Below are 1,059,714 nucleotides of genomic sequence, written 5' to 3'. Positions count from 1 at the left end.
TAAGGACTCTGAGGCATAGAACACTGGGCCCAAAGTCACATGGCACAACCTATATTCTGGCAACTCCCCCATAATGTCGCTTTTCTAGAATCGACAAATAGAGAACTAATACAGTATGTTCTCAAACTAGGTCAAATTCTGTCATCCTGCGCTTTTCATTCTCCGGGGTCATGATGGCCGCCACATTCCCTCTTTGAAGCAAAAGTCCATCTTTCCACCTGTGGCTCGTGAATCAAGCCCAACCAGGAGGAAGGACTGGCAATGTGACATTTCTTATGTTCATGCCCAGGGCTGGTGAGGGTGACAGGACAGGCAGCCTCTCGTATTGATGTAAGTTACCATTAGTTCAGCTTGGAAGGGAATCTGGCGGCAACTCAAAAAGTCTTAACAACCCGGACCCAGTAACTGCTATTTATAAGGATTCATCTTGAATGAATTGTAGGAAATAATGAAAATAAAGATACATGTGCAATTAAATTCATCTCGGGATAGTTTCTAACAGTGAAAAGCTGGAAACAGCATACATGTTCATCAGTAGGGTTTGGGTTAAGTAAGCCAAAACCACACAGTGGGATACACACCTGTGGGAAAAGAAAAATAGAAAACCTTAGGTGAAAAAAGCGTGTTATGGAGCAACATGTCAGAAACGCCCGGTGTATGCTTTCAAAGGATTAAAAGGATATGCACAAGTAAACCTTGTCTTCTGTTTATCAGGTCCTCTCCCTTAGTGCTTCCCAGCTCCTGGGTTGAAAACTGCTCAGCCCCTGGGAAGTAGAGGTAGAGCCAAAGGTGGGCACTGCCGCCCATCTCGGGTTTCGTTCCACCAGGGCCATCCCCTTGGCCTTGTTTCCTCGGCTGTGGTGATGGTAACAGCAGCTAGCAGTTACTCACACTGCGGTGGGTGCCAGGTACTGTTCTAAACTGTTGGTGCAAGATTTTTTTGTTTTGAGAAGACTTTTCAGAGAATGTTTACTGATGTTACATATATATGTGTGTAATACTCCATGAAATGAGAGCTCTCAAGGAAATCTTTGTTAGCTGATTTAGTTTCTGACATACCTGGCAAGACAACTAGTGAAGACTAAAATTGGAAGAATGGGAACTTTGAAGGTCTTTGAGGCACTCCATGCCCACGATGTAAATGGAGAGACGTGTGGAGGGCGCCTGGTGAGAGCTGCTCACATGGGTCCTCGGCCTGTTACTTGGTCAGGAGTGAACAAGTGTTCGCGTGGGGTTTACCCCAAGTCTCCTGGTAAAACAGGAGCCCAGAGGGTCAGGGGCCAGCCTCCTGGATGGACTCTCCTGTGGCCACATCACAGGCTGCAACCCACCCATACGTGACCTCTTCACTTAGCGAGTATGAGCAAATGTCAGACCTTCTCCAAAGGAAGGAAATTGTGTATGTTGCAGGAGAATTAGCACCTATTCAATAATGACACATGAGAGAGACAGCCGAAGGATACTTGGCCAGGCCAGTTTGCACTCAGGAAGCTCACTCAGGCTCATCTTTCTTCAAATCCCAGGCCAATTAGCCCATCTGGCGGCCTCTGTTACTGACCTTTCCTCCTGTAACCAGCTTTCCCAAGCCCGTACCCTTCATATCCTAAAGTGCCTTCAGGACACGCCAGGGGGACCCCGAGCCTGCCCAGGAAGGGAGACTTGGCAGGTGACAACAGTCTCCCAAGGGGCCTTGGGCCTTTGGCCATGTAATAAAAACCCAGAACTGAAGAATGGGAGAGGATCTGTCACATTTCGTGCACCTGTTCATACACTCAGAGGCGTCAGGTAGCCTTTCCATGTCGGCCTGGCACCAGGAAAGCTGCAGCTCCCCACACTGCTCCGGTGCCTGCCTTCCTCCATACCTGTACTTGCCGTAGTATGAGCAATGGTGGTCAAATTTTGTTGCACATTAGATTGCTGTGAAAACTCTCCACACTGTACATGAAGCCAATCAAATCATAGCCTCTGGGCTGAGATCCAAGCATCTGGAGTGTTTGACCAGGGCAAGTGGCTTGACATATCTGTGCCTGGAGTTGGGATGGGCAGGAGGTGGCCTGAAAAATCCAGTCCATTCTGGCATCCCCTGGGCCTGTGATTTTGTGTGTTGATGTAGGCAGTGGGCAAAATGGGTGGTTTGAGGCTGCTTGGCGGCTCAGGATTTGGGGCTTTGTCCAGTGGAGGCTGGACCTACCAGAGAATTTTGACCATCTACAAACTCTCTGCATCTGGAGGAGCTGGACCAGTCCACTAAGTTCCCAGTCCTAACATTTAGAAATAAACACCCTTGCTGCTTAGCAACAGGGGAAGGGCTAACTATATTCCGGGATACTCCTCCCTGTCCTATGGGGAACATTCGGACATGGTCTTTCCTCTGTGTGTCTGTGTCCTGATCTCTTCTCATAAGGACACCAGTCATAGGATTAGGACCCACCCCAATGACCTTAGTTTATCTTAATCACCTCTTTAAACGCTGTATCTCACATGCCGTCTTGTTGAGGTACTGGGAGTAAGGACTTCAACATACGAACTAGGGAGACACAGTTTAGCTCATAACAGGCCAGTTGGATTGGCAGGTAGGAGACAGCTGATGAGCTCAACAAGATCACTGGAAGACAGGAGACCCAGACTGCAAACACTGGAAGGAGAGAGCAGCCTGGAGCTGACTGGGCAGGAGCTGGGTGGAGAACCCAGGTCAAGGCTAGGGCCGACTTAACCACAGTAAAGGATGAATGGAAACCAACAGAGGGAGGGAGCAAATGAAAGGTCGGGATCACAGGGTCACTGTGTGTGGAGTGGATGGGATCGGTCCGGCTGCCAGACACATCCCTCTTGGGCCAAGTTGGCCCACCACGAGCATGCTGAGTTAAATCTTGAGACAAGAGCACGGAGCCTGCTCAGAAACTTTCAAACCCCAATTCATTTTGACTCCCACCCCGCAGGAATAGTGACTTACCCAGACGACCAAAAGAAAAGCTGGTCACCTGGGGGAAGCGCCAGAGTCTGTTACTGACTTAATAGAACAGAAATTTTGACTTTGTGGGTGAAAAGATTATTTTCTCCTTAGCCTCAGTTTCTTTTCATTTACGTGAGATTCCTAGAGGAGTCAAATTCATAGAGACTAAAAGGAGAATGGTGGTTGTCAGGGGCTGCGGGCAAGGAGGAGATGGGGTGTTCGAGTTTAATGGGGACCAAGTTTCACTTTGGGAAAACAAAGAGTCCTGGAGCTGAGTAGTGGTGATGGTGGCACAACACTGAATGTATTGAATCCCGCTGAACTGTGCACTTAAAAATGGTTAGGATGGTAAATTTTATGTTATATGTATTTTACCACAATTTAAATAAATTTCTAAAAATAATAAATAGAATTTTTAAAAAATTTCTATAGAACTTATTTTATTTGAATATTGGAGACAAAATATTTCTAATGCACTTGATTAGCAAAATGTTTTTTAAGAAGACTCAGGCAGAAGACTAGTCCGGAGCTAAGTCTACAAGTACAAGCAGCTTAGCTTTTCCAGAGCATGAAAAAAAAGTTAAGGAGTTTGTATGTCAGTGAAGCATTTTTTTGTTTTTGTTTTTTTTTGACAAATAATTCAACTGCCATTTATTGGTCACCTATTATGTGTCAGGCATGAAAGGGGAGAGGAGACTTGTTTGTATTATTTGCATTTTTTGTGCTGTGGTTTTGCACAGATGTATTCTGTAAGGCAGATAGCTACAGTTAGGGGCACTTCGCTGCTCTCAGGTAGTAGTCAGCCTTCTCCTGAAGAAGCTGAGAATGGCTTTCCCTGCTGTCCCTTAGTGTCGGGTTTCGTTTCACTCTGGGGAAGCAGACCCAGTTCCCTCCCATGTCCTCACCACAGAGGTCCAAATGCCTTGCAAGTCCGAAGACAAAAAACAAACCTACTGTGGGCTGGCCACTGGAATTCCAGAAAATTCTGAATGAAAACAGTTGCAAATTGAATGGCTTTGCAAATTGCAGCTGATTATTTACTGGCTGTCTTGGGTTTTGGCAAGGATACTCAAAAATCGGCTGCTCAAGAGTCCAAAGGGAGCAGTAGAAAGCGATGGGGAAGCTTGGGCCAAGTGGCTGGACCCCAGCTCGCCTGCAGCCCCTGTTCCGAGCCCACCCCTCATTGCCTCAAGCCCCATTTGGCGGAGACTGACGACGTTTAGGCCCCAAAGCCAGCATGAAGCAGTGGATGGAGGCAGCTCCAGTTTCACCGAACTTGACTGTGTTATCCTGGGACCCCAATAATCTGATATCTACTACTCAGAGCCAGTTCTGCCATTTGGTTCGAGGGTCCTGGGGAGCTGAGGCTACTTTTCAGGCACACCAGAGTGTCTGCATAATTTCCCAGATAGGTCAGCAGACTGCTGTGGGTGCCAGAGTTTTGATGGAATGGGTTTTGGAAGCAAATCAAATATTTAAATGGATATATTCCCTCTCTGGCAGCACCATTCCAGCGGTCCTGCAGGGTTGTTTTTATTACATAAAACTCTGGCTCCTTTAAACATGCATTTTTTTTTTTCTTCTTGAATATGCCAGAGGCAGGAAAATGGCTGCACTGGAAAGCCTGGAGGCTACTGGTCAGGTGCTCCAGAAGGGAGCAGGTCCCTCAGCTACACCTCCTGGTTGAAAGTGCACACTGTATTCACTTGCGTGCTGCTCCGTGCCGTGGTTCTGTGCTGTTTAATCACACAGGCCTGGGTTTATGCCAAGAGGCGGCAGGCTGTCTATCTTCTAGGAAAGAAGAAGCAGGACAAAGTCATTCACTTTTGTCTCTTTTTCAGCTTCCTGAGCTAAGTGAAAAAGCAAGAGGGTGCTTATGAATATCCAGAGTGCTGTAAAATATCCCTCTTGGTGAAAATAGACATTCTACCTCGATAAGCCTAGGTATTTCAAATGGCACTCCTTCCTCCCCCCACTTCATATACCCCGGATTTTGCTTTTGCCGTTTATAATGCACTCCCCTGTATAATGTGTAACCCACGTTTGTTTTTTTATAATGATAAGCACAACAACATCTATTGAGCACTTACTATTTGTGAAATCCTGTGTTAAGAGCTTTAATACATATTATCTCATTTAATCTTTTTTTCTATAAATTAATGTTTATTGGGGTGACAATTCTTAGTAAAGTTATATAGATTTCAGGTGTACAGTTCTCTAATACATTATCTGTATCTCACATTGTGTGTTCACCACCCAGAGTCAGTTCTCTTTCCATCACCATGTATTAGACCCAGTTTACCCCCTTATAGAGCTCCACTTCCTCCTCCCCCCTCACGCTCTGGTAACCCCTAAACTATTGTCTATGTCTGAGTTTTTGTTCTTTCAGTTGACTGTCTTGTTCTTCTGTTGTTTTCAGTTTATATACTACATATCAGTGAAATCATATGGTTCTCTGCTTTATCTGTCTGACTTATTTCACTTAGCAATATAGTAATCTCAAAATCCATCCATGTTGTCACAAATGGTCCTATTTCATCTTTTCTTACCGCCGAATAGTATTCCATTGGGTATATATACCACAACATCTTTATCCATTCATCTATCGAAGAACATTTTGGTTGTTTCCATGTCTTGGCCACCGTAAACAAAGCTGCAATGAACATTGGAGCACACTTGACTTTATGGATAAATGTTTTCAGATTTTTTGGGTAGATACCCAGGAGAGGGATTGCTGGGTCATATGGTAATTCTATTCATAATTTTTTGAGGAACCTCCACACTGCCTTCCATAGCGGCTGCACCATCTGCATTCCCACCAACAGTGTACGAGGGTTCCTTTTTCTCCACAGCCTCTCCAACGCTTGTTACTATTTGTCTTGTTGATGATAGCCATTCTGACTGGGGTGAGATGATATCTCATTGTGGTTTTTATTTGCATTTCTATGATCATTAGTGATGTTGAGCATTTTTTCATATGTTTATTTGGCATTTGTATGTCCACTTGGGAGAAATGTCTCTTCAGGTCCTCTCCCCTTTTTCTTTTTTCTTTTTTTTTTTCTCAATTTATTGGGGTGATAATTATTAGTAAAATTACATAGATGTCAGGTGTACAATTCTGTATTACATCATCTATAAATCCCATTGTGTGTTCACCACCTGGAGTCAGTTCTCTTTCCATCACCATATATTTGATCCCCCTTACCCTCATCTCCCATCCCCCACCCCCCTTAGCCTCTGGTAAACACTAAACTATTCTCTGTGTCTATGAGTTTTTGGTGTGTTTTTTTTGGTTTTTTTTGTTTTGTTTTTTTTTGTTTTGTTTTGTTTTGTTTTTAATTTATTGGGGTGACAATTGTTAGTAAAATTACATAGATTTCAGGTGTGCAATTCTGTATCACATCATCTATAAATTACATTGTGTGTTCACCACCCAGAGTCAGTTCTCCTTCCATCACCATATATTTCATCCCCCTTACCCTCATCTCCCACCCCCCAACCCCCTTACCCTCTGGTAACCACTAATTAATTCCCCAGATTAATTTTCAAACCCCGTGGCCATCCTGTGGTCACCGACTGCCCTCCAATACCCTCACCCTCCCCACCACCCCCACCCCCCCTGCCCAACTAGCAACCCTCAGTTTTTCCTCTTTGTCTACAAAACTGTTTCTGATTAGTTCATTCACTTATTCTTTTCTTTAGATTCCGCATATAAGTGAGATCATATGGTACTTATCTTTCTCTGTCTGACTTATTTCACTTAACATAATGTTCTCTAGGTCCATCCATGTTGTTGCGAATGGTAAGATTTCTTTCTTCTTTATGGCTGCGTAATACTCCATTATATAAATGGACCACAGTTTCTTAATCCAGTCGTCTACCGATGGGCATTTCGTTTGTTTCCATGTCTTGGCTATTGTGTATAGTGCTGCAATAAACATAGGAGTGCATAAAGATTTTTGAATTGGAGTTTTGGATTTCTCCGGATAGATACCTAGGAGTGGAATTACTGGATAATAGGGTAGTTCCATTTTCAGATTTTTGAGATACCTCCATACTGTTTTCCATAGTGGCTGCACCAATCTGCAATCCCACCAACAGTGCACAAGCGTTCCCTTTTCTCCACATCCGCGCCAGCACTTGTTGTTTGTTGATTTATTGATGATAGCCATTTTGACTGGGGTGAGGTGGTATCTCATTGTGGTTTTTATTTCCATTTCTCTGATGGTTAGTGAGGTTGAGCATTCCTTCATATGTTTGTTTACCATCTGTATGTCCTTTTCAGAAAAATATCTCTTCAAGTCCTCTGCCCATTTTTTAATTGGGTCGTTTGTTTTTTTGGAGTTGAGTGAGTTTTTCATAGATTTGTGATATTAATCCCTTATCAGATATATCATTGGCAAATATCTTTTCCCATTCAGTAGGATCCCTTTTTGATTTATTGATGGTTTCCTTTGCTGTGAAAAAACTTTTTAGTTTGATATAATCCCATATGTTTATTTTTTATCTTATTTCCCTCGAGCGAGGGTATATATCAGTAAAAATTTTACTCCGGGTAATGTCTGAGAAGTTTCTTCCTATATTTTCTTCTAGGTATTTTATGGTTTCAGATCTTACATTTAAGTCTTTAAGCCATTTTGAATTTATTTTTGTATATGGTGTAAGGAGGTGGTCCAGCTTCATTTTTTTGCATGTGTCTGTCCAGGTTTCCCAGCACCATTTATTGAATAGACTGTCATTACTCCATCGTACATTCTTGCTTCCATTGTCGTAGATTAAATGGCCATATAGGCATGGATTTATTTCTGGACTCTCTATTCTGTTCCATTGATCTATGTGTCTGTTTTTATGCCAGTACCATGCTGTTTTGATTACTGTAGCCTTGTAGTATAATTTGAAGTCAGGTATTGTTATACCTCCCACTTTGTTCTTACTTCTCAAGATTGCCTTTGCTATTCGGGGTCTCTTATGGTCCCATATAAATTTTAGGATTATATGTTCTATTTCTGTGAAAAACGACGTTGGCAGTTTGATAGGAATTGCATTGAATATGTATATTGCCTTAGGCAGTATGGACATTTTAACTATATTAATTTTTCCTATCTATGAACATGATATGTGTTTCCATCTATTTATATCTTCCTTCATTTCTTTCTTCAGTGTCTTATAATTTTCTGAGTACAGATTTTTACTTCTTTGGTTAAATTTATTCCCAGGTATTTTATACTCTTTGGAGCGATTGTAAATGGGATTGTTTTTTTAATTTCTCCTTCTGATGTTTTATTATTGGTATATACAAATGCAACTGATTTCTGAATATTAATTTTGTATCCTGCTACTTTACTAAATTCATCTATCAGCTCTAATAGCTTCTTGGTGGAGTCTTTAGGGTTCTCTCTATATAGTATCATATCATCTGCATACAATGATAATTTTACTTCCTCCTTACCAATTTGGATGCCTTTTATTTCTTTTTCTTGTCTGATTGCTGTGGCTAGAACTTCCAGCACTATGTTGAATAGAAGCGGAGATAGTGGGCAACCTTGCCTTGTTCCTGATCTTAGGGGGAATGGTTTTAGCTTTTCCCCATTGAGTATGATGTTAGCTGTGGGTTTGTCATATATGGCCTTTATTATGTTCAGATATGATCCCTCTATTCCCACTTTCTTAAGGGTTTTTATCATAAATGGCTGTTGAATTTTATCAAATGCTTTTTCTGCATCTATTGATATGATCATGAATTTTATTTTTCATTTTGTTAATGTGGTGTATCACATTAATTGATTTGCGGATGTTGAACCACCCTTGCATATCAGGGATGAATCCCACTTGATCATGGTGTATGATCTTTTTAATGTATTGCTGAATTCTGTTTGCTAATATTTTGTTGAGGATTTTTCCATCTATGTTCATTAGAGATATCGGCCTGTAGTTTTCTTTTTTTGTGGTGTCTTTGTCTGATTTTGGGATCAGGGTGATAGTGGCTTCGTAAAAAGTGTTTGGGAGTCTTCCTTCCTTCTGGATTTTTTGGAAGAGCTTGAGGAGAATAGGTGATAATTCTTTTTTGAACGTTTTGTAAAATTCACCTGTAAAGCCATCTGGTCCAGGGCTTTTGTTTGTTGGGAGATTGTTGATTACTGATTCAATTTCCGTGGTGGAAATCAGTCTATTCAGGTTTTCTGTTTCTTCTTGAGTTAGCCTTGGAAGGTTGTACGCCTCTAGAAAATTGTCCATTTCTTCCAAATTGTCAAATTTGTTGGCATATAGTTGCTCATAGTAACTTCTTAAAACTTTTTGTATTTCTGCAGTGTCCGTTGTCACTTCTCCTCTTTCCTTTCTGATTTTATTAATTTGGGTCCTCTCTCTCTTTTTTTTAATGAGTCTGGCTAAAGGTTTGTCGATTTTCGTTATCTTCTCTAAGAACCAACTCTTGGATTCATTGATCTTTTGTATTGTTTTTCTGGTTTCTATTTCAATTATTTCTGCTCTGATCTTTATTATCTCCTTCCTTGTGCGCCCTTTGGGCTTATTTTGCTGTTCTTTTTCCAAATCCCTTAAGTGTGAAGATAAACTGTTGATTAGTGATGTTTCTTGTTTCTTTAGGTAGGCCTGCAAAGCTATGAATTTCCCTCTTAGGACTGCTTTCGCGGCATCCCATAGATTTTGGGTCGTCGTGTTTTCATTTTCGTTTGTCTCGAGATATCTTTTGATTTCTTCCTTGATCTCCTGCTTGACCCATTCATTATTTAGTAATAAGTTATTCAGCCTCCATGAATTGGTGTGTCTTCCAGTTTTTTTCCTGTAGTTCATTTCTAATTTCATAGCATTGTGATCAGAGAAGACAATTGGTATGATTTCAATTTTCTTAAATTTATCAAGACTTGTTTTGTGGCCTAACATATGGTTTATCTTGGAAAATGTTCCATGTGCGCTTGAGAAAAACGTGTATTTTGCAGCATTGGGGTGAAATGTTCTGAAAATATCGATTAAATCCAAGTGGTCCAATGTATCATTTAAGGCTGTTTTTTTCATATTGATTTTCTGTCTGGAAGACCTGTCCTTTGTTGTCAGAGGTGTGTTGAAGTCCCCTACTATGATAGTGTTACTGTTGATCTCTGTCTTTAATCTGTCAGTACCTGTTTTATATATTTAGGTGCTCCAATGTTGGGTGCATAGATGTTTACTAGGGTTATGTCCTCTTGTCAGATCGATCCCTTTATTATTATATAGTGCCCATCTTTATCTTTTAATATGTTCTTCATTTTAAAGTCTATTTTGTCAGATATAAGTATTGCAACTCCAGCTTTTTTCTCGTTTCCATTTGCATGAAATATCTTACTCCAACCCTTCACTTTCAGCCTGTGTGTGTCTTTTGTTCTGAGGTGACTCTCTTGTATACAGCATATACAATGGTCTTGCTTTCTTATCCAGTCAGCCACCCTATGTCTCTTGACTGGAGCATTTAATCCATTTACATTTAAAGTGATTATTGATAGGTACATAGTCATTGCCATTTTTAAATTTGTAGTTAGGTTGTTTTGATCTTTCTTCTGTTTACAGTAGTCCTTTTAGTATTTCTTGCAATGCTGGCTTGGTGGTAATAAATTCCTTTAGCTTATTTTTTTCTGGATAGCTTTTTATCTTTCCATCAACTTTAAATGACAGCCTTGCTGGATAAAGCAATCTAGGTTGTAGGCCTTTGTTTTCCATCACTTTGAGTATCTCCTGCCACTCCCTCCTGGCCTTCAGTGTTTCTGTAGAAAAGACATTTGATAGTCTTATGGGAGTTCCCTTGTATGTAACCCTCTGTCTTTCTCTTGCTGCTTTTACGATTCTCTCTTTGTCTTTAAGCTTTGCCATTTTAACTATAATGTGTCTTGGTGTGGACCTGTTTGGGTTTATCCTGGTTGGAACTCTCTGCACTTCCTGGGCTTGTATGTTGGTTTCCTTCATCAGGTTGGGGAAGTTTTCGGACATTATTACTTCAAATATGTTCTCAATCCCTTGCTTCCTGTCTTCACCTTCTGGTATTCCTATGATGCACATGTTGTTGCACTTGATGTTATCCCAGAGGTCTCTTAAACCATCCTCATTGTTTTTTATTCTTTTTCTTTCTGTTGTCCCATTTGGGTGATCTCTGCTACCTTGTCTTCTAAGTCGCTGATTCGATCCTCTGCTTCATCTAACCTGCTGGTAATGCCTTCAAGTGAGTTCTTAATTTCGGTAATTGTGTTCTTTAGTTCTAACTGATTATTCGTTATGATTTCTACATCCTTCTTTATGTCTTCTCTAAGCTCCTTAAACATTCTTACCACCAGTGTCCTGAACTCTGTCTCTGAAAGGTTGGTTACCTCTGCTTCATTTGGTTCCAGTTGTGGAGGTTTCTTCTGTTCTTTTATTTGGGACGTGTATCTTTGTTTCCCCATTCTGGCTGACTCTCTGTGTTTGCTTTGATGTATTAGGTAGATCCCCTAGAGTTCTTAGTTCTTGCTAGGTTATCTTCTGTAGTATGTGTCCTTTATATTTGACTTGCACTACTTCGTTCTTCTCCTCTGCGTGTGCTCCAAAGGTGACTCTTGTGTTATGTATATTGTCCTGTTCAAGAAGATCTTTAATTGCTGTTTGCTTGTTAGTAGGTGGGGTTAACTCCTAGGCTGACTCGTTGTGAGACTTGGCTCTGCCCACCTCAGTGTGTTCTGCTGCATGAGGGTTGACCACTTAAGTGTGGTTTGGCCTCTATGGGTCTAGTGCCTGCAGAGAATTCCCTCTGGGTGTGTGACTTGTAGGTCAAACCCCGTAGTACTCTGGTTTGGTCTGGAGTTGGCCTCTGGATATGTTGAATCTTGTGCCTCTTAAACTGGGCCCTGGTAGGGCAGTTTCAGAACAAAGCAAATCACCAAGCACAACAACAGCAAAAACAACAAAGAAAAATATCAAATATATTCACATGTAAAAACACCCGATAACCCTCACTCGACACAGGTAAAGATATCACAGATATAAAGACAAAGCAAAAGAAAACAAAACAAAGCAAAACAAAAAGCAGCGCCAGTCTTGGCTTAAGCCCACCAAGTAATGTCCAGGTTGTCCTCTGCTGTACCAAAGAGACCCCTGCTAATTGCGCAGGCAGAGTCGGTCACCTGGTGCCAAGAGTGACTTTGGGACTGTAGATTTAAATGCGTGGGCCTGAGGGGTCTGGATGACAGTTTTTACAAAGTCAGTGCAGTTTCTGCCCTTGCCTGCACATATGCACGCTGAGAGTAGCACCACCAGCCCCGTGTCCAGTACTCCTGAGCCTTAGGGACTTCTTCAGTGTGTGTGTGTATGGGGTAGGGGTGCGGGCGGGAGATTTCTGAGCTGCTGAAATCCCAAAGCTGCGTCTGTCGCTTACTGCTGATCCCTGGGAGTGTCTCGGCAGTTGCACTTGCCCCGCCCTTGGCAGGCCAGAAAGGGTGGGGGCTGGGGATGGAGGGGTCTTCTCTCTCCCAGCCCAGCTGTGTGTCACCCTCCTCCCGCAGGCCAGAAAAGGTGGTGGCTGGGGTGGAGGAGTCTCTTCTCTCCTAGCCCAGCCAAAATCACACACTTCCCAGTCTCCCTGGGTCAGGGCTGCCTGTCAGGCTTCCCAGAGCTTGAGCACTAAGGCTCCTCTGTAATCTGACACTACTCCTCAGTTCAGGGGCCAGTTTAAGTCTCTGGAAGGGCGGGGGTAGGATTGGAAGAGGGGCGGGGGAGGGGCCCAGGTATGGAGTCTGTGTTCTTTGTCCACCCCAGGGCCCACTACCCGCCCTCCCGGCAGGAGAAATCAGCCATGGGACACAGGGAAAGAGCCCACCTCCTGGTCTCTGTGCTCTCTGTTCCGCCCTGGGATCCCGTGCGTGCCCGGAACTGCGGGTGCCACCGCGGTTTCGGTTTTCGCCGCCGCCGGCTGAGACTCCGCTGTGGGCTGGGATCTCCCGCCGCTGCTGGCCGGGCGTTTTCACTCCTCTCCTCTTTTTCCTTTCCCTGCTCGCCCAATTAGCGCACCTTCAAGTACTCCTTAGCTTCAAGTAATCCACGATCTCCCCGCTGTTCTGTGTGATGAGCAAAAAGTTCTTTGATGGGTTATAGGTCCTGTTTGTAATAAGATCCAGAGGAAAACTCAGAAAGTGCGCCCTGCTGCCGCCATTCCTATGACGTCACTCCCCTGTATGAATTTTTGTTTCTCATTTGTTTGTCTTGTTCTTTTGTTGTTTTTGGTTTATATACCACATATCAGTGAAGTCATATGGTTCTCTGCTTTTTCTGTCTGACTTATTTCGCTTAGCATCATACTCTCAAGATCCATCCATGTTGTCACAAATATTCCTATATCATCTTTTCTTACAGCCGAATAGTATTCCATTGTGTATATATACCACAACTTCTTTATCCATTCATCTATCGAAGGACATTTTGGTTGTTTCCATGTCTTGGCCACCGTAAACAAAGCTGCAATGAACATTGGAGCACACGTGTCTTTATGGATAAATGTTTTCAGATTATTTAGGTAGATACCCAGGAGAGGGATTGCCGGGTCATATGGTAATTCTATTCATAATTTTTTGAGGAACCTCCACACTGCCTTCCATAACGGCTGCACCAGTCTGCATTCCCACCAACAGTGTATGAGGGTTCCTTTTTCTCCACAGCCTCTCCAACACTTGTTATTATTTGTCTTGTTGATGATAGCCATTCTGACTGGGGTGAGGTGATATCTCATTGTGGTTTTTATTTGCATTTCTCTGATGATTAGTGATGTTGAGCATTTTTTCATATGTCTATTTGCCATTTGTATGTCCTCTTTGGAGAAATGTCTCTTCAGATCCTCTGCCCATTTTTCAATTGGGTTGTTTATTTTTTTGTTGTTGAATTTCATGAGTTCCTTGTATATTTTGGATATTAGCCCCTTATCGGAGGAACTGTTTGCAAAATCTTCTCCCTTTCAGTTGGTTGCCTCTTTATTTTGTCGATGGTTTCTTTTGCTGTGCAGAAGCTTTTAAGTTTGATATAGTCCCATTCATTTATTTTAGCTTTTACTTCCCTTGCCTTTGGAGTCAAATTCATAAAATGCTCTTTGAACCCAAGGTCCATAAGTTTAGTACCTATGTTTTCTTCTATGCAGTTTATTGTGTCAGATCTTATGCTTAAGTCTTTGATCCATTTTGAATTAATTTTGGTATATGGTGACAGATAGCAGTCCAGTTTCATTCTTTTGCATGTGGCTTTCCACTTCTGCTAGCACCATTTATTGAAGAGGCTGTCTTTTCTTCATTGTATGTTTTTTGCTTCTTTGTCAAAAATTATCTGTCCATATTTATGTGGTTTTATTTCTGGGTTCTCAATTCTATTCCATTGGTCTATGTGTCTGTTTTTCTGTCAGTACCATGCCATTTTGATTATTGTTGTCCTGTAGTACAAGCTAAAGTCAGGGAGTGTGATACCTCCAGCATTGTTCTTTTTTCTTAGGATAGCTTTGGCTATTCAGGGTCTTTTTTGGTTCTGTATGAATCTGATGATTTCTTGTTCTATTTTTTAAAAAAATGCCATTGGGATTTTGATGGGGATTTCATTAAATCTGTATATTGCATTGGGTAGTAATATGGCCGTTTTACCTATGTTTATTCTTCCAATCCATGAGCACAGAATATCTTTCCATTTCTTTGTGTCTTCTTCAATTTCTTTAAAAAATGTTTCATAGTTTTCAACTTTTAGGTATTTCACATCCTTGGTTAAGTTTATTCCTAGGTATTTTATTCTTTTTGTTGCAATTGCAAAAGGATTTTTTTTTAAATTTCTTTTTCTGAGATTTCATTATTAGTATATAGGAATGCAATGGACTTTTGTACGTTGATGTTGTAGCTGGCAACTTTACTGTATTCATTGATTATTTCTAATAGTTTTTTGGTGGAGTCTTTAGGGTTTCCTATATATAGTATCATGTCATCTGCAAAGAGTGACAATTTAACTTCTTCATTCCCAATTTGGATGCCTTTTATTTCTTTCTCTTGCCTGATTGCTCTGGCGAGGACTTCCAACGCTATGTTAAAAAGCAGAGGTGATAGGGGACAACCCTGTCATTTTCCTGAACATAGAGCAAAGGGCTTCAGTTTTTCACCGTTAATTATGAGATTAGCTGAGGGTTTGTCATATATGGCCTTTATTATGTTAAGGAATTTTCCTTCTATACCTATTTTATTAAGCGTTTTAATCATAAATAGATGTTGTATCTTGTCAAATGCTTTTTCTGCATCAATTGATACAATCATATGATTTTTGTCCTTTATTTTGTTTATGTGTTTATGCATCACATTGATGGATTTGTGCATTTTGAACCATCCTTGTGCCCCGGGGATGAACCCCACTTGGTTGTGATGAATAATCTTTTTAATGCATTGTTGCATTCAATTTCCTAGAATTTTGTTTGGGATTTTTGCATCTGTATTCATCAGAGATATTGGTCTGTAGTTTTCATTTTTATGTATTGTCTGTACTAGGTTTTGGTATCAGGGTAATGTTGACCTCAAAATGAGTTGGGGAGTATTGTGTCTTCTTCAATTTTTTGGAAGAGTTTGAGCAGGACAGGTATTAGATCTTTTTTGAAGGTTTGGTAGAATTCACTAGTGAAGCCATCTTGTCCCGGACTTTTGCTTTTGGGAAGGTTTTGGATGACTGATTCAATTTCATTACTGGTGATCGGTCTGTTTAGATTTTCCAGTTCTTCATGGTTCAGCCTTGGAATGTTATATGTTTCTAAGAACTTGTCCATTTTCTAGGTTATTGAATTTGGTAGCATATAGTCCTTCATAGTATTCTTGGATGATCCTTTGTATTTCTGTGGTGTCCGTGATAACTTCCCCTTTTTCATTTCTGATTTTGTTTATTAGTGTCTTCTCTCTTTTTATCTTAGTGAGCTTAGCCAAGGGTTGATAAATTTAATTAATCTTTTCAACCAACAGCTCTTTGTCACATTAATTTTTTCCTACTGTCTTTTTGTTCTCTATTTCATTTAGTTCTGCTCTGATTTTTATTATTTCTTTTCTTCTGCTGACCTTGGGTTTCATTTGTTCTTCTTTTTCTAGTTCTTTCAGGTGTAACGTGAGGTTATTCATTTGGTATTTTTCTTGTTTCCTGAGATAGCCCTGTAGTGATATAAATTTCCCTTTTAAAACTGGTTTCGCTGCATCCCCAAAGTTTTTGTAGGATGTATTTTCATTCTCATTTGTTTCTATGTATCTTTTGGTCTTTCCTTTTATTTCTTCTTTGATCCGGTCTTTCTTTAAGTATGTTGTTTAATCTCCACGTATTTGTGGTTTTTCCTGCTTTCTTTTTGCATTTGATATCCAAATTCAAAGCCTTGTGATCAGAGAATATGCTTCGTATGATTTCAATCTTCTTAAATTTGCTGACGCTAGTTTTATGTCCCAATATATGGTCTACTCTTGAGAATGTTCTATGTACACTAGAAAAAAATATATAGCCTGATGTTTTAGGATGAAGTGCTCTATAAATGTCAATTATGTCTATTTCATCTAATGTGTCATTTAAGGCTGTTACTTCTTTATTTATTTTTTGTTTGGATTATCTCTCCATAGCTGTCAATGATGTATTTATGTCCCCTACTAAAATTGTGTTTCGTTCAATTTCTCTCTTTAGTTCTGTTAGTAGTTTCTTGGTATATTTCGGTGCTCCCTGATTGGGGGCATAAATATTGATGACTGTTATGTCTTCTTGTTGTATAGTCCCCTTTATCATTACGAAATGTCCATCTTTGTCTCTTGTTACCTTTTTCACCCTGAAGTCTGTTTCATCTGATATCAGTATAGCTACACCTGATTTTATCTGGATACCCTTTGCTTGGAGTGTCAATTTCCACCCTTTCACTTTGAGTCTATGCTTGTCCTTGTAGCTGAGATGTGTCTCTTGGAGACAGCATATGGTTGGGTTTAGTTTTTTGATCCAATCTGCTACTCTGTGCCTTTTTATTGGTGAGTTCAGTCCATTTACATTTCTGGTGATTATTGATTGTGAGGATTTCCTATCATTCTATCTTTAGTTTTCTGGGAAGACTGTGTCTCCATTGTTTCTTTGCCTTTTTGTTGTTGCCTTATTTCTGTGTGATGGTATTCTATGATTTTTCCCTCTGTTTCTTCTTTTATTACAGTATATATTTCAGTTCTGGATTTTTTTTTGAGCTGTTACCATTATGTTTATGTAAAAGAAAGTTTGATATGTAGACTATTCCATTTTCTTCAGCTTGCCTACTTTCTCCATTTCCATATTCCGGTTCAGGCCTTACTCTCCCCCTTTTTATGTTTTGGTTGCCACAGATTGTCTCTGTTGATGCTGATTGAGTACCCTCCTTCAGTATTTCTTGTAGTGCAGGTCATGTGTTAGAAAATTCCCTCAGCTTCTGTATGTCTGGAAAGGTCTTTATTTCTCCTCCATATCTAAGGAATATCTTTGCTGGATATATTATTTTTGGCTAATAATTTTTCTCTTTCAATAGTTTGAATATTTGGTTCTACTCCCTCCTGGCTTGTAGAGTTTCTGCTGAAAAATCTGATGATAATCCAATGGGCTTTCTTTTGTCGGTTACCGTCTTTTCCTTGGCTGCCATGATTATTCTTTCTTTGTCATTAATTTTTGACAGCTTCAATACAATGTACCTTGGAGAAGGCCTGTTGGGGTTGAGGTAATTAGGTGTTCTATTTGCTTCTTGGATTTGGGGATCCAGTTCTTTCCACAACTTTGGGAAGTTCTCACCGACTATTTTTTTGCATATAGTCTCTATTGCTTTCTCTCTTTCTTCTCCTTCTGGTATGCCATTATTCTTATATTGCTCTTTCTGATGGAGTCAGAAAGTTCTTGTAGAGTTCTTTCATTTCTTTTATGTCTCAAGTCTCTTTCTTCTTTCATCCATGTCATTTCCAGATTTCTATCTTCGATGTCACTGATTCTTTCCTCCATCTGGTCAACTCTACTACCTAAGCGGGCTATTTTATTCTTCATTTCTTTTGAGTTCTTAATCTCCAGAAATTCTATTTGTTTCACTTTTAAAATTTCAACTTTCAATGTGGTAAAATGCTCATGTTGTTCTTTGATTGTGTTTCTGAGTTCATTAAATTGCCTGTCTGTATTTTCTTGCATCTCATTGAGTTTTTTAAGAACTGTTATCTTGAATTCTCTGTCATTTAAGTCACATATCTCCATATCTTTAAGTTCCTTTTCTGGAGACTTTTCACTTTCTTTCTGAGATGTCTTGTTGCCTTGGTTATTCATGGCAATTACTGATTTATTATTTTTCTTCCTAGACATCTACAGGAGTTGGTTCTGCATCAGGTTGATAGAAAGAGGTCTTTCTTTTGTTTTCCAGTAGATGTTGGTAGAATGTTTTATTTTCTGTCTGACTGCAGCCTTTTATTCTCTCTTACATTGTAGTGTTATGTTTTTTCTGCACTCTGCTGGCTTCTCACACAATGGGGTGGATTCCCTGGAAGGCGGGCTTCTCCTCTGTGAACAGTTCACCTGGGACATATGGCGCCATCTCCGTGGGGGAATGTGGAGAGCTTCTGAAGTCCGAAGCTCTTCCTGTACCACATTCAGAGCCTGTGTGTTTCAGTGGCTCTGTTTACTCCTTTAGGTGATTTCAGTAGTGTGCCTCTTAGTCTACTGTGCAGGGAGTCCTTTGTGTATTTATAGTTGTTCAATTTGTTGTAAATTCCAGGGGAGATTTCAAGAGGCTCACCTCAGGCCACCATTTTTATGATATTACCACACCCACGTTTTTGTTCCAAACTTTCAGGGGGAAAAAATCTTTTGTTTTAATTTTTTAATTCAAATTTTTATTTGTTTACATTTAGGTACTTGGTTTTTGTATTATAAAGGAATTTTAGCATTTGTAAAAACATATTATGGTAGAAGAAATTTTATGTAACAAATAATTACAAAATACAAGAACAGATACAAGATATAAGAAATTTTATGTACCAGTAACAAACTTCTGATATTTACGCATCATAGAAAGCCAAGAACTCTTTGTCGTTGCAAGTTCATCATAAGTTCAACAAAACCGATGATCATATTCCAGGGTATTATTTTGCATATTTGGATATTGTTATTGATTTCTAGAGTTACACTTTTAACTCATAAGGCTGCTCCTCTATTGCCCTCTGAGGGCTGAAGCTTCCCTCCCAAGCTGAGCCCAGGCTCACACGCCTTGGGGGGCCCTAATCCAGAAGTTCTGACCCTAACATGCTCCTTTCTCCATCATCTTCCCTCTTGTGCAGCCCAGCAGGAGTTGCGTTTTCCAATGGCCACTCATTCTTGGCTTCATTTATTGCCAGGAATACACAGAGTCAGTGTCCCCTTTACTTATACACTGCATCAGATGTGTAGCATGCATGTTAACTGTCAGCTCATGTCCACAGTCAACGTTCTATCTCGTCACAGCCCACACACATGTCTGACACCAAGTCAGGCTTCTCAGAGCAAAGTCCCAGAATCAAGGAGTGCAGCACCGGATGTGCACTTGCGACCGTCTCGGTGATGAAGAATCACTGCAACCTATGGGAATGGCAATAACAGCTGAAAAGAAGCTTGATACACATATTTCCTGAAAAGGTATATCATTCGCGTCCCTACCTCATGCCGTCATTGGGAGAACCCAAAGAGTAATGCCTGCAGGAGCCTGGCATGGGTGACCTCTTGTTATTTTAATCTCCTTGTATTGCAGGCATTGGTCAGAATTTAGTCCTTAGATATTACATGTCCATCTGCACAAGGTACAGAAGAAAAGTCCAGGAAGACGCTCAGCATCCTAAAGCCAAACTTCTCCAGACAAGGTGATTCATGGCATCAGCAGGTTCTCTTTTTAACATTTATGGTCATGGGGATGTAAAGTATAGCATGGGGAATATAGTCAATAATAATGTAATAACTATAATATGTATGGTGTCAGATGGGCACTAGATTTATCAAGGGAGGATCACTTCATAAGTTATATAAATGTCCAATCACTATGCTATACACCTGAAATTAATATTGTATGCCAACTGTAATTGAAATGTAAAACAAATAAATAAATAAAATAAAAATAAATAAAATCTGAGGGACTGGGAGAGGGGAAACTAGAGCTCTTATTTAATGGGTATAGAGTTTCAGGTTTGCAAGATGAGAAAGCTCTGGAAACCTGTTGCACAATGTGAATATAGTTAACACTACTGAACTGTACATTTAAAATTGGTTAAGATGGCAAATTTTATGTTATGTTTCTTTCCACAATTTAAAAATTGTTTTCAAAAAAACCCTGAGGGCTGCTGCTCAGCATGTAGAATCAGGGATGACAGTCACTGCTCCATCTTCCACTGCTCCAACTTCCTAGGAAGTTCTCTTGTCCCCAGAACTGCATTTCCCAGAGTTGGCCCCTCTCAGAAATCCATGGCCTACCAGGTCTGTGTTGAGGTTTTGAAATCACATCCTGGCCTTTTATCTGAGAGCAAATTTACTATTTTTACAAATTCCTAAATTTACATTTAGAAAATGACTTCCCTAAAACGGCTGCTTACAAGGACCACCAGGCACCTTCTCCACTTAGCCAATTTCCCCACAGCTTTCCTGGCCCCTCGCTTTAGGGCCTTCACCACTGTGTTAATCTGCTGGAGCAGCCATAACAAATACCACAGATTGGGTGGCTTAAACAACAGTGTGCTCCCTTAAAATTCTGGATGCTAAAAGTCTAAGATCAAGGTGTCAGCAGGGTTGGCTTCCCCTGAGGCCTCTCTCCTTGGTTTGTAGATGGCTGCCTTCTCCCTGTGTTTCCATCTGGTCTTCCCTCTGTGTGTGACTGTGTCCTGATTTCCTTTTTTCACCCATCCGCTACACCCTCCCAGCTGGCAACCATCAGCTTGTTCTCTATTATCTATGGATCTGTTTCTGTTTTGTTTTTTCTTTTTTTTTTCAGATTCCACATATGAATGAAATCATACAGTATTCATCTTTCTCTGTCAGACTTATTTCACTTAGCCTAATACCCTCTAGGTCCATCTATGTTGTTCTCCCTTTAATATTTATTGTCACGGCGATGTAAAGTATAGCATGGGGAATATAGTCAATAATAATGTAATAACTATAACTTGTCACAAATGGCAAGATTTCATTCTTTTTTATGACTAATATTCCATTATATGAGGTCTGACAATTACATTTGCAAACTTGTTGCAACAATGTTGCTAACCTTTTTTTGATATCAGAGGGATTACTCATGAATTTGTACCAACTGTTAACCAAGTTTACTATCTGTAAGTGCTGAAAAGGCTGCATGAAAAAGTTAGACGACCTGAACTTTTCACCAACAATTCATGGCTCTTGCATCATGACAATGCACTAGCTCACACGGCACTGTCTGTGAGGGAGTGTTTAGCCAGTAAACAAATAACTGTATTGGAACACCCTCCCTACTCACCTGATCTGGCCCCCAATGACTTCTTTCTTTACCTAAAGGTGAAGGAAATATTGAAAGGAAGACATTTTGATGACATTCAGGACATCAAAGGGAATATGATAACAGCTCTGATGGCCATTCCAAAAAAAGCATTCCAAAATTGCTTTGAAGGGTGGACTAGGCGCTGGCATCGGTGCATAGCTTCCCAAGGGGAGTACTTCAAAGGTGAACGTGGTGATATTTAGCAATGAGGTACATAGCACTTTTCCTAGGATGAGTTCACGAACTTAACTGTCTAACCTCATATATATGTGCCACATCTTTTTTATCCATTCATCTATCAATAGACACTTAGGTTGCTTCTATATCTTGGCTACTATAAATAATGCTGCAATGAACATGGGGTACATATTTCTTTTCAAATTAGTTTTTGTTTTCTTCAGATAAATACCAAGAAGTGGTATTGCTGTTTTGTAGGCTAGCTCTAGTTTTAATTTTTTGAGGAATATCCACACAGTTTTCCATAGCGGCTGCTATGGAAATTTATAATTCCACCCACAGTGTACAAGAGTTCCCTTTTCTCTACATCCTCACCAACTCTTGTTATTTGTTGATTTTTGATGATAGCCCTTCTGACAGGAATGAGGTAGTATCTCATGTAGTTTTGATTTGCATTTCTCTGATGATTAGTAATGTTGAGCATTTTTTCATATGTCTATTGGCCATCTGTATGTCCTCTTTGGAGAAATATCTATTCAGGTCCTCTGCCCATTTTTATTTGAATTGGTTTTTTTTATGTTAAGTTGTATGAGTTCCTTATATATTTTGAACATTAACCCCTTAACAGACATATCATTTGTGACTATCTTCTCCCATTCAGTAGGTTATCTTTTCATTTTGTTGATGGTTTCCTTTGCTGTGCTATAAAACTAAAAAAATCTTTAATTTGCTGTAGTCCATTTGTTTATTTTTGCTTTTGTTGTCATTGTCTGAGGAGACATATCCAAAAATATATTGTGAAGAGCAATGTCAAAGAGTTTATTGCCTACATTTTCTTTTAGGAGTTTTATGGTTTCAGGTTTTACATTTAAGTCTTTAATCCATTTTGAGTTTATTCTTGTATATGGTGTAAGAAAGTGGTCCAGTTTTATTTTTTTGCATGTATCTGTCCAGTTTTTCCAACACCACTTATTGAAAAGACTGTCTTTACCCCATTGTACATTCTTGCCTCCTTTGTCAAAGATTAATTGACCATATAAGCGAGGATTTATTTCTGGTCTATCTATTCATTCCATTGATCTATATATGTGGTTTTATGCCTCTACCCTTCTGTTTTGATTATTGTAGCTTTATAGTATAGTATGAAACCAGGAAGTATGATATATCCCACTTTGTTCTGTATCAAAAATTCTTTGGAATAAACTCAAAATTTGGGGGTCTTTTGTGGTTCTGTATAAATTTTAGGTTTAGTTATTGCATTTCTGAGAAGCTGCCTTTGGTATTTTAATAGGGATTGCATTGAATCTGTGTATTGCTTTGATAGTAAGGACATTTTAACAATAATAATCCATCCAATCCATGAGCATGCTATTTCCCTACATTTATTTGTATCCTTTTCAATTTCTTACTTCAGTGTCTTATAGTTTCCAGAGTATTGATATTTCACTTCTTTGGCTAAATTTATTCCTAGGTATTTTATGTTTTTGGTGTAATTGTAAATGGGATTGTTTTGTTAATTTCTCCTCCTGATCATTTGTAATTGGGGTATAGAAATACAACAGATTTCTGTATATTGATTTTCTATCCTGCAACTTTACTGATTTATTAGTTCTAATAGTTTTTTTTTGGTGGAGTCTTTAGGGGTTTTTATATATAGTATCAGGTCATCTGCAAATAGTGACAATTTTACTTCTTCCTTTTAGATTTGAATACATTTTATTTCTTTTTCTTGCCTGATTGCTCTGGCTAGGACTTCCAATACTATGTGGAATAGAAGTGGTGAAGGTGGGCATCCTTGTCTTCTTCCTGACCATAGAGGAAAGGCTTTCAGCTTTTCACCATTGAGTATGATATTAGCTGTAGGTCTGTCATGTGTAGCCTTTATTATGTTCAGATATGTTCCCTCTACACCCACTTTGTTGAGATTAACTTCCTTTTTAAATAAGAACATAATTATATTGGCTGAGGGCCCACCCACATGACTTCATTTTACTGTTACATCTGTAAAGTCCTTATCTGCAAACACATTCATCTTCTGAGATATGGGGGTTGAAGGGTGAAGAGTTAGGACTTTAACATAAGAATTTTTGGAGATGCTGTTCAGCCCATAACAACCCATCTCCTTCCAGCAACCTCCTGATGACCTAGACTCTGGCTTCCTTTCATTGACTTTGTACACCAGTGGCACCTCTGAACTTTAGGAAAACTTCCAGAGGTAACCTGATGGAACTTTCAGATGCTCAGTCTTGACAAGCCCAGGGTTGCCAGATGAAGGACACTTAATTCAGCACTTCCCCTCCAAATAAAGTTTCAAAAGGCACCAATAATTCTTCTGTTCAGAAGCGTTAGAGGTGGTTGAAGAGTCTGGAATACTGAAAGAGTTCTAGAGATGGATGGTAGTGATGGTCACACAACAATGTGAACCTGGGTAATATCACCAAGCCGTACACTTAAAATGGTTATTCTGACAGTAAATTTTATGCTATGTACGTATGACCACAATTTTTAAAAAAGTGTTAAAGATGAAGAAAGGTTAAGACCAAGCCCACTAGTGTAATGCATCAGCAGGAGATGAACTAAAGACCACGGATTTTTGCTGCTGTGAGCTTCCTGCTCAACTTGATTGCAATTTACTTTTTTTAGAAAAGAGAATCTTTACTCTCTTCCAAATATTTAAGTGTCCTATGTTGTTTATTCCTCAGCTCCCCACATTTGCAATCAGCACCAGAGGTGGACTGAGGAGGAGGAAGGAGCATGGCTTTGGAGTCCTGTAGTGGCTCAAAGCCAGATCTGCCGAGAAGCAGATGTGGGACGAGGGCCAACTTACTTCCCCTTCTCATCTGTAAAGCAGAGATGATAATGCCTATCACTAGGGTTTTGTGAATATTAAACAAGCCAATAAGTGTGTTAACAAGCTATCTCTCACTAGACTGTAGTACTTGGAAAGCAGAGAATATCAAATTAATAAATGAATTCACCAATTATTGATTAGTTTAACAGCCTGCACATCACCATTCAAAATTTCAAAACTTATCTGTGAAGGGTGCTAAATGCAATTTGAAATTCTAATTGTTGAGCTTTGTTATAAGCCTGAGAGGACCAACAATCATCCCATAATGCCTGTTACTGTTAATTTGGTGGCCCCCCACTAAAGCACGCCTCCCAAGGTTCAGGCCCACATATAGTCTCCCATGTTGACTTAGGGCTTGGCCATGAGACTTAGTTTGGCCAGTGGGCCATTAGCAAGTATACTAAAATTGGGGGTTTGATAAGCACTTTCACACTGGGGCTTGTCTTCTTGGAATGTTCCTTCTTCGAGTCCAGTCACCATGCTTTGAGGAGCTCCACGCTGCCACACAGAGAGGCCCCCATGAGCGAGGCCCAGTTCATCTCCAAGTGAGTCCCCAGTGTGGATACTGGATATATTCTCCAAGTCAGTGCCAGCTGTGGGAGTGAGGCTGTCTTGAATCTTCCAGCCAACCCACCATCATGCAAAACAAAGTGTTTCACTTGGCAGTGGCAATTGGCAGTGTCATGAGAAATAATAGATTGTTATTTAAATAATAAATTGTTAAGCCAATAGATTTTGGGTGTGATTGGTTAATAAACAATGATACCTGAAAGAATTCCTTTCCATCTCCCCAATCTCATTTTGGTAGTCAAGCATGAATAAGGGAATTTGAGAGTGAATAACATAACTTAATGTTTAAAATCTCAAGCTATGGAATCAAACAATGTGTAATTTTTGTGCCACTGTTTGCTTAGTCATATAGTCTTGAGAAGATTACTTAATATCTCTAACCTTATCTTCAAAATGACACATGCTTCAAGTGTCTCTAGTGGGCATTCATTGATGGAATGTATATAAAATGGTAGCCTGCATGACCACACAGTAAGTGCTCAGTGAATGCCAGCTATTATCATGAAATCAAATATACTGGCTGGTACTATTATTCTGAGAACTTTAGAATGGATTAAAATGAAACAGGGGCCAAGTTTACCAGTTGAGGAAGGGAGGCAAGCTTTGGCATTTCAGTAGGCATTTCACACTCATAACTTTCTGCCACGCGGGGTCTCTGGTCCTGCTCCCCACATAAGAACACAGGACATGGTGAGGCCAAAAAGGAACACCCACAGAGCCATAGGTAGGGAAGTCATACCACTATAGTCTCACTGGTGGCTGGATTGGAGACACAGGAAGCAGGAGCCACACTGTTCGCAACCCTCACTGTGCCGCTTGCAGACTCAGCCACCATCTTCTTGCTAGCCCCCATTTGCTGCTAGTGTAGCCACGGCAGTTATATTAGTGGCCAATGGCTCATTGGTCACAGCTGACAGCCAAGTAGCCACACAGCTGATGGCCATCCAATCACAGTTGATGGCCATTTACTACCCGAGTGAGCACCTTTCCACGTGAGGCCGAGAGCCTGGAAACTACACTCCTGGCTCTGTCCCCACACTCCACCCCTACAGGGTCTTGCCTCACAATCTACGTGACAAGCGTCTTCCACAAGGGGCCCTGTGCAAGGAGCCTGGAGGTGAATGCAATATCCCGGACACAGCCAGGGTTTCTCAGGGCACCACCAGTGCTTCTGGGCACAGCCAGACTTCCTGAGCTTCTTAGGGTACCACCAGTCTCCTGGGGCACAGCCAGGGCCTCTCAGGGAACTGCCACTCTCTCTGGCTCAGCCAGACTTCCTGGGCACAGCCAGGGCCTCTCACATATTCTCCATGGCAGCTGGTCGAGACACAAAAGCAAATATCTGCCAGTTCCACTACATGGTGGTACGTTCCCAAGCAAACAGTCAAGCTGTCCATTAAATTAAGGATGGAGCCATTCCCCATAGTCCATAGTCATTCTCCAGGGCTGTCCTGGGGGTGAGGGACAACTTTGACCTCACCCTCAGCTCCCACGGAGGACTCAGCAAGTGTTTCCTTCTGGGACTACAAGTCCTGCATCTGGGCTACCTCAGCAAGAACTTCCCAGCCCACAGGGCCACAATGACCTTCACTTTCTCCAGCCTCTGCTGGTTGGGGAACCGTCCACGTCCTCCCACCCCTCCACAGGGTTCCAGCTCTCCAGCAGCTGCTCCTCCTGGTCTTCCTGAGACTGAGTGTTCATATGCACAAACTGCTCCACTGCCCTTTGGAGAGCTTTGGCCAGCACCGTACCCTGCTCGCTGCGCCATTTGTCGTGCAGGGCGGCCTGCGGGTCTCAGCTCCCACTCCCCTCATAAGAACACAGGACATGGTGAGGCCAAACAGGAACACCCACGGAGCCATAGATAGGGGAGTCACACCACTATACTCTCGCTGGCAGCTGGGTTGGAGACACAGGAAGCAGGAGCCACACTGTTCGCAACCCAGCTGACGGCCAACTAGCCACAGCTGATGGCCATCCAATCACAGCTGATGGCCATCTACTACCCGAGTGAGCACCTTTCCACATGAGGCCAAGAGCCTGGAAACTGCACTCCTGGCTCTGTCCCCACACTTTCCTTCAGGAACAAGGAGTTTGAGGCCTGTTAGAGGCCTAAGAGAAGCATGGCAAATTCTGGCTGCTGCTGGACCCGAGAGCCTGCCCTGCATTCTCAAGCCTCCAAATCTTACCTGGGTCTCTCACCCGGAAGACTGTGTCAGGCAGTGTGGCCTTAAAGCCAGGAAAGTCGCTGGGATTTTACGGAATGCATTGCCTTGAGGCTGCCAATTGTTATTAGAAATAAGAGCCAGATGTGAGCTCTTCACAAATGAAAGGAAAGGGATTCAACTTACCTCATTTATTGAGGGAAACAAAGAAAATCTGCAAGAGTGTAGCTGTGTGTGTGTGTGTGTGTGTGTGTGTGTGTGTTTTCTGTGCCTATTTTTTCCTCAGAAAGAGCTCACAGATGCCAATAGAGTGAAAGCCCCGATTTTGAGTCCCTGAAGTCCCTTACATTTCCACCTTTCTCACTGAGGCTTTCCCGGCTAATGGTGCTCAAGTGATTGTGATCAATTTCAGCAGCTCCTTCACCCTCATCTGGCTGCTGCTAATTCTTACTCTCACCTCCCCTAGTAATATGGATATGAAAAGAGAAAGAAAAAAAAATCAGTCCTATGCCAAGTCTAAACAACTTTTTCCGTGAGTCCTAAAATAGAGACATTCACTCCATAAGAGCAACACACAAACAGCTGGTCCATAAATGGGGCACAGGGCTATAATTAAGAAACATGTTATTTCTGGAAAGCACACTTGACCCCTGAACACTGAAGAGGAGTTAGGGGCAGCAACCCCTGCACAGGCAGAAATCACATATAACTTTTAACTCAATCCAAACTTAACTACTAACAGCCTACTGTTAGCCGGAAGCCTTACTGATAACATAAAAAGTCAATTAATATATATTTTGTATATTATATGTATTATATATATTACTCTTACACTAAAGTGAGCCAGAAAAAAAGAAAATGTTAAGAAAATCATAAGAAAGAGAAAATACATTTATAGTACTGTACTGTATAGATACTGTAAGTTTAGGTCATCTGTTTACAAGATGAATCATCTCTCTGTCAATACTGATATCAATATTGTCTTATATGATACAAAACACTGTAGACATTATACGTATTACTAACATTAGACATCAAAAATGAAAAGATAATGTGAAAAAAATACGTATTTATGATAGGTATAACAAATCGCGCACTGATAACTGAGAAACAGCAATCTGCTACAGGTAGTCTAGCCTATACACTAGTGAATGAATTACTACAAAATTTTTATGGCATATAGTATTACAGTCATATTCATAATAGAGTATTAGAAACATTGTTACATTAAAAAACAAAACAAAACAAAAAAACTCTTACCTATAATAATAGGCTGATACAAGTATCTCTAATTACCAGAGAGTGAGACATTCCTTTTGATAACGTAATCGTTTGAAAGCAGATTTATAAAACAGTAAGAAAACTAACACCTTATTAATTTTATATTAAACATCACTCACCTTATACCTATGTAAAGATAGACTATCCACTCCTATACAAGTCTTATAGACAATGTTGTATGCAATGAATACTCTATGATGAATACACAATGAATCTTTAAGCAATGATGCTGATGACACAGAAATGTGTCACACAGTCCTGGCTGTACACGTATTAGATTTTCACATGACAACACTCACACACCTATACAACAGGTAAATGTATTAACTCTATGGCATGATGATTATTTACTATTCATTAAGTGGAAATGGATCATCATAAGAGTTTTCATCCTTGTTGTCTTTACATTGATTAGGCTGAGAAAGAGGAGGGTTTGGCCTTGCTGTCTCAAGGGTGGCAGAGGCAGAAGGGGTGGAGGAGGTTGGACTTGACAGAAATCCATCATCATTTCTGTCTGACTTTTTTGCTTTTTCAGTTCTCTAAAAATGTTTCTATAAGGTACCAATCTTTCTTCCAGCATTTGCTTTAGTTTCAGTATCTGTATCATAAAAGGGTCCATGTTGTAAAAGAAGTCAAAACCAGTCTTGAATAATTGGAATCCTTCTGCCAGATTGTCTAACATCAATTTAGATGCATTTAGAAGCATTGTCTGGCAATGCTTCCTATACGTCTCCTTCCTCGTTGTCTGGCACTGGTTTGGAAGCACGAATCTCCATCAAGTCATCTTCCGTTAATTCCTCTGATGTGGTGTCTATTAGCTCTTGAATTTCTCCAAGATCTGTATCTTGAAACCCTTCACCCCCTACCCCAACCCCTTTTTTGCCATATGCATAATCTCTTTCATAATTTCCTGCTTGGTTTTGTCATAAATCCTGTGACATCATGCACCACATCTGAACACAGCGATTTATTGTTTGGGGCTTGATGGCATATACGGATTTGTCTATAAAAATGACGGCATGTCCAATGATGTAACCCTTCCATGATGTCCTCACTATCGGGGTTCTCTTCCATAGCACTGACAACACTTTCCATGGGGTACCATGTGTCGGAAAGGTCCTTATGACCCCATGATCTAGAGGCTGAATCAGAGATGTCGTGTTTGGGGGCAAGTAGACCACTTTGATGTCTTTGGTATCGAACTCATGGGGTTCTGGGCATTGTCCAAAACCCAAAGAACTTTCGAAGGCAGTCCCTTACTGGCAACATACTTCCTGACGTCAGGGACAGAGCATCTATGGAACCAATCCAGAAAAAGGGTTCTCATTATCCAGGCCTCCTTGTTATACAACCAAAAGACTGGCAGCTAGTGTTTATCTTTTCCTTCCCAGGCTCAGGGGTTAGAGGCTTTGTAGATAAGGGCAGTCCTGATTATAAGCCCGACTGCATTTGCACAAAGCAGTAGACTTACCCTGTCCCTTCCTGCCCTAAATCCAAGCACTCACTTCTCCTCCTTACTAGTAAACATCTTCTGTGGCATTTTTTTTTTTTCCAGAACAGGGCATTTTATCTGCATTAAAAACCTATTCAAGCAGCTATCCTTTCTGCTCAATGATTTTTTTTGTGGCATCTAGGAATTTATCTGCTGTCTCTTGGTTGGCAAATGCTGCTTCTTCGTTATCGTCACATCTTTTAAGCCAAATCTAGTACTAAATTTATCAAACCGTTTTTTGCTGGAATCACATTCTCCAGCTTTAGATCCTTCCCCTTTCTTTCACTTTAAGTTATCATATAACAACTTTGTTTTTTCTCAAATCATATTAGAGCCTATAGGTATGCCTTTCTTATAGCAATCCTGCACCTACACAAAAGCTGCATTTTCAATATGAAATTAAGAAGGTATTTCACAAAAAGTACAAGGTTTTCACACCTGCCGGTGTAACAGCTTCACAGATTTTCTTTCTTTTTTTCCCCACAGTGGTCTCTATGCTAGATTTATTTTATTTTGAAATGACGGGCAACCATAGCTGCAGACCTCAATCTATCGTACATATCAAGCAATTCAACTTTTTCTTATAATGTCATGACTTTTCTCTGCTTCTTGGGGGCACTTTCAGCATCACTAGTGGCACTTCATATGCGTCCCATGTGTTATACAAGGTTTATGGCACTGCACTGAGCATGACAAAAAATATGGGAGAACCATGAGAGATCACTGTTTACTGTGATACGCAATTTACTGGAGAGACCAGCTGCTTACACAGAGGTGATTAGTTAATTTCATGCAGTAATGATTTAATAGTGCATCTTTACTTTTGTTCACCTTTTTGTCAATTGTGAATGGTACCATGTGTGATTCGTGTTTGTGAGCATAAGTTTTGATACATTTTAACTTTTTATAATAGATTTGTGCATATTTTATGGTAGTAAATTATAAAATAAGCTAATACCTATACATATTTTATGCATTCGTGACATACCTAACTTTTTCAATATTTCTAGGCTATGCAATTTGCAAGTTTTTTCAAATTGTCACAAATCTCCAAAAACTTTTCCAATATATTTATTTTTTTATATATTTATTTTTTAAAAATCTACGTATAAGTGGATCCGTGCAGTTCGGACCCATGTTAAGGGTCAACTGCAATGCATTCTCCTAAGAAAAATTTTCACTCATCACTAGAGGAAAATGGCTTTTATCAAGCACTAACCAGAGAGATGGCTTCTGCTGAACAATGGCTTCCCAAATTGATAAGTGCAGCCCAGGGCATGAGAGTGTGGGGCTGAGAGATAGTAGCTCCAAGACCACACAGTTCCCAAGTGGCTTTCCTCCTCAGGGACAGAGTCCTAGCTGACCCGAGACTCCATTCTGTCCAGTATATTTATTCAGAATGGTCTACCATGTCAGCTTGAGCCAAAAGCTAACAAGGTCAAGGTAGAGACAGCAGTCCTTCTCAAATGTTTTCCTGAAAAGGAGAAGTTGTGTCATCAATTTGTTCTGTTCTTAGAGACCCCACGAATAACTACTGAGTGTAAACCAGATGTTCAGTAAACATTGCAACAGACTAAAGTAACTTATGAGAGAGTGTGATGGTTCATTTTATGTTAACATGACTTGATCACGGGGTATCCAGATATTTGGCTAAATATTTATTTCTGGGTGTGTCTGGAAGGAGGTTTCTGGGTAGGATTAGCATTTGAATTGGGGGACTCAGGAAAGTGGATGGCCTTCCTCTCTGTGGGGGCCTCCTCCAATCCACTGAGGGCATGAACAGAACAAAAAGGCAGAGAAAGGGAGGATTTGCACTCTCTCTGCCTAACTGTCAAGCTAGGACATTAGTCTAGGACGTTAGTCTTCTGCTCTAGGACTGGGACTTACTGCATTGACTCTCCTCGTCCTCAGCTCTTCGGACTTGGACTAAACGATACCACCAGTTCTCCTGGGTCTCCAGCTTGCAGATGGCAGGTGTTGTGGACTTCTCAGCCTCCATAATTGTGTGAGCCAATCCACTCTAATAAATATTTATAATATATATCATAAATGTATGTATTACATATAAAATAAAAAAATATATTTACACATTATATATTAACATGTGTATTCATTTTATACAAATATGTAAATATATTCATTATGTATAATATATGTGTGTGTATGTATATCGGTAGATAGATCTAGATATAGATAGATATAGATATACGAGATTTGACAATTAAGTTCACAAACTCATCCTAGAAAAAGTGCTACGTACCTCATTGCTGAATATCACTACAGTTACCTTAGAAGTACTCCCCATGGGAAACTATGCACCAATGCCAGCACTTACTCCACGCTTCAAAGCAATTTTGGAACTCTTTCTGGAATGGCCATCAGAGCTGTCGTATTACCCTTGATGTACTGAATGTCATCAAAATGTCTTCCTTTCAATATTTCCTTTATCTTCGGGTAAAGAAAGAAGTCATTGGGGGCCAGATCAGGTGAGTAGGGAGTGTGTTCCGATACAGTTGTTCCCTGGCTAAAAGCTCCCTCACGGACAGTGCTGTGTGAGCTGATGCATTGTCGTGATCCAAGAGCCATGAATTGTTGGCGAAAAGCTCAGGTCGTCCAACTTTTTCATGCAGCCTTTTCAGCACTTCCAAATAGTAAACCTGGTTAACTGTTTGTCCAGTTGGTACAAATTCATAATGAATAATCCCTCTGGAATAAAAAAAGGTTAGCAACATTGTTGCAACAAGTTTGTGAACTTAATTGTCTGACCTCATGGATGATATAGATAGATATAGATATAAAGATATATAGAGATTATATATATACATATATATAGATACAATCGACCGTTGAATAACATGGGATTGAACTGCACAGTTCAATTGATCTGTACAGTCAAACCCAAGTTGTTCAAGGGTCAACTCCATGGCCTGAAATCTTGGGAATCCTTGTATTCGCAGGGCCGACTATAGTTATATGCAGATTTTCAACTGCTCGGGAAGTCAGCGCCCCTAACCGCCAAACTGTTCAAGGGTCAAATACTCGTACACATTCATATCTCCTATTGGTTCTGTCTCTTCGGAAAATCCAGGTAGCTTTGTGGTGGAAATTGCACACAGGGTTAGAAGCAACACACCAAACGGAGGCAGAAAACCCCAACTTCAGGCAATAGGAAAACAAAACAAATTTTTTTTTCAATTATATAAGACATGAAAATAATCACATTTGACCTCTGGTCATTTCCTCAGAAATGGGTGGGTCACACTTTGCTTCTTGCTAAATAATTTAATTTGATCTATTTGTAAGATACATACAGCAGTAACTTTGCACTCGAAAGATAAAATTTTGGGTGCAAATTTCTCCTAATCTGGATTCTGAAGAATATGTTTTGCCGTGGTCCTTCTGGTCTCCAAGTCCCAGCAAATTACATTGAAAGAACTTGAGCACAATCTTAGCTCCTTAAAAGGGGTGCTTCTGGCATAGCTTTCTTGGTCCATTGCTGTGCTACCTACCATTTCCCCTGCTCCAAACTTAAGAAAACCGCATTGGTAATTTGCAGGGTTTTTTTGCCCTCTGTTTTCTGGAAATGTCTTGACATCCATTCTTTGAAGATCTATAAGTCTATTTTCCTATTTATATAAATTCCTCAACTCAGCATTTTAAAATCTCTCTATATCAGGTTCTTATTTTAATTTTATGTGGAAAATAGTTGAACATGATATTAACTGGCAGATATGGATAGTCTAAAAAAACTAGTCAGCCCCAGATTATTCTAAAGAATTAACGACAATAAATCTTACTTCCAACTTCAACTGACACCTCCTAAGTTAAGTTCCTATTACAACACTTCCTTTTAGTTGGCATGTACTCTTACAGATTATAAGAACATACTGAAACAAAAACACCTCCTGATTTCCTGCTTGGGCTGGTGTTTTACATCATGTTGATGGAGAAAGAATGAAACAGCTGGAAGCTTTTGGTGATATAGTGTCAAGTTCTAAAACAGCCCTGGAGGCCATTCTAGGTCCTTTGCAGTTCTACAAAAAATTTTTTGAGAGAGAGAGAGAGAGGGAGAGAGAGAGAGAGAGAAAGAGAGAGAGAGAGAGAGAGAGAGAGAGAGAGAGAGAGAGAGAGAGAGAGAGAGAGAGAGCCTGCTGGGATTTTGATTGGAATTATAGTGAATTTATAGAATCTGTATTTTGGGAGCATGATATGTTAACAATATTGAGTCTTCTGACAAGGTATATATACCCCCTTTTATTTAGGTCTTTATCACAGCAATATTTTATAGTTTTCAGTGTGGAGGTCTTTCACATTCTTTGTCAGATATATTCCTAAGCACTTTATATTTTTTATGTTACTGTAAATGTTGATTTTTAATTTCAGTTTCTAATTGTTCATTGCTAGCATACAGAAATACAATTAATTTTGGTACATTGCTTTGTATCCTGCAAACTTGATAAATTCAATTAGTTCTAATACCTTGTTTGCAGATTCCATTGAATTTTCTACATAGACAATCACATCATCTGTGAAAAAAAGATAATTTTATTTACTTTTGATTTCCAACCTGGAGATCCTTTATTTCTGTTTCTTGCCTAATTGCACAGTCTAGAATCTTCAGTACAATATTAAATAGACACATCCTTGATTTGTTTCTGATGTTAGGGGGAAATATTACATATGATGTTCGCTATAGGGGTTTTGTAGATGCCTTTTATCACATTGGGGAAGTTTCCTTTATTCCGAGTTTGTCTTAGTTTTTATCAGAAATAGGTGGTGGATTTTCTCAAATGCTTGCTCTGTATTGATTGAAATGATTATGTAAATGTTAAATCAGCCCTGCATTCCTAGGATAAAACCTATGACTATATAGACTGCTTTTTATTATATCAGGATTCCATTTACTACATTTTGCTTAGAATTTTTGCATCTATGTTCACAAGGAATATTGTTTAGTAATTTTCTTTTGGAATATGTTTGTCTGGCCAAGGTACCAGGATAATTTTGGCACCAGGATAATGTTGACCTCATAGAATCAGTTGGAAAATATTCCCTCCTCTTTGAATTTTTGGAAGAGTTTGTGTAGAATTGGTATTATTTCTCAAATGTTTGGTAAAACTCACCACTGAAGCCATCTGGACCTAGATTTTCATTATAGGAAGGTTTTATCTGTTTCTTTTTGAGTAAGCTCTGGCAATTTGTTCTTTCAAGGGATTTTTCAATTTCATTTTTATCGTTGAATTTCTTAGTATAAAGGTGTTCCTAATATTCCCTTATTATTCTTTTTAGTATATGTAGGATCTTTAGTGATCTCTCATTCCTTATATTCTTTTCCCCCCTCATCAATCTGGCTGGAGATTTATCAATCTTATTGATTTTCCCAAAGAACCAGCTTTGGGATTCATTGATTTTTTTTCCTATGGTTTTTGTTTTTTATTTCATTGATTGCCACATTGGTTTTATTATTCCTTTTCTTCTTCATAGTTTGGATGTAATTTGCTCTTATTTTTTTTTAGTTTCTTTTTTTTTGCAAGAGGTATGCACTGAAGCACTTTATTTTTCAATTGTATTTTTTAAAAAATAAATGTTCATTTATTTTTAAATAGCTAAAATATACACATGGTTGAAAATACAAATGGGGTATTTGTGAAAATTTTCCTTCCCATCTCAGTCCCAATACACAGTCCCTTCCACAGAGGCAAGAGATGTTATCAGTTTTGTGTGTTCTTTGTAGAGATATTTTACACATATACAACCAAAAATCAAATGCACATATTCTCCTCTCTCTCTTTTTCTTTCTCTCTCTCTCTCTCTCTCCCCTTTAAAGAAGGTGCTCACATTTACTTGGAAATGGCTACTTCAAGAAGTCAACTTTACCCCAGGATTTGGTATTTTACACTTTTCATCAACATGGGACACATTTGCAAAGCAATCTCTCTATTCTTTATTTCAATCCCTTCAGGTTTTCCACAGTCATTTCAGTTTGGTCTGTGTGCTACTGGTGGCAATTTCTCCCATTTAAAAATATTTTTTCAAAATATAAAAATTGTCATCAAAGTCAGAGTTCTTTTTTTAATGCTACTGTGTGGGTTTTTAATAAAAAGTAAACTTTATATAAAGACTAAATCTAGTTCATTTTTAACTGTGCCTTCATTTCTATAAGAACTTCCTCTAGCATTAGGTAGAAAAGATTTGGTACTTTGAAACAAAGTTCTAATATCTTCCTGCCAGCTACAGAGCTGGTTATTCATATTTTACCATTTTACAATATCTGTTCATATGGGAGGGAAAGGTATTTTTGCTTAAAAGTAAAAATTTGCAGGGAAACAAATTTTCTCTGATATCTTACATTAATCTCTATATTGATCAATTTTCTCATACATTCAGCACTAAAGACCACATCTGTATAAACGTAGTAAAGATGCCAATGATTTCTGGAGATGAGATAGCCCACTTATCATTTTATGTATGAGAAAACATTAGAAGTAGAGGTAGACTAAGGTCAGGTAAACAAGAAGTACATGCTGAATTGGTTAGATATTCTCAGTCCTGTATTATGACTTCTGTAGCTAACCAAAACCAGTAACCTTTTTTATCTCTGTCCATTGCATCCTAAAGTGGTTGCAACTATCTTTAAAAAGAAATTTTTATTTTTCAGTTACACTTGACATTTACTATATTAGTTTCAGGTGTACAGTATAGTGGTTAGACATTTATATACGGTGATCCCCTGATAAGTCTGGCACCATACATAGTTATTACAATATTTTTTACTATATTCCCTATTCTGTACTTGACATCCACATGACTGTTTTGTAACTGACAATTTGTACTTCTCAGTCCCTTCACTTTAGTCACCCCTCACATCTGGCAACCATCAGTTTGTTCTCTGCATCTATGAGTTTGTTTATTCTGTTCTTTAGATTCCACATGTAAGTGAAATCATATGGTATTTGTCTTTCTTTGTTGGACTTATTTCACTTAGCATAATACCCTCTAGCCTATCCGTGTTGTTGCAAATGGTAATATGCCACTCTATGTTATGGCTGAGTAGTTCATTGTATAAATGTACCACTTATTCTTTATTCAATTATCTATTGATGGACGCTTAGGTTGCTTCCATATCTTGGCCATTGTACAAGTATATGAAATGTCCTTCTTTATCTCTTTTTATAGCCTTTGTTTTAAAATCTATTTTGTCTGATATAAGTTTTGGTACCTCAGCTTTTTTCATTTTCATTTCCATGAAACACCTATTTTCCATCCCTTTACTTTGTCTGTTATTTTTGAAATGAAATGAGTCTCTTGTAGGTAGCATATGTATAGGTCTTATTTTCTTCTCCATTTAGCTACCGTATGTCTTTTGATTGGAGCATTTAATCCATTTACATTAAAAGTAATTGTTGATAGGTATGTAGTTATTGCCATTTTATTATTCATATTTTTTATCTTTTTTTCTTCTTAAATATGTCCCTTTAATATTTTTTTGTAACACTGGTTTGGTGGTAATGAACTCATTTAGTTCTTGTCTGGGAAGTTCTTTTTCTGTTCTTTGATTCTAAATGATAGCTTTGCTGGATAGTCTTGTTTACAGATCCTTGTTTTTCATCACTTTGAATATTTTGTGCCAATCCATTCTGGACTGCAAAGTGTCTGTTGAGAAATCAGCTGACATTCTTAGAGGTGCTCCCTTGTATAAGGTGGTGCAAAAGTAATTGCAGTTTAAAAGGTTAAAAATAGCGGCAAAAAACGCAATTACTTTTGCACCAACCTAATAGGTAACTAACTGCTTTTCTATCTTTTGTCTTCAACCTTTGGCATTTTCAGTATAATGTGTCTTGGTGTGGGCCTTTTTGGGTTCATCTTGTTTGGGACTCTGTGTTTCCTGGACTTGTATGTCTGTTTCCTTCACCAGGTTAGGGAAGTTTTCCAACATTCTTTCTTCAAATAGGTTTTCAAATACTTGCATGCTCTTCTCCTTCTAGTACCTCTGTGATGTGAATGTTTTTATGCTTGATGTTGTCCCAGAGGAGCCCTTAAGCTGTCCTTTTTTTCTTTCTTTTGCTGTTCTTATTGGGTGTTTTCCATCACCTTGTCTGCCAAATTGTTTATTCAATTCTCTGCTTCATCTAATCCGCTTTTGATTCCTTCTAATGGATTCTTCATTTCAGTTACTGTATTTTTCATTTCTGACTGGTTCATTTTTATGGTTTCTATCTCTTTGTGTAAATTGTCACTGAGTTCATCTATTGTTCCAGTATTTTGAATTCATAACCAGTGTTTTGAACTCTTTATCTAGTAAATTACTTGTCTCCATTGTTTAGTTCTTTTTCTGGAGCTTTGTTCTGTTCTTTTGAGACATGTTTCTTTGTCTCCCTATTTTGGCTACCTCTCTGTGTTTGTTTCTATGTACTAGGTAGGGATGCTATGCCTCCTGGTTGTAGTAGAGTGGTCTTATGTATTAGGTGTCCTGTGGGGCTCAGTGGCACAGTCTGTCATCACCTGAACTGGGTGTTCCAGGAGTGTCTCTTCTGTGGGTTATGTGTATAGTTGAACCTTGACTCCTCTTGGTGCATCAGTGGGTGTGATTGACCCTTCAGTTGACTGGCTGAGAGGACTGACCATGACTACAGTGGATGAGCTGTAATGTGGGGGCTGACCCCAAACAGTGGGACTTGCTGTACCAGGGCTCTGGTGCCTGCCATACGCACACTTTGGGTATGTCATTTGTGGAACTAATGGGTAGTGCTCTGGTGTGGTCTAAAGCTGGTCACTGGGCGTGTTGGTTCTGGGGCCTCTTTAGAGGGGCTCTGGTGCAGGCGCAAGTCAGCCACTGCCTGTGCCCAGCCAGGGGCCACTTGGTAGTAGCTACAAATTGATCTGTGGTAGCAAGCTGCTTGTGCCGGACTTAAAAGGCATCTGGGAGTGGCTATGCTATGAACTGAGGCCTACTGCCATTAGTGCAGGGGACTGATTAGCAAGAGGTACAGGGCACCCTGAGGCCAGACCGTGCTTGTTTGGGATCTGTGGGCCTTTGAGACATTTTAGGAAAGTCCACAGCATGGGCTGAGGCTGGCAGCTTGTGAGGAACAGCCGCTGAAAGAGGTTTGGGCTGGTTGTGGGTTGGGTAGGGCAGGTTCTCATGGAATCACCAAGGTGGGGCGAGTTGATGGAGACTCAGATTTGGTGTCCACCTGCACCTGCAGGCAGAGTGGGTGGAGGGCTCGGTAAAGAAATAGTGGCTCCCACCAGCAGTTTATTCTGGAGAGGGCTGCCCCTCCAGCCCTTGTGCTGAAGCCAGACAATTCAGTTCCTCCCCATATGTCCCTGGTGCTTTTCAAGCTGCTGCCACATCGCTGGACCTCAGAGTGAGTCAATCAGCAAGTAAGTCCATACATGGGTCTTTTAAGAGAATGCCTGGGACTTTAGTAGCCCTCTGTCTCACCCAGACAGAATCCTTGATTTTCACAGCCAGATGTGGTGGAGAACCCTCTTCCCAGCATTGGTGGTCTGGGCTGGAGAGCCCAGTATGGGTCTGGGACACCTCACTCCTCAGGGGGACTTCTGCAGCTGAGACAGTCCTCCTCATTCTTAACCACCACATGTGGCTGCGGAACCAGCCTGTTTTGCATTTCTGCCTCTGCTACCAGTCTCATGTGGCTTCTTCTTTATATCCTTAGGTATAGGAGTTCTGTTCAGCTCATCTTCAGTTGGTTCTCAAGGGTAGTTGTTCTGTAATTTCCTTGTAATTTTGATAGGAGGAGGCAAGCCCAGCATTTACCTACTCCGCCATCTTGATCAGAAGTGGAATCTGAAGTCACTGATTTGAGACCTTTCTTCCTAATAGATATTTACTGCTAGAAATTTACCCGAGTACTGCTTTAAAAGCAACCCCCAACTTCTGGTTTTTAAAAATTTATCTCAAATTACTTAAATATAGTTGGTATACAATAATATTAGTTATATTAGCTTCGGGTGTACAATATAGTAATTTAACATTTTTATACCTTACAGTGTGATCACCTCACTAATTCTAGTAATCATCTGTCACCATGTAAACTTACCACAATATTACTAACTATATTCCCCTTCACTTTTTCACCTATCCCTCACTCCCTCCCCTCTGGTAACCAGCCCTTTGGCTTTGTCTCTGAGCCTTTTTTCTGCTTTAGATTCCACATATATGACACCATACGGTATTTGTCTTTGTGTGACTTATTCCACTTAGCACAACCACCTCTACATCCATCCATGTTGCTGCACATGTCGATTTCATTCTTTTTATGGCTGTGTAATATTCCATCGTGTGTCTGTTGCATCATCTTTATCCATTCATCTATGAGAAGATACCCAGGTTGCTTCCTTATCTTGGCTATTGCAAATAATGCTGTAATGAACATAGGGGGCAATATATCTTTTTGAATTAGATTTTCTGTTTTCTTTGAATACCGAGAAGCAGAATTGCTGGGACATAATAGTTCTTTTAATTTTTGCAGGAACCTCCATACTGTTTTCCACAGAGGCTGCAGCAATTTGTATTCCCACCAACAGTGCACAGTGGTTCCCTTTTCTCCACATCCTGGCCAAGACATTATTTGTTGGCTAATAATAGCCATCTTGACTCGTGTGAGGTGATATCTCATTGAGGTTTTGATTTGCATTTCCCTAATTAGTGATGATCAAATGATTTCCTAATGTCCCTTTATTCTGACTTGTGAGTTAGTTTCCAAATATTCAGAGATTTTCAAGGATTTTTTCTGTTATTGATTTCTAATTCAATTCCATTGTGGCTAAAAACATATTTTGTATGATGAATACTTTCAAATTTATTGAGATATTTTAATGGGCCATAGTGTTTGTCTTCATAAATGTCCCAAGTGCACTTGAGAAAAATTTGTATTCTGCTGTGGGAGGGTGGAATGTTCTGTAAGTTTCAATCAGGTCAAATTGATTGATACTGTTGTACAAGTTGACTATCCAGTTTTGCACATTTTCTACAAGTTGTTCTATCAATTATAGACAGGTATTGAAATCTCTGATAATTGTTTGTCTATGTCTCCTTGCAGTTCTATTAGCTTTTTGAAGCTTTGTTATTAGGTGCAAAAACATTTAGGATTATGTCACTTAGATTTATTAATTGACCCCATTATCAGTAAGAAGTAACCTTCTTTAATCCCTGTTAATATTCTTTGCTCTGGAATCTATTTTGATATTAATAAAGCCACTCTAGCTTTCTTTTGTTAGCATGGTATATATCCTTTTCCATCCTTTTAACTTATTTGTATCTTTAAAGTACATTTTTTTGAAGGCATAATATAATTGGGACTTTTTTTTTTTAATTCAATCTGACAATCTGCCTTTTAATTGGAGCGTTTACACTATTTATATTTAATGTGATTAGTGACATGGTTAGGTTTGAGTCTATCATATTACTTTTTGTTTTCTATTTATCCTGTCTGTTTTCTATTCTCTTTTACTTCTTTTTCAGTCTTTTTTTGATTAATCAAATTTTTATGATTCCATTTTATCTTAGTTTAATAACTACAATTACTTGGTTATTTTAGTGGCTGCGTTAGGGTTTATAATATACATCTTTACCATCTACGTTCAAATGATAGTACATCATTTCACGTATAGTACAAGAAACTTAAAATAGTATGCTTATATTTTTTCCCTTCTGGTCTTTAAGCTATTATTGTCATTCATTTTACTTTTACAGATATTATAAAGTCCACAACATATTATTATGCTTGCTTAAACAAAAACCTTTTAAAGAGGTTTGAATAATAAATCATACAATCATCCATATTGTTACTATTTCCAGTGCTCCAGATCGCTTTGTGTAGATCCAGATTTCCATCTAGTATCCTTTTCCTCGTAATGCATGGTCTGCTGATGATAAAGTCTTTCAGCTTTTCCAAGTCTGAAAACATCTTTATTTCCTCATATCTATTATTTTGTTTTCAGCGGTATTTAGTCTACCATTAAGCCAATCCATTAAACTTTCAATTGCAATATTTTTCATTCCTAGACTCCCACACTTTTCCAAATTTGCTTGGTTATTTTTACATGCATACTCTTTGATCCCCCTTATTTCTTTAAATATAAAATATACTTCATATTGTGTTTGGTAACTCTAATAAAAGTCTTTGTAAGCCTGTTCCTTCTGTCCATTATTTCTGCTTGACTATTTTACCTGTTTGTGATTTTTTTTACTGTGAACTTATATTTCTTGAAACTATCTCTGAGTTCCTCTGAGGACAATCTGTTTTGCTTCTGCCAGTCACCTGGAAGGCACTAAAAACTTGGCATCACTTAAATTTCCAGTTTGAGGTACAAACCAAACACAAGGCCCTAAAAAAGACTGACTTTAAGATCATTGATGTCATCTCCAAGTTTGGCCAAAGCCACTTCCAGACTGTGGAGAAGAAAGCACTGATGGGACAAAATTAAGAAAGACAAAATTGGAAAGGAAAAAGAAGCTTAATATCAGGAACAGATTGTGCAGCAGGTGGTGCCTCAATAAAAATTATTTTCTAGTGGGGAGGAGAGAGGTAGGAGAGGGTAGAAGGTAGAAGGAAGAGATAAAAAGAAAGAAAAAAGAAACAAAGAAAGAGCGAAAGAGAAAGAAAGGGAGAAAAGACATGAAAAAAAAGAAAAATTACCAGCTTGAGACTTTAGACTACCCAGGTTGTGTGAACAAACCAGGTTATGGGCTGTTTGTGGAGATATACCAGGTGTCCCAAAAAAATGTATATACATGACTTGTATTCATTTTTTGTTACCAATACATATTTAGTATTACAATTTTAATACAATTTTTTCCTTTCTTAAAATATGTATACCTTTTTTTGGCACCCTCTGTGTATATGTATGTGTGTGTGTATGTGTGTGTGTATTCTCTCAGGGGAGGTATTTTTCCTCAGGACAAGCAATCTTCCTTGCTGTCCTGGGGGACAAGGGAGGTGACGGGGAGGCAGACAGGTTTATTCATGGTTGATCCTTACTCTATCTTTTTGGGGTCACAACTTTATGAAGTCTCTTATTAGCCATTTACCTTGGGTAGGCCCTCAGCTTTGTTTGCTATTCTACTGCCCCTAGCCCCACCTCAGGCTGTAAAAAGCAAAGTTCGATTTGACGTGTGGCAAAGATCCTAAGTGTAAAAAGTGGCCTCAGTGCCCTAGTTATATCTTTGGGTTTCTATTTCCATTAAATTTTTTTTATTTATTGAGTCTTTGAGAATTTTTTATTTGCAGCTCATTGATACATTTAAATAATGATTTTTGATATGTATTCCAGAAATTTTAGTTGTTTTAAGCTAGTCCTTATCAGCCACACAGCTGGAAAAACAATTCTTTCAACTTGTTCTTTAACAATATATATATATTAGGTTGGTGCAAAAGTAATTGTGGTTTAAAAATAATTGCAAAAATTGCAATTACTTTTGCACCAACCTAATAGTATTCAGCTATCCCTTCTGATCCAGAAGCAGGAGAGTGAGAACACACACTTAGGAACCAGCTGACCTGAGATCAAATCTCAGATACACAAGCAGTGTGACCTCGATAGCTTATTTATACTCTGTGCCTGCCTTCTCATAGGATTCATGTGAGAAATAAACGAGGTAATACATGAACAACACTAATGCAGAGACGAGCGCTGGTAAATATGATATGAGGATATCTTTTTATTATGTGAAAAAGTTGTAATCAAGTCCCTGAGTAACAGCACACATCTTACTCAATGATCCCATAATCCCTGTTCCCTGGCCCACTCTACCATGTAGTCACCCATACCCCTGTGTTTATATTGACAGGGAGAAATCAACTGTGAGCTATTCGCTGGGTGACAGGCCCAGCAGCAGTCACAGGATGGGCCCCAAGTCCAGAGCGTAATGCTAATAGATGCTTACCTAAGATATGACACCATAACACAAGCGTGAGTGAACACACAGTCCTTTTACCATTCAGAAATCTTAAAAGCATATACATAAATAAACATGACTATAAATTTTGCATTTTTATGGTGGACAGTCATCATTTGCTCCAACAGCCATCTGAAGCCAATAGTCCTGATTATTAAAAATCACAAAGTTGTATAAATGTTCTCCTCCTTTTCGAAAACCATGTTCATTTTCTCTCCATGAAACAGGGCTGTCTGCAAAGCCTTGAACTGACAACGTAACCCAAGGAGCTAACTTTGGTTCATCAAAGTAGTGACTGAAAAAGAAAGATAATTCTTAACAAACAGGGAGAGTTAAGAATGTTCAGATTTTTTTTTTACTTACTTAGGATAAGTGATATTTCTGATGGTCCAATGAAGCTTGGACCTTAGCTTTTATTTATAAAATAGGAGATGCAAATTAAATTCCTTATGTTATATTGTGAATTCAACAAAGGTTAACCAATATACAATACACAAAACAAACTTTAGCTTTTCCTGCCTTCATTGTGGAAGATCATGTAGGATTCAAAAAACAAAAATGTATATAATAGTTTCCCTCCCTTTCACAGTGCTGTTTTCAGAGTCTCTGTTAACTGCAACACTGCAGAATAATTTATCAGGTTTTTAAAAATTCAACCTTCTTATTGAGGAAAATCAAAGCATAAACTAATAAATGTGAAAAAGAATGCTGGGTTTGAAGAGGAAAACCCTCAAGACATCAATCTCAGACATTTTCAAAGTAAAGTCTGAGAAAATACTATTCTTACTTTGCAGTTTTTTCAATATGGGATTTGAGTTTCCTGACATTAGATACAACTTAGCATTTTATTTCTGTAATACTTCCCAAATAAAAAATTAATACTATGTTATACAATCCTGAGCATATTACTGATGCCAGTGATTCACAGGATGTTAGAGCTAGAACAGATCCTAGATATGATGTGGATTCAGAGATGGTTAACTCCTTTTTCGCACCGTTTCAAAATGAAACATTTTGCAGAACTCCAATATTTAAGAGAGGTCATAATGTCTTCTATAGAGTATTGCTAGTTTCTTAAGTGGCATTGTAACTTCAATTGCACCAAAATGGTCCGGGAGAGCAAGAAAAATGAGCAGTTTACTTTCAAGAAGCAGTTAAGCCCTGCTCTTTGTCTTTTCATAAGGCCAAGTACACGGCGATAACATTTTCCTATCACCACGGATAATTATGTCATTTAAGATGATAATGTTACTACACTGTGAGCCCCAGCAAGAAAAAAAAGGGAAACGTAAGAGGACCCTGAAATTCAGAGCAGTAGCACTGTCCCTAAAATGTCACATTGGCACAGACAAGCAAGATAGAAAAGGCAAAATGTGTTCTTACCACAGCTGTTCCAACAGGAGACATATCTTCTCTGGAAGTATGAAACCAGTGATTGTACACAAATAAGCTTTTGCCACCACTGTGCTTGGCTGAGGACAACAATAAGTTGATATGAAACTATTAGGCTCATTATTTCTGTCACAAAAAAAGAAGAGAAAATATTTATATCAGGCACATAATCACTTTCAAAGTACTAAGCCCCTATGAAAAACAAGAAGCCAGCCAGAGCCCTGCGAGGCGCAGGAGCTCTCATACGCACAATTTAGCGTTACAGAAGACGGCGCCCAGCCAATCGAGGAGCTCCCCAGCACTGCACGACACCTCCGGCTCTCCCCTAAGCTCACTGCTCTGCAGTACTGGGCACTGCAGATCTGTCACCGTGCTCACTGCTATTTTTGGCTGATGTTCATGAATTTGGTAATTGCAAAAGTATGACATCATCGATTCTTCTACACCTTAAAAGAAACCATATAGGACCATTTGAATATTGTAAACAAGTTCAATGAATCCCTAAAACTACCCCATACCATCAGATTCAACCCATACTAGTTTCATCATTTGTTGTAATAAGATAATTTCGACTTAATAAATAAAACCAAAACAGTACTTATGGACAAATAAAATTAGTGAATTTTACAGACAGAGGAGCATATTTGCACAATCTCTATAAAGGAAATGGAAAAGAAACTGAAAGATGACAGAATCTCATTCAGGCTGGTCTTTGTAATCGCAGTAATCCAGTGTATCTTCAAGGACTTTCCAATAGCCCTGGAAGAGAGAAACAGTGGTCCCCTCTGGAGCAAAGGGCAGGCTTGCCTACTGTCTAGTCTAATGGAAGTAATGTCTCCCTCCCTCCCTCCAGGGCAAAGGTATAAAAGATTTGAGTTCCTTAAGCTCCAAGTTCCTCTCCTGTAACATAACCTATTGTCTGTGCCAGCATCACCTGGCCCACCCTGTAGGAATTGGGACTTAGTGAACTGGTGCAAATGCTGAGACTCTGGCCACTGATACCAATGTGAAAAATTATGAAGTGTGATCAAAAGATATAGTGAATGTTTAAATTAAAAAAAAATTATTATAGTAAAAAACGCATTGCCATTAATCCCCCTCAAAATACTCCCCCTTGCTTCGAACACACTTATCCCATCATTCTTGCCACTTTCTGAAGCAGTTCTGGAAGTCCTCTTTCATGAGTGTCTTTACTTCATCCTCCATTGTGACAACGCGATTTGTCACACATCACTTCCGGTATGGCAATTTCTGTCAAATATAAACATTACAGTGTGTCCTAATCCACCTTATTCACCAGATCTGGCACCGTGTGACTTCTGGCTCTTCCCCAAAGTCAGAATGACCATAAAAGGAAAACGTTTTGAATCGATTCAGGACATCAAGGCAGCCACAACGGTGCAACTAAAGACACTCGTGAACGAGGACTTCCAGAACTGCTTCAGAAAGTGGCAAGAACGACAGGATATTTTGAGGAGGATTAATGACAATGTGTCCTTTGCTGTAATAGATGTGTTTTTTTTTTTTAATTTAAACATTCACCGTATTTTTTGATCACAACTCATAAGTCTTTTGCCTCCAACTCAGGAGTTTCATGTCTTCTGTCAGCATACATGAGACTGTGCGGGCTAACTTCTTACCCTGCAATGAGGGTAAAATCTCAGACCTTTCATAGTTCCTGACAAGCTCTTAAAATAATTAGGAATCTTAGGAACACACAGCCTTCCAGAACCCAATGCACAGATGGTTCTCAATGACAACTCCACGTGACTGAAACGTCAGTCCACCTCTCTGCCTTCTTGGATTTCTACCGTAAGTAGAAGGAGAAGCACTGAAGTATTACATACTCAGGACTCATGCAAGCAACCTGGAGCACCCAGTGACCAGAAACTTCCCATGAGGGATAGACAGATGGGCATATCTCTAAAATGGACCTATGTGCTTCCCTGTCTCCAAAAGAGAGAACTACGCCATCAGAATTGTGATGATGAGATTCATTATAATCTTGCGATGGGCCAAAAGCACTTCTACAAGGAGCAAGGCACATGGCAATTGTAAGTAGATTAACATGTTTGGTGACCATGAAACTCTGAATTAAATTTAGTGTTCTACTCAATTAAAAACTGCAACAAATTTAATGTAACCTTTAAAATGGTATGCCTGCTTTTACCATGCAATAATGAATAAGAAGTTTGTATATATAACTATAGTTGGTATTATTTGAAAACATTACAGCCAAGGCTGTTTGAGATAAGCTTGAGGAAGGAAGGGGAGAAACAGATAAACATTAGCTGCTCTGTAGCCACTCTCAAGATCTTTGGATCTACACATAACCCAAGGAGATGGAGGCAGATGGCTGCACTCAGAGATTATCCTAAACTACCGTGTATCCCCGAAAATAAGACCTAGCCGGTCCATCAGCTCTAATGCGTCTTTTGGAGCAAAAATTAATATAAGACCCGGTATATATTGTTATGCTATGTTTGTTATGTCATGTTTTGTTATATTATATACCCACTCTTATAGTAAAATAACACTGGGTCTTATACTAATTTTTGCTCCAAAAGATGCATTAGGGCTGATGGTCCAGCTAGGTCTCATTTTCAGGGAAACACAGTGTGGTTCTTGGGCTGTCAGACAGGCCAAAGCAGCTTCCTAAATAATGTTTACATGTATATGAACATACTATCCTTGACCATAGGGATGAATCACTATTCAATTATCCATTAATTAACAATTCTCCTTTAATTAACAATTAGATTTCAAAATCACTATATTATTTCATAACTTATTCTTCATACCTGTATGATGCCAAGTCAGAAGAAAATCAAATTTCAGTGGCTTCTTTTCTTTGAAGGACCACAATATTCTTTCATACTTCTTAGAATCCGGCTTAAAAGATAAGTCCATCAAATCAATGGAAACAACTTAAAAAATGGAAAGAGGAATAAATATTTCATTCACATATAAACAGTTTGCACTGTGGAAAAAGTGTTACATTAAAAAAAAAATCAGAATTTTTGGAAACTTTATGGATAGCAAATTTTACTTTGTTCTGCACTCTCTTTGGATTACCAAATCAAAACTTTGCCTTCAATGGGCATTTCTAGCATTGGGAACTAATAAAAGATGTTTTTCATTTATATTTTCTTAGGTCAAAGACCTAGGGCAGAGGTCCTTGGGAAGTCACCTCTAAGTATGGAGGCAGCAGCCTTAACCACTGATGCTCAAGCCAGACACTGACAGCAGAACCACATCTCCTCACTCATAAGTACATTTCTACTTGTGATCAGGGACTTAGGAAAATCAAAGGAAATTCTTTATTGAGAACAAGTTATAGACTCTTACCTTGGGTTCATTACTTTGAATGTTTGACCCAAAACATAAATATCTAATGGACCATTCCAATTCTATAACCTTTATAAGATGCAGCCTACAGCTGAAGAGAAATAGGTACAACAGCTTTATCTTATCCTCTCTGAGGTCCAACCGAGAGTCCCTTGAGTCAGAAGCTTTAAAGACAAGAAGAACCCATACTTTTTCTGAACAATGAGAACAGAGGCAATTCAAACATTTAAATTTAAATTGCTACAAGATTACTACCTTGTTCGAAACTGATAGAGCAAGCGTAATACTTACTAAATTTCATTATTTTTCTGCCAAAATACTGAGATGGATGACCTTGAAGTCCAGTTTCTTCATAAGTGTCTTTATCCAGTGATAAAATTAATTTCCCTATGAATTAAATAATTCTCATAAAAGAGATGTCAAAAATATGACTTAATGTTTACTGACTAAAAGAAAGCAAGGCACCCCCGCAACTAAGATTGAACGCCGCACGTTGAGCTGAGCTGCCGCTGAGCTGCCGAGAGGCAGCCGGATGGCTCAGTTGGTTAGAGCGCGTGCTCTTAACAACAAGGTTGCCGGCTCGACTCCCGCATGAGATGGTGGGCTGCGGCCCCTGCAACTAGACTGAAAAACAGTGACTGGACTTGGAGCTGAGCTGCGCCCTCCACAACTAAGATTGAAGGATAACAACTTGACTTGGAGCGTCCTGGGAAAAACACACTATTCCCCATTAAAGTCCTGGAAATACGCACTGTTCTCCTTCCCCGATAAAAATCTTTAGAAAAAAAAAAAAAAGGAAAGGCAAATTGAGCAGTTAGGTGTCAGTGCAATAAATTGCATACAAAGATCTTATTTATAATATAAGGATATTACTTATATACACAAACATCTTATTTATAATTGAAGGGTATTGTTTATACATTATACATACAAAGATATTATTTACAATAGTGAAACTAGAAATTTATTTAAGTTTTACTGAAGAAGGAATAAATAAGCCACTGTATACCTCTTCTTTGGGATACCTTCAAGACATTAAAAATAGTAAATTAGAACTATATGCACTGATATGGAAAGATGTCTATGATATATAGCTTGGGAAAAAAGCAAATTGAGAAACAATATAATATGACGTAATTTGTTAAAAAAAAAAAGGCACCTTTATGTGTATGTATAAATTCATAGACAATGTCTATAAAAATGAACATTTACCTATTAACAACAGTTCCTTTTGAGAAAGGGAATGAGTTTGGAAGAAATAGGGATGAGAGGGGGGAACCTTCACTTTATATACATCTGTATGATTTGCCTTCTTTTTTTTACAGTATCTATTTCTTCTAAAATTAAACAAAAAAGAAAAAACTGAGTGTTGTTACCATTTGGCAGCAGGGCAACAGTATTATCTTCATCAATATTTGTATTGTATGTTAGTGCATAGCATGAACCTGTAAGAGAAAGCCCAGAGGAAAAATTAAGGCAAGGAAAAAAAAAACAGACCTGCAAAAAGTCAGTGGATTATTTCTACGTGATAATAAATCATCCAAATCACTGCTCCAGCTCACTCAGTAAACCTAAAACCTGCCAATGCTAACCTGGAGAACACGAAAGGCCAAGCAGTTAGTTCAACCCCCGCCCAAGACCTGTTCGTATAAGCTGACTACTATCAAGCAGGAAATGGACACAGGATGGCATGTGTGCCTTGGGGATGCTGGCAGAAAGGCACAAAGTGGAATACTAGGTAAGTGTGCACACCTGAGAGGCACAGTTCCAGGTTAAAAATCAAAATGAGCCAGGAACTTGTGAGAAGTTAAGAAAACTACTTAATCTCTCCCAGCCTCAATTTCCTCACCTGTAAAATGGGGATCACAGGCATATTTCATAGAGTTGTGGCAAGGGTTTAAATTGGGTAAGATATGTAAAAGTGCCTACTATAGCCAGTGTCCACACTATTAATATTAAAAAAGTAGCATCAAACTTCAAAACAGATGAAAGGAACAATGTCGATGAGACCAAAGACAAGACGCCCAGCTTCATAAGCAGCCCCAGCAACATCAGAGTGAGAGGAGCTACCAGGAACTAGGATTCTCCACTGGAGAGGAAAACACGGTCTGACCGCAAGCTAAGTAAGTGGCTTGCTTACTTATAAGTGCAGTAACGTGCGGTGTGAGGGTGCGATCCCGAAAGATTTTCTGAAATAGTTTCAAACAAGTGGCTCCTAGGAAACAACTGGAATAATCCAATCCACCCACCAGACACGACTGGGAATGGGGTGAGCAGAGGAGGGTGCGAATTTACCTCTTCAGAACCAAGTCTAAGCAGAAGACACCAAACCACTGTGAACAGCTGCTATCCGAAACCAACCTTTCAGATATCTGTTGTGGGAACTACTGTGCTTCCCCGAAAATAAGACCTAACCAAAAAATGAGCCCGAGCATGATTTTTTGGGATGACATTCCCCCGAACATAAGCCCTAATGCGTCTTCTGGAGCAAATATTACTGTAAGACCCGGTCTTATTTTCCGGGAAACATGGTACTGGGAGCATACTGTTCTTTGGAGGCACATACCCAACAGCACCGAATTTGAATACACAGATCAAAAGGGTTTCCTCTTCACTAATCTTTATTTTAAGATGAGGGATGCCTTCATGTTACAATAACCCCAAGCAACACCTGTGGACAAATGTCATCGGAAACCACCACCTAATGAAAGCATGTGGAAGAGCAGGGCAAGAATACTGAGGAATGGGGAGAGTAATGCATGCACTTGACCACACGGACTATTTCCATAGGCCCGATTTAACACAAGAGAAAAACCCTTGTGTTGTGATGTGATCTAACCATACTTCCTCATCTTGCCACGTTCACAGACACTGCATGGTTTTTCTTACCTTTCTTTACAAAGGTATTGATGAATTCCTGTGTAATTAACTCATGAACAGGTAAATTCTTCACAAAGTAATAGGATCCAGTTTCCATGACCAGGTTTTTGAGTTCTTTTGACAGTATACCACATTCAGGAATCAGAAATGAAACCTATTGGAATGTGTAATATAAACAAGTTTTATTTTCACGTAGCTGAACACCCAGGATTTTAGCGATGATATAGATCATGAAGGCTGCTAACTATACCGCCAGAGATTTCTACAAAACTCTCATTAATTAACTTACCAATCTCAAGAAAAGAAACACCTGACAATTCAAGTTTTCATTTCTGTATTCAAATATCGTATAGGAAGGAGAATGACCCCCAAAAAACAAATAAATAATGGAAATGTCGTGCTAGTATTTTATTTTTTTACAAAGAAGCATTATAAATATGTCCTGTTCCTTTTACTAATTTTTAGGGAAAATAGGACAATTGAATATCCCTAAATTTGTTTATCCTGGTCGCGGGTTTGAATCACAGGAAATGTCTCTTAGAGCATAAGGAATTTACCTCTTCAGAACCAATTATTAGTAGGGTACATGGAAGCAGAAGTGCTACTGGATGTTTCTATTTTATAGACAGAAAAATTCTACAGATCAGACCTGGCGAGTTAAGGCATACGTCCCTGACTACTATCTGTGAGTAGTTTTTCCATCCAAAGCGGAGATGTTAAAACCTAACGGGTTTCACACGCTGCCCAAGGCTCCACACATTGAAAATCACTCTCCCAAAGCTGCCGACACACCAGTCTGTCCCGGAAGGGCCAGAGTCAGCACTTGAGTCTCTGAGAAACAGGCCAGTCGGGCCTGAGTTTTGATCAGGCTGATCAATTTAACGTGCTAAAGGCTTAAACCATTATCATCTTGAGATTGATTTTTTTGGAGGTCTCACCACTTAAATGGGTTGGTGAAAACAGCCCTATAGACACTTGACTGGGAATCTGGGTTGTTCTCCTCCACTCACAACAGATCCTGGATAAACCAATAATTAACCTCACTGAGATGCCTCGACTTTCACATCTGAGGAAAAGGCACCCCTGAGGGTGACATTTTCACGAAGCAACAACAGCCATTGTTACCACCCTGTTAAAACTCTTGGTTGTGCTCGCTAGCGGGGCCATCACAGCGAATTTCTCCCCAAAGCTGCCGAAATAGCACAGTGTGTCTTGAGTACACATAGGGCAGCAGGCAGGCAAAGTGGAAAGTTTCTCAGCTATCAATCCAGTTTCCATAAGCAGTTTAGAAAAGCAAGTCGTTATCTGGGCGTAGACTCCGCACGATGCTCTGAAAAATCCACAGGCACACGGGTGGGAGAAGGAATTAGGCGGTGGGGAAGAGGCGAGTCTGGTTTCGATGTGGGGAAAAAGCGAGTTGTACGAGGCCGGCCGGCGGCTGCACTTCGCAACAGTCGCGGCCCTGCCCCTCACATCCCTCCCCGGGATGCTCTGCAAATGGGCCGGGGAAGGGACGGGAGGAACGTGCTACCGGCGCACACCGCCCAGGTCTCCCCCAGGGCCGATACCGCGCCGCTCGCGGCGCATCCTGGGAGTTGTAATCCGGCTGGTCCGCCAGCAACCAGCTCCGACCCGTTTAGAGACTACAGCTCCCAGCACTCCCGGCGAAGGGCCCCGCCCCCCAGCGCCGAGGGCGGGCCCGCCACGCAGAGCGGAGTACAGATCCTCTCAAGCCTCTCCAGCTCGCGAGCCGAGGGCGGCCCGACTCACCCTATAATTATGGTAGTGCGTCTCCACAAGATGCCGGTGGCGCGACTTGTCGTGGCCGAAGTTGGATTTCTCGCAGACCAGCAAGTGCCGGGGTACCTCTCTCAGCCCGCGCAGGGTGGCCATGCTTTCCCTGCCACAGAACCTCCGCGGGCCTGGCGCGCCGCCCCTTCCCTTCGCCCCGCCCCTGAGCCATGCGCAGTGCGGCCCGGCGGCGCTCTTTGAGGCCGACCCCAGGTCGGGGTGGAGCTGGCGGTGCCGGCTGCCCCAGGCTTCTTTGGGATCCAAGTAGAAACTCACTAACGGGTACCTGGCACCGTAAGTTCGCTGAGTCAAATGGAATTACCTGGTACCTGGGAACATGGAACTTGTCATTCCAAAGCCACCTTTCTCTCCAAACCCTCCATCCCTCCCAACTTCTGTCTCGCCATAAATCCTCCCTATGAGCGCCACCCCCACCTTGCTCTTTCCTAAACTGTTAGGAAGTTTGTTTAGGAAGGTAATACCCAATTTCTGTTTTCCGCACTACACTAAGACGCCTTTGGAACCACTTTTAAGACCCCTTTTTAATTATCCTTCCGGAACCTCTTAGTATTTATTGCTGTTGGGGTTACAGTAATAATTTATTTTTCCATTTAATTTTTCTGATAAACTTCAAGTACTACCTGACTAGTTGCTTCTCAAACTGAAGTATGCACAGCCCCAATTCTGTGCAGAGAGGATACCAAACAGTAGAATATGTGGTACAACTTTCTGGAGCATTAATTTGACTATAAAATTTGGAAGAACCCAAGTTAAGTAATTTACAAGGTAAGTATTAAAAGTTTAAGACAAAGCTAGAAGATCCCTTGCCAGTTGTGAGTAACCTGTGCCTGAAATGTCAGGCTGTCTCTGGAAAAAATAAGGAAAACCTATTTTCAATGGAAAAAATTATAAGGAATAGCAAGTCAATTGAAAAAATCTACCAATTTCCTAAATCACAATACAGCACCTAGACATAAGCTACAAATATATTTGGATGTAAAATGCCTAAAACATTGCTTCTTGGTCACAATTAAGTATCAGTGGCCTTTCCAAAAGCAGCCACGTCAGATATATTCATCTCTTGTTGATACTCCAAAGCTTTGCAAAGTATAGTGTGATTCTGTATTTGGGAGCAAGATGAAGCTTTTCTAGCAAGCCACTAAACTAAGTTTTATTAAATTTTGAAGACTCAATATAAATTTTATATATATATATAAATATATACAGCTGTATATATATATATATATATATATATATATATATACAGCTGAAAAATGTGTTGAGCGATAAATACCTGCTATGTAGTTTGGGTATTCAAAACACAGAGGTGTCTTTCCAGGGATACATTATTTGAGGATTTGTTCTGTGGCGGGGTGTGCCTGTATTATGAAACAGAAGGCAAAAGTCCATTTATTTTATAGATTAAAGCTGTAGCTTCAAGTAAATTTGGGCCTGAGGAGTCCTTTCAGCCTGCCTTCCCAGAGTTCTGTGTCTGTAATGATCCCTGGGTACATTTCAAAATATTCCTTCTTGAAACACTTTCCTCTGGATTTTTGAGACCCACCCCCTCCATCTCTTGGATCTCCCCCACACCTTACTCAGCTCCTCTTCCTGCTCCTGCTCCTCCACCAGAAGATCTCTAGTGATTCTCAGCCCCCTTCTCTTCCCTGCCTGACCATTCAGAATGATCCTGCAGTCTCAGCTTTCAATACATCTATATGCTGAAAACTGCCTGGATTCTCTTCCCTGTGGGGAACACTCAGGAGTTATGCCTGACTCTTCTTCCCTTCACACCCCATATGCAATCCTCTGTTGGCTCTGCCTCAACATGCATCCTGATTGCAGTCTCTTTTCATTCTCTCCATTCCTACTACCAGTTTCAGCCACCTTCCTCTTTTTCTGGTCTGCTGCCAGGCACATCCTCCTGACCCTGCTTCCTGTCTTGCCCTCCTACAGTCTACTCTCCACTCAGCACCCAGCATGATCTCTTGAACACATGAAAAACATGATATATGCCACCTCCCTCCACCCCCCATTTAAACCTGCTACTGGCTTCTCACTGCAGTAGCATAAAAGCTTAGATAACCTGGTCCCCGCCCACCTCTGTGGCCTCCTACCATAGCCTTGTTCATACTATTGTGTGTCAGATTTCCTGGTTTCTAGAACTGAAAGCAACCTTAACTGACAAACAGGTATTAGATCTAGAGCATAGGGCATAGAAAGAAAACTCTAAGAGAGAATGAAGGGCCAGAAAAAAAAATGGCTAAAAAAGGGAAAAAAGCACAGGAAACAAAACCATAATATATACACACACTATATAGTAACAAAATGATTTTGTTTTTAAAAACTAAGTCAACAGACTTGCAAAGAAATAAAAATACCTTTGTATTCTTAAAAAACATAAAAATATTCTTAGTAAATCTAAAAGGGCAAAAATTTTACATACCACATTTTGGGGTTACAGTGCAATAAAATTAGAAATAACCAGAATTTAAAGATGCTCAACTCCTTGAAAACGTTGAAATACTCTTTTAAATAAATTAATTCCTGGGTCAGGGTGCAAATCCAAAACACAATTGCAGTGCTATAAATATATGTGGAAATATAGCTAGCAATATGCAGTCGTGGAAGGAGAGAGCTCTTCAGCTCAGAAGCTCCTGGAGTGACTAAGTCCTGTTTTTTGGTGCCCAGCACCGCCCTGGATGCATTTAACATCGCCTCCTTACAAGTCAGAGTAGCAGTGACGTCAGTGCTGGGAACTGACTTGCAGATGCCTGTAATAAATCAGAGGCTTCCGTCCTGCCGAACCTGAACTTGACCTCAGCGCTCTTTCCAGTGCAGGACTCCAGGCAGCCACCACAAATGGACCCTTATTGGTATACAAAAACAAAACCGCCCTCTGATGGCACACAGAGTGGAAACTGGATCTAGCAGCTGCAAGGGAAAAAAACGAATGGCCCCCAACGATACTCCATGGTCCACCCCATGAGAGGACTTGAATCTCAGAAGTTCTGCTCAAGGTGCAAAGTCAGACGATATTTCCTCTCTCCTCAGCTGTCCTCCCTCTGACTGGTTGGAAATCAGTGAAGCACACAAACATTAAAAATGACAACTATGTAGGCTATGTCAGTACATGGAAGTGTACAAATGAAGGAGTATTTTAAAAGCAGAACACTAATAATGTTATATGTCAACTATATCTCAATATAGAGAAAAAGCAGAACACAAAGGGGTTGTATTGGGAAGGACACGCACGTGTCTTCAAAACCAGTGAAGTTGTATTTATGAGGCAGGTGACAGGTACAGGATATATGAACATATATATGTATGTATATATATAATTTTGAATGTATGAAATAGTTCATAATAATTTTTAAAATTTTAAAACAACTTTATTGAGACACAATTCTATACTGTACAGTTCACTCATTTATAGTGTACAATTTAACGGTTTTTAGTATATTCACAGATATATACAACCAACACCACAGTCAATTTTAGGACATTTTCATCACCTCAAAAAGGAACACCCTTAGCTATCACCCTCCTACCCTCCCCACTGTCCTCTCCAGGCCCTAAGCTACCACTAATCTGCTTTCTGTCTCTGTAGATTTGTCTTTGCTGGACAGTTCATATAAATGGAATCATAATAAATAGACATTTGTGACTGATTCCCTTCACTTAGCACAATGTTTTCAAGGTTCATTTATATGACAACATAATCAGTACTTCATTCCTTTTCTTGCTGGCACAATAATTTTTAAAACTTTATTTTCAATGCTGGTACTTGAGGAAAAAAAAGCTTGACTAGAAGGAAATGGGAAAGATTAAGATTTCTCTGGAGGTTCTAAAAGATCTTAAACTACTTTCAAGATCTCTGGAGGTGGATGGCACTGGTGCTTGTTCCAGAGTGTGACTGACTTATTCCAAAAATGGAATATTAAGCTGTGGGGTGAATTTCTGATTCCCAAATAAATGCCAATGAGGTAGAAAGTGGTAGAAGAGTTATTTTACAAGGAAAGGAGACAAAAACTGATGAAAGAAAGCAATACAGCAGCAGGGATGGGGGAGGGAAGAAAGGCAAGAGGAGAGCTGCTTCAGGTAGAATGACTGGAGCTTTGAGCAGTGGAACGACTCAAGTGGAAGGGTAGCTTGGATACAGACTTGAGGGGAAGAAAGAAGGTGAGATAAGAGCATGGGGTGAGATAAGTCCCCCAATTCTCCAACAGCTGGAGTCATTGCCCTGGGCTGCAGGGAGGAAGTGGTGTGCTGCAAGTGTAATTCTCGGAGTGGGGGTCCAGGCAGTGTCCGTGTGTACATGGCCAACCGCAGTGCCAGGTGTGGGCGGGACTTCCTGCCCATTGGAAGTACCGTATTCATTCATTCAGGCAGTCATCAACCTCTGCAGTGCCTGCGGTGTGCCAGACACTGCTAAGGACCAGAGAGACCATCTCCTGTCCTTGCCTTCAAGGGACTTACCATCTCATAGAAACAATATTTATTTCTTTTCCACATCCCCACAGTTCCTGGAAGTGTATTCTGCAGAGAACGGGCAAATTGTAATTATTGTTAATAATTGAAGGAATGAAGCTTATTACATTCAGTCTTTACAAAAATGCAATATCTAAGATATAGAATTGTATATCTTTGCCTCTTTAGCAATACAGACAAAATAGAAAATGAAAAAACTGATTGTCCAATATTAAATGTTTACATTGATATCAATGGGAGTTTCTTCTTTTTTTTTCTCATAAAGAGTATCTATGTACTTAGGAACTTTAGATGTTTAAATGAAGAGGGGACAAGAGAAAAAGAAACCTATAAGTGACACATGCTGTATCATTTCCTTGCATTTCAGATTACTGTGATGATTAATAGATACATGGACTTACGGATCTGAAATGTTTTCACTGACAACATTTGTTTACAATTAAAGTGTGGGTTTCATCTCCTTTATTCCTCTTGTATTCAGTGCTGAGCAGTCATCAAAACATTGCTACGTGGAGTCTGGGCTTCTGACCCTGAAAATGTTTATTGGGAAAGAAAAAGAATGAAGTTGCCTTGAGTCAACTAATCTTGGTCAAAGTGCTTGCTTTACCTGAAGTGTGACTTCGTGTTTCTGTGATGTGTGGCTCCCTTTACAGCACACAGTCCTGTCTGCCCTGGATTCAGCATCTGTAGTCACCTTTCAACACCATTGGCGGCACAGGGCGCTGTCAGTCTAATGCTTGGTGTGGACTAAGTCTTGAAAACTTAAGAGATTTTTGGAAGTTATGGCCCTTTTTAGCAGTGCACGTGCCTGTGCAGATTAGGTGCAATGTGCCTCTCAATTCCTCATGGTCTTTTTCCCGGCTGCGACCTGCAATTGGTATTTCTGATAATAGAAACTAAAAATGCTGGTAAGCCACAGCACAGAAAGACAAATCCTTTGGTTTCTGAGAGCTTCAAACTTAATTTTGGCCTTGTTCTTTAATCACACTGGAGGAAGAAAGTCTAAGAAACCTGAAAACAGGGTCCTGCAGCCAATCCTTGAGCTCTCCAAATAGTAAAGGCTTAAGGATGAGGACAGTGTCTCCACATGGCTGCAGCGCCCTGCGAAACAATGGCGGGTCCTAGCACGATGTTGAAACGCATGTAGGATAGGTATTTTAATATTAAACCTTCAACTTAAGGTTATATGAGGGTAAAAAGCTTTATTAAATCTTTTATTCACAAATGGAAACGATAAAACGACAAATGATTCAAAAATTTCAGATTTCATCATCTTCTTGCCCTCTGGTCTTCTGAGGAGGCAGCCTGAGATTTGAAAAGGTCTAGTAATCACATTAAAGAAAATAAAAAGAAACAAGTGAAATTGATTGTAATAATATAATTTAACCCAATATATCCCAAATATTATTTTAATGTGAAATCAATATAAAATTATTAACGAAATAGTTTACATTTTTTGTGTGTAAAATATCTTGAAATTCACTCTATTTTATACATCTAGTACATAATAATTCAGACCAGCCACATTTCAAGTGCTCAGTACATGTGGTGAGTGGCTGCCACATTGGAAGTGCAGGTCTAAGGGCTGTCATTCCCCCTGACTTCAGAGAGGTAGAATTCCTGAACCCCCATCTCAGCCAGACGTGAGGGAACTATTCCTCAGACCCAACATGGAGACAGATCGTGTCCTGAGAGGGAGCAGAGGGGTGCAAGCAGGAAGTTTCCAACGGGTGACCACTGCTTCTTGGCGTGGTTCCATTGCCCCTTTCTGAGATCAGACAGCAGTGAAAGGAAGATGAGGCCCCAAGAGAAGGGAACCCCATGTAGTCAGATCTGTCCGTGGCCTTGACATCCCCTGTTCAGATTTGGAGGGAATAATTAAAGGCAAATTTCTTATTTTGCAATCTGACCTTGGGCTCTAGAGATCAGACTCTTGTCTATTTCCTCCTGTGGCATGAGGTGTGAATTTAATTACATGCACACATGTTTACATGTATTTATGTATAACTCAAGAGATCCAACTTTAAATAAGGGGAAAAGGAAATCAGCATCAATGGGTGCCTACTGTTAGCCAAGTAACTTGTAATTAACACATCGTTGAATCCTGGCATCCTGTCTGCAGTGGGTGTATGTATTAGCTATTGCTGCATCACAAACCACCCAGTGCTTAGCTAGTTCATGACTGAGCGGGTCAGCAGTCAGGCTGGGTTCAGCTGGACCATTTTTCTGCTCCCAGCTGAGCTACTTCATGTGTGTGTGGCAGCTGCTGGTATACTGGGGGGCTCTGCTTCTGGGGGTGAGCTGGCTGTCGACCAGGCACCATGGTTCTATTCCCAGTGGTGGCTCATCCTCCAGGAGGCTAACATGGGCTTGTTCTCATGGAGATGGCTGTGTTCTGAAAGAGAAAGCAGAAGCATCTAAGACCTTTTCAGTCTAGTTAATCCAATGCTGGCACGCTGTCATAGCCTCTGCATCCTACTGGCAAGAGCTGATAAGGGCAGCCCTGATGCAAAGTGTGGAGGGACAGATTCTGTCTCTCATGGGGGTGGCTGTAAAATCACATTGCAACAGGCATGAGTACAGGGAGGGGCAAAGAACAACTGTTGTCTTTGTAATCACTATCATTATTCCTTTTCTTGCAGACAAGGTGTATATAACTGTTCCAAGTCAAGAAACTTGTCCAAAGCCCCAGAGGTAATAAGTGACTGGGCTGAGACTCAGGGTCAACTCCACCTGACTCCAGAGCCCATGCACCCCCACTAGACCACTCTCCTCCTGCAGCCTCCCTAATCATTTGGGGTTCTGAAGAAAGATGCTTCTGCAGTAGAAGCAGGATTCCTCTGAGATTTCAGTCCATTTAGTACCCTGCACCACTGGGAGTAATCCCCTCGAGATAATGCTAGAGTGATTGGAGAGACTTGGAATAGCTGATGACTGACTAGGAAACCAAGGCCTCAGCAATATAGTTTTCATTTCTAATCACAGGAGAAATGTGAAAATGTGTATAATGCACTCAACAAATTTGCAAATTATTTTCATCCCTTTTTGGTATTTGCAGGCTACTTATGATTTTCAACACAGACTAAATCAAACAACTAACTGTTCCTGAAACAACCTCTTACTCTGAAAGCAAATGACATAAAGATAGGTCAACTGGCAGACATTTCCTCCTGCTACAATTTAGCCAAATGGCTGAGTAATCTTGAAGCAGTCTGTTCATTTTAACAGGACATAGCTGTTTTCTAAGACCCCCCCCCCCCATAGCACACACGGACATCACTTGCAGCTAATGCATTCCTACCCTGAATCTGCGGTTCTCACTCCTGGCTGCACATTAGAGTCATCTGGGGTGGGGGCTTTTAAAATTCCCCAAACCCAAGTTGCAACAGACGAGTTAAGTCTGAATCCCTGAAGTGGGGCCTGGGCATCAGTATTTTCTATAGTTCTCCAGGTAATTACAATGTGTGGCTGAAGCTGAAAACCACTGCTTTAACCAACATCTTTTGGTGAACTACTTGCAAATTGTTTATCAAGTAAATGTAAAAACATTTGCTGCTGACTTGTAGCCTTTCAGCCTTACCTGCATTACCTATGTACTATCCTTGCCAGGGCAACCTCTGCTACTTCAACCCAATTCAACCTGATTCAACCCAGTTCCACAGGTACTGAGTGTACACGATGTGAAAGGCACTGAGTTAGGGGTTATGGCCTTGGTGGGCATCACTGGGGGGCAGGACTTATCTGGAAAAAAAAATTGCCTCATAAAAAATCAAAACCGGGCCGGCCCAGTGACTCAGGCAGTTAGAGCTCCATGCTCCTAACTCCGAAGGCTGCCAGTTCGATTCCCACATGGGCCAGTGGGCTCTCAGCCACAAGGTTGACAGTTCAATCCCTCGACTCCCGCAAGGGATGGTGGGCTCTGCCCCCTGCAACTAAGATTGAACACGGCACCTTGAGCTGAGCTGCCGCTGAGCTCCCAGATGGCTCAGTTGGTTGGAGCGTGTCCTTTCAACCACAAGGTTGCCGGTTCGACTCCCTCAAGGGATGGTGGGCTGCGCCTACTTCAACTGGATCTGGAGCTGAGCTGCGCCCTCCACAACTAAGACTGAAAGGACAATAACTTGAAGCTGAACGGCACCTTCCACAACTAAGATTGAAAAGACAACAACTTGACTTGGAAAAAAGTCCTGAAAGTACACATTGTTCTCCAATAAAGTCTTGTTCCCCTTCCCCAATAAAAAAAAAAAAAAAATCTTAAAAAAAAAAAAAAAAAAAAAAAAAAAAAACTCAGATCTAAAAAAAAAAAAAAAAAAAAAAAAGATTAAATGAGGTCACTGGAGTAGATCCTAATCCAATATGACTGGTGTCCTTAATTAAAAAAAAAAAAAATCAAACCCATTCCACTTACCAAACTGAGGCAAAAATTGAGAGACCCCAGGGGATCACCCAAGGGTTAGGACATTAATAAATACTTTGGAAATTTAAAATCCACCTGATGATGCTATGAGTGTACATGTTCCACTTTAAAATGAAACAGAACAACATGCTGCTGTTATTCTGAGATACTGAGTTAGGATTTTTGTGCAAATACTATGTAATATATGTAATATTTAAATTTTTATTGATGTATAACATGCATAATGAAATATATGCAGAAATTATTCATGTAAATCTTGATGAATTGTTACAGAGTGAATACACTAGTGTCACCAAGACCTATAACCACTTTGCTCAGGCCCCCTGACAATCACTTTCTCCCTCCCTTCTCCACAAAGGTCACCAATATCATAATGGCTAATGCTGTATATCAGTTTTATCTTTTTTTAAAATTTTTATTGGTGAATATTGGGGAACAGTGCATTTCTCCAGGGCCCATCAGCTCCAAGTCATTGTCCTTCAATCTAGTTGTGGAGGGTGCAGCTCAGCTCCAAGTCCGGTTGCAGTTTTCAATCTTTAGTTGCAGGGGGCGCATCCCACCATCCCATGCGGGAATTGAACTGGCAACCTTGTTGTTAAGAGCACACGCTCTAACCAACTGAGCCATCCAGCTGCCCCTCAATTTTGTCTTTTTATAAACAAATTACAGAAAAATTTATGCATATACAAAATGACAAAATGTTATATAATAGACCTGTCACCCCACTTCAACAACTACTAATTATCTGCCATTTTTGTCTCATCTATTATTCAACCTGTTACTCACCCCTCACTTTATTATTATTTTGTAGGTTTTGTTATTCATGTGGTAAGATGTACATACATTGAAAGGCACAGATATTAACTGTAGAGTTTGGATAAATACACTCACATAAACTTCACCCTTTTTAAGAATAAAATATCTCAGTACTTTGTTTCTTTGTGTTACATAGTTGTATACTGTTTATTTTGTTCTTTAGGTTCCACACATAAGCTAAATAACATTGCTTCTGTCTTTCTCTTTCTGATATATTTCACTCAGCACAAACCTCCAGGTCCATCCATGCCACTGCAGATGGCGAGAACTTAGATGGCTGAGAAATATTCCATTGTATATATGAGGTCTGACAATTCAGTTCGCGAACTTGCCACTGTGCACTTACATTGGCAGCTCTGTACACAGAGCTTGGTAAGGTTTCATAACCTTGGTATATCTGTGTCTCACAGCTGTGTTCTTGTCAATACATGGCGGTGTCTTGCTGAATGGTGTTCATTATTGTCATTGCATGTTTTTGTGTGCTGTAGTGAAAATATCTGAGCTTGAATTAGAGCAACGAACAAACATTAAACTTGGCAACAGTGGAAGTGAAATGAAGGACATGTTAGTCCAAGTTTATGGGGATAATGCCATGAAGAAAATGGCAGTGTACAAATGGGTTAAATGTTTTCCTGAAGATAGAGAACGCATCACTGATGAAGAGAGGTCAGGGCGGACAATAATGAGCAGAACTGATGAAAACATTGCAAAAATTCATCAAATTGTGCATCAAAATCATCAGCTGACTGTGAGAAACATAGAAGACCAAGTCAACGTCGATAGAGAAACAGTTAGGAGAATCTTAACTGAAAATCTTGACATGAGAAAGGTATATGCAAAAATGGTCCTGAAGGACCTCAACAATGAACAAAAGCAAAGGAGAGTCGAAGTATGCTAAGACCTTTTGGAGAGGCAAGACGATGTTTTGGGCCATATTATCACTGGTGATGAAACATGGGTATACCAATATGACACTGAAAAAAAGCATCTAAGTGCACAATGGAAGTCAGCCGATTCTCCACCACCAAAAAATTTCCATCAGTCCAAATCAAGAGTCAAAACAATGTTGCTAACCTTTTTTGATATCAGAGGGATTATTCATTATGAATTTGTACCAACTGGACAAACAGTTAACCAAGTTTGCTACTTGGAAGTCCTGAAAAGGCTACATGAAAAAGTTAGATAAAAACGATCTGAATTTTTCACCAACAATTAATGGCTCTTGCATCACGACAGTGCACCACCTCACACGGCACTGCGGCACTGTCTGTGAGGGAGTTTACAGCCAGTAAACAAATAACTGTATTGGAACACCCTCCCTACTCACCTGATATGGCCCCCAATGACTTCTTTCTTTACCCAAAGATAAAGAAAATATTGAAAGGAAGACATTTTGATGACATTCAGGACATCAAAGGGAATACAATGGCAGCTTTGATGGCCATTCCAGAAAAAGAGTTCCAAAATTGCTTTGAAGGGTGAAATAGGCACTGGCATTGGTGCATAGCTTCCCAAGGAGAGTACTTTAAAGGTGATCATAGTGATATTCAGCAATGAGGGATGTAGCACTTTTTCTAGGATGAGTTTGTGAACTAAATTGTCAGACTTCATATATACCACTTCCTCTTTAGACTTTATCCATCGATGGACACCCAGGTTACTTCCACATCTCAGTCATGGTAAACAATGCTGCAATGAACATATGGATGCACAAGTCCCCTTAAAATAATGTTTTGGTTTTCTTCAAAAAATAACCAGAAGTGGGTTTGCTGGGTCTTTCTTTCTCTTGTTATAGCCTTTGTTTTAGTCTATTTTCTCTGGTGTAAGTATTGCTACCCAGCTTTGTTTGTTGTTTGTTTGTTTTGTTTCCATTTTCATGAAATATCGTCTTCCATCCTTTTACTTTCAGTCTGTGTGTGTGTCTTTCAATCTGAAGTGAGTCTCTTGGCAGCATGTAAGGGAATGGTTTCTTATCCATCCAGCCCCCATATCTTTTGACTGAAGCACTTAATCCACTTACACTTGGTATTTGTTGATAGATATGTACCTATTGCCATTTTGATATTCATATTTTTTTATTATTTATTTTTATTTTTTGTCTTAAAGAAGTCCCTCTAAGATTACTTGTAATTCTGGTTTGGTGGTGATGAACTCCTTTGCCTTTTTTCTTGTCTGGGAATCTCTTTATCTGTTCTTCAGTTCTAAATCATAGCTTGATGATGTCATCAAAATGGTGGCATGAGGTGAGCCTCTGGAAATCTCCCCTGGAATTTACCAAAAATTGAACAACTATAACTCCACAAAAGACTCCCTGTACAGCAGCCAAGCAAGACGAAGAGGCTCACTACTGAATTCACCTAAAGGTGGGCAAATTGCACAAGCAGGGGAGGAGAGAATGGAGAAGTGCGGAGGTGGGGCCACGCGGGCGCAGGATGCAGACCTAGCTCAGTACTCCGAGCTCGCTGCATCCCGGAACGACTGTAACTTTGGGAGAGGGAAGAACTCAGACTGCTAGAGCTCCGCTTATGGCCCACAGGGCTGAGGGGACAGTATATAACAAGGCTGAACACAACACTCACGGCAGAGACCTCGGAGCAAAGACTGAGGGAAGAAAAAGGCTGAAAACGGTGGCTTAAATACTCACTGCCCCAAAGAGTGGAAGCCTTAGGCATTGAGACTAGCCATCGCCCCCTACCCTCCCAGAGCTGCCCCGCCCCCATCTGCCCAGTGCTAGAAGTGGAACAGTAGCAGCGTCAGATCAAAAGAACAGAATATTTGCTATTCTGAGAACTGTGGACTGCAGACATAGATTCACAACATAACTAGTTCCAGCAAAGGGAAGGGAACTGTGGAAGCAGGACTGGCTGTAGTGGTGGTCACCGCTATTGCTCTGGGCCACCTCTCACAACCCACCTCACCCCTGTCCCCACTTATTTGGGCGGATATCTGCAGGAGTAAACAGAACTGCTGAAACACACGGGTTCTAAATCTGGTGCAGGAAGAGATTTGGAACTTCAAAAGCTCTCTGCATCCCAACACAGACTTGGCACCCTATGACGCAGAAAACTGCTAACAGAGGAGAAGCCTGTGTTCCAGGGAATCCCCCCATTGTGTGAGAAGCTGGAATAGTGCAGAGAAAACATAACACTACAGTGTGAGAGAGAAAGAAAGGCTGCAGTTGGAGAGAAAATAAAACATTCTACCAACACGTACCGGGAAACAAAAGAAAGACCTCTTCTTATCAACCTGTTGCAGAACCCATTCCTGTAGATGTCTAGGAAGAGAAATAATAAATCATTAATTACCATGAATAACCAAGGCAACAAGACAGCTCAGAAAGAAAGGGAAAAGACTCCAGAAAACAAACTTAAAGATATGGAAATATGTGACTTAAATGACAGAGATTTCAAGATTACAGTTTTCAAAAAACTCAACGAGATGCAAAAAATCACAGAAAGGAAGGTTAATGAACTCAGAAACACAATTAAAGAACAACATGAACATTTTACCAAAGAGATTGGAATTTTAAAAAAGAACTAAATGGAATTTCTGAAGATTAAGAACTCAATAGAAGAAATGAAGAATGAAATAGCCAGCTTCGGTAGTAGTGTTAACCAGATGGAGAAAACAATCAGTGACATTGAAGATAGAAAACTGGAAATGACACAGATGGACAAACAAAAAGACTTAAGACTTAAAAGAAATGAAACTACTCTACAAGAACATTCTGACTCCATCAGAAAGAACAATATAAGAATAATGGTCATACCAGAAGGAGAAGAAAGAGAGAAGGCAACAGAGAGTATATTCAAACAAATAGTCGATGAGAACTTCCCAAACATGTGGAAAGAACTGGATCCTCAAATCCAAGAAGCAAATAGAACACCTAATTACCTCAACCCCAACAGATCTTCTCCAAGGCAGATTGTATTGAAGCTGTCAAAAATCAACAACAAAGAAAGAATCCTCAAGGCAGCCAGGGAAAAGAAGATGGTAACCTACAAAGGAAAGCCCATTAGATTATCATCAGATTTCTCAGCACAAAGTCTACAAGCCAGGAAGGAGTGGAACCAAATATTCAACCTATTGAAAGAGAGAAATTATGAGCCAAGAATAATATACCCAGCAAAGATATCCTTTAGATATGAAGGAGGAATAAAGACCTTTCCAGACATACAGAAGCTGAGGGAATTTTCTAATACATGACCTGCACTACAAGAAATACTAAAGGAGGCTATTCGACCACCACCAACAGGGACAATTTGTGACAATCAAAACATAAAAAGGGGGAGAGTAAATGCCTGAACCGGAATATGGGAATGGAGAAAGTAAGCGTGCTGAAGAAAATGGAATACTCTAAATATCAAACTTTCTTTTACATAAACTTAAGGGTAACCACTCAAAAAAAAAAAAAATCCAGAACTGAAATATACACTGTAATAAAAGAAGAAACAGAAGGAAAAATCATAGAATACCACCACATAGAAATAATACACAACAACAAAAAGGCAAAGAAACAATGAAGACACAGTCTTCCCAGAAAAATAAAGATAGAATGATAGGAAATCCTTACATATCAATAATCACTTTAAATGCAAATGAACTGAACTCACCAATAAAAGGCACAGACTAGTAGATTGGATCAAAAAACTAAACCCAACCATATGCTGTCTCCAAGAGACATGTATCAGCTACAAGGACAAACATAGACTCAAAGTGAAATGGTGGAAATTGACACTCCAAGCAAATGGTATCCAGAGAAAATCAGGTGTACTCATACTAATATCAGATGAAACAGACTTCAGTGTGAAAAAGGTAACAAGAGACAAAGATGGACATTTCTTAATGGTAAACGGGACTATACAACAAGAAGACATAAGAGTCATCAATATTTATGCCCCCAATCAGGGAGCACGGAAATATACCAAGCAACTACTAACAGAACTAAGAAAGAAATTGACCAAAACACAATTATAGTAGGGGCCTAACTACATCATTGATAGCTATGGATAGATCATCCAAACAGAAAATAAATAACGAAAAAGCAGCCCTAAACGACACATTAGATGAAATGGACATAACTGACATTTATAGAGCACTTCATCTTAAAACATCAGACTACACATTTTATTCTAGTGTACATGGAACATTCTCAAGAATAGACCATATATTGGTACATAAAACTAACCTCAGCAAATTTAAGAAGATTGAAATCATACCAGGCATATTCTCTGATCACAAGCCTTTGAAATTGGATATCAACTGCAAAAGGAAAGCAGGAAAAACCACAAAAACGTGGAGATTAAACAATATACATTTAAAGAACGACCAGGTTAAAGAAGAAACTAGAGGAGAGATCAGAAGATACATAGAAACAAATGAGAATGAAAATGCATCCTACCAAAATTTTTGGGATGCAGCGAAAGCAGTTTTAAGAGGGAAATTTATATCATTACAGGTCTATCTCAAGAAATAAGAAAAATACCAAATAAATAACCTCACATTACACCTCAAAGAACTAGAAAAAGAAGAACAAATGAAACCGAAGGTCAGCAGAAGAAAGGAAATAATAAAAATCAGAACAGAACTAAATGAAATAGAGAACAAAAAGACAATAGAAAAAAACTAATGTGAAAGAGCTGGTTCTTTGAAAAGATTAATTAAATTTATCAACCCTTGGCTAGGCTCACTAAGATAAAAAGAGAGAAGACACTAATAAGCAAAATCAGAAATGAAAAAGGGGAAATTATCATGGATCCCACAGAAATACAAAGGATCATCCAAGAATACTATGAAGGACTATGTGCCACCAAATTCAATAACCTAGAAGACATGGACAAGTTCTTAGAAACATATAGCCTTCCAAGGCTGAACCATGAAGAACTGGAAAATCTAAACAGACCGATCACCAGTAAAGAAATTGAATCAGTCATCCAAAACCTTCCCAAAAGCAAAAGCCCGGGACCAGATGGCTTCACTAGTGAATTCTACCAAACCTTCAAAGAAGATCTAATACCAATCCTGCTCAAACTCTTCCAAAAAATTGAAGAAGAGACAGTACTCCCTAACTCATTTTTTGAGGCCAACATTACCCTGATACCAAAACCTGGTAAGGACAACTCAAAGAAAGAAAACCGCAGACCAATATCTCTGATGAATACAGATGCAAAAATCCTAAACAAAATTCTAGCAAATCAAATACAACAAATGCATTAAAAAGATCATTCATCACGACCAAGTGGGGTTCATCCCCGGGGCACAAGGATGGTTCAACATCTGCAAATCCATCAATGTCATACATCACATAGACAAAATAAAGGACAATACTCATATGATTATATCAATTGATGCAGAAAAAGCATTTGACAAGACACAAAATCCATTTATGATTAAAACATTTAATAAAATAGGTATAGAAGGAAAATACCTTAACATAATAAAGGCCATATATGACAAGCCCTCAGCTAATCTCATAATTAACAGTGAAAAACTGAAGCCATTTGCTCTACGTTCAGGAACACGACAGGGCTGTCCCCTATCACACCTGCTTTTCAACATAGTGTTGGAAGTCCTTGCCAGAGCAATCAGGCAAGAGAATAAAATAAAAGACATCCACATTGGGAATGAAGAAGTTAAATTATCACTCTTTGAAGATGACATGATGCTATATATAGAAAAGCCTAAGACTCCACCAAAAAGCTATTCGAAATAATCAACGAATATAGTAATGTGACCGGCTACAAAATCAACATACAAAAATCCATTGCAGGAGATGACATCATAGGAATGGTGGCAGCGGGGCGCACTTTCTAAGTTCTCCTCCGGATCTTATTACAAACGGGACCTATAACCCATCAAAGAACTCTTTACTCATCACACAAAACAGCTAAGAGACTTGTGGAAGGATTACTTGAAGGTGCGCTAATTGGGCGAGCAGGGGAAGGAAGGAAGGGAGCGGAGTGAAAACGCCCAGTCCCGAGGCGGGGCCCGGCTGGCTGGCCGGTGATGGTGGTGGCGGCGGCCGCCAGGCAGCAGCGAAAACCGCGGTGGCACCCGCAGTTCCAGGCACGCACGGGATCCCAGGGCGGAACGGAGAACACAGAGACCAGGAGGTGGGCTCTTTCCCTGCGTCCCACAGCTGATTTCTCCCGCCGGGAGGGCGGCTAGTGGGCCCTAGGGCGAACAAAGAACACAGACTCCATACCTGGGCCCCTCCCCCACCCCTTCCAATCCTACCCCTGCCCTTCCAGACACTTGAACTGGCCCCTGATCTGAGGCGTAGTGTCAGATTACAGAGCAGCCATAGTAGTGCTCAGGCTCTGGGAAGATTGACAGGCAGCCCTGACCCAGGGAAGAGGCTGGGAAGAGTGTGATTTTGGCTGGGCTAGGAGAGAAGAGACTCCTCCACCCCCAGCCACCACCTTTTCTGGCCTGCGGGAAGAGTGTGACCCGTGGCTGGGCTGGGAGAGAGAAGACCCCTCCATCCCCAGCCCCCACCCTTTCTGGCCTGCCTAGGGCAGGGCAAGTACAACTGCCGAGACACTCCCAGGGATCAGCAGTAAGCGACAGACGCAACTCTGGGATTTCAGCAGCTCAGAAATCTCCCGCCTGCACCCCCCCGCCCCATACACACACACACTGAAGAAGTGCCCTCAGGAGTACTGGACGCGGGGCTGGTGGTGCTACTCTCAGTGTGCATATGTGCAGGCAAGGGCAGAAACTGCACTGACTTTGTAAAAACTGTCATCCAGACCCCTCAGGCCCACGCATTTAACTCTACAGTCCCAAAGTCACTCTGGGCACCAGGTGACCGGCTCTGCCTGCGCAATTAGCAGGGGGCTCTTTGGTACAGCAGAGGACAACCTAGACATTACTTGGTGGGCTTAAGCCAAGACTGGCGCTGCTTTTTGTTTTGCTTTGTTTTGTTTTGTTTTGCTTTGTCTTTATGTCTTTGATATCTTTGCCTGTGTTGAGTGGGGGTAATCGGGTGTTTTTACATGTGAATATATTTGATTTTTTTCTTTGTTGTTTTTGCTGTTGTTGTGCTTGGTGATTTGCTTTGTTCTGAAACTGCCCTACCAGGGCCCAGTTTAAGAGGCACAAGATTCAACATATCCAGAGGCCAACTCCAGACCAAACCAGAGTACTACTGGGTTTGACCTACAAGTCACACACCCAGAGGGAATTCTCTGCAGGCACTACAGCCCATAGAGGCCAAACCACACTTAAGTGGTCAACCCTCACGTAGCAGAACACCCTGCGGTGGGCAGAGCCAAGTCTCACAACAAGTCAGCCTAGGAGTTAACCCCACTTACTCACAAGCACACAGCAATTAAAGATCTTCTTGAACAGGACAATATACACAACACAAGAGTCACCTTTGGAGCACACGCAGAGGAGAAGAACGAAGTAGTGCAAGCCAAATATAAAGGACACATACTACATAAGATAACTTAGCAAGAACTAAGAACTCTAGGGGATCTACCTCATACATCAAAGCAAACACAGAGAGTCAGCCAGAATGGGGAAACAAAGATATACGTCCCAAATAAAGGAATAGAAGAAACCTCCACAACTGGAACCAAATGAAGCAGAGGTAACCAACCTTTCAGAGACAGAGTTCAGGACCTGGTGGTAAGAATGTTTAAGGAGCTTAGAGAAGACATAAAGAAGGATGTAGAAATCATAACGAATAATAGGTTAGAACTAAAGAACACAATTACCGAAATTAAGAACTCACTTGAAGGAATTACCAGCAGGTTAGATGAAGCAGAGGATCGAATCAGCAACTTAGAAGACAAGGTAGCAGAGATCACCCAAACGGAACAACAGAAAGAAAAAGAATAAAAAACAATGAGGATGGCTTAAGAGACCTCTGGATAACATCAAGCGCAACAACATGAGCATCATAGGAATACCAGAAGGTGAAGAGAGGAAGCAAGGAATTGAGAACATATTTGAAGTCATAATGTCCGAAAACTTCCCCAACCTGATGAAGGAAACCAACATACAAGCCCAGGAAGTGCAGAGAGTTCCAACCAGGATAAACCCAAGCAGGTCCACACCAAGACACATTATAGTTAAAATGGCAAAGCTTAAAGACAAGGAGAGTATCCTAAAAGCAGCAAGAGAAAGACAGAGGGTTACATACAAGGGAACTCCCGTAAGACTATCAAATGACTTTTCTACAGAAACATTGACGGCCAGGAGGGAGTGGCAGGAGATACTCAAAGTGATGGAAAACAAAGGCCTACAACCAAGATTGCTTTATCCAGCAAGGCTATCATTTAAAGTTGATGGAGAGATAAAGAGCTTTCCAGAAAAAAATACGCTAAAGGAATTTATTACCACCAAGCCAGCATTGCAAGAAATACTAAAAGGACTTCTGTAAATAGAAGAAAGATCAAAACAACCTAACTACAAATTTAAAAATGGCAATAACTATGTACCTATCAATAATCACTTTAAATGTAAATGGATTAAATGCTCCAATCAAGAGACATGGGGTGGCTGACTGGATAAGAAATCAAGACCCTTGTATATGCTGTATACAAGAGACTCACCTCAGAACACAAGACACTCACAGGCTGAAAGTGAAGGGTTGGAGTAAGATATTTCATGCAAATGGAAATGAGAAAAAAGCTGGAGTTGCAATACTTATATCTGACAAAATAGACTTTAAAATGAAGACCAAATTAAAAAATAAAGATGGGCACTATATAATAATAAAGGGATCGATCCGACAAGAGGACATAACCCTAGTAAACATCTATGCACCCAACATAGGAGCACCTAAATATATAAAACAGATACTGACTGACATAAAGACAGAGATCAACAGTAACACTATCATAGTAGGGGACTTCAACACACCTCTGACAACAAAGGACAGGTCTTCCAGACAGAAAATCAATATGGAAACAACAGCCTTAAATGATACATTGGACCACTTGGATTTAATCGATATTTTCAGAACATTTCACCCCAATGCTGCAAAATATACGTTTTTCTCAAGCGCACATGGAACAGTTTCCAAGATAGACCATATGTTAGGCCACAAAACAAGTCTTGATAAATTTAAGAAAATTGAAATCATACCAATTGTCTTCTCTGATCACAATGCTATGAAATTAGAAATCAACTACAGGAAAAAAACTGGAAGACACACCAATTCATGGAGGCTGAACAAGTTATTACTAAATAATGAATGGGTCAAGCAGGAGATCAAGGAAGAAATCAAAAGATATCTCGAGACAAACGAAAATGAAAACACAACAACCCAAAATCTATGGGATGCTACGAAAGCAGTCCTAAGAGGGAAATTCATAGCATTGCCGGCCTAACTAAGGAAACAAGAAAAATCACTAATCAACACTTTATCTTCACACTTAAGGGATCTGGAAAAAGAACAGCAAAATAAGTCCAAAGGGAGCACAAGGAAGGAGATAATAAAGATCAGAGCAGAAATAAATGAAATAGAAACCAGAAAAACAATAAAAAAGATCAATGAATCCAAGAGTTGGTTCTTAGAGAAGATAAAGAAAATTGACAAACCTTTAGCCAGACTCATTAAAAAAAAGAGAGAGAGAACCCAAACTAATAAAATCAGAAATGAAAGAGGAGAAGTGACAACGGACACCGCAGAAATACAAAAAGTTTTAAGAAATTACTATGAGCAACTATATGCCAACAAATTTGACAATCTGGAAGAAATGGACAATTTTCTAGAGGCGTATAACCTTCCAAGGCTAACTCAAGAAGAAACAGAAAACCTGAATAGACTGATTACCACCAGGGAAATTAAATCAGTAATCAACAATCTCCCAACAAACAAAAGCCCTGTACCAGATGGCTTTACAGGTGAATTTTATAAAACGTTCAAAAAAGAATTATCACCTATTCTCCTCAAGCTCTTCCAAAAAATCCAGAAGGAGGGAAGACTCCCAAACACTTTTTACGAAGCCACTATCACCCTGATCCCAAAATCAGACAAAGACACCACAAAAAAAGAAAACTACAGGCCGATATCTCTAATGAACATAGATGCAAAAATCCTCAACAAAATATTAGCGAGCAGAATTCAGCAATAGATTAAAAAGATCATACACCATGATCAAGTGGGATTCATCCCTGGTATGCAAGGGTGGTTCAACATCCACAAATCAATGAATGTGATACACCACATTAACAAAATGAAAAATAAAAATCACATGATCATATCAATAGATGCAGAAAAAGCATTTGATAAAATCCAGCAGCCATTTATGATAAAAACCCTTAAGAAAGTGGGAACAGAGGGATCATATCTCAACATAATAAAGGCCATATATGACAAACCCACAGCTAACATCATAGTCAATGGGAAAACCTAAAACCATTCCCCCTGAGATCAGGAACAAGGCAAGGTTGCCCACTATCTCCGCTTCTATTCAACATAGTGCTGGAAGTTCTAGCCACAGCAATCAGACAAGAAAAAGAAATAAAAAGCATCCAAATTGGTAAGGAGGAAGTAAAATTATCATTATATGCAAATGATATGATACAATATATAGAGAACCCTAAAGACTCCACCAAGAATGTATTAGAGCTGATGGATGAATTTAGTAAAGTAGCAGGATACAAAATTAATATTCAGAAATCAGTTGCATTTGTATATACCAATAATAAAACATCAGAAGGAGAAATTAAAAAAACAATCCCATTTACGATTGCTCCAAAGACTATAAAATACCTGGAAATAAATTTAACCAAAGAAGTAAAAGATCTGTACTCAGAAAATTATAAGACACTGAAGAAAGAAATGAAAGAAGATATAAATAGATGGAAACACATATCATGTTCATGGATAGGAAGAATTAATATAGTTAAAATGTTCATACTGCCTAAGGCAATATACATATTCAACGCAATTTCTATCAAACTACCAACGACGTTTTTCACAGAAATAGAACATATAATCCTAAAATTTATATGGGACCATAAAAGACCCCGTATAGCCTCAGCAATCTTGAGAAATAAGATCAAAGAGGGAGGTATAACAATACCTGACTTCAATCTATACTACAAGGCTACAGTAATCAAAACAGCATGGTACTGGCATAAAAACAGACACATAGATCAATGGAACAGAATAGAGAGTCCAGAAATAAATCCATGCCTATATGGCCATTTAATGTATGACAATGGAAGCAAGAATGTACGGTGGGGTAAAGACAGTCTATTCAATAAATGGTGCTGGGAAACCTGGACAGACACATGCAAAAAAATGAAGCTGGACCACCTCCTTACACCATATACAAAAATAAATTCAAAATGGCTTAAAGACTTAAATGTAAGATCTGAAACCATAAACTACCTAGAAGAAAATATAGGAAGAAACTTCACAGACATTACCCGGAGTAAGATTTTTATCCCCTCGCACAAGGGAAGTAAGAGAAAAAATAAACATGTGGGATTATATCAAACTAAAAAGTTTTTTCACAGCAAAGGAAACCATCAATAAAACAAAAAGGGATCCTACTGAATGGGAAAAGATATTTGCCAATGATATATCTGATAAGGGATTAATATCACAAATCTATAAAAAAACTCACTCAACTCAACTCCAAAAAAAAAAACGACCCAATTAAAAAATGGGCAGAGGACTTGAAGAGATATTTTTTTAAAAAGGGCATACAGATGGCAAACAGACATATGAAGAAATGCTCAACCTCACTAATCATCAGAGAAATGCAAATAAAAACCACAATGAGATACCACCTCACCCCAGTCAAAATGGCTATCATCAATAAATCAACAAACAACAAGTGCTGGCGCGGATGTGGAGAAAAGGGAATGCTTGTGCACTGTTGGGGGGATTGCAGATTGGTGCAGCCACTATGGAAAACAGTTTGGAGGTATCTCAAAAATCTGAAAATGGAACTACCCTATGATCCAGTAATTCCACTCCTAGGTATCTATCCGGAGAAATCCAAAACTCCAATTCAAAAATCTTTATGCACTCCTATGTTTATTGCAGCACTATACACAATAGCTAAGACATGGAAACAACCGAAATGCCCATCGGTAGATGACTGGATTAAGAAACTGTGGTGCATTTATACAATGGAGTATTACGCAGCCATAAAGAAGAAAAAAATCTTACCATTTGTAACAAAATGGATGGACCTAGAGAACATTATGTTAAGTGAAATAAGTCAGACAGAGAAAGATAAGTACCATATGATCTCACTTTGTAAGAGACTGTTAGCATGTGAACTGCTATCTTTAGGTCAGGGTTAACAGCCCCTAGCCTAAAACAACATAATTATAAAATTCCAGGATGTGGGCAGTTGCAGCATGGAGACTAGAAGTCCTGTAGCTTATCTTATACTCCTGGTCTCCTTGTCCTGTAGTAAATCTTATACTCTTTGAAGCTATGCAAGTCCTGTAGCTTATCTTATACTCCTGGTCTCCTTGTCCTGTAGTAAATCTTATACTCTTTGAAGCTATGCAAGTCCTGTAGCTTATCTTATACTCCTGGTCTCCTTGTCCTGTAGTAAATCTTATACTCTTTGAAGCTATGTAAGTCCTGTAAGTTTATCTAGTACTCTCAGAAGCTATGGAAAACCTTGAAAATGCTATATAACCCCTTGGCTTTAAGTGTTTGGGGTCCTTGTTAAAACCCACTGCGTCGGGCAGAGACTCGGACCCCATCCGGCTGGAAATAAACCTCGCTGTGTGACTTGCATTATTGTGCGGGTTCTCTGTCTGTCTGAGGGGGACAATTCCGGACCTTAACAACTTATATGCGGAATCTAAAGAAAAGAATAAGTGAATGAACTAATCAGAAACAGTTTTAGAGACAAAGAGGAAAAACTGAGGGTTGCTAGATGGGCGGAGGGGGGTGGGGGTAAGGCGGAAGGTGAGGGGATTAGAAAACAATCAGTAACCACAAGATGGCCATGGGGTTTTGAAAATTAATCTGGGGAATGTAATTTAGTGGTTACCAGAGGTTAAGGGGGTGGGGGGTGGGAGATGAGGGTAAGGGGGATCAAATATGTGGTGATGGAAGGAGAACTGACTCTGGGTGGTGAACACACAATGTAATTTATAGATGATGTGATACAGAATGGTACACCTGAAATCTATGTAATTTTACTAACAATTGTCACCCCAATAAATTAAAAAAAAAAAAAAGAAAATGAAGCAATTAACTGTAACAAATTCTTTTAAATTTCTAGTGGAAAAAAAAACACCTCTGTGTGCATAGATGATAAATTAGTAAAAACTAAAGAACTTGTTCTTAGCTTAAATCATGAATAAATGTAAGATTGCATTTTGCTAAAAATAAATAAATAAATAAAATCCATTGCATTCTTATATACTAACAATGAAATCTCAGAAAAAAAAATATAAAAAAAAATCCTTTTGCAATTGCAGCAAAGAAAAAGTAAAATACCTAGGAATAAACTTAACCAAGGATGTGAAAGACCTGTATGCTGAAAACTATAAGACATTCTTTAAAAAAAAATTGAAGAAGACACAAAGAAATGGAAAGACATTCAGTGCTCGTGGATTGGAAGAATTAACATGGTTAAGATGATCATATTACCCAAAGCAATATACAGATTTAATGCAATCCCCATCAAAATCCCAATGGCATTTTTTAAAGAAACAGAACAAAAAATCATCACATTTGTTTGGAAGCACAAAAGACCCTGAATAGCCAAAGCAATCTTAAGGAAAAAGAACAATGCTGGAGGTATCACACTCCCTGACTTTATCTTGTACTTCAGGGCGACAATAATCAAAACAGCATGATATTGGCAGAAAAACAGACACATAGACCAATGGAATAGAACTGAGAACCCAGAAATAAAACCACATAAATATGGACAGATAATTTTTGACAAAGAAGCAAAAAACATACAATGGAAAAAAGACAGCCTCTTCAATAAATGGTGCTGGCAGAATTGGAAAGCCACGTGCAAAAGAATGAAACTGGACTGCTATCTGTCACCATATACCAAAATTAATTCAAAATGGATCAAAGACTTAAGCATAAGACCTGAAACAATAAACTGCATGGAAGAAAACACAGTACTAAACTTATGGACCTTGGGTTCAAAGAGCATTTCATGAATTTGACTCCAAAGGCAAGGGAAGTAAAAGCTAAAATAAATGAATGGGACTATATCAAACTTAAAAGCTTCTGCACAGCAAAAGAAACGATCAAAAAAATAAAGAGGCAACCAACTGAATGGGAGAAGATTTTTGCAAACAGTGCTTCTGATTAGAGGCTATTATACAAAATATACAAGGAACTCATGAAACTCAACAACAAAAAACCAAACAACCCAATTGAAAAATGGACAGAGGACCTGAAGAGACATTTCTCCAAAGAGGACATACAAATGGCAAATAGACATATGAAAAAATGCTCAACATCACTAATCATCAGAGAAATGCAAATAAAAACCACAATGAGATATCACCTCACCCCAGTCAGAATGGCTATCATCAACAAGTCAAATAGTAACAAGTGTTGGAGAGGCTGTGGAGTAAAAGGAACCCTCATACACTGTTGGTGGGAATGCAGACTGGTGCAGCTGCTATGCAAGGCAGTGTGGAGGTTCCTCAAAAAATTAAAAATAGAATTACCGTATCAACCAGCAATCCCTCTCCTGGGTATCTACCAAAAAATATCTGAAAACATTTATCCATAAAGACAAGTGTGCTCCAATGTTCATTGCAGCTTTATTTATGGTGGCCAATACATGGAAACAACTAAAATGTCCTTCGATAGATGAATGGATAAAGAAGTTTGGTATATATACACAATGGAATACTATTCGGTGGTAAGAAAAGATGAAATAGCACCATTTGTGACAACATGGATGGATCTTGAGATTACAATGCTAAGTGAAATAATCAGACAGAAAAAGCAGATAACCATATGGTTTCACTGATATGTGGTATATGAACCAAAACGACAAACGAACAAGACAAACAAATGAGAAACAAAAACTCACAGACACAGATAATAGTTTAGTGGTTACCAGAGGGTAAGGGGGTGTAGGGGGTGGGAGATGAGGGTAAGGGGGTTAAAATATATGGTGGTGGAAGGAGAACTGACTCTGGGTGGTGAACACACAATGGGATTTATAGATGATGCAATACAGAATTGTACACCTGAAATCTATGTAACTTTACTAACTATTGTCACCCCAATAAACTTCAATTTAAAAAAAAAGAAAAAGAAAAATAAATAAATGATACCTTTGCTGGGTAATTTTAGTTGTAGATCCTTGGTTCACATCACTTTGAATATTTCCTGCCAATCCCTTCTTGTCTGCAAAGCTTCTGTTGAGAAGGCAGCTAATAGTTTTATGGGAGCTCCCTTGTAGGTAACTAACTGCTTTTCTCTTTCTGCCCTAAGATTCTCTCTTTGACTTTACGCTTTGGCTTTTTAATTATGTGAACTTGTGTGGGCCTCTTTGCATTCCTCTTGTTTGGAACTCTCTGTACTCCCTGGGCTTGTATATCTATTTGCTTTTCCAGGTTAGGGAAGCTTTCCATCATTATTTATGCAAATAGGTTTTCAATTCTTTGCTCTCTCTCTTCTCATTCTGGTACCCCTATTATGCAAATGTTGGTATGCCTGATGTTGTCCCAGAGACCACTTATAACTATCCTCATCTTTTAAAATTCTTTTTTCTTTTTGCTGTTCTGATTGGGTGTTTTGGGCTACCTCGTCTTCCGAATTGCTGATTCAAACCTCTGCTTTATCTAATCTACTCTTATCTTCTCTTTAACATATTCTTCATATTCTTTATTTCTGACTGGGTCTTTTTTATGTTTTCTATCTCCATTTTTATGTTTTCTAATTCTCTATTGAAGTGCTCTCTGAGATCATTGAGCATCCTTATAATCAGTGTTTTGAACTCTGTGTCTGGTAGATTGTTTGTCTCCATTCTGTTTTGTTCTTTTTTGGAGCTTTGTTCTGTTCTTTTATTTGCAACATGTTTTTTTGTCTCCCCATTTTGGCTGCTTCCTTGTGTTTATTCTATCTATTATGTAGGACTGCTATGCCTCCCAGTCTTAGTACAGTGGCCTTGTGTAGTAGATATCCTATAGGGCCCAGTGGTGATGTTTCCTTGGTCAGCTGAACTGGGTGCTCCAGGAGGGTCCCTTGTGTGGGTTATGCATGCCCTCCTATTGTAGTGGAGCCTTGGTAGTTGTTTGCACATCAATGGGAGAGATTGATCCTCAGGCTGATTGGTTGTGAGGACTGGCCATGACTCTAGTGGATGAACTGTTGTAAAGGGGTTGACCCTATGTAGCAGGATTCACATTAGCAGGGTTGTGTTGCCTGCCAAGTCTTCCTTTTGGGTGTGTTGTTCTTGGAGGTGGCTAGGTGGTGCTCCAGCTTGATCCAAGGTTGATCACTGGGCATGCCAGCCTCGGGGCCTCCTCCAAGAGGCCCTGCTATAGGCCAAGTCCAGCTGCAGCCTATGCCTTGCCGAGGGCCACGTGACATAAGCCACAAAGCAATCCACAGATGGCTGCCACCTGTGTTTGGCTTGGAGGTAACTGAAGAGGCCAAGCTGTGAACCACGTCTGTGGATAGTGCTAGGCATGGGGCTGCTCAGCAAGAAGTACAGTACATGCCAAAGCAAGATGCTGCTTGTTTGGGTTTGTGAACCTTTGAGAGATTTTTAGGAATGTCCACAGCATGAGCCAAGCCAGACCAATTGTATGGAAAAGCCACTGGAAGTGGCTTGGATGGTCCCGCAAGTTGAGTAGGTCTCAGAGAATCACCAGGGTGGGGCAAACGGTGTTAGCAACGTTGATGGAGACTCAAATATTGTGGCTGCCTACGTCTGTCCACCGGGAGGAGACAGGGCTTCTGCCAGCTTCTCCATCTGGGAGAAAGCTGCTCCTTCAGCCCTTGTCCTGAAACCAGACAATTCAGTTCCTCCCTGTATGTCCCTGGCACATTTTGAGCTGTTGCCCCAGTGCTGGAGCTCAGAGTGAGTAAGTCTGTCAGCAAGTAAGTCCATGTGCAGGCCCTTTAAGAGTAGTGCCTGGGACTACTGCTGTCCATGTCTCACTCAGCAATAATCTCTGCTGGTTTTCACAGCCAGAAGTTATGGGGATTTTTCTCCCTAGCTCTGGAACGCTGGGCTAGGAAGCCTGGTGTGGGGCTGGGACTCTTCATTCTTCCAGGAAGACCTCTGTAGCCAAGATAACCCTCCTGATTTCTAATGGTCACATGAAGGTGTGAGACCAGTCTGTTCACGTCTCTGCCACGTCTTCTACCAGTCTCAATATGGCTTCTTTTGCATATCCTTAGTTGCAATGCTTCAGTTCAGTGAGACTTCAGGCAATTCTCAATGATGGTTTTTCTGTGGTTTAGTTGTAATTTTGATGTGATTGTGAGAGGAACTAAGCATAGTATTTACCCACTCCACCATCTTGACTAGAAATCTGTATTAAATAATTTTTAAAATGTGTATTAGAATAATGCTTACTAAATGAAAGAGTATTTAAAAAGTTAGTTCCTTTTTGTTGTTGTTGTTTTTATTTCTCCAGGGTGGGGGTTAACTCAGCTGACTCAGAAAGACACAATTTCCCTAGAGAGTGTTATATAAGATATCACTTCAGCACAAGGAATCAAGGCTAAGAAGCAACTGCATTTGGGAGAAGCCTAATCTAATTGTCCATTATTATGATTATGTTTTTATAAATCACTCAGTAAAAGGGCATCTCCAAGCAAATGCCCCTAATACAGGATTTGACTACAATAGTGGTTAGCTGCACTAATTAGTTGAATTCATGGAAGAGTATTTGGAATTAGTTATGAGAGACTGATACACAAACTAATACAAAGGGTCTATCAGTAGGTCACTGATGCCAAATGCTGCTTCTTGAAGAAAACAATCCACAGCACAGCAATTGTATGCTCCCCACACTCTGTTCTCTGAACATGTGCTGACACTTGCACATGGAGACACATTAGTGATTACAGAGCATGGTGGTTGTGAGTGCACACTCAGGTCCCCTATGTGGCCCATATGCTCCAGGCCGGGTTTCTAATGGGAGAGGAGTGACAAGACTGTAATCCCCTGAATGCAAAGCTTTAACAAAGGGGTAGCAGAGTGAGCAAAAAGAGAAAACCCAGCTATTTCCTCAGCAACCCCAGGCCTAACCAATCTCTTGTCCTTGCTGGTACCAGTCAGGGTAAGACAAACCCAACATGTTCAGATAAGAACCTCCAGGAGGATCTCCAAGCAGCCATTTTGAGCCTGGGGACAGCAGCCATGTGGGCAAAGTGTCATCTGCAGAGCTGCCACAAAAACTTTGTGCATGATTTTAATGATTTGCTTGAGGGAAATGGAAAGTGTTCCTTCTGACAACATGTCAGGGCCATGCTCTAGAATTCAAAATCGTTGTGTGGAGAGAAAAAGAAATGTCCTTTCAGTCCCTTAACACAGTAATTTCACCTTGCATTGAAGCTAAGCATAATCCCTAAATCCAGTGAGTTACACATCAAAGGGAAAGGGGCAGAGTAAGTTCTCCATTGATGGTCACAGGAAATAAAAAATGCTGTACTGAACAATCCTGGATGAAGGTAACTGTCATGTCTAAAAAGTGTGTATGCCTCTTCTAAATAGGCATAATATATGGGCAACAACCTTACAAAAACATTGTGCTTGTGAATGCTCCCACCAACAGTGGGTGAGAAGCCACCTTTCCAGTTCCTCCCTGACATTGAGTATTGTGAGTTTTTTTATCTCTGCCAATCTGATGCTTAAAAATGTATGCTTTTATATTCATTTTTTATTAGTGGTGTTTAAAACCTTTTCATGTTTTTTATTAGATTTTTGTATTTTTTTAAACTACCTAATTCTCAACCTTTTACTACTAGGATATTGATTGTTTTCTTACTAATTTGTCTGTTACGTTTATTGCATATATCAGAAATACTCGGACAAATATGTCTTTCCTCTTTGATTATGGTGCTTAATAATTAAGCAAAGTAACCATTTAAAACATGTTCTTACAGGTGCTGCTCCACCTGCATCGCAGTTGCTTAGAGCTCCGAGCTCCTGCTAAGCCAGCTCTGTGGTCATGTCCTTCCAGCTGCCATCATGATCATCTATCTACCAGGACCCCATCAGCCATGAGGAGGTAGATGTTCTCTGACATCTACAAGATCCAGAGATCACGGGCAGGCTGTGCCCGGAGGTGGAAGGGAAGATGGTCAGTAGGACAGAGGGTGGCATTGATGACTCGCTCATTGTTTGAAAATGCCTCCACTGAAGGCCCCAAGGGCAGAGGTACCAGAAAGCACAGTAATCACTGGTGTTGATATTGTCATGAACCATCATTTGCAGAAACCAGCTTCACAAAAAAAAGCCTACAAGAAGTACACCAAAGATGACATGAAATCAATCAAAGGGAAATCTGAAGAACAGAGACCATCTGGTAAGCTCTCACTGGTTCCTGCTCAGGTATTCTTATGTGACTAAGAATCTTTGTGGGATTGCCCAAGGAAAAATTTCCTCTAGGGCGTGAAGCAGTCCTACAGGGATAGTCATTGTATTTGACTCATGTGGAGATGTGCATGTAAAGGCTGGCTTTCCCTAGAAGTTTGTTCATACTCTAGATCTCAAAGAAAAAAGTGAAATTAACATGGTAAATCATGCCTCCAAGGATGACAAGCCCCATGACAGACAGCATCCAATTAATACTCAAGCAGGAAGATGGCAAGATGAGGATCCTTTGATACTTCTTAATTAATCTTTGTACACACAATTACAAAAAGCCAGCTATAAATTAGGCAGAATGAATGGAAAACATATTTTAATTGGTTTCTCAAAGCTTCAAAAAGAGGATCAACCTCTGATGTCATTTAGGTGTCAACCCAGTTCTTTGAAGTATTAAAATGTCTGTCGTTATTTTATTTTATTTTTTTTTGTAATTTATTCAATAAATTAAATCATTTGTAGAAGCATCTCTTGGATATTCACAAGTATATAAAGTAGTCATTCACAGAAGAACTCCCTCATAGTCTATAACTCTCTAACACAATAAAATAAAATAAGGCCAGGTAAAAATTCACTCATGTGAAGAAGTGTTTCCTTAGGGAATTGCAACTGTGATTTTTTTTTGAATTGTTGAATATAGCATTCAATCTTAACTAGAAACAAATGTAGTATTTAGAGATAAATTTTCAATTTGACATGTTAAATGGATTCCGAAGTGTTGACGTTTATTTCCAGTCTGTCAGCAACCATTATTGAGTGCCTGCTGTGCATGGAACACCACCCTGGGATTGGTGAATGAAGAGTATCTATCACACAATTTCATGATAAAGAATGTTAGAGTATAAACGTTTCCTGTGTGCTTTTACAGTTCTTTCTTTTTTATTTATTTATTTTTTATTAGTTTCAGGTGTACAAAACAACATGATTAGACATTTATACCCCTCACAAAGTGATAACCCCACCAACTCCTCTGACACTGTACATAGTTATTACAATACCATTGACTATATTCTATACTTTATATGCCATGACCAAATATATATAATAGTAAGGCTGTCCTTATTTTAAAAAGGGGAAGGTCATTTGGAATCTGACTTGTCAAAGACAGATATAAATTGTAAATGCCTCCAGGGCAAAATTTGGATCAAATGGTTCTTTTATAAACTAGTGAGTTTTTCTCATGGCTAAAATGTGTTTGTGTCTGTCTGTCTGTGTATGTCTATATGTGTATGTTGTAAATATGAGATAATTTTCTACCTCCAGATGGTATTGGTAGAATTAATTTAAAGGCAAGCACTTGTAAGTATTGGATATTTTTAAATTCTCAGAAATATAAAAATTAACTCAAATGTTATTCAAGTTCACATGATCTAAGATTAATCTTTAATAAATAAAAGTTACTTAAGTTTGTTAGTTTAAGTAGAACAGACATATCTTTTGAGTTATGGATATTAAGTATAATATTTATATTTTTCCAGGTTTATAAAAAGAAGTTCATGTTAATAATTGACCTAGATATCTATGAAATATGTTTCTAGAGGTTATAAAATGTCTTCATAAATTTGCAAAGCTAAAGAATGCTGATTGCTTACTTCTCAGTTTTCATTACAAATTGTGGTTTTGAGGGTTAAAAAAGGGCCTCTGGAACACCTCAAGAGATTTGGTTTTATGTTAAATTGGAAGTATGGGAAGCATTATAAAGTAAATGATAAAAAAAATTTCCTGATGTATAATATATGGGTACACAATGGTTGTAAATTAAACAAACAGTTGAGGCTACAGGAAACCCAAGAGGTCCACTTGGCTTTTCATGGCTCCCTGGCAAACCCCATTTTTTGGTTTTTACATTCCTTCATTCATCATAGTTCATTTAAGCAGGAATTAAATTAGATGAAGGAACTTATGAGTTGACATTATTGGAAGAACACAAAAACTTTAAGGATCAAAGACTGCCACTCATTGACTCTCCAACCTTGTTGGACCTTATCAGGCACCTAACCAAAAAAGGACATCTACCCCTGTCTCTGACACTTGCCTCCACCCTACAATGGACATCAAAGACTCCTCTAGGATGAGAAGCGACTGATATCAGAGATAGACAGTTATCCCAAGACATTGACCAGACCTGTATACCTACAGATTAATGTTTAACTCCAAAACCGATTGTTTGATTGTCTCTACCTGTCTACTAATGACATTAGTTAAAAGAAGACTTGCACATGTTCTTTAGGCTTTCTTATGTAATCCACCTGTTTATGATTATTGAACATCTATAAGATAACTGTTAATTCTGTTTTTATGGCTTATGTAAATGTTACGCTAGATGCAAAATACAAAAATAGTGAGACAGCAAAACTTGAATCATGATAATTCACAGAATAGAAATGATCCAGTGTGATTTTTGCAATAAAGGACGTAAGACCTGACTGACTTTCATTTACCTGTCCTCCTTGTTGGGAAAATCTGGCTTCAATTCACTTCCCATGGTTACAGTATTGCTCCATCTCCAATGGTCCACCATTTAACCAAGACGATGTCGACACTGGGTCTTCTAAGGAATGAGCCTTCGTAGCACTGTGAGACCACACTATCTGACCAAAAGATTGGTCATCAATGCAGCCTTTAAACTGGCTTGTAACCAAAAGAGAGAATTGTGGAAGAAAAAAGTGCTGTAATAAATCATAAATTCTTAACTGGCAGGTCATGGGGGTAATCACACCCCAGGCCTATAACTTCTTTAATGAAAGGTTTTTAAGCCAGCTCATCCATTGTCCTTGTGCATCTGGGTTAACACAGCTTTGAAATGCCGGAAGTAATATCCCTCAAAAGTGTAACCACCCTCAAGAGAGCACATAATCTTAGCTATCCTATAATCCAATGCCTGTCTTGCTTTCTTCCACCTTTATGTAATCTTCCTTACTTTCCCTTCGTAATTTCAAATGCATAAAAGAAACTGTAAAATTGTTATTCTTCAGAGCATTTGAGATCTTACTTCCTGGCAATAGTTATCAGTTTTGGCTCAAATAAACTCATAATTTTTTTTTTTTAATTTATTGGGGTGACAATTGTTAGTAAAATTACATAGATTTCAGGTGTGCAATTCTGTATCACATCATCTATAAATTACATTGTGTGTTCACCACCCATAAACTCATAATTTTTAAAATTTTTTATCACAAAAAAATAAATGGTGGCAGCTTCCTAAACAAGTAGACATGTTTTTCTCCGTGGTTAGCCTGGAAATGTATACAAAATAGTTCTACCTCATATTTGTTTTCTAAGAAACTTGCTTGAGCTATTGGAAGATTGCTTGCCCTACAACAAACCACCAGAAATGGTTGTGGCTCTTGCTCCTCAGCAGCTGAGTGACCCTTGTACTCCTGGGGCCTGGAGGGGACAGCTGGAAACAGCCCCTTCACAGAGAGGCAGCCAAAGCAGCTGGGACCATCCAGGCCCTGCCCGCCGCTGGATGGCAGAAGGGACACCGTTTAGCAGACCCATTAGGTGCACTTAGCATCAGGGAGCAAAAAATTAATACTGCATCACTCTGGCAATTTCCTCAGCTGAGCTATTCAAGCTGGAGAGGGATCTGCTTGAAGTGCTCTGGCACACAGTGTGGCAGCAACTCCTCTTCCCTCTAACAGAGGGGGAAAAACAGATTTTAGAGCATCTACAAAAGCCGAATGAGATATCCAAGAGGATGAATATGCCAAGCAACATAGAAACATTCTTTTTTAACCTAAAAAGACTAACCAAAAGTAAAAGGAACATTTTAAAAAGTGAAAGCCATATTTGATCAAATCTCAGATTTCTCGAGATCTGTACCTGTGAGCTCCATCGGAAGTACAAGGAACCAGATGCTTGCCAGAGCTCGCTAACAAACTCCTTCCTGCTGCAAGATGACATGTCTCTCCACATGACAATCTAGGGAGGCAGGGAAGTGACAAAGGAAACATGTGATCTATTCTCCATGGAGAGCCTGTCTGTGTCCCTCAACTGAACACGGTACCCTTAGTGGACGTCTTTCTAAAAGGGACGACATCTCAGGGGCTGCACGTCAAGCCCGGAGAGGCGGAGGAAAGGCGAGATTTCATCACAGAATTGTCTGGGTAAAACAGCTAAATTTTCTCAAACACTGTACAAGTTTATCATATACTAGGTCTGACAATTAAGTTCGTGAACTTGTTGCAACAATGTTGCTAACCTTTTTTGATATCAGAGGGATGATTCATTATGAATTTGTACCAACTGGACAAACAGTTAGCCAAGTTTATTATTTGGAAGTGCTGAAAAGGCTGCATGAACGAGTTAGATGACCTGAATTTTTCACCAACAATTCATGGCTGTTGCATCACGACAATGCACCAGCTCACACGGCACTGTCTGTGAGGGAGTTTTGAGCCAGTAAACAAATAACTGTATTGGAACACGCTCCCTACTCACCTGATCTGGCCCCCAATGACTTCTTTCTTTACCCAGAGATAAAAGAAATGTTAAAAGGAAGACATTTTGATGACATTCAGGACATGAAGGGAATATGATGACAGCTCTGATGGCCATTCCAGAGAAAGAGTTCCAAAATTGCTTTAAGAGTGGACTAGGCGCTGGCGTCGGTGCACAGCTTCCCAAGGGTATTACTTTGAAGGTGACCGTAGTGATATTTAGCAATGAGGGATGTAGCACTTTTTCTAGGGTGAGTTCCCGAACATAATTGTCAGACCTCATTCCTTTGAGTCCCTGAATGTCTATTCTTCATACATTGGTAACTAGAAATTCATTTCAACAAAATGGCTCAACTGCACCTTCATCAACATGTTCAAAAAACTTACAAGAAGCAGAAGAACTAAGAAAGGGAAGGGAAGATGGTTGAGAGGTAGGAGGACCCACAGTTTCACATAACAGCACAAAAGAATTGTTAACAAACGCTTTGGGAGAAAATCATAGCCTCTTCCCTGCAATTATCCCTGAAAAGAGCAGTGATTTGGCACATAAGGGAAGAGAAAGTGGAATAAATTCTAAATTAATTGGTGAAGAAAATAAATCCCAGAAGTAAACTGCCAACCAGTTTTAAGCAGAAAACATGTATATGCATTATCTTTACCTTTTTGAATAATTTTACAGCCCTGCACAATAGGAGCTGCTGTCACTGCAGAAGCAGGGTCAGCCATGCAAAGTCCTTGGCAAAGCCAGTTTCCTGCCAGCTCTTCCCTAAGGCCCAGCAGTAATGAGTCCTTCCCTCATTGGGTTAATCTATTCTGTACTCTCAGGTGGCTGGCAAGAAACCCTGGTTAAGATTCTGGACGATGCTGCTTTCCAGCCTAGATATTTCTATTTTAACAGAAACTCATGATAAAAAGTCTTCAAGAATTAAAAGTGTAAGTCTCTAATGTGTGATTTGGGATATTAAAAAAGCAGCAAGAGGTCTTTCAAGCATCTCTTAAATCATGATGTAAAAATAACCCTGTCTTTATAAGGCCAAGCCTTTGTATGTTATTGTGCAGAGCAGGGTAAGTCCAAGATGGCGTGAAAGATGGGTTATATGCAACATAATCCTGTCCATCACAACTGTCAGTTTAAATAACTCAGTGGGTCTTTAAAATAAGTTGTGAAACAAAGAAAAGCTTTCTTGGGGGGGGTGGGGAATGTTACAGATCAGAAGGAAAACTTCTAGAATTTTCAAAGCTTATAACAAATTATATGCCCTATTCTATCCTTATGTTATAGCAGTTCCTCAATAAAAACTTTTAATTTTCAGCTTAAAAATACGTAACTGCTTAAAAAAAAAAACACCAGAATTCGGACACATAGAATTATTATTTTTTTAAAGCTGATAAAAATAATGACATACCAATGTCTTCCAAGGGAAAAGCTTTCAAAAAGACAATCATTTTTGGTCGTGATGGTGGTGATACGGGAGAACCCCCTCACTATAGAAATTTTAAGTCTCCTTTTTCCTAGTTTCTTAGCTTCTTAGCCCCTGGCCTTAATCACTGTTTAATTCAGTTTCTTAATCTTAAAGACTGCTCCTAGCCTAGATTATAGAATCTCTCTCACCCCTGCTTCAGTTAACTACCCAGAATCCTGTGATTTAAGCCTGTTAACTGTAATCATTGTAGCCCAGCATTCTCTCCAGGCCATTCCAGACCCAACTCCTGGGTAAACAACGCCACCTGAGTAACTAGTTAAAGCCTCATGAAGCTAAAATGGACTTTCACCCTGTGTCAGTAGCTCTGAGTCCTGCTCCTTGGGCTAGCGCTTTTAATCTATTAACCAAAATCTCTCTCTCTTCATCTAGGGGCCATTGGGATACAAATGATGCCCCAGCAAGGCTTCCAGTGCACCCAGACTAATGAGGCTAACACGGTCTTCCAGGAGGATCTTGAGATCCCTTCCCCTCATCTAAGATCAGATAGGGTGAGAGTCCCGGGGATCCCTGATAGGCAGGCACAACGACCACATTCAGCAGGAAGCAGATACAGAAAAAGAGATCTCCTGTCCCTCAAGTTGCCATAGAGGTTTATGGGGACCATGCCTCTCAAGGAACATAAGGCAGGCAGTCAGAGAGATAGGAATGGGGTCTCCAGACATTCCTGCATGCTTGACATGGCCTATGGAGAGCGACCGCCCAGAGACTTCCCAGAAACCTCCCCTCTATGCCCAAATTTTCCCCTTATCTGCCATAACCATTAACCACCGTGAGGACACTAGAAAGCACAAATTACCTAACTAGACTAGACTGGTCACTCACACCTGCACAGTAAAGGCTGTAACACCATCACCTCACCTTAGCCTCATTATACCATCATTACATTAGGCTGGCGCAAAAATAATTGGAGTTTTTGCAATTTTTAACCTTTTAAAACACAATTACTTTTGCATCAACCTACTAATGTCATGCATATGCCTGATATTAATATTAATATCATTATAACAGACAGAATTCTGGGAAGGAACATGTGCAGTCTAAAAAGATGAGGTAATAGCTTCTTGTCAATCACAGGTGCCAATCCAGTGGTCCCAGGAGAGGAGTAGCCCACTCTAGAGAACAGAAAATAAAACCACCAAGCTCTTGCTAGCAGAGGGACCTTGAGCCATTTCTTTGTGCTCGGGCCTGCTCCTATCTCTTTGGAGTGTACTTTCGCTTCTAATAAACTGCTCTTTCACCACTGTATTTCTGCGTCTCCTGCAATTCTTTGTTAGAGACGCCAAGAAGCTGGACACTGTGCCAAGAAGGGTGTGTTCTTCAGTAACAGTAGAAGATGGGAGCTATCTCAGTGAACTACTCCAGAACAATCCAAATACTGATGAGTAACAAAGGAATTGAATCAGATGCCCACTTGGAAATCAAACTCCCATATCATCCCTGGAAGCATTTCTGGAACTTTCCCTTTGGACACAAGTTTTTATCTTCAAAAATAGCAGACAGAACCCAAAACAAACCGCAGAGAGAGGAAGCTGAACCCTGCGTGGACATACGGAGGGCCTCAGTGCCGGAAGTCACATCTCCAGGGGCCCTCAGGAGGAGGGCTTTCGTCAGGACCTTACTTGTCCCCCTCAGCAAGAAGAGTCCTCGGTGACATTCGGCTTACTGCTCCCCCCATTAAAAACAAAATGGAACTGCTAAGAAAGAATACGTTAAAACTTAAGTTCCTCATTAAAGCATGCAAAGCATCTCACTGTAAATTCAACAATAGGCAAACAAATCTACTTGCTACCTGGCAAAACCAGGACTATTTAATAAGAACGAGTTCTGTGTGTGCCTCACCACCCCATCACCAAGGAGTTTGTGTTCAGTGTGCCACACAACCGACTTTCCTACGCATTGGGAAACATGCATTTGTTTTTATGGATTACACTCTATACTTTTATAGCCCCCTTTTAAATACCCAGTGTTACTGCAATTATTTTACAATTCTTTGAAACAATTTCGATGACTACTTTATATCAAATCAAAAGAACATGTTATAATTTATTTCACCACATTCCCATTAGACATTTAGGTCACTTTCTATGTAAATTCATGCTTATTTACATGAGTTTTGATGAACATCTGTCTGGCTCACCAGATTGCAAACACTTGTGTTTGTTTTTTGTCACTATTCTCATTCTGTAGCAGTACCTGAACCAAACCACATGGTCTGCAGCATCTGGTGAAAGAATGAATGAACCTATCCTTCAATTCTTGGCTCAACTCAACCTCATCCACAAAACATTTCTAATCCATCTCAGTTGTACATAGTGGTTTCTCTTCTGAAATTTTCCTGTAGTTCTTTTTTTGTAACTTCTTTGCAGGGAAAAGAGAAAACAAAACAAAACAAAACAAAACAAAACAAAATGCTATTTCTTGAGCACTGTTATGTGCCAGGATTCTGACTCTGGTAAAAGCTCAGGTCCTACTCTAAATGACATCTCTGTCCCCTATGCATGGGGACAGTCTAAGAGGACAGAAGCCTAAAGCACACTGAAGCTCACTGAATCTGCCTCTTCACTCTCTTAATGATATGATAAAATAGGTTTCAAGAAAATTGCTTTTTGAAACATGGCTATCCAAATGATTTAGAACCATTAATTTGTTTTAATGTATTTTTATCACTAATCTACAGTATTCCTCTGTCATAGATCACATGTCCACATATGTGTGGGTCAGTTTGGGAGCTCTGATTTTTTTCCATTTGGTCTATTTTTTATTCTTGTTTCAATATTACTGCCCTAATTTCCATAGCTTCATATTAAGTCTTTATATCTATGGAGTAGTTTCTCTTCTTAGTTCTTCTTTAACAGTGTCTTGGCTTTTCTTGGCCCTGGGCATCTCATATAAATTTTAGAATCAGATAATCAATTTCCAATTTTAAAATCCTGCTGGGATTTTAATTTATTTAGTATTAATCTTTAATTGGATTTTATTTATTTTCACAATGGTCTTTTTCTCTGTGTCTGAGTTTTTCTATTATAATTATGATGTTTTGTAGGCGACGAGAGGAGAATTTCTAATTATCAAAAGCAGGCACAGTAGTTTATATAATTTTTTAAGTGTTAAACGTGGTGCAAAAAGAAAGCCCTTTTAATTAAAGTTTATAGCTGGTCATTTGTTAACATAACAATCCAATCAAGATTGGTGAGTCTGTCTGGCATTTTATGGGAATATCCAAATCCTCGGAGGGAGGGACAGATGGAAGTCTTGATTGTTTCCACAGAAATAAACTATGGCAGGGTTCTCAAAACTCCTAGGAGTCCATGAGCATATTCTCAAAGAGCCCAGATTTCTCAAAAGTATTTTTAAATGTCTTATTTTAGATGATACTTTATTTAAAAATGAAGATAAGCGTATTCTAGATCTTCTAGATGACCTTTATTTTTATAAGCAACTTGCGTAATTTCTGTGCCCAAAATTACAATAAGGAAAGCCAGAGAACAATATGTAACGTTCCTGATGTTTCCTTATTAAGAGTTACATATTCACCAAAAACCTGTAAGCCTCACTTCACCTGTGTTAATGAATGAAAATTCAACCGAGTAAATTTCAAGACCTAACTGGTTTTATTGAACAATTCATGAATTGGGCAGCATTACATCTAGCGAACAGAGAAGTGCTCAGAGAAGTTGTACAAAATGGAAGATTTTTATAGGCAGAAACTGGGTGGGACAAGAAAGTTATTAGCAAAAGAAAAGAAAGGATAATTTCAGGCAAGGCCATCAACAGACATTGGTCTGCCAGTGACTATATCGAATGGAGTGAGTTTATGTGTCCCCAAGAGGGTACCACAAACTGTGAGCAAGACCAAAGGCAGTGCCTTAGCCCAGGGGAAGTTTAGAAATTTTAAGTTGGAGGATCCCATTAACTCTCTCAACCTTGCCTGATGATTGAGGGTGATAGAGACAGTGATAATTCTGATAACCCCTAGATTGCAAAGTTTTTGTTAAGCCTTGTATGATTTGCCCAGTGAAGTAACGCCTGGACCACTGGAGACTGTGGAAGATATACCCCAAGTGAGAAACATTTTCTAACCATTACTTTGCCACTGTGAGGCATAAACCTTGTGGCAGGAGAAGGCTTCAACCCATCTGGGAAACATAACACAACAAGAAGAACAGACTGATAACCCATGCTAAGTAGCAGTGGAATGAAGCCCAGCTGCAAGTGTTCAAAGGCTCTAGGGGGAGGAAGTTGGAGGCCTCTGGGGACACAAATAGTTTTTCCAGGATTATGGAGCTGGCAGGTTAGACGTTGCTGGTAGACTGATTGTTTGCACAATTTTATAGAAACCACCCCACCAATGTCTATTTATAATTTGAATCATCTTGAATGCACTATGGTGGGTAAAAGAATGCAAAAACAAAAAAGCGAGTTTTTCCCAGGAAGCCTGGAAGAACCAAGTGACAGCTTTGGGCTTCATTTAATTTGCAGCTATTGTTTACCCATTTTAATTTCTCTGATTCAGCGGCAGACTGTTGTTATGTTATATGTTATAAGGACATCAGGATGGCAAAGCCTGGCAATGAGGGGCTATTCTCTGCAGAAGCAGAATGGACTTCATCCACGTGTGCTACAATCTTTATGGATTCGATTGCTTCCGCCTTTGCATGAAAGTCAGCTAGGGCATCTCCCTGATACTCAGGTTCAGTCCTTTTGGTGTGAGTCTCAATTTTGATAACAGCAATTTCAGAAGGTGAACAGAATAGCAGTAAGAAGATCATTTATTGTTGCCCATTTTTGGTTGCGGTCCCAGGGGATGCAAGAAAACCCCTTTGTTTTCATAACATCCCCAAATCAGGGGTATATTGGCTATCAATATTAATATTAACAGTTTGCCCTTCTGATAACTGGCATGCTCAGGGAAGGGCATGGGGCAAACAGATCTTGGCTGTCGGGATCCATAGGGATGCTGCAAAAGGCTGAACAAAGTTCTACAACAGTGAACCATTCTGAGTCACAAGGGTATTCAGGTCTGAAACTACTGGTAAATAAGGAATAACTGTCTTTATCAGCAGCTCTCAAATCCTGGACAAATTGCCATCCTTGTCCATTAGATTTCCGAATTGGCAAGATTTGTGAGTTGCAGGGGCTAGTGCAAGGCAATCAGCACCTCAGGGAACAATTCTTCTGCTATGGGTGTGAGCCCTTGTGTCACCTCAGACTTGAATGGATATTGAGGTAATTTAGGGACAGGTTTAGTTATATCTGAATATTTCTAGATTCTGTACTTTTCATTCTTCCAGTGTCAGTATTAGCAGTAGCCCATGGATTTTCAGGCACTTGGATTAAAATAGGGGACTTTTGTTGGCATTCTTTGTTAATGACAAACTGTACGGAACATAAAAGATCAGGCGCAGGTTGGTCAGGAAATTCTAAGGGGAGAGCTCCATTAGAGGCAAAGTGTGTCAGCCCTTTACATTTAGAAAGATCTCTACCTAATTGGTTGATTGCAGCTGTACCACATGGCAAAAAAGAATATTTTTCAGTGAAAGGTCCCAGAGTCATTTGTACTGGTTGAGATAAAATTTCTCTCTGAACTTTATTAGATACCCCCACTATAGAAACCTCCTTTTTATTCTGAGGGATATGTTGTCCTATGAGGGTGAGGTTAAAAGTAGAAATTGTGGCTCCAGTATCAACTAGAATTTGGCAAGGTTTCCCATTAGCTTTCACTGTAGTTTCCCCATGGCTGTTTAAGGGAATTACTGGTAATAGTTTACTGAAGAAATTATCAGAGTCCCATCAACTGAAGAAGGGCCCATGCAGGGGTCCTCCTTCCAAGACAGATCTGAGGGCATTCAAGATGAATTTGCATAGGACCTTTGAGGACAATCTCTTTTCCAGTGTCCCAGTTTACTATGGTGATCTTTAGACCAGTGTTTTGATGGTGGATCCTTAGTGGGGTTCCATTGCGGAGTCACTTCCATCTTATCATCTTTAGGTACTTCTTGTGCCTTCTATTTTTCATTAGCCTTTTGTAAGGAGTCTTTTAATGAAGCTGTTTTGGAATTTTGAGGACTTTTGGATGCGTCTGCATACCAATTAAAGTCCCATTCTGCTTGTTCCACTTGGGAGCCCTTACTTTTAAATGTACTTCTTAAATGATCTTATTTATCTGGAACATTCCCCGTAATGACCAGTGTAATTCTAGGTTATTGTTAGTAAAATTTAGCTATCTTTCTATGATAGATATCTGCAGCTTCCAAGACTATGTAGTTCTTCAACATAAAATAAGCTGTTGTGCTGGAAGGTGGCGTGCACAAATCTTGGGATATAAAGAATCCCGTTTTATTTTTTTTTTAGCTAGGCCTTTGGATTTCTCAGTGCCAGACTAATACCTAAGCTTTTCTTCCCCCACAAGATTCTCATTAACAACAGGCCTTTAATAAAACAAAATTTTATTCATTTGACACCTCCCACTGGACCCTCTCCAGCTCAAATCCAACTGAGTCTGATCCCAGATACAATCCAATTTTTAAGTTAGACCCAGTCCAACTCCGACCAGTAACCACCAACCATTTCCTACATAGAATCTGGTGAAAGGGTAAAGGACTGAACCAGCAGACCCCAAAAAACGGGACTGAATGCCCACAATGGGCATTGTAGACTGATTCCAAAGAAATGGTAAGCTACAGACACCACCAGCAGTTCCCAGCATGGAATCCGGGAAGGATTCCAAACAATGGGGAACTGCAGACTAAACCATCAGCAGTTTCCAACATGAATCCAGGAACAAAACCAAAGGCTGGGTTTAGACGTTACTACAGACTGGCCAGTAGAAGGCCCTGAGCACACCACTGCAATTTGCAGTGGGGACTGAAACAGCAGACTCCAGTAAGTGGGGACTGCAGACTGGAACTTGGGACAGGGATTCCAAACAACTGGGGAACTGCAGACTGAACCAAGGGCTAGGGATTTGGAACTACCTGCCTACTAAGTCCTGGACTGGAAAGCCAACTAGATTGGGAGCCTGACACAAAGACCGCAGAATTCGGAACCAAGAGAAACTTACCAATGGTCCTCAGGAACAACAGGAAAGACAGAAAACACAAAGGGTTTGTGGGTACCACGTCTGTGTTTCTCATCCCCCAGGAGTCTACTTGGGTCCCACCACTACCATCAAATATGTGAATGACAAATATTCAACCAAATAAATTTCAAGATCTAATTGGCTTTATTGAACAATTCATGAATTGGATAGCATCTCATCTAGTAAATAGAGAAGTGCTCTGAGAAATTGAACAAAGTGGAAGTTTTTTATAGGCTGAAACTGGTATGACAAGAAAGTATTAGCACAAGAAAAGAAACGATTATTTTAGGCAAGGTCACATTTCTTGAAGGGAAGGGTGGCAGGGGGTCTTACCAGACAGATGACCTCACAAGTGTTGATCAGGGATTTCCAGACTGATTGGTTTAAGGTCACATAACTGGGAGGGGCTGACCCTACAGTTAAAACTTGGTTTGTTGTCTTTGGGGAAAGTGAGTCCACTTGGGCCTGTTGTTTGTTTTTTCAATACCTGACTAACTTGAAATAGCTACCAAATGAGGGCTTTAAGTTGTTCAATGTTTATTTTCATGTATCGGTAAGCTGTAGAATCACTTACTAAACTTTAATAATAATTAACATTATTATTTTTATTGTGGTATAATTGATATATAACATTATATTCATTTTAGGTGTACAACATAATATTTGAATATATTGTGAAGTGATCACCACAATAAGTCTAGTTAATATTTGTCACCGTGCATAGTTATAAAAAAATTTTTTTTCTTGTGATGAAACTTTTAAGATTTCCTCTTAGGAGCTTTCAAATATGGAATACAGTATTATTAACTATAGTCACCATGTTGTACATCATATTCCATTACACTATTTTTTAAAAAAATATGAGGATAGATTACCACAATTAAAGTAAAATATATGTTTTGGACAATCTATTTGAGTCTTACAGAATTCACTAGTATGGCAAATATTTTAATTTCTTTCATAATAAATGTTAAACTTGTTATCCTGTGACTGATTGCAACAACCCTTTCCCAGGGCAGGCATGAAGCTGCCCAGATACAGCACTCTACCGTGAGTCAGTCAGTGTCCTAGATTGAAATGGCCATCAGGCAACTGAACATAAGAGTGGCTTCCAGGTGAATCCGACCACTGGCTCATTGCCTGGGGTGACAGGGGTAGCTGTCTGTATTTATCCCCCAGTGAAAGTGCCCTATGGTTCAATTACCTGGATGCTTACCTGGGCTGTTGGGGATTACAGTACTAAATTGGGAGCAATTAGGATGGGAGTGAGGATGGGGGTGGGGGGGCATGTCTACTAATTACACAGAGAAATACCAGGGGGTCAAGGATGGGGAGATACTTTCGCTGTGGAAGCAGAGTACACAAACTGTCAAATACAGAAGCAGATTTGGGTGATAGCTCAAAGGGATAAATCCATGTCCTTTTTTTTTTTTTTTAAATTTATTGGGGTGACAATTGTTAGTAAAATTACATAGATTTCAGGTGTACAATTGTGTGTTACATCATCTATAAATCCCATTGTGTGTTCACCACCCAGAGTCAGTTCTCCTTCCATCACCATATATTTGATCCCCCTTACCCTCATCTCCCACCCCCCACCCCCCTTACCCTCTGGTAACCACTAAACTATTGTCTGTATCTATGAGTTTTTTTTGTTTGTTTTTTCCTTAGACATTTATCATTTATATCCCTCACACTGTGGGCCCCCCTCCCCCCATCCATTATCTCTCTAACATCGCACCGAGCCATCCCATTTCCACTATCTCCACTCCCAATGCTGTACTCTGCCTCTTGTAAATGTATACATACCTATATATACATATATATATATAATATTATAGTTGGCATTCATTATTGTTCAACTTCAGGTGTGCAGTGCAGGGATCAGGCATCTACATCTTCCCTGAGATGGTCTCCGAAATGGGACACATGTCTATCGAATACCCTACAAAATCTTTACAACGTTATTGATTAAGTTCCCCAGATTACTTTGGTAACCCGTGGCCATCTGTGGTTACTGATTGTTTTCTAATCCCTCACCTTCCCTCTTATCCCCACCCCCCCGCCCATCTAGCAACCCTCAGTTTTTCCTCTTTGTCTCCAAAACTGTTTCTGATTAGTTCATTCACTTATTCTTTTCTTTAGATTCCGCATATAAGTGAGATCATATGGTACTTATCTTTCTCTGTCTGACTTATTTCACTTAACATAATGTTCTCTAGGTCCATCCATGTTGTTGCAAATGGTAAGATTTCTTTCTTCTTTATGGCTGCATAATACTCCATTGTATAAATGTACCACAGTTTCTTAATCCAGTCATCTACCGATGGGCATTTTGGTTGTTTCCATGTCTTAGCTATTGTGTATAGTGCTGCAATAAACATAGGAGTGCATAAAGATTTTTGAATTGGAGTTTTGGATTTCTCCGGACAGATACCTAGGAGTGGAATTACTGGATCATAGGGTAGTTCCATTTTCAGATTTTTGAGATACCTCCATACTGTTTTCCATAGTGGCTGCACCAATCAGCAATCCCACAAACAGGGCACAAGCATTCCCTTTTCTCCACATCCGCGCCAGCACTTGTCGTTTGTTGATTGATTGATGATAGCCATTTTGACTGGGGTGAGGTGGTATCTCATTGTAGTTTTTATTTCCATTTCTCTGATGATTAGTGAGGTTGAGCATTTCTTCATATGTCTGTTTGCCATCTGTATGTCCTTTATAGAAAAATGTGTCTTCAAGTCCTCTGCCCATTTTTTAATTGGGTCGTTTGTTTTTTTGGAGTTGAGTTGAGTAAGTTTTTTATAGATTTGTGATATTAATCCCTTATCAGATATATCATTGGCAAATATCTTTTCCCATTCAGTAAGATCCCTTTTTGTTTTATAGATGGTTTCCTTTGCTGTGAAAAAACTTTTTAGTTTGATGTAATCCTACATGTTTATTTTTTCTCTTACTTCCCTCGAGCGAGGGGATATATCAGTAAAAATCTTACTCCGGGTAATGTCTGAGAAGTTTCTTCCTATATTTTCTTCTAGGTATTTTATGGTTTCAGATCTTACATTTAAGTCTTTAAGCCATTTTGAATTTATTTTTGTATATGGTGTAAGGAGGTGGTCCAGCTTCATTTTTTTGCATGTGTCTGTCCAGGTTTCCCAGCACCATTTATTGAATAGACTGTCTTTACCCCACCGTACATTCTTGCTTCCATTGTCGTACATTAAATGGCCAAATAGGCATGGATTTATTTCTGGACTCTCTATTCTGTTCCACTGATCTATGTGTCTGTTTTTATGCCAGTACCATGCTGTTTTGATTACTGAAGCCTTGTAGTATAGTTTGAAGTCAGGTATTGTTATACCTCCCACTTTGTTCTTATTTCTCAAGATTGCTGAGGCTATACGGGGTCTTTTATGGTCCCATATACATTTTAGAATTATATGTTCCATTTCTGTGAAAAACGTCATTGGTAGTTTGATAGGAATTGCGTTGAATATGTATATTGCCTTAGGCAGTATGGACATTTTAACGATATTAATTCTTCCTATCCATGAACATGATATGTGTTTCCATCTATTTATATCTTCTTTCATTTCTTTCTTCAGTGTCTTATAATTTTCTGAGTACAGATCTTTTACTTCTTTGGTTAAATTGATTCCCAGGTATTTTATAGTCTTTGGAGCAATTGTAAATGGGATTCTCCTTTTAATTTCTCCTTCTGATGTTTTATTATTGGTATATACAAATGCAACTGATTTCTGAATATTAATTTTGTATCCTGCTACTTTACTAAATTCATCTATCAGCTCTAATAGCTTCTTGGTGGAGTCTTTAGGGTTCTCTATCTATAGTATCATAGCATCTGCATATAATGATAATTTTACTTCTTCCTTACCAATTTGGATGCCTTTTATTTCTTTCTCTTGTCTGATTGCTGTGGCTAGAACTTCCAGCACTATGTTGAATAGAAGCGGAGATAGTGGGCAACCTTGCCTTGTTCCTGATCTTAGGGGGAATGGTTTTAGCTTTTCCCCATTGAGTATGATGTTAGCTGTGGGTTTGTCATATATGGCCTTTATTATGTTGAGATACGGTCTCTCTATTCCCACTTTCTTAAGGGTTTTTATCATAAATGGCTGCTGGGTTTTATCAAATGCTTTTTCTGCATTTATTGATATGATCATGTGATTTTTATTTTTCATTTTGTTAATGTGGTGTATCACATTAATTGATTTGTGGATGTTGAACCACCCTTGCATACCAGGGATGAATCCCACTTGATCATGGTGTATGATCTTTTTAATGTATTGCTGAATTCTGTTCGCTAATATTTTGTTGAGGATTTTTGCATCTATGTTCATTAGAGATATCGGCCTGTAGTTTTCTTTTTTTGTGGTGTCTTTGTCTGATTTTGGGATCAGGGTGATAGTGGCTTCGTAAAAAGTGTTTGGGAACCTTCCCTCCTTCTGGATTTTTTGGAAGAGCTTGAGGAGAATAGGTGATAATTCTTTTTTGAACGTTTTGTAAAATTCACCTGTAAAGCCATCTGGTCCAAGGCTTTTGTTTGTTGGGAGATTGTTGATTACTGATTCAATTTCCCTGGTGGTAATCAGTCTATTCAGGTTTTCTGTTTCTTCTTGAGTTAGCCTTGGAAGGTTGTACGCCTCTAGAAAATTGTCCATTTCTTCCAGATTGTCAAATTTGTTGGCATATAGTTGCTCATAGTAATTTCTTAAAACTTTTTGTATTTCTGCGGTGTCCATTGTCACTTCTCCTCTTTCATTTCTGATTTTATTAATTTGGGTCCATGAAATATCTTACTCCAACCCTTCACTTTCAGCCTGTGTGTGTCTTGTGTTCTGAGGTGAGTCTCTTGTATACAGCATATACAAGGGTCTTGATTTCTTATCCAGTCAGCCACCCCATGTCTCTTGATTGGAGCATTTAATCCATTTACATTTAAAGTGATTATTGATAGGTACATAGTTATTGCCATTTTAAAATTTGTAGTTATGTTGTTTTGATCTTTCTTCTATTTACAGAAGTCCTTTTAGTATTTCTTGCAATGCTGGCTTAGTGGTAATAAATTCCTTTAGCTTATTTTTTTCTGGAAAGCTCTTTATCTCTCCATCAACTTTAAATGATAGCCTTGTTGGATAAAGCAATCTAGGTTGTAGGCCTTTGTTTTCCATCACTTTGAGTATCTCCTGCCACTCCCTCCTGGCCTTCAATGTTTCTGTAGAAAAGTCATTTGATAGTCTTACGGGAGTTCCCTTGTATGTAACCCTCTGTCTTTCTCTTGCTGCTTTTAGGATTCTCTCCTTGTCTTGAAGCTTTGCCATTTTAGCTATAATGTGTCTTGGTGTGGACCTGTTTGGTTTTATCCTGGTTGTAACGCTCTGCACTTCCTGGGCTTGTATGTTGGTTTCCTTCATCAGGTTGGGGAAGTTTTCGAACATTATGACTTCAAATATGTTCTCAATCCCTTGCTTCCTCTCTTCACCTTCTGGTATTCCTATGATGAGCATGTTGTTGCGCTTGATGTTATCCCAGAGGTCTCTTAAGCCATCCTCATTGTTTTTTATTCTTTTTTCTTTCTGTTGTTCCATTTGGGTGATCTCTGCTACCTTGTCTTCTAAGTCGCTGATTCGATCCTCTGCTTCATCTAACCTGCTGGTAATTCCTTCAAGTGAATTCTTAATTTCGGTAATTGTGTTCTTTAGTTCTAACTGATTATTCGTTATGATTTCTACATCCTTCTTTATGTCTTCTCTAAGCTCCTTAAACATTCTTATCACCAGTGTTCTGAACTCTGTCTCTAAAAGGTTGGTTACCTCTGCTTCATTTGATTCCAGTTGTGGAGTTTTCTTCTGTTCTTTTATTTGGGACGTGCATCTTTGTTTCCCCATTCTGGCTGACTCCCTGTGTTTGCTTTGATGTATGAGGTAGATCCCCTAGAGTTCTTAGTTCTTGCTAGGTTATCTTATGTAGTATGTGTCCTTTATATTTGACTTGCACTACATCGTTCTTCTCCTCTGCGTGTGCTGCAAAGGTGACTCTTGTGTTGTGTATATTGTCCTGTTCAAGAAGATCTTTAATTGCTTTTTGCTTGTGAGTAGGTGGGGTTAACTCCTAGGCTGACTTGTTGTGAGACTTGGCTCTGCCCACCGCATGGTGTTCTGCTGCGTGAGGGTTGACCACTTAAGTGTGGTTTGGCCTCTATGGGCTCTAGTGCCTGCAGAGAATTCCCTCTGGGTGTGTGACTTGTAGGTCAAACCCCGTAGTACTCTGGTTTGGTCTGGAGTTGGCCTCTGGATATGTTGAATCTTGTGCCTCTTAAACTGGGCCCTGGTAGGGCAGTTTCAGAACAAAGCAAATCACCAAGCACAACAACAACAACAACAACAACAAAAATCAAATACATTCACATGTAAAAACACCCGATAACCCCCGCTCGACACAGGCAAAGATATCAAAGATATAAAGACAAAGCAAAACAAAACAAAACAAAGCAAAACAAAAAGCAGCGCCAGTCTTGGCTTAAGCCCACCAAGTAATGTCCAGGTTGTCCTCTGCTGTACCAAAGAGCCCCCTGCTTATTGCGCAGGCAGAGCCGGTCAGCCAGTGCCCAGAGTGACTTTGGGACTGTAGATTTAAATGCATGGGCCTGAGGGGTCTGGATGACAGTTTTTACAAAGTCAGTGCAGTTTCTGCCCTTGCCTGCACATATACACACTGAGAGTAGCACCACCAGCCCCGTGTCCAGTACTCCTGACTCTTAGGGCACTTCTTCAGTGTGTGTGTGTATGGGGGTGGGGGATGCAGGCGGGAGATTTCTGAGCTGCAGAAAGCCCAGAGCTGTGTCTGCCGCTTACTGCTGATCCCTGGGAGTGTCTCCGCAGTTGCACTTGCCCCGCCCTAGGCAGGCCAGAAATGGTGGGGGCTGGGGATGGAGGCGTCTTCTCTCTCCCAGTCCAGCCGCGTGTCACCCTCTTCTCGCAGGCCAGAAAAGGTGGTGGCTGGGGGGTGGAGGAGTCTCTTCTCTCCTAGCCCAGCCAAAATCACACTCTTCCCAGCCTCTTCCCTGGGTCAGAGCTGCCTGTCATTCTTCCCAGAGCCTGAGCACTACTATGGCTCCTCTGTTATCTGACACTACTCCTCAGTTCAGGGGACAGTTTCAGTCTCTGGAAGGGCAGGGGTAGGATTGGAAGGGGTGGGGGGGCCCAGGTATGGAGTCTGTGTTCTTTGTCTGCCCTAGGGCCCACTAGCTGCCCTCCTGGCGGGAGAAATCAGCCATGGGACGTAGGGAAAGAGTCCACCTCCTGGTCTCTGTGCTCTCCGTTCAGCCCTCGGATCCCGTGCGTGCCCCGAACTGCGGGTGCCACCGCGGTTTTCGCCGCCGCCACCGCCGCCGCTGCCACCCGGGACCCTGCCGGGGGCCCGCGCGTTTTCACTCCGCTCCCTTCCTTCCTTCCCCTGTTCGCCCAATTAGCGTACCTTCAAGTAATCCTTCCAGGAGTCTCTTAGCTGTTCTGTGTAATGAGCAAAGAGTTCTTTGATGGGTTATAGATCCCGTTTGTAATAAGATCCAGAAGAGAACTCAGAAAGTGCGCCCTGCTGCCGCCATTCCTATGACGTCATCCTCTTCATGTCCGTTTTAAATAAAGTGATATTGAATATGAGTGGAAACTCTTCAGGCACATGCCAAGGTTTGACTTTGGGCTCAGTGTCCCTTGGTGTGGAAATGATGAAGTCATCATCTGTTGGACCTGATCTGAAGTTCAGTGCTCTGGGTAACAGGATTCCCCCCACCCCAGGAGTCTAGACCACTGCCAGTTCTAGGGATGAGCAGTAAATGTCAAATTATATTTGACATGATTTACACAAGTGTACTGCTGAGACTGCTGCCAACAGGGTGCCCTCTCTGGTGCTGAGAGTAACAACAGGGAAGAGTGTCCTATTCATGGACTTTGGGGGTTTTAATGGAACTCTTTTAAAGGAACTGCTTTGTGAGCAGTGATGAATTTGCTGCAGAAAAAGTAAATTAGAACTGGAAGTAGGACAGGCTCTTTCACACTGGCCTGGGGCTGAGGAACTCAGGTGGATGCTGGCTGAGGCAATAATGAGTCTTGTGATGGAAACTGGTAACTACTCAGGGCTATAGGGCCTGAGGTTTCATCATACATCGCTAGGTTTATGAAAGTCTAAAATCAATCTGATAATTAAAATGTCTACTGCTAATTATTTATAGCTGAGGGTTTTTTTTTTTTTCTTTTAGTCAGAGGAAATGAGAGTAGGAGAGAAAGAAAAGGAAGGAAACTTAATGGACAACAAGACCATTCATTATTAAAATTATCATCATGGAGTTATTCTGAATCACAGCTTGCTTAAAGTTGGAGTTAAATTGCCATTTTTAATGTTCAAAGTGCTAATTTAGTCGTTTAAGGCCTTTCATTTATACTTAAATTAGAAAACATTGATGTAGGACTGTAGGACTTACTTTTGACCCTCACTCCACCCCTTTCCCCTACTCTTCATTGTTCTAAGAAAAAAACACAAAAACATGTTGATTGAATGTATACTATTTAAGTTCCAGGAAGCAGGGAACATGTCTGTTATGTTAACTGCCATATTCCCAGAGCTTAGTACAATGTCTGGCACATAGTTGGTCCTCAAAAATAGCGATTGAACAAATACTGTTACTTTCCATAGTGCCTTGCTTCAAACTTCTAAAACAAAACAATACTAACAGCTTCGAAGTAACAGCAACCTCAGGTGAGCTTCATACTGAGACAGCATAGGGACTTGGGCCTGGGGCCGAAGGAAGAATGCTGGATAAGCTGACCATCACCTCATCACCCCGCTACACAAAAATGCAGAAGTGGCTGATTATTATCGCCCTTCTAACCGCTTACTTCCACACAGATGTCGAAATCACTGTTCCAGTTGATCAAGGTATGTGACCTTCCAATGGTGGCGATAACGAGCAGTCTGCCATCTTGCCCCACAGCGCAGTTGCGGACGTGGCCCCAGGCAACGTAGGCAGCCGCCTTTTTCAAAAAGCCCCCCACTTCAAAAACCCCGCCTTTTTGCAAACCCAGCTTACAAAAGCAGCCAAGCAGAGCCAGCCCCTTGCCAGTTCGGAGGACCCTCCTTTCCTCTGTGCTGCCTCCCTTGTGCCCGAGAATAAGCTTAGTAAGATCTGTCTGGAAATTTTTTCTGGGGTTTCCTCTCAATTTCCATCCTGGGGAACCCAAGAACGGGTAACAATACTAGTTTCCCTAGTAGTGTTCCATATTTATTTTTAAAGTGGAAATTCATTTATTTAGATTAAGAAAAAGAAATTTAAAATAAACAATGCTGTGGGCCCACTGATTCAGTGTTCCAGGGATACCAGACATCCTTAATTTTCAACCACCAGTATTCTGATGAAAGACACAGTGGCAATCTGTTTAGACATTCCTTAAAGAGATGAGTCTGTTAATTCTGGCAGGCTTAACCCAAACATTTAGAGTAGGTCAAAAGAAACAGCCAAATAGGCAAATCTTCTCAAAACTGGGGAGATGATGTACTTTGGAAACCTAGATCATAGTGGGCTTTGAAAGGACCCTCCTTCGAATGATCCACCTAACTGTCCAGGCTTTAGCGTCTGTCTCTGTTGAGTCAGAGAGAAGCTCCCAGTGGTGTGACTTGAGTGTATACCACACCCATAGGCCGTCTGAGAAAGTGGCTGTGCTTTCTCACCTTCCTGGCCCAAGGAGGAGGTGCTGGCCCCAAGAGTAGCTAATTTATAGGGTGGCCTCTGTCTTACGAGGTGGCCTGGTATGAGATCTCTGCCCAGCAGGAAGGAAAGTAACTATCTGAAGCCGTCAGATCCTTTCTTTGTGGAGATTTGAATTTGAGACCTGTAGACACTGTCAGCAGTTGTTAGTCTGGGCAGGAGCATAGGAGTGATAGACGTGGTGAGTCAGGACAAAGCACGTCCAACTGTTGTCTGCAGTCTCCATAACAGCAGCTCCAGGTCCAGGAGTAGCAAACATCCAGTCTGGAGGCGACAGAGCTGGTTGCTGGATCACACAGCTGCGAGATGGCCGGACACAAAGCTGTCCTCAAATGAATGGCCTTCCTTTCAGGCCCCATGCAGCCTGGTGAGAGCTGTTTCTGCTTTTTCCCTTCCTAGTATCTCCTTAGCTAAACTGGAAGAGCCTAATTATAATAACACATGTGTAAATTAAGATCTCTTTGGTTCTAAAATTCTAGAATTATACTGAGCACAGTAAAAACTCCTTAATTCAGACCACTTGTTCCAAGTTTCTAATTATTTCATTTGGATTAAGCTAAAGTTCATTTTGCTTCAGCAAAATTTTATTATGTATAGCTCAAATTAAAAAGGAGCAGAGGAATTATTTAAAACAAGTTATTAATTTAATATGTTAATTTAAAATTATTTTATCTATTTATTAAAAATGTATGACCCAGGGAACTTCACTTAGATAGAATGAATAAGCTTTATACTCTTTTTCCAACAAATTATTTACTGATTTTATCCATGGGTCAGGCTCTGTGCTAAGTAACCAGAACATAGAAACTTAGAATCAATCAAATATGGCATGGTACTGTATGTTAATTTAAAATATAAAAGTGCAACATAAGAAATACCTTGGAGTGTTGGATTTTTGCCACCCCCATATGTATGTGTGTGTGTATATATAATATAAAGTAATAAATCTAATATATTCACATTCACATAATGGGCTTTTCCCTCAAGCAGCACAGAGACTGTGGGGGAGTGAGACAAGTATATGGACGATTACACTGCTGAGATAGAGGTGTAGTCATGGTGTATTACCAAGCACAGAAGAGGAGTATCTGTCACTCTAGGGATGGGGTCCAGTAAGACTTGCTGGGAATAACAGGGGTTGAGGTTTAAGGATGAATCTAGGTGACTAGTTGGAGAGGAGACAGCACCCCAGGCAACAATAAATAATTCAGTGGGATTGGAGCCCACATGGCAAAAATAGTGGGAAGTACAGTCAGTTCTCATTATCATAGTAATTACGTTCTATGAACTTATTGCCAACACTGAATTAGTGGACACCAAAATATTCCTCCTTAGGCTTAGGTTCCTGGGAGCCTCCGGTCACAACATGTTTGTCAAAACCCTGTTGGTGTGATATAGGTTCATTTGCCAACATCTTTGTAAAAGAAGCCAGTCCCAATCAGCATTGCACACCTGCTCTTCCACATAGCCTTTTCCTGTACAACACCCAGCAGGTGTTTTAAAAATTCTTCCACAGTTGCAAAATTTGCAGAGGCTGCCTCACCTGCAAGTTTAAAGCTTTTCACACCATATCACCTTTTGAAATGTGTGAGCCAGCCAGCACTAGCTGAGAAGGGTTTAATATTTTCCTGGCCATAAATTTTTTTGGCTTTCCTCACAACAACACTGCTCATTATGCTTTTTCAAATCAATCGTCATCTCATGAATTCACAAATTTAGCCATTTTTCCGTTTTTTCCATAGCTTCATCACACACTATGCAGTAGTTCCTGCTTATACACAGGGAATACGTTCCAAGACCCCAGTGGATGCCTGCAACAGCAGATAGTACTGAACCCCATATATATTGTTTTTTTCCTACACATACATAGCTATGATGAAGTTTAATTTATAAATTAGACACAGTAAGAGATTAAGAACAATAGCTAATAATAAAATAGAACAATTATAACAATACACTGTAATAAAACATATGTGAGTGTGTTCACATCTTCATACAGGCTCAGTGCTTTCTGGAACAACACATTGCTGTCAACCGGAACGCATTTTCCATTCAGGTCTTCCACCCACAAATTTAATGCTTTTTCCATCTTAACTAAGCACTTACCATACAATGTGGCCATAACTTTTGCAGTTTGAGGTGGAACAAAAAAACTAGCATGAATTTCTTTTCCCTACTTTACAATTTCACAGATAGAAGATTAGTTCTTACTGTAGATCTTAGCAACCTCAGCATATGATTTTTTTTTTTCTTTCCTTATTAAGCATCACTAGGCTTGTGCTTTGGGGCCATTAGCAAGTAAAATAAGTATCACATGAACATAAGCACTGTGTTACCATGACAGACGACCTGATAACTGAGCTGGCTCTTAAGTCACTAATAGGCAGGGAGTGTCTACAGTGTGGAGATGCTGGACAAAAGGATGAGTCATATCCTGGGAGGGATAAAGCAGAACGGCGAGAAATTTCATCACGTTACTCACAGCAGCCCATGATTTACCACTTGTGAATTGTTTATACCTGGAAATTTAATGTTTTTGGACTGTGGTTGCAGTAGAATTGGTGGAAACAGCAGAAAGTGAAACTTCGGGTAAGGGGTGACGACAGTAGATGTTACTCTAGTGCTTTCTGGAGTGGCTTCATCTATAGCTGAGTGAATTTCCTCTTCCTTTTCCCAGATGTACTATATTGTTCATTAACATTGAATCACAACCAACAGTATTGTAGCTCAGGGGTGTCCAAACCGTGGCCCACGGGCCAACTGCGGCCCGCAATCCATTTTTTATTGGCCCGCAGCAAATTCCAAAAATATATTTAGTTTACTTAAATAAACCAGTGAGGCAATACGTACTTCACCTCGAGTGAGCGGCCCGGCTGTTTGTGTATTTTACCGCATATGGCCCTTGGTGAAAACCGTTGAAAAAAGTTTGGACACCCCTGCTGTAGCTGATGCCTGAATGAAGCTCATCGAACATGCGTCTGTTCTCCATAAAGCACGTCACAGCCTTCTCACACTTAGGAACGCTACGCAGCACTTCAGCACTATGTGTGGGGGCCATTTTAAACAGTGAAACCACCAACACAAAGTACAAAAATATGAAAAATGTGGCACTAAGTAGACCACGAAAAGAACACATGTTTACAGTGTGAGCTGAAATGAAGGCAGAGCGTCACCTTGTTGGATTGCTCGCATTGGATGAGTCAATTTTACCCCCTCTCTGCACTTGTCTGCGAATAACTGCAAAAGCACCAAGAGTATTGATTTGGGGGTTACAAATTAATGTTAGCAAGTCTGTAAATTCACAGATAAGGAATCTGCAAGTAATGAAGACCAACTGCAACATTAGACAAGTAGATAGAGGCCTGTTACTAAGTGGGAAAGCTTGCTCTTGTCCCCAGAGTGATGCATTGCCACTGAAGGGTTTTTAACAAGAGCGTGACATGATCTGTGGACTTTTTCTAAATGTAAAGGTTGGTTTGAAGAGAGGAAGAGCGGAGCCGGGCTAGAAGATGGCTGTCTCCAGGTGAAGGGAAGGGGAATGAAGTAAGCCAGGGGCAGAGATTTGGGGGGGAGCTGATCTGCATGCCACTTGAGTCCACGTCCTGTTGTATTGGGTTGAACATGAGTGGTGAGGGAGGAAGTGAAGACAACTGCTGGGTTTCTGGCTTCGGCAAAAGAGTGATGCAGGGTGGTGGGTGAGAGCCATAGCCTTGGAGTCTGAGATGCTTGAGTTTAAATCCAAACCCCTGCTCATTGGCAATGTAGCCTTAGACATGTTCCTTACCCTCTCTAAGCTTCAGTGTTTTCACCTCCAGTATACAGATTCTATATAATGGAAAAATAACACCTCTCAGAGTTACTTTGAGATTTAAATAAGTGCTGCTGCTTTTCACTTAAATAAGGAAAATAGGGAAAGAAGCAGCATCGGGGGTTGGAGGGAGAAGGAGCAGAGTCTGTTGGACGTGATAAGTTGGACGTGCCTGTGGACATCTACGAACAGCATCCGGTCGCCATTTGATATGCTTCCAGAAGGCCGGGAGCAGAGCATGTGGGTGGAGACACACAGATGTCGACATTATCAGCAGACAGGTGGCTGCTACAGCCATGGAGAGTGGGTGGTTCCAGCAGCAAAGGTGAAAGGCTTTGTTGCCTGAGGAATTCCAACATTTAAGAGGCTGGGTACCTGAAACTAATTTAAAAAAAAAAGAGAGAAAGTCTGGGATGGAGACCAAGAAAGCAAGAGGAGGAGGAAAACCAGGAGAGTGTGGGAGGAGAATTCCCAGAGAGAGAGGGCTGAATTGGTGTTCTGAAAGCACCAGCTGAAAGTCAGAACTATTGAACTGAAATGGAACCAAGAGATCTTTTAATCTAATCCCCTTGTCTATCTCGATTGAGATTCAGACTGAGGTGAAGTGAGTTGCTGAGGCCACACGGTGATTTCATAGCCGGCTACCCTAATTCCTGAGGAGTAACAATGTACATTTCTCTAGCAAATATTCTAAACTCAAAATTTTTCCTTTTAAGTCACATAGGACTTTTTCCCAATTTGACAAAATTAGTGAGATTTTATTGAGATGTGAGAACACCTACTAACCTTTTCATGTACTAAGATGCTATATAATCAACAAAACTGGGCCTCTTAGATCTATCTATAGAGTACACTTAATAAATCATGCTCTAAAATCTTTTAAAACAACTGGAGTCATAGCTCATGTAAAAAACAAGACAACAGACCCAAATGGAGTCACTTATACTAAACTCCACATCACCCGACTGAGACTGAATTAGTTTCTGCTCTCCCAGACATGGAATCTTAAACCAGTCAATCAGGGATCTCCTGGTCAGCACTGGTTAGGTAAGTTGCCTGATAGACCCTGAAGGATAGTAACCTTGCAATAACCCACCAGAGTTTCTGCCTGGTATAACTCCCTTGTTCCCGCTCCCTTCTGCCTATAAAGTTTCTCATTTTGTACAGCTCCTCTGAGCTCCTTTTTATCTGCTAAACTGGATGCTGCTTGATTCATGAATTCCTAAATAAAGTCAATAAGATCTTTAAATTTACTCAGTTGAATTTCATTTTTTAACACTCATCAAACTATATATTTCAATTTTAATGTATGTAAATTATACCTCAATAAAAGTTCATTTTAAAACAGAGCAAATGAAAAGTTTAGCTGTTTCAACTAAAAAGTAATTACTTTCTAAGTTATTTTGTATACAAAGACCTAAGGGATAGAAATATTTGTATATTTGGAACTTGATCCTTCTTATAGCTTTGAGGAAACCACTTATGCCTGCCTCATTCTGTCTTGTTTTCCATCACTATGAGCCAGGAATACTGTTATCTTGTAAGACTGCTCATGGATTATTAATATATGCAAAATTCTTGGATGAAAATATTGAATACTTGATAAATATTGTCTGGTAAATATTATTTAACTACAGTTATAAATAACAACATTTTTATAGCCAAGATGGAATTATAAATTATAACCCATTTGAAAATATATACAAATATATGCATACAGATACCAGCAGGAAAAGAAAACCACAATTTTCAATGAACAAAGAGATAAAATATCACTTTTACATAAAATTATTTTGATTAATCAATATAATAAAAAATTGTATGACTGATCTTTTTTCACTTAATCGTGTAATGTCATTTGGTCTCTACCCAACACAGATAATATTGAATATGATGTAAATAGCCAGAAACCATAACAACTGCTGGCTTTTTTCTAGTTAATAAAGAAAATAAATGATGAAATTGTCCTGAAGTTCAGCCATTTTATTTATTCAAAATTAACTTCTGCTTCAGGAATCCAGGAGTATGCAGTGATAGAGTTTTGCATTTCTAGAGGAAACATTGCTATAAATCAAATTTGTCAGTCTCAGCACGATTGATATTTGGGGCAGCTGGATAATTCTTTGTCATGGGGGCTGACCTGTACATTGTAGGGTGTGTAGCAGCATCCCTGGACTCTGCCCACTAGGTGCTAATAGCAGCCCTTACCCCAGTTTGTGACAACCAAAAAGTATCTCCAGACATTGCCAAATGTCCCCTGGGGGGCAAAATTGCCCCCACTTGAGAACCACCCCTACAGTAGCATTTCCATGCACGAGTGGGTCTACCTTTACATGTCCTGGGGGAACAGGTCCATGGATGGCAGTGAGGCTGAGCTCCAAACGGGCATTTCCTCAATGTTGGGCTGATGCAGCAGCCTCCAGATGCTTGGACATCTCCCCCAGCCAGGAAGAAGTAGAGGTGCAGTAGGCGCTGTTTGCATGGCACCTTGGATAGTTGGGGTTACTGGCAAGTCTTGTTTGCTCATGGCCCTGCCAAGGCCCACAGGACCCACGACTCATCTCCCTACACTCTGTGGCTAGGACAGCCTTTTGTTTTTTTCCTCAGTTTTCCAAAATAATTATCTAAAAAGTTTTCTTTACCATTAATTATGTTATAAACATGTTGACATTTTGCCAAACAAAACCTAATAAAAGATCTTTGAGTTTTCTATTTTCATACATAAAAACTTGAAAACTACAGACTAGAGGAAAGAATGTATAGAGAAACATAAAGAAAGTGACATAATAAAGGAGGAAGGGATCTTAGAGCTGAGCTTCCAGCACTGTCACACAAGCCACATTTCAAGGTCTCAGTCACTGCATATGACCAGTGACCGCCATATTGGACCGCACAGCCATGGAACATTTCTGTCACCACAGGAAGTTCTACCAGACAGCACTGTCTCAGAGAATACCTAAGTCACAGGCCTTATTTTATAGATGAGTAACTAAGCCTTAGGAAATGTATAAAATAACCTAGCTAACGAGAAACTGTGAGCTCATGGCAGAACCAACTGGAAACCAGACCAGTTAAATTCACCTCCTGTGTTGTTTCTCCCATATGCTGCCTCACACTGTAGGCCCAAATTTGGCCACTGTAGCTTAAAAATGGGATCAGAGGTGGGGAAAACAATTCCAAATAATTAGGAGGATGAATCAACTCTAAATAAAATTTTAATCCAGTTCAATAACCATATGTTACACACTTGCCAAATACTAGGAACTTGACTCTAGATACAAAGTTTAAAAAAGAAAAGAAAAGAAAAAAGAATCCTGTCCTAGTGGGTGATACAGAATGAAAGCCACTCATTTTCAATACCAGGTAATCATAGCAAAGATAAGGGTGAGTACAGGGCCCAGCCTGGGGTGGAAGGGGTGGGGAAGGTGTGGTTTAGGGCACTCTTGCTAGAGGAGATAGCATCAGAATAAAGACTGGGGAAGGTGCTCAGGATGGAAGGAGCTGCTTGCCCAAGACACAGATGAGCAAACAAGGTGGTGGTCTGGGCGAGTTCCATGATTCTTTGACTTCAGTTCCACTCACCTGCTAACAGAACCCACATCTACATCTAAGGACAGACTGCTGCCTCTGCCCACTGACCACTCCCACGAGGAAGTCCTCCTGAAATGGCATGTCTGGTGGGCCTTCCCTGCACATGCACCCACTCCCACCCCACAGCTTCCTCTCAGTGGCTTTTCATCCTCTATGCCTACTTTGCTCAATGGTGCTCCTACCCACACAGGCATAGCTTTTCTGGGGGCCTGAGAACCAGCCTCCATCCCTCTCTCTCACACACACACACTCTACTATCATTAAGCTCTATTCCTTTTCTTCAAAAGTTCTAGAACCTGCTCCATCCCCCTTACCATCTTTGTTCCAGCTCCCACCATTTCTCTCTCTTTTTAAAAAATTGAGACGTAATTCTCATACCATAATATTCATCCTTTTAAAGTAGGCAATTCATTAGTTTTTAGCATATTCACAAGGTTGTACAATCATCACCACTGTCTAATTCCAGAACATTTCCATCACCCCCTAAAAAGTCCCATAGCCATTGTCAGCACAAGAATGTCCAAACATATAGAAAAATTTTATAAGAGCTTGTTAGAGTTTAAGTCAAACAAAGGATGCAAGATCTCAACAGACTGTGAAAAAATGCTTCCCAAAATAAGAGTTATCACTTTCTTTTATACATGTGGAATTAAGGAAGGAATGCAGGGAAGATTACATGAACAGGGGGAAAGCAACGCAAGGAAATCTCTAAGACTGGGTTATAAGATAGTTCACAAAGTCATGTGCTCTTTGAGGGCAGTTATAGTTCCCAGGGGTCTGAAAAGTAGACATTTCAAGTGTGTGTTAACCCAGAAGCACAAAAACAATGGACAGGGCTTGCTTAAGATAAACCTCTTATAGTCCTGGGGCACAACTGCCCACCGTGACCTGCCAGTTAGGAATTTATGGTAGGATCCCCCTGTGAGGTGACTTTCTGTTAGATTTATTACAGAGCCCTTTTTCGTCCACACCATTAGCAGTCACTCCCCATTCCCCTCCTTGCCTCTCACTAATCTACTTGATGTCTCTGTAGATTTCCCTGTTCTGGGCATTCCGTATAATGGAGTCATAGAATACATGATCTTTTGTGACTGGCTTCTGTCACTCAGCATAATTCTTCCAAAGTTCATCCATCGTGTAGCACGTATCAGTATCAGTACTTAACTCCTTTTCATGGCCGAATAATATTCCATTGTATGGATATCCCACATTTTGCGTATCCATTTACCAGTTGATGGGCATTAGAGTTCTTTCTACTTTCTGGCTGCTATGAATAGGGCTGCTGTGCACATGCCTGTACAAGTTTTTGTGTGGACATAAGATTTCTGTTCTCTTGGGTATCCCATCATCTCTCAATCAGACAGTGAATGAACTTGGCAGTTTTCTCTGCCTCCAGGCTTATCTTATCAATCCACTCTCCAACCTAAAACTAGAGTCTTTTAAACATGCAAATCTTCTAAGTGAGTCCATCAGATCATGCTGAGCATATATTTAAAATCTTTCAATAACTTTCCATGGCACTGGAAAAAAATGCAAAATCACAAGATGCCTAATCTCGCTAACCTCCTCTCGCAATCTGGGCTGGGGGCAATTGGAAACAGCCCACTGTCTCACCCCACTTGCTTTTAGGTAAAGTGAGGCTACAGGGCCACCATGCATGAGCAGTTGCCATTGGTAATAATAACGTTTGCTTATATCTTGTCCCCCAGCCATCTGCCTGAGGCACAACCTGGAGGGACAGGCTGCCCTGCTGCAGATTCTCTTTCCTCTCCTAGTCTCATCTTAAAGACTCCAATCACGAGATCCAGACTGTTAGAGCTTAACGGGACCTTGGGGAGCATCCAATCCGGTGATTTCCGAGCTGCGGTGTGGGGAGCCCTGGGCTGGGGAATGAAGGTCTTGAGCCGAGTGGGCAGCGCTCAGTAGGATGTGTTTCCTGCTGCTTTTCATCCAAACACAACTTTTATCTGCTAAAAGGAAAAAAACGGATTTCAAAACAAATTGATGTAATCCAACCCTCTTCATTTATAGATGCCGAAACTGAGGCTAAAGCAAGCAGAGCTCTTACCTCTCCAAGCTGGAAGTCAGGAAGCTGCTCCCACCCCCACAAGTGTCCCAGTGGCCCTGCTTCCCCATGATGTCTGGAGAGACAAGCAGTACAGTCAGCCTACTTAAGGAACTCTCAAGTGGGAAATGGAGCAGTTAAAGAGCAGGACAAATGCTAGAGAGACAACAAGACAGCAAGCATTAAATCAAAGGTAAAAATAGAAGAGGGCTGCCTCTTGGGGCCTGAGGGCAGAGGTACAGGAAGAGGGATCATCCCACTAATGACTTGCCAGGCCCAGCAGACTCAGGCAGGAAGGGCTGCCTCCAGAAATGTCATCACCGATGGAGAAGACGTTAAGTCATGTGACCAGGCTTTAAAGAAAGTTTGGGGTAGGGGTCCCAGTAACAGTGGGATGATTCCTCTTCCTTAAAGGGGAAGGAAAAGAAAGATGGTGCATGAACATAACTGGAGGAGATTGGAAGACGAGAGGCTGAGCTGTCGTCCTCCGTTCCCATCCCTCTCAGCTCCTGACCCAGCCTGAGAGCAGCAGCTGTTGGAATCCAGCCACAATTTTTCAAACCAATTAGGGAGACGTCTTGCTGTCCCAGGAGGGAGGGCTGTCTGACTCTCCTGAGTCAGCAGGCTCAGACCAGGACTTTGGGGGATGAGATCTGAAGGCTCTAATTGATCACTTCAGAGTTAAAAATAAAAAGTAGCAAACAGCTACTCTTTTGACTTTAAACTGCTGTGAGGGGTGGGGTGTCTCTTTTCAACAGAAGTTTTCCATCAGAGGTGCCAAAGAGTGGCTTCCCCGCTGGTTTATCTATTTATTCACGCAGCATATTTTCCTTTTCATTTACACTGTCTCCTGCACAGGCCTTCTGTCCTGAATGCATCAATTAGCTGTCCCATTTGACAGAAGTAAGTTACATCTGGCAGGACAATATTGCTATTCAAAACAAAGAGGCCCAAATCTTTCTGGCTGAGAAAAGTCACAAGGACTGTGTGCTCTCTTTTAAACTTGAAATAGTCTCTCAGTGAAGACAATTGAGTGAAAAGATAGCAGTGAAATAAAGCAGAGAAAATGAGCCAAACTATCCCTTTTGGTCATTCTACAATCTTTAGACCAAAGGCTGGCTGTTCACTGTTTAATTTTCCTCCAGTTTGTCGGGCGTTATGTAGATGTTTCCTCGCGGGGAGGAGGAGGGAAGAGCCCTGATTTACCTTTGAACTTAAGATTCGAATAGGAAGGTCTGGGCTTGCGTGGTTGGGAAGGAAGATGAAGTCAGAGCATCCACTGTCCTTAGGAGTGATCCCCAGAATTTCTCTCTCTTCTAAAATATAAAAGCCAAAACTAATTTTTCTGCTTTTTTATAAAAATTGGATAGTAACAAAATCATCACTGACTATAGTTTATGAAAACACACAGCTCAATACAATGTAACCCATATAAACACGGGGCTCCAATATAGCCCAGTCCTTGCACGGTGTCACCTGCCAAGAAATAGCCTGATATAAACGTAAGGTTGACAATAGTCCAAATCTGTATTTAGTCTCTTGAAGGAACTTTAAAGAAGAAACATTTTTTTCTTAAGAAACAGTAAGACATCTATAAAATGTTGTATTTCTTCATCTCTCTCTTTTCCCCCTCATCCCTCACAATTTCCATCACAGCTCCCCAGACCCTATTTCTGACACCCTCACATGTCTGATGCCAAGACCACATGGCTCCTCTTCCTCCTTCCTTCATCTCTTCTTAGCTATCTCTTTATTTGATCCGTAAATTTATCGTTTCTGGATTCTATAGTTTTCTTATTTTATTTTCTTATCACAGAAGTTCTGCACAAAGTAGATCCCAGGAGCCAGGAAATGATTTAACAAGAAGTGATAAAAGCAAATATATAATAATAATAATAATAATATATAAGTGGATTAACCACTTATAAAGCCAATTTGAAGGTTAAAAGACAAAAGCAGTAAAATTAACTATAACTATAATAATTATTTAAAAGATACACAAAAGAAAACACCCAAAATGTGACATCAAAAACAGAACATGTGGGGTACAGGAGTAAAAATGTAGTTTTTAGAACACGTTCAAACTTAAGATGCTATCAACTGAAAATAGACTGATATATATATATTTTTTTTTTCACCAAAAAAGTTTATACACCTTCTAAGAAAGGAAAAAACTTTATTAAAATTGTAATACAATGAATGATGTTAGCATTCATTTGATTAACACCATCTTTTGAGCAAACATCATACTACACATTGCTACTGTAATTCAATTCAACTTCAAAAAGTAATACATAGATAACATCTCTTAAAATGTGTATATATTTTTTGGCACCTTGGTGTGTGTGTGTGTGTGTCTGTGTGTGTGTGTGTGTGTCTGTGTGTGTACTACGCTGATGGTAACCATTTTGAGCAAGAGGTGCTCAAAGTGATTATGTTACCATCAGCATAATTTTAATACAGTTTTTTCCTTTCTTAAAATGTGTATACATTTTTTGGCACCCTCTGTATATATACTGGGGGTGCAAAAAATGTGTACACATTTTAAGAGATGTTATCTATGCTCAAGTAGTAGTTTGCCATAATCAGAATTGTCTGCACGCTAATGCACCTCTGGTAATTGTAGAAGTCAAACATGACTTGTATTCATCTTTTTTTATTGGTATACATTGAGTGTTACAATTTTAATAGAGTTTGTTTCCTTTCTTAAGATGTGTATACATTTTTTTGGCATCGTGTGTGTGTGTGTGTGTGTGTGTGTGTGTGTGTGTGTGTGTGTATTAGGTGAACCTCAGATAGCCTTAAAACAAAATCTAAAATAAATATACAAAATACAACAAGAAAAGGATTTAAACATAATACTAAAAAAAACAACTCTCCAAACCACAAGGAAACAGAAGAAAGAAACAGACAGGAACTATAAAAACAGCCAGAAATCAACCAACAAAATGGCAGTAATTTTATCAATAATTGCTTTAAATGTAAATGGTCTAAATTCTCCAATCAAAAGACAAAAAATGGCCAAATGGATTTAAAAAAATAAAGAAAGACCCAGCTATATGTTACCTACAAGAGACTCACTTTAAATCTAAGGACACACACAGACTGAAAGTAAAAGAATGGAAAAAGGTATTCCATACAAATGAAAATGAAAAGAAAACTTGTGTAGCTACACATATATCAGACAAAATAGACTTTAAAACAAAGACTAATAAAAGACAAAGAAGGGCATTACATAAAGGGGTCAATTCTACAAGAGGATATAACATTTGTAAATATTTATGCACCCAACATAGGAGCACCAAAGTATATAAAGCAAATATTAACAGAACTAAAAGAGAAATCGACAACAATACAATGGGAGTAAAGAACTTTAATACCCCATTTACATCAATAGATAGATCATCCAGGCAGAAAATCAATAAGGAAACATTGGATTTAAATGACATGTTAGACCAGATGGATTCAATTAATATATACAGACATTCCATCCAAAAGAAAAAGAATATACATTCTTCTCCAATACACTGAAGAGGTTTCCACACATTCCTTTGTCTTTCTGGTGGTTGTCCCAATCCATAATGGTTTGTATCTGATCTACTTGTCTCTGGAGTTCCATAAATCTAATAATATGGTAGTGAAGATGCATTCTTGGATTGGACCTAGAGTGATTATTTTAATCCAAGATATAGCTGAGCCCCATATTTTAGATCATAAATTTCATGTGGTAAGCCTTAAAATGTTACCCACATAAATCTGAAATTCACATGACCCTGTCTTGGTAAAGGTGTCATAGTCAAAGCATCAACAATTTGACTGGTAAATATAACAAAAAAGCAATTTAAATTTTATTTGGGTCGTGAGTACACATTTATCATTTTTTTCTTATTATATAGTATTAAATATCACAAAGTAGAAAGAGTTCTGGGTACACTGGAGTCTTGTTGAGTGGCTCTGTGTTCTGGTGAAAGTAGTGAAAGTACTCTGCTCCCTCCACCAAGAGATCCCCATTAGAGTCAGAAGGTTCCTTAAAAATCAGTCAGCATTAATTTCCTTTGATAGTTTTCTACAGTGTATGTGCTTAATAAATTCTGGGAGATAGAATGCCCTTGATAACCTCAATATCTCTTAGTCTCAATGTCTATTAACGTATTTCATATTCTGTTGAGGTTATGAATATCTATGTTTTAAGATTGGTGTGGAATATAGATTATAGACTAAAATTTTAGTGACAAATTTTGATGATTCTGCACGAGCTTTTCCATATGATCACTCTTTTTCATGGCAATGTTGGCTCAGCAGAAAGACAGGCTGTATTTTGACACTTTGTATTTCCAGTAATGTATTCCGTGTTGTCCATCATGGACCCCTACTTTACCTCATTATATTTTACTTTACATTCCCACATGAACAATGATTCAAGGAGGGCAGGTTTATGTGAGTAATGTGTATCTCAAGGGAGGAGAGCAATTGCTTAAAAGAAGGTAAATAATAGCCTGAATGGGACAATAAGAAGGGAAAGAAAGCCAATAGTCCTTTTGAGCTCATGGAAGTTAGAAATAAGTGTGAGAGAATTAGCAGGACTTGCTACAGAGGGCTGCAAGGGAGGCCATACCCTCAGGGGGAGCAAGGAGGTAGAGCATCCTACGGGCAGAAAGTTAGAAATGGAGTGAGGAAAAGGGGTTTCAATTATAGTGTAAGGAATATTTGAGAGGGCTTTCTGCAAAGAAAAGTTTAAAGAGAAGACAGCATTGGAAGGAAGAGCAGTGGAGCAGTGAAGATCTCATGGGTATCACCCTTGTTAGGCAGGCCTGATATTTGTCTGGACACCGGACCTCTTCCTCCATCTCTGGCTTCAAGGGCAGTGTTTTTCTGAAGTGAGAACCTATATCTTCCTCTCCAAAAACAACATGGCGCCCCTACCATTGCCCAAAATGAGAATTTGAGGATAGGATCTCCCTTCAGGCCTAAAGGAAAGTGAGGCACTTGCCCTCAGAGACCCAATCCTCAGGAGCACAAGCTTTGCACCTAGGTAGGCTAATGTACATGATGTGCTGTGACTGAGATTCCCTTGCATCCTGCTGACCCCACAAAACAATCCCCTGTCAACAGAGCACAAGAGCTGAGATTATAGTCTTTAGAATACATAGACCCTGACACTTAGTAGCCATAGACCCTTCAACAGATAAATTATTGGTGATTCTTACACTCAGTTTCTTCATCTGTAACATGGGAACAATACTAGCTTATTATAATAGTACAAAGTGTTTTTGAATAAGAAACTAATTTGGATCTCTTTTCCAAAAAGAAAAATTTGGGCAGTGGCAATCTTCTAGAATGTGGAGGTGTTGGCCTTCCAGCCATGGACATCCAAACTCTGCATTAATAAACACTCTGAGGTTGGATGTCAGGGAAGATGGCAAAGAGGAACACAAGGAATTCATATCCCCTCACAGAAAACAACTGCACTGGCAAAATCTCTGTAACTGTTTTGGAACTCTGACATCTGCTGAAGGCTTGCAACATCTTGAATGTAAATTGTGATTGAGTTTGATCAATTTTAATTCTCCATATAGTAGCATTCTACACCCACCAACCCTGAGGCAAGTGCACAAGTGCCAGAAGCAGGTTGCACAAAGATTGCAGGAGCCAGGATAGGCAAGAAGAACCCAATTCTCTAAATAAAAGATCTGTGCTATGATCACTGATGGTTGCTTCTGATTACAAAGCTGCAGGCAGACATGGTCAGCATTGTTGCAACCTTTACTGCCATTGTTACAAACCCTGCCTTCTCCAGCTGAAGCAACTTCCAAAGGATTTTAAAAATTGGCATTTGTTTTTGGATCCTGTTTTTCACCCTTCATATTTTCTTTTTTCTCCTTTTGGGAGCCAGACATTTAAGGACTAGGACATTCAAAAGCAACCACACATACAGAGGAACCTAGACAGGCATAGCACATGCCCAGAGAAAGATGCAGACTCAGAAAACACCTGAGTATTGGCAGAAAAACAGACACATAGACCAATGGAATAGAATTGAGAACCCAGAAATAAAACCATATAAATATGGACAGATAATTTTTGACAAAGAAGCTAAAAACATACAGTGGAGGAAAGACAGCCTCTTCAATAAATGCTGCTGGCAGAATTGGAAAGCCACGTGCAAAAGAATGAAACTGGACTGCTATCTGTCACCATGTACCAAAATTAATTCAAAATGGATCAAAGACTTAAGCATAAGACCTGACACAATAAACTGCATAGAAGAAAACATAGGTACTAAACTTATGGACCTTGGCTTCAAAGAGCATTTTATGAATTTGACTCCAAAGGCAATGGAAGTAAAAGCTAAAATAAACGAATGGGACTATATGAAACCTAAAAGCTTCTGCACAGCAAAAGAAACCATCAACAAAATAAAGAGGCAACCAACTGAATGGGAGAAGATTTTTGCAAACAGTGCCTCCGATAAGGGGCTAATATCCAAAATATACAAGGAACTCATGAAACTCAACAACAAAAAAACAAGTAACCCAATTGAAAAATGGGCAGAGGACCTGAAGAGACATTTCTCCAAAGATGACATGCAAATGGCAAATAGACATATGAAAAAATGCTCAACATCACTAATCATCAGAGAAATGCAAATAAAAACCACAATGAGATATCACCTCACCCCAGTCAGAATGGCTATCGTCAACAAGACAAATAGTAACAAGTCTTGGAGAGACTGTGGAGAAAAAGGAACCCTCATCCACTGTTGGTGGGAATGCAGACTCGTGCAGCCGTTATGGAGGGCAGTGTGGAGGTTCCTCAAAAAATTACGAATAGAATTACCATATGACCCAGCAATCCCTCTCCTGGGTATCTACCCAAAAAATCTGAAAACATCTACACCTAAAGACACGTGTGCTCCAATGTTCATTGCAGCTTTGTTTACGGTGGCCAAGACATGGAAACAACCAAAATGTCCTTTGATAGATGAATGGATAAAGAAGTTGTGGTATATATACACAATGGAATATTATTTGGCGGTAAGAAAAGATGATATAGGACCATTTGTGACAACATGTATGGATCTTGAGAGTATAATGCTAAGCGAAATAAGTCAGACAGAAAAAGCAGAGAACCATATGATTTCACTGATATGTGGTATATAAACCAAAAACAACAAAAGAACAAGACAAACAAATGAGAAACAAGAACTCACAGACACAGACAATAGTTTAGTGGTTACCAGAGGGTAAGGGGGGCGGGGGGTGGGAGATGAGGGTAAGGGGGATCAAATATATGGTGATGGAAGGAGAACTGACTCTGGGTGGTGAACACACAATGGGATTTATAGATGATGTAATACAGAATTGTACACCTGAAATCTATGTAATTTTACTAACAATTGTCACCCCAATAAATTAAAAAGAAAAAAAAGAAAGAAAGAAAACACCTGAGAAGACCTTAAGTTTACCCTTCAGGTTGATCTCCAGCACAGAGGTACTGTACAATAAAAATTTTAAAACAAAAATCAGCTAGGGGGGAAATCTGAGTTCTAGAGTTAACATATTATAAGATTCAAATGTCCAATTTTCAACAATAACAAAAAAATCACAAGGCATATAAAGAAACAGGGAAGAATGGCACACTCAAAGTGAAAAAAAAAAGTCAATAGAAACTATCCCTGAGAAAGACCAAATAGCACACTTATTAGACAGAGACTTTAAAATAATTGTCTTGAAGATACTCAAAAAGCTAAAAGAAGATGTAGACAGAATCAAGAAAATGATGTATGAACAAAATGGAAATAGCAATAAAGAGATAGAAAACATATAAAGGAGCAAAAAAGAAATTCTGGAGCTGAAATGTATAACTAAAATGAAAAATTCACTGAAGTGATTTAAAATCAAATTTGAACAAGCAGAAGAAAGAATCAGTGAACTTGAAAATAGGACAATAGAAATTCTTGAGTCTGAGGAAAAACAACAACAAAAAGATTGAAGAAAAGTGAACAGAGCCTAAAGGACCTGTGTGACAGCATCAAGTGGACCAATATATACATTGGTCCAGAAGAAGATAAAAACAGGGAGAGACAGAGAGAGAGAGAGAGAGAGAGAGAGAGAGAGAGAGAGAGAGAGAGAGAGAGAGGCAAAGAGATTATTCAAAGAAATAATGGTTGAAAATTCCCCAAATTTGGTAAAGACATGAAAGTAAACTTCTAAGAAACTTAATGAACTCCAAGCAAGAAAAACTCAAAGAGACCCACACCAAGACATATCAGAATCAAACTATCAAAAGCCAAACAACATAGACAGGATATTGAAAACTCTAAGAAGGAAGAGTCTCATTACATGCAAGGGATTACCAATAAATAAGATTGCCAACAGATGTTTTATTAGAAAACATGGAGGCCAGAAGGCAGTGGGTTGACATATTCAGGGTACTGAAGGAAAAAAGCTGTAAACCAAGCATCCTATATCCAACAAAATTGTCCTTTAAAAATGAGGGAGAAATTAAAGACATTCTCAGATAAACAAAGCTGAGGGATATTGCTACCAGTAGACCTGCCCTGCAAGAAATACTAAAGGGAGTCCTTCAGGTTGAAACGTAAGGTCACTAGACAGCCACTCAAAGCCATATGAAAAAATAAACATCTTTAGAAAAGGTAAATACATGGAACCCTAATTCATTCACAGTTCCACAGAGCACAGAACTAAGGAGAGGAATGGCTGACCACAGGGTAAAGCTTCTGGTTTCAGCCTCAGGGCCAATGATGCAAAGGAGAGGCATGAGGAGAGAGGGATAGGGGAACAGAGGAGGAAGAGAAGGGGGAAAAAAGCGAGAGAGGAGAGAAAGAGAGAAGGAAGGAGAGAGAAGACAGAGACAAAAAGGGTTGGGGAGAGGACACTCACTGGGGAATAAGTAGCAACAGACCTTTGGGAGAGATAGAAGTAGCAGATTTCTAGAACACTGTGGGGGAAGATGCTGCTCTTAAATTTGGGGCAGTCATCTAACCAGAGAAGGGAGCTTACTACAAATAGTATTAAATGCTCTAACATAATAAAGCAACATTCATTAAGAAATTAGACATTGAGCCAGAATCCCTGGGAAATTGTGTATAACACTTTTAGTATTGGTCCCAAGTTAACTGTACCGACATTTACTGCATATAGTTTCTCTTCTGTTTGAAGGAATTTCAGCCATTTTCAATGAATCCCTTTGTTGTCTTCATGAAGTTCCAAGGGTAGGACCCTATTTTCAGTGGATACCTCTGCCTTACTATTACAATAATAATAATAATAAATCTATAACCCAATATGGGCACAAATAGGTAAACAACCCTGTTGTCAGAATATGCCTTCACCAGAGCTTATATATTCTGGTAATCCTTCCTCAAATTCTAGTAACAATGCCTGTGAGCGCACTAACTTGCAACTAACAGAAAAGCATTGAAATGGCTTATTTCACATATTGTGGTTTTTTAAAAAAAATGTTATTATTATTTTGCTTTTATTGGGGAACAGTGTGTTTCTCCAGGGCTCATCATCTCCAAGTCACTATCCTTCAATCTAGTTTTGGAGGGCGCAGCTCAGCTACAAGTCCAGTTGCTGTTTTTAATGTTAGTTGCAGGGGGTGCAGCCCACCATCCCATGCAGGTACTGAACCAGCAACCTTATTGTTGAGAGCTCACGCTCTAACCAACTGAGCCATCAAGCTGCCCCTCCCCACGGCTCAGCTGCAGCTCTTTGTCTTCAGTCTAGCTGTGGAGGGCACAGCTCACTGGCCCATATGGGTATCAAACCGACAACCCTGTTGTTCAGAGGGTTCACACTCTAACTAGTTGAGCCATCTGGCTGCCCCATCACATATTGTGCTTTTGAATCTAGTTAATTTCTTACCTTCACTCAAGAACTAAAGCCAAGATCGCTCTGTCCTCTTGGAAGTCATCTGGTCATGACTGGAATCCTAGTCTCTGTCTCTGCAGGGGTGGAGGGTGGAAGGAAAGAAATCAATACCCATTGCAGCACGCCCTGTCCCGGGCACGATGCTTCCACATATGTTTATGATTGTTTCAACAACTCTGAGAGGTTTGCATTACAATGTCCACTTTCCAGATGGGAAAACTGAGGCTTAAAGTGTTTGAGTAATTTGCTCAAGATCCCGAAGTAAAGAGATGGTAAAACCAAAATTCCAATTCAGTTCTGTCCTACTCCAGTGACTATGATGTTTTCACAGGAGGTTTGTGCTAACATCACCAAATCTTAAGCCTTTACTCTCAGCCTCAAATCATGCAGAGTATTTCTAAAGAAAATTCTGATAACAGCCTTATTCTAAGGCATGCCAAGGAGTTTTAGGAATGATATTTGACTATGAGAAAAGAGGTAGTGATGAAAAGAAAAGTAGGCAAAATAAGACAAGAACTGATATGCTTTTACCCTGATAAAGTCAGTGTACCTAAGATTGTTTCAAATCTGTGTATGTTGCATTGTCAGGCCAAATACAAGATTTGGCTCAAATGCTAACTGACCTCTGTGCTGTCTCCACTTCCTACCCACCCCCAAACCCCCTTGGCTCAATTAAAAGGGTGCCATATGCCTAACTGCCATCTCAGGACCAAACATATTCCACCTTGCCTCCCTCCACCCCCATCTCACCCAGGCAGAGATCTTCTAAAGTTAGAAAGGATCCTGAGCCAAGTAAGTTTCTGGCCAGCATGACAGAATCTATTCAGAGTTTAGATGGCGGCTTCATTTCAGAGGGCTGGAGGGGCAGAGCTAAAGGGGACCTACTAAACGGTAACCTCGGAACAGTTGAAAGCCATGTGCATCCTAGTAGATGGAACTACTAGTATTACTCCCAGACCAGTGGTTCTTAAATTTTTTGGTCTTAGGACCTCTTTATTATAACAATTGTTTTTGTTTTTGAAGACCGCCCCCCCAAGGAGCTTTTGTTCATTTGGGTTATAGCTATTGATATTTGCCATAATAGAAAATAAAATACAAAAATCTAAAATATTTATGTATTCAATTATTAATTGATTAAAAAACAGTCCCATGTTAACATAAAAAAAAAAAACCCTCATTTATGGAAAAACCCTATATTTTCCAAAGCAATGCAAATTAATCAGAAAGGTAGCAGTGATTTATGTATTTTGCACATCTTTTTAATAATGGGCATAAAAGAAGATAGCCATTTCTCATATCTACTTGTATATCCAATCAGTTGTAATGTGTGCTGAAGGATATGAAGAAAATCCAGCCTCACATAGATATACAGTTGAAAAAGGGAGGAGTGTCTTTAATAGCCTCTTCAGATGACTGCAGACATTCTTCTTTGATACTACACCAAAACTCAATTAGATGTAGTTTCAGGTAGATATAATATGGAATCTGAAACCCTGTCAATAAACTTTTCATACTTTGTTATACTACAACTGGTATATCTTGTAGTTTGCATGGATCTTTTACCTACACATGATTTTGTAACACCTTACATTGGTTGTTTGGAAAATATGAGTTCACTGAGTTATGCAGATCTTTCAAATGTCATACCTTTCATTTTCCATTTTCAAGAATTACATTTGTATTTCTGATCAAGATGATGGAGTAGGTACATGCTGTGCTTACTGCCTCTCATGACCACATCAAAATTACAACTAAACTACAGAACATCTATCAATTGAGAATCATCTGAAGTCTAACTGAACTAAAGCCCTACAACTAAGAATATACAGACGACATTACCTTGAGACTCATAGGAGGGGCAGAGATGTGGAATTGGCCAGTCCAACACTTGCGTGTGATCATTAAAAATCAGGATGTATATCTCGGTTGCAGAGAGGTTCCTTCCAGAAGAGCAAGGGATCCCAGTTTCTTCAGCCCAGGGTTCCAGTGCTGGGGAGAGAGGTCCCCATAACTTCTGGCTGTGAAAACCAGCGAAGATTCTAGGAGAGTGAGACATGGGTGGCTGCAGTCACAGGCATTCCTTTTAAAAGGCCCATATGTGGACTTACTTTCTGACTGACTCACTTGCTCTGACCTCAAGTGCTGTAGCAGTAGCTTGAAAGGTGCCAGGGACATAAGGGGAATAATTGAATTGTCTGGATTCAGGTCAAGGGCTGGAGGTGCAGCTTTCTCCCAAACAGAGGAGCTGGTGAAAGCCATTGTTTCTTTGTTGAGCCCTCTGCCCACTCGGCAGCCAGATGTAGGTGGTTGCCATATCTGAGTTTCCATCAACCTGGCTAGCACCATTTGTCCACCCTGCCCTAGGATTCCTTGAAATCCTGCCCCACCCAACTTGCACTCCCACCCAAGCCACTTCCAGTGGCTTTTCCATACAAATGATCTGTCTTGGCTCATGCTGCAAACTTTCCTAAAACTGCTCAAAGGTCCACAACACCCAAACAAGTAGCATCTGGATTTGGTGTGCTTAATACCTCTTGCAGAGCTGACCCAAGCCCAAAACTAGTAGCAGCTGGCCTTGGTTCATGACTTGGCCTCCCAAGGCACCCTCCAAGCCCAGCATGAGTGGTGATCATCTCTGGATTGCTCGGTGGTTCATGCCAGTTAGCCCCAGGAAGGGAATAGGTTTCTGCTGAATTTTGCCTGTGGTGGGTCTCCTCCCAGGAGGCCCTGGGGTTGAAACACCTAATGGCCAGTTTTGGAATAAGCTGGAGCATCACCCAGCTACTTCCAAGAACAACACACCCAAAGGCAGACCAGACTGGGCAGACACCAGAGCCTGCTAAAGCAAATCATGTTCCCTAGAGTCAGCCCCTACAACACAGCTCCTCCACTGTAGTCACAGGCAGTCCTCACAATGAATCAGCCCAAGAGTCAATCCCTCCCACTGATATGTAAATAGCAACCAAGACTCAACTACAACAGGAAGGCACACACAACCCAGACAGGAGACATACGTGAAGCACCCAGCTCAGCTGACCAAAAAGACTGCACCACTAGTCCCCACAGGACACCTAATACATAAGGCCACTGTACTAAGACTAGGAGGCATAGCATCCCTACGAAATATATAGAACAAACACCAGGAGGCAGCCAAAATGATGAGTCAAAGAAACATGTTGCAAGTAAAAGAACAGAACAAAGCTCCAGAAAAAGAACAAAACAAAATGGAGACAAGCAATCTACTAGACACAGAGTTCAAAGCACTGGTTATAAAAATGCTCAGCAATCTTAGGGAGAACTTCAAGAACAAGATAGGAAACATTAAAATGGAAATAGAAAACATAAAATAGAAAGTCCAAAATAAAGACTATGAAGGCTACATTAGAGAGAATCAACAGTAGATTAGATGAAGCAGAGGTTTGAATCAGCAATTTGGAAGATAATGTAGAAGAAAGCACCCAATCAGAATAGCAAAAAAAGAAAAGAATCCAAGAAAATGAAGATAGTTTAAGTGACCTCTGGGACAACATCAAGCATACCAACATTTGCATCTTAAGGGCACCAGGAGAAGAGAGACAGCAAGAAATTGAAAATCTATTTGAAGAAATAATGATGGAAAACTTCTTAACCTGGCAAAGAAAATAGACATACAAGCCCAGGAAGTGCAGAGAGGCTCAAACAAGATGAACCCAAAGAGGCCCACATCAAGACACATCATAATTAAAATGTCAAAAGTTAAAGACAAACATAAAATCTTAAAGGCAGCAAGAGAAAAGAGTTAGTTACCTACAAGGGAGCTCCCATAAGACTGTCAGCTGATTTCTCAACAGAATCTTTGCAGACAAGAAGGGATTGGCAGGAAATATTCAAAGTGATGTAAAGCAAGGATCTACAACCAAGATTAGTCTATCCATCAAGGGTATCATTTAAAATTGAAGGATAGATAAAGAGCTTTCCAAACAGGATAAAGATAAAGGAGTTCATCACCACCAAACCAAACCATATTACAAGGAATCTTAGAGGGACTTATTTAGGATGAAGATAAAGATTAGGATGAGGATAAAGATAATAAATATGAATAAATAAAATGGCACTAGCTATGTATCTTTAAATAATTACTTTAAATGTAAATGGATTAAATGTTCCATTCAAAAGACAGGGGAGCTGAATGTATAAGAAAACAAGACCTTTACTTATGCTACGTACAAAAGACTCACTTCAGAAAGACCCACACAGACTGAAAGCAAAGGGATGGGAAAAGATATTTCATGAACATGGAAATAAAACAAACAAACAAACGAATCTGGGGTAGCAATATTTATACCAAACAAAGTAGACTTTAAAATAAAGGCTATAAAAAGAGACAAAGAAGGACCGAGTAATCCCACTTCTGGGTGTTTATCCGAAGAAACCCAAAATGCGATTTCAAGGTGACATGTGCATCCATATATTCAATGCAGCATTGTTTACAATGGCCAAGATGTGGAAGCAGCCTGGGTGTCTGTTGATGGAAGAATGGATACAGAGGAGGTGGTACATATATACACTGAAATATTGCTTTGCTGTGGAAGGGAATCAATTCTTGCCATCTGTGGTGACATGAATGGACCTGGAGGGTGTTGTGCTGAGTGGAGTATGTCAGACAGAGAAAGACAGGTGCAATGTGATTTTGCTTAAATGTGGAATCTAAAGAACAAAATAAAGAAACAAAGCAGAAACAAACTCATAGATACACAGAACATTTTGGTGGTTGCCAGATGGGAGAGGGTTTGGGAGTGGATGAAAAAGGGGAAGGGATTAAGAAGTACAAATTGGTTGTTACAAAGTAGTCATGGAGATGTAGGGTGTAGCATAAGGAATACAGTCAATAATATGGCAATAACTATGTATGGTGTCAGAGGGGTACTAGATTTATCTGGATGATAGATGGGAAGGGGTTTGAGGGGCAGGATGAAAAAGATGAAGGGATTAAACAGTACAAACTGGTAGTTACAAAACAGTCATGAGATGTAAAGCAAAAGGAATATAGTCAATAATATGATAATAATAGGGAATATAGTCAATAACATGATAGTCTGGTGCCAGGTGGGTACTAGACTAGTCTTGGGGATCACTTCTTAAGTTATATAAATGTCTAACCACTATGCTGTACACCTGAAATTAATATAAAATAATATTGATTATCAACTGTAGTTGAAAAATTAAAAAAGAGGGAGAAGTGAATGGGTATAAAAAGTTCAAATTTCCAGTACAAAACAAGTAAGTCATAGGGATGTAATATACAGCATAGGGAATATAGTCAATAATATTGAGATAGTGTGGTATAGTGTCAGATGGTTGCTAGACTGTTATAGGTATATAAATGTTGAAAAACTATGGTGTACCCCTGAACCAAATATAATATTGTTTATTAGCTATCTTTTAATAAATCTTTAAAAATTAAATTAAAAAAATGAATTACATGCTTTCACTGCTGATCTCATCAGAAAATTCTTTAGGCACCGAGAAGCTGTCAAATATTCCTAAATTACAATGTTTCCTGCAGAGTGCAGATTTAAAAACTGATAACACATTCTTTCCAATGTTTTCCTTGAAATCAGAGACTCACTTTAATGATTTTCAAGAAAACGCCTAAATGACGAAGTGTGAATGCTCATAGTTTATCAGCTATTCTTTTGAAATGGCGTTTCATGGAAAACGCAGCGAGTTTAACTCACAATTCGGCAACCACTGGAGTGCTTTTTCTTACGGCAGAAATCTTACTTTGGTAGTAAAAGCACTTTAGGCATACTTCTCAGTTTGTCACATAGAATATTAAAAGTCATGTACTCGAGACTTGTGCAAGTTCCCACAAAGTGAAAAAGGCAAATAATGTCTTAATATTGTTGTGAAAATCGTCTTGACGTCACGAATCCACGTCCCCTTCCCCAGACTCTTAGAATCCTTCGGGTTTACACTGAGCACTGCTGTCCTACCCGGTAACAATTGCCAAAGCAGGGTGCGTGCTGTAACCTAAAGGGGGAGCTCAAGGCCTTCCTGTCCTCTCTCCTCCCCTGTCCACCCTCCATCCAGACGGAGGAATCCAAGAGGCCAGTAGAGAAGACCCAAAGGGACCCTGGCTTTAGAGCTTAAACTTCTGTCACTCTGGACGATACCCTCACTTTTCTTCATTCAGTTATTGTATAACTCACTCATCTACATTAGGTTCCAAATACAGTAAATCTTTTACTCACTAAGGTTCCAAGATCCAGTATCTCCTTCTTAAGGGTTCTCCCTCCACGAAGGGTCCAAATGGGACTCTCTGTGCTTGGAAAGAGGAGAGCGCTGGAGCCCAATGAGAAAACTGGGGCCACTGCTGTGTTACATGGAGTCACTATGGCAAGAAGGCGCTGCGCAGTTGTGACAGAGGATGCTCCCTGGATGCTGCCAGCTCTCTGCCCAGACCCAGAGCCCAAACACCGTGTCCAAGCCCACTTTCTCCATGAGAACAAGGTGCTTTAGGGACATAGTTTACATAGTTACATAGTTAGGGACATTTAATTTACACCCGGATACTCAGCGGTCGATCTCCAAACCATAGCCTTGGTTCCAGAGGGAGCTGACCTGGAGGAGTTCCCACCTCTGCCACACACTGGTCCTGCCGCCAGCCTGGACTCCGTCTGTCCTCATTGCTCTTTTCAGTTTCTGGGCCTCATATGGATTGTGTGTCACTCAACGGAAGGCATTCTTGGCTGGGACTCAGTGGGCACCCCCTTTCCAACCTATGACTCCACAGGGGACTCAGCTATGTCTGCCTCCAGCTGTTATCTTTTCCTTTCCTATTTCTTAGTCCCCTGTTGTTTTTCCTGTTTTTTTTTTCAATGTCATATTTGGTTTTACAGCTCTGTATCTCCACACTCTTCAAGCATATCAAAAATTTTTAATGGCTGTTGTTTGTTTTCCATTTTATGTTTCTACTTTAATTGCCTTTATGTTTCTTTAAGGTAAAAATTTCCTGCTTGCTTTCCTTGATGTTTTATTAACTGTTCTTAATTGCAAAAGTAATAAAAGTATATGATGAAAATGGAAAATGATAAAAGCAATGAAAAGCAAGCCAGACATCTGGCCTCCTAATCCCTGTCTTCAGAGGCAACGGTATTAGCAGCATCTCATGTTTCCTTCTAGAAATTATCTATAACATAACATGCATCCTCCTCCTCTTTTAATGAACCCATAGAAGCATACTACGTGCACAGTTCTGTACCTGTGTGTTTTCTTGTGAGCCCTCTTTTATATCAGCATGCAAAGAACTACCCTAATATTTGTGAGGGCTACACAAATAACATGAATTATGGATGTACACAATGTATTGAATCTGTCCTTTTTTTTATGGAACAGGTCAGTTATTTCTGATCTCTTCCTATTACAAACAGTACTTCAATGAAATATGTACGTATACATGAGAGTGTGGGATCAAGTTCTAGAAGTATAATTGTTAGATCAAAACAATTTGCTTTGAAAATGTTGGTATATATTGTCACATTGCAGTGGACCAAGAAAGTACAACATGGTCCCTTTCTATGTTGGTCCCTTTCTACATTGTCCACTAACACCCAGAAACCACCTGTCATGTATGGCAACAAACAAACATCACGTCTCCCACATGGAGCCTGACTGTTAGTCAATAGCTCAGTTCCAGCTGAACTGCCACCTCTGCCTGTAGAGCAGTGATTTCGCAATTACTTGAATATTTTATTGTATTTTTGCCCTTTTATAACATAAAAGAATGAACAACTTTATAATAAAGAGGGTTTGTTTTATTTACAACACAAATGAGACAGATACAGAAATATTAGTTATGTCCCAAATTTTGACTTACTAGGCTTAAGCAGGTCAAATGTCTGTTCATTAACAATAGCTAAAGAGTAAGGGTTTGGGGGTTTTAAGTGAAGAAAATATTCTAAAACCAACTATGATGATGGTTGCATATATCTGTGAATATACTAAAAAATATTGAATTGTACATTTTAAATAGGTGAATAGTATGGTAAGTGAATTATACCCAATAAAGATGTCTATCTTACAATTAAGTTTTTTTGGGCTTGGCTTCTTTCATTTAACATATAATATTTTCAATGTTCATTCAAGTTGTAGCATGTAGCAGAACTTAATTTTTTTTTTTTTTTGGCCAAATAATAATCCATTGTATGGCTACAACACATTTTGTTTATCCATCATCTGTTGATGGACACTTGGGTTGCTTCCACCTTCGGCTATTGAGAATAACGCTGCTATGATATGGGTGTACAAGTTTCCATGTGGACATATGTTTTTATTTCTCTTGGATACCTATATAACTAGGGATGGAATTTCTGAGTCATTGGTAACTCTATGTTTAATTATTTGAGGAATCGCCAGACTGTTTTCAAAGCAGTTTCACCAGGTAAAAATCACCTGTTTAAAAACTTTTGTTCTCTTAAATGACTTTAGTGATAATCACTGCTATTGTTTATTTTGCCCTTACTGACATGTCTGCCACTCAGGGAGCGTAAACAGCTCCCTGAGTCGATTGCTTGAGTCGGAGAAGATTCTCAGGACTCAGGACTTCCAGTTCTAAAACGAGGAAAGTCTCAGTCAAACCTGCAGGGACGAGTTGGTCCCCTACTTTAGTGCTGCGCATATGTGACCCCATGAATCTTCATTTCAACCCTGCGAGGCTGGGTCTGCTCTCTTACTCATATTACAGAGGAGGAAAACCGGGGTCACAGTGTTTGCTTTGAAACTTCCAGCAGCATGGCAGATGAGAATGATGCAGACAGCCCATCCCCTGCTACAAACACATAAATTAATCCTCTATAAAATCCCCAGTAAATTATACTTCATAAAGTTGATTTTTTAAAGTTGGAGAAAAAAGTATATAATTCCTCTTCTTTTTAATATATAACCAAGTTTGAATAAATGAAGCATAAACCTTTTTGTATCAGAAATAGAGAAAACAGAACCCAGGTGGTGAGAAGCCCTGAGGCAGGAGTTTGCACTGCATACCAGCTTGAGGGGCTGAGGGCTGCAGCCAACGCCAGGGTTTAAAAGACATGGTCCCTGGTCCGTGGCCCATCAGTTGGAGGTGCTGGTGATGTAGGAATATTTCTGTGAGTGCCAGGATCATGTCTCGTGAAACCGAAGAATGGAAGCGAGGACCCAGGAGAGGCGAGGAGTTGTAAAAGAGGATAGTTTATTAAAAAGCAAAGAAATGCAGCTCTAAAAATGAGAGGGGGTGCCCGGCGTGGGGCAAAGGCTCTTAGTCTTACATCTTCCCTTGCCCGTTTGAAGAAGGGAACGGGCACCGTCTAATGGAATTCGTCTATCAGGTTTGTTCTGTTTGCCCATCCTGAAGGGAATAGCAAAATAACCCACTCCGATCTATCAGATCTGCTCCATTTGTCTGGCCAAAAGAGATTTATGAGATAATTTATTAACCTCAAGTCGCATTAACGAACCCATTCTTATCTATCAGATCTGCTCCGTTTGTCCTGGAGTGAATGAGTTACTTCAGAACCTGGAGTTTTAGGATATGGCTGTCTTTTGTTTATTCTACCAGGAGGCTTCCTGTCTACCTAACAACATGCTAACTAACCTGTCTCACTGGGGAAGCCTGCCCTTGCTTGGAGCTGGACAGGGAACAGTGAAGTGTCTGGGTCATATGTGGTGACTAGCGGGATGGGGTCTCAATCTAACCACCTACACACTCCAAGAATTGAAACATGAGATATTAACACAAAAGCAGGTACATTGCCATTGAAACCCCCAGAAGCACTGGCAGAAGGAAACCTTATACTCTTCTGTAATATAGCCACATTTTTACCAACCACAGCTCACAGAACTCCCACAGAAAATTAAAAAATGAGTTTATACACAAAGAGTTACAAACTTCTTGGAGAAATGAACACTGGGAGAGAGATGCAACACCCAGAAAGTAAATATTTACACCAATTGAGGATATTATAATATTTGTAATGCTCTAGAAATGGAAGTCTCTTATATGTGTGTATTGCTTAACTTTTGTATAATTAACTCTGGTACTTTTGTATAAAAGTAGGATGTTTAATACTAATATTTTACTTTTTTCTTCTTCATAATCCTGGTTTAAACTACTATTGTTTTAATTTCTTACTAGTAATTATTTTTCCTAAATCTCATGACCTCTCTGTATTTTTCTTCTCCCATCACTGTTTTATTTCATTTACCATTTCTTTTTAAGAAAGGCCTGAGATAAGTGTGGCCAGAGGTATAACGAAGTACCACAACCGGAAGGATGGAAGCTTGCTGACTGAGCCGCTGAGCTGAGCTGCCCATCTTTACCCCATCCTTTCCCCTACTGAAAGCTCATCCTTTGTAAGGATGGTTCTAGAAAGCCAACACACAGGAAAACAAAAACAAAAACACCCTCACTTGCTACTTCCCTAGTTTTAGGTGACTCTCAGGACAATTATTTCTCTGTGCAAATGGTACATGAGTTTCTGGCTCCATCAGTTGATTTCTGAAATTGTGTCATCGTGGGAGAAGCTGCATAGTTTTAGAATCTGTGATCTCCAGTGAGTATAACTGCTAGATTTCAGGCAAAATAAAGCCTGCCACAGCCAGAAGGGGAAAAAAAGGAGAAAGTCACACAGGCAGAGACCTTGGTAGGACCGTGGAGCTGATGTCCTCATGGTCAAGAGAGCACGAAGGAGGGTGGCGTGGCCAGCCCACCACCAGGCTTCTGACACTGCTTGTTTACAAACCAGCCTTCGATGAGTTCATTTCAATCTCTTGTCTTCCTTCTCAACAGTCACAGGAGGAACCTCTGTGGGCATTTCCCTTTCAATACAAAGTTGTCCTGAATAGGATTTTTGAAATGAGGTGAGGGGCAGCAAGCTGAGATTTTTTAGGGTGGCACCTAGAATGGCACCATCTAAAGAGACAGGAGGCCCCTGAGGCCCATGACCCCTGGCCCCATGGGGCATCTCAGTGCAGTGGGAGATGGCTGAAACTGAGCTTTATGGATCTACTGTACCCCCGAGGGAGAACAAGGTGCTATTCTGGGGAGACACTGAACAGACTGATCAGACCCTGAACAGTCTTCTTCATCTCCCTGTTCACTCCAGCACGTTGGTAGCCTGACCCAGGAAGTGTCATTCCCAGCGTCTCAGTAACGGGCTAGACATGCTTTGCCTCCCAGGAAAGGAACTTGACCTGCAGGGCAGTAGTCCAGTGGGAGCTGCCTCTTCGTGGTCTGAAGCTATGCAGGGAGGCCCATGGCCACTTTCTTTCAGACCTGGTGGACTTGCCCCAGCCTGGAACCTCCTGGAACACTATGGCAGTGCATTCTCAATCTTTGTTTGGCCTGAGGTGGCGGGGACTGAGGGGGCATGTGTTAACAGTACATGCCTACACGGGACCCAAGTGTTAGAATAGTCTTCATTCCAAAGTCGAGGTTTTGGAAATTTTGTCCTGTCTAGTGGCTGGAAAATAACATGGGTAGAAATAAGGATGACAACTCAATCTTCCCTTGTTGCTCAGAGAAGTTGCTATTTCAGCTGATTTGGTTCCCTGGCAAATCAAATATATATCTGTGTTTATATATTTGTCTTTATTCATCTTTTAAAAATTTATTTTATTTTTAAAATAATTAATAAACTTTATTTTTTTAGAGCTGTTTTAGATTTACAGAAAAACTGAGTGGAATATGGCGAGTTCCCTGGCCCCTGTCCTGCTTCCTCTGTTATTAACATCTTGATTAATGCAGCACATTTGTTACAATTGAAAAGCCAATATTGACACACTATTGTTAACTAAAGGCCATAGTTTAAATTAGGGTTCATTCTTTGTGTTGTACATTCAGTGAACTTTGACAAATATGTAATGACACGTACCCACCATTAGAGTATAAAACCCTCTGTGCACCGCCTATTCATCCCGTCCCTACTCCCATCTCCAATCCTTGGAAACCACCGGTCTTTTCACTGTCTCCATAGTTTTGCCTTTTCCAGACTGTCATATAGTAACCAGTATGAAATCCAATGCCAGTTTGTAGCAAACAGTCTGTGTTGAACAGTTTTAATCCTCATAATAATGAAATAATAAAATTATTAAATATGAATATAAATAGGGGTTCCAAAAAAATGTATACAAGTGGACACTTTGGTCAACGTTGCTCATACAGTATGTAGCCTTTCCAAATTGGCTTCTTTCATTGAGCAATATGCATTAAAGTCACCTTCATGGTTTTGGGGTTTTTTTTGTGTTTTTTTTTTTTGTAGCTTGGCTCATTTTTTAAATTGCTAAATAATATTTCACTGTGTGGACATACTACAGGTGTCTAACTAGCCATTCACCTACTGAAGGACATCTTGATTGATTTAAAGTCTTGGCTTTAAATTTATTTTTAATTGTATAATTGAAACATAGAATGTTAATTTCCTTGTTAGTATTCCACCTCCTCTAAGTTTACCACAATTGCTTGTGCATCTTTCTAGATATTTCTTATGCATTAATAGACATTTATATACATAGAATGTATAAACTGTCTATTGTTGTGTAACAAAATTACCTAAACAATAATTAAAATGTACTATTTTACAGTTCTGAGTGCTAGGAATTGGGAGTGGCTTAGTTGGGTGGTCCTGACCCAGTTTCTCAGGAGGCTGGAGTGAAGAATCCTACAGTCATTTGAAGACTTAGGTCCACTTCCAAGGGGGCTAGCCCCCATGACTGGTAAACAGGCCAGTAGCTCCACAGGCTGCCTGAGTGTTCTCACAACTCTGGCTGCCCCAAAGCAAGTGACTCATGTGAGAGAAGGGGCATCCTTACTGTCTTTTCTGACCTAGCCTCGGAAGTCACAGAGTCACTTCCACAACCTCCTGTTGGTTACACAGGTTATGGGGAGAGAACTGAATAGCAGGATACTAATCATGGGGACTATTTTGCAGGCTGACTACCCTATAGCGCAATTCATGGATTTGTTTTATGGTTCTGTTGGAAATTTTCACATTTGGAAAAAGGAAAAATGATACATTTTAATCAACTTAAGGTATACCGATACACATAGAGTAACCAGTATGAAATCCAATGCCAGTTTGTAGCAAACAGTCTGTGTTGAAGACTTTTAATCCTCATAATAATGAAATAGTAAAATTGTTAATATGAATATAAATGGGGGTTCCAAAAAAATGTATACAAGTGGACAGTTTGGTCAAAGTTGCTCAAGCAGTAGTTCGCCGTAATCAGACATGTCTGGACGTTGATGGTAACCACTTTGAGCACCTCTTGTCATTGCAGAGGTCAAATGTGACTTGTATTCATCTTTTGTTATCGGTATATATTGAGTATTACGATTTTAATTGTTTTTTCCTTTCTTAAAATGTGTATACATTTTTTTAGCACCCTCTGTAGTATGAGAGCTTAAAATTTGTGTGAACTAATAAGCTTGGACATGGGAATATTGCAACAATAAATTAACTTCCACATATTTAAATTTTTCTCACAAAACACCCTATATTTATCATAGTGTTGGATATACTCTAAGTTTAATTTTATCCCTTAAAAAAATCCCAGTTTCCCACATTCTGATTTACACTAGGCTTAGGCTCACGCATTTGACCCCGGGCCTTGGGTCTTCAGACTATTTACAAACAGACGTTTGCATTACAGTAATGTTGTCTGTTGGCCCACACAGTGTGTGAGGGCCAAGATGAAGCTGTATTGGGTTTTGAGATGCAACGTCAAACAGCGTCCAGAGGGAGCAGAGAAAAGGTAAACACGGGACAAGGTTCCTGCAGCAGCGCCAGAAACGGCTAGGACAGGAGCCACCTACACTGTCCCGCCAGTGCCTCGCCGACCCCTCCCTCCACACCGTGCCAGCCAGCCGCTGTTTACTGTCCTGACTTCACAGAGCAGCGGTATTGATCACGAGTGAGGGCAAACTTTAGAGTACAACAGTGTGATCATCCGGAAGAAAACTCACGTCAAAACACCTGTGGTGGTTCCCATGTCCAGGGACAAATGTCGCATGACCACTGGGCTTCGTTCTTCCACTGCCACGCTTTCCAGTCATACACCCGGATCCTGATGTCTACACTGCCCACCCTGGGAGTTCAGGCCCCGCATACATTGTGTAATCACATTGGGAAGGGGATCTTGGAACAGAGAGACAGTGGGGGACGACGGGAGGCTAGAGGAAGAAAACGACTCAATCAACACATCTAACGAGTACCTACTATGTGCAAAGCTTTGTATTTTTCATAGCACCGTTCATTATCAGGTATACTTTTATTTAATAGGTTTTTGTTGTTGTTGTTTGTTTTTTGTTTGTATAGTGTGTGTCTTCCACTCCCAGACACTAGCATGTGAGTTCCCTGAAGCCCGGAATTCCTGTCTATCTTGTCCACCTCTGTGTCTCCAGCATCTAGAAGAGTATCTGGCACATAGCAGTCGTGAAATAAATCTGTGTCAAATTAATAAACGAAAGCACTGTACTAATAGGTAGAAATAAGAAACAAGTATGTGCACCCACACATACTGGGCTCTGTGCCAAGCAATGTGCATGGGTTTTCCTCTTCAGGTGGGCACTAACATAATCCCATTTTATGGATGAGGGAACTGCAGCCGGAGGGGTCCTGTAACCTGCAGAAATGGTGGCACTGGGCTTTAAACTCAGGTATTCTGTCTCCCGGTTCTTTAGTTCAGACCAAGCCTCCTATCCAACACTCCGGGAAAGTTATAAAGACCCATTATTAGACTATTAGACTCTCAATCACTGGAAGGGACTCTAGACTCTTTCCAGCTCAGAGACAGCACTGGAGGAATCTCTATAACAAACCTCACTAAAATAACCCTTATCTTTCAATTAGTTTCCCTATATACAGAGGGTGCAAAAAAAGAAAAAAAAAAAGTATACACATTTTAAAAAGGAAAAAACTGTATTAAAATTGTAACACTTAATATACACCAATAATAAAAGATGAATACAAGTCACGTTTGACTTCTGCAATTACAAGAGGTGCTCAAAGTGGTTCCTTTCTTAAAATATGTATAAATTTTTTTTTGGCACCCTCTGTATTTACCTTCCCCACTATTTGTCATTCTTAAAAGAATAAGTCCCTTTTCCTGTGTCTTGTTGCTTCTCCACAAATGCATTATTCTTTGTTAAGATGGTATATAAACCCAAGGTGTTTTTTTGTTTGTTTGTTTTGTTATTTTGTTTTTTTTTTTTGTTTTAATTTATTGGGGTGACAATTGTTAGTAAAATTACATAGATTTCGGGTGTACAATTCTGTATCACATCATCTATAAATTACATTGTGTGTTCACCACCCAGAGTCAGTTCTCCTTCCATCACCATATATTTGATCCCCCATACCCACATCTCCCACCCCCCAATCCCGTTACCCTCTGGTAACCTATAAATTACGTTCCCCAGATTAATTTTCAAAACCCTGTGGCCATCTTGTGGTTACTGACTGTTTTCTAATCCCCTCACCTTCCCCCTTACCCCCACCCCCCCACCCATCTAGCAACCCTCAGTTTTTCCTCTTTGTCTCCAAAACTGTTTCTGATTAGTTCATTCACTTATTCTTTTCTTTAGATTCCGCATATAAGTGAGATCATATGGTACTTATCTTTCTCTGTCTGACTTATTTCACTTAACATAATGTTCTCTAGGTCCATCCATGTTGTTGCAAATGGTAAGATTTCTTTCTTCTTTATGGCTGCGTAATACTCCATTGTATAAATGTACCACAGTTTCTTAATCCAGTCATCTACCGATGGGCATTTCGGTTGTTTCCATGTCTTAGCCATTGTGTATAGTGCTGCAATAAACATAGGAGTGCATAAAGATTTTTGAATTGGAGTTTTGGATTTCTCCGGATAGATACCTAGGAGTGGAATTACTGGATCATAGGGTAGTTCCATTTTCAGATTTTTGAGATACCTCCATACTGTTTTCCATAGTGGCTGCACCAATCTGCAATCCCACCAACAGTGCACAAGCGTTCCCTTTTCTCCACATCCGCGCCAGCACTTGTTGTTTGTTGATTTATTGATGATAGCTATTTTGACTGGGGTGAGGTCAAAATGTGGTTTTTATTTGCATTTCCCTGATGGTTAGTGAGGTTGAGCATTTCTTCATATGTCTGTTTGCCATCTGTATGTCCTTTTTAGAAAAAAGTGTTTTCAAGGCCTCTGCCCATTTTTTAATTGGGTTGTTTGTTTTTTTGGAGTTGAGTTGAGTGAGTTTTTCATAGATTTGTGATATTAATCCCTTATCAGATATATCACTGGCAAATATCTTTTCCCATTCAGTAGGATCCCTTTTTGATTCATTGATGGTTTCCTTTGCTGTGAAAAAACTTTTTAGTTTGATATAATCCCACATGTTTATTTTTTCTCTTACTTCCCTCGAGCGAGGGGATATATCAGTAAAAATCTTACTCCGGGTAATGTCTGAGAAGTTTCTTCCTATATTTTCTTCTAGGTATTTTATGGTTTCAGACCTTACATTTAAGTCTTTAAGCCATTTTGAATTTATTTTTGTATATGGTGTAAGGAGGTGGTCCAACTTCATTTTTTTGCCTGTGTCTGTCCAGGTTTCCCAGCACCATTTATTGAATAAACTGTCTTTCATTCTTGCTTCCATTGTCGTAGATTAAATGGCCATATAGGCGTGGATTTATTTCTGGATTCTCTATTCTGTTCCATTGATCTATGTGTGTGTTTTTATACCAGTACCATGCTGTTTTGATTACTGTAGACTTGTAGTATAATTTGAAGTCAGGTATTGTTATACCTCCGACTTTGTTCTTATTTCTCAAGATTGCTGAGGCTATACGGGGTCTTTTATGGTCCCATATAAATTTTAGGATTATATGTTTTATTTCTGTGAAAAACGTCGTTGGTAGTTTGATAGGATTGCGTTGAATATGTATATTGCCTTAGGCAGTATGGACATTTTAACTATATTAATTCTTCCTATCCATGAACATGATATGTGTTTCCATCTATTTATATCTTCTTTCATTTCTTTCTTCAGTGTCTTATAATTTTCTGAGTACAGATCTTTTACTTCTTTGGTTAAATTTATTCCCAGGTATTTTACAGTCTTTGGAGCAATCATAAATGGGATTGTTTTTTTAATTTCTCCTTCTGATGTTTTATTATTGGTATATACAAATGCAACTGATTTCTGAATATTAATTTTGTATCCTGCTACTTTACTAAATTCATCCATCAGCTCTAATAGCTTCTTGATGGAGTCTTTAGGGTTCTCTATATATAGTATCATATCATCTGCATACAATGATAATTTTACTTCCTCCTTACCAATTTGGATGCCTTTTATTTCTTTTTCTTGTCTGATTGCTGTGGCTAGAACTTCCAGCACTATGTTGAATATCAGTGGAGATAGTGGTCAACCTTGCCTTTTTCCTGATTTTAGGGGGAATGGTTTTAGCTTTTCCCCATTGAGTATGATGTTAGCTGTGGGTTTGTCATATATGGCCTTTATTATGTTGAGATATGATCCCTCTGTTCCCACTTTCTTAAGGGTTTTTATCATAAATGGCTGCTGGATTTTATCAAATGCTTTTTCTGCATCTATAGATATGATCATGTGATTTTTATTTTTCATTTTGTTAATGTGGTGTATCACATTCATTGATTTGTGGATGTTGAACCACCCTTGCATACCAGGGATGAATCCCACTTGATCATGGTGTATGATCTTTTTAATGTATTGCTGAATTCTGTTCGCTAATATTTTGTTGAGGATTTTTGCATCCATGTTCATTAGAGATATCGGCCTGTAGTTTTCTTTTTTTGTGGTGTCTTTGTCTGATTTTGGGATCAGGGTGATAGTGGCTTCGTAAAAAGTGTTTGGGAGTCTTCCCTCCTTCTGGATTTTTTGGAAGAGCTTGAGGAGAATAGGTGATAATTCTTTTTTGAACGTTTTGTAAAATTCACCTGTAAAGCCATCTGGTCCAGGGCTTTTGTTTGTTGGGAGATTGTTGATTACTGATTCAATTTCCCTGGTGGTAATCAGTCTATTCAGGTTTTCTGTTTCTTCTTGAATTAGCCTTGGAAGGTTGTACGCCTCTAGAAAATTGTCCATTTTTTCCAGATTGTCAAATTTGTTGGCATGTAGTTGCTCATAGTAATTTCTTAAAACTTTTTGTATTTCTGCAGTGTCCATTGACAGTTCTCCTCTTTCATTTCTGATTTTATTCACTTGGGTCCTCTCTCTCTTTTTTTTAATGAGTCTGGCTAAAGGTTTGTCAATTTTGTTTATCTTCTCTAAGAACCAACTCTTGGATTCATTGATGTTTTGTATTGTTTTTCTGGTTTCTATTTCATTTATTTCTGCTCTGATCTTTATTATCTCCTTCCTTGTGCTCCCTTTGGACTTATTTTGCTGTCCTTTTTCCAGATCCCTTAAATGTGAAGATAAACTGTTGATTAGTGATGTTTCTTGTTTCTTTAGGTAGGCCTGCAAAGCTATGAATTTCCCTCTTAGGACTGCTTTTGCAGCATCCCATAGATTTTGGGTCGTTGTGTTTTCATTTTCGTTTGTCTCGAGATATCTTTTGATTTCTTCCTTGATCTCCTGCTTGACCCATTCATTATTTAGTAATAAGTTATTCAGCCTCCATGAATTGGTGTGTCTTTGTTTTTCTCCTGTAGTTCATTTCTAATTTCATAGCATTGTGATCAGAGAAGACAATTGGTATGATTTCAATTTTCTTAAATTTATCAAGACTTGTTTTGTGGCCTAACATATGGTCTATCTTGGAAAATGTTCCATGTGCGCTTGAGAAAAAGGTGTATTTTGCAGCATTGGGGTGAAATGTTCTGAAAATATCGATTAAATCCAAGTGGTCCAATGTATCATTTAAGGCTGTTGTTTCCATATTGATTTTCTGTCTGGAAGACCTGTCCCTTGTTGTCAGAGGTGTGTTGAAGTCCCCTACTATGATAGTGTTACTGTTGATCTCTGTCTTTATGTCAGTGAATATCTGTTTTATATATATAGGTGCTCCTATGTTGGGTGCATAGATGTTTACTAGGGTTATGTCCTGTTGTCGGATCGATCCCTTTATTATTATATAGTGCCCATCTTTATCTTTTAATATGCTCTTCTTTTTAAAGTCTATTTTGTCAGATATAAGTATTGCAACTCCAGCTTTTTTCTCATTTCCATTTGTATGAAATATCTTACTCCAACCCTTCACTTTCAGCCTGTGTGTGTCTTTTGTTCTGAGGTGAGTCTCTTGTATACAGCATATACAAGGGTCTTGCTTTCTTATCCAGTCAGCCACCCTATGTCTCTTGATTGGAGCATTTAATCCATTTACATTTAAAGTGATTATTGATAGGTACATAGTTATTGCCATTTTTAAATTTGTAGTTAGGTTGTTTTGATCTTTCTTCTATTTACAGAAGTCCTTTTAGTATTTCTTGCAATGCTGGCTTGGTGGTAATAAATTCCTTTAGCTTATTTTTTTCTGGAAAGCTCTTTATCTCTCTATCAACTTTAAATGATAGCCTTGCTGGATAAAGCAATCTAGGTTGTAGGCCTTTGTTTTCCATCACTTTGAGTATCTCCTGCCACTCCCTCCTGGCCTTCAATGTTTCTGTAGAAAAGTCATTTGATAGTCTTACGGGAGTTCCTTTGTATGTAACCCTCTGTCTTTCTCTTGCTGCTTTTAGGATTCTCTCCTTGTCTTTAAGCTTTGCCATTTTAACTATAATGTGTCTTGGTGTGGACCTGTTTGGGTTTATCCTGGTTGGAACTCTCTGCCCTTCCTGGACTTGTATGTGGGTTTCCTTCATCAGGTTGGGGAAGTTTTCGGACATTATTACTTCAAATATGTTCCCAATTCCTTGCTTCCTCTCTTCACCTTCTGGTATTCCTATGATGCGCATGTTGTTGCGCTTGATGTTATCCCAGAGGTCTCTTAAGCCATCCTCATTGTTTTTTATTCTTTTTTCTTTCTGTTGTTCCGTTTGGGTGATCTCTGCTACCTTGTCTTCTACGTCGCTGATTCGATCCTCTGCTTCATCTAACCTGCTGGTAATTCCTTCAAGTGAATTCTTAATTTCGGTAATTGTGTTCTTTAGTTCTAACTGATTATTCGTTATGATTTCTACATCCTTCTTTATGTCTTCTCTAAGCTCCTTAAACATTCTTATCCTCAGTGTTCTGAACTCTGTCTCTGAAAGGTTGGTTACCTCTGCTTCATTTGGTTCCAGTTGTGGAGTTTTCTTCTGTTCTTTTATTTGGGACGTGTATCTTTGCTTCCCCATTCTGGCTGACTCTCTGTGTTTGTTTTGATGTATGAGGTAGATCCCCTAGAGTTCTTAGTTCTTGCTAGGTTATCTTATGTACTATGTGTCCTTTATGTAGTATGACTTGCACTACTTCGTTCTTCTCCTCTGCGTGTGTTCCAAAGGTGACTCTTGTGTTGTGTATATTGTCCTGTTCAATAAGATCTTTAATTGCTTTATGCTTGTGAGTAGGTGGGGTTAACTCCTTGGCTGACTTGTTGTGAGACTTGGCTCTGCCCACCACAGGGTGTTCTGCTGCGTGAGGGTTGACCAGTTAAATGTGGTTTGGCCTCTATGGGCTCTAGTGCCTGCAGAGAATTCCCTCTGGGTGTGTGACTTGTAGGTCAAACCCTGTAGTACTCTGGTTTGGTCTGGAGTTGGCCTCTGGATATGTTGAATCTTGTACCTCTTAAACTGGGCCCTGGTAGGGCAGTTTCAGAACAAAGCAAATCACCAATCACAACAACAACAACAAAGAAAAAAATCAAATATATTCACAAGTAAAAACACCCGATAACCCCCGCTCGACACAGGCAAAGATATCAAAGATATAAAGACAAAGCAAAACAAAACAAAACAAAGCAAAACAAAAAGCAGCACCAGTCTTGGCTTAAGCCCACCAAGTAATGTCCAGGTTGTCCTCTGCTGTACCAAAGAGCCCCCTGCTTATTGCACAGGCAGAGCCGGTCACCTGGTGCCCAGAGTGACTTTGGGACTGTAGATTTAAATGCGTGGGCCTGAGGGGTCTGGATGACAGTTTTTACAAAGTCAGTGCAGTTTCTGCCCTTGCCTGCACATATGCACACTGAGAGTAGCACCACCAGCCCCGTGTCCAGTACTCCTGAGTCTTAGGGCACTTCTTCATTGTGTGTGGGGGGGGGCGGTGCGGGCGGGAGATTTCTGAGCTGCTGAAAGCCCAGAGCTGTGTCTGCTGCTTACTGCTGATCCCTGGGAGTGTCTCGGCAGTTGCACTTGCCCTGCCCTAGGCAGGCCAGAAAGGGTGGGGGCTGGGGATGGAGGCGTCTTCTCTCTCCCAGCCCAGCCGCGCGTCACCCTCTTCCCGCAGGCCAGAAAAGGTGGTGGCTGGGGGTGCAGGAGTCTCTTCTCTCCTAGCCCAGCCAAAATCACACACTTCCCAGTCTCCCTGGGTCAGGGCTGCTTGTCAGGCTTCCCAGAGCCTGAGCACTACTATGGCTCCTCTGTAATCTGACACTACTCCTCAGTTCAGGGGCCAGTTTAAGTCTCTGGAAGGTCGGGGGTAGGATTGGAAGAGCGGGGAGGAGGGGCCCAGGTATGGAGTCTGTGTTCTTTGTCCGTCCTAGGGCCCACTAGCCGCCCTCCCGGCGGGAGAAATCAGTGTGGGACTCGGGGAAAGAGCCCACCTCCTGGTCTTTGTGCTCTCAGTTCCGCCCTGGGATCCCGTGCGTGCCCGGAACTGCGGGTGCCACCGCGGTTTTCGCCGTCGCCACCGCCGCCGTCTCCACCGCCGCCGCGGCCACCGAGGACCCTGCCGCGGCCCGCGCGTTTTCACTCCGCTCCCTTCCTTCCTTCCCCTGCTCGCCCAATTAGCGCACCCTCAAGTAATCCTTCCACGAGTCTCTTAGCTGTTCTGTGTGATGAGCAAAGAGTTCTTTGATGGGTTATAGGCCCCGTTTGTAATAAGATCCAGAGGAGAACTCAGAAAGTGTGCCCCGCTGCCACCATTCCTATAAACCCAAGTTTTAACTACCCCTTTGAGTTACTCATCACCAAGTTTCTCCTGTGTGAATGCCATGTTTTATATGTAAATAAACTCTGTTTTCTTTTCTCCTGCTGTCTTTTGTCAACTTAATTTCTAAGGGTAGAAGAATAGGGTTTTTTTCTTTCCCTACAGCATAACTACCAGGATGAGGTGGGATCCCTGGGAACCACATAGAAACGGCCTATCACAGTGCCATAGGACACCATCCTTCCTGTCTTTCCTCTGCCTGATGGGTATAGTGGGCCATGGGAACACCCTGGAAACCATTCTGACACCAAAATAATACATAGATAGACATGCAATTAACTGCAAACCACCTAAACATACCCCTTAAACTAAAAGAATATGGATCTCCAACTCACCTGCCCCTCATCTGAATCCCAAAAGTGCCACTGGCCACTCCAACTCCACCTCACCTCAAGTGGCCTTAGCTTATTGCAGTTGAAATACCTCACTCTTGCAAATTTTACAAAAGTAGATTATGTGAATACATCAGAAGGGGTCAAAGAACACGTAAGCTCAGTAGTTTCACCATAAATCTGCCTCTGAGCAGAAGTCATCATTACTGACTAGGTTGATCTAGAAAACTGTCACAAAGGAGGTAAATTTGGAAATTGCCTTAAAGACCAGGTAATTTCAACAACTGGAGGTGGGAGCAGGATATCACAGACAATGAGAAGAGCACAAGTACTTTTAAGGGAAGACATTTTGGAAGAGTTTTTCTAGGGCACTGGTTTTAAGACATGATGGTGATGGCAATGATGGTGATGATGGTGATGGTGGTGATGATGGTGATGATGATGACGATGGTGATGATGGTGATGGTGGTGGTGGTGATGATGGCGATGATGGTCATCTTGGTGATGATGATGGTGTTGATGATGATGATGGTGGTGATAGTGGTGATGATGATGATGGTGGTGTAGGTGGTGATGATGGTGATGGTAGTGATGTTGTTTTACTGTGGACTTCTTTGCTCAAATAAAATGTTGGAGAATCCCAATGTGCCAAACAGAAAAAGTGCAGTTTCTCAGCTAGATTTGGAGCAGAGGGCCTGGGGCCCTGCTGTCTTAGCTCACATCAGCCTGGGGAGCTTTGCAGAATATAACTTCTTAAGGAGAATAGAAGAGAGGCAGATGGAAAAGTGGTTAGAGTCAGATGACGTCAGGGTGAGGTGTCTGGACCATACTTGGTAGATTCATATACTTATTGTCAAAGCAGGGGTCGGGTAAGATTTCTCCATCAGGGCTGTGCAAGGAGTGTCATGCTAGATGAGTAACAGTGATATGGAAAAGGAAAGGATGGACCCTAAAGGCACTACAACAAAAGGAAGAATGGACACAGAAACGAGACCAAGCAGCCAAACATAACCAATAAAAGGAAAGAGTCAAGTGTTGCAATGAATTCAGTTTTTCAGATGTTGAATCCTACAATTGCTTTTTTAGATTTTTAAGATTATGGTAAAATATATATAACATAAAATTTATCCACAATTGTTTTTAGATTTTACTATTTTATAAAATTGAAAGATACTTACATAAGATAAAGAATTTAAACAGTACAAAACAATCCGCAATTAAAAGTAAGTTTCCCTCCCACCGTATACCCACCCCCCGCCATCCCTTAGCTCCACTCCTCAGAGGCAATCCTTGTTAACAGGATCTTTCCAGAAACACAACAGACAAGCAGATGTGTTTTGTATACATTAATTTTTTCCACATGAATATCCTGTCCTTTGTTTTATTGTGTGTTCATTGTTTTTCCCCACCGAACAAACCAACCATGTTTGTCCTTTTGGGGGAAGTTGATGAGAAGGAGAAAATTCAAAATTGTAAAGTTCAGAGTAAGTTGCATGTGACTAGAGGAAAAGCAGGCAGGGAGGAAATAGTCAACATTTGGAGTTAGACCTTGAGCCAAATGCTGGCTCTGGGCATATTCTTTTACCTAAATCATAAGGTGGCATTTTTTTTTTTTTTTAATCTCACATGGTGTCATGGTTCTCAGTGCAGGAGAGGTCATATCAGCACCCAAACAGGGGTGTTTGGAAACAGGGGCATGGATTTTTTGATTGTCACAATTCCTGGGGCTGCTAGTGGCAGTATGAGGATAGCGGCCATAGATGTTAAAGGTTTTAGTGTGTTTGCAGCCGACGGTCACAACAAAGAATTATTCTGCTCAAATGCCAATAATCCTCACATTGGAAACATCAACTTAGCAGCTCCATCACACCATTGCTTCAGGGACCTTCCATTTCCATGCTCCCTAGTTGGCTCACCTCTGATGGTAGCAAGGTGGCTGTGAATGTTGTGGGTGCTACAGCAGTGTCCAGGTGAATAAGTAAGACCACATTTTCTCTTGCTCTCTTTTGGGAAAATGGAAACTTTCCTCAGAGGTTTCCTGCTCACATCTCACTGTTTGGGTTGCTTGCTCATTCCTGAACCAGTCATGGGCAGGGAGAGTGGTTCTCCTTAGATCACATGCTGTTCTGGAGAATAATGGGGTGGGCTTCCCCTGAGATAGGGGCTGTGTACCTGTTAGAAAGGAAAAAGGGGTGATGCAGGCCACTACTTCACCAGCCACCATAATAATCCTACAAGGAGAGGCAGTTTCTTCATCGTGAGAATACAAGACATGGGGGCTGTCTTCCTTCCACCCTTCAAAGAAAGATGTCAAACTGGTCATTTCCTGAACGTTTCAGTTCTGTCTCACACAGAAGAAAAAGGGAGCACTTCTGTGGGCAAAGAGGTTGGGAAGGCAAATGAAAGGCCTCCCTCCCAGAAGCTGACAGAGGCTCCCTGAGGTCATGCAGACATATAGGCTGCTGACAGTCCTGCAGGCATAAAGTTTCTTACTGTTACCCAGTTAGAATTATGTCACATACACCAAGAACTTAAATTTTTACACATTTGTTTATGTTTGTAATCATGACTGGTATTTACAGTCATCCAAAGTCAGGTCAAAAAATTACTAAATGTGAGTGAAATGACTTAAAGGGGAGTAAAATCTATAGGAGAATAAAAAGTTAACATTCTAAAGCTTGAAGTGTTAATAGATAGGAAGTCAACTAGATTCTAGCATTCACTTTAAAATGTAAGGTTTAAATGACTGTGTTAATTTCAGGAAAAGTTTTGATTGGGTCTTAGGCCGATCAGCTCTAGGATGCTTACAAGTTATACCGAGAAAATATTATGCAAATCATGTTAAAATCCTGATAATTAGAAACATAAGTAAAATTCATTGACATGCAAAAGCCAAAGAAATTAAGAATAAAAAAAGACAAATCTGTCTTGAAGGATTTCTTATTAACTCTTTTATTTCCTTGTTTGTAAGAAGGTGGGAAGACCCCTTCTGACTTGGTGGCTTTTTTAAAGCCACAAATAACATGACTTGTCTTAAATGGGATTCCAGAGAGGGTTGCAATGGAGCACAGACAGTGGAATGCGCTAGAAACATGGAAGTACAAATTCTGGCTCAGCAAGTTTACTACCTGGGTAAATGGAGCAATTCATTTACCCTCCCTAGGCCTCTAAGATCTAGTACTGAGGCAAACAATAACAACTGTCCCATGGGGCTGTGTGACAATATGAAGTGCTATAAGTGATTTTTAGCACACAGAGATCAGTAAGCATTAGCTGTACTAGATGTCATTTTAGTCCCACCATGTTTCCCCAAAAATAAGACCTAACCGGACAATCAGCTCTAATGTGTCTTTTGGAGCAAAAATTTATATAAGACCAGGTATATAATATAATATAATATAATATAATGTAATGTAATGTAATATAATATAATAAATATAATACCGGTTCTTATATTAATTTTTGTTCCAAAAGACTCATTAGAGCTGAGAGTCCGGTTTGGTCTTATTCTTGGGGAAACATGGTAGATCTTCGGGGTGGCTGAATGGCTTTGGTTAAGCAAATCATTTGAATCTCTCCTGACTTTATTTTCTCCACTTTTGAAGTAAGTCAGTTGTACTAAGACCTCTTAAAGTTCCCTGACTCTATTAGAAGGCACACAAATAAGGAAAAATGAAGTAGACCAGAAGGGTCATGTTTTCTCAAATTCATTGCAAGTTTATTTCATTGCCATATTTCAGTTGTGTTGATAAATGGAGCCTAAGGTGCTATCAAATTTGACACCCTCAAGTCATAAGGCATTTTTGTTGGAAGTTTCCATTGCTGCCTTTAAGCCCCTGAAAAATCACTGTGATTTTAACTTAAACAAGGCAATCACTTTCAAAAAGCTAAAGAGCAGTTAGAGAAAATGTTTCTAAATTGTTCCTGCTCTTTTGAAATACTTTAAGTTGTTAAGTATTTTTGAAATACTTTAACATGTTATAGATGGTGTTGGGAAGGAAGGGATTTTCCTCTACCCATTTCAGTTCTGTAATTGGGCCTGAGAATTAAAATGACAAAAGACAGAGTAACAAGAGAAAAACGTACACGTTTTATTTTAGGTTAGTATATTTACTTGTAATGAAGGTCTTTATATGTAAGGAAGGAAGACCCAAAGAAATATTAGGTTGGTGCAAAAGTAATTGCAGTTTAAAAGGTTAAAAATAATTGCAAAAACCGCAATTACTTTTGCACTAATCTAATAGCTAGGTCTGAGAGCTTATATATCATTTAAACAAAGAACAATAAGTTGACGGGATGTAACAAAACAAAGGAAAAGGGGGTCTGGGCTACGGATGGTAAATTGTGGGTAAAAAGTGACTAGGAAATACATGGGGGAAACTAACGAAAAATAAGGGTTATTTTAGTAGGTTTGTTTGTACAGATTCATCTCAGTGTTGACTCCTATCTCAGGTGGTAAGACTGTTCTTCTCTTTCTGGTACCAGGAAGACACTCTTCTCACAGAAACTATATGCCTTGCTCTCAGGTAGAAAGGAGAAGGGCAGAGAGCCCTTCCCACATCGGTTGTTTCTAAATTGCCCTCAGCTTAAAATAATCAATATGCCTGCTATGGTCTGAATGTTTGCGTCCCCTCAAAATGTACAAGGTATTAGGAGGTGGTGGTTTGGGAGGTGATTAGGTCATGGGGGTACAGCCCTCATGAACGGGATTAGTGCCCTTATAAAAGGGAAACCATAAAGTTCTTTGCCCCTTCCACCATGTGAGGACACATCGAGAAGGAAGCCATCTAAAAAGCAGTTCTCACCAGATACCAAATCTTCTGCAGCCTTGATCTTGGACTTCTCAGCCTCTGGAACTGTGAAAAATAAGTGTTTGTTGTTTATAAGCCACCCAGTCTATATTTTTCTGTTATAACAGCCTGAATGGACCAAAACAATGCCAAAGTAGCATATTTGGGGTGGCATGTTCAGATTCCCTTCCTAGTTTCATGTTATATAAATAATATATTATTTATTGACCAGTTTAATCATCACAAAAGAAAATCAATAGTAATCAAAGAATAATATTATGTACAGAAAGAGAGATCTTAATCCTGAGGCACAGTCTCAAAGATTAAGAATCAAACAAATGTTTTAATTCCAGCTCAAATCTTGCCTTGAGTGAAAAGTTTGAGTGACTCAGTTTTCCTCTTTGAACCTCAGCTTGCACATCTGAAAAATGTGAGCTTTCAACTAGCTGAGCTCTCTTGGGTCCTTTCTAATTTGTCCTGTTCTATCACAGTTTGGTGGTTTTAAAAGACACCTGTGATTCCTTGTACACTCTCCCAACAAAAGTGGAATCTAATTCTTCTCCCTTTGAATACACTGGCCTTAGTAACTCATTTGTAAGGAACAGAATGTAACAGGAGGGACACCGTGAGACTTCTGAGATTAGGCCATAAAAAGTGGTTGAGGTTCTCTGTGTCTCTCACCCTAAGGAAACAAGTTATAAGTCTGGCTGCCCAGAAGCCACACAGAAAGATGCCTGAGGAGCACCAGTAGTTCTAGTCCCAGCAGGGTGGGTCTTCTCAGCCCAGGCACCAGACCGGGGATCCAATGATCCCAACCCCAGCCTTCAAACTGCCACAAATGGAAAAGAGACAAGCTGAACCCAAAGGAGCCCTGCCCATCTTGAAGATTTGTGTGCAAAATAAATGCTGTTGTTATTTTGAAAGGTGACTATATTTGGGGGTGGTTTGTTATGTAGCAATAGGTAACCAGAACTGATGGTAAAGCTAGGAGCCTCTGAATGTGTGGAATAAATATTTTATCAGCTGGAGCACATGATATTTGAAATAAGACTAAACACATTTCCGTGGTGTGGACTACATGGGCTAAATTTCAAAGTTATTTTGCATGCTACATCATTTCGCAATAGACTTCAAGAATCTGAACTCCAGAGAAGAGAAGACCTGGGCCCTGTCTCAAGTGGAAGTTTGGGGGCCGTGAACCTGGAAGAGAAGTTGACTACACTACATGGCGTGCTAGAGCAGAGCTGTGGGGAGGGAGCCAGAGACCACCCATTGTGTCCACACCGTTTAGTAAGCAAGGGAGAGAATCCCAAATGCCAGAGTTTCTGAAAGCTCAGTCCTGAGACTTCCTTTTCTTCTGAGCTCTAGACCTGTATATCCTACTGTGGTATAATAAAAATATATATTTGGCTTTTGTTCCCAGTCCTGGCACAGAATTCCTAAGACCCTTGAAATTTCCTGAGTGATAGGGGTGTCTTTTGTTATTTATAACGAGCCAGTTTTGATCACACCTATTCATGTTAATGAGATAGAAGTAGAGCCTCTATACAGGGTTGGTCACCAGAAAGATCAAATGATTAGACAGTTGAAATTTTCAGCCCCATCTTCCAATCTCTAGGGAGGAGAAGGGAGCTGGAGACTGAGCTCTATGAAAACTCTTGAACAACAAGCTTCAGAGAGTTGTCATGTTGGTGAACACATTGATGTGCCGGGAAGGTGGCATACCTTTAGAGAGCATGGGGTCTCCTTCCCTCAGACCTCGCTCTATGCAGCTCTTCCATTTGACTGTTCCTAAGTCGTATCATTTATAACAAACTGGTAAACACAAGTAAAGTGCTTTCCTATGTTAGGGAAGAAAAACTTTTCTTCTGTCCTCTTAATTACAGTGGCTAGGGCCTGAGAGTTAAACTGACAAAAGACAGATTAACAGAAGAAAAGGTTTATTTCCAATGCACATGGGATCATAAAAAAAAAAAAAAAAAAAAAAAAAAAAAAAAAAAAAAAAAAAAAAAAAAAGCAGTGAAAGCCCAACAAAGCTGTTAGGCCTGGGAGCTTATATACAATTTTAACAAAGGGTGATAAATTGTGGGAAAGTGGCAAGACAAAAGAAAAGAGGTTTGGGCTTCTAAAGCATAGCGTGGGAAAGTATATGGGAGAAACTACTAGAAGATAAGGACTATTTAGTAATGTTTATGGAGGTTATCATGTTCAATACCGTTATGCAGACTCAAGTGGGTGTTACCTCCAGTGATAAGAATCATCTACGGTGATTAAGAGAGGAAGAAAAGAAAATTACAGGTCAATGTTCCTGATGGACATAGATGCAAAAGTCCTCAACAAAATTTATTCAAGGGATGCAAGGACGGCTCAACATTCACAAATCAATTAATGTGATATACTGCATTAATAGAATGAAGGGTAAAATTATGTAATCATCTCAATAGATGCAGAAAGAGAATTTGACAAAATTCAATATCGATTTATGATGAAACTTTCAACAAAATGGGTATAGAGGGAGCGTACCTCAACATAATAAAGGCCGTATATGACAAACTCATGGCTAACATCATACTCAACAGTGAAAAGCTGAAAGCTTTTCCTCTAAGAAAAGGAAAAGTGGCTCCCTCTTACCACTTTTCCAACATAGTATTGGAAGTCCTAACCACAACAATCAGGAAAGAAAAAGAAACAAAAGGCATCTAAATCAGAAAGGAAGAAGTAAAACTGTCACTATTTACAGATGACATGATATTATATATAGAAAACACTAAAGAATCTACAAAAAAAAACCTGTTAGAACTAATAAATAAATTCAGTAACGTTTTAGGATGCATAATCAATATACATAAATTTGTTGTGTTTCTATACACTAACAACAAACCAGCAGAAGGAAAAATTAAGAAAACAATCCCATTTACAATTACATCAGAAAGAATAAAATACATTGCAATAAATTTAACCAAGGAGGTGAAAAATCTATACACTAAAAATTATAAGACATTAATTAAAGAAATTGAAGAAAACAAATAAATGGAAAGATATTCTGTGTTCATGGACTGAAAGAATTAATGTTGTTAAAACGTCCACATTGCCCAAAGCAATCTACAGATTTAATGCAATACCTACCAAAGTTCCAATAGCATTTTTCACAGAAATAGAAAAACCCTAAACTATGTTTGGAACCACAAATGACCCTTACTAGCCAAAGCAATCTTGAGAAAGAAGAACAAAGGCTGAGGCATCACACTCCCTGATTTCAAACTATAATACAAAGATGTAATTATTAAAACCATATGGTATTGGCATAAAAACAGGCACATAAATCAATGAAACAGAATACAGAGCCTAGCAATAAACCCACTCATATATTACTTTACAACAAAGGAGCCAAGAACATATAATAGAGGAAGGACAGTCTCTTCAACAAATAATGTTGGGAAAAATGGACAATGACATGCAAAAGAATGAAACTGGACCACTACCTCACACCATACACAAAAAATAACTCAAAATAGATTAAAGACTTGAACTTAAGAACTGAAACTATAAAACTCCTAGAAGAAATTGTAGGTGGTGAGTTCCTTGACATCTGTCTTGGCAATGATTCTTTTGGATTTTACATCAAAAGCAAAGGCAATAAAAACAAAAATAAACAAATGGGACTACATCAAACTAAAAAGCTGCACAGCAAGGGAAACCATCAATGAAAAAAATGGTAACCTATTGAATAGGAAAAAATATTTGCAAACAATATATCTGATAAGGGGTTAATATAAAAAATATATACAGAACTCACATAACTCAATAGCACCCAGAGCACATGATCAGGGAGACTGTGCCAGGGCCCCACAGGGCACCTACTACCTAAGGCCACCTGGCCAAGACTGGGAGACATAGCAGATCTACCTAATACAGAGTAACAAACACAGAGAGGCAGCCAAAATGAAGAAACAAAACAGTGTATCCCAAATGAAAGAAAACTCCAGAAAAAGAACTAAACAAAATGGAGACAAGCAACTTATCAGATACAGAGTTCAAAACAATGGTTATAAGGATGCTCAAGGAACTTAGTGAGACCTTCAACAAAGAGATAACAAGCATTAAAAAGGACATAGAAACTATGAAAAACAAAAACCAAACAAAAACAAAAAAACAAAAACAAAAACAAAATGTCAGAAGGGAAGAACACAATAACTGAAATGATGAACTCCCTAGAAGGAATCACCAGCAGACTAGATGAAGCAGCGGACTGAATCAGTGATTTGGAAGACAAGATAGCAGAAATCACCCAATCAGAAAAAAGAAAAAAGAATTAAAAAAAGAAAATGGGGACAGTTTAAGAGACCTCTGGGACAACATCAAGCATAACAACATTTGCATCACAGGGGTACCAGAAGTTGAAGACGAAAAGCAAGAGATTGAGAATCTATTTGAAGAAATAATGACTGAAAACTTTCCTAACCTGGCAAAGGAAATAAACATACAAGTCCAGGAAATGCAGAGCCCCAAACAGGATGAAACCAAACAGGCCCACACCAAGACACATTATAGTTAGAATGGCAAAGGATAAAGAAAACTAGAGAATCCTAAAAGCAGCAAGAGAAAGGCAACTAGTAACTTATAAAGAAGCTCCCATAAGAATATCAGCTGAGTTCTCAACCAGAAACTTTGTAGGCCAGAAGGAATTGGCAGGAAATATTCAACGTGATGAAAAGTGAGGATCTACAACCAAGACTACTCTACCCAGCAAAACTATCATTTAAAATTGAAGGAGAGATAAAGAGCTTCCCAGACAAGAAAAAGCTAAAGGAGTTCATCACCACTAAACTAGTATTCCAAAAAATGTTAAAAGGACTTGTTTAGGAGGAAAAAAGAAAAGATCAAAATTATAAATAATAAAATGGCAATAGCTACATATCTATCAACAATTACTTCCAATGTAAATGGATTAAGTGATCCAATCAAAAGATATAGGGACAGCTGAATGGATAAGAAAACAAGACCCTTACATATGCTGCCTATAAGAGACTCAATTCAGATTGAAAGACGCACACAGCTGAAAAGTAAATGGATGGAAAAAGATATTTCATGAAAATGGTAAAAAGAAAAACAAAAAAAGCTGGGGTAGCAATACATATACCAGACAAAATAGGCTTAAAAACAAAGGCTATGACAAGAGACAATACCACTTCAGGGTATATTTATCTGAAAAAACCCAAAACACTACTTGAAGGGGACGTGTGCATCTGTATGTTCATTGCAGCATTGTGTACAATGGCCAAGATGTGGAAGCAGCCTGGGTGTCCACTGATAGAAGAATAGATAAAGAGGAGGTGGTAGATGTATACAACAGAATATTGCTCAGCCAGGGAAGGCAATGGGCTCTTGCCATCTGCAGCAGCATGGATGGACCTGGAGGGCATTGTGCTGAGTGGAGTATGTCAGACAGAGAAAGACAGATGCGATGTGATTCCGCTTATATGTGGAACCTAAAAAAAAAAACAAACAAATAAACAAAACAGAAATAAACTCGTAGATACAGAAAACATTTTCATGGTTGCCAGATGGGAGGGGGTTTGGGGGTGTGGGTAATAAAGGGGAAGTGATTAAGAAGTACAAATTGGTTCTTACTAAACAGTCATGGGGAAGTAAAGTAAATCATAGGGAATATATTCAATATTATGGTAATAACTATGTATGGTGCCAGGCGGGTACTAGACTAGTCAGGGGGATCACTTCTTAAATTATATAAATGTCTATCCACTATGCTGTACACCTGAAATTAATATAAAATTATATTGAATGTCAACTATAATTGAAAAATTAAAAAGGGAGGGAAAGGTGAAGGGGAACAAGAGGTTCAGATTTCCAGGTACAAAACCAGTAAGTCAAGGGGATGTAATGTACAGCGTGGGGAATACAGTCAATAATATTGTGATAGTGTGATACAGTGTCAGATGGCTGCTGGACTTATCATGGTGATCACTCTTATGGGGTATAAATGTTGAGTATCTATGGTGTACACCTGAAACTAATATGGTCTGCCAGAGCATAAGCTATTTTAGATATTATGCTTCCATTAAATGATCTGGGTAGATTGGCTTTGCTTTTTATTTTTTCTGAAATACTAAATCTGTTTGTAGAATGTCCAACTTCTTATACAAATAACTGTCCACTGTCCACACACGTTTATTAGTAGTTTCCAAAGGCGGCCCCTAGAGTCTAGCATCACCGCGCCCCTGATAGATATACTGTGAGGCGCCACCCCAGAACTACTGAACCAGAATTGTAGGGTGGGCCCAGCAATGTGTTTTCACAGCCCTTCCAGCGATGCCGATGCGCGCTAAATTTGAATAACCACCGACTTAGACCAAAGTAAATCTTAAAAAGAAAACAGAAACAACAACAAAACACTTTGGAAGTCCCTCCAATTCCCAGGTTCCGCATTCCCTAGTAAGGCCCGAGAGGGACTCCCGCAGCCTCTGAGCGGCAGGGCCGCAACCTCGCAGTCCTATTGCGCGTCAGGCCCCCACTCTCCCGAGCGTCGGTGGGGGCGGTGCGCTCGGAACTCGGAACTCCAAGCCGCGGCGGGCGGGACAAGGGGAGGAGCGGGGACGTGCTCCCGGGCCCCGCGTGAATGGCCTCGGCAGTTCTCGGCTGGCGGCAGTGTCCTCTTCTCCACCCCCCCCCCTCCAAGATCCCCTCCCCATACTCGGTCCAGGCCCACGCCACTCAGCTTTCGGAAGTTCCCGGCCGGGTCTGGCTTCTGAATAGGATTGGCGCCCAGGGCGCCCTGAGGTTCGTGGATGGACCGAAGAAGACGAGAGGGAGGCGCTCTATGCTCTCGGGCCGCGCAGCCCGCCCGCCTCCCAGCTTTCCCCGCAGGCAGGTTTCCCTCAATCGCGCCCCTGCCCCGGGGACTTCCTGGGCCGATGCGACTGCTGGGAGGAGCCCGCCCTGTGACCCTCCGGAGGGCACACCGGTCAAGACCTGTGGGCTAACTCTACGAGCAGGAGGAAGACTGCTCACGCCAGTGTCAGCCAAAGCTGATCGCAAGTTCATCCAGGAGCTCCAGAGGCAGGACCGCCGCTGGCCCCGCTGGGGTGGGAGGGAGGTGAAAGGGAGACCCCGACTTCCAGAAATCCGTCTCCCACTTTACGCCGGAGTATTCGGGAAACCCTCCCGCGCTGTCGCCCCGCGACACCTCGCTTTCAGGTGTTCTGCGGCCGCGCCTCCCCGCCCCCTGGCCCTCCCCTGTCCGGGGAACGCTCAATCCCCAGGCAGCCTGGCCGGGAGCTGCCCCTGGCCGTCATCCTCCTCCCACTCCGCCCTGGCAGCCGCCGCTAAAACCCCGAGGCACCCATGTGGAACTGTGTTCTCCTCTAGAGCCCTGGGCGGGCGCTGTGCGCTGTCGACGATCTAAGGTGTTAAGTGTCCAGAGGAGTCTTGAGCAGGGGTTCGCGACCCGGACAGGTCCTGAGGCCAGACTGCTTCATGGAGCCCCAAGGGGCGCAGCCGCTAACTTTGGAGGCGCAGGGACCCGCGCCCATTGGAGACCCCCCGCCAGCCGAGGAGCTGCCCGCCAGGAGTGTCCTCTGCATGGAGGGTGGCAAGGACGGCTGTAGCATAGCGGAGTCCGCGAGCCCAGACGCCGAGCCCTTGTCCCCAGAGGAAGAGGCTGCCCTCCGGGAACAGGAGGAGCTACTGGAACATCGCCGCCGCCGCCGCGCGCGTTCCTTCTCGCTGCCCGCCGACCCGATCTTGCAGGCGGCCAAGTTCCTGCAGCAGCGACAGCAGTTTGCCCTGGGGCTGGGCGCGGAGGGCGGCGAGAGCGCGGAGGACTCGCCGCACAGCCGGCGTGGCTGCTGCGCCAAGTGCAAGAAGCGGGTGCAGTTCGCCGACACCCTGGGGCTGAGCCTAGCCAGCGTGAAGCACTTCAGCGAGGCGGAGGAGCCGCAGGTGCCGCCAGCCGTGCTCTCCCGCCTCCGCAGCTTCCCCTTGAGCGCGGAGGAGCTGCAGCAGCTCCCAGGCCTGATGGCGGCGGCGGCCGCCGCGCCGCCTTCCGGGCTCCGGCCTGTCTTCGAGCTTCCCGGGCCCAGCGCCGCGGCCGAGCGCCTGCGGCGGCAGCGCGTGTGCCTGGAGCGCGTGCACTGCTCGGCGCCCTGGGGCGCGCAGGTGACGGGCTCTGGCCGGGTGCTGGGCTGCCCCGGGCCCAGGGCCGTGGCGGTGCGCTATACTTTCACCGAGTGGCGCTCCTTCCTGGACGTGCCCGCCGAGCTGCAGCCTGAGTCAGTGGAGCCCCAGCGGCCTGAGGCGCCGTCGGGGGAACCTGGGCCCACGGGTGCCGAGGAGGAGCCGGGCGCCGAACGTTTCCAGTTCTCGCTGTGCCTGCCCCCGGGTCTGCAGCCCAAGGAGGGAGAGAAAGTGGACGCTCCGGACGTCGCCGTCCACTTCGCGGTCTGCTACCGCTGCGCACAGGGCGAGTACTGGGACAACAACGCGGGGGCCAACTACACGCTGCGCTACGCGCGTCCAGCGGACGCGCTCTGAGCCCTGGGCCCGGCCCTCCGCCCCGCGACCCCCCAGAGAGCTTCGAGGGACCATGGGACCCGGTGATTTGCCCGGACGCTTTGCTGAGCGTCGTCCACCTGGAGAGCAGCGTGGAAGGAAAGGAGGGAGCCGCTCAATCGTAAACTCGCACCCAGATAGATCCTACGAGCAACATGTGAGCCGTGGCAAAGCACCCAACCTCCCCGCCCCTGTTCCGGTTGTTCCTGCCTTCGAAGCCGACCTCTTGAATTCTCCTGGTGTCAGAATGGAAAAGAAATCCTCAAGACTGTGAGCAGTAGTTTTCTCCAAATAAAAGGCACCTGACTCTTGAGCACGGCTGTAAGACCTTGGGATATGTTTTTAACTGTAGACATCGTGTTGTTAGCCTTTGCAGCTTGCTGGAGACCCCTCCTCGGGAAGGAGGAAGCATCCCGCCACATCACACCAAGGGAAGGCACTGGACTGCGGGTGTACGCCGGAGCCTTTTTCGCCCAGGGTCTGTTTCCCAGACACAACCTGGTGGGAGCCGTGGCCTGCTGTCCTTTTCTCTTAACTGGGATCTGGGAGATGTTTGCGCAGACTTGACGTTATATTCTTGTGCCTTTGTGTACAAATGTCCTTTAAAAAAGTAAAGGCCACTTGCACACCCTTTTGCGCTGCAATTTCTATTTCAGCTCCTGGGGGGTTTGGGAGGTCTTGGCATACAGGCTCTCTTCTCAGCTGATGGGGCAGTTTAACAATAGTTAAACGATGGTATTTCCAAATTTCCTTTCTTCGATGCCTTCTCTCTGATGTGGAAAGGCCCAGATTGCCCATACTGGCCAAAAATAAAAATGTTCTTTAAACTGTTTTGTTGAAGGGTTCCGTGCCCCGCCAAAATGAGAAACTGGTGAATTGAAAGGCCAGACTGGTAATCTGGTAGGATTTGGCTGTGAGCTCCAGACCCACCTCCTTGGTCCTCGTCAGCCCACTTTGTGTAGGCAGAACACGTTAACAGCTGCTAGATTCCTCGGGGCTATTAGCAGTCAGGGAAGCTGGACTCACTGGCTGGACTCCAAGGGCAGGAGATGGGAGATGAAAAGGTGGCTTTCTGTCCTCCTTGGAGCCACAGTGGGTAGTGGTGACTTGATGGATAATGAAACATGCCCCGCACGTCAATGCTGCTGAAAACTAGATGGGTACCCTGCAAGCGGCAGGACTGTGGGCACCGTGTCTGGTCACCCTTCACTCACAGCTGATGGCTGTGGATGCCAAGATGAAGTGGCCATGCAGGAGCGGGCAGGTGGGGATCCTGGAGGAGGACTGGATTCCTTCATACTGTGGTCATCCCTTGGTAATTTGCCTTTCGTTAGTCCTCATATTTCCTGCATATGACTAGTATAGTCCATTTGTTTTGTGATGGTAATCTTTAAGGAGGAACAGGCGGTTTTACCGTGGTTCTACTGAGCAAGGGTAGGCACAATATAGTTCATGGGCCCAAGTCAGCCTGAAACCTGTTCTTGTAGGGCCTGAGAGCTAAAAAAGGGTTTTACATTTTTTAAACAGTTGGGAAAAATCAAAGAAGAATACTATTTTGCAACATATGAGAATTGTATGAAATTCAAATTTTAGTATCCATAAATAAAGTTTTATTGGAACACAGCCATGGACATTCATTTACATGACTGCTTTTCTGCTACAAGAGCAGAGTTGAGTAGCTGCAACAGAGACCATATGGCAAAGTCTAAAATATTTACTCTCTGGACCTTTACAGAAAATTTCCCAATCCCTCCTCTAGAGAAGCAGCATTTTAAAAAACACTAGATGCTGAGAGTTACAACTAATAAAACTGTTACATTTTGGTAAAACTTGCCACTTGAGATATACATCCTTTGGGTAAAGGTAGAAGTGCTAACATTACTCTTGGTAATCTTGGTTAGGATGAACACTCAGACATGACACGTACAATTATCACTGTACTGGGGAGGGGAGTCTACCTGTTGGCTTCTTTCATCTGTTAACCTAAAAATAAAAAGGCCTTTCAAAGTGAGGGGCAACAAGCATTTATTTGAGATCAAAGACTAGCTATTCAGGAAGCTCTGATTCAGGCAGAAGCCCAAATAGTGTTCCAATTAGGAGACAAAGGCAATGGATATTTATGAGAAAGGGAAGGGGGAACAATTACATCATTAGAAGGAAGGCATTTCTATTGGTGCAGATGACATAATGATACTACTTCTAAACAATGTTTTTCATTTTCAGTCTAATAGTCATAATAGCTGTTTTCTTACTGTCCTTGCAAACAGGTCTTTGGGGCACAATGTTGCTTTAGGCCCAGTCCACAAGTCATTTTGCTGTTTTACCATTTCAAAGGTTTGAGGCAAAGTACCTGTGCAAGACAGTGTCTCTGGCATGGCATCTCCTGCTCCATTTTAAAGTGGCTCCATTTAGTATTTTTTGGACACATCTAAGAAATAATAAATCGATGCACCTGAAATATAGCACCTGTTTGAATTAACATCAAGCTACAACCTGAAATATAGCACCTGTTTGAATTAACATCAAGCTACAAAAACCGCCAAATGTTTCCATGCCTCGAATTCGGACATCTTAAGTTATAGGAATACTTAGTCGGAACTCTAGTTTAGAGCATCCTTGGACTAGCAGTGTTTGCCAAAGTAATTGATCATGGAAAAATTTTTAAATAACAACTTATTAGTGGAAAGCCATCAGAAGTTATGAATTATAATTTACACTTGGAGTAAAGCAGGTTAAAAAATGGTCCCATCGATGAAATAATGAATACTTAATTCACATATATGCTTATAAAAACTTTATAACGATAGAAATGAGCAATTATTAGAATTATTTCATTTTTGTTACTAGCTACAAAAGCAAGTGAGTCTCTCCATGCAGAGTTTGGTATTGGGTCTGGTCTACCATTTCCTTTTGAATAGTGCATTATTGCATTATAACAACACCTAGATACATTTTAGATGTTTCTTATGTATTTACAAGTACATTTCAGTTGGAAAGTATTGATGATGAATACAGCCTATAACTCAGATTGAAATGCTGGTTTATAGGTTAATAATTTTGGATTGTTTTGGATTATTTAAAATAAAATTAGGATAAAATTAGAATCCCAATATAATTTGTTCAAAATAAAGATCCTCTTGTCTGGTATTTTTTAAAATAATAATTCATTAAATCTAGAATAAAATAGATAAGAAATGGGTTTTTAAGACGTATGTACAACAACTTTTCTATTTTCATAAAAACTTGATTTTCAAACGTATATTTTGGAATTCAAACCTTTCATTTTGAAAGTACTTATTTCATAATATAACGAAAGTCAAACATGGCTGTTAGGAAAGGAAACCTAGCTTTGCTTTCCTCCAAATCTTGGAGAAAAACTTTTTTAAGGTTTGGAATTGTATAAAATATTTTGAACTGCCTAGCCTTTCTGCACATGGTTATATCCTTGTGCTAGAACTGGCAATCTTCTAAATGTCAATTTAGTTCATAAAGTGCCAACTTTCATTATAGACTGATAGCAAACATTTTGTAAAGAAATCTAAGGAAGTTAAAATAGGTTTTATTTGTTTTTGAAAAGTTAGCTTCAAAGGAAAGGTCAATATTGACCAGAGTAAGGAAATGTGTTAAGAGTGAATTTCCTGAATGGAATGAACACACATTCTCATCCCAAAAGCAAAATTCTCACAATGGAGGGAATTACTGTTGCTTTTTCTGCAGTAATGTTTACCTCAACTTGAATAAATGCGAGTCATTCTGCTTTAAAAATCTAATATCTTAAACATCTTGCCCAGCTCTAGTGATCAAAAACTAAGTTCTCAGCTCATTGAATGACCCTGATCTCCAGCAGACAGATTCCAGTTTCTTCCTTATGGGCAAGTGGGTGCATGGGTCACTGTGTCCACAGACATTAAATGTGTCCATATCTAAAGAGTTTATTAAGCAGCGGCTGGACATGTGGCCGTCTGTGTGTGAAACCAGCAGCTAACCGTAAACATGTTTGGATATCAGATCATAGAGTCTTGAGATGTAGATACAGGCTTTAACTGAATGTTTCACTTGCTTTGTCTGTCACCTAGCTTATTGTCAAAGATTAAGAAAATATGTTAGTCATGTTCTGAAGGCTGCCTGTAAAACAAGTTCCAGGAGAAATGTTTAAAAGTGTACTTTGTAGAGCGGCCGGTTAGCTCAGCTGGTTAGAGTGTGATGCTCTCAATAACAAGGTTGCCAGTTCGATCCCCACATGGACCACTGTGAGCGGCACCCTCCACAATTAGATTGAAACAACTACTTGACTTGGAGCTGATGGGTCCTGGAAAAACACACTTAAATAATAAAAGGTTTTTTTAAAGTGTACTTTGCTTGAGATAGTAGAAAAATGTAGCTAGTTAAGTACAAAACAGTGATAACTTAAACAGTAACAATGGTCATGAGAAACTAAGTTTCTGCCTTTTGCTTTAAAGACAATGTCACTGATGCAAAATCTGAGATATTTTGCAGAATCCTGGTTTTTCCACTCAGTTATATCACCTGGCCAAAGTGACAAAGGTACCAGACAAGATGACATCAGGAACTGAATTAGATAGACTAAGGAACACCACTAAGGCGTACACAGGAACTAACCAATCAGCTTCATCTTCTACCCCTAATCCCTAACCCTCAATCTCTGCCTTTCCAAACCCTTGGGGAGTTCTGGCTTGGCACTCCGCCAACAAACTGCTTTAATGTCTCCACTGCAAAGCTCGGTTTTCAGTATTTGGCTCTGCTGCGCATCGAGTGGGTGGATCCTCTTCTGTTTGGTGACAAATGGAACGAAGTGTCCCCTCAGAACCCTCAGGCTTTTAAATCAAGGTGACTAGCTGGTTCCAAGAGCTCACTAGGGAGGGAAGGATCCTACTCAGGGAGCCCAGAGAGCTCTAGGGATGCGGAGGTGTCGCTGTCCACAGGCAGTGGGGTCACACCCAGGCAGCCTTCCTGCCACACCTGAGAGTGGGGCAGTTGTCATCCATGAACCTTGGCCCTAGGGGTGGGGGACTTTCTCCTGTCAGATGGGCAGTGGGCTTCCCACCTGACCACGCCCTCACCTGCTCTGTCCTCCCATCTGCCCCCACCAGGGTGAGCGCTTCCTTTGGAGCTGTGGTTCCTGAGCCTTCCCACAAGAGGTCAGCTCAGACTGAAGCGGAAACTTCTGCTTATTTCATTTTTGGAGTTTTAGTGTTAGACCTTTTGTACATTATTTCACAAATTTCCTATATTTCTGCTTTCTAGCACAACAGTTTTTGCATATGGTAAATTTTTCATTACTTGACTCAGTCACGTGTTTCTCAGGAGTGTGTGGCTTGGAGCCACTTGGGGTGTTGTGATCTGTGTCACGTGTGTTTTGTCAGGAGTTCAAGGAACAGCTTTTGGGAGGAAATGAGATGTTTTGACTTTTTTGTGGCATCAGGGAAAACAATCAAATGTACATTTTGGTTCACGCAATTGGACACAGGTTTGTAGGTGAAAAGAGCACCATGACGTGCGGTGACTTATCAAGCAACCTTGACAGCGAGCTGTTTGCAGTCCAGCCTTTGCCCAGCCAATCACCATAATGACAGGGCCTGGACAACCTCCAGGGGTCAGGATGTGCTCTTTGTAGTCACAGCGGCAAGGGGCTGGGAGCAGGGAGGAACCTGACCCACCTTTCCTCCTGCAGAGTAGTCCTGGGTAAATAAGCGGGCTTCTGTCTGGAAGGCCACTGGTAGAGGTTGACCCAGGTTTCTCTCCCGGATGACGTACAGGAACGTTCCACTAGGTGACCTGCTGTCCCGAGGTCTCTGGACCTCTTTAGCTGGCGGGGAGAACACCAGAATACAGCCCTCAGTGGCCCTTTAATCCTCCAAGGGCTGGTTGGTGGAATGCTAAATACTAAACTTTAGGCTCACTAGATTTAACTCCTTTGAATCTTTTTGCATTTGTAGACTTTGCATTTGTAGTTTGTGGAGTTTAGTTCTTTGACGTTGGCCATCTGTGAGCAGACAAGCAGACACATTTTGGCAAGAAAAGAATAAAGTCCCATTTCAGTTGAATGGAGATTTTTCAGTTGGCAAAGATCAAGCGTTTACTTTTGAGAGGTGCTAGTGAGATTTGTCTAGAGAATCTGACAGAAAAGACATCTATTTAAGTTGTGAGTTCAGAGCCAGTTCAACCGGGAAATCTACATACACACAAACACCCCTGAAAAGCAAAGTTATTTTAGAATAACTTACAGACATTTAAAGAAATTGGCTGGTGTAATGTCTCCATGACTGTATTCACTCGTCCCAGTGATATTGTTGGCATTGCTCGGGTCCTCTGAAACTGGTACCTGGAAGTCATTTCCCAAGGAGAAGTCAAGAGCATCCTTACATTCTTGAAATGGGAAACTCAGCCTGAAAATCAATTGAATAAAGATTGAGAGCAGGTGGGTTTTGTGAACAAAGCTCGAAACATTTAATCTCCAAGTTGAAAAATTCATGAACACATCCTGCAGATGGCTTTTCTGCAAATAGCTACACATGTGTTGTGTTGAGGAAGAGTCCGCTCCAGCAGAAGAGAAGTTCATGGTCACGGGGAAACGAAGCCCTTAAACGGGTGGCCTTGTGGTGCTCTCTGGAAAACACGTGGTTTCCACGCCTCCCTTGACGTCTTTGAGTGAAGAAACCTTGTTACCAGGAGGCTGTCGAAGCGGCATCCTTGTACACCCCAAGTAGGTGAAAGAGGTCATTGCTCCTCAGAGGAAGGTAGGTGTTTTCTAATTTTTATACTATTTAAAAAGAAATGTGAGTTTATATTCAAAACCACTTTCAGTAGTCCAGAGCATTCTACTTGTATGTTCCTTTAGGTTTGATTAGGAGTAGTTGTGTTTTTATGCACCGACTTCAGGCATGTTGTTTTTGATATTACATTTTTCAGGCAGAAAACCCCGAAGCCTATGTATTACCCATGTCACAGTTAAGTGCAAACCCAAAGATTAATGGGGCATATTTGTTGCATTAGGATTTTGAATTTATAAATCGACCTGAGTCTAAAGATCCTGGGATACCTAAAAATTAATATTAAATGGGTAACTGCAGCTATAAATGGATATTAAATCGCAGTACTTAACATTGAAATACATAATGGGTAATTTTGCAAAAAAAAAAAAAAGTACACATTAGTACACATTTAGGTCTGTGAGTCCCCATCTCTGCCCCGACCCACCACAGTCTGAATTAGAGGTGCTTCTGTTACCAGATCCTGAGTTATTTCAGACTTTGCTGCTTACCAGAAAGTCATTAAAAATGAATTTATGTTTTGGTGGGACATGTCCTGAAAGACTAGCTTTTCTGGCAGAAGAAACAACATCTTCCAAATGGGTTGTACAGGCATTGAGCTCCAAGGGCAGGGGCTGCCCCTCCCCTGAATGACCCCCACTATCTGGAGCCCTGAGAAGGTGGAGGCGATGGAATGTCTGCTTCCTGTGACATGTCCTCTCCCAACCATCACAGACTCCAGCACCGTAGCAGTGTGCTAAAGGCCGCTGTGAGCTTGAAGGCACAGCTTGTAAGCCTTTGCTTTTGGCACTGCCACATCCAGTTGGTTCAGAAGATCTTACAGACAGTCTTTACTATCCAGACATTTGTTATACCCAAGGGTTTCGAAAATGATTCCGCAACATTCTCTGTAAGCACAGGTGTAAGAGGCAATGGTGGACGTGTGTGATAAATGATCCATATGTGACAGCAGAAGTTTGGGATTGCAGGGCAGGGAGGACCACCTTTATGGACAGTGGCTCCCTGGAGTGACAATGGAGTTTGTAGTAGCCGACAGCCCGATGTGGTTAAACTCCACTGCCACTGTAATGTCACTGTAATGCCCAAGTCATTTTCTCAGTGTCTGAACATGCAGTGGAGCCTAACCAGGTGTGTGTCCTGAATCCCTGAGCTTTCCAGGGACACTGCCTCAGGAGGGCTCCAATTTGCCAAAAGAAGTCGATGCAGCTCCCAGCCCTGTCTGGGGGTGGGGGTGGTTGTCACACTGGAGCCAAGAAGATGGTCAGCGTTTGTTGGCACTGTGTCCGCCCTCCTTAGCTGAAACCAGAGGGGGCTGAGGGCTCCATCAGCCATGCGGCAGCGGCAAGAGTAAGCTACTATTTCAGACAGCATATTTTTATGTGATTACATTTACACCCCTCCTTCTAATAATGTGAGAAAATAACCTCATTAACTTCCGTTTTAAGATTTGCTTGAGAAATGTGCCTGGCAGGAAGTTTGGGATGAGTAACACATTTCTGTGACTGTGATTTTTGAAAGTGTTCATTTAATCTGAGAACTTCTATAGTCAAAACCAGACTCCTGTTTCTCCTTAATTTGTAAAAGGATAGTTAGTTATATCTTTGTGGTTTGAAAATGTCTTTTCAATTCTGAGGATTTTTTTTAAAAAGATTTTGTTGGGGAAGGGGAACAGGACTTTATTGGAGAACAGTGTGTACTTCCAGAATTTTTTTCCAAGTCAAGTTGTTGTCCTTTCAGTCTTAGTTGTGGAGGGTGCAGCTCAGCTCCAGGTCCAGTTGCCATTGCTAGTTGCAGGGGGCGCAGCCTACCATCCCTTGTGGGAGTGGAACCAGCAACCTTGTGGTTGAGAGGACACACTCCAACCAACTGAGCCATCTGGGAGCTCAGCGGCAGCTCAGCTCAAGGTGCCGTGTTCAATCTTAATTGCAGGGGGCGGAGCCCACCATCCCTTGCAGGACTTGAGGAATCGAACCAGCAACCTTGTGGTTGAGAGACCACTGGCCCATGTGAGAATCGAACCCGCAGCCTTCGGAGTTAGGAGCACGGAGCTCCAACCGCCTGAGCCACCAGGCCGGCCCAATTCTGAGGATTTAAAAAAAAAAAAACCCAACTTTCTGTTTGCTGCTCTGCTGCATGGTTATTTTTCTGTATGTATTAAACAAACAAAAAGCTGAACCCAAAGTCCCAATTTGAATAAAGAGTGTAAAACAATTCGGTACTTTAAGAGCTATGATTGAATCTGGGAACATTTTTGGTGGGCCCCCAGGGGAGGGGGTGCCGCTGGCATCTAGTGGGGTAGAGGTGGGGGTGATGCTAATGTCCCACAATGCACAGGACAGGCCCCACACAAACACTGTCTGGTCTGACACCCTGACTTCATAGCAACAAGGATTTCCTAGTTTTGACAATTTAATGAGGTTATGAAGAGATGTTATCATTGGGGAAAGCTGTGTGAAGGATATACAGGAATTCTCTGCACTATTTCTGCAATTTCTTGTGAGTTTCAAAGCATTTCAAAGTAAAAAAAATTATAACAACAAAATTAAGTTAAACTTTTGTTTTTTTTTTTTAGGAATCCTACCATTGAGAAGTGTAGAAAGTGCTGTCAGGCACTGTACTAGTCCTCCCTCAAGCACACTTTGCTGCCAGGGCAGGTGATAGGTGTGGGGACAAAGCACAGGCTCCAGGTGAGCCAGGCCTGCACTTGACACCAGCTCCACCCCGGCTAGCTGTGTGCTTTGAGACTAGTGCCTTTTCCTAGAGAGCATGAGTTTTCACATTTACATAATGGGAGGCAGTAATTCTTGCCTAACTAGATTGTTGTGAGCACAAAGGGAAACGATTTGTGAAGTGCCCGGCATCTTTGGTTCTCCTTTTCTTTTCCCTCTGGCCTCTGCCAGCTAGTTTCTGCTGATTCCATGATGAGGATAAATGGCGTCTGACTTCAGCAGAATGTAGGAAGAACAAGTGAATCTTCCATTTTGGGGAACAAATTACAGTGGCCGCCAATGTGCTAACCAGATAAAGTGTTCTTGTTACCTGGACAGAAAACATGCGATTTGTTTCCTGTTCATTTGCTGTGATGTATGTTATGCATACATGTTGTTATGACATAATATATACAATATGCATATGTTCATCTGACTTATGTCTGTTGCATTTCCTCACAATAGCTTCTGCAGAGATTATCTATCTGCCCTATCTTAAGGAGCTACTTTTGGGGGACCTCTTGTTTGCTGACTACTGTTTAGTATTGTGGAACATCCATTCTCTGCGACCCTGTGGCTTCTCTGACTGTCGTCTCCTGACTTACCTCCTCCCCCCAAGCCGCTCCTTGTCTGCCTCTTTCAAGGCTGATTCTCCTCTGTCTGCTACCTTGTGCTCCGGAAATCCTTTAACGCTGTTCTCTTATAAAACTATGTCTGACTCTTTTTATAGGCCCTGCGGTGGCCAGTGTTCCCCCAGTCAGGTCATCAGAAATCTATCCATTCATTCAGCAAGTGCTGACGGAGCTCTTCCCATGAGGAAGGCTCTCACGGACCTGCATGCGGACACTCCAAATCTGCCTCTACAAGCATAGTCCCTGCATTCACACCTCCACCTGCCTTTCTTCTCCTCACCCCAGCTAGCTCCACACATGAGGAAATGCCGTTTTCTCAGTATATCGGACACTCAGAACCCCTGGGTCGGTACTGAGAACGTCTGGGAGGGGAGGGCTGGTAGGCCACGTAGCTCTGCCTGTTTCCCTTGGATGGGTCTCCCCACCCCTCACGGGGGAGGGTGGGGGCCGTCACAGCAGAGCCGCGTCTCAGCCAGGAGCCTGGGCTGTCTGTCTACCCCTTTACATCAACCCTGTTCTCACACAAATACGCCTAACAACACCCAAGGACTGGGACTGTTGGCCAGTTTCTACTGAAGCTGACTACACAAGAAACCCCATGACGAGCAACTCCACGTATGTACAGAAGTGTGCACATGTGGGCATCAAGAGACACAAGAATGTTTATTGTGGTATTGTTTATCACAGTAAGAAACTGGCAAGAAGGCATTCAACAGTGACAGCCAACTCATGGAAGCATTCACATTCCATCTGAGGCAGGGTGGACGGCCAGTAAGGGGGTTACAGACGCACACACTGCATCTCACATGCCCGAGATAGTCACCCCTTAGTGCAATGGTGGGCAGAGTCCCTTGTATCCTGACTTGTCAATTATGTCTCTCTGATTGAGGACAATGCTGGATTTTAATTTGGTTAGATACCATAGGATGCGATGCCACTTGCCTGGTTTATTTCACTTAACCTAACAACTATCGGCTGGGAGACAGTGTGGGAGACTGCTTGCCTCTCTTCCTGGTTGCTGAGGGGTTTCTCCCACACTGTGGCATCTTGCCCCACTCCTCACTGCTGCCCACAGTGCCCTGCTGGGGGTGGGAGCGAGTCACTGCTTGTGGAGTTCATCTCACAGGTTCTGACGGTGGGTCGCCTCTCACACCTGTGTGGAGCCGTAACCTGCCCTGCTCTCACACTGCCCTGCTGTGAAGCCTTGTTGGGAGTATGGGTTTCTTTAACCAATTTGGACTCCTACTTGGCAGCGTTGTTCACTGTGGCCTACACCAATGATAAAGGTGGCATTCTGTCTCCACTGACCCTCACTTTTCTTGTTTCTTAAATGGTGCAACACTTGGGCTGGGAAGAGGTTGGGTACCATTTATTGGTCCCCCTTACAGACTCCAATACAACCCTGAGATACATATTACTCTCATTTTATAGCTGAAGAAATTGAGTCTCAGAAAGGTTAGTAATGTGCCCAGTTAGAAAGAGACTGAGCTCGGATGTGAATCCAGAACAGTCTGATCCAGATCCATTGCTCTTTTTTTCTCTCTCTCTTTTTTTTATTTTTTATTAATTTCAGGTGCACAAGACAAAGTAATACTTAGACATTTATCATGTATATCCCTCACACTGTGTGAGCCCCCCGAACCCATCCACTATCCCTCTGACATCGCACACAGCCATTACATTTCCACTGTCTCTATTCCTAATGCTGTACTCCGCTTCTTGTAAGTATGTACACACATATATATATACATATACATACATATATATCTACAATTATAGTGGGCATTCATTATTGTTCAGCTTCAGCTTCAAGTGTACAGTGCAGTGATCAGGCATCTACATCATCCCTGAGGTGGTCTCCCTAATGAGACACGTGTCCATCGGATACCCTACAAAATCTTTACAACATTATTGATTACATTCCCCAAATTAATTTTCAAAACCCCATGGCCATCTTGTGGTTACTGACTGTTTTCTAATCCCCTCACCTTCCCCCTTACCCCCAGCCCCCCTCCCATCTAGCAACCCTCAGTTTTTCCTCTTTGTCTCCAAAACTGTTTCTGATTAGTTCATTCACTTATTCTTTTCTTTAGATTCCGCATATAAGTGAGATCATATGGTATTTGTCTTTCTCTGTCTGACTTATTTCACATAACATAATGTTCTCTAGGTCCATCCATGTTGTTGCAAATGGTAAGATTTCTTTCTTCTTTATGGCTGCATAATACTCCATTGTATAAATGTACCACAGTTTCTTAATCCAGTCATCTACCGATGGGCATTTCGTTTGTTTCCATGTCTTAGCTATTGTGTATAGGGCTGCAATAAACATAAGAGTGCATAAAGATTTTTGAATTGGAGTTTTGGATTTCTCCGGATAGATACCTAGGAGTGGAATTACTGGATCATAGGGTGGTTCCATTTTCAGATTTTTGAGATACCTCCATACTGTTTTCCATAGTGGCTGCACCAATCTGCAATCCCACCAACAGGGCACAAGGGTTCCCTTTTCTCCACATCCTCGCCAGCACTTGTTGTTTGTTGATTTATTGATGATAGCCATTTTGACTGGGGTGAGGTGGTATCTCATTGTGGTTTTTATTTGCATTTCTCTGATGGTTAGTGAGGTTGAGCATTTCTTCATATGTCTGTTTGCCATCTGTATGTCCTTTTTAGAAAAATGTCTCTTCAAGCCCTCTGCCCATTTTTCAATTGGGTTGTTTGTTTTTTTAGAGTTGAGTTGAGTGAGTTTTTCATAGATTTGTGATATTAATCCCTTATCAGATATATCATTGGCAAATATCTTTTCCCATTCAGTAGGATCCCTTTTTATTGATTGTTTCCTTTGCTGTGAAAAAACTTTTTAGTTTGATGTAATCCCACATGTTTATTTTTTTCTTACTTCCCTCACGCGAGGAGATATAGCAGTAAAAATCTTACTCCGGGTAATGTCTGTGAAGTTTCTTTCTATATTTTCTTCTAGGAATTTTATGGTTTCATATCTTACATTTAAGTCTTTAAGCCATTTTGAATTTATTTTTGTATATGGTATAAAAAGGTGGTCCAGCTTCATTTTTTTGCATGTGTCTGTCCAGGTTTCCCAGCACCATTTATTGAATAGACTGTCTTTACCCCACCGTACATTCTTGCTTCCATTGTCGTACATTAAATGGCCATATTGGCATGGATTTATTTCTGGACTCTCTATTCTGTTCCACTGATCTATGTGTCTGTTTTTATGTGAGTACCATGCTGTTTTGATTACTGTAGCCTTGTAGTATAATTTGATGTCAGGTATTGTTATACCTCCCACTTTCTTATTTCTTTTTTTTTTAATTTTTTTTATTTTTTAATTTATTGGGGTGACAATTGTTAGTAAAATTACATAGATTTCAGGTGTGCAATTCTGTATCACATCATCCATAAATCACACTGTGTGTTCACCACCCAGAGTCAGTTCTCCTTCCATCACCATACATTTGATCCCCCTCACCCTCATCCCCCACCCCCCAACCCCCTTACCCTCTGGTAACCACCAAATTACGTTCCCCAGGTTAATTTTCAAAACCCGTGGCCATCCTGTGGTCACCGACTGCCCTCCAATCCCCTCACCCTCCCCCCCGACCCCCACCCCTCCCGCCCATCTAGCAACCCTCAGTTTTTCCTCTTTGTCTCCAAAACTGTTTCTGATTAGTTCATTCACTTATTCTTTTCTTTAGAATCCGCAAATAAGTGAGATCATATGGTACTTATCTTTCTCTGTCTGACTTATTTCACTTAACATAATGTTCTCTAGGTCCATCCATGTTGTTGCAAATGGTAAGATTTCTTTCTTCTTTATGGCTGCATAATACTCCATTGTATAAATGTACCACAGTTTCTTAATCCAGTCATCTATCGATGGGCATTTCGGTTGTTTCCATGTCTTAGCTATTGTGTATAGTGCTGCAATAAACATAGGAGTGCATAAAGATTTTTGAATTGGAGTTTTGGATTTCTCCGGATAGATACCTAGGAGTGGAATTATTGGATCATAGGGTAGTTCCATTTTCAGATTTTTGAGACACCTCCATACTGTTTTCCATAGTGGCTGCACCAATCTGCAATCCCACCAACAGTGCACAAGCGTTCCCTTTTCTCCACATCCGCGCCAGCACTTGTTGTTTGTTGATTTATTGATGATAGCCATTTTGACTGGGGTGAGGTGGTATCTCATTGTGATTTTATTTGCATTTCTCTGATGGTTAGTGAGGTTGAGCATTTCTTCATATGTCTGTTTGCCATCTGTATGTCCTTTTTAGAAAAATGTCTCTTCAAGTCCTCTGCCCATTTTTTAATTGGATCGTTTGTTTTTTTGGAGTTGAGTTGAGAGAGTTTTTCATAGATTTGTGATATTAATCCTTTATCAGATATATCATGGGCAAATATTTTTTCCCATTCAGTAGGATCCCTTCTTGTTTTATGGATGGTTTCCTTTGCTGTGAAAAAACTTTTTAGCTTGATATAATCCCACATGTTTATTTTTTCTCTTACTTCCCTCGAGCAAGGGTATATATCACTAAAAATCTTACTCCGGGTAATGTCTGAGAAGTTTCTTCCTACATTTTCTTCTAGGTATTTTATGGTTTCAGATCTTACATTTAAGTCTTTAAGCCATTTTGAATTTATTTTTGTATATGGTGTAAGGAGGTGGTCCAGCTTCATTTTTTTGCATGTGTCTGTCCAGGTTTCCCAGCACCATTTATTGAATAGACTTTCATTACTCCATCGTACATCCTTGCTTCCATTGTCGTAGATTAAATGGCCATATAGGCGTGGATTTATTTCTGGACTCTCTATTCTGTTCCACTGATCTATGTGTCTATTTTTATGCCAGTACCATGCTGTTTTGATTACTGTAGCCTTGTAGTATAATTTGAAGTCAGGTATTGTTATACCTCCCACTTTGTTCTTATTTCTCAAGATTGCCTTTGCTATTCGGGGTCTTTTATGGTCCCATATAAATTTTAGGATTATATGTTCTATTTCTGTGAAAAACGACGTTGGCAGTTTGATAGGAATTGCATTGAATATGTATATTGCCTTAGGCAGTATGGACATTTTAACTATATTAATTCCTCCTATCCATGAACATGATATGTGTTTCCATCTATTTATATCTTCCTTCATTCCTTTCTTCAGTGTCTTATAATTTTCTGAGTACAGATCTTTTACTTCTTTGGTTAAATTTATTCCCAGGTATTTGATAGTCTTTGGAGCGATTGTAAATGGGATTGTTTTTTTTAATTTCTCCTTCTGATGTTTTATTATTGGTATATACAAATGCAACTGATTTCTGAATATTAATTTTGTATCCTGCTACTTTACTAAATTCATCTATCAGTTCCAACAGCTTCTTGGTGGAGTCTTTAGGGTTCTCTATATATAGTATCATATCATCTGCATACAATGATAACTTCACTTCCTCCTTACCAATTTGGATGCCTTTTATTTCTTTTTCTTGTCTGATTGCGGTGGCAAGAACTTCCAGCACTATGTTGAATAGAAGCGGAGATAGTGGGCAACCTTGCCTTGTTCCTGATCTTAGGGGGAATGGTTTTAGCTTTTCCCCATTGAATATGATGTTAGCTGTGGGTTTGTCATATATGGCCTTTATTATGTTGAGATATGATCCCTCTATTCCCACTTTCTTAAGGGTTTTTATCATAAATGGCTGTTGGATTTTATCAAATGCTTTTTCTGCATCTATTGATATGATCATGTGATTTTTATTTTTCATTTTGTTAATGTGGTGTATCACATTAATTGATTTGCGGATGTTGAACCACCCTTACATACCAGGGATGAATCCCACTTGATCATGGTGAATGATGTTTTTAATGTATTGCTGAATTCTATTCGCTAATATTTTGTTGAGGATTTTTGCATCTATGTTCATTAGAGATATCGGCCTGTAGTTTTCTTTTTTTGTGGTGTCTTTGTCTGATTTTGGGATCAGGGTGATAGTGGCTTCGTAAAAAGTGTTTGGGAAACTTCCCTCCTTCTGGATTTTTTGGAAGATCTTGAGGAGAATAGGTGATAATTCTTTTTTGAACGTTTTCAAAATTCACCTGTAAAGCCATCTGGTCCAGGGCTTTTGTTTGTTGGGAGATTGTTGATTACTGATTCAATTTCCCTGGTGGTAATCAGTCTATTCAGGTTTTCTGTTTCTTCTTGAGTTAGCCTTGGAAGGTTGTACGCCTCTAGAAAATTGTCCATTTCTTCCAAATTGTCAAATTTGTTGGCATATAGTTGCTCATAGTAACTTCTTAAAACTCTTTGTATTTCTGCAGTGTCCGTTGTCACTTCTCCTCTTTCATTTCTGATTTTATTAATTTGGGTCCTCTCTCTCTTTTTTTTTAATGAGTCTGGCTAAAGGTTTGTCGATTTTGTTTATCTTCTCTAAGAACCAACTCTTGGATTCATTGATCTTTTGTATTGTTTTTCTGGTTTCTATTTCATTTATTTCCTCTCTGATCTTTATTATCTCCTTCCTTGTGTTCCATTTCGGCTTATTTTGCTGTTCTTTTTCCAAATCCCTTAAATGTGAAGATAAACTGTTGATTAGTGATGTTTCTTGTTTCTTTAGGTAGGCCTGCAAAGCTATGAATTTCCCTCTTAGGACTGCTTTCGTGGCATCCCATAGATTTTGGGTCGTCATGTTTTCATTTTCGTTTGTCTCGAGATATCTTTTGATTTCTTCCTTGATCTCCTGCTTGACCCATTCATTATTTAGTAATAAGTTATTCAGCCTCCATGGATTGGTGTGTCTTTCAGTTTTTCTCCTGTAGTTCATTTCTAATTTCATAGCATTGTGATCAGAGAAGACAATTGGTATGATTTCAATTTTCTTAAATTTATCAAGACTTGTTTTGTGGCCTAACATATGATCTACTTGGAAAATGTTCCATGTGCGCTTGAGAAGAAGGTGTATTTTGCAGCATTGGGGTGAAATGTTCTGAAAATATCGATTAAATCCAAGTGGTCCAATGTATCATTTAAGGCTGTTGTTTCCATATTGATTTTCTGTCTGGAAGACCTGTCCCTTGTTGTCAGAGGTGTATTGAAGTCCCCTACTATGATAGTGTTACTGTTGATCTCTGCCTTTATGTCAGTCAGTACCTGTTTTATATATTTAGGTGCTCCTATGTTGGGTGAATAGATGTTTACTAGGGTTATTTCCTCTTGTCAGATCGATCCCTTTATTATTATATAGTTCCCATCTTTATCTTTTAATATGTTCTTCATTTTAAAGTCTATTTTGTCAGATATAAGTATTGCAACTCCAGCTTTTTTCTCGTTTCCATTTGCATGAAATATCTTATTCCAACTCTTCACTTTCAGCCTGTGTGTGTCTTTTGTTCTGAGGTGAGTCCCATGTATACAGCATATACAAGGGTCTTGCTTTCTTATCCAGTCAGCCACCCTATGTCTCTTGATTGGAGCATTTAATCCATTTACATTTAAAGTGATTATTGATAGGTACATAGTTATTGCCATTTTTAAATTTGTAGTTAGGTTGTTTTGATCTTTCTTCTATTTACAGAAGTCCTTTTAGTATTTCTTGCAATGCTGGCTTGGTGGTGATAAATTCCTTTAGCTTATTTTTTTCTGGAAAGCTCTTTATCTCTCCATCAACTTTAAATGACAGCATTGCTGGATAAAGCAATCTAGGTTGTAGGCCTTTGTTTTCCATCACTTTGAGTATCTCCTGCCACTCCCTCCTGGCCTTCAATGTTTCTGTAGAAAAATCATTTGATAGTCTTATGGGAGTTCCCTTGTGTGTAACCCTCCGTCTTTCTCTTGCTGCTTTTAGTGTTCTCTCTTTGTCTTTAAGCTTTGCCATTTTAACTATAATGTGTCTTGGTGTGGACCTGTTTGGGTTCATCCTGGTTGGAACTCTCTGCACTTCCTGGACTTGTATGTTGGTTTCCTTCATCAGGTTGGGGAAGTTTTCAGACATTATTACTTCAAATATGTTCTCAATCCCTTGCTTCCTCTCTTCACCTTCTGGTATTCCTATGATGCACATGTTGTTGCGCTTGATGTTATCCCAGAGGTCTCTTAAGCCATCCTTATTGTTTTTTATTCTTTTTCTTTCTGCTGTTCCGTTTGGGTGATCTCTGCTACCTTGTCTTCTAAGTCGCTGATTCGATCCTCTGCTTCATCTAGCCTGCTGGTAATTCCTTCAAGTGAGTTCTTTTTTTTTTTTTATGGTTATTGTTTACTTTTATTGTGGTTAATACTGACGTTTAGGGTTACTTCCCACGCAAAGCCCGTATCATTTTGTATCTTGTGCAAAATCAACTCTGCCCTGTTTCTAACGAGAGAATTAGCTGTGTCTTCAAGCCACAACAAATTTTACATTTAATTTGGTATGTGACAATTCTAAATTCTGCAGTTAATTTTCAAGTGAGTTCTTAATTTCGGTAATTGTGTTCTTTAGTTCTAACTGGTTGTTCGTTATGATTTCTACATCCTTCTTTATGTCTTCTCTAAGCTCCTTAAACATTCTTATCACCAGTGTTCTGAACTCTGTCTCTGAGAGGTTGGTTACGTCTGCTTCATTTGGTTCCAGTTGTGGAGGCCTCTTCTGTTCTACTTGGGACGTGTATCTTTGTTTCCCCATTCTGGCTGACTGTGTTTATTTTGATATATTAGGTAGATACCCTAGAGTTTTTAGTTCTTGCTAGGTTATCTTATGTAGTATGTGTCCTTTATATTTGACTCGCACCACGTCGTCCTCTTCTGTGTGTGCTCCAAAGGTGACTCTTGTTTTGTGTACACTGTCCCGTTCAAGAAGATCTTTAATTGCTTTTTGCTTGTGAGTAGGTGGGGTTAACTCCTGAGCTGACCCGTTGTGAGACTTGGCTCTGCCCCCCGCAGGGCGCCCTGCTGCATGAGGGTTGACCACCCTAATGTGGTTTGGCCTCTATGTGCTTCAGTGCCTGCAGAGAACCCCTTCTGGGTGTCTGACCTGCAGGTCAAACCCGGCTGCACTCCGGTTTGGTCTGGAGTTGGCCCCTGGATATGCTGAGTCCCGTGCCTCTCAAGCTGGGCCCCGGCAGGGCAGTTTCAGAACAAAGCAAATCACCAAGCACAACAGCAACGACAACAGCAAAGAAAAAAATCAAGTACATTCACATGCAAAAAAACAGCCGATAACCCCCGCTCGACACAGGCAAAGATATCAAAGATATAAAGACAAAGCAAAACAAAACAAAGCAAAGCAAAACAAAAAGCAGCGACCATCTCGGCCTGAGCCCACAAAGCAATGTCCAGGTTGTCCTCTGCTGTACCAAAGAGCCCCCTGCTTATTGCTCAGGCAGAGCCGGTCACCTGGTGCCCAGAGAGACTTTGGGACTGCAGACTTAAATGCGTAGGCCTGAGGGGTCTGGATGATAGTTTTTACAAAGTCAGTGCAGTTTCTGCCCTTGTCTGCACGTATGCGCACTGAGAGTAGCACCACCAGCCCCTTGTCCAGAACTCCTGAGTCCTAGGGCACTTCTTCAGAGTGTGTGTGTATGCGTGCGGGCGGGAGATTTCTGATCTGCTGACCGTGCCTCACAAGCTGGGCCCCGGCAGGGCAGTTTCAGAACAAAGCAAATCACCAAGCACAACAGCAACAACAACAACAAAGAAAAATATCAAATACATTCACATGCAAAACCACCTGATAACCCCCACTCGACACAGGCAAAGATATCAAAGATATAAGGACAAAGCAAAACAAAACAAAACAAAGCAAAACAAAAAGCAGCGACAGTCTCGGCCTAAGCCCACCAAGCAATGTCCAGGTTGTCCTCTGCTGTACCAAAGAGCCCCCTGCTTATTGCTCAGGCAGAGCCGGTCACCTGGTGCCCAGAGAGACTTTGGGACTGCAGACTTAAATGCGTGGGCCTGAGGGGTCTGGATGATAGTTTTTACAATGTCAGTGCAGTTTCTGCCCTTGCCTGCACATATGCACACTGAGATTGGCACCACCAGTTCCGTGTCCAGTACTCTTGAGTCTTAAGGCACTTCTTCAGTGTGTGTGTGTGTGAGTGCGGGCGGGAGATTTCTGATCTGCTGAAAGCCCAGAGCTGCGCCTGCCTCACTGCTGATCTCCGGGTGTGTCTCTGCAGCTGCATCCACCCCGTCCTAGGCAAGCCAGGAAGGGTGGGGGCTGGGGATGGAGGGGTCTTCACTCTCCCAGCCCAGCCGCTTGTCGCCCTCTTCCCGCAGGCCAGAAAAGGTGGGGGCTGGGGGTGGAGGAGTCTCTTCTCTCCTAGCACAGCCAAAATCACACACACTTCCCAGTCTCCCTGGGTCAGGGCTGCCCGTCAGGATTCCCAGAGCCTGAGCACTACGGCTCCTCTGTAATCTGACACCACTCCTCAGTTCAGGGGCTTGTTTAAGACTCTGGAAGGGCGGAGTAGGATTGGAAGAGCGGGGCGGGGGAGGGGCCCAGGTATGGAGACTATGTTCTTTGTCTGCGCTAGGGCCCTCTGGCCGCCCTCCCGGCGGGAGAAATCAGCCATGGGACGCAGGGAAAGAGCCCACCCCCCAGTCTCTGCGCTCTCCGCTCCGCCCTGGGATCCCGTGCGTGCCCGGCACAGCGGGGCTCCACCGCGGTTTCCCGTTTAAGTCTCTGGACGGGCGGGGTAGGATTGGGAGAGCGGGGTGGGGGAGGGGGGCCCAGGAATGGAGTCTGCGCCCCCTGTCCATCGCAGGGCGCACTGGCCACCTTCCCGGCGGGAGAAATCAGCCGTGGGCCGCAGGGAAAGAGCCCCTCCCCTCGTCCCCGCACCCCCCACTCCGCCCTGGGATCCCGCGCGTGACCGGCACCTCGGGTTCCACCGCGGGTTTCGGTTATCGGCCCCGCCAGCTGAGGCTCCGTTGGGGGCTGGGCTCTCCCACCGCTGCCAGCCGGGCGTTTTCACTCCGCTCCTCTTTTTCCTTCCCCTGCTCGCCCAATTAGCGCACCTTCAAGTACTTCTTAGCTTCGAGTAATCCACGAATCTCCCCGCTATTCTGTGTGATGAGCGAAAAGTTCTTTGATGGGTTATAGGTCTCGTTTGCAATAAGATCCGGAGGAGAACTCAGAAAGTGCCCCCTGCAGCCGCCATTCCTATGACGTCACCACCCTCTTATTTCTTATTATATTATACCTCCCACTGTTTTTATTTCTCAAGATTGCTGAGGCTATCTGGGGTCTTTGATTGTCCCATATAAATTTTAGGATTATATGTTCTATCTCTGTGAAAAACGTCTTTGGTAGCTTGATAGGGATTGCATTGAATATCTATATTGCCTTAGGCAGTATGGACATTTTAACGATATTAATTCTGCCTATCAATGAACATGGTATGCGTTTCCATCTATTTGTATCTTCTTGCATTTCTTTCTTCAGTGTCTTATAATTTTCTGAGAACAGATCTTTTACTTCTTTGGTTAAATTTATTCCCAGGTATTTGATAGTCTTTGAAGCAATTGTAAATGGGATTGTTTTTTTAATTTTTCTTTCTGATGTTTTATTATTGGTATATACAAATGCAACTGATTTCTGAATATTAATTTTGTATCCTGCTACTTTACTAAACACATCTATCAGCTCTAATAGTTTCTTGGTGGAGTCTTTAGGGTTCTCTACATATAGTATCATGTCATCTGCATATAATGACAATTTTACTTCCTCCTTACCGATTTGGATGCCTTTTATTTCTTTTTCTTGTCTGATTGCTGTGGCTAGAACTTCCAGCACTATGTTGAATAGAAGTGGAGAAAGTTGGCAACCTTGCCTTGTTCCTGATCTTAAGGGGAATGGTTTTAGCTTTTCCCCATTGAATATGATGTTAGCTGTGGGTTTGTCATATATGGCCTTTATTATGTTGAGATATGAACCTTCTATTCCAACTTTCTTAAGGGTTTTTATCATAAATGGCTGTTGGATTTTATCAAATGCTTTTTCTGCATCTATTGATATGATCATGTGATTTTTATTTTTCATTTTGTTAATGTGGTGTATCACATTAATTGATTTGCGAAATGTTGAACCACTCTTGCATACCAGGGATGAATCACACTTGATCATGGTGTATGATCTTTTTAATGTATTGCTGAATTCTATTCGCTAATATTTTATTGAGGATTTTTGCATCCATGTTCATTAGCGATATCGGCCTGTAGTTTTCTTTTTTTTTTCTTTTTTTTTTTTTTTTTTATTTTTTAATTTATTGGGGTGACAATTGTTAGTAGAATTACATAGATTTCAGTTATGCAATTCTGAATCACATCATCCATAAATCACACTGTGTGTTCACCACCCAGAGTCAGCTCCCCTTCCATCACCGTACATTTGATCCCCCTCACCCTCATCCCCCACCCCCCAACCCCCTTACGCTCTGGTAACCACCAAATTACGTTCCCCAGATTAATTTTCAAACCCCGTGGCCATCCTGTGGTCACCGACTGCCCTCCAATCCCCTCACCCTCCCCCCCACCCCCCACTCCCCCCGCCCATCTAGCAACCCTCAGTTTTTCCTCATTGTCTCCCAAACAGTTTCTGATTAGTTCATTCACTTATTCTTTTCTTTAGAATCCGCAAATAAGTGAGATCATATGGAACTTATCTTTCTCTGTCTGACTTATTTCACTTAACATAATGTTCTCTAGATCCATCCATGTTGTTGCAAATGGTAAGATTTCTTTCTTCCTTAGGGCTGCATAATACTCCATTGTATAAATGTACCACAGTTTCTTAATCCAGTCATCTACCGATGGGCATTTTGGTTGTTTCCATGTCTTAGCTATTGTGTATAGTGCTGCAATAAACATAGGAGTGCATAGAGATTTTTGAATTGAAGTTCTGGATTTCTCCGGATAGATACCTAGGAGTGGAATTACTGGATCATAAGGTAGTTCCATTTTCAGAATTTTGAGATACCTCCATACTGTTTTCCATAGCGGCTGCACCAGTCTGCAATCCCACCAACAGTGCACAAGCGTTCCCTTTTCTCCACATCCGCGCCAGCACTTGTTGTTTGTTGATTTATTGATGATAGCCATTCTGACTGGGGTGAGGTGGTATCTCATTGTGGTTTTTATTTGCATTTCTCTGATGGTTAGTGAGGTTGAGCATTTCTTCATATGTCTGTTTGCCATCTGTATGTCCTTTTCAGAAAAATGTCTCTTCAAGTCCTCTGCCCATTTTTTAATTGGATCGTTTGTTTTTTTGGAGTTGGGTTGAGTAAGTTTTCCATAGATTTGTGATATTAATCCCTTATCAGATATATCACTGGCAAATATCTTTTCCCATTCAGTAGGATCCCTTCTTGTTTTATTGATGGTTTCCTTTGCTGTGAAAAAACTTTTTAGTTTGATATAATCCCACATGTTTATTCTTTCTCTTAGTTCCCTCGCGCGAGGGTGTATATCAGTAAAAATCTTACTCCGGGTAATGTCTGAGAAGTTTCTTCCTATATTTTCTTCTAGGTATTTTATGGTTTCAGACCTTACTTTTAAGTCTTTAAGCCATTTTGAATTTATTTTTGTATATGGTGTAAGGAGGTGGTCCAACTTCATTTTTTTGCATGTGTCTGTCCAGGTTTCCCAGCACCATTTATTGAATAGACTGTCATTACTCCATCGTACATTCTTGCTTCCATTGTCGTAGATTAAATGGCCATATAGGCGTGGATTTATTTCTGGACTCTCTATTCTGTTCCATAGATCTATGTGTCTGTTTTTATGCCAGTACCATGCTGTTTTGATTACTGTAGCCTTGTAGTATAATTTGAAGTCAGGTATTGTTATACCTCCCACTTTGTTCTTATTTCTCAAGATTGCCTTTGCTATTCGGGGTCTTTTATGGTCCCATATAAATTTTAGGATTATATGTTCTATTTCTGTGAAAAACGACGTTGGCAGTTTGATAGGAATTGCATTGAATATGTATATTGCCTTAGGCAGTATGGACATTTTAACTATATTAATTCTTCCTATCCATGAACATGATATGTGTTTCCATCTATTTATATCTTCCTTCATTCCTTTCATCAGTGTCTTATAATTTTCTGAGTATAGATCTTTTACTTCTTTGGTTAAATTTATTCCCAGGTATTTTATAGTCTTTGGAGCGATTGTAAATGGGATTGTTTTTTTAATTTCTCCTTCTGATGTTTTATTATTGGTATATACAAATGCAACTGATTTCTGAATATTAATTTTGTATCCTGCCACTTTACTAAATTCATCTATCAGCTCTAATAGCTTCTTGGTGGAGTCTTTAGGGTTCTCTATATATAGTATCATATCATCTGCATACAATGATAACTTTACTTCCTCCTTACCAATCTGGATGCCTTTTATTTCTTTTTCTTGTCTGATTGCTGTGGCAAGAACTTCCAGAACTATGTTGAATAGAAGCGGAGATAATGGGCATCCTTGCCTTGTTCCTGATCTTAGGGGGAATGGTTTTAGCTTTTCCCCATTGAGTATGATGTTAGCTGTGGGTTTGTCATATATGGCCTTTATTATGTTGAGATAAGATCCCTCTATTCCCACTTTCTTAAGGGTTTTTATCATAAATGGCTGTTGGATTTTATCAAATGCTTTTTCTGCATCTATTGATATGATCATGTGATTTTTATTCTTCATTTTGTTAATGTGGTGTATCACATTAATAGATTTGCGGATGTTGAACCACCCCTGCATACCAGGAATGAATCCCACTTGATCGTGGTGAATGATCTTTTTAATGTATTGCTGAATTCTCTTTGCTAATATTTTGTTGAGGATTTTTGCATCTATGTTCATTAAAGATATCGGCCTGTAGTTTTCTTTTTTTGTGGTGTCTTTGTCTAATTTTGGGATCAGGGTGATAGTGGCTTCGTAAAAAGTGTTTGGGAGTCTTCCCTCCTTCTGGATTTTTTGGAAGAGCTTGAGGAGAATTGGTGATAATTCTTTTTTGAACGCTTTGTAAAATTCACCTGTAAAGCCATCTGGTCCAGGGCTTTTGTTTGTTGGGAGACTGTTGATTACTGATTCAATTTCCGTGGTGGTAATCAGTCTATTCAGGTTTTCTGTTTCTTCTTGAGTTAGCCTTGGAAGGTTGTACGCCTCTAGAAAATTGTCCATTTCTTCCAAATTGTCAAATTTGTTGGCATATAGTTGCTCATAGTAACTTCTTAAAACTCTTTGTATTTCTGCAGTGTCCGTTGTCACTTCTCCTCTTTCATTTCTGATTTTATTAATTTGGGTCCTCTCTCTCTTTTTTTTAATGAGTCTGGCTAATGGTTTGTCGATTTTGTTTATCTTCTCTAAGAACCAACTCTTGGATTCATTGATCTTTTGTATTGTTTTTCTGGTTTCTATTTCATTTAATTCTGCTCTGATCTTTATTATCTCCTTCCTTGTGTTCCCTTTAGGCTTATTTTGCTGTTCTTTTTCCAGATCCCTTAAATGTGAAGATAAACTGTTGATTAGTGATGTTTCTTGTTTCTTTAGGTAGGCCTGCAAAGCTATGAATTTCCCTCTTAGGACTGCTTTCGCGGCATCCCAAAGATTTTGGGTCGTCGTGTTTTCATTTTCATTTATCTCGAAATATCTTTTGATTTCTTCCTTGATCTCCTGCTTGACCCATTCATTATTTAGTAATAAGTTATTCAGCCTCCATGAATTGGTGTGTCTTCCCGTTTTTTTCCTGTAGTTCATTTCTAATTTCATAGCATTGTGATCAGAGAAGACAATTGGTATGATTTCAATTTTCTTAAATTTATCAAGACTTGTTTTGTGGCCTAACATATGATCTATCTTGGAAAATGTTCCATGTGCGCTTGAGAAGAAGGTGTATTTTGCAGCATTGGGGTGAAATGTTCTGAAAATATCGATTAAATCCAAGTGGTCCAATGTATCATTTAAGGCTGTTGTTTCCATATTGATTTTCTGTCTGGAAGACCTGTCCCTTGTGGTCAGAGGTGTGTTGAAGTCCCCGACTATAATAGTGTTACTGTTGATCTCTGCCTTTATGTCAGTCAGTACCTGTTTTATATATTTAGGTGCTCCTATGTTGGGTGCATAGATGTTTACTAGGGTTATGTCCTCTTGTCGGATCGATCCCTTTATTATTATATAGTGCCCATCTTTATCTTTTAGTATGTTCTTCATTTTAAAGTCTATTTTGTCAGAAATAAGTATTGCAACTCCAGCTTTTTTCTCGTTTCCATTTGCATGAAATATCTTACTCCAACCCTTCACTTTCAGCCTGTGTGTGTCTTTTGTTCTGAGGTGAGTCTCTTGTATACAGCATATACAAGGGTCTTGCTGTCTTATCCAGTCAGCCACCCTATGTCTTTTGATTGGAGCATTTAATCCATTTACATTTAAAGTGATTATTGATAGGTACATAGATATTGCCATTTTTAAATTTGTAGTTAGGTTGTTTTGATCTTTCTTCTGTTTACAGAAGACCTTTTAGTATTTCTTGCAATGCTGGCTTGGTGGTAATAAATTCCTTTAGCTTATTTTTTTCTGGAAAGCTCTTTATCTCTCCATCAACTTTAAATGATAGCCTTGCTGGATAAAGCAATCTAGGTTGTAGGCCTTTGTTTTCCATCACTTTGAGTATCTCCTGCCACTCCCTCCTGGCCTTCAATGTTTCTGTAGAAAAATCATTTGATAGTCTTATGGGAGTTCCCTTGTATGTAACCCTCCGTCTTTCTCTTGCTGCTTTTAGTGTTCTCTCTTTGTCTTTAAGCTTTGCCATTTTAACTATAATGTGTCTTGGTGTGGACCTGTTTGGGTTAATCCTGGTTGGAACTCTCTGCACTTCCTGGACTTGTATGTTGGTTTCCTTCATCAGGTTGGGGAAGTTTTCAGACATTATTACTTCAAATATGTTCTCAATCCCTTGCTTGCTCTCTTCACCTTCTGGTATTCCTATGATGCGCATGTTGTTGCGCTTGATGTTATCCCAGAGGTCTCTTAGGCCATCTTCATTGTTTTTTATTCTTTTTTCTTTTTGTTGTTCCGTTTGGGTGATCTCTGCTACCTTGTCTTCAAAGTCGCTGATTCGATCCTCTGCTTCATCTAGCCTGCTGGTAATTCCTTCAAGTGAGTTCTTAATTTCGGTAATTGTGTTCTTTAGTTCCAACTGGTTTTTCGTTATGATTTCTACATCCTTCTTTATGTTTTCTCTAAGCTCGTTTGTTATGATTTCTACATCCTTCTTTATGTCTTCTCTAAGCTCCTTAAACATTCTTATCACCAGTGTTCTGAACTCTGTCTCTGAGAGGTTGGATACGTCTGCTTCATTTGGTTCCAGTTGTGGAAGCTTCTTCTGTTCTTTTATTTGGGACGTGTATCTTTGTTTCCCCATTCTGGCTGACTGTGTTTATTTTGATATATTAGGTAGATCCCCTAGAGTTCTTCGTTCTTGCTAGGTTATCTTGTGTAGTATGTGTCCTTTATATTTGACTCGCACCACGTCGTCCTCCTCTGCGTGTGCTCCAAAGGTGAGTCTTGTGTTGTGTACACTGTCCCGTTCAAGAAGATCTTTAATTGCTTCCCGCTAATGAGCAGGTGGGGTCAACTCCTGGGCTGACCTGCCGTGAGACTTGGCTCTGCCCCCCGCAGGGCACTCTGCTGCGTGAGGGTTGACCACCCCAATGTGATTTGGCCTCTATGGGCTCCAGAGCCTGCCGAGAACCCCCTCTAGGTATGTGACCTGCAGGTCAACCCCGGCTGCACTCCGATTTGGTCTGGAGTTGGCCCCCAGATATGCCGAGTCCCGTGCCACCCAAGCTGGGCCCCGGCAGGGAAGTCCCAGAACAAGGCAAATCACCAAGCACAGCAGCAACGACAACAGCAAAGAGGAAAAAAGAAAAAAAATAAATAAATAAATAAAAAAAAAAAAAAAAAAAAAAAAAAAAAAACAGCCGATAACCCCCGCTCGACACAGGCAAAGATATCAAAGATACAAGATAAAGCAAAACAAAACCAAGCAAAGCAAAACAAAGCAAAACAAAAAGCAGCGACCGTCTCGGCCTGAGCCCATCAAGCAATGACCAGGTTGTCCTCTGCTGTACCAAAGAGCCCCCTGCTTATTGCGCAGGCAGAGCCGGTCACCTGGTGCTCAGAGAGACTTTGGGACTGCAGACTTAAAAGCGTGGGCCTGAGGGGTCTGGATGATAGTCTCCACAAAGTCAGTGCAGCTTCTGCCCTTGTCCGCACGTATGCACACCGAGAGGAGCACCACCAGTCCTTTGTCCAGAGCTCGTGAGTCCTAGGGCACTCCTTCAGTGTGTGTGTATGGGTGCGGGCGGGAGATTTCTGATCTGCTGACCGTGCCTCACAAGCTGGGCCCCGGCAGGGCAGTTTCAGAACAAAGCAAATCACCAAGCACAACAACAACAACAACAACAAAGAAAAATATCAAATACGTTCACATGCAAAAACCACCTGATAACCCCACTCGACAGAGGCAAAGATATCAAAGATATAAAGACAAAGCAAAACAAGACAAAACAAAGCAATACAAAAAGCAGCGACAGTCTCGGCCTAAGCCCACCAAGCAATGTCCAGGTTGTTCTCTGCTGTACCAAGGAGCCCCCTGCTTATTGCGCAGGCAGAGCCGGTCACCTGGTGCCCAGAGAGACTTTGGGACTGCAGACTTAAAAGCGTGGGCCTGAGGGGTCTGGATGATAGTTTTTACAATATCAGTGCAGTTTCTGCCCTTGCCTGCACAAATGCACACTGAGAGTGGCACCACCAGATATGTGACCAAAACTCTTGAGTCTTAAGGCACCTCTTCAGTGTGTGTGTGTGAGTGCGGGCAGGAGATTTCTGATCTGCTGAAAGCCCAGAGCTGCGCCTGCCTCACTGCTGATCTCCGGGTGTGTCTCGGCCGCTGCACCCACCCCACCCTAGGCAAGCCAGGAAGGGTGGGGGCTGGAGATGGAGGGGTCTTCACTCTCCCAGCCCAGCCGTGCGTCGCCCTCTTCCCGCAGGCCAGAAAAGGTGGTGGCTGGGGGTGGAGGCGTCTCTTCTCTCCTAGCGCAGCCAAAATCACGCACACTGCCCAGTCTGCCTGGGTCAGGGCTGCCCGTCAGGCTTCCCAAAACGTGAGCGTTAGATACCACTTCTCGGTTCAGGGGCCGGTTTAAGTCTCTGGAAGGGTGGGGTAAGATTGGAGGAGCGGGGCGGGGGAGGGGCCTAGGTATGGAGACTGCGCCCCCCGTCCGCTGCAGGGCGCGCCGCCTTCCCAGCTGGAGAAATCAGCCGCGGGACGCAGGGAAAGAGCCGCCTCCCGGTCTCTGGGCTCTCCGCTCCGCCTGGGCCCCTGTGCGTGCCCGGCACAGCGGGGCTGCACCGCGGTTTCCAGTCCCAGTCTCTGGAAGGGCGGGGTAGGATTGGGAGAGCAGGGGGGGGAGGGGCCCAGGTATGGAGACTGCGCCCCCCGTCCGCTGCAGGGCGCGCCGCCTTCCCGGCTGGAGAAATCAGCCGCGGGACGCAGGGAAAGAGCCGCCTCCCGGTCTCTGGGCTCTCCGCTCCGCCTGGGCCCCTGTGCGCGCCCGGCACAGCGGGGCTGCACCGCGGTTTCCAGTCCCAGTCTCTGGAAGGGCGGGGTAGGATTGGGAGAGCAGGGGGGGGGAGGGGCCCAGGTATGGAGACTGCGCCCCCGACCACCGCAGGGCGCGCTGCCTTCCCGGCGGGAGAAATCAGCCGTGGGAGCAGGGAAAGGGCCTACCCCCGGTCTCTGCGCTCTCTGCTCCGCCTGGGATCCCGCGCCTGCCCGGCTCTGTCTAGTTTTCTTTTTTTGTGGTGTCTTTGTCTGATTTTGGGATCAGGGTGATAGTGGCTTCGTAAAAAGTGTTTGGGAAACTTCCCTCCTTCTGGATTTTTTGGAAGAGCTTGAGGAGAATTGGTGATAATTCTTTTTTGAACGTTTTGTAAAATTCACCTGTAAAGCCATCTGGTCCAGGGCTTTTGTTTGTTGGGAGATTGTTGATTACTGATTCAATTTCCCTGGTGGTAATCAGTCTATTCAGGTTTTCTGTTTCTTCTTGAGTTAGCCTTGGAAGGTTGTACGCCTCTAGAAAATTGTCCATTTCTTCCAAATTGTCAAATTTGTTGGCATATAGTTGCTCATAGTAACTTCTTAAAACTCTTTGTATTTCTGCAGTGTCCGTTGTCACTTCTCCTCTTTCATTTCTGATTTTATTAATTTGGGTCCTCTCTCTCTTTTTTTTTAATGAGTCTGGCTAAAGGTTTGTCGATTTTGTTTATCTTCTCTAAGAACCAACTCTTGGATTCATTGATCTTTTGTATTGTTTTTCTGGTTTCTATTTCATTTATTTCCTCTCTGATCTTTATTATCTCCTTCCTTGTGTTCCATTTCGGCTTATTTTGCTGTTCTTTTTCCAAATCCCTTAAATGTGAAGATAAACTGTTGATTAGTGATGTTTCTTGTTTCTTTAGGTAGGCCTGCAAAGCTATGAATTTCCCTCTTAGGACTGCTTTCGTGGCATCCCATAGATTTTGGGTCGTCGTGTTTTCATTTTCGTTTGTCTCGAGATATCTTTTGATTTCTTCCTTGATCTCCTGCTTGACCCATTCATTATTTAGTAATAAGTTATTCAGCCTCCATGGATTGGTGTGTCTTTCAGTTTTTCTCCTGTAGTTCATTTCTAATTTCATAGCATTGTGATCAGAGAAGACAATTGGTATGATTTCAATTTTCTTAAATTTATCAAGACTTGTTTTGTGGCCTAACATATGATCTACTTGGAAAATGTTCCATGTGCGCTTGAGAAAAACGTGTATTTTGCAGCATTGGGGTGAAATGTTCTGAAAATATCGATTAAATCCAAGTGGTCCAATGTATCATTTAAGGCTGTTGTTTCCATATTGATTTTCTGTCTGGAAGACCTGTCCATTGTTGTCAGAGGTGTATTGAAGTCCCCTACTATGACAGTGTTACTGTTGATCTCTGTCTTTATGTCAGTGAATATGTTTTACATATTTAGGTGCTCCTATGTTGGGTGAATAGATGTTTACTAGGGTTATGTCCTCTTGTCGGATCGATCCCTTTATTATTATATAGTGTCCATCTTTGTCTTTTAATATGTTCTTCATTTTAAAGTCTATTTTGTCAGATATAAGTATTGCAACTCCAGCTTTTTTCTCGTTTCCATTTGCATGAAATATCTTACTCCAACCCTTCACTTTCAGCCTGTGTGTGTCTTTTGATCTGAGGTGAGTCTCTTGTATACAGCATATACAAGGGTCTTGCTTTCTTATCCAGTCAGCCACCCTATGTCTCTTGATTGGAGCATTTAATCCGTTTACATTTAAAGTGATTATTGATAGGTACATAGTTATTGCCATTTTTTAAATTGTACTTAGATTGTTTTCGTTTTTCTTCTATTTACAGAAGTCCTTTTAGTATTTCTTGCAATGCTGGCTTGGTGGTAATAAATTCCTTTAGCTTATTCTTTTCTGGGAAGCTCTTTATCTCTCCATCAACTTTTAATGATAGCCTTGTTGGATAAAGCAATCTAGGTTGTAGGCCTTTGTTTTCCATCACTTTGAGTATCTCCTGCCACTCCCTCCTGGCCTTCAATGTTTCTGTAGAAAAATCATTTGATAGTCTTATGGGAGTTCCCTTGTATGTAACCCTCCGTCTTTCTCTTGCTGCTTTTAGGATTCTCTCTTTATCTTTAACCTTTGTCATTTTAACTATAATGTGCCTTGGTGTGGACCTGTTTGGGTTTATCCTGGTTGGAACTCTCTGCACTTCCTGGGCTTGTATGTCGGTTTCCTTCATCAGGTTAGGGAAGTTTTTGGACATTATTACTTCAAATATGTACTCAATCCCTTGCTTCCTCTCTTCACCTTCTGGTATTCCTATGATGCGCATGTTGTTGTGCTTGATGTTATCCCAGAGGTCTCTTAAACCATCTTCATTGTTTTTTATTCTTTTTTCTTTCTGTTGTTCTGTTCGGGTGATCTCTGCTAACTTGCCTTCTAAGTCATTGATTTGATCCTCTGCTTCATCTAACCTGCTGTTAATTCCTTCAAGTGAGTTCTTAATTTCGGTAATTGTGTTCTTTAGTTCTAATTGGTTGTTCGTTGTGATTTCCACATCCTTCTTTATGTTGTCTCTAAGCTCCTTAAACATTCTTATCCTCAGTGTTCTGAACTCTGTCTCTGATAGGTTGGTTACCTCTGTTTCATTTGGTTCCATTTCTGGAGGTTTCTTCTGTTCTTTTATTTGGGACATGTTTCTTTGTTTCCCCATTCTGGCTGACTCTCTGTGTTTGCTTCGATGTATTAGGTAGATCCCCTATAGTTCTTAATTCTTGCTGGATTATCTTATGTAGTGTGTGTCCTTTACATTTGACTTGCACTACTTCGTTCTTCTCTGCATGTGCTCCAAAGGTGACTCTTGTGTTGTGTATGTTGTCCTGTTAAAGAAGATCTTTAACTGCTTTTTACTTGTGAGTAGGTGGGGTTAACTCCTAGGCTGACTAGTTGTGAGACTTGGCTCTGCCCACCGCCGGTAGTACTCTGGTTTGGTCTGGAGTTGGCCTCTTGGTGTGTTGAATCTTATGCCTAAGCTGGGCTCTGGTAGGGCAATTTCAGAACAAAGCACAACAAGCACAACAACAACAAAGAAAAAATCAAATACATTCACATGTAAAAATAACCGACAACCCCCACTCAACGCAGGCAAAGATATCAAAGATATAAAGACAAAACAAAACAAAAAGCAGCGCCAGTCTTGGCTTAAGCCCACTAAGTAATCTCCAGGTTGTCCTCTGCTGTATCAGAGTCCTCTGTGTATTGTGCATGCAGAGCCGGTCACCTGGTGTCCAGAGTGACGTTGGGATTGCAGATTTTGATGCGTGGGGTTGACGGGTCTGGGTGGTAGTTTCTACAAAGTCAGTGCAGTTTCTGCCCTTGCCTGCACATATGTGCACTGATTAGCACCACCAGCCTTGTACCCAGTTCTCCTGAGTCTTAGGGCACTTCTTCCGTGTGTGTGTGTGTGTGTGTGTGTGTGGCAGGTGGGAGATTTCTGAGCTGCTGAAAGCTGGGAGCTGTGTCTGCCACTTACTGCTGATCCCTGGGAGTGCCTCTGCAGTTGTATTTGCCCTGCCCTAGACTAGCCAGAAAGGGTGGGGGCTGGGGGTGGAGGAGTCTCTTCTCTCCTAGCCCAGCAAAAATCGCACTCTTCCCAGCCTCTTCCCTGGGTCAGAGCTGCACGCTGGTCTTCCCAGAGCCTGAGCACTAAGGCTCCTCTGTAATCTGGCACTACTCCTCAGTTTAGGGGCCAGTTTAAGTCTCTGGAAGGGTGGGGATAGGATTGGAAGAGCAGGGGGAGGGACCCAGGTATGGTGTTTGTGTCCTTTGTCCGACCTAGGGCCCAACTGGAGGTCTCAGCTGAGATTATCGCCTCAAATGCTGGATATGCTGCCCCCTTGGTGGGAGAGATCAGTTGTGGGATGCAGGGAAAGAGCCCACCTCCTGGCTTTTGTGTTCTCTGTTCCGTCCTGGGATCCTCTGCATCTCTGTAGCTGCGGATGCCGGCTGCGTTTCCACAGCCACAGATGCGGGCCACGTCCCCACAGCCAGCTACAGATGCGGGCCGCGTCTCCACTCCGCTCCCTTCCCTCTTCTGCTCGCCCAATTTTCCCACCTTCAAATAATCCTTGCACGAGTCTCTTAGCTGTTCTGCGTGATGAGCAGAGAGTCCTTTGATGGGTTACAGATGTCCCGTTTGTGATAAGATCCGGAGGAAAACTGAAAAAGTGCACCTGCTGCCACCATTCCTATGATGTCACTCCCAGATCCATTGATCTTAATGATACACCAATACGACAAATGCAAACGCACAGAAGACAGCATCTCTGCAATTCATCCACTGGAAAGAAAGGAGATTTACGTGGTTCCTCCACCTCCTTGATCTCTCATGAGGGTGCAAGACATCTAAACCTCTTAATATCTGCACAAGGGCTCAACCTCCCTCCTTCCTACCTAGGTCCACTCATCAAAGTTCCAGGTCCCTAACTTCTTCTGAAGCACTGACACTGGGACCGGGTCCCCTTTGGGGCAGGGAACTTACCTACTGAAAAATGGGAACTTCATGCAGGCCTCCACCTGGCCCCATATTTCATAAAATACAGCACTGGTCAATGCTCCAAGCTGCAAGTCACAGAAACTCAAGCCAGCTTGAGTAAACAGGAGAATTTGTTTGATGGGTACTGGGCTATCATGTGGAATCGAAAGGCAGCTGGGCCCTCCAGGGCCTGGAAGCCAAGAAGTACGAAGCTGTCGGAATCAGCAGGGCCTCTGGGCCTCACCTCTGCTCTACTCTGCTCCTTCTTCTCTCCCTGCAGCCTGGACCTCCCCTCTTCTCTGTCTACATGACAGGCGGGAGATCACTACTCTGTACTTCCCAAGTCCATGGCACTTGAGTTCCAGCAAACAGCTCAGAGAGAACTAGAACTCTCATTCCTAGTTCTAAGTTTCTAGGAGAAAAACACGTGGTCCTCTTTGGGTCAGGTGTCCATCCTATTCCATTAGCTGTGGCTGGAACTGGGGGTAGGATTATGATGTAAAATTGTTGTCCAGATCTCTTGATTGCTGTTGTGAGGGAGCAAAAGGGGCTCTCACGAGACGGGCAGATACCCCAGTGTCTCTACTGCAAATCACACACACACACACACACACACACACGAATTGCAGACATACGGCGATGCAGTGTATGTGGAGGTGCATTTGCATTAAGGATCGTGTGTTGTTGCCCTAGCCTTATTACTGCAGTGAGGGGCAACTCCATTCACCAGCCTTTCAGGATCAAGATATTCGAGTTATCTTTGCTTCACTGTCACTCTTTATTCTGTGTAACCAATCTCTCATCAAGCCTGTCATTTGGAAATACATTTTGGATTCAGTCTTTCCTCTACATCCAGTGCACTCCACCACTGTCCTCAGCCAGGCCTTAGTCTCTTTGCGTCTGAGTTACTGCTACAGTTTCCTGGCTGGCTCCTCACTCGTAGGCATTCTGCGTCTCACTACCCAGTTAACCTGCTTCATGCCACCCGTCCCTGGCTTCACAGCCCCCTTTCCCACCAAATACAACTCAGACTCCTTAGACTAGAATTTATGGCTCAGGCAGAAGTAATTTCTCCTTTTGTATGTTTGCCCTGTAAGTAAGGGAAGAATCCACATCTGGTCCATTTCTGCATCCCTAAGTGTCTGATCGGTTTTAACTGAAGGGTGCTGCAGCTCACCGTTACTGCTTGCTTACTGTATACCGAGCATGATCTTATGTGCCTTATGCATTTACAATCCATCGGGAAGGCAAAGCTGGAAGATGACGGGATGAACGGCTTCCTGGGCTGTCTGTAGCGTGGGCTACCTATGGGCCTGCCCATACTCCTCCACGGGAAGCTCTGAGGAACCAGGGCTCACCCCGTATTCCAGCGCATGCTCACCTGCGTGCCTGCCTCGCCCAGCCCTCCCATAGGTGTGCTCTCCATCTCCCCATCCTAACACTTCACTCTCCCTGTGAGCTTATTCAAATGCACGGAGCTCTGTGAATTCTCTCCGGGCCATGCTGCTCTGACCCTCTTGGCCAGTCCAGCACTTGGTCATTTTCTAGTTGTTTTACACGTTACCTTGTCTCCCAACAATGACGTCACATTCTCAGAGGGAGGGAGCGCCGGCTCACGCTGGACAACACGCCTCCACCCCAAACCGCTCGCTCTTCCCTGAGGACATTCAGAACATTTTTTTTTTTTTTAAACCACATGCCTGTTAGGAAGACATACAAGGGAAAGGTTACTGATGGATAAGCAAAATAGATGTCCCTTTCTTGTTCAGCTGGGTCCAACCCCTTCTTTAGGAATCCCAGAAACCAGCAGAAACAGGGAGAAAAAGTTTTCAGTTCAGAAAAAATTGGAAACACACTTGTTGGGTCAGACACCAGACCGGAGGCTGGTGAGGATTCCCAGGGGCCAAGGGCCCCTCCAGGGGTTCGCTGTACCTTTGCAGAGGGCCCAGATGGCTTCGCTGCCCAGGTTAACACCAGATGTGGTCTCTCATGGCTCGTGGGCTGGGCCGAAAGCTCTGCCCACCTAAAACAGCACCAAACCTCCACACAAGGCAAGACCGCCAACGCCAGGGACTCGTCCTGAAATTTTCTGCTAATTAGTCCAAAAACTAACATTCAGAGGGTCTCAAGAATGGTTTCCTTTTGATTTAACAGGACTTGCAGGCTTTAGAGCTAGAAAGGTTACCAGGGGTCCTGGGATCTGTCCACCCTACTTTGCCCCAGAAGGAGCAAAGGTCCAAGGTGAGGGGACTTAGACAGCATCACAAAGTCAATTTGTGGTCCAGCAGGAGTTCCCTTGTACGTGACGGCATCCCTGTGCATTTGTTTAGGCTATCCCCATTCCTCCCATCATACCGTATTCCTGTCTTCCAATTAAAAACAAAGTTTCCTCTTTTGTAGTCTCAGTTACTGATATATTGTTTTCCCCCTTTGAACAAGCTTCTAGTTAAAGAGTCCCTCAAGGAAATGTAAGGCTGTGTTTTTACAGTGAAACATGCTACAATTGGGCAACTTAATGATCCTAAATATGTTGCATGTTTGAAGCACGAATGGGAGAGTATATCTGGCAAATCTTGACAAGACACTTAGCATGATGTAATATTGTAGTCCTTCATCACATATCCTATATGTGTTGTGTATATTACATACTGCACCTAAATTTAACACTCCTTTAAAAACTTAAAACCAATTATATTGTTATTAAATTGTCTCTGTATTCAAGACAGATGAAGTCACATAACTTCACTTAGTAACTGATGAGAAGTTCTAGTGAAATATTTTAGCAATGTTAAACTGACAGACGTGTGATACAATCAAAGTAAATAAAGTAACTTTCTGGCTGAAGAGAAAAAAAGGTTTCTATTCGATACCATTGAACTTCCTAAGAAAGCTCATCACATTAGTAGGAAAAGGATGCAGGTCATTTATAGGAAGCAGATTTCCTTGTTTTCCTGCTGATCCTTGGCAACGGCTTCTCTGGGACGTCCAGCCAGAATGCTTTCTGGCTGCCACGGCCACACGGGTCAGCCAGGCAGTCTGCCGAGTCTGAGAACATGTGCAGTTCCAGCACCACTGGTGTCAACAGCTGCTTGTGTCTAATTTCGAGACAACAAGACACTGACATTGTTTGCTCCTGCCCTTGTGGTGTCAGTGGTTCCCCAGGTAAAGAACACAGTTGATTCATCCTTTTGAGAGTTCTCCTTTTGGGTTCTTTTTGGGGTCTTTGGACTCAAAACTTTGCCCTTGGGCAAAAGCAAGAGCATCTATCTTACTCCCCAAATGGAGCCCAACATGAGAAGCAATAATCATGAAAGGTTGACTGAAGTACTAGTAAGGGCCACAGAACGATGGAAAAGTGACGACCCTATTGTTCTCAGAGGCGAGGTGAGCCACTGTCCCAAGATTCTGGGCACATTGTCAGACAAAAACCCTGCTGTCATAAACCACTGCTTTCTCTATCAAGTTCCAGCTTTTTTCCAGGTCCTTCTGTGACAACTGGCAAATACTAGATTGGCGACGAGGCGTTTGCTGACCTGGGATGCAGGGAGCCCAAGTCCTGCTGGTGTTTCCATTCGTTTGTGCGACGAGCATCCTCAGGGGCTTCACTGCCTTCGTCTGCGTACCCTCACCACGTGTCCGTCCCCGTGATGCAGACAACACGACTGCTTCCCGCGGCTTCTGACTCGCAGCGAGTGGGCTACTGTCGTGAGGCCATTGGCACAGTTTGAAAGCTTGGACTTTTAAAACGTTCTTTCAACAGTCCCTGTGGTCGTCCTCAGCAAAGACTTCCTCATCTGGGTTCAGACCACATTCCTCAAGGAACTTATCACCCATGACTGCGGGTAGGTCCAAAAGCGCTCCCAATTCAAAGAGAATATTATCCTTGGTGTAGGAAATGCATTCACCTGCTTTTTGAGTGTTTATCGTTTCTTCAGCTGCTGTTGTACGTAGAGCCTGTACCTGAGATACCTGAGACAGCCTTTCATCTAGAAGCAAGTAACAGTTTGCATGAGGTACTTAACCAAAAGAACTCAATTTGCTATGAAACGTATTTGTGCACTTTCTGTATACTTAATTTATTATGCATTTTAGTTTCATTCTTAGAAACATTCTTAGTGTATGCAGACCAACCTTCCTCAGCTTTTAAAAACAATTTCATGTCACCTTTTGCTAAACACAGCAAAATTTCCCCCTGCTATGCCCGTCCCCAGTGATAATAATATGAACAGGCTTTACGTATAGAAGGGGGACGTTGGTTCCACAGGGAGGTACGGGTAAAATCTCTCCATAAGGGTTTTTCAAATAGCTTTGCTCCAGTGGATTTTTTTTTCGGTAAAATGAATCAACAGAAATATTTTCAACCTTTGGAAGTAAAAGATAACTTTGTAGATACTAGTCTTTCTGCTTGAACTTGAAGTTGTTGGGACCTGGCAGGAGGAGAAAACTCCAGTGCCACCTCCAGTGTTGCCTTGGCGAGTCGCCCCGTGTCCGCTGTTGCCCCAGCCCCAGCCCTGGACTCCCACTGTACCCCCTCACACCCCCTGCACAATTCACATGCGCTCAGTCACCAAGTCCTGTTTGGGCCTATTTTCTTTTGTCCTGTTTTCTTCTTACTGTGCACCCCCACAAAGTCTGGTAGTTAGCAAGCTCTTTTGTCTGTAAGATACATGACACCTGTACTCTGTACTTGGGCTCTGAAGATATTTGTGGAAATGGCCCTACACAGGACACCCACAGTTTGGACCCAGCTTGCCTGTTTGCTATGGTTTGCTATGTGGCCCTGGAAAAGTAATCAACTAAGATATCCTAGATCTGAGTATTTATCCTGCGTTGTAACGAGCTACCCCAACACTCGGTGTCTTAACTAATACTTTATCCCATGTCTGAGGGGTGGCTGAAGCTGACTGATGTGAGCTGGGCTTGGCTGGCGGCTGTGCTGGATGGACCCTGGGTGTCTGAGGTCAGCTGGGTACTGGCTCATCCGGCCAGGCTCAGCGTCTCTGGTCCCCCTTGGAAGAGTAGGCTGCCACAGCAAGTTCTCCTAGGGTGATGCTGACCCTATGTCACAACTGTCACCCTCCCAGGTGAAGCCACAACTAGCTCCTGCCTGGATTATAGTGTTCAATCCATCCATCTCCCCACCCTCCCCCCAAAGTTGGTCTTCCTGCATCTCTCTCAATCTATTTGAGATGCAGGATGTGCATCTCTACAGCAATGTGACCTTTAAAAAATACAATCATCCTGCTTAAAAACTTTAATAGCTTCTCACAGTCCTTACACCAAGGCTTCCAGAGCCCTCCAGTGTGGTCCCCACCTTTCTACCCATCCTTACCTGCCGGCCACCCTGGGTTTCCTTTAGTTCCTCGCATCGTATTCTTCCTGATTCAGGGTCTCGTTTACACTGCTGCTGCTTAGAAAGCTCCTCTCCCTACGCTTTCCCAGCCTACTCCTCCTCATTTAATCTTCAATTTGAATCTTTCTTCTTCAGGGAGGCCTTCCCTAGCCTCACCGTCAGGTCCTAGAGCACCTGTATTTCACCCTTTGTAACACTCCTCAGGTTTGTCATTTTCTCATTTAATCCCCTGCTGGAATGCAAGCTCTGCGATGGCAGGGGCTGTGTCTTACTGTCTCTGCCTGGTCCCAGCAGCAGCAGGCTGTCGGTCAATACTGAGTCACTTGAAAGATGAGAGCAAGGGGTACAGGGGCAAGAGCCTGGATCTGCAAAGGTCTCGAGATGCTCAGGTCCTTCGTTTTCCCACCTGCAGATGTCAGGATCAGATGAGGTGAACTCTTGATGTCTGTCAGCTCTGACATTTCTGTCATCTTTGCAGCCTTCACCCAGCCTGTCCTCTTTGCTCCTGGATGTCAGGTTGCCCTATCGGTTGTATTCAGAGACTTGAGATGCTGGGTGAGGTTCTGGACGCAGGGAGTCAACAGTGAGTGTTCTTGGTGGCGGGGCAGAGTTGATGGAAAGCAAGCTACATCGATTCCACGGTGACTTTCAGTTCCACCATCTAGGGAGCAGCCACCAGAACAGTTCGGCACCTGGCCATACAGTTTCCTGGGTGTTACATCATTATAGCCAGACAATCAAGTGTTATCTCTGAAGGTCTAGAAAACAGTCATGCTTGCCCAGTGGCTTTTTTCTCAGGAGAAGTTAATAGGAGAGCCAACGTGGGGTCCTATTGGGGAATACTCCGTGTAGGGCTCTGCCTGCTGCACCTACATCTGATATTTGAGGATCAAGACCCTCATTTGTGGCATTTGTCACTGAATTCTCATTCATGCCTTTGCACAGATTCTAAATAGTTTTATCTGAGTAACAAAACTTAGCTCCGTTTACTAAGGTTTCGGGCATGTTCAAACACATTCATGTGCTTTAATTAACATAAAGGCAACCTGCTGTTAGAGGCTGCAGAACAAGCTAAGTTTGCTGGCTGCACTGCCTGAGACTAAAATCTGGGGGGAAAGTCTCCTGTGGAGTTGTGAACCTGCTAGCAATTTGAGAATTGCAGGGGAGAGGTTTAAATCCAGACTTAGGGGTTTCCAAGTAGCAGCTGCTTTAAGTAATTTAGTATAACCAGAAGTGACATCCGTTAGCCAGCATCATTGGTGTTGGTGCTGAATGGCCAGATACCCTATTGATGCAGAGTGCAAAGTGACCCAGGGCTGGGAAACTCTGCCCATGAGGCAGAGGGACGGGGAGGGCACATTTCCCACACTGCAGCATTCGCCCTCCCTGAAAGGCCGTTCTCGCACCGCAGCCCTGAGACTGCAGACTGTTTGCAGACGATCCGGATCCACCAAGAATTGCTTAGCATCAAGGTGTGTGAGAATATATCCAAAGGCAAAAGCACCCTCGAGTCACAGGTTGTATGGCCAAATAGCGTGACTGCATGTTTTGTCTATTTTGAACGCACTATTACAAAAGCTCCAATCCACAGATGCGGTCGGTGGCAGACGTGACCTTTTAACATGAGCGTGAGGATGTGATCCCAGACTTCATACTCCACGCACATGACTGTGAGAATAAAAGGATGGGGGCCGGGAGGCAGTTTAGTGGCATGTAGGTGACACTCACAGCCTTTCTAGGACCTGTAAATATTTATGAGTCTGTTCCAAACCCATATATATAAGTAATGAATTAACTTAGTACTGTTTACAAAGGGAAACAAGAAATCACTCAGCCTCTGAGTCTCTCATAAAATCTCCAGAAGTCAAGTAAGTTATTTAATACCTTTGCCCCATGTATTTCCAAGGATAAATGCATGCCAATATCTTTCTTACCTGTAACAGACTCAGAGAGCAGAGTTTCTGGAGCTGGCTAAACACTAAAAACACTCGGAGGGCTTTAAAAATGTATAAATTACTGTGCTTCACCTCTCACTGAATCAGAATCCAAGGAGAGTGAAGCACCGAGAAATTGCTTGTAAAAACTCTCAAACCCTCCAGGTGCTTCTGCCTCAGTAGGTAGACTTTGGGAAGCAGCGGAGAACAGCACTTCTTAAACTTCAGCACGCAGGGGGTCACCTCCAGTGACTGACCATCCTGCGGGGCCGCCCCCAGGTGTGGAGTGCCGTCCCCAGGTGTGCCCACCTACCTGCTGCCACGCTGTGGCTGCACTGGGCCCAGGTATCAACCGCAGGGTGCACCCTCTACCCCCTCAGCCCTGCCCTACTCTCTCCTGTCTCTGAAATATTTCCTGGTGCCTGGACTTGCTTGCCCAAAGGGAGGACTCAGCTCAGGGCTGGAGCCTCCCTGCTGCTCCCTCCACTGTCCTCTACAGGAGCTGCATCAGCACGAAACGGAAGTGCATTAATCACGCTGAGTGAGTCCAGGGTAGGAGGCTTAGGAAGATGATTCTGTTTATTGTCAAGGACCAAGAAACAACGTCTGGAGATGCTCTATACAAGCGATGAAGCTACCACAGACGGGCGGGTGGAGAGGAGACCCAATAATATGCAGCATTATTTTGAGTGAGCTCCAGCTCTTCATTCTAACATTTGAACCAAGGACAGAGCGACCCTTTCCCACTAAGGCTGCAGGAGAATGGAAACCGCACTGAATGTATCAGTTCCTACAGGGCAAGCTGTTGCAGGAGGCCACTCATAGTCTGTTGGGAGCCCGTGTCGCAAGCACAGAATGGATGCTGAAGGTGGTCCACGGTTGCTGGTGGTGGCTGGTGGTGTGGTCCTTAGGTTTTGGGCTTCTCTTGACTCTCAATGATAAGCTTGTTAGTAGAATACAGTTGGCCAATGTGAACCTGAAGGCAAAGAAAAGACACACATCAAGAACCATGGGACTCCATAAGCTGCGAAAGGTCAGAAAGAGTGTTTCTAACATTTAAGTGCAAATGTCTGCCCAAACAGGGCTGTTCCCTGCTGGAAACTGCACTGTGGGGCAAAGTGCTGTCACCAGATTTGCCTCTGCTAACTCCCTGCACCAACCCGCTCCTTCTCCCCTCCCTGTGAGAGCGAGTTAGAGATCTGCACACTCATTCCTTCCCGTCTTTGAAGTGGCAGCAGCAGCTGCTGCCTTGGCTTCATGGGCTGTCCTGAGCTGGGGGAGACCATCCACCAGGTTCCCCGCCTGGCGGCTTGTGGGACAGCCACCAGGTGTGTGCACAGCGACTCCTCATCTAACAGGATTCCCTTCCTTTAGAACGGTTTATTCCATAAGGAAGGACTCAGCAAAAGCAGCGATGAGTTTGTCTGTGTTGGGCTAGAAAAGGGGCATCAAGGGCAAGGCCAAGGACACCGGGCGGCCTCCGGGTGATGCTGAGAGCAGCCTGTGCCCACCACCCGCCACCTGTCCTGCCCTGGACTTTTCAAGTGTCTGTTTGAATTAAGTGTCTCAGTTAATGCCCCAATGATACCATCGTCCCAGGTGGGTCCTGGAGCCACAACCTGGGGTCACAGCGGGCGACCTGTCCTTCCTTTGAAAGAAAAGGTATTCACCACTTTTCTCCAAAAGCACTTCCTGAGTGATACCTTCTTAGGAATTAGTAGAACTGGTGAAGAAAGGTCTGAATGTTAGAAAATCTATCTGGATTTCAGAGCAGTTGAGCGTGATCTGTGGGTGATTTGGGGTGAGTAACTGCTATTTAAGTAAAAGAGGGAAAACTCCCAAAGGCGAGTGCAGAGGGGCCAAGGGTCAGAAACAAGGCACTCACATGGTTTTCCCCTCTTGCCTTCACATTCTACTTAAAAATGATGGTCCAGGAAGAGGGGAGAGTATGTCATTACTAAGGTACAGTGTCGCTTTCACTGACCATGGCCCCAAAAGCCGTAGCTGGGTTTTTCCGTTTTCATGTCATTTGCTACTTTCCCGTCTCCCACATGCACAGGAGTTTCCTGATGGCCTGGGAGCACTACCAGCTCACAGCACTGCTTTGGTGCTGGGGAAGTGAAGGAAGAGGTGAGGAAACGCCACGTCATCTAAAAAGAGCAAAAGTCCAGAGTGGAGAGTTAGAGGATGAGGTTGATCATCATCAGGCAGGAATTCTCAGATGCAAGTGAATTCTGTAACTTAAAAACGGGGGATGGCGGAGAAGGAGAACTCGGGCACAGCTCCTACAAGGCACAGCCATGAGCTTCGCGCTCGCGCTCGCGTCACGTCCTCCCTTCCTCTCGTCACTATGAAGGACGCACCCGCCTGTCGCCAGCGGACAGAGCGGCCTGGGGTCTGGACCCCTCCGAACAATGCACTTACAAACTGCCCGGGGGTGGAGCTTCGATCGGCTGGGTTGCTCACGGCTCCAGCTACCATGGTGATGAGCGGAGCAGAAGGGCTTGTTTTGGCCTCCCCCTTGACAACCTGGAATCGCTGCTGGGAGAGCTGAAGCCGTGTTTACCATGCTGCAGAGAGGAGGAAGGTCAGCAGCCTTCTCCACACTGGACAGGATACGGTTTTATGTTTATATTCTAACCTCAACTGACAAAAGGGTCTACCGTCAATGAGTTTTAGAGGACAGGCTAAACTAACAATTATTTTAAAAGAAAAAAATTACTTTTTAGGGATCTCCCCCATAACTAATCTAGATAAATAAAAATAATTTTATGTAACAGCTCAAATGATTCAGTTACCTGGGAGCTGTCTCATATTTAATGGATTTCAGAGGGCCCGTTAGGACCCCCTTAGAAGAATCTGTAATTCCATGGTCTATGAGTGCTTGACTGAGCTCACCATCACTTTGTCAAGGCTCTAGTGGCAGAAGTTCTGAGACGGTACAAGGAAAACTCTTTATTAGAGCTGATCAAAAATGGAAGGGGCTGCCTTGGGAAGCTGTAATTCTGTCACTGTGAGGAGTAGAAAGTGAGCATGGAGAAGGAATATATATGCCAGACACAGGTAGAACCAGATGGGCTCCTTCCAACTCTCAGCTTCTGTGACTAAAATGCGTGTTGCTAGGACCCAGCTCAGACACTTGTGGTAACGCTGGATGGTCTCTGAATGGCCCAGTGTCAACCCATGTGCTCCGTATGCTCTGACACAGAAAAAGAAAAGGGTGGGGTCCTGGAAAGACCCTGGGCATGGGAGTTAGGACCCCTGGGCTGCAGCCATGCCTCTGCCACTCAGTGACACTTTCTACCTTGTCCCTCTGGTCTCAGCATTCTGATCTGTAAAATGAGAGGCTATTCCTGGGTGATCTTTACAGCCCCTTGCTGCTCCAATAGGCTTTGGGCCTTACACAAATCTGGCAGATGTCAAAAGAAGGACGTGTGAAGGCCCTGGGCCAGTGTGGCACCTCCATGGTACAAGAGCCCTGGACACAGCTGGTGGGAACCTGGCCAAGAGACAGTCACTGCAGACAGGGAGGTGAGAATCAATGTGTTGCAGCAACGGGACGTGTGACTGCTTTCCTGCTGCCTCCTGAAAGGATGGCTCTCGTCCCTCTACCTACAGGCCAGCAATCCAGGAGGTGAGTTGGTGAACTGCCCTCCCCACTCTGCAGCCTGTCTGGACCATCTGTGCGGTCTGCACATAGGGCCTGATGTGCTCAAGTTCATGTGTGTCCCTTCTCTGTCTGTCCCACTGCTCTGGGAGTCCCTCAGAAGCAGGGCTGGTGAACCACGCATGTCGGTGTCCTGACGACATCAGGCCCAGCAGGTCAGTGGTGAGTGAATGAGAGGAACTGGAGCCAGATGTATTGGTGAAATGATGGCCGTGCAGGAAGACAGAGGCAGGGCAGGGCTCTTTCTCACAGATAAAAGGCTGGTCACCTACAGCAGACAGCCAGTAAATGCTTGTTGGGTGAAAGACCCAGCTAACCCTGGAGGAGGCCTGGGAGGGCAGCCGCAGCCCTTGTCATTGGGCAGATGAGGGTGAGCACCTTTTGTGCTGGACCCTGTGCTGGGTGAGATGTGAAGATGGGATTCCTCCCTGAGAAGCTCTGCATTTAGGGGCAGACCTAGCAAGGAGGGGGATAACCGCCCTACGGCTGGTGGGTGCTGGCAGAGGAGCTCGGAAGGAGACGGACTCAGCCTGGGGAAGGTGGGAAGGCTTCTCAGAGATGAATTTTAAGTGACGGCTCAGGAGTACAGTGGGCAGAGAAGTGGGAGCCAGGGGAGGGCGAGAAGCCCATTCCAGATAGAGGGAATGGCCCCACACTGAGAGGTCCTGCGTGAAGGCACATTACATGGGCTTCTGGAGAATGTCAAAGACCTCACGGGCAGTGAGTGTGGATGGGGTGAGGGCAGAGAAGAGAGTAAAAAGTAGGCCAGGACAGGTCATGGATGCTAACTCATTCTGAGGACAATTTTAAAATGCTAAAAGTGGAAGACAGACTTACTCAGATTTGTGAATAAAGATCACTCTATTTCAGTATGAAGGCAGGAGCCCAGCAAGAGTGCAGGTGGGAGATGATTTTGGCTTGAACTAAGGAGGTGACAGAAAGTACCGAGCGGAGCAGGCCAGAGGACGCTTGGAGGACATATAAAGGAGGAATCAAACAACAGTAAGGTTGAGAACGACTTGTGTGGGTATGGTAAGAACACCACTGTCACGGCTGATGGGGGTGGGGGAAAATGAGCTAAGGTCTTACTGTTAACGATGCTAAGAGGGCATAAAGGTCAGTATCTTTCATCTGCAGGCCCCGCGGCCTGACATTTACAGTCCTCTGATGGCCGCCAGCAGCACTGCCTGCCAGTGCACTGCCCACTGACGGCCATGAGACTTTGGGTCTTGCAGCCGGTGTCGTTGCTCAGGCTACTCCACCAGGAAGGAAAGACTCACTTGATGCCCACCAAGCAAAAGCCCACCCACCTGGGGGGGTAGTGGGTGGAGCTTCCCTGGGTCCCCTCTGTCTCCTGGGAACACCCACCTCTGTGATACTCGGGTGGCCTTATGCTGTCACCGCTTGTGTGCTGCCTCAGCTCCTCTGCATGACTAGCGTGACTGACGGAGTAGGAGAAAGGAAGGGCCCCCATTCTACCTGACTTAGCTGCCTTACAGCAGAGGTTAGGACTGTGCCAGACACGTGGCGGTGCTCAGTGAGTACTTGGTAGCTAAGAAGACAGCGTCCCTTGTTATAAGGACCTACGTCCACTCGTTCTAAACCTCGGACCTACAAGCGATTATGAACTGCTTTGGTGGTGAGCTACTAGTGGGAATATGGAAGTGATAAGGGCAAGTGAATAAAAATAGTGACAGGGCCGTTTACTGTAACAGAAACGTTCGCTCACTGTTAAGCAAAATCGAATGATTTAAATTTGGCCCAGCAGAAAGTTGAAAGTTACAATCCAAGGCTATAAGGGATTAACCCAGAGGAATTACAGGGAGGCAAGGGAAATACGCGGTCCCAAAGGAGGAGACATTAAAATGTTACCTCGGTGAGGATTAGAGATGCGCAGTGAATGTCTGTGTAACTGTGCTGCTGCAGTGCCGGGGCCTTAGGGGCTGTAAGGCGTGTGAGCACGCAGCAGGGGGCCCGCAGGCCTGGGCTGCAGTAATCACAGCGAGGCCGCTTCCCAGCTGCAGGTGAGAGGAACCGGGCAATGGAAGCCAGGAAGTGCAATCACCAGCTTCAATTCCAGGCCCCTCCTGAGCCCCAGACTGACTTAGACAGCCACATCAGACCGTTGCCAGGCATAAAGGGATCATTAAAGCTGATCACACTCCTATAAGCTTCAGGAGTTGGCATTAGAGTCCATTAGGAAGATACACAGATTACTCAACTGCAAGTGGATGGGATGCCTCGTATGGCCGAGAAACACTGACAAGCTCTGAGACTCATTAGACAAATAACCTGCTGGGGAGGAAGGAGGAGGATCCGAGAAAACAAAATCTGCAGTGTTTCAGGTTTTCACTGCGTCCTCGTCTGAAGCCACGCGCTGCCTCCCGTGCGGCACATCTCAACCTGATTCAGACTCAGAGGAGCTGGGTTCAATCGCGTGGGGGGTGTGTGTGTGGGGGGGGGGACGCTGAAGTGGGCCCTCTGCTACTTCCTGCCATGTCACTGGGTTGTTATGAGAATCAAATGAGACACCCGACTGTAAGAAAATGTACCAGTTGCCCCACATACTTCCTGGGGCCCAGATACATTAATGTCTTCCTGCTGTTGACAGCATTAAATAGGACTAGTACCAGGCCTGCAGTAAGGGCTTGTTAAATGTCACTTATGTGCGTGGCCCATCTACCGTCAAGTTGAATACTACAGGATCTCAGGTCTTGACCTCAAGGATCTCGAAGACTCACCCTCGAGCTGTAAGAGTCTATGATTTCATAATTATTAAACCACCCACACCGTGGAGAGAAGGTATCAGTTGTGTCAGAGACCACCACCTGGTTTTGAACTTCAGCTTCCTGAGCGGGACTTGAAGATGGATGGCTGAGCCCATTCTTCCTCGACTCTGTCCAGGAAGGACCCTGGATGCTTTCATATGCTCAGGGCAGCCTGGTGTGAGGAGGAGGGGCCCTCGACACTGGAAATTATGGGAGACACGCTGACGCCTGGCTTTGCTTCTGAAGCCCTGTTCCTGCTCTTTTCCCTTTCTGAGGATGGAAAACCACCCAGGCAGGGCTGAGTCCTCGTCTGATGGGGGTAAAGTGCCAAATCTTGCCTCTGGTAGTGTACTGATTATACTATTACTACTAAAAAATGACGATGATGAAAGTAAGAGTAACATTTAATGAGCACTTACTGTATGCCGGGCACCATTCTAAGCATCTAATTAATTACATCAATTAACTAAAAGTATTTCATTCTTTTAATCTCACAAGTTTATGAGGAAGATACCATTATCATCATCAAGTTACAGGCTCTCACAAGCAAAATCCATCTTGGGGGTTTAATCTTTATATTTGGAAAGAGTGTAATTGCTCTCAGGTGGGCCTGCCCTTCCATTTCACATATAAGAAGCCAGCATCTAAGTGGATCACACTGAAAATACAATGAGAAAACACAATAGCAACGGTCACAACGACAAAAATAACACACCTAGACATAACCTTCGTAAGAAATGTGTGTGATGTTTAGAAAGAAAACTAACACTTAGAAATATAAAGTAAGTTTGAGTGAAATGAGATATGCAATGTTCATGGAGAAACTGAATCATACAAAAATGTCAATTTTTTGCCAAATTAATTTATGTTTAACACAATGATAATAAAAATCCTAATGGGATTTTTTTTGAGATATTTGAGAAAATGACTTGAATGTTTCTTTGAATGAACAGGAAGCCAAGAATAAGAACGAACACTTTAAAAAGGAAGATATTACAGCATTTTTGAGATACAATTAAAACAGTGTGGCACTAGCCTGAGAAGAAAGGAACAGAACAGGAGAGAGTTAGAAAGCAGACCTTATTACACGGAAGTAGTTAATACAGAGAATCATACTTGGCGGTTGGGGGGGCTCCGCTTGAAGAGGCTTTGGTACCTACAACAGCTTTGATGCCGCCTACTGATCTGTGTAACTGATGTACTCTGCTCCTAATGCATTTATGCACCTTTTAGTGTAAAAATGTTTCCCCAAGTTGTCCAGTAATTCTGGCCTTTCCAGGTGCCTTTATTTATCCTGTGCCTCTGAGCACCTCCTCACACCCAGCTTGAGAGGCTTATTTATAAGGTATTATTTTCCTGAGATAACTACACTTGATAGGGGCTTTGGAAGGTCCCCCCAAACCTTTGAGCCACCAGTATAATAAATCTTTGTTTTTATCCCCTTCTTCCACGCCCCCCCACTCCAGTTCAAGCCGCTGTTTCTCAGTCTAGTGGTGTAGGACACAGCTCCCTGGGCCCATGCTGGTGCTATGAGCCTTGCGCTCCCCCCTGGCTGAGGCAGTCTGTCGCCAGTCGTTGGTGGGCCACTCACAGCAGCTCACGGCAGCTCTCCCTGGGCTGCTCACCGCAGAACTCAGCAGCTCATGGCAGCTCACGGCAGCTCAGCTCCAGAGAGAGCTGTTGTTCACAATCTTAGCTGTAGAGGGCACAGCTCACTGGCCCATGAGGGAATTGAACTGGTGACCTCGGTGTTAGGAGCTCCGCGTTCCAACCACCTGAGCCACTGGGCCCACCAGAATCTTTGATAGGAGGATTTCAGATTTTTGGCCTCCTGCCAGAGCACAGGTTCTGTCACCTGTCCAATGGAAGGTGAGCAGGACGTGTGTGCCCCTCCCCTGTCCTCTAACCATGTGGACACTTTCCACGCTGCCTGAGATTCACGCAGCAGTTCTCTCTGGTGACAGACACCCTGAGAGGAGACCTGCCATCACAGCCTGAGATGGTCAGGTTGCCCACAATAACAAACATTTTTCAAATAGAGCATTTTATCATACTTTATGTTCCCTAACAATTTTTTTAACAAAGCAAACTGAAATAGGGATACATGAAATGATGCAGAATTTTTTCAGTCTTTTCCAAGGACAGGCATTATGAGACCTAAACTTATGACTAGAGGTCACATGGTCTTCCTCTAAAAATAGCTCAATGCACATGCCTTTTTTCTTTCAAATATCCAGTAGCCTAAGTTGTTTTTCACAATGTTTACATATAATATTACTACTGTTAAATTTGACATCATTTTATACCATAGAAGAATGTCTGAAGTGTTCAAACTAGATTTTTGAAAGTTCAGTCAACAATTAAATGTACTAGCAGAGAAAGAAGGGTAGTTCAAAGAAGGCAAGGATGAGTTTCCTGCCCCCATACACGCTCCATCTCTATCCAACTCTGTATAAGCCTTGGATTTTAGATACTGGGTATTTATCCTAATGTGGGGGAAGTGGTGAGGAGTTGACCTTTTCTTTTTACTTCCTTTGTGATGTTTCTGGCAGAGTGATGAACAACTTCAGATCTCTTCCCCAAGTCCCACATGACAGTTAACAAGTCATGTGTTTCATCCTTGCTTGTAGAGACACGTGAGAAACCAGACGCAAGAATGTGTACTCTCGTTAGCATGAGCACACATCTGGTTTACACATTGTCCCAGCGTGATTAACAGAGACTTCTTTCTGTCTCAAGGGTCCTGGCTTGGATCATAAATTACACGGCTGCCATAACTCTTATCCACTGTTGTCAGATTTCTGGGCCATTCCATTGTTTTTCTGCATGTCTGATGTTCAGTTAAAAAAAAAAAAAAGCCTGCCATGTGGTAGCCTCTTTCTTTTGTATTCCAGGCCATCAGAGTAAAGGAAATCAAACCATTCAGTGGGTCTCAGAGAACTGTGACACCAAAGGAGCCTGAAGTGGTGGGCAGGCAGCAAGGGTTCCCATTCCAACAAGCATATTGTTGCCTCTCCAGGAACAAATCCTTTTTGAAGAGATACACGTGTAAGACAGTGGTCCCTAACAAGGACTTAGCCCCAGAACCACAGGGTCAGCTTTCCAGAACACATGTGGCCCAGGCCCCACCCAATCAGGGAGTTTCTCACTGGGGAGAAGAGAGGGTGGGTCCATGCATGTCAATCATTCCCTTGCTTCTGATTGGCACTCTTCAGTGAGAAAGAGCATTTAATCTAAGGGGATTCAGGCTAAGCCTTTATTATTATTATTTTAAAATTATTATCAGGTGTTTTTTTTTTTTTTTTTCAGCAGGTGAATATTTTTCCAAAAAACCAGAGTAGATATTTACGCATCAGGTGCACTTTGGGTACAGCCCTTCCAGAAGGTAGAGTCATGGACTACAAGATCAGGTGGGGGAGGGAAGTGTCTCTGCACCTTATAATGCCACCTTAAGGTGTCACACTGTGACGATGAAGGCCAGGGATCGCATTTTCCTATCCTCTACAACCTGTTCTTTAGCGGTGCCGGGCATTGGGAATGATTTCTACAGCTGCTCAGGGAGGACAGTTAGTTATAAAACAGGAGACGGGGGCTGGCTGTCCTCCTGCCACACTCACACATCGAGGGATGGGCGCAGAACTGGCCATGGACCCCTGGGGTCAGCTGCGAAGCGCTCTAGTACTAAGGCCGGAGAGATGAAGGTATCCAGACACAAGCGTGCTGGTGTCAGCACCACAGTAACTGAGTCCCCAAGCCCTTCTGGGAACTGGGCAGAACTGAGGACCCAATCATAATGTCAGATTGAAACCTGGCACTGCTCCGGAACAGTCACAACAAGAGCTCAGGCACACCGCCAGCTGTCCCAGCAAAAGTCATGCTAGTGACTGAACTCGGTGCTTCGGGTCACCACAAGCACAGCTGCACGGCCTGAATCCTGGCGGCGCTGCAAGGTCACACGGGGATGAAAATGGCCAGGCTGCGATTCCCAGGATGGTCTTCCCTGTGTTTATCACCAGCTCAGGGGACATCGTTGACTCAGCTTCTGGGACAATCAGGCGGCTCTGTGCTACTTTTTCCCTTTCAGGACACTTTCCTTTCTGGAGACCTGCGGGATGGCTGTATTTCATTTGGTTCTGCTTTGTCTCCCTCATCAGAGGACGCCCGACAGCACCACGTACATTGGACGATGCAGAGTATAGTCACCCACATGCCGGTTTGGTTTGACACGTTCCTGACTTTGTGGGCTTGTAGGTTTGGGGAGAGCATTATCTGTCACCACCAGAGACTCATAACTTCCAGAGCAATGAACACAGCAGATCCAAAGTCAAGGTTACAGCACCAAAGAACTGACACCAAACACTGAAAAGACTTTCCAGAGTATGAACCAGAAGGTACATGTCTAATTTTTAAAAAATCTCCGACTTTTGAAATGTGCTAATTTAGTGGCCTCTTTTATAAACTGGGTGTGACGATTTTTGTTGTTACAAAGTCAGGAAGGAGCAAGTGGCCCCAGATGAGACAATGAGCATTGCCTCCCCTGCTGTGCTCACCCCTCTCCTAGGCCCAGCGCAGTTTCTCCAGAACAGTCTCTCTCCAGTCGTCCCACACTCAACAGTTTTTGACTGACGCCACGGCTGGTGGCAGGTGCCCTACCTCCAACTCGGGCTGACGTCTTCAAAAAACGGTGGGGAACAACTGAAACAAACAAGAAATCACAGTCCATACATTTTCCAACAACTTGCCCCTTTCCAGCTCAACATGTTTGCATGTCAGGACACACAGATCTTTCTTTCGAACAGCGGCCTTGGATCCCTTTGCTCCAGCCCCGCAGGGACCTGCTACGTGGCATTTGGGACATTAGGTCAGACGGGCAGCAACATCCTCATCTTCCCAGGGGCTGGGGGTCCCGGGAATGATATTAAACCTTACACAACATTGGGTCTGACACACACCAACACATCTGATTAACCAGGCTGTCTCTGTCTCTCCCACTCAGAAGTCAGGATGAAAAAAGCACCAAAATGGACATGAGACAAAAACAACATCATGAGCCAAAATGCCTGGCATGGCCTCAGAGGAAGCAGTGGGTCCGATACACTCAGCGGCCGTGCCTCACCAGCTCCAACCCAGCACACACTTCCCCATTCCCCCCAGCCATAAGAAGTCCAACAAGCTGCAGGAAGTCCTCTAAAAGAGCCGGCTGTGGTCATCGGCTGTGATGGGCAGCGTGTGGAGGGCAGTCACTGGACAGCACTTCTGCTTATTGTGACTCACCCCTACATATCTTAACCGGAACCATTAAGGGAGCCATCACTCTCCACAGGATCCCAAATTGTCAGGGTGTAGGAGACACTTCAGTATACGTGTAAGGACTCCAGGGGATTCTCAGAAAAGCCTGGGGAGGAGGACCATTGGAAAACAAGGTCCCTGCTGGCCAGGGGATAGGGCAAAGCTGATACGCAACCCAGTATATGCCAGCCTGGTTAAAATGCTGAATGATTTCTACACCATCGGTAACTGGCCGCTGCTCAGGGACCCTCCCTTTGCTGCTCCCCCTCCCTCCTCCATGGTGTCTGCGCCTCACACTTGGGGTTCCCCCTTCCCTCCCTCCTCCAGGATGCCTGGACCTCAGTCTAGCTTGGTGGGCTGCCATCCTGTTATAGTTTGGCCAGCTTTCATTCTGCCTGGTCAGTGTCTATGTCACTGGTGGTAGAGCGCACTGAACAGCACCCAAGGATAGGGACTTTGGAGAGTAAGCTTGGGCTGGTACTGAAAAGGTGTGCAGTTTGTAGTGACAGGCTGCTACAGATTATAAGCTCACATTTTATTCTCTGTTTCTAGTATTCTGCAGGGGGCACGTGAAGATTGCCGAACAGAATGGCCTATATTTTGCTCCAGGAAGTTATTCTGGATGAGGGAAGAGGGAAGGCTAGAAACGAGAGCATGAAATGACGCCACGGGTCTGACGAGGCAGTGGGTGGGCCTTCTTTTGGTGCTAGACCAGTGTGGTGGCTCCTTGGTATTCCTCAGCACTCAAAAGGGTCAAGGAGAGGGCAGGGGAGCTTTCTCTCATTCCAAGCCCACCGCCCTGGTCCCTGGGGCTCTTGTAGGACATGGGAAATTCGCTGACAGCCTACACGGCCTACTGATGTCCCCGAAGTCCACTTACTGAACATACCTTCCAATTAAACATCCAAGAAGCAAAGAAAGGATTCCAGAGGGCTCTAACGACCCCCAAAGAAGTATCAAAGTCAACATCAGCACATCTCTCCTTCTATGCAGCAGCTGTGCTCACTACTGTTCACCACGTAAGTGACAGTTCAGACTTTTGAACTTGCCACAAGGTGGATGAAGTAAGCAGGCCCTAAATAACCTGCCGAGGGAATCAGCATTCAAGGTCAACTGCCAGCTTGACTCCCTGATGGGAAAGAAGCCGGCCTCTGAATCACACAGGCCACATATGCCCGCCGGGAACGTGGCTCTCCTGCCCCATCCTGCTTTCACTGCCACAGAGCAGGACAGGGCACCACGGTGCTCAGCCCAGACTACGCAGTGCCTGGGAGCCACAGCCAGCCTGGTGCAGGACCACCGTCCACGGCCCCATTCCTGGGCCCTCTTGGCTTCCCAGGAAGGAGGCAGCTGAGAGAGAGGAGCTCCCTGCAGCTGTCTCAGCCTCCTCCCACCCTCCCACCCGAGAAAATGGCCACAAGCAGAAGATGCGACGCGATGTACAAATAATGGCTCTTCTCTGAAGGATAGGGGTTGTCTCTTTAAATGTGCTGTCTTCAACTGCTAAGGGGAATTACAAGGAAATTACTCTTCCTGCCCCAACTTTCTGCCATGGCTGATTTTAAAAAGAGCCTGCGACCATTCTATTGTGTTAAGGCAACTTCAGTCTAGTAGACGGGCCTTTACTTCACTTTCGTTTGCTTCAATGAAATCATACTAAAGCCATTTTATTAAGATTATGACAACTTCATACTTCTGTGTATAATAACTACAGTAATAATTAGTATCTGTAACTTTAAAGATTACAAAGTATTTATACTTTATTGTCTAATCTGATCCTTGTAAGCGAGCTAGAACAGGTATCGCCATCATCTCTATTTTACACTTAAAAGATCAAGGGTCTAAGAGGCAAAGTCAATTTATCCAACATCACAGGGTTAATACTCAGTAACCTGACTTGAAGCAAATCTCTAAATTCTAACCCTTTAAATGTCTGTTAATTCTGTGAATAAAATATGGATTTTTGAAAACAGTTAACAGAAATTAAAAAAACAACCATCATAATCCCACCTCCCCAAATCTTTGTTTTTATTTTTGCATACTAATTGTGTCATGTTTACATACAAACAGCTAAAAGTCATTGTTTATACACTACCATGGATATATACTATTTGGTGTTACTAATCTAGAATTCTAATACCAAATGCATTTTCCCATGTTTCTACATAGTCTTCACAATTATAATGTTAAACAGTGTATTTCAATAGATCGACTCTGTCTCATTTTCAGTAGCATAGCTGAAAATTTATCACTTGCAGACAAGGTTCGTTTATTTCCCTCTCCTCGCTTTTTAAACATTTTGGAGAAAATATTTTTTTTTCTAGAAAACACATTAATGAGTTTTTATGTTCCTTTTGTTTTCTCCTTTCTTTTCTACTCTTTTCTTTTTTTCCTTTTACTTATGCATCGATTGGGCTAAAAGTATGATTTCAGAAATGCACTTCCCTCATAGATGGATCTCTAAGAGAGACTTTCTTAGTTCAGGAAAATGGGGACACATTTTAAGAAATCAACACAAATGCGTGAAAGCAGCCAGTTAATGCAGAATAAACAGCCTGGCTGATGTGGGCATGAGATCCAGCGCCCCTCCAACTAGGATGTCTTCCCTGACTCACATCCCCGCCTGGCTCCCCCAAAGCAGGCACACAGCCCCCCACCCTGCCGGGGCTTCTCAAATGTTGGTGTGTATTGAGATTTCCTGGGGGCTCCTTGCCAAGCCCCAGAGGCTACTGAGTTAGCAGGGCTGGGACGAGACCTTAGACCTTGCTTAGGAAAGCGGCCCTGTGGACTTGTGGCCTCTGGGCCGACAGTCACGCAGCCGGCACACCATAGCGCCTTTGTATTCCATTAGTCTGTCTCTGATATGAGGCTGTGAGCCTGTGATGTCAGGGGCTGTGCTGTTTCATGTCCCTAGCACCCAAGAGTGTGGAGTTAGCTTTCATCCCATTCCTTAATGAAACTGTATCCTTGTAGGAATCTGGACGCCAGGTCTCGTCATAGGAGACCGGTGGGATAGCTTTCGTGACCTTGCTGACGTGGCTGGCACAGCTATGGTAAGGAAAGGGGCCTTGTCCCACCTCAGTCCACTCCACAGGCTGCTAGAATCCTCCCCCTGGGATCACACACAAGTTCTTGGCAAAGAAACATCTGTGGTTTCATTACTCACTCATGTTGAATTACATGGCTGAGCTCCAGCCCTCCCTTCAAAGCAACTTGGAGTGGCCAGTCACTTGCTGTTGCTTCAACATGGAAGCTTGGATCTAAGCAGCTTGGGTCTGAGCCTGTGACCCAGCCTGTGAGCAAACACCCCATTAGCCATACCCAGTGCCTAGCATGGAATCTCAGTCAATCTCTGCTGAATGAACGAGTGAATCCCAGGGGAAGGAGGCGCTTGTGCGAGGTCCCTGGGCCAGAGCTGGCAGAATGGGGACAGAACCAGCACGCTGGGCGGTCACCAGACAAACACTGAGCCTGGCGGAGGAAAGCTTCTCCGTAGGCGGCCCTCTCAGGAGCATACTGTTGTGTAGGAATAAGACGCTCTAATTACACTCACAAGGTCTATAAAGACTCCCACATCTCAGGACTCAGCTCTTTTCTACAAAGAATGTCACTTGGGGTGGCTGGATAGGTCAGTTGGTTAGAGTGCGAGCTCTGAGCAACAGCGTCGCCCGTTTGATTCCCACATGGGCCGGTGAGCTGCACCCTCTTCAGAGAGAAGACAATGAGTTACTGCTGAGCTCCCTGGTGGCCGGATGGCTCAGTAGGTTAAGAGTGTGAGCTCTCAACACCAAGACTGCTGGATCGACTCCCGCAAGAGATGCTGGGCTGCGTCCCCCGTAACTAGACTGAAAACGGCAACTGGATTTGGGTTGAGGGGTCCTGGGAAAAAACACACTGTTCCCCAATGAAAAAGTCCTGGAAATACACACTGTTCCCCAATAAAGTGCTGTTTCCCTTCCTCAATAAAATCTTAAAAAAGAAAAAAAAGAGTGACAGTTGAAGCCTTTAACGGTGGATCTCAGTGATAAAAGCTGTGCTCTGGGTTTTCGTTTTGACACTTGAGTGCCTAACTGAGCCTGTTGTAAGTAGCTTAATGTGGACTGAGTTCTGATTTGCTTTTCAGTTCAAACAAGGCAGATGATCCATTTCGCTCATGATCGAGAGGAAGGGACCCTGACTGGGTCTAGCCCTGAGGACATGGCCTGGCCCGTGGGACAACATGCTCTAGTACTCTTTGCAAAGACCTCACCCTTCTCCTTTCCTTTCCATACAGTTCCTTAATTCGACTGATGTGATCCTGTCACTTAGCTTTGTAAATCTATTACAGAAAACTGGAGAGTTTACCACAAACTTGAGCCCTTTAGGTATCAAGATCATTTCCTTTATTTGTGCCAGAAATATTCCAAACTCTTCTAATGCACAATGAAGGATCACCAGGAGCTGTGAGAGCACAAGTTTCCTCACCCAGGAAGAAAGTGTATGTTCCTATTGGTGGTGACCTGGACACAGCTGCCACCAGCACCAGCTCGTCAGAGTGCCCGGGGGAACGGAAATAAGTCCTCTAAGACCCCAGGGAGATTACAGTGCAGCCGCTCTAAGTGATCAGGCATTTGAAGAATGCAAACCACAGGCAGATGCGGCCAAGGGCACCGTGTAAAGATTTAATACAGTGCAAAGCTGCATCTGTGAAGCAGCTCCAACCCTAGGTGTATGCTCAAGAGAAACGAGAACACGTATGTACCCAAAAGGCGGAGAAGAATGTTCACAGCAGCACAGCTCACAACAACAAAAGGGTAGAAACTACCCATCAATAGATGAATGGGTAAATAAATGTGCCATATCCATACAATGGATCCATGTAATGGAATATCGTTCAGCTGTAAAAAGGAAAGGAGTGATACATGCTACATCAAGGGTGACCCTTGAAAACATTATGCTCAGTGAAAGAAGTCAGACACATAAGGCCACATATGGTAAGATTTCATACCTACGAAATATGCAGAATAGGGAAATCCATAGAGACAGAGTAGATTAGCAGTTGCCAGGGGCTGGGGGTGTGTGGGTGATAGGACAGAATGTGGAGTGACTCCCAGTGGCTACTGGGTTTCTTTAGGGGTGCTGAAAATGTCCTAAAATTGATTATGATGATGATGGTTGCTTAAGTCTGAATATACTAAAAACCACTGAATTACACACTTTAAATGGATGACTTGGATGGTATGTAAATCTCAGTAAATATGTCAAAAGATGTTTAGAAAAAGACATTAAAGATTCTGTGTTTAGAGCCACAGTGCTGACTGTACTTGCATTGTCCTACTGGCCATGTGGCTATTTAGCACATGAAACAGCCTAGTCCAAACTGAGATGCTCTGTAAGCATAAAGTACGTACTGGTTTTCCAAGAAGAGTACTGCGGTGGGTACGTTCACGCCCGGGGAACAGGGTGCCCACTGCCGCTCTAGCTCCTGCTCCCCGCTGAAAGTGGGGCTGGCCAACTGCGCAATCACTGAGTTGCAAAATAACGGTACCCATGGCCTCACACATCCAAGTCTCTTCTTTAGCTCACCTATTTAGTAAAGGCTAAATTAAGCTGCCAGGCTCGATAGGGCTGAACACATCCCTTGAGGAAAGTCAAAGTTATGAGGCTGCCTGGCTGATCCACAGCAGATCAAAAGAAGCCACCTGTATTTTTCCCTATCTTTTCAGGAAAAGAAATCCTACCTGAAGGTTTCCGAGGCCACTTCTAATGAACTGTCACAAATAAGTGGATTTGGAGATTATGCTCCCATCACTCCCACAATCCTTCTGTGACTTGTCTTCTGGGCCCTCACTACTGTCTTCTGGTCTCCTCTCCTTGCCACACTTCCTGAAGCTCTTATACAACTTTGTATGTGAACTGCTATGAGAGGGATGAGCAAGTTCATCAGTCCTGCTTTCATGACATCGCTGAGCGAGGCCCCATCTCACCTGCGTGTCAGGTGAAGCTGCCAGCACCACGGGGGGAGGAGATGCTCCCCCAGAGACGGGCTGGGGATCCTCTCAGACAGCTCGCGCTCCTTTGAAGGCTTGGCTTTGCCTCCAAGGCCTCTGACGTGCAGCTCACATACACACTTGCTCAAAGAGAACCTCATTCCCCACAAAGGACTTCTCTTATCATGAGTGGAGACATCTCCACATCAGGGCTTAGAGGCAGGGAGCAGTCTCAGCCCTGCCCATCCCCTACCACGCTCCCAGGGCAGGCAGGGTCACTGCGTAGGGACGCACGGTGTCTCAGCACTGTGTCCACTCCACTCCTTCCTGCAGACTAGGGACACAGGAGTTAGTGGCATCGGGCTCACGGGCTCTCCAAAGGATTGCTGCTGTCACAAATTACCACAAACTGGGTGGCTTAAAACAACACAAATTCTCTACAGTTCTGGAGGCCAAAAGTAAACAAATCAGTTTCTCTGGGCTGGAGTCAAGGTGTCAGCAGGACTGGGTCCTCCCAGAGGCTGAGGGACAATCCGCTTCCTTGCCTTCTCCAGCTTACGGGCCACCTATTCCTCAGCTTGTGGTCCCTTCCTCCACCCACCACCCCAACCTCTGCTGTCATTGCATCTCCTCCACTTCTGCAGTCAAATCTCTCTCTGCCTTCTTCTTACAGGGACACTTACGATTAGTTAGGGCCCACCTAAAAAATCCAAGATAATCTTTAACTCAATTATATCTGCCAAGTCCCTTTAGCCATAAAAGGGCAAATTCACGGGTTCCAGGGATTAGGACATGGACATCTTTGGGTGCCACAATTCAGCCTCCCACACCTCACTTTAGGGTTTTTGTTGAAAACAAGGTTCTCAAAACTTAAACATATTTTACTGTAGGAAATGTGGAAATATAGCTCTAGGCCCATCCTCACGTTACCAGCCACACTGAAGGAAGAGAGAAGGCAGAAAGCAACCCAAAAGGGCAAGTCAAAGAGATTAAGCACCAAGGAGACACCAAAGTGGGGGGCATGGAGAGAGAGGAGGTTGTGCTCTAGAAGGTCTTTATTTCTGTGTTGATTAAGCACTTGGAACATGATTTTCTTATAGATTATGTTCTAAATATTGATTAGCTCTCACTAGAAAAACTAAGGGAATCTGAAATCTCTCTATTCAGAATATTGGAGAGAGGGATTCTGGGAACTTGGAGAGCTGAATATACTACGCTTTCCCTCTAGTAGCAAATGCAGTTTCTGCCTCTGAAACAGGAATGCAGCTGCCAAGGCAGGTAGAGCATCTGCTATGGGGGAGACCTTGGGTTGGGGAGTGAGAGCTTTCTAGGGACCTTGCAGGCTCTGGAGACTGGTACTGGGGATTCAGTGTGATAGGAGGAGGTCTGCGGACCCTGGGGCCTGGTGACACTGGCCTCTCGTAAGTGGGCTTTGGTCAGAGGGGCTGGAGAGCGAGGCTGCTGCTCGCTGTTCCTGAGGCTGGGGATGCATAAGGGAAGCTGGGAGCAGGAAGACAGGCGGCGGCTGCCACTGCTATCCCACTGGTGGCTGGGAGTGGGGAGCCCCACTTTTATCCCTCATGGAACTGCAGCCACACAGGCACTGTCACAGCCAGACTCCACCTCCCTGAGATGACCAGAATAACAGCACATCGAAGGGAATGAGGAGCGGAGAGGAGAATACTGACTCAAATGGCTCCTATACAGTAAAGCTGCAGAGAGCGGTGACAACAAGTAGTATACGATAAAAGCACTTAGAGAGACTCGGGACGGAACAACTAGCGGGCAATGAACAAATTATGAAATTCATGTATGTAGGGAAACAGGTTATCTTGATGGGGTATCCTTTCTCAAGCAATAGCACAAAATGTACGCTTCTAATTGTAAGCACCTGGCTACAGAAGACCATCATCACGGGTGTAGAAAAGTAAAACGGAATCCCCAAACTAATAAAAAAGGGGGAAAAAATAAATGAATAGCCACTTGATAAAACTACCAAAAATCAAGACGGGAAGAAGAGAAAACAGCTAAAATAATAGAATGAGATGGAAAGAATAAAATCTATCAGCCATTATGTGAAATGTGAATGGACTAACTGGGACAGATAATAAAACACCTATAACAAAAGTGATAAAGACTAAAAATCAAGAGATAAATTAAGATACCCTAGGCACATTTTGGGGAAAAAAAAAATACCAGTTTATATTAACATTAGACAAGGGAGAGTTGAGTCCTAACAGCACTAAAGTGAATAATGAGCAACATTTATGAAAAAGATGCAGCAGACGTAAACGTGTAAGCACTAAATAAGATAGTAGCTAAGTATATAAAGCCTAAACTGTTTGAAATGAAAGGAGAAACTGATAAGAATAAAATTATAGTGGAGAAGTTTGATATTCCTCTTTCAAAACTGAACAAAAGCCAGCACATTTAAAAAGTAATGACACAGAGGATTTGCATAATTCAATGAACTAAATATATACATACGCACTTCCAGGAATATATTTTTTAGAAACTTGTCTATAAAATATTAACAAACAAGAAACATTTAGAAGAATTGATCAAGGATTTGGCCAAAGAAACCTTAAAAAGTTTTCCATTTCTCAAGTTAATTTACTTTTTATTAGATTTTCAAATTAGCTGCTATAGAGTTGCCCTCAGCTTTCTTTTATAGCATATTCTTAATATGTGATCATTAAAAATGACATTGTAGAAAAATATTTAATGACCTAGAAAATAAATGTTGAGCAGGAAAATGAAAGCAAAATATAAATCATAACTGAGAGGCAATTATTATATACCTTGGCCTCATAACTTTGTCCCTAACGTGTACCTTTATCTTCAATCAGCCAGAGATCCCCAATTGACAGATCAGGATTTATCAGCAGATCTTACGTTTTAACGTGGTTTAACCCGAAGCAAGTTTCCACGATTGCACCCCACTCTTGTGGCTTTTAGGACAGCCCCACAGTGAAGAGAGGAGGCATTTTGCACCCTCTTTCTTAACCCTCCTGCCTGTCTGGGATTAAATTTGAGGATCACGTGCTTTCTGTCCTTAGCAATACATATTTAGGAAAGTACCATTTACTGGGCAGGTGCCAGTCCAAGATGCTTTACTTAGTGTCTCACTTAATTTTCACAAATACCCTATGTAATACTTAATCCTCACAGACATCTTATGGACGAGTAAATAGAATCAGAGAAATTTAGTAACTTTTCTACATTTTCACAGCTGGTAAATGAATTATGGAGCTGATGCATTCCACTCCAAGTCTTCTGACTCCAAAATCTGCAACCCTTAAAAAATATACACGTGTGTATACACACACACACACACACACACACACACACACACATATTTATTCGCAGTCAGGCTTTATTACTTTATTAGAGTTAAACAAACCTATCAAGTGTCAGGGCGTGAAAGGAAGGGAATAGCACCAACTCCTGGGTTGGAGATGAACCTGGGAAGATCGTTGGTGAAGGGAATTTGGGTCCGTAAAATCTATGACATTTTACTACAACATACTTTCTCTGAAAACGTGTTATATTCTTTCTAATTAATATTTTAAATAAAACCCTATGTTATTCAAACAGAAGAGTCCTTTGGTCACGTAGGGTGGGTTACAAAAGGCTGAGAAGATGGAGATGGGATTTCCAAGTTTTGTTTGTAGTTGTGCTTCAGGAGCATATCTCAGCCCCAGACGTTTTCAAAACTGAAAGCTTAGGATATCAACTGAATTAACATGGAGCAAAGAAAATCATAAGCCATCCGTCTCCTGGATCACAGAAAGAACTTAGCTTTGTGAAGCTCCATGGGGAGCAGCAAGCCACTTGCCCAGTGTTTCTGAGTTTATTCACATTTTGCCAGAAAAGGAAGCTGGCTGAAGCGAAGGAGAAGGACTTCCCCCAGCAACCCCGCACATTGAACCTATCTGCACCTCTGCCAAGGCCAGAGCCAGCAGCAGCGGTGGTCTGACCCGAGCGCACGGAAAGCTGGTCTCGCTGAGGAATCGGCATTTTCCTTCCTGAGGTAGGGAAGCAAGGACTGTTGACATTCTGTAGAACCGACGGCAGCATGACCCATCCTGCCTTGGAGCATTCAGAGATTCTGAGGCTTGAACCACACCTAAGAGATTATGATTTACTTGGTCTAGGGTGTGGGTTGCATGTTAGAATTGGTAAAAATAGTGGTAAATATGTAACATAAATCTCACCATTCAAACCACTTTGAAGTGTCATTAATGACATTCACAATGTGGTGTATAACCATTAATACCATCGAGTTCCGAACCGTTTCACCACCATGAAAGGAAACCTGAGACCCATCAGGCAGTCACTCACCATTCTTTATCCCTCCAGCACAGGGCATGCACTCATCCACTTTCTGTCTCTGCGGATTTCCCTATTCTGGACAGTTTGTGTAAACTGAACCATACAATATGTGGCCTGTTTCAGACCTCCTTCACTGAGCATAATGCTTTCGAGGCTCATCCACGTTGCAGCGTGTGTCAGCACATGCTACATTAATTTTGAGGCTGATTCCATTGCGTGGATACACCAGATTTGTTTATCCACTCCTCAGCCGAAAGACATTTGGGCTGTTTCTACTTTTTATTTATTGTGAATATTGCTGCTACGTACTTTTGTGTACAAGTTTTTATTTGAACACCTGTTTCAATTCTTCTGGAGTGGAATTACAGGGTCATATGGTAATTTTATGTTTAACTTACTTAGGAACTGCCAAACTGTTTCCACACATGTCAGGATTTTTTACAGCTCCCAGGTGACTCTAACATCTATCCAAGGTTAAGAACCCTGTTGGTGAAGACCCAACTATCAATCTTTATAAGTGACAAAACAGAGATGAAATCAGCAAAATCCAGACACAAGAACTTATTTCTTCAGCAAATGAATTACATTGAAAAACACAAGTGAGGGGAAAAAAAATTTATGGGTGAACCTATAAAGAAATTTAAGAGACACATCATCCAGAACCTTATTTGAATCTTAATTCAAATACACATACACAAAAAGTTAAACAAATTGTGTTTGTGATATAATGTGAAATGTAAACACTGTATATTTGACATTAGGAATTATTATTAATTTCTTAAGCATGATGTTATTATAGCTATGTTTTAAAAAAGAATCTATGTTTTCAAATATATATTAAAATAGTTTCCTACCAAACGTAAATTTTCTCAAAATAATATGGGAGGGAATACAGATAAAATACCATTGGCCATGAGTACATAATTATGAAAGATGGGTGATGGGTACATGGAACTCATTATACTATTCTGCCTACTGTTGCATATGTTTATATTTTTCCATAATAAAAAGTTAAAAAACAATCTGGTGCGGCCACTATGGAAAACAGTATGGAGGTTCCTCAAAAAATTGAAAATAGAACTACCTTATGATCCAGCAATAATTCCACATCTGGCACACACACACACACACACGGATTTGGAGATTATGCTTCCCCCACTCCCACAATCCTTCTGTGACTTGTCTTCTGGGCCCTCACTACTGTCTTCTGGTCTCCTCTCCTTGCCACACTTCCTGAAGCTCTTATACAACTTTGTATGCGAACTGCTATGAGAGGGATGACCAAGTTCATCAGTCCTGCTTTCATGACATCGCTGAGCGAGGCCCCATCTCACCTGCGTGACAGGTGAAGCTGCCAGCACCACGGGGGGAGGAGATGCTCCCCCAGAGACGGGGCTGGGGATCCTCTCAGACAGCTTGCACTTCATTGAAGGCTTGGCTTTGCCTCCAAGGCCTCTGACGTGCAGCTCACATACACACTTGCTCAAAGAAATAGTTTTATTGACAACCAGACAAGGAATTCAAAGTTGGTTGTTACAGATAAAATCTGAGAGAGTTTAAACCCCAGATTAACATTAACGTTCACTGAGTGTCTGTGAAGTTCCAGACACCTGTGCTGAGCACTATATATGAGGCGTGATCGAAAAATACGGTGAATATTTAAATTAAAAAATTATTACAGGAAAAGACATTAATTCCCCTCGAAATACTCCCCCTCACTTCAAACACACTTATCCCATCATTCTTGCCACTTTCTGAAGCAGTTCTGGAAGTCCTCTTTCATGAGTGTCTTTACTTCATTCTCCATCATGACAACACTCCACGTCATAGATCGCTTCTGGTATAGAAATTTCTGTCAAATAAAAACATTATGGTGTGTCCTCATCCACCTTATTCACCGCATCTGGCACCATATGACTTCTGGCTCTTCCCCAAAGTCAAAATGATTCAGGACATGGAGGCAGCCACGAAAGCCCAACTAAAGACACTCACAAAAGAGGACTCCCAGGACTGCTACAGAGAGTGGCCAGAACGATGGGATAGTATGTTTGAAGCGAGGGGGAGGGTGTATTTTGAGGGGGTTTAATGGCAATGTGTCTTTTACTGTAATACATTTTTAAAAAATTTAAACATTCATCATATTTTTTGATAACACCACATACATGTAACTGGGTGTCACCCTTGTTAACATTCTTAGGAAATAGGTGTTAAAATCTCTGGTGTGTGGATGGGAAGACAGAGGAGATGGTTAGTAGCCTGTTCTAAATGACAAGAGCTGGAAAATCCCACCTCACCCATGCTGGTAGCTCGACAACTAGAGAGTCAAAGTTCAAACCATCTCATCACCACGACTCTATAAACACGGCTCACGCATCGTAACTAGAACTTTGATCAACAATACACTTCAAAGTTAGGCAACAGAATAGCAAGTCCAATTCATGACATAGGTCACACTGGATTTACAGAAATACAAACTGGAGTTAGGAGACTGAGGAATATTATGTAAAAGTAAATGCTTGTTTTAAAACCGTAGCACTTTACTGATTTTTGACACTTTTGATATAATTGTGTTTAATATCACACAAGATTTTTTAAAAAATAAAGTTTAACTAAAATTAGACTAAAATTAAAAAGCGTTTCAGAGAAGAGGAATTTATAAGTATATGACGAGTACATCCAAACTACACAGGGCTTTAGCATTGATGGGGACAAACGATGATGTGTTCTAAGTATTTTGCAAAGCAGAGTTACTTCATAATGTTTTAAAGGCATTTCCAGTTTGTAGCTGAGGACCTTCATGGAGCATGGAGCTGGGTTTAGAAAAATTACCTTGTGCTTCAACTTGAATTGCACTTGTAAACATAAGGCCTAGCATTTCCTTACTTGTCATATCTTAGGTTCTTATTGCCTCATTAAGAGTCTGTTAAAAATGTAACACGTGTACTTACAAATAGTTAACATGGTAAACTTTTCTATGTGTACCTTACCACAGTTAAAAAAAAGAATGCAAATTTAAACCAAAACATGGGACCTTTCCTTTCTCCTATACTGTAATGTAGCAGCACAGTTTTCCTTATGCCAACTTGCACCTGCTAAATAATTAATCTAGTAGATTAAAAAGCTGGTTGACTTGCATTTAAAACATCTAGTTCTACATGTATTCAAACACTGCTGCTTTTCACAGATATTATACCAAGAACCTTTATGTGTCATCATTGTTACCTTTGGTTATATAATTAGTTTGGTCTTCCAGTGTTTCCAAACTCGAGTTTTCATGCCTGAAAAACCTATACTTTCATAAAAACAACTGAACATTTGTCACATTTGTGAAATTAAAAAGAAGATGACACTGTCTAGGGTACAGGCCCTTCCTCGGAATGATGGAGATGGCAGAGATGGGTCCACTCATTTACAGATTTTCTAGTAAAAGGATGGTATCACACCAACAGAAAAGTACACTGCCTTAGGTAATAAGATTTTAGCCTGATTTGCCACTTACCTTGCCCTTTGTGACGGTTAATTTAATGTGTCAATTTGAGAGGGCCAAGGGATGCTTAGATTAGACAGTTTCCAGGTGTGTGTGATGGTGTTTCCAGGTAAAATTCACATTAGAACTGGAGGATTCAGGATTAAATGGACCTCCCAAGGGTCGAGAGCCAGGATAGAACAAAAGGCAGAGGAAGGAAGAATTCGCCCCCTTTTCCCTGATTGCATGACATCTCATTTCAGCTTCTCCTGCCGTTGGCCTGGGATTTACATCATTGGCTCCTCCGGTACTCAGGCCTTTGGACACAGAATGAATTACACCACAGGCTTTCCTGGGTCTCCAGCTTGCAGATCGTGGGACCTCTCAGCCCCCATGATCTTGTAAGCCAATTCCTGTAATAAATCTCCTTTTAGGTCCAATTGGTCTGTTCCTCTGGAGAACCCTGACTAATATACCCTCTGACCTTGGGTAAATCACTTGGCTTCTCTGTGCTTCAGTTTTCTCAGTTGTAAAATGGAGCCTGATGATTTCCAAGGTCCCACCACAAAAACCACTCTATGATTCTATCATCCCACAGAGAGGAAAATATCTCAAATCACCTGGGCAGGAACGTGTAAACACAGGACTTCTTCTGTAGGCTCACATATTCATATAGCAAAGCAGAATTAGCTTGCATAAAGGAACCTCATTACGTCCAAAAGAACACTAAAATCAAACATTTGAAAGCCGAAAAGAGTTTAACTGATAATCTAATAGGTCTTTCATTTTAGAGCAGGAAAACTAAAACCCAAAGGGTCCAAGGAACACGCCCAAGGTCTCAGTGCTCCCGGAGATCAGGGCTGGAAGGAATTTTGGAGGTTGTTTAACTTAGGATTCTTAAGGTGGGGAGGAGAATTAAAATTTTCAAAGGGGTCTTTTCAAAACTTCTACCATTATCTCCTCATTCAGAATTACTGCCATAGCAAATTCCACTACCACTGAAGCATGTGTATGAGGGTATTAAAAACAAAAGCCAATAATCACTGATTTAGAACTCAGTCGTTTTTTCCCGGAGAGGAAACTGAGAGTCAGAGAGATTAAGACCAGGTCAAACTGCAAGCTGGAGACAGAACAAGAACTGGAGCCGACTCCCTGCTCCCCCCACTCATTCATCGCAAACCCGCCCAGTGGTCACTGAGGGCCTATGGCACGCTACACGCTGTTTCTGCACACGAGTCGGGATGGGGTTCCAGACAATGAATTTGGCACGTATGGCAGACGGGTATTTTCCAAATCGCCCTGCCACCACACATGCTCATCTTACAGCATGACTTGACATTTCTCCATTGAGAGGAATTTAAGTTCTCTCTCTTTAAACCTGGCAGGTTCTGGAACTACCTTGACCAACACATCCTAACTGTGGAAGTGACACGGCATGCCTTCTAAGGCTAAGTCATAAAAGCAATAGGATTTCTGCCTGGCTCTGTCTCTTGGAATCCAGCCACCACGTGTGAGGAAGCCCAGGCGCCGCGGCGAGGCCATCTGTACCTGTTCTGGCTGACAGCCCCAGCCAGGCCCCAGCTGACAGTCAGCATCCACTACCAGGCAAGTGAGTGAGTGAGATGATTCCAGCCCCAGCTCTGGTTCTCTAGGCTCAGGCCCAGTCACTGCGGAGTACTCTCCACAAGACATGCCCAGTTTGAATTCCTGCCTCACAGAGGCTGGGAGTGGTCGTAATGAAGATGGTTGTTTTAAGTCACTGTTTTGGGGGTGACTTATTATGCGGCAATAAGTAAACAGTACACCAAGTCCTTGGGTTCCCAGTCTTTGTTGAACAGATTTCTCCATTTTCATTTCTACTACTCTACCATTCCATACTCACTTCTGCAGCTTATGGCTAAAGTGAAAGGACATCTGCTTTATAGTTTTTCCTTCTAAACCTGAAACATGATTGTTCCCTCCATGACTTAACCTTTGCATTAGGAGATAATGTTAACTGATAACATTTTGGGGGACTTCCAGCCATGCCCAGGTGTAAAGGGCCCAGGAAGCTTTAGAGACTCTGCTCCTAATTTCAGTGTTTGGAACGCATTTGCCCAAAAGGAGCACTGTCAGCTCGGGCTGCCAACTTACTGCAGATATTTCACAGATCACCTGTACTGCAGCTGCATCGCAGACCATGTCCCATGGCCTGCCAGCACTCCTGTGTCCCTGGGTCACCGAGTGGCTACACTCCGGATGTTCTCCATCCAGCCTTTCATGAAACTTCAAGGAGCTGAGATGCCACCTGTGTTGTTTCAGAGCTGCTGAGACGGCATGATGCCACTTTAATTTCAGAATGGCTCATGGGTGATGCTGGCAATGCAGTCTGAGAAGGTGACATCTGTTTGTGCTCCAAGATGCAAGGCCACACTGAAGATCTTCAGTTTGGGTAAGAGTCTGGTGCCTTGTTGGCACACCTGTCATTCAGGATATGACAGCCATTTTGAACTGATGTCAAAAAGTTACCAAATAATTATTCAACGATGTTTTATATAGGTGACCAAATTTCCCGTCTGGTTCTGGTGACTCATGGCAAGCTCCATAGTAAGGTTTGCCTACTGTAACTCAGGTGAGCTCAGGCTGATTTATGGGCAGGTTTTAATGGTGATACTAACAATTCTTGCTTCTTTGATGTAATATATATTGGTGACTGTGATATACAGACGTTGAAAGGTAGACAGCTGTGATAATAGGACTCATTCTGAAGACCAACTGAGTATTGAGTCCTTGGCTTTGAGATGCAGGCTGGCCTGGGGCCTGATTTCAGAGGGCCTACATGTGCATACACCTGGTTAAAAGTCAAGATGAAGAAACTATCAGTCTGTTTGCTCTGTCTTGACAGACTTGTAAAGAGTACTAGGGTTCTCCTTTGCAATCCTCAAAAACACAAGGCATTTCAGTTTTGGTGGGGGCAAATTTTACCTTAGAAAAACCTGAGCGCCAAAGGACTAGGAAGAGGCAAAAGGGACCTAAAAATACGAGTGACATGTAACAGCATAAAAACCATCCTACCAGCAGATGGCAATAGAGGACTTTGTGAGCAGTTCTGGCAGCCGGTTCTGAAATGTTGGAAGGCAGCTTTAACAGCTATTGTATAAGTGATTTATGTATTTGGATTCTGCTCAATGTTATATATGCATTACTGAATAAAACATTCACAGTGTATTTTCCACTAGCAGCTGAGCTCCAATTCCAAGTTTCTGAGCCCCAATTCCCAAGGCTCAAAGGAGCCCCCGACATCAAACTGCTTTCCTCCTAGAATAGCTGCTTCATACCCCAGAAAAAGAAATGCTTAGAGAGGGAGAGATCTGATTTGACCACATCACCGAAATGGCTTACCATGTATGTGTTACGGCAGGAAAAGTACATGTCTGTCAGCTGGATTCTCAAGGCAAAGCTGCCGGGGCTTCCCTGAGCTCCCACTGCCGCCACTGGCTTCCCTCCAGCTCACTGTTTTGCTCAGCACTACCGCACTGACAGTCTCCGGCGGGCGGGGGGCTAGCTCAGCTGGGACAAGGAGAAGGAATGGCTTATCTGTAAGAATATGCCAAGTATATTCAAGAAAGGAATTCTCATACAGGGTACTAAACCATGGGGCTTTTCTTTCTGTCCTTTACAGAGACCCGGAACACTGAGCTAGAACCACGCGGAAATGGCAGGTAGGTGGAGCTTGCTCCCAAGGCTGCCAGGCCATTTCCGGTCAAGCCTCTGCAGCCCCTGCCCACGTGGCTTCTCTGCCAAGGCTGCTCCAGATGACTTCTGAAGCCTCTGGCGTCTGATGGGCTTTGACGTGCCATCGTCAGAAGGGATGAGCCACACTGCTACCATAAGCCCAAGTGTGATTTGGCTTGATGGGTTGGGCCCCAGAGCAGGAAACTCTCACCGAGAATGTGTTTGCGAGGCAGAATGGCAGGCTCCTTCAGGAGGTTTCTACAGAAAACACAGTGAGACAGGCAATCCTTGTGGTAAATGCCAACCTACCACTTCAAGTACACACCACGTTGGTGTTCTGGCTTTATAGTCACTAATATGTCATATTAGTTAGAAGCCTGAGGCAAGCGTTTCCTCTTCCTTCTCATACTTGCCTCCCCTTTGGTCTCTATTTGAACAAGGGAAGGGAAATGAAGTTATGATAAGTGGAGATAATATTATTCTCATTTCGCAGGAGAAAAAAATGAGGTTTATAAAGATTAATAAATGTGCTCAATTGTACACGGGTAATATGTGCGATGGAGCCAGGACCAAAAAGGACCCAGAACTAAAACCCAGAGTTTGACACCAAAGCCAGCGCTCCTCCTCACTGGGATGGTGAGGGCTGTGGGTGTGGCCTTTCTCTGCAACAGCTAAGGCCGTCCTGCTCACAAGTGACAAAAACTTCACCTAAAGGGAAAGCAATATGACCCCAGTCATTATGAGACTAATAATAATAAAAAGATCACAGGAGAGATGGCTGCCAAGGAGGAAACAAGAATAAACACTCCATTCCTTCATTCCTCATGCATATTGGTATGAAATGGTCTAAGATGTCTGGAAGGTCACCAATACATACGTCTTTAATAAACACTCACTCCACGTGCTCTCATTTATACCCATGGCTTCATTGCCAATGCCATCACAGTAGTGACTGCTAAATCTATGTTTCTAGACCAGACGTATCTCTTGAGCCTCCAAACCAGCATATTCAATCTGTTGTCACCCCTGACCCTCAGCCCTCAAATAATCTCTTGCTTGGATTAGATCTTCTACCTGGACACATGCCTCCATGATCAACACTCGACTATCAATTCTTTTCATTACTTCACTCTACTCTAGCACGTACGTTTGATACATGCTTAAAATATCCGAATCTGCCCGCACTGCATATGTGCTCAGCACACTGTATTCCTACCTGCCTGCCTCACTGGACTGCGAGCTGCCTGAACACAGAATATATCTCCTTCACCCATATACTGCTAGCCCTGTAAGCTTACTGGCAGTTTAGGGGCATTTTCCCCCCAATCAGCCCTATAAACCAATCTCTGTGAGATGAATGAATTGTGCAAAGCGCTGAGGGACCCCTTATTAACACCCCGTCCGTATGGAGATCAGACCTTATTGGGATTGAAGAACAGGCCTGTGCATTATCTTACATCTCACGTTCTCTCTCATGTCAGTATCCTTATTCTCATTTTTTATCAGTAAGAAAATGCAGAAAAGTTAAATATGATGATTATCTAAGGTCACAAAGCTGGTAAAGGAAGAGCCAGGATTCAAACCCAAGTGCTCGCTTAACCAGTACTACTAGGCAATACCTGGAGTACTTGTTCAGTGCGGGTTCCTGGGCCCCACATGAACCTGTTGTGGCTTGAGACTGCTGTTGTCCATTCCCAGTGCCCCTTCTTTGTCTCCTTTCTCAACAAAGCCCCAGGTCGTTCAGCTCCCTGTAAGCCTCAGGGGAGACCGGTCTCTCTCCAGCCCCCTGGTGTCAATCTGTACAGGCTCAAGCCAACCTACCTGACTACTGAATGGCTTGTGCACAATCATATAACACAACTCTGCTCAATGTGACTACAAGGGAGAATGGCTAGAGCCTTCTGGAAAAGGTATCCTCATTATTCAAAAAAGACAGGAGTCAGGGACTTTCCTGCTTTTTACTGTTGGATGTTACCAAGCTGGAGCCAGGAGGTCTACTGGCCACTGAATTAACCAACCCTAGACTTGTTGTATCAAGTAGTTCCAAAACATGCTCATGTCAGGGATTTGTAGGGAGACAGAGAATAGCAAAGATGGTTGTTTTGGACCAATTTACTGAAAAATGGAGCGGCATGTGAAAAGACAGCATGAAGACTGATGGAATGATCTTGCTACCATTTCTCCTTCCAGAAGCAGTGGCTTCACCTGGATGGGAGATGAACCCCTACAGCTCCCATGCAGAAGAAGCCATAACCATCGGAATTACTAAGTAGGTCTGAGGTTTATGCTTCTGTGAGGTTTGTGTTTGAACCAATCTTTTTTTTTTTTTGCAATTTAAACATGTATTTATGTTCTATATGAACTCTTTACATTACCTGAACCAACTAAGGATGTGTGGGATTTTCTTTTCTTTAACCAGTTAAACTACTGCCAGGAAGTAAACATGTGTAGTCAGAGTCTAGCTGATGTCATGACATTCTAACCTGAACTTGGGCGCAGATACCTGGTTAGGCTCCTAATGAACAATCATTTCAGGATTTCAACCAAAATGCCAGTGACCACAAGTAGCAGAGTGTCCCCTTTCCCTGAGAAATGGGGTTCAATGTGAAGTTACAGTTTAAATCATGGGTTATCAGTATCCAGAAAATACCAGGGGTGCCAAAAAATGTAGACAAGCAGACACTTTTGGTCAACGTTGCTCAAGCAGTAGTTCGCTGTAATCAGAAGTGTCTGGACGCTGATGGTAACTACTTTGAACACCTCTTGTAATTATAGGAGTCAAACGTGACTTGTATTCATCTTTTGTTATCGGTATATATTGAGTATTACAATTTTAATATAGTTTTCCTTTCTTAAAATACGTATATATTTTTTGGCACGCTCTGTATATTTCCCCAGGTTAAGCAAAAAAAGTCCTTGGATTGCTTAACCAAATTTTATATTTGCTCACATGACTGTTTTACCAACGGATCGCTTTTAATCTTTGAAGGAAGACAGGAAACATGGATACAAAAATTCAGACATAGAATATTTCAATGCAGAGAAGTATGGCTTGCTTACCTTCTCTCGCCAGTGCCTAATTTCTTGTTAGCAAGTAAAGTTAGGCAATAGTGAGATGGGGGATGAGTTACGCCCTGTCTCCCTGCTCCTGGCTCTTTTATTTTCCCAAAGAAATAGTGTGGAACTTTGTTAAGTCAAATTCTCCTGAAGTCCTGAAGCTCCAGGTCTCATTAATGAGCTGCACTGATGAGAGCTGACTGTCTGACTTTTCTTTTGTCAATTAGTTGGCAGCTGAGGTTGTAGTGACTTCCTTCTCATGTGGACAGAGTGGCTGGAAGTGAGGAAGCCAGGACAAGGGGGCTTTTTAGTGACACTTGGATTAAATGCAGCAACACAATGGCTTTCTTCCAGTTCCTGGCACGTGCCCAGCTCTTCAGCACTCAGGGTCTTCCATCCAGTACACCTGCCCTTCCCCACTCTCTCCTTCACTCACCTCTACTCATGGCCAGGTCCCAGATTAAATGCCACGTGCTCAGAGAACACATCCTTGGCTGGCGTCTCCTCAGGCAACCCTCCTTAACAGCACTTACTTCTGCTTATTGCGATATATTCACCTGTGTGCTTATCTGTTTAACGTCTGTCCTCCCTGACTATGAGTTCCTGAGGGTAGGGACCGACCTGTATTCTTCACTCCTCCATGCCTTGCACTATACTGAGTAGGCAGTTACTGAAAACATAAAAACACAAAGACGCAAAGGCTGTTACAGCCCAAGGCTATCAGATGCTTGCAGTTTACCAGCGGGTGACTTCACAGTGCTGCCGTGGACCGCGAGTCAGAACTCTGACTGTAGTCCTGACCTGTGTGTGTGCACTTGCACTGTGGCCCTGAGACAGTCACTGTGTCTTCTAAATGTTCTCAAGTAGGAAACAGATGAAAGGAGAAAACTAATTAACTATGGAAAAGATCTCCTTTTAATGAAAGAAACATTATCACAATACTGGACAGGTAATAACCTTCACTGAGTGAGGTCGGTCTCTCTCTCTCTCTCTCTCTCTCTCTCTCTCTCTCTCTCAATCAAGAAAAATCAACTCTCCCAAACCATACCAATAATAATTACTGAAAATGACAGCCTCTTATTTGAAATCATTTTCCATTTATACAGAAGATAAATAATGAAATAACTGCTAATTAAACCTATAAATATACATGCACCATCTCATTTATAATATACTTCCAAGTATAAAATTAAATGTGAGTTTTGGATTTTTTTTCCAGAACTCAAGTTTCATTTCTTAATTACTTAGAATAACTCCTTTAACAAAATTTCGTTTTTTGACATGATGCTTATTTGATATAATGAAACTGCACTTTAAACTGAAATTTTGTATTAATTATTACGTTTTTCAGGATTGTAGGAGGACACCATATTCCAGGTTAATGATCGGTGAGTTATATGTAGCCAATTTAGCTTTCTGTTGGATGTACAGTCCTGAATGCTCATTAACAACTCAGTAAAACTTCTTTAATCTGTGATATTTTCAGGTTTTCAAAATTATAAGTGAAATAGGTCCTAATGTGGTGATACTAAATAATATTTAATAATATGTAAAGTGAGGATAATAAAAATGGGGACCTGAAAGAAACCACGCTGTGTGGAGAAAGCCTGTGACAAAGAAGCACCTCTACAGGAAGCCTTCCAGGAGAGGACCTGCATCCGCTCACTAACTCTCCCAGGTGCTGAGGACACAGATACCACGGACTGGTGTCTGGCTTGTTATCTCAGACACTGACGTGGAGGCTAGGGAGACATCAGGTGGTTTACCCAAGGTCACAGAGCTTTCTTAGATGTCGGGTTTCAAAGTCATAGCTCAAACCTCTGGTTGGGTCCTTATTGCTTATCCAGAAATTCTCTAAGTGTTCTTCGTGGGTGCAGGGATAAAAGAACCAGAAACTTCGAAATAATCCTCAGCAGCCAATTTACCGAATCTATCTGGCTACTAAATATCCCAGGATTATGACATACACAAAGATTGGTGGAAAAAGTAATCTAAAAATCTTGGTATACCTTATGAAAAAAAATGTAGCCCCGAAATCTTTCATTGCTCTGGGGATTGGGGTATCACACGGTTTCTCACGTCATAAGGTAACTTTGGTTGACTGGTTAGAATTTCAAATAAGCCTTCCCCTGAGTTATGATTGGAATAATAAAACTATGAGATAATGGAAATTTTGGCGCCAATGTTCTCTTAAAATTAAACATAAATATCTAGAAATGTAAAAATCAGATACACAATTCCATTTAAAATTGTATGTGTGCATCCCCAGTACTAAGTCTGACACTCCTATCAATGATTTTCTACAAGTAAACCATTCATCCCTTAAAAACGATGCTAAAAACTCTAGGATAAATGTGGAAAAGGGCAAATGTTAAATGTCACACACAGAAGCAGAGGTGCACAGCAGCCTGCCTCTGGCCTTAGTACTTATTACTGACTTTCAGACATTCACCCTCCTTTCAGGCTACAGTAATATGGGGTGCAGAGGCGTCATGTACCACAGCCCATCTGTTTCATTGTGATATGGGAAATCCTAACACGTGTAAAACCTCAGTATGCGAGCTCTGACCTTTGCTCTCCAAGTTTCTTGTGGCAAACTAACAAACACAGGAATCAACCATTTCTGCTCTCCTTGCAATTCTTTCTGTTGTGGAGTCTGATTTTGCCTGATTACAACACTTCTTTCCTTTCTCTATTAAACCAAGTCTGGGGACCAAAAGGCCATCAGACCTGAGCTCAAGCACCACCTTGGCCATTTACTAGTTGGTTAAGTTATTTCACTTTGCTTTAGCTCTTTACTAGGTAAAATGGATAGTGACTCCCACCTCATAGGAATGGGAGAACCCTGAGCACAGTGCCTGGTACGTACAAGCACTTCATTGCTAGCTATAAGCATAATTATTCCTTCCCTGCGGTCTCTCCTTTGGCCATTGCAAAAAGCGTGTAAGGTACCAAATGCATACGTGCTTTGTAACATTTACTAGTTCCCCTCAACTCCCAGCCTCCAGGTTTCCCTTACAAGACAGCAGGACTCCTACCTGTTCAGACTCTGACAGCTTTCTCGAGTTCTAGAACTACAGCTGAAGAAATCATGTGCATCTAAGGTTCAAAAAAATTGGAGTCTTCAAATTGTCTCTCCAGCCTGCCCCTGCCCTCGGGTTTGGTTTCCCAGCGAGACCACTCTTATGAGATGCCACAGCTTTCTCTTCAGTGTCTCCTCTCTCTTCCACAGTTTTGATCATACATTGAAGCCCCTACCAGCTCATTGCTGCATTCTTGCAGTGGCTCCCCAACCAGTCCAGCTGACTCCTGTCTTTATCCCCGTCCACATGAATATTCGTGAGACATGGCTAGACGCGACCTGTCTTTATTTAACTTCCTACTCAAATCTGAGTAGCTACAAAATGCCTGTTCAATAGCTCTCCAATCTCTGCCTGACGCAGCTACCTTTTACCTGGTATACCACCACTCTTTTACAGGTGTTGCTCACAGGGCAGAGAGCATATTTCGCAGCTCCTACCTGCCCACTGCTTTCTTTCTCCCACCAGCATCCTTGCTGGAAATATTCTCCCCAGCTCACACATGCCAATTGCACCCATTTTTAAGTCCTTGAGCAAATGGCTCTCCTAATAGAAAGTGCTTATCCTGCTCCAGATGATATATCACCTCCTGTTAAAAATTCTCCTGGCGTTTTTTTAGGAGGTGACATGATCTAACAGAAAAAGCATGAGCTTTGAAATGAGAAAGGCTTGTTTCAAAATGCTGGCTCAATATGCTTGCTGTACAACTAGGGGAAGATTATTTATTCTCTGAATGTTTGATCCCTTTTCTATAAAATGGGATAATACCTACCTCACAGGAATAGAGTGATAATTTAATTAAATGTAAATAAAGTTTCAAACTGGGTCCCTAGGCACACACAGAGCCCTAATACGATGGCTGGGGAGTAAGCAAATGCTGTGCTTGCCTTCTCCTGTGACCACATTAAAATTATAACTAAGTTACAGAACAATCAACATGGAGATTCATCTGAAATCTGGCTGAACAGTCTTATAACTAAGGATATAAAGAAGAGGCCACATTGAGACTGGTAGGAGGGGCAGAGATGTGAAACAGCCCAGCCCCATACCTGCTATGGAGGATGAAAATAGGGAAGGTATCTCAGTTGAGGGGTTTTTCCCCTGGAGAGGGGTCCTGGCCCCACACCAGCCTCCCCAGCCCAGAGTACTAGTGCTGGGAAGAGGAGCCCCCACAACATCTGGCTGTGAGAAACATCTGGGTGGGATGGAAGGCTGCAGGAAACCCAGACGTCCTCTTAAAGGGCCCACGCACAGACTCCTTCGCTCGCTCGTAGGCACTCACCCTAGGTTCCAGTGGAAGGACGGTGACTTGGCAGGTGTGAGAGACTGAGTTGTGCCATTTCAGGGTGAGGACTGGAGGGACAGTGACCATTTTCCCTATGTGGTGTCCTCCTCCAGTACAGCTGGCAGGCAGGCGCCATTTTTCCTGTGTTGAGCCATCACCCACACAGCCAAATCTGAATCTCATTGGTCTGGTAAGTTCTGCTCGCTCCACCCTGGTAACTCCCTGGGACCCCTTTTCTCCCAATTTGCACAATGCTGAAGTAATTTCTTGGCAAGCAGCCAGCCCTACCTGCATTGCACTCTTTCTTGGACAACTCTTCGGGGTCCAAGGGCCCCAGGTAGGGGGCGGCTGGCATCGGTGTGCTCTGAGACATTTGCTTAGTAGCTCCAGGCTCAGGACAGGCACCAAACCAGAGTCTAACCTAATGAAAACCATTTGTCCCACTCTGCCTCACCCAAATCGCGTACCACCTGAAGCTTTATCAGCAGCTAAGCCTTATGGGAGCCAGCAGGCAGCAGCAGGTCTTAGGGTGTCCTGGGCTTTTGGTAAAGCTGTCCTAGGACTGGTACTGTTGGCAGCTGTCCTTGGTTCACAGCATGGCTTCTACCACACGCCTCCAGGTTTAGCACAGGCAGCGAACAACTGCGGATCATTTTGTAGCTCCTTCCAGGTAGTCCCTGACCAGTTACAGGCAGTGGCTGACCTGGGCCTGCATGAGAGGCCCTCCCAAGAGTTCTTAGAACCTCAGAGCCAACATACCTTACCTGGAAGTCGGCTTCAGACCACAGCAGAGTGCCACACAATTAGTCACACAAATGGCTCACCCAAAAGGCAGTCACAACAGGCACTGGAACACGCTGTGGTGAATCCTGCTCTGTGGGGTAAGCACCCCTGCACAGCAGCCAATAAGCTGTGGATGTGGCCAAAGCCCAAAGCCAGTCAGTCTGAGTGTCAATCCCACCCACTGATGTGCCAAAAGCAATTAAAGTTCAACTATCATAGGAGGGCACACACAACCCACAGAAAGGACACTCTTGGAGCACCTAGTACAGGTGACCAGGGAGACTGTACCACTGGGATCCACTACACGAGGCCACTTGGCAAGACCGGCAGACATAGCAGATCTACCTAATACGTAGAAACAAACACAGAGAGGCAGCCAAAATGAGGAAAGAAAGAAATAAGTCCCAAATGAAAGAACAGGAGAAAACTCCAGAAAAATAACTAAATGAAATGGAAGCAAGCAACCTATCAGATACAGAGTTCAAAACAATGGTTATAAGGATGCTCAAGGATTTAGTGAGAACATCAAGAAAGAGAAAGCAAGCACAGGAAAAGGACACAGAAACCATAAAAAAAAAACAGTCAGAAATGAAGAATACAATAACTGAAATGAAGAATGCACTAGAAGGAATCACCAGCAGAATAGATGATGCAGAGGATCGAATCAGCAATTTGGAAGATGGGGTAGCAGAAAACAGTCAGAACAACAAAAATAGAAAAGAATGAAAAAAATGAGAATAGTTTAAGAGGCATCAGGGACAACTTCAACAACATTCGCATCATAGGGGAACCAAAAGGAGAAGAGAGAAAGCAAGGGATTGATAACCTGTTTGAAGAAATAATGACTGAAAACTTTCCTAACCTGGTGAAGGGAATAGACAGGCATACAAGTCCAGAAAGCACAGAGTTCCAAACAAGTTGAACCCAACAGGCCCACACCAAGACACATTATAATTAAAATGGAAAAGTTAAATACAAAGAGAGAATCCTAAAAGTAGCAAGAGAAAGGCAACTAGTTACTTACAAGAGAGCTCCCATAAGACTGTCTGCTGATTTCTCAACAGAAACTGTGCAGGCCAGAGGGAGTGGTACAAAATATTTAAAGTGATGAAAAGCAAGGACCTGCAACCAAGATAACTCTACTCAGCAAGGCTATCATTTAGAATCGAAGAAGAGCTAAAGAGCTTGCCAGACAAGAAAAAACTGAAGGAGTTCATCACCACCAAACCAGTATTATGAGAAATGTTAAAGAAACTTCTTTAAGAAGAAGAACGGGGGGTGGCGGTGGGGGGGGGGGAGAAGAAAGAACATAAAGATGAATAACAAAATGGCAATAACTATGTATCTACCAATAATCACTTTACATGAAATGGACTAAATGCTACAATCAAAAGATATAGGATAGCTGAATGGATAAGAAGACAAAGTCCATATATCTGCTGTCTACAAGAGACCCACTTCAGATCAAAAGACACACATATGCTGAAAGTAAAGGGATGGAATAAGATATTTCATGCAAATGGAAACAACAACAAAAATCTGGGGTAGCAATACTTACATCACAAAAAATAGACTTTAAAACAAAGGCAATAATAAGAGACAAAGAGGGACATTACATACTGATAAAGGGATCAATCCAACAAGAGGATATAATCCTTATAAACAATTATGCACCCAATATAGGAAAACCTAAATATATAAAGCAACTATTGACCAACACAGAGGGAGAGATCAACTTACATAATTATAGTAGGGGCCTTTAACACCCCTTGACATCCAGGGACAAATATTCCAGACAGAAAATCAACAACAAAATATCAGCTTTAAGTGACACACTAGGCCACTAGGCCAGATGGATTTAATTGGTATTTTAGAGCATTTCACCCTAAAGTAGCAGAATATACATTCTTTTCAAGCACACATGGAACATTTTCTAAGATAGACTGCATGTTAGGTCACAAAACACCTCTCAATAAATTTACGAAGACTGAAATCATATCAAGCGTCTTCTCTGATCACAATGGTACGAAATTAGAAATCAATTATGAGAAAAAAACTTAAAACACAAACACACAGAGGCTAAATAACATGCTAATAAATAATGAATGGGTAAATAACGAGATCAAGGAAGAAATCAAAAGATACCTTGAGAGAAATGAAAATGAAGAAACAATGACCCAAATTCTATGGGACACAGTGAAAGCAGTCCTAAGAGGGAAATTCATAGCAATGCAGGCCTACCTCAAGAAACAAGAAAAACATCAAATAAATAATCTAACTTTACATTTGAAGGAACTAGAAGAAGAGCAAACAAAGCCCAAAGTGAGCAGAAGGAAGGAAATAATAAAGATCAGAACAGAAATAAACAAAACAGAGTCTGAAAACACAATACAAAAGATCAATAAAGCCAAGAACTGTTGTTTTGAAAGGATAAACAAAATTGATAAACCTTTAGCCAAACTCATTGAGAAAAAAAAAGAGGACTCAAATATATAAAATCAAAAATGAAAGAGAAGTGACAACTGACACCAAAGAAATAAAAAGGATTATGAGAAAATATTACAAACAATTACATGCCAACATATTGGACAATCTGGAAGAAATGGATAAAGTCTTGGAAACATACAGTTTTCCAAGACTGAATCAAGAAGATAATGAAAATCTGAGCCAACTGATTACTACTATTGAAATTGAATCAATAATAAAAAACCTGCCAACAAACACAAGTCCTGGACCAGATGTCCTCACAGGTAAATTTTACCAAACATTTAAATAAGAATTAACACTGATCTTTCTCAAACTATTCCAAAAAAATTCAAGAGGAGGGAAAGCTCCCAAGCTCATTTTAAGAGGCCACCATTACCCTGATTCCCAAACCAGACAAAAATATTACAAAAAAGAAAATTATAAGCCAATATCCCTGATGAAAATAGATGCAAAAACCCTCAACAAAATATTGGTAAACCAAATTCCAAGATATGAAAAAGATCATACACCATGATCAAGTGGGATTTATTCCTGGAATGCAAGGTTGGTTCCATATCTGCAAATCAATTAACATGATACACCACATAAACAAAATGAGCCAAAAAATAATCATATGATCATATCAACATATGCAGAAGAAGCATTTGAGAAAATCCAGCATCCATTTATGATAAAAATTCTCAGCAAAGTGGGAATAGAAGAAACACATCTCAACATAATAAAGGCCATATATTACAAACCCACAGCTCACATCATACTCAAAGGGCAAAAGCTAAAAGGGTCCTCCTTAAGACCAAGAACAAGGCAAGGATTCCACTTTCACCACTTATGTTCAACATACAAAAAGAAATAAGAGGCATCGAAATTGGAAAAGAAGTAAAATTGTTATTATTTGCAGATGAGGCATCGATAATACTATAGACAGAAAACCCAAAGATTCCACCAAAAACCTTTTAGAACTGATAAACAAATTCTAAAAAGCAGCAGGATACAAAATTAGTATTAAGAAATTGGAGACATTTTTATACACCAATAATAAACTGTCAGAAAGAGAAATTAAGAAAACAATCTCATTTACAATTGCATCCAAAAATAAATAAATACACACAAAAAACCCCAGTAATAAATTTAATCAAGGAAGTAAAAGACCTGTACTCAAAAAACTACGACACTGAAGAAAAGAAACTGAAGATAAAATTAATGGAAGCATATACCGTGCTCGTGGATAGGAAGAATTAAAATCATTCAAACTGATTGATTTGAGTTGTATTCAAATGTCAATACAGGGGCCGGCCCTGTGGCTCAGGCGGTTAGAGCTCCATGCTCCTAACTCCGAAGGCGGCCAGTTCGATTCCCACATGGGCCAGTGGGCTCTCAACCACAAGGTTGACAGTTCAATTCCTCGACTCCCACAAGGGATGGTGGGCAGCGCCCCCTGCAACTAAGATTGAATACGGCACCTTGAGCTGAGCTGCCGCTGAGCTCCCGGATGGCTCAGTTGGTTGGAGCACGTCCTCCTCTCAACCACGAGGTTGCAGGTTCGACTCCCGCAAGGGATGGTGGGCTGCGCCCCCTGCAACTAGCAACGGCAACTGGACCTGGAGCTGAGCTGCGCCCTCCACAACTAAGACTGAAAGAACAACAACTTGACTTGGAAAAATAAAAGTCCTGGAAGTACACACTGTTCCCTAGTAAAGTCCTGTTCCCCTTCAAAAACAAAACAAAACAAAAACAAATGTCAATACAACTCAAAGCAATCTATAGATTTAATGCATTCCCTGTCGCAATACCAATGGAATTTTTCACCGAACTAGAACAAATAATCTTAAAATTTACATGGAACTACAAAAGACCCCGAATATACACAGCAATCTGGAGGAAAAAAAAAAAAAAACAAATTGGGAGGTATCACGCTACCTGATATCAAAGTATACTACAAGTCCATAGTAATCAAAATAGCATCATACTGGCATAAAAATAGACACATAGATCAATGGTACAGAATAGAGAGCCCAGAAACAAACCCACACTTATATGGTCATTTAGTCTATGACAAAGGAGGCAAGAATATACAATGGGGTAAAGACAGTCTGTTCAACAAATTGTGTTGGGAAAACTGGACAGATACATGCAGAAAAAATGCAAACTGGACCACTGTCCAGTATATGTCTTATAGCATATACAAGAATAAACTCAAAATGGATTAAAGACTTAAATGTAACACCTGAAACCATAAAACTCCTAGAAGAAAATATAGGCAATAAACTCTGACATTGTTCTTAATAATATTTTTTTCTGATCTATCTCCTCTGGCAAAGGAAACAAAAGAAAAAAATAAACGGACTAAAACAAACAAAAACGTTTTTGCATAGGAAATCATCAACAAACTGAAAAGACAGCCTACTGAATGGTAGAAGATATCCGCCAATGATACATCTGATAAGAGGTTAATATCCAAAATTTGTAAAGAACTCATCCAACTCAACATCAAAGAAACAACCAATCCAATTAAAAAATGGGCAGTGGACCTAAACAGACATTTCTCCAAAGAGGACATACAGATGGCCAAGAGACATATGGAAAGATGCTCAACATCACTAATCATCAGAGAAATGCAAACGAAAAGCACAATGAGGTATCACCTCCCACCTGTCAGAAGGCTATCATCAATAAATCAAACCACAAGTACTGGTGAGGATGTGGAGAAAAGAGAAACTTCGTGCACTGTTGGTGGGATTGCACATTGGTGCAGCCGCTATGGAAAACACTATGGAAGTTCCTCAAAAAATTAAAAATAGAACTACCTTATGACCCAGCAATTCCACTTTGGCGTATTTATCTGAAGAAATCCAAAACACTAATTTGAAATGATATATGCACCTTTATGTTTACTGCAGCACTATTTACAATAGCAAAGATATGGAAACAACTTTAAGTGCCTGTCAACAGACGACTGGATAAAGAAAATGTGGTGCATTTACACAATGGAGTATTACTTGGCCATAAAAAAGAATGAAATTTTACTATTTGTGACAACATGGATGAACCTAGAGGGTATTATACTAAGTGAAATAAGTCAGACAGAGAAAGACAAATACTATATGATCTCACTTATATGTGGAATCTAAAGAACAAAAGGAAAAAACCACACAGAAAAACCAGAAACACACTCACAGATTCAGAGAACAAACTGATGGTTGCCAGATGGGAGGGGGTTTGGGGGACAGGGTGAGAAAGGGGACGGGAATAAGAAATACAAATTGGTAGTTACAGAATAGTCATGCGGATGTAAAGTACAGGGATTATAGTCAATAATATTATAATAACTATGTGTGGTGACAGGTGGGTATCAGACTAATTGGGGGCATCACTGCATAAATTATATAAATGTCTAACTGCTATGCTGTACACCTGAAACTAATATAACTGTATGTCAACTGTAACCGAACAAGAAGAAATAATTAAAAAAATAAAAAATCATGTAAATTAAATAAAAATATATGAGCTTATTTTTCCATGGCCTTGTCAACTTTCACTTTCTGGGAGAATTATCTGTGTTGCTATTTTATCTCCCTGGCTGGACTTTAGGCTGCAAGAGGGAAGATCCCGTGGGACTTGCCGTGGCCCTCTCCAGCATCTGGCATAGCCTGCTAGACACAGAAGGTGATACACACATACTAAGGAATGCAAGTATAGCTGTAATAGTCTTCCCAACATGAATCACTGGAATCACTGAGTATGAGAATTGGAAGCGACCTTAGAAATAAATCACTAGCAATTTCATTTTATAGATGAGGAAACTAAATCAACAGAAGTTAAATGACTTGCCTATGGTTAGATGCAAGTAAGCAGTGGCACTCAGCTTTGTGCTTTTCCTTTTCCACCACGTTGCTTCAGTGATTAACCGGACAGTGCTGGCAGGTAGGTGATGCCAAAAGCATTCCTTAGGAAAATGTTACCGCCCATGTAACTTACGCCGCTGGGAGAAACATCCACAGGGCATAAGCAATTTGTAATGTGACAACACATGTAGCATCTCAGTGCCTTGGCATGACACACTGGATTAAACAAGGAACCAGAACTGGCTTTTAATAATCTTTCACCCTTCTAATCTAAGAAAAGTATATCCCACTGTATCTTCTTTGGTACAAATGCTCATTCCGAAGGCATGATGGTGGAGGTAAATGAAGGAGTAAATGAGGTGTCCCTTGTCTGGCTGGGACAGTTACGCTGCCTGTCCCTCCCTAGCTGCTCAACTCTTGTCTGTACCCTTCCTCCTACCTTCCAGTAAGTCCTGTTTCCTCAATGCCTGAGTTCACTACTAGCCAACCTCATAACGCAGTTAAAACTAACATGGTCAGGGGAACTGCTCCCAGGCCATGAGATATTAACTGTGTCCTTCTGGAGGAAGCCGTCCTCTTTCAGTCTACATCCTTAGTGGCTGGGTAGGGTTTTCAGGCCAGGTCACAAGGCTAATGTCCCGCGGCTGAGCCAGCATGCTACCCACCTCGTAGTGATGAACTTTCTGGCAGGTGCAGAAAGCTATAAAGAGCTGATTACAATCAAGGTATTTGATTTTTCTCCAGATCATAGATGTAACAACTATATGTGCTATATCCTTAGTAGGATACGTTAAGACCTGTGGGCTCTCAGGTTCGTTAAGTGAGGAGAGAGCCTAATTCCCCCTCTCGGAGGTCCCACGAATGTCACAACATACTATGTTTTTCAGTTTTGTATCTGTTGGCCCTTTGATAATCTGAAACATGACTAAGATCCCAGGCCACAACACAGTGTGTGGATAGAGATTGGTGGATGAGGTGTTACCATGAGTGTGACCACGGGCAACTCATTTAACCCGAGTGTCTCAGTTTCCTTTTCTGTAAAAGAGGGAATCATCAACAACACCTGTGTCACCTTCCTCACAGTGAGTAAACGTGAACAAAACCATGTGAAGTATAATCAGACACTCTTGGTAAACCCGGGGTTTTCAACAGGGCTGCTCACCAAAATCATCTCTGTGGTCTTAAAATAATATTCTGACGGGCCTAGAATCGGGAACCATTGTTATATGGTACTCCACGAATTTAAGGAAGTACTCATATTTCTAGAGCCATTCATGAACACTTGAATGAAATAAACATATATTCTATGAATACAGAAAGATACAAAAGGAAAATTCTAATAATTCCAAAAGAGCAAAGAGAGGGCTCGTCCCTTAGAAGTAGAACATCCCAGGTAAAAACACTAAAATTGCAGGAATGAAGCCCGAGAGGACCCCACACAGGGATACACAGGATGCCGATTCTCAATTACTGGTTCCACCCTAACTCCAGTAAAGAACACTACCTGTTAAATGTTATCATAAATGCTACAATTTTTACCTAAGTTGTAGAAAACCAAGAAAACCCCCCCTTATAAATTAGATATTCTACATCTTCAAGCTAATTTTAATCAATCTGAGTTTTAAATGACTTTCTACTGAACCTTCCCACCTCATCAAGTAATTATCAGAAATATTGATTTCATTCCATACATTCAATCTTAGAAGTTCATAAAATATTAGGTTATTAAGTTAACATAAAAAATGTAATGCAGTGGAATTAAATAGCAGAGGGAATGCCATATAACACCTGCAAATTGGGTCTAAATAAAGAAGACTTTTAATATATCAGTGACACCCCCTCCGCGGTGCCCAAGCCCTGGCGGGAGTGGGCAGGGAGCGTACGGAGGGTCATGTTGTACATAGACAGTAGCGCGTAGGACTTAAGATCATCTATGTGCAGATGAAACATCAGAAAACAAAACCCCAACACCTTACTTTACATATTAAAAATATCAGATTCACAAGTATACAGGGATGTAACCCAAATTATATACTTACTGTCGGGGGGGCATCACAATTTGGGTCTCTTCACCCCAGGTCTAGTACTTTTTATGAACAATGGTTGAATGGACGGAGGAGGAAGATATGGCAACACAGCTTCTTTCCTGTCGAGTCACGGAGCCCCATACACTGCCTACTGCTAGACTGATTGCCAATAACATCGTTTAACACAGGACAGATTTCCAGACTTCATGTTTATTAGGCTAATAATTTCTCAGCTACCAAGACTACATATACAGAATGGAAGCTACTGACGCCGGTGAAGTCTATCATTTTTTAATAATTGTGTATCAATGGCTGTGTGCATGTGTTTGGGGGGCAGCCATGCACACATGCATGGCGTCTAAATAAAGAAGATTTTTAATCATTGAGTGATCACACACTTTTATATCAAGATGTGGTGGAAGCTCCTAGAAAACTGGGATTCTAATACTGGTTCTGCCATCACCTTGCTGTGTAGTGTTAGGCCTGTTTTCTTCGCAGCAAAAGGTAAATAATAGCCCTTCCTGACTACTTTGAAGGTTAAAACGATAATGTACAGGAAGGAGAGCACTTAGCGAAGTATGTGTAACAAAAATCTTTGATATGTTTAGCTCTCAGATGGTGTGTGTTCCAACGTATAACACAGGCTCCCTGTGAGGTGTCAGATGATTACTAACGGCTAAAAAAATGGGGCACAGAGAAAATTCTTGAGACGTCTTTGGAGGCAGGCTGCACAAGCCAGAAGTTCTTGCCTCACAGTGAGTTCTCAGTGGCATGCAGATTTATAACCTTGTTCATTCCATAGTGGATTTTCAACCGGACTGTATGATCTAGTAGAGTGCTTGTCAAAACAGGAGGTAAAGGTAGAGACTAGAAAACTCTATCCAATCCAAGACAATGAAGCTACGCTGCTTGCTCTGACAAGGAAGACTATGCCCCAAAAATGCAGCCTGTACCCAGGACGAAAGGCAGCTGCCACAAGCCACAGCTTGTGGCCCTTTCCCGGACCTTCTCCGCAGTGGCCCACAGGCCCTTCTCTGCAGTGGCCCACAGGGCCTTCTCCGCAGTGGCCCACACGCCCTTCTCCGCAGTGGCCCACACGCCCTTCTCCGCAGTGGCCCACACACCCTTCTCCGCAGTGGCCCAAAGGCCCTTCTCCGCAGTGGCCCACACGCCCTTCTCCACAGTGGCCCACACGCCCTTCTCCACAGTGGCCCACAGGCCCTTCTCCTCAGTGGCCCACAGGCCCTTCTCCACAGTGGCCCAACCGGCTCTTCTCCACAGTGGCCCACACGCCCTTCTCTGCAGTGGCCCACAGGGCCTTCTCCGCAGTGGCCCACACGCCCTTCTACACAGTGGCCCACACGCCCTTCTCCGCAGTGGCCCAGCCTGCTCTTCTCCGCAGTGGCCCACACGCCCTTCTCCACAGTGGCCCAGCGGCCGTTCTCCGCAGAGTGGCCCACAGGCCTGGGGCAACTGAATATCATTACGGTGCTTTGACCTGGTGTTGTGGGGGTCGTGAGCAGGAGCTCTGCTCATGGGGACAGAGGTACTGCAAACTGAGGGAATGAGAGCAATTATTTGTAACAGTGGTTTAGCCAGCCCAGTGGTAGCAGGAAGAACGAGCAGGAGGGAAAAGCAAAGACGGGCAGCAAAGGTGACCGTCAGGAGCTGCCCTCACATCTTGGAGGACTTCAGTCTCGGGGAGGCAGGACGGGTGAGCTGCTGGGAATCTCTGTGGAGCTGCGGCATTTCTCTAGGGGTCGTTAAAATAAACCCCCAACCCGGATTCGTTCTGAGCAACCCGACCTTCCGTTCTTCTTGTCTGTTTCCTACAAACAGAAGACATCCTGGGTCCCCCGAGGGAGACAAATCCTGACTGCTACCAGGCACCCCTGACGTTCCAGAAGCGGCTGCACAGCTGCCTGCAAGCCATCATGGGCTTCAAATCACGACAAATGTCAGTAATATCACAAGACTTGCCCCAACCTCCCACTCCAGCCTAACGCCACCTTTGGGAAAGAAAAAGAAAAAACACCCACCCAGCATTTTGAATTTTGTCTTGTGAGTAAGAGTAAAGTGATGCTAGGTCTACCAGCCAGAACTTTCCCCTTTAAACTGAGATAAACAGCATAGAACTGCAAGTTCAGAGTCTGTGATCCTACAAAATAGAAAAAAGCATTCTTCGTTCTCTTAAAATCACAGGAGAATCTGCTCGTTTGCAGAGACCGAGTGGAAGCCCACAACATGGGAAATCATTTCCCCCTCAAGTCTCAAGAAAACCTAGTCTGGCAAAAGTTATCACTTAATACCTACATTTTAGTTTATGACTGATAATTTCATTTAAAAACATTTAAGTGAATAAGAACTTAGGAATCTGGTAAGGACTAAGATGCATTCCTCTGATAATTGTACTTTATTACCAGGCGCAGGCTGCAATTTAATATGTGAAGGTTAATACACAGCAACTATTTCTCACATGATTAGATATTCAGTCATTATAACATGTTCTTGATATGAGCTCGGCAAACAGGAAACAACTACATAGTGTATAAAGTTAAAAAAATACTGAAATTTTATATTTACGATAGTATCTCTTAACTAAGGAAGAAATCCTGCAGCTTACTTTAAACTAGAAACAACATAGTAAAATTCCCAGAGGTGGCATTTAGCAGTGAGGTTTGGTTTTCATTTCACCTGCTTAATAATGAAAACATGAAGGATGGCTCCCGATTTCTCCAAGATCAACATATTAATCTATTTGAAAAATGCCACAGGAGGCTGTTCCTGCTTTTCTTTTGAAGACAGATTCAGTTTGCTCTTGCTTACAATTGAATGTATCTCTCAATTTTAACAGTGCACGAACCAGAGCAGGGTAACATGAGTTGGATTTAAATGGAGCTTGTGGGCAAAGACGGCAGTGAGAGTGCCTGAGCCGGCAGGCCCTGCTGCCATTCGTGACATCTGATGAAGAGAGGATACAGGTCTCTGAAAAAAGGGTCAGCACTGAACTCCATGGAGGCAAAAACACAAAGCATCACTACTGAGAAAGAATCAGACAGAAGGAAAGAAATAAAGGAAGAAAGAATAGTCTCCATTCCCCAAAAGTTTTATGTCTACATATACACATTTATGTATGTGTTTATATACATATGTATGCATGTATAGGTATGTGTGTATGCAAACACGTGTGTATTTTGTATGTACAGATGTTCCTCGACTTACAATGGGGTTACATCTCAATAAACCTATCATAAGTTGAAAATATACAAGTTTTGACAATTAAGTTCACAAACTCATCCTAGAAAAAATGCAGCAGCATCACTCATTGCTGAATATCACTATGGTCACCTTTGAAGTACTCCCCTTGGGAAGCTATGCACTGATGCCAGCGCCTAGTCCACCCTTCAAAGAAATTTTGGAACCCTTTTTCTGGAATGGCCATCAGAGCTGTTGTCGTATTACCGTTGATGTCCTGAATGTCATCAAAATATCTTCCTTTCAATATTTCCTTTATCTTCGGGTAAAGAAAGAAGTCATTGGGGATCAGATCAGGTGAGTAGGGAGGGTGCTCCAATACAGTTATTTGTGTACTGGCTAAAAACTCCCTCACAGACAGTGCTGTGTGAGCTGATGCATTGTCGTGATGAGTTATTGGTGAAAAGTTCAGGTCGTCTAACATTTTCACACAGCCTTTTCAGCATTTCCAAATAGTAAACCTGGTTAACTGTTTGTCCAGTTGGTACAAGTTCATAATGAATAATCCCTCTGATATCAAAAAATCGTTAGCAACATTGTTGCAACAAGTTCGCGGACTTAATTGTCAGACCTGTTAAGTCAAAAATGCATTTAATATACTTTACCTACCAAACGTCAGTCTAGCCTACCTTAAACGTGATCAAAACACCTGCATTAGCCTACGGTTGGGCAAAAGCACATAGCACTATGAAAACACACAGAATACCAGCCAGTTACCCTTGTGGTTGCATAGCTGACCGGGAGCTGAGGCTCCATCATGACAGAGGGGCTACTGCATATTGCTAGTCGGGGAAAAGATCAGAATTCAAAGTACAGTAAATCCTCACTTAACGTCATCAATAGGTGCTTGGAAACAACATACAACGAAACCAGTTTTATCATAGATTAATTGACATAAACAAGAGTTGAAGTTCCTATGGCATATTTCTGGTCACAAAAATACCACCCAACTTCTAAGTAAAGAACCTAAACACTTCTAATATTAAACATTGAAATAAACATGAGCCACATATGCATTTCAGAAAGATGAATAAAAACAAAATAATCTTTTCCAACCCATTGGTTCCAGTTGAGCATCACGAGTATCTAGAGCCTATCCTGGTACCTCGGGGTGCAAGGTGGGGACCCACCCTGGACAGGACCATCGCAGGGCTTGTGCATGTGGGTGTACTCGCTCGCTCACTCAGACGGGGACAACTGAGACTCGTCCAGTCACCTCATGTGTACCTCTTTGGGACATGGGAGGAAACTAGAATTCCCAGAGAAAACCCACAGAGACAAGGGGAGAATGTGCAAACTCCATACAGACAGTGGCCCTGGCCGGAACTGACTTTTTTTTTTCTATAAACATTATAATGACATATATGACTTTGAATAAAATTACATTATTTGAGGACCTGCTGTATGGTTTTTACTGAATATGTTCTCCCTTTTGCATCATCTTAAAGTTGAAAAAAATCTAAGTCGAAGAATCAGAAGGTGGGCAGCATCTGTGTGTGTGTACAGACCGTGTACGTATGTGCATACTTACATAGGTATGTTTTTATACAGATGTAAAAGTAATTAATCAATATTTCAAAGTATTCCAAGAAGCACAAGCAAATGTGGACAGAAAAACCTTGGGCAGGTACTCTTGGAATGAAAATTCCCCCTGAACATAATGCCACAAGCCAGCAATGATAACAATCTTCTTTTCCAAAGCACCTGCCAGAGTGAGATAAACTGGCTGTCTGGAGGGTTTTCCCCCCTGGCCGACAGTTCTGGAGGTTACTCCCGTCAAGCAGAAGTCTAAATAATCACTGCCATGCCCTTTGCTAGGTTGTAACAGGGTCAAATTGGGAAGAAACAAAGATTTCTAGAGGCAACTTGCCCATCAGTTTGAGCAGAGCTTTTTTAAGGTCTGTATTTTCAGTGAAATGTAGGTGGGAAGACGACATTTGCTACCCTCACTGTGTAGGTAGGTTCAGAACGTGACACCCAGCTGGGCCACATCAGGAAGCGGGGAGCACAGAAGTTCTAATGCCACTGCATGGGACAGTCATGGGAGGGTTCCCAGCAGGGAGTGACAGGCCCAGCTCTGTGTCGGGACAAGAGCCAGGTTGGAGAGGGCAAGGCTGACAGCAAGCAGGTGCCATGCTCATCCAGGGAAATGTCATGTAGGAAGGCAGGCCAGTGTGCAGTCTGGAGAGAGGTGTGGATCAGAGACCTGTTCTGGGTGTTGCTACCACTCAAGTCAAACCTGAAGAGGAGGAAAGGGAATTTGGGGGTCAGGCTGTGGAATGCTGGGGTGAGGAGATGAGCAAGTGGGTAACGGGGATGGACCACAGTGACAGGGAAGCTAAGAAGGGGGTTATTCAAAAAAACAGGGAAAGAGTTTTTAAGAGAAATAGGTCAACATGTTGTCAAAAGCCGAGAGAGATCATACAAAGGATGGAAATTACTTATTTTTTTATTATAATTTATTCATTGCACTTACAACCAAGAGGTCAGTGGTGACCTTGAAGGGCAGCATTTGAACTAAAATACTTTTAATGGTTCTTCACTGCCTACTATCCAAACCCATGTCAAGGTCTCAAAGAAAATCTACCCTTCAGCTGACGGGCAAACATACGTTAGGACGTAAGTCTCCCATCTTGACATTTTGCTCAAGAGTTTTCCTTAAAATTCATACTCATCTTTACATCCCCTCAAATCACACCTGTGCTGTGAAGCCTTATGGGACTGCCTCAGTCCAAAGTTCCTGATGCTTCCTTTAACTCGAAAAGTATTTATCTTAATATCTGACACTGGGCATATATCAGCACAGCCAGCTTGTTCAGCACGGGTGCCAGGCCTTGGAACTTCCTTTTCCTGTGGCTCACCTATTTCCCCACATTCTCATTTCTCCTCTGCGGCTTTCTCATTCTAAGCCACCATCTTTTCCTGGAATGTTTTTCTTTCTATTTTTTTATCTCCTCCTGAAATCCCCTCACTGAGGGGATTTCATGAAAGCTTCAGCTTTCATGGCTGAACTTGTCAATGAAGAATCAGTTTGCGGATCACTCATCCAGAAGTAATCTTCTATTTCTCTCTACTACTTTAGCTTAGTGACGGCTATTTTGCAACTCTCAATAGTAAATGATACTTGAATTTCGGGTGGGTGTCCATGTACATGCAATCTTCCCTCCTTCTCAACTGGATTCTAAGCCCCTGGAGAAGCAGCGAACTGTAGGAATTTCAGTGTCTGACAGGCCTGGGTTTCACGCCCTTGGACTGGTTACCAGCCTCTTTGCATTTCCATTTCCTCAGCTGAAAAATGGAGGCCAGAATGCTGCCTTTGTAGGAGTGTGTTCTCAGCCAAGCTGAGGCATGAAATGACTTCCTGCCTGATGCCCAACTTATGGTGGTAACTGCTATTACACACGTTCCTTCCCTTTCCCGTTCCTTCTTCTGCCTCCACATCAACTCGGCCATTAATTTATAGAGATAAGAATGCTCCAAAAACAAATGAGCAAATGATCTAAATCAGAAGAACAGAATTACGGTAATGGTTGTATCCTGTATCTACAATATACAAAGTCACAGCCTGACCTCTGCGGACTTCAGCTTTCCTTTTCCCGTTAGACAAATAAAGAATATAATATTACTGGTCCTGTCCAACCTGAAAATGTTGAAAACGTGCATGGGATCACATGTACAATACATCTAAAACTAGAAGAAATGGCTAAATTATGGAGTAAGCAAAATATTCCAAGTTATAGTTAACGGTATATAAATTTAGGTATTTTATTAAATATCAATATTCTGGTCTAGTGAATGAAAAACTATGCTAAGAATAAGAATCACGGTAAGGGTTGTAGATTAAAATTTTATTTCCTGTTGGCTCTTTGGATGGCAGGAGAGACAGGTAAAGGAACAGAAGAAATAAAAGATGTAAAAAAAAAAAACTATTAGTTAAATAATAAATCAGGATTTACTTTTAAAAGTTTTCCTTTATTTGCTTTTATGTAGATGTTCCTATTGAATTATCTTTGAACTGTTGTATATAACCTTTTTTCTCCCAATATATCCTAACTTTAAATAGATTAGATGAGTATAAAATAACCTTAGTGTTCAGTATTTGGACTAACTTATGAAATCAATTAGAGCAGTATAATACAAAATATTAAAATTTAGTATATCAATTATTTTTGGTTACTGAAGAGGAAAGTAAATGCTAGCTAATCACTGAAGAAAGCAGGTACAAAAGGCTGTATAAATTATGTAAAAATTTTAGTGGTTATTTTCATCACAGTATATCTGTATTCACAATGGCATAAAAAAATAAAAATTAAAATTAAAATGGCCACTACCACCATGTTTCTCATTGGATGAAACTGCCAGAGCTTTGTGCTCTCACAGTGCTGACACACTTGAGTTACACTCATGCATTTTTAATCAGTGCAGTGGACTGAGGAGAAGGAAAGAGGGAGGACAGTGTGGATGCACTAACAATCGAGGTCTTCCTCGTCTGCACTAGCAGTGGGTGTACACTACTGTCAGTGAGGCACTCAGGATAAGTAGGAAGGAGGGAGATCTTTCTCTTTGGAAAATCTGAGCATTTTCTTGCAAAGACAGTTTCACCACTTCCTGTTAGTCATTCCCAGGACTCAACCCTGGAAAGCAATTGTAAAAAGAATAAATAAATCCCCTTCCTCCCTAGTCAAGCCTAAACACAAATTTTGCAACCCAAAAGAGTTGCTCTGTAGGGCCATCCGAGGGTTTGTTTTAAAGGTGCCCTAACTCAGCACTGCCCGGGGTCTCCTGCCTGCGTGTCAGAATCACCCAGGGAGCTTGCAAACCTTCCAGGGTCCAGGCTGCACACCAGACACACGCCACAGCACGTTTTTAGAGCTCTCCAGAAGGTCCTAATTAATGACTATGCATTAGAGCGAATGCTTTAACTTGATCTTGTACCAAGTTCACACCTGTTTTGTTTACCTAAAAAACAAACCATTATTCAGCTTAAAAAAAATTTCCAAGCAGAGCACACAACACGCCTCCTTACTACAACTACCCCTGCTACTATGTGTCCCTTCACTATTTCCCTAAAGATGACACTAGTGACCATCAATAACGAGCCTGATGTGGCTCTGTATCAGGATGAGATATCCAGAGCTCAAAGATCAAGGAGTGTGTGTGCGTGTGTATGTGTGAGTGTGTGCGCGCGTGTGTGCGGGTTTGTGTGTGTGTGTGTAGCAGGCAGTGCGAGTGAACAAGAGGGAGATCTGTTTGCTCACATTTCATGGTAATGGAGAAACTAATTTTTTTTAGGGTTATTAATATGTGTGAAACCATCTGGTGTTTCCTGCTGCTGCATCCTTTAGATTCTGCAGGTTTACATGTCCATGGCATCAAAACATCATGAGCCTGAAAAAAGTAATATTTAACGGACACTGAGCTTTAGTGTAATCACACAGTCCATTGATGTTTCATAAGCATACTATTTTAGGATGTCAGCAGCAAAGAAGGACTAGTTGAATATGTGAATGACATATATTCTCTGGCCCTCACCTTTTGTAGAGTGCTCAAATTTTTTATTCATTTTAAAAAACTGGTTTCAGTCTTTAAAAAAATTGATGTGTAGGAGTTCTTTATATATTCTGGATGTAAATATTTTTCAGACATTTTCTCCCATTCTGCTTTTTCATCCTCTTAGTAATGGTGTTCTTGACAAAATTTTAATATAGTATTAATACTATATTAAAAGTAGTTTTTTCTTTTATGGTTCATATCTTTTGTGTCCCATTTCAGAAATATTTGCCTACTCCAAGATAATGAAGATGTTTTCTTCTAAAAGATAATTTTTAAAAATCTTTCCCTCTTAAGTCTCCAATCCATTTTTATGTATGAAATGAGTAAGGGGTCTAGATACTTTTCGCTCCAAATAGCAATTGATTGAACAGCATTTACTGAAAAGGCTGTCCCTCTTCCAGTGCAGTGCAGTGTCGCCTCTGCCATAAATTGGGTGACTGCATGTAAGTGGGTCTCTTTATAAACTCTGTTCTGCTCCGTCATCAGTCAGCCTAGCCTTGCACAAATGCCACACGATCTTAGTTAGCAGAGCTTTAGAACATGTTTGTTTACGGTAGCGGAAGCATTCCAGCATTCTTTTAAAGAAATGTGTTGGCTATTTTTGGTCCTTTGCATTTCCATGTTTATTTTTTTAATGAGCTCAGATTCTGTAAAAAAAAAAAAAAAACCTGTTCTGAATTTGACTGGGATTGCATTACATCTGTACATTAACTTGGAGAACACTGACAACTTTATAATATTGGGTATTCCAATCTATAAACGGAAATATCCCTCTATATACAAACACATGAAAAGGTGCTCATCTTCATGAGTCATTAGAAAAATTAAAATTAAATTCACCACATGCACTAGAATAGTTAAAATGAAAAAAGAAATTACCATGTGTTGGGAAGGATGTGGAACAACTGCAATACAGATTGTTGATGAAAATGCATTTTGATGCACATCCACTTTGGAAAATTGCTTGGTGGTATCTTCTAAAAGCTCAACTCAAGAGAGACAAAACATATGATCTACCAATTCCATTCCTAGAATGACCATTTACTAAAACACAAGTACCAAACGTACATATTGGCACTGGTCAAAATAACTCCAAACTGGAAAGGATGCATACATTTTATGGTATAATTACCCAATGAAAAAAATACAGACGCTCACAGACGCCCCATCTACACCAGCATGCAATAATAAGGACAGATTTGTAACAGTATTGGGCAAGAGTAGCCAGATTCCATTTAAGGAAAGTATAAAAAAGGAACACCAACCTATGCCAAGAAGTCAGGATAGTGGTAATCCGTGGTGGAGTGTGGTGACTTCAAGGAAATACAAGGGGCCTTGGGAGTGATAATGTTTGCTTTCCAGATCTGGGTTCTGAGTACATGATGTCTTCAGTTTATAAAAATACACTGAGCTGTAAATATATGATTATTTCACTGTTTATATATATATGTTTTTTTAAAGTATTTTTTAAAGGAATACATAATTGGGTTTTTCATTTAAAAACTGATTTACTTTTGAACAAAAAGTAAATCCCCCTCTCCATTTGTCCCACCCACAGCATTTATATGACCAATAATCTAAAGGGAATTAAAAAAATACCAGAAAAAAACAGAGCAAATTATATGTTCCACAGAAGCTTTCAAAATTAGAAATTAGTCTAAAAGCAGTATTTTTGGATATTTCAGCTTTTCAAGCATGCTGAAGTCTTCGTAAGCATCTTATTAGAAACATTTTTCTGTACCTCTTTTTGATGAGAAAATGGAGAAATAAGATATGAGACACTTCCAGTTACAATGAGTTTGTCTTAATTTCCCATTCAAATCACCACTTACTATTGCTACCTGTTATAATGATTTAACAAGAGCTTTAGCACGGACACAAGCGTATGTTTGTGCTTATTTTTCCAAAGAAATGTACTATCATGAAAAATGAACAGCATCTTTAAGGGACCCCTTAGCATATTTTTGCAGATTAGCTATACTATTATTAACATTCAGTTGTTCTAATTTATTTTTCTAGTTTTTTTTTTAATTTTTAAAATTTTATTGGGGAATATTGGGGAAGAGTGTGTTTCTCCAGGTGTGTATTTTTATTAAAAAAATAAAAATAGAATTTTTAACGAATACATTACGATAACCATCACTACACAGAGATTTGTGAGAATGTGAAAGCCTTCTGTGGAAAAATTTTTTTTAACCACATTAAATATTTAAAGGTTTCATTTACAAAGTACAGAAGTTACCCAATATAATCATATCATGATCTAAACAGTGTGAAGCTGAGACAGTGACAGTTGTTTTAAAAAGCCATGTCATGTAATTTTCTGACCCAGTTTTTAAGATGCACAGAGGGTGCCAAAAAAAAATGTACACCCATTTTAAGAAAGGAAAAAACTGTATTAAAATTGTACTACTCAATATACCATGACAAAAGATGAATATAAGTCACGTTTGACTTCTGCAATTACAAGAGGTGCTCGAAGTGGGTACCATCAGTGTAATTTTAATATAGTTTTTTCCTTTCTTAAAATGTGTATACATTTTTTTGGCACCCTCTGTATATATCATGCAGTTAGTTATTCTTCTTTTTTTTTAAAAAGGTGTTTATTGCCTCTGTTGACCTGGGGGGTGCAGTAGGAAGTGCAGAAGAGAATGTTGTTGTACCTAAGCCATTTCCTATTTGTCCCTATTTGTTCCAGGATATCTGTTTGGGAGCAGAAGGGAGAAAAACAAGTTCTTTTACCCTGTAAGTAACCATACTGGGATGTACGTTACCACCACTAGATGAGACTAAAGCAAAATACTGGTCTGAATTTCATATGCTTATTTTTGGACAGAGAAGGAAAAGTGAAAAATAAGTCACTCCTAGAATGAAGGAAGAATGGAATAATCATTTTTAAAAGCTCACTTGGATGAACAAATTATTGAAAACTAGGACCACTTGTACTTGAGTGAATAGAAGCTGAATTTATTTTGAGAGTTTGGTAATTTTTCTTGGGTATAATTTGTTACATTCAAGGGAGGCAAAAACAAACAAACACTCAAAAAACAAAACCCCATCCAAACCAAACCAAGCCAAGCCAAAAAACTCTGTAGCTGAAAACACTTAGCCGTACCGGGAAGAAGGAGAAGGGCCACACATTTACGGGGTGCCTCATACATAAGGGTCCCTCTCCTCCTTGCTGTGCATAAATGATGCTAGTCTAAGGAGTAACTGGAATCCATGGTTGAAAGCAGCCTGGTACACACGTACGAAACTGACTAACCCACAAAAATCATCTTACTATGGCATTCTGTCCCCAAACGCTACACCACTAGAATCTGACAAGAAATATACTGCTTACCCTGGGGAAGTGATTACTTCAAGATGGTGCCGTAAGCAGATACATGATCACTGGCATTTAAATCTTTGTGGTAATTTTTAAAAAATGGTTGGGGAGAAGCCACAGAAGTCAATTTTTGAAGAGTGCAATTTCAGAAATAGTAGACCAAAACAAATTGTTCACAGAGTACATAAACATATGCAGGCATGCCTTCACTCATTCAAAAAACACATCCCAATGACTCCACTTTTACAAATACATATCAAAGTGCATTTTAAATAAACTAAAAGTAATTATGCTTCATTTAAAAAGCCATAAAGTGACTCTTTCCCGAATAAAGGAAGAAGCCTTTGGTATGCATGCAAATGATTTTTCCACTAAGTTACTATTCTTAAGCCTGTCTACTTTTGTCACTATCTTCCCGCAGCTCACTTCTATCTGAAAGATCACTTCTAATGCGACCCTTACTACTCAACCCAACCCATGCCAGGGCTTGTGGTATTTTATTCAGTTGGCACAGACTCCCTTTCCCCATCAATTCAAACATTTTTAATGAGAAAAATCTTAAGTTTGTCTTTTTATTATAAGAGTAATACATAAAAGAAAGGCGTAACACTGAAAGTTTAAGTTTCCTTCTCTTTTGCCTCTCTGGTACCCACTTCCCAAAGATATTTACTGTTCACAGCTTCTTCTGTCAGGAAGTGTGTTGTTCTGTGCCTGTGCAAACACACAGACACACAGCTGTCAATTCAAATCCACCTTTTTTGAGCTCCTTCACAGACAAATTCTCTTCCCCTATTAATTCTCCTATTAATAAGTGTACTGTCATGTACTGGCTTGTTTCTATTTGTCAACTAGTTTCCTCTCCTTTGTAACACTGTCTCCTTTTATATCTCTGATAGCACTGAGCATGGTGCTGGGCGCACCATATAAGCTACTAAACACCTGTCCAATAATGTTTTGACATTCTGAATTATAAGCACAATTCGCTTCCTTTTCCTGCATCTTCACACACAAACAATGCCGACTCAAGACATCTCCTAATGGCCTACTCTTCAATGACAGGATGGAACTGGTTACCGTTATTAGTAGCTGAGCTCTGATCCAGAAATCATTTCTGGAGAAATACCCTGAACTTTATTTTTAGCTCTGAATGACCAATATTACATTTTTGTTTGCTTATTTAAAATAGCTGGGTCTCCTGATAAAATATAGCTATAGATATATTTTTAGATTATATATTTATATAGATTATATATTTAAAACAATAGATAATTTTATCTTCTATCATATTATTGGAAAGGAACAAAGAAAATACCTTGTGCCAGAAAGCAAGGAAGTACAAAGGCTAAAGGGGCCACGGAAAGGGACAGAGGAACTGGGTAGAACGGGTTAGCAGGACAATGTGGGACGATGTGAGCACCAGAAAGAATAATGATGGTAACAGACAGAACTTTGAATAAAAAAGCATCCATGGGTCTATAATGATACTCCAAAAACACAGGCGGAGAAGACGAAGGGAAGGAGGGAGCAGGAGAGAAAGCTCTTCTTTATAGAATGCCAGCTAGTTAGCGAATCACGTTTTGTGACCACCTGTGTCATAATTCCTCCAGGTAAGGTCATCCCCATACATACCAAAACCTAGATGCAAAGGCGCTGCAGAACAGGATATTGACGCGGTCTCAAACATCACTTGCTGATCACAAGGACAGAGGGACATCTCACACTGAGCACCCCATCATTGGGCCCTCCTCCCATCACTCATGGAGCATTCTCGCCGGAAATGTTTCACCTCACCCTACGCATGAAGACAGCAAGACAAGTACAGACTGCGGGACATTCTCCAAGACAACTGGCTTAGACTCTGTAAAACTGAAATGTCACAAAAGATAAAAAAAAGTCAAAGGAGTAGTGGTGACAGGGTTGATGGTGGCCCAGACTTAAGGAGACCAAAGAAACATGACAGCAGTGGGTTGACCTAGATGGGAGCGGGGAGAGGTAGGAGTATGAAGGGGGAATATGGGTTAGTTTGTTGGACTGGATTTTACACCAATGGATCATCACTGATACATGTCGTGGATGGATACTGGCATTGTGGATATGTAAGAGAATGTGCTTGTTCTTAACAAGATACATGCTGAAAAATTTAGGGGTAAAGTGTCTTTCGTGTGCGACTTGTGTTCAAATGGTTCAGGAAAAAATATAGAGAGAGTGACAGTGACGAAGAAAGAGGGTGTGCAGATGAAGGGGATGGAGCAAATGTGGGAAATGCCAACAAATGGTCAAGCAGAGTGCAAAGGGTATAGGTTATCATTTTTTCACTTTTATTTTGTAGTTTTATCTCTCTCTTGCTTGAACACCAAATCGTTTAACTTATAAGACAGCAGTCAGATCTGATCACTTTGGAATTCAAAGGAGAGGAAAAACGGGGCAGTTTTTTAATAAGAATACAAGGAACCAACTCACAAACAGCAAAAGGCATGAGCAAAACTTGTCAGGGCACCTGACAGCATCTGCGAGGAAATATCCCTTTAAAAATGGTGAATTACACTGGAATTGTAATGGTATAGCCAACAGCTTAATGAAGTAAATGGAACTGAATAGCTAACGGTACCAGGTGAGTGTTGTGAGTACTGAGTAGGTGGATTCACAAATACGAAATCTGAAATAATGAGGATCAACTGCATATGAAATACATAATTATTTCCATACCTACACAGCATACATTTTCCCCCAGTAAATTGCAACCTCTTTTTCAACTCTGAAAGCACTTCCTACGGCTGCAATTCACAATTTATAATTATATGCCAATTTATAATATTTGCTTGCCTTTTTAGCAATAGTTTCTCTCACTGTCCTGTCAGCCCCACAGGAAAAATTCCAGTTGTGTTTTATCCGTCACCTTGCACTCTGCACCTGCTGTGTGACTTCCATTAGGTTTGGGGGAGAGAGAGATGACCAGAGTGAGACAGTTCCGAGACCAAGAATACCTGGTAGCTTTGAGAGAGAGAAATTTGGAGGAATGGCCAGAAAAGGTGCTGAGGAGGGGCATACACGGGGACAAGGAACAAACACGACCATAGCCCATGGTCATGGCTGGGAGGAGTGGCCAACAACTAGGCAGATGGAGGGAGCTGAACTTCAAGGGATTCAGTAAGGGTCATAAAGCAGGAGATTTATTTAGTTGCGATGTACGGTGCGGGCAGAAGGGAGAAAGGATGACAGGATTCCCACCTGGAACCTCTGAATGCCAAAAGGGTTCTGGATCTGAGAACGGGGCAAGGTAAAGGCCCACATCCATCCTATTCATTTGAAAGCAAGGGTTTCCACTGTTTCTCCAGAAAGCCTAGTGGAAATAACAGACTGAGCCACGATAAGATGGAACAACTGAATCCCACTGTCGTCCTGTCTGGTTTTAGTTGTCATTCTACAAACTTGTGGTGGTGGCCACACAAACGGTGTCACACTGCTCAGAGCACTGAATTGGAATCAGTGCAGCTGTACAGGGAGGCCGGGGGCTCTGCATTCACAGTCCCTGGACTGGAATCCTGCCTCTGCTGTCGGACTAGCTGTGCAATCCTCTCTCTCTCTCTCCCTCCCTCCCTCCCTGCGCGTGTGTGCCTCCTGTTCGTTCTGTTTCTGTGGAGACCCCTGATTAATACACTGAGCAAGGGAGGACTCAAGTAGAATCTAAAGGTTCAACCACGAGTGACCGCGAGAAGAGGGTACAATGAACAGACGTTTGGAGGCCGGGAGGTAGAGCATGCTTTGAGAGAAACATTATGAGTTTGGCTTTGGTCACACCAAATGGGACAGTGGGTACTCAATTAGATAAATCCTGCAAGTAGGAAAATGCACGAACAGATGGGGCAAAGTAAAGTATGTGAACATCACATATTCAAAATGTGGTCTCACTCAAAGGACCAAATAAATCTTTGGTAATTCACCGCCAAATTTAAGCCTAGAGTAGGAGCGGCATTCTATTGTTTGCAGGTTTATTTTCATTCTCAGTTATAATACATAACAGTGCAATATAAAATAGACCATATATGAAGGAGTATAAAATATTTCCTAGACTGGAACAGAAACAATAAATTGTTTTGAAATGAAGAAATGAAGAAATAATAAATTAACTTCATTCTTAACTAGTATAAAAATGATAACAACTACAACTAAAACCAACAACAAAAATCTAGGAAGTAGCTGTAAATCAAAAACTTCACTGGAGGCCATAGATTAGATTTAAGAGGTGATGAACTCCTGGCATTGAATATATACATACATGAATTTTTTGGGAGGAGTATTCAAAGCTTAGATTCACAAGGGGTCTGTGACTCCAAAAATAATTAGGTATAAAACAGCTTTTCTCACTTTATTCCTTTAAAATATGGTTATATTTTATATATTTTATAAGATTGCACCTAATCTCATAGCATAGGAGTAACACAGTAGTAGAATATTAAAAACAAACTCATACCCTCTCCTCCCAATTGGGCATGTATACAATCTCCTTACACTGGGAATACATTTCGGCCTATCAAGTCTTTTTCCTGGAATCTATCCTAAATGAAGAGCTAGATAAGTGAACACAGGTATATTCCTCACAAGGAAGTGCATCAGAGCATGGTTTAAAGCAGCAAACAATGGACGCAATCTAAAGGTCCAACAACAGCGGATCGGCAAAATGGGAGATGGGGACGCCTTCTGTGGCACCCTGTGTGCCCATTTAAAAATGACGCATGCATATCTTTACTGCCTTAAAAACGTTAATTCTAATTAGGAAATCATAAAGTTAGGTTGTAAATGATTAGCAGGATTGCAATTAATGAAAATATACATTCATATGTATCTATTTACAGAAGTAACATTCTGGAAGGAGATACATGAAAATAATAGCATTTCATGATAGAAGAATTATGAATAATTTTTATTTCTCCCCGTGTATTATAACCATGAATTATACATGTAAAAAAATGCAATACTTATGTTGAACCAAGTCTCCCAATGCCCACAAAATCCCTAATCATTCACCAACATGATATCCATCTCTAGCTCCTATCCTCTCTCCGTCAGGCAAAACCCTAAAACACTGCTTCACGCGAGTCCTCCATCCCCTCAGTTCCTGCATTTACAAGTATGAATCACTAAAGCTATTCAGCATCTAGTACCTGGAAGACTTATTCTATCTAGTTCATTGTTCCTTGTGACTGAGAAAGACACACCAATGTCAAAATTGAATGACGGGAATGAGGGGGTAGGGGTGTGTGTGACAGTCAATGCTAAAGGAGAGCCCAGACTTATTTTTATAATTAGGAATACATCTAGAAGTTTAAACTTTCCGCAGCCATAATATAAGAATCGATATCAGTTATTACCATTTTGCTGATGCTTGTTAACCAACTATAAACATTTTAAGAGTCCAAAGTGATGACAAAGCACCTCCTTGTCTGGTAGAAACTCCGATAGAGCAAACTGGTGATTTTATGCCACTGTCGTGGTAGGTAGGTGCTGAGAGTCCCCCGCTGGTTTTATCAAACATGGCAGATTTATACAGCATGTGTAAATTGCTTTATTATTATTATTTTTAGGTTGAAGGGACCAGGAGAGAGTTATGAATGGGGGAAAACCTATGTGGAGGTAACCCATTTCTAGAACAGAACATTGTAAATCACCACTCCACTGGAACAGTCCATAAACCTACAGTGACACCACAGCCATGCAGGGACGCCTACAGGCCTGCAGTCTGTACTTGTAGCTCCAAGTTGTGTACTTCAGAAAAGATACTCCTGGGTCCACACATGATGAGGATCACAGGCTGTGGAAAGGAACTCCTGCCCACACCCAAAATGGGCTGTGGAGACCCACTAACTGATTACTTCCTCCCTGGAATCACAGGCTGGCAGCTGATCTAAAGGGTAGCAAATGAAAACATGCTGCAAGCCTACGCACTCTCCACGCTGGGAAAGCATGCAGAACCATGGGCTGCTCCCGTGTGCAGAGAGCCATCTGAAGAGCAGCAATTTTCAGGAAGCCCAGAAAAAGGAAAGGCTGAGAAAAGAGAATTTCCAAACACTCGGGGCGACAGGAAGCTCTGGACCGTCTCAGAACAATGTTCCCAGGTCACGAACGTCTCCATTCCTTTTGCTTTGATGCAAAGTTCACAAATCTGCCCCGATCCTGTTTTGCAATGGTAGAGGCCTGAAGGAGAAAGCCTGTCTTCCCAAGCTCTGGTCATCAGGCGATCCCGACATTCTGGACTTGGAGGGCGCTGTGGAGTAGGGACCACACCATGTCACAAAGCACCTGGCCCAAAGGACCCTCCATCACCTCACAGACACTGTGTTGTGTGACACGCACATAAAATACACACCAAAATCGTTCTCATGATCACAGGCAAAATGCTGACGTCTGCAGTAATTCTAAAGGGTCATGTTAAAGCACTGGGAAAATGACATTATGCGTTCCCACTTCTCACGTTCCTTAGTTGTGTATGGCTTTTTAAAAGTGGGCTTTTGATGATTTTCAGAAATAATAATTTTACGCCTTGCCCATCTCCCCAGATTACATCAATAAAACAGTATGGTATTATTTCAGCGACCTACAAGGCTTGCACCCAATAGTTATGTGTTACTCCTTGGTGTTAGAAGATAAAAACAGTAACTTCCCCAAATGATGTGGAGCCAGGCTACACAGCAGCTCCTTTACTGTCAATAAATCTACTTTCTAATTATATAGAAAGACATATTTGCCTTTGGCCCTGATTACATTAAAAATACCAGAAGTATCTTTGCCTTAATGTGCATTCTAGAAACATGAGTCCCCAAGTGAATTTGATCCATTAATAACATCTCTTTAACTACTGTCTAATGGCTTTTTGCTGACATGTAATAGAATATTTTATGGCTGTTTTCAACCATCTGTCCTTCCTTCCTTCAATATGCATTTGCCAGAGATGTAATGAAATTTCTTGTGCTTTGTGCCATTACACATTTGTTAATACCAAACACAGCAATTAAACACATCAACCGTGTCACATGCACCGTATAGGGAGCTGTGCTCGGAGCACTGATCAAGGAACTGGGACCTTCGGGCTGCGAGATTCTCTGAGGCTCCTCTGAGCTGGCCACGGTCCTGACCTGGGCCGCAGCGCACTCAGGTGTGTGCCCGAGATGTGCAGGGCCAAGGAGCCATGAGGTTTGATTGGTCCTAGAACAAGACAACTAGCGGCATTAAAGCTGCCATAGAGTTCAGTATAATGTTTACAACTGCAATCCTTTCCTTTTAAATTAATGGTAACTATATTAACATGGTTGACATTCCACTCAATTTTGTTATTGGAGAGCAGTTGAATCCAAGAGGAATCAATAATACATCATGTCATATTTTAAACGTTTTTTTCACTTACAAATTTACTAGCTACTGAGTGTCTGTTATGGGCTAGTCACCTTCTATGGCCAATTTCTCTGAGTTCTAGAGCTCATGTTTAAATACACATGCAAAAAAGAAATTCATCTGAGAAAGAAGTGTATCTTAAAGTAATGAACCACCTTTCAAATTATGTAACCTGCTTTCGGTAGAAGTTTCCTGGAGCTAATGGGCCAGTTCCTGGCAGCACTGGTTGCTATGGAATAAGAGGCCCTGTGAGGTGACACTGGAAGCCACAGACTGAAGGATCATTCCAAGGCCTGGGCAAACCGGGGTCCACAGAAGAGGGTCCTGGTTGCCACTGACGTCACTTCCGGCCGGAGCTCCAGGGTTCTGGGAGAAGAGAGCTGCACCCAGGACGTACACTGAGAAAGCCACCGTCTCTCTTCAGTTCTCTACAGTCAGACCTGATGTTTTCCACGGTAGATTCTTTGGAAATGTTCCTGGCTGCTTCTGCTGTCTCTTTTTTTTTGTTAAGTTAGGGTAAAAGAGGAATAAAGTGTCTCCCACTAGCAGCTGCTGTGTTTAGAGCTTACAATGCAACTTTATAGGAAGCCATGAAAGCTCTACATAATATTGAAAAATTAAAATTTCATCTCCGTTAAGTTAAAAGCCACTGATTCCACCTCTCCAGGATATCTACTGTAGTACTAAGGAGTGTCACCTTTAAAAATTAATAATTGCCTTTAAAATGAAGATTACATCCATGTCACCCCTCATGGCTTCACCCAGAGGTGATAATGAGCAGAACCTGAGGACATATATCGCACAGGGAAGTTTTCACACAGACTCAAGTTACAAAAATGAAAACGAAGACCATTCAGTGCGCATCATCCTGTTTGGCGTCACTGGGACATTTCTTCTCAGAAGGAGGGGGCTATTTAAACCTTGTTAATGATTAGTTCAAGAATAGTAGAAAGGAAAATAAAGCTTTAGCTTTAAATTAAATCTTTTCTTGGTCTTCCTTCTTTCGTATAATTTTTATTCTGTATTTACAGTTATAATTGGTATTGTAGGGTCCCCAATATTAAATGGAGGTAAATATGTAAATATGTATTATCTCCCTTCAATTTTAAACATATCATGCTTAGGATAAGTTGAAATTCTAAACAATATCGAGAAGAGTTGAGAATATAAAATACAAGCCAATCCTTCAATGTTATACAGCTAATTATTAAAGCTCTGCCTCTTAGCCAATTGGGCTTGAGAGACATCATACACATAATTAATGCACTGAAATACTGTCATTAATGTGCTAATTATGGCTGGAGGAAGGATGCCCCCTATTTATTGAGAACCTAGAGGCTTTGAAATTATTAAAAGAAGCAGTATTTAAAAAGGGGGCATTCCAGATCCCACCTGTGGAGATTTCCCAGGAGGATCAGGAGGTCAAAAATTAGCGCAGCCAGAAAATGTGTTTGGCTGGCCCACCACATGGTTTTAAAACAATGTGAGCCAATATGTAAAAGTCCAATTTCACATCAAGTTGTGAAGTTCTAGAAACACAAAGACTTCATTCCTACTTTCAGTGGGAACAAACAACTGTCCCTTAAAATGTACAAAAGCTTTCCGGGTAAACCACAGCTCCTTCCATTTCAATGTTTTATATATGCTTATTCAACCTTCTCTTTCCTGCCTGACCTAGTATTTAAAAAGTAATGGGATGCAGGTGGTGGTCCTAGGCCCTTCTTCTTGAATAAACGGTGGGGGGGGGGGAAGTAAGAGAATATAATTAGAACATAATAAGAGAATTATAATTCTCCTGAAGATTCCGGGACAAAGGGCTGTTGTAATACTAAGGAGAAGGCTCTGTGTTTTTTAAATTAAAAAAAATTTTTTCCAATTACAGTTGACATGCAATATCATTTTAGTTTCAGTAATTAGACATTTATATAACTTAGGAAGTGATTACCCCCCTAAGTCTAGTGCTCACCTGGCATAGTTATTATACTACTATTGACTATATTCAGTGTTGTGGTTGTTTTAAAATATGGCCACAAATTTTGTGACACTCCTATCACTGAGAATTGAGGGGGAGGGTCCCACGTCCTCATATCTGAAATAGAGCCTGTGACTGCTTTGACCAATAGAATATGGCAGAAATGATGCCATGTGACTTTCAGGGTAGGTCATAAAAGGCCACACACTAGTGCCTTATCCTCTGAACTCTTTGCCCTGTATTTACAACCAGTGTAAGGAGTCTGAGGCTGCGATGATGTCAGGAAGCCCAAGCCCTGTGGACAGGCAACATGCAGATGTTGTGTTCACAGTCACGGCTGGTGCCAGCTTAGGCATCAGAGCTGTGTGAGGAGCCTCGGGGTGATGCCGGCTCCCAGCCAGCTGAGTGACTCCTGCAGCTCAGTCTTCCTGCCAGGCTAACATCAGGGATCAGAGACAAGCCACTCTCATTGTGCACCTCCAGAATTCCTGACCCACAGAGTTTGTGTAATAAAAATGGTGGTTGTTCCACACTGTTAAGTGGTAGCGAAAGATTGCTGGAGCAGGGCCTATGAAATACTAAGAAAATATCTGAAATGGCTTCTTTTGTGCTACAAATGCTACACTCTGTTAGCATTTGCTGGGTGCTAAGCCTTACCCAAAGTTTTCAAATTGAATACTCAACAGCCTGCAGCCTGTTCCTCTTCCTTAGGAGCTAATGGGAAGGTTTTCATAGTTTTCACCTGATAAGTAGTGTGATTTATAAATACTTCTTGGCTGTTCTGTGCCTGAGGGCTAAGGCAACAAAAGAAGTTTGCTCTGACAGATTTGCCTCTGGAAATGAAATTTCCATCTTCATCTTGAAAGCAAGGATAATGTCAGCTGAGACTGTCTATTTCACAGTGGTATAAGTATAAAGTTTCGGTGACTATGTCAGGTTTCCAAAAGCCGGAGAATGGAATGTTATCCGTACTGACCTATAGGGAGAGAGGCATTACTTCTGAAACCTGCTGTGTATTTCCCCAAGTCGCCCATCACATAATTACAAAGAAGCACTGTTCTACATAGGAATATGCTTCTCTAATGATCTAAATGACCTATTTCAGAAGCACTCATTTTACTTTGACTTGTTGGCTCCTTTAAAATATCTCTATTTCCCCTACTGTGTAAATGTCATAAAATGTGTGTAAAACACGAGAATGGCACTATAAAGGAAAAATATGGAAAATAGCTACTATGAGGATGGTGCAAAAGTAATTGCGTTTTTGCAATTATTTTCAACCTGTTAAACCACAATTACTTTTGCACAAACCTACTATAATTGTGCCTTCAATAACTGAAGAACTATCAAGATCTCCCACTTCTTTGTGTGGCTAAGAGAGCTGTGCTCTCAACAGGTGTGACCGCTACTGAAATGTTTGGTTTCGCAGCAAAAAAATCACTGGTGATTTTAGAAACTGCTCTACTTTTCTCTGCTAATTACAGTATCTTCTTAAGGCTTTCCTTAAATGGCATAGTTGATATATTCTTAAGGATCCCCAAAAGACATTTTCCATTACGGTGATAGTCAGGAATAACTGTGTCCTTGCTTCGAACTAAATCACCTGACCAGAAACCCTACCTGTGTCGTCAGGATGACTTCCTTCTGAGCACCGCCTGCTTCTTTAAGGGCACAATTCAGTGACCTACAAGCTCACTGGGGCCAACACAATCATCATTTCAGTGCCGGATACTTGTTGAATTTATCTCCAGACCCAGACTCCCATGTGGTTTTGCTATGACATGTTGTTTCTTTCCTACTGCTCTGGCTTGAGGAAAACTTTAAGTTTTTTCTTCAATCTTTTTTAGCTATAGCTGTCACATGTGTCCTTATGTCCTGGACTATTTCAATGACTAGCAAAAAATATAATCCAACTAGAGTCTTAATGTGCTCTAACTTATCCTTGAACAGTTTGAGGGCTAAAAACAAATTATCACACTGTAGCAGTGTCTGTTTCCTATTATTGCAAATAAGTCAGGTCAAATACATTTATAGAGAGATGAGAAGTAATTATTGGGAAATGAAGACACCTTTCAAGAAACACACTAGACGTCACACCTCCCTTAAGACTGTCATTTTAGGAGAGAATGAGTTCTAGGGACTGCGTCTTTGTTTTAAACACCTCCGGAAACCACTCCTGACCCTCGGCTCCCGCTGTACCCACAGATGCCACCACTTTTCACTAGGTATTTGTTTGTGAGAATGTCTATCTTCCCTCGAGACTGTCAGCAGCTTAACAGTCAGAACTGAAATTGTCCACTCATCTCCTGTTCCTGGTGTCTGGCAGAACACTTGGCAACACAGTAGGTATTCAGTATTTACTGAATGAATAACTCATATATTCTTTTGCATACTGTCTGTGTTGGCAAAGTTTCATTCTTTACGGGTAGATTTACCTTTTGGAAACAGTTAAAAGATTCAGAGACAAGCATAAACAAAGAGGCCATGATACTGCACAATTTCCTTATGTGCGCTGGAAGTTAACGCTGAGGGCGATTCTGTAAAAGAAGTTTATTGGAGTAAACGTCCAGGCCCTCAAGCGAATAATTTGAAGAGCAATATTTGAATGTAGAAATTCTCAGATGGTTCTTAAAAATTATTTTGCACTATTCCTAAGCATATTATTTTTTTTTAAATAAAGCTTTTAAAACTAAACTCTGTTTTCTGCAGAACTGTACGAGTATGGAAATAAACATTAATCATTTATATCACTGTTTCTTAAATGGATATTTACATATGGCTAGACTTCATCGTTTGGCAATCTGTGATATTCTAAAAGGGACTGAAAAACAGTTAGCCTTTCCTTCTTGGTTTCCTGTTCTATATCCTCCTGTTTCTCTATATCGCAGCCTGAAGCAAAGCACCAGTCCAGGCAGAACTAGAAAGAGACAACCTTCTCTTTCCCTGGCTCCCATCTTCCTGTGGCAGTCATTTTGTGTGGAGGTGTAAACATTTCTTTCCCTAATGCCTCCGGAATTCAGGAGTGTGGAAAAATGGGACAATGAGGACAGCGTTAAAGATAATCTGGATCAACGAAGAAGAGGGCGATGCCACATAAGGTTGGAAGTTCGGCACGCTGAGGATAAGTAGTACTGCAAAGTAGCTAGAAGCTGATGGTACCGTGATTCAGGCCTGAAGCTGGACCTCCCTCTATGTCCACCATTGTTTACTGAATATTTATTAAATGCTAACTTTTAGTCCAAATGAATGTATTGCAAAGCTGATCCATTTAGAATTTCTTCTTTTTAAAAAACTGATGTATAACATACATATTAAAATGCACACATCATCAGTGAATCCAACTATCTTCATAACAGCTGAAAGCAAGTAATTCTCTTCTCTGATAACTTCCCAAATGAAAAGTGAGTGAATTCACTTTTAGCATTAATATCAATCACTTCGAGAATGGAAGAAAAACCTGAACAAATTTAATCGTCAACATTATTGTCAGTAACGTCTAAAGACATTGAAAATCAGAAAATAAAGGTTTTTGTTTTTTTGTTTTTTTTTTAAAAAGATCACGTACAAGAGAGATTTTATGTAGTTCCTGTAAAACGACAGGAACAGAAACACCAACACTGGGCACCTCAAAGCAAGCTGCATTCTACCCTTGGTAAAAGTGGTCCTGAAAGTGACCTTCAGAGCCCACGTGGTCACCTTGTTGGCAGCGGCCTCTTAACCGCCATGACTGTCTCAGTCACTCGGAGGGCTGTAACGTAACACCACAGACGTATGGCTTCTAAACCACAGACATTTCTTTCTCACAGCTGCGGAGGCTGGAAGTCCAAGACCAGGGAGCCGGCATGGCTGGATTCTGGGGAGGGTCTCTTCTGGGCTGCAGATGGCGGCATTCTCCTGTGCCTTCACATGGTGGGAAGCACAGAGACAGAGAGAGGAGGCAAACTCTCTGGAGACTCTTACAAGGGCACTAATTCCATTCACAAGGACACAACCCTTGTGACCTCACTACTAATTAACTCTTAAAGGCCCCACCTTCTAATATCATCACATCAAGGGTTGGGGGTTCCATATATAAATTTTGGGGACACACACACATGTAGTTCATAACAGACACGGAGCATCATATTTTAACTCCCATTGAGATAGCTGGTCAATCCACTCCAGTGTCTAATAGCAGCCAAGTGGCTATAGACATTACGTATTTGTGCTCAGCTAATTGTATCTAACTTCCTGCCAGAGTCACCTTTTCACCGTTTTACTTTCCAGGGCTCCGCCCGTCTAGTGCTCAGGCAGAAGCCTGAAAAGTAAAATGGTGAAATAATGTGTCTGTGACCAGCTCTCTAGGCTTCCACTGATGATGCTTACACAACCCCTTGGAAACAGAGGCACTAGCACATTCTCAGTTAGGACATGTGTATATAGGTCCACATGAAAGCCTGTCCTTGTGTCCACATGGGCTCAGTGCTTCTGGAAGCAGGGACTATCAGGTAATCCTCCCTCTTCTCATAACACACACACACACACACACACACACACACACACACTCTTCCCAACACTTACTCCTAACATTCGAAAACAAGAGGTCAGTTAAGAATTTGAGATCTGCTGACAACTCCTATCAATCTCTGGCAGTCACATTTAGGAAAGAGTCATGGCTTGCCGAGGGTAACACTTCAACAAAGATTTAGCTGAAATTTAAATCAGCAAGTACTTCCCTTCATACCTCATTTTTCCTTGGAATGCTGAGTGAAATATAAAATAAAAACACGAATTGCTGTCATCCAGGCAGTGTGGCCAAGACTAACAGAGGACCGGAGAGGATACGGAGGGGACCGGATGTGATCCCAGGCCGGGCTGGGGAATCAAGTAATTATGGGCTATAGAAAGGGGCCCCAGATCAGTCAGCAGGCCCATTACGCTTACTGTCTAGGCCACAGAGAAAAACGATGGACTCTGAGCTGTGCAAATGTGACGTGGTTGTACTGCTGCCCTCTTCTCAGGGTTGGCCTGCTCTTAGGGTATAGCTCTGACCCAGGCTACAAGGGGAAGCCTGAGGTTCAGAGCTGGAAAGAGGAAAGATGATGAAAGTGATTAAAAGGTGGTATTTCAAACGAAGATTTCCTTTGCAAAGTTTTTTTTTCTTCTAAATAGGAGAAAGGCTGAGGCAGCTGCCCTGTCCCAAGCCTGCTCCGCCCGCCTAGAGGGCATTACCCTTTGGTCCCTGCTGGGGGCTGGAAGACAGTGCTGCTATCATTTTGGTGCCTTATTTTATAGAGAGCACCATGGTTTTGAAAGACTTTTTATATACATTACCTTTTCTGACCCAGAGAGAAAGGAAAGAAATGAATAAAATGGGTAGGGTTGAAAGACTTTTCTCTGGTTATACTTCCCTGGTACAAATGGTTCAAATACAGTGAGTTCCTTTTAAGGAAGGGCTTCACTGGCAGTTCAAATTTGCTGTTTCAAAGCTGAATAAAGCGTGTATTTGCATGTGTGTACACACATGCGTGTGCATGGTTACGCACCCTTGTAAGGTTAGAAAATGATAACCTAATTCATGTTCTCACTGATTTTCTTCTCACTGAGATTTAATGCACACACACCCCTCAATAATTCAGTCAGGATATAATCTGTTTTTTTCTTTACTGCGATAAAACATGTAACATAAAATTTGTCATTTAAACCACTTATTTAGAAGAATTTATTCATATTTTTTATAAAATTGTGGTTAATTATACATGCAGTGATCACTTAACTGTTTTGTAAGTACACGGTTCTGTGGCCTTAGGCACATTCATACTGTCGTGCAGCCATCACCACCACCCATCGCCAGAACGCTTTCTATTTTATCAAACGGAAACTCTGAACCCATTAATGAAGAACTCTCCGTCCTTCTCCATTTTGTGTCTATCAATTTGACTGTTCTAGATACCTCACATAAGTGGAATCAGATGATGTTTCTCCTTTTGTGACCACTTTGCACAATGTCTCAAAGTTCACCATGTTGTAGTGTGTGTCAGAACGTTTTCCCTTAGAGAGTTGAACAATATTCCATTGCATGCACATACCACATTTGTTTATCCATCTATCTAATCAACTGACATTTGGGATGTTTCCGCCTTTTGGCTATTGGGAATCATGCTGTTATAACCACGGGTACACAAATATCTCTGAGACTGCACTCAGCTCTTTTGGGTATGTACTCAGAAGTGGAATTGCTGGATCATGTGGTGATTCTATGTTAACAGTTTTTGAGACCAGCCATACAAGTTGTGTTTCATAATATCCTGGCCCATGATGCTTACAATACACTTTTGGCTATGGCTCTGCTTACCATTCATTTCTTACTGTGTTTAATCCTAGGCACGTGACTATGTCAGATGGAGTCTTATTATGCCAGCCACACAGGCTAATAAATTTCCTTTACTTCTAGGGACACATCACAGTTTCTCAGGTAGAAACAAACAATCTCAACACAAAACCACAAATGATGAGTCAGCTAAGTAAGATTTGCTTACTGGGCTACCTGAGAATACCAGCATCTTCCAGGAGATGGTTACGGATGAAATCTGAAGAGCCTATAACCCTAGAAGCCCCCATAAAACCTCTGGATTCCTCTGAAATTTAGACCACCTGCTGACTCTACCTTCTCTGGGCCACCATGAATGGCAGTGCAGGTGTCCACTATGGCAGTCCCGATCCTCTTCCCAAACCTGTATCTATTAGCGACTGATTTCCTTCCTTTGATGACTTCACAATCTAGCTCAGCTTCCCTCCACTCACTCCTCTGCCAGTGTTTTAAGGCTTTCAGCACCAGCACTACTAACCTGCCAAGCACCCTGGCTTTCACACATCGCCCTCAAGTTGCCTCCCTAACGTCACCCACCCCTAGGTATGTTGCAGCTCACATCTCACTGACATGTCCACGCCCCAGGCTTTCATTCTACCTCCCATTCTTCGCTTACTCAGTCTGTCATCCCTGCGTGTGCTTCCTCCTGAGTGTGTCCTGTGGTTCATCGGTCCCTCCCATTCTCACAGCCCGACTGCCCCTCCCAGCCTGGGTCTGGTGACCGGTCACTGCAGTGATGTCTGTGTGGGTAACCCTGCCCCCCAGACTTCTCCCGGCCAATCCCAGCCTGGGGACGATGGCACCACACTCTGTCTCCCTATCTGCTCCTGAATGCTGCAAAATGGGACTGGTTTTGCTGATTCAACTTCAACTTTGTCATCTCTGCAGCACATTCTTAATGGGCTGCACTCACTTTCTCTACATCTACTGTAACAAACCCTTTCTACCTTTCTCTTCTCAAGCAACACATCTCAATCTTACAACCCAAACTTATACAGAGAGTTTTGCTCTTTACATGTTTTGAAAGGATTGGGACCGTATCTGATGAATGAATTTTCATGTCAAGAAAAACAAAGGTATAAAAATAGAAATTGCTGAAATGTTTGATTACATAGTTACAAGTTTTTTAACAGCCCCAAACACAAACCAGGTTGAAAGATGAATAACAAAGCAGGAAAAAGGAAATGTGAGCTTCTTCGGAGTCTCCTTTGCCTCAGTATTGTCCTACATGACTCTGTATCCATTCTGTTCCCCTTCCCTTCTCTATCTAACCTACATGTCTCTGTATCCATTCTGTTCTTCCCTTCTTTAACAGTATTTGAGACTCCTTTAGGAAACACTCTCTCTGATTGCTCCTGGACCTGGCTCCATTGAGTTTTCTCTACTCTTTATTGTGTCTTTGATGATTTCTTTTACATTGGCTCCTTCTTCTTACTCAACAAACGTAAAATCTTTACATCCTTAAAAAAGAGAAGAAACAAAAACAAACCCAAACCAAAAACAAACAAACCAGACAAACCCTTCGATCCATACCTACACTCTCCAATAGTTGTTCTGTTCTTTCCCACTCTTTGCTACCAAACTTTCCTTGGCCTTTAGCGCCTCTGCCTCAGGACTACTAGCTTGCTCTGTGGATTCTGTTCTCTCCCACTGAAATGGCCTCGGCCGCCTCTTTCCAGAAAGCTTCCGCTGAGTGTTCCTTAAGTAAAGGACAAGGGCAAACATCATGCCTTGAAACTTCTGGATGCTCTTCGGGGCCTCTTTGCCTGCTCCCTCTAGGCAACACAGCCCGGTCTCAGGGGTTCACCTTTTATCAGGTGACTTCCAAACTTAGGCCTCCTGCCCTAACTGGCTTCTCAGCTCTAGGTCTGCATTTTCAGCTGTTTGCTGGATATACCTAGAAGTCTATAATCTAGAGTCTAGCTGGCATCTAGACTCGGTATGTTTCCAAGAGCACATTTCCTTTCTTCATGGGTCTTCTTTGTTCCCTGCTGCTAACCACATTCCCAATGCACGAAGTGCGCACACACATACACACATGCATGTGCACACACGCACACACTGGTACTGGTATAACAGAAAACTTTACCCATAGAAAGGCAGCTCAGATTGGTGACCAGTGCCCTCACTGGGAATCAGGTGGTATCTATTTCAGGTCGCAGTAAACTCAGGTATTGTTTTTCTCTGCTATTAAAACTGAGACAAGTGTTAATTAATGTGACATTTCTGAAATCCTAGGATGTCGTGTAGAAATAACAAAGACTTGAAGTAAACCAAAAGTGTTGATATTAAGTATAGTCATTGGTTTTGTAATGATTATTTGTGCATTGTTTCAGCTACCGTGTTTCCCCGAAAATAACACCTAACTGGACCATCAGCTCTAAAGCGTCTTTTGGAGCAAAAATTAATATAAGACCCAGTCTTATTTTAATATAAGATCGGGTATAATATAATATAATATGATATAATACAATATAATATAATATAATATAATATAATATAATATAATATAATATATGATATAATAATATAATACTGCATCTTATATTAATTTTGCTCTAAAAGACATATTAGAGCTGATGGGCCGGCTCGGTCTTATGTTAGGGGAAACACGGTATTGTTTAAGGTGTTTGGAGAGTAAAAGAGGCAGCTATATCAGATTAGTAACTGCTGCTTAAATTAGTTAAGGAAATATAGCTTAGCTTTTAATCAGTGCTTAAATGTTTAGCAAAGATCCATTTTAAAGTTTCAAGTGTTGGGTATCTAAGATTAATAAATAGATCATTAAATTGAGAATAAACTTATCTGTGGCCATAAGCCCCTGGATATGAAAAGGCAACGGATACTTCCGAGGCATGTCACACGTCTCTAGTGGTTCAGAGCCACCCTTTATCTAGGACAGTCCAGGTCTCAGAACCACAAGCCTGAGCATTCGTGTTTTAAAGAGGTGGTTCTGAGATGCAAACCACTGTTTAGACTCTGCTTTTAACCAGTGTGGTAGAGCACAATAACCAGTGTGGTTGTGTAACACTTAAATGACTAGTCAAATCACATTTGCTGGATATCAGTGGACCTTCTAAATTCTTTACTTGAAATGCATCAATTTTTAAGGAGGCCATAACCTAAGAGTGAGGAATATGTTACAGAGATTTTTTTTTTTTGTAAAAAGATTTAGTCTGCATATATGCTTTATTTTTATAATCTAGTTGTTGAGACGATAATGAAAGCATACATCTTAGATGCTGAGAGAGAGTCCCTAGCACATACATGTTATTTCATTACTAAAGGCTTCTCTTCCTCTCTGCTTTTCCTCCCTGGTTTAGACTCTCTGGACAAACATTAACCCATAGTGAATACACATTTATTTAGAAAGGTATCTAGGAGTTGGGTCTCCAGATGGCTAATTCAGAGCTTAGGGGCGATGGCTACCGGAGAGAGAAAGTAAGACATGCTGCTTGGTAATTTCTGCCCTTTCCTATGATGTGCAAAGGAAAGGTGCCCTGTGCGTCCCACCTCTGCACAGCATTTCCCACCTGCTGCTGGGCAGTAATCTTAAATACATAAAGGTGGGATTCTGCAGCTCTGAGTGACATGTTTAATTCCCTTTCAACCTTAGTAAGTGAAAACAGGTTATAGAGTGTCTGGCATATAAGAAACACAATAAGTGGTAGCTATTAATAATTGTTATTATTATACTTGGAATTATTATTAAGTGAAGCAAAGGTTTCCCTTCCCAAAGGGATCAACATCTACTAACATAGTAATTCTAAGAAATCCCAGTTGTTAAAAAATTTCTGGAGAATGAGCCTACTACTGAGTAATTCTACTGAGCTTGTTCAATCTCCTATTCTGACTTTCACATCAGACCTCGTTTCTCTCTACTCCTACTCTCCTTTTTTCCCCCTTCAGATCCACTAAATCAAGTACATAGTATAGAGGTGGTCATTTCTTATCTTTTGGCTATGTAACTTGAAATACACAAAATAGGCAGGAAAAAGAATCTGACAACTAAGTAAGAAATCCTGGATCTTCTTTAAAGCTCTGCTTGATTTGTTAAGAATAGTAGAATCAGAAGTCTTATTTTTGGGGTTGGCCGATTAACTCAGTTGGTTAGAGCGTGGTGCTCTTAACAACAAGGTTACCAGTTCAATCCCCACATGGGCCACTGTGAGCTGCACCCTCCACAACTAGATTGAAACAACTACTTGACTTGGAGCTGATGGGTCCTGGAAAAACACACTTAAGTGAATAAAAGTTAAAAAAAAAAAAAAGGTCTTATTTTCTTTTCTTGTGTATCAGAAGCTTTTATGAAAGGGGTTAAGGGGGTAATCTAGTTCATTTTCTTGTCTTCAGACTTGCTCAATTGAAGGCAAATGATTTTTCATATATATTCTTAAATGTCCACACTGTAGGCATTGCATATTAAAATAAATAAACTCCAAAAATCTAAAGCACGATACCAATCGTGAATGGCATGGAATTTCACAATAAATGGGTTCAAAATTATAACTGGATACTCTCTCCTTTCCTTCTACAAAAGAGCTGTCTCTTTAAAAGAAAAACGTTATACTTTCCTTTTTCCCCCATAAAGAAAAACGTTATACTTTCCTTTTTCCCCGTTACAAGGCAATACATATTAAACAACCTGGTGTTCACACTTCTATTAAGGCTTGATATTACTCTGTGGGGATGCTGTTAAAAATCCTATGGAAACAAAAAGGAATTGCTTATATTTTATAAAGATCAACCTTATTAACATTTTAATAAAGTAATTTAAGCATCTGGTGTTTAGAAAATGGTCTGGTTCTCCAAAGAAAATCAACAAGACATAAATAACTCGAGTTCTTTTTTTTTTTTTTTTTTTTTGCGGAAAAGGAGCCCCTTTTGATCATACATGCTACATTGTAACATTCATTCATTCACCCACCAAACTGTGCCAAGCACCTTCAGTGGATCAGGCACTATTCTAAGGCCTCATGTTAAAGACAGTCTTTGATCTGAAGATGCTTCCAAAGGGCAATGCATAAACAGATGATTTGTGCAGATAACAGCAGAAAAACAGGGAGCTGAAAGTAGGCAAGTCGTACCTCCAATTAAACCTGGAAGGGCCCCTCCCTCAGGATGACGCCTGAGCATGAGGTTTACGGTCCCAGGCGGTCTCTGACCCCTGCCGACCTCTGAGGCTTATCGCTGCCTCGGTACCTGTCATCACGAGTGCCCTTGCCTGCCAGCTAACTCCTGCTTGCTCCTTGGCTAGTGCTTCTGGAAGCCTTACCTCAAACTGTTTCTTCCTCCCCACCTCACGCCCTGAACTCCCAACGCCGGGTGAAAGTCTGACACAAAGGATGAATGTGTGTTCAGGAATGAGTGAATGAGTGAGGGAAGCTGTGCGGGTGACTAATCCATGACTGAAGGCTGGCTGTGATCAGGGCTGGGGGGATGGACAGCTTGAGCCTGGGAGGCGGCAGGATGGTAGGAATAACACAGGCATTTAAAACAGTTCCACAGGGGATTTTTCTAGGAGAGCACAGCTTGATTTTAGGACAGAGTCTAAGCTTCTGGAGACATGCCAACAGATACTAGGAAGAGATGGGTTTTGGCTTCAAGAGCTCTGGGTTGAAATAAAAAGTGAACACAAATGCACACCTACTTTGTCAGAGATGAGCTGTATAAAGTCCACAGTATAATACTTGACACAAAGCAGGCCCTCGATAAGGCAAAACCTATTATAATATAAAATATAACAACACAATACTAGATGGTCTCTACCCATAAGAAACCCAGGGTCCAGTAGGAGAAATAGACCCACGTGGAGGCTGACAGACGGTAAGCGGCTTCCTAAGGATCACGTGGCTGGTACGTCAAGGGACTAAAATCTAAACGAAGGCTTATATGGTTTCCATTTCTGTGCTCAGGTGAGCTGTAAGCCTTGAGAGTCATGCTTGAGGGACACTCCTCACTGGGACAGACGTGTCGTGGTGGTGGGTGTGATCACAGGGAAAGAGAGCGGCTGCTGATGGAACCTGGAGGCATGCCTGCGTTTTATGGGGACAGAGTGGGACAGGGCTGGCAGGAGGGGAGGGGAGGAGAGACAGGCATGAGGAGCAAGCCGCCAGCAGCTGCAAGGAGGGCCCGTCAGAGCGGTCAGATGCTGCTGAGATGTCTGTTTATGGCCTTTAGGCACCTGCTTACCTTTGTAAGGCTGTTTCAGTACAGCTAGGACACAGTTCCCATGAAAGTGAGTGCAAGAGACCCTGAAGAAGTGAAAGGGAACTAGCTGGGCAGGAGGAGCTCGATCCAGAAGCAAAGAAGCCATTTCTGGACGTGGGAGACGGAATGTGCTCCAAGCAGAGTGCAGGGGACCCAGTAGAGAGGGAGAGGCAGAGGGTGCAGGAGAGCTGATGGCTGGGGAAGAAGGATTAGCAGGGTTCCAGAGGAGGAAACTGAGAGTAAAGCAGAACTGGTAACTTTGGTAAAAATAATGGCAGGTTCTTTATGAGGTAAAATGGAAGGAACTGAAGATTTTCTGGATTGGTAAGTTTGATTAAGACAAAAACGTTTACTTATTCAATGAATGGTACTGGAACGAGGGGTTGTCATTTGGGAAAAAGTTAAGCTGAACCCCTACCTCCATCCTTATACCAAAATACATTCTAAATGCATCAAAAATTAAACATGAGAAAGTATGTATAAAAGCACCAGAAGAAAAGACAAGAGAATTTCTGTAATCTTGGGAGTGGGAATTTAGCACGATGCAAACTTCTAAGCCAATAAAGTAAAATGTAACTACATAAAAATTAAAATCTTCCATATTAAAAAGTATACTAAACAAGGCCAAAAATGTAAATGGCAAATAGGGAAAATATATCTGTAATAAATATGACAAAAAAACAAAACTTAGTAAATGTCAAAAAGAAACACTCGTGGCTAATATACATACACTGTCGTAACCTGACCCATAACTAAAGAGAGACCACCTTTTATAAATTGGATTGAGAGATGAATACATGTGATATTCTCAGGCCTGAAGATTGAGGGTGAAACAGAGTTGCTGGGATGGTGAACTACTGGGCAGTGTGGTAACGTCGGGCTACATTTTCCATGGCTGGACCCTCGCCTCAGCTCTTCTACCTCCAAACCTTCACCCTCCACAAAGACACAGGTCCCAGGATGTCTCCTACTGCACTGCTCGTGACGGCAAAAAGCTGAGATCAACATAACTGTCCAACAATAAGAGACCTGTTAGTTAAATTACAAAAGATCCATACTTGGAATACTACTCAGCCATTAAAAAGAAAAATGTTGTATGAAGAAGCTATAAAAGAGTACTTATGGTGTAATGCCATGTGTGATAAACAAAAAAGAGCATGTGCGTACATACACGCATGCACACACACACACACACACACACAATCTCTAAATGCACAGGAAATTTCTGGAAGGCTACATGAGAATCTTAATATGTAAAATGAGATTTAGAGTCAGGAGAAGAGGGCGAGAACTTCTTTTTGCTTTTAAAGTTTTTTATCTGGAGAATGTATTACTTAGATAAAAAAAATTACAAGTAATTAAATGTAAATTAAAAAAAAAAGATCAAGTTACCCAAATCACAAATCAGAGGGGCATTGTTGGCTATGTTTTCTGTTCCTCTTCACTTTAACATAGGGTAATGATAATCAGATCAAGTAGTGCTTAAGAGCTTGGGCTCTGAGTGTGGATCCCAGCTCCCCCACTTACTAGAGTGACAGTGGGTATGTTAATTAACCCCCCTAACCTTTAGTTTCCTCACCTTATAGTTCTAGTTGGAAGACTAAATGAGGAAGTGCATTATGTAAATCATTTAGCATTGAGCTTGGTACAAAGTAAGTGCTCAATAAAGTGAGCTATTATCATTAATAGAACGCTTTCATCTTGCAGTTTTCCAGGATCCTATTACATATAATTATTACTTAACTCTTACTTTTAGAATATAAAACATTATCATCCTATCTCAATTTCACAACAGCCCCATTTCTACTAAGTTTCAGAGAAATTAAGTGGTTAGCCTAAGATCATACTTGGGATTTGAAAGCAGATCTGACTTAAAGTTTCTCCCCTCCATCACGGTTGTCTGAGGATCAACAAGCCCACCAGCACGTATTTTCTGACATGAATTTATGTTGACGGTAAAATCCTAGGCATTAGAGGTCATGAAACTCCATTACTCCATATGGTACCGTGTTCCCGTGAAAATAAGACCTATCAGCTCGAATGTGTCTTTTGGAGCAAAAATTAACATAAGACCCGGTCTCAGCTCTAATGCGTCTTTTGGAGCAAAAATTAATATAAGACCTCGTCTTATTTTACTATAACATAAGACAGGGTCTTACATTAATTTTTGCTCCAAAAGATGCATTAGAGCTGATGGTCTGGCTAGGTCTTATTTTCACGGAAACACGGTACCTTGGACAGAGCAAAGCACAGTGCTATTTATAACTCAATTCTCTTGATGATCACGACTTTCCTTAAAAATATTTTAAATTTGTCTACATGGCTAGTGATGATAGTACAAAGAGTTCAAAAAGCACAAAACAGAAGAAACCCACAAAGATGGTTAAACTACCTGTCTAAGAAGTCAACACATGCTTCATTTAATCTAGTAACTGCTGCTCCCAAATCTAGGCATTTCCATTAGAATACTACTGTGGTTCAGTAATTCTTTAAATAACAAAAGTTGATCTGACCCAAAGAATGCTTTTCCTGGGTTAGAAAAGTAGAAAAGGTGATATTGGCATCGTTACCTAGTAGACAAGAGCAAAGAGAATTTACATAATTTTTCTAAGGTCCTTCACAGATCTAACAGCGGAACCAGAATTGAGTTCAGTCGTCTGCTTTCTAATTTACCTCAAATTTTACATAGAAGAATCACATTCTTCTTTGCTTTAATTTTTTTCATAAGACTTTCCTGGAATAAGTTCTGAGTTCATTTTGGAATAACAAAGTATTACACTAAACACAAAGAGTAGATACAGACAGTACTGGAGTCACAGTAAATTCCTTAATAGACTCAAAGTAATTGATTTCCTTAAGCTTTTTTTTTTTTTTAACAGTTTGGTTCAAACTGAGAATGCTCAACATTTTTTAATAGTTATGACTTCTAAGTGCCTATTTTAGCACAATGTAACTCTGCTCAGGAAAAATCCAATTAGAAGAAAATGCATTTGGTATTCAGCAGCTCCATCTCTGTTCTGAATTTTATTAATGAGGAATTAATTAAATGTGATGGCTCTAACAGGCTCTGACATTGGAAATCTAACAGGATGTTATTTATTTAATTAAAATCACCCCAAACATTCACATGCAAATGTACACATGCACCTGTACAGTATGATAACTTGACCGTCTCTCAAGTGATTGAAAACAACTAATTCCAGATATCGTTTTAAATCAGTCATCCCCCTCTGACATCTTTGGAAGCATTTTGGGTCAGATTTCCCTGGGACATATTGCAGCTAGAAATCTCCGTGCCATGTCTCAGCTGTCCAAAAATGAGTACTTGGAGAAAATGAAGCAGACACTGGAAGTTAAAATCCTATGTTTTAATGGCAAGTTGGAAGGTCAACTGTTGATTTATGTAAGCTCAAAATCCCAATCTTTTCCTCAGTAAAGGCTGCTGAGAAGTCACTGGCAAAATGTCCCATCCTAGCAAAAATAAAGATAAAATCTGTCGGACTTGCAGTTCCCACTGTGGGGATGATCACGGGTCAGAGTCCTAAACGTCGCAATCTGGAGTCCCTTATCATGGTATACTCAAAGATGTTAAATGAGAAAGACAGATCAGTGCTGTGGATTGGTCAGTCTGAGATTTTTTAAAAACCAGTTTTCCAAATTTTAAGTAAGTTAAATTAGAACAACTGAATCGATGTAAAACTGATTAGGGAAAATTCAAGCCCTAAGTGCCATTCTAAAAACTGCCACACCCCTACACGACTAGCATTTTAGTTATGGAGTACAACATGTGAGTTACCGATCAGGAGGGGTGAAGCACTCACTGTGTACTGAGGATTACAAGAGAGGCCACGGGACACAAACTATTCCTACTCCATCAAAAACTGAACATTCAAGATGCGATCACAAGTGTTTCTTACCAACAATGGAAAAACTTTACAGTCTCACAACTACAGGCGTACTCCATTTTATTGAGCTTCACTTAACTGTGCTTTGCAGATACCATACTTTCATCAACATGGAGGCAAGACCTGCCGCCAGCAAACAGATTACGACTCGTGGAAGGCTCAGGTGATTGATTAGCATTTTTTATCAATAAAGTATTTTTAAATTAAGGTATGTACATTTTTTACACATATGCTATTGCACACTTAGTAGACTACAGTATAGTGTGAATGTAACTTTTATATGCACTGGAAAACCAGAAAATTGGGTGACTCGCTCTATTGTGGTGGTCTCACATGGAACCACCAATATCTCTGAGGCATGCTTGCACTCATTAGAATTAAAGCTCATGCCGGAGTCTGTAGAACGGGGAGTGGCTGAGGTGGATTTGCTGGGAGCAGTGTGGCTTCTGGGTCCACATTCTCAACTGCTCCAACACTGCCTCTCACCAGGTCACAGGGCTGGCCCCCCTTCTGCCGTCTGGCTGCACAGAAGACAGCGTCTAACCCTCCTTCATGTGAGGGTCTTTCAGGGATTGGAGGACAGACCTCCCAGGCCTTCCACATGAGCCTCCTTTTAAGCTAAACATTCTAAAGCCTTCAACTGCTTAAAAGATGGAGATTCAGTTCTTTGAAACCCAGGTTTCCCTCTCCTTTGAGTTTGGTCAACTTTGTCCCTGAAAGGTAAAGAGTCTGGCCACGGACTCCAACAGCCCTGGGTTTGAGGCCCAGCCTTGCAAAGTCACTGTCTGACCTGTGCTGGTAACTTCAGTTCACAAAGCCTCAGTTTCCTCTTCTAAAACATGAGTTGGTAACAGTTCTTCCTCACAGAAGTCCTCACTGTCTTTCCGTCCAAATTTCTTCTCAGGAAGAGCCTTGGCACAGCACATCACTTTTAGGGGAGACGCGTGAGCATTCATTTGGATGGCGACGCTGAACTTTATAGGAATGTATTGTACTGGCTTGAGAAATAGCGCTCTTCTATATTCATTGGAATGATCTGACTCTTTAACTTAATTTTACATGGTGACACTGACTCAGTTCTCTGCCTCTTGCTGCACAGTTCCACCTTTCTCAGAGGAAAAAAATCCTCATAACAACAATTTGTAATACATCAAAATATTGACAGAAACCTCAAGCCCTAACGTCTGAAGGTATCTGTGGGCATGATTTATGATAGAAGTTCCAATGTTATAACTTAGCAATTAGGAAATATTGATAAATGCAAACACATTATTGATGTCAATTACAAAAGCACAGGATTGATGAGCTTCCCACAGTGCTGTGACACAGGCAGTTAGAGAGTAATGCCCATCAATACACATCTAACCTCTACAAATGCTAAGGGAAATTAGGCTGTAGGAAACAAAGGGTGCTTTCACATTAAAGGGAGATTATTTAAACAGATGAGCATCTAGTCAACAGGAATATCTTAACAGAACTTCAAGGAAATTCCTACAGAAAAAATAGCATGCTTAGTGTTGATTCATGAGGTAGGCAAGGAAAGTGTTCTCAAGGAGTCGGAACATGACGCACTGACTTGTCTAAAGAGTGGGTCAATGTGCCTGAATTGGATGGATCTGATTATATAAATAAAGAGTGTACACCAAGCCAGAACCTAAAGAAAAACGCAGTTTTTAGGGTAGTATCTTAGAATGTATTTTTATATTCCCAGGTACCCTATTTGGGAGGACTGGAAAAGAGTCTGAGACTTATTTTAAATGGACAGCATAAACAATGAAGGCTCCATTCTCTATTTATAGGGGGCAGGGAGGATTTGAGCCTGGGTTACTGAGAGAATGGAGGCACTGAGAACTTGTGAAAGAAAGTAAGTTTTAAAAAAAGGAAAGGTAACTAATTTTTGGCCATGGTAGGTTTCAAGTGTTGGTAAAACACCCATGTGCCAAAACAACAACAACAAAAAACAAACAAAAACACCCATGTTCCAATATCTACTGGACACAGAGGCCAACAGTAAGCATGGCAAGAGAGGACCAACATTGATGTTTCAAGGCGTAAACTACATCAGATCTGTTAAGAAGAGTAAGGACATAAAAGAGACAGATTGACTAGTGATAAGGAGGTCTATGCTTTTGAGACAGCAGCTGACTTTCTGCAGGGAAAAAAAAAACCAACCAACATCCACTGCGTGAAAGAACTCTATTATGAGGACCTATGACAGGCAAAGCATATTCCCCTCGTCCATCTGGGAATCTCCTTCTCCTCAGTCAGAGCTCAGGGAGAGTTACACAGAGCAGTCAAAAAGGGATTCTCATCCAGAGCTTCAGATGGTCTGAATCGGCCCTCAATATTGAGTCCCATTGACTAATCAGACCCATCTCTTATAAGCACTGTCATCAGCAAGGGCTTGAACTGGTTCTCAATTTACAGAGAATGGAGTTTAGATATAGAGGAGGACTGGCCTGAGGTTCATGTGGAGAAAATAAATAAATAAAAATGAAAAACAGGGGCTGGCCCGGTGGCTCAGGCGGTTAGCGCTCCGTGCTCCTAACTCCGAAGGCTGCCGGTTCCATTCCCACATGGGCCAGTGGGCTCTCAACCACAAGGTTGCTGGTTCAACTCCTCGAGTCCCACAAGGCATGGTGGGCTCCGCCCCCTGCAACTAAGATTGAACACGGCACCTTGAGCTGAGCTGCCACTGAGCTCCCGGATGGCTCAGTTGGTTGGAGCGTGTCAACCACAAGGTTGCCGGTTCGACTCCCACAAGGGATGGTGGGCTGTGCTCCCTGAAACTAGCAATGGCAACTGGACCTGGAGCTGAGCTGCGCCCTCCACAACTATGATTGAAAGGACAACAACTTGACTTGGAAAAAAGTCCTGGAAGTACACACTGTTCCCCAATAAAGTCCTGTTCCCCAATAAAATCTTTAAAAAAAAAAGAAAAAATATTTTAACCTTCCTTAGAATGTTCCAAGAGCAATAGGTCAAAGTTATCTTTCCAATCTAATTCTCATTGTTTTTATATATAAAAGGTATACACTGTACCACTTCCCATCCACTGGGAGGGCTATAATAAAAACGACAGATAATCACAAGTATTTTCAAGGAGGCGACAAAATCAGAACCCCTATACACTGCTTACAGCAATGTACAATGGAGCAGCCACTTTGGAAAAGAGTTTGTCAGCTCCTCAAAAAGTTAAATACAGAGCTGCCATGTGACGCAGCAATTCCACTCGTAGATATATGCTCAAGAGAAGTGAAAACATGTCCACACAAAAATTTGTGCCTGAATGTTCACAGCCACATCATTTATAATAACAAAAAAGTAGGAAAAAACCCAAATGTTCATGAACTAATGAATAAATAAATAAAATGTGGCATATTCATACAATGGCATGTTATGTCATTCAAAAGAATGAAGTATTGATACGTGATACAACATGGACAAACCTTGCAAACATTATGCTAAGTAGAAAAAGCCAGTCACAATAATAATTCGATTTATATGAAATCTCCAGAATAGGTAAATGTATAGAGATAGAAAGTAGACAGGTGGTCGTCAAGGGGTAGGGGAGAGTAGGTTGGGGGTAAGTGGGCTCATTGCTAATGGGAACAGTGTTTCTTTTTGGGGTGATGAATGCTCCAAAAATGATTGTGGTGCTGGTTGCACAACTCTGAAGTAAAAGCCACCGAGTTCACACTTTACCTGGGTGAATTTTATGGGATGTGAATTCTATCTCAATAAAACTGTTAAAGAAGAAAGGCACACATTGAGTGTTCTAGCAAGCTGAGGAACATGACCTAGTAAAATCTATACAGTATTGATCTTTACTAGGGAAGAACAGATTGAACTGAGAGACTGAAACTGTGTCAGAGTTTCATCAGTGGGCTGAAACTTGAGGGGTCCTGCAGCTGAGAAAAATCAGACTAGGAAATTTCCAGAGAACTGCCTGAGAAAAATGTGGTGGACTAGCCTGGCGAACACAGCCCAATTTAAGCCCTAACGCCCAGTTCCTTTGAGAGCTAGAATATTTGGCCAGTGCACGAGCATGCGTCATTTTGCCAGCTTCCAAAAGCTGTTGCCTTGTTATACTTCCATTGGTCTTGCAGCTGTCCCCAAGCTGACCTGGGAGATGGTGAGGACAACCAGAGCAGCTGAGGGCTGTGGACAGTTACACACCAGGCAGAGTAGATGCCATACTCTATCAACTATCTGGAAGGGCAGAACAAATTTTACAAGTATCTTTCTTGGGGTACAGCTTTATTAATCTTCTTTTCTTTCCATGTATTCCTCCTGAAAAAGGAGGAGGTGCATGACTTCCTGAATAATTTTACCTGTACTTACAATGTGACTTGGGAAAAATGCTTGCTGGGAAGATACGAGGTGTGATCAAAAGATACGGTGAATGTTTAAATTAAAAAAATTCATTATAGTGTGTGTGTAGCACTCCGTGTCTCTGGGGAGGCTGGAAACAAACAAAAATGTATTACAATAAAAGACACACTGCATTAATCCCCCTCAAAATACCCCCCTCACTTCGAACACACTTATCCCATTGTTCCTGCCACTTTCTGAAGCAGTTCTGGAAGCGTTCTTTCACGAGTGTCCTTACTTTCATCATGACAACGCTCCATGTCACACATCGCTTCTCGTATATAATAATTTGTCAAATAAAAACATTATGGTGTGTCCTCATCCATCTTATTCAGCGGATTTGGTACCATGTGACTTCTGGCTCTTCCCCAAAGTCAAACTGTTTCAGGACATCGAGGCAGCAACAACAGCGCAACTAAAGACACTTATGAAAGAGGACTTCCAGAACTGCTTTAGAAAGTGGCAAGAACGATGGGATAAGTGTGTTCGAAGTGAGGGGGAGTATTTTGACGGGGATTAATGGCAACGTGTCTTTTACTGTAATACTTTTTGTTTATTTAAACATTCCCCGTAGTTTTTGATCACACCTGTAGTTTTAGATCACGCCTCGTACAGGACATTCTTTTTGCCAGGGTTTATGTGACAACCAGAAGAGCAGGATGAATGAAATACAATTTATATGAGCAGCAAACCCGCAGGCACGCTAAAAAATACCCCCAAAAGAATGTTAAATAACTTCCCTGAGATGAGGCATGCACTCCTGAGAGGCTTCTGCCGTTCTTTTGACACGAAGACTTGTTATGCTGCTTGTTGTTAAGAATACTGTCTTGCAACATCAGCCCGAGCCAAAGAGCACCACCGGGAGCACACACTGTCTTTCCTGATGTGAGTGTGTGGGATTTTCAGTTGTGGTAAGAGTTTCATTGTTTAACCTATAATAGAACTTAAGAGTCTGAAAGTCTGTAAAAGTACACTCAAATAAAAATTATCCCCAGAACAAAGGTTTAGACAGATCCAGAGATCAGTAACCACAGAAATCAAAGACAAGTTGCCCACAGGACCCGCCTCATGGAGAACATGCCCTCTGAGCAGGGTGACGTGTGCGGTGCCCACTCAGGGGCACTCCCTAGTTCAGTACACAGGACTGGTTCCCAGCCGTGGTTGCACACTGCCATCAACTGGGCAGCTCTGAACATACTGGTGCCTGAGTCCCACCCACGAGACTCTAATTCCATTGTTTGGGAACGGCCTGGTCACGGGGATTTGTGAGAACATCCTGGGTGGTCGTAACGTGCAGCCAAGGCCAAGAACCACCAATACAGGTGCGAGCCCTGTCTGCGAAGATCCCACCAAGGCCAGGAAGCCTTTGGCCCCCCAGGAATATAGTTTAACACAAAAAGTTGGGTCGAACTAAATTCCAAGTGTACTAAAACATATTGGCACAAAACGTTTTAAATTTGAGATTAAAAATTCTTCCTCTTGGGGAATCATATCACAGTTGTTCTGAGATTCGTTATAGTTTTTCTTTCCAAATATTGCAAAATGCTCGCTCAGATAATGGAAAACTTTCCCGTGTGTGATTTAAAGTATCTGAGGTGAATAAATGAGTAAACATGGGGATATGACATGGAATGCACGTGTCTTCACTTAGTTTCTTTTTAATACAAGGACAGGGTACAAGAATCTGACAAACCTTGGTACTGTGTGTGTACATGCGTATGCATGGACAGGCATACACCCTCTTCCCCGTTCAACCAAACATGTGAAATCCCTGACAATGGCCTGCAAACACGGAAACACACCGAAGTCTCTAATGGCTATCACCCGGGGGCGGAGGGTCTGACACTCGTTTTCTCTGAGTGAGTCATTTCACCGGGCAGGTTTACTCCTCCCTTCAGCCTTCTGCTCAGCTTTGGGTCTCCTCCTGGCTCACCTCCTTGGCTGATATTTGCTGCCTCAGGAGGAAACACTGTCTTTCAGACCCAGACAGCAGTAAAGGGCTAAGAGCTCCGAGGGCTGGGGTCGCTGCCCCTCATTTTTCTCTGCGTGCACCAGAGGACCCAGGGCATATGATTCACGAGTCACGGGGCTGTGCCTGCCTTTCCCAGAGCCCACTCCGACTTTGGGCACTCTCTGGCTCTCAGCTGAAAGGGGTTTCCAAAGCTACAAAAGTTATCTGAATCAAATTTTTATACAATTCATTTTATTAAAATGCAACTGAAGGATCCTGCTATCAGGCAACATGGTACGGTGATGGAGACCTCAGCTCAGATCCTGGCTTCAACCAATACTGGCTATGGAGTTCCAAGCTCCTTAACCTCTCTGAGCTGGTTTAAATTCTCAGAGCCTGTTTCCTGACCTATAAAATGAGGAAACTTGCAGAGTAGCTGTAAATGAAGTGATCCAGGTCTGCAGCACGTAGCACACAGCAGGAGATAAGGAAATGTTAACCCCTTTAGTCTCCACAGTCAGTGAATAACTACAACCAGAATTAGTTTTCACAGGTGTTCAATCTCCAATTACATTTTCTTGGTAATCCGAATTTTTATAATGGATTTGTTTAAACAAAACGTGGGGCAAGAACATTACCACATCTGATCTTCTTCCTACATTTCCAGGCATGTTTGAATCACAGAAGTAGAGATGTCCCACAGGGTAAAGGTGGCTGAGTTACATCACACTGAGCATCACCGTGTTTACAACACCTGTGTTCCTGGAAGCTCTGGAAACTGACAGACAGGCAAGCGGAGCCTGACTCCTTATGCAGTACTTGGTTTCCTGGACTTGATTGATTCTCCACTGGTCATAGACAGGTTGATTTCCCAACTTCCAATCTCCTCACACACAAACAGGAAGACTATGAACCTTAGATCATCCCAAGAGGCTGCCACAGGAAGACACAGGCAACAGAAAGAAAAGATACTCTGACTTGGCAAACTATCTTTTTTTGTTCAAATCTTTGGTCAAGAATTATTTACTCTAACAGCCTTTCCAAAATGGCTTTGGCCAATTCTCCCAAGAAAATAGGAATAGACTGTCACAGTTTATATGAAAGACGTCTCACAATTAAGTTCGCAAATTTGTTGCAACAATGTTGCTAACCATTTTTGACATCAGAGGGATTATTATTCATTATGAATTTGTACCAACTGGACAAACAGTTCACCAAATTTACTATTTGGAAGTGCTGAAAAGGCTGCATGGAAAAGTTAGACAACCTGAATTTGTCACCAACAGTTCATGGCTCTTGCATCACGACAATGCACCAGCTCACATGGCACTGTCTGTGAGGGAGTTTTTAGCCAGTAAACAAGCAACTGTATGGGAACACCCTCCCTACTCACCCGATCTGGCCCCCAATGACTTCTTTCTTTATCTGAAGATAAAGGAAATATTGAAAGGAGGACATTTTGATGACATTCTGGACATCAAGGGTAATATGACGACAGCTCTTATGACCATTCCAGAAAAAGAGTTCCGAAATGGTTTTGAAAGGTGGACTAGGTGCTGGTGTCGGTGCACAGCTTCCCAAGGGGAGTGCTTCGAAGATGACCATAGTTACACTCAGCAATGAGGTATGTAGCACTTTTTCTAGGAAGAGTTCACGAACTTAATTGTCAGATCTCGTATGTCAGGGCTACAGTTTGCCCTTAAAGAGAGAACTATTACAATTATGTATAGTTCTAATTATTGTTCCACGTTGTGGGTAAAATTTTGTTAGCTCAAGTAAGACTTTTTGCTTTGCTGATGAAAGTAATTCTGTAGGTAGAGTGAATGACACTGAGCCACTACTAAGAAATTCAAGTAAATATAATTCAGCCATTTAAAATTAAAGTGTAAGTCATTTGGCAACATTTCCTAAGCATCACCCACATGTAAGGCACTGTGGGAAGGCTGGGGTACACAGTCCGTCCTCAAGGAGGCAAGGATAAAAAACCCAAATAAACTAAGAAGCTATGTGTGGAAATCTTACTACTTGTCTACCTCTATGCAGCCACGTGTTTGAACACATACATGTGAGGCCTGCCCTTTATCTGTCATTAGAAAACATGTTCTTCAATTACAGACCATTATTAGCCCCTTTCTGCCCCTACTCGCGTATGTCATTCCAATGGACACTCCATAATGCTCAGGAATAGATTCTCTGAGATGGGAAGACAGAAACCTAAGGCGAATCTCATCCGAGCCCTGCTAAGTCACACCATGTTCATCAGGCACTGCTCTATGGATGTGAGTGTGGATGAAAGACAACCCTGGAACCAGATCTCTCTACCTGTAAAGTCTGCTCAGCTTGCTGGGCCTACTAAGGGACTCCTGGTTCTGAACTTCCCACTTCCTGAATCTGAGGGCACTTTTACTTATTCAAATTAGGCATTCTGCAGTTTTCACTTCTGCAGTATTGTGATTTGTAAGAAATATGTATTTGGTCATTCAGATGACCAAAATCTATTTCTCACATATATTTTGTTTTCATCCACAATCTCTGACTCACAGCTCTGAAAAACCCTTGGAATTTCCTAAGGGTTGGCAGTGGTAAAGGCGTCTCCTTTGTTATGTTAATGAGGACTTCTGGAGGCACCTGAGGCCGGGGACTGGTTGCTAAGGGCGCCAAACACGTGATTAGAGGGTTGGAAAATGTTTAGTCCCCCTGCTTTCTTCCCACCTCCGGGAAGGGAGGGGCTGGAGAGGAATCAATCATCAGTGTACCATGATTCCATTAACCATGACCACGTGACGAAGCCTCCAAAAAACCCAAAAGGACGGATTCCAGAGCTGCGGGGTTGGTGAACATGTGGGGTGCAGGGAGAGTGGCGCACCTGGACGGGGCAGGGAAGCTTCCAGCCCCTTCCCACATGCCGTACCTGATGCATCTCTTCCATGTTATGAATCACGTCCTTTTTAAACAAGTGACTTAGTATGTAACATGTTTCTGAGTTCTGTGAGCTGTTCTAGCAAATTAATCAAATCCAAGAAGGGCACCGTGGGAACTTCTGATTTAAGGCCAGTCAGTAAGAAGCTGACTGACAGGGAACAACCTGGACTTGTGATTGGCATCCTGAGTTGGAAGGGGTTGTTGGGACCTCCAATTTGTAGCCAGTTCAGAAACCTGGGCTTGCAGCGGGGCTTCTGTCGTGTGTGTCTGTGTGTGTGTGTGGGGGGCAGCGTTGTAGGACTGAATCCTTATTCTACGGAATCTGATTCTATCTCTGGGTACAGTGTCAGAATTGAGTTGAATTCTTTGGATACCCTGCTGGCATCCGAGAATTGCTTGTTGGTGTGGGGACTGCCTACCCCTCGTGATGGAACCGGGTCTGGAACCCCTATTCATTTCCAAACACCACATTGTTCTACCTGCTATTTTTATTTTTCTATAGCCTTTCGTTCATTCCACTGTCTAGCAGTCTACAATATGACGAGAATGGTTAAAATAAGGAAGTAAGATTATGGGGACTGAAATTCCCTTTTGCCTTCCTAGGTCTACTTGGTGGGTACACTTTAATCGGCATGTGATAAATATTCACACAGCAACTGTCATTTGGAATTTAGTTTACACCGTTCCACCTAAACCACTGAAAAGCACCTGAGACAGTCTGACCTATAATACAACAAGTACCATATGACAGGAGTGTACAGATTAGCAAAACCTCTAGAAAGAAGCCAGCATGGATGAGAACGGAGAACAGAACTGCCTGAAAAAGGCACCTGCAGCCATTCCCTTCCTGTCCATTTGGAGGTCTGCAAGCAAACGGTGACACATCTCCATTACTTGAACACATACGTTTTTTAAAGATGTATGGGGAAAAGGATGAAGCAGCAGCGAGCTGTCTTTGACTTCTTGAGCATTTAACAGGCTAGGCACTGTGCTGCCTGCTTTACAAACACATTTCTTTCTGTCTTCTCACCTCCCTACAGAGTGGGAACACTTACGCCTATTTTCCAGAACAGGAGAATGAATTCCACAGCAAGTCATTTTCTTCAGTTCATAAAGCTAGGGAGTGAAAACTGGCTTTGAAACCATGCTGGTCTGACTCCCTTCACGCCTCCCAGTGGGGCAAGAAAATGTGAAGAGTTCAACAGCCTTGCAGTATACTTTCAGAATTAGCTCCATCAGAGCACCTTTTGTTTTCAGCTTATTCTGGCAGAGCGGATACACTAACTTCCAGGAGTTCACGGCTTCCTTTCTGGTAAGGGAGATGGCCACTTCCTTGACCAAAGCAGGTTTTTAGTTTGTAGGCTGACTACTGACTGGTGACGGCTTTGCGATTTCAGAGTGCGTTAGCGCGTTATCCCGCTCTGTGTGCAAGGACACTAACAAGTACATGGGGTAGGGAGCCACACATCAGAAGACTTCCGGTTAGAGGCCAGATTTGCTGCTCGTGACGAGTCAGAGGCAGAGCCTGGGCCGGGACCAGTCCTTCTGCGTTTCGGTTCAAACCCTTCTGCATCTTCCTACCTAGGTGCCTTGCCTTTATCAAGCGTGCTTCCTGTAACTAGGAGGCACTGGAAATAACACGCTGAACAAGAAAACAACCAGGTCTCTCTGGAAGGGCAGAGGCTAAGGGCAGAGATGACTTAGTAACATGCCACTGCAAAGCCGTGTCATAAATGCTGCAGCCACGTCACTGCTTTGGTGGCCCAGAGGACAAGACTCAGCATGCAGGAAAGGGGGAGGAAGGACACTGAAGGCCTTCCCTGGGGAGCTGGTGCTCGCGGAAAGGGGTTCACTGGGTGCCTTGTGCTGGGACGGTCCAACGGACACGAGGGCCCAGGCCTCACGGATCCTGCAGTCCAGCTGCAGGCAGACTCAAGTGCTTGCAGGCAGGAGGCAACTGTAGTGCTGCCAAGGTAGGATGTCCAGTATGACTACCCGTGGGACCCGCGCGGCAGGGCACAGAACAGACGCGAGCCAGCTGCATTCCTAACAGTTCCCTAAACCACTGAGGATAGAACAAAAGAGCAGTCAACGTCTTGTAGGAGAAAATGAGCTCAGTTTAAATAAATATTTCCAGTAGAAACTACTTTAATATAATATTATGGAAAACATGGACAGCTACAAACAGCGACAAACTTTAATAGCTGAGAGTTACTGAAAAAAGCAAAACACTAAGTTTGGCACTGTTAAGACAGAACCTCATTCAAAGCAAGAGGATAATTTATTTATTCTCTTTCTACAGTCTCCCTTTTCCCACCCCCATTTCTCAGGTTTGTTGAGTCCTAGAGAAGAAAGCTCATTAGTAGATGAGGTATGTACAATCTGTCACCTGTATGAAAAGGGCAGCTCCTGTTCCCAGGTCACAGGCCCCTTAAGTCACCATGATCCATGAAACATTCCTGCCATTACTGGTGTTAAAAGCTTTTATGAAGTATCAGCAGAGGCTTTTCTCGAGTTGGTTCCCCTGCTCAGGCTCACATAACTCAGCCTTATGTAACCCAGTTACTGCCCCACGCTCAACAACATGTGTTGTCTGTGAGATCTGGGCAATCAGGTTTTCTTTTTAAATTCAATTTAGTAAATAGTGAAGGTCAGTGACATAACTCACCCTTGGTCAAAATCCAACATTCACAGGTATGTTTCTGGGACCTAACAATCGTTATCAATTATTCTGAGAATCAAAAAATGTCAGGCATACGAGGGACCTGAGATAGCCATGGCAGGACCCTGTCCTTACCTAGCGGAGGGGAGCAGAAGCCCTCTCTACTAGCTCCTTGGCCAGCCAGCATTCAGGGACCGAGGATTTGCTGCGCTCCGATGGCACATCTCGACCTGTAGGCAATTCCGGAATGCACTCACTTATTAGTGAAATTCAGGAATGACCTGTCAAAGGAACCCCTAGTCCAGTCTCAACAGGCTGTTAAATTTAGGTTTGTTAAATACAGCAGATTCATAAAGAAACTCTTGCCCTATTAGAGATCTTCGAAACCAGTACAGCCAATTTCTTACTTTCTATACATGAGGCCTAAAGGTGATGCAACCGCTAAGTTGTGACAGACATTGAAGGGGAACCCACATGACCTTGGAGTTAGTGCTATTTTCACTACATTAAGGAGGTGAGATGGATGGGGAGAAAAGTACTTCTTAGGCTCTACAAAATGGAAATGTTTGAAGAAGAAGAAAATACTTAAAATACTGATTTAATTGTGTACTAGTTTAATAAAACTAAGGTTATTATAGTGCCACATCTTAGAGAATTTTTAAAGCGTTTTGATTATTTATAACTGACCAATCCATAAAATGACAGCCTTATTTACCAGACTGAGGAAGAGATAAAATTTCTGACACACCATTCGTCCCTTATATTTCAAAAATATAGCAAGTACAAAACTAACATTAACTTAAGAACGGTATTCCTTTGTCTTTAGTAGAAAAATTGAATGATAATAATGTTTTAAGAGAGATTAAATATCATGATTAAGGATAGAGAACTACTGAATAAGTGTTAGGATTTAAATTTAGGTGTATCTTGCTCAAAATGTCTTCTCTTACCAACCACTCTAATTATGTCTCTGAATAAAGCAACTGTTTTTTATACTGACAGATGCATGAGGAAAAATCTTTCCAACTGCACCAATAAAACTTGCCTTCATATATATACACAGAGGAAACCCATCAAATTTGAAAAAATCCACTTGCAGTGTTCTCATGAACACACTGGACGGGGGGAGGCGGGAGGGGGGGCCCAGTATCTCCCCGCATCTCACAGGATACGGTGCAGAAAACACAAATTAACATAAACAAGGGTGAGCCCCTTCTATTACCCCTTTAGGAGATGTGACACAGCTTTGTCATCTTGGGAGAAGACACTCTGCATAAGCATGAGTGGAATTAACTCTGATTACTTGAAAGGACAAGCCAAGCGGTAAGGCACCAAAAGGTTTCCACTGAAGGGCACTTGCGTGATACTCGTCAGGAAGCGCACAGCTGGGGCAGCAACCTTTGGATCCACAGGGAAATTCTGAGCAAACACTTCTCAAATAAGGTGGCTGAACGCTAACAGTTTCAGATGGTGGTTTTGTATTTTTTCTTTTGAAGGCAGAGAGAGTGGGAGTGTTTTGTGAGAAATTATAAAGCAGACCAGCCCCTAGGGATAAACTATTCAGGAGCCTCTAGAAGGGAAGCTGTTTGCTTCTAATAAAGAGTTCTAAATGAACAACTAGAAAACAAAATACACATTCTGCCTTCTCTCATTTCTGAGGTCTTGTTTACCTTCTATCAAGATAAGGCCACACACAGTGTGATCCCTCTTCTAAGAACTCGCTAAAAAGTAAGAATAGATGTGGGCCCACCATTCTTCTAATTGTGCATCTTTGGGAACAGTATTCAAACACACCAAGTCTAAATATCCTCCTTTAACACAAGGATAATAGCATCTTTCTTAAAAGGCTGCTGTTAGGAAAAACTGAGAGAACACATTCAAAGTGCTGAGTACACAGTGTCAGCACACAGAGAAGGCACAAGGAACCCGCTGACTACAGCACCCCCCCCGACCCCCCGCCACCACCAGCACCACCTTCATCAATAAAACCATCTCTTTACAGACATGGGCAATAAGGCAGAGAAACAACCTGCCCAAGACCATACAGTACCCTGTTATCAGAACTGAGATTCGAAGTTCTGCCTCTTGCCTAGGAGATCAATGTCCTTTCTGCTCCTGTTGATATCTACTTCCACATTAGATGCTTTGGCAACAAAAAGTTCAAGGAATTAAATACTGAACAACTATAGAGGACTAGATGGGAGAAGAATAATACAAATTCCCAAATGAAACTCACGCAAAAGTTTTCTATAAATACATTACTAGTGCTTTCTTCATGAGCTCTTTTGAACATGGAAATATGCAAAAGATCTATTATTAGAGTTGAAAAATGCAGAGGTGAGAAAGGCTTCATCTAGAAAGGAAACGGAATCTTGTTTTGTGCATGTCAACCTTGGAGGAACCAAGCAAATTTAATGGGCAATCTTCAACTGAGAGGTGTTTCTTCCACAGGAATGCTGACTGTGGGATACCACTGCCCCAACTTTGAGGGTTTACTGAGATTTCTAGAAAAAGCAGAGAGCGAGGAAATTCTTATATAAAGAAGTCTTTTTATAGCTGCAGAGGAACTATAAACTGAACAGACTGAAAAAAATGAATGTCATACATAGGCCAAGCTATAAAACTAAACAACCCTTCTCACTGCCCTGCTTTCTTAAACTTTGACAGGAGCTGGAGGAATTTTTCATTTATATTGAAAGAATTCATATATTGAAGGATATAGGGTTCACTTAGGGGGCAATCTGATCACCATATATAAATTTATGTTGATATCTTGAGGATTTTTATTAAAGTCTAAGGCAGATACTTAAATTTCCTTTGCCTCTGACTGCCTTATTGTTTTTTAAACATGTAGATTGATCTTTTGATGTAATCTTAGCTGATCTATGTAGATATAGAGGAAAGTACTACTGGGATACACTTTTAAACTCTATATATTTCTGTTCTATTAAATGAGTGAATAATAGATGGGATCCAGAATGGAGAGGAGGATTTTGTCTCCAAAGAGTCAAATTGAGAAAAAACCAGGTTCTGATGGACCTCATAATTCCATTCCAACTTTGCCTCCAGAAAGCTTACAGGGCCAATTCATAATTACATGGACCAGAGTGGGTGCTCGGTAACTATTTAGGGAAACAAACCGTGCACGAGAACTGGAAGGTATACAGCGCACTTGATTTATGCAGCAGATTGCTTAATGCAGCCGAGAAGCCAGTCGGGACCAGGGGGAAGTCAAATCTGAAGAAATGAGCTTCAGCATGAAGGTGGGGCTTGAGGACAGCATTTTCATCTTCCTGTTGCCCATCACTTAGGACGTTACTGCTTCACAACTGTTATTTCAGTTTCTTTGAAAGCAAATGTTCTGGTTCGAGATAATGTGCCAGTACTAGTGAGGTATTCCCTACCAGAAGGAAGAAGGTGAACACAGAGGTGCTAGCAACCTTAGTAAAATCAATTTTCCCACTTTCCTTGTGGCAGAAAGGTTAAATCAAGAGATGGTTTTAGAATTCGTGATGGTATAAATACATAGCTGCCTTAAAACTTTGCTTATCTGTAACCTAAACTGTAGAATTCAGATCTTGGTGGAAAATGGTCAAAGAAAGCTGAACATAGAGTAATTGCTCTAGAATATATCAGCAAGTTTCTGCAAATGAAGAAGCAAGGGACAGATGTGTATGGGAAATGCTGACCCCAGAAATTCAGCAGTGGAAGTAGCCTTAGAAATCACAGTATAATCCTTTCATGTTACCTGTAAGAGACTGAAGGCTCACAGATGCACTTGCTCAAGCCTCAAATGACTTAAGCCTCCTACTCTCAAACACTAGTGTCCGAAGCATTTCATTTTATTTTTCCCAATTAAGGAAAGAAAACAAAATGACTAGCTATACAATTTTTTTGGGAGGGGAGGGAGAGATTGTGTGTGTGTGTGTGTGTGTGTGTGTGTGCAAAAAATACAGAAACCATCTAAACCATTTTAAGTGTACGGTTTAGTACTAAGTACATTCACATTGCTTTGAAACAAATCTCTAGAACTTTTTCAACCTGCAAAACCAAAACTCTGCCCCCATGAAACAACAACTCTCTCCCCTGCTTCCTCCAGCCCGACCACCACCATACTACTTTCTGTCTCTATGAATTTGTCTCCTCTGGGAACCTAATGTTAGTGGAATCACACAGGATTTGTCCTTTTGTGACTGGCTTATTTCACTGATCATAATGTCTTCAAAGTTCATTCATGTTGTAGCATGTGTCACAATTTCCTTCCTTTTTAAGGCTGAATAATATTCCGTTGTAGGTATACAACACATTTTCTTTAGCAATTCATCCATCAGTGGAAATCTGGATTGCTTCTACCGCTTGACTATCGTGAATAGTGTATAATTCTCCTCATGTATTTTAAATGCCCCTAATGTAGGATGATTGACTTTCCTTTACTCCATTCAAAACTGCCAAGTAAATTTTAGAGATTCCCCCAAACTATCAAAACAGTACTTAAGCTAAGTGTATAAACGAGGAGAGAGAACAGAGCACATGATTACTTTCCCCAAAAGGACCTAAGACAATTCTACCTTTTTACAGGCTATTCCAAAAGATGAGAACTCAGTTCTAACGAGTCCTTCGGGCATTGGAGAACATATTGCAGTGACTGACATGAGTGAAGACACTCATTGTTCACCAGCTTCTCATTTCACAACAGGCACATTCAAAAGTTATTGGTGGACATTTCTCTTGAATGGTCATTTAAAGACTAAATCATAAAATAGCAAATACAAGTAAAATATAGTTTCAGGGCCTCTCATCTGCCACCACCCAAAATGCCAATAAATCAGACACATTACTTTGCTTTTACTGATCTACAAAAAAGAAATTAAGTATAAGCTAAGAAACACTGAAAATGTTTCACCTCACACATACACACACTCAGGTTAACAAACAAACGTGCTGCCTGTAATATCAACCCTTTCCTACTACCAGTAATGGCTGTACCGTCTGCTCTAATCGCTTACAACTGTAGTTTCATAATTCTGGGTCTGATACATCCACAGTTTGAATTGCTTCACTTAAAAAAAACAAACTCACTAGCTTAAGAACAGCCGACATGCTATGAAACTGTCATCACTGAAAAGCTGCTGGCAAAACTGGTATGACTCAAAAACCTTATCATTGTTTAGTATTAGAAAATATCCAGTTTATCTTCTCACTGTACCACTACATATGACAGTAACAATATATTTCTTCACCCAAATACTTAAGTTACAGATGAATCTAGTTTTTTTGGATTCAGTCCTCACGTCCATACCTGTATAACCCATCACTGGTAGGGTAACCAAACATTATTTGGGCCTAAATTCAGGGCTAACTCCCCCAGCCTAATCAGTGGTTGGGAACCTTTCAATACGGAATAGTTGTTCTGTTCTTCGAGGTCATGGTTTTTACCTGGCTAAGTACCTATGAAAATGGTCTATAAAATAACTTTTACACACACACACACACACTTCTGTTTCCCAGGTTTGCTGTTCTCTGAGAATCTAGAAGAACTGAAGTTGCTGCCTTCAGAGGACGCACGCTAATGAACGCCGACAGCATCCCACTGCTGTAAGTAAACCTGAACTTTGCACAGATATATTGATTATCACCAGGTTTCATAAAGTTGCTACACATTCAGGCTCCATGGCTGTTCCCAATTCAAAGAGGCCTGGCAGACTGCACAGCTGTAATAATAAGGGGGCGATTAACTGCCAGGTATTCTAAGTAATGCCTTATAAATAGGAACCAGAAGAAGTACCTTCAGAACAGCAAAGTGGGACAAAGAACAAAGACAAAAGCAAAGTCTGGTTGACTTGCTTCTCTTTCTGACAACAAATCCCCACGGGGCCTGTTTGCCGTTTGAGGTAGAAAGTCCACAGGGACTTCTCTGCTGCCTAGACTGTGAGCGGTCGGCCCAGCCCCCACGCAGCCTGGCTTCTGTGCATCCTTTCCTTCTGTGCATCCTTTCCTTCTGTGCATCCTTTCCTTCTGTGTATCCTTTCGGGCACCACCAGGCACATACACAAAAGGCCTCGCCAACTTTTCTGATCCCATGGGAAGCAGGTAGGGGAGCCAGGTTTAGTGGCGGCTAGTCCAGAATGTTTTCAGGAGAGAAGAAGAACTCACACAAGCTCCCAGGGTCAATCCATCTTTACAGAACCACTTTATGTGGAAATAATGGAAGTTTATAGAAAGGTGGAAAAATGTCTTTGCTAGTTACAGGCTACAAGGTGATGTACATCACTGGAAATAGATTAAGAGATTAACAGACTGGATTATAATTTTCAGGGAGAGAATTGGTACAAGAACATCAAAAACAGAACACGTGTATGTCAGGCTTCTACCCAGTGGGCCGTAATTATGAAGAATGAACAAAAGGAGTCTGACTTGCTCATAATGGAGAAAAACAATCTGTCACTTTACTTCTTGAAATTAGAGTAATCCTTAGGAGCAGTCTAAAAGGCTAGTAAGAAACACTGATACTATCTAGAATCCCTCAGGGTTGCCACAAACAGGGAATAAGAACATAAAGGAAGAATGACCTCTGAGGAGAGGCTGAGCTAGGCTGATGTGGACCTTCAACATCTCGGGAACAAAATGGGGGGATGACTTAAGAACACCTTTATCCTTCAGTTTTTACTGACTCAGTAGCTCACATCCTCGAGCTTCTGAGTTTGCTCTATGGAATTAGAAGCCCTGAGCTCACATCTGGTCATGTGGCTGTGGATAAGGCATCCAGCTTTTTGCACCTTTTTTTCTCTACCCCACAAAAAGAAAAGAAAACCTTTGCTCAGAGACTCCTCTAAGAACTGCAAAATCGTACCACGCTTCTAGCTGTATCGTCAGCATCACAGCTGACGGAATTATTTGTAGAGAGCAAGACCCACTTTAAAGACTGACCAGGAAGTAGGGAAGTAGGGGGCAGTGCTGGGGGGAGTCAGGTGGAGGATCCGAGTTTGGGTATTGCCTTATGAATGTGTGTGTCTGGCAGCTGCAGATGAGGAGCCTGTGGCTTCCTCATCTATGGAAAAGTGATGCTCAGATCAACTGCATCCTGGTGATGGTCTCTGGGTCCAAGTACTCAAGTGAAGGAGGGACTTGATAGGAAGGATATTATAGCTCATGAGGGTAAAGTTTCAAGATCCTCATTAGATTTCCATTTTCCTCTCATGGTTCACTCTGCTTGAAGAGAGGTTGTGGGTAGCCAGCAAGATACCATGATTTTAAGTGGCACAGACCCCTTGACTGTGGTGTATAATCTCAGGGGCCAAACTCTTCAGATATCCATTTAGTCCACAAATAATTATTAAGAGCCAACTCTATGTGGGGCTGTTCTCGATACTCTGGATAACAATAATAGCAAGTGATTACTGGGTGCCAGCATCCTTCTAGGGGTTTTATGTTAACTCATTTGGTCCTCACCATAACCTGTGAAGTTGGGCCTGTTCTCATCTGCATTTTCTACTAGGCACTGAGCGGTGAAGTGTCTGGTTCAGGTCCTGCAGTTAGGAGGCTGAGTCAGGATTTGAACGCAGGCAGGCTGGCCTCAGGGCCCACGCCCTTGGGTACCAGGCAGCAGGGACCATCACAGGTGAGATCCCTGTCCTCACAGAAGAGGAGAAAACAGGCAGGGACACAAGCAACATTATTTTCAGTACTGATGAGTGCTGTGACAAAAACTAAAGCAGGGTAAGGGGACAGAGTGACAGAGGGAAGGGGAAGCCCTCTGTGATAGGTGGAAGCTGAGTGAAAGCCTGAGTGGAAATGGGAACTGAGCTATGGGAAGGTCTGGGAGAGCCTATTCCAGGCAGAGGGTGCAAAGGCTGTGAGATGGGAACAAGCTGGGGACATACTGGGGACGTGAAGAAGATAAATGACACAGTGTGAGGGAGACAGAGCCAGGGAGGACTTCACAAGGACTTCTGATTTCATCGTCAGGGTGCTACGAAGCCCTGAAAGGTTTTGAGCAGGGGTGCAACTTGCTCTGATTTTCCTTGTAAAAAAGGTCACTCTGGCAGTGTGTGAATAGACCACTTTGGGGGGCAATCAGGGAGGCAAGCTGGAAGGCTAGTACAATGGCCAGTGTGAAGAAAGTACAGATGCTACTTCAGGTAGGATGTGGAGGCCAAGGTCAACAGCAATTTAGAGTGAGACGAAGTAAGAAGCATTCATCAGAAACAGAGCTGGTGAATGTTATACTTGGATTCAGGAACAGTTGTGATGTGAAAGGGAAATGAACAGAAACTTCCCAGTTGGCCAACCAGTTTTCTGATGGATGAGAATGCTTTCATTTGGCAGGGCCTCTGAGCAGGGTCTTCAGGGAAGACGGCCTCACCTGCTGTGCGACCAGTTCATACGGATGCCCTGCGCACGGGCCAGGCTGTCCTGGGGAGGGCCCCTGGGCCCCGCCACTGTTTTGTGTCTGCTTCAGTAGATTCTACTGGGGATGTCTGATGACAGCCAGTCTCGTCTTTTTGTCTTTGAGAAGGTAGTTTTAGCATTTCAAATGAAGGCACAGTTATGTAACAGAAGAAATGGTTAAACAGATGACTTACAGGTACTCTTTTCCTAAGCATTTTTGACTCTGAACAACTTTACACAAAAAGATAAAACCAGCCAGTTCTGGAGATGCTCGCCAACTCATACGTGGGAAAGTGCCAAAGAATTAAATCTTTTTGACTTTATGTAAAATAAGTACTTAGGCTGCTTCTTTTTCCAAGTTCCAGTACTGAAGGATCCCATAAAATTCACCCACTGATGCCTGGAAAATGCCATCGTTCCAGAGTTTTCAAAATGGCAACTCATTTATCTGGCACCATCCAAGTATATGCAAATGTGCAGATCAGTTTTTTCTGACTATTCTATTTCGTCTTCATGCCCTTAGTTAAAGATTACTTCCTAGGCTTATCTGAATGCAGCAAAGTTATTCTATGGCTAGATAACTGCAGAACTCACAGAGGGTTATTAGAATCTGAAGTGTTATTCTAGAAGGGATTGTTTCATTATGTAGGCTATAGAACAAGACTTAATTTTGACATAAAAGGAAAACTACAGTTTTTAATATTGCTTCATTTTTGAATTCTGTTTAGAGTCAAGCATGAAGAAGAATATATGCCAGATATGATATGATAGAATGTCAGTCAAGCTGGCATCTCCTGATGATGTCAAGAAGTCCTCTGCAAAACACTAGCAGAAATTAGGAAAGTGGTAAAGGGCTTCCATTACACACTTTATAGACAAATTTACTGCAAGTAAGACAGAAAAACGAATAGAAGCAGAAATGGAGCTGATGGTGTGATTGTTGCTAAATCAAAGAAAATTAGTGAAAAGTATGATAGAGACTGAGAAAACCAACTGAAACAGGCTATTTCAGCCTTTGGCTCTCTAATTAATTTTGCAGAAAGCTGGACATATCACACTACCCAGGAGCCTACACCGCTGCAGATGCTCTGCTCTGCCTCACAAGAGAAAGGCAAGTGCAAATCAAGGTGATCCCTGGCACCTCTAGGAGGTGACAATAAAACACACCATCCAGGGTCCTTTACAGAATAAGTCCCAGAGCAGCTGTTTACACAATTCACACCTGCAGATACACCTTTCATGTAGCAACAAAATTAGGTTCATCACCAGTGACCATGTCTTCAAGAAAGGGGCAACCTTATCTTAAGATTTTAAAATACTAGGAAAAGTAGGATATTATTTATATTCTTTTAACATATGTTCATGTATAAATATGTCATGTAATATATCTTACAAAGAGACAACATTGATTTTTGAAGCTTAAAGCATCAACCTTGAGTTAAATATGAGAAATCAGCTTTGTAAAGGATGCATTCCCTGCAAATCCTGGAAAGCTGATATGTTCCTTTATGTTCTCCTTGAATTCAATAAAATGATAAGTCATCTTTCTACGTCTACATTAGTCAAAGGAACAGAATTTCATGGTCTTGTGGTATAAATCATAAAAACCAAATGCAGTGATGTCCAATCCAGGGGAATGTGTCAGAATTTTACGCTTTCAATGAAAAATAGTACATCATTGAACCACTTACCTGTCGACGAATCATTCCCAGGTCTCTTTTGGCTTTATTCACTAGAGTCTGAATTTCTACAGGATCTTGTACATTCTTATTTTCTCTGAAGGCATCTCTTATCCTCCTGATAGCGTAAGTTCTGAATGAATTCAGGGAAAAAAAGAAAAGGTATCAGTGTCTTTGAAGCTATGCTTTTAAATGAGTTTAAAAGCTTTTCCTTGGGAATTAACTATCTGATATTCTCCTATGAATAATCCACTTTGATCTTGGCGCCTCCATTACTATTCTGGGATGACTAAGCAAACATGTTTAGGGATATAAACCTCCCTGAAATAAGTCACGTATGGATGGCAAACTACTACTGACATGCTCCTCACATTACTGGTTCTTTATAGTCATTCACGTCTGGCTTCCCTCCATTAACATGAATAACTGAACCTTTCATGTACAGAGCAAGAGTTAAGAGGTGCAGCGATGCACCCCGTATGCAGGCACCACAACGCTGATCCACGCCGGACTCGGGTCAGCATTCCAATCCTGTCCCCTTTTGGTGGTTTCTTCATCTTGTGTAACATATGTGAGGATTCACGTCAGGATCCTAACCCAGGCCAGAATGGTGATCACACCAAAATGCTTTTCTCCATCTTTAAAGTAAATACATGGACACACATAACACCCCTGACCCTACATAAATTACATGCAGCACAGGACAGCAATTCGAGAACAAGGCTCTCAAATCAGACAGGCTTGGGTTTCAGTTCCTGCTCCGGCTCCTACTGTTTGTGTGAGTTTGGGCAAGCTTTCTAATATAACCCATGTTTCCTGGTCTGTCAAATAGCCACAATCCCGCCTACCTCTCAGGGCTGCTGGGAGGGATAAGCTTTACAATGTGCCTGGAATTTGGCACAGAACCTGCCGCAAAACAAACAAACAAACAAACAAAAAATGCTCAATAAATGAAAACTGTTCCTCTTCTTTTTGCTATTCCTTAATGCAATTAGTATTCGTCTCTCCTCACGTCACTGTCACACCACAGTCTGGGCATGGAGGGTACACTGGTCTGGGTAATCAGCCACAACAGATGAGCCAAGAGTCCTTGACTTGATATAGTCCCCAAATCAGACATACGAGGTCGGATGATTAAGTTCGCGAACTCACCTGATCTGGCCCCCAGTGACTTCTTTCCTTATCCGAAGATAAAAGAAATATTGAAAGGGAGACATTTTTGCTGACACTGAGGACATCAAAGGTAATGACAACAGCTCTGATGGCCATTCCAGAAAAAGAGTTCCAAAATTACTTTGAAGGGTGGACTAGGTGTCCTTGTCACTGCATAGCTTCTCAAGGGGAGGACTTTGAAGGTGACCGTAGTGATATTCAGCAGTGAGGTGTGTAGCACTATTTCCTAGAATGAGTTTGCGAACTTAATTGTCTGACCTCGTATCAAATACGATTTTCTCTAGCCTTTGTACCATTGCAGATTGCTGTGCTCTTAACTTTAAACACCAGCAAACAAATCCATGTGAAACTATTAGAAATGTTTAGAAAGAGAAGAATGGAAATAGAGGCAAAGACAATGAGAAAAGGGGAATATAATCTCTTTGGGGGGGGGAGTGAGTGGGTGTGGGGAGATGGATACAATTTACTGGGAAATCTTAAAGAGGATTAATTTTGTTTTAGACAAACTTTTCTAAAGTAAAAAGAAATTTGAAATTAAAAATTCAAATATCAGGTCCCTTTGCATTTAAAAGAAAGAGTAAAATGAAATCTTGTAACATTAAGAACCATAAAGGAGAAAGGAAGACAGGACAGGAACTTGAATTTTTAGGATGGTAGCCATTGCGGAGACGTTCATCTTAATCCTACGTGAACCAACTGGAGTATCTGCAGAGGGAGCTTGTGGGTGTTCGGTATCAGTGTTGGGCGACAATGACCGGAAGTGGACTCCTTGTACGAGATGCTTTATAACAACCAGGCTCATTCATTATAAAGCCATATGGGGGGTTTACTAATAGACTATATGAAATATAAATTTTCTTCACATATAGCTGCTAATCTAACAAGATTTTAAACAGTAGCTAGGTAAGCTAAAAGCAATTTCTGGTGTACTTTCTTGCACAGCATAATGGCTATTTATATGACACAGTATCATTGTTCTTCCTCACATCCTCACACTCCTCCAAAACAGTTTATTTTTGGTGGTGATGGGAGCAGAGAGGGGACAAAATAACTTAAATCTGGTATTTAGTTTAATATGTGGAATTGATTTTATAATAGGAGTTAACCTTGGGGAACATTCATTGTTTTAATTTTTTATTCAGGGTGTTGCATGTGGGCTTTTTGGAAAAATAAAATGGGCAACAGTAGTCATTACTAAATTCATTTTTCTAAAAGCTAGTCACTCGCCCAGAATAGCTAGGAAAAAGGGATATGGCTTAAAATACAAAGACCAAAGTTCTTCCAAAGTTTAAAGCAATTAGAAAATAGCTTAAGACAGAGTTCATCACCACCAAACCAGTATTACAAGAAATGTTAAAGGGACTTCTTTAAGAAAAAGAAGGAAAAAGGATAAAAAATATGCATAATAAAGTAGCAATAATTACATATTTATTAGCAGTTACTTTCAATGTAAATGGATTAAACACTCCAATCAAAAGACATAGGGTGGCTGAATGGATAAGAAAGCAAAACCCATACACATGCTGCCTACAAGAGACTCACAGATCAAAAGACACACAGAGACTGAAAGCAAAGGGATGGAAAAAGGTATTTCATACAAATGGAAATGAAAAAAAAGCTGGGATAGCAATACTTACAGCAGACAAAATAAACTTGAAAACAAAGGTTAGAAAAAAGGACCCAGCAATTCCACTTCTGGATATTTATCCAAAGAAACCCAAACACTGATTTGAAAAGACATATTCATACTTATGCTCACTGCAGCATTATTTACAAGATATGGAAGGAAACTTAGTGTCCCTGTATAGATGAATGGATAAAGAAGATGTGGTACATATACATAATGGAATATTACTCAGCCATAAAAAGAGTGAAATCTTGCCATTTGCATTAATGTGGATGAACCATGATGGTATTATGCTAAGTGAAATAAGTCAAAGACAAATACCATATGATCTCACTTATATGTGGGTCTAAAACTGAAATACACGAACAAACAAAACAGAAACAAACTCACAGATAAAGAGAATAAAATGATGGTAACCAGATGGGAGTGAGGTTGGGGGTCTGGGCGAAAAAGGTGAAGGGACTGAGAAGTACGAATTGACAGCTACAAAATAGTCAGGGGGATGTCAAGTACAGCATGGAGAATATAATTAATAATATTATAATAACTATGTATGGTGCCAGGTGGGTACTAGACTTATTGGGGGGATCACTTCGTAAGTTATATACACAGAGTGCCAAAAAATGTATACACATTTTAAGAAAGGAAAAAAAAACTATTAAAATTGTAATACTCAATATATACTGATAACAAAAGATGAATACAAGTCCCATTTGACTTTTGCAATTCCAATAGGTGCTCAAAGTGGTTACCATCAGTGTCCAGACATTTCTGATTCTGGCGAACTACTGCTTGAGCAATGCTGACCAAAGTGTCCACTTGTATACATTTTGTTGGCACCTCTGTGGCATCCCCAGTATGCGCAACCACTATGCTATTCACCTGAAACTAATATTATATTGATGTCAACTGTAATTGAAAAAACAACACACCTACATTGTAAGCAACCAATATACACATAAACTGGGAATATATATAAAATTTTGAAAATCATATCACAAATGTATAATTCTCCCAACATTTAAAGAGCCACAAGAAATTTTAAGAAAAATACCAATAACCCAAGAGAAAATTGAGCAAAGGATATATAAACTAAAAATTGTCAGACAATAATATGCAAATAGTTGAGAAAGATTAGAAAGATGAAAATATGTTTAGCTTCACTCCTAACAGAAATACAAATTTAAACTACAGGAAGGGTAAAAAAAAAAAAAAGCTTAAGACACTCAAAAATTTGTATCAGTAGAGCAGAGCTCAAGGTCCAGCGCTCTCATTATTCTGCTGTGTCTCCCCAACTTCCCTAAGGCCATACCTAAAGGAATGTAACTCTAGATCTTCAAATTACATGTGTCTAAATCAGTCAAAGTTGTTCACATTTTGGAGGCACCGTTGACATGAATAATGTAATGGTTCCCTCCTCTCTTCCTCCTCCCCTTCCTCATCTAAAACACAAGGTGTTGTCCATTGCCTTGGGAACAGACATTGCATTGGGTGTAGGGAAAACAGAGTTACTAGTCAGGCTGCCTCCCCGGCCCACCGGCAGCACTGACTCGGTGGCCTGCCGGTCACGTGAGATGGTATGTTGAGCAGGTGCTGTGCATCCTGAAGATGTCGCTTTTTGTATATACGCTTATGTAAGCACTTTGGCTGTGAGCCACTATTGTCTTAGCATGGTATAAGAGCTCGGCCATTATACGAGGCTGGCTGTTGGCTGTGCCCAGAAACGAGGCTGGCAGTGCCCATAAAGCTAGTGAATACAGCATGCCTACTCTGCCTTTGGCTCCACGCATCTTCTTCCAGCTCCCAGAGTCACGGACAACTTATGTACGGGGCTACCACCCACTCAGACATTGGGTCAGAACGATAAAACCACTACTCATGGACGATTTTTCAGTTGTATGAATTCTTATTTCAAATGATCATAATTTTGTGAAGGTAGTCATAAATCTGGCAGAATTTTCAAATTTTATAGGAGAGGACAATCCACCAATTATTTCAATCTTGTCCCTGCCCTGAATCTTATCATTTGCATTTTTTTCACTGCTACTAAGGTAAACCATTTATCCTTGAACACATTCTGACTATCAACCTCTTGACTCTATCAGTGAGCTAGAACATTCCAAAGAAAAATGTACAGATGCTGCAATGAAAATGGCAGTCAGCTGCTACTCAATGCCTTGGCATTAGGATGATCCTAATGTGAGTCAGGTGCTGTGTGAAATAGGCATGAAAAATGAACACATAAAGGCAACAGGACAGCAACAGCTACCAACTCTGAGAAGGCAGATGGCGTCCAGACACAGCGAGGCGGTGCTGCTCACGGCCACGGCTCACCCTCTGCCCTTCTGAGCTCTGCAGAGCTCCTCAGTGCTCTGTGCAGGACATTCCATTTGCCTTTTCTCCTCCACCCCAACTGTTGCCCGTGGGTCTGCAGTTAGACCTCCAAGCGTCCACAGATTATTCTTATGGCTATCCTTTGCAAGGTCACCATTGCAAAGGTCAAACCTTTCACCATTGCAAGGTCAAACTCCTTTACGAGATTCTTTCACCATTCCAATTTCCCAGCCACAAAGCAATACAGCAAGTGGTAAGGAAAGCTCTGTATTACCTGAAGCCTTACTTCCCTTTCTCCCAGAACCACTGACAGCCACACGCAAGCCGTAATACTCAGGGCCTCCGCAGCACACGGAGGTTCACACAGGCTTTAGCGCCCTACCAGCTGATGTAATACCCTTCATTGGTCATCCTTCATCACGGCCCCATGCTGGTTTCTTTGCTTATCCATCCTGGAAAAACATCTGTGCCTTCTCCTCCTTCCCCCAACTCCAAGTCAAGCATCCCCGTAACAATACCACTCAGCCTTTTCTATTGGCCTCTTTGGGGCAAGCTCCTTCAACTGCTTGAAAGGAGATATTCTCCATCCACTTGCCTTAACTCCCATTTGCCACGCCCCTGAAGACAGTGCTCCCTTCACAGCCAGGAAGACAAAGCTGCTTAGCTTTGCCATGCCTCCATGCCCCGGGGCTGAGAAGACAGGGACAACGTGGTCTTGGATCCTGCTGCTGCTCCCAGATCATCTGTTCACCCTTACACACTGTGAGGCCACTCTCCCTAACGAAATCGTGTTGTACGTCTCCATGACACTGCTGCACGCTCACTTCTTGAGCTCAACTCTCAATAAGTATCTATAGTTGTTTCTTTGAAGGGAGAGTTCCACAGCTAGTTGGCTTCTCCTCTTGTTCTTTAGATCTACTAGCTATTTTTTCCTAGTCTTTTTTGTGGGCTAATCTTATTCTGCTGCCTTTTGTATGTTGTATTCTCTAGGGCTCTGTATTGTACCTCCTTTCTTTTTAATAAAATCTCCTACAATAATTGCATCCGTCTGTGCCCAAGGTTTCAACTATCATGCACTAATTGCCATTGGCTACCCAATCTTTCTCTAGCCCACGCCTCCTTTCTGAGTTCCACATTCATATAACCCAACCTACTACACCTACTACAGGTTCTCCCACAGAACACGTTCAAAACGGAAGTCACTGTCCTCCTTTCCCTTCGCCCCTAGTGACCAGTATTCCCTTGCTAGGTAGGAGCATCTGCAAACAGCCAACTGTCCAAGTCAGACATTTGAGGATTCGTCCCAAATTCCTTCCTTTCCCTTAATCCTCAGTCCAAATCTTGGGGCAGGCTCTAAACTCTCATGCAATACCCTTGGTGTGTGTGTATGTGTGGTGTATAATAAAATAGATAGTTATACCATTAGAGAGAAAGTTCAAGGACAATTTAAAGGTCATAATTACTCTGGGTAAATTATAGACTGAGGAACAGTATTCGAAAGCTTCCTTCTTATGATTGTGAATTCCTGCTAGAATTTAAAACCCACATAGTAGGAACTTTTATCTTTCTTGTCTACCACTGAATCTAAAGTGCCTGAGTCAAAGATGGTGCTCAAAAAACATTTACTGAATAAAGTTATCAAAAGGTCATAGGCAATATAAAAAGCATCGTCGAGAAAAATACCAATAATCAATAAGAACACAACAAAGGATAAGAAACTGGAAGAAAAAAAGAATGAAAAGGGTCTGCAGCACAAAGAATGAAATAACCTCTGCAAGGTAAAGATTACAAAACTTACCCTGAGAATTCATTGAAGAAATAAGTACTGAATGCCTATTATGTAACCACTATGAGAGGTGCTGGGAATACAGTGGAGATCAACAAGGTTATTATTGGCTGCAGTGGGGTGGAGGGTGGGTTGAAATCTACATATAAAGACATGAAAGAAAATAGAAGCCATCCAAAGTGAACACAGAAGTGGTAAAGAGACTTTTTATGGGTAATGTTTAAAGTTCTTATCTTGAGTTGGGATGGCATTTTAGAAGGCCTATGTATGTGTCAAAGCATTAAACTGTATGCTTAAAATGGATGCATTTTAGTGTATGTAAATTATTCCTTAATAGGTTGACTTTTAAAGAAAATTCAAAAAAAATAGTATAGGAGTTATATTACATTTGCCCACTTAACAAAAACAAAAGAGAAAAAAAAAGGGAAAAACACAGAACAAAGACTGCAATGCCAGAGAATAATTATGTATAGCTGAAGGAAGTAAAAATTAACAGTTTTATAGAAACCAGAATAGAGAACAAACTAGAAAATCAAATCTAAAACAGAAAAATTAAATGAGTCGATGAAAAATATGTTAAAAAAATTAACCTTCAGAACAAGCAAAGGGATATAACCTATGAATAATAAATGTGAACAAACTGAACAAAGTAGGTAATTAAAGTTATAATGGAAGAAAATGTCTCAGAAGTGATTATAAAAAATTGAGAAGACTCAGTGAGATGTAACAACTGGAGGATAGTACCAAGATATTTACTTATAAAACCCTGAACTCCAAGACCAGAGAAAAAATAGTTTAAGAAAGAATAAAGAAAGAACTAAGTAGATAACACTGAATGGACTATAGGTAATTATGTCCTCAGATTTCTATTTTCAAAATCCACAAAGAAAAGGGTGGCTTTCCACAGTCATCTGTAGTGCTTTCTTCAGGGTCAGAGGGATAGCAATATGTATGATTTACGGCACAGGTAACATGCACAGGGTATTGTGCTAAGTACTGGATTTACATAACCTCATTTAATCCTCACAAACTACGACCCAGAGATATTTAAAACATGTAAGCCAAGATCACATCCAGTAAGTGGCAGAGCTAGCTTCTGAACCCAGCTGACGACAGAGTCTGTGATTTTCAACTCCAAGCTGTGCCTCGTCCAGAGGTCGATGAACTCTATCCAATCTTCGGTAAGTACTTGGTATAAGCCATGTTGTTATTCATTTAAAAAGGCATTAAAAAAAATTGTCTCTGGCATCACAAAGCTTAGAAAGATCATCTTATCCCTGAACACTGCTTCAAGTGTTTCTACAAATAGTTCAAGAGCCAAGCATGTCTTAAGAAAAGATAAGTGGCTGAGAGCTTTATGAGGGAAAGAGCTATTGACATAAGCAGTAGGAGTAAGTGAAACACCTGAGTTTAATTGTTTTAAAAAGGAGGACAGTGACCAGTGAGAAGGGTGTGTAGTGAGGAGGTGAAGTTACTCTTAGAAGAGCCACTTTGGAGACCAAAGCTTCTCAGTTTTGGGCAGCTGTAAATAAAAACTATTACACTACCTTCCCTGTTCAGAACTCCCACAGGGTTTTCCATTGCTTTCACAATAGGGCCCAGTGCCTCAGCCCAGTTTCCTCCTGCTTATTACTCCCACTCCATCACGCACCAGTTCCAACATGACCACCCGCGCCAGCCATGTGGGAAGACCCCTAGTTCCCTCAGTTCTTTCTTCTTTAGGCCTCCTTCTCCTTCCTGGCTAACTCCTACCTATCCTTACAGACCGAACCCACTTAGAAACAAACATGGCAAAAGTTATTGTTAACATGTAAACAGCATATATAAATTGAGCAGAAAAGACAGCAAGACCACAGTCAGTAAATGGGCAGGAGGCATGAAACAACTCACAAGCGAGCATAAAGAGCGACTCAATTTAGAAAGACGGACAGATCTACATATGAGCGGTCAGCCTCAGTCATGATCAAAGAAATGCACTTTTAAACAAGGTACAATTTTCTGTCCATCAAATTAGCAGATTTTTTTTTTTTTTAAAGCAAAGGGCATGTTGGTGGGAGTATGAACCGGAACTTCTTCTGGGAAAACAGCACAATAATGGGTAATGGATAATAATGATCATAACTTTTTATCCACCAAGTTGACTGTTGGTGGATAAAAAGTTTATGTTGACTTTTTGTGATTCTACAAAAATAACCTCAACTTGTACAAAAATATATACAGAAAGATGGTCATTTTGGAATTATTTATAGGCATTAAAAATAAAAACAACCTAAATGTTCAACAATGGAGAAGTGGCCACATAAATAATGATTTTATATAGCTTTTAAAATAGATGTTTCAAAACAACTGAGCGTCACAGGAACAAAAGCCGAAGTTACAGAGAGCTGTGAGGAGAAAGCATTCCTGTCCTTCAGACACCTCACTCCTATCCTTTAACTCTTCTCTCTGGATACAGTCAGTTAGCAGCTTCGTGTGTAGCCTCCCAGAGACATTGGATTCCTATTAAAACCTCTAGGTGTGTATTTTTTACTTCACAAGTGGTAGCATCCTAAACACACTGTGCACATTTTTCAATTAAAAAATACCTTAGTGATCATTTCATATTGACACAAATGGGACTCACAAATGGTTGGAGATTATTCCACTGCACCAATGAATGGTAAGGCATTTAGTCAGTCCTTTACTAATGAAGATTTACACTGTTTCCCATCTTGCTATTACTAACAGTGCTGTAATCAATATCCTTGTTTACTACAGCAGGACACGCATGTGTATCAGTGGGATCAATTCTTAGAAATGGAATTGGTAGGACAAAGGCTATGTATATTTATAGTTTGGATAAAATACTGACAAAATTCTTTGTAGGGGTACCAGTGTGTGCTCCCACCAGCAGTGTGTAAGGACTGTTTCCCAACACCTCTGCCAACACGATGTGTCTTCTACCTTTCTGGTCGTCGCTAATCTAACAGGTGAAAAACAGCATCTCATTTTACTTTTAGTCACATTTTTCTTATTATCAATGCTACTGACCACCTTTTCACAAGTTTAAAGCCACTTGTATTTCTGTTTGTATGCTCTGCCTTTTCTTAATTCAGTGATTTGTCCTTTGGATTGATTTGTAAGATGTATGTCTGTAAAAAGGTGTCTAAGAAGCTAGCTCTCTTTGAGGAGTTGCAATATTTTCCTGGTTTGTTGTTTGGCTTTATTTATGATGTCTGTGTATTTTTGTCATGTATAAATGTTCAGATTTTATGTAGTCAAGTGTATCAATTTTTATGTTATAGTTCCTGTGTTACACAGCATACATACAAGACGTCTGTACTGTGAGATCACAAAAAATATTCACATATGTATTACTGAGAACTTTTATGGTTTATGGTTTATCTTTTTATGTTTAACTCTTTGACATTTCTGAAATTTATTTTAGTGAAAGGTGTTGCGTATGGATCAAACCTCACCCTCTAATGTTATAATTTTACATTCAGGATAATCTCAAGTATGGAAAATATAGGTACAGAAAATCTCCAAGGAAATGTAACAGCATGTTAACAATATTACTTTTGATTACTGAAGTTTATGCTTTTTAAATTACTACAATTATCGTTATTTCTTAATAATTTCCTAGGGATATAATGAAATCAGTAATATACCACAATAAAGAAAAATCAGTAAGAGACAAGGTTCAATTTGTGGGAGAAGAGATTAGGGAAGGAAATATACTTTGATAAATACATATAGCCAGGAGAGATATATGATAGGGAATTAAACTAAAGCAGTGCCATGGGAAAGAGGAAGGAAGGATCAAGAAGTTTTTAGTAGATAAAAACAATAGGTTCTAAAAGTTTATTTTTAAACAGGTTATTTTGATGCTACCGATAGGGCAACGAAGTAGGTAAGTCCAGCGGGCGACCAGAAATATGGTTTCGAATCTCAGGTGAGAAGGTCCAGGCTGGCGATAAACTTAAAAGTCATTGACAAGGAAGAGTGAGGGAGGCCACGCTGTGGGGAAGCGGCAAAATGAAAGGAGAAGCCAGGCTGGGACCGAGCCCTGGAGAAATACCACAAATATTTAAGAGCAGGCAGAGGGGTCAGAGTAGAGGCAGGAAAGACAAGAGACAAGAAGGCAAACTTTATAAGCAGAAGGTGGATAAAATATCACCTGTCCTGGAAAGGGAGCACAAGGCTGAAAAGGGCCCCAGTGAATTGAGCAGTTAGGCTGTCACTAGGAACGTACGCAAGAACAACAGCAGCATATACTATCGACAACAACGTAGTAAACGTATGGAGAAAAGAACCGAACATTGTGGAAATACACTCAAATAATAACTGGGCCCAGGAAAACGTTCACTACATAATAAGAAAATATTTTTAAAAATCTTGAGGATGTAGTTAGTCATACTTAGATGACATACAAAGTCATACTTACATAGTCTTATTAGTAATGAAATAAAAGCAGAGTTTAATAATTGAAGAACATTTAACATTTTAGAATGGCAAAATAATACCCAATGACAATACAGGAAACAAGGTATTTAAAAAATGTGTTGAAAAATTAAAAATGAAAAGAAATCAGTGGAATCAGATAAGGTAACTGAGTTTGTTCTTTTATGTTATGGCTTCTGAGTCATGTCAGAAAACAAAATTATGAGGAAAACAAACATGAGGAGGACTGCCTGTTACCGAAGAGGGCGTAAAACAATCAGCTCAGAAGTGGAGAGCATGAGCAGGCTCGAGTTGCCTGGCGACGAGAAGGGTAACATCCACTAGGGTGATAGCAGTTTGCAAAACTGGGCGATTTTTCTCTAGCTGTTGCCTAGGTGTAGTTATGAAAAGTAATTTACAGATGTCTGAGTAAATCCACAGTTGCAGTGTTGACAGACGAGTGCAACAGAAGGGAGACAGAAAAGCTTTCCAAGCCTCAAAGGTGGTGGTGCCAGGAATTTCTTGCCTCCTGGTCACCGACTTCAGAAAGGCTATTCCCCTGCGCAGCCCCCTCTGTGGGCTTCAAGTCCTATGCTAAATGTTTAGTAATAAGCAATCAAAAAAATTATGGTAAATTAATGGACTATCTCTATTAAAATAATATATGAAAATTATGTACAAACAGAAAAAGTATATTCAAAATACCATGACCTAAGAAACAATTCTATATAACTGCAGATTTTAGGTAAGGGTCTATGGGGATTTTTTTAAAGTAACAGTCTCATAAAATACACACACACACACACACACACACACACACACACACTAACAACAGAAAGAAAGGCTCCTGCGTACTGTAGAAGATGCTCCCCTCAGGCTCTAGAGGAAAATTTAGGAACACTTCTGTCCAGGATTCCTTTTTGGTGCTTAAAAACATTTAACATCTTTAACCTATAATTCATCAAAATTAAACTTCTAATTATAACTTGGATCTAGCCTCAGAGCCACTGACATTTCGTTGCAAACAAGATTTTTCAAAGTGTAAACCAATTTATCAAAGTAAAGGCCACGTGTAAAATGTGTCTAGCTCTTCTGCAGTCAGCATACAGATCAGCGGTGGTGAGGCCCTGGCTTCTCTCTCATGGGGTTTTAAACATGGCTATTTTGACAGAGCGCAACCCTGCAAGCCGGAACGTGAGAGCGGGTGGCCGTGGCTAAGCTCCACAGTCCCATCCTCACATACCTGGACGGAAAGATGAACGCGGTCTTCATTTGTGGAGTCCTGCAAACTACTCTTGTGAGGGGAAAAATAAAGAGCACACTCGAGTACTAACTGTCCTCATGTTTACACAGCCTCTTCTTAGGGATTGGCCAAATTTCTTTTAAAAGTATCACCGTGACATAAAGGCTCTGTGTGCAGTGATGGAATTTCCTGGTGTCTTTCCGCCCCCACCCCGCAACCTACCAGAAACGAGCTTTACCTAGTATCAAGAAAACTAGTTCAAGCTTTCATCATGTAATAAGGATTAAAATTAAAAGCTGGGTTACAGAATATAATTCTTTAAATTTTATTTTAAAATTATAGTATGAACTAGCCAATGTAAAACGTGACCTTTAAATAATTTAAATTTTATGGAGAGTATCTATCTACCTATCAATTAATTCTGGATTTCCCACCTTACAGGAGTAAATAAAGTATGAACAATGGAAATTCCTCTTGGTCATTAAATTCAAATTTCTTCATTAAAATTTCCTATCGGTGCTGCTTAAAAGGAGCCAAATAAAATGCCTTGTGTTTTGTTTCCTGCCATTAGTAACCAGCAAAAATAAACGAGCAGGAAAGGAAAGGACAGGGGACACAGATAAGTCACCTATCTTGTGGTCAACACACTTGGAAGGATAATTCACATAGCAGAAAAAAAAATACAGAGCAATTCTCTTTCCCCCTTCCTAGAATTTATGAATAGCAGAATATTTTTGGGTTATTCAGAAGGAAAAAAATCTACATAAAAATACTTGAGGTACATAGTAACCTCACTCATCCACAGGAAAATTAGAAAACAGCAGGTAAATAAAAAAGGCCGCAGGGCCTGGAACTCACAACTGCAGAGTTCGGTCAAAATCTTGGTGAGCTTCCCTTGAGCATCCTGGCTTTGAAAGTGCACGGGACAAGCTGGGCCGCTATTCCCTCAACCCCTGAACACTTGATTGAATGGGGGAGAGGGGTGAGGGAGCCCATGAGCTAACTTACTTTGCCTACTTGGAATTAAAGGATTCTGAACTCTGTATGTAAATTTATGCAAATAAACACATTAATCAAAACGCTGGACTTACTGACAAAATCTGGTAGCCTCTTTAGAGGGCTTTAATTTTGCCTTTCATAGAGAAGAGGCATCTTTAAAGTTGTCAAATCAAAAATTCTATGAATTTAAAAATGCAGTTAACCTCTGTATCTCCTGGGATGTCATAAGCAGCACGAGGCAGGGAAGACCAGGCCCCACAATGAACGGATGGTTGTTTTGCTCTGGATGCTGTACTGCCGTAAAATAAAGTTTGCTTGCTTGGCCATTCATAATACCAATAACTTGTTATTGTGTCTTGATTCCAAGAAGGTCAAAATATTTCCATGTATTACATAATTTATTTCCATAACATCTCTGTGAATCATCTAGTAGGTGTTCGGGTGTTAAGATTTAATTTAATTTTATTTTAAAGAACTTGAAAGGCTGAAGAAAACTGAGCAAACATTTACATTTACAAATTCTGTTACTGTTTACCATACTACTTTTCCATATTAACACCAACTAAATAATATTAGAACAACTCTTGGCATTTATCTGCCAAAACAAAAAAGTATACATGGTAGGTCACATTGAAAAAAAAAAATGCTGTCTGAAAATCAAATCTGATGATTCATATAAACATAACTCTCCTCATTCTGCCACAGACCTGGCAGCAGAAGTCATCACTGTGGGCACAGGACCTCTCTCTCTGCACTGAAGGAACCTGGGCCTGGGCTGTCCCTGTAATCTTCCCTGTCTGTGGTCACTACACAGCTCTGTGCCGAGGCTGTCTGCTTCATTGGATGGCCTAGCTCCCGCACATTCTCTTGGGAAACAGATGGCTCTCAGAGGTGCTGGAACTTTCTGGATACTTAAGAACATGCCTTGGTTTGAAGACATGGAAAAGACAGGCAACTGAATGTCATTTCATTGGCAGGAGCCAGGATACTTACACGAGCGTAAAGAAGGGCAGGGACTGGATTCACTCTATTGCTAATAAAATTCTTCACTGTATCTCACTGGATGTTTGCTTTTCAAATTTGATATTCTTCTTCTCACTGATTCGGTCAAGGTCCCAGCAACTGCTGCTCTTTGGAGATTGACCGTAACTGTGTCGATATCAGAGCTAACTGGCAAAATAGGAAGGGTTTACTCACCACTTCTTATATTTCAGCACAGAACACCTAAGGGGTCAGAAATCTGCAACACACTTTCATTCTGAGTTGCATGAAACTTATATTGCTTGGCCTAAATCCAAGGCCGACTTTTCAATACCCATAAATGCTCAGAGCAAGACGTATTTGGGCTCCGCACTGCTTGTAATTCCAGTAAGTCCTGTCCAGAACCAACAAATGGCACGCTCACCATGGGTATTTAACAACCATTTTAATGTAAAAGAGCAGTGTAACTGAAACGAGTTCCATCTCCTGTAACCACCTAGCAAAATTTTAAAACTGTGCACCTTGCGTTAAGAGGCATACAAGTGTGATCAACTAGTTACCAAAAAGAGAAGCCTCGTCTCTCAGCCCACGTTCCATACACCGAGGTCCAGTCAGAAAGCTCTCCTCACTGCACTCTTCTGCAAACACGTTTCCTAGAAACATGAATGTGATCAACAATGGCCGGTAGAACATGGGTGATTTGGCACATGTGTGGAAAGCCTTCCAATTGCCTAGTGTGCTTTCAGGAGCCGGAAGCAGGTGAAAATCCAATATGACACATGGATCAGTATTTCCGAACACGTGTTATGTGAAAATACTAGTACTCCCTCGGGAAGAGTTACAAAGAGTATTTGCAGTAAAGAAACCCTGTCACGTGAGAAGACAAAGTTAGGCACCTAAATTCATTCACAGAACCTCTGCCACTCCTCACAACACCAGTTACACTTTGGGAAATGCTCGTCTTCTATGTAGGCAGCTCCTTCATGGTGCAGAGGTTGGAGGCTGAAGTGCAGGTCCCGGGTCTGTGGCAACAGTTCCCACAGGTAAGTCCTGCTCATTCATTAAAGGCTATTTACAGAGCTTTATGACCAACCTCAAAGCCTCCTCTCTCAACAGCTAACAGATGCAGCACGCTTACTACAGACCAGGCACAGCTTTACTAGTCATTTCACTTTTACCTCCTTTGACTCTAGCAACACAGCCTGAGAAGTGTCTCGGCTGTTCTTATGTGTACCAGCTCCCATGAGTTACGGCAGCATCTTCAACACATCCCCCACCTCGTCCTCCCAAAAGACCCCTACCATACAGATCCCACAGCCAAGTCGAAAGTCAGATCATGGTAATGAAGGGCATCAGAACCTCCCACCCCCAAATATGCCACTTTGGCATTTGGTGTTTTGAACTGAGGGCAATCGAGAAACAGCAGATGCAGGAAGGGCTCTCTGCCATCTTCCTTTCTGCCTAAAAACAGGGCATAACTTCCCATGAGAAAGGGGTCCTTCCAGTACCAGGAAAAGGAGACCATTCTTATCATTGGACATGGGGAGTCTCTGCTGAGCTAAGTCTGCACAAATCGACCGTACTAAAACAACCCTCATCTTCCATTAATTTCCCCCATACAGTATTTCCTAGTCAGTTTCCCACAGTATCCTGCCCCTAGACGCCCAAATCTTTCTTTTTCCTAGTCACTTCTCAATTTTTCACCCTTTGTTAAAATGATGTATTGGTCCCCAAGTCTAACTTTCTCTTTGGAGTTGTCATTTTTATAAAAAGCCCCCACTCCCTAGCCATATAAAAATATTAACATGATATGAAGTTCACATGCATTTTCTTCTGTTCATCGTTTGACAGTTTAATTCAAAGGCTCCTGGCACAGAACAGCAGAGGGGGGAGGCAAAGGGACTCCTCCCCTACAGCAGTCTATGGTATTGCTCGGGGGCTGTGAGAAGACACTGCCCCCTGGATGGAGCCTGTTCTGACCTGAGAACCCTTTATCAGGCTGGCAATCGACAGCTCTGTTCCCAGCTTCTTCCTTTCACTCCTTCACCGTGATGAACCATTTTAGTCTGCTTAAAGAAGAGTGGTCCAAATTTGACTAATTTCAAGCCCTATTTCTTAAAACAGCCTGTACCAAACGTTTTCTATCATGATGTTTTAAAAAGACCAAACAACAAAATAAAAACTCTCATTGTTATCTAAGAAGATTACATTTAGTACTGCTTTATATTTGAAGTATTAGTTTTTGGGGAATCTTCACCATTATTTAAAAATATTCTTTGTAGTTTGTACCTGATATCCCTGAGATGTGGAGAAAATAGTTTTGTGAGATGTATTTATTACTCAAAGAAAAACCACTGGCTCCTTCATTCATTCTTTCATGCATTCAGCCACCAGACACTGTCAGGTACTCAAGATATAAATGGAAACAGGCCAAAGCTTTACAAAGCTCCTCCTGTCGGCGACACATGACAGATTATTGTATGTTACAAGAGGAGGATATATGCAGTGCTTTGGGAACACAGAGGAAGGAGGGAGTAACTCAGCCTGGGGTTTGGGAAGTCTTTTAGGGAGGCTGACATCTTTGAAGCATGAATAGAATTGTACAGAGTGAAGAAACCATTCTGCAAAAGAAGGCCAATGATAACTTTAGAATTCAAACTCCCATATTTTTATATGACTGGGAAAATGTCTGGGAAAGGAGAGAGAAAAATAGAGAAGAAGGAATACAAAGTTTTGGAAGGAGAAAAGAGGGAAAGAAAAAGACTATTTTTAAAAAAAATATGAGGCTCTTGTACGGGATGTAATTATCTGGTAATATTTAGTTGCTAGATTAAGGGAGAAGGAAAATACTTTCACAGTCAAGTTATAGTTTCAGTATTATAGCTCATAAGCAAAATTCAGTTCCTAGAAACAGAACATATCCAGCTCCTGTGCCCCACGACTCCGTGACAGCCCCGCCCCAGGCCACCTTCCACCCTGCGGGCTGCTGTTTCAGATATGCACCTTGTTTCTAGCATTACCACTTTCGTCCTTGTACTGTCTACGCCAGGATTTACACACAGGTCTCCCAGGCTCTTCAGCTTTTCAAGACGGGAAACTGGACCCTGCTCATCTTTACTCCCCTCCAGGCCACACTACAATTTGCACATAGCAGGGACTCTGTAACTACTTTTGAATTGAAAACTTTTATTTAATGAGAAAACAAGGAAACAAAAACTCCCACAAAATTATGTGACCCAATGGTAAATGCAAGATTTCTACTCCAATAGGAATAAAAATTCAACTACATTTAGCCAGAACTATACACATCAATACACTGATAGTCATTTCTTTACCCTAACAAGCAATCAGCAAAAATTAGCAAAAATAATTCAGATATTTTTATCTTTCACCTATTAACTACATGTTTGTATCTTTTCTTCACTATTCGTGTAATAATCATTACAGCAAATTATTAATATTAGGCAGTTCTGGAAAAAACTTGCATATATCTCTAACTACTAGCACACTAAATTTCAACATTTGCTGTATTAGACATATAAGATATTTGAACACACAGTTGATCACCACAATTCTCTCCAGCAACAATATTAAGCTCACGGAGGTAAGAGATACTTCTGAATACTTTCCACAGAAAAACAATCTGGTTGTGTTAGTCTTAAGAACACAATTCAAAGCCTGTTCTTTTACCTGTGTCTAAGCTTTACTTGGTTACAAAGTAGTTTCATCAAAAAAACAGTGTTTACTGACTGACAACTGAAAAAGTTTGAAAATATAAAATGTTCTCACTACTTTTGAGATTACAAGCACATATAACGGCTTAAAAAAGATAAAAACGTTATCACTACGTGAATGCTGGACTCTACCATTCTGAGGGAAAGTATGTCAACAAAACTGTGACCACTTGAGAAGAACAAAATATAGTAGACTATCTCCCTGAGCAGAGAGGGAAAACCATTTTCCTATGCAGGTATCCAGGTTTTAACAAACAAGAAGAGTGGTCTTGATAGTCGATAATGGCTCCAGGCTCAAATATTAAAAAAATTAGCCTTAACATTTTCTGAAACATGTCTTAATTTTTGGCACCTGTGAAGTGGCTCTAGCACCAACTAACCTTATAGAGTAAACCAATTTCGTTACCTAGAGGTTCCTTTCAAAAGTAATTTATTTGAATGTCTCATCTGAAAGCTATGCTGTTTAAAACAGATGGCCTGTCATAAGAGCCCCTTAACAAAATCTCTGAGGTACAGACCTGCAAGGCCTCCAAGTCCTTAGGGGGCTCTAGCTCTTTCCATGGGAAACCCCTCCAGGTGAAGGTGAAGCTTTTGTTTTCTCCTCAGTCTAGATCTTATCTGGGAATATAATTTCACATCCACTGCTGTTCAAAAACCTACCAAAACTTTGATTGAAACAAGTACTATTTATGGAAGACTGAAGAAAAGGCAAGCCTTCTACCTATTCCTCTGGATACCTGAACCCCGTCTGTGGGCTGCACCAGGGACCTGCAATCTCTGTCTCTTCCGGAACTGCTTTACTTACTATGGGCTTGTTCTTGCCATAATTGGCCAACACTGTGAGATGCCAGAAGAAGCTGCCCTGTGAAACTGGTTGCAGTTATGCGGAGGATGTTGTCCTTCACACAAAGAACCACAAGGGAAATTTCTTAGGAAGAGTTGTGCTTCTAATCAACTGGCTGCTTTTTGCACAGGCTACTGGGAAGCTCAGAGCCAGACCTGAAGCTGTTCTCCTGATTGCCAAATGTTCTATATTCTAAGAACTTGGCTTGCTAACCTCATTCCAGGTCTAATTTTGATTTTCCTATCCTTATTTTCCTGATTTTCTCACTTAAAACACAGGCACAATCCTGACTCACTGGTTAAAAACGTATTAAAAAGAGTTAAGAACAAAAGCTTGTTTTCAGTTTATTTCAGAAAAGATGGGGTTCCAAAATTTCTTATTCATTAATGGAGAATTTGAAACAATAGCGCTAAAAGATGGTAAGGTTCCCCGGCCAGTTCCAGGAAATTTAATTTAATCACAAGTAAAACGATAATGCTAAAGAGAAGTTACTGTCATTCAAGACCAGTTCTTAGGGTAATTCTATATTCATGTTGAAAAAGAAATCTTTCTCATTAGAGGGTTTGTGTGTAAAAAGACATCGTTGATTACCCAAACTCGCGTAGCCACAAGATACATAAGTCAGCTAACAAATTCATAGGCATTTAAATAAGAGAAAGTCCAAGGGCCTTGTAAATAATCCATATTTTATTCAGTCATGTTGGCTGACCTGCTCTTTTTCCCTTTCTTCATATAAACAAATAACTAACCGTAATTTAATTCAGTGAAAGTAGCAAAGTGAATACTTTGATGAAAAATAAAATGTTAATTTTATGATCCTGTTTATTTTGGTAAAGCTTTTACATGATATGAAGCAAATGCAAATTTTCACTCTGGGTCAATTCTTAATATTTCCAGCAGAAGAAAACAAAGCTATTTGAATACCTGAATTTTATAAGCAAATTCAACATATTTCATATAGATAAACATAATGTCTTGGACATAGTTATTCATAGTCTATGGCTTATATTTACTTGGCTCTCATTCAGCATTTATTCATTTCAATTCTAACTGGTTAAATTTTCTTGACAACTTTTAGCTTCTAAAGGAAGAACTGGGCTTCTGTTAACCTCCGGTGCTACTTTTCAATGCTTGACTTCAGATTGGCCCAATCAGATTTGGGCCTCTGAAAACCATTCTGGTGTCCACGTGAAGGACGCTTGGTAGAATGAAGACCTACAGGCAGAGATGTCAGTAGAAGGCTGTTATAAAATCCAGACAAACAGTGACAAGGGCTAACAGAGGTGATCACTGTTGGGACACACAATTCCTCCTGGTAAGAGAAGTATGTGAGAGAGAATCCACTGGGCAAGACGGAATGACTATGGGTAAAGTTAGGAGGAAAAGTGAAGTGATTTCCAGCTTGAGAGCTGAATATCCAATGACAGGGAACGCAGGAGGGCCGAGTTTGCTGGGAGGGCTGGAATCGGGTTGGGGTAGATGCAGTGTTAGTTCGGACACACTTAATCTGGTAGCAAACCCAGAAACTGAAGGAAGCCCTTGGAAAGAAGGGTTTGCAGGTGAAGGGAAAGGACAGACCGAGTGGTGAATCATCAGAGCACACAAGGTTGAAGCCCCAATTGCTGAGTGCAACTGGGGAGAACGTGAGGTCGGGCTGTAAAATACGGGGTCTCCCACGCAGAGGAGGGAGCGTGTCAGCACGTGGGGAGGAGACCAAGAGATGTGGTGGCCTCCAGGTCAGGGAGGGAAGGAAGACAACGATATTGCTGAAAGCTAAAAACATGCCAAATGGGACAAACACAAAAAAGGAACAGAATTTGGCAAGCCAGACTGTAGAAGACAGAGGAGAGAACAGAAGCGGACAAAGTGGAGAGTGGAGACCACTTTGGCAGAGAACAGGCTGTTGGGGTCATCTATGCCCAACTGCACAAATCACACTGAGGTGCAGGGTCACAGGCTCTGTCCGAGCAATCATGTCTCCCTACGAATCTGCTTTTCTGTCCTATGAGGTTCCTTCAGCACAGGCCTCCAGCCACCATTCTCGGCACCCCACAGGGAAGAGGGCGCAGCCATGGGATAGAACAAGTGCATAAGCAGACAGAAGCCCCGGAGGGAGGCCGTGACCACGGCCAGGAGGAGTTCTGCACCACACTTTGGCTTGTGGCCCAGGAACGTTTCTCCCCATGAGGGCCATCGGCCCACGAAGTAGCCTGGGGCCAAACGAGGCTCCGCACCGCAGACCTTCCTTGGGAAGGTCCCCTTCAGGGAGCCCACCAGCTCCGCCAACGCTAGCCTTACCTGTACCCCACTGCCGAAGCCCTCTCCTTGGGCACAGTGACCTTCCCATCTTTCTGCTCATCTGGATTATTTGTCTCCTTCCCTCTGATAAAACCCTGCTTCCTATCATTCCTTTCTTTCCGCTTACTGCTACTCTGCAGACATATTTCTCACAGACACGGCTCCTACTCCTCCTCTGCTGATTTCTGGACTACGGCATGGACCCGAGATAACTGATCTTCGAGTTACAAAATGGCACCCTTTGTGATACTGCCTTAGGACACTCACACGACACAAAATACTTCTGACACTTAAAATGAAGTATCAGCTAGGAACAACATCTATTAAAATATCAACTATGAAATGACAGTTTTAACCCCTTTCTCCATCTTTAAAAACAGGTGAGCATGCCAACGGGCTGACAACGTGGGGACGTGAGGATTCTACAGCCCAGACATCCTGGGGAAGGATTCGGGGCTCCACCTCTCCACAGGCAGGGCTGCGCACTCAGGAGCTGTATTCAACGTGGGCTGTAGCTTTGTGAGCAAGGCCAGACAAGGAAGGAGGGGCCGGAAAAGCAAAATGATGACCGAGGGAGTTAAAATGACAGAGTCCAAAGTCTGACCTGTGCTTTGCAGCCCAGGGGCAGTGAGCACAGAAGAGCCACTGTGACCTGGCACGAGCCCCACAGAAGGGTTTTCCCGGACAGCTTGCATGTGCCTGTGAGGCAGGCATGAGACCTCACTGGTCTGTCTTGTAAAGAAGCCTCCAAAAGATAAAAAGCTGTACCTTCCTGCGGAGCCAGGTGGAAGCAGAGCGGGCTACCTGCCCCAAGTCAACACGGAACACAGAAAGTGTTGGCATGAGATTCAGCTGCCAACCCAGGTGCTACACCAGCTTGTTTTAGGTTTGCTGCTTTAATTCTACGAGCTGCAGCGTCTTCATCTGCAAAACGAGGAAAATTTAAAGTACCTGCTTCACAGAGCTTTTATGATAATTAAATGAGATAACACAAGGAAAGGCCTAACGTATGTCTGGCCCATGGGAAATGCTGAAGTGAAAAAAAGAGCTATTGTTATTGTATTTGTAAAATGGAGCAATACTACCTATTTCATAGTGATTCGATATTAAATAAGAGAATGCATATTAATTCACATAATGTATAGTTCTTAATAAGCAGCATATGACCAATCAATGTTAATTCATTCCAGAGCTTTCCTTTCTTCTTCCCCCCTCAACGCTGGGGGATCTTGGTGAATATGGAACACATATCCCTAAGGCAGTAAACAGCCACAGAGGCAAAGACAGAGTTTATTAGCATTATGACAGTTGTCAGCAGAATTTGAATGAAACCAATTCTCCCAATGCTTTTGATCCCTGGACTAAAACTGTAATTTAGCCTCAGCAGAGTGCAGAATTGGGTACAACACAGGTAGTGAGACCATTACGTCCAGGGAATTTAATAATCAAAAGTATTGGAAGGCTTTTGTTGTAACACAATCTTAGTAGAATGAAAGCTCCACGAATAAAACTCTGATAAATTTTGTTCCCTGCTGTACCCCAATACCTAGCACTGTGCCTGGTATATAGCTCAACAAATATTTGTTAATTGAGTGACTATGGCTTGCAGGCACATGTTGTATATCAATGTCTTTGTCAAAAAGTTACTGTCCACAAGGATCAAAGAAACAAAAACAGGCTGTGGACACATGTGGCACTTTATGTGTTGGTGACACACTATACAGTAATGATGCATGACACTGCTCTGACTCAGGAATACAGGTTTCTCCCGCTATTCAAAAGAAGAGTGTTCCTGTGAAACCTCTCCTAAGCCAAAATGGCATAAAGCAAAGAAGCAATTACTACTAACTTATATGGACAATTTTTGGAGTGTTCCCAGACCCAAAATTCCACGCATGCATAATGTCTTTACTTCATTCACCATGATTGAAAGGCTTAATTCCAGTAGTATGCTAAATGTAACACCTTACAAGATCTCAGGCTTTTCTGATACCTTAGGACACATCTTGCTAATGGATGCACACAATGAATCGAGCTCAGACAGCTTGAAGCTCTGGAGGTGCCACTGTCACTGCTCCTCACTGCAAAACCAACGCTTAATACTATTTCCGCTTTCCACCTTTGTTTGTAAAAGTGAAAATCCTCTTCGATCTCTTCCATTTAGCAAAAACAGGTTATATTGTAGGTCTTTAGTAAAAGCAAAGTGGTGTAATTCAAACTTCCGAGAACAGGGGATGCCCGTACTGGAGATTCTAATAGAGCCCTTCATCTTTACCCAAGTCATAAAATAAGGTAATTTCAACCTCAGTAAGACAAACTCAAATTTCTAAGTGCTTTATAGATTACTAAGCCTTCACATACAAATTCTCTCATTTAAAAATTTGCTGGCTTGCTTTCACTTTTTATTAGAGCCCCTACTATAGGCAAAGACAGTGGGAAATAAAAAAAACATGAAGGGACCAGCAAATCCCTCAAGGGCAAATTCTAAGTTGGTCTGTCTGCTCCACCCACTACCCAGGTGTCGCCTCCCCCTTGCGCCTGCTTTCATCCACACTGTCCCATCAATCACTGCGGCAGACCTTCGGGCCTCTGTGTGACCCTGGGTGCAGATACTGGTTTCCAATCCCGCTGTCCATAGCTCCTATGTTTAACCTCTTGTCCATGTTAAAGACTTCAAGAAGTCAGCCAGATTCTCTTTTCTCAGGTTTCAATATTCTGAACCCATTTGTCTTCAGGCTGGCAAATGAAACTACAAAGGAACAGCAAAATGAAAACAGGCTGTGCTGTTTGGAAAAAATGTCTTTTCTCCATTCTTAAAGAAGAAAAAATGGAGGAAACAGTAAAAATAAACACTGTACGCCTCTTATTTGATAGGGGTTAGAAGGATGCAGGGAAACAATCCCCTGTAGCAGTTACATGCCTGAAATACGAAGGTCAGACAATTAAGTTTGCAAACTCATCCTAGAAAAAGTGTTACATATACCTCATTGCTGAATATCACTATGGTCACCCTTGAAGTACTCCCCTTGGGAAGCTATGCACTGACGCCAGTGCCTAGTCCAGCCTTCAAAGCAATTTTGGAACTCTTTTTCTGGAATGGCCATCAGAGCTGTCCTGAATGTCCTAAATGTCATCAAAATGTCTTCCTTTCAATATTTCCTTTATCTTCAGGTAAAGAAAAAAGTCATTGGGGGCCAGATCAGGTGAGTAGGGAGGGTGCTCCAATACAGTTATTTGTTTACTGGCTAAAAACTCCCTCACAGACAGTGCCGTGTGAGCTGGTGCATTGCCGTGATGCAAGAGCCATGAATTGTTGGTGAAAAGTTCAGGTCGTCTAACTTTTTCATACAGCCTTTTCAGCACTTCCAAATAGTGAACTTGGATAACTGTTTGTCCAGTTGGTACAAATTTATAGTGAATAATCCCTCTGATATAAAAAAAGGTTAACAACATTGTTGCAACAAATTTGTGAACTTAATTGTCAGACCTCAGATATGAAGTTTTTCAGGTGATTGTGAATTAAAGTTAATTGCTAAAGAAATAATATTATTGCTAGTAGATGACTGTATATGTTAGTAGTACAGATTATGAAACAAGTAGCTTTTTGTACTTTGGTTATTTTTAATTAAAACAAAGAGGCTATTTTCCTCTATATTAGCTTACACCCTGGTTGTTCTGAACTTCGAAAATTCTTCTCAGTAAAAGATATGCGAAGGGAAAAAAAGGAAAATTATGTGACTGTCTGGGGCCTACACATGGTAACCTCTAGTAGTTCATCAAAATCTTTTCACTTACACTTGTTAAGAAGCAGTTCCCCATACACACTGCATTCACTCATTCAACATTCCTTACGCTTTTGCAGTGTGTTATCCCTGAGGAAATAAAGTTGTCTCAAACATGGTCCCTACTGACTGGGGTGTCCGTGTAGTGAAAAAGGTGCAGGGTGACGGGAGAACTATTTAACACGGCAGGATTTCATACAAGGCGTCTGGAAGACAGAGGAGGGGCTACCTAAATGCAATTTGTACAGTCCCCACAAACTGGTGCGGCCACATTAGTGCCTGGTCTGCATGCTGGGGGGTGTGGTGAGCAGAAACACACACAGCGTTTGACCTCCTGGGCCTGCAGGCAGACTACTCCCATAATGACCAAGTACATGGAAGGGCCTTCCTGGGATGGTGTCGTGGTGAGGTCCGCAGGGCTGTGAGAGCTTATGGGCCTGGGTTCAGGAGTGGAGCAGGGAGGGGTGACCTACATGAACGGAGAAGGAAGGCCTTCAGGACAGAGGAACGACACGGGTGTGAGGTTGAAAACAGGCCCATGTGGTGAGAGGAGCCCCCAGACGGGAAGGTGACATGAAGGTACTACTAACAAGGCTAGAGAGGCAGGGAACCGACCCTGCAGGAAGGGCAGGCCCTCAAAGGATTTGGGGCTTGATTCCAAGACCAAGGAGAAGGAGGTAAAGATTTTTCTCTTTCCTTTATTTTTCTTGGAAAAAAAAACCAACAAACTTTTTTTAAAAAAATAAGGGAGTAACTGCATGGGGTTGGGAGCTTTCAGAGAATTTATCAAGAGTTGATCTATTTGCCAAATTTTGAAGGAAGATTAGAAATTTGCTGTATAAGGGGAGGAAAGCGTGTTTCAAACACAGGAATCAGTATGTGATCCCACGAAGGTGGAAAGCCCTGTGGCATCATTAGGAAAAGAGGAGAAGTTTGATCTGGCTGAAGTGAAAAGTAGATCCGTAGAGAGGAGGCAGAACACCAGCAATGGCATGGAAGCTAAGAAGGAATTTTATTCCAAAAGCCATGGAGAGCCTTTGGGGCATTTTAATCAAGGGAAGTAGAGCGGCTGGGTGACAGCACACACATTTTGAAGTCAAAGTCAAGGTTGTGGGTTCAAATCTTGCTCCGTTCCATACAAGGTCTTTAAATTGGATAAACTATTGTACTTCTTCCTCACAAGTGTTACCCACCTACGGTGTTTAGCCCGGTGCCCAGCTCAGTAAGTTAGCTACCTGCATTTTAGAAATGCCGTGGTGAGGAGAACACGCATGGCACATGGCACTGACAGCAGAATACACACACAGCCATGAGGTGAGGAGTGAGGATGGCTGTGCCGAGGCGTGGGAATGTAGAGGGGATGGGCCTGATAGGTATCCAGGTGGAATGTGTGGACCACTCGGAGCCAGGTAAAGGGAAAAAGTCACCTTGGCTGAATGCGCAGGTCCCAGCTTAGCACCGGCAGGTGTGGATGTGGAAGGAGACACCCATTCACCACCTCTGAGGGGACTTGCAGGAGGCAAGAGAGTAACGTGTCCTGTGCTTGTGGCAGGGGCCTGGTCTGGAAACAGCCTGGGAGTCAACACAGAGGTGAGCAACTGAAACCATGGATTGTCATAGAATTACAGGGAAAGTACGAACAGGAAAAAGAGGAAGGGCCAACCCCAAAAACCTGGGGCATATGGATACACCTTAGATATAATGTTATAGTTGCAAGTGAAACAAGTCCTTTCCATATGGGGAAGCAGAAGTGCCTAAACCAGGTGCTGCAGTCGGGATTCTGGGGCCCAGAGTGGGCAGCGCCTATGAGCCACGACCCTTCCAGGAGGCTGCCTGAGCAGGGTCTGCTTGAGTTGCGTTCTACACCCACTGTGGAGTTCCTTCCTTTAGAATGTCAAGTTTGTGACTGCAGTGTTAAGCTGCCACTATAAGCTGTGCTTACTATTTCAAGTCTCCACATGCTTCGAGGCCTCCACAGTGCCGAAATCTTCCCATTCTTAGTCTGGGAAGGAAAGCAGAACATGAAACTCTAGTACATAGTGAGTGCGCAACAAAGATTTGTTGAATGAATGAATGAGAGACATTTGGACCAGGATAGAGGACCAATAGTGTTTTCTGACTCTAATGTAGCTGCAATGAACAATTTTCTCAATTTAGTTTTTTGCTTAGTAAACGGCAAAATGGGATTTTAGATAAATGCTTCTGCCTACAGAAATGATTTCTAGTTAAAACGACATCACTCTTAGGGATCAGATTAGGAGAGGGGTAATCATAAAGGGAAAATACTTGTATTTATTCTCAAAACATGGACAGGATAAAAAGAAATGTATAAAGGCATTAAATGAATAATAATGCTATAGAGTAATATTCATAATTATAATGAGTTGATCATATGAGTAACTTCAAATAAACTAGGCCAAGGAGGGATACGAAACCCACTTTAAAAATTACCCCAGGCACAAAAGAATAAATATAAGCCTAATAGATACATTAATGACCTCTACTGAGCATAGCAGCCATCTAAAACAAATAATTACTCTGAGACCAGATACAATCAATTAACTGAATCCTGAACATTAACTAGCAAATTAGTAACATTAATATGTGAAAGATGCATAACTGGAGAAAGAAAAGTGAGATAAGCATATACACAGTGCTGCAGATTAAGTCAACACCTACGGCCAGAGTGCTTCAAAATCCTGCCGGAAATGTTCAGACGCTCAAAGCTACATCACCGCACACAAAAATACTCAGAAAAAGGGGTTCTCTGGAGCTGGGACTGTCCCTGATATGTGATGTTTCATCTGGAACGGCTTTTTCTCCTCCGGCTATATTCTCCTAACTTAAGTCTGAGTCATTCTCTTTAATTCACCTACTGAACCACTCACTGAGACGAGCTGAGTCCTTCTCAGTACATCTCCAAACCAGTCCCTTCTCTCCTTCACCGTCCACCACCTTTTAACTAAATGGAACTAATGCAATTACCTCCTAACTGGCCTCCATGTCTTTAGTCTCTTTGCTATTTGGGGTGATACAGCTATAAAAGTTGTATCTGTGGTCTAATAAAACACCCGAATGGTTTTCTGTTGCTTAGGAACACGTTCCAGCATCATGGCATCGCACCCAAGACTCTGTCATCTATGGTCCCACCGACATCACCTCTCCACCCTTATCTTCTCCCACTATTTGCCATCAGTGCCACCAAACTGCTGGTAGTTCCTTATGCCCAACACCAACTATACTGTTTTCCTTTGTATCTGGTCCCCTCAGCTCCTGCCTTCCTTCATCAGCAAATCCCTACTGGATCTTTACAGCCCAGGTCAGCCACTGCCACTTCTTTAACCTCAGTCTCCTTCTAGGGCAGGCTATATTGTCCCTTCTGACTGCTCCCATGATCCTCTATTTGGACACTGCCAACACACTGTCGTACAATTCTCAGTGAGTGCAAGCTCCTCTTGCACAAAGATCATGTCCTGTTTATCTCTATATCCCCAGCAAGGAGCAAAAAGGGCAGATGCTCAACAAATGTTTGCTGAATAAAGGCTCAAAGCAACCTCGTTCTACTGAGATGTATTACAGTAATAGGGTTCTGATAAATACCTAGTACAGAACATGGTTCGACAAGTTTAACTGAGTTGGTTAAGTGACTGCCAGCCACTGTAAATTTCAAAATTTGGCAGTTGAACTACTGGTATCAGAGATAACTATGTAGTAACCAATTTACTTCAGGCTGCTAAAATACAGATGTGATTTGGGAGTACCTACTGCGTGCCAAACATTCTGCTACAAAGTTCTGTGACTTTAGCATGGTTAATTTATAGATGACATTCCAGGGATATTTATACCAAGGATACAGAACCAGGAGCTGGTTAACCTCCAATGTGAACTAAGGTTTCTTGATTCAAAGGCCAGAAATCTTTCCAAATCATAACTGCCTTGCTCATGATTCTCGTTCATAATGCTGAAAACTACAGTTACAGCAAAGTAGTTCAGGAACCACAACATTAGGGAAAGAAATAAAGGGGAAAAGAAAACAACGGGGACGTTTTAGCATCGAGTCACTGCAACTTTCGTTCTTTTATTTGTCACGAAAGGTCATTTCTGTGAGCTGTTGTTCTTTTAATCTCAAAATATCTGAGTTAAATAAGAAAAACTATTATATTTTCAAACAGAATTCCAACAATGAATGGCTACGAAGCCACACAGATAATCAAGATGTCACAACGATATGTTCTTATGTTATAACTGGCAATTGCAAGTCTGCTCCTTTAAGCAGAGGTGGTCGACACCAGCAGAAGAAACCCTACTCAAGGTATCCCTATTACTCCCCAAAAAAGCCAGGAGTACCCATCTTAACTTAGCTGATCTTGCTAAATCTAGAAATTCACAGCTTAGTTCATGCAACTTACCTAGTTTTACTACTTAATTCGATTTCTGAAGGTTAAAATTTTCCTAAATTGACCAGGTACCAGTTAATTGAGCAAACAAATGCTAAGCATGTAAAACTCTACTTACTACCTCATGAAGCAGGATTCATTGTCGGTGTCAAGAAAGGAGTCACAGAGAAGTAATAGGATGTGAAGTACTCTTCATCCACAACAAAGGAGGCACATGGCTATTGGTGTGAGGCATTAAGAGCCAGCCAATTTTCTATGATGCTCATGACAGCAGTTTTCAAACAGAATGCTTTGTAAATACACTGTGCATTAAGAAAAGTATTACCCTACTGCAACACAGAATAATTTAAAGATACTTAAGAAAATCTTTTGTACTTATAATTGCATCTTGTACTCTACTCCCCACTTTCTTATATTCGCTACCTTTATTTTCTCTTTGCTCTGATTCTCTCATTTATTATTTTTTAATTATAACAATTATTTCATTTTACTGTTTTATTGCATATATTCTTATAAGTTTTTAAAATGCTTTAGGGGCCAAGGTGAAGTATAAATGGAATTAAGTGCAATTTGGAAACTCACAAAAATTAAATTCAATAAATCCGCAATGACACATAGATCAATATTTATCATACCAATTTTTTTAACACTTCCCTCTATTGTCAAGAGTAAAAAATGATGTTATTTTTCCCCTTACAAATTTAGGCTGCTGAATATCTCAAATGTTTTCTTCTCTATAAAAACGCTGTACAATTTTTACTTATTTTTCAAAACCATTATCACTTAACATGGCAGAACTTAGCCACCATAAGAGAATTTGTTTGTTTGTTTTTTTTGGAAATTTCAAGCATATTTATTGATAATGAATAATCCATCTTTCAAAAGTCTACGAAACTTTTTCATTAGCACAAATGAATTGCCGCTAGTTGTTGTGGGGCTTTGTACAAGGAAGGGATCAGGTAACAAGAGCTATAAGTAATTATAATTAATAATAATAATTAACACTAATAAAGTGCCACAGGCTATATGAGTTCAACAGTATAAATTCAGAACGAATTTCAGACATAACTTGGGGAGAACTCAGAAAATTAACAGTATTCTTTTTCTCTGTCTTTCCTCCCCTCTTCTCTGTGCTCCTGCATAGCCTGTGATAAAGAAGTTAAAGCAGCCTCCACAGAGAGAGATGATTTGTTCAACATGTCATGGTGAGCAAAACGATTTGGCTGCTTATAACAATTTCAGGGTTTCTTTGATTCCTCATAATATACATATACACTTCAAGACTTAAAAAGAGGGAGAATTTTTTACTGGGGAAAAAACACCCTAATAAGCTCATTGTTAAGAATACCTAAAAGTAAAATGCAACATTTTATGCTCACGAACCTGACAGCTGTCCCAGGTGATATGTCTGTGTAGCTCTAAATGGAATCAAGGGATAAAAGATGAAAAAGAACAAGAGGATGCAATTTCCTACACATCTGCATCTTCTCGTTAAAGGCAGGTTACAGTTTGAGAACTAAGCAAAGGCTTTCCCATTGGGGAGGCTGGAGTTATGTTTATTAAAATGAAGAACATATTGAAGGATTTTAAGTTTTTAAATGAGAAGGGATGTACAAAGTTAAAACTGAAGTGGAAGTTAGGGCTAGAAGATTGAAACAATCACTACAATGTTATTTTTATAATATCTGTGCAATATGTGAATATATGACTGACAACACATATTTATGACAAGTGTCTCTTTAGTGCCTTATGTGAAAATGTCAATGTCCTCTTGTCACTGATGTTTTTTGGGGGAATAAAAATGGTTAATCTTCATAAACATTTTATTTATGTTAATATGTAATGGGTTTATTAATTCATTTAAAAATAGTTGTTTTAAAATGTTTTAGCTTTAATTTCTAATACGATAAATATTGATAACTATGCCCCACCTAGACAGAGCTTTTGGGGGCACCCAGTAACATTGAACAATATAAAAGTATCCTGAGACCACTAAGTCTGAGGACCACATTCTTACACTGTCTTTGCAGCTTCCAGTAGGGGCTCTTCTTTGGCCTTCAGTTTTGATGTTCTCTAGAATAGCATCCAAAGCCACTAATTTTCTTGCCATGAACTAGGGTTTCTCAATCTTGGCATAACTAACGTTTTGGGCCAGATACTGGTTGTTTTGGGTACTGTCCTGTGCTTAGGAACACCCACAGTTTTGGGAACACCCTGGACAGTAACTACTAGATGACAGAAGGATCCTCTGACCCAAGGTGTGACAACAAAAAATATCTCCTGACACTGTCACATAAAATCGCCCCATTTGAGAACCAGTGCCCTAAAAACTCTTCCTGGAAATTTCACCTATTAAGATTTTAATTCTACTTATCACAGAAAATTCTACTTGTTTGAGTGTCTATTCTGCGCCAGACTCAATTCTGAACACCTGACATGAATTAACTCTTTAAACCTCACTATTCTATGACAGAAACAAATCATTACCTCCATTTTATATATTAAGAAACTGCAAAACAGAGAGGTGGAGTAATCTGCCCTGGGTCACAGAGCAAGTGGGTGGGGATGACAACTCCAGCTCTGATTGCTACCCTGAGCTTTAGACTCCTGTGAATAACTACTTACCTCTGGGTATTCCAGGTGACATTCACTCAAGATGCCCCAAAAATGAACTCAAAAGTCTTCCCCTTATAAGACCAACTATTTCTGTATTTTTTAAGTCAGTTAATGGCACAACTTTTACAATGAACCTCTCATGCCTCACCTGAACTAATAACCTAGATGTCATTCCAAACTCTGTTGAAATCTCTTTATTCCTGAATCCAATCATTCTTCGATTTCTAACAATTTTACCTTCTAATTATTAATCAAATATATCTTTATCTCTATCTTACACTATTCCTGCCCTCGTTAGGGCCCCTAATCTTTCCTCCGCACTGTTGTAACCATCTCCCATCTGGTGTCCTTGTATCTAGCCTTCAGAATTATCTTCTACATCGCTGTCAGTCTGATCTACCAAAAATGCAAATCTGGCCATGCCACTTATGGCTTAAAGCTCTTTACTGGCTGCCTGCTAGCTAAGAATAAATTCCAGGTTCCTTAGCATGGCCCCTAGGCCCTCAAATATGGGACCCATTCCAACCTCAGTCTCATCTTCTGACTCACACTTTACTCTCCAGCACTATTCTACTGTTTGTCATTAGCCGAGCATAAAATGCCACTTCATGCCTTTGATCCAGTGTCACCTTCTGGGAAGGATTCTTGATTCTACACCCAATACATGTCTGTCATAGCACTTTTACCAGTTTGAGAAAATGATTTCTATAACTGTATCCATAAAGGTCTATAAAAAAATCCATTAATGGTAGGTGCTTTGCTGAGCCCGAAGCTCTCATCTTTCTACCTCCAGGGGCTGATATGGCACTGGGTAAACTAGTCTTCAGATAATGGTTTTAGAAGCATTGAAGTAATAGAACCTGTTTAGATGGGGTTAGGAAATGTGGAATGAGAAGAATCAGGAAAACCTTTGTCCCAAGGTCATAACTGAGCTGAATCTCAAAGGAAGAGGAGAAACTCAAGACCAGGGTGAATAAAAGGCACGCCAGATAGAAGAGTACAGGAGAGGCACTGTCTTTGAAAGCCACAAGACACAGCTTCACTACAAAAGGACATATTTTATAACAAGTAAGTTTATTATCTTAGGAGATACTAATAGCAGATATGTCAGATTTTAGGCCCATGATTTTAGAAAACAGTATAAAATGATTACCAGATTCCTTTGGATAATACATTTATATACGGACAGTAAATTTAGCTCAAAAGCATTACTCAACGTATAATTTGAACAATTATTTTCTACATACATATTACCTTATAGTGGCTCATTACTGAAACTCATTTTCAATTTCTGCCAACAGGTACAGCCTTAAATGACTTTCCTGAAGGTGACCCCTGTTGACTTGGCATTTATTCACTTGAAAAAAACTTAGCCTTGTATGTAGATTTCATCACCTGGCTCATAAGTCATTTCCAAATAGAATTCTAGAAACGGAAGGCTCCTTAGAGATGACATAGTCCAAAAGGCTCATTTTACAAGCAAGAAAACTGAAACACTGCGGCTAAGTAATTTGTCCAAGGTTCTATATTCTGAAGGCTCCCACTTGACTTTTCTACACAGTGCTGTCAGATCTACCCACACCCTACTGCTGTCTCTTCAGTGTGTGACCTGTGTGTTGATTCCAGTTCTTGTTTATTCTCAGCAAATTTTAATGACAAAATATCTCCTTCCAAACGTGGTGAAAATGATTGGTTTCCACTTACTCACTTGCATATTTTGTGGGTTCCTTCAACAGACTTGGTCAAGTTCTTGGTGTGAAGTACTTAATTTTTTGTTGAAAATTCCACCAGTATACCTACTATTTACAAACATTTCCTTCCAAAGTAAGTCATTAAGTAAAACCATACACTCCCATCAAATGTTTCTTTTAACTACTTGACTGGGTGGATATGTCCTCACCAGTGTGACCTAGATGTTTGTCATGCGGGGCACCCGGCAGGGTCTCTGGTCCCACTCCCCACACAAAAACGCAGGATATGGCTAGGCCAAAAAGGAACACCCACGGAGCCATAGGTAGGGGAGTCACACCACTATACTCTCACTGGCGGCTGGGTTGGAGACACAGGAACCAGGAGCAACACAATTCTCAACCCTCACTGTGCCGCTTGCAGACTCAGCCACCACCTTCTTGCTAGCTCCCCCTTTTCTGCTAGCCTAGCCACGGCAGTTATATTAGTGCCCAATGGCTCACTGGTTACAGCTGACAGCCAACTAGCCACAGCTGCTGGCCATTTACTCACAGTCGATGGCCATTTACTACCTGAGCCAGCACCTTTCTATGTGAGGCCGAGAGCCTGGAAACTGCTTTTGGGGGCTCTGTCCCCACAATGTTGTTCTCAGATTTACAGGATGAGTCCTTTTTCTAGGCAGGTGTCTAAAAATTAAGACATTTACTGCTTGAGAGATTTAGTGTTTTATTTGATAACCAGGCTGTACTGGGTCTACGCATCACAGGGCCTGCCAAAAAATACAGAAGGGGTGTGTGTGCGCTCCCTAACCAGGTTTTTTCTAAAGTAGGCTTTGCTCTTAGGAAACCCAATCCACAGGTTGACCAGTCATCAAAAGTGAGACCTGGTGTAATGAAATGATCTGGTCTTGTCAGATTCTTGTTTTGGGAATACGGCTCAAACACAGAGAGTTAGTTAGAAGACACCAAATCTAAAAGGATGCAGAGAAAACCCGTAAGATACATAATATTGGGTCAGAAGTTTTATGGAAGCAGAAAGGAAAACAGAGGCTCTGAAGTTCATAAAAGATACAGCGAGTAATAAAGAAGGAAGAAGGGGACTCAAGCGCATATAGGAGAATGCGGCAGGCATGGAAAAAGCTGTACAGTACGTTCAGGATGTAAGAATTTTGACTCTCATTCTTCTCCGGTTAAGATCCTAGAAGTAGGATCTCCATCGGGTGAGATCATGATACACATTTCAGCTCCTGGAAGTTTGTGACCTTTTTTCCTTTACCGCCTTCTGTGTCTCCTCCTTCCAACACCCTTCCCCGCCCCCGCCGCCACCAATATCCCAAGTAGAACGGATTTGATTCTTGCAAGCGTAACAGCGAATTAAGACGCCTAGGAAATGGTAGAGAGACTTCAGCTTGTGTACACGTGCTACTGATTGGTCACTTCTGCCGTTAACTCTTCCAATTCTGTGGGAAGTTCTATACATACAACAAACTGGTCCTACAACTGAAGCACTTGCAGCTTTCACGTTCATCCTTCCTATGGCAGAAACACATCACTAACCATGCTCCCAGAGCACGAACCACGGTATGCGACTTGGGGGGAAAACGTCACAAGATTTATCCCCTCTGATACAACGAAGGGCGAGCCCCCTGCCCTTCCCCGCGAGATTAAAGAGGGCTACGCTGGCCAGCAGGGGTATGCTTGTCGGCTGCGGAGCCCTCCCGTCACCGTTCTGAGGAAGCTGGCGCCGGACAGAGGTACTCCGGGCCCCCGGACCTCCCGGCCCCCGCGCCCGTGGAATCACCTGTAGTTGTAGGCGCTGAAATGCTTGCTCTCTCTCAGCATCGCCCGGTACAGATCTAACACTTGTGCGCGGCTGGAGGCTGCCATTTTGGAACGAAAAAAATAAGTGGGTCCTTTTCGCGAAGGTCCCGAGTTTGACACAACAATAAAATTTCGGCCTATGCAAAAACCACGAACGAAATAAAATGCAGTGTGGTTCTCTCGCTAGCGGGCTCGGGCCTCAGCCTAAGTGAGCACCCGCCCGCGCCTTGGGCCGCTGCGGACCGCGCCGGGCGTCGCGCGAGGCTACGGAGACCGGCGCAGGCGGCTTTGGGGCAGCTAAGGGGGAGGTGCCCACGGGGAGGCGTTCCCGCTCGTCGCCCCGGCCTGGGAGTCTGCCTCCTGTAGCAGCGCCGGGAGCAGGCTGAGGGTGGGGAGCGGGAGGGGCCGCCGAAGAGCCTGGGCTGGGCTACGGGGCTGAGACCTAGGAGGTAACTGTGCACCGGTCAAGCCTCGCTCCTCGGGAACGGAGGTCGGAGGCTCGAGCACCGAGGGCGTGCAGCCACTCAAGGAGTGCCTTCGCGAACCGCCCGGGGTCATGGCGAGGGCACTGAGTCTCCGAGCCCAGCTCCAGGTTGCACCTCCGCAGGGCTCGAGGCTGCGTTACCTGGGTAACCGAGCGCGTGCCTTGGTGACGCTCCGCCCCCGGGCGTGGACGCCCTGCCCTGGCTGCAAATGCCCCGCCCCTGGCTGCCCCGCCCCTCCCGCTGATGCCGCCCTCGGCGCTGCCTGAGAAGTCGTGCGGAAATCCAGCTTCCCTTAGCTTAGCCTTTGCGTTGGCTGCTCTCTGTCCGTGGGCTCCGAGTGCGGACAACTCATTACACGCGGCGACGAGGGCGCGGGGTGCGCGTAGGCGGCGGGTCAGGGGTTTCTTGGCGCTCCGGCTCCTTTCAGGGCTACCGGCGAAGGGGCCTCACGGGCAAGGTCCGCTTTCTTGTTAAAATGGCAGCGCCCGGCATGCTCCGAATGTACCTCTGAGGTGGGGGTGAGAACTTTCCCTGGGAGAGTAAGCGAGCCTGCCGCATTTTAGATTTTGAAACAGCCCAGGTCTGGGTCTCCCGGGCGAGCGGTGGGTGAGTGCCGGTCTCGCTGCAGCGTGGGGTGCGACGTGGGCGGTTGGTGTGATGGGGAGTTACTTGGCTCTGGATTTTTCTGCTTGTGGGGTATTTGTTGAACTCGGGGGGGGGGTTTGCTTTTGAGTCATGAGCCTCCTAGAGTTTTGTCATTTAATAAATGCGTACAAAAGGTGGGGTGGCCTGCGCTGTAGGCATGGGTGATTAATTGGGGAAATTAGGCATCTAAGCACTCTGTTGGGGTCATTTCAGACCCAAGGGAAGAAGCTGAGCAAGTTTTCTCTTGAAGTTTTTCGTGACTGAGTTTTCTCCCGTGGCCTTTCTCTGAAGACGTCAACTTTTCTGAATTACCATGTTACGGTGGTGGATAAAGTTGGTCGTTCTGGTCCTCGCACGAGGACTGGGCGCAGGGAAGTCTGATCTAGTTCTAGTCGCTGTCTTTGCAAAGCACTTGCCTTTGGAATCTTCCAGTGTATAATATACGTTCGGAGGAGCTACAGTTTTCTGCCCCCAAACACAGCAAGGAGTAACTTCATACGTAAAAAACAAGTTTCCATCTTTCTCCAAGCACTGAGTTATGGTTTTGTTTGATCTCTTTATCTGGTTTTGAAATGACACTTGCTTTAAAAGCCACCTCACATTCAAGAGCAGGAAATACTTCTCTGACCTTACCACTTACATATATATATATATATATATATATATATATATATATATATATATACACTTGTTATATTACTCGTTACAGTGCAATGGCAATTTTTTAAAAATATGGACGAGAAAACACTTTTATTAAAATCCTTGTAAGTTTCCTATTTGATTTTTGTAAGGTCTCATACATCAGTGAGTCTCAAAATAAGGTTTTGGTTTTTTTCGGGGTAGCTAGATTTCTTTCACTTTTGCAGCTTGATCAGGTCATCGGGCAGGTCTTGCCTTAGGTATTGCAGAAAGGGCTTTTAATAGTTTGAGTTTATCCTTTGGCATTACGTAAAGGATTCAAGACCAAGGGAATTACACATTATTATAGAGTAAGATCCACAGCGGTTTTCTCTTAATTTGTATGATACACTGTTGAGTGCTGATGATATAAAATGATGTGCCAGCACCCAGAAAAACTACATAGTGCAAGTTAAAAATAGAAAAAGCTATCAAAGTTAGAAGAAAAGACGTGAAAATTGTTTTGCCTCGTTGAAAAATAGTGGGGATTGCATTATTTTATATTTTGCTTTCATCTAGGAAATGAAGTTGGAATAATTCTTACTGTATACAATTGTTTATGTGTAATTATCAAGCAATTTAATCATTAATATATACAATTAATGTATCTAAATGACTAACTTTTTGTAATCAAATAAAACTTTCCAAATAACTACATAAATTTAGTTTGTTTGGGTAGCCTAATCACCTGTTGGTACAAGGTTAAGAAAGGGGTAGCTTCCCAGTTGATTAAAGGTAAGTTCTCACAAAAAATACTATTTGACATAATTTACCGTATGTTAGATATCATTGCCTTGAAAGACTAAGAAAAAATAATCTCATTTGAAAGCTAAATCTCTACTTTTGTATATCTTCATTACAGAGATGACTATTTTCAATAGTAGTTCTATTTGAGGTTGAAATGGAATCGGGCTAGAAGCTGAGGATGTACCTTACTCATATGTCTTTTAATATGCATTTATTCTAGGCTGAGTATTCTCTGAGGTAATGACTATAAACCAAGAGGTACCTATCTGCTACCATTTAGGTTTCAAAATGTAAATATTTTCTTCATATTCACCTATATATGGCTATGAAATACCTGTAGTTCTTTACCTACCTATGTAAAATGACATGTTACCTTGTATTAAAATTAAGATTGCCAGTGACCACTTTACGCTTTTTGAAGAGAAATTTCTCCAAGTATAATAAGCAATATAACAACAACTTACTATCTTTTAGGCTTAAATATTAAAATGATGTGTAAAGAAAATCTTGTGTAAATCAGCAACTTGTGATATTATGATTTAGAAATCATTTCATTACAAATATGAATCCAAGTCTTTATTATACATAATCATTGTTTGATTTTATTCTTCATTCTAGTAAAGAATGAAGCCTGAAGAGACCTTGGACATCAGCTCAATTATTTTTATAGATGAGCAAGCTGAAGTCTTTTCCTCATTCATTCAACATTTATTAAATACATTCCAAGTGCCATACATTGTATGAGGTGATGGAGTTCAAAGATGGGAGTCTCCCTTACCTCCCAGAAATCAGTAGGGACCTAGATAAGCAAAGTAATAATTTATTTTTGACAGGTGCTATTATAGGGGTATATTACCAAGCGTTAGGGGAGTATAGAGGAGAGACATTTGGCTAGGACTTTGACCTAAGGGAAGGCTTTCCATCACAGAAGGTATATTCACAATGAGTAGTAAGACCCAGGTAAAGAATGTGGTACATTAGAGATTGTAGTGTACATTCAAAGCACGCGCATATCAGGGAGTGTGATCTGTTCAGGGAACTTGAAGCAGTGGGAAGTGGGGGGGAAAAGAGGGAGGAGGAAGGGAAGGACCATCTGTGAGATCACAGACCTGATTCGCCCTGTACCTGCTTCATTTTAATGATGTTTCCTATGTTTTGGGGATTCGTCATCTCTTATACATTGGCTAGTTCACATGAGTCAAATAGAACTTAACCTCTGAGCTAGTGAAATATACATTAGTTATTCAGGTGTTGGTAGGCTGTTGTTTCAAACCATACTTTTGAATGCTATATTCTAATAAGAGTACTGAAATTCTATTTCTTTACCTCCGCATTCAACAGATGGTTGATCATCCTGGTAGTTCAAGTTGCTGTTCTTGTGGGTACTTGAGCATATAAATCAAATACTGATCCTGTTTTCCAAGAGTGTAATTTAAATACAATTTGTATGTAATTAAAATATGGGGTAGAAAGTATTATACAAAGTCTTGCAAGGGAAGTACTGGTGAAGTGCTATGGGGTCTCAGAGCATGAAGAAGTCACTTCTATAGCTGATTCCTGGGCCACACCTCAGACCAACAAAGCATGGCTGAGGTCCAGGCTTCAAGAAATTAAAAAAATAATAATAATAATTCCCCAGGTGATTGAATGCAGCCAGGGAAGAGAAACACTGATTTGTGGGCATTGGGGGGCTTTTATGGAGGAGGCAGAGTTGGTGCTGGGCTTGAGAGGATCTAGGTTTGAAGGGAATTATAGGATTTGGATGTGTGGCTGTGGTGGTAAGATGGCTACTTCAGGAAGAAGGTTTACCCTTGGAAAGGGTAAAGGAGAGAGGGCCTGAGTGAGGTCTAGGGAAAAATAATCTTGGCCTTGGGAAGGAACACTGGGTGGGCCTTGTCTAGAGGAGACCAAATGAGGTTGAGTATGGAGGTATAGCTGGGAGACACCAGCTGAGTCCCTGTATGATGTCAGTGAATACCTACTTAGAGACCTGCTGGGAAAGCTGTTGTCTCCACTGAAGGGAAGCGAAGCTGAGAGGTTCGGTTATTTAGCCAGTTATACATCTAGGCAGCCGTGGGTGTGGGCCTTGGCCGCAGAGGTGATCTGCTAGCTGTGATGCGACACTACTGCTTCACAAAAGGTCTTCAGTGCCAGCTTTAGGAATCTGAAGTTACTTAGTTTTTCTTGGGTAGCATGGGTAAATTTTAGTCATTTGAATTTTAATTGGATTCTCTCTTATGTGTAAAGCTAACTGGTTTGTATAGGAACTATTAGAATATTCAGAGATTCTCAAATGTTGATTATTATGGTAGCTTTTTAGTCTCAAGATAAATTTACATTTTTTAAAATTACGTCTCTGAAAAGATTCAGTGCCTTTTTCAGGTGTGTGTGTGTGTGTGTGTGTGTGTGTGTGTGTGTGTGTGTGTGTGTGTGTATGTGAGAGAGAGAGAGAACATGCATTACCTCTTGGGGGGGCGCAGAGAGAGAGAGAGAGAGAGAGAGGGAGGGAGAGAGACAAGCATTACTTGGGGGATTTTCTGATTTCTGTAGAAACTTTTCAGATCTGCTTAAGAAAAGCTGTTCTCTTGAAACATTTAGAAAGCTTCATTGAATGGAGGCAAAGCGTCCCCTTGTAGGCAGCGTCCCCTTGTAACAATAAGATTGACAATTTTTTTTGTAAAGTGTATCAAATGTCACTTCTAGATAACCTTTTTCATTTTTTTTAAAAATAATTATTTGCCTTCTAGAGGAAAGAAACCACCTTTTCCTATTACAACATGAGAATTCTTTTAACAGTGTATTTTATGGTAATATTCTGTACAGATCCTTTATTCTTTTTCTTACTAGTTAATGAGGGATAAATTTTAGGGATGTTTTCATGTTGTCTGGATATTTTAGAATGATTTGTTAATCAAAGTAATTATATGTGATGATAATGATAGCTATTATTTAGAGTTTATTTTCTCTTTCAGGAGAAGTGCCAGGTACTTTACAAACATCTGGTTTCAGTAATTCTTCTAAAGACAGATCTGAGGTAGTGATTGACTTCTTTGAATCGGGAGTAATATCTGCCGTCTCTTGTTTGTCCAACTCATTTGGTCATTTACAGAAAACATCTAGGATTTGCAATGCTGACCCTTTGTTTAGGGAAAAACACAGTCTATGTTTTGCTAATCACAGCAAAACACTATGTCACTGTCTCAAGATATACAATATTGAGTTTTGTGAAGTTAATTGATCTTTTGGAAGGACAATCTATCATTGTAAAGGAAAAACCTACAGTTCTTCCCTACCATGTGCTTCTTTCCTCTGTGTCTCCTTTGCTACTCACAGAAAAGTCACTTCTGGTCACCAAATATGTGTTTTTTCCCCCCTCACACCAAGCACTTCACTGCAGTATTGGCTGAGTGTCCTAATATGTATTCAGCTCAGTTCTGACACTTACCTACCTGGAGATAGCATCAGATTCCACAGGGTAAGGGCTCAGACAGTCCCCCCATTCAGATGCTAGTCACAAGTCGTAGGACCCCAGGTTGTGCACAACTGTCTGCTTCGGCTACAAAGTGGAAATTCCCATGACCCCTCTCCTCAGGCTTGATTAATTTGCTAGAATGGCTCATAGAACTCAGGAAACACATTTACCGGTTTGTTGAAGAAGACGAGAAAGGATGCACATAACAGCCAGATGCAGAGACACACAGGCTGAGGTCTGGGAAGCACAGAAGCTTCTGCCCCTTCCCGGGGTGGATGTGCTCACCAACCTGGAAGCTCTCCGAACCCCGTACTGTTGGCTTTTTATGGAGGCTTCCTCACGTAGGCATGATCAAGTATCACCTCCATTTCCAGCGCTCCTCCCTTTTCTAGAGAAGTGGGAGGCTAGGTTAAAAATTCCAAGCTTCCAATCATGGCTTGGTCTTTCTGGTGATTAAAAGAAGCCATCCAGGAGCCACCCAGAGTCATCTCATGAGGACAAAGAATGCTCCTACTGCTCTTACGACTTAGGAATTTCCACGGCTTTTCGGAGCCTTGTGTCAGGGATGGGTCAAAGACCAAATATCAAAGTGAGCGATGCTCCTGGTATTCTTCTCACTTAGGAAATGGCAAGGGTTGTAGGAGCTGGCCAGGAACCAGGAGCAGAGACCAATGTTTACGTGTTTAGTATGATCTCACAACCTGGGGTACCTGACTCACTCAGTTTGGATTACTATAACAAAATGCCGTAAACTGGGGGGCTTAGAAGCAACAGAAATTTAGTTCTCACAGTTCCGGAGGCTTTAAGTCTATGTCCCAGTGTGTGGTGGGAGCTTCCTGATTCATAGGTGGTCTACTTTTCGAGGTTTCCTCGTATGGTGGAAGGGGTGAGGGAGCTCCCTGGGGCCTCTGTCCTCAGGGCACTTAGTCCCATTGCTTAGGAGCCCTCACGATCTCATCACCCCCCAGAGGCCCTACCTCCTCATACCGTTACCCTGGTTTGTGACTTAGGATTTTAACATGAATTTGGGGGACATAAGCATTCAGTCCATTGCAGGGCCATATTGAAGAATGTTACTAACAATAGAAACTAAACCAAGAGTTCATGGTTTCTTTGCCACCATCATAGTGAATACTTTTATATAATTTAATGTAACTTTTTAATATAAAAATTTATTAGCTGAGCACAATTGAAGCAATTCAGCTTGGCAGACCTGTATTCTGTACGTGTAGTAGTGAGTTTGAGTTAACTAATAATTAAGAGTAATAAAAGCGCGGCCTCTGTGAAATGGATTACAGTAATATTGGCAGATTGTAATAACAGACTTAGCGTCAGTTAATGAGGATACGTTTATTGGGGGAATTATCTTCATAACAGTTCCTGGAATTTTGGAGTGCAGAGGAAAGTGAAACGGAGAGAAGTCATGAAGTAGAAAAAAGCTTGTCAGGCAGCATACTTCCTTCCGTCCTTGACGTTTTGAGGTATGGGCATCGTTACCTAATCAAACCTGTGAGCACCTTGAAACAAGTGCCTGTAGCTGAGCATTTATGTTAAGCCCCATCAGGAATCCCATTCACGCCTCGGCTTCCAGGTGCCGTGAGGGCACCTGCAGCCTCCTGAGCCTGATGTGACGGTAGTTACAGCACGGTTTCCATCTGTAGAGCCGCAGTTTTCAAAGAATGGCCTGCACTTCCCACGTTTTAAAGCTTCAGAGCAAACTATTCTGGATTAATACATTTTACGACAATGAGTAGTTTCACCAGAAGTGTCCAAGCTGAGTCAGGATGCCCTTCTGTTAGGACCTTGTAGAAGTGATTCCATCAGTGCCAAGTCAGTGTTTCCTGAAAATCCTTTTCTGTGGTCTTCAAAGCTGCTTGAAAATAAAATGTTCAGTATAGTCCTGGTCTCGGGAGATTTACATGAATTAATGTCACCATACTATAGACAGTAATTTCCATGTCCCACCCCCCAAACCTGCAACACTTTTGAATAAAGTCTAAACTTAACAGCTTGTAAAACCCAGTGAGCATGACCCCTGCCCAGTTCTCCAGCCCAGTATCATACCTTACTTTTTCTCCCTTGTGTATTTCGTTCTTTAGTTCTTACCTCACCCTTCTACTCGGGGGACCTTTGCAAATGCTAACCCAGCTGTCTTTTCCTAATTCTTCAGATCTTCCTTTAAGAGAGACTCACTGAAAGGTACTTTCTCTCTCGTTTTCAAGGAAGGCGCAGCTCACAGTGGCCCATGCGGGGATGGAACCGGCAACCTTGGTGCTACCAGCACCATGTTTTAACCAACTGAACTAACTAGCCACCCCTGAACTAACTAGCCACCCCTGAACTAACTAGCCACCCCTGAAAGGTACCTTCTCAAACTTTAAGCTGATCTTCCTTTTTTAAGACCTCTTTTCTGAACAGCTTTTCAGCTGAGATTGACTACAGTTACAAGTAAGGGAAAACTTAATTCCAATTGATTTAAACCAACACAGTGGCTTTATTGTCTCATGTATCTTGAAAGTTCAGAAGCCAGATGGGCTTCAGGGTTAGTTTATTTGAGTGATTTAGCCAAGGACCTGGTTTTGTTCTTTTCTCTGTCTTCTCAATGTCAACTTTATCCTCAGGCCACACCACACCCTCTCTTGGTTGTGGAAGCCCTCCAATAATTCTGAAGACGTTTCCAGAACATCAGAAGAGTGAGAGAGCTTCTGGACCAGGAGGGTCCATCCATCCTCTGTCACCTTATTGGCCCTAATTGAGTTGTGAGTTCATCTATCTTTGAACCAATAAATGTGGCCATGGCATAGGATTACAGATAGGCTTGAGCCACATGCCTAGAGGCCAGGATGGGGCTAGCTGCCCCCAAATTATATAGGCTGTGAAAGCTGGTGGGATGGGCAGGTGGGCATGAGGGGTACACACAGTGAAACTGAGAAGAGGGACTGATTTTTTTGTAAAAGACAACAAAGTTCACTACAGCAGTCTTGCCAGTTACACATTTCTTTGTGAGGTTATTTGATTATGTTTTTCTCTGATATCAGGCTATATATTCCATGAGGTCAAAGGCCATGTCTGTTTTTGATTACAATTGTTTCCCCAAGACTTTGCACCTGCTTTGCACATCCTAGATCAGTAAATACCAAAATGAATCAATCACGTAAGCTCTAAATTATTGGGTGTAAAAATTATTGGGTGACGGCAGATAAGTGTTAGTTGGCTATGAAAACCATACCTCTTCCTGGGCAACGGAACTTTGATTTTGTTTGGATGGCCATGTGCCTAGTTCTTGAAAATCATTCATAACGGACTAAAGCGGTCCTGGTGATTCCATTCCCTTTTTGCCAGATACTTGGTTTTCCAACCTTTTTTATAGTCAGAGGTAACCATGAGATATGGATCTGATTAATGAGACAAGGGAAAGTTGGCTGGAAGTTTTCTGGAAAAGATTTTGCTTTCTGTTAAAAGATAGCTATTCACAAAAGAGGACTTGTTTATATTGTCTCTTTTTTGCTTGGGATGCTAATCTGAGGACTAATGCTTGAATCGCAGCAGCCATCTTGGAACCCTGAGGAGAAAGGCCTGAGGGAAAGGACAAAAGAGTACTGGAGATTCCACCCTGAAGTCCTGACTTTTCTGAGCTGTGGAATGAAGCCCGGAACTGGATACCTCCAGACTTAATGCTGAGTAAAGGATAAATGTCTTTCTGTCTTAACCCGTGATTATTTGGGCTGTCGCAGCTCGACACATCTTGATATAGTACGAAAAACAGTTTCATTACTTCAGCCTTCCCAAAAGTCTTTATTTAGAACTGGGTACACTTGTTAATTTAAGGTCTTTTTTCTATGCTACTTGTGAAGCTTTGGGATATTTTCTTTATAGAAATCTGTTATGTGTACACACAGGCTAAGCTGTTTTTCTGCTTCAGGACTTTTGGACATGAAGGTCCCTCTCTGGTATAATCAGTCTTCTCCCATACTCTTCGTTTGACTGGTGATTACTCAGCTTAAATGTCTCATCTTCAGCAGTGTGTTTCCTGGCCACAGTTTACATTGTACCTTTCTTTTGTTATTCTCTGTTATAGCATTTTATCCTTTACCTTAACTTTTTATAATTTAAAATTATATACCTGCATAATTGTAAGTTTATGGTTGAATGTTGATTTCTTCCACCGGAAGTGAATTCCATGAGGACAAGAACCACGTCTGTTTTGTTCATCACCGTAGGTGAAGTGCCTCGTGGGTGCTCAGTAAGCATTTGTTCAATGACTGAATGAAAGAAATAAGACCGAAATCTTTAGATGTATGCATCTTCTATCTTGTCCCACTACCACCACCAATTTTAGGTAACATAGGATGGTCAGCCACAGCAGAGTTTGTTTCATTTGTTGAGATGACACTATTCCCTGCTGGTCAGGGTTTAGGTTTAGGTTTTATAATACTAACTGAGCAAGCATCCTGCCAGTTTCTTTGAAGTGTGTGAGTATTTTGGATCCTTTTTCTCTTGTGTTAGGATTCATTCTAGAATTTTGCATTGTCTTAAAACAAACTTTATGTCAGACACCATTTTTCTAATTTGACGTGAATAGCTGCTGGTAGCGAACGTTTTCGTGTTTTGGATAACCCTGGAAACATGGAAATGATTCTCGTTTTAGCAGGTAATTGTGCTTGGTTACTAGGCATGTTATTTAAAATAGCATTTAGAATCTCTATTTTCTTTCTAAAAGAGTAGTTTTAGCAGGTAATTGTGCTTGGTTACTAGGCATGTTATTTAAAATAGCATTTAGAATCTCTATTTTCTTTCTAAAAGAGTAGTCTGAGGAGAGGCCATATGAATTATTGACACAAACTATTGACTTACAATGGAGATCTTTTTCAATAAAATTGTTTAGTTTCAGCAGGCTATAATCCTAGATTGTTGGTAATAGTTTTACTTTTTCTAGGGAGATTTATTGTGCATTTTTAAAATGATTGTAAATGCTGTATGTATGTGATAGTAAGCAAGAAAACTGGACTAGGATTTTGTTGATTTGGTTACATTTCACATCTTTCTTATAGCTTTTCTGTATCATTTTAGGTAAGTCATTTAACATTTGGGGGATGATATAATTTATTTCCTAAATCAGGACACTTTGAGATGGATCATTGAAAGTGGGTTCTATTAAATAATGATTGTGCTATGAAATAATGACACTGGGCCAACAGGCATATCTGACCTGTCCCCGGGAAACCAGATGTGTGGTCATCCTATTTGGTACAATAGTTTGTGAGGATGTTAATCTGCACACCTTGTGTTTTAGGATGTTCCAGAATTAGGGAGGCCTTCCTCTCATGACAAGGCCATAGATTGTTTTTTTGTAAAGAGATAGAAATTGTAAGAACCAAGAGTCTGAGGCTCATCACAGTATTTAATTCCCCTTTATTCCCTACCCAGGATCCCTGCATCCTCGCAGCCCTCTGCCCAGAGGTGGGACTCCTTCATAGTCTGGATCACTCTGGATCTCTAATCAGCGCGTCAGCAATCGGAGATTGTGGGGGAGGGTGCGGTGCAACAAAGGGTTCTCTGTGCTTTAGGGCTGCATCTCTGTGTGTGTCCTGCAGCCTCTTTGTAGGCTGTCCTAAGGTGTGGGAGGAAGGGAAGGGTTCTACTTCTTTTATTGCTTCACTTAATAGAGAAACTGTGGGCACATGATTATATCTAACCACAATTTTATATTGCGTGGGCTTCTAAAAGAAAGCTTTTGAGTACTAATAGCACAACAAGCAGTCAAGCATTTCAGAGCAGGAGACTTGCAGACTTTTCGGGCTGTTTTCCCTGTTGCAGCTCCCCAGCCTGGCCTTCGGAAGGCCGTAGCCCTGCCTTACCCTAGGTAAGACAGTAATGGTCTGTTAACTCAGTCTGCCTTCACGAGAAGGGAAAGTGATCTCACGTCAGTGTTATGTGGTCCTGGGCTCCTGGAACAACACGCTTTCCTGAGCGTCACAGAAGATGCTTCGAGTCCTCGTCCTTTCCAGCATTTTCTAATCCACTGCTGGGCATTGCAAAGACATCTGACATACTTTCTTACTTGGTTCTCATACTAATTGAATGAAGTAGGCATCGTTACCCAAATTTTACCAAAAAGGAAACAAAAAACTCTTGAGGAATAGAGAATTTAAATAAGTGGCCCTAGTTCACACAGGCAGGTTAGAGATTTGAAGTGAGGACTATTTGTTTTCAAAATGTTTGTTTTGTATTTTCCAGATTATACCTTGCCATATTTAATTTGGTGGTATGAAGCCTGAAAGCAATCTTGAGAAACTGAAAAATAATTTATATTGAATTCTTATTTCCAGTAATTGGCGTCCTCCTAAAGAGTGCCGTGTTTTAGCTCTGGGTAAGCATTTGTGTCCAAGTCCCAGTTGTCCAAGGGTTGGGTTATTTTGCATCCTGTTTGGTTCTATTTTGCATTCTGTATACTTGAAAAGTATAATTAGTATATAAATGCTTAAATAAATATGATTAGAGTGAGTGAACATTACGATGCATACAAAATATATTCAGTGCATATTTACTACTTGATCAGTAATTTGATAAAACTTGTGCTTTGGTTTTGTATTTTGCTAGAATCTCTCTGAACCTTTTTTCCAACTTCAGTATCAGTTTTTTTCCCCTCGAACTGCTATACTGCATGTTCTGCAACTTTAGGCTAAGGAATATGATTTTTAAAAGATTCATGGTCTTGTCAGTTAGCTCAATCAATTAGAACAGTGGTTTCCAGTCTGTGTGCCAGAGAACTGTAGGAGCCACAAAAAGAAAAGGTTTATGAATTCCTATGTTTCTATCATATGCTTGTCCTCCTATTTTTCAAACATATGCAGGTAGCATAGTGGTTGGAAAAATATGCAGTGATAAAAAACTACTGTGAGTCACTAATGCTTTTAAGTAATTTTGAATTGCACAGCAGACATTAAAAATATATGTCTGATCTTGTGGATATTGGATAATCTTTCAAAGGGAAAATTTATCCTCAGACTGAAATAGGTTGAGGACCCCTGGTTAGGTCACAATAATGCCAGGGTGTTTCCGCCATGTTGACTGTTACGTTTCCATGTCTCCATGGCTGCAGAGCACATTCACACCCTCTCATCGCTCAGTGCACATTCATTCTTCCTGTCAGGTCACCCGTGGTTCCCACCCCTCTTCGTAAATACAAGTGATCAGTGAAGTCCATCTATCTTACCTCTAACCTGCCTCTAATTTTGTCTATGTGCCGAGCAATCTATTATTAGCAGATAGATGCTGAAATAAATTATTAGATTGATTGTGCTTTGCATGGAATTCAATAAATATTTATCAATTGACTGGTCAATAATTCAATGGAATGTCCTACCAGTGCTGTGGTTTCATGATTTACTAATGTCCCTTGGATTCCTTATTTCTTTCCCCTCAGAATTGGATTTTTTTCATGCTGCAGGATTCTTGTATTTGAAGCTACGTAATGTGAATTTTAAAATATATGGCTCTGTTCTGAAAGCTCAGTTGTTTTTCTCCTTCCCTCTCTGAAGTTCCTGGTCCATAGCTCATCAGCTCCCATCTGCACTGAAGGGACTGTGCTTTGAGTGCGTATTTTACAGGTTTGGGGCCAGATGCTTTGTATGTGCTCTTATTTAATACTCACGACAATGGTATAGAATGAGGAGACATAAATAGTACATGGCCTGGCTGGGATTTGGAGTTAAACACATTTTGTTGACTGAACCTCTTCCAGACTTCCCATCTTAAGCATTTCTCTTACTCTGCTGAGCCTGCCTCTCAGCTGACTCCCGTTGCTAGCACTGCTCCAGTGCTTTGCCCCACCAGGACTTAGAATCTGTTGGCCTTTCTGTCTTTTTATCGTGCCCTGTCCCTTTTAGTGCCTTGCTTTCCTCCTTACCTAGCCTAGGTTTTGGGTTCACTGCTTTTTAAAATATCATCCTAATTGGTCAGCTTCAGACTCGTTGTAGGTCCTAATTCTTTCCCTCCTCAGCTTTGTCAATGTGCTTTTATTAGTAGAATTGATTCACAGTGTAAGGAAGAAGCATTGCGGACATGTATGTACACTGGCTGCCCACTGCATTTCTGCCGGTGATTTACTGGTACTGCGTATGTGACCAGTATGTTGAACTAGCATGACCTGTGGGGTGTAAGTCAAACACTCTGAATGAAAACTTCTTCCCTCACCCACTCCCCCTTCAAAGGATCCTGCAGTGGGAAACAGTAGTGGCGTGTGTATGGCTTTTTTTCTTTCTCTACTTACCCTTTTCCCCTGAGCTAGCTTTACTACCACTTAGGCCTCTGCCAGATTTGCAGACTGGAGCAAAGAGAGGAAAGGAGAATAAAGGGATACAGTGATTCTACCTTAGCTGGGTAGCTTTGCACTCTAGGTTTGACTGAATCCTTGGGTATTTTCCTGTGTTCTTTAGAGGACCCCCTCCTGGGTTCTTCCAACTTGAGCTTCCCTGAGGGAGGCGATTCCTTGGCTCACTAGGCTTCCGGTCACCCCTGGTTCTGAGGTTCCTTCCACAGAAGCCACTTTCGTTGTTGGTGGTGTTTCACCTGCTAGGTGCTCGTCTGGGCAAACGTACAATGGCTCAGTGCTGGCTCTCTCCTCTCCTGCCCTCTTGTGGTCCAGCAACTTCCTCAGCACCACCTCTTGCTCTTTTGCGTCCCTGGGCCCCGCCACAGGTGTCTGGCTCCCCAGGACCTGCGGCGCCCTCCCTGCGAGGAGTACACCTTAGCCCTCTCTCAACCATCCAGTGAAGTTCTGACTCCTGGAGCTGACGGGGCAGACACTTCCCTTCCTTGGAGGCAGTGAGGCCAGAGCCTCCACTAAAGCTTTTTCTGAAGGAATCCTTATAAAATCTCTCTTCTTTCTCTACTCTTTTGGAATCTTCGGACTGATTATAGTCCTAGAGTTTTAGGAATGACTTTCACTAATTTCTTTTGTAAATTGCACATTTTGTTATGTATCATTTATTCAGTTATGCCTTATTTAAAACATAATTTAACATCTTGCCTTATAGTTTTTGTAGAATTAATACATGCTCATTATTGAAAAATCAAAATATATTAATATTAGGAAAGTAGAGAAAGACATTTAAGCCGCTCAGGTCTTCTAATCTAGAAATAACTGTGGTTAATATTTGGTAATCATCATTCTAAACATGGCTATGAATTTTTATATGGATTGATGGAAGGATGGATGGCTAAAAAGTCCGTTATAAAGATCGGATCATATCACACATGATATTTTTAATTTTTAAAAATGTTTAATTTTATTTAAATGTAACAGAAGAAAGAGAAATTATAGGACTGAAGGGGTTGTTGAACTTCAAAACAATCACCGAACACTGATGTTTGGGTCATTATGACTTTACTGACAGAGACTGTTTGATTTTAGATGTATATACGGTTCCTTTGAAAGATGAAAAAGATGAATGCATTTGCATTTCCTGCTGTCTTTTCTCTGCTCTCCCCTTTCATTTGTTTTATTTTATGTTGTCAAGAAAAACTTTCAGTTCTGTTATGGTAACTCCAGTGGCTGTTTAGCCATACTCTTTGAAATGGTTTCGGTGCTCACCAGCAGTTCTTTCATAACAGTTTTCCCATTTCGTGAATATTTACTTTGACCAATCTTTTTTTGGTGGGGCCTAGATATTTTTTTTCAGGAAGGCTTTTCAGGAAGGGTCTATCAGTGTTTTGTCCTTGAATTCCTGTGTGTTTGAGACTAAGCTTACCATGATACTGAAAGACCCCTTGGCTGGCCTTGAAACATGCCACCCTGACTTTTCTCTCTCTTTAGGTGAGTTGCTTCTTCTGCCTAATAACATGGAACCTGGTTCCAGATTTCATGCCTTTAACCACTCTCCTTCCTTTCAGAGCCTGTGTGATGCGTTCGTTTTCTCTCAAGTTTAGTAACTTCACCAAGCTATTGGTGTTGATCATTCCATTTTAATTTATCCTGGATCATGGCCTGCTCTTGATTTGCAGATTCAAGTATACCTTAATTTTAGGAGAGCTCTTTCCTCTGATGTGTCTATGAATAGTTTTTTTTTGTTTGTTTGTTTTTTGTTCTTCAGGAGCACCAATAATGAAAAGGTAGATCTTTTTTGTCTTACATATCTAGCATCTTTCTGGTCATTTTTGTATTTTTATTCGTTTACATTTCCTTTTGTAGGTGTTCTCGGACCTGTCCTCCCTGCCACTGACTGGGTTTTTTATTCATGTTTATGTGACATCTTGTTACTTCTAATATGATACACATCTGTACTAGTTTCATTATTTCTTTCTGTTTCTTTAGCTGTACCAACTCAATTTTTATCTTTTGTTGTCTTAAAAATCTCTCTTTGGATGTTTTGTTTATCTTCTTTTACCTTCCTCAAGACCCTTTTTTTTAATTTATTTATTTTACTTTCTTAGACATTGGAGAACAATTTGAACACTTTCCTTGTTTCTTAGGGTAGTTTCTCTCTGATGAATATTTTCTTCATTTTTGCTCATATTTTAAAGTTTGTTTTTATTTACCAGTTTCTATGGATTATTCTTTTCTGGTATTTACTCATCTCTGGATCAAAGCAGTTTGTCACAGCCAAAGAATAGCCGCTCTGCAGCTTCAATTTAGGTTTGGTTATTTCCTTGTCTGAGGGCCATAACACACATTATGGGTGTTTAGATCATAAATTTGTGGTTTATGGTGAAAGCTCTGTATTTTGTAATGTAGTGACTGCTGGGGTCCCACCCGCACCCTGTCATCTTCACCCTAACTCCCTGTGGCAGTGATGCACAGGTAGGTTCTAGATATTACAGATGGTACATTTTTGTTGTTTCTTCTCCTTCAACTCCACCCCACCCTGAGTTCCAGGGTGATGTTTATAACACATACACGTGTCATTATATTTTCCCCTAATTATATGGACTTAATTTTCCTGTAGGATAAATGGTTGTTAGTTCCTCAGAATCTGGCCCCCACCTCCCTTTCTTTTCCTTTCCATTATAACCCCCTCACTTGTTCTCCTCTACACTCCGTTCATCCTGAACCACGTGCTCTGTCTCCTCCTCCATGCTCTGGTCGTCTGCACATGTGGTCTCCTCTGCGGAGAACCTTGCCATCAAGGTCACTGGTGTGCTGGTAGATGTTTAGTAAGCAATGTTCATTGGAGGGGTGCCTGACTTACAATGTTTGGCTATGGTGGGTATATTTATAGCCAATTTCAGGTGACTACCTATGAAAAGCCACTGAATGCAGAATTGCACACAGTCTCTGATGGTGTTAGCCATCAGTCACTGAAAATTAACTCTTTGTGAAAGTTTTTCTGCTCTCCCCCATGTAGAGTTAGTCACTCCTCCCCCATCCTCCAATATTGTCCTGAGTTTCAGATGGAATCTATGTATCTCTCACTCTGGCTCCCTGGTAGTCCATGAGCTTCTTGAGGGGTATGACCAGTTCTTCAGTGAGCCTTTAAATGGCCAAGTCAGCATCCGTGATGTGGGTTGTGATGCTTCAGATGGGAGCATGTAGATGGATCTTTGTAGACCTATTTATCCTATTGATAAAATAATGATGTATATGTTATTTTCTTATATACCTCTTTTTCACTTATTTTGGTCATGATAATATTTGTGTAAAGTCATCTGTAATTTGCTAGATTAAAAGTTACATAAATCAGGTGGAAAACTGGCTGAGTTTTTTTCCTGTTAATCAATGACATTTCTAAATTGATGATACAATCTCAGCTTTTATATCATTTAGTTGCAAAAATATTTGATACAGATTTCGTATGTGAGTCATAATTTAACGTGACTTGTTTGCTGCTTAGTAATTGATCTGCACCTCCATTGAGTTCCCCTTTGAGACCTGGTCAGATGATGACAGCCCCAAGATTTTAAAGGATATTACAGTTCATTGTACATGAAAGAGTAAGAAATAAGCCTATGTCATTATCATTCTTACTCTTTTTTCCTTAATATATTTGTAGTAGTTTTGAGGTTTAGACATTGGGAATGTTGCATAGGACTTGAAGTCAGTATTCAGCAGAAATAAACTGTATCTCCCACTTCTGTTCTCCCATTTCTAAAAGGAAAATTACTGAAAGATACTTTTTTAGTGTCTTTTTTTTCATTTATTAAGTTTATTTGGGTGACGTTGGTTAATAACATCATATAAGTTTCAAGTGTACATTTCTATAATACATCATCTGTATATTGCATTGTGTGCTCACCGTCCAGTTTAGTCTCCCTCCCTGACCATAAATTTGACCACCCTTCACCCTTGTCATCCTCCCCCATTCCCTTCCTTCTGGTAACCACCCTTTCATTGTCTGTGTCTATGAGTTTGTTTTGTTCATTTGTTGCTTTCTGTTTTATATTTCACATTTGAGTGAAATCATGTGGTTCTTGTCCTTTTCCTCTTGACTTATTTTGCTTAGCATATATTCTCAAGATTCATTCATGTTGTTGCAAATGGAAGTATTTCATCTTTTCTTATGGCTGAGTAGTATTCCATTGTTTATATATTGTTTACCATATTTTCTTTATCCAATCACCTATTGAAGGATACTTAGGTTGTTTCCACATCTTGGCTACTATGTATAATGGTTTTATTCTTGTTTCTCAGGATAGCTTTGGCTACTCAGGGTCTTTTGTGGTTCCATACAAATTTGATGATGTTTTTCTTTTATTTCTTTGAAAAATGCCATTGGGATTTTGATGCCATTGGGATTGCATTAAATCTGTATATTACTTTACGTAATATGACCATTTTAACTATATTGATTCTTCCAGTCTTTGAACATGGAATATCTTTCCATTTCTTTGTGTCTTCTTCAATTTTGTTCAACCATGTCTTGTAGTTTTCAGTGTGTAGGTCCTTCACATCCTTTGCTAAGTTTTTTCCTAGGTATTTTATTCTTCTTATTGAAATTGCAAATGGAATTTTTTTTGCATTTGTTTTTCTGATATTTCATTGTTAGTATCTAGGAATGCAGTCGATTTTTGTACATTGATTTTGTATTCTGTAACTTTAATTGTTTATTGTTCCTAATAGTTTTTTGGTGGAATATTTAGGGTTTTCTATATAAAGAATCATGTCATCTGCAAAAAAATGAAATTTTACTTCTTCATTCTCAATTTGGATGCATTTATTTTTTCTTTCTCTTGCCTGATTGCTTTGGCTAGAACTTCCAATACTGTGTTGAATAACAGTGGTGAGAGGGGGCATCCTTGTCTTGTTTCTGATATTAGAGGAAAAGCTTTCAGTTTTCACCATTGAGTATGATATTAGCTGAGGGTTTGTCATTTGTGGCCTTTATTATGTTGAGGTACTTTCCTTCTATACCTATTTTATCAAGTGTTTTAATCACAAATGGATGTTGTATCTTGATGGATGCTTTTTCTGCATCTATTGATATGATCATCTGATTTTTATACTTTGTTTTGTAATGTGTTGTATCATATCCATTGATTTGCATATTTTGAACCATCCTTGTGCCCCTGGGATGAACCCCACTTGATCATGTTTTTAATGTATTGTTGTGTTCGATTTGATAGCATTTTGTTAAGGAGTTTTGCATCTATATTCATCAGAGATATTAGTCTGTAATTATCTTCTTTTGTGTTGTCCTTGCTAGGTTTTGTTTGATATTAGGATATTGTTGGCCTCATAAAATGAGTTAGAAAGTATTGCCTGTTCTTCAAATGTTGGGAGTTTGAGAAGGATAGGTATTAAATCCTCTTGGAATGTTTGGTAGAATTCACTAGTGAAGCAATCTGGTCCTGGGCTTTTACGTTTTGGGAGATTTTTCATGACTTTCATTTTCCTTACTGTTTGGTCTATATAGATTTTCCAGTTCTTCATGATTCCGTCTAGGAAGGTTATGTATTTCTAAGAGTTTGTCCATTTCTTCTAGGTTATAGAATTTGATGGCATATAGCCTTTCATAGTATTCTTGTATAGTCCTTTGTATTTTTGTCGTGTTCTTTGTAGCCTCTCCTCTTTCATTTCTGATTTTGTTTGAGTCTTTTCTCTTTTTTCCTTAGTGAGTCCAGTCAGGGTTTTGTCAATTTTATTAATCTTTTCACATGATCAGCTCTTTGTTGCATAAATTTTTTTCTGTCTTCTTTTTGATCTCTATTTTGCTTAATTCTGGTCTAATTTTTATTATTTCATTCCTTCAACTGACTTTGGGCTTTGTTTCTTCTTCTTTTTGTAGTTCTTTAAGGTAAAATGTTAGGTTGTTTTTTTGAGATTTCTTTTTTCTTTTTTCTTGAGGTAAGCCTGTAATGCTATGCTTCCCTCTTATTATGCCTTTTTCTGCATCCCCCAAATTTTGATATGTCATATTGTCGTTCTCACTTGTTTCTATGTGTCTTTTGATCTTTCATTTCTTCTTTGACCCTGACATTGTTTGGTAGAATGCTGTTTAATATCCACTATTTGTGGTTTTTCCCTATTTATTTTTGCAGTTGATTTCCAATGTCAAAGTATTGTGATTGGAGAATATGCTTAGTATAATTTCAGTCTTCTTAAATTTCTTGAGGCTCGTTTTGTGGCCCAACATATGGTCTATCCTTGAGACTATTTTATGTACTCTAGGGAAAAATTTATATTCTGGGGTTCTGGGATGAAAAGCTCTGTAAATATTGATTATGTCCATTTGGTCTAATATGCCATTTAAAGCTGATATTTCCTTACTGATTTTCTGTTTGGATGATCTATCCTTTGCTGTGAATGTGGTAGTTAGGTCCCCTACTATAACTGGATTTTTGTCAGTTTCTCCCTTCAGTTCTGTTAGTAGTTACTTTATATATTTTGGTGCTCCCATGTCGGTTGCATATATATTGTTAAGTATTATGTCTTCTTGATGCATTATAAAATGTCCCTTTATCATTATAAAATGTCCATTTTTGTCTTTTGTTACCTTTTTTTTATCTTGAAATCTATTTTGTATGATATAAGTATACCTACACCTGTTTTTCTCTGGATGTCTTTGCTTGGAGTATCCATTTCCACCCCTTCAGTTTGAGACCGTGTTTGCCTTTTCACCTAAGATGTGTCTCTGAAGGCAGAATTTAACCGGGTTTTGTTTTTTAATCCATCCCACTATTCTTTGCCTTTTAATTGGTGAGTTCAGTCCATTTATATTTAGGGTGATTATTGATACATTAGGATTTCCTATAGCCATTTTATCTATTGTTTTATGGTAGCTCTGTGTTTCCATTGTTTTTTTTTCCCCCTTGTGTTTCTGTTTGTTATTTTAGTTTGGTAATATTCTATGATTTTTTTCCCTCTGTTCCTGTATTTTTTTATTTTTTTATGTTATGTGTCTCGTTCTAGATAGTTTTTGTGGTTACCATTAGGTATATGCAAAAGAAATTTATATGTGTTCATAGTCCTTTTTCTTATTTCCATTTACGTTTGCAAGTTAAGTCCTTCCACTCCCCCTTTTTATGTTTGTGTTGTCATAAATTATCCCTTTTATACTGTGCATTCATTTCCAAATTGCAGTAGTTATTGTGTTCTTTTTTTTTTAAAAAAAGCTTTATCTCTCTTTTAACCTTTGTTATATTTAAGTGTTTAATAGCTTATTCTGAACAAAGGTTTCAATTTCCTGCTTTTGTTTGTTAGTCATCTTACATTTTTTTATACTTTTGTCTTTTTGTTTCAGGTAGAAGAGCATCTTTCAGCATTTCTTGTAATGCAGGTCTTGTGGTGGTAAATTCCCTCAGTTTCTGTATGTCTGGAAAAGCCTTTATTTCTCCTTCATATCTCAAGGACAACTTTGCTGGATATATTATTCTTGGTTGGTGATTTTTCTCTTTCAATACATTGAATATTTGATTATACTCTCTTCCTAGCTTGTAAGGTTCCTGCTGAAAAATCCAATGATAATCTAGTAGGGGTTTCCTTTATAGGTCACCATCTTCTTTTACCTGGCTGCCTTGAGAATTCTTTTATTGTTGTTAATTCTTGACAGGTTTACTAAATGTGCCTTGGAGAAGGCCTTTTTAGGTTGAGATAATTAGGTGTTCTTTTAGCTTCTTGGATTTGAGTATCTGGTTTTTTCCATAGGTTTGGGAAGTTCTCATTGATGATTTGTTTGAATACGCTCTCTGTTTCTCCTGCTCTTTTCCTCTGGTTTACCCGTTTTTTTGTTTTTGTTATTTTAATTTTTTTTACTGGGGAATATTGGGGAACAGTGTTTTTTTCAGGGCCCATCAGCTCCAAGTCGTTGTGTTTCAATCTGGTTGTGGAGGGCGCAGCTCAGCTCCAAGTCCAGTCGCCATTTTCATTCTTCGTTGCAGGGGGCGCAGCCCACCATCCCTTGCGGGAATTCAACCTGCAACCTTCTTATTAAGAGCTCACACTCTAACCAACTGAGACTTCGGCTGCCCCTCCAGAAACTCAGCAGCAGCTCATTGTTTCAATTTAGTTGTGGAGGTTGCAGCTCACTGGCCCATGTGGGAACCAGCAACCCTGTTGTTCAGACCTCGCGCTCTAACCAACTGAGCCATCCGACCACCCCCTCTACCCACCGTTGTTCTTATATTGCTCTTTCTAAAGGAGTCAGGTACTTCTCGTAGAGTTCCTTTATTTTTTTTATTTTTACTGTCAGTTGTCTCTTTTCTTCAACCTGAGTCATTTCTAGATTCAATCTTTGATAGTACTAATTCTTTCTTCCATCTGGTCTGCTCTATTTCCTAAGCTCTCTAATTGATTCTTCATCTCACTTATTGAATTCCTTAGCTCCAGAATTTCTTTTTGGTTCTTTTTTATAATTTCAGTTTCTTTGGTGAAGTACTTCTTTTCTCATCAATTTTATTTCTGAGCTCATTGAATTGTTTTACTAAGTTTTCTTGTATCTTGTTGAGTTTTTTTTAGAACTTCAGTCTTAAGTTTTCTGTCATTTAAATTGCAATCTTCTATTATTTTTAATTTTATTCTCTGGATATTTTTCATTTTCTTTACGAATTCCCTTGTTACTACCTTAGTTATTCATTGTGCTCGATGGATTATTTCTCTGCCTGGGCATTTATGGGAATGCAATCTTCTTTTTAAGAGTTTGACCTTCCCTGTTTAGCAGGTTGACAAGTAGAGGTCTTTCTTTTGTTTTCTAGTAGGTGGTGCCGAAGTGCAAGTTTTTGTCTTCTCTGACCTTGCTCTGTGGCTTCTGGGGCCTCTGTGGGCAGTGGGGCGTCTGGGTGGTGTAACCTCCACTGTGGAAAATGTCCCATATTCCTTGAGGAGGTGGGATTCCCCTGCTTCCCCTTTATGACTTGGTGGCCTTGGTCTGGGGCGCTGCTCTCACTCCCGTGTGTTGGAAGTTGTGGGATATGGGTTTCCTGGCCCGTGTGTTCCCGGTGTCGCCTGCCTGTAGCCAGAAACTGCTTGCAAAGCTGGTCTGTCTTAGTTGTCCCAGCTGCCTCTACCAGGCTCTGCCATGATGGGTGGAGGAGCTGTGGGCAGCAGGACGTGGGTTCGTGTCTGCAGCTCTGTTCTCTCCAGCGGGTTTAGCTGCAATGAGTATAGACCACTTAGGCTGCAGAGTTTTTTTTATTCCTTTCCTGGTCTGTGGAGTGAGAATTTCACTGCCAGGCAGGTCACAGGGGGATGGGGTGGGTGGACTTCTGCATCCGGGGAATCCTTTGTCCGGTGCTGGTGGGCTGTGGAACACCGTGCTTCTCTGCCTCGACCTTGGTCCCAGCCTCTCTGTGTGCCAGCCCCCGGGGTTGATTGTTGTCTCTGCCCCTCCGGTTTGCCAGTGGGGGGTGCACCCCAACCTTCACTGCTGTCGTGTCTGCTGGGGCTGCAGCTAGTGCCAGACTTTGTGCAGCTTCTGTCTCTGCCCTTCCTCTTCCGTCTTCCCGCGCTTGCTCTGATACACTCTCTTCCGTATGTCTCAATGCGTGGATCTCAGATGTGTTTGTGTTGACCAGGGATTCCTTTGATGAGTTATAGCTCTCTAACTTGTTGTAACTTCCAGGGCAGAGACCTGAAGGTACTCTCATGCCGCCAGGCTGTGACGTCACTCTTGCGAATGTCTTTTTAATAGGTTGTTTGTGAATTTTTGCTCTCTGTGTTTAAGAGTTGTTTCATTCATGAAGAGGAAATATTTCAGAGGCATAATTTTTCAGAAACTGCACAACCAGAAATCAGAACATAGGCAGAGCAAGGGAAATAAAATCGGATTTATTGAACATCCACTTTGTGTTGTGCACTGTACCTTCGTTCCCACTTTTAGTTTTTATGAGAACTTTGAGAAAGATGGCACTATTGCCATCTCACAGATGAATGAGTTAAAGCTTAAAGAGTGCGTGACATACTGAAATGTTGATGTTGGCATTTCAACCGAAGGCCGACAGCCACAGGGGTGTATTTGTTCTAGGATGTGGGTTCCTTCTTTGCCCCTTGGCTAAGTAGTTGGCTAAGTATCCATTCTTGTCTAGACACAGGGGTGGGCTCCGGAACTGTTCTCCTTTCCTCTGACATTCAGATGCATCAGTTCTGGTTTGTTTTGTTTTCGTTTTTTACGAATTACTGGCAATTTTGTTTAACAAGTAAGATATAATCTTCTCCATCAGTTGACCATGAGAGATCTTTGTTTTCGGCTTCAGAATAAGATGGAGATTTTACTATAGCTGTGAAACTTTGAGAAATAATTTACTGAATGTGTCCTGTCTCTGAAGAGATGAGCTAAGGGATGCTCTCTCCTTTATTGCCGTGCTGATGGCGATTGCTGAGAAGTTAAGCAGCTCCTATCATTTTTCAATACCTGCCCTACTAGTTGTTTTATTTGTTTTTATTTTTTTAAAGAAGTACATCTCTAAAATATTTTAATTATCATCATTGCATCATTTTAGTCAGGCAAATAAGTAAAGCAACCGAATCAAGTGACATTGTGTAACAGTTAAGTTAAAAATCATGTAGGGAGAAATAGATTTTTTTCAAAAAAAATTCTTTTATATTCTGCACATTGACATAGAGGTGACAAAGAAAATGTCTGAAACTTAAATATGAAATAATTCTTTACAATTAAATCCATCATTTTATACATTTATCTTAATGTCAGTGAAAAATCACCAACTATTATGAAATTGGACATAGTAAATCACAGAAGAACCAAAAAATCTCTTAAAAATATCCCCAAGTGTGAAAAGGATTGTCCTCTTCATGTCTTCGCATCCTTTTCTTCTGTGTGCTCGTGTACAACACATTGTTTCCTCTGGTAAGCGCATGCCCTACTTACTCTTCAGGTGGCCATTGACATGTCCTTCAGTCTGCGCCACGGCCATGGTCCTGTGGCCATCCAGGCAAGCCAGGACCCCTCAGTTATCCCTGCGGAATTTGATTTTACCACAACTGGCCCTCCAGTCACGTGCTCTCAGAAGTCACTGGGGTTTGCTTCCACAGACTCATTTTAACAATCTTGATGAGAAATTTGGAAGGCAGGAAACCTGAGTTCTAATCCCAGCTCTGCTACTAATTAGCTGTGTGTCTTGGACAACTCATCATTTCATCCCTCAAAGCCCCAGGTTTCTTATCTAATGGCTGGCATCTGGAGCCCCCACTCTAGGTGCCCCACAAGCCTGGCCTCTGCTGACAAACAGGACAAAACTGAAACTGTACTATAATAGCTGTTTTACATCTCATTCATATTAATCTTAGTAAAACCCTGATGAGATATAATGAGTGCCATTTTACATCTGGGAAAACTGAGGCTAAAAGAACTTTCACGAATGGGCCAAGAATACAGAGGTTGTTAATGGAAGTGGGATTTGAACTCTTACCTGCCTGTAAGCTCATGCTCTTCCCTCTCCTACAAGCATCCGTCCCCTCATACTTCTGTGTAGTAAAGAGACCAGGATTTGAGTTGTGTAAGCAAACTCAGAGATCAGACGTGTCTTCCCCTGCACTTGTATCCCTTTAGTTGCTCCCAGATCATATTAGCGGATAGATAGATAAACCTTACGGTTTCATTAGCCCACGGGTTCCCTGTTCTGGCCTCACAATGCACACCTGAGAACCTTTAAACACTATCAATATTCCACTTACATCAAGGCAGTCATAAACTCTGGGCATGGGGCCCAGCAATAAAATTCGTGTCAAGGGCTGCTTGCTAACGTGCCACCAAGATGGGGGACCACTGTCGTCAGGCCCATGTCAGATGGCTGACTGACTGAGACAGCAGGAGGACCCATCCACGTTTACTGCGCCTGTGCAGGCAGATGTGCCATCACTGGCAATGCTGTGGACCAGCCCTGACTTTACAGGATGACGTCAATACCGTGAGGAAGAATAATTGTCACTTCACATGCCCACACCCAGGTGCTCCAGGAGGAACTTAGAGGACCGTGGGCTAGGTGTGTTCAGAGTTTCCCTGGGTAAGCCCCTTTTGCAGGAGGGAGAACCTACTCTTAAGGGAAAATAAATCCTGTACTAGAATTTTTCCTCCCTTAAGCAGCTCTGAGAATTGAGCCTGCCTATAATCCTGAAATGCGTGACAGTTAACATTACACCCAGACTTCTTGGTACCCATTTAACCAGTCTTCTTGGGACATATGTGTCTTATTCTTTCCAACTCTAACAGCAAATCTATAAAGTAAAATCTAATTTTGCATATACAAAGGCCCGAGTTCATATCTTATCAGACTGGTATTAGCAAAACTTTATATACACGGTGTGTAGATAATTTCAGCAGTCTTTTGAAAATAGCTAGTATTTCTTCTTTCTTTTTTGCAAAATAGTGTTTTTATTAACATTTGAATGATCTCAGTAATTAAAAAACGAAATTTTTATATGAAGAGGTATTTGTAATAAAAGTGATTTTATGGAGAAATCTAGATAATTTAAAAAATGATTATCTAAAGGTGCCATAGCTTTAGGTTTACATCCTAGTTGAAGTTCAGATAATACAAATAATCTTTTGGAACATAAAGTAAAAAAATTAAAAAAAAAAAAAGGAAACGGGTATGATGCCAGATATTTTATGAACTCCTAGGCTGAGCTGAACAACCCAACAGCTTGAGAACCAGTCTGAGAACTCCTAGCTTTGGCAGTGCTGGGGATTTATGAGTTGTCTGGTGGCTCTCCATCGTGGCCGCCCATGAGAATCCCCAGGAGCTTGTGAAACTGCTAGTGTCCGGGTTCCACGGTGAGAAGTAAAAATCTCTGGCAGGGGAACCTTACACATGTTTTTAAATAGCTTCCCAGGTAATTCTCATGTTCAGCCAAGATCAAGAACCACTGGCCCCTAGGGCTGCCATCAAGATGTGTGACTGACAAAGGCATGTCATTGCCCGTAATCTGGTAAGGCTGGCCTTTTGAAATCTTTGAGGGCAAAGACTTTTTCTTACTCTTTTCTGTTTCTAGCAGAAAACTCTTCTAAGTGCATAGTAAATAACTGCAAATCAGTTTTATTACTTTTAAAGTAGTATTCCAGAATTCAAGCTGCTCTCTAGGTCAAACTGACTTTATTCCCCCAAATAAGCACAGGTCTATATATACAAATATTAAAACAACGACTCACAAAAAACCAAACAGGCTGTTTTTAGGAGATTTAAAGCAGGACAAGCAGGCCCAATGTAACGGGAGTGGCTGTTGGAGCTGAAAGGAGCAGGAAATGTTGGTTTGTCCAGACACTCCTATGTGACTGGGGGACTCTGGAGGCTCTCTGCTTATCTAGCTGGTCTCTATAAGTCAGGTAGCACGGGAACAAATACATGGTATTGTACCTTCAAATGAAATCTACCTGTGCTTCTCAAGTGCAGGCTCAGTAGACTCCTGAGTTAACCTCACTCAGTACTGGGGGGTAAGGAGGGATCATTTATTCTCTTAGGATGTTTCAGCCTAATTCATACAGAAGCTACTGTGTAATTAACTTTACCTTCCCGTTACTCATTGATGAAATGATGATTGCAGAGCAGGATAAACACATAGTAGTGGATTTGGTTTAATGTTACTCATTAAACCTGTTGACAGTATTTTCTACAGATTAATTGGTACCTGTCATATGTAGATATTTGACTTTTTGAAAGACTAAACCAAAACATTAAAGTGGCAGCATAGAATTGCAAAATAGTTTGTTTTCAAAACAAACTATTTTGCGATTCTAAGCTCCCACTTTATTTAATGTTGTTGGTATTTTTCAACTCTTACCATATGGTCCTGAAATGGGTAGAGTATAGAACATAGCACCAGAAGGTCACAGGTCAGAGGGGCTCTGCCCCAGCTTGTTGGGTTCGGTGACCAGATCATCTTTTCTACTTAAGTCTCTTCAGTTCAAAATGGAACTGAAATAATCTGTGCTCCCCTGTGTAAGGCTTGCGGCGAGATAATGAAGCTGTGAGTCAGGCAGATTGAGAAAAGTGAGTGCTTTATTTTGCGCTCCTGGGCGAGGTTCACCGGTCCTACAGACGGGGCCGGCGAAGTCGCGCCCAGGGTAGAGGGAGGGAGGCATATATGCGGTTTTTGGGGTGGGGGTTGGCTGTGTGAGGTGGCAGATGAGCAGACCCCCCTAGCGCAGATCGGACTCGAGCGGCTGTGTCCGGAGTTGCTTATCGCACCAGCGGTCTGCTGCTTTTTCTGGGAAACTCCAGGGGCCTCAGTCTCTGTCATGCGGGGAGGGGTCTGACTTGGCAGAGGGGTGTGACTTGGCTCCTGGCCGCTTTGACCATGCCCATAGCTGACCTAACACCCTGTCCCCTACAGAGAGTGTAGAGATTAAGAACATAATCTCATTACTCTGTGTCATAAACTGAATGGGCCCCAAGCCCCCTGCCCCAGAAGCTTGCCTGTGTGGTCCTCACCCCAGTGTGATGGTGTAGGAGGTGGGGCCTTTGGGAGGCGATGAGGTGGAGGGGGGAGCGCTCAGGAGTGGGGTCAGTGCCCTATAAAGGGGCCCCCGCGAGCTCTCCCCGCTCTCGTCATGTTAGGACAATGCACAGACTGCTGTCTGTGAACCAGGAAGTGGGCTGTCACCTGGCCCCTTGATCTTGGACTTCCAGGCACCGAGACTGTGGAGATGTATGTCTTGTAGATAAGCCGCCCGTCTCTGGCATTGTGGTGACAGCCGCACCAGCTAAAGCAGTCCGCCTTGGCTTTCTGAAAAAGAGGTGTGCGGGGACAGCGTGGTGGTGGTGCCGTCAGTGAGCTAAGTCTGACAGGAACATAGGTTTTAGTTTTTGTTAGTTTATTAAATTCACATGGTAGTCTAACATCAGAAGCTTGTGCTTTCTTCAAAATACAGTAAAATGAAGTGTTTCTATAAGGTCTCTTAGTAAAAATAATTAGTAAAAATTATAATATAATGTTAATGGCATACTGTTCAGACTGACTCCAAGTTATTCCAAGATTTGTGCCTGAGTAGCTGCAAGCCAGAAGACCACATCAGGTGGCTGAATGCGGACATAGGTCTATGGAGACTTACTGACCAAGGAGAGTCTCCGGTGGCACCGGCGGAGCGGTGATGACCTGCCTGCAGGCTGGAAAGAAGCAAGGTTACGCAGGCACAGCAAACAGCATTCGTGGGAGAAATCATCGGGCAGGCCCTGCAGGCCCGCTCCCGTGCACACAGCGTCCCAAGAAGCTGGGAGACCTTGACTGCCGGCCAGCTCATCTGCCTGTGGGCCAGGTCCCTACACATCCTTTATTTGAAAGAAGCTTAATTTTCATCACTGAGATGTGTTTGGGCAGAAATGTGTCTACCCGAGGGTTGTTACCGTGTTTCCCCAAAAATATGACCTAGCTGGACAATCAGCTCTAATTCGTCTTTTGGAGCAAAAATTAATATAAGACCAGGTATTATGTTATATTAAATTATATTATACCTCGTTTTATATTATAGTAAAATAAGACTGGGTCTTATATTAATTTTTGTTCCAGAAGATGCATTAGAGCTGATTGTCCAGCTAGGTCTTATTTTCGGACAAGCACGGTATGACGTGTGGATTTAAAATAAATTCCTTTTAGTATATGTGCTGCCGAAGTGAGCACTTAAAATACATTCCTTAAGACGATAATTATTCATCCTCACTGAGTTTCTTTTTTTAGTTGCACTGGTCTTGTCTTCATTACGGCTAAACATTCAAAACCTGGCATGAGAAGTGTAATTTCCACATTTGACCCTTAATTAATTTGGTTTGAGAATGCAATGCCGAATACTGTTTTTCAATACCAAACACTTCACCTCTTTCCAGCAAGAGGTTCTAGTCTAATCTCTCTGAAAGAGATGGAGCAGGAAGAGAATGGCCTAGACCCGGGGTGTCCAAACTTTTTTCAACGTTTTTCACCAAGGGCCATATGCGGTAAAACACACAAACAGCCGGGCCGCTCACTCGAGGTGAAGTGCGTATTGCCTCACCTGGTTTATTTAAGTAAACTAAATATATTTTTGGAATTTGCTGCGGGCCAATTAACAATGGATTGCGGGCCGCAGTTGGCCCGCAGGCTGCAGTTTTGACACCCCTGGCCTGGGTGGTTTGGCTCCCACTACCGTGTTTCCCCGAAAAGAAGACCTAACCGGAAAATAAGCCCTAGCATAATTTTTCAGGATGACATCCCCTGAACATAAGCCCTAATGCGTCTTTTGGAACAAGAATTAATGTAAGACCCAGACTTATTTTCGGGAAACACAGTTCGTGGGGAGGAAGCTAGATGGTGTCCCCCAGCCATCCTTAGGAGGCCATGTGCGTACCAGAGGACCAATGGTTCCAGCGTTACCTCAGCCCTCCTGCCTCAGCTCTGTTCAGGGTCTATGGGTGCATCCTGCAGTTACTTTGTGTAGCTCCTTGAAAGGGAAACTGAACTGTAATGAACATAGGCAGACAGACCCCTGCTATTAGAAAGCGACTTGAGTTGAAAAAGCTGTGTGAAGAAGATGAAAAGACAGTAGAATGACAAGGTGTGTATAGGTGGGTGAGTGAGGTGCTGGGAAAAAGCGTCCAAACTCCTGGACCGCAGAGGCATCGAGGGAGTGCTCCGTTTGGAGGTTCCTCTCCGTCCTGTCTATTGAGGCTTGGGGGTGTTTTCAGCCCCTCACCTGTGAGCTGTCTGGGTGGCAGTGGCTGTGGGCCAGTGGTTCCCACTGCTTTTCCTGGGAAAAGGATCGTACCTAGCCATCAGACCAGCAGCTGTATGCTGCTGCTGGAAGTCTGCGTGGCTTGTTTGCCCTTGAAATGGAAACTGCTCACCTTCTGATGAAAAGACCTTGCTTACCCATGTTAATAGAGGCATGTAAGAACACAGCTAGTTGAAATTCACGGTAATTTAGAAACCTCATTTAAGCCCATTTTTCCTCTGCTAAGAAGTAACAAAATTAATTGCTCTTTCTGTACTTGCCCACTCAGAAGTTGGTGCTTCAAGAAATGAAAATGACAAAAAGGCAGGTGATTTAGAAGGAGAAGGAGAACTGCCTAGGATAATACATGGACTGTTGTCTGCCTTCCCACTGGAATAGATTTGGGTGTCAGTTAAATGCTTTGCTTGGTATTTCAGCTTTAATGAGACAGCTGCGAAATACATTAAAATCGGTTTCTAGAGCGTGCCAAGCCCTTCCCACTCGAACACTTTGGTTTTTTAATTCTCTTTATTTGGAGGCCCTGTTTCTGTCCTTTCGAATGGTGTATCTTCCTAGTTTTGGCTTAATGATGACTTCCTAAGACAGGCCCTCCCTGGCCACTTACCTAAAAATAAGGTCTTCACTCCTTTGACTTAGGTTTCTTTTTATCTCCTTCTTAAACTGTTAGTTTCCTTCCCTGCCACGCCCAGCAGCTAGCACCATCATACAGTGGGAGCTCAGCAAACATCTGTTGAATGGATGAACGGAAATACTGTGATTGCTTCAGAATCAAGGTACTTGGTATACAGGGCAGCTCTGCCCAGTGGACTTTTTGTGATGATGGAAGTGTCTTCTGTGGGGCAGTCACCACCCACATGGGGCTCTAGAGCACTTGAATTGTGGTGAGCATAGCTGAGGAACTGAAGTTTTGATTTTATTTACTTTTGATTCATTTAAACTTAAGTAGTCACATGTGACCAGTGGCTACTGCATTAGCACAGATTTAGAGGGTGTGATTTTATTCATTTCCAGCATTTAAAAATGTTATCATTGAATATTATCCCATGAAACGTAGGGAATTTCTGAAGCTGAAAGGCCTGAAAACAGTACCACGTGTTCAGTTTGTTTTATCATACACAATAGGTATGTTGATGGTTTGAGATGTACAGGAAGCTCTGATGTCCTCAGTGAAATTCTGTGGTTTAGTATTACGACTGCATTTCCCTTCCATTTTTAATTTTTATTGTTTTTATTCTATTTTATCCCTTGGCTGGAGCTGTCCTGGGCTTTAGTTGAGGGAGGATTTAATCAGGGAATAAAGGCTGGGTGTACTTTGCATTCAAGCCTCTGGCAGTTTCCTTCCCGTGACCGTTGCCAGACAGTATATATGCAGCAGTGGCCTTATGACTGCACAGCGTGGATCTGTCTTGAAGGCTAAAAGCTTTTTAAGTGAAAAGTAAGGTTAAGAAGAAGAAGAGGGGCCGGCCCGGTGGCCCAGGTGGTTGGAACGTGGTGCTCCTAAGGAAGTCGTCAGTTCGATTCCCACATGGGCCAGTGAGCTGTGCCCTCTATAGCTAAGATTGTGAGCAACAGCTCTCTTTGGAGCTGGACTGCTGTGAGCAGTCGGAGGTTGGTGTAAGCTGCTGTGGGCTACTGTGTGCCACCGTGAGCGGCCGGCAGCCGTGAGAACTGCCATGAGCCGCTGTGAGCGGCCAACCGACCAACTGCCTCAGGCGGGGGAGTTTAAGGCTCATAACACCAGCATGGGCCAGGGAGCTGTGTCCTACACAGCTAGACTGAGAAACAACGGCTTGAACCAGAGTGGGAGGGGGGGCGGCGGAAGAAGGGAAAAAAAAAAAGAATTAGCAGATTGAACTTTAATAATATATACTATTAGTATATAGTATATATTATATACTTCCAAGTGAAGGTAGAATTAAAAAATTAATTATTAAAGTTTGCCCTGATAATTCATGTAGTAGAGCCATCAGATTTAAACTGCTGATCAGTAAACTGCTGATGTTTTGTTTCTGTTGTCTTATTCAAGTCTTGAAATTAGAAATAAAAAGAATTGGTAGTTGCATCTTTACTGTATTAAAAATAATGAAAATGTTTAAAAGTTATGTTTCATGATGGATTTTTTAAAATTGTGTCAAATACATTTATATGTATAATTTACCATTTTAACCATTTTTATGTGTACACTTTAGTGACATTAGTATATTTACAGTGTTGTAAACCATCACACTGTCCACTTTCTGGAACTTTTTCATTTGTCAAACTCTGTACCCATCGAACAGTAATTCTCCATTCTCCCCTCCCTCTGGCCCTTGGTAACCACTATTCTGCTTTGTTTATATGAGTTTGATGGTGAATTTTTTGATTCCATGAAATTCCAGTCATTATCTCGACCAATATATAATCCTGATATCTGTGTGTCTACAGGGATCACCTCTTTTAAAATGACCTTGATCTAACTAAATGCATAATTGCCTCACGTTGGGAAATGGTAGACCCTTCCTGCTAAGCACCATTTAGTCAGTGCTTCTAGCCATCACTAACCTTACATGCTCTCCCTGAGAAAGGTCATCTCTCTCATTTAAAAAAAGTAGTAACTCTAGAAAATTACTTTTAAGTGACAGATGGTAAAATTGACTTTCTTGTGTATGTGTGGTCATGTGCTTGGTATTCCAAACTTTTTACCAGTCTCCACTGAGAAAGGCAAAAGGAATCAGGAACAGTTGTTTATTATTTTTAATACCTCCTAACTCATCAGTATAATATCATTATTAACACTGGGCAACTGTGCATAAAGAAGCCGTCTAAACTTATGGATTCAAGAGGGTGTTTTAGGCGCTGAATGAGTAGTAGGAATTTTGACTTGCTCTTTGTTGCTGTGGGTGCATCACTGTGCTCAGGGGACTAAGGCATGGACCAGGAGGTGCAGCTCTGAGGGAGCGTCTCACCATTGGCATAGGTGCTTAGAAGAAAGCGGCAGGGGGGCATGTAAGGGCTGCCCTAAAAGCAACACACTCTTCTGCAGTCACACTGAGTGGACATTAGGGAAAGTTTCCTGAAGGAGGAGGCCTGTAAAACAGTGCATGTTTTAGGCCTCACACCATTTCAGCTGGTGCATGTGGGGAAGGGAAACTTACCTGTAATGGGCAAGCCTGATGGAGAAGACCACCCGAGTTTAGGCTTATGGGTGGGGGGAAACCGCTGTAGTCTAGTCCTTGGGGGGCTTTCAATCCAGCAGGTGTGAGGTGTAGTGCTGGGAGAGAGTGCCTTTTGCAGGTTATGAGCCTTTTAAAGGTTAGTGAAGTTGTGCTTTAGAAGGCAATTCTGGGCATGGTGCTTATATATAAGGTAAATCAGAGAGGGTAATTATTTAAATAGAAAGTGGTTGAAGGCTGGTTTAATGATCTCGAAGGAAGATACTGAGTGTCTCTAAATTGTTGGTTGTGGTGAGAGTAGAAAAGGGCCAAAAAGAATTCGCAGGCTTTACAGTTTGAATGTAGGGAATGAAGGTTGGGGGAAGGTCAAGAGTGATGATAGGCACTAGGTTATAATGCATAGTATATAAAAGGTATAAATGGAAAGTAAGCCTCTCTCCTGTCTCTGTCCCTCAGCGTTTACCACGTACACACTTTCTTATATTTGTGTGTAAATGCCTAAGCTGTGTTTATATTCTTGTGCACAATGCTGGCTACCATGCACAGTAATCAATACCTTGTTTTTATCAGTTAAAAATGTATCTTGGCGATAACCTATGTCAATACATGTAGAGCTGCCTTAATCTTAATTTAATTAGCTAGTCCCCAATTAATAGAAATGTATTTCCTGTCTTTAGCTGTTACAAATCGTTAGTGAATATTCTTGTTCATGCATTTTGCACACATGCCAACAAGTGTATCTATAGGCTTAAGTCACTGCAGGTGGCATTGCTTGTTAAAGGCCACATGCCTCTTAAATGTTGATAGATACTGACAGATTGTCTTCCATAGAGATTTTACCAGGAAGGCCTGCTTCTAAGACCCTCAGAAGAATATATCAAACAATATGCTCTTTCCCAAACTATAGATTAAAAAGTATCTAATTGTCATTTCAATTTCCATTTCACTGAATGAGACTGAGCATCATTTCATAGCTTTCAGAGGCATTTGTAATTCCTTTTTGGGGAACTTTCTGTCAGTAGCTGATTCCCATGTGTCTGTTTAGAAGTTGAACCTTCATGGAATGTTTGTAGTGGTTTCTCATAAATCATGATTCTGGAGTTTTGGTAGATACATATTGGCATCATATTAAGACAACAGTCGTCTATTATTTTATTAAGAGTTTGTTTTAATGATGAGTGAATGTTAAATTTTGTCAAATGCCTGGAGAGTGTCTGGGGAGCTGATTGGATGATTTTTCCCTTTGATCATAGGGTAAATTAGGGGACGAGATTTCCTGTCTGGATTCACCCTTGTGTTCTGTGCATGTGGCCCTCTCCCACCTGCTCTGGCCGTGGCATAGTGTTTCCTCGGTGGTTCTGGGTTCCGCTTGTTAATGTTTTGTCTGGGACTTTTGTGTATAATTCATAAGTGTCTTATGCATCACAGCTTTTCAAAGATCACCAGTAATCTTTTAGTGATTTAATTACCCACACACCTCATTTCTGCCTGTAATCCTCTAGTTTAATGTGGTATTTCACACCCTGACCAGTGTTTTCCTCTCACTTTCATGAAATGCTGTCCTTTCTTACCTTCTTGGATACTCTGAGCTGAGCTGTCAGCTCCCTGTTGGCTACTTCTCCTCCCCGTGCCTGCCTGTCTGCCCACAGCTTCCCTCCCCAACCCCCTTCGTTCAGAGTATGACATCCTCGCTGAGGGGACTGACCTGTCACATCGCTGTACACGTCCTCCTGCACATCCTGCCATCACCGCAAACACAGTGCATCTCAAATAAATCCATTCTTTACCCCCACCCCAACTCAGCTTCTCCTCTTGGCATACCTGCTTCTGTTTATTTTAACACCTCACGTTTTCTTGACCTGTGGCATGCATTGAATGCCTTCTGTATGCCAGGCCCTGAGAAGCCAGGTAGCAAGCAGGGAAAGTGGGGACAAGGAGGGCAGGCAGCAAATGTAGATTCCTTTTACAAGATACGTGATGAGATAGAGAAAGAGACCTTGTTTGAGGGGTGAAGAGGAAAGAGTTGAGGGACGCTTGATTGACGTGAGGTGGGGAAGTACTCCTAGGTGAGAGGAATCAGGAACAAGACTCCAAGAGCCTCAGAGGAGTATGGCCTCGGAGGTGACAGATGGGGTCAGTAGTGGGAAGGAGAGGAAGGGAACCTGGAGATGCTCTGAAAGGAGAATCGTGGGGCACAAGGATGGGGGCATGTGTTAGTGACAAAGGTGGACTTTGGGTTTTGAAGAGAACAGACATTTTATGTCCTCTGAAAGGTTCTTCATGTGTGCTCTGTGTGCATTAGCAAAGTCCTGGTCTGAACTACGTCTGGTTGCCTCTCAGTCTGTAGGGGGGACTGGGACCCTCGGAGGCTAATCTTCGCACATCGTGTGTGCTCATAGTTATTCCTCGAAGTTAAGGCTACATCTGGAAGTACAATTTTTCTTCTGTTCAGGGAACACTTCTTTTCCTGTTGTTCTCTCTTTAGCAGTTTGATATCAGGAACTTGAGGGCAGGTGGAGAAGGGGATTGGAGCCACAGCCGGCTGGGTAAGCTCATCACGCAGTGTCACAAACCATTTAGGCTATGTTGGAATAGCTTTCGTAGTGACAGTATCTCTGTGTGCTAGTAGTGAGCCATGCACCCGGGGAGCAAGCCCCCCAGCGGTGCTGACAGAGGCCTCCCTCACCCCGTGTCCCCCTGAATTCCTTGCAGTCTCAGGCTGCTGCTGCTTTCCGCAGGGCTTCTTGACTCCGTTGTTTGCTCTGGTGTGGAGACAGCTCCAGTATGGGAGTTACGTTCTTACATTTTTCTCTCTCCTTTCCGTTCGCGGTCTCGTCCACCTGCTTAGAGCACATGTGTCTCTTTCCACATGCTAGCATTTCAGATACTGTGATAGCTGTGCCCTTCTATGTCTCTTCTTTCACAGGCTAAACTGCTTTTTGTTCCTCTTCCACAAAATACTTGATTTGAAGACTACACTTTCCTAGGTATACTGTAATTTCTGTAGGCTTGCATTTTAAAGAGGACATTGGATTAATTAGTTTTAATGAGGGCACATTACTACCTTTCCTCTTGTTCATAAATAGAATTATAATCTGATTCACTGTCTGTGTTCACTGATCGTAGTTTATAGTGCTTTCCGTAAAGTCATTAAGAAATTTATACTTCTCTTTAGAATATAAAGTTCTTTTCTTTACTCATGGTCCTGCCCTGTCACTCTGTCTATAGAAAATAAATATACATATATGTGTATGATTGTGTGTAAGTGTAAATATATACATCATTATAATATATGCATAAACATGTATAAGAATATAGTATGTATAATGTGTGTGATACGTAACATACATATAATTATAATATTTTACATACTATGTAATTATGTATATAGAATATATTATATATGTTTGCTGTGTGTGTGTGTGTGTGTGTGTGTGTGTGTGTGTAGAGAGAGGGAAAGAGAGAGAGAGAGAGAGAGAGAGAGAGAGAGAATAGTTTCCACATCTTAAATATTGGGTTGGAGCAAAAGTAATTGCGGTGCACTTTAAAAGGTTAAAAATAATTGCAAAAACCGCAGTTACTTTTGCACCAAACTAATAACTGCCAAATTAATTTTGGTACTGCTTCAGAATGTTTGGAGTTCTAGACACGTCCTAGGTCCCGTTGCCCTGTCACCTGCGTGGGGAAAGCTGGATCTTGTCTGACCTCACTGGGGAAGGCTCGTGCTGAGCTTTGGCAAGGAGATGTTTTTAGGTAATGAGCCTGATAATATCTTTTATTATGTGAGGAGATAAATTTGGTTTTGTGTTGATTCTTTCCCAAGCAAAGAAAAACAATTCCTGGGTTTGGTCAAGTCCTGTAACATGTTCTATTAGGTTGTGCACGTTGAGCCTGAGGCATTTCCTTTGCCTAAGGTGGCTTCTCAGATCGCTTCCTGCGAATGTGGCTGTAATCCTGGGCTGTGTAGACTTGGTGTCAGAGGCAGTAGTGGTTTAAATGAAAAGGAAGTGGTGGAATGGGAAGATAGAGGACTTGAAAGCAGGGGTGCTCATTCTCATCTTTTTCTCGTGTTCAGAACAGCTTCTCAGCGTGTTCTGAAGCCTTCCCTAAGCGGGTTCTTCCGAGCCGCAGTGTTCCCCTCCCTACCCGATTCCCTCCTTGGTGCCTAAGAGGAGCCCTTTTCCGTGCCTACCTCTTCCTGCTCTCCCCGGCCCTCTCAGGTAGCCTCCCCCAGGCCTGGTGCGGACCTACAGAAGGCTCATTGAGCCATCTCTTCCTCCATGCTGTCCCCACCTGCTAGCCATCCTCCCAAAGATTCTTCTAGAGTTGACCTACTTTCTGTCAATGTCATTTCCTTCCTTGGAGGACCTTATAGTGTGCCACAAATTCGGTGTCAGAAATAGCTCTGTTTGTATGAGGGGTTAAGTGGAAACCTCCTCCCAAAGTGAGGAAATTCTTTAAGGTGAGCTTACCCCAGCCTCCTGTGGTTCCAATACCCCTTCTCAGTAAGTGCTTTGTGGCCACACTTTTGGAAAATGTAAAGCTGTTCACTCTACTGAAGGAAGAGGACGGGTGCATAGAAATGAGACCGGAGAGTCCTCTGCTTATTGGAATATTTGACTTCCCAATTGTGGGTATCTGTCTGGTTCTCCTATAATATTTCCTTTTTCCTACCCTTTCTTGTCTTCTTTCTTCCATCCACCCTGCCTTTTTCCCAGAGCCCTCCCGATATTTATCAGGGAGTGTCACTGTATCCACGATTTTCTTTCCCACTGTTCACTGGCAATGTCACAGTTATGACTGCGTGACAAACATTTTGTTCTCCGAGTCTTGCTTTTCCATCTTTGCTGAGCCCCGTGATTGTCTCATATGTTGTCCAACCATCTGTCCTGAGTTTTTGCTAACTTCTTCTTTCGGTTTCTAGTCAATAGTTTGGAGCAACTTCTTACGATGCCTCCTTGAGAGCCAGGTTGGCCTGTTGAGAGCCAGGTTGACTGGTTGTTCTCTGAACTCTTCTCACCACTTACGTTTTCTGACATATATAATGTGTTGCCAACCGTTCCAAGACATAGTCAAAACCTGTGGTTTTGCATATACGTAGCTCGAATCGCCCATGTGTGCTGTGTGGGGCACTGTGTTAGGTGTTGGCACTATGGGGGTGCGGTGGGGCAGAGTCCCGGTTCTCACGCAGCTTACCTTATCATCCGTGGAGTTTAAGGACATACTTTTAAAAGACAGGAAGGAAAATGCTGCTCTATTGGCTCTTTAGTACAAAGAGCTGTCGGTTAGTCTGTGTCGTGACCTGACTGCCTCTGATTTCAAGCAACACAGTTATTGAGTCTGTTTTCTCAGTCATCAAATGGTGCAAATTTTAGGGCTGTTGTGAGACTTATATATGCTTATAATTCTCTGAGCTACTTGTAGGAAGAGTTTCGATGGATGCATGGTACTGTTATTATAGACTTAATAAGCCTCCAGTGTATGTATTTGATCTCTTCCACAGTACCTGAAACTATTTAATATTTTAAAGTTGTACACTTGTATTTATCTATGTGGTGTCCACATGTAATAATATTGCTTTTCTCTTACATTATAATGAGTAATTTTTTACTAATAGATATAGATACTCTACTTACATTTAAATGTACAAAGATGAATTTTGACAGTTTCATATATAGCCTAAAATGACATAATTGACATTCACATGAAAATCATCATTTAAAATCCTATAAACGTAGCAAAAGCTTCAAGTTATTTATTCTAGGTTGAACTTATAACATATTTAACTCTCAATGTTAATATGGTAAAGAGTATATTTCCCCCATTTGCTACATTTTCTTCATAATTGACATGCACTTAGACTAGGAGAAATTTGTTGGTTCATTCATTTTAACAACGATGACAGCATCATTAAAAATGTAAGAAAATTTTAATAAAATATTTTGATGACACATTTAATATATAATACAAGTCAAATTCCAGATTTAAGCCAAAGGAGCAAGATTTACTTTTGAATGTTAATGTTTAAGCATTTGAGTATTCTATAGTTTCTATCATTGCCCTAAAGACTGGAAATGGTAGACTTGCTGTGTAGTTACTAAATCAGGTACTGGTTTGAATTCTTACCGTATTCATACTTGTTTGCCCAAATTTGTTCGGGAAAATAAGGATGTGTATGATACAAGGGTAGTACTAATTCCGTATCTATATAAATGTTTTTAATTCTTTTATTTATGCTTATGAGTTAAAAGTGTAACTAGAAATCAATAATGATATCGCACGCAAAATAATACCCTGGAATACAAGAATCAGTTTTGTTGAACCTACGATGAACTGGCCTTCTATGATCTGTAAGTATCGTAAATTTGTTACTGGTGCATGAAATTTCTTGTACCTTGTATCTGTTCTTGTGTTTTGTAATTATTTGCTACATAAAATTTCTTGTACCATAATGTTAAAAAAAAAAAGTGTTATAATTCCTTTATAATACCAAAAAAAAGTACCTAAATGTAAACAAATAAAAATTTGAATTAAAAAATTAAAACGAAAGATTTTTCCCCCCCGAAATTTGAGGCCAAAAACGTGGGTGCATATTATACACAGGAGCACATTATACACGGCAAAATACTGTGTACAGTAGTACCTCAGTTTTTGAACATCTCCGTTGACGAACATTTCAGTTTATGAACGCTGTAAAACCAGAAGTAAATGCTTCGGTTTTCGAACACACCTCAGAAGTCGAACATGTCACGTGGCTTCTGCTGAGTGCAAGATCCTGAGGCCTAGCTGTTGGCTGTTTTCCAACGTTTCAGAACTTGAATGGTCTTCTGGAACAGATTAACATTAGAAAACCGAGGTACCACTGTATCGGGAAATCCAAGACAAGGAATGCTGTTCTTTTGTGCTGGTCCTTTTTAGAAGCTTGTTAGAAATTATAAGATTTTCAAGATTGCTATTAAATAATGGTGTTTTTATATATGAAATTGTTTTTAAAAAAATAGGAAATAGCTTGCTGCATATTATATTTCCTGAAATTACAGGAAAGTTGACTTTGGGTTTATCTTTATCATACTTAGGAAGGGTCAGAGATTTTCTTTTAACCCTTGTTTATCTGTACCAGCTTTATACCAATTATTATGACAAATTTATGGATGGAGGAAGGGCAGGCAGAAATACGTGACAACTTACCCTTTCTTCTACAATGGTTTCTCTAGTTACATAGAAGACTTTCATGACAAAGCTGGAAGGTTCTGTGGACATAAGATGTGATATCTCAGTGATTACCTCTAAGTTACCACTGGGATTGCCGTTTCTACAGAGGAAAAGATCATCAAAGTAATATGGATTACTTTCATTGACAACTTAACATGCACAGTGTTTATTTCTAAACTTTTAAAGTCTGTAAACAAAATAGCCTAATTAAATCATATGGTTTTTCAAGAAGAATATACTTCTCATGGAGAATACAGTTTGGTTTTCCTACTTAAACTGCAAAACTCTAGGTTGATATATTCCTGTTTGATGACCTGAGCTTGGTTGGTGAGATCAAACTTAGTTGGTAATATTCCCTTTTATCCCCCGGGGGTGGGTTTAAACAATTCTGGAATGGAAGCTCTGTGCTAGTCTTAAGTGGAAAATTTCTTTCCAGATGTCTCCTTAAGAGCATGCACCATATATAATAAGATCCACCTTCTCGCTTTTATACACTTCAGAAATAGGTGTAGAAACCTTCATGGCATGCTGTGTGTTCACCATTAGGAGAGGGCTTGATTGGTATTTACTTGCCAAACGCCTAGTTATTTTGTTAAGTTCTTACTGACATGATCTGATACAAGGAACTTGGTTTTATCCAACATAAGAAGCTGCTACTTAACTGAGTCTTTCATTTATCATTGGGGTTGTAGTAGGATGCTGCTTTTGAGTAAACTGAGCATCTTCTAATCTTTGTCCCCAAATCTAGTGGTGCTTAAAGCACTTCTCTTGAAGTCAGGGTCCCAGAGGGTTGGCTGAGAGGTGGCCGAATTGGTCTAAGAGGCCAGTGGCAATTCCAACAGCCCAAGATGTTAAATTTGGGAGAAAAACAAACAAAAAAGAAACTTTGACTTTTATAATTTGTAAGAAAATGAAGTCTGTGGTCTCACTTATGAAACAACATTTCTTCTCTCTACTACTGATATTTAGTGAGGTATTTGTCTATCATTTTTATTCTTTGAATTACATGTTGAGTATATTGGTGACAAATAAACCTTCCTTATGAATATCATTGGTTAATTTTGCAAATATGTGGTAGTTGTACACGTCAAGTTTAATAAGATACTTTTCTTTCCCGTGTATTCTAGTGGGACAGCCCTTTCCGTCAACAGCTACAACAAAAAACTGTGATATGGATGATCCTAGATAGGTGCACAGGTGCTGTACTCAGTGCTCCGATAAGCACACAGCGCTGTGGGAGCAGAATGGAAGGCTCCGTAGCCTGGACAAGTCGAGTTGGAGGAGGTTTTCTGGAGGGGGGTGGTGGAGGGGGGCGGTGGATGTCAGGATGAGTGAAGAGAGCGGGAGTGTTTTCCTTGAAAGGCTGAGGGAGCTATTTTGCATGGACGTGAGGTTCCGTGTGGCTGATGTTTGTGGGGAGGTGGGGCAGCTAGTCAGGAAATACATTATGAAGATAAAAGATTTTAGATTTTTCTGATGTGCTTTAAGCAGAAGAGTGACCTTATAAAACTAGACTAGAATTTGAGATCATTTTGATGGTAGCCTGGAGAGCTGGTCAGAGCCATATACATTGATTGGAGACAAAACTGCGTTCGTGGTGTGTGTTGGAAAGCTTGGTGAGAAATATGATGAAGGCCTGAACTAGCAGCAGTGGAGGAGATGGAGAGGGAGACACAAGTCCCAGAGATTTGGGATTTAGAAGCAATAGGGCCTTGGCAACAGATTGGATATAAGGAAAAAGAGAAGGAGGACTAAAGGATGTATTCTAGGGTTATGGATTGAGTAATTAGGTGATGACAGCATTCGCTGTGTAGTGAATGTATGAGGGAGGAGTAGATTTTGGGTGTGTTGAGTTTAAGATGCCTGAGGGAGACCCGAGTGGGGAAGTCCTGCATAGGCTGGTACATGTGTGAACTGCAGCTCATTCGGGAGACTGGAGCTGGACAGAGATTTGAAAGGCCATGGCATATAATTGGTAAGTGAAGGCAATTATATGCAAAACTAGATGGGGCCAAGGGAGGGTGTGTAGTAGAGGGAGAAGAGATCAGGGCCAAAGATGGAACTCTGGGGTCATTGACCCATAGGGATGACCGGAGGGTGTAGGTGTTAAAGGAGATTGAGTCAGGATGTTCAGAGAGGTGAGAGGAAGGCCAGGAGTAAGGCCGTAGAAACGAAGGGAAGGCACAGTTTGGAAGAGGATGTGACCAACAGTGTCAGGCGCTACAGAGAGTTCAAGTAAGACAAGCACTGAAAAGTGGCCAATGGATTGAGTGAATAGGGTGTCACTGGTGACACTATAGAAAATGGTTCCAGGGGTGTGGTACAGCAGAATCTAGACTTCATTGGGAGGAGAAGAGAGTGGATGAGAAAGTGGAGACAAGAAGTGTTCAGTGTTTAAGCCTCAGTGCCTTCTTGAGCAATCTAGAGATGAGGCAACACAGAGGGGGCTGTATCTGGATAAAGAGGTCAAGAGAAGGGGTTCTTTTTGTCTTAGTGGGAGAAGTTTAGGCATTTTCATATGCTGAAGTGAAGGAGCCATAAGGCTTGCCTAGGCAAGAAGAAAGCTCCCTTTTCCATTGAAGTAGGATGCAAGTGGGAAAGATGGATGGAAGGCAGTGAAGATTGAGTGTGCTGCGAGGAGAAGAGGTTGGAAGGGTTGTTATTTGGTCATTCTATATTTCTGCCTAAAGAATGATAAGTTTATTTATTTTACCTTTGTTGCTTTTTTAAAAGTAATTTTTTTATTTTTCAATTCCTGTTGACATACAAAATTATATCAGTTTCAGGTGTAGAACATAGTGATTAGACATTTGTATAACTTACGAGGTCATCACCCCAATAACTTGAGTACCCATCTGACACCATACTTAGTTGTTGCAGCATTATTGACTATATTCCCCGTGATATTAATATATTTTATGTTTCCATGACTGTTTTGTAACTACCAATTTGTACCTCTTAATCCCTTCGCCGCCTTCAGCCGTCTCCCCACCCTCCCTCCCATCTGGTAGCCATCAGAATGATCTCTGTAAGGAATGGTAAGTTATTTAAAGCCAAAGTGAGCCATGTCGTTTTTGTGGTGATGAGACTAGTTTCTAGAGCATAGAAACTTGGATGATTTTTAAGTGTTTAAACCCCAGTGGATGAAAAGTTATTACTTAATAATATCATAGACATTCACTTTTATTGAAAGAATTTTAGTGGAAGACAAACTAGAAACTCCATGTGTTGTTTTTTTCTTTTACCAAAGGGTTTGCTCAAGGTATATTCCTGTCATTGTCATTTTGGAGATTCAGGACAAAGAACTGTTACAGTGTGAATTTTTAGGGCCAATTTTGACCACAGTGAAGTGACTGTGAAGGCTGAAGGTCAAGAGTATGATCGGTTCGGTGATTAGAATTCCTTTTAAAACAAATTAGAGGTGGCAGATGTGCCACTGGCAAAAAATATTGCAAGGAAACGAATCTCATAAGCATATAAAGCTTCTTGGATCATCAAAAAGGTGTTTAATGTTTAAAATATAAATGGGCGTGCTTTAAAATATAAATGGGCGTGCACGTACACACACACACACACACACACACACACACAGAAGAATGACCAGCACCGTTCCTGTTTGTGACATTTTACAATGTAGTGTTTAGCTTGATCTTTCTGTTAAATAATATATACGCACTAGATTGGGTATGTTTTTAATTTTTAATTTAGAGACGGGTACCATAAATGTTAAATGTAGTTATCAGTTCAATTTATCCTCTTCCTATATTTGTCCTTATATTTGGGGTCTTCTAGGTGATTGGATTTGTGATTGGGCATTTGTATTTGAGATCCCTGGCTTGGAAGGAGACAGAAGGGGCAGGAAGGAAGCAAGGACCAGTGTTTAAGGGAAGGGACAAAGAGTTTTTAGGAAGGGACAAAGAATGGAGGATATGTGTGTGGGTGTCTGCTGTCTTGGAGAGGAGGGTGAGACAGTGGTCTGTGGAGAACTAATATTTTTCAGGAATATGCCAGACACCGAGCTATGCGCATTCATGTATATTACATCTTTAAAATGACTTTGGCAAGGTAGATTTAGAAATTATTTGTAGTTTCAAATTAAAAATTGAGAGCAGGTAAGAAGATACAGAAAAAGAACTTCTAAAAGTAAAAAAAATAGTGATGATTGTTAGAGATGAACATTACTTCAGTGGTAGCTATTGTGGTGTTTCTATTGTGATTTTTTGAGGGGTAGAAGGTAGAGTCCGAGGTAGAGTCAAAAATGTTAAAGTTGGTCATTAAGTTGGACACATTGAAGGTAGGTGAACTCTACTTTTGTGTATGTTTGGAAATTTTCATAATAGGTTTCATTTTTTTAAATGATCGAGCAAAGAAGTAGATTAGTCTTGGTTGTGATAAAAAGTGAAAGTTATAATTACATACGGGGTCTGACAATTAAGTTCATGAACTTGCCACCGTGCGCTTATGTTGGCAACACTGTACAAACAGCTCGGTCAGGTTTCATAACCTTGGTATGTCAGTGTCTCACAAGCTGTGTTCATGGCCACGTGTGGCGGTGTCTTGCTGAGTGGCGTTTATTATTATTGTTGCATGTTATTGTGTGCCGTCGCAAGAATGTCTGAACTTGAATTAGAGCAATGAACAAACATTAAATTTCTTGTTAAACTTGGCAAGAGTGGAAGTGAAATCAGGGACATGTTAGCCCAAGTTTATGGGGATAATGCCATGAAGAAAATGGCAGTGTACAAATGGATTAAACATTTTTCTGAGGGGAGAGAATACATCACTGATGAAGAGAGGTTAGGGCGGCCAGTAACGAGCAGAACTGATGAAAACATTGCAAAATTCATCGACTTGTCCGCTGACTGTGAGAAGCATAGCGGAACAAGTAAACATTGATAGAGAAACAGTTAGGAAAATCTTAGCTGAAAATCTCGGCATGAGAAAGGCGTATGCAAAAATGGTTCCGAAGGAGCTCACCAATGAACAAAAGCAAATAAGAGTTGAAGTTTGCCAAGACCTTTTGGAGTTTGCCAAGACAATGTTTTGGGCCATGTTATCACTGGTGATGAAACATGGATGTATCAATATGACCCTGAAACAAAGTGTCTAAGTGCACAATGGAAGTTAGCCAATTGTCCACGACCAAAAAAGTTCTGTCAGTCCAAATCAAGAGTCAAAACGATGTTGCTAACCTTTTTTGATACAGGAGGGATTATTCTTTATGAATTTGTACCAACTGGACAAACAGTTAACCAAGTTTTACTATTTGGAAGTGCTGAAAGGCTGCGTGAAAAAGTTAGACGACCTGAACTTTTCACCGATAACTCATCATGACAATGCACCAGCTCACACAGCACTGTCTGTGAGGGAGTTTTTAGCCAGTAAACGAATACCTGTATTGGAACACCCTCCCTACTCACCTGATCTGGCCCCCAATGACTTCTTTCTTTACTCGAAGATAAAGGAAATATTGAAAGGAAGACATTTTGATGACATTCAGGACATCAAGGGTAATATAACAGCTCTGATGGCCATTCCAGAAAAAGAGTTCCAAAATTGCTTTGAAGGGTGGACTAGGCGCTGGCATAGCTTCCCAAGGGGAGTCCTTTATAGGTGACCATAGTGATATTCAGCAATGAGGTGTGTAGCACTTTTTTCTAGCATGAGTTCGTGAACTTAATTGTCAGACCTTGCACCCGGGGACTTTCTTTTCTCTTTCCCAATACCAGATCTCTATGATAGCATTAGCCTATGAACCTATTTTTGAGGCAAAATTATTAACAAACTGCTTGAGAAATAAAGACAAAATTTTTTTTTTTTAATGTGGTCATTTCAGCTTTATGTATGAAGACTGTAGAAATTAGGTGGTTTCTTCATCTGTATCCAGTTGCTGTGGTGGTTTTGTCCCAATGAAGAAACATTTATACTAGAAGGAAGCCCAGGGCTGGAACTGTCTCTTTGCAGAAAGTACACAGCTCCGAGGCGGAGGATGAGAATCTGGTCAGAGGGCAGCTGTTTTTGTGGAATGTGGTAGAGGGGACTGGAGGGAGCTGCAAGGGTAGGAAAGGAAGACAGTGGCTGGCATTTGTGGAGAGCTTCTTCTGTCCGGCACTCTACACACATGTGATTTCATCCTTACAACTCTGTAAGGATGTAAAATAAATACGACTGTTTTTTCGTATTTATTTTTATTTTTTTGTGTGTGTGGTAAAATGTGCAAGACATGCAATTTACTATCTTAACCATTTTTAAGTGTACGGTTCTGTGGCATTAGGTACATTCACACTGTTGTGCAACCATCACCAGATGTTTTCCAATTTCCCCACCTGAAACTCTGTTCCCATTAACCTCTAACTCTCCATTTCCCGCACGCAGCCCTTGGCAACCCCCATTCTGCTTTCTGTCTCTATGACTTTGACTGAGCTTGGAACTGCGTATCAGTGGAATCACACAGTATTTGTGTTTTGTGCCTGGCTTATTTCACTGGCATAATGTCCTCAAGATCCATCCCTCTTGTCGCATGAGTCAGCATTTCCTTTTTGAGGCTGAATAATATTCCATTGTATGTGTATACTATGTTTTATCCATTTATATGTCAATGGAGACTGGTTGTTTCCACCTTTTGGCTATGGTGACTATGTTGCTGTGCACATGGCTGTGCAGGAATGTTCGAGTCCCTGCTCTCAGTTCTGTTGGGCGTGTACCCAGTAGTGGAATTGCTGGATCATGTGGTCATTCTGTGTTTAATTTTTTTACGAACCACCACACTGTTTTCTATAGTGGCTGCACCAGTCTCCGTTCCCGTCAGCAGTGCACCAGGGTTCCAGTTTCTCCGGGTAGGAGGTAGGTACTATTCTTATTTTAACGGTACAGAGCAGGAGGAGAGGCACAGAGCGGTTAATGAGCTCCCAGAGCTCGCACGTGCAGATCTGAATTTGAACCTGTGACACAGGCGTACCGGTGAGAGGAGGCACAGAGACGTGGTGAGGGCGCCGCGCTCCGCCCAGAACATGGTGTCAGAGCCCGGGTGAAAGCCCACAGCCTGCGTTCAGGGTTCATGCTCTTTATGCTCTCAGTGTTGCCATTTGCCTCTCTCTTCCTCCCTCTACCTTTTTTCTTCCCTCCCTCCTTTCCTTTTTCCTGTCTCCCTCTCTCTCTCATGAAGTTTTTCATATATTTTCGCTCTTCCTACCCCTGGCAGAGTTTCAAACAAAAGCAAGCACACCCAGGTAAAGCTGGATTTAACTAGGGGGAAATTTGGAGGGAATCAGTGGTAAGCATTGAGGACTTTTTTTTTAATTCAGGGAATGTGCATTTTCCAGCTTTATAAACAGGAGCAACAGCTAGGAAATGTACCTGTTCCTTTAATCCCTGTGTGTATTTTGCTACGAGGGTGTGCATTCTCCCTCAGAGTGGTCACCTGGGGCTCTGTGGCATTCTGAAAATGGTGCCATCCTGGGCGATGCTAGCTCAGCGGGGGTCCATGTGTCTTTCTGGTCGCCGCCTGTCTCCAGACTTACCGTGCTTCCAGAAGGTGCCCCTGAAAGGACAGACTGGGGCTCCTTGACCTGCTCATCCGGAGAGGCCTTGTGGGTGCGTGAGCTCGTCCTTGCTGCATTGTCAGAGGGGGTCCTGGGTGTACAGGGCCCACACCCCTCTCCCAGGGTTGGGGTGAGTGGCTCATCCCAGTCCAGCGTCAAACAGTGCACCGTTATACCTGGGTGTTGGTTGTAGACAGAGACTCCCTTTCCCAGCCAGTGGGGCCCACACTCACGCTAAGAGGAAGTCTCTCATCTGGACGGTAACTTTAGAATGATCTCTAAGTTGGTGGTTCCTAGCCGTGGCTGTGCACTGCAGTTATCCAGGGAACTTGAAAAAACAATGATGCCGGAGACCCAGCTCCAGAGATTTTGATGTGTCTGGTCTAGTGTGTTCTCTGGCCATTGAGATTTTAAAAAGCCTCACAGATGATTCTGACGTGTAGGGTCAAGGTCTGGGATCATGGCACCAGTTTCTCTTGAGTACCTTGTTCTTTGGGCTCTTACTACCATTTTACCATCAGAAGGATGCAGACACGTGTGTTCTCAGTGTGCCTTTATTAGCGGGATTGCGGGAAGGTATTCCTCATATGCAAAGGGAATCTCTTCTGTTTTGTTTGTTTGTGGTAGAAAATTATTCCCATACCCGAGGCAGTATGTCGTTATAGTCATATGTTTAGTGCTGGTGGCTGTAGCGGACAGGTCCACTTACCTGGCAGAGCCTTGAATTCGGAGAATAGAGGAAGGACAGCTGTTTGCTTGCCTAGATTTCAGTGCGAGCTCCAGGTCACTTTCTGAGTTCTCATGGCAGTTTCATTTTATAAACTGCAGACTGATGACATTTGAGGTGACATTTCTGTAGTTCCTGAAGGCCTCTCCGTTAGACCCTCACTGCCTCCAGCTCGTGCACCCCTGTGCGTTTCAACACTCAGCCACATCATTACTTTGGGAAGTCTGGGCGTGAACCACATGGTGAGTCTGGGAGTTCTTTGGTGTAGAGGAATGCTTTGTCCTTTCCCCTCCCTAGCCCTGGGAGTTTGTTAAAAAGACAGTGACGGCTCTGGTATTGTTCTCCCTGTGTTGGACTGTAGCTTTCAGAATATTTGGTTTAGAGTTCATCAAAGTTTAGAGATGAAATTTGGGGTTTGGAGAAACAAGTGCTCCCCTTTTCTTTTTCTTTTCGTTTTTGTTTTACAAATGAGCATTTAGATGTAAAATTTTGTCCTTGTCCTTGTTGGTAGTACCGGTTTCCCCTGCCATCCTGCTACCTGAGTCTGGTGTCCCCATGAAACGTTTTGTAAGCCAGAATGGTGTAAAACAACGAAGCAGTTCCCACTAACTTATATGGAAAAGTTTTGAGTGTTCCCAGATCCAAAAAACGTCCTACCCAGTTATACCAAATATACTTAATTGTGTCCAGATTTATGCTAAGGGTAACACTCCTATGAGCTCTCTTAGGCTTTTCTGGTATCTTAGGACACAGCTTGCTAGCGGGTGCACAGAATAAATGGGGACAGAGCCCAGATGCTCAGACGCTGCTCAGAGCTGTGGGGCTTGATGCTGAGAAGCTGAGTGTGGTTCCCGGGAAGGAGCCCGGCAGGGCCGCTCTCGCTGCTCGCTGCTCGGGATGTGCTGCCTCTGTAACATCTCAGACGCTGCGCGCCGTTTGTCCCTCCTCTGGTGTGCATCACGGTGATTCCGTGTTTCCGTGTTAGGAAATGGTCCCCGCAGTGTCTAGTTGCCATCTGTTACCATACAAAGCCATTCCAGTGTTATTGACTACGTTCCCTGTGCCGTGCATTACATCCCCATGACTTTTAGTTCCTTCGGGTTTCTTTCGGTTAGTGAAAACAGGTGCTAATGTACGTCTTCCATAAAAGCGAAGGAGCGTAATGAGAACTTTTGAAAAGTGGGGGACACCCGTAGTCTACCGAGGAGCTCTGTCAGCAGTTACCGTGGCAAGGAGGTGTGACCGTGGTGCCTCTCCTGCTGTGGGTCTTTAGGGAACCCACTGAAGGGCAGGAAATGCTCGGTCCCTCAGTAGTCGAGGACAAGGAGTTCTCACACACACCGGAACCGCTGTAGATATGGGGAGCGCAGAGAAGTGCACAGGTGTGTGTACATGTACATGTATTAGCATCAGTGTGTGTCAGTGTTATGCCACTTGTATTCATGCACAGCCGCTGACCAGAGTGACAGAGAGGAAATTCTCTTAGGGACATCAGCCATTGATCCTCCTGGGGTTTTTCAAAGAAAGGCACATTTGGGTTTGACATGGTATTCACATGTAGACAATTTCATAATAGTTGTGGGGACGGCACTGGGAAGGTAGCTGTCTTTTCACATGTGTGTGATTTCGCCCCTTAGTTAATTACCTTGGTGATAGGTGTGTGTGGAGGTGGGCGGTAGAGCAAGCACTGTTGGATTGTGGAGCTAAAAGCGAGGGCGCCTGGTCATTTCTCGTGTCTTAGAAAATGAAGGACTTGAAGGGGCTCGTGGATCGGTTGGTATGACGTTTCTAGCTCTCCTCTCATTTGTTTTCCCTGTCTCCTTCCCTCTATTCCCTGGTGTTGACCTGCAGCATCTGATTAGTTACACGTCACTAGGAAAAGGTCAAGGGTTATAGCAGTGGGACTTAACTTCCTGTTGCCTTCCTGTACTCTTTAACATGCTGGATATTTGAAATGAAAAAGACAGCAAGGTATCAGCAAATGCTGTTCAAAAACACAGCCCATTGTTTTGTGGAGGGAGTCCTGCCAGTTCCTCTTCCTGTCCCCACCCCACCTCCTGGGTATTTCAAAGCCAGCATCATTTCTAAGGGAAACAATTCAGAAATGGTTCCTTTCTATCAATAATAGCTTGTATCATCTTCATAGAGGAAGTATGGAATCAAATATATTATGGTAGGATGGGGAAGGGCCACTAATATAACTATCCAACAATTGTGTTTTGTAAAACAACAAATGTCATTGCATTTTAATGGAAAATGGGGATAACCTTGGCCCTGCCCCCTAAGTGTTTTCCGAGGAGCTGCTTCTGCCCTTTATCTCCTTAGCCATACCCTCTCCCATAGTTATCGATCCCGCCTTCTTCCTCCTTGTCCACTCACAGATGCCGCGGTGGCAGTTTTCTCACATCTTAGTGCACTTCCTCTTTGGAGTGCAGTGCTCTCTTCATGGGGCACCGACTGCTCCGCGTGTGGTCCTTAGGATAGCGGAGTTTCAGGTCATCCCACACCCCCATCCCATTACAGCGGGAACCCCCGTGACTGGGACTTACAGAATGTGCACGGCGCAGATTCCTTCTCAGTTGGCCGGGGCGGGGGTGGGGGGGGCCTGAGGACCTGCGTTTCTGATGAGCTCCCGCGTCATGTCACAGCTGGCCTGTGGCCCACACTGGGCATGGCAGAGCTTTCCTCCAGAGGGTCGACACTCCAGAGAGGGGCCAAGGGGTTTGGCTTCTCTGCTGATACGGGGCATCATCGGTAGCTAAGCAAGCAAGTGCTTCTGGCCTAAATACTCCTGGGGAGTCAGAATTTACAAAAAAGTCCCTGCCTACTATGTGCTAGTCACAGCCCTCGGCTTTGAAAATATACCTGATCCTCACAGCAGTGTTAGGAGGAAGGCACCGTGACTGTCTCTGTTTTACAAATGGGGAGACTGAGGCACAGAGCGGTTATGCAGGTTGAACAAAGTGCCATTAACCAGCAAGTGAAAGGGCGTGGCTTTGAACCCAGGCAGTCTGGCCTCGTCCCCGAGCTTTGAAAGGGTCACTGTGTGCTTCCTCTGTTTACGGTGGTACGTTTGCAGGAACGTGGAGTCAGGTTGCGGTTCCAACATGCGAGTGTGTTGGCCGGGGTGGTGAGGCGGCTGCAGACGGCCAGCTGAGCAGGTGAGATCGTGGTCGGTGCAGGAGGCCCAGCCACGGAGAGGGGCCATGCTGCTCTGCGGAGCGCTGGCTGGGACAGGCCACAGGCAGGGGGCAGGCGGCCCGTCGCTGAGGAGCAGAAGGGCACTGTGCACGTAGAACATCGGGTGCTGGGGTTTCCGTTCCGTGTTTCAGGTAAACCTTATAAGGACCTTGTGACACCGGGACCCAGTTTAAAAGTAAGGAAACTGAAGTTTAGAGAGACGCGGTCATTTTCCGCAGGTCAACAGAGAGTAGCTTAGCATCATGTGAACTTAAAGTCCCTTCTAGCTGATTTCAAACCCTGTTTGTGAAATTTCTTTGCTCTGTTGCCTTCCCGGGCAGGGACTTGGAACAAAGTTAAGGGACAGGAGAGAGCAGGACTGGGCACTGAGAGAGGTGCTTGGCCACAGGGATGGTGGTGGGAACCAGAGCAACACCGCAGAGAAGTTGCCACATGTCCTCAGTGCCGGCTGATTCAGCGGACTGCGCTCCGCTCCCTAAACTGTCCCTTCGTGGGGGGTCCCCGGTGGGCCCCCAGTTTCAGTCAGTTTCCATGTGGCACTTCATGTTTGTTACGTAGGACAGACACCTCCTCACGTCCGGCACTGTTCGTCCCCAATCAGCCCGGCAGAGGCCAGCCCTGCCCTCACTGTCATGCCTGGTTCCTAGACACACGTAGTGGCTGTGCCGCTGCTGCTGCGCTCCATGCTGCACCTGAAGTGAAAGGTGGTTTCTGCTTTGCCCCCAGTCTTTGTGATTATTGCGTTTCTTGCCACCGACATTCCTCATGGCTACAAATGTGAAAAGCTGAGCTCATTGACTTTAAATAGATCATCTGATAGCCCCGTGTGACCCATGTCCACTTCTGACACAGATAATTAAGCTGACAACACGTGTGGTGTTTCTGGATAATTCTCTGTCTCAGGATGCTTGTAAAGGAGGGTCCTGACTAGGGTTAGCAGATTGGAACTGCTCGCTTTGGGCAACTATTGGCAAGTCCGTAGCTCCTCCAGGTGGCTTCCATTCCCCATGGGACGGAGCACCCTGCTGCCCCATTCCTTCCTGGAAAGAGAGCTGGCTGTGCCGTCTGAGGTGGTGCCTTTTCTCTTTATCTTTGTGATCAAAGAAAGGTTTGCATTCCATTATTTAAAAGAGATTATCTTTGAATGGTAGAAGCATGAGAACTGTATTACAAAAAGATAAGAAGTAGGAAGGGAAAAAATACCCCCATTCACCATCCTAAAAAAAAGATTACCAGGTTCTCAACTTTTCTTCAATGATTTTTACTTAGTTGTACCTGTTGTTTTATATCCGCATTTCCCCTTATTGCTACATAACATTTTAATGGTTGCGTAATATTCTGTCTTGATACTATGCTATTAATTTTTTAACTCTATTGTTGACGTACACATTGCCTCCAACTTTTCACAGTTATTAAAAACACTGGGAGGCATATCTGTGTGCATGTAGGTATTTCCATATCTTGAATTAGTTTCTTAGGCTAGAGTCCCAGGTGTGGCATTACGAGGTCAAAGAGCGTGAACAATTTCCTGGCTTTCTAAAACATATTGCCAGATTGCTTTCCAGAGGAATGGAACCAATTGCAATGCTAGCACAAAGCTGTGTCCCAGATGGCCAGCTAGAGCTAGGGGTGCAGCCTGTCACAGGAGGAGAGGAGGCTAAGGGTGTGCCTGTGTGTGTGTAACTCACTTGTTCATGTGTGTATTGGTTTAAGCTTCAATGACACTCGTATTATTCTTGTAATAGGGATATACTAGGCATCCAATGCCCACATAGCAGTCACCCAGCTCAGGCCATTGATACAGCCGCTCGCTAGAGATGGAATACAGCAAGCTCTGTGCATTGTTTCCCTGGAATTTGACATTTTTAATGAGTTGGCAAAGGTGAATTGACAGGCGCATCCAGCCATGATGCCGGGGCTCTTCGTGGCCCCTACGTCTCAGGAATAACTAGTGATTTGGAAGGGAGGGCAGAAGGACGCTGATGGGTCAGACGGGTGGGGGCCCTGGAAGAACCTGGGCATCTCTCTGCTCAGGAGCATGTCTAACCTGGGCAGCAGAACTAACCTTGCCTGGTAACTGCAGTCATTTGATGCTGAATGGCGTGCTTATGTTGAGAAGGATTTTGAGGTCCCATCTAGGCTCAGTAGGAAAAGTACTATGATTCGTTAGCAATTTATTCTAGATCCTTGTCATTGCAATTTTCATCAATTCTTTGATTTTCCCATTGGATTGTAAACATTAAATGCCTTAGAGTAGGGCTGTACCTTTAAAATGAGTATTTTTTTCACCTGTCCCTTAAAGTGTGTAGCACCTTTTTTTGTATATTATATATGTACGTGGTGGTTTTGGGTCTTCTGATTGAATGAATAATGGAATGAATGAATGAAGGAAGGAAAGTAATACTTTTTCCTCATGCTCCCAGGAGTTCTACCAAAGCCCTGTGCATAAGTAACAGGATCCCACAGTTCTTGTGCTCATGTGTAAAACCTGCAGCAGATTTCACAGGGGTAAAGGAAGAGGAAATTTCAACTGAGAAATTTAGGAAGGTAATGCCAGAGAAGGTCCTTAACTCATATATATCACCTCCCAATCCATGTTCTTGTTTGACAGATGAAGAAACCGATCCCACGGAGGTCACACAGGTAGTGGCCGGCAATTGGGAACTCACATCTGGGTCTCTTGGTTCCTGGGCTGGTGTTCTTCCCACTGCGCCATGTTGGGGGAACTTGGGGACTTGTTTTGCTACTCCCATCCCCTGTGTCCTCAACAGATGTGTATTTGGAGTTTTCTCTGACAAATGCCCACGTTTTCCTCTGTTGCCGCTGCACAGAAATGTGTTTAGAGATTGTGACCTTGATGCAGTAGTCAGACTGGGGTCTAGAGCAGGAAAGGCCTTCAGGTTTTATTGAGTGCCGAGAGAGGGTGTGGGATCCAAATTCGAGTCCATACAATGTCACAGCTTTGCGTGATCTCTGAGTATAAACTTTGGTTTTAATTTTGAAGGAAGAATGTCAGTGTTATTTGTGGTTTGAGTGTGTGTTTGCCACAATTGTGATCCTAGTAAAACTGTCATTATGATCCATATGCACAGAGTGGAGACTGAAGGCTGTCCAGGGAGCCTTGACTCTGAGTCTCTTGATTTCTCTTGTGGGACTGAAATCTAAGCCTCAGTGTTCCATGGACTGTGTGCTGCTGTTTTCTCCTTTCTCCTCATAAACTTTCTCCTGGAATATGAGAAGCACATTTGGTTGTGTAGTTGAAATTCTGAAGCTGAAGGCTTTAATAGTGAGGAAATGCTCACGGTGAATGTCAAGTGAAACAACGGAGGAGACAAAGCAGGCAAGAGAGTTAACAGCCTACTCGTTCTCCTAACAGCCATGGGATGTCTGCCCTGGGATTTGAATGATTTGTAGATGACGGCAGCCTGCTCCGTCCGTGGTGGCTGGAGGCCCCTTGAAATTGATGTTAGCCTCCTAAGCGGTCATAGTTACAGCTATCGGGTAATCAGGTTTGGAATTTATGGGCATTTACATTTCCGAGGACTTTTACTACGGTTCTGTAGCTTTGGAGTAGAAATGTTTGTCCTTGGTACGTCTGAATGGCTAATGTAATGCTGTTGGTGCTAGAGTGTTTCAAACTGTCCCACTGTGTAAACTCTGTCTTCCTGGGAGAGCACAAAGATGGCCTAGTTACTCCTACCTGCGGGCGAGCGGACAGGATGGTTTTCTCTGCATCCCCACTAAGGTCGCCCCATACTGTCTTCTGTGCGCTCACTGGGAATGTGGTTATACCGTAAAAAGAAGTGACGAGAGTCTTACTGACCTGCTGTTGATCAACATTTTGTTACAGCAGGCTGAGGTAGGCACCCTTTCTTACTTTGGTCTCGAAGGGATTAAAATTTTTTTCATGTTAGGAACTGTAAGCTTGTTCTTAAAAGTTGAGAAAACAAGGAAAAAAATGAAAAGAAAATTTACCTAAGTTACCTCTACCTGAATATAAAGTAGTTATAACATTAAATTTTTTTTTCATTTTTTTCTGTACATAATTTTTAAGTGGGTAAAATTAGACTGTTTATGAAAAATTTACCTTTTTTTTATTTAACACATATTTTTTCCTTGTTATTATATAATTTCCTTCACAGAAGCTTAATGTTTTCATTGAGAATATTTGCTGTTCTGTCAACATCGGCACCAGAGGCTCAGCGCTTTTTCATTGGTGGGATTTTGTCTGCCTGCGTCATGGAGACTGCCCTGGTAGACAGTCTCTTCCCTCAGGTGTGGCAGGCTCCCTCTTTTCTTTGGCAGTCATTCGCTTACACTTTTCTGATATTTTCCTAATTGCGGATTATCCTCTAGTGAGCTTTCTGTGAATAAAACTTTGTATGTATGTAGGACTAATTCTGTATTTCCCCAGAGTGGAATTACTGGCTCTGAAAAGGATAAACATTTTGATGTTAAACACACACACACACACACACACACACACGCACGCACACACACGTGTGCATGCAGAGTTTTATGTTTATTATATTTTATATTTTGTTTTGCACAAGTTAGTAACAGTGATGTCAAATGTATGAAATTAACCATACACTACACATAATATTGGGTATTATTGCTATTTAAGCTTTGTTAACTTGATAGGCAAAAAACAGCATTGAGTTTTCCTCTTGTATGAATTACCTCATCTTGGCTTAACGTGGTAGGTAGGGAGGGGTGGCTCATGTCAGAGTCTTGGTGGGCTGAGTGTGATGAAGATGCAAAGCTGCCCTCCAGATTTGATGTTGACAGGACCCTACACGGTACTTTAGCTTTTACGTTGCCTGGTGGTTGGCAAACACTCACCCTCCCCACATTGCTTCTGGAAATGAGAATCTTTTAGGACTGAAGTACAGGGAAGGTGTGAGATTTTTATTTTTATCAAAAAAAATGGGACACGGATGTGAGAATTTTTTTCACTTTTTAAAAAGAGCCTGCAACAAAATTATTCTTCTTCCATTACTTCTTTCCGCAATTTACTGAGTATGTTCTGGGCCAGGCATTCCCGCCTGAGAGAAAACCCGGGTAAAGACTTCAAGACAGTAAGAGAGTGGTGTCCTGGGAAGAGAGGCAGGACGCCAGGATGGTGACGAGGAAGATCTGGGTGAAGTCACAGAAGCAGGAGGGAGCCCAGCGATGCAGAGATTTGTAGGTCCTGGAGGACGCTGTGGAGAGCACCAAAGGGTTTGGGCTGCAGGGAGATGGTTCCCTGTAACTTTCTACAGGATCTCCTGAAAGAGGATAGGAGGGGGCAAGAGAGGGAGCAGTGACTCCTGTTGGATGCCTGCTCCGTTAGTTTAGGCTCAAGATTATGGCGGCCTGCGGGCCACGCTTCTCAAATCATCTATGGGAAGGGACCACGATTTTTTATTTCTAATCTGTTGATGGATATGTTCATAAATCATGAGAAACACGAATTACCAGAAGAATATGACAGCAATGCCAAGTTGTTCCACAAGTATTTATGTCCTACTCCACTTTGTGTCCTTACCTTTTCGTAGGCTGGCATCAGGCCTGCATCTGCAGACCACCCTTGAGCAGCCCCGTTGAGACCACAGCTCATTACCTGATGCTGCATCGAGCACTTTCTGTGCATGGAGCCTGGGTGCGTTGTTAGCATTCTGTGCCTGACATTGTGCTCTGTGTGAGATAAACAGTGGGACCAGGAATACACAGGGCCTCTCTTTCCTCAGCTTCTGTGGTCTAGTTGAATTAGAGCAGTGGATGAATCTGAGGCCTGTTCTGCAGGCAGATTCCGTGGGACTTACTGGTGGATTGGACGTGGAATATGTAAGGGGAAGGAGGACTCCAGGCTGACGGGCAGGGGTGGGGGTCATCTTTTAGACTTGGCTGGACTGTGTGAGTTTCTTTCTAGTCTTGAGCTTCTATGTTTTAGAGAGATGATATACTAATTTCTTAAAGGTAAAATAATTTATGTCCTGATGCAGACTTGATATGAATTTCCAGGGAAGAAATCTGGAGGCTGCGGATAGAGTGGGACTGAATCTTTTTTTTCAGTTTATATCCCTTTGTACCTTTTGAATTTGTACTATTTCTGTATATTACCTATCCAACAACATGTGTTTAAAAATAGCATTTTTATGACAACCAAAATGATAGAATACCTAGGTATAAGCTGGGAACAAGAATGTGGAAGACATATATGATGAAAACTTTAAAACTCTAAAACTTTAAAACTATGATAGAAGAGTTACATGGAAAAAGGAAGAGTTTAGAAAAGAAGGCTAAATAGCAAAAGGAGTCAATTCTCTGTAAATTAATCTGTAAAATTAATGTCTTCCCTATTCAAAGAACAGTAAGATTTTTGTTTTTGTTCAGGGAGGGACTTGGCAAAATGATACAGACTTCACCTGGAAATAAAAATGTGAGAATCACCTGGAAAACTAAAAAGATAAGTAATGAGAGGCAACTAGACTTTCTGGATGTTAAAGTACATTATGAGCTACAGTCATTTAAACATTGGGTTGAATAATTTCAACTTCTTATTGCAGAAGAAGAAATAGGCAGACAGATCAATGGAACAAAATAGTGTTCAGAAATAAATCTGAGATGGGCCAGAAATTAGATTTGATAATGATGGTTTTCAAATCACTGTAGACAATAGATTCCCATAATTTAAATATTTAGGGAAATGAGATTAAGCAAAATGCATTATCCCTGTTTCATTCATTACATCCAGGTAAATTCCAAGTGGATCAAAGATTTAAGCATAAAAACATGAAAAACTAAAACTAAGAAAACATGGGTGGACTTATTAATCATTTTGGAATGGTGAAGACCTTTACCTAACTGTCAAAAGTCATAAAGCAATGATTGATTTCATTATATAATTTTTTTTTTTTTTTAAGAAAAAGAGAAACCTACATATAAAGGTAGTCAAAAGATCAACAACAAACTGGTAACATACATAACCAAGAAAGAGCTGCCTGTTACTATCTTAATTTTCAAAGAATTCATAGATAAAAGTAATGAAAAAACTACCAATCCAATAGTGATTTTGTATGTGTGAATTAATAATTTAAGGAAAAATATACAAATGCTATGGGAAAAGCAAATGAAAATGTGGAGCGTTATTGATGATTAATGGAAGTTATGTCAGTGAGGCATTGTTTTTGGCCAGTTTGGCAAAAAAAAGTTCTAAGTGCTCATGAGTGTTGGGGAAACAGAATCTCTCTATTAAAACATAAGATCCACTGACGATATCAAAATAGAATGCATGTGTCCTTTCCCCCAGAAATCCCACCATTAAAAAGTTATTCTTCATCTGTACTTACACAGATTTTCTAAGATATGTGAACAAGGATGTATGTTTATTTCAGCATTATTTATCGTAGCAAAAACCTGGGAACAGAGCGCCTTAGTGAGCTACGGGTTAAATAAATCCTGTCACACGCAAATGATAGTATGATTTGTAGTTATCCAAAGAGTGTGCTGACAAGGAAAGAATTCCAATGTATGTTATTAAATGAGAAGCAAGATGTGTTACATGACCCAGTTTGTGGAAAGAATCAAAAAGAATATGTTTTATAGATAAAGTAAATGATACTGTGTTTCCCTGAAAATAAGACCTAGCTGGACCATCAGCTCTAATGTGTCTTTTGGAGCAAAAATTAATATAAGACCCAGTATAATATATAATATAATATAATATGATACTATGTCTTATTTTAATATAAGACCCAGTCTGTATACTATACTATACTATAATATAATGTAATAAGACTGGGTCTTATATTAAGTTTGCTCCAAAAGACGCATTAGAGCTGATGGTCCAACTAGGTCTTATTTTCGGGGAAACACAGTACAGTGGTTCTCCTCACCCTTCCAAAGAGGACCACAGTCAACTGTTAACTGTTATAGGAAAAGTGACAAAGTGACTAAGATGGAGATTAAGGAGGGGTCCTGTTTGAATTGTGTGTGTGTGTGTGTGTGTGTGTGTGTGTGTGTATAGTATAGTATAGTATAGTATAGTATAGTATAGTATATGTGTAGTCTGTATTATTTTTAATTCAACAGAGGTTTAGTATGAGATTACAGGTCTGTCCTTTCCTTCCTTCCTTCCTTCCTTCCTTCCTTCCTTCCTTCCTTCCTTCCTTTTTTCTTTTCCTTTTTTTCTCTTTCCTTCTTCCTCCCTCCTTCACCTCCTCCCCCTCCCTCCCTCCTTCCCTTCTTCCTCTTTTCTCTGTGTTTAAACATACACACATCTACACAACCCCAGTAAGTGTTACTTAGAAAAAAATTTCCAGAGTTTTCCACATGAAACTGTCAACTGTCATAGGAACAGTGCCAAAGTGACTAAGAGATTGAGAAGGGGTCCTATTTGAATCTTGTGTATATATGAGGTGTGATAAGAAAAATACCTTGAATGTTTAAATAAAGAAAGTTATTACAGTAAAAGACACATTGCCATTAATCCCCCTCAAAATACTCCCCCTCGCTTCAAACACACTTATCCCATCATTCTTGCCATTTTCTGAAGCAGTTCTGGAAGTCGTCTTTCATGAGAGTCTTTAGTTGTGCTGTCGAGGCTCAATGTCCTGAGTCGATTCAAAACGTTTACCTTTCATGGTCATTTTGACTTTGGGGAAGAGCCAGAAGTCACACGGTGCCAGATCTGGTGAATAAAGTGGGTGAGGACACACCGTAATGTTTTTTTATTTGACAGAAATTGTTGTCCCAGAAGCGATGTGTGACAGGCACTCAGATCTACTTAATTTGTTTATCCTGTCCTCTTTAGATGTACGAGACTCTCTTAAGATTGAGACCTTTTCAGTTTGTGGCTTTGGTGGTTTAATTAGCTAAAAAGAGGACCATGAGCTTCTTTTTAAGCGTGGAGCATAGGTGAGAACCTAAAGGTCTAAAGTGATGGGAATAAGGGCTCATGACGGAGCTAGGAGCTAGCGGTCAGAGGAAACAGCCACCCACCCACTGCTTTCTTCCACAGCTGTAATGCATTTCAGATTCATATTGATACAATACATCCATTGTGGCCCCCGGAAATTGTGGGGGAGGGGAAGTTTCCCTCTGCCCTCTGAGTTATTCCCGCTCGTGTAATCAAAGTGACCTGAGATAGGTTAACGGGAGAAAATAACCAAATTTTGTTATGCATGTACATACAGGGTTCCATAAGAATATGGGACCCAAGGACAAATCTCAGTAGAGGCTTATTTGAGTTAAAGGGAATAAAGGGACACAGGTATTTAGACTTACTGCAGGAAGTAGGCAGTTCACAGGGAGACCAGAAGAAACAGACATGTGGTAAAGCAGTTATTGCCCGGCATCTAGAAGCAGTGGGACACAGGGGCTCCAACAAACAGACTGTGCGAGGCCCCTCCCTGTCCGCCACACCTAGTTCATATTAAAATGCAGCATCTGTGATGATAGCTCCCTTCCTGGAGCTGGGGGAAATGAAAGGTTCTTCCTGAGTCTTTTGTTTCTTAGAAATAACCAGCTTTAAATACTCAGTATCCCAAAGAGGCATATTTTGGGGTGGCCAACTCCAAACCCGTTACGAATTTTCACACTTTAGGTTTGTTTGGGGGGTAAAAGTTAGTTTAAGTAACCTTCCATGCATCATAGGCTTTCTGAATGTTTATGGGTTTTATGCAGTGCACATATATTCATGTACAAACCAAATTTAGGTACATAAAGCTCTTTGACTTCTAATGAGCTTTTTAGATGCACGCAGTGTCTGAAACTTGTAGATAATTGAGAAGCAAGCAACTAACTTGGGACCATCTTCTGGAAGCAATTCAGATTATGAATGAAGCAGTAATCCTTCTGAATGCTCCTTTAATTCAAAAGGATGGCAGTTTCATTCATAGTATTCCTTTATCTCCAGAAATTAAAGTGTAAAAATTTCAATAAGCATTTCTTCTGGGCTTTGCTTACTATTAATCTATAATAAGTCTCATAGCTTACTTTTGTGTAGTTTCTTTTGTGTTTCGGATGACTTTATTTTTAAACGCTTTCTCGCTTAGGCTTCATAACAGCTCTGGGAAGTAGACTAGGGATTCTGTTTGTTATCTGAGGACTTGTTCTTTGACATTTGAGGACAATATTATCAACCTGGAAAGTATGTTCACAATGATATAGAATATTAGAGTAAGACCGCAGGAAGTACCAGGGGAATATCAAAACTTAAAGATTCAGCGCATTTCCATAGCTGCTGGGAATGTGCTCATTGAGGAGGGTTTTGAAAAGTTGGGTTATTCCCAGGACATGCTATCAAGTGTGGGGCTTTTTCTTCTTGCCTCTTGTTCTGGGCTGTTACTTCCTAAAGAGCCGGCTCTCAGATTTTCAAGACTATAGAGCTAAATATTGATTGATCAATTTTAAGAGATCTGACCTGGACTTGAATAAAAAGTCGAGTGGCTAATACGTGCAAGTTGTGAGTGCTGAGGCCACACTGACAGGGCAGTCACAGTCCCTTTCCTCATCTGCCGTCTGATGCGTCCTCTGGGGGATGTGTGGTCACCAAGGTCGTCCTGTCCCTGCTGCCAGAGAACTTGGTGTTTACCGGGGGCTACCATCAGGTCAACAGGCAGACCCAACACCTTGTATTCAGTGTATGGGAAGTTCAATTGCCAGAGCGCATAGGCAGGGCCTCTCACCCAGATTTTAGGATTCAGGGTGGGGGAGTGTGAGTGAGTGAGTGTGTGTGTGTGTTTGGAAGGTGGTGGGAGTGCAAAGCAAATTTACCAACAAAATATGAACAGCCAACACCCTAAAAACAAACCTAAGCATTATTAACACAGATAATGGTTTATTAAAGGACCATCTGAATCCAATGTTGGGAGTTCATCCTCCTCTGGTCTGAGAGGGATATTCCAGACAAATCCCTTGGCTCTTCACCGAGGTCCCAGGTTGCCCATCTGCTGAGAGCTGCGATCAGGATTCGACCTTTTTAGCTGTGCTGAAAAAGAGAGGCTGCCATCAGCTCGTTCTGGTCACCCAGCTACTTCCTAAATTACTGGTAGTGTTACACTCTGCTTTTGTGACTTGATTGGTTTGGGGTGTGCTGGGGCATTAGGAATTGTAAAGCTCCCCAGATTTCTGTGTGTAGCAAAATTTGGGAACCTTCAAGCCAATTCATGAAGGCCTTGTAATTACTGTGTTTCCCCGAAAATAAGACCTAGCCGGACAATCAGCTCTAATGTGTCTTTTGGAGCAAAAGTTAATATAAGACCTGGTCTTATTTCACTGTAATAGAAGACCGGGTCTTATATAATATGGTATAATATAATATAATATAATGCTATACTATATAAGATAATATAATATAATATAATATAATATAATATAATATAATAAACATAATATAACAATATAATAATACCGGGTCTTTTATTAATTTGCGTATGCTGAGGCATATGGATTTTATCCATAGAGACATTTTTAATATTGAGGAGCCACTGAAGGATTTTAGTGTCTGATCAAGTGATTTACTTGGTCAGACAAGTAAATTTGGAAGATCTTGCTGGTTGTTTTGGGGAAAATAGATTGGGAGGCTAAAACTGCCAGCAGTGAAACCAGTTAAGGGGTCCCCGTAGAGGAAAGTGGCATGATGGAGGGAAGGCAGTGGAGATGGAAAGAGGTGATGTGTCCCTGAGATACTGGTGAGATGGATTTAGCAGAACTTGTGATGGTTGGGATGGGGTGTGTCGGGTGGAGGAGAGTGACCAGTTGGCCTAGGGGGGTGGGAGCAGGGATAGCGTGGGGGAAGGAGTGGGTTGTTTCCATTTTTCAGCAGGGATCCCCAGCCCTGATGGTTTCTCTTTCCAAGAAATAGCTAAGTAGGTTCATTACCACTTTGCTAAGCACTAACCTCATTTGGTGAACTGCCTGTAGTCTGACTTCTCCTCAGGTAGAGCTCAGGTCTTGTTCCTCCTCATTGATTGGATGTTTTTTTCTTGAAGGATTAATCATCTTCCATACTCATTTGCATAAAAGATTTTCTTAAGGGGGATCTCTCCACACTTGTGCTCCATGGATATCCCGGTGGCTGAGGGCTTGCCAGTGGCTCAGTGCCATCTAAAGGGCTTTAGTTTCCTTTTGCAGAAGGACACGTAGTTGGGGAAATAGAGATTTCATTACTCAGTGATAGAATTTATTGAGAAGTAACGTTTTATCTGTAAAGTTTCTGGAGAATTTCTGAGGCAAGTTCTGTATAGCAATCTGGCGTTTTTTGAGAAAGAAATACAATCTATATAACAAGATTTCAATTGTGTTCTATTTTTAAAAAATCCAATATGCAGAAATTTTAAATGACAAGCAGCACATTCTGGGTGGAGGTTATTGATGATGATTTTGCTAATGGATGCTTGGCTTTGTGAAAAGATGTGCTTTGGGACTCGTTCATAATAAGGTTTCTATGTTTATTTAAATGACTCAGATTTCAGGAATAGGCTTTTGGCATACGGGATAGTCTACCTGGGTATTATATAATCAACTAGTATTGTTATGAGAATTTTGGACAAGAATAAAGAAGGACTAAGGCCCCCTCGCCCCCACACAGTGCTAGATAATGTGAGATACGGAGAATCTTCCTTCACACACGTGCTATCGGACCTTTCGCCATGACTGGAGCTTCTATGTAAAGTTGCTACGTCTCTTTCATTGCATGCTGTGCCGGAGTAGTGAAATCAAACCCTGAGTGTGACATTTTGGTCTGTTGATATGAATGTAATTCTAACATCATAAATTATATGTAATGAAATTCACTACAGATTTATCTAGGTAAATGAGTAAGTTTTGAAGCCAAAAATCTTAGAAGTAGATGGGAAATTTGTTTGACGTTGAAATAAAGGAGCAAAGAGAAATTATCAAAATATAATCTGAAAAATAAAAGAGGGAATCATATGATTTCACTAATATGTGGTATATAAAACTGAAAACAACAAAAGAACAAGACAAACGAATGAAGAATCAAAAACTCATAGGCACAGACAACAGTTTAGTGGTTACCAGAGGACAAGGGGGCAGGGAGGTGGTAGATGAGAGTAAAGGGGATCAAATATATGGTGATGGAAAGACAACTGACTCTGGGTGGTGGATACACAGTGTGATATATAGATGATGTATTACAGAAACCTATGTAACTGAAACCTATGTTTCACCTATGTATGAAACCTATGTTTCATACACCTGAAACCTATGTAACTTTATTAAGAATTGTCACCCCAATAAACTTTAATTAAAAAAAATAAAAACAACAACAACAACTAACAATCTGAAAAATAGTAAGGCCTTCACATTAAGTATTTGCAGGGAAGTAATATCTCTCCCCACCTTTCAAAGAAAGAATAATGAACCAGCAATAAAACATGTAAGCATCGAGACCTACTGTTGGCAACATGTTATTTTGAAAAGAATCTGTTTTATTGCTAAAGACTAGATTGATTTTTGGAAAGACAGGAGCAGAGGGCACCAGAATCCCTACCACATTTATGATGGGCTGATTATAAATGCATGGTCAGAGGCAATGACCATGATAAAAGGTGATACAGGAAACTGCTTTGTTTAACTGAAGTCATTTCCCACCTGCCACCTTGCATGGCAACAACAAATGAGTCGTGGGTGAGCATATACTGTGGGTGCTCACTCTGTCATCTTGTTAGGGCTTCATTATGGAGGGCGATGCTGGTGGCTGTCCAGATGCTTAACTGCAGTCGTAACCGACTAACGGAGCCATGGTCATGTGGGCTGACATCTGCTCGTAGAAGTTATTTATAAAGAAAAGATCGTTGTAATCAGAGCAGCTAGAGAGACTTTTAAATACCAGAGATCCTGCTCAGGATTCATCTAGGTTGAGCGGCAGTGCAGGCGGGATCAGCTACTCCGCTAAACACTCGTCTGTCTGCATGTATTCTTCCTGTGTGTAAATAGTACTTTCACATAGCATGCTATAAGCAAAATACTTGAAATAAACATAGATTTTTGCAGGCTTGAACATTATAAATAGGACTATAAAACTACTAAAACAACACATTAATAAACCAAAACATTTACCAGGACAAAGAGCTTGGAAGGCCATGCTCCTGCCTTCTCAATAAGAAAATAAGCTCAACAAACCGAAAACCAACAACTCTTCTTAGATACATCAGAGAACTGAGGTCACAGAGTAGGCAGCTGCCCTGAGAAATGGAGAGAGAAGTAGATACCAAGAATCAGTTTACCAGAAGCAGAAGTCCAGGAGCAGTGCCCCCACCCCCACCCCGACTGGTAGGAATAGTCAAACTATAATAGGTGACTTGGTGGAGGCTTGTTATGCACTAGCTTGAGAGTTGAAAACTACCAGGGCCCAGTACTGGGGTGTGTGTGGGTGCTCTATGCTTTCATGAATTTTACTTCTGGGAGTCCCACCAGAGTTTCAGAAAAATCCTCTCCTGTTTCTGGAAGTGGGAGGGGAAAAGTAACCGTTTCAAAAATATATCCAGAGCATTCTATTCTGCTTTCCTTAACAAAAGCTTGCCTTTAAAAGAAACTATTTGAGCAAAGCTTAACAGGCTTGGCATTTACCAGAACCTAACTGACTTGGGGGATGGGAAAAACCCAATTCCAGCTCCCTTTAGATGTCTAGTCTCACCTAAGGGGGAAAAGGAAAGCTGAGACTCACTAGTGAAAATCGTAGTCCAGGGGCACAGGCTCGCTGAAAGTCTGAGAGCTAATCATAGAAATATTGAGGGCTTCCCCTCCCCCAACACCTTATCACCACATCATTTAAGCTCCTGGATTATAACAGATTATAACTAATAGAACTACAAGGCTCAGACCCTGTTTACGGGACAGCCAAAGGTGACAGGGAAAATGTGAACAAGGATACGAGAGGAAATTTTAGCTTCTGACAGCCACAGCTACAGCAGACAGTAAACACAGCCCTCCTCCTGGCCAGCGAAACAGAAATCCTCACACTGAAGCCCATTCACCTCAGGTCCTTGTGCACAGTACATCATGTCTGGCTTTCCGTGGAAAATGCCAAGGCATGCTCAAAGGCAAAGCACAGTTTGAAGAGACAAATGAAGCATCAGAATCAGATATCATAGGGATATTTGAATGATAAGACAGGCCATTTAAAATAAGTATGATTAATATGCTTAAGAGCTCTAATGGAAAAGGTGGGCAAAATGCATGAGCAGGTGAATTCAAGCAGAGGGATGGAAAGTCTGGAAAGAATCAAAAATTAATGCTAGAAATGAAAAATACTGTAACAGAAGTGAAAAATGCCTTTTGGCTTATCAGTGGACTGGAGTGGGCCAAGGAAGCTGTCAGTGAGCTTGCAGATATAGATAAAGAAACTTCCCAAACTGAAAAGCAAAGGGAAAAAAAGAATGGAAAATACCAGAACAGAATAAGTACTGCCAACTACAAAAGATATAATATATGGGTAATGGGAATACCAAAAGGAGAAGAGACAGAAAAAGGAAAGAAGAAATATTTGAAGTAATAATGACTGAGAAGTTTGATGACAGACATCAAACTGCAAATCCAGGAAGCTCAGAGTACGCTACGTAGGCAAATGCCAAAAAAAATCTATACATAGACATATCCTATTAAAAGAGGAATCCAGAACATACGACGTGTCTTTCTTCATGTCTATAGAGAGTGAAAACCTACTTAAGAAATTCCTAATCTTTAAACCCAATGAGAAGAGCATTTTAGAGGAAATCATGAGGGACCCGTGGATAAACATGGGCCCTGAAAAGGAACCGGAACCGTGCGTGTATCCGCTCCCTGACTGTCAGGATCCTCGGCAGACTCAATGTTGTCCATGGGCTACTCGTGGGGAGAGAGCCTCCCACTCATTGATGAGCCTGAGGCATGACAAGGCAATGACCACCTGGTGGCTTCCGGGCTACAGGCACCCCAGCTGGAGGGCTTCACCGTCATCGTGAGTCCCTGCCTAGAACTGATCCCACCAACAACTGCAGTCCTTTCCATCCCGTGAGACAGAGCCTGAGGTCGCTGCCAGCCTAATAGCAGAGTGCTGCCATTCCTACCTTTGCTTTGTTCCCTAACAGTCTACGTATAACAGGGTATACGGCCAGCATAGCAGCCAGAGAGACTGGAAGTCTTTTACCTGGTCTAGAAACGAAGACTGCACTCAGCCCAGCCCCCCACCATGGCCCCACGGTCTCCCCGTGCACCCACAACCCCAGCAATGGTGGTGGAGCCTCAGGCAGACCAGCTTCCTCCAGCTGTGTGTGCCCGGCCTGGCCAGACCAGAGGACTTGTCCTGTGGAGGATGCACTACACACTCTGTGGGGTCTTGCCATGGGGTTTAAATTAAGACTAGCTGGCACCTCCGTGACATTCAGAAACACTGTGGTCAAAATAACCGTGAAGCTTAAGTTTATGGGATTGCCAGGAGACCCTGGGAAATGAGAGACCAGCACCTCCACCCACTTGTCAAACTTCAGAGACTGGACTCTTTTCCTGGAGCATTTCTCCCCTCTCCTGTTCTCTCTTCTGTGTTCATGGGGAGGGGAGATGGTTCTATAGAAATATGGAAACACGATCTCAAAACATTTTTAGTGGGTAGGCGTTTAATATCTTATTTTCTGAGTTGCTTTTAATGATGGATTGTGGGAGGTGATTATTAATTTGAATAGCTCACAAGTATGCCTGTCTTAGAGAATATAGGATTGTCACTTTCTTGAGCAGATTGTATAACAATGATATTAACACCAATGAATAACAGTAGCATTTCCTATTGTCCATAGACTTTCTCTACTGTTCCAATTCATTTGAGCCGCAAATGCCCATTTAGCAGATTGGAAAATGAATGCTGAGGGCAGTTAAGCAGCTTGTTGACATCACGGAGCTAGTCAGTGGCAGAGCTTGTGTCCTAACTGTGCTCTTAACCCGGTGCTCTGCCAGCTCCCTAGGCTCAGGTCTCTGCTCTCTAGTGTCCTGTTTTTTTGGCATCCTTTTGAGATTGGTTATACTGTGCCTCTTAAATAGATAATTCAGTCATACGAGAGACAAGATAACCAACCACTTAGTGTACCACTTTGCAGAGCTCCCCGTGTCTTAATTTATCTGCAGTCAGCCCTAAGTCCTTCCCTGCAGAAAGAAGCAGGACACAGTCCCCAGTACAGATATACCTCGAAAGGGTGGAAGAGCAATAAAGCTTTCCAGCGTGCGGGAAGCGCTGCTGTGTGTCGGCTGGAGGTAGCCCGAGGTTGGTGCCTTGTAAGCCCTTCCCTATGCAAGCTGGCCTCCCTGGTGTCACCGCTTTTGGAAGAGCGTAATCTAGGGTGGAGGCCTACAGGGTGGCCCTCTGCTTCTCTCCTGCCTCTTTTCAAAATCCTTGCGAGTTAGAGAGCAAATGCAGAAAGATGCTGTCAGGTTGAATGTCTGTTGTGTATTTGAAATTCACTTTTTCAATTGCAAGATCCCCTTTCCCTACCTGGCCTAACCTTCTCTATTAATGTACAAATGAATTTTTCCACCTAGTTCACTTTTTGACTCCTGAGGTGATATTAGGAGCTGGATGTGTATATAATATATATAGTATTTGTCAAACGACTGTATTTATTGGGCAGCTACTATGTGCCCGAATAGTGCTAGAGCTAGAAAGGTGAGTAAGTATAATGCTTGTCCTCAAGGAGAAAACACTAGTTGGAGATTCAGCCACAAGTATTTATGATGTGACTGGACCCAAGCAAGTAATAAAGAAGCACCTCTACTCTTAACTGTTGAAGTGCAGGTAAGTAATAGAGGATGGGCACTTAGTCCAGCCTGCGGAGGAGGGAGGTTAGGCTGCTGGAAAGTGAGGGAAAGTGAGACTTCCTAAAGGAAGTGATGATTGAGTGGGTGAAGGGGTGGGAGTTTGCCATCTGGGGACTGAAGAGGACAGGTCGGGCCTCAGAGCCCTAGACCTGAGAAGGATAGCAGGAGTCCTTTTCGGGAGTCCTTTTCAGGAGTCCTTTTCGGGAGTCCTTTTCAGGAGTCCTTTTCGGGAGTCCTTTTCAGGAGTCCTTTTCGGGAGTCCATTGCAGGAGTCCTTTTCAGGAGTCCATTGTAGGAGTCCTTTTCAGGGTCCTTTTCAGGAGTCCATTGCAGGAGTTCTTTTCGGGAGTCCTTTTCAGGAGTCCTTTCCGGGAGTCCTTTTCAGGAGTCCTTTTCAGATCCTTTTCAGCAGGGGCATGTATGTGTCCTTTCACCTGGAAAGGTAGGGAAGCAGATAAGATCCCTGCTTTGGGGGAGCAGCAGAGGCAGACAGCATACTTTACCTACGTTCGTGCATGACCTGGAACATAGACACTAATTGAGAAGATTTCAGATGCACAAACTCAGTGCTTTCCGGAAGATGTTCTGTAGAACACATGTTATTTGGATATTAATAAGTGTCATGTGATACAGGGGTCCTAAGGTCAAATTGGTTCAGAAAATATAAATATCAATTGTAAATCTTTAGGGAGGGTAAAGTCCACAGTTTTCCAGAAGTTTTGGGAAGCTTTCCTGAACATCTTGAGAGACTAGTGCTCAGAGTACACGCTGGGAAATGTCGTGTCAGCGCCCAAGGAACATGGATGCCACCTGACTTGGTTTCATACGTCGTCTTCTTCCTGCAGGCATGCTGTTCTTCCCGAGGTCAACAGCTAGGCAGGCTGCAGGGGGCAGCTGCAGATGCCTCAGTGACGGGAAGATCCACAGATGAGAGGGAAAGCCTCTGGCCAGTTGAGTGACCTTCCATTTAACCCACTGCCCTCTTTTCTGTGCTGTGCCTTGTAAGCTCTCCGCCCTCCAAAGGGCCAGTTCTACGCTATGGCTGGAAAACATTTGCTCCTTCCTTCTCTCACTTCTTTGCATCCTTCTGGCCTCTTAAGGCAGTACAGAGACTGGTATAAATTTTTAAAGTCAAGAGCCACTCTTATGGATGGAATAATGGTTGGTAGAAAGTAAAAATTCTTGATAGGGATAGGAGAGGTTGGGAAATTGATTTTGGTCCCTTGAAACTTGAGGAAATGGTGCTTTTTAAGAGTTCTGGTTTTCGGTGTCAAAGGAAGCTTGTTAAATTTTTTTTGTAGTGAAAGCTACCAGAAGAGTCATCTCTCAGCTGTATTGGAAATGTCAGGGTTATGGGTGAAGGCTGGTCTTCCAGAGAGGATCTGACTTACTCTTGGGCTCCAAAGGGAGGAAAAGTAATAGATTTCTCGTGATTTCATTCCTTTACAAAATGACCATTGCCCCAGTTATGCTTCTGACATCAGTGTTAATTTCAGTAAGCTATGTGATTTATAGTTTTCATGATGCTCATGTTATTTTAAAATCCCGTGTGAGAAGAGGTCTTAAGGGGTCATGTAGGATTGTGCAGTGGGCTTGATGTGTTCTTGCAGTTTGTAGAAGTTGCCTTTAGGGTGGGGAGGACTTGGACATGAGAAGGAAGGAAACAGTGTGAGGAGAGATGGAGTGCCAGTGTGGGAGTGTTGAAATTTGACCTTCTTGTGTGTATTTATCGCTCCCTTTTATGGTGGATCCTGGCCTCTGTGCCCTGAAGGAGACAAGGTTAGGACAGCGCAAGGTTGGTGGGGTGAGAGCTTTGTTACCCACTTTATACCCATTAAGTAGATGTCTTCTCTGTTTACTCTAGAATCACTTTTCATCCATATGGAAATTCATTATATAAATTGCTTAACATTTGAAAGTTATCCTGTTTCTAAAATCTCGTTGGATGTTGGGACCTCCTGCTACCACCTTTTCCCTCTTCTCTTGTCCCCTACATCCTTCACACACAATGACTTATCCTTAGGAGGTCATTAGAAATGCGGTAGAAAGTGCTGTAACATTTTCCTGGAAACATTACCAAAGTGTAATTAGGTACTTGCTCAGCTGCTGAAAAGTGTGAATTAAGGCACAGAAAAATAGAGCTACTCAAAATACACGATGTGAAAGAAAGTAAATGTCTTGAATTATTTTTAAATAATTGTTGGTATTGAAGCCTTGTGGTTTTTGTTTATCATATGGGAAATAAAAAAACCTTAGTAATGCATTAGTTTTAAAAGTGTCATATAAGGTTGAAGAAAATAGAGAGTTTGGTTGACATGAATGAGTGATAATTCACACCTCTATTTCTGTCTTTTCAATTTGAGGGGTGGCAGTGGTGAAACAATGTTTTTATTGTGGAAAGGTACCTATGAGAATAAGTACAATGTGTTCACAAGGCAAGAAAATCTGAGAATCCTACTTTCTTCTCCTTTTCTCCAGTGTGGGCTAATGACTTGTCATTCATGGATTTCTCCTTTACACTTTCCCTCTCTTTGCAGATGATGTCACTAAGTTCTGCTAACTCTGTCTCTGGTAAAATCAGAGCTCTTTAGATCTCACTTTAGTGCACCGCTCCTGAGCTGCTGGCTCACATCTCCCTGCCCAGGATCAACCACCACCACAGATGCACTGAGCTGCAGTGTCCCCAGGCATAGGGGACAGAGATAGCATTTAGGATGGGACGTGAGCTTTTACCAGAGTCAGACTCCTTGGTGAGGCCACTGTAGAGTCTGGAAGATCCTCTGGTTGCAAAGTTCATGGCAGGATTTTTGGCATGTCCTCTAGGTTGACGTGCAACCCTTATCCATAGGCTTTCTTCTGAACAAGACTAGCACAGTGCTTGGCACATAACAGTGCTCAAGAAATAGCACTTTTTCTCCTTTCCCGGCAAGGGAGTCACAAAAAAAGAACTGAAGGGAAATTTCCGAAGAGAGACCAGTGTGTACAGCTGAGATGGATTAGGAATGTTCTGTGGTTGAGGCTGATTTGAGCCAAGAATCGAAGGACAGTTTCGTTCATTCATTCATTCAGTCAGTCAGTCAGTACATGCTTCAGTCTACCTGGTATGTTTCAGGTATTGCTACAGAATGAGAATAGTGACAAAACAAAACGAAACAAAACAAACAACACCCCCTTTCCCCTAAGGTTTGTAATCTGGTGAGACAGGCAAATAAATGTTCATCAAATAATCATGTAAATAAATATAAGTTGACATATAAAGTGACCTAAATGTCTAATGGGAATGTGGTGAAATAAATTATAACATGTTCTTTTGATTTGATATAAAGTAGTCATCGAAATTGTTTCAAAGAATCCTAAAATGATTGCTGTAACACTGGGTATTTAAAAATGGGGCTATAAAAGTATAGAGTGTAATCCATAAAAACAAATGCATGTTTGTCTATGCACAGGAAAGTTGGTTGTGTAGCACATTGAACAATAGTTATGCCTGGTGATGAGATTATGAAGCACACAGCGTGTTCTCATTAAATAGTCCTGGTTTTGCCAGGTAGCAAGTAGATTTGTTTGCCTATTGTTGAATTTACAGTGAGATGCTTTGCATGCTTTAATGAGGAACTTAAGTTTTAACGTATTCTGTCTTAGTAGTTTCATTTTGTTTTTAATGGGAGGAGCAATAAGCCGAATGTCACCGAGGACTCTTCTTACTGAAGGGGATAAGGATGGTCCTGACGAAAGCCCTCCTCCCGTGGGCTCCTGGAGGTGTGACTTCCGGCCCTGAGGCCCTCCGTGTGTCCACGCAGGGTTCAGCTTCCTCTCTCTGCGGTTTGTTTTGGGTTCTCTCTGCTATTTTTTTTTTTTTTTAAGATTTTATTGGGGAAGGGGAACAGGACTTTATTGGGGAACAGTGTGTACTTCCAGGCCTGTTTTTTCCAAGTCAAGTTGTTGTCTTTTCAATCCTAGTTGTGGAGGGTGCCGTTCAGCTTCAAGTTGTTGTCCTTTCAGTCTTAGTTGTGTCGGGTGCAGCTCAACTCCAGATCCAGTTGCCGTTGCTAGTTGCAGGGGGCACAGCCCACCATCCCTTGCGGGAGTTGAACCGGCAACCTTGTGGTTGAGAGGATGCACTCCAACCAACTGAGCCATCCGGGAGCTCAGCGGCAGCTCAGCTCAAGGTGCCGTGTTCAATTTTAGTTGCAGGGGGCGGAGCCCACCATCCCTTGTGGGACTCCAGGAATTGAACTGGCAACCTTGTGGTTGAGAGCCCACTGGCCTATGTGGGAATCGAACCGGCAGCCTTCGGAGTTAGGAGAATGGAGCTCTAACCCCCTGAGCCACCGGGCCGGCCCTCTCTGCTATTTTTGAAGACAAAAACTTGTGTCCAAAGGGAAATGCTTCCAGGGATGATATGGGAATTTGATTTTTAGTCTGCATTTCTCTTCATCTTAGTAAGCGCCTGCATTATTAATCAGAATCTGGATTGTTGTGGATTATTTCTACTATGTTATAAGTGTTAGTCCCATCTTCTTTAATCCCTACCAAAAATGATTCTTTTGTTTGAAAGCTTTTCTCTGGGAAGCCACTGCAGTATTACGACTTCCATCAGCTTAAGACGAGAATAATTCTGTTTTTAGGTGGGCTTTTTTTGTTGTTGTTGTTAATGTTTTGTGTTTTGAAGCATCTGTGCATTTTCGAGGTGAAAATTAAAAATATTTATTATGAAGGTACTGATGATAAAACCATAAGAATAGTATATAGCATATAATTTGTCATAAGGTGTGAAAACTCTGGAAGTTTTTTCTCTCATCTGTAATATTTTTTCTCTCAAGAAAGTGTTTTTTCCTTTATGTTCTATTACTTATTTTAAAGACCCAGTGAGTCACGTAAACTGACGTAGTTCTAATGGACAAGATCATGTTGCATGCAACCCATCTTCCATTACATCTGAGAGGTACCCTGCTTTGCACAATAACATACCAAGGCTTGGCCTCATGATGACAGGGTGATTCTTCCATTATGATGTAAGAGATACTAAAAAGATTTCCTGAGGTTTTCCTTACATCTCAAATTACGTAAGTAGTGAGTTATGTTTTCCTAATAGACTTTTCATTATGAGTTTCTGTTATGTTGTGAATGTCTAGGGTTGAAAGCCATTGTCATCCAGAATCTTAACAGAGTTTCCTGCCAGCCACCTGAGAGGACAGAGCAGAATGACCAGGTTGCTCTGGTCATTCTGCTGGGCCTTCAGGAAGAGCTGGCAGGAAGCTGGTCTCACCAAAGACCTTTCATTGGGTGACCCTGGTTCTCCAGTGACAGCAGCTCCTATTGTGCAGGGCTGTGAAATTATTCAGAAAGGAGAGACGATAATGCACATATATTTTACCTGCTTAAAACTGGTTGGCATTTACTTCTGGGTTTATTCTCTTCACCAATTAATTTATCATTGATTCCACTTTCTCTTCCCTTACCTGCCAATCACTGCCCTTTTAAGGGATAATTGCAGGGAAGAGACTATGATTTTTTATACCGAAGTGTTGTTACAATTCCTTTCTGCTACTTCTTGAAACAGTGGGTCCTCCACCTTCTCAACTGTCTTCCCTTCCGTTTCTTAGTTCTTGTTCTGCTTCTTGGATATTTTTTTGAACATGTCAGTGAAGGAGTATTTGAACCATTTTGTTGAAATGAATTTCCATTTACCAGCTCATGAAGAATACACATTCAGGGACCCAAAGCAGGTTTGGATAAACTGTGTATGAACAGTGTTTGTAGCTGTTCACCCCGACAGTGTGAAGAAATGTTGAAATCTCGCCTTTCCTCTGCCTCTCCGGGCTTGACGTGCAGCCCCTGAGATGTCGTCCCTTTTAGAAAGACGTCCACTAAGGGCACCATGTTCAGTTGAGGGACACAGACAGGCTCTCCATGGAGAATAGATCACATGTTTCCTTTGTCACTTCCCTGCCTCCCTAGATTGTCATGTGGAGAGACATGTCATCTTGCAGCAGGAAGGAGTTTGTTAGCGAGCTCTGGCAAGCATCTGGTTCCTTGTACTTCCGATGGAGCTCACAGGTGCAGATCTCGAGAAATCTGAGATTTGATCAAATATGGCTTTCACTTTTTAAAATGTTCCTTTTACTTTTGGTTAGTCTTTTTAGGTTAAAAAAGAATGTTTCTATGTTGCTTGGCATATTCATCCACTTGGATATCTCATTCGGTTTTTGTAGATGCTTTAAAATCTGTTTTTCCCCCTCTGTCAGAGGGAAGAGGAGCTGCTGCCACACTGTGTGCCAGAGCACTTCAAGCAGATCCGTCTCCAGCTTGAATAGCTCAGCTGAGGAAATTGCTAGAGTGATGCAGTATTAATTTTTTGCTCCCTGATGCTAAGTGCACCTAACGGGTCTGCTAAACGCTGTCCCTTCTGCCATCCAGCGGCGGGCAGGGCCTGGATGGTCCCAGCTGCTTTGGCTGACTCCCTGTACTGGGGCAGGTTCCAGCTGTGTCCCTTCAGGCCGTAGGAGTACAAGGGTCCCTCAGCTGCTGAGGAGCAGGAGCCACAAGTATTTCTGGTGGTTTGTCGTAGGGTGAGCAATTTTCTGATAGCTCAAGCAACAGTTTCCTAAAAAACATGCAGGAGAAATATTTTCCATGCATTTTCAGTTTAGCCATGAAAAAAATTGTCTGCTTATTTAGAAGGGTGTCATGATTTGTGCTTTGTGATAAAATTTTTTCAATGATTATTTTTCTTACCAAGCACCGTAAGAAAGGACGAAATGCAAATGAACAAATAATTTTGATGTATGCAATACATGTGATGGATGAATTAGTTACAAAACAATCATCACTGTAGTAGTGAAATATGAAGAATTGCCAGCTTCAAGAAAAAAAGTACAAAAGTTTAATGAGAAAATGAAAACTATTTAAATATCACAAATAAAAAAAATGAATATAAAAGCATACATTTTTAAGCGTTAATTGGCAGCGATGACAAAAACCTCATAGTACTCAGTGTCAGGGACGTACTGTTGAGGTGACGTCTCACCTGCCATCAGGAACCTTCACAACTACACCGTTTTGTATGGCTGTTTGTCCATACCACTTTACAGTTTAGATTACACATACACATTTTTGTTTTTGTTTTTTTGCCATGGCAATCAATCTTCCATCTCATCCTATGTAACTGGAGAAACTCCACAGGTGATTGATCCAGGATTGTTCAGTGTGGCTTTATGTCCTGTGACCATCAGGGGAGAGCTGACTGTCCCCCGTTTCTCTGATGTGTAAGTCTCTCATTTAGGGTTTGCGCTCAACCCTAGGGCAAGCTCAGGTTACTGTGCTGGTTACTGAAAGGACGTTTATTCGGTACAGAACGCTGATGGATGCTAGAGCAGGGCCCTGACGTGTTGTCAGGAGGAACACTTTCCATTTCCCTCAAGCAAATCATTAAAATCATGCACAGAGCTTTTGTGGCAGCTCTGCAGATGACACCTTGCCCACATGGCTGCTGTCCCAGGCTCAAAATGGCTGCTTAGAGATCCTCCTGGAGGTTCTTATCTGAACATGTTGGGTTTGTCTTACCCTGACTGGCACCGGCAAGGACAAGAGATTGGTTAGGCCTGGGGTTGCTGAGGAAATAGCTGGGTTTTCTCCTTTTGCTCACTCCTCTACCCCTTTGTTAAAGCTTTGCATTCAGGGGATAACAGTCTTGTCACTCCTCTCCCATTAGAAACCCGGCCTGGAGCATGTGGGCCACATAGGGGACCTGAGTGTGCGCTCACAGCCACCGTGCTCTGTAATCACTAATGTGTCTCCATGTGCAAGTGTCAGCAGATGCTCAGAGAACGGAGTGTGGGGAGCATACAATTGCTGTGGTGTGGATTGTTTTCTTCAAGAAGCAGCATTTGGCATCAGTGACCTACTGATAGACCCTTTGTATTAGTTTATGTATCAGTCTCTCATAACTAATTCCAGATACTCTTCCATGAATTCAACTAATTAGTGCAGCTAACCACTATTGTAGTCAAATCCCGTATTAAGGGCATTACACACATGTAATACTGAGTGATTTGTAAAAACATAATCATGATAATGGACAATCAGCTTAGGCTTCTCCCAAATGCAGCTGCTTCTTAGTCCTGATTCCTTGTGCTGAAGTGATCTCTCAGTTAACACTCTCTAGGGAAATTGTGCCTTTCTGAGTCAGCTGAGTTAACCCCCACCCTGGAGAAATAAAAACAACAACAAAAAGAAACTAACTTTTTAAATACTCTTTCATTTAGTAAGCATTATGCTAATACACATTTTAAAAAGCTATTTAATTCCAAATCTACATATTTTGTGAACTTGGTTGATGAAGAGAAGAATGCATGAGGAAGTCCCCTCCTGGCCTGTGCTCACGGCCCTTGGAGTTTGCTGTCCAGTCCTGCATTCCTGCCAGCAGCAGCTCTGACGCGAGCTTTCCTCCTCTTCTCCTTTCTTATCCTTTGTCCTGCGAGCCCTGGAAATTCATAATTTTGTTACAAACCTGATAGGGAAACTCTTCCCAATTTCTTTTCTTATAGTTTGAGGGGAGGAGGCCCCTTAGCGCTGGCTATCCTGGAATCTAGTATGAATGAATATTGGTTTAACATTAACAAAAATAAAGGTGTACATTTAGATATTTTAGAATCTAATCAATTCAATATTTGAAAGTAATCTGCAAAGAGTAGGAATCTGCACGAATTTCAAGGACTCTTCTATTATATAAGAGCAGATCTGTCCCTTGCCTAATCTCTAAATAGGGTGAAATTTCCCCAGTTGCTACTAAAAGTCAACTGCTAATGATTTTAAATACAACATTATTTCATTTAGTTTTCACAGAAACTCTGTGAAATGGGTATTTTTTTATCCACATTTTCCAGACCAGAAACTAAAGTCCTGAGAAGTAACGTGATTTACTCAGGCTAATGGTCAGATTTGGGACGTACTGGATCTGGGATATAAACCCAGGACGCTGTCATTCTGATGACATGTGACAGATGTGGAGCACCCACTACGTAGCAAGCACTGGGCTGGATACTGGAAATGGAAGAAAAATTAAACTGCCCTCACCTCAGGAAAAATGATGCATCCTCTTCATTGGAATGCCAAGGAGATTCCAAAATGACTTGAAGCACTGAATAAATGCATGACATTATATTAGGCTGGCAGTGGTTTCCTGCCAAGATGCGAAGTGCCAAGAATCAACAGGAAGAAGTATATGGTTCTAAAAAAGAAATGAGCAGAGCCATAGAAAGGCTAATTGAAAGCATGGGATGTTAAGAAACTCACAGATTTATTTATGTGAAGTTTGGAAGATGCTACTCTAGCAGCTTTTGGCTGGTTTCGATGATTGAGAATGTACCTCAAGTTGCTGAGCTACTCACACTGTCTCAAGTTGCTTTATTTAAACAATGCTCTCAGACAACCTTACTTTTAACGCACCTGGAGGTATACACCTGTGTGATGTTGGGTATAGGGTGTTTTAGAGTCATAGAGGAAATGAAGAAAACAAGGGCACTATTACGCAGTTTCAGCGCTGTTTATCCATATATTGCCCATGATATTATGCTGAGCAGCTAGTGGTAATGTGTGAAGGGTAAGTAGGGGAAACACATTTGGAGAGATGACTAGAATCAAAACAAGGGATGAGCTATATTAAAAACATAGTGGCTCAGCATTAAGGCATGTAGAAGAGCAGGTATTACAGATTTGCTTCTATTTAACAAAATGAATAATTCTTACAGGATGGACAATTCAGTTTGTGATCTTGTTGCAATGCTGTTGCTAACCTTTTCTGATATCAGAGGGATTATTCATTATGAATTTGTACCAACTGAACAAACAGTTAACCAAGTTTACTATTTGGAAGTGCTGAAAAGGCTGCGTGATAAAGTTAGACGATCTGACATTTTCGCCAACAATTCATGGCTTTTGCAACACGACAATGCACCAGCTCACACGGCACTGTCTGTGAGGGAGTTTTTAGCCAGTAAACAACTAACTGTATTGGAACACCCTCCCTACTCACCTGATCTGGCCCCCAATGACTTCTTTCTTTACCCGAAGATGAAGGAAATATTGAAAGGAAGTCATTTTGCTGACATTCAGGACATCAAAGGTAATATGACAACAGCTCTGATGGCCATTCCAGAAAAAGAGTTCCAAAATTGCTTTGAAGGAAGGAGTAGGCACTGGCGTCGGTGCATAACTTCCCAAAGGGAGTTCTTCGAAGGTGACCTTAGTGATATTCAGCAATGAGGGATGTAGCACTTTTTCTAGGATGAGTTCGCATACTTAATTGACTGACCTCGTATGTCTTCTTTTCTCCCCAGCAATCTTGTGCATAGCTTTACATCTGTTACGTTCCTGAGTAGAATCCATCTAGTACTTGCAGGATGTGTTCAGTAGATGCTTCTGCAACAGTGACTTACCTTTCCCTCTGCTCCAAAATGACTCTCTTCCCTTCTACCCCGCCATCCCACATGCCCCATGTCTTGCCTCAGAAGTTCACTTCTTTGGTGAGGGCTGTGAAGATGTCTGATCATCTCAGACACTAGATCCTGGAGTCCAGGGCACTTCATGGGTATTTTCTATGGTACTTAGCACTCTATAGCTTATATTCTGTGTATTTGAGACATGTTTATAGATGTGTTCTGTTGCTAGTTTGTATTTTCGGTAGTCCCTGGTGCTTGGAACTGCCCCATTTGTTGAATGAATGAGTGAGAGTCTCCCTGCATTTTGGTGCTTGGTGCTCTGGAACATGCTTTTTGGCAATTTTCCTACATGGATCCAGGATTTACTATTTTTCCCTGTATATGCTGTTTTTTTCAAAAATACTATTTTCATAATGATCACGGTACATGCTCGTTTGCTATTTTTCCCTAAATGTGATTTTATTCTCAAAAATATCATCTTAACAATGATCATGACAAGTGGAATATATTCTTTTTGGGCTTCGTATGTTGCTATTATAAATATGAGTTGAAACTAAAGGGATTTTTTGAAATAGTTTTTCCATTAAAAATTTTTGAAAGTTACTTTAAATATATACCAAAAGGACCAGAGGGAAAAATACAAGATGGTAAAAATACAGATGTGGCCACATCCAGGACTTTGTGACCAGTGGCAGGACTGTACGTCTCTGTCAATATTTTATATCCTCTAGTGAAAAATGTTCTCTAGGTGTTGCCAATGTGTAACCCCTTAGAAACTGTCACTTCACTGGGAAAGTTTTATCTCATTAATAAATCATTTAATTTTCCCTATCAAATATTCCTAACCAGCTCAATCAAATATAACTATAATATTTTTTTATCATGGTTAGTGAGTAATAATAACGTTAATGACAATACTTAATGAACCCTTATTCTATGCTTTTTACATTTAATCATCACGATAATCCATGGTTGACAGTGAGTTAGTTTTGAGGCCACATTTGTGGTAAAGTTTTTTGCCCTGTAAAACTGTCACCTAGATGATGTTCTTCACATGACCTTGCTTTCTAAGGCCTAGGAAGCAGCCTCTGCTACATTACTTGGAGTGAGGGCGTGGGTTCCAGGGGTGAATGTATGTTTCCTGCGTATATTCCAAACTCATTATTTCTTATTAGGTCAAGGAGAAAATCCTAAATAAGGGCTGCTCTTGGTGAAAGTTTAATCCTATTATACCGATGTGTGTTTTTATTCCTAAAATATCAGAATGCTTTGTAGGAATTCTCACTTTCCTCCTCTGATCCCCATGATCCTATGTAAATAAGTGAACCCATTTAGTTTGAAACTATTTCCCTTAAAAATTAAAGTCAGGATGTTTTAAGAAATCATTTCGAGCACACATTTCCTAATATTAGAAACCACCAACCATATCCTTAAAAGAGAGCTGGAAGTGGGTCTCTGGAGAGGGGCCACATCAAGCCCCTTCTGTGGTGGGCATTGGGGTCATTCCCTGAGAGCTGTCTGTGTTCTCAAGTCACTGCTGAGCCATCGTCTATTCTTCCTGTCTGGGGTTGCTATGGCTGAGATTAATGGGACAGTGGTGGCGGAAGAGCTGTCTGCCTGGGGCCTGAGAGGGAACAGAGGACACGGAACGGATGGAGAAATGTTTTTATGGACTGAATTTTGTATGTGCACGTTGTTTCCCTTTCATTTGCCTGCCGTGTAGCTGTGTAGAGAGATTTTTTTTTTTGTCCTGTGAGCGTTGTTTTGAGGGAAGCTTTTCCTGGGAGACAGAGGGTAGATTTTGGCTGTCTGTTAGCATTGTGTTCCTATAGCCCTAGTGGAACTGTGGTGGCAGCACTTTTTATTTTCATATTCCTGCCTTGGGTGTCTTCACTGACATCCAAAAATCCACTTTTATTTTTTTGTTGGGTTTTATTACTATCTTCAAATATTCAAATATGTAATCTCAGCATCATATTTTAGATACTCCAGAGTGAAGGAATTATTTGAACAAAGGCAAACAAAATATTTTATAAAATTCTAAAAATGCATCAGGGCAGTTTGCCCCTCTTATTTTGCATCACATCACATCTTCAGAATGGTAAAATTGTCTATGCTGATGTATTTTCTATTTCATTAAAAAAAAAATCCATGCTTATAACATTCATAGTGCAGTTGTTTATTTAGAGTACACCCATTTAGAATGTACTGAAAACACAATAGAAAAGAAAAATGAAAGAGCCCCTAATTCTCTTTTTATTTTCTTTTAGAATTTTATTTTTACTACTATAGCTATTTGATTGAATGATTTTGCCCCTTTTCTGTTGCCTTGTTTTTTAGGATATCAAATCTTGTGAATTGGTGTCAAGTAGCCTCTAGTTAGACAATCAGGAATTTCGGTTGTATTTGGGAAGCTTGATACATGTACCCTTTTTTATTGAATGGGAAACCATTTGCTCAACAGTATTTGTTGAAAATACTGTTGCTACATAATAATTAACATAAATTTAGTGGCTTAATTCAACACCCATTTGTTGTCTTATGGTTTCCATAGCTACACCTCAGGTGGGATTTTTCTTCAGGATCTTTCAAGGATGAAATCAGGGTGCTAGTTGAGTTACAGTCTCATCCGGAACTTGGGGTCTTCATTCAAACTTATGTGGTTGTTGGCAGAATTCAGTCATTTGGACTGTAGTATGGAGGTCCTATGCTTCCAGACGCCTCCTACCACATGTCCACTGCCACATGGCACCCGCCATAGATAGTTCACATCTTATCTCTGCTTTTTCAAGGCCAGTGGGAAAATCTCTGATGCTTTCAGTCCTGAGCCCAGGGAAAGCCTGTCTTCTTTTAAAGGACTCCTTTGATTGGGCCAGATCCACACAAGATAATCTCCCTTTTGATGAACTCAAAATCAGCTGATTAGGGATCTTAATTGTATCTGTAAAATCCTTTCACCTTTGGCATATAACATAATGTAATCATGGAACTGGTAAGTCTTCTCTATATTCAAGGGGAAGTGATTATAGAAGGATGTGGGTCATTGGGGGTCCTTGCATGTTAGAGAGGAAATTTAGAAGCTGAAGATACGGTAAGTTTTTAAAGGATCACTGTTACGACTGTGTGGAAAGTAGGCTATAGGGGAATAAGGATGGACCAGGGAGACCAGTGGAAGCAATTGTGAAATTTCAAGTGAGAGATATTGGTGGCTTAGATCAGGATAGCAGGGGACATAGGTAAATAATCTGGAATCAAGATTGTTTGAAGGTAGAGCTAACAAAATTTGCTTATGGATTCACTATGCAGTGTGAGCAAAAGAAATCAAGGATGACTTCAGGCTTAGTGATGTGATCCACTAGAAGAATGAGGTGAGGAAGAGCAAATTGGAGGGGACAGGAAAACCAATAACTTAGTGTTGGATGCGTGAGGTTCGAAATGAGTGTTAGCTATCCGAGTGGGGATGCTGAGGAGGCAGTACGTTAGTGGGTTTGGAGCGTAGGAAAAGAGGCTTGCGCTAGAGATATAATTAGAAAGTTTCTAGTTTGTGGATGATATTTACAGTTAGGAGATGGATAAGATCACTTCGGGCATAAATGTAGTTGTACAAGAGTGGCTTGCGGACTGAGCCCTGGGGTTAATGCAATAATTAGAGCTTGGGTAATGAGCAGGGACAGTAAGTGAACCAGTCAGGAAGAGCTAGTGAGATCAGACGCGACCAGGTGGGGAGCTGAGTGCTAAGAGAAGGATGCGCTTCAAGGAAAAGAAGGGAGCAACTGTGTCAAATGCTGCTGATTGTTCAAGGAAAAATCGAATGCTGAGATCCTACATTAGGGTTACTAATGTGGAGATTATTGATGAGCTAGGCAGGAGCAATTCTTGTGATAGAATAAACGCCTCGTTGGAATGAGTTAGAGAAATGGAGGGTAGGAACTAGAGACACCAGTATATAACACTGGAGGCGTTTTGGGGTGAAAGAGTAGAGATTTATGGGGTAGTCAATCTCAGTGGGGTAGCTGGAGGGGGAGTTAGGATCAAGAGATGGATTTTAAAAAAATTGAAAATATATTAATTTGTATGACTGTGTGAATAAAGTCTAAATACTTCATTAGGAAAAAGTAGGAAATTCTAGCCTCCCAGCCCACCAAAAGACAAGGACGAGGGCATTGAAAATTTATATTTTTACTTTCCACTTATTAGCCTTGTTATGACTCTGATAGTACTGTTTTTATTTTATTTGCTTAACTAAATCGTTACATCTGAATGGAACCTGCAGACCCCAGTAATCCCACATGTCCTTTCTGGATGAACACTTCCATCTCCCCACTTCTTCTTTGCTTCTCCCTCGTAGTTAGGAGCATAAGAGCGAGGCTGACGGTTGCCGTGGTTATTTGTGGTTTGATTTATTTCCTACTTTACCCCATGAACTTTTGTTTATGATTCAAAATCATAATTTCCTTGGATGTACTTTATTTAAAAAGGTAACTGAAAGTGAACGTGAATTGCCTTTGACGACAGTTTTCCATGGATTAAGAAGGGAGTAGAACGTCTAACGTACAAGTGGCTTATTTCGCTATGTCTTTACGGATCTTGGAATTCTCTGCCAATAACCATGAGCAACTGACAGTAGCTTGTGAGTAGCTAGAATAGGTGTCACAAGGCCTGTACAGTCTCCTCATAGGAGAGAGGCCTAGCAAAAGAAACGTACACGATATACTTGCAAGAGACCTAGGTTCTAATCCTTTGTCTGCCACCACAGACTGTTGTCCACTATCATTCACAGTGCATTCCGGAGAAAGGGTTTAAGACTTTAATGTACACAAGTTAAACACACGGTTTATGTATTCCCAGAGAACTAAAAGATAAATGTGTATTTTTATGTCCAACTGTTAAGCAATGTACATGTATTTTTTTTTTGGTTTGTCTCACTTAGTATAATAATGTACATGTATTTTTAAAACAACATTAAAAATATGTTTTACAAAGTAGTAATTTTGCACTTCCTGTTTGGCTTTTGTTGGTATAGTACTGCCTATAATCAGTAAAAAATATTTTTAATACTGTTAGAATTAAGGAGTTATCCGTGGTGATTTTGGAAGGTGTAGAGCAGAAACACATGATGTAGAGTTTGATTTTAGCTTTTCTTTTTTTTGTAATTAAGGAACTAGCTAACCTCTCTCGATAAATGATTCTGATCGTTTATCAGAGTATTTTGAGGGGGATTAATGGCAATGTGTCTTTTATTGCAATAAACTTTTAAAATTTGAACATTCACTGTATTTTCTGATTCACCTTGGTCCTAAGTAAATGAGACACAGTGCTTAAATAATTGCACAAGTAAGCCTTGCTTGGAGCTGTTGGTTACTGTGCTTTACTGTGATGAAGTAGTGGGCTGTGTGTGTTCACCAGCTGATGCGTGGGTGTCTCAGGCTCAGGCAAGGTGGTTGGAATATGTCCGCTTTAAACGTTTGAAAGTGCTGATAGTGTGAAAGCCATGCTGTAATGAAGTGGAGTGTCCATAAATGGTGTTGTGATCTCTCTTGAGTCCTTGCTGGGTCTCAGTTTCCTCTGCTGCCGGATGACCAGGTTCTTTCCCAGTGTGATGTGAGTCTACGTGGGATGTTCAGATCCTTGCACAGAAACTGGGTGTTCTGACTTAGTATAATTTGAACAAGTTTATTCCAGTTACATCTGTTTATTCCCAGCAAGATACAGATTGGAAACTGGAATTTATTATTATTTATTTTTTACCTTTTTCTTTACTCAAATAATTCGAGGCAGCTTATAATAAGGATATAAATTTATAATAAAACATAAAAATAAAGAGGATGAAATAGAGAATTAGAAACAAGTGGAAAAGGAGAGCTGTGCAGGACTGTGACGGATATGCTGACCATTTGGCCCTGCAGGTGCTCCGGGCGCAGGCAGGCAGAGGGATCTGTCACTGACAGGGAAGGAGTGAGCCCTGTGATGGGCCCCGCGCACCAGGAGATTGTCCTGTGTGTGGGGGGAGGGCTTTGTTTCTTTCCTGGTCTAACCTACAGATTCTCATTCCTATCCTTTTACGACCATGGTGTTACTTTTACCCCTTAAGAGTTTCAAAATGAAATTCACCTCTCCAGTCCTCTTAAAAGAATAAGAAATAGATAGTTAGAGCTAACCAACGCATGATGATGGCTACGAGTGAGTGTTGCGCTGTATGAGGTGCCCTCCACCTCCTTTGCTGTGAGCCTGACAGTCCTGCCCTTCCATGCCTCCCTTTCAGAGGTCTCGCTGTTTGTTTCTAGGTATATGGTCACCTAAGTGGGTAACTAGGTTCAGTTCACCAAACGTCACAGAAGCCTACGTTTCAAATGTGACTTAAAAGCAAGCAGTCCCCGGGTCCAGTTTACATAAGTGAAGTTGTGATTCAGAAAGGCCAGTGCAGCTGCTTCCTGTAGAGAGAGACTGGCATTTACGGTGGGCAAGGGCCTCATTCCCTGTGGGGACTATTTGCTCCCTGGTCGCATTGCTGTGAAGGAGTGAGATGCGGAGATGTAAGTAGTAAGCGGTACAAGAGACTTCACGGGCGGGACAAGTAAGGATTTCCAACAGCTCAGACTGACTTGAAGGACGGCCGAGGTAGACAGCAGGGGTCCTGGTTAGGTCAGGGTGGCCGCTGGTCTTCTCCCTGTCCGGATTTTCCCATGCTGACCTTGGATACACTCTCTTTCCCTGTCTGCTGGACTGGAAGGCCAAGTGTTGGCAGCTGAGCCAGTGGTTTGGGAGGAGGCTGTGTCTTGTTAGAGCGAGTGGACAGAGGTACCGCCTCTCCTGGAAGCCTCCGTCTGCACTAAGAGACACACACACACCACACCAGACCCACATTCTGCTCAACCCACTGGAAGCAATGTGATGACTGTGAGTGATCCCGGTCTGGGTAACTGAAATTTATCCCTTATCCACTTCAGTGGAGCAGCTGCTTTGGAGTAGATCTGGACTTCTGGTTCTTACCACCAGCACTTTATTGCTATGGAACTGTAAACCTCGTTTTCCTTTTCTGTAAGGTAATACCAATTTTGAACTGTCGTGATGACTAAATGAGATAATATGTATATATGAAATGTTCAGTTAATGACTCAAGAAATAATAATAATGTCATTGTTATAAATTATTCATCTGTTCTTCCACTAGACCTTTTGCAAGAGGTGTTAGTAAAAAGATAAGCGGCTTTTAGAGATATGTATTCCTTTTTGCTCTACTCTAAAGGTGAAAAATCTTGAAGGCAAGCTGCAATTTTGGTATTTGACAAATATCAGAAAGACCCAGGACTGCATGCATTGTGACACTGGTAGCTTACCAGAGTCTGTCTGACAGGGCTCTTACCTCCTCCAGGTAAATTAAATTAAGAGAGGTGTCCTGATTCTACCAAAAAATCAACTCCAGGGATCCTTGAAATAGCAGTTTACCCACAGCTTCTCAAGCACGCTTGTATAAAAGAGGTTCTTATGCTCTTTGTTCAGAACAGGTAATAGAAATTTCGGGAGGGGCCTCATTTTAGCTTAATGTTTGAATTTTGTGTTTGACAATAGCAGACAATTAAATGTGCTCACCCGGCGCAGGAGAGTGGCTGGGATTTTAAGAATGTTCCCTTCCTCCATTCTCCCACGTCACCCTGAGATTTTCACATTTATATTAATTACCTCCACAGCTTATATTAGGTTGTACAATAGAATCTGAATTTCAAAACCCTCAAAAATCGAAAATAGGCCCATAATCTTTCACAGGCAGTTATGAAGAAAATGGACTTTTTGTTTTTAGAGCATTTTGTCGTATGAAGCACAGACCTTATTTTTCAAATACACTGTCACCAAAATAACTAGAAAATCTCATTTAAGACTCTTCAGGGGTGCTGGGGATTGTGGCAGAAGGAAGAGTGAGCAGTGGACTGGGGGTACGTGGGTCCAGATCACCTTGCTGACTCCCGGGGGATGACCTTTCCCCTGGAAACGTCCTGCAGCTGGACCCATGTTTTTCATCAGTAAAGTCAACATATGAAACCAGTTGATCTTTCGTATCCTTTCCAGTGTTCTAGTCCCACGAGTGTACATGTGATGCAGCATTGTGCACGTTACTCAGCCAGTCCTGAAAAAGACAGGGCTGTTCTGCTACTCGTTGAAGCCCCTGGTACTTGTGGGGATAAAATTTATTATCGCCTCCAGCAGTGGTTTTCTGTTTGTGTGTATTTCTTTGCATCGTTGGAGCCCTTACCGTTATTTTTCCTGAAATGCCAGTTTATAAAAGTAAAACTGCTTTGGTATCATGAGGACCTGTGCCCTACTTTTCTTCTTTAATTTTTACCACCCCCTCTTCCCTCTCCCCCCACACAACATTGCCTGAGTCACTTCGATAGAGCTCTAGGATTTGAAAATCCTCTTAGATGTACCTTCTATTCTTGATCCAATCGTATTTTTATTTTTCTCTCACTTTTTTATTATGAAAATTTTCAAATATACAGTACAATTTGAAATTATTTTTATAGTGAACTTCAAAATAACCTCCACCTGGATTTTTATAATTAACATGTTATTATGCTTTCCTTACAGCATATCAATGTGTCTGTCTCTCTATTCACCCACAAGCTAATCCCTGTTTTTCTTTTTGAGTAGATTTTAAAGTAAGTTACAGACTTTGCTTAAAATTTCTGCCTTTCAATTGTACGTAAATTTTACCTTTAAAAAAATTGTATTATATGCATTTGAGTTCTGACAAGTATATACCTGTGTAATTCAAAGCCCCTATCAAGATACAAAACATGACCAGTACTTCAAAAAAGTCCCTTCATGCCCCTTTTGAAGATCAGTCTTCACTTCCATCTTGCAGAGGAAGACACTGTTTTGATTTTTTTTCCACTCTAGTTAATCTGTTATATTACCTTACATAAAGGGAATCATACAGTATAGACTCTTCTGTGACTGGCTTCTTTCATCATAATGTTTTTGAGATTCATCCGTGTTACTGTGTGTATAGTAGTTTGTGGTGTGTGTGTGTGTGTGTGTGTGTGTGTAAAATGGTAGTCCATTGTATGACTATACCATTTGTTTATCCATTCTCCTATTGATGGATAGTTGGGCTATTTCTGGTCTGTTAGGAATTAAGTTATAATGAATGTTCTCATACAAGTCTTTTTGTGGACGTTTTCTCTTAGTTCAATACCTAGGATTGGAATTGTTGGGTCATAGGGTAGGTGTATGTTTAGTTCGGTAAAACATTGCCTGACTTTTTTTCTGAAGAGGTTATGCCATTTTACACTGTAATCAACAAATGTTTGAGAGTTTTTGTTGTTCCACATCTTTGCCAATATTTGGTGCTGTCAGTCTTTTTAATTTTAGTTATTCTACTGGAATAATAATAGTAGTGGTATTTCGTTGGGTTTAATTTGCATTCCCCTGCTGACTGTCGATGTCAAGAACCTTTATGTGTGCTTATCAGCCATTTGTATTTCTTCTCCGAAGTGTTTGTTGAACTTTTTTGTTTGTTTTTAACTGGGCTGTTTCTCTTTTTATTACTGAGTTATAGGAATTCTTTACATATCACAGCTGTCTACTCATGTTTTGCAAATATTTTCTCCCAGTCTTTAGCTTCCCTATTTTCTTAAAGGTGTTGTTGTTTTTGTTTTTTTAAATCTCTCTCTCTCTCTCTCTCTTTTTTTTTTTTAATAAGTTTTATTGGGGAATATTGGGGAATAGTGTGTTTCTCCAGGTCCCATCAGCTCCAAGTTGTTGTCCTTCAGTCTAGTTGTGAAGGGTGCAGCTCAGCTCCAAGTCCAGTCGCCGTTTTCAATCTTTAGTTGCAGGGGGCGCAGCCCACCATCCCATGTGGGAACCCAACCAGCAACCCTGATGTTGACAACTCACTCTGTAACCAACTGAGCCATCAGCCACCCCTCTGGAAGCTCAGCGGCAGCTCGCTGACCTCAATCCAGTTGTGGAGGGTGCAGCTCACTGGCCCACATGGGAATCGAACCGGCAACCCTGCTGCTCAGAGCTCGCGCTGCAACCCATCTGAGCCATCTGGCCGCCCCAAAGGTGTTTTTTGAAGAATATAAAATTTCAATTTTCAAAAAACTTTATTTTATCAATATTTTCTTTAATGATTATTGCTTTGTATGTTCTCAGAAACCTTTGTCAATTCCAAGTTATGAAAATACTCTCATATGTTTCCTTCTAAAAGCTGCATGGTCATTGGCTTTATGTTTAAGTCTTTGATGAATCTTGAATTAATTTATGTATACCATGTGAGGTGGTGGCTCTGCCTTCTGGCCACGCCCCAACATCCTCTCTGCTTCTGCTACTCTGGTTGACTGGTCATTCCCCCAGTGCATATACGCTCGTGGCAGTGTACTTGTGCATTCTGTTCTTTCTTCACTCCCTTCCACAAATATTCATTAAGTGCTTATTGTGTGCTAGATGCTGAGTTTGGTACTGGATGTGTAATGTTGAACAAAATAAATAATCCATGCCACTGTGAAGCTGATAGTCTAGTAAGGAGAAATCGACATTAAGCAAATAAACACAAATGATTTTATGTTTATAGAGGTCTTGTTTGTCCTTTAAAACTCACCTTTAGTCAATATTTGAAAACCAGTCACTGTAATCCACCATACCAGTAGGCAAAGGAAAATCATGTGATCATATCAACTGATATAGAAAAAAAACATTTGACAAAATCCAATACTTATTCAACATAAAAATTCTCAGCAAACTAGGAATAGAGGGGAACATCCTCAACTTGATAATGAACATCTATAAAAATTCTCTAGTTAGCATCATATTTAATGCTGTCAGACAGAATGCTTTCTCTCTAAAATTGGGAAGAAGGTGAGGATATCTGTTTTCAATACTGTTATTTAACATTGTATTGGAAGTTCTAGCCACATCAATAAGATAAGAAAAAGAAGTCAAAGGCATTGAGATTGGAAAGAAAGAAATAAATGTATCCCTATTTGCAGTAGATATGATTGTTTTCACAGAAAATCCCAAAGAGTATACACAAAACAAAACAAAACAAAAAGCGAAAGAACCCTTCCCCAAAAACTAATTAGTGAATTCTGCAATGTCACAGGATATAACGTTAACAAATGAAAATTTATCTCATTTTTATATAACTGTTTTGTCTTTGGCTACCCCTGGTCATTTGCAGAATGTGAAAAAATTCACAAGACTCAAAGGAATAGAAGTTAGAAAGTTTTTTCAAGAAGAAAGACACCAGCAAAGAAGTTGCCGGGGTCACACAACTGCACCTGACTTCAGGTTAGCTTTTTCCTATATAGGAAAGGGTAGGTAAGGTTTCTACAGCTGGAGATGTGACGTAGACTGAGGTCATTTTATTTGATCTATGTTGGTTGTATAACTAATTTCTTTCTGCACATGTTTTTACCCAGAATGCATACAGAAAAACCCATGGGGTGGGGTGGGGGGCAGGGGAACCATAATGTTTATTTTATTTTAATTGTATTATAATGAGGCTAGAGTTCAAATAATGGACAGGCTCTAGCAGTTTGATCAGGCGTCAGAAACTGGATCACTCCTGTTAGGGCCTTATTTTCTCTTTCTAAGGGTGTTTGGACAGCTTGATTTAGCTCTAGGGGGCGGTCCCTGGGGAAGGGATGCAGGCCTGGGCAGTCCTCCTTCGGGCACACTTATATTAACTCTACTTCTGCATCATCATATACTGGTAACGAAATATGGGAACCAAAATCATAAACACAAAACTAACAATCACTCTAAAGATAATGAAATACTTACGAATATATTTAACAAAACATATACAGGATCTGTATGCTGAAGATTATAAAATGCTGATGAAAGAAATCAAAGACGACCTAAATAAATGGAGACACTGTACTCACAAATTGGAGGACTTAACATAATGAGGATGTCAATTCTCCCTAAATTGCTGTGTACTTTTAATGCAGTTACTGTGAAAATCCCAGCAAGGTTTTTGTTTTCACTTAAAAACATCTTTGATGAATCAGTAAAAATCAGTAATCTTATTAATTTTAAATCCTGCAGCACTTGTCTTTTTAGAAATATATATATGTGTGTATGTTTATATAAACTTTTTATTTGAGAATAGTTTTAGATTTACAGAAAAATTGGGAAGATAATACAGAGTTTCTATGTATCTCACACCGTTTCACCTGTTATTAATATTTTACATTAAGTATCGTATATTTGTAATAATTAATGAACCAATGTTGATACATTATTATTAACTAAAATCCACTCTTTATTCAGATTTTTTTTACATAATGTTCTTTTTCTGTTCCAGAGTCCCATCCAGGATACTATATTACATGTAGTCATTTTGTCTTGGGCTATAACAGTTTGACTTTATTTGTTTTTGATGACCTTGACAGTTTTGAAGAGTACCTGTCAGATATTTTGTAGAATGTCACTCATGTGTGATATATGTAGTGTTTTTTTTTTATGACTAGTCTAGGGTGATGTGTTTTTTTGGAGAACAAGCAGTGGTAAAGGGTCATTTTCATCACATAATGTCGTGGATACATGTTATCAGCATAGCTTATTACTATAGATGTTGGCTTTCATCATCTGGCTCAGGTAGGGTTTTTCAGTTTTATCCACTGTAAACTGATTCTTTTTCCTCCTTTCCCTACTGTGCTCTTTGGAACCAGCAAGGCTTTTTGTATACAAGCTTCTTCTAAAATGTACATGTCCTAGAACAGTTAAAATAATCTTGAAGAAGAATAAAGTCAGTGAGATCACTCTATCTGATATTAAAGCTTATTGTAGCTACAGTAAACTAGGCAGTATGTTATTGGCGGGGGGATAGGCACAGAATACAGAATCCAGGAAAAGCAATTCAATGGAGGAAGATTAGCCTTTTTAGAAAATGGTGCGGTAGCAATTGGACATCCATTATTGGCAAGATAATAAACTGTGGCCTAATCCTCACTCTTTATATGAAAATTAACTGAAAATAGATTATGGACTGAAATGAAAATTATAAATCTTTTTAAAAAAAAGTAGAAAATTTTTGGGATCTAGCCCTTGGCAAATCGCCCTTTGCACTTTACATTCAAAGCATGATCCATAAGAGAAAAAATTGATGAATTGGACCTCATCAAAATTATAGATTTTTTTACTCCGGTAAATACTGCTAGGAGATTGAAAAGATAAGCCACAAGACTGGGAGAAAATATTTACAAACTACATATTTGATTAAGGACCAGCATTTAGAATATATACAGAACCTTCAAACTCAACAGTAAAACAAATAAACCAACAAAAAATAGTTCAGTTAGAAAATCGACCAAACACATGCATGGACATTTCACCAAAGATGATCTGCAGGTGGCAAAAAAGCTCCTGAAGGGATGTTCACCATCATTACCCATCAGGAAAATGCAAATTTAAGCCACAGTGAGGTATCACTACACAGCTATCAGAATGGCTAAGATAAAAAGTCATGACGACCTCAAATGCCAGTGAGGATGTGGAGAACGTACATCACTCATACACTGTTGGCAGAAAGTGTAAGATACAGTAACTCTGGGAAACAGTGTGTGGCAGTTTCTTGTAAAACTAAACATGCAACTACCATGCAACCTAGCAGTTGTGTGCTTGGGCATGTATTCCAGAAAAATGAAAACATGTTCACATAAAAATCTGTATGTAAATATTCGTAGCAGCTTTTTATTGATAGCCAAACCCCAGAAACAACCCAAATGTCCTTTAAAGGGTGAATGGTTAAACAAACTGAGGTATACACGTTTATACTGTGTATACTAGTCAGCAATGAAATGGAACAAAGTGTATATACACGGCGACCTGCATGAGTCTCCAAAGAATTCAGCTGAGTGTAAAGATCCAATCCTAAGAGGTTCAATCCCGTATGATTCCATTTCTGTAACATTCTTAAAATTCTAGTGCTATAGAAGTGGAGAACAGATTTACTGGTTCCATGGGTGTTGGACGTGCTGGGGCGGGGAGGTGCGTGTGGCTGTGAAAAGGCAGCTTGAGGGCTCCTTGCAGTCATGGGAGCGTTCTGTCCTTTGTGTCAGTGTCAATACCCTGGTTCTGATATTTTATTATAGTTTGGCCAGATGTTGTCACTGAGGGAAACTGGGAAAGAGTTCTTGGGTTCTCTGCATTATTTGTTACAACTTCATGTGAACATGTAATTATCTCAAAATTTGAATTTTTAATTTTAAAAATCACCTTAAAAGCTAGTTCCTTTTCAGAACTGGGTTGTTTTCTAGCCTTTGTATAGTTGACATTTAGTCACTGACTTACTCAACATTTAAGAAGTTCTGCCAAATTCACTGGTAGGTTTTGAAAATACAAAGAGTGAGGACAAGTCTGGATGTAAGTATTTGGGGTTCAGAAGCATGTAAGTGGTGGACATTACCCAGGGAAGATAACAGGGTTTCAGGACATCAGGGTCTTCCCTGTTTCACTGTGTTGTGTTGAATTCCGTCCATACAGTTGTCTCTATCAGACTGAGAGATCATGTGTGCGGCCATCCTTATCCATCTTTGTATATCCAGGTACCTGCTGGGATATAGGAGGCGCGTAGTGCAAATATGCAAGATGCTTGATTGATTGCAGGAATATGATGAGGTTTTGGACACTCTACCCCCAAATATGGCTCCTTGGCATATTGAAAATGTTAAGCTGAGAGAATTTGAGAAAATGGCAAAAGCAAGAAGGTCACTGTGACCATCCCACAACACACACACACACATACACACCCTTCTTCCCTGAAGGCAGGAGAGGACTCTCCCTGTACCTGGAGGAAGGAATGCATTCTTATGACCAGCAACAGGGAATTTGGGTTGGAGAAACCTGTACCAACAAACCTTGTTAAACTAACCTTATGTTCCTGGTTACTTCATCACCGTTTTCTACCCCTAGCCCAAACCCCTTGTCTTGACACTTCTTCACAAGTTCATTTTCTTTGTCTAAAAGGTGTACAAGCTTCTGGCTTTTGTCACGTCTTCTGGTCTTCATTGTCTTCTGAATGCTCCCATGTACATGTGAAAATTTAATAAAATTTATATGCTTTTCTTCTGTTAATCTGTCTTGGTCAGTTTAATTTTCAGACCCATCCAGGGGCTCTAAGAAGGTCGAGGAAAACTTTTTCTCCTCTGTAAATCTATGCTTTAGTTTAGTAAGGGCAGTACGCCATATGAACAAACAAAATAAATGGATAGGGTGACATAAAATTAGTGTTTTTAGAATACAAGATCATATCTTTTCACACTGCTATGAAACAGTTATTGGATGGTGGACTTCAAATTTAGCAAACCCAGAAAAAAACGTATTTCTGTTATATTCTTTATAATAGCTTATGGAAGATTTTCAGAATTACTTTGCCAGAATATCGACAGAGGTTAATGGATTCTCCATAACCAGTTACATTTCTCCTCTTCCCCCAGTACAAAGGCTCAGAGCATAAAAGCAGAGTGGGGGAAATCAGATGAGATGCCATAATCCCTAAAGCCGCCATTAGTTCGTCATATGTTCTCCCAGTAGGTTTTCTAGGATAAGAGACACATACATACATACAAAATACAGTGTCATTTTATATGTATAATGTCCTAGCTGCTTCATCTGTCTTGTGACCACTGTCCGATGTCAAAAAGTATTTTCAGTTGCTGTCTTCTATCACTTCATTGTGCCATATTTATTTCACAGACCCCTTGGAGTTGGGGGCAAGCTGTTTCCAATGGGAATACTCACTGTTCCTTGTTTGGCTTTATTCGATCATTTCGAGGCCTCACACTTTTGCAATCCCTATAGAAAGACGAGGATACCCTGTCTAACAGACTAGATCTCTAGATCAAATAAAAATTTGAATACAGTTTTTGTTTTGTTTTTTCCATTTATACGGTAGGTCAACAACTGCCATGATGATCTTTGAGGGTAACTTAGATTTCTGGAACAGAGCCTTAAAAAAATAGAGCTCCTCTTTCCGAAGATTAGCACCGATTTTTAAAATCTAAAATAATTAAAGTATGTAATGCCCACTTTGCTCAGATGTTTGCTTGCCTCTGTGTTGGTGCCCTGCTGTCTTACTGTGAAGGAAGACCCGGTGGGACCAAGGGAAGGCACTCGATGACAAATAAAGGAGCAGAGAAGGCCTGGTCTGTAGTTGGCCTGCTGTGGTAGAGAAGGCCGTCTGGCCCTGTGTTCTCCTCTGTTAAATGCCAGGTTGGTCTAGTTCATCTTCAGGTTCCCTCTGATTTTAAATTTTAAGTTTGTTTTGAAATGTAAGTAACTTGCTTAACTAGCCAATGAGAGAGGCAGGCATCCTTTCTGATGTCGGGCAGGCTGTGAGAGAATGGATCCCCAAACAGAAGGGGAAACCAGGCTTTTGAGCTTCTCTTTGCAGCTTTGTATTTTTTGAAAAGTATGTTGTAAGAACAGTCACAGACATATATTCTAGTCTAAGTGGTAAAATATTTTCCAAATCTCAATGTGTTACCATCTCCATCTTTTCTAGAGATTATTGTTCTACCCATGTCATCCTTCTGGTGCGCAGGCCAGGTCTGGGAGTTCAAAGCCTCTAAGAATTTCTTTAAAAATGGCCATTTCAATCCTCCTGCACAGAAACCAAGCACTTTATTCCTTAGGTCTATACCCAGCCTCACTGATACTTGACATTCAACTCTAATGAACTTAATTAACTATTTTGCTTCCTTATTCACTTCCAGTAGAGTGAAAGCCTTAACCTCAAGGGAGAAGGGCACAGCTTTTTGTGCTATTGTGACAAAGGGAAAGGATCTGCTGGCCCCGTGAAATCAAAGAACAAGGGAAACAAACACTCAGAAGCTGTATGATTGCACAGAGTAACAGTAGCGTTTCCTAAAGGATCACTGTCATCATTGAGAAAAGTTTAAATTTTGTTTATAGCTTCTATGTAATGGTATACTAACATCTCAAAGTATTTCTGTACCAGTGGTTCTCAAACTTTTGGGGGCATCAGAATTACCCCTAAGACTCATTAAGGCACAGACTGTTGTTTAATGTTATTTTCTCTGAGCAAAGTTCATAAAATTTTCAAACAAACGCACGCGCACATACACACACACACACACACACACACACACACACACACACACTACAAAATAAAAAAGATGAAAAGGTTGTATGGTAAAAGATTAGTTTCTCTCCCTCCTCTGTCTCCCAGCCGCCCAGTTTTCTTCCTTAGTGGCATCTACTGTTACCAGTGTCCAGACATAAAACCAATCCTTGTTACTCATGGGGTCTGTGAATTGTCTTAATTGCTAAAATTTATTTGTAACCTCAAAACCAATACTTCTGGGGCTTTCAGGGTCATTTGAAGACATGGACAAAGCTTCAAAGATTTTGATTCTCCCCATAGGAAATTCTTACCTGAGACTGCACAACGTGACCCTCAGCTTTCTTGTTTCAGCTCTCATCCTGTAAACAAGTATCCTTTTTGCTGTCTATTTAGTGCCATGTTTTTTGCATTTTTGTGCTTTGTATTGGTGAATTCGCTGTTTGGAATGGTCCCAAGCGTAGTGCTGATGTGCTGCCTAGCGTTCCTAAGTGTAAGAACGCTGTGGTGTGCTTTACGGAGAACAGACCTGTCAGATAAGCTTTTTTCAGGCATGACCTACAGTGCTGTTGGTTGTGAGTTCAGTTCAGGGTTAATGAATCAGAGTTTTTATTACATAGAGTGTCTTTAAACAGAAACATACACAAAACAAGGTTATGTGCTGACTCGTTGACAAAAAACGTGACCAGAAAAACCTAACTTTGTGTTTCCCCTTGGATCATTGGTTCAGTAGTTACCCATTCAGTGTTCTCAAAGATGTTACAACTTATAACTACTGCAGATAATGAAAATTGGCGGTGTGTGTATTGTTTTCACTTCCTTTCATTTTGCAGTTTCAGTGAAATGCTTTCAGGTACTAGCCGATCCTTAGAATTTACAAACTTAGAACTTACAGAGAAGTGTGGAACTCTGTTTTTTACAGGGGAATTTTAATATGATTGGGACTGATTGGGGCTGATCGGAGCTGATGGAATCTCGGTACGTGGGCCTAAATTTCACCCTTCTGCCATCTGGCCAATATGTTAGTATGATATAGCATGCATCTAACAAACATCCTTTTTGAATTAAGAATGAAAGAGTGCTGTATGACTTCCACCCTTGGAAGTCGGTGACTTGCTAAGGGAACTTCAGTGCTATGCTTTGGTTTTTTTGACTTTATCATTAGCTGTGCTATGGGGAGAGGTTGCAGCAGAGTAAATGTCACTGTGGGGTAACGAATGGTGTCTTAGTGAAACAGTAATGTGGAAATACGTAACATAGATGTTTGTAATGGGGTTTACTCCGTTTGACTTAGAAAAACATTCCTTTTAAGGACTAGACCATTGTCCCTGTCCTCACGTAGCTTCAGTAAGATCTAGTAAAGGGACTAGCGTCCTAACCGACAGGTAGGTACAGCTGAGTGTTTTATGTGCATAAATATGTATGTGTAGGAAGCAGTTGGGAAGAATGAAGAAATGGGTCAGTTCTACCTGAGAAGAGTATGGGAAATAAGACATAGTTTCATAGAGATAAAACATCTCGGGAATTATGAATCATGTCAGTAGGATGATGCGTTTGAAAAGAAAATTTACGAGGAACTTATCAGGACTGTAGCTATTGAAAAAGGAAGGTCGGCCGGTATTAATCAGGACAGGGCAAGCAATGGGAACAGTGGGGGCAAACTGGGACCAGGCAAGAATCAGTGTGTGCTTTCAGTCAGTAGGCGTGGTGTTGCTCGGAGTCATACGAGGTGTGATCAAAAGGTACGGCGAGTGTTTAAATAAGAAAAATTATTACAGTAGAAGATACATTGCCATTAATCTCCCTCAAAATACTCCTCCTCACTTCAAACACGCTTATCCCATCATTCTAGCCACTTTCTGACACAGTTCTGGAAGTCCTCCTTCATGAGTGTCTTTAGTTGAGCTGTCCTGGCTGCCTCCATGTCCTGAGTCATTTTGACTTTGGGGAAGAGCCAGAAGTCACATGGTGCCAGATCCAGTGAATAAGGTGGATGAGGACACACTGTAATGTTTTTATTTGACAGAAATTGCCGTACCAGATGCGATGTGTACGCATGACATGGAGCATTGTCATGATGGAAAATGAAGTAAAGACACTCACAAAAGAGGACTTCCAGAACTGCTCCAGAAAGTGTCAAGAACGATGGGATAAGTGTGTTCAAAACAAGGGGGAGTATTTTGAGGGGGATTAATGGCAATGTATCTTCTACTGTGATACATTTTTTTATTTAAACATTCACCGTATTTTGTGATCACAACTCATATATGTCTTTCTTAGTGTTGTCATGAAGACCAAATGAAAGAAACAACAAAAAGAATGAAGAAAAGGCTTCAGAGAGGACGTGATGTTACATCACCATTTGTAGGAGGGAACTATGTCAGGCTTTTCACCTCCACTTAATAATTGTGGAACCAAGGACTGGCAACGTCTCTGTGTGCTGTAACTTAACACTTTCCTCCACGATAGCCATGACCTCAGAATTTTTTATACGGAACTTTATTTGGAGAATCTTAGATAAAATCAGTTTTTTTAGAACATTTAGGAGAAAATAATTTTTAACCTGGAGGCTGTTTCTTCTATTTAACAGTCATATTTCTAATTGCATAAAATAGTTTTTAATGTGGAGCTTAGTGGTTTGATTCAAAACAAGTTTTAATTTTACTTGCCATAGTCATCTACTTGCTAAATTATTTCTGGGCAAACACTTTATTATGTTTCATTAGCTGAATGTTTTTTATTTTAAGACTATTGTGCACATGTACATTAGGAAGATTATTATACAATTTTTTTTGCTGAATCTAGTGGGTAATTAGTTAATTCTCCAAATATGGAATATGTAGAACTATAGTAAATGCCTCTCATTAAAAACAAAAATAAATGATGACTAGTAGGTCTATTTGAGATGCAATTTTGATGTTTTGGTGTTTCACTTGACATTGAGGAGATGCTAAAAAGCATAAAGGATGAATTTGGTATTTGTGTGTGTGTGGATGTGGGTAAGTATGGGTGTTTGTGTGTGTGGGTGTGTGTGTGTGTGTGGATGTGGGGGTGTGGGGGTGTGTGTGGATGTGTGTGTGGGTGTGTGTGGGGGGGTGTGTGTATGTGGTGTGTGTGTGTGTGGATGTGGGTATGTGTGGGTGTGGGTGTGTGTATGTGTGTGTGTCTGGTTTGTGTGGGTGTGGATGTGTGTGTGGGTGTGGGTGTGTGTGTGTCGGTGTGTGTGTGTGTGTGGATGTGTATGGCTGTGTGGGTTTGGGGGTGTGTGTGTGTGTTACTTTCACATGCATTGAGAGGGATTTTTTCCCCTGGCATATTTAGGTAAGTATTCATTGACACTAATGGATGTTGGTAGCATGGACTTAATTTTAACTGATGATACTTTTCTTAAGTGAAAATAGTGAAGGTGGGGTTGGGAGTCCACCTGCAATTCCAAATCTGGTGGTATCTTAGACATTTATTAATCAGTGTTCAAATTAATTTTGCAGGGTCTTTGGTCTGCCATCTTTTCCTCATGCATTTGTTTAGTTACAGATTTTAACTTTTTGACTTATGACAACAAAACTGATTTGTCTTGGAACTGGGTACCATGATTTGTGTGTGTGTGTGTGTGTGTGTGTGTGTGTGTGTGTGTTTTAAATCTTTAAAAAGTTGTATTTTTCCATTTACTTTTGTGTCCATCACAAGATACTTTTCTCTTGAGTACTCCTATATTTTTGATAATTAAGAAGCTCCTAGTGTGAGAAAAATTTCAAATCTTTCATTCTTGAAAATTTGGCGTTTCTTAGCAAAGAGGCTCTGGCAGTCATTTCTCAACTGAATTATATTAGTGATGAAAAGACATCTCTTCTGAATGGAAACACGGTATTGTATATTCAATAATGATTATGTTTAGAATTGCTTTCCCTGCTCTTTCTTTCCCCCTTTGACTTAATTTTAATAAAAGATATTATCTACCCCAAAGTTTAATTATTACAAAAGGAGCCTGAAGTGTCAAGGGATTTCTCAGGCTCTCAGATCTGTGTACCCTGGCACTATCTCTCATTGGGCTTGCCCTCTGTGTGCCCCTGCCAAGTTCTTGCATAATTGTCTTGACAAATGGCGTCCTCATTAATGTTGCAACTGGGCATTTGCCAATCCCTGGAAGCCATGTGCCCCAGGCAAAGTCCAATGCCAACTTCATGCTGGTGGCTTTAAGCCATGCCTTAAGTACCTTGCTGAAGCCAGTGATGGATAAACAGTCATTTGAGGTAAACATTTCTTAAATTTATCCGTTCAAGGTAAGAGCTTTTGAGAGTGATAAGGGGCTGCTGGTATTTCTGAGCTGTAGACCATCTTGTGTGCTGGAGCTGGAGCTTCCTGCCTTGGGGGCTTTCCTTGTGTCACCTAAGTACTCCAGAATCAATCAGAAAAACACATCCTGGCGAATCCTTAGAGAAAAGAATTTATTTATTCTCCTCAATGCTGCTGAAGTGCCCAAGGTAGAAAAGCAAAGTTGTTGTTATCAGTGCTTAACGATAATTTCTAGGGGTTAGGTACTCAGATGCTGTGAAAAGTAATAATTCTGTCTAAGTAGACAAAACTCAAGGAAAGACTATGAGATGCTCTTAGTGCAACTGTGTGTTAAATGTTCTCCAGGCATTTCATGTTACTGCACGTTAATGATTTCAAAATAGCGACCATTTGACCCCGTATTAGTTACTCTCTACTTGAAGAGAGATATACATGTCCACAGATGTTGTTTACTACTAGGTTCATTTGGCATGAAAAGGGTGACTATATCTATTTTAAAATTCTAGGTCATTTATATTGATTTCAACCAAGCCAGCAGGAAATAACTTTCTGGTGCCCAGTTAGTTCCAGAATTTGTAGAAATTGTATCTTCTCTTCTTGTGCATATCCAAACTGGACTCTTAGAGATTTTATTCTTTGTGTATTGCACAAAACTCCTTTCAGAATCACTCCCCCTCCATTGTTCTCCAAGGTAGAGCTATCTAGCTATAATGTGTGGGCTTGTCTGAGGCCCGACTTCATGGCATGTGGACTTTTTCATTATAGTCTCATCTCAGTTGGAAAGAACTCTGGCTCGCATCACCAGGACCAGGAGCTGGGCTTGTGCCTTGTAATTTGTAAGACATTTGCCCTATTTGACCATGTTTCCACTGTGTTCTTGGCTTTTCTAACTCCTTTGCTTTAGGCAATGGAAACCTTCTGCAGCCTAATCTATCTCTCTGTTTCTCTAAAATGTAAAACATGCACTGATGTGGATTTTCTTGAATTCAGGACAGGCTTTTTCTACTAACATAACATGACATATTTTATTTTTCCAGTATTAATTACATTCCATTCTCTTCAGTGTCACTTATGAGGTTAAAAGAGGTGAAACCACTGTAACTGAACCCAATTACTCTTTTGCCATGTAATTAAAATTCTAATAACATGTTAACTTACCTATGTTGATACATCAGAATTAAAGAAAATGTTGTTTATGGAAGGACTCAAAATCATGGGATGGTTCTTTAACACGAGTGCCTGAGAACTGAAACATGGTTATGTCCTGGGAGAGAAGCCAAACGGGGCAGGAAAGCGAGCTTTCCTGGGCTGTGATGTAGACATGACATTGGGGGCTGTTAAGGGTTTTCCAGCAGAGAAGTGACGTGGCACATCTATATTTTGGAGGGGCCTCCTTGAATGCACAGTATGAATGAAGATAAAGGTAGAAAAGCTGAGGGAAGGGGCCAGATTGGGGCCAGCTGAGGTGAAATGGGAGTAGTAGGACCAAGGGAAATCTGGGCTCACAATCTCTTCTGCAATTCCAAAATCTGAAAAAGCTCTGAAAACTGAAAGTTTTTAATTTAGTTTAATTTTTCTTTTTAAATAAATGTGGTGACAAAACTCATTTGTCAGTCAAATCTGAATGGATTTTATGTATGAATGATTACATTTCAGTGCTGGTATTGATCATTGCTAATCCCTGTTGATTCCTGATTTGTGTGTGTGTGTGTGTGTGTGTGTGTGTGTGTGTGTGTCAATTTAATTGCACTTTGGAAATGTTAAAAAGGTTAGAGACAGCCTTGTGGATAACTGTCATTGGGGAGGGAAGAATTCTTCCCCCTCTACCTTTCTTAAATTCTTATAGCTGGACTAATAATGAAATTGACATAAGACTAGATTAACAGGAGAACAACCAATGTAATACACGTGCACAGGAGAGTCATGAATGATGCTCTCTGAAATGATGAACCAGCCAACTTTTACACCTTTGAGACAAAGAAACAATATATTTGTGAGGCTTTGACAGGACAAGAAAAGTACTCATTAATAAGGAATCTAAGCAAGGTTTGCATTTTCATAGTGAGGAATTGAAACCATGTTTGGGCTTGGGTAGTAGATTGGCAAAGAGGGAAAAGTTTGTTTACTCGGGCTCTTTGATCATGAATTCCTTAACTCTAGCGAAAAGGGTATCTCTCCCCCTTGGAGCAAGGAGAGCTGCTTTCAAGTGGGAGATTCATTTCCTGTATTCAAAAGACAAGGGAGGGTCTGTGTGCCCTCTGGCTCCAGCTCCTTGTCAAGTAACATTAATTCAATGTAATCAGTGTACCATTTGGGATGTTTTGGGGTGCCTGCCCTGGGCCCCACACTGTCAACAGAAGAAATGGAAGCATCTTATTATCATTAGCACCTACCATGGAACTATTACGAAACTGATGGTGGTGTATCTGTGAAGTATTTTATATGTGTGGCAGCCCCACCATGTACAACTTAAAGAAACCGAAAGGTGAGTGTGGAATTTTTACAGGAACAGTGATGATCAAGAAGTAGTGACAAATAGGAAAACATTACACAGCCAAAAAAATGCAGATGTTGACTGTGCATTAATAGAGAGGATCGGACAGTGAAGAATTGAAAGTATGATTTACTGGTTATGAAATGACTTAGAAGATACCATAAAAACTGACTGTCAGCGATGAGTATAAATATTCAGAGATTGGCTGCAAAATTTCAAGAAGGTTCATGGTGTAAAATAGCTGAAAGCCTGCAGTGAAAAGTTTTGCTCATTAGAAGCTTGTTTAAAAATCATGTGGATGGATTTGCCAAGATAGCAATCACTGAAAACTTTAGTCCAGAGTAGATCTGTGCTGGGGATGAAATAGCATTGTGCTGGACTCGGCTTCTAGAAAACGTTAAGGATGACCAATGGGAAAGCACTGACTGGTTTTAAGGATGCGACCCACTGGGCGATTCTTGGATGTGTCTGTGCAGCATGCACACTGCAGATAAAGTTGGCAGAGAATGGGGACAAAACACCTACTGCAAGGTGTAAAAGGTGTGTGCAGCTTACGCAGGCGTTAATTATTTATGTAAGAAAAGAGAGGCAACCAGAGAAATATTTTCTGAGCAGTTCATGACTACTTTGTACCGGCAATACAAGCTCACTAATGGTAAGCTGCGCAGGAAGAAAAGTGAATTTTGTTGTATTTCTGTTTAATGTTTCTGACATTTGCCTACCTGTTTGACATCTGTAACAGAGCCTGGTGACCAAGGAATTTTATTGCCTCCTGAAGAGAACCAGTCTACATACATCAAAAAACAGAACAAAACTGAATGTGCTTTAGTTAAAAGATTCCTTAGATTCTAAGACCTTCTGAGAGAACTCAGCCTTAAAAATGCTATTTATATATGACCCAGAAATTCCACTTCTGAGTATTTACCTGAAGAAAACAGAAACACTAGTTCGAAAAGATATATGCTCCCCTATGTTCATAGCAGTACTGTTCATAAGAGCCAAGATAGGGAAGCAAGGTAGATGTCCATCGATAGATAAATTGGTAAAGATGTCACACACACACACACACACACACACACACACATACAGGCATATTACTCAGCAATCCAAAAGGATGAAATCTTGCCATATTCAATAATATGGATAGACCTAGAGGATATTATGCTAAGTAAGATAAGTCAGAGTGAGGAAGACAAATACTGTATGTTTCACTTATATGTGGAATCTAAAAAAAACAAATGAACAAACAAAACAGAAACAGACCCATAGATACACAGAACAAGCTGATGGTTGCCAAAGGAGAAGGAGGTGGGGGTATGTGTCGGGAAAAAAGAATATGGCATTAGGAAAATTGAGAAAGCCCTTAGATTTGCAAAGATATTGATTAAGGGCAGTGACTCTTAAGCCAGTTGGACCAAAAAAACAAAAACAAAAACAAGACAGAAAGATTACAGAGAGCATTTTTGACTCTCTTAAAAACTGCAGATACATTAAATCATTTATCCTCACATTTCCCTTATGAGATAGGAGCTATTCTAGTCCCCATTTTAAGGATGAGGGAACCCAAATGGAGAGGGTTAAATGACTCCTGTCAGACAGATCAGTGCTCTGTCAGTGTCTGCTCAGGGTATGGATCACCTGTAGGTTGGGGAACAGTTCTGTTTACTCTGTTTCCTACCCCAAGTACCAGCATGTCTCTCTCTCGCTCTGTTTCTTTCTTACTCTCTTTGTCCCTCTGTCTGTCTGTGTTTCTGTCTCTCCCTGTCTGAGAGGTTTTTCCAGTTGTAGGGTCATGTTTGGTTTTTGTGTGAATCAGGCTGGGGACTCAGCACTCACAAAAGAAATGGTATTGATGCACTTGCTAATGCTTGAAATGACGTTGCTAGATCAACATCAACAAATGCTTGGCACTGACTTTGAACTTTAATAATTTTTGAAAGTGAAACTGCAAAGAAGACGTTGAAGGATTTCATGTTACTAATGAAACGATCATGTCACACTTGTTATGCCAGAAGTTGATCAGAGTAGTAAATAAGTTGAATAAATGCTGAATTTGATCATATTGTACCTCTTGAACATTCCTTGAATGATGTAGAAATTGCTGGAAAGGCATTCAATTCAAATAAGCATGAGGACAATAGTGGTGATGATGATGGTGACATACTGACCACAGATGTGATCCTGTGATTTATTGCGAGAAATACATAGTATTTGATCTGTGTCCATTCTTCTCAGCACATAGCTCATTTCTCATTGTAGGTGTAACCCTTGTAATTGTAACTTCTAAGGACATCTTTTATTATATTTAATTTCCAGTTCTGGAAATAACTTGCAGTGCCATCAAGGTGAAATGAGTGTCTTCTGTTATCCTTATAACCAGCCCTTTCCCTGCACACCTAATTAACATAACAAGGTGATGTTTGGCCAGCAGCTCCTGGATAACCTGAGGAGGAGGGCTGGTTGCCAAGGGAACCAGCCAGACCTCTGTGGAGCGCTAGAGGGAGGGGAAATTGAACTCTGTCACCAGTGGCCAAGGATTTAATCAATCATGCCTATGTAATGGAGCCTCTTTAAAAACCCCAAAGAGTGTGGTTCCCAGAGCTTCAGGGTTGGTGAACATGTGGAGGTGCAGGGAGGGTGGTGTGCCCAGAGAGGGCATGGAAGCTCCGTGCCCCTCCCACATACTGTTCCCTACGTGTGGCTTCTATCTAGCCTTTCTTGAGTTACATCTTTTTGTGTTAAGGTGGTACAAAAGTAATTGCGGTTTAAAAGGTTAAAAATAATTGCAAAAACTGCAATTACTTTTGCGCCAACCTAGTAATAAACTGGTAATATAGTAAGTAAAATATTTTCCTGAGTTGTGTGGACCACTCTAGCAAATTTATTGAACTGGAGGAGAGGGAACCTCTGACTGATGGTCAATCATCACCTGGACTTGTGATTGGCATCTGAAGTGGGGGAGAGCGTAGTCCTGTGGACTGAGCTCTTACCCTGAGGGATCTAACCGGGCTATCTTCAGGTAGGTAGCACGGATTGAGGTGACTTGCAGGCCATCCATCTGGTGTCTGTAGAGAACTGGAGAATTGCCTGGTGGTATTGGGAAACGTGTATCAGAGCAGGTGAAAAATTCCCATAGGAGCAGTGTAGTGAAAAATGTGTCCTCGGTTAATTCCTGTCCTTGGACAGTGAGTGTGCAGTGATGAGAATAAGCAAGCAGGAGAATCTGTTCAGACAGAAAGCATGTTGAAGAGACAGGAGATGGAACAAGCATTTTCAAGGCCCGGTGTTGTGTTGCCCCTCATCTGAGATGGGCGTTTCAGGCCCATCGTTAGGGTCCTGAGGGAGGCTGGTGATTAGCAGGGTGATATTACTGCGTTCCTTTTCTGAGATCCCCTGGCTTCCCCACAACGAGCTGCAAACAGAGCATAGGGATTAGCTTAATTTGAACTAAGTTTTAGTGAATATTTTGTTTAGAAGTAAGAAAAAAATTAAAGCTAAAATACAATGTAACATTTTAACTTTAACATGTATTGAAGACTTCATTAATGGGTCTAATTGAGAAACATTTACTTGGTATAGGATCTGGTAATATCAGAAAATTTGAATGTTTTGGGAAAATACCATGGAGTGTTTGGCGCTGTGCTTATGGCAGTTGATTTGTAGCTAGGGAAAGAAAATCGGAAAGGCAGAGATGTTTTTACTGTGCCAAGCATTCTGTGTGCATCATTATAAAAAATAATCGCTTAGCTAGTCACTGAACACAATTAAACAGCTTTTGACAATGTTAATATTTATGCTGGCATTTATTCTTGATGTAATTATAAGTGGGTTTAATACGGGCCATTAAAGTGGCTAGAGCTCAATGCAGTAGATACTTTTAAGTAACTCTTTCTGTAATAATAATTCAATTAAACCTGGAATAGTTCTTCCCAGGGTTTCTAAATATAGTATGCATGTATTTATAATATGCATGTATTTGTAGATATATTTTTACATGGTTAAGATTATACCATACATGCAATTTTATATCCTATTTATCACTTGGTAAGTATACAGTTATATCATTAAATCTCTTTGCAACCATTATACTTTTATGAGTGCATAATATTTCATTGTATGGCTCCAGTGTAATTTACTTAATCATTCCCTTGTTGGGAATGTTTATGTTTGTAATTTTTTTCTATTGTAAATCCTACTGTAATGAAACTTATTCATGTTTAACTTCTGTCTTCATTTACATTATTCCTTGTGATATTCCCAGAAGGGAATTGTCCTGTCCCAGGGTCTGAGCAGCTTTAAGTCGCTTGGTAGAGCTGAATTGTTTCCTAGAAAGGCTGCGCCGTGACAGCCCCGCCAGTGGCACAGGGAGCTGCCATCACAGAGACACTTTCTTTGTACTCACACTGCTCAGCAGGAGCACAAACATACTCTTGGCTTCCCCTTTATAAGTAAGAGTTCATGGGAGTTGGCCGTTTCCCCACCAGCGCTTAGTAGAGTAAAATGTGTGAACTGTGTGCAATGAGTCAAGCTTCATTTTTCTTCGTAGAAACTGTTCTTGGTCTTGCCTCTGAAGTTAATGGAATGCGCCTGAGCTTTGGTATGTTTGCGACCATCTGGGGGTCATGTTTACTTGCCGTGGCCCTTTGCAGTAAGCTGATTGTGCTTAGAGAAATCGCTAGTCCGGTAGAGCTCCTGCACTGCTTAGTTTCTCCTTTACACACAAGACTGAGGGAGATAGAAAGGGAAGACTGTTTAAACAGTTAGGAAATTAATTATTCTAACAACAAACATTTATTTAGTGGTTTACTAGTTCCCATCTTTGTGCTAGATTTATAGTGGTAGAGAACATTTACAGAGTTCTTCTCAGTATGGCCTTTTGAAGAACCATAAGAACCCAATGGATTCCATGACCATATAATAGGATGCCTCAGACACCTTTTATTTTTATTGATTACTTTAACTTAATGTTTAAAATAAAAATTGTATGTGTTGAAGGTCTACAATATGATGATTTGTACATACATGCATAGTGACATGATTTGTACAATAAAGCTAATAAACGTATCATCTCCTCACGGTGTTACCAGTTTTTGTGTTTTTTTTGTCTAATGAGAATACCTGAAGTCTACCCTCTCAGCAGATTTCCAGTATTCAATACAATATTACTAAGGAGAGTCACCATGCTGTACATTGGTCTCTAGACTTACTCATCCTACAAACCACAGCTTTGTGCCCTTCGACCGACATCTCCCCATCCCCCACCTGCTTTCTGCTCTTTGCTTCTTGCATTCAACTTTTTAATATTCCACATGTAAATGAAATCTTAATTGGACTTAAGTTGAAGTAGAAAGAATTTACCTGGGCTCAGGCCCCTGGGTTCTCTTATCACCTGTGACTGATTGACTGGCTGCACATCCTTGGGGACACAGCTATTCTGTAACTTGGTTTCTTTATCTACAAAACGTGAGCTTTGGACTAAATGAACTCTGGGCCTTTCTAGTTTTCTATTTTTTTTAAATTTTATTCTGCTGAAGATTGAATATCTCCATTTATTTATGTAAAAGTATTTATTTACACTTTTTAGGAGCTACTTTGTATATTAAGGTATAATCACAAGAATAAGTTTTGATTGTTTTGGTTATAGAAATCCTATTTTTCTTATATGAGGGTCTAGGTCTGCCCTGTCCAATATGGTAACCACTAGTCACATGTAGCAATTTAAATTTAAATTAAGTAAAATTAAATGCAATTAAAAGTTAAGTCCCTCAACTGGGCAATAAGTTAAGTGCATTATGAACAGGATCAAATTTAATCCTGGTATTATGAGATAGTATTAATTTCTGTGTTTTTATATATGAGAAACTTGATGGCCAGAAGCTCAATTAGTGGGTCCAAGGATAATACACAACGATAATTAGTGCTGGACCTACATGAGTGTTCCTGCAAAGTGGGGTCTTTTAAAACCCATTGTGTTGTGTTGATTCTTCTCACATTGGTCTCTGTACTACTGTCAGCACATTTAATATGCATATTTGTACTTTTATTACTTTTAGTGGCTCTGTAATCTATATTTGGGAGTAGGAAGATGTGCTTAGTAGTGTGAAGAATGTTTTAGAGTTAAGCTAAAACATGACTCAGCAAACTTTTTCTGTAAAGGAGAAGACAGTAAGTATTTTAGGCCCGTGGGCCATGCAGTCTCTGGGGCAACTCTGCAGCTCAGCCTTTGCAGTAGAAAAGCCACCACAGACAGTATATAAACAAATGGGCAACAAAACTTTATTTACAGAAACAGCACATACGCAGGTTTGGGTCCCAAGTGAGATGGTCTTTCATTTCCACCATCTAGGCTAATGTGTTTTATTTGATCTATTGATTTCTTCATTCATGTATTCATTTGTGTATTTAAAATGCATTGCTGTATAAAATACATTGCTCAGATACGATAGAAGTTAAGATAGGTAAGTAAAGAGATGTAATTTGAATTTAACAGTCTTGGGTCTGTTTTGATTGAGAAGTATTTGAATTGCTCAGAGTTCTTTGTCCATAGGTAGGTGTATGAGTTTTTGCAAGTTACAAGGTCTATTTGAGTCTTAGTTTGTTTGTCAAATGGTGAGAAGAATTCTTACCTCACAGCTGCGGAAAGGCTGACATGGAAGCCCATTGTGCCAATAGAAGAATGGCTGTTGGTGGTCATGTTATCTTCCTGGGTCGCCTGTACTTTCCAGATGAATTATTTCTGACAGAGAAACTTGACAAAGGCACAACAAAGGAATTTACTTCTCAGATGGAAGTGAGAAAGCTATCACAGTCATTATTCTCTCTGTAAAAGATGATAACAGAAAAGAACCAATTGTTTTGGGCAGGGAACCAATTGTTTTGACAGTGGGGAATATATACAGGGGCTGAGCAAATAGATAAAAAATCTGAAAATGAGGACAAGAAAATGAAACTTTCTTTAGCAAAAGAGGGGTGGAATAAGGAGAACAAGGAAGGGCTGTAAGGGTAGTGCTCACCTATGGAAACAGAACCTAGAAGTGGGTTTGGATGTGTAAGGAGCTGGGAACTGAGAAGGAAAGGGAAATCAGGTGATGTATGAATAAGTGCATCGAAAGCACCTTTTCCAGAAGAATTCTGAACTTTGTATGATAGCAAGAAATACTTTCTTGTGTCTTGCACAGGGCCCTGCGCTGGGTAGCTGACAACCTATCAGTCCGACTTTGTGCTCAGATGTATAAGACGGTACATCCATATTTAACATTCTCATCTACTGCAGTGACAAGCTACTGAACACCGTGGATGGGAAGACAGATTTCAAGCTGAGCCAAAAACAGTTTTGAAACATGTCTGACAAAATAGTGCCGTAAATGAATAAATCCCGAGATTTGTTGATTATCCTTGAAAAGTTCTCACACGACGGCAGTCAGAGGAGCTGTGCACTAGCTTCTCGTACGCAGTCCCACACAGCCATGCTCATTTCCTGAGCGAGGTAGTCGCAGTTTCCTTTGGGAACTGGGAGCAAGCACTGTGCTGCCTGGGTGCATGTGAGATCCATTTTTGTGGCCGTTTGGAGAAATATAGTTCTCTCCTAATGCAGCCTAATGTCATGAAGTTACGTATTTTCTTGGCATGATTTAGAGCCCTGGAAGTAAAATAACCACATAGTTGTATGCTTTAAAGTAGCCCAATAGATAAAAATTCCAAATTGGAGAAGATGGATTTGGGTTCATCGTAAATTTTTTATGAACACAGGGCTATGACATCTAAAGATTTTTATAACTCAAATCCCTGAGTCAATTTAAAACTTGCTTCTGTGACAGTGGGGACAGCACATATTTTCAGTGGTCCGCAACTCCTCAGTCTCTCCCAGTACCGTACAGTTTGGGCAGCTCTATCTGGGTCTTCGTTCCCTCATCTGTGACAGAAACGGCCTACAGTACATGACTGTTTAGTTGACTTTCAGCTGTGACATTTCGTGCTCTTCTTACTAAATTCTAGGCATTTTTGAAAGATCTGGTCAGCACTCTTATCTTCTGGCTGCTCTGAATCCCTTCCGAAGTAGTTTAGTCCTGTTCCTGGGTTATTATGGGTACATATTGCAACTTGCTGTTTTACAAAACACAAATGTAATTGGTGGGATGCTGCAATGGTGCTATGTTTAAATAACGTGGCCAGATGTAAGAATTAAAAGGATTTACATTTATAAATATAGTTTCAGCTGTCCATTGGTATAGTCTATCCTTTTTTGTGATACTTAAGTTTTTCATTTATATTGTTAAATACCAGGGGTACCAAAAAAAGTGTATACAAGTGACACTTTGGTCAACGTTGCTCAAGCAGTAGTTCACCTCATCAGAAGTGTCTGGACGCTGATGGTAACCACTTTGAGCACCTCTTGTAATTGCAGAAGTCAAACGTGACTTGTATTCCATCTTTTGTTATCGGTATATATTGAGTATTACAATTTTAATACAGTTTTTTCTTTTCTTAAAATGTGTATACATTTGTTTTGGCATCTTCTGTATGTTAAATAAAAATAACTACCACCTAAAGTGGTGTATTTTGTTCGAAGTGTCAAAAGAACGTTGTTAATGTTACTTTGTAATGTAGTGAGATAATCCAGAATTCATGCTCTGCCAAGGTGGGCGGAGCTTTGTGGTTGGAGGAAGACAGGCAGGAACGTGAGGCCGGTGGGTTCAAACATCATGTCTTGTGCTGTACTTCAGACATATCCATGTAATCGTGCATCCTTTAATTAACCCTGCTAGGGCTCAGCCAAGTCCTGATGTTTAGCTGATCCCTCTGAAGTTTTTTTTGTTCTAGAGTGTAGTCCAAATGAAAGGACGTTGTGACATTTAAAGTTTTATTGAACATGAGGGCATCAAAACGTGACATGACCCGATACTGGAAATTCTTTTTAAATCCAAGGATCTAAATGGCAAGGGGAGGACAACTAGGATTAGGGATCTAAAAGTGGCGTTCAATATTCTTTTGATTTAGAGCAGTGAGTATTCAGCCTCTGTCAGCAGATGTCCCAAATCGGAGCTTCTGTGTGAGCGGAGGAGGTGGCGGGGAAGGAGATGTCAGTAGGACAGTGAGGAGCTGGTGGGCGGCATGAAAGACAGACAGACACGTCTGCTTTCCTCAGAGTGAAACTTGAGTTGTGCTTTGCATGTGTGCTTTTTCCAGAACCCGTGAAAGAAGGTTCTACGATGGTGTGCTCCGCTCTCAGGAGAGTTGCCCACGCGCGCGTGTGCCTGGTGAGGAAGGCCAGTGGCGTCCCCAGAAGCCGCCGGTGCCTGGGCTCAGGGCTTGCTGCCGGAGGAGCGCCGGGTGGCGTGCTGGAGCTGCTGGGTAAGTCCTACCCGCAGGACGACTACAGCAACCTCTCCAGCAGAGTCCTCGCCAGGGTTGGCAGGAACTTGCACAACCTGCAGCATCACCCTCTTTGGCTGATCAAGGAGAGAGTGAAGCAGCATTTCTACGCGCAATACGTGGGCCGCTTCGGGACTCCGCTGTTCTCGGTCTACGACGACCTTTCTCCGGTCGTCACCACCTGGCAGAACTTTGACAGCCTGCTCATCCCAGCGGAGCACCCCAGCCGGAAGAAGGGGGACAACTATTACCTGAATCGGACTCACATGCTGCGGGCGCACACGTCCGCGCACCAGTGGGACCTGCTGCGCGCGGGGCTGGACGCCTTCCTGGTGGTGGGCGACGTTTACCGGCGCGACCAGGTGGACTCGCGGCATTACCCCGTCTTCCACCAGCTGGAGGGCGTCCGGCTCTTCTGCCAGCATGAGGTGAGTCCCGAGACTTTCTGCGTTGTTGCTGAGGGAAGGCGGGGACGTTTTGTTGAGGTCACTAGAGATGATCTCGGTGAAAGCAGTACGGTTGACCTTTGCATTCATGAAAGATCCGTCCTTGATGCCAGCCCTTGTACAGGCCGAGCCTCACTGTCGTTTGACTGATGGGCAGGCTTTTGTTTTCTCTTGTCTGCCCTCTTCCTTTCAATACTCACTTGCCTTGCTCTGGTTTCTTCTTAGGAGTGAATAGTCAGTGGTTCCCATTTACCCTCAATCCAAGACAGCTCCTGATACAAGACTGAAACCTGGGGTCAGGTTATTCCACTTCTCGGTTAGTAGAAATTACTTATGTGCTCATGGTGTTAGAGGTGAATGCATTTCTTCCACTACAATAGAGGGGACTGGCGAGCTCTTAATTGTTGCTATTGTTGAAGTGTATGTTTGGGAGCATAGAGCCTTTCTGAGCAGGAAATCTGATATTCTGGCCATTCTCAAGGGACCCAACTCATTTAATCTATTAGCTCATGTCCTAGTGCATTGTGTGCATCTCTGTCTCTCTCTCTCTTTTTCTCTCTTTCTCTTTCTTTTTTTTTGCAAATTTTGAAAACCCCTAAAAGCTTGAGTCTGTTTCCTAAAAACCTGCAACACCATTTGTCTTTTATTCATATATTTTTAAACTACCTCTGTTGTTATGTAAGAAACAAATGGAATTAAATGAGGCACAAGGAAATACTTTACTCCTGTAGCATTTCTTCCAAGCATGTTCATTGAAACAGGAGGAATAATGATCACAAAAGTCCCTTCTGTGAACACAAGCTAAGCGGATTGTTGGATTGAGAAAGAATAGTATAGGCTCCTGAGGCTACCAAGACTTAGTTTTGTTGTGTTGACTAAGTCATGTTGTAGGAGCCACCCTTTGTCCCAGGACGTGCTATTTTCCTGTGAATCTATGATAATACTACAATAGGTTACCTTTACAAGAAGAGGTTGCTGAAGCCTCATCTCAGACTGCTTAGATGAGCATTCTTATTACATGGAATATCTATTTTCTAAGTCAGGATAATAACTGTTAATAAGGATACAGATTTATTAGGAAACAAAAAGGAAATGAACAAAGACAGGTCAAAATCTGAGAAATATGACCAAGTGATAGAATGTCACCTACAATTGACGTGCAGGATCTGGGTCACGGCAGCGGGCAGGTGCTCAGCCCAGCTTACCTCATTAAAAAAAATTTAAAAAGGAAAGTGCTCACTGATTTGTAAGCCTGCATGCCATAAAAGTGGCAGTGGAAGTGGCGAGACCTACACTAACATTTTAATGGAGGAAAAATCAAGGCTACCTTAGAAGGTGGAAAATAGGAAGAGAGGTAAGGAATTAATTCTTGTGTCGTATTTGTTTTGGATCCAGTCTGATTTAGTGGGTAGCAGCCATGGCTAATCTAATCTAATAATGTGACTGTATATTCTGCCTTATAGTTAAAAAAATTACACATGCACATATACATATATACCTAATGATATAGTTTGATAAAGTACTTCTGTGTTCATTGTTTCATTTATTCCTCTTAATAAAAACCCTGGGAGAGGTTATTTCCACTTCACCCAAGAGGAAGCTGAGGTCCTGGAAGGATTAGTGACTTGCTCAAGGTTACCCAACCCTTTGGTGGCAGAGCCAAAACTTGAATTCAGGTTTTCTTAGTTCATTGACCATTCCACTGTATTCTGTTGCTTTTCATGGAGCTGCTTTGTAGGTGGGACCTGCTTATGACCCAGGTGGAGCTTTAGTTCCAAGAATGGTGTGGGGAGAAGAGGTGGTGTTTATTGAATTCCTGACCTTAACTAAAGTGTTGGTTGTAAGTCTGACCTAATCTTAACTCGCAAAAGAATGTTTTTTCCCTTCTTTCAGTTTATTCCCCTATGAATAGGATTTTTTTCAATAGTTTTAATCATTTAAAAATGATGTTTTTATCTTTTAAATTTTCCTGTGTTTTAATAATCCTTACAATCATTATTTTAATCACTATAAGGTTATTTCAGCAAGAAAAAAGTGAATACAGAGGTATGAGGTAAAAGAAGCAATGATAAGCATCAAAATGGATCAACTATGACAATATATATATTTTACACTTGACCCTTGAACAACACAGGTTTGAATGGCATGGTTTTATGTGGATTTTTTTGTTTTTCCCAGTAAATACTGTGAATGTAATTTCTCTTCCTTATGATTTTTTAAATGACATTTTCTTTTTTCTAGCCTAAGCTTTATTGTAGAATACAGTATATAATACATATAACATCCAAAATATATGTTAATCAACTGTTTATGTTATCAGTAAAGCTCTGGTCAACAGTAAGCTATTAGGTTTTGCGGAGTCAAAAATTATACATGGATTTTTGACTGTGCGGGGGTCGGCACCCCTAATCCCCACATTGTTCAACGGTCACCTGTATTTAACTATTAATTGTGAAGAAAATCCTTTTGTGTTTTGAAAAAAGGTAAAATGTATCAGTAGTCACAAATTTAAATAGGTCGAACTCACCAATTAAATACATACATAATCAGATTGGACATTTTTCAGTTACAGAAACGTGAAACAAATCCATGCCAGAGCTTGAAAATAAAGGCAGGAAAAAGATATATCAAGCAAATACTTAGAAAGCTGGTACATCAATATTAATATTAGACAAAATAGAATTTATGGGAAGATGATAAATATGAATAAAGAGGGATAATATATCAATCAAGATGCTTTATGAATTAGTGATGTCAGTGTGTACAACATTGTAGCCTTAATATATAAACTGAAACTGAGGAAATAAAAGTTAAGTTTGACAAATTCATAATCACTGTAGAAGATTTTAAATGACCTCAATCAAAACACCAATGGATTAAACAAACTGAGTAAAGATACAATCTGAAAAACATGATTAACATCCTTGATTTATGTTTATTTTTAAAATTCTGTAACTATTTGCGTGTAACACACACACACAAATTCTATAACCAAGAGTTGGAGGTGTATCGTCACATGGATTACTTAAAATAAATTGACAGTTGCAGTCTAAACAAATATCAAAGAATCTGTAAGATAGATAGGACTATGTCTGAGTACAATGTAGTTTATGTAGAAAGCAATAAGAAACTTTTCATATCCTCAGACATTGAAAAATTCACACCTGTGGATTCATAGGCTAAAGAGAAATACTACAATAAATTACAGATTATTTATCACTAGCCATCTCTGAAAATACTTATTTCGAACTGCTCAGATGTGGGGGAAAATAGTTATTTTATTATGTAGAAACTTGGTAGACCCCATTTAAATAATATGATCACAGTTAGCATTAATAATGGATAAGCTGTAGTTAAAAAGGTACTTGAAGTATATTTAGTTTTAAATATATTTATTTAAAACAGTTTTAAAACCCTGAAAACCAGTAAATTAAGTGTTCAATTTAAGATGGTAAAAGCAAGCACCATTGTTCTAAAAAAGTAGAAGGAAGTGGGTTGTATAGTTTTTTCTCTCCCCCCCCCCCCCCTTGAGAAAGCCGTTGTTTCTCAATCCAGTTGTATAGGACACAGCTCCCTGGCCCGTGCTGGTTATGAGCCTTGCGCTCCCCCTCTGCTGAGGCAGTCAGTTGCCGGTAGGCCACTCAGAGCAGCTCATGGTAGTTCTGTGGGCTGCCGGCCACTCATGGAAGTGCATGGTAGCCCACGGCAGCCCATGGCAGCTCACGGCAGCTCACGCCAACTTCTGGCTGCTCACTGCAGCCCAGCTCCAGGGAGAGCCGTTGTTCACAATCTTAGCTGTAGAGGGCGCAGCTCACTGGCCCATGTGGGAATCGAACTGGCGACCTCAGCGTTAGGAGCACGGCGCTCCAACCACCTGAGCCACTGGGCGGTGCCTGTATAGTTTTTATAATGCCCAATCTTACAAAACAGCAACCAGAATAGCAAAATCCAGAACTATAGACAATATCTGTAAGACAACTGGGTGACAAGGTCTCCCTGAGATCTTCACAAATGGGTGGGAACTCACAGCTGACAGCAGGAAGATTTGCACTGTGTCAGAACTGAGGTAACAGGAGGAAAGCAGGGGCCTGGGAAGAGGAGAGCTTCCTTAGGAGTCTCTCAGAGGACAAACTGTGGACAACCACATTTACTAGAGGGGCTTTGACATTAAGTACTACTGTGTTTCTCCGAAAATAAGACCGGGTCTTATATTAAGTTTTGCTCCAAAAGACACATTAGGGCTTATGTTCAGGGGATGTCATCCTGAAAAATCATGCTAGGGCTTATTTTATAGTTAGGTCTTATTTTCGGGGAAACACGGTAGTAATATTGTTTACTGATGACTATTAATCTCACAGAAAGAGAGGCATTGAACCTATGTGTCTCCTGATGGAAGAATACAGTGCTGACTAAAGTCTTGCCAAGAAATTTGGAACTGGATCCGATCAAAATCTAGCTCTAACTACCAAATCGATAGGAAAAAAGAGGACAGAGAAACATGTTAGGCCACACCATGGGGATGGAATAAGCAAATACAGCTTGTGGGCAGTTCTGTAGCAATGCTACCCAAGACGTAATCTGCATAATGAAATAAATAGAAGAATCCAAAGTAAGTGTTTAGAAATATTTAAGCAATGTTAAGTGTTTAGAAATGTTTAAGCCATCATATACAAACACGTTATCAGTGGATTGCTTTGTTGAATAGCATACGCGTATAAACTGGTTCAGGTGTTCTTAAGTGCTCTTGGTTAAGTTGCACGTGCTCAGTCTGTTTAGTAGTTATGTGCAGTAGAACTATGTACCATACTGTCTCTTCATCACAGACAGCTTGAGAAGCACTACTCTGCAGGATAAGTGATTCCGTTCCTTCAAATAAAAATGATGGAAATAGCACCTATAGAGCAAAAGAAACACAGATCAACCAATCACAATGTATAGATCCCATCAAGAGAAAACATCTTTAAAGAAAAAGAAAATTGAGAACACTGGAAATTGAACACTGACTGAATATTTGAATTTAAGGAGTTTATTTTTATTTTTTAAGGAATAATAATGGTATTATATTTTTATAAGTCATTTTCTTTTAGAGATACATATTGAAATACCTTTGAATGAAATGATTGGATGGTTGGGATTTACTTCAAAATAATATGGGGACAGGTGTTTGGGGATGAATGTAAGAGGATTGATTGGTCATGAAGTGTTAATTATTGAAGCTGGGTGTTTGATAGATGAGGAATTATTATCATTTATATTTTTGCATATGTTTGAAATTTTCCTAAACAAGGGCTAAAGAAAAAGAGTGAAGGAAAATCTTGGGATCAGTCAATGAAAAAAAAAAAACATTGGCTGAATATGAACTGGATCCAGGAATTTTTGTAAGAAGGTATCAAACAGTCATGAGGTGATCCATGGTTTCTTGGGGAAGACAACTATTAAGATAAAAACAACAACAGAAAAAACCCAGGAGGCAGGAAATATTAAAAATAAGAGTATACATTGCATGCAATAGAAAACCGAAACCAATTAAATCTAGAATTAATAGCCCCTCCTCCATCAGTCTGAGATAATTTTTCATATGAGTTTTTACCATATCTGAAAGACTTGTACAATCTGTTTCAGAGGCTAGAAAAAGGCACCTGTCAAGCTCATGTTATGAGGTTAGACATGTTAATATACAAACTAGATAAAAAATTTTAGAAGTTTCATCTTTTTGAACTTCAGATTCTTTTTTAATGTGTAGATACAGAATTAAATGAAATATTTACAAAAATTTAATTCATTGGTATATTGTGTCCTACCACATTATTATTATACATGTATTATACCATATTAACTAATACAGGAAGAAAAAGCATGTGATCACCTCAGTAGATGTAGAAAAATAATTTGATGGCATTTAATGTTTTATGACATTAAAAAAACATTGATGATATTAGTGATTAATGACAAAAACTTTTAGCATACTAGGAATAGAAGGGAACTTCCTTAACATTATAAATGATGTTTGTCAAGCACTCACAGCAGATATCATAATTAGAGGTCAATCATTGTAAATATTTCCATCAAAATTAGCAACATTTCAGGATTATTTGCCATCACTGTGTCTATTCATCATTGTATGGGAAGTTCTAGCTTATACAGTAAACCAGAAAGAGAAATAGAAGGTATAAGAATTGGAAAACATGAGCTAAAGCTGCTTCATTTGTAGATATCTACTTAGAAAATGGAATAGAATATACAGGTCAATCATTAGAACTAATAAGACACTTCACCAAAGTTGTTGGATACAAGGACAATATAGATATGTTTTTTAATTACAAGTAACCAATTAGAAAATATAATTAGAATAGAATTTTCATTTGTAGTATTAACGAAATCTTTGAAGTCTAAGTATAATTGTTACAGAAGATGTTCAGGATATTTATGGATAAAATTATTAGGTGTTGTTAAAAGACATAAAAGAAAAGGGAGAGATATATCATGTCCGTAGATTTGTAGGTAGGAAAACAATAACATGAAGATGGCAGTTCTTCCAAAATCAATCTATAAATTCACTGCAAATCTAATCAAAATATCCACTGACTATTCTGCAGAAGTTGAAGGGACTGATCTTCAAATTCATAGGAACAAATTTAGGAATAGCCAGAACAAATTTTAAGAACACCAGTGTAAAGGGACATGCCGTCCTAGGCATCAAGAATATAAAGTTCTAGTTATTAAGATGGTTTAGTATTAGCATAAGTTTAGTCAATTAGAGGACCTTGAAACAGTTCTACTCATATTTGGGAATTATCTTACTATAAAATGGAAGTGATGTTAAATAAGTGGAGAGGTGATGGAATCTGCATGAATTGCTTTGAAACAATGATCTATATAGAAAAAACATTTATATCTACCTCACACGAAATGCAAAATTCAATTCTGGGTAGATTCACAATTCATTTGTGAAAAGGAAGTCTTTAAAAGTTAAAGGAAAATATAGGAGATTATTATTATCACCTTGGGGGTAGAAATAATATTAATATCTTAAACCGAGAATTCCTAAACAAGAAAAATTCTTAATGGAAAAAGTTGTTCAAGTTGACTGCCTTAAGGTAAAACTTCTTCCTAATAAAAGACTTTATTGATGAAGTTAAGAGGCAAACAGCAGGCTGGGTGGAGATACGTGCTGTACATAAAACTAATCGAAGATTAGTGTTGATCAAATAAAAAGGTCTCAGTAGCAAAAAAGAATCCAGTAGCGAAAAGTCTGACAATACCAAGTGTGGTTGAGTATGTGGAGCCACAGGAGTGCTCTTGGGGAATGTAAAAACACACATCTGAAATTCCTCTCCTGTGTATATACCTGAGATACGTTCTTAAGTGCTTATGTCAGCAGGTAGATGAGAACTCTCATAGCATTCATAGTATTAGCCCCAAACTGGAACAATTCTACCAAGAGTAGAAAAGATAAGTAAATTGTGGTGTATTTATACAGTGGTATGTGAGTGTCATATATCAGTGAAAACGAATAAACCAAAACTATATGCATCTATGTGAACGAATATAGAAAGTACTATTAGGGTAAAGAAAGAAAGTTATTGAAGCTTACATTGTATGATTGCATTTATGTAAAGTTTTAAAAAAGGGCAAGAATAACCAATATATTATTCAGGAGTTCATGCATATGTGGAAAAGCAAAGAAAAGCAAGGGAATAATTTAAAAATTCAGTTTAGTTACTTGCGTGAGGAACAGCAAGGTGACCAGTCAGGTAGGGGCTGAGTGGGCCGCAGTCTTTGGTAGTGTTCTTTTTTCTGAAAATGGAAATGGATGGTGAGCACACTTGTTTCGTTTTTATTATTCTTTAACCATGATATTCTTATACACTTTTTATGAATGATTTTTGTGTATTTTTTTAAGGAAAGATAAATGGGCAAAGAGCATTAACAGCCTATTGATAGAAGTGACATGTGATTGGCCAATAAACAAGGACCAGCTTTATCAGTGAATAAGAACATGCAAATTAAAGCAGCCAGATACTATTTCAAACCCCTTGGATGAGCAAAAATTAATAGTCCTGACAATACCAAGTGTCTAGAAGAACCATGAATCTTATATCCTTCTAGTGGAGTGCATATAGTTGCCACCTCTTTGTATAGTTATTTGGCAGTTTCCAATTAAAAAAAAAAATTGTATGCTCTGTGAGCTGGAATTTAAAAAAAAATTTTAAAAAGGTCATGGTTCATTTGCACATTAAGTACTTTATAGCACTTAATTAAACTAGAGGTATATATATATCAACATGGATGAGATTTTAATACAATATTGAGAAAAAAAGTAAATTGAGTGATATTAAACAATGATCTTTTTAATAGATATTTCAAAATATGCCCAACAACACATGCTGTCATTGTGTACTTGCTCATGGTCTCTATGTCTCTCTCTGCATTCCGCTTGCCCTAGCTCTTTCTTTGTGTCTCTCCACACACACAAATACACACACACAGATCACAATCATGTATTTTTTTTTTGTTAGGTAAGTATGTTGGTTGGTGTGAAAAAACATGGGAATGATAAACACCAAAATCAAGACTGTGATTACCTGTGAGGTGAAGGGGTGAATGGTATCAGGCATCATCGTTTGCCAAAGATGCAAAATGTTATGATGTTTTGGAGTACGGAAGGATTTTTGTGACTAAAAAGTTTGAGAACACTGTTCTATAGCTTCAAAATGAATGTTTTACAAAACATTTATCGAGATACTTATTTTGCAAAGAACAGCAGGTTTTGTGTGTTTGACAGACCCACCAGAGGGAGCCCATCATGTATCTATTTAATCTGATTTAAAAATATTGGTTAAAAAGTACATGCCTGGACCAGTGCGCAAAGAAGTTGTATTTTTCTTTTTTCCCTGGCGATGCCTTGTCCTGTTTTACTCGCTGTGCCCTCTGCAAGATCCCATGAGCGCACTGCAGGGTGGGCAGGAGGCGGCCATTCTGTAGTGCGTTCTTTACTCTTGGCTAGTCTTTGTTTCCTTAGAGTACGTTCATTTCCCTTTGATGACTTCCTCTGGGTCAGATTCATCCAGGGTCTTTCTCTTACACCTATGCAAGCAATATTTCTTCCTGAATTTAAGATTATTGAGGATGAGCCTTCCTTTTTTTGTGCTCAGAAACGAAGGGGAATGTATTTATAGATGCAATGAGTGAAGGTGTACAGAGAAGTAAGCTTTTGATACAGTTTTGACCACAGCACATGACCAGAATGCTTCATCAAGATGTCTGTGTCAAGTTCATATTCCATCCCACCCTTCCCCCTTTTAAAAAAATAGGCAGTGCCGTCACCCTTTTTTTCCTCTAGGAGTGTGGTTTAAGGGTTTCCTTCCATAGGTTGTGCTCCTTGCCTGTGATGGCTTAATCCTGGTTGAGTGGATATCCTTCATTTTGAACAAGCCCTTTGAAATCCTTTGTGATTCATCCTTATTAGAAAACCACTTTCATTTATGATTAGAAAATTTCACTTTTGTTCCCTTTGATATTCTCCCCCACTTTCCAGATGGTTCATTAGAACCCTCCTGTTCTTAGGCTTCCTTTTCCAAGCTTCCCCACTGTTATTCTTGCGGTTTTGCCAAGGGTAGTCTCTTTATTCCTGCCTTCTGTCCTGAATCACTTCTCTATCTTTCAGTGAATGACAGGGTTTTATTCTCCACCATGTGGTTATTGGGTTTCCTTAATAGCCTCATGTGGAGGGGCTTTACTGAAGCCGTTTTTATTTGGCCTTGATAGATTATAGTCAACCATGTTTCCCTGATCTCTTCTTTAAAATCTTTTAGGAAGGACTCCCCCGTTGAAGACACACTTAAATTGAAATGGTTTTAATTTTTAGAATTCTTTTCCTCTATCCAAATGTTTACTTAAGCATATCTCTTGACAGTGAAGTGAAAAGCAACTGGTCACTGCCAGGCGTCCACAATATATTGGATTTGAGTAGTACCTCATTATTGGAGGATGAAAAGGGGGCTTGGAGAACCACATAAAGAGAGGCTGGTGTCTGTTTTCTGTGGTACAGCGCTGGCAGATAATTCTTCCTTATGACAAGTTAGAAACTAACAGCCTCGTAACCTGAGAGCCCATCACCAACCTATTTGTTTATTTCCCATGGCCCTCATTGAGCTTGCAGCACTCACTGCCTTGAATTGTTAGTTTGTGTGCGTCTGGTGTCTCCACCCAGTTAGTCCCTTACGGGTGCCACTCTGCCTTCTTTGTGCATCCTGTCTCTAACCCAGGGTCCTGCACGGAGCAGCCATTGGGACGTGTGGCTCTTGGATGTCTCCCTCGTTCTCGTCTGCCAGCTCCCGCCCTGTAAAGATGGCAGCTAGCATTGTTGATTGCATGGCCATCCACCTCTCCGCTTTGCGGGTTGGGCGTTCTTAGCTGTGTCTCACGCTCCAGCCTTCCAGGGAAGCAGATGTGTCAGCCAAGTAAGACAGAAACCACACAGTAACTCCATCAGGGAAAGCTTAACGTAAAGAATTATGAAGTACAGCAGAGAGAATTGGGGTAATGAGGGATTGGCTAGTAAGAAGTAAAGAGATCTCTAGACAGTATGGAGCAAGCTGATATGAGGGGCCGTTGCTCCCCCTAGGACTGATAGTGAGCCCCCCAAGGAAGGGCCCCTTCCCCTTCCTCTCGCTGTGGCTCCCTGAATGACACAGAGGTGACAGAGGTATTAGTGGTGATGGAATTGCTGGACATCCACACTGGCATTTCCTGGAAATCTACTCCCTGAGGTGCCAGGGAAAGCCATTTTGGGGGCAGTGTTTTGCAGGAAGCACTCTCCTGTGAAACTGCCTACGAGGGTACTTGGGGGAAGCATCTGGGTGCTGTGGGAGCCCCTGGGGAGCTGCGTGCTGCTGCTTGCATGGCTGGGCATGTGCATCCAGCAGGAGTCCCTTTGTGGTGTCTCTCCAGCGACCTCTACTGACAGCTAAACATTGTGCCAGCTGGCAAAGGAAAAATACTTAAAGGGCCCAATTCAGTTTTCGCAGAGCAGTCAATGAAGGATTGATTCGTGGCCCAGAGGCAGTGCATTGATAACTGGCACAGTCAGCTTGCTCCCTTTCCCGAATATCTGTAAGTCTTTAGGGAGGTGGGTTATTAACCCAACAAATGGGTTGCTAGGGAAAGTCACATTTAGGGAGGCAAAAACATTTGTTCGTGATTCTAATTTAAAATTTCTGAATATAATTTAGGTGGTGGGAATGCTCTCTACTTATTGGCTCTTACTGTGTAGACTACAGAAAGGATAGAGGATGTTTTGAAGAGTCAAAACCTTGTGCTCCTGAACCAAGATAGCACCCAGAGAAAAACAGACAGTTTTCTCTGTATCTCATTCCTCCAAGATCTCAGGGAAATTATTACCATTTATATCCAACATTTGCTGTCAGAGGCCAAGAGGGCCTCATTAGGTTTTACTGAATCCACATAATTACAGTAACAATACTTCTTATACTAGCTGAAGTGATGTGTGAAAGTAGCAAAAATATTTTCACAGTGATAAGTGTGCTCTTTCCCGGCAGACTTCACACTTTGCTGGAGACCTCATTTGATTGCCTGGTGCACGTTACCGAAAGCTACTTGTGTGGAGGGTGTGGCAGAACTCACATTTTCAGCTTGGTAGGTGCAGGTGGAGTGGTAAGGAGCCAGCCTCAGAACCAGCCAGCAATCAGTGACATACACATCCTGTTGAATTGTGTGTGCAGATGCCTGAGTCTGCTCTTCCACATAAAAGGTGACACTCCGGCTATTTGACTAATAGTGTGTGTCCTTTCACGGGAGTTTCGGTGTCTTCTTTCTGAGGCTTTGTCTTGGAATTTACCGTCTCGTGTCATCCTCCTGACTCATCCTGTGGTAGTTCTCTGTGAAACTGTAAACCAGTTAATATGAATGAATTGGAAAGATAAAATAGACTTTTCTTAAACTAGATACATCATCTAAATACAATGATATTTTTCAGCTACATAGAGACTTTATACAATGTTGATAGCATTTCATCATAGTAATGATTTCTAACCTTTTTTTACCATTTGAGAATCCGCTGAGAGATTTGGACACCTCCCCCCTCCACACACACATAGGATTTTGTATGTGGTTAAGGATTATTAGATGCTCTTTTATTAGATTAAGAAATTAGAAGTCGTTGTCAAGGAGATAGTTCAGTCTCCATGTCTGTAATTCCCAGCCCAAGTCTGTAGTAAATTGGAAAGGCGATTGTTCTTTATTCTCTTAGCAATTCTCTTTCTTTCCACTTCTGCTGCTGTTTTATAATACTTCTCTTGGATCATGTTGGGATCCAGACTGGGGTCAGGTTTGGTGCTGGGTGACATGAAACACGGCAGAAGTTAGAGTTGAGTGAGTGAGAAGGGGGCAGAGGAGGCGGCCTCACTGGGAATGACGAGGTGTCAGCTACTAGATGGCCAGAGATTGGTATCAAAGTCGAGTTCAAGGTCAGAGGCTGTGTAGGAACAGGAGGGCGAAGCCAAGGGAACAGTTTCCGCCCACGTCTGAGAGCGTCTGTCCTGGGTCAGGGAACCTTCCTGAGTAGTGACCATTCCGGATCCAAGGAATAGAAATAGATTTTCTGTGTTTAGAAATCTCCTAAGGCACAGAGCCACCTGGAGATGGGACTCGGGTACAGAGCTGGGGAGCGTGGATCTTGTGGGGAGCAGATTTTAACACACATCCATTGGAGGCCTGTTTTAGGTAATTTTTTGTATATATTGTTTAAGATTTATGACCCAGGCTTAAATCAAAACAGAAAAGGATTTACCTTGGACAAATGGGAAGAATAACTTCTTCACCATAAAAATTATGGGTGAGAGACTGTTTCAGAGGGAATTTGGGTTACCTTTTTCAGGGTGATATTTCTCAATATTTTTAGGACATGGACTCGTAGACAATGTGAAAGACTCCCCAGTTAAATTGTCCCATCTCTTTCTCCTGTTTAGTGCAAACAACTTGGCAATACCAATGATATGTAATGTCTCAGGGAATTTGGTGGTAGGATTATGGAGAATATGTAAACATTTGCTTTGGCAATAGTGGTATAAATGATTCTTATTTGAACTATAGTGTCTTAAATACAATTTTAAAATCTAGTTATTAATGTTGATTCTATCATGCATCAATATATACAATACTGTTTATCAAATAACCCACAAAAATTCATTAATGATGATAAAACTAATATTGATTTATTGTTAAAAGGCTCTACCTGCATTTGAAATCTACAATCAACCTAGAGTACCATTAAAGATCTACTGATAGTTTTCTCTTTGTGAATTGTGGCGGTTCCAACTTTTCAAATGTGTTTCAGGGCTACAGGAGCTTTTTGGTGTCGTCTGTTTGTATTAGTCAGGATTCTCTAGAAATAGAACCGATGGGGGTGTGTGTGTGTGTGTGTGTGTGTGTGTGTGTACACATATATATGATTCATATAAAGAGATTTATTATAAGGAAGCGGCTCATGTGATTATGGAAGCTGAGAAGTCCAGACCATGGAGAGCCAATGGTATAGTTTCAGTCCGAGTCCCAAGATCTGAGAAGCAGGAAAGCCAGTGGTGTGAGTTCTACTAGGAACCCAAGTGTGAGCGGAAGACTGGTATCCCAGCTCGAGGGAAATAAAAGATAAAATATAAAGTGAATGTAAAGTACAAAATAAACCATTAAGTAATAAATGAAAGGCAGACAGAAAAAATTCTTCTTACTCAGCCTTTTACTCTATTCGGACAAGGCCTACGCACACTGAAGGGCCATCTGCTTCCCTCCGTGTGCCGATCCAAATGCTAATCTCATCAGGAACACTCTCATAGACACATCCAGAAAGACTGTTTAACCAGACATCTGGGCACCCCGTGGTTCACTCAGGTGGGCACATGAAATTAACCACCACACCATTCTTAGGCAGCCAGACTTTACAGTGGAACACTGAGAATCACCTCTAATAACTCCTTAATTTGTTCTGTGGGTACCACACTTGAGAAATTCCTAGTAACCCACTTAGTTACTAATAAATAGCCTTTATTTGTACAAAAAAGTTTTAAAGTAAGGAATTATGCATTTTTTGCCCTTCAGGATTGAACAAAAGACTTGAACTTCGGGTTATCAGCTCTTGGAGCCTATCTGTGGGCCTTGGCATCATATATGGAAAATGTTTTCAGTTAGCAGTGCTTGTTATTCTGGAAATAACACCAGCTTTTGAGTGGTGAGAGGGGAGTCGAATCCTGGCTCTGCATCTCACTCTCGGGGAAACTTAGATAAGTTATTTAACCACGCGGAGCCACAGTTTCCTTAATGAAACAGGAATAACTCCTGAGTTATGGTTGAATAACCCAGATGATACCTTGTGAGTGGGAGATGCTCAGGAAATGTTAGTTCCCCTACCTATACCATTATATTTACCTTGAAAATAGATGTCTGCTCTATTCCGATTGCGTATAGCTTTACCTGTGTATCATCAACGTGAATCAGATATCTCGTGGGTCTTACTTTTTAGGTCTGATCTACCTTTTTTTTTTTTTTTTAAAGCCACTGCTGTCTTTTCTGTTGATTAGTAATACGTCTTCTGTCATCTTCCTTTAGAGTAGGTGATAGAATTCAGATAGGTCTCTGTCCTGTTGTATTTCACCGATTAGCACCGTGAATGAGCTGTTTAGCCATCTGAAGAAAAAATTGCAATCTCTTTCTCTCTATTTTATCTGTCATCATGGCCTAGGAAGAGGATGACAATAGATCACAATGTTAAAGTCGACAGCAGAATGGATTAAGTTTTCTCCTTTAAATGATGGTTGTAGTGAGAACCAGTTCACACCATGACAGGGTGTTTTTTATAGTGGCTATTGTTGCTTTGTCCCTCAACACATCCAAACTCTGAATCTCTCATGTATTTTGTGTACAGCTTCATGTAACTTCCTAGCTTTGACAGATGGAAGTTTCTGATGTTTTCTCTGTATCAGCTAGAGGTTGACAGAATATTAATCCACTTCCTTCTCCCATTGGTACCCCCAGGATTACCTCAAGAGAAGAAAAGTGCTGAAAAAATACTTGTCACGACATGTCAGAGTTAATAAAATCAGGCAAAACAACTGACCCGATTTCTGAAATACGCAGAAGCCAGTGGCAGTATCATTGCGGGGTCAGAGGAGGCAGAAGTCACTGATGATGCTCCACCGACATTGCTGCTGAGTGCAGCCCAGGCCTGCCAGGAAAACGTGGAGTCACGTGGGTGCCAGCTTGCTGTCCCGGGGACATTTCTGACCCTGGCTCTCTGAGAATATGGGTTTTTGTCACTAAGCAAGGAACTGAATATATGGTATATTCAACTTGAGGTTTCTCTCATGGAGGCTTAAATGAGGGGAGATTTGGAAACACCATGTTGTCCAACGGGGACCTGTGTGAGTTTGGCAGTGAAGGTCTAGTGTAGGGGGTCCCCTGGGAAAACTGTCAGACTAAAACCATCAGAACTTGTCCATATGAAATTTGAGCTTCTTGTTTTATATTGCATCCTTGACAGCCAATATTTGGTTCAGCTGCCTGGCAAAAGTTGCCTTTTAACCACCAGTGTATTTTTGTAGCATCTTTCACCAGTGAACATTGACTGTTTCAAATCTCTTCCCTTATTTCACTGGCACAAATTCTCATGCCAGGGAGAGGAAATAAGACACGCAGTGGGGAGAAAACAAAGCCTGCTTTTTCAGTGAGGAGCTTTGATGTGTTCCCTCCTCTGTGCTGATCTCTAACTTGATTAATTGGCATGTGGTGTGTTACAGAAAATCCAGGGAAGGACAAAACTGATTCAATATCAATTAGCTAAAACAGGAGCGGACTTCCCGCAGAGACCCTAGGACAGAGTTGTATTTAAGCGGGCCCTTCCAAACACAAGTCTTCTCAAATGATGAACAGCAGAAGATCTCACTTAGGGCCCAGTTGTTTAAAGAAATTAAAAACTGTGGAAATTAGCAGATGAAATCCACTTGGATGAGTGTGCTATCCCTTTAATATGTCTGTTGATTCATCTCACTAAGACATCCCAATCCTTCCTCCAAAGTGATTTGAATACTTAATATTTGCTGAAATGCTTTAGTTGGATTTAAATAACGTAATTGAATTTGCTCGCTTTATTCGGGGGAAATGAAGGCTTGGGAATGTCTCTGGTAAGATATGTGAATGTGCTTATTTTAGGAAGTGATTCTTACTTATTTCTCTGTCGGTGAATCAAGAATTAATAAGCATTGGGTCTGCCAAATATATGAGGCTGTATTTCTCAGAGTTATAGGCTTTCTCTGTCACTCTCCAGGTGACGGCTGGTCCCTGGGGCTCACAGGTAATCTGCTTAGTGACAGGTTTTGGTTGAGCAGAATTGGATATAGATTGCCTTTGTATTTAGATACCATGTGTGGTTAGAAACCTCATCTTAAACTGGGTTGTTGTCAAATAACTTCCCGACTAAATGCTGTTCCTTTCGTCTACAGCCTAGTGAGAGAGACAGATAAACTAGAAACTCTGTACAGCAAAATCAGCACAATGAAAGAGATGTGACCAAGGCACAGAAGAAGGAAACCGTCGTCCCTGCGGGTAATACTAGAAGGCTTACCAAAGCATCTTAAAGGGAAATGTGAGGTCATCCAGGTTGAGAAGAGGCGCTGTGTTCCAGGGAGGGGGAGGAGGAGAACTGAAGGCAGAAGCTACACAAGAATGTCAGGGTCCTGCAGTGCGTCTTGTGGAGTGTCTGGAGCGGGGGGAGTGAGAAGATGAAGCTAGGGAGAGGGGTATCAACCGCTTCCTGAAGGGCCTCTAGGCAAACTTACCGATTTGAGCGTTAGTTTAAAAAGAGTGAGAATCTTTAATAGTATTTAAGCAGTCAGACTGGCATTTTAGAAAAGAATTTTGCAGAGTAGTCTGTGTAATGGAGCAGCATAGGCAAGAATGGAAATGGTGAGACTCGTTAGAAGATTATTTATAATCATCCGAGAGAGAAGCAGTGCAGGCCAGGACCAAGAAATGGCAGGGATGCCGGGTGGACTTGAGAGTGTTAGCAGGTGGAATTCATTGGATTTGGTGGCTGCGTGTGGGAAGTGAGGGAAATGGAAAGGCAGCTGACAGTGATTCTTGGATTGCTTTCTTGGTACCGTTCCCGGGGTTGTGGGTCCCAGGAGGAGAGGTGTGTTTTGGGGTAGCGTTCAGGAGAGTATGGTGAGGTGGGGGATTTGCAAATGGAGATGTCCAGTAGGCAGGTGCGTATGTGTACCTGGGCCTGGCGCAGTCGGTCCTCAGGGCTGGAGATTTCCGTCAGTGTACACGGCAGTGGCAGCTATGAGTGTAGCTGCTTTCTTCTAGGGGAGAGTAGGTGGAGTTAGACGTGTACAAAGCTGAAAATGAGGCCTGTGGAATATGAGTTATTTAGCGACAGGAAAGCCAGGAAAGGAAGACTGAGGAAGACCAAGAAAGAGTGACCAGCTTAACGGTGAAGAGGAGAGAGGGCAGTCGTAGTTGGAAATGGGATTAGTGGGAGTATTTAAAGGGAAGAATTGAATACGTTCACTGAGGAGGAAGCCAGAAGAGATGAAAGGTGTAGGAGACGTGGATGACTTCTCAGTAAGAACTTTGAGGAGACGGAAGGTGATGGGATTGGGGCATTCAGTTCGCTGGGAGAGGGGATAGTAATGCCGAGCGCCCGACCAGAGGCTGGTGCCCTGTTTTCCCCCTAAAGTAAGGCCGGCATGAAGAATTGAAGCATGATGCAGAGGCAAACACATTTATGAATGGGAATGGAAGGCTAGAAGTCAGGGGGTTCTTATCTGATGACTTCTCTTTTCTCTGGAAGAAGGCAATACCGTTTTTCCCCTCGTGAAAGCAGGGTAGGTGGGATGACCATTTTCAGGAGTGATTAGAATAATCTGTGCAGTTAATTGGAGGGGACAGCTAATGCTTCCTTCTCCAAGATTTGGTTCTTGACTCAGCACATGCATACGGGCAATTCTAAATTAATGAAGTCGTTAAGGAGAAATGTGTGAAGCACCTGCTGTGTTCACAGACTATGATGGTGGGCCTTGCTTTTTTTTCTATACTGAGAAAATAATTTATTCAATTGTAAATCAGTTTTTTTTTTTAATGGTTAAGAATAATAATGAGAGCTTTAGTTTCTCCACTTGGGATTGAAATTTAAATGAATTAAAAAAAAAATCAAGATTCCCTCAAAAGTAAACGTCAGCCCTTTTCTGTATTCTTTCAGGATAGCTCTTTGGTTTAGGACTTAAATCATTAACTTCACCTACTCCACAATGGATCCCAAAATCTTGAGTTAGAGAAGCGAGAGTCCTAACTGACACATGACCTCTTTTCTCTTTTACAAAGCCCACTTCTTCAAGGTTTTTGTTGGTTTGGTTTTGTTTGGCCAGGTTGTGATATATTTTGGCAACAAGTAAAGAGTTGGAAACAGAATGCAACGGTGGAGAAAACGTAGGTTTCATTTTCTCAGAGAAGCCCATTGTGCTGAACATCAAGCCAGTGCAGTGGTCCTTCAAATAAATCCCTTAACACGGAAACAAACCACCTAAACTGGGACACAAGCAAAATATACATGCGCCTGCACATATATGCAAATGCTGCCTCCTAACTTCCTTTACACTGAGTTTCTTAACTTTAAATAATATGTAGGATTTTGTAAGTTCTCTTCGAGAGGGGAATTGAATGTTAAGCTGTTCAGTCATGAGGACTGGGTCTCCCTTTGCCACCCCCTTGCTTTTGATATAAAACCAATTAACCGTTTCGTTAAAAGGGGTCTGGTTGTTACACCCCAGTAGTGCAGATGGGGCAGGGAAAAATGGGGGTAACTTGAAGGGAGGGCTTTTCCTCCAATCCACCTGTGGGGACAGAGCCCCCAAAAGCAGTTTCCAGGCTCTCGGCCTCACATAGAAAGGTGCTGGCTCAGGTAGTAAATGGCCATCGACTGTGATCAAATGGCCATCAGCTGTGGCTAGTTGGCCGTCAGCTGTAACCAGTGAGCCATTGGGCACTAATATAACTGCCGTGGCTGGGCTAGCAGAAAAGGGGGGCTAGCAAGAAGATGGTGGCTGAGCCTGCAAGCGGCACAGTGAGGGTTGAGAATTGTGTTGCTCCTGGTTCCTGTGTCTCCAACCCAGCCGCCAGTGAGAGTATAGTGGTGTGACTCCCCTACCTATGGCTCCGTGGGTGTTCCTTTTTGGCCTCACCATGTCCTGTGTTCTTGTGTGGGGAGCGGGAGCTGAGACCCCGCCTGTCATTCCGCACAACACCACCCCTTGATATCAGCCCTCCAAGGGGGGCCTGATAGGCTGAGGGACCCTGAGTGTTGGAGCAGGTGGCAGCGGACTTGCTGATAACTGATTGTCATAAGGCCCAGGGAAATGCCTCTTCAGTCCACCGCAGGCTTTTGTCTTCTCTGACACCATCCACCTCCTCTGGCGAGGATTTGAAGACACAAGTTGCAAAATCTGGCAGACTCTATGCGATGTGGGCAAAACAAGAAGCATCTTCATTCAAGGCCCCCCCGCCCTCCTCTGGTTGTCGCGGAATTGAGGAGGCGGCTGGAGACCATTCACATTGTCACCCTGGCATTCAGCGCTTGGGTCCGTGCTGCATTTATGCACCAACCCCACGTCCTGCCCTCCTCCCAGGTGGCACTGCTCCCTCTCTTTATATTCTCTCTGCTATTTCATGGCAAACTCACTGTGAGGCTTTGTTTTCACTTCCTGAGCACCCACTGGCTCATTCAGATTCCCTGTGACTCCAGACATTCATGATAGCCACTGAGAATCTCCACCAATCTTTCGCACAGAAGCCAAACAACATTCAAAAAGAAAAGGACATAGGCTACAAACGGCCTGAAGCAATCCGCTGTTGAAACCATTTGAGGATTGCCAAGGTAAACTGTGTCCTCACTAAGAGTTCTGCTGCAAAGCAACTCTGTGTTGCTTTAGACTCAGCAAAGACAAGAAAACACTGAAATCAGGGGACTTGCCCACAATTGTATGTTGTTGCCAAACACTTCCCTTAGCACCCTTTTCTATGTTATCTGGCACATGTAGAGTGTTTTCTGGTTTTTTTCCTTCTTTTTTTACGTTCAGCTGATAGTATTTCCCCCAAACCATGAATAGAAACGGAATCACTGGGAATGCACATCTGATTACCATGGGTTCATTCTCCTATATAACAACGCTCAAAGTTACAAGGAGGAATAGCAGGTATTTGCTCGGTTGGTGTTTTGTTATTATTTTTTTAAATTAAAATTAAGTGTTGCATTTCTGAGAAAGTAGCCAGAATAATACTCTCTCAAATTTAGAAACCTACTGGCACAGTTTAAAGTCAGATATTATTTCTAACCAAATTATATTCTTTTATCTGCCAAGATATCTTGACAGTCTTAGTATCTGAAGGCTGGCCTATGTGATAACCCCAGCAATATTCTGGGGATAAGATTTTATGGGTTTGTTGAGAAGGAAATACTTGTCCTTTTTCTTGTCCTGCAGGATTCCCTAGAAGACATTCCCTGGGTGAGGTTTAGGACCTGAATGGGGGCTTCTCCCAAAACGCCCACGTGGTGATAAAAATTCCCCCAGCCCAACAGAATGTATGCTGTGGATGCCTTCCGCTTCTCATAGCTGGACTTGTTAGGATCTACCTTGTACCACCAGGCTGTAGCTGAACCACCAACTGGCCCAACGTCTCCACCCCAAAGGTGTCCTGGAAGAGCTGACCCACGTCCATGCGGAAGAGGAAGTCGACCTCGTGCTGGATGTGGGCCACGCTGTGCTCCCCAAAGGTCTTCATGCGCCTCATGCTGATGTCCTGCCCCCTCTCCTCAGGCTGGATCTCAAACACTCTGAAGGAATGCAGAGGACCCAGCTCTACCGAGGGCAAACTGGACACGTCGCCCACCGTGGTGTGAAATAGGACTTTGTGGCCAAGCATGAAGTGCCTGTTCACAGATGTTACGAGCTCCTCCAAGTAACGCACAATGTACCTTCCGGTAGCAAAACCCGCCTAACCCCCGGGAATTTTCTAAGACGGCTCTGTTGCTCGTGCCTTCCCACACAGCTGGCGCCTTCCACCCGGGCACTGCCACCACCCCTGTGGATGACACCAGTCCGACGCTGAAGCCGCTGTTCACTGGCTTCCTTCCGTTCTTGTCATTGTCCGTCGTCGTCTTCCCCTTGGTGATTGTGGGTCCCGTTCTTAAACCAGGTTGGAAACCACCAGTGCTTCTGACTGCCGTTGTCACCCAGTTCTGAGTTTTTTGAGTGATACAGCCACAGGAAAGAGCCTTCTGGGCTGTTGATATATTCCCGAAACAACTTACAGTTGCAACAACCAGCATTGACAGTCACTTTTCCTTTGACATTTCGTTATTTTCTCCTCCTCGTCTCCTTCTCTCCCCGCAGTAACAGGCAAAACCACAAAGTTCTGTTGAGCTTTGTTCTGCACAAGGAGGCAGCGCTGGGAGGAAGGGAAGGCGCTGTGGTCCGTCCGACTGCTGAGCCGCAGACGCGGGGCTCCGTCGGGGCTGGACGGCGCCTCCGCTCCGGCCTCGGCCGTCGGATCAGCGGCCGCACCGCCTCGGCCTGAGCCGGGCCGCCTGCCGCAGGCGCTCCAGGGCGGCGGGCAGAGCGCGGCGAGCGGGCGCCAGTGAGCCGGTGGTCCTTACTTTTGAGGTCACATCTGTTACACAGTCCTTTCCCATTGCTCCTAAGTTGGTTACAAATCATGGTCTTCATTCTCAGTAAGAGTTTGAAATGTAACTGTTCGGGCATTAGTCTCTCTTGAGCGTGCTGACCTCAGTCACAGCGGTGTATGACCCTGCATTCAATTTTTAAATAAAGTTTTTGTTATAGCATAGTTCTAGGATAGTTCTGGAAAAATTGCAAAGACAGTACAGAGTTCCTGTGTACCCCATACCCAGTTTCCTGTATCAATGACATCTTACACTACTACTGTGGTATATTTGTCACAATTAGTGAACCAGTTTTTATATATTATTACCTATATTTATGTTTATCTGTATTTCCAAAACTTCTTGCTGTGGCCTTTTCAATTATCTTTGGCAGTAAAAGGAGCACTTTCCTGATAATTCAGAAACATGAGTTGAATCAGTAATTTGAACAGTCTCCCTTACTGTGCCTTTGGAATTGTCTAATCCTAAATCCTGCTTCTTAACTCTGAGAAATCATGCAGTTGGTGGGGGGGGTCTGCAGAGAAGAATAAATATCAACTTGAACTTTATCAAGTCAGTATGACCCTGGTGTCACTTATATGTGTCTTTAATTTAAAAAGTATTATTATCTAGTAAATGCAGTTTGTCAGACAAAAGTCTTTTTAAAATGGGTTCTGAGGAATAAATGATCATGAGTGGTTTTTGGTGAAAAGCTCGTACCCCATCCTCAGTGATAACACAAGGTCCCTATCCTCTTTGCCTCACTTTATACTGACCTATAACTTTTGAGCTATACAATTTGGACTTAAGTCTTTTCTGGTTAACATCATGTTTGTTTTACTAGTGCACCTTCTATTTTCATTTCCCACTCAGCAGAGCACAGAACTAGGAACCTCTTTTATTTCCTGTAAGAATCCAATCATAACAAAGTCATTAATGAGTGATTTGGAATTTGATAAGTTTTATAAGTTTTATAAGCTGATAAGTTTTGTAAATAAGAAAGAAGAGAGCATGTCTATCATGTAATCTGCAGTGGAATTATTCTGAAAAATGTTTGAATGAGCCTGTCTCTTCTCTCCAAACCTCCTTTCTGTTGTCTGGCACCCACTTTCCAGCCCCAGAAAATTTCAAAATCCTTCAAAAAGAAGCTGTTTAACAACTTTCTTGTATCCTGTGGGCACCTTTGGGTTTTCACTTCCTCGCTGTCTTATGGTCCCACCACAAACCCCCACCCCCTTATGCTCCCAAGTGCCAAGGAGTTCTCTTTACTTGTTACTCAGAGCCTAGTATTTAAAAATTTTTTTCTGTCGAATTAAGCTGGTAATAATTTGAGTGAGATCCTTTCTAATACAGTCATACAGCCAAATTAAACATTTAAAAAATACCAGCTTGCAGAAATGTTTTATGAATGTAGGCATAGCTTCATTCCAACACAAAGCACATTTGGGTACCATTATTGAGATTTTGCAGCTCCTCCTCTTCCCCCTTGTCTCCTTCTCTTTCTCCTTCCCCTGCTCCTTCCTCTTCCTTCCTCTTCTTACTAAAATGCTGGTTTGTGCAGCCTGAATTCGAAGCGATGGCCTTGAAATATGGCTGTATCACCACAATATTTTCCATTACCATTACCGTGGGTTGTGTCGTCACTTGTGACGCTACTTGTACTTGCACTGGACGTGCGTGGTTCAGAGCAGGTCTGCTGTTACGGTCGGTCCCATAGGGCTTTAGACTTGAGCTCTGTGCCCTCAGGCCAAAATCCACTTAGGAACCTAAATTTAACTGAATCGATGATGTTGTAATGGCTTATTGGCTTACGGACTGGTTAAAATTTCAAATGCTGTTGAAGTGACCTTAACATATTTGTTTTAATATTATAATGTGGAAATGCTTTGTAACTTGAAAACGTGATATCTGTTCCTGATTTACCTTACTAAATGTTGTATTGACGCTGCTACCAAAATGTTACGTTCCAGTACTTCCTTAGTGTGTTTAGGTTAGTCACAAAACAAGCGTACGTTGTTTTTCACTGTGAGATTAGGCTAGCCCCCAAACCTGTTGCCCAGGCCCAGACACCTCCTCTGGCTGGGAGGTGGGATTATTTCACCGGCATTAAGTTAAAATGCACCAGCCTGGGCTCTTGTGCCTGTCACATGCCTAAAATATTTTGGTTGGGTGCCCTTGAAGGACGTCGCCTTTCATGAGCCCCTGGCTATCACCGGGACCATTTGAATTCAGGTTTTATCTTGATTGTTTTCTATGCCATGTCCTGTTTTGAATTTTATAAAATGAACAACAACATCACAAAGCCCCATCTTTTCCCTCTGGAGGGTTTCTTCTGAACCACTTTTGGGTTTGAACAATGTTTCTTCTGTTTTCTCACTTGTATGAAAATTATTTATTTGTTCAACTTTCAAGCATTTCTTTTTCGCATTTCTACTGCTGTTTTGCTTTGGTTCTCTTCTTTCCTTTAGTTAAGGAGGAAAGGGCTGAGATAACCTGCATTCAGCTCTGGTGTCATAATAGGCACCATGGAATATCAGTCAGCCTCCCTCCGCTGGATACTGCCTTGGGAAGTGGCTGTATGTAGCACACAGAGCCTTCCTGTTAGTGGTGGAGAGAGGGTGTCATCCTTTAAGGCTGTTTACCCGACGCCCTACTTGGGCAGCCACTGTGGGCTGTTACTTTGGCCTCCTTTGCTGTGGTAAGCTGTCTCAACCAATGTTCGGGTTTTCTGTTGATAGATGTTGGATAGGCAAATGTTCTCATTATATTTCTCAGGCTTGTGCTGGGCTTTCTTCTGGCTTTGTGCTTTCTCTCTATTGTGTTATTTCTTCAGTGCCTTTAAGAATTTTTCTGGATTTATCAGGAGGTTTGGTTCTAATTATCCAGCCTTGTATTACTAGAAACAGCAGTGAATTTGTTCTTTCATTAACGTTTTTTATTTTTTATTTCGTGGACATCAGGTGGAAAGAATAGTAGACTCATTTGCTCAATTCTCCTCCGAGTCAGTCTCCTAGCAGGTGAAGTCAGCTTTGTTGTCAAAGGTGGGGATGCTTTCTGTTAGTGGTAAAGCAGCTTATGAAGAATAACTGTGATTAATAATTATGGTTGTGATGATAATGCGGAACATGTATTTAGCCATTGCAATGGGCCAGGCACTCTGTGCTTTTAATGCATTATTTTCCTTAATTATTATAAATGTCGTAATTGAGTGTTACTATTCCTACTTTACAAAGCATTACGTGAGGCTTGGCGGCCGTGTCACTCGCCAGAGTTTACCTGCCTAGTAAGTGGCAGAAATGTGCTTCAGGCCCTTTCCGGGCTTGGAGATACAGGGTCAGCAAAGTGCAGCACACTTCCTGCCATCATGGACTTGACAGGATTTAATTCCTCAGCTATCCTTTTCACCTAGTTTCACGACACACTTTCAGGACACTGGGGTGGTCAGGGATATAATTTTAGAGTCTGAAAGCCTGATTCACTGGTATTTCCACTAATGTCGAGGATAATGTCTCTTGTGAGGAAATGACTGTAACTTAGCACAAAAGTCAAATGGACAGATCCGCAAAGATCAGAACAGTCTTTTAATTTCCCAAACACTCCATTCCATGGAGCAGAGTGCTTTCTTCAAAGTTGGGACTAAATGAATGTTACTTTCAGTATGTTCATCGGCTCGAAGACTCAGTGGATTTTATTCCCACGTTATGTTTTTTGACATAGACTGGCAAGGATACTATTTTTATGTATTGATATTATTCCTCTTGATTTACAGTTGTTTGCCAGCATAAAGGATGGAGAAAGCCTGCAGCTCTTTGAACAAAGTTCTCGCTCTGCCCGTAAACAAGAGACACATACCATGGAGGCCGTGAAGCTCGTAGAGTTTCACCTGAAGCAGACACTGACCAGGCTTGTGACACATCTGTTTGGAGATGGTAGGTACTCAAATGCCTTTGTCTTTGGGGGCTTACCTAGTCAGTAATTACCATCTTCCTGAAATCATTAAGGCTAGTTGGATCTAGAGTATTTTGTTCTAAGTTGTGGCTTAATGGTTCAGGTCCTTAGTGAGGTAGAACTTACAGATTTCTTGGTCCATACCACGTGAGGAGCAGGAGGATATGAAAATGGAATTAGCTAGAGAAAGAAAAAAACGATGATATCCTGTGATATGAATGATCATGGATGAAGATTAGGGTCATCAGTCAGGAGAAAGTGTACAGACTGAGCAGTGTTATTATTTAACTATATTCTCATTACGTAGGTCAGACTTGAAAAATGGAGCAAGATTTTTTTTCTTTTTCTCATTTATTTATTTAATTAAAAATTTTTTTCAATTACAGTTGACATTCAATATTACATTAGTTTCAGGTGTACAGCATGTGGTTAGACATTTATATATATAACTAAAGTGATCCCCCTGATAAGTCTAGTACCCACCTAGCACTATGCAGTTATTACCATATTATTGGCTGTATTCCCTATGCTGTACTTTACATCCCCATGACTATTTCTAACTACCAATTTGTACTGCTCAAGCCCTTTATCATTTTCACCCTGTCCCTCAACCCTTTTCCACCTGGCAGCCATCAGTTTGTTCTCTGTACCTATGAGTTTGCTTCTGTTTTGTTTGTTTATTTTGTTTTTTAAATTCCACACGTAAGTGAAATCATATGGTATTTGTCTTTATCTGTCTGACTTATTTCATTTAGCATAATACCCTCTGGGTCTATCCATGTGGGGCAAGATTCTTAACCATGTGAGTGCACCCAGAGGAAAATTTTATGTATTTATATACTGATTACTGCTGTCAACAGCAAAAATATTAACAGTGAATTTCCTGGAGGAAGAAGGATAACATTTTTAAGAGCTGGACTCTCACTTAGTTACTTGCCCTCCGTTATTTTTCCAAGAAAATTTTTGTTTGTGATGCATCCCCCTCCAACTATTTCTAACTTTCTTGAGATAATATTTTGTTTGTTTTTAGACAGCTGTAAGGAGAAGGATAGGAGATTTCCCTTAATTGTGACCTACAATTAAAACATGTTTAGAAGATAGAAGCCTAGCATGGTTAGAATTCTCTTTTATTCTCTTTATTTCTGTGAGCTTTTTAAAAGAACAGCTTTATTGAGGTATAATTGACATAAAATAAACTATACATATTTAAAATTCACAATCTGCTAAGTTGACATACAACAAACTGAATATATTTACACAATTTTATAAATTTTTACATATGTATACACCTGTGAAACCACCAGCAGAAAAAGGATAATAAACATCACCCCCAATAGCTTCCTTCTGTCCCTTGGTAATCTCTTCTCACCGTTCCCTGCATCTCTTCACCCCAGGCAACCAGTGAACTGGTTTCTGTCACTATTGATTAATTTGCACCTCTTAGATTTATATAAATGGAATTCTATAATGTGTACTCTATTTTTTTTTTAGCCTGGTTTATTTGACTTTGCATAATTATTTGGAGATCCAGCCATGTTGTAGTGTAAATCAGAGCTCATTCCTTTTTATTGCTAAGCATTTCATTCCATAGTTTCTTTATCCATCCACCCATTGATAGACATTTGGATTACTTCCAGTCTTTTACTATTATTACAAGTAAAGCTTCTAGGCACATTCATACACAAATCTTGGATGTGCATGTGCTTTCATTTCTCTTCAGTAAATATGCACACCTAGGAATGAAATTAATGTTATATGGTAGGTGTATTTTAATTTCCTGGGAAGCCGCAAAACTGTTTTCTGAAGTACTTGTCCATTTTATTATACATTCCTTCTTGTTGTGTATGAAGGTGCCAGTTGCTCTGCATCTTCAACAGCACTTGATATAGTGAGTCATTTTAATTTTAGCCCTTCTACATAATAAGAGTGTGGCGGCATGTCAAATAAGCAGTCAGCATATATAAAGAACTCTAAATAAACAAGTGGAAATCGACCTAAGAGAGAAGTGGGTGAACATGAAGGTGACAAATGATATAGCTAGAAGGACTAATGAATACATGAAAAGATGCTAACCCTTATTAGTAATCAGGGGAAAGCAAATGAAAACCACCATGAGCTATCCTTTGTCATTTTTCACGTGTGAAAATACTTTTTAAAAATCTAACACTTGTAAATGTTGACAAAGATACACACAAGTAGGTGTAGAAAATCTTGGTCCTGTGTGGTCTCAGCTACCATCCCCCCAACTGGAATGTGAGTGCTCACCTATCTTGAGGCACATTTGTTCATACCTCCAGATTTCCCCTACCAATGTGTGAGCTCAAGTATGTATTTTAAAGGATTCTTGTTATAATTTAGTAAGCCTCTGATGCATGTCCTGTCTTAGCAAGATTTGTGAGAATATCGAAACTTCCATATTAGCAAACATATAGTTCATGTAATATTTAAGAAACCGTTAAATAATTCTATATATTCTTCACATGTTTACCTTTTAAAAAAGAATACATGAACTTCATGCTAGTTTTTTTCTAGGAGATAGAGAATGGTTTTAGGGAAGAGGTACAAACCAGGCCTCAAGTGTGTTCATAGTATTTCATTAAAATAAAAAGATGAAATATGAAAAAATGTTGTGGTTTGACAAAACTGAAAAGTGGGTACACAGAAATTTGCTATTTTCTATTTCTGTCTCTTGGTTTGAAATATTTCATATTAAAATCGTATAATGTAATAGTGAAACAGGTTTCAGATAGAGATGACTGATGTGAAAATCCTTTTATAGCCGGCTTCTCTTTACTTTCATGATAAAAGAAAGGAATTATGTTATTTTTAGCAGTAATATTGGAATGTAAGGAGATGGACTGTGTTCAAGCCATTTTGAGGCAGGTTATGGTAGAATGGATTTCTAGTATTTTAGGGAGATAGGGTTCCATCTCTCGTAGCTTTACAAAAGAATTTAGGCTTATCTGAAATTGTAAGCCTATGGAGAAAATTATTAGAGTTTTCCTTGTTTATGTTTTGTACACATTTCTACCATCAAATCATTTGATCTTTGTGAGGTTTAGAAACTACCTTATAGTTAGATAAGTGTTTCTGAATAGACAGGTAGGTAGCCTCCTTTCTCTAATGACTAGTATTTCTGTTTCTCCTCCTTCTTTATTTTCACCCCCACCCCCACCCCCCAAACCCATTTAGTACCATCAGCTCCTTCACCTGAGTTATTCTTTCTTACTCACTGGTGTTGAGTCACCTGTCCTCTATCCAGGACCCTTTCCTCGAGCTCATGCTGAGTCCTGGAGAAGGTGCCTTTTGGTGGTCATCTCATCACTCTTTGGGGATGGGCTTTTAATTTCTGAGCAAGAAGCGCCACTGGTTTCCACCATGTTTCTGGCATCACAGTATTGAATAAGCTAGACGTAATCCCTGTATTCAGGGAGCCATGTATCTCAGATCCTCTCACAGGGAAACTAGTGTGTCATGGGAGCGTATAGGAGAGGTGCCTCTTCTGGTGTTTGCATGTGCTCCAGGAAAGCATCTTAGTTGGGGATCGTCCGAGCTGACATTAGTAATTGAGAACAAGCAGAAAGCTGTACAGCCTTAAGGAATGAAGAATGGAATAGGAGAAAGGAAGACAAATGGTTAACAGAAAAATCTCATGACCACTGAGATACGGTAGAGTGGAATCAGAAAAATTAAAGTTCTCTTTCATCCATTTATGCTGAAATCTTGAACAGGTCATGTAGTGCTTTAGGCCTCCATTTTCTAACTTTTAAAAGTCAAGATAGGGCCTGCCTGGTGGCTCAGGTGGTTGGAGCGCTGTGCTCTAAATGCCAAGGTCGCTGGTTCCATTCCCACATGGGCCAGTGAGCTGTGCCCTCTACAGCTAAGACTGTGGACAACAGCTCTCCCTGGAGCTGTGCTGCCATGAGTAGCCATGGGTTGCTGAGTGCTGCCGTAGGCTACCGTGTGCTGTCATGAGCGGCCGGTGGCCTGGGTGAGTGGCCGGCAGCCAGCATGAGTGGCCGGCAACCATTGTGGGCTGCTGAGAGCTGCCGTGCGCTGCTGTGTGCTGCCATGAGCGGCCAGCAGCCTGCGAGAGCTGCCTGAGCTGCTATGAGCAGCCCACCGACCACCAGTGTCCGATTGCCTCTGCCAGGGGGAGCGCAAGGCTCATAACACCAGCATGGGCCAGGGAGCTGTGTCCTACACAGCTAGACTGAGAAACAGCGGCTTGAACAGAGTGGGGGCTGGGAGGCGGAAGAAAGGGGGGAAAAAAAAAGAAAATGCAAAAAAAAAACTTAATAATCTTTCCCATGAGAATAAAATGAAATAACATGTGAAAGGTACCTTGTAGAAAAAAAAAATTAAATAAATGTATAAATATGAAAAAAGTGAAGGAGTAAAGAGGGAAGGAAAATTATGACTAGGCAATAAAAGCAGGGAGTGTAGGAAGAAATAGCACAATCAAAGAACAATAGTTAAAGCTGATTTGTCTTAATTTTATCTAATGAAATGAGATGTAACTTTACGTCAGACATGGCACAGCAAGTTGGCGTTGATGGTGGTCTTAATGTTCTCTCCGAGCACCAGCAAATATTTAAAAAAAATATACCACACCTGACCCTGCAGTGATTGTGAAAATGTCCCAGGGTCCTTGAGAATATTCAGTCCCTCAATATGGTCCTAGACTTTCTTTGTGTTAATATTTTTAATATTTGTATTTGAATAGATTTCAAAACCGTGGATTGAAGTGAAAGTTTCCAGGGAGCAGTTTTCCTATAAAAACCATTTCTGCAGGGTGTGATTTTTCTGACTGTGAAATCCATCATGCCATGGCCAAGAATTAAGAACCTTACCTTTGAAGCGGCAGTGAAGTTGTAGTTTCTCTACTTCAGGTGAACGTTTGCTTTATTTAAAAGAGAGTACTGGGTTTCAGATTTCATTACAGATCAGAGTTGCTGTTTTATAAATCTCAAATTTGCTTTTTATTTATAAAACGGAGTGGATTGCTACAGGAGCAACTGCCGGAGGGGCTGCGGGCGCTAGTTCTCGGGTGCATCCGTGTGTTTGGAACATCCATTAAGATGCATCTGAGGGCAGACGCTAAGCAGGGAGGGAAGGTGACCCAAACCCAAGCCATTGTGAACTACGAGGGAGTGGGGTACGTGTTACAGACCACAGGCCTGGCAGTGTCTTCCGCACCCTCAAGAGAAGTGACACATTCTTACTGAAAGCATTGCAGAGGGTCAGTTTAGGGTTTTTTTGTTTGTTTGTTTTTGGTGGGGAGTTCCTAGTTTTTGAAACATGTCTTGGTAAACTTGTCTAGCTGCAAATAATCTGCATGTCATTTAGGTTAATAATAGCAATAATAATGATGACAATAACAGTAATAATTAACATTGCCAAACACTGCGCTGAGCACTTTTGTTAAGGATGTTTTAGTTTCGTTTTGAACTGTATCTATGATTTAAATATTATTATAATCTCCATTTTTCAGATGAGGGACCCTAGAAACAGAAATGAAGTACCATGGGAAGATCACAAAGCTGGGAAATATTTGAGGCGCAGTTTTAGCCCAGCCAGTCTGACTGAGCTCTTTTGAAAGGATGGAAAGCAATCATTTTAATGATATTTCTGAAACTGCGAGCCCTACGAAAGCCGTGGTGTTAACAATTGGGCCTCTCCCTCGGTCTCCTTGTGACACCCCCGTACTCTGACTCCCTCTCACTAGCTGGGGGTCAATCCTTCTTTGCTCCCTCACATTCAGTTACATTTGGGGTACGAAAGATCATTTTCAAAATTTCAAATTCAATCTTTAATTAGTTAATGAATAGGAACTGTCTCAGCAGGCCTCAGAATTATTCAACTCTTTTTATATTTGCTTTTATAAATTTGTCTAAGCTTTTCACTTTTTTTAAAAAAAATTGTTAGTGTTGTATTCCTTTGTTCTCAAAAAGCAAAATTAAAAATTAGAACACACCATTTCCTTGTGGCAATTTGTTGTTATTACAGCTGTTTTCGTTTCAGGGTGTTTTTCCTTCTGTCTGAAGCAGTTTATTATTTTCTGCTAACATTTCAATTGTACCAGCATACCAAGGCTGATATAAGAGAAGTTATCAGTGTAGAATTAGAAAGAAATAAAATAACCTTTAGACTATTTTTGTGCTCGCGGAATTTGCTCTCATTTTTATTAACGTTTCTAAATCATTTTCCCTATATTTAGTACCGTATTTGGCAGATATCTCTTTCAGAGCACCTAAGGTTGGGGGTTAGGATTCCTGACGTTTTAGTTTCATTTTCCATCCTTCAGGGTTTACAGCCTTCGTTGGCTCAATCTCTTTACTAAACATTGGCCTTTCCCTTTGTAGAGCATGGGCCTCATGGCATAGATAACTAGTCTGAAGGAGCATTGTCTTGTGATCCGCTGCTGTTGACCAGGTATGTCGCCAGGGGCAAGTCAGGTCTCTTCCCTTTTGTTTAAAAGCACAGAAGGCTTGCGATGGGCCTTCGAGGCACCTTCCAGGATCCCGCTGGCTGAGGGGCCTGCCCTTAGCTTCAGCCAGGGCAGCCTCCTTGCTGAGGACGTGCGCTTCCCAGGGCTGTCCACATCAGAGATCGGTTCTGGCAGGAAGACGACGGCCCAGAATTTGGTCTAACACCCTCCCACCGCCCCACCAGCCCACGGCAATCCTAGTGGGTTGTCTAAGCAACAGAGCTCCGGTGGGGTGTTTCTGGGGCTTGGTTGCAGTTCGTTGTCTTCTCCCTCTGCCCCAACCTGCCGCCACCCTCTTTCTGCCATAGGTGTTGATTCCCACAAAATGACCTGTTTGTCAGCCCAACTGCCACAGGGATCGATATATGGTCCCATTCAACTGAAACATTTCCAGGCTCTGTCCTTTGAATGCTGTTCTGGTCAGGAGGGAGGTCAGTTGGTTTTGGTAATGAGGATCCCATATCTTCCATGCCTTTTTATATTTTTCTCTATCTGTGAATCCCTGTTAATACAAATGAACTGATTATAACTTGTATAAATGTCTAATCACTATGTTGTACACTTGAAGCTAATGTAATGTGTGTCAATTGTAATTGAAAAATATAAAAAATGTAAAACTGCAGTGACAGTGGTTAAGAATAATAATTAGGTTAATAGTTGTTCTACTTTATTCCTAAAGTTGACAAATTAAAAAAATTAAGCATGTCACTTTACTAAGTTTTAAATCAGGTGTTTTGGGCTATCTGGGTCTGCTTTGGAGAGGCCTGTCTTTCTCAGAGCTGTCCTAGAAAACTAAGTAGCAAGCAGTTGTCGTATTCAGGCAGTGTTGGTGCCTCTGCTCACTGGGGCTAGGACGGAGTTCAGGCAGGCTGGTACAAACTGGCTGGCATACTCTACCTGCCTGAGCCTGGGGACCCCTAGCTATATAGTGGGGATATGGACTGCCTTGCACTGTAGAGGTGCTCAGTGGAAATAGATCATCACCTTAGGAATCAGATGGAGAGAGACATAAGACCCCCTTTTCTTTAGATGTCTGGTGAATGGAGAAAATAATATACTAGAGTTGACCTTTCTGATCTAGGAAGTTGGTACAAGGAAACCTTGGGAGAAAGCTTGAGATAGCAATGGTTGAATTGAACTGGAATCCTTTTTTTCTTTTTCTATTTTTTTTGTAGTTAAAGTTTATTGGGGTGACAGTGGTTAGTAAAGTTACATAGGTTTCAGGTGTACAATTCTGTAACACATCATCTATATATCACATTGTGTGTTCACCACGCAGAATCAGTTCTCCTTTCATCACCATATATTTGATCCCTTTTACCCTCATCTACCATGGAATACTTTTAAGAAGTGTAAAACCCATGATTCTGTGGATATTAGGAAAAGGATATCAAATAGGTTCCCTACTCTAAAGAAGTGAGAAGTTGAAATTGTTGGGGGTTTTATGTTAAATGAAACAAAATTATCAGGCCTTGAGTTACAGTGAAAAAAAAAGTACTTAAAATTTTAGGAATACTGTAATCAAGATAATTAATGTACCAGGAATGCGCCTATTTCATACTGTTTCTACTTATGTTGGTCTTTCGGGTGGTTGGTGGACAGGTAACCCGGAAAACGGTAAGATTTACGAGAGAAGGAAAGTTCCTTCTCTACTCCTCAGGTTCAGAGAAAGCCCTAGAGCTTCTTCATTCATTCCTGTCACTTCTCTTCTGGTCTCCTTTATACCCTAGCCCTATCCAAGGAGAGCTAATCAAAGTGAGGTTAGGTATCTAAACTCTGTTATCAATCACTTTAAGCCCTTGGAACCCTTGACTTGCCTTCCTCACTTGTTAAACACCTAACTTTGAATTGACTTGGTAGCCTAATCTACTGTTTCTGCTTTTCCCTGTTACAATTATAATCAGAGTTTGTAATTATGATCAGCCACCTTAGCTAGGTCACGGTTAGTAGGAATCTTTGTTATTGCCTTCGGTCACGTCACTGTACAAATCCCTGTCTCAGTTACCCCAGACCATGGACACTCTCGTCTGTCGGAGGATAAGGTCACCTGTTTCATTAAGGAAATTTAGGTGACTCAGTATGAACTCAGTGCTTATGTGGCCTCTTGATCCCATTCTTCTTCCTTCCCATTCCATTACTTTCTCCAGAACCCGGCTTCCTCAATTATCAGCTTAAAATGGATTTCAGACTACCCTTCAAGATAAAACAAATAAATAAATGCCATGATTTAACCTTCCATTCTTCTTCAGAAGCTTATTCTCCTTTTCTTTCTAGCCACATATTCCTTCCTACTTCTGCCCAACCCAGGTTGTGTTGATTTTAGCTGTTTCTGTTGAGGTCACAATGGACTTCCAAATTGTCAAGTCCAACAGATTGAGAAAAGTGCTTATTATGGTGACCCTTTTCACTTAGTTTTTTTTTTAAAAAAAAAAGTTTCCTTGAATTATAACTGGCTTCCAATAAACGCAGCATTTTAAAGTATACAATTTAAGTTTTGAAATATGTGTATATTTATACACATATGAAATCATCACCACAATCAAGGGAATGAGCATATCCATCACCCCCCAAGTTTCCTTGTGCCCCTTTGTTACATCTCCCTACCACCGTTTCTGCCCAGTCTCCCTGCCACACCATGCCTAGGTAAGCAGTAATGTGCTTTCTGTCACTATCAATTCGGTCCTATTTTCTAAATTTATGTAAATGGAATCATACAGTATTTATTCTTTGTTTGTCTGGCTTTTTTCACTCAGCAGAATTATTTTGACCCATTTTATATCCCTAGTACAGTGTGTAGAAGTAGAAGTTGCTTGTCATCTTTGCAAACATGAGGTATGCGCAGTCATTTTATTTTAGCCATTCTCATAGGTGTGCAGTGGTAGCTGGCTGTGATTTTCACCTGCATTTCCGTAATGACTAATGATGCCGAACGTCACGTGCTTACTTGCATCCATGTTCCTATTCTTTGGTGATGTGCCCAAATCTTTTGCCCGTTTAAAAAATCAGTTTTCCTATTATCTATTTTTGAAACATCTTTATTTATTCTAGATACAAGTCTTTTGTCAGGTATGTGATTTGTCAGATATTTTCTCCGTCTGTGCCTTGTCTTTTCATTCTCTTAACAGTGTCCCTCAAAGGGCAGAAGTTGTTAATTTGATGAAATGTAATTAACCAGTTTTTTCTTTTATGGGTTATGCTTTGATGTGGTTTCTAAGAACTCTATCCTTATCCAAGGTGATAAAGATTTTTCTTTTGTGTTTTCTTTTAAAAGTTTTATAGTTTTCAGTTCATTCTTAGGTTTGTGATTATTTTGAAAAATTTTGCATGTGGTGTGACGTGTGAATTGCAGATTGTTTGCATATGGATATCCAGTTTTTCCAGCACCATTTCTTGAAATGTTCAACCTTTCATCACTTAATTGCCTTTTGTACGTTTGTTCAAAATCAGTTGACCACGTATGTTTGGGTCTGTTTTTGGACTCTCTGTTCTGCTCCATTCATCTATTATTTGTCTATCTTGATGTAATACTACATTCTCTTCATTATAGTAGCTTCATAATATGTCTTTAAAAAATGTTTTTTAATTTTTCAATAACAGTTGTCATACAATATTATCTTAATTTCAGGTCTGCAACATAGGGATTAGATATTTATATAACTTATGAAGGCCTCACCTCAGTAAATCTCGTACCCATCTGACACTATACATAGACATTGCAATATTATTGACTATATTCCCTGTGCTATACTTTACATCCCCATGACTATTTTGTGACTACCAGTTTGTACCTCTTGATTCCTTCCCCCATTTTCCCACCTCCCTTACCATCTGACAACCATTAAAATGTTCTCTGTGTCTATGAGTATTTTTGTGTTTTGTTTCTTTGTTTATTTTGTTTTTTAGATTCCACATATAATTGAAGTCATAAGTTATTTGTCTTTCTCTGTTTGACTTATTTCACTCAGCATAATGTTCTCTAGGTCTATCCATTTTGTTGCAGATGGCAAGATTTCATTCTTTTTTATGGCTGAGTAATATTCCATTGCATATATGTATCACTTCTTCTTTATCCATTCATCTATTGATAGCCACTTAGGTTGCTTCCTTATCTTGGCTATTGTAAATAATGCTGCAGTGAATGTAGGGGTACATGTATCTTTTCGAATTAGTGTTTGAGTTTCTTTGCATAAATAACCAGAAGTGGAATTATTGGGTCCTTCTCTGTCTGTTGTTATATCCTTTGTTTTAAAGTCTATTTTGTTTGGTATAAATATTGCTACCCCAGCTTTTTTTTTGTTTGCATTTTAATGAAATATTGTTTTCCATCCCTTTGGAAGATTTTTGCTTTTGTTTTGCTCCCTTTTTCTATTTTCCTCCCTGTTGTCTTATCCCACTTTGCTTATTTCTCCCCTGTGTGGCTTTGCAGTTCATTCCACCTCACTCTCTGGGCTCGAAATCCAGAACAAGGTTTTATAGGGATCTGTCAGATGTTAATCACTCCTGATTTAGGGCAGATCCAATACCTGTAGTGTTGCTCTCTAAGCCTACAGCTCTTCAGAGCTATAGCCCCAGGCTGTATTTGGTGATAATTTTTGTCAGCCTTCTTTACCAGGATGGCGCTTATTTCAGCCCTGCATATGACTTCAACCTTTTAGCTTCTGTCAGATCCGACGCCAGTAGTATATTACCCTGCAGCGGGCAGGCTCCTGGCTCCTCTTCTGGTTGTAGGCTCCGAGCCCAGCAATCCCGTCTTGTAGCCCGTCTCACTCTTTTGCATTTCTGTTCTGTATTCTGGTCTGTGGAGGTATTTCTCTTATAAATTTTTGAACTTAGACTATGCCTTTTTGTTTTTTTTCTCTCTCTCTTTTTTTTAAATCATGGCCATCATTGTCATGTATTAGAAGAACAAGGAAACCGATGGTACCATGTTGGTCTGGGCACCAAGGGCACTTTGCAATGGAAGCTGAATTAGTGTAGTTTTTCATGGTCTGCTCCAGTGGAGGGCAGCACAGGGCTTTGTGTCTCACCTGCCTGGTGTTGAATTCTGATCTTGGCATTTACCAGCTTTATAAACTTAGATTAGACGCATAAACTCTTTTCAGCCACAGTTCCTTCATCTGCAGAATGGGAATACTGGTAATTACTGTGCAGTGTTTGTGTCAGCCTCACATCAGTGTAAGGGTTGAGTTAACAAAAGCATGGATTTTAGCACAGTGCTGTAGTAAATTAACAACAAATGTTGATTACCTTCAGATGCAAGTTAAAAATGTTCGTTTTTCTTTATACTTTTATAAAAAGGTGAGAGATATTTTAGGTTATGATCTGATTTTCAGTGATACTCAGTTCAGAAGTCACCCAGTGAGTATTATCAGGTGCCAGGAACTATGCTAGGTTTTTACACACTTTTTTCTTGCTGAATTGTCACCAGAACTTGGTGAGGTAAGTATAATTTTTATTTTAAATAAAATTGAGGCAGTGAGAGGTTAAATCCCGTGCTTGAGGCCACTGGCCTTTGATCCCATGTCTACACCAGGTTTGTGGAAGGTGGAGTGTGGGCCTCCAGCTTACAAGGCTGCCTGTGTCTTCATCCTCTGAATGGATTGGGAGGAAGACTGGGAGACTAGAGCCCTGCAGTGTGGCTTCCCCCCAGGCCAGCTTGCTGTTACCTGTCCCCTTCCACCCCTGTGTGCTGGGGAGTGGTCACTTACCTTAATGCCTCTGACCCCGAACCCAGATTTTGAATGAGGGGATACTGTGCTCCGTTCCGTTTCTCACCCCACTGGGAGGTGGAGAAAGGATAGTATCTTCAGAGCCAAGCCCTATTCGAAGGACTCCTGTGTGGAGGAGTCCCCGGGTAACGGACTGAATGGCACTTCAGCTCCTTGGAGGACTGATTGCTGTGGCATCAGTTACACCGTCACCGAGTGAGACGATTGCTAGCTTCTGTTTTCCCCCAATTACTTTGCATCTTGGCAAAGGGAGTCACTGACTGAAGGGGTACTAACATCTTGTGCGGTGGGCTGTGGACGTCCCACATCAGAGGCTTTTACTGTGCTCTTTCCCTGCCTGAGAGGGAAAAGCTGGTGTTTAGCATTAGCTTTGTAGTTAGAGTGATTTTATTCCACTTAGCAGTCGGCAGTACCGGACTCCAGGGCGCATGGCTGTGTGGGTACATGGGAATACACGGTGCAGTAAAGAGTCACGGTGGTGGCACTCAGGCTGCTAAGACCTCAATAGGGATGCATTGTTAGCTGTGAATGACGTCAGGCTGCGTGTGAGGTGGACTTTGGGGATGGAATCAATGGTCCCACAGAGGTGCTACCAGCCTGACATGGCCTCCTCTTCCTCCTTCCTGCCAGCCGCAGTTACTCGGTGCAGGAGAAACTCATTTCCTCTGCTGGCGGAAGACAAGGGATGGGAAACAGACAGCAGTGGTGAGGAAGGCAGCAGGAGTCTGGGTCTTGTCTGTGGAGCTCGGCAAGTGCATCAGCTGGGGGCGGGGGGCGCTGTAGATGGAGGTCAAGCTGGTGGCCTTTTATCAGTACAGCCCTGAATCTTCACCTGGGACCTGAGCTCTCGTGTGACTCTTTCACTCATTAGTTGTGTGGCCTCGGCCCCTTGGTGATGGCAGTGCAAAACCATATAACTCTTAGGACAATTTGGCAATATTTATTAAAATTGTCAAAAAGCATTTACTCTTTGACCCAACAGGGTAGTTTGTTGTAGTGTGTTTTTTCATAGCAAAATACTTGGTGTAGTCCAAACGTGTATCACTGAGGGACTTCTTATGTAAATGGGCCAGAGCCACTTGGTGGAACATGATGCAGGGTAAGAAAGAGAATGGGGGGTGCTGAATGTTTCCAGCTGGAGAGACCTCCAGAACATGTGATTAGTGAAGAAGCGTGCTGTCCAAGAATGTGCAGAGTGCTGTCTTTTGTATAAGAAAGGAGGGAAAATAGAGCTACATGTTTGTGTTTGCTTACATCTGGCGATAAAAAGGAAACTAGAAGCTTGCCTCTAATGGTCCAGAAGGAGAGGGCTGGGACAGGGGCCGGGATGTGAGACTTGTCACTGATGCCCCATTAGACAGTGAAATGGATCCTTTCACAGTGTTTTGCTTTTGAACCCTGTGAACATGTTACCTATTCAAAAAAAAAAATTTTTTTTTAAAGATAGCTAGTAGGAAGATCAATATTGGGAAATCTGGAGAAATGCCTGTATGTTGCTTGCTACATATTCAGTTTAAAGGGCTGTGGGGTCTTACTTAAACTGTAGCAGAAGAGGTAGGATTGTCAGGTGCTTTTGGCAGTGGCAGCCAGGTAATTTGTCCGGATTAGATTGTGGTCATCTAATATGATCTCAGTTTTTAAGGAATTTATTTTTAGCTGGAGAGCACCCTCTGTCCTTTTTCCCTCCACCTTGATTTCCTTCCTCCGTAGGATGCGTGCTGTATTCTGTGTAGAAGCCGGGAGTAGCCCCACTGGATCAGGGTGCTACATTCTACCATTTCTCTGATACCTGTGGAGGGAAAACTTACTGAAAAATTAATACCCAACAGCAGTGATTAATTGTATATTTGTATAGTCTGTTTTAAAAATTATCTGCTCCAATGGAGAGTTGCCTTGGCAGAATATATAAAATTACTGGTACAGGCTCTAGTGTGGGCCATCAGCCATTTACAGATTAGATGCTGACACCTCTGGGACACAGTTCTGATAGCAAAGTCCCATCTTTAAATATAAAGGGTATGGGAAACAGAGGACGAATCCCTTAATGAGTCAGTAAGTCAGGGAAATGAAATGTATTATGTTTGTGAGATCTATCATGAAGGTGAGTTGGGGGAAGGGTGGGGTGACATCTACTTAATATTTACAACGTGTCGGCGTGCTTGGGCACTGCAGCGTTGCGTAGGGGTCAGGGATTGGTGGGAAGAGCCCCCGCCCACACACACACTCACACACACCCCTGCATGTCTCCCTGAGTGGGCTTGGCCAAGTGTCAAGAAGTCGAGAGGCTGGTCCGTGGAGCAGGTAAGAAGCAGTGCTGCCTGTGACAGGTAGGGCAGGTAGTAAGTCAGGGAAGACCCCTACGCAACGCTGCAGTGCCCAAGCACGCCGGCATAGTGTAAATATTAAGTAGATGTCATCCCACCCTTCCCCCAACTCACCTTCATGATAGATCTCACAAACATAATACATTTCATTTCCCTGACTTACTGACTACCTTCCAGAGTAGAGAGAGTTAATTGTACCTGTTCCATCTGGGCTCACATGATTATCCTGAAGGAATTTTCACTACTCATTTCTGAGGGAATGCTTCTGGTGAGCTCTCCTCATTCTGGAACAAACAGAATTCTCGTTCAGGAGAGGAAATGGAGTCAGCTCCCAGAACTCCAAAGGGGATGTCTATCTCTGAGAAGACCTGGGCTCCTGCAGGTTCTTGGCTCAAAACCACTGGCGAAATTGTGGTCACTGGACACAGTAACGGGGTGAGGCTGCAGGGGCTCAGAGAGGTTAGTTAGCTTGTCCAAGGTTTCACAGGAAAAAAGGTACAAATCTGAGACCTGAATCCAGGTTTGCTTTATTGTAAGGTGTTCTTTCTTCCACTCAGCTTTAGGCTCTTGGCTGTAATCTCACAGAGTTCTAAGGCAATTTTTAAAAAGTTCTGAGCTTCATTTGTAAGTATGTCTTAATAAATTATTATGTCCAAACAAACAAAAAACCAAAAGAAAGAAAACATTTCAGCATGCTTTTTCATTAGCTTTGTATAATACATGTGCATTTAATTTCCTCTATCACTTCAGTAAAAGATTAGTTAAATGCATTATGAATCCATGTGATTTGGAAATGTTTATAAAAAATTCCCCTCTATTAACGCATAACAGAAAATACATAGTTTTTATTGGGTTTTTTCACTGACTCCTGATACTTGGCATGTGAAATAAGCCATACTTAACAAAGTTTTGAGCTGATTATTCAATATCACATCTTTTAATACAAGGTGAATGTCAAGATGCCTTTTTCAACCTGATACAATAATTCTTACTATAATTTTTAGGTTATAAGGAGAAAACAAGATGAGAGTGTATTTCTGGGGTAACATAAAAGTATTCAATAAATAATTTTGTGACCAGTGATTTAAAAAATACTACTGTTAATGTGTCAATGTAACTGAAATTTAAATTGTTAGAATATATAAAACAATATGGTATTTTTGGCAAAAATTGCACATTAATATAATTTACTTAGAAATAATAATTGTTTTTGTTTAAAATAGGTCCATAGGCTTCTCAAAAATGGGGTTTTGTAGAGTTTGGCTTTTGCCTGTTGTTTATGTGAAGGAAGCAGAATTTAAGAACTGAAGGTATCCTTAAAGCAGTGGAACAAAGAAAATGATGGTCATGGACTTGGTATTCCTTGCAGGGTCATATAGATTTAAAAAGGAAACTTTTAGCAAAGGATCTGAGAAAGTGAAAAGAATTAAAAACTTCCCCGTTTTATTAAACAAAACTTTTGACAACCTGTGTTTTCTGTCTTACTTTCTATGATATTATTACCAATGAGTTCTTCACAAATCATTAATATTAATCATCTTTGTGGATTCTGAAACCCTTTGACTGACTTTCTTGCTGTTTCCTGCTTTGCTGGGTATAATTTTCGGTGTGATACAATTAAGCTTTCATTGCTACGAGAGAGATGCCTGTAAGATGATAGAGGAAGAAGAAACGGGGCTATGGTGGCTGAGGTCTTAACCCAAAGAAGAACAAGAGTTGCTGCAACCAACATGTGGGAATTCAATCTTAAAAATGTATTCGACATCAAATAAGTTTAATCCAAAGTTACAATTTTTTCTAGTTTCGCAAGTGGTAAAAGCAAAAGCCCGTTAGTCAAAGAGGGTCTTGGAGAAGGAGAGAGATTGTCACATCGCTTTTCAGTTCAGTCCTTGTTCTGTGATGCCACCATCAGTGTCATCAGCTCAGATGGGTGTGTGTGGAGATTATCTTGTCTCTAGGGAGGCAGCTTACCATAGATGTTACACAGGAGGGATTTAGTTTGGGCTTAATAAACATTGATAAAAGAATTACTTTAACAGCCCTTATGACTATTTTGAGGGCTTATTAATATCTTACAGTTTTTTCTCTCCGACTAGGGGTAACTTAAGATTTTACAAGTGTGTGATATAAAGCTGTTAAACTATGCAATTTATTTAGACTGTCCAAAGGAATTAAAGGGCATACAAAGAAAATTAATGTGTGTCGACCTCACTTACCTATGTTCCACGCACTTAGGTGATATTTAACATCGTGCTATCCCTGACTACTCATCTTGCTTTTGGTAAAATATGAGCCAAGTATAAAAAGCCATGTGCACAAAATTTATTTTCTAAATTGTTTTCAGAAGTTGATTGGTGCTTGCTTACCAACCAGGAGTTATAAAAAAAGATTAAAAATTGTTTTGTCTGCCAATCCTTCTGTACTCAGTTATATATCCCAATGCATCACACATTTCTGTTTGCCAGCAGGATTGTCTCTAGAGCTTTTTAATGAGAATATTCATAGGGGATTGTTTGTCCCAAAGATGGACAATCACACAGGCGTACAGATACCTTCTTCCTAGGACACAATTGCAAATAAACGGTTGCTGTGCACGTAGGAGCTTCTATACAGAAAATTCTGGACTAGTTGGACACTTGTAGGCATTTCCCCAGTGGCTTGTAACAGGGCCAGCTTTTTCCCCAGTTAGAAAAAAAATGTCAGCCAAATCTACTCAGTAATAAAAGGGAAAGAACTAGTGATGTGTGCAACAACATGGTGAATCTGAAAATAATTATGCCGAGTGGAAGAAGCAAGATTTAAAAAAAAAGAGTACATTCTGTATGATTTCATTTTTATAAAATTCTAGGAAATGCAAACTCATCTATAGTGACAGAAAGGAGATCAGGGGTTGCCTGGGGATCATGAGGGTGAGGAGAAGATAGAGGAAGGGGTGATGGGCTGATAGGCAGGATTACAAAAGGGAATGAGGAAACTTGCGGGAGTGATGGATATGTTCTTTGTATTTACGATAGTGACAGTTTCATGGATGCATCCACATGTGAACATTTATGAAATTGTACACTATATGCAGTTTAATGTCTGTGTCTTATACCACATGTATAATAAAAGGGGGAATATTGTGTTACTGTGCTCAGCAGAAAATCAGTTATTCACTTGCCATAGAAGCAGGGAACTAGGAACATAAACGCAAAATAAAACGGAACAATGAAAGAAAAATCTACCTTCTGTGTTATTTGGGGCATAGGAAAGGTTCTGTGTCTCATAAGTTCGTTCCCATCTGAGTTTTGATTCTTGAGATTTCTTTTTTGATGGGCAGGGAATTATGTTTTGTCAAGAGTAGGAGTTTTGGAGACCGGCAGACCTGGGTTTAGGTTAGTCATATGCCAGCTGTGTACCTTTGGGCAAGATGCTTGATCTTTCTAATAGCTTTTTCCCTATCTGTGAAATGGAATGATAGAAGCATAGTAAGTGCTCAATAAATGGAAACAATTTTTGTTATTATTTTTATTTATTTCACAGTCTGATTTCCACTAGGTTTAAAATGCAAATAGTCTAAGACAAGAAAACATAGAATTTGAAATTGATAGAGGGGCATGTTACCATGGAGAAACCAAATCAGGACTGCTGCCTGAAGGAAGAAGAGAAAGATCATTACCCAAAGGGTAGAGAGCATGGCTCATTTGCCCAATGATCTCTTTTTTGTGTGTCCCTCACAGGGCATCTGGCTACTACCGCACTAGGTGACCTTGTCACCTGGTTTCTTTGCTTTTAGTAACCTCTGCTGCTTGCAGGCTTGAATTGTGGGGAATTCATTAGTTTTCTCTTTTCTTAATAATAATATCATTGTTTATAAGTACCATATTTATGATTGCTTATGAGAAATTAATTCTGGTATTTAGCATGTACTTTATTAGATATAAGTACATTTATCAATCATCTGTAGAAAAAATGTTTTGACTTTTTAAATGATTTGCTTAAATTTAGGTGGTCTTATTTAACGTTTTATTAGCTATAATAAAGTTAATTTAAAAATTAGTATCTACTTATGGAAGTAAAAGTTGATTAGTTTATCCTAAATGGGTCATGTTGTTATGTAAGTTTGATGGACAATATAGTAAAAATATTTTTCTTTAACTGATAAGATGCCATTTTCACTTACAGAAACTAGCAGAAATACCTGCTTTCCCATGATCTTGACCTAATTTTTTCTCTGCCAGCTAGTTCCAAGGGTTTGACAGGTGATTGGTTTGGTTTTAGAGGGTCCTGGAACTGAACAAAGTGTTTTTCATATTGGAAACGACATACCCAGTTTTTCACAAGTTTTAAGATTTATTGTCTCCTCCAAACATGTTGGAAATTAATTTGTTTGCTATTTATTTTACTCAGAATGTAGTAGTTGATGTCATTAACTGCAGGACAAATTTGATCACAAGAAAGGGTGGACTGCCTTTTAACACTGTTTTCACTTGGCATCTTTGCAGGACTGGACATTAGATGGGTAGACTGCTACTTTCCTTTTACTCACCCTTCCTTTGAGATGGAGATCAACTTCCATGGAGAATGGCTGGAAGTTCTTGGCTGTGGAGTGATGGAACAACAACTGGTAAATTCAGGTAGAAAAGAATCCACCATTTTATTTACAGGTTATCTTAAAAGCACTCTCTTCTCATTTAACTTCATTTACATACTCATTTACCTATGCATTCATATCTTCCTGTAGGAAGCCTCACCATCTTTCTTTCCTCATTGCCCTCCAGACTTATCTCTGACACTTAACTTTGGAGGAACTTAATCTCTCGCGTCTAATTTTGTAGTGGTTCTTGTTTTTGGAGATCTTTCTTGTCAGTACTTGGTTGTTAGATTTGTACTTCATGATTTCATATTGGTTGATATGATGCTTTCTAATTTCCCCACAGGCATTTGATGCATATCACATTGAGTGCCATTTGCCTTCCAAACCATTTAAGGACAAAGGCCAATGCATAATCCCTTCTTGTTTTATTGAATTTAGTATTTCATCAATACGGTAAAACTCAGTATAAAAATACTCAGGCCTATAGCATTCAGTTGTTTGCCACCTGCAATGTTGGTGCTCCTACCTGATGGAGGATAAGTTGGAAGACGAGGTCTCCGATTAAATTCTATCTGCGTCTATGGATACTTGAGAAAGATCTTTCCAGCTCCGCTCTGCAGGACCATTACTTAATAAGAATGATTATTTCTAAACTTAATTTCAGAGATGTGGGTTTTTTTAAGTCAACTATACTTAAATTTTAAAACAGAGCAAAAAATAAAAAAACCCAAATCCTTAAGTCAACCAAGGTGAAAAAATAATAAATTAACTAATTAATTAATTAGTTAATTAATTAATTAATTAACTAATTAATTAGTTAATTAATTAGTTAGTGGAAGTCTTGCAAAAATACCCCGTTGGTCTAAATATATACCAATACTCACTTTTATATTTGGCAGAGTTACGGTCACCTGTTCAAGCTCCCTTCGTAAGAAGTGTCAGTAGGGACAGGTTTGAAGTCATCTAAAAATAGATAGAGATATGGCATTTTGTAAGATGGAACAATACCTAGATGCGTGGGTATCAAAAATATGAACATGTTTCAGAGTGATAAATCAGTTTTCAACACCAGTAAGTAAAATGGTGTTGAAATAAACCATTGTATTTATATTACAAATAAAGAAAATACCAAAAAAAGTCCTTATCTGAATTTAATTTAAAAAATATTCTTTCAGAATATAAGTCCTCCCTGGGAAATCGGTTGAGATTGGGCATTTGATCAGATTGGGCTCATTGTATAAGCAGTAAGTGGAGCAGAAGTGATGCAAATTGCAAATCGCACTTCTCCTCCCACTCTCCATCCCCACCCAGTAGAAGGACCAGCTCTGTGGCCTTGTAGGGCGGTGGCGGTGGTTCAGGGCTTGGTCACAGGGCTTCCTGCAGCAGATTGGAGAAGAGCAGCCCCTCCTGGTGACTAAGAAATGTGGATAGGCCATTGGTAAGGTCATGGGGTTAGAGAGTAAGAGTGGAGTGAGATGGAAGAGCTGCCTTGCAGTGAGGCGCAGGACTTGGTGTTACTTGGGCTGGGAGGTGGGAGACCTGGCCCTCCCTTGTTACTGGTAGGTAACCTCCGTCTGTACTTCCTGGACTCCGCCAGCTCACAGATTCCTCTCCATTCTGCCAACGAAGGCTTTGGGGAAAGCCCAGCACACTGCCAAATGCTGCTTGGATAGTTTTCAAATATTTGTAGATCTCTATTAGAGAAAAGGGAGCACAGAGGTCGCAAATTAGGGCCTATGAGTCAAAGTTGTGAGACCTGGGCTTCGGGTCTGAAACACCAGGATTTCTGCCGGTTGACAGCTGTGTGCTTCCCGCAGGTTGCTTAACCCTGCAAGCCTGATGTTGTCGTAGTTAAAATGGGAGTAGTGACACCTCCCTCAGAGTCTCCTTATGAGGATTGATGGAGGTGATACATCTAATGTACATAGCATAGGGATGGGATTGGCACCTGGTAAGCATTCAGTAAAAATTAATTGCTAATTAAAAAAAATTCAAATGGTTAGAGCCGTTTATCAACAGAGTCCCCCTAGTAGGAAATATTTAAACAGAGGCTGTCCTACATATCATAAAAATGATTTCTAACCAATTGGAACTAGATTACCTTTGATTTTACTGATCTTCGTTTCCATAATTCTCGATTGACTGGTTGCTTATAGAGGGAAAAGGAAAATTAAGAGTACTACGAAACAGAAAAACCAGCTAATCGATGTACAGGCCTCTTAACAGAAAACACAAAATACTGGGAGCAACTATGTAAGATTTAATCTCTTCCTGAGTAAGAGCTCACTTCAGATACATGTGTGGTGTTTTTATTTTTGTTTTTTTCGGTTTGAAGGAATCTAGGTGTCCTCCTCCCAGGAGTGCCCGGTGTCGGGCCAGAACTGAGAAGGCAAATTGGGGGATGATCAGTTTACATGTCACTTGGCCTTGTTCTTCCTTATACATTTTCCAACATCCTTGATGGGTTTCTATAAGGCTTATTCTCACTGTAGTTGGTTGAATATAGTTATGTGAAACAGGTTTCCAACTCATTATTGCACAGTCATGAGACTGCCGTTCTACAATTAGAACAGCCATGCCAGGTATTCTTGAAGGAAATAGCAAAGTGAAGAAAAAGAAGACACGTAAGATGCAAATATGTTTGAGAGATTCACAGTGATGGTAGGATGTGCTTTACGTTGTTGGGAAATTGTATACATAAAATTTAAATATCTTGTAAAAGAGAGAGACTAAAGAAAAGGAAGAGATGATTTTAGAAAAGAAATTCTGTGTGGGCTTTGCTGTTTGAGCTTGCATTTATTACGACCAAGATCTGCTCTGTGTTCTCAGATTTGCATGTGTTTTGACATACTCGTATGTAGTTAAAAATTTAAACTGTGTGCCTGGCAGTCACCAACCATAGGCAGTGTTGTAAGTACAGCTTATATTCTTCTTTCTGAGTTTATACGGCATGGGGAAAGGCTGGCTGTATACACTTCATCCCTCTAGTTCTACATTTTCTTCCCTTCCTTCCCCTCCCCTGCCTTTTTTAAATGACTTCCAAGAAACAACGAACTTAATGGTTTTAGATTCTCCTTCTTTAAAGTTCTTAGAGGTGCAGAGGTAAGTGATGAAATAACTGGAAACCAAAGCAGCTGATGGAGCAGTGATACTAGCAGACATCAGTTGAGCCCTCACTAAATGTTTCACATGTTTTCTTTTATGTGGCCTTGATCACAAGACTCTGAGGTAGAGCTGTCATTATCCCTATTTCACAGAGCCTCGGAAAGGTGGTCAGGATCAAATAGCTACATAGTGCCAATGTGACTTGCCAAAGTCTTTCTGACAAGTTAACCATTACGCTGCGCCACGTAAGTAGTAAGTTGCATGATTCTGAAGTGGCTAGAAATTATTTTCAAGTAAATTATTCTAACATAGAATGAAGAACTGCAACCAAATTAAACACACAACAGCAAACAAAATTCTTACTGGTTCTGTAGTTATTTGTTACCCCTAAAGAAGGGCAGTGCCACCATGTATTAAGTTGGTGCAAAAGTACTTGTGGTTTTTTGCAATTATTTTTAACCTTTTAAACCGCAATTACTTTTGCACCAACCTAATATGTTATTCCTGTGGTAAAGTGCGTGTAAGTAAAAGCATGAGATTCGATTGCTAATTTGAACAGTCAATGAAAACACTTCCTTGCACATTTAAGCTCACTATGACATATATGTGTTTTTGTGCACAGAATAAGATCAGGCTCTTCCTGGTAGCTTGTAGAATTTTACTTTAATTCTTGTTTAAGTCACAGTGTCTTCAGCATTGCTTTCAGAGCCGTTAGATTTGGTAATTGTGAGGTGGGTGTAGGTGACTGTTGTCCCGATGTGATTGTTTTTTCCTTGAGATGTTTTGAGGACAGTGCTGAGTCATGTGCCCAAATACTGCACACCACTCCCCAGGGGCTGACTCAGGCTGCTGACGGGTATGATGTGTGTGGAGCATGAGCATCTCAAACTGCCACCGGGTGACCGTGTGTCACCGTCATGCCAGGAAGGAATTTGCCATTTATTGAGCCCCTGTGAAATATAGAAGATGGTACATAGGCCAGGGGGAGAAAATGCTCTATAGTGGAAAATAACTTTTTAAAAATGGAATCATCTTCCTTACCTCTTTTTTTTTTTTTTTTTGAAGATTTTATTGGGGAAGGGGAACAGGACTTTATTGGGGAACAGTGTGTACTTCCAGGCCTGTTTTTTCCAAGTCAAGTTGTTGTCCTTTCAATCTTAGTTGTGGAGGGTGCCGTTCAGCTTCAAGTTGTTGTCCTTTCAGTCTTAGTTGTGTCAGGTGCAGCTCAGCTCCAGGTCCAGTTGCCGTTGCTAGTTGCAGGGGGCACAGCCCACCATCCCTTGCGGGAGTTGAACCGGCAACCTTGTGGTTGAGAGGATGCACTCCAACCAACTGGGCCATTCGGTAGCTCAGCGGCAGCTCAGCTCAAGGTGCCGTGTTCAATCTTAGTTGCAGAGGGCGGAGCCCACCATCCCTTGAGGGAGTCGAGGAATCGAACTGGCAACCTTGTGGTTGAGAGCCCGTGCTCCAACCAACTGAGCCATCCGGGAGGCAGCTCAGCTCAAGGTGCCGTGTTCAATCTTAGTTGCAGGGGGCGGAGCCCACCATCCCTTGTGGGACTTGAGGAATTGAACTGGCAACCTTGTGGTTGAGAGCCCACTGGCCCATGTGGAATCGAACCGGCAGCCTTCGGAGTTAGGAGCATGGAGCTCTAACCGCCTGAGCCACCGGGCCGGCCCTTCCTTACCTCTTTACTAAAATTTAAAATCGGACTTTTTTGGGAAAAACTTGTAAATATCTACATGAAACAGTTTCCAGTTTTAAACAGTCCTTTTTTTGTTGTTGTTCATTTGTTTGTCAAATATTTGTTTAATTCCCTCTAAGGCTATAGAAAAGCAAATAAGCGTTACCCTTGCCTTTGAAAATAGCACAGACTCCCAGACATAAAACAAGTGGTTATAGTACCATGTGGTGAGTATTTTTAGAAGTGCAGTGAGCAGAATGGGAGGAAAGAGGGATTGGAGGAGACATGCTAAGGCCTCGTCCTGGGTCGACTCAGGACTGCGTATTGTTGATAGAGGTATTTATAGTGTGCATCCGGAATGTGTTAGGTTCCTGTTTGCAAGTGGTCATGTTCTTTGCCTTTGCTCGGATGCCCAGTGGGCATACCTATGCTTCTTTTCCTCCTATCCAAGTGTAGATCTGTTTCCAGTTCATTCCTCTCTTTGGTAGCCAGTCTCTACAGCCACACTTACACCACTCAGTGTCACTGATCTAAGCTGGTGAACTTTTAGATGGCGTGGACCAAGACTGTATCAGCATTGTGTTATACTGGGGGTGCCGAAAAAATGTATACAAGTGGACACTTTGGTCAGCGTTGCTCAAGCAGTAGTTCACCGTAATCAGCAGTGTCTGGACACTGGTGGTAACCACTTTGAGCACCTCTTGTAATTGCAGGAGTCAAACGTGACTCGTATTCATCTTTTGTTATCGGTATATATTGAGTATCACAATTTCAATAGTTTCTCTTTCTTAAAATGTGCATACATTTTTTTTTTTTGGCACCCTCTGTATATAAGCAGACATCCCATTCCTGTACTTAGCATCCTTTGTATGCGAAGCACTGTAAGGCAGACAACGAGGAAGGCACAAAAATCAAGATGATGGGATTTCTACTCATAAAACTCCAATGTAGTAGGGAAGGTAAGACGATGTAATTAGAGCATAGGAGCTTAAATGCCATTCTTGAGATGGAGTTTTGGGAGATGTGAAGAGGGAACTGTTGTCTGTCGGTTAAATCAGTGGAGGCATCGTACAGGAGGTGGCATTTGAACTGGGTCTTACACAGTGGTTGTCAGATGTGTGCCTACTAATAACCTGGGAGCTTATTTAAAATGTCTGCTTATTGAGTGTCAGATTCTGTAGGTCTGGGATGGGGACCAAGTCGTGAATTTTAAGCAAATACCTTGGATAATTCTTGTGAATGACCTGCACTCAGACCATGCCTTGAAAACCCTGTCTTTAGGATAGGTAGAATATTTTCCTTAATTTTGGGGTAAAATTAAAGTTTCGTGAACTACATGTATTTAAAGTGTACAATTTGATCCATTTTTGACATATGTACCTGCAAAATCATCATTATAATCAAGATATTAAACGTTTCCATCAGAACCAATGTCTCTTTGGGCCCTTTTTGTAATCTGTTCCTCTCTCTACCCTTGTCTCCAGACAATTGACGGACATTTAGGTTGTTCCCAGTTTGGGGCTATTACAAATAATGCTGTTGTGAATATTTGTATAGAAGCCTTTGTGTGGACATGTTTCTATTTCTCTTGAGAAAAAAACGTAGGAGTGGAATGGTCTATGAATAGCAAATAGATCAATGTAATTGAATAGCTTTCAGCTCTTTTATGTTTACTGATTATTTTGGTCTTAGTATTCTATCAAGTTCTCAGAAAAGACTTAAGATTTTCTACTGTGGTTATGGACTTGTCTGTTTTGCTCTTTTATTCTATCAATTTTTCATCAAGTTTTTTGAAGCTATATTATTAGGTGCATATACTTTTATTACTGTTAGGTCTTCTGCATAAATTGACCCTTTTATCATTATGAAATATCCCATCTTTATCTCTGGTAATTTTCTTTTTCTTGAAGTCTGTTTTATTTACATTAAAATACACATTCTAGCCTTACCTATCCCCTTCCTTGATTACCTTTATGTTGTTTTAGGTACGTGTATTATGTCTACATACATTAAAAACTATACCATTTAGTGTTAAAACTTGTTTCTTTAAATAATCATGGCCTTTAAAGAACTTAATAGGAAAACAGTATTCTTTTATATTTACCTAGTTGTTTACCATTTCTCTTGTTCTTCCTTCATTCCTGAGGATCTGTGTTTCCTTCTGATGTGCTTTCCGTTCAGTATGGAAAACTTCTCCTAGTGTTCCTTTTTTTTTTAGATTTTTTTTTTTTTTTTGGAGTGGGGGGAAGGAGAACAGGATTTTTTATTATTGGGGAATAGTGTGTACTTCCAGGACTTTTTCCAAGTCAAGTTGTTGTCTTTTCAATCTTAGTTGTGGAGGGCGCAGCTCAGCTCCAGGTCCAGTTGCCATTGTTAGTTGCAGGGGGCGCAGTCCATCATCCCTTGCGGGACTCAAGGAATTGAAACGGCAACCTTGTGCTTGAGAGCCCACTGGCCCATGTGGGAATCGAACCGGCAGCCTTCGGCGTTAGGAGCACGGAGCTCCAACCGCCTGAGTCACCAGGCCGGCTCCTCTTAGTGTTTCTTATAGAACATGTCTGCTGGTGATGAGTTTCTTAGTGTTCCTTTGTCTGAGAATGTCTTTTTTACCTTTACCAAGAAGGATATTTTTATTGAGTGTAGTATAGGATTCGGGATTGATAGATGTGTTTTCTCTACAATTTAAAAATGTTTGTCTTCTGCCTCTGTGGTTTCTATAGAGAAACTCATAATCATTTCATTCATTGTTCTCCTGTGTGTAATGTGTTATTTTTCTGTAGCTACTTTCAAGATTTCTTTTGTTATCTTTGTTTTTAGCAGTGTGGTGTTGATGTGTTTAGGTACAGTTTTCTTTGAGTTTACCTGTTTTCAGATTCACTTACCTTAAATCAATAAATTTATATATTTCATCAATTTTGGTAAGATTCTGGTCATTATTTCTTTAGATAACTTTTCCGTTTCAATTTTTTTTCTTTTTCTTGTTTTTAAACATCCCGAACAGGTTTTATTTGTCACCGTGAAAAGTCTGAATTTTAAACAGATTCTGGGACTGGGGCCTCATATCCATCAGCTCATTTAACTTTAGCACCTGTCCCATCCCCAATAGCTTTTCCAGAATGGCTACCTTCACCATGAAGCTCCATGAGTTTTCCCAGTTTAAACCTGGGCTTCTTCAGTATTTTGACTTTTCTAACAAAGACATTATCGAGTGGATAAACAGATTGTCAAGCCTTTTCTATGTCTTTTCCAATGCTGTCTGGAATCAATTTATTGGCCACTTCTTTCAAATCATTTGCACCTCTTGGGTCATGATTTCCATCATCTTCTTCTGGATTTGGCCGCCCTGCTGATGCTGAGCATAAGAGGTTTTCCAAGTCTGATTCTTGCGTTTTTTACTAAAACCAACACAGAAGAGACGAAGCAAATAAACATCGGTAGTCTTGACATCAACATGAGCTTCTATCATGATCGGCCATATTTTGACCATGGAGCACATTTTGTCATGGGTAAGGTCCAGGCCATGGAAATTAGGCAGTTTTGCCCTGAACATCTTCAGTAATTAACTTGAATTTCCTAAATGCAACTTCATCATTCTGTAGATCAGCTAGACTCACATCAAAAACATGACCCTTGAGACCATCAGATGCGATTTTGGTTCCTTAAGTTCTTGTGACCAGTGTTTTCCCAAAATTTCTTATATTGAGCATAGCTAGAGCTTTCATATCACATTAATCTTTCTTAGAAAAATGGGTCAACACTTTTTTCTTGACTCCCTTCTTGCCACCTTTCATAAGGCACTTATTCTTGCTGACCACCATGGTGCTGCTCAGAGAGCCAAAAGACTTTGTTTCAGTTTCTTCCTCCTCCGCTTCTGGAACTCAGGTAGCACCCATAATTATATAATTTTTTTTTTTGATTTTTGTCCCAGAAGATTCCAAGACTGCTCATTTTTTTCTATCTTTGTTTTTCATGTTGGATAATTTCTATTGATCCATCTCCATGTTCATTGATTCTTTCCTCTATCATTTCCAACTTTGCTGGCCTAGTCATCAAATACATTTCTTTTAATTTTAGGTTTTTTTTTAGTTTTAAAAATTACGTTTGGTTATTTTTCTTGTTTCTAATTCTCTGCTAAGAATTTCTGTTTTTTAATTCTCTCAAATGTGGTTTTCTTTACCTCGTTTAGTATAGTTAAAATAGTTGCTTTAAAATCTCTGTCTGATAGTTCCAACATCAGGGTAATCTCAAGATAGACTTCTAATAAGAATTGGTAACCTTTTCCTTTTTCATTGTAAAATCATTTTGGATTGTATGCTGGACTTGCCAGTGGTAAGTTGTATAGACCCTGTGTTCTGTTAAAATCCTGTGGTGACTGTTGGTTTTTTGTTTTAGTAGATGATCAGCCTGGTGAGGTTTAGGCCTTGCTCTGACTTGCTTCCTGTGGATGGCGATTCAGATCTCAGTGGAAATCTTTGCGGCTCTGATCTGTGTGTGTCCTGCACAGGTGCATTTCAGGGGTTAGTCTGAAACTTGTGTGAATAGTACACATACATGTCTGTTCAGGTTTTCAGCTGTTACTGTGCTGGTCAGAGCCTGTGCTGTGTGTGTAGCTAAGGGATTAGGTTGATACTTGTGTGGGTAGCCTTAGGGCATCCCCTTTTGGGTTCTCTCTGCTCCAGCTCACAGAAGTCCTTTACCTGTGTACTGAAAAACAGGTTTCTCTTTGAGTCTTAGCTGCTCATGATGTTCTGCACCTCTGAAACTGGGGCCCATCTTTGAAAACAAACAAACAAAAAACCCCCATGAAATTCATCCTGTATAGGTTACTTCTCCAAGTTTTGACTCTCAATCAAAATTTGTCCATTTGTTTACTTTTCAGAATGCTCTGTTAGTTGTTTTGTGTACTTGTGCAGGGATTTGAACTGTGATCAGAGTGAGGGATAGTGGCCTTATGCCCCTTCGTGGAGCTGAACAAACACTAGGTTGGGTTGTGAGGACACTCCAGCAAAAAGGATAATTGCATGACAGCTGTGTGGCACCAGAAAAGTGTGGCTGTATTGGATCTACTGTGTATTTAATCCATCGACTTTATGAATCAGAAATAAGCACTGTGAATTTTTGAGATAAAACAGCCAGATGAGATTATTAAGATCTGGCCAACTCTAGCTCCTTCCCTTCCTTCTTCTCTCCCTCCCCTTTTCTCTCTTCCTCTCTCCCTTGCTTTCTTTTATCCTTACTTTCTCCCTTTTTGAAGTCAGTTTTTCAGAAAAGCAAGCAAATATGTATCAGCCCCGTGTATAGGTTTTGCCTTGTAGTTACTCCAGGAGGCATATTTTCAAGCTGTCAGAATAGAGATGTCTGTTCAAATACTTACTTAGAGTTTGTTCGTTTTCTCTTTTCAAAATGGATAAGATGGCGAGATTTTTTTCTGATATGAAAGCAATCTATAATCACTGAAAAATTAAGAAAATAAAACATAAAAGGAAAAAAGTAATTCCATTGTCACTTAGATAAAACTTTAAAAATATGCATATATAGAATTATCAGCTATACCTAATATTATATATGTAAAATATGCATTTTACAAAAATAGAATTACACTTTGAATTTTTTTTTTTTTTGTGTTACAATAAAAATCTTTATTTAGGTTTGGTTTAGCACAGGTTAAGATATACTGGAGTCACAGAGCAATATGCATTAACAGGGTACAACAGTTCATAAAATCTGAGTAACTATGTACACAAATTTCTTAAACATTCAGTCACCTAAAGAGAAAATGCACAAATGTATGGTGGAAAAAACTGCATCTCACACTGAAACTACTATAGGACTCTATCCACAAGTCCAACTTTTAGTGATGTACTACTCTACTGGGCAAACTTGGCAGTCACAAACGCACATCTACGCTAACAGGTCTGAATGGTGCCGAGGTCTAGGAACAGTGTGAGTGAGAATGCCCTCACACAGCTCAGGTTCCAGATAGCCACAGATTTATACAGACATCATTATGTTATACTTTAAGGAAAGATTTCCATTTATAACTTGACATTAACTCATATAAAAATAATCTGACCCTACACAAGATATCCTGTTAGCAACAAAGTAATTAACTGTTACCATTTCCAAAGTGGCAGAGGTATTGAAGCAAAGGGGAAAAACAAACAAACAAACAAAAAACAACAAAAATACACCCACGAAAAGTAAATGTTTTGTGACAAAAGTATGCGTTAATTTTCTGGACAGTATCCTCTTCCAAATTAAATGACACTGTATAAAAGTTTGCTGGAAAAAATATTACAAAACTGAACCCTGTGCATTGACACTTGAGTCCAAGCCATTCTGAACATGGCGGGAACCCACAGTTTGGTGACCTTCCCACTCCCTGTTTTCTCCTCTTGAGGGTCATGATAGAAGTGGTGTGTGAGAATTTTCACTGTCCGTGGGAGAGTCTACACTTTCATAGCCTGCACTGAGTTGGTTCACTTAACTACTACCTCCTCTGCCAGTTCTCTCCTCCGAGCTGTTGGAGGCCTTATTACCATTTCCTGGAGAGGAAGGCCAGTCATCTTCAATTGTGTCCCCCTCCCTGTGAAATCCAGACCCAGGCGACCGCTGCCGGGAGGAACTGCCATTACTTGGCCCGTGGGCCAGCTGAGTGAGTCTTTACCTGTGGTCTCTGCCTGTCCTACAGGCTCAGAAGCTGTAGTCCTGCTGCGTCTTGGGGCTGGGGCTTGTGACGGCTGTTGTTGGCAACTGAGCTGTTGGCGTGTCTCCTTCAGTTGTTGCTGAAGAAGTAGAATGGTCCACTGCATACCCTGTACTTCTTCGTCAAGTTGAATGATGAAGTCATTCAATTCATCCTGACTGCTTTTAAGCTCCTCACTATATTTCTTCTGTAAAGCCAACTCCGCTTCAACTTGTGCAATACAACCCTGGGACAGCTGCCTTCCAAGCCCTGGTTCTCCTGGATAAGCATTCGACACTTCGCCATTAACTTTTTGCCTGTTTGGCTGTCAGGCATAAACTTCCAGGCACGCAGTTCATTTTGGGCTTGTTCCAGTTTGTCTTTAGTCTGTTCCAGTTCACCTTTCATTTTTAGGAAAAACAAGTTGATCACTGGGTCTGCCATTGTTGATCTCAGCTGGGCCACATTGGGCTGCTGGATTTGAGGGGTACCCTCTTGCATCTCTTGCTCCTTGGTTGATAGCCGTATTATAAGGATGTTTTCCCTGCATGCAGACTCTGCTGCTGTTGCTTTAGTTTTTCTTCTCCCTTAAGCCAGTTACTTCATTAGAGTGAAGATCTGTGTACTTGCCCTCCAAAGCTTGTACATATGCTTCATACTGTTCCCATCTTAGAATTAATTCATCTTGTGTAGTCTAATTTATCTCTTCTTTTTTCCTCTTGCACCTCTTTTGGTGTCATATCTACATCTAATGCCCAATCTATGGTCAAGAAGATTTATCCCTGTATTTTTTCCTAGGAGTTTTGTGATTTTAGCTCCTACATTTAGGACATTGATCCATTTTGTGGTGATTTTTGTATATGGGGTGAGTAGAGCTTCATTCTTTTGCATGTGGAAATCCAGTTGTTCCAGCACCATTTGTTAAAGAAACTATTCTTTCCTCATTGAAAGATCTTGGCACGCCTGTTGAAAATCAATTGACTGTAGATGTATCAGTTTATTTCTGGACTTGCGATTGTGTTCCATTGTTCTGTATTTCTGTCCTCACGTTTAGTACTGCACTGTTTTGATTCCCGTAGCTTTGTAGTCAGTTTTGAAATTAGGAAGTGTGAGTCCTCCAACTTTGTTTTTCTATCCGTTTTTTACTCTTTGCCATAAACATGCTCAAGTCTCCCTATTTTTAAAAATTATTTTTCCTTAACTTTTTTTGTTGAAATACTTTATCCTTATAATTTCTCCACTTGTCTGTCTATCTATCTTCCTATCTTCCAGTCCTTTATTATAGCTATCAGTCCAGTGTCTACCAACTCGTTTAAGAAATAGGACATTATACAGTTGAAGGCCCCTGTGTATCCCTCCCTGTTAGTATCTTCCCTCTTTCCCTCCTTCCTGTGAGCAATTACTGATCTGAATTTTGCTTTACTATCTTGATTTTTATTATAGTTTTAATATGTATTTTATAAAACAAGTTAACTTTTGCCGGGTTTTAAACTTTAACAGATGGGATCATATTATACATCCTTTTATGACTTTAGTTTTTCATGCAATATTGGGAAATTCAGCTATGTTACATGTAGAGTTTTAGTACATTCATTTTTTTAGTGCTTAAATTCTGTTGGATAAATATACCAGTTTATTCATCCATTTATTAATGGACACTTGATTGTTGCCAATTTTTTTTACTATTACAAATGCTATTGCCAAACATGTTGTACATCTTGTACATATAGGTGTAGGGATTTCTCTAAGGTATGTTTTATTTAGCAGTGAAATTGCTAAATCAGTACTTATGAGCATCTTTCATTTCATTGGATAGCACTGGATTCTTTCCTACAGCAATTGGGCCCTTTCTACTGACTTGAGCCTGTGTGAAAGTTCTTGTTGCTCTGCATCCTCTTTACCACTTGACTTGCACAAAGTGGGTTGCACTTTGCCAGGCTGCTGAGTTTAAAATCGTATCTCACTGTGGTTTAATTTGCATTTGCCTAATTACTATTAAGGTTGAACACATTTTTATATATTTATCTGACACTTAATAGTTTTTCTTTTGTTCATTTTTGGGTGGAGGCTTATTTTTCTGTTTGTCTTTTTTTAATTGATTGGAAGAAATTCATCATTTATTCTGAATACAGTGGTCTCTCTTCCTTTACGCAAGGGGGATACCTTCCAACACCCCAGTGGATAAAACCACAGGTAGGACTGAACCCTATATATGAGGTCTGACAATTAATTTCGCGAACTCGTCATAGAAAAAGTGCTACATTCCTCATTGCTGAATATCACTACAGTCACCTTTGAAGTACTCCCCTTGGGAAGCTATGCACCAACACCAGCGCCTAGTCCACCCTTCACAGCAATTTTGGAACTCTTTTTCTGGAATGGCCATCAGAGCTGTTGTCATATTACCTTTGATGTCCTGAATGTCAGCAAAATGTCTCCCTTTCAATATTTCCTTTATCTTCAGATAAAGAAAGAACTCATTGGGGGCCAGATCAGGTGCGTAGGGAGGGTGTTCCAATATAGTTATTTGTTTACTGACTAAAAACTCCCTCACAGACAGTGCCGTGTGAGCTGGTGCATTGTCGTGATGCAAGAGCCATGAATTGTTGGTGAGAAGTTCAGGTCGTCTAACTTTTTCAGGCAACCTTTTCAGCACTTCCAAATAGTGAATTTGGTTCACTGTTTGTCCAGTTCGTACAAATTCATAATGAATAATCTCTCTGATATCAAAAAAGGTTAGCAACAGCATTGCAACAAGTTCGTAATTGTCTGACCTTGTATATTATATTTTTTCCTATAGAAACATAGTTATGGTAAAGTTTAATTTATATATTAGGCACAGTAAGAGATTAACAACAATAACAAATAATAAAATAGAACATTTATAACAGTATACTCCAGTAAAGTTATGTGGTCTCTCTCTCTCAAAATATTTTACTCACCCTTCTGATGATGATGATGTGAGATGATAAAATGCTATATTAAGTCAAGAACTTTTACCTTTCCACTTCAAGGAAGGACTTTATGGCTTTTTTTGGCATATCCAAATTGCTAGTATGACTCCTCTTGTACTTTGGGGCCATCATTAAGTAAAATAAGTGTGACTGGAACACAAGCACTGTGATACCACGACAGCCGATCTGATAACTGCGATGCTACTCAGTGCCTAACGGGCAGGTCGTACATACAGCGTGGATACGCTGGACAAAGGGATGATTGACGTCCCGAGTGGGGTGGAGAGGGACGCCCAAGCTTCCATCACGCTGCTCAGAATGGCGCACGGTTTAAAACTTAGGAATTGTTTATTTCTGGAATTTTCCAGTTAATATCTTTGGACCGAAGTTGACCATGGGTAACTGAAACCATGGAAAGCAAAGCCATGGATGGTGTGGGAGGGACTATTATACTAATCATTTGTCATTTTTATACATTACAATTGTATTCTCCAGGTTTGTGGCTTTTCTTTTTTTCCCTAAGTTGCTCTTTCATAAATGGAATATACATATTTCTTTCTTGAATAGCTTTTGGTTTCTTTATATAACATCATTCTCCAAAATGTCGCCTTGTCAGGGAATGTGTGTGGGTGTAAGTTGACAAGTTCAGCAACAATAACCCTTCTGCTTGTCATGCTTGATTCTGGTAGTTTGAGTCTCTGATGGTATTGCTATATCATTCATATTTTCAGCATGGGGATTCTGAAGATTTAATGGCTTTCAAATCTCTACCCTCTCTCTCCTAACATTGTCAGTTTTGGTCCCACTGTGCCCCCCTCTTAGTTGGGAAGGTGTGCTCCAGACTGCGCTTATTTGACGGAAAATGGAGCTTGGGGTTTGCTTGGTGACTGCAGCTGTACTGATTGCACAGAATTTGATTTATTTCCTGGAATATTTTTTACTTCTTTCTAATCCTGCTCAGTATTTCTTTTATTGCAATGAAAGTAAAGGTGTTGGTAGCTTGATTCAAGTTGTGCTATGTGTACCCATTTCTGATATTTTTGCAGCTGTTATCATATGTGTTGCATACTCTCTGTGGCATAATTGTTATGCATAGACTTCTGGAAAGCAGAGACTCTGTTCTGTGTATTATTTTCAATGTCTGAGGTCTAGTGTATTTGGCAAATATAAGGCAGTTATCATTTAATTCCTCAGTCTTTCTCCCTTCAATGTAAACAGAATTTTCCATTTTTTTTCCAGCTGTTTTCCTTTTTCCTATTTTCTCCCCCATTCATGAGACAGTAACCCCAATGATACAATCCAACTGTTAGCTTTTGACACTTTGAAGCTGATGGAGAAGTTTGTGAGTTTCCAAATAAGAGGTTCGGAGTGGAAAGAAATGGACATTTGGCAATTTTGGATTGTTACAAATGGTCATTTCTTTCATCAGACTCCATTATTGCTCCCAGTTCTCGCCCTACTCCTTGCACTTTGCCTATGACTTAAGCACTTTCCACTGTGGGAAGATTATACTTCCTCTGCTGTGCTGTTGTTTGGCTTGGCCACCTGACTACTTTGGCTAAAGGGACTTGAGCAGATGTAATACAAACAGAGACTTGAAATGTACTTGGCAGTTGGTTTTGTCCTCTTCTGTTTCCACCTTTGTTATGAGATGAACATGCATCGCCTGCTGGTTCTAGAACAGTAAGAAGCATGTGGAGTGGACCTGAACCACCCCGGAGCCCGAAGCCCAGCTCAGTCTGGACCAGCTGAGCCCCAGCCCACTATGTGTGGCTGTTACACACCACTGAGGTTTGTAGTGGTTTGTCTGTCGCAGTAGCTGTCTGATAAAATGTACCTTGTGGTTGTCTTGCATATTTTTTCTCAGCTTACCCATGGCTTATGGTGTGCTTAAGATTCTCTCTTCCAATACAATTACACAGAATTCATTTATTTCTTTTGAGCTTTGTCCTCACTGCCTCCCTTTTTAGCTTAGTGAGAAAGATGGTTTGACAAGAGCTTGACTTTTTCTCTTTTCCTCCCTCCCCGAGAAGCCATTGAAATAGATTCCCAGTATTTTAATTTGTGTAGTGGCTGTTCTCTAAGCTAGACAGAGATTGGGGAAGGGATTTATCTAGAAGGCCCTTCCCATTGGAGTTTTTTAAAATGCTACTGACATGGAATATTGTGTGCGCATGTGTGTGCACCCGCTTTCTCAGTATAACCTTTTTAGTGCCAGGTGTCTGACCTTAATGAGTCTCAGGTAGAAAACTCGAGAATCACTAGAATGTAAGCTTCATGAGAACAGGGAATTCTTTGATTTTGATCAATGTTGTATTCCTGGTTCCTAGAAGAATGCCTGTCACGCCATAGACACTTAGTATACAGATTACAAAATGAATGATGGTGCCTGAGTGGGTGGCTACCCCTGCCTCACTCATCCTGATGTCCACTGTTCTTCCTCCAGGTTCATTGAAGCAGTCAGTTGTGGAGGGAAACTGCCCCGTTTCCCGGGCTGGCTGTTGGCCTCTCTGCCCTCAGCTGCTCAGTGCCGTTCCTGAGTTAGCAGGAAGATGCCGAGGGAAGCACGAGGGCTTCCAAGAGAAGATCTGCCCATAGTCAGGCCCAGCCACTGGCTGTACTGGAGGTCCTGGCCAAGTCCCAGGCTTCTCAGTGTCTTCATCTGTGAAATCAGCCACCTAGGTGATACAGCCTCTAGATTTCCTTTTAGCTTTCACATCCCATGATTCAGCCTCCTAAACAAACCAGAGGTGTTTTTAAGACTAATAAAAACCACAGGAGAAGTTTTATTTTATAGCATCATATGGAAAACTGTATCCCAGCAGGACCGTGGTGTATGTGGTGGGTTAATCAGGTTTCTTCCTCACACCTTCTTAAAGAAATTCTCAGAGACTTAAAAAAGAAAAAAAAGATGCTCGTATAATTGAATTTTATTTAAACTATTTATGAAACTCTTACTTCATGGGATCATTGCAGCAGCTTTGCAGGCAGGTAGTGGTGTGCTTTCAATGGCTCGATTTTATTTTCTCGCTTGCAAAAAAGCAATTTGGAAGTTTAGGAATTATTTATGGTACTGTGGGGATAAACACAATCTGCTAAGTTATTTTTCTTTTGTCATGTTTTTTTAAGATCTGTTTCTGTATGTTGGGCTAGAAGCAATGGCTTCATGAAATGGCCATTTTGTTATGTCTATCGGCAAAATGAAGTAATGTCATTAGGCAAAATTTATGCCAGATTTTCAAATTGTGTTTTTTAGTTGGGGTAATTCAGGAGTTGGTCAAGTGTAGCAGTTCTCACAGTACATGAAATAGAACACTGGATATTATTAGGTGTTTAACAGAAAACAAGATTTGGTATCAAACTAAACGTGGAAAATAGTAACAAGTTGAAAAAGTTCTATTGCTCTCTTTCAGGAAAGCATCTCTGAGCTAAGGAAGAACTAACTATGCTAAGAGATGGAGCGAGCAGCATTTCCTAAGCTTAGTTGACCCCAGAATCCCTTTATGAAAGGTCCTTTCTGTGGAGTGTATCTTAGGAAGGACACTTAGGGAAATGCTTGTCCATTGCTGCTGGGTTGACAGTAAACTAGGAGGCGAATAGAAGTCTATTTGGGGGAAGTAACACCAAAGTATAGTAAGATATTCTTTTTTCATTTTACCTTGGTCAGTACCTTCAATATGAGGAGAAGCAGCTGATATTAACATACAGAATTTAGAACACTCATTGGTATTTTAGACTATTTGTCTGTGGAACCCTAGAAATTAAGGATTGTGGGCTTTGAAGTCATTAGGAAGGAAACGCTCTCAAAATCCATTATTCAGTACTTCCATTTATTAGAATCAGCCTTAGTTGTCTTTGTCCACCCCTTCAGCAAATGTTTTGTAAGTCTGATGTAGCAGGCCCCATGTTCGGCCTGCAGGTACAGAGGTCGTTTCTGCCTGGGAGGGACTTCCGGTCCAGTGGTGGAGACCGACAGGTCATCTTCTGGGGCCCTGGTGCCATGGTAATCTGTAAGGAGTAAAGGGTTCCTGGAGGGACTAGGTACGGCTTCACCGAGGTTATAATGCTTGAACTGAGCAAAAAAGATTGAGTAAACCTACCTAGTGATGGGTGTAGAGTGAAGAGGAAATCTTTTCTAGGCCAAGAGTGTAGCTAGTGCAGAGACACGAAGAGTGGGAGGCAGTGCTCCTTCTTCTGGGACGACCAATTAGTCTTAGAAAAACCAGGGCACATGCGAGTCACGTAGAGAAAACTGAAGTCTCCTGGGTAGTGGTCAGCTCTAGCGGCTCTAGAAGGGCTTGAAAGGCAAAATAAAAGACCCAAAATCTCATCCTTCCAGTAGTAGCACACGGTTAAAAGATTTTAAGTAGGAAAGAGACGTGGTCAGGTTTGTGTTTTAGAGACTAGTGTCACTGTGGACAGTGAGTGGAAGAAATGTCAGTTGAAAGGCAGGGAGACCAGGTGGGCAGTGCAGACTAAACGAGAGTGGGAGCTGAACAGGGGCAGGAGGGAAAGGGGGACCAGACGAGTGAATCAGAAGTTACCGCCAGTCCATGTGCACAGGGCCCCACTGCTGGCACGACGAAGAGGTCGTGGGCGTGGCAGTCACAGTTCTGGCTGCAGCAGTCCCAGGTAGAACTGCCACTCGGAACCTTTGGGTGTACCTCACCGCCATACGCCCTCCAGAGAATGAGAGGGGAATTTCATAGTCCCCACCCCACCTTCTTTACCTTCAGAGGCCTGAACCATAAATAACTAGCAAAACTTCTTTCTCCTCATGGAGGCATTTTTTAAGAGAGAGGCAGCAGATCTCCTCTGAAGTTCAAGTAACATTTCTGTTTTAAAAAGAGCTCCTCTGAATTGTGTAGGCCTCGAGCCCTACAAAACCTGGATGCGTTCCTGGATGAAACGCGTGTGCTGAAGATGCTTCTTACCTCTTCTAGACCATTGTTCTGGCCGACCTGGAACAGGCGTGCTCTGATCCTCTGAGGCCAGCTGTGACTGCCCCTGGGAGAACAGCTGGTTGATGAGTTGGCTACGTTGGTTGTATGTCCCAGAGACATGCCTCTCACGGAGCACACCTGAGTGGTCTCTGTGTAGCTCCCTTTCTCTGGGTGTGGGACTTTGTAGTTGAGTCATTTGATTGAAGCCATTCTTCCTTGTCTGTGGCTGGTTATTTCTCTGTTAGCCCTTGAGGGTGCTGGGTGTTGGAGCTGCTCATTAGTTGCACTGAAATTCTTTGTCATTGGGGAAAAGCTGGGGAACAGAAAGGACAGGGTCTCATGGGACTTGCTTATTCAGCTCTTTACTGGATATTGCTGCCTGGTTTCCTTGACCACCGTGAGGTAGATGTGCATGTCTGTACAGAAAATATCAGGAGCTTTTGGCCAGAAAGATAGAACTTCACTGACAAATCTCAGTACCTAACCTATAAAACGAGAATAATAATATGTACCGCCTTGGTTTTGATGAAGAGAAATGAATTAATGCATATAATGTGCTTAGCATGGCGTCTGGTGCATAGTAAGTGACCAAAAAGTATCAGATCCTTTCTCCCTTCACTTTAACCCTTCCATCCTGCGGGGAATGTTAAAGTGGGAAATCATACTGTGAATACCCTGAAGTTACTTGTCAACTTTTTTCACCATTTGTGTAGGGACATTTGGGGTGGGAGGACAGTGGGGCAAGGGAGAGTAATTACATTTTTCATTAGATTCTCAAAGAGTTCTGTGGCTTAAAAAAGTTAAGAACCATGATCTGGTCTAATACCCTTATTTTGTATGTGAGGAGTTAATGTTGTCTCATGGGGCAGTTTTAGTTGTGTGTGGTGGGGAACCACTGCAGGTCTGATTTGAGAGGCACGGAACGAGTCCTGACTAGTAATGCCGCCTGCCTTACGGGGCTTCCTGAGACAAGTGCAGTTTCTTAGGTGAAAGCACCTCTTACCCAGGAGGGCGGAATATTCATCAAATGTTTATTGAGGAAAGGGTGAGGTAGGCAGGTAGCCTTTGTAGGAAAGGTAGATGCTTGGCCAGTGAGGATGAGTGAGGCAGAGCTCCTGTCTTCGAGGAGCTAAGGGTCTGATGAGGGAGATAGCACACAGTGCACGTGGCGCCCCGGAAATGTGTTATCACACCACGTGGAGAGCAGGTGGGAGTCAGCGAAGCTGCCCCGGAAGAGTTTACCTAAAAGGGTGTTACTTCAAGCTCTCTCTCTCTCAATCTCTCTCTCTCTCTCTCTCTCTCTCTCTCTCTCTCTCTCTCTCTCCCTCCAGTTTTTTAATGAAAATACAAATGTATGATCTGTTTCTTCCTTCTTAAAAAAAGTAGTATACTATATTATTTTACAATTTTCTCTTTCACTTACAATGTGTTTTAGAGATCTTTGTAGGTTGGAGAGCATATGCATTCATATTCATAGATGCCTGCTTTTCCATTCAGCATATGAGCCATAATGTACTGAACCAATGCAGAGTTGATGGGCATTTTGTGTGCTGTCCAATCTTTTGCTATTAAAACAGTGTTTCAGTGAGTAGATGTGTGCACATGTCACATTTCATATGCAGGTATCTCTGTGAGATTCGTTTCTTGAAGTGGAATTGCTAGGTCAAAGGTTATATGTGTTTGTAATTTTTATAGACATCACGCCTATCACGTGGATCTGACAGACAACCATGTCAGGCTGCCTGTTTCCATTCCTACCTGTGGTGTGTGCGAGTGCTTGTTTCCTCACACCCCACCAGCGTGTGTGTGAGCAGGCATTTGGGTGTTTGCCAATCTGACAGACAAAAACTATATCTAAAGGTCATTTTAATTTGTATTTCTTCTATTTTGTATTTTCTTTTGTAATTTATTATTTACTTATATCCTTATTATTTTTATAATTTTGATATTTTATTTCTATTTGTATTTTCTTTTTATGTGTTTGAGAAGCATTTCATTTTCTATTCTATGAATAATCCTCATTTTTTTTCCCAGTAGAGATTTTTAAGTGGGGAAATGATATGATCAGATTTAGTTTTTTTTTTTTCAAGAGACTTCCAGAACAGTGAAGAAGTGGTAGTAGGAAGATAGCTGTTAATCCAGATTGGAAAATGCTATCGTGATTTTCAGCAGCGACAGTAGAGACTGAGAAGAGAAGGTGGATTGCAAGGATATTTCTGGGGTGCACCAGCAATATCTGTGTGTGGATTGGATGGGAGGAGGGTGAGCAAAATGGAGATGCTGAGCTAGTGCTGAGGTGTCTCAGGGATTCATGGTGCTGTTTTACAGCTGGAGAGAAAAGGGGATGGAGGTTCTTTGCAGCTCTTAAGTTTGAAGTGCCTCTGAGACATCCAGGTAGACATATCTAGGAGATAGTTGGACATAAAAGATTGGAAAGTGTAAGAGAGCTTCATAAGGGATTTTGGCATTGTCAATGTTAAAAGTCATGAAATTATGATAATGTAAGAAAATCACCATAAAGAGAGAAGAGAAAGGCCAAGGGATATAAGGTTTCAGAAAAACAAATATTCTCTGGGGTTCCTTTATCTTTTGAAACCAGTAGAGTTCATTGGCATAAAGGGAGAATTTCCATGTGGTTCAGGTCTTCATTCATTCATTCTTCATCCATTCATTCAATGTTTACTGAACACCTGGTACTACCAAGTAGCGACAGAAATGTAAAGCTGGAGATGGTCCCTGCCTTCATGGATGTCACAGTGGGATGGAGAATGTGGACAGTAAACCGCAGTCATGGTGTGACACGACACTGCTCTGAAGAGGGGCGTGCGTCGTGCTGTGGGAGCAGGGAGGTGGCCTCTAGTGTGCCTCGGGGCGTCTTCAGAAAGGCCTCCCCTCTGAGACGTGAAGAATAAATGAGACTTAGTGGTGAAGGGTCTGGGGAAGGAGAAGCACGTTCTGGGTCAGGACCCAGAACTTGTTTCGTGAGGTAAATGTTTTAGGTTTGGCCTTCTGTCTGGTCTCCGTTGCAGAGTCAGGTCTGCCATTTTGGTGTGAGAACAGCCATCAACACAGGTGGGTAGGTGTGTACAGCTGTGTCCCAATAGATCGTTACTAGGGACACTGAAAATTTCATAGCATTTTCACATGTCATGAAACAGTATTCTCCTTCTGATGTTCTCAACCATTTAAACATGCAAAATTCATTCTTGGCCTGTAGTATGCTGGCTCCTGTTCCAGGCAGGAGAAACATGTTCAAAGGTCGAGGGCAAGAGAAGCACGCCGGGGCTTCTTAGCTGGTCTGCCTGCGTCCAGGTGTCCAGTCTGCCCTGCATGCAGTCACTAGTTAGATCTAGGCCGCCTCTCACTAGTTCTGTGCTCTCTGAATGACTTTCAGTGATTCTCCAGGAAGGTAATTGAGATCCCCCGCATGGTCTGCTTTGTTTGCCTCAACTTCTTTTTGGAAAAAATTCTACTCCACTGATAGGAACATAGTACTTTAGATAGCCATCGGAGGTGCTGTAAACGCTGAGGGCTTCCTAGGTTACTGCGGCATCCTATATATGCATACGGAATTAGCTTTCATTCTGAGCTTTGTGTCTATTTCCTGGGAAAGTTGCTTTTGGATTAATTTACACATAAAAGTCCTATATTTTCATCTCATTTTTATCCTGCCACTTCAGGTAGAGGGAAATAAATGAAAAAGTCTTCATATGTTGGCTTCTAAGACTTTATTACCTTAGACAGCTTCATTATGTTTGTGGAAATCTAGTGTGCTTTGAAGGAATTAATCTAGCCTTACTCGCAATCTGTATATGTTTACACAGAGTGAACAAACATTGCATTACGTTTCATGAAAATTCAATTATTCGTGTCTTCAGGAAACATGTTCTGCTTAGTATTTAATTCTCAAATAAGTCAGTATGATGGTTCTTGAACTGTCATAAGAATTTGGGATTTTGAGCTCACTGTTTACTTTTACAATCCATGGAGATGTGGCTCATTGAGACTTTTCATCACCACAGCCCTGGCCCTGTATTTGAGGTTATGGCAGCATCTGTGTCAGTGATATGGGCTAATATATGCTATTATTCCTGCTAGATTTTTCTTGGAATTAAGAGAAGTAAAGTTAAGGCTAATTCTCTACACAATTAATATTTTACCTTGGAATCTACTGTGTTTGGAATCTATCTGGACTCTGTATGATACTCACCTTACTGTTTCTTCCACAAGATTGCAACCTTCTTGAGGGTAGGAACCATACTTAATTCATAGGTGTTAGTGGTTGCAATATTCAAAACTCCTGAAGAAATGCTAAGTAGTTTTCAGCAGGCAGCGATGGAGTGGGGTGTTCCGTGGCCAGGGGAAGATCTGAGTCAGGCTGTGTGCCTCGTAGCTTGCAGTCTTTGAGGAGCGAGGTGTAGTTGGGTGTAGCACAGGATGGGAGTTGAGAATGGATCAGAAAGGTAGATTGGGGCCTAGACCCGGAGGCACACAAGGCCATATTTAAGGGTTGGGAATGGGGAACCACTGGAAGTTTCTAAACAGAAATCATGTGTTGAGATCAGCATGTCATATCTGGTGCTTCCCAGCGTGGCCTTTCGCTGCCCCTCTAGCTTTCCCTGCCACTCGTATCTGTAGGTACTCCATGCTCTGAGGAGCTCTGGAATGTGCCTTGTGCACTGGTCAGTGTTTCCCGACAGGATACTAGGTGTCCCAGCACTGCTTGTCAGAGTGTGCTGCAATCTGTTTATCACTCTGCCTCCCCACTGTTCGTGAGTTGTTGAAGAGAGGAGATCAGGCTTCTTGATTTCTGTGTCCTCAGTGCTTCACACACGCCTAATCTTTAGTAGATACTCAGTAGATATTCATCGAGTGTGTGGATGGGTGAATGCATTCTGGCACAAAACCTCCCTTTGTGCTGCAGGATAGATTGGGTGGCGCGCGATGAGGCCATGAGATTGGCTAGGGGCAGCATGTCGTAGCCTAGGAGAGGGAGATTGAGTTTTATCTGTGACCACAGAAATCCAAGGGCGGAAGTGGATTCCCGAAACCTGAGGAAGCAGAACTGACAGCGAGCAAACGGATCAAATGGGTGTCCCGAAGAAGCCCAGAAAAGCAGGAAGTAAAGATGGGGCCACTGAAATGCACCCCATCCTGTCATATGTTGTTGGGGAATGCGGAAGCCACTCTTTATACATCTGATAATTTGCTTAACTGAGGATTAACTGCTTTGGTTTAAAAAACTCTATTACTGAAGGTTGCACAGCAGAGTAAATAGTGGAGTCCTGGAGTACTAAAGCATCCTTTGTTTAATTATTCAGTTTACTTAGATCTAATCATAACACAGTTCTACAAAGGCTATGAGATAGCAATGTCTGTAAATATAGATATGTCTGGATAAAACAAAAATCACAGAGCAAAAGGTAAAAGAAAAATAAAATTAGGAAAATAATAAAGGGTTAAGGTGGCACTAGAGAAGTACTCATTTATGTCAGTTGCTATAAGGAGACACAGATTTGGCTCTAGATGCCTAATGGTAAAAAGAAAGTGGGAAACACAATTAATACTGTCTACAGTGTCTGCAGGGTAAAAAACATGCCCTTTTTTTCCCAGGGAAAGCACAAAATTCATGCCCATTGTATCACGGAAAGCTGAGAGAAAATCCCCCCTCATCTATGAAGCAGAGTATCTTTAAAACAATTGAATTCCATAATGCTCTTTGTATCCATTAGTCTTTTCTTACCAGTGTGATAGATTTTGATCTGCTCTGTTAACCATTACATGGTTAACATGTAATGAAGTTAATTGTGAAAGATCTCTAGAACCCAAATCCACAGATGATTTCCAAAACCCATTTTCTGTTTTTGACCAACTGCTCTTGTGATGAGTCAATACTTGCAAGCTCCTGTGTGTATGGCATATTGCCATGTTTTGATGGTACAAAAGTATGTAGGAATTTCTTTAGGAACCCACAGTCCCAGTGGGCAGTCTAGGTGTAAACACATGGCAAGTGTGTTACGTGCAAGAGTTGAATGAGATAACCACCCAGGAGAGCGAGCAAAGCAGTACCTGGTCCACTGCTATGTACATGCTGAGGCAGTAGATGAATTCAGAAGATGGAGAGACCAATGGCCAAAGGAGGTTTGAGAAGGGGGATGAGCATTTTAATGATAACCTCAATACTTGTATCATTGAGTTTATGCACTAAATTGGAAGTTGAATTATTATTTGCTTCTTCTAATAAATTTTGAATTTTAGTACAGCTTTTAGAAACATCATGTTCTTTTTGTTTTGTTTTGCAGAAAAGCGTGCCTAGTAGTTTATCAGTACCCTTTGGGGTCACTAAATATGTCCTCCATTCCATTGGTCCGAGGATCCTGCTTTCTGCTGTCACTCCTAAATGCTGAACCCACAATCTTTTTGTCCTAATTTACATTCTTTTATTTCCAGTGGTTTGTACTGTTCTGAAAATATAAACACTTGTTTTTCAAGGGATAATCTTTTAACAGTCAAGTCTTTGTCATTCTAATCTATAATCTTTGGATTTTCAGTGCTCTCAGGGCAAAGTCCAGCACCGTAGTTGCTGTGCCCTCCTGGTAGTGCCTGCTCTTGCTCTGGTCCTGACCCCTCTTTAGCAGCGCCAAGCCCTCCTGCCCCTGGCACTTGGATTCCTGCCACACAGGCCTTTCAGTTCTTCCTTGCTGCTCAGGCCTTGAAATACCCTTCCTTCAGCCCAGACTGCCCTGGTCGGGCAGAGGACCTGAAGAGACCCCGTCATAGCACCGGTATGCCGCCGCCGTGGCAAGCGTTGCCACTGCCGTGAGGTGAGGGTGACTGTGTCTTCATTCCGTGGCCCCGATTCATCCCCCTCCCAAGACTGTAAGTGCCAGCGGTTCACAGCCGACCCTGAGCATCTCGCAGTGCCTGCTGAGCACTGATGATTACAAACACTTACTTTCCAACAGTAGTGTCGTCATGAGGTTCCCTTCTCTGGTCTCCATTCAAAATTGCCGTGATTATCGTTCATTTGTTATTTGTTTCTTAGCCTGCAAATGGTTACCAAGCACCTTTTTGATTTTAAATCTTTGCAGAAGTTTGCAAAAAGCCACTTCAAAGATGACACAAGTCTCTATTTGTTGCCTTTAAAAATATCTACACTTTTAATGCCAAGGGAAGATTTTTGAAGCTTGGGTACATGTTAGTCCCCAGGGAGCCAGTGGGGAAGGCCAGACGTGTTCATCAAGTGATGTCTGATGCAGTTTCCCGAGCGATTTCAAAGGAGAGTCATGGCGGTACTCTCAGAAACTCGAAGCAGCAGCATTGTGAAAGCAGTTTGTTGTTTTCCTTTCATTGACCTTAAATCAGGATGTTTCCCCCATTCTGCTCCCAGTTGGGTTTTATTACCTTCATATTCTGTGTCATGGATGTTCTTCACATTTTCAAAATGAAATTCTTTGGAGATCTATAAACTGCTGCTTTCTAATTCCATTGCTCTTAATGAGAGGGCACAGAAAATGCAAGAAGCTGGGTCATGAGGGAGAGCGGAAAGTGCTTTATACTCGGTGTCAGGAGACCTGGATAATAGAGGGGATCCTTTGACAGCTCCAAGCCCTCCTTTCCTCGTCTATAAGAGGAAGAGATTGAAGATGCTATTTAAGATTGTTTATAGTTCCAGTTTATACATGCCTACAATACATCAAGTTTTGCTTGTTCATGTGACAAATTTTTTTTTGCTCGCCTACTGTGTGCCAGCTGCTCTCTAGGTGCTTGAGATAAGCAGAGTGTAAGCAGATGAACCTTCTCACATGGCTGGAGCTTGCGTTCTAGGGGCATTTGACGGTTTTGATGTTTACTCAGTACCAGCTTCATACAGTTCTGTGTGATTAAAGGGGTGTGGCTAGAGAATATGGTCAGTAAAGAGAGGGCATTTCTCATAGTGCCTGAAGGGCCAGCAGGGAGGAGAAAACATTCCTCATCCCTGTTGCTGTCCTTAAGTGTCCCCGCTTCCTGGAAGATACCCTGTCTTACAGCAGGGAGCACAGGGAGGCGAGGGGAGTGCCCCTGCGTTGGCGTTGTGTTACAAACTCTCCCAGGGACCAGAGACCAAACGAAGAGGCTGACAACTCCATCACTAAACTAAGAATTTTTCAGGGAACTTAAATACAGGGCACATCTTGGGCAGAGGGAGGCCTAAAGAGTTGTATAGTACAGGGTGGGATGGGTAGGGGTACTGGGGTGGGACCCGCCTCAGATAAGGGGAAAATGCCTGGTGTGCTTGTCTGGGGCCCGGCAGTGGCCTGTGCAGGAACCAGCCCGCCTGGGCCGTGGGGCGGGGGAGGGAGGCCTTGACGGGACAGCCTCTGAGGAGTGTTCAGAGAACAGTCTCTGTTCTGGCCAGGATCCAACTGGCGGGTGTGGAGGGGTCAGGCAGTGGGCAGGCCAGCTCCCTCCTCCACACCTGGGGGAGCGTTTCCAGCTGTTTGATTTAGTTTCCATTGTGGCACTCACTAGTGATCCTCTATGGTCCGCAAGACAAACACCTGCTTTTCCAGCGAAGCTTTGAGCCACTCTCCTGCCCTTCCCCACTGTATCTTGGCAGTGGGCAGGCGGGCTCTCGGTGTCCTCCAGCTCTCGGTGTCCTACTCTCTATCCATTCATACATACGTTCTCTTGTCTCCAGGCCGTTGTGTGGTTACTCAGCTCCCCGTGCCCTCTCAGCTCTCCGCTGGCAGCGTCGCCCCCACCATCAGGCACGCTGCGGAATGGCAGCGCTGTCACAGGCTGCTGCACGCCTCTCACTGGACACTTGACCACTAGGATCAGAGACTGCTTCTCCCTCCCTGAAGCCCCAGTCCTCGCTGTACTGTCCACACCTTGAGGGGAAGGCCTGGCTGACTTCCTTCCGTCTCAGCTCCCGTGCCTGGTACAATGCCCCACACGGACCAGATCCACAGAAATTGTTGAGCAGACTGTGGACTTGTTCTTCTGCGATATTTATTGTAGTTTCCCTTATAGTATGATTATTTGAGAGTTTTTTTATCTGATAGATCTGAGCTCCTTGTCAGCAGGGCCTTTATTTCATGTATTTATTTATTAATCCCCGGAAGCACCTGGATCCTGGGCTCAGTGAATATTTAATGACCTGAAATAAACACAGAATTGAATTCTTGGATAGTTACATTTGAGAGGTGGAAATAAGCATATGGTTTTCATTCCTTTTTCTCTGGGGGAAACTGAGTCAAAGAAAAAATAATTCATGAGTTCATGTCTCAACCAAGGCTAAAATTTGGGGGACGTAGAGGAGAGGTCAGAAATTAAGCAATGAAAGAGTACTATAATTTTGAAAAGCTTCCAAATCTCTCCCTTTATTTAGAAGTTGTTCCTACCGTTCACACTCAGATTTGTTAATACAAATTACACTTTGTTTGCTGAGAAGCCTCCTGACACTGAACAGGTTTGCTTTGGCATCAGCAAAGCCCCTGATTTAAGGTGGAGGTGAAACCCAGATCGCTCGGGCGTGGCTTCCCCATGGCTGTCGTGGGTCCTCTGCCCATCACTCAGTGGGGGCCAGAGTGTACGTCTGCTCCAGGGCACAGCTTGTACGTCTGTTCCTGCCGCCAGTGCCCTTGGCTCCCTGCCCTTTGGCGCCAGTTTGGCCTGATTCTGCTTGTCTGGGTTTAATCCTTTGTAGTCATTCTGAGCGAGGGCTGCCCATGGCTAGAAATGCCACTCTGGCATGGTTGGAAAGGGGTTTGGGCAAGAACTGGAAGGACTGTGTAACACCTGAGGCCCTGCCCTGGCTATGCAAGAAGCCCAGGCTGGCAAAGGTGACCTCGCTGCCCGGCCCGTGGAGCTCTGCTCTCCAGGAGGGGAGCACTGGCCAGCTCCTTGGCCAGCCAGCCCAATGCCCTCTGTAGTCTAGAACGGCGCGTGAATTCACAAGTGGAGAGGGCTGCAGGCGATCTGGATCTTCCCCCTCTTCCAAATAACTACTGATAATAATGAGTTATTAATGGCATAAAGTCAGGAGCTTGTTGTCCATGTAGATCAGACCCATGTGCCCTGGACAGTTATCTAAACCCATGGATGTCGGAGGCTGGCACTTCCAACCAGAAGCCTGCTGAGTGAGGACAGTTTTATTGTTTCTTCCACCTAGTCACAATGTCTGTTGTTTCTCATTCCTAAGAATGGCAGGGAATAAAGGATTATTTATTTCCCTTGATATTTTTCATTTCAAGAATCAACATGGGCAGATTTATAGTGTTCACAAACATGCTGGCAGCAATTTAATTGCAGTAAGAATAAAATTTTAGTCAGGCAAGTACAAATGTATCTGCTGTGCTGAGAAGGGCCGTTCCTGTTAAAGGGTACAGTTCTACCCTGAAGACAAATTTTATCAGAGGTGGTGGTAGTGGTGTTTCTTGTTTTGTTCTCACAGATGCCTTAGACTAAAACATAAAGAATGAAATATATTATTTTGACTAAATGGAATCTTTCAGCTGGATGTGTTGCTTTGTATAACTTTTGCATTTGTTTAACCTGTCATGTTTAACAGAACTGGTGAAACGACTGTCCCAGTGGACAGCAGGGAGGGAAATAGGATTGGCTGAGAGCAGCCGATGGATCAGTTTCTCAGACCACACCACTTCCAGGAAAACAACTAGTTCTATGTATTTTTGGAACTCCTGACTCTTGGATACTCCAGAAGCAAATTTGAATTTAGGCTATCTGTTTAACCTTTAGGGCAACATGTTGGTGTGTGTTTTCACACCGGGTGTTTTAGGTAGAGACAGTTGATAGTGGTTACCTCAGGCTTATTTCAGGTACTTTGTTTATCTCTGAGAACGAATTTATGATTTTTTTATTTGACCCCCAGTATACTGAAGTGTTGCTTTTCTATCTGATCTTCTTCTGTCACTTTCGCTGCAGTTTTATTGGCGTTTTTGTCCTCTTCTGTGCCCCTGGCATACAGTGACCCACCAGCTCTGCAGATGAGAGTGGGGTTCCCCTCCGGTGCTGCCCTGCTGGCTCTGCCCAGAGCAGGAGGACATCTGTCTGTACCTAGAGGGCCTCGGCCTCAGAGCGAGAGGGAAAATCCATGCCATCTCCTTTACTTCCTTCTTTACTCTTTTTTTTGAAGAATTTTTTTCTTTTTATTAAAGTTTATTCATAGTTTAAGTAGTCAGATGGTTCTGTAAGGTTTCGTATAAACCAGAGCAATCCGCCATGTGCCAGCCCCTCCCCCACTCCCCCGCATGCTATTTCCTTCTCCCTGGAGGCCACCGGACCCATTTCAGCTCCCACTGCTGCTTCTTGGACATTATATCGCTAAGTAACACGCTCCCACTGCTGCTTCTTGATTTCTTTCCATTTAAAACATTCTCTTTTAACTCTGCAATGTGAATTTACCATTTCTTGTGCATCCTAACACCAAAACAGGTGTCTTTCTCATCTCCCAAACTTATCTACAGTTAGAATATAATCTGGGATAGATCAGTACTTTGCATTAAGTTTTGTGACGACCTAAATGCTCTCCAGAGGTGAAATATTTAGTAAACTATGGTTATCTTTTCTCTCCTACACAGCCTTGTATTAGCTGTATTTTGTTTGCTTACTTTTGTATACTTTGACTAATTCAGAACCACATTCTGCCAGTGGTCCAAACCTACTCTCCATCCATTCGTATACATCAGGTTTTCCCTCATTTCGCCTTCCGGGCAGGTTGATTTCTGCACTTAACGGGTACTCGATGGTCATCTTGCTGTCTCTCTTTGCCATACACTTGGAAATGCCCTTTACCTCTCTTTTGTATGGAATACAGTGCTTCGTGTGTCTTCCTGTGTATTACATTAGTTAGGGGTTCAGTTGGAGGAGATAAAAACCACACTAGCTATTTTAAACAGAAAGGAATTTAAAATAGAAATTAGGTGCCGTCCAAATTACTGGAAGTCCTGGAGGAGTGGGCTTGAGGCTGGGCCTCCAGGGATGCCCAGAGCCACACAGCCGCCCTGACCTGTCCAGGGTGATGCATCCTCTGCTCCATTGGGATGGGAAGGAGTCAGGAGGCCGTCACTGGGACTGCTCCCTGCAAGAACCTTCTGCTGTAGCTGTAGTGTAAGGATCAGAACATGCTGAAGCGATGGTCTCTTCATACCCGTGAAGCAGATGACAGCTGGATACTGAACACTTGTAAAAAACCCACAATTCCCCATGCCATGCTGACTAACAGAGAGAACCCAAGCTGCAGAAGGATGGCCTCCATTCCCATATCCCAGTCTTACTTGAGTGTATCTAGCTGGAGGAACCTAATTTACTCAAAGCACCCAGTTGGAAGGGAGGCCAGTGTAGTATTGAGCTTTCTAGCCTCTGCCGTACAGAAAGGTACATAGAAGTGGATATGAATGCTGAGTGGCCTCTGCCATAGGCGCCACACTGGGCTTTGGGGGTGTGTGTGTTTCCCATCTTGTTGACATGCGCCTTCTCCTCCGGTGCCTTTCTGAGGAAGGTACACTGGACGCTGTTCCTTGAGGCGTTGTCATTTACCCTGTCCTCACAGCTGTCCAGTGATTCATCAGGGTATTGCGTTTTTGTGAAAATCTTTTTCTTTTAGAATGTTGAACATTGTCTTATGGAAGTGTTCCTGTTTAGAATTCTGAAGACATTTTAATTCCTGATCATTTATTTCTGACCATTTTTTCCTCCCTGGGACTTAAATTTTTTAAAAAATTTATTGAGGAATAATATACATAACATAAAATTACCCACTGCAAATATATAATTCAAGCATTGGTTAGTAAATTTGTAACGTTTTGCCGTCATCGATCACTACTGCCCACTTGTAGCACATTTTCGTTATCCCAGCAAGTTTCCTCCTGCCCATTTGCAGCCAGTCATCCCTCCCACCCCAGGTAACCTCTGTTCTGCTTTCTGTCTCTATAGATTTGTCTTTTCTAAACAGTTATGGAAATGGAATCATACATTATATAGTCCTTTGCCTGTGGCTTCTTTCACTCAGCATAATGTGTGCGGTTCATCCTGTTAGCGTGTCACAGTAGTTTGTTCCTTGCTGTTGAATAATATTGTATACGTTTTGTTTATCTATTCACCAGTGGATGGGCATTTAGGTTACTTTCAGTTTGGGGCTGCTTTGAATAATGCTGCTGTGAACTTTCTTTTCATAGGCAAGTTTTTGTGTGGACATGATTTTATTTCTCTTGGGTAGACACCCAGAGTAGAATTTCTGCATTATACAAGCTTACGATTAACTTTCGAAGAAACTGCTGAACTGTTTTCCAAAGTGACTGTACCATTCATTCTCCATCCCCACCAGCAATATATGAGGAGTCTAGTTTTCCTACATCCTCACCGGTACTTTGTATTGTCTGCCTTTTTGACAGACATTTCAGTGGGTGTGTCCAGGTATCTCTTTAGACTTTTAATTTCTATGTTTCCCATGAATAATGATGCTTAGCATCTTTTAATGTGCTTATTAGCCATTTGTAGTTCATCTCTGGTGAAATGTTTATTCAGATATTTTGCCCATTTTTAATTGGGTTGTTTGTCATTTTATTTAGTTGTAAAATTCTCTACGTAGTCTAGATATAAGATCTTTATCATAGAGATGATTTGCATATATTTTCTCCTAGTGTTTGGCTTGTCTTTTTGTTTTCTTAGTGGTGTCTTCCAACATGAAATAGTTTTCAATTGTGATGAAATCTAGCTTATCAAATGTTTTTCTTTTGTGGGTTATGCTTTCGGTGTTGTACCTAAGAACTCTGTGACTAACCCAAGTCATGAAGATTTTTCTCTTATATTTTCTTCTTGAAGTTTATTGTTTTATTTCTTGCATTTAGGTGTATGACCCATTTTGATTTAAATTTTGTGTATGATGTAAAGAAATATTCTAAATTCATCTCTTTGAACGTGGTATCTATTTGTCCAGAACTACTTGTTGAGAAGACTTATTCTTCCTCATTGAATTGCTTTGGTAGCTCTGTTGAAAATATATATACAGAACCACACAGCCTCGATTATTGTAGCACATTTGAAATTGGGTAGTGTTCTTTTTTCCAAAATTCTCTGGGCTGCACTAGCTCCTTTGTATTTCAATATAAATTTTAGAATTGGCTTGTCAATTTTACAAGAAAAGCCTGTTGGGATTTTGATAGGAATTATATTGAATCTGAAGATCATTTTGAGGAAAATTGCCATCTTAACAGTATTGCGTTAACATGGAATGTCTCGCCATTTATTCAGATCAGAGATTGTCAAACACTTTCTTAAAGGGCCTGGTAGTAAACATTTTATTCTTGTGGCCCCTACCGTCTCAGTCATACCTACTTAACTCTGGTATTTAGTGGGAAAGTACTATGGACAATGAGCCGAGGCTATATTCCAATAGCATTTTATTTACAAAAATAGGAGGCTGCATGATGGGCAATAGCTTGTGGACCTCTGACTTGATCATCTTTAATTTGTCTCAGCAGTGTTTTATAGTAGTCAATATATAATAATCTTGTACTTATTTTGTAAAATTTATTTCTAAGTGTTTTATTCTTTTTGATGGTATTGTGAATGGAATTGCTTTCTTAATTTCATTTTCAGATTATTCATTGCTGGTAAATAGAACTATGATTGATTTTTATGTATTGATCTAGTATTCTTTTCCCTTGCCAAACTTGTGTACTGATTCTAGAAGGTTTTGTGGATTCCTGGGACATTTTAGGAACCTGTTTTCTTTTTGTCCCTTTGTTCTGAAACTTCACATTTGTATACCTTGGCGTGGAGCCACTTAAATCCATTATTTTGAGCTGACTTTCCTGTCATCTGTAAAAAAAACTAACAGAGGAATTCCTTCCTTGAGTTTAGAGGGTTTCTGTTGTTGCTTGTCTTTGTAAGGAAAACTAAAAGAACACAGTTATGTTATTATGTCTCTACTGAAAATATCATAGGAAAAATTACAACAGTAATAGATGTGATAAAACTTTAATGATACAGATTATATGTGGATTCATTTCTTGTGCCTGTGGCATAAATACATAAACAGCATTTGCAAAGCATGGTTGCTTAGATATTTGCTATTTATGAGCAGATGTGTTTTCTAAGAAAATGCCGGATTAACGCACATTACACGTGCCATTTTTCTGTTGCGTCTGTGCACAAAAACTGCTTTTCTGATTCTGCACGGTGGAGTCCCTTAACAGCATGTTTCAGCCCTAGGTTGCTTTCATGTTTCTTTTGGTTTATAATACTGATTTACTCTTCCCCCTGCATGCAATAATATCAAATTGGGAAAGGCCTTGTTCAAAGGTGGGGATAGAAGAGTCTTTAATAAAGTTTTAATAAGGTAATGCAGTCATGTTAATACACTAAAGGTAAAGGAGGTCTTGTAAGATGCAGGGAATTCATGCCAGACACTGGCATGCTCCAAGATCTCGCCTCTGACCTTCAGCACACACACCTGGGGGTTACTCTCCATCTTTCTGTGAAGGCATGTGATAGTAAACCAGGTTGAATATGTCCTTTGGGGCCTAATTTTAGTGATTGTTGTTCACTCCTTAATTCGTTAACCAATTAATTAATTTATTCAGAAACAATTATTGAGCACCTGCTATGTGCTAGTTTCTAGAAATGCAAAGAAAAGTTAGCACTGTTAAGAGGTAAGGGTTCCATTTGGGATGAGATAGAAATAGTTTCTCTCGCTGCCACCCTGCCGAGCTTGCGAAATGGACCTGACTCAGCAGAGCAGCTGGGTTGGCAGCAGCTGGCTCTACCATATGTGCGGGTCCCTCACTCCCATGGATGGACACTCGTGACCTTGACCGGTCTCACACCCCTGTCTTCAGGTCTGTCAGGGCCTTCTGGTGGGGCATCGGGAGCCCGGGACTGTCTCTCAGCCTACCCCAAATCTTGCTCATTATTGAAGATATGTTGGGGTAGAAGGAGCCATATTGGGAATATATTTGAGCAGAAAGAGCCTCTTCTGTCAGGCTTTGCTGAACCTACCAGATTGCTTTGTCCCTTTGTTCCTTCTCTGTTTCGAATAACCCCCACCCCTCACTTTATATCATTGTCATTGATGAGAAAATTTACTAACACTGCTCAACATTTTGTCACCCTATTAGATATGTTTTCCTCATCGATTGAGAAGCTCGTAGAATACTGGGACGGTACATAGTAATGTCAAGTAACTGCAGTTTAGTGATTGTTGTTCACTCCTTAATTCGTTACTGAGGTATGATGGTACTACTTGACAGCAGTGCCGTCATCCCTTAGCTCTTTACAACGCTTAAAAGTTTTCAATATGCACAGCAACCCCAAGCCAGAGAAAAAGACCTCTTCTGTAGATTAAAAAAAAACAAACAAAATACAAAACAAAAAACGTAACTTTGTTTCAGAGAGGTCAGTGAGTCAATCATGTGTTTGCATTATTTAGCTTGAACAAACTGAAAATAACAAAATGGCCATTTTTCTATAAAGAAGATGACAGATCTTTTCTAGAGTCTTTGAAGGTGCAAACAGGAATAGTGCAAATTGCCGTATTGAGGCCTTTCGATTAAATATAAGGAAAGTTCTAGTCTGTGGAGGTTGGTAAAGACTGAACTGACTTACTGAGAGGTTGTGAAATTTTTTAGTTTAGTGACTAGATTTTACTTTCCTGATATCAATTTAAATATAGCGCCCCTGAAAGGAATAGATTTTTGGAACATCCTCTGACAAGACAATTTTAACCCCCACTGTCTCTCAAATCTGTTTATTGAGAAGCAAAAAGGGGGTGGAAATCTAGATTTTTTACTACTTAATTTTTTTGCACTTGTGTAAGGGTGGCAATTGAATATTGTTCTTTATCTTCAGAGACTATCTTAATTAAGCCTCTGTCAATTGAAAAAGTAGATGATTGAGAGGAATTCTGACAACAGAATTAGAAAGGTGATTGTTGGGGGTGTGTGTGCATGTTTTGTTTGTTTATTTCTTCATTTTATGTTAACTGCCATTCGTTTAAAGTTAACTTAGCCTGGATAACCTTTCAGGCTCATCAGCAGATTATAGCTCATTTAAAATTTTGCTCATTGATTCTTTTTTTTTTTTTTAACTGAAGTTTATTGGGGTGACAATTGTTAGTAAAGTTACATAGATTTCAGGTGTACAATTCTGTAATACATCACCTGTATATCACATTGTGTGTTCACCACCCACTCAGTTCTCCTTCCATCACCGTATATTTGATCCCCCTTACCCTCATCTCCCACCCCCCAACCCCCCTTACCCTCTGGTAACCACTAAACTATTGTCTGTGTCTATGAGTTTTTGTTTCTTCATTTGTTTGTCTTGTTCCTTTGTTGTTTTCAGTTTTATATACCACATATGAGTGAAATCATATGGTTCTCGACTTTTTCTGTCTGACTTATTTCGCTTAGCATGATAATCTCAAGATCCATCCATGTTGTTGCAAATGGCACTATTTCATCTTTTCTTATGGCAGAATAATATTCCATTGTGTGTATATACCACAACTTCTTTATCCAATCATCTATCGAAGGAGCTCATTGACTTCTAACCACAACCAGACCAACTCAGCACCTTGCGTTTGTAGGAGAGCTATTGTATTAGCTTCAGACTACATCCCCGATTGATGTTCTGTTCTTATTTATGACTTTTTAAAGTCTTACCATTTATCTATTTTATTCCCATTAACTCTGCACAGATGGACGCACCTCTTATTCTCAATTCATTGGTAACTTCTATAGCCATTTCAGCATAAGTGCTCCTATGAAAACCAATCCTTTAGTCTTTTATATTCGTTGGAAATTATTTGACAAGTACTAGGAGATAACTTTCTTCTCTCATATTAGAAGTTTTTTAGTGTAAGCATCCTTAGCATTTTTATTTTTTCAATTTTGACCTAAATGTCCTCACAGCCATATTTTTTTTAAAGAATACGTTATTGATTCCTGTCAAAATTATTCCCAGGTTTATAATGCTTCCCTTGTAGAGGAGTCAATCTTATCTTTAACATATCTCCTTACGCCTGCCGTTGGTAACCCTTAGAGGGATGTACCTGTCTCACTTTTCTGTTCCCTGCCTACTTCAGAAGCCTCACTTCTTACACCCACTCTCATACAGTTCTTTCCTTTCAGAGATGATGGATCATGTCTAGCTCCCTGACTGCTCCTTCTCTCATTGCCTCTGTGACTTTACACATGCCATTCCTTCTGCCTATAGCCCTTTCCCTTTTCCGCTTTCTCCCTTTCATTTCTGTTCATCCTTAAAGATTTAACCTGAACCCTCCTTTACCCCTCATTTGCAAAGTCTTCACACATCTTGTATTTGCCCACCTCCATTTCTGTTCCTGTTTCATCGCAGGCCAGGATGGGCCTTTGTACGCTGACCCTTGAATGACACGGGTTTGAATGGTGTGGGTCCACCTGCATGCAGATTTTTTCAATAAATTTGTACAGTACTGTAAATGTATTTTCTCTTGATGATTTTCTTAATAACATTTTCTTTCTCCAGCTTACTTTTTTGTAAGAATACAGTAAATGTTAGGTTGGTGCAAAAGTAATTGCAGTCTTTGCAATTACTTTGCACCTTTTAAACCTCAATTACTTTTGCACCAACGTAATAATACATATAACATGCAAAATAGGTGTTAATCAACAGTTTATGTTATCGGTAAGCCCTCTGTCCGGTCAGCAGTAGGTTATTAGTAAAGTTTTTGGGTAGTCAAAAGTTATACCCAGATTTTTGACTGTGTGGGGGTCGCTGCCCCTGAGCTCCACGCTGTTCAAGGGTCAACTGTATTTCTGCAATGCTCTGTGTACACCTCCAATGCTATTTCCATACTTCTGTGATTTCTGAGTTTCTGTCCTATTTCCCCAACTAGATTTTGAGCTCCTTAAAGGCAAAAACTGTGTGTTAATCAACTCTGTCCCCCCAGGCTTAACTCTGAAAACGTAATGTACAAATGTTTGGTGCAAGAAGGTAAGGTGTTGTTTGTTTCAGTTTTAGATCAGTGCAGAGGATGGGAGCCTTCATGACGCCCTGATGACACCCTGCCATCCAGCAAGAGCTTTCTCTCAGGCCTGCTCGCAAAGCCACTCATCCCTTAACACAGCGATTCCCCAATCAGGGAGCTTGATACAAATGCAGGTCCCTCCTAACCTGACAGTCAGGCTGTGTGTTAGGTGTGTGGGGACAAAGTCCCAGAGAGCAGTTTCCAGGCTCTCGGCCTCAGGTGGAAAGGTGCTGGCTCGGTTCTTAGATGGCCACCAGCTGTAATCAGATGGCCACACGCTGTGGCTGGGTGGTCATCAGCTGTTACCGGTTAGCCATTAGCCACTAACATAACTGCTGTGGCTACGCTAGGGGCTTGGTTGGTGGGTTGGCAGAGAAACGGATGGCAGATTGCACATTGTGTGGCTCCTTGTGGGGACAGAGCCAGGAGTGCAGTTTCCGGCTCTCGGCCTCACGGAAGGGTGCTGGCTCAGGTAGTAAATGGCCATCAACTGTGATTGGATGGCCATCAGCTGTGGCTAGTTGGGCGTCAGCTGTAACCAGTGAGCCATTAGCCACTAATATAACTGCTGTGGCTACACTAGCAGCAAATGGGGGCTAGCAGGAAGATGGAGGCTGAGCTAGCAAGCGCGGATTGCAGTTAGCACAGCGGGTTGCGGATTGCAGAGAAGTAGACAGCAGGTTGCGAATAGTGTGGCTCCTGCTTCCTGTGTCTCCAACCCAGCTGCCACCGAGAAATAGTGGTATGACTCCCCTACCTATGGCTCCGTGGTGTTCCTTTTTGGCCTCACCAAATCCTGTGTTCTTGTGTAGGAAGCGGTAGCCGAGACCCCGCATGACAGGGTGTCAGGGACCTGCAGTCTGAAGGAGCAGCCGGGGTGACCCCGGTGCTGGGAGTTGTCCGAGAGCCTTTCTCTGAGGAGCGCCGGGTCCAGGAATGGCTGTGCTGGCTCCTGTCTGGGGTCCACTCTGCCTGTGAGGACAGGGACACTTCAGTCATACGCTGCAGTGGCCCCTTTCTCCACTGACAAGGTCGGTGACCTTCATTGCAGGAATGTCAAGGGGTCAGTTCATGAACAGACGTGTCCCTGAAAAAGTGAATACAAGTAAAAGTGTCATGAAAGGAAAACAGGATATTGGTAGTGAGTTCTTTTATACGTTGAATAGACTCCCTAATTTATTGCTTGTGAAGATGTCAATTTTTAAAAATTAGTTTGTTTAAATTATATGAAATGTTTCTGTATGTGGTTTAACTTTTTTGAATTTAATAAATCTTTCCCCCAGGTGGCCACCTACTATGAACTAATCCTTAAATGGATATTTTAAGCTTTAAGTAAACACATTTTACTGCAGTTAAAGAATTACGATTGAAGCATCAGAAACCCTAATTCAGGGGCCGTTTCATTTCTGAGAAGTTCTTCCTGATAATTGCCCCGGTGGTTTTTCACTGTAATACCGGAGAGTCTTTGAAACTATTCCTACCTGCTTGAGAGCTAATCACATTTGTTCATGAGGATTTTTTAGATGCTGAAATAAGGTTCTGTAGATCTGAAATGTTAATAAAATATTCTTCAGTGAGTATTTGCCAAATATTTTATTTGCCAACTCTTCAAAACTTAGGTTTCCAATATTGACAGTCTTATTTTTCCCCACTGCTACATACCATATTTCCCCACAAATAATCCCTAGCCGGACTATCAGTTCTAATGTGTCTTTTGGAGCAAAAATTAATATAAGACCTGGTCTTATTTTAATATAAGACTGGGTACAATATAATACCTGGTCTTATATAAGACCGGGTATAATGTAATATAATATAATATAATATAATATAATATAATATAATACTGGGTCTCATATTAGTTTTTACTCCAAAAGACGCATTAGAGCTGATGGTCTGGCTAGGTCTTATTTTCAGGGAAACACGGTAGTGTGCTTGAGCAATCTAATTTTTTCTAGTATCTTCCACTTTCCCCTATAAAGGCATCTGGCAGATCAATTTACCACCTCATGGCCAGGTTTTCTCATCATAAGATGAGAGAAAGAATTGCTGTCTACGTTTACTTCAGAGGCTGTGAGTAGTCACGTGGTGTTCTGGTCTCTTTCCATGAGATCGAATATCAGAAGAAAAGAACCTTCATTGTGTATAAGATAGTAACTATCAAGTGAATATTAGTTTCACCTTTTCTCCTTCCTGCCTAAGCACACACCAGCGGACAGCCCACAGGTGAGTCGCTTTTTAACTTGGGGAGCTGTTGAGGCCCAGAAGTTCATGGGCAGTCCTGCTTTCAAAGATTCTGTCGGTTTTGAGAGTGTGCTTCTCAGTTTGGAGTTCATATCCATACTTGTTGCACTCACTGTCTGCATCTTTCTCTGCACTCTCATATCCTTGGGCGGCTCAACTTAGCTCCTTATTCAGAGGGCAGTGTTTTCATCCTTAAAATACCTCTAACACCTGGCATAGAGAAGGTCCTAAAAATATGGCCATTTTTTCAGCGATAATCCTGACATATAGTTAGTCTTACCTTAGTTAATTCGATGAGTGCAGCTCTAAGGCCTTGGTGAGTTTATTTGGCAAGGTGTGGTTTCTCGTGGATTCATATGGTAGCTTTAAGAGCAAGGCTCTGGGCAAACTGCTCGGTCTGCATTTGCCATCTGGATAAACTTAGACTGCTCCAAAATCCCTTCGTCCCTCAGTTTCCTTATTTGTTAAAATGGGGCCGATAATGCTAATGTTTATCTCTTATGGGTCTTAAGATTAAAGAAGATTACATATGGAAAACACTGTAGAATATATTTTGGCGCACAATTACCTTTGTAAATGTTAGTTTGAAAATGATATTATTATTGTTGTTGTTATTGTTATTATTAATATACTTCTCCAGATGTCTCTGTTTCTTTATCAGTAAAATAAATGGGGTTGCACTGAAAGTTTATGTCTAAGATTGCTTATGTCTGCCATTTTATAGTTCTGTGATTTTAGATATGCCTTGCTTTAAGAAAGTCACCAGAGGAAATGATAAGCCACTTTTCAAAACATTTGATTTCTTAATGTGATTTACTTCAGAATTCCGTTAAATACAACATACACTGTACAATGTTTATCACCCATTTTTCTTACTGAGAGACTGAGGCCGGTAGTAAAAACCTGCAGTCTCCTAATATCACAGCTGCAAGGGACCTGAGGCTCTACCTTCTGCAGAAAGTCTGTGACATATGTTTCTGGTTAAAACATAGTTTGACCAGAAATCTTTAAATCTGTTTCAAAGGGGGCCATTTCATTCATGAAATTTAATATCATTTTGAATACCACTATTTGATTTTAGCTTTCATTTTTTTCCTGTATCTTCAGAATAGGTTAAAGATTCCCTACATAATCACGAACCATTTTATTTCCTAACAGATAGGAAATTCTTCAGAAAGGGATGTTGCAGTCAGTTCCTGTTGTTATACAAACTGATTGGAAAATAATAGTGAGAAAAGAATGAAAAGATAATATCATTTGTCTTTATGGGGTAATGTGAGAGAGATGTATTTGTGTAGTTCATATTCTCTTCAGAATAATGAAAGCGAAGGATTTCTGTATCTGGAATTTGTATCTGTAGATACGAGTCTAGATTTGCATTTGACTTAGTGTCCTATAACTCCCTTATCTAGCTATTGTGTGACAGGAAAAACTTGAAAATATGTCTTCCTGACAATCTCGGTTTGTTGGATTCTAGTCATTTCAAGTCTTATGGGATTTGGATCCTTGAAAAGCACCAGAGACTGACGTGAACCCCTTACACAAACGTCTTTCCAGAAACCTGTCTGTAGCCATTACTACTTTCACTCGGACTGTTTCTTGGGGCACTCAGTGGCAGCCCCTCAGCTGGCTGCCCACATGGCAGCTATATGGCTCTCCCACCTGCGCCGTCACCGCCTGCTGCCCACTGCTGCCCACAAGCCCTTCTTGTGCAGAGCTGTGCTCCCTCTGCACCCCTGTGCCCACAGCTCAGCACAGCTGCTCCTCTCTCCCATCTCTCTAAGCCTATGCACACTTCTGACTCCTCTGCTCTCTGTCCCTCCTGATGTCAGTAGAAAAGACTCAGTGGTGGAGGTGACAAGTATCTAGTCCTGCCACTGGATCCTTTATTGTCCTTCTCCCAGACAACTGCGCAGGGCTGAGAAACCTCTTCTCCCCACTCCAGCAAGTCAGAATCCAGGAGCTCACTGTTAATTGGCGCCACAGCAACTCACAAACCATCTGCGGGCTCTGGAATCTGGGCATGTAGGGTATTCTGCACCCTGGTCCTGATGCAGTAGGGTTTCTGTCAGTGCCCCTGACTGAGTTCAAGGGTATACTGATAGTGTTCCATAAGAAACTGACAGGTGATGGATAAATATGTGGTCATTGCTTCTAACAATAGAAGGTTTCGGTTTGGAGGAGAAAATTTATAAGATAAACAGAGTTCATAATTTTGGTTTTTCTTTCAGTAACTATTCATAGATTCCTTGATCAACAGCTGTGTTGAATTCATTCTCCTCACAATGTGATTCTACTCAGTGTTCTTAATGGTTAACATAGCTTAATGGTTAACTCGATGGCTTTAGGATTTCAATGGCCTGGATTTGAATCCTCATTTTGTCACTTGTCTGCAGTGTGACCGCCCCACGATACTTATTCTCTCTGTGTCTCGTTCTCCTCAACCCCAACTGGGAACAATATTGGTACTGATCTTAAGAGTTATAAAAATTAAATAACGCTGCATGCAGGACACTTAGAACAGGTTCTGACTCAGAAAATTCACTAATTATTAGACTTTAGTATTATTTAGTGTATTGTTATTGTTACTACTATGATTGCCAATGCCGTTCCAAAAGGAGTTAATTTTTAATCAGGAAGCAGAATTTCTTCAATATGCTGTCCAATTTCAGCTCCAAGCTGAACTTATATTTGCAGTTGTTTAGATGTTGTTTAAGGGTCATCATTTACGTAATGAAGAAAAGGATAAAAGGGATGTTAAAATTGTTTTTTCATCTGTACAATCTTTTGTTTATCACGATAAACTTCTAAGCGCATATAGGCTCACACGTGGGTTTCTTCTGTAGTGTTACGCAATGTAGGTCTGGGTTTGTTCACACTACACTCAGAAATGAAGTTGGGAACCAACTAGTGCTGTGAATTGTAAAACTTCCAAGAAAAAGAGGCTTTCGTTTTTGCCCGACTCTTCTAGAAAACAGACCAATCAATAAGATCCTTCGATATCCTGCCTTTTCCCCTCCTTGTGCTAGGAGAATGTGAGCAGGAAGTAAAAGGCTCTTTTTTTAAAATCCTTTTAATGTTTGTTTACGATGCAAACTTGAGCACTTTGAATTTTACGAGACCTTTTTACTCTTCTACATAACCGTACCTTTGAACAGTCTTGGTGAAAGGATATTCCATTGTAACAGCCAGCCTATCTGTTTTCTCTTCCTCTTTCCTTGCAGCTTTCTTCCTGCTCTTACTTACAATAAATGCCTGCTAAGCTAGAGTATGAGGATCCTTGTTAGCACCGGGTGACTCTCCACTGCACCCCTGTGAAGGGATTTCAGACACTGAGAGACTGACCTAGAAGCAGCAGTAGAGGGCGCTCGGCCCCTCATTTCATAATAATGGAGCCTGCACCAAGCATCTTTCATTTGAGGAGCTAAAAATGAATTGCACATATTAATTAAGTCTTGCCGAGACCTTGTTCAGTGCTATGTGCCTAAAATGAGTAGATCTTATTTTAATCTTGGGGAAACTGGGTATAAGGGGGAATTTCCCAAGACTCCAAAGGAGAGTCAGAATTTCAGTAATAGCCCAGGAATCCTTCTTTTGCCTTTCTCTACTCTGACCAATATGCCAAATGTTCCTTCATTTAGGACGAACCACAGGGAAAACCCAGGAGTTTTAATTTCCTCTTGAGCAGTTCCTTTAATGCAAGGTATGTGAGATCTATGCATTAAAAAAATCAGTTACCCACAACACTCTATGACCTATTTTAAAATTATTTTTTTTTGTCAGATAGTTAATCTAGTGGCTTGTTGCTTATAACCAACAAAGACCCTTAAAAAAGGAAAATGAAATATAAATAAATAGCGTCCCTGTAATCTGTGCAGGCGGATCATATTTTGTGTGATCTTGTTCTCCTCCATTATATGGTGATTAGAGCAGGGCTTCAGTCAGCTGGAGGATTCCCCAAGGCAAGGTCTGGTCCCACCAGTGCTCATGGCGTGCCCCGTCTGACACCAGGGCGACTTGAGAATTGAGCCCTGGAAGCTGCAGTGCGGTGCAGCAGATGAGCACCAATGGTTGCCATGGAGATCGCTAATACTGCTGCAACTCAAAGAAAGGGCACTTGCCGCCGCCGCTCAGAAGCCTGCCCGAAAATGAATGAGAAACAAGTGGAATTGAGAATAGGCCCTCAGCTCCTTGTCCCACATGGAGTTTTAATTTCCTTTTCTTTCCTCTTCCTTTTTCGGAGAATAGATTGAAAACAAGGCTATGTTATAAAGCATACTCCGGACCCTCTGACCTCATGGCAGCTTGACATCCTTGCAATAGATGTATATTCATGACGATGCATGACTAATAGGATTGGGGGTGGGGGCCGGATGAGGCGCGTGCTGGCCCTTCTGGAGCCTGTGTGCCGCCTGTCACTAGGGTTTAGTAGGTACCTCGGGATTTGTCTGCAGCATATGCGCTGCTGTTAATGATTGAAAAATTACCACAACAATTAGTCACGGGTGGCTAAAGGCAGGGCCCCCAAACGTGATGGACAATGTGATTAAATCCATGTATGTGACAATTAACTCTCCTGCAGGCTTATCCACCAAGGAGGGTGCCCTAGGGGTGAGAGCAAAGGGGAAGGAGAAGGAGGAAGAAAGGGATAACAAAAAGGAGCAGGGGAGAATAATGCTGCAGAATGGATCAGATACAGCTGGCACAATTGGTCTTAATCTGATCCTGAATTAATCACAGTTTGATTAATCCTGGTTTTATTGCACCTTTCTACTGCCCATTTATTTATATCTCTCTTAATTTTATGGAGGCATGACTGATTAAATTCTGTCCATTCCATGTTTTTAAAAATTTTAAATCATGTCTCGATTGAAAGTAATGTTCTAGGTGGACCAAGGTGCAATTATCACATAAAAGCTAAGCAGGCACCAGACACAGCATGTCATGAATCCCCTTATGTTTCACAGCTGAGTAACCCAGAATAAATATTTGTTTGCTCAATATTCTGCCTAAGCAGAAAAGAAGCCTTGTGATGTCATTCATCTTGTTTATTTGGATGGAGGAAATAAGAGAACATACACACACACCTTGTTAAGTAAGAGGAACAGAAATACAGTTTATGTCACAAAATTTTGTGCACAAGAAAAAACAGTTAATATTTGGATGAACTGTTTGCAAATATATATTTATAGCATAAAACGGTCATGTTTGTTATCCATAGATATGTTTATACTATTCTTTAAAATAAGAATAGTATGTACTGTTCTTATTTTGTTCTTGTTTTAGATGTTATTTTTGGTATTATTCATATCTGTGTAAAAGAAACTGCATTTAAATAATGCCAAGGAGGTGGTAACACAAACCGGCATAAGCAAGGCCTCGTGCTTTGTAATTCATGGACCTTGTGTTCCCGTGTGAGTTCAGAATACCCCACTCCTAATTCCTGAGCAGGCACCTGAAGCTTTAGAAAACACTGAACTATATATACATATGGCTTTTCTTCTTTCTGTGTTCTTTAGGATTATTCCATTGCTCTTATTTACTGAGTCATAGAAGATTCAGTTTTATTTTGTTTTGGTTTTTAACTTGCAGAGTGAAGTAGATAGGTTATCTGTGTTACTTGTATTTTAGTTCCATCTACCCAGGCATGTAAGGAGAGAGAATCTCTTTGTGATGTGTGCAGCAGTGTCTCTCAACAAAGCAGTGAAAGAAAATAATCAGACAACCCAGTATTTTACCACTTTGGTGGCACGACACAGATGTTTTCCTGTTAGATACCCCTAGAAACTTGCATCCCAAATTGCTGATATTACCATCTTTTAGAGCACCAAGCGAGAAACCAAGTCTAGCTGTGGACAATTTGGGAACCGCAGGATGCCCTCGTTGCCAAATTTGTGCTTACCATGTCCACCTCTCGATAACTAGGCCTTCAGTTCTGCCAGGAATTAACATGAAGGTAGGAAAACACTTCATTTATGAAATACCTTTTATACCCACTAGACCTAGGTAACAGCATACTTCTTGAGCCACCGTCGCATTATTCTCTAATGGCACATGCTGCTGTCTACCTGTGTTTATTTCTTCTGGCGCTTTTATGACCAGGACCAGCCAGAGCTGTTGGTTCGTTTGTTTGTTCATTCATCAATTCATGTATTTATTATTTACTGAACAAGTGCATAACCCGGGCAATGTGCTCGGTACTTGAAGTGGAGATGAAGGTAGAAGATGGAGAGACTCAAACACATACCGACGCTGCCAAAGAAATGTATACACATGACTTGTATTCATCTTTTGTTATTGGTGTATATTGAGTATTACAATTTTAATAGTTGTTTTCCTTTCTTAAAATGTGTACACACTTTTTGGTCACCCTCTGTATTTTATGCAGAAGATGTGCTGTAAAGATAAGATATACACCAAAAGAACCATATGCAAGGTAAAAATTGGCAAGTGTCACAAGAGGAAAACTAGACAAAGTGATGTGATTGTTTGCAGATGGGAGAAATTACTTTTCCCTGGGTGGTGGAAGGTTTTGTGGCACTTGACTTGGTCTTTCAAGAGATTTACTTATAACCAGTGGTCAAAAGACTAGATTTCTTAGACAATTCTTGGAAAGTGTTGAATTGGATGTGTAGCCTTGAAAATAAGTATATTCTAGTTATGTGCAAGAATGTGTGTGTGTAGTGCTATTTAGAACATAACAACTTCAGTCCATGCCTTCGAGGCCCTGCCTATCTGGCCCCTGCCTATTGCTCTGACAAAATAACGGGCATTCGCTCCTTCCCTCAAATGTGAACCCTTATCTCACACCATATACAAAAATCAACTCACAATGGATTACAGACTTAACCATAAGACTTGAAACCGTAAAACTGTTAGAAGAAGAAAACATAAAGGAAAAGCTTTTTGATGTTGGTCTCAGCAATGTTTTTCTTTCTTTTTTTTTTTTTTTTTTTGTTGGATGACACCAAAAGCACAGGCAGCAAAATCTAAAACAGACAAGTGGGGCAACATCAAAGTAAAAAGCTTCTGCACAGCAAAGGAAACAGCAGAGTGAAAAGGCAACTCCCACATAAAGTGGGAAAAAATATTTGCAAGTCACTTATCTGACGGGGTAAATATCCAGAGTGCATAAGAAGCTCATACAACTCAATGGCAAAACAAACAAATAACCTGATTAAAAAATGGGCAGAGGATCTGAATAGACATTTCTCAGAAGACTTACAGTGGCTGTGGGGACAGAGCCCCAAAAAGCAGTTTCCAGGCTCTCGGCCTCACATAGAAAGGTGCTGGCTCAGGTAGTAAATGGCCATCGACTGTGATCAAATGGCCATAAAAAAAGGTAAGTATTGGCAAGGATGTGGAGAAAAGGAAACCCTTGTACATTGTTGATGGGAATGTAAATTGGTACAGCCACTATGGAAACCAGTATGGAAGTTATTCAAAAAATTAAGAATGGAATTACCTGGTGACCGAACAATTCCACTTCTGGGTATATATCCAAAGGAAATGAAATCAGGAAAAGAGATCTCTGCATTCCCATGTTAATTGCAGCATTATTTACAATAGCTCAAATATGGAAACAACCTAAATTTCCACTGGCAAATTAACTGATAAACAAAATGTGTGTGTGTGTGTGTATATATATACACACACACATACATACAATGGACTAGTACTCAGCCTTAAAAAGAAATAAATCCTGACATTTGGTATAAGAATGAACCTGGAGGACATTATGCTAAGGGAAATAAGCCAGACACAGAAAGACAAATATTTCGCGTTTTTACTTATATGTAGAATTTAAAATGTCAAACTCACAGAAGCAGAGAGTAGAAATGATAGTTGGCAAGGACTGAGAGATGAGGGGATGCGGGGAGGTGGGGGTCAAGGGGTGCAGTGTCGTTTATGCCAGATGAGTAAGTTCAGGGTACAGCATGGTACTATAAAGTACTTGAATTTTGCTAAGAATGTAGATCTTAAGTCTTCTCACCACAATAAAAAAGAAAATAACTACATGAGGTGATGGATATGTTAATTAGCTAATTGTGGTGATCATTTCACAATGTATATATGTATCAAAATGTCAGGTATACCTTAAATAGTATATACAGTTTTTATTTGTCAGTAATACCACATTAAAGATGGGGAAAATGGGAAAGGAAAAAAATAAGTAAAAATAAAAGCATGAAAAAAATAAGTATGGAATTTATTGTAAGAACACAGATTGTTATGGCAGCAACAGAGGCTTTAGGTAATTTCATTAGCCTGTTCTGGGACCAGATACTATCTAACCTGTCTGTCTACTGGTAGCTTTTTTCTATTTTACATAAAATTCTGGGATAATAGAGATAGAAATAATTTTCTAGATGATAATAAAGCTTTCACTTGTATGGTGCTTTTATAGATTATTTTCTCGGCCTGTTTTGGGAATAGTCAGGGATTGTCAATCCCATTTAATGAAACAAGAAGCCTAGAGATAGGGCGGTTAAGTGTCCTAATAATGACGCATGTGTAGAACTTGAGCCACCTATTTTCTAGCCCCTGGTGGGACCTGCTCATTTGTTAATCCCTGTCTATGCTTCCAACGCCAAGTAGAATAAACACCCAGAAGCGTAGGCAAGAAAAAAAATGTTCAGACTGCCATAGTTCCCTCATGTTGACTGAGGTCACCCATCTTGCAAGCGGAAAACAACAGCTGTCAACACTAAAATGGCTGATTCAGGTAGTAAGTGCGTTCATTCAGGGCAGCTTTCCCACCTGACCCCCAAGTGGGTGCTGGTTTGGCCTGTCTCAAAGTGATTGGGGTTTGGTCGTTGACGTCCGGTGGCCATGTGGCAGTGCTTCCCAGGACTCCCTGTTCTCAGCTGTGAGAGGGTGTGCAGGCCCAGGGGGGAGAAAGCCTGATCCCAAATGCTCGTTGTACATGCCAATGTTTGTAGAAGTCTCCTGTCTTTTCTTGACTACAAAAATACGCCAATTATTGATACTATCACCTATTCATGTTTATTTTAATATGTGAAAAGAAGTTTACATTATTTGTCATAGTGAAAGGGTGGCTTTCAAGGATTCGTTGTGGTAAGCTGAGTCTGCGTTTGCTGGACCTTCTGGACGAGCCTCTCACCACACTAAAGAAGGCTGGGCTTTCGGGGTATGCTTGGTTCCCTGTATGTGATCCCTTTGTTCAGAAGTCCTCACTGGGGCCGCTATATTCAGCATGTTGCCTGCACAATACTATAGGTTTGTCTACTTTTCCTTGTTGGCATGGTCATATTCTACTCATTCCATTCAAAATCTGTCGTCTTCTATTCTGGTAGATGCCGCATGAGAGAGGCTCCGGGACAGAATGTGTCTTAGGGGTCTCACCAGGGATCAGGTTCTACTCGGCTGTAGTGTCCTTATATGTCACCACGGGGCAGTCTCTTCCTGAAAACCCGGGACAGGAAGGTCTCCAGCTACTCATCCCGTTCTGTCTCCCAGCAGGATCAAGCCATTTCTGTTATGTAGTTGTTTGTCTTTTAAATGTTATTGACTTTTCAGGTTCCCAACTTCAACTTTTGCATAGTATATCTATAAAAATTATAGCCTCTTATAACAAATGCCGTTACCACTTAAATCTGCATAATGAAACAGTTGCCAAAGCCCTGTGCCATGCTCGAGTTCAGGTGATACAGAACATATGAAATTCCAGAGTAATGTTAAAAAGCCTCTGGTTTGAACTAATAGTACTGACTACCTTACAGCTTAGTTTTAAAGATGAGCTGAGAACTTTAAAGCAGTTAAGCCTAAACCTGCACAGCCACGCCTACACATCTAGTCCCAGGTGGACACCAGCTGACCATGTGGTTGCACCCTGTTCTCGTGCAGCCCTCTGCCCCTGAGGAACTGGAGGGAAGGGTGATGGGGAGAGCTAGGGACCAGTAGGCTGTTCTCTCAGATCTGTGGGTGTGGCTCCTCCACCTGCCCACTGTAGCCAGCAGGCGTCCACCAACCCAGGATACACACACATGCATGGTGTATATCACATGCATGCACACCCCTTAGGTGGACTAGGCTGAGAATGGCAAGTAATGGTTTATGTACAATTGAAGAGGGCTGGTAGCTAGGAGACTCCTGGGGCAGTTAGCTCATCTATTGACAGATAAAGTGACTAAAGTACCTGCAAGACCAAGACATGACGGGGATGTAGAGCGTCTGTGGCAACTCTAGGGCCTTATCTCCTGAGGCCAGGTCAGTGCTGCTTCCACTGTGTCCTGCCACGGACTCGGTGCTAAAGACCTTGCTGGGGCCCCTGGTTTATGCTGGTGCTGTTGGAGGCAGATGCTTTTTCAAAGTTAATTTCAGGCTTTGTGTTTAATTTGTTGTAGTTCTTGTGATGAAATCTTGGGTTTTCGACATGCCAGTATACAAACCTCTGGTAAATGGAATATATAAGCCATTAGGTCTCATTCTCTGACGTAGAAAGGATGAAGTTCTGGGTACAGAGCAGGTCATGAGGACTACTTCTTCCTTGGGCCTGGGGGCCACCTGAGCAGCTGTGGCTGGGTTGTCAGGACCATGGTGCTCCTGGACCTGCCTGCAAGCTGCTGTCTCCCTGCTCCCTTCCCACCCAGCTTGGTGCCTACATTTATCAAACTGCAGAGAGAGACCCCATAATCTGTTGCGTATCTGGATATGCTCAAGGCATTTGGTAGAAGAGTCCCAGAGGCCCTTGTGAGTGACACAGAAATGTGGGCTGGGTGGAATAATGCATTTACTGAGATTTGTGTTTATTTGCACAGATCTTCCAGAGTCTGGATTATCGGTTTCGTGTTAATCTGCAGGCATGTTTATTGGAGCCAGACAGAGCTTGCCTTCTGACTTGTCTTGCTTCCAATGTCTATCACTGACTTTGATGAAAACACGTTTATCAAGTTGGCAGTTGACATCAGCCTGGGAGGGACAGCTGATGTGATTAGTGATTTGATTTTGAGTCAAGAAACCTCGATAATCTGAAATGTGCCAGAAACAGCAGGGTGAAAAACAGTAAAAATAAATGTAAAGTCTTTAAATTAGTTTTAAAAAATTAATTGCACAACTCCAGAAGTGGAGGATGTAATTTGTCATAAATTCAACATGAGTGAAGTTAGGACAAGGCCGTGGAGAACAGGAGATGACATCATAGAAGCAACGTGCAGTTCAAGGGGAGTCTTAACGCTTAGCGGACCACATCTGGGTGGTTGTGTGGAAGAATCCCTCCCTCACCTCAGATACACTAGAATTCAAAGATTACTGTATGGTATGTCTAGTTGAATGTGTTAAGTGAAAATATTTCACTGCAAGATGACATACATAATTTGTGGATAAACTATTTGAAACAGAGAAATGACTATTTCAAAACATGTCTTGGGAAATTGTTAAGAACTTAGAGAAAGCCCTGCCCTTTGCTCTCTGCTTCCTTTCTCTCTGCTACCCCCTACCAACCCTGACATGGAAACCTCTGCTACCACTGTTATTGAGAACAAGGCTACCAAATAGTTGTCGCCTTGATTTCTTTATTGACAAAAATTTTTATCCTCCCCACCCCCCGCACCCCCATGTTTGACTCTAGGGTGAATTTAAAGTGTTTTAATGATTCCCTCTGTAAAGTAGGCTTCTGTCGGCTCTATAGAGAACTTTAAAAACGAAAACAACCGCGTGTCTAGTTGAATTCATTGTACAAAATTAAAAATGAAAGCACTGTAAAAAATTCTCTTTTGCAGTTAGCCTGCAGCTTAGTGTTTACTGGCACCAGGAAAAGGCGGTCAGTCCTTTTTGCCTGTCGTACACCTCCCTTTCAATTCCATCTCTCCCTCCTGGAAAGAAAAATATTCTGGCACGAGCATCTTTTCGTCGTTTCTGTTTAGAACGTGTGCCACCTGCCTCCAGGCCCAGGGGAGCCCTCCGTGTGTCCCTGCCCATGCACGCCACATGGTGACATGCGCTCTGTGCCAGGCTGACTTGCTAATTGCCTGGGGACAAGGGGAGAGTCTGCATCGGGAGGGGAGGTGCATTACAAAGCGTTTAGCCGCAGTCACCTACTTGTTTATTAGCTCCTTCAGGCTGCCTGTGCTGTCAGGAAGGAGAAGAAAAGGCCTGGGCATATTGCAAGCTGTCAGTTGGACACAGAGTGTGAGTTATAATTACCACCACAGTTTCTTTTCCTTCTTCCTCTTCTTTGGGTCCCCTGGGTTCATTATCCTTTGGCTTGGGGAGTGGGGAAAAGGACTCTAACCATTTATAGCCAGTAGTCCAGGATCTGTATCCATGTAGTTGACTCTTCAAAAGAAAATAAAACTATGACATAATCTCTTATACCAGTGCCATTGTTTTTCAGAATCACAGTCTTGGTTATTAACCGCTTTAGTCATGCACAGCTTTGCAAGAACTTCCTGTAAAATATTTTGCTCGTTATTTCAGCGTATGCAGCCATTTCCCCTAGGAATCTGGAGTGTCTGTGTGAGTGCATCTTCTCACAGGGAGGCCTGGGCAGGTTGGAACGGCGGGCTCTGTGGAAAATACCCCCTGCTTCCAAACACACGCTCCCACTCTGCTTCATGATGCCTGAATTTCCCACTTCGAAAGGTGGCCGTCATGGCTTCTTGCTCCTCTGTTCCAAGTGTAAGAAGTGCAAGGATTCATGGATAGCCCTGGCAGACTATCCGTGTAAGTTCCTTCTTGGCATGAATGAGTTTGTAAGACTTTTCTGAGTGGACTTCTGGCCAGTGTGGAGTGAGCCTCTTGAAATGGAGAGGGAGGAATGCCAAGGAAATACAGTCTTCTTAAAAATTCTCAAGTTATTTATTGGTAAAATGTAAATAGTAATGTCTGTCTCACAGGATTGTCAACTTAAATCTTTTTTGGAATCAGATGGGAAATAAATAGCACATTTTAAAAATTCTAGGAAGTAAAGTGTTGTTTTCCCCACATTTTTGTATTTCAGAAGACAGTATTTGTCTTAACAATCTGTATCATCCTTCAATTATTTTGGCAGTATTATTTTCTTTCCTAATGGTAAACAAATAATAATACTGCAGCATCTTATAATCAGTGATGTCTCAGGTTTGATGGAACGGGTTTACCTGACCAGGGCTGTTACTGGATTCAGAGAAACGACACGAGTAGTGCAGAGCTTTGCATACGGCCGTTTCATTTGGCTGGAACTGAGCCCTTGATCCTGTGCCTCGTTAGTGGAGGCACGAACATGCATAGAGGTTTGGAGTCGTGCCTTGTGATCGATGTCTGGTGTACGCATCGCCTCCTTCCTGCCTGCCCTTCACTGGCTTACAGGTGGTGAGCACCGGTGCCCCTGGCGGTGTGCTGGGAACAGGATTCCTAGAGGTGAAGGGCAGTTTTTGCCCTGAGGGAGTTCAGAGTCTAGTGGAGACAGACAGACTGGTGAACGCACATTTGAAAGTCATTGTGAGGGGTGTTGAGGCTGCTGGGGGAGCACAGAGAAAAACCATCCAGCTCCGTTGTGGGTGGGGAGAGCAGGACGAGCTTCAGGGAAGACACCACTCAGGCTGAGTCCTACAGGGTGGTGCAGGACCAGCCGGGGAAGTTCACTGTTGGCACTTTGAAGAAATTAGGAGAGGGGAAATAATGCTTGTTCTTGTGGGCAGAGAAGCCTGCCTTGGTTCACTGCCTTACCACCTCAGCCCAGCTCTGAGTTCAGCCATAGCTGTGCTGGGGAGAATAATGTAAGCGCAGACTCACCTCTGCTGCCACGGGTGCTGAGCAGGCCCCATGTCCAAGAGCTTCCGTGACGTGCAGCCCTCAGCGAGGGGCGCGGGAGCTGATGGATAGGTGCCCCCAGCTGACAGTTCCTGCAGGTCTTCTGTGTGGTGGCTTTGAGCTCCTACTGCTCATGGTAGCAACCTTATAGCACACCTTTGTTTTAGCTTTTCTTTTATCACTCTCCCTGCATCCTCATTCCATCTTTCGGGCGTCTCCTCCCCCCAAAACCTGCCTGCAACAAAGTCTTTGTCTCAGGTTCTGCTTAGGGAGCAACCCAAACTAATTCACTACCATGTTTCCCTGAAAATAAGACCTAGCCAGACTATCAGCTCTCAGGCATCTTTTGGAGCAAAAATTTATCTTATATTAAAATAAGACTGGGTCTTATATAATATCATATAATATATAATATCATATATATATAATATCATTATATAAGACCCGGTCTTATGTAACATATAATATAATATAATACTATATTCATATATTATATTAATATAGTATTATATATTATAATATATAGTATTAATATAGTATTAATATATTAATACTATAATAATATAATTAATATAATAACATAATATAATATAATACTGGGTCTTATATTAATTTTTGCTCCAAAAGACACATTAGAGTTGATGGTCCGGCTAGGTCTTATTTTCAGGGAAACAGGGTACTGAAATGATTTCCGCAGTAATTATTTAAAGCCTGTATGGAGGAGATTGAGAATATGCTATAAAACTGCCTGACAAAGTGGGCCTAAACAATGAAGAAGAGGAGTAAGTCAAGGAAGGCTGTTAGACAAAGACAGCCAGAGCTAACTAGATAGAAGGTAAATATACACATGCATTTCTGCGAGGTGTCATCAAAAAATATGGTGAATGTTTATATTTAAAAAAATTTATTACAGTAAAAGACACATTGCCATTAATCCCCCTCAAAATACCCCCACCTCTCTTTGAACACACTTATCCCATCGTTCTAGCCACTTTCTGAAGCAGTTCTGGAAGTCCTCTTTTGTGAGTGTCTTTAGTTGCTCCGTCATGGCTGCCTCCATGTCCTGAATTGATTCAAACCATTTTCCTTTCAAGGTCATTTTGACTTTGGGGAAGATCCAGAAGTCACACGGTGCCAGATCCGGTGAATAAGGTGGATGAGGACACACCATAATATTTTTATTTGACAGCAATTGCCATATACCAGAAGTGATGTGTGACATGGAGCATTTTTATGATGGAGGATGAAGACACTCACAAAAGAGGACTTCCAGAACTGCTTCAGAAACTGGCAAGAACGATGGGATAAGTGTGTTCGAAACAAGTGGGAGTAGTTTGAGAAGGATTAATGGCAATGTGTCTTTTACTGTAATAAATTTTTTTATTTAAACATTCAAGTTATTTTTTGATCACACCATATAAGTAAGCCTTTATGTATTTCTGTATAAATTGTTTATACAGAAATACACAATTTATACAGAAATACACAATTTCATTAGGTTTAATCCAAACCATCAAGGCCAGAATACTCCAGGTGAGACAGGAGATTTGGAAATTTAAATTGCCAAGTAAAACTTCCAGGAAAACAAATAAATGAGTCAGTTGTCAGCTGGGCTAACAGGAACATATGGAAGAAAGTGTTCAGAAAATAACCACGAGTGAGTTGAATTTATGGTACCATGCAGGAATTTTATTAGTGATTAATAGAAATAATTTGGTAATGGTTTTATGACATTGGTGTATTACCAATGAGAAGTTAGAAGAAAGTATGATCTCCCTCCTTCATGTATTTGAATCTGGTAATCAGAACTGTGTGAGTCTGCTAGAACTTTCGGTGATGATGGACATGTGCTGTCTGCCACCCCTGTAATAGCCACTAACCACGTGTGACTATTGAGCTTCAGTTGCATATGAATGCAATTGAGGAACTAGATTTTTAAATATTATTTGGTTTTAATTGGCTTGACTAGAAATAGCCACATGCAGTCACACTGGCTACCTTGTTGTACAATACAGTAAGTATAGAGCATAAGAGAATGGTACAAAATACCAAAGGCTCATATGTAACCTATAGAAAAATCTGAGGTAAAGCAATGGGCCCAGAGCAAAAGAGTTTAGTTTGCCAGACACTGTAAGTCCCAGAGGCCCCTGCGGTCCTCGGAATCACAGGAGAGGTGTGAAGGATGTCAGAGAGGAGACCTGGTAGCTGTTCATAGGGCACAGTGAGTTTCCAAAGGATCTCAGTGGTTGCTTGGAGAGTGGTACCCTCCTTCATGCATGCACCCACCGGAGGGCAGGTATCGGGGAGCAAAGCTGCTCATACTTTTGAGGGGGCCTGGACTCCTTGGAGCTGTGTTTTCTTGATTTTCAGGGCTTCCTGCGAAAAGCCACCCTACCCTTCAGAGACTGCTCGTGTTCCGGAAGCTGCAGACAACCCTGAAGAAGCACTGGCCCCACCTCTCCCTCTGCACCCACTTAACTTGCTGGAAAAAGAGAGGCTTTCTCCCAACGAGGGAGGAAACCCATGGCCTTAGCTATTCTGCTGAATCAGTCAAGCTTAGGTGTTGCTCATACCTGTACCATTTGGTTTTTCTTCACTTTATTTTTCTTCAGCTTCTATAGAATCTGTCTCACAGGTAATATCACTGGGCTGGAGTTGACACTTCTTTGATGTAGCACTGAGCCCCACTGTGTCTCAGTTTTCTTCTTTGTACAATGGGCAGCCTTGCTCATGCGGCTGCTTTAAGTAAAACGTGAGGTAGTGAATGCAAAAGCAGTCTGTCCATAGGAAATGTTATTTTGGTGGCTGACTGCACGGAACTTGATTAGGGCATATTTTGGTCAGCACTTTTTGCCTTTGCGCAGACTTGGATCACTTAAATACTCTACTGATAAATACATCATGCTCATACTGTTAAGATGAAAACTGCAAACAGCCTGGGTGTGAATGCAGTGATTGTGGTGGTGAAGAGGGTAGCTCTAGGCCAGGGGTCGGCAGACATTTTCCGTAAAGGGCTAGATAGTAACTATTTTAGGCTTTGTGGGCCATATCCTGTCTTAGTTGCTTCTTCTTTTCTAAAAGCCTTTTAAAATATAAAGCATATTATTAGCTCTTAGTGATACAGAAACAGATCCTAGTCAGTTTGGCCTGTGCCCGAGAGTTTGATGACCATGGTCTGTCCAGTCCAAAATGGTGGCCACCAGCCACATGTGGCTAGGAAAGTGTAAATTTATTACCATTGAAAATTTAATCAGTTATATTAGCCACATTCCAAGTGCCTAGAAGTTACATGTGGCTGGTGGCTCCTGAATCGGACAGCACAGATACGGACACCAAGATATGGAAACAACCGAAACGCCCATCAATAGATGATTGGATAAAGAAACTATGGTAGTATTACTCAGCCATAAAACAGAATGAAATCTTACCATTTGCAACAACATGGATGGACCTAGAGAATGTTATGCTAAGTGAAATAAGTCAGACTGAGAAAGACAAATACTATGTGATCTCACGTATATGTGGAATCTAAAGAACAGAATAAATGAGCAAACAAAACAGAATATACATTCTTTTTAAGTGCACATGGAACATTTTCCAAGACAGACCACATGTTAGGTGACAAAACAAGTGTCAATAAATTGAAGAATATTGAAATCATATCAAGGGTCTTCTCTGATCACAATGGTATGAAACTAGAAATCAATTACAGGGGAAAAACTGAAAATCATATGAGCACATGGAGGCTAAATAACATGGTACTAAACAATGAACGGGTCAGCAATGAGATCAAGGAAAGAGGCAAAAGATGCTTTGAGACAAATGAAAATGACCCCAAATCTATGGTACACAGTGAAAGCTTTTCTCATACAGAAATTCATAGCAATACAGACCTTTCTCAATGAGCAAGAAAACTCTCAGATAAAACAATGAAACCTTACACCTAAAGGAACTAGAAATAGAAGAACAAACAAAGCTAAAAGTGATCAGAAAAAAGGAAATAATAAAGATCAGAGCAGAAATAAACAAAATGGAGTCTAAGAAAACAATACAGAAATCAATGAAACCATGAACTAGTTCTTTGAGAAAATAAACAAAATTGAAACATTTTTAATCAGAATCATCAAGAAAAAAAGAGAGGGCCCAAATAAATAAAATCAGAAATGAAAGAGTTTTGACAATGGACACCACAGAAATACAAAGGATTACAAGAAAATATTACAAATCATTATATGCTAACAAATTGTACACCTGGAAGAAATGGATAAATTCCTAGAAACATACAGTCTTTCAAGAAAGAATCAAGAAACAAAATGTGAATCAAATTAGTACTAATGAAATTGAATCAGTAATCAAAGAACTCCCCACAAACAAAAGTTCTAGACCGGATGACTTCACAGATAAATTTTACCAAACATTCAAAGAAGAATTAACACTGATCCTTCTGAAACTATTCCCCCAAAAAAAAACTCAAGAGGAGGCAAAACTTCCAAGTTCATTTTACGAGGCTACCATTACCCTGATTCCAAAACTAGACAAAGACATTACAACAAAAGAACATTATAGGCCGATATCCTTGATGAACATAGGTGCAAAAATCCTCAACAAAATATTAGCAAACAATTCAGCTATACATTAAAAAGGTCATACACCATGATCAAGTAGGATTCATTCCTGGGATGTAAATTTGGTTTAATATCTGCAAATCAATTAATGTGATACACCACATAAACAAAATGAAAGATAAAAATCATATGATTGTATCAATACATGAAGAAAAAGCGTTGACAAAATCCAGCATCTCAGCAAAGTGGGAAGAGAGGGAACATACCTCAAAATAATAAAGGCCATATATGACAAACCCACACTCAACAGGGAAAAGGAAAAAAACATTCTTAAGATCAGAAACAAGGATGCCCACTTTCACCACTTTTATTCAAGTTAGTATTGGAAATCCTAGCCATGGCAATCAGACAAGGAAAAGAAATAAAAGGCATCCAGATTGGAAAGGAAGAAGTAAAGCTGTCATTATTTGAAGATGACATGATACTATATATAGAAAACCCAAAATATTCCATCACAAAACTATTAGAACTGATGAATGAATTCAATAAAGTTGCAGGATACAAAATTAATATTCAGAAATCCGTTGCATTTTTATACACCAATGAAGAACTGTCAGGAAGAGAGAGTATAAAAACAATCCCATTTATAATTGCATCAAAAACATAAAATACCTAGGAATAAATTCAGTAAAGAAGGTAAAAGACCTGTACTTGGAAAATAATAAGACATTGAAAGAAGTTGAAGAAGATAAAAATAAATGGAAGCATATGCCATGATCATGGACAGGAAGAATTAACATCGTTAAAATGTCCATACTACCCAAAGCAATCTACAGATCAGTGCGATCCCTATCAAAATACCAATGGCACTTAGCACAGAACTGGAACAAATAATCTTAAAATTTATATGGAACCACATAAGATCCTGAATAGCCACAGTAATCTTAAGAAAAAAGAATAAAATTGGAGATATCATGCTACCTGGTATCAAACTATACTGTAGGGTATAATAATCAAAACAGCGTGGTATTGACATAAAAATAGACACATAAATCAGTGAAACAGAATGGAGAACCCGGAAATAAATCCATGGCTGTATGGTTATTTAATCTCTGGAAAGAAGGCAAGAACGGTGGCTAAAGACGGTGTATTCAATAAATGGTGTTTGAGAAACTGGATAGATACATATAAAAAATGAAACTGGACCAGCAGCTTACACCATGTACAAGAATAGACTCAAAGTGTATTAAAGACTAAAATGTAAGACCCGAAACCATATAACTCCCAGAATAAAACATAGGCAGTAATCTCTGACATTGCTCTTGATAATACGTATATTTTTGTCTGATTTATCTCCTCAGGAAAGGGAAGCAAAAGAAAAAGTAAACAAATGGGGTTACATCAAAGTGAAAATTATTTGCACAACAAAGGAAACCATCTACAAAATGAAAAGACAGCCTACTGAATGGAAGAAGGTATTCTCAAAATGATACATCTGATCAGGGAGTAGTAATACCCAAAATTTATAAAGAATTCATGCAACTCAACACCAAAAAAACGAACAATCCAATTAAAAAATGGGCCACAACCTGAATAGACATTTGTCCAAAGACAATATACAGATGGCCAACAGACATCTGAAGAGATGCTCAACGTCACTAAAAATCAGAGAAATGCAAATTAAAACCGCAATTAGGTATTACACATGTCAATATGGCTATCAATAAATCAACAAACAGCAAATATTGGTGAGGATGCAGAAAAAAGGGAACCTTCATGCATTGTTGGTGAGATTGCAAATTGGGGCAGCCACTGTGGAAACGGTTTGGAGGTTCCTCAAAAAATTAAAAGTAGAACTACCTTACGACCCAACAATTCCATTTCTGGGTGTTTACCCAAAGAAATCTAAAACACTAATTCGGAAAGATATATGCCCCCCTGTGTTCGTTGTAGTATTATTTACAATAACCAAAATATGGAAGCAGCCCAAGTGTCCATCAATAGGTGACTGGATAAAGAAGAAGTGGTACATATGTATATGGAATATTACGTGGCCATAAAAACAAATGAAATCTTACCATTTGTGACAACTTGGATGGACCTAGAGAATATTATGCTAAGTGAAATAGGTTATACTGAGAAAGACAAATACCATATTATCTCACTCATATATAGAATGTAAAGAACAAAATAATGACCAAACAAAAGAGAAACAGACTCCTAGGTACAAAAGAAAACACTGATGGTTGCCAGAGGGGAGAGGGGTTGGGAAACTGGGTGAAAAAGGTGAGAGGATTAAGAAATAAAAATTGATAGTTACAAAATAGTCATGGGGAATATAATCAATAATATGGTAATATCTATGTATAGTGCCAGGTGGGTACTAGACTAATTGGGGGCGATCACTGCATAAATTATGTAAATGTCTAATCACTATGGTGTCCACCTGAAACTAATATAAAATAATATTAAATGTTAACTGTAACTGAAAAAAACAAGTAATTAAAAAAGATCAAACAAAAATGGCAAATTGTTAAAAAGCTAAGTATGGGTGTTCATATATCAGTGTTCATTATATGATCCTTTAAAATAGAAATTGATTCCATGGACTGTATTATTTAGTCTAATGACATCTGACAATACTCAAAATCATCATTGCAGAGGGTGTATTATGTGCAGTCAGAGAGATGAATACTTCTGTAGCATAGTGAAGTACACTGCTGAAAATGTTTTTGATTGTTTGGTTCCCATACGTCCCTTTGTTGAAAGAGAGCAGGTGTAATGGAGCACAGGAGTTTAGTTGTGGAATTTCAGGTGCTTCTTGGAGTTCTCATGTTTTTGTGGAACTTCAGTCTTTGTCCTGGGGAGAGTCACTAACCCTAACTTTTCTTGTATCCTCTGCCCTTCGTTAGCTGTTAAGTAATTATCACACTCTGCGTATCTTAATTGAAACCCATGATTTCTTCCTGCTCTCCTCAAATACACATATGCAGACACATTGATTTTCCTGATTTTATGTTTTTAATGTTTTCATTCAGTTCATTTAGAAAACCTTTATTGAGCACTTATTATGTAGCAGGTACTTTTCTAGGCCCTGTGCAAAAGTGAATAAAACAGGATAAAACTACCTTTCTGGAGTTCAGGTTATGGGGGTAGTAGAGAATCAACAGAGTGAGTGAGTACATCCTATTGTCTCATGTCATAGATCATATATGATACAGTAAAAAATGAAACAGTGAAGGAGGATAGGAAGCTGTGACCAGAGGGGTGGCTGAGGGAATTGCAGTTTAAAATAGGACACTCAGCAGATGCCTCACTGGAAGGTCACATTTGATACTTAAATGGTATCATGACCTCCCAATAGTCATATTTGAATGTCTCCTTTGATTCTCCTCCACTTCCAATCAGTTGACAAATTCAATCAGTTCAACCTGTGTGATATGGCTTCCATCTCTTTCCTTCTTGCTATTCATTACTTCTAGTTCAGGGCTCTATCATTCTCTTGTGCAGTTACATTAATTTCCAGATGGGCATTCCACTCGCTAGTCTTTTTTAAATTGGATTTCTGATTAGTGATTGCTGGCATATAAATGTGTTTTTGCCTTTTATGTATAGCGAACTTACATCTGAAACAAATAGGTTATAAAAGTTCTGTCTATTTTAGTAGATTTCTGTTGTTTTCCTTGGAGTTGAGGAGCATACAATAATGACATGCACATACTGATAGTATTTTAAGGTATTACTTACATAAAATAAAACTTACCCATCAAAGTGTGCAATTTGATGAAATTCGAAGTATATGCAATCATGTAACCACCACAGTGAAGATACAGGAAGTTCCCTCACCTTAAAAGGCTTTCTCATGGCCATTTGCAGGTGCCATCTCCCCCACTCCAGCCTCAAGCGATCAGTGATACGGTTTCTGTCATGAATGTTTGCCTTTTCTAGTCCAGTGTGCTTTCACTCGTCCAGTGTGCCTTCGTTCACTTACAACGTGTTTGATGTATTCATATTTTATTGTTCAGAATTCCTGAGTAGTATTCCATAGAGTGGATATATCACAATTTGTTTGGATTGCTTCCAGTTTGGGACTCTCATGCATAATGCTGCTGTGAACAACCATGGATACATCTTTGTGTGGATACATGTGTTTGTTTCTCTCGAGTAAATAAGACTAGAAGTGAAAGAAGTGTCAAAACTGTATGTTTCACTTTATAAGGTCCTGTTATGTTATTTTCTAAAGTGATTTACCATTTACCAACAGCGTTTGATTGTGGTACCAGCCTGCCAGCTGATCCCCGTGATCCCTGCTTTCTGTGGTTCATACCTGTATGTCGTCTCCTCCTATATCGTATCAGGGTTGGTTTAAGTGGTCAGTAGAATGCAGTGCAGCAGAAATGAAGGTTTGTTAGTTCCTAGCGTGGGCTATAAAGTACGATGCAAGTCGCACCTTGACTGGCTGCTTACTCTCTCTTGAATCACTCCCTTGGGGAGAAGCCAGCTGCCATGCTGGAGCAGCCCTGTGCAGAGACCCACATGATGAGGAGCTGAGGCCTCTGGCCAACAGCCAGTTAGAAGCCAGCCCCTCCTCCCAAGGGCTCTGTGAGGGAGCAGATATCCCAGTTCGGTTATATCTCCAGGTGACTGCAGGCTTGGGAGACATCTTGATTGCAACCTTATGGGAGACCCAGAGTCAGAACTGCTCAGCTCAGCTGCAACTGGATTCCTGGCCATCAGAAACTGTATGAGAGAGGTCATGTTTGTTGTTTTCAAGGTGCTCAGTTTTTGAAATAATTTGTTAGATAGCAATATATAACTGATACAATCGGAGTTCTAGTTTCTCTATATCTTTGGCAACATTTGACATCGTCAGTCTTTTTAACTTTAGTAGTGATTCTAGATGGTGTGTAGTGATGTCTCATTGTACTTTTAATTTTAATTTTTCCGATGACTGGTAATGTTAATCATCTATTCATGCTTTTAATTGCCAGTTGTATGTCTTCTTTTGTGAAGTGTCTACTTTGGCCCATTTAAAAAATTGGTATGTTTGTCTTTTTTAATCTCCCCTGAAAATCCGTCACACTGTCTCCACAGCCTGACCAGTCATGGCCTTTGTGACTGTTGCTGAGCAGCTTTCAGTAGGACTCATAATAATATTTTTTAGTAGCATTTTGACTGTATTTGGCCCTAACTTCTCAGTCTCTATCCTGGAGTGACACCGAGTTAATAATAATCATGTACTACAGAAGCTAATTCTGTAGCCACCGTTCAAAATCTTCCTTATCATTGATCATTTCTTGTCTCTTGCCAATTAAAGAGAATTGCATAAACATAGTAGTTTTTTCATATTGCATGATTCTTTCTCTGCCCTTAAAATTTTTTCTCCTAGTATCTGCTTCATTCCACACACACATGCATTTTGTTTCCTGATTCACAGTTTACGATCATCCCTAATTTTTGTTTCCGTCATGATATTACCTTCTTTCTCACTAGGTCCTTTTACACTCACTGCTTTTGTATTTTCTAGATGTCATGAGACTAATATTATTCTCCTAACACCTCAAAATTAAGTACTTGTAATAGGCAATTCTAGTACAGTGGTCTTCAGTCCGATTAGCAGAATTCTCATGAGGTTTTGTAAAGAATTAATAAGTTAGTGTGTATATCTTGGCTTTCCTAGCTTAAGCGATGAATTAAAGGATAGAGTCTGAAAAAGTAAAATGTATTATGCAAACACTAATATATTACTGTTTAGTGCTGGTCTTATTTAAATGAGGATTTCCTCACAGCTGTATGCTAAGCACAGATTTTAAATTCCACTAGCAATAGACTCATATCAGCAAATATTTATTATCTGCTGGCTGTTGAGCATCGTACCACGTCTGCAAATGTCAAATGGGCCCTGGCATATTTTCATGATTTGCAATCTATTTTCTGTTCAAGTATTTATCAAGCCCATGTTCTGGGCACAGTGTTAGGCAGTAAATCTATGAAAATGAGGAAGACAGGAGTCTTCCAGCCCGGAAGATCCCTGGTAGAGAGGCAGCTGTGGAGGCTGCAAACCCCCAGGTGGCATTGTTGAATACAGCAGGAAATGTCCATGCCTAGCCAGAGGTGGCCTCCAGCTATGCGAGCTCAGGTCTCAGTATGCCAGAAAAGACTTCCTGAGGAGTAAAGTGGGAGAGAGTTCTGAAGAGCTAGGAGTTCACCCCATGGCCAGTGGAAGGAGAGCACATTCCAGAGTACGCAGGTAAGACCGTACACGAGGAGTCTTTGTAACTAAAGTACACACAGTTTCTGTGTGCTTGTCCGTCGTTACTGGTGGGGGGCTGCTGTAAGAATAAAAAATGGCAGATTTTAGAGGGAGAGGATGGTATCTGATATTGTTCTATTTTGTTTTTGTAACTTGTGACTCTTTTCTTTATCTCAGCATTGACCCAGCATATTTATGTTAACTTTATTAGTGCATTTGCTTCTTTTTTAGTGATTATCAAGTGCATCTAGGACTATAGTAATTTCATTATTTCAATGCCTGTGTTATATAATTGGAGCCTAAATTAATGTAGCCTAGGAAGATACTTTATTCTAACTTGATAAATTCTGTGTTGCTAAACCAATTTGTTGTTTGTCCCTGCAACCTTCTGCCTATGTAATTTGCTTAGCGACTACAGCCCGGTGGCACTCCGCTGCCTTCCACAAACCACACTCCTGTGCTGTCACCACTACTGTAAGGGTTTCAGCTGTAACCGTGTGCCTGTGTGGAAGGTCCAGTGCTTGTGTCTCTTCTCCTGTCAGCGTGGTCTCTCAGTGGTCCACAGACCCACCTACAGCTTCCTCTCCGTGGTCTCTTTCTCCTCTGGGCCCGGATGCTGTCATTTAGGGGTGAGCCACGTATCACTCTCTTGTTATTTAACGATTAGATAGTTGCTTTCATTCCCATTTGTTCCTCATCTCTTCAGATTTTAGTATTCTTGAAAGTAGTGATCATCATACTTTTTAGCGTAGTGCTCAGTACAGAACAATGTTTAAATACTACTTTTTTAAATGAATGAAGGCTCTGACAAAATCTTGATAGAATAACCACTTTTTGTTGTGTGGCTAGAGCAGGACTGCAGTAGAGTGACCTGTGAGAGGACAGGCAGTTAAGCTCATCGTCCCTTTTAGTGACCTTATGTCTCCACCAGGACTCCCAAGCTGGGACTCGGGGGGTCTGACTCTTAGCTGTATTTGCTAACTTGCTCTGCAAACTTGGATAGGTCACTTAATGTCTCTTAGCCTCAGTTTCCTCATCTGTATAGTGTGGGCAATAATATTATTTCTTTATAGTGTTGTTTTGGGGATTAAAAGACATAGTGAACAGAAAGCACTTAGGATGACTATCTCTCACATTGAAAAAATTATAACATTTTTGTTATATAGCACTAGAGATGTAATGATAATTAAACTATTTTATAAAGTAGAAAATGTTATACAAATATTTTGCTGTTACTTGCTTTTACTTTGTGGCGTAAATGACTTATCCCTCTATATTATGAAAACTCTATTTTAATTTGAAGATACAGTGGGGAGTGCCATCTGTAATGATGGCAGTAAGAGTGTCGAGAATACCTAGGCACGGGCAGCCATTAATTGCAACCCACGTCAGAAGTTGAGCTTGGTCCATTGTTGGAGGCACTTCACTACTTCTTGCATTGCTTGTTTTTCTCCTTGTATTGCTTGTGTTTTGCTACTTTTTGAGTCAGATTTGGTTTTAGAACCTAGATTTTAGAATCATAACATTTTTAAATGACAGAAGAAACCTTGGTGATCATACAGTCCAGCTATTCTTAACTTTACAAATGAGGGTCAGAAAGTTCAAAAAGCTTGTCTGAGGTTCCTATATGTGTTCTCTGGCTCTCCACACTGCCTCCGCTGCTAAGCCAACTTCACACGTTGACACCTCTGCTGCATTTCTTTGTCCATGGCCTGATCTCATTCCCTTTGTGTCTTCTCATTCCTAATAAGAGCAAAGTGGTTTGGTTTGCCCTGTAGAGACTTCTTTCATGTTTGGGAGGGTGGTCCTCCAGTGGATGGGCAAACCACTGATTAGGTTCCTGTCTGCTAATCCTCGTCTCTCTCTTCCCGCTACCTTCCTTTCGACTTCAGGTGTTCCCCCTCTGTGGTACCTGTTGCATTTTGTCTTTCTTTACTTTCCCAGTGTCTCCTTGCCATATTGCCTGCCTGAGTTCCCACATTTGATGAATGAAATTTCAACGTAGTCTGTACTGAGAGGTTATATTGTTTTCCTTTTTCTGTCCCCTCTCCCCATTACCCCTAAAGCTAAAGTATTCATGGTACCTTAATGGTCTAAAATGTCAAAAGAAAATTAGGTGAGGAAACAGCAATGGAGAATAACTCTATTACATGCCTCCTTATAATTCAAGTTAATCTTTTCCTTCTTTTTGACCCCTTTAAATGAACATGTTGAGCCATTTAAGGGGTAATTGCTCTTCTCTTCAGAACATATTTCTTAAAATGACTAGCTGTGAGAGGTTATGCATTCTGGTGACAAAGGTTGCCGGGGTGGAGAACCTTGTTTCCCCTGCCTCTCTCTCATCACCTTCGTTTGCTGCCCTCTCACATAACAAAATCTTTTGTCAACTAGAGAAACTTCAAAGGTCAAAAATGTGACTCAGGTTAAGCACGGTGAAAATTGCAGCCACCTTAAATTAGAAAGCACATTTTTAGCTTTTGATTCAAGGTAGTATGCCAGCTGGAAGATGTTAATTTGTCGTTTTTTGTCTGTGTTTCGTCTTTTCTTTCCTTTTCTGCATTGTCATAGTTCTCTAACTTTATTATTTTTCTCTGTTATTCTCTCTCTTGGTAAGTCTGTGTTCTCAGTGGAACCAGAAGAAATTGTACATGGGGCTTTGATATTTTGCCAACTGTTTTCTATAATTAAAAGTGAATTGGAAATGTGAACACTGCCTCTGTTCTGCCGATGCTTCTGGGGTCGAGTCTAATAGAAACAGGAAAAGGTGCAAAAAAAGAAACTGGAGGTAGGAAGAGGAAATGGAAGCCTCTTGTCAGGGTAAAGGGTTCCTAATGGAACATAAACCCTTAAGCCTTTGGGTTTTCTATTCCAAATTTGGTGTTTTTTTTTTTTTTTTATTTGGGTCAGAAGATCACCTGTTAAGTTTTATCCAAAATTAAGCCAGTAACACTGAGGTAGTGGTTAATGCTGCTCATGATTGGCTTCGTCCACACGCATTATCTTCCCTGGTAAAGGCATCAAGAGCAGAAACTTACTCAGAACACTTTAGCACCTGAGAGAGATTTTTATTTAAATTCTCATGCTCTAAGCAGGAATAATAAATATATTACAACTTGTGTATCAGTCCTCACTGACTGGCTGCTCGGAGTACAGAGCTGATAAGGATTGCAAGGACTAGACTGGTGATTCTGTTGCTGTATTTACAGCAGTCTTAGTTACCCTGTTTCCCCGAAAATAAGACGTAGCTGGACAATCAGCTCTAATGTGTCTTTTGGAGCAAAAATTAATAGAAGACTCGGTATTATATTGTATTGTATTGTATAATATTGTGTTATACCCAGTCTTATATTATAGGAAAATCAAACCAGGTCTTAGATTAATTTTTGCTCCAAAAGACGCGTTAGAGCTGATTGTCCGGCTAGGTCTTATTTGTGGGGAAACACAGTAGGCCTTATCTGAGCTGGCAGCCCTAACCTTCCAGAACATTTTTTCTTTTTTTTTTTTTTCTGTTGTTTGTTTGTTTGTTTTTAATTAAAGTTTATTGGGGTGACAATTGTTAGTAAAGTTACATAGATTTCAGGTGTACAACTCTGTATCACATCATCTATAAATCCTATTGTGTGTTCACCACCCAGAGTCAGTTCTCCTTCCATCACCATATATTTGATCCCCTTTACTCTCATCTACCACTCCCCTCCCGACTTACCCTCTGGTAACCACTAAACTATTGTCTGTAAGGTTTTGTTTCTCATTTGTTTGTCTTGTTCTTTTGTTGTTTTTGGTTCACATACCACATATCAGTGAAATCATATGGTTCTCTGCTTTTTCTGTCTGACTTATTTCGCTTAGCATTATAATCTCAAGATCCATCCATGTTGTCACAAATGGTCCTATTTCATCTTTTCTTACTGCCAAATCGTATTCCATTGTGTATATAGACCACAACTTCTTTATCCATTCATCTATTGAAGAACATTTTGGTTGTTTCCATGTCTTGGCCACCGTAAATAAATCTGCAATGAACATTGGAGCACACGTGTCTTTATGTATAAATGTTTTCAGATTTTTTTGGGTAGATACCCAGGGGAGGGATTGCTGGGTCATATGGTAATTCTATTCGTAATTTTTTGAGGAATCTCCACACTGTCTTCCATAACGGCTGCACCAGTCTGCATCTCCACCAACAGTGTCTGAGGGTTCCTTTTTCTCCACAGCCTCTCCAACACTTGTTACTATTTGGTCTTGTTGATGATAGCCATTCTAACTGGGGTGAGGTGATATCTCATTGTGGTTTTTATTTGCATTTCTCTGATGATTAGTGATGTTGAGCATTTTTTCATATGTCTATTTGCTATTTGTATGTCCTCTTTGGAGAAATGTCTCTTCAGGTCCTCTGCCCATTTTTCAATTGGGTTGTTTGTTTTTTTGTTGTTGAGTTGCATGAGTTCCTTGTATATTTTGGAAATTAGCCCCTTATCGGAGGCACTGTTTGCAAAAATCTTCTCCCATTCAGTTGGTTGCCTCTTTATTTTGTTGATGGTTTCTTTTGCTGTGCAGAAGCTTTTAAGTTTGATATAGTCCCATTCATTTATTTTAGCTTTTACTTCCCTTGCCTTTGGAGTCAAATTCATAAAATGCTCTTTGAACCCAGGGTCCATAAGTTTAGTACCTATGTTTTCTTCTATGCAGTTTATTGTTTCAGGTCTTATGCTTAAGTCTTTGATCCATTTTGAGTTAATTTTGGTACATGGTGACAGACAGCAGTCCACTTTCATTCTTTTGCACATGGCTTTCCAATTGTGTCAGCACCATTTATTGAAAAGGCTGTCTTTTCTCCATTGTATGGTTTTTGCTTCTTTTTCAAAAATTATCTGTCCATATTTATATGGTTTTATTTCTGAGTTCTCGGTTCTATTCCATTGGTCTACGTGTCTGTTTTTCTGCCAATACCATGCTGTTTTGATTATTGTTGCCCTGTAGTATAAGCTTAAGTCAGGGAGCGTGATACCTCCAGTGTTGGAGAACACTTTTTCTTAAACTGTCACACTACTGTTTTTCAGAAATTTGATTTTAAGCTCTGCAAGGGCAGGGGATATGTCTTTCTTTTCATCATTGCATCTTTAGCACCTCAATCTGTGCCTGGCACATTTAAAACAATGAGTGTTTCATGAATGAATGAAATGAGAACCTTTTAAACATTCAGATTGTACGTATTATTTTGACTTTAATCAGTGCGTTCTAAAGTTAGGCTCTTGTTATACCTCCATGTTGGGATAGGCTGGGCATAGGATTGATTCAGTACTGAAACCACTGGCCACTTCCATGTGGGAGGAGGAGCCAGGGCTCGCTGGGATAAGCGAAATAAGCAGATCTGTAGCCACCTGCCTCGTGCTCATTCTCGAGTAGCTTTTTTAAATCACAAGAATTGCTAGTAGATTTTCAGATAAACAGTTGAAAGAGATGACCTCTAGAGTCTCTTCTAACTTGCCTGCTTTGTCTATAATTTCACCCTTTTGATTTCCTGTCTATTTTTAAGTAGATACCATAGGGCAGTAAAATAGCCTCAAAAATACAGAAAAGGAGGAAAGAACAAGAAACAGTTTTCTCGTTTAATGAAATATCAACTGGAATCATGTGAAAATACATGTAAAGAACGAGTTTATTCATTGGACTTCCTTTGCCATATTTGGAAGCTACCAGAATAGCTCTTTCATTGACAGTATGTCCTGTATTTATTTGTTTATTTACTTAACTTAGCACAATGATACGTATATATAGCATGAAGACTTCTGTGTTTCGGGTCATGAATTTCCTGAAAGTATAAAGGTTTTATTCTTAAATTTGGCAAAACATTTTTTTTGGCCTAATGTTCAGTTCTTTACATTCCTTTTCTGCAAATGGGAGAAAATTCATTTTGTTAAATCGTCAGTGACCTCCCCTCCCAAATTACTATGTCCTGGTTTTCCACTATGATCTCACTCCCTCACCAGCTTATTCCTCTGCTGATGTTTTTCTAATTACTTTGGCCACACCACATCAAACTATGTATTTCTTTTCCTTCGTTTTTTTTCTTATGTTGAGGTGGTGGTATTAATTTCACTCTGCTTAGTGTTCAGTTTCTGAATCTGTTGCCTGTTTTTCTGGTTGTTCTGTAGCAGAGCATGTTGCTCAAGTGGCTCATGTGTCGCTGAAAGGTTTTTAGATAACTCGGGTGTTGGCCTTACAGGCGTCAGTCTGATTGTTAATAGTGAGACCTTATGAGATGTTTAGCATTCAGAATTACTTTTTCAGCAAAGTAAGAAGTGTTTTGGGAAGTTAGTGAATTTGCTCCATCTAAAAGTTGGAGATCTGTGTACCACATACAGGAGCTAGGTAGGGGGTGTATTAGTCTGCTAGGGCTGCTGTAACCGAGTCCCACAGACTGGGTGGCTTAGACAGCAGATTTGTTTTCTCACTGTTCTGGAAGCTAGGAGTCCAAGATCAAGTTGCTGGCATGGTTTGTTTCCTCTGAGGCCTCTCTCCTGGGCTTGTAGAGGGCCCCCTTTTCCCTGTGTCTTTACATAGTCTTCCCCCTGAGTCCTCATAAGACCCCTGGATCTGTGATTTGGGTCTACCTCACTGGCCTCAGTTTATCACATTAGCTCTTTCAAGACCCTCTTTCCAAGTACAGTCACATTTTGAGGTACCGAGGGTTAGGATTTCAACATATGAATGGAGGGGTGCCTGATTTAGTCGATAACAGGAGTGAATAAACTAACCCCGTGACTGAACAGTGTTTAATGGAAATGTGAGACTAAGAATACCTCCCTTATAGGATGGTACTGAGTTGAGTATTAAATGAATTGTTGTGTCTGAAGATTTTGAAAACTTCCAAATTCCTGTAATAAGAATGGTAGTATCATTATCATTGTTATACAACATAACAGTAAATATAATGGTTATTTTAATATAAAAATGATAATGTTATTTGAAATGGCCGAATCCATGTGAGAAATGACAAAGTCTAAATGTATGATACCTTTTCCCGGAGTCCCAGAGAAACTGGTGTATGCAGACGAAGTCAAAATGTTGGGACGGGCTAGCAGTCAGCATCTGTGCAGCCATGCTGAGTTTTGAGCAGTTCTAAATAGTGGGTCCTTTTGCCAGTCCCGTTGAGAGTGAAATTCTTAATGCAAAATGAAGGACCAACTAAACAGTATCTTAAATGATTGTCATGGATTAAATATCAGAAAAGTGACTCAAAGGAACATTGTGTTCCTTTCCTAATAATAGAAATCAAAATGTTTCATCAAACTAGATTTCACACCTTTAGTAAAAAGCCTGTATTAACTGTTAGCGTGGTAAGGAAGGCATTAACACTGAAAATGAATGGCAGTTGTGTCATTCAAGGTTTTTACAGTTTCCTAAATATATTTTAAATGTTTTCCTCGCCGTTATTCTGCTCAAGAGCTATAGATGTGAGTAGTTTTATTACTCTTGGTTTCATTTTAAGTAGAATTTTAGGAAAGTGTCTGCTTTAAAAATGTAATCCCTTAATTCATTCTCCTCTAGCCCAAATAAGTAATTCATTAACCTTTCATTGTAATGGGAACAAGAGCATCTGAAGCCAGTTAAGTGTTTTACATTACAGTTCATTGTGAATAAACAGAGAGTTTTCAGTCCCTGGTCCCCAAACTGCTCTAATGTAGGGATCGTGTGGCTAATAGTAAAGCTCTAGAGTCAGTTTTGAGAGGGATGAAAATCGCTTTCAAACACATCTGCTTTAGCTACTGTGCTGGGGGCCCCAGGGCACACGGGGTCTCTCCGGAAGTGTTCAGGACTTAAATATTTGTTGAGTTAGGCAATTTGATATTTCTTGTAGTTTCACTGCATGGGGTTGAGGACAAATCTTAAAGGATAAGAAACGATTCTTATTTTTTCTTGTTCACATTTTAGAGTTCTAAATTGGGACTACAGCCTCCTCTGATAATAAAATAGCCGGTTCTAGTTGTCTTAGAAGACATGTTTGTTTGGGTGGCAGAGATTTTAGGCCCTTTCTTTCCTCTTGTCCTTGTCATATCAGGCTTTGGGCGATTTCATGTTTCAGCCCTTGCTCGAGAGGGGCCAACAGGGAGAAGAAACGCCAAGGTGGAAATCAGACCCGCCACGTTAACTGATTGGCAGCAGGACTTCTGATAGAGCTTATTTTGTAAGACTTCTGAGAAAGCTAAGGGTGTTGAGATCTTTTGACTTTTGTGTTTCTCCTTTAGATTGTTGAGGGAAGAATCTGTTTACCTCTGTGTCCCTGAGCAGTGACACACCCACACCAGTAGACATTGTCTAGTTTGATGGTTGGATTAGACTTATGAGCTTGTATTTTTCATTTTCAGTTTCCACAGGAGTAAAGCTAGCTTGTCTTGCCTGCAGCTCACTCCTCAAAGCAGCTCTCGCTCTGCCACCTGCTCTTCGTCACTTTTCAGGTCCAATCTCTGTCTTTTCACAGTAGGATTGCAGCATGATTATAAGGTTAAGATTGTTTAGTTAGGTAGAGGAGCTTCTCAATTAAATTGTGTGAACCTGGAACATAAATGTACCAGGATGCTAGAAATTTAAATATGGCAGTGGCGTTTCCACTGAAGCAAGCGGTGCCTTTTTTTTTTATTAAAGGAGTTTTGGGGGAGGCGTGCATTGATGATGGCTGCTCCCAACTTTTCACCGGCAGTCCACCACCCGGGTTCTGGCCAAGGTGAACCCCAAGTAACCTGAGAGGTTGAAGCAAACACCTTTCTTCACATTGAAGCATCTTGGGAATAGAAAAGGCGAAGCAAGTCAGACAGCACAGTACTTCCCTGGTAGTTTTATTAGGGAAGTACAGGCACATCTTGACTTCATGAGATGAAGACTGCACTCGAGAGTCCTTCAATCCTAACCCATGTAAACCAGGGCAACGCGGTGACAGGAGAGTAGTGAAGCCTGGGATTAGAAGGCTTGATTTGTAATGTCAGATCCACCACTAACTGGGTCTGTGACCTTGGAGCAAGTCATTTCATCTCTCTGGGCCTCGACATGCTCATCCACAGATGAATGAATGACCCAAATGGGCTGACAGCTAAGGATTGCTGCTTTTCAATTCTATGCGTTTAGAAAACTCACAGCTCCCCTAAGCTCCCCATAGAGTTCTCAGTAGTTTGCTGTAGTTTAAACTGCAGGAGATTTTCTCACAGTTTGCTTTCCTTTGGCTTTGGTGATGTTATTGCGTGCAGAAATAGAAAACTGGTACCACGCCATTTGTCCAGTTCAGTGTGCCAGAATATCTTTGATGAAATCATATGTTGCTCTTGTACTTTTAAAACTGAAGTCTGACTCAAACAGTAGTCACCAACGACTTAAACTTTGGGTATAGCAATGGCTGCGTTTCCTACTAGTTTCATGTTGGCTTTGAGCTTTCTCTGTGTGATTGCTGCCTTCTTTATCAGTGCCTGCTGTGTCGCCTCTGCATAAATGATTATAAGGGGCATCCGAAATTTTGGCAGAAGCGAATGCCAGTTGAACCAAGCTGAGGTCGCAATTCTAGGGGCAGTGTCCTTTGCAAATGTGTTGTTTCATGAAGATACAGTTTTTACGTGATTCTTCACATCAGCAGTTTTGCCACTTGACATCATGTGAAAAGCCTAATGGGTATCTGGTCCAATTCTCTGTCACTCAGCTGCGTCGCCCTTGGCTCCCTCCTTTCCTCTGGGAAACTTTACTTTTTCCTGCTTGGAAAAGTGTGTGTGGTACTGTGAGAAATTCTGGCCACTTGGGAACTGCATTTTTTTCAGCATCTTTGAGAAAGAGGCTGACGAGGAGGCTGAGAAAGTATTCATAGAAATGCTGCTTTTCTCGAGGCTGCTTTTAGCAGTCTGTGATTTTGTTGAAGCAGAATACAGACTCAATAAGATCTGAGGAGGAAGATAACACATTGAAAAGTGTCTTTCCCGGACAACCCAGGGGAAAGCAAGGCCGGCTGAACCTCGAGAATGGAGCCTAGCCGGGTGCTTCAGTTGGAGGTGTCCTCAGGCGAGTCTGTGACGCTTCCCTCCTGTGTGCCCGTCACAGCAGCGCCCAGTGCAGGCCTGCCTGGCACCAGGTGGTGCCACAGGGCAAGAACGGCTACTGTGGGTACGAGCACAGTCTCCGGAAAGGACAGGCCTGGATTTCATTTCTGAGGGAGTCAGGGTGATTTGATTGTAAGCCATAGACACCAGTTCTGGCTAACGTAAATTTAAGCGGGCAAGGCTTCAAATGTATTGAAAGGACACTGAGTAATTCACAGAAGTGGCGTGGACTCAGACAGTGAGCCCTCAAGGTAGGAGCCAGGGCAGCTCCAGTATCTAGGACAGCCTCTCTCAGGTGGTACCACTGGAGTGAGCTAAAGTGAAGCACTTTCCGTCCGGGTGCCATTCCCTGAAGACCCCCATCCCTGAGAGGGGCCTGGTCTTCGCAGGTTTTGGGGTCATGGTAATTACCATGCAGAAGGTGAGTTCACCCAAAGACAATCAGGCTCCTTTATCGGGGGCAGAGCTTCGGATTGTCAGGCAGGCTGAGGCAACACGCGCGTGGTGTCAGTTAACCCTGCCATCCCGCTCCGTGGCATCTGAAGCTTGGGTAAAACCTCAGAGATCTGGGTGATGCCACAGGTACCTCAGGAGGAAATAAGTCTGCTGAAGAAATAACACCCATTCCACACAGGCTCACTGGGGCGTTAAAGACGTAATTCCTGCAAAGCTCTTAGCATGTATATGCCTTATAGTTATTAGGTTGGTGCAAAAGTAATTGCGGTTTAAAAAAAAAAAAAGTAATTGCGGTTTAAAAAGTTAGAAATAATTGCAAAAACCGCAATTACTTTTGCACCAACCTAATAGTAAGTACTCAGTGATTTTCAGCTGTGTTAATTATGTTTTCTTAGCATTCATTAACTGATGAGGTGACCCACACACAATTTGCTTAGATTAGGACTGTTCCATTTCATACCTTTTAAATGAACATTGTCTTGAATTCTCATTTTGAAAATAAAGTACCCTCATTACTGGTTGCATTAATATAAGCCCGGATGGACTTGGGGAACCTCTGCTTTGTACCTCTGGCTCTGCACTGGGGCCTCCAGCCGTAGGAGAGGTGCATGTGCAGTGAACAGAGTTCTCGGTGAAAGCTGACTCTGACCGGCAATAACCTACCTGTCTGTTCTCAAGCCTTTCAAGATGCAGCTTATCCAACTCCGCCTTTTAAGGATGGCGTGCAGGGTGGTCTCAGTGAAAGAGACCGCACTGAGACGGGTGGCTGGGCAGTTAGCTCTTCCCAGCCCAGCATGAGTACTGATACCTCTGCCAGCCAGCAGTGCCCGGGCCCATTCCACAGCTTCCAGGACGTGTGAGTCACGTGTGACCTTCTGCCAGCTTGAACAGTGAGAACTGTAACAGGTTATAGGTGAAATATGTGCAGCAAAGAGGCCGAGCAGTTCTGCAGTGAAGCCCATAGATAGACAGAGTAGTGTTATCTACGCATGCCCTTGCTACAGCAGTTTGGCACATAGTGTAGTGCATAAGTCTGAAGCTATTTTACTTTTTAGTAATTTTAAGTTTTTTCAGTAAACCCTTTGATAACAATTACGCTTCCTCCTCAAAAAAGTGCCGTTTTAAGGGAAAATGAATTGTCAGGTTTCCATTTTTCAAGGACCTTGATATTGAATGCATAACCTGTCAATGTTGACCATTCCCATAAGTCCATAACAAGATCGCTGACCCTAAGAAAACCCAACGAAAAATCTGGAAGCATTGGAAACTGTCCGAAAAATTCCAAATATGAGTGTTTCACACATGTAGCATTTTTAAATATTGTTTTTTGAAGAATGGTTTTTCATTTAGATCAAATAACTATTCTAAGTTAATTTCACTCATTTTGGAGTTCAAGTTTTCTTTATACACATGTGAAAACTGTAGTTGTGGCTGTTAATAGCTTGGATTCATTAGCAATAGAACTTTACAAACAGTTATGTGAGCATGCCAATTTTATGTCAGTGTCATCTCAGATACTTCAAGTAGTAAATTAAATTAATTCCAATAGTTTTTAGTTGTCTTTTTTTCCCCTCATCCAATTTATGAGATCAAAGGAAAGCTTTTGGAGGTTCATTCTGTCAAAGGAAGCACATCTGACATTATTGTACTTGTGGTTGTAAATCCAATCCAAAATTCAACGTTTGTGGACAAATTATTTAGTTTTGCTACAATAATATATTAAAATTTTTGTGGAGTACAGCATTTAAAAAAAAAAAACAACACTTAACTAAACTTAGAAAATTGTTGATTATATTACTTTTAAAGGTTTATTAAATTAATATTAAAGAAGTTTTTCTATTTTGCTTTAATATACACGGACTTTTTTTTTTAGAAAGAATTTTGTTTCTAGAAATAGTTTCTGAATAAAGTGATTATATAGGTCCTTTAATATAAGAAGATAAGTTTGTCAATAAGTGAATATTTCAAAAAATAATTATTTGTCACACCTGTTTTCACTCTCAAAATTATCTTGGTTTGAATGATAAGTTATATGGATATTTTATTCATTAATAGCTGTGGTGAATCTTTAGGATTGAAAATGGTGGAATTCAAAATGGCCAGGTGAGGTTGTAAAGGGTTTGATATCTGAGGAACTCCCTCAGGAGTTCCTTCACCCATCCCGCTTGGTGCTCAGTCATGTTGGGCCTCAGCTATTTCGCCCCCACACACCCCCTTCCACAACTGATTAGATTCCCTGCATCCTAGACAGTTGGCAGGTATGGTCCCCTGACCCAGGCTGAGGCAGTAACACGTTTTGCCCAAGAATTTTGGATTTAAGACAACAAATAGTACAGTCTCTTTTCAGTGCCTGAAGCTGTAGGATGTGAAGCCAGGGAGCATTTGGTAGCCATATGTCTCATGCTTTGGACTTGAGAGTCAGCAGACATTAAAAGAAGAAAGCAGATGCAGAATGAGAGGCAGGGTAATATTTCATTTCTTGGGTGGAGTTTTTCCTGAGGCTCTTTAGGTTCCACAGTCACCTGAACATTTTTAGGGTAAATTGCCCTTATCCTATTGTAAATTCAAGTTTAATTTTTATCAGTTGCAACCAGAAGAGTCATGTCTTATCATCCTGAGTTTAAAGCAAGTTAAGAATAAGACATCAAAGAAGACAGAGGAAACAGAATGTCAACTTGATTTTTCCTAAGCTGATTGGACAATCTGGCTTTACATCTCCACCCGAGAGGCCCCTCAGTCACTTCTTTCCTACCACCTCTGGCCCTCCTCTCCAGCCCACCGAAGGGACTAGCATAACATGCATAGTCTCTCATCTGGCTCTGGTGGCAGCTTAGGGAAAAAACAGATTCCTGCTGTTTGAGGTCTTTGAATAGATTAGCTGCATCCCATCCAGAAATATGGACCAGTCAGGAAACTTACTCTTTCAACAGGTGTTCAGTGATAGGCAGTGTGAGAGTTCAGAAGAGTCGCTCTACTAGAAATTTCTCTGCAGGTGGAAACACAAGGCCAGCAGAAAGGAGGACGCCCACCACAAGTCTGAACTAAAACCTGAGCCTAAGCTCTCAAGTGTAATGCATCCTAACATTCAGATGGTCAGGTAGGGCGTGTGGGCCTGGGAAAGCCTAAGGGGCAGACAATGCAGCCGTCCCCAGTGTGCAACCTGTCTTAACAGCCATGCTGTGTTTTGTTTATGATTCTGCGAGCACCCTCCCCGTGTTTCCGTTGGGATCAGTAAATACATTTCCCTGGTTTGTCTCTAGCACCACCCACCACTGCCTGAACACTTCTAAGGTATCAGGCTGCTGAAGACTAGCATTTCCATATGCAGGCTAAAACTATTCATACCTGTTGAGAACATTACTAACGATGTTTTGGAAATGGGAAGGATCTGCTTTTGGGGGTGGAGGGTGCAGATAAGATTTAGCTGATAGATGTGGCTACAGGTGAGAAAAGCCATCTGTTGCAATGGTTGGTCATTTAGGCATCTATGAAAACAGCTAAATGAAAAAATCACTCTGAAAGTTCATGAACAATAAGATAGGGGAAATCTGATTATAATGATAAATCTTTGGTGTTTCTTTGGTGTTGCTCTTGGCAACCCAGAGTTTTCCGCAGAGAGATGCTACAAAGCTGTATATATAAAGACTGCCCCTCTTTCCTGGATGTGTGTCTCGAGTAAATGGCTGTGATTTTTTAGGCCAGAATTACTTTTTTCCAGTTTTGCACATTTGAGCGCACACGTGCTGCTGTTTATAGTTTCAGATCTTTCTAAAAACTGATTCACACAGACACCTGACCTCTCCAACCTTTTTCTGCCACCTACCTTCTCTGTGAATACAGCACTCCCAACGTTTCGAAGACAGAGGCTTCAGAACTTGGCAGCCAAGAATCGATGGCCCCTATCACCTGTCAGTATGGTTGGCAGTAGTGGGTACTGGCCTCTGCCATGCCAGACCGTCTTTCCTGGTGTCAAGGGTGGTCATATTGGCTCCACTGACTTAAGAACTGGACACACAACTGAAGTGTTTACGTTCAGTCTCATTTGAGGTTTAAGGTACCATTTCCTACATTGTATGTTGTACCAATTCATAAAAAAGAAGCTTTGTTCTTTTTTCAAGGCTGATGTTTCGCTCCTTGTGACTTACATGGCTGAAAATGAGTTAGAAGCATCTTCCTTTTTTATCTCTTCTTTCAGTTATTAATTTTTGGTACTTTCATTTATGTTTGAAAAAGCAGTTTGAAGTGAAAGTTCCCAGGCAAGAGGGAGTAATTGGTGGGTTGGGGTAGAAGACTGGGGGCTCGCAAAGGTTTTAAGAAAATATCAGTACCTTTCAAGAGAGGCAGAAGTTATAACTGGAGCTTACTTTTACAGTCGCGATCGTATTCCAGTGGCCCAGCCTGGCAGCCAGTGATCTCTGCGACAGTAAGTCAGATAATGGGGGATGCTGGCACACCATGGTGGCACATAGAGAGAAGACCGAGCAGAGAGCAGAGGAACGAAGAAAAAGCAGAAAGTAGGGGGATCATTTTCTAGCCTTTCTCTCTTAGGGTGTTACAGCAAGGTTTTGTTATTGTGCAGACAACGCGGTAGTTCCCAGAACAGAGTGTTTATAAACATTTGGCCTCTTAGAGACCTGGGCATCCAGATGGGTGTCTGAGGCGGGACAGACTATGCCCCTTTGAAGGAACTAACTGCCTTTGTGTTCCCAAATTCACAGCAAGTGATTAAGAGCTCTCTCTGGTTTTTCATATGCAGATATGGAAAGTGAAGAAGTCACTAGGTTTTATTAAAGCAGGGTATACTTCTGCATCTCACAATCAGGTATTTTTTTTTTAATTCTATTTATTACCTAGCACTGCTATATATATCTCTCAAATGGGGACTTATAAACTGAGGAGATAAAGGGCAAAAAAGTGAAAACGTTGAAAACAGTTCAGCACGTGCTCTGAACCATAAGTGCATTGTGCACTGAGACAGACTCTGCCTCCAGTTCACGTGGCCCACACGTGGAGATCTGGTATCGTTTTGGAAACCACTTCTAAGAGGCTCATCCTCCAAATGACTTCTTCTCAGCAGAATCTCTCTTGTAGTCTTTGTCTTAATTTGTTTTTTGCCACCTTTGGAATCTATAAGGTGAGCAGGTAACTCAGCAATAGAGGACCTGGGAGGGAGTGAGAACTTGGCGGCACGAATTGAATTAAAGGGCAGAATGTGGAGTGGCCACTGGGGAGTCTGTGGACCAGGAGCACGTCCCACGGAGGAAACGGGCGCAGAGCTGGGGCAGCCTGTGGGGCAGGGGAGGACGGCTTGGGGGTGTGAGCAGTGCTGAGTGGGGCACGAGCAGAAGGGAGACATCAGTGTGACCTGGGGCCTGAAAGGCAAAATTAGGAAGGTGGCTTTAGTGGCATTTAAGAGCATGTGAGTCTTTGGATGTAGGATTGAGAGGATTCAACAGGCCATCAGAGGCAACAGCCAGGAGCGATGTGCAGGAAGGTAGGGGAGGGAAAATCTCCCAAAGCAGGAAGTGCAGAGAGGTTGAATCAATGCTGTCATTGGAAATTTGGGGATGAGGTGGGGTGGCGGGGGAGGGGGGTGTTATTAACTTGAGAAGCTTTTGGAGGAACAAGTGGCAGTATTTAGTGATAAATATAAGGTCGGAATCAGCAAACTTTCTTCTGTAAAGGGCCAGGCAGTAAACATTTTCAGTGTTGTGGGCTGGGCTCCAGCTGGTCTTTGTCACTGTTCAGCTCCGCCATTGTAGTGGGAAAGCAACCAGACGATACCCAGGTGAACGGGCGTGGCTAGACTGGGCCCAGGGAACCTAGTTTCCAATCCCTGAGATAAGGGGTGAAAACACCTTGTTAGCCCTAGGCACATTACGTATAGACTGGTAACCCTGTACCCAAGATTTCATTGAACTCCACCAAAATCCTTCTGAACACTTTCTTCCTGAGGTACAAACATCCAGCATTGCCCAGTCCTTCCTACTTCAGCCTTCCTTACGTGGAACTCCAGGAGGACCACTGCTCAGCTGCACCTCTGATAGATGGTTCCTAGCTTATGTTATGGAGCTGATGAAAATGTCACAAAGAAATTTCAGTGAGCACATTGGCAAAACGAGCTGATTGTGGCAGATTTTTACAACTTGGATGGAGCTCAGAAAATGAGGGATCGACTCATACTATGCAGGTGCAGGGAAAGTGGGTTCTTAAGGATAGTGCCAGGGGTCCTTATAATACCTGAGTGACTGGCGTTTGCAGGGGGCAGATGAGGAGCGAGAAAGGGATGTCGGGAGGGTAATACGTCAGCCTGATTTGGGGCTTGTGGGCCATAAGGAGGGTAGGCAGGGCATCGGGACTGTTCTCGCCAAGTGGGCGGTTTCTTTATGTGGGTACCTGCTGTGGTGTACTGTTTTTTTAAAAAAACAGGTTACTGGGAAGAGCGTTATCCACAATGCAATATCTATATATACCAACACATAACATATGTATATTCCTCTATGTGTTTATATATATACATAGTTCCTGGTTTATATTCCTTTCACTCAAAATACATTATGTCTCCCAATTTTGTTATTTAACGTGGCGCTCATTCTGGTGGTGTTCCTTGTAATTTTAGTTTTTTGTGAGACTTGCCAGTGTTGGTTTGGGGAGTACAGAGATTATCTTCTGATAGACGACCAGGACAGGCAGGGACCACCAGTGCTTTACAGGGGAGCAAAGTATAGGCTGGTTGAGTTTTTCTCCCCTCCCTTTTTTTTTTTTTTTTAACAAAGATTGTGCTTCAGTTTGTGATTTTTTTTTTTTTAAATTCAGTGATTCTGTGCTTATCTAATGAGGAAAACGTTACTGCTCTGTTTGCAAGCGTGGCAGATGTGTCCCGGGATCACTTAGGGTGATTCCACGTGGCCCCTTTGCCTTCTCCTGGCGTGATTCTACCCTGCCCTGCTTCCTGCTCTGAAACCCTCTCAGCCATGGAGTTAAAGCAGTGTCTCCTTGTTGAGATTTCAAAGAGCATTTTCCCTGAACCTTTCCATCACCACAGAACAGCCTGTCTTCCCTCGTCGTCTTTTAGTTCCTGAAGTCCCCCAAAGCAATGCGCGTGGGCCTCACACTTTGTAGACATGTAACGTTCGTTGAATGAATAGGATTGTTTGAGTGCAGAGCCTGCGTCTCACTCATCTTTTGAATCCCTATGCCTAGTAGAGAGCCTAGCACATTAATCAGGATTTGCTGAAAGAGTAAATGAATGTATGGATGGTGAGACAAAGCCGTGAACTTGACCACATATGGAATGGAATGGGTTGTGAGCTTCTTTCTGGAGTCCTGCCACCATCCTCAGGTTCTTTTGGAGATTCAGTGCCCAGGGAGCTGAAGTCACAGAAATAATATCCAGATGAAAAGTGAGCTACTCTTTATTAATGGCCGGGCACATGTCCGCAAGCCCCTCCACCTGTGACAGCTTTTCCTAAAGGCGTGTTTGGGGCTGGAATCCAGTATGAGTCCCACTCCCTCGCCTCACCTGGGCCGGCGTGGGCTTGAGGATCCAGCGTGATCGTTCCTTGTACCCTCCCAAGTCCAGAGAGGACGGAAGGTCCCTTTTCCTCTGAAGACACAGCGTCCAGGGGCTGCAGGTTAAGGCGTCCCCCATGCCCACCCAGATGGCTGGGCAAAGCCAATAGACAGGAGGGACAGCAGAGGACGGAGGTGCTAACAGGAAAGACAGTCAGACGTCTTCATGGTGAAGACTTTCCGCATAGGAAGAGATTTAAAAAATCCTAAGATTTTCTTGTAGATGAAAGTGAGGAGAATAAAAGCGTTGTGCTGCTGACAAATAACCTATAAATTATACTTAAATAACTTTCCAAATAAATATAAATCATGAAATTACAGAAAATCATTTTGATTTCATTATGTTACCATTAATAAATTTTAATTTTCAGGTGCATGTTCCTAAAGGCCTCAAGGTTCTTAAACACACAATAAGCAAAACGCTAATTAATCACAAATGGGCGACTTTCTCCAATAACTAAGAAATTAAGTTATTAAGAAATAATACCGTATCTACAAAATAGAATAAAAGTGCTCACATAGACAAGAAACTTAATTATAAGCCGTAAAAGCTAAAGAAAAAACAGAAGCGCCTCATTTCCTGGGCTAGGTGTTATCTCCAAATGTGTTTCTGGGGGAGCTGAAGATCAGGGTCGTTTCAGAGGCCTGTGTCCCTCAGTGGGTCTTTCTCTGTCTTCCTGATTAAACTCGCACTCTCAGGCCTCTTCAGGCGGTTGAATCCTGACTAAAACATCTATTTTATTAACTATTTCTTCCAGCTGTGAGAGGCCTAGAAGTCCGCTAAGCGTGCCTTTCATGCCTCCACGTGCCTGCTGAGAACCTTAAGTAGGATAGGGGCAGTTCAGCGCTCGTGAAACGACACGAGAGACCTCTTTCCAAGCATATCCGTTAATCAGAACATTTTGCATATATTGGTTCAACAAGTTTCAGATTCATCTAAGTGAACGATTGAGCCCTCTCTTCTCTTTCACGAGGATATCTTAAGAGACTTAAGCCAAGTGCTTTGCCGTAATCTAAATATGCTTTATCCATGGATTTTTTTTTTTTTTTTGGCTTACCCACACAGTAATTCAACCACAAGAGACAATAAGAATGGGATATTAGTCAGCACTCCTAGTTTCAAGAGGCAGAAACCCAGCTAAAGCAGAAAAAGGGATTCCAATTGCTCACACATATAGGAGGTCCGTGGGGTGGGCCGGCTTCCGATACAGCTGGATCCAGGTCACACAGCTAATTAGAGGTAAAGTCGGTGGTAGAATTTACTTCAGGTCCTCTGACTCCCAGGGCAATTCTATTTCCATTATGTGGTGCCACCTTTACAGTACCTCAATCAATATCTGCTGAATTAAAAGCAAAATGAGACAAGAAGGTCATGTCTCCTCCCCAGGGCTGTTCTAAGAGGTTATTCTGATTTCACCTCTCCAGACCTACAGAGTGCATGTTCCTGAAGGAAACCAGCAAAGGCTTTTGGGATTCCTCATGAAAGATAAAATTACTGCTCTCTGCTTGTATTCCACTTTGTGTCCTACGCAAAGGGAGATGATTTGTCCAGCAATCAAATGTCCCTCCATTTACTCTGCAGACATCATTTAGCATTTCCTAGGCTACAGATGCTGTGCTAGGCATTTGGGATGCAAATGGGATGAAGACATTGGCAATTGGAGATAAAGGACAATTCAAGGAGAAGACCTAGTAAGCGTACACGTGTGATGCCTTCATCTGTTCATTCTTTTAATCAACACATATGTATTAATCATGTCATAAGTGCAGGAACCATGATAAGTGTCATTGGTAGACATAAAACATATGTGGGGAACTGCAAATAGTTCAGTGTAGCAGAAATTCAGGGTGCGTGTGGGAGAATATAGGAACCAAGGGAGACCTCCAGCATCGAATCACAGACACATTGGGGAAACCCTAGACACATTTGACATGAGAACATCATGATCCGATTTTCCTTCTAGGAGCTCCAGTTGGAGGTGTGTAGGTTGGAGAGAGTTGGGATTGGAGGCTGTGGGAATAGTTCCCAGGGAGAGGACAGACAGCTGTGCTAGGCAGTGGTGGTTGGGATGGAGAGAAGCTAGTTCAAGAGAGAATCCAGAGGTCAAAATCAGCAAGGCTAGTGACTCAATTAATGTGAGGAGTGTGGGAGGGAACAGTCACCCAGCTTCTGGGTTGCTGGGTGAAGAGGAGCTCCTTGACTGAGATCGGAGCTCCGAGGAAAGTCGCAGGGTTTTGTTCACGTCGTAGTCAGATTGCCTAGAGTAGTCCCTGGCACATAGAAAAGGCTCACTGAATATTTTTGAGTGAATGCCTGCACATAACAAAGGGGATTATACACAGTTTTGTGGAAGAGTTAGAAGGGAATTCATCCTAATCCAGTAAGGTCACAGAGGAAGACCTCCTGAGGAGCTCTGTTTAGCCTAAGGTTTAAGAATGAATGGGAGTTCCCTAGGGAGATGGAGTAGAACTTGGTAATGTGTTTCTATGTGACTCTGAAATTCCTTCTCGGAAATGCCTTCTCGGGATCACCTGTCTTTTTTTTTCTGGGTGCTGCCTCCACCCCCTCTCTATTCCTGGCTTTGCCTCTTGAACTTCTATTCCAGGAGCCTCTTCTGTCTGTCTAGGGAGACAGTGGGTTGGCCAGGATGATAAGAATGGTAATGATTGTCATAGTAACTATCATTTATTAAGCAGTTTTGTTACACGAGTCTATTTCAGCAGTCCTCAGCCATTTAAAAAAAAAAAAAAAAAAAAAAGACTGCTGGGTCCTGAAGGCTTGTTGCTTGCTGTCTGAGTTGTCACTTAGGCTCTAGTCAGGGTCCCTCCAGGCCCCCAGGATGGGGAAGGCTTTAGAAATCATTACCAATTAAAAGGACCAAGAAGAAATGATTCTATGAGGTCCATTTTATTTTTTTATTTTTCAGTTACAGTTGACGTTCAATATTATATTATTTTCAGGTGTACAGCAGAGTGGTTAGACATTTATATAATTTACGAAGTGATCCCCCTGATGACTCTAGTACCCACCTGGCACCATACATAGTTATTACAATATTATTGACTATTTTGTACTTTACATCCCCATGACTGTTTTGTGACTGCCAATTTGTACTTCTTAATCCCTTCAGCTTTTTCACCCTGTGAGGTACATTTTAGAGTTCTAAAAATCTGTTTGTAGATCAGATGTGATATTTTCTCTTTATTCAGTTATCTGTGGTCTCCCTAGTTACACAGGTGCTAGGATGCTTACAGGAAAACACACAATACGGTACAATGGGAAAAAAATTAAAATAAGAAATAGGGAAATATATAAAATAAAATGAATCTAGAAAGGTCCTAGCTGTGTTTTGAGTTTTAGAAAATTCTGTGTATTGCAAATTCACAGATGTTCAGCCAAATTCTTAAATGAAGCATAAGTGATCTGACAACCGTCTAGTTAAAACAGGTTGTGTGAATTATAATGAAATTCTTTACAACTAAATGCACATTTTTAATGGATGGAAACGTACGTCAGAGGAACATTAAAGAGACGAGAATCTTGATCTCAGAGATGTGGGCGGGCTTGCCTTGCACCTTTACTCTGTCATTGGGAATGACCTAGTTTCATCCATTGTTTCGAAAGGCGTGGCAGCATTTAAAAGTCCAAACATCTATGAACATCTGTTCTAAATGTCTAATAAAAGTTTTTCAGTATGAATTTAAAAATTACACATTCAGGAAATCCACCCCACAATTGGCTGCAACCATTCTGGCTGAAACACAATGTAATCATGCTTTCAGTTTGCAAAATAGCTACTGCTGTGAGTGGTTCTGCCTTGGTGAAGATGATTTTTTTCTAAAATTGATGCTAACGCTAACTCTTTCCAAATGTTCCAGTACAATCTTATACTGGCATCCCTATATATACAGTCAGGAGATTCAAAGTGTACTTTAATAATCATCCCCAAAATGGCATCTCTGGCTTTTAATTGAAAGATCTGTTATAATATATGTATAAATAGGGAAATAATTGCAGCCAGTGGAATTTAAAGAGGTAACTTCTGACAGTAATAATGAAGACGCTTGTTTCGGGGTAAGATGGTGCCCTGATGCTGGTACTCATGGACGACACATGAAACCTGCTGACGCTCATGATAATTTGTCAACAGGAATTCCTCGTGGAGTCGTATCCCGTGTGAAAAGAAAGCTAAGTCCTGGACTCAAACTGGTATAGCCATTTCCCGAGGATATTGCCAGTTTTAGGAAAAGTAATAGGTACTAAAATCCTGATTCAGCATTTGATTTTGTCTGTGCATTTTCTACATTGACGAAGTTATGTCTTTAACCAGATTTTACACCTGATATATCTGCAATTTAATGTATATTTTATTATGTCATTAAAAAAATAGTAGCAGAAAATATTTTAAAGTAGATTTATATTTAGTAATTTGGAGTAATGTTAATTGTATTTGCCGCAGTATTCAATTTCAAGATACATCTCCTTAGATATGTAACTTAGTTTTCTGTTGGTTATTACTTAGAGTAATTGAGCATGAACTGCTGCCAGTGAAAAACAACCTGAAAATCTCCGTGACTTAGCACAACCCATGTTTATTTCTTGCCCTTGTAGGGGCCTACCTTTTTTTTTGTTTTGTTTTTGTTTGTTTTTTGTTTTAAATGATTTTTATTTTGGTCAATCCAGCTAGAAATCAGCAAGCCTACTATTCTTTTTTTTTTTCATTGCCTATAACCTTTGCGATTTATTTTTGTCTAGTTAACATATCTTTTTTTTTTTTATTGGGGTGACAATTGTTAGCAAAATTACATAGATTTCAGGTGTACAATTCTGTATCACATCATCTATAAATTACATTATGTGTTCACCATCCAGAGTCAGTTCTCCTTCCATCACCACATATTTGATCCCCCTTACCCTCATCTCCCACCCCTCAACCCCCTTACCCTCTGGTAACCACTAAATTACGCTCCCCAGATTAATTTTCAAAACCCCATGGCCATCTTGTGGATACTGATTGTTTTCTAATCCCCTCACCTTCCCCCTTACCCCCACCCCCACCCCCCCGCCCATCTAGCAACCCTCAGTTTTTCCTCTTTGTCTCCAAAACTGTTTCTGATTAGTTCATTCACTTATTCTTTTCTTTAGATTCCGCATATAAGTGAGATCATATGGTACTTACTTTCTCTATCTGACTTATTTCACTTAACATAATGTTCTCTAGGTCCATCCATGTTGTTGCAAATGGTAAGATTTCTTTCTTCTTTATGGCTGCGTAATACTCCATTGTATAAATGTACCACAGTTTCTTAATCCAGTCATCTACCGATGGGCATTAGGAGTGGAATTACTGGATCATAGGGTAGTTCCATTTTCAGATTTTTGAGATACCTCCAAACTGTTTTCCATAGTGGCTGCACCAATCTGCAATCCCACCAATAGTGCACAAGCGTTCCCTTTTCTCCACATCCGCGCCAGCACTTGTTGTTTGTTAATTTATTGATGATAGCCATTTTGACTGGGGTGAGGTGGTATCTCATTGTGGTTTTTATTTGCATTTCTCTGATGGTTAGTGAGGTTGAGCATTTCTTCATATGTCTGTTTGCCATCTGTATGTCCTTTTTAGAAAAATGTCTCTTCAAGTCCTCTGCCCATTTTTTACTTGGGTCGTTTGTTTTTTTGGAGTTGAGTTGAGTGAGTTTTTTATAGATTTGTGATATTAATCCCTTATCAGGTATATCATTGGCAAATATCTTTTCCCATTCAGTAAGATCCCTTTTTGTTTTATTGATGGTTTCCTTTGCTGTGAAGAAACTTTTTAGTTTGATGTATTCCCATATGTTTATTTTTTCTCTTACTTCCCTTGCGCGAGGGGATATATCAGTAAAAATCTTACTTCGGGTAATGTCTGTAAAGTTTCTTCCTATATTTTCTTCTAGGAATTTTATGGTTTCAGATCTTACATTTAAGTCTTTAAGCCATTTTGAATTTATTTTTGTATATGGTGTAAGGTGGTCCAGCTTCATTTTTTTGCATGTGTCTGTCCAGGTTTCCCAGCACCATTTATTGAATAGACTGTCTTTACCCCATCGTACATTCTTGCTTCCATTGTCGTAGATTAAATGGCCATATAGGCATGGATTTATTTCTGGACTCTCTATTCTGTTCCATCGATGTATGTGTCTGTTTTTATGCCAGTACCATGCTGTTTTGATTACTGTAGCCTTGTAGTATAATTTGAAGTCAGGTATTGTTATACCTCCCACTTTGTTCTTATTTCTCAAGATTGCTGAGGCTATACGGGGTCTTTTATGGTCCCATATAAATTTTAGGATTATATGTTCTATTTCTGTGAAAAACGTCATTGGTAGTTTGATAGGAATTGCGTTGAATATGTATATTGCCTTAGGCAGTATGGACATTTTAACTATATTAATTCTTCCTATCCATGAACATGATATGTGTTTCCATCTATTTATATCTTCTTTCATTCCTTTCTTCAGTGTCTTATAATTTTCTGAATACAGATCTTTTACTTCTTTGGTTAAATTTATTCCCAAGTATTTTATAGTCTTTGGAGCAATTGTAAATGGGATTGTTTTTTTAATTTCTCCTTCTGATGTTTTATTATTGGTATATACAAATGCAACTGATTTCTGAATATTAATTTTGTATCCTGCTACTTTACTAAATTCATCTATTAGCTGTAATAGCTTCTTGGTGGAATCTTTAGGGTTCTCTATATATAGTATCATATCATCTGCATATAATGATAATGGGGCCTACCTTTTGTTTGGTGACTCAGCATAACAGGTCCCTACCAGCCTCTCACGGTGCCATCCCAGTACTGGTGCCAGGGATGGGAGGGAAGTATGGAGGTGGCACACCCCAGAGGTCACATGTGCCACTTCTGCATGTGTCATTGGCTAGAACTTGTCACATGGCCCCATGAAACCATACCATGACCAGGAGAAGCCCAAGAACTATTTGTTGAGCAGTGCATTCTCTGCAATATCGTCTTGAAAGGAATTGACCACAATAATAACAAACAACTAGATTTTCAATTATACAAGTTTTCTCTAATTTAAATGGATTTTTACTACAAATTTTATTTGATCAACGTGAATTGCTGACACAACCACACAAGCAGAGTGGCATGACGGAAAACTGTAAGGCCCTAGGCATGTGGATATGCTGCTAGCTCTGCCTTAGCTAGTTTTGTAAATTTGTATTTATCATTTGAACTCTTTCACCTATTTGCTCTTCATTTGTAAAATAACTAGATCATATCTAAGATCCCTTATAACTTCAAAATTTAAATTTCTTTATTCTACTCAAGCTATAACACGGACACAATATTTTCCTAAGTAGACTCTATGTTGAAAGACAGCCAAAAACTGGATTGTGTATGTTTGCAATATATCTTTGCATTTTGTTTTCATTGTTGTTAACCAAGTGTGTAAAATGTTCCTTCAGGAACCTGGAATTGAAACGTACAACTCCAATTTCAGTGGTGCACACGCTACTGTGATTCTTTTTTAATTCAACGAAGATTTAATCGTCTGTACAGTGTCCAAGCATTTTGCAAGTTGCTTGGGATGTAAAAATGAGATCTGGTAGGACTTTGCTCCAGAGGAACTAGTACTCTAGGCATGGAGACAGACGTGTAGATGGCTGAGTTCGGTGCTTTGGGAAGCGTGATGGTGCTGGACACGGGCTATGAGCCTGATGGTACAGCTTGGAAGGGCTGTCTGACCTCAGGCTCACAATACGAATATTAGGAAGTTTGGAGAAATAGAACAAAGGCATAAAAGAGCGTGATACATATATGGGGAAATTATCAAGCCTCTTGTCAGGGCTCGAGCTATTCTGTCCAAACACGGGAGCCACTGGCCACATGTGGCCATTGTGTACTTGAAATGTGGCTAGTTCAAACTGAGATTTGCTTTAAGTGTAAAACATATACGAGGCTACAAAGACTTAGTTTAAAATAGGAATGTAAATTATCTCACTAATACTTATTTATATTATTTATATGGCGAAATGAATATTTTAGATATATTACAGTAAGTGTAATAAAATATGTTAATATAATTAAATTCACCTGTTTTTTTCTTTTTTTCTTTTTCAATGTGGCCGCAAGAAAATTTGAAATTACGTGTATGTCTTGTGTAATATTTCTGTTGGATGCAGCTGTTCTAGGGCATCCTTGTAAAGGAAGACGTGGCAGGAGCTGCAGATGTAGAAGGTGGCAGGAGTCAGCGTGTGCCGAGTCCTGGGTGCTCTCTCCTCTGAGTAGCTTATCACTGTGCTTGTGTTTGAATGGCTCTCATTTTACTTAATAATGTCTGTTCACTACACTTCATCTTACCACATAGTCATTTTATCATCACAAGAAGAAGGGTGAGCACAGTACGGTAACATTTTGAGAGAGAGAGAAATCACATTTACTTAACTTTTATTATAGTATATTGTGATAATTGTTATATTTTATTATTAGTTGTTATTACTCTTTTACTGTACCTAATTTATAAATTAAACTTTATCATAGGCATGTAGGTATAGGGAAAAAACATAGTATTTTTAGGGTTTTTTACTATCCACGCTTTCAGGCATCCACTGGGGTTCATGGAACATATTCCCACAAATGAGGGAGGACTGCTCCAATGCTGTTAACTTCTCCATCAATCCTGAATGTTCCACAAGGTCAAGGAAGGGCACATATATAATAAAGAGCTACTCCGTGTTCCAAATATCCTTTTTTCCCACTATATTCTTAAAGACAGTATGACTCTTTGAGCCCAGTCTTCTATATAATTAAAAAAATAATGAAATATAATAAGGGTCCCATTGTTTTATCAAATTTAGTTGTCTGGTTGTTGATCCCATCACAGGGTTTATTATGTGTCAGTGGATGGATCCAGGTGTAGTTTTAATGTTGAGCTACATTGAAAAAGTGAGTGATTTGTTCATAATTTTATTGTGTTTCTTTGCATAGGCAAATGTGATTAAAAGAGATTATTCAAGCTCAGAAGTGTGAAGGTTAGCCATAACCTTAGGTGACTTCCTTAAAATTCAGTTGTGCTTCCTGTCAAGTACCGTGGCTGACATGGGGGTTTGCCTGCCCGACAGCCTGGCCCGTTCCGCACCGTGCCAGGCCATTGGCAGTGCTCAGGAGAGGTGGGCAACAAAACCAGAAATGTGCCAGAGGATCCCTCAGGGCCCTGGGCGAGCAAAACCGAGCATCATAAATTTAGGTCAAACACAAAGCATCCCGTTGATTGGTGGTTATGCTTTTTTAAAGAGTGTTTTTATTTTGGGGTTTGTCAAGGCCCGAATACAGGCATTTAAGAAAAGGCTGTGGTTGCAGCTACTGTCCACATATTTCTTGTGTTAGTCCTGGATTTTGCTGGGAATAACCACTCCTAGCTCAAAGCTGCCCCGTTAGAAAAGTACTTATGTCTCCTGCTTCCTTAGACTAAATGTGCGTAGTTATTTCTTTGTATTTGGGAGTGTGTGAAGGAAGTGACCTGTCCCTAACCATGCAGGACACATTTTTTAAATTATGAAGAAAAATTGCAAGCATTCCACGATGTATAGAGAATAATATAATCGATGCTCTATTCAAATCATCAGCTTGTGAAAGAAGACATCACTGATACCACTGAAACCCACTGTGTCTCTCCTCGCCCCTGGCAGCACTGTAGGAATGTCCTGTGTGTCCACCTTCGTGCCAACATTTTTCATCATCTGACTAAAATGTTTGCCAGTTTGATGGGTGAAAAATGATGGAACTATAGTTTTCAGGTTATCCTTGGAATTCCTAAGAATAGATAACACGAGGATACGTTCTCAGAGAAATACAGCCCCTACAGGAAGTAAAGTATTGATTAAAAATTCATGATAAATTTACTAAGATTGAAAATGAGAAAATATCGACATGTACATATGTTAGTGAATCAGAGTATTTTGAATGTGCTGTTGGATTTTGATTGGTTACTGAAAGATGGATTTGGCTACTACCCCCACGGGAATCAGGGCAGGCTTTCATTTGACAGATATCACTTAACAATAAGAGTGATAGCCATGGATCTGCTGCTTTCCTGATAAAATCACACTAAAGATGAGCTCTGGCTCTTAGAAGCATGTTTAAACATACTCTTAGGAATTCGTAGAAATCCTTTCTTTCCTTTTGTAATTATTTCTGGTTTTCTATTTTGTTTGCTTCTCTCCTTTTTATTTTTTTTTTTAACTTTAAAAATAAAATTTTTTGGAATGCCTGGGTCCTAGAAGCTTGAACATCCTGATGATTCTTCAGCTTTTACCTAAGGTTTGGGTTTGCTGATGACAGGCGGTGGGAAATGTTCTGTGCATTGACATTTAGTATTATAATATTCGGAGTTCAGAGTAACAGTTGACAATCGACGCTGAAGTTGAGAAGCAATATGATGTTGATCTTGTGCTAGCCAAAATATGTGGGGATAGCTAATACGGCCACTGCTGGTGACTTTATGAGAGGAGAGGCAGGGTCTCCTCCACCCCCGTCTGCCCCTTGTGGTCCATGCAGCACATAGGGTGTCCTCACTAAATAGCCATTGGGTGAATGCACACCAGAGTTCCCTTTATTTTCTTCCTATAACAGAAAGCCCCTGCTTGAACTAAGAATTATAAGACTGGAAAGGCTCTCTCTTCTGAGTATTCTGACCAAGACCTGACTCTAGCAAGGCAAGGAACTGACTGAGAGTCTGACATAGGCAAGGCTGGTGATGGTGAGTGTTCAGTGTGGAGATTTCCATACCTTGTGACTGCACAGCCTCTCGCGGTTACGTGTTTTGTGCTTCGGCATTCAAGGATTTAAAAAAAAAATGTGTTTAAGCCAAATTCTTGCTTACTGAGCCTTTGCTTAGTAGAGGAACACCATTTTCTTAATAGCAGTTTATAATTGGTTTACTCTCCACAAATCTTCTCCTCCAGAGCTTATGTGAAATGTTTATAATTAGTTAGCAAAATTATGTTTTTAGGACAATGAAGAGTGACATTGATCCCAAGAATTTGGTACCAATCAGAGGTTACGTAACGGTTTAGGAGGTCCAGATTCCCCTAGCGTATCAGATGTGAGGGCTGATTAATAGTCAGCATAAGCTAGGCCAAGCTGTGCTAACAGAGACAGCCCCTGAAATCTCGGTGGCTTAATCCACTGAAAGGTCGTTTCTCAGTCAGACAGACAGCAGTGTGGAGAGTGTGGAGTCCTCCATCCACAGTTACGACATCTGGTACATGTAGCTGCCAAGGTCCCTGCAGCAGAGAAGAGAGAGCTGGGGAGTCTCTAAGGGTCAGACCTGGGGGGGCACATTCTCTCTCCTCAGATTCCAGTAGCGAGCAGTCACGTGACCTTAGTCTCTGCAGGGAGAATAGGGACACATACTTGTCTTGGTCACCTGGCAGATGACAATGAAGCAGCGTTTGGTTTTCACACAGCACTCTCCCACATAGATTACTCTTACTGGCCTAGATGGGAACTGGCAACGTTTGTGGATGAAATAGACAATCTGTATCATTGTTCCGAGAAAAACTCGGCCAGTTTGGTCTGTCTGATTATCACATTATGTTAGAGAAGTTTCGTGTGCTTAGACCCAAGGAGTTGTTAGCTGTGCCAGCCGATACCTTATTTTTATCCAACCCTGTTCCAATATCCTTTTCAGCTCCCCTCCATCTGTTGTACCTCTTATATTCTGGAGCCCTGGCTAAAAAATGCATTGGATTTGCTGGTGAGCGATTTTCTTGGCTAAATGGATGAATTTTGGACAGGATTTAACAATGGAAAAAAGGGAATAAGAATGGAGAAATTGATCACATGTAATCTATATTCTTCTATTGCCTTTTTCTATTCCCCATTTTTTTCTACTCAGTTTCACATTACATGCTACTCTAATTTGGGTCAGGAGTAAAATATTTAAATATTTCAAGTATTTATTTGTTACGCAGAGGCATAAGGAGGAGGCAAGAACAGGTGTGGGAAGTGGGAAGCACAAAGAAGAGAAAACTGAAGGAGGCCATTGGGGATGAAGGGAGAGAGAAGGTTAAAGTAAAACATATTCATAATATTGAGTTTGATGAGCTGGGCTCAGTGGAGGTGAACTTCTAAAATAGTTTTATTTTTCGTGCTACTGCCTTCAACAAGTTCTGTCTAATCATTCTTCCTCATCCAGACCAAAGCTTCAAGGAGATCCCATAGCTGTCCAGGTCATTTTCAAGTGCAGCCTAGTCATGGCAAAGCCGCCATATTCCATCCAGCTGAAAGCTCTTTCCCTCTGTCTGCCCAGAAGAGGGACACAGGTTTCGAGTGTGGTGATGGTGGAGCAGGGAGCAAGCGGTCATGAAGGTTGGACAGGAGGAGAGGCGAGCAGGGGACAGCAGTGACTTCTTCTCTCACTGTTAGAGTCGTACCTGCCATTGGTGACGTCTGCGTGTAACCGATGTCCAGGTACTAACTTTTCTTCTCGTGGGGGTACTTCCGTGGTTTCCTTAGAGATTCCCCACTAATGACGTCGACTGCAGGCCCCAGGAGTGGGTGCGTCATACCTGATGCTTGGGTCCCACCCCATCATCTCAGTGTTCTGGGATGTACCTGTCGGCTCTGTCTGCCAAGGTCAGCTCATCACTTCCTCACACCCACAGTGGGTGCTCTCAGGGTGGCCCACAGCCGGCTGCTTCCTGCAAGTGCCCGTCCGGGCTACAGGAAGCTGACAGTCCTCCCTCTGATCCAGCACAGACCTGTTTTCTCCACGACGACAGCCTGTTCCATGTGGTCTTCAGCCATTAGAGGTTTTCAGGTGAGGTGAGGGGTTGCCTCTACGTCCTCCAAATCCAAGGAGACATGAACCAGGTGTCTAGGTGGTTTCCTAAATCCCCCCACTTTCTTGATGGGGGTCACTCCCTGTCTTCCCCGGGAGGGAAGGAAAGGCAGCTATCCAGTAAGTCTCCAAAGAGGCCATTTCTCCAAGAACACAGTGAATTCTTAGCTGTTACTAACACAGCATGGAGGGGCTGATGAGCTAGTTCCTTTCACTGTCAGGGTATCCAGCGTCCATCTTCCTTAGCCTCTGTTCCTGACAATGGGAAACAGGCCATCTGACATTCTACTCCATATTCGCTTCTGTTGCAACAACAGTGATGCCTATGTGAACGTGAGGGGATTTGTTAGCATCTGATATGAACCATTCGTTCCCAGTGGAGGTTCAGTGGCCAATCACAAGTTCAGAACGGGGCACGTCCATTGCTCCTCTCTGTGTTCATATGTCCCCGGAACGGGGTGGTGATCGTTACAAGCCTCATGGAGCCCGTCCACTGTTCCAGGCCGTCTTCTGACCTTTACCTGTAATAATGGATATAAGCCTCACGCTGGCTCCATGAGGCAGGTACAGTTAATTGTCTCCACTTTACAGATAGGGAAGTTGAGTCAGAGAGAGGTTAAATAACTGGCCCCAGGTCACCTGGCTAGTGGCTAGTAAATTGTGCAGCCAGGATAGTCTGGACCCATAGTCAGTGCTTTTCCCCTACCTATTCCTCAGAATAATCGTGTGTGATTGAGCTAAGTGCATAGGAAAAGGCTGCAGCTTACTCAGAGCCCAGTTTTCCTCTGAGGAGATGCACGAACCACGTCAACAGGACGTCACCCATTCCCGCCCTCGGAGGGATAAAAACCCCTGAGCGTGACTTCCTTGGAGCGACTTGCTTTCTGAGTTTGACAGCACTTTTCTCTCAAGTGTGTACTTTTGTTTTCAATAAATGTCTCACTTTCCTGCGTCTGTCTTGCTCTTGAATTCTTTCTTGCACAGAGATAGGAGCCCTGTCACCGTTGCTCTGGGTTGACATCCCTGTGAGCCTCCGGCGACAGTGGGAAACCAACAGGTGACATTTTGTAGTGTTACCAGCTGTGTACAGTACATCTCCTACAGAGCGAATGAACAGTGCCGTTTAGGACTGTATAGGACATGGTCTGTGTTTTCTCAGGTTTTGTTATCAGTAGATGCACGTAACTGAGAGGCTTAGGCCTTGGAGAATTGTAGGGTGGACGGTGAGCTCACACCTCCAATTAACCCCTCGTTACTTTGGCTTCGCCAGGAATTTGCCCTCTACCTGCAAACACTCTGCTAGAGAGTTAAGTCCTGTACAGAAAACTGCGGGAGAGCCAGGGACAGGGATAGAGAACAGGGCTTAAGGTTTAAAATAAGGAAGAAAACGGGTTCAAAGAGCTTGCCAAGAAAGTCTTGGTTAATTTGTCCTTAAGCTATTTGGGAATAGATTGGATCAAGCTGTTTCGGTTTTGCTTAGAAATTCTCTTTCGTGTATTGATACTTGGCTTTGGCCAAGATTGTATAGGCCACTGAGTTGTGTGTTTTGGCTAACATTAATGGATGCCTTTTCTCTCGGGCAGGTAGTTGCTAAAGGGGATGGTCTAAAACAGCAAAGACCACAAATACCTTTGTGACAGTCAAGTTTCGACTCTTGGAGCAAACTGAGGAAGAAAACAGAAGTCTTTACAAGATACTACTATTAATCTGTCTTCTTTTTGGAAAGGTCAAAAAATACTTCCACAGCAGTGACACAGGCCAATTCACATCTATCCAATAATACTCAAAAAAGCTGGATATTATCCAGCTTTTTGTGTACTGACAAGTGAGAGTGACAGATGCAGCACAAAAGCTGGAGGTTGCAGACAGGAGTTAATCTGGGAGTCTGTCTGCTCTCAGTAGAGGCAAAGAGTTGCTTCTCAGCTGTTTTTCCTTTGGGGGTGGGATGCACTTTGATTTTTTGTTTGTTTTACATGTCATCTTTTAATTATATTTTGGATAATGATGAAGAGAAATGCAATTTGGTTATGAGAGTAAATCTTAAAAGGCTCAGTGGGTACTTTATCTATTTCTTAACACAACTCCCACTAGTAAAGACTGTTTCATTAATTGTCATTATTTGGGAATTATGGAATTAAAACAGCTGACATTTCTTTTATCATTCATATATTTAAACGACAGTGGCATTACTTATTCTAAATTAAGTGCCATTCATGGTTAAAATAATTACAACTGTGTGACAAGAAATAGAGCACTATTAACTTTTATTGGGGAAAGCAATTTTTCTCACTGAGATACGAAAGCACACTTTTTTTAGGCTACAAGGTGAGAAATATTAATCCTTGGTTTCAGAACAGAAAGAAACAAGTAAGTACATCTAACTTAGTACTTCAGGAATTTTAGCTCTGGGTAAATTGTTTAAAAGCCATATCAGTGGGTTTTCATGTTCTCCAAACTCAGAAAGAAAGTGGGCATCTTGCAAGGTGTTCATCGTGGTGCTGTAGTGATGGAGAGAGGGGCTGGCCCAGAGGTCTCTCAGCTGGAGCTGACCCTGAAGTCTGTGTTGCCCGGTCAGTGGCAGAGTAATAAAGGGCCCCTGGTAACTGTGGGAAGGACTGGGACCCTGCCATCTGAAGGCGTGGCCTCTGGGGCCACAGCAATCCTGTCACTGGGGCTCAGAGAATTTAGGAGTCTCTTTCCATTTCTCCTCCTTTCTTCCTGAAAGACTTATCAATCCTACCTCGTTGGTTTGCTTGTGGCCCAGTTATGATAACTCTTATTAATAAGGAAACTTAATGATACATTTCAACACTAACACCTCTGTATCATTTGACAGTTTCCTCAAGCAGCTATTATGGACGTGACTCATTTTATGAAAACAGTGTATGAAGATTCCACATTTATTTGGAAGTGATTATTGAGTTAATGACCATCATAGTGCACTTAAAATGCAACTTGGTGTTTTAAAAAGTCTCACCTGCAAATTTGGGGAATATTTTGTTATCTGAAACTCTGTATGCAGTTCAAGCAATTAAAAACAAAATGCAACAAATAATCAAAAAAAGCAGTTTCTACCTCAAAAATGAAAAGTGACTGAAGCGAATAAGTCTAATTTTTGCTGAATGAAAACTTTTATTTTCAGTGTACTGCATAACAGTACTTAATTGTCTCAGTTCTAGGATCTTAGCTTGAAGTGTGAGAGAAAGGGGTGAAAGATAGAAATACTGTATTTGGGGGCTAGTCAAAGGGAGACAAGAGGTGGGATATGAGTCCTTGGCTGATTATATTTAAGTCAATATATTTAGATTTCAACTCTTCATAAATGCTAAGCAAGAGATGACTTCATTCGCTTTACATTTTCAAAAGGTTCTGAATCACCCTGTACTATTGCCAGTTTGATCAATTTAACTCATTTCCTGTTTCTGCCTCCATGTGTTTGTGTTTGCTTTTACCCCCTACCCCCTTTACCTTTTTAAACCCTACATGTCCTTTAAGACAACACTCCTCAGCCTACCTTAAAGTGACATCCCACATCCCTATCTCTGAGGTTCCATAGAACCTAGTTTCTGTCACTCGTGGGACCTACCAAATACGTATTTACGGGGATTCTGTCTCTGCTTTCAAAGTATGCATTCCCTGAGAGCATGCACTGTGGAGCTACACGTGCCGGGCTTCAAGCTCCAAATCTAGCACTAACTAGTTATTGGTTGACTAACCCAAGCCATTCCCAGCCTTGTTTTCCTTAGACATGTCCTAGTTTATAGTTTAAGATACCAGGCAGTCGTTTTCCTTGCATGTAGGAGCGGCCAAGTGACAGTTCCGGGCAGTGAAATGTAAGGAGAAGTTTAGGGGCCTTTGGGAGAGTTTTTGTTTCCCTATGAAAGCAACAGGCAAGAGAGTGATGCTCCATCTGTCCTTCCTCTCGCCTGGAATGTGGTGACTACAGGTGGACAAGCCACTTTGCGGTCATGAAATCACTATCATCAGGATGAAAACTAAACTAAGGAGGGGGACGCACGAAGACAGGAAACGAGGCTCCTTGATGCCATCCTTTAGCTGCTGTACTGAGCCTGGCAATAAATGCCCACCTCTAGAATGCTTGTTATAGAAATGAAATGTCTGCTATTCCGGCTACTCTTAATAGGACTGTCTGTGGCTTTCAGCCGAAGCTTTTCTATATAGCTATGTAATCTTGGACAAATTGGTTAAACTCTCTAAACTTTGGTTTTCTCATCTATAAAATGGAGCTAATAATAGTGACCTAACTGTATTGATGTGCGGATTAAATGAGATATTTTCTGACGCATAGTGAGCTCATAATTGTTTTTTCCAGCTGCTTCCTTCATACAATATGGTTTAGCTGAAAGCATATACTGAAGGGTTTTGCACAAATATAAGCACAATGAATATCTGTTGAGTGAAATAAATGATTATTACAATAAAGTAGTCAAGCAGACTTTGAAGATAAGTTATTATAATGGCTTCCCATAGACTTATTAATGCTGAGTAGACAGTGGATAATCAGGGATAGCTAAGAGAGTGTTTTAAAAGTAGCTCTGAGCAATAAAACCAGACCCTTCCATAGCAATAGTAGGTTTAAAAATAGCAACAAATTCTAACCTAACCATTAATTCTTTCTCTACTCCTTAAGTTTAACTTGGCTTTGTGATTGGCTTTGGCTAATAGGTATAGTGGTAAATTTGATGCAATCAGAAGCTTGAAAACTTTGCACATTGGAACTTGCCCTCTTACTGCAATTAGATCCCTGCAGCCACCATGTACATGAGCCTGAGCTAGCTTGTTGGGTGATGAAAGGAAACCAAAGTATCCCAGCCAACAGGCAGCCAGCACCAGACTTGTGAATGCCGGCTGACCACATCTGCGTGACTAAGTCCACTTGAGAACAGGAAAACCTTCCTCCTGAGCCCAAAATGCCAACCAATATTGAGCAAAATGAATAGTTGTCTTAAACCACCGAGGTTTGGAGTGGTGTGTTAGGCAGCAAGAAATAAGGGACATAAGGGTGGTTTGGGGACCCTTGGTATAGGGGGTAGGATGGTCATCATGTGTCTCCTGATGTGACGCCTAGAGAAGGAGAGGAGGATACTGTATCACTTTTGTGATACTGCTTTTCCAGCTGGTTTCTAGAACCTGAATTAATCATGAAGAAACACTAGACAATGTCAAATTGAGGAACATTCGTAAAATAATTGGTCAGGATTCTCCAGAATGTCAATGTCTTCTAAGACCAAGAAAGGCTAAGGAGCTGCTCCAGATTAAAGGAGATGAGTGGTATCTAAAAGCAATATGTAATTCTAGACTGGATTCTGTACTGGACGGAAAAAATGCTACAAAGCCACTATTGGCACAATTGAAAAAAATTAAAATATTAACTACAGATTAGGTATGAGTATTACTGATGTGAAATTTCCTAAATTTGATAACTGTGCTACGGGTACATAGAGAGTATCTTTATTCTTAAGAAATATACATGGAAGTCTTAAGGGATAAAGGAGCACAATATACGCAATCTATTCTCAAATGGATTATTTGAGTAAATTATTATAATATATAATTATAAATATACAAATAAATATAATAAAAATAATAACTGACATAATCACTGCTACACTCTTTTGACTGAGGAAAGTTTTTACAAGTGCTTTAAGTTTTTACGGTGCTCACTCTTTTGTAGATTGTACCCTCTGGTGTGCTCAGATAAAGTATTACACGTGAGCCCCTTGGAGCTTCTAAGAGTGAAACAAAACTCAGTGTTGCTGATCCTCAGCCCGTTCATGTCAACATACTGACCTGTGTGCTGCATACTGACCTGTGTGCTGCCGTTTTCTCCTGTAGGGTGATTCCCACTGGGAGTTTAGAGTTCTTCTACTCTGACTTTTGATTGGTGGCCTGTGGTGCCCATCACAAGCCTCCAACTTGTTCACACCGTTGGTTTCTTGTGCCCTCTTATTGGAGCACTTGGGCAGAGACATACGGTCTGACAGTTAAGTTCAAGAACTGGTTGCAACAATGTTGCTACCCTTTTTGCTATCAGAGGGATTATTCATTATGAATTTGTACCAACTGGACAGTTAACCAAGTTCACTATTTGGAAGTGCTGAAAAGTCTGCAAGAAAAAGTTAGACGACCTGAACTTCTCGCCAACAATTCATGGCTGTTGCATCACGACAATGCACCAGCTCACACGGCACTGTCTGTGAGGGAGTTTTCAGCCAGTAAACAAATAACTGTAGTGGAACACCCTCCGTACTCTGGCCCCCAATGACTTCTTTCTTTACCTGAAGATAAAGGAAATATTGAAAGGAAGATATTTTGATGACATTCAGGACATCAAGTGTAATATGATAACAGCTCTGATGGCCATTGCAGAAAAAGAGTTCCAAAATTGCTTTGAAGGGTGGAGTAGGCTCTGGGATGGGTACATAGCTTCCCAAGGGGAGTACTTCGAAGGTGAACGTGGTGATATTCAGCAATGAGGTGTGTAGCACTTTTCCTAGGATGAGTTTGCGAACTGAATTGTCTGACCTCACGTACTGGTCAGTTTCCTTCCTGAAGGAAGTTAATCACTAGGCACAGCTGCGTACCTGTCCTTCCTGACTCAGATCGTGCTCCTGACTCCACCTGGGGCGATGTGACATCACTGCACAGGGGCCTGACCACTGCATTTCCCATGTGGTCGTCTTTCTGAAGAAATAATTGACGTGTGTTGTACGCTGCCTTGTCAGGGTTATTTTTCTTCTCTGATGAGATTTGAAGTTGTACTTCTCCATCAGTGGTGCCAGGGTAATATATGTTAGTCTTTCTATGCTTTGGGATGAATCTGTGTAGCATCCTGTGCTTCAGTTTTCCCGGAATTTCCCATATGGTAATTGACTCACTTTTACTGGTTATTTAGGGGGTTTATAACTTTATGAAGATCCTAATTTCCATGTCTGATGCTATCAAGACTTAGACTTTAGAGGAGGCAACTTGAGACCAAGATAAAAGCTTAAATTTGTCATTTGTCTGGAGTTCTGAGAGAAGGTTTTAAGAAGACCAGATTTTATGCATTAAGTTACCCTTGTCTCCCCAGCATGGCCTGTCTTACAAATAGCTGTACGTGTTCCTCTCCCTGTCCTCTTGGTTTTGTGCATCTGGCGGTGAGAAGCAGAAAACATAGACGGCAGTGGTTTAAGTCATGCAGACCTTTCAGTTCATTTCAAAGACTGAGAAGTCCTAATGCGTAGGGTGCAGGGCTAGTTTGAAGAGGTCCGGGCCCTTTAAACTCACCCACCCCTCTTTCTGCAGCACACTGGCTTTCCTCGGCCAGCTTGGGAACTCTTGGGCACATCTGGCTGCTACAGCTCCAGGCATCACATTCTGTGTGATAGTGTCCGATGCACGAAGGAGGGTGGGAAGGCTTCCAGAGGCCCTTTACCTGAGAAGACACTCTCACCTAGGAATGTCCTAGCAGTTTTCTTTTACCTCTCACTAGCCATGCCCTCCCTTTGACCAGTCATTAGTGTAAGGCTTGCGGTGAGATAATGAGGCTAGTCAGGCAGGTTGAGAAAAGTGAGTGCTTTATTCTGCGCTCCCGGGCGAGGTTCACTGGTCCCGCAGACAGGGGCTGGCGAAGTCGCGCCCAGGGTAGAGGGAGGGAGGCATATATGCGGTTTTTGGGGTGGGGGTTGGCCGAGTGAGGTGGCAGATGAGCAGGCCCCCCTAGCGCAGATCGGACTCGAGCGGCTATGTCCGGAGTTGCTTATCGCACCAGCGGTCTGCTGTCTTTTCTGGGAAACGCCAGGGGCCTCAGTCTCTGTCATGCGGGGAGGGGTCTGACTTGGCAGAGGGGCATGACTTGGCTCCTGGGGACGGGTCTGACTTGACAGAGGGGTATTTTTGGCCCCTGGCCGCTTTGACCATGCCGATAGCTGACCTAACAATTGACAAATGGGGGAGCCCTCCATTGAGAGTACATTGCTGCCCAGACTGTAAAGGAGGCAGAATGGCTGCTGGGAAGGCAACCAACACGTCTACAACGCCCAGATTAAAGCTCACGGAGCAGAGCATGCAGACTCTTAGTATGTAGATCCCTAGGGGAAACAAGTCATCGACACGGAAGATCTCAGTGAACAAGACCCCTGGGAATTGCTTTAGATACTGTTGATTAGGATATGCACCGGAGACTGCTGTCTCCTTTACTTAACTGCAGAAAGCTGAAGAGGGGTGGTCCAAAGTGAGTTTTTTAAGGTGGGTATTAAAGGGTTTGTGGTGGTTGTTGCAAGTGGATTAGAATGCAGTCTAACTCAGACTGTATTGAGGACCACTGTTTTCATGGTTTGTAGAATCTGATCCATAGTCTGTTCCATACCATGGAAAGTTTCTTTTAAAAGAGCTCTGCCTGTGGATCGTGTGAAGGACTTATTGACAGAAGAGTGAGGTCCAAGGATACATACAACTAGAAAAATGTGTCAGGCAAGAGATTGATCTTTGGGCACAGCTTGAAAAATCAATCATGAAGTGGCAAGTCTCTGAGGAAACAGTTCAAGAATTGTAGCTAGAAAGCAAGGGGTCAAGGACTAAGTCAATGGTGGAAAGAGAAGAAGTCGGAATTCATGTAGCTGTGCTGGCCTTGCTGGGCCTGCCTCTGGATGTGCAGTGTCACCGCAGACGCTGTGTGCGGGGCTCTTATTCCTGTGCGACTGTCATCGTGATGAATGATCGCGGGAGGTAGAAGCGTTTGTTCAATACCACCACTAAACGTGAGGCCCACGGTTTCCTCTGCAGGTCTGTGTGTTACTAGTCAGCTCCAGTTTGACAGGCATGTTGGAGTGATAAAGCCCCACATTCACGAAAGTCTGAGCACTTACGTATGCAAGCCGTTTTACTAGCTTTCACGGAGCAATGATCAAGTTGGTCAGGAAATTGGCAATCATGAAGTAGAAAGCACACAGGTATACGTGGATCTTTCTGATGTTTTGAAATACTTGGAATACAGCTTCTCTAAGATAATGTCTGAACATGAAACATTCACTGGATATATACGAAGTCAGAAAAAAAAAAAAGAACAACAACATAGATTTGAGTCCCAGTATCTGTGATCTTGCTTAAATGACGTTTATTTTTCAAGCATAGATGATGATACCAGTCCGCCATTCCCCATAGGATCACTGGGAGGATCGCAGTCTGGAGGAAATAGGAGAAATGCTTTGTAATTGGTAGAGTTCTGGAGTACAGATGGTGCCAAAAAAATGTAGGCACATTTTAAGAAAGAAAAACTATTAAAATTGTAATACTCAATATATACCAATAACAAAAAAGGAATACAAGTCATGCATATACATTTTTTTGGCACCCTGTATACGAATGTTACAGCTCCAGACATCACAGTTCATTTTTTAACTTAATGAACTGACATTTTCCCAAAATAACTACTATAAGTGATACTGAAAAACCTACTGCGTTTCCCCGAAAATAAGACCTAGCTGGACCATCAGCTCTAATGCGTCTTTTGGAACAAAATTTAATATAAGACCGGTCTTATTTTACTATAGTATAAGACCAGGTATAATATATAATATAATATAATATAATGTAATATAATATAATATCAGGTCTTATACTAATTTTTGCTCCAAAAGACACTTTAGAGCTGATTGTCCAGCTAGGTCTCATTTTTGGGGAAACATGGTGGGTTGTTTCAGTATTACTTGTTGCAGTTATTTTGGGAAAATGTCAGTTCATTAAGTTAAAGAAGTCCTAGAAATTAACCCCTATTGACTAGGAAGGAAAAACATAATATAACAGAGAAACCTTTTTTCAGTATGTAATAATTTAAAGTTTTAATTTGACCATTGTTGGCTTTGCAACAAAACAACCTATGAGCAGAAACCTCAGGATGCAGGAGCTGTTTACATTTTAAGAGTTCAGTCATCGGGAAAGAAAATAAAATAGAAAGATGGAATATTGCAGCAGAAGCAGTGATAGGATCTTAGGTCTCACGGAGCTTGCGACCGTGTGCCTGCTGCTCCACTGTACAGAATAAGCACAGTGACACGGGATGAAGGTAGATGACTGAATAGAATATTCTTTTTTTCCCCCGTTGTTCCTTTTTTGAGTTCCATTCTCTCCTTCCTGAGATGTCTTTTCAGAAATGCCGTCTCTAATCGCACCACTGTTACAATATCACCTTATAATATGATAAAATATTTCACAGATACAAAATTAAAGCGTCACTGCCTGTATTGGAAACTTTATTGTAAGTGTGAAATTCTTTATAATACTCCCCATGTAAATGAAGCAAGTAAATTAAAAAGTGGAAAAATCTGTAAACCTAAGCTTCCGTACCATTCACTCATTTTCTCGCAAATATCTGAGCACTACTTACAGGCCAGACACTATTTTTAAGCCTCTTGAGATGTAATAGTGATGAAAACCAGCAAAGATCCTGACTTCATGAATTACAGGCTGGCAGCAGAGTCTGACAGTAAACGATAACTAAAATAAGTACAGAAACTTATAGTATCCTAGAAGGTAACATTCTCTGAAGAAACAGGGCAGAGTAAGGGGATTGTAAGGGCAGCCTCATTGAGAAGGTGACATTGGAACGGAGACCTGATGCAGGTGGAGCAGGTGGAGGAAAGTCCACTCCCGGGGGGCGTTACGTCTGAGCAGGGGTGCAGAGTTGGGTGTACCTGCATGTCTGAAGGGTCTAAGAGACCAGGTGGCCAGAGGAGAGAGCAGTTGCTGATGCTGTTAAATATTAAACAAAATTATTTTGCAGTACCTCGTATTTCATTGAAAGTTTATTTAAACTAGAACCTTAGTTAACTATTTATAAACCGAGCCAAGTCCTAGACTGAAGAGCTGGAAGGAACTTTAAATGCTCTAGTATTGCTATTCTTTCATTTTATGGGACAAGAAGCTGAGGTCCACTGAAGTAATTGGCTGAATAATGGCTCAATTTGGGGATCTCAGTGTTTTCAGAGATGGATGTGGTAATGAGAAAAAAAAAATGTTTTCCTTTTAAAAAGAAAATTTACACAGAAATTTTCTTCAAACTTTGTAAATGTTTAGCCTCTGTGAAATTTTGTTTTTATGTAGTAAAATGTGTAAAATTTTCTGTTTTAACCATATTTAAATATACAATATGAATATACAATTCAATGGTATTAATTGCATTGACAATGTTGTGCAACCATCACCACTATTTCCAAAATGTGTTATCACCTCAAACAGAAACTATGTATTCCTTAAGCTGGAACTCCCCATCCCCCGCTCCAGCCCCTAGTAATCTCTAATCTTGCTGTCTCCATGAATTTGCCTGTTCTTGATATTTCATATAAGTGAAATAATACAACATGTATCTTTTTGTGTCTGGCTTCCTTCACTGAACATATCTTTTTCAAGGTTCATCCATGCTGCAGCACATGTCAGAACCCCATCCCTTTTTAGGGCTGATAACAAGGTATTGTATGTATACACCACATTCTGTTTATCCATTCATCTCTTGTTAACGGACACTTGAGTTGTTCCCACCTTTTGGCTATTGTAAATAATGCTGCTATGAACATTGGCATACAGCTATCTCGAGTTCCTTTGTTCAGTTCTTCTTGGACATATGTATATGTGTATTTATGTATCTATAAATATCTATGTGTGTGTCTATATACAATATATAGATCTATTGGTCGAGAGAGAGAGAATTGCTGGGTCATATGGTAATTTTTTGTTTAACTTTTTGGAGAACCACCAAACTGTTTTTCATAGCAGCTGCACCGTTTTACATTCCCACCAGCAGTGCACTTGGGTGCCACTTACTCCACATCCTTGGCAGCACTTGTTTTCTGGCTTGTTCATTTTGTATTATAGCCATCCCAGTAGGTGTGAAGCGGTATCTCGTTGTGGTTTGGGTTTTCATTTCCCTAATAACTTATGATATTAAGCATCTTTTCATGTGATTGTTGGCCATTTGTATGTCTCTTTGGAGAAATATCTATTCAAGTCATCTTCCAATTTTAAAATTGGATTGTTTTGTTTGTTGATTTGTAGGAGTTCTTTACATATCCTGCATAGTAAACCCTTACCACATATAACTTGCAAATCTTTTCTCCCAGTCTGTGGATTCCCTTCTCTCTCTCTCTCTCTTTCTCCCCGCCCCCCTCTTTATTTATTTTTACAGCAGGTTTAGTTTCACAGCAGAATTGAGAGTAAGATACAGAGGTTCCTCGTATATATCCCTGTCCAGCCTCCCCCATTATCAACATTCCCCACGAGAGTACAACATTTGTTACAATTAATGAACCTGAATTGACACGTCATAATCATGTAAAGTCTGTAGTTTACCTTGGGGTTCACTGTTGATGTTGTATATTCTGTGAGGGTGGACAAATGTACAATGAATGACATGTATGCATCATTCCAGGAACATACAGAGTATTTTCAGTGCCCTAAAAATCTTCTGTGCTCCGCCTAGTCATCCCTGACTCCCACCCTAACCCTGGACAACCCCTGATCTTTTCACTGTCTCTAGCGTGTCACATACTTGGAATCATGCAGTAGGTTGCCTTTTCAGATTGGCTTCTTTCACTTGGATACGCATTTAACTTTCCTCCATGTCTTCATAGCTTGGTAGCTCATTTCTTTTTTTTTTTTTTTTAAAGATTTTTATTGGGGAAGGGATTTATTGGGGAACAGTGTGTACTTCCAGGACTTTTTTCCAAGTCAAATTGTTTGTCCTTTCAATCTTAGTTGTGGAGGCTGCCGCTCAGCTTCAAGTTGTTGTCCTTTCAGTCTTAGTTGTGGAGGGCGCAGCTCAGCTCCAGGTCCAGTTGCCGTTGCTAGTTGCAGGGGGCGCTGCCCACCATCCTTTGCGGGAGTTGAACCAGCAACCTTGTGGTTAAGAGGACGCACTCCAACCACCTGAGCCATCCGGGAGCTCAGCGGCAGCTCAGCTCAAGGTGCCGTGTTCAATCTTAGTTGCAGGGGGCACTGCCCACCATCCCTTGCAGGACTCGAGGAATTGCACTGGCAACCTTGTGGTTGAGAGCCCACTGGCCAATGTGGGAATTGAACCGGCAGCCCTCGGCTAGGAGCATAGAGCTCCAACTGCCTGAGCCACCAGGCCGGCCCTACTTCTTTCTAGTTTTGATGTCCTTTATTTTTCTTGCATAATTTCTCTGGCTAGAACTTCTCGTGCTGTGTTAAATAGAAATGGTTATAGTAGGTATTGTTGTCTTACTACTGATCTTAGGGAAAAAGATTTCATTCTTTTACCATTGTGTATGATGTTAGCTGTGGGTGGTCTTTTTTTTTTCATTACATAGCCTTTATTATTATTGAGGAAGTACACTTATATTCCTATTTTACTGAGTATTTTTATCATGAAAGACTGTTGCATTTTGTCAGATACTTTTACTGCATCAATTGGGATGACCACAAGGGTTTTTTTCCTTCATTCTATTAACCTGGTATAATACTTTGAATTTTGAACCGCCCTTGCATTCCCGGGATAAATCCCACTTGGTCATGGTATATAATTCTTTTAATTTTCTAACGAATTTGAATTATTAGAAATTAATTGAGAATTTTTTATCTGTATTCTTAAGGGATATTGATCTGTAGTTTTCTTTTAGTGAGCCCCTCTGAAAGTATATTTTATTATCCTTTGTTTTAATTCGTCTTTCTCCATTCTTATGTTCACACATTCCTGAACAAATAGGAATGTCTGGTGGGAATTCCATTCCTTTGAGTAAGTGGCCAAGAATATGTTCTACGTTTTATTACTATGGTAAAGATTAGGAAGCAGGTGCTATAAGGAGGCTAGGAAAGCAGAATATCAATTTGTTGATACTCTAACACCTTTATATTCTCATACATAGTACCAATCACAGGAAAAATTAAACATTGTATATTGCCTCTGAAAAATTGATATGTTTTGGCTTCTACATGCAGTCTGCTTTAAATTATGTTTGAAGCAAGGATTTTTTTTCCTCATAGTGTCCAAAAGTTAAGTAAGTCATCGATCAAAAATTGTACATAAAGTAAATCTCCTTTTGAGGTTTCAGATGGAAGACTGAGAGTGATCTTCTCATTGTAGCAGCTTCTTTTAACTGGAAGTTAAGTCTGATTTTATTTAAACACCACATGCTTTCCATCCTTCAGAAAGGATTAGTACGAGAAGCTACATTTTCTTAGAAGTTGAGGGATTATCACTTAAACATAACATACCATTTGTAATTTTTAAAATATTCTCCAAATTCCTCACCTTCTTTCATTGACAGAAAGAAGAAATATCACTGTATAATGTGACCTTTTCTCTGTGGCTCAAGGTGCCCACACTTGATCTGAAGGCGTGTAGGCTTCACTTGCCTTGGTTCAGCTCTGACACTTGTTTTTCTATATAGACCTGTTTCACGGTCAACAACTGCCCATTCTCAAACCTTTCTCATGTGTGGTGAGGTGACCTGTTCCGCACGGCACAGTAATTTTTCTAAGGACCTTTGGGGCAGAGGTTTGAGACATATCTCCACCTCGCCCTACCCCCGTTGCCTTCCACAGGCAGCACAGAAGTCCTGCGCCTTCACAGATATGGTGTTGAGCTGTAACAACCGTTTCATTCGTTCCCCAGTGCTGTTTACTGCCCATTGCAACCCACCCCCACCGCAGCCGTCCTCACGCTGAGATGCCCGTCCCCGTGGGTCTCTGCTCTGGAGATGAGATGCAGACCAGAGGCCGTACGCATGGGCTTGAGCCGTGCTTTGCTCTCGTGTTTGCTAGAGCTTCTCTTTCTGCAGCTGTTGAGGCGGAGCCTGGCGGGCTGTCTGCTATACAAGGAACAACTCATGGGATTAGATGGTTTCAGCCTCTAAGATCAAGTTGGTTTCTCCACTTTCAGACTGATGGTTCCTTACTGTTGTCCTCTTTTCTATTGCTACCCACGCCCTCTCTCCTCTTCTGCTTTTTAGGCTTACCCATCCATGGACTGTTAGCTCACAGTTAGTTTGCTTCCCTATATGGCCTGACCCTCTTAGAAAGATTTTCAGCAACAACAACAAAAACAGAAGTTTTTCCTACATGGGATGCTCAATTCAGTAGAGAATTACATGTATCAGAATACCTAGTTGCTACCCATCCTGAATATTCTGTTTAATTGAGGATGTTTTTTCACAGTCAGTTTTCTCCTCTGTGGACTCCAGTTTACTGGAACCCTCCGCAATTGGAATGGGGAAAAAGGACTGCCTAAACCCCTGTCAGCCCTTGAGCACCTGGTAACAAATTACAGCTGAGGAGTGCCAACGACCTGAGAGTTAGACTTGTCCTGGCTGACAGTATCTTTAAGTGTCTGGTTATTTATGGTTCACTTTCTTCCATAAAGAATTTGAAGTGCCATATAAAAGTATGTACCAGAGGATAAAATAAATAGTAGAGATAATCAGGACAAAGAGGAAATAAGGATAAAATAACTAAAACTGGGACAAAAGGCACACAGAGACATGTATCCTGAACCTTGTACAATTGTAGAGGGGACCTGCATGGTTGGCTGCAAGCTTCCCTGAGGCCAAAGTACAGAGTGAGTTTTGATCAATTATCTAACTTGCGGTATCCCTAAAATGAAAACAATCCAGTTGTTCAGGAGAAATGAGCTTTTTGTGATTCCATTTTCTTAGATCTGAATTCAATTTATTTCATGAGGCCTCACAGAAAAATCTTGGTGATATAGCTATCAGCACCCTTTGACAGGGGTTTCCTGCAAAATGCAGGGGTGTAATTCAGAAGAAGCAAATCTAGATGGGACCAAACCAAAGTGTTTCAAAGGTAAAATTTGGTACAGCTCAGCAAATAGGTGTCATATCTTTTCTTGCACACTTCCATGGTACTTCATTGCCACAGGTATGCTTTGTAATAAGAATGATTGTTGAGAATCAGAGGTTGTGAACAGTGACAGGAAGCTGCACTGTTCCAGCTGCTCCCTGTTCCCAATGAAAGTCTAGTCTTTAGTCTTTGACACACAGTGGGTTAGGCCTTCAGGTGGTTGATGGAGTGAATGGTCCCCTTGCTGGTCTTAGCATTGCATCCTCTCAGACAGAACCAGTCTCCTGTCTTCAGAAAAGGGCCTGGGTCCATCCTTCCTGACAGCCAGGTGGGACTGAGGCCCATGAGCCATGCACATGAGGTGTAACAGTTAAGTTTGCGAACTGGTTGCAACGATGTTGCTAACCTCTTTTGATGTCAGAGGGATTATTCATTATGAATTTGTACTAACTGGACAAACAGTGAACCAAGTTTACTATTTGGAAATGCTGAAAAGGCTGCGTGAAAAAGTTAGATAACCTGAACTTTTCGCCAACAACTCACAGCTCTTGCATCACGACAATGCACCAGCTCACATGGCACTGTCTGTGAGGGAGTTTTTAGCCAGTAAACAAATAACTGTATCGGAACACCTTCCCTACTCACCTGATCTGACCCCCAATGACTTCTTTCTTTACCAGAAGATAAAGGAAATATTGAAAGGAAGACATTTTGATGACACTCAGGACATCAAGGGTCATACGATGACAGCTCTGATGGCCATTCCAGAAAAAGATTTCTAAAATTGCTTTGGAGGGTGGACTGGGTGCTGGCTTCAGTGCACAGCTTCCCAAGGGGAGTGCTTCCAAGGTGACTGTAGTGATATTCAGCAATGAGGAATGTAGCACTTTTTCTAGGATGAGTTCGCGAACTTAATTGTCTGACCGCGTACAATGGATTTTTGTATATTGTGATCTTCCTAAACTCACCTATTAGTTACCTTAGGAATTTTCATATAGACAACCATGTCGACTACAAATAAAGATAGTTTTCCTTTTTCCTTTTCATTCTGTTATTCTGTTTTGTTTTTTCTTTTGCTTTACCCTTTTTTCAACATCTTAGAACTCAGATTAATAGAAATAGAAATAGTGAGAATGGACATTTTTGTCTTTAACTTGACACTGAGAGCAAAGCAACCATTCTTTTAACATTGAGTATAATATTATTAGCTGTTGGTTTTTTATTATATCTTTTATCAGATTGGAGATGTTCCTTATGTTCCTCATTTTCTGAGTTTTTGTAATGAATGGATGTTGAATTTCGTCAGTTGCTTTTTCTGTATCATGTGTTTTCTTTTTTAATCTGCCTATATAATGAATTACATTGACTGATTTTTTTCATATGTGGAGCTTACCTTGCATTCCTGGGATAAATCCAGTTATGATGTAGCGTCCTGTCGTGTATTGCTGGATTCAATTTGTTAATATTTTGTTACAGATTTTGTTTTTGTTTTTGTTTTGTTTTTGGCTTCCATGTTCATGACATATTGGTTTGAAGTTTTCTTGTAATGTCTTTGTTTGGTTTTGGTATAAGGGTAATCCTGGCCTTATAATTTTTATTTTCTTTCTGGAAGAATTTTGTCAAATTAGTACTATTTCTTTCTTGTGGTAGAATTCATTAGTAAAGCCATCTGGAACTCTAGTTTTCTTCGTGGAAAGGTTTTTAACTACATATTCAATATCTTTAATTAATATAGGGTATCTGTTTCTTCTCAATGATCTTTGATAGTTTGCTTCTTTTGAGGAATTTGTCCATTTCATGTAGGTTGTTGAATAGTTGTTGATATAGTTAGCATAAGGTTATTCATAATATTCCCTTATTATCTTTCTAATGTCTCTAGGATCTGTTTTGTAATGAGGTCCTATCTTTTATTCCTGACTTTGGCGGTTGTGTTTTCTCTCTCTTTTTCTTAAATTAGTCTGACTAGCAGTTCATCCGTTTTATTGATCTTTTCAAAAAACTTGTTTTTGTTTTCTTCACTTTTTTCTATTTTTCCTTTTTCTATTTTATCACTTATCCTGTCTTTTCCCCCTTTGTTCTGCATAGTTTGTTCTCAATTTTCTTTTCTTTTTCTAGTTTCTACAGGTAAGCTTAAATCATTGATTTGAGACCTATAGGTAAGCTTAAATCATTGATTTGAGACCTTTCTTCTTCTCTAATATAAGCATTTAATATTATAGGTTTCTTTTGAATCACAGCTTTAGATGCATTTCATGTATATTTATGTGTTGTATCTTAATTTTTATTCATTTCATGTATTTTCTAATTTTTCTTGTGATTTCTTCTTTGACTCATGGGTAATTTAAAAATATGCTGTTTAATGTCCCAATATTTGGGGGATTTTTTTCATATGTTTTTATACTGTTGATTTCTGATTTATTTTCACTTCATACATAAGGCATTCCTTGTAAATTTCAATCCTTTAAAATATTTTGAGATTTGTTTTGTGTCTCAGAATATGTTCTATGTTAGCAAATGGTCCATCTGCACTTGAAAAGAATGTGAATTCTATTGTTGAGTAGTGTCATGTGCATAAGTTTATTTAGCACATAAATAAACACATAAATAGCACATAAAGTTTATTTAGCACATAACAGCCTGTGATGTGTTGGAATTTTTTTTGTAAGTTCTTCACTATAGACCAGTGCTCCCAATCTGTCTGTAATTTATAGTTGAATACTATGTTTCGATTATCTTTATTATTTTCTTGATGCCAAGTAATAACCAAAATGCTAGTATTTAACTTATAATGAAGCATATTTCCAACTGGACTTTTTTTTGTACATCTAATTTTCTGGTTCCCTGAGTGTTCACGTTCAGCTAGAGTGAATGGAGATATGTGAAATAATTTTAAGTATTTTTTATGTTTTAGAAAAAAATAGTAACTGCAAAATAAAAACAACAAAATGTCAAATATGGCTCTTTGAGATAAGTCATGCATTGTCTTACACATCTGCTGGTGACAGTGTTCAGATTTATGTCTTAGAAATAAATCTGGCGGTGGCACTATCACCAATGGACTGGATAGGGAGACAGACTTGGGTGTGTGTCCAGGTGAGAGATGTTTGTTGAAGGCGCAAGTCTGCAGTTACAGTGGGACTAGAATGAAGGGGTAGTTTTGAGAGAAATTCTGAGATATAAAGGTCTCTATTTGAAATGAGGTAGTGTTTGGAGTTAAAATTCACTGAGTAACTAAATGGTTGATGATCCTATTCACCAAGATTGAGAAATAAGATGAAAAACAATACTTGGAGAAGGGGTGTTTGGGAGCCTTGGCGTAGGACAGTTTTGTTTGTAGAATGGCCAGGATAGTCAGTGACATGAAGTGGCATGGTCTTTGGCGTTATGACAGTTGATGTTACAGCATATATGAGGTGCTACAATATAGAGGATTCACTCTGTTTTAAACTCTTAACTTCTGATCTCTTCTATCTGGAACCCTGCTTAGTCTTTATTTGCATCATTTTTATATCTCGAATATATGAATGTGTAGCAGCAGGTTAGTTAGCCTTAGTTTTACCATAATGGGAAATGTTTGTAATAAAAAGCAAACCCCAGAATGATTTAGCAAGGGAATTGTTCTAGTTACCTCTTGTTGAATAATAAAAAAAACTCCAAACTTAATGGCATAAGAGAGCCATCATTTTATTATTCTATGGCCACATATTTGGCCAGGACCCAGTGGGGAGGATTTGTCTCTCATCCGTAATACTTGGGGCCTCAGCTGGGAAGACTTCAGTAAGTGAAGTGATTCAGAGAGCTCGGGCTGGGAATCCTCGTGCATCTGCCTCACTCAAATGCCTCCCGTTAAAGCTAGGACGGCCTCTCTATATTAGAGCACGGCAGCTTTACCTTCGCAGAACATGGCAGCTGGGTTCCAAAAGAGAATGTTCTAGAAGGTGAATCCTGAGAAGGACTGTCTGGAGAGCAAGTCTTCCAAGAAAAACAGGTGTTAGTTGTGTGGCTTTTTCTCATAATCTCAGAAGTCACATAGCATCACGTCTCCCCACTGAGATTCAAGGGGAAGGGTATTAAGGAATTTGAGGTTATTTTTTGAAACTCCTACAGGTATTGACATTGATCTTCCGGGTTTAGAAATGTATTGGCTCTTACAGAAAGAAAGAGACCGATTCAGAGTGTAATGGGAACGTGCAGATCCATTGTTACTAATCACGTGATTTTCCTGAAAGTCTGGCATCAGTGTGACAGAAGAGGAATAGTTTGTTTTTCTTATAACCTCTTAAAAATAAACAGAAAATAATTGCTATATTTTATCTAGCCTTAAACGTTTCTATTATCTGAAATATTTCTTGTCATTCTTTGTATAAACAGACATATAGTATAAAGTACCCCCATTGTCTTCCATTGTTAAGTTCTCTCCCACCCACTCCTAAATTAGAAAAAGAAGCTGTTGCTTTTAGTTTTTGAAACCTCTCACAAACCTTAATATTCCATTTTATGGACATAACATAGTTCCCTATTGATGGACATTTGGGTTGTATACAGTCTTTTGCTGTTATAAACAATACTACAGTAAATAGCCTTATATAGTCATAATTTCCCTTAAGTGGGATACTTTCTAGTAGATAAAGTAACAAGATGGCATATACATCTGTAATTTTGATAGCTACCGATGTATTGCACTCCTTAGGCCAATAGGTGAAAACACCAGCAATGTGAGTGCTTGTTTCCCTTGGCTTTGCTCTCAGTTGTTTTATCATCAAATGTTTTTAGTTACTGTGCCAATCTAGTAAGTAAAAAATGGTAACTTGGTGCATTTTTATCTTGCATTTTTCTTCAGTAAGCTTTTCATTTGCTTAAGGGTCATTTTTGTTTTCTGTGAATGTCTTTATATTCTTTTTGCCCTATTAAAAATTAGATTGTTGCTCTCTTTCTTACCTACTTTTAGGGGCTCTGTTATTTTTTGTTTTTTTGTTAGAAATAGTTTTGGGGGATGAGAAAGCAAATGAGGGTAAGTGATGAAAGGAGCAAAAGCTAAGATACTAAAAAAAATTACTAGATGTTAAATAAAAATCAAATACCCTAAATCTGCTGCTCGTTCAGTTACAGATATTGAGCTCTAGTTGTTTGCTTTTTTCTAAAAATTTTATTAATATCTTGAATATTTAATAATTGAGGGAAAAGCCTTCCTCACAATGTTATGTTAACATTCCCACCTATCTTTATTATTTTTTATTTGAAAAGACTGACATTTATAGAAAAAATGTTTTAAAGTTGTTTTAAAACCATTACCCATTATAATCCTTGAACACATTTTGTTTTTTTTTTGTTTTTTACATTACAATTTTCATTTGTACCTATATTACATAGCAGTATCATAGTACGTATTCATTTTGTGATACATATTTTTCATAATTTCTTGTAGTCTGTCATTTAATAAATATTCACATAACTATGATTTTTAGTAACTACATTAAAAGGTACTGTAATTTTTAAGGCATTCCCTAATTTGGGTTACTTAAGTTGTTTCCATGTTTTTACTCTTAAAATTAATACTGCTCTGAGCATCTTCCTTCATTTATCTTTTTTATTCTGTTGAATTATTTCCTTGGATCAATTCCTGAGTGGCATCATTAGGATAAAGAGTATGAGCATTTTTATAGATCATTATATGTATTACCATGTTATTTTTCAAAATTGTTACCAAAATACATAGTGTGACCAGCAATGAATGACAGTACCAGAGCCACACAATGCCTGATGTGTTGGAACCTGGACTTGGCAATGTCATTTAGAGAAAAAATTATTCTTTTAGTGAATAAAAAAGCAGTATATCATGGTTATGTTAATTTTCATGTCTTTAATTAGCCACGAGCTTTTTTAAAAAAAATTTTATTCATCAATATAAATTACTCTCATGTATTTTGCCTCGCTCCTCACCTGCTGTCTTAGGCAGCTGATCACTTGGTCAGGAGACATGCACACATTGTCACGACCCCGTTGTTGGGTGGTGACACGGGTCCCTTTCCTCCTCTTCACCTGCGTGTTCATTCTTACTTTGGGACACAGGTGTGCTCTGCACTTAGCCAGACACCTTCCTTTCAGGCACCTTCCCTCCCACGACTGAGCCATCCTCCCCCTCTGCGTCTTTCTTTTTGTGATCTCATGTAATATTTTTATTCATTCATTTTTTAAAGAACTCATTCGATGAGGCTCACACTTCCCCATGGCTTCTATTATCATATGTTTGTCCCTGTTATTCGTAAGTGATAAATGTACAAGGTGGCATCACCTGGCCAGAGACAGGTCCTCCCCGCGGTGTCTTACGTGACCCAGCCGTGCACCATCTCTTTCCAGAGTCAACTCCAAACCCTCCTCTGCTGCGTCTCCACGCCTCACTACTGAAGAGGTTCCTTCAGTCTGGAACGTCCTTTCCTTTTCTCCACATTTTGGATCCATATAGTTTTCTTTTTCTGGGTAACAAACTGATCTTATGCTCAGTGGCTTAAAACATCACGGGTGTAATATGTCACCGTTTCCTTGCATGAGGAGTCTGGGTATGGATCGACTGGGTCCCCAGCTCAGTGTCTCGACAGGTGGAAACAAAGGTGTCAGCAGGGCTATGTTCTCAGTAGAAACTCGGGGTCCTCTTCTGAGCTTCAGGCTGTTGGGAGAATTCATTTCCTCACGACTGTGGGCGTGAGGTTCCCGCTTTACTTGCTGACCGGGGGTCCCGCTCAGCCCCTTGTCCTAGCCACGTCGGCTCACTTTTCCGAGGCAGCAGGGGAATCTCTCTAGTGCCCTGAGATGGACTCTTACACAAAGCAACCTCATCACAGGAGTGAAATCCCAGGTAGGAGGGAGAGACTTACACAGGGCAGAGGGCTAGGAATCTGGAGGCCGACTCAGCCTTGCACAGGATCCTACTCGTTCTTTAGTGTCGGGTTGAAATTATGTTCCTTTCGTGAGTCTTGCCATAAGCTTTTCCAGCAGTATGAACTGCTCTCTCCTCTTCTCATATAGAGCTTTATGTCTTCTGTCTTACTCTGCCTCAGGTAAGTGAGATAAGCACTCTGTGTTCACAGCCTTGCCGCCATCTGAACACAGTCCTTTGGAGTGAGTGTTGTTAGATACACACTTCACCTTGGCCTGCTCACTCTGTGTGGTAGAGGTAGCTCTCCTGAGTAAGGCTTGTATTTGATTGTAATGGGCAGTTCTAGAAGGCCTGACATGCATTTTCTGAATGTTAACGGTTCACGCATGTTTTCAACACATCTGCCTACTTAAGCTACTTAAGTGGCTTAGGGACTTTTTAACCGGAACGTGGTAGGCTAAATGTTTGAATCAGGGCTGACAAGGATCACAGAAAAATCGTATCTCACAGGTAGGAACCAGGGCTTAAAAGAGCCTCGTATTTAATCAGAAATGAAAGACAGTATTAGAGACAGTGACTCCAGAGTGACTCACTGAGGGGAGGAAGGGCTGTGGGGAGCAAAGAAACCCTAAGATTAGACGAGGCATCCTCTGGACGCCTCCACAGCCCGTCCCCAGTGTCTTGCCGCTGGTAGGCACTCACCCAGTGTTCGTTAGTTACCAGGAAGTGGCATGCACCTGTGAAGTCTTGACGATTTTAAATCCATTGTTTTGCTTTGTTTCCTAATTGTAGCTGGTGCCCAAGATAGGATCGGTTGGGCCTTTGGCCTGGGATTGGAAAGACTGGCCATGATTCTCTATGACATCCCAGATATCCGTCTCTTCTGGAGCGAGGATGAGCGCTTCCTGAAGCAGTTCCGCTTGTCCGATATCAACCAGAAGGTGACATTTCAGGTATGATGACACTCAAGAATCAAGCCAATCATAATGCAATTGCTTATCAAGAACTGAAGGAGGAATGTACGTGAAAAGAAATTTATTGAATTTAAAAATAATACGAATTTGAAAAGAAAGGTCTATAAACACACAAGAGTTCATAAACCTTCAGAAATTGTATGTGAGAAAAAGACATTCATGAAGCTCATTAGTCTAAGCAGAGAACCAGTTTGGGGCTTTGTTGATGACCATTTTATTACAATGAAATATCGATCTTCATATCTGATGATATTTTTTTAGTTTAGTTTTTCTGATACTAATATAGACTCATTGGCTTTCCTAGGATTAGTGTTTGTAATTCATATCTTACCACTTCACTATCACTGCACGTCTTTATATTAAAAGTGTGTCTCTTACAAACAGCGTTGAGTTGGATCTTCTTTCAAATCCAGATTTAATTGAAGTGTTGACTATATCTTACATTTAATATAATGATGTGGGATATTCTTTGGTTTAAGTCTGTCATCCTTTATTTTTCCCCATTTCCCCCTTCTTTATTTCTTTATTTGGAAATTGAGGTTTTGTGGGGTTTGTTTTGTTTATCTGTTTGTTTGTATATTCCGTTTCATTACTCTTACTGCTATTTAGTTTCACCATTCTGTATTACTTTTAAGTGGTTATTCTAGATTACAGTATGCATAATTAATTCATCATACTTCACCATGGGTACCTATTACACAACTTCATGAAACAGCTAATCTTACAATAGTGTAATTCTATTTACTCCTGTTTTTCGTGTTGTCATATTTTACTTCTCCATATATTCTAATCCCACAGTACAGAGGGTGCAAAAAAAAATGTATACATATTTTAAGAAAGGAAAAATACTGTATTAAAATTGTAATGCTCAATTTATACTGATAACAAAAGATGAATACAGGTGATGTGTATACATTTTTTTGGCACCCCCGGTATATTGCTCTGTTTGCTTCATGTAGCTAATTTATCTTTTAAAGAAATTTAAAACAATATTGTTTTATATGTCCCTTGATATTTACCCCACACTAATTATTCCTTTCTGCTGATCTTGATTTTTTTCTGTGATTATTTCCTTTAAGCCTGAAGAACTTTTAGTATTTCTTATAGTTCTGGATCAGTTTTCTCAGCTTTGGTTTGTCTGCAAATACCTTTGTTTTACATTTATTTTTTAGGAATGCTTTCAAAGGGTATAGGTGTCTCAGTTGTGAGATTTTATGTGTTCGTTTTTTTTTTTCTTTTCAGCTCTTAAAACATGTTATTTCACTGCCTTTATCTTTTTACTTTGGTTTACAGCAGTTTGACCTGTGTAGGATTTTCTGTCTATTATCCTGCTTGGGGTTTCACTGTGTTGGATTAATGTCTTTCAACTGTCTTTAAAAATTGTCATCTCATATTCCTTTCAACAATTCTACTCCACTCTTATTCTTTTTTTCCTATTCAGGCTGCAAATGCATGTATATCAGACCATTTGGAATTCTGCCATAGAGTTCTGTGGCTCGGGGTTTGTTTTTTATTATTGATTTCTTTTTTCACTCTGTGCTTTATTTTGGATGGTTTTTATTGTCCTATCTCTGGGTTTACTAATATTTGCTATTGTGTCTAGTTAACCAGTTAACCCATCCACTGAGTTAATCATTCCAGATATTGTACTCACCAGTTTTACTACAATTTCTGCTTGCTGCCTTTTTAGAGTTTTTATTACTCTGATGAAATTCTCCATCTTTTCACCCATTTTGTACATTTTCCCTTAAACTTTTTAGCATATTCATAACAGGTATTTTTAAATCCTTCTCCGTTAATTCCAACCATTAATTACCTATTATTATCTTTTTCTTCTTATGAGTCATATTTTTCCTGCTTTTTCGATTGTCTTAAATTTTTTTTTTTAATTGGGGAATATTGGGGAACATTGTGTTTTCTCCAGAGCCCATCAGCTCCAAGTCGTTGTCCTTCAATCTAGTTGTGGAGGCCGCAGCTCAGCTCCAAGTCCAGTCACAGTTTTCAATCTTAGTTGCAGGGGGCGCAGCCCACCATTCCATGTGGGAATTGAACCGGCAACTTTGTTGTTCAGAACTCGCACTCTAACCAACTGAGCCATCCCGCCGCCCCTCGATTGTCTTAATTTTTAATTGTATTTAAAAGAACACAGAAGCTGAAGGTGACTCAGAAAGCCTTACCCTTTCTCCTGTCAGGCAGCTAAGGGGACTAGGCCAAAGATCCGTTCTAACCAGGAGTTGGATCTCCCATTTGGTTTCCTCTGGATGGTGAGATCTGGCCCAGCAGCAGTTTGGGATCTGCGCATGTGAGATTGCAACCTCTGTCCCTGCGTCCCTCCCGGGTGCTAGCTTCTTTCACACCAGTGCTTGCTATGCAGAAATATTATGGAGGAGAGTCGGCTGGCAGTGAGGGTGAGCTGTTTCTCTGTTTGCCAACCTGCTACACCAGCCGGTGATCGGCTGATAAAAGTTTGGCTCATTTCTCCAGCAAAGTTTCTTTACCAAGAGCAGGCTAGCTCTTCTGACAGCTCATGCCGCTGTGGTGAAAGCCCTTCACCCTAGAAGGGCTCATCTCTCTGGAATTTCATTCATTTATACTTATGTGTAAATTGCTTCAATATCTTTTATGACAGATAAGATTTTTAAATTTATTGTTTTCTCACAGTTACAGTGGGACTGACTTTTTAATTTTTTTTTTTTTGCAACCTTTGGCATCGTAACCAAAGGTGGAGCCTCCTATTGCTAATTTAATATTTTTGTTTCATCTTTAATGGCCTTTTTAAAGTTTCTCATCCCCCCCACCACCCTGCCCTTTGGTAACCATCAACTTATTCTCTACTTGGCTGTTTCTGTTTTGTTTTGCTTTTTTTTATATTCCATATATAAGTGACATCAGTGGTATTTGTCTTCCTCTATCTGACTTGTTTCAAAACTGGAACCTCCTATCATTCATCTTTAATGGCCTTAAATCCCCCTTTTTTTTTTTTTTTAAAGTAAGCTGTTTATTTTTAAACTAGGTCCTTCTCGGTTAATCTGGAATAAAGCCCCAGCTAAATAATCAAAAGTAAAACCTGGCGAAGGATCTGCTTTTCTCACTCACTTTTTCATTAATTCAGCCATTTATTTAATTGGCAAACACGGATGTAAAACCAGCAGCATGGTCCAGAGTGAGTGTATTACACAAGTAATACAATTGCGATCACAAGTTAGTGGCTTGTGTACAATTTTAAGTGTACTCACAACTGTCTTCCCTTAGCACACGCAGAGATACCCCAGTATAGACTGTGGGCCTTTTGTATTGTGACATCTTAAAATTCTTTTCTGCCTTCCATGTTGAAAATCAGTGTATATGTACCTGCACTATTATATAATTAATATAGTTGCCTTTGTGTAATCAACTTAAACACTTCTGATGGTGCTGTAGCAGCCAGGGGCTACGTTTTAAGTGGCCACCGGATTTGGGTGTTGAATACGCATTCACCATGCACTCTGAGACGGAGTTGAGGCAGCAAAACACTGTTTATTAAATGAGGCAATAAGTAATATAGACAAAATAAAGCAAAGTAAGGCAAAGAGTAACAGTGAGTTCTCACCACCTAAAGAGTGTTTCCAAGGCGCTGGGGAACCGAGACAGCGTCTTGGCTTCAGGTGTGTCCGGCGAGCATCCCCGTCGGAGAGTTCCGAGTAGGGCTCCCCCAGAACACTAATTATATAGGGTTTTTTCCAATAGATTACCAGTCGGGAAAGAATGCTAGGCCATAACGATTACAATCAGGAAGGATGGGACAATGAATCACAAGTTTCAGGGTCATTATCTAGGTCAGAAGGCAGGGGGACATGATTCCGGCAGTTTCACAATGTACATGAAGTTACTATGGCCACAGGACAACCTACGTGATCCTCTTCATGCGTTCCACCTGCGCAGGTCAGCTATTGTTCAACCAGGGGGCTGGCGAGGCCTTCCAGAGTGTGCTCCTGCTGACTGGGGAGTCAGTGTCCAGGTGCCACCTGGACAGAGCGTTCCCCTGATGCAACAAGTGGAAGGCACAAAGGGATACCTCACTCACATTATATTTACTTTACTGGGGCAGTTAGTATTTGGTTGCTGAAAAAGTATATGTCCGTAAATTACTTTGTAATTTGTACATCACAGAGAGCTATTTCCTTATTATTCGCTTATAATTGATATCTGTTAATTATGTTCGTGGTTAATTTCCTATTGCTGATATATTACTACTAACCCAGTAGCTTAAAACAACATGTCTGTATTACTTTACAGTTGTGGAGGTCAGAATTTCAAAATCAATGTGACTGGGCTAAAGTCAAGGTGTCGGCAGGGCTGGTCCTTCTGGAGACGCCGAAGGGGAGTCCATCCCCTTACCCCTGCCAGCTCCTAGGGCTGTCTTCCTTCCTCGCTCGTGGGTCTGTATTGCATTTTTGCCTCTCCTTTCCTCTGTAGTCACATCACCTTCTCTGAATTTTCATCTCCCTCTTACAAGGACCCTTGTGATTACATGGAGCCCACCAAGATAATTCAAGATAATCTCTACATCTCAAGATCCTTTCTTAATCACATCTGTAAAGCTCTTTTGGAGTATAACATGGTCACATATTTATAGGTTCCAGGGATTAGGACATGGACATCTTTGGGGAAGGGCCATTATTCGGCCTATCACATATACCTTTATAAAAGTCGGACAATTCAGTTTGCGAACTCATCCTAGAAAAAGTGCTACATACCTCATGCTGAATATCACTGTGGGCACCTTTGAAGCACTCCCCTTGGGAAGCTATGCACTGACGCCAGCACCTAGTCCACCCTTTAAAGCAATTTTGGAACTCTTTCTGGAATGGCCATCAGAGCTGTCATTGTATTACCCTTGATGTCCTGAATATTATCAAAATGTCTTCCTTTCAATATTTCCTTTATCTTTGGGTAAACAAAGAAGTCATTGAGGGCCAGATTACGTGAGTGGGGAGGGTGCTCCAATACAGCTATTTGTTTACTGGCTGAAAACTCCCTCACAGACAGTGCTGGGTGAGCTGGTGCATTGTGGTGATGCAGCAGCTGTGAATTGTTGGTGAAAACTTCAGGTCGTCTAACTTTTTCATGCAGCCTTTTCAGCATTTCCAAATAGTAAACCTGGTTAACTGTCCAGTTGGTACAAATTCATAATGAATAATCCCTCTGATATCAAAAAAGGTTAGCAACATCGTTGCAGCAAGTTCACAAACTTGATTATCAGACCTCATATATTCCATTTTCTTCATGGCAGATTGCTTGCCTTCAGGTATAATACAGCAGAATTCATTGTTAGGTATAATTAATACAGACAGTATGAAAATATTTACAAATTTTCAACTATTTGTATAGAGTGCTCATGGTTATTTATTTCTGAGGAGAATAAGAGACTTATTTTGTCACTTACTGTTGCTGGCCTATCTTAAGAAGAATATTTAACATGATTATAATACTATGCAAGACTTCCCCAGAGAGGGGGAGGAAATGTGGGGTAAAAGGCCTGCTGGCAGCCGTGAACTTGTGGCTTCTCTGGCCAGGAAACTCTGGGGAGCCACTGGGGACTCCTCTTGTGTAGGGCGGGCAGGAGGCAGACATTTCTCTTCTCTCAGCTCCCTCAGGCCCTCCTGGATTATGCTGCAGGCTCTCTTGGCTTCTCTGGCATCTTTCTCTGCATAGTCTCCATGGTCTTGTAAATCCATCTAGCTGTGACGGCCGTCTTCCAGGTGCTAGCAAACAGTCTAATTTATATCACCCCCGAGGCCTCATCTCTGCCACTCTTTCTTGAAAACTATTATTTAAGTCTAATAAGTAGAAAACTCAAGTTATAGTGTGGTTCTTAATTCTTGGCTTTTTATTTTATTTGTTTTGAGTTAGGTGCTTCTGTGTTGTGGCTCTCTTTACCCAACCTAGATTGGTGCTTGACGTAAGTGGATGAGCAAGCTGGTGGTTTTATCATGTAAGTGTTGTCTTCTTCTGTACAAGAGATCTTGGTCCCCTACTCCAGCTCCCCATGCTGGGCTCGTTCCGAGTGTTTGGGCCCTTGTTGTATGTATTCCTGCCACCTCCTTTCAAGTAAAACTCACTGTTTCAGTACATTCAATGGAATATTCAATAATCCAATTTTTAACAGATTATTTATTTGTTCAGTTACAGTTCACATTGAATACTTTACATTAGTTTCAGGTGTACAGCAGAGTGGTTAGATATTTGTATAAATCATGAAGTGATCCTCCCTTGTATTCTAGTACCCACACGACACCAGACATAGTTATTACCATTTTATTGACTATGTTCTCTATCCTGTACTTTACATCCCTGTGACTATTTTGTAACTACCAATTTTTATGTCCTAATCCCTTCACCTTTTTCACCCAGCTGCCCGACATCCCTCCCCTCTGGCAACCGTCAATTTGTTATCTACATGAGTCTGTTTCTGGTTTGTTTCTTTATTTTGTTCTTTAGATTCCACATATAAGTGAGATCATATGGTGTTTGTCTTTCTCTGTCTGACTTATTTCACGTAGCATAGTACCCTCTAGGTCCATCCATGTTGTCGCAAATGGCAAGATTTCATTCTTTTTTATGGCAAAGTAATATTCCACTATATATATATATATATATATATATATATGTACCACCTCTTCTTTATCCAATCGTCTATTGATAGGGTTGCTTCCATATCTTGGCTATTGTAAATAACACTGCAGTGAACATAGGGATGCATATATCTTTTTAAATTAGTGTTTTGGATGTCTTTGGGTAAATACCCAGAAGTGGAATTGTTGGGTCGTAAAGGAATTCTATATTTAACTTTTTAAGGAAACTCCAAAACATTTTCCATAGTGGCTATACCAATTTACAATCCCACCAACAGTACACAGCGTTCCTATTTTTCTGCATCCTCGCCAACACTTGTTGTTTGTTGATTTATTGATGATGGCCATTCTGACAGGTGTGAGGTGATATCTCATTATGGTTTTCATTTGCATTTCTCTGGTGATTAGTGACGTTGAGCATCTTTTCATATGTGTATGGGCCATCTGTATGTCCTCTTTGGAGAAATGTTTATTTAGGTCCTCTGCCCATTTTTTAATTGAGTTATTTGTTTGTTTTTCTGGTGTTGAGTTGCATGAATTCTTCATAAATTTTGGTTATTAAGCCTTTATCAGATGGGCATTATGAATATCTTCTTCGATTCAGTAGGTTGTCTTTTCGTTTTGTTGATGGTTTCCTTTGCAGTGCAAAAACTGTTTTCTTTCTTTTTTTTCTTTCTTTTTTTCTTTCTTTATTTCTTCTTCTTCTTTTTTTTAATGTAGTCCTATTTGCTTATTTTTCTTTTTTTCCCCTTGCCTGAGGACAGCTATCAGAAAAAATATAACTAACAGCAGTGTCAGAGAGTTTACTGCCTATGTTTTCTTCTAGGAGTTTTATGGTTTCAGGTCTTACATTTAAGTCTTTAATCCATTTTGAGTTTATTCTTGTATGTGATTTAAGAAGGTGGTACAGTTTCATTTTTTTGCATGTATCTGTCCAATTGTCCCAGCATCATTTATTGAAGAGACTGTCTTCACCTCACTGTATATTCTTGCCTCCTTTCTCATTGATTAAATGACCATATAAGTGTGGGTTTATTTCTGGGCTCTCTATTCTGTTCTATTGATCTATGTGTCTGTTTTTATGCTGCTTTGATTACTATACCCGTGTAGTATAGTTTGATATCAGGTAGCATGATACCTCCAATTTTGTTTTTTATTCCCAAGATTGCTGTGACTATTTGGGGTCTTTTGTATTTCCATATAAATTTTAAGATAATTTGTTCTAGTTCCGTGAAAAATGCCATTACTATTTTTGATAGGGATTGCATTGAATCTATATATTGCTTTGGGTAGTATGGACATTTTACCAATATTAATTCTTCCTGTCTATTAGCAGTGTATATGCTTCCATTTATTTGTATCTTCTTCAATTTCTTTCTTCAGTGTCTCATGGTTTTCCAAGTGTAGGTCTTTTATCTCCTTGGTTAAATTTATTCCTAGGTATTTTTTTTTGATCCAATTGTAAATGTGATTGTTTTTGTGATTTCTCTTTCTGACAGTTCATTATTGGTATATAAAAATGCAACTGATTTCTGAACATTAATTTTGTATCCTGCTATTTTACTGAATTCATTTATCAGTTTGAAGAGTTTTTTGGTGGACTCTTTTGGGTTTTCTTTTTATATAGTATCATGTCATCAGCAACTAATGACAATTTTACTTCTTCCTTTCACATTTGGATGCCTTTTATTCTTTTTCTTGTCTCATTGCTGTGGCTAGGACTTCCAATTCTATATTGAATAAAAATGGTGAAGGTGGGCATCCTTGTCTTGTTCCTGATCTTTTTTTTTTTAATGAAAGTTTATGGGGGTGATAATTGTTACTAAAGTTACATAGATTTCAGGTGTACAATTCGGTAATACATCATCTATATATCACATTACGTGTTCACCACCCAGAGTCAGTTCTCCTTCCATCACCATATATTGGATCCCCTTTATCCTCATCTACCACCCTCTTGCCCCCTGACCTTCTAGTAATGACTAAACTATTGTCTATGAGTTTTTGTTTCTTCATTTGTTTGTCTTGTTCTTTTGTTGTTTTCAGTTTTATATACTACATATCAATGAAATCATGTGGTTCTTGACTTTTTCTGTCTCTTAAGGAGAGCGCTTTTTGCTTTTACCCATTGAGTATGATATTATCTGTGGGTTTGTCATATATGGCCTTTATTATGTTGAGATATGTTCTTTCTATTCCCAATTTGCTGAGAGTTTTTATCATAAATGGATGCTGGATTTTCTCAAACACATTTTCTGCATGTATTGATATATGCAGAAAAATTATATCATATATCATATAAAAATCATACATCATATAAATATCATATATCATATAATCATATATCATGTAAAAATCATATGTTGATATATGCAGAAAAAATCATATGTAAAAATCATATATCATAGGATTTTTATCTTTCATTTTATATATGTGATGTATCACGTTAATTGATTTGTGGATATTGAGCCAACCATGCATGCCAGGAATAAATCCCCTTGACCATGGTTTTTTATGTATTGCTGAATTTGGTTCGCTTATATTTTCTTAAGTGTTTTCGCATCTCTGTTCATTAGGGATATTGGCCTATAATTTTCTTTTCTTGTGATGTGTTTGTCTGGTTGTGGACATGGTAATGGCGGCCTCGTAAAATGAGCTGCAGCTGTCCCTCTTCTTCAATTTTTTGAAATAGTTTCAGAAGGATGGGTGTTAATTATTTTTTGAATATTATGTAAAATTCAGCTGTGAAGCCATCTGGTGCAGGAGTTTTGTTTGTTGGGAATTTTTTTGATTACTGATTCAATTTAATTTGTAGTAATCGGTTGGCTCAGATTTTCTGTTTCCTTTTGATACGTCTGTCTTAGAAGATGATATGTTTCTAGGAATTTATTCATTTCTTCCAGATTGTCCAACTTATTGACCTGTAATTGTTCATAATATTTTCTTATAATCCTTTGTATTTCTGTGCTATCCATTGTCACTTATCCTCTGTCATTACTGATTTTATTTATTTGGGTACTCTCTTTTTTTCTAGATGAGTCTGGGTAAAGATTTATTAATTTTGTTTATCTTTTCAAAGAACCATCTCTTGGTTTCGTTCATCTTTTGTATTTTTTTAAGCCTCTATTTCATTTATTGCTACTCTGATCTTTATTAATTCCTTCTTTGTATTTGGTTTGGGTTTTTTTTTTTTTTTTTCCTGTTCTTATTCCAGTTCCCTTAGGTGTAAAGTTAGATTGTTTATTTGAAATTTTTATTGTTTCTTGAGGTAGGCCTGAATTACTATGAATTTCCATTAAGACTGCTTTGGCTGTGTCCCATAGATTTTCGGTCAGGATTGTGTTTTCAATTTAGTTTGTCTCAAGATATCTTTTGATTTCTTCCTTGATCTCATTGTTAACCCATTCATTGTTTAGTAGCATGTTATTCAGCACCTATGTGTTGGAGTGTTTTTCTATTTTTATAATTGATTTTTAGTTTCATACAATTTGTGGTCAGAGAAGATGCTTGGTATGATTTTAGTCTCTTAAATTTATTGAAACTTGTCTTCTGGCCTAACGTGGTCTGTCTTGGAAAAAGTTCTATGTACACTTGAAAAGACTGTATATTCTGCTGCTGTGGGGTGAAATGCTCTAAAAATATCAATTAAATTCATCTGGCCCAGTCTGTTATTTTAAATTGCTTTATCCATTTTGATATTCTGTCTGCCAAATCTGTCCATTTGTGTCAGTGGGGTGTTAAAGTGCCCTACTATGACTGTGGTACTGTCGATATCTTCCTTTATGTTGTTCAATAGTTGTTTTATGTATTTAGAAGCTCTTACGTTGGGTATACAGATGTTTACTAGGGTTATGTCCTCTTGTTGGATTGATCTCTTTATCATTATGTCATGTCCTTTGTCTCTTATTATATAGTTTTTGTTTTAAAGTCTATTTTGTCTAATATAAGTAAGTATTGCTACCTCAGCTTTTTTTTCTTCCCATTTGTGTGAAATATCTTTTTCTATCCCTTTACTTTCAGTTGTGTATTTCTTTTTATCTGCAGTGCGTCTCTTGTAGACAGCATGTGTAGGGGTCTTGTTTTCTTATCCATTTAGCTTCCCTGTGTCTTTTGATTGGAGCATTTAGTCCATTTACATTTAAAGTGATTATTGATAGATATGTCAATAGATATATAGTTATTGCCATTTTATTTTTTATATTTGTGTTTTTTTTTCTCCCCTTCTTCTTGAAGTCCCTTTAACATTTTTTGTAATATTGGTTTGATGGTGATGAACTCTCTTAGCTTTTTCTTGTCTGGGAAGCTCTTTATCTCTCCTTCAGTTTTAAATGATAACCTTCCTGGGTAGAGTAATCTTGGTTGTAGATCCTTGCTTTTCATCACCTTGAATATTTCATGCTAACCCCTTCTAGCCTGCAACGTGTCTGCTGGGAAGACAAACTTATTGTAGCTCCCTTATAAGTAATTAGTTGCTCTTTTCTTGTTGCTTTTAAGATTCTCTCTTTGTCTTTAACCTTTGCCATTTTAATTATGATGTGTCTTGGTGGGAGCCTTTTTGTGTTCATCTTGTTTGTGACCCTCTGTGCTACTTGGACTTGTATATCTATTCCCTTCACCAGGTTAGGAAAATTTTCAGTTATCATTTTTTCAAATAGGTTTTGAATTTCTTGCTTTCTCTCTTCTCCTTCTGGTACCGCTATGATATGAATGTTATTACGCTTGATGTTTTCCCAGAGGTCTCTTAAACTGTCTTTTTTTTTTTTTTTTGCTATTCCAATTAGGTGTTTTCTGCTATCTTGTCTTCCAAATCGCTGAATTGATCCTCTACTTCATTTAGTGTGCTTGTGATTTTTTCTAGTGCATTCTTTATTTTAGTTATTGTAGTCTTCATTTTGGGCTGGTTCTTTTTTATGATTACTATTTCTTATTTGAAATTCTCATTGAGTTCATCTATTCTTCCCCTAAGTTCAGTAAGCATCCTTATAACCACTGTTTTGAACTCTGTATCTGATAGGTTGCTTGCTTCTATTTTGTTTAGTTCTTTTTCTGGAGTTTTCTTTTTTCTTTCATTTGGTTCATATTTCTTTGTTTCCTCATTTTAGCTGCCTCTCTGTGTTTGTTTCTATGTATTAGGTTGATCTGGTACGCTTCCCAGCCTTTCCTGGGTGGCCTTATGTAGTAGGTGTCCTTTGGGGCCCAGTGTCACAGTCTCCTTAATCACTTGTGCCTGGAGCTCCAGGAGTGTCCCTTGTGTAGGTTGTATGTGCCTTCCTGTTATAGTTGAGCCTTGATTGCTATTGGCACATAAGTGGGTGGGATTAACTTTAAATCTGACTGGCTGTGAGGTTTTATCATGTCCACAGCTTACTAGTTGCTGCATAGCAGGGGACTTCCCCCACCATCTGGCTCTGGTGCCCACTGATATTGCCCTTTTTGTGTGCCACCTGTGGAGGAGCTAATTGGGTAGTGCTCTGCTGTGGTCTGAAGTCAACTTCCAGGTGTTTTGGTTCTAGAACCTCTTCAGAAGGGCTCAGGTGGAGGCCCAGGTCAGCCACTGACTGTGACTGAATGGGGACTACCTGGTAGGACCTATGAAGCAATCCATGGTTGTTCGCTCCCCAGGCTGGATCTGGAGGCATATGAGAGAGGCCACACTGAGAAACAAGGACAGCTGTCATCATAACTGGTCCTGGGATAGCTCTGCAAAAAGCCCAGGGCATCCCATGGCCTGCTGCCACCTGCCAGCTCCTGTAAGACTCAGTTACTGATGCATCCTCGTGCGGTACACAAGTTGGGTGAGGTGGGGTAGCAGAGTCACCAAAGTGGGATGAGTTGTGTTCACCAGGTTAATGTAGATTCTGGTTTGATGCCAGCAGTGAGCCTGGAGCTAGTCAGTAAAAGTCTCAGAGCACACCGAAGTCAGCTGCCATCCTCCTGAGGCCCACAGACTTCCGAGTGTTTTCCAAGAAAGAGAGCAACGTGGATAGTACTGGCTGCTGGCCAAAAGAGCCTCCTGCATTGCTCAAGGTGTGTCGGGCATGGTCCCAGGGATTCACTAAGGTGGACTGAGCCAAGTTCACCAGGCCATTGTAGATTCAGATTTGGTCATGTGGGGGAGGGCTCAAAACCGGAAAGATGGCACCTGCCTGCCAGCTGCACAGAAGGAGGATTCTAAACAGGGAAAATGGCAACTGTCCCTCCAATCCTTGTCCTGCAGCCACACAACTCAGTCGTTCCCTGTATGTACCTCCGCTGCAGCCCAGAGTGAGTGCCTGTGAGCGAGTAAGTCTGTATTTGGGCCCTTTAAGAGGACATCTGGGTTTCCCACAGCCTTCTATCTTATCCGGAGGGCTGGAATCCCTACTGTTTTCACAGTAGATGTTGTTGATGCTCCTCTTCCCAGCACCGGTCCTCCAGGCTGGACCCTCCGGTGTAGTGCTCAGGTCCCTCACCCCTTCAGGGGTGTGACCTCTTCAGCCAAGATTCTCCTCCGGATTCTAAACCTCCACACACAGGTGTGGGTCCAGCCTGTTTTGCATCTCTGCCCTTCCTACTAGTCTCGACATGGCATCTTTTTATCACCCATTATAGGTCTTCTATCCGCTAGCCTTCAGATAGTTCTCCAGGTTGATTGTTCCATAGGTTAGTTTTAATTTTAATGTGGTCAAGGGACGAGGCAAGCACAGCATTTATTTACTATGCCGTCTTGGATCTTACTCAATAATCCAACCTTTGTTCCTTCTTTAAATGTTGTTTGAACAATCCTGAATTATGAATTCAGTATTTGCTTCTACACTGAGTAATACTTGTTATTGAAAATTATTCATTAATCAACATTGTAATTTTATTCACATATTTTACTTAACTGTTATTAATTTTATATGTGTCCATAGTTGCTCACAAGGTCAGTCCCTATTTGATAAAGTAATTCAGCAATGTTGATTGCTACCTTTCTTTCCGGTTAAGGAGTTTTATTGGCTCTCTTATGTGTGCACAAACTATATTTCTAATCATAGGTAATATCTCAAATACTTGTTACTGCAACAGGAATAGGTGAGCGTGGATAGGTGGTAACATGCAAACTTATCATATCAAACCCTCTTCAAGATCATAATAATCAGTTAGTGGTTAACACTCACTTAAACCTTGCTCTATGTTCAGCATTATTTTACAAGCTTTATATGTAATTTTGTCCCCTTAATATCCCTCTGAGTTTAGTTATTATTTTACAGATGAGGAAATGGTAGCTGTGTGGTTACTGTTGTGAGCACAGTGTTTTGTTCATTCAGGGCTTCAAAGAGCCATTTCCTAAAGTATTTTCCTAAGTATAAAATTCATAGGTTGATTATTTAGAGCCAAAGGATTTAAATTTTTTAACAGACTCAAAGATAAGTATGTAACTTATAGAAAAATAAGGCATCGAGTTTAATTATCTAATTTATGAACTTACTGTAACAAGCTACCTATATAAAGGCTTGTCAGTCTTTAATGTACAGATGAATCTTGCTAAAATCCAGATTTTGGTTTAGTATGCGCAATATGGAAATTCTGCATTTCTGTCTAACTCCCAGCTGATGCTGTTGCTGTCAGTCTCTGTAAACCACACTTCGAATCTACATAATGGACAAAATTTTCATACATGTCAAAGCTCAGCTACCTCTCTGTGAAATCAGATGATAAAATGAAATAGTCTGACCAGGTGATTAAATTCACTTCCTCCTCTGTTGCACTCTAAGTTTCAGTTTAATATAACTGTCACAATAAACAGATCTATAATTTATGATACCTTTTGCACTAATCTCAAAAGTCTTTTCTTCTTGTCCTACATTTTGTTACCATGAATTTCAGAGTTGTTGTTCTGCTATACTTTTATTTTTATGAGCTACCTAGTGATTTCCTTCCTTCTTCCTTCCTTTCTTTTTTTCCTTTCTTAATTTTTTCTTTTTCGCTCACTCTCATTCATTCGTTCATTCATTTCTATTTCTATTTGTCAGTGTGAGGGGACTGTGGGAATAAACTCATACATTTTAAATGTGTATTTTAAAAAATATGCTTAAGTCACAGATGTGTTTATGTATTTTAAGTAATTTGTAAAGAGAAAGTGTTAGTATAAGAAATAGAAAAAAATAGATCTAGAGATGATGAAAGATGAGACTAAAAGCATGGAGAATTTGGGAGGCATCAGCAGGACAGTAACCCTGATAGGCTCTTACATCAACTCAGGCATCTCTGAGGTCAATCATTGATAGACTCCCCTGGGAAAACTGTGTCACAGTTTGTCCTTGCTCTTTCTCTAACGCCCAGCATCAGCAGTGAGTGCTGTGTTATGTGAGAACTGGGAGTTTTTTAAGACCACGTTTGGCCATTTTCCATTATTTATGTCTCCTGGCAATCATAGTTCAGTGCATCATACATCTATACATTAATTGCTTAGTAACTTATAATACTTGCCTTTGGTTGAGTAGTATGTGTAAGCCACTGAACTAAATACTTTGACTATATTTTAGTTTTCATTCAGCACAATCCAATGGGGTGGGCACTATAAACCCATTTTACAGATGATGAAACCGAGGCTTGGAACCACCAAGTAATTCAACCATAATAACTGTAAATTACAGAACTAGGATTTTTGTCCAAGGTTGGTTCCAGAGAGCTCCTTATATTGAACCAGTAAACTATTGTTGCCTAGACCACAGCACTGTTCTGGAATCAGTAACATGAAATTGACAGTTCTTGACTTTAAGTTGTTTCCTTCCAATCTAGATTTATGAAGAGATAATTATAAAATACTAGGGAAATACAATGATGGAGCTATATAGGTGAATGTAGTATGTTGCTGATACTGACCAGTGCATGTGGAGGTCAAAATTTTCTTTTTAAATCCTATTTTTACTAGTTAATTCTCTAAATCCTCCATGTTTCTCCAAAATTGTATTAGGACTTAACTCTGTTATTACTTGTCAGTGCCCATTGCTTGGAATAACTCCTAGATCTGGTTTTGCTGTCATTATCATAAACATTGTCTGATAGAGACTTAATGCAGGATTATGGAGTGTTTCCTCATTCTATTCCCAAATAAAACCACTGGTGAGAATCCCCATCAGCTTCCTTGTGTTGCAATGAAATTAATGGATCTCAGACTTCTTCAGTGTTTCCGTGTGCATTGTTCCCATCTCATATAGACAAAAAGCACAACCGTATTTTTCTTTCACTGGAAGAGGGATGCTTATCCCAGAAGAAACTAACAGAAAGAGGTAGAGGAAGGAGGGGGGAAGATGACCAGCCATAAAACCTTTTATATGTGCTCTGTAATCTTTGTTGACTGCCAAATGAGGAGAGACGTAATGAGCAAGAGAATGGACAAGTTTGTACTGGGAATCATTATAGTGCTTACGTGTGAAGCATTCATGACAAAGCCTACCACCTACTAAGCATTTCATCCGTTTTAACTGGTTTTCATATTTTCCCCACCACCATTGTTGCTATCACCGCCATCACCATAATTACTTCAAAACATATACTGTGTGAGCACAGCAGCCACAGCCCTCGTTTCCTGGTCCTGTGTGCCCACAATCTCCATCTTCACTGTGCTTTGCCAGCATTGGTGGTACATGATCCCAGCTTCATGATGCTGGGGCATTTCATTTACCCACAGTCTATTGAGTTCTGTGGATTGTGCATTTATGGTGGCATTTTGCGCATATTATCTTGTGATCCTGGAAATGAAGAATGGTTACAGTAAGCAGTAATTTGTATAGTGGATAGCTTAATTATTCTATCACTTGGCTGAATAATGGATCAGAGGTTTTCTTTCAATATGAGGGAAGAATTTATTTTCTGAAGGGCCTCCCTATGAGATTTATAAATTACATTTATAGGCTATAATTCACTACAAGGACAGTGAATTATAAATAGATAACTCTCCTAGACTCCATTTGACAAAGTTTGAACTCCAGGTTCACTGCTGTTTGAGTATAAAATATCTATTTTGTATTTATTTTTATTCATTTTTAAAATGATAAAATATTCTAAACATACATACATATATTTCTTGACTTGATTTACTAATAAGACTGTGTGCCCTGCACCAGCTATCTACCTCTATCAAAAATGCCAGGATTTTACCACAGATTCTTTTAAAGAGTAAAAGCATTAGAAATGCAGTTGACAAACCTGTGCCCAGCGGACATTCTCCTTCCTGCTTTCCTCCCCACAGGTGACCGCTTACTTCAGTTTGATCTTTACCATTCTCATGTTATTTGTGTGTATCTAAAAACAATTTGTAGGATTCTTCAAACTGTACATAATGTAGCTAGAATAGTTTAAAAATAGATATTCAGAGAAGTTTTATGAGAAATTTGATGAGCATAGTCTAAAATTTATATGGAAATGCAGAGTGCTAGGAATAGGCAAATAACCAAGTTGAAGGATTTGTTTCATTTAATGTCATCTTTTTAAAAAGGTACAGTCATTGTGGAAATGTGGAATTGATGCGAGACAGACGTATAGGGCCATGGAATGTAGTAAAGGAGCCCAGATACACACCTCTGTTTTGAGCTGCACTTGTGGTAACACCTGCACTAGGGAACAGAGCGGGGGAAACCTTTTGTGCAAGTGGAGCAAGGATAATTGAGTATCCATCTGGAAAAACTGAAACGACCCCATATTCCTAATTATTTAAAAGTGAATTCAGGGGGTTTGTAGATCTAAATGTGAAAGGCAATTAATTAGCTACTGACTTCGAAAATGTTATTTTACCATGAGTGATTCTTTGATTCTTATTGGCGTAAATTGAATAGAGATTGAACTAAACGAACTGTGGTAATGTAAAATTAAAACCTAATTAAATGTCTGGTTTTGAAAGTTTTGAAATCAGTTTTGTTTTTTTTTTAAGTGGTTACTATAAGTTTTTGTAGAGCCTTTTATCAAATTAGAGATGTTTCCTTCTGTTTCTGGTTTCCTAAGAGTTTTTATCATAAATGACTTAACATTTATCAAACCTTTCCATATATTTTGAAGTGTTCTTGTGATTTTTTGGCTCTGTTCTGTTAATGTTGTGACATAGTAATTGTTTTTGCATAAACATAACTTTTCTGGAAATATATTATCTTTTTAATATATTTCTAGATTTGATTTGCAAATATTTAGGATTTTAAAATCTGTTCAGGAGTGAGATAGATCTGTAATCTTCTGTGCTGCTTGTGCTCTTATCAAGTTTTGATGTTAAGAGTATGCTATCCTCATGAAACAAATTTGGAAGTATTTCCTTTTTCTATTTTCTGGGAATATCTTGAAGGTTGATATTTGTTTCTTATGTGTTTGATCAAATTTACCAGAGAAAGTCCTCTGGCCCTGGAGTTTTCTTTCTGGGAAGTTTTTAACCACAGAGTAAATGTTTTAATAGTTATTAGGCTATACAGATTTTGTTTTGTATGTGTCAGTTTTGATTTTTTTTTTTTTTAGAAATTTGTCCATGTCATCTAATGTACAAATGTATTGGCATGAAGTTGTTTGTAATTTTCTCTTATTATGGGACATTTTTAAAAAATATGTTTATTTAGTCAGTAGTCAAGCACATTTACTAACATCTTATCAAATTTTGTGCTCCCTTTTTTTTAATACTAAACTTTCTCTTAGAATTTTCTTTTGTTCTTAATGAAGCACTTTATATCCTTTGAATATTTTTTCTATGAAGGATTATAAGTGGGAAACTGTTTATTTATCCCACTTAGTACTCGAAGGGTACTTTTGTTTAACTAGAAAAGTCTGGTTTACTAGTTCTCTCTGAATAGTGCTTCTCCTCCATTCTCTCCACTGCCTTTTTCTGAATCTCTTCTTAATATATTGGAGCTTCTTAGCTATTTGCCATGTATCTTAACTATTCTTTGATACTTTTAGTTTTTCTGTCCTCTTGTGCTGGTGAGTTTCTCAGTACTTTCTACCAATTTAATAGTTTTCTCCAAGTTTTTTTGAACCTAAGAACTATTACCCTGTTTCCCAGAAAAATAAGACCTAGCCGGACAATCAGCTCTAATGCATATTTTGGAGCAAAAATTAATATTAGACTGGCATTATATTATATTATATTATATTATATCATATTATATCATATTATATCATATTATGTTGTATATCATATATCATATCATGGACCCAGTCTTATATTATAGGAAAATAAGACCGGGTCTTATATTAATTTTTGCTCCAAAAGACACATTACAGCTGATGGTCTGGCTAGGTCTTATTTTCATGGAAACATGGTACTTTTTTTTTCTAAGATCACTGCTTATTTCCTTTTCTGCTCTACCTTCTTATTTCATGTCTGCCTGGTTTTGTTTCCTAATCCCTTGCTTTTCAAAATGGTTGTATTTTGTTTAGCAATTTGAATATCTTTATTATGTTATTCTAAAGTTTTTAGGTATTCTATAGTATTATATAAAATGAGTTATGGTTGTTGATATAGTTGGTTGTGTTTTTGCTTATTACAATGTTTCAGTGTTTCAAAAATGTAGTTTTTCCAGCTCATTTTGAACATGTGGTCACTTTTCCCCCATTTTTAAAATCACAAACACTCTGCTCATTCTTCCTTGTCTACCGGCCTTGTGTGGCCTCCTCCATGTGGCCCCAGCGTGCCCCAGTTGACAAATGGTTTTTTAATGGCATTTTAAAATGTCCCCCTCTTGATTATATAGTCACCAAGTTAATGGGAGTTTGTTTCAAGAGACTATATCTGCTTCTTCCTTTTTCTCTGGGCTTCTTCTTTCTTTTTTCTATAAAAGAGGAGGTGATTCAAAGCATAAACTCATAGCAGCATCATGACAGGAAGTTGAAATGAGACCATGAGGCAATAAATTCCTTAACAGTTAGGTTTTTGGATGAGTCTGTCATTGTTCACCAGAAACCCAATGACATGGCATGTGTCTTGTTTGTCACAGTCCGCCTTTTTCCTGTCCTGACAGTCATTGGCACAGCCCATTTCCCCAGATGTACCCAGCCTTCTGAACTACTGGTCACTCTACTCTTTCTTCCCCATGCAACCAAAGCAGGCTTTTATGCAAATAAGTCAATCTGATATTCTTAAAGTGATAACCTTGACTCCACTCTAATTTATATATGCATAGAAATGTATACGTATATGTTATGACATAATATATAAAATATATGTGTACAATTGTGGTAAAATATACATAACATAAAATTTATGAACATTTTAAAGTATACAGTTTGGTGCAGTAAGTACATTCACATTATTGTGCAACCATCACCACTATTTATTTCCAGAACTTTTTCATCATCCCAAACTAAATTCTGTAACCATTAAATAATTATTTCCCAACCCCCTATCCCTTAGCCCCTGGCAACCACCACTTCACTCTCTGTCTCTATGAATTTGACCACTGTAGGTACCTCATATACATACATCTTTTTTGACTCATTCTGTTTATCCATTCGTCTGTCTATACACACTTAGATTGCTTCCACATCTTGGCTTTTCTGAATAATGCTGTGGTAAACATCAGTATATAAGGATCTCTTCGAGACCCTGCTTCCAATTCTCTTGGGTAGATACCCAGAAGTGCAATTGCTGGGTCACAGAGTAGTTTTGCTTTTAACTTTTTGATGAACTGTCACACTGTGTCCCACAGTGGCTGCACATCTTACCTTCCCACCGGCAGTGCACATATCCTTGCTAAAGTTACTTTCTGCTATATTTTTATAGTAGCCATCTTAGGAGGTATGAAGTTGTATTTCCCTGGGATTTTGAATTGTATTTCCCTAGTGCTTAGTGAAGTTGAGTATATTTTCATGTGTTTGTTGGCCATTTGTGTATCTTGGAGAAATGTCTATTCAGGTCGTTTGTTCATTTTTCAATAGGGTTGTTCAGGATTTTTTTGTTGTTGTTTTTATATATTTAAAAAAGTAAATCACTTGCAAATTTTGTCATTGTAGTGCTAGCAAGAAATTACTGGCAATGCAGATCATAATTGTCAAGTATCATGTTTGAAAACTCTTCATATAACACCCTTAGGCCATTACTGCCTACAAGATCATTGGTCTTATTTGCATGTGACATTTTTTGTCCATTCTTTATTATCTTATTTTTCTAGATATATAACTACTTTTGAGTATCACCTAGTGTTAACACTTTAGCTCTTGTATGTTAAGGTTCCCAAGGTTCAGACAGTAAAGTTGATTCTAGCAGTCTTTGCAAATTATTCACATAATTAGTTTATGACATACCAGTTGTATCAGCCCCAACACCATTTTGGAGTATGTGCTGGGGAAGAATGGAGCTGGAGTTAGAAGCCTTCGGCCTTACAACTGTTAATTAGTCATAGCTGTTTGCCTTGGGCCACTCACCAAACCACCCTGTCATTAAATGTCTTCACTGGTGACATGAGTCCAGTGGGATCCTCCCTGAGGCCGTTCCATAATCTGTGATGCTATGAAACGGAGTAGGATTTCTTCATTTCCTCTGCTGCCCACCTCAGATTACATTGCTACTCCTGATATTCATTTTGACTTAATTTCGCCAGTTTAAAAAAAAATTGTTGTTATGAAAAGAGGTTATGACTGTTCCTGCGCCCTTATCCCTCAGAAAAGCCCTGCCAGACGGTATAAATGCCTCAAAACTGACTTTGAATTCTAGAGTCAAGAAGAGCAAAGAGAAGATGGGAATATGGCATTAATGAAGGAGAACCAAATCTTTAGTTGCTTTTTTTTTTTAATTTTTTTTTTACTTTATTTATTTATTTTTTACTTTATTGGGGAACAGTGTGTACTTCCAGGACTTTTTTTTTCCAAGTCAAGTTGTTGTCCTTTCAGTCTTAGTTGTGGAGGGCGCAGCTCAGCTCCAGGTCCAGTTGCGGTTGCTAGTTGCAGGGGCCACAGCCCACCATCCCTTGCGGGAGTCGAAACCGGCAACCTTGTGGTTGAGAGGATGTGCTCCAACCAACTGAGCCATCCGGGAGCTCAGCGGCAGCTCAGCGGCAGCTCAGCTCAAGGTGCTGTATTCAATCTTAGTTGCAGGGGGCGGAGCCCACCATCCCTTGAGGGAGTCGAGGAATCGAACTGGCAGCCTTGTGGTTGAGAGCCCACTGGCCCATGTGGGAATCGAACCGGCAGCCTTCGGAGTTAGGAGACTGGAGCTCTAACCACCTGAGCCACCGGGCAGGCCCCAAATCTTTAGTTTTTGAAGTCATTTCCCTTAGAACTGCCTCACGGGCAGTTTTCCATCAGCGTGGCCTGCGGTACAGCTCCCTTCCGCAGGTATGAAAGTAGAGAGGTTTTCACCTTGGGCGTTTGCACTGCTTGCTGCCACTGCCATGCGTAACTGGCAGTCCATAAATACTACGGGTATTGAAGGATTCCTCCTCTGCTAGCTTGTGATTATTTGTGCTAACAGTGCAAACATAAGCCTCTCTCTGCTTCTGTCTTATGTCTCTCTCTGTCTCTCTTACCGTCTTTTTCTATGCCATTTTCTCTTACTCTGTCTCTGTGTGGTTCTGAGCCAAGCTGGGCTGTCAACATAGCAAAGAGGAAATGGTCTCAGGCTGCATGGGATCCACAAAGGGAGTTATTTCCCTGCTGTTTGTTGAGGTGATGTGTGTGACACCAGAACATTGTCCATGATGCATTCAGAAAACTTTCCGAGCAGCGGGTCCTGTTCTAGGCACTGGGGACGCAGAGTGAGTGCCTTGCCTGCAGGTAGCCCGTGCCTTAGTGGGGGGGACTCCCATTCATGTGTATGAGGGCTTTAAAAACGGTAGTCCAAGCAAGTCTGTACTGAGTGGGAGGCAGCGGGGAGGGAAGCGGGGGCAAAGGCCTAGACACGATCCTGCCATCATCTGGGGTCCAGTTTAGGGGACTTACAGGGGAGTGTTCTGATAGAAGGGAAGTGTGAACATATTGTAGGATGAGAAGGCTGGGTTTGGATGTGCTCTGGAAGGCAGTTAGCAAGACCACAAATGTCACAAGCAGATTTCCACTGTAGACGGAGCCCACTTGTGATCATGTGAAGGATGGTAGGGGCCATGAGGCTAGGAGCCCACTCTAGGCCGAGCAGTGTCTCGGGAAGAAGTGAAGTGAGACTGAAGAGGGCCATCGTGGAGAGGCTAGGAGGTAGGGCTTGGGCTGCAGACATGTAGGAGTCAGAACTGAAGTCAGAACTTGGAGCCGGGTATGAGCAGAGGTACAGACACCATGCAGGTTATCATCTAAGTCGAGATGCGACTCCCTTTGAGAGTTAAAGGGGCCTCTGCTGATAACGGTGCTGCCGCTACACGTGCAAACCTGGGCAAACTGGGTGTTAAACATGTCAGGTGAAGGTAAGTGTGAAAGAGTTATTCCTAGGTCTCTGACTTTCAGGGCTGGGTGGATGGGAAACAAGTGAAACACAGATTTGGAGAATTCTTAGGGTTCTTCCGTATCACCATTACACTCTGTTTTCATCGTAGGCTTCGTCATTGTGTTGTTTTAATTGGCATAGAAGAGCGTATGGTTGCACATGTGGCCATGCCCAAGTGACCTCACGCCAGGGCAGAATTAGAAGTTGGAACAGGGGTGTTTGTTGTGGGGGACGAGTCAAAGCTGCATTCTGTGAGGCAAGTCGGGGGCAGGTTAAGACTGGGTGTGCGTGTCACCACCAAGCGCTATGTTGTGGTGAGGAAGTGCCAGGGTGGGTGCGGGGACGCTGCTAGAAAGAGGGCAGAGTGGGAAGGTGAGCACATGAGACAGGGGTGGAGCTTCCTGCCGGCGAGAGGCCCACGTGAAGAGGTGGAGGCAGATAGAAGAGAGCCGTCAGGGTCAGACGTCCCGTCTTTCTGCGGTGCCTGCTCAGTGTGGTGCTCTGGCTGACGCGACCTCTTGAAGGTGCTGTATGTAGATTCTTGAACTTGCTGAGATGGACGGTTACATAATTCCTAATCAGCATCGAAGGCTAATGTCAAATTATTACAAAAAAAGGAAGAAAAAAAAATCACAGTTGTTTTAAGCTTTTGGAGATCTCTTCTTTCAGAATATTTCCATATGTGTTAGTCAGAAAATATTTTTATGTGACCAAAGACTGAAAATTGAAAGGAAAAATAATTAGAATCAAATATTTTAGTAAATACTATCCATATTTGGAATATTTGGAAGATCTTCCTTATGTGTTTATTTTGTTAGAAATGTCAGGAAATAAGAGAGGGTGATACTGCAAGTAGGCTTGCATTACCGTTTAAAGCTTCAACAATCTTGAAGGTTATGGTATGCCTCTGTATTCTGATTAAAATGCCTCTGTAGAATGATTAAAACCATAACATCATCTCCTTTTTTCACTTTTATGGATTTCAGTCTGCATCGTTAGCATTGTATTACCATAACTTTTGTATCTTCTGAAGGTAATTCAGTTGCCTTCTTCCCAGATGCTGCAGATTTCTAGTTTTATAGGATTTTTTTCCCTTCTCACAGTTTCCCAATTATCACCTTGTTAGCTACACATTTGCTGCACAGAAAAATGTATCATGCCATTTAACCTTTCAAAAGAAAAAGGAGAAAATGGAAAGCACATTTTGTTAATGGGCTTGTTCGTCCTCAGAGGAAGTGATGTCTCTGGTTCTGGAGCCTCAGTGTGATTGCTGAAGTGGGGGAACCTGATTATTTAATAGATCCTAGAAGTGGAACAAGGAAGATTATTGACAGGCCCCCGGGTCAGGGAGGACATGTGCACGGCATTGCCCCTGCGCATTTCCAGTTCCCACCAGAGATCAAGCCCGATGAGTGAGTGAGCTCTTCTTCCCATCAGTTTCTGCACGTTTCCCTCATTACTGTGGCACTCTGAAATAATTCTCATTTATCATCTCATCCTGTGATTACCTTTGTTTCCTAGTATAGGAGAAATAAACAGATTTGCCGACTGTTTCATTTTCAGATTTCTCATGAAGACATGGTGACTTTACACTTAAATGGTTATTCATTTATGTTATTTAGTTTCACACACTGCATCTATGAAAGGCAAATATGCAATTATTAGTATGTAAATTGAAGTTGGGTACTGAACAAGTGAGGTAGAACCTGAAACATTTTTTTGGCTAATTAGTTTTACGCAATGGAAGAGAGCCTATAGGAATGTGTAAAACTGGGCGCTGGGCCTGTACTAACACAAGCACGTATCGGTTTCATGTTGGTCTGACTTAATTCATGCCTCCTTGTGGCACACGGGTGCAGTGCCTTCATTTCAAAGTGATTTAGATGCTTACATAGCTGTCAGGTAATAATGGATAGTTTAAAGGAAAAGATTGTTGAATCATACAAGAAAGTGATTCTCACAGAAGCACATAGAGCATCCTGCCCTCCAAAGCCACGGAAGTTGAAAAGAGGACACTGAGAGACCTTGACGAGGACCCCCAAGCTTGTCATTTGCAGGGATGACTTTGAGGCCCAAGCCCTCAGGTTATAACGCCCCCTCTCCCAGGCCATCTGTTCGCCCTCTGACTTGTCTAGTGGCTCTGGCTTGAGTTTCTCTGCCCAGTGGCACAGTTGCTCACCTTCCATAAATCAGGTGAAAACATTTCCATTGGACTTCACACATTTACTGCACAGCCACACCTGATTGCCCTGCCACTGTCCTTTTGCTGCAAGTCCTGTCTCTCAGAACCGCCCTGTTGTGCCCCTCCAACCCCCACACGCCTGCCGGGCGCTCTGTCCGGCCCCCCTGCACCCAGTCCCTTGCCCAGGCTTCACTTCGTGCTCCATCAGGCCCGGAGTGAGCCCTTGGTCTGCCGCTCTCAGTCCCTCATCCTTTTATTTCCGCCGGCTTACGCAGTCAAACCTCTCTCCAGTGTTAACCCCCAATTCTCTTTCTAATGTTTGAACATGTTTCCATGTTGAACCTGCCTAATAGAATGATCGTGGCAGAGCTGCCTGACCCTTCTGGGCAATCACATGTGTGATTTCCTGTGGGGAGTTCTAGCTGTGCGCCACCGCCTCTCCCACCCCCACCCTTGGACAGATAACCTCATTGTATCACTGGAGAAAACTAAGGCCATCTACCATGAAATTTCTCATTTCCCCTCTTCTCCACTTCAGACTTTATTCAGTTCTCTCTCCATCCTAGACCTACCCAGTCAGAATCGTTGGGGATGGGATCCAGAGATCTGCTGCTTCACAAGTGCCCGGGGATGCTTATGTGACCTAAGATGTGAGAAGCTCTAGCCAATACTGTTATAACAGCAACCTGACTCCCTGACTCCGGGTTCTTCCCTTCCAGCCGTCATCCACATATCATGATGCTATTACCTTGTCTGAACATTTCCAGTAGTTCCCAGTTGCATAATGAATGGATCTTGAACTGCTTAGTATGATATTCAAGCTTTCTAGTCACTAATTATCCGTTCCTATCCTGTCCCCTGCCCCTGCCTCCCTCTGGCAGCCACGTAGGACTGTGCTCTCTGAGTCAATTATTTATTGCTTCATTCATTCCACAACTTTTTGTTGAGTTTTTTGTGACCCAGGCTGTATGCTCAGCCTTTGTGTTTGTGATGAAGACATAATCCCTGCTCTCGCTGAGATTTCAGTCATGCCTCTGCCCCATTGCTCCTTTTCAAAGGGCCCCTGCTCTCCCCGTTTCTCTCGTTGGAGACAATGTCTATCTTTTACTGACTACCTGCCATGGCCAAGTAATGTGCTCCAGCCAGCACTCCCTCCCCCCTCTGTCTCACATATGTGTTTGTGTGTCCACACATGTATGTGAGTGTACATATATGCATGCATACATGTATGCATACGTGTATGTAAATGTGTGCCAGTTTCTTTAATCCCAGCCACACGGCAGAGGTGCTGTTACGACGGAGACACTTGCAGTTTAGAGTCTTGCAGCTGATAAAAGTGGGCTCTGCATTTGGAACCTCGTCCTTTGACCCTGGAGCTTACACTTCTCTTCCCCATGTGCCACGCTCCTCGCTAGGCCATGGTCAGACATTACATCCACTCTGCTGTCCTCCCGTCCCTACACCCTCTCTCCCCTCCTTTATTTCAGTTTTTCCACTAAACACTTAATTTATTCTACAAATTCAACAAAATTCAAGTGCCTTTTCCGTCTTCGGCTTAATCACAGCACTTTCCAGGCTGGACCGTGGTTGGTCCTATCGCCTGCCTGCCTCTGGGCAAAGACGACCCTGAAGTGCATTTGGTCAAGTTTTATTCCCTTTCCCTTCAGTGCCCAGTGCTGGTTTTCATGTCATGTTAACACAGTGTGTGGGGCACAGCCCAATCAGCATGATACAAGGAAGCACAACCTGAATTTTCAGTTAAAGTGTACTTTCTACAGTCTGGGACGAAACATATTTGCTAACAAAGATCATGGTGAAAATAGGAGAATGTTAAGCCTGCTACACAGTAAACCTGACACACTTTGTCCAGGGGCTCTTCAACATCAGCATTTGTGTTTAAATGGTGAATATGCTAATTGCGTGTGCTTCTCAGCTACTTGATTGCAATCATTCGGAGAGTGTCGTCTGACAAATAGGTCTAATGTGCGGAGCAATAATATTTGCAGTAGTAGAAGGTTGAGAACAACCTAGAACTCTGTCTAGAAGAGAGTGATTAAATAAGTTATGGACCATTTGTAAAGGAAATGCTGTATTTCAGTGAAAAGGAATAAGGTAGCTCTATGTGTAAAATGAAAAACAATAATGATAGCATGCTCCCACTTGGATTCAGAAAAAAATGAAAAATATATACCATCTGAATTGTATTCACAGACAACCCCTAGAGGAATACATAAGAAACTCTTTTTAACAGTCGTTGAATTTGGGGAGGAGAGTGGCTAGAGGTCCAGGTTAGCAGGGAGACATTTTCATTCCATCCCCTTTTATAACATTTCCTTTATTTGCTGTGTGCATGTATTACATTTTTGGCTGTTTGTATTATACTTGTGACTTTTTGTAACTTTTAACTTTCATGTAAATTCAAACTGAGAAGAGTTACAAGAATAATGCCAGGAATACTCAAATACCCTTCACACAGACTATGTGTGTGCGTGTGCGCGTGCACCTACGGTTGATTCTGATTATTTGTAGTTCTGTGTATGTACTCACCCTGAATGCTGATTGCCCAACTGACACTTTTAGGGGGAAATCCAGGATTAGGTGCCCGCCAGCTTCTGTCAAAACATTTTCATCAACCAACCAGTGCATATCCTTGTTTTATGTGTATTTCTGTGTAAGACACCTTATTGAACATGTGCTGGATTCATTAACATTAAGCTCACGACCAACAGCACTGTAACGGACGCCTAACCGAAGCTCATCGAACACACATCTGCTCTCCATAAGGCACGTCACAGCCTTCTTACACTTAGGAACCTTAGGCAGCACGGCAGTACTATGTTTGGGACCATTTCAAACAGCGAAGCCACCAACATAAAGCACTAAAACAGGAAAAATGAGGCACTTAGTAGACTTTGAAAAGGACACTTGTTTGTAGTGTGAGAGCTGAAACAAGAAGGCAGAGCGTCGCCTTGTTCAGCCTCAGCTGGGAATGTGGGAGTCGAGACCCTCAGACTTTTCACCACTCTGCTCATGTCTACAATGACCGTGAAAATGCCAAGAGTATTGATTTGGGGGTTACAAGTGCTTCTTAGGGATTAGGCAAATTGCCAAATACAGAACCTGTGAATAATGATTTACACACATACATATACACACAATCTTTTATGAGATACATAATTATTATACATAATTATTATATGTAATATATATGTGTTTGTGCATATATACGTACCCACTCCAAACATTTGAGATCCAGTAGCACACACATGCCTTTTTCTCCTAAATGCATTAACATATATTTTCTAAGAAAAAGAACTTTCCCTTCCATAATCACAGTACAGTAATAAAGTCAGGAAATTTCATGTTGAATCAACATCTAATCCACAGCTTCTACTCACATTTTGTCAGCCTTCCCAGTAATGTCCTTTATTGCTATTTTCTTCCTGGCCCAGGATCCAAACAATTTTATATTTGCATTTAGTTGTTATATCTCTTTGGTCTCCTTTAATCTGGATTAATTTCTCAACATCTGTTTACATTCTTTGAAAAGTACAAACAAGTTGTATGGTAGAGTGGGCTTCAATTTGCATTGTCTGCAGTTTCCTCATGATTAGATTCAGATTGTGTATTTTTTGCAGGAATACCACAGAAATGATGTTTTTTCCCCTTTTCAATGCATTTATCAGGACGAGCATGGTGTCAGTTTGCCCCTATGTTGGTGCTGATAGCTTTGACCACTAGGTTAACGCTTGCCAAATTTCTCTACCAAAAGTTCTTTGTTTCCCTTGTTTATAATAAGTAATTTACTTATAGGGTGATACTCCTAATTGCACTCACAGATTTTAGTGTTCATTAATGAATTGATATTGATAATTGACATTCTCCTACAAGAACTTTCCCTTCTCCCTCATTTATTTATTTATTCATTCAGTTATTCATTTAAGAAGGATTTAAAGCTTCTTATTTTATTCAATGAGTTGAAATCCATTACTATCTTTGTGTTTTTTTTGAAAACTTTCATTTTCCCAGATTTGGCCAGTGGGAGCCCCTTCCGGCTGCCTCCTGTGTGCTTTTGATGTGTTTCTATGATTCTTAGACAACTGTTGTATTATCTGGAAGATTGGAAGTATTCTTGATAGCTGGATTCCAAGAATGGACACATGTGAAAACTCATGAAAATATACATTTACAATTTATGCATTTCACTGCATGTAAATTTTACCAAAAAAAAGGAAAAAAGAAAAAGGTTATACAAAATATTGAACTCCAGCCAGTAGGGTCTTTTTTTAAACAACTGTGTGGGTAATTCTGAAACTATCTTCTATTTATTCTAGCTTGAGCAAAGGAGTAAATAATACTGAGGATAATGGGAATCAAGTTTTTCACTGTTGAAAGGAATTACAGATATGGGAAAAGGAAGGAATAAATCCTAGTTGCTAGATTAGAATTCTAGGTGTTAATATAAATCATGAATTTTTAGATGGAAAATAAAGTGTGTGTGTGTGTGTGTGTGTGTGTTTCCCTTGCCCTAGCTCTGCCCACTTTGAGGGCCTACAAACAATCACACAACAGTAGCGTGAGCACATTTGGTGCCCGGATCTGGGTTTCTAAATACCATTCTCCAGTAGAAGGAAGCTGGGCTTCTTAGAGAAAAGACTGAACTCATGGCTAGAGCAGGGAAAACATAAGGTGAGCCTGGAATATGCCATAGAACTTGATGTGATTTTGTCATATTTGTTTTTCTCTTTGCTATAATTTCTGAAGGATTGAATTACTTTCACTTTTCCTGGTAAACTGCAGACTAAGTCTATAGGGAAACAAGACTGTGGAGCCTTTGCGAAGCATGGGTCCAGAAAATAGGCTACAATAATATCTGTCAGTAGCTTTGGAAGAACAAATACATGTACTGCCATTGTATCTTTTGAAGTGTCCTCTTGCAGCTATTAATTTTAGTTGCTGTTTCCTGAAAGCTGATAGAACTTTTGTTCCATTTAGATAAGAATAGGTAGTGGTTAGGTCCTCTAGTGGCTGCCCAGCACCTTCTTCCTCAGCAGATTTGGTGCTGGCATCCCAGAGCAAGTTGTCAGCCAGGACCCTAGCACCCCTACTGTGTAAGCAGCTGGGGAAGGAATTGGGGTGGACTGTGCTTAAACAACCCCTTCCCAGCCTTTGGCCTGCCTGTCATTGCAAGTGCAAATGGCCGTAAAGAAACCAGTGTGCACAGGGTGAGGGGGTGCACAGTCAGGGGAAGTGGGCTTTGTTACTTTTTTAATTGAAAAAGTTATTTAAAAGGGAGATACAAGGATAAGATAGTGGTAGGACAGGACCTCTGGAAACAGACTGCCTGAACTAAGTCCCAACTCTACTACTTACTTACTATGTGTAAGATTTCTCTGGGCTTGTTTTCTCACCTGTAAAGCGGTGATAATATTAATTTCTACCTATAGGACAATTTTGTAAGGATCAGTCAGTTTAAATACATGTAAAATCCTTAGCACAGTGCCTGACATACAGTAAATGTTATGTAAATCTGAACTATTAATATCATAGCTGTAACGTCCATGTGACTTTATTTAATAATGTATCTAAATGAGTATATTAAATGCTTGTATATAAAACCTTCTCCTCCTGCCTTGTTAGGAGTTATTAGGTTGTTGCAAAAATAATTGCAGTTTTTACAATTTTTTTAACCTTTTTACCGCAATTACTCTTGCACCAACCTAATGCTGTATCTACTGTAAGGTGAGAGTAAATGTACCAAAAAACAAATTTTTGACAGTTCTCACTTTTTACCAGAATGACTTTGCCCATCAAAAGGAAAACTGATGAGATTTTAATGCCTTTTCTCTGGATTCAGCAGAAGGACCAAGTTGGTTATCCCCCGAGCCAATGTTTTTCTTTTGCCTATTTGAGCATTCTTTCCATCCTGTGGGAAGGAGAGGTATGTGCCTGACCGTCTTAATGCACCGTGTGTCTCAGTATGTCACTGAGGATTTCTCTATGCTTCCTTCTTTTCTGTATGATAAGTAATCACCAGGGCAACACTGTCACTCATTGATAATGCGAGGAAGACACATATACCCGCAAGTCTACTTAAAAATAAAAGAGCATTTTTAAAAATATTGCCCTCCCATTTGAGATCAAGTGTTCATCCTTTCTTTATCTTCTTTTTTCCCCCTGCCCTTGGTTTCATCTACTTTTTATTTGTCAGAATATTGGGCCCATAGAAAGAAAGGGCAGTTTTTTTATTGTGTTGCCCCCATTTTTCGTTTGAAGAGACTGAGGCTCCAAGGTATTCCTATGTCAACCAGAAAGACAACTATACAGTAACAGAGCAGCCCTGCTTAACAGCTTTCCCCATCTGCCACCCAGATGCCCACATGGCCCGCGTTGTCCACCATGCAGCTCTGCAGCCAGATGCTTAATCTTTCTACACCTCAGTGTCTTTATCTGTAAAATGGGCATAATACCCCCCTTACTTACATGACAGGAGTAGCTGAGTCCTTATCTGTGAAGTCACTTGTGTGCAGGAATGAGCTGGACAGTGCCATCCAGATGTAAGTCATTACTGTGCTTCTGGAGACCATTCGTCATGATGTGAATGCTGAGAAAGTCGTTCTCAGGGGAAGAACTTCACCTTCTGGGTGCCAGGTAGCCCTCTTCACTTCCAAACAAAGTACTCATTTCTGTCTCTGTTGAGAGTCGTGGATATATTAAGTGTCTGTCAAAATGTGCAGTGAGTGGAGAGCATAGGTTGCCAGCACCCAGATTTGTTTAATATAAAGGGTAAGTAGAACCATTGGGAAAATTGTGTATTCATTGGTTCTGGAAAGTTATCCCTCAGTGTGCATAAAATTATTAAGTCAAGTAGTTGGAATCCCAGCAGCATGACAGAGTGGATAAGAAAACAGAAAACCGTACTTGGTGGTTGTTTTGAAGGTGTGCAGCCTGACCCTGTGCGCAGTGACAGGGGAGCCATTCTCACAGCGCATTTGCAGCATCCATTACTCCCCATCTGTTTACTGAGAGGCTGGTGTATGCCCCGCCCTGGGGACTGTTCCTGCCTCAGAGAGCCCGGGTGCAGCTGCAGAGGGAAAGCCAGGGCACTGGACAGTTGCAGACCATGTGACTGCTCTTGACTAGGAGTGCAAGAGGGACTTAAGATAAACCATAACCAAGAAAAGGAAAAAAGAAAGAAAGGATGGTAGACCATAGTGGGCAGAACAGTGGATTTCAGAAAGCGTTATATGGGTTATATTTTGGCTTTTATTGAACAACAACAGATCAGTTTAAAAAGAAAAAGCCCCGCCTACCTGCGCAGCTACTGAAGCAGCGGCCAGTTTTGTTGCTGAACCGTGTCCCACAGGGGGCCTTCTGGGCATCACGCGAGCGCAGGCAGTTCCCAGCCAGGTGTGTGCGCGATGCTGGGCCAGGCGGTCTGCTCTGCGCGCTGGTACCATTCTCCAGCGGACAGCTGCTCTGTGAGGACCGCCGCTAACGCCGAAGTGGCTTGCCAGGTGTTGTGCCTGTGCCCACTGTGGGAGGGTGGCTTCTTCTGAAGGACCAGGCTCTTCTTTCCAGCGCACTTTTACCAGGGTCACAGTGAGGTGCTTTCTGGTCAGCTTTCCTACAGATGCTAACGTTATTACTATGAATGATGAGTAACCTTTATTAGACACGAAGGTACCCACAGTGACTATGCTAAGTACTTTTCATAGATTTTCTATAATCTTTATGATAATACCATAAAGAAAGTACTGAGTATCCCCGTTTTATAGATGAGGAAACTGAGATTTACAGAATTTGGAAATTTTTCCTAAGTTACACAGCAATCAAGTTGAACCATGTGAAATTGCTTTAGGGGCAGATCAGCGAACTCAGTTATTAGCAGTTCCATCTCTGATCAGTTCACTCTGATCATTTGTGGCAGAGCCTTTGCTACCAGATAGCCCTAAGCTTGTATTTGTATGTTGATATAAAACCTCTGTGGCTGGGCTAACTCGTAATCAGATTTTACCCATTGAAAAACATGACCTTTATCAAAGTTAAAATAGTTTTTTTTTGTATTTTGTACTATCTTTCAGCAAAGTAGCATAGTCCTTTATGTTAAAAGTGTGAGACATGGAATAATGAAGTTTGTGGTGTCACTGCTGACAAAAGAGTGCTGAGCCTGGCTGCTTCTGTGATGTAATATATTGGTTTCCTTTGGTGGCTTGAGTTTTTTCAGGGCAACCAGTGAAGCACACTTGAAAATGTTTGAGGCATATTAAAGGAGCGCTTAGCCAATGCCTAATGGGCTGTGAGAAATAAATGTGCCGCAGTGTCTGGTGTTTTCCAGCCCTCATTCATTCATCATTAGACCAGTGACACTCTTTAAACAAACATCTTACCGATGAATGAGTGTTCCCCGTGCCCAAAGCGTACTTCCCATGCTTAAAAAAAAGTCATTGTAAAAATGAATGGTTCAGGATGTCAAATGTATCACTGTTCTTCCTTAACAATTAGAGTCTAAAAGGAATGAAATTAGAGTAAAGAATATTTCTCTCTCGATTACGTTCCCAGTTAGGTCTCAAACATCAGGAAATTCAGTTCGGACCAACAGTGTCCATTTGAGCACCTGCTGGGGTGCATCCCGGTGAGAAACACTAGGCAGAACCTGCAGAAGAATTGCACATGCTTAAGTATGCCCCTTGGTGCCTCAGTTTTCCCATTTGTAAAAGGAATGAAGACAGCTCTCCTTGCAAGGGATTTCATCTGTTTGTATGACCACTTAAACCTCCAGTGAAACATGGATGCCATTTAATTTATTAAGAAATAAAATCGGTCAGAAACAGAAACCAGCTCGCTCATTCTCTCCTGTGTTGACAATTAGAGTTATTTGTTTAACAGATCCTTATATCATGCTTCCAGGGACTGTTCCAGCACTTTGCATAAAACCCTATTACATAGACGCTGTTAATATCCCCATGGTGCAGGTGAGGAAACCGAGACCCCCCCAGGAAGGTCCCACAACAGACCCACAGACACATGCTCTGAGTCAGGGGTTGGCAGTCTGGTTCATACTCGCACCGATTGCACGTGGTGACCGCGCAGGCTGCTGTGTCCTCGGCACAGGCATGGGGCTGTTTTCACTCTCGGGAAGCCTGTGTGGCATAGGTTCTCTTTTGTACCCCTCAGTGTGAGGCATTTTGCACTTATTTCCTGAGGAAATTACTGCGGCTGCCTGAGGGTTAAATGGCTTTTACATCTAATCTGTGGTGGAATTAAAAAGTAGAAATATGGGTGTTTTTCAGGAGATGTCTTTTCTTTTTGGAAGCCGCGCTACCCCCATCTGGCCCTCCCCTACCCCGCCAAGTGTGCAGATGAGGGCACCAGCAGGCCGCAGTCTCTGCTGTCCAACTAAGAAGTTCCAGACAGTGTCAGCTCCCCCGTCTGTGGCTATTGGTGCCACCGCCTTATCAGAAGACTACGTTCCCAGCTTTCTTTTACTTTGATAACCCTATTCATCCAAGCTGTAAGGTAGAAATAGCAGCATTCACCAGACAGAAACTGAGCAATTTTTGCAACATCATCAACTCCCCACCCCCACCCCCCACCCCCCCCACCCCCCCACCCCCCCACCCTCCACCCCCCCCACCCTCCACCCCCCCCACCCCCCCCACCCCCCCACCCCCCCACCCCCCCACCCCCCCACTATCAAAACAAACAAGCAGTCATCCATTTTCCAGCCATATTTCCAAGTGTTTATTATTCTCTGCATAGGAATTTCATACAGTTCAACTGTGTGTGTGTGTGTGTGTGTGTGTGTGTGTGTGTGTGTGTGTGTGTGTGTGTGTCTGTCTGTATTTTAAATGTGTCCTTTGGAGAAAGACCATCTTAGGTTCTGTTAGTAGCACATTTCGTTGATGGTTATTTTTTCAGGATGTTTTTCTGTTAACCTTCCATAGATATGTACCTGCTCCCAAATAGCATTTAATGAAGAAGTCTTGGAAATAAATCTCTGAAAACAAAAGCTACTTTATTTATCATCTGCATGGACAGCAGCCAGGGAAGCTCATCTGTAAAATGCATGATTAGTGACCAGAGGGCTATTTTTGTGCGTGTGCCTGAGCGGGGTAGGTATTGACGGTGTTAATAAAATCCTGGTTTTCAGTTCCCTCCTCTCTGATCAGAATAAGAATTAGGTTACATGGAAACTAAATGACAAGAGGTGGCAGAGGGAACAAAAATACATTATTTTTATTACTGTAATATCCTTCTTCCCATATTCTTTTCATACCAAAACAGGGTGCTAGAGATCTGTAGAAATAACTATATATAAAAAGAAAGCAGAGCCTTTTTTTAAGCAGAGTTTTGTGGAGAAAATAAACATTTTTTTGTAGAATAAAACTAAAAACGCTCCATATTTCTTTTTTAAAGGCTATTGGTCCTTAGGATTGGTTCCTTGCTGTATTAAAGTCCTAGTAATCACAGAATGACTAAGCCGAGGTGTTTATTTAGAAGCTTTGTTATAATACAGTCTGTAAACCACCACGGTGAAGGCATGGGGCTCAGCAACACGTGTGACTAAGAGGGAGCTAGATGACTAATCTTCAAATGATTGATCAGTAAGAAAATAAAATGCACTTAATATAAAAACTGTATGGAACACAGTGTTTAATTTGCATAGTAACATCTGGCAGGGCTTGGGGCGTGTTTCAATGAAAAGAGTGGGCTACCGTCCTGAACTGACTTGGTAACTCCTTGACTTTTGTCAATTCATTTAATCTCTTTGGGCTTCGTTTTCTTCATCTATAAAATGGGAATGCAATGATTTCTATTTTACAAAGGTAGTATTGAAGAATATTTAAAACATTAAATGTCAAAATATCCTGTACACGTACGATTCTTTTTGATTACCTTACTAGTATAGATGGATTACAGTGGTAGTTAATAGAACTTTAGATTAATAGAATCATAACAACAAGATTTATTTTACTTGAGAAACTGCCTTCTCCCCTACCCTCTTTCCTACCTTTTAGTTTTGCTGTGACTTCTGCCATTTCCCCTTCTAAGAGGAAGGAAACTCATTTTTTCAGTTAAACTAATGGGTTCCCTTGGTTCTTCCTACCAGTTCCTTCTCCTTGTTGTAGGTCTGTTTCCTCCAAGTCCTCCCTGCCCAGTAATTACCAGTCGCCCACTAGACGCCAGGGTCTGTAGGTCCATTTACATGGAATTCCCTGTGGGGACCCAGTTTCCTGGCTGTGGTCCCTGCACAACCTGGTGGGGCCCTCACACATCTGAGTCACGGCTTCATCTTAAGGCCACGCCTCCCTCTTTCTGCCGGTTTCCATATTCACGCCACCACAGCTCCTTAAGGAACCGTTTCCAGAAATTAATATCCCATCAGATTTAACCTTTCTTGAGAGTTTCTCTTGACAATTTTAGGTTAGTCTTTACTGTGTTCTCTCTAAACTTACATGGAAAGCTGGCCCTCGCTCCCCTATTCCTGTCATGATGGGTGTGTTTCTCTACTTCCTAAGAAGCGGTATCTTATTTGTCTTTAGAATTGCTGTGTCTGTCACAGTGCCTGAGACATAGAGAGAGGGTGGTACAGAGCCTAGGAACTGGAGCCAGCCTGCCTGGATCCCTCCCCAGGTCTGCTGCTCACAGACTGAAATGATCTATTTCTCTACAGTACGGAATGATATGCTAATTACATAACTGCAATCCCGGGCAGGTTCCTTAGCCTGTCTGTGCTTCAGGCTTCTCATGCACAGTGAGGGTTAACGTGAGGACTAACAGAAGCACTCGGGCGGTTGGGCAGGCGAGCGGGCAGTATCTGGCACGTAGAGCTCTCAGTAGTGGTAGGATGAGTGATACGGCAGCAGGGTAATGCGTGCTGGTCAGAAGAGTAAGCTCAGGACCCTCGCTGGTCTTTGGCAGTGGTCTCCTCTAGAACAATACAAGAAACTTCTTTTCGTTTGAATACAGTGAAAACCCTGTAGCTTTGCTTAGCCGTGTTGTGTTTTTCGGAGCCTCCCGATTTGTATACAGGCTGAATGAGGTCACCTCTGCAGATGCTGGACTGCAACACTCTGCTGCAGTGGCTCCTGAGCGTCAGGGGCAGCATGCGGGAACATGTCGTCTCTGGGTACTCTAGTGGGTTCCTGGTACGAGTCCAGACACTGAGATTGTGTGCACAGAATCAGCAAAATGTTTCATGAACATAGATGCTGGATATATATCCTTTTGGTAAATCACTTCCAAGTAGATTTTTTGTTTTTCTCCATTTTGTGGATGAATCTGTGTCACATAGCATTTGTGTATAGATGCAGAATACACTTTTAAAATGGACATACATATAAATAAGGTGGTATATCTTAGTGGTTAGAAGCACACATTTTGGTGTTGAGCAGACAGGGTTCACGTCTTAGCTCTTCCCTAAATAGCACGTGACTTTGAGTGAGTCACTTAACTTCTGTAAGTTACAGTTTCTACAGCCGTAAACTAGGAAACCGATAGTACTTAGCTCCTAAGGTTGTTTTTGGAGATTAAATGTCAAAATGTCTGAAAGGTCTTCAGCTTCATTCCTATAAGTGCACGGTGAGCGCTCAGTAAATGTTGGATAATATATTTACAATCAACAGAGCTACCAAACTGGGTCTTAGTGTGGGCCAGTGCGACGGTGAGGAGCATGTATGTGTGACTAGTGTCCTTGTACAGTGACAAAAACAGAGCGTTAGACTAGAACATAGCTCCCAATACGCTGTACACATTAGAGTCTCTGGGGAGCTCTCAGAAGAGACCCAGGCCAGATTTTACTCTCAGAGCTAGAGGTCAGGGGCTGGGGCACCAGCTGGCTGGATCGAGAACCTCTGGGCCGCAGCCTGAGCTCCGTGGGTAATAAGGTCACGGCCAGAGGGCCCCTCACTGCAGGTTGCATGTTGGTGTCACCTCGCACAGAGATCACAGACGTGCACTGGTTGATGGGGGCCAGGCTGGGCGTGCCAGTATTCACTCAGCTCTGTGCCCACGCCTCAGCAAACATTCCCAACACCTAATCTGCTGATAGGGATTTCGGTAGGAGAGGCGGCTACCACAGCAGACGCATTCCTCTCTGACCGCGAAGTCCATGGATGTACTACTGCCTTCCCTCAGGTTTTACGTTAGTCAGTGGGAGTGCTGTTTGTAAACTCCTGACCTGTCAGCACCTTGCTGTTTTTTGAGGGGGAAAACAGGTTTTGCTTCACTTTTGCACGTAGCCTACAATGTCTTATGTTATGAGCATCTCAAGACCCTTCTGTTTCACTAAATTTTAAGCTCCTTTTGAAGAGTGTCTATGTGTTATTCTTTTTAAATTTCTTAACAGCTGCTTTGTGCATTGCAGGCACAGAGTGAAATTCCTGGAGATTTGGATTCTCCGTGAGCAACCAGTAACCAGTCATTAAGATCAGCTTTGAAAATGTATTCTGAGGTCATTAAATTATTCAGATCTGCCACATATAAAAAACTATGGAGATCTGAGGGAACAAATACAAATGTAAGATTACACTTTCACAGTAAACCCCAACTTCCATTTACTGAAACCTGGGGAACGGATGAGGGGACACTCTGGTATTAATGCCGCTGAAACTCAGGTAAAGAAAACCTCACCCTTTCATCTTTTTAAACAAAAATATACATTAATTTCCTGAACTTTGGGAACAATACCATGCTTCAATCCAATTTAGGTATCTAGAAGTCACACTGAGACCTACGGCCAAACAGCAGTCGGCAGGAGGCAAACCCAGCAACTGAGTGATCCTAGACTTGAGTGATCAATGTCTTGTATTAGGGAGTTGAGTGAATGTGACAAAACATCTCTCTACAAGTTACATTAACTTCTCTGAGCAATCGCTTTATTAGATCCTGTGGGGAAGACCACAGGATCACGAGACGCGCCTTCTGTTCTCACAGGCCCCTCCTTCCCTCCTGCCGGGCCGTCCCCGTTGCCTGCCAGCCTCAGCCGGCCAGCGGATGTCCTGATTACATTATAGTTCGGATTCAACATACTACACAGAGTTCCTCTAGTCTTAGCATGTGGACCTTAGGGAACTTCAGCTACTATCTCCTGGATCTTGCTGATAGAATATCTTTGCTGCAGACGTTTTTTCTTGCCCCAGGACCCCTCCCCTCCTATTCATGCCATTACACAATCATTAGTTTGAGATAGGCCCTCTTTTCATTCCGTAAACTAAGTTAGCTGATATTTAAATTAAATATTTAAATTAGCCCATTCTTACCTCCCTGTCAGCTTGTAAATTACTTGGGGAAAAGAATATTGTACTAATCTTGATGTCTCTTGTATACCTTTCATGTTTCTTTGCCCATGGAGTTCAATAAATATTTGTTGAATGAATGAAGAACAAGGAAAGATTGACAAGGATGGGTTGATTGATGCCAAAATGTTTTCAGACCATACCTTTTGTAGACATTTGTGTTTTTATATCCCTTCTCTAGTTTTTCTATAATGTGCCATTTTTGCTTTGATTGGCTTGAATCTTTAAGAGATCCAACCTCTACTATCGCTTGTAATGTTTTTAAGACAGTTGAAAACAGTGGTGAGAGCTAACGGTGGAAAATTCACCAACCTGCCAGCCCTAAAATAGACTCACCCGCCCACAGCCTCTTCCTCTGTTTACTGGATTTATCTTGTGCCTTTGCTTTAGAGCTGAGAGAGCATTTGCCTGAAAGGATCCCATATTTCAACCACCTGTAGTCAATAGACAATAAGAGTGTCTCTGATAGTGACACATGCTGCTTTGGGCCTCTTCTCACTTCCCTATTCCACCCCAGTCAGCACTCGCTGCTGGCCCCACCAGACTCCACAGTGGGAGAAGCCCAGAAAGTGGGACGTGGAGGTACACAGCTCCTCGTACAGGTAACGGCTGACAGGGACCGTCCATGCCTCTGGGCCAGCATAGCGCCTGTTCACTGCACTGCTCACAGCCTCTTCAGGTCACGGCGAGCTCTTCTCTCTCCCGCCTCAGCAGTCACATCCTCCATCTAGCCTTGTCTGCCTCCCGTCTCTGCTTTCTGCCTTCCCTTCTTGTCACAGTCTGAGAAAGGAGCGAGCCCAGCAAAGCCTTCCTGAGTGCTGCCATGGTTCTGGTTCAGTAGCAGCACACAGAACAAGTGAGGAGGGCCCGACCACCCCGCAGAATCCCACCCGACAGGGAACCAGTAACAAGTGGATCGGTCCAAGGAAGTTCACGGTTTTACAGCTCACTCTTCTGCCTCTTCTCCAGGAAGGTTCACCACTACAGCACCTGCTGCCCTCGCCAGCCTCTGCAGACTCTTTCCAAGCACAGGGACCCGTGCCCAGTAACACAGTTAGTCAGCATCGTAATTCAGGGCCCAGGTGATACAGACAGGAGAAGAGATGCAGCGAAGAAATACACCCCTCCAACTGAAACGAAAAGCCAGTATTCTTCCATATCCCCATCCTTTTCAGCCTCCCTCTCCAAAAACTAAACAATTAAATAAAAGAAATTCAGAACCTTGGTCAACTCTGCCAAAAGGAAATCACATCCTGTCTGGTTTATCAAATTCAGGTTCTTCACACCTTCCGTCGGAAAAAAGATGGTCTCCATATCCCCCGTCAAGTGAGGGTAGCAGGAAGGCATTGCAAACCATTCGAATCCTCGGGTTATTTAGGGAGGAAGTAATTGAAAAATAGCCTATAGGAAAGTGTTTGCTTCCATTTCATTCAGGCTCAGGCTAAAATAAACATCTTAGGATACTGCAGGCAGACGTGAGGCACTGGGGGCCGGAGAACAGTGGAAGAACCCCGTGCTGATGAGAACACTGGGCTGTTTTCTGACTCGGTGCTATTTATCAAACACAGTGATAGCCCCTCGGGGTCACAGGTGTCTGGACACGCAGGGCTGAGACCCCAGGGAAGGACCTGCCCTGCGTCAGGACTGCATAGCCCGGACCTCCAGTCCTGGAAGCATGAAGCCCTCCCGCTGTCATTCCCAGCCCCTCATCTTGCCTGGGTCTTGCCTTCTGACACCACTAAGGTTCATTTGGTAAAGGGATGGAAAGAAACTTGAGGGATTGTAGGTCTGGCATCTTTCTTTGCACTGATGGAGGTCCTTTGGTCCAGGGCACAGTCCTTGGAGAGTTGTTTCTTTGTTGGATAGGACTTTGATGTTTCCCTAAAGGAGCAGAGGGTCTGTGTTTGAGGCAACTTCGTTGTTTTCTGAGCAACTTATCAACACCCTTTGTCTTCACTTCTTTGTTTAGATTTATACTGTGAATTGGTTATTCTGGAACTTATTTTTGCAGTTTATGAGAATTTGACACCATATTAGGGATAAGGGACCACAAACTCTTGATAAATCTTTCTCCCTTCCTTCCTAGTATATCATACTAGTTAGAGTCCAGGCAGGAGACAGAAACCACACCAGTTTTTTGTTTTTGTTTTTTAATAAAGAGAAATTAATCTAAAGAAATGTTACCCTTTCAGGGGGTGAATGAAGAGTCAAAAGGAAATCACTAAGATTTCATGGATATAGCAACTGCAGGACACAGCTGCCCCCTCTATGGCTGCGGGAACACAGAAAGAGGTTGGAATTCATGAAACGTAAAAACTTGGTGGAAGGGTCCCCCAGGGGTAACACCCGAACCTCTGAGCAGGTCTGTGAGCTCAGAGTAGAAGTGGTAGCTGTGCTGGGATGTCTGGAGAGGGTTCTGCAGGTGTTGCAAAAACTTCAGCGTGAATTCAGCTGCTGCTACTGGTCATACTGGCATTACTGGGGTGCAGAAGCAGTATTACTGGGGCCCCGGACAGCAGGGAGCCTGCAGGGAAAAGCCATTCCTTCTCCGTCCCCCACTGGCAGCCTCCCTCCAGGGATCCCCTGGCAGAGCAGAAATTTGGTTAGCAGAGGCCAGCCCAGCCTCCCACAGCCGAGTGCAGGGAGTGGGTTTGGATCTGGGAGGCAGGTGCTGGGTAACGGACCTGGGAAGTAAAGTGCTTCCTTAGCCTTAGAGGAAATCGAAGGTCTCTCTCTAGTCACTCTTAGCTTTGAAATCCTGTTCTGTTTTTCTTCCTTTCCAGCTATGCACTTGACCCTTTAGCTCTCCAGAACAGAAGTCTATAAAAAGGCCCTCAGCATTTCCACGTTTCCAGGTTATAATCCCTTCATCCCCTCTGCCAAGAGAGCTCTACCCCCGAGTCCTTTAATGTCTGTACCTACTGGAGAATGCTGTCTCAACCCTCCCTGGCAGTCACTTGTTCTTCACTGAAGCTTTTCTTCTCTCAGCATTTCCCTGGTGGTCCATCTCGCCCCTTCCTGCCTCATTGCCCTGAGAACCCATGTCCCTGGTACTACAGCCAGCGTGAGGCTGTGGAAACCAGCAACCATGAAAAAGCCACAGTCTTTCTACTTCAATTCAACAAGCGCTGGTCGTTTCCCTTCTGTGCCAGGAACCACGCTCATATAACGGAGAAAATGTCGTCCCTGCCTGGGAGACATTTTTAATCAGGTGACACAAGGAGATATGTCAGCTCTTCCAAACTCTCCCCAGATTCCAGACCATAGTGATAGGCGCCCAGCATGAGGCGATAGTCGAATTAGCTGGACCTGAGTTCAGACCGGGTGTGGCCATGCAGGGGCAAGAAATGCAGGAGAAAACACTTAGGTGTTTACTGTTCACTTTACATGCATTCATGGCTTTCCTCACACAGCCCCACGAGGGGCTGTGGGCAGGATCCCTGGGCAGGAGTGGGAGGCTGGGAGAGAAGGGAGCAGCCTAAGGACACAGCTGGTAAGGGGCAGAGCTGAGTTGTACCACCTGAGTGCCCTCCCCCTGGGCTTCGTTTGAAGATGAAATGTGGCAATAGTGCCTGGCACATGGTAAACACTAACTAAATGGTAACCATTATTACGTCGTTAATCGGATGAATTTTTTAGAAAAGCTTATAAAACAAGAAGAAAGGGATAATTAATCCTACCTTCCCTTGTATGGTATTTTGTAATTTATAAGGGTTTTTAATATATGTTATCGCATTTAATCTTCATGATAATTCAGTGAGGTAAGGATGTCCCTCCCGTGTACAGAGGAGTCTGCAGAGGCTCAGGGACCTGCCGCAGCTCAGGTAGAGACAGAGGGGCCCTAAGAGGCCTTGGGCGGCAGCTCGGCTACGGGGGGCTCTCCACGTTCGGGGGGCCTTCAGGAAGGGGGCCCGCTGCTGGCTGTGGTGCGGTGCAGAGGATGAGAGGTCTGGGGGCGCACACACCTGTATTCAGACCCCACCGCCACCTCGCCTGTGTACTTACTGTGAGCACTCAGCGTCTGCTCTTCCATTTCCCACCCACACAGTCTGCACAAGGCTGTCTGCCTCCCCACACTGTGAGGGAGGCTGAATGGAAGGGAAAAACCCCGTGTCACGCACACGTAACCAGCACGAATGGTCGTTTCGGGAGAAAAGAAATCTCAACAGTTGGTTTCATGGCCAATCCTATCTACAGAAGCAGTCTGATTCCCTTTGCATAAGGGAAATTCATCTTCAATCATTAGCTTGGAATATTACCTCTTGAGTGATCAAGTGTTGCTAGCTCATAGCCTCAGCAGCATTGCCGAAGGTTTATCTGATAGAACTCTGAAAATCTTGTTTTTTCAACTCAAGTTAAACTTTTAAACTGGCAAGAAACCCAGGGTCCTTTTGAATGGGACGAATTGTGATTTGAGTGGTGACACCCGAGCCATCCTGGACGTCAGCGCATGGGTGTTCAGTGCGTGTCTCTGCCTGTCCTCTTCGGGCCTCTAGGAGGCAGGGTGGCATGACTCGGGAAACCAGTGGAATTGAAAAGTTGGGTTGTACTTGGTCCTTTTGGTTGAAATTTTAGGAAGGGCAAACCCCACTAATAATCTTTCTCAGGTTCCCCCTGCCCAACTTGGTTAAACGCAGCATTTCTCAGGTGTACTTGACAATGGCCCAAGTTTCTCAGGGCACCAGTCGTGACATGCTCAGGGACCGTGTTGATCAGACAACGGTGTGTGAGTTGCTAAGTGCCTTCTCTTGCTGATGCAGAAGCTTGGCCCAGAGAGTTGGCAGTTTATCCACAGTTAGAGAGAAGCAGAATTCTGGAACTCCTCCCTCTTCTTATGACAGCGTTTTCTCCAGAAAGTAATCAGTTACTGTCTTTCTCTCTGTCACGTTTGATATTTGGCCAGACAGCCAAAAACTTCTTAATATGCTCTCACTGTTTTATTATTTTAATGAACTCATCTTACTGAGACTTTTACCTAATGGATAGGAGGTGTGTTTCTACTATCCATCTGGAAAGGGGAAGGTGATCTAATGTGGCCCCATTCGGGCTTTTAGCCATATTTCCAAAGATGGCTGCGTCTGCTCACACACCACGAGGTGGCAGGGCCCTTACCACGGTGTATGGATCACTTCTGATGGTCTCCGTCCCTCTGGTCTGTGAGCCCTTTGGTGGCAGGAATGGTGTCTGAGTAGCCAGAGTGGCCGGGATTGGCAAGATACATAGGAGGTGCCCGGTGAATGCTAGTTTTCTGCTCTGTTCTGCTGGCTGTCGGGAGAGGGGGTTTCTCCATCAGAACTCTGTATTCACATTCCATTTCCTTTGAACTAAGGCATCCCCTCTGCTCGCGGTGAGCTTTGTGCTGGGCTTTGTTGGACACTTTTGGATTTGGTGCAGAAGAAACGAGTGCTTCACATTTTCCCCTAACATGGGATGTTGAACTCATTGTTTTGTCTGTTGAATGCAAACAAACAGCTGGATTTTAACTTAAATTAAGAAAAAACAATTTCTTTTTAAAATGTGATTGCATAAACCAGAGCCAGTATTTCCCTCCATTACATAATTTCTCTAAGTAAATGACTAAGCATTGATATCCTTTTGCTTTAAGTTTCCTTTTACCTAATATCTGATATTTAGAAAGTAATATGTTTAAGTAATAAACTGTAGTATAGTGGATACCCATGAAACCACCACCCAACTACAATGACTGTCACCAGTACCTTCTCACGTATTTCCTTCCCCACCCCACCCACCCACCCCACCCCACACCTTTCTCCTTTCTCAGAGCAGCTACGATATTTTCTCTAAAAACTTTAGGTGGTTGCACTTAGCTTTTTGTTCCCTATCTATTTCTGCCCTATGGCCAAGAGTTGATATTGGACTGTTTTCTAGAAAAACCAAATCAATAAATATTTTCAGAAGTAATTAGCCTAACCCACCTCCGTGGGCACTTCTGTCTCCAAACAGGATCGAGAACAGAGCTTTAGACACAGACATAGGGCAGGTGTCTGTCCACTGGGATGTTTTGCTGAGAAGCAACTGGGACAATGTTGAGTCTTTGGCATTATGGGGTCAGGAAGAGATATTAGAACATGTAAGGGAAGGGGTCTGGCCTCAAAGGACCAGTAGACGCGTCTGCGGGAAGAGGGTGGGGTGAGGAAGAAAGGAAGAAGGTCAAATCCAAAGGTTTACTCTATGAAAGGCTTCCTGTGTATAAGAGGCGAACGTTTTATCTTTACTCCAGTTTTGAACAAGCCATTAGAAATCAGATGTCTTAAGTTCTTCAGGTTAATTTTTGTTTTGCTCATTTTCTTCTGAACACTGGAGTAGTCAGGAGGCCTGCTCTTTATGAACTCAGGCAAGTTCAAGTTTCTTTCTCTAGCTGGCCCTCAGTTTTACCTCCCAGCACATCCCGACCCTAACTGAATGGAGACTTGTAGAGTTTGTGGTTAACATGAAGTGGAAAAGAAATTGCGAGCCAGATCACGGAGTTCATGCTGTAAACATACACCATTTTGAGGTTAAATTTGTGGTTGATGATTAACAGACCTAGTTTCTCATTATGTAATTTTAAATCTAGGGCCTCCATTCACTTACCTGACACATATAGAAGGGAAATATCTGTCGTCTAGTAAACATGATTAACTGGGAAAAAATATAATCATAAAACTACATGTGATCTCACAAAATACAGTGGTTGCATAAGGCCGTGAAGATACAGACAGGAAGCTTTAAATGACTGGGCAAAATGTCTACAAATATTTTACTTCTCTGAGGGAAAACAAGAGTACAGAAGTAATGTTTGCTGGATCTAGAACGGCTAAATTATTGAACCTGAAAAAATAAATTTAAGAGGTGAAGTATTTGATAAATTCTGAAGAGGTGATAGAGACTGAATAGAAGACAGCAGTGCTCCATTTCTAGAGATGCTTATTTGATCAGTAAGTTTATTTATTCATTTATTATTTTCATTACTTATTGAGATATAATCCACATACTATACAATTTATCCATTTAAATTGTGTGATTCAGCAGTCTTTAGTATATTCATAGAGATGTTCAACCATCTCCACAATCAATTTTAGAACATTTTCATCACCCCAAAAACATATTCTTTTGTTTTTATCAATTGTACTCTGTGTCCAATGCTCTGGCAGTGCTCTAAGTAGGGGCCTGGGCTGCAAGTCCCCACCCTCTCTGCAATTCCTTCTTTAACCAGAGGCACCTGTGATATTTTATTTGAACAAAGATTTGTAAGGATTCCTTTTTTCTTTTATTTCTTACGCTCAAAACCATGACATTCGGGGATGGCCTTGAATCCTCACTCCCATCCCTGAGGTCCCGTGGAGAATGTATGGCCTCAGCCGGGGGGGGAGCCCCCCACACCCACCCTGCTTACTGACTGGCAGAGTGCTCCTTTATTTGTCACATGTGCGGTGGTATGTCATTGGTTTCAATAAGAGTTCTGGAGCTTTAAAGAAAATTGGAGATGATTCAAAAAGACTTGAAATTCTGTTTCTGCTCTTAGAATAGTTGTGAGGACCATGGTATAGAAACATGGGAAGTTAATTCAACATACAGTTTCCAAAATGATTGTTCAACACTATTTTATTATGGGAATACTTTGTTTTCTGTGTCTCTTCAAACAGAACTGAAATTCTATCAAAAGTTGAGAACGTTCTGGGGCACTTTCTGAAGTTTAGAAGAATGCTTAGAACGAGGGTCGGGGGGTTGCCTGCGGTTTCTCCGTGAGGCACCAGGACAATTGCCTGAGTCGAAGCTGTGCCCGCCTCGGACCAGTACAGCGTGTTCCTGGCCCTCTGTGACACTATGGAAGAATAGAAACAAAATACTGGAACAAAGTGAGGAAAAGCTGTATCGTCAAGGCAGTGTGGAATCATGAGTTAGAACAACCTGAACTTGCAGAGTACAAGCCTGCCAGCCAGGTTTCATAAGTGGTTTTTGTTGTAAAATGAATAGATGGCATTAAAATCAGGGCTATCAGACATTTGAGTGTAGAGCAAAGTAACTGATCGAGCATACTATTTTTATAGACAAAACTGATGTTTAAGTTAATTTACGTAAGAACACAATCACATGGACTGTAAATAGCCTGGAAGTGCTTTTAAATCAAGATCTTCTCAAAGCTAAGTGAATCATTTGAAAAGGAAATCTCATAGAAGGCACCAGAGGGATAAATGTTAGATTTGGTCTTATTTACACAATTATTAATTAGGCTGAATAGACTGCTTCTGGAAATAGTACTAGAAACTGAGCCATTTCCTGTGAGCCGTTGGTTGTAAATGGGAGGTCTTAAACCATAAGGGTTACGAGTCCAACCTGGCTCTGCGTTTCATCATGGCTCTGCCACTTCCTGGCTGTTTGACCTTGGGCTGTGACCCAGTTTCCTCGTGGGTACTGTGGGAACAGTCAGAGTGGCCGTCTCTGATTACTACCGTGCTGTGTGTTCATGAGATATTGCATGGACAGAGCCGAGCAGTCCCGGGCACACAGCTAGCACCCCATGCTTGGTAACTGGTAGCAATATAATCACAGTAAAATCCAGGGGGACATGTCTTCTGGTGGAAAAAGAGAAGCAGTGGCCAGAGGCGCTGTAGAATAATCCTTTGCCTAAATTTGGTCATGGTTAAAAGTCACCTTGACAGTCTCAGAACTCTGTGGGGAACTTGTTGAGGAAGGATACCCTCCTGTTAGAGTAGCTGTCAAAATAATTTCTAAACCAAAAATATCTAAAACGTGTGTGTTTATGCATACTGTGTATGTCCATATATGTGTATGTGTGTATATATATATGTATGTATATGAAATGTACACACACATATGTACATACACACTATGAATAAACATATATATATGTATACACACACACACACACACACACACACACACGAAATAACTTTGCCTAAAGGGAGGAAGACAGAGACTGAATAAACTTAACTAGTACCGAAAGGAGGGTGGTAATCTGTTATCCTGCGTCAGTAACATCAAAAAAGAGAAGAGCATTTAAGTTAAGGGAAGATTTTGATGTAGAAACAAAGTTCGTTGGACTAAAAGTACTATTATATTGCGTTGTGATACCAACTGACAGTGTAAGAGTCTCTTCCTTGAGAATATGAGCAGGTACAGGGGTCTGAAAAGTTTTGATTTTGTAATGGAAGGATAAGACGATTTTAACTTGGGAAGGTACGTGACATTTGTATTTGAAATATTGGGCGGGGGCGCGGGATGACCTGGAGCAGGAGGCCGGTTGGGATGGAATAACATGGGTAAGCCAAACTCTCACTTTTCAGACGCCCCCTCCCCACAGTCACGTTGGCAAGCTTATGAGCTATAACTGGGCGTGGACAACTGTCAAAATTGTGTATGAGTGGAACTGTCCAAATCAGTGTCTGTTTAGAAAATGATTGTGTGCTTTATGAACGGTATTTCATGTCGTCTTCACTGCAGTTCGCTGAAGTAGGCGCTATCTCCACTTTATAGACTCAGAAGCTTAAGGCGAGTGAACATACCCGGCAAGGCCAGGGCCCGGGCCTGACGGATTCGGCTGGTAAAATACAGTGACCCACCTTTAGATGTAGACAGCTTGTCGTTTACACAGACTGTGGAGAGAAGAGTAGCCAAAGGTGCCAGCTCCCATGGTCCTTGTCCCACATACCAGGAAAGGACAACGCGGAAACAAAGGCGCCATGTTGGTTTCCTAGCGCTGCTGGAACAAGACACCACCGACTGGGGGCTTAAGCCACAGGCATCTGTTGTCTCTGTCCTGGAGATGGGAGGTCTGAGATCAGGGTGCTGGCTGCTTAATTCTGTCTGAAGGGTGTGGGGAAGGATCTGGTCAGGCCTCCTTCATACCTTCCGGTGGTTCTCCTGGAAATCGTCAGCATTCCTCGTCCTGTACAAGCATCATTCAGTTCTCTGGCTGCATCCTCACGTGGCTTTCTCCCTGTGTGTGTGTGTCTGTACCCAAATTTCCCCTTTCTATAAGGACACGTCATTCTGAATTAGGGCCCACTCTAATGACTTCATTTTAATGTGATCACTTTTGTAAAGACCTTTCTGCAAGTAAGGTTACATTCTGAGTTATTGGGAGTTAGGACTCCAACAGAGTTGTGCAGGGCCACAATTCCATCTGTAACAGACTGGACAATCAACGCCAATTGTGAAATACCCTCTTGCTGAGGGGCCAGTTCTAGATTGCGGCTAACAGGTTCTAGATCCGATGACTATTCTGAGGAGAGTGAGGCAGAAAGCCTTGGAGGTCATGACAGGCTGCCTCATGGTAGCCTCCCAGGGGAGATCAGGAGGCGAGTAGGAGATGGCCTTTTGGCAGCAGCTCACAGGCCAGTCATCCTTTCCAGGAGGATCACAAGGCATCCTGCCAAGACGGACGGGAGCTGTGGTGCAAGGCTTTGCCTGTGTGGCCCATGTGGCTAATGCACAAGATTGCCAGGGCGCCATGGTGGAGCCGTTCTTCTCTATCATATACCTGGCGATAGGGACCCAAATTCTAGTGCAGCTCTGCCTCCCTCCACATGGGAGCTCCTTGATGCTCGCCACCCCCTACACACACTGAATTGTTAGTTCAACTGGTTGCTGACAGTTTGTTGATGTCTAGGAGTCACAGGTCAAGTTCTCCCGGAGAGCAGACTCTAAGATGGAGGTTAGGAAGTGGAAGCTCGTCATCGGGTCTGTCACGATCAACCCCTGTGGAAGGGAAGTGGAGGACGCAGGGTGGACAGAGGGAGCAGGGCTATGATGCATTTACACCACAGGCCGCAGCCCACCCAGAGGCTGCTCGGGGACGAGGGTGGCCACTACTGTCTCTGCTGCAGTAGGCGGTTCTTAGTCCAGCCCATAAAGAGCAGACTTTTTAAAAATTTGTATAAATATGACTGCATTTCAAGTAGCTACCATAGACAAGCAATGATGTCTTCACATATGGTTTTATTATCATAAAGTGTACATTCCTTGTATGCATGCAAAGTATACATGCATAGGTGTATATATCATATGTTAGTAGAGAAAGATTTGGGTACTTTCTGACCCCTTAGTCCCGTGATCTCAGCTGTCTGTATTTGAACTCATGACAATTTTGAATGTGGATCAAAGATGAGGGTCCTTATTCTGACTCCTTGAATGACTTATACTGGGTTTGCGAATCCTAGAAGTTCTATGCAAAAATCTGTGTCGAAATATGTACTTTTCTGTAACAAGGATTTGGATCTTTCATTATATTCTCAGAGAGGTCTATGTCCCCTCCCCCACGAAGTTAAGAACCGTTGTGTAAGGAAATATGAAGAGTCAGTTGGTGTTGCTTTGTAAGCTGTTCTTTACCTTCTCCAAACACACAGCAGTGATAGATAAAAATCTAAAAAGAGATTGTGAAAAAAGTCAGAACCACGCCTTTCCCTCCTCTCCCTAAAGAAAGGTTTATACTATGGACAAGAGACAAACATTGACACCAAGCAGAGGCGAGACTGAAGAGAGACACCTGGGCTCCCGTCGTGAGTAGGGAGGGGCCACCAGTGCTGTAGCTCGGGCGGAGTCTGGACTAAATGGCTCTGCCAGTGTGCTGGGCCAGAGCATGCACTCTGCTTGGAAACGGGGCAGGTGGTGGGCGTGCTTCCCTGCTCTAGAAAGGAGGTGATGGTCACTGCTGTGAACTGCTGCCAGCCGTGACCTCTAGCTTGTGTGAAGCTCGGATCCTAGGAAGCGAGCAGGACAGAGGCAGGCCCTCTGTATCGGGAACTGAGCGAAATCACCCACTTGGCTTCATCAGTATCACCAGGGGCAGGAAGCCAGACAGCACTACCAACTTGATTGTGGGCTAGGAGGAACTGCCAAATGCTCTAACCAAGGAGGGCGATTAGTGAGGGAACATCAGCAGTTGTGTCCCATACAAGCTGGGCCTGGCAGGGTACACACATTCCAAAGCACGTGAAGAACTCTGACCTAAGAGTGTCAGCCAACCAAATCAAAAATCAGAATTTGAATTCATTGGAGGTTAAAGCAAAATCAGAAAGCATTCTTTCAAAAATGAAAATACCTAATGTCCTCACAGAGATCAATGTAGGAATAATAACCATAGAAGAAGGAGAAGGGAGAGAAGAGGAAGAGGAAGAAGTGGAAGGAGGACGGGAGAGGGGGAGGGTGAGAAGATCTGAGTAAGGGGTGAAAGCAGGCAAGAGTAAGATGTAAGTAGATGTGGAAGAAAACAGAAATCAATCAGAAAGGAGTAATAGATTCACTGAAATGAAGAAAAATACTAGATGACACCAGACTCAGTTGAAGGGAGAATTAGTAAATAAGAAGCTATTACTGAAGAATACACCTAGAATACAAAACCTAAAACAGATCAATTAAGAAAAAGGGAAGACAAATCAAGAAGTTCCACAATGTACATTATTGCAGTTTAAAGGCAATGAAAAGAATGGCAGAGAAGTAATGGCTGGAATTTTTTGGAACTGGTGCCAGACGTGAACCTCCGATCGAAAGCACACTGAGTACTGAGCGGAATAAAGAGAGACAAATGCAGGCCTGGCCTAATCACAATCAAAGTGCAGAGCCTCAGGATGAAGTTAAAACTTTAAAATGGCTCTTAACAAAAGACAGATTCCCTATGAAGAAACAGCACTGACTGACAACAGAATTGTCGTCATTACTAATAGGTGCAGAAAAATATTTTCATAGTGCTGAAGGGAGACCACTGTTTTGTGCCCTGCCCAATGTAACTGTGAGGGCTTTCAGACACATAAATATTGACAGAGGTTCGCCTCCCACATACTTTCACTGAAAAAGCTATTAAAGAATGTTCATCTGCAGGAACGAAAGTGAGAAAGAAAGCTGTCAGAAACCGTGAAAGGCCTAAGATATCACCATGCTTGCAAGTTAACAAAGTAGCCTGCCACACAGAATGACATGAGACTCCTGGGTCAGAGACAAAGGACTGTGTTACTCACAGCATGAGTTCCATGTGTGCAGTGGTTCTCCTAACCTCCCAATCCCGAGGACGTGATGCAGCCGGAGCAGCTGACATGGATGCTGGCTCACACGGCGGGCTTAGGGCACAGCTGAAAACTCTTGAATGTAGGAACCCTTCAGTCTTTCGTTTATTCATTTGTGTTGGTTTGCTTGTTTTCCTTCCAGTCTTTTAAAGAAACATTAGAAAACCTCACAATCTTTCCTCCTGAGAAGGATGCTATCTTTATTTTCCTGGTGAAGAAGCCAATCTGCTCTCTTCCCCCAAGGAAGAGACTACCTCTGTATTCCAAGGCTGTTTGTGATACAAGTGGTTACAAATTGTATGGAAATTCCACAGGGAATTGTCTCCCAATAAAGAGGTAGAATGCAAAAAAACAAATATAGAATTAAAAAACAATTTTTAACTTAAAATTAACTGTTGCTTTAAATGACATTATGTTATGTGTGCTTTTTAAAAGATAAAACTAGTAGTTTGGAAGAGTTGCTGTTAAAAGAAACTAAAGTTCTTGTCTTATTTAGGAGGTGACTAGAACAACTAAATAAATTTAGGCTTTAGAAAAATTTGTTAAAGGATATTGATGTGTGTGAGTATTAAAGAATAGAAATAAAATTTACAGCTTTTTAAACCAAAGAGGGAAAATATATTAGCATATTTTAAAAAACGGATCAATCCAATAGAATATAGGAAAAGAGAAAATTTTATGGAATTTTATGGAAAGAATAAGCATGTGAGATATATCTAAAGAGGTATACAGAGGAACATCTATAGTTTTAAATGTTTTTATTTAAAAGTAAGAAGACCCCAAATATATGAATTATTATTTCACCCAGATAAGATGGAAAAAAAAAAACAGAACAAAACCAGTTAAATGAGAAACTCTTAAGTAACTGGACTCTGGCACTTCAGCTGCCAACTTCTTACCTGCAAGTCTGGACACAGATCTGAAGGGATGTGTAAGCCTTTTAAGGGGCAGGAGGGGGAGATAGTGCAGAGTAAAGAGACATGGGAGTAGAGCTTAGTAAGCAAAGCTATTTCGGATAAAAGAAAAAGGGAAGAATATCAACGTCTTTGAAAATCAAATTCATGTGACCCAGATACATGGAGAATTGTCCTTTTTGGAACCATAATTGTTATTTTTAAAAATCCAGAGTATCCTGGAAAACTTGGGAAATGTGGACACAGACCCAGCAGTGTGTTCAGTTCAGTAAGATTTCAGCAGGTGCTTACTAGACAGACACCGTGCTGCTGACGGGCTAGCGAACGAGCCAGACAGTAGTGCTGGTCCTGGAGGACATAGCGGCAGAGAAATGAATCACGGAGGGCACTTAGCACAGTGGGGGCCTGGGCTAGGACTGAGGGCATGGAAGTGTGTGACTCCACGATTGCCCCACCCCGTCAACCCCCAACAGGGAAGAAAACAGTTCTTGTGTTGGACGTGTCAATAATTGGCAGAGATAGGCGTGTTAAAGAGGGCAAACTGAAAAATGTTTATAGATTCCTAAGATTAGCCCAACCTAGTAAAATAAGTATATTATTCCAAGATCATTAGAGGTAGTCACAATGCAATAAATGTGTGGATAATGTAGGGAAGGGGGAAAAAAAATCCTTCTAGTTTCTGCTGGGGCTCTGTAACAAAAGACAGATTAAGAGCAAAACCAGTTTATTAACTTGTGCATTCCTCATGTAACACGTAGGAAATACCCAGAACTGAGTAACTGAAAGATTTGGTTAGAACTTGGGCTTACATAGCAGTTTAGGAAAAGAAGGATACATTTTTAGTGAAGTGATAGGACAAAGGAGAAGTAGCTTGAGTCTCTAGGGGTAGCCGATTATGGAAAGGTAAACATATAGGAAACTAATTGAAGATAAGAACTAGTTAGTAAAGTTTCTTATCTCTGGGCTGATAAGATCTAGCGTTGTCTCCAGTGATTAACTTCTGTCATTCCTACTAGTAGAAATGGGAGGCAGGACACCTTAGCAAATGTATGCCCTGATCTTAGGTAAGTCAGGGGAAGGCTGAGAGATTTTCTTGTATCAGCTTCTCATTTGCCTTCAGCTCAAAATAATCTTTACCCCAAAGCAGCATATTTCGGGGTAGCATATTTTGCTACCCTCCAATAAGAAGAGAGAGTTACAAGGATGTTTACCATCAGTCTGCCTGCAGGGAATAAAGTATAAGTTGGGCTGCCCTTTCTGGAGTGTACCAACCACCTCTCCTCCAACCCAACCAACACCTGTAGCATGCACAAGTCCTTCAGCACATTTGCCACACAAATCAAGATTGAACCTGAACTCTTTGGCATCTTAAAGTTGAAATTCTTTTTATACCTTTCTTGAATACTTTACCCTCTTCTCCCAGAGGTAGTCATTTTTCAAACATCCAGTATATAAGCCTTCCCACATCTGTTTTTAATACAATTTACACATATATATTACTGTTATCCTGTTTTTAAACTTCATATAAATATCATACTGCATACATCTTAAAAAAAGAAACTTAACTTTCTTTTTAAAAAAACTTCCTTAAAAAAAGCGTTTTTGAATTTTAGCTGTAATGATACATGTATCTCCATTTCATTCACTTTAAATCTTATGCATTATGTGTATAACAATAGATATGAAATAGTAGTTATCCTATGAGATAGATACTAACAATACCTCCATTTTTCAGATAAAACTGAAAATAGATAAAGCAGTTTGTCCAAGTTATATAGCTAATAAGAAGGATTCAAATTTAGGATCACAAATTTTGCCTGTTTCGTTCCAATTAATTTAGTTCATAGCTTTTCCTATTTATTGTCTTGGTTAGGATTTAGAATGTGACAAAGCAAGGATGAGAGCGGGTATCCTTATCTTTTGACTTTATTTGGAATGCTTTTTTAAAAAATTTAACATTAAATATGTTTGCTGTAGGTTTTCAGTAAATATCTGGTTAAATTAAAGATGTTGTCTTCTATTTATAGTTTGCCAATTGTTTTTCTTATAATGAATAAAGTTACATTTATCAAATGCTTCTTTTCTATGAAAAAAATTACATGATTTTTTTTTCTTTATACTGTATGTCAATTAGTAGATTATTTTTGGTTTTAAATCATTCTCATTATTTTGGAAAAAATCTTGTGCATGTTGTAATATTATGTTAATATGCTGTTGAATTGTGTTTGTTGACATTACATTTAGGATTTTTCATGTAGGTTGTAAGGTAAAATTGGCCTACAGTTTTTTTATGAATTATTCTGTGCTTGTCTAGCTTTCGCTTAAAGTTTATAGTAGCCTCAGAAAGTTAGCTAGTTTTTCCTCCTTTTCTTGTTTTCATGAAACAGTTTATGTACTAAAGGGATTCCCTTCACCTTAAATATTTAATTAAGTGATACTGTGAACCGTCTGAGTCTAACACTTCTGCTGTAAGAGTTGACTGCTAATTCAATTTGGTACGGAGTCATTGGTTTTAAATTTTCTGTCTTGAGTGAAAATTACTCATTTAAGCCAAATTTTCAAATTTATTGTTATTAAATAGCTCATAATATTCACTTGTGACTTTGAAAGTCTCTACTATATCTGTAGTTTAGATCCTCTTTTCAGTTCTCTAAAAACAAGCAAGAATTATATAGAGAGGTTCTCAAAAGAACTAATCAGTAGGAGGTTATTTGATAAAACTACAGTAATGTTGGGAAAAACAGAAGGCAGCAGGAAGAGAGGAAGACCAGATATGAGATGGACTGACTCCACGCAGAAGCCACAGGCATGAGTCTGCAGGAGCCGAGCAGGGCTGTGAGCACAGGACGTTGTGGACGTCACTCATTCAGAGTCATTGGGGATCAGCCCACCTAACAGTGCATAACACACAATAAAATAGACATGCCTCTGTCTAGATTAAGAAAAGAAATGAGAAAACACAAATATTAGATGCTGTTTAAGATCTGTGAAAGGATTTCAATCTAAAATGGAACATGAAAATATGAAATGGAGACTCTTGGGCATGTGGCCTCAGAACTTAAGAACTGAGAGACTGATTTCCGGTAAATGTCTGATTTACGAAAGACCTAGACTTATTATCGAACAATGAACATCCACAAAGACTCTCTCCCCATCCATAAGCCATTGAACTTACTGCGTGGACTCTGGCTGGTCTTCCCCTCTTTGCACTTCTTACCCATGAATACAGCCCGCCAGACCCTCAGTGGACTTGCCTGTAGCTTGCTGTAGCATGTGTTTCATGAATTGCAATTCCTCTGTTGTACTCAATTTCTGGTAATCTGAGCTTGCCTGAGTTTACCTCTTTATTTAGATTGACAGTTCCCATCCAATTTTAAAATTCCGAGCTCTGTGATTGAGGATGATCACATCCCTACCGGGTCACTGTCCACCTCTAGCCTGTTTGTCATTCCACATGGTCACTGTCTCCCCGTCACTGCATACCCAGGGGTGGAGGCAAGTCTCCGTACCTTATTTACTTGGTACGTCCATTCGCTGGTCCAGTTAGAGAAGAAAGAACAGCTGAATTCGCTGTAATGTAGCCATTGCTCACACAAGGCGGCTCTGTAATGCACTCTTAGTGAATCCCTACAATGTCACCTGGACTCTGCAAAATAATAGTGATTTGGTGTGAAATAAGGTACACATCCCACCCTCAAGAAATGTAACAGACTGGGAAGACATTCCTTAAGTAAGTAATTACGGTGATTTAAAGGACTACAGCAGAGAAGTATAAGGTGAGATAACAAGTGACTACCGTGTTTCCCCAAAAATAAGACCAGTCTTATATTAATTTTTCTCCAAAAGACACATTAGAGCTGATTTTCCGGCTAGGTCTTATTTTCGGGGAAAGACAGTAACAGTCTGGAAGCATAAATGAGCATTGTAGCTGAAGACCAGAAGTAGGGTAGGGAGGGCAGGAAATGATACAGGGAGGAAGTGGATTAGCGTGTTCAGGAAACAAGTAAAGTGGGCTGGCCTGAGCCTAGAGAACAGCAGAAAGACAGAGCCTTTTAAGAACTGGGGACTTTACCCTAAGAGCAATGGGAAGCCACTGGATGGCTTTCAATACTGCCTCTGGTTAAGCACCAGAAAGCCTGCATTTCAGTAACCATACAACTGCAGTTATCTTCTTATTTGCAAAAGAAAATTTTATTGTTCCCCTCAAAAAAGCAAGAGTCACTAATAGGTATCCTACATCTGACCCATACGAATTAGTATAGTGAATGATTCCCTTAGGTAAACCATTTCTTTAAGCTTGTTATGATTTGTAGCTTGAACTAAGTTTGCAATAGTCTAGGTTTTCTCCATGGTTTTAAAAACTGTACTTACTGTAGTATATTTTTAATGTTTTGGGGTCTGTATTCAGGCCGGCTGCATTGTCGTGTTGACTGTTGTTGACGGGTTGCTGGCACAGATCCCCAGCTGGGCACCTTCGCCCATTTCTGTCATCTCGTCTCATACCCAAGCTCAATAAGTGTGCTGCTCAGCTGGGATCCGCTGAAGAGGAGGTTTCCTGCCAATTCTTGGCAGTCCCAGCCTCTCATCTGATCTCTCTCAACTTCCATATTGCTTAAGGGGGCAAGGGATGTTGTCAGAGGAGAAGCAACTTGTCTAACCACCAGACTCCTGTCATCATGGATATTGATCACAGCATCTGGACTTAGGAGAGAAACCATGGATGTGTTTCAGGAGCTGTGGTATTTTGTCAAGAGCATGGAGATAGTAGCTTTATTATGTTGCTCTGAAATGTGTGTTCCACACCGATGCATTTGTGTGACAACTTTATTGTTATTTCATGTTGAATGATCATTTATGTTTGTTTAATTTTTCAAAGGTTTTGCCATTTTAAAAGCTTTACACTTTTTCTGATCTTGTAATTTACCAAAAGGCTTATAGTGATATCAGGCTTGATGTAAATCAATGTGTAAGTTTGCCCTTCTGACAAATTCATAGTTTTAGCAGATATTCCCTTAAGACTTCATAGTTGTATAACAAAACATTTAATGAAACATTTTTTATTGTGGTGGTAACTAACTTACAGACCTAAAGCATGTTCATATGTGTTAGTCATGTAAACAAACGCAGTAACTCCTAAAAGTATCCACTGTTAGATGTCCAGTAGAATGGTGAACTAGGGAGCTCTAATAAACTGAAAGAAAACGCAGGAAATGGAGGAAATGGCTGTGTTGTGTTTCTCACATCCTTAGAGGTGTAATTTGAAAAGTAACTCCCTAAATGACTACTTATCCGTCCAGTTCTTTATTTTAATTAGAAATACTAACAAATAATGACAATACTAATAGAAATATCAATATCGACAAGCCCTTACTTATTTTTCCATTAAAAGCTTCCTGAAAGTATCTCAAGAAGTTAATGAATTGCTGTTAATTAAATTTGAACTTTTCTCCTCTAGTATTCGAATGGAAAAAACTAAAATATGATATATTCAAATGGCTTTATATTAAACTGAACGTTAATGGTGATGTAAATATAATATACGGTAATGTTACATGTGAATGTGATAAGAATCTATAACATTCAAAATGGAATTTGCTGATTTTGAATATTGACTTACCTTTTAAGTTCATTTTGTTCCTGAAAATTCAAGTGCTGAGATAATGTTTTATCAGCATTTTCTAATAAGCCAAGTGTAACTTTCCTTGAAAAATTTAAAGATTCTCATCCAATTATAAATCAATCTATCTTTTTTCTTTTCTTTCTTCAGCCTCTCAGCAAATATCCTGCTGTGATAAATGACATTTCATTCTGGTTGCCCTCTGAAAATTACGCAGAAAACGATTTCTATGACTTGGTCCGAACAATTGGAGGAGACCTGGTAGAAAAAGTTGATCTTATAGACAAGTTTGAACATCCAAAGTAAGTAAAAGAACTTTCTGATTTTATGCATTTTTTTCTCTATGCGATAAATGGCATATGGAAACATACCATAAAATTTTGTTGAAACTCTGTGCATATGAGACAAAATGTCTTCTGAATTTATAGTGAATGTATAGCTTATCAGAAAAGGCTTTTATATCAATCCTTTGTGAAAATCTCTCTAACATGCATTTTCAGTCTCTTCTGCTGTAGTAAAGAAAGTCTATGAAACAGACTGTTTTGAAGATCTTGGAGTTTTTCAGTATTGCTTTTAGAAAGGATTTTGTACCATATCACATCCGAGGAACAGAAGACGGATAAGGCAAAAAAAAGGAGTTTGTGGAAAAAAAGGTGTTTGATTAGTATCTCAGCGAATATTTATTAAGCATATACCACAAGCGAAAATCTATATTGGGTCCTAGGATGAAGTTGAATAACTTTGTCAGGATCCATCTTAGTGTTGACCCGTTCTCCATGGTGTGTGTGTGTGTGTGTGTATTGTCTCTCACTAATCGGGTTTGACTCTGCTTTGGTTTTAGAAACGTTTTCTTGAATTGTATCTTTAAGGATTTGTTCTGATCCATTGTTCTGTTCCCAGCTGTGCATGAGGAGGTTCTCCTGTGTCTGATTTCTTACCTATGATTTTCTCTCCAGTGTTTTAAAACTCTTTCTTTCCACTTCATTTTGAATGCTTTGCTCATTGTTACCTTCTCTGTCCCTTGCTGTGTTTTCTGCAGTCTCTTCTTCCTTGCACACATTCCATTTCCATCTTCAGTTACTTTGTTTTACACCCTTTTCTGAACTCTGCAAGCTCACATTTCAGTTCCTCCTGTTTGCTTGCTATCTCTTCTCCGAGTTATTTCTGCTTTGTGATTTTCCTTCATAGAGAAATTGCTTGATTTGATTTTTAAAATTCATTGTGAAATATTTGTCTAGAAACTTCATATGTTCCATTGGCAGCATTTTTCTGTGACTTCCCTGTTAATACCTTTTTCTTCCATTCTCCTTTTTCCCCTAACTTTTTCATTGATGTGCCAGTGGCATGCCTATGGTTGCCTTTCGTCACTCGTATTTGAATGTGTTGGATTTTCTGAACCAGCTGTTTTCACAAGGTTGAGGGTTGACTTGGCAGGGAGGGGCTGGTAGTCTTTCTGGCTAGTTGTTTTCAGAAGCATGAGGCTGTCTTTGTTTCTGCTGCTCAGAAACCAACTCTTTCTTTAGATATGGCTCATTGGTCTCTGAGTCTTTGTGTAGGCCTGCCTCCCACCCCAAACCCGCCCTTGTTACAAAGAGGAGATTGACCGTGCTAACTATAGTTCTAACACTTACTGGTGATATAGACTTTGCCCTTCCAATTGTAACCCTCATCTCTGAGACATGTATTTTTTGCTGGTGTTCAGGGACATGTATTTGGAGATATACCACTCTGTGATGTTTCTTCTCTTTACTTCCTCCCATTTGGCTTCTACTTGATTTCGGCTGTTTTTGGAAGCCTTTAAATATATTTTGGAGCTTACAGATGGTATCTGTCTCCTAACTTTACAGAAAATAGAATGTATGGGATAGCCTGGGTCCCTGACACATTGGAGTACCTGTTCAGCCCTGGACTTGTTTATGAGAAAGAACTTTCCAAGAGTTTGCATGTTGATACTGAAAGTCTGGTTTATTACTTTTGAAGAGGAGGAAATATGTGGGAACAAGACCGATTGCTAAATGTTAACCGACATGCCAAAAGCATGTGACTTGTCCCTTTTTTCCATTCTTGTTTAATATTCAGATAATTGTCTAGATTCAGAATCCATTCTTAATTTTTTACGTCTCAAGCGCTTGCTTCCTGGTATTGCCTTAGATCCACCTCTACCTCTCATGTCACCAGTGTTAAAAGTGAGATGAGTAGCATTTCTTGGTTGGAGATTATCAGAACCTAAAGGTTACTGTGAGACGTCATTGCCTTGGACGTGGGGGTAGATATGGTTTGAGGGAGGGGTAAATATGGAGTCTTTCTGACTTGTAAGTGATTGGTAATGACGGTAAATGGAACGGGCATGTTAATTGGAGAGATTGCAGTGATAGTGGGGTAGTGTCATTGTCCTGTGGACCCAAGGACAGTCCACGCAAGCAGACATTAATTAAAAAAAAAAAAAATCACTGGCCTGTATAGGAGCACCTATTAACTCAGGTCTGCACACACAACCCCATACTAACTGATGAAAGGAGAATTTGTTCAATTCCTTCAGAAGGAGACAATATTTTTTATTGGAAATTTGAAAACAGACAACCAACCAAAAAATTCTTCTCACTGGCACTGATCTTACCATCTCTTCAATAAATGAGAAGCAAACATTTAAGTCCTATCATTTTGGAGCTTTGCCAAAGGATTACCCTGCCCAGAGCATGTACTTATCTTAATAAGGGACATGGTGATTGGAGTAAGGTTCCTTTGGCAGAGATTGCTAATTATCCCTCAGTAGCCAACCATCTGTTTTAAAAAATAAATAAAATAACCTTGATTTTTTTATTTAAGCAACTTGCCAGCCAAGTAAAAGTCTACATTCTGAGCCTCCACTACACCTAGGTGTATCTGTGTGGCCCAGTTTAGTCAATGATATTAAAGAAGTGTTTAGTGGTATTTCCAAAAGTTTCCTGAAAAGTTGGGCTGAGGCTGTCCATTTTCCTTCCTGTTACCTGGACATGAATGTAATGGCTGGTACTTTCGCAACCATTTTGGAGGACAGTGAGACCTTGGTAGTGGAAGCTATGTGGAGTATAGCCTGGGCCTCTGACACGAATATCCGTTCAGCCCTGGACTTTTATGTGAGAGAGAAGTATCTGGTTTAAGCCACTATTTTTTAAATCTTTGTTACTGACAACCAAAATAACGACAAACAAACCTTGGTCTTGGAGCATTGAGGAGAAGAACACATTATTTAGTAATGGTGGCTCACTGTGTAATGATTCTTGGAATATCTAGGGCAGGGGATGGAGAACTTTTTCTGTTAAAGGCAGATAGCAAATGTTTTTTACTTTGTGGGCCATATGGTCTCTGTCACATCTACTCAACTCTGCCATTCCGAAAGCAGCCATAGACAAAACGAAATCAAATGAGCATGGCTGTGTTCAATAAAGCTTTAATTACAAAAACAGATTGTAGATTTGGCCCATAGTTTGCTGACCCCAGATAAAGGGCAGGGAGACACGTCATTTTTTAAAAGATTCCCCACTCACAAAATCTTAAATCATCCCCTAGGAAGCCATTTTCCCTTGAGCACCCTGTACCCTCCCGGTCCCCTCCCTTTACGAGTCCCTGCCTTGGGAGGCGACAAGGGAGGGTTACCTGACCATGTAGTCATCAGAGCATACCTTGACCCCAAGATTTATTATTCTCTAAACACATCAATGAAATGTTACCAGGTAATCTAAAAGAGTTCTGACCCTTTCTTTGCCTAATAGCAAAAGTGGAGAAATGCTGGTCCTGAGTGAAAGACAAAGGACGCCCTCTGAAACAAACAAGGAGTTGAACAAACTGAGTATCATTTTTTGAACAACAGCAGATCCCCAGATATTTCAGGGGGACATAAAGTACTGCGTATGAACCTAATTCCATCGTGTTAGACAATTGGGCACATTTTTTCTTGAATATAGATAACAGTTTGTGCCCCAAAGGATGATAGCTGTTTAGGTTAGAAGAGGATGACATTTTGTTCCAGTCTGTCATTCATAACCTTCTCCCCGAGCTCCTTTGCCACTTAATTTATAGGCCACGTAATGTGCAGAAGAGTCCTTGTTGTTCCGAATTTCACGTAACAAAAGTATAGCAGTGACCACCTCTGGAGAGGAGAGCTGGGGTCGCTGTGTGTGCTTTGATACCTTTGGCTTATTATCCTATTCGCATGTACTGAGTAAGGAGAAACCGCAGGTGATCAAAATATTTCTTAGGCTGGGGTTAGAGAAAGCAAAGAGGAGCCAAAGGAAACCTAACCATTGTCTTAACTGCTAACGCCTCATAATGGGGAAGCGAGCGGCCTTTTGTGAATTGTGAAGACGGACTGTCAGGTAAACTGGACTTGAATAGGACAGATTTGAGTTGGATTTAAGGCAGAACTTTACGAAAGTTAGACTTGGGGAATTTAAAATACTTGCTTTGACTACAAGAAATGGGTGGGTGTGAAAAATGTCCCAGGTGTTTCCAGCAGGGACTGGCTGGAGACGTCCCCAAAGCAGTTCTGCTCCTACACTTACACCTTGTTCCTGGGGCCACTGCTGGCTTTGCCACAGCCTGCTCGTACAGTCGAGGGCACGTTTCCTGAATCCACGCACCGTTTGTTGGTCAGGGTCTGTTCCGGGCTGCGATGCTAGAGGTGACACGCTGACCTACGGACACCAGAGGTGAGTCTCAGGTCTTCTCAGCCCGACCTGATCTTCCTCACGGTTACCTTCTTTGTAACTGAGCACTTGCAGTTTTTAAAAATTTGACGTACCTTGTTTTATTGCATTTCACTTTATTGTGCTTTGCAAATATTGCATTTCCATCTACATGGAGGCAAGACCCTCCACAAGCCAAAGGATTACGACTCCCTGAAGGCTCAGGGGAGGGTTAGCATTTTTTAGCAATAAAGTAGTTTTAATTAAGGATACACATTATTTTTTTTAGACATATGCTATTGCACACTTAATAGACAACAGTGTAATGTAAATATAACTTTTATAGGCAGTGGGAAACCAAAAAATGTGTGTCACTCGCTTTATTACGGTGGCCTAGAACCAAACCCACAGTATCCCCGAGGTAAGCCTGTGGGCGTAACGGAACACTTGTCATAACTTCTAATGGGATTCTGTAGAGGGACCCCAGAAGAGGCACCTTCTCAGCGTGGCTGGCTCCTCTGCTGAGTGGGTGTGCGTCGTGGGCATAACTCTTCATGGTGTGGTATGGGAGCAGCTGTGGATAAGACAGTTCAAGTGACTTCTCCTTCCTCCAGTCTTGCCCTCTCTTCTTTCTTTTTTGGTGTGTTTACTCATTTGTTCTTTGTCAAATAGCACCCAATAAAAATGCCAACACATAAAACTTTGAAAATAAAAAGGGTAGAGATTCACCCATCACCTGAACACCTACCACCCTTAACATTTTTACATTTTCCCAGCCTTGATTTTTTCCATATGTGTGCATCAAATGACATTTGACCCTTGAATATAGAAGATGGTCTATGCTTTGTATTATCACCCCCTTGGTTTTTATGGAGCCAAACAACTCATTAATAAACTAGCAATAAAAAGCCCAAGGTGGCAATAAGGCTGATGAAGCCTAATAAATGGCCTGCAAAGTTTCTTGCACATAACTTATGCTCAGTAAACTTTCACTGACTTAAAATAAGAGTCATGTGTCTAGGGCTATCAATTCAGAGGAAAGAGGCCGCTGGTCTGGGAAGGTTTCCCAAGGAGACAGGGTGGTAAACCCTCTGTGTCTGGCTCGCTGCTGATACCTTGTGAATGAGATGGACCCCATCCTGATTGTAATTAATGTGAGTAAATGCTCTTTGGTAGGAAACTTGAGTTTCTGTAAAAAAAAAAAAAAAAAACTCTGGGGTTTTAGTTTCTTCTGTTGCCAGGACAGATTCACTCATGATGGCCATTTTAAGACAAAGGGGACTTATTTAAGGGCACGCCTGAATCAGAACTGGAAAGGTGTTTGGAGCTGCAGCAGACCTCAGAGCCAGCGACCTGCTGCATGTGGCGCCTCTGGCTTTGCCCTCTCCTTGCTCCTCCTGGCCAGCGTCTGTCCTCCACCCACCTGCCTCCTCTTACCTGCACCTTAACAGCTCCACCTCCTTCTTCACTGGTCAGTCTTTTCTGGCCAGTCCTCTCCATGGTCCCAGTACAGATTCTGGGAGGAACTAACCTAATTGAGCAAACTGTCATCATCCCTTTTGGGCAGAGCCCCTGCACCAGGCTGCCTCCTGGGGATCTGGGCAGGCTGTGGATGGAACACTGTTGGGTCAAGAACCTATTGTTGATCTAGTCAGGGAACATTAAGAAAACAGTCCCACACCGCTTTCTACCAGGAAGCCACAGGCGGAGCGTTTTCAACCAGGAGTATTCCCTGGACAGTTTTTCAGAACCAATACCCGAGACTGCCTGCCTCTTGCCCCATCCCCCACCAGTCTGCTCTACGTATAGAACTGTCCGTAGCTGCTCCCAAAGGTTGGCTCATTCATATCTTTTATTCTTTATTAGCATTTAAACTTTTCTAGGCTTTTCCACTTGATAGAAACTCCTTAGGTGGAACTGTGTGTGGTGTAGTAGCTCATTTTCATCTTCCAGCAATGTTTATGTTCGTGGAAGAAGGCTCACTACACGATTCTTCTTCATTCCTTAAAAGCTTTTTTAACGACTGGAAGTACTTTATGACAGCAGAAGTAGAGGCAATGCAGTCCAATGGAAAGAGCTCAGAATTTAAGAGTCAAAAACCATGAGTTCCACATCCTACACATCTCATAGGGGGACTGCCTGAGCCTCAGTTTCCTCGTCTACCATCAAGAGCACCAAAACCACCCTTAAATGATAGCTGTAAAAAAAGTACAGGAGTCTGCATATGTGACATGCTTTGAAAACTGCAGAGAGTTCTAAAGAAATTGAAATATTAGAGCAAAACCCAATAACATTCACAATCAACCTATTTTGTTTATTAAAACAGAATAACCTCCGTACAGCTTGGAATCTTGGATTTGGCAGCCAAATTCATGTGACTGGCACATTCTGGTCGTAAAGGGAAGTAGAATGAGACTTCATAGAAAACTGTCATTCTGAAATGATGCATGTTCTTCCTGCAATTTAAGGAGTACAGTTTTAATCAGAAAAAAAGAAATTCTTTGTAAAGTGGCACAGATGCTGGTCAGCAGAGCTTTGCAGTCGATATGACTGCTCTCTGCTCGTGTGGTGGGAGATCGCGATGGACAGTGGCAGGTGGGCTCACAGCTCTGGTTTGCAGATCACTTCCCGGCCTTGTTCCTTCTGACAGAGCCGAATAAATGCGGTTATCTGAACTTAAAGACTGCTCAGCACTGCAAAGCCAAACCACAGCAATCGTGGCTGGCTTGTCAGTACCTGTGTCCCCTTGAAATTGACAGCATGCACTACCAAAGGGATGGCTACAGGAGGCCGCCTGCTTTAGAACTCCGCTGGCTTCTTGCCCTTTCTTGATTTTTCTTGCAATGCTGGTGGTGTGAGTATAAGGACTTATATTGTTGTGATTCACACAGCCCAGAAAGCAGTTCTAAGAAAACCATTTTTAGACTGGATATTTGTTTCTCCCTACTTTCCTCCCTTTCCTCCTTTCCAAAGCCTTCTCGTTAACGCCGTCCACAAGGGGTGCATTTCATCGCTGTCACATAGCAGCCCTGTTTGCCACTGGTGTCAGACAAATTAAAGCACAATTAGTTCAGTTCCTGAACACCTTGTTCCGCCTCGTCCCCCAGCGTGGTATTATTTGCTGGAGGATTCTTTGGAATTCCCCTCAGTGCTGACCTGGCAGGAGGAGAGCATCTCAGCACAGAGCAGGAAGAAGCAGAGACTGCTCGATGACAGTCAGACAAGGAGAGAGGCCGGGCGCTGAATGAGCTGCGGTGTTAGTGAGCTGCTGCTTTATGGCACATTTTCGTGAAAAGTACTGATGAAGCTGCTCTTTCCTCTAACTTTCAGTTAGCAGTTTTCAGGGGGTTCTTTGGATACTTTCCTTGGCATCCCATGTACCTGTTTGCAGGGTGGGGACTGAATACTCTCTTTCTAAGAAGCAAAGTAAGAGTAACTCATGGCCTTTGACATTTCCCAGTCCTACCCCCCAACAGTACTGATCAGATTGAAGCAAAATAAAATGCACACCAAGGGCAACCCAGGAGGGGAAAGCACGTCTCAGAATTGCTAACAGGTGGGGCAGTCCCACCCCATCATTTTGGGCAATTATGAGTAAGGCTCTAAATTGTTTTGGTTGTTTAAATTTGTTATCCCAGTTCACCTGGCTACCACCCGGATTTGAGGCCCAGAGCTAGCGACGGGAGTCTGCCCTCCCGCCACCCCCCTCCACTGTCTGTTTCTGTCACCTCGTTCCTCACACCCCACAGAGGCGTGGCCTTGAACGGACCACGGCTATTACAGCTAATGATGTGTCTTTGTACCCAAGAGATTTATTAATCCAAATACAGCTCAACACTGCACAGAGTTGTTCATAGGATAAGAAAACAGTTATCTTAATTATAGATTTTGCAGTTGAGTCTCTAAAGATGGGCCTATGATTTATAAGGAGATCTCAGGGATATCCAGGGGAGGCCTCTTTGAGTCACTCTTCAAAAACTGGAATTCCTGAACAGCAGAGATAGCCCTGGCAAACTTTGCTGGTCTCCTCCTGAGCAAGAAACAAGCCCTTCCCTGCTGCCAATCCTCTGGGCTCCAGCATCACACACAAGGCCAAGGTCGCAGCTCATACACAGTATCCAGGCTGGGCCAGTGCCATGCAGCAGCGCTGTATGTCTCTCGGGCTAGTTATTTCCTTAACTTGGTCATAACTTAGACTCAAGCAACAGCCAGGAGGGTGTACAAATGGAGGCAAGGACAGGCACATACAGGGATGAAAGGTCAGCTCCAAGGGGAGGGACCAGGCATGTACACAGATGATCCAGGCAGCACCCAAGGTCTAGGATGTCCTTTAGGGACATTGGTAGAAGGCCACCCTGTCAGTGAGCACAGTTGGAGGGGTGCGGTGGCACAGACAGGCTATCACAGAGAAGCCGCTTCAGGGGCAGCAGTGCCGTTACTGGTGGAAGGGAGTCCTAGTTAGAGCTAGTGATGGAAGAATGTGGAGGCTACTCTCCTAGGATGGGAAGCCCTGAGGCTGCAGCGGAGTCTCCTGGGATGGAAGCCCTGAGGCTGCAGCGGAGTCTCCTGGGATGGGAAGCCCTGAGGCTGCAGCCGAGTCTCCTGGGATGGGAAGCCCTGAGGCTGCAGCCGAGTCTCCTGGGATGGGAAGCCCTGAGGCTGCAGCCGAGTCTCCTGGGATGGGAAGCCCTGAGGCTGCAGCGGAGTCTCCTGGGATGGGAAGCCCTGAGGCTGCAGCGGAGTCTCCTGGGATGGAAGCCCTGAGGCTGCAGCCGAGTCTCCTGGGATGGAAGCCCTGAGGCTGCAGCCGAGTCTCCTGGGATGGGAAGCCCTGAGGCTGCAGCCGAGTCTCCTGGGATGGGAAGCCCTGAGGCTGCAGCCGAGTCTCCTGGGATGGAAGCCCTGAGGCTGCAGCCGAGTCTCCTGGGATGGAAGCCCTGAGGCTGCAGCAGAGTCTCCTGGGATGGGAAGCCCTGAGGCTGCAGCAGAATTGTCAGCAGCGTTGCCTGGGTGCTGCGCTGGTGAGTTCCTGGCCAGGGCTCCTGACCATCTCCACCTTAAGTGCTGGGATGGGGCTCCTTTTCCAGAATGAGGCTGAATCTGAGACGTGGGGAGTGGAGGTTGGAGGGACGACCACGTAAAAAAATCTAGACCAACAAGTCTTTGAGGAGCTTCAACTTGTTTTTTGATTGTCTGTTTTGTTTTGTTTTAATAATCTATTGCTTCACTGTGATCCACTATTCAAGTATAGTTTGGACTGAGGAAAGGTGTTATCATGATGGGAGCTTAATCAGGTGTCTAGTGAGGAAAGAGCAAGGTAGAATGTCCCCTAAGGTTTACATGAAGAAGAGAAAGACACCTCGAGACAATGTAGTGCACGGAGGGGAACCCTATCCCGGTGGGAGAGGGAGAGCACTGACTCATCAGACACTCAGGAAATGAGTTGGTGAACTTACATTCAGATGTCCCCGCGTGTCACCGCTCGCCTGTTCACACGTCTCAGTCTCCTGCACAGTTCTCCTCATGTGTTTGTGGCAGTCCCAAGCGTGTCTCATATGTGCTTACAAGCAAGCTGACTTCTCCTGGGCCCCCTGGGGCTTCGTGCTGGCATCGCTGGCCTCGTTTTTGCCCCCTCCTCCCGGCCCCCCCAGCACACGTTGTTGAGACTTGTGGTCTTCGTGGTGTCCTATGGTATTTCAGGTTTGTGCAGAGCTGTGTCTTCCCCCACTGGTGTAATTCTGTCATCTGAGCTCTGCTTTGAGCCACACCTTCCTACGTAGGTTACAAGGCCCGCCCTTAGTCTTTCCCCTCAGGTAAACAAACACATGTAAAGAAAGGCTTGGCAGTTTCAGTTCATACCTGATGAAATCTCTGTTTAGACTAAAAATATTTTCCATGGGAGCACAATTTAGGTGAAGACAAAAATCAACAAAATGCCTGTTGTCTTATAATCTTTTGTGAACATCACCATTTTGTGAGATGTCTTATGTGTATGATTTTCTCAGAGGAGAAAGAATACCCCATACAAGTTTTTAGATTCTGTTTGACGGATATGGCTGCTTTTCTTAACTTCCACTTCCTTCTGAAGGAAAGTGACAATAGTAAGATGAGAGAGGAGACTCGTAGTGAAAATTAAGCAGCTAAAGTATTTGTACAAGACATGACAGCTGTGGTCTAGACAATACACAGAATTTACTGGAATAATTGCTTATCCCAGCACTCATTAAATATGGAATTTCTCTAGCAGATTATCTGTCCCTCTGTGTACATGGTATAAAACTTCTGAAATTCTGTAGTAATGGTGGAATAAGCATTTCTAGCACGTTCTTCTGTTTTAGGAATTGCCGCATTGTGTTGTATTTATTCATTTATACCATTGCACTGTGAGTTACTGTCAAGTATGGGATGTTGAACTTTCTACTATGTTTGAGATATAGAACACAGTAAGTACTCAGTAAACATTTTTGATGAGTAAATTATAAAGTGAAAAAAGAAAAAATCGGTAACAATATAAGTTATGTCATATTTTCTCAGGACAAAACTGACAGCACTTTCTGTATAGGCCAAAAAGATACCCCACCTGATAACATTTCCAGCTGGGTGACCAGAACTCTTCAGTCTCAATTATGGCGGTTTTCAGGAAAGAGGAGAAACTGAGTAGGGTGGGGACTGCTCCTTATGGACAGGAATGGATTTGTAATAAGTTGGTTCTGAATAAACTGCTGGTTTAAAAGTCATGTGTTTTGGACCAAATGTTCAAATAGAGAAAAGGAATAAAGCAGTGGAAAAAAGAAAAGCACTTTTAAGAAGGTTGGTCATATTCTATATAAAATACATTGTAAAGCTGGTGGCTACCAGGACTGGAAAACTGGTGTGTTGGAAGTGTGCCGATTATTTGTGGTTGCTTAGGAAAACCTTTTCTGATTGGAAGAGACAGAATCACGTGGTTGGATAGAAAATCAAGGAATCAGATCATAATGGGTATATGTATTACTTTGTCACATACTTGCTCCACATCCACAAGATGAGGAGCAAGGACAATTTTTGAAAGAAGGTAACATGAAAGGAAGTAAAAAGCCGTCTATACGGGGAAGACAGAGACTCTTTAGATCTCCTGAATGTGGAGTTTCCAAACCACTATGTGCCTAAGCCATCCTGTTTAGAGTAATAGGAGTCGCGGACGTCTGCCATGAGCTGTGGGCACGCTTTTCTAGAAGCAGCTTCTTCCCCATGTGCTTGGTTAATAGGGACCTTCCTCGTTGGTACAATGGCACTCTGCCCCTTGACATACTTGATTGGTCCAGGGGTAGGCACCTAACAAAGCTGGTCAAATAATGCTTTTCTGTGTGATGTTTGGATGGGAAATCAAAGGGAACTTAAAGCCGTGAGCGATCGAGCTATAAACCATCTGTGGCATGTTCCTACAGTGAGGAGAATGTGGTGAGCAGACAGAGAGAGAAGGAAGCAGCAGAGCCGAGAGGTGGGAAGGAAAGGAAGTGCTGACCCGGCGAGTGTCCGGCTGCTTCCTGTTCTGAGACCCGGCTACACCCTCCTGTGTCCACGGCTCAGCTGCCCACTCTGTCCTCAGACTCCTTAAGCGAGTGTAAGTTCCCTGAGGGTTTGAGGTGGGTTTCCATTACCTGAGACCAAATGAGTTTTGAGTCACATGTAATTGCAGACTTTGGGCACTGCAGGAAGGCAAGAAGGAAGGGATAGCGGGCTGAAGCCATCAACTTCAGAGAACTCAAGCGCCACAGAGATGAGGTGTGGCCTGCAGGCTCCTGACGTTTCTTTTCAGTATGAATTTTAAATGTCTTTTTCCATCTAGCTGGAGTAGCTAAAAATTAATGCTCTGTCAAGTTGTTACTCATTCATTTCAGTGAACATTATTGAACACTTACCATGGGTAAGACATGCTATCTGTGACATTTGTGGTCAGGAGATATAAAAGTGACTTTTAAAAATGAGCTCTTGGGGCGGCTGGTTAGCCCAGTTAGTTAGAGCGCGGTGCTCTTAACAACAAGATTGTCGGTTCGATCCCCACATGGGCCACTCTGACCTGCGCCCTCCACAACTAGATTGAAACAACTTGGAGCTGATGAGTCCTGGATAAACACAGTTAAATAAATAAAGTTTAAAAAAATGAGCTCTTGTCCTCCAGGAGCTTACAGTCTGATAGGTCAGTGTGCATAGATATTTGAAATTCAATGTAAAAAGTGTCTTAGATGAGAGATGCACCATCATTATTTCAAAGAAGGGTAATGCCTCACTTTGCCTTAAATGCTCAGAAAACTTTTACAGACCATGGTTTAGCTAAATCTTGAAAGACAAATAGGAATTAGATATGGAAGGGGCCAAGAAATTCCAGGTAGAATGGGCAGCTTGCACAAAAACAGAAAGACAGATATGAGCGCAATTTAGTGTGACCAACATGTATAGGAAGAATGGGGACAAATGAAGCAGAAGCGTTTGAAAGGGGCCAGATGTTACAGGCCCGTATTCCCTTATAAAAATGTGGACTTACGTGACAACGTGGGGAGCCATTGAGCTAATTCATCTGTTTGCAGTTTATAAATAATTGTCTTCAGACTGTTGGCCAGGGGGTAGGTTGGTGGTAGGGAAGGATGCAGAAGCTCATCTGAGAAATATGAGCAAGAGGAGGTGAGAGTCTGAGCTGAGACAAATGGCAGGGGGCTTGTGGGAAGAAGCTGACTAATGGAGAAGATATTTGGGAGTTAAAGTCCATAAGGAAGGTGGGCCCGTGTGAAGGGGAGAACATGGAGATGGAGGAATGAAATGTAGCTCCGAGTCCTGACTTGTGTGATACTGAGATGGTAGTTGACACTGAGATAGGGGTTAAGTGGGGGGAGCAGTGCTTTCTGGGAATTATCTGAATGCTTTTGGACTTCTTGAGTTTTTGGTGGGACACAGCTCATGAAGGATCAGCCAGGATGGCAATATACACTTGACAGTGGGAGCTCCGGGCATGACTGAGATGCCCAGGAAGTGTCTAGAACAGGAGAAGAGTTAGACGAAGAGAGAACCCAGGGAAGGTTTAAGGGATGGGAGTGAGTGAAGGAACTCAGAGAGACAGCAGGGCAGGGGAGCTTTGGCTGGGGGACGAAAGCCATGGAAGGGGCAGTCTTGCAGAAGTGGGGTTAGAGTGCAGTCGAGTGACATGCCCAGACCCCATGGATTTGGCCGTGAGGAAGTCTTCAGCAGCAAGTTGAACGGGTGATCACGTTTCTTAACATTCCCCTCCTGTTGTGCCTCCACGTACATTTACTCCACAAATGTTACCAATCAGAGAATATTTTACTTCATGGATATATACAGAGGGTTGATATGTTACGAAGTAAACAAAATGTCCTAACTCTGGTAACTGGACCTGCCTTTCATAGCTAAGTGTCTGGCAGTTTTCATTTGGAGTAATGCTGTAGGGAAGTTTCACTTCCTGTCACCTGTTTTTATTTTCCCTCCCTGAGAAGAAGAACTTATACAGATGTGACGATTAGACATCATTTCCCCTCCCCCCACTGGGGTGGTCCACTTAAGACAAATTCATTAAATTCATTTCATAGGGGACAGCTAATGTATTTAACTTAAGAAAGCAGATGGCATGCAAATTAAGACCTGAAGTATGAATGGAATTTGGAATTTGAGCAATACTTGGATCAGCATTTCTTAAAATGGTACATGGGGGGATAACTTATTACAGTTGCATATACTTCTCGCATGGCAGAGGAACCTTATCACCTGTGGTGTGGCATTGCCCCCGCAAAGGATGCGTCCACCCCTGTGGAACTGAAATGCAGTACAGTGCCAAGTACACACAGTTCTTGAAATTAGACCTCCACTCACCTCTCAAGCCAAGAATAGCCTCCCCAAAACAACAAAAAGGAAGCTAGGAAAGGAAAGTGTGAGGAACACATTGCAAGGAAAACAGAGAAGAGTCGATTATATTTAGAATGTTATTTTTTTAAACCTAGATTGAATCAGCGAACACCTATACACTGAACTTCTTCATTTCAGGATTCCTCCTGCAAGAGAATTTATTTAGATATGAATCCCAAATACTGTTATATCATGTCTGGTACAGGAATATATCTGGCAATATTAAACAGATCAAATTCTTGAGAAGACTAGTCTGAATAGAAGCTATTCTTAGCACAGTTTAAGTAAAAGAGATCAATATAGATATTCAAAATGGAAAAATCCCAATAGTTAATAGAAAACTAAAATTCAAGGTCCTTCCAACCTTCAAAGCGGAGCTGTTTTAAGTGCTTCTCAGAAAACAAGTGTGTCTTAGAGGTTTTAGTGGCCCCTCCAGGCAGTGGTCATGGCCGCTCCTCCTTTTCTATCTCCATGTCCTTTCTGTCGGATCCTTCCTCCCTTCCTGGGAATTATCTGAGGTAATTCCCTTCAGGCATCTCTCTGCTAATGGCTGAACCAAGTGGACACCTGAAGTTGGACTCTATAACTTGTGACCAGATTTATATATTTATATAATTATATTGATTAACTATTTTAAATAATACTTTTACTTAGGTTTCCTGCTGGCAATACAAGGAGGATATTTTTTTCTTCTAGTTCATGCTGTAATGTAAAAATGGCCCGGCAGTTGTATTCATAATTGCAAATTTGTTTAATTTTAATTAAAAATATATATATGGTCATGGGATGTAAAGTACAACATAGGGAATATAGTCAGTGGTATGGTAACGGCTACATACAGTGTTCGAGGGGTAGCAGACTTGTTGGGGTTATCACTTTGTGATGTTTGTAAATGTCTAATCATTATGTTGTTTTGTACACCTGAAAGTAATATTAAAAAGTACATTCAATTGTTCCGACACACTTTTAAGCAACTGTGAAAAATGGCTATTATGATCTCTTGGTATGCTGCCTTAAGTGGCTAATAATTTTAGATGGATGGTGGTTTTAGTTCTTTGTCATCAGTAAATGTGAAAAATAAAGAATAAAACAGTATGAATAATTTCAAAATTTTATATTTGTTTATCATTTGGGCCTTTGCAGTACGTTTTTAAAACCAGTTTCTCACCCCAATAAAAATAAAGAAATTGTGTCTGTTAAAATATCACATGGGCATATTCTGTGGAAAAATAGATCCAAACAATCCATAGCAGATGGAAGGAGGCTGTCTGCACAGGTGTTACTTGCTCTACTGCATTCTACTTCTGAATCCAAAGTCTCTGGGATTCAGGGACTCAAGTCTATTTAAAATTGGTCTCTATTTAAATGGTGTCCCCATAGAAGGGTTACTCTAAACTTTGCTTTTTTTAATGAGGTGGAATTCACATGACAAAATCAACCATTTTCCAGTGAGCAATTCAGTGGTATTGGGTACTTTCACTGCACTGTGCAGCCACCACCTCTGTCTGGTTATCTGGTGGCAAGACATTTTCATAACTAAACAAACCCATCCGCAGTACACGGCTGCTTCCCAGTCCCCACCCCCCACCCCCGCCCCAGACAACCACCCACCTGCATTCTGTCTCTGGATTTCCATGTTCTGGATACATCGTATTAAATTGAATGATACAATATGTGACCTTTGTGTCTGGCTTCTTTCTCTTAGCATATTGTTTTTGAGGTTCATCTACATTTCAGCATGTATCACTGCTTCATTCTTTTCTTATGGCTGAATAATTTTCCATTGTATGGATATACTATAATTTGTTTATCCATTCATCTCTCAGTGGGCATTTGGGTTGTTTCCACTGTTTGGCTACTGTGAATAATGCTGCTATAAATGGGTGTAAAGGTATTTATTTGAGTCCCTGTTGTCAGTTCTTTAGGGTATATACCTAGGAATAGAATTGCTGAGTCATTTGGTAATTCTATGTTTAACTTTTTTTTTATTATTTCAGGTGTACAAAGCAATGTAATAGTTAGACATTTAACCCCTCATAAAGTGATAACCCACCCCCCAAGATACTACCTCTCTGACATCTTATATAGCTGTTGCAATACCATTGACTATCTTCCTTATGTTGTACTCCACATCCTGTGACTATATATACCTATATATTTAGTTATAGTTGACGTCCAATATTATTCTACTTCAGCTTCAGGTGTATAGCGCATTGGTCAGGGATCTACATAGTCTATGACGTGATCCCCCTGATAAGTCCAGTGTCCATCTGGCACCTTACATGATCTTTACAACATTGTTGATTATATTCCCCATACTGTATTAACTATCAATTTGTGTTTCTTAATGTCTTCACCTTTTTCACCCTGACCCCAACTCCATTCCCTTTTATCACCCTTATAGATTTAATACTTGTCTGGAACCATACATAGTTGTTACAATATTACTGACTATATTCCTTATGCTGTATCCTACATCCCCTGACTACTGTGTAACAACCAACTTGTACTTCTCCATCCCTTCCCCTTCACCCATCCTTAACCCCCTCCCATCTTAAAGAAGTCCCTCTAAGATTCCTTATAATACTGGTTTGGTGGTGATGAACTCCTTCAGCTTTTTCTTGTCTGGGAAGCTCCTTATTTGTCCTTCAATTCTACATGACAGCTTTGCTGGGTAGAGTATTCTTGGTTGTATGTCGTTGGTTTTCATCACTAGAAATATTTCTTGCCAGTCCCTTCTGGCCTGCAAAGTTTCTGTTGAGAAATCAGCTGCCAGTCTTGTGAGGGCTCCCTTGTAGGTAACTAAGTGCTTTTCTCTTGCTGCTTTTAAGATTCTCTCTTTGTCTTTAACCTTTGGCATTTTAGTTATAATGTGTCCTGGTGTGGGCCACTTTGGGTTTATCTTGTTTGGGACTCTCTGTGCTTCCTGGACTTATATGTCTATTTCCTTCACCAGGTTAGGGAAGTTTTCTGTCATTATTTCTTCAAGTAGGTTTTCAATTCCTTGTGCTCTCTCTTCTCGTTCTGGTACCCCTATAATGCAAATGTACATTTGATTGTCCCAGAGGCCCCTTAAACTCTCCTCAATTTTTTGGATTCTTTTTTCTTTTTGCTGTTCTAGTTGGGTGTTTTCTGCTACCTTATCTTCTACATCACTGGTTGGATCCTCTGCTTCATCTAATCTACTGTTGATTCCCTGTAATATATTCTTCGTTTCCATTATTGTATCCTTTATTTCTGACTGGTTATTTTTCATCGTTTCCATCTCCATTTTTATGAGATCATTGAGTATTCTTATAACCAGTGTTTGGAACTCTGCATCTAATAGATTGCTTATCTCTGTTTCGTTTATTTCTTTTTCTGGAGCTTTGTTCTGTTCTTTTCATTTGGGACATGTTTCTTTGTCTCCCCATTTTGGCTGCCTCCCTGTATTTGTTTCTATGTATTAGGGCTGCTATGTCTTCTGGTCTTAGTAGAGTGGCCTTATGTAGTAGGTGTGCTGTGGGGTTCAGTGGTGCAGTCTTTCTGGTCACCTGAGCCACTCACTCCAGGTGTGTCCCTTGTGTGGGTTGTGTGTGCCCTCTTCTTGTAGTTGAGCCTTGGTTGAGAATTGCACATCAGTGTGAGGGACTGACCCTTGGGCTCACTGGTTGTAAGGACTGGCCGTGACCACAGTGGAAGAGTTGTTGTGCAGGGGCTGATCCTACAGAGCAGGATCTCCCTCAGCAGGACTCTGGTGCCTGCCCAATCCGCCCCTGGGGTGTGTGGTACTTGGAGATAGCTGGGTGATACTCCAGCTCGTTTGAAGGTGGCCACTGGGGGCGCCAGCCCCAGGACCACCTTGGAGGGGATCCGTTGTAGTTCTACGTCAGCCATAGCCCGTGCCCCACCCAGGGCCATCTAGAGGGAGCCAGAAAGAAATCTGCAGGTGGTTGCTGCCCATGCTGTGCTTGGAATCACCTTTGGGAGGCCAAGCCGCGAACCAAGGCTGGGTGCTGCTAGTGCCAGCTTAGGGCTGCTCAGCCAGAGATACAGGACACACTCAAGCCAGATGCTGATTGTCTGGGTTCCATGAACCTTTGAGAGACCAGAGAAAAGTATATGTTTAACTTTTTGAGGAACCGCCAAACTGTTTCCCATGGTAGGTAAATCATTTTACATTCCCACCAGCAAAGTACAAGGCTTCAGTTCCTCTATATCTTCTCCAACACTCCTTTTTCCCTACTTCCCTTCCTTCTTTCCTTCCTTCCTTCCTTCCTTCCCTCCCTCTGGGCTACCTGCAGGTATTGATTTGCATTTCCTTGGTGACTAAATGATCTTTTCAAGTGCTTATTAGCCATCTGAATAGTTCTTTAGAGAAATATCTATTTAAGTTTTTTGGAAACTTTTAAGTTTGTCCTTTTTTTATTAAGCTGTAAGAGTGCTTTATATATTCTGGATACTAGATCGTTATTACTCCAAACTTTTAATTGCCTCTTAACCTCTTGGAGATTAAGAATTACTTCCTTCTTTCCTTTCATTTTTCCTCCTTTCTCCCTTCTTTTCTTTCTTATATACTAAAAGTATCAGATTTTTATATTAGAAATAATGGATCTTTATTTTAGAAAAGAAAGATATAAGGAAGAAAATTTAAATTCTTCATAATTCTATTACTCAGAGATAGGCACTATTTTCATTTTTACATCCTTTATTTTAATTTTTTAACACTTTTTTGACATGGAGAAGTTATATTTATTTACATATATTTTCAGAGCATTTTGTTGTTATTTTAATGACTAGGGAAATAGAGTCTTTCCATGTGTTTTTTAATCATTTGAATTCCTCTCTTAGTTTTTCAAGTACTCTGCCCACTTTTTCTTTGGGGGTTTTATAAATGATAAAACATCTCATACGGACTTTGTATATGTGTCGATGGTAGAATAGTACAATAGGAAGGATACCTTGTGTTAAAACAGAACTGAAATTTGCAGCCAGCACATCAGGGTGCCAATTTGCAGGGTGCTAATCTGATGAAACTTCCATTCTGTTCAGACCCTGCATCTTTGTTTCTCAAGGTTTTGACTCAGACGCAAAGTCTGCTTCATAGAGTCTAAATACCAGAGGGATTCCACAAGAGGCAGACAGCACTTTGTATTCTGATTTGGAATTCAATGAGCAGTTGATTTGATGATGTCAGTGAATACCAAATAGTTGCTGTCGTGTTTCTGAAACAAGGGATATCAGTCATTTTTTTGGAGATGACACTATTTTGCTATTATATACTGTTGTTTTAAAATCTATTTCGTGGTGAAAATTATTCCCAAAGCACATCAACTATTAGACATCTAATTTAAAATAGCGTTATTTCACTAATTTACAAATAGCAGTTGGGTTTCCTTTTGAGTTCTAAAGAAGTGTGACAGGTTTGAGGTGTTTTTTTTCCCTTTTAATCAGCATTTCAAAATTCAAAATCATATATAAAATTATTCTGATGTAGGACATTTCTGTGTGTATGCTCCGGGATCGTGGCCTCGCGAAACCGAAGAATGGGAGCACGGACGAGAGAGGCGAGGAGTTACAAAAGAGGATAGTTTATTAAAGCAATGAGTTGCAGCTGTCAGGCGAGAGGGGTCACCCGGCTGGGATGCCTGCTGGCTAAGGCGAAAGGCTCTTACTCTTACACCTTCCCTTGCCTGCTTGGAGAAGGGAGCTTGTGCCTTCTAATGGAATTTGTCTATCAGATCTGCTCTGTTTGTCCAGCCCAAAGGGATTTACGAGATAATTTATTAACCTCAGGGAGCAGTTACGTTTTCGTCCTCCAGGGAATGAGTTATTTTAGAACCTGGAGTTTCAGGATATGACTGCCTTTGTTTATTCCACCAGGGACTTTCCTGTCTATCTAACAACATCCTAATTAACCCGTCTCAATTACACTGGATGTAGCTAAGAAAATGGCAGCACTTATGAGGGACTGACAGTAAAAATCTCTGTGAGGAAGTGTATAGTCCATGTGATAGTAAGTCTGAGTTTGACTGTATATCCCCGAACTTTTGCAGCTAAAGTTTGATGGCATAGTGGTTACCTTTTGGGAGTATCTTCTAGGCTCACAGTGATTTCCCATTCTCTGTGAACTGCTCCTCTCTCCCAGCCAAGAACAGAGCAGTGGGCCATGGCAACCATTCTGTGTGGTGAGGCTTCCTCTCTACAGCCACCCTTCCCCCCAGCCCTCCTCTCCCAGGCTCAGCTGGTTGGACCTGGACAGACACTTGAACCATGAAGAGAATTTATAATTGGGGATGACAGAGATTCAGTCTTTCTTTTCACAGAGGTACCTTTCACATCGTGTAATTGCCTTGAGCAGAGAGGCAAAGCATGGCCATCCACAGAGAAGAGAACCAAGCAGATGTACAGAGGGAAGTGGTGACAGGAGGCCAAGATGCAGTACAGAGGGCAGTCAAGTCCCTTATTCCTGTGCTTTCCTGGGACTGCAAGGCATACCTCGCCCCTGGCCCCCTGAAACAGATTTCCCTTCCCCATCAAGCCAGCAGGAGTAGATTTCTGTTACTTTCCCCCAGGAGTGCAGCAGTGGCCTCCTGGAGGTAGAACGGTGTCCCTGAGAGCCTCTTCATGAGCCTAAGTGCCTAAGTCCTTTCTTCAGAACTTTCTTTGTTAGTCTGAGTATCTATTTCATTCAGTGAGTTATTCTTCCCAACCTTCAGCACTGGCACAAGCAGCTCAGTGTTGAGAGAGCTCAGGTAGTGAGCAGAGAGTGCTGCTCCAGGCACCAGATGGCGAGGATTCCACAGAACATACTGATTAGAAGCAAAGCCTCTTCATCAGATCTTTCCAGAAACACTCTCACAGGGAACTTCAGGCAGGTGCAGAGGGAGACAAACTGGCGCACACAACCATGGCCTGACACCCAGTGGAGCAAGATACTCCTGAGTGTGACAGACTCATAAGGAAGAAGAAGAGGGACCCAGAGCAGGATGATGAGTCAGGTCAGACGGACGTGCTTCAGCCATCCCAGGCGAGGATGTCAATATTCCCGTCCTCCATCTGTTACATGCGGTTAGTTCTATCGGACGGCGTCTGAATTAACTGCCTGAGAATGGCAGTGAGACTTCCTTGAGGGCAGTGTTCACTGAGCTCCAGCTCTACGCTAAATCTTTATTCGCCAATCTCATCACATCTTCACCACCTGCCTCCAAGACGTGCAGTGTCTGGGCTCCCTTGTGGACACCAGGCAGCTGGGGTAAAGCGTCTCTCCCAGGGAGACTCAGCCTGTAAGTGACAGAGCCAGCATTCAACCCCAGGGCACGTCCCTACCGAATCACTATATTGCTTCCAGCATATGGCTTTAATCACTTGCGGTCTTTTTGGTGTCTTTATAGAGACCCAACTTGAAGACTTCTGGTGTAGTTTGCTAGGATTGCCATAATACATACCACAGACTGAGTGGCTTAACACACAGAATTTTATTGTCTCAAGTTCTGGAGTCTGGAAGGCTGAGATCAGAGTATCAGCAGGTTTGGTTTCTTCTGAGGCCTCTCGCCTTAGCTTGTAGACGCCATCTTCTCCCAGTATCTTCATATGGTCTTTCCTTTGTATTTTTGTATCCCAGTCTCCTCTTATGACACCAGTAATATTGGATTAGGGCCACCCTTATGACTTCTTAATCACCTCTATAAAGACTCTGTCTCCAATTACAGCCACATTCTGAGGTCCTGGGGCCTAGGACTCAGCATATGAATTGGGTGGGGAGGGGACACATTCATCCCACAACAGCTCCCTCCAGGAATCTTAATGGATAGCTCTCAATATCAGTCTCAGTCTGATGTTCAAGGTGGGCACCTCTAGACACTCTTTTGAAAGGATGACTTCTGCCTGCAGATGCTGTGCCGTAACCAGGGAGATGGGTTTGGTCAGTCTCCCAGTCTATATTCCTATACAGGACTTTAAAATAATCATATGCTTTGCACTTTGGGGTTAGAATGAAAAGGGTATATGGTGATGGAAGGAGAACTGACTCCGGGTGGTAAACACACAATGGGATTTATAGATGATGTGATACAGAATTGTACACCTGAAATCTATGTAATTTTACTAACAATTGTCACCCCAGTAAATTAAAAATAAATAAATAAAGGTCCACATAAATTTAAAAAAAAAAAGAAAAAAGAATGAAAAGGGTTTCATCAGGGACCAGAGGCTGCTGAGGATACATAAGCTGGTAAGGGGCACATAACAGCACCCCAGCTTCTCAGAGCAGGCCTCCCTGAGACCTGATCTCTCTCAGAATTGGCTACTTTGCTAGCACCCAGGAAGTTTTCCCAGTCTCTATTACGTGAACCTGTGCAGGGCTCAGCCATCATGGGGCCTGGACACCTCATGCTGCCTTCTTCCCCTCTTTTAAAGGCCCTTTTTCTGTTTGTGGCGTGTCCAGCTTCCTCAGGAGAGAGGATCTGATTGGTCCACAGAGTCACCACCAGGATGGGGCCTCCATTGGACAGTGCTCAGGTCACTCGTTGCTGCATGACCAGCACCCATGCTTGGTCTGCTGATGGGGCCATGTAGCCTGAGCACAGAGACCTATCGGGCAACTGGCGCCCCAGGGCCTCCCATAGTGGTACTCAAACCGTCAGGCAGCTTGGATAGCCTGTCTGCTACAGGATGAAACTTACTTCTTTAGAGATTTCTATGAGATGCATGTGCAATTAAATTGATTGTTGTAGTAGAAACAGATCTGCATTCTAAGCCCATCTTGTCTCTCATTTGGACAAGTCAGTTAGCCTCTTTGAGCCATGGGTTGGTTCATCATCTAAAAAATTGGTGTAATAACCCTACCTTAAAAGCAGTAGTATAAGTCTAAAATGAGATGCCTTTTTTCTTAAAGATTTTTTTTTTATTGGAGAAGGGGAACAGGACTTTATTGGGGAACAGTCTGTACTTCCAGGACTTTTTCCAAGTCAAGTTTTTGTCCTTTCAATGTTAGTTGCAGGGGGCGTAGCCCACCATCCCTTGCGGGAGTTGAGGAATTGAACCGGCAGCCTTGTGGTTGAGAGCCCACTGGCCCATGTGGGAAGCGAACTGGTAGCCTTCAGCGTTAGGAGCATGGAGCTCCAACCACCTGAGCCACCGGACCGGCCCGAGATGCATTTCTTAAAAGCACATTCAAATATTTTATAGCAAGGTGATTGACTTTAATTTAAACATGTGCCTCTTCAGACTTCAGTTTGGTGCCTGTTACCCATCTTTGTGTTTCACATCCTGTCGTGGGAGTTCTCATTTAACTGGAACCCATGTTGGTCTCAGTGACTATGTCACATTTGCATGGGAAATGTTTTAATGTTTATACCCTGCACTTAAAGAGCTCCTGAAGACCTGAGCTCATCTGCGAATCATGTCGGACATACTCAGAGTGTTTTGAGGGATTTTCGGGAATGAGAAGTAGATTCTCCTTGCTGAGTAGAGGAGCATCAGGCCGTTGCATAAGTGCCCTGTGGGAAGCTGTGGTTCCTGGAAGGCCACATTTGTTGTGAATTGGGGCATCTGACCTACCTTCCTCCTTTTAGTCAGTATTTGGGTATTTATTTGCAAGTGGGTGAGTGAGTATAGTGCCCGTGAGGGCTCTGGAGCTGTAGGGCCTCAAAAGCTCTGGGTTACACTCGCAGCATTTCACTGACTGACGCAGGTCCTCCCTCAGAACCAGGCTGTCACTCACCTTTAAAGAGGGGGGTCCGTGCCCCTACATCCAGGTGTCTGTGCTGCCTGCCTGCCGCTTCAGGCCCTGGGCATCTGGCTAGAACAAGGAGAGCTTGGAAGGGTCAACTGCTTTCTTCCCCTTGCCTCAAAGCTTTAGTACCCAAGGGTCACATACATACCCTAAGATAGGTTGCCTCTTTCATCAGCTGTCATCTGGTGGGTTTCTAAACAATTCTTTTTTTAAAAAAATCATGCTCCATTTTGCTAATATCTGTTTCACTATTGGACTAAGTTTTTAAAGGTTGTGTCCTCAAGATAGTGTTTAACTTTTTCATGAGTATGTGTCTTTCAAGTCTCTTTTTCCTGTAATCCTCTGTGGGCACACTTCTTAGGGTGTGTGTGTGTGTGCGCGCAGACACGTGCTGTTGTATACCTGTTCTGTATGAGGTACTGTATTATGGACTGGTACTGTGGGAGGCTGGAGGCTCAGAGAGAGTAACTTACTGGCCTAATATCACACAGCTGTTTAGCAGTTGTGACAAGACGTAAAGGAGAACAACTGCTCTACTTTGCTTCATATCATTTGGAACAACCCAATTACACCTGGAGCATCATGATTTTAGTTTTCCAAGTCAGTGTAATAGGCGTGAGGCCTGGTTTGCTCACATAGCTAACTGCTGGCTGGAGACAGGCCAGCTTCTCTTCCTGTTGGGAAAAGTAGAGCAAGGAGAATAAACAGGTACTTTGGAAGACTGTCCTTATTTTCAGAACACCGTTCATGTCCCTTGGTGCTTCTTACTCACGGTGATATGTCCTCACAGACTCACAGAGGGAGGCGCACCAACGGACTGGTTCAACAGGCACTCTGGACTCGCACACCGGGCTGCCTGGTGTCGTTTGTATGTCCGCAGTTCTAAGGACAGCACACTCCCAGGCCGCGCTACCTGAGGCCAGGTGCAGGCAATGGATTAATTTTAGCCCAGGGAACTAATACAGAAGACGGTCGCTTACCAAAAATGGTTGCCTATGAGTTACCACACATACCAAGCATGGATTGCCAGGTACCAAAGAGTTCAAATACAGAGGCAGCAGGCAGCCTTCCAATTGCAAGTCAAGGATCACTTTCCGCAGGAAACCGCATATGGTGCCCCTGCCCTCAGAGGACAGTGTTCATCTTTGGGGTTCACTATGCCCACATCATCAAAAAGCCAGCAACATTTTATTGCACTTGGTGTTTTCCTGTCTCTCCCACGAGGCTGTAAGTTCAGGGGTAGGAATTTTCTCTTCCTTAACTATTTTCTTCAGTGCTTAGTATAGGGATTGGACAGTTGGTAAATATTTACTGAATGAATGAAATCCCATCAGCCAGACTAACACTACAGACATACATTTGTGTATGTGTATATGGATTATAATATATACGCATACATATATATAATACATATTTTAGACGCCTGTACCTTATCATCTTGGGGGGACAAGGTTATTGCTATGGAAGACAATAAATAGTGCTGTTCCGAAAACTCGAAGAATAAATTCTCGATGTGTTTTTTTTTAAGTTACTTCTCTATTGTTTAAGCTTTCTGATTGTTTATATTAAGGGTTAATGATGGTTTACTCCAAGATAAAAGTATTGCTCTGAAAAAAATGTTTTCAATTTCAAAACCTTTTGGAATATTTTGGAAGTTATTTTCCCCCCTTTAAAACAGTAATTGAGAGTTGACATTATAGCATACCCTAGCTTTGCCCATGCTTCTGGAATCTAACCCAGCACCTCAGGAAGAAGAATGTAAGTGGGGTTTTTTACTATAAAAAACCAAAACTTCCTTCCGCACATCTCACTTTAGCTTCTATCCACACCTTGGATGTCTGCTTTCCAGGATAGACGAGTGTCATTTGCACAGCTGTAAGCAACTTAAGGACAAATTTGAAATACACTTGATTGTGCTGTTCCATGCTGAACATTTCAGAGTCCAGTGTGCTTGTAGGGTGGGCTCAGAAAGATGGGCCCTGTGAGTAAGCTTGCTGGGGGCCTCAGACCCTCCGCAGCCCAGTTTGTCTTCAAAGACCCCTCTGCATCCTCGTGAGGACACTCCAGCGCTCGGCAGCCTCCATGAGTGTGTGTTCGCTCTGGCTCTGACGCTGTCCCTGCAGTGCAGCCATGGCTTCGTCCCAGAGAAGCGGGACTGAAGGAAATGACATTAAGGGCTTGAAACTTGAGCTTCAGGAAAAAGCTAGATTGGTAGCTTTTTAAAGAAATACTTATTTTACGTTAATTAAGGAAATCAATAGCTCCACTCTAAGAAAAATTCTTAACTCCCTTATGATCTGTCTTCACAAACACAAATTCTTTTTGCTCCAGGAGGAGGCATCAAATAAATGTATGTGGGTGAGACAAAGAACTGAAATAATAACCCAGCTTTGATAAAACTCCTTGTTGTAGTGTTCCCTCTGAAAATGATTCCTAATTAATGAGCACTACCACAGCGCACCGAGGAGTAATTACCTTACATATGTTCCACTCTGAGCTGTGATTAAAAACAAGATGTGAGAAAAGAGGGGCTTAAAACAAATATAGGAAGGAAAAAATCTCAGATAGCAGCTGAAGTGCCTGGGCTGTGGGATGGTTAGTACATATGGAGGCTTGCTCTGGGTAGCGATGTCCACATTCGTTCATTCACGCCTAAAACTTTGCCCGCTATTCTGGGCAGGGCTGACGATAGCAGCAACATGTTACATGCTTATATACAAAGGTAAGGCCACCAGCTGGCTCTCGTTAAAGCTCGAGCTTGAGTTCACAGGTGTTCTGGTAGCAGAGAGGGATTTGGGCTACAAACCCCTCCTCAGAAGGTTTCCCTGGGTTGGGCCCAGTTTTCAGCATGGACCGCTTGGTACACAGTCTTCAGTCCGAGCAGTAGTGGAACCTGGGCTTTCCCAGTCCAAGATGAGACACAGACGCCTGGAAAAGGGAATCAAAGACTTGGAATAATTCTCCCAATGGAAGAAAAACTTAAGAAAAGGCTAGGGTCAAGTGTGTGGTAGGATTATCGAGAGGGGGAGACCACTTGGTCTCTGTTAAGGAGAGGAGGACCCCGGCCAAGTGCTTGCTAGGGCATTTACTGAACCCACAAGAGTTTCTGAAGTCTTAAGAATACACAGTGAACACAGAATGAAAATACCTGCACACCAAGAAGCAGAACTGTTCATTGGGCCTCCATCTCACTGTGGGGCAGTGCTCAGACAGAAGGGTACCCTCCTTAGTAAGACACAGGGTCCCCCACATGCGATCACCATTTAGCCTCAGCACAGCCACCCTTGGGCCTGCTCCTTCCTTCCTTGAGAGCTGCCAGTCATGTGTATTGGTTCCGTTAACCCTTGTCTTCAAACAGATGAAAGAATGTCAGCATTTCTTTGCATGTGACCTTAGAAAGCCACTCAGCCCATTCAGTCACATGACTCTCTTGAAAGCTTTCTTGCGAGGTGATGCTCTCCCCAGAGAAACCTCGGAGGTTCTAAAGCTTGATCTACCAGTTTTTAACTCAGTGTCAGTGGCTTGCTCATCTTCTGATGTTCCTAAGGCTTCAACCTGCATTCCTATTCCCAGTAGGTAATAACATAGTTTTTTAAATTCTCCCTCTGCAAAAGGATTGAGAGAAGCTAAAATGAGTGGCAGGTTTATTATGTTGGTCGTTCTCTGAATATGTTTACAAATGGGAATAGATACGAACTCAGGATCATTGAGGATTCACTTTAATGTAACTTAAAAAACTGACTAAACAAATTCCCAGAGGTGCTCAGGTCTTACAATTCTGAAGAAGTCATATTTAAGCACAAAATAGTACCTTACTGAACATCTTTGAATTAAAAACTGACTAACTGACTTGGATAAGATATCCTCCGCACCTTCAAGGATGCTTAAATTCTTCCTAGATTATCCAGTAATATTAGCAACCTCTGTAACAGCGAAGATCAGCCATTTTGTCTCTGGTGTAAAATCAGGGGCTGACAAGAAAGGCAAATACCATATGAGGATGGAAAAGGGGCCACAGGTTAAACCTGACGAGGTCGGGAGATTAAAAATAACCACATAAAATGGCGTGAACATAAAAAAAAAAAAAAAAGTCCATCACTAAGGTGGGCCATGGTGGGAAGTCACATCTTTAGCCTGAAGCTTCCTCCATATAGTCAGTCTTCACCTTAAGTGGGCCTGTCTGTTGTCTTTTTGCACCTAAAATGACATCCTTGGAATGTCAGTAATCCCTTTTTCTGGACCAGAACAGGAAAGAATTCCTCATTATTATGCTTGTCCCTTGATTAACGTCTCTATGAACTATTAACTATCCTGTACCCACCAATGTAAAAGAAGTACCTGTCTCTCCAATTTACTTTTATCCAATCCCAGAGATTTCCCTGCTTTGTTTTCTCTCACCCCTTTAATTTACCACCAGTGAATTTCATGCAACCCTCCTCCTTTGATTCTACCATGTTTCCCCAAAAATAAGACCGGGTCTTATATTAATTTTTGCTCCAAAAGACGCATTAGGGCGTATTTTCAGGGGACATCTTATTTTTTTCATGTACAACAATCTACATTTATTCAAATGCAGTCATGTCATCTTCTGGAACATGCATCTGTCTGGCTGATGATCTTAACTAGGGCTTATTTTCAGGGTAGGTCTTATTTTCAGGGAAACACAGTATGTATAAAATAAGCTGCAAACTGCCATTTTGCGGAACATTTTCTCAATCCATTGAGATTTTGCTTCCCAGCAATTGTCGTCAGTTTGGCTCAAATAAACTCTTACAAGCTTTCTCTTAGGCTGGATGTTTTTTGTTGACACACATGACTTCACTTATATGTAGACTCTAAAAAACAAAATAAATAAACAAAATAAACAAACTCATAGCTACAGAGAACAGATTGATGGTTGCCAGATGGGAGGGACCACTGGGGGAGCTGGGTGAAAACGGGGAAGGGAGTAAGAAGTACAAATTGGTCGTTACAAAATAGTCATGGGGATGTAAAGTACAGCATAGGGAATATAGTCAATAATGTTGTAATAACTATGTATGGTGCCAGGTGGGTATTAGACTTAGCGGGGGGATCATTTTATAAGTTATATAAATGTCTAACCACTATGCTGTACACCTGAAACTAATATACTATTGTATGTCAGCTATAATTAAAATTTAAAAAAACAATAAAATAAAATCAGGAACTGAACCAGGGAGCCTTTACCTGCTTGCAGGGAGTATTAACACAGCTAGAATGTGTTGTGAGTATGTAAGGAGGAGTTTGGCCAAAGGCCTGGGCCAATGAGTCTGTTGTTATTTTAGATTTATTCAATCAGACTCACAAGTGAAGTAAATTCAGCTGTGTGGCTGATTTGAATATTCTGTTGGAAGACAGGAAAGATTAACAAACCCTGAGGGACTAGGGAAGGGGCGTGCCAGCTCCTCCCTGTCCCCACTCTCAGGCCAGGCTTTATAGACCCCTTAGGAAGGACAAGACCAAAGCACAAGAGCCAGACGCATCTTCTGTTTGGTGCCACATAGTTGTTTTCCTACTTTACCATCCTCTGAAATTTCCTTCGTGTGTGTGTGTGTGTATGTGTGTGTGTGTGTGTGAACTGCAACAAAAGTAAAGCTGATGTGTGCAGAAGATTTCAAGTTGAAGAAGGGGGCCTAAACCTGAGAATGGGGGCCAGGGCGGGGGGTGGGGGGAGGAGGGCTGGGATTTGGTCCAGTGGAGTTGTACCTTTGTCTTGGCAGTTGTGTTGTCTGGCAGTCTGCTCCGTTAAATTGTCCTGGTGATTCAAATAATTGGCACATGTGAAATATTAAAATTAATTGCACAGGCCTCATGTGTTTCCTTAGGCTGTAGGATAAATACAAGCAGTTCAACAAAGAAGCTTTTCAGCTCTATCATTTTAAGTGCCTCATAGTGATTGGTTGTTTCACACTTCATTCAAAGAGTGAGGCATTTTAACGGGTTTTTTATTCAGGGTTTAATGGAGGTACAGGAATAGGATGATGTAAGGAGGCCATCCTGTTTTCAGCCTCCAGTTGATGTTTATAAAGGTAAGTCTTTCATGGTATGTCACATTGAGATGATCAGGGTGAGTGTTTGAGTAGAACTGGAAGCCAGAACTGAGGACAGAGGGAGCAGTAGGCAAACACACAATGAGGAGAGGAAGATTTTCTTGGGGGTTACTTTTTGCCCTTAATTATGACTTTTTAACATAATTTTTTTCAAATTTAAGAACGGCTTTATTTTTAGCAATATTTTAAAAAACACCATAGCCATAAAACTTTATTTTTTTACATCCCTGTGACTGTTTTTATAACTACCAATTTGTACTTCTTAATCTCCTTTTTCACCCATCCCTCTAATACCTCTCCCATCTGACAACTTTCAAAATGTTCTCTGTATCTATGAGTTTGTTTGTTTTGTGTGCTAACTTATTTTGTTTTTTCGATTTCACATTATGAGTGAATTCATATGGTATTTGTCTTTCTCTGACTTATTTCACTTAGCATAATACCCTCTAGGGCCATGTTGTCACAAATGGCAAGATTTTGTTCTATGGCCAAGTAATATTCTACTGTATATATGTACCACTTCTTTATACACTTCTCTGTCAGTGGACATCTAGGTTGCTTCCATAATTTAGCTATTGTAAATAATGCTGCAGTGAACATAGGGGTGCATATACCTTTTCGAACTAGTGTTTTGGATTTCTTCAGCTAAATACCCAGGAGTGGAATTCCTGGGTCATAAGGTAGCTCTATTTTCACTTTTCTGATGAACCTCCATACTGTTTTCCATAGTGGCTGCACCAATTTACAATCCCACCAATAGTACATGGGGGTTCCCTTTTCATCATCCTCACCAACACTTGTTGTTTGTTGATTTATTGATGATAGCCATCCTGACAGGTGTGAGGTAACATTATGGGTTTAATTTGCATTTCCTTTATGATTAGCGATGTTGAACATCTTTTCATCGGATTGTTTGTTTTTTCTTTTTGGTGTTAAGTTGTATGAGTTTCTGATGTATTTTGGGTATTAACCCCATATCAGATCTATCATTGGTGATATCGTTTCCGATTCAGTAGGCTATCTTTTAATTTTGTTGATGGTTTCCTTCGCTGTGCAAAAAAATCTTAAGTTTGATGTAGTCCCATTTTTTTTTCTTTTGTCTCCCTTGCCTGAGGAGATATATCCACCCAGAAAAAAATATTGCTAAGAGTAATGTCAAAGAATTTACTGTTTATATTTTCTTCTAGCAGTTTTTTGATTTGGAGCCTTATTTAAGTCTTTAATCAATTTTGAATTTATTCTTGTATATGGAGTAAGCACATGATCCAGTTTCATTCATTTGCATGTATCTGTCCAGTTTTCCCAACATCACTTATTAGAAGAGACTGTCATTACTGCACTGTATATTTTTGCCTCCTTTCTCATAAATTGAATGACCATATAGGTGTGGACTTATTTCTGGGCTCTCTATTCTGTTCCATTGATCTATGTGTCTGTTTTTATGCCAATACCATGCTGTTTTGATTACTATGGCTTTGTAGTATACTTTTATATCAGATAGCATGATACCTCCAGGTTTGTTCTTCTTTCTCAAGATTGCTGTGGCTATTTGGGGTCTTTTGTGGTTCCATATAAATGTTAGGATCATTTGTTCTAGTTCTGTGAAAAATGTCATTGGTATTTTGGTAGAGAGTACATTGAATCTATAGGTTGCTTTGGATGGTGTGGACATTTTAACAATGTTAATTCTTCCTATCCATGATCATGGTTCCCCCAGCTTTTTTTCATTAGTATTTGCATGAAATACCTTTTTCTATTCCCTGTGTGTATCTTTTAATCTGAAGTGGGACTTACATATGTATGGGTCTTGTTTTTTTATCCATTCAGGCACTGTATGTCTTTTGATTGGAGCATTTAGTCCATTTACATTTAAAGTAGTTAATGGTAGTTATTGCCATTTTGTTAATATTTTTTAATTGTTTTTGTAGTTTTTCTCTCTTCCTTTCTCATTCTCTTGCTCTCCTCTCTTGTATGTTGATGACTTTCTATTGTTGTGGTTAGATTTCTTTCTCTTTATGTCTTTTCATATCTCTTCTAGATTTTTGGTTTGTAGTTACCATGTGCTTCCTATATATCAAGCTGTTTCTAACATTCTGTTTTAAGTTAATGGTCACTTATGTTTAAATCACTAAAAGTTTTACTTACCCTTCCACTTTTATTTTTGTCATCATTTTTTACTTATTTTGTGTGTGTGCGTGTGCTTGTGTGTACCCTTATTTATTGTTGTAATTACATGTGATCTTCCTACTTTTGCCTTTTGACCTTTGTATTAGCTTTTATAGTTAGTTGATCCACTGCTTTTATTACGTGTGTGCCTTTCTCAATGAGAATGTTTTCTTTCCTATATTTTCTTATTCATTTTTTTAAAATCTTTTCTTCTTAAAGAAGTCCCTTTAACATTTTTTGTAATACAGGTTTAGTGGTGATAAACTCCTATAGTTTTTTCTTTTGTGGGAAACTCTATCTCTCCTTTGATTCTAAGTGATGGCTATCTTGGGGATAGTTATCTTGGTTGTAGGTCTTTGCTTTTCAGCTCTTTGAAAATTTTGTGCCAGTCCCTCTGGCCTGCAAAATTTCTATTGAGAAATCAGCTGATAGTCTTTTGGAAGCTCCCTTGTATGTACTTACCCACTTTTCTCTTGCTACTTTTAAGATTCCCTCGTTGTCTTTAACCTTTGGTGTTTTAATTATGATGTATCTTGATGTGGGCCTCTTTGGATTCATCTTGTTTGGAACTCTCTGTGTTTCCTGGACCTGTATGTCTGTTTCCTTTTCCAGATTAAGGAAGGTTTCCATCATTATTTCTTCAAATAGGGTTTCAATTCCTTGCTCTCTCTCTCTTCTCCTTCTGGTACTCCTATGATGTAAATGTTGGTACACTTGATATTGTCCCAGAGGTTTCTTAAACTAACCTCATTTATTTCTAATTCTTTTTTCTTTTTGCTGTTCTAGTTGGATGTTTTCTTCTACCTTGTCTTTCAGATCACTGATTCAGCCCTCTACTTTATCTAACCTACAGTTGATTCTCTCTACTGTATTCTTATTGTATTATTCATTTCTCACTGGTTCTTTTTTATGTGTACTATTTTATTTCTATGTTTCCTATCTCTTTGTTGATGTTCTCAGTGTGTTAATCTATTTTTCCCCTAAGTTTATTGAACATTCTTATAACCAGTGTTTTGAACTCTGTGGCTGGCAGATTGCTTGTCTCCATTTTGTTTAGTTGGTGTTTTTTTAATTTGTTTTGTTTCTTTTGTTTGTTTTGTTTATTTTTTTAGTTTTGCCCTGTTCTTTCATTTGGGACATGTTTCTTTGTCTCCTGATTTTGGCTGCTTCCCTGTGTTTGTTTCTATGTGTTAGATTTATCTCCTATTTCTCCCAGTCTTGGCAGAGCAGTAGGTGTCCTGTGGAGCCCAGTGGCAGTCTCCTTGTTCACCTGACCTGGGTGCTCCAGTGGTGTCCCTTGTGTGGGTTGTGTGTGACCTCCTATTGTGGTTGAGCCTTGATTGTTGTTGGCATGTCAGTTTGGGAAATTGAACGTCAGGCTGACTGGCTGTGAAGAATGGCCATATCTACGGTGGGTGCGTTTTTGTGTGGGGGCTGACCACGCAGAGGCAGGAGTCACTTTAGTGGGGCTCTGGTGCCTCTCAAATTGACCCTTTGGGTGTGTCATTTGTGGAGCTAATTACATGTTTTCTAGTGTGTTCTCAAACCAGCCACCGTGTATATTGGTTCTGGAGCCTCTTCAGATGAGCTCCAGTGGAGTTCAGATCAGCTGCTGCCTGTGCCTGGCCCAGAGCCACTTGGTACGAGTTACAAAGTGGTCTGTGGTTAGTAGCTGCCTGTGCTGCACTTGTGAGTTCCTGGGAGAGGCTAGGTTGCCAACTGAGGATGACTGCCACTAGTGTCATGCTTAGGACCATTTAACAAAGGGTATGGGGCACACTGAGGCCAGCCATTGCTTATTTGGGGTTTATAGACCTTTGAGAGATTTTAGGAAAGTCTATAGCATGAACCAAAAGAGGCCACCTATGTGAAAAAGCTGCTGGAAGAGGCTTGGTTCTGATGCACAAGTTGGATGAGGCAGAGGCTCAGGGAATCACTAGGGTGGGACAAATGGTGTTAGTCAGGTTAATGGAGAGCTCAGATTTGGTGCCCACCTGCACCTGTTGGCTGGGTGGGAGGACTGCTCAACAAAGGAACAATGGTATCTGCCAGCATTTCTATCCCCAGAGAGAACTGCCCTGCCCCCTGCCCCTCCAGCCCTCACCCTAAAGCCAGTCAGTTCACCTCCTTCCTGTACATCCCTGGTGCTTGTCAAGCTGCTGCCCCAGTGCTGGAGCTCAGAACAAGTGACTTTGTGAGCAGGTGAGTCTGTGCGCAGGCCCTTTACGACCTGCAGTGCCTAGGTCTCCAGCAGCCCTCATCTCACTCAACACAAATTCCCAATGGTTTTCACAGCAAGAGGTTGTAAGGACTCCTTTTTCCGGCACTGGAATCCTGGGCTGGGAGCACAGTGTCGGACTGGGACCCCTCACTCCTCAAGGGGGACCTCCACAGTCAAGATATCCCTCCTGTTTCTTAACCGCTATACTGTGGATGTGGAGTCCACTCATTCCTCATCTCTGCCCTTCCTATCAGTCTCCATGTGGTTTCTTTTTTATATCCTTAGTTATAGAAATTCTGTTCAGCTAATCTTCAGGTGGTTCTCAACGATGGTTGTTCTGTAATTTAGTTGTAATTTTGATGTCTTAGGAAGCGGCGAGCACAGCGTTTACTTAGTCCACCATTTTGACCGGAAGTCTAATGTCATTCTTATTCCCATGATCTCCTCTGTTTTCAGAGTATGTTAATGCTACCCTTAATATCAAGGCTACAGTACTGCAATGAGAATTGGATTAGGGAAGAACATATCAAGGCTCTAATGGCTCTGGCACTAAGTACTGTGTAACCTTGAACAAATTCCTTATTTCTAAGAACCAACTTCCTACCTGTGAAATGAGGGAATGGGGTTATATGGTCTCCCTGTCCACTCCAGCATTGCACATTGGTGGTTTGTATCTCGTGGCCAGTGCCTCTGTTGGCTCCTTTGCTGTAGAAAAGAGGAAGGGTTTTTAAAGAAGGCCTACTTAGATTTGGATTATCAATCTGTTTACTAGAACTACGACGGTTTCCCTAGGTCCTCATAAATATTTTCGCTTATTGTTCCCACTGACGAGTTTGAGATTTCAGGCAGGAGAAATGAAGACAATGACCCAGATGTATTTCTGGTTTGGTTTTGTTTGTTCTCTTCCTCACCCAAAGTCAGTAAGTGCAGAGTTTTTCTCTTTTACTAGGAGGTTCTTCATTTTTATCCCATTCCAAGAAGGGAGAGTGACTTTAGGCCTACCTCTTTCCCTTTCTTCCTAGTAGAGACCAATACAGGTAACCCCCATATAACACAGCACTTCTATAACACGGTTTTGCTCTAACACGGTTCGAGAATTGGGGAAAACCCTCGTACAACACAGCATCCTAGAACACGGTTTCACTCTAACACGATTTGAGAATTAGAGAAATCCCTGAACAACGCAGAATGTAATAAGAGCTTTTAAGAGCAAAAAATATCTCATTCGAAATTAGGTAATCCTAGAACAACATGGAACGTAATAAAAGCTGAGTAGTGATGATGAAGAAAACATTATTTAATACATATTAATACGTTATACTTTGGGTGAAAATTGCTTTAATAAAGATATTTGTCTTAATTATAAAAACATATATGTTTTCTTAATTTTTGGAACCTAACCCCCTTTTTTGTACTACTTGTTTGTTTCGTATAACATGGATTTGCATCACATGGCGTTTTTTAGGAACCTAACAGCCATGTTATACGGGGATTACCTGTATCTTGTTCATCTTTGTACCCTTAACATAGCAGCAGAAAATCAAAATACATTTGTCGACTGTCTTGTATCAAAAAGTAGACCAAGAAGATGAGAAGAAATATTTAGAATTAAAACTGGAATTTAGCATAATCATCCATGTCCTCAAAATAAAATGGAATTGACGTTATAAGCTGGGAAAAATAGAACATGAGCACATTTACCAGCCTGATGTGAATAAATGTTGACTAGAGCAACTTAAAAAGTTTTGGGAATGTATTGATCACCTCTGATTTCTATATCATCTTGGAAAATGTATGACTTACTCTATCAAAGCCACCTAAATCGTTGCTTTTTTCATTCAGATAATTAGAGAAGCTTGTCTCTTACATGTCAAGCACCACATTTTGAATACAATAGAACAAAAATAGGTTCAAGGTAAGGCACAATGTCTCCTATGGAAGGGACAAATGGTGAAATAACCAGAATTAAATGCACGTAAATACAGACTTGTGCTTTAACTTCCACAGAATAATCATTGATACCACAACACGTCCAGTGATCCACACAACCTCCTAGATTCCCTCTCCTTTTACAACTTCTGCAATTACCTTGTACCCTAATGGTTAAGAGTATGAAACCTGGAGCCAGACTGTCTGGGTTTGAATTACAGCTCTGCATTCACTTGCTGTTATTTTAATCTCGCTGTGCCTCAATTTCCTGATCTGTAAAATGGAGGTAGTAATAGTTCCTACTACATTCGACTGTTGTAAGAATTAAATGAATTAATATATGTAAAATGCCAGGCACGCTGCCTTCTGATCTCAATGACAGTTATATTTCTCATTGTAAACAAATAGACTATTGTTTGGTTTATCAGTAGTCTAAGAGACACAGGATAATTTCGGAGCAATTCCCCTTGATAAAGTCATGCATCATGAACCAGGGTAGATTTACCAACTTAAATGCCAAACCTGACACCTCTTAGCCGCCAACCAGCCTCGTCTGCCAACTCACTAACGTCAGTGTCTCATTGTAACTTCAGAAACAAGACTGGCTTCCTGAGTCCTCGTCCCTGCTCTCACTTGCTGGCCAGAATACGAGATATCTCCAAGTCTCCCTGCCATGCCGTCTGTGTGCCGGTCTGAGCTTCTAAATCCACAGTCCCCTCATGCTCTCCTGTGGCAGCTTATTCCTCTCTCTGCCTGGGTGCTGTACGTCAGGGCTCTGTGTGCTTGGAGTGGGAGCCAGACTTGGCCTCCCTCTCCTTGGGCGTAGGGACCCATTTACAGTAGGTTGAGGGGAGGGTGGAAAGAAATGAGGGTGGTTTGGACCCAGGATCTCTAGGTGAGAGCACCAGAACCTCCTCACCTCCTTTCTGATGCTTTCCTTTTTTTTTCTTTCTTTGATGCTTTCCGTTTTAACTTCTCTCCCTCTCTCTCTCTCTCTCTCGCTCTCTCTCTCTCTCTCTCTCTGAAACACTAGATTTTTTTTAACCCAACTCTCTGTATTTGAAGTATATATATAATTCAAAGCCACTACTTTTTTATTTTCTTTAGAGCATTTTTAGATCTATAAAAATATTACCAGCAAACACACTCCATGGAAACAAGAACTTTGTATTGTTCATGCTGTATCCCCAGGGACCAGACAATCCCTGGCACTTAGTAGGTACTCAGCCAGTCACTGTTGGGTGAATAAATGCTATGTAAAATAATATTGCCCTGTATATTTATAGGGTCTGTGGGCCAGTCGTTCGGGCTGGGGTATGGAGCTCCTCATTATTCTGTGTAACAGTCTTACTACAAAATGTTTTTAACTCACCAGAGCACACCATGCTCCAATTTGTCAGAGGGTTAATTTCTGTAATTACTATAGTGGTTGGTAAATATCCTTGAGTTATGGCTGACGTGAAAAGGTAGTTAGCATCTGTTTGATGTGTGCATATATCTCTCGTCCACGCTGTACGTATATTTTAAGGAACATTTCTTTGGGTGCAGTGTTTTTTTCTATTTATGTGTTCACCATAAAAATATAAATGGATTGTTTACCTCCAATACCCTTTAAGTAGCTGGCTTCATTTCCCTGTTTTAAACTCTCACATAACCAGAGTTTCCGTCCCCAGCATACCTTGTGTGGAAGATTTCAGTTGTTGGGAGCACCCTGGAAATACTGAAGCCAGCATTTAGTGACCCCGAGGCTTGATGCCGGGCGGGGGCTGTGCATGCGGCTGCTGGGTAACCCACTCCGGTGACGCCACACTGGGTGCCTGTCAGGTTTGCCCTGCTTTGCGTCACGCTGGTTTTTGTTCATTTTTGTATCCTGCACAAAGTAGAACACAACTCTATGGACATAATAGATATTTTAATAAATCTTCAGTGAATTTGTAACAAACGTTTTATTGGGGTATAATTGACATATAACATTAGTTTCAGGTGTACAAGTAATGATTTGATATTTGTATATATTACAAAATGATCACTGCTATAAGTCTAGCTATTATCCGTCACCATACATAATTGCAATTTTTTTTCTTGTGCATAAATATTTCTTGAATGTGGTAATAACAAGAAAAAAATATCAGCTAGCATTTATTAACTGTACTGCTAGGTATTATGCTTAAGGCTTAATATACAATATCTCATGTACACTGATAGCAACTGTATAAAATGAATGTTATGACTATTACCATTTCACGGATGAGAAAATCATGGCATAGAGAACTTATGTAACGTGTCCAAAGTCCACACAAGTAGTAGTTGACAAAGCTGGGATTTGAACCCGAGCCTGTGTGATTCTAGAGCCTGTGCTCTCATACAGAATAGACTGACCCTGTTGGGGATCCACAGGATAAATTTGTTATACGGGGTCTAAGGTTGATCATGAGATGAAAGCAATGGCTGTTAGTGAGGGAGGCCTGAAAGTGTCTCTCTCATTGCCTTTTTGGTCAAAAGACCCAGACATTTTCTGAAAAGGGGTTTCTTTGATTTCTCACAATATTGTAATCATGGGTAACCGTTGGCATTCATATGATTGGGCAAGGACCCCACTGTTGGAACCATTTCCTTCCCTCTTAGGAATCCTTTCAAATTACAGTCAGAGGGCTGAGCCTCGGCTTTTGGTAGGATTCATGGAGCCCAAGACAGGAACATTCCGGACAACGTGTGGAAGGGATGTGGTGGCAGCAGCAGGCGGGAGGTCTCATGGTCTTTGTCTTGGTACTGATTTCACAGTGGACTCAACCTGTCCTGGACGGCTCCTGTTGGAAGAGGCCCTGTACTCTGCGGGGGGAGCGTGTGCTCTCATGCAAGGGCTTGGGCTTTACCATCAGGCAGACTTGAGTTGTGATTTATTTCTTCCTGGTTTTGTGAACTTCAACAAACTACTTACCCTCTCCTGTTGCCTCAGTTACCTTACCTAAGCAGTAAGGCTAACAGACTTGTGATTAAAGATGACAGATTGAACATAAACATTAACCTCAGTGACCTCTCAAATGCTAGTACAGTAACAACCAAGTTTTTCCTGAGGCATAAATTAATCAAAAACTAAGTCAACAGAAGAGCAGACATTAGCTGCATCATTTTAGAAGCTGAAAAGCAGTTAGAGACGTGGAAGCTACATTACACAGACCCCCAAAAAGCTGAAATCTAAGTTGGCGTGGCCAGGGGCAGGGGGAGCCAAGAAGCAACCCGACCTAAACGACAGTAGTACCAGGACTTAGCAGAGGAATTAGCACCAGGTACCTTGGCAGTGGGGGGAAGACGGCGAATACAGGGCTGAACGTGTGCTTGAGAAGCAGAACCTAGGTTTCCTCCCCAGTGCTGTGTAGCATACCTGCTGGAGCCAGTAACCGACGAGCCTTCACCTTGGTAGACGTCTGAAGACACATCTCTGGAGAGGACAAAGCACAGGATCCCTGGTTTGCGGGCTGAAGAGAAAGTTTATCCGCTGGACGTTGGGGCACGCCGCCTTCTGCGCCGGCTTCCTCCCTGGACCCTGGCCGCTGTGGTTATCACCCTCACTGTCACCAGTGGGACTGGAAGAGCCACTCTGGGATCTTACTAGCCTGTGAGAAAACAGCTTAATATGCTAACGTCAGGGATTTCCCCAGAACCAGAGCACACAGACTGCTTTCCAGGGACCCCCACATGCAGTAAGCCTTAGCCTCCCCTGGGGGTTTGCAGTGTGCGTGCACAAACACGCAGGACCCCAGCCGCTCACTCTGAAATACGGCACACCTCCAAGGCACACCAGGCATTTACAAGTAGGACCAAAGCAAAAGCAAAAATTAATGCAGCTTGAAGAAACCATGTACGGTGGAGGGAGAAGAAAACACGAAAAAGTGAACTGCCTTTAACATTCTTAGAGAAGTAAAAGATGTTACGGTGTTTAGTAGAAACAACAACAGAAGACTCATTAAAAATGGAATATTCCGAGAACTGAAAGGACTCTTGAAAATTAGCAATGTGAAAGCAGAAATGTAAATGTTAGTGGAAGATTCGAAAACTAAAGTTGAGTTCTCCTAAAAAGAAAAAGAAAATTTTAGAGAAAACATAAGAAAATTAGGTCACAGTACAGCAAGTTCCACTTCCAAATAAGATGAGTTCCAGAAAGAGAGGGCAAAGGAAAGGTAGAGAGGAACATCTCAAAGAAATAATGGAGGAAAATTTCCATGCGCTTCTACATTGAAAGGACTCATTGAGTACCTGGTGCAATGAACAAGACTAGAACCACAGCAAGACTCGGCTTGACCAAAGTGATGGAGACAAAAGAGAAGATCCTAAGTGCTGAGAGACGGATGTGAATCGGGTTAGAATAACATCATGAATAGTTAGAATAATTATCTCCCTTGTGCAAACGAGTCACTCAGTGCTTAAATAGTTTATCCAAAGTTACATAGTTCATAAGTGACAGCACTGAGATTTGAACCCAGGCAGTGCATACTCGTAACCGCTACACCATGCCTTCCACCTCCCTCACAAGAAGAAAAGAGCATGGCAATGTACACACTGTACAAACAACTCAGATGAAGAGGCACCCCAGTTATTAAAGCTAGGGAGAACAGAAAGGAAAAGTAATCCTAGGGTACGTGTTCACACAGCACAGTGTGAACACTGAATGGTGAGCTAACAGAATCTCAACGTACCTTATTGGGAAGATGGTGGGACATGTGGATGCAAAGATGGTGGTGTGAGGCGTGAAAGAGATTAGGTGCTTTTCTTCTGCAGTGGAAACAATATATACTGCCTAAAATGAAAGCAACAAGACCCTAAGAAGTAGCAATAAAAGTATTTTATGTAAAGATATAGAGATAAATGCCAAAGGAATCATCTAGAAAAGTTGAAAACAGTTGCCTCTGGGGAGCTGACAGTGGCAGTATTGGGACTGGGGAGTGCTGTCCTTCAGAATAAGCCCTTACAATTATTTGGCTCTTCAAATATGTGTACGTATAGCTTTAATAAAAATAAAAAACTAAATTTTAGAAAGGAATACCTTGCAGTACTGTTATGAAGATAAATTTATCTTCCTAAGAACTCAGTAACTGTTCAAGTTTTCCTTCTTGCTTTTCCTTTCAGGCACCAAGTTCCTATTCCATGCAAACATCAAAGATTGGCATGTGGCTATGTTGACTGACCACTTTCCTCTCAAAATTACCCAGCTACCCTTCCGCTGTTTCGTTTTCAGTCACTAATGTCCAGAGAAGAAAAGTGGGGAATTCTGTTGACAGAGACTTTTAATTACTGCTTGTTAGTATATGTGGCCTTTACTAGGCAACTGGATTGAGGCGGAGCAAATGGCCAGATCTAAGGTGTCGCTAATGTGGTTAGAGAAAGCCCAGCTCTGACAGGAAGGGCATTGAAAGCATCTCATGTGTTCTGAGGAATGGCACCCAGTGCATTTCCTGACTGGTAGTAATAAGGAAGCTTCCCTGTTAGACGGTCTGTAAGGAAATGATGGCATCAAAGATACTAAAGCTTTCTGTTCAGACACCTCAAACTGGAGCAAGGGGCCGGTATGGTGAGAGGCAGAGGTTAGGGTTCAGGTGTGTGAGGGAAGAGAGACAAAACCTGTGTGTTCATAAATCATGCCATGTGTCATTTGTTCAGTGCAATATGCATTTTATTTTTATCTCTTCTTACTTAAAAGATAAGGAAAGCCTGTTCATTAGTAAATCTAGTTATATACACATATATATGTATTGCACATATATCTATATTAACGTCAAGGTTTTTGTATTCATGAATAGATTTTAAAATGCTTTTCACTGTGGCAAAACTTTGGGTTGATAAATCTGGCTCCTCTTATTGGAGGATCATTTATTTTACAGCAGTTCCTCCTATTATAGGGTAATTATGAGTTTTTTTAAAAGTGTATTGAATAAATGTGATCTTCTACTCTGTAATCCAGGTGACCTATGCATGTAAATGCTATCTCTCAACAACAACAACAACAAAAAATGGGGAAAAGATGCTTTACTTTTCAAATCTGTTGCTATTTATTGAGCACCTACTACATGGAAGGCATTGGGCTGGCTGCTGTGGATACAAAGATGGATAAGGCTTAGCCCTTAGCCTTTTATGATTGATTTTGGAGAGCAAATTCGTGAGAACTAAGGGACAGCAACCCTCTCAGGAGGCTAGGCTATGAGAGGGATTAAAGAGGCCATCTCCTGGGGCTCAAAGGGGAAAGGGGCTCATTTCAGGGACCAGGAAGAGTTAGAAGACGAGCTGAGCCTTCGGGATTTGCGTGTTGTAATTATGAAATAAGCACATCTTCATCCTCCTTTTATTCGTTCATTTACTCACCCCACAAATGGCAGCGCCTGCTGTGGGTCCGGTGCACCTTGGGCACGGAGGTGCATCAGTGAGCAGAACAAGCCTCTAGGAGAGCACGGCCCCACTGGATCCCCTTCTTGCATCACAGCGACTGCTTAGACAGAAGTTGGAAAAGGACTGGTTGCATCTCCTCTGTCCTGACTCGAACTAGCACCCCATGCCCCATCAGAAGTGTTCTGTGTGAGGCACACGTGACATTCACCTTCAGCAAGGCTGGGTAGTTCTTGTAGTCTCAGGGTTTGCCTGACGTGGGTGCTGTGGGCAGGTGTAGTATTGTGGTGCCCTGGTTCTCGGACAGCCTCCGCAGCGTCACGCATGGAATGAGCAACGCCCATCAAATGGCAGAAACTCCTGCCATGACCCTTTGGGATCAGAGTCCAGGTAGAGCCCTCAGACCTTCCGGACGGGCAGGGGCAGGCCAGCCGTGAAGGCCAGGGCCACCCGGCCGGGTTGTTCCACAGGAGGGGAAGGGTCTGCTTTGATGGGCCATGGCTTCCTTGCCTGAATCTCCTCGCTGCCATGTCTGTGTTTCCTCCTGGAAGGTCATGGGTCAGCCAACTCTTTCCCAATCCCTCTCTTCAGTGTCAGCTGATAATTTCAGAGACATTAAATCAGAATTTTAAAATGCTTTTCTGGAGTTATCCTTCAAACAAAGATGTTGTCAGACTAATACATCCTTTGTGACCAATTGTTTGGACTGCATTAGTTGTCCCTGGGGTTGGGACACTGCCTTTCCCCTTAGGATTAACTGAAGGTTTGATAAGAAGTTTCATAAGACAAGAAGCTTTTAAGACATAAACACCTGAAACTGTGAGGGTGGGATTCCAGCCATTGTAAAGACTGCAGAAGGTATTTACATGTTCCCTTAACTACCCAGTATACTGGAAGCCCTCCCCTACCCTGCACTTGGCACCAATCGGTGGGTACGTTTTGCCATCTTTCCTTCTAATTGCGGGTACATGCTTTTCCCAGTGTCTTTCTAGCCAAATTTTGCCTTTCTTGCACCCCATAGAGCCTGAGTTCCCACTGTGTTATCTACCATGTTTCCCTGAAAATAAGACCTAGCTGGACCATCAGTTCTAACGCGTCTTTTGGAGCAAAAATTAATATAAGACCCGGTCTTATTTTACTATAATATGAGACCCAGTCTTATATAACATAACATAATATAACATAACCGGGTCTCATATTAATGTTTGCTCCAAAAGACGCGTTAGAACTGATGGTCCAGCTAGGTCTTATTTTCGGGGAAACAAGGTAAGAAAGCCATCCATCCTTACCATTGGAGTTATACTTCTTTTCAACTGGATTTTTCTTCATTCATTTCTGTGCCCAGCATCCCACCTTTCACGATATAGTAGCTGTATTAGTTTCCTATTAATGCAGTAATACCACAAACTTAGTGGCTTAAAGCAGTACAGGTTTATTACCTTACAGCTGCGGAGGTCAGAAATCTGAAATCAGTTTCACTGGTCTAAAGTCGGGGTGTCCGCAGGGCTGGTTCCTTCTGGGGGCTGCAGGAGAGATCCATTCCCGGAGCTTGTTCAGCTCCCACAGGCCGCCTGCATTCCTCGTCTTGTGGCCTCTTCTTCACATCCCTCTCCTTCTCCTTCTCCCCTTGCATCTCGTCTTCTGACTCTGACCCTCCTGCCTGCCTCTCACTAGGACTCTTGTGATCAACTTGGGCCCACCCAAATAACCCACATCTCTCGATCCCAAGGTCCTTAACTTAATCACAGTTATGAAGTCCTTTGCCACGTAAAGTAGCATACTCACAGATTTCAGAGATTAAGAGGTAGATATTTTGGGGAGACTATAATTTTGCCTTCCACAGAAGCTAATTTAAAAAACTTTTAAATCACGTGGCTGATGTTTTCCCCCGTTCTCTGTCCCTAAGTATTTATGAACCAGGTTTTCAAAATGTGTAACTTACTTTCCATCCTAAATTAAGATATTTTAGGTAATTTCTATTAGTTCCTTAAAATAGTTAAGAGGCAAAAAAGTAATCCTTGCAATGACTGTGAGATGTCACTCTGAAAACTTGGCTTGAACTCCAGGTATATTGGATATAATCCTAGGGAGTCATTGACACTCTAGAAAAAACGGTACTCTATTTTTCTGGAAACTCTCCTTTCATCTCCCAATAAAGTGGAGGGAAGGAACAGGACAGGCCCTTGGTTGTTGCTGTTACGTTGCTATGGATTCGTGCCATTGGCGTGGCCCAGTCTGGAGCTCTCCTTCGTGTTAATGACCTCACTGCTCTTCCCCGTTTCCAGGCTCCTCACCTGCCACATAATTATGACCAGGTAGCCTACCTCATGGGAGGTGTTTGTGATAATAGGAAATAAGCTCAGTAAATAAACCAGGCTTGATCTTAAGTGTACTTTTTCTTTCATCCTCATTCTTGCCCACCTTCCAGAGCAGTGACACTTTTAAACAGACCCTAGACTAGTAATAGCACGTCTCTCCTGAACCTTGTTCTCTGACACAGCTGTTTTAAGTGTCCATGTGGTATGTCCCAATGAGGGTGAGAAACCTGTGGTAATCCAGCAAATGTCACCTGATTGGCTTTTGACAGATTATACGATATGTAACATTATTAGTAATGTTACATTAGTAATACATTAGTAATACATAAAACATTACATATTTTATGTATTACTATGTAATATATACATACATATTATGTTTATGTATTTTATGTGCATTATGTATGTATATGTGTATATACATATTACTTGCGTGTTTGTACATACACATGTAGTGTAATAATATGTAAAAATATATAATAATATGTAACTGAAAATTCTTTTCACTTGTTATCCCCTAATCCTCTTTTTATAGGGTATATAATTTTAATAAATAATAGTAGGAAGTGCCCTCTGTTATTGTTCAGCTCCCAGCTCCCCCTAAGCCTAGGCTGGTCCCTGCATCCTTTGTCGGTGGCAGCCTTCATCTGAATGAGGGCCTCTGAGCTCAAATCCTCCGGCTGAACACAAATTAAGAACCACTTGGGGCCATGAAGACACCTTTTCCACCTTACTGCACTGATCAGATTGCCCAGTCAAGCTTAGAACAGGAAATGGCATGGAAGATAAGATTGGGAAATCATTTAAATATTTGGCCTCCTGTTAGAAGATCACTGAAGTCCACATAATATGGGACCCAGAGGTTTCCACCATTAAGATGTGGGAGAGTGGCAGCAGTCACGCTGGTCCTGAGTTGTGTTGTTCTAGAGTTTTCTCTCCTTGTAAGTGAGATTCTGGCTTCAGACGGGCTTTGGCTTATGAGTGCTCCCCTGGGGTTTACATGCATTTAGCTACATGAAGACTGACGGTCTTTAGAAGCATTAACGGTTTTTAAAAGCGGAGACAACTGAAAGGGAACAGAGAGAGTCATTTTCAAAAATTGATGTTCAGAATTGTAACTCTCAGTTTTTAGTAACAGTTTACGTTATGGTCAGCAGTTTAGAAAGGTGCAGTATTGCGTCGTGGCTTAGGGTGTGGGCTTGGAGGCAGGCCACCTGGCTGAAAGTCTTAGCTTCACCAGTTACTATCCATGTTGCTTCAGCCAAGTTATCTAACTTCTCTGTGCCTCAGTTTCCACATCTGTGAAATGGGGAATAATAGTAAATAGTATCTTCCTCAGAGTTAATGTAAAGATTATATAAGTGAACACATAAAAGCACTTAGGGCGGTGCCTGGCACAAAGGAAGTACTTGATAAACTTTGGTGGTTATTACTGGTACTTATTATAGTTCTTACTCTGCAGAGATTAGAAGCATTAACACATTTCTCAAAGATTTTCATCTCCAGTAGTTAAAGCCGAAAAATCATGTAGATGCTTCAAAGGAGTGAACATCGAGCTATGCAAATGTATCTTCTCGAGGCCTTAGATGGTCATTTAACTACATTTAATTATAATAGTTATCTACTTGTACACTTACTTCTTTAAGAAATATATATTGCGCAGCATTTTATTGTCATAGCCATGGTGGCGTTTACATTGTATAAACTGGAGGGAAAATGCCAAGAACTTTCCATTAAAGTATTAAATTTTTCCGGAATGAGATAGATATATCGATAGCAAAATACATAACTGGACTTTTTGTCAAAAATTTTCAAGGAGATGAATTTTAGGAGAACTTAATTAAGTATTTCTCCTCCAAGATAAAACCAAGTTATTAGATAATTTTAAAATCATGTCAAATTGCTTGATCATCCTTTCCATAGAGGCTGATTGTAAAAATTTTATTATGTATTCTCATATGCAATTTCAGATTTGGGTTGCTTTTTATTTGAGTTAGTGCCTCCTGAGCTGCCAGGTTACTCAGCACTGACGTTCACCCATTTTTATAATTGTCCTCTATAATGTTTTGCAACATATTGGGAGACTCCTGTGCAAATTTCCCATCCTGGACTGCAGTTGTTCCTTGGCGGATGATCCTCGTTAGCAATGCCTGATGTGATTAGCAATATGGAGTATTCTTTAAAGTCACATGTGACTTACCGTGACGAGTACAATTGCGTAGGCCCCGCCTGTCCCGAAGTTTTCTCTGCTTTTGCAGATGGTTAATTATGGAATCCCCAAGTGTCAGAGCTGAGAGGAAGATCTGGACAAGCGTGTGGTCCTACTTATCATTTTACTGTTGGGATTATCAAACCCAGAGAGACAAGACTTTTCCAACGAAGACTAACCCTGCTAGTTACTTCGAAAGCTAGGACTAGACTTCAGTTCTTTCAGTAACTAAATTAAGGGGGTTGAGAAGAGAACTCATATTTACTCCGCACAAATGAAATGTCTTGCCATCCCTTGAAGAACTCACAGTTCAGCGAGCGAGATGACAGTGAGGCGAGGCGGTAACGACAGAATTCTCTTCAGGTTCCCAGCCCTTTGCTCATCCCCTGCACCCATCAGGGTGATAGAACTACCTGGTGAAAACCGCTTACATCCGTCTCTACAGTTGTAAAGTAGGCAGCTTTGTTTTTGATGCTTAGCTCTCTGTTTATCCAATCATTTATTTTTCTTTCTATGAGTCATTCATCAGGAACACTCTTCAGTGCCTGAGCTATGCTGGACACCAGCCACTTTAAGGCTGCAAACCAGGGAAACAAAATGACGGTCCTTGCCTTCAAGTAATTTATAGTCTAGTTGAAGAAGATAAGCACATAAAGAACGAAGCACAAAGATGTGTTAAAGAACTGTGATATAAATATGACGGGGTGCATTGAAGACACAGTTTCAGTCCTGCTAAATCCTCTTACGGTTTTCACAGATATCTCATGTGTTGTTAGTTCATGGAGTGAACTTTAAAATATTCCTTCTCAAGAGCATTTACATTTTAAAGTAGGTTGGCAATCGTGCTTTTCTATCTTCTCTCCTCTCCGTCTTTTCCTTTCCTTTCTCTTAGGTTGGGAAACGTGTCCAGAATGCGTCATTTCTGAGAGGTTCTGCTGGCAGTGCAGGCAAGCTCTGTGCTCCAGAATGCAGCAGCCACCTTCCATCTGTACCCCATTCTAGAAAGAGAATGCTGTTCGCCAGTCCGGCACTGTCTGGTTCACAGTCTAGTCACTCCCTTCATTCATTAGTTCACTCACTCGTTTACTTATTCCACTGAATGTCTGTTGTGTGCCAGGCACTGCAGATCGGATGGGAAGTAGACAGACACAGCTAATGTTCTCCAAGAGCTTGTCGTCTAGACTCGATGGAGAAACTAACTTTTGTCCAATAATCACACAGACAAATGTAAAATGACAATTGGGATAAGTGTCATCAACATGGTGCTTTGAGCACAGCTGGACACGAATCAAGGTTGAGTGTGAGGTGGGGAGGGAAGAGGAGAGAAAGCAGTCAGACGGAGCCCCCTCCGTGAGCGGTGGCGGGGGCTGCTGCTGAAGGAGGGCGAGAATGGCCTCCTGTGCTTTCCTCCCTGAGTGTCTCACCGCGCTGATGCATCCCAGCCTTCTTCTTTCCTTGGGAAACCTTTTATGCATCTTATCTCTTGAGATGCTGGTATGTTCAACTGGACAAAAAGATACTTTACACTGAATGAAAAACAACAGGAAAACTATTTTTTGTTGTATTACTTAGATTTCCTACTTGGGCTTATCTTTGCCATGGCTTATCTAGGGCACTGTACTTTTTATTGACTTCTTAACATGGCTTTTTCTGCCTCAGCACATTTTTAAATTTCATAACTTATGTTTTCCATCTGTTTCCTTCTTTGTCAGCTCTTTCATTAGATGTACTTTTCATGTTGTGTTTTCCCTACCCTTACCGCGTTGCTTACAGTGATATCACCACTGTTCTGTATGCATATTGTCACTGTAGTTGTGCAAGGACTTCCTGTGATAGCAGCATGTCACTGATGACATATGACAGGCATTCTCGTAAAAGCCTGAGCTATGTGTTAAACTCACTCAAAGAGCGAGGTAGTAGCAGCTCCCCACCGCCAGCTCAATGGGCTTCCTGCTGCCTCACGGGGGTAGGAGGGGCTTCCCCTGATGCTTCGCAGGATGCAGCCATGGAGGGAAGGCTGCCGGCTCAGGCCACTCCCCTTTCTGGCATTTACCATTTCAGCTAACTCAGGGACAGGTGTCTAGAATAATGCAACTGTGTGTAAAGACACAGAATTCTACTTTCGGTTATTAATTAAAAGTGTAATTATCTGAGAAAGTGATGCCAAGTCGTTGTTTTTCAGGTCCTTTCATGAGAAGCTAGCAACACCTGACTGGCGTTCTGTAGTGGGCACAGGGCAGGTTGCCGGGCCAGATTGCGTGTGGGGGGATGCTGGCCAGACACGCCATTGCTGTCCACGTGCAACCTTGGGCAGTTATAGCTTCTTTGTGATCCCGCTTACTTCTCTGTAAGTGACAGCTAATACTACACACCTCATACAATTATTACAAGGTTTGAAAGAGCTCGTTCACATAAAGCTCTTAGAACAATGCCTGGAACATAATAAATTCTATTATTTTAGATACTATAATGGTGTTTCAGAAGTTTGTTATCTTCTACTGCCTCCACTTGTTGGCTATTTCATTTAGAGAACATTTAGCTTTCGTCACATACAACTGTAAAAGTAGGTTATTGTATGTCTAATTTTTCACAATCTAAGTTAATACGATCCACAGTAATGCTTTTTTTAAATTATAAATGTATTAGTGTGACAATGGTTAGTAAAATTACATAGGTTTCAAATGTACGATTCTGTAGTACGTTATCTACATGTCGCATTGTGCGCTGTCATATTCTGTGAATGTTACTTACCGTCTCCCGTGTGTGTAATATGCAGTGTTTATTCCCTCTGCATTAAGCACAGCCTCTCCCAGCCCCCCAGTCCCGGGGCACTGTGTGACTCTCAGTACAGGCAATATCTTCAGCTAGCTTAGTACAGATAAAAACTTTTTTTTTTCAGCTCTTTTAAACCATGTAGCAGAAAAATCAAGAACATACTCTCCATAAGTCTGTGTGGACGACATTAGTTGCTGTAAAGGTCCAGTATTCTTCAGAGCCACTTTTGGTTCCCTTAATTGAAAAGCCCTGACATTGACAGTGAAAAGGGATTGCCTATGGGGCCACCAGCAGACAGCTTTCTTTAGCATCGTGTATTGTCAATGACTCAGAGAATATTTTCTGATGAGATCAGAAGCAAGCCACTAAAGAAAAAGTGGAGACAATTTGAGAGCTGAAAAGAACGAAGAGGAGGGATGTGAGAAAACCTAAAAAAAGACAAAAGTTGGTGCAGAGGAAGCGGTAGGGCTAGCTCCCTGGCAGATTCGTTACTCAGCCCAGCCCAGCTACTCAGAATCTTTTTTTCCAGTGGGAAGAGAGATGAGGAGAAATGCTGTCCTAAGGAACATGAGGATGTCTTTGAAATGAGGTGAGGGAAGCCAGAGGCAGACGTGGAGTGAAGGGGACCAGATCCCACCCGATATTCTCAAGGAAAGATTAACGTAGCACAGTTGTTCGCTCCTGGGCTGTGTCACAGTGTGTACTGGAGGTGCAGAGGACAGGTTATCTGCACGCTGCCCAGGCCACGCCCTGTGCTACGTAGATGGGCCTCGCCCGACAGTCTGTTCACAGCCCATAGCTGCTGCCTTCCTCTGCCCCCTGCAGCCTTCAGCACTGCCCCACCGTGGACAGCTCAGCAGTGGACATGCAGTTGGAACACAAATAAGTGGCAATCTTGGGGTTTTAAAGAAAACGGAAACTTTTTCTTAGAAACAAAAAACGTAATGTCTCCTGTGTCAATTCACTGTATGTCCCATGAAATTATTTCATCTCTATGTTAATTTTATGCCAAACATAGGAACTCTTCTGCACTGGAAGAGGAGAGAGAGGGCTGGAAATCAAAGACTATCTGAGTGGCTGAGAGCCACATGAACCCACTTAGGAAATGTATTCTGGAATGACCTGGCCCTCAAGACAGCCAGTCTTGTGCTGAGGACCACGTCAGGGGAGCCACGGACCTCACCTCCCACCCCAAAAGCTGACCCCTAAGCCTTGGACATGGACTCATGACCCAGGGAGTCTGAGTGTTTCTCCTTGGTTTCGCACCAGGCATTTCCCTGGTACATCCGGTCCCAAAATTGACTTCCCCTGGGTTCCTCCACTTCTGCTTTAAATGAATAATTTTTAACTGGTATCACAAGGACACTCGCTTTATCAGTTTGAGCCTGCCAGTTCTTTTCACCCAGTTTTCAGTATCCTTCCATATACAATGATGCTGGCTTTTTGTTTGATTTATGTTGTTTTAGAGACAATTCAAGATGAAAAGGGAGACAATTCAATTCCAGGGGCAGGATTAAGACCAGTGAGAGAAAATTATGAAAGGTTGATTTCAGCTCCACACCAAGAGCTTTTTCTACCTACGGGGGCTGTTTGCGAAGGAGCAAGTCCCTGTCACTGTATGTGTTTAAGCAGAAGCTGGGTGGTCACCGTAAAGCTGTTGTCCTGAGCATGCGTGCCCGAGACTCAGCTGGCCAAGGCACTGACCAGTGGCTTACCTGAGGGACCCTCTCAGCCCAAATCTGCAGCCTTAGCTGACAAACAGGAACAGAGGAGATGTAGCACGTGAATATGGGGTCATGGTTCCATAGGACATGTCTGGGGACAGGCTGGGGCTGGCTGTTCACCATGTTCCTTGAACCCATGAGGCACAGCTGCGAGAAGCACAGAGAATGCTGACTGGGCTGGCACTTTGGGACTGTACTGTACCTTGTCTTCAAGTCAGAAAGAATTTCTTGGAGATTTAGTGCTTGCACACTCCCGGGGGATTTGAGATGAGAATGTCAAGGAGACACAGAGGTGTGGGTGTGTGCGGTTTCTATCTGCTTGATAATAAGGCTAGAAGCTTCGTGTTTCTATTGTATTCATGTTTCCCTCACAATAGGATGTCTGGGCCCAAAACAGGTAGCCCTGGGCAGGCATTTGAGTGACCTGGAATACACAAAAGTACATTATACATTTTCTGGAAACAAAAGGGCTGAAATACATTTAACCATTTGGAAAGATAATGAAAATTGTGCTTCTTTCTTTCTTTTAACTATTTCCCTTGAGGTTTAACTGTATAGTATTGCCCTTTTTAATTCTTTCACAGAACAGATCCTGGCAGAACTCAAATGGGTAAATGAAAAGCTAGTCACCAGCCAGCTACTGGGTGACATCTGCTACTGGGTGGCAGAAGATAAGAGCTTTCTGCTTTCTTTCCATGGCAATTCAACTCTTGGGAATGGAAGTTGGTGGTGCGGCAAAGTGCCATGAGGGATTTGGAAAAGAGGTGGCTGTAATTGTAGAGGCATTGGCATTGAAGGGACCCAGAAAGGTGAGGGCCATCTGGCCGCATGGTAGGATCCATATGGAAGAAAGGGGGGCTTCACAACCAAAGCAGGTCTAGGATGCTGTACTCAAAAAGGCTGTGGTGTTTATTGGTTCACTGAACTCAATTTACCCCAAAATAGTGGGTACCTCCTGTGTGCAACGCCCTGTAATAGTGGTAAGCTGTACAAGGAAGAATCCAGGAACTTCCTCAACTAACTTGGAAATTTAGTTCTTACGGAAAAGGAACAGCTCAGAGCCACCCTTTTTATTTTAATACAGAGTGAGGCACATTAAAGTGCTTAGTAGACACTGAAGATCCCAGAACATGCTTTGAGTTGGAAGAGGTACCACCTAGATGCCCTATGAGTGACTCTTCAGGACGGGAGGGCAGCCGGCCTGACTGTGTAAGAACAGTATTGAGTCTTCTCCTGTGTGATGCCGGGAGCTCCAGGAGACTTGCAGGTGAAAGGAGAGACCAAAATTTAACCAGTATTTAGTGCGCAATTCAGATTTGCCGTGTACCAGGCATATGCAGTGCTAGACACTGGAGAATGAAAAATAGACAATTAAAATGTGATTAAGGTCATCACCAACAAAACCAAAATCTGGGGAGAAAAGAAGAGGTGTCATTCAACATTAAAGATAGCCCTATAAAAAAAATCAATACCAATCGTAGAGCCAGCGGTGAATCCATAGAATTCTAGAATGTCGGAGCTAGGTGAGCCCTCAGAACGATCTGTCCCAATGTGTTACTTTGCAGATGGGGAAATGGAAACGCAGCAAGGAGAGGTAAAAATTTCGGCCACGTTTCTTTTACATTTCTTTCTGGCTGCACTTAGTGGGTAAATACACCTTTACTTTAGAGGGTGGATGAAGACAGATGCCATCTCTTCTGAAAATATTTTGGCTGCTGGTGACCAACTCTTAGAGCAGGAGAAGCACTTTCTGTCATTGGTGATGAATTACATCTGTGCTGTGTGAGTTTCCTGAGCTGCTGAGCTTTTTCAGAATCCTCTGCTTTCTTGTTTCATAACATACATTCCTTTAATGCCCAACATCAGGGAATTTCCTCTATGGTTCCTTGGCTTGACTTCTTCAGAAGTGTCTGCACACTAACAATAAATAGCAGGTCTGAAAACGGATGAGATTTTTAAATTTGACTTTTCCCCCCAAGGATAATGTAGGGTTTAGTAGCTTATGTTGAATTTTACTTATAAATGGTGATGACTTGTATGTAATGTGAGTTTTATTTCCTGTTTTACATGTATTTTATATGCAGCCTCATAAGCAAATATTTAATTTACTTTCACTCTTGTGCTGTGGATAGCAACAGCTAGTGTAAGTGAAGTGGTGCCGATTCCAGCGTGGTGCTAACTGCCTCTGAGAACGCTGGGTAGATACTCAGCACACTGTTTGGATTTTCCAAATATGTACAGGGTTCTGAAATAGCTGGCCCATCGGTCATTTCAATCGGACAATCAGAGAAACCAGTAAGGAAAGCATCCCTACAACTTAACTAAATGAATTGATTTTTAGATGGTTTTTATTGCTGATGCATGCAAAACATTATTCTGTTATTCTTCATGTAGAAACAGCCGAAGCAAAAACATACAGCTTTGAAGACATATCTAAGTTTGAATCTGGTTTTACCTCTTAGTTGCCGAGTACCTTGAGCAAGTTACTTAATGTTTCTGGGCTTCAGTGTTTTCACTTATAAAAATGGGGATGGTAATACTGCACAGTGTTTTCAAGAGCATTATATTTTAGTAATAAATATAAGGTACTTAGCGCAGTACCTAAAAAAATAAGCAAATGTTAATTCCTGTCCTCCTAAGAAGGAATAATCTGGATTAGACGCACGGGAGTCATTTCACAGCATCGCACAGACCTCCCCATGCCACCGCCTTCGCTAATAGGTACTTGAGCATCCTTCACTGGATCCTGTAAGAAACAACCACGTGAAATAGGTTACTGCATGTATGCTAGAAGCATTGTTGAGGATCTTGTTCATTATATCACTCATTGCCCCCTTTATAAGACCTTTTGTGAGAAATAGCTTAAATTTTACCACCGAGAGAAACTTAGCTTGCCTCAAGGTACACATGAATTTAATCTTAAGAATGGTGTACCTCACCATTTTCCCTTTTACTCTGGCTGGGCAGAGGCTCAGAGCCACATCGGAAGCTCAGCTGGTTTATGCAGAAGCCTGCACAGCCTGCTGCTTGCCCCGCCTTTTTCCTGATTTCAGTGGTTCTACTCTTAATACTGTCCCTCCCCATCTTGTTCTCTTAGGAGAGAGGTTTTGATGCTGTTTGGTGGTATTTCAGCCACAACTCAAGAGAGTTGCCAAATCCTGCCTTGCAAGCCACCCCTGCCCGTCACGGGCTCCTGAAAGTGTGAAGCAGAGAATGCAATGTAGCAGAGGGTTCCCAGGGTAGCATTTTAGGAGCTTCAGGAGCCAGCACCTCAGCCCAGCACTGGTGAAGGAGCAGAGGACTGGGTGGGCTGAAGCACACTTCCACCTTCTTCTAAACCCACCCTTCCGGTTCCTTTATGCCCACTTGCAGGGCTCCTGGCCTTTGAAGGGGATCGGGGAACAAGTAGGCAGAAGCGTTATCAGTGACATCCCTCCGGGCGTATTGATTCTTAATTTTTATTCATATTCAAGAATTATTTTATTGTACATTGTTTGTAAGCCTTTCTAAATCCTTTGTAGAATGAGACAGGATGTAAGAACACAAAGCTTGCAGATTATATATATATAAACTAAATGTAGCTTGTTAATGATATATACACCTAAACATGGGTGATTATTCCCCAAATGCACATGTAAACAAAAGGCATTCCGTGGGCGGGGCCAAACATAGGCAGTCTGGTCGTTGGTCAAGTCATAGTTCAGTTTCTCCACTCAAGTCGCGTAACTCAGTACTGACCAATTAATAAGAGGCAGCGCACCTCGCTAGCCATCGCAGCTGTAGGAAACCATTATGGGCCGCACTGTGTCTTCCACTCAACTTTTAGCTTCCAGAGAGCAGAGTCCTTCGTACTTAGAGTACGTGGCCCACAACTGATGCATGATAAACGCATAAAACATGAGTGGACAAGTGAGAATCTTTTAAATGGGGAGATTATTCAGAATAAATAAAATGTAGAATATCAGAATATTTGCCAAGGAATGGCATTTTGGACAAGTTGTTATTACTTGTAGGTACTTTCAGAAACACAAACTGTTCCCCTAACCAAATGCTACTGAGATCCTGCTTTAATGCATGGATAAACATGATTTCTCATTAACATGCACAGCACTGAAGCCAGTGTTTAAATAAACACACTTTTTAAGTGTGTCCATGCAGCTTATTCTCTCAAAAAGCTTATCATCTGATTTACATTGTTCATTTTCTTAGCAGGCCCTGTCCTACTGCCAGAGTAAAGTTACAACTGGGACTCTTCACAATTACTACTAATTCTTAAGGAGGACTGAAATGAGGTGGCTTTACTGAATTTATATTTATATTTACTGAAACGTTTTCATTTTTAGTGTCCTTGTTGTGATCACCCCAGACTATACATTCAGCAGTCTGCAGTTTATGCCTGACTGTGTGAAAGATTTGGACGTTCACACAGTATAATAAATAATAAGTGTCAGTGAACTCATTATGGTAAATCCTGAGGTAATTACTGTCTGCCTCAGTTAGGGGACTTACGGTAGCATAAGCTAAACTTATCCTGTATGAAGACAAACCCTGAGGTGGCTGTTATAGTTAAATATAATTCATTTGCAGCATGTTTATTATAGTTAAATGTAACTAATTTAGAGCCTGTTGCTGGCTAACAGCTGAGGAGTAGGAAGTTCCAGCGCCCATGAGTTCCTCGGAAAGAAAAGTGAGGCTCCACCACCGAGCTTTCAGAACATGATGTAAGAGCTGCTCCCACTCGGTCTTCGTTCTTCCTGTTCCCAGAGTTGGACACGATTGTTGCTGAACGCGAGCTAGCTGGGCATTGCATTACTGTGGTGCAGCAAGAGGAAATGTCAGCATTAAAGTTGGCTTCTGCTCAGTTCTGTTTCGATTCGGAACTTCCTGAAGTTACAGAAAGGACCTTTATATCCAAGCATTGTGAGAGAAAGAGATTTCTCTATAAATTGTTGGGCTCCCTGCTTTCATACCTCCCTTCCTGTCAAAATCATAGGGCCAATTTGGGTGGAGAGGAAGCAAAATTCCGATCATCACGAGGAACGAGGATTTGAGGAAAACACTGTCCTACTTTTCCATAAAAATACCATGTATGTACTTTGGAAATCTACGTGCTGTTCTAATAGCTGAAGAGAAGGTAGCAGTTGGAAAAAGCCCAGAGAAGGATGAGTGAGTGCAGATAGGAGTCGGCGGGTGACTGAGAAAGTGACAAAACAGCAGCGCCCCTTCAGTGGGAAGACAAGAATAAGACGATGGCATTGAACTGCGCGTATGTGGAATCCAGTTCTGGTTCACGGGGTCAGTGCTGCGTCCTCCGCCAGGTCTAAGTGCACAGCCAGCAGGGCAGGCAGGCCCACCTGTGCCCAGAGGCCCACCCTGACACCCCATGGATCCAGACGGCCCAGCCTCACTCACCCTGGGCACATGCTGGCCATTCAGTCCCAGGTGACTTCTTACAAAGGCGAAGCTTTTTGACTCACTCTACTGTTCCTTCCACTGCACCACAGTTGCTTTCCTCGGGCTCAGACTCTTCTGAAAACTCCCCTTTTCCATTTTGATCAAACACATTTTGGCCATGAGAATGGTTTGTGACATTAATGGGCAAGCTGCAACATAAAAAGTAAACTGTACAGGTTACATTATTTCAGAGGCAGGTCCATTTTTCCAGAATTTTGGTGTCAAAGTGAAGATTCAACTTAGGCTAGTAAAGTCCAGGAAAAAATAATAAAACCTCTCTGTAATTCCCTCCTCTCCCTATCTCCCCCCTTAAAAATAGCATCTGAGGTTTAATCATTGAGTCACTGATTGGTGTAATCCAGGGCTAGGCTGCAACTGGAACTGTCAGAATGAGCACAGGGATTCGTGATGGACACTCAGTTTGGTTGCCACTGACAACATGTGTTCCTTTCTGTTCTTTCCCTGGAGCTGGGACACCACGTTTTGCCTTTGGAGTAGGAACAGCTGTGTGTGGTGGTGGTGATGGGATGAGATGGGCCACTGCAATGATTCCACCTCTGGGCCCTCCTGCCATGGTGCACAGAATACCTAGCCATTTATTAGGGGAAAGTATGTGTAATTAGCATATCCAAAGACCTACGGAGACTATAGGTGTGCGAGAAATTTATCTCCTCCATCACTGCAGCCTAATAGCAAGTCGGTCTTCCAGCAAGTGCCCTGCACCGCCCGTGTGGCCCATACAGTACTATGCTGCCCACCGAGGAGAGGCAAGAGGTTGGATAGGTGCAGTCCCCATGCTAAAGGAACTTGGGCGAACACAACCAATGAAAGTAACAGTCTGTACTTCCCATGTTGATTCTCATCATATACGTGTCTATTTCAAGCAAGCTTGTGCCTGGAGGGCAAGAGCCACATCTTGTGTATAATGCCTGGCACATGTTTGGGGCATCAGTCATGTATTTGGAACAGAAATGAGCTGGTATTGCCTGCAGCACCTGCTGGCCTCCTTCTGTAATCAGAGGACTCGATCAGTACCATTCCTTCATTCCCTTCCGAGGACACACACTTGGGTCTGTCCATCCTGGTGCAAGAGTCCAGTGAAGGGAGAGGAGATGTGTGTCAGCAAGGATATAATTACAGTGGTTTTATTCTAGCAGTGGGACATGGCAGTAAAGAATTCTGTGCTCCCTGCATTTGTGTGGAATTTGGCAGAATTTGTGCTAGTTGGACTTGTGCCAGCTCCTTGGCAGTGAGGGGCAGACAGGAGAAACACAGGGCCTTTCCAAGAAGTGAAGCTACTTCACTGCAGTGCCAATGATGCTTGTTTCCGATAAACTCGAGCTCACAGGAAAGGATGGAGTGTCTCTGCAAACAGATGTGCACACACAGGTGTGCCAATGTAATGATCTCCTGAGCTCTTTGGACATCTAGATATCTCTGCACTATGGGGTGGATTTTGTACAGATGGTCCCCAATTACAGGGATTTGACTTAATGATTTTTTGACTTTATGATGGTGAAAAAGACATGCATTCAGTAGAAAGCAGCTAGGCTAAGCAATGATGTTTGGTAGGTTAGGTGTATTAAATGCATTTTCAACTTATGATATTTTCAACTCACACTGGGTTTATCCAGACATACCCCATTGTAAGGCGAGTCGCATCTGTCTGTGGATATATAAATATGTAGTGTACAAGCATCCCACAAGACGAGCAGCATATACACCAAGATGGTAACTGCTTCTCTCTGCAGGGTAGGACTATGCTATCCTTTAATGTTTTTGACTTATTTTTATTTTAAAATCATTTATATCAATTAATAATGTGATTTTTAAGCCAGTAAATACTAACCAAAATGTTGAAGTAAGACTTACCAAGGTCTGATGGTCCAGCCAAAGACTTATGTATATATTATATTCCAACACTTAGAAACCATTTGTTCTGAGTATATGTCCTTTTTTTTTTGTCAGTTTTAAATGACTGTTTTCAGTCAGTGCATACTGTTCCAAAAAAAAAAAGGAAAGCAGATGTCACAAATCAGATAAATTGCTGCATATTGATAGAGTCACACTGTTTTTAACATCTAAACCTAGTATTGGGTTAACAGCCCAAACTCTCTCCGTTTGTAGATATTCTCATAAAGTTAACTTCCTGTTAAGAATATGTTTGGTAGGAATATTAAGAGAAAAACCTATTGGTCAGATGTTAGTTCTAATTGTCGAAACTGCAGAGGACACTGATAATTGACCCTTGGATGGAATGGAAACCCGCCTGTGCAATAGACTAGAAATTGGGTAATGTGGTTTCCCATTGTCCACTTATGCAGTACCTGTAGACAAGGAGTGATGATTGACAGTTATATTTCATGGCATGTTACATTTGCAAACTGTTTACGGTCATTCAATTTGTTTTCTTCACAATAGTTCTGTACATGCCTAATTTCTTTTTTCCTGGGTTCAGATTCTTAAGCAGGGGTTAGAGGACATGATGTTTGCCGCATCACGTCGGAATGCCTGTCACCTAAATGACATCAATATCGTTAAGTTCTTCGGGGAGAAGTACTATTTTTGCCATTATAAAATAATCCCTTATTTGGAGCTGTAGCGTTTCGTACTGCAAGGGATTTTTAAAAGAGATTGTCTGGTCCAGTTCCTTCATTATCTAAATGAAACAGTAGAGATGAATGCAAAGGGAAATGCCCAGAAGTCCCCAGAAGTAGTTAGAGGCAGGGCTGAGGCCAGAGCCCCATTCTCTTTTTGCTGTTTAACATTCTGTACCTTTTACTTAAGATTTCCCAGTTATTATGGGGAATTTCAATTATTAGAAAGCAATGTTTTCTAATCTGCATTTTTTAGGAGGAAAAGAAATTGAAGAAAAAATAAATAGACAGTGCCTGGCACAACATAAGTAGTCAGTAAATATTTGGTCACAAGGGTATTTGATAAACTTGCATATATTCTCCTTAAGTAAATAAAAATACGTAGCATATTTGCATACACACACATAAATTGGTTATTTGGTAGGTACTGTATTTTGCCGTGTATAATGTGTACCCATGTTTTTCAGCCCAAACTTTCAGGGGAAAATAATCTTTTGTTTTAACATTTTAATTCACATTTTTATTTGTCTACATTTAGGTACTTGCTTTTTGTATTATTAAGGAATTTTAGCATTTATTTATTTATTTATTATTATACTTTTAACTCATAGGCATAAATAAAAGAATTAAAAATATTTATATAGATAAGAATTAGTACTACCCATGTATAATGCACATCTTTATTTTTCTCTCACAAATTTGGGCAAAAAAATGTATGCATTATACATGGCAAAATACAGTAGGTAGGTGGGTAGGTAGGTAGGTAAGTAGGTAGGTAGGCAGGCAGGCGATGGATGGACCAACTGATGGATAGGTAGATGATAGGTACTGAGTAATATGTGGCTGGTAATAGCATGAGTGCTCACAGCACAAGGATTTAGTTATTATGTATCCCCAGTCTACATGTCTCTCTTCAAAGGAAGAAGCTCTGGAGAGGAATGACACAGAATAGTCGGACACAGAGTAAATATACTCCTTTTCAGAGAAAACCTAGCAGAATGGCTGAGAAAGCCTGTATGTTTGTGTTTTGATATCACTATAGTATAGTCTATAATACTGCAGTAATTCTTCATTTAGTCATGACATATGTCACTTGCCATTCCACATGTACCAAATACAGTGTTAAGGAGACCTGTTAAATTAGGATAAATCATAGAACAAATGTAGTAAGAACATTACCCAGTAATCATACAATATATCTTTGTATATCTTAGATTTTACTTTCCAAGTTTCTCATTATTTCATTTTAAAAGAGTAACTTAGAAAACATTAAAGAGCTAATCTTCAGCAAAACAGAGTGAAAAATTCAGAGATAAATAAAATAAACCTGGATTCATTCATAATACCTTACAGAGGGTACGTTGCTGTCATCATATTTTCCATTGGTTAGCATGTTGTCCAGCAAGACATTAAATTTCTCTTTCCATATTACAGAATGTATTTTCTTAATTACCTTTTCCACATATTGAACAACATCTTGGTCATAATCGTGGCATATGCTACATTGAAACTATGGTGGAAATCATTCTTTTTCTCCCATCTAAGGGAAATTTCACTTTTTTATTGAATGAAGGAGGCACTTAAAGTACAAATTAAAATAAAGATAACTACTGTTGTAGTTCAGCTCATATAAAAAAATAATAAAATAGCAGTCAAAACAATCTGAATAAGTTTGCTACAGAAAAATTTAATTTAACACACTCCATTTAAGTATGCAAGAAGATTTTCTTAACAGTACTTAACGATGTCAGCTTTGGTTATCAAGGAAACTCACTTGAATGGAACATTAGATGAATGAGGGGTTTCCGTATTTGTCTATTATTGATGATTTCATGTATTTGATTCGTTTTCTCTCTTCCATTCTCATATTAGGTTATGCCTTCAATTGGATTTTGCATTAATTAAATGCAAATAATATCACACATATTAGACTGGATACATATTTAGAAATATGCATTTATGTAATCTTCCATTTTTAAATCATGAGACTAACAATATTTTATTGCACATGCCTCTGGTGTCCTAGTTTAGGATCTACTTAAATCCTCAGTAGCATCCTAATAAAACTAGTGCAGATGGCAGTTGGCCATAGGACATTCACAGTGCCACATTAAGGTAAAGCGTGTGCCATGAGCCTTATAATGATATATTCAATGATTGCAAATAAGATTTTATATAGAAAAGGCTCAAAGCACTTAAAAAATTCTATATGGAGCCATCTTTCTGAGTCTGAAAGTCTCATTATGTTTAATCATCTATTAAGTGCTCCCAGACTGAAGAGGGCTCAGTCTTTGCTTTTATGCTGTTAGTAAGCGGAAATCCTATAGTCAATCTGAAATCCATGCCCCATCTCACCCGCCTTGGTGGTAATGACTACAAGTTCCCTCCCTTACCTTGTTTTGTCCCATGATATTTGCTGCTTCCAGAAGTCAATATAGACAGACTTGAGCCAACTTAAATGTTGTCTCAATATTTACCTAGTCCAAAGAAAATTCCATTTGAGAAAACCACTGAGTAGAGTCATTCCTGGAACAACCGAGAGATGGTTGTTACTGTTGGGAAGAATTCTTTTGCCCTGCTTTACTTTAAGAGAGACCAAAATAATTCTTTAAAAATCTATCTCAAATTCAGAGGCATATGTATATTTAAAGTGCCCACACATCTAAGATTGTTCTCAGTTAGTTTCCAGAACTGCTATTCTTTTAATTAAAAATATTTGACATGCATAACCAAAGATAATTTCTACATCTTTGTAAAAGTTTTATATAAATTTGTGAATCAAAACAAATTTTGTATCAAAACAAGTGTCTGGCTTTCTTTTTATATGTGCGTGATAGAAATGCTGAGAATCAAAGCTCCCATAACTAGAAAGGACTGACCATAAGGAGCTCATGTCCATGTTCTCCTTTCTTCCACCTGCTCCTCCTGGCTCCCTTTCTTCCCATGTGGAAAAAAACTACTCTTTTCTTCCCATGTCACTCTGCCCTGCCCCTTCCCAACATAACATCTGTTAAGAGCACGGCAATGACCAACACAGTAAAATTCTGTTAGCCAGGCTTCTGATGACCGAATAGTTAAGTGGTCTGTTCCAGACACTTTCTAATAATGGGAACTTGGCACAAAGACACAGGCAGCTGCCTTCCATAATCAGCCCACCTGTGTGAAAGGACATCCTACAGGTGCTGGGTAAATTTCTGTTAGTGACAGTGGCCTTGCAACACTGCTTTGGAAATTAACCTGCCTTCAGGGAGTAGGACAGAGAGGAGTAGGCGACCACCCCAGACAGACAGACAAGCAAGGGGCTATTGCCGAGGTCCAGAGTTATTGTTCTTCTCCTGTGTGCTTGTACAGTAGTGTGTGTACACTCCTAACACTTCTAGTTCAGCCGTGCACTTATTTGAAGTGTTTGTTTACATGTCTGTTTCATCCACGTGATTGTAAAATTCTTGATGGCAGGAATTATATCTTATGCCTGGTACCAAGGAGACATGCAGCAAAAGGGTATAGAATGAAGGACTGAATGAATCAGTCTGTTGGGCAATCAGTGAATACAGATGGCAACAATGAGAGTGTGGATTCAAATGGTGATACTGAAAATTGCAAAAAATGGATGAATGTGAAATTCAGAGGTAGAACTAGAGAAAAGTGGGAGAGGTATCAAGGAGTCGATGCCTCCAAGGTTTTGAGCTGGGCAAAAGGGAGAATGTGGGTGGCAGTGGTAGAAATGGGGAGCTCAATAAGAGAAATTTCATGAAGGAAGTTGACAAGTACACCATTAGACAAGTTGAATGAAGGTGAGAAACTGTGTGTCAAAAATCTTTTTCTCAAACAGTCTGAAATGCGCCTCCATTTCTTGTCTTTGATATCTGCACAACTACCATGCCCCACCCAATTTCCTGGAGATCTTTTTTCAGGTAAATTACTTTCTAGCGGGAAAAAAACCTATTTTATAGACCTAGGAGATGCACATATTTTAAAGAACATTTCCCTCAATTCTTGAAGGCCACCTTGTTTGTAGACGTAGGAGGAAATAAGGTGGAGGATGTAGAAAGCCTGAGACTGGTGTCTTGCGAACAAGGCTTTCCCAGCCCAATGGAGGCCCATCCTGTCAAAGGGTAATTGCCGGCAAGGTCAACCCTTCGGGCCTTGGCATTTTCAGTGATACTAAGTTCACAACAGAAAAGATACACTTTTATTTCCCATCTATGTTATAAATTCTGTGTCCTAAGCCACTAGTGTAGATAACATCTTAATATCTAATAAATTGTGAGGGAGGAGATTCACCTCATTTCACACCCAGCCACCCTTTGTAACATGAGGGCTGCTTGCACACGGTTTTCCCTGTCCTAGGCCTCTGGAGCTTCAAACACTTCTTATTCCTCTATCCTTTAGAAATGCCAAAGAAAGAGCTGTTGAGCTGAGTGATATGCAAGCTACAAGGAAAAGAACCTGATATGTGCTCATTAAAATCTGTGAATTATAAAGAGAATATGATAATTCATTTTCACTTTTCAGCACCTCGTTCTTCAAATTTTTGGAACTAACTGTCTTGATTTCTCAAGGACTTCTCTAAAAGTTCTATCAGGTCACAGATTACAGGATACCTGCCATGTGTTTTCTTGTCAGGTTTTTTCAGTTGTCTTTCTGATATGCCTATGATTAAGCTGCAGTCTTGTCTTGACCCAGAAGTGGTGCCCCTTGGATTAGAAGGAATGTCTGAAACACACTGACTTGTGGTTAGAATAGTAAGCTAAGCTCTAGTTACATCCTGCCAGAGGCCTTAGGAAATAGTCTCACAGATTTTTTGCTGGTAAAGAGATGACAGGCTGCAACTGACCTCTTGAAAGCCAGAAACAAGAGGTGACAAAGCAAAGCCTTTTCCTTTTTAATATTTCCTTCAGGCTATGCTTTCTTAGGGGTGACACCTCTATATTCTTAGAGACTATATCTGCAAAGCATTAAAACTAGGTCCTCAAAACGAGTTATCACTTGCCTCTGGAATATAATTGTTACCAAATATACTCTCAAGTCATGAGCCTTCTCTCTCACCCCTTCCCATAAAATCCAAATAAAAATATTAAGCCCTACTTAACCAGCAGCCCTGTTGAGTGTTTTTACAGATTTTGTGGGGGTACTTATATCCTGGTGTTTCCTCTAGTTGTAAATTTTTGTTTCTGGATACTTCCTCCATCACCCCTACAATCTGTCAACACTCTGCAGGTTGTTGATCTCTCCACAGCACTGATCACCTCACCCCCTTTTGTTCCCCAGCATACCCTAAACAATGCCATGACTTGCAAAAGATTGGAATCATATGATCATCTCATTAGATGCAGAAAAAGCATTTGAGAAAATTCAACAATAATTTATGATAAAAACTGTCCACACAGTAGGTGTAAAGGGAATGCACCTCAACATAAAAAGGTCATATATGACATTTCCTACAGCCAACATTATACTCAACAGTGAAAAACTGAAAGCTTTTCCTCTAAAATCAGGAACAAGACAAGGATGCCAATAATTGCCACTTCTATTCAATGTAGTATTGGAAGTCCAGCCTGCACAATTGGCAAGACAAAGAAATAAAAGGCACCCAAATTGGAAAGGAAGAAGGAAAACTATCACTATTTGCTGATTACATGATATTATATATGGAAAAACCTAAAGACTCCATCCAAAAACTGTTAGAACTAATAAACAAATTCAGTCAAGTTGCAAGGTACAAAATCAGTACACAAAAATCAGTAGCAATTCTATAGACTGATAATGAATGATCAGAAAAAGAAATTAAGAAAACAATCCCATTTACAATTGCATCATGAAGAATAAAATAACTAGGAATCAATTTAACCAAGGAGGTGAAAGTCCTATATATATTGAAGACTACAAGACATTAATAAAAGAAATTGAAGAAGACACAAATAAATGGAAAGATATTCTATGCTTAGGATTAAAAGAATCAATATTTTTAAAATGTCCATACTACCCAAAGCAATCTATAGATTTAACGCAATACCTAGCAAAAATCCAATAGCATTTTTCACAGAAATAGAACAAACAGTGTAATCTCTATTGAAATTCCAATGTCATTTTTCAAACAAATAAACCTAAAATTTGTATAGGACCACAAAAAACCATATAGCCAAAGCAGTCTTGAGAAAGAACAAAGCTGGAGACATCCTGCGTCTTGATTTCAAACTATATTACAAAAATATAGTAATTAAAACAGTATGATATTGGCATCAAAACAGACACATAGATCAATTGAACAGAATTAAAAGCCCAAAAATAAACCCATGCATATATGTTTAATTAATTTACGAAAAAAGAGCCAAGAATATGCAATGGGGAAAGGACAGTCTCTTAGGGGAATAATAGATAAATTCAGTGAGAACTTCAGCAAAGAGATACTAACCATAAAAAAAGGACAGAGACAGCATAAAAAAAGAACTAGTTAGAAATGAAGAATACAATAACTGAAATAAAGAATGCACTAGGAGAAATAACCAACACACTAGATGAAGCACAGGATCGAATTAGTGATTTTGAAGACAAGGTAGAAAGAAAAAAACCAATCATAACAGCAAAAATATAAAAGAATCCAAAAAAAGTGAGGATAGCTTAAGAAACCTATGGGACAACATCAAGCATAACAACATTCACATCATAGGAGTACCAGAAGGAGAAGAGAGAAAGCAAGGGGCTGAGAGCCTATTTGAAGAAATAATGACTGAAAACTTCCCTAATCTGGTGAAGGAAATAGACATAAAAGTCCAGGAAATGCAGAGAGTCCCAAACAAGATGAACCCAATCAGGCCCACACCTAGACACATTATAATTAAAATGGCAAAGGTTAAAGACAAAGGGAGAATCCTAAAAGCAGCAAGAGAAAGGCAACTAGTTACTTATAAGGGAACTCCCATAAGATTGTCAGCTGATTTCTCATCAGTAACATTGCAGGCAAGAAGGGACTGGCACAAAATATTCAACATAATGAAAAGCAAAGACCTACAACCAAGACTACTCTACCCAGTAAGGCTATCATTTAAAATTGAAGGACAGATAAACAGCTTCCCAGACAAGGAAAAGCTAAAAGAGTTCATTACCACCAAACCAGTATTACAAAAAATGTTAAAGGGACTTCTTCAAGAAGAGGAAGGGAGATGGAGGACAAAAATATAACCATAAAATGGTGCTAACTATGTATGTATCAATAACCACTTTAAATGTAAATGGATTACATGTTCCAATCAAAAGACATAGGGTAGTGGAATGGATATAAGAAAACAAGACCCATACATATGCTGTCTACAAGAGACCCCCTTTAGATCGAATGACACACACAGACTGAAAGTAAAGGAATGAACAAAGATACTTCATGTGAATTGAAATGCAAAAAAAAATGCTGATGAGGTAGCAATACGTATATTAGACAAAATGACTTAAAACAAAGGCAATTATAAGAGAAAAAGAAGGACATTACATAATAATGAAGGGATCCAATCCAACAAGAGGAAATAACCCTTTTAAACATTTATGCATCCAACATAGGAGCAACTAAATATATAAAGCAAATGTTGACTGACATCAAGTGAGAGAAGGAAATAATACAGTCACATCAGGGGACTTTAACACCCCATTGGCATCAATGGACAGATCTTCCAGACAGAAAATCAACAAGAAACAGCAGCCTTAAATGACATATGAGAACAGATGGGTTTAATTGATATTTTTAGAGCATTTCACTACCATACAGCAGAAGATACATGCTTTTCAAATGCACTGGAACAATTTTCAAGGTAGGCCACATGTAAAGCCAGAAAACAAGTCTCAATAAGTTGAAGAAGATTGAAATCATATCAAGCGTCTTCTCTGACCACAGTGGTATGAAATTAGAAATCAATTACAAGAAAAAAAAACCTGAAGAAACACACAAACACATAGAGGCCAAATAACATGCTACTAAATAATGAATGGGTCAACAACAAGATCAAGGAAGAAATCAAAAGCTATCTAGAGACAAATGAAAATGAAAACACAACATCCCAAAATCTATAGGACACAGTGAAAGCAGTCCCAAGAGGGAAATTTATAGCAATATAGAACTACCTTAAGAAACAAGAAAAAATATCAAATAAACAATCTAACCTTACACTTGAAGGAACTAGGAAAAGAACAGGAAAGAAAACCCAAAATGAGTACAAAGAAGGAAATAAAATAAATCAGAGAAGGAATAAAAGAAATACAGTCTGAAAAGAAATTACAAAAGGTCAATGAAATCAAGAGCCGGTTCTTTGAAAAGATAAAATTGATAAACCTTTAACTAGACTCACCAAGAAAAACAGAGAGAGGATCCAAATAAATAAAATCAGAAATGAAAGAGAAGTGACAGCAGACATCACAGAAATACAAAGGATTATAAGAAAATGTTATGAACAATTATATGCCAACAAATTGGTCAATCTGGGAGAAATGGATAAATTCTTAGAAATATCAAAATCCATGACTGAAACAAGAAAAAACAGAAAATTAGAATAGACCGATTACTACTAATGAAATCAAACAGTAATCAAAAAACTTCAACAAACAAAACTCCTGTACGGGTGGCTTCACAGGTGAATTTTACCAAACAATCAAAGAAAAATTAATAACTCTCCCTTCTCAAACTATTTCAAAAAATTCAAAAGGAGGGAAAGCTCCCAAACTCATTTTATGAGCTCAGCATTACCCTGATTTCAAAACTAAACAAACATAATAAAAGTAAAATTATAGGCCAATATCCCCAATGAACATAGATGCAAAAACCCTCAACAAAATATTAGCAAACCAATTCATCAGTACATTAAAAAGGTCATACTCCATGATCAACAGGGATTTATTCCTGTAATGCAAGGTTGGTTCAATATCTACAAATCAATTAATGTGATTCATCACGTAAAATGAAAACTAAAAATCATGTTATCATTACAATAGATGCACAAAAAGCATTTGACAAAATCTAGCATCCATTTATGATTAAAAAAAAACCTCTCAGAAAAGAGGGAATAGAGGGAATATACCTCAACATAATAAGGACCATAAACAACAAACCCCTAGTTAACATCATACTCAATGAGGAGAAGCTAAAAGTGGTTCCCATAAGATCAGGAACAAGACAAGGTTGTCTACTTTCACCACTTTTATTCAACATAGTGTTGAAAATCATAGCCACAGCAATCAGACAAGAAAAAGGAATAAAAAGCATCCAAATTGGAATGGAAGAAGTAAAGCTGTCATTATTTGCCAATGACCTGATACTATATAAAGAGAATCCTAAAGATTCCACTGAAAAGTCATTAGAAATGGTAAATGAATTCAGTAAAATAGGGTACAAAATTACAATTCAGAAGTCAGTTGCATTTTTATACACCAATAATGAACTATCAGGAAGAGAAATTAAGAAAACAATCCCATTTATGATTGCATCAAAAAAAAAAAAGAGGTAAAATACCTAGGAATAGATTTAACCAAGGAGCTAAAAGACCTGTACTCAGAAAGCTATAAGACACTGAAGAAAGAAACAAAAGAAGATACAAATAAATGGAAGCATATATTGTGCTCATGGATAAGAAGAGTTAACATTGTTAAAATGTCCATACTACCCGAAGAAATCTACAGATCAGTGCAATCCCTATTAAAATACCAATGGCATTTTTCACAGAACTAAAACAAATCTTAAAATTTATATGGAACCACAAAAGACCTCGAATAGTCACAGCAATCTTAGGAAAGATGAACAAATTGGAGGTATCATCATACCTGATATCAAACTATACTACAAGTCTCTAGTAATCAAAACAGCATGGTACTGGCATAAAAACTAACACATAGATCAATGGAACAGAATAGAGTGCTGAGAAATAAACCCATGCCTATATGATCAATTAATCTATGACCAAGGAGGCAAAAACATACAATGGGGTAAAGACAGTTAATTCAATAAATGGTGTTGGACAAACTGGACTGATACGTGCAAAAGAAAAAATGAAACTGGACCGCCTTCTTACACCATATACAAGAATAAACTCAAAATGGATTAAAGACTTAAATGTGAGACCTGAAACCATAAAACTCCTGGAAGAAAATGTAGGCAGTAAACTTTCAGACATTGCCCTTAGTGATATTTTTCCTGATCTATCTCTTTAGGCAGGGGAAACAAAAGAAAAAAATAAACAAATGGGACTACATCAAATTAAAAGGTTTTTGCACAGCAAAGAAAACCATCGACAAAATGAAAAGACAACCCACTGAATTGGAGAAGATATTCACCAATGATACATCCAATAAGGGCTTAATATACAAAATTTATGAAGAACTCATACAACTCAACACCAAAAAAACCAAACAATCCAATTAAAAAATGGGCAGAGGATCTGAAGATATATTTCTCTAAAGAGGACATACAGATGGCCAATAGACATATGAAAAGATGCTCAACATCACTAATCATCAGAGAAATGCAAATTAAAACTATAGTGAGATACCACCTCACACCTGTCAGAATGGCTATCATCAATAAATCAACAAAGAACAAGTGCTGGCGAGGATGTGGAGAAAAGGGCACCCTGTGCACTGTTGGTATGATTGCAAATTGGTGTGGTCACTATGGAAAATGTTTTGTAGGTTTCTCAAAAAAAAATTAAAAATAGAACTACCTTGTGACCCCGCAGTTCCACTTCTGGATATTTTTCCAAAGAAATCCAAAGCACTAATTTGAAAAGATAATATGCACCCTTGTGTTCATTGCAGTATTATTTACCATTGCCAAAATATGGAAGCAACTCATGTGCCCATCAATAGACAATTGGATAAACAAGATGTGGTACATACATACAATGGAATATTACTAGGCCATAAAAACGAATGAAATCTTACCATTTGTGACAACATGGATGGACCTAGAAGGTATTATGCTAAGTGAGATAAGTCAGACAGAGAAAGACAAATATCATATGATTTCACTTATATGTGGAATCTAAAGAACAAAATAAATGAACAAACAAAACAGAAACAAACTCACAGATACAGAGAACAAACTGATGGTTATCAGAGGGAAAGGGGAGTTGGTGAGCTGGGTGAAAAAGGTGAAGGGATTAAGAAATACAAACTGGCAGTTACAAAATAATCGTGGGGATATAAAGTACAGCATAGAGAATATAGTCAATAATGTCACAACAACTGTGTATGGTGCCAGGTGGGTACTAGACTAATTGGGGGATCACTGCATAAATTATATAAATGTCTAACCACTATGCTGTACACCTTAAACTAATATAAAATAATATTGAATGCCAACTATAACTGAAAAAATATATAAATTTTAAAAACTTACAAAGACTAGATTGAAATATCAAGTGTTATAAAAGAAAAACAAAACAAACAAATATTTATATAAGGTTGCAACAATGTAAAAATATATGCTTGTATTGAGAGGAAATAGGAAGCATGGAAAAATGAAAATTGTTAATTTGATAGCAGATGATAGAAATATTTCTTTAAACTCAGCAATAAATGTTTATTGAACATTCAGGATATGCTGAATCACTGGATACACTGTTAAACCTATTCATTCATTCATTCAACATAGTTGTATAATACACTGAAACACTAGGTGTGGTGGAATTCATCTTCAAAGATGTTACCATTGGAAGTGTTGACTACAGGGAACCTTAATACACCATCTTTTTCTATAGTAGGACTATGTAAAATTTACACTACTACCCTCTAATATGCCTATTTAATCCTCAATGAACCAGATGTAGCATTTCCCCCTCCATGGCATGTTAATCTTTCACACATGCACTACACAGGGACCTCATGGGGTTTCCAGGCTATTGGGAAGGACAGACACTCACCAAGTTCATTGGCAGTATGATTTCAAGTAGTGATACTGCAGTGAAGAAAAGTCGAGTACAGAGATAGAGAGTAAAGTGGAAAGCAGTAACTTATTTTAAGGAGAGTCAGGGAAGACCCCACTGGAAAGCAGGAAAGTGAAGGAGCAACCATGCAAAGTCTGGGGAGGTAGTGGCACAGAGTTTGCAAAGGCACTGAGACAAGTACAAGTTTGGCATGTTTGTGATACAAAATGAGTTCAGAGAGAAGTAGGTGGGGAGGCACGGAATGGAGGGCGTGTGGGCCATGATAAGGGGAGTACTGTAAGTGTGATGGCAAGTTTTAAGAAGTGTGAGCATATTTACTACCTAGTCATCGGTAGAGAATGAACATTCAGAGAGGAGGAGCAAAAGGACCATCTAGAGGTTCAGCCGTCTAGATGAAAGGTGAGGGGGGCTTGGCCGGGACAGGTAGGCAGAGGTATGGACTCGGTCTCCTGAAAGCGGAGCACATAGGATGGGCTCACGTGGGGCCTGAGGGAGAGTCAGGGGGCAAGGATAGTTCCTAGGTGTCGGGCTGAATCACCATGTGAGTGGGGAGACATTTTCCAGGAGGGAGAAGGAATAGGTTTTATTATTTATTGGTGAAAAAAATCACCTAGATATGACCTAAGTGTGTGAGTTCAGTCTGGAAATCACTGCTAATTCCCAGAATTTCGTGATTGGAGCTTTCGGGCAGGAAATGGGTTTCACAGGACAGTGGAGAGACCTCCAGCCTAGGAGCTGGGAAACTTGAGTCTAGTCCACGTCTGCTGCAAAATAGCAGTTTGATCTAGGGCACCTCATTCTGCCGTTGTGGCATCCGAGTCGCAGTTTCCTGTGTGTCTGCCTAGCCTGCCTTTCAGAGCTCTGTAAACCACTGAAAGTTGAATCCAGACACATATGGTGTCATCACTATTACGTCCACTCCTGTACAGCGAGCATTCCTTTTTAGAGTCATGACCTAGAGGATACGCGAAAGGCCAGGTCCTCAGAGGACCACCCTGGATGTGCTGGCTCTATTAATCAGCCCACCGATTCTCCCCCAGCCCGCACCCATCACTTGCTGCACACCCATCACGTACCCAGCTAGCACTGTCCTACAGCACTCAAAACAAATGGCTTCGCCAGAGCCGCTTCAAGAGGGAAACAAAGGGACACTCTGATGACTCCCTGGGTATCCAGCAAATTGCATTTGAATTTCATTCTATAAAGATTCTTGCCAATTGAGGTGATTGGTTGGTTTTCATTATCACTGCCCTCTTGTGCTACAAAGTGCTGTGCTTTGTTTCCCGGGGACATCTGCATCAGCCTTACCCTAGGTTAAGTCAGCCATACAAATGAGAAGCTACAGCAAGACGCTAACTTCTCCCCTCCAAGCACCACCTAATCCATCTAGTCAGAGAACTTCTTTCCTTTCTCCCTCTTAAGTGCCATCTAGAAAAGTCCCAGTACCTATCACCGAAAGCAGACATCTCATACATTGAATGGAGAGGTAGAAGGGATTTTGAAAGGACAATTTCAGGAGCTAATCTAAGCCATTAAATGTTTTTCTTGCTAACAGGAGCCTAATTCCATTGTATCTGTGAGAAGACTATTAAGACAGGTTTCTTTGACTTGCAAGTACTCTATTTAAACTTCTAAAGACATTCAGATTGCCAGCTCACCAGCTAGGGGAAAAAAGTAAGTGGAGCCACAGAACAGTTTTCCTGTATAATTTCCTGTTGAAACTCACAATCCTTCACTGAAAGCACTACAGAATTCATGGGGGCTCTCGACAGGGAGAAGAAGCTCCCCTCCTCCCCCCAAAGACATGAGTGTGCGCTTCCAGAGTGTGGCCTGGTCACGCAGACCTTGGGACCAGGCTAACTCAGGAGGCACTCACTCAGGAGCCAGCCCTCAAATGCAGGCTGAAAGCAAAAAGGCGTGGGCCTGTGCTTTGGGGACAAAATCAGTCAATAGTTTTGTAATTTCTGCCATTTCAGGAAAAGATTTTTTTCCTCATACATATAATTGCTTTTGCAAAAAAGATTCATTATTCACGAGCCATGAGATTTACCCCTTGACTTCCTGTGTCCCTCTCCCGCTCTTTTTCCCAGACTGAAGTATTGAACCAGTTTGGGTTGATAGATCCAATGGCTGGCTTCAAAACTGTTATGCCCAACCCTTCCAACAAGCTCAAATTGTAACAATTGAGGTAAACGGGACTTTTTGTGACATCCTGCAAGTCACTATTATAATGGGGTAGCTTTAATCCAAACGTAACTGACCTTGATGTGTGAGTGCTGTGTAAAGAATGACAGTTCTGCTAGCCTCTCTGATTGCTGTGCTGAAAATGCAAAGGCCTTCTGCTGGGGGAGCATTTAAGCTGGAGAGACCTCCTGGACTGGAGAAGGCACTTATCATTCACCTGTAGTGAGTCAAGTCGGCCGCAGGGGCTGGACATGAGGGTAAGGGGAGTGTGCCTCACCCTCCCTTGGACTGGACTCCACAGCTGTGCCTGAGACCAGTCTGAGGTCACGTTCAGAATCTTCCTGGAAGAGGCTCTCAGTGGGTCTCTTAATTCCTGTTCAAGTCTAGTTGCCTTGCCAGAATTTTCCCATATTTTCAAGTGAAAAAAACCTTCTTAAGCTAGCCAGAAGAATGAGGACTGTAATTTTAAAAGGATATTTAGATTGAAGAACTTTAAAATACAATTCTCACCATGCCCCTTGGTAGATATTCAGATCACTTTTTACTACCCCAGGATTCCCTTGTAAAATGGTGACAGTGATCCCTGGGCTGAATTTATAGCACCTGGAAGCAAACCTAAGGAAGCCTGTCAGCTGAGGAGATGAATCTGTTTCTCCTGCGGCCCCGAGCACATGCTCAGTGGATGTCTGCAGGAGCCATGCACGTTTGATATTAACGGTGATAACGGTCTTTCTTTCCATGAGCCTTTTATACTGTTTAAAATTCATCTCGACTCCAGCTTTTAAAATAATAACGAGCCATTGGTGTATCCTTTGGCAAGCCATGTAAACTCCTGTGGCCTCTTTTTTACCTTTTAGAAGTTATTGGCTGAGCACTAACGTGGCACAGCACCTTGAGCCAGGAAGTCATGGTCAGAGTTTACTTCGATAATGAGGTTTTTGAAAACCTAGATGGAAGTAAGATATACATGCAGAAGCTAACAGGCTTAAATAATTGAATGCTTAATGTTTAGAATGTTGAATTTATTTACTGCTAACCAACATCAGGCAGAAGAATGCTAAATTAGTTTTATAATGTACCCAAGAAAATCTACTATAATTGATGCTGGCATGGAAATATTATAATGATAAACTGAAATTGTGCAGTGTGAACATGTGATACATGGTATGTGTGGCTATTTTACATCTATACCTTGTGTGTTGGTCATAAAGACACCCCCGATTGCTGCCAGCTGTCCCACGCTTTCGGGGTAATCCTCTAGCTCGCTATCTGCCCCCGCTTTGCCAACAGAAATGTGGATCCTTATAGATTCAAGTTAATACTCTATTTTCTGTTTTCCATCTGGAGTTGTATGTTAAAGCCTACATCAGAGCATTTGCATTTCACCTGTTTGACAAAATTAAGTTTAACAATAATAATGTTGTTCTATTTGGACACAAGAACAGCCTATGAGTTTACTTTTACACATATCAAATCCAGCCTGGCATTAAATTTCACGTTCTCAGGATAAATGGTTTTAAGCTTAAACAGCCACAGAGACAACTGTCAAACATTGTCAGCTGGAACCGATGAAAGAGAAAAATGTGGCATCAGAAGAGCAACTTGCAAGATGATGTAAATATTTTATTTTTTTCTTGGAAAACCCTCACCAGATTTACCCCCTCACCGCTAATGTTTGAGCAGCCTGATAATTTATGGGGAATCCATCGCTGGGCTTTTACACGAGGGAGTAAGATGAATGACTGCTCCCATCCCGTGGCTGTTTAGCAGGATATTAATGGGCAGGGTGGCTAATCTGTTCACATTGTTCCTGCAAAAGTTTTGCAGTGCTTTGGGGAACCATTTATCCTTAGCTGTTGCAACATAGCGTGTTTTCAAATAAACCTAGAGCAAACATCTAGTTATCTATTCCTGTGTAACAAACTGCTCCCGAACTCTGTGACCTCACCCCCTGACTGTTACGCTCGGGCACCCTTGTCTCTGTTCTGCCATGTTGGGTCCTTGTCCGGGAAGTGGGTGACGGCGGGGCTCAGTGAGGCATCTTCACTCCCGCGTCTGCCAGGGGACACAGCTGGGCCTTGAACAGTCTTAAGAGCCGATCTGTTTGCAAGGCTGGAGGACACAGTCCGTAGCTCTCAAAGAGAAATGTCAAGGTCATATCAGAGGGAGAGCATGTAGGGTAATACATCACCGCCGCCATATTTGAGAAAGCGATTGTGCCATGCTCCGTGAGGGGAGTCCGGAGGTAATGAATGAGTGGGGCCCTCTGGCTAAAACACATCTGCAAATGTGTTTATGGGAAGATGACAGCCGTTGTTTATCTTGAGGCACTACGATCAGTGTATGCCAGGCCAGTGTGTGCCAGGCCTGGTACCTGAACGGTAGACTCAAGTGCTAAATTGACAATGGATAACCAATATGAGTGTTTTCTAGGTACTTAAAATATAACCAAAAGAGCTTCTACCACTCTGAACAATTACATCGTGACACGTTAGATCTACGCTACCTCTTTTCTTGAGTAATGGTGATGTTACTGTGATTAGAACATATGGGAAAAATAGATTCCTTCATCTAAAAATTGCGTAAGATTTGACTGCATGCTCTATGTTACCGTAAGATGTTTTTTTTAAATAAATGAGTTCTTTGAAGAAATTTTTATTTTTCAGTTTCTTGATCTATCTAGCCATGATAAATAAAACCAGGTAAGAGACTGATGTGAATATGCAACATATACCTTCAATTAGATGTACACAGACGTTTCTCTTCTTAGTGTAAAGGCGATTACCAACATGTACAGCGCTTACAAGTTCTTATTGAGCAGAGGGGGGCTATGTGAAAAGCCATCAAAGATTTTACACTTTTAATTTCTGGCTTCAATTCTGTTCTTTACTCTGGAGCAATTGCTTCTTTTCATTTTCTCAAAATTAAGGTAAAGACATTGCCCTTACCCAAAACCTGTGTGTCCTTGGATCTGTCACTGGCACTTGCCCCGAGCCTGCTTGGTGAGCTCTCATCCCAAAAGGATAGAAAGTCTCTTAGATCCCAAAGTATTCTAAGAACAGTGCTAAGACTCGATCCTGCCTCATGGAACATTAAACAGCCTCTAATGTGTGGGGCAGGACCTCAGCTAGGCAGGTCCTGGGCCCAGGGTCTGTGATTCCCAGTCCTAGTTCTGATACCCGGGGAACGTGAATTCACCACAGGTCTGTTCTCCTTCGCTGGAGCTAATAAGTGGTGATGACGTCTAAACTGTAGGAGACGCGAAGCTACCATTTATTGAACACTTCCCATGTGCTGTGCACTGAGTCATAACTGCATTATTTTATCTGTCTTCACAATAATCCTTGGAGGTAGCTTTTATTATCCCAATTTTACAGATGAGGATATTGAAATTCTGGGAGAATGAGTAACTTGTAGAAGGTCATAGAATATGTAAGTAATGCAGCCGGCCTCTCCGACTACTTTCAGCAATTTATAGAGATTAAATTGGAAGCAGTTCCTCCTTTCTTGGAAAAATAAACCTAATAGGATACTCAGAAGTCATAAAGGAGAGAGTGATAAATTTGTCCACATAAAAATTTAAAGCTTCTGCTCAACAAAATGTACCCAAAAATTGGATCAAGGACATTTAACAAACTCTAGGGGAGTGGGGAGGAAGAATTTCCATGCCATGATAAAAGACCTATTTTCTTAGTACAACAGATTTTGTCAGTCAGTGAGAGTGAGAAATATAGACTGCTAGTAAACAGAGGAGAGGGTGCTCAGCCTTTCATTTTTAGAGAAGTACAAATTAATAACTGCACGTTATATTTTTCAACTGTTGGATTGGCCAAGATTTTAAAACTTGCTGATATTCAGTGCTAATCCTCAAATGTATGGGATAACAGGTGCTGTCTATTTACATTATTTTGGACCTGCAAATCAGTACGATTCTTCAGGAAGACCGTTTCACAATATATATCGAAATCTAAAATACACGTAATCTTTGACCCAAATTTTACTTATCCCACAAATATCTCAGTGCAGGTATTCAAAGATGTGTGTACCAGTATGTTCACTGCAGTGTTTCATATTATGCCAAAAGCTGTGTTTCAGTAGAAGACTAATTACATAAATTATAGAATGTTCATACTGTGGAATACTAGCAGTCATTATAAAGAATTACATCCCCCAATAAGAAAAGATGACCAAGATATATTGAAAGAACCAAACTGTGCAACATTCTGTAGATTGTTACCCCATTTTCCATTTTTACAAACATGTAGACTTTTGTACATAGAAAATATTGAAAAAGACATAAAAGAAATTGTTAATAATTGTTATCTCTGTAACAGCGGACTGAAATTGGGGCTATCTTCTACTCCTCAGTTCATACCCCATTCTGTATAATTTAAAATTTTATTATGAGCATACATTTTCTAATAAAACAGTTTTCAGAGTTCAGTGTGGAATACATTCATTAATTAGGCCCCTGTCTGCAAGAAGCAACTTATGTAAATGGATCGTGCCATATTGACAGAACTTACCCAACCCTAAAGAACAGATATCAACAACTTAATAAACAATAAAGGTAATAAAAATTGTAGCAAAACCAACTAGAATCTCTTGGGAATGAATCTCTCTGGCTAAATGAGTTTTTCAGCCTACCAGAAATGGGTGACAGGAAGGATACTTTCTGAGACATTATCCAATTCCAGCGTATTTTAATACCTTTTTTCCTATTTACCAAGGGGACAATAGTCATTGTCAGATTTGGAAAATACCAATAAGCTCAAAGAAAAAAATTAGTCTCACATAGGCTTCATTTTTAATGGGTTGTACATTTAGACACCAGTAACAATTACCAGAGTATGTCTAAGCAAAGAGCAAATTAATAGCTGAACTGATGATTGATTAGGATGAATTTTAATTTTTTTTAATTGAGTTAAATTAGAGGTAAAGGAAACAGACTGGTGGATGGAGAATTGAAGGGTGTTTAAGAGTCTGAGAGTAGAACTAAAAGCATTCTTTGAGAAGTACTCAAATTTCCTGCCAAGTTAGGTTGGCGTTGCTCCCTAATGGGAGTCCTGAGCCAGCACTGCATAAAACTTTGGGGATGAACAGATATCTAACTCTATTTTACAAATGAGAGGTTTGGGTCCAGCCTATTCACTAATTTAATTTTAAAAAGATTCATCAGTACTCTTTCCACTTTCTGATACTGTGATACGGAAGAATATCTTCCTAGGACATTGCTCTTATTCACTTGGGAAATAGGTCTTGTTTTCAATAAACAAAATCATGAGCTACAGCTGAAATTGATAATTTGCCTTTGAAGTAGTTTCAGGTCATTATTTTAATACTATGTTACACAGAACCTGTTTTACATTCATTTGCAGATTTCAAATATCTAATTTCAGGGTGAAGTTTAGCTGAGTGACATTAGAGCCTTCTGAACTGGCTTCGGTTTGGTGTGAAGTGAGGTCTGAAAAGAATATCAAGCTAAATCTTCAACTTAAAAGCAACACTTGTTTTTTTAATTAAAAAATCCAATATTATTTGACTCTTCCTACCAATAGATTTGTGTCCCGCTCTTTAGTTAAAACTCTGAATGTAGAAAACTGGCTTTGAGGAAGTCTGGATTGAAATAGAGAGCAGAAGTGGAAGCCAAATAGTAATGTCTGATTCTCTTTAGCCATGATATAAGGAACAAGGGAAGAAAGATGAAACCCCATGGCCAAGAACACTTATTTCAGAAATATCTTCCTTACCAGGAAAGCTTCAGGAGCTTAGGAAAGAAGCCCTTCTGAGATGTGGGGACTTGTGGCGTTTCCCCAGTGGTCCATGCGTTGTGAGTCACTGGGGCCATGGTCTTGAAGCACCATTCCCATCCTCCCTGGCATGTGGGCCGCAGGCGTACCATTGGGAGCCTCAGGTCACCTCTGCCAGGTTCCTGGGACTGGCCCCCGGGGAGTGAAGGCGCTTGTGTCAGTCGGGATTGACCAGGCTAAGGCTGCAGTGACAACCTGAAAATTGCTGCCACTTAACCCAACAAAGTGTATTTCTTATTCCGCCCACCTGTCAGTGGGCACTGTCCATGTCATTCTTCCATGGGGAGCTGGGCTCTGCCCCTCAGTTGTTGCTGGGGCAGCCGGGTGGTAGGGAGGGAAGGTTGAGCACTGAGAGTGCAGGCTGGGCCCACACCACCTGCTCAGAACCAGTAATGGGGCACTTCCTACTGTAAGGGGGCACACACAGGCAGTCCGTCCATGTGTCTGGAAGGAGAGGAGAAGTGACAAAGTCTTTTCCACCAGGAGAAAGCAAAGGCACTGGCGTCCGTACCCAGTCTCTGCTGTTCTGTTAGGACTCCAGGGCAGGACCATATGCCGAAGTGTACTATAGTTTTATATGATCGTTTAGACCTTAGTAGGGCTTTTTACAAGTCCACTCCATTGCAACAGCCCTTTGTGTGGTAGCATTGGATATCATTGGGTTGCTTGTCCTTAGTGATCCTGCTACCAAGTTCATTCAGACTTCTCTATCAGACTTCCCATCTCCATCTCATTCAGTAGCTTCCTTACTCATCTGCTACTTCATTCCCTCCCCTTTAAACCCGCTATGCTAAGGGATGCTTGATTCATCTGTAGGAAGCTCACCTTTGATTACATCACCCCACACAGAAGCTTCTGGTGGTTTCCACTGTCTATAGTTTTGCTATTAAACTAGTCCCTGGGCCTGCAGCCACGTGTCACCTGGGGTCTTGTTAAAGGAGCCCCTGGCCGCACCCCAGGCCCCCTGCGTCAACCCCGGCATCTTACCAAGATCCAGGGGACTTGTGTGCACATTCAAATTTGAGAAGCTTATTCCTGGGTATTTTATTCTTTTTGTTGCAATTACAAAGTGATTTATTTTTTTATTTCTTTTTCTGAAATTTTAATGTTGGTATATAGGAATGCAATGGATTTTTGTACACTGGTTTTGTATCCTGCAATTTTAATGTATTTGTTTATTGTTTCTAATAGCTTTTTGGTGGCGTCTTTAGGGTTTTCTATATATAGCATCATGTCCTGCAAAAAGAGACAATTTGACTTCTTCATTCCCAGTTTGGATGACTTTTATTTCTTTCTCTTGCCTGATTGCTCTGGCTAGGACTTCCAACACTATGTTGAAAAGCAGAGGTGATAGGGGACAGCCCTGTCGTGTTCCTGAACGTAGAGCAAAGGGCTTCAGTTTTTCACCGTTAATTATGATATTAGCTGAGGATTTGTCATATGTGGCCTTTATTATGTTAAGGTATTTTCCTTCTATACCTATTTTATTAAGTGTTTTAATCATAAATTGATGTTTTAGCTTGTCAAATGTTTGTTCTGCGTCTACTGGTATGATCATATGATTTTTATCCTTTATTTTATGTGGTATATGCTGACAATTGATTTGCGTACATTGAACCATCCTTGTGCCCCTGGGATAAACTCACTTGATCGTGATGTATAATCTTTTAAATGTATTATTGTGTTCAATTTGCTAGTATTTTATTTAGGATTTTTGCATCCGTATTCATCATCAGAGATATTAGTATGTAGTTTTTCTTTTCTTTCTTTCTTTTTTTTTTTTTTTTTGTGGTATCCTTACCAGGTTTTCGTATCAGGGTAATGTTTGCCTCATAAATGAGATTATTCTTCTTCTTCAATATTTTGGAAAAGTTTGAGAAGGACGGGTTTCAAATCCTCTTTGAATGTTTGGTAGAATTCACTAGTGAAGCCATCTGGTCCTGGACTTTTGCTTTGGAGAGGTTTGGGATGATTGTTTCAATTTCCTTACTGTTGATCGGTCTATTTAGATTTTCTAGTTCCTTGTAATTCAGTCTAGGAAGTTTATATATTTCTAAGAACTTGTCCATTTCTTCTAGGTTATTGAATTTGGTGGCATATAGTTTTTCATAGTATTCTTACGTGATCCTTTGTATTACTGTGGTGTCCATTGTAACTTCTCCTCTTTCATTTCTGATCTTGTTTATTTGTGTTTTTTTCTCTTTTTTCCTTAATGAGTCTAGGCAAGGGGTTTTCGATTTTATTAATCTTTTCAAAGAACAAGCTCCTTGTTGCATTAATTTTTTCTGTTGAGTTTTTATTCTCTATTTCATTTTAATTCTGCTCTAATTGTTATTATTTCCTTCCTTCTGCTGACTTTGGGTTTCACTTGTTCTTTTTTCCCCCCCCCCTAGTTCTTGAAGATGTAATGTTAGGTTGTTTATTTGGGATTTTTCTTGTTTCTTGAAATAGGCCTGTAATGATATAAATTTCTCTCTTATTACTGCCTTTGCAGCATCCCGATAATTTTGATATGTTGTATTTTCATTCTCATTTGTTTCTATGTATCTTTTGATCCCTCCTTTTATTTCTTCTTTGACCTGGTCATTCTTTAGTAGCATGTTGTTTAATCTCATATTTGTGGTTTTTCTTGCTTTGTTTTTGCATTTTATCTCCAATTTCAAAGCACTGTGGTCACAGAATACACTTCCTATGATTTTTAATCTTCTTAAATTTGTTGAGGTTAGATTTTTTGTCCCAATATATGGTCTACCCTTGACAATGTTCCACATGCACTAGAAAAGAATATGTAGTCTGGTGTTCTGGGAAGAAAGGCTCTGTAAATGTTGATTATGTCCATTTGGTCTAATGTGTCATTTAAGGCTGATATTTCCTTATTGATTTTCTGTTTGGATAATCTATCCATAGCAGTCAATGGGGTATTTACACTGAAAACTATAAGACATTATTAAAAGAAATTAAAGATGACACAAAGAAATGAAAAAATATTCCATGTTCATGGATTAGAAGAATCATCATTGTTAAAATGGCCATGTTGCCCAAAGCAATATACAGATATAATGCAATTGTCATGAAAATCCCAATGGCAATTTTTAAAGAAATAGAACCAAAAAATCATCAGATTTGTATGTACACTTGAAACCTATATAATTTTACTAACCAATGTCACCCCAGTAAATTTAATAAACAAATAAAAAACGGAAAAATAAAACAATGTTTTGAAAAGCACTTATCCATAGCACTGGTTCTCAAATTTGGCCACATGTTCGAATTACCTGGATAGCTTTTAAAAATTGCTAATACCCAGTTTCCAGGTCTGGAGTGAGGCCTTGCACCAAGATAGTTAAAGCTCTCAGATGATTCTGTCATGCAGCAGTTTGAGAACCACTGCTGTGCAAGAACCCAAGTGACAGTCACAGTTACCTTCAGTGAGCCCCACCAAAACCTTCCTCGTGCCATTTTCTGACGATGTCAGCCTGATCCCCAAATGCACTGTATGCTTTTATACAAAGTGCAGTTTTAGTCTATTACCAGAAATCACCAGACAGTATATGTCTCCTTTAATGATTGGAGAGGTCTTAGGACCACCACATCTAAATTTTTTTCTTTAATGCTACGACCACCAGTTATGGAGATCCAAACACATTCATTTACTAAATTGTACATTTATTTTCCTGACTAATAGATTTTAAAACTTGAATACCCCAGATGACAGCATAAGGGTAACTTACTATGTTATCATGCTTTTTATTTTGTGTTATTCTTTATTGAACAATAAAAAGGTGGTAGATAACAGGGAGAATGTGCTTGATTGCATTTTGTTAACTTTAAGCGTTATAAACCGAGAGGCCTTTTAAAATATATACATGTATATAGCAATAGCTGTGGTAAGCTGCTTTTCATTATTCTCCCTGGTTCAACTCACTTAACGTTTGATTGGTGGCGCATATTGGTGGCTTTGGAGACAGAATTAAATAAATATCCTTGACGTCCCCGATACCTTTCCTAATGAAGTGAGAATATCAGACAGACGTCTACAAGGGCTCTGCTTGCCAGGCAGGTGGCTCACAGAACAGAGCCCGGCCTTTCCGGGGAGCACGTCCCGGTCACCGCTCTGTCACAGAACCTTGCTCATGAGTATATCGTTTTCCTTCCCACATGGCCTCACACAAGGATAAATACTTTTCCTTCTGCTTTTATTTGAGCAGGGTATTCGTTTTCAACAAGACGTGTGGGCTCAGCCAGCAGCAGCTGCTTTTTCATATGAACATTAAATAAGGTTCAGGGTCTGCAAAGCCTGCTGGGAGGGAGGCCCAGCGGATCAGTGGGGTTCGCGGGCTGTGACAGACAAATGGACTGCTGGGCCGTGAGAGTCCGCAGTGGCTGTGGGCGCGACGGTGGGAGGAGGGATACTGTAATTCCGGGGGATTACCTGGGCTCTGCCGCTAGCAGCCCCGCGAGAGTTGGAGCCCCGCGTGTGCCATCTCTGGAAAGACCTGGGATTAGTGCTGTCTGCCCGAGCCACCGTAAGTCACCTGTCGTCAGGGCTGCCGCAGCACGCTGCCCCAGAACTGCTCTGCGTGCCGGGAGGTGTGGGCCCCTGTCAGTCGCGGAAGCACGCAGGTGACAGTTCGTATGATTTCAGTGTGAAGATAAGGTAGGGCTGAATAGGGACGCATGCGCCGGGCCTTTGTACTGGGCTCCTGCTGGGACCCGGGACTTCACACAGCAGCCTCTTCGGACAGGTGCACATCGCAGGACTCTCACGACATCTCAGGAACCACAGTGACCGGTGCTCTCTCACAGTCATTGTAAGCGAGATACCAAGAACTCTCAATTATCATGCTGGCTGTCCTTTTGTTTTCCACTTCCTCTGGCTTCATCCCTAAAAAAAACTAATAGAAACAATCATTAAATAAAATAGATTGAAAGGAACAGTTAGCTTTCTGTCAACTTTAAGATCATATTAGTAAATAAAAAGGCTAATTGAAATTCTCAGTGGGTTCTAATAAGAACTTTTTATTACTAAGTTATTTTGTGCTTTCGTGGGTTACTCATGGCTTGTGGTTGTGTGCAGTTCTCTTTATTGTCCACTTTTATTAACATATATGATAAATATTAAAATAGATCTTGGGAGCAGTAATGTAGCTGGAAAATAGATGGGTGACTTGTCAAATACAAAATATGGCCATATATGTAGATATGTGTTTTCACCCCATTTTCACAATCATATTGACTACTTTTTGATCTAGTGTAGCCTTTCACTGATTTCTGTTTCATTGTACAATTTGCTGTTCTTGACATCCCCCAAAATTAGAGTTTTCATATAACTTATAAAGTGTATCCAGTAATCTGGGACTTTTGAAAACCAATGAATACACATACATATATGTATGTGTATATATATATAATATGTGTGTATATATATAATATATATATTATATATACACGTACATAATATATAATATATATATCCTTTTTAAATGTTTCATTCAGAGTAAGTAAATGAACAACATGAAAAAAAAACTTGAATATTTTTCTCCCTTTTGGAAATTGTATTTTATGCTTTCTAATTGTTATACCAGTGAAATATTTTTAAATGTTCCTTTAGCAAAGTATACCCTCAACCAGATTTCTAGTAGCGTTTTTCTTCAATATTGAACAAAACAATAAACTTGGGGGCGGGGCATTGCCTATAGAAATAATGGCATCTATTTTGATCAGCATCAATTAATTAAAATGTTCTATGAGGTATATGTTCTGATTAGTCAGTATTTTTATGATCAGGAAGCCCTTTTAGTTTCTATTTCTACTGTTTATCTTTCTACAGTGGTTTGTACTTTCTGCCTTAGTAAGTAGAGTAGATACAATTTAGCTTTAATCTCTCTTTGGTAATTGAAATGTTTTCCTAGTGGGTGATGATGACAAACGTTTCTAGAACTTCGTGGAAAGGCCATTCACCAATTTAATGAATTCGTGTAGGTCAATTCTTAGTGTAAAACTGTAGAAGGTGTAGGAGTTCTGGGCTAAAGTCGGACTGTCCCTAAGCCATATCTAGGAAGTTTTTGTTTTATTTGTTTAACAACAAATGCTCGGTCTAACGTCTTCTAAAAGTGAAATAAGATAGCAAAATGAAGTTTGAGTATTCTGCTTTCTTGAATTTTAGTTCATTAAGATTTTTGGTGAATTGGTTTTGGTTTTCCCTTCTTTTTTACGCGTTACCATGCCTCCAGACACGGGGGCTACAATAACGAGGGCAGGAGGCCTAACCGGGAGTGTGGAGGCTTCTGGCAATGGACTGGCAGTTCAAGAAGGGAAGGGCCGGGAGGCTCCTTTCTGCTGTGCCCTCTGGCATGTCACTGTCTTCAGAGTCACGCCGTGGGGACACCAGAAACTTTCACATGGAGGGACTTTGGCAGAACCTGGTACGTGTACAGGTTTGGTTTTATAGATATCAGCTTTTCAATATTTATGAGATCCTTCTGTTTCAAAGTGTAATGAGGTCTTCTCAAGCTTGAAAACTTCCACAGGCAAAATTTTTTTAAAAGGGGGAGGGGAGGGGAGGCAGAAAGAAAGAAGTTATAGTACAAATTAAAATACAAGTTATTTTCATTTAAATTCCCATTTCATGTCATTCACACAATGTCAAGAGCAAATACATATCACTGTCAAGTCTTACGGATTATATGTTATGGGTCCAAAGAACGATAAACCTCTGGTATCCCCTGGGATGGAAGATTTTCATGGTGTGTTATGATTCTGAAGGCATACGCTTAACTGTAATCAAACAACAGCAGTTCAGTGTAGCCTCTTTTTGTTGTTTGCTTACAATCTGATAGGTGCCGAGAGATCCCTGCCCTCATGTTGCTTAAGATCAAACACATTATTCTATGAAATAAGGCTCATGCATCCCTTGTGGTCTCTGGTGGGAAAACTAGTCTATTGGCAGTTGGTAATTTTAGAGGAAATGTAAAATGTAAGATCAATTGAGATTTTTGCAGATATCCTATTATATTCTTAATAATAGGCTTATAGCAGGCGTACATTTTATCCCACAACTCTGGGTATGAGAAATGGCACCTTCTTTAATTGTCTAAATGTGATTGAATCTGTCTCACACAACCCCCTACCCACCAGCCCCACCACACATACACACCAGGTTGGGTGAAGACCTTGAGAATTTGGGAAAGAGCACGCTTAGCCTGGTCGCACGGCTCATATCTGGGATATGCTTTGTGCCCAAGCTTGGGAGTCCCTGAAAGGCAGACCGGCCCCCTGCTTCTGTGCACAGCTGGGCACAGGGGTCTTTCAGCAGGGCTCCCGAAGCTTCAGTCTTGATGTGCTCTGCACTCTCCCAGAGAGGTCCTGCTACCTCCAGGAGATGCGGGGCAGGCTCGGCCGACTGGCTTCCCTTCTCTTGGGGTCCTCTGGACCGGATCCCTGGTGCCTTCTGGCTTTGTGCTTCCTGATATTCCCTGTCAATCCTGTGTCACCTCCCTTTAGTGGGCTTTAGAAACACAATGCTGGGCTCTCCTCCCTGCGGGTGGGTGGTGGGCATGATCAGAGTTTAAGAAAATGTGTTAACACTGGTCAGATTTTTTTCTTGATAAGGCATGGTGGGAAAGGGTATTAAATATTGAACATATGCTCCAAGGAATGTCTTGCTTACTGCTTAGCTAACATTCAATTCAAAGGGCGTAATTATCTGCAAATGTATTTTTTCTCATTTACATGTTAATGTTTACATATGCTAAATTTGCCTTTTCATCAGTGGTTATCAGTGGTTCAGAATGGCTCACTGAAATCCAAAAGAGGGAAAATAATACGGAAATCCTAGAACTCGAATCAACATGCAAATGATAATACTTAAACAGGCTTCTAATGTGGCTGTAGATTGTTAATCTATAAGCATGATGATTTTTCAAAAGCAGCCGAAAAAGAAACATACAAATAGGAATTATGATAATGAATATCTAAAAAATTGAATTCATTTGGGGAGCCGTTCAACTCTAGTCCTGGTAATTGTTGGTTATGGAATCTTGTTAAATACTTTCCTCTTGTAAATGGAAATAATAATAGAACTTACCTCAGAGTTGTTGTGAGGGATAAATGAGTTAATATATATAAAATTATATACACACTTATATGCTGTTTGTTATTGGCATTATAATTATTATTAATAACATTATTAACATAAAGCAGAGTGATCTCTATAAAGTTACTGAATTTTTCCAGAACAGGTGAAAATAACAGTGCTCAGTACGGAAGTGATAAATTATCTTATTAAAGGAGGAGAAGTGACCAGAATTGTAGCTTTATCACACTCATAGTCACAAAAGTTGGTGCAAGTTACAGTCTGGCCAAATAAACCATAAAGCAAATACTTTAAAAACAGGAAATTTTCACTTTTTAAGTCCAAAGTGTTAAATGTTAGGAAATCCATGTTTCATATGAACGTGATCAGAGAAAAAGCAGAGTGAGCTACTGGCAAAGTTCCTCTGACAAGTGACAGTCGGGAGGCCACACCATCTGGGTTGGGTACACGGTGAAGGGCAATCCCATTCCAGGAGCACGTTAGCAGATGCTCCACTTTGCATTCTGCTGAGGCCACCAAGCAGACCTCTTCCCTTTGGTGGGGTGCATAACGGAAGTACTGGGTAACTTTCTGTTGTATTTATCCCCCAAACCCAAGCCACGGAGGGACTTCCATTGTTTACATAATGATTATTCTCGGCATGCAGTAGATTGAAAAGAGTGTGTTGGAATCGTTACTGACAGCACCACTACCTGGCCAGAAGGAAGGGGCTTCTGTGAGAAGGGGACTGCATCCTCATGCCAGCCTGCACACTGGCAGTCCCTAGAGGCAGGTCGACCAGATGCTTCCTATCCTGCTCCAGGGCTGAAGAAAGGGCAGCAGGGGGAGCAGGCACATCAGGACCTGCCTTCCCTGTGCTCAGTGCAGGGGATTGGGGGGCGCCACGCTTCCCTGTCCTGTACAGAGGCTCTTGGCTGTTGAGGAAAAGGGGGCTTGCACAGAAAGAATTTTTATCAAGAAATAATTTATATCCTATAAAATGCACCAGTCTCAACTGTTAACGTCTATGAGTATCAACAGTTGTATGTACCATGTAACAACCATCCAAAATGAGATACAGGACATTCACATCACCCCAGAAACTTCCCTCACACCCCTTTCCACTCAATCCTACTCTTTACCCCCTCCCAGAGGCCACTCTCTGACTTCTGTTGCCATAGATTAATTTTGCCCATTTTTGGACTTCATATAAATGGAATTTTATTTATTTGCTCCCATGGGTGTTGAAATGAGGTGGAAGGATTTCCCTGTGTAGTGACCATGCCAGCAGAGAGTTTCTCCCTGATCTCAAGCACTTACTTAACCAATCATAGAGATGTAGTCAGCATTTTGAATCGCCTGAACCTGTCACTGAAATATAATTTAACACTTTATAATTCAGGGTAGGATGACAGAATTTCATACTAAACAAAACTGAACTGCACTGCACTGCACTGCAGTACAGTAGCAAAAGGCTTGATTTCTGGAAGTTTGCATCTTTCCTCATGTTTCTCTTCACTCATGTGAGAAGGACATTGGGAAGTCTTAAAGGTCGGAGTCCCTAACTACATCCAAATGCTGTAGAGAATATGAAGAAATACTCTGCAGACACAGTCAGAAAGGAGACTAGGAATTCACTCACTGCTTTCTTTCTCCCAAATGACACAGATTTATCCTTTCGCTCATGAGTGTTTTCTGCTCATGGACGTCCGATCTGACTAATTCCAGTGGTAGTTTCTAGTGAGTTGTGGATTGATCCCCACACCTACCACTGTCTAACAAAGCCAATGAACACTTGCCCTTGGGCTAGGTGACAGTAATTGCCTTTTAAGATTTTTATTCTAGTAGAAATGGAGAGTAGCACTAGCAGTGTGGGTAGTAATCATAGTTAACGTTTTGGAGGCTCACTCTGTCGCAGGTACCCTTCTCAAAGCATCACTCCTGTCACCTCCCATGGGTCTGATTGCTGTCTCCAGTGTACGTTGAGGGAATGGAGGCAAGGAGAGCTTAGTGACCTGCCCTGCCCGGGGTGACAGCTGTGATGTCCGTGGCACCAGGGACTCCAGGACCTGTGTCATGCCCCACCCCCACCGAGGTGCGAGCTCACCATCCCTGAACCATGCACATACCTTGCTGAAAGAGTTCTTGCTGATAGCGGCCAAAAGTAACATTCAGTTTTTAAATGGTTTCATTTTTGTTATTCAGTGTTTCTTCAACTTTTTAAAAATCTCCAAGTAATATCAGTCCATGTGTATGACAAATATCCTTAAAACGGTCCGTGGATACCAAGAAATACTGGCCTGGCCTAAGAAGTTTAGAATTGATTTACCTGGGCCTGGGGAGTAGTGAGAGTGGGAGGTATTTGCCTCCTCTGAAAATTGAACTGCCAAGAGCCTCTGTCTCGCAATACTGGGCAATGCCTTACCCTCCTCTGCTCCACTTGCTGCCTCCCCTCCCCACCACCATTTTTACATAATCACACTGCACATTGGCCAAAGGAATCACGTGGAAAGAGAACGTGGACCTGTCTTTTAGGGCACGTCTTTTAGTAGCGCCGCTCCTCCCTGGCTAGATGTGCTGGCGAGACTCTCAGAGCTCTCTGCTGGTCCCCTGCCTTTCCACTTCCTGTTTCTCTTACTCCTTTATCCCGTAAATGTGAGGTTCCCCTCTCTCCTGGTTTCCCACTCCTATAGCATCAGAGCCACACTCCTCTGATGGCTCCTGGCTCTGCTTCTACAACCGGCTTTTCTCTAGAACGTCAGGCCCACATCCCAGCTGCCTTCTGGATACATAGGCCTGGATAACCTGCCTGCATCATGAGTTACATACGGATAAGATGGGACTCATTTTGTCTTTCTGACTTTTTATGTCTCTGAATGGCTTCGCCCTTCTCTAGACCACATGGGCATGGGACCTCAGCATCTCCTCACAGCTCCCTCCTCCTGTCTCCCATCCTTTCCTGCTCACTTTCATCCTCACCTGTTTCTCCTTCCACCTGGATTGTCAACCTAGGACGAGTTAATACTTTCTGTTTAAGCTGCTACTTCCTCAATCTCAATTACTTTCCCTTCGCCTATCTCCTTACCTTAATTCATCCAAAATGTTGCTGTCTGAATAATCTTCCTAGCGGACGTCCCCAAAATCTTCCTGCTAAAAAATGCACGGTGGCTGTGCGTTCTCCCTCCTAAATCCCATGTGGCTGAGTCTAACACCTAAGACCCTCTGAGCCCATCTATCTTAATCACCTTGGGCTGCTGTAACAAGACAGACGGAGGCTTAAACAACACACATTTATGTCTTCACTTCTGGAGTCTGGAAGCCTTTAGATGCGATGCCCAGCACGTCAGGCACTGATAAGAGCCCTCTCCCTGGTTTCTTCACGTGATAGAGAGTGAGAGCTCTGGTCCCTTTATCACCTGATAAGGGCACTAATCCTGTCCTGAGGGCTCCACCCTCATGACCTCATCTAAATCTAATTATCTCCCAAAGATTCCACCTTTAGATACCATCACATTGGGAATTAGGGTTCCAACACACGAATTTGGGGGACAGACAATCAGTCCCTAACACCATCAACACGTTTTCCTACTTATGTCGTCTCTGCTCAAACCATTTGGAATGCTTTCATTTCTTAAGCTCCACGCTTCGTCCCAGAGCCCTTGCTCAGGCTTGTCCCTCTGCACCCCCTTCTCTGCTTCTTGACCTCTGGCTAACCTTCAGTGGCCCATCCCCAACGGCACTGCTTATTTCCCAAACTCTGTGTTCGCTCCCTCCTCTGAACCTCCGTCATCACACTGTGCACTGTATGCCTTGTTGATGACGGTCATCTTAATCTTCTCTATTCAACAGTGACGTATTTGTCTTTCCCCCTCCATGAGATGGCAAGCTCTCAGAGGCAGGGGCTGTGTCGCCATCATATCCCTCGCACATAGGGATCAATCCTTTTTGAATTAACCTTGGCCAGTGCTGTCTCCACTTGAGATCGTCACCCTACCTCAGAGTGATGATGCTGACTTCTTAGAGACTTGCAGGTCACTGGGCATGGCTGGCCACCCATGCTGCTTACCTGCTGTGACCACTGAGAGCATCCAGAGGGGATTCTTTCAAACCCAAGGCTACATCAACTGTTGGCTTTCCAGCAAGGAAGACCATTCAGCTTGCCTTTGAATGAGCTTTGGCTACTGAACTGAGCAAGCCCGTCGCTACTATCGGGCCACCTTGGACCTTTCTCTGTTGTTTCCCATTGTTTATGACAGAGAAATGCACTCAGCGTACTCCTCCCATCACTGTCTTCTGTTGGTTCTGTTACTACTTCTCCATCCTTGAGATCTGCCAAGTGCTGCTGGAGAAGGCATCGGAATAGCAGCTCGATGAGGCTTTTGTCAGATCCTAACGCAGTATGCGAAATTGCAGCCTTTGTCTGTGTACGCAGCTCCCGTTGCTTCCATCTCACAGTCGGCAACACTGTAATAAAGACCGAGCAGAGATAGCTTAGCTTTCTCCAAAGTGCCTTGATGAACCAAAATGGTTTGTTTTCATTTTAACAAAGGCACAACCAGCCCAGAACCTGTAAGGGCTTGCTTGTTCTTACTTTGATTCCTTCGTATGTCCTTTTCTCCGCTTTCTTTTATTACGAACCTGCTTGATATCATCACCTCGCTGCCATATTTGCTGAAAGAAACAAATGTGTGCGTGCAGTCTCCTGCGGATCCTGTCTGCAGTTAGCAGCATGGGCCTGCCCCAAGCAGTGCTGGCAATACAGGTTTCACTCGTGAAAGTAGCATCTCACGGCGATGGGGGAGCAGCCATTATTCCAGTAGTACATGGATTTGAAAAGCAAATTCAGCACCTGAAAATGAAGTGAATGCAGCCGTGAGCTTTGAAATGGCACCAGGATCGCTAACAACCCTCTCAGCCTCAGAAAACCTGATGCTAGTTCAAGCTTCCCCACTTACGGGCATATGACCTTAGGAGTGGCTCACAACTGGATTAAAGACAACGTAGATAATTTCTCTCAGGCCAGCCCACAGACTTGCTCAGAGTCTCTCTCCCAGAATACTTTGCAGGACAGCCGTAAACGGAGCCCAGGTCTCTTTAGGTCTAGTCCGGTACTTGGCTCAGCATCGGATGCCTGCTCATTCCACCTTTCCACACCCGTCTTTTCCTTAGGAGCAGACTATGAATACCAGGACCTTTCCTGCTGCCTGAGGTAGGGGATGGCAAGTAAGAGCGCATATGTAAATCTGCTTTGGGAATCCCGAAGCTCTTACTGTCCGAGCAGCTTCCTGTCCTTCCTTTCGTATGTCCATCTATGTCCACCCCCACAGTGCACATCTCACAGAGCCCCGCCACGTCCTGGACACTTTGTTAAGCTTGGGGATCCCAGAGGTGAAGGAAGCACAGCCCCAGCCCTCAGGCACCTCCTATTCCACAACCAAAGACAAACACTGAACAGGTGATTGGGGTGTAAAGGGGTACCTGCTCTAATTAAGGGGTGCAGTTCATCACTGTGGGAGCACAGGGAAGGAAGGCACTGGTTATTAATTCCTCATTGTCAGGATTTTGGGGTGTGCTTCGCCGGGAAGGCGACCTTTGAATTGAACCTTAAAGAAAGAGCAAGAATCTCAGGTGGAGCAGGTGAGGAGGATGTTGTGGGTAGAATGAAAACAGACAGGAGTTCATGGTGTGTTTATAGAGCAGTGAACAGTCTGGTGTGGTGGCAAAGTGCCTGAGCAGAAGGGCTTTGTACATTGGCCTCTAAGTAACGAGCAGTCATTGTAGAAAATATATCACATTTCTGTTAGAAACTTCCATCCCTTAGATTTGCCCCAGATATATAGGATTTTCTTATGGTTCGAGCCTAAATCTATATGTGGACTGAATTTACTTATTTATTTATTTGTGTCTAATTTCACTCTGTCAGGATGTGACATCAGAGGGTCTCTGTCACGGGCCAGCTATGTCATTCATCAGTAGGTCTCTACATGGTTAGTTGGCTTCAGCTTCTCCTGTGGTCTCCTAGGATGTGGGAATTCACAGCTGTGACCCCAGGTAGTTATCCTGAAGGCAATGGGATGAAGTGGGGTGAGCGGGGAGGGTCAGTCATTGGAAGGACTTCGGTTTAATTTAGCAGAGATCTGTTGAGTGCCCACTAAATACAAAAGTAGACAAACAACTGTGGAAGCTAAGCTCATAACAACCCTTTTCCTTACTTCTTCAGCCCGTACAGACCTACCCTTTTGAAGACAAGCATATCAATTCACTCTAAAACCAGGGTGCCACCCCCATCTTAATGGGACACTTCCTAACTTGCTGTGTGTGACAGTAAACAAGTCTTGAGGAAACGCCATGTCTGAAGCAAGGAATGCCATGGTCACTTATGGTCCCTTCACTAATGAGGAGTCTCCTACTCTTTTATGAGGATACACATCTTCATGTCTCTGGGTGCCTATTTGCTTTGGGTGGGATGGAAAGTGTGGGTGATGGGCGGTGTGGAGTGGGACAGAAGATGGACATAAAGCCGGAGACTCCGTGAGTGGACCCCACGTCAGGACATGTCGGAGGCCAGGCGTTTGTTTCTGGTAGAGCAGGGAAGGTGACTGCTCCTTGGCTGCTTTTCCACCCAGGTGCAACGACCCCGCCTCTGGTTGAAGGAGGACAGAAAATGCGTCAGCATTCACTGGCTTGGAGATACCGTCATGGTCCTGTGTCGCAGACAAATCTACCATTTGGGGGACAGTGACATGCACGATGAGCTACATGAGAAAATTCCGTTTGCAGGATTGCTGATTTACAGTGATTGAGGCACTCACATCCAAGACTGTTCTTTCCTGTGGTGTAAGGTTCCTACACTAAAAACAAAAAATGTTCGCAGATCATTAAAGCCTACATGACTGTTTTGGGAATAAGATTTCTAAGACCTGAAGACAATGAAATTGAGAGATCCAGAAGGAAATGATGGTTCCCTGTTTATGTTCCAGAAGGGTGTGTGTGTGTGTGTGTGTGTGTGTGTGTGTTGGAGTTGAGATGTAGGGAAGACTCCGAGTAAGGGAGCCCGGGGGGCACTTTCAGCCATGATTTTCCAGCCTTTGCCCTTGTTAACTGAGGGAGTTTTCTAGCTATTGGGGAGCACTCATATTAAGCAGCGCCTCTCAGCTTGCCCAGGCTGAGGGAATATCCTGTGAAACCAGTCCTTCTCCGTGGGTTTTTAAGGTGGCTTCAGCGTGCACTCATCACTCATCTGGGCTGTTCTCATTTAAAATCCTGGTCGCTGCTGGCCAGCCCAGGCCCTGTCTCCGGAGAAGGGCAGGCGCCCCTGGTGAGGCACCTGCCCCCACGCAGCTTTCTGACCATCCTGGGCATACACAGGGAAGCGTTTGACTTTCGTAGCCTCCTAGTTTAATCCATTTATATTTTACACCTTCAGCAACCTCACGTGTGGTATAGACAGAGTAACCCTGCTCCATTATTTGAGCCATATCATGCTGTGTGGCCAAAGCTGAGTCCCTCACTTATCTAGGAAATGATTCACTGCAGATCACTGGCAATGACAAGACTATTTATGTCCCAGGGAATCAATCACCTTTCTAAATGAGGCCCTTTGTGTAGTGAATTTCAGATCTTCAACTCAGGCCAAGATAAATAAGAGGGACTGAATGTACCTTTCCACCTTAGACAGCTAAAACTCTAAACAAACGATATGAGACAGTGGTTTTCAGACATCGACACACAGTAGCACAGGACGGACATCCCTGAGGGGACCCACCCAGTCCAGTCCTGCTGTTCTCCCTGCTCGCTGCCTAGAGGGGGTTCCCAGGCCACGCACAGCCCCCGGGGACCTGAACAGAGCCAGGAGCCTCTACGTTGAGGAGACAAAGTTGGGGACTGGAGAGGCCGAGGCAGCTGGAATTCGCAAGGCCGAATACCGGAGAGGGCCGAGCTGCCCAGAGAGCAGGCCCTGGAGACCAGCGGAGGATTCACAAATCTCGTCTTCAGTGCTTCGTGTGAGGACGCCCCCAGCGGTTGAAGACAGAAGCGCCGTAAGGGAATAAGCAGAACAATCTCTGACGTCATCCAGGGCAAGAAGTAGTTCATGTTCCCACTAGCCAAAGTAGCAAGGCCTTGGGTACCGCAGTCAGCGGGGCGATGCCCCAGTGCTGGGGAAAAGCAACCCTGGACTAAACGGCTGCCCTCGTCCCGAACAGCAGGGCTTAGACGCAAGTCTGCAAGGATCCTCGGAGAAAAGGCTGATTCTAGGATAGGGCAGGAAATACATAAGAAGGCTCTGACAGTGCCAGAAAAGAAGGAAGTGCTTTAAAAAGCCACAATATTGGAGGGTGAGGGAGATGCCGACTGAAAGAACGCCCAAGGCCAGAGCTGGAACAATTTGAACAACGAAATAAATAAAATAGTGTTAGATTATAACCTAAAGTATAAAATAAATATCAGTGAGTCTATGTTAATATAAGTAAGTAATTGGATTTTAAAAAAATAGAAAAACGGAGGAAAAAAATAAAAATCCCGTACAACAGAATTCCAAATAATATATGTAGCTACTTCACCCGCAAGGAGGTGGAACCGAACCGCTCACTCCCTTACGTGTGTAATGTGCATAGTGCTTTCCTTCCAAAGAGGACAGTGTGGGAAGGAGGGGAGAGACGGAACTACGTGGAGAAGCCGGACAGACACTGCCTCAGCCAGGAGATCAAGGTCAACATGGTCCAATATTATTGGTCCATTAGTTGTGACAAATATTTCAGGTGAGCGTAAGGTGTTAATAGGGGAGGTGGGGGTACAGGACACATGGGAACTCTGCACTATCTTTGCAATTTTTCTGTATATTTACAACACTTCTGAAATCAAAAAGTTTATGAAAACGTAATTACATAAACTTACAACTAAATAACGTTTAAAATAAAGGCAATAAATATTCACAAAAAGTTAAGTATTCACTTCACATGGTTGATTTGAATATTAACAAGGCATCAAAATAAAATGTCCAGTGCAGTGAAAATAGCTCTCCTTTTCTCTTTTTTCCTATGCTCACTGTGAAAGCCATTCCTGACATTACATTGCAAGAGATGTCAGTGGTTCCTCAGAGTTCAAATAGTATAAAAAATTACGGTTTAAAAACATGAATCACTTATAAAAGCAAATCAGGTCAACCAGTGCTTTCAGCTTGAGTTGTCCCTTGAGGTAAACAGTCTCTCAGGGACCCTTCTGGCTTGTAAGCCGCTAGTCCCGTGTGACAGGGTGGGGGTGGCAGTACCCAGGAGGAGAGTGGGGCTGGGTGTCTGGCTGCTGAGTTACCCCTCAGAACTTGCTCAGGCCCCCTCTGCAACACCCTGGCTCCCTCTGCCACCCCTCTTCAGACCATGGCTGCCCCTACTGAGTGCCTGCTCTTCACTTTCCATCTCCCAACAGCCCTGAAATCTGGATGATTCCTGTTTCTCACACGAGACACTTGAGGCTCAGAGAAGTGAATTCGCACCCCCAATCACACAGCTAGAAAGTGGCAGCACCACAGTTCAAACTAAGGCATCTCCGCTATAAAGGCCCTTCTCTGCTGCAGTGCCCGTGGCTCCCCCAGCTCCCTGCCATGAGTCCCATCCATGCCTTGTCATCCAGAACCAGTTGACAGGACTGGGGAGAGCTGTTCTCCTCCTCAATGGCAGCTCTGCAGCTGCCGTGGTCAAACAGGCACTGCCAGGCGTGCACGAAGGAAGCTGGGGCTAATCTCGCTTGGTCCCGAAGTTCATGCCATAGATCTGCATGCCTGGACAGTTCCTGGACCTCTCCCGAAACTGGGGCGTGTAGTAAGTGTACCTACTGAGCTCTCACTGTCCCACCACTGTGATACTTCCATTCCAATAAGCTTTCAGGAAGGAAAACAAAGCCAAGTTATAGCGTATAACCTGCTCCCTATTTTATCCTAACCTTTAGTGAGCGACCACAAAATTTTAATGCTTATGGCAATTTGGCATTATAGTAGAGCTGCCTCGTTGAGATTTTTTATTTTTTTATCTTTTATTCTTTCCCTTTACCTGGAAATGGAAACATTTTGACAAAGAAGGCAAATTATATACACTGTAGGTGAGGATGCACAGTGTTCCCAGAGGTGGCAGCATTTTGGTTACAAAGCATCAACATCAATGTTGTATCTAAGTAAATAGCTCAATACACATTTCTGTTTCAGTTAGAAAACCAGAGGACCCACAGAGCTTACTCAGGTAAATTGGAAGCACACCCTTCATTTCAGCAAATGTTAAAGATTTCTAAATTCTAGATACTGTAACAGTAAAATAAAGTTTGTTTTTGTTTTATTCTTTTGTATTGCTCACCTGACAAATGGAATAGAGGTCTGGAAAAAGCGAAGCTTAGGAAAATAATTATTTTACATTTGCTTTTCACGGTAATGACAGTCTCGCATACTCATAGCCTCAAATGCATGCACCCACGGACATTCAGCACTGCTGATGGTCTCGTGCTCCTAGGTGTGTCCCTGGGGATGGTCTTGCATGTAAATGAGCATTTTTCAAGGTGGAGAGAATGCTAAGTAGCGCTGCTCTGAGACACAACTTCACCAGAACCTTTGTGTGTTAGAATAGGTCATTGCAGAGATGGGAATGGCACAGTGACCTCGTGCCCCCAGGGTGAATTTGGTCTGAGTGTGGCACAGCGCCTGCCCAGCCAAGGGGCAGTCCCAGGGAGCAGAGCGGAATTCCGAACATATTGCTGTCTTGCTACCATGTTTTTCAAAGCCATGAAATTTAGTCCATAAGTTTAAATCTCTCCTTGGCTGATTGCCTTGTGTAGTTGATATGTACAGTACAGCAAAAACATTTTTTTAAATCTGTTTTGAAACACGTGAATGGAAGAAAATGCTGCAGTTCTATGTGGTGAGCATATGTGAGCACATAAATCCCATTGTGTGTGTGTGTCGGTCTGAGCAGTGCTTTCAGAGTGCCATTTATAAAATATTTATCGTAGTTTTACTGACCCAGGTTCATGTAGAGCCTTTGTTATTGAAAAGGAGCCAAAGCACTTTGCTAATTTCGGAGGTCATTGTTGGGGTATAAGAGTGGAACCAGCGCAGAATCCAGAGGAAAGCTGGCAGGTTCATTAATGTCAGCAGTGAAATGCAGCCACCTCTGGGGCTGAGTCTCATGCCAAAGTCAGCACTAAAGGAAAAGGGTCTGGAAGGATCGTTGTGGGCTTTGGCCTCAGCTGTTCCAGCATTTGTGGCCACTGGGTGGGGGGAGAGAGGGAAGAGGGGCATGCCTGGCACAGAGTTGATTGATGTGGCTCCGGTGGGTCTCCTAGCTCTTGGTGCCGCCCCTAAATCCTCATCTTTAGCTTGAAACTAAAAGAAAAGGAACTCACTCACAAAAAATGGACCGTTTTGATGGATAATACCTTGTTAAAAGAAAGTCATGAAAATTAAAAAGAACAAAGCCAACAAAACATCAGGAAAAATCAGGAAGACATCTGCGAGCATCTGCTGGATGTCCACAGGTACTGTGGTTACTGAGGGACATGCTGGAGACAGGATGTTCCTGAAGGAGCTGATACGAGAAAAAAAGCTGAGAATAATAATTGTTGTTTATCGAGCATTTTATATGTTCCAGACACTGTTGCACGTGCTTTATATGCAACAATCTCATTTAACTTGTACAAACCTATATTACTTCCATTTTACATTTAAGGAAACTGAGGTTCAAAGAAGTTAAATGCCTTGCCCAAGGTCATACAGCTAGTAATTGGCAGACCCAGGAATTGCCCCAGAGGGTCTGACAATAGACCCTACACATTTAAAAAACTTTACAACTCATGGGCTATTATATTTCACCTGTATCCTTACCCACTCCTTCCCGACACTGATTCTTTTTTTAAGTGTGCCGTTCAGCATATTGACAGAGTTGTGCATCTGTCACCACAATTTTAGAATATTTTCATTACCCCATAAAGAAACCCAGGAACTCTTAGCCATCTCCCCCCAATATTGTCTTTCTTCCCCTTCTCCAGCCCTAGGCAACCACTGATCTGCTTCTTATTTCTGTAGATTAGCCTGTCCTGGACATTTCATATACATGGAGCCATAGCATACGTGGTCCCTTGCGCCTGGCTTCTTTCACCGAGCGTAATGCCTTCAAGGTTCATCCACGTTGCAGCAGGTGTCAGCACTTCGTGTCTTTTTATTGCTGAGTAATAATAACGCTAATAATGTCAAACATCTTTTTATGTACTTGTTATCTCATCTATTCTTTTGAAGCGAATCCCATTTCATCCTTAAATACTCATGTATGTACCTACAACTGAAGGAAAGTACTTTTCATAAAACATAACCACAATACTTTTATCACTACCTAAAAAAGTATTTAATATTCAAATATGCAGTCAGTGCTCAAATGTTCCTGTTTTCCCTATTTGTTTCATGCTTTCTCTTTTCAATGGTTGGTTGAATCCAGATCCAAACAAGGCCCACACTTGCATTTGGTGATAGGTCTTTAGGTCCCTTTTATCTGTTTCCTCTCCATCTTTTTGTTTTGTTTTGTTTTTGGTAATTTTTGTTGTTGAAGAAATTGGGTTGTTTGTCCAGTACAGTTTCCCACATTCTAAAATTTTGCAATTGCATCCCTGTGTTGTCATTTAACATGTTCTCCTGTCCTCTGCATTTCCTGTCACCTGGTAATTGAATCTAAAGGCTTGATCAGATTTAGGTTTGCCTTGGGGGAGGAGGCAGAACTCCTTCATGGGTGGTGTGCTGTATTTTCAAATGCCTCTGTCTTGGTTCTCTTGAGATGAGTCAGCAGATTCAGGGGTTGTCAGCTTAATATATCAATGATATGGTCCCCCGTCTACTCTTTACCTAATGGTTTTCGCAGCCTTTGGTGAACATTGCCTAGATCCATTATTCATCCAGGGGAACTTACTTTCCTAATCACTCCAGTCAAATGCCTCGCCAAAAGTGGCAACAGTACTCTTTCTTTCCTACTCTATTTTCCTTACGCTGTAAAAGCATGAAAATGAGGAGGTTTCAGTAAGAAGGGGATATTTTATTTTATATGAATTATGGAATAGTTTACTCAACTCGTTTCAGCTACACTGAAAACTTCCCGAGGGCAGGAACTAGGTCTGTCTGATTTAAGGCTGGGTCCCCAGTGCCTGCCCGCCCCCAGCCTGGCCCGTGGGAGGAGCTTAGTAAGTAGCTGCTGAGTGAGTGAGTGAATACCCTGTGCTCATTACTCTACACCCGCTTCCCAAGATTTCCTGTGACACCGTGTTGGCCCCGGTGATGCTGACAGGTTTTAGTGACGTCCCTGTTTTCAGATAATGCCGCTATTGAACAGAGAATCAGGCCAAACAGGCTGTAGTATATGGATTGCCAATGGGACACATTTAGTGTATTAAATTCAAGGGTGATGATTCAGAATGCAAGCTGCATTTTATTTTTTAACCAAAATCTCTTTTATCTAATTGAACCAAAAAAATATGTTGTCTTTTTCTCCCCCCAGTTTGTGCCCCAGTTCTCCTCCCAACTGAATAGTTCATGAAGGGTGAGCCTGTGCCTGCTCAGCCTGTGAAACGTGACTCGCAGCCCAAAGCAATGCAGCCCCTTTGTTGGATTTGAAAATAAAGTGTTTGTATTAAATTCTGGTTTATTAGACCCAGGTTCTGTGTGTTGCAAGAACAGGGAGATTTCATCTAGAATCTTCCTTTTAACGTTGACTCTTTGGTTCTTCTAAACCAATATATGTCTCCCTCACCTTCCTACGGAAGATCACAAGAATGGCACCTCACCTCTTGCCAGTTGTGCAGAATGCATCGTTTACCACATAGTTAGGGTCTGAGATGTGTCTCCCGCCTCCCCCTCACCTACTGTTTCAGTGGTACTTGTCTGAAGAAAAAGGCTCCCTGTGGCTGAAGGAGACTTAGGTGCTAATGTAGGATGGTGAGAGCCAAAGACCCTGTTTTGAAACACTCAGGCAAGGCAGGTGTGAGAGTACAGTCAGTAAGCGGAGTACCCTCGGAAGCGGACATTCTGTCAGGCTTCGCCACTACAGACAGCTCTCTGGCTGTAGTAGAGGTTCTGGGTTATATGGTCGCTCGTTCACAGTGGTCTGCACTAGGTACACAGCTGGAGGAGGAAGACATCGGAAACCAAAGTGCCGGGCATGCTGTAACCAAACTAAAGCAGGGCAGTGTGACAGATGGTCATGGAAGACCTCTCGGAGAAGACAACCTTTACGCTGAAACCACAGAGCAGGTAGAGTGGGACAGCTGGCTGAGGTTCCAAGGCAAGAATGGTGCTGAGCACAGTGAGGGAGGGGATGTGGAGAGAGGGAAGGTCAGGAAGACAGCAAGGGCCACACCGGACTGCGCCTTAAGAACCAGCGGGAACTGGATTTTACTCTACGTTCAATGAGGACCTAGAGGATTGAGCCCAAATGAAAGGTGATGGTGTCAGAGCCACGGACCATGACTGACCCAAGTGTGTGCACCTGGGGGTTAATATAAAGAGAAAATAAGAGTGGAGAAGAAACAAATCTAATACTTCTTTCATTTCTTCACAAACCAAAAGGCAGTGTCAGCTCATTCTGACCATAGCTGTGCCCATATCAGCCATAGCATCTGGATAAGGACCTGGGGCCTGGGGTCAGACTGCTTGGATGCAAGCCGTCGGCTTGGCCACTCACTACCAGCTGCAACCTCGGATGCATTCCTCCAGGGCTGTGTGTCTCCACCTGTAATGTGGGATAACAGCAGAATCCCTCTCCTCGGGCTGTTGAGAAGACAATAGGATAATGCCTGTGAAGTGCTCGTTACAAGGTTTCTCATTCAGGTTTACAGGGCAGGTGAATATGCCCTTTCCTGAAAACACTCCCCGTTTCCTTCCTTTTTTCTTTCCTTATCTAACTGGGGGACATCAAGAATGAAGCAGATTTGTTTTTTGTTTTGTTTGTGAAAGAAATGTTGTTGAATCTATTCTTAGGAATGTTTGAATTAAATTCTCTTTCCCCGAGGATATTTTTATCTTATATGATTGTTCTTGGAACAAGCAGTTAAAAAAAAAAAAAAAAAGAATAAAAGAAATTGGGGAGGCTTCATACATTCTTCCTGAAAAGAGGCTTCAGGGCTTTGGGCCAAAATGTGACTTGAAATGAATTGTAGAAGCAGCCACAGCTGTGAGGGGCCCTGCTGGTGACTGGCAAGTCCCCCCAGGAGGGCAGAAGTGCCCGCAGAGCACACGCTGCGCTGCCCACTGTGCAGGGGCCTGCCGAGGAGGAGCAGACTCGGTGGGACAGGAAGGGCCACCCGGAAGGTTACACGGAGGCCGCGCCAGGCACGCGCTTTAAATTCCAGTGCACTTTCCCCCGCACGGCATGATCCCAGCTCTCTCTCACAGAGGTTTGGAACCTGCCATTAGGCAGCTTCCGCCACTTAGTCTCTTTCCTAAGGGAGAGGCTGGCACAGGGCTGTGAGCCTTTACAGACCTGAGGTGACAGCCACCAGCGCCCCTCCTCCCCAGGTTCGAGAGTTGCGAGTGATTCTGGGATCCATGACACGGAGGTGCTGCCTAGACCCGGCATATACCCAGGGGCAAGGGGCAAAGAAAACATGGACATGCAGGAAGTGATGCGGCCACTCGGCGGCCGTAGCATCACTTCCATTTGAGATCCCCAGAAAAAGTACGTGAGCACCGTGTGGTCACACCTTCGTGGGGAGAGTCTGCAGCCTGGCTACCCAGGTGAAGAGCCACTAGCTGTGGGGAAGTCAGTGCCTCAGTTTCCACATCTGTAAAACAGGGATAATAGTAGCGCATACTTGTAAAGATTGAAGGAGTTGGTATATGTGCAGTTTTGGGAGTAGCATCTGGCATGAGAAAAAGTGCTATGAAAGTGTTCTCTTGTAGTGTAATCACCATCGTTAATTTAGGACCGTTAATTGGAAGGAAGGCGGGTGAACTTGAGCAGTTGAGTGACTGTCGCAGTAGGGCTCACCAGCCTTTCCAGGACTGACTTTAGAAGACTGAGTGTGCACACACACCCCCCACCCCCCGCATGGCACCTGCTCCGGGTTCTCTCCTCTTCCTTCACCCCTGCAGTTGAAGCACAGTAGTAGGAACTTTGGTCTTTTTTTTAAATCATTTTTTGTTCCTCACCAGGTTTAATCACATTCCAGAACCCTTTCATTGGAGCGTGTAATGGATGTGTGCACACTCAGGGCTCTGCTTCCCATTTGTAGCCTTGGGGAAGGGATTCCAAGTGCCTCCCTCCCAAGCCAGCAGACCCCTGTCCTGGCGATGCATATGTGTAATCATTGTAACTGTACAAGACCGGTGGCTACCTGTGAGCACGGAGTGTAAAGAACTGCAGACATGTGACAACAGTTGTGCTAAGATGGGGCACTCTGAGCTCATTAATGGTTTCTCCTTTCATGTTTCTGCGGTTGGTTTTCTCCTACTATTTAAATTTTATTTTGACTGAAATAATACAGTTTAAAAAGTCAGGCAGTACTAAAGCCTGGTAAGTCTCCCGCCACAGGACACCCCTACTTTGCACTCTCCCCCAAAAAGCTTCCCCCCAGAGATCATCGTTTTCCATTCTCTTAGAGTTTCTTGACATCTCCACATTCGTAAAGAATGTACAGATTGTTATCTGTTGGCTCAGTAGACGAGGAGTTAGTTCTCTGGCCCTGCCCCTACTCCTCCGCTCCCCCTCTTCCACCCTCCCAATGGAGTGCTATTATAGCTTTGTTGTTGTTAAATTGGCAGTGTTTATATTATTATACCTATGCAAATAGTCACAGCTGAGCATGGTAGTGTTTTATGACTATTTCCATTTCTTACTTTCTACTATTTGCCATATTTCTCACTATTTTAGTTTGCTTTGTAACTGTCACTGCTTCTCCTCGACCTTCCCATACCCTCTCACAATTCCCCACAAGGTCAGCCCTGTCAGGAGGTCTACCATTCTCATCTCTTATTCAGAGACTTCCTTTCTGGAGGTCCTTTCCTAGTTTCTGTTTCTCACATCTTCTCCTTTCTTGTTTCCTCCTGTGTTTCGCTGGGGTGTACCTTCCAGTATTTTTTTCAGGCTGAAGACAAAGCAGTCCTCAACGTGAGTCCCTTCAGGTCCCACTGTTCCGACATGGAAGGCTTGCTTTTCTGCCTGGTGCCCAAGGCCTTCCTTCGTCTTCACCCAGAGTAGTCCCTTCACTTCTCCTGTGTTGGAGCTCCAGTTTTTGTGTCATGTCTTCCCGTCTCAGGTCTCATCTTTCACGTTTGTGAGTTGCAGGAACATCTTGTCCTCACTTTTGCGCCTCTGCTTGGCTCTGGCCCCGTTTCTTTAACTTTCCGAGCTCCTCTCTGTCTTACTCTTGGCAGTCCTTCTCTGCTGCCTTCCAGGGCCCAGGGCCCTCATATTGCCCTGTGGCAGTTCTCCCCTCTGCGAAGTAACATGCTTTTCTGCTTTTATTAGAACACTCCCTAAAAACATGAGGGGAACAGTTACATCTGGAACAGCCCTGACCTAGAGCTCTGGAGAATGGGCATCTCTGATTCTTTTTTTTTAATGATCCTTTTTCTTTAATTTTAAGATTTTTATTAAAATATACCTAATATACAATATTATGTTAGTGTCAGGTGTACACCATAGTTATTCAACGTTTATACACCTAAAGAAGTGATCACCATGGAAGTTCAGCAACCATCTGACACCATATCATGCTATCATAATATTGTTGACTACATTTCCTGTGTTGTATATTATAGCCCCATGGCTTATTTGTCTTATACCTGGAAATTTGAACCTCTTATTCCCCTTCACCTTTTACCCCCTTTAAAAATTTTTCAATTTCAGTTGACATTCAATATTGTTTTATATTAATTTCAGTTGTACAGCATAGTAATTAGATATTTATATAATTTTAAAAATTATCCCCCTGACTAGTCTAGTACTTAGCTGGCACTATACATAGTTATTACCATATTATTGACTGTATTCCCTGTGCTTTACTTTACATCCCCATGACTATTTTATAATTACCAGTTTGTACTTCTGAATCCCTTCACTTTTTTCACCCTTCCCCCCAATCCCTCCCATTTATCACCCCAACAAATCTAGTACCCATCCAACACCATACATAGTTATTATAATATTATTGATTATATTCCTTATGCTATACCCTACATCTCCATGATTACTGTGTAACAATCAACTTGTGCTTCTTAATTCCTTCTCTTTTTTCACCCACTGCCAACCCTCTCCCATCTGGCATCCATCAAAATGTTCTCTGAATCTATGAGTTTGTTTCTGTTTTGTTTGTTTATTTTGTTCTTTAAATTCCACATATAGTGAAATCACACTGCATCTGTCTTTCTCTGTCTGACATACTCCACTCAGCACAATACCCTCCAGGTCCATCCATGCTGCTTCAGATGGCAAGACCTCATTATGTTCCCTGGTCGAGCAATATCCTATTGTATATATGTACCACCTCCTCTTTATCCATTCTTCAATCAGAAGATACCCAGGCCACCTCCACATCTTGGCCATTGTAAAGAACGCTGCAATGAACATATGGATGCATATGTCCCCTCAAAGTAGCGTATGGGTTTCTTTAGATGAATACCCTGAAGTGGGACTACTGGATCCTTCTTTGTCTCTTGTTATAGCCTCTGTTTAAAATCTATTTTGTCTGTAAGTATTGCTATACCAGCTTTTCTTTTTGTTTTGTTTTTTTCACTTCCATTTTCATGAAATATCTTTCTCCATCTTATTATTTTACTTTTTGTCTTTCAATCTGAAGTAACTGTCTTGTAGGCAGCATATGTAAGGGTTTTGTTTTCTTATCCATTCAGCCCTCCTATGTCTTACGAGTAGAGCATTTAATCCATTTTCATTGAAAGTAGTTATTGACAGACATGTAGGTATTGCCATTTTATTATTTATGATTTTGATTCTTTTTTCCCATCTTAAAGAAGTCCCTCTAACATTCCTTATACTACTGGTTTGGTGGTGATGAACTCCTTCAGCTTTTCCTTGTCTGGGAAGCTCTTTTTCTGTCCTTCAATTCTAAATGATAGCTTTGCTGTGTAGAGTAGTCTTGGTTGTAGGTCCGTGGTTTTCATCGTGTTGAATATTTCCTGCCAATCACTTCTAGCCTGGAAAGTTTCTGTTGAGACGTAAGCTGACAATTTCATGGGAGTTTCCTTATAAGTTACTAATTGCCTTTCTCTTGCTGTTTTTAGGTTTCTCTCTTTTTATTTAACCTTTGCCATTTTAATTATAATGTCTAGATGTGGGCCTGTTTGAGTTCATTCTGTTTGGGTTTCTCTGCAGTTCCTGAAATTGTATTGTCTATTTCCTTCGCCAGGTTAGGAAAGTTTTCAGTCATTATTTCTTCAAATAGGCTCTCAATCCCTAGCTTTCTGTCTTCTCCTTCTGGTACCCCTATGATGCTAATGTTGTTACTACTCTTGATGCTGTCCCAGAGGTCTCTTAAACTATCCTCCTTTTTTTTTTTTTTTTTTTGCATTTTTTCTTTCTGCTGTTCTGATTGGGTGTTTTCTGCTACCTCATCTTCCAAATTGCTGATTTGATCCTATGCTTCATCTAATCTGCTGTTGATTCCTTCTAGTGCATTCTTCATTTCACTTATTGTATTCTTCACTTCTGACTGGTTCTTTTTTATGGTTTCTACGTCCTTTATTATGCTTGCTATCTCTTTGTTGAAGTTCTCACTAAGTTCCTTGAGCATCCTTATAATCATTCTTTTGAACTCTGTATCTGGTAGGTTGCTTGCCCCAATTTTGTTTAGTTCTTTTTCCAGAGTTTTCTCCTGCCCTTTCATTTGGGAAGTATTTCTTTGTTTCCTCATTTTGGCTACCCCTCTGTGTTTGTTTCTATGTGTTAGGTAGAGCTGCTATGTCTCTCAGTCTTGGCCAGGTGGCCTTAGGTAGTAGGTACTGTGTGGGGCCCAGTGGCACAGTCTCCCTAGTCACCTACTCTAGTTGCTCCAGGAGTGTCCCTTGTGTGGGTTGTGTGTGCCCTCCTAGTAGAGTTGAGACTTGATTGCTATCAGCATGTCAGTGGGTAGGATTGACCCTCAGGATGATTGCCTGTGAGGTTTGGCCACATCCACAGTTTATAGGCTGTCGTGTGGAGGGCTTACTCCACTGAATGGGATTTGCCCCAGTGGGCTCCAGTGCCTGTTGAGACCACCCTTTCTGTGTGCCACTTGTGGGGCTAATTGGGTGGTGCTCTGCTGTGGTTTGAAGCCACCTCCAAGTATGTTGATTCTGGGGCCTCTTGGGAGGGGCTCTGGTGCAGGCCCATGGCACCACTTCCTGTGACCAGCCGGGGACTACATGCTGGAGCTACAAAGTGATCCGCAGTTGTTCACCTCCTGTGCTAAAGTTGGAAGCATATGGGAGAGGCCACACTATGAACTGAGGATGGCTGCCACCAGTACAGGGCCTGGGATAGCTCTACAAAAAGCCAGGATACTCCGAGGCCTGCTGCCACCTGCCAACTCCCTTAGGAGTCAATCCCTGATAAAGCCTCATGGAGTACAAATGATTTGGGTGAGGCAGGATCTCAGGGAGTCACTAGAGTTGGAAGAATTGTTGTCAACAGGTTAATGTGGACTCTGATTTGGTACCAATGCTGAGCCTGGAGTGACTCAGCAGAAGTCTCAGAGCACACCGTGGCCAGCTGCCATCTGCCTGGGTCCTTCAGATTCTGATAGTTTTTCAAGAAAGAGTGTAATGTGAGAGTGCCTGGCTGATCATGGAGAAAGTGCATCAGGTGTTTGGTGGATTGGGTGGGGTAGGGTCCCAGTGAGTCAGCAGGGTGGAGCCACAGAGCTCACGAGGCCAATCAGAATCAGATTTGGCCTGTGGGGGTGGGCTCAACACAGGAAAGATGGCATCTGCCTGCCAACTTCAGGGGAGGAGGCCTCCTCACAGGGCAAATGGCAGCTGACCTCTCGCCCTCACTCTGAAGCCATACACCTCAGTATGCCCCTCATATGCCTCCAATGCCCTACATGTCACCGTTCCTCTGACTGCAAGGTGAGTGCCTGCAAGTGCATTTGTATGTGGGCCCTTTAAGAGGATGTCTATATTTCCCGCAGCCTGCTGTCCCTCCTGGATGGTTAGAATCCCCAGTTTTTTACATCCAGATGTTTGGGGGCTCCTCTTTCCAGCACCAGTACTCTGGGCTGGGGAGGCTGGTGTAGGCCTGGGGTCTCTTGCCCCACTGAGGGGAACCTCTAAGGCCAAGATATCCCTCCCGGTTCTCAAATGCCATACGGAGGTGTGGGACCAGCCTGTTTTGCATCTCTGCCCCTCCTACCAGTCTCATTGTGGCTTCTTCTTTATATCCTTAGTTATAAAACTTCTGTTCGGCCAGATTTCAGATGTTTCTCAGGTTGATTGTTCTATAATTTAGTTGTAATTTTAATGTGATCATAGAAGAAAGTAGGCACAGTGTTTATGTACTCCGCCATCTTGGATCTCTCTTGCAATCGTTTTTTAACAATATGTAAAATTAGAAAAAACAAAGAGGGGAGCACGAGGCTCCCTGTGCCTCAGAGACCTCTAATGCAGAGCAGCCATTGTTTCTGCAGAATTTAGAGGCTATGGAGGCATGGAGGTCATCAGTAGTTAAAGAACTAGCTCACAGTCCCCAGAACCGAAGTCCTTTTTGTCCCCTAACTGCCCCGGAATACATGTCCTCTCTACTATTGGAAATGCCTAGCCAATGGCTCCTGAATCAGCTCTCAGAACAGAGGGCCCCTACCTTCTGCCCAGAAAACCCTCCTGAGGGGCTCAGGACCCTTCCAGAGTAATCTTCCTGGGCATCTGGATGTGGGATGAACATACAGGGTCCTTAGGCTGTCTCAGTGATAGTCTCAGTTAAACAAATCCTATTCACATTCCAGCATTGCCACTATCATGTGCAAATTGTGTGACCTTGGGTAAGACACAGCCTCCTGGAGCCTCACTTTTACCATTTTTCAGTGGACTGTTAGTAGTAGGAAAAACAGCACTTGGCACCCAGGAAATTGCTCAGGAAACAGTAGCTGCTGTCATGGTGGGGCTATGGGATTGTTATTAATCATTGTTAATTTTACTGGAGAGAACCATCATTCAATGGCCAGCTCAAATGCCACTACCTCCATGAATCAGACCCCATTCCGCTGCCAAGAGATATCTCTCCCTCCCCTGGTCTCCTGGAACATTTCATAGCATCTGCTACTTTCTCTGTGGTAGTGGTGTCATTTGTATTGTTATCACTTGCAGAGGTGCTGAGTTACCAGAATGAAGGAAAGGCCAGGTCAGAGACTTTCTGTTTAAGTAAAGACCAGAAATGCTACCTCAGTGGGTTTCAAATATTTGTGAAGAGAGCACATTTGGGGGACCTTCTGGAGTCAATCTTTGTGACTCAGGATGCATTGGAGTCCATAACAGGCAGTGAAGGAAGCAGAGTGTGAAACGAGGAGGTCCTTTCTGTACCGTCCAGGGCTCCTTCCTCTGTGGTCCCTACTCCACTTACGTGAAGGTGTGATCAGAACCTGCTCAGCCCTCCACTGTGGCTGTGGCTACACTGCATTATTCTTATCTGCTAATGACTGCCACCCCCCGAGACAGTGCTGGGAACACTGTAGACATTCAATAAATACGAAATGGCTGGATTAATTTAAGTCCAGTTAAAGTGGGTCTGAAGAATTCACAGACTGGGGTACCACAAGGTTCTCATATTCAGGTACATTTCCTTCCAGTGCACTGAGACAGCCCAGAATAGGTCCTAGAGCTTCTATCACATCATGGTCACTGCCATGTATCCTTAGCACTTGAAAATGTAGTGCAAGGGATGCCCATACAGAATGATTTCTGAATGAGCTTCCTGCCTTAAGGCAAAGGTCAATTGGCCAGTGCAGTTAGAAGGACCACCAGGTGAATGAAACTGTCAGAGGGGAAGTAATGTGGGGGAAAGGTTGCTTGGAGCATAGCTTACTGTGGGCGCTTAATGGATGCTAAATAATTGAAAGAATAAAGTGAGAGATGGGTGAGTGCTGCATTGACAAGCCTGTGGTGAATCAAGGGGGTCCTAGAGCATTTGCAAATTGGTCATTAATGTTTCATCAACAGTGTCTGCATCCTTTGTTAATTTTGAATGGTAGCAGGACTTTCCAATCACAGGGACATAGCTTCATGAGAAAGTTAGAGGAATTATGCCCGCCGACAAGTCTACCCAATAGTTTATGTTTATTTCAAAATGGTGTAATAGGTGGGGATGGCCTAGCATTGCCATAATGTGCTTAGGAGGGACGTGAGTGCTTTCACGTTGTGACATTTCGAGGGGAATTATAGATTTTAGAGCATTACAGTTTTATTGGTTTTTTGTTTTTGCTTTGCCTATTTTTGAAGTGAAGTTTTTTAAAGTTGAAATGATTGTTTATTCAAGACCGGGAGGGGACGAGGAGACATAGGGAATCATAATTCGACTCATCTAGAAAGAATGCCTTCTTCAACATGATTTTTGCTATTGGCACAGCTGAGAACATACTCATATGATTCTCCCCCCTGCAGTAAGTGACAGGAAAAACACATCCCGCACTGTGGATAGCTTATAACTGGCAACAAATTGGTTTAAATCATAAAGAAAACCTCAGAACACACAGCTCACTGTACTTCCAGAAAACGTAGCTGGAGGAATGAAATGGAGGCTCAGTTTATAGTAGGAGTGTCAGGCCCAGTCGTGAGCCTCCAGAGGTTGGGTTTCCTCAGGAAATAACCAGCTACTTGCCCAGTGGGAGCTGTGTTTTTTGGTAAAATTTTCCACTCTCTGCTGCTGCCCCGCCCTCCAACTGGGGACGCCGCATCCTATGGGTTGCTGAGCCTGCTGTGTGTTTAAGCTGTCCCACCCGAAACCCTGCCTGAGCCCACCAGGGCTTTTTTCATTGACTTTTGAAGGCAGTGCAAGAGGGACATGTCCCTTGTGTGGAAATGTCCCCACACTTATGACAGTGGTCCATCCTGCAGCCCGTTAGAACGCAGCGCTACCCAGGAAGCTGGAAGTGAATCGCGCTGGCTCTCGCATCTGTGCTGCTCGCGCACACTGCAGATGGCTATTATTTCCATTTTTCACAGCTTAACTGAAAAGGGCACTTAAGCGAAGCAGGCATTTAGTCCCAGGCAGAATCAATCTTCCTGCTGCAGGAAAGAGCCAGGCCCTCTGCAGCTGGTGTTTGGAGTTGCTTTGAGTGTATGTTGACTCAACTTCCTCTCAAGGTAACGGAAATGCATAGCTGGTGCTAACGATGAGGTGTACCCAGAGCCCCCTCAGTCTCTGGCGATGCCCCATTAGGGCCCGTGGATGGGCCAGGCACCCTGAGCCCACGTCAGGTGGAAGCTCCAGCCTGGCCACAGGGTCTCCCAGCCTGCCTGGGACCTGGGGGCGGGGCATGGCCTTGGCAGAGAGCGCAGGGATGAGCAGATTGAGCAGGATCAGCAAAGAAAATGGGGGAAGGAAGCAGGGACTAGGCACCCAGTTTTAGGGCAGAGAAGGTTGTTCAGAAAAGGCAGAGAGAACCCAACTGTACATATTTTTCAAAGACGAGATATGTGCTCATTTTATTTTCCTCTTTGTAAGTGTTTTTGGTGTATCACAATACTTTGTAGTCCTCTGAATACTGAGTTCTGTTTCTGTCCTCAGCTCTCTTTCTTTCCCCTTGAGAGATGAGCGTATCAGTCAGTCATTCACAGGGGCCTGTGCCCTCATTCTTTAAGCACAAGGCTTCCCTGCTTTGGCTTTGTTTTCTGTTTGCTTTTTTGCAGCACAGGTTTGCAAGTATAAAATTACTCACTATATCCCGTCACTTACCCTCAAAAAAATAAACAAACAAACAAAAAACAAACCTGCCTGTTTCCCAAGGGATTGACTTAAATGACTCTAAAGCAGAGTTTCTCCACCTCTGCAGTATTGACATTTTGGGCCAGATAATTCTTACTGTGGGGTCTGTCCTGTGCTTTTTTGGATGTTTATAGCATCCCTGGCCTCTGCTCGCCAGGTGCCAGGAGCTATGTGCAACTCCCCCCCACCCATTGTGGCAATCAGAAATGTGCCCAGACATGGTCAAGTGGCCCCCAAGGAGCAAAAGTCTCCTAGTTAACCACTGCTCTAGAGGAATCATGATAAGGCTGCCCACCCATGTTAAACATATGCCAGTCCATATGGTGGGATGGGCCATTCTTAGTATTAAACTGTTTGTTATTTGTTCATTTATTCACCTATTTATCCATTGATCCGTCCATCTGTTCACCCAGCTAAGCAGCCAATAATGCATCCATCCAATCAGTGGAACAACAGTGCCTTCGGAGCTGGACGTACTCAGTGTAAGGCTGGCTCTACTCATTACTGACTGCACAGCCGGAGACTTACCTGCCCTGAGCCACACGCTCCCGTCTGTAGAAGAGAAAGCAGTGTCTCTCTATGAGAAACAGCAGGACTGGGATTAGACCAGGCTTTGTGGAGAAGCCGATGGGTTGGAACAGGGGAAACACTGGTGCAGAGATTCAGAACAGAAGGGTGAGGTGGTGGGAAGAGAGCAGATTCAGAGCCCAGGAAGAAGCAGTCAGAAGCTTGTGAAGACTTCCAGAAGCGCAGTGCAGTGGGAGCCTGAGAGAAGGGACCACCAAAGGGGAAGATGGAGTTGACTGTGACTTGCTCAGCAAGGTCTAGATGGGTAAATGTGGAGCGACAGGTGACAAAAATATTGTTCACAAAGGACAGATTATACAAGAGTTGGCAATCTTTCAAAGGTCATGAGCTTAGCTTATTTTTACTTAATCATACTTATTAAATGGTTCTCTTGTTAGTAATTTTTCCTCCCCTACAAATTGTGAATTAGTAATTTTATTACGTGATTATGTTGTAAGAGCTCCACATAGATAGTGTAAAGATGAGGAAACTGATGCACAGCAAGGTTAAGTGACTGGTCCCAAGTCACACAGCTCTGAGATGGCAGAGCTGGGATACAGACCCAAGACTCTGGCCCTGGAAGCACAGGCCCCAGGACATGGGCTCATTGTCTGAAGAAAACACTGAGGCCTGGGGCGCGTCAGTGTGACCATCACACCACCCAGATGAGCAAATGCTTCTCAAGGTGACAAACTTTGGGCATTTAAGAGAATCGGAAAATTGGGTTTTTTAGAAGCTGAGGAATGAGACTGCGTTGGTTTGACAGACCCTGGGGACCAGCACCCAGAGGAAGATACCTGCCTTCCTGTTTTCCTTCTTCTTCCTGCTCCTTCGCCTCTTTCCTCCCTCCTCCCCTTTTCCCTTCCTTTTTCTTTGTGGTTCCCCCTCTCTTCCTACAGCCCCAAAACTCGCCTCCTCTGCTGAGCTGTATCCTGGCTCCCACAGGGCGCGGGACCCACGACCTTCCAACTCCCGCTCCCCACATCCTCCCGACACGCTCCCCTTTGCACTCGTGCCATGGGCTTCTGCCCCTGGATTTGAAGCCACACGTACAGCATTTCCACACATAGGAGTGTGGTGGTTAGATGAACAGTTCTACTCTGTCCTGCCCTTGGCTCTGCTGCACATTCCGTGGGTGGTGCTGTGTCGTGGGGGCAGAGTTGGGCCGAATGGTTATCTGGAGCTCAAAGCCCCATTTGCAGTGAAATGGCCCTGAAGCCTACGGAGCTTTCAGTTTGGGGCACACTATTTGATGTCTGCCTTTTCCGAGAGCCTCTCCCGTTAAAATGGGAGCTTACAACAATAGGGCCCCTTGGTCCCTCTCTGGGCCCCAGTATTGGTTAGCCATGGCTGGGAATCTTTCCCTTTTCAATGTCCTCATGTGAATTGTGACGTCATGTGTCATCTGGGCTGTAGTGTGGCCAGGCGGTATCAGACCTTCAGGTAGCCCATGCTGGTGAACCTCCGCGTGGAGTTCAGGCCTGTCCCCACACCCTCTGCCTCCCCTTCCCCTGCTCTCCTCCTCTGCGCGCCTGCTAACCCAACCCCGTCTCTGAGACAGGATTGCAAGGCTGCCCCTCCACCCTCGGGGTGCCAGTGTGGCTCACTGGTTCCGGCCCCCGGAAGCACTCTGCCCCTCTGGAGCTCCTTATACTTGGTTTGCATGGCTTCTTAATGTGCATCCATTCTCGCGGGATCGGAAGCCACTTAAATTATGCAGCAAACATTGCTCAGCACCTATCATACGCTGGCCACGGTGCTAGGTGTTGGGGATGGGCAATGAATGAACAGCCCTTGGAAATAACAGACGTGTCCACAAATGACTCTAGTCACAGGGCACCGCGTAATGAGAGGTGCGTCTCGGTACTGTGGTGATAATGCCCCAAGTCCCCCTCGGAGGGCAGGGCCTACCCGCTGTGCAGCCGCTAGGAGTGCAGTGAGGCGGCGGCGCGTTCACACTTGGAAATGTGTGCGGTTGGTTGTACCCGGCACACAACATCCAGCTGTCATCATTCTCAGCTTTGTGGCTCCGCTCCCTTCCAGCCCATTCCCCCAAGTTCCAGTATCGGGCCATGCATATGGGGTTCAGAAATGCTTCCTAATTAAAACAAAACAAATGAACACGTGAATCTTGAGCCCATCAGGACAAAATTAGAGAAGCTGGAGAGAAGCTGACGTTGGTGCAATGGGCAGGGACAGTCTGAGGAGAGGTTAGATCCCGGCACGTCAGACTTTCCTCCCAAGGGTCAGCCACGCTCCGCAAGCCCGTTGCTAAGTCCCGATGGCCTGCAGAGACTCTCCTCTTGCTCCCCTTTCTTTTTATTCTCCAGAAACAGGACCTTTCCATACACTTTACTTTTTTGTTTTTTAATCAGGAATACTTCCAAGCCTAGTGCTCCATTCACTCTCCTTCGATTCAGATCACCTCTGTACACATTTATCAAGTTCTTCCTGGGTGCCACAGGCGGGACGGGGCTCTAACAATACAGCCGGGATGAGGCAGCCCTGCCCCATTCGCGGGGCTCCGTCTGGCCGGACAGACGAGGAGCTCCACATGGTGTGCGGTGCTGGGCCCACCTTGCCTGCCGCAGACTAACACGAAGACAGGTACCAGGACGCTTGTGCTGGGTCCCCTTTTCCCAGACTGAGGTTTTGTGTGATTGTAACTTATTTGCAGATAATTAACCCTAGAGTCAAAAAATCATACCCTTCTGCCTCTGCAGAGATTGAAATCAGATTTTTGAAGAGAAGCAATCATTGTATAGAATTAAAAGCTTCTTGATGAATAATGCTGTCGTTACACAGGGAGGAAATTACAGTAGCACTTTCTGCTATGTAATTAAAAAACCAAAAAAAGCAAAGATGAATGAAATCCCCACAAGTGAAAATGGAATCTGGTTTTCAACAGAGGGATTGAAGCTCGGTCAGTCACATGGGTTCATTTCCCACCCTAACTGAAGTGTGTCCTGAATCATTTCAAATTATAACGGCGAGTCTCATGGCACATTTTCTTTAACCTTTGTAGTACCATGACTTAAAAAAAGAGATTTTACCCTAAAAAGATGAGGGTTTTTTTTCCATCCTAACCCTTTTTAAAATACCAAAATCATTTTATGGGCCCAGGTGGGGTCACAGTCTATTTTATTTTTCCTCCTCTCAACTGCCGCACCTTGATTGTAGTAGTTAATCGATTTTCCCATCTTTAATCTCACCAACTTTGCCCAAGTGCATATAAAGATCAGTGACCCAGAGCTGGACTTGTAGGCAAAACCATGGAGTCCACCCATACTCACCGATCTGGTTTTTCCTCATTATCTAAAATCAAGCCAGAGCATCCGTAGGTCCACACTGATGGCCCTGCAGCATGGAGGACACTGACTCTGGACACTGGCATCAGGCCTGGGGTCTGGTCCCAGCCCATTGTGTGTCCCGAAAATAAGACCTGGCTGGACCACCAGCTCTAATGTGTCTTGGAGCAAAAATTAATATAAGACCCGGTCTTATTTTAATATAAACCAGGTTATATGTTATATTTAATATAACATATGACCCTGGGTATGATATGATATGATATGACATGATATGATATAACATACCTGGTCTTATATTAATTTTTGCTCCAAAAGTCGCTTTAGAGCTGATGGTCCAGCTAGGTCTTATTTTTGGGGAAACACGGTACTTGCCTGCCGTGAAACCCTGTGAAATCCATAACTTTTCTGAGCTTCTTTGTCTACATGTACAGACTAGGGATTGTAATATCCTCTTCATTAACATTGTAAGAATTCAGTGAATTGATATATGAATGTCTGGTGCATATTAAGTCCACAAGAAACTCCAGCTTTTATAATCATTTGTTGCCACTGTTAGAAATAATCATGGATTCAAGAGTGCTAAATTAGCGTTATAGCCAATGGATTTGGGATTACCAAAACCTCTTGTGCAAGTTCCAGTGGCAGATTTAAACATTAGGAGCAATGGAAAACATAGTCCGACATCATTCTCCTTGGAATTCTGGAAAGCTGGGCTGGAGCAGGAGTCCTGTCCCAGGGGCCTTAGAGAACTTACTCCCAAACCAGATCTCGGAGTCGTACCCCTCGAGGACAAGAGACCAAAGGTCCCGAATACACGGTCTCCCGGGAGAAGGAGCTATGAGGAGGCAGGAGGAAGCGGGAAAAGAGCTGATCTCCTTTAGGACCCCAGGTACTTGGAAGGAGGAGGCAGGCTTTGGGCCTTTTATCATCTTTGCACTGAGATCAAAGCCAGGGGTCATTGGGGGAGCCCTACCTCTTAGGGGGCCATCGTAACACACCGCAGTCTAGTCCACTCAGGCTGTGTCCTGGAACCTGACCATCAGACCAGAAGCCCTCTCCGTAGAGGGAGAGCAAGATGATGATGACGGCAGCAGTGAACACTTACACAGAACTTAATGTGGCCAAATAGTTTTTTTAACGCTTTACAGAAATTGTCTCATTTTATCTTCATAGTAACCCTTTAAGATAGGTATTTATATAGTGCTCACCTTATATTTAGGGAAATTGACACAAAATTAGTACAAATAATTAGAGCCTGGAGAGTTCTTCTACAAATAAAAAGGACCCATGGATAGATAGAATAGTATGTCTATCTGCAGTATCGTACACTTATCTATCCATAGATAGGTAAGTCTTCTCCTCCTCCTCCTCACACTGTTGCCTCTAAAATGACCATCACCATAAAATAAGCAGCCTTTCACAAGATTAAATTCACATTTATTCCAAGACATGCTACCCGGTTATTTTGCAGATTATATTAAAATGCAAAAAGCCCAACTGACAGTATTGAAGCAAAAGCGAGAAACATATTTTTCATTTAATCTCAACGGATCCTTCTTTTTACTATACGTATCCCTGTGTATTTATTATAGAGATGGCTACAGAACCTTAAATACAGACCAGCATGAATTCAACTCTTATAAATTTAAAACCATCAGAGGTGCTAGAACAGTCCTTTTTCGATCCAGAGGGGAGAGTTATCTAAGAGTGGTGCTTAAATACATAGCAGACCAATGGACAGCTTCAGCATCTGTAACGTAGAAGCATTTTCATTCCATCTCCCTCAGCTCTTTTCTGTCTCTACAATTTCCATTAATACCTGAGGCTGTATCCTCCCTACCTCCCTACCTTAAACCCGAGTGCTTTGGTTGAAGACATTGATTTAAACTTACTTTCCTTTTCCTTTGCGCTGTCAGTTACTGTAAGGAAATGGAGTCCAACTTCATGAGTAGCATAGATTAGCAACACTCTCATACAGGATGATCATACACTTTATTCTCATAAACGTAAAACCGAGCAACCAAAGCCTCATCTGTGCGCACTGAGAACCACTCACAGGAGCCCTAAGAGATAGTGGGGGAAACAAGAACTGGACTAAGGCCCTATGTGAAGACCAGCTCCTCCCTTTCTGTACAGTGTGAGCAGCAGAGGTATTGGCTGGTTGACCTAACCCTCCTCCACAGCTCTTTTATGCCTTCCTCAGAAACAACTGTGTGACGCAGTTGTGGCCAAAGAAGCAGCAGAAGTTTCTGGATGAGGTTTCCTGCAGGCTTTCTGCCTGGCACCCCCTTTGGCCTTTTCCCCTGCATTCCTTCTTCCATCTGTGTGTCTGCAATGCTGACATGAGGCTTGGAGAGGGGCAGCCATCTCGCAACCATTAGGAAGTGCATGTGAAGACAGCAGCCTGCTTGCTAAGGATGGTGGGACAGGAGAAGAAGGAGCGCAGACCTCTCATGTCGTCACAGGCAGCTGCTTTGGTCCGCACACCTTCAGAAGTTTCTTAATGCGTTGGAGCCAGGTCAGCTTTTTCTGTTGCAGGCAGCTGTACTCACCAGAACTGACACACAGTGGTGGCTCAGAGCCCTGAAGACATAGAATAGGTTGTTCTGTTGCAAACGGTTAAAGGAAATGAGATCCTAAAGACTACATGAGTAAACCGGATCCTTGGATGTACATTTCTGCAATGTAAAGAGAGGTCAATGCATAAGGATTCAGAAAATGAGTAAGGATGCGTGCCACAGTGCAGTACATCATTTTTATTTAGAAGTCAAGTGAAAAGGACAGCAGTGTTTCCTGTTTACCAGATACAAAGTCATCTACATAATTATAGGGAGTGTTTTTATTGCCAGAAACATCTAACTTTTATAAAAGCTTAAAGTAATTTTTATCATTATTTCTGTAAAATGTTTTTATTAAAGGAAACACCATATGGTAACAGCAAGAAGACTTAGTTACAAGTCACGAAGCTAGTCACAGATTTCTTTCCAACAGTTAAATTCAAAATACTTATCACAGATCCTACATTTAGGAAAAAAAAAATTGCAGGTTTCAAGACTCCTGAAAGTATAAAATTTTCACCAAAATAGTTGTGCATTTGTTTTGTTTTTTGTTTTCATTGTCTAGAATACACAGTCTTAGAAGACCTAGGACTTATATTCAAAATACTTACCAGCCAGTACAGCCTGAGCATTGATAGAACAGACATCAGCCACCGTCGCAGGTGTGGTTGTGCTTGGTGCAAAGTCGTGGACGTCAGCCTGTGGGAAACCTCGGGGCGGGGGCACATCATGTATGTGATGCTGAAATGGTTATCCATCATACATATCCTGGTCATTTGCCATGAGTCGCCACAGAACTGGCAGACTGCTAATGTACCAGGAGGTGGGTTGGATTGTGTGGTTTCTACCTCTGCACTGGTTTGCTTTGGCTTGGTTTTTAAAACACTGTAATGCCTTGATTTTAGATACAGTGAAAGATGGCCTCATCTCATCCGACCCACAAAAAGCAACAGCAGTAAAAACAAGAATCCTCACCTCCAGCTCAGTAATTTCCAACTTTGAAGATGTTAACACTGGCCTGTTGTTTGAGTGATGATTGTGTAACTCCCTGGGAGCAAAGCGGGGGTGGTTTGTGTGCGTGTGGGTGTCGGTGTGCGTGTACAGATGAGTGTGACTGTGCCGCCATCTGATGCAGCGTCCCCATAAAACCAGCTCCCTCTTGCTCCCCTCACAGTCGCCCACTCGCCTACCACCCCCAGCCTCTAGCAACCACTAATCTGTTTTCCATCTTTGTAATTTTGTCATTTTAAGAATATTATATAAATGGAGTCATCCATTATGTGACCTTTAGAGATTAGCTTTTTTTTCACTCAGCATCGCGTAGAGATCCATGCAAATTGTGACATGTATCAAAAAACACAAGAATCCTAACTTCTGACACAGCCATTTCCAGCTTTGGCAAAATTGGGACCCTGGCTGTTGTGTGATTGATTCCTCCCTGGGAGGCAATTCTTAAAACCAAAGCAGAGGGTTGTTTTCTTACATTTAGACTAAATTAAAAATTGCTCAGGAGGAAGAACTGTGACCTCAGTCATCAGGGCCACTGATCCCGTGTGTAGGATGTGGAACTAGCTCCGTGCGAAACAGCTACAGACAGACACGTGTTTCTGGGCTATCGCTGAGCACTTCATGTCTCAGAGCAAAATTCTGGAGTATTAGTCCAAGAGGACCTCCCTTCCAGGTCTTCTCCTGTGACCCTTGCTTTGGATCCGGGAGGGCAGGGCCCGAGTTCCCCCGCAGATGGTGGGTCACGGCAGGAGGCCCCGTACTGCCACATGCTCACACAGCATCTTAGAGTCAAGGCAAGGGAAGGAAGCTTGAGCTAGACCTAGATCTCTCTACACTCGGGCCTCTGATAGCCCAGCCACTCTGCTAAATGCATTACATGCATATTTTATGTAATCCTCCCAACAACTGAGTGACCCCACTTTACAGGAGAAGCAATTGAGGGTTAGAAAAATTAAATAACTCCCCAAAGTCACATAGCAAACCCAGAACTTGAACTATGGTTTAAGTGAACCCCCGAATCCCTGCTCTTAGCCACCAAATTATTTCAGTCCAGAGTGACAAGCAGGCAGCCCCTCCGACCAGCATGTGCCACCTGTGTACTGGTAGAGAACACAATGGGTGGCGCTAGAAGTCTTGAGATCCCCCTAAGCCATGGGCTAGAGCCTTTCAAAGCCTTTCATCGAAGGCATGATAAGATACACATGCTAAGGTTTAAGCTGTCCCTTAAAAATAAGGAAACTGGGAGACCTAAGATTGGGGGCAGGTTCATTGTCTTGGGTACCTCCTTGGTGGTTTTGAAACACCTGGGAACTTTGAGTCCATTTTAGTTTTTCCCAATGAAGTAAGTAAGCGGTGGAGATCTCTTAAGTCTGTGAAAGCAGAAGCTAGTGCCAGCGCTGTCTCTACTCAAAACTAAGTACCAAGTGAGTTGGTCTCTGCCTTTAAAAATTAGTGGCACCAGTATGAAGCAAAGCATTACATTTTTTTTTCAATCTTTCTTCTTGATTCTCTATCACTTGATTTTTTTGAAAAAGCAAAATCCTTCAGCTTGGTTTAAGCAACCACACTGATGATACTGACAGTTCCCCCCCGCCCCCACCGATGGTCATGGCGCCACACAGGACCCACACTCCAGGTGCCGTTGTCCAGCCTCTCGCTGCTTACCTGCAGTGAGAAAGAGCAGCTTCCCACCTTCACCTGGGCAGAGAAGCCCTCTTGGAGACTCGCCTTTTATCCCCACGAAGCAAATAGACAAATGACGTGGGAAATGAAAGGAAGGCAGACAACATGTTAGTTTCTAACCTGCGGCGCCAGCACTGCTGAAGACTGGTGCTCCGGGGTTTGTATTGTTTCTTCCCACGGGCTCCATCTTTTGTAGACATCGCTTTTGAGAAAATAAGTGTGCCCTCTGCCCTGTGTGCCCTGTTCTCCTCGCCAGGAGCCCCACTCAGGCAGAATATGTGCAACAACCTGCTGGATTAAGTAAAGATAAAGTGGAATAGCTTCTGGCCATCACACTTTTCGGTCAGGTCGACGCTGGGCACTGCAGGGCTGCCAGGCTCCTCAGGAAGTGGCTGCCTTCCTCTCCACACCAGCCCCCACACGGCTTCCACGGCAGCAGCCCACAAGCACTGGCGTGCTAATTGCTCACGCTCTGATGATAGAAGGTCACTTTCTGTTTGAAGAGGAAGAGCTGAACCAAACTCTAATAAATCCATATTCTCATTTTCAACTACTGCGCTTTCAGCTATCTCTGTACACTGGCCTACCGCTGTACCGGCAGCTGCCACAGGCTGACCCCGCTGTGGACACTGCTATACTGGAGAGGAGTGGTGGCATAGCACCCTCAGCTCTGAAACTCTTTCCCCACCCTCTGACAGATTCTGCCCCTGTTCCCAGGTCTCCTGTTGATTCTTCAATACTATGCATGCAGTTAGAAAGCCAAGCAAGTGGAGGCATTTGTCCAGGATCTCGGGGGTACACCATAGTTTAGCTGACACCATCCAGCTGATGTGGGCAGTGACCCTGTTCCTGCACCTACATTTCACCTTCAGGCCGTCAGTTTACACCCCCATGGCCAGTCCCATAGAGCAGCTTTCTGGCCGGGCCCAGCTGAGCTGCCCTCTTTGGTTACAGGTGCCTCCGTGTTCAACAGCCCCCTGTGCTGTCTCCTGGGTATGTGTGTGTCATGCTGGGTCTCTGGTCCCGCTCCCTTGCTAGCTGCAACCTGCCCTTGCTGGCTTAGCCATGGCGGTTATATCAGTGGCCAATGGCTAAGTGGTTATAGCTGACAGCCATCCACTACCCGAGCCAGCACCTTTCCACATGAGGCCGAGAGCCTGGAAACTGCTCTCCTGGCTCTGTCCCCACAATGTGAACTCAGCCTTGGCCACTATTTTTTTTTTCTGCTTGAGACAGAGTGTTTCTATGTAGATTTGGGGAAAGACAGACCCGACTCTTCCAGTTCTAAGATTAATAATTATCTTGGAGCCAGGTTTTTTCCCCAAAGTTTACTTGAATCTCCAGGTTTGCTTGCTCCCAAATCGTCTCCTATTATTTGTTACCAAGACTCTCACCATGCAGCAGAGCTCGTGGGGTGTCGCTGGTGCCTCGTTTCCCACAGATCTAATTTGGGTTACATACAAGTTTTTACCCTCCCACAATTTTGCTTTTAATCATCATCCCAACTCTTATTTTGTCCCTTCTTCCTGCATTGTTTCTATTCCCAGATGTCTTATTCCTTTGATTCTAAACATAGTTTCTACAAAAGAACCAAGTCAATTAGCGTAAGGGATGAGGACGGGGAGAAGAATGACAGTTTTCAAAACTTCTAGAAGGTTGTTTTTTATGGAGTATATTTTATTTTTTCCCATTGTATGTAGTACCTTCTAAGCATTAACTTCAATGAGAACTTTGCCTCTAGAAGAGTTGGAGATTTGTTTTACCTGTACAAAGTTTCCTCTTATTTTCTTATCTGGCAGAATTTTTCTTCTGTTGTTTTGTCTTGTCTCATTTTTGCCTTATTTGGTTGGCTGGTTGCTTTTTCTGACCCTCCCACGACCCCCACCACCACCACTTATTCTTTCCTACTTGCCTCATACTTTCTGAGTGTCTGCAAAGAAAAAGATATTGTTCACTGAATTGAAAATAAGGAAAAGGAATCTGGTAATATTATTCTAAACAGGTAAACTTCCTATTCCATAGGATTTCTTTAAACAGGAAAAAAAAAGTCCCAGTCTTTGAAGGAATTCTTGAATATAGAAGGAAAGAGGCAGATGCCCCCATGCCTGCTGAGAACTGCAGTCACAGTTCTGTTGAGAGAAATTGCTCTTCGCCCGACGGCCGGTGAGCTGCTACAGGTGCATTTGTGTTTATGTGGGGGTGGGGTGGGAGGGTATCTAAGGGTTCCGCAGCAAGAGCTGGATAGATACATGCTCCAGTAGGTCAACAACATTATCAGTTTAGGCGATGTCTCGTTACTAGAGCTCTGCGAATTCTCCTGGCTGTAACCCAGCCCTCTTGAAAACCTTCCGGAAAGCCCTTTAGGGATTTCAGTGTCTTTTTTTTTTTTTAATGGGATGACAATGGTCAACAAAATGACATAGGTTTCAAGTGTACAATTATGTATTACATCATCTGTATCTCACACTGTGTGCTCACCACCTAATCAGTTCTCCTTCCATCACCATATATTTGATCCCCTTTACCCTCTTCCTCCACTCCCCTCCCCCCTTACCCTCAGGTTACCACTAAACTGTTGTCTGTGTCTATGAGTTTTTGTTTCTTTATTTGTCTTGTTCCTTTGTCGTTTTCAGTTTTACATCCCACATATGAGGGAAGTCATATGGGTCTCGACTTTCTCTGTCTGACTTATTTCACTTAGCGTAATAATATTTTATTAATGGCAACTTGTGCTCTCTTCTGAAACTTTGACTTTTCTCACCTCTAAAATCCCCGTGATGGGACAGCCTTAAACTGATGACTTTCACCTTTCAAACTGATCTGTCCCGTTGGAAACCGTGGAGACCTTCTTTTGTCCACCCCCAACCCTAAGACTGAAATCCACGGCCACAATCCCTGACGTGGGGACGCTGACCACAAGCTCTAGAGAGCAACACATAAGGCCAAGATCGTACAGGACCTTCCTTAGAGCAGCTGAAAGGCTACAGTATTTGTATTGATCTACAGAAGCACTCAGTCAGTGCTCCTTATTTTTTTGTCTCTTTGCAGCTGCACAAAACAAGTTGAATATTAGAAGGCAAAAGCCATGCGCTATAATAACCTCATGAAAATTTTATGGCAGCATTTGATCAGTAACAAGACTGGCTTAAAACCATGTTTCTAATGCTGATGTCGAAGGCTCCTACTTGCACTGAAATTACTTTCTTGTTCAGGTGGCTACATAAGGAGGTACTTGTTTCTATGTACCCTGGTCGGGAGGAGTTGGACAAGTGGGTGAGTCGAGGAGAACACATATTCACTGAAAACATGCTTCAAAGTGCGTCGTTTTAGTCTCCTTTGAGGAAGTAAAGAAACAAATGTATTCTATCAACAGGAATTTAATAAATGCCTGTTATTTACACAACTTCTACAATAACAGTTTTCCTTTCATTGAGGACTAGTTACGTGCTAGGCACATTTTATGTTTGTCGCAGTCGCTGTGCATTTCTCCTCAGCACCTTTCCACCCTTACAGATTATATAGCAGCCCTGCAGTTTGGGGCATCGACCCCAGCTCCAGGGACACCCCTGACTAACCTCAGCTAATGGCGGTCATTTCATTTCTCCCTCCCGGTTCTAAGCCAATCAGTGCAGGCTGCTTCGCCCGTGATGGTGATTGGCAAAGGACTGGGTGATAACCCAGGGGGGACCAGTGATTTGTTAGTGGAAGATGTGAGATATCTGAGGGCTTCTGGGAGTGTTTCTTCATTCTTAAGGGTAAAACTCAGGGGGGATGTTTTCCTGTGTGGATGCGAAGCCTCGAGCTGCTGGCACAAGTCTGGGGATGATGCAGGCATATGCAGGAGAGGAGACTGAGACAGAGGCAGAGAAAGCCAGCCAGGGCCCCTCTGTGGGACGGGGCTCTCACCTGCCCTACTCTGAGTGACACAATTTGATCCAACTCATTTCGGAATTACTTGAGCCTGTTCGAATTGGGAATTCTGTTACCCAGAACCAACACCATCTGACTGAATTGGTACCTTAGCAAACTGCCCATTACGACTCTCTGAGCTTGGTGCTATTATAGTACCTTTTTCTAGATGAAGAAGCAGAGGCTTTGGGGGTTTAAGTGACTTCCCCAGGTCACATGACCAGTAAACAGCTGGGCTGGGATGCAAAGCCAGTTCTAGCTGATTCCTAAGCCTGTGCTCTCCGGCCATGGTCTCCATCCACTCCCACATCCTCACCAGCTTTTCATCGGGAAGGCGTTCACTTTGGGGCGGGGACAGGGTGGCAGGAGGAAACCCACCATTGCCTCTGCCTTTGTACCAAAGTGAACAAAGGCCAGAGGCTAAGGCAGGTGCTCAAGGACTTGTGCAGTACCCCCGAGCGCCAGGCGGTCCTGTGACTTTAGCACGGGAAGTACCATTAGGCCACAGAAATGTCTTGGCAGGCAGCATAGTAAATCACTCTACCTTTTTATTGCCATGTACAACACATGTGCAGAAAAGTGCATAAATCAGAAATATACAGTATAATGAACAATCATCAAGGGAATATCCCAGCCCAGAACTATTTGGGTTTGACAATTACGTGTCGTTGGCAGAGGGAATAGATGTGGTCATCTCGGTCATCGTCCCCCTTGTCCCTGTCACATCACTAACTTTATCTGGAGCACTTGGCACACTTTAGGAAAAGTAACGGTGGCCACGCCATACTCGGTTACATTTGTGCCATAATTCACATCCACAGATATACCCACAAAATGACATCCTAGAAAACAGCCATTAACAAAATAAAACTGAGTCTCTTAATGAGGACTAGAGCAGCAATAAACTTGTCATTATTAGCCCTGTTCTACTTTCTGGCTCTTGTGATGCCAAATTCTCAGGCAAAAATGGCCTCTGCAGAGATTTCCTGGAAATCCAAAGTTATGGAGTGGTTTCCAAGGTGCTTGGGGAGAGGTGATAAGTGTCCCTGCCCCCGTGGCCTCCCCGTGGCTCCTTTTCCTTCTGCCCCTGGGGGCTGAGCCTGGCACTCGAGAGTGCCACTCCCACTTGTGATGGGTGTTGTGAAGTAGACACACTTCCTGTGTGCGCCTGTGGGTTAATGATCTTTTGAGTTTGCAGCAGAGAAACACCAGTTTCTGTTTGCGTGTGGCTCTTGTAATTGATTCTTTACTACGTCTTCTCAAAGACAGGAGAACAAAGAGGTCTGTTTGAAGAAAGCACAGCATGTCCATTGCTGCAAATAGGAGAGTAAATAAACCAATGGCCTTTACAGCTGCCTTTTACACCACAGTGAGCCCTCGGACCCTGCGTGGCACATTGTCACAGGAGAATGCTGGGAAAAGCTCACCACTGAAAGGAACCCCAAAGCCTGTGATGTGGAGACAAGCCTCCAGCTGGCGTCCCTCTGATTATAAGACGGGTTAATCAGGACGGTCCTCTCCACCTCATATCTGACCCCTTATTTACTTAGAGTCTTAAAGAGACAAAAAGTGTCTTCCAGACCTGATGACTCCTTTCTTATTTTAATTACTAAAGTAATCTATTTGATAATACCTTACATTCCTAGGCAGCCAGCAGATAATTATCTTTCTACACTGCTGAGACCAGCCCAAAGCCCAGCAGGCTTTCTTCTAGGAGAAGCCAGAGCCTATCCTGTGAACAAAGACAATGGACCTTAGATGGTGCATGGAAGAGGACGTACACACACACGTGCACGCACACACGTGCACGCACACACGTGCACGCACACACGTGCACGCACACACGTGCACGCACACACATGCAAGTCCACACGTATGCATGCACACATGTGCACGCACACACGTGCACGCACACACGTACACACACATGCAAGTCCACACGTGTGCATGCACACACGTGCACGCACACACGTGCACGCACACACATGCAAGTCCACACGCATGCATGCACACACGTGCACACACACGTGCACGCACGCACGTGCACGCACACACATGCAAGTCCACACGTATGCATGCACGCTCACCACACACACGCATGCCCACACACACACACATGCTCACACACGCACACATGCACACACACATGCTCATACACACGCATGTGCTCGCACAGACTCGCACACGACTGCTCCATACCAATGTACCCAGTTTCTGTGTCTGGCAGTGGCAGGTCCTTGTCTGCCTGCTGCATGTTGATTTGCGCGTTGAGTATAATCCAGACAATGGCTGTCTTGCGCCCCTTGTCACTGAGCTCCTGCCATTCAGAGCCCCCACAGCCAAGTAGGGTGGCAGCATGCTCTTAGTTTTTTCAGACTGAAGTGTTTAGCACACAGCACCTGCTCAGGCCTGGGGCTTGTAGGCAGCAGCCAGATTTGTCGGGTGAGACTGGGGGCTCAGTCAGGAGGAAGACGGCCAAATAACTGGTGTGGGGAGTAGCGAGGGGAGAGTGTCCTCAGGACAGCGTCCGGTCTCACTCATCGTCATCCCCTTGGTGCCTGTACGGCACTCAGTATCAGTGTCTGTTAATACAGGCACGCTTGGTTTTCTTGCGCTTTGCTTCATCGTGCTTTGCACATACTGCATGTTTTACAAATTGAAGGTTTGTGGCAACCCGCATCGAGCACGTCTGTCAGCATCAGTTTTCTAACAGGCTCAGATGACGGTTAGCATTTTTACCAATAAGTTAATTTTTAATTAAGGTATGTACATTTTTAAGACATATGCTATTGCACACTTAAGAGACTACAGTAAAGTGCACATGTAACTTTCATACGTATTGGGAAACAGAAAAGCTTGTGTGACTGCCTTATTGCAGTAAGCACCTTATTGTGGCGGTCGAGAACCCATCCCGCTACATCTCCAAGCTACGCCTGTGTGTGTTAATCCCTGCTACTCGCCAGACTCAGAGAACACAGCAGTGAACAAAATGAAAGGAAAAGCACTGTCCGCAAACAGCTTATATTCTAGTGGGGCGAGACACATAATTAAATGAATAACATATGTAATATTTTCAGGCTGTGGTAAGTACTGTGGAGAAAAAGCAAGGAAGTGAGATGGATTCTAAGGCAGGAGCATGTCCCAAGTTTGAGGAATAGGTGGTACTATCGGTGCCACCAAGAGAGGCCGCAGTACTTGGAGCAGCATGAGTGATGGGGGTTGTAGGAGATTTAGAAATAACAGCGGGAGGCCCGTCTCGTCACGCAGGGGCTTACAGACCATTGAAAGGACACTGGCTTTTACTCTGTATGCAGTGGGCAGATTTTAGAAGATTATGAGCAGAGGTAACATGATGTGACTTCTGTTTTAACAGCATTATTTGGGCTACTCTAGGGAGGCAAGCATGGAAGCAGGAGACCAGTTAGACTTTTGCAGTAATTCAGGCAAGAGAGGGTGGCGGTTTAGACGGTAGCGATGAAGGCGGTAAGAAGTGGTCAGATTCTGGATACATTTTGGAGCAAGCACCTGTCGTATTTGCTCATGGGTTAGACGTGGGCTATGAAGGTAAGGGACACGTTGCCATGTCTGCCGTACTCTGTTGGTCACACAGGCTAACTGTGCTGTGATGTGGGAGGGAATTACAGGGCACGAGCACAGGCCGCAGGGGTCCCTGGGGAGCATCCCGGAGGCCGGAGCACAGTGTGGGAAGGTGGCAACCACCAGTGTCCCCTACAATGAGGCCCAAGCAGCTGAGTCACTTGCCGAAACCGCACTCATGACCTTAGGAGTGAGAAGGACAGAGTTGGCCTACCCATCAGATTGTTGCTGACAGTCTTTTCTCATAGATTACTGAAACATACTGGGTTATTATTCCATTTTAGATTCCTAAATGCCACTCTTTTTTCAGTTGTTGAATGTAGAGATAGAGTGTTCTTAAAGTCTCCATCTAAAGCCTCCTTTTTTCCCAATTCTAACCTCATTCCTTTCTTTAATAGTCTGTACTTTATCCTGGACCGTTTCTTAACATCAAGAGTTTATCTGAAATGGCTTTAACAAATAGTTTCATTCAAAATCTGCCCCCAAGCCAGCTCCCTCCCCACCCAAGAAAACTCCCACGACAGCCGTGCTCTCCCTCCCTCAGCCTCCTCCCTTTCCCTACCCCTGCCTTCTGTGTTCCCATCCTCACTCCTAGTGTGGGAGCAGGACTTTCTGCCTCCCAGAGCTTCCCTTCTTCCCCTCACACCTATACCGTTGACATTCTGGAGCCTCTTTTTTCATGGTTCACTGAGGGAAGAAATAATACCTCCCATTTTGAGCAAAAGGAAGAAAGAAGTGTGTCTCAGGGACTCGTTTCTAGCAAAAAGGATGGTATGTTTGGTACAGAGGGCACAGCCAGCTTAACTGCAGAAGACGGGAAGAGAAGATGAACCTGAGAGTTTTGGGAATCACAGTCCTCATGGCTAATGAGCTGTGAGAACCTCACCTTCTTCCTCCCCACGAATGGTGAGGGCCAGGCGGGGATCTGGCACCAGCCATCGTGGGCACGGGGAAGAGTCAGGGGTCAGAGTAAAACTGGAAATAGGAAGAGCTAACCTTTGTCACTGTGAGCCACACAGGTTGTTAAGTGCTTTGCATGCAGCATATCATTTTGTGTTAATAACACAACTGAGGCTCCGAAAGGTTGAGTAACTCATTCCAAGACACACTACTAGGCATTGACAGAGCCTGGAACAGTAAGTAACCCAAAAATAAATTCGTTCCGCTATTGCCTGCCAGTGCTGAGGACTTCTCATTTGCCCATTCAGCAAACACAAGTTCACCTACAGGCCGACAGTGTTTGCTTTCCAACTGCCGTGTTGTTAGCCTGAAACTGGACAGATGGGGTTTGTTAATGTTTTGAGGAGGACCATTAAATGGCATCCCTCTTCTTCACTGAGTTCAGATGTAATTGAGAAATAGAGGAATCGGACAGGTGAAGATCAGAATATAGTTTTATTACCGATACGGTGAAAGGAGGCCTATGGCTCCATTTATAGCCACAGTCAGGCTCCCTACCTTAACCCCCTGAAAGCAGCTCTGTTCCCTCCCTAGTGCATGGGGCTACACCTGCAGGACAGGCGGGTTCAAAGGGGGAGCCCTGAGGGGGCCAAGCCCCACCAGCCCCGCTCCTCCTCCTCACCTCCCCTTAGACTAACCCCTCTGAAGCATCCCAGGCAGGGGCGTGTGCGACACTAGAAGGTGTGTGACTCCAACTGCAGGAGCCAGGGCAGGGCTGAGAGGAGGGATGAAGTGGGCCTGGGCGGGCCTGCAGGGACTTCTTCATCTGCATCGCCAGAGTGGTGGCAGGCTGCTGAAGTCGTAAGCAGGCTGTGACGTTATCGGATGTGTATATTTAGAGGAGCACCGGAGCTCAGATGGGGAGGGTGGGGTGCAGGGCGAGGACCGGCAAAGGGAGACAGTACAGAAAGGCACTGGTAGGGGCGAGGCCAGCAGGGTCCTCTGCCTTTGCCTGCTGCCGGCAGTCCCCTGCTCGGGGCTGGTGCTGACCTCAGCGGGGTGCATGCAGCTGACAGTGGGTAGCAGGAGGACACGGGGCTCCATCAGAGCCCCGAGAAGACCGACCGTGCTGTGTCTGGCCCTCAGACCACTCAATAAGCTCTGTGAGCCGAAGGCACCTGTGAAGGTGTTTTCTCTGCAAGCTTCATTGCCAGCATGAAAGCTCCTGCCTTCTGGCATTTTTACAGTTTATGAAGCAAAAAGACCATAAAGAGGTTTAGCCTCCCACCTCACAGCCATACCTTGGGGCAACTGTTGGCGGGCTGCAGGCTGAGTGCTTCCCCTGCACTGGGGAAGACGTGATTGTTGCTGACGGGAGACCAGGACACACAGGGCCCACGTCTGCATGTGGACTCCCCTCCACGCCACCATAGATGTGGTCTGGTCTGAGAGTATTGGGTGTGTGGGGAGTTTTTGCTGTGGGCCCAGTACTGCTCTCTGACCTTCCATGGGCATTCCACTAGTCAGGGACTTTGTTCTTTTACCATTTGACAGATATCTGTGGAGCCCCTCCGATGGGCCATGCATCGTGCTAGGTGCTGGGGACCCAGCAGTGAGGAGGAGAGACATGGACCCTGTCCTCTCAGGAGTGATGGGGACTGGGCTTGGGGCCAGCAGCTCAGCGATGCCAGGGCAGTAGGTAGACGAGGGGAACCAGGGAGTAACTTCTCAGCAGAAACCTGAGGACTGAGTAGGACTTAGTGAAGCGAGAGGACAGGTGGGAGGCGGTCCGTGGCACAGAGGAGACGGGCATTCTCAGCAGCCCCTAAGGTGCCCTCATAGCGCTTGGTAGCCAGGCGCCCCGCTGTCTCCCCGGACGCAGACCCAGCCCTGCTCGCGCTCTTGACCAGACAAGGTTGCAGTGGGTGGGGAAGGGAGGCCAGAGGACATGGAGGAGCGAGACACATTTTCAGACGTCTGGCCGTGAAGGACCCACAAGAGATAAGATGAAACCCAGAGATGAGGCCAAGTTGAGAGAGTTTCTTTAAGATGGACTAGACTGGGGAGAGCAGGGGAGGCCCCAGAGAGAGGGTGGTCGCAGATACAGGGTAGAGAAAGCATCGTTCCAATGGTACAGAGCACATCAGCTTGCAGAGGCCCGCCTCACGCAGGAGGAGGGCCGGAAGAGACAGAGAACAGGATCGGTGGGGATACTAGAGGGTGGTGGGTGGGTTTGGTGGCAGGAAATTGAAGAGATTTCCTGGTGACTTCTCATTTCTGCTGGGAAGGAAGCCAAGAACATTTACAAGATGACTGTTAAGAGGCTCTTTCAACCTGACAACTCATCTCTAAGCGTTTCTCTTGGTCAACCCATTCTTACAGATTTCTAAATCTGTCTTCACCACGTGCACATTGCTTTGCTCGACACCCTATAACAACCTATGAACTCAACCTAGAACTCCGTGCTTCATTCTTCCATGCTAAGGTAAACTTCATAAACATGATTGGCAGATTCTGAGAGCCTGGGCTGGAATCCTGTCACCACACACAACGTCACTTCCGGGTTAGAGCACGCATTCTAGGTGCAAGCTCACGGTCTTATAAATGATGTTTTGGAACATAACTCTCCGTCAAGGACACTCCTTCTGTGATTTTAAATTATTTCAGGAAATTGTGGAAGACGTTTGACCACCTTGGTCTGTCAATCTAGTGAAGAAAGCCAAGAGTAAGCAAGGAAGTGACTTTCAGTCCTATTAGGGAAATGGCATCTTCCAGCCCGGGGTGGGACAGCTGCCACTGTCTGAGACACTTGGTGGGTGGTGCATAATAAAAATGCAGCAAGTAACACGCAACTTTTTCCTGTCAAGCAAGGCAAGCTTAAGAATGATCCATTTTGTGAACTCTCTTCAGCTGCCTCACAGCATTCATTCTACTGAGAAATCCCTTAAAATAGAGTCAGTAAATCCAGTTTCATCATGGATCTTTAGGAAGCTTCTAAAGGGGAGTATTTCCCCCCCATATCTAACTCCAAATAACAGGGCAGATGAATAAATGCTTCTCCCTGCCTGTTTCTGGCTCTAAGGGTGAGCCTGGTGGAAACCTGAGCGGCCTGGACCACCAGCCAGGCTGTGCCCAGGAAGACAACTTGTACCCCAGGGACCCTCACTCCCCGAGCCCTTGTCTCATGGCCCTGATTCCACACAGGGACCTTGGATGTGCCAAGCACTGAGTTACGGCTCATTTGTGATAAGCCATTGGGGTCACAGAAAAGGACTGTCTGCATTTCTTCCATTGAAAAATTATTTCTCCCACACCGTTTGTGCCAGAGTGCCCTATCAGACATTTTGTTATGGCATAAAGATACTTTTCTCCCACTTGCCACCCTACCAATGCTGGAAAATAAAAATAAAATCTTTAAAGTCCTCCCACCAGCTCTGCCGCAACTCCTCTTTGCAGGGCTCCCCTGAACCCCTTGTGTGCCCAGAAGTAGTTTGGGAAAGGTCCAGGCTCTCTTAGTATCTCTGTTGTGATGTGCGAAGATCTCAAGAAGGGAAAGATCACTGATGTATTCGTCATACTTGAGTGTCTTCTCTCCACCGTCCTCCTCCAAGACGTCCTAACCAATCCTCTCTGTGTTTCTGTCAGTTTCTCTCCATCCCCATCAGAAATCTGTGTACAGTTAAAGCTAATTCATGGGACGTAATTAATTAAAAGACAAATGGCAAAATAAGGTTGCGGTGGATGCTTTCTAATTGTGGTCTGTTAGATTGTAATTACTCATCGTAAATCCTGAAAGCTAATCCCCAACACATCTTCACACACTCCTGTTCTTTTTAATCACAAAGAACATGTTCTCAGCAGCTGACGGGATGGGCCCCATCATCTGTGCGGAGCAACTTGATCTTACCCTACAGTAACTCAGCAACGTGTGGAATCCAATTAGCAACTTTGTAGCTACTTACTGAGAACTGCCCTAGCAGAGGTGTCTTCTGACAGCCAGGTCTCCCAGGCGGGATCTGCTTGTTATCAGCAATTACAGCCAGCGTAGAACGGAACAGAGTTGGGTGCCAAGGTGAGTTAGGAACATGCTTTCCCCTGGGTCCCAGCTTTTCGTTTGTCCTCACCTGTGAGTGACATGGAAGCATCTGGAGCCCCATAGAATGGAGGAGCCAGTGATCTGAACAACGCGGTCGTCCACATGAAGGAACAGAGGCCCAGAGGTGCTACAGGGGGGTTCCCCAGGTGGTTGGGGGAAGGCTCACATCGGAGAACTGAACCTCCTGGCCTCCCACGGGGCGCTCCTTCCCCATGCCCCCATGTCTCCCACCCAGAGCCACACCTTAGGGAGGGGTGGCAGGGAGTCCTGCAGGTTCTGCCCCAACCAGCAGGGCAGGTGAGGTAGGCAAGTCACACAACCTCTCTGCTCTCAGTTTCCTTATCGTTACCATGGGAATAACACCAGGTAAGCAAGTTTTGAGAAGTATATAAAATAGTTTAATGAAAGGGCTCAAAACAGTGAAAACTCAGCACCTAAAAGTCCATTCAATCTTGATTTGGGGGCAGAGGGAGAGAAAGGGAGACAGAGAGAACACATGTTGTGTGAAAACATCATGAATCAAAGAAGTCACTTCCAAAACACTGGGGAAAAAAAGGTGACCAGACGGGGCCCTGCCGTGGACATCAGTTGATTCGGTGGATAAGAAAGAGAAAGGATGCCCTTTCTGGCATTTTTGCTTGAGTGCCCAGAAGTTATACTTATCCTCTCTTCCAACTGTAGAGCTCTGCTCAGTATCTGCCAAGAAGATATGTCCCTCTGCAGCTTTGCTCCTTGGACACTTGCCTGTGTTTTGTGAGTTGCTGTTTTTGTCATTGGCATAGACCTATATCTATACCTAAAGGCTACGGGGAATGAGTGTCTTTTATTGAATTGTGGAGCTGATCGACTATGGTATAGAGCCGTCAGTAATCCAGCTCTTCCTGTTGCCACCCGTCACCTGCCCATGTTAACATGCATACATTTTGTGGCTTTGTCCGATCTGTTGAAAAGGGAGCAGCACATCTGTCTTTTCTCTCTGCTCTATTTTGATTTTTCCTGTGGCCACAGGTAAGTGCAGAGAGCGATTTTAAAAAAAACAAAACCAACAAGGATTTATCTTCAATCAAGTATAGTCAGCACAGTTTCAGAGACCAACTCAGCAGCCACTCCCTATAGTTTTAATGAAAACCAGCAGTCCAGATTGCAGCAGCACCAAGGCGGTGCTGACAGAGGACCTGCTTAGTTAGCAGAGGACCTGCTTCGTTAGATGTGTGCAGTGGAGGTGCTCACAGAGCAGGGGTAGTGTTAAGAGAGTGTGCAGGGCTTAGTGTCCAGCTCCAGTAAGTTTTCCGTTAATATAATGCTCTTGGTTCTTTTTAAGTAAATCTGGGGACACATAACTTGTTGTTTATCTAAATAAATATATGCACTGCTTATTTCACAAATTAATAAGCAAAGCTTATAATGCTAATTATAGTAACTGCTAGGTAACTTTTATTGCGTCTTTATTTCATGCCAGGCATTGTATTTTCTCTATATTCTTCTCATACACATATAGCTATAAAGTATGTTTTCTTAGCCCCACTTAAAGGTGTCAAAAATAAGCTTAGAGAAAGTAACTTGCCAGAAAGAAATCACACCTAGTATGTGCTGAGAGCAGCAGGTCTGTGTGACCCAGGGCCTAGGCTGTCAGCCCTCCTGCTGTATTGCCTCACAGGGTGTTTCAGCGAGTAGTCAGGTTCCACGGGAAGCCTGGGACTGATGGTAACGGCTAGGACAGGAGAGCAGCTTTCCTGAGCTATGTACTCCAATTTAGTGCAGTTCTGGGAATACCATCTAAGATGGAGACTATCTCTGGAAAACTGGGACATCTGAAACCAGAGCTTTAAAACACTTCTCGTGGAGAGTAAACCTAGCTTTCACAGGGTTGTGAGCTAAGCCATCATATTATTGTTGCTGGCATCTTACATCCACTCCTTCTTTCTGAGTTCAGTTTCTTTCTTGAGATCCACCTTTCAAAAGGTGTGGAGTGGTAAATTTTCTCATTTTGTCTGAAAATGTTTTTATTTTGCCATTATTCTAGAATAACAGCTTAGCTGAGTATAATTACTATAGGTTGACATTTTCTTGGTATTATTCCATTACCTCCTAACCTCTAGATATTGAGAAGTCGCCTATTTCTTTCATTGTTCCTTTGTAAATTCTCTGTTTTTCCTTTCTGGTAGTTTTCAAGGTCATCTGTTTGTCTTAGGTGTTCTGCAATTTCATTACAATGTGTCTAGTGCACACTTTTGTTTTTCTTTTATCCTGTTTGGAACTTATTGTGCTTTCTTGAGTCTGAGGATTTCATTAATTCTGGAAATTTCTCAGCCATTATATTTTCAGATATTGTCTCTCTTAGTTTTCTCTATATTCTTCTGGTACTCACATTCTATCCTAATGTTTCTTATCCTTTCTCGTATCTTCCATTTCTGTATTTCTCTCTACTATATCCTAAACAGTTCCTCAGATCTGTCTTTCAGTTTACTAATTCTCCACTATATTTAACTAAAACAGCTATATTTAATTGGCTATTTTCAAATTATACTATGTTTATTTCTATACTTTTTTATGTAGGTCTTTTTCAGATCTGCTATTTTTTCATATTGTTCTTTCACATGTTTCTTTCATGTATCTTAAACATTTTTGAATGTTTAAATTAATATTTAATCATTTAAAACACTTTTTAGATTATTCTTGTGTTCTTGGAATACTAATTTTTCTGTCTTTTATATCTAATAACTATGGCATATGATGGTTTGTTTCCTGATGTGTTCTGGAATTTTTCACTGCAAGGTTATGTTCATTGGAGCCTTTCCTGAGGTGATCCCAAGTGGCCAGCCTTCTCTCCAGGGCTGCTCTGCATTTCCTTCTGCTAGGTATCCTCAGAATACCTAGCACAAGCACTATTCCAGAATCAGTTTTACCTTGATGTCTCAGCTTGGGGGTCTGAGGAACTGTATATTTGGAATCCAGATCCACTTGCAACAAGACCTGGGGTTTGGATTCTCAGGGTAGATCCCTTTTCGGTGTTCTCAGAATCAGGCAGAAATAAGATTTCTCCTCTGTGTGAGGTATGTATTTTTTCAGTCTATTGTTACGTGAAGGCTGCAGCCCTTTAGGGTACCAGCTTTGTACAGGAATCTCAGTTCCAACTCCTTGCTTCCTGTGACAAAGCCTTCCTTCATCTTCTCTTCTCAAGTGAACACTAAAACCTCAACTCTGGGTCACAGTAGGTTTGTACTGCTCTCTACCCTAGGCAGCTGAAGCATTCGGCACTTACTATTACAGTTTTTTCCTTTATTTTTTGCACTTGGAGATTTTCCCTTGCTCTCACATTATCTACTCAGCTACCTACTGTTTTTAAAAAACCACTGTTTCTATGTTATTCAGCACATCTGGGAGTATGTCGCAGTAGGATCTTCACTTTATTTTCTTCTGCCATCATTCTGAAACCTTCTTAGCTCACTACCATCTCATCCTGAGCTAATTGTCATGCATGGAACAAATTGTGGTGGGGAAAGAGACAGACATAATCTTTCATCACCTGGTCCAGCAATCTGTCCAAAGCACACGGCCCAACCCTGCAGCCATTCCTTTGCCCAGTAAAAAATTCAGCCTGATGTGAGGGAATCTAAAAATGTTGGATCACACCAGCAGTTTCTTCAAGGAATGACAGTGTGTCACACTGCCCCTCGTGCCAGTGATTGAGCTCTCTTGACACTTGGCCTTTGACATTAATCCATGGGCAGTCTTATTGAATCTTGCCTAAGCATGTGTAATGGACAGAATTTAACTTCAGAAAATTGATTGTGTTTCTCCAGTACACCAGAAATATAAGCGTGATATCTTTTTTTTTCTTTTTTTGTAGTAGGAAAATACCAAAAGGAGAACACTTCCTTTCACTGAGTTTGAAAATGGACAACTGCAACTCAGTAATATTTGAAATGAGTTATTGACTTTGAATTTATTCATATTTCCTTCCAAGGTGCTGACAGTGCTTCACTTGACTTTATATTTTTCCTAACTGCGGGACTAGTTAGGACCAAATAGCATTATTTCTGTTTTATTGAGAACTGGAGAGGTTAACAGATTTATCCAAGTAACAGAGGTAGCCAGACCACCAAAGAAGCTGCGTACTAGCACCTCTCCACCCTCCTGGACTCAAGCAAAAGTGCTTTCTCATGGAAGTATATTTTAGGGCTATTCCTTCAGGTTTCACCAAGGGAACAGCCTTATGAAAACCACAGCTGCCTGGAAACAGTTATACGGTTGAGACATTGACCACTAATATCAGACAGTGTCCCTAGCCCAGGATTAAAAGTGTAGCTTTGGAAGCAGTTGGACACCTAAATTGTAATTTCACCTCTGTTACTTGCTACTCAAGTGACCTGGGCATGTTACTTTTAACCTCTCTGAGCTATAGTTTTCTCAGAGAAAACCTGCAAAATATGGACATAATTCTATTATGATCGGATTGCAATAAGAATTAAATGAGATAATGCGTGTCGATTTAGCTCAGCGACTCAGTGACATAGTAAGTGACCCATAAATCATAGCCATTATTCATCTAAAGTTCCCTGTATGAAGTCCCACCTGAGAAATTTCTTTCTGATTATTATATTAGGGTACATTTGACTTCCTTAGGGAACTATGGTTTTTTTTTCCTCGTCTCAGGCAATGCAAACCATAAAATTGATCAGGCTTTCTTTTCACTTTGGTTACGAGTTCTAATCAAACTTCTATTCCCACTAGTTCAACTCAACCTGCAGGTCCATGTTCTGTGCTTTCGAGGTCTGTCTTCATCAACTTTTCCCTCATTCTGGATTCTTTTCATATTTTCTTTTAATGATGAGGATAAAATGAGATACAGTAAAGTGCCCAGCACTTAATACATAATCGATCATTCTTCCCTTTAAATACTTTTTCTTCTTTCACTTTTTCTTTTGTTATACTTCTTACACTTTCTCTGCTAAGTAATATTTACTAGCGAATTTATTTTTTTCTTTTTGTGATAAAGTCCTAGTCATATTGCCAAAAGCATCCTGTAATTCGATTGGTAAATAGTAGTTCTTTATTGTGATGTCCCGTTTAAAAGCAGCTAGTAGTGACTACACTCGACATTGATAAGTAGAACAGAGTGTGCCTGGGATGAAAAGATGAGCAGAGGAATGAAAAGGAAGCAGGTGACGTCCCAGCCAGGTCATAGTCTAGCTGTGGACTTCAGTACGTAAGTCGCTTCATCTCTCTGGGACGGTTCCTTACTCTGCAAAAGGAGGTGACAGTGTTTGCCTCTCAGGGCTGCTGTGTGGATCACAGCCAGTGAGATCATGTGCGTTCAGTGTTCTGGAAGCTGCATAACTCTGTCATTGTTAATTTTCCTTATTGTTGCTACTGTTAGTAACAACGTCTCTTCAATTTTACAAAGACTATATGATGGCAAGGCCCAGGGCTTTCTTCAATTTTATCAATATTTGGAATTTAAAAGTTATTTTCATGTGTAAATTTCACAAGGTTCTGGGACAAGTTTCTCAGTGTGGCTTCCTTGTGTTAGCTCTTCAGGGATTGAATAGGCACGGGGTCTGGGATAGTCATGTCCTTCTCTAGATGGTAAAAGCAAATCCATTAGGGATGAGCCATAACTCTGGTCTGACTATAAAGCGGTGAGTGCAGTCATTCCAGCAACTTCTGAGTTGAAGGCTATGTGATGCTGTTTTGTACTCAAAAGCTGTTTGGGCCTCTTTTTTTTAAGACTTTTTATAAGACCAACAATAAGCCATATCAGAAAATGTATTGCTTTATCCTGTGCTTTCTTTTTTGTTTTTTCCAGTACTTTTTAAATTTTTTAATTACAGTTGACATATAATATTATATTAGTTTCAGGTATACAACATGCTGGTTAGACATTTATGTAACTTACAAAATGATCACCCTGATAAATCTAGTACCCATCTGACACCATACATAGTTATTACAATATTAAAGCCTGTATTCCCCATCCTTACTCTCCATCCCCAGGACTGTTTTGTAACTACCAATTTCTACCTCTTAATCGCATCTCCCTTTTCATTGATCCTCCCAACCTTCCCCCATCCAGCAACCATCAAAATGTTCTCTGTATCTATGAGCTTTTTTGTGTTTTGATTGTTCTTTTATCCTGTTCTCTAGATTTCACATATAAGTGAAATCGTATGACATTTGTCTTTCTCTGTCTGACATACTCCATCAGCACAATACCCTCTAGTTCCGTCCTGCAACATCCAGGTTGTTGCAGATGGCAAGATTTCATTCTGTTTTTTTATGGCTGAGTAATATTCCATTGTATACATGTACCACCTCTTCTTTATCCGTTCATCCATTGATGGACATGCAGGCAGCCTCCACATCTTGGCCATTGCAAACAATGCTGCAATGAACATGTGGATGTACATGTCCCCTCAAAGGAGGATTTTGGGTTTCTTCAGGTAAATACCCAGAAGTGGGATTACTGGGTCTTTGGGTCCTTCGTTGTCTCTTGTTACAGCTTTTACTTTAATGTTTGTTTTGTCTGGTACAGTGGTACCTCGGTTTTGGAACATAATCCATTCCAGAAGACCGAGTTCTGAAACGTTTGAAAACCGAGGCACGATTTCCCCATAGAAAGTAATGCAAAATGGATTAAATCCATTCCAGACCTTTAAAATCAACCCCTAAAACTGCAAATTTAGCATGAATTTTACTATCTAATGATACCATAAGTCCATAAAATTTACAGCATTCATAAACCAAAATATTAGTCAACGGAGACATTCAAAAACCTGTATAAGTATTGCTACCGCAGCTTTTTGTTTTCATTTCCATTTTCATGAAATATCTTTTTCCATCCTTGCAGTCTGTGTGTGCCTTTCAATCTGAAGTAAGTATCTTGTAGGCAGCATGTGTAAGAGTTTTGTTTTCTTATCCATTAAGCCCTCCCTATATCTTTTTGATTGGATCACTTAATCCATTTACATTGAAAGTAATTGTTGATAGATATGTAGTTATTCTCATTTTATTATTCATATTTTTTATCTTTTTCTTCTTCTTCTTAAAGAAGTCCCTTTAATTATCCTTGTAATACCGGTTTGGTGGTGATGAATTCCTTTAGCTTTTTCGTGTCTGCAAAGCTCTTTATCTATCCTGCGATTCTAAATGATAGCTTTGCTGGGTAGAGTAATCTTGGTTGTAGGTCCTTGCCATTCATTACTTTGAATATTTCCAATCACTCCCTTCTTGCCTGAAAAGTTTCTGTTGAGAAATTAGCTGACAGTGTTCTGGGAGCTCGTTTGTAGGTAACTAACTATTTTTCTTTTGTTGTTTTTAAGATTTTTCTCTTTCACTTTAAGCTTTGGCATTTTAATTGTGATGTGTCTTAGTGTTGGCCTCTTTGGGTTCATCTTGTTTGGGACTCTCTGCACTTACTGGACTTGTATGTCTATTTCCTTTACCAGGTTAGGGATGTTTTCTGTCATTATTTCTTCAAATACGTTCTCAATTCCTTGCTCTCTCTCCTTCTGGTACCCCTATGATGTGAATATTGTCATGCTTGATGTTGTCCCAGAGGCCTCTGAAACTATCCTCATTTTGGGGGGATTTTTGTTGTTGTTCCAATTGGGGGTTTTCTGCTACCTTAACTTCTAAATCACTGATTCAGTCCTCTGTTTCATTTAGTCTACTGATGATTCCCTCTGTGATGTATTCTTTATTTCAGTTATTGTAGTCTTCATTTCTGACTGGTTATTTTTTATGTTTTTATCTCCGTTTTTATGTTTCTTACATCTTTCTAGAAGTTCTTATTGAGCATCTTTATAACCAGTGTTTTGGACTCTGCCTCTGGTAGATTACTCGTCTCCATTTTGCTTAGTTCTTTTTCTGGAGTTTTGTTCTGTTCTTTCATTTGAGACATATTTCTTTGTCTCCCCCTTTTGGGTGCCTCCCTGTGTTTGTTTCTATGTATTAGGTAGAGCTGCTTTGTCTCCTTGTTTTGGTAGAGTGGCCTTATGTAGCAGGTGTCCTGTGGGGCCCAGTAGCACAGTCTCCTTGGTTACTTGAGCGGGGTGCTCCAATTGTGTCCCTTGTGTATGTTCTGTGTGCCCTCCTGTTGTAGTTGAACTTGGGTGCTGCTGGCTTGTCAGAGGGAGGGTTTGAGCCTATGGCTAATTGGTTGTGAGGACTTCCCATGACTACAGTGGAGGAGCCGTTGTCAGGGGCTGACTCTATGGAACAGGAGCAGGATTCACTTTAGCAGGGCTCTGGGGCCTACCCAGTCTGCCCTATGTGTGTGTCTTTTTGTGGAGGTGGTTGGCTGGTACTCTGGTGTGGTCTAAAGCTGGCCACCAGGTGTGTTGGTTCTGGGGCCTTTTGGGAGGGGCTCTGTTGCAGGCCAAAGTCAGCTGCTGCCTGTGCCCTGCCTGGGGCCACTTGGTATCATCTAAAAAGTGATCTGTAGAAGATTGCCGTGTGTGCTGTGCTTGGAAGTGCCTGGGAAAAACTAAGCTGCAAACCAAGCCCAGCCGCCGCTAGTGCTGGGTTTGGGGCTGCTTAGCAAGAGGTTTTGGGCATGCTGAGGCCGGATGCTGCTTGTTTGGGGTTTTTGAACCTTTGAAAGATTTTAGGAAAGTCTGCAGCATGAACTAACACAGGCCACTGATATGAAAAAGACTGGAGGATGCTTGGGAGAGCCCTCAACTTGGGTGTGGTGGGGTCTCAGGGAATCACCAGGGCAGGGCGAATGGTGTTATGTTATCTAAGTTGATGGAGACTCAGATATGGTGACTGCCTGCGTCTGCTTGCTAAGTGCGGGGAGGGCTCAACAAAGGAAATGGCTTCTGTCAGCACTTCTGTATGGGAGAAAGCTGCCCCTCGTGCCCTCACCCTGCAGTCAGACAATTCAGTTACTCCCCATATGTCCCTGGAGCCTTTCAGGCTGATGCGCCAGTGCTGGAGCTCAGAGCGTGTGAGTCCATCAGCAAGTAAGTTCGTGCACAGGCCCTTTAAGAGGAGCATCTGGGACTGCAGCCACCGTCCATCTCACCCAGCCACAATCTCCACTGGTTTTCAGAGCAGAAGTTGTGGGGACTTCTCTCCATTGGAACTGGAACCCTGGGCTCGGGAGCCTGGTGTGGAGCTGGGACCCCTGACTCCTCCTAGGGGACCTCCACAGCAGAATTATCCCTCCCAATTTTTAACCACTATATGTGGGTATGGGGACCAGCCTGTTCTACACCTCTGTCTCTCCTACCTGTCTCAATGTGACTGCTTTTGTGTAACCTTAGTTGAGGACTTCGGTTCAGCTAGACTTCAGGTGATTCTCAGCGATGGCTGTTCTGTAGTTTAGTTGTAATTTTGATGTGGTCATGAGAGGAGGCGAGCACAGCACTTATGTACTCCATCATCTTGACTGGAACTCTATGCTGTACTTTCTTGTAACACATAAGTAATATTATTCATGTAGATTATTTTCTCACCAATTTTAGCCCTAAATGTTGTTTGGCCATTTGCAAAATTAAAATCTCTCATTTTATCATGATAAATTTAGTACTTTGTAATTACAAAGTGCTTTAAAAACCTATTATTTTTCAATAACAATGAGGCAATTATAATCCCTTCTAAAACAGGGAAGCTGAGGCTCAGAGCTGTTAAGGAACTTGTGCTAAGTCACTTGCCTTATAAAGGGGAGTTCTAGGATAAGAGGTTTCTGATATCCCAGTCCGGTCTGCTTTCTGCTGTATCTTGGTGCCTTTACACTCCATGGGAGCAAGGATTTCTTTTTATTTAGAAGAACGTGTTCCCCAAAATGAGCTCCAATCATATTTGAAGCAAATTTCACTTGGATTTGTAAATTTTGAGATGAATTCAGGCAAACCATTGCCTCTCCGGGCTTTGCTTTCTTCTATTGCATAATATGGGGTGGTTTTTAATTGCCTTCCTCGGAGGCATGAGGGTCCACCGAACTACTCAGGGAGGGGGCTGCCATGGGCAGGAGGTAGAGATCGAGTGGGTGAGAGCCTCATGCCCTCTTCTAGTAAAGCAGCTTTGCTTTGAGCTATGCGGTATATACTGTGTAGTTTAGAGGGAAAAAATTTGAAGGGTGTCATATGGGAGAGAGATTGGGGTTCTGTTGCTTTAAAAAAAAAAAAAAGACCTAAACCATGAGAACCTCAGGTGATGGTACTTATAGTAACTAATTTGGGCTCACAAAGGCTTCATCTGTGTGACAGGCAGAATTGAGAGAACTGACACCTAGAGAGGTTAAGCAATCTGACCAAGATTATATAACTCAGACGAGGACAAATTAGGATTTGAACTCAGATCACAAGGCCTTTCTCTATGCCACTCCTTCTACCAGGAATTCTGCCCACCACCACCCCCTTCTTTGACCTCGCTAATTCCTACCCTCTGGATCTCAATTCACTGACACCTGCACAGGGAACCTTGTATGACTGACCTACCCATCTAAGTTAATTGCCCTTTCATGTAGCCTCACGGCTCCTTGTACCTCTTCCTCGAACCTTTTAGCGTACCTGCGTTACATTTCTTGGTAATTCTTTTATTAATGCTAGTCTCTTATGTTAGACTGTGAGCTTCATGAAGTCAGGCCTTTTTGCTTTGCTTTGCTTTGTTTTGTTTTGTTTTACTCCACCATTATGTTTTCAGTACATAACAGAATACATGGCATGAGTAGATGTTAACTTCATTTGTTGAATGAATGAATGAATGAATGAATGATGGACAGACAGATGGCTATCTAACCTCAGAAGCAGTGATGTTAAACATTACATACATGTGCTGCCTCCCAGGACCTTCCCATTCTGACCACCAGTGGTCTGGGGAGTCCCCAGCCAGGGTCATCATACTGTTTTGCTCCTTCCTGATAGTGAGTTGAGGAATTTGAAGGGCTGTCTGGGGGAGAAGAACTGGGGTGAACCCAGGACCAAAGAGGAGAAACACAGGAAGCACTGGTCAACTCAATGTAAAGAGGAGTTCCCTCTCAGCCTGCACTGCGGAAGCCTGGAATGGCCCCAAAAGTAATCCAACATAAGGCTGTGTAGAAAGAACTCAAGCATGGACCAGAAAATCTTTAGGGTTCCTAATCTTGGATTCTGTGATGACATAAAACATATTGCTTGTATGATGAGTACTTAAGATATCACTGCTGTATTGCAGCCTAGAATATTATGGACAGTGGAAGCTCATCAGGCCAACCAATTTCCTATTTTGTCACTCAGTCTCTCACTATTTGTCAAGAGATGCTGCTATTAATTAGACCCAGAGAGTCCCTCCTCAAAAACATTTCCAGGGGGCGGTCGGATGGCTCAGTTGGTTAGAGTGCGAGCTCTCAATAACAAGGTTGCCGGTTCAATTCCAGCATGGGATGGTGGGCTGCGACCCTGCACCTAAAGATTGAAAACAGCAACTGGACGTGGAGCTGAGCTGCACCCTCCATAACTAGATTGAAGGACAACTTGGAGCTGATGGACCCTGGAGAAACACACTGCTCCCAATATTCCCCAATAAAATTTAAAAAATAAAAATAAAAAAATAATAAAAAATAAAAACATTTCCAAAATAATGATGCCATTGGAAATGTATATAAATTTCTCTTTACTAATATGTAATTCCTATATAATTAATTGGATACCATTTCGTCCATTACTCACTAAAGAAATAAAAGCTACACAACATAACACAGTCATGGGTAATTCTACTCATGAACAATGGGGTTGAGGATGGATAGAGCATACTCCTTGGTTGAGTGGCTATTAGTACCAGATACCATAATATTTCAGGGAGGAATGAGATTTGAAGTTAACTGAGCTATCCTCTAGATGCAATGAAACTATCCAGAGCAAGGTCCTACCAACCTTTCACAGGATTCTGTAGGGACCTGATCCTCAATTCTGTTATTTTGATTGATTGTTTAATGATGGATTTTCAGTTGAGGCTCCTTGGCCAAGTATATAAGGCCCTCCTCTGTGAGCCCAACCCACCCAATGGCCTCCTGCCCACCATTGCTGTATTCTATCCTCTATATACCCAGACCAGCCTCTCTGAACTACTCACCTCTCCTTCAGCCTGTCCATGGGGGTTCACGATTCTGTCTGTGCCTTTGTAGAAATGGCCTTTTCCCCTTTAACACATAGCCATGGGCCAAATGTGTATCTCGTACTTCTAGCCCCAAGTCCATTGGCATCAGTCTGTGAGACTGTTCTGGCCTGTCCTGGGCAGGTCAGTCACTTTCTGTATCTGCTATGACCAAAGCCAGCTTTGGGCTGTAATTGTACACAACCCTCCCCGGCAGATCATGCATTCTCTGGACAGCTCTTCATTGGACCACTTATATCTGCAAGATACATTCAGCAACTCTTTGTTGAAATGGAAGAGAAAAGAAAATACAATGAATACCCCCCACCACCAATACCACTTGTGTCATTTGCCAGCTAGAGTGCACTCCTTTTACCTGCCAAAATCCTACTCATACTTTAAGATCTAGATGGAATCTCATCTCGCTTACCAGTCTTCTCTCACTGATAAGTTATTTACAGTCTTTGTCATTTAATGCTTGGCATTAATAGCTTTATCCTATTAGCTATCTTTTGTCTTATCCTCCAAATAGGTGGTAATCTAGCCTACTCCTTCTTTGTATCACTTTGGGGTTCTTCCTCCCAGTCATACGGATACTGTTGTGCACAGAACAGCCACTTCATGAATATTTATGTATTGATCAAGCAATCCGCATCCCTATTTTGCATCCCCCACAACGCCTGCCTCAGCACAGAATAAATAATTGCTGATGAATTGATTGAGTTGGAAATGCAGCAGTTCACCTACCACAAATCTTCTGTTTGTAACCTGACTCATCCACCAAAGTGTCAACGTGCTGGGGAAGCTGCTGTGGAACAGCAGAGATAAAGTTAGCTCTGTTGACTTTGGCTTGGCACCTGAAGCCAAGGAGGAAAATCAAATCTCTTCCAAATTTCCTGCACAACCAAAAGTCACAGAGCTTTGGAAATCTGTGCAAAATGAGACATTACCTCATATTTGTTAGAAATGTAAGAGGATGGTTGGGAAGGTAATGGAATAGTTGAAAAGAATTTTTGTAATGTGGTCAAACCCTGTTATAGCTTTAGGAGCAACAGGTCTTAAACATTATTTGTATGAAATGCAGGGCAGCTTAGTTGCTAAGTTAGTGAAATTGAGGAGATGAGCCATCTGGGGAGGACGGAAACCAGTCACATTAGGCTCTTGTAACCGTGCATGTCAATGACCTGGTGGGGTTTTGTTGATGGTGGTGGTTGGTTTCTTTTTAATGTAAATGTGAGTTCCCAACTTTCATTTCTAGTAATCATCAACTATGTTATTTGGGTCAATTCTCCTCAAATTTTTTTATTGTGATAAAAGAAATATAACACAATTTACCAAAATATTTTTTAAAAAAGATTTTATTGGGGAAGGGGAACAGTGTGTATTTCCAGGACACTCTTGGGAAACAGTGTTTTTCCCAGGACCCATTGGCTCCAAGTCAAGTTGTCCTTCAATCTAGTTGTGGAGGGCGCAGCTCAGCTCTTAAGTCCAGTTGCAGTTTTCAATCTTAGTTGCAGGGGGCGCAGCCCACCGTCCCATGCTGGAATTGAACCGGCAACCTTGTTAAGAGTTCTCACGCTCACCAGCTGAGCCATGCGGCCACCCCTTGGCAGCTCGGCAGCAGCTCAGCTCAACTTGTTGTCTTCACTTTAGTTGTGGAGGGCGCAGCTCACTGGCCCATGTAGGAATCGAACCAGCAACCCTGTTGTTCAGAACTCAACGCTCTAACCAACTGAGCCATCCGGCCGCCCCAAAATATTAACCATTTTTAAGTGTATGATTCAGTGGCATTAAGTACATTCACACTGTTGTGCAACCATTGCCACCATCCAGCTCTAGAACTTACTCATCTTCCCAGTGAAACTCTGTACCCATAAACAACTCCCAATTCCACCACCGCCCCCCGGCACCCACCATTCTACTTTCTGTGTCTGAATTTGACTACTCTAGGAACCTCATATAAGTGGAATTCTATAATGTTTGCCTTTTTGTATCTGGCCTATTTCATTTAATATAATGTCTTCAAGGTCCCTCCATGTTGTAGCATGTGTCATATTAGTGATCTGTTTTTACAGATGAGGAAGTTGAAACTCAGATAATTTGTCTAAGGTCATTCTCGTTTTTCCGTGTGGCCCAAAGGAGAGGCTCCATAATCTTCAGCAACATACAATAACACCCATTGTTAACTGTAAGCCTGAACTATGCTAAACTCTTTACATATATATATTTTTTACTTCAGTCCTTTCACAAACACTGTGAGTTCATTTTCTGTATCTTAGAATGAGAACCTGGATCAGAGAATAAGAACTGGCCCAGTACCTGTAGCTGGGAAGTGGCAGCATGACACGAGGCCGTACCCCGTGCCTCTCCATGAAATATTCTATTAGAGGACTTCCCCAGAACAGCTATTCTCATACATGTGTGCATGTAGGGACCAGGAACATCGGCCCCGCTCTCCAGGAGCGGGAGCATGAACTCCTTCCTCCCGGGCTGCATGGCGTGAGGCACTCGAAGTACCTGGAAATTTATGGGGATTGGTGAGAATAAAATTCAGGGTGTTTGAAACTTCCCTGAGGACTTGGCAAGTGTTTGATGTGAAAAAGCATTTCTTGCCTGCAAAATGTGAGTCTCTAAGGAGCTCTTAAGCTGCCAATGTTCGGATGACTGGGGAGCAGGTCTGAAAGCAAGACTGTTCGAGCTACACCCAGCAAGGTTCTCGTCCCCAGCGCTGGCTCTCCCTCCGTCAAGGCCTGGGCTTGTGTCTCCCAGTGCAGTAACTGTCAGGCAGCCATCCGGTTTCTTTCTTGTGACTGACTCCAAGGCACAGAAATCCCTCTGGGAAGAAATCGCAGCTACAGCAGCAACAGTGAGAGGCAGCTCGAGTGTTCACTAGCTGTGAAGTAGGAGGAGGCAGGCTCAGGATGGCCCATGGGGAGCATCAGGCCTAAGACAGGCCACTGAGATGACAGGCAGACATCTTAGTTCCAGAGTCTGTGTGTGTGGGCGGGGTGGGGATGGGGGTGGGCAAAGGTGGCTGATGGAGAGGGCCGAAGGGGTCCAGTGTTAGAACCAGAGATCCCCCTTCCGCTGAGGCTTCCTAGTGGGCCTCCCAGCTCTCGTCCACCCGCATTAAGCCCACTCCCTTCCCCCTTGCTTTCATCACTAATGCCTCTTGTATCTGTACTGTAGCCTGTCTGAAAACCCCCCCGTATCAGGGCCCCTTCTCCTTCATCCTGTGCAGACTCTGCAAATAATGGCTGACTGGCTGGCTCGTTCACTTTAGAATCTCCTCTGTCCCCTCAACTGACTCTTGGGATGTTAGAGCCTAAAGGACATGGGGGCCCAGTTGGTCCAGCTCTCATTGGTGAGGTTAAATGACCTTCCCAAAGTCACACAGACACTGCCGGGGCTTGGACTGGGACCGAGGCTCCTGCCTCCCAGGCCTGTTATTTCCTTACATTAAAAAACCACTGAGGCCCTCTGTCATAGAAAACCTCAGGGCTGTTCATTAGGAAAAGGCTAGAGAGTCTTTGGACCCTAGGTCTAATTATCAGAATTTCATTCTCTCATTTTTTTAATACAAAGAAGGTAAAGGAGGAGAAATGATTTAGCTTCCAGGCCACTTGTTTAAATCCTGCCCAATTCTGGGCAATAATTCATCACTCTCCCTGACTTCCATTCCTCATGTGACTTTCCCAGCCAAAGCTGACTGTGTTTATGCTTTACAGGGGGGACACTCGCCCTGCCCTTTGCCCCAGGCCAGCTGTCAAGCCCATAAAGGGAGGTGAAAAGAAACTCATAGGTATACAAGTACCCCCTACCCGAGTGGCATTCCTCTCCCAATAAGCCCCATGAGTAAAGGAGGAAGATGCGAGAAACTATAGGTATTGAAGACCCATTCTGGGCAGCCGGGCTCTATATCAGCATTCCGCTTACGTCCTTCACTCAATCAGCACACACCCTAGGAAGCAAGTGTCATTACCCTCACTTCACAAGGGGTTAAACTTCCCCAGATCACACAGATGGCAGAGGGCAGAGTTGGGATTGGAACCCAGGTCTCCCTAGCTGCAAAGTCTGGTTCCTCTCCATGCCACCGTGCCCCATTCCATTCTGTATTTTCTGGGATGGCATGAACAAAGTTTCCATCCCTCACCCGTTTCCCATCACTCTGTTCCTGTCGTCTGAGTGAAACCCTGCCTGGGAGAACACTGCAGGTCTTCCCCCCACCCCAGTGGTCCCCTGTGAGGCTGCAGTCTGAGCTTCTGCATCATACCAGCAGGAGGCAAATCAAGAGTGAGTCGGAGCATCCCGTCTTCATTACTCTGGAAATGGACCCTACCCCATGACAGCACTTTCTCGCCTATTGAGTAATCCCTGCACGGATAGGTGACATCTGCAGTGATTGCTGGTCATTAACCGTCTATTCAGGGAGGTGTCCCCTGCACCTTCCGAAGACGTGAAGTAACTGGTCTTGTCACAGACGGAAAAGCACACCATTGTGGATGCTGCTGGGTTCGGGCTGCACCCCATGGAAGGTTTTATTTCGACTTGGAACCAGTGTGCTTGCCGGGGAAGCGGTGTGTAACAGAAGTATCCCACCCCTCGCCAGCACTCTGACCCGTGTTCCTGTCCTTCCAATGACACTGACAGTCCCGAGTTCTTTCAGAAAGCCTCTCACTGGCACACACGACTGGAGAGCCACATATTCTCATCCATACTTATGATACTTGTTAAGTTTATCACTTAGTTGGTCAGGAAAAGAAGACAGACCTGGGACAGGATCCCTTTTAAACTTCTATAATGTTGACAATCTTTTACTAATCTAGACCTGACGATTCGCAGCACCTAAGCATCCTTTTCCTTCCGTCTAAGATTAGGGTTTTGGGAGGAGGAGGCATTAAAACACAGAGCCCTGGCCTGCTGGTGTGTCCACCCGCCAGCCCAGCTCTCCCGCCAGCCCAGCCGGGCTGCCCCTCTGCCTGCCTCCGCCCTGCCTCCCTTACCGCGTGAGCAGCTGGACAGGCACCGGAGGACAGAGTTGGGTGGACCGTGGCCAACACACCGGCGCAGGGAACAGGATCCAAGTAGAAGTAAGTTTCAGAAGAAGTCAGAGTTATGTTTCTAGTTTCCGGAGCCAGGTCGAATCTCTCAAAATGGGAGCTGATGGGAGGGAGGCCAGGTGTGAATGCAGAAGAGGTGGGGCGGGGGGGAGGCTCTGTGGCATTGCTCATACCCAGCTACTCACGGACGAACGGGGGCCGTCTTGTCCTGCTCCTCTCACTAGAGGTGAGCTGCTGATGGACAGGGGACTCTGAAGCCCCTGGTGGGCTCTGCAGTGCCCAGCACTGTGCTGGACAAATGCCACCAAGTAAATGCGTGCTCGTGGGGGATACCAGGGGAAAACTCATCTGCGAAGGAGCAGGCTCGGGGGCACTGAGGTTGGAGTGGGGCTGGCTGACTTCTCTGCGAGCGGCCGGCCGTGTGTGTGCATGTGTGCGTGAGGGTGAGTGTGAGCGTATGCGTGAGCGTGAGGTTGCTGCAGGACCTTGGCAGCACACCGGCCCGGGTGTGAGCGGGTCGCTTCAGCTTTCCTTCATGTGCTTGTCTCTGTCCAGCCCCGCCTGGAGCGTGCTGTTTGTTGAATGACTAAAAGAATCTATGAACTAGTGATACTTGAAGCTGTTGAAGCTCAAACATTCTAAGATTCTCACACTAAAATCTCTTAAAACTTGAAGCTCTTGCCTGTGCCCAACTCATTTTAGCCAATCTCCCAATGTAATGAAATTCCAACACGAAAAAACAAAACAAAAAAGTTTAGACTCTCTCTTCAAACTCATAATGAGATGTGACCTCTCACACTCAGTATGGCTGTTCTCATGTACTTTGCCTATGAGTAGAAGCTGTGAAGGACGTACAAGAGAACTTTTATTTGCCTTTAACATTCAGACTGTTATCTCTTTCAGGGAAGGTCTCTGGTCCTGAAGGTTGTGTGGGAGCGGCCCAGCCCGCGGGGGGAGGACAGGAGCTGTGGCTGCAGCCCCGGCCTAGCCCCCATTCTCTCCCTGCACCCCTCTAATTTTCCCACCAGCCACCTTTTAATGGCTGTGAACAGGAAAGACCTTTATTCACACACGCCTGTTCCAAGTGCTTCCCACTCCGTGTCACAGTTATACCTCGTCCCCAGCCTGTGCCGTCTCCATTAGTGAAGGGGCGGAGCTAGAGAGGAACATGGACTCGGTTCATCCCTTTCTTGAACAGAACGGTTCAAAGAAGTTATATCCTTCTCAATAGTCTGCAAGCCTTGTCACTTCCTGGGGGAGGTTGGGGTAGAAGGAGGAGGGTGGAGACCTGAAAGGGAAGAGGTGGGGCATGCAGCAGAGCAGTCCAGAGCGATAGTTGATAGCTGGGCTCTGAAACCAAATTGCCTAGTTTTTCATAATGGAGGTGAAATTCACATAACATAAAATGAACCGTTTTTAAAGTACAATTCAGTGGCATTTAGTACATTCACAATGTTGTGCAACCACTACCTCTGTCTAGTTCCAAAACATTTTCATCATCCCCAAAAGAAAACCCCACACCCATTGAGCAGTTTCTCCCTATTCTCCCTTCCCCCCACCGCTGGCAACCACCAGTCTCCTTTCTGGCTCTATGGATTTCCCTATTCTGGAGATTTCATCTAAGTGGATATTCCCACAGTGCGAGATCTGCTGTGTCTGGCTTCTCTCACTTAGCATGTTTTTTGAGGTCCATCTGGGCTGTAGCAGGTCCTTCATTCATTCCTTTTAATGACTGAAGAATGTTCCATTGTGTATATCCGTTGTATGGATATGCCATATTTTGTTTATCCATTCATCCCTGATGGACATTTCCACCTTTGGAGTGTTGTGAATAACATTGCTATGAAAATTCTTGTACAAGTCTTTGTTTGAACGCCTGCTTTCGGTTCTTTTGGGTATATACCTAAGAGTAGAATTTCTAGGTCATATGGTAATTCTATGTTGTTTAACTTTTTAAGGAACCACTAAACCTTTTCCTACAGTGGCTGCATTATTTTACATTCCCACCAGATTGCTTCATTTCGAATCCAGCCCTTCCACTTATTAGCGGTGCGACCTTAGACAGGTTACTTGTGCTCTCTGTGCCTCAGTTTGCTCATCTGTTTAACAGGGACAAAATGCTGTCTATCCACGGTTGTGAAGCTCAAATGAGTTACTGTATGCAAAGGGCTCTGGACAGATAGTGCCTGGTCCGTAATAAGCTACACAAATGGTGCCGCTGCCGCTGTTACTGAAGGACAATGGGGGTCATGGCTTGAAAGATTGAGAAGCTTTTGGGCTAAAACAGGCTGCACTGGGTGGGTGGTATATAAGAATCAAAAAAGCTCTAATCCAGACACTTGGGGTTGGGCATTGAGGGCATCCCTCCCTTTGAGGAATCCATCTTGTTACCTATTCAGGGGTGAGCCGTGATCCGTCAGCTCTGTGACCCTGTGGTTTTCATAGGCAGACCACTGGTCAAGAGCAAGGACACCTGGGCCTTCCACTCACGACCAGTTGCTAGCTCCACTCCTCTCAGTTCTCCTACAAGCAAAAGGAGGAGAGGAGTATGTCCTAGCATCTGAAAGCTCCAAAAGGAAGTTTCTAGAAGGAAAAAGAAAGTATCTATTGTGTTTCCCCGAAAATGAGACATAGCCGGACAGTCAGCTCTAATGCATCTGTTGGAGCGAAAATTAATACAAGACCTGGTGTTATATTATATTGTATTATATCATATTATATTATACATGGTCTTATATTATATTTTATTATACTACACTAATATATTATATTATATTATACTATACTGTACTATACTAATATATTATGTTATACTATATTATACTATATTATGTTATACTATATTATACTATACTATGCTGTATTATACTGTATTATACTATACTATACTAATATATTACATTATATTATATTATACTATACTAAACTGTATTATATTATGCTCTACTATATCATATCATATCATATCATATCATATTATACCAGGTTTTATAGTAAAATAAGACTGGGTCTTATATTAATTTTTGCTCTAAAAGATACATTAGAGCTGATTGTCTGGCTAGGTCTTATTTTCGGGGAAACACGGTTACCTATCTCTCTCTCTCTCCAGTGTTCAAAGGCAAACCTGGTTGATTTTCAATGGAATCTACTGAATTATTGCTAAATACTCTGCCAAATATTATTTCTCTCAATTTATGAAATTAATCCATATGTTTATGATTCATTTACACCTAACTCATCAAAATGTTTTGTAAAAACTGTTTGAATCCCAAGAATCCTTACAGGGGCCTTCTTTGAAGCACATACCTAGAAACAAGGCGATAAATTTTTTCCCATTCATCTTTGGTTGGAAATCTCAACTTGCAGCATGGCCATATACCAACTCTTCAGCTAAGAGTGAACTGGTGAAAAAGTATAACAGTTGCCCCAATGATGCCTCACACTCCTATAGCACATTATAATTTGCCCTGTCACTTTCTGAACAGGTCTGTGCAACAGTTTGGGAAGGCTGAGGGGCGAGTGCTGTTGTCTCTGTCTGCAGAGAACACACTGAGACTCGGGACAGGCGTGTCGTAGCCCAGGAATAGAGGAGCCAGGACTAGAGCTCTGGGCTGCTGAGAACTCCCGCCGGCCTCTCTGCGGGTCCCAGGAAGGCTCCCAGGGACAGGATTAGGAGGAAATGCTCCTGGCGCAGGCCAGTGGAGGCAGTCTACTGCAGTGTGCCAGCTTGGCGTGGCAGTGCCCTGCCCTGTGGGAAAGCATCTTCACACTTTGCACAGTCACTGGGTTGCTGACAGCTGGGGCTCCCAGACCCTGTTTCCACACTCAGTCTAGTAAATGTTTGCGTCATCATCAAACAGCTCACAGTTCTCCATTTTCCTCACTCCGTAACTAATTTCTCCTTTCTAGAATCTTCCATCTTTCAGAACTTCAGGATTGTGCAGCATCCCTCCTTGATGAGGTCAGGATGAGAGGAAGGCCCTGTCTGTGCACCTGGGTGAGGGGAGGTGGGACCTCCCAGCTGCCAGGAGAGGCCCGTGTGACTGGGCAGAGTTGGGCAGCACCTGTCCCGTGGACACTGTTTCTAAAGGACCCCAGCAGGGCAGGCCTTGCCCTTCCAGCAACACCATCAGGCCTGTCTGATTGGCTCACCTGGCAGGGAGTCCTCTTGAAGCTTCCCTGATGTACGCAGAGCATCTGCACCAGGTGCTGTGGTTTCAAGTGTCTCTGTCTAGACCAAGTTCTACGAAAGGCATTAATATCTGGAGCTCGGAAGGATGTGAGGGCCCGCCTGGCCCATGCTGCCAACTCACTGCAGTGCTTGCGGCATCACTGCTCACCATATTTGAAAATCATAAACAGAGGTCCCATTTACTGAGCTCATATAATGGGCCAGGTACTAAGCCAAGCGTTTTGTGACCTTTGTCTTTTGTTTCTCCTTTGAGTAGACACGACTGCTGAACACATTTTAGAGATAAGAGAAGTGAGGCCCAATGAAATAACTAGGCAAAGTTGCACAGGAAGGAAAAGGCAGAGCTGGGCAAGCACCGGGCAGCCTGGCTCCAGGGCCTGCCCTGGCGTGCCTCTGCCTCAACAGTGAGATGAGGCGCAGATAGGTTGGAAGAGCCTGGGGCAGTTCCCAAAGTTATGCATTGCTACTCGGGTACCTGTTTTCCAGTGACTGCATAGCATCCCTTCAGCAGTTTTTATCCAGCACCTACTGTATGCAAGACGTTGCTCTAGGCACCAGGGGAGCAGTGTGGAATAAGACGGGGCACTGGCCCCCCAGGAGAGCCCTGTCGGGGAGGTGGCACAGTGACACATAGGGCAGCGTGAGGACACCAGCGTTCTGGGCGCTTGCTGAGGAGCTACAGAAGCACAGACCCGCCCAGGGCCTGGCAGGGAGCCTCTTCTTTTTAATGACAGTTTTACTGAGGTATAATTCACATATCATACACCCATTTAGAGTGGTTTTTAGAATATTCGCAAGGTTGTGGAATCATCACCACGAACTACTTCCAGACATTTTCATTACCTCCAAAAGAAACCTGGTAGCCATCGGCAGTCACTCTCCATCTCCCGCCCGTCTCCCGGCCCGTGGCCATTACTAGTCTCTTTCTGTCTGTGTGGATTGGCCCGTTCTGGAAATTTCCTATAAATGTAATCAGGCAACGTGTCGTCTTTGTGTCTGGCTTCTCTCACTCAGCATGATGTTTCAAGGTCCATCGTGTTACAGCATCAGAAGTTCATTCTTTTGTGTGGCCGATAGGATTGCACTGTACACATACACCGTGTCACGCTCATCCGCTTCTCAGATGACAGGCATTTGGATTCTTTTCCCTTTTGGCTGTCATGAAGACTGCTGCTATGAACACTTACAAGTTTCTGTGTGGAAGTATGGTTTCCTTTCTCTGAAGTTTAGGAGTGGAATTGCTGGATCATGTGATGAGTCTGGTTAAATGCTTAAACGCAAAACTGTTTTCCAAAGTGGCTGCATCATTTGACATTCTCACCAGCCATGTATAAGGATTCTTGTTTCTCCACATCTTCTCCAACACTGGATATTTTCCTTTTTAAAAAAATTATGCCGTCTTAGTGGGTGTGAAGTAGGATCTCATCATGGTTGTAAACTGCGTTTTCCCTGATGGCTGATAATACTAAGCGTCTTTCATGTGCTTATGTCCCCCCCACACACACTTGTATATATGCGCTCTGAAGAAATCTGTTCAAATCCTTTGCACATTTTTATTTGGGTTATTTGTCTTTTTATTGCTAAGTTGTAAGAGTTCTTTATATGTGCTTGATATGCGTCCGTTATCAGATATATGATTTTCAAATACCTTCTCTGATTCTGTAGGTTGTCTTTTCACTTTCTTGAGGGTGAAGCACAGACATTTCTAATTTAAATGAAGTCCAATTTATCTTTTATTCTTTTGTAACCTGTACTTTTGGTGTCATATCTAAGGAGGCTTTGCCTAATCCAGAGCCATAAAGATTTGCTCGTATGTTTTCTTCTATAATGTTATAGTTTTGGCTTTTACATTTAGGTGTATGACCTATTTTCAGTTAATTTTGTGTATGGTGTGAGTACAGGGCCCGCTCCATCCTTTCACACGTGCACACATGGTCCCGGCACCATGTGTTGAGGAGACAGTCCCCTTTGGATGGGACGAGTCACCTCTTGGCTGCAACAGGATGTCTTGTCTCCTCAGCTCCACTCACGAAGGGCCTCTCAGCTTCCCTCCCTGAGCCCAGTTCCTCTGTCTTGCTCCCATTTTGGTATCTGGAGGGCTCGGGTGAGTGTGGTGCCCTCATGTCAGAGGGGTGGAATGAGGAGAAAAGGTTGCTCTGCTCCACTGGCGGCCCTCAGGGTTTTCAGAATATTCACAAGGTTGTGGAACCATCAGCAGGGACAGTTTGGGCTGCACAGCTGCCCCAGGCAAGTCCCCTGATACAGCCATTGGCCTGGCTGGACTGAAAAAGAAAAAGGGAGGGGGAAAGGTTTATTTTCTCCCTTCCTCTAGAGCAGGCAGGTGCTATGTCAGGTGAGGGCGTGGAGCAAGTACTGTGACATCAGGATCCCCTAAGGCATGGCTTCCCTCCCCCGCCCAGGCTTGGTTATTGTAGGGCCTCAGTGGTACCTTCTTCCTTTGCCTTGATCCAAACAGGGGCTCTGTCCCAGGCTGAAGTGAATAACCCTGTGAGGCCCAGTGTCCTAAGTCTTAGGGTTTGATCCTTCCCAAAGGCCGGAACAAGGAAGGCAACAGGAGAAAGTTGACAACCTGGGGGGAGCAGGGAGCAGAGGAAACACTGGGAGAGGAGGTCACGGAGGAGAGGAGGCAGACTCTTCCCTGGTCAGGTGTATTCTACTCAGCCAAGGGGTCGGGACTAAAACGGAGGGTGGGAAAGAGGGAAGATGAGAGAGAAACCCACTCACTGACAGCAAATCCATCAAGTATCGGGAGTCTCCCGGAGCGAAGGCTCTGGACTCAGGTGGCCACGATGGGGACCAGTGGGTCGCCTGTGGGGTGTGGGTGTGGCCTGGGGAGCAGGCCCAGCAGAAGGCCATTTGTTCAGGGTCTGGCATGACTGAAGGCCCAGCACCACGTCCTATGCTGGAGAGAACGTGGCCTTTCCCTGGTCTGGCTGAGAACTGGCTGGTGTCATCCAGACGCATCTGCCCAGAGCCACTGGTTTGCTTCCCCGTCCTTATCTGTGCTGAGCAGGGCCGTGGCCTGACTCTCCTGTGGCAGCGGTCTCAGAAGAACAGACAGAAAAGCGCCCAGAGAGGGAAGTGTCAGACTCCCTGCCACACAGCTGGCGAGAGGGCGGGCTCTGCCGGCTCCTGGCCCTGAGTTGTTTCTACTGAGGCCTTGCTTACTGGTTGTCCTAATAACTGTTAGTGCAGACAGAAGGTATTACTGCTGTCATGTCCTCATATTCCAGAATCACCAGGCTGTTCCATGAAAGCCAAGTCAACACCCCCCCAGTAAAAGCAGAGGATTAAAATGATTGTTTACATGGCACAGAGATGGCATATAAGGTCTATATGGCACAATTGTCTAAACGCTTCCCGCAGCCTAGGAAAAGCCCAGAAGCCCAGGGCCCATCTCCCACCGGCTGAGTCACAATCTCCAGGACTTGGCCCAGGAAGTCAAATTTTTAAGAAGCTTCCTTCCCAGGGGACTTGGCTGCATCTGTTCCAATGGGAGCCAGCAGTCTCGGTTATTCAAGCCAACGATCCCCTAGCCGCCACCTCCCCGGACGTCTATAAAAGATGCAGACTGTTAGCGGGAGTCCCGGTTCTGCCAGGCGGTGCTGGCAGTGCTGGGGCTCATCCTCAGCCCTCCAGCCAGGCTGGGCCTCCAGTCAGAGCCGCGGGGACTTCTCGCACAGGCACAGGCACATGTGCCCCTCACTCACCAGCCGTTCTCTTTTGTTCTCTAGGACACACAAGACCAGCCACTGCTACCGAATCACCTACCGCCACATGGAGCGGACCCTGTCCCAGAGGGAGGTGAGGCGCGTCCACGAGGCAGTGCAGCAGGCCGCAGTGCAGCTGCTGGCCGTGGAGGGCCGGTTTTGATGGCACCTACGCCACGGCCCTCTCAGCGCTCTGGATTAGCTGGGGGGAAAAGATATTGTTTGTAGACTGGGCCATCAGTCACCTTGTGATAAATGGATCAGTTTTAGGACTTTCAGAAAATAAAGGATCGCCCTTGAGAAACTGTTGACCTCACCAATGTCTTTTGTTTGGGAAAGAGCAATCATATGAGTCCCCTCCTTTTCTTTTAGAACTGCTTTGCCCACTGACGCTGTGTGGTTAATTGGTCCCTGAGTCGCACTGAAGTATAAACACCAGGCATGACTCCTCCCCTGACAGGCTCTTCCACACTTGTAATAAGTGAAGCCACACAAAGGGACATCGGAAACTCCAGATCCTGGAAGCTTTTTTGAATCAGCTTCTATTCCTTTCTTCCTTCTCTTCTTTTTCTGTTTTGCAAAGGGCAGGCTTCAAACAGGGCACTGATAAAATGCCAGGGCTCCCGTCAAAAGGGACCGAGTCACATCTCTGAGCAGGGTGAGATACTATTTGCTTTTCATCAACCCAGGGCTTGGAGTCTGGCCCCGGCCCCAGGCCTTGAGCTTAGCCGCCTTCTGCCCCACTGGAGAAGAAAGGACGGAGAGCGAACTGCCCCAGGGGCTCGGAGGCACACAGAGGGGCCAGTCCTTGAACCCCTGGGAGTGTGGTTTCCACTTCCAGAGGCGACCTTTAAGGAAGAATGCGGGGCTTTGATGTCTCCCCTTGTAGCCCGAGCACTTTGTAGCCTGCCTGCTTCACTCCTGACCGGTTTTCATAATCACATCCCTGGCGTGCTGCTGGAGGCTGATGGAGCACTCCAGTGCTGGGATAAATATTTGATGAGGGGTGGCCATTATCAGCTAGCGGCGTGGGGGGTGAGCAGCTGCTTCCAAAGGGAAGGAATGGGTTTTCATGTCATTTTAGCATCTTCTTCATTTGGGCGTTTCCCTTGAATTTTCAAGGGAATTAAAGACGCCGTACTCCACGTCCCATACCCAAGTCTGGATGCAAACCACTGTCGGGCTTTGGTGTCCCCTGGGCACAATTCCTCAAGTGGGAAGATCTGAGTGGGAACACAGAATGTGTTCTTCAGCAGCATTTGCTAGCATAGCAGACCATTTCTGATCGGCCTTGGGCTGCATTTCCAGAGCCCCCTTTGTCCCCAAGCCCAGTTAGGCTTTCATTAATATTCTCTAACAAAACAAGCGAGGTGGGTAACACCCAGTACGCCCGGCACCAGCCCACGGCCCACAGCCTGAGCACACGTTTGTCAAACGCGATGCTTATGCCAAGCCATGTGTCTTAGGGCCTGGGGCAGGGCTGGCATTCGGAGGGTTCTCACGGGCTGTCAGCACTCCGTGAGGTATAACGCACTGCTATCTGAACTTTACAAATGAGGCAGCTGAGCCTGCAGAAGTGGGGAGACTTGACTAGGAAAGTCCCGAGAAGGGAGCAGACCTCACACTTAAGCCGCTACCTCCCAGAGGAGCTTCACCTCAAAGGGCCGTGGCTGGTTATAGGGTCTGCAGCTCCCTCCTGCTCCTGGGCCTCTGTTCTGTTTCCATAAGAACTCCAGCTGCAGGGGCCTGTGCAGACACCCCCAGCCCTGGTCCACTCTGTCCGGCTGGCACTCATGCCAGAAGACGGCCTGCCCTGGCAGGGAGCCCAGGGAACATCCAGATTTTTTCATGTGGTTCCCACAGGACAAAATGAGAAAGGGAATTTCACCCATAACATGAACAGCCCTTGCAGTTCAAGAACATATAATTCCATCTAAGGTGGGGGGTGTCTTAGCAGCAGCATCGCTGTGGCCCCCCAGGGTGCTCATGCCAGAACAGGGCATCCTTCGTAAAGTGGGAAGAATAATAACGCCTGCTCCGGGGTGGGTTGTAAGGACAGAAGGAGGCATCTCGTGCTCCCCGTGGCGGAGAACCCATGACTAAGAAGCCAGCAGGAAATGACGCCTGCTCTGATTACTGCTCAGCTGGAAAAAGGTGGAACCGCGAAATATTAGAACTAGAACATCTCCTGGAGAGCAGCCACAGCTGCCTTAGTCTGTACATGAGGACGCTGCAGTCCAGAGGACCAACAGGACTTACGGAGGGCACAGCTAACGACTGCAGCGCTGTTTTCCTGCAGCTAGACGCCCAAGCATGGCTTTTGGTGTCAGGCCCACTGAGAGCCTGGCCTCTCACAGGGGTCGGGAAGGTTCGGCTGCGGCTGCAGCCACATCCTGCAGCGGATGACCGAGGAGCCTTCCAGCACGTGTATCACCTCCCTGTGGTCAGGCCTCGAGACTCCAGCCAGACTGAGGTCAGCGGGCACCAGCCACTCTGACTGTCCTGGCAATAAATGCTGTGACCGGCTCTAGTCTCAGGTGGGCTGCTCAGCTGTCTGTGCCTCTGCCCCCTGCCTGTCTCTCCTCCTGCTCGGGGGGGACCCTGGTGGACTGACTCCTATGCTGTACACCCCCATACTGTCGGTCCTGGCGCCGGTCAGCACAGCTCACCACTGGCCCAAGGCTCCCAGTGGTGGCTGGTGGTCCAGCAGCCAAGACATGACGAAAGAAACCCTTCAACACTAGAAGTTCTGTTTTCTTTTGTTTTCTCATATGTAAAAGGAAACAAGTGATCTCAAAGAATGCATAGCAGCCTCCAGATGCCCACACGCAGGCTTTCCCTACCCAGAAGCCTCAGTGGGCAGGCACATTGTGTCCTCTGTTTCCACGCCAGGAGTTTTCAAGTCTCCACACCAACCACCGTCACTCAGGTAGCAGCTCCCAGCCGGGCCATCTGCCCGCTCCCCTCTCACAGGTCACATACAGGCAGGCCTCAGAGGCACTGCACGTTCAGTTCCAGACCACCACAGAAAGCAAATATCATAATAAAGCGAATATTGCAATAAAGTGTTTCACCCGAATGTTTTAGTTTCCCAGTGCATATATAATTATGTTTACACTATACTGTAGTCTGTTAAGTGTGCAATAGCATGTCAAAAAAAACGTACGTACCTAATTAAGAATACTTTATTGCTAAATATGCTGATGATCATCTGAGCCTTCAGCACGTCACCGTCGTGCTGGGGAGGGTCTTGCCTCCCGTTGACGAAAAGTCAGTGTCTGCACAGCACAGGGAGGTGAAGCACAATAGAATGAGGAATGTGGGCAAGCGCGTAACGGGTGGTGGAGCTGATGCTTACGGTGTCCCAGGCACAGCGCTCTGCCATTGCAGTCATTTAGAGTGGGGGCCAGTGTTCTACGTGCTAAAGATGGAGCCATGAAAAGGCGGCTCAAGTCAGACCTCGTGGAGTTACACGCATCCCTCATTCAACCCTCACAGCCCCTGGGGCTGGTACCATTATCTCCATTCTCCAGGGGTGAGATTAAGGAGCTCCAGGAGATGCTGCAAAGTCTGAACTGGAGGAGATTTTCTCGCGCCAAGCCTGTGCTCCTCCCGTTGCCTCCCACCCCCGCCCAGGCACTAGGCCTACTATTGTCACGGCTGAGAACTCATCCTGGACCATGGCAAAGGCAGTGGGCCACCACTGTGGTGGCAACAGCACCAGCATGGGCTCCACCCTCCAGAACGGACAAGCCACAGGACCCTCTCAGTCAGGTGCGAAAGCATGTGACGTGGGCCCCTGGGACCAGCTATGGGTTCTGTGTCAAAACCATCAGAAGCTCTTCTTTGTCCTCTGATGCTCAGTCATCAGTAGATTTCCACTTGCAACCATAGCTGCTTCAGAACGGCAAATGAGATTCAGGGCCATGGTCAGAGCTGAAAAAGTCAGCCCCTGAATGACAGAGGAAATAAAAAACTGAACAAGGACCCTGAAAGGACTGTCCATGTTCCCAGGAAGTGTGTCCTAGCACCTGGGAAAGTGAGACGGTAGGTCAGCAGGCAGGAAAAAAATGAGGTTATTCCTGATCTCAGCGATTACTCAAGATAGTGTTGGCGTTAAGTTTTCTAGGTGGCTTCTGTACCAGGAATACATCATTGCTTTAAAAGCAAATGATACTACTACTAATAATAAGCCAGTGCCCTGTTCAAAGGCGGGGCGACAAGCGGATTGGCAGCGATGTGGATGACACTGCCCTGCTCTGGTCCTTGTTCTTGCCTGTTCCTGAGCTCAGGGGCTGTTCTCAGGAGGAGAGCAGAGCAAGGTGCCCTCCCCTACCCCAGAGCACAGAGAACCAAGCCCGAGGCCGAGCTGAGGTCCGAGTCTAAACCTGGTTCTGCCACAGGGGTCATTTAATATCCTTGAGGTTTAATTTCCCCCCCTCTAAAGTGGAGGTGATAATCCTTGCCCTCAGGTGATAATCCTACCTCAGATTGAGTGTGAATGGCTCAGCAAGGAGTAAAATCGTATGTCAGATTCTCAAGCATCGCATGCCAGCCTCACAAAACTATGAAAGCTAACCACATGGTATCTCCTCAGGAGTTAAGAGCATGAGCCCGGGCACCAGGCCCAAGGTCCTGTAGTCAGTGGGTAGCAGAGCTAGGATTTAAGACCACCTCTCTGTAAGACTAAAGGTTCTGGTGTCCCCACCGTGCCTTGCGTCTGCCACTAATGGAGGATGGATGAGGAAACAATGACAGTGCGTTGTCCTCTGCAGCCTCAGGTATGAAACGGGGAGTGCCCTCCTTAGCCTCACCCAAGATGAGGGCCAGCCTGTGTGCGTGTCTTTGTCTGTTCCGGCTGTGAGCCTGAAAGAGGGCCAGGGCTTGGCATCCTCACACCTCAAAACAACGGAGGGGGTGCCAGGCCACACTGAGTTACACAGGAGACATTAAGGAGGGCGCTTGAGACTGGTTAAACTACAGGGACTGCTCTGAAAAGGAAATCGATGTAACAAACTAGAGCAGGACTGCCCAGCCCATGTGCCCTGCCACACCCCAGGCAGGAAGTGTACTCGCGGGACCCAGGTACACCACGGCCGCGGGCACACCGTGGGACCCAGGCACACCCACGCCGCGTGCACACCGCGGGACCCAGGCACACCCACCGCGGGACCCAGGCACACCCACCGCGGGACCAAGGCACACCCACGGCCGCGTGCACACCGCGGGACCCAGGCACACCCACCGCGGGACCCAGGCACACCCACCGCGGGACCAAGGCACACCCACGGCCGCGTGCACACCGCGGGACCCAGGCACACCCACCGCGGGACCCAGGCACACCCACCGCGGGACCAAGGCACACCCACGGCCGCGTGCACACCGCGGGACCCAGGCACACCCACCGCGGGACCCAGGCACACCCACCGCGGGACCAAGGCACACCCACGGCCGCGTGCACACCGCGGGACCCAGGCACACCCACCGCGGGACCCAGGCACACCCACCGCGGGACCCAGGCACACCCACGGCTGCGTGCACACCGCGGGACCCAGGCACACCCACGGCCGCGTGCACACCGCGGGACCAAGGCACACCCACGGCCGCGTGCACACCGCGGGACCCAGGCACACCCACCGCGGGACCCAGGCACACCCACCGCGGGACCCAGGCACACCCACCGCGGGACCCAGGCACACCCACCGCGGGACCCAGGCACACCCACCGCGGGACCCAGGCACACCCACGGCCGCGTGCACACCGCGGGACCCAGGCACACCCACGGCCGCGTGCACACCGCGGGACCAAGGCACACCCACGGCCGCGTGCACACCGCGGGACCCAGGCACACCCACCGCGGGACCCAGGCACACCCACCGCGGGACCCAGGCACACCCACGGCCGCGTGCACACCGCGGGGCCCAGGCACACCCACCGCGGGACCCAGGCACACCCACCGCGGGACCCAGGCACACCCACGGCCGCGTGCACACCGCGGGGCCCAGGCACACCCACCGCGGGACCCAGGCACACCCACCGCGGGACCCAGGCACACCCACCTCGGGACCCAGGCACACCCACGGCCGCGTGCAGATGAAGCTTGCGAGCTACATAGTGTTGAGCCCTCTCTCCCAGTGAAGAAAGGGTTTCATAGTGCAGGGACTGAGCTTGGCATAATTTTAGAGGAAACTTTGAAGTCTATTTTTAACAGCTTCTAATCTATCAAGAGTGAATCATTTGAAGTCATCTGTATTATTAATAAGAAATTACTAGGACACCAAAGCAATTCCATGGAGAAAGGAAAGTCTCTTCAACAAATGGTGCTGGAACAACTGGCTATCCATATAAGAAACAAGTAAAGAATCTAAACCCCTACTTTACACTTCACAAAAATTAATTCAAGATGAGCATAGACCTAAATATAAAAGCCAAAACATTGTAAGCCTTAAAGAAGAAAACATAAGGGACTATCTTTGCAACCAAGGGGAGGCAAAGATTTCTTAGGACACAGGAAGCGCCAGCAAAGAAAAAAATGATAAACTGGACTTTTTCAAGATTTAAAACTCTACTCTTTGAAACACATCATTAAGAAAATGAATAGGCAAACCACAGATTGGGAGAAAATAATTGTGACATATGTATTTGACAAAAGACTTCTATCCAGAATATGCAAAGAATTCCTAGAGTTCAATAATATTCTTTTTAAAAAAACTTTTGAAACAAATGGGCAGAGACTTGAACAAACACTTCCCCAAAAAAAGATTTATAAATGACCAATAAGATGAAAAGATGCTCAGCATTATTAGTCATCAGGGAAATGCATTTATGAAGCCGTAGAGCCAATGAAACTATTCTCTAGTGGCAAAAAAAAAGCCGATCGGAGGTCGCCTGGGCCCGGGAAGAGCCGGGCTGAAAGGGTTGCATGGGAATCTTTAGGGGATGGGAACGTTTTCTCTCTTGACAAGAGTGTTGGTTACATGAATGAATGTATTTGTCAGAACGCATCAAACTACGCTTTAAGATCTGTGCCTTTCTCTGTATGTAAATTATACCCCAATAAAAAAGAGAAAAACTATGCGTGCTGCACCTCACAACCAAGTGAGCGCTGCAGCTGCAAAGTGGAGCCGCTCAGCACCAAGGGACTGGGGGTTCCAGAAGAGATGGGCAGAGAGTGGGTCTAGCGGGACGCTGGGGGCAAGGTCACCCGTGAGTTAGTGGTGCACTTGGGTGGCAGCTCTCTCCAGGCGCATGGCAGCGTGTGGAAGGGACACAGGGAGCCTGGGGGAGGCCAGCAGAGGACACAAGCAGGGAAACCATGGGGCCCTGCCAACCCATGTTTGAGTCCCTCCGTTGTGTCCTTGGAGCTGGGGCGCTGCTCATTTTGCCCAGGAGGGTACCATGCCGGGGACCGGCTGCAGTGGACTCAACAGCACAGACAGAAGAGGGCAAAGGCAGGACCCCAGGGCTACTGATGGAGCGTCTGCTTGTCCGTACAGCTTATTCCCAAAGTCCCCAAATCTTCCTGAGCTGTAACAGCACGGTGGACGTGACACATGCTGCTCCCCTGCTCCAGCTGAGGGTGTCCAGCTTATTACAAAGCAGGTCCTGTGTCCATCTCTCAGCCAGGGGGAATCACACAGTAAATGTGGCTTCCTGGCTCAACAGAACAGCTCTCCCACCGAGGGGAGGTTAGAAGTGTGGCCTGGTGGAGAAGTCAGACTCTATGACCCTCTCCCTCCTGCTGTCGGGCCACCCGCCCTGCCACCATTCTTCTTCCAGTTGGGTAGGGTGAGGAGACCAGCACCCACTCTTGAACCAGGGTTTGACCATCCCCAGCAGTGCCCCTCTCTCCCTGTGTATCACATGTCTGAACTGAGCGGGCTGGTGACCAGCCACCCACAGCTGGGTGGAGCCGAAGGCCCTGCTGAATGTGAAAGATGCCTCAGCATCAGATGTGAGCTGTGGTCGTGCCACGTGCTAGCTTGGTGACCTGAGGAGTTCCTGACTCAGTTTCCCACTTGTACAGTGAGGACACCAATCACATCATACTCAGGGATAGTGATAAGCATTAGTTGACCTAAAGCATGGGCCGCTCTTAGTTCTTAGCACAACAGTGTTACGGGTAAATTAGTATTTTTCTTAAAAGCCCATGCTGGGAAAATGTTCTGGAATTAGTGGTGATGGTTGCTTGGCTATGTGAATATGCTGAAATCCACGCAACTGTATGCTTTCAAAGAGTGAATTTTATGGTATGTGAATTATATTTCAATAAAGGTGTTATAAAAAATGTTAAACATGCATTTACTGTATGATTCAGCAATCTCATTTCTAAGGTATTTCCCAAGAGAAATAAAAACATAGGGTTTTATTGAGTTGGAGCTAACATGGAAACAGGCAGAAGCGACATGCCGCCTCCGGAACCAGTCGCTCAGCCTGTTGTCCACTCCTCCCCAAGATTCAGCCACCAAGAAGGCAGCGGGAGCTGCAACAGGAGGCGTGGAGCAGGTCTAACCCTCCGTTTGCAGTAGGGACTGTTTCTTGGGGGACTCTTCAGCTAGAGCCTTCTGGCTGCTCCCTCTCGCACAGAAACTTGGCAGCTCTGGCCTCTGCCCAGGGCAGGAGGGACTGGAACTTGGCCTCCTCAAGGCTCAGTTGACCAGCTCCTTGCAAGGCAATGTGGGGCTCCTTGACCAGAAGCATAAGCGTCACTCAGGAGCTCGTTAGAAATGCAGAGTCCCAGGCCCCGTCTCCGACCTGCCAAATCAGAATCTGCATTGAACAAGGTCCACGTTAGAGCAAGAGAAGCTCCGGGCTAGAACGTGCTCCTTTCAGAGCAGGGAGAATCGAACTGCTCGTCATTAAAGCCTACCCGAGATGCAGACAGCATGAGAGAGAAGGTTCTGCTTCTCAGTCCTTGAGGGCCCTGTTATGAGTTGAATTGTGTTCACCCCGAAAAGAGATGTTGAGGTCCTAAGCCTCAGCACCTCCGAGTGTGACCTTATTGGTGAGAGGGTCAGTGGAGGTGAATTTGGTTGAGGTGAGGTCGTGCTGAGAGGAGTGGGTCCTGACCCAGTATGCTTGGTGTCCTTATCAGGAAACAGCCACAGGAAGACAGACACACAGCAAGAACGCGTGACGGCAGAGGCAGAGACGAGAGGGATACAGCTAGAAGCCAAGGGTACCAAAGGTTGTTGACAAACCCCCAGAAGCCGGCAGAGTTGCCGACAGGCTTCAGCGGGAGTCTGGCCTCTCTGACACCTCGATCTTGGACTTCCAGCCTCCCGAACTGGAAGAGAATAAATGTCTCTTGTTTAAGCCACCAGTTTGTGATATTTTACAATAGTAGCCTTAAGAAATCAATACAGACCCCAAGACAGAGGGACCCCCTCTCATTAGGCTTCTGAAACAAGGGTCACCTCACAGATGGCCCCACTTCTACCAAGTGGGTGACCACAACTAGTAAACTGGGTGGGTGGTGTGGTGGAAGTCGAGCTTTCCCAGGAGACACTCGGTTTCTCTCGGCCTTCATGCACCCATGCGTCCCGGAAGTCTCTTACGCGGAACACTGGGAGAGCAGCTGAGTTGAGAGCCAGTAGGTGGGTCTCAGGACCCAGAATCCGTGGCCGAGACTCAGGGGGTGTCCCAGCCAACCAGCTGAGGGGGACCTGTCCATAGGGACAGGGCCACGACCACCGGTTCCTCCAGCCAGTGCCCTTAATGCCTGAAGGAGGGCACGAGAGACGGGCTGAGGACTGCCCGTGAGACCTATGGCAAGTGGGAGAATCAGATCCCCTCCGCACTCTCCATGACTTCCCCACGGATCTGCCCGTGGGTAAGAAGCAGAGCAGAGGCCTCTGTCTGAGCCAGTGACGGCAGCGGCCAGCCCGGCCTGTGCTCCAGCCCTGTCGCAGGCGGTCGGCCGTGGTTTCACTGTGCCCAGTCACATCATTGCTTGCCCAGGTCTGCCCCGGGAATTGTTACAAGGGAATTTGGGGTAATTCAAGTAGCATCTTGAGTCCCTTCCTCCTTTGCCCTACCCTGCAAGGCGTTGGCCCCAGGCAGCTGGACGAAACTCCTTCCTTCCCTCTTGCCCTGCTTCCCCCATCCACCTGCCCCCTGCCCCGCCAACCTGGAGAAGGCCCCTCTGGTCTGGATTCCTTCAGACCTAGATGATGAGAATGAAGCCATGGCCCCACCAGAGGGCAAGACACTGGGCCTCCTCACCTGCTTACCCTCCGAAGAGGGAAGCAGTGCCTGCAAATTAGCGCCCCCCAGAGAGGGCAGCAGCCAGTCCTCCCGTCGCTGTGCCTTAGTCCCTCATACCCAGGCTGGGTACACAGCAGAACCTTTAGCAGCACGAGGAGAATCAGCTCACTCAGCTTCTCTGGCCCCACACAGACGGCCCAGCCAAGGAAAAGCAAAACCATGCTGGCCTCTCTGCGTCGCATCTCAGGTCTGTTCCCGTCTGGGCCCAGGCACCCAGGTGACAGGCCTTTTCTGTGCCAGCCCCTTCAGCAGGCTCTCAATGGTGTTTGTGGGTGACTCGACCCAGGCCAGGACAGTCCCTGAACTCTAGAAGTTTGTGCTGTGTGTGGGCCTCAGGGCTTGAAAAATACTGTTTAGTGGAGTTGCCTAAAACACGTTTTCAAGATAACACAGTCAGTTTGAAAAGGGAGTTGAGAAGTTGGACTTTGGAGTCAGGCAAACGCAAGTTCAAATGAGGGGTTCTTGAGCTCGTAACCTCTTAGCCTCACTGAGCCACCTCTGCAGGCTGGGACACTTGATTCTTGTAAGTATTAAGTGACACAGCATATGGGAAAGCTGCCAGCTTTGGGCCTGGTACGTAGACAATGAAAGGAAGAAATGAAATCTAGTTGTGGGTTCACAAAGGGCCACCATCCCAATTGAAGGGATTATGAGGTCTGGGAATCTTCTGGAAAATGTGGCACTTAGGGGCATCCCAGAAAGTCTGAGGAAGGTTCAAAGGAACCTAGAGACCATGTGTCCAGTGGCCCCATTTTAGAGATGAATTAGTGAGGCCCAGAGAAGTAAAAGGACTTGCTGTGTTATTGAAATGATTTCAACTATTAACACAAATAGCAGAACACCCAGTTTAGATAGACGGGCTTAAACTGTTATCTAATAGAATGAGAAACCTGGAGGATACAGGGCTTGTTCAGTGGTCCAGTGTCACCAAGACCCCAGGCTCTTCTCATCTTTTCACTCTGCCAACCGCAGTGTGCTGATGTCTTCCCCTCATGGCTGCAATACGGCTGCGAAAGTATCAACCAGTGAGTGAGTCTCCACACAACCCCCAAAAGCAGGAAGGGGAAAGTGGGGTATCAGTTTCTCTTCACAATTTTCCTTTTATCATAGAGAAGACATTTCTCAGCCTTCCCCAAAGTCTCCTTGGCTGGGATTGACTGGTTCCCAGGCCCACACACCAGCTTCAAGAGCAACTGGGAAGTGGAGGGTTCATCCAGCCTTTCCAGCCTCTGTTATAGGAAGAAGCCTCTCCCAGAAAGAGTAAGGGGAGTGGGCAATGCTATTTTATAGCTAAGTAACAGTATCTCTAAGACTTGCCCCCAAAGCATTCACCTACTTGGCAACCAGGAACGGTAGGGACCGTGCCTCTGATCACGCTGGTGTCCTGGGTGGGGCTGGGCCCGGTGTCTGGCTTCCCGGGGAGGCCAGCCTGGGCTGTAGCCATCGAAGACAAATGAATTCTCGTGCTCTTCATCACCTCCTTCCCTTGTCAGTGGTTCAGAGTCACAGGACCCCACAGTAAGTCACCCTTTGTGACAGCAAGGAGACGGAGGCCTTCACACAGTTGCTTGCACGAGGCCCGAGCTGTCAGTGGCAGGACGAAGACGAGACCCAGATCTCCAGACGCCCAGCCGAGGATGTTCTCTTACCAAGCCAATGCGTTCTGATTTGTTTTGTTTTGTTTTGTTTTAACCACCAAGAAACTCATTTGTGATTTTTCTCCTCAAGGACCTCATGTTTTAAGAGATTTTTCATCTACTAAACAACTGCATTTATCAAGTAATAATTTATTCATTTCCCCATTTTTTAAATTAATCAAAGATATATATAACTACCAGCTAGAGTCTCTGATCAGCAGGAGGTAACCCTTATTACCACCCTGGGTTGACTTAATTCACGCCAAAAGCAAAGAAACTTGACATTTTAGATAGCCTGAGCAGCCTCGTTGTGGGAAAGTGGAGGTTTTCCATTAAGCTTTGTAAAATATTTAAAATAGCTCCTAGACCCCTGTCACTAATTCATGGAGACCTTGGCCTCCAGGGAACCCTATTGGGAACCGCTGCACTATATCACACAGGAAGTGAGACGTAAAGGGAATCTCACTGTCCCAGAGCCCTGCCACTACACTGCTAAAGGATTCGTAGCCTGGATCAAGCTCCTACCAGCCAGAGCCTTGGACAAACCACTCCATCTCCCTGGGCTTCAGGTTTCCCATCAGTAAGATGGGAATGAAATATTAGTCAGCATTCTCATTGCAAGTAACAGAAACTAACTCTGCCCACTTAAAGCACAAAAGACTGTATTAAAAGGATGGGGGTGGGGACAGTTTGGCTCCTCCTCAATAAGTGAGACGTCGAATCACCACGTGACCCAGCAATTCCACTCCCGGGAATACACCCCAAATAATTTAAAACAGGTACTCAAACAAAAACTTGTACACAAATATCGACAATGATTCTACTCACAATAGCCAAAATTTGGAAACAGCCCAAATGTCCATTGACAGATGAATGGATAAACAAAATGGGGTCTATACATATGGTGAACCATGATTCAGTCTGATAATATGCCGCAATATGTATAAACCTTGAAAACATGATGCTGAGTGAAAGAAGCCAAACACAAAAGACCACGTGCTATATGATTCTATTCGTATGAAGTATCCAAAATAGACAAATCCATACAGGCAGAATGCAGATTAGTGGTTGCCCGGAGTGGGGGTGGGGGATTGAGCACAAGTGTGCAAAGTGGTTGCTTATTGGGTCTGCATTTCCATTTAAGGTGACGAAAAAGTTTTAGAACTAGACAATGGTGATAGTTGCACGACCTTGAGAAAGTGATTAATGTCACTGAATTGTACACTTTAAATGTTTAAAATAGTAAATTTTATATTATGTACATTTTTCAGAATAAAAAAATGTACATACAATGAAATGAAATAAAATGTCCATTTTATTGCAGGGTGTGTGGGTGTGCGGGGTGCCACAGCCACAACGCCACTATGAGGACCTGGCCCCCACAGCCACACAGACACCGCCACCTGCCTTGCTGGCCCAGGGTCCCCACCTCCTGCAGCCAATTGCGTCTGATTGGGGCAGCTGGGTCACAACCGTGGCAGGCAGCTGAGGAGGAGAGTCCTGGCGTCTGTACGTTCCACCGCGGGCGTCAGGCCCACCGGGACACACAAGGGGATATTCTCCCAAGCGTGGGAAGACGGGAGACATGGTTCAGAAATGACAGTACAGGGAGCCAGGACCTACTTCAGAGACAGAGGAGAACACACAGAAAGAGCCTGGCACATGGTGGGCGTGCAAGAAAGGCTGGAGCTCAGGTTCTTCCTCCTGTGACATCAAGATAGATGTCAGTCACAAAGTCAGTACTGCTCTTTAAAGAGTTCAGGTGTTAGGCAACCTTTCCCTTCCCCCTTTGTCCTCTTCTGAACACCCCCATCACTCCACCCCCCACAAATTCATCATTCAGAGACAGTTGCTCTCTCACCTTCCCTATCTAGCAGTTTCTGTCCGTTGAACAACATGACAACAGCAGCTTGCCATTTATCTAGTGGAAGCTCAGCCTTGCATTTCTGTGTTCCCTTTGCAGTTTCACACAAGGGCTCGGCCACTTTGAAGCCAAATAACAGTGAGATGGTGCCCAGGGGTGGGGCTGCAGCTGGGGAAACCAGGTCTGCCCTCCTTGCTGGGGGACAAAACCCCTTTCTGGGCACAGTCACTGCTCCGTGGTGGGGAAGAAACAGTGTGTGTTATGGAAAGTCTCTCATACAGACCATTCAAGGAGGAAATGGACAGGATCAGAGCTCAGCTTTTAAAACTATTTTTATTTTATGTAATCTTAAACTTTCAGAAAACTTGCGAAAATAGTATAAGGAACTCCCATATAGCTTTACTCAGAGTCACCACTTGTTCCCGTTCATCCTTTTGGTTTATCATCCTCTCTCTGCCCCTTTCTCCTTTTCTCTCTCAGACTGCTCCATTTTACCTGTATATACTCCAGCGTATGTTTCCTCAGAACAAGGACAATCTTTTACATAATCACATATAATTATCAAAATCTGGAAATTTTACATTGGTCGATATTATTGCCTAAGCCTCAGTCCACATTCAAAGTTCATCCATTGTCCCAATATTGTCAGTTAGAGCTACTTGGGGTTTTCAGGATGTGGATTTCTAATGTAATTGCTCTGTGGTCGGAAAACATGCTCCCCAGGAGTTCAACTTTTTGGAATTTCCTGTGTCCCTCCCCTCAGCATCCTGCTGCCTCCTCCTCACAGGTTCCCTGGACTCTCTCCCATTAACGTGCAGTTCAGAGGTCAGCCATGGATGGAGGGATGAATATGAACATTTCAGGGCTCCCCTCCTTGGTTGCCTCCTATCTGGCATTTCCCCTTCATTTTCCAGCCATTCAGGCAGCCCCTCTCCATCCTTTGACTGCACTTTCTGCTTCAGCGTCAGCTGTCCCAGCTGCCAGCCAGGGAGTGTCCAGGCAAAAACCAGACCACTGCCCATTCCACAGAGTCAATACCCTTCCAGTTTCCGCCTGTTCATAGTCATGCTCCAGTGCCTTCAAATACAAATCGTTGTTTAAGAAAAAAAATGCCCGAGTTTGCACACCCACACACATAAAATCAGGAAGACGGCGTGTTTGTGCATGCCCCATTCCACGATGCGGACCATCACTCTGAACAGAACAAACTGGATCCCAACACGATGACTTTCATTTCAGTTGGCGCCATCTGATTGAATTATTTATTTATCTGATGGAATTATTTAATAATCTCTCCTTAACATTGCATGAAGAAGTATTTTTGGGATTTAATATAAATAACGAGAGAATTCAGCCAGACAAAACTAAACACATATTAAATAAACCAGATACCATATGCTTAAATCTATGAAAACATTGACCAGTAATTCACTTATGCATAAATGTGAAAAGGAGGAAACAATGCTGAAACATTTCAGCTTGTATTTTACGAAACAGTTTTTAAATATTTGACATAGTTTAGTAATAGTCAAGAAAAACAGTCCACCTAGTTTGGATGGTTTATTAGTTTTCTAGAGCTGCTGTGACAGAGTGCCACACCCTGGGGGGCTTACACAACAGAATTGTGTCTCTCACAGAACCAGAGGTTGGAAGTTCAAGGTCAAGGTGTCAGCAGGGTTGGTTCCTTCTGAGGCCTCTCTCCTGGGCTTGCAGGCGGCCGCCTTCTCACCTGTGTCCTCACATGGTCTTTCCTCTGTGTGTGTCTGTGTCCTGATCTCTTCTTTTTTAAAGGACACCAGCCACATTGGATTAGGGCCCACCTGAATGACATCATCTAAACTTAATTACCTCTTTAAAGTTCCCTATCTCCAAATAGAGTCACAGTTGGAGGTACTAGGGGTCAGGACTCAACTATGGATGGAGGGCAGGGTACAGATCAACTTACAATGACTGGACAGTCTCCTCAGCCTTCCTACCTTTGGTATATTAACACATACGAGGTATGAAAATTCAGTTTATGAACTTATTGCAACGATGTTGCTAACCTTTTTTGATATCAGAGGGATTATTCATTATGAATTTGAACCAACCGGACAAACATTTAACCAAGTTTACTATTTGGAAATGCTGAAAAGGCTGCGTGAAAAAGTTAGACGACCTGAACTTTTCACCAATAACTCATCACGACAATGCACCAGCTCACACGGCACTGTCTGTGAGAGAGTTTTTAGCCAGTAAACAAATAACTGTATTGGAACACCCTCCCTACTCACCTGATCTGGCCCCCAATGACTTCTTTATTTACCAGAAGATAAAGGAAATATTGAAAGGAAGACATTTTGATGACAGTCAGGACATCAAGGGTAATATGACAACAGCTCTGATGGCGATTCCAGAAAGAGTTCCAAAATTGCTTTGAAGGGTGGACTAGGCACTGGCATCAGTGTGTAGCTTCCCAAGAGGAGTGCTTCGAAGGTGACCATAGTGATATTCAGCAATGAGGCATGTAGCACTTTTTCGAGGATGAGCTTGGGAACTTAATTGTCTGACCTCATGTGTTACCTATAAAGAATGGATTAGAGTGGACTTGATCTTAAGAAGAGAGGGAGCCAGGCTCTAGAGAGCTAGACACACTCTGACAAGAAAATCCGTCAGAGGCCCTGGGACTCCAGGCTGGGCTCCTTAGTCCCCATGTTCCGGTGATGCCCACACCCCAGGGGCAGTACCTGACAGGTTGGGGGATGGACTTGTAATTGCTTTAATACCTATCTCTTTTGGTATTGATTCATTCTGAATCTGACCATCTACTTTACTCTCTTTTCTAATGAAAAATATTAGCAGTTATGGACATAGTAACCAATCAAATGACACCCAAAAAATAAATAAATAAATAAATAAATAAATAAATAAATAAATAAATAAATAAATAAATAAATAAATAAAAACTTATGATAAAAATCCCTACATCGTATAATTTGAATCAGACCTTGGCAAGCATTTGTAACTTGATTGCCCACCCTGTCTTCATTTTGATTGCCTGGCAAAAACCCTCCTTGGTTGTCTGTATCTCTCCACCTACTCTGCAGGGCCAACCTCCTGTTGGCCCGGAGGAAAAGGCCAACCCACGCTGACCGGGGTCACTACATTTGTGACCACAAACTCCATGGCCCCTCAGCACTGCCAAACAGTCCTACTGTGCTTTATCGGTCAGCATGTTTCTGCCTCTCCTAGACAACCATCTCATATCTTCTCTCTCCTTGAACCTCCAACACCACTTTCTCCTACTCTCACGCAAGAGCTGACTTTGATTCTCCATTTATCTGGAACATGGAAGCAACTAAAAAAGAGCTTCTTTGAGATCCCACTGCCCTGTGCAGCCCCCATGCATGTTGGTGCCTGCACCCCACCTGCCTTACTCCCTGTTTTGTAGGCCAGTCATCCACGTCTACATAAATCAGCCTGTGTTCCCTCTCACCTCATCAAGGACTTCATTTGACCCTGGTCCCTTCTCTCCTATAATCAATCTAATAGGCCTGATGTGTCCACATCTCAAAACTGTTTAACCTAAAGAGGGTGAGGCCCTGCTTTGAAGCTGCAGAGTAGCCTAAGGACCCCCTCCCCACTTCCGGTGGGGTCTGCCAGAGAGACTGTGCAGGAGATCTCAGAGATCAGGTATACATAAAACAACCACTTTCAGCAAAAAGCCATTGCCTAACTAAAAAGCCGAGTTACAAGCAGAAGGAAAGATCCTCCTTTTCATGCTTAATTTTATTCCTAGTGACCTTTTTCAATGGAAATAGACTGAACAGGTTCTAGTCTCCCCACCTTAGAGGGAGCAGAACCCCGTCATTCTCCTCCCTTAGACTTGGGGTCCTTATCACTTGAAGAGTTGGAGACTTAATGAGGACTGGCCCTTCATAAAGAAAGAAAATTCTCAAGCTCCCCCAGTGTTGACTGAAATTATTTCCATTGTCGTGATACTTAAAGATATATAATTATAAAACTAAGCATAAATGCCTTAGGCTTAAAGCTATTACACAATGATCAAATCAAAGAAAACTGAGGAATAAGTGAAAGCAAAGCCCTAAGCCATGCCCCCACACGCCTGACACCAGTTTGGGAAACACTGGAGGGACATCTCTGACGTCCTTTCTGGTCCTAACGGGCAATGGTTTTCTGAGCCTGAAGTGATCAGAGAGGGGCCATAACTGATGCCAACGAAAAGAGGGTCGATTGGAAAACAGTGACAGCATTAAACCAAATAAATAGATAATAAAAAGTCAGCATTTTACTTAAAGAAACAAAAATAAAACGGGGGTAGAAAGAAAAGCAGTTTTCCGTCTCTAGTGAACAGAGGTTTTCTTCCAGATTTGAAAAAGCTCAGGTTTTAGTCTTTCTTGGCTCAGTTGGTCCCATACCTAACAGGTTTAGTTAAAATTAAAAAAAAAAAAAAAAAAAAAACAACTGGCAAGAGACCTTTCTAAGTAATTATGATGTTGGTTTGTATTTAAAGTTACAGATGCTATTCTTTTTATTAATTACAAAAGCAGGTGGGAAATCATGCTAAAAGCTAGTCATGTAACACAATGACTAATATTATTTTGTGCATTCCCTTCTCTCCTTTGTTTTGTGCATATATTTTACCTACTATATGTATAATGTATCCTTTCAAAACTTAAGACTGTAAAATGTGTTTTTCTCTTTTTTCACATAGTGTTATTATAATTTTGTTGACTGCATAATCACTTATTTCTTGTAAATAGTACAGGTTACATAATCATCCTTCTACTATTTATATGTAAGTTTTGTCTATTTCTCTCCAGTGTAAAAACTGCTGCAGTGAACATCTTCAGGCATATAACTTTTTCTATCTTGTGGATTAGTTTGTTTGGTTAGCTAGATTCCCTGGTGGGAATTTCTGGGTCAAAGCGTACTAATTTATTAAAAAAAAAAAAAAAAAGAAGAAGAAGTTTCTGGTGAGCTACACAGAGGATGGAGGATAAAATGGGGGGGAAAGCAGACTTGCAATAGACACTGCAGAGCAAACTTAAAAATCCTGATGGAGAAGCAGGGGCTGTGTCACCAGGCATAGCCAGTCCCCTGATGGGTGTTGGTGCTATTGTTTCTCCACCTCTCTTGATAGCCCCTGATGAAGCCACCAGAGCAAGTCAGAAATGCGCTGCTCAAATCCAGCGGAGGCGGCGGGCTGTCAGGCCACACAGAGATGCTAGTTACCAAGGCGACCTTCACGTTTCCCCTCTTTTCCAGGTTAACAGTTCTGAATCTGTGCTGGATGGTTGTATAGAATTAGTTCAAAAAAGGGAGAAAAAAGAAAACAGCTTTAAAAGACAATTTAACAGTTAACCTGAGGAACGAGCGCCGAGCACAATGCAGAGAACCTTGTGGTCTGTTCCTTTTTCTGTATGACTTCATAGTTTGATCTTTTCTCTGAAGTGCATTTATTTCCATTTTTCTTTAATAAAGCAGAACCACCAGCATGTCCCATTGCTTTAATTACATACAGCCTGTGGAGTGTCAAACGTCCCCGCCACACAAGCGCCCCAGGACCTCAGTGGGACACTGAGGCATAATAGGATGGTGATTATGGTCGGAGAGAAGCTAGGAGCAAGGGGTCTCAAACACCCATGTCCAATCTCCACCAAGACCCCTTTGCTGCCACACTTGTCATTGTGGGGATTCTCGCGTCCTGGGCATGCGTGGCTTACGGAAAGCTCTCCTCCCCACTGGCTTGACACAGCCTCATGGAGCCTGAGAGCTAGCTCCCTCCGTGGGTCGCTGCCCGTCACCAGGAATGAAGCTGTGAGACCAGAGTCCAGTATGCTGCTGCTTCTTCCCGAGCGTCTCCTCTGCAGTCTGCAGCCACACACCACAACCAGCCTTAGCTACAGCTCAGCTGAGTGAGACACAGGGCAGAATTCCCCCTAACAAGGAGTGGCACGTGGGACTCGTAGCCCACAGATGGAGTGTGCAGAAACATACACCCTGTCACATTTTCTATGACATTTTTTCTAACTCTGAGCTTCCACTTGGGCACATAGGAAGCGTAACGGGCTTGTTCCCAGGGCTCCTCTCTTCCCAGCTCTAGGCGTTAACAAAGTGCTGGTGGGCAGGGTCGTCCATCTGGTCCTCAGGCTGCACAGTAGCCTGCTGCTGAGAGGCCCATGGAGAGTATCTGGTGCTGCCACCCCGGGCCGCCAGGGGTGCAGGAACCCCGGGCAGCTGCCTGTGGGCCTGTCAGGAGAGACACCCCGTGGTTCCTACCTCTCTGGACTTTATGCTCCTCTCTGAGAGGCATGCCGAGTTTGCAGGATGGCAGAAGTGGCAGGGATGTTTCTTTCAGGCTTGGGACTCTTTCTTCCTTTATTTATGTTTCTTCAAGGTGTTCTGAATTCCCTTTACCCAAGTATTTAGGGTTTCCTACAAAATAAAAAAAGTCAGAAGTGAGTTACTCACTTTGGTGTCGACCTACCACAGGCTTCCCCTGGGGCATTAAGCGCGACACTGCTGACTTGCTAAAGGAAGGGATCGTAAAAGAGGCGGATCCTGGAAGACCAATCCCCTAGTCAGTCTCTCTCTCTCTCTGTTTCTCTCTCTCTCTCTGTTTCTCTCTCTCTCTCTCTCTCTCTCTCTCTCTCTCTCTCTCTCTCTCTGTCTCTCCCCCCCACCCCAATATCTCAAAATAGCACTCTACCAAATTATCCTCCTTGCACGTCCTTGTGTCCGCATAAAGAAAAGGTACTTCTCATCCAAGTGTCCCCTCAGCTCTCAGCAAGATGCGTCCTGTGTCTACCAAATTGAGTGCTCCAGTATTAACACCCTTCACTTGCAAAGCACTCCTGGCGGTGCACCTGATACTTCCCCCACTGCCCTAGGCATGATGAGGGCAGTGTGGGTGGAGGATGTCTCTGAGGAAGAGGGGAGCCCGAGGGGAGGTTTGGGTTCAGGGCCTGAGACCGAGGAGGGAGTTGGTTATGCTGCTCACCCCTAAATTACACAAGGCCCTCTGCGGAGTATCCTGACTCTGGGGATGGCCACCTGCCACCTACAACTGAAGACATCCATGTTAGAGTTTCAAACCAAATCCAGTAATATATGCATACGAAACTGTAGCACAAGCAAGTTGGGTTTATCCTTGGAATCCAAAGATGGTTTAAACAGCAGAAAACCTGTTAAGATAATGCACCACAATATGAAAGGAGACCTGTCTTAGAATGTTCATACCAGCGTTCTTTGAATTACAAAAAACAAAAAAAAACAAAACTGGAACCATTTAAAATTTCATCGGTAGCAAAATGAATGCATGAATTGTGATCTATCCATATAAGGGAGCATATGAAGCAGTGACGGTGCATGAGCCCGTGTTATATCTAGTAACATGCATGAAACTCGAAAATGTAATGTTGAATAAGAAAAGTTCATTTATAATAAATACAACACATGAATAGCAATAGGATAGGCTATGCACAATGTATGCATATATAGTAACAATGTAAAGAAAAGCATACCTGTTTGTGGGGGGATACAACGTGCAGTCAGGGGCTGGTACCCCAAGAGTTTCAAATGTATAGGTAATATTTTATTTTTCTAATCGGATACTCAGTAGTTCATTGAATTATTCTATATACAATGTATACATCATAAATATTTCACAATATTTTCAAATAAACTTGGAATTAGCTATAAAATGAAAAAACAAAAACAAGAAATAGTAAGGGGAATTACTATCTGGATTAACTTTTGATTTATGAAGAAAAATTAGTAAGAGTCTTGGTGAAAAGGAAAATGTCATTTTTAGATTTGGAGTGCTGAGCGTATACACCTATAAGTGAAAAGATTTAAAAAACAAAAAATATAAAAATTACATTGATAGAGAATCAAATTTAAATTCTGAATATTCAACTCCAAGGGTAGTAAAAGCCCACACACAGCCCCTCCCAAGGCCACTGAAGTGGAGGTTCTGTCACCCGGAAGTCCTGATTTACCCCGGGGGCTGTGGGTTGAGCTCAGCTTAGACAAGGCCCTTTCTAGAAGATGGAGGCAGGAGCATCATCCAAAGAAGACAAAGAGAGGTGGGAACCTATAGGGTGAGAGTCAAGAAGGCTGAACCCCAATGGAAGCTGACATTTGTGAAACACTGGAAACCCAGACGTGGCTTCAGGCACCTGTTCATAGAGGCCAAGGGGTCACCTTGTCTCCTGGGCGCTGGAGACCAATTCAGCAGGACAGGGAGCAGAGACCTTGGTAGGCCCTCAAAATCCAGCCTGAGAGTGCTCGGGCCAGCGAGCAGCTCACTGCTTTCAGCGGATTCAGACCTCAGGAGGATGACTGAGCTAGAGGGTGCAGATTCCAGACTGGTGTCATTGCCATAACGGGGGCCAGGAGGTGGCTAGGAAGCTGTCATTGTGTTTCAAAACAGGGAACAAGGGATTCAGAAACTTGACTTCAATTCCCTGCAGAACCCTTACTCCCTCCTTCTTTTCCTTTCCTTCTTTCTTTTTTCAATGGACTTAATTTTTTTAAGAGCAGTTTTAGGCTCACAAGGAAGGTATAGAGATTTCTCACAGACCTCCTGCCCCCACACCTGCACAGCTTCCCCCACCATCAACAGGACATTTGTTATAATCGATGAACCTACACTGACACGTCCTTATCTCCCAGAGTCCCTAGTTTACCGTAGGGTTCACTCTTGGTCCGGTACATTCTGTGGGTTCGGACAAATGATAATGACATGTGTCCACCATCACAGTATCACACAGAATATCTTTACTTCCCCCAAATCCTCTGTGCTCTGCCTATTAATCCCTCCTTTCTAACTCCTGGCAACCACTGATCTTTTTACTGTCTCCATAGTTTCGTCTTTTCCAGTATGTTATGCATTTGGAATCATACAGTATGCAGCCTTTCAGATTGTCTTTTTCACTTAGTAAGAGGCATTTAAAGTTCCTCCATGTCTTTTCATGGCTTGATAGCTCATTTCTTTTTAGTGCTGAATAGTATTCCATTGTCTGCATGGACCACCGTTTATTTATCCATCAGCTACTGAAGGACATCTTGGTGGCTTTGACAATTATGAAGAAAGCTGCTCAAAATATCCTTGTGCAGGTTTTCATGTGGATGTAAATTTCTAACTCTTTTGGGTAAATGCCAAGCGGTCCCTTCCTCCTCCCGGTCTCTGCCTCGCCCCCTTCCTCTGCCCTCTTTCCCTTCTTTCTTTCTCCCACTCTCCCTCCTTTTATTAGCACTTCCTGTATCTGGAGAACGAGAGGGACCGGCGAAGCCCCGCTGCACTATCCTCTTATTGCCTTGCATTATCAGCTGGATTTCCATATAGCACATCTCGGCTCCCTAATTATAGAGCAAGTGTGCTCTTTCTTCGTATCTCCAGTGTCCAGCACAGAACTAGTCATGAAATACTGTTTCAGAATATGTTTGTTAAATGAATGAATCAAAGAACGAATGAACCACCCTTCAGGGGATAGCGTTGCCCGTGCTCCCTGAGGTTCATGATGACGAGAACTATGAGTGGGACTGAATGCCAGCCCGCAGAGCCTGTGGCGGTGACGGGTGTGGGCTTGAGGCCGTGTCTCTGGTAAAATGTTTGCCATCCAGGAGTATACGCCACATCATAGGTCAGATCAGCTATGGGCGGCCCCCTGTGCCATCAATGCACGTGGTCTCGTGGTGCTCTACGATGGTGCGTACAGGTGTGTGTAATGACACCTGCGCGATAGTATGAAGGTGGTAGTATTTGAAAGGGGGTGAAGGTGGGGGAAGAACGAACAGCCATAGTGTGTGTGCCTCTAAGCATTTTGGTGGGACTGGAGTCAGAAGGGGTGGCAGAGGGCGGGGAAGGAAGGTGAGCACAGAGGGGAGAAAAGGGGAGAGGTGCTCAGGATTCGGATGGCTCCTGTGGCTGCAGCCAGGGGAGTGGAGCAGAAGTGAGATGAGCCTGGAGGGGCAGGTCAGGGCTCCACCAGGCAGGGCCTCCATGACAGGGCCGGGAGTGGGACTTTCATCCTGAGAGGAGACCACAAGCAAACTTTATGCCAAGGGCAAAGAATTGCAGAAAGACAGAAAGGGTGGCAGTATGGAAAAGAAGCTTGAAGGGAGGAAATGCTGGAGTCCTGAGACCACACCGGCAGTGACCGAAACTCAGGCAAGGGATGAGGTCCACAGTGCAGGAGACGCAATGGGGATGAGCGGTGGGAGTGTGTGTGGAGACGCTGCAGGAGGTGGACTCTGCGGGGCCATGGGGCTGAGGAGTGTGGGTGAAGAATAAGCTGTGGCACCGCAGTGCTGGCTCAGGAGACGGGGTGGGTGGTGGCAGGGGGAGGGGGAAAGGAAGTACTGCGGTCAGCTGCGGACATTTTAAGCTTTAGGCGTCTATGGGACATTCAGCTAGTGTTATAGTTACTTCGTGTGCGGGGTCAACTTGACTGGGCCACGGGTGCCCAGATATTTAGTCAGACATTATTCTGGGTGTATCTGTGGGGGTGTTTCTGGATGAGGTTAACACTTCAGTCAGTGGACTGAGGAAAGCAGACGGTCCCCCCCAATGTGGGTGGGCCTCGTCCAACGAAGCGAATAGAACAAAGAGTCTGAGTAAGAGGGAACCTTGCCTGCCTGACTGGTTGAGCTGAACACTGGTCTCCTCCTGCCCTCACATTGGCACTCACACCCCTGGCTCTTCTGGGTGTCCAGCTGGCCAACGGCACATCTTGAGATTTATCAGCCTTGATAAATATGTGAGCCAATTCATTATTTTGTATGTATGTCTCCCCGTCGGAAAACCTTAACTACTAATACAGACAGAAAGGGTCAGTAGGATTATTGCACCAGAGCAGAGAAATCCAGTTTATAGGGCTGAAAGAGCAGCTGTGTGAGGGGGGTGTCGAGTCGCCCGGGGGACACCCACGTTCAGAGTCTGGGGGTCAAGGAAAGATGGTCTGATTTTAGGCTGAAAACTGAAGAGTAAGAATTGCCCTGGCAAGATGGAATGGTGGGCAGGCAGAGGGCACACGAGGCACAAGACGGGCATCCATCCATCAGGAGTCTAGGTCTGGGCCATTTCTCCTCTCCTCTCAAACCCTCTCAGAGCTTAACGCGGGGTTGGGTGTGTAGTAAGAGCTCAGTACACATGGCTGAGTGAGCTCTCTGGTTCTGTTCACAGGGCCTTCCTCTGGGGTCCGTGCCTTCGGGCAATCTGTGTGTCCATCTGTGATGTGGCATGCCAGCAGCAGCGGCAGGAGCAAACACATCAATTGCTGTCTCTCTCAGAGGCAGCCTCGGGGTTGTGCTTGCGAAGGGTGAGGACAAGGCGCAGAAGAAGAAGGCTGAGACCCAGGAAGGGGTGGGAAGGGCTCCTTGAGGAGCAAGCAGGTGGCGGTGTGTCTAGGTTCCATCCTGCCAACTGCTCCTGAAGTGATGCCTTCTACCTAGTGGGAGGGAGAGGATTCAGGGCCAGCTGGGCCCCGTGGGAGGCTGGGTGGGCAGATACACTGGCCTCTGCTTCCCCACCTCCCTCTGTCTCATTCATGACAGCCATGAAGTGGATCTTGCTGGGGCAAGATGCAGCCAGAGCCACAAGTCCACCTCTTCTGCATGGGGGTGGTGGATGGTGAATGACCAAATGCAAACAGCCCCTTTTTGACCAGTAACACCCCTATGGATGTTGTAAAGTCTAAAACATCTCTACCCTGGCTATGCACCCTCGTACTGCTGGGGTTCAGGCATGAAGGCTGCAGGAGAGGAAGGAGGGTCTTCCGCTTCTACCACCCTTGAGTCCGAGCCCATCCCTCTCACCTGGAAACCCTGGCTGCCATCTGGGCAAAACTGCGAACTGATTAATAGATGGGAAAACAGAGATTCATTCATTCATTCACTCCTCCATTCAATGTATTTATTCATCAATCATTATACCAGAGCCGAGGGAAAATGCACAGGGCTCTGCTGCTTTTGCTGCCTCAGGAAGTTTCCTTAACTTTCTAGCTTTTCCACTCATGTGCTTACAAATATATTACCACCCACAAGACGAGGTGTGTAAAGTGCTTGACCTCTGGTGGATGCCTCCTGAATGGTCATTATTAATATTGGCACTCATGTGCCAGACCTGGGAATACATGGATGGATTAACCTTAGACACGTTCTCAGGAAACTTACATTTTATTAAGTCTTACACTTCTTTCGAGCAGACGTGGCAGGAACAGACGAGTTGGAGAGATGCACAGCGGGGTTTGTCCAGGGTCCAGTCCCAGAACTGCCAGCGCCTCTCGCTGCTGTGCAGGGACTGGCTCTCCAAAGCACCCAAGTTCTGAAAGCACTCGGCCCAGGGTGGGGTGGGTGTGCCCTGCCTCTGGTGTGGCTGCCTTCTCCTTCTCCCTGGGCAGGCTCACCCAGTCAGGCACCCGTGCTTCCTGGCAGTACCCCAGCTCTTCCCACCCTGACGAGACCCCGGCTGGCGTGAAAGGTGGGCCAAGAGCAGTGAGTTTGGTCATTGCTTTCACAGGCACACAGGTGGCTGGTGCCTGCAGAAAGGAAACTGAGGCCTGTCGGGGAGATGCTGAACCGTGTCTGGAAGCCAGTGGAACTGAGATAGGAGGAAATAGAGGCATCGCTGCTTCCCGTGCTCTAAATGAGCAAATGTTTAGGAAGGAGGGTGCCAGAACAAAGCTGCCTGCGCTGCTGCCCCAGTCCCTTTTCAGCTCGTCACACATGTGCTAAGAGGCTTTTGGCTCCAGGCAGCTGGTAGACATCGGCTGACAGATTTGGGATCTGAATAGAGACTGTTGATTTCATTCATGTGTGCAACTTCAGAGACGAGTTTTAACAGTTAAAATGGGGAAAGGGAAAAAAAAAAGCCCCAGAACGTTGCCAGGATTGCAACACTGGCTGTTTCTTCTAACGGATTTCTTGAAACTGTTAACTCTCCGAGTTGGAGGAGCCTGTTTATAAAGGGGCACTGTTGTCACGTACCTTCTGGGGGAGCCAAGAGCTATGTGTGGAGCAGAAGCAAAGGGAGCTGTCCAAAGGGGTGGCTGGTCCTTTGGAACTGTGAGGACAAGCCCCTCTGGCCCCTCTTTTTACTTGTGCAGGCAGTCCGTCCCCTGGGCAGGCCAGACGCTGTCGAGGGAACGGGGTCCGTCCTGAGGGCAGCAGCTTCAGGCAACTCCTTAGGCCCTGCAACACCGAGGCATTCCAGCACAAGGGGTCTAACCATAGAAACAGGCTTTTCTTTTTTTTTTAAGTAATATTATTGTTATTGTTATTATTATTATATCTCTGCAAAAAGAGACACCAAAACAAACAAATAAACAAATGAAAAACAAAAACTCCCTTTCCTGGATTAAGGAACTCTGATGATAAATTTAATGTCAAAGAATTAGTTGTTTTGGAAGCCACTAAGGTATACATCACACAACCCAAAAGACTTATTTCATCTATGACAGGGACGGCACAGGTGGCCTGTATAACCAATGCCCTGAATCTTGACTTCACTGAAAGTTGCATTTAGTTGACCCCGATTCCATTCTCCACACCCACCTCAAAGGGCCAGCAGCAGAACAAGCTGATAATGACCCCTTATATCTAGAAAGCTCTATACAGCTTCAAGGGGGTTCTACCTCATCTAATCCTTACACCTCTCCAGGATGGTAGGCAGTTGTGCTAGCTTAGAGATGAAAAAATTGAGCTCTAAGGAAACAAAACCATAGAGTTGTAAATGGAAGGTCTCTTAACTCTAAACCTGAAGCTTTTTCCCCCCGCCACATTTCAAGGTTGTCCTCCCAGCAAGAAGCAGCCCAGGTGTCCTCCCCAGGGTGACTGTCACTTCCGGCACAAGCTGCAACCTGCATCCCAGCCGCCTGCTGACGTCTCAAAGCATGCGGGTGAGAGCTGGACTGGGACACATCTCAGAGCTTGTCCCCCTGTGCTGTGGCATGGAGGCCTTGGATTTACAAGTGCCACGCATAGGACTAAATGGGCCACGCATAGGATTTACATGTGCCATGCATAAGATTTACATGTGCCATGCATAGGAATTACATGTGCCATGCATAGGATTTACATGTGCCATGCATAGGATTTACATGTGCCATGCATAAGATTTACATGTGCCATGCATAAGATTTACATGTACCATGCATAGGATTAAGTGTGCCACGCATAGGATTAAATGTGCCATGCATAGGATTAAGTGTGCCACGCATAAGATTTGCATGTGCCATGCATAGGATTAAATGTGCCACGCATAGGATTAAATGTGCCATGCATAGGATTAAGTGTGCCATGCATAGGATTTACATGTGCCATGCATAGGATTAAGTGTGCCACGCATAGGATTTACATGTGCCATGCATAGGATTAAGTGTGCCATGCATAGGATTTACATGTGCCATGCATAGGATTAAATGTGCCATGCATAGGATTAAGTGTGCCATGCATAGGATTTACATGTACCATGCATAGGATTAAGTGTGCCACGCATAGGATTTACATGTGCCATGCATAGGATTAAATGTGCCATGCATAGGATTAAGTGTGCCACGCATAGGATTTACATGTGCCATGCATAGGATTAAGTGTGCCATGCATAGGATTTACATGTGCCATGCATAGGATTAAGTGTGCCATGCATAGGATTTACATGTGCCATGCATAGGATTAAATGTGCCATGCATAGGATTAAGTGTGCCACGCATAAGATTTGCATGTGCCATGCATAGGATTAAATGTGCCACGCATAGGATTAAATGTGCCATGCATAGGATTAAGTGTGACATGCATAGGATTAAGTGTGCCACGCATAGGATTTACATGTGCCATGCATAGGATTAAGTGTGCCATGCATAGGATTTACATGTGCCATGCATAGGATTAAGTGTGCCATGCATAGGATTTACATGTGCCATGCATAGGATTAAATGTGCCATGCATAGGATTAAGTGTGCCACGCATAGGATTTACATGTGCCATGCATAGGATTAAGTGTGCCATGCATAGGATTTACATGTGCCATGCATAGGATTAAGTGTGCCATGCATAGGATTTACATGTGCCATGCATAGGATTAAATGTGCCATGCATAGGATTAAGTGTGCCACGCATAAGATTTGCATGTGCCATGCATAGGATTAAATGTGCCACGCATAGGATTTACATGTGCCATGCATAGGATTAAGTGTGCCATGCATAGGATTTACATGTGCCATGCATAGGATTAAGTGTGCCACGCATAGGATTTACATGTGCCATGCATAGGATTAAGTGTGCCATGCATAGGATTTACATGTGCCATGCATAGGATTAAGTGTGCCATGCATAGGATTAAGTGTGCCACGCATAGGATTTACATGTGCCATGCATAGGATTAAGTGTGCCATGCATAGGATTTACATGTGCCATGCATAGGATTTACATGTGCCATGCATAGGATTAAGTGTGCCATGCATAGGATTTACATGTGCCATGCATAGGATTAAGTGTGCCATGCATAGGATTAAGTGTGCCACGCATAGGATTTACATGTGCCATGCATAGGATTAAGTGTGCCATGCATAGGATTTACATGTGCCATGCATAGGATTTACATGTGCCATGCATAGGTTAGCACCCTGCAGGCAAGCAGTCCTCCTCTGGGCGCACCACTTCCTTTTTGTCACTGTCATGAGACAGGCAATGAGACCCTGTTAGTACTGGTTCCAACCTGAGAAGTAACACAGCCCAGTTCATAAGTGACACATGAAAGTTCTGACGAGCAGGCCAAAGGCATAGTTTCTTCAAGAACTAAGGATACAAATCGGTTTTGAGGAGTGACGGATAGAGACCAAGGTCTTAGTGCAGATTCTACATGGGCTCTTTTCCTTTCTCTCAGGAAGTGTGGGCTCCCTAGGAGGTGGTTCAATGGCCACAAGAACTCTTACTAACACACTGAGAGGTGGGCACTGGCTTAGGTTTGGCCATAACAGAAAGGACCTACTAAGTGTCCTGCATACTGGCTGAGAGCTCGGTGGCTGGAAACCACTGGCCATTTCCCTACAGCAAGCCTCACCTGCAGAGCCGCCCCTGGAAACAATCATGCAAGAGGGAAGGAGGATGGGCACCCTTCTTCTCAGCCCTGCGCTCTTCACCCTCTCCTCTGCCCTCTCTCCTAGCAAACTCTGCTCCCAGGAGAAGTTATGATGGGTGCCTAAGGCTCACACTTTGTACATGGGCACTCCCAGAAACATCAGCCATGTAACACCTGGGCACAGAGGACTGGGTCACTCAGTGCAGAAGTCTAGGTAACACTGAGCTGCAGTGGCTCCTTTGATCAGGGGATTCTCAATGTCTGCAGAGCCCTGTGCTTCTCAGAAATCCCTGCTAAAGGCTGGTCATGCGCCTGGTTTTGAGGATTAGCTGGGGAAACGCTTACCTCTGTGCTTCCCTCATAACGGGGACTGGTTGTCACATCAACCAGTGGCAGACATCTCACATTCCTGATTAGAATCTTTACAAATATATCACTTCTTATTATTAATGGGAAGTTCACGACAGTGAATCACGTGAGAAGACTCTTGTCCATGTTAAGTTGTGCATCTGGTTTTTAAAAGACTTTTTTTAGCGCAGTTTTGTGTTCCCAGTTGTGTCAAAAGTACAGAGATTCCCGATATATGCCCTGTGTCCACACCTGCACAGCCTCCCCCATTATCAACACCCCCCATGAGAAGGGGACATTTGTGATAATGGATAAAGCCACACTGGCATTATTATCACCAGAGTCCATGGTTCACATTCGGGTTCACTGATGGTCTTGTACATTTTATGGGTCTGGACAAAGGTATAAAGACATGTATCCAGTGCGGTGTCACACAGAGCATTGTCACTGCCCTAAACCTCCTCTGGGCTCTGCCTATTCACCTCCCCGCAACTCCTGGCAACCACTGATCTTTTTACTGTCTCCATAGTTTTGCCTTTTACAGAATGTCATACAGTTGGAATCACAAGGTACGTAGTCTTTTAAGACTGGCTGTTATCACTTAATAATATGAATTTAATGTTCCTCCATGTATTTTCATGGCCTGATAGCTCATTTCTTTTTGCACTGAACAATGTTTCATCGTGTATTTATCTGTTCACCTCCTAAAAGACATCTTAATTGATTCTAAGATTTGGCAACTATGAATAAAGCTGCTATACACATCCATGTGCAGGTTTTGGTGAGGAAATAAGGTTTCACGTCCCTTGGGTGAGCACCAGGGAGTGAGATTGCTGGAAGTTATGCACCTTTGGTTTAGGGTCAGGGTCAGTGGGTCCCAGCCCCGGCTGCTCACTGCTCAGCTGGTGAGCACGGAAAAGATCCCTCTGCCCACCCCCGCCCCAGGCCTCTAAGTCACTCAGTGAGGACGGGGCTGGAACAGCAGAGATGAACCTACGGCCCGGGTGGGAATCACTAATGCAGACACTGATACCACATTCATGACTTTGTGTGGATTTCTAGTCAGCCTTTCCAGCTAGAGAGAGACACATAGCTTTGAGGGTAACAGGGAAATGGTTAAGTGACCAACTATTTGTTATTTTTTGTGAAATATTTCCATCAGTGGTCTCCATTTAATCGAAAATCAATTTCTTTTTTCTGGAAAAATCTCGTTTGTGAAGTTAACAGCTGCCCCCTTTCACTCCCTTTGACTGACACCACACCCCAGAAGGTCTCATTTTATCGAATTCCAGCATCTCTCGCATTCCCAGGTCACCTTGGACTCTGCCAACCAACTCCACCTTTTCCCAAGGACAGCAGTTTTTGGTGTGACAAGCACAGACTTGCCCTGTCCTGCCAGGGGATGTAGGCCTCCTTGCAACTACCTGACAGCTGGACAGCCCCTCGTGGCTCGTAGGGATCGTGGGCACCTGTCACTCATTGTCTGCCTGTGGCAGTGTGGGAAGCACAGGGAGCGGGCGGGTCCGCAGGGGGTCTGCAGGCCAGTAAATTGACACGCTTATATTTAAGCAGTGGAACTTCCTTCCAAAACATGTAGAACAGGTAAAAGCTGAGCAACTCTCCTTGGATAGCGGACTGGGAGGTCAGCCCACCCACACAGCAGCCCCTTTCTCCAAAGGCCACACATTGAGCCCTTATTTTCCCCAGATGAGATGGGGGTGGGGATGAGGGGGGGGCCAACCCAAAAGAAGAGTGTTGCTGCTGTAGAAAACCCCCATTTCAAAGAGTTGGTGGGGCCAGCCTTAGTTACTAATGTGATGTGCATTCTTGAAGCATGTTTTATAAATTAAAGTTGGGCGCGGTGCTAGCTGCTCTTTAGACAGCACGGGCATGGGGTGTTTACCAGTGCCTTCTCCTCTCCGTGTCCTCCCACCCACCTTCCAGAGTTTCTCCCCAGCCCTCTCTTCCCTCGCCTTGTTCCCCACTCCTCATTCCCTCTCTCCTGTAGGCTTGTTCTGAAAGACAGATGTCCTGCCCTGAAAGGCAACTCTTCTCAGATGACAAAGCTAACCTACAAATACAGCAAAGTTCCTCAGTGTTAGGGGAAAATATCGCCCTTGAAAGCCCACCAGACTGTGAGCACTGGGGCTCACCCAGGTTTTTCTCTGCCTTAGTGCAGCTCGCATCTGCCAACAGACCCGTGAGAGAAGCAGGTCAACTTCTCAGCAATCCAGTGTGGGGACAGGGCTCCTCCCCTGGGTGGGAGCAGAGGACAAAGGGAAGGTCAGTGCAAAGGAGCTGATGCTTCATCCTCTCATTTCTTCCTACCCTTTCCTGTCTTCCTACAGTCTCCTTGCTTTCTCTTCCTCTGTTGTGCTGACGCACCTGGGGAGCTGGATAATGGAAACCTCCCCAGAATGAGCTGGAGTCTGTCAGAGGAGGCCTCTGGGGACCCGCATGGGCAGCTCATAGCAGACACTCAACAGATGCTCCTGCACCGACCACAGGGACCTCCGGATGGTGAGTGCTTCAGCGTTGCTCATAGTGGTAATAATGAAGTGAAAGAACAGGCCAGTGCACACGTCCGGTCTGCTTGCCCCTGAAGCTTCCCTGAAGTCCCTGTGTGCAGAATCTTTGAAGCGGTAATTACAAGATGTTTAGCTCTGAGCTCCCTGCTCTGACCCAGGAAACGGCAATGGAGGAAGTCTGTGAAGGCTCCCAGGAGTCGTCCATGGAGAGTGTGCTGGGACCCAAGGCCAGCACGGCCCCGGCACCAACAGCGAGAGGAGGGGGTCACAAAAATAGTGTCATACATGCTGCTAAGGGAAGCCACTGGGAGCCCAAACCTGAAAATGCTGCCTGTGCTCTTACTCCTGTGACTACAAAGAAAGAGTCCCAGACATGGTCCCCATGAGGGCAGTCAAGTGATCCCAATTAAAGAAACATGGTTGTGGAGACTGGATTCAAAAGGGACTCTGAAAGGTGTGTGGCTCAAGGTCACTAGGACTCATTTATAGCACAGGTGCCTGCCACAAAGGGCTCCAGAAGAGGCTGAACTCTTACAACTGAAAAACAAAAATACAAACATCTTAATTAAAAAATGAGCAAAGAACCTAGACATTTCTCCAAAGAAGATATAAAAATAGCCATTAAGCACACGAAAACAGGCTCAACATCCCTAATCACTCAGGCAGTGAGAATTCAACCACAATGAGATACCATTTCACGCCCATTAAAATGGCTATTACTAAAAACAACAAAAACAACAATTAAAAAAAAACAGATAATAAGTGTTGGTGAAGATGTGGAAAAATTGGAACCCTTGTGCATATTGGTGAAATTGTAAAACAGCTCAGCCACTGTGGAAAACAGTGTGGTGGTTCCTCAAAAACTAAACATAAAATTATCATATGATTCAGCAAATTCCACCCAAGAGAAGTGAAAGCAGGGACTCAAACACATATTTGCTCTCCCATGTTCATAACAGCATTATTCCCAATAGCCAAAAAGGTGGAAGCAACCCAAGTGTCCACTGAAGGACAAATGGATAAACAAAATGTGGCGTACACGATGGAGTCTGATTCAGTCTTAAGAAGGAAGTAAGTCCTGACACGTGGAACAACATGGAGGTCTCCTGAAGACAGTCTGCAAGTAACATAAGCCACACTCCAAAGTGTCTGTGGTTCCACTTACATGAGGTCTTTAGAGCAGTCAAATTCATAGAAACAGAAAGTAGAATAATGGTTGCCAGGGGCTGGGGGAAGGGGAGTGAGAGTTGTTTAAGGGGGGTGGAGTTTCAGTTTGGGAAGATGAGTGGTGGATGGTGGCGATGGTTGCAGAACAATGTGAATGTACTTAATGCCACTGAACTGGACACTTCAAAATGGTTAACATGGTAAATCTTATGTTTATGTGTATTTTACCACAAAAAGGTAGGCAGGGAAGATGGTAAGCAGTGTGGGTGGGGACGTTAAATTTGTTTCCCAGAGTCTGGAGCAGAGTAGGAGGCGAGCAGAGAGAGCCTGCAGAAGGGGGCTGCCGCAAGGGGCCCTGCAGAGTGTCCTCCCACCCGGACCTGGCGTAGGCGTGGAGGGTCCAGGTTCCTGGCGGCTGGCATGAACTCACATGGAAGGCGGGGTCTGGCAGGATCAGAGCAGTCCCGGATTCCAGCAAATATCCCAGGAGCAAGAGAATGAGACTGCACTCTAGGTCCCTGACCTCATCAGTCAAGAGACTTGCAGAGGAATATTAGATACGGCCAGGACATCTGGGCTTCCAGAGAGAGCCCTGAGGCTTGGGCCAGCTTCCCCCTCAGACTGAGAAAAAGGCTGAAAGTTCTGTCAAAGACAGTTCTAAATGCATGGAGGCAGCATGGGGAATTTAGGGGGTGGGGAGAGTGTCTCCATGGGTAGCCTGCTGTCTACACTGGCGTGACGGGAAGTCCTGGGGTAGGGGGTCTGGGACTGAGCAGCACCCATCGAGCCAGCAGGTATGACTAGGGCAGGGTTTGGAGGAGTTCAAGGCATGCAGTCACATAGCTGACATTATCTCACATTCATACCTTGGGCCCTACAGTGGAGAGCACATCAGTGAGGCTTCTGGGACCCTCCTGTGCGGGGGTCTCACCTGGCTCTCTGTTTCCAGTTCCCTGTTTCATGCAGAAGTCCTACTATTTCTAACCCTCTTGGCCTGTCTTCTGTCTTCTTCTCTGAGCTCTTTCCTGGGACTTCATGTCAGGATTTGATTGTCCCGGTTTTAACACTGCTAGGTCTTCCTGGCCTTGGCCCCACCTCCCCGGCTCTGGACCCTGGGCTGCCATGTGCATCTGCCTAGTTCCTGTGCCCTGTGAAGGAGGCAGGGAGGAAAGCAGGTCATGGGGGGACAGGTGTTTAGGACTGCCAGCAACAAGTGGCTTCACAGGATCTGTAGCCTGGGGAGGGCTTGCAAAGGGGATGCCACCCTGACCCAGAGCAGGCTGGGTGTGGAGGCGTCGTCCTAGAGGATGCACACTCTCTTATCAAGGTCCCCTCTTCCCCCAAGGCTGTGCAGGAGGGGCTGGTGATGAGGGACAGGGCCGTGCTTCTATTCCTGCAGGAGGCAGGAGGGAGACAAGACGTGAGCCTGTGGGAAATTTCCCATCACCCCCAGGACAGTGCTCAGTATGCAGTAGACCCTGGGCGTCTGAGCCTCCAGCATCCTCTCCCGACACTGCTGCCTGAACAGCGGGAGTGGGCCCCCATTTCACCCACACCAGTGGTGGCTATTCTTAGAACAAGGCTCATAGAGCCCTGAACAAAGGTTCACTAACTGAGCTTTAAAACACGCATAGGAAATGCAAGAGGTGAGCCTCAGGCTAGTTTCTGCACCTAAACTAGACTGGACCCTGCTGCTCCCCCCAGCTGCTGACCCCTCCCTGTTGCCTTTAGACAGCAGTGGTCCACAGGGTTGGGGGAGGGCTGCCTCCCTCCAATGTTCTGTGACGGCCCTCCCTGGAACCATCTTTGCCAGAGTTCAAACATGCTGTCCAGAAGCACCTCCTTAGCCAGGGCAGCCAGAAGGAACAAGCTCTTCTTCTAAAGTTAAAAAAAACAACACAAATGTGGACGTTATTTCATCTAGATTAAACACAGGAAATCTGAGAACAAACCAGCACTGGTCACCACGGGCGCCAGCGGCATCTGAGCCCACCCGTGGGGCCAGCAGGGGCTGGGTGCTGTACAGGATTGTGTCTCATTTCACCCTATCTCCAACCCTGCAGAGCAGGCAGTAAGTATTCCATTTACCAACGAGGAAACTGAAGCCCCGCCAGCGCGTTGCAGAACCAGTGTCCTCCCAGAACTCCATCAAAGGGAATACAATGGGGCAGCGGGCCCTGAGCTGGACCCTGGCCTCTGGGGGAGCTGGGGGCGGGGGGCAGCCTGACCTTTAGAAAAGCGGACAACGGACAACAAATACATGTCAGGATCTGAAAACAAAGCCACAGTGAAAGCCTCCCATCTAGGTTTGGGAATGCAAAGAGCTTCAAACCAGGGAAATGGCAACTGCAGAAGGAAGAGGGATAAATGAAAGTTGTGCTCTGATAGGACAACAGGCATTTGGCAGGGAGTGGATTAGGCTGAGCATTATCCGTGCGATGAAACGCAGCAGCCGGTGGTAATGAAATATTTATGAATGGGGAGAGGATGCTGCATTCTGCAGTGCAGCACAGGGGAAAGCGAAGTTTCAAGAATACTGTAATAGCAAAACCCTCCATTAATTATCAGAAGCAAGCTGTAATGCCAGTTCCTATGGCAACGGGGTCCCCAATGGATTGTGTGCTTTTTTTTTTTTTAAAGCTACTCCCGTTTACTGTGGTACATTGCATTTGTTTTCCACCAGAGGTTTGTGCTTGTCCTTTGAAAATGAATTCATCCTATCCTTACAGTGACTAGAGATGGGACCAGCAGGCTGGGCCCAGGGAAAGTTAAAGATTTTACAATTTTGTGCTAAATGCTCAGTAAGGACTGTGGGGGGTACCAGGAACACTTCCATTTTGAGGAGGAAGGCAAAGAAGGAGGGGCAAAGGCACTGAAGGTAACTAGTGGGGAGTGTGGGTAATGAGGAGGAATCTGTCCCGGCCCCGCCCCTTCATCTCAGCAGCCCTGCCCCTTCCCCTCCGCAGCCCCGCCCCTCCCTCGAAGCCCCGCCCCTCCTCCGTAGTCCCTCCCTTCCCCCCGCAGCCCTGCTCCCTCCCCTCCTCCCTATGCCTGAAGCCCAGCTGGGCTTGTTCCACAGCTGCTGCAGCCACAGTAGAACCTAATACTTGCACATAAAGCTCAGACGTGAGGTGGGATATTTGAAAGAGCACTGCTTTGGGTTCCCGGGGAGTGAGAGCAGCCCCTATGAGAAGAAGCAGTGCAGTCCTTTCCGCCTGTGGCCCTGTATTGCACCCTCCCCTTCTGAAATGCGAGTTTAATTTGGTGGCAGTTTGAAAGCACTTCTTCCAGGGCAGACAGTCCTGTGGTTGCTTGGCTCTGGGCTGATGTTCCCTGAAGCGCTCTGTCCTAGGCGGTAGGAGTGCCTCAGAGCCCAGCGGTCAGCAGTGGCTTTGTGCACCGTGATCCAGCTGATTGATGGCTCTGATAACTTCATGGAAAGAGCCTGCTGCTCATTCAGGAGGAGGCCCGCTGCCTCCTGGGAGGCAGCGCGCATGCATTTCCCACTCAGGCCTGCAGCTTGTGGCTGAGGCGGTGTCCCAACTCTTTGGTGGCCTCATGAGAGTGGTGCGGGTCATGCTAAATGGCATGGGGGGAGGGATCTGCCTTGACTCAGAGAGAGCACAGGTCTCACGCCTATGAGGCTACTATTCCACACCAAAAATAGATTTCCAGGGCTCTAGAATTATTTTTCTGGCTCTACTCTGCTTTCTAAGTTGCCAAAGGGACTCACAAGCACTTGTGAGTAAAACTGGGAAGATGCCAAATGCAGGATTAAATAAAAATTCTGTGTGTGTGTTTCTTTTCGTGGAATTCTGCCTGAAGTGATGTTAGCATGCTTCCCTGTGGGAGTTCTGCCCCAGATCCCCAGGAGCCTTGGGGACTTTCCTCCTGGGACATCAGGCCTCTCCATTTAGACTTCATCCTCAGGACTGACCTTTGGATACCCAGGCCCCTTACATACCTCCCAGTGCTGGTAGGGACAGAGAGCTCGTTAACACCTACTGTGTGCCACGCACACACGCTATGCCATGTGGTCATTGTCTCATCAGCTCTGCATGGAAGGGTGGTCTCCCTTATTTTAGGGTGGTCTCCCTCCGTGCGGAAACGGAGGCTCTGAGAAGGGCAGTCACCCCTTAGGCCACAGGGCTCCTCAGAGGCAGAGCTGGGCTCAGAATCCATTTCCGTCTGAGCCCAAAGTCTGTGTTCCCAAAAGCCTTACTCCATGCCCCTTGTAGCCTAGGACGTCCCACAGGCCCCCCGCAGGCTCTCCATCAAGGTCCAAAAGCAGTGACCTCCCACCCGGAAGGGCCCACAGGGACCTTTTGGGTGTGCAGGAAGAAAACATCAGAAATTCTAGTTTGAGTTCTCTCCTTAAAAACGTCATCATTCATGTCTGCTTTAGGAGGCTTTCATTAGCTCAGTAGCACATTTATAGAATTTATAAATCAATAAACATTCAAATATTGAGTGCATGGCCAAAATTATTTTACTGATATTAGAATGTGCAAAAAGATGGGGTCTAATCTGGGAGGTGATGAGCAGGTCCAGCCTGAGGCCTCCCAGGGCCAGAGCAGGCAGCTCACCATGGCGGCCTCGGCCTTCCCCTGCTGTTCTGTTTGTTCCTCGGGAGCCTTATAGACACCACTCAACACCCCTCTTCTCAGTAGCTCTGTGCATTTATGGAAAAGGAAAATTGCTTCTACCAGACCGAGAGTGCAGGAAACCCCTTCCCACCCGAGATGGAATGCCCATGCACAGTCTACAGTGTTTCCTGCCCCTGGTGGCATTTGCCCCCCCCCACCCCCCCGCAGGCATTACTGGGGCACGGGAGGGGGTCTGGAGAAGGATGAGTGAAGACATGTGAAGAAATGTGTTAGAAGGCTCTAACACATTTAGAGCCTACGGCCGCCCACAGAAGTCCTGAACGGGTGGCCCTTTCCAAATCAATGCCCCTGTGGACCTGTGAGATTGGGGTTCGAGGGGAGAGGTCGTGCACCCTGGCAGAACTCACCTCCTTCTTGTCTGCAGGTGGGAACCAGAGGCGTCACACATTGCTTAAAAGCAGAGAGGGATCCTCTCCTTCTTTGTGAACAGGCTTCAGAATCTAATTAAATGTTATGGGCCTCAGTTTCCTTGTCTGTAAAATAAGACACTGTAATATGTAATTAGATCTTTACAGGGCAGTTATGAGAAGTCGATGAAATTCCAACATTGACTGAAACTACCAGGCAGGTTATGTGACAGCAAGAGCTTGAAGTGAGCAGAGCACCAGGCATGGAGATGGTACTCCCAAATGCTGGCTTTTCCCACTCTGCCACTTGCTACCTGTGTACGCCTTAACCTCCCAATGCCTCTCTTCTCTTATTTTGAAAAGGAAAAATGATGCTTCTCCTATTTCATGGCTTATGTACAGATGAAATGTGCTATAGGCATGAGAATGGCCAGGGGACTTTGAAACAACAGGCACATTCATTTAGTTAGAATAACAACCACCAACTGAGCGAGCGGGTGGGAAGGGCAGGAGAGAAGAGTGGTTATCCCATGCTTCCTCTTCTCATTGCCTACTCTCTGCATACCCTTGTGCAGTGGTTCTGGGCAACCTAATTGTCCTTTTGAGCTGCAGTTTTCTCATCTGTAAAATGGGGCCAGGGAAAATACTGACCTCATTCCATTTTGAGGATGACTAAATGGAACAAGTAATACGAAATGCCCAGCACAGCGCTCAGTCTACACTCAGGGCTCAGCAAATGTCCGTCATTGGAAGTAGCAGAGCTGCCACCATTATGATACATTTTCAGGCTCCTATTATGATTCTCATTTAATTGTCACACTAGCCCTGCAAAGTTGACACTTTGTTCCATCGTGCAGGTGAAGTAACTGAGGCTTAGAGAGGCTGAGTAACTTTCCTCAGGGTTGTACAGAGCACAGCGATGGAGCCAGGTCTCTCCGCGTCCCCAGCCTGTGTTTGTTTCCTACACCAGCTACCTGGCCGCCCATATGTTGGCCACAGAATGTTGCTGTGTTATCTTCTTCAAGAGCATACAGCGCTGGCAATTGGAGGCCATAGAAAGCATAAAACTGGTTCTCCAAACGGTGTGTTTCTCTGGCTGTCACAGGGTGCCTCGGATTCCTTAGATCACAGAACTCAATCGCTCTTTCTTGCTACTCTGCTGGCGAGGCTGGCATTAGTGGACCAGGAGCAGGAAAGGAGGAAGACATCACTTCTTGCCAGACACATTACCTCACTATAAAAGCCAGTCCTCCAAATACCCTGCCAGAAGTTAATCTCAGGAACTCGAGGGAGGAAAAAGACAGCTGACAGCCTTCGTGGGTTTTTCTTAAGTGTGCTTTGAATTTCTGCTCTGTAGGAAAGACTAGACATGGGCCAGGAGGCTCTGCCTGACCGCAGACACATGAGCAGATGTGTGGGCCGGTCTGGGCAGCAGGGCTAGTCCTGGAGTGAAAGGCTGCCTTTCTATGTGTATGTGGCTTCAGAAGCCAGGCTGGCTGAGTTGAGCCACAGTCTGTGTGCAGTGGCCCAGCCCAGGGCAGCGTCCACCTTCTCATGTGGCCTTCTGCAGATGTGGCCAAGTGAACCAGGGCCCTAAGGCCCTTTCTCTCACTATGTCACACCCCAGTGCTAAGATAGACTGTGTCACAGCATTCATGTGTCTGAGTTTACACTTGTATAAAACCTGAGCCAGGAGCTTGACTGCACTGAAGCCCAAAAAGAGCATTTCAGGAAGCCTCAAACAACAGGGTGGAAGGGAATAACCGCATTAACACCTATGTATCATCTAGTGGTAAGGAAGCGACTTTAAAGCTGTGTGACCTTGTCATTTGATTCAACCTCTCTGAGCCTCAGCTTCTCATCCTCAAAGTGGGAATAAGTTTGTTCTGACACCCATAAAGAATATATGCAAAGCTGGTGGTTCCTGCTCATTGTCTCTCTCTCTGCCTCCCTCTTTCTCTTTTCCAGCTTTTTTTGAGATATAATTGACAAATAAAATTTGTATCTATTCAAGATATACAACTTGGTGTTTTCATATACATATACATTGTGAAATCATCACCACAAACTAATTAACAAATCCATCATCTCACTTAATTATTATGCCTGCCTGCCCTCCCTCCCTCCCTCCCTCCCTCCCTCCCTCCCTCCCTCCCTCCCTCCCTCCCTCCCTCCCTCCTTTCTTTCTTTCTTTCTTTCTTTCTTTCTTTCTTTCTTTCTTTCTTTCTTTCTTTCTTTCTTCTTTTTCATGTGGTGAAAACACTTAAGATCTACCCTTTTAGTAAATTTCAAGTATACGATACAGTACTGTTAACTGTAGTCACCGTTACACCCCCAGAACTCATTCATCTTGCATAACTGAGCTTTGTACTCCTGACGCGCTTCCCATTTCCCCCACTCTCCCAACCTGTACAGCCACCATTCTGCTCTGGTTCCTATGACTTTGATTCTTTTAGATTCCGTATATCTAAAAGTATCATGCAGTGTTTGTGTTCCTGTGTCTGGCATACCACTTAGTATAATGTCCTCCAGGTTCATTTATATTGTTGTAAAGGGCAAAATTTCCTTCCTTTTGAAGGCTGAATTGTTTCATTGTATGTATATACCACATTCCTTTATCCATTTGTCCATCAATGGACACTTATGTTGTTTCCATGTCTTGACTACTGTGAATAACACTGCAGTGAACTTGGGAGTGCAGAAATCTCTTTGAGAGACTGATTTCGTTTCCTTTGGAGATACCCAGAAGTGGGGTTGCTGGATGATTTGGTAGTTCTATTATAACTTTTTTGAGGACACTCCATACTGTTTTCTATAGTGGCTGTAGGCTCCTGGTCTCTCGTATTTAGGGTGAAGTAGCTGTAGGTGTCGGCAGCTGTGGGACCATACAAAGATCCACTGTCCCAAGAGAGTTCCTCACCGCCACACCAGGGCTCAAGTTTCCTCCCTCGAGATGAATTTCCTTGAATCTGCAGGCTAGATGGACAGTACAGCCTTAAGATCAAGCGCTCAGGCCCCAGAACCAGGAGGAGCTGGGTTCAAATCCTCAGAGCTAGGCTGAACGACCTTAGTGGACATGATGGAAGTTTTCTGGCCCCAGCTCTTCCTCTGCAAACTGGGGATGGTGGTGCCTGCACACACATGGTCACAGAAAAGAGTAGATGGGATTGAGCCTGTGGATGTCTGTCACATAAGAAAGGGCTCTCTTACAGTCACTTGTTATTTTCAATAATAATAATTGGAATGCCTGTGAATGAGCAAACAGCCCTGGGGGAGCTTATGGTGAATATTTGTTGAAGAAGATTAGGTGACAGGTGACAGTGAAGCCCTGCAGGAGAGCCTGTGGCTGGAAGACAAGTGAGGGGTGGGGGTCAGGGGCTTGGGGAATGTGAGGGGGATGGCGGGAATATCAATAATGCCTTTCTCTAGCCTCTAGTTTGCAGGCCCTGGACCTTCGGCAGGGGAGGAAGGGAGCCAGCGAGGACTTCTCTCTCAACTGGAGTGAAAGATGCGCAAGTTTCGTATGAACCACATATGTCAAGCTCCGACCCACCGGAACCCTGAGAAGGACCTTGAAAGGTACGTTCTCTTTGGTACCTTTGTCTTCCCACCAGCTCCTCTTGTTATGAAGGGAAGACCTCAGAGGGCAGCCTGCCCGTCCGGTGTGCCTGCAGGTCCCCAGCACCCAGAAGGGAGTGTTTGAGAAACTAACGCGATTAGCCACCTGCTCTGTGCTCCCAAGAAGACACCCATCTGCTGCAAAAGCCATTCCAGTGTGATTTCCATAGAGTAAGTTGCCTGTTGGGCATTTGCTGTCTAGAGGCTATTTATTAGCCAGACGGAATCATTTATCAACCCAGGGTGTATTTTTGGGGCAGGAGTGAAAATAATGTGCAGGTTATAATGAGCTATTGGCGAAGGGGGTGGGGTTGGCACAGAGGAGGGAGTAGGGGGAGGAAGGGAGGAGAATCACCTGAGGTTTCAGTTCTGCAGATTTAATGGGAAAATGAGATGTTTTCCAGGCAATTGCTTTTAAGTGACTATTGAAATTAATGCCTCATTCCAGTATTATCACATCTTCTTTAGAACATTTGCCTCTCAGAGGGAGCAAAAAAAGGAAAAAAATAAAGGAGAAAAATTAAAAACCTGAAATGAGCACAGCATAGTTGCTGCAGGGGCCGAAAACAGTGGGTTTGGGGCTGCAGGCGCTCGGTGCTGAAGTGACTCTCAGGTGATAGAAAGTGTCTGAGCATCAAGGACTCACCAGGAGGGACCATGGCCAGCGCCCATCTTGCCTGCTGTCCCCAAGCGTTGATAGAGAGCTGAGTGACAGGGCAACTGGGGACACACAGACAGGGCGTGGGCTGACATCTCACTGGTGCCGGTCAGAACCCTGTCCTTCAAGGGTAGCAGTGAGGCTCTGGGCCCCAAGGTGGCCTCTCACTGGCTCTGCGGCCACAGTCACTGTTCCTCGACTTCCCCACCTTGGAGGTTCACTGGGATGTCAGGGGCCCTGTGGGAATAATAACAGCTATGATTTATGAGGGTGTCCTCCTTTGGGGGCATCAGGCACAGTCCTGTGGCGGGGGTGGGGTGCCTGTTATGGTTGGAGGCGCTGGAAGTGGAATTGATACGGCAGAGTTTTCTGAGCCTCAGTTTGAAGTTGATAACTGGATTCCCGAGTTTACTGTGGGAATTCCTCGGAATTGGGACACGTACCGTTCTTCACTTGAAGGCTGCAAATATTTGCGTTTGTTTCCTCAAAACTGGAGGTGGACCCTAAATCCCCTCAACATTGTCAAAAGCAAGGCCCACCACTAGCCTTGAAGTTTCTCCTGAGGAAAACCCTGTCACTGTTTGCTGCCTGCCGGCCTCCCTCCCCTCTGGGGCCCAGACACAAGAGTGAGCGCTCCAGACTGGATTTAATGAAGGTGAACTTCAAATACCTGAGAACATGACCTCCATTCCCTTCCTGAAGCTGCTCCTTCAGGAGCTGTGCTCTGTGACATCTATTCAACTGGATGCTTAGAACAAACACTCTGTCTTGTCCTTCCAACCGTGGTGCCACAGGTGGGGGATGAAGTCAGCACAGCTGACAGTGGCAGGTGAGGGGAGTTGGCTGTGGTTCTGGCCCTGTCGGGACCACAGGAGAAGGCCGGGCTTTGCTCACTGCACAACAACTTCTTGGGTTCACCCTCCCTGTGGTTTGGATGGTCCCTTGCTGGTCTGTGTGCCACCCCAGATGAGCTGAGTCCCTGGGCCCACCTGCTCTGCTCATGGCCCTCTCTGGGACCTCTTCCTTACCCCAGGCCTATTGGGTGGAGTTGACAGACAGGCCTGTTTCACCCGAGCAGAGGAATAGCCACGTGACAACCAGAGCAGTGTGTACAATAGGGTCAAAGCATAACCAGGAGGAGTCTGGGTCAGGCAAAGCTCGGGAGGGGCTTCTTGCTCCCAGAGGGTACTGGGTGGCAAGGCCCCTGAGCCCCGTCCTCAGGATGTGTGAATGAGCAAGCCAGGCAAAGTCTAGACTAGATCAAACCCTGAGTTATAAGAAGAGACTCAGGGCACACAAACGGAAGGTGGTGAGAACAGACTGTGTGACTCCAGGTATAGCCCTTAACCTCTCTGGGCCTTAACTTCCTCACCTATAACCAAATTATTAGAGCAAACTCTGAGGAGTGTCAGACACAGAGGTTTTATTCTGGGGTTCTTGCATGCAGTCGGGACTATGTGAGAGATGAGAATGCCTCACTGCATTTTCCAAACCCACCAAGAAGAGTGGAAGACAATACATTCGCAACAGGGCCGTGGAGGAGGTGGCTCTGGGAGGCCTCCACAAGTCCTGGTTTGGTATGGCCTATACCCCCTCTGACTCTTGACAAGTCACTTCTCAGCCTTCCATTTATGTGTATTTTATTTTGATGCTAGAACATGCCTTCCCTGCTTCACAGGGTGGTGACGAGATGTGAATGTTTGTTACACTTCTTGGGGTGACTCAGGGGTAACACAGGGCCAAGCAGGGCTGAGCACTTCCTATATATCATCTCACTCAATCCCTCAAACAAGCCGTGAGACTGACCCCACAATACTCGCACAGATGGGCACACTGAGGATTAGAGCACAGGTGGTAAGGACAGGGCAATGCCAGGCTCAGTTCTGTTCTGTCTGAATTCAGAACACAGATGTATTAAGGCAAGAACATTTTTTTAAAAAAAAGTAATAGCAGTACACTCATGGGAGGCCTGGTGGCTCTCGTTTGAAAAGACCTGGAGCTTCAGAAGTGGAAACGGGCCCAGAGAGGCAGGGAGCCGGGCCAGAGCTTGGCACGCTGGTGTATGCTTTGGGGGTTATCTGAGAATTGGCAAACTATGACAATCACCAGCGACCATTATCAGCCTTATATATTGGCCCAGTTCCCCAGCCAGTTACCTCATAGGCAGGTCCTTGAGAAAGTGGGACAGAGACCTGGAAAGTCTGGATGGGGCGGGAGAGAGAGGAGGAAAAGCTGAGGCCTAAGGCAGGGCCCTGACTTGGGGACGGGATGTTGATAGAGGCCCCCCGGGCAGGTCGGGGCAGGTGAGCACCCTGAAGGGAGATGCGAGGAGGTGGCTAAGAGAGCAACTGAGGCCTGCTGCACCTGAGAACACAGCCCCCTGGCTTCCCCTGCAGTCCCCTTCCCTCCTGCAGCCTCATGTGAAAGCCCCAGACGCGAAGGTACTACTTGCTTCAGACCCAGCCTGACATTGTCGGGGGGCGGGGGAACCTGTGTTCTGCCCTGAAGAGACTCTTCATAATAAAGAAACTCTAGAAAACGACAGGAAGACAGGAAGGAAGGAACTGAAGCAGGTATCAGCCTGGGGTTGGCTGTGCAGCCAATGTGTGACCCCACCCTGACCACAGAGGCGCGTGCGGCTGTTCACTGACCTGACGGCCTCACGTGTCCACATGCCAAGCCTCCAGGAGGGGCGATGGAGTTCCAGTTTCAAGTGATGCATTGAGCAGAGCACAGGAATGACGGGCCATCACTGTCCAGGTTCACTGTCACCATGGGAAGCCAGCCGGCGCAGGCTGTCCCTTCCTACAAGAACCTCGGGCATCCTGATACCTGAGGGCAGCCGCCGCCGACTTCGGTGCAGCTCACCAGGCTATTACTATAAAGGTGTTCCCCTCACCTGTTTCCTACTGCTGCCCAAACACAGGCTGACCTTCTGCCTGCTTTTCTGAGAGCAACCTGAGCACTGTGCATACTGTCCCTTAGTGTCCTTATCCTTGGTGGGTCCCTTGGGAGATCTCTCTAGCCTCCCCAGTGGGAAGAGATTCACTGCGGACACTCTTGAAACTGCAACCTAAAACCACTCAGGGCTTAGCAGAGTCCTTTAATTTCAAAGAAATCAGCCTCAGTGTGTGTGGCTGTGGGGACAGAGCCCCAAAAAGTAGTTTCCAGGCTCTCGGCCTCACATAGAAAGGTGCTGGCTCAGGTAGTAAATGGCCATCGACTGTGATCAAATGGCCAGCAGCTGTGGCTAGTTGGCCATCAGCTGTAACCAGTGAGCCATTGGCCACTAATATAACTGCTGTGGCTATGTTAGCAGAAAATGGGGGCTAGCAAGGAGATGGTGGCTGAGCCTGCAAGTGGTGCAGAGGGTTGAGAATTGTGTGGCTCCTGGTTCCTGTTTTTCCAACCCAGCCGCCAGTGAGAGTATAGTGGTGTGACTCTCCTACCTATGGCTCCGTGGGTGTTCCTTTTTGGCCTCACCATGTCCTGTGTTCTTGTGTGGGGAGTGGGAGCAGAGACCCTGCAGGCCGCCCCGCACGACAGTGGCGGAGTGGGGTTGGTATTCAAATCAAGAGGCCTGTATTCTCTTCATATCTCTTCCAACTGCACAGCTGTGTGGCCTTGAGAAAGTCACTTAACTTCTCTGAGCTTGTTTCCTCATTGGTAAAATGAACACCAGATGGCCTCTAAGGTTCTGGCCAAACTGAGACTCTGTGACCGTTGCTGAGATCACACAGTAATTTTTCTCCGAAGGGTGAGGGAGGCATGAAGTACAGAAAGTGGTCACTGGAGGCTGGCCAAAGGCTGGAGTCTGGGGACCCTAGACACACATCATGGATGTCCACACTCCCACCCAAGATGGCCAGTTTAGAATCTGTGAGCCTGCCTTACTGATTTCCGTGACACCTTTGGAGCACGGGGAGAGGTCAGCAGGCCTGGGGAAATCCCAGCTTGGGGTTGAAGAAATGCTGCTGGGCCGAGTGTAGAAGAACAGCTCGTTTCACAAAGCGGAGCTATAGTCACATCACTAGGGAGCACTGTGCCTTCCCAGCATATTACAGAGCAGCTCTGTGTGCGTAGTGGTGAGCTGGTGTGATCATTATAGACGGAGAGTTCTGTGATGTGAAGCAGGCAGTCAGGCTGCCTGGGGGAAATACGGGGGGCCAGCCGTTGTCTGTAAACTGAGCAGCCCTGACAGCATCTGCAGGGCCTGCGCCCAGAGCAAAGCACGCCAGGTACTGATCAGGCATGTCATTTGCTGGATCAGGAAGCCAGCAAAGCTTTGGGGCCTCCTCTCTCTCCTGCAGAGAAAGAACAGGCAGGTCCAGAGTCTGGTGACACTGTCCTGGACCCCCTGGAATCTGGGGACAGCCACAGCCTCTAGCTGGTGAGTCCTGATAGATTTTTCCCAGGCCCTGGGATGGAGGAAGGGACATCAGAACCTCCCCTCAATGGCGGTCAGCACAGGTCGTTACTTGCAGAAGGAAGGTAACTGCTCAGGGAAACTAAAATCAAAGAGCGAGGCTTCTCTAGGAAACACCCGGCAGTACAGTGTGGTGATGGAGGCAGGCTGGGTCTGGTGCCAGCTCGTCACTTCCCAGGGATGTGGCCCTTCAGGTGATGTTCCTCTGTAACATGGGCATGCTTTAGGGAGAGTGTGTGGGTGAGCTGAGGTGATTCCAGGCACATGAAAAATGCCCCTTCATTAAGGACAGGCACCCTGCCTCAGAGCTTGTCAATGACTGAATTAGAGGAATAAGGAGTCTCTCCAGCCCAGCACTGTGTCCTCTGAAGGATGCTCTAGTCAGCTGGGCATTGAGGAAGACGTGGTGTGGAGAGGAAGGAGACTGAAAAGTGATCCCTGTACTCTAGTCTCAACTGGAGTGCCTGGGCGTGGAGCAATTAGAGAATAATACCAACAACACATGACCCGATGCCATACACACAGAAATTGCACACTGAATCCTAACTCAACTCCCTATCTGTACATAATTAGTAAACTAGTGAAGATAGGGTGGGAGGGAAAATACTCAATCCAATTGAACATAGGTGGTGCATTTCACTCTGGACAGCAAATACGTTTCTTGAAAGTTGCATGTGGCATGGAAATTTTGTAAACTGAATCATGCTCTTTAAAAAAAAAAATCATTTTTATTGAAGTATAATACGCTACTGAAAAATGCACATGTCACAAACTGAACACACCTATGTGACCTGTACCCAGATCAAGAAATAGAACATTATCAAAACTCTAGAAGTTCCTCTCCATGTTCCCCTCCAGTCACTTACCCCCTTGGGATAACCACTATCCTGACATGTAAGAGCATAGCTTAATTTTGCCAGGTTTTACTTTATTTAAAGGGATTTATACAGTTTATCCTCATTTGTGTCTATCTCTTTTGTTTAAGATTGTATTTGTAAATTTCACCCATGTTGTTGTGTGTAGTTATGGATTCATTCTCATTGCTGTAGATTTCATTGTGAGAATGTATCACAATTTATTGGTACCATTCTACCTTCAATTGGCATATGTATAATAACCAGATTTATTCTACAACAAATAATGCTGATATGCACATTCTAGTACACGTGTATTGGTGGACATACATGTGTGTTTTTGTTGGATATATATATATCTAAGAGTGGAATCTTTGAGTCTGAGGCTATGTGTATATTCAGTTTTACGAATACGGTCAAACAGATTTCTATAGTGTTTGCACCAATTCCCCCTTTCACCAACCAAATCTGGGAGTCCTACTTGCTCCACAACCTTGGCAACACTTACTGTTTTCTGTTTGCTTTTTAATTTTATTTTAGCCATGCTGATTGTGTCTATTGGTATTAGATTATCGTTTTGATTTGCATTTGCCTCATGACTAACAAAACTGAGCATAGTTTTCTATGTTATGGGCTATTTAGACAAACTTTCGAAGGAAATGCTTGTTCGAACATTTTGTTCATTTTTCAATTTGGTTGTCTGTCTTATTGATTTGTAGGCATTCGAAGAGGATAATTCCTTTGAAAATGGAAGAACTCTTTTGTGGTATGAATAAGTGTTTGTGTCTATATTTAGAAATCTGAATATTGGGTTTTCTTAGAAGTAAGTCACACAAGTACTTATAAATTTCACAGGGAGGTCAATCTATGCGTGGGGAAATTCAGCCTCAGACTTTCCCATCCACAAGTCTCTTCTTGAAAAATTAAGATGATAACTTTTTCCTCTAGTAGATTTAATGTTAGTTTGGCAAGTGGAGATGGGCTCGGTCGTGCCTGAGGGAGGTTGGAATGAGGAGGACAGTGAGCAAAGTGGCTGGCAGGACATGGGCATGGCCGCACATGGGGCAGCCACGTCGGATTCGCAGTCCTCCAGTTGGACTTGTTGTATAACTGGGCCCAGCAACATGTTCAACGAGAACTCATGGGATGAAATTTCCTTTGATGGGTCTTGTTGAAAAATGGAAAATGAGTGGTGGGGGGGCTTATGAATTAGTAGGGCAGGTCTCTGGAGAATCAGTGTCCACTCAGCTAAGAAAAATGCTTTTGCTTAATTTGGAGACAGTCTGAACAGCCAAACATGGAACCAAAGTCCTTCTGGGAGCCCCCGAGATGGGCACAGATGAGCCATCGTGCGTGCTTTGTGACTGTTAAGTGTGAAACACAAGGACCGGCACTCGTCCCAAATCCACGTTTCAGAGAATGGACCAACCATCAGCTGTGTCCCACCAGCCACCCTGCCACACACAGCAAGCCTGTGATACCGCTATAAAAGACTTTCCCTTTAAATATTCATTGACACAGTGCAATATGGACAATATTTGTCCTTTGTTAAATTAAAATGAAACCTAGGAAAAATCTTCTTGGCTTTCATTTATTCAGTAAACTTATACTGATCACCTACTGTTTGCCAGGTATCCTGCTAGAAGATAAAGAAATAATAACATCAGGGTTTGCCCTCAAGAAGCTCAGAATATTATGGGGGAAATGAACAAAATAAACAATGTCAAGATAATGTAGTGGTTGTGAGACCGAGGTTTGCAGAGTGCTAACAGGAAGGGGACCTAACCGGTGGCCGACGAGGGGCACACACGGGTAGAATCCCAGGAAAGCCTTCCTGAAACAGTTAATGCTATTAAGTCTGTTTCTTCCTGTCAACTAACTGCAAAGAGGATATGTTTGAGAAAAGTTAGGAATTCACAAAACCCCACCAAACATCAAAGCAGAAGAAAAAGTTTTCCAATTTTCTATCCTGTTTAAACACCCCATGCTGTTAAACCTACAGTCCTCATGACTTAGTTTAATGAATCTTTTTTTTCCCCATTTTGAACATGAATTCAATGAAAGTTAATTAAAATGATGTAAAATGTGACCTGGTGTGAATTAATTAATGTTAGAAAAATGAGCTTATTTTCTTTACCTTCCTATGGTTCACCTATGGAAACCCAAGAAACATTTGTCATCCTTTACAAAGCATCATCAGGACTCATGGTTTTCAGCTTCTTCTCCTGCTTGCAACCATGAGAATGGACAGCTGAGCAACCAGGTGGGAAGGCTGAGGATTTGTTGGGTGGTAATTCAGGGGAAACTCACTGTAACAGGCAGAGGCTGAGATGAGTGGGACCATGAGTAAGAGAAGTGGGAAAGGGTTCACTATAAATCAGAGTAGGGGCGTAAGGCAAGAATGACCTAGAAAGCCAACTGAGTCACTAAGTAAGGGGCAGTGGGAGTGAGAAGCACTTTTCTGTGCTCTTCTTGGTAGAGCATATAACCAAATACCAGCTAAATCATTTGGAAGGCATTTGGTTGTAAAGAATAGGAACCCTAATTTATCACGATTTGAACAATTAAGCACTTTATTATCTCACTTAATATGTCTAGAGGGATGGCATCTCCGGGGTTGGTTAGTTCACAAGCTCACCAAAGTCTCAGAGACCCAGGTTATTTCCATCTTACTACTCTGCCATCCTTAATGTTTTGGCTTATCCTCATAGACTGCTCTCCTAATGGACCCAAGATGGCTGCTTTGGTTTCAGGAACAATACACAGATCCCAAGGCCAAAGGAAACATTCTTCGTTTTTTTTTTTTTTTTTTTTTTTTTTTTTTTTTTTTTTGCAAGGAGAGCCTTCCCAGAAGCCTCAATCAGTAGATTTCCCTGCTTTGGTCTATTGGCCAAAATTACATCCCCTGCCCATGGCTAAACTAGTCATTTGGCAGGGAAATCATCCCGTCACATTCTGCTTAGGCCAGGGCTGTCCAAACTTTTTCAACGGTTTTCACCAAGGGCCATATGCGGTAAAATACACAAAGAGCCGGGCCACTCACTCGAGGTGAAGTGCGTATTGCCTCACCTGGTTTATTTAAGTGAATTAAACATATTTTTTGAATTTGCTGCGGGCCAATTAATAATGGATTGCGGGCCACAGTTTGGACACCGCTGGCTTAGGCCATGAACTCTCACCCTGGTTGAGGGGTGGGGGTGGCTGGACTTCCCTGAAGGACTTAGGATCTTGGATGAGAATGAACAGAATCAGAGGCTATTACTAAGGAGACGGGTGGAGGGCAAAGCGGAAGGCCACCAACACGCCCATGCTAAACAAGAGGTCTCTGCTTGGAGTTGAGTGGCACAGCTTGGGGAGTCAGGGTTTGCCCTTGTAATCATCTCATTTCTTCTCTTCAGTAGCAAGTAGTCATTAGGATCGCATGAGACAAAGGAGCAAAATGCAGGGGAAAGCCTCTTTATGACAGTGAGAATATTGGGGCACAGACCGTATGTGAGCAGGTGGGGAAGCCCCAGCAGAACTGGGGAGCGCCCAAAGCTGGACCTCTGATGCTGGAGCCCTTCCCTTCTGTGCCTCCTCCCCACTGCATCTCCCACCCGTGAGGCCCAGCGGTTCCCTATTCTCCTGCCTACATATAGGAAAGGATCAAACATTATCACACTGAGCTTTTCATGACAATGAGCACAGGCCAGGGATTAAAAAATAAACTTTGAATCTCAGCTCCGCCATTTGCTAGCTTTTTAACCATTGTCAGCCTCAATTTCCCCACCTACAAAATGAAAATAATGATGCTACCCGACAGGATGGTGCTGCTGTGGTTACTACTGTCCATGACAAGAGAGCAGCTAACTGTCAACAACTGGAACATCTCCATGGCTTAACACAACTTTGTTTCTCAATAACACAGAGTCCAGCGCTGATGATTCTGGTCAGGGGGCTCTCCGGTGACCCAAGGATGAAGGATCCTACCCTCCCGCTTTGGGGTACCACGTCTTCAACACGTGGTCTTTAAGGTTTTTGAAGGAAAGTCGCAGCTGCTTTAACCTCCCTGACTTGGAAGCAACTTCATTGTGGAGGACTAGATCCTGCCTAGACCCACGGGAGCTGGAATCGAAAGCTTTGCTGTGCGCCAGGACGGGAATCACCGATGTGGTGAGCATCAGGCTGGTCTCACCCAGGGTTCTTATTGTTGTGGCCGTTAGGACTATTCGTGCAGTGTGTTAGAAGCGCAGTCATGCTCCCGACGTAACTACGGCCCCTCACAGTTCATCGATGTTCACCGCCATAATCTTGGGAAGCCATTTCTGGGAGAGGACAAAATGTAATGCCTGGTTTGAGGTGTCAAGAGAACAGACGTTCATTACTGATGAAAGCGGAGGTCTGGTGACTTCTGCCTTCTCCACAGCACCCAACACAGTCTTGATACAGTGGGAGCTGACTCAGTCAACGTGGCGCTTACTCCTGGCAGGTACCGTACGTGCTCACTCTGTCTCCTCACGTCCCTGTCCCATTTCATGCCCTCAGCTCAGTTTGCCTTTAGTCCCAGTACTAGACTCTCTTCGTCTTTGTCAGAGGGCTGCCCTCATGCCTGCGGAAGCTGCTTTGCCTGTGAGCACGGAGAGCGGGAAGAGCCTGGAAATGTTCATTCTCCTGAGATAGCCCTTAACTGATGACAGATGGGTAGGGGGCTCGTGCTCCCCAGACCTCCCCGGTGGAGAAGCCAGTCACCCTGCAAGCATGGGGCCTTGTTGGCTTTGCACCTTTGCTTGGCTTTCTCCCCCTTATCCTGGGAACACTGCCCAATAAATCACTTTTACACGAATCCTCATCTCAGGGTCAGCTTCTAGGGAACCAACCTGAAATAGAATGTAAATTGAAGAATCAGAATTTCAAAACTCCCAGGCCCTGTTAAAGCAAATAGCTGAGAGGGGTCCTCAGTACATCATCATTTGCCTTCCACCTCAGTTTTCACATTCATACATCAAAATATCACAAAGGCCAACTTCGGTATGATGTGGTGCCCCAAGTAGAGTGCGGACTCAAAATGTTCTAAGGCAGTTCATCGGCCCACGTGGAGGGCTTCCGAGGGATTGGAGAGACGGGGCTCAGCCCAGTGTCAGCCAGGCGACCTGAAAACAGAATCTAAATCAGTCTCTATCAGTTGAATTATGCCTTCCTTCTCTCAACAGGATATTATACTGTGAACTGGTAGACTCTGGATTGCAGAATATAAATTCCTCAAGATTCAGGCTTAGATATACAGTCTACCACAGGAGACGCGCTTTCAGCTTTATGTTGAGCGTGTATAAAGCTGTTCCTTTCTCTTCCACCCCAATAGGTGGTCTCTCTGGCTTTGGTTAGGCCTGCCCTTGCCTCTGAACTTCTGATTTCCCCTAGATTTGGAGCTATGTTCAGTCACGACCTCAGAGCAGGTACATACCAAGTACAGTGAAGTACAGACAAGACTGCACCTCAAGCCACTTGAGGGGCTTCTGTGGCCATAGTCACCGTGTTGAATATTGTAAAGTGCCACCAAGAACTTGCTGTCCCACCAGTGGGGGATGCTGCCTGACTCTTAACAACTGAGGGCTAGAGACACCTAAGGGTCTGGTCATCTCAGCCCAACTTGGAATAACTGAAGAGCCATGGAGTTGACCCAGGCTGACCTTGGACTTGGCTCAGTTTCTTTTTCCGCCTGCTTCTCCTTCCTTCTCCCTCTTGCACAGGCATTGACTCCTTAATCAACACTGCACTAAAAACTCCATCTCAGAGCTTCTTTCAAAGACACCCAACCTGCAATAGTCACATTCCTCTCTCTCCACAGCCAGGACTCTCCCCAGGGGCACCAGGGGTACCAAACATATGATCACATTCAGCGCTGGACTCAGCTCTCCCCTTGTTTTCAAGCCCTCTGGGTCAAGGACAAGGAGAAGAGAAAGCCTCAGAAGGTACAGCCCGAGGACTGCACAATGGCCACGGCCACCTCGTGTTGATGAGCGCAGAGGGTAAGGAGGCTATGCCGTGGGCAGTGGATGACAATCTCTGAGCACTCTTTACCCAGAGCAATTCTGTGTTTCGTGCAGACATCATCCCTGAGTGCTCCCTCTCCTCCATCCTCACATGCAAACCTGTAGCAATGGAGGAGTTCTTGCAGACTCTTCATTCAAAGTATACTTTGAATCCATTTGCTCCTCTTCTTCTCTGCCTCCACCCCAACCAAAACCACGATTATCTCTTACCTGGATTATATGCATCTTTCGTCCTTGCAATTTGTTCTCCAAACTATAGTCAGAGTGATTTCCAGAATTTCTCATTGGTTCTTTTCATAACTGTCAGCTCTTGATTCATAACCATCACTTCACATTGATGTAGAGATACCTTCCCTTATCTCTTTGAAGATATTAAACATATGAAATTAAAATTTTCTGTTCTGATTATACTAGTAGTTCAATTTCCTCAGTTATAAGTTCTTTCTTTTGTTAAATTTGTTAATGCTCTTTTGTGGGGTTGGTCATCTTCCTCTTGTGTGTGTGTGTGTGTGTGTGTGTGTGTGTGTGTGCGCGTGCACCCACCACATCTCCCGCATCCACTCATCTGTAGTTGCTACATCTTACTAAACCACACTTGGTTTCTGGCAGGCAGGTCACTGGGGGCCTGGGTGGGGGCTGTCACCTGGGCTCGCACTGTGGGGAAGGTAAGCACCTGCTACTGGACAGGGCCTCACTGTCCCATCTACGTGTGGGGGCTGCTTGTTCCCGCTGGGTGTCGTCAGCCACTGAGGGCTCTCCCTGGCCCTGGCCCTAGCTTTCACACCGACAGATCCCAGCGAGCTGCAGGAGGATCCCTTCCCAGGAAACCCTTCCTGACAACTCCACCTAAAGGCGTCTTCACGTCCTTCCCCTTCATTGAATCGATGGCAGGAGTTCGTTAAGTATTCATTTGTTAATGGCCAGCCTCACCCACTACACCAAGCTCTGTGAAGGTGGAGTGCAAGTCTGGGCCACTGTTGTGGACCCAGTTCTCAGCACTGCACTTAACACAGACTTATTTCGAGAACAATTATTGAATAACGTATTGTTTATACTTCCACGTAAGACTGCATTTAAAGAAACGATTCTTAGCTGAACACAGTTTAAAACAGCAGTGAGAGAGGGCACCATATCAAATGATGAGCAAGGAATGATCCTTGTGCTTCTGTTTGGATTCAGTGGGGCGGAGGAACAAGTGAGCTCTGCTCTGCGCAGGCCCCATGTCCAGAGGAAACTGCAGGTCTGCCACTGTCCTGGGATGACTCTGGAGCCTGACTTCACCTTCCCCGGAGCTGGGAGCTCGCTTTCCCTCTGAATGCATAGCTTGCTGTCAGCAGAGAAAGGTGGAGCCTGTAGAAGCTGCTGCAGGACGAGTATGGGGCAACCGAGGAGACTGTTACATTAGTCGCTGGGTCCTGGGGGTTCAGCAAGCGGGAGGTGGAGAGGAAGAGGGAGGCAGGCCATGTGCTGCACCACTTTCGAGTGAGCCCGGGGTGCCAGCACCCGCACTCCATTGTACCCGTCTGCCCTTCCTGTTCATAGTGGCAACAGCTCCAGTTGGTAAGGGATCTTCCAGAAAAGGGAATGCTATGACCCTTGAGGAAAAGGGGTGCTTTAGAGATACAGTTCTCCCCACCACCATTTATGGATGAGGGAACTGGTCCAGAACAGAGATGATCTGCCCAAGGTCACCAGGCAGTAAGGAGGGGGCTGGCCTGGAATGCAGAGCTGGAATCCCAGTCTCTGGCACTGCACCAAGCGCGCTCTCTCTCTTTGTCCACTTCTCTCTCCCCCTTTCCCCTTGTCCCTGCTCCATCCTGTCCCCAGCCTCTTCTTACCACTTCAGCCCTGTGCCACAGCTATAAGGACACGCACCGCACCACCAACCGCAGACACCTGTCCCGCCACCATGCAATTTGGTGCCTGCGGCTCAGAGGCTTGCTGGTTTCTGCTCATGTGGCAGCGCCTGACCGAAGCTCGCTCTGCAGCAACGGGCAGCATTCAGGAGCTGCACCAGGATGACCAGGAACGGGCTGTGGCAGGGCACGCACCAGGGTGGGCTTGTGGCCCCTCCCCACAGGCCCTGGGCATTCATTTCAGTCCCAATGCACCGGCCAGCATGGCTTTGTCCCATGAGAATGAGAACCGGCTTCTCAGATTTCAGACCTGGTTCCCTGGGACGAGAACACTTTTGAGGCTGCTGGACTGTGTGTGGGTTCCATTGGACAAACCGGAGCATGGACCTCTGTGTTTAGCACCTCCTGTCCCTTTCTTCTTAGTGCCACACCTTCTCCCATCTTCCCCTCCTAAGCAAAGTGACCACTTCCTTCTTTCGAGCCATCACCATAGCTGGCGTGACTTCCACCCTTGTACCCAGCACCCTATACTGCAGTGACTCGCTTAGTTCTGTCTCTTGGTTCTTCCAGGCATCAGCTTCAGGGCAGAATCTGCCTCCAGTTCCTGAGGACGCTGGTGCTGAGAAGGGCTTCAGTCATTGGCTGGATGGGATCTGACCACCTGGGATCCAAACTTGGGTGCAAAGGGGAGGATGGAAGGCAGAGCAAGCATTCCTCAACTCCAAGATTCTCACCTCCACCTCCCTCCCAGTCGCAGTTGGGGCCATGGCTGACCAGGAGCAGCTGTCATGCCTTTTATGTCACAGCCCTCCAGGTAACCAGAGCCTGGTAAGAGCAGACCCCAAGGTGGGTGTGAAGGGAGGCTAACAGCTGAGCGAGAAGGCCCTTGGAGCATGGCTGACACTGGGGATTCTGGAACGACCTGTCCCTTATAAGAACATTTCTAGAGTGTGTTCTATGGTCCACTGGACACTTGACGTGCTCTGGGAATAAAATGTTCTGCGACCATCCAGGTCTGGGAAATGCTCCTTACTTATAGACATACCGCTGTTGGAGTCTCACAGTGTAGTCTGGTGTTTTAAAGGCTTCGAGTGGCCCTACAGTAAGAAACATGAATTGTAAAAGTGTAAAGACAAAAAATAAATAACGGGGGAAATCCCTCCACCGACCCTAGAGTTAAGCATATGCCTGGGCAGGAAAGCCCAGCCTCCCCAGGTCCTGTGCAGGGCTTGGGAAGCTGTCACCACTTTGTCCCCAGGGCAACACTGCACTTCAAGGGTGTGTTCTCCCACCCATCTAGGCTCAGGCATTCAGTCCCTCTCCTCTGTATTTTGTTTATGCTTAATTGCAATGTCTTAAAAAATAAATAAATAGTTTGTGCCCAGAAAGAGCGCTGGCCAATGAAATGCTGTGCTGGAGCATTACAGCATCAGCGAGGCCACCCATTGGCTGGTTTGCCCTGAGGAGATGGATGCAAGTCCACGCCTCCTCCCGGCTTCAGAGAAGACCTGACCGTGCTGGAGCGGTTGCGATGCCCTTGGCTGTGGGCCCGTTAGCCTGTCAGCCTGACCATCCTTGGCTGGCAGCTGCTGCCCGCCTGTTGCAAAACGAACCTGCTTTCCAGCACAGCCTCACACTGCCCGATCCTGGACTGAGACTGCCCGTCATGCGGTTGTCACAGTGGTGTTTATGATCAGCCTGGGGCAAGTGTGCAGGGATGTTCACCTGCCTGAGCAAGTTAACCCTTCCTTCAAAGTTAGCCTGGGTTCTCTTTCCACTACGGAACCCACTCTGCTTGTCCCCACCGACATAAGTCTCTTAATTTCTAAATAACTCATTCCTTGTTGGCACTCATCTTTGGTACTTGCAGCAACTGCTGTACTGTGGTGCAGTGCCATCTGCATTCTCCTTTCTGCCATTATATAAAACCTCCTGATTCTAGCTGGGCACATGTAGTCTGCAATAAGACCACATTCCCAGTTCCCTTGTGATAAGATGTGACTAAGTTCTGGTGAACAGGATGTTCATTCATGTTCACCTTCCAGAAGGTGTTCCTAAACAAACATTGGAGACGTGCCCCTTATGTCTCTTCCTCTCTCCTTCCGGCGGGAGTGGAGACGTGATATCTGAAGCTCCCCCAGCCAGCTTCTACCAGGAGGTAGCCCAGAAAGGATTGTGGAGTAGCAAGATGGAAGCAGCCTGGGTCCCTGATGATTTGGAGACACCATACCAGCCGAGGACCGCCTACTTCGGGACATACATACATATATATTATCTGGTATCTTTGGGGTATATGGCTGTATTAGTCAGGGTTCGCCAGACCCAATGTGATGTATGAGTACACACAAAGAGAGATTCGTTTTAAGAAATGGGCTGATGTGATTGTGGGGTTGGCAGATCTGAAATCTGTAGACCCAGGGGAGAGCTGAAGTCGCAGCTCGAGGCTAAAGGTGTCTGGAAGCAGGATTTCCTGTTTCTCAGGGGACCGCAGTCTTTTCTCTTAAGGCCCTCATTAGGTGAGGCCCACCCACATTATGGAGGATACTCTGCTTTACTCACAGTCTGCTGATTTAAATGTTAATCACACCTAAAAAGTGCCATCACAGCAACATCTAGATTTGCTTTTGACCCAAAAATGGGTGCTTTTGATTTATGGGCCGAATTGTGCCCCCAATCATTCATATTTTGAAGTCTTCACCCCTCAGTCACTTGGAATGTGGCTGTATTTAAAGATAGAGTCTTTCAAGCAGTAATTAAGTTAATGTGAGCCTGTCAGTGCGGGCCCTAATCCAATCTGACTGGTGTCCTTATCAGAAGAGGAGATGAAGACAAACAGAGACATTGGGGTGCACGTGCACAGAGGGATGACCGTGTGACAACACAGTGAACAGGTGGCCATCTATAAACCAAAGGGGCCTCAGGAGAAACCAGCTCTGCTGGTACCTTGGTCTTGGACTTCCAGCCTCTACAACTGCAAGGAAACAGTTCTGTTGTTAAAGCTACTCAGTGTGTGACGTTTTCTGTGGTAACCCAGCACACTAAAATACCCAACCTAGCCAAGTAGACACATGAAATGATAAGACTCACAGGTGCTTATTTACCCAGACTGCGAGTACCTGGGAGACAGGCGCAGTTCATTCATCTTTGGGGATAGTACGAGTTTTCCTATCATGCTAAGGAGCTTGGGCTCTAGATTCAATCCTGGTGGGCAATGGAAAGTGGTAGGGAGGGGAGTGCGTTTGTCACATTGGATTTGAGGGGGGTCTCTCCAGAACCACCGACGGATAGAGCGGGACTGCAATCAGAGAGACTGGTTCAGAAGCCTGCAGGTCTGCATAGAGAATGCAGGTGATTTCCTCCCTTGTGGTGTTGGGCGTGGGCAGGTGCAGCAGCCAACAACCCATGTGATTTTAGGCGTGTTGAGCTGTGTATATGCTTGTGGGACATCCACATAGAGGTTTCAGGTGGCAATGTCGCTCATCTGGAGCTCAAGGGAAAGTCTAGTTGGAAATCCAGATTTCTATGCTGGTTTCCATGCAGCAATTAAATTTCTGGTACCAGTGACTCTTCCTACCATATTTGCATGTCTCAGTCCCATATTTCCCAAACATACATGGCTACCTGTTTTTCTCTTCTTTTTTTCACTGTCATTATAATAAGATGAATTTCAGAAAGGAAGCAGGCACTATTGAGGACCCCTGCCACAAGACAAAAGCCCAGTTTCATAGCAGACATAACTCACATTTTACTGGCCTGGGATATCTCCTCCCCCTCTCTCTCTCTCTCTCTCTGTCTTTCTTTCATTCAGAATCCTTGAGTCTCCCCCCAAATATCTGAGATTACCTTAAGTGATCAGAGGGATCTGTATGGAGAAGTAGTCTGGCTGCTCTTCTAAAGGCTGATTCCCCTGGAAACTTTCTGGAACTTTCTTCCAGGAACCAAACCCCGTGAAGGCCCTCCTAGTTTTCTGCCCTGAGTAAATAGGTATGGAGAGAGCAAAGTGGGGTCAGGTGTGGCCTGGACCTTCAGAATCTGCATTTGAATCTCTCCTTCGGACTGTGTCCCTGGACAAGTCAGTGTCGTTCTCTCATTACTGAGTGCTCTGTGCCAGGCCCCAGCTTTCTACTTATACCTGGGCCTCAGCATCTTCATTCGACAAAAGGGGTAAAATGTATGCCAGGCAGGGTTATTGTGACACATAAAATGAACTAGTAGATGTGGACGGCCTTTCTTAATGCCCACCTCAGAGTAGAAAGTCAATTAATACAAGAGCATTCTGCCTCTGAAAACCTGGCCTCTAGTTATTCTCTTTCCCTTCCCAATTAAGCAAAATAGCAACAGCAGCCACAAAATGCACTGCAAGGTAATACTTCCAACCATCTGCTGCTGGAGGAATGTTTGCATCCTTGGTTAGTTAAACATTACGTGCCCTTCCCGTGTCTGAAGCTCCTGGATCTTGTTGAAAGCCTGTACTGCTTGGTTAGTCTGTCCCTCTGTATCCAGTTCTGCAGGGCTTTGATGCTGCCTCCAGCTCAGGGGATTCATGAGCTAATGCAGTGGTGTCTCCTCTCCAACTTATTAGGTGTACTGGTCAGAGCAAGAAATAGAGTTGTGTTAACTCTTCGTTGCCCAGCTGGGACCTCAAGCACCCAAAGGGGAACAGCCCACAGTCCATGAAGCTGTGCGCTCCCCTACAGGTGAGAGGGACGTTCTGTGCAGAGGGCTTAGTTTTCTCTGGCTTCCCAGTGGAAATGAAGAGATTCCAGGGTGCCACTGCTAGAGCCTTTTTGCCCTGCTTTTGGGACCAGGTGTGCTTAAGGGATCTCTTCCAACTTGATGTTCGGCCGTAAAACAGAGCAAACCTCCTTAGGCAGATCTACTTGCAGATGACTTTCCTGAGGCCAGGTGCCAGGTTTCTGATGAGGACACTACAGGTCGGATATTTCTTTTTGCAAACATTGGTGACATCCAAGGAGCATCTTTGCTTAGTTAACCTTCATGAACTAGTGGCCAAGCTTTTCATCCAGCCTGGGTAGAACCACAAGGGCCAGTTCCTCTCCCAGCAGCAGAGTCCCACACAATCCTCAGGATGACAGTGTAATGATGATGGTGCTAATGGTGATTGTAAGATCCACATCAGCTCCCATTTACTGTCTGATTTCGCTTGTAAGATTTGGCAGATCCCCAGCTCCTCTCACTCTTTTTACTTACCGTGGGCTAGAGCGAGCTAAGTGCCTAGTGAGCATTGTAACACTTCCCAGCAGTTCTGAAGGCAGGCACTATTATCTTGCTGCTTTAGAAATAAGGAAACTGGGGTTCAAAGAGGTAAAGTACTTCCCAAAATCCATACAGCCCAAAGGGGCAAAGCCAGACCTTGTACCCTGGACTGTCTGCTCAAAGCAGGGGCTTCTAATCCACACACCGGAGTGTCTTCCGGCTGGGTTACAGCCCCTCGGCAGTGGGACCATCCTTGTCAATGGCTCTGTGCCACATCCAGCCTGATGTTGCTGCCTGGGCTTCCTCAGTACCAGGATGCCAGCAAGCCCTGGAGACAGAAGGGAGGCCAGCTCTCAGCTCTGCAGGCTGGGAGGACAGAGCCGGGAGGCGGGGTGTCTATTGATTGACTGAAATTGGATTTGTTGACACAAACTGCTAGCATTTCACAGTGATGAAAGGATTGCCCACCGGCCTCATAACAAGCAGAGATTTCCCTGAGGGCCACCAGAGCTGCTGGTGTGGTTCTTTGTGAGGAGAAGAAAGCAATTAGGAGGACGGGTGAGGTTATTAGGGCTTATTGCTTCCCTTAGCTCCTGCGCAGTGCGTGCAGCAGGCGCGGGATTTGGGCTCCCTAGCCTACGTGCATATATTGTTTCTGCCGTTTCCAGTGCAGAAAGTCAGCTGGGAGAGCAATGCGGCTCCTGTACGCTGACTCCAAAGCTTACGGAGAAATGCACCCACATATTCAGGTCGCCAAAGAAACCAGCAGGTGGAACCAGCTTTAGCAGACTTTGAAAATAACACCATCAGGTAAATAAGCACAAATCCATGAATGCACAAAACACACTCCTCTCTCTGTCTTGCTTTTCCATCCCTTCTCACATTTTGTCACATTAAAACTATTCAGACTTGTATGGTTGAAAAGACATATTCAGGTGAGATGGTGAGCTGTACCTGTCTGCAGGACGGGTAGGGAAGGAAGAGGAGAGAAGCATGTCTCCCCTTGGGGGCTCACTGCATCGCCGTAGCGACTATTTACTGGGACATGGAACATGCACAGGTCACTGGATGAGGGGGAGAGGTAATGGAATATCAGGAATGTCACCTTATATTCGCATAAATGTTATAACTAACAGAACACTTTCACTTACATTGCTTTATTTTTGTTGTTGTGCAATATACATAATACAAAAGTTACCATCTTACCCATTGTTAGGTGTGCAGTCCTGTGACATTAAGAACATTCACATTGTTGTGCAACCATCACCACCTTCATCCACAGAAATTTCCCAGCTTCCCAAACTGACTCCGCACCCACCAAACATTAAGTCCTCATTCCCCTCCTCAGCCCTTGGCACCCACCTTTCTGTCTCTATGAACTTGACTCCTCTAGGAAACTCATATGCGAAATCATTCACTGTTTGTCCTTTTGCGACCGGCTTATTTCAGTTAGCATAATATCTTCAAGGTTCGTCCACTTTGGAGCGTATAACAAAATTTCCTTCCTTGTTACGACTGAATAATATTCCGTTGTATGGATACCCCACATGTTGTTTACCCATCACCTGTCGATGGTCACGTGGCTCTTGTGAATAATCCTGCTATGAACACGGGTGTGCAAGTATCTGTTCAAGTGCCTGCTTTTACTTCTTTGGGGTGTTTACCCAGAAGTGGAATTGCTAGATCATATGGTAATTCCATGTTTAATTTTTTGAAGAACTGTCTTACCGTTTTTACAGGGGCTGCACCATTTTGCATCCCCACCAGCAGTGCACAAGGGTTCCAACTTCTCCACATCCTTGTCAACAATCGTTATTTTCTGTCTTTTTGACAATAGCCATCCTAATGGGTGTGAAGTGTTACTGTGATTTCGATTTGCATTTTCTTAATGATTAGTGATGTTGAGCATCTTTTCACGTGCTTGTTGGCCATTTGTATGTCTTCTTTGGAAATATGTCTATTCAAATCCTTTACACACTTTTTAAATTGAGTTATTTGTTTTACGTTGCTTTATTTTGATTTTTACAATGGCTAGGGCTAGAATTATGAATAAACTCTACTTCACAGAACAAAAAATGAGAGTAGTAGATGTTCAGGAACTTGCCCAAGGTTTCCCAGGTGGTGGGTGGCATGGAAATGAGGCCTTTTGGCTCCCAGTTCCATGTCTTCCCCCAAGGGGATGAGATGTGGGTGGCTTTTTTCTAGACTTTACATTTCACTTAGGGAACAGTATATGATGATGCAAAAGACATGCAAGGGAGACCAGAACTGAGCGGTAAAGAATAGTGTGGCAGGCAGACTCCTGCTCCCCAGAGATATCCATGCTCTGAGGCCCGGAACTGTGACCAGGTTACAACTGTGACTAGGCAAGAGGGGACTAGGTCACAGGTAGAATTAAGGTCGCTAGTGAGCTGACTTGACCTGGGGAGGTTAGCCTCGATTATCCAGGAGGGCTTGATGAATCACAAGGGCAGAGGCAGGCAGGAAAGCCAGACAAGACACGACAGGGGATTCAGAGAGTAAGACTTATGTGAATTGAGAAAGACTTAACCATTCATTGCTGCTTTGTAGATGGTGGAAGGGGCCACAAGCCAAGGAACGTAGGCAGCCATTAGAAGCTGGAAAAGGCAAGGAAATGAATTCTCCAGAATCTCCAGAAGAAACACAGCCCTGCTGACATCTTGATGTTAGTCCAGAAAGAGCACTTTTGGACTTCTGACCCCCAAAACTGTAAAATAATAAATTTGTGTTGTTTTAAGCCACTTATACTAGAGTTTGTCATAATTTGTTACAATAACAGTAGGAAACTAATACAAATAGCCAGAATTCCGTTAAGTGGGGAATGAAGACACAGGATTTGAATCAAGGATATGTACAGGCAGGAGCTAAGTCTCCCGAGAACGGAGGGTTCTCTTGGGAAAAAGTAATTGCTAACATGCATGGAATGCTTTCCTTGTTCTGGCCTAGGTTAAGCACTTATGCACATATTTTCAAGAATCCTATGAGGCTGGAACTAGTATTGTACCCATTTACAGGTGAGAGGAGTCACTGCCCTGGTACCTGAGCAGGCAGTAGGAGGGGGAATACAATATAGATGTGTGTGACCACAATGCAATGCCGAGGACACTTGAGGGTTGTGTGGCCCCTTCCCCAGCTGATGAGAGGCTCTCCCATGTTGCCAGGTTAACCTAGCGGCAAGATGCAGAAAGAATTAGTGGGGGGTATACATGAATGTTCACACAGCACTATTCATGATAGGCAACATGAGCATCGTCTGATGCATGGTCTATCGTTCCACTGGAATATGAGTCAGCAATGAAAAGGAATGCAGTGCTGATACAAGCTACAACATGACAGCCTGGGCAGCATATGCTAAGTAAAGAAGCCAGTCCCAAAAGACCACGTATTGCATAATTCCATCCATGTGAAGTGTCCAGAATAGGGAAATCTATAGAGACAGAGAATGGACTAGTGGTTTCCTGAGGCTTCAGGGGAGGGAGAGGCTGAGGGTTGACTAAAGGGTATGGGGTTTCTTTTACAGGGATGAAAACTGTTCTAAAATGGACTGTGGTGATGTTTGCACATACCTGTAATGTAGCAAAATCCACTGAATTGTACTCTTGAAAGGGGTAAATTGTGTGGTATGTGAATTATATCTCAATAAAGCTTTCAACAGAAAAATAACTGGTAGAGAGAAACTGAAAGGCAGCAGACAACTCTGTGCCACACAAAGATGTGACATCCAGAGATGAGAGGATCGGAACTGTCAGCCAAGGCAAGAACCGGGGCAGCAGGCTGGCACCCAGCTGTCGCAGAAGCAGCAGGCAGCTGAGGAGGCAGATGGGCCCTTCGGGAGCAGGGGGGCCAGCCATCCAGGTGGGCACAAGTCCAGACCAGACAGTCCTCTGACCCTTGGTTTCCTCACTTAAAAAACATGAGGTCGCATGTCGCTGTTCCCACCCTAATTACACTGAAGACCTTTACAAGTCCCTGAGGAGACTCCACCCTGAGGCTCGGGATTAAGGGTGAGGGGCTGGGAGTCACTGCAGCTGAGAAGGAAAGAGGTTGTTAGTAGGTGCCTGTTGCTTGGGCCACAAGACCAGGTGTATTCCAAAGCTGTCCCAGCTCTGATCTTGCAGTTTCTGGTGGCAGGCAGACACAACACCCAGGGCTGCTCCCTCAGAGTCATTTTCTGGTGGTCTCTAAAACTACTGACAAGGATAGAGTATCCCGGCTGAAAAAGAATAGCAACTGGCCACACCTACAAGTGCTGACAGGTTGGAGGCTCCCGCCACACTCAAGGTGAGGAGGAGGCAGGTATGGGAGGGAGAGAATTAAAAACAAAGAGACCAAAATATGTAGAGTATCTCGTTAGTACTTTTTTCATATGGGTTACATGTAGAAATAATAATAGTTTGGATATCTTGGGCTAAATAAAATACACTATTGAAATTCATTTCACCTGTTTCTTTCTCCCTTTTTACATGTGGCTGCTATGAAAGGTAAAGTTACATCCTTGATGAATGTTCTATTCCTACTGGACAGCACAGTTCCAGGGAGAGGCGGAGACAATAGTATTAAGTAGATACTCATTCTTCCAGTTCAGGTCGTGACACTTGCTATGGAAAGGATAGAGAGAGCTTCAGAGACGGAAGGGCTGATGGAAGCTGCGATTTTTGCCCAGGCAGTCCCTTTGAGAAGATGGTATCTGATCAGAGACTTGAATCAGAGACTGTCGGGGAGAGGACAGGTGCTGTTGGAAGAGCAGAAGTGCGGCAGGGCTGGGGTGGGGCGAGCATGAGGAAGGGACAGGGGAAGGGGCGTTGAGAGGCAGCCTCGCAGGCTGTGAATCCACAGGCGTTGGTGATGGACACAGGACACAGGAAATGAGTAAGAGAGAGGGACAGTCACCATGAGGTGCCGAGCCAGCGAGACTGGGTGGCCATTAGGGCTGCCAGTTTGCCTAGGTTGGGATGGAGAGAGGCCCGTGATGAGTTCAGAATTCGTGTCTGCTCCAGCTGAGCCGGAGTTGCTGCCACAAAATTCAAATGGAGATGTGCGGTTCACATTTGAAGATAAAGGCCTGGAGCTTACAAGCAAGGCTGAGGTTGAAAAATACAATTAGAGGTCATCTTGGAAGACATTCCTTAAATCCATGCACGTAGACGTGTTCCTGGGATCCTGAGGGTAATGAATAGCCAGAAGCGAGTGTTAAGTGGTTGGGGTGAGATCTGGTTTGAGTCCTAGACATACCATTTCCTATCATCCTGTACTTCTTCACCTATGCAATGAATTATAGATGGCCGCAGATCTTTGGATGCCCCTCTTAGTCCCTCTCTCCAAATGTGGGCGGGCCCTATGACTCCTGACCAAAGGAGAGCAGACAAAGTGATGCTCTGTTAGACCCAGGTCTAGACCTTAGAGGAGAGGCAGCATCTGCCTCACTCTTTTGGAGATTTGATTCTCCTATCCTGAGGCCGCCGTGTTGTGAGGAAACACACAGGTGTACAAGACTGCATGGAGAGACAGAAGGAGATGCCTGAAAAGCCCCCAGCCATTCAAGATATTCCAGCTGAGGCCCCAGACATCATGGAGTGGAGCCCAACTCTCCTGTCTAAATTCCTCACCCACAGAATGGTGCCATATAAGAATAATAAATTGCTGTTTTAAGCTACTAAGTTTTGTGGTAGCTTGTTGTTCAACAATAGATGAACAGAACAATATGTAAAATGGGATGATAATATCTTATTTGATTGTTGGTAGGATGATGTTTCTGGCACTGGATAAATACTAAATAAATATTCCTTTGTTTCTCCTTATAGAGCTTATACTATAAAGTAGAAATCTGTGTTGTTCTACCGTGTTTCCCCGAAAATAACACCTAGCCAGACAATCAGCTCTAATGCGTTTTTTGAGCAAAAATTAATATAAAACCCAGTACTATATTATATTATATTATATTATATTATATTATATTATATTATATTATATTATATTATATTATATTATATTATACAGACCTGGTCTTATATTGTAGTAAAATATTTTCTTATTTTCAGGGAAATACGGTAGTTGAACCTTATGGAATGGCATCTGATGGGGGAACAAAAGCATAAGGGCCACTGTAATGAGAAGGGATTGTAAGAATGAAAACCAAAGCAGGCAACTCCATAGAATGTAACAGAATTTTTAGAAGGTAACTTACTTACGGGAAGATTGGGTCAGAGCAGAAAAGACGGCCCAGCAGTCCTCACAGATCGTTCTTTGCTAACAGATCCCTGTCACAGTACCTTTTTAAATAGTGTAACTTGGGTACTAGTGATTAGCAAGGCAAAGGGACGATGAATAAATACAGCAGCCCCAGGAGCCGCATCTCCTGGTGGCCTTGTGATAGATGATTGCTTATAATCAATATTATCACCAGTTTGATATTTATCTCGGTTGTCGCCATCCTGGCTGATACTAACAAAAATATTTATGGTTGCATTTTAAGGAACCCAGTTAATCATCAACGAGAAAGCTTTGATATACTTGCTAAGGACAGTGAAGTTGGTCAAAGGTCACAGCATGAAACCTAGAAATGAAATCCGGGTCACAGAGATGGAGTTGGTTTTGTTCACATCTACATTTATATAAATGGTACAGAATACGTTGAAATCCTATTTTATTTCATACATAATCTTTTAAATGTGTGAAAATGGCTATCATGAAATCAGAGTTACACTGGTTTCAAGTCACATGATCCTGGTCACTCTTCCTAGATTCTGCTCTATTTTAAAATTCACCTTTGGATGTGTTGCTCTAGAAGGACGCCCACAGGTGCGGTAAGTACAGCCCTGGGCATGATGAGCGCATCCCTCCCTTATCCGGACACAGCTCACCACGCACCAGATTGGAGCTGGCAGATCAGAGCCACCCTGCAGGCTTTTAGGATTCCGGTTCTGTTATTCAGCGTATTTACCATCATGTCTAGTTTTATGGTAGCATAGATTTGAATAATCATACTATCCCTCTTCTTATCCAAATCATTTATAAAAAACGTGGGACAAGATTGGGATGAGGATGAGCCAATAGAGATCTCACTATGTGCTGACATTTGTTCATTAATCTGCCCCACTGGGGATGTTTGTTCAACCAGTTATGTGTGAATCACCCAACACTCTGTCATCCAGCCCACATTTTTTCCCATCTGTTTGTGGGAATATTCAGTCCAGTTCTTTAGCATATATTATCAACTTTCGCTCTGTTAAAATAACTGCTGTCGTGTGCCAGACTGTGTCAGGTGCCGCTGCGGGCAGGGGCCACGACCTGCCGGCGACCCCTATTTTGAACATATGAGAAGTACTCATGAACTCCTGTATGACTGACTGACTTTTTCAGCCACAACACTCAATCAATGTGCCTGTTTTCTTACTTATGCCTCTTATGACCCAATAACATATTTTTTGTTCATAATTATTTGATACGTAGGCTGTATAAAAAAACCCTCAATTTGATTTAAATTCTTGTTTTAAGTGAATCAACTACATTTAGCCCAGGTTGAATCCATAAGAGAGGGATTATCGAGAATTATCCAAGGCAGGGAAGAGTTAAACTCCTTGGGGAGATGGGAGATAAGATGCAGCTGGGCTGGAGCCAAGGAGAGGCTGTCTGTGCTCAGGAGCAGGAGATAATCAGATCAGGTGAACCTGGCGTGATCACAGTGAAACTGGAGGCCAAACAAGTCACTCCGGGGCTCGTGCTGCCTGCGCCGCTCAGCCAACAGACCGACAGGGGAGTTGGGTCACAGAATAAGCGTTTATTATCAGAGCACCAGTGGTCTGAGAAGGCAGGAGGGATACACCTCCAGAAACTGCTTTAACATTCTCAGACCAGCCTGGGATATTTAAAGGAAAATCTGGACATTCCTCCACAGGCCACGTGATGTTCCGGGGGTCTGCATGGAGCCTTCTCTCAGGCGTTGTGGCTCTCCAATATGGTCACCAACCCAGGAGCAGTGATGACAGTAACCTGGAAAGAATGCTAGGCCACAGAGGCTGTGATCATTAAGCAAGGGGTATTGTGATCATAAGCAAGCACAAGTTTCAGGGTAATTATCTAAAGCAGAGAACTGGGACAGGGGACTTTTGAAGCTCAAACCACAAGGAGGGGGTTTTTCAATTGGTAAGCTCTAGGGCAGGGAGAGGCGAGGCCAGTGACGTTGCAAGGCCTCTTTTCTGGGGGTCCCAACTGGGTCCTATTTCAACAGGAACTTAGTGAAATAGTGAGGTAGAAAACTTCTGTTAAAATACTGTTTAGCCACTGAGAGTTAGGCAGGCAAAGCAGATTTAGCAAGGCCAAATTAAGAAGAGATCATTTCAGTGGTTCTAAATCTTTATTTTGCTCTCATTTTATTGTTTGATTTATTAATGACCAATAAGTGAATTTTTTAAATTTATGTTTTGCTTTAATGAAATCAACATTTACTGAGGCAGTATTTAATCGTGCTTGAGACTCTGGAGCAAATTACCTAGATTTAAGTTCCCTCCTACTCCATTCATTAGCTTGGTGGAATTATTTAATATCCTGACACCTCAATTTCATCATCTGTGAAGTGGAGGGACTGATTCATGGGGTTTGTTGGAAGGATTAAACTAGGTAAGACATGCAGAATGCTTAGAACAATACCTGGCATATAGGCATTGCTGATTAAGGGACAACTATTGTTGCTTATTTGAAATACTCAGGTAACATTTTCTTGGGGTCCTAAGTATTCAAATCCCAAAGTTATTCATTATTAAATTGAAATAACTGCTATGAACCTTCAAGAAATGCATATAGAGACAAATTGGTAAGGACACAATTAGGAAGAAAAGAATTTTAGAATCCTGTTAGGACATATCCCAACCTTCAAAAGGAAAGTTACAGAAAGAGTAAGTTAATTCATGGACTTGCATTATTTATGCCAGTAATTCTCAAATTTTAAAATAGCACCTGACCCACAGGTTAAATAAATGGAAGATTTCTGTTGAGCACCCCCCACCCAACTTCAGAAATTTAAATTCAGAAGTCTTAGATGGAAGTTCAGAAGATAGAATTTTTAACAAGCATTACATACAATTTTTAACCTTCCTTCCCTTTTCCTTCGCTCCTTTCCTTTCTTACTCCTTCCTTCTTCCCTTCCCTTCTAGTCATTCATTCATTCATTCACTCACTCATTCATTCATTCGTGGTGCCCAGGATTTGTGTTCCTTTCCTAAGTTTATGGAATCCACAAGTCAAACAGAACTGACATTTGTTCCCCCGAACCCTGGCAGCAAAGGCATCGATGTGTGGCTTAAACCTGGCCACTGGATTCTCCTAGCAGGGACCTGGAATCTGGAGTTAGAGGGAAAGGACACAGAGGTGGTTTATACGTACTCATACTTAGAGCTACTTATGGTGCAAGTGGTGGCAGAAGCAGATCAGTGTCCTAAGAGGTGATTGCTGGGACATGACCTTCACAAGCTTCGATTAGTCCTGTCTGGTTTCTGAAGCTGGCTCTCCAGTCTCCCTCACACCCCAGTCCCATGAGTTACTTCACAGCCTTCTGAAAACTCCTTTTCCTCTTGTCTACAATCAAGAATACTGAGTAGTTCATATGCAGCCCACACATAAAATGAGTACTGCCTGATGGCGTATTCTGAACATTATTGATCTCAACTATTTTGCGAATAATTCCTCAATTTGACTATTAGTTAATAACAGTGATATCATTGTGGTGCTACTCTCTAGATTCCACCTGAGATCTGTCTAGACCTTACAATATTATTAAAAATATGAGAGATAACATCTTTCTAAATAATCTCCTGAAAACAGTTCTTAGTTTCTTCTTCAATTCACTCTCTTTCCTCTTCAACTCCAACATGGGCTCATGGGCTTTTGGCACGTCAGTGGGTGGGATTGACTCCCAGGCTGACAGGCTGTGAGGATTGGCTACCTCCTGGCATGGCAGCAATAACCACTTGCAAATCTACCTCCCAGGGAGAGAAACACGTATCTCTGTAAGCTGTGACCTGCTATACAAATGCAGGACTCTGCTGTCAGAGTGAGTGTGTTTTTCGCAAATAAGAGAATATTGTCAAAATAACAAAATACAACTCAATTGTGTACTGCCTTTGCGTTCTTAAATTTCTTCCAATGTTTCCCCAAATTTTTAGATGCAGAATGTTCTAGAGGCCATTGAGACTCTCAGAACAACCTATTGAACATTGTCTTACTTCTCACTCTTCACTAAGTATAATTACCTTTTGTCCGGCCTGGAGCATATACCTAATTTCCTATTTGGAAATGGACATCGTTTTCATGAATGACACCATTATTTGCTTATCCCCCAACTTGCAACATTTCCTCTTATACATGAGAGCACTTCTGACACTACAGGCCAGCAGAACCCCGCTGCAACCCGTGCTCTGCTCCCGAGGTCCCAGTTCCCGCTTTGATCCCTGGTGCCTATTGCCTCCAACTATGACATTCTTGGCCTCAACCCATTTTAGCTCTGACTGCACGGGAAGAATAAAGGTACATATATAACCAAGGAAGATTATAATTTACTAGTGTGGGCCAATCCAAAAAGGGCTCTAAAAGGAGCATCCTAGCCTTTTGAGGGTTATAAATAATGAAAATAATTTTCCCATGTTTTATGCAAGTATAATTTTTTGATGGTAAACAGTAAGATGATACCTATGTATATTTTCTGTCCAAAACTATATGCAATTGTCATCTGGAAGATTGTAATTGCAGCCTGATTGGACTTTTTGTAGGGGCTAAAATTGATTTCTTGGCTGAAGTATTTTGCAATAGACTTAAAGCACTAATTGTACACCTAAACGAAATTGAGTGTGAATAAATTGAATAACTTTTATTTTACCTTGAACAATAATTTATTGATGCAAATAAAACCCCTTAATTAAATGTGGCATATCCAGGCCTATAGAGGCCCACATAAAGGCATTCAGTCCCTGAGCTTTAGTGATTATTTTAATTTTAGAATAATACTCTGCAATTCTTAGAGAAAATTGAGTATCTATTAAGGACTGTGAAGGTAGCAAGTTGTTTGAGTTCAATACTTCTTTGAATCCCAGATGGATTTAGAATAGATCTTCTTGAAAGAAGTGCTACTCATTTATAAATTATAATTAAATAGATCCAAAATTGAAACTTGCATTACTATTCCTGAAAATAGTCTCTTAATTCAAAAGTTTCCAAAGTCTCTCAAAAAGGGAGGAAATGGGTGAAATGTGGAGATACATTTTCATCCTGATCAACATTTGTTAGATAGTTGATCAAAGAGAAACCGTTTAAACATGCATCTAGATTCCTATGGCTGATGTAACAAAGTACCACAAACTGCGTGGCTTAAAGTAACAGAAATTTGTGTCTTACAGTTCTGGAAACTAGAAGTCCAAAATCAAGGTGTCAGCAGGGCCCTGCTCCTTCTGAAAACTGTAGGGGACGCTTCCCTTGCTCTTCTAGCTTCTAGTGGTTTGTGGACAATCTTTGGTGTCCTTGGCTTGCAGGTGCTTCAGTCCAGTTTCGGCCTTCATCATCCCTGCGTATATCTTTGTTATCACATGGCCATCATTTTATGAGGACACCAGTCATACTGCATTAGGGCCCATGCTACTCTCGTATGACCTTATGTTAACTAATCACATTTGCAATGACCCTCTTTCCAAATAAAGTCACTTTCTGAGGGATTGGGGATTAAGATGTCAACATAAATTTTGAGGGAGACACAATTCAACTCATAACAATAAGAAAAAATTACTGTAGCCTAGTTCTATACATCTACTAGGGGAGGCAAACACAAATTAAATGGACAACTCACTACAAATAAGAATTGTTTTATATGTTTTCAGCATCCTTTGATTCCCATCAATCATGGGCCCAATCCAATATAAAAACTATTAACTACTTTGAGGTATGGAAAAGAATGTTATACAATGATGACAACTTCTTACAGTTTGTACCGAGATTAGGACAAGAAGAATGAGGATTCATTTGCAGTGGGAAAACATTAAGACAATATTCATTTGTGTCAAAATGGTGCAGCACTGCAATATCTTCACAAGGAGTTCTGCACCGATCCCTTTCTCTGGATGTTTTAGCGAAGTGGAAGGCTCCTTTCTAGAAGAAAAGGGATGGATGAGCTCAGATTTTCATGCTGTTTCACAGAACCCTTGAGCCACACAAAGATATATGTGGTTCTTGAAAGAGTTTTCAGCAGCAGACACGATTAATATTTGCAAATCCCTTCACTCTATACATGAAAAAGGACTTATGCTGCCCTATGTTTCTGCAGTTGCCATGTATTTGGGTTCATCAGGCTATTTATTCACTCCCGAAGTTTTTTCCCTCGAGTCTTTGGCTTGTAACTAGGCTGTCTCCCACTAGTAACGTCTTTTTTTGTGGTCCAAAGAGTCAGGTTCCCCTATGTGCATATAAAGATTTTTCTTATAGTCCTGTTTGTGTGTGTGTGTGTGTGTGTGTGTGTGTGTGTGTGTGTGTGTGTGTATACACCCATACAATGCAATCATATGTTCTCAAAGCACAGGAGAAAGACAGATGGCTCCCCATGCCTTTCTCAGCATTTACTCATATACTACGAGGTGTGATGGAAAAATACAGTGAATGTTTAAATAAAAATATTTATTAGAGTAAAAGACACATTGCCATTAATCCCTCACAAAATATTCTCCCTCACTTCGAACACACTTATCCCATCATTCTTGCCACTTTCTGAAGCAGTCCTGGAAGTTATGTCTTTACTTCATCTTCCATCATGACAATGTTTCGTGTCACACATAGCTTCCGATATGGCAATTTCTGTCAAATGAAAACATTATGATGTGTCTTCATCCATCTTATTCACCAGATCTGGCACCATGCGACTTCTGGCTCTTCCTCAAAGTCAAAATGACCATGAAAGGTAAACGTTTTGAATCAATTCAGGACATTGAGACAGCCACGACAGCGCAACTAAAGACACTCATGAAAGAGGACTTCCAGAACTGCTTCAGAAAGTGGCAAGAACAATGGAATAAGTGTGTTCTAGTGAGGGAAAGTATTTTGAGGGGAATTAATGGCAATGTGTCTTTTACTGTGATAAAAAAAAATTGTAATTTAATCATTCAGTGTATTTTTTTGATCACACTTCATAAATCTCACATTGTCAGCTCTAACTGGCTTATTGAATGAACTGGACCTGGTAGGTGTGGAATTATAAAATAGCTACCTTCCCTCCCACACACATACCCACATCAATATTACTCTTCTGGATGATTCTCATCTGACTTTGGATAGAATCTTACTTTTCTGGCTCATATCAGGTACTAATAAATCATCTCTTTTGCAGATGCAACTATTGCCTTAGTTTGGGAATCTCTGAAAGCAGAGCCTGAGACAAGGGTTTGGGAGCAGTAATTTTACACGGGAGGTGAACCAGGAGGCAGGAGTGAGAATGAAAGGTGGGTGATACAGAGAAGGAGGAGACGGTAAAATAATGGCACGTTATTGAGATTGTGGCTATAAGCAACAACGGGTTGATTCTGATGGGACCTCTGGGAAGTGCACAGGATGACTTCAGTGTTGTCCTCTGAGGGATGGGAGGTGAGGACAGCTATTCACTGTTTTCTGTTTCCCACTGTTTGAGGATTGCCTCTGGTTTTGTAACACCTCTCCATTCTGGGCTGTGTTGTGCATAGTCTAAATGGGCTCAGAGCAGAAAGTCAAATCAAAGTGTGTCTTTGCATGGAACTATTCACTGCAGCTGTGGCTGAAACCAGAGGTAGGTCAAAGAGATGTGGTGCAGGGCATCAAGGACACCTTCCACAGTCCACCCCTTGCACTGCTTAGATCCATCCAGGTCCTACATTAGGTTCACTCTATAATTAAGTCTTCAAGGTGATGGCAGGCTATGCTCTTTTAAAATTATATGTCTCAAGCTAAAGTACCAACAGGTACATCTTTTTCTGAGGCCATAATTATATTCCTTATGTCCCTTCTCCATTACCCATTCTAGATTTGTCTTACCCTTAGTGTACCCAATGCCCAATATTGTATTAGTTTCAGGTGATTTAGGCTGTTTACCTGGTAGAGTGATCCAGGAACCTGGTGAAATTCAAGCTTGTTGATGTTTTGCCATTGTTGGTCCATGGTTGTATAACCAATCCAAATGTGAACCAGAAACAAACTGTGTTTTCCTTCCTTCATCAGTCAATCATAGAGGCCTCACCCATAGGTACCGTGTTTCCCCGAAAATAAGACCTAACCAGAAAACAAGCCCAGCATGATTTTTCAGGATGACACCCCCTGAACGTAAGCCCTAATGTGTCTTTTGGAGCAAAACTTAATATAAGACCCGGTCTTATATTCGGGGAAACATGGTATAGATGTAAGCTGACAGAAGTATCAGGACAACAGAGCTAAGTAACATGGAAACCTGGCCACCTTGCCCTCTGGACTTGCTCAGACCTAATCCTAAATGCACAATTTCCATTATTTGCCTGACTGACTTGGTGGATCTGACAATGTCCAGCTCATGATTAGCAGCTCCAGTCACATAATCACTTGATGCTCCATTTTTAGCCTGATCTCTACTAACCCATTATCACATCAGGTGTTGTTTTTTAAATGGCGAATGCTTTAATAAATAGTCCCTCGAATGACATGTGTATGACTTTGCTCCTAGGCGTTCTGCACTGCAAATCTCCTGTCAGAGCTCGTCTAAGATTCCCCACAGCGTTCTTTTCTACTAAGGATACCCCCAGCACTAATGGATCTGCTGAAGTATATGCCATTGATAGCAGGGTGGGTTGCACTGAAGCCTAGAATTTCTGTACAGCTCTCTTATACTTTGGGCTTCACTCAACACTGGCACCCAAGAAATGGGTCAAAGAAATAATCTCAAGTGCAATATAGGCTGCCTCCAAAAATCCACAGTGGTCTACCAAAATCATATACCTTTTTATGCAGGGTTAGTCTTTTACCTTAGAGAGTGTGCCCCAGACCACTGAACGCAGAATCTTTATCAATATGGCAGGACTTTGAAACTTGAAAGAGTTTATGTTCCACCCTTGACACACATGTGTTTCTCTCTGCCATCCAAAGCACCTGCCACTTCCTGTTCACCATGTCCAATTAGTATAATGTCAATAATATAGTAGAGCAGCGTATACTCTGGGGATTGTCAGGATAACAGGGAACAAGAGAATGAATGTAGCTCTGGGTAAATTTACTTCTGTACATTTAAAAATCTTTACTTCTATCTTTTCGATATAAAACAGAACTGCTTTTTAAAAAAGATTTTTATTAAAATATAGCTAACAAACAATATTGTATTAGTTTCAGAGGTACGCCATAGTTATTCAACATTTATATACCTAAAGTAGTAGTCACCATAAGTCTAACAACCGTCTGACACTGTACCAGGTTATCACAATATGATTATATTCCCTACGCTGTACATTACATCCCCAGGACTTATTTGTTGTTTTTAACTTCATATTAGTTTCAGGTGAATAGTATAATGGTTAGGCATTTATATAATCTATGAAATGATCCCCCCAATAAGTCCAGCACCCATCTGATCCCCTACATTATCTTTACATTATTTATTATATTCCCCATACTGTATTTCACATCCCCATGACTATTTTGTGACTACAAATTTATATTTCTTAATCCCTTCACCTTTCTCACCCAAGCCCCAGCCCCTCTTATCTAGCAACCATCAGTTTGTTCTCTGTATCTATGTGTCTATTTCTAAAAGAGAACTGCCTTTGATCACCTTTCCTGAAGAAGTTTGACAAGAACTCATTGGTCAGATGGATAGTCATAACCCAAGTACAAAAGGCTGTGCTGATCTGTTCCAGTAAAGATGCCACATCTAATTCAGCAGCTACAACTGGGATTACTATTGGAATGAGTTTTTGGTAGTCTGCCATCATTCATGAAAACCCATCTGGCTTTTGCGGAGACCATATAGATAAATTGAATAGGTATATGATGGAGACCCCCACCTCTCTGTTCATTAAGTTTCTGAGTGGCACCGATCTCAGCCATTCCACCTGGATTTGCTATTTTTATCTGGGGGAGGGCACTTTCTAGAGTTTCCACGTGTTCCTTCCTGTCTTCTTGGTTCTTACTCTTCAGGTCAAGAAACCAATGTGAGGATTCTCTCCTCTTCTAAGTCTATACATTCCGATTGTGCATCCTGGGACAGAGGCCATCACCACAGGGTGGGACCTCAGACCCTCAGAACCTCTTTTGAGGTGGTCTTGGTAAGTACTCCATTTACTACCAGTCCTCCATAATCCCCATGCTAACTAGCAGGCATCCAGACATTTGAGGTGTCACTGAGATCAGTGTCGGCTTAGGCTTTGTATACCCTGACAAATCTGAATATTCCCCTTTTCCTAGTGTACAGGTCCCTTTGGGCATTGTAGCGTCTTTTTTTCAAGGGGACCCAGTTCCTAGGTCTGAGAACTGGCTCAAATCTTGTAATGGGGTGAGGGATTATCATTTTCCCTTTTGGCAACTGACATCAGTTTTTTGCTTACCTACCCAATACTTTTTTCTGATTATCCAAATAAAGAAATATCCTTATTGTCTGCTCATCTATGTTGCCCCTAGAAACACCATGGCCTATCAGCCTCTGCCACGAGTGCCTGTGGATAAGGGCCCTGGTTGTTACTTTGGCCTTGCTGATTATGGTGGTAATCATTTTCATCTTGCCTGTGATGGTTAAATGTTACATTGTGGCCTCTGCTACTTCAAAATACTTTCATCTTCATTAATAATAGGGATCTCACTTCCATGGTAACATTTTCCTCTAAGAACCATGAACTATGGAAGACAACTACCACTGAGATTCCTGACGATGCTGCTGACCCTCCTCACCAGCGAGTTTAGTATTTCCTTAATAAGGGTGTGTCCTCTGGGCCTGCCAGGGAGCAGAGTCGGGGTCTCTGATCTTGCACAGTAAATCCGCCCTGGGACTCCTCACTCTTTCTGACCCCTTCCTCAATACCTTGCCAAGGCAGACATGCCATCTTTTTCTTCTTCACTGTAGGCCACCATTGTATCCAAGCTTTAAGGTACCTCCCTCCAGCACGTTAGAACTGGCACAGTTATCCTTCTGAGAGAATTAAGTCACAGGAGAGTATCAATAAACTTTCCCATATTTACTCTTATGTGTCACTCTGTCTGGCCTAACACTCTCTAGATTCACTCCCCTGTGTGTTTCTCTGTTTCTGCTGCTTCAACTCTTTTGGTGACTAAGTCATTCCTCCCAGAATATGGCCTGCATTTCCCTCTCTGAGGCTCTGCTGAGAACTGACCTTAGTTAGCGGTCTGGAGGTGATAAGGGGAGGGGATGAGGGATCTCGGGAAGGACAGGCAACATGCTGTAAGCGGCCCTCTCAGGTGAGGACTTCCTATGGTATCCAGGTAACGGGGCACTGCTTTGTTCTAGCAAGGAGAGGGGGTGACTTCTACTGCCCCAGAGGGATCACGGGAATCTGAGGGTTCAGTGTTCTCAGACTCATCTCAGTGGAAGCCTTGATGACAGTTAACTGTTAACTGGAGCCTTTAGCGTCTACGTATACGAGGTATGACAATTAAGTTCGAGAACTTGTTGCAACAACGTTGCTAACCATTTTTTGATATCAGAGGGATTATTCCCTATGAATTTGTACCAACTGGACAAACAGTTTACCAAGTTTACTATTTGGAAGTGCTGAAAAGGCTGCGTGAAAAAGTTAGACGACCTGAAATTTTCACCAACTGTTAATGGCCTTTGCATGACAACAATGCACCAGCTCACACGGCACCGGCTGTGAGGGAGTTTTTAGCCGGGAAACAAATAACTGTATCGGAACACCCTCCCTACTCACCTGATCTGGCCCCCAATGACTTCTTTCTTTACTCGAAGATAAAGGAAATATTGAAAAGAAGTCATTTTGATGACATTCAGGACATTGAGGGGAATACAATGACAGTTCTAATGGCCATTCCAGAAAAAGAGTTCTAAAAGTGCTTTGAAGGGTGGACGAGGCGCTGGCATCAGTGCATAGCTTCCCAAGGGGAGTACTTCGAAGGTGACCGTAGTGATATTCATCAATGAAGTATGTAGCACTTTTTCCAGGATGAGTTCGTGAACTTAATTGTTAGACCTCTTAGATTATATAAGTTTCTGCCAGAATGTCTTCCACGGTGCTAGACAGAGGGGAGTGGCATTCAAACCTCCTTTGGTGGGAACAGTCAATTTCTCCTGGCAGCAATAGCTCAGGATGGAATTACTTTACTTCAGATATGTAGTAAATTTATTAAGAGCATTCATTTAAAGCCAAGAGAAATGAAGCTATGTGATGGTTAAAATTAGACCATAGTGGCTTAGGTGGTTACTGGTCAGGGTGGAAAAGGTGGTCAGCATAGCCAGAGTTAGGAAGAAAAGTGGAGAAAAGGTGATGGTAAGGTTATATGACTATATAAAAGACTGTGAAAAGGAGCCTCCTCTTCAGAGTAATGAAATATTCAAAGTACAAATGCAAACATGACCATGTTATTGAACAAGGTGAAAAAGAAACAAGATTTCTGCTTCCAGCTACAATGGTCTAACTTATATCAGAATAGCAGTTTAGCCCTCCTTCTGAAAATAACTAGAAAAGTGGAATAAGATAAAAAAGAGTGCTTGAAGGCACAGATAGATACAAGGGCAGCCAGGACGGAGGGTCCAAGATCCCAGAGAGAAGAGAAATCGCTGGTGTGAGCCAAACATTCTTCACGGCTTTTCCTCTGGAGGCATTTGATGTTTCCTAAAATGGTGCCAGACTGAGAGGTGAGAAGCTAAGCAGAAAGCCTCCACTGAGAGGCAGAGAAGCTGAACAAAGCTAGCCAGAATTTCACAGGACTGTGGAGAAGAAAGCTGGGTTTTAAGTCCACCAAGGCAATTAAAACTTTTGGAGCCAAGGTCTTGGAACAGAGGAAACACAGAGACAAGCCTGGCATACTCTGTTGTTTTTCTCTTGACATAGTTGTCAATTTATTTGCAGCAGCAAAGCTGAAAAGACAAGCAGAAAGTGGCAGCTACGAGCCTGAGAAGCTAAACAGAGACATCAATAGTCCAATGAATTGGGAAGGCAAGACTTTGGATTCAGGGGCTGCCAGTGAGGAGGGAGCCTGGAAATATCCCACTTCCTCCCACACCCCGGCTGTCAGCTGGAGGCCCAGTTAATGGTAAGGGTGAATGAAGAACAGCCACCCCTCTGAGGTCAGAACCATGTTCTCAGTCAGCTCCACTGCAGATTAGATTAAGGGGTTCGACCCCGACTCTGTTTGCTAGAAGCATAAATAAATCCTTTCGGAGGGAGGAAACACCATTCAGAGATTTTACAGTTTTTCATATACAATGCCAGCATTCACCCCCAGAAAAAAACAAACATTAGGAAAAGACTGCTAACAGATATGGGAGTTTATCAGGTACAGATTTTAAAGAACTGTGATTAAAAATAAAGAAAATAGAGAAAATGGTGGACAAAATGTCTGGGAATTTGACGAAACAAACCAGCCATTGCTATACTCTGTGATGCCATTGAAAAAAAACCGCCAGGCACAAGAGTGTCTGTGTAGTGGTGACTAGGAGGAAACAAGTGAGCTTCCGAGGTTCTCATTTGGGTGGTAAGTGTGTTCATTTTATGAATATTTATCAAGCTGCACATGTAGCGTTTATGCACTTTTCAATAAAAGTTAAAAGGAGAGAGGCAGAGAAGCAGCAGTCGGGGCTGCAGGGCTGCAGGGAGAAATAATTGGGAGGTTGGCAAACAGAGTGTGGATGACTTTGTCCACTTCCCCTGCTGCCCCTCTGTTTCAAGCCACCGTCTTCCCTGGTCGCCTTCTACGTGGTGTCCCTGCTACCACCTCTGCCCCCTGAAGTCTATTTTTAGCACAATCACCAGAGGATCCTTTTGAGATTAATGTTAATCATGTCACCGCTTTTCCTGAAACCCCCAATGGCTTCCCATCTGTCCCAGAATAAAGGCAAAGAAAATCCTTCCCTGCAGCATCTGGCACTGTTACGTTCCTGTCTGTCTCCCACTCCTGTCCCCTTGGTCACCCCATTGCAGCCGCACTGGCCTCCTGCTGTTTTCAAACTTGCCAGGCGCTTCCGCCTTAGGCCTTTGTCCTGGTAGTTCCCTCTGCCCGGCTGGTTCTTGCACATCCTTCAAGGCTTGGTTGACATCTCGTTCTCCATATACGTTTCCGGGCACTCTTGGCTCCCCTTACCCTGTGCGGCATCTCCCCAACCCTACTTCCACATATTATGTCACTTTAGGACATAATATATAATGTATGTATTTATAGCTTATTATCTCTCTCCACTGAAAGATTATAAGCTACATGAGGATGGGATTTTTTTTTGGTTTACTGATATATCTACATGTAGAAGAGTGCTTGACACAAAATAGATGCTCAATAAATATTTTAAAATACATTGCGATAATGCAGAAACAATCTGAGGATGAATGGATAACTATAAAAGAGTCTAAGCCTCTAGTGTTTACAAGCTGTAATTAAATGTACATGTACATATCAACAAATCTAAGCATTCCCAATGGATCTGTTTCAAATTCCATGTTAAACAATCCTGGTCAGTCTAGCATAATTATAAGAGCTTTGGCATTAAATAGAATTGTTTGCATTCTCTCTCCACCATTAACCACTCACATGACCCTGAGCAAGATGCTGAATCCCTTTGTATCTCAGTTTACTTGTCTGTCAAATGGAAATAATAATGCCAATCATGTAGGAAATGACATAGAATGTGTAAGCCCACGAATCCCCTCATGCACTCAGAAACTGTTTGCTGCATACCTGTTGTGTTCTGCTAGGCACTGGGGGACAAGTCACTCATTTTTCACTAGCTATTTTTGAGTGACACACCCTGTACTAGTAACTGGGGGAACTGCACTGTATGAAATAGTCATGGAGATTGCATTGTAGAGGAGGGACATGCATTAAGCGAGATACAATAAGTAAATATTTAGTTAGCTAGATGATGATGGGTGCATTGGAAAAAAAAATCCCGAAGAGGGAAAGGGGCTAGAGAAGAGCATGTGTGTGGGGAAGGGGAATGTTGCCACTGTCCCGCCCTGGGACTCTTGACCTTGCTGACTGACACTCGGAGCATGCCCTCCAGGAGCTCACAGCAGAGCACACGTCTCCAGTACATGGCGGACGTTGCACTGCGTGGATTGTGTCTGCTGTGATGGCTGATGATGCTGTTTCTACTGAGGGAAAAACATCTGAACTCAATGCCACATGAGCCTGAGTCACACGTGCCAGGTCACTGGTCACCGACTCAGACTTGTGAAGGTGCCAGGTCTCCTGGTCTCACACCAGCAGTTATTTTCCTTCTACAGTGAAGGCAGTGACAAAGGCTGGACATTGACGAGATGGCAGATGATTGGCTCCATGCCTATTTCTAAATTTGCTCAATTTGACAACTTGGGTAGACCCCGGTCCAGAGTGTATAAATGCTCATTTTGTGCCTGTTAATGGGAGCACGGACTTTCTAGAAAAGGAAAGTAAGCCATTATCTCCCATAATGGATGTTATAGAAAGTTTCCACTAAATATTGCATAAAATTAACTCAAAACAATTCTCTGTGCTGAGTTTATGATACAGTCTATAGCTCCCATAAGAGAATAAATGATAATGGAGAGAGAAATATTTACCAAAACCAAAAGTGGGAGTCATTTATTTAGTCATTAACTGTGAGACTGGCAATGTTAAAATTATTGCGCTAAAGAAATTCATTTCCTAAATACATAAATATCATTAAACACATAATTTCAAGGTTTCAGTTTAAACTGCTCATTTTTTTTTAAAAAAGGAAAAGATTAGTTAAATAATCCTAACTCTAATAGAGCTTCATTTTCGGGAGACAGGACATTTTCATAGACAAAGAGGCTGGATGAGCAGGTACCGGAAGTAATAGGGCCTCAGATGAAGAGGAGACTTGAACTTTCCCATGGGGATCCCTCCAGAGAAGCTGTCATTTACCGAATAGCTGTAGAAATGACAAACCCTGATCTTAATCTGGAACGTTCTCCTCTCTTCTCCGCCTATGCTCATCGTTCCCTTCTTCCCTTAGGGCTGAGGTCCACTTCCGCAAACCCCAGGCAGCAGTCGCGGGACACCCCACCAGTCTTCCTGTCTTTTCTCCGCCCATCTGTAATGCTCATAGTCTACAATGCTACACGACGTATTTCCTTGTTTTTCCACACAGGCAGGTCTTGCCTCTCCTAACAAAACAGATCCTCAACAGCAAGGTAGAGCCACACTTCCAGTGGGTATCCCCAGTCATTCTGGGCACTTTATTTATGTCAAATAATTTTATATAAACTTAAAATTCCAATATTAGTGTACCTTTTTTGCCCCAAAAACTTTTCCAAACACCTTCTTACTCTAAGTTCATGAGGCACAGACCCTCTTTTATCTGGGGTAACTTCTGGGAAATAAGACAAGGATTTCTAAATCTTTACTGTCTTCTCTCTTCAGAGCTATGATGTTTTAAGTAGGTATAATTCCCATCAGGAAGACAGAGAAAACCATGAGTGACCTGTATCAACAGAATCAGCATTAGGAGGATCAAATTTAAATGCTTTGTTTTATTTTTCTTAGTTAGAAAGCAATATGTATTTATGTTGGGAAAAGTAGAAATTAAAAGTAGGCAAAAAAGAAAATAAAAATTGTTGGTAATTCTGCTTCAGAGGCAACCATGGCTTATAGGTCAGTTGATATCCTTCAAGCCTATTCTGTGTGTATACACATGTATATATTTTCCTTTCCAAAAATAGAATCACGTTGAACACACTGTTTTGTAACATGTTTCTTTCACTTAGAAATCTATTCTGAACATTTTCTCATGTCATTGCATTTCCTCCTGCACATGATTCAGAATGACTGATTTTTCTGGACTTCTGTCTGTTTGTCGCACTCTGTACCAATATGGCAGCAAACCCTGTTGAGCGTACCTTCACAACAGGTCCAGACTTTGCCACTGCTTCAACCCTGGTCCAAGGCACCCTCGGAATAGTGCAGTATCTTTCTAACAGATCTCCCCTTTCTGCTGTTCCCTTGTCTGTCATCAATACACCAGCCAGAGCGATCGTTTGAAAACTTGTGTCAGATCATGTTGTTCCTCTGGCCCTTCATGGGCTCCTTTCTCCACAGAGCACACTTCCAAGTTCTTGCTGTGCTCAGTAAGGCCTTCCTCAATCAGCGTCCCCTTACCCACCTGCCTCTCTTTTCCTCTCACTCACTCTACTTCAGCTGCAGTGGTTTCCTCACTGTTCCTTGAATGTGCTCCAGCCGTAGGGCCATGGATTTGCTGCTACGTCTTTCTAGAACATTCTTTTCCCCTATATCTGCACAGCTTGCTCCTTTGCCTCCTTCAAGTTTTCACTTAAATATCATCTCCTCAATGAGACCTTCCCTGACTACCTTATTGAATACTTTCTAGCTATTTCCCAAATCCTTTTCCCCCACACACATTTTTCATCTTCCTGTCCTTCTCTATTTTTCTCCACAGTCCAATATCACCGTCTACTAGACCACATTCTGTGCTTACGTAAAACATGTGTTGTGTTGGTAGCCTTTATCCCCTCCTACAACCCAGCACGCGGGCTCCACAAGGCTATGCGTTCTGTCTGTGCAGCTCACTGCATTTCTCTCACATCGGGAGCAGACGCGTGGTAAACATTTGCTGAATGCAGGAATAGCACATCATATGTGACTGGATCCTGGCATGGTTAACCAGCCTCTGTTGTTGGCATCTGGTTGTATCTGCTTTTCCTTTACGGTTGTAGCTGATGCTGCGATGATGCCCCAGCCACAAAACCAAGCCCTTTTGCTCGCACACAACTGATTTCTTTAAAACAAATTCTCAGAATCTGGTATACACTTTTTAAGGCTTTTGATACTTGGTGCCAATTTACTTTCCAAAATGTTGACATCCAAGAACTGTCGTCCCAGCAGCCACCTGTCAGTGACTTTGCCCACACCCACATCAACGGCGTGGAACTGGGAATGTCCCTGTGTGTGGTCTAAACAACAGCTCATCAGGAAATGCAACAAGGGGTTTCAGTACTTTTGACACTGGGGTGGAGGGAACTCATTGAACCAAAATCTTCCAGAGAGACTGGAATGCAGGAGAGGAATGAGATGTGTAACAGAAGAGGAACATTGTCAGGGGAGGGGTGTGTTAGGCCAACCTCGTGAGGATGGAGCAGTACCACCCACCCCCACCGGGCCCCAGAGCTTGTTGGCAGCACCAGCCAATAAGATCACGTGCTTCTTTGTCTGCACTGTTTTTCTCATTCAATAGATCCTTGTAGAACTCCTATTCTGCGCAAAGTCTTACGCTCAGGGCTGTTGGAACTCCGCTTGTTGGTCCCTGCTTTGAAGTCAGCAATGACCATTCAGGGAAAGAAAACACTTAAATAACTCGAGTCATCCCTGGGGAGAGACAAGTTGTGCCAGATGAGAGCATGACTGAGAAGAGCGATCCCTGTGGGCACGTGTGGTGAGAGAAGGCTTTGGAACGAAGCAGCTGACATGGACATTTTGGGGGCGGGGGGAGGGTTTACTGGGTGCCAGGCAGTGTTCTAAGTACTTTTAAAGTCACTGAACGCTCACAGTAACCCTCTTGGGGTAGGTACTAATAGCATCTACATTTTGACATTTTGCAGAAGAGAAAACTGAGACACAAAGAGATAAAAGATCTTGTACAATGTCACAGAGGTGGTAAGTGGCGGAGTCACACAGTTGAGTTCTGGAATGCCTTACTAATCACTGCTCGATGCAGCCTTCATGTTTAAGTTATTGTTATGTAACAAACCACTCCAAAATCAAACACAGAACATCTATTTTATTATGCTCATGAACTCTGTGGGTCAGGAATTTGGGCAGCACACAATAGGGACAGCTTGTCTCTGCTTCACCATGCCTGGGGCCACACCTGGGGGGGAGGGGACCTCCCATGGCTGGAGATGAATCATCTGGAGGCGTCTATGGTCACATGTATAGTGATTGATGCTGCTTGCAGCTGGGACCTCAGCTTGGGCTGCAGCTGAAACATGCACATCTGGCCTCTGGGTGGCCTGGGCTTCTACATAGCATGGTGACCTCTGTGCAGTCGGACTTCTTACATGGCTATTTAAGGTTCTAAAGACGAGTGACCAGCAAACAAAGTGTGAGTGGCATCCCTTTTTCTGACCTAGCCCTGGATGTCAAGCAGAGTCCAAGCCCACCTAGATTTAATATGAGGAAATATAAACACCCTCCCTCTCAACAAGAGGAGTGTCAAAATATTTGTAACTTCTTTTTTTATCAGTAGACTTTATTTTTTAGAGCAGTTTTAGGTTGAAAGCAAAGTTGAGTGGAAGGTACGAAGGGACCACATACTCCCGGTCCCACGCCTGCACGGCCTCCCCCGTTATCAACCTCCCCACCAGGTGCCACATTTGTTACAACTGGTGAACCTACGCCAACACATCATTATCACCCAGAGTCCATAGTTTACGTTAGGGTTCACTCTTGGTCTGGTACATTCTGTGGGTTTCATAAATATATAGTGACATGTACCCACCCATAGAGAGTATTTTCACTGCCTTAAAAATCCTCTGCGCTCCACTTATTCATCCTTCTCTTCCCTTTCATCCCTGGCAACCACTGATCTTTTTACTGTCTCCACAGTTTTGCCTTTTCCAGAATGTCATAGAGTTGGAGTCATATAGTATGTAGCCTTTTCAGATTTGCTTCTTTCACTTAGTAACAGGCATTTAAGTTTCCTCCATGTTTTTCTATGACTTGATAGTTTATTTCTTTTCAGCACTGAATCATGTCCATTGTCTGGATAGAACACAACTTGGTCATCCACTCCCTGCTGAAGGATATCTTAGTTGCCTCCAGGTTTTGGCAGTTATGAATAAAGCTGCTATAAACAAACATCTGTGTGCAGGTTTTTGTGTGGACATAAGTTTTCAGTTCCTTTAGGTATTTACCAAGAAGCACAGTTGCTGGATTGTATGGCTAGAGTATTTTTACTTTTGTAAGAAAATGCTAAGCTGTCTTCCAAAGTGGCTGTGCCATTCTGCATCCCCTTCAGCAATGAATGAGAGTTCCTGTTGCAGCCATTTTTCAAAATGGTCACACTTCACAAAGAACGTGAAGCTTGAAAAGGATCTTGAGCTACGGATAAGTGAGATTTGTAAGCAGACAGAAGAGAGGAGATTTTAAGTTTGGAGCTATGTTCTGGGAAACTATGAAGTCTATGGAGGACTTCGGCATGTGGAGCGATTAACAGTCCACTTACTTGCCCTGTGGGGACATGCTTTCTCCTCAGACTTTTGGACGCAGTCACATAGGTCCCTCTGTCCCCAGCAAATTTCCCAAACAAAGCCGTTGGCGTTCTCTTTCTACCACTCCTTTGGACCTGCATAGTAAGGAAACCAACCTCACCCATAAAGAGAGCTGTCCTTTGCCCCTGGCTCCTTGGAGATAACCTCTAACCCCTGGGAATTTCCTGAGTGATAAGAGAGTCAGTTATTCCTGGTGAGACCTCTGGACCACACCTGGAAGTTTATGGTAACAAGGTAACTCATGATAGGCCCCATGGCCAAGTGATAGCCCAAATTCCACGGAGTGGGTAGTTGGAACTGACTTCAGTCCTGTGGTCAATCCGTCAGTCAATCAATCAATCAATGAATCATAGCTATGTATGTAAGGAAGCCCAATAAGTCTGGACACCAAAGCTTGGGTGAGTCTCCCTGGTTGGCGATACTCGATGCATAGTGTCACACATCGATGCTGAGAGGGAGATGCGTCCTGAGGTCACTGGAAGCTTTGTGTTTGGATACCACCCGCTCACCCCGATTCTGCCCCCTGCATGTCTTCCTTTGGCTGGTTCTAATCCTTTCCCTGTAATAAATAAATAAAATAGCTGTAAGTATAATACCTTTTAGTGCATTCTGTGAGTCCTTAGGGGGAACGATTGAAACTGGGGCTAGTTTCAGAAATCCCCTGAGCTTGTAGGTGGTGTCAGAAACAAGGGCAGCCTCCAGGACTGTCCCTCAGACTTTGCAGCTTGACTAGGTCAAGATAAGTCCCTGCACTGTGTCTCCTCTAGACAACAGATAACTTGCATTGTCCTGTGTTTCCATTGTTCCACAGTAATGCCAAGAAATAGCCACATGTTGTTGTTGCTTGTTGCAGATGCCCAACATATCCCTTGGAGGAAATGACAAAGTTCTGTCTTTAACCATCACCCAACAGTTCACACATTATTGGAAGGTAAGTCGGCTACATTAAGTATCTGGCTATGTGCATGCAGGTGTGTCACCTGCATTCTGTGAGGTATGAAAACGGCACTTCTTTCTTTTTATAGGAAGACATTTCTACCTCATGTTTTCCACATTGCAAGGTCATTTTTGTTTGGCATCAGATGGGATATTTATCAAATAAAACCAGTCTTTCATGTGTGCTTACTCTGGCCTTTCAGATTAAAAAAATCCTTACTTTTGGCAAAGGGCCTGACAAGCATTTAGTATTAATTAATTCTTGGAAGTCTCTGGGGAGAAGGTCAATATTCTTGGGAATTGACAAAATGGGTTGTTTCATTAAGCAGGTAAACCAGTCCCCCAAGCCCTGAGCTGTACCTACCTCACACGTCTTCTTTGCACTGGGCTGGCTTAGAGGCCTTGTGCCACCCCAAGTCTTGAAGGTAGGGCTGGACTAAGGCACAACATGTCACGTGTGTTTGTCTCTTTTCTTTCCCTTTCACTGACAGCCTCACTCTGGGCTTTTCAAATTCCAGGTTTTCCCCTATTTAGGAAATGCCTTTGACTAAGAATCCCCCCCTGCCCCAAGTTATATTTGGATGTTCTAAAGGAGAACCCACTGGTATCTGTTGCTGACATAGTGTAAAATTTGCTTGGGCTAAACATCCGTCCTTTGTAACCTACAGTGTCCCAGGTAAGTATTTAATTATTTTTAAGATTTATATTATGACTCTTGCCTTCTAGAAGGCTTTGTTTCCTTTCTCCTGTTCAGCTCCTTCTCCTTCATCCTCCATTGGCCCACGTTCCTCAATCTGGACAGAAGCTGGAGGCACTGATGCCGAGGGAGAATCCTTTGCTAGACTACAGGTTGTTTGAATTTGCATTGCCCACTGAATGTGAAAACACTGAGAACACTCGTCCTGATACCCTCGTCATGTGTTGTGTTTTTATCGGGCATAGACTTGATTACAGAGTTTGTGGCTGAAGAGACTGTAGAGCCATTGTCACGCCTGAACTCTTGGTGTGGGCATATGTGTCTCATCTATTCTCAGAGAGAGGCCTCATTTTAGTCACTTTCTTCTCCCAAATAGGGCTTTGCACATCATGACGCTCAGTGTGGTAGCTAGTACTAGGACTCACCAACATTCAGTTCTCCTCTAATTTCAGATTACAATTTTCTACACCCTGGAATTTAGGCTTGGCCAAGTGATGAGTTTTGGACCAAGGCATGAAAGTGGAAGTGATGTGTGTCCCTTCTGGGCTAAGACAGTTATTTGTCAGAGCCTGACTCATTGGCTGCTGCTCTCCTGCGTGGGGGACACTGAAAGCCCACAGAGAGGTGGCGGTGTTCAATGGCGTAGAGTCACTTCATGGAGCAAAATCCCCTCTGCACCACCCACCCATGTTGGTCGTAGAGCATGAGCGGAAAATGACCTTTCCGTGTGCTTGGGCTCTGAGGTTTTGGTGGTGTTTGTTACTTCAGCTTAGCCTAACCTAGGGGTTGACAAGCTATTGTCCATGGTCCAAATCTGGCCCCCTACTTATATTTGTAAATAAAGTTTTTTTGGAACACCGCTAAACCTATTCACCCACATCCATTACATGTACATTCAGCTGCATTCACGCTGGAGTGACAATGATAAATTATTGTGACAGAGACCACCTGGCCTGGGAAGCAGAAAATATTTACTATTTGCTTATTGGAAAGAAGGTTAGTTCACACTTGCCTATGCTGACTGATACACTCAGTGAAAACTTCTTGAATTATTAAATTGATAATATAAAAGGTAGAAGCCCAAAACTAATTCTAAAATAATGTTAGATTATTTTGCAGGGTAATCATTGCAGCTGAACCAGCAAGCATTATTGAATGCCGTGAGGTGTCAGACTTGGGGAGACTACTTTCTTTTCAGGGCCTTCTGGTTTCAGGACTAGGAGAAGATACTCCCTTCCTTCCTTTGTAAGTTTGGGAAAATAAGGACTCAGGGTGGAAAGGAGGTTGTGATAAGAGAATAAAAACTCCAGGACTCTGCGTGGACTGAGGGAGTTTTCACCACTATGCAAAAAAATCCAGTCACTAATTCATTCATCATACAGGTTGTGAGCTGCCATTTACTAACTCCATAGACAAATACATGGCCCAGAGAAATTGTTAGGTGGTTACAATAGAGTGTGATAGGCGTTCGCACAGGAGCGGTACAAGCTTCCTGTGGACGGTTCTTCCTTATATCTATCCCACCATCGATGTGGCCACGGCGGTAACTGACGCAATTCCCTGAGACGGAAGCCAGGCAAAGGCTGAGAGATGGCGATTCGCTGACGGGCATACCTGGGAATGTTCTTCCCTCTAGAATCACCTCTTCGCACCCCGACACACAGCAACTCCTAGATTCTTTCTTCAGGGAGAAGCCCACCGCTGGGGCTTGTAACACATACGAGCTTTGCTCATGCACAGCTGCCTTGGGCTCTGTCCATCTGATCCTCGACAGACAGCATGGAGAGAGCATCCTGTTGATCATAACAGCACGATTGGAACTTGCGATTTTCTTTTTTGGAGGGAGGGTCTCTACGGAGGGCTCTGGTTAAGCTGGTGGGAGGTGAATGCGCCCAATTGTAGTACACACGTGAGCTCTACAGTCTGCGGTCTTATGTGAAGTTTCCTTCTCCACATTCACATCTCCAACAAATTGATTTGGTACCCAGTTCCAGCCATCATCTTATTTCAAGTTCAGTTACCTAGGAAACAGAGGGCACACTGCTGGGACAGTCTGCCCGTGTCCTGTGAAGACTGAAGCTATTAAAACCCATCAACTCGGCCTCTGAGAAGCACTGAACACAGACGACTTCAACTTCCAGCCAGGTACTTATTTATTTATTTTACTGCCTCAGCAGTAAAATGAGTTATCGAACTGTTCAGTGTATTGACTGGCGCCGCTTTCCCCCTGCCTCCCTCAGATGCCCAAAACCCCCAGGGGCCTTTTGTTGATGATGCATCCTCGCTGGGGAAGCCAGGCAGCTTCCATCCTTCATCCTGAGGGGCCAGGGGCCAGGCTGTGGTGGTTCTCAGTCTTTGAACACGTGAAGAGAGCTGTGCGTGGGCCCCCTCACAGCAAGACTCACCTGCACACAGAACTTCCCATGCAATTTAATGGAGGAAGTAGGCCCCTCGGTGAAATATTTCTGATCTAAGTTTATTCTTCTGAGGATGAACTTCTTGGTTTTGAAAAAAAGTAAGTAAACTTTCGATGTATCCAGATTGAACAATCCACTGTCCTAGAAACTATCTGACCCAAAGGAAAATTGTATTTCACTTCTACCTCCCGAGGATCCCACAGTCCACTTGGGCCTGTTGTAAAAATGGTGAACTTGATGGAGCCCACACTACAGTGTCTCTTGCCTTCTGTCTGTTTTTGTACAGCCTGAGAACTAAGAATGGTTTTTACATTTTTAAGTGTAAAATGTAAAGAAAATTATTAAAATTTTTGGGGAACATATGCTCAAAGAGTTGAGGATATTGTTTCTTCGCCTGAAAAACCTAAAATGTTCATTCCTAGCCTCTGGTAGAAAAAGTTTGCCAGACTCTTTACTTGCTTGGCTGGGGGTGGGGCACCACTTGGCTTTTCCTACTGTGATAGCTCTTTTCTCACAGACTGAGGACTAAGTGTGGATGCTGGGCCCAATTCCACGTATGTCTACCCCAATTAGACATTTAGGAACCAGGAAATGACCACGTGGGAGAGGAGGATACGTGGACCCAGTGAGCTGGCTGTGAGTGGGGCCTCAGACTGGACTCCGTTTGTCACCCAGCTCCTTCGTGTCTTAATTACGGTGGGTGGGAATGACATTGCTTTGACAATGTCAACTTAGACCCTGGGTCCAATAATTCTGAGAATGCTTGGGTGTTTGCCTTTCTTCAGTGTACAGCTATCTAAGTAAACGACCACAGGTCCCTTTGCAGACTTGAGAAATCATTACCGTGTATACTTACCAGGATGTTGCAAGGCTGGCCTCCCTCCCTCCCTGCCTCCTGGGGACCCAGATTCTCCTTCAGTCAATGGGCTCTGGATCCCAAATCTGGAAACTGAGCAACACTGAGGCGTTGCCCTCAGCCTCCCGCTCATCCATCCTTGTTTCTTTGATTGCACAGAAGGGGTGCCATCCTTATTAGCTGCCCACCTATTTGGCTCTAGGGGCTCTGTGTTCTCTTAACTATTTCCCTAACTCTCCATGGGTCAGGCCCCCTGGCTGCCCCTCTGACCTGGACACTCGCTATGATAATTGCCTACACGTGGCTTCTGACCGTGACATGTCCAGAAGTGGCCTCTGTTGTTTTGAAGTCCTCTCATCCCATTTCCTGCTGGCGAGCCCAGTTCTGTGGCAGCATCTCCTGCAGAGCCCCCACTGACCGCACCCCGAGTGCCACTGGAGCCCTCTCACCAGTGCCTCCATTGGTGCTTTGGGGCAAGGGAATCCCCTGGACCTTCCCTTGGAACACATTTCCCAGTCAATTTTTCCAGCCTCATGAAGTATATCCACTTGGGCATGTGCAGTCCTCTGAGCAGTTTAGTCTCTTCTTTCTCCATATGCCACCAAAATGCTGGCACTTCTACCTCACTCAGTGCCCCCGTCACTTTTTCTGTTACTAGAGTCCATGCTAGTAGCATCCAGACCGTCTCCTGGGGCCCTTACCTGGGAGTTCCATCATGAAGCCCAGGGAAGTGCTCCCAAACCAGTAACATTTCCTTTATGAAGCTTCCTGTCCTGGCGCCCTTGCTCCAGCACCCTCAGTAACCCCCGCCCCCTTCCTCTGGGGCATCGTCCCTTCTTCCTTCCCAGACCCAGCATATGCCTGGCTGGGTAATGTTAGGACTTAACCCTCATTATAGCAATTGTGGCTGGAAACAGAGGTGAGTCAGACAGTGAGAGGAGCACGTTTCATTGGGAAGGGGCCTCTGTATCATCTTTAAGCAAGGGGCCAGGGAGGAGGGGACAATTCTGTAGGCCCAGAGGGGTCAGCAGAATCGGGGCTCTCAAGATTCTCAGCAGCATCTACCCAGATGTCCTCATCCCATGTGCCAACAGAACTAACAACCACCAGCCTTGAGTGACTGCACGAATGTACCCCACCATGTCCCACATTTGAAGAACCTACCTATGCAAATCCAAAATAAGAAAGGAAGGATGTGTCAGGCTCTATTCTTTCCCAACAAGAACGCTGGCCTTGGCACACGCAGGCCTGCCTTTTTAGGAAGGGAGTTGGTGTTTAATGGGGACAGAGTTTGTGGGAACAGAGCCAGGAGAGCAGTTTCCAGGCTCTCGGCCTCATGTGGAAAGATGCTGGCTGGGGTAGTAGATGGCCATCAGCTGTGACTAGTTGGCCATCAGCTGTAACCAGTTAGCCATTAACCACTAATATAACTGCTGTGGCTACGCTAGGGGGTTGGTTGGATTCTCTGGGCGGTGGATTGTGGATTGTGCGGCTCCTGCTTCCTGTGTTTCTAACCCAGCGGCCAGTGAGAATACAGTGGTATGAACCCTCTATCCATGGCTCCATTGGTGGTCCTTTTTGGCCTCACCATGTCCTGTGTTCTTGTGCCGGGAGCGGGACCAGAGACACTGCAGGACAGAGTTTCAGTTTTGCAAGATATAAAGAGTTCTGGAGATGATGGTGGTGATGGCTGCACAACAATGCCACTGAACTGTACACTTAAGAATAGTTAAGATGATAATTTTATGGTCTGTGTATTCTACAACAATAGAAACATTTTTTTTTTTTAATGTAACCCTCTCTGAGACGCTACTGTTCTGGAGATGAGGTCCTTTGTCTTATCTTGTCTTATCTGCCCTCCTACCGTAGGAGATGAAAGTCTCTTTATCTACTTCCAAGAAGGCCCTCTGGCTTTCAAACCGACCTTTTAATTGCTGAGTAATCACCCACAGCTTTTAATTATCTTGTTCTAGAAGTCAACCAACTTTAGCAGTAGCCACTCAATTCTGTTGTCCTTAGAGCAACGATTTTCCTTGTATTTTCTCAGACGCCCGATGCATCCTTACCACTGCTGTGCCATCCCATTGCACCACTGGGGAAAGTTCTAATAATCTCGTGCTGGGGTGTCTGAATCCCACCTCCTGCCAGTGATGGGGTTTTCACTGGTCTGGTGGCAGGTGATCCAGGTCCAGTATTTCATCTTAGTGTCTGCTTCCTCGGACTACTCCTGATACCAACTGTCAGATGTTGGGTCCCTGAGGAGGTGACTCTGAGATGGAGAGGCAAAGGGCTGTGCGTGATGTTAATTAGGGAGAGCTCCTAGGAGCCCCACTCATGGAAGAGAGAGGAAGGAAGTGGAACTGGGCAGAGGAAGACGTCAAGCTGGCACATGGCTCCCCAAAGGGAGCTGCAGTGACCCTGTACGTTAGTTCCAACTGGCCTCCTTTGTATCCTTCCATCACTGGGTGTGAGCCGTCCGCAAAAGGGGGTGTGGTCTTGGGCAAGGGGGCTCTTTTCAGCTTAGGCACTTGGGCATCTGAGGTGGTGGTGCCTCCAGCGGCTGGGAAATACGTTGTTCCTGAGGGAGCTGGCAGCAGCCGCTAGGCCTAGTCAGACTCCCTGGCCTCCCATCCCAGCTGATAGCCGAGGCCTTAATTTCTCTGATTGTTAAGTTTCCCTAAATTAAAAAAAAAAAAAAAGTTTAAAATTAACACATGCCCGTTTTAGAAGAGCATGGAGAATATAGTAAAGTAGAAAGAAGAGAGTCACCTTCAGGCTCCCCACTCAGAGATAGACATCTTTACCCTTAAGTGTGTTTCCTATCTTTTTGTTCCTTATTTTTAATATAGTTGTAACCGTGTACAATGTTCAATTTTTTATTCTCATTTTCACTTACCATTATAAAATGTGCATTATCACAGATTCTGCGTAAACATTAATTTTAAAGGTAAATTGTTTCTGGTTGTAAACATAACTATTCATAAAAGAAACTCCCTTTAGAAGTAACCATAGTTAAATTTTTGTTGCAGAGACCTCTGGTTTCTCTCTCTCTGTCTCTCTCTCTCTCTCTCTGTCTCTCTCTCTCTCTCTCTTTCTCTCTCTCTGTAAATAAAATTGGGGAATGTTTTCTAAATGTTACAATTTGGGGAATGTTTTCCAACACTAACAACCAAGTCTCTGGATACCAACTGGGCATCCTACAATTCAACACAATTCCGACCCTACCCTGAGTCAGCGTCAGACTCCACAGGTTTAAAGGTTCAGTCCCACAGGACTGTCCCCACTTCAGATGCCGATTGCAAGTCTTGAGGGAGGCCACCCATACTACTTCTGACCCATCAGGGGTTCCCAGGACTCCTTCCTCAGGTTGCATAATTTGTTAGAATGGCTCACAGAACTCAGGAAGACACTGTACTTATCTTCACCAGTTTATTTTAAAGGATACAAATGAACAGCTAGATGAGGAGGTATATAGGGTGACATCTGGATGGGTCCTGCGTGCTGAGCTTTCGTCCTGGTAGATGTGGGGTGCACCACTCTCCCAGCACAGGTGTGTGTGGTGTTCGCCAGTTTGGAAGCTTCTCAAATCTTGTTCAAGAGTTTATATGGAGCTTGATCTCCAGCCCCCTCTCCTTTTCCCATAAACTCAAGTGTGATCAAAGGGGGTCCTTATGAGTAACAAGAGACACTCTTACCACTGAGGAAATTCCAAGGGTTTTAGGAGCTCTGTGTCAGGAACTGGGGACAAAATCAGGTATATTTCTTATTGTACCACAATGTTAAATCTATTTTTCTCACTTTACATCCTGAAAATCCCTTCTACCTATTACATATTTGTCTACACCATCATTTTTAATAACTGCATAATATTCGACTACATCTATATATAGCATAGCTTCATTTATGTCCTTTTGAATGTTTCTTCTTATATAAACAATCCCTGATGAAGATCCTTACATATGTTCATCTCTCATTGTTTCCTTGGTATAAAAATCTTAGAAGCAGCATTATTGGGCAGTCTATGAACATTAAACTATTTGATGTGTATTGCCAAATTACCCTTTTGAACAGTTGGGCTAATTTACTCCTTATTAGAGTGTATGCAGACATGATGTGGGCAGTTGTCATGCTTTCAGACATCAAGTTTGTCCTAAAAATGTCAGTTATGATGTCTGCCCCCGCCTAGAGTCCCTGAGAAGGGATATTGCTCACCCCTAGTTTCTGTTGAAGAGGCAGTCTCTGTAGCCATGCTGCTAAGATGTAATAACCCCACTTTTCCTGGAGACAACTCAGCCAAGGCAGGCAGACCACAGGCTTAGCAGTATCCTGTGAGAAGGCCTGGCACCTAGGGCACAACCCTCATGGGGTGACTGCTGTTCACTGGACTGGTCAACTCCTCTCTCTTAGAACCATCAAATGGAAACAGAAAATCTGTCATTTACCAATGAAAGTTAAAGTTTAAATGAAAGATGCAGTAGCATCATGATGTGTCATAGCAAGTTAGAGTCATAAGGAATCAAAAACTATGAATAGCATGAATAAATTGAAACCACGAAGAAATCATGAGATAGAGAAAAGAGACTCCAGATGGTGGATGAGGAAACAAGTTTTGCTGAGCTAGTTGGGAAAGGAGCAGAGCAGGGGCCATAACTGAAACGAATGGTTGACAGACGAGGACAGCGGAGATCCCTGACCTCAACCCTCTACAGCCCTGGAACTGCCTGGGACCCGGTAGTTGTTCTCATAGGGCCTGGTCAAACCCCAGCTCCTATTCTTTCTTGTCATGTCACCCCAAGGAATTTTAATATGGCTCTCCTATCCCCACTGATTTGAGTTATTAATAGCACCAAATAAAAATTTGGTTATTTTTAACCAAAAAAGCTTAAAATAGCATCATAATTGTCTTAGCTATAACTACTGGAGAAAATTGTTTACTTTTACTCAGGTTGCTTCCTTTTTTTCGTTGTTCTTGGACATTATAAATAGGCTATGGTGAACATCTTTGTATGGTGAACTGTGTGTGTGTGTGTGTGTGTGTAGTGTCCTTCTATTACAGCAAGCACTTGTGCCTCAAAGCCCAAAACACTGATTTTTCTTTCATTAAAACAAAAGTTAACGGGAGACAGACAGTTGAATATGTTAGTCTCTAAGGCCTCTTTCTCAAAACTCTCTTCTCTCCCGTGCTCTTCCAGATGCTTTCAGATCCCAGGAGCGCCAATTCTGTTCTTCTATTGAGCCAAGAAAGAGAAGAAGGAACCCCATCTTACACCCAGCATTGTTCTGTACTATGATTGCAATGTGATTTCCCTATCCCAGCCCACAAGCTATGTTTTCCTATCATCAAACGGCTTCTAAACTTTCACCAATGAAATAACTTCTCTAGTTGGACTGGACAGAGGTGGGCAGAAGACTCTACTGTATGTACATGTACACGTCTGTCTATGTATCTTCAATACATCTACGTCTATATCTGTGAATATGTTTGTATTCAAAGAAGTGGATACTTCATATTTGAAGAAAGGTAGAGAAAGAGAAACAGAGAGAATAGGAGAGAGTGAAAGATGAGGGAGGGAGGGAGGGAAAGAAGGAGGAAGAATATAAAGAAGTCCACGTCTCTTGGTTGTTGGCATCTTGATGACCATCCTTGGAAGGCCCCTCTAAATTATAACTATTAATTTCAGTGAGGTTTCACATCTCTGAAAAGCATTAATGGCGCTCAGTTTGTGCCAGGGCAGTGAATAAACTGCTCCTGGAAAGTTTGTTTGCATGATGGTCCCCAGTATTTGCATATAACGTGTTCCTATTTTTCTACGAGAGTCTAACAATTATAGAATGACGCTCCTTTCCCAGAGATAAAAAAATTATAAACTCTCCAACACTTTCTTTTTACACATTCTTTTAATAATATTCTCCAATACTGTTCTTTCACTTCAAAATTGAACAGCGAACCAACCTGATTAAGTATCATGCTAATAGAATATTGGGATTCACTACTTTTGTGTCAAGCAACAATTTCCATTTTTGCCTTAAATATGTTAAGTTTGGCAAACTACTAGCAATGATAACTTTTCCATATTCCGCTAGGTTTAGAACAGAATAGGGTCCAAGTGCAATAAAGTTCTCCCCTGCTGAAGCTCACCACTACGTACCTAAGACAGCAACACTCCAGAAATTGAACTGGCAGTCAGAACCATAGGATACAATATCTCAGTGTCTCTTCACTAGCTGACGTGAAGAAATTAAAAGCGAGTTCAAAGAGCTGTTCAGAGTGTTGGTGTATGTGTAATTTGTATAAAATTAGGTCATGCACCGGTTAGGGACAGAGAGCAATGACTGCTTGGTCAACCCATACCTGTGTTCAGTGTGTCTTGGAGTTAGGTGTTTTTGTCTTTTATGAAAAAAAGTCTTAGGGAGCTAGGAAATTAATATAATAGTTATTTACCTTTGCTTTTCAAAAAATAAACAAACAAACAAAAAACAGTCTTTATAAGAAAATAAATCCCTCTCACAATAATCCTTGTTAAAAGACGCACAAGTCCAAATGAAACACTCTTGCCGCACTGCTTACCTTACAAATCTGTTGTTGTTCAGGTCTCTTCTTCATGCACAGCATCTCTCTGTGCTCTCTGGGACATTTTCACAGTCTCTACCCCCCAGTGTTTGAGCCTCGTAGTCATGTCTCAGAGAAGAGGCATGTGCTCCCTGTTGAAAACCGCCGGCCTTACTTCCTTTGCTCAGAGCCCTCCGGGGCCTCTCACGCAGAGGACCCCGTCCTCGTGCATCGTTTCTCAGCTAAATGGTCCTCCTGGTTTCTGGAAAACAGACACAAATTTTTCTGTTGCTGCAACTCGTTCCTCTCAGTTACTTCCTCCTGGTGTGGGACCCCTCAGAGATAAGCATTCCTTTTTATAAGACTTAGGACATTTTCCCTGAGGCACTTTTGAGAGCTACCAAGGAAAACGATAATCTGGGCTTCTTCAAGCTGCTCTCTCACGTCAGTTAGGAGGCAGGCAGTGGTGCAGGGAGTAGGTGCAGAGGGCAGCTCAAATGGTTTCCTCATCAGCCGATTGACAATAGCCAGAGGGGCTTCATGTCCTAACCTGGTGACTTCCACAGGCATATTTTGTCACTGTGGTATTTGCACTTACTCCCACGCCCCGAGGGACGGGTTAAACTTATGGAGAATCATGAGCCATTCTTAGTAAAAGCTCCACGTGATAGAATTCTGTTCTGTCTGTATGACTGAGGCAAAGAGGGGAGAATCACTATTGGTGGATGACAACGAGTACAATAAAAGAAGGATGTGATTTGTGAATGATGACTAAAGATGGATTCTGGCAAGATGGAGTTCTCTGAAATATGCTGGTTATCTGACCCCTTGCTCCTTACAAATACCACCACATCGGCATCTTCAGTATGAATGGTGCAGCAGGAGGTGTGGACGGGACCTCCAGCATCCAGGCCCTTTCTCGTGTGTTCCTCTGCACTGCAGAGCTGGAAGGCCAAAGACTACAGTTAGTATTCCCTGCCGCTGGGGTTTGGGAGGTAAAGTAAGTCCAGTTAGATTTTGTAGTACTTGTCTATTGCTAAGTAACAAATGACACCACAACCTAGCTGCTAACACAGCAAACATTTATTCTCTCTCTGGTTCTGAAGGTCGGGAGTCTGGGAGCAGCTGAATTGAGTTGTTCTGGCTCAGGGTCTCTCACAGGCCCTGGATGCCCACAGGGGTTCTTGTCTCTGCAGTTGGAGAAGCTGCTTCCGTGCTCACTCACACAATTGGGAGAAGCCCTCAGTTCCTTACCACGTGGGCCTCTCCACAGGGCCAGTGGATGTCCCCAAGACAAGGAAACTGGTTTCTCCTGGAGTGAGGGATCTGAGAGAGAAAGAGAACAAGGGACAATGATGATGATAGAATTCAGTGTCTTTTACAACGCACTCTCAGAAGTGACGCAACATCACTTGTGCTGTGTTCTATTGGTCACACAGACCAGCCCTGGTACAATGGTGGAGGGACTACACCAGGACGTGAACACCCGAAGGTAGGGATCACTGAGGGCCATCTCGGAGGTTAGTGACCACAGATACGGGCCCAAAAGTTTCAACAGGCAGCAGTGAGGTGGGAGCCTCTTTCCTGCTTTCGTGTAGGGTACCGATGAGGCATTTGCTGCAGCATGTCCAGCCTTGTCTTCAGACCCACTGAAAGGCATTCTGGTGGCTGTGGTGGCTCAGTTCAGCACTGTCCAGTCCCCAGCTTTCTGGTGGTGGCAGCAAAGCTTCCCGCTGTGCATCTCAGCTCAGGTGTGTTTGTATGCTCTTGAACTCAGCAGTTACAGAGGCTACTCCTGGAGATGGGCTGACAGCCATTCCTTGGCTCTTCTTAAGTTTTCTTTCCTTTAAAATAGCTTCAGTCAATTCCTAGTCCTGAAACTGGACCGTGACTGAGGGCTCACTCCTCCAGGTAGAAATGACAAGCGTGATTGTGCCCGGGACTATTCTAAGCATGTTACTTTCATCCATCAGATTTTACAGACAAGGAAACTGAGATGCTGAGAGAGTAAGTGAATTTCCCACACTCACACAGGTGATGACCGTGGAGCTGGGTTTCAGAGCCCATGCTGTGAACCCTGTGCCATGCTGGGGCCGTTCGGAAGGCTGCATCTTGCACAGTCCTCTTTTAGAAGGTTGGCAGTGGCTAAAAGGACTTTGGTGCCTGCTCACAAAGGCTGAAAGTGTCTTGGGTTTCTTCACATAATCATTTTTTATTTTTATGAGACACCTGACAGGTAATAATTCACTGTTAAGAATCTCAAGCCCTGGGCAAAAAACAGCAACAAGCTAATAGCCAAGACCAGTGAGTAGAGGCCAGTAAAGCCATCCTCTCTAATTTATCCTATGGACACCTGAATAAGAGCCCCAATGTTAGGAAGCAAGCTTTTAATATGTAAATGTATTAAAATTTTAATTAAGCAAATCAAATAATTAATAAAATAAATAAAATTGATGAAAATTTAATAATTTCTTAAAATTATTATTTTTTAAAAAAAAATTTATTGGGGAATATTGGGTAACAATGTGTTTCTCCAGGGCCCATCAGCAACAAGTTGTTGTCATTCGATCTAGTTGTGGAGGGCGCAGCTCAGCTGCAAGTCCAGTTGCCATTTTCAGTCTTTAGTTGCAGGGGGCGCAGCCCACCATCCCATGGAGGGAATTGAGCCAGCAACCTTGTTGTTGAGAGCTCGCGCTCTAACTGAGCCACCCGGCTACCCCTAAAATTATTAAAATATTGAAAAAAATCTTCCCCAAGACTCAGTGTTGTTCAGATGTTACAGTGACAAAACTGACACCTACTCTATGCTAAATATTACCATCTGTCTACAGAGTGAAGACAATGAAGTCCCAATGACACCGACTTGCTCACATAGCTTTCATTATGAGAAGCACAGGGCTTCTGTTGAATCCTGAACTGGCCCGTATTTTTAATCCTATTAACACTGTCATACTATGTGCTTTAGTGGAACACCTTGAAGTTAGGTGCACGTGTGCTGAGTGTGGTTTTGTATAGCCCTAGCTGGCATACAGTATTACGTCATTCTCGGAATGCAACGTTCTATCCATGAATTCATTCAACACATTTTTTTTTTTTTTAGCAGATACTACACTCTATACACTGGATATGTAACTAGAGGGTAAACACAGTGATGCGTGACGTGTCTGAGGCACCAAAAGCAGGACAGGGGCTCTGCACAATGCAGAGGCGTAAACAGCCAAGCCACCTGCTTCATGCAGTTATGAGCTGTTGGATCGGGCCCCAAGTTCAAGGGTGTGCTCATGAATAACGGAATATGAGTGCTCCAGGAAACCCCGATGAATAGAGGGGAAAGGCCACACATTGGCTCTTTTTTGTACAAGCAAAGCGGAGTAGGTTTTAGGCAAGGAAGAGAATTACGACAATAACAGTGATAATCAAACTGACCATTTGTTGAGTGCTTCCTGCATGCCAGGAATAAATGCTTTGCAGACATTCTCACACTTAATCCTCACAACCACCTTCATGAAATAGGTTCTACTATTATCCTCGTCCCACAGCTAGTAGAGAAACAGAGGCCGAAAGGGTCAATTATTTGCTTAAAATTACACAACTGGTTGGTCATGAAGCCAGAACTGAATTCAGGTGGTCCGATTCCACCTGCTCTTGATTCCCAAATCCTGGCTGGTTGGCTGAGATCATCCAAGTACATTGTTTATGCCAATTGATGTCATCTCTGTGCTTGTTTTGACCTCAACTGAAAACTGCATTTGCCATCACCCCCGCCCCAGTCTTTGCTTTGAGGAGGTTGGGAAAACCAATATTTATTTGAGTGTCTTTTGGTAAACACTAGGCAGATAAAGGATATTGTGATCATTTCTCCTATTTGGCTTTCTCCATAATAATGCCAGTTAATTAACCCTGCCGCCCACAGTGCTGCTCAGCTGAGACTGTTATGATGATATAAATCGATCTTTCTGGCTTTAGATTTTTCAGCCAAGTTTACATGCCCATCTCTAAGGTGCTATTTCCAAGTGTACAGCTGAGTTCCAAAGAGATAATTTTCACTCTATTCATTGAGCAGTGCAGGGATTCTCAAACTATAATGTGCCTCTGAACCTTCAAGGCAGGTTCCTGGGCTCCATTTCAGATCTATGGAATCGACATCTGAAGGAGAGCGGCCCAGCAATCTGCGTTTTATGCAGCACGCCAGCTGGGTCACACAGCATCCAGTGGAGTGGAATCCTGAGCCAAAGAGGCTGCCTCTGGCACCTGGCTGGATTGCCCAATCATACCTGAATCAGCTGAAGTCACACTCGAGCACAGCTCTGGGCTCACATTCTACCTGTATCACTTACCAGCTGGGTGACTTTGGTTAAGTCTGATCCTCTTTAGCTTCTGTGTTCTTATATATAGACTGGGCTTAATGAAACTACCCTCTTTAGGATAAAATTTTTGTGGATCAAATGGTAAGTTACACACAGAGCATTTAGCACAATTCCTGACTGACAAATCTTGCTGTTGTTGTTGCTGTGCATTTGTTGTTGGAGCATTGCCATGATGCCTAACACAACTGGCCCGTATTTTTAATCCTATTAACACTGTCATACTATGTGCTTTAGTGGAACACCTTGAAGTTAGGTGCACGTGTGCTGAGTGTGGTTTTGTATAGCCCAACGGCACAAAATCTTGGGGTCCTAATGGATCTGAAGCTGGGTATTTATGTATTCATTCATTCATTGACCGCAAAGTCTTCACCTCTGTATGTTGCTCTCTGCCATATTGTGAGGACAGCAAGAGTGTACGACGCAAGGACCTTGGAGTCTAAAAGAGGAGACACACCTACACAATCACCTTCAATAGGCTATTACTGAATAGGAAAGAATAATTTAGTCAGGTTGTTAGTACACATTTTTTATATTTGTTAACATAAAAAGTATAACATTAATAAAAATTTAACATTTCGAAACTGTGACAAAATGCACCTACTACATACAACTCTTCATACCTTAATTGTAGGATTGTTCTGGTCCTGGCTGTTGAAGCTTAATGGCACAAATATGGCCTTTGAGAACAGTCAAAAGTCACCACTGACCTGGCAAATGGGACACACAAGGCTGGGATTGTTTTCCTTGAAATTGCACCTTTGTTCAGGTCATTTCCATTGCCTAGAATGTCCCTCTCTCTTTTTCTTTCTTTATCCACATCTTAAAAATTCTTTGGCTCTCACTTCCCCCACATACCCTACGTGACTACCATTAACGCTCATTGATCTCCCTCTCCGCTGAACTCCACTCTGTCATGTAGCCATCAGTTGTTCATGAAATGCCTTATTAGGGGAGCAGGAGGTAGAATGACTGAGGATGAAATCATAGAGGCATCGCCAACCAAATGATGTACAGCCTTAACGCCCCAGTAGTGACTCTGGAATTTGCATGGAGTGTTAAGAAAAGCCATTGGAGTTTTCAACAGGGAGCTGTGATGTGACTTACACTTAAAAAAGATTCCTCTGGTTACTCTTGTGGGGAGCTGCTAATTTTGACAGAAAGGTTGAAACAATCTTTCTGAAGTGGTATTCAAACAATGATCCCATAAGAAGGAATGAGCCATGCAAATATCTGGGGGAAGAGCTTCTGGTGGAAGGATACTGAGGTGGAAACAAACCTGATGGAACCCAAAGGCTAGTGAGATTTATAGGATGGCAAGTGGGCAAGGACAGGAGCTGAAGAAAAAGACTAAAGGGGCAGATCAGAGATGGTGAGGAGGTTTGATTTTAAGGAAAATGCTGCAAAAAGCAGTGCTTGGGTTACGATAAGCAGTCAACAAAAGGTAGTTTTCTTTTTGTTTTGCAGTTTTCTAAGAATAATGGGAAGCCATGAGAGGGAAGTGACAGGAGGTGGTTCATAGAGCACCCTGGGCTGATGGGACAGGTTTAAGAAGAAAAGTAAGGCTGGTGTATCAGTCAGAGTTCAGTCTGGAGACACAAATCACACCAATTATTTGAACAGAGAAAGTTTAAAGAAACTTAAGAATAAGAAAAATAATCTCTTATATTTACCCACATTTTCCATTTTTGGCACTCTTCTTTTTGTAAATCCAAGTTTCCATCTGTTGTCATTTTTCTTCACCCTGAAAAACTTCCTTTTCTTGTAGTGAAACAGTGGAACATCCTCTAAAATTTCTTGTAGAGTAGGTTTGCTAAAGACAGTCTCTCAGATTTTTTGTTTGCTTGAAAAATCTTTACTCAGTCCTTTTATTAAAAATATTTTCACTAGATACAGAATTCTAGTTTGACAGATTTTTGTTTCAGAACATTAAAGATGCCATTCCATTGTCTTCTGATTTGCATGGTCTCTGACAAAAACTCTGTTTTATTTTTTATCTTTGTTACTGTATATATAAAGTATGTCATTTTTTTCTTTGGCTACATTTAAAATTGTCTCTTTTTCACTGTTTTTCAGACATTTGATTTCAATCCGCTTCAGTGTGGTTCTCTTTATGCTTCCCTGGTTGGAGAATATTGTGCTTCTTGGGTCTGTGGGTTTAATAGTTTTCATCAAATTTACAAAAATTTCAGGTGTTATTTCTTCAGCTATTTTTTCTGCCCCCTCTTCTATCTCCTCTTCTTCTGGGACTCCAATTATACATGTATTATATCACTTGATATTATTTCATTGGTCACGGAGACTTTGTTCACAGATTTTGTTTTTCTCTCTTTCCTTCACTCAGAGTCAGACTTCATTGTGTTTTGACAGCTCTTCCAGTCTTATTAGGCTCCTTTCTCATTTTCTTGCACAGACATTTCCCCTAACAAAATCCTTGTACATTTAATTTGATTTTTCTATCAGCTTCTTGGAGAATCTAGAGTAATATCATTTCTATTGACTAATTTTTCGCCCAATATGTGGTCTTCCTATTTTTTTTAAATGTAAAAATGTTTTTATTCACAATCCTTGTGAAGTTGTCTTCTTTTAAAGAGTGCTAAAGTTTGTTCTGGCAAGCAGTTACTTGCTGTCCAACTTGATTGTTTAAGGCTGTTTTCAAACTTCATTAGGGTATATCTAGAGTAATCTTCACTTACTCCAGGGACAATATAAATTATTATTAAAGTGTGACCCTTCTTGGGTCTCTATTGAATGGCTCACGTATTCAACCAGTTCTCTTCACTTAGGCTGTTTGGAACTCAAACATCTCCCAGCCCTGAGAATTGTTTATCCTTCAGCTTCCTGACAGTTGTTCATTGCCTGACCTCATAGAGTTTCACCCTGTGCATGCCCAGATTAATATATAGCCAGAGACTAAAGGGGACTATTATGAAGATTTGTAGAGTTTTTTTCTCCATGGAACTCCCACCTCTCTTGCACTCTGCTCTGCAAATTCCAGTTGCTTCTGGATCTCCAAACGTGTCTCTCCACTCAATGAGGGCACCAGACTCTGCTTGGAGGCATCCTCTCTGTGCCATGGAGTGTAATCTTCCTGCCATGGAGTGGCAGGAAGCTGGGGCAATGACAGAGATCCTTTTGCTTCTTTCTCTTCTCTCAGGGACCACAGCTCTGTGGCTGTTTCTTGTCCAATAAGCAATTCCCAAACAAGTTACTCCTGCATATAGTGGAAGTCCAAAAAGAAAGAATTTAATATATAAAATGAACTACTTGTTATACGGGTAACTGGAAGAATGTAAAGCAAACACTAAAGTGCTATGGAGGAAACGACTATAGGAAGTAGCTACCAACCTGTAGCATAAAGGGAAGAAATTGGCATTACTAAAACTTAGAAACTTAGTGGAGGCGCCCTGTGGAGCTAAATCTTAGACATCTGAGGAGGTGCTGCCTGCTTGGTATTGGTGTTTCTGAGCTCAGAGGAGTGCCCTGTGGTCCTGGGTCCCAGATACCTGAGGGCAGGGTGCCAGCAGGTTGGTGCTGGTGTCTTGGCTGGGAGGTAAATAAAACTGTTTCTGCAAATATTTTTAAAACTGAAAACTAGATTTAATAGCTGGCATATGAAGGAACTGCTGCCACTGGGGTGAAGAAGCATTGCTAGGGCGATGCCCACAAAACCACAAGCAGTCATGAAGCCCGCAGGAAACCAAATGGGCAGGGGGTGGGGAGGCAAGTCCTTTTTCCTCCCTCAGTTTTTCAGTCTCCCTCTCATTCCTACTGGCAGAACACAACATAGAGCAGCTGCAAAGGAGAAATGTGATTTTCAAAGCAGAGTAGAAAAGGGTGAGTTTGAGGATGAGAGTTAATAGCTAATAACTAGCACAGACACCTCCTAGTTTTTGGCAGTGTGCCGCTGTGAACTGAGTTAGGGACGATTGGAGGAAGGGCAGCTTCCAGCTTTACCCCAAGCCTACTGGATCAGAGTCACCAGCGAAGATGTCTGAGAATACCGTTTTACAAGCACTAGAGGCGATTCTGACCAGGTAATCTAGATCAAATTGCTCATTTAAAGGTAAAAAAAAAAAAAGAGAGAGAATAGAATTGAGAGTCCAGAAATAAAAATTTACATTTATGGTTAATCAATTTTTGACAAAGGTACCAAGACAATTTAATCAAGAAAGAATAGTGTTTTTGTTGTTGTTGTTGTTTTTTCTTTCAATAAATGGTACAGGGGCAACTGGATATCCATACCATATGCAAAAATTAGGTTGAAATGGATCATAGACCTAACTGTGAGGGATGAAACATGTGGAAAAAAACTCAGGAGTAAATCTTCATGATTTGGGATTAGGCAGTGATTTCTTAACTATAACACCAAAAGCACCCAAGTAATAAAATAAAATTAAAAAGATAAATTGGACTTTATCAGAATTAAAAACTATCCATCAATGGGTGGCAAGCAAACTGTGATATGTGCATGCAATTGTATATTATTCATCCTGAAAAAGGAAGGAAATTCTGACACATGTTACAACATGGATGGAACTGGAAGGCATAATGCTAAATGAAATAAACCAGTGACAAAAGAGCAAATACTGTATTATTCCACTCATATGAGGTACCTAGGGTAGTTAAATTCATAGAGGAAGAAAGTAGAATGATGCTTGCCAGGGACTGGGAGGAGGGTAGAATGAGGGGTTATTAACAGGTTCAGAGTTGCAGTGTTGAAAGACGAAAAGTTCTGTGGACGGATGGTGGTGATGATTGTACAACCTTGTGAATGTACTTAATGCCATTGAACTGTACACTTAAATTTGCACTTTATTTACTATACAAGACACTAGAATAGTAGCTTTTTTTCCATATACACTCCAAGACAGCTATTTTATTTGTCATTTTTATAGGAAACTGAGTCTCAGAGATGCTAAGTGCAACTCATCCATGGTCTCAAGACTAGTACCTGCTCTTTAGTGTGGTAATAAATCAACTAGCAGAGTTCTGTCATCTTAACAACACTTAGGCTCTCAACCACTGGTATCCCCTTCCCTCTCAGTAACTCCTGTATTGTGCTCAAACTGACTTACTGGTTTCAATTGCTTTAAAGCTACAGTATCAAAAAATAGCACAATGCTTCCTGTGTAACAATTGGTTTAGTCTATATTGCTGCAAGCCAATACTCTTTGGACTTAACAAAGTAAATGAATGTTTCAACCAAGACTTTCTTCAAGATCTGATTTGTTTTTAAGAAATCCCATTTTGGGACTAACTCTTCTATCTGATTCTGGAATATCATCATAGTGTGAGGCTGAATGAGTTCTTGCCTATAAGTAAGGTGATATGCCTTCACGTGAGTAGAATATATTGATTTTTATTGCTTCTCTCTTCTAGATACAGTACAGGTTTTCACCCTCCGTGCCTGTTTCAATTGGTACCAAAAGATTCTTAAGCCAAGCTTATTTTCAACATTCTAAAAGTTCTTATTACTGTTTCTTGCTTTACATTATTTAAACAATTAAACTGGCATAATTGTTATTATAAATCTTCAAAATATGATGTAGCTTCTGTTTCCCCTTGTTCACTTAACATTATAAATCAAATTATATCTTATTTTTATAATTATTTCTTTAAATTGCATATTTCTTTGTTGTATCATATATCAGTAACCCAATAGTTTTCTTCAGAATCAGAAGAAAAATAAATAATAATATAAATAAATAAAATATTTGGTTTATTGAACTTTGGATTTTATTTAATTTTTGAATGTTTAAATTAAAAGAACTTTATTACAGGAAAAGAAACATTGCCACTAATGCTCCTCAAAATATTCCCCCTCGCTTTGAGCATACTTATCCCATCATTCTTGCCATTTTCTGAAGCAAGTCCTCTTTCATGAGTGTCTTTAGTCGCATTGTCGTGGCTGCCTCCATTGTCTTGAATCAATTCAAAACATTTACCTTTTATGGTCATTGTACACCTGAAACTAATAAAAAATAAATAAATAAAATTTTAAAAAAATCACTGAACTTTGGATTTTAATTTTAATTATTTGAAATTGTAATATTTTGTTAGCTAAAATAGAAATGTGCATAGATATAAAATAATCTAAGGATATAGTATGTAGTCATTGAAATTAAGTAATCAGGCTTTTCAAGCCTTGTTATGTCAAAAATAATTAGATGATTAAATAAAAGTTTTCTTTGGCTTTGATTTTTACAGTACTCAATTTTCCTTTCCACTAAGAATTCAGATACAATCCCAAGTAAAGATTGAAATTAATGTCTAGCAGATGTACAATGTATCTAAAAAGAACACCCATTTTGCCCATACCTATGAATGATGTAATTATTTGAAAAACAGATACAGTGATAAAAATGACACGGAATCTCATAGTGCCCAGAAGTGTTTGGCGTCTTGGTAAGCATGCTACCTCTCTGTTCGCTGTAATCGCCAGCACCAGCACCACCACCACCATCATCACGATCATCATCATCTTTCCAAAGTCTAATTAGTAATTCAGCCTTTGCTTAAAAGAACAAGCCACCATGTTGAGAGTTATTTTATTAAACTCTTCAGTCTCTATTAACTGAGAAAAGAAAATTCTATCAGTAAGAACTAACGTGTATTCACAGTGAATGAGTGTGTCCTAGAGACTGGAATTTTTCTAAAATGAAGTACATAGATTGATAAAAATGGAAATGCCATGGACATGGGAATATGAATTTCACAGATTCTTTGGAAATTTCGCTGATATTATCCTTAGAGACAGGAAGGAAAGTGTAAGTCAACTAATATTACAGTTGGAGGGTTTGTCTCCAGTGACATAGAGTTTTGTCCTGTTCAATTTCTTTTTCTCAAGCTTTGAACGAAGGAAGCTTTAATACACATGGTTATAAAATGTACAGATAAAATGAAGTCAGGAAAGAGACTCAATATGTTGGATGAGAGAAATTATATATTAAAGATCTTAAGACTTGGAATATTGGCATCAAATTTACAAAATAATATTTGAGAAAGATAAATATTATATTTTGCGTTTGAGCCCCCAAACAAAAATGCACAAGCATAAGTGCACACACACATGAAACACTTTATGGTTTCAGACTGGGGCACACTAGCTTTACTGCAGATCTTGATCAAAAGTAAGTGAAAACCATACAGTTCTGGTCCTTTTCTGTCAGACATATTTCACTTAGCATGATAATCTCGAGATCCATACGTGTTGTTGCAAATGGCAATATTTCATTATTTTTTTAAGGCTGAGTAGTACTGTATGATTTCATTTATATGTGGAATAGAAAATAAAAAGCAACAAACAAACAAACAAAGTCATACATTCAGATAATAGAATGATGGTTATCAGAGGGGTAGGGGGAGGATGAAGAGGGTAAATGGGGTCAAATATATGGTGACGTAAGAAGACTGGACTTTGGGTGGTGAGCACACAATAGAATATACAGGTATTGAATTATAATGTTGTGCACCTGAAACTTATATACTGTTATTAATCAATGTCACCCTGATAAATTTAATCAAAAATACAAAAATTTGAAATACATGTTTAAAAAGTTAATTTGGAAATTAAACATGCAACTACTATGCAACCCACATTTGCACTCCTGGGCATTTATCCTAGAAAAATGTTGAATTATGTCCACATACAAGCCTCTACATGAGTGTTTATAGCAATTTTATTACTAACAGCCCCAAACTGAAAACAACCCCGATGTCCTTCAATAAATGAATGGTTAAACCACTATGGTACATCACACCAGCAATACTACTCAGTAATAAAAACAAACACACTATTGATGCACACAGCAACCTGAGTGAGTCTCCAGAGATCTATGCTGAATGAGAAAAAACAATCCCAAAGTTTATCTACCCTATGATTTCATTTATATAATATTCTCGAAATGACAAAATTATAGAAATGGAGAAAAGATTAGTGGTTACCAGGGATTGAGGAGAGGGGAGGGGCTGGAGGGAAATAGGTGTGGCTATAAAAGAGCAAGTGAGGGATCTCTGTGGCGATGGAAATGTTCTGTATCCTGACTGTATCAGTGTATCAGTCAGTATCCTGGCTGTGATGTTGTACTATTGTTGTGCAAAAAATTACCACTGGAGGAAACTAGGTAAAGGTTACATGGGATCTCTCTATAGTGCTTCTCACTCGTGCATGCAAATCTACAATTATCTCAAAATAAAAAAGCTGAATTCCAATTTAAAAAACCAGAAACACAGAGAAAAGTGGGTGGAGTTCTTAGCTGACTTGCTGACATTCCTGAGTCATGTGGATTTAAGCTACCTTAATTGGACCAATCAAGAGAATAGCAGTTGTCCTATACTCTTACTGGTCAGACTATATCTGAATATCATGTTTAGTTCTGAGAATCACATTTTCATATAGACATCAAGAAATGGAGTGAATCTACAAAAGCCTTGCTAGTAAGAAAAAGGCCAGAAAATTCTATCAAATGAGGAAGGGAAGAAAAAGTTTTGAATATTTAGCTTGGAGAAGAGACAACTTAGGAGGTATACAAGAATTGGTTGCAAAAAATCTGAAAGACTCATCCTGATGAGAGATTAAACTTTGTTACTCTCTAAGGGATAGGAGAAATAAAGCATGGAAGTTGTCCCAAAATAGAAAAAGTGGCTTCACACAAGACTGACAGGACATGACACAGATTCCAGTTACTGGAAAGATGAACCACTCCTTAAGAACAAATAATTATTTTGGCTTATATGTTGGTTTTCCCTAAATTTGGCTAATGTGACTTAGGCTCCTTTAGTCCATTCAACCTAAATACAGTCACCAGATTGAAATTAGAGACCTGTTGATTGGGAGTCAGTTCTTGAGCCATGAAGAGTTCACCATTTCATTGACACCTTATAAAGCCTGTCTTGGTCACTGTATCTCGTTTCGTAAACATTATCCAGACCCTACCCGTTAGTTATCCCAGGACTAGAGAATTTGGTTGAATGGCATACATTTTAAATCCAATAACATTACACTCTCACTGTTTATTTTTCTAATCCCTTTGAATTCTACTAGTTTAAGTTAATATGAGGATTTTTCTACAATAGTTTATATGTAAACTGTTAGATCATAAAACCGTCATCTTTAATCTTCAAGTTTTAGGAGAATTCCAGATTTTGGATATGACTAGTGGTGAGGAAGTCTGTCAAGAAACACTATTAATGAATAATCAGTATAGTTAGAGATGTGGTCTAGATGTGGGATCACTCAGAAATTTTCTTGATAAATACAGAATTAAAAGAAAGGGGGACGGCTGGATGGCTCAGTTGGTTAGAACTCGAGCTCTGAACAACAGGGTTGCCAGTTCGATTCCCACATGGGCCAGTGAACTGCACCCTCCACAACTAGATTGAGACAATGAGCTGCCACTGAGCTTCCAGAGGGGCGGCCGGATGGCTTAGTTGGTTAGAGCACAAGCTCTGAAAAACAAGGTTGCTGGTTCAATTCCCGCATGCGATGGTGGGCTGCGCCCCCTGCAACTAAAGGTTGAAAATGGCAACTGGACTTGGAGCTGAGCTGCACCCTCCATGACTAAATTAAAGGACAACAACTTGGAGCTGATGTACCCTGGAGAAACACACAGTTCCCCAATATTCCCCAAAAATTTTTTTTAAAAAAGAAAGGGAAGTGGGTTGTTGAGGAGGGTTTTGGGGGAAGCAGAGGGTTAGGCAGTTCCTTTCACTCAAGCCCTGCCAAAATCTAAGGGGCTTTCCTTGTCTCTTAACAATGACCACTTTTGCAGCCATGGTATCCCAATCTGAAAGATGCAGTCCTCCCGTCCCCAGACTTGGAGGGATGAGAACTACCATATGCATAGTCATCCAATTCTCTTTTTTAGACTCTATGCAGACCATCTCCTTTGGTTAAGACTGTCTGTCTTCAGATATATTAATTGAATTGATTAGGCTATAGCTTTCCTTTTCATCGGTTCCATTCCACAAAGAAGATATCTCTTGTTCTTCCAGTTAGGTTTAAATGTTTCCTAGGCCTCTTCAATCACACATTTTATAATAATGTTTTAGAATGTGTTTTCCCTACAGATGACACATCAATTTTCACTAATTGCACATCAGTTTTCACTAATTTCACTGTGAAGCTTGGGAGCTCACCAGTCCGAGTCCCTACGCACTGACTTCAGCAACCACAGTCATCTCTATAAAATCGTGTTTTCCCGGTTCTTTGGTGGGGCAGGAGAATTTTTTGAGGGAGTAAAAGTGAGCTTTCTAAAACTAAATATTCTTCAATTCCTTAAAATCTTGGCTTCTAACAAGCTTAATGTTTATTTTCTGCTCCTCTCTCATTCTTTCACATTGTGAGGAGAACAGATCTCCTTACACACAGAGCATCAACAGTCCTGCCAGTAACAATATTCTCCGGAGACAAAGCATGGAACACTCTGAGGTAATTCAAGCAGGAAGGAAGCACGGCCTTTTTCTTCTTTGTGACCCCGAGATGGGAGCTGCTGAGAATGCTGGGAAAGTTCTGTTTCTACTCTGCAGCTAATTAGTGTTAACTGGGCAGAGTTCATCATGGGTAGTGTGATAGTCTGCCCAGGATGGCCCCAGCTTATATCTGTTGTCCTGGAGTAATTATTATTCATGCTCCTTTTCACTCTCTAAAGTGTCCCACTTTCAGTAATAAATTATATGGTCACTCTAATTATGTGTCAACTCTAAGAGGGGGCCAGGGTTTCAGATGAGGGAATGAAAACAGGGCATTGAGCAATGTGAGGGGAAAGCAAGGGAGAGAGGACCTGTTAAGCCTTAGCTTCAGAGGACTTGGGCTTGATTTTCCAAAACGCATCAAAGAAGAAATTTGAGTGGTTAGAAACCGTGCTAAGGCTCAACTACCTTCAACAAAAGGAAAGAGGCTAACATGTTCCTAAGCAAAGCTTCCTACGAGACGTCTAGGCTAAGTCTGTCTGTCTCTCTAGCCTCTTCCCATCCTGCTGTATACAAGCTGAACCACCCACACTTCCTCTTCAAGACCTTGGCACACAGACCGCAAGGTGGCCGCATGATTCCCACCCATGATGTCCATGGCCTTTATAATCCGCTCTCTCGGAGTGCGTGCCGTGACTGGCTTCTAGTCCGCAGAATGTAGCAAAAGTAAAGGGATGCTGAGATATAATTAAGGCCCCAGATCAGTTGATTTGGGCTTAATCAAAAGGGTGAGCTTGAATTAATAAGGTGAGTACCCTTGGAAAAGACACTGGCCCACTCTGAAGTGACAGACTCGCCTATGGGCATTAGGAAGTCATCAGCTATGTTGAACAAGCCCATGGCAAGGAAAATGGATGACCTCTAGGAACAGTGAGTGACCCCTAGCACCTGAGTGTGACCCCCAGGCAACAACCAGCAAGAAGCCAGGTACACAGTCAGACAGCCACAAGGAAATGAGTTCTGCCTGCAATCAACCCGAATGATCTTGGAAGTAGATTTTCCCCCACTGGGGCTGCCGATGAAAACACAATCTGATCAATCCTGATTGCGGCCTTAGGACACTGACCAGAGGACCCAGTTAAACCAGGCCCAGCCTCCCGACCCATGGAAGCTGTGAGATAATAAATGTGTGTTGTTTTAGATACTAAGTTAGTGGTGATTTGTTACTCAGCCACAGATAACTACCAAGGACTGAGGTTCTCATTCCCCAGCTCCTGGTGCAGGAGGTTTCATCCCCAACCAAAGAGTGCCACCTCTCTGGCAGCCATGTTCCCTCCTCCTCAGGGGCAGCCAGAGCCAATGACTGGTTAGCAACTGGCCGATGGGGTAGGAGGGCAGAAAGATGTGAGGGCACGGCCTGCTTGCCTCAAGCTGGGACCCCTCTGAAGGACCACACAGGAGATCTCCTCTCCGTTGGACGAGTGGAGGCCTTGGTTGTGACTGCAAGGCAGTTCAACTCCTCTGCTCTCTACTCCTGCTTCCTTTACTCCCCTTGGGGGTAGATCCTGAGAACACTCAACAAAACACTTCCTACGGGCAAATGTCTCCCTCAGATCTGTTCCCAGGGAAGCTGACCTAAAATAGAACTGTTTTTTCTAATACATCACCTATTGTCATGTGTGTCCCCAAAAGTCTGAAAGCTAAAGGAAAAGGCAACTGAGAGAGGGATAAGTGCTGGTGACCTGTTTTAGTTTGCTTTTGTCTCATAGACACAGATTTCCCTATTGTTTTTAAATAATCTTTTCTCTGAAATATTATTGATCCTTTTTTAAAAAATATAGTAAGAAGGCACTGAAATACTCTCCAGAAATTATTGAAGTTCATTCTTTTTATTTTGCATAATCAGTGTATGTGTGTGTGTGTGTGTGTGTGTGTGTGCGCGCGCACGCGCGCGTGTGCCTCCCAGCTCACTCATTCAGTCAACAGATATTTATCAGGGCTGGAGCCGGTCTCCTTGCAGGCTGTGCAGAATGTGCTGACAGAGGCCTGGAGAGTCACACCACACAGTCTGGCTTCCTGATGTGCTTTCACTAGTGCTTGACGTGGCCTGCTCAGTGAGACTCTGTGGATGGAAGGCCACATGCTGCCTCTGACGCTGGTGCTGCCCCACCTCTGTGAGAGCTCAACTGACTTCGCTCAGGCTGGGAAGCTGCATAAACTCTACATGGACCCAGCACATCACGCCTTCCTCTCTGCTGTGTCATTTTTGCATCAGTGTCCTAACTAAGGTGGCTTACCGTGATTTAACAACAATGGTCAGTGACACCTACCCAGAGCTTCCCATGTGTGTGGCACCATTTGAACACTTTGCAAATATGCACTAATTTGGTTAAATTTCCAACAGACCCATATAGCCACCAGCATTGAAGTTCTGAGCAAATACCTGCCCAGAAGTGTGTTCGAGCTGCATATTGCTTTCACTTCAGAGAAAGGGCCTGGGCTCACGAAATAATGTTTGGGAAAGATAAGTGAAATTTTGTCAAGTTTTCACGAAACCCTGAATTTGCTAATAATTTTTTCTCCCTTTGAAAAATAATCTCTTTTAGATGTGGGTATTATATAAAATGCATGCCTATTCTTGACCATTCTGGTACCAATTACCAAAGTTTTAAAATAGCCCAAGCTCATCACCTTTTTTCCCTTTCTCTCCCTGCCCATCTTCTGATATTCCTCTTTTCATCGACATGTCCCCTGCAAACAGAAGGAGAGAGGAACAAAAAAAATTACATCTGTCAGGCACAGTTCCCCGTTACCAGGTCAGCTAAGGACCAGGTGAGCGAAGAGCTGAAAACTAATAGGATGCCCTGTCAGGGATGTTCTGCCCCAGCCTTGAGCCTCTTACCATGGACATCTGGGTGCTTCCTCCAAGATCTAGCGACCTCAAACCACTAGGCAACAGGAGAGCATCACTTATGTTATTAATGTATTTTGAATCAATAAATTAGGTTTTTCATTATCACCAAAAATTAGGTTTCTTATTATTACCAAAAAGTTCCTGAAAAAACACTAATTTAGTTCAGCTTCAATGAATAATTGAACATGTTTGCTATCTACTGTGTATTTTTTTTTAACTTATTGGGGTGACAATTGTTAGTAAAATTACATAGATTTCAGGTGTACAATTCTGTATCACATCATCTATAAATTACATTGTGTGTTCACCACCCAGAGTCAGTTCTCCTTCCATCACCATATATTTGATGAGTCCTTTACCCTCATCTCCCACCCCCCAATCCCGTTACCCTCTGGTAACCACTAAATTACGTTCCCCAGATTAATTTTCAAAACCCCATGGCAATCTTGTGGTTACTGATTGTTTTCTAATCCCCTCACCACCCCCGCCCATCTAGCAACCCTCAGTTTTTCCTCTTTCTCTCCAAAACTGTTTCTGATTAGTTCATTCACTTATTCTTTTGTTTAGATTCCGCATATAAGTGAGATCATATGGTACTTATCTTTCTCTGTCTGACTTTCACTTAACATAATGTTCTCTAGGTCCATCCATGTTGTTGCAAATGGTAAGATTTATTTCTTCTTTATGGCTGCGTAATACTCCATTGTATAAATGTACCACAGTTTCTTAATCCAGTCATCTACCGATGGGCATTTCGGTTGTTTCCATGTCTTAGCTATTGTGTATAGTGCTGCAATAAACATAGGAGTGCATAAAGATTTTTGAATTGGAGTTTTGGATTTCTCCGGATAGATACCTAGGAGTGGAATTACTGGATCATAGGATAGTTCCATTTTCAGATTTTTGAGATACCTCCATACTGTTTTCCATAGTGGCTGCACCAATCTGCAATCCCACCAACAGTGCACAAGCGTTCCCTTTTCTCCACATCAGCGCCAGCACTTGTTGTTTGTTAATTTATTGATGATAGCCATTTTGACTGGGGTGAGGTGGTATCTCATTGTGGTTTTTATTTGCATTTTTCTGATGGTTAGTGAGGTTGAGCATTCCTTCATATGTCTGTTTGCCATCTGTATGTCCTTTTTAGAAAAATGTCTCTTCAAGTCCTCTGCCCATTTATTAATTGGGTCATTTGTTTTTTTGGAGTTGAGTTGAGTGAGTTTTTTATAGATTTGTGATATTAATCCCTTATCAGATATATCATTGGCAAATATCTTTTCCCATTCAGTAGGATCCCTTTTTGTTTTATTGATGGTTTCCTTTGCTGTGAAGAAACTTTTTAGTTTGATATAATCCCACATGTTTATTTTTTCTCTTACTTCCCTCGTGCGAGGGGATATATCAGTAAAAATCTTACTCCGGGTAATGTCTGTGAAGTTTCTTCCTACATTTTCTTCTAGGTATTTTATGGTTTCAGATCTTACATTTAAGTCTTTAAGCCATTTTGAATTTATTTTTGTATATGGTGTAAGGAGGTGGTCCAGCTTCATTTTTTTGCATGTGTCTCTCCAGGTTTCCCAGCACCATTTATTGAATAGACTGTCTTTACCCCACCGTACATTCTTGCTTCCATTGTCGTAGATTAAATGGCCATATAGGCATGGATTTATTTCTGGACTCTCTATTCTGTTCCATTGATCTGTGTCTGTTTTTATGCCAGTACCATGATGTTTTGATTACTGTAGCCTTGTAGTATAATTTGAAGTCAGGTATTGTTATACCTCCCACTTTGTTCTTATTTCTCAAGATTGCTGAGGCTATCTGGGGTGTTTTATGGTCCCATATAAATTTTAGGATTATATGTTCTATTTCTGTGAAAAACGTCGTTGGTAGTTTGATAGGAATTGCGTTGAATATGTATATTGCCTTAGGCAGTATGGACATTTTAACTATATTAATTCTTCCTATCCATGAACATGATATTTATATCTTCTTTCATTCCTTTCTTCAGTGTCTTATTATTTTCTGAGTACAGATCTTTCACTTCTTTGGTTAAATTTATTCAAAGATATTTTATTGTCTTTGGAGCAATTGTAAATGGGATTTTTTAAAATTTCTCCTTCTGATGTTTTATTATTGGTATATACAAATGTAACTGATTTCTGAATATTAATTTTGTATCCTGCTACTTTAATAAATTCATCTAGCAGCTCTAATGGCTTCTTGGTGGAGTCTTTAGGGTTCTCTATATATAGTATCATATCATCTGCATACAATGATAATTTTACTTCCTCCTTACCAATTTGGATGCCTTTTATTTCTTTATCTTGTCTGATTGCTGTGGCTAGAACTTCCAGCACTATGTTGAATAGAAACGGAGATAGTGGGCAACCTTGCCTTGTTCCTGATCTTAGGGGGAATGGTTTTAGCTTTTCCCCATTGAGTATGATGTTAGCTGTGGGTTTGTCATATATGGCCTTTATTATGTTGAGATATGATCCCTCTATTCCCACTTTCTTAAGGGTTTTTATCATAAATGGCTGTTGGATTTTATCAAATGCTTTTTCTGCATCTATTGATATGATCATGTGATTTTTATTTTTCATTTTGTTAATGTGGTGTATCACATTAATTGATTTGCGGATGTTGAACCACCCTTACATACCAGGGATGAATCCCACTTGATCATGGTGTATGATCTTTTTAATGTATTGCTGAATTCTGTTCGCTAATATTTTGTTGAGGATTTTTGCATCTATGTTCATTAGAGATATTGGCCTGTAGTTTTCTTTTTTTGTGGTGTCTTTGTCTGATTTTGGGATCAGGGTGATAGTGGCTTCGTAAAAAGTGTTTGGGAGTCTTCCCTCCTTCTGGATTTTTTGGAAGAGCTTGAGGAGAATAGGTGATAATTCTTTTTTGAACGTTTTATAAAATTCACCTGTAAAGCCATCTGATGGTCCAGGGCTTTTGTTTGTTGGGAGATTGTTGATTACTGATTCAATTTCCCTGGTGGTAATCAGACTATTCAGGTTTTCTGTTTCTTCTTGAGTTAGCCTTGGAAGGTTGTATGCCTCTAGAAAATTGTCCATTTCTTCCAGATTGTCAAATTTGTTGGCATATAGTTGCTCATAGTAATTTCTTAAAACTTTTTGTATTTCTGCGGTGTCCGTTGTCACTTCTCCTCTTTCATTTCTGATTTTATTAATTTGGGTCCTCTCTCTCTTTTTTTTAATGAGTCTGGCTAAAGGTTTGTCAATTTTGTTTATCGTCTCTAAGAACCAACTCTTGGATTCATTGATCTTTTGTATTGTTTTTCTGGTTTCTATTTCATTTATTTCTGCTCTGATCTTTATTATCTCCTTCCTTGTGTTCCCTTTGGGCTTATTTTGCTTTTCTTTTTCCAGATCCCTTAAGTGTGAAGATAAACTGTTGATTAGTGATGTTTCTTGTTTCTTTAGGTAGGCCTGCAAAGCTATGAATTTCCCTCTTAGGACTGCTTTCGCAGCATCCCATAGATTTTGGGTCGTCGTGTTTTCATTTTCGTTTATCTCGAGATATCTTTTGATTTCTTCCTTGATCTCCTGCTTGACCCATTCATTATTTAGTAATAAGTTATTCAGCCTCCATGAATTGGTGTGTCTTCCAGTTTTTTTCCTGTAGTTGATTTCTAATTTCATAGCATGTGATCAGAGAAGACAATTGGTATGATTTCAATTTTCTTAAATTTATCAAGACTTATTTTGTGGCCTAACGTGTGGTCTATCTTGGAAAATGTTCCATGTGCGCTTGAGAAAAACGTGTATTTTGCAGCATTGGGGTGAAATGTTCTGAAATTATCGATTAAATCCAAGTGGTCCAATGTATCATTTAAGGCTGTTGTTTCCATATTGGTTTTCTGTCTGGAAGACCTGTCCCTTGTTGTCAGAGGTGTGTTGAAGTCCCCTACTATGACAGTGTTACTGTTGACCTCTGTCTTTATGTCAGTCAGTACCTGTTTTATATATTTAGGTTCTCCTATGTTGGGTGCATAGATGTTTACTAGGGTTATGTCCTCTTGTTGATCCCTTTATTATTATATAGTGCCCATCTTTATCTTTTAATATGTTCTTCATTTTAAAGTCTATTTTGTCAGATATAAGTATTGCAACTCCAGATTTTTTCTCATTTCCATTTGCATGAAATATCTTACTCCAACCCTTCACTTTCAGCCTGTGTGTGTCTTTTGTTCTGAGGTGAGTCTCTTGTATACAGCATATACAAGGGTCTTGCTTTCTTATCCAGTCAGCCACTCTATGTCTCTTGATTGGAGCATTTAATCTGTTTACATTTAAAGTGATTATTGATAGGTACATAGTTATTGCCATTTTTAAATTTGTAGTTAGTTTGTTTTGATCTTTCTTCTATTTACAGAAGTCTTTTTAGTATTTCTTGCAATGCTGGCTTGGTGGTAATAAATTCCTTTAGCTTATTTTTTTCTGGAAAGCTCTTTATCTCTCTATCAACTTTAAATGATAGCCTTGCTGGATAAAGCAATCTAGGTTGTAGGCCTTTGTTTTCCATCACTTTGAGTATCTCCTGCCACTCCCTCCTGGCCTTCAATGTTTCTGTAGAAAAGTCATTTAATAGTCTTATGGGAGTTTCCTTGTATGTAACCCTCTGTCTTTCTCTTGCTGCTTTTCGGATTCTCGCTTAGTCTTTAAGCTTTGCCATTTTAACTATAATGTGTCTTGGTGTGGACCTGTTTGGGTTAATCCTGGTTGGAACTCTCTGCACTTCCTGGGCTTGTATGTTGGTTTCCTTCATCAGGTTGGGGAAGTTTTCAGACATTATTACTTCAAATATGTTCTCAATCCCTTGCTTCCTCTCTTCACCTTCTGGTATTCCTATGATGCACATGTTGTTGCGCTTGATGTTATCCCAGAGGTCTCTTAAGCCATCCTCATTGTTTTTTAATCTTTTTTCTTTCTGTTGTTCTGTTTGGGTGATCTCTGCTACCTTGTCTTCTAAGTCACTGATTCGATCCTCTGCTTCATCTAACCTGCTGGTAATTCCTTCAAGTGAGTTCTTAATTTCGGTAATTGTGTTCTTTAGTTCTAACTGGTTGTTCGTTATGATTTTCACATCCTTCTTTATGTCTTCTCTAAGTTCCTTAAACATTCTTATCACAAGTGTTCTGAATTCTGTCTCTGAAAGGTTGGTTACCTCTGCTTCATTTGGTTCCAGTTGTGGAGGTTTATTCTGTTCTTTTATTTGGGACGTGTATCTTTGTTTCCCCATTCTGGGGAAACTCTCTGTGTTTGCTTTGATGTATTAGGTAGATCCCCTAGAGTTCTTAGTTCTTGCTAGGTTATCTTATGTAGTATGTGTCCTTTATATTTGACTTGCACTACTTCGTTTTTCTCCTCTGCGTGTGCTTCAAAGGTGACTCTTGTGTTGTGTATATTGTCCTGTTCAAGAAGATCTTTAATTGCTTTTTGCTTGTGAGTAGGTGGGGTTAACTCCTAGGCTGACTCGTTGTGAGGCTTGGCTCTGCCCACCGCAGGGCGTTCTACTGCGTGAAGGTTGACCACTTAAATGTGGTTTGGCCCTTGTGGGCTCTAGTGCCTGCAGAGAATTCCCTCTGGGTGTGTGACTGGTAGGTCAAACCCAGTAGTACTCTGGTTTGGTCTGGAGTTGGCCTCTGGATATGTTGAATCTTGTGCCACTTAAGCTGGGCCCTGGTAGGGCAGTTTCAGAACAAAACAAATCACCAAGCACAACAACAAGAACAACAAAGAAAAAAATGAAATACATTCACATGTTAAAACACCCAATAACCCCCACTCGACACAGGCAAAGATATCAAAGATATAAAGATAAAGCAAAACAAAACAAAACAAAGCAAAACAAAAAGCAGCTCCAGTCTTGGCTTAAGCCCACCAAGTAATGTCCAGGTTGTCCTCTGCTGTACCAAAGAGCCCTCTGCTTATTGCGCAGGCAGAGCCGGTCACCTGGTGCCCAGAGTGACTTTGGGACTGTAGATTTAAATGCGTGGGCCTGAGGGGTCTGGATGATAGTTTTTACAAAGTCAGTGCAGTTTCTGCCCTTGCCTGCACATATGCACACTGAGAGTAGCACCACCAGCCCTGTGTCCAGTACTCCTGAGTCTTAGGGCACTTCTTCAGTGTGTGTGTGTATGGGGGGGTGTGTATGGGGCGGGCGGGAGATTTCTGTGCTGCTGAAAGCCCAGAGCTGCGTCTGCTGCTTACTGCTGATCCCTGGGAGTGTCTCTGCAGTTGCACTTGCCCCGCCCTAGGCAGGCCAGAAAGGGTGGGGGCTGGGGACGGAGGGGTCTCTTCTCTCCTAGCCCAGCCAAAATCACACTCTTCCCATCCTCTTTCCTGGGTCAGGGCTGCCTGTCAGTCTTCCCAGAGCCTGAGCACTAAGGCTCCTCTGTCATCTGACACTACTCCTCAGTTCAGGGGCCAGTTTAAGTCTCTGGAAGGGCGGGGGTAGGATTGGAAGAGGGGGGGAGGGGCCCAGGTATGGAGTCTGTGTTCTTTGTCCGCACTAGGGCCCACTAGCCACCCTCCCGGCAGGAGAAATCAGCCGTGGGACGCAGGGAAAGAGCCCACCTCCTGGTCTCTGTGCTCTCCGTTCAGCCCTGGGATCCCATGCGTGCCCGGAACTGCGGGTGCCACCGTGGTTTTTGCTGCCAACCAGCGGCCGCCGCCGCTGCCTACCGAGACCCTGCCTCGGGCTGGGATTTACCCCGCCCCCTCCGCTCTACTGTGTATTTTTAACCTGTCAGTGTTCACTGGCCACCTTCTATTGTGTGGATCACTCTGTGCTGAATCCTGAAAAAGGCTGTCCTTGTCTCTCCAATGAGGAATGGTTAGAGAGAAAAAATAAACACAGTAAACAAAATGAGAAAAATAAATGCTTTTATTTTATTTTATTTTTTGGATAAATTATAAAAGGTTTCTGCACCTATTCTGTTTATTTTATTGAGAACCCCTAGTGTATTAGTTTCCTATTGCTGCTGTAACAAATTATCACAAAGACAAGACAAATTTATTATCTTACTACAAGACAAATTTATTATAGTTCTGGGGTTCCGAATTCCAAAATGGGTCTCAGTGAGCTAAAATCAAGATGTTGCAGAGCTGTATTCCTTCTGGAGTTTCTAGGAGAGAATCTGTTTTATTTCCTTTTCCAGTTTATAGAGACTGCCCACGCTCCATGACACATGGCCCCATTCTATCCTCAATGCTAACAGTGGCCAGTTGAGCCTTTCTCATGTTGCATCACTGTGACACTGACTCCTGACTCTTCTGCTTCCCTCCTCCACATTTAAAGGACCCTTTTGATTACTTTGGATCACCTGGATAACCCAGGACACTCTCCTGTGTTTTCAAGTCAGCTGATCAGCAATGTTAATACCGTCTTCAACATTAATCCCCCCTTGCCACATGACATAACATATTTACAGGTTTTTGGGATTAGGTCATGGACATCTTTGGAGGAGGGTGACTTATTCTACCTATCATACCCAGAGTGCCATATAAACCAAATGTCATGCAGACTGATGGATATTGATATTTTAAAAAGTAAAAGAGAAAAACAATGAAAAGCTTATCATGCCTTAGTGCTCATTAATGAAAGAACACAATGATCCACTTTATTTTTTTGTATGGAGGTCACTGCGGACACTGTCATTTGTGGTTATCATTTCCCCTGAATAAGTCAGTTGAGTTAGAAGTGTCGTCAAAGTGACATAGAAATAAATGCTGCTGATTCTGTATACTGTCAAAATGAGCATTAAACGTATTAGTTGCTAAATTCTGTGATATAGACAATGTGTGTTTTGAGAAGAATGAATCTCTCCTCCATTCCAGTCTTTTTGATGATTCACAGTTGCTTGAGATAGGTGAAGGACCCAAAATTCATTTATTCATTCGAAGCCATCAATTCATTCAGCATATATATTTTTTAAGTGTCTGAAAATTGACAGGTACAGTGCTAGATGCTGGGGAATGATGAACAAAACCAAATGTGTTCTTTGTGCTCCCAGAAGTTTTAACCTACTCAGGGTCCATGTGGGAAATTCTATACGTTTTATAAAGGAATTAATGAAGCAGACCTTGAAGCATTAGGAGGAGTTAGAGAGGCTGAGAAGGAGAGAAAGCTGAGTAAAGCCACTGGCGTGGAAATTCATTGAAAACGGGCCTCTGTGTTTTCATCCTTTATGATTTCTAATTCCTTTGTTGGTCTCCATGACATCACTCTCAAGTCTCCAAAATCAAACTCAGAGTCGAAGTGGTGAGGGAAATACATTGTCTGTGCTCAGAGGAAGAGAATCAGAAATCTGACTTTAGGAAAAACACTTTTGTGTTACAATGAACAAAGGCAAAGCCTTTTTGTGCCAAGTTTGGGAAATGTTGAATGTCAAAGGGCAGCTCATGACATTTCCTCAGGAAAGATCACATGGGACACATATTCTAAGGAGTTTGATACACAATGTTGGACAGTTCAAGAACTGAAAACAGACTCAGAAGAGACTTCAAAGGGTACTTCTACCCCTTCCCAAAATGTTAGATGGTCTTTTGAAGCAAATCTCCATAATTTTACTTGAATGGCACATCAGACCCTGAATACCCAATTTTTCATGTTGAGTGATTAACTACCAAATTGTTACACTGGTTTGGGCTTTTTAAAATTGATTTCCCATTAATAATTGTTTTGATAAAATACTTTACCCATGACAAATCAATAAAACTAAAAAACAACAAACAGAAAACCAACCTTGCTCTTGGTAAAGCTGTCAACTTTAGGAGGTGAAGAAGAAGGAGGCTTACTGCAAAGTCGATGACCCCGGACTGACTGTGCAATTGTATCAGTTAAGGGATGTAATGTTTACTGCTATAACAGGTTGACATCAACATCAACATTTCAGAGTTTTGGCACAATGAAAGTTTATTTCTTGCTTTTGTCACAGTTAAGTGTGGTCAATTGGTTCAGCTCCACACAGTCATTCAGGGACCCAAGATCCTTCCATGCCAAGGTACAGCCATCTGCAACAACCTCATGGAAACACTGACATCAGCCAGGAGACAAGGGCCAATGCAGAGAGAATGGAGAATGCACGCCAGCTCTCAACTACCTCAGCCTGGCAGAACATATAACTTCTGCTCACTTTCCATTGGCAAAAATATGTCTATTTTTCCATCTAACTCTAAGGGGGCTGGGAAGTATAGTATAATTGTGCACCCAAAATGAGAAAGCCAGTTTGGTAACCTTTAACCAGTCTGTATTTTGGTGTTCTCCTCAGATTTTTGAATCAGCAAAATGGAAAACCAATTGTGACCTTTTGGTTGTAACTCTATCTACTGGGTCAGCAGCTTCTTTTCTTCATTTACATTTATTGGTGTTTATATCTAGATTTGTTGGAAGGAGAGGGGTGAGAAAAGGAGAGAAGAAGAATCACTTGAAATGTATATTTCCCAGGACAATTTTCCTAGGACACTTTTCAGGTGATTCCCACCTCTATTTTATTCTATACCCTCACTCCCATCTAGAAAGTTTCCTCCAAAAGGGCCTATATTGAACGTGGACACAAGACTCTCTGCATGTGCCACAGTTTGCAACATCAGCCCCCTTCGTTATGTGGTGTCAAGACGCCACACTACAAACCTATGTTTTGGAGATTAGCAGCACCTTTGCCCACTTACAGAACTAAGTTCACCTGTCACGGATGCTATCTTTCAGAGTCAAGATGACACGGCCAATAATGATTGTCAAGCAATAAGTAACATGGTGAAGCAACCACCTTGTCATTCCTCTCTGCCCCACACAGCAGCCAAAGCTCTTACCTGTCTGCCTCAGAAGCAGCCTCATGGATCACCACCATTCACCTCTCACACTCTGCTACCCTGTCTGGTGGGCTAGAGAGGCAGGAGTTATTACCCTTACACTAATTTTAGGGACATTTGTTATTCATTAATTTCCAGACTATTTAACACAAGGCAGCACCTCTTCCAGGTAACTGAGATGGATGGTCACAGCTCATTGGTGCCTTCAGTCAGCCCTTCCTCCCCAGACTCTACCCAAGGACACCTTAATGAGAATTATGAGGTCCCCAGTTATTCTGAAGGAATCTGGGCCACATTAGATTGTACTTTCCTAATGAGCTGAAAGGAGATAACAAGTGTGGCAGAGAAATAAATAGGACTGTCTCCACTAACTCCCTCAAATGTTCCCATTAAAATAGATCCACTGGAAGAGACTTCCCACTTGTAACTGCCACCAACAAATCTATCATGCCACAGATATTTCTGTTAAAGTCTAACTCACCAATATCATTCAAGAAAGAAAAAGGAACAAGTTTATTCATGGAGGTCATTCATCAGGGTCATGTATAGACTTCTGTTGTCATCTATTACCATCTTTCCATCTTTTTTCCACACTGAAAGATTTCTTCTTTGCTATAGCTATCTTATTTCAGAGACCACATGCTTGCATTTCATAAGCACACGTGAGCTTCCTCCGAGAGACTGCCCCTTGAAAAATATTTTTCAAGTAGATAGATATAAGTTGGAGATTTGGCTCTATACACAGTATACTATCTGTGCGTTTTTACTCAAATTATTTAACCTCTCTGAGCCTTTAAAATGGGGATAATGATATTCATTTGCACCATTTTGCAAGGAGTAGACAAATATAAAAAACAGTACCTTGTAGGTGCTCAATAAACATTGGCCTTTATTTTTCTCCTTTGATCTCTCCATTTCACTCTCTCTCTCTCTCTCTCTCTCTCTCTCTCTCTCTCTCTCTTTCTCTCTTCTTGGGGGCACTCACTAGTTTCACAGGACTCCAATTTATGAACATGCTGAGAGCTGGGCTAAAGTTGCCCAAACGGAGAGGTCATGAGTAGGTGTATATTCTACATAAAGGCAAATGAAATCGAGCTTATCAGAAGCAAAATACCTTATAAAGGAAGCAAATGTTGAAGACACTGGGGGAATATGAAAGAAGCCAGCTCTGCAGAGAGGCATGTGGGTGCCAGGGTCTGAAGAACCAGTAGAGGTGACATCCCAGCCAGCGCTGGTTCCTTGGCCTCTGTGATACACTCTCCTGGATTCTCTTCTTCTAGCTGCTTCTTTCGGGCTCCTTTGACAGCTTACCCATCTCCACCCAACTTCAAAGGTTGCAGTTCTCTAAGACGCACTCCTGGGCCTTTCTCATGTCTCACTTTCCATTCTCTCCCTAAGCAATCACATCCATGCCCATCACTTCAGTTACCAGGTACATTCTGATGACTCCAACAATTACTTCTCCAGCCTAGTCATCCAGCTTGTGAGCTGTAGACCCATATATCCTGCTGCCTACATGCCATCTCCATTTGGATGTCTCAGAGATACCTCAGATTAACTGGTGTTATTCCCACCCTCAGACCTGGTCCTGCTGCAGTGTTTGTGAGTGGTGCCTACTTCTAGCAAGTTCCCTGAAAGTCATCCTTAACTCCGCCCTCCCTTTTGCTCACCACCTTCCACCCACTCAATCATGAAGCCAGCCACAAATTCTAATTACAAAGGCACCACACTCTTTCATGGGACTACAGCCATGGCCTATGCTTGACTTTTCACATCCACTCAGATCCCACCCAGTGCATTCTCTGGACTCTAAATAAAAATATTTAAAAAAACTTTTCCTTTAATGCATCTACCTCACACCCTCCTGTATCCATTTTCTGCCAAAACATTTCGAATTCTTCCCATTGTTCTCTCAGGGTGAAATTCCACGTCCCTAACAAAAGTTCAAGGACTTTTTAGGAAGAGAAAAGCCCAACCTGTTGGTTAACTTCATCCCTGGTTGCCTGTCCTTTGCCCTCGGCATCAGCCACACCGACATCTTTAATTTCTTGCAACGCGCCCCACTTTCCCCACCTCTGAGCCTTCACATGTGCTCTCTCTCTGTTTAGGAAAACTCCATTCTTTGTTTAGTTACGTCTTGTGCATCCATAAGATCTCGTCTTAGAAACTACCACATTTCCTTGATTTTAAATGTTCCACATTTAACATCTCTGAAATTGGGGTGCCTCCACTGTCAGCTGACAGCACTCGGGACATGGTTGTTCATTGCCTGTCTGTAGGTGCACAAAAACAGCACCAGCATCAAAACTTGCAGAATGGAGGCAGCGGCTTGGCAGCAAATCCTGGCCAAAATATGGCGTGCTCCTTTAACCCCCTCGAAATGAAATGGTTGTGGGGTGGGAGTGAGAAAATGGTGGATCAGTTCTGTTTAGCAGTATTCGCCAAGCAGGAGTCAAAAATATGTGAGCTTTACATTATTGCAAATTTGGCTTAAGAGTACACTGACAATAGCTTTTAGTTCTTCTATAGAAGACACATCTTAACGGCACAGAGAATGATAATGTGTGAAAAAGCATAGATATGAACTCTAAGTGGAAGATGATTAGGAAGAGATGCACTCTGAATATAAAGCATTTTAGGAATTCTTTAGGAATCTGTTTTGTTTATATTTTCTCTCTTGGTTATGCACAAAATTATATGTAATAAAAGTCTATGTCAAATTATAAATAAGTGTCCTAAATGGTAAGAAAATCTATGTCATATTTAATTGGAAGCATAATTTTTCTTTCTTAGTGTGCATAGAATAATGGTGTGTATTTTAACTGATGACATCTTAAATTTAACAAAATACTGTGGTTCCTAAGAACAGCCTTCACTGACACCCCAAATTAGGCCATCCTTTTATATGCTGTCTTGTATTCTGGTACCTCCTCATATCACTAATAATAACTGTAATAAATAGTGAATTATCTAATTAGTCGTTCTAAGTCTGCGGAAGTGGAAGCTCAATATGAAAAAGAATTGTATCACTCGTATCCACTGCTTTCCGCAGAAGCTAGCATGCAGAGGTTGCTCAAGAGATACGCGGTTGAATGAGTCTGATTAAAACGGTCCTCTCTTCTTTGGGTGGCCTAGAAAAAGACAGCTGTCCCAAAATGCTTTGTGACAATGCCCAGGCCACACACCTTGGAAGTAGACCTGGGTGAGCAAGGCCGTTAGCCTCACTGAGAAGCAATTAAAACTCCTGGGGGTGGGGGAGCCTCTGCAGCACCAGTGTACCCACACCAACGGCACATGACATCATCTCTTCCTGTGGTCCTCACAGCTCTCGGCTCTGCTAGCATCGCAGGACACACTCACAATTTATCTGCAAATGACACAATTCCTGCCTTTGGGAATTACAGCCTGGGAATGGCAGGAGACAGTGCAACAACACAAACACAAACAAAGCACCCACACACACGCACACTGTAACTAGCCTCTTCCCTTTAGACAATCTCTCCAAAAAGGCCCGTTTTGAAAAGGAGGGAAAGCCATAGGCAGGACTTCCCGCACGGTGCCCCTGGACAAAAGCTCTGTACCTTGCTCCTGAACGGCTCCATGCTGGTTACTGGCAGGACTTGGGGACGCTTCCAGCCTCTGGTCAGCTCTGAGGCTCCCGGAAGAAGGGAGGTTACCAACAAGCCCACCGCTCAGAATCTTCCCTTCATGATGCCCCCAGGCAAATGGAGCAGCAACTGTCTGCTTTTCAGTTTTGCATTTGAGAAGAAGAGAAGTTATTTATAACTGTGCTTGGTCAGCAGTGTCTTAGTCAGAAAACTAAGTCCATGGAAGGAGTAGGACAGCAGGCATGTGGGTGGTACCCTGGATTGCAGGTGAGATGCCCGTCCTGAGATTCAAATGGCTGGGCCCAAAGCTGCACCACCTGGGGAGCGGGGGTCTGTGTCCTTCCCAAGCTCTCCTGGGGGGAGGGCGTGGGGGAGAGGGGGATCACATTTTCCTCACCACCTTGACCCCTGCTCCTGCTCCCCTGAATTAGTTCCATTTATGGATTGCCCTCGGCCTGTGAGAGCAGCTCCTACTCTCCACTACGAGGACCCAGACAGCCAGAGGCTCTCGGCGCCTTGATTTCCCATAACCCCCTTCCCACTCACATAAAGCCTTTCCTAAAGTGGGGAGCTGGAAGAAAGTCACTCCAACACCCAAACAAAGGAGAAGTGAATATTGGGCACTCCTTTTGTTAAAAACCTCAACCATTTCTAGGCTCCCCGCCTCCCTTTACATACGAGTATCAAATGGGCCCCAAGCTTTAAAACCCCCATTTTCTCCCCTCACCAGTCTCTACAGGGGAATAAAGGAGCAAAGAGATTCATCATCCTCTGATACACCCTTTCCTCACCTTAGAAGGTAAATTCACCTCACATTCATTAGGGTTTTAAGTATTGATTTCCCTCCTGCTTATATACAGGTGTATGGACCATAACTGTCAGAGCTGGGAAGGACCTCACAGATTTTCTATACAACATCCTCCTTGGACAGATGACAAAACAGAGGCAAGGCTTTGTCTGGGTGCCTTGCTCACGCTTACAGCAGAGTAGGTGGCTCGGCCAGGATTAGATGCAGGTGGGTTGACTTGCCGTCCGATCCTTTTCCGATCTTTCCATGGTGTAAAGCAGAGGTCTCATTCCAAAATGCTTGCTTGGAGCGGGCAGGCAACGGGTCTGACTGCAGGGGCCTGGCATCACGCACTGCCCTGCGTGTCAGCTGGGCGGAATCCAGCCGAGAGCAGACACCTTGCAATGGGGTAGTCTCTGCAGCTTCTTGCCATGTGGGAATGCCTACCTAGGGTTGCAACATCTCCCCTTTTTTCCCAAGACAAACTAGAAATCTGGATTTTAAAAAATTGTACAATGTCCTTACTAGCTCAAATTTAAAACAAACATTGTGTAGGCCAGCTATGATACATCTGTAGAGCACGTTCTGGGATGGTCAGGGTCCCTTACCTGACTGCTTCTGTGCTTTTCTCCTTGAGGTCTTTCACTACTTCTTGCTTCCCTCCCCCTGCCTCCCCACCACTTCTGAGACAACGCCTCACATTTCCTCTCTGCAGCCTTCGAGATCCTGCCTCAGTCCACGGGAAAGGAGACCCCAAAATTCCGACCTAAAGGTCCCAATGGTCCTGCCTGGCTTCTCCTCCCCCCCAACCAACTCTCATTCACATTGCTAGTGAGGTTGAAAATGAGTCATTAAACTGTGTTCTGACGTTTACTGGGACCACACTGGAGCCAACCACAAGTTAGCCAAATGCCTTGGCACAGAGGTGATGTCTTAAATGGAATCATATAGAAATGATGTTTGCCTTTTGTAGAAGTTGCCTAGAAATAAACAAAGTATTAGGTTGGTGCAAACGTAAATGTGGTTTAAAAGGTTAAAAATAATGGCAAAAACCACAATTACTTTTGTACCAATCTAATAAAACTTACAGCTAAAGGACAGCTCGCGTTGCATTAGGAAAGCCATGAGTATATCTGGCATGCTTTGCTAAAAGACTAGGAGAGCAGTTCCTAGAAATAGCCACCTCCCTCACAGAATTCCACTTGAACTGCTGAAGCTACAGGTGGATTTCGCTAGTGTGGCCCACATCTCTCAGTGGATGACAGTGCCCCCAATGGGCCCTTGTCTAAACCAGGGGTCACATACTCAGAGCTTACAGGGAACAGGCAGGGAAGTTACATGAGGGCAGCAGGCCGGGAGGACACCAGGCCTGCCTCCTAGGGGCAGCCAATACTTGGCTCTAGCTGACAGGGGATTGCAGGCCCTTTGTAGCCATGGCTTCTGACTTCTCATGAGAAATTGAAAATCTGGGTGTTTGTGTGAACATTTTAGATAATTTAAATTTGACAGCTAATTTAAATAAAAGCCAAACATTTTCCCAACCACTTAAGAGCTCTCTGGGGCTTGAGTCAACCATGATCTGCCAGATAGCAGCCTCCAGGCTGAAGGACAGGGCCAAGAAACACTCAGAAGTTCCCCAGACAATGTAGAGGATGTGGTTCCCATCATCCAGGCTCTTAGATCCTCACATGGTCACAGCAGGCCCCAGTGTGTGATGCCTCATTCTCCTAAACCTCATTCTAAACAGGTATGCCACGTGCCACCTGCATCCTTTTGTAATATGTGCACAGGAAACCAACAAGCTCCATTAATGTCCCTGGGCCCCATCACACTTGGTCCCAAATGCACACTAGAGATTGTGAACAGCACTCAAATCACCTTCCCTCCCCTTCTAGTTTACCACCATTCGCTTGCTTACAACTAGATTCTTTTCAAGGATGAAGTCCTTGACGTAGGTAGCCACGTCATGCAACAGAACTACCCTCTGCCTACACATGACCACTGGGCACACCCAGTAAAGGCCAAGGTGGGTGTACTTTGTCATTTGTGTTGTTTTGTATGCTGATGTGGTTGTCATGCTGTCAGACACATGAAGACTAGGCTGGTCCTTGTCCAGGAAACCAGAATGGAGAAGATGAGTCTCTGGTAACAGGAAAAGGAACTTTTCTCTCTAAAACAAATTTGGTTTAATGCAACCGTATTTATTGAGTGCCTACCATGTGTCAGGGACTATGTCGCATTGGCCATCACATTCTTGAACGTACACTTGGGGGTAGACTTGTCTTTCAGGCTGCACCTGAATGAAGGACAGAGGGATGGCCTTCACAGGAGAAGAAAGAAGGAAAACTAAATAGGCCTCAATGGAAGATGAATAAACAATAGTTTATAGGCCAGATTATCCACTTCTTGTGACTACCGATACTTCTTCCATTTTGTTAAGCAAAAGTCTTTAGTAAAATTCCAGCTCTATCTCAGCCTGTTGGGTATTAATAAGAATGTCATGTTTCCTGATTTGATTGAAGGATTTATTTACAGTTGAGTAGGGTCCTTCCCTTATCATAAGGGAGCACACTTCCCTTATCATGATGGAGTGTGCAGTAATATGGAGAGGCCCATGGCGAAAGGAATTTTAGGGGACTAGAACCAAGTCTTCAGAATCCAGATTTCAGCCTGTGGGTAAATTTGTGCTCTAGTTAATGGCTTTAGGGGACATAAGGTTTGTTTTTTACTAAGTCAGTTGGAGATTTCCTATGCACAGATGAATCACTCTTGTAGGAAATATCAAAGAACCATTCTCCTTTCCAGCATCTCTGTTTCAATGCCCCCAAATGAGTTTCTCATCTTTAACTCCAAGTCTGCTTCTCCTCTCATGTTCCGTTCTCAGTCTTGATATCCTCATCCAGGTAATGACTCAGAATAAAAACTTTAGAGTTGTGGTCAACATCTTCCTCTCTCTCCCTCACCCTTCTCCGTAACGCTTTACTACTGTATTCAAATGTTGACAGTTTTGTTTTGATAAATTTCTCCAAATATTGCTCCATGAATCACAGAAAATGTTATTGGAGGTATTATGAGAACAATATTCTTTGGTCAATAAGTTTGGAAACACTACACATTATAATCCCCTTTTAGAGATTTTCAGAGCACATTAACATATGAAAGGCTCTGAGAAGTCCTGCAGTTTAGAAATGTGTTTTAATTTCATCACAGGCAGAATGTTCCACACTTTTTAACCACACCATATTTCTCAGCACTCTTGTTAGTATTCTGCATAACAGTGGCTCATTACTAATTTGGAAAATACTGAGGAGTGTACCCAGTATGTGTCTCCCAGGGGTGCCTATTGCTCGTTTCCTCTGATTTCCCTCTGACTTAGAGCATTGCACCAGCCTCTTACTATTATCCCTGCTCTCAGTTTCTACCAATTTTAGCCCATTCTTTTCTCTGCCTTCAGAGTTATATTCTCGCAAACTACGGTTGTGATTAAGTTTTTCTGCTACTCAAAGAACATACAGGGCCCCTATACTGCCACAAAAATAAAGTTCTAGCTAGTTAGCATGTATCTGCATCCTTTTTAAGGGGTCAGGTCAATGCAGATTGAAAACTGGCTGCATTTGCCAAATATTGAAAGTGGGTTAGGTAGCAAATTACCAAGAACAGCTTGAGCCAGAGATGGCCCAATATAATAAACACGGAGAGAAACTAAGTTCATCCTGAAGTCTAATTAATTAAATTGTTCATCCTGAACAGTTCCTGAATTCCAAATCCTGTTCATCCTGAAATCCAAATAATTAAAATTATTATGAATAATTACCAATATTTTTCCAATAATAATGACAGATATTAATACCAAACTACAGATCCATAAAGCTCAGAAAACACCCCTACAACTAGCAATATCATATTCAAGCTACTGAAAACAAAATATGAAGGGAAAATCTTGAGGGCAGACAGAGACAGAAAAGACATGTTGCCTAGAGAGGAACAAAAGTGAGTATTACAGCGAACTTTTTGACAAAAACAATGAAAACCAGAAGCAACAAAATGACACCAGAATTCTATAGCCAGTGAAAATATCTTTCACCAATGCAAGAAAAATAATGATTTTTCTCGAACAAACCGAAACTGAAACACTCCATTGCCAGGAGATAGTAGCTACAATCCATGTTAAAGGAAGCTCTTAAAGCAGAAAGAACAGGGTACTAGACAGAAATTTGGATCTACACAAAAAAATACAGAGTGCTGTCAATAGAATAAATTAAAGTAAAATAAATCCACTTTCCCATTATTTTTAATTGCTTTAAAATATAACTCTCCAAAAATGTTTGGGGGAAAGCAGGAAAAGAGCATGTGGCTTTTATTCTTGGATAAAAATAGGAAAAAAAATAACATCTGAAAAAGATATCTCGCCAAGAAGATTTTTGTAGCCCTCCCAATTAGGGTGGATTTCTCCCACCCCTTTGACCATGACAATTTTATTATATCTATATTCATCTGACATATATTGCACTTAGCTCTTGATGTGATTTCCTTAAACTCATTGAATAATCCACAAAGGCAGACAACACAATTCAGTCATTTTCGAATCTCCCTGTTTCATCCATTCCCCACCCACCCTATGCTTAATTACTATTGATGGATGGATTCTGACATATACAGGCTCAGCAAAAATTTGTTGAATAAATTTCAGACTGAGGACTTCAGCTTCTTTGATGCCTATGTTATTTGAAGTGAGGTAAAGAATAAAAGAAACATGAATGCAGGTACAAAGGCATTTTTTCTCTGGGGTCTGACTTAAGCAGGGTCTGCTCTCCAAAGTTCTTTTAGAACTGATAAGGGTGTCATGGCCATTCTCGCAAGGGACTGGGGTGCTAGTCAGGAACCCTGTAATGAGGCCTGAACCCCTCCCATATGGTGAAGGCTAGAGAAGGCCGTGGATAGGCCATTGCCTCTAGACCCCCAGTTCTGGGCTCAGAGCCATGGTGGACATGAGGTTCCAACTTGGTGTGTTTCCATGGACAACGTGAGCTCAGTCACTGGGCAAGACCAGGCCTTGTTGGGGTGGCTCGTATTCAGCACATGTTCATTCCACAGCAGATGCAAGGTGAACAATAGTTAACAGGAAGGTGGAACCTCAGGACTAAAGTTGGAGCAGGAAAGCCTTGAGGACAGAGAACGAGCTCAGTCTTCAAGAACCAAACTGACTCCATATTGGCAGAGAGCTCAAGTATTCCAGGGGCTTGGAGAAAGTGTGCCTGGTGTGTGGACAAGTGAGGACACCAAAATGACAGGAGCAGCCTTCCCATGGTAGAAAAGTCAGAAAAAATAGCACTGGGAGTCAATGTCTTTTGGTATGAAAGCATTAGTGCTGGGGGCTAATTGGATCAGAGTTGCCACAAGTTGGGGGGCTAAAAGCACTTCAGTCCTAAATGAGCTTCATCCTGTGGCCTGAACACGGACTGACAGCTGGGAAAAGTTATGAGCACACACACCCTTATTAATATGGCCCAGCAAAACCACTCTGATCAAAGGGTGCGTCTTAGCCCATTGGGCTGCTACGACCATATACCACAGACTGGGAATCTTAGAAACAACAGGAGTTTATTACTCACTGTGTGGGAAGTTGGAAGCCTGAGATCGGGGTAGCAACAGGGTCAGGTGAGGGCTCTCTGGATCTCAGACTTCTCTTTATATCTTCACGTGGAGGAAAGGGCTAGGGATCCCAGAGGGGCCTGCATCTATAGGGCGCTAATCTCGTTCACAGGGGCTCCACCCTCCTGACTTAAGCCCCCGCCTGCAGGCCCCACCTCCTAATATCTTCATCTTGGGGGATTAGGATCTCAACATATGAATTTTGTGGGGGCACAAATATTCCAACCATAGCAGGGCAGGCCCTCATTGCTAGAATCTTTAGCAACTTGGTGCTGAAAGTAATACACATCTTAGTTGTAGAAAAGAATCACAAATTATTTTCTACCCTAATTGTTCTGGCTTGGCTTTTAAAGTAAGCAGACTCTAAATGCTTCCATCAGTAGCACTCCCCCTTTCTGACAAGAATATGGTTCAAATGATCCCTATGCTAAAGAGAATTTCTATCACAATCTTGGGAGTATATGCCCCACTAACCCCTTTCTTTGTTTCTTTGGCAAGATGCTCAGGTACTATGGTTTGAGTTCAGTTCAGCGTGGAAACTTCTAACCATGGTTTGGATCCTGGAGGGGCAGAGTCTTAATGGGAACTGCCTTTTCCACATCCTGCAAGCATTGTAAAGTTCCAGTTAGAGAACTTTTACACAACGCTTGGGGATCCGAAATGTCTACTGGGGCTCTAAATGTGCCAAGGAAAAATTCTCAGTTGTTCATCATTAGCGTGGTCGCTCAAAGTACACCCTCTTTTCTACCTTGATACCTTATTAAAAAGTTAGAAAATCTCTATCAGGGTGAGCAAGACAACTTTTACTTGTTCAGTGGGTGGTTTTTAAAAGCCTTAGAGATTCATTCCTAACACATCTCTATTCGAAAGTGTCAAAGGCACTTACCATTCACCCACACATGCAGGGAAGGCAGGAGACAAAATATAGAAGAAATTAGAGCCGCCCGGGTCAAAGGAGGAATGTTTCTCTTTTGGCCGTAAGGAGCCCTTCACACTCTGCTGGGGGTGATGTCAAAAGAGCTATTGCAACTTATCTCTCTATACCCACTCAGTGGGGAGGAGTAAGATACGGCCCTGGATATTTCAAACACTCAAGCTCTCAACAAAAACCTTTCTTAATTCAAAGCACTTACCATGGCTTATATGGGAAAATCACAGGTACTATTTTTTTTTGTCATCCAATAACAAAAAATATAAAAAGTTCAATAACTAAGCAATTATGCAGAACGCCACCTGTCTCCAAACATCCACTCTGAGTTTTGACTCATGGGACAGACAAGATGTCCAGGTCCCATCAATGACAGGGATGTCCAGGCATTTGCATTTCTCGGTTAACATGGTGGGGTCATGGAAACTGGCCCCTGAAATCAGTGGCCTAGCTTTTGACCCTTCTGGAAAGCATCATCAAACACTACATCTTTGGGCAAGCTGAGAGGAAGGCCCAAAACAGCTCCTCCCACATAATCAACAACTTACCAATTTAGGTGTACTTCCAGTTTCATTCCCAGTAAATTTCAGACTCCAGACCTTGATCCTGGAGTTGCTGTTTGAACTAGGACTTTTTTTCCTACACACTTTTGCTTAGCTAGTCCTTCAACATTCAGCATCCCTTGCTACCTGTAAAGGTAGGGGATTCTCTGCTTTAACTCTGACACCACAGAAAACAACCTTTAACCTTAGCTGCCTGACCTCAGCCCTCATGAGGGGAGAAGTTCAGTGACTAAGCATATTCCAGGGTAACAAAGGCAGACCCTCTCTTTCTTTCTCCTCTTTTTGACACCTCTTTCTTTTAAGTAACTACTACACTGATAATATAATTGACAATGAGACTGAAAATACTAAGACCAGCCAAACGTGTGGTCTTACCTTGACTCTGGCAATGAGTGCCTCCGAGATTCTAACGTAAGTCATTGTTCATTTCCTTCACACTGGTACTGCATCCCACCAAAAGGAAAACAGAACCTGGATTTTGTTAAGCTCTCCATACCAATTTACCTTTATGCTGAGGAGACATTTCATCCCAAAGGGTAATTTATTCAAAAAACTGCAAGAGTCTGGGAAGAGGGACTTCTAATGAAAGTGCCTTTTAAACCATGTCCTGACATTTATAATGAAGCTTAGAGCCAGAAATAGATTATTCAGGAACATGGGATATGTCTAAACAGCTAGATTACGTCTCTTCTGCTTTAAATTGTGCCTCTGCCTGAGAGAATCTGGGGGTTCCCATGTTAGTGTGATGAGGTGGGTTTCTGGAATTGCCTTTGGTGTGCCCATGGGGCTCCCTTGAGGGGTACAGTGGTGGGCAAGCTGAGACTACATGCACGTGCGTTTCTTCACAGGCAACGCAGACAAAAAGTAATTGCCTCCATTTCTAAGCAAGGCAGAATGCTAACCTTTCACTATCTGTTTCATTCTCCCTTATAATTGTATTGATTTGGTCTTTTACTTTGTAATTAAGAGAGAATTTAGTTAGCAGTTGAGATGTGCTGCTCTTATATTTATCTTGTTCTTGAACCCACCTTGAAATCTGGGGTGGAGAGTTGAAACGTTTCAGAAAATTAATTAAGACTTAAAAGTGTTAAGAAACCATGAAGGGTCACAAAGGCGGATCACAGGCCTTTCTTTATTCAGTAGGGAACTCTTTAGACACTTTCAGAGGGGGGAAAAACTTCTGAAGTTGGTGTGAAAAATTGTTACATAAGTTTGCTTAAAAACTGTGGTTTTTCCAAATGTCTTCTAAAGAAAACATGGCATTTAAGAAACCATTTAATGTAAATTGGAGGCACCAGGGTAGCGACTAGTCTTTAGAAACTTGGGTGTTCTATGCAAAATAATTCAAAACAAACTGAGGTTTAGAGGCCACCAAAAAGGGTGGGTAGTAAAATGGTCGGTGATGGCCAGGGGGGTATTGTTGTGATTGAAAAGCAGCCACCACCGGCTTTCAAGCTGATGCAGGAGGAGCAGCCTCTCACCTAGGAGGATGTGTGGGGTGAGAGGAAGGGTTGAGAAAAATCCATTTCACTTCTCTTGGCAGAGAGGAAGCTTTATACAGAGGAAAATTACACGAATTAGAGAGAGGCCATCATTCGTGCAAAGATGGCGCCCGTTTTGGGAGGTGGGGTGAAAAAAAAACTGAAGTGTTCCCAGGGGACAAACCAGCTATGAAAATATAAGTGGAGAGGCCCAGCTGGAGAGTGAAATCCCAGCCTGCAGGGGGCAGTACTGTTCAGCCCCAGCCAGTTCTCACAACCCACAAATGCAGGCGGGAAGTAGAGATAGTTCAAGAAAAGCCAGAAAACTGGATTTTGATGTGAAATCTCACCTACTTTAAAAGGTCAGCAACACACCTGAAACCTGATGAAAACATTGTTCCGAGGACTTTTCTGAGACTGGCACTTTGAAGTCACATATAAAAAGCATTCATTAAGGCAATGGAACAAGGGAACAGTGTTATTAGGACAGAAAACGGGAGGAAATTGCAAATTGCAAGTCATGGCAAGGGTTTTTATGAGAAAACTTCTCTAAAGCCTCAATGTTGGAGTCAAACACTGAAAATAACGCATACATTTCAGAAGGTTTCTAACGTCAAGTCTGGAAGTTAAAACCAGAGTTACATTAAATAGTGACTAATAACAGTGAATCTGAATATGAAATCACTTCTACACAGCAAGAGGTTAAATATTTATGCTGTTATTTGAATCAGAAGTTATACTATGGTAGAAAATTTATGAATGACTGAATTATGTGTTTTATGTCTGGTCTCTCCGTGATTTGCCTGCTTAACCATTTGGTCCACATTATCATAAATCAGGTACCACTGCTCACCTGGTAGCAGCTATTGAAGTGTTGAACATAACACCTAGAGAGAAATAACAAGCTCTTTCAGGGCAAGTCTTGCAACCTCTAACTTATAAAATCATGGGAATTTTCAGTGGGATTGGAATTTTTCCCCACACTCTATTGAGTTTGAATATTGCTGCATCTCACAGCACTCTTCCTTGAGGTAGTGCGTTCATTCCCCTATCAAGCTTCACAAGGTATAATGATGTCCCCTGTAGAGTTAAACAGGAGAGTAAACACTTCCATTATACCCTTGTAGTGGATCAGATTACTGGCCAGAAATATTCATTGCCATCCTTTAATCCTTCACCTTCATGGGCACAGTACACTTCCCTGACCTTTGATTTTGGATTTGACCTTGGGATTTGCTCTAATCAATAGGTTAGCAAATATGATGTGATCAAAGACTTGAAAAGCACTTGTGTTATTGGGCTTGTTCTCTTGGTTCTGCCATATCTGTGAAACATGCTTTCACAAGGTAACTACTGACCCTTCAGCCCAGAATGAATACATATGGAATATAACCATCCCAACCAGAGATCCATAGTTAAAAAAATATGCCCAAGGGAGCCCAGCCTAGATGAGCTGCCCCAGCCAATTCCAGATCCAGGAGAGTAAATGAATGTTCTTTTAAGGAACTGAGGTTTGGGAGGGTTTTTTTTATTCAGCGTTATTCTATCACTAGCTAATTAATTGGTCCCTACAATGGGTTAGCTGGGGTGTAAGCATTCCACTTAGGATGTGGTTTGTAGCTATTTTAAGGACTAGAAGAACTGGACAATATTCAGAGGGTCTAAGTTCAGCAACAGGTCTACTTTGAAGCAGGATACTGAAGGTGCATCTGCCACCATCAATTAAAGATCAGGTAAACTAGGACCTGGGTATCATCGTCTTCTTAGCCCTCTATTCCATCTCTCTTACTATCCACCATCCAAACATTCACTGTTTATAATCCTGTTAATTCTACTTCTTACACACATCTCGAGTGTTTCCAGTGCTCTTGGTTCTCAATGCCAACAATCCTGGGCAAGTTTATCATCATCTTTTGCTTGGATTAGTACTACAGCCTCCTTCCGATCTATGTCTCATCCTGCTTCCCCTCCCTACCAGCTCTAAAACACTTCCACGACTTCCCACTTTCTCCAGGCTAATGGTGACTTCCTAATTATGGCTTCCAAGGTCCTTTAGAATCTGGTTCCCCCTTACCTTGCTAATAACCCTCACACCCATCCAGCCCCTAGTGTGCCCCAATCCTCACATCTCACCTCTAAGCTTCAGTCAGCCCCAGTGGAGCTTCTTTCTGCCTCTTAAAGGTTCCACACTCTCTCTGGACTTTCACACTTCCACTCACATGCCATCCTTTTCTGTTTCTGTGATTTCTGTGCTCATACTCACAATGAGTTTATGAAGCAGTCTGAACTCAGAAAAGTGAAAACATGAACGAATTTCCCTCCATTGCTTCCCCAGTTAAGATAAACTAAATTTCCCTTTCCTATTCCATATTGAAACATTGGGCATTTTCCATAACTACTTAAAATATTCTGTTATCAAAAACTTTATCTAGTTTAAACTCCTAATCTCAAATCTAATATCAGTTCCCTTCCCCTCAGCCACAGCAGGGTTTCCACATAAAGGTCTTGTGGTGGGAAAGCCTGTGGTCTCACCTTAGAATAGAGGATCTGACTCTGGCACACCTTTCCTACCCCTCCCAGAGTAGTGGGCTGGAGATGATGGAGATAAGGAAAGGGACAAGTGTCTCTTCATTAAGTGACATTAAAGCAAATGTCCATCAGTATAACAGACATCAAAATGCTGATTGTTTGGGGGTGCATATTGAGACTTTATTGGAGGCGCCTGTAGGGGAAACACTGAATATATTTCCTTGATGCGGTCCGCCTGTAGACCTCTCTTCTAAGTTCCTCAGTTGACCTCCCCCAGCAGAATACCCCATTGCTTCTGGGGTAGTTGATGGGGTATTTCCCCAGTGGACTGTCTTCCTGGATGAGGTACCCAAAATTTTAGCCAAATATTTAAGCAACTCTACTGAAGTTCTACATAACAGAAAACTAGACAGTATCTTTTTAAAAAAAATAATGGATAAATTTTGTTATAAAAAGTTTGTTGGAAAACTTTGTTTCCTGTCTAAACTGGCTTATAATAGCAATAATCAAATGATTAGTAAAACATTTTCCCTAATAACAGTTTTTTTTTTAAATAAAGCAATTCTAGGATAATTTGGTTATTCATTTTTTCCCTGCCCCCAGTGTTTTAAGTTTTCCTGATTTCAGTTAAGAGGGATGAGCATTTTGGATTGTTTGTCCTGTTAGCAAACATTCTGTCAAAGGCCTAAAGTAGATGGGTCCTAATTCTAGAAGACTCTTATTCTCCAAGTCCCCATGAGGGTAGGACAGGGTGTTCAAGCAGCCTTACGAGTAGCCTCCTAAGTAATAAGATCCCTGACTGTGGAAATAATGACTGGCTCTTCTGGCTCTTCATCTCTCAGATGCTGGCAGATGAAACAAGACACAGAGACTTTCTGCTGTTTGGTTCCACGCACAATTGGAATTGGAATTACACCACTGCAGATTACCAGATGATGAGGTCAGGTCCCTCACCTGCAAGTTAAAGATCAGGTTCATGTAAACCTGTAAGGAAGAGTGTGCTTTAATCCATCTGTCTGCCAACCCACCCTCTTTTCTTCATCCTACCAAGGGCACCCACCTCCTAGTTGCCCACGTGATAATGAGATGGGTTCCCTTCCCAAGCAGGTGGCACATCAGATGTTTTTCAGACCTATGATATTTTGTCTTTGTCCTTTGGTCCTTTTGGTCCTCTCAGAGAGGTAGACTCTGAAGTCAAACTTGCTCTGCCACTCACTACTTTGAGCAAGCTTGTTGAGCCTCAGTTTTGTCATCTGGGAAAGGAGGATAAAAATAGTACCTGTCTTTTAGTGTTGTTATGAGGATTAAATGGTTAACACATGTAAAGCTCTTGGATCAGTGCCTAGCTCATAGAAAGCATCACACACATGTTAGCTGTTGCTATTATTTCTGGTGTCTCTCTGGACTTAGGCACTTTCTGTGCTTGCTACTGATCTGTTTTCTCCTGGCTTTTGGCTGTCAGTCTAAGTCTGACACCTGACTGTCAGATAAGCCAGCCTCCTATTGGCTAACGCGCACTGAGAGCCAGAGGGCAGAGGAACACATTGATGTGTCTGTTCCCAGGTGAGATTAAGACTTGTCCAAAGTTACATCGCTAATTATTTGCAGAGCTGGGGTTGGCTTGGGTTGGCTTCTGTGGAACATTCATCAGAGCTGCCTCAGTGGGGTTAATGAAGTCCAAAGTGGTCATGACATCTGTTCCCCTCCTACTATTTTTTTAAAAATAAATATTAATTATTTAAATATATCTAGACTTTAAAATTGATCTATGTCTCTGGTTGGCGTCTAAATTTGTACAATCTCTAAATGAAGGCAATATAGCAGTATTTACCAAAAGTCAAAGCATGAATAAAAAACATCAAAAGATTTTTTAAAAAGTCAAATGCATGAACTCTTGTGAGCCAGCAATTCCCAGTTGTAGGAATTTGTCATAGATAGATAGATAGATAGATAGATAGATAGATAGATAGATAGATAGATGATAGATAGATAGATAGATGACAGATAGATAGATATAGATATAGATAAATATGAAATGATCAATGTACAAGATTATTCATTATTAGAGCATTGCTTGTAATAGCAAGAGCTCAGAAACAACCTAAATATCCATTAAGAGGAAAAAAATTTAAACAAATTATGGGACATCTGTACAATCGAATTGAATTGTAGACATTAAGGAGAATGAGGCATCTCTTTTTGTAGTGATATAGGCTAATCTTCAAGATGTATTCTTAAGCAAAATGAATATATAATATATAATTCATATCTATATCTATGTCTATGACTATGTCTACATCTGTATATATAGAAAGATATATTTGCCTATATATGAATAATATATTTCTGACAGGAGACCAAGAAATTGGAGGTTGTCCATGGGGAGGGGAACTGGGCTGTAGGGTCAGAAGGAAAGTTTTTACAAGATGCTTTTTGCTTTGCAATGTTGGAACATATGAAATGTATTTCTTTTTCAAAATTAAGTAAATATGTACATTTTTAATGGAACCATGTGAGAACCTGAGCCCATATCAAGAGAACATGTGTGGTGGTTGGTAAAGATCAGAGGAGACTGCTCATGACCCTGGTACCTGGTTTATTGCTTAGCTGAAATGTCTAGCTGCCCTGAGAGTTTTGACCATGGTATGGTTTCATTTATTTGTAATCTTCATCAAATATTGTTCAATTATTCACAAAGTAGATGACTGGCTAGACAGAAAACGTAAGAAACTAATGGAGAAATACAATAAATTAATGAGGAGCATAAAGATGATATTAATTGTGCAAATTTGCCTCAAGAGACTGCACCAGGTCTGACGTTGTAGTCATCTGATCAAAATTCTTCACAATACATCAAGATGTCTCTAAGAACTTCAAATACCAATATTAAACAGATGATTTCTAAGTGATGATCTTGTCCAATTTAGCTTTTCTTTTATGGAGGCTTGGCTGAGCTTACCACTTTTTACAGAATAATCTGTACAAGAATTAGTTCTACAAGAATCTGTAGAAGAATTAGACATGAAATAAATAAATCCCTGCTACTGATCACCCAAGAGCAGCAGCACTTGTGAGAAGTAGCCCCAGGTGAGAAGTAGCCCTATTGTTAGTTAAATTTGGCAATTGGGTCCATCTGTTCTATTGATTTTTAATTTGGGGCTCATTGCTGAAATCACTGTTTTCTATTTTTCCAGTTCAGTTCATCCTAATATACAGAAGATGTCATTTCTGAGTGGTGATCACAGGGTCCTCTAACCTGACCTGTTTCTGCTAATTAAGAGAACATCTGCCTCTTTGCATCAGTTTTCCTTGGGTGCTAAGTGGAATTTTATCTATGCCATAAGCCTATATTTTAAGTCATGTTATCCCCAAAACACCCTTTATACTTGGTAAAAATCTATCCCGTTATTTTTATATGAGGTAATAGCAGACAAACCAAAAAGCACAATCTTCATTTACATAGATATCTACTATTTACCATGCAATGAATTATTTGTGGTAAAGGGCTTATAAATAGCAATCCATAACTCTTTCTCATTTCTTATCCTTCAAACACAAAGCTAAACGTTACACAAATAAACTTATTTTGTCTACTTTAATATTATAATACAGAGTTAAATTTCAATGTATGTTAATATACATACAGTCCAAAAAATATAATGCAGATAATTTTGTAGTCTATTTAACAAATAATTGCATAATTTATTTAAACAATAAAGCACAGAAGGTAATTTATTAAATGCAAAAAGACAGTATTTTAAAGGTTGTAGTTAAAATCACGATTCACTCTTATTTTCAAAAATATTTTTTAGTCTAAAACGACTTTTTCTTATTCTAAGGAAATATATGACAAAATGATGTAAAAAAAAACAAAAACAAAAAAACAACCCTAAGGGAAGAGAACTCAGGTGAAGATGGTGGAGTAGGTAAATGCTATGCTTGCCTCCTTTCATGACCACATGAAAATTACAACTAAACTACAGAACAACCATCATTGAGAATCGCCTGAAGTTTAGCTGACCAGAAGTCCTGCAACTAAGGAAATACAGAAGCAACCTTGAGACTGATAGGAGGGGTGGAGAGTTGTAATGGACTGGTCCCACACTTGCATGTAACCATTAAAACTCAGGAAGGATATCTTGGTTGCAGAGGTACCCTCTGGAGGAACAATGAGTCCAGGCCCACACATCAGCCCAGAATTCCAGTACAGGGGAGAGAAGTCCCCACAACTTCTGACTGTGAAAACCAGCACAGATTGTGGCTGAGTAAGACAAGGGTGACTACAGTCTCAGGCACTCCACTTGAAGGTCTCACACATGGACTTACTCACTAACAGACTCACTTACTCTGAGCTCCAGCACTGGGGCAGCAGCTGGAAAGGCACCAGGGACATATGTGGAGAAACTGAATTGTCTGGCTTCAGGATGAGGGCTGCAGGGGCAGCTTTCTCCCAGACAGAAGTGCTAGCAGAGTTCATTATTTCTTTGTTGAGCCCTACCCACTCCTGGCGTGCAGACACAGGGGTGCTGACATATCTGAGTCTCCATCAACCTGGCTAATACCATTTGCCATGCCCTGGTGATTCCCTGACACCCTATTGCACACAGCTTAAGGGCCCTACCAAGCCACTTCCAGTGGTTTTCCCGTACAAATTGCCTGTCTTGGCCCATGATGAAGACTCTCCTAGAATCTCTCAAATGTTCACAAAACTCAAAGAAGAACCTGGCTTTGGTGTATTCCATACTTCTTGCAGAATAGCCCCAAGCCTAGCACTAGCAGCAGCAGACCCTCGATTCACAGCTTGGCCTCGCATGGCACTTACAAGCCCAGTGCAGATGGTGGCCAACTGCGAATTGCTTTGTGGCGCATGCCAGGAGGCCCAGGGCAGGGTACAAAGGCTGCTGAGCTTGGTCTGCAGTGGGGCCCCTCACAGGAGGCCCTGGGGCTAGCATGTCCAGTGTCCAGCTTTAGACCAAGCTAGAGAATCACCTGGCCTACTCTAAAAACAATACACCAAAAGGGCAGACTGGGTAGGCACCAGAGTCCTGCTAAAGTGAATCCTGCTCCAGAGGGTCAGGCCCTGCACAACAGCTCCTTCACTGTTGTCTCAGTCAGTCCTCACAACCAATCAGCCCGAGGGTCAATCCCTCTCATTGATGTGCAAATAGCAACCAAGGCTCAACTGCAAAGGAGAGCACATACAAAACCACACAAGGACACACCTGGAGCACCTGGTTCAGTTGACCAGGGAGACTGTGCCACTGGGCCCCACAGGACACTTACTGCATAAGGCCACTCTACCAAGACAAGGACACAAAACAGCTCTACCTAATACATAGAAACAAACACAAGAAGACAGCCCAAATGGAGAGACAAACATGTCCTACATAAAAGAACAGAACAAATCTTCAGAAAAAGAACTAAACAAAATAGAGACAAGGAATCTATTAAATGCAGAGTTCAAAACACTGGTTATAAGGATGCTTAATGATCTCAGTGAGAACTTCAACAAAGAGATAGGAAAGACAAAAATGAAGACAGAAAACATAAAAAAGAACCAGTCAGAAATAAGGAATACAATCATTGAAATGAAGAATACATCAGAGGGAATCAACAGTAGATTAGATGAAGCAGAGGATTGAATCAGTGATTTAGAGGATAAGGTAGCAGAAAACACCCAACCAGAACAGCAAAAAAGAAAAAAGAATCCAAAACAATGAGGAGAGTTTAAGGGACCTCTGGGACAACACCAAGCATACCTACATTCACGTAATAGGGGTTCCAGAAGGAGAAATGAGAAAGCAAGGAATTGAAAACCTATTTGAAGAAATAATGACTGAAATCTTTCCTAACCTGGTAAAGGAAATAAATATACAAGCCTAGGAACTGGAGAGTCCCAAGGAAAATGAACTGAAACAGGCCCATACCAAGACACATCATAATTAAAACATCAAAGGTTAAAGACAAAGAAAAAATCTTAAAAGCAGCAAGAGAAAAGCAGTTCCCCACAAGGGAGGTCCAATAAGACTGTCAGCTGCCTTCTCAATGGAAACTTGGCAGGCCAGAAGGGATTGGCAGGAAATATTCAAAGTTACGAAAAGCGAGGATCTACAACTAAGATTACTCTACCCAGCAAAGCTATCATTTAAAATTGAAGGACAGATAAAGAGCTTCCCAGATAAGAAAAAGCTAAAGAAGTTCATCACCACCAAACCAGTATTACAAGGAATGTTTGAGGCAGTTCTTTAACTCCAAAAAAATAAAAAAATAAAAAATAAATAAAAAATATGAATAATAAAAAGGCAATAACTACACACCTATCAACAATAACTTAAATGTAACTGATAAGGCCACTCTACTAACACTGGGAGACACAAAAACTCTACCTAATACATAGAAACAAATAAATGTCCCAATCAAAAGACAGTGTGGCTGAATGGATAAGAAAACAAGACCCTTACATATGCTGCCTACAAGAGACTCACTTCAGATAGAAAGACACAAACAGACTAAAAGTACAGGAATGGAAAAATATATTTCATGAAAATTAAAACAAACAAACAAAAAACTGGGATAGCAATATTTAGATTAGACAAAATAACTTTAAAACAAAAGGCATAACAAGAGACAAAGAATGACCTAATAATTCCACTTCTGGGTATTTATTCGAGGAAACACGAAAGGACCCAAAATGCTACTTCGAGGAGATCTATGCATCTGTATGTTCATTGCAGCATTATTCATAATGGCCAAAATGTGGAGGCAGCCTGAGTGTCCACCAATAGAAGAATGGATACAGAGGAGGTGGTATCTATATACAATGGAATATTGCTTGGCCATGGAAGGGAACGGGTTCTTGCCATCTGCGGTGACATGGATGAACCTGGATGATATTGTGCTGCATTGAGTATGTCAGATAGAGAAAGACTGATGCAATATGATTTCACTTATATATGGAATCTAAAGAACAAAAAAACCAAACAAAATAGAAGCAAAGTCATAGATGCAGAGAACACTTTGATGGTTGCCAGATGGGAGGGTGTTTGGGGGTAGGAGTGAAAAAGAAGAAGGGATTAAGAAGTAGAAACTGATAGTTGCAAAATAGTCATGGAGATGTAAGTAAAGCATAGGGAATATAATTAACAATATGGTAATAACTATGTATCATGCCAGGTGGGTACTAGACTAGTCAGGGAGATCATTTCTTAAATTCATAAATGTTAGCCACTATACTGTACACCTGAAATTAACACAAAATAATATTGAATGTTAACTGTAATTGAAAAACTTTTTAAAGGGGTGAAAAGGTGAAGGGGAAGAAGAGGTCCAAATTTCCAGGTATAACACAAGTAAGTCATGGGGATGTAATGTACAGCACAAGGAATATAGTCAATAATATTATGACTACATGCTACGGTGTCAGATGGTTGCTGGACTTATAGTGATCACTTCTGTAGGTATATAAATGTGGAATAACTATGGTGTATGCCTGAAACTAATATAATATTATATGTTAGCTATATTTTAATAAAAATCTTTTTTAAATCTTAAAGGAAGTTTTCCTGAGATTATAATTTTTTTGGAAAAGAATTTATGAATCAGAAACAAAAGTGTGCAGGGGAAAGTGCTTGCTTCCTTCAGGGGAGAAAGAAATGTATCCAGATTCTGGCCGTCTAGCAACCTCCATGTGAAGCGAATGTCCGTCCTCCTTCTCTGCGCCTTTTCCATGCCATGCTCACAGCCAACAAGATACAGAATGTTCTCCAAAGGAGCTCTTTCAAGTTTAAGTTTTCATTTATCCTGGTCATTTACCAATTAAATAGCAAGTGTCACTATGCACGTATTCAGTGTCAAAACAAGGAATACTTGAGCAATAATATGAATGACAACTGTCAATACTGATAGGGTAGGTCGATAGATAGAATGAGCAGGAGGAGAGACCTAGCCCTGGATAGAAAGCCCCTTGCTGCAGCTCCCACTTGGGTCCAGACCCCTTACAGCTGCCCTCACTTAGGGCATCAATGCCTCACTACCCCAGCAGGACTCCAGGCTCACATGTACCCCTAAACCAAAGGGATGCATTCTTAGAAGCCAGAGAAGGAAGGAAGACATCCCGCTTATCAGAGTATGCATCCTGCTTATCAGGACGATTTTAGTGAGCTTCGCAAACAAATCCTAAAAAAGAACATTGACAGAAACTGCCTTGAGAACCAAAAGGGAGGGCTGGGCACCTCAGCAGGAGAGAGAGTTAAAGAGAAGGGAGAGGCGGAGGCAATTGCACCCATAGAAATCAAAGCCTTCCCACAAAGTAAGGAGAAGCCTTTCCTCCTCCTGGGTTCAGGCTGCTCCACATCTTACGGTATATCTGCCTTTACTAATAAACTTCTTACTACCCTGTACCTGCACAAAACGCTGTCTCTCGACTTAATTCTTTCCCTTGAGAAGACAAAGAGCTGAGGAGTGTTATCACAACCCGGTAACACTACCTTCACCCTTCACAACCTCCCCTCTGTTAAATAGATAAATAAGCAAACATGTTAGTTAATGAGGGAAAAGCAGAATTCGTGGCAAAAATGAGTAAGCTAGACCATAATCTTATAAGAATAAGCATATTTCATCAGAAGAGAAGTGACAGCTATGTGAGCGTTTCCTCCCTGACCTGCTTTAAGGAAGTGTCTGGCAGGTGCCCCAGATCCCTAGGCACACAAACGTGGGGTCCCCCCAAAATGCCCATCTCTGAATTTGAATGTAGAACTTCACTTCTGACTACCCCACTCCAGAGCCTCTTCACGCAGAGGTGCTAACACCTTGTAGGGGTGTGTCCGAGAGCTCTTCACTGGGAATCTGGCTTATCTTCAGCCCTGTAACCTTGGTGTGAATTTTTCAGAGGCCATATTTCTTCCATGTGTCAGAGGACAGAGACTGCCACCGTAGCTCTCAGGAAAAATGAACCCTTCTCCTCCCAGGACACAAGGAACTCCAGGAGTTCTGACCCTGGGGGAAATCTCTGCATATCTACTAACACAAGTTTGTTGCTGCTGTTTCTGGGCAAATGGGAACCAGGAGTAGAAATGCACTTGGCAAAAAAAAAAAAAAAAAAAAAATTAATCTTCTTTTAGAAATGACTGTTTGCTAATTATTTAGGCTGCAAGTACAGACACAGGACAAAGAAAGGTGGGCTAGTCCTTTGGAATCAGTAGTCCTGATTCTAAACATGAGCAATGGCCATGTTCACTTTCAGTCATCTTCTCGAAGGGGGAATGGGCCTCAAAACAAAATTCTGCTGAATGCAGTACAGTATCCTGGAGAAGATCCTGGAACAGAAAAGGGGCCTGATTAGTGGGAACAGTAGGCACATCCAAATAAAGTCTGGAGTTGAGTTAATCGCAATGTACCAACATACCATGGTAATGTAAGATGTTAACACCAGGGAAACTGGGGAAGGGATATATAGAAACTATGGGTACTATCTTTGCAACTTTTCTGAAAGTCTAAACTTATTCCAAAATAAAAGGTTTACTTGAAAAAAAATTCTGGTGGTTGCTTTCCCATTTGAAGTATCCGGTGAGATGACCCACTCACTCTTGGAAGGAATGGGAATGAGGTGTCTGAAGGCACCCACAGCAAAAGCGAGGTGACAGGCCGGCTACTACCTGGAGAGGTTGATTGAGGGGGACGCCAGTCAGCTTGCTCAGGGTTGGCATTTTGGAAGCATTGGCTTTTTAGATTCCCTTTCCCCTCAATTATAGGATTTCAGATCGGGGGCAGCGACCCTAGTTCAGTTAGGCGTAGCAGTGGGCACAGTGCTGGCAACATAGAAAATAAGTGTTAGGGGAATACGTGTGTGTAGAGCACATGAGCTGATGGATTTTTCCTAGAGTGACATTTGGTGTGTGCTCTTTCTTACTCCTCTGTACACATCTCTCTAACCTCGCTTTGCCTTTATATTCTCCTTTCTTCCCTCTCGTTTTTTTTTTTCTCTCGGAGAGTATTGCTTGTTAGCAATCCCACGGGGGACGGCATAGGGGTTGTTTGTGGAGTCGTGTAAGAGAAACGGCTCTGCAGTGCCGAGGACCGGGCTACGGCATAAGCCTATGAAAGCCAAGGTTCCCCTCAGTTACTGAGGCCACGTCGTGAAGGAGCTGGGCCACCAAAGCAGAGAGCCAAACCCACACAGGGACAAGACGAAATAGAGAGATGAATTCTGTTACAGTGGAAAAGGCAAATCGGGGTCACCATAAGCAAGTGACAATGTCTACCTGTGACTGGCTGGTAAGAGGTAAACTGCATTCCTGCAAGCCACAGGCACATCCCAGGTGGATAGCTTGGGATCTAGATGGTGACGCTAGGAACTTGTCTTACTCCTTGGGAGGGGTGGTCTGCTTGCAGGGATCCTTCCCTAACACTGGGCTAGCAGAAGATGTAGCACACAGGTGTTTGACAAATATGAGACCGCTGAGTCTGGGCAGGAGGCTGGAAAGGTCTTATACAGTCATAATCCTGAGGATGCATCTTTAGTAAATGCTTTGGAGAGGGTCCCATGAGCAGGGGGCAGCAATCCTTGCAGGACAACTCGCCCCCACTCCTGCCTTTCTAAGTTTCTATGTAATGACACTCTCCTTCATAAATGAATATGGTGCCACTAACCACTTACAAGGAGCACGTGAGCTGCTTTCCTGCTGTGATGAGACGGGAGTGGGGGTAGCTAATTAGATGGACACTACAAAGAGTTCTCAACTCAAGTTTTGCCTCTGTCATTGGTAACTTTAAGACTTTATGCCCTCATTTAACTTCGTAAAAGATCTCAATTTCCTCAGCTATAAAATGAGACTCCCAGGGAGGCTTAGCTTCTATTTCTAACATTTAAAAAAATGAATTTGTTCAGTAGAAGTGGAAATTAGATATCTTACGTTCATATCTAAGTTTTCCCATTAACTTGAGCAAAACATTTCACTTTTCTGGCTTCACTTTTTCCTCCCATAAAAATAGCAGTTGAGTTTTTAATCTAAAAAAATTTTTTTTCTAGGTTAATTTAACTTTGACCATCATCTATGGTAGCAAAAAAGGTTAATCTTGAAGAAAAGGGTAATTTTGTTATTTTTTTTTCTGTTCTTTTTCCCCCTCTGATGCTATGTAACGTTGGGGCAACTGGCTGGTTTTGCAGGTGTGTCCTGAGGATACTATGTAGAGGAATAATTTGGAAAAGTTCCCTAAATATATTATTCTAGTATTTAAAGTACTTCACTATTTGGGCCCTACCAGCCTTTTAAATATCATTCCTTCTTCATGGAAAGAGTGACCCTACTTTCCAGTGACTCCAGAGAATCTACTGGAGTCTGCCATTCCCGTTCTCCTAGGCCCCAGACTTCCTCATGCTTTTCTTTCTGGTTAAAAAAATAATATCCTATCTCCCATCCCGACCCTGCTCATTTTTTTCTCCATGTGAGGAATTCTTTCCAGAACCTTCTCAAGTGTCAGTTCCTGGGTAATCTTTTCTCGACCTCCCTTCCCCATCCCACTTTCCCCCACACTCCTGACTATTAGAAAGAACCAGGCACTTCTTAGGCTGCTCTCCCCTTTTCCCATTGTATGGTTGCCACCATGATATTTATCATGCCCCATTACTGCTAGTCTTTTTCTGGTGCTTCCTCCAACAGACTGTCAGTCCCTTCAGGCCAGGGCTTTTTGCCCTAACATTTATCATAACATCTTGCTAAGCCACTTTGAATTAAGGGGCAAGTAAGCACCACTTATACAATTCAGTTCGAAAGAGTGAAGATAAGGGTCAGAGAAGGTCAAAGCCTGTCTCCCCAAGCTGAGCAGGGCTTGTGTGGTGAGATTCCCCAAACCAGGCATTAAGAGATTTGTCCACTCACCACATGACTTGGTGTTCCTTCAGTGCTTTTTAAACAGAACTGGGAAGCCTCAAATCCGTGCATTTTGGAGCAGAGTATAGAGCAGACGCATCTCTTCCAAATCCTAATGTCAGGAGCTCGGAAAGTAGAGGCAGATGCTGAACACAGCAAAGCAATGAGAGGTGGGTTGTTGCGGGTGCTTTCCATGTGGTGCATTCCAGAGAAAGGGTCACTGCTTGGCTCACGGACAACATGGCCCTACCTGTCACACGGTCACCCCAAATGGCATGTACCCAATGATAGACATAGGTGTCAAACCACAACAGAGAGCAGCCTGGAGGAGTGTGGGGCTATGTTCGCAGATCTGACAGAAGCTCTCAGAATCAGCCCTGTAAGCTGGGGATGCTGTCTTGCCTCACCATTCTGTGCCTCCAGCAATCAGCTGGGCTGGCACCACAGGAACCTTGGCTGGTGCTCGCCCCATCCACCACGTTGGTCCTGACAGAGGGGGAGTCTTCGGGGCTGTGACCTGCTAGGACTAACAAGTGTGAAAAGTGTCCTCTGGAGCCTGATGAGGGGGTCAGGATGCCAAATGCCACATCCTCAAATAACTGGCCATCTTGTTTGGAGCTTCTGCGGGCTGATGTAAGGGTGGGGTGGTGGAAGAGTAACTATCTGCTTTACTGTCACTGTGCTCGCAGTCCCATCTGTGAGGGATCCTACTTCAAGGCACCTTCCCTTCATGAGAGTAGTAATTGTCATTTATCTGATAGAAGCTAACATTAACTGAGAATGTACTGTGCTGGGCCCTTTATAGGATTACCTGATTTAATTCTCACAACTGTCTTATAGGGTGGCTGCTATTATTGTCTCCACTTAACAGATGAAATGAGTAAGGTCTAAATTCATTAAGTAACTTGCCCATGTTCACTCAGCTAATAAGGCAGGACTGAGGCAGGGACTCAGACACAGGCTGTCCTGTGATTTTAGCCACACTATACTCTGTCCACCCACCACCTGAAGAGAAAATGAGAAGCAGGGCCAAGCAGAGTCAGGCCAGGCCAGGTGACACAGAAGTACCTGAAGAAGCCAATTCAGAGGTACCTCTTGTTCATCCTTGACCCACACAGTAAGAAACCAACTGGAGAACTTCTTCAACTCATGTTAAGTGTTTGGAGTACAAGGCTCCCATAAACAGTGTTCTTTTGGCGACCATAGGAAACTATCCAAACTCAAGGGAGGGACTGTAACCATAGCAACCATGATATACCCTAATCTCTACTCCATAGAAAGAAGAGAGTTTTATCTTCAAAAAAAATGACTGCCAGGATAATTTACCATTGACATTCAACTTGGGTAGCAAGAAGCCAGTGGAGAAATTTGGTGACAGAAACAGTGCTTTTTAACCACCCAGAGTAAGTAAAGGGGAAGTGGGGGGTGGGGAACAGACAGTTCAGGTCTCCTGCCTGGAGCCATCAGTGCTGGGGTCAGTAGGTTCAGCACCACTCTGTTCACTAAAACACTGGAAGGCTTGCTTTGCCATATCCTATTGAAAGCTACAATTTCCTTCCTCTTGCACTGGCTCACTCACAATGTTAGTAAGCAACTTAAGAAGTGAATTACACTAATTTTGCTTATTGCTGAAGTGTGAAGTTTTAGAAGATGGTGCCAAATGAATGATCATGTATATTTTTCAGTTTGTTCATGTCTTTTATTTTAGTTTGTACATTTTTGACACTTCTCTGCTTTGTAAATTTCACTAAGCAAACTAGAAGATGAAAACAATTATAAATTTATCTTTAAAAGTACAGGTTTCTGGGGCGGCTGCATGGCTCAGTTGGTTAGAGCGCGAGCTCTGAACCACAGGGTTGCCGGTTCGATTCCTACATGGGCCAGTGAGCTGCACCCTCCACAACTAGATTGAAGACAATGAGCTGCCGCTGAGCTGCCGGAGGGGCGGCCAGATGGCATTGAGCTCTCAACAACAAGGTTGCTCGTTCAATTCTTGCATGGGACGGTGGGCTGCGCCCCTGAAACCGAAGGTTGAAAATGGCAACTGGACTTGGAGCTGAGCTGCGCCCTCCACAACTAGATTGAAGGACAACGACTGAAGGACAACGACTTGGAGCTGATGGGCCCTGGAGAAACACACTGGTCCCCAATATTCCCCAATAAAAAATTTTTTAAAAAATTTATTTAAAAAGTACGGGTTTCTACAAAACTCATAGACACAGACAATAGTTTAGTGGTTACCAGAGGGGCAAGGGGGAAAGGGAGTGGTTGACGAGGGTGAAGGGAATCAAATATATGGTGATGGAAAGAGAACTGACTCTGGGTGGTGAACACACAATGTGAGATGTAGATGATGTATTGTACACCTGAAATCTATGTAACTTTACTAACAGTTGTCACTCCAATAAAGTTAAAAAAAAAGTACAGGTTTCTAATGCTGATAAAAAGAAACAGATTTCTATGAATTAGTAAATGCAGAATTTTTTTTTGTCTGCCTAAATTCTAGACCTATTTATTGTGTAAAGACATCAACTAGGATATCAGCTCCACCAAACTGGCACAACTTTTACTTATGAAACACATTTGTAGGGTGGAATCTCCTCTTGCACATGAATTTGAGTCTAAAGTCAATGCATTGATTGTGGAAATTGAATGTGGTCAAAATTATCCTTGAAAATTCTTTAATTATTCCATAGAGAACAGTATGTATAATATAATGTAAGCAACCTGCATCAGGTAGCTATTGCCACAAATTCACTGCATAACAAACAACCCCACAATCTCATGGAAAACAACAGGAAGCACTTATTTATCACTCATGTGTCTGTGGGCCATTGCAGCCTCTGTGCTCCATGGGCCTCATTCTGGGGCCCAGGCTGGAGAGCTCTCTAGGGAACATTCCTCCCATAGTAGTGGCAGAAGCACAAGAGAATGGGCCCAAACACTAAGTGCTTTTTAAGCCTCTCTGCATCAACATTTGCTAACACTCCATTGGCCAAAGCCAATGGACCAGGCCCAAATCAAGGGGCAGGGAAGCACATTTCACATACCATGAGGCAGTGGCCAAATGTGGCTGTCTAGATCTACTACCTAGGAGTAAATAAACAGGACATGTAATTCAAATCACCACACATCCCTAAACTATAGTATTTTTAATTACATAAAAGATGAGCCTTCCGCTCAGACAGAGCAAGTTCAATCTGTGCATGATGCTGTTCATAAAGACAACATATTTTTTCAGCTTTTGAGTCTGTTTCTTTGTTATACCGTGTTTCCCCGAAAATAAAACCTAGCCGGACAATCAGCTCTAATGCGTCTTTTGGAGCAAAAATTAATACAAGACCCGGTGTTATATTATATTATGTTATATTATATTATATTATATTATATTAAAAACTCGGTCTTATAATAAAATAAGACTGGGTCTTATATTAATTTTTGCTCCAAAAGACGCATTAGAGCTGATGGTCCAGCTAGGTCTTATTTTCGGGGAAACACGGTACATGACCTTTAATGGCCAGAGAAATGTGTCTGTGAAGCTGACCCAAAGCCCCAACAGCCAGTCTTCCCACCCAGAGACTCTGACTCTTTCTCCCCACTACCCATCATTCCTGATGGACTTCCTGGGGTCTGCCTCTACACCCCACCCCTGCTCTTTGCTGCCAACCCAACTGTCTGGTCTCATTCCTGCTCTCCCCCTACTGTCTAGGACCCCCTGTTTTGGGACTCCTTGGGTGAGACTCTGTTAATCCATAAGAGCTAGACAGCTCTTTCCCGCCCCCGCCCCAATCTGAGACCGCCAGAACCCTGGGCCTCAGGGTCACCTGGAGGTGAGGTTGGACAATGCAGACCTGAAAATCCCACTTTTCCCTAAAATGTCCAGAAAGGCGAAATGGTCTAATAGTTAGGATTCATTCAGGAAAAAAATAGACACTATTTCAAGTAGAGAGAGATTTAATTCAAAGAAGTACATGACATTTCAGTAGGGCTGGGGAAGTCTGCTTCAGGAAATCTGGAGGAGCAAGAATCCCACGGAGGCTGCCACCTAGACTTCAGCTGCCTGAAGCACCAAAGCGGGTGTTTCTCAAGAGGGTGTCTCAAAGCCAAGGGCAGCTGCTAACAACGATTTCAACTGCCTGCCTGCAGTACATGGCTCTTGGGGAGACCTTCCCTTCCCCTAAAACCATAGCAAATCATCTCAGCTGCCTGACGGAGTTCTTTTCTTATGCTTGTCATTGGAAAACCTTAACTCTGAACCACACAGGGAAAGAAATTGCAGACCTTCCTCCAACAATGAGAAAACAACACAGACAGGGCAGAGATGATGCTGGATTCACACAGAAAGTGCAGAAAATCCATCACACTGTTTTCCCATATTTAAACTTCTAAACAGAACCACCACCACCCCATGCTTCTGCCCAACACGATGCAAGTAAAACTGTACTCATAGCATTTTAAAAAATCATCCAGATGATTACATTAGTTCTAGAACTTGCATAGCACTAGTAGACCCATTTCCGTATTCACTTATCTAAACTGAAGAATGACATTTACAGTGAAGGGATTGTTTTATTTGGATACTATACATTTTATTTTAAAAATATTTTCTTCTCTTAATTTTACAGTTTAATACTTTATGGAGGATTTACACATGGAAAATTTGTGTTTTTTTGCATTTTTATAAATTACATATGTATTTTTCCAGTTACAGTTGAAATTCAATATTATTTTACATTAGTTTAAGGTGTACAAAATAGTGGTTAGACATTTATATAATTTATGCAGTGATCCCCCAAATTAGTCTAGTACCCACTTGGCCCTATACATAGTTGTTGCAACATTATTGACTATATTCTCTATGTTGTAGACTATTTTGTAGTCACATCCCCGTGACTATTTTGTAACTACTCATTTGTATTTCTTGATTCCTTCACCTTTTTCACCCAGTTCCCCAGCCCCACTCCCTGTGGCAACCATCAGTTTATTCTCTGTATCTATGAGTCTGTTTCTGTTTTGTTTGTTCGTTTATTTTGTCCTTTAGATTCCACATATAAGTGAGGTCATATATTTGTCTTTCTCATTCTGACTTATTCCACTTAGCATAATACCCTCTAGGTGCACCCCTGTTGTCGCAAATGGTAAGATTTCATTCTTTTTATAGCAGAGTAATATTCCATTGTATGTATGTACCACCTCTTCTTCATTCAGTTGTCTATTGATGGTGACTTGGGTTGCTTCCATACCTTGGCTATTGTAAATAGTGCTGCAATGAACATAGGGGTGCATGTAACTTTTCGAATTAGTGTTTTGTATTTCTTCAGATAAATATCCAGATGTGGAATTGCTCGATAGTTCTATATTTAATTTTTTAGGGAACCTCCAAACCATTTTCCATAATGGCCGCAATGTTGCAATCCCACCAACAGTACATGAGGGTTCCCTTTTCTCCGCATCCTGGCCAACACTTGTTTATTGATTTATTGATGATAGCCATTCTGACCGGTGTGAGGTGATATCTCACTGTGGTTTTAATTGGCATTTCTCTGGATGATTAGTGACATTGAGCATCTTCTCATATGTCTATTGACCATGTGTATGTCATCTTTAGAGAAATGTTTATTCAGATCCTCTGCCCATTTTTTAATTGGATCGTTCCTTTTTTGGTGTTGAGTTGTAGGAGTTCTTTAAAATTTTGTATATTAATCCCTTATCAGATGTGTCATTGGCACATACCTCCTGCCATTTAGTAGGCTGTCTTTTTGTTTTGTTGATGGTTTCCTTTGCTGTGCAAAACTTTTTAATTTGATGTAATCCCCTTTGTTTATTATCTTTTATTTCCCTTGCCTGAAGAGAGATATCAGAAAAATTACTACTAAGAACAATGTCAGATACTATATATTTTTAAAAATTTACTGGAGTTTTATATTATTTCAATTGAACTCAATAGACTGCACTGAAATTTCTACAAGACTCTTGTTTATGGTAAAACTTGAAAAAACTCTTCCTTCAATTCTATCCAAATGAAGAAGGACAATTCTTCTGGCATTTATTTTTCTTCTTTTTGGTTTCTTGCCTTCATTTACATATTATTTTATACTAAAGAAAGTCATACACTCTAATAATAACTACAACAGCAAAATCTTAACAATGTTTCTCATTCCATCCTTTTCAGTGTTGGAAGAATGCATAAAATATATAGAATATGTTTGTAATATAAAGGAGATAATTACATATAGCCCCCAAGGAAATTCAGTGATTCTTAAAAAGTAAAGTTAAGAAATTTGAATTCAAAGCCCTCTTGGATTCTGGAATGTAACCATTCATTCATTTCCTCATTCATTCAACAAGCACACAGTCAGTGCTAACTCTGTGCCAGGTGACATTGTGTGTGGTTCTTACCCTCAGGAGATCCCAGTCTGAGAGGAACTCAACCACCACAACATCTAGCTTGCAAAAATTTCCATCTCCAAACTAAGTTAAATGAAATTACGCATATCACCAAATATTTCTTAACTTTCCCAAAAGAATCACCAAAGAGCTCTTTCAAACTGGTGATGAGATTGTAATTACCAAAACTGAAGTTTCATTCAAGTTTGTGGAGAAAGCAATACTGCCAGCAGGTGGCTCCAGCAAAGCCATTTGGTGAACCAAATGACTGAAGGCACTTGGGTGCCGCTCCAAGTTGCCTGGCTTTTCAGGGGGACTGGTGGGCAGGTGACCGGATTCCCTGTTTTTCAGAAGATGTACATATCTGAGTTTTGATTATGTTATCTCTTTTCAGAAACATCTTATTAGATCAACTGTTTAACAAGAGGTTGATGTTAATAAATGCCATAGGCTGAGTCTGCAAAATATACAGAGCGTGCCCAAAAAATGTATACACATTTTAAGAAAGGAAAAAAAACTATTAAAATTGTAATACTCAATATATACCCATAACAAAAGATGAATACAAGTCCCATTTGACTTCTGCAATTACAAGAGGTGCTCAAAGTGGTTACCATCAGTGTCCAGACACTTCTGATTATGGCAAACTACTGCTTGAGCAACGTTGACAAAAGTGTTCACTTGTATATCTTTTGGGCACTCCCAGTAGATAGGTTCCTGTTTTAAAAAGAGGATAATATTATATCTAACAATAAAACTGTAAAATCATAGAGCCAGAGGATTCCAGGGAGTCGCTAATATACTGCCAGCAGCTATCCAGAGAGAACCACAGAAGACCCTTATATTTTAGAGCAGGAATCTGAGACATGAAGAAGAAAACACTTGCCCCATGTTCCCCACTGAGTTGAAGGCTGAGTGGACCCCTTGTTACAGCCTGACTGACGTCCCTACAGCACTACATGGCAAGGAGAGACATAGCCAGCTCTCAAAGATCTTGAGAAGAAACTATTCCCCAATCGTTACTCCTTTGCTTATTAACCATCACTGACTATAAAGCTATTTGAAACACACCGGTGATGTCATTTTACAAATGACAGAGTTAATGGAAATACTGCAACATGATATATAGGAAAAACCATTCCAATGTACAAGTTTTCAAAACAAATCTCAGAGAAAATTGTTGCTAATATATATATATATATATATATATAATGTGTTAAGTGCATAAATTCACTAATTAGGCTATAATTTTTTTAAATATTGAAGGTCTTAACAATATGGTTAGGAGCAAGCATATTATTCAGGTTATTCTAGTTTCAAATACAGTTTCTATTACACACTAACTTGGAAATTTGTACAAGTTACTTAACCTCTCTGAGCCTCAGTTTTCTCATCTGTAAAACAGTGATGTCATAATGAAAGATAATCTATGTAGTACTTAGCCCAGTATTGCTATATAATACGTACTCACTAAATGTTAGCCACAAAATATGTAACATGTATTAAGTAAATGGTCATATTTGCAACCGACAAAGCCTTACGAGGTTAGTTCCAATTGTTGTGTCCATCATTCCAGGTGGCATTTCCAACAGTGTTGACATAGAAATTCTTACAGTATAAGCCCCCTGACTTCTGGATTTGTCCAAGTGTGCTGGGAACCTGCACTCAGTCTTGCATAGGAAATTCTGACTGTTCACAAATGTTAGGTTCATTACCAATATTATTTTCTAAAAAAAAAAGAAAGAAAGGAAAACTTAAGGGACCAGTGGATACTTTTAGTTCTGAGGAAGAACAAGTGGAAATAATATAAATTAGGATGATTTAAGGAGGTTGGCCAATCTAGCTGATGTAACCACAAGTGGGATTCTCCCGTTTGTGTCCCACCAAGATTCCAAGGCTGAGCTGGCCAGGAATAACCAAGATGGAAATCAGATGAAGCCTGTGGGTGATGCCAGCTCTGAAACAATTCAGAAAGAGATGGCTTCAGCCAGGGGTTGGGCACTCGAGTACGATGGGTAGTATGAGGGAGTCCAGGGTAGTTTTACAGGTTAAGTCAGAAACCTGCACCTCTCCAGCTCCACGTCTTACTGGTTATGTGGCGTGTCACGCAGGGCGGCCTGCAGGGTCTCTGGTCCCACTCCCCACATAAGAATGCAGGACATGGTGAGGCCAAAAAGGAACACCCACGGAGCCATAAGTAGGGGAGTCATACCTCTATACTCTCGCTGGCGGCTGGGTTGGAGACACAGGAAACAGGAGCCACACAATTCTCAACCCTCACTGTGCCGCTTGCAGGCTCAGCCACCATCTACTTGCTAGCCCCCATTTTTTTGCTAGCGTAGCCACAACAGTTATATTAGTGGCCAATTGCTCACTGGTTACAGCTGACGGCCAACTAGCCACAGCTGATGGCCATTTGATCACAGTTGACGGCCATTTACTACCTGAGCCAGCACCTTTCTATGTGAGGCCGAGAGCCTGGAAACTGTTTTTTGGGGCTCTGTCCCCACACTCCACCCCTACAGGGTCTCGCCTCACAATCTACGCAACGAGCGTCTTCCGCGAGGGGCCCTGTGCGAGGAGCCTGGAGGTGAATGCTATTTCCTGGACACAGCCAAGCTCTCTAGTCACAGCCAGGGTTTCTCAGGGCACCACCAGTACTTCTGGGCACAGCCAGACTTCCTGGACTTCTTAGGGTACCACCAGTCTCCCCGGGCACAGCCAGGGTTTCTCAGGGCACCACCAGTACTTCTGGGCACAGCCAGACTTCCTGGACTTCTTAGGGTACCACTAGACTTCCCGGGCACACGAGGGCCTCTCAGGGCACTGCCACTCTCTCTGGACACAGCCAGACTTCCTGGACTCAGCCAGGGCTCTCAGGGCACTGCCACTCTCTCTGGGCACAGCCAGACTTCCTGGACTCAGCCAGGGCTCTCAGGGCACTGCCACTCTCTCTGGGCACAGCCAGACTTCCTGGACTCAGCCAGGGCTCTCAGGGCACTGCCACTCTCTCTGGGCACAGCCAGACTTCCTGGACACAGCCAGGGCTCTCAGGGCACTGCCACTCTCTCTGGGCCTCTCAGGGTACCGTGCTGGAACAACAGCGGCTCACAGTCAAGGTGCTTACATATTCTCAATGGTGGCCGGTCAAGACACAAAAGCAAACATCCCCCAGTTCCACTACATGGTGGTATGTTCCCAAACAAACAGTCAAGCAGTCCATTAAATTAGGGATGGAAGGCAATTCCCCATAGTCCATAGTCATTCGCCAGGGCTGTCCTGGGCGTGAGGGATGACCTTGACCTCACCCTCAGCTCCCACGGAGGACTCAGCAAGCCTTTCCTCCTGGGACTACAAGTCCTGCATCCGGGCTGCCTCAGCAAGCACTTCCCAGCTCACGGGGCCGCAACGACCTTCGCTTTCTCCGGTCTCTGCTGGTTGGGGAACCGTCCACGTCTTCCCCCCCCTCCACGGGGTCCAGCTCTCAGGCAGCTGCTCCTCCTGGTCTTCCTGAGACTGAGTGTTCATATGCACAAACTGCGCCACCGCCCGTCAGAGAGCTTTGGCCGGCACCGTACCCTGCTCGCTGCGCCATTTGTCGTGCGGGGGACCCTGCTCGCTGCGCCAAGTGTCACGCAGGGTGGCCTGCAGGGTCTCAGCTCCCACTCCCCACATAAGAATGCAGGACATAGTGAGGCCAAAAAGGAACACCCACGGAGCCATAAGTAGGGGAGTCTCGCTGGCGGCTGGGTTGGAGACACAGGAACCAGGAGCAACACAATTCTCAACCCTCACTGCGCCGCTTGCAGACTCAGCCACCACCTTCTTGCTAGCTCCCCCTTTTCTGCTAGCCTAGCCACGGCAGTTATATTAGTGCCCAATGGCTCACTGGTTACAGCTGACGGCCAACTAGCCACAGCTGATGGCCATTTGATCACAGTCGATGGCCATTTACTACCTGAGCCAGCACCTTTCTATGTGAGGCCGAGAGCCTGGAAACTGCTTTTTGGGGCTCTGTCCCCACATGGCGTTAACCTTAACCTTCTAAGACTCAGTTTTGTCCGTGGTAAAGTGAGACATACTTAGCCACATGCCTAGACCAGAGCAAAAGCATAATAAATGTGGGTTGTTATTGTGATTAGAGATGACTCAGGGAAGACAGTGAAGCCTGCATACAAAAACACCAACAAACCAAGAGTGGCTCTGCATAGAAAGGCCAGGAGTCCTACGCCAGCAGCCACAGCAGAAGGTGAAGACCCTCCTGCTTGGTCTCCACGCCCTTCCCACCTGCGTTCGCTCCTGCCTTGCTCTGGACTCTCATCATGTCACACCTCCAACCATCCCCACCCCCAGTTATTCTCCCAACGCTACCAGACAATATTTCCTACAATGAAAACCTGACCAAGCTGCCAGGCTGCTAAAAATCTCTTCGACGAGGATTTTAACAACAACCACCACAGACCCCTTGACATGGTCCATAAGCCTTCCATGACTCGACAAGTCCTTCCTTCCATCTCTTGCCTCACTGACATTGGGGAAGCCTGAGAAAGGCAAATTTTGCTTTTGTGGCTCCCCAGCTGGTAAGATACCTGTTTGGAGGCAGAGAAACTGCATTTACCTAGGCATTTACCTTATATCTGTTCTCACCTTTCACTGCACTGTCCTCTGGGGAGTTTATAAAATACTCCAACACCCGGGTCACATCCCAGACCAGTTTATATCAATCCCTGGGGTGGGGCCCAGGAATCAGTATTGTTAAGCTCCGCTGGTCATTCTGACATGCAGTCAAAGATGTGGGTCACGATACACTCATTGTCTTTAAAAAAGGAGTCCTATCACTTGTTTGAAGTCCAAATACATCAGCCTCAAATTCTATGATGGACTATATGCTAATCACTGCTTACTTTGGGAGGAACATTGATCAATTTCAGAAAGAGGATGTCAGGGAAGTGAAGCTACATGATCAATTCAGGAAGTGGGAGGTCAGCCCAGTCTCCTGCAAGGCCCGTGGTTTTACAAACACCTTCCTGAATGTCAACGAGCATGAGTCCTCGTGGCCTGGGCAGCTCTCTGTGAACAGCCTGGTCCCATCCAACTTGGCACAGCAGGCCCAGCATGGGGAGGGAGGAAGTGACTCAGGGCTGTCCTCTACCCCACGACAGGACCAGGCTGTAACCTTTCGTGAAAGGACAGGTAAAAATAGCAGCAGCACTTTAGGAAGAACTCGGAATTTTTAGATTCTGAACCATCTGATTATGTAACTGAAGGTAAGTGATCCAAGGAAGGGCAGATAATAAATATTTATCATCTTTTGCATGTCCTGGGTTAAGTGCTCTACATAATTCTTCTCTCTTAATTTTCACAAGCACCCTGTGAGGTTGGTGTTGTCATCTCCTTTTTAGAAATAAGGAGCTGGTAAGGAGAGATAAGATGCTGGAATCACCCAGTTGGCAAACAGTGGAGATGGGACGAGTACTGGCACCGGCGTGTAGCGAGCACACTGTGTACCTCTGAGAGCTGGCTGCTCACGTTGCCTGTCCGACGACTCATGCTCTGGCTTGCCTCCTGGCTCAGCCCCAATGCAGACACTGAGGTGGGGATGGGCATGGCATTCTCCAGGAGCCAGCATGCTGTTCTAGTGTCCCTGTGAAGATGTGGTGAAAGGTGAAAGCAGGGCCTGAAAGAGGAGGCCCTGAGTTCCAGGCTAACGTGAATGGCTTGTACCCTGTGGCAGTAAAAGTTCATTGAAAGGTATTTAACAGAGGGAGGATTTATGCCACCCAGGTTTCAGGAAGATGCATCTGGCAAAAATACCTACTTTGGATCTCTGAAGGAAACAAATCGGAAGGATCTGCAAGTGCTCAGATTGTGGTCTCCAAATACCTTTCACTACTGAAAGGTACTGGGGCTTCTCGGAAAAGTGGCCATTTCCAGGTCTGGGGCAAGAAATTGAGATAGAAAGAAAAGAAACAATCAAAGACTAGAAGAGCACTGAGGTCATGTCAAAGGACTCAGGCATTAACTTGAAAGTCTGCCACTGGCTGGAGGTGGGACAATTTGTATAAATAGGAATAATGACTGAAATGGATTGAAACATGTCAAATATATAAAATCCATGAGTTCATAATAACATAACATCCTACCAGCCCAGCGTGTCCATGTGAGTGCACGCACACGCATACACACACACACACACACACACACACACACACACATATAAACAAACAAACAAAACAGAAAATATAGCTCATTGGTTAACTGCTTTTGGAAGTTGCTGGGGCACCAGCCATCCTTCCTCTCTGAGACCCCTTCTCTGGGCTTCCAGGACTCCATTATCCCCAGGATTGCCTCTTCCTTCCAAAGGAGGCTCCTTCTCAGCCTCCTTTCCTGACTCCTTCTCTCTCTCTAACTTCTTCATGTCAGGACGCACTCATGGGCTCAGTCCTCAGTCCTTGTCTTGGTGTAGGCATTTTTACTTTAAATCCACCCATATATGGATCCTCCCAACTTTAAATCTCAGCCCAGATCTCTTGAACCCAGACTTGCATTCTGCCCACTCACCATCTGCCTTGGGTATCTAATAAACCTCCCAAACTCTCCATGTGGAAAGCTGAAATCTTGATTTCTCCTCTAAACCTTTTCCACCTGCAAGCTTCCCAACTTAGTTGCTCTTGTCCAGCAGTGTGGACTCCTCTTTCTTTCACAATCCACATCCAGTTTTTCAAGATATTCTCTTGCCTCTACCATCAAAATATATCCAGAGTTTGACACCTTCTTAAAACTTCCATTATTAACACTCTGCTTCTTCCCATCATCAATTCATGCCTAGATCACTGCAAGGCTTTTGTGGCAGAGACCAGACAGCTGTTCACAGAATCTGTTTTCTTTTCTTCCTGAGCACACGTCCAGACCACATTCTCCAGCCACCATTGCAGTAGGCGTGGCCATTTGACTGAGTCCTAACCAACAGAATGCAAGCAGAAGTGAGATGTACCACCTCCAAGCCTGGCAATAAAAACCTCCCACCAGCTTAAAGCACGCTGGTCTACCTACTTCTGCCCTGATCTCAATATAGCAGCCAGAGTGACCCTTTTAAAACATGTCAGATCATGTCACTTTTAAACACTTTCCAATGCTCTCCATTTCACCCCCCGGAGTTTCTCCATTTCCCCCCGAAAAGCCAGAGTCTCACCAATGGCCACAAGTGCCTCTGTTGTGAGCTGCTCTGACCTTACCCCCACTCTCTCCACTCACGCTCTCTGTATTCCCAACACAGCAGGCACTGGGCATTCTTCCGCTCATGCTTAACCTGGATGATTCCCTGCTTGAAATCCTCTCCAGACTAGCTTCCTCACCTCCTTCAAGTATTTGCTCAGGTATCATCTTTTTAATGAGATCTACCTTAATTAGCCTATCAAAATTCACAGCCCCCTTGATCCAATATGCCCAATTCTCTTTTTCCTGCTCTATTTTTTCTTTTCATGGCACAGAATTTACCACCTTCTAATATAGTATACAATTTATTTGTTTATTATCTTTCTCCCCACTGGTCTACGAGTCCTTCTAGAATGCAGACTCCATGGAGCTCAGAAGAGCTGTATCTCTTTTGTTCAATGATGTATCTCAACTACTTAGAAGAGTGTGTGGTACATAGTAAATATTTAATAAGTATTTGTGGACTAAATTAATTAATCCTGTAAGTATTATTTACAGGATTATTTCTACTTTATAGAACTCTGTATATTATTTATAAAATTGTTTTTGTAAGATAATTATTTAACACCGACTCTGTGTTTAGCATCCTGGGGATACAATAAAAGACACATTCATATTCACTGTCTCTATTTCTTAACTTCCAGTTCATTCCCTGATCCATGCCAATCTAACTTCTTCCCCATCACGAGCAGAAATGGTTCTGATCGAAGTTACCAGTAATCTTCAGTGTTGCTAGATCTAATAAGCATTTCCAAGTTGTCATCCTAATTAGACATTTTAGCAATACTTGACTAAATACTCAATCTCATCCTTAGAAGTACTAGGCCTCTTTAATAGTGTGTGCCATTGAGGACCCCTCTCTCAGGGAATCACTCTTGCCCTTGGCTTCTGAAACACCATACTCCCCCAGTTTTCCTCCCACATTCTGCTGCTTCACCTCAGTCTCCTTTGCACACTACACTTTCCTCTACTCAGCCCTCAAAGGAGGGTTTTTCCCAAGGACCATTTTGAAGCACTTTACACTTCAGTTGATTTAATCTGTACTTAAGGCTTTAACTGACCGTCTTTGCTTATGATCCTCAGACATACCTTCACCGAGCTTGGGACTCATATCCAATTGACCCTGTTATCATTTCCACTTGAATGTCTCAAAGTCACTATGTCCAAACTTGGCCTCCCATCTTCTTTTCCACATCATCCATCCAATGCCCAGACCAGAAACCTGGGAGGGAGTCTTCACATCTGCCCCTCTCTCATACTGCACTTCCCCTATCTAACTGGCCACCATTTCTCATCTAATCCATTCTTGCCTGCCCTATTCTGCCTTAATCTACTTTCCGCACCCATAAAGATCTTGTAAAAACTAAAAAAAAAAAAAAAAAAAAAAAAATGACTATCTTTTCTCTATGTAAAATTCTTCAGTGTCTTTCCTTTGCTGTTTTGGGATAAAGATTGAAATCTTTGACACAACCTGCACAGTCTGTAGACGTGGGCCCGGCCCACTCACCTTCTGCCTTCACTCCAGCCCCTCCTTCCCTCACACCCTGCTAACCAGGACTCTCCTAGGTCCTCATATGCTCTCCTACTCAGGACCTACTGAAGCTGTTCTCTCTGAGCTGGCCCCCACTCATCCTCATAGTGTAGCTAAAGCATTACTTCCTTAGAGAGCTTTCTCTAACCCTCTAGAGCAGTTCTAAGCCCCTGTCTTAGTTCAGGCTGCTTTAACAGATCCCATACATGGGGTGGCTTAAATAACAGACATTCGTTACTCACAATTGTAGAGGCTAGAAGCCCAGGATTAAGGCACTGACAGATCTGGTGTCTGGTGAGAGCCCTCTCCCTGGTTTGCAAGTGACCATCTTATTGTGTCCTCACATGGCTGAGAGGGGGCAGTTACCTCTGTTTTTGTTTTTGTTTTCTAATCAGGGCACTGATCCCATTCATGAGGGCTCCAACCTCATGACCTAACTTCCTCCCAAAGGCCTCACCTCATAACATTATCCCCCCAGGGGTTAGAATTTTAACCTGGGAATTTGTGGGGGATACAAACATTTAGTCTGTAACTATGTACTCCCCTTAAACACTTTTATTTCAGTGTTTTTATATATGTGGGTGCTGTTAGTTAATATTCTGATTGACTTCTTCATTCTAAGCTGCATTAGTACAGGAGCCATACATGTTTTGCTAATCACTGAATTTCTAGCACTAACGCAATACATATGAGGTCTGACAATTAAGTTCAGGAACTTGTTAACGATGCTGCTAAACATTTTTGCTATCAGAGGGATTATTCATTACGAATTTGTACCAACTGGACAAACAGTTAACCAAGTTCACTATTTGGAAGTGCTGAAAAGGCTGCAAGAAAAAGTTAGACGACCTGAACTTCTCGCCAACAGTTCATGGCTCTTGCATCACGACAATGCACCAGCTCACACGGCACTGCCTGTGAGAGAGTTTTTAGCCAGGAAACAAATAACTGTATTGGGCACCCTCCCTACTCACCTGATCTGGCCCCCAGTGACTTCTTTCTTTACCCAAAGATAAAGGAAATATTGAAAGGAAGACATTTTGATGACATTCAGGACATCGAGAGTAATACGACGACAGCTCTGATGGCCATTCCAGAAAAAGAGTTCCAAAATTGCTTTGAAGGATGGACTAGGTGCTGACATCGGTGCATAGCTTCCCAAAGGGAGTACTTCAAAGGTGACTGTAGTGATATTAAGGAAGAAAGCACATAGCACATTTTCTAGGATGATTTCTTGAACTTAATTGTCAGACCTCAAAACATAGTGGGGACTCAATAAATATTTGATGAATAAAAGAAAGAAAAAAGGAGTAAGGAGTAAGCTAATCATCTCAACCACACTTATATACCATGGTGAGTTTTGTGGGACATGGAAATATTTTGTTATACCAAATTTTTCATTGTGTACTTGACTATGATCCTAAATCTGAGTTGCCACAAGGCTCAATTAACCAGTGTCTGTAGAATGTGATCTGCATACACAGCATGGGTATAATTTAAGCATAGATTTGTTTTTAAAAATTGAAATATTAAATTCAGAAGTTGGGCTTATCCAGAAAACATCTAACAAATTTGTTCATCAAAATATTTAGAAATGTAGCTACTAACTGCTGAAATTAGATAATTTAATATCTCCTAGTTTGGGCCAGGCAAAACACTCAAGTACATGAGAAAATATCAAATGAAATTATGTTTTTTAAAATCTTTCTTCTTTTTTTCATCCAACAAAAGGCACAAAAGGGTTATTCATTTTACCCTGACAGAGTGTTGAGTGGCACTCAGGGAGTGTCACGGCATCCAAGCTTCAGACCAAATTGGATGCTTTTTCCGCAGAGCTTCCATTTAAAAATTTAGCCTTCCCACAAAAAAGGAGTGGAACGTAACCTCTGAGTGGGCAGACATCACAATGTGGAGACATCTGAAGCTGGAACATTCAAATACAAGATTGCTCAGGACCCCATGCACAGAAGGAAGACCTTGTTTATGACCCGGTCAGAGGCAAATGCAGGGCCACCAGTGCCCTTAAATTCTTCTGCCTTTGAATCATGACTCTTAGAACAGTGCAACAGCATCCACTGACCCACAATTACACTTCTTCAGTTTTAAGCGATGCTGTTTATTAGGTTGCTGCAAAAGTAATTGCGGCTTAAAAGGTTAAAAATCATTGCAAAAATCGCAATTACTTTTGCACCAACCTAATACTTCAAGGCATCCATATTTTCATGTAAAATCTCCAAGTTGCAAATATTTTACTTTAGGTGGGCCTACTTGGTAGAGAATATCTGATAGAAGTTGTATTCATTTGCTATCGCTGCCATAGCAAATGACCACAATGCAAATTTGTTATCTCCTGGTTCCATAGGTCAGAAGACCACCATGGGTCTCACTGGGATAAAACCAAGGTGTCGGAAAACTGCATTTCCTCCTGGAGGTTCTGGGGGAGAATCCATTTCCTGTTCATCTGCACTGTTGGAAGAATTTAGTTCCTGTGATTGTAAAACCAAGTCCTGGTTTCCTGGCTGGCTGTCAGCTGAGGGCGATTCCCGGCCTTTAGAGACAACTGCATTCCTTGGCTCATGGCCTCCTTTCTCCATCTTTAAAGCCTTCAATGGTGGGTTGAGTCCCTCTTATGCTTTGAGTCTTTCCTCCTTTTCCCACCTCTCATCTCTTTGACAGCAGCTGGGAAATATTCTTCATTTTTAAGGACTCCCATGATTAGATTGGGACTAACCTGCATAACCCAGGGTACTCTCCTTTCCTCCAGGTCCTTAACCTTATCTACAAAGCAAGGTATCACATTCTAAGGAGGTAAAATTGTTTTTTGGTGTGTGTGGGGGGTGCATTATTTTGCCTATCTCAAAAGTGTTCCTTTGATTTAGGTGTGGTGGGTGCTGGAGAGATTCTTTAGAACTTTGAGAGAGCCGCTCTGCAAACCAAAAGGATATCCTTGTAAAATCTCTAGACTTATACTTCTGATATTTAAGAGATTCAGCTATTCCCATTTCTTGGGAAATGCCTTTATATTTTAGTGAACTCTCAAAGAACATTATTACCTTGCCCACTGAACTTTACACAGAGCCTCAATACCATTATTTTATTCCTTGAACTCACTGTTTTTCCTTAGTCAACTATAATGTGAGTTGCTTTTCTTTGTTATATATGTTTATTTTCTTTCTGTCAGGACTCAGAGCATAAATTTTCCCTATTTCTCCAGAGGATAAAAAGAGGTCTCCAGGAGAGAGGAGTTTTCTCACTCATCCTCCATTTAGTTTCCCTAGACTTTTGAATTTTTATATAGTCATTGCATCCTGATTTTTCCATAAGAACATTTTTAAACAGAACTGTTTGTACGATTTCCTTGCATCTTTACTTCATGTACTAAGTATAACCATAGATTAAAAAAAAAAATCAAACAATATGTTTCCCTTTATATTCACTGAATTCTTGCATAGTGAATACAATTAGCCATTAAGATACTGAAATAACTAGACTTCAAAACAGCTGAGTTAATAAATACATTGATAATCTGATCAATATTTTGGTTGTGTGATAGCCACATGTTTTTAGATGTGACATTAAAGAAAAAAAAGCAATATATCTCATGTTTATCAGTTTAATTAATTAAATGACTCCGACTTTTAGTTTCCATTTCTGGTCATATGATAAATTTACCCATGTTATTGTTTTACTTTTACATTTGAGAAAAAGTCAATGGAGTTTTTCTATAGGGAAGTGTTTAAAGCATTGTGCCAAATCAAAAAGAGACTACAAAATAACTCATACAATGTGATTTTTAAGATATATATGTTTCACAATATAATTTTTCTATGTATATAACAATTAAAAATATAAAACAGGTGTGAGTATACATGTCCACACACACAAGACTGATATTGCATCAAGATGACAAACTGAACTAAATTTTTCACCTTCCCTCCAGTCCTGAATCTATTGAATTTAAAAAGCTCATTTTTAAAATCATTAATTTACAACAACCAAGGAAAACACAAAATGAAGCCATCATCAAAAGATTAGAAATGTTGAGACATTCCTGGGAAAAAAGGATAGACAACAGATGAAATCAGAATGGTAACAGGTGTGACCAGAAAACCACAGCCCAAAACACCCCTAAGAGAAGAACCAATCCAGAGATATTCCAAGCTCAGAGAGGATAAATGGAAGGAGAAGGAAGGAGCCATGGGGCTGTCCTTGCGGTGAGTAATGAATAACTGCAATAGAACACAGAGGACTGTACAGCATCCACCTTCTCCTGGTTATGTAGCCAAAACATATGTTTAAGTCTAGGTTGAAAGCTGAGAACCACACTCCAAAGAAAGTAAAATTCCTTCTGAGGTCAGGTGTACTGGTATAAGGAGCTGAGAAGATAGAAAGCAGAGCTTGACATAGCTCCAGACCTCCACAGCGACCAAGGAGGAAAAATCAGAAAGACAACTCTGTCCAGGAAGGAAATATATTAAAGGGTGTCACCACCACCATGATGGAAATACCACTACCTTGTAACATCCATGTTACCATGTAAAATGTGGTGACAATTTGTTTCTCTTTTCATGTAGTTCGATAACCGGCTTTCTTTTTTGGAGAAGTCATTGGAACGGTTCTTTCAATCTGACATCTCATGTTTTTCTTCCACTAGGTAAACTTTCTCCTCCTATATCTTCAATGATTTCCCGTTGTTTTCTCTGTTCTCTCCTTCTGGAGCTCTGATTAGATAAATATGTGAGCTCCTGAATGAAGCCTCTATGTCTTTTAACTTTTCTATCATATTTTTCTTTAGACTGATTTTTTTGCTCTCCCTTCCTGGGTCTTTGCAGAGATGAGTTTTTAATGTTGCCACCTTTGTGAGAAAATGCATATTAATGATGCCGGAACTTTTTGAGAAACTGTGTAGAGTGTATCTCAGAATCGTCCACCCAAGGAAGTGAAGAGGGGAGTATTTAGCTCACCAGCTTTCCATCTTCCACTCATAGAGAGTTACTTTTCTCACACTTCCAGACTGTATACATGTGAGTACTAGGTGGGGTTCTCCCAAACATTCCTCACTTCAAGGGCAGAGAAGCCCTGGAGCAGAAAGAAATATGTGGTGCTTCCCAGATACACCTACATGAAGGTGACAGCTGCGGCATTGCTGGAAGAAAAGGCAGACTGAGAGGATGTGGGGTGGGGCATGAGAGGAGTGGACTACATCACATGAATGTGTTGCTGGGGCCTTCCAGCTAGCTCCCAGCTAGTGCCCAGCGAGGGTCCTAGCCTAAGCTTTCTTAGCTTCACAGTAAACCCACCTCTAGAGAGACACACTATAAATGCACAACAATTAGCTATAAGCTCTGTCTTAACCAAAATCTGTTATTTGGCTTTGGCCTTGGCCTTTAGAAGCCAAATAATTGAATGCCAATCTTTGTGTCATTTCTGACAGCCCTGTCATTGGGCATGATCAATAACCATGTGAGTATCTAGATTATTACATGTGATCAGCATAACAACAAAAGTTAAGATGGATTAGACACAATTTGGTTATACTGTCAGTAGCTGAACAGTCAAATAGGCAAGCATTTTGAATACAACTCAAGGTGAAAAGTCTTTTGTGTGCTTTAGATATTGAAATTCCATTGTCAGTTGATGTATAAATAAATATTTCAAGAGTAAAATACTGCATTACTAATGATTCCTTTGGAAACTCTTTATTTTATGTATAAAAACAATTATTAAGAGCTTTCCAATGAACCAAACTGATGTGCCTTGACAGTATAATTACAGTAAATCCTTACTTAACGTCCATAGGTTCCGTGACCTTAAGCAAAATGGTGTGCTGTGTAACGAAACCAGTTTTTCCACAGGCCAATGGATATAACCAGAGTTAAGTTCCTACACTGTTCATCAGAGTTAAATGAAACATTACTGAATGAAATGATGTTATTCGAGGCCATGCTGTATTTGAGATTAGAGGAGACAAAACAGACATGACCACTAGGTGCAATGTGTGATCCTGTGTTGTATCCTGGCTTCAGAAAAAAAATGCTATGGGAGACATTATTGGGACAACTTGCAAAATGTGCATCTCTCTAGATTTAGTCTCCTCATCTGACGCTGTTGACTTTTACTTTTCTGGAACCTCCAAGGTGATTATAATTCCTAATTAGAGACTTGTTAACCATGCAAAGATTTATCACAGAGAAAAAAATATGGCTGAATTACTGCTCACAGGAGAGGAATTTGGGAACTACAGGATGATAATAATACTTGATACTGATCCAGCATTCCAGAAAGGAAGTTTATAAGGTCTTAACTGCTCTTAAAATCAACATGTAATCCATAGAAAAGAAAAGATTGGGACGCAAAGCTGTTTTTTCTTTTCTTTTTTCTTTTTCCCCTGCCTACTCAGAGAAACTCGAATCATCAGATTCCCCATATTACAAACTTATACCACACTAGGCATTCATCCTTTGGTGGCAGAAAGCCAAAACATTCTTAGAAAGTGCTTTGGAAGGGAGAGGAGTGATCACTTCCTTGGCCTGGTTGGGGCTTGGAGTTCTGCTAAGAACCAGCGTCTCTAGCACTCAGTCTACACTCTTCACTTGACTCTGAGAGAAAGTTCTAATGAGGAGAACCTGGAACATGGAGCAGCAAACTCACCATGTGTTTGCAAATATCCTCTAAAGTAGCATGAATGTTTATTCATTTTTCACAGCAGGATGCAGAGATAGATTAATACTGTGCCCATTCATTCATTCACTCATATGCATTCACTCACATTCATTCATGCACTCAGCAATCAGTACTGAGTCTCTTCTATATGCAAAGATCTGGGCCAGGGGCTGTAAGTGTAGAAACATGTGAGAGGTGACCTTTGCTTATAAGAATATCCATGTAGTCACCAATGGTCTGAATTCATTAATTCAGCGAATATCAGTTGTCTACTCTAGATCAGGCATTGTTCTAGTAGCATATGTCCTAACTGGGGCAGATAGTCAGCAATTAAACAAATATATTAAAAAGGTTGTTCCACTTCATGAAGAAAATGAACCTGCTATGTGTGAGCCATGTAATATCTGTTATTTGGTCAAGTGGAACTTAAAATACATTATATTGTGGAGATCCTTTTAGCAAGACATTAAAGTCAACCTAAAAAACGTATTTGAGCCACCATGCCTGAATTATTAAACCAAATTATCAAATTCCAATCAAATGACCTAATACATCTCTGATCTACAGCAGAGTTTCTCCATCTTGGCACTGGTATTTCAGGATAGATAATTCTATGAGGGTTGTCCTGTGCATTGCAGAATGGTTAGCAGCAACCCTGGCTTCTATACACTAGATTTCAGTAGCACCCCTTCGCCAGATGTGACAATCAAAAACGACGCCAGAAATTATCAAATATCTCCTGGGAGCACAACTGCCCTGGTTGAGAAGCAGTGATCTCTGGGAAAAAGTGTTTCAAATTGCAACTAGTCTAGAAACATATATCCTCTCCTTCTCCAATGCCCTTACCCAGTAGCCTCAGGAAATTCTTTTCTTCTCTGTTCTCACTTTTTCTCTAATGTCTGCCTTTATCAGGGACTTCATTTTCCTCTTCCCTTCAGCTCCTTCTGGGAAGAGGAGAGGAAGGGAACTCAGGAGAAGGTGCTTTCCAAAGGGGCAAGGCATCTCTTAGGTGGGAGAAGAGCGGAAGTGAGAGGCATTGCCTTAGAGCAGGACTTTGCCACCTGCTCCATTTTGCCAACAATCTGGAGGACTCTCAGTTGCACTCCTTGCAGCAACGGACAGGTGAGCTGATGACAGGCCATGAAGAAGGCAGTTTTTATTGGCCTACTTCCTGCTTTTCTAGATGAACAATTTGCTGCATCAATTTCATATTTTAAGACAAAAACCTTGTTGTTGCTGTATGTGCATATATTTGCAGAGAGTTGAGTTTTATTTTATTGAATTCTAAAATGGGAGGAGACGTCATCAAAATGGCGGTGTGAGGTGAGCCTGGAATTTACAATAAATTGAACAACTGTAACTCCACAAAGGACTCCATTCTCAGCTCAGGCAAGACTAAGAGGCTCACTACAGAAATAACCTAAGGTGGGCAAATTGCCTGAGCAGGAGAGGAGGGTAGGGAGAAGTTCAGAGACGGAGCCGCAGGGGCTTAGTGCTCCGAGCTCGCTGCATCCCGGAACTACCGCAGCTGCGGGAGAGGGAAGAACTCAGACTGCTAGGGCTCCGCTTATGGCCCACAGGGCAGAGGGGGCAGCATATAACACAGCTGAACCCAAAGCTCATGGCAGAGACCTCGCAGAAAAGACTGAGGGAAGAAGCCTGAAAATGGTGATTTAAGCCCTCACTGCTGAGTGGAGAACAGAAGCCTTAGGCACTGAGACTGCTGCCCCCCTACCCTCCCAGAGCTCGCCCCGCCCCCACCTGCATGGTGCTAGAAGTGGAACAGTAGCAGTGTCAGATCGAAATAACAGAATATTTGCTGTTCTGAGAACTGTGGACCGCAGACACAGATTCACAGCCCAACTAGTTCCGGCAAAGAGCAGGGAGCTGTGGAAGCAGGACCAGCTGTGGTGGTGGTCGCCACCATTGCTCTGGGCCATCTCTCACAACTCACCCCACCCCTGTCCCCACCTATCTGGGGGGACCCCTGTAGGAGTAAACAGAACTGCTGAAACATACGGGCTCTGAATCTGTTGCAGGAAGAGCTTTGGAACTTCAAAAGCTCTCTGCATACCCACATGGACACTGCACCCTGTGACCCAGGCGAACTATTAACAGAGGAGAAGTCTGTCTCCCAGGGAATCCCCCCATTGTGTGAGATGCTGGACTAGTGCAGAGAAAACATAGCACTACCGTGTGAAAGAGAAAAAAAGGCTGAAGTTGGAGAGAAAATAAAACATTCTACCAACAAGTACTGGAAAACAAAAGAAAGACCTTTTCCTATCAGCCTGTTGCAGAAGCCACTCCTGTAGATGTCTAGGAAAAGAAATAATAAATCAGTAATTGCCATGAATAACCAAGGCAACAAGACAGTTCAGAAAGAAAGTGAAAAGTCTCCAGAAAAGGAACTTAAAGATATGGAAATATGTGACTTAAATGACAGAGAATTCAAGATTGCAGTTCTGAAAAAACTCAACGAGATGCACAAAAACACAGAAAAGCAGTTTAATGAACTCAGAAACACAATCAAAGAACAACATGAGCATTTTACGAAAGATTGAAATTAAAAAAAAACAACATAGAATTTCTGGAGATTAAGAACGCAATAGAAGAAATTAAGAATGAAATAGCCAGCTTAGGTAGTAGAGTTGACCAGATGGAGGACAGAATCAATGACATCGAAGATAGAAACCTGGAAATGACACGGATGGAAGAAGAAAGAGACTTGAGACTTAAAAGAAATGAAAGAACTCTACAAGAACTTTCTGACTCCATCAGAAAGAGCAATATAAGAATAATGGGCATACCAGAAGGAGGAGAAAGAGAGAAAGGAACAGAGAATATATTCAAACAAATTGTCGATGAGAACTTCCCAAACTTGTGGAAAGAACTGGATCCTCGAATCCAAGAAGCAAATAGAACACCTAATTACCTCAATCCCAACAAGCCTTCTCCAAGGCACATTGTATTGAAGCTGTCTAAAATCAATGACAAAGGAAGAATCTTCAAGGCAGCCAGGGCAAAGAAGATGGTAATCTACAAAGGAAAGCCCATTAGATTATCATCAGATTTTTCAGCAGAAGCTCTACAAGCCAGGAGGAAGTGGAACCAAATAGTCAAACTATTGAAAGAGAGAAATTATGAGCCAAGAATAATATACCCAGCAAAGGTATCCTTTAAATATGAAGGAGGAATAAAGACCTTTCCAGACATACAGAAGCTGAGGGAATTTTCTAATACACGACCTGCACTACAAGAAATACTAAAGGAGGCTATTCGACCACCCTCAACAGGGACAATTTCTGGCAACCAAAACATCAAAAGGGGGAGAGTAAATGCCTGAACTGGAATATGGGAATGGAGAAAGTAAGCGTACTAAAGAAAATGGAATACTCTACATATCATACTATCTTTCACATAAACTTAAGGGTAACCACTCAAAAAAAAAAAATCCAGAACTGAAATATATACTGTAATAAAAGAAGAAACAGAGGGAAACATCATAGAATACTATGACACAGAAATAATAGACAACAACAAAAAGGCAAAGAAACAATGGAGACACAGCCTTACAGAAAACTAAAGATAGAATGACAGGAAATCCTCACATATCAATAATCACCGTAAATGTAAATGGACCGAACTCACCATTAAAAAGGCACAGAGTAGCAGATTGGATCAAAAAACTAAACCCAACCATATGCTATCTCCAAGAAACACATCTTAGCTATAAGGACAAGCATAGACTCAAAGTGAAAGGGTGGAGATTGACACTCCAAGCAAATGGTATCCAGAGAAAATCAGGTGTAGCCATACTGGTATCTGATGAAACAGACTTCAGGGTGAAAAAGGTAACAAGAGACAAAGATGGACATTTCATAATGGTAAAGGGGACTATACAATAAGAAGACATAACAGCCATCAATATTTATGCCCCCAATCAGGGAGCACCAAAATATACCAAGCAACCACTAAGAGAACTAAAGGAAGAAATTGACCAAAACACAATTATACCAGGGGACCTAAATACATCATTGACAACTATGGATAGATCATCCAAACGGAAAATAAATAATGAAATAGCAGCCCTAAATGACACATTACATGAAATGGACATAATTGACATTTATAGAGCACTTCATCCTAAAACATCAGACTATACATTTTTTTCTAGTGTACATGGAACATTCTCAATGATAGACCATATATTGGGACATAAAACTAACCTCAGCAAATTTAAGAAGATTGAAATCATGCCAAGCATGTTTTCTGATCACAAGGCTTTGAAATTGGATATCAAGTGCAAAAAGAAAGCAGGAAAAAACACAAATACATGGAGATTAAACAACATACTTTTAAAGAATGACCAGGTCAAAAAAGAAATTAGAGGAGAGATCAAAAGATACATAGAAACAAATGACAATGAAAATACATCCTACCAAAATTTTTGGATGCAACAAAAGCAGTTTTAAGAGGGAAATTTATATCATTACAGGCCTATCTCAAGAGACAAGAAAAATCCCAAATAAACAACCTCACATTACACCTTAAAGAACTAGAAAAAGAACAAATGAAACCCAAGGTCAGCAGAAGAAAGAAAATAATAAAAATCAGAGCAGAACTAAGTGAAATAGAGAACAAAAGACAGTAGGAAAAAATTAATGTGACAAAGAGCTGGTTCTTTGCAAAGATTAACAAAATTGTCAAACCCTTGGCTAGGCTCACTAAGATAAAAAGAGAGAAGACACTAATAAACAAAATCAGAAATGAAAAAGGGGAAGTTATCACTAATGCCACAGAAATACAAAGGATCATCCAAGAATACTATGAAGGACTACATGCCACCAAATTCAATAACCTAGAAGAAATGGACAAGTTCTTAGAAACATATAGTCTTCCTAGGCTGAACCATGAAGAACTGGAAAATCTAAACAGACCGATCACCAGTAACGAAATTGAATCAGTCATCCAAAACCTTCCCAAAAGCAAAAGTCGGGCACCAGATGGCTTTACTAGTGAATTCTACCAAAACTTCAAAGAGGATCTAATACCAATCCTGCTCTAACTCTTCCAAAAAATTGAAGAAGAGACAGTACTCCCCAACTCATTTTATGAGTCCAACATTATCCTGATACTAAAACCTGGTAAGGACAACACAAAAAAAGAGAATTACAGACCAATATCTCTGATGAATACAGATGCAAAAATCCTAAACAAAATTCTAGCAAATAGAATGCATCAATGCATTAAAAAGATCATTCATCATGACCAAGTGGGGTTCATCCCAGGGGCACAAGGATGGTTCAACATCCACAAATCCATCAATGTGATACATCACATAAACAAAATAAAGGACAAAAATCATATGATTATATCACTTGATGCAGAAAAAGCATTTGACAAGATACAATACCCATTTATGATTAAAACACTTAATAAAATAGGTATAGAAGGAAAATACCTTAACATAATAAAGGCCACATATGACAAACCCTCAGCTAATCTCATAATTAACGGTGAAAAACTGAAGCCCTTTGCTCTACGTTCAGGAACATGACAGGGCTGTCTTCTATCACCTCTACTTTTCAACATAGTGTTGGAAGTCCTCGCCAGAACAATCAGGCAAGAGAAAGAAGTAAAAGGTATCCAAATTGGGAATGAAGAAGTTAAATTGTCACTCTTTGCAGATGACATGATGCTGTATATAGAAAACCCTAAAGACTCCACCAAAAAGCTATTAGAAACAATCAGTGAATATAGTAATGTGGCCGGCTACAAAATCAACGTACAAAAGTCCATTGCATTCCTATATTAGTATGATACATGAAATCTCCTATATTAGTATGATATATGATATATGAAATCATTAGTATGACAATGAAATCTCAGAAAAAGAAATAAAAAAATAACACAATTCCTTTTGCAATTGCAGCAAAAAGAATAAAATGCCTAGGAATAAACTTAACCAAGGATGTGAAAGACCTATATGCTGAAAACTACAAGGCAGTTTTAAAAGAAATTGAAGAAGACACAAAGAAATGGAAAGGCATTCTGTGCTCATGGATCGGAAGAATCAACATAGTTAAAAAGGCCATATTACTCAAAGCAATATACAGATTTAATGCAATCCCCATCAAAATCCCAATGGCATTATTTAAAGAAATAGAAGAAAAAATCATCAGATTTGTTTGGAACCACGAAAGACCCCCGAATAGCCAAAGGAATCCTAAGAAAAAAGAACAATGCTGGAGGTATCACACTCCCTGTCTTTAGCATGTACTACAGGGCAACAATAATCAAAACAGCATGGTAGTGGCAGAAAAACAGACACATAGACCAATGGAATAGAATTGAGAACTCAGACATAACACTACTTAAATATGGACAGATAATTTTTGACAAAGAAGCAAAAAGCATACAATGGAGAAAAGACAGCCTCTTCAATAAATGGTGCTGGGAGAATTGGAAAGCCACATGCAAAAGAATGAAACTGGACTGCTATCTGTCATTATGTACCAAAATTAATTCAAAATGGATCAAAGATTTAAGCATAAGACCTGACACAATAAACTGCATAGAAGAAAACATAGGTACTAAACTTATGGACCTTGGGTTCAAAGAGCATTTTATGAATTTGACTCCCAAGGCAAGGGAAGTAAAAGCTAAAATAAATAAATGGGACTATATCAAACTTAAAAACTTCTTCACAGCAAAAGAAACCATCGACAAACTAAAGAGGCAACCAAGTGAATGGGAGAAGATTTTTGCAAACAGTGCCTCTGATAAGGGGCTAATATCCAAAATATACAAGGAACTCATGCAACTCAACAACAAAAAAACAAACAACCCAATTGAAAAATGGGCAGACGACCTGAAGAGACATTTCTCCAAAGAGGACATACAAAGGGCAAATAGACATCTGAAAAAATGCTCAACATCACTAACCATCAGAGAAATGCAAATAAAAACCACAATGAGATATCACCTCACCCCAGGCAGAATGGCTATCATCAACAAGGCAAATAGTAACAAGTGTTGGAGAGGCTGTGGAGAAAAAGCAACCCTCATACACTGTTGGTGGGAATGCAGACTGGTGCAGCCGCTATGGAAGGCAGTGTGGAGGTTCCTCAAAAAATTACGAATAGAATTACCATATGACCCAGCAATCCTTTTCCTGGGTATCTACCCAAAAAATCTGAAAACATTTATACATAAAGACATGTGCGCTCCAATGTTCATTGCAGCTTTGTTTACGGTGGCCAAGACATGGAAACAACCAAAATGTTCTTCAATAGATGAATGAATAAAGAAGTTGTGGTCTACATACACAATGGAATACTATTTGGCAGTAAGAAAAGATGAAATAGGACCATTTGTGACAACATGGATGGATCTTGAGAATATAATGCTAAGCGAAATAAGTCAGACAGAAAAAGCAGAGAACCATATGATTTCACTGATATGTGGTATATAAACCAAAGAGAATAAAAGAACAAGACAAACAAATGAAAAACAAAAGCTCATAGACACACTCAGTAGTTTTGTGGTTACCAGAAGGTAAGGGGGGAGGAGGGTTGTAGATGAGGGTAAAGGGGATCAAATATATGGTGATGGAAGGAGAACTGACTCTGGGCAGTGAACAAACAATGGGATTTATAGATGATGTAATACAGAATTGTACACCTGAAATCTATGTAACTTTACTAACAATTGTCACCCCAATAAACTTTAATTAAAAAAAAAATGAATTCTAAAATGGTGTCCTGTGGTGTGGCCCTGGCTTTAAAGGTGGGTTTTCTCAGAAGAGAATGATCAGCCCAAAGAGAAGAAGGCTCCTTAGGCAACAGAAAGTCTAGCGGGGTCAGTGGGGCGGTGGGGGCGACCGAGATACTCCCTGAGCCTTGGTTGTGGGCTTTGACTCTAGCAGTTCACATCTCGGGTTGCAGGGGCTCAGCAGTGGCATCCAGTTAGGAAACTACAGGTTCAGCAAATCCAATGGATTAAAGACTTCAAACTGCAATGCCTGTGGTGACTGTCAAGATTGGGAGCAAGGAAGCAGAGTGTTCCAAACTTATTTGACTATGGAAACTTCTCTGGTGTCTTAATTTTAACAGGGCTTCTTTCTAAATTGCTGTCCTTTCCAACTGGTGCTGTAGGGGACCCCGGAGCAGAAAGGTGAAATCCCGATCATTCGTTTGGATGCCACTGTCTGTGTTCCTTTTCCTCTCCCCAGGTCTTTCATAACATCTTTCTTAAATGATCTCGTTTGGTCCGTGCTGTTTAATGGAAACTAAGGGATGAGGTAAAGGGCCATATCTCCACATTTTAGCGAGCATCGAGTCTGGCTCTGGCCCAAATCGTTTGCTAAGTCCACGACCAGCACTGGATTCAGTAGCACTGGGATAGAGCCTGGGCCAGGTTGACCTATTTTGAAAAATCAAATAAAACATCCCCCAGGAGACTGAGAGGCATAGGCAAGGTTTAGAACTCCCCAGGGACCAAGTTGTCAGAGAGGAGGCAGCAGCAGCACCACCACCACCAGCCCCAGGCCAGGCCAGCCTACTTGGGGCTGAAATATTTTCCCAGAGACCCTCACAGGAGTAATGAATGTCCACGAACAGAAGCCAGGTAGACGAGGTCTCCCTCACGTGGAAATTCTCCCTTCACCGCCAACTCTAAGGGGGCAGATTATTTTGATTTTACTTAAGGAAAGTGGCAGTTTGTTATATATATTATATCACATTAAAAAGAGATCCCTCATTGGAGTGGCATTTGTTAAAAAGTAACCATTTGAGTTATTTCTGAGACAGTATGGTTTTTTGTAAAGTGACAATTGATAAATAAATACCACCGTACCCTCGACACCCCTGTGTTTGCATGGATGACAGCTGGATAGCAGCTCCAGGCCCATGGTAAGTTTGGGCTGAGCACAGTCTGGACTATTCTACTATAATCAGACATGCTTTATGGGGGTGTTGACTATGGCTGGGGTGCAGTCCCCGACCCCTGTGGTGGTCAGACACCCACGTTTGCCCCCAGCACTAAGCTCACCTGGGAGAGACCAGGCCAGCCGACCATTGCCAGTCAATTATTACCTGTGTGGGTCCCAAGTAGGCCACACCTGGCTCTCGGAGAGTGCCACTCTGTATTTTATTGAGATCTGCCTTCTGTTAAAACCAAGAGGTACTGAGCTGTGAGATGAGAGGCGGATATACCGTCTAGAGGTTGATCTGTAGATGTACAAATGCAGGGCAGGAAGCAGAGGGGAGGCCCTGAGGTGAAGTGCAGGATGTTTAAGAGGGAGAGAACTACGCAGTGTCTGCGTGCCCAAGACCTAGGGCACAGAGCATCAAAGCTGAGAGGACACACCGGTGTTACCAAGAGTTTATTACATTGTGCACATGTTAAGTGTTATAAATAAAACACAACCTGGCAATGTAATGGTGCCTGTTTGTTGGGGAGGATTTCAAGAGAGGGTGGCTATCACTTTGCAGTGCAAGGTCAGAGAGGGTATCTCTGAAGAGGTGAGATTGAAGTTGAAACTAAATGACGGGAAGGAAACTTCCATGCAAAGATTTTGGGAGAGACAGAGAAAATTATGAGTACAAAGACATTAAGTCTGATAAGCTTGGGGCATCGGGGCAGAGAAAGTTCTGATAGCAAGTGAGGTTAGAAAATAAAGCAGATGTTGGGTCAAATAGGCACATGCATTTTATAGAAATAGTGAACGAAGATCCAAACCCTGACGGGTCCTCCCAGGTCCTTGCTTTTCTTCTCTGTGGCAGATATGCATCTGTGACTTGGTATTTTCCCCATTTCATAATGTTGCTCTTGCTCAGAATACCACTGTCTGTATTAGTGCACTCTTGGAGCTCACAGGCCTGGTGCCAACTTCTTTTTTTTTTTTTTCATGTTGACAGCTGTATAATAAAAAGATCCTAACGGGAGAGTGACAAAACTGAAAAGGGCTACTCTGGGGTATGTAAGTGTGGGCTTTGGAGTTACCACCTCCCTGAGTTGGATGTTAGGAAGGAAGAGTTTACACCTTGCATGTCCTTTGAGTGAGCAAAGATGGCTCATTCCTGCTGGGGTGCAAGGCAGCAGGCAGCAATGAAGGCGGTGGGGACAGGGCCGGGAGTGCAGTGTCCGGGCTCTTGGCCTCACGTGGGAAGGTGCTGGCTCAGGTGGTAAATGGCCATACACTGTGACTGGATGGCCATCAGCTGTGGCTAGTGGCCATCAGCTGTAACCAGTGAGCCATTGGCCACTAATATAACTGCTGTGGCTACGCTAGCAGAAAAATGGGGGCTAGCAAGGGTGGAGTGCGGGGTGCGGATTGCAGAGAAGCGGGCGGCAGGTTGCTGATAGTGTGGCTCCTGCTTCCTGTGTCTCCAACCCAGCCGCCAGCGAGACCATAGTGGTGTGACTCCCCTACCTATGGCTCCGTGGGTGTTCCTTTTGGCCTCACCATGTGCTGCGTTCTTATGTGGGGAGCGGGAGCTGAGACCCTGCCTGACACCCGCATGACACCCACGCACAGGGACGCTCCGCAGGGCATTAGTTCAGAAGTATTGGTGCTCCTGCTATATACTCAGCAGGGCTCAGGGACTGCTGTCTGCCATCTAAAACTGTTCGAGAATCCATACATGCCACTTTTGAGAGCAGTCGTTCCTAACAGGACCATGTGGTCTCCAAGAAAGAAAGAGCATCTTCAGAAAATCGGGGTAGTTGGTAGAAGGGCCTGCTGCTATTACATGATCTGTTCCATCCCCCACTCCACCCCCAGGTCTCCTCTCTCTTCAGCCTCGTCTCTCGCAAGGTATGATGAGCATGTCACTGGTTATTTCAAACTCGTACAAGTCACCAGCTGTTCAAAAACAAGATAAATCCTCAAAACATGAAAAAATAAAGTTGTCATAGATGCTGGAGTGAAATTTCTGAAGAACCAATCTCTTCCTCATCTCTGCCTCTCTGTCCAAAGGAAAGAACTGGGGGAAGCTTGTTGAAATGATCAGCTTCAGGTTTTGGCATGGGTGCAGACTGGCAGGAAACAGAACCCCAGCTTTAGTGTTCTGCATGGACTTTCATCACTGCTCTAGCACATGGCTGCCCCATTCATAGGCCCCATCTGGGTACTACTCATTAACCCTCGAGGGTCCATGCTTGGGTTGAATATATCCAGACAAAGGTCTTTCAGAGACTCAGAACAAGAGCCCCAGATAATTCAATAATTGTGGCCTTTCTAGTTCTAAAAGAATTAATGCGTTGCACTGTAAACGAGGCAACATTTGGACAAGCTGAGTCAAAAGTTAGCCCCAAAGCTCAGGGGCTAACTTACCGACTTTGTCCTTTGTTCCTTTGAATATTATTAATCTCCTGGAATACTTTTGGCATAGGTACAACCAGCGATGAGTAGCTCCCACATTTCAGGCAAGGTGATGAAAGCCCGAGAGTCAACATCATGGAATGGTTAAGCATGTGACCTGTGAAGCTAGGCTACCATGTCGGGACCCGGACTCCTTTGGTCTAGGTGACTTAATTCCTCTGGGATTGAGTTTGCTCACATGTAGAATGGGTCACCGTAGGTCTAACTTCATGGAGATGTGGCCGGGGCGGGTTGGAGGTAGTGGTGAGTGGATGAGTGAACAACTGAAAAGCAGTTTGAACAGTGCCTGGCCGCATTATGTGCTCAGTGTGTTAGCTCTTATTAGATGTGCTCTTCTACAATTAATAAAAAAGGGTTTTGTGTGGCAGCTCTTTTGAAGAATTTAGAGTTTTGAACCTAACGCTACTGAAATATGTCTTGAAAGATGAATGTGGAAGCATCTGCATTTCTCTGACTTTCTCTAATCACAAACGACTACCATATGTTGGATGTTTTATTTTTGAGTAGAGCCTAATCAAATATGTACATCTTTATTTCCATTATCTCTGTTATTGTTCCCAGTGACAATGTCTATTGGCTCTCAGCTTCTCAGTTGCCCTATATCTTTATCCTATTGCCAGGGTAGGAAGCTTGCAAACTACATTTCCCAGACTCCTTTACCTACTGCTTCTGTGAGTTTCTGCCAATGAGAGGCTCTGGCAGGAGATTGGAAGGTGGGAGGAAAGTTGAGACAAGCTTCCAGTTCTGGGGTGTATCTAGTGCCCAATATCAGCCTCAGTGCCACAGTGGTCACGGGCTCTGCGTAGTGCCATTCTCCTTTTTACTCTTTCAAACCTAAGCATTGCAGTGGTTTCCTATCAATCAGTCTGTGGCTAGAGGGTTTCTTTTCAATGTGGCTCGCTCGTCAGTGCTGTTTGTTAGCAGGAAGACACAGTTCCTTTCCAGCTTGGCTTCTCCAGGGCTGCTTAAGTGTCTTCATGATATGGCAACTGGCTTCCCCCAAAGAAAGCAATCCAAGAGACCAAAGAGGAAGCTATAGTATCTTTATGACCTAGCCTTGGAAGTCGCACATCATTATTACTTCATTCGTATTCTATTGGTTACACAGGGCCAGCCCTAGTTCCTTGTGCAAAGTGACTACACACGGGCATCTGGACCAAGAGTCAGGGATTACGGGAGGCCAACCTTGAGGCTGGCTACCACATGCACAGTCACTGTGTATGCATGAGGCTGTGAGTGCATAACCTGAGTGAAGAAGAAGAATGGAAAATTCTCTTCTTCAGAGAGGGAGCAGGAAAGTTCTTATAACTTTCAAGTGTTCCTAGAACAAGAAGGAGAAAATAAGGGGAGGAATATGAATCTTCTAGGTTTCCCTGTAGCTTATGAAAAAATATAACAAGCTAATGAAATGTTGAGTAAGTTGTTGAGAGGCATGGAAAGGATCTAGCAAAGATAATTGCTTTTTTCCTCTTCCCACCTTCTTGTTTTAGCTATCATTCAGTCATTCCCTTTTATTGTCATTGCTATGGGTATATCTATTTCTTTGCTTCTAACCCCTAGAAGGTACTCCACAGCATGCATCCAATGATTTTATGCCTGCAGTCCCCTAGGGATAAACACCCAGGCTGCCAGGGAGAAAAGGCATTAGCAAGAAGCAGCCCAGGGAAGGTTTGGCATCAGCAATACCTTTCTTTATCCTTTCAAAATTAGAATAGACAACCACATCTCTGTGAAGCACGAGGGGCTGGAAACGTTCTTTATTCCATGAGCATCTGTGCCAGGTACAGTGTGAGACATTGTGGGAGATTCAAAGATTAATAAGACATAGTCCCTAACCTCAAGGAACTTGTGGATTAAAGATAAAACAGATCAGCAGACAGCTGACCCTAACACAAAGTTAAGAACAACGAGGACCAATAGAGGCACAACCCAGTAATTATGATTAAAGGGTCAGAGAAGGGTTCAGGAAAGATTGAGCCTGAACAAGTCTCTAAGAAAAAGTTAGATCTCCACAGATGGAGGGAAGTGAGCGCATGGAAATACAATGTATGTTAGCCTGGAAAATCTAGGTGAGCAAAGGTGTGAGACAGGGGAGAAGGTTGTCAGTTCAAGGAGGGGCGAGGGCTTCCACAGAGCTGCAGTGGGTGGGCGGGGCTGTGGACGGGGAGGAGCCTGGCAAGATGAGGTGGGACCACAGCCTGGCCAGCCTTCGGTGCTGTGCAGGAAGCCTGAATCACACAGTAATGATTCACACCCATGCAGAAAGGAGAGAATTAATACAAGGGATTAATACAAGGGACCAAAATGCATATTGCTGGCTGAAGAAATTATGGCTATTTTAACTTCTCCTTTTGGGTCACTTGCAGTTACTAATTTTCCGATGGTGAGTGTATGTTATTGGTAAATTTTAAGATAGATACATAAAATCATTTGTATAGGGTAAAATATACAAAGGGAGGAAAGGAGGAGGCCATTGAGAGTGGACTGTCTGAAGCTGGTAGAGCAGAAGCTGGGCCTCCAGTGTCAGGGCTGGGGCAGTGACGGGGAAGATGGCAGAGAAGGGAAGGAAAAAACTTCATTTGTGTGTTGTTCAATATTCACTGTGTTTCCGCTGGGCTGGGCACTGTCCCAGAAGCTCAATGGAGAAATGGATCAGTAGTGAGGGGACAGTAGGGTGGACAAAGAAAGGGCATTGTCTTTTAGGCTGTAAGAAATTCAAGTGTGTTTGTAAACTGAGGGGATGGAGCATTTGGAGAGTGAAACACAAAATGGCAAAGACAATTCAGTAGATAAGAGGTAAGATCCAAGAGCAAATCAGAGTAAGGTCAAGCTCCCAAGTGTAGTGTGTGTGTGTGTGTGTGTGTGTGTGTGTGTGTGTGTATCTGTGTGTCATAGAGAGAATATACATGAATTGGAGAATATGTAATTTTTAATATCTGCTGAACAGAGTATACACAAATACGTTTTGGATTTGAATTTATAGCAATTCTTGAAAATAAAGATTTGGGCAGAGCCATTTTTCTCTGTTAACTGTAAAACTGCCAAGGGCTCTTCAGAAAGAGGAAAAAATACACAACAAATCCTATTACCAAAGCAATTGAGGATATGCAGTTTGCCCCCTCATTATTTCAAAAGAGAAGAAAAAAGTATAAAAAGGAGGGTGTAAGAACGGCTACACAAGAAAATGTATTGCCCAGAGGCTGCTCTGTGACAGGTAGTAGGCCTGCATGATACAAACCTGGCGACCCCTCTCCCGCACTTAGGAAGTCGAAAGCCTCCCAGAGGCCTGCCAGCACACAGGCCACACGGTCACAGGGCTGGACTTGGCCTTGATGAATATGCCTCCCACATGCCTTGATGGTCTCTATCCCATTCACAGTGGCCTATTTTGAAGAATTTGTTTGGCCAGAGTTAAATGAACCACTTTGTTTGGGATTTCTCTGCCTGCCTAACCCAATTCAACATATTTCAGGCCACAGCCTGAGAAAGCAACCAGAGAACTGAGGGTCCCAGAGCCATTTTTCAAGGCACTCCCCACAGCTCAGCAGACCCCTCTGAGGAAAGGGAAAGCCCAGGCAGTGCAGGTGCAGGGATCTATGTCGCTGTGGACTGTCAATCAGGCTGAAGCTAATTCCCCCACCCGCCATCACCCACTAGATTGCTTGCTTAGTCTTCCTTCTTTCTTAATCAATTAGAGACTCCTGCAGTGGTCTCCCAATGTAAACAAAGCAATTTGTGAGTTGATTAACCCAGATGGACAAGTGTGTCCTTTTTCTCCCTTCTTCTCTTTATCAGGTTTGGCCTATTTTAAGGAATTTCTCTCCTTGTAGAAGGCCGTGCTTGTCTGCATTCCGTTTGGCTTGGCTTTTTCCTGTGTTTCTCTTACCTCCCTACCTCCTTCGGATGCTCATAGCAAGTGAGTCGTTCCAGGCATTCTGTGGAGATTGAACCTACTTCCTTCTGTGTTCTGGGTAATGTGCAAGTTGCAAATGCCACCACCGTTAAAAATCAATCCAGCACATGATTTGTCCAGGTGATAAGGTATGTAGCTAATATTAGTTGCTGTGATTTATCAAGAGAATAACTACCTGGTGATACATTTCAAGAATGTGCCATCAAACCATCTATCACTTTAGCAATGAACTTTTCATATCTAAGCAGCCCCATCGCTTGTACCGAATCAAGGGACTTGCCTGAGTGTCTCTTAAACTACTGGAGGGAAAGGAAGCAAATAAAAGACTCTTGCAGCACACAAAGGGGGAGAAAATAATAAAAAAAAAAAGTGTGATATACAAGGTGTGATCAAAACATACAGTAAATGTTTAAGAAAAATTTATTACAGTAAAAGATATATTGCCATTAATGAAGATACATTGCCAAAATACTCCCCCCTTGCTTTGAACTCACATATATCATCATTCTTGCCACTTTCTGAAGCAGTCCTGGAAGTCCTCTTTCGTGAGTGTCTTTAGTTGCGCTGTTGTGGCTGCCTCAATGTCCTGAATTGATTCAAAATGTTTACTTTCATGGTCATTTTGACTTTGGGGAAGAGACAGAAGTTGTGTGGTGCCAGTTCCTGTGAATAAGGTGGATGAGGACACACTATAATGTTTTTGTTTGACAGAAATTGCTTTACTAGAGCGACGTGTGACACGGAGCCTTTCCATTGTGATCACAAAATACAGTATATGCTACTGCCGAGTGCCATCCAATGGAAAGGCAGGGATCTTCAATATGGGAAGCAGTGTGTCGAACCTTAATAACAGTGTGAGACAAGTTTTAACTTGTGCAGTGCAGTCATTCAGGTGTGAGCTACAGCTGAGAGAAGGTGTGTTTTAAAGTGTGCCATAAATCATCCTCCATCATGACAATGCTCCGTGTCACACATCACTTCTGGTACAGCAGTTTCTGTCAAGTAAAAACATAACGGTGTGTCCTCACCCACCTTATTCACAGGATCTGGCACCACACGACTTCTGGCTCTTCCCAAAGTTAAAATAATTCAGGACATTGAGGCAGCCATAATAGCCAAAACACTGTAAAACATCAACACAATTTTTGATTTGCTTGTCCTTTGAAATGTATTTCCTAACATCTTCTTTCTCTCACATATACTGCTAAGATGAAGCTGCCACCTGCGCCCAAAACATTCAAAAAAGGGCCTTGAGCAGACCCAGCAGACATCCATTCTAAACACCCCTGTTTTAAGGTCAGCCATTAGCAACCCAATTCCACCTGCAGCCTTAACTCTCCTTTGCCTTGTAACTAACATTTAAGGTTCCAGGGATTAGGACATGACATTTTTGTGAGGACCTCATTCTGCCTATCATAGGATTTACTTTCTTTGTTTTTTTGTTTTTTTTAACTTGTGCTCTCTCTCTTAGGGCTCAAAATGAGGTCTTAAAACAGGTTCCTGACACAGATTAATGCTCAAATTTCAGCCCTGCTTCTTACTACCTGCTGATGGGGCAAGTTACTAACTCTCTAGACCAGTTTCTCATCCGTAAAATGGGGATAATATAATCTCCTACAGAAATGAGTATAGGAAATGGGATGATGTTCACAAAGCTTTAGCACAATACCTAATATGTAGTAAGTGCTCAATAAAAGTAAGTTAATTTTTAAAGAAAAGTTAGGCAGAGTAAAGGGGGGTGAGAGAAGAGGGAGTATAACCCGCATCTCCCTGCACATGGAATCCCTACGTGGTCTGGCCCTCCTCGCAGCTCCCTCGCTGGCTCGCTCGCTCGGAGTTGGTCCCTGATGCGGAAGCCTGTTGGTATTACTGGATGAGGAAAATTTCAGCTGTCATCTTTGCTGCCTGGCCTCGGGAGCTGCGATTTTCTTTCCTTTCGCGGCCTCCTTCCTTCGCTCACTCTCCACTGCAGACAGGCCAGGGGATCGATCGCAGCCTTGGTACTGACCCAGGGAACCATTGCGGCCGCGAGGAAAGCGCCCCAATGGAAGTGGCGGAGAGGTGAGGGGGTCCCCCGGCTGAGCCCCATCTCTGCCCAACCACAATCACTGGCCCAGCACCCAAGCCCTCTGCTCAGATGCGTGTGGATTAGATTAGCAAACTAGAGCCAGGGTTTTCCGGGACCAATTTCGCCTGACTTTACATAAAAGTCGAAGCTTGCGCGGCCCATTACTCTGGATAAGGGAACTCAAAGTCTAGCTGGACCTTCTCCTCCATCCTGGGGACGCTGTGGTGGCGATCATGGCCCGAGAGGGGCTCAGAGAACAAAGACAGGTACCCGGAAAGGATGGCCTTCCAGAAAGCCGCCAGATTATCTCTTGGGCTGACAAAGCCAAAAGTGTTAACACAGTATTGAAGAGGACGCGGGAAACGAGCACTCTACACTCTTGGGGAAAGGAATTCAGCAACAATGTTTTTCCAAATTAAAAGCACACGTACACTACTACATTGTTTTGTACACCTAAAACTAATTAAAAAACACAAACAAAAGAGCACACCTACATTTGAAAAATAAACACACATACCTTTCTGTCAAACAATCCAACTTTCAGGAATCTATCCTTTGAAGAAATAAAAATGCTAGTAGATAACGTTGTTTGAAAGAATATTTATTACGACCATATTTGTAGGACACCAAAAACCTGGGAAAGTGTAAATGTCCATCAATAGATGGAAAATTAAATAAATTGTAGTATGGCCATCTGATAAATATTGTTTAACTATTTAAAAGACACAGTTATTTGTTTAGCTATTGATCTTGAAGGATTTGGTAGAAGAGAAATATTATGTCATAATTTTGTAAAACGAAAAAACATATTCTCTGAACGAGTATTTGTTTTTTATGAGCATGGGGAAAAGTGTGAAAGGAGTAAGGTGGGTGTGTTAACATTAGCTAATGCAGGTTGGGTTAATTTTATTTTCCATGCTATGTATCATTGTGTTGCTTCACTGGTTACAATAAATACATTACATTTTTTTTTTAATTTGGGAGAGGAAGTTAATATAAATGGCCAGTAGGAAGAGGAAGAGAAGCTGTGGAGGAAGCTCCAGGAGGAATCCAGTTAGGACTGGGAGAACCCAGCGGCCCCAGAATGAGGAAGCACAGGCAGTAAAAGCCAGGGCCAGGCGGGCTGGAGGAGGGTGTGGGGTGCAGTCACTGTCCCACCGCTGACTTGATTCAAGGAGTTTATCTGGAGCTTCCTCTGAGAAGGCCAGAGCGGGGTGAAACGCTGAGTATCCTGTGGCAAGAGGAATGTAAGCTGCCAGACTATAAAGAAAAACTGTCCTAAAGTATTCAAGGTCATAATGAGGTTCTCTTGAAGTTATTTTGAAGACTTCAGTGAGACCCATGGGACTAGGCTTGTGTGGAGGCAGGAGGAAACAATAGAAATAGCTAACATCAGGTAGGTGGCATGTAGTGTGAAAGCGCTTTACCTATGTTATTTCATTTGATACAAGTACACTCCGATGAGTTAGGTATGGTTACCCCATTTTACAGAGCAGGAAACTGAGGTACAGAGGGGTAGAGTAACCTACCCATAGTTAGGCAGCTGGTAACAGAGTTCATTTGGCCCCTGATGTCCCTCCAGGGTGAGGATCTGGACGGGAACGTTACACTCCTTGCCCCGTGGGGCTGGAGTGGGAAAATTGCCCGAGTGGGACTGGGCAGTTTCTTTATTTCGGACGTTCGTGTTTGGAGCCGAGGCTGCTCCGCCCCAACATCGAGGAAAGGCTCCTGTTGCTTTTCCCCCCGTGGGATTAAAACACCAAGTTTCCTGAAGCCCCAGTGTAGGGAGATGCAGTGACTCGAGCGGGATGGTGAATGGAGGGCAGCGAACCCGGAGTCGTGCTGGAGCCGCAGAGCTGGCATCCTCACTGCTCCCACACAGCCCCGCCCCCCCATTTCATCTTAACATTTGGGGCAAGCTGGGTGGTGGGAGGGGGAAGAGAAGCAACGCTTTGATTTCCTTTGGTGGGTGTTGCGGAGGGGAGGAAGTAGCAATGGGGGAGTGAACCTTCCCTCCCGCCCCACGGGACAGGGTGGTAGACTGTTCCGGAGAGTGGACCCCTCTGGAACCACCAGCGCCCAGCCTGGCTCTGCCAGGGTGCAGAGCCTTGTGTGTACTGCGCAGTGGGAAACGGACAGAATGGTTGAAGGCCTTCCTGGAAGCAGCTCTGCTGGGACTTGAGGGAGTTTCAGGAGAACAGGGGAAAGTCTCCATTTTTGCCTCATCCATCTGGTTTGTCTCCCTTCAGCTAGCTCTGCCCAGCCCCAAGGTGCGGAGACTCCTGTGAACCCGGCCCTTGAGGCTCAGGCTGGAATGAAAGGCTCTCTGGACCCATAGAAAGAGAATCTGTGTGGCGGTCCTATGTTCATTTGCTTCTCTGAGAGTCCTGAATGAAAATAAGTCCCAATTTCATCTCTGTCCTCCATCTCTTGTTCACAGCTCTATCATCTCCAGCTCTAGGTTTCTCCATCATCTGCTTCTGTGTTTAAGATGGTCGCCTCCCTTTCTCCCCTCTGCTAATTCTACTTCTGGATCTGTTTTCCCCACTATTTCTCTGCATCCCCCATTTTCTACATCTGTCTCCTCCTTCCCTGTCAGTTCCCCTCTCAAGGAGTTCTTTGGCTGAGCCTGGAGCTCTGGAGCTGGCCTCTGGCAATTTCCCGAAGATAATCAAACACCACGCTTAGGTGAATTTCTGTGTCTCTAATCTACTCGGGTCGGGTGTGGAGAAAAGGAGAGCCCTTTCCCAATCCCAATAGGAACTCAGGGGACTAAAGCCGGCGCGAGTGGGCCACGTGGAAAGCGTTGGGCAGAGCTGGAGACTGCTCTGACACCGGGCGAAGGCAGGTTTGCTGATCTCCTTGGTGCCTGACCCCTGCTCCCCCTACCCCCACCTCAGTGATGGGACATGCTCACCCTGGTGAGTATCTCCCCGACCTGGAAACAGGGCTTACAGTGTTGCTGCTTAAAAACAATAACATCAACTAACATATGGAGATGTCATCATGATTAAACAGCAAATTATAGTCGAAGACGACGCGATAATAATGTAAACAATCACCACAACGAGAAGAAATGTTCTCTAACGAGCCAGAAACGGCAGCCTGCTTTTCCTGAGACTGGCTGCCCTGCGTTCCTGGGGCTCTCTCCAAGCGCACGTGAGCGTGGTCTCCCGCCTAGGACAGGGCAAGGGAGCCCCAAACACAGCGCCAAGCTTTCTCGAGGCTCCCCCGGGCGATCTGGGACTGGGTGGAGTGGGGGCGTGGGAGGACCCGGAGGCGGGGTGCCTTTCCTCTGGGGCTCCCCCCCCCGGTGGGGGCCGCAGGAGGAAGGGGTTCCCAGAGAAAGAGCCAGTAGGGACAGCAAACAAGCGGGAGCTCCCAATCCCGCCCCCTCGTCGCCTCAGCACCTTGGCTCCGCCTCGCTTCCTTCCAGATCTGGAAAGAGATTCCGGTCTAGGTGGGAAGCCCACGCAGCGAGGGAACAGGCGTACTGGGGCTTCGCGGCGGTCTTTCTCCCCCCGGACCCTCCGCAGAGCCTGGAGGAACGACGCGAGCGTTTTCTTTCCTCGAGCAAGGCGCCCAGTTTTGCGCACTGTTTCGCGGGGTTTGCGGAGGGAAGGATATCGATAGGAGGCGGTGCGCTATTCAGGCAAAAAAGACCCTCCCTCTTTCTCCTCTATCTCCGCCCCCTCATTAGATAGATTCGTATTTAAAATAGGCTCAGACATTTTAATTTGAATTCCAGGGGTTGAGCTCGGATTAGAACCATCCTATTTATACTTAGAAAATAAATATTTGAGACAAAATGGGCAAAACCAAACTCTATTTTCTCTAACAACTAAGCGTTCCCCGGTGGGTGACCACTCCACGCAGGCACCGAGAATGTCGTTTGGCTTTGACTGAGAATCGGGGATCCACGGAGGAAGGGGGTAGTGAGTGAAGCTATTCCCGGGAGTGGCGGGGCGCAGTGCGTGCGTGAACTGGCCGCGGTAATATATGCTGCCATTAAGAATCTGGGCAGCTTCTAGCGCTCCGGGCGCAGGGACGCATGTGTTGCTGGAATTTAATCCGTAAGGGGAATGCAGATTGGGCAGCGACCTACCGGGTTTGATTTATGAACTGTTACTCTAACGATTGTTTACACATTGCATTTCAGAGCCCCCGCGCACCCTTCCAGGCAGCGCCCGGCGGGCTCCGCGGCACGGGAAACCCCTGCAGCCTTCTCGGCCTCCCTTTATCCGTCCCCACCCCCAGCCCGGGGGCCTCCGCAGCTCCTTCCCACCCGCAGCTTCTCCAAGAAATCAGATTTCGATTTCTTTGAACCCAGAAACCTACATTCAGTTCTCCCTCCTCCAGCCTGCTCGAGTCCTGCGGCCCTGGACGCTGGTCTCCTCTGCTGGTGTTTACTCTCAAATGTTTACTTCTCCGTAAGGCCATGCGGGGCCTATAAATAGGACAGGTGGAAGCAGCTCGACTGCCAGATCAATAGGGCCCCGTCTCCTCGCCATTTCGGCTGAGCTGTCTTATTAATTATGAAAGGATTCACCTGATCCCTGCCAGGGACCACAGCCTCTCGGCCCCTCTGCTAGAGCCCTTAATGGCGGTTCCTTCGCAAGCTGCCTCCGGCCACCACAGAGGAAGAGGCGAGTCGTGGTTAGGGCTCGGTCTGCAGGGACGGTGGTTAGGGCTCTGACCCGCCTGGGGCAGGGGCCGCGGGACGGCCACTGGCAATCGTGTGCTTCCTCAGCTGAGCACAAGCCCAGTTCTCCTAAACCTCACCTAGAAAGGACCTCTGCTTTTTAGTTTATTAAACACACACACCACCACCACCACCACCACCACCACCATCACCACCACCACCACCACCACCACCACCACCACAACCAACAACAACAACAACAACTTCCTCTTTCTTTTCTTTCAGTAAACAGAATTTCAGGGAAATGGCTAAGTGTCCTAGTTGAGGAGAGTCTGCTTGAAGATGGTAGGTTATCAAGTGGCATGTGAACAGGTGAATTTATCACCTGGCATCATGTGTCCCTTCAGGTACCCTTGAGAACTCGGCCAAGAAAGCAGGCTTGGGGCAGGAAACAGACGACACCCCCATTTCAAACAATAACTTTTATTTTATACTTCTCTATACTTTGTAGCAAATCGTTTTTTGCTGAGTTTAATTTATAATAAACTTTTTAAATTACATCTCTCTCTTTTTTAAAATCAAGGCTGTTTATGTCAAAATCTTTTTTAACTATATTTTAGATTAACATTTAACATTCCCCCCCTTGTGATCTATACCGTTGGATATTCAGGTATTACTGTATGTGTAACAGCTAAAACAAGAGAGGAGGGAAAAAAAGGCAGTGGACTTGGAAAGATGCATCAATAACAGTAGGTAAAGCTGAACCTCTCAGTGACTTTAGCAGCATTTCTCGCAGCCTTTACCTCTAACCCGAGATTTCCCCAACCTTTCCCTCTCTCCCTCCTATCCTTAAAACACAAAGCCAACAATCTGTCCTTTCATTTTTCTTGAGGAGAAATGTGCAGTGGAAATGATCAAAACAAGATACTGTGGAAGAAAGACGTGAGCGTGAATTATTCACCATATGCTTCCCTCGTGGACATCTCTCTTGAATTCATTCCCCTGGCCTTCTCCTCTCGTCTTTCCTTTAGGAGGAGCCCATCATTTGTCATGTATTAACATGATTAGTATATTAGGTGGCCCAGGGCCGTTCCTGAGATTCTTTTGCCAAAAAAAAAAAAAAAAAAATGGGGTGGATTTGCCGTTTTCTTATTTTTATGTGAAGACAGACTAAAGCTGAGGTCCGATTTTGGCTGTGCTTGCTTGCTCACTGACTGGTAACATTTGGCAAATAAAACAAAAAAAATCAAACGAAATAAAAAAGAGAATCAGGATTTCCCACAATCCTATATGAGTGTTTTCAGCATCACAGAGAATCACAACGTCCCCAAAGAACGAATGGATCATCCTCTCGATTTCCGGGAGCATGGAGTGAGTGTGGGTGGGCGCGCGGGGGGAGCCGGCCCTGCGCTCAGAAAGAAAGCCAGGTCGCTAAAGCTGCCGAGAGAGACGCCAGGAGCACTGGGAGCGCCGGGAGCAGGGACCCTGCCGCCCCGTTACCGCTGCCGCAGAGTTCGAATAAGCTGCCTTGGATGTTGAGGTTTTTGGATTCTTTTCTCAGTTTATCCCACATATCTTTCGCCCCTTCCTGGCAATCCGTAAGGGCTGTGACCGTGCAGCTGTGGAAATCCTCCCAGTATCTGGCGAGGAACAGAACAAACAAGAAGCAGGTTCATTTTGGGCGCGCGAGGACCCTGGGCCAGCGTCGGTGAGCCTCGGCCCTCGCGGCCTCGCCAACCTCCGCGGGCGACCCCTCCCTACGTCTTCTCCACCACCCTGTCGCGGGGGTCCAGCCAGGTCGGCTTTCTCCGGACCTCGGACCACCCTAGAAGAAGCTGTCCGAGGAGAGGCTGCCCCCGCCCGGGTCTGATCTCTCTCCCCTGGTGGCCCGCGGGGGCCCAGCAGCCGGGAGCCGGGCCGCACCCGCTGCGCCGCGCTGGCACCTCGGCCTGCGCAAACAGATTGCTCGCCCTCCTCGGGGAAAGCTAGGAAAACTGTGCTAAGCCATGCAAGCTGCCGCCCATTAATGCCTCTTAGCTCGCAAGATGGGTACTTGCTCCGAGCGCGGCCCTCCCCTCTGGGCTTTTCACTTCCTCCTCCTCCTCGCCCCTTCTGTCTCCCTCCCTCTCGGCGCTGCGGTACTTTTTCGCCCGCCTTCGCCCTCTTTCTCCCCCCACCCTTTGTTTCCCGTTTCCCTCTTTTCCCTTTCTTTCTTCTACCCTCCTTTGTCCTCCTCCTTTCTCTCCTCCCGTTTTTCCTCTGTTCAGTTCCTCACTTCTTGCCCATCCTCGCTTGCTTCGGTCCTCCGTGGCCCCTCGCCTTGCTCTCCACAGTCCCTTAGCTCAGATTCCGTCAGGAGGCTCCTGCTTGCCTATCGCCTCCCCAGGGTGGGTGAGTGTTAGTCCCCAAGCTACTGGGACCAGCTTTGTAAACCTGCATTTGCAAACCTCTATGCACCCCGCCTTGCGTGCTTGGTCCCTCCTCTTCTCCCGCGCGCCCCCAGTCTTCTTCGTGGGCTTGGACCCCACGAGGCCTCGTCCCCCGAGCCTTAGGGGTGTAGTGCCCAGCCCCCGAGACCGGACTCCATGGCTGGCGCAGGGCCCACCGAGGCCAACCTTCCAGGCACCCGGCTCCCTGTCCTTCCTTCCTGTCTCTTCCGGAGCCCCACACCTCCCTCAGTTGCTTCCTCCTCCTGGACTTAGCTCCTAGCCCCGCCCCCACAACCTTCATCCAACCTGTCCTTTTTTATTGTCCCCCTTTCTTCTGAACACCCAAAATAGATCCCAAGACTAAATATAATTTCAACCCGTGATCGATTCCTGGGGCGCTGTCTCCTTTCAGTGCCGGGTCGATCTGTGTGTCTCGGTAACTCCGGCTGGCTTCCACCTTACAGGGCCCAGAGCCCCAGGTCACCAGCGACCGCTCTCCAGGTAATTTGATTGTACCGTCTCGGATCTCTCCCTTCTGCTCACTAGCCTGGACTGTAAGCGCGTTGAAGGCAGGACCACGTTTGATATATCCTTGTTTCCACTCTCACCCCCTCTTCTGGCTAATAATAAAATTATAAATGCTTGTTGGATTGTCTTGAGCTCTGGCTGTTTTCTAATGACCTTTTGAGTCTCTGATTTATGAGACTGGGGGTCCTGGGGTGTAGGGCTTCCAGGTTCCTCAATTGAAGATATATAGCAAGATTTAAAGAAAAGAGTTGGATGGACAGCACTCTGCTTAATTGCAGCTCCCGAAGGATGTCTAAATCTCTCCTTTCTTTATCCATGCCCAGATGGGAGTGGGGTCCTCCTGGGAGAGAGACAAGGTGAAAAAGGACAGACATCCACGTGGGACTGGGAGGAGGTGGGCTTCAGCAAGGTGTCCCAAAAACCAGGGCCACCAACAGGGTGGGAGCCCCAGCCCAGCTGTGGCCTGCGACCTCTGGGAGGGGCCCTCTTCATTTCCATTTTTCAGGACCCAAGTCCTGCTGAAAAATTAAAATAACTTGGAATAACCAAGTTCTGGTAAATGATGGAGGATTTGGGAGCTGATCTCTATTTAACATTTTGTTGTGCTTTATACATACATTCTTACCTACCATAAGACATTTGGAATTACAGTAGGTAGATATGCATTCCAGACCCAGAATTTTGTCCCTTTCCTGATAGGAATGTACTAGCTACTTAGCTTCTGTGGCTCCTGGTGGGTACCAGAGTATTTAGGAAAGTGTGTAGCAAATTGACCCCTGTTTAATTACTCATAATTTAAACAAATAAACACCTACTCCAACCCACCCCCAAGAATTAGAGAGAGAGGAAGGGCTTCGCTTTAAAAAAGGTAGTGCAGCAAACAGTCACTCCAAACTCTGGGGAACAGAGTTTGATTTTATTGGAAGAGTCTTTATGGGGGGAGTGGGGGAGGCTGTCACAGCTGTTTTTGAAAAATAAAATAGAGTAAAAGTGTGTGTTGCAGAGGATAGGGGTATTTCTAAGGTCTGCAGCAGCTAAAATATCGCTGGTCCACGACAGTCAAGCTCTGCTGGTCACCTCATTTATGACTGGGAGGAGTGCTTTCCAGCCAAGCTGTGGGAAAATGCCACTGGGCTTGGTCATGAACTTCCTGGCTCTCCTTGGGCCTGTAGCTGTGCTGGCCTGGGGATGGTCCTGATGCAGGAAGAGAGGAAAACAAAAAAGCAAGGAGGGTGACTACCCTAGATCTCAGAAATGATTACAAACTCAGCAGTCACTGGATGCCCAGGACACATTCTTCTTGGGCAAAGTCAGTGGCACCAAACAAAATATTCTTTCAGCCTCTCTCCTAGAAAGAGGAAGGGCGACCTGTGCTCTCTTGCCTGCAGCCAACTTTCTAGGTGAACTGGGGGGGGGGGGGAGTTTGAATCAGGAGAAATGAACAAAATAGGCCAGAGACCTTCCTTTTAGGCAAACTTAGTATTACCTAAAACGCTCCTCAAACCAAAACCAACTCTTCTTCAGAGAGTACTGGGCCAACGTCTCATTCACGCAGAAAGAATGAAGACTGCCTCCAAGCAGAACGAGGAACTGGTGGCAGTTCTCCCTGTGCCTCGCCCTGGCTCCTAGCGCGTCGAATGCACGCGCCTCTGTGCCTGCCGGGGAGGCCTCGGAGGGCTGGGGCTGGGCCCCAGCGGAACAAGCCTGCTCTGCGCATCCCACGCTATAGCGTCTCCTTGGGCAGTCGGCGCCGGGCTAGGGTCTGAGGGTGGGAGCCAGAAGGCGAGAACGTGGGGATTCGCATCTGCGTGGATCTCCGACTTCAGCAGCCCCCCCACGCCCCAGAACAGGAACCGAACAGGCCATAGAGGACACTTACGTGCACACGGTCTTGATGTTCGTTTTGTCGTCCAGGCCCTGCGGGTAGTTGGCCATGTTGTCGCCCAGCTTGAGCAAACAGTCCGAAAAGCCCTTAAAGACCGCATCGCACTTGCCTGCTGCTCTCACGGCCTGCACCAGGTACGCTATGGGGAGGAGGGGACACCAGTCAGCAGCGGCGAGGTCCTACCCTGCAGCCTCACAGCCCGTTCGCCCCCCAACTCAGCGCGGCTTCTCCCCATCGAGGGAGCAATGTCCACTAGCGCCCAGCCTCGGGGCGAGACATTGTTACAGGTGAATAAAAGTTGTGGCCCCAGAATGACTGACCGGCACTCACCTACGCGTCTTCTACTGACTGTCGGTGTCTCAGCAGGGGTGGTTGGTGGAGGGTGGGTGGCGGGTGGGCGGGCCTAGGTCGTGAGTCCATTCCAGTCCTGCAGCTTCCTCCCGAATCTGTCTCTATATCTTTTTCTGTTTCCACCATCCCCTCTTTCTCACCTCCCTTTCCTCCTTTATTTGTCTCTTTCTACTCACTCCCTCCTTCGTTTCCCAACACTTCCCCAGCAAGCCTGGGCACGCCTCTCCAAGTGCAATCTTCTATTTCTGAGGTGGGGGGGCGTTCACAGCAGAGCGCGGGGGGTTGAAGGGGTAGGCAGGCGACAAAGCATGGGGCCACGCAGCTGAACCTAAGGCTACAACGTGCGAAAAAGCTTCCACTTGGCGCCCAGTCCTTGGTGGGCGCTCAGCAAACACTGCTGAATGAATAAATTAATAAAGTCTCTGGAAGCTACCAGCAGCCACCCGAACGGATTGGTTCATTATAAAACTGATTGCCTATCGTTCAGTGTGTGTTCCGAGTGAAATCCTCCATGCACCCTCCCCGCCCCACTGGAGAGAGAGAAGCTTGGGCATCTGGGGACTGGGCAGGGGTGACGAGTGGTGTAGGGCAGTCAGGGTCCGGCAGGGTCACTGATGTGTTTGCGCGGGTGACCCCGGGTCAACCCCGCAGAGGCCAAATCCGTGAGCCTTGGGCCTCCTGCTTCCTCTTCCCCTCAGTCCGAGGCTCAGCTCCCCAAGCCACATTCTTAACGCCCCCCTTCTCCCCAAACTAGCCACCACTCTAGCCAGTCGCGGGTGAGACCTTTCCTTTTCAGGCCCAGCCCTGAGACAGAGGGCCCAGATTGCTGTTGCCTGGGGCTCTTGGCCTCTAGCTCGGGGCTCCCTCCAGGGAGGGGTGGTGGGGGGCGGAGGGGTGGTGGGAGGAGGTGATCGTGGAGGAGTAGGAGGGGACTAGACCCAGGCCGCATAGAGGTCCGCGCTCCTGGCCTCAGGTCGGTCAAAGCCTGGGGCCCGGGACCGGGGAGAGAGACAGGCTCCAGACCGCGGATGCGCTGCGGTGGCCATTTCTCTCCGCTCCAAAGCCAAAGAACCGGGCTAAACGTTTGATGGCAAGAGGCCAAAAGCACGCCGGGTGCAAGGAGGGCGCGCACATAGCGCAGACCTGCGCTGTTGGGGAGAGGGGAGGGGAAAGATTGTGAGAACCTTCACGGAATCGAAATTGGCCTTCGATGCCCAGGACCCTAAGTGCCGGCCCCTTCCTGGGCAGTGTTCTTGCCGCGGCAGCTAGTGTGTGAATGTCTCCAGGGAGGACCGTACCCCTCGTCGCACCCCCCCCCCCCCGCCGCGCCGCCCGTCCCCGACGCAGACTACGGGGAAAGGTGACCGAACCTGCAGCAGTCTTCAAGAGCGCACCGTTTGCAAATTGCTGCAGGGAGAGCGAGGCGGGCCTTAAGCTTTTTAATCCGGAACGGGAAGCTCTGGGGAAGCGACTAAGGTTAACTTCGACCTCGGCTCAGGCTGATAGGTAAACCTTCATAAATCTCCCGCCCCCCTGACCCCCACCACGCGAATATTAAAAGCCCTTGAGACTGCAATATCAAATAGAACACTGGGATAGAATAAACGAATGTTTGTTCTAATAGGAACTTGGTCACAATGAAACAAATCCTACCCGTCGTTCTCTATAATGCATGCCAGAAATACAGCTTCGCAGCGAAGAAACGAAATAAAATACAGTCCATCCATCCCCCACCCCTCAGATTCCCGTCTCTTCTAACCCCTTACCTCCACCCCTAAAACTCGGTGGTGAAAAAGTAGCCCCTAAGATGTACTGACAAAAATTTTAAAGGGGAAGCGGGGCTTGCTGCGTGGTGGTAAGCGCTCCTGTCACGTTATCTTTCTAGGCGCTGCTGGAGAAGACCCTCCATACCGCGCATGTGTGAGTGTGTGCGTGTGTAAAATAAGTCGTGAAATTTTTTTTTTTTCAACTATGACTCCTTGGTCTCTAGTTGGCTAGGGGAGGCCTGGAGCTTGTGCTAGGGACGTATTTTGCAGGCTCACATATCGCGCAAATCGCAGTCCGCGCGACCCTCACTGTTGTTCCTGAACCCGGCTCCAGCGAGGCTCGGGCGGGCGAGCCAGGCTCCTTCCCGGTCCTCTTCGGCGTCCTTATCTTGTGCCATTTCCACCCGTTCGTTCATTCATTCGTTCGACCTCTCATTCACTCCAAACTTCCTCTCACCGCGTCTTCATTTGCGTTCATCGCCCTCTCCACCTCCCGGTCCCTCCCAGCCCCCACTTTTCTTCCCAAATGTCAATGATTTGGGACAGCTCCCAGACATGAATTAATAAAGATCGAGGTTCTGGTGGGGAAAGGGCAGACATTCAGGGACAAATCTGCTCAATTTCAATCCCACAGCCAACAAAGGGTCGTTTTTGGACCGAGGTTAGTGTGTTCCAAGCGTACCCCCCAAGCACAATCGCTGTCTTTTTTTTAACCCCTTCCCCAAAGTAATGTTAGTTCTCACAGGGAAAACAGAGCCCCAAACCTCCGATTAAAATCTCCATATCAAAATAACTACTGTCTTCTGCTCTCTAAAAATTTGCAGGCAAAATGCCACATTTACTTATTTCCAACATTTAAGAGATTTGCTGCAATTAGACACGTTCTTTATTGCAGCTCTTTGCACAGATTCAAAACATCAAGTCATTTCTCAGAATTAAAGGAAAACGCCAACATCCTGCATCCACACAATCTAAAACCCTATAATGTTCATGCAAAAAAATCAGATACTCAAAATCATGTGAAATGCATTAAAAAAACTCACTGCAAATAATCCATTCTATTGTATAGATAACTCCAAACCCAGTTTCCTCCACATTTCTCATGAAGAAAAATATTATGCATTTCATCTCTTGCCCTAAACCAATTCCCTAAACCCCCCCACCCCAACCCAAATACTGCAAGGATTTGTCTGCAAAGAATGCTACAGCCTTAAGTGATAGGAAGCAACAATTCCCTCGGTCTCCAGAAAACCCGTTTGAAGAGTTTCTATTTTTTTCTCTTGTCCATTCTATTAATAATCTGCTTCACTTTCACTTTTAGGCCACGTTAATTAATGCTCTGACCGGCATGAGAGAAGGGGATTTTCTAGTTTTCCCTTCCATAACCTTTTCATTCTGGATGGAAAATGTGAACTTTTGAAAACCCCACGACAGTGTAACTAGGACTCAACATTCCTTAACATAAAATAGGGACTACATAAATCCGTCCGTAATCAACCCCAAACAAACAAAAATAATAAACAGCCGATATGACATATTGCAAATACTTTTTAACCCTTTCCTACATATAAAATACAGATGCCTATGTGGAAAGAAACAGGGAAACGTTCATAGAAAACTATATGCACATACATTTGGCTGAATTCAACCTCCTCAATAAGCACATTAAAATATGTATCCTGGGGTTCCCTATCCTTTTCGATTTGCCCCCCAACCGGTCTGCGGTGTCCGGTGCAAACCCTGCAGCTAGGAAATGAGGGGTGGGGGTGGCGGGAGAATGACAAAGTTCTAAATGCAGCAGTCTAAGCCCCGAATATCTTTGCTTTCTGCACATAAACTTTCCAGTTCTAGTACTAGCTGCCTAGCCATCTTGTTCCTGCATTCACCTTTCGACCCTTCAAATTAATACCTTGCAGTATCGCAGGGACCAATGCATTGCCCCAGAACGCACCAAACCTGGTCTAACCCAAGAAAGGGAAGCAAAAAATGGACGTGCGCTTTGGAAAAAAAGGGGGGGAAATCCCCTCCTGAAACGGCTGGCCGCTCACATTTCCTGGTGAATGTTTGGAGTCTCTTAGAAAAACCAACCCGGGACGCGCTAGTCCCTAGGAACCGATGTCCCCACCCTTGGGGGTTTGCGGGCTTCTCCGCACCCCCGGGCGCCTGCGGGCCAGTCGGACCCCTCAGCGCATCGGCCCGGGTTGGCCGTGCGGCCACTTACCTATTTGCACCGCGAGGATCAGTGAAATATATCTGCCGTTCAACTTAAGTCCCATCCTACGTTTAGTCAAACCATTTGCGACCGCAGACCTTTAAATAGTTAGTTTAGAGAACGCGGGGGAAAGCTGAAAAATAGGCATTGCCAACAAGTTCCAGGAGCGACGAAGACTTTCTGCACCAGGAAGGCAGAGGGAGGAGAGAAAGAGAGAGAGCGAACAAGAGAGAGAAAGAGAGAGAGAAAGAGAGAGAGAGAGAGCGAGAGAGAGCGAGAGAGAGCGAGAGAGAGAGAGAGAGAGGCTGGAGGGAGAGAGGGGGAAGAGCTGGGAATGGTTCACTCCATTAGGAGGGGGCGGAGGAAGTACAGCCTCACGCCCACGAGCAGGCCTGACGTGGGGGATGACACGGAATGATTTTTTTTTTTAAATAAAGACACCTTGGTAGAGAATCGCCATTTATAGTCATCATAAGCTGGAATTAACCAGATATCTTCAATTAATATGCGGATCCGAACGAAGTCTTGCCTCTGGGGGTGATCACTTCCCCACCCCTGCGGCCACCCTCTCCTCCTCGCTGTTCCCGGTCCCCCAACCCCGCCCCCTCCCTGCGCAGAACCGGGGCTCCCCTCCCTTCCCCGCCTGAAGCCGGGGAGTCCTGGCGCGCCCACTCGATTGTTTCAATCTGCTCCCCCTCCTCCATAAGCTCCACAGAGAATCCAACCCCCTCCCTACGATGCAGTAAGGTTTAAAGGAGCAGGAGAGGGAAAAACAGCTAAACCAGCTCTATTAATTCGAAACTCCGTGCGGGTCTTCTGTAGCCTGGCCCCTGCACTTGCCTACCCTCTTTTTCTCCAACCCAGCGGCTGAGCTCTGGGCGCAGCCTGGAGCGCGTGAGCACACATTCACGCACGTACACCCGCACGCCCGCAAGAGCAGCCAAGCTTCCCTGTGCCCGCCCTCACACACTGAGCGCAATCGTGCGCGCAAATCCAGGCCTTGAGGGTTTGGTCTGTACCTGTGGGGCCCTGAAATATACACAATGTGCCCTCTGAATTTCACCAGCTCCGAAGGCCAGAGCCGGCCAGAAGCGGCTTCAAGAGATACAGCGACACCTGTTTATGGGTGCGAGGAAAGCGCGGAAGAAGGAGCCTCCGCAAACACAATTACCGGATACTAGAGATTTACTAATTCTCAGAGCGTTAGGAAATTTCCGAAGTAATGGCTAGTATGCGTGCTTCCTTCTGATCGTGATGCACCTCTTGGGGTTGTTGGGTGCATACACACGTACACACGCGCACACACGGGCATCACGTACACATACGCACGCTCAGATACACACACACACACACACACACACACACACACACACACACACCTGCACTGCCGTTTTGATGTTAGGGCACAAACCGGGTGTAGCCGCAGCCTACTCTGCAACGAAGTGCTTCTGCAGCTGCGTCTGTGCCCTGTGCAAAGTGCTATCCACGACAGCTTGAGTTGAGAATGAAAAAATAAACAAGGCTAGTCCCTTTCTAAACACTGGTAGGCTTTCCCTTGCAGCACCCAAAGAAGCCTAAAGCTTAGCTTCTTTAATCAAATGCTAAAGAAGGCATAGGCCAACTTTAAGCCAGTGAAGAGAAAGAAAAAAAAAAAAAAAGACCCCGGCCCAATCTTCCAAGAATACATCAAGACATGAAATAAGCAATAGAAATGCAAACGGATTAAGGAGTTATCGAATCGAATTTACTTATCCAGGCAGCGTGCCACCTGCGTGCCCATCTCCGGATGGACACAGTCAGTCATTCAGCCATTTGGAGATGTATGGAAGAAGAAAAGAAGAGAAAGTGCAAAATAAGGGGGGTGGGACAGGCTGTGTACGTTGAGCGCTAAGGGGGAGCGCGGGGGTACAGACTGCAGCACTTTGTGACGTGGAGCTTGTGCACAGAGGGGCCACGTTCCCCAAGTCCCGCGGGAGCCGCGGACCAGGAGGTGGGGGCGAAAGCCCTGGGCCTGGGGGCGGAACCACGTAGCCCCGCCTCTGGTGACGTCACTGGGCCTGTGGGTGAGGCGGTAGGAGGGCTGGCCTTTTCAGCGTCCAGGGGCTCGGTGGCAGCCCTGGGTGTTTCCTTTTCCTGCTGTTCAGAAGTTCCTGGAAGAGCTGAACCGTGGGCGGGCAGGGGGCGAGGCAGGGGCGGGTGGCGAGAGGGGGGGCGTCCCTCAGACCCGCCCTCGACGCCCTCCAATGGCAGGGCAGGAGGTTGGTCCGAGGGGCGGGGCTTAGAGGGAGTAGCAGCAGGCCCCGCCTTCATATTGGCCCCGCCCCACAACTCGGCCCCTGCTCCTCCGGATCTCTTTAGCTAGGCGAGCCCATCTTTCCACTCTCCCGCCTGAGCTGAGGTGCGGGCTCCACACTCTGACTCTTGCAGATTCGGGTGCTCGGGCCAGTTTAAAATATTTTACCCTGAACGACCTTGCCTTCCTCCGGCTCACCCACCCACCCTTGATCTTCCAAATGTCGTTTTCTGAGAATACCTTGGAATTTCCCCCCCGCCCATTCCCTGTCATCCCAAACTTGGGGCGTTAAGGGTGGGAGAAGGCAGCACTAAATGGCTAAATAAAGCAGAGTGAAGCGGGTTGCTGGAGAGCAACCGCCCCCAGACCCGCGCGCATGCGCAGAGCGCCCGCCTTCGGGCTCCCGGGCACGTCCTGGGTAGTCTCTCCCCAGCGCTGCCATGCAGCGCCACCCTTGGAACGCCCGCTGGCCTTTCTTCTCCATTTTTCTCCCCTTACAATCCAGCCTCCCTTTGATGGCCTGGGTTGTTTAGAAAGCGAAGATGTGAGAGAACAGTTAGTACTGTACATGAATGATACTGGGGTGAATGGTTGAAAGCAGATGCTAATGGTGTGTTTTAAAAAAATATTTTTAAAATTACAGGTCTTTCTGCAGTCGCGGCTCCATGTGAGTTTGGTTCTTTCTAGTTTCTTAATTACAGGCTAATGAAATCCATGGTTGTCAATGCATGCTAACTGTTTGGGAACACGGTGGTGGGGAGAGTGGGCTGGGGGAGGAGTGCAATATCCATGGTTGAAGGTGGCCTTGAAGAACCTTTCCTCTTTTCTTTTTTTTAATTTGACAAGTCCACCCCAGATCATATTTGAGGTCAAAGAGCAGTGAAGGAGAGTATAAAAACCCAGGTACTAGGCCTTGAGTTGTCAGTATTGTAATGACCTTGGTTTGTCCCCATACTGGGTTGCAGTTTCATCATCTGAAAAACAGAGGAGCTCTGACTACGAAGTTATGTCCAAAGCAGGTTTCACCTTTGCAATTCTGTGAACCAGTGATTTTCTAGAATCTGTGGTGGGTTGGAGAGTGGGGATGTGCCGCCCAAAGAATAGAGAAAAGTCCATGCTAGAATGCTTGTTACAGGTCAACTTCTTGCAAAGGACCCATTTCCTTTTGATAAACAATTACATTTAAAGTTCAAGAAATACAGTTCATGGTAGAAAAAAATGCCATTGGTACTGTTTGGGTCTGAATATCAACTTGAGCCAAAGGTACCCCTGAAAGTAGGTCTGCATAATTAAGGCATATAAATATGCCAAACTTCCTATCCCTAAAACTTCCAGAAAGAGACCATGCCTAAATTTAAGCCTGGTTCCTTTCTCAGTTCACACTGCTGCAGCCCCAGTCTCAACAAGTGAGCACGCATATATTTCTCACACAAATGTGCACCTGGTGTGTGCCAGGCTCCATGCTCCATGTTGTTGCGTTGGCAACAGGGTAAAGCATTGAGCCAGCTGATTCTCCAACTCTCTCTACCAATCCATCATCAGTGGACTTCCCAGACACTGCTATTTCCAAAAACATCACTTTGAACTTATTTGTAAGAGCAGCTGCCATGGCCTCTGGGAAATTCCACTGCTGTCTTCTTGGTCAGAAAAAAATCCACTGCTGTGTTAGAATAGATAGGTCTAGCAATACATCTTTCTCATACATTTAGCCTGTCATTTTTTTGTACCTTCAATTAAACCTTTAATTAAAATAGGAATGTAAGTGTATACAGCTTTTTGAAAAATCAAAGATGATAACAACTATACCATATTTGAGCAATGATATAAATTAAGAGGGGAATGACATTTTTGTGGAGATATGTGGGTAGGAATCCCAGTAAAAATCCACTTTGAGAGCCCTGGGTTTTCCTTAGAATCTGCTCCTTGGTAAGGTGAGTTTTTACTCTTTCATCACTGCTTCAAAATTAGTTGAAACTCGAGGCCTTAAATATATGGTTGACTCAAGAAACTTGATTTTAGTGCAGAAATTTGAATTCTGGGAGCAAATGCTATCTTTGAAATGTATGAATGCAATTAACTTTCTATTTAAAAATGAATATTATTATTCAGAAATTAGCATTTTATTATGAAATATACACAGAGAACAATGCACAAAACAAAGATGCACAGTTTATTGATTTATCACACAGTGAATATCCATGTGATCCCCACCCACACTGAAACAGTCAGAACAGACATGACAACTAAATGCAACCTGTATTTCTAGATAAGATCCTAAACCAAAAAGCCAGAGAGATTGTTGGGACAGTTAGCAAAATTTGAATGGGGTATGTAAATTAGACATTAGTTTGTACCAATGTTGATTTCCTGATTGGAGAGAGTTGTTATATTATAGAGGAGGATGTTCTTGATTGGGGGGCAAACACACTAAATAAAGTGTTTAGGGGTAATGACATATCATATCTGCAGCTTGTTCGCAAAAGGTTCAGAAACGTTATAGCAATAATGGGAATAGGTAGACAGAGTGGAACAAACAGTAAAATGTTAATAATTGGGGAATCTCTGGGTGAAGGCATATGGGAATTCTTTGCACTGTTCTGGCAATTTTTCATTAAGTTTGAAGTTATTTCAAAATTATTATTTAAAAAAAGCTACTCCAGATGGGTTAAGGACTTAAATGTTCCACACGAAGTTTTAAAATACTAAGTGAAATATATAGACGGTTATTCCTAAATCTTAAGTAAATATAAAAAGCATGAACTGGAAAAAATTGATAAATTTGACCATAATAAATGAAAAACTTTCGTTCATAAAGTAATAAAGCTTAAAGAAAATGAAAGAGCAAATTATAAACTCACAAAAAATCGGTATCAGGAACTAAAGAATTCCTCAAACCAATTTTTTAAAAAGTGTGTGCACATGTGTACACACACACACACACACACACACACACACCCTAAAATAAAAATGGCAAAAAGACATGAAGAGGCATTTCATAACAGAGAAAACATGTATGGTTTATTCTAGGAATCCAAGCAAATCTGCCTAACATTCAGAACTCTCAGTGTCTCCATGTCTTTCATGTCCTGGAGTGTTTTAAAGATTACAGGCCGTTCATTTTAGGATGACCTCACTCTGGTCTACCGAATGTTCTCTCATGACTAAACTCACACCATGCCATCATCATGGGACTACTTCAGAAATGAAGTTCTGTTCTTCTCAATGCTTCTTGTTAAGAGTAGCACCATGTTGACCAGTTCCATCACTGGTGATGTTAAACTGGATTACCTGGTCATGTTGGTGGTGTCTGTGAGGTTTCTCTTCCTTAAATCCATCATTTCCCCCTTTGTAACTGATTTGTATTTTGTGGGGAATTATTCTGAGATTACACCAATTTCCTCCTAATCCTTGTCATGCTTCTGCAAAATGACCTTGGCATTCATTGACCACTCATGTCTGAATCAACCACTTCTATGGTAGTTGCTAAATGGTGATTCTCTATTTTTTTTTATTTCTTCTAAATTTGTTTGGCATTTTACTGTAAGGAGGAGCTAGCTTTCTTTTCCTCTGTCCCTCTCTTCTTCTCTCCCTCTCTCTCTCCTTTCCTTCAATCCTTCCTTTCTTCCTTCTTTCCTTCCTTACCTCCCTCCCTCCCTCCCTCCCTCCCTCCCTTCCTCTATTTGTTTATGTCAATATGAACACATGGATTCCAATTTTATTTTACGTGCTGTAATCCCTTATCATTATTTTAATACTCAAGTTGTCTCCTTTTTAGCTAAAGGAAGCCCCTTCAAGTTGATTTTTATGTCCTTTCAGTGTATGCTGATCACTCATTGAGAATTCTCATTTCCTGACACAGAAGATATTTTGGGCTCATCTTGTCTTGACCCACCTCTGGAATCAGTCATTTCTCTAAAAGCTCTGTTTCCTTTTAGTTTCCAAACCAAGCTGTAGGTCCTGGTGAGTTAGTGCTCATGGCTGCTGGCATGTCATTGCTTCTAGGGCCTCTCAGAATGGAGTGGTGGGAAATGTGTGTGTGTGCGCGGGTGTGTGTGTGTGTGTGTGTGTGTGTGTGTGTATGCTTGTGTGGATGTGTATGCATGCATGCATTCATGTGTATATGTATGTGCATGCCACCTACACATACATATCCACACATGAATATATCTCTTTATCTGTAGAGTCTGTGTAAATATGTTATAAAACAGTTTATACTGATACTTCCAATATCAGTCCAATAACTCAGGGGACTTTATAGCCTCCTCCCCTTTTCAGATATGTAAATATACCTACTGAGAGTCTTGACTCTCATTATCCTCAGTGTATTATTTAGTTGCTCAAACAATTTCCTTCTTTGTTCAGTGTACCCACAATTTAACCACACTGGCTATCTCCCTTCCCCGGGCGCCCTATGTCCTTGTGGCTCCCTACTGTTCTTCGCTGTCCTGCCTTCTCAGCAGCAAGGCCTGTCAGCACACACCCCAGCCCCCTGCTTCCCTGCAGCCCCCCAGGTCCACATCCCTGTCTTCTGAACCATGGGCCTGCAACTCCTGTGCCTCCTCAGCTCCCTCTTATTGCCTCATGTTCTTGGCCACTGTGTGATTCCTCCATGCTGGGAAGGGAAGAGGAAATGGATAAGAAGAGAACATGGGGAAAAAAATGAAAGGAAGATGGGCTGGGTTGATTTTATATGTAGTTTGAGGAAGGGATCCAATTCCAACTTCTTCCATATGGTGATTCATTCCCCCCCTCCAACCCCAGCTTCACTTACTGACTAGTCCCTCCTTCTCGCAGTGAAATTATAAATGGTCTCTGTGCATACCTGAGTTCCACACATGGTAGGATCTGGTTCTGTACTCTTCCATTGGTCAATATGTTTATCCCTTGGGTCAGTACCACACTATTTAATCACTATTCCTTCATAATAAGTCCTGATATTAGATAGGGCAAGCATTCCTTTTCTACTCTTCTTTATCAAAAGTATCCTGGTTATACATGACCATTTTAGAACATTTTATTAAATGGATACTTGTTTAGAATTATCATTTCTTTTTGGTGAATTGAATACTTTTATCATTAGGTAGTAATAGTCCTCTCCATATCTAATCATGTTTTTGCTTAGTCTCTTTTATATGATATTAATATAATCAGGCCAGGTTTTTTTTTGATCTTTAGATGTCTGATATATCTTGTTTTCTCCATGTTTACCTTTAATCTCAGCCTGTTTTTATGCTTTAGATGTATCCCTTGTAAGTGGCATATAAATAGATTTCTAAAAGCCCAATTTGACAATATTTATTTATCTTTTAAATGGTGTATTTAATACATTTACATTCATTATAACTAGTGACATATTTAGACTTGTTTCTAGTATCTTTATATTTCACTTTATCTTGTTTTCAACTTATATTTCTTTCAAATTATTTATTTAATATTTTAATTGATATAGACAAATTCTTCCAAATAAAACAAGACATTTAGTCCGTTCTCCTATTCATTGGTTTCCTCTTACTCCTGACACTATCATACTGATATTGTATAGGCTTATAAAAATGTTTTCTTTTTGAAATAATTTTATATGCACAAGAAGTTGCAAAAATAGTACAGAGAGCTCTAGTTCTCACATACCCATCATCCAGCTTTCCCCAATGGTGACATCTTATACAGGGTCTGACAATTAAGTTTGTTAACTCATCCTAGACAAAGTACTACACACCTCATTGCTGAATATCACTACAGTCACTTAGGAAGCACTCCCCTAGGGAAGCTCGGCACCGATGCCAGTGCCTAGTCCACCCTTCAAAGCAATTTTGGAACTCTTTTTCTGGAATGGCCATCAGAAATGTCATCATATTACCCTAGATGTCCTGAATGTCATCAAAATGTCTTCCTTTCAATATTTCCTTTATCTTCAGGTAAAGAAAGAAGTCATTGGGGACCAGATCAGGTGAGTAGGTTGGGTGTTCCAATACAGTTATTTGTTTACTGGCTAAAAACGCCCTCACAGACAGTGCCGTGTGAGCTGGTACATTGTCGTGATGCAAGAGCCATGAATTGTTGGTGAAAAGTTCAGGTCGTCTAACTTTTTCACACAGCCTTTTCAGCATTTCCTAATAGTAAATTTGGTTAACTGTCCAGTTAGTACAAATTCATAATGAATAATCCCTCTTGATGTCAAAAGGTTAGCAACATTGTTGCAACAAGTTTGCAAACTTATTGTATAATCATAGTACATTATCGAAACCAGGTTATTAATTGACATGATACAATTAGCGAGACTAAAGATCTTACTCAGATTTCATCAATGTTTTGTATGCTTTGTAGGCCCTTTCATCTTATTTAGCAAGGAAATATATAAAAGTATATGTGTATATTCACGTATCTGTAAATATTCTGCTGTATAAACATGTGTGTCTATAGTAAATCAAACATGAGTTCATACTAATGTCTCCAACTATAATCCATTACCATATGGATCATTCTAGCCTCCTTCTCTTGCCTCCGTGTAATTTCCCACTCCAACAGTAATAAATCCAAGTCCCACCATCTGCCATCTATTTTCTTAATTGTTCATTTCTAGTATACATGCACAGTGGTTTCAGAATTGTTAACATGTTATCTCATGGGAAGCAACTTTATCACCCCAAGTACAGTGCTTATGTACAACTTCTTTTGCTTTTAGTCTCACAGATTCCATTCAGTTCAAAGTCACTTAGGCCGGCATCATTTTCCTCCCACTCCCTTCAGTGAGGTTGTTTTATAGATTTGTAATACAATTAGACTCTCTTGTCAGTTCTTCATGCTATCCTTGATTCCTCAGCCTCTTAAATGATTTGTAAAAATTGGTACACATTAATGTTCACTCTTTGTATTGTAAAGTTCTATGTGTTTTGACAAATGCAAATTGAAACTGACTGACTTTTGTGCAGCTTTAGAATCCTTGAGAAAAGAAAACAGCAAGCTCTACTTAGCCAACTCTTAACTCGAAACATGCTGTGAAAGCCTGAGAGCCCCCACGGCAGAATTTAAAGCAGTGCTGCCCCATGGAAATGTAATGTGAACCACATATGTAATTTTACATTTTCTAATAGTCACAAATTAAAAAATAAAAAGAGGTGAAATTAATTTCAATAATATATTTTATTTAACCCAATATACCCCAAATATTATAATTTCAACTGATAGCAAATATAAAAGCTTATTAAAATCAGCTATTTTATGTTTTTGTACTGTTTTCACAATCCAGCATGCATTGTATACTTCTAGCATATCTTACTTTGTAATAGCTGCATTTCAAG

At 42.3% G+C, this 1,059,714-nt stretch overlaps 5 protein-coding genes and 2 pseudogenes across 10 annotated transcripts; 2 read left to right on the top strand and 5 right to left on the bottom strand.

Annotated features, from left to right (window-relative positions):
- Positions 1-43,412: 43,412 nt before the first annotated feature.
- Positions 43,413-53,468, bottom strand: RPP40 (ribonuclease P/MRP subunit p40). 2 transcript variants are annotated; one of them, XM_033113268.1, is made up of 8 exons: positions 52,572-53,249; positions 51,542-51,686; positions 50,029-50,097; positions 48,944-49,039; positions 48,106-48,231; positions 45,555-45,750; positions 45,296-45,430; positions 43,413-44,207 (listed from the first exon to the last, which is right to left on the bottom strand). In XM_033113268.1, exons 2-8 carry the CDS (start codon positions 51,627-51,629, stop codon positions 44,009-44,011), a joined length of 909 nt encoding a protein of 302 aa, XP_032969159.1. In that variant the 5' UTR covers positions 51,630-51,686; positions 52,572-53,249; the 3' UTR covers positions 43,413-44,008. The 2 variants fall into 2 exon arrangements, with proteins under 2 accessions (XP_032969159.1, XP_032969157.1); XM_033113266.1 differs by lacking the exon at positions 52,572-53,249 and adding an exon at positions 53,303-53,468 and having other exon boundaries at positions 43,414-44,207.
- A 106,906-nt stretch (positions 53,469-160,374) lies between these two features.
- On the top strand, positions 160,375-163,267 carry PPP1R3G (protein phosphatase 1 regulatory subunit 3G). The gene has a single exon (XM_033113286.1). It carries the CDS (start codon positions 160,451-160,453, stop codon positions 161,504-161,506), a length of 1,056 nt encoding a protein of 351 aa, XP_032969177.1. The 5' UTR covers positions 160,375-160,450; the 3' UTR covers positions 161,507-163,267.
- A 40,374-nt stretch (positions 163,268-203,641) lies between these two features.
- On the bottom strand, positions 203,642-344,792 carry LYRM4 (LYR motif containing 4). The gene is made up of 3 exons (XM_033115753.1): positions 344,510-344,792; positions 308,797-308,917; positions 203,642-204,057 (listed from the first exon to the last, which is right to left on the bottom strand). The coding sequence occupies exons 1-3, from the start codon at positions 344,593-344,595 to the stop codon at positions 203,989-203,991; spliced, it is 276 nt and encodes a 91-aa protein (XP_032971644.1). The 5' UTR covers positions 344,596-344,792; the 3' UTR covers positions 203,642-203,988.
- Positions 344,793-345,250: 458 nt separating this feature from the next.
- Positions 345,251-843,026, top strand: FARS2 (phenylalanyl-tRNA synthetase 2, mitochondrial). 5 transcript variants are annotated; one of them, XM_033115747.1, is made up of 8 exons: positions 345,251-345,471; positions 458,771-459,384; positions 484,899-485,058; positions 504,105-504,236; positions 623,832-623,992; positions 683,161-683,312; positions 779,740-779,867; positions 842,749-842,962. In XM_033115747.1, the coding sequence occupies exons 1-8, from the start codon at positions 345,258-345,260 to the stop codon at positions 842,820-842,822; spliced, it is 1,635 nt and encodes a 544-aa protein (XP_032971638.1). In that variant the 5' UTR covers positions 345,251-345,257; the 3' UTR covers positions 842,823-842,962. The 5 variants fall into 5 exon arrangements, with proteins under 5 accessions (XP_032971638.1, XP_032971639.1, XP_032971640.1 ...); XM_033115748.1 differs by lacking the exon at positions 842,749-842,962 and adding an exon at positions 780,532-780,563; XM_033115751.1 differs by having other exon boundaries at positions 345,465-345,526.
- Positions 512,018-512,803, bottom strand: LOC117027708 (40S ribosomal protein S3a-like; annotated as a pseudogene).
- On the bottom strand, positions 515,280-535,324 carry LOC117026713 (pre-mRNA-splicing regulator WTAP-like; annotated as a pseudogene).
- A 198,393-nt stretch (positions 843,027-1,041,419) lies between the features above and the next one.
- NRN1 (neuritin 1) lies at positions 1,041,420-1,050,427 on the bottom strand. The gene is made up of 3 exons (XM_033115703.1): positions 1,050,133-1,050,427; positions 1,045,789-1,045,933; positions 1,041,420-1,042,592 (listed from the first exon to the last, which is right to left on the bottom strand). The coding sequence occupies exons 1-3, from the start codon at positions 1,050,185-1,050,187 to the stop codon at positions 1,042,364-1,042,366; spliced, it is 429 nt and encodes a 142-aa protein (XP_032971594.1). The 5' UTR covers positions 1,050,188-1,050,427; the 3' UTR covers positions 1,041,420-1,042,363.
- Between the last annotated feature and the right edge of the window lie 9,287 nt (positions 1,050,428-1,059,714).

Source organism: Rhinolophus ferrumequinum, chromosome 9 (assembly GCF_004115265.2).
Source record: "Rhinolophus ferrumequinum isolate MPI-CBG mRhiFer1 chromosome 9, mRhiFer1_v1.p, whole genome shotgun sequence".
In the NCBI taxonomy this organism is placed as follows: domain Eukaryota; kingdom Metazoa; phylum Chordata; class Mammalia; order Chiroptera; family Rhinolophidae; genus Rhinolophus; species Rhinolophus ferrumequinum.
The sequence above is the reverse complement of the archived record's forward strand: the minus strand, read 5'-3'. Positions and strand labels throughout refer to the sequence as shown.

Excerpts from the sequence above, each read along its gene's own strand:
- FARS2 (XM_033115747.1), top strand. The coding sequence starts at position 345,258 with ATGCCGCCCTCGGCGCTGCCTGAGAAGTCGTGCGGAAATCCAGCTTCC. Across the intron at positions 345,472-458,770 it reads GAAGGGGCCTCACGGGCAAG|AACCCGTGAAAGAAGGTTCT; the intron begins GTCCGCTTTCTT and ends TGCTTTTTCCAG. Across the intron at positions 504,237-623,831 it reads ACAACAACTGGTAAATTCAG|CTGGTGCCCAAGATAGGATC; the intron begins GTAGAAAAGAAT and ends TCCTAATTGTAG.
- LYRM4 (XM_033115753.1), bottom strand. The coding sequence starts at position 344,595 with ATGGCAGCCTCCAGCCGCGCACAAGTGTTAGATCTGTACCGGGCGATG. Across the intron at positions 308,918-344,509 it reads TTCAGCGCCTACAACTACAG|AACTTACGCTATCAGGAGGA; the intron begins GTGATTCCACGG and ends GAATTCATTCAG. Across the intron at positions 204,058-308,796 it reads TGGGAATGATTCGTCGACAG|GTTCACATTGGCCAACTGTA; the intron begins GTAAGTGGTTCA and ends CTTTGCCTTCAG.
- PPP1R3G (XM_033113286.1), top strand. The coding sequence starts at position 160,451 with ATGGAGCCCCAAGGGGCGCAGCCGCTAACTTTGGAGGCGCAGGGACCC.
- RPP40 (XM_033113266.1), bottom strand. The coding sequence starts at position 53,425 with ATGGCCACCCTGCGCGGGCTGAGAGAGGTACCCCGGCACTTGCTGGTC. Across the intron at positions 51,687-53,302 it reads CGCACTACCATAATTATAGG|GTTTCATTTCTGATTCCTGA; the intron begins GTGAGTCGGGCC and ends ACATTCCAATAG. Across the intron at positions 49,040-50,028 it reads TGTTGCCCTGCTGCCAAATG|GGAAATTAATTTTATCACTG; the intron begins GTAACAACACTC and ends TTTAATTCATAG.
- NRN1 (XM_033115703.1), bottom strand. The coding sequence starts at position 1,050,187 with ATGGGACTTAAGTTGAACGGCAGATATATTTCACTGATCCTCGCGGTG. Across the intron at positions 1,045,934-1,050,132 it reads GATCCTCGCGGTGCAAATAG|CGTACCTGGTGCAGGCCGTG; the intron begins GTAAGTGGCCGC and ends TCCTCCCCATAG. Across the intron at positions 1,042,593-1,045,788 it reads AACATCAAGACCGTGTGCAC|ATACTGGGAGGATTTCCACA; the intron begins GTAAGTGTCCTC and ends GTTCCTCGCCAG.